This window comes from Phyllobates terribilis, unplaced genomic scaffold (assembly GCF_046119375.1).
Source record: "Phyllobates terribilis strain yellow unplaced genomic scaffold, ASM4611937v1 Scaffold_8__6_contigs__length_399053987, whole genome shotgun sequence".
Classification (NCBI taxonomy): domain Eukaryota; kingdom Metazoa; phylum Chordata; class Amphibia; order Anura; family Dendrobatidae; genus Phyllobates; species Phyllobates terribilis.
The window spans coordinates 221906711-223060143 of record NW_027362768.1 but is presented as its reverse complement, the minus strand read 5'-3'; the positions used below and the strand labels follow the sequence as shown (position 1 = coordinate 223060143).

The 1153433-nt window shown below is 45.3% G+C and overlaps 1 protein-coding gene and 4 pseudogenes across 3 annotated transcripts; 1 reads left to right on the top strand and 4 right to left on the bottom strand.

The window, feature by feature from the left end:
• Nucleotides 1-250015: 250015 nt before the first annotated feature.
• On the bottom strand, nt 250016-252195 carry LOC141157727 (uncharacterized; annotated as a pseudogene).
• A 610-nt stretch (nt 252196-252805) lies between these two features.
• Nucleotides 252806-252919, bottom strand: LOC141160262 (U2 spliceosomal RNA; annotated as a pseudogene).
• An 826-nt stretch (nt 252920-253745) lies between these two features.
• LOC141160314 (U2 spliceosomal RNA) lies at nt 253746-253847 on the bottom strand (annotated as a pseudogene).
• A 1497-nt stretch (nt 253848-255344) lies between these two features.
• On the bottom strand, nt 255345-255514 carry LOC141160277 (U2 spliceosomal RNA; annotated as a pseudogene).
• Nucleotides 255515-351754: 96240 nt separating this feature from the next.
• On the top strand, nt 351755-1104948 carry OLFML2B (olfactomedin like 2B). 3 transcript variants are annotated; one of them, XM_073644076.1, is made up of 8 exons: nt 351757-352363; nt 534169-534432; nt 657043-657150; nt 666935-667105; nt 801737-801947; nt 830288-830794; nt 1005748-1005924; nt 1103160-1104948. In XM_073644076.1, the coding sequence occupies exons 1-8, from the start codon at nt 352184-352186 to the stop codon at nt 1103759-1103761; spliced, it is 2220 nt and encodes a 739-aa protein (XP_073500177.1). In that variant the 5' UTR covers nt 351757-352183; the 3' UTR covers nt 1103762-1104948. The 3 variants fall into 3 exon arrangements, with proteins under 3 accessions (XP_073500178.1, XP_073500177.1, XP_073500176.1); XM_073644075.1 differs by having other exon boundaries at nt 351758-352363; nt 830285-830794; XM_073644077.1 differs by lacking the exon at nt 534169-534432 and having other exon boundaries at nt 351755-352363; nt 830285-830794.
• The last annotated feature ends 48485 nt before the right edge of the window (nt 1104949-1153433 follow it).

The following is a 1153433-nucleotide window of genomic DNA, read 5'->3' as shown; positions in this document are numbered from 1 at the left end:
TGGATAGAATATATATCCCACGGGGGTAAAATTGAAAAAAGTTGAAAAATTTTTTTTTTTGTACTTAGTCATTTTTCCGTCGTTTATCAGACTTTCAGATAGGGCAAATGTCAGTGAGCGTTCTGATTTCAGTTCAAGAGCGATTCACCCAATGAGTCCTTAATATTTTGTCGTTTTCAGCCAATTTTCTGGATTTTTGAAAATTTCACTTTTTTGTGAAAATATCCACTAAATGAGGGAATAATATGTGTGAGGGTACCACAGGAGAGTTCCAAATGTGTCTGGGTAGAATATATATCCCACGGGGGTAAAATTGAAAAAAGCTGAAAAATTTTTTTTTTGGGACTTAGTCATTTTTCCGTCGTTTATCAGACTTTCAGATTGGGTAAATGTCAGTGAGCATTCCGATTTCAGTTCCAGAGTGAGCAATGAGTCCTTGATATTTAGTCGTTTTCAGCCAATTTTCTGGATTTTTGAAAGTTTCACTTTTTTTGTGAAAACATCCACTAAATGAGGGAATAATATGTGTGAGGGGACCCCAGGAGAGCTCCAAATATGTGTGGGTAGAATAAATATCCCACGGGGGTAAATTTGAAAAAAGTTGAAAAAATTTTTTTCTTGGACTTAGTCATTTTTTCCGGAGTTTATCAGACTTTCACATAGGGCAAATGTCAGTGAGCGTTCTGATTTCAGTTCAAGAGCGATTCGCCCAATGAGTCCTTGATATTTAGTCGTTTTCAGCCAATTTTCTGGATTTTTGAAAATTTCACTTTTTTTGTGAAAATATCCACTAAATGAGGGAATAATATGTGTGAGGGTACCCCAGGGGAGTTCCAAATATGTGTGGGTAGAATAAATATCCCACGGGGTAAAATTGTAAAAAGTTGAAAAATTTTTTTTTCCTGCACTTAGTAATTTTTCCGGCGTTTATCAGACTTTCAGATAGGGCAAATGTCAGTGAGCATTCCGATTTCAGTTCCAGAGCGATTCGCTCAATGAGTCCTTGATATTTAGTCGTTTTCAGCCAATTTTCTGGATTTTTGAAAATTTCACTTTTTTTGTGAAAATATCCACTAAATGAGGGAATAATATGTGTGAGGGGACCCCAGGAGAGCTCCAAATATGTGTGGGTAGAATAAATATCCCATGGGGGCAAAATTGAAAAAGTTGAAATTTTTTTTATTTTGGACTTAGTCATTTTTTCGGAGTTTATCAGACTTTCAGATAGGGCAAATGTCAGTGACCGTTCTGATTTCAGTTCAAGAGCGATTCGCCCAATGAGTCCTTGATATTTAGTCGTTTCAGCCAATTTTCTGGATTTTTGAAAATTTCACTTTTTTGTGAAAATATCCACTAAATGAGGGAATAATATGTGTGAGGGTACCCCAGGAGAGTTCCAAATGTGTCTGGGTAGAATATATATCCCACGGGGGTAAAATTGAAAAAAGCTGAAAAATTTTTTTTTGGGGACTTAGTCATTTTTCCGTCGTTTATCAGACTTTCAGATAGGCCAAATGTCAGTGAGCATTCCGATTTCAGTTCTAGAGCGATTCGCCCAATGAGTCCTTGATATTTAGTCGTTTTTAGCCAATTTTCTGGATTTTTGAAAATTTCACTTTTTTGTGAAAATATCCACTAAATGAGGGAATAATATGTGTGAGGGTACACCAGGGGAGTTCCAAATGTGTGTGAATAGAATAAATATCCCACGGGGGTAAATTTGAAAAAAGTTGAAAAAAATTTTTTCTTGGACTTAGTCATTTTTCTGGCGTTTATCAGACTTTCAGATAAGGCAAATGTCAGTGAGCTTTCTGATTTTAGTTCCACAGAGATTCGCCCAATGACTCCTTGATATTTAGTCGTTTTCAGACAATTTTCTGGATTTTTGAAAATTTCACTTTTTTGTGAAAATATCCACTAAATGAGGGAATAATATGTGTGAGGGTACCCCAGGAGAGTTCCAAATGTGTCTGGGTAGAATATATATCCCACGGGGGTAAAATTGAAAAAAGCTGAAAAATTTTTTTTTGGGGACTTAGTCATTTTTCCGTCGTTTATCAGACTTTCAGATAGGCCAAATGTCAGTGAGCATTCCGATTTCAGTTCTAGAGCGATTCGCCCAATGAGTCCTTGATATTTAGTCGTTTTTAGCCAAATTTCTGGATTTTTGAAAATTTCACTTTTTTGTGAAAATATCCACTAAATGAGGGAATAATATGTGTGAGGGTACACCAGGGGAGTTCCAAATGTGTGTGAATAGAATAAATATCCCACGGGGGTAAATTTGAAAAAAGTTGAAAAAAATTTTTTCTTGGACTTAGTCATTTTTCTGGCGTTTATCAGACTTTCAGATAAGGCAAATGTCAGTGAGCTTTCTGATTTTAGTTCCACAGAGATTCGCCCAATGACTCCTTGATATTTAGTCGTTTTCAGACAATTTTCTGGATTTTTGAAAATTTAACTTTTTTGTGAAAATATCCACTAAATGAGGGAATAATATGTGTGAGGGTACCCCAGGAGAGTTCCAAATGTGTCTGGGTAGAATATATATCCCACGGGGGTAAAATTGAAAAAAGTTGAAATTTTTTTTATTTTGGATTTAGTCATTTTTCCAGCGTTTATCAGACTTTCAGATAGGGCAAATGTCAGTGAGCGTTCTGATTTCAGTTCAAGAGCGATTCGCCCAATGAGTCCTTGATATTTAGTCGTTTTCAGACAATTTTCTGGATTTTTGAAAATTTCACTTTTTTGGTGAAAATATGCACTAAATGAGGGAATAATATGTGTGAGGGTACCCCAGGAAAGCTCCAAATGTGTGTGGGTAGAATAAATATCCCACGGGGGTAAAATTGAAAAAAGTAGAAAAAATTTTTTTTTGGACTTAGTCATTTTTCCGGCGTTTATCAGACTTTCAGATAGGGCAAATGTCAGTCAGCGTTCCGATTTCAGTACCACAGCGATTCGCCCAATGAGTCCATGATATTTAGTCGTTTTCAGACAATTTTCTGAATTTTTGAAAATTTCACTTTTTTGTGAAAATATCCACTAAATGAGGGAATAATATGTGTGCGGGTACCCCAGGTGAGTTCCAAATGTGTGTGGATAGAATATATATCCCACGGGGGGTAAAATTGAAAAAGTTGAAATTTTTTTTATTTTGGACTTAGTCATTTTTCCGGCGTTTATCAGACTTTCAGATAGGGCAAATGTCAGTGAGCGTTCTGATTTCAGTTCAAGAGCGATTCACCCAATGAGTCCTTAATATTTAGTCGTTTTCAGCCAATTTTCTGGATTTTTGAAAATTTCACTTTTTTGTGAAAATATCCACTAAATGAGGGAATAATATGTGTGAGGGTACCCCAGGAGAGTTCCAAATTTGTGTGGATAGAATATATATTCCACGGGTGAAAATTTGAAAAAAGTTGAAAAAAATTTTTTTTTAGACTTAGTCATTTTTCCGGCGTTTATCAGACTTTCAGATAGGGGAAATGTCAGTGAGCGTTCCGATTTCAGTTCCAGAGCGATTCGCCCAATGAGTAATTGATATTTAGTCGTTTTCATACGATTTTCAGGATTTTTGAAAATTTCACTTTATTTGTGAAAATATCCACTAAATGAGAGAATAATATGTGTGAGGGTACCCCAGGAGAGCTCCAAATGTGTGTGGGTAGAATAAATATCCCACAGGGGTAAAATTGAAAAAAGTTTAAAAAAAAATTTTTTTGGACTTAGTCATTCTTCCGGCGTTTATCAGACTTTCAGATAGGGGAAATGTCAGTGAGCATTCCGATTTCAGTTCCAGATCGATTCGCCCAATGAGTCCTTGATATTTAGTCGTTTTCAGCCAATTTTCTGGATTTTTGAAAATTTCACTTTTTTGTGAAAATATCCACTAAATGAGGGAATAATATGTGTGAGGGTACCCCAGGAGAGTTCCAAATGTGTGTGGGTAGAATATATATCCCACGGGGGTAAAATTGAAAAAAGTTGAAAAAATTTTTTTTTGGACTTAGTCATTTTTGCGTCGTTTATCAGACTTTCAGATAGGGCAAATGTCAGTGAGCGTTCCGATTTCAGTTCCAGAGCGATTCGCCCAATGAGTCCTTGATATTTAGTCGTTTTCAGCCAATTTTCTGGATTATTGAAAATTTCACTTTTTTGTGAAAATATCCACTAAAAGAGGGAATAATATGTGTGAGGGTACCACAGGAGAGTTCCAAATGTGCGTGGGTAGAATATATATCCCACGGGGGTAAAATTGAAAAAAGTTGAAATTTTTTTTATTTTCGACTTAGTCATTTTTCCTGCGTTTATCAGACTTTCAGATAAGGGAAATATCAGTGAGCGTTCCAATTTCAGTTCCAGAGCGATTCGCCCCATGAGTCCTTGATATTGAGTCGTTTTCAGACAATTTTCTGGATTTTTGAAAATTTCACTTTTTTGGTGAAAATATGCACTAAATGAGGGAATAATATGTGTGAGGGTACCCCAGGACAGCTCCAAATGTGTGTGGGTAGAATAAATATCCCACGGGGGTAAAATTGAAAAAAGTTGAAATTTTTTTTATTTTGGATTTAGTCATTTTTCCTGTGTTTATCAGACTTTTAGATAGGGGAAAAGTCAGTGAGCGTTGCGATTTCAGTTCCAGGCCAATTCGCCTGATGAGTCCTTGATATTTATTCATTTTCAGCCAATTTTCTGAATTTTTGAAAGATTCACTTTTTTATGAAAATATCCACTAAATGAGGGAATAATATGTGTGAGGGAACCCCAGGAGAGTTCCAAATGTGTGTGGGTAGAATATATATCCCAAGGGGGTAAAATTGAAAAAAGTTTTAAAAAATTTTTTTTTGGACGTAGTCATTTTTCCGTCGTATATCAGTCTTTCAGATAGGGGAAATGTCCGTGAGCATTCCGATTTCAGTTCCAGAGCGATTCGACCGATGAGTCCTTGATATTTAGTTATTTTCAGCCAATTTTCTGAATTTTTGAAAATTTCACTTTTTTGTGAAAATATCCACTAAATGAGGAGATAATATGTGTGAGGGTACCAAAGTTGAGTTCCAAATGTGCGTGGGTAGAATATATATCCCACGGGGGTAAAATTGAAAAAAAAATTTTTTTGGACTTAGTCATTTTTCCGGTGTTTATCAGACTTTCAGAAAGGGGAAATGTCAGTGAGCGTTCCGATTTCAGTTCCAAAGCGATTCTCCTGATGAGTCCTTGATATTTATTCGTTTTCAGCCAATTTTCTGAATTTTTGAAAATTTCACTTTTTTGTGAAAATATCCAGAAATGAGGGAAAAATATGTGTGTGGGTACCCCAGGAGATTTCCAAATATGCATGGGTAGAATATATATCCCACGGGTGTAAAATTGAAAAAAGTTTAAAAAAAATTTTTTTTCGACTTAGTCATTTTCAGGCGTTTATCAGACTTTCAGATAGGGGAAATGTCCGTGAGCGTTCCGATTTCAGTTCCAGAGCGATTCGCCCGATGAGTCCTTGATATTTATTCGTTTTCAGCCAATTTTCTGAATTTTTGAAAATTTCACTTTTTTGTGAAAATATCCAGAAATGAGGGAAAAATATGTGTGTGGGTACCCGGGAGAGCTCCAAATGTGCGTGGGTAGAATATATATCCCACGGGGGTAAAGTTGAAAAAAGTTGAAAAAAAAAATATTTTTGGACTTAGTCATTTTTCCGGTGTTTATCAGACTTTCAGATAGGCGAAATGTCCGTGAGCGTTCCGATTTCAGTTCCAGAGCGATTCGCCCGATGAGTCCTTGATATTTAGTCATTTTCAGCCAATTTTCTGAATTTTTGAAAATTTCACTTTTTTGTGAAAATATCCACTAAATGAGGGAATAATATGTGTGAGGGTACCTAAGGAGAGTACCAAATGTGTGTGGGTAGAATATATATCCAACGGGGGTAAAATTGAAAAAAGTCAAAAAAATAATATTTTTGAACTTAGTCATTTTTCCGGTGTTTATCAGACTTTCAGATATGGGAAATGTCAGTGAGCGTTCCGACTTCAGTTCCAAAGCGATTCGCCCGATGAGTCCTTGATATTTAGTCATTTTCAGCCAATTTTCTGGATTTTTGAAAATATCACTTTTTTGTGAAAATATCCACTAAATGAGGGAATAATGTGTGTGAGGGTACCCCAGGAGAGTTCCAAATGTGTGTGGGTAGAATATATATCCCATGGGGGTAAAATTGAAAAAAGTTGAAAATTTTTTTTTTTGGACTTAGTCATTTTTCCAGCATTTATCAGACTTTCAGATAGGGCAAATGTCAGTGAGCGTTCCGATTTCAGTTCCAGAGCGATCCGCCCAATGCGTCCTTGATATTTAGTCGTTTTCAGCCAATTTTCTGGATTTTTGAAAATTTCACTTTTTTGTGAAAATATCCATTAAATGAGGGAGTAATATGTGTGAGGGTACCCCAGGAGAGTTCCAAATGTGTGTGGGTAGAATATATATCCCACGGGGGTAAAATTAAAAAAAGTTTAAAAAAAAATTTTTTGGGACTTAGTCATTTTTCCGGCATTTATCAGACTTTCAGATAGGGCAAATGTCAGTGAGCGTTCCGATTTCAGTTCCAGAGCGATCCGCCCAATGCGTCCTTGATATTTAGTCGTTTTCAGCCAATTTTCTGGATTTTTGAAAATTTCACTTTTTTGTGAAAAGATCGACTAAATGAGGAAATAATATGCGTGAGGGTACCCCAGGAGAGTTCCAAATGTGTGTGGGTAGAATAAATATCCCACGGGGGTAAAATTGAAAAAAGTTGAAAATTTTTTTTTTTGGACTTAGTCATTTTTCCAGCGTTTATCAGACTTTCAGATAGGGCAAATGTCAGTGAGCGTTCCGATTTCAGTTCCAGAGCGATTCGCCCAATGAGTCATGGATATTTAGTCGTTTTCAGCCAATTTTCTGAATTTTTGAAAATTTCACTTTTTTGTGAAAATATCCACTAAATGAGGGAATAATATGTGTGAGGGTACCTAAGGAGAGTACCAAATGTGTGTGGGTAGAATATATATCCCACTTGGGTAAAATTGAAAAAAGTTGAAAAAAAAAATATTTTTGGACTTAGTCATTTTTCCGGTGTTTATCAGACTTTCAGATAGGGGAAATGTCAGTGAGCGTTCCGATTTCAGTTCCAGAGCGATTCGCCCCATGAGTCCTTGATATTTAGTAGTTTTCAGCCAATTTTCTGAATTTTTGAAAATTTCAATTTTTTGTGAAAATTTCCACTAAATGAGGGAATAATATGTGTGAGGGTACCCCAGGAAAGCTCCAAATGTGTGTGGATAGAATATATATCCCACGGGGGTAAAATTGAAAAAAGTTGAAAAAATTTTTTTTTGGACTTAGTTATTTTTCCGGCGTTTATCAGAGTTTCAGATAGGGCAAATGTCAGTGAGCATTCCAATTTCAGTTCAAGAGCGATTCGCCCAATGAGTCCTTCATATTTAGTCGTTTTCAGCCAATTTTCTGGATTTTTGAAAATTTCACTTTTTTGTGAAAATATCCACTAAATGAGGGAATAATATATGTGAGGGTACCCCAGGAGAGTTCCAAATGTGTGTGGGTAGAATATATATCCCACGGGGGTAAAATTGAAAAAAGTTGAAAAAATGTTTTTTTTGGACTTAGTCATTTTTCCAGCGTTTATCAGACTTTCAGATAGGGCAAATGTCAGTGAGCGTTCTGATTTCAGTTCAAGAGCGATTCGCCCAATGAGTCCTTGATATTTAGTCGTTTTCAGACAATTTTCTGGATTTTTGAAAATTTCACTTTTTTGGTGAAAATATCCACTAAATGAGAGAATAATATGTGTGAGGGTACCCCAGGAGAGCTCCAAATGTGTGTGGGTAGAATAAATATCCCACGGGGGTAAATTTGAAAAAAGTTGAAAAAAGAATTTTCTTGGACTTAGTCATTTTTCCGGCGTTTATCAGACTTTCAGATAGGGGAAATGTCAGTGAGCATTCCGATTTCAGTTCCAGAGCGATTCGCCCAATGAGTCCTTGATATTTAGTCGTTTTCAGCCAATTTTCTGGATATTTGAAAATTTCACTTTTTTGAGAAAATATCCACCAAATGAGTTAAAATATGTGTGAGGGTACCCCAGGAGAGTTCCAAATGTGTGTGGGTTGGATAAATATCCCACGGGGGTAAAATTGAAAAAAGTTGAAAAAATTTTTTTTTGGACTTAGTTATTTTTCCGGCGTTTATCAGACTTTCAGATAGGGCAAATGTCAGTGAGGGTTCCGATTTCAGTTCCACAGCGATTCGCCCAATGAGTCCTTGATATTTAGTCGCTTTCAGACAATTTTCTGGATTTTTGAAAATTTCACTTTTTTGTGAAAATATCCACTAAATGAGGGAATAATATGTGTGAGGGTACCCCAGGAGAGTTCCAAATGTGTGTGGGTTGGAGAAATATACCACAGGGGTAAAATTGAAAAAAGTTGAAAAATTTTTTTTTTGGACTTAGTTATTTTTCCGGCGTTTATCAGACTTTCAGATAAGGGAAATATCAGTGAGCGTTCCAATTTCAGTTCCAGAGCGATTCGCCCCATGAGTCCTTGATATTTAGTCGTTTTCAGACAATTTTCTGGATTTTTGAAAATTTCACTTTTTTGTGAAAATATCCACTAAATGAGGGAATAATATGTGTGAGGGTATCCCAGGAAAGCTCCAAATGTGTCTGGGTAGAATAAATATCCCACGGGGGTAAAATTGAAAAAAGTTGAAATTTTTTTTATTTTGGATTTAGTCATTTTTCCTGTGTTTATCAGACTTTTAGATAGGGGAAAAGTCAGTGAGCGTTGCGATTTCAGTTCCAGGCCAATTCGCCTGATGAGTCCTTGATATTTATTCATTTTCAGCCAATTTTCTGAATTTTTGAAAGATTCACTTTTTTATGAAAATATCCACTAAATGAGGGAATAATATGTGTGAGGGAACCCCAGGAGAGTTCCAAATGTGTGTGGGTAGAATATATATCCCAAGGGGGTAAAATTGAAAAAAGTTTTAAAAAATTTTTTTTTGGACGTAGTCATTTTTCCGTCGTATATCAGTCTTTCAGATAGGGGAAATGTCCGTGAGCATTCCGATTTCAGTTCCAGAGCGATTCGACCGATGAGTCCTTGATATTTAGTTATTTTCAGCCAATTTTCTGAATTTTTGAAAATTTCACTTTTTTGTGAAAATATCCACTAAATGAGGGAATAATATGTGTGAGGGTACCCCAGGAGAGTTCCAAATGTGCGTGGGTAGAATATATATCCCATGGGGGTAAAATTGAAAAAAGTTGAAAAAAATTTTTTTTGGACTTACTTATTTTTCCGTTGTTTATCAGACTTTCAGATAGGGGAAATGTCAGTGAGCATTCCGATTTCAGTTCCAGAGCGATTCGCCCGATGAGTCATTGATATTTAGTCATTTTCAGCCAATTTTCTGAATTTTTGAAAATTTCACTTTTTTGTGAAAATATCCACTAAATGAAGGAATAATATGTGTGAGGGTACCCCAGGAGAGTTTCAAATGTGCGTGGGTAGAATATATATCACACGGGGTAAAATTGAAAAAATTTGAAAAAAAATTTTTTTGGACTTAGTCATTTTTCCGGTGTTTATCAGACTTTCAGATAGGGGAAATGTCAGTGAGCGTTCCGATTTCAGTTCCAGAGCGATTCGCCCGATGAGTCCTTGATATATAGTTGTTTTCAGCCAATTTTCTGAGTTTTTGAAAATTTCACTTTTTTGTGAAAATATCCACTAAATGAGGGAATAATATGTGTGAGGGTACCCCAGGAGAGTTCCAAATGTGTGTGGGTAGAATATATATCCCAAGGGGGTAAAGTTGAAAAAAGTTTTAAAAAATTTTTTTTTGGACTTAGTCATTTTTCCGTCGTATATCAGACTTTCAGATAGAGGAAATGTCAGTGAGCGTTCCGATTTCAGTTCCAGGCCAATTCGCCTGATGAGTCCTTGATATTTATTCATTTTCAGCCAATTTTCTGGATTTTTGAAAATTTCACTTTTTTGTGAAAATATCCACTAAATGAAGGAATAATATGTGTGAGGGTACCCCAGGAGAGTTCCAAATGTGTGTGGGTAGAATATATATCCCACGGGGGTAAAATTGAAAAAAGTTGAAAAAATTTTTTTTCTTTTGGACTTAGTCATTTTTCCGGCGTTTATCAGACTTTCAGACAGGGCAAATGTCAGTGAGCGTTCCGATTTCAGTTCCAAAGCGATTCGCCCGATGAGTCCTTGATATTTAGTCATTTTCAGCCAATTTTCTGAATTTTTGAAAATTTCACTTTTTTGTGAAAATATCCACTAAATGAGGAGATAATATGTGTGAGGGTACCAAAGGAGAGTTCCAAATGTGCGTGGGTAGAATATATATCCCACGGGGGTAAAATTGAAAAAAAAATTTTTTTGGACTTAGTCATTTTTCCGGTGTTTATCAGACTTTCAGAAAGGGGAAATGTCAGTGAGCGTTCCGATTTCAGTTCCAAAGCGATTCTCCTGATGAGTCCTTGATATTTATTCGTTTTCAGCCAATTTTCTGAATTTTTGAAAATTTCACTTTTTTGTGAAAATATCCAGAAATGAGGGAAAAATATGTGTGTGGGTACCCCAGGAGATTTCCAAATATGCATGGGTAGAATATATATCCCACGGGTGTAAAATTGAAAAAAGTTTAAAAAAAATTTTTTTTCGACTTAGTCATTTTCAGGCGTTTATCAGACTTTCAGATAGGGGAAATGTCCGTGAGCGTTCCGATTTCAGTTCCAGAGCGATTCGCCCGATGAGTCCTTGATATTTATTCGTTTTCAGCCAATTTTCTGAATTTTTGAAAATTTCACTTTTTTGTGAAAATATCCAGAAATGAGGGAAAAATATGTGTGTGGGTACCCGGGAGAGCTCCAAATGTGCGTGGGTAGAATATATATCCCACGGGGGTAAAGTTGAAAAAAGTTGAAAAAAAAAATATTTTTGGACTTAGTCATTTTTCCGGTGTTTATCAGACTTTCAGATAGGCGAAATGTCCGTGAGCGTTCCGATTTCAGTTCCAGAGCGATTCGCCCGATGAGTCCTTGATATTTAGTCATTTTCAGCCAATTTTCTGAATTTTTGAAAATTTCACTTTTTTGTGAAAATATCCACTAAATGAGGGAATAATATGTGTGAGGGTACCTAAGGAGAGTACCAAATGTGTGTGGGTAGAATATATATCCAACGGGGGTAAAATTGAAAAAAGTCAAAAAAATAATATTTTTGAACTTAGTCATTTTTCCGGCGTTTATCAGACTTTCAGATAGGGCAAATGTCAGTGAGGGTTCCGATTTCAGTTCCACAGCGATTCGCCCAATGAGTCCTTGATATTTAGTCGCTTTCAGACAATTTTCTGGATTTTTGAAAATTTCACTTTTTTGTGAAAATATCCACTAAATGAGGGAATAATATGTGTGAGGGTACCCCAGGAGAGTTCCAAATGTGTGTGGATAGAATATATATCCCACGGGGGTAAAATTGAAAAAAGTTGAAAAAATTTTTTTTTGGACTTAGTTATTTTTCCGGCGTTTATCAGAGTTTCAGATAGGGCAAATGTCAGTGAGCATTCCAATTTCAGTTCAAGAGCGATTCGCCCAATGAGTCCTTCATATTTAGTCGTTTTCAGCCAATTTTCTGGATTTTTGAAAATTTCACTTTTTTGTGAAAATATCCACTAAATGAGGGAATAATATATGTGAGGGTACCCCAGGAGAGTTCCAAATGTGTGTGGGTAGAATATATATCCCACGGGGGTAAATTTGAAAAAAGTTGAAAAAAGAATTTTCTTGGACTTAGTCATTTTTCCGGCGTTTATCAGACTTTCAGATAGGGGAAATGTCAGTGAGCATTCCGATTTCAGTTCCAGAGCGATTCGCCCAATGAGTCCTTGATATTTAGTCGTTTTCAGCCAATTTTCTGGATATTTGAAAATTTCACTTTTTTGAGAAAATATCCACCAAATGAGTTAAAATATGTGTGAGGGTACCCCAGGAGAGTTCCAAATGTGTGTGGGTTGGATAAATATCCCACGGGGGTAAAATTGAAAAAAGTTGAAAAAATTTTTTTTTGGACTTAGTTATTTTTCCGGCGTTTATCAGACTTTCAGATAGGGCAAATGTCAGTGAGGGTTCCGATTTCAGTTCCACAGCGATTCGCCCAATGAGTCCTTGATATTTAGTCGCTTTCAGACAATTTTCTGGATTTTTGAAAATTTCACTTTTTTGTGAAAATATCCACTAAATGAGGGAATAATATGTGTGAGGGTACCCCAGGAGAGTTCCAAATGTGTGTGGGTTGGAGAAATATACCACAGGGGTAAAATTGAAAAAAGTTGAAAAATTTTTTTTTTGGACTTAGTTATTTTTCCGGCGTTTATCAGACTTTCAGATAAGGGAAATATCAGTGAGCGTTCCAATTTCAGTTCCAGAGCGATTCGCCCCATGAGTCCTTGATATTTAGTCGTTTTCAGACAATTTTCTGGATTTTTGAAAATTTCACTTTTTTGTGAAAATATCCACTAAATGAGGGAATAATATGTGTGAGGGTATCCCAGGAAAGCTCCAAATGTGTCTGGGTAGAATAAATATCCCACGGGGGTAAAATTGAAAAAAGTTGAAATTTTTTTTATTTTGGATTTAGTCATTTTTCCTGTGTTTATCAGACTTTTAGATAGGGGAAAAGTCAGTGAGCGTTGCGATTTCAGTTCCAGGCCAATTCGCCTGATGAGTCCTTGATATTTATTCATTTTCAGCCAATTTTCTGAATTTTTGAAAGATTCACTTTTTTATGAAAATATCCACTAAATGAGGGAATAATATGTGTGAGGGAACCCCAGGAGAGTACCAAATGTGTGTGGGTAGAATATATATCCAACGGGGGTAAAATTGAAAAAAGTCAAAAAAATAATATTTTTGAACTTAGTCATTTTTCCGGTGTTTATCAGACTTTCAGATATGGGAAATGTCAGTGAGCGTTCCGACTTCAGTTCCAAAGCGATTCGCCCGATGAGTCCTTGATATTTAGTCATTTTCAGCCAATTTTCTGGATTTTTGAAAAGATCACTTTTTTGTGAAAATATCCACTAAATGAGGGAATAATGTGTGTGAGGGTACCCCAGGAGAGTTCCAAATGTGTGTGGGTAGAATATATATCCCATGGGGGTAAAATTGAAAAAAGTTGAAAATTTTTTTTTTTGGACTTAGTCATTTTTCCAGCATTTATCAGACTTTCAGATAGGGCAAATGTCAGTGAGCGTTCCGATTTCAGTTCCAGAGCGATCCGCCCAATGCGTCCTTGATATTTAGTCGTTTTCAGCCAATTTTCTGGATTTTTGAAAATTTCACTTTTTTGTGAAAATATCCATTAAATGAGGGAGTAATATGTGTGAGGGTACCCCAGGAGAGTTCCAAATGTGTGTGGGTAGAATATATATCCCACGGGGGTAAAATTGAAAAAAGTTGAAAAAAATATATATTTTTGGACTTAGTCATTTTTCCGGTGTTTATCAGACTTTCAGATAGGGGAAATTTCAGTGAGCATTCCGATTTCCGTTCCAAAGCGATTTGCCCGATGAGTCCTTGATATTTAGTCATTTTCAGCCAATTTTCTGAATTTTTGAAAATTTCACTTTTTTGTGAAAATATCCACTAAATGAGGGAATAATATGTGTGAGGGTACCCCAGGAGAGTACCAAATGTGTGTGGGTAGAATATATATCCCACGGGGGTAAAATTGATAAAAGTTTTAAAAAAAAATTTTTTGGACTTAGTCATTTTTCGGGTGTTTATCAGACTTTCAGATAGGGGAAATGTCAGTAAGCGTTCCGATTTCAGTTCCAGATCGATTCACCCGATGAGTCCTTGATATTTAGCCGTTTTCAGCCAATTTTCTGAATTTTTGAAAATTTCACTTTTTTGTGAAAATATCCACTAAATGAGGGAATAATATGTGTGAGGGTACCTAAGGAGAGTACCAAATGTGTGTGGGTAGAATATATATCCCACTTGGGTAAAATTGAAAAAAGTTGAAAAAAAAAATATTTTTGGACTTAGTCATTTTTCCGCCGTTTATCAGACTTTCAGATAGGGCAAATGTCAGTGAGCTTTCCGATTTCAGTTCCAGAGCGATTCGCCCAATGAGTCCTTGATATTTAGTCGTTTTCAGTCAATTTTCCGGATTTTTGAAAATTTCACTTTTTTGTGAAAATATCCACTAAATTAGGGAATAATATGTGTGAGGGTACCCCAGGAGAGTTCCAAATGTGTGTGGGTAGAATATATATCCCACGGGGGTAAAATTAAAAAAAGTTTAAAAAAAATTTTTTGGGGACTTAGTCATTTTTCCGGCATTTATCAGACTTTCAGATAGGGCAAATGTCAGTGAGCGTTCCGATTTCAGTTCCAGAGCGATTCGCCCAATGAGTCCTTGATATTTTGTCGTTTTCAGCCAATTTTCTGGATTTTTGAAAATATCACTTTTTTGTGAAAATATCCACTAAATGAGGGAATAATGTGTGTGAGGGTACCCCAGGAGAGTTCCAAATGTGTGTGGGTAGAATATATATCCCACGGGGGTAAAATTGAAAAAAGTTTAAAAAATTTTTTTTTTGGACTTAGTCATTTTTCCGGCGTTTATCAGACTTTCAGATAGGGTAAATGTCAGTGAGCGTTCCGATTTCAGTTCCAGAGTGATCCGCCCAATGCGTCCTTGATATTTAGTCGTTTTCAGCCAATTTTCTGGATTTTTGAAAATTTCACTTTTTTGTGAAAATATCCATTAAATGAGGGAGTAATATGTGTGAGGGTACCCCAGGAGAGTTCCAAATGTGTGTGGGTAGAATATATATCCCACTTGGGTAAAATTGAAAAAAGTTGAAAAAAAAAATATTTTTGGACTTAATCATTTTTTCGGTGTTTATCAGACTTTCAGATAGGGGAAATGTCAGTGACCGTTCCGATTTCAGTTCCAGAGCGATTCGCCCGATGAGTCCTTGATATTTATTCGTTTTCAGCCAATTTTCTGAATTTTTGAAAATTTCACTTTTTTGTGAAAATATCCAGAAATGAGGGAAAAATATGTGTGTGGGTACCCGGGAGAGCTCCAAATGTGCGTGGGTAGAATTTATATCCCACGGGGGTAAAGTTGAAAAAAGTTGAAAAAAAAAATATTTTTGGACTTAGTCATTTTTCCGGTGTTTGTCAGACTTTCAGATAGCGGAAATGTCAGTGAGCGTTCTGATTTCAGTTCCAAAGCGATTCGCCTGATGAGTCCTTGATATTTAGTCATTTTCAGGCAATTTTCTGAATTTTTGAAAATTTCACTTTTTTGTGAAAATATCCACTAAATGAGGGCATAATATGTGTGAGGGTACCCCAGGAAAGTTCCAAATGTGCGTGGGTAGAATATATATCCCACGGGGGTAAAATTGAAAAAAAAAATTTTTTGGACTTAGTCATTTTTCCGGTGTTTATCAGACTTTCAGATAGGCGAAATGTCCGTGAGCGTTCCGATTTCAGTTCCAGAGCGATTCGCCCGATGAGTCCTTGATATTTTGTCGTTTTCAGCCAATTTTCTGGATTTTTGAAAATTTCACTTTTTTGTGAAAATATCCACTAAATAAGGGAATAATATGTGTGAGGGTACCCCAGGAGAGTTCCAAATGTGTGTGGGTAGAATATATATCCCACGGGGGTAAAATTGAAAAAAGTTGAAAATTTTTTTTTTTGGACTTAGTCATTTTTCCAGCATTTATCAGACTTTCAGATAGGGCAAATGTCAGTGAGCGTTCCGATTTCAGTTCCAGAGCGATTCGCCCAATGAGTCCTTGATATTTAGTCGTTTTCAGCCAATTTTCTGAATTTTTGAAAATTTCACTTTTTTGTGAAAATATCCACTAAATGAGGGAATAATATGTGTGAGGGTACCTAAGGAGAGTACCAAATGTGTGTGGGTAGAATATATATCCCACTTGGGTAAAATTGAAAAAAGTTGAAAAAAAAAATATTTTTGGACTTAGTCATTTTTCCGGTGTTTATCAGACTTTCAGATAGGGGAAATGTCAGTGAGCGTTCCGATTTCAGTTCCAGAGCGATTCGCCCGATGAGTCCTTGATATTTAGTAGTTTTCAGCCAATTTTCTGAATTTTTGAAAATTTCAATTTTTTGTGAAAATTTCCACTAAATGAGGGAATAATATGTGTGAGGGTACCCCAGGAGAGTACCAAATGTGTGTGGGTAGAATATATATCCCACGGGGGTAAAATTGATAAAAGTTTTTAAAAAAAATTTTTTGGACTTAGTCATTTTTCGGGTGGTTATCAGACTTTCAGATAGGGGAAATGTCAGTAAGCGTTCCGATTTCAGTTCCAGATCGATTCACCCGATGAGTCCTTGATATTTAGCCGTTTTCAGCCAATTTTCTGAATTTTTGAAAATTTCACTTTTTTGTGAAAATATCCACTAAATGAGGGAATAATATGTGTGAGGGTACCTAAGGAGAGTACCAAATGTGTGTGGGTAGAATATATATCCCACTTGGGTAAAATTGAAAAAAGTTGAAAAAAAAAATATTTTTGGACTTAGTCATTTTTCCGCCGTTTATCAGACTTTCAGATAGGGCAAATGTCAGTGAGCGTTCCGATTTCAGTTCCAGAGCGATTCGCCCAATGAGTCCTTGATATTTAGTCGTTTTCAGTCAATTTTCCGGATTTTTGAAAATTTCACTTTTTTGTGAAAATATCCGCTAAATTAGGGAATAATATGTGTGAGGGTACCCCAGGAGAGTTCCAAATGTGTGTGGGTAGAATATATATCCCACGGGGGTAAAATTAAAAAAAGTTTAAAAAAAATTTTTTGGGGACTTAGTCATTTTTCCGGCATTTATCAGACTTTCAGATAGGGCAAATGTCAGTGAGCGTTCCGATTTCAGTTCCAGAGCGATTCGCCCAATGAGTCCTTGATATTTTGTCGTTTTCAGCCAATTTTCTGGATTTTTGAAAATATCACTTTTTTGTGAAAATATCCACTAAATGAGGGAATAATGTGTGTGAGGGTACCCCAGGAGAGTTCCAAATGTGTGTGGGTAGAATATATATCCCACGGGGGTAAAATTTAAAAAAGTTTAAAAAATTTTTTTTTTGGACTTAGTCATTTTTCCGGCGTTTATCAGACTTTCAGATAGGGTAAATGTCAGTGAGCGTTCCGATTTCAGTTCCAGAGCGATCCGCCCAATGCGTCCTTGATATTTAGTCGTTTTCAGCCAATTTTCTGGATTTTTGAAAATTTCACTTTTTTGTGAAAATATCCACTAAATAAGGGAATAATATGTGTGAGGGTACTCCAGGAGAGTTCCAAATGTGTGTGGGTAGAATATAGATCCCACAGGGTTAAAATTAAAAAAAGTTGAAAAAAATTTTATTTGGGACTTAGTCATTTTTCCGGCGTTTTTCAGACTTTCAGATAGAGTAAGTGTCAGTGAGCGTTCCGATTTCAGTTCCAGAGCCATCCGCCCAATGCGTCCTTGATATTTAGTCGTTTTCAGCCAATTTTCTAGATTTTTGAAAATTTCACTTTTTTGTGAAAATATCCATTAAATGAGGGAGTAATATGTGTGAGGGTACCCCAGGAGAGTTCCAAATGTGTGTGGGTAGAATATGTATCCCACGGGGGTAAATTTGAAAAAAGTTTAAAAAAATTTTTTTTTGGACTTAGTCATTTTTCCGCCGTTTATCAGACTTTCAGATAGGGCAAATGTCAGTGAGCGTTCCGATTTCAGTTCCAGAGCGATTCGCCCAATGAGTCCTTGATATTTCGTCGTTTTCAGCCAATTTTCTGGATTTTTGAAAATTTCACTTTTTTGTGAAAAGATCGACTAAATGAGGAAATAATATGCGTGAGGGTACCCCAGGAGAGTTCCAAATGTGTGTGGGTAGAATAAATATCCCACGGGGGTAAAATTGAAAAAAGTTGAAAATTTTTTTTTTTGGACTTAGTCATTTTTCCAGCGTTTATCAGACTTTCAGATAGGGCAAATGTCAGTGAGCGTTCCGATTTCAGTTCCAGAGCGATTCGCCCAATGAGTCATGGATATTTAGTCGTTTTCAGCCAATTTTCTGAATTTTTGAAAATTTCACTTTTTTGTGAAAATATCCACTAAATGAGGGAATAATATGTGTGAGGGTACCCCAGGAGAGTACCAAATGTGTGTGGGTAAAATATATATCCCACGGGGGTAAAATTGAAAAAAGTTTAAAAAATTTTTTTTTTGGACTTAGTCATTTTTCCGGCGTTTATCAGACTTTCAGATAGGGTAAATGTCAGTGAGCGTTCCGATTTCAGTTCCAGAGCGATCCGCCCAATGCGTCCTTGATATTTAGTCGTTTTCAGCCAATTTTCTGGATTTTTGAAAATTTCACTTTTTTGTGAAAATATCCATTAAATGAGGGAGTAATATGTGTGAGGGCACCCCAGGAGAGTTCCAAATGTGTGTGGGTAGAATATATATCCCACGGGGGTAAAATTGAAAAAAGTTTAAAAAAATTTTTTTTGGACTTAGTCATTTTTCCGGCGTTTATCAGACTTTCAGATAGGGGAAATGTCAGTGAGCGTTCCGATTTCAGTTCCAGAGCGATTCGCCCAATGAGTCATGGATATTTAGTCGTTTTCAGCCAATTTTCTGAATTTTTGAAAATTTCACTTTTTTGTGAAAATATCCACTAAATGAGGGAATAATATGTGTGAGGGTACCTAAGGAGAGTACCAAATGTGTGTGGGTAGAATATATATCCCACTTGGGTAAAATTGAAAAAAGTTGAAAAAAAAAATATTTTTGGACTTAATCATTTTTCCGGTGTTTATCAGACTTTCAGATAGGTGAAATGTCAGTGACCGTTCCGATTTCAGTTCCAAAGCGATTCACCCGATGAGTCTTTGATATTTAGTCATTTTCAGCCAATTTTCTGAATTTTTGAAAATTTAACTTCTTTGTGAAAATATCCACTAAATGAGGGAATAATATGTGTGAGGGTACCCCAGGAGAGTTCCAAATGTGTGTGGATAGAATAAATATCCCACGGGGGTAAAATTGAAAAAAGTTGAAAATTTTTTTTTTTGGACTTAGTCATTTTTCCAGCATTTATCAGACTTTCAGATAGGGCAAATGTCAGTGAGCGTTCCGATTTCAGTTCCAGAGCGATTCGCCCAATGAGTCCTTGATATTTTGTCGTTTTCAGCCAATTTTCTGGATTTTTGAAAATATCACTTTTTTGTGAAAATATCCACTAAATGAGGGAATAATGTGTGTGAGGGTACCCCAGGAGAGCTCCAAATGTGTGTGGGTAGAATATATATCCCACGGGGGTAAAATTGAAAAAAGTTTAAAAAATTTTTTTTTTGGACTTAGTCATTTTTCCGGCGTTTATCAGACTTTCAGATAGGGGAAATGTCAGTGACCCTTTCGATTTCAGTTCCAAAGCGATTCACCCGATGAGTCCTTGATATTTAGTCATTTTCAGCCAATTTTCTGAATTTTTGAAAATTTCACTTCTTTGTGAAAATATCCACTAAATGAGGGAATAATATGTGTGAGGGTACCCCAGGAGAGTACCAAATGTGTGTGGGTAGAATATATATCCCACGGGGGTAAAATTGAAAAAAGTTAAAAAAAATTTTTTTGGACTTAGTCATTTTTCCGGTGTTTATCAGACTTTCAGATAGGGGAAATGTCAGTGAGCGTTCCGATTTCAGTTCCAGAGCGATTCGCCCGATGAGTTCTTGATATTTAGTCGTTTTCAGCCAATTTTCTGGATTTTTGAAAATTTCACTTTTTTGTGAAAAGATCGACTAAATGAGGAAATAATATGCGTGAGGGTACCCCAGGAGAGTTCCAAATGTGTGTGGGTAGAATAAATATCCCACGGGGGTAAAATTGAAAAAAGTTGAAAATTTCTTTTTTTGGACTTAGTCATTTTTCCAGCGTTTATCAGACTTTCAGATAGGGCAAATGTCAGTGAGCGTTCCGATTTCAGTTCCAGAGCGATTCGCCCAATGAGTCCTTGATATTTAGTCGTTTTCAGCCAATTTTCTGAATTTTTTAAAATTTCACTTTTTTGTGAAAATATCCACTAAATGAGGGAATAATATGTCTGAGGGTACCCCAGGAGAGTTCCAATTGTGCGTGGGTAGAATATATATCCCACTTGGGTAAAATTGAAAAAAGTTGAAAAAAAAAATATTTTTTAACTTAGTCATTTTTCCGGTGTTTATCAGACTTTCAGATAGGGGAAATGTCAGTGAGCGTTTCGATTTCAGCTCCAGAGCGATTCGCCCGATGAGTCCTTGATATTTAGTAGTTTTCAGCCAATTTTCTGAATTTTTGAAAATTTAAATTTTTTGTGAAAATATACACTAAATGAGGTAATAATATGTGTGAGGGTACCCCAGGAGAGTACCAAATGTGTGTGGGTAGAATATATATCACACGGGGGTAAAATTGAAAAAAGCTTAAAAAAATTTTTTTTGGACTTGGTCATTTTTCCGGTGTTTATCAGACTTTCAGATAGGGGAAATGTCAGTGAGCGTTCCGATTTCCGTTCCAGAGCGATTCGCCCGATGAGTCCTTGATATTTAGTCGTTTTCAGCCAATTTTCTGAATTTTTGAAAATTTCAATTTTTTGTGAAAATATCCACTAAATGAGGGAATAATATGTGTGAGGGTACCCCAGGAGAGTACCAAATGTGTGTGGGTAGAATATATATCCCACGGGGGTAAAATTGAAAAAAGTTTAAAAAAATTTTTTTTGGACTTAGTCATTTTTCCGGTGTTTATCAGACTTTCAGATAGGGGAAATGTCAGTGATCGTATCGATTTCAGTTCCAGAGCGATTCGCCCGATGAGTCCTTGATATTTAGTCGTTTTCAGCCAATTTTCTGAATTTTTTAAAATTTCACTTTTTTGTGAAAATATCCACTAAATGAGGGAATAATATGTCTGGGGGTACCCCAGGAGAGTTCCAATTGTGCGTGGGTAGAATATATATCCCACTTGGGTAAAATTGAAAAAAGTTGAAAAAAAAAATATTTTTGGACTTAGTCATTTTTCCGGTGTTTATCAGACTTTCAGATAGGGGAAATGTCAGTGAGCGTTCCGATTTCAGTTCCAAAGCGATTCGCCCGATGAGTCCTTGATATTTAGTCATTTTCAGCCAATTTTCTGAATTTTTGAAAGTTTTACTTCTTTGTGAAAATATCCACTAAATGAGGGAATAATATGTGTGAGGGTACCCCAGGAGAGTACCAAATGTGTGTGGGTAGAATATATATCCCACGGGGTTAAAATTGAAAAAAGTTTAAAAAAATTTTTTTTCGACTTAGTAATTTTTCCGGTGTTTATCAGACTTTCAGATAGGGGAAATGTCAGTGAGCGTTCCGATTTCAGTTCCAGAGCGATTCGCCCGATGAGTCCTTGATATTTAGTCGTTTTCAGCCAATTTTCTGAATTTTTTAAAATTTCACTTTTTCGTGAAAATACCCACTAAATGAGGGAATAATATGTCTGAGAGTACCCCAAGAGAGTTCCAAATGTGCCTGGGTAGAATATATATCCCACGGGGGTAAAATTGAAAAAAGTTGAAAAAAAAATTTTTTTGGACTTAGTCATTTTTCCGGTGTTTATCAGACTTTCAGATAGGGGAAATGTCAGTAAGCGTTTCGATTTCAGTTCCAGATCGATTGACCCGATGAGTCCTTGATATTTAGCCGTTTTCAGCCAATTTTCTGAATTTTTGAAAATTTAACTTTTTTGTGAATATATCCACTAAATGAGGGAATAATATGTGTGAGGGTACCCCAGGAGAGTACCAAATGTGTGTGGGTAGAATATATATCCCACAGGGGTAAAATTGAAAAAAGTTTAAAAAAAATTTTTTTGGACTTAGTAATTTTTCCGGTGTTTATCAGACTTTCAGATAGGGGAAATGTCAGTGAGCGTTCCGATTTCCGTTCCAAAGCGATTTGCCCGATGAGTCCTTGATATTTAGTCATTTTCAGCCAATTTTCTGAATTTTTGAAAATTTCACTTTTTTGTAAAAATATCCACTAAATGAGGGAATAATATGTGTGAGGGTACCCCAGGAGAGTACCAAATGTGTGTGGGTAGAATATATATCCCACGGGGGTAAAATTGAAAAAAGTTTAAAAAAATTTTTTTTTGACTTAGTCATTTTTCCGGTGTTTATCAGACTTTCAGATAGGGGAAATGTCAGTGAGCATTCCGATTTCAGTTCCAGAGCGATTCGCCCGATGAGTCCTTGATATTTAGTCGTTTTCAGCCAATTTTCTGAATTTTTTAAAATTTCACTTTTTCGTGAAAATATCCACTAAATGAGGGAATAATATGTCTGAGAGTACCCCAAGAGAGTTCCAAATGTGCCTGGGTAGAATATATATCCCACGGGGGTAAAATTGAAAAAAGTTGAAAAAAAAAATTTTTTGGACTTAGTCATTTTTCCGGTGTTTATCAGACTTTCAGATAGGGGAAATGTCAGTGAGCGTTCCGATTTCAGTTCCAGAGCGATTCGCCCAATGAGTCCTTGATATTTAGTAGTTTTCAGCCAATTTTCTGAATTTTTGAAAATTTCACTTTTTTGTGAAAATATCCACTAGATGAGGGAATAATATGTGTGAGGGTACCCCAGGAGAGTACCAATTGTGTGTGGGTAGAATATATATCCCACGGGGGTAAAATTGAAAAAAGTTTAAAAAAATTGTTTTTGGACTTGGTCATTTTTCCGGTGTTTATCAGACTTTCAGATATGGGAAATGTCAGTAAGCATTTCGATTTCAGTTCCAGATCGATTCGCCCGATGAGTCCTTGATATTTAGCCGTTTTCAGCCAATTTTCTGAATTTTTGAAAATTTCACTTTTTTGTGAAAATATCCACTAAATGAGGGAATAATATGTGTGAGGGTACCCCAGGAGAGTACCAAATGTGTGTGGGTAGAATATATATCCCACGGGGGTAAAATTGAAAAAAGTTTAAAAAAATTTTTTTTGGACTTAGTCATTTTTGCGGTGTTTATCAGACTTTCAGATAGGGGAAATGTCAGTGAGCATTCCGATTTCCGTTCCAAAGCGATTTGCCCGATGAGTCCTTGATATTTAGTCATTTTCAGCCAATTTTCTGAATTTTTGAAAATTTCACTTTTTTGTGAAAATATCCACTAAATGAGGGAATAATATGTGTGAGGGTACCCCAGGAAAGTACCAAATGTGTGTGGGTAGAATATATATGCTACGGGGGTAAAATTGAAAACATTTTAAAAAAAATTTTTTTCGACTCAGTCATTTTTCCGGTGTTTATCAGACTTTCAGATAGGGGAAATGTCAATGAGCGTTCCGATTTCAGTTCCAGAGCGATTCGCCCGATGAGTCCTTGATATTTAGTCGTTTTCAGCCAATTTTCTGAATTTTTGAAAATTTCACTTTTTTGTGAAAATATCCAAAAATGAGGGAATAATATGTGTGCGGGTACCCCAGGAGAGCTCCAAATGTGCGTGGGTAGAATATATATTCCACGGGGGTAAAATTGAAAAAAGTTGAAAAAATATATATTTTTGGACTTAGTCATTTTTCCGGTGTTTATCAGACTTTCAGATAGGGGAAATGTCAGTGAGCATTCCGATTTCAGTTCCAGAGCGATTCGCCCGATGAGTCCTTGATATTTAGTCGTTTTCAGCCAATTTTCTGAATTTTTGAAAATTTCACATTTTTGTGAAAATATCCAAAAATGAGGGAATAATATGTGTGCGGGTACCCCAGGAGAGCTCCAAATGTGCGTGGGTAGAATATATATCCCAAGGGGGTAAAATTGAAAAAAGTTAAAAAAAAATTTTTTTGGACTTAGTCATTTTTCCGTCGTTTATCAGACTTTCAGATAGGGGAGATGTCCGTGAGCGTTGCGATTTCAGTTCCAGAGCGATTCGCCCGATGAGTCCTTGATATTTAGTCATTTTCAGCCAATTTTCTGAAGTTTTGAAAATTTCACTTTTTTGTGAAAATATCCACTAAATGAGGGAATAATATGTGTGAGGGTACCCCAGGAGAGCTCCAAATGTGCGTGGGTAGAGTATCTATTCCACGGGGGTAAAATTGAAAAAGTTGAAAAAAAATATATTTTTGGACTTAGTCATTTTTCCGGTGTTTATCAGACTTTCAGATAGGGGAAATGTCAGTGAGCATTCCGATTTCCGTTCCAAAGCGATTTGCCCGATGAGTCCTTGATATTTAGTCATTTTCAGCCAATTTTCTGAATTTTTGAAAATTTCACTTTTTTGTGAAATTATCCACTAAATGAGGGAATAATATGTGTGAGGGTACCCCAGGAGAGTTCCAAATGTGTGTGGGTAGAATATATATCCCAAGGGGGTAAAATTGAAAAAAGTTGAAAAAAAATATAGTCATTTTTCCGGTGTTTATCAGACTTTCAGATAGGGGAAATGTCAATGAGCGTTCCGATTTCAGTTCCAGAGCGATTCGCCCGATGAGTCCTTGATATTTAGTCGTTTTCAGCCAATTTTCTGAATTTTTGAAAATTTCACTTTTTTGTGAAAATATCCAAAAATGAGGGAATAATATGTGTGCGGGTACCCCAGGAGAGCTCCAAATGTGCGTGGGTAGAATATATATTCCACGGGGGTAAAATTGAAAAAAGTTGAAAAAATATATATTTTTGGACTTAGTCATTTTTCCGGTGTTTATCAGACTTTCAGATAGGGGAAATGTCAGTGAGCATTCCGATTTCAGTTCCAGAGCGATTCGCCCGATGAGTCCTTGATATTTAGTCGTTTTCAGCCAATTTTCTGAATTTTTTAAAATTTCACTTTTTCGTGAAAATATCCACTAAATGAGGGAATAATATGTCTGAGAGTACCCCAAGAGAGTTCCAAATGTGCCTGGGTAGAATATATATCCCACGGGGGTAAAATTGAAAAAAGTTGAAAAAAATTGTTTTTGGACTTGGTCATTTTTCCGGTGTTTATCAGACTTTCAGATATGGGAAATGTCAGTAAGCATTTCGATTTCAGTTCCAGATCGATTCGCCCGATGAGTCCTTGATATTTAGCCGTTTTCAGCCAATTTTCTGAATTTTTGAAAATTTCACTTTTTTGTGAAAATATCCACTAAATGAGGGAATAATATGTGTGAGGGTACCCCAGGAGAGTACCAAATGTGTGTGGGTAGAATATATATCCCACGGGGGTAAAATTGAAAAAAGTTTAAAAAAATTTTTTTTGGACTTAGTCATTTTTGCGGTGTTTATCAGACTTTCAGATAGGGGAAATGTCAGTGAGCATTCCGATTTCCGTTCCAAAGCGATTTGCCCGATGAGTCCTTGATATTTAGTCATTTTCAGCCAATTTTCTGAATTTTTGAAAATTTCACTTTTTTGTGAAAATATCCACTAAATGAGGGAATAATATGTGTGAGGGTACCCCAGGAAAGTACCAAATGTGTGTGGGTAGAATATATATGCTACGGGGGTAAAATTGAAAACATTTTAAAAAAATTTTTTTTCGACTCAGTCATTTTTCCGGTGTTTATCAGACTTTCAGATAGGGGAAATGTCAATGAGCGTTCCGATTTCAGTTCCAGAGCGATTCGCCCGATGAGTCCTTGATATTTAGTCGTTTTCAGCCAATTTTCTGAATTTTTGAAAATTTCACTTTTTTGTGAAAATATCCAAAAATGAGGGAATAATATGTGTGCGGGTACCCCAGGAGAGCTCCAAATGTGCGTGGGTAGAATATATATTCCACGGGGGTAAAATTGAAAAAAGTTGAAAAAATATATATTTTTGGACTTAGTCATTTTTCCGGTGTTTATCAGACTTTCAGATAGGGGAAATGTCAGTGAGCATTCCGATTTCAGTTCCAGAGCGATTCGCCCGATGAGTCCTTGATATTTAGTCGTTTTCAGCCAATTTTCTGAATTTTTGAAAATTTCACATTTTTGTGAAAATATCCAAAAATGAGGGAATAATATGTGTGCGGGTACCCCAGGAGAGCTCCAAATGTGCGTGGGTAGAATATATATCCCAAGGGGGTAAAATTGAAAAAAGTTAAAAAAAAATTTTTTTGGACTTAGTCATTTTTCCGTCGTTTATCAGACTTTCAGATAGGGGAGATGTCCGTGAGCGTTGCGATTTCAGTTCCAGAGCGATTCGCCCGATGAGTCCTTGATATTTAGTCATTTTCAGCCAATTTTCTGAAGTTTTGAAAATTTCACTTTTTTGTGAAAATATCCACTAAATGAGGGAATAATATGTGTGAGGGTACCCCAGGAGAGCTCCAAATGTGCGTGGGTAGAGTATCTATTCCACGGGGGTAAAATTGAAAAAGTTGAAAAAAAATATATTTTTGGACTTAGTCATTTTTCCGGTGTTTATCAGACTTTCAGATAGGGGAAATGTCAGTGAGCATTCCGATTTCCGTTCCAAAGCGATTTGCCCGATGAGTCCTTGATATTTAGTCATTTTCAGCCAATTTTCTGAATTTTTGAAAATTTCACTTTTTTGTGAAAATATCCACTAAATGAGGGAATAATATGTGTGAGGGTACCCCAGGAAAGTTCCAAATGTGCGTCAGTAGAATATATATCCCACGGGGGTAAAATTGAAAAAAGTTGAAAAAAAAAATATTTTTGGACTTAGTCATTTTTCCGGTGTTTATCAGACTTTCAGATAGGGGAAATGTCAGTGAGCGTTCCGATTTCAGTTCTAGAGCGATGCGCCCGATGAGACCTTTATATTTAGTCATTTTCAGCCAATTTTCAAAATTTTTGAAAATTTCACTTTTTTGTGAAATTATCCACTAAATGAGGGAATAATATGTGTGAGGGTACCCCAGGAGAGTTCCAAATGTGTGTGGGTAGAATATATATCCCAAGGGGGTAAAATTGAAAAAAGTTTAAAAAATTTTTTTTTGGACTTAGTCATTTTTCCGTCGTTTATCAGACTTTCAGATAGGGGAGATGTCCGTGAGCGTTCCGATTTCAGTTCCAGAGCGATTCGCCCGATGAGTCCTTGATATTTTGTCGTTTTCAGCCAATTTTCACAATTTTTGAAAATTTCACTTTTTTGTGAAAATATCCAAAAATGAGGGAATAATATGTGTGCGGGTACCCCAGTAGAGCTCCAAATGTGCGTGGGTAGAATATATATTCCACGGGGGTAAAATTGAAAAAAGTTGAAAAAAAATATAGTCATTTTTCCGGTGTTTATCAGACTTTCAGATAGGGGAAATGTCAATGAGCGTTCCGATTTCAGTTCCAGAGCGATTCGCCCGATGAGTCCTTGATATTTAGTCGTTTTCAGCCAATTTTCTGAATTTTTGAAAATTTCACTTTTTTGTGAAAATATCCACTAAATGAGGGAATAATATGTGTGAGGGTACCCCAGGAGAGTTCCAAATGTGCGTGGGTAGAATATATATCCCACGGGGGTAAAATTGAAAAAAGTTGAAAAAAAAAATATTTTTGGACTTAGTCATTTTTCCGGTGTTTATCAGACTTTCAGATAGGGGAAATGTCAGTGAGCGTTCCGATTTCAGTTCCAGAGCGATTCGCCCGATGAGTCCTTGATATTTAGTCGTTTTCAGCCAATTTTCAGAATTTTTGAAAATTTCACTTTTTTGTGAAAATATCCAAAAATGAGGGAATAATATGTGTGCGGGTACCCCAGGAGAGCTCCAAATGTGCGTGGGTAGAATATATATTCCACGGGGGTAAAATTGAAAAAATTTGAAAAAAAATATAGTCATTTTTCCGGTGTTTATCAGACTTTCAGATAGGGGAAATGTCAATGAGCGTTCCGATTTCAGTTCCAGAGCGATTCGCCCGATGAGTCCTTGATATTTAGTCATTTTCAGCCAATTTTCTGAATTTTTGAAAATTTCACTTTTTTGTGAAAATATCCACTAAATGAGGGAATAATATGTGTGAGGGTACCCCAGGAGAGTTCCAAATGTGCGTGGGTAGAATATATATCCCACGGGGGTAAAATTGAAAAAAGTTAAAAAAAATTTTTTTTGGAATTAGTCATTTTTCCAGTGTTTATCAGACTTTCAGATAGGGGATATGTCAGTGAGCGTTCCGATTTCAATTCCAGAGCGATTCGCCCGATGAGTCCTTGATATTTAGTCGTTTTCAGCCAATTTTCTGAATTTTTGAAAATTTCACTTTTTTGTGAAAATATCCACTAAATGAGGGAATAATATGTGTGAGGGTACCCCAGGAGAGCTCCAAATGTGCGTGGGTAGAGTATATATTCCACGGGGGTAAAATTGAAAAAAGTTGAAAAAAATTTTTTTTGGACTTAGTCATTTTTCCGGTGTTTATCAGACTTTCAGATAGGGGAAATGTCAGTGAGCGTTCCGATTTCAGTTCCAGAGCGATTCGCCCGATGAGTCCTTGATATTTAGTCGTTTTCAGCCAATTTTCTGAATTTTTGAAAATTTCACTTTTTGGTGAAAATATCCAAAAATGAGGGAATAATATGTGTGCGGGTACCCCAGGAGAGCTCCAAATGTGCGTGGGTAGAATATATATTCCACGGGGGTAAAATTGAAAAAAGTTGAAAAAAAATATATTTTTGGACTTAGTCATTTTTCCGGTGTTTATCAGACTTTCAGATAGGGGAAATGTCAGTGAGCGTTCCGATTTCAGTTCCAAAGCGATTCGCCCGATGAGTTCTTGATATTTAGTCATTTTCAGCCAATTTTCTGAATTTTTGAAAATTTCACGTTTTTGTGAAAATATCCACTAAATGAGGGAATAATATGTGTGAGGGTACCCCAGGAGAGTACCAAATGTGTGTGGGTAGAATATATATCCCACGGGGGTAAAATTGAAAAAAGTTTAAAAAAATTTTTTTTGGACTTAGTCATTTTTCCGGTGTTTATCAGACTTTCAGATAGGGGAAATGTCAGTGAGCGTTCCGATTTCAGTTCCAGAGCGATTCGCCTGATGAGTCCTTGATATTTAGTCGTTTTCAGCCAATTTTCTGAATTTTTGAAAATTTCACTTTTTTGTGAAAATATCCAAAAATGAGGGAATAATATGTGTGCGGGTACCCCAGGAGAGCTCCAAATGTGCGTGGGTAGAATATATATTCCACGGGGGTAAAATTGAAAAAAGTTGAAAAAAAATATATTTTTGGACTTAGTCATTTTTCCGGTGTTTATCAGACTTTCAGATAGGGGAAATGTCAGTGAGCGTTCCGATTTCAGTTCCAGAGAGATTTGCCCGATGAGTCCTTGATATTTAGTCGTTTTCAGCCAATTTTCTGAATTTTTGAAAATTTAACTTTTTTGTGAAAATATCCACTAAATGATGGAATAATATGTGTGAGGGTACCCCAGGAGAGTGCCAAATGTGTGTGGTTAGAATATATATCCCACGGGGGTAAAATTGAAAAAAGTTAAAAAAAATTTTTTTTGGACTTAGTCATTTTTCCGGTGTTTATCAGACTTTCAGATAGGGGAAATGTCAGTGAGCGTTCCGATTTCAGTTCCAAAGCGATTCGCCCGATGAGTCCTTGATATTTAGTCATTTTCAGCCAATTTTCTGAATTTTTGAAAATTTCACTTTTTTGTGAAAATATCCACTAAATGAGGGAATAATATGTCTGAGGGTAACCCAGGAGAGTTCCAAATGTGCGTGGGTAGAATATATATCCCACGGGGGTAAAATTGAAAAAAGTTGAAAAAAAATATATTTTTGGACTTAGTCATTTTTCCGGTATTTATCAGACTTTCAGATAGGGGAAGTGTCAGTGAGCGTTCCGATTTCAGTTCCAAAGTGATTCGCCCAATGAGTCCTTGATATTTAGTCATTTTCAGCCAATTTTCTGAATTTTTGAAAATTTCACTTTTTGGTGAAAATATCCAAAAATGAGGGAATAATATGTGTGCGGGTACCCCAGGAGAGCTCCAAATGTGCGTGGGTAGAATATATATTCCACGGGGGTAAAATTGAAAAAAGTTGAAAAATATATATTTTTGGACTTAGTCATTTTTCTGGTGTTTATCAGACTTTCAGATAGGGGAAATGTCAGTGAGCGTTCCGATTTCAGTTCCAGAGCGATTTGCCCGATGAGTCCTTGATATTTAGTCGTTTTCAGCCAATTTTCTGAATTTTTGAAAATTTCACTTTTTTGTGAAAATATCCACTAAATGATGGAATAATATGTGTGAGGGTACCCCAGGAGAGTGCCAAATGTGTGTGGGTAAAATATATATCCCACGGGGGTAAAATTGAAAAAAGTTGAAAAAAATTTTTTTTGGACTTAGTCATTTTTCCGGTGTTTATCAGACTTTCAGATAGGGCAAATGTCAGTGAGCGTTCCGATTTCAGTTCCAAAGCGATTCGCCCGATGAGTCCTTGATATTTAGTCATTTTCAGCCAATTTTCTGAATTTTTGAAAATTTCACTTTTTTGTGAAAATATCCACTAAATGAGGGAATAATATGTGTGAGGGTATCCCAGGAGAGTACCAAATGTGTGTGGGTAGAATATATATCCCACGGGGGTAAAATTGAAAAAAGTTTAAAAAAAATGTTTTTGGACTTAGTCATGTTTCCGGTGTTTATCAGACTTTCAGATAGGGGAAATGTCAGTGAGCGTTCCGATTTCAGTTCCAAAGCGATTCGCCCGATGAGTTCTTGATATTTAGTCATTTTCAGCCAATTTTCTGAATTTTTGAAAATTTCACTTTTTTGTGAAAATATCCACTAAATGAGGGAATAATATGTGTGAGGGTACCCCAGGAGAGTACCAAATGTGTGTGGGTAGAATATATATCCCACGGGGGTAAAATTGAAAAAAGTTTAAAAAAATTTTTTTTGGACTTAGTCATTTTTCCGGTGTTTATCAGACTTTCAGATAGGGGAAATGTCAGTGAGCGTTCCGATTTCAGTTCCAGAGCAATTCGCCCGATGAGTCCTTGATATTTAGTCGTTTTCAGCCAATTTTCTGAATTTTTGAAAATTTCACTTTTTGGTGAAAATATCCAAAAATGAGGGAATAATATGTGTGCGGGTACCCCAGGAGAGTACCAAATGTGAGTGGGTAGAATATATATTCCACGGAGGTAAAATTGAAAAAAGTTGAAAAAAAATATATTTTTGGACTTAGTCATTTTTCCGGTATTTATCAGACTTTCAGATAGGGGAAATGTCAGTGAGCGTTCCAATTTCAGTTCCAAAGCTATTCGCCCGATGAGTCCTTGATATTTAGTCATTTTCAGCCAATTTTCTGAATATTTGAAAATTTCACTTTTTTGTGAAAATATCCACTAAATGAGGGAATAATATGTGTGAGGGTACCCCAGGAGAGTACCAAATGTGTGTGGGTAGAATATATATCCCACGGGGGTAAAATTGAAAAAAGTTTAAAAAATTTTTTTTTCGACTTAGTCATTTTTCCGGTGTTTATCAGACTTTCAGATAGGGGAAATGTCAGTGAGCGTTCCGATTTCAGTTCCAGAGCGATTCGCCCGATGAGTCCTTGATATTTAGTCGTTTTCAGCCAATTTTCAGAATTTTTGAAAATTTCACTTTTTTGTGAAAATATCCACTAAATGATGGAATAATATGTGTGAGGGTACCCCAGGAGAGTACCAAATGTGAGTGGGTAGAATATATATTCCACGGAGGTAAAATTGAAAAAAGTTGAAAAAAAATATATTTTTGGACTTAGTCATTTTTCCGGTATTTATCAGACTTTCAGATAGGGGAAATGTCAGTGAGCGTTCCGATTTCAGTTCCAAAGCGATTTGCCCAATGAGTCCTTGATATTTAGTCATTTTCAGCCAATTTTCTGAATTTTTGAAAATTTCACTTTTTTGTGAAAATATCTATTAAATGAGGGAATAATATGTGTGAGGGTACCCCAGGAGAGTGCCAAATGTGTGTGGGTAGAATATATATCCCACGGGGGTAAAATTGAAAAAAGTTTAAAAAAATTTTTTTTGGACTTAGTCATTTTTCCGGTGTTTATCAGACTTTCAGATAGGGGAAATGTCAGTGAGCGTTCCGATTTCAGTTCCAAAGCGATTCGCCCGATGAGTCCTTGATATTTAGTCATTTTCAGCCAATTTTCTGAATTTTTGAAAATTTCACTTTTTTGTGAAAATATCCACTAAATGAAAGAATAATATGTGTGAGGGTACCCCAGGAGAGTACCAAATGTGTGTGGGTAGAATATATATCCCACGGGGGTAAAATTGAAAAAAGTTTAAAAAAATTTTTTTTGGACTTAGTCATGTTTCCGGTGTTTATCAGACTTTCAGATAGGGGAAATGTTAGTGAGCGTTCCGATTTCAGTTCCAGAGCGATTCGCCCGATGAGTCCTTGATATTTAGTCGTTTTCAGCCAATTTTCTGAATTTTTTAAAATTCCACTTTTTTGTGAAAATATCCACTAAATGAGGGAATAATATGTCTGAGGGTAACCCAGGATAGTTCCAAATGTGCGTGGGTAGAATATATATCCCACGGGGGTAAAATTGAAAAAAGTTGAAAAAAAAAATATTTTTGGACTTAGTCATTTTTCCGGTGTTTATCAGACTTTCAGATAGGGGAAATGTCAGTGAGCGTTCCGATTTCAGTTCCAAAGCTATTCGCCCGATGAGTCCTTTATATTTAGTCATTTTCAGCCAATTTTCAGAATTTTTGAAAATTTCACTTTTTTGTGAAAATATCTATTAAATGAGGGAATAATATGTGTGAGGGTACCCCAGGAGAGTGCCAAATGTGTGTGGGTAGAATATATATCCCACGGGGGTAAAATTGAAAAAAGTTTAAAAAAATTTTTTTTGGACTTAGTCATTTTTCCGGTGTTTATCAGACTTTCAGATAGGGGAAATGTCAGTGAGCGTTCCGATTTCAGTTCCAAAGCGATTCGCCCGATGAGTCCTTGATATTTAGTCATTTTCAGCCAATTTTCTGAATTTTTGAAAATTTCACTTTTTTGTGAAAATATCCACTAAATGAGGGAATAATATGTGTGAGGGTACCCCAGGAGAGTACCAAATGTGTGTGGGTAGAATATATATCCCACGGGGGTAAAATTGAAAAAAGTTTAAAAAAAATTTTTTTGGACTTAGTCATGTTTCCGGTGTTTATCAGACTTTCAGATAGGGGAAATGTCAGTGAGCGTTCCGATTTCAGTTCCAGAGCGATTCGCCCGATGAGTCCTTGATATTTAGTCGTTTTCAGCCAATTTTCTGAATTTTTGAAAATTTCACTTTTTTGTGAAAATATCCAAAAATGAGGGAATAATATGAGTGCGGGTACCCCAGGAGAGCTCCAAATGTGCGTGGGTAGAATATATATTCCACGGGGGTAAAATTGAAAAAAGTTGAAAAAAAAATATATTTTTGGACTTAGTCATTTTTCCGGTGTTTATCAGACTTTCAGATAGGGGAAATGTCAGTGAGCGTTCCGATTTCAGTTCCAGAGCGATTTGCCCGATGAGTCCTTGATATTTAGTCGTTTTCAGCCAATTTTCAGAATTTTTGAAAATTTCACTTTTTTGTGAAAATATCCACTAAATGATGGAATAATATGTGTGAGGGTACCCCAGGAGAGTACCAAATGTGAGTGGGTAGAATATATATTCCACGGAGGTAAAATTGAAAAAAGTTGAAAAAATATATATTTTTGGACTTAGTCATTTTTCCGGTGTTTATCAGACTTTCAGATAGGGGAAATGTCAGTGAGCGTTCCGATTTCAGTTCCAAAGCGATTCGCCCGATGAGTTCTTGATATTTAGTCATTTTCAGCCAATTTTCTGAATTTTTGAAAATTTCACTTTTTTGTGAAGATATCCACTAAATGAGGGAATAGTATGTGTGAGGGTACCCCAGGAGAGTGCCAAATGTGTGTGGGTAGAATATATATCCCACGGGGGTAAAATTGAAAAAAGTTTAAAAAAATTTTTTTTGGACTTAGTCATTTTTCCGGTGTTTATCAGACTTTCAGATAGGGGAAATGTCAGTGAGCGTTCCGATTTCAGTTCCAGAGCAATTCGCCCGATGAGTCCTTGATATTTAGTCGTTTTCAGCCAATTTTCTGAATTTTTGAAAATTTCACTTTTTGGTGAAAATATCCAAAAATGAGGGAATAATATGTGTGCGGGTACCCCAGGAGAGCTCCAAATGTGCGTGGGTAGAATATATATTCCACGGGGGTAAAATTGAAAAAAGTTGAAAAAATATATATTTTTGGACTTAGTCATTTTTCCGGTGTTTATCAGACTTTCAGATAGGGGAAATGTCAGTGAGCGTTCCGATTTCAGTTCCAAAGCGATTCGCCCGATGAGTCCTTGATATTTAGTCATTTTCAGCCAATTTTCTGAATTTTTGAAAATTTCACTTTTTTGTGAAAATATCCACTAAATGAGGGAATAATATGTGTGAGGGTACCCCAGGAGAGTACCAAATGTGTGTGGGTAGAATATATATCCCACGGGGGTAAAATTGAAAAAAGTTGAAAAAAAATATATTTTTGGACTTAGTCATTTTTCCGGTGTTTATCAGACTTTCAGATAGGGGAAATGTCAGTGAGCATTCCGATTTCAGTTCCAGAGCGATTTGCCCGATGAGTCCTTGATATTTAGTCGTTTTCAGCCAATTTTCAGAATTTTTGAAAATTTCACTTTTTTGTGAAAATATCCACTAAATGATGGAATAATATGTGTGAGGGTACCCCAGGAGAGTACCAAATGTGAGTGGGTAGAATATATATTCCACGGAGGTAAAATTGAAAAAAGTTGAAAAAATATATATTTTTGGACTTAGTCATTTTTCCGGTATTTATCAGACTTTCAGATAGGGGAAATGTCAGTGAGCGTTCCGATTTCAGTTCCAAAGTGATTCGCCCAATGAGTCCTTGATATTTAGTCATTTTCAGCCAATTTTCTGAATTTTTGAAAATTTCACTTTTTTGTGAAAATATCTATTAAATGAGGGAATAATATGTGTGAGGGTACCCCAGGAGAGTGCCAAATGTGTGTGGGTAGAATATATATCCCACGGGGGTAAAATTGAAAAAAGTTTAAAAAAAATTTTTTTGGACTTAGTCATGTTTCCGGTGTTTATCAGACTTTCAGATAGGGGAAATGTCAGTGAGCGTTCCGATTTCAGTTCCAAAGCGATTCGCCCGATGAGTTCTTGATATTTAGTCATTTTCAGCCAATTTTCTGAATTTTTGAAAATTTCACTTTTTTGTGAAAATATCCACTAAATGAGGGAATAATATGTGTGAGGGTACCCCAGGAGAGTACCAAATGTGTGTGGGTAGAATATATATCCCACGGGGGTAAAATTGAAAAAAGTTTAAAAAAATTTTTTTTGGACTTAGTCATTTTTCCGGTGTTTATCAGACTTTCAGATAGGGGAAATGTCAGTGAGCGTTCCGATTTCAGTTCCAGAGCGATTCGCCCGATGAGTCCTTGATATTTAGTCGTTTTCAGCCAATTTTCTGAATTTTTGAAAATTTCACTTTTTTGTGAAAATATCCACTAAATGATGGAATAATATGTGTGAGGGTACCCCAGGAGAGTACCAAATGTGAGTGGGTAGAATACATATTCCACGGAGGTAAAATTGAAAAAAGTTGAAAAAAAAAATATTTTTGGACTTAGTCATTTTTCCGGTGTTTATCAGACTTTCAGATAGGGGAAATGTCAGTGAGCGTTCCGATTTCAGTTCCAAAGCTATTCGCCCGATGAGTCCTTGATATTTAGTCATTTTCAGCCAATTTTCTGAATATTTGAAAATTTCACTTTTTTGTGAAAATATCCACTAAATGAGGGAATAATATGTGTGAGGGTACCCCAGGAGAGTACCAAATGTGTGTGGGTAGAATATATATCCCACGGGGGTAAAATTGAAAAAAGTTTAAAAAAATTTTTTTTGGACTTAGTCATTTTTCCGGTGTTTATCAGACTTTCAGATAGGAAAAATGTCAGTGAGCGTTCCGATTTCAGTTCCAGAGCGATTCGCCCGATGAGTCCTTGATATTTAGTCGTTTTCAGCCAATTTTCTGAATTTTTGAAAATTTCACTTTTTTGTGAAAATATCCAAAAATGAGGGAATAATATGTGTGCGGGTACCCCAGGAGAGCTCCAAATGTGCGTGGGTAGAATATATATTCCACGGGGGTAAAATTGAAAAAAGTTGAAAAAATATATATTTTTGGACTTAGTCATTTTTCCGGTGTTTATCAGACTTTCAGATAGGGGAAATGTCAGTGAGCGTTCCGATTTCAGTTCCAAAGCTATTCGCCCGATGAGTCCTTGATATTTAGTCATTTTCAGCCAATTTTCTGAATTTTTGAAAATTTCACTTTTTTGTGAAAATATCTATTAAATGAGGGAATAATATGTGTGAGGGTACCCCAGGAGAGTGCCAAATGTGTGTGGGTAGAATATATATCCCACGGGGGTAAAATTGAAAAAAGTTTAAAAAAATTTTTTTTGGACTTAGTCATGTTTCCGGTGTTTATCAGACTTTCAGATAGGGGAAATGTTAGTGAGCGTTCCGATTTCAGTTCCAGAGCGATTCGCCCGATGAGTCCTTGATATTTAGTCGTTTTCAGCCAATTTTCTGAATTTTTTAAAATTCCACTTTTTTGTGAAAATATCCACTAAATGAGGGAATAATATGTCTGAGGGTAACCCAGGATAGTTCCAAATGTGCGTGGGTAGAATATATATCCCACGGGGGTAAAATTGAAAAAAGTTGAAAAAAAAAATATTTTTGGACTTAGTCATTTTTCCGGTGTTTATCAGACTTTCAGATAGGGGAAATGTCAGTGAGCGTTCCGATTTCAGTTCCAAAGCTATTCGCCCGATGAGTCCTTTATATTTAGTCATTTTCAGCCAATTTTCAGAATTTTTGAAAATTTCACTTTTTTGTGAAAATATCTATTAAATGAGGGAATAATATGTGTGAGGGTACCCCAGGAGAGTGCCAAATGTGTGTGGGTAGAATATATATCCCACGGGGGTAAAATTGAAAAAAGTTTAAAAAAATTTTTTTTGGACTTAGTCATTTTTCCGGTGTTTATCAGACTTTCAGATAGGGGAAATGTCAGTGAGCGTTCCGATTTCAGTTCCAAAGCGATTCGCCCGATGAGTCCTTGATATTTAGTCATTTTCAGCCAATTTTCTGAATTTTTGAAAATTTCACTTTTTTGTGAAAATATCCACTAAATGAGGGAATAATATGTGTGAGGGTACCCCAGGAGAGTACCAAATGTGTGTGGGTAGAATATATATCCCACGGGGGTAAAATTGAAAAAAGTTTAAAAAAAATTTTTTTGGACTTAGTCATGTTTCCGGTGTTTATCAGACTTTCAGATAGGGGAAATGTCAGTGAGCGTTCCGATTTCAGTTCCAGAGCGATTCGCCCGATGAGTCCTTGATATTTAGTCGTTTTCAGCCAATTTTCTGAATTTTTGAAAATTTCACTTTTTTGTGAAAATATCCAAAAATGAGGGAATAATATGAGTGCGGGTACCCCAGGAGAGCTCCAAATGTGCGTGGGTAGAATATATATTCCACGGGGGTAAAATTGAAAAAAGTTGAAAAAAAAATATATTTTTGGACTTAGTCATTTTTCCGGTGTTTATCAGACTTTCAGATAGGGGAAATGTCAGTGAGCGTTCCGATTTCAGTTCCAGAGCGATTTGCCCGATGAGTCCTTGATATTTAGTCGTTTTCAGCCAATTTTCAGAATTTTTGAAAATTTCACTTTTTTGTGAAAATATCCACTAAATGATGGAATAATATGTGTGAGGGTACCCCAGGAGAGTACCAAATGTGAGTGGGTAGAATATATATTCCACGGAGGTAAAATTGAAAAAAGTTGAAAAAATATATATTTTTGGACTTAGTCATTTTTCCGGTGTTTATCAGACTTTCAGATAGGGGAAATGTCAGTGAGCGTTCCGATTTCAGTTCCAAAGCGATTCGCCCGATGAGTTCTTGATATTTAGTCATTTTCAGCCAATTTTCTGAATTTTTGAAAATTTCACTTTTTTGTGAAGATATCCACTAAATGAGGGAATAGTATGTGTGAGGGTACCCCAGGAGAGTGCCAAATGTGTGTGGGTAGAATATATATCCCACGGGGGTAAAATTGAAAAAAGTTTAAAAAAATTTTTTTTGGACTTAGTCATTTTTCCGGTGTTTATCAGACTTTCAGATAGGGGAAATGTCAGTGAGCGTTCCGATTTCAGTTCCAGAGCAATTCGCCCGATGAGTCCTTGATATTTAGTCGTTTTCAGCCAATTTTCTGAATTTTTGAAAATTTCACTTTTTGGTGAAAATATCCAAAAATGAGGGAATAATATGTGTGCGGGTACCCCAGGAGAGCTCCAAATGTGCGTGGGTAGAATATATATTCCACGGGGGTAAAATTGAAAAAAGTTGAAAAAATATATATTTTTGGACTTAGTCATTTTTCCGGTGTTTATCAGACTTTCAGATAGGGGAAATGTCAGTGAGCGTTCCGATTTCAGTTCCAAAGCGATTCGCCCGATGAGTCCTTGATATTTAGTCATTTTCAGCCAATTTTCTGAATTTTTGAAAATTTCACTTTTTTGTGAAAATATCCACTAAATGAGGGAATAATATGTGTGAGGGTACCCCAGGAGAGTACCAAATGTGTGTGGGTAGAATATATATCCCACGGGGGTAAAATTGAAAAAAGTTGAAAAAAAATATATTTTTGGACTTAGTCATTTTTCCGGTGTTTATCAGACTTTCAGATAGGGGAAATGTCAGTGAGCATTCCGATTTCAGTTCCAGAGCGATTTGCCCGATGAGTCCTTGATATTTAGTCGTTTTCAGCCAATTTTCAGAATTTTTGAAAATTTCACTTTTTTGTGAAAATATCCACTAAATGATGGAATAATATGTGTGAGGGTACCCCAGGAGAGTACCAAATGTGAGTGGGTAGAATATATATTCCACGGAGGTAAAATTGAAAAAAGTTGAAAAAATATATATTTTTGGACTTAGTCATTTTTCCGGTATTTATCAGACTTTCAGATAGGGGAAATGTCAGTGAGCGTTCCGATTTCAGTTCCAAAGTGATTCGCCCAATGAGTCCTTGATATTTAGTCATTTTCAGCCAATTTTCTGAATTTTTGAAAATTTCACTTTTTTGTGAAAATATCTATTAAATGAGGGAATAATATGTGTGAGGGTACCCCAGGAGAGTGCCAAATGTGTGTGGGTAGAATATATATCCCACGGGGGTAAAATTGAAAAAAGTTTAAAAAAAATTTTTTTGGACTTAGTCATGTTTCCGGTGTTTATCAGACTTTCAGATAGGGGAAATGTCAGTGAGCGTTCCGATTTCAGTTCCAAAGCGATTCGCCCGATGAGTTCTTGATATTTAGTCATTTTCAGCCAATTTTCTGAATTTTTGAAAATTTCACTTTTTTGTGAAAATATCCACTAAATGAGGGAATAATATGTGTGAGGGTACCCCAGGAGAGTACCAAATGTGTGTGGGTAGAATATATATCCCACGGGGGTAAAATTGAAAAAAGTTTAAAAAAATTTTTTTTGGACTTAGTCATTTTTCCGGTGTTTATCAGACTTTCAGATAGGGGAAATGTCAGTGAGCGTTCCGATTTCAGTTCCAGAGCGATTCGCCCGATGAGTCCTTGATATTTAGTCGTTTTCAGCCAATTTTCTGAATTTTTGAAAATTTCACTTTTTTGTGAAAATATCCACTAAATGATGGAATAATATGTGTGAGGGTACCCCAGGAGAGTACCAAATGTGAGTGGGTAGAATACATATTCCACGGAGGTAAAATTGAAAAAAGTTGAAAAAAAATATATTTTTGGACTTAGTCATGTTTCCGGTGTTTATCAGACTTTCAGATAGGGGAAATGTCAGTGAGCGTTCCGATTTCAGTTCCAGAGCGATTCGCCCGATGAGTCCTTGATATTTAGTCGTTTTCAGCCAATTTTCTGAATTTTTTAAAATTCCACTTTTTTGTGAAAATATCCACTAAATGAGGGAATAATATGTCTGAGGGTAACCCAGGATAGTTCCAAATGTGCGTGGGTAGAATATATATCCCACGGGGGTAAAATTGAAAAAAGTTGAAAAAAAAAATATTTTTGGACTTAGTCATTTTTCCGGTGTTTATCAGACTTTCAGATAGGGGAAATGTCAGTGAGCGTTCCGATTTCAGTTCCAAAGCTATTCGCCCGATGAGTCCTTGATATTTAGTCATTTTCAGCCAATTTTCTGAATATTTGAAAATTTCACTTTTTTGTGAAAATATCCACTAAATGAGGGAATAATATGTGTGAGGGTACCCCAGGAGAGTACCAAATGTGTGTGGGTAGAATATATATCCCACGGGGGTAAAATTGAAAAAAGTTTAAAAAAATTTTTTTTGGACTTAGTCATTTTTCCGGTGTTTATCAGACTTTCAGATAGGAAAAATGTCAGTGAGCGTTCCGATTTCAGTTCCAGAGCGATTCGCCCGATGAGTCCTTGATATTTAGTCGTTTTCAGCCAATTTTCTGAATTTTTGAAAATTTCACTTTTTTGTGAAAATATCCAAAAATGAGGGAATAATATGTGTGCGGGTACCCCAGGAGAGCTCCAAATGTGCGTGGGTAGAATATATATTCCACGGGGGTAAAATTGAAAAAAGTTGAAAAAATATATATTTTTGGACTTAGTCATTTTTCCGGTGTTTATCAGACTTTCAGATAGGGGAAATGTCAGTGAGCGTTCCGATTTCAGTTCCAAAGCTATTCGCCCGATGAGTCCTTGATATTTAGTCATTTTCAGCCAATTTTCTGAATTTTTGAAAATTTCACTTTTTTGTGAAAATATCTATTAAATGAGGGAATAATATGTGTGAGGGTACCCCAGGAGAGTGCCAAATGTGTGTGGGTAGAATATATATCCCACGGGGGTAAAATTGAAAAAAGTTTAAAAAAATTTTTTTTGGACTTAGTCATTTTTCCGGTGTTTATCAGACTTTCAGATAGGGGAAATGTCAGTGAGCGTTCCGATTTCAGTTCCAAAGCGATTCGCCCGATGAGTCCTTGATATTTAGTCATTTTCAGCCAATTTTCAGAATTTTTGAAAATTTCACTTTTTTGTGAAAATATCCACTAAATGAGGGAATAATATGTGTGAGGGTACCCCAGGAGAGTACCAAATGTGTGTGGGTAGAATATATATCCCACGGGGGTAAAATTGAAAAAAGTTTAAAAAAAATTTTTTTGGACTTAGTCATGTTTCCGGTGTTTATCAGACTTTCAGATAGGGGAAATGTCAGTGAGCGTTCCGATTTCAGTTCCAGAGCGATTCGCCCGATGAGTCCTTGATATTTAGTCGTTTTCAGCCAATTTTCTGAATTTTTTAAAATTCCACTTTTTTGTGAAAATATCCACTAAATGAGGGAATAATATGTCTGAGGGTAACCCAGGATAGTTCCAAATGTGCGTGGGTAGAATATATATCCCACGGGGGTAAAATTGAAAAAAGTTGAAAAAAAAAATATTTTTGGACTTAGTCATTTTTCCGGTGTTTATCAGACTTTCAGATAGGGGAAATGTCAGTGAGCGTTCCGATTTCAGTTCCAAAGCTATTCGCCCGATGAGTCCTTGATATTTAGTCATTTTCAGCCAATTTTCTGAATATTTGAAAATTTCACTTTTTTGTGAAAATATCCACTAAATGAGGGAATAATATGTGTGAGGGTACCCCAGGAGAGTACCAAATGTGTGTGGGTAGAATATATATCCCACGGGGGGTAAAATTGAAAAAAGTTTAAAAAAATTTTTTTTGGACTTAGTCATTTTTCCGGTGTTTATCAGACTTTCAGATAGGGGAAATGTCAGTGAGCGTTCCGATTTCAGTTCCAGAGCGATTCGCCCGATGAGTCCTTGATATTTAGTCGTTTTCAGCCAATTTTCTGAATTTTTGAAAATTTCACTTTTTTGTGAAAATATCCAAAAATGAGGGAATAATATGTGTGCGGGTACCCCAGGAGAGCTCCAAATGTGCGTGGGTAGAATATATATTCCACGGGGGTAAAATTGAAAAAAGTTTAAAAAATATATATTTTTGGACTTAGTCATTTTTCCGGTGTTTATCAGACTTTCAGATAGGGGAAATGTCAGTGAGCGTTCCGATTTCAGTTCCAAAGCTATTCGCCCGATGAGTCCTTGATATTTAGTCATTTTCAGCCAATTTTCTGAATTTTTGAAAATTTCACTTTTTTGTGAAAATATCTATTAAATGAGGGAATAATATGTGTGAGGGTACCCCAGGAGAGTGCCAAATGTGTGTGGGTAGAATATATATCCCACGGGGGTAAAATTGAAAAAAGTTTAAAAAAATTTTTTTTGGACTTAGTCATTTTTCCGGTGTTTATCAGACTTTCAGATAGGGGAAATGTCAGTGAGCGTTCCGATTTCAGTTCCAAAGCGATTCGCCCGATGAGTCCTTGATATTTAGTCATTTTCAGCCAATTTTCTGAATTTTTGAAAATTTCACTTTTTTGTGAAAATATCCACTAAATGAGGGAATAATATGTGTGAGGGTACCCCAGGAGAGTACCAAATGTGTGTGGGTAGAATATATATCCCACGGGGGTAAAATTGAAAAAAGTTTAAAAAAAATTTTTTTGGACTTAGTCATGTTTCCGGTGTTTATCAGACTTTCAGATAGGGGAAATGTCAGTGAGCGTTCCGATTTCAGTTCCAAAGCGATTCGCCCGATGAGTTCTTGATATTTAGTCATTTTCAGCCAATTTTCTGAATTTTTGAAAATTTCACTTTTTTGTGAAAATATCCACTAAATGAGGGAATAATATGTGTGAGGGTACCCCAGGAGAGTACCAAATGTGTGTGGGTAGAATATATATCCCACGGGGGTAAAATTGAAAAAAGTTTAAAAAAATTTTTTTTGGACTTAGTCATTTTTCCGGTGTTTATCAGACTTTCAGATAGGGGAAATGTCAGTGAGCGTTCCGATTTCAGTTCCAGAGCGATTCGCCCGATGAGTCCTTGATATTTAGTCGTTTTCAGCCAATTTTCTGAATTTTTGAAAATTTCACTTTTTTGTGAAAATATCCAAAAATGAGGGAATAATATGTGTGCGGGTACCCCAGGAGAGCTCCAAATGTGCGTGGGTAGAATATATATTCCACGGGGGTAAAATTGAAAAAAGTTTAAAAAATATATATTTTTGGACTGTCATTTTTCCGGTGTTTATCAGACTTTCAGATAGGGGAAATGTCAGTGAGCGTTCCGATTTCAGTTCCAAAGCGATTCGCCCAATGAGTCCTTGATATTTAGTCATTTTCAGCCAATTTTCTGAATTTTTGAAAATTTCACTTTTTTGTGAAAATATCCACTAAATGAGGGAATAATATGTGTGAGGGTACCCCAGGAGAGTACCAAATGTGTGTGGGTAGAATATATATCCCACGGGGGTAAAATTGAAAAAAGTTTAAAAAAAATTTTTTTGGACTTAGTCATGTTTCCGGTGTTTATCAGACTTTCAGATAGGGGAAATGTCAGTGAGCGTTCCGATTTCAGTTCCAAAGCGATTCGCCCGATGAGTTCTTGATATTTAGTCATTTTCAGCCAATTTTCTGAATTTTTGAAAATTTCACTTTTTTGTGAAAATATCCACTAAATGAGGGAATAATATGTGTGAGGGTACCCCAGGAGAGTACCAAATGTGTGTGGGTAGAATATATATCCCACGGGGGTAAAATTGAAAAAAGTTTAAAAAAATTTTTTTTGGACTTAGTCATTTTTCCGGTGTTTATCAGACTTTCAGATAGGGGAAATGTCAGTGAGCGTTCCGATTTCAGTTCCAGAGCGATTCGCCCGATGAGTCCTTGATATTTAGTCGTTTTCAGCCAATTTTCTGAATTTTTGAAAATTTCACTTTTTTGTGAAAATATCCAAAAATGAGGGAATAATATGTGTGCGGGTACCCCAGGAGAGCTCCAAATGTGCGTGGGTAGAATATATATTCCACGGGGGTAAAATTGAAAAAAGTTTAAAAAATATATATTTTTGGACTTAGTCATTTTTCCGGTGTTTATCAGACTTTCAGATAGGGGAAATGTCAGTGAGCGTTCCGATTTCAGTTCCAGAGCGATTTGCCCAATGAGTCCTTGATATTTAGTCGTTTTCAGCCAATTTTCTGAATTTTTGAAAATTTCACTTTTTTGTGAAAATATCCACTAAATGAGGGAATAATATGTGTGAGGGTACCCCAGGAGAGTACCAAATGTGTGTGGGTAGAATATATATCCCACGGGGGTAAAATTGAAAAAAGTTTAAAAAAATTTTTTTTGGACTTAGTCATTTTTCCGGTGTTTATCAGACTTTCAGATAGGGGAAATGTCAGTGAGCGTTCCGATTTCAGTTCCAGAGCGATTCGCCCGATGAGTCCTTGATATTTAGTCGTTTTCAGCCAATTTTCTGAATTTTTGAAAATTTCACTTTTTTGTGAAAATATCCAAAAATGAGGGAATAATATGTGTGCGGGTACCCCAGGAGAGCTCCAAATGTGCGTGGGTAGAATATATATTCCACGGGGGTAAAATTGAAAAAAGTTTAAAAAATATATATTTTTGGACTTAGTCATTTTTCCGGTGTTTATCAGACTTTCAGATAGGGGAAATGTCAGTGAGCGTTCCGATTTCAGTTCCAGAGCGATTTGCCCAATGAGTCCTTGATATTTAGTCGTTTTCAGCCAATTTTCTGAATTTTTGAAAATTTCACTTTTTTGTGAAAATATCCACTAAATGATGGAATAATATGTGTGAGGGTACCCCAGGAGAATACCAAATGTGAGTGGGTAGAATATATATTCCACGGAGGTAAAATTGAAAAAAGTTGAAAAAATATATATTTTTGGACTTAGTCATTTTTCCGGTATTTATCAGACTTTCAGATAGGGGAAATGTCAGTGAGCGTTCCGATTTCAGTTCCAAAGCGATTCGCCCAATGAGTCCTTGATATTTAGTCATTTTCAGCCAATTTTCTGAATTTTTGAAAATTTCACTTTTTTGTGAAAATATCTATTAAATGAGGGAATAATATGTGTGAGGGTACCCCAGGAGAGTGCCAAATGTGTGTGGGTAGAATATATATCCCACGGGGGTAAAATTGAAAAAAGTTTAAAAAAATTTTTTTTGGACTTAGTCATTTTTCCGGTGTTTATCAGACTTTCAGATAGGGGAAATGTCAGTGAGCGTTCCGATTTCAGTTCCAAAGCGATTCGCCCGATGAGTCCTTGATATTTAGTCATTTTCAGCCAATTTTCTGAATTTTTGAAAATTTCACTTTTTTGTGAAAATATCCACTAAATGATGGAATAATATGTGTGAGGGTACCCCAGGAGAGTACCAAATGTGAGTGGGTAGAATACATATTCCACGGAGGTAAAATTGAAAAAAGTTGAAAAAAAATATATTTTTGGACTTAGTCATGTTTCCGGTGTTTATCAGACTTTCAGATAGGGGAAATGTCAGTGAGCGTTCCGATTTCAGTTCCAGAGCGATTCGCCCGATGAGTCCTTGATATTTAGTCGTTTTCAGCCAATTTTCTGAATTTTTTAAAATTCCACTTTTTTGTGAAAATATCCACTAAATGAGGGAATAATATGTCTGAGGGTAACCCAGGATAGTTCCAAATGTGCGTGGGTAGAATATATATCCCACGGGGGTAAAATTGAAAAAAGTTGAAAAAAAAAATATTTTTGGACTTAGTCATTTTTCCGGTGTTTATCAGACTTTCAGATAGGGGAAATGTCAGTGAGCGTTCCGATTTCAGTTCCAAAGCTATTCGCCCGATGAGTCCTTGATATTTAGTCATTTTCAGCCAATTTTCTGAATATTTGAAAATTTCACTTTTTTGTGAAAATATCCACTAAATGAGGGAATAATATGTGTGAGGGTACCCCAGGAGAGTACCAAATGTGTGTGGGTAGAATATATATCCCACGGGGGTAAAATTGAAAAAAGTTTAAAAAAATTTTTTTTGGACTTAGTCATTTTTCCGGTGTTTATCAGACTTTCAGATAGGAAAAATGTCAGTGAGCGTTCCGATTTCAGTTCCAGAGCGATTCGCCCGATGAGTCCTTGATATTTAGTCGTTTTCAGCCAATTTTCTGAATTTTTGAAAATTTCACTTTTTTGTGAAAATATCCAAAAATGAGGGAATAATATGTGTGCGGGTACCCCAGGAGAGCTCCAAATGTGCGTGGGTAGAATATATATTCCACGGGGGTAAAATTGAAAAAAGTTGAAAAAATATATATTTTTGGACTTAGTCATTTTTCCGGTGTTTATCAGACTTTCAGATAGGGGAAATGTCAGTGAGCGTTCCGATTTCAGTTCCAAAGCTATTCGCCCGATGAGTCCTTGATATTTAGTCATTTTCAGCCAATTTTCTGAATTTTTGAAAATTTCACTTTTTTGTGAAAATATCTATTAAATGAGGGAATAATATGTGTGAGGGTACCCCAGGAGAGTGCCAAATGTGTGTGGGTAGAATATATATCCCACGGGGGTAAAATTGAAAAAAGTTTAAAAAAATTTTTTTTGGACTTAGTCATTTTTCCGGTGTTTATCAGACTTTCAGATAGGGGAAATGTCAGTGAGCGTTCCGATTTCAGTTCCAAAGCGATTCGCCCGATGAGTCCTTGATATTTAGTCATTTTCAGCCAATTTTCAGAATTTTTGAAAATTTCACTTTTTTGTGAAAATATCCACTAAATGAGGGAATAATATGTGTGAGGGTACCCCAGGAGAGTACCAAATGTGTGTGGGTAGAATATATATCCCACGGGGGTAAAATTGAAAAAAGTTTAAAAAAAATTTTTTTGGACTTAGTCATGTTTCCGGTGTTTATCAGACTTTCAGATAGGGGAAATGTCAGTGAGCGTTCCGATTTCAGTTCCAGAGCGATTCGCCCGATGAGTCCTTGATATTTAGTCGTTTTCAGCCAATTTTCTGAATTTTTTAAAATTCCACTTTTTTGTGAAAATATCCACTAAATGAGGGAATAATATGTCTGAGGGTAACCCAGGATAGTTCCAAATGTGCGTGGGTAGAATATATATCCCACGGGGGTAAAATTGAAAAAAGTTGAAAAAAAAAATATTTTTGGACTTAGTCATTTTTCCGGTGTTTATCAGACTTTCAGATAGGGGAAATGTCAGTGAGCGTTCCGATTTCAGTTCCAAAGCTATTCGCCCGATGAGTCCTTGATATTTAGTCATTTTCAGCCAATTTTCTGAATATTTGAAAATTTCACTTTTTTGTGAAAATATCCACTAAATGAGGGAATAATATGTGTGAGGGTACCCCAGGAGAGTACCAAATGTGTGTGGGTAGAATATATATCCCACGGGGGTAAAATTGAAAAAAGTTTAAAAAAATTTTTTTTGGACTTAGTCATTTTTCCGGTGTTTATCAGACTTTCAGATAGGGGAAATGTCAGTGAGCGTTCCGATTTCAGTTCCAGAGCGATTCGCCCGATGAGTCCTTGATATTTAGTCGTTTTCAGCCAATTTTCTGAATTTTTGAAAATTTCACTTTTTTGTGAAAATATCCAAAAATGAGGGAATAATATGTGTGCGGGTACCCCAGGAGAGCTCCAAATGTGCGTGGGTAGAATATATATTCCACGGGGGTAAAATTGAAAAAAGTTGAAAAAATATATATTTTTGGACTTAGTCATTTTTCCGGTGTTTATCAGACTTTCAGATAGGGGAAATGTCAGTGAGCGTTCCGATTTCAGTTCCAAAGCTATTCGCCCGATGAGTCCTTGATATTTAGTCATTTTCAGCCAATTTTCTGAATTTTTGAAAATTTCACTTTTTTGTGAAAATATCTATTAAATGAGGGAATAATATGTGTGAGGGTACCCCAGGAGAGTGCCAAATGTGTGTGGGTAGAATATATATCCCACGGGGGTAAAATTGAAAAAAGTTTAAAAAAATTTTTTTTGGACTTAGTCATTTTTCCGGTGTTTATCAGACTTTCAGATAGGGGAAATGTCAGTGAGCGTTCCGATTTCAGTTCCAAAGCGATTCGCCCGATGAGTCCTTGATATTTAGTCATTTTCAGCCAATTTTCAGAATTTTTGAAAATTTCACTTTTTTGTGAAAATATCCACTAAATGAGGGAATAATATGTGTGAGGGTACCCCAGGAGAGTACCAAATGTGTGTGGGTAGAATATATATCCCACGGGGGTAAAATTGAAAAAAGTTTAAAAAAAATTTTTTTGGACTTAGTCATGTTTCCGGTGTTTATCAGACTTTCAGATAGGGGAAATGTCAGTGAGCGTTCCGATTTCAGTTCCAGAGCGATTCGCCCGATGAGTCCTTGATATTTAGTCGTTTTCAGCCAATTTTCTGAATTTTTTAAAATTCCACTTTTTTGTGAAAATATCCACTAAATGAGGGAATAATATGTCTGAGGGTAACCCAGGATAGTTCCAAATGTGCGTGGGTAGAATATATATCCCACGGGGGTAAAATTGAAAAAAGTTGAAAAAAAAAATATTTTTGGACTTAGTCATTTTTCCGGTGTTTATCAGACTTTCAGATAGGGGAAATGTCAGTGAGCGTTCCGATTTCAGTTCCAAAGCTATTCGCCCGATGAGTCCTTGATATTTAGTCATTTTCAGCCAATTTTCTGAATATTTGAAAATTTCACTTTTTTGTGAAAATATCCACTAAATGAGGGAATAATATGTGTGCGGGTACCCCAGGAGAGCTCCAAATGTGCGTGGGTAGAATATATATTCCACGGGGGTAAAATTGAAAAAAGTTGAAAAAATATATATTTTTGGACTTAGTCATTTTTCCGGTGTTTATCAGACTTTCAGATAGGGGAAATGTCAGTGAGCGTTCCGATTTCAGTTCCAAAGCTATTCGCCCGATGAGTCCTTGATATTTAGTCATTTTCAGCCAATTTTCTGAATTTTTGAAAATTTCACTTTTTTGTGAAAATATCTATTAAATGAGGGAATAATATGTGTGAGGGTACCCCAGGAGAGTGCCAAATGTGTGTGGGTAGAATATATATCCCACGGGGGTAAAATTGAAAAAAGTTTAAAAAAATTTTTTTTGGACTTAGTCATTTTTCCGGTGTTTATCAGACTTTCAGATAGGGGAAATGTCAGTGAGCGTTCCGATTTCAGTTCCAAAGCGATTCGCCCGATGAGTCCTTGATATTTAGTCATTTTCAGCCAATTTTCTGAATTTTTGAAAATTTCACTTTTTTGTGAAAATATCCACTAAATGAGGGAATAATATGTGTGAGGGTACCCCAGGAGAGTACCAAATGTGTGTGGGTAGAATATATATCCCACGGGGGTAAAATTGAAAAAAGTTTAAAAAAAATTTTTTTGGACTTAGTCATGTTTCCGGTGTTTATCAGACTTTCAGATAGGGGAAATGTCAGTGAGCGTTCCGATTTCAGTTCCAAAGCGATTCGCCCGATGAGTTCTTGATATTTAGTCATTTTCAGCCAATTTTCTGAATTTTTGAAAATTTCACTTTTTTGTGAAAATATCCACTAAATGAGGGAATAATATGTGTGAGGGTACCCCAGGAGAGTACCAAATGTGTGTGGGTAGAATATATATCCCACGGGGGTAAAATTGAAAAAAGTTTAAAAAAATTTTTTTTGGACTTAGTCATTTTTCCGGTGTTTATCAGACTTTCAGATAGGGGAAATGTCAGTGAGCGTTCCGATTTCAGTTCCAGAGCGATTCGCCCGATGAGTCCTTGATATTTAGTCGTTTTCAGCCAATTTTCTGAATTTTTGAAAATTTCACTTTTTTGTGAAAATATCCAAAAATGAGGGAATAATATGTGTGCGGGTACCCCAGGAGAGCTCCAAATGTGCGTGGGTAGAATATATATTCCACGGGGGTAAAATTGAAAAAAGTTTAAAAAATATATATTTTTGGACTTAGTCATTTTTCCGGTGTTTATCAGACTTTCAGATAGGGGAAATGTCAGTGAGCGTTCCGATTTCAGTTCCAAAGCGATTCGCCCGATGAGTCCTTGATATTTAGTCATTTTCAGCCAATTTTCTGAATTTTTGAAAATTTCACTTTTTTGTGAAAATATCCACTAAATGAGGGAATAATATGTGTGAGGGTACCCCAGGAGAGTACCAAATGTGTGTGGGTAGAATATATATCCCACGGGGGTAAAATTGAAAAAAGTTTAAAAAAAATTTTTTTGGACTTAGTCATGTTTCCGGTGTTTATCAGACTTTCAGATAGGGGAAATGTCAGTGAGCGTTCCGATTTCAGTTCCAAAGCGATTCGCCCAATGAGTCCTTGATATTTAGTCATTTTCAGCCAATTTTCTGAATTTTTGAAAATTTCACTTTTTTGTGAAAATATCCACTAAATGAGGGAATAATATGTGTGAGGGTACCCCAGGAGAGTACCAAATGTGTGTGGGTAGAATATATATCCCACGGGGGTAAAATTGAAAAAAGTTTAAAAAAAATTTTTTTGGACTTAGTCATGTTTCCGGTGTTTATCAGACTTTCAGATAGGGGAAATGTCAGTGAGCGTTCCGATTTCAGTTCCAAAGCGATTCGCCCGATGAGTTCTTGATATTTAGTCATTTTCAGCCAATTTTCTGAATTTTTGAAAATTTCACTTTTTTGTGAAAATATCCACTAAATGAGGGAATAATATGTGTGAGGGTACCCCAGGAGAGTACCAAATGTGTGTGGGTAGAATATATATCCCACGGGGGTAAAATTGAAAAAAGTTTAAAAAAATTTTTTTTGGACTTAGTCATTTTTCTGGTGTTTATCAGACTTTCAGATAGGGGAAATGTCAGTGAGCGTTCCGATTTCAGTTCCAGAGCGATTCGCCCGATGAGTCCTTGATATTTAGTCGTTTTCAGCCAATTTTCTGAATTTTTGAAAATTTCACTTTTTTGTGAAAATATCCACTAAATGAGGGAATAATATGTGTGAGGGTACCCCAGGAGAGTACCAAATGTGTGTGGGTAGAATATATATCCCACGGGGGTAAAATTGAAAAAAGTTTAAAAAAATTTTTTTTGGACTTAGTCATTTTTCCGGTGTTTATCAGACTTTCAGATAGGGGAAATGTCAGTGAGCGTTCCGATTTCAGTTCCAGAGCGATTCGCCCGATGAGTCCTTGATATTTAGTCGTTTTCAGCCAATTTTCTGAATTTTTGAAAATTTCACTTTTTTGTGAAAATATCCAAAAATGAGGGAATAATATGTGTGCGGGTACCCCAGGAGAGCTCCAAATGTGCGTGGGTAGAATATATATTCCACGGGGGTAAAATTGAAAAAAGTTGAAAAAATATATATTTTTGGACTTAGTCATTTTTCCGGTGTTTATCAGACTTTCAGATAGGGGAAATGTCAGTGAGCGTTCCGATTTCAGTTCCAAAGCGATTCGCCCGATGAGTCCTTGATATTTAGTCATTTTCAGCCAATTTTCTGAATTTTTGAAAATTTCACTTTTTTGTGAAAATATCCACTAAATGAGGGAATAATATGTGTGAGGGTACCCCAGGAGAGTACCAAATGTGTGTGGGTAGAATATATATCCCACGGGGGTAAAATTGAAAAAAGTTTAAAAAAAATTTTTTTGGACTTAGTCATGTTTCCGGTGTTTATCAGACTTTCAGATAGGGGAAATGTCAGTGAGCGTTCCGATTTCAGTTCCAGAGCGATTTGCCCAATGAGTCCTTGATATTTAGTCGTTTTCAGCCAATTTTCTGAATTTTTGAAAATTTCACTTTTTTGTGAAAATATCCACTAAATGATGGAATAATATGTGTGAGGGTACCCCAGGAGAATACCAAATGTGAGTGGGTAGAATATATATTCCACGGAGGTAAAATTGAAAAAAGTTGAAAAAATATATATTTTTGGACTTAGTCATTTTTCCGGTATTTATCAGACTTTCAGATAGGGGAAATGTCAGTGAGCGTTCCGATTTCAGTTCCAAAGCGATTCGCCCAATGAGTCCTTGATATTTAGTCATTTTCAGCCAATTTTCTGAATTTTTGAAAATTTCACTTTTTTGTGAAAATATCTATTAAATGAGGGAATAATATGTGTGAGGGTACCCCAGGAGAGTGCCAAATGTGTGTGGGTAGAATATATATCCCACGGGGGTAAAATTGAAAAAAGTTTAAAAAAATTTTTTTTGGACTTAGTCATTTTTCCGGTGTTTATCAGACTTTCAGATAGGGGAAATGTCAGTGAGCGTTCCGATTTCAGTTCCAAAGCGATTCGCCCGATGAGTCCTTGATATTTAGTCATTTTCAGCCAATTTTCTGAATTTTTGAAAATTTCACTTTTTTGTGAAAATATCCACTAAATGAGGGAATAATATGTGTGAGGGTACCCCAGGAGAGTACCAAATGTGTGTGGGTAGAATATATATCCCACGGGGGTAAAATTGAAAAAAGTTTAAAAAAAATTTTTTTGGACTTAGTCATGTTTCCGGTGTTTATCAGACTTTCAGATAGGGGAAATGTCAGTGAGCGTTCCGATTTCAGTTCCAAAGCGATTCGCCCGATGAGTTCTTGATATTTAGTCATTTTCAGCAAATTTTCTGAATTTTTGAAAATTTCACTTTTTTGTGAAAATATCCACTAAATGAGGGAATAATATGTGTGAGGGTACCCCAGGAGAGTACCAAATGTGTGTGGGTAGAATATATATCCCACGGGGGTAAAATTGAAAAAAGTTTAAAAAAATTTTTTTTGGACTTAGTCATTTTTCCGGTGTTTATCAGACTTTCAGATAGGGGAAATGTCAGTGAGCGTTCCGATTTCAGTTCCAAAGCGATTCGCCCGATGAGTCCTTGATATTTAGTCATTTTCAGCCAATTTTCTGAATTTTTGAAAATTTCACTTTTTTGTGAAAATATCCACTAAATGAGGGAATAATATGTGTGAGGGTACCCCAGGAGAGTACCAAATGTGTGTGGGTAGAATATATATCCCACGGGGGTAAAATTGAAAAAAGTTTAAAAAAAATTTTTTTGGACTTAGTCATGTTTCCGGTGTTTATCAGACTTTCAGATAGGGGAAATGTCAGTGAGCGTTCCGATTTCAGTTCCAGAGCGATTCGCCCGATGAGTCCTTGATATTTAGTCGTTTTCAGCCAATTTTCTGAATTTTTTAAAATTCCACTTTTTTGTGAAAATATCCACTAAATGAGGGAATAATATGTCTGAGGGTAACCCAGGATAGTTCCAAATGTGCGTGGGTAGAATATATATCCCACGGGGGTAAAATTGAAAAAAGTTGAAAAAAAAAATATTTTTGGACTTAGTCATTTTTCCGGTGTTTATCAGACTTTCAGATAGGGGAAATGTCAGTGAGCGTTCCGATTTCAGTTCCAAAGCTATTCGCCCGATGAGTCCTTGATATTTAGTCGTTTTCAGCCAATTTTCTGAATTTTTGAAAATTTCACTTTTTTGTGAAAATATCCAAAAATGAGGGAATAATATGTGTGCGGGTACCCCAGGAGAGCTCCAAATGTGCGTGGGTAGAATATATATTCCAGGTGGGTAAAATTAAAAAAAGTTGAAAAAATATATATTTTTGGACTTAGTCATTTTTCCGGTATTTATCAGACTTTCAGATAGGGGAAATGTCAGTGAGCGTTCCGATTTCAGTTCCAAAGCGATTCGCCCAATGAGTCCTTGATATTTAGTCATTTTCAGCCAATTTTCTGAATTTTTGAAAATTTCACTTTTTTGTGAAAATATCTATTAAATGAGGGAATAATATGTGTGAGGGTACCCCAGGAGAGTGCCAAATGTGTGTGGGTAGAATATATATCCCACGGGGGTAAAATTGAAAAAAGTTTAAAAAAATTTTTTTTGGACTTAGTCATTTTTCCGGTGTTTATCAGACTTTCAGATAGGGGAAATGTCAGTGAGCGTTCCGATTTCAGTTCCAAAGCGATTCGCCCGATGAGTCCTTGATATTTAGTCATTTTCAGCCAATTTTCTGAATTTTTGAAAATTTCACTTTTTTGTGAAAATATCCACTAAATGAGGGAATAATATGTGTGAGGGTAACCCAGGAGAGTTCCAAATGTGCGTGGGTAGAATATATATCCCACGGGGGTAAAATTGAAAAAAGTTGAAAAAAAAAAAATTTTGGACTTAGTCATTTTTCCGGTGTTTATCAGACTTTCAGATAGGGGAAATGTCAGTGAGCGTTCCGATTTCAGTTCCAAAGCCATTCGCCCGATGAGTCCTTGATATTTAGTCATTTTCAGCCAATTTTCTGAATTTTTGAAAATTTCACTTTTTTGTGAAAATATCCACTAAATGAGGGAATAATATGTGTGAGGGTACCCCAGGAGAGTACCAAATGTGTGTGGGTAGAATATATATCCCACGGGGTAAAATTGAAAAAAGTTTAAAAAAATTTTTTTTGGACTTAGTCATTTTTCCGGTGTTTATCAGACTTTCAGATAGGGGAAAAGTCAGTGAGCGTTCCGATTTCAGTTCCAGAGCGATTCTCCCGATGCGTCCTTGATATTTAGTCATTTTCAGCCAATTTTCTGAATTTTTGAAAATTTCACTTTTTTGTGAAAATATCCAAAAATGAGGGAATAATATGTGTGCGGGTACCCCAGGAGAGCTCCAAATGTGCGTGGGTAGAATATATATTCCACGGGGGTAAAATTGAAAAAAGTTGAAAAAAAATATATTTTTGGACTTCGTCATTTTTCCGGTGTTTATCAGACTTTCAGATAGGGGAAATGTCAGTGAGGGTTCCGATTTCACTTCCAAAGCGATTCGCCCGATGAGTCCTTGATATTTAGTCATTTTCAGCCAATTTTCTGAATTTTTGAAAATTGCACTTTTTTGTGAAAATATCCACTAAATGAGGGAATAATATGTGTGAGGGTACCCCAGGAGAGTACCAAATGTGTGTGGGTAGAATATATATCCCACGGGGGTAAAATTGAAAAAAGTTTAAAAAATTTTTTTTTGGACTTAGTCATTTTTCCTGTGTTCATCATACTTTCAGATAGGGGAAATGTCAGTGAGCGTTTCGATTTCAGTTCCAGAGCGATTCGCCCAATGAGTCCTTCATATTTAGTCATTTTCAGCCAATTTTCTGAATTTTTGTAAATTTCACTTTTTTGTGAAAATATCCACTAAATGAGGGAAGGAGAGTTCCAAATGTGTGTGGGTAGAATATATATCCCACAGGGGTAAAACTGAAAAAAGTTGCAAAAAATTTTTTTTGGACTTAGTCATTTTTCCGTCGTTTATCAGACTTTCAGATAGGGGAAATGTCAGTGAGCGTTTCGATTTCAGTTCCAGAGCGATTCGCCCGATGAGTCCTTGATATTTAGTCATTTTCAGCCAATTTTCTGAATTTTTGAAAATTTCACTTTTTTGTGAAAATATCCACTAAATGAGGGAATAATATGTCTGAGGGTACCCCATGAGAGTTCCAAATGTGCGTGGGTAGAATATATATCCCACGGGGGTAAAATTGAAAAAAGTTTAAAAAATTTTTTTTTGGACTTAGTCATTTTTCCTGTGTTCATCAGACTTTCAGATAGGGGAAATGTCAGTGAGCGTTTCGATTTCAGTTCCAGAGCGATTCGCCCGATGTGTCCTTGATATTTAGTTATTTTCAGCCAATTTTCAGAATTTTTGAAAATTTCACTTTTTTGTGAAAATATCCACTAAATGAGGTAATAATATGTGTGCGGGTACCCCAGGAGAGCTCCAAATGTGCGTGGGTAGAATATATATCCCAAGGGGGTAAAATTGAAAAAAGTTGAAAAAAAATTTTTTTTGGACTTAGTCATTTTTCCGTCGTTTATCAGACTTTCAGATAGGGGAAATGTCAGTGAGCGTTTCGATTTCAGTTCCAGAGCGATTCGCCCGATGAGTCCATGATATTTAGTCATTTTCAGCCAATTTTCTGAATTTTTGAAAATTTCACTTTTTTGTGAAAATATCCACTAAATGAAGGAATAATATGTCTGAGGGTACCCCATGAGAGTTCCAAATGTGCGGGGGTAGAATATATATCCCACGGGGGTAAAACTGAAAAAAGTTGAAAAAAAATTTTTTTGGACTTAGTCATTTTTCCGGTGTTCATCAGACTTTCAGATAGGGGAAATGTCAGTGAACGTTTCGATTTCAGTTCCAGAGCGATTCGCCCAATGAGTCCTTCATATTTAGTCATTTTCAGCAAATTTTCTGAATTTTTGAAAATTTCACTTTTTTGTGAAAATATCCACTAAATGAGGGAAGGAGAGTTCCAAATGTGTGTGGGTAGAATATATATCCCACGGGGGTAAAACTGAAAAAAGTTGCAAAAAATTTTTTTTGGACTTAGTCATTTTTCCGGTGTTTATCAGACTTTCAGATAGGGGAAATGTCAGTGAGCATTCCGATTTCAGTTCCAGAGCGATTCGCCCGATGAGTCCTTGATATTTAGTCATTTTCAGCCAATTTTCAGAATTTTTGAAAATTTCACTTTTTGTGAAAATATCCACTAAATGAGGGAATAATATGTGTGCGGGTACCCCAGGAGAGCTCCAAATGTGCCTGGGTAGAATATATATCCCAAGGGGGTAAAATTGAAAAAAGTTGAAAAAAAATTTTTTTTGGACTTAGTCATTTTTCCGGTGTTTATCAGATTTTCAGATAGGGGAAATGTCAGTGAGCGTTCCGATTGCAGTTCCAGAGCGATTCGCCCAATGAGTCCTTGATATTTAGTCATTTTCAGCCAATTTTCTGAATTTTTGAAAATTTCACTTTTTTTGTGAAAATATCCACTAAATGAGGGAATAATATGTCTGAGGGTACCCCAGGAGAGTTCCAAATGTGTGTGGGTAGAATATATATCCCACGGGGAAAAAACTGAAAAAAGTTTCAAAAAATTTTTTTTGGACTTAGTCATTTTTCCGTCGTTTATCAGACTTTCAGATAGGGGAAATGTCAGTGAGCGTTTCGATTTCAGTTCCAGAGCGATTCGCCCGATGAGTCCTTGATATTTAGTCATTTTCAGCCAATTTTCTGAATTTTTGAAAATTTCACTTTTTTGTGAAAATATCCACTAAATGAAGGAATAATATGTCTGAGGGTACCCCATGAGAGTTCCAAATGTGCGTGGGTAGAATATATATCCCACGGGGGTAAAACTGAAAAAAGTTTCAAAAATTTTTTTTTGGACTTAGTCATTTTTCCGTCGTTTATCAGACTTTCAGATAGGGGAAATGTCAGTGAGCGTTTCGATTTCAGTTCCAGAGCGATTCGCCCGATGAGTTCTTGATATTTAGTCATTTTCAGCCAATTTTCTGAATTTTTGAAAATTTCACTTTTTTGTGAAAATATCCACTAAATGAGGGAAGGAGAGTTCCAAATGTGCGTGGGTAGAATATATATGCCATGGGGGTAAAATTGAAAAAAGTTTAAAAAAAATTTTTTTGGGACTTAGTCATTTTTCCGGTGTTTATCAGACTTTCAGATAGGGGAAATGTCAGTGAGAGTTCCGATTTCAGTTCCAGAGCGATTCGCCCGATGAGTCCTTGATATTTAGTCATTTTCAGCCAATTTTCTGAATTTTTGAAAATTTCACTTTTTTCTGAAAATATCCTCTATATGAGGGAATAATATGTGTGAGGGTACCCCAGGAGAGTTCCAAATGTGCGTGGGTAGAATATATATGCCATGGGGGTAAAATTGAAAAAAGTTTCAAAAAATTTTTTTTTGGACTTAGTCATTTTTCCGGTGTTTATCAGACTTTCAGATAGGGGAAATGTCAGTGAGCATTCCGATTTCAGTTCCAGAGCGATTCGCCCGATGAGTCCTTGATATTTAGTCATTTTCAGCCAATTTTCTGAATTTTTGAAAATTTCACTTTTTTGTGAAAATATCCACTAAATGAAGGAATAATATGTCTGAGGGTACCCCATGAGAGTTCCAAATGTGCGTGGGTAGAATATATATCCCACGGGGGTAAAACTGAAAAAAGTTTCAAAAATTTTTTTTTGGACTTAGTCATTTTTCCTGTGTTCATCATACTTTCAGATAGGGGAAATGTCAGTGAGCGTTTCGATTTCAGTTCCAGAGCGATTCGCCCAATGAGTCCTTCATATTTAGTCATTTTCAGCCAATTTTCTGAATTTTTGTAAATTTCACTTTTTTGTGAAAATATCCACTAAATGAGGGAAGGAGAGTACCAAATGTGTGTGGGTAGAATATATATCCCACGGGGGTAAAACTGAAAAAAGTTGCAAAAAATTTTTTTTGGACTTAGTCATTTTTCCGTCGTTTATCAGACTTTCAGATAGGGGAAATGTCAGTGAGCGTTTCGATTTCAGTTCCAGAGCGATTCGCCCGATGAGTCCTTGATATTTAGTCATTTTCAGCCAATTTTCTGAATTTTTGAAAATTTCACTTTTTTGTGAAAATATCCACTAAATGAAGGAATAATATGTCTGAGGGTACCCCATGAGAGTTCCAAATGTGCGTGGGTAGAATATATATCCCACGGGGGTAAAATTGAAAAAAGTTGAAAAATTTTTTTTTGGACTTAGTCATTTTTCCGTCGTTTATCAGACTTTCAGATAGGGGAAATGTCAGTGAGCATTCCGATTTCAGTTCCAGAGCGTTTCGCCCAATGAGTCCTTGATATTTAGTCATTTTCAACCAATTTTCTGAATTTTTGAAAATTTCACTTTTTTGTGAAGATATCCTCTATATGAGGGAATAATATGTGTGAGGATACCCCAGGAGAGTTCCAAATGTGAGTGGGTAGAATATGTCTCCCACGGGGGTAAAATTGAAAAAAGTTGAAAAAAAATTTTTTTTGGACTTAGTCATTTTTCCGGTGTTTATCAGACTTTCAGATAGGGGAAATGTCAGTGAGCATTCCGATTTCAGTTCCAGAGCGATTCGCCCGATGAGTCCTTGATATTTAGTCATTTTCAGCCAATTTTCAGAATTTTTGAAAATTTCACTTTTTGTGAAAATATCCACTAAATGAGGGAATAATATGTGTGCGGGTACCCCAGGAGAGCTCCAAATGTGCCTGGGTAGAATATATATCCCAAGGGGGTAAAATTGAAAAAAGTTGAAAAAAAATTTTTTTTGGACTTAGTCATTTTTCCGGTGTTTATCAGATTTTCAGATAGGGGAAATGTCAGTGAGCGTTCCGATTGCAGTTCCAGAGCGATTCGCCCAATGAGTCCTTGATATTTAGTCATTTTCAGCCAATTTTCTGAATTTTTGAAAATTTCACTTTTTTTGTGAAAATATCCACTAAATGAGGGAATAATATATCTGAGGGTACCCCAGGAGAGTTCCAAATGTGTGTGGGTAGAATATATATCCCACGGGGAAAAAACTGAAAAAAGTTTCAAAAAATTTTTTTTGGACTTAGTCATTTTTCCGTCGTTTATCAGACTTTCAGATAGGGGAAATGTCAGTGAGCGTTTCGATTTCAGTTCCAGAGCGATTCGCCCGATGAGTCCTTGATATTTAGTCATTTTCAGCCAATTTTCTGAATTTTTGAAAATTTCACTTTTTTGTGAAAATATCCACTAAATGAAGGAATAATATGTCTGAGGGTACCCCATGAGAGTTCCAAATGTGCGTGGGTAGAATATATATCCCACGGGGGTAAAACTGAAAAAAGTTTCAAAAATTTTTTTTTGGACTTAGTCATTTTTCCGTCGTTTATCAGACTTTCAGATAGGGGAAATGTCAGTGAGCGTTTCGATTTCAGTTCCAGAGCGATTCGCCCGATGAGTCCTTGATATTTAGTCATTTTCAGCCAATTTTCTGAATTTTTGAAAATTTCACTTTTTTGTGAAAATATCCACTAAATGAGGGAAGGAGAGTTCCAAATGTGTGTGGGTAGAATATATATCCCAAGGGGGTAAAATTGAAAAAAGTTGAAAAAAAATTTTTTTTGGACTTAGTCATTTTTCCGCCGTTCATCAGACTTTCAGATAGGGGAAATGTCAGTGAGCGTTTCGATTTCAGTTCCAGAGCGATTCGCCCGATGAGTTCTTGATATTTAGTCATTTTCAGCCAATTTTCAGAATTTTTGAAAATTTCACTTTTTTCTGAAAATATCCACTAAATGAGGGAATAATATGTCTGAGGGTACCCCAGGAGAGTTCCAAATGTGTGTGGGTAGAATATATATGCCATGGGGGTAAAATTGAAAAAAGTTTCAAAAAATTTTTTTTGGACTTAGTCATTTTTCCGGTGTTTATCTGACTTTCAGATAGGGAAAATGTCAGTGAGCGTTTCGATTTCAGTTCCAGAGCGATTCGCCCGATGAGTCCTTGATATTTAGTCTTTTTCAGCCAATTTTCAGAATTTTTGAAAATTTCACTTTTTTGTGAAAATATCCACTAAATGAAGGAATAATATGTCTGAGGGTACCCCATGAGAGTTCCAAATGTGCGTGGGTAGAATATATATCCCACAGGGGTAAAACTGAAAAAAGCTGAAAAAAATTTTTTTGGGACTTAGTCATTTTTCCGGTGTTCATCAGACTTTCAGATAGGGGAAATGTCAGTGAGCGTTTCGATTTCAGTTCCAGAGCGATTCGCCCGATGAGTTCTTGATATTTAGTCATTTTCAGCCAATTTTCTGAATTTTTGAAAATTTCACTTTTTTGTGAAAATATCCACTAAATGAGGGAAGGAGAGTTCCAAATGTGCGTGGGTAGAATATATATGCCATGGGGGTAAAATTGAAAAAAGTTTAAAAAAAATTTTTTTGGGACTTAGTCATTTTTCCGGTGTTTATCAGACTTTCAGATAGGGGAAATGTCAGTGAGAGTTCCGATTTCAGTTCCAGAGCGATTCGCCCGATGAGTCCTTGATATTTAGTCATTTTCAGCCAATTTTCTGAATTTTTGAAAATTTCACTTTTTTCTGAAAATATCCTCTATATGAGGGAATAATATGTGTGAGGGTACCCCAGGAGAGTTCCAAATGTGCGTGGGTAGAATATATATGCCATGGGGGTAAAATTGAAAAAAGTTTCAAAAAATTTTTTTTTGGACTTAGTCATTTTTCCGGTGTTTATCAGACTTTCAGATAGGGGAAATGTCAGTGAGCGTTTCGATTTCAGTTCCAGAGCGATTCGCCAGATGAGTCCTTGATATTTAGTCATTTTCAGCCAATTTTCTGAATTTTTGAAAATTTCACTTTTTTGTGAAAATATCCACTAAATGAAGGAATAATATGTCTGAGGGTACCCCATGAGAGTTCCAAATGTGCGTGGGTAGAATATATATCCCACGGGGGTAAAATTGAAAAAAGTTTAAAAAATTTTTTTTTGGACTTAGTCATTTTTCCTGTGTTCATCAGACTTTCAGATAGGGGAAATGTCAGTGAGCGTTTCGATTTCAGTTCCAGAGCGATTCGCCCGATGAGTCCTTGATATTTAGTTATTTTCAGCCAATTTTCAGAATTTTTGAAAATTTCACTTTTTTGTGAAAATATCCACTAAATGAGGTAATAATATGTGTGCGGGTACCCCAGGAGAGCTCCAAATGTGCGTGGGTAGAATATATATCCCACGGGGGTAAAACTGAAAAAAGTTGAAAAAAAATTTTTTTGGACTTAGTCATTTTTCCGGTGTTCATCAGACTTTCAGATAGGGGAAATGTCAGTGAACGTTTCGATTTCAGTTCCAGAGCGATTCGCCCAATGAATCCTTCATATTTAGTCATTTTCAGCAAATTTTCTGAATTTTTGAAAATTTCACTTTTTTGTGAAAATATCCACAAAATGAGGGAAGGAGAGTTCCAAATGTGTGTGGGAAGAATAAATATCCCACGGGGGTAAAATTGAAAAAAGTTGAAAAATTTTTTTTTGGACTTAGTCATTTTTCCGGTGTTTATCTGACTTTCAGATAGGGAAAATGTCATTGAGCGTTCCGATTTCAGTTCCAGAGCGATTCGCCCGATGAGTCCTTGATATTTAGTCATTTTCAGCCAATTTCTGAATTTTTGAAAATTTCACTTTTTTGTGAAAATATCCACTAAATGAGGGAATAATATGTCTGAGGGTACCCCAGGAGAGTTCCAAATGTGCGTGGGTAGAATATATATACCACGGGCGTAAAATTGAGAAAAGTTGAAAAAAAATTTTTTTTGGACTTAGTCATTTTTCCGGTGTTTATCAGATTTTCAGATAGGGGAAATGTCAGTGAGCGTTCCGATTGCAGTTCCAGAGCGATTCGCCCAATGAGTCCTTGATATTTAGTCATTTTCAGCCAATTTTCTGAATTTTTGAAAATTTCACTTTTTTTGTGAAAATATCCACTAAATGAGGGAATAATATGTGTGAGGGTACCCCAGGAGAGTTCCAAATGTGTGTGGGTAGAATATATATCCCACGGGGAAAAAACTGAAAAAAGTTTCAAAAAATTTTTTTTGGACTTAGTCATTTTTCCGTCGTTTATCAGACTTTCAGATAGGGGAAATGTCAGTGAGCGTTTCGATTTCAGTTCCAGAGCGATTCGCCCGATGAGTCCTTGATATTTAGTCATTTTCAGCCAATTTTCTGAATTTTTGAAAATTTCACTTTTTTGTGAAAATATCCACTAAATGAAGGAATAATATGTCTGAGGGTACCCCATGAGAGTTCCAAATGTGCGTGGGTAGAATATATATCCCACGGGGGTAAAACTGAAAAAAGTTTCAAAAATTTTTTTTTGGACTTAGTCATTTTTCCGTCGTTTATCAGACTTTCAGATAGGGGAAATGTCAGTGAGCGTTTCGATTTCAGTTCCAGAGCGATTCGCCCGATGAGTCCTTGATATTTAGTCATTTTCAGCCAATTTTCCGAATTTTTGAAAATTTCACTTTTTTGTGAAAATATCCACTAAATGAGGGAATAATATGTGTGAGGGTACCCCAGGAGAGTTCCAAATGTGCGTGGGTAGAATATATATCCCACGGGGGTAAAATTGAAAAAAGTTGAAAAAAAATTTTTTTTGGACTTAGTCATTTTTCCGGTGTTTATCAGACTTTCAGATAGGGGAAATGTCAGTGAGCGTTCCGATTTCAGTTCCAGAGCGATTCGCCCGATGAGACGTTGATATTTAGTCATTTTCAGCCAATTTTCAGAATTTTTGAAAATTTCACTTTTTTGTGAAAATATCCACTAAATGAGGGAATAATATGTGTGCGGGTACCCCAGGAGAGCTCCAAATGTGCGTGGGTAGAATATATATCCCAAGGGGGTAAAATTGAAAAAAGTTGAAAAAAAATTTTTTTTGGACTTAGTCATTTTTCCGCCGTTCATCAGACTTTCAGATAGGGGAGATGTCAGTGAGCGCTCCGATTTCAGTTCCAGAGCGATTCGCCCGAGGAGTCCTTGATATTTAGTCGTTTTTTGCCAATTTTCTGAATTATTGAAAATTTCACTTTTTTGTGAAAATATCCACTAAATGAGGGAATAATATGAGTGAGGGTACCCCAGGAGAGTTCCAAATGTGCGTGGGTAGAATATATATGCCATGGGGGTAAAATTGAAAAAAGTTTTAAAAAATTTTTTTTTGGATTTAGTCATTTTTCCGGTGTTTATCAGACTTTCAGATAGGGGAAATGTCAGTGAGTGTTCCGATTTCAGTTCCAGAGCGATTCGCCCGATGAGTCCTTGATATTTAGTCGTTTTCAGCCAATTTTAGGAATTTTTGAAAATTTCACTTTTTTGTGAAAATATCCACTAAATGAGGGAATACTATGTGTGAGGGTACCCCAGGAGAGTTCCAAATATGCGTGGGTACAATATATATCCCACGGGGGTAAAATTGAAAAAAGTTGAAAAAAAATTTTTTTTGGACTTAGTCATTTTTCCGGTGTTTATCAGACTTTCAGATAGGGGAAATGTCAGTGAGCGTTCCGATTTCAGTTCCAGAGCGATTCGCCCGATGAGTCCTTGATATTTAGTCATTTTCAGCCAATTTCTGAATTTTTGAAAATTTCACTTTTTTGTGAAAATATCCACTAAATGAGGGAATAATATGTGTGAGGGTACCCCAGGAGAGTTCCAAATGTGCGTGGGTAGAATATATATCCCACGGGGGTAAAATTGAAAAAAGTTTTAAAAAAATTTTTTTTGGACTTAGTCATTTTTCCGGTGTTTATCAGACTTTCAGATAGGGGAAATGTCAGTGAGCGTTCCTATTTCAGTTACAGAGCGATTCGCCCGATGAGTCCTTGATATTTAGTCATTTTCAGCCAATTTCTGAATTTTTGAAAATTTCACTTTTTTGTGAAAATATCCACTAAATGAGGGAATAATATGTGTGAGGGTACCCCAGGAGAGTTCCAAATGTGCGTGGGAAGAATATATATCCCACTGGGGTAAAATTGAAAAAAGTTGAAAAAAAATTTTTTTTGGACTTAGTCATTTTTCCGGTGTTTATCAGACTTTCAGATAGGGGAAATGTCATTGTTTATCAGACTTTCAGATAGGGGAAATGTCAGTGAGCATTCCTATTTCAGTTCCAGAGCGATTCGCCCGATGAGTCCTTGATATTTAGTCGTTTTCAGCCAATTTTCCGAATTTTTGAAAATTTCACTTTTTTGTGAAAATATCCACTAAATGAGGGAATAATATGTGTGAGGGTACCCCAGGAGAGTTCCAAATGTGCGTGGGTAGAATATATATCCCACGGGGGTAAAATTGAAAAAAGTTGAAAAAAAATTTTTTTTGGACTTAGTCATTTTTCCGGTGTTTATCAGACTTTCAGATAAGGGAAATGTCAGTGAGCGTTCCGATTTCAGTTCCAGAGCGATTCGCCCGATGAGTCCTTGATATTTAGTCATTTTCAGCCAATTTCTGAATTTTTGAAAATTTCACTTTTTTTGTGAAAATATCCACTAAATGAGGGAATAATATGTGTGAGGGTACCCCAGGAGAGTTCCAAATGTACGTGGGTAGAATATATATGCCATGGGGGTAAAATTGAAAAAAGTTTTAAAAAAATTTTTTTGGACTTAGTTATTTTTCCGGTGTTTATCAGACTTTCAGATATGGGAAATGTCAGTGAGCGTTCCGATTTCAGTTCCAGAGCGATTCGCCCGATGAGTCCTTGATATTTAGTCATTTTCAGCCAATTTTCTGAATTTTTGAAAATTTCACTTTTTTGTGAAAATATCCACTAAATGAGGGAATAATATGTGTGAGGGTACCCCAGGAGAGTTTCAAATGTGTGTGGGTAGAATATATATCCCACGGGGGTAAAACTGAAAAAAGTTGAAAAAATTTTTTTTTGGACTTAGTCATTTTTCCGGTGTTTATCAGACTTTCAGATAGGGGAAATGTCAGTGATCGTTCCGATTTCACTTCCAGAGCGATTCGCCCGATGAGTCCTTGATATTTAGTCGTTTTCAGCCAATTTTAGGAATTTTTGAAAATTTCACTTTTTTGTGAAAATATCCACTAAATGAGGGAATAATATGTGTGAGGGTACCCCAGGAGAGTTCCAAATGTGCGTGGGTAGAATATATATCCCACGGGGGTAAAATTGAAAAAAGTTGAAAAAAAATTTTTTTTGGACTTAGTCATTTTTCCGGTGTTTATCAGACTTTCAGATAGGGGAAATGTCAGTGAGCGTTCCTATTTCAGTTCCAGAGCGATTCGCCCGATGAGTCCTTGATATTTAGTCATTTTCAGCCAATTTCTGAATTTTTGAAAATTTCACTTTTTTGTGAAAATATCCACTAAATGAGGGAATAATATGTGTGAGGGTACCCCAGGAGAGTTCCAAATGTGCGTGGGTAGAATATATATCCCACGGGGGTAAAATTGAAAAAAGTTGAAAAAAAATTTTTTTTGGACTTAGTCATTTTTCCGGTGTTTATCAGACTTTCAGATAGGGGAAATGTCAGTGAGCGTTCCGATTTCAGTTCCAGAGCGATTCGCCCGATGAGTCCTTGATATTTAGTCATTTTCAGCCAATTTCTGAATTTTTGAAAATTTCACTTTTTTGTGAAAATATCCACTAAATGAGGGAATAATATGTGTGAGGGTACCCCAGGAGAGTTCCAAATGTACGTGGGTAGAATATATATGCCATGGGGGTAAAATTGAAAAAAGTTTTAAAAAAATTTTTTTGGACTTAGTTATTTTTCCGGTGTTTATCAGACTTTCAGATAGGGGAAATGTCAGTGAGCGTTCCGATTTCAGTTCCAGAGCGATTCGCCCGATGAGTCCTTGATATTTAGTCATTTTCAGCCAATTTCTGAATTTTTGAAAATTTCACTTTTTTGTGAAAATATCCACTAAATGAGGGAATAATATGTGTGAGGGTACCCCAGGAGAGTTCCAAATGTGCGTGGGTAGAATATATATCCCACGGGGGTAAAATTGAAAAAAAATTTTTTTTTGGACTTAGTCATTTTTCCGGTGTTTATCAGACTTTCAGATAGGGGAAATGTCAGTGAGCGTTCAGATTTCAGTTCCAGAGTTATTCGCCCGATGAGTCCTTGATATTTAGTCATTTTCAGCCAATTTCTGAATTTTTGAAAATTTCACTTTTTTGTGAAAATATCCACTAAATGAGGGAATAATATGTGTGAGGGTACCCCAGGAGAGTTCCAAATGTACGTGGGTAGAATATATATGCCATGGGGGTAAAATTGAAAAAAGTTTTAAAAAAATTTTTTTGGACTTAGTTATTTTTCCGGTGTTTATCAGACTTTCAGATAGGGGAAATGTCAGTGAGCGTTCCGATTTCAGTTCCAGAGCGATTCGCCCGATGAGTCCTTGATATTTAGTCATTTTCAGCCAATTTTCTGAATTTTTGAAAATTTCACTTTTTTGTGAAAATATCCACTAAATGAGGGAATAATATGTGTGAGGGTACCCCAGGAGAGTTCCAATTGTGCGTGGGTAGAATATATATCCCACTGGGGTAAAATTGAAAAAAGTTGAAAAAAAATTTTTTTTGGACTTAGTCATTTTTCCGGTGTTTATCAGACTTTCAGATAGGGGAAATGTCAGTGAGCGTTCCGATTTCAGTTCCAGAGCGATTCGCCCGATGAGTCCTTGATATTTAGTCGTTTTCAGCCAATTTTCCGAATTTTTGAAAATTTCACTTTTTTGTGAAAATATCCACTAAATGAGGGAATAATATGTGTGAGGGTACCCCAGGAGAGTTCCAAATGTGCGTGGGTAGAATATATATCCCACGGGGGTAAAATTGAAAAAAGTTTTAAAAAAATTTTTTTTGGACTTAGTCATTTTTCCGGTGTTTATCAGACTTTCAGATAGGGGAAATGTCAGTGAGCGTTCCTATTTCAGTTCCAGAGCGATTCGCCCGATGAGTCCTTGATATTTAGTCATTTTCAGCCAATTTCTGAATTTTTGAAAATTTCACTTTTTTGTGAAAATATCCACTAAATGAGGGAATAATATGTGTGAGGGTACCCCAGGAGAGTTCCAAATGTGCGTGGGTAGAATATATATGTCATGGGGGTAAAATTGAAAAAAGTTAAAAAAAAATTTTTTTGGACTTAGTCATTTTTCCGGTGTTTATCAGACTTTCAGATAGGGGAAATGTCAGTGAGCGTTCCGATTTCAGTTCCAGAGCGATTCGTCCGATGAGTCCTTGACATTTAGTCATTTTCAGCCAATTTTCTGAATTTTTGAAAATTTCACTTTTTTGTGAAAATATCCACTAAATGAGGGAATAATATGTGTGAGGGTACCCCAGGAGAGTTCCAAATGTACGTGGGTAGAATATATATGCCATGGGGGTAAAATTGAAAAAAGTTTTAAAAAAATTTTTTTGGACTTAGTTATTTTTCCGGTGTTTATCAGACTTTCAGATAGGGGAAATGTCAGTGAGCGTTCCGATTTCAGTTCCAGAGCGATTCGCCCGATGAGTCCTTGATATTTAGTCATTTTCAGCCAATTTCTGAATTTTTGAAAATTTCACTTTTTTGTGAAAATATCCACTAAATGAGTGAATAATATGTCTGAGGGTACCCCATGAGAGTTCCAAATGTGCGTGGGTAGAATATATATCCCACGGGGGTAAAATTGAGAAAAGTTGAAAAAAAATTTTTTTTGGACTTAGTCATTTTTCCGGTGTTTATCAGACTTTCAGATAGGGGAAATGTCAGTGAGCGTTCCGATTTCAGTTCCAGAGCGATTCGCCCGATGAGTCCTTGATATTTAGTCGTTTTCAGCCAATTTTCCGAATTTTTGAAAATTTCACTTTTTTGTGAAAATATCCACTAAATGAGGGAATAATATGTGTGAGGGTACCCCAGGAGAGTTCCAAATGTGCGTGGGTAGAATATATATCCCACGGGGGTAAAATTGAAAAAAGTTGAAAAAAAATTTTTTTTTGGACTTAGTCATTTTTCCGGTGTTTATCAGACTTTCAGATAGGGGAAATGTCAGTGAGCGTTCAGATTTCAGTTCCAGAGTTATTCGCCCGATGAGTCCTTGATATTTAGTCATTTTCAGCCAATTTCTGAATTTTTGAAAATTTCACTTTTTTGTGAAAATATCCACTAAATGAGGGAATAATATGTGTGAGGGTACCCCAGGAGAGTTCCAAATGTACGTGGGTAGAATATATATGCCATGGGGGTAAAATTGAAAAAAGTTTTAAAAAAATTTTTTTGGACTTAGTTATTTTTCCGGTGTTTATCAGACTTTCAGATAGGGGAAATGTCAGTGAGCGTTCCGATTTCAGTTCCAGAGCGATTCGCCCGATGAGTCCTTGATATTTAGTCATTTTCAGCCAATTTTCTGAATTTTTGAAAATTTCACTTTTTTGTGAAAATATCCACTAAATGAGGGAATAATATGTGTGAGGGTACCCCAGGAGAGTTCCAATTGTGCGTGGGTAGAATATATATCCCACTGGGGTAAAATTGAAAAAAGTTGAAAAAAAATTTTTTTTGGACTTAGTCATTTTTCCGGTGTTTATCAGACTTTCAGATAGGGGAAATGTCAGTGAGCGTTCCGATTTCAGTTCCAGAGCGATTCGCCCGATGAGTCCTTGATATTTAGTCGTTTTCAGCCAATTTCTGAATTTTTGAAAATTTCACTTTTTTGTGAAAATATCCACTAAATGAGGGAATAATATGTGTGAGGGTACCCCAGGAGAGTTCCAATTGTGCGTGGGTAGAATATATATGTCATGGGGGTAAAATTGAAAAAAGTTGAAAAAAAATTTTTTTTGGACTTAGTCATTTTTCCGGTGTTTATCAGACTTTCAGATAGGGGAAATGTCAGTGAGCGTTCCTATTTCAGTTCCAGAGCGATTCGCCCGATGAGTCCTTGATATTTAGTCATTTTCAGCCAATTTCTGAATTTTTGAAAATTTCACTTTTTTGTGAAAATATCCACTAAATGAGGGAATAATATGTGTGAGGGTACCCCAGGAGAGTTCCAAATGTGCGTGGGTAGAATATATATGTCATGGGGGTAAAATTGAAAAAAGTTAAAAAAAAATTTTTTTGGACTTAGTCATTTTTCCGGTGTTTATCAGACTTTCAGATAGGGGAAATGTCATTGTTTATCAGACTTTCAGATAGGGGAAATGTCAGTGAGCGTTCAGACTTCAGTTCCAGAGTTATTCGCCCGATGAGTCCTTGATATTTAGTCATTTTCAGCCAATTTCTGAATTTTTGAAAATTTCACTTTTTTGTGAAAATATCCACTAAATGAGGGAATAATATGTGTGAGGGTACCCCAGGAGAGTTCCAAATGTACGTGGGTAGAATATATATGCCATGGGGGTAAAATTGAAAAAAGTTTTAAAAAAATTTTTTTGGACTTAGTTATTTTTCGGGTGTTTATCAGACTTTCAGATAGGGGAAATGTCAGTGAGCATTCCGATTTCAGTTCCAGAGCGATTCGCCCGATGAGTCCTTGATATTTAGTCATTTTCAGCCAATTTTCTGAATTTTTGAAAATTTCACTTTTTTGTGAAAATATCCACTAAATGAGGGAATAATATGTGTGAGGGTACCCCAGGAGAGTTCCAAATGTGCATGGGTAGAATATATATCCCACGGGGGTAAAATTGAGAAAAGTTGAAAAAAAATTTTTTTTGGACTTAGTCATTTTTCCGGTGTTTATCAGACTTTCAGATAGGGGAAATGTCAGTGAGCGTTCCGATTTCAGTTCCAGAGCGATTCGCCCGATGAGTCCTTGATATTTAGTCGTTTTCAGCCAATTTTCCGAATTTTTGAAAATTTCACTTTTTTGTGAAAATATCCACTAAATGAGGGAATAATATGTGTGAGGGTACCCCAGGAGAGTTCCAAATGTGCGTGGGTAGAATATATATCCCACGGGGGTAAAATTGAAAAAAGTTGAAAAAAAATTTTTTTTTGGACTTGTGTTTATCAGACTTTCAGATAGGGGAAATGTCAGTGAGCGTTCAGATTTCAGTTCCAGAGTTATTCGCCCGATGAGTCCTTGATATTTAGTCATTTTCAGCCAATTTCTGAATTTTTGAAAATTTCACTTTTTTGTGAAAATATCCACTAAATGAGGGAATAATATGTGTGAGGGTACCCCAGGAGAGTTCCAAATGTACGTGGGTAGAATATATATGCCATGGGGGTAAAATTGAAAAAAGTTTTAAAAAAATTTTTTTGGACTTAGTTATTTTTCCGGTGTTTATCAGACTTTCAGATAGGGGAAATGTCAGTGAGCATTCCGATTTCAGTTCCAGAGCGATTCGCCCGATGAGTCCTTGATATTTAGTCATTTTCAGCCAATTTCTGAATTTTTGAAAATTTCACTTTTTTGTGAAAATATCCACTAAATGAGGGAATAATATGTGTGAGGGTACCCCAGGAGAGTTCCAAACGTGCGTGGGTAGAATACATATCCCACGGGGGTAAAATTGAAAAAAGTTGAAAAAAAATTTTTTTTTGGACTTAGTCATTTTTCCGGTGTTTATCAGACTTTCAGATAGGGGAAATGTCAGTGAGCGTTCCGATTTCAGTTCCAGAGCGATTCGCCCGATGAGTCCTTGATATTTAGTCATTTTCAGCCAATTTCTGAATTTTTGAAAATTTCACTTTTTTGTGAAAATATCCACTAAATGAGTGAATAATATGTCTGAGGGTACCCCATGAGAGTTCCAAATGTGCGTGGGTAGAATATATATCCCACGGGGGTAAAATTGAGAAAAGTTGAAAAAAAATTTTTTTTGGACTTAGTCATTTTTCCGGTGTTTATCAGACTTTCAGATAGGGGAAATGTCAGTGAGCGTTCCGATTTCAGTTCCAGAGCGATTCGACCGATGAGTCCTTGATATTTAGTCGTTTTCAGCCAATTTTCCGAATTTTTGAAAATTTCACTTTTTTGTGAAAATATCCACTAAATGAGGGAATAATATGTGTGAGGGTACCCCAGGAGAGTTCCAAATGTGCGTGGGTAGAATATATATCCCACGGGGGTAAAATTGAGAAAAGTTGAAAAAAATTTTTTTTTGGACTTAGTCATTTTTCCGGTGTTTATCAGACTTTCAGATAGGGGAAATGTCAGTGAGCGTTCCGATTTCAGTTCCAGAGCGATTCGCCCGTGAGTCCTTGATATTTAGTCATTTTCAGCCAATTTTCTGAATTTTTGTAAATTTCACTTTTTTGTGAAAATATCCACTATATGAGGGAATAATATGTGTGAGGGTACCCCAGGAGAGTTCCAAATGTGCGTGGGTAGAATATATATGCCATGGGGGTAAAATTGAAAAAAGTTTAAAAAAAATTTTTTGGGACTTAGTCATTTTTCCGGTGTTTATCAGACTTTCAGATAGGGGAAATGTCAGTGAGCGTTCCGATTTCAGTTCCAGAGTTATTCGCCCGATGAGTCCTTGATATTTAGTCATTTTCAGCCAATTTCTGAATTTTTGAAAATTTCACTTTTTTTGTGAAAATATCCACTAAATGATTGAATAATATGTGTGAGGGTACCCCAGGAGAGTTCCAAATGTACGTGGGTAGAATATATATGCCATGGGGGTAAAATTGAAAAAAGTTTTAAAAAAATTTTTTTGGACTTAGTCATTTTTCCGGTGTTTATCAGACTTTCAGATAGGGGAAATGTCAGTGAGCGTTCTGATTTCAGTTCCAGAGCGATTCGCCCGATGAGTCCTTGATATTTAGTCATTTTCAGCCAATTTTCTGAATTTTTGTAAATTTCACTTTTTTGTGAAAATATCCACTATATGAGGGAATAATATGTGTGAGGGTACCCCAGGAGAGTTCCAAATGTGCGTGGGTAGAATATATATGCCATGGGGGTAAAATTGAAAAAAGTTTAAAAAAATTTTTTTGGGGACTTAGTCATTTTTCCGGTGTTTATCAGACTTTCAGATAGGGGAAATGTCAGTGAGCGTTCAGATTTCAGTTCCAGAGTTATTCGCCCGATGAGTCCTTGATATTTAGTCATTTTCAGCCAATTTCTGAATTTTTGAAAATTTCACTTTTTTGTGAAAATATCCACTAAATGAGGGAATAATATGTGTGAGGGTACCCCAGGAGAGTTCCAAATGTACGTGGGTAGAATATATATGCCATGGGGGTAAAATTGAAAAAAGTTTAAAAAAATTTTTTTGGGGACTTAGTCATTTTTCCGGTGTTTATCAGACTTTCAGATAGGGGAAATGTCAGTGAGCGTTCAGATTTCAGTTCCAGAGTTATTCGCCCGATGAGTCCTTGATATTTAGTCATTTTCAGCCAATTTCTGAATTTTTGAAAATTTCACTTTTTTGTGAAAATATCCACTAAATGAGGGAATAATATGTGTGAGGGTACCCCAGGAGAGTTCCAAATGTACGTGGGTAGAATATATATGCCATGGGGGTAAAATTGAAAAAAGTTTTAAAAAAATTTTTTTGGACTTAGTTATTTTTCCGGTGTTTATCAGACTTTCAGATAGGGGAAATGTCAGTGAGCGTTCAGATTTCAGTTCCAGAGTTATTCGCCCGATGAGTCCTTGATATTTAGTCATTTTCAGCCAATTTCTGAATTTTTGAAAATTTCACTTTTTTGTGAAAATATCCACTAAATGAGGGAATAATATGTGTGAGGGTACCCCAGGAGAGTTCCAAATGTGCGTGGGTAGAATATATATCCCACGGGGGTAAAATTGAAAAAAGTTGAAAAAAAATTTTTTTTTGGACTTAGTCATTTTTCCGGTGTTTATCAGACTTTCAGATAGGGGAAATGTCAGTGAGCGTTCAGATTTCAGTTCCAGAGTTATTCGCCCGATGAGTCCTTGATATTTAGTCATTTTCAGCCAATTTCTGAATTTTTGAAAATTTCACTTTTTTGTGAAAATATCCACTAAATGAGGGAATAATATGTGTGAGGGTACCCCAGGAGAGTTCCAAATGTACGTGGGTAGAATATATATGCCATGGGGGTAAAATTGAAAAAAGTTTTAAAAAAATTTTTTTGGACATAGTTATTTTTCCGGTGTTTATCAGACTTTCAGATAGGGGAAATGTCAGTGAGCATTCCGATTTCAGTTCCAGAGCGATTCGCCCGATGAGTCCTTGATATTTAGTCATTTTCAGCCAATTTTCTGAATTTTTGAAAATTTCACTTTTTTGTGAAAATATCCACTAAATGAGGGAATAATATGTGTGAGGGTACCCCAGGAGAGTTCCAAATGTGCGTGGGTAGAATATATATCCCACGGGGGTAAAATTGAAAAAAGTTGAAAAAAAATTTTTTTTTGGACTTAGTCATTTTTCCGGTGTTTATCAGACTTTCAGATAGGGGAAATGTCAGTGAGCGTTCCGATTTCAGTTCCAGAGCGATTCGCCCGATGAGTCCTTGATATTTAGTCATTTTCAGCCAATTTCTGAATTTTTGAAAATTTCACTTTTTTGTGAAAATATCCACTAAATGAGTGAATAATATGTCTGAGGGTACCCCATGAGAGTTCCAAATGTGCGTGGGTAGAATATATATCCCACGGGGGTAAAATTGAGAAAAGTTGAAAAAAAATTTTTTTTGGACTTAGTCATTTTTCCGGTGTTTATCAGACTTTCAGATAGGGGAAATGTCAGTGAGCGTTCCGATTTCAGTTCCAGAGCGATTCGCCCGATGAGTCCTTGATATTTAGTAGTTTTCAGCCAATTTTCCGAATTTTTGAAAATTTCACTTTTTTGTGAAAATATCCACTAAATGAGGGAATAATATGTGTGAGGGTACCCCAGGAGAGTTCCAAATGTACGTGGGTAGAATATATATGCCATGGGGGTAAAATTGAAAAAAGTTTAAAAAAAATTTTTTGGGGACTTAGTCATTTTTCCGGTGTTTATCAGACTTTCAGATAGGGGAAATGTCAGTGAGCGTTCCGATTTCAGTTCCAGAGCGATTCGACCGATGAGTCCTTGATATTTAGTCGTTTTCAGCCAATTTTCCGAATTTTTGAAAATTTCACTTTTTTGTGAAAATATCCACTAAATGAGGGAATAATATGTGTGAGGGTACCCCAGGAGAGTTCCAAATGTGCGTGGGTAGAATATATATCCCACGGGGGTAAAATTGAGAAAAGTTGAAAAAAAATTTTTTTTGGACTTAGTCATTTTTCCGGTGTTTATCAGACTTTCAGATAGGGGAAATGTCAGTGAGCGTTCCGATTTCAGTTCCAGAGCGATTCGCCCGATGAGTCCTTGATATTTAGTCATTTTCAGCCAATTTTCTGAATTTTTGTAAATTTCACTTTTTTGTGAAAATATCCACTATATGAGGGAATAATATGTGTGAGGGTACCCCAGGAGAGTTCCAAATGTGCGTGGGTAGAATATATATGCCATGGGGGTAAAATTGAAAAAAGTTTAAAAAAAATTTTTTGGGGACTTAGTCATTTTTCCGGTGTTTATCAGACTTTCAGATAGGGGAAATGTCAGTGAGCGTTCCGATTTCAGTTCCAGAGTTATTCGCCCGATGAGTCCTTGATATTTAGTCATTTTCAGCCAATTTCTGAATTTTTGAAAATTTCACTTTTTTGTGAAAATATCCACTAAATGATTGAATAATATGTGTGAGGGTACCCCAGGAGAGTTCCAAATGTACGTGGGTAGAATATATATGCCATGGGGGTAAAATTGAAAAAAGTTTTAAAAAAATTTTTTTGGACTTAGTCATTTTTCCGGTGTTTATCAGACTTTCAGATAGGGGAAATGTCAGTGAGCGTTCCTATTTCAGTTCCAGAGCGATTCGCCTGATGAGTCCTTGATATTAAGTCATTTTCAGCCAATTTCTGAATTTTTGAAAATTTCACTTTTTTGTGAAAATATCCACTAAATGAGGGAATAATATGTGTGAGGGTACCTCAGGAGAGTTCCAAATGTACGTGGGTAGAATATATATGCCATGGGGGTAAAATTGAAAAAAGTTTTAAAAAAATTTTTTTTGGACTTAGTCATTTTTCCGGTGTTTATCAGACTTTCAGATAGGGGAAATGTCAGTGAGCGTTCTGATTTCAGTTCCAGAGCGATTCGCCAGATGAGTCCTTGATATTTAGTCGTTTTTAGCCAATTTTCAGAATTTTTGAAAATTTCACTTTTTTGTGAAAATATCCACTAAATGAGGGAATAATATGTGTGAGGGTACCCCAGGAGAGTTCCAAATGTGTGTGGGTAGAATATATATGCCATGGGGGTAAAATTGAAAAAAGTTGAAAAAATTTTTTTTTGGACTTAGTCATTTTTCCGGTGTTTATCAGACTTTCAGATAGGGGAAATGTCAGTGAGCGTTCTGATTTCAGTTCCAGAGCGATTCGCCAGATGAGTCCTTGATATTTAGTCGTTTTTAGCCAATTTTCAGAATTTTTGAAAATTTCACTTTTTTGTGAAAATATCCACTAAATGAGGGAATAATATGTGTGAGGGTACCCCAGGAGAGTTCCAAATGCGTGTGGGTAGAATATATATCCCACGGGGGTAAAATTGAAAAAAGTTGAAAAAATTTTTTTTTTGGACTTAGTTATTTTTCCGGTGTTTATCAGACTTTCAGATACGAGAAATGTCACTGAGCGTTCCGATTTCAGTTCCAGAGCGATTCGCCCGATGAGTCCTTGATATTTAGTCATTTTCAGCCAATTTCTGAATTTTTGAAAATTTCACTTTTTTGTGAAAATATCAACTAAATGAGGGAATAATATGTGTGAGGGTACCCCAGGAGAGTTCCAAATGTGCGTGGGTAGAATATATATCCCACGGGGGTAAAATTGAAAAAAGTTGAAAAAAAATTTTTTTTGGACTTAGTCATTTTTCCGGTGTTTATCAGACTTTCAGATAGGGGAAATGGCAGTGAGCGTCCAGATTTCAGTTCCAGAGTTATTCGCCCGATGAGTCCTTGATATTTAGTCATTTTCAGCCAATTTTTTAATTTTTGAAAATTTCACTTTTTTTGTGAAAATATCCACTGAATGAGGGAATAATATGTGTGAGGGTACCCCAGGAGAGTTCCAAATGTACATGGGTAGAATATATATGCCATGGGGGTAAAATTGAAAAAAGTTTAAAAAAATTTTTTTTTGGACTTAGTCATTTTTCCGGTGTTTATCAGACTTTCAGATAGGGGAAATGTGAGTGAGCGTTCCGATTTCAGTTCCAGAGCGATTCGCCCAATGAGTCCTTGATATTTAGTCATTTTCAGCCAATTTTCTGAATTTTTGAAAATGTCACTTTTTTGTGAAAATATCCTCTAAATGAGGGAATAATATGTGTGAGGGTACCCCAGGAGAGTTCCAAATGTGCGTGGGTAGAATATATATGCCATGGGGGTAAAATTGAAAAAAGTTTAAAAAAAATGTTTTTGGGACTTAGTCATTTTTCCGGTGTTTATCAGACTTTCAGATAGGGGAAATGTCAGTGAGCGTTCCTATTTCAGTTCCAGAGCGATTCGCCTGATGAGTCCTTGATATTAAGTCATTTTCAGCCAATTTCTGAATTTTTGAAAATTTCACTTTTTTGTGAAAATATCCACTAAATGAGGGAATAATATGTCTGAGGGTACCCCAGGAGAGTTCCAAATGTGCGTGGGTAGAATATATATCCCACGGGGGTAAAATTGAGAAAAGTTGAAAAAAAATTTTTTTTGGACTTAGTCATTTTTCCGGTGTTTATCAGACTTTCAGATAGGGGAAATGTCAGTGAGCGTTCAGATTTCAGTTCCAGAGTTATTCGCCCGATGAGTCCTTGATATTTAGTCATTTTCAGCCAATTTCTGAATTTTTGAAAATTTCACTTTTTTGTGAAAATATCCACTAAATGAGGGAATAATATGTGTGAGGGTACCTCAGGAGAGTTCCAAATGTACGTGGGTAGAATATATATGCCATGGGGGTAAAATTGAAAAAAGTTTTAAAAAAATTTTTTTGGACTTAGTCATTTTTCCGGTGTTTATCAGACTTTCAGATAGGGGAAATGTCAGTGAGCGTTCTGATTTCAGTTCCAGAGCGATTCGCCAGATGAGTCCTTGATATTTAGTCGTTTTTAGCCAATTTTCAGAATTTTTGAAAATTTCACTTTTTTGTGAAAATATCCACTAAATGAGGGAATAATATGTGTGAGGGTACCCCAGGAGAGTTCCAAATGTGTGTGGGTAGAATATATATCCCACGGGGGTAAAATTGAAAAAAGTTGAAAAAAAATTTTTTTTGGACTTAGTCATTTTTCCGGTGTTTATCAGACTTTCAGATAGGGGAAATGTCAGTGAGCGTTCCGATTTCAGTTCCAGAGCGATTCGCCCAATGAGTCCTTGATATTTAGTCATTTTCAGCCAATTTTCTGAATTTTTGAAAATGTCACTTTTTTGTGAAAATATCCTCTAAATGAGGGAATAATATGTGTGAGGGTACCCCAGGAGAGTTCCAAATGTGCGTGGGTAGAATATATATGCCATGGGGGTAAAATTGAAAAAAGTTTAAAAAAAATGTTTTTGGGACTTAGTCATTTTTCCGGTGTTTATCAGACTTTCAGATAGGGGAAATGTCAGTGAGCGTTCCTATTTCAGTTCCAGAGCGATTCGCCTGATGAGTCCTTGATATTAAGTCATTTTCAGCCAATTTCTGAATTTTTGAAAATTTCACTTTTTTGTGAAAATATCCACTAAATGAGGGAATAATATGTCTGAGGGTACCCCAGGAGAGTTCCAAATGTGTGTGGGTAGAATATATATCCCACGGGGGTAAAATTGAAAAAAGTTGAAAAAAAATTTTTTTTGGACTTAGTCATTTTTCCGGTGTTTATCAGACTTTCAGATAGGGGAAATGTCAGTGAGCGTTCCGATTTCAGTTCCAGAGTTATTCGCCCGATGAGTCCTTGATATTTAGTCATTTTCAGCCAATTTCTGAATTTTTGAAAATTTCACTTTTTTGTGAAAATATCCACTAAATGATTGAATAATATGTGTGAGGGTACCCCAGGAGAGTTCCAAATGTACGTGGGTAGAATATATATGCCATGGGGGTAAAATTGAAAAAAGTTGAAAAAATTTTTTTTGGACTTAGTTATTTTTTCGGTGTTTATCAGACTTTCAGATACGAGAAATGTCACTGAGCGTTCCGATTTCAGTTCCAGAGCGATTCGCCCGATGAGTCCTTGATATTTAGTCATTTTCAGCCAATTTCTGAATTTTTGAAAATTTCACTTTTTTGTGAAAATATCAACTAAATGAGGGAATAATATGTGTGAGGGTACCCCAGGAGAGTTCCAAATGTGCGTGGGTAGAATATATATGCCATGGGGGTAAAATTGAAAAATGTTTAAAAAATAATTTTTTTGGACTTAGTCATTTTTCTGGTGTTTATCAGACTTTCAGATAGGAGAAATGTCAGTGAGCGTTCCGATTTCAGTTCCAGAGCGATTCGCCCGATGAGTCCTTGATATTTAGTCGTTTTCAGCCAATTTTCTGAATTTTTGAAAATTTCACTTTTTTGTGAAAATATCCACTAAATGAGGGAATAATATGTGTGAGGGTACCCCAGGAGAGTTCCAAATGTGTGTGGGTAGAATATATATCCCAAAGGGGTAAAATTGAAAAAAGTTTAAAAAAAATGTTTTTGGGACTTAGTCATTTTTCGGTGTTTATCAGACATTCAGATAGGGGAAATGTCAGTGAGCGTTCCGATTTCAGTTCCAGAGCGATTCGCCCGATGAGTCCTTGATATTTAGTCGTTTTCAGCCAATTTTCTGAATTTTTGAAAATTTCACTTTTTTGTGAAAATATCCACTAAATGAGGGAATAATATGTGTACCCCAGGAGAATTCCAAATGTGTGTTGGTAGAATTTATATCCCAAGAGGGTAAAATTGAAAAAAGTTGAAAAAAAATTTTTTTGGGACTTAGTCATTTTTCCGGCGTTTATCAGACTTTCAGATAGGGGAAATGTCAGTGAGCGTTCCGATTTCAGTTCCAGAGCGATTCGCCCGATGAGTCTTTGATATTTATTCGTTTTCAGCCAATTCTCTGAATTTTTGAAAATTTCACTTTTTTTTGAAAATATCCACTAAATGAGGGAATAATATGTGTGAGGGTACCCCAGGAGAGTTCCAAATGTGCGTGGGTAGAATATATATCCCACGGGGGTAAAATTGAAAAAAGTTGAAAAAAAATTTTTTTTGGACTTAGTCATTTTTCCGGTGTTTATCAGACTTTCAGATAGGGGAAATGTGAGTGAGCGTTCCGATTTCAGTTCCAGAGCGATTCGCCCAATGAGTCCTTGATATTTAGTCATTTTCAGCCAATTTTCTGAATTTTTGAAAATGTCACTTTTTTGTGAAAATATCCACTAAATGAGGGAATAATATGTGTGAGGGTACCCCAGGAGAGTTCCAAATGTGCGTGGGCAGAATATATATGCCATGGGGGTAAAATTGAAAAAAGTTTAAAAAAAATGTTTTTGGGACTTAGTCATTTTTCCGGTGTTTATCAGACTTTCAGATAGGAGAAATGTCACTGAGCGTTCCGATTTCAGTTCCAGAGCGATTCGCCCGATGAGTCCTTGATATTTAGTCATTTTCAGCCAATTTCTGAATTTTTGAAAATTTCACTTTTTTGTGAAAATATCCACTAAATGAGGGAATAATATGTGTGAGGGTACCCCAGGAGAGTTCCAAATGTGTGTGGGTAGAATATATATCCCAAGGGGGTAAAATTGAAAAAAGTTCAAAAAAATTTTTTTTTGGACTGTCATTTTTCCGGCGTTTATCAGACTTTCAGATAGGAGAAATCATAGAATGGTAGAGTTGGAAGGGACCTCCTGGGTCATCTGGTCCAACCCCTGCTCAAAGCAGGATTCACTAGATCATCTCAGACAGATGTCTGTCCAGCCTCTGTTTGAAGACGTCCATTGAATGGGAACTCACCACCTCTCGTGGCAGCCTGTTCCACTCATTAATCACCCTAACTGTCAAATTTTTTTTTCTAATATCTAATCTGTGTCTCCTCCCATTTAGTTTCATCCCATTGCTTCTAGTCTTTCCTTGTGCAAATGAGAATAAAGATGATCCTTCTACAATGTGACAGCCCTTGACATATTTGTAGACAGCTATTAAGTCTCCTCTCAGTCTTCTTTTTTGTAAGCTAAACATTCCCAAATCCTGCAACCGTTTCTCATAGGACATGGTTTGCAGACCAGTCACCATTCTGGTCGCTCTTCTCTGAACTTGCTCCAGTTTGTCGATGTCTTTTTTAAAATGTGGTGCCCAAAACTGTACACAGTATTCCAGATGAGGTCTGACCAAAGAGGAGTAAAGACCGATAATGACTTCACGTGATCTAGACTGTATGCTTCTGTTAATACATCCCAGAATTGTATTTGCCTTTTTTGCTGCTGCATCACACTGTTGACTCATGTTCAGTCTATGATCTATTAGTATACCTAAGTCTTTTTCACATGTACTGTTACTTAGCTCTATTCCTCCCATTCTGTATATGCTTTTTTCATTTTTATTGCCCAGATGTAGTACTTTGCATTTTTCCCTGTTAAAAACCATTCTGTTGGTTGCTGCCCACTGCTCCAGTTTATTTAGGTCTTTTTGAATCCTCTCTCTCTCTTCTCTAGTATTAGCTATCCCTCCTAGCTTTGTGTCATCAGCAAATTTAATCAGTTTACCCTCAATTCCTTCATCTAAATCATTGATAAAGATGTTGAACAATACAGGTCCCAGGACGGAGCCCTGTGGTACCCCACTTGAGACATTCATCCAGCTGGATGTGAAGCCATTTACAACCACCCTTTGAGTCCGATCACTAAGCCAGTTATGAATCCACCTAACAGTTGCCTGGTCCATTGCATACTTGGTCATTTTTTCAATAAGGATGGTGTGAGATACTTTGTCAAATGCTTTGCTGAAGTCAAGATATACTATATCTACAGCATTTCCCTGATCCACCCAGTCAGTGATTCTGTCATAGAAGGAAATTAAGTTAGTCTGACATGACTTGTTAGTTACAAACCCATGCTGACTCTGGTTAATCACTTCATTCTTATCCATGTACTTACATACATGTTGTTTAATAATTTGTTCAAAGATCTTTCCTGGTATAGAAGTCAGACTCACCGGCCTATAGTTCCCTGGGTCCACCTTCTTCCCCTTTTTGAAGATAGGAACAACATTTGCTCTTCTCCAGTCTTCTGGGACTTCTCCTGTTCTCCAAGAATTTTCAAAGATTATGGAGAGTGGTTCTAAAATTTCTTCTACGATCTCCTTCAGTACTCTGGGGTGTAATTCATCTGGACCTGGAGACTTGAACTCATTTATGTTAGCTAAATATTCCCTCACAATCTTTCTGTTTACAGATAACTTGGATTCCTCTATTCCTTTAAAAGGACAGTGAAGATCAGTTGATGTTACATTTTCTTTCTGAGAGAAAACAGATGCAAAATAGGAATTAAAAAGTTCGGCCTTCTCAACATCCTCTCTTACCATTTCTCCATTTTCATCCTGTAAAAATCCTATAGCATCTTTGACTTTTCTTTTACTTTTGACATACCCCCAAAATCCTTTTTTATTGCTTTTGACATCTCTTGCAAGCCTTAATTCATTGTCAGCTTTAGCTAACCTGATACGTGCCCTGCAGGATCTGCAAACTGCATTATAATCTTCTTTAGATATGCCTCCCTCTTTCCATTTAATAAACATTTCTTTCTTTCTTTTTAGCATGTGTTTAAGTTCTGTGTTCATCCATCCTGGTTTCCTTAAATGCTTCCCATTCTTCCTACTTTTCGGGATTGTTAACGATTGTGCTTTGAGAATCTCATTTTTAAAAATTTCCCATCCTTCCTGGACATTTTTGTCCTTAAGGACATCCAGCCATTGGATCCCTCCTATTCTCTTTCTGAGTCTCTTAAAATCTGCCTTTCTAAAATCTAACCTTGAAGTTTGAGTCTTCACATGTCTTCCTCCTCTAGTTATCCAAAATTCTATAATAGCATGATCGCTGCCTCCTAGGGTCCCAGCCACCTTTACCTCCTCAACCATTTCCTCCCTGTTTATAAGGATTAGATCCAAAGTAGCAGATCCCCTTGTTTTCTCCCCTACCTTTTGGAAGATAAAGTTGTCAGCAAGAGAGGATAAGAATTTGCTTGACCTGTTAGTTTTACTTGAGAGAGATTCCCAACAAATGTCTGGATAGTTGAAATCTCCCATGACCACTACGTCATATTTTTTGGAGAACTTGGTCATTTGATACATAAAGAGTTCATCCATATCTTCAGCTTGCCCAGGTGGCCTGTAGTAAATGCCTACAATGGTGTCCTTTCCGTTGTTCTCTCCTTGTATTCTTACCCAAACAGTTTCCACAGAACTCCCAGTCTCTGAAGCTTCAATCTCTGTGCAGATATACGCTTTTCTAACATACAATGCAACACCTCCTCCTCGTTTATCAAGTCTGTTTCTTGCAAATAAGTTGTATCCTTTTAGCCTTTTATTCCAATCATGTGTATCGTCCCACCAAGTTTCAGTGATTCCAATGACATCATATTCCTTTTCCTGCATTAGTAGTTCCAATTCTCCTTGTTTGTTGCCCATGCTTTGTGCATTTGTATAAAAACATTTTAGTTTGTGATTGGTTTCTCTTCCTCCCATATTTTTATTATTTAAATTGTTTTGTCTTTGTTCTTCCTTTCCACTTCCAGTAGCAGAGATCTCAATAGTATTTGTCAGCTGTATGGCTTTTTCTGGCCTTTTGCTTCCCTTCCCACATTGTTCTAGTTTAAAGCTCTTCTGATGAGTGTAGCAAGGCGACTTCCAAATACATGTTTTCCAGTCTTCGTAAGGTGCACCCCATCTCTAGCAAGTAGTCCATCGTATAGGTAATTCATTCCGTGATCCAGAAATCCAAATCCTTGTTGATGGCACCATCGACGTAGCCAGTTGTTCACCTGTAGAATCTTATTCCACCTCATTGTTCCATGGCCATCCACTGGGAGGATGGATGAGAAGACCACCTGCGCTCCCAATTCTTTCACTTTCTTGCCTAAGTCTTCAAAGTCACTGCAGATGGTTTCCAGGTCCTTTCTTGCGGTGTCATTTGTCCCCACATGTATTAGCAGGAATGGGTAGTGATCTGTAGGTCTGAAGAGTCTTGATATCCTGTCAGACACATCTTTAATTTTTGCTCCTGGAAGACAGCACATTTCTCTTGAGGTTATGTCTGGTCTGCAGATAGCGGCCTCTGTTCCTCTTAACAGGGAATCCCCCATGACCACCACTCTCCGTTTTTTCTTCACAACATTCTTCTTTCTCCATCCAGGAGGATTCTGAGGGCTTACAAGGTTATTCATTGCTGGCAAAGTCTTATTTTGCTGTATTTCTTCATGTCCGTGAGCATTCCGATTTCAGTTCCAGAGCGATTCGCCCGATGAGTCCTTGATATTTAGTCGTTTTCAGCCAATTTTCTGAATTTTTGAAAATTTCACTTTTTTGTGAAAATATCCACTAAATGAGGGAATAATATGTGTGAGGGTACCCCAGGAGAGTTCCAAATGTGTGTGGGTAGAATATATATCCCACAGGGGTAAAATTGAAAAAAGTTTTTAAAAATTTTTTTTGGGACTTAGTCATTTTTCCGGTGTTTATCAGACTTTCAGATAGGGGAAATGTCAGTGAGCGTTCTGATTTCTGTTCCAGAGCGATTCGCCCAATGATTCCTTGATATTTAGTCGTTTTCAGCCAATTTTCTGAATTTTTGAACATTTCACTTTTTTGTGAAAATATCCACTAAATGAGGGAATAATATGTGTGAGGGTACCCCAGGCGAGTTCCAAATGTGTGTGGGTAGAATATATATCCCAAGGGGGTAAAATTGAAAAAAGTTTAAAAATTATTTTTTTGGACTTTGTAATTTTTCCGGTGTTTATCAGACATTCAGATAGGGGAAATGTCAGTGAGCGTTCCGATTTCAGTTCCAGAGCGATTCGCCCGATGAGTCCTTGATATTTATTCGTTTTCAGCCAATTTTCTGAATTTTTGAAAATTTCACTTTTTTGTGAAAATATCCACTAAATGAGGGAATAATATGTGTGAGGGTACCCCAGGAGAGCTCCAAATGTGTGTGGGTAGAATATATATCCCACAGGGGTAAAATTGAAAAAAGTTTAAAAAAAATTTTTTTTTGGACTTAGTCATTTTTCGGTGTTTATCAGACTTTCAGATAGGGGAAATGTCAGTGAGCGTTCCGATTTCAGTTCCAGAGCGATTTGCCCGATGAGTCCTTAATATTTAGTCATTTTCAGCCAATTTTCTGAATTTTTGAAAATTTCACTTTTTTGTGAAAATATCCACTAAATGAGGGAATAATATGTGTGAGGGTACCCCAGGAGAGTTCCAAATGTGTGTGGGTAGAATATATATCCCAAGGGGGTAAAATTGAAAAAAGTAAAAAAAAAATTTTTTTTGGACTGTCATTTTTCCGGCGTTTATCAGACTTTCAGATAAGGGAAATGTCCGTGAGCTTTCCGATTTCAGTTCCAGAGCGATTCGCCCGATGAGTCCTTGATATTTAGTCGTTTTCAGACAATTTTCTGAATTTTTGAAAATTTTACTTTTTTGTGAAAATATCCACTAAATGAGGGAATAATATGTGTGAGGGTACCCCAGGAGAGTTCCAAATGTGTGTGGGTAGAATATATATCCCACATTGGTAAAATTGAAAAAAGTTTTTAAAAAATTTTTTTGGGACTTAGTCATTTTTCCGGTGTTTATCAGACTTTCAGATAGGGGAAATGTCAGTGAGCATTCCGATTTCAGTTCCAGAGCGATTCGCCCGATGAGTCCTTGATATTTAGTCGTTTTCAGCCAATTTTCTGAATTTTTGAAAATTTCACTTTTTGTGAAAATATCCACTAAATGAGGGAATAATATGTGTGAGGGTACCACAGGCGAGTTCCAAATGTGTGTGGGTAGAATATATATCCCAAGGGGGTAAAATTGAAAAAAGTTTAAAATTTTTTTTTTGGACTTTGTAATTTTTCCGGTGTTTATCAGACTTTCAGATAGGGGAAATGTCCGTGAGCATTCCGATTTCAGTTCCCGGGGGATTCGCCCGATGAGTCCTTGATATTTAGTCGTTTTCAGCCAATTTTCTGAATTTTTGAAAATTTCACTTTTTTGTGAAAATATCGACTAAATGAGGGAATAATATGTGGGAGGGTACCCCAGGAGAGTTCCAAATGTGTGTGGGTAGAATATATATCCCAGGGGTGTAAAATTGAAAAAAGTAAAAAAAAAATGTTTTTGGGACTTAGTCATTTTTCGGTGTTTATCAGACATTCAGATAGGGGAAATGTCAGTGAGCGTTCCGATTTCAGTTCCAGAGCGATTCGCCCGATGAGTCCTTGATATTTAGTCGTTTTCAGCCATTTTTCTGAATTTTTGAAAATTTCACTTTTTTGTGAAAATATCCACTAAATGAGGGAATAATATGTGTGAGGGTACACCAGGAGAGTTCCAAATGTGTGTGGGTAGAATATATATCCCAAGAGGGTAAAATTGAAAAAAGTTGAAAAAAAATTTTTTTTGGACTTAGTCATTTTTCCGGCGTTTATCAGACTTTCAGATAGGGTAAATGTCAGTGAGCGTTCCGATTTCAGTTCCAGAGCGATTCGCCCGATGAGTCCTTGATATTTATTCGTTTTCAGCCAATTTTCAGAATTTTTGAAAATTTCACTTTTTTGTGAAAATATCCACTAAATGAGGGAATAATATGTGTGAGGGTACCCCAGGAGAGTTCCAAATGTGCGTGGGTAGAATATATATCCCAAGGGGGTAAAATTGAAAAAAGTTGAAAAAAAATTTTTTTTGGACTTAGTTATTTTTCCGTCGTTTATCAGACTTTCAGATAGGGGAAATGTCCGTGAGCGTTCCGATTTCAGTTCCAGAGCGATTCGCCCGATGAGTCCTTGATATTAAGTTGTTTTCAGCCAATTTTCAGAATTTTTGAAAATGCCACTTTTTTTGTGATAATATCCACTAAATGAGGGAATAATATGTGTGAGGGTACCCCAGGAGAGCCCTAAATGTGTGTGGGTAGAATATATATCCCACGGGGGTAAAATTGAAAGAAGTTGAAAAAATTTTTTTTTTGGACTTAGTCATTTTTCCAGTGTTTATCAGACTTTCAGATAGGGGAAATATCAGTGAGCGTTCCGATTTCAGTTCCAGACCAATTCGCGCGATGAGTCCTTGATATTTATTCGTTTTCAGCCAATTTTCTGAATTTTTGAAAATTTCACTTTTTTGTGAAAATATCCACTAAATGAGGGAATAATATGTGTGAGGGTACCCCAGTAGAGTTCCAAATGTGTGTGGGTAGAATATATATCGCACGGGGTAAAATTGAAAAAAGTTTAAAAAAATTTTTTTGGGGAATTACTCTTTTTTCCGGTGTTTATCAGACTTTCAGATAGGGGAAATGTCAGTGAACATTCCTATTTCAGTTCCAGAGCGATTCGCCCGATGAGTCTTTGATATTTAGTCGTTTTCAGCCAATTTTCAGAATTTTTGAAAATTTCACTTTTTTGTGAAAATATCCACTAAATGAGGGAATAATATGTGTGAGGGTACCCCAGGAGAGTTCCAAATGTGCGTGGGTAGTATATATATCCCAAGGGGGTAAAATTGAAAAAAGTTGAAAAAAAATTTTTTTTGGACTTAGTTATTTTTCCGTCGTTTATCAGACTTTCAGATAGGGGAAATGTCCGTGAGCGTTCCGATTTCAGTTCCAGAGCAATTCGCCCGTGAGTCCTTGATATTTAGTTTTTTTCAGCCAATTTTCAGAATTTTTGAAAATGACACTTTTTTGTGATAATATCCACTAAATGAGGGAATAATATGTGTGAGGGTACCCCAGGAGAGTTCCAAATGTGTGTGGGTAGAATATATATCCCACGGGGGTAAAATTGAAAAAAGTTAAAAAAAAATGTTTTTGGGACTTAGTCATTTTTCGGTGTTTATCAGACATTCAGATAGGGGAAATGTCAGTGAGCGTTCCGATTTCAGTTCCAGAGCGATTCGCCCGATGAGTCCTTGATATTTATTCGTTTTCAGCCAATTTTCTGAATTTTTGAAAATTTCACTTTTTTGTGAAAATATCCACTAAATGAGGGAATAATATGTGTGAGGGTACCACAGGAGAGTTCCAAATGTGTGTGGGTAGAATATATATCCCACGGGGGTAAAATTTAAAAAAGTTTAAAAAAATTTTTTTTGGGACTTAGTCATATTTCGTTGTTTATCAAACTTTCAGATAGGGGAAATGTCAGTGAGCGTTCCGATTTCAGTTCCAGAGCGATTCGCCTGATGAGTCCTTCATATTTAGTCGTTTTCAGCCAATTTTCTGAATTTTTGAAAATTTCACTTTTTTGTGAAAATATCCACTAAATGAGGGAATAATATGTGTGAGGGTACCCCAGGAGAGTTACAAATGTGTGTGGGTAGAATATATATCGCACGGGGGTAAAATTGAAAAAAGTTTAAAATAATTTTTTGGGGAATTAGTCATTTTTCGGTGTTTATCAGACTTTCAGATAGGGGAAATGTCAGTGAGCGTTCCGATTTCAGTTCCAGAGCGATTCGCCCGATGAGTCCTTCATATTTAGTCGTTTTCAGCCAATTTTCTGAATTTTAGAAAATTTCACTTTTTTGTTAAAATATCCACTAAATGAGGGAATAATATGTGTGAGGGTACCCCAGGCGAGTTCCAAATGTGTGTGGGTAGAACATGTATCACAAGAGGCTAAAATTGAAAAAAGTTTTAAAAAATTTTTTTTTGGACTTAGTCATTTTTCAGGTGTTTATCAGACTTTCAGATAGGGAAAATGTCAGTGAGTGTTCCGATTTCAGTTCCAGAGCGATTCGCCCGATGAGTCCTTGATATTTAGTCGTTTTCAGCCAATTTTCTGAATTTTTGAAAATTTCACTTTTTTGTGAAAATATCCACTAAATGAGGGAATAATATGTGTGAGGGTACCCCAGGCGAGTTCCAAATGTGTGTGGGTAGAACATGTATCACAAGAGGCTAAAATTGAAAAAAGTTTAAAAAAAATTTTTTTGGGACTTAGTCATTTTTCCGGTGTTTATCAGACTTTCAGATAGGGGAAATGTCAGTGAGCATTCTGATTTCAGTTCCAGAGCGATTCGCCCGATGAGTCCTTGATATTTAGTCGTTTTCAGCCAATTTTCTGAATTTTTGAAAATTTCACTTTTTTGTGAAAATATCCACTAAATGAGGGAATAATATGTGTGAGGGTACCCCAGGAGAGTTCCAAATGTGTGTGGGTAGAATATATATCCCAAGGGCTTGCCTCTACGTCTAGCACGTCTGGACTGCCTTTTGAGGTTGGGAGAAGTATTCCGGAAAGCGTAGTCACCCTGTGAGGATTCTGGGTGGGCAGTAGTCTCATTGGGCTGGAGGACTATTGCGCTACCCACACACATTACCCATTGGGGCTGCTCCGGGATATTGGGAAGTGAAGCTTCAGCAGGAGCCTCCGGGTTAGGATCATCGAAGACCATTAGAAAGGCCACCAGGAAGGCCATTAGGTCCAGGAGGATCGGATCCTGTGTTTCATATAGGGGGTTGATCCTTTCCAAGGCATCACCCACCAGGTAAGACATAATGAATGCCACCTTAACCCGATCGGTGGGAAAACATAGAGGGTAGAACTTGAAGTGTAGCATGCATTGCTCCACAAATGCACGACTTTGTCTTGGATCCCCATAATAACGTAGCGGATCCGCAGGAACGAGAGCAGATAGATCCATCTGGACGGGTGCGTAATTCGCCTGGAACTCAGCTAAAGGGGAAAAAAAAAATGTATTTATTTATTTTAATGCATGTATTCGCTGGAAAACTTCTCAGAGAGCGAAGGCCGTGGGGCTCAACGGGAACCATGGCCTGAGCATGCTGTAATGCACACGCCCGGGCTGAGCGGCGTGTGCGTGTGATTCCACTGGACCGTGCCGGAGAGTGAATGCCTGGAGGGGCGTAACTAGGTATTCACCCCATCCGACCAGGGTCGCACGATGGCATACGACGCCAGTGCACCAAGGAGGAATCGAGCAGAGGGACCAGGTGCTACTCTAGGACAGACCCCGGACACGGCTGTTGACCCACACAGGGGAATACAGGAACAGACTGGTTAGGCTGGCACACAGACTGGTGGGAATAGGCAGGCATGACTGGTATGCAGGCAGGTGGGTATGCAGGCAAGGGGGTACAGGCAAGCATGGCTAGAGTGCAGACAGGAAGGCACTAGCAGGTAGGAACACAGGCAGGATAGGACCCAGTACACACTGGGACTCAGGAACAGAACCACAGATGTGGCGGACAAACACAGCAGAGTGAGGCCGCCCAGAGAGGTGAGCGAGAGCAGGGCAGGACGAGACCGCCTGGAGCGGTGAGCAAAAGCAGAGCAGGACGAGGCCGCCTGGAGCGGTGAGCAAGGGCAGAGCAGGACGAGACCGCCTGGAGCGGTGAGCAATAGCAGAGCAGGACGAGACCGCCTGGAGCGGTGAGCAAGAGCAGAGCAGGACGAGACCGCCTGGAGCGGTGAGCAAGAGCAGAGCAAGACGAGACCGCCTGGAGCGGTGAGCAAGAGCAGAGCAAGACGAGACCGCCTGGAGCGGTGAGCAAGAGCAGAGCAAGACGAGACCGCCTGGAGCGGTGAGCAAGAGCAGAGCAAGACGAGACCGTCTGGAGCGGTGAGCAAGAGCAGAGCAGGACGAGACCGCCAAGAGCGCTGAGCAAGAGAAGAGCAGGACGAGACCGCCAGGAGCGGTGAGCAAGAGCAGAGCAAGACGAGACCGCCTGGAGCGGTGAGCAAGAGCAGAGCAAGACGAGACCGCCTGGAGCGGTGAGCAAGAGCAGAGCAAGACGAGACCGCCTGGAGCGGTGAGCAAGAGCAGAGCAAGACGAGACCGCCTGGAGCGGTGAGCAAGAGCAGAGCAGGACGAGACCGCCAGGAGCGCTGAGCAAGAGAAGAGCAGGACGAGACCGCCAGGAGCGGTGAGCAAGAGCAGAGCAAGACGAGACCGCCTGGAGCGGCGAGCAAGAGCAGAGCAAGACGAGACCGCCTGGAGCGGTGAGCAAGAGCAGAGCAAGACGAGACCGCCTGGAGCGGTGAGCAAGAGCAGAGCAGGACGAGACCACCTGGAGCGGTGAGCAAGAGCAGACCAGGACGAGACCGCCTGGAGCGGTGAGCAAGAGCAGAGCAGGACGAGACCGCCTGGAGCGGTGAGCAAGAGCAGAGCAGGACGAGACCTCCAGGAGCGGTGAGCAAGAGCAGAGCAGGACGAGACCGCCAGGAGCGGTGAGCAAGAGCAGAGCAGGACGAGACCGCCAGGAGCGGTGAGCAAGAGCAGAGCAGGACAAGACTGCCAGGAGCAGTGAGCAAGAGCAGAGCAGGACGAGACAGGGCTCTGTTCACACGGAACATACAGGAAGGGAAAGGCAGAACCAGATACCCACAGGGTACTTGCAGTGAAGTAGCGAGTGGACCACAAACTCACAAACGGGAGTACAGAGACAACAAGCAGGAGTTAGGTACGAGTTCAGACTCTGCAGAAAAAGGAAAGGAACGGACATAGAGGCAAAACAGGTAAAGGATAGGAGAGAGTTCAGACTGGAACTGAGTGTACGGAAGAGACCGACAGTGCAGCGGGATACAGGAGCGGGTCTGGGAATACGGCCCCCAGAGAGGCGGGATGAACAGGCAAGGAGCGTGTTCAGACAGGACAGACAAGATACAGGAGCGGGTCTAGGTAATCGGCCCCTAGAAGGCGGGGGCAGCAGGCTAGGAGCGTGTTCAAACAGGACAGACAAGATACAGGAGCGGGTCTAGGTAATCGGCCCCTAGAAGGCGGGAGGAACAGGCTAGGAGCGTGTTCAGACAGGCCTGGAAATACAGCCTCCAGGATAGGCAGACAAGAGAAACACAGAACGGGACCTGGCACTTTCAGAGTGCAAGCACACACTGAATGAAGCACAATGCTCAGGCAGGGATTGATTGGAGCAGCTGAGCTATATACCAGGTGACAGACAGCAATAGGCTAAGTACGCACAAGGGGTGTGACCCACAGCAGGTACAAAGAGCAGGAAGTGATCGGGCGCCGCCCTTAAGCAGCAGAAACAGACACAAACAGACAGCATGTAGGGAAGCCAGAGAGACATTCTGGACAGGAGATCAAGTGCGCGCTCTTGCACAGTGAGAGATGGACCACTATGCAAGGACGCCGCCAGGTATGTTACAGTTGTTTTCAGCCAATTTTCTGAGTTTTTGAAAATTTCACTTTTTTGTGAAAATATCCACTAAATGAGGGAATAATATGTGTGAGGGTACCCCAGGAGAGTTCCAAATGTGCTTGGGTAGAACACATATCCCAAGGGGGTAAAATTGAAAAAAGTTGAAAAAAATTTTTTTTGGACTGTCATTTTTAAGGTGTTTATCAGACTTTTGAGATAGGCGAAATGTCCGTGAGTGTTCCGCTTTCAGTGCCAGAGAGATTCGCCCGATGAGTCCTTGATATTTAGTCGTTTTCAGCCAATTTTCTGAATTTTTAAAAATTTCACTTTTTTGTGAAAATATCCACTAAATGAGGGAATAGTATGTGTGAGGGTACCCCAGGAGAGTTCCAAATGTGTGTCGGTAGAATATATATCCCAAGGGGGTAAAATTGAAAAAAGTTAAAAAAAATTTTTTTTGGACTTATTCATTTTTCCGTCGTTTATCTTCTTTCAGATAGGGGAAATGTCAGTGAGCGTTCCGATTTTAGTTCCAGAGCGATTCGCCCGATGAGTCCTTGATATATAGTCGTTTTCAGCCAATTCTCTGAATGTTAGAAAATTTCTCTTTTTTGTGAAAATATCCTCTAAATGAGGGAATAATATGTGTGAGGGTACCACAGGAGAGTTCCAAATGAGTTTGGGAAGAATATATATCCCAAGGGGGTAAAATTGAAAAAAGTTGAAAAAAATTTTTTTTGGACTTAGTAATTTTTCCTTCGTTTATCAGTCCTTCAGAGAGGGGAAATGACCGTGAGCGTTCCGGTTTCAGTTCCAGAGCGATTCGCCCGATGAGTCCTTGATATTTAGTCGTTTTTAGCCAATTTTCTGAATTTTTGAAAATTTCACTTTTTTGTGAAAATATCCACTAAATGAGGGAATAATATGTGTGAGGGTACCCCAGGAGAGTTCAAAATGTGCTTGGGTAGAATACATATGCCACGGAGGTAAAATTGAAAAAAGTTGAAAAAAAATGTTTTTGGGACTTAGTCATTTTTCCGTCGTTTATCAGACTTTCAGAGAGGGAAAATGTCAGTGAGCGTTCCGATTTCAGTTCCAGAGCGATTCGCCCGATGAGTCCTTGATATTTAGTCATTTTCAGACAATTTTCTGAATTTTTGAAAATTTCACTTTTTTTTGAAAATATCCACTAAATGAGGGAATAATATGTGTGAGGGTACCCCAGGAGAGATCCAAATGTGTGTGGGTAGAATATATATCCCAAGGGGGCAAAATTCAAAAAAGTTGAAAAAATTTTTTTTTTGGACTGTCATTTTTCCGGCGTTTATCAGACTTTCACATAGTGGAAATGTCAGTGAGTGTTCCGATTTCAGTTCCAGAGCGATTCGCCCGATGAGTCCTTGATACTTGGTCGTTTTCAGCCAGTGTTCTGAATTTTTGAAAATTTCACTTTTTGTGAAAATATCCACTAAATGAGGGAATAATATGTGAGGGTACCCCAGGAAAGTTCCAAATGTGTGTGGGTAGAATATATATCCCACGGGGGTCAAACTGAAAAAAGTTGAAAAACATTTTTATTTGGACATAGTCATTTTTCCGGTATTTATCAGACTTTCAGATAGGGGAAATGTCCGTGAGCGTTCCGATTTCAGTTCCAGAGCGATTCACCCGATGAGTCCTTGATATTTAGTCCTTTTCAGCCAATTTTCTGAGGTCTTGAAAATTTCACTTTTTTGTGAAAATATCCACTAAATGAGGGAATAATATGTGTGAGGGTACCCCAGGAGAGTTACAAACGTGCTTGGGCAGAATACATATCCCACGGGGGTAAAATTGAAAAAAGTTGAAAAAAAATTTTTTTTGGACTTAAACATTTTTCCGTCGTTCATCAGACTTTCACATAGGGGAAATGTCAGCGAGCGTTCCGATTTCAGTTCCAGAGCGATTCGCCCGATTAGTCCTTGATATTTAGTGTTTTTTAGCCAATTTTCTGAATTTTTGAAAATTTCACTTTTTTGTGAAAATATCCACTAAATGAGGGAATAATATGGGTGAGGGTACCCCAGGAGAGTTCCAAACGTGCTTGGGCAGAATACATATCCCAAGGGGGTAAAATTGAAAAAAGTTGAAAAAAATTTCTGTTGGACTGTCATTTTTCCGGCGTTTATCAGACTTTTGAGATAGGCGAAATGTCCGTGAGTGTTCCGTTTTCAGTGCCAGAGAGATTCGCCCGATGAGTCCTTGATATTTAGTTGTTTTCAGCCAATTTTCTGAGGTTTTGAAAATTTCACTTTTTTGTGAAAATATCCACTAAATGAGGGAGTAATATGTGTGAGGGTACCCCAGGAGAGTTCCAAATGTGTGTGGGTATATTATATATCCCAAGGGGGTAAAATTGAAAAAAGTTGAAAAAAAATTTTTTTGGACTGTCATTTTTCCGGCGTTTATCAGACTTTCAGTTAGGGGAAATGTCAGTGAGCGTTCTGATTTCAGTTCCAGAGCGATTTGTCCGCTTAGTCATTGATATTAAGTCATTTTCAGCCAATTTTCTGATTTTTTCAAAATTTCACTTTTTTGTGAAAATATCCACTAAATGAGGGAATAATATGTGTGAGGGTACCCCAGGAGAGTTTCAAATGTGAGTGGGAAGAATATATATCCCAAGGGGGTAAAATTGAAAAAAGTTGAAAATTTTTTTTTTTTTGGACTTAGTCATTTTTCCGTCGTTTATCAGACTTTCAGACAGTGGAAATGTCAGTGAGCGTTCCGATTTCAGTTCCAGAGCCAATCGCCCGATGAGTCCTTGATATTTAGTCATTTTCTGCTAATTTTCAAAATTTTTGAAAATTTCACTTTTTTGTGAAAAGTTGTGCTAATTGAGGAAATAATATGGGTGAGGGTACCCCAGGAGAGTTCCAAATGTGTGGATAGTATATATATCCCACGGGGGGTAAAATTGAAATAAGTTAAAAAAAATTTTTTTTAGACTTAGTCATTTTTCCGGCGTTCATCAGACATTCAGAGAGGGGAAATGTCAGTGAGCGTTCCGATTTCAGTTCCATAGCGATTCGCCCGTTGAGTCCTACATATTTAGTCATTTTCAGTCAATTTTCTAAATTTTTCAAAATTTCACCTTTTTGTGAAATATCCGCTAAATGAGGAAATAATATGAGTGAGGGTACCCCAGGAGAGTTCCAAATTTGTGGGTAGAATATAAATCCCACGGGGGTAAAATTGAAAAAAGTTTAAAAAATTTTTTTGGGGACTTAGTCATTTTTCCGTTGTTTAGCAGACTTTCAGAGAGGGGAAATGTCAGTGAGCGTTCCGATTTCAGTTCCTGAGCGATTCGCCCGATGAGTCCTTGATATTTAGTCATTTTCAGACAATTTTCTGAATTTTTGAAAATTTCACTTTTTTTTGAAAATATCCACTAAATGAGGGAATAATATGTGTGAGGGTACCCCAGGAGAGATCCAAATGTGTGTGGGTAGAATATATATCCCAAGGGGGCAAAATTGAAAAAAGTTGAAAAAATTTTTTTTTTGGACTGTCATTTTTCCGGCGTTTATCAGACTTTCACATAGTGGAAATGTCAGTGAGCGTTCCGATTTCAGTTCCAGAGCGATTCGCCCGATGAGTCCTTGATACTTGGTCGTTTTCAGCCAGTGTTCTGAATTTTTGAAAATTTCACTTTTTGTGAAAATATCCACTAAATGAGGGAATAATATGTGAGGTTACCCCAGGAGAGTTCCAAATGTGTGTGGGTAGAATATATATCCCACGGGGGTCAAACTGAAAAAAGTTGAAAAACATTTTTTTTTGGACATAGTCATTTTTCCGTCGTTCATCAGACTTTCACATAGGGGAAATGTCAGCGAGCGTTCCGATTTCAGTTCCAGAGCGATTCGCCCGATGAGTCCTTGATATTTAGTGTTTTTTAGCCAATTTTCTGAATTTTTGAAAATTTCACTTTTTTGTGAAAATATCCACTAAATGAGGGAATAATATGGGTGAGGGTACCCCAGGAGAGTTCCAAATGTGCTTGGGTAGAACACATATCCCAAGGGGGTAAAATTGAAAAAAGTTGAAAAAAGTTTTTGTTGGACTGTCATTTTTCCGGCGTTTATCAGACTTTTGAGATAAGCGAAATGTCCGTGAGTGTTCCGTTTTCAGTGCCAGAGAGATTCGCCCGATGAGTCCTTGATATTTAGTTGTTTTCAGCCAATTTTCTGAGGTTTTGAAAATTTCACTTTTTTGTGAAAATATCCACTAAATGAGGGAATAATATGTGTGAGGGTACCCCAGGAGAGTTCCAAATGTGTGTGGGTATAATATATATCCCAAGGGGGTAAAATTGAAAAAAGTTGAAAAAAAATTTTTTTGGACTGTCATTTTTCCGGCGTTTATCAGACTTTCAGTTAGGGGAAATGTCAGTGAGCGTTCCGATTTCAGCTCCAGAGCGATTTGTCCGCTTAGTCCTTGATATTAAGTCATTTTCAGCCAATTTTCTGATTTTTTCAAAATTTCACTTTTTTGTGAAAATATCCACTAAATGAGGGAATAATATGTGTGAGGGTACCCCAGGAGAGTTTCAAATGTGAGTGGGAAGATTATATATCCCAAGGGGGTAAAATTGAAAAAAGTTGAAAATTTTTTTTTTTTGGACTGTCATTTTTCCGTCGTTTATCAGACTTTCAGACAGTGGAAATGTCAGTGAGCGTTCCGATTTCAGTTCCAGAGCCAATCGCCCGATGAGTCCTTGATATTTAGTCATTTTCTGCCAATTTTCAAAATTTTTGAAAATTTCACTTTTTTGTGAAAAGTTCTGCTAATTGAGGAAATAATATGGGCGAGGGTACTCCAGGAGAGTTCCAAATGTGTGGGTAGTATATAAATCCCACGGGGGTAAAATTGAAAAAAGTTGAAAAAAAATTTTTTTGGACGTATTCATTTTTCTGGCGTTTATCAGACTTTCAGAGAGCAGAAATGTCAGTGAGCACTCTGATTTCAGTTCCAGAGCCATTCGCCTGATGAGTCGTTGATAACTAGTCATTTTTGGCCAATCTTCAACATTTTTGAAAATTTCACTTTTTTGTGAAAATATCCACTAAATGAGGGAATAATATGTGTGAGGGTACCCCAGGAGAGTTCCAAATGTGTGTGGGTAGAATATATATCCCAAGGGGGTAAAATTAAAAAAGTTGAAAAAAACGTATTTTTTGGACTTATTCATTTTTCCAGCATTTATCAGACTTTCAGAGATGGGAAATGTCAGTGAGCGTTCCGATTTCAGTTCCAGAGCGATTCGCCCGATGAGTCCTTGATATTTAATCATTTTCAGCTAATTTTCAAAATTTTTAAAAATTTCACTTTTTGTCAAAATATCTGCTAAATGAGGGAATAATATGTGTGAGGGTACCCCAGGAAAGTTCCAAATGTGTGGGTAAAATATTTATCCCATGGGGGGTAAAATTGAAAAAAGTTGAAAAAAAATTTTTTTGGACTTAGTCATTTTTCTGGCGTTTATCAGACTGTAAGAGAGAGGAAATGTCAGTGAGCATTCTGATTTCAGTTCCAGAGCCATTCGCCTGATGAGTCCTTGATAACTAGTCATTTTCGGCCAATTTTCAACATTTTTGAAAATTTCACTTTTTTGTGAAAATATCCGCTAAATGAGGAAATAATATGTGTGAGGGTACCCCAGGAGAGTTCCAAATGTTTGGGTAGTATATATATCCCACGGGGGTAAAATTGAAAAAAGTTGAAAACAAAATTTTTTGGACTTAGTAATTTTTCTTGCGTTTATCAGACTTTCAGAGAGGGGAATTGTCAGTGAACATTCCGATTTCAGTTCCAGAGCGATTCGCCCGATGAGTCCTTGATATTTAGTCATTTTCAGCCAATTCTCTAAATTTTTAAAAATTTCACTTTTTTGTGAAAATATCCGCTAAATGAGGGAATAATATGTGTGAGGGTACCCCAGGAAAGTTCCAAATGTGTGGGTAGAATATATATCCCACGGGGGGTAAAATTGAAAAAAGTTAAAAAAAAATTTTCTTTGGGACTTAGTTATTTTTCCGTCGTTTATCAGACTTTCAGATAGGGGAAATGTCAGTGAGCATTCCGATTTCAGTTCCAGAGCGATTCACCCGATGACTCCTTGATATTTAGTCATTTTCAGCCAATTTTCTGAATTTTTGAAAATTTCACTTTTTTGTGAAAATATCCACTAAATGAGGGAATAATATGTGTGAGGTTACCCCAGGAGAGTTCCAAATGTCCTTGGGTAGAATACATACCCCACGGGGGTAAAATTGAAAAAAAATTAAAAAAAAATTTTTTTGGACTTAGTCATTTTTCCGGTGTTTATCAGACTTTCAGATAGGGGAAATGTCAGTGAGCATTCTGATTTCAGTTCCAGAGCGATTCACCCGATGAGTCCTTGATATTTAGTCGTTTTTAGCCAATTTTCTGTATTTTTGAAAATGTCACTTTTTTGTGAAAATATCCACTAAATGAGGGAATAATATGTGTGAGGGTACCCCAGGAGATTTCCAAATGTGCTTGGGTAGAATACATATCCCACGGGGGTAAAATTGAAAAAAGTTGAAAAAAATTTTTTTTGGACTGTCATTTTTCTGGCGTTTATCAGACTTTTAGAGAGGGTAAATATCAGTGAGAGTTCCGATTTCAGTTCCAGAGCGATTCGCCCGATGAGTCCTTGATATTTAGTCGTTTTCAGCCAATTTTCTGAATTTTTGAAAATTTCACTTTTTGGTGAAAATATCCACTAAATGAGGGTATAATATGTGTGAGGATACCCCAGGAGAGTTTCAAATGTGCGTGGGTAGAATATATATCCCACGGGGGTAAAATTGAAAAAAGTTGAAAACAATTTTTCTTTGGGACTTAGTTATTTTTCCATCGTTTATCAGACTTTCAGATAGGGGAAATGTCAGTGAGCATTCCGATTTCAGTTCCAGAGCAATTCACCCGATGAGTCCTTGATATTTAGTCGTTTTTAGCCAATTTTCTGAATTTTTGAAAATTTCACTTTTTTGTGAAAATATCCACTAAATAAGGGAATAATATGTGTGAGGGTACCCCAGGAGAGTTCCAAATGTGTGTGGGTAGAATATATATCCCATGGGGGTAAAATTGAAAAAAGTTGAAAATTTTTTTTTGGGGACTTTGTTATTTTTCCGTCGTTTATCAGACTTTCAAATAGGGGATATGTCTGTGAGCGTTCCGATTTCAGATCCAGAGCAATTTGCCCAATGAGTCCTTGATACTTAGTCGTTTTCAGCCAATTTTCTGAGGTTTTGAAAATTTCACTTTTTTGTGAAAATATCCACTAAATGAGAAAATAATATATGTGAGGGTACCCTAGGAGAGTTTCAAATGTGTGTCGGTAGAATATATATCCCAAGGGGGTAAAATTGATAAAAGTTGAAAAAAAAGTTTTTTTTGGGACTGTCATTTTTCCGTCATTTATCAGACTTTCAGATAGGGGAAATGTCCATGAGCATTCCGATTTCGGTGCCAGAGCGATTCGCCCGATGACTCCTTGATATTTAGTCATTTTCAGCCAATTTTCTGAATTTTTGAAAATTTCACTTTTTTGTGAAAATATCCACTAAATGAGGGAATAATATGCGTGAGGTTACCCCAGGAGAGTTCCAAATGTGCTTGGGTAGAATACATACCCCACGGGGTTAAAATTGAAAAAAAATTAAAAAAAAATTTTTTTGGACTTAGTCATTTTTCCGGTGTTTATCAGACTTTCAGATAGGGGATATGTCCGTGAGCGTGCCGATTTCAGTTCCAGAGCAATTCGCCCGATGAGTCCTTGATATTTAGTCGTTTTCAGCCAATTTTCTGAATTTTTGAAAATTTCACTTTTTTGTGAAAATATCCGCTAAATGAGGGATTAATTTGTGTGAGGGGACCCCAGGAGAGTTCCAAATGTGCTTGGGTAGAATACATATCCCAAGGGGGTAAAATTGAAAAAAGTTGAAAAATTTTTTTTTTTGGAATTAGTTATTTTTCCGTCGTTTATCAGACTTTCAGATAGGGGAAATGTCAGTGAGCATTCCGATTTCAGTTCCAGAGCGATTCGCCCGATGAGTCCTTGATATTTAGTCGTTTTCAGTCAATTATCTGAGATTTTGAAAATTTCACTTTTTGTGAAAATATCCACTAAATGAGGGAATAATATGTGTGAGGGTACCCCAGGAGAGTTCCAAATGTGCGTGGGTAGAATACATACATGACGGGGGTAAAATTGAAAAAATTATAAAAAAAATTTTTTTTGGACTTAGTCATTTTTCCGGTGTTTATCAGACTTTCAGACAGGGGAAATGTCAGTGAGAGTTCCGATTTCAGTTCCAGAGCGATTCGCCCGATGAGTCCTTGATATTTAGTCGTTTTCAGCCAATTTTCTGAATTTTTGAAAATGTCACTTTTTGGTGAAAATATCCACTAAATGAGGGTATAACATGTGTGAGGATACCCCAGGAGAGTTTCAAATGTGCGTGGGTAGAATATATATCCCACGGGGGTAAAATTGAAAAAAGTTGAAAACAATTTTTCTTTGGGACTTAGTTATTTTTCCGTCGTTTATCAGACTTTCAGATAGGGGAAGTGTCAGTGAGCATTCCGATTTCAGTTCCAGAGCGATTCACCCGATGAGTCCTTGATATTTAGTCGTTTTTAGCCAATTTTCTGAATTTTTGAAAATTTCACTTTTTTGTGAAAATATCCACTAAATGAGGGAATAATATGTGTGAGGGTACCCCAGGAGAGTTCCAAATGTGCTTGGGTAGAATACATATCCCACGGGGGTAAAATTGAAAAAAGTTGCAAAAAATTTTTTTTGGACTGTCAATTTTCTGGCGTTTATCAGACTGTAAGAGAGTGGAAATGTCAGTGAGCATTCTGATTTCAGTTCCAGAGCCATTCGCCTGATGACTCTGATGAGTCCTTGATAACTAGTCATTTTCGGCCAATTTTCAACATTTTTGAAAATTTCACTTTTTTGTGAAAATATCCACTAAATGAGGGAATAATATGGGAGGGTACCCCAGGAGAGTTCCAAATCTGTGTGGGTAGAATATATATCCCAAGGGGGTAAAATTGAAAAAAGTTGAAAAAATTTATTTTTTGGACTTAGTCATTTTTCCGGCGTTTATCAGACTTTCAGATAGGGGAAATGTCAGTGAGCATTCCGATTTCAGTTCCAGAGCGATTCGCCCGATGAGTCCTTGATATTTAGTAGTTTTCAGCCAATTTTCTGAATTTTTCAAAATTTCACCTTTTTGTGAAAATATCCACTAAATGAGGGAATAATATGTGTGAGGGTACCCCAGGAGAGTTCCAAATGTGTGTGGGTAGAATATATATGCCAAGGGGGTAAAATTGAAAAAAGTTGAAAATTTTTTTTTTGGACTGTCATTTTTCCGGCGTTTATCAACTTTCAGATAGAGGAAATGTCCGTGAGCATTCCGATTTCAGTGCCAAAGCGATTCGCCCGATGAGTCCTTGATATTTAATCGTTTTCAGCCAATTTTTGGAATTTTTGAAAATATCACTTTTTTGTGAAAATATCCACTAAATAAGGAAATAATATGTGTGAGGGTACCCCAGGAGAGTTCCAAATGTGTGTGGGAAGAATATATATCCCAAGGGGGTAAAATTGAAAAAAGTTGAAAAATTTTTTTTTTGGACTTAGTCATCTTTCCGGCGTTTATCAGAATTTCAGATAGGGGAAATGTCAGTGAGCGTTCCCATTTCAGTTCCAGAGCGATTCGCCCAATGAGTCCTTGATATTTAGTAGTTTTCAGCCCATTTTCTGAATTTTTGAAAATTTAAATTTTTTGTGAAAATATCCACTAAATGAGCGAATAATATGTGTGAGGGTACCCCAGGAGAGTTCCAAACGTGTGAGTAGAATATATATCCCACAGGGGGTAAAATTGAAAAAAGTTGAAAAAAAAATGTTTTTCTTCTTAGTCATTTTTCCAGCATTTATCAGACTTTCAGAGAGGGGAAACGTCAGTGAGCATTCCGATATCAGTTCCAGAGCGATTTGCCTGATGAGTCCTTGATATTTAGACATTTTCAGACAATCTTTCGAATTTTTGAAAATTTCACTTTTTTGTGAAAATATCTACTAAATGAGGGAATAATATGTGTGAGGGTACCCCAGGAGAGTTCCAAATATTTGGTAGTTTATATATCCCACGGGGGTAAAATTGAAAAAAGTTGAAAAAAAAATTTTTTGGGGTCTTAATCATTTTTCCAGCGCTTATCAGACTTTCACAGAGGGGAAATGTCCGTCAGCGTTCTGATTTCAGTACCAGAGCGATTCGCCCGATGAGTCCTTGATAGTTAGTCATTTTCAGAATTTTTGAAAATTTCACTTTTTTGTGAAAATATCCGCTAAATGAGGGAATAATATGTGTGAGGGTACCCCATGATAGTTCCAAATGTGTGGGTAGAATATATATCCCACGGGGGGTAAAATTGAAAAAAGTTGAAAAACAAATTTTTTGGGTCTTAGTCATTTTTCCACCGTTTATCAGACTTTCAGAGAGGGGAAATGTCAGTGAGCGTTCCGATTTCAGTTCCAGTGCGATTCGCCCGATGAGTACTTCATATTTAGTGATTTTCAGAATTTTTGAAAATTTCACTTTTTTGTGAAATATCCACTAAATGAGGGAATAATATGTGTGAGGGTACCCCAGGACAGTTCCAAATGTCTGGGTAGAATATATATCCCATGGGGGGTAAAATTGAAAAAAGTTGAAAAAATTTTTTTTTTGTCTTAGTCATTATTTCGGCGTTTATCAGACTTTAAGAGAGGGGAAATGTCAGTGAGCGTTCCGATTTCAGTTCCAGAGCGATTCGCCCGATGAGTACTTCATATTTAGTAATTTTCAGACAATTTCCAGAATTTTTGAAAATTTCACTTTTTTGTGAAAATATCCACTAAATGATCGAATAATATGTGTGAGGGTACCCCAGGAGAATTCCAAATGCGTGGGTAGAATATATATGCCACGGGGGGTAAAATTGAAAAAAGTTGAAAAAAAAAATTTTTTGGTCTTAGTCATTTTTTCGCCGTTTATCAGACTTTCAGAGAGGGGAAATGTCAGTGAGCGTTCCGATTTCAATTCCAGAGCGATTCGCCCGATGAGTACTTCGTATTTAGTGATTTTCAGACAATTTTCTGAATTTTTGAAAATTTCACTTTTTTGTGAAAATATCCACTAAATGATCGAATAATATGTGTGAGGGTACCTCAGGAGAATTCCAAATGTGTGGGTAGTATATATATCCCACGGGGGGTAAAATTGAAAAAAGTTGAAAAAAAAATTTTTTTGGTCTTAGTCATTTTTCCGGCGTTTATCAGACTTTCAGAGAGGGGAAATGTCATTGACGATTCCGATTTCAGTTCCAGAGCGATTCGCCCGATGAGTCCTTGATAGTTAGTCATTTTCAACCAATTTTCTAAATTTTTGAAAATTTCACTTTTTGTGAAAATATCTGCTAAATGAGTAAATAATATGAGTGAGTGTACCCCAGGAGAGTTCCAAATGTGTGGGTAGTATATATATCCCATGGGGGTAAAATTGAAAAAAGTTGAAAAAAAAATTTTTTTGGACTTAGTCATTTTTCCAGCGTTTATCACACTTTCAGAGATGGAAATGTAAGTGAGCGTTCCGATTTCAGTTCCAGAGTGATTCGCCCGATAAGTCCTTGATATTAAGTCATTTTCAGACAATTTTTAGAATTTTTCAAAATTTCACTTTTTTGTGAAAATATCCACTAAATGAGGAAATAATATGAGTGAGGGAACCCCAGGAGAGTTCCAAATGTGTGGGTAGAATATATATCCCATGGGGGGCAAAATTGTAAAAAAAATTTTTTTGGTCTTAGTCATTTTTCCGGCGTTTATCAGACTTTCAGAGAGGGGAAATGTCTGTGAGCATTCCGATTTCAGTTCCAGAGCGATGCGCCCGATGAGTAGAGATGAGCGTTGTTCGACTCGAACTGTTCGACAATCTCAAATGCGAGCTGTTTTGGGTGGTGTTCAGCGAACACGAACGATTTGAAAAAAATTCGGCTGTTCGAGGTTATGTTCGCTAACTGTTCGTGCACCAAAATCATAACTGGATTTTTTCTCAGTAATGATGAAAATTAATGTTAATACGCAGTTTGAGTGTACAGAGGGGCGGGGGGAGGGGCAGGGGATGGATCTCTGCAGGAATAATGAAGATCTCCATTTTTTTTTCTCTTTTCCGCATTTACAGTGGGGAGGTGCAATCTGTCAGCCTATCAGCAGCGCACACACGGAGCGAAGTGCTTTTTTTCACACAAGCAAGGGCATGTGTCATTGGCAGTGTATGTCACATGTCCTTGCCCTATAAGACCCAGCCATTTTCCCCGTCGCCACCATTTTCTCACTGCTGCAGCTGCGTGTTAGACGGCACCGCTGTTGCTGTGTGCGCTATACCTTGTTAATTTCAAGGCAATTTTCGCCCAAATCTACAGATAGCTTGGGAGTAGGGAATAGCTGTGATTGCTGTCCTTTTAAGGACTAGGTTACAGCATTTCCTACGACTTTTATCAGGCAGGTCTGTGCTCTTAAATAGATAGGTTGGGAGTAAAGACTAATTGTTATTGCAGTCCTTTTCAGGACTAAGTTACATCAGTTCCTATCAGTTTTTGCCAGGCAGGTCTGTGCCAGTGCTGTGCAAGTTTTTTTCACAGCATTTGGCTAAATCTAGCAAAGCTAATCCTTTTTGGCCTATTGCAGATTGTGTTAGTCAGTGGAGTAGCCTATCTGTGTTGCAAGCTACACCACCTGTGTATAGAATACCATTTCTTTTAATGCACCTAGTGAAGTAAAACCTTTTGGGCATAGCATCATTCTATTAGTCCATCCATACTGACCTCCATCAATTTGCAAATTGAATATAATTTTTTTCTGCATCTAGCTCTGAAAAAATATTTGGGCTTCTATCAGTGTGTGGGACTTGGTCTATTAGTCCATCTATACTCACCTCCATCAGGTTGCAAATTAAAAATATTTTTTTTCTTCATCTAGCTCTGAAAAAATATTTGGGCTTCTAGCAGTGTGTGGGACTTGTTCTATTAGTCCATCTATACTGACCTCCATCAGGATGCAAATTGAATATAATTTTTTTCTGCATCTAGCTCTGAAAAAATATTTGGGCTTCTAGCAGTGTGTGGGACTTGGTCTATTAGTCCATCTATACTGACCTCCATCAGGTTGCAAATTAAAAATAATTTTTTTCTGCATCTAGCTCTGAAAAAATATTTGGGCTTCTAGCAGTGTGTGGGACTTGTTCTATTAGTCCATCTATACTGACCTCCATCAGGTTGCAAATTGAATATAATTTTTTTCTGCATCTAGCTCTGAAAAAATATTTGGGCTTCTAGCAGTGTGTGGGACTTGGTCTATTAGTCCATCTATACTGACCTCCATCAGGTTGCAAATTGAATATAATTTTTTTCTGCATCTAGCTCTGAAAAAATATTTGGGCTTCTAGCAGTGTTTGGGACTTGGTCTATTAGTCCATCTATACTGAGCTCCATCAGGTTGCAAATTAAAAATAATTTTTTTCTGCATCTAGCTCTGGAAAAATATTTGGGCTTCTAGCAGTGTGTGGGACTTGGTCTATTAGTCCATCTATACTGAGCTCCATCAGGTTGCAAATTGAATATAATTTTTTTCTGCATCTAGCTCTGAAAAAATATTTGGGCTTCTAGCAGTGTGTGAGACTTGTTCTATTGGTCCATCTATACTGACCTCCATCAGGTTGCAAATTGAATATAATTTTTTCTGCATCTAGCTCTGAAAAAATATTTGGGCTTCTAGCAGTGTGTGGGACTTGGTCTATTAGTCCATCTATACTGACCTCCATCAGGTTGCAAATTAAAAATATTTTTTTTCTTCATCTAGCTCTGAAAAAATATTTGGGCTTCTAGCAGTGTGTGGGACTTGTTCTATTAGTCCATCTATACTGACCTTCATCAGGTTGCAAATTGAATATAATTTTTTTCTGCATCTAGCTCTGAAAAAATATTTGGGCTTCTAGCAGTGTGTGGGACTTGGTCTATTAGTCTATCTATACTAACCTCCATCAGGTTGCAAATTGAATATAATTTTTTTCTGCATCTAACCCAGCCAATAGTTTTGGCCTAATACCACAGTTTGGCCACTCAGCTCTGCTCGGTTCCCATCCATTGTTTTTTTGTGCAAACATCTCCAGAGTTGTGAATTAGTTAACCACCAAAATGAGTGGAAACAGGGCTGCTGCTGGTGGAAAGGGGAATAGGTGTGTTGGGAAGGGGAAAAAAGGTTGTGTCCGTGGGGTAGGTGTTAAAGCAACAGTAACATCTGCAGAAGAAAGACCATCTTCCAGCCAAACTAAAATGTCTACTTCTTTTAGCGGATAATGTGATAAGATCCCTTTCTTACGGCCACGCCAATCGCTACAAATTCCAGATGAGGCACAAAAACAGCAGGTGCTTCAACGGATATCAAGTGCTCCTTTAAGTGGGCTCTCCTCCACATCAACTTCAACATCACAAATACTCCAGTCCTCAAAGGTGTCACCCCAATCGCACTTGCTTCCTCACAGCTCCCAGATCTCCAGCTGCCCGTCTGAGTATGAGGTAGAAGAGATGGTTGAGTCTGCAGAGCTGTTTACTCATACTATAGCCTGGGAATCAGAGGTCGGCTAAAGCGCTTCTGTGAATCCAGACGAGGAAATGATCTGCACTGATGCCCAGAATCTTTATGAGTCGGATCCAGGACCAGACGCTGAAGGTTCTGACTATAATGTAGGCCCTCATTCCCATACTGTAACTCCTGTTGGTGGAGACAATGAGGAAGACGATGATAAGACTCAAATACCTGATTGGAGCGGCAACTTTAGTTTTTTGTCAGGGCAGGAACAGGTTGGCTCCGAGGACGATGGGTGTGATAACGCACAGGGTGATGATGATGAGGTTGGAGATCCCACTTACTGTCAACCCACAGTCAGCCAAGAGATGAGGTCAGCAGAGGAGGTGGAGGAGGATGCTAGTGACGACGAGGTCAGGTTGTGCCTTCCTGGACAGAGACGTAGTACTGGAAGCATGTCAACAACTGCATCATCAATCACAACTCTGCCTCTCACCACAAGTTGTGGTGGCTCTTCAGGTCGCATGGGTGCTAAGCATTGCATAGCCTGGGCAATTTTTCAGATCGATAAAGATGACCCAACTCGTGTTATCTGTAACATTTGGCAGCAAAAGCTAAGTAGAGGCCAAAAAATACATAGTTTGAGTACTTCATGCATGAACCGGCACATGGACATGAAGCATAAGTTCAGTGGGAAGCTCACTGTGCTACAATGCGGCCTAGCCGGCCGGGCCAACCACCGTCTGCCATATCTTGTGCATCCGCGGCCTCTTCATCCTCTGTGACTGGGGGGACAGCAGTCACACCTGTTTTGGGACGCAGACCTGCCACCTCTTTACCCGCAACAGCCAGCGTGATTGGCAGGTCATCATTTTCTTTGGAGGTGGTAACATCAGCTGGTGTTGAGCACTGTCCGACATCGATAGCACCACCTTTGGATCAAGGCAACCTAACTTGTCCGCCTGCATCTTCCTCACAGACCGGCAGTTTGCCGGGGACACCCTTATCAACCCCGTCTAAGCACAGTAGCCAGCCCTCGGTCCCTCAGATGTGGACAAGTAAAAGACCATTTCCTCCTAGCCATGAGAAAGCTAAGAGGTTGAATTTCACCATCTGCAAGCTCTTGGCTACAGAAATGCTGCCTTTCCGCCTGGTGGACACAGAGGATTTTCGAGACCTTATGTCCGTCGTAGTGCCCCAGTACCAGATGCCCAGTCGGCACTACTTCTCAAAGAAAGGTGTGCCTGCGCTCCACCAGCATGTCGCACACAACTTCACCGCTTCTTTGAGAAACTGTGTGTGACAGGGTGCATTTCACCACAGACACTTGGACGAGTAGGCATGGACAGGGGCATTACATGTCGCTGACTGGGCACTGGGTAACTATGGTGACAGCAGGACAAGGGGCTGCTGTCCAAGTCTTGCTGTCCCCACGAGTTGTGCGTCAATCCTCTTTATCTCAAAGTTCCTCCACTGCTTCTGCCTCCTCAATCTCCTCTCCATCCTCCACCTGCACCCAAAGCCTGTCTGGTCATGCCACAAGCTTTCTAACTGCGCAGTAGGGATCCTGCACACCTCCTTACTATGCTGGCAGTAGGGCTCAACGTCATCAGGCTTTTTTTACTTTGAAATGTCTGGGAAATGTGAGTCACACAGCTGAGGAGTTGTGGTCAGCTCTGGAGAACCAATTTCATGAATGGTTGTCTCCACTGCACCTGAAACCATGGAAGGCCGTGTGCGACAATGCTGCAAACCTGGGTGCGACCCTTCGTTGGGGCAATGTCACACACGTGCCTTGTATGGCTCACGTGTTGAACCTGGTTGTCCAGCAATTTTTAGCCCACTATCCCGGACTAGATTGCCTTCTGCAGAGGGCACGGTCGCTGTGTGCTCACTTCCGCCGTTTGCATCCCGCAGCTCAGTGACTTACATCTCTACAGAAGTCGTTGGGCCTGCCACTTCACCGGCTAAAATGCGATGTGCCTACCCGGTGGAATTCAACTCTGTACATGTTGCAGCGACTGTGGCAGCACCGACAAGCCCTGGTGCAATGCGTTCTGACGTATAGCCTGGGCCAACGAGATCCAGAGGTGGGGCAAATCACTCTGGAGGAGTGGTCTCAGATCAGGGACCTATGCACCCTTCTGCACAGTTTTGAAATGGCGACGAAGATGTTTAGTGCTGATGATGCCATTATCAGCATGACTATTCTGGTGATTTACATGCTGGAGCACATGTTAAACAGAATTCGGAGTCAGGTGGTGGCACAAGAGGAGGTGGAGGAAGTAGAGGAGGAGGAGTTGTATGCAGAAGGGCTAACATCTGCAAGGTCCAGACGGTCGGCAGCACCAAGGCGGCAGGCATGTGAGGGTGGGGGAGATGGTTTTACCAGGGCGCATGGTAGCAGCCAAACTAGTGAGGAAGGTGCAGGAGCCCAGGAAGAAGTGGAGGACGAACTGATGGAAGACTCATAAGATGAGGGAGACCTTGATCACATTTCTGTTGTGCGAGGTTGGGGGGAGAGGACAGAGGAAGGAAGCATGATTGTTACCTCGCCACCAACACAACAGGGACTTGGTGCTCCTGGATGCGCAAGACAAATGAGTACCTTCTTGCTGCACTACCTGCAACATGACCCTCAAATTGTGAGAATTAGAAATAATCCTGACTACTGGGTTGCCACACTGTTAGATCCCCGGTACAAAAGTAAATTTGCAGAAATTATTCCTGCCATAGAAAGGGATGCACGCATGCAGGAGTATCAGCAGAGACTGTTGCAGAATCTTACATGTGCTTTTCCACAAAACACCAGTGGTGCACGTAGTGAATCTCACAGTTCCAACTTGCCAACCGTAACAGCCATCTATACTAAGCTCCACCAGATTTAAAATTACTAATCATGTTTATCTGTATCTTGGCTGGAAAATAATTTGGGCTTTGTAGCAGTGTGCAGCACTGATTCTATTAGGCCATCTATACTAAGCTCCACCAGATTTAAAATAACTAATCATGTTTATCTGTATCTTGGCTGGAAAATAATTTGGGCTTTGTAGCAGTGAGCAGTACTGATTCTATTAGGCCATCTATACTATGCTCCACCAGATTTAAAATTAATAATAATTTTTAGCTGCATCTAGCCCGGAAAATAATTTTGGGGCTCCGAGATGCGCAAGACAGATAAGGGCCTTCTTGCTGCACTACCTGCAACATGACCCTCAGATTGTCAGAATTCGAAGTAATCCTGAATACTGGGTTGCCACACTCTTAGATCCCCCACACTCTTCAATCAACCTTTTCATTTTAATAAAGACCAAAAAAATGGTCATTTTTGAAATTATAAGCATTAGCAGGTTATTAGAAACTGAAATCAAACAGTTTTCACCTCAAAACTTTATTCTAGGTGATGTTACATTTGCACATAGGACCCCTTGTTCGAAAGGAGCTTCTGAACTCTCTCGTCCATTGAATTTGTCAGGTTTTGGATGGTTTCTGCTTCAATTGTTTTGCATGAGGACAGAATACCCTCCCAGAGCTGTTGCTTAGATGTGAACTGCCTCCCGCCATCATAGACACTCCTTTTGATGATGCTCCAGAGGTTCTGAATGGGGTAGAGGTCAGGGGAGCATGAGGGTCACACCATAAGTTTGTCCCCTTTTATGCCCATATCAGCCAGAGATGCAGATGTGTTATGTGCAGCATGAGACGGTGCATTATCATGCATAAAAATGATCTTGCTGTGGAATACACGGTTCTTCTTCTTGAACCATGGCAGGAAGTGCTGTTTGAGAAACTCCACATAAATTATGGAGTTCATCTTTACCCCTTCAGGGATCCTAAAGGGGCCGACAATCTCTCTCCCCATGATTCCAGCCCAAAACATTACTCCACCTCCTCCTTGTTGGCGCTGTAGCCGTGTTTGCGTGGGGTGTCCATCAACCAGCCATCCTGCACTCCATCCATCTGGACCATCGAGCATTGCACGGCACTCATCCGTGAACAAAACAGTTTTGAAATCAGTCTTCATGTATTGTTTGGCCCACTGGAGCCGTTTCTGCTTGTGTGAAGTGGATAGAGAAGGTCGACAGGATGGCGTACGCACAGCTGCAAACCTCTGAAGGACCCTGCATCTTGTTGTTCGGGGGACGTTGGAGGCACCAGCAGCTTCAAAAACTTGTCTGCTGCTATGACAAGGCTTTTATGCCACTGCTCTTTTAACCTGATGTAATTGCCTGTAGGAAAGAGTCCTCAATTTGCCCTTATCAGCACGCACACGTGTGTACTGTGAATCAGCTACATACTTCTTGATTGCCAAGACACTTCATCCTGATCATCGCACAATGTTGATTGTAGTCATGCCTTGACCTAAACACTGCACAATTTGTTGCTTCTCAGCAGCCGACACATCCTTTTTCTTTCCCATTTTGGCAGAAAATGTAGGCTGCTTAATAATGTGGGACAGCCTTCTTAAGTAGTCTTGACTTTCATTGGACACACCTGCCAAACTAATTAGCACAGGTGTCTGCAATTGCTTACAGTGATATAAAGAGCCCTGACACACATCACCATCAATGAGTTTAACTGACAAACAAACAAATTCTTCCCTTATCACTCCTAAACACTTTTTGCATAATAATTTGGAACACAGTGTACATGTGCTTTTCCACAAAACACCAGTGGTTCACGTAGTGAATCTTACAGTTCTAACTTGCCAACCGTGGTCTGTATGGAGTTGTTCAATAAAGGGCCCAAAATTAAGATAACATAGACGGGAGAGGTCTCTATGAATAGGAATTCCTAAGTATTTGATACCCTGTGAGGGCCAGGCAAAGGGATAGTTGGACTGGATGGAATCCTGTTTGGATTTGGGGAGGGAGACATCGAGGGCCTCAGACTTCGCTGCATTGATTTTAAAATTTGACCATGTAACAAAGTGATCTATTTCAGCCATAACAGCAGGGATGGATATATGTGATTGAGTGATATATACTAGGACATCATCAGCAAATAGAGAGCACTTGTACTCGGTGCCTCCCACCTCAATCCACCTAATATTGGGGTTATGGCGAATTGATGAGAGCAGGTGCTCCGTCACTAGAATGTATAAGAGAGGGGACAGAGGACATCCCTGCCTTGTCCCATTGGTGATTATGAAAGGTGATGAAAATGTTCTGACGCGCCCCCTGGGCCTTGGGACACCTGGAGCCGGACCCTTTATGGTGGATGCTGCTGGTTGTATTCTCCGTGGTGGCGACCCGGTTCCGTGGCTCAGGGCAGTCAAACCAGTGGCGGAACTATTTATGTGGTTTTGATGTTTAAATGTCTGACTACGCCACCCGTGGATTGCGGTCAGAGTGAACTGCTGCTGCAGGGCAGACCGCTGAGGCTGGTGTTGTGGGTGCAGCAGAGCATAGCATAACTCCCCATGGGAGGAGCATTGCCTCAGGGCAGTGTATGCGGAGGATGGGGGTGATGGTGCAGGGCAGCAGCAGTAACAACACGGAGTCAGTGATGCAGTCCAGGGCCTTTACTCACAGTTCTTATTATCCAGACCACTTCTGCAGGTAACGGCTGCCCACGTCGTACTGTGCTCACCAGGTGAGGGGCTCAGACAACTCCCAAATAACTTTGGAGCGCTTCACAGGACCCCCTTTGTGTGTCCTTTGTCTGGCCTTTCTTACCAACCCTTCTGTCCGGCTGCCTCGGGCCTCCTCTTCGTAAACTTGGCGCCAGTTTCCCTGACCCTATGTGGTGCCTTCCTAGCAGGTGTAGCGAGGGGCTGCGCCACATAAAATGTCACAGCCTCCGGTTTCTAGCTGAGGGTCATTTCCCGCCTCCACTAGTTTCGGGGACCGGTCTCCCCCTTTGGCCTGACCCCTCCACGCAGGTGGATTCGGGCGTGCGGTGGAGACTCGCCCGTCCGCACCCCTGGGATCCTTTCGTTCCGTTCCTCTTTCCTGGAGCCTTCTCCGCTCCTCTTCCTTCCTTCTCCCTCTTCCAGGCCTGAGCCTCTGTTACTAGGCCCTGCTCCCTGTCACATCTGCTCAGACTTCTCTGCACTGAACTAAAATGGTGCCCACCTTTAATACTCCCTTCTCAATGCACCCAGGAACTGCTTCCTCCCTGCTCCTGCACTACAGGGTTCCCCTTCCTCAGTGTTCCCTCCCCCCACTCCAGCCAGGGACAGGGACTGTCGTGCCCATCTCAGGGGCATATTGGTCGCCCTGCCCCACGGCAATGTGGTGTAATGCATGCAGGTGACGGGTCCTGATCCACACTCCATCCTTACCTGAGAGTGAGATATCACACCTCTGGGTGAGGTGCAATACCTCTGTAGCAACCGAGCCCTCAGGGTGCTACAGTTCCATTTATCTTCAGCCTAGGTGACCTATTGCGATACAGGGCCATGATTTTGGCTATAAAAGGGTCCCCTAGACCCCTACCCCAAGCTTTTTAAGAGAATAATATATGGCGTGCCAGGAGACTCTATGAAATGCTTTCTCAGCATCCAACGAGAGTATCTAATTACAAATTTTTAACTGCATCTAGCCCAGGAAATATTTTGTGCCTAGTAGCTGTGTCTGCTAGTCAGCGGATTATCCCGGCTGTTAAGCAAGCTACACCACCTGTAGTTTGGACACTTAATGTTTTCAAAGGAAATGCTTCGGGATACTCAGTGAAGAGCATCAGGAGGCACCCCAAGGCATAGGGGCTGGGACTGGCGGTAGGATGCCTTGCGGTGGACAGCCAAGCTCGATCCTTATAAAAGCTTTTTAACTGCAGCAGCTTTAGTGGACGCTACTGGAGCTGGAATTACGCGGCTGCTGGCATGAGACTTGCCCTCCAATAGATCCTTGTAAAAGGATTTAAAGTGTATTCATTCAAATTAGAGAGACAATTTAAATTAAAAAGCTTAGAGCTGCCTCCACCACAGGGGGGCTCGCTCGACCCACCAGCGGACAGGCACCAGTATTGGAAGTGGGGGGCTGGCCGTCAGGGTCCACCGCGGCTCTGGCACAAACCCGGCGACACGGAGGTGGCACAGGCAGGAACGGACTGGTCGTGTCGGCTTCTCACTTTTTGGATCTTAGAAGGGCATGACATGCCTATATCAGTGTCTCCCCCTCTTTTTACTCCTCCACCTCTTTTTTTTTCGCATGACTATATGTACTTGTCACTTTTCGATGTGTTAGTTATGTCTTCTGAGCAGTTTGTCAGCTTTTGGACACCTTTGAAGGTGTTTTCTATGTGTTTCTATGTGTTTTTGTTTGCCTGCCATTGGTTTTAACGGTATTCGAAGGTGTTCGACGTACAGTTCGACGAACAGTTCGGCGAACACACGGGTGTTCGACGAACCGAACTCGAACACTACGGGGGTGGCTCAACACTACCGATGAGTTCTTGAAATTTTGTCATTTTCAGACAATTTTCAGAATTTTTGAAAATTTCACTTTTTTGTGAAAATATCTGCCAAATGAAAGAATAATATGAGTGAGGGTACCAAAGGAGAGTTCCAAATATGTGGTAGTATATCCCATGGGGGTAAAATTGAAATAAGTTGAAAAGAAATTTTTTTTTGAAATCTAGTCATTTTTCCGGCGTTTATCAGACTTTCAGAGAGGGGAAAAACGTTGAAAAAAATTTTTTGGGGGTCATTTTTCCACCGTTTATCAGACTTTCAGAGAGGGGAAATGTCAGTGAGCGTTCCGATTTCAGTTCCAGAGCGATTCGCCCAATGAGTCCTTGATATTTAGTCATTTTCAGCCAATTTTCTAAATTTTTGAAAATTTCACTTTTTTGTGAAAATATCCGCTAAATGAATAAATAATATGAGTGAGGGTACCCCAGGAGAGTTCCAAATGTGTGGGTAGAATATATATCCCACGGGGGAGCAAAATTGTAAAAAAAAATTATTTTGTTCTTAGTCATTTTTCCGGCGCTTATCAGTCTTTCAGAGAGGGGAAATGTCTGTGAGCATTCCGATTTCAGTTCCAGAGCGATGCACCCGATGAGTTCTTGATATTTTGTCATTTTCAGACAATTTTCAGAGTTTTTGAAAATTTCACTTTTTTGTGAAAATATCTGCTAAATTTGGAAATAATATGAGTGAGGTTACCCCAGGGGAGTTCCAAATATTTGGGTAGTATATATATCCCACAGGGGTAAATTTGAAAAAAGTAGAAAATAAATTTTTTTTGGGCTTAGTCATTTTTCCTGCGTTTTTTAGACTTTCAGAGAGGGGAAAGAGGGGAAATGTCAGTGAGCATTCCGATTTCAGTTCCAGAGCGATTTTCCCGATGAGTCCTTGAGATTTAGTCATTTTCAGACACTTTTTAGAATTTTTGAAAATTTCACTTTTTTGTGAAAATATCCACTAAATGAGAGAATAATATGTGTGAGGGTACCCCAGGAGAGTTCCAAATGTGTGGGTATAAGATATATCCCACGGGGGGTAAAATTGAAAAAAGTTGAAAACATTTTTTTTTGGTCTTAGTCAATTTTGCAGCTTTTATCAGACTTTTAGAGAGGGAAAATGTCAGTGAGCGTTCCGATTTCAGTTCCAGAGCGATTCGCCCGATGAGTCCTTGATATTTAGTCATTTTCAGACTATTTTCAGAATTTTTGAAAATGTCACTTTTTTTCTGAAAATATCCACTAAAAGAGGGAATAATATGTGTGAGGGTACCCCAGGAGAGTTCCAAATGTGTTGGTAGAATATATGTCCCACGGGGGGTAAGAATGAAAAAAGTTGAAAAAAATTTTTTTTTGGTTTAAGTCATTTTTCCAGCATTTATCAGACTTTCAGAGAGGGGAAATGTCAGTGAGCGTTCCGATTTCAGTTCCAGAGCGACTCGCCCGATGAGTCCTTGAAATTTACTCATTTTCAGCCAGTTTTCTAAATTTTTGAAAATTTTACTTTTTTGTGAAAATATCCACTAAATGATGATGTGTGAGGGTACCCCAGCAGAGTTCCAAATATTTGCGTAGTATATATATCCCACGGGGGTTAAATTGAAAAAAGTTGAAAAACAATTTTTTTTGGACCTAGTCATTTTTCCGGCGTTTATCAGACTTTCAGAGAGGGGAAATGTAAGTGAGCATTCCGATTTCAGGTCCAGAGCGATTCGCCCGATGAGTCCTTGATAGTTAGTCATTTTCAGACAATTTTTAGAATTTTTGAAAATTTCACTTATTTGTGAAAATATCCACTAAATCAGGGAATAATATGTGTGAGGGTACCCCAGGAGAGTTCCAAATGTGTTGGTAGAATATATATATCCCACGGGGGGTAAAAATTTAAAAAAGTTGAAAAAATTTTTTTTTTGGTCTTAATCATTTTTCCAGCGTTTTTCAGACTTTCAGAGAGGGGAAATGTCAGTGAGTGTTCCGATTTCAGTTCCAGAGTGATTCGCCCGATGAGTCCTTGATACTTAGTCGTTTTCAGCCAATTTTCTGAGGTTTTGAAAATTTCACTTTTTTGTGAAAATATCCACTAAATGAGGGAATAATATGTGTGAGGGAACCCCAGGAGAGTTCCAAATGTGTGTGGGTAGAATATATATCCCAAGGGGGTAAAATTGAAAAAGTTGAAACAAATTTTTTTTGGACTGTCATTTTTCTGGCGTTTATCAGACTTTCATATAGGGGAAATGTCCGTGAACGTTCCGATTTCAGTTCCAGAGCGATTCGCCCAATGAGTTCTTGATATTTAGTCGTTTTTAGCCAATTTTCTGAATTTTTTGAAAATTTCACTTTTTTGTGAAAATATCCACTAAATGAGAAAATAATATATGTGAGGGTACCTCAGGAGAGTTCCAAATGTGTGTCGGTAGAATATATATCCCAAGGGGGTAAAATTGATAAAAGTTTAAAAAAATTTTTTTTGGGACTGTCATTTTTCCGTCATTTATCAGGCTTTCAGATAGGGGAAATGTCCATGAGCGTTCTGATTTCGGTGCCAGAGCGATTCGCCCGATGACTCCTTGATATTTATTCGTTTTCAGCCAATTTTCTGAATTTTTGAAAATTTCACTTTTTTGTGAAAATATCAACTAAATGAGGGAATAATATGTGTGAGGGTACCCCAGGAGACTTCCAAATGTGCTTGGGTAGTATACATATCCCACAGGGGTAAAATTGAAAAAAGTTGAAAAAAATTTTTTTTTGGACTTAACCATTTTTCCGGCGTTCATCAGACTTTCACATAGGGGAAATTTAAGCGAGCGTTCCGATTTCAGTTCCAGAGCGATTCGCCCGATGACTCTTTGATATTTAGTCGTTTTTAGCCAATTTTCTAAATTTTTGAAAATTTCACTTTTTTGTGAAAATATCCACTAAATGAGGAAATAATATATGTGAGGGTACCCCAGGAGAGTTCCAAATGTGCTTGGGTAGAATATATATCCCAAGGAGGTAAAATTGAAAAAAGTTTAAAAAAATTTTTTTTGGACTGTCATTTTTCCGTCGTTTATCAGGCTTTTAGATAGGGGAAATGTCAGTGAGCGTTCCGATTTCAGTGCCAGAGAGATTCGCCTGATGAGTCCTTGATATTTAGTCGTTTTCAGTAAATTTTCTGAATTTTTGAAAACTTTACTTTTTTGTGAAAATATCCACTAAATGAGGGAATAATATGTGTGAGGGTACCCCAGGAGAGTTCCAAATGTCTGTGGGAAGAATATATATCCCAAGGGGGTAAAATTGAAAAAGTTTCAAAAAATTTTTTTTTGGACTTAGTCATTTTTCCGGCGTTTATCAGTCCTTTAGATAGGGGAAATGTCAGTGAGCGTTCCGATTTCAGTTCCAGAGCGATTCGCCCGATGAGTCCTTGATATTTAGTCGTTTTCAGCCAATTTTCCGAATTTTTGAAAATTTCACTTTTTTGTGAAAATATCCACTAAATGAGGGAATAATATGTGTGAGGGTACCCCAGGAGAGTTCCAAATGTGCGTGGGTAGAATACATATCCCAAGGGGGTAAAATTGAAAAAAGTTGAAAAAAATTTTTGTTGGACTGTCATTTTTCCGGCGTTTATCAGACTTTTGAGATAGGCGAAATGTCCGTGAGTGTTCCGTTTTCAGTGCCAGAGAGATTCGCCCGATGAGTCCTTGATATTTAGTTGTTTTCAGCCAATTTTCTGAGGTTTTGAAAATTTCACTTTTTTGTGAAAATATCCACTAAATGAGGGAATAATATGTGTGAGGGTACCCCAGGAGAGTTCCAAATTTGTGTGGGTATAATATATATCCCAAGGGGGTAAAATTGAAAAAAGTTGAAAAAAAATTTTTTTGGACTGTCATTTTTCCGGCGTTTATCAGACTTTTGAGATACGGGAAATGTCCGTGAGAGTTCCGATTTCAGTGCCAGAGAGATTCGCCCGATGAGTCCTTTTTCAACCAATCGTTTTCAGCCAATTGTTTTCAGCCAATTTTCTGATTTTTTAAAAATTTCACTTTTTTGTGAAAATATCCACTAAATGAGGGAATAGTATGTGTGAGGGTACCCCAGGAGAGTTCCAAATGTGTGTCGGTAGAATATATATCCCAAGGGGGTAAAATTGAAAAAAGTTGAAAAAAAATTTTTTTTGGACTTATTCATTTTTCCGTCGTTTATCTTCTTTCAGATAGGGGAAATGTCAGTGAGCGTTCCGATTTTAGTTCCAGAGCGATTCGCCCGATGAGTCCTTGATATATAGTCGTTTTCAGCCAATTCTCTGAATGTTAGAAAATTTCTCTTTTTTGTGAAAATATCCTCTAAATGAGGGAATAATATGTGTGAGGGTACCACAGGAGAGTTCCAAATGTGTTTGGGAAGAATATATATCCCAAGGGGGTAAAATTGAAAAAAGTTGAAAAAAAATTTTTTTTGGACTTAGTAATTTTTCCGTCGTTTATCAGTCCTTCAGACAGGGGAAATGTCCGTGAGCATTCCGGTTTCAGTTCCAGAGCGATTCGCCCGATGAGTCCTTGATATTTAGTAGTTTTTAGCCAATTTTCAGAATTTTTGAAAATTTCACTTTTTTGTGAAAATATCCACTAAATGAGGGAATAATATGTGTGAGGGTACCCCAGGAGAGTTCAAAATGTGCTTGGGTAGAATACATATGCCACGGAGGTAAAATTGAAAAAAGTTGAAAAAATTTTTTGTTGGACTGTCATTTTTCCGGCGTTTATCAGACTTTTGAGATAGGCGAAATGTCCGTGAGTGTTCCGTTTTCAGTGCCAGAAAGATTTGCCCGATGAGTCCTTGATATTTAGTTGTTTTCAGCCAATTTTCTGAGGTTTTGAAAATTTCACTTTTTTGTGAAAATATCCACTAAATGAGGGAATAATATGTGTGAGGGTACCCCAGGAGAGTTCCAAATGTGTGTGGGTATAATATATATCCCAAGGGGGTAAAATTGAAAAAAGTTGAAAAAAAATTTTTTTTGACTGTCATTTTTCCGGCGTTTATCAGACTTTCAGCTAGGGGAAATGTCAGTGAGCGTTCTGATTTCAGTTCCAGAGCGATTTGTCCGCTTAGTCCTTGATATTAAGTCATTTTCAGCCAATTTTCTGATTTTTTCAAAATTTCACTTTTTTGTGAAAATATCCACTAAATGAGGGAATAATATGTGTGAGGGTACCCCAGGAGAGTTTCAAATGTGAGTGGGAAGAATATATATCCCAAGGGGGTAAAATTGAAAAAAGTTGAAAATTTTTTTTTTTGGACTTAGTCATTTTTCCGTCGTTTATCAGACTTTCAGACAGTGGAAATGTCAGTGAGCGTTCCGATTTCAGTTCCAGAGCCAATCGCCCGATGAGTCCTTGATATTTAGTCGTTTTCAGCCAATTTTCTGAATTTTTGAAAATTTCACTTTTTTGCGAAAATATCCACTAAATGAGGGATTAATTTGTGTGAGGGGACCCCAGGAGAGTTCCAAATGTGCTTGGGTAGAATACATATCCCAAGGGGGTAAAATTGAAAAAAGTTGAAAAATTTTTTTTTTTGGAATTATTTATTTTTCCGTCGTTTATCAGACTTTCAGATAGGGGAAATGTCAGTGAGCATTCCGATTTCAGTTCCAGAGCGATTCGCCCGATGAGTCCTTGATATTTAGTCGTTTTCAGTCAATTATCTGAGATTTTGAAAATTTCACTTTTTGTGAAAATATCCACTAAATGAGGGAATAATATGTGTGAGGGTACCCCAGGAGAGTTCCAAATGTGCATGGGTAGAATATATATCCCAAGGGGGTAAATTTGAAAAAAGTTTAAAAAAAATTTTTTTTGGACTTAGTCATTTTTCCGGCGTTCATCAGACTTTCAGATAGGGTATATGTCTGTGAGCGTGCCGATTTCAGTGCCAGAGCAATTCGCCCAATGAGTCCTTGATATTTAGTCGTTTTCAGCCAATTTTCTGCATTTTTGAAAATTTCACTTTTTTGTGAAAATATCCACTAAATGAGGGAATAATATGTGTGAGGGTACCCCAGGAGAGTTCCAAATGTGCTTGGGTAGAATACATACCCGACGGGGGTAAAATTGAAAAAATTATAAAAAAAATTTTTTTTGAACTTAGTCATTTTTCCGGTGTTTATCAGACTTTCAGATAGGGGAAATGTCAGTGAGAGTTCCGATTTCAGTTCCAGAGCGATTCTCCCGATGAGTCCTTGATATTTAGTCGTTTTCAGCCAATTTTCTGAATTTTTGAAAATTTCACTTTTTTGTGAAAATATCCACTAAATGAGGGTATAATATGTGTGAGGATACCCCAGGAGAGTTTCAAATGTGCGTGGGTAGAATATATATCCCACGGGGCTAAAATTGAAAAAAGTTGAAAACAATTTTTCTTTGGGACTTAGTTATTTTTCCGTCGTTTATCAGACTTTCAGATAGGGGAAATGTCAGTGAGTATTCCGATTTCAGTTCCAGAGCGATTCACCCGATGAGTCCTTGATATTTAGTCGTTTTTAGCCAATTTTCTGACTTTTTGAAAATTTCACTTTTTTGTGTAAATATCCACTAAATGAGGGAATAATATGTGTGAGGGTACCCCAGGAGAGTTCCAAATGTGTGTGGGTAGAATATATATCCCATGGGGGTAAAATTGAAAAAAGTTGAAAAAATTTTTTTGGGACGTATTCATTTTTCTGGCGTTTATCAGACTTTCAGAGAGCGGAAATGTCAGTGAGCATTCCGATTTCAGTTCCAGAGGGATTCGCCTGATGACTCTGATGAGTCCTTGATAACTAGTCATTTTTGGTCAATTTTCAACGTTTTTGAAAATTTCACTTTTTTGTGAAAATATCCACTAAATGAGGGAATAATATGGGAGGGTACCCCAGGGGAGTTCCAAATGTGTGTGGGTAGAATATATATCCCAAGGGGGTAAAATTGAAAAAAGTTGAAAAAATTTTTTTGGGACGTATTCATTTTTCTGGCGTTTATCAGACTTTCAGATAGGGGAAATGTCAGTGAGCATTCCGATTTCAGTTCCAGAGCGATTCGCCCGATGAGTCCTTGATATTTAGTCATTTTCAGCCAATTTTCTAAATTTTTGAAAATTTCACTTTTTTGTGAAAATATCCACTAATTGAGGGAATAATATGCGTGAGGGTACCCCAGGAGAGTTCCAAATGTGTGGGTAGAATATATATCCCACGGGTGGTAAAATTAAAAAAGTTGAAAAAAATTTTTTTTTGGTCTTAGTCATTTTTCCAGCGTTTATCAGTCTTTCAGAGATGGGAAATGTCAGTGAGCGTTCCGATTTCAGTTCCAGAGCGATTCGCCCGATGAGTCCTTGATATTTAATCATTTTCAGCTAATTTTCAAAATTTTTAAAAATTTCACTTTTTGTGAAAATATCTGCTAAATGAGGGAATAATATGTGTGAGGGTACCCCAGGAAAGTTCCAAATGTGTGGGTAGAATATTTATCCCATGGGGGGTAAAATTGAAAAAAGTTGAAAAAAAATTTTTTGTACTTAGTCATTTTTCTGGCGTTTATCAGACTGTAAGAGAGAGGAAATGTCAGTGAGCATTCTGATTTCAGTTCCAGAGCCATTCGCCTGATGAGTCCTTGATAACTAGTCAATTTCGGCCAATTTTCAACATTTTTGAAAATTTCACTTTTTTTGTGAAAATATCCGCTAAACGAGGAAATAATATGTATGAGGGTACCCCAGGAGAGTTCCAAATGTTTGGGTAGTATATATATCCCACGGGGGTAAAATTGAAAAAAGTTGAAAACAAAATTTTTTGGACTTAGTAATTTTTCTTGCGTTTATCAGACTTTCAGAGAGGGGAATTGTCAGTGAACATTCCGATTTCAGTTCCAGAGCGATTCGCCCGATGAGTCCTTGATATTTAGTCATTTTCAGCCAATTCTCTAAATTTTTAAAAATTTCACTTTTTTGTGAAAATATCCGCTAAATGAGGGAATAATATGTGTGAGGGTACCTCAGGAGAGTTCTAAATGTGTGGGTAGAATATATATCCCACGGGGGGTAAAATTGAAAAAAGTTAAAAAAAATTTTTTTTAGACTTAGTCATTTTTCCGGCGTTCATCAGACATTCAGAGAGGGGAAATGTCAGTGAGCGTTCCGATTTCAGTTCCATAGCGATTCGCCCGTTGAGTCCTACATATTTAGTCATTTTCAGTCAATTTTCTAAATTTTTCAAAATTTCACCTTTTTGTGAAAATATCCACTAAATGAGGAAATAATATGAGTGAGGGTACCCCAGGAGAGTTCCAAATTTGTGGGTAGTATATAAATCCCACGGGGGTAAAATTGAAAAAAGTTTAAAAAAATTTTTTGGGGACTTAGTCATTTTTCCGGCGTTTATCAGACTTTCAGATAGGGGAAATGTCAGTGAGCGTTCCGATTTCAGTTCCAGAGCGATTCGCCCAATGAGTCCTTGATATTTAGTCGTTTTCAGCCAATTTTCTGGATTTTTGAAAAATGTCACTTTTTTGTGAAAATATCCACTAAATGAGGGAATAATATGTGTGAGGGTACCCCAGGAGAGTTCCAAATGTGTGTGGGTAGAATATCTATCCCTCGGGGGTAAAATTGAAAAAAGTTTAAAATTTTTTTTTGGGGCTGTCATTTTTCCGCCGTTTATCATACTTTCAGATAGGGGAAATGTCAGTGAGCGTTACGATTTCAGTTCCAGAGCGATTCGAACGATCAGTCCTTAATATTTACTCGTTTTCAGACAATTTTTTGAATTTTTGAAAGTTTCACTAATTTGTGAAAATATCCACTAAATGAGGGAATAATATGTGTGGGGGTACCCCAGGAGAGCTCCAAATGTGTGTGGGTAGAATATATATCCCACGGGGGTAAAATTGAAAAAAGTTGAAAACATTTTTTTTTTTGGACTTAGTAATTTTTTCCAGCATTTATCAGACTTTCAGATAGGGGAAATGTCAGTGAGCGTTCCGATTTCAGTTCCAGAGCGATTCCCCCAATGAGTCCTTAATATTTAGTAGTTTTCAGCCAATATTTTGGATTTTTGAAAATGTCACTTTTTTGTGAAAATATCCACTAAATGAGAGAATAATATGTGTGAGGGTATCCCAGGAGAGTTCCAAATGTGTGTGGGTAGAATATATATGCCAAGGGGGTAAAATTGAAAAAAGTTGAAAATTTTTTTTTTGGACTGTCATTTTTCCGGCGTTTATCAACTTTCAGATAGAGGAAATGTCCGTGAGCATTCCGATTTCAGTGCCAAAGCGATTCGCCCGATGAGTCCTTGATATTTATTCGTTTTCAGCCAATTTTTGGAATTTTTGAAAATATCACTTTTTTGTGAAAATATCCACTAAATAAGGAAATAATATGTGTGAGGGTACCCCAGGAGAGTTCCAAATGTGTGTGGGAAGAATATATATCCCAAGGGGGTAAAATTGAAAAAAGTTGAAAAATATTTTTTTTTGGACTTAGTCATCTTTCCGGCGTTTATCAGACTTTCAGATAGGGGAAATGTCAGTGAGCGTTCCCATTTCAGTTCCAGAGCGATTCGCCCAATGAGTCCTTGATATTTAGTAGTTTTCAGCCTATTTTCTGAATTTTTGAATATGTAAATTTTTTGTGAAAATATCCACTAAATGAGCGAATAATATGTGTGAGGGTACCCCAGGAGAGTTCCAAACGTGTGAGTAGAATATATATCCCACAGGGGGTAAAATTGAAAAAAGTTGAAAAAGTCATTTTTCCAGCATTTATCAGACTTTCAGAGAGGGGAAACGTCAGTGAGCATTCCGATATCAGTTCCAGAGCGATTTGCCTGATGAGTCCTTGATATTTAGACATTTTCAGACAATCTTTCGAATTTTTGAAAATTTCACTTTTTTGTGAAAATATCTACTAAATGAGGGAATAATATGTGTGAGGGTACCCCAGGATAGTTCCAAATGTGTGGGTAGAATATATATCCCACGGGGGGTAAAATTGAAAAAAGTTGAAAAAATTTTTTTTTTGTCTTAGTCATTATTTCGGCGTTTATCAGACTTTCAGATAGGGGAAATGTCAGTGAGCGTTCCGATTTCAGTTCCAGAGCGATTCGCCCAATGAGTCCTTGATATTTAGTCGTTTTCAGCCAATTTTCTGGATTTTTGAAAAATGTCACTTTTTTGTGAAAATATCCACTAAATGAGGGAATAATATGTGTGAGGGTACCCCAGGAGAGTTCCAAATGTGTGTGGGTAGAATATCTATCCCTCGGGGGTAAAATTGAAAAAAGTTTAAAAATTTTTTTTGGGGCTGTCATTTTTCCGCCGTTTATCATACTTTCAGATAGGGGAAATGTCAGTGAGCGTTACGATTTCAGTTCCAGAGCGATTCGAACGATCAGTCCTTAATATTTACTCGTTTTCAGACAATTTTTTGAATTTTTGAAAGTTTCACTAATTTGTGAAAATATCCACTAAATGAGGGAATAATATGTGTGGGGGTACCCCAGGAGAGCTCCAAATGTGTGTGGGTAGAATATATATCCCACGGGGGTAAAATTGAAAAAAGTTGAAAACATTTTTTTTTTTGGACTTAGTAATTTTTTCCAGCATTTATCAGACTTTCAGATAGGGGAAATGTCAGTGAGCGTTCCGATTTCAGTTCCAGAGCGATTCGCCCAATGAGTCCTTAATATTTAGTAGTTTTCAGCCAATATTTTGGATTTTTGAAAATGTCACTTTTTTGTGAAAATATCCACTAAATGAGAGAATAATATGTGTGAGGGTATCCCAGGAGAGTTCCAAATGTGTGTGGGTAGAATATATATGCCAAGGGGGTAAAATTGAAAAAAGTTGAAAATTTTTTTTTTGGACTGTCATTTTTCCGGCGTTTATCAACTTTCAGATAGAGGAAATGTCCGTGAGCATTCCGATTTCAGTGCCAAAGCGATTCGCCCGATGAGTCCTTGATATTTATTCGTTTTCAGCCAATTTTTGGAATTTTTGAAAATATCACTTTTTTGTGAAAATATCCACTAAATAAGGAAATAATATGTGTGAGGGTACCCCAGGAGAGTTCCAAATGTGTGTGGGAAGAATATATATCCCAAGGGGGTAAAATTGAAAAAAGTTGAAAAATATTTTTTTTTGGACTTAGTCATCTTTCCGGCGTTTATCAGACTTTCAGATAGGGGAAATGTCAGTGAGCGTTCCCATTTCAGTTCCAGAGGGTTTCGCCCAATGAGTCCTTGATATTTAGTAGTTTTCAGCCTATTTTCTGAATTTTTGAAAATGTAAATTTTTTGTGAAAATATCCACTAAATGAGCGAATAATATGTGTGAGGGTACCCCAGGAGAGTTCCAAACGTGTGAGTAGAATATATATCCCACAGGGGGTAAAATTGAAAAAAGTTGAAAAAGTCATTTTTCCAGCATTTATCAGACTTTCAGAGAGGGGAAACGTCAGTGAGCATTCCGATATCAGTTCCAGAGCGATTTGCCTGATGAGTCCTTGATATTTAGACATTTTCAGACAATCTTTCGAATTTTTGAAAATTTCACTTTTTTGTGAAAATATCCACTAAATGAGGGAATAATATGTGTGAGGGTACCCCAGGAGAGTTGCAAATGTCTGGGTAGAATATATATCCCATGGGGGGTAAAATTGAAAAAAGTTGAAAAAATTTTTTTTTCGTCTTAGTCATTATTTCGGCGTTTATCAGACTTTAAGAGAGGGGAAATGTCAGTGAGCGTTCCGATTTCAGTTCCAGTACGATTCGCCCGATGAGTACTTCATATTTAGTGATTTTCAGACAATTTTCAGAATTTTTGAAAATTTCACTTTTTTGTGAAAATATCCACTAAATGATCGAATAATATGTGTGAGGGTACCTCAGGAGAATTCCAAATGTGTGGGTAGAATATATATCCCACGGGGGGTAAAATTGAAAAAAGTTTAAAAAAAAATTTTTTTGGTCTTAGTCATTTTTCCGGCGTTTATCAGACTTTCAGAGAGGGGAAATGTCATTGAGGATTCCGATTTCAGTTCCAGAGCGATTCGCCCGATGAGTCCTTGATAGTTAGTCATTTTCAGCCAATTTTCTAAATTTTTGAAAATTTCACTTTTTGTGAAAATATCTGCTAAATGAGTAAATAATATGAGTGAGTGTACCCCAGGAGAGTTCCAAATATGTGGGTAGTATATATATCCCATGGGGGTAAAATTGAAAAAAGTTGAAAAAAAAATTTTTTTGGACTTAGTCATTTTTCCAGCGTTTATCACACTTTCAGAGATGGAAATGTAAGTGAGCGTTCCGATTTCAGTTCCAGAGTGATTCGCCCGATAAGTCCTTGATATTAAGTCATTTTCAGACAATTTTTAGAATTTTTCAAAATTTCACTTTTTTGTGAAAATATCCACTAAATGAGGAAATAATATGAGTGAGGGAACCCCAGGAGAGTTCCAAATGTGTCGGTAGAATATATATCCCATGGGGGGCAAAATTGTAAAAAAAATTTTTTTGGTCTTAGTCATTTTTCCGGCGTTTATCAGACTTTCAGAGAGGGGAAATGTCTGTGAGCATTCCGATTTCAGTTCCAGAGCGATGCGCCCGATGAGTAGAGATGAGCGTTGTTCGACTCGAACTGTTCGACAGTCTCAAATTCGAGCTGTTTTGGGCGGTGTTCGAGCCGTTCAGCGAACACGAACGATTTGAAAAAAATTCGGCTGTTCGAGGTTATGTTCGCTAACTGTTCGTGCACCAAAATCATAACTGGATTTTTTCTCAGTAATGATGAAAATTAATGTTAATACGCAGTTTGAGTGTACAGAGGGGCGGGGGGGGGGGCAGGGGATGGATCTCTGCAGGAATAATGAAGATCTCCATTTTTTTTTCTCTTTCCCGCATTTACAGTGGGGAGGTGCAATCTGTCAGCCTATCAGCAGCGCACACACGGAGCGAAGTGCTTTTTTTCACACAAGCAAGGGCATGTGTCATTGGCAGTGTATGTCACATGTCCTTGCCCTATAAGACCCAGCCATTTTCCCCGTCGCCACCATTTTCTCACTGCTGCAGCTGCGTGTTAGACGGCACCTACAGATCTACAGATCTACAAATCTACAAATCTACAGATAGCTTGGGAGTAGGGAATAGCTGTGATTGCTGTCCTTTTAAGGACTAGGTTACAGCATTTCCTACGACTTTTATCAGGCAGGTCTGTGCTCTTAAATAGATAGGTTGGGAGTAAAGACTAATTGTAATTGCAGTCCTTTTCAGGACTAAGTTACATCAGTTCCTATCAGTTTTTGCCAGGCAGGTCTGTGCCAGTGCTGTGCAAGTTTTTTTCACAGCATTTGGCTAAATCTAGCAAAGCTAATCCTTTTTGGCCTATTGCAGAGTGTGTTAGTCAGTGGAGTAGCCTATCTGTGTTGCAAGCTACACCACCTGTGTATAGAATACCATTTTTTTTAATGCACCTAGTGAAGTAAAACCTTTTGGGCATAGCATCATTCTATTAGTCCATCTATACTGACCTCCATCAATTTGCAAATTGAATATAATTTTTTTCTGCATCTAGCTCTGAAAAAATATTTGGGCTTCTATCAGTGTGTGGGACTTGGTCTATTAGTCCATCTATACTCACCTCCATCAGGTTGCAAATTAAAAATATTTTTTTTCTTCATCTAGCTCTGAAAAAATATTTGGGCTTCTAGCAGTGTGTGGGACTTGTTCTATTAGTCCATCTATACTGACCTCCATCAGGATGCAAATTGAACATAATTTTTTTCTGCATCTAGCTCTGAAAAAATATTTGGGCTTCTAGCAGTGTGTGGGACTTGGTCTATTAGTCCATCTATACTGACCTCCATCAGGTTGCAAATTAAAAATAATTTTTTTCTGCATCTAGCTCTGAAAAAATATTTGGGCTTCTAGCAGTGTGTGGGACTTGATCTATTAGTCCATCTATACTGACCTCCATCAGGTTGCAAATTGAATATAATTTTTTTATGCATCTAGCTCTGAAAAAATATTTGGGCTTCTAGCAGTGTGTGGGACTTGGTCTATTAGTCCATCTATACTGACCTCCATCAGGTTGCAAATTGAATATAATTTTTTTCTGCATCTAGCTCTGAAAAAATATTTGGGCTTCTAGCAGTGTTTGGGACTTGGTCTATTAATCCATCTATACTGAGCTCCATCAGGTTGCAAATTAAAAATATTTTTTTTCTGCATCTAGCTCTGGAAAAATATTTGGGCTTCTAGCAGTGTGTGGGACTTGGTCTATTAGTCCATCTATACTGAGCTCCATCAGGTTGCAAATTGAATATAATTTTTTTCTGCATCTAGCTCTGAAAAAATATTTGGGCTTCTAGCAGTGTGTGGGACTTGTTCTATTGGTCCATCTATACTGACCTCCATCAGGTTGCAAATTGAATATAATTTTTTCTGCATCTAGCTCTGAAAAAATATTTGGGCTTCTAGCAGTGTGTGGGACTTGGTCTATTAGTCCATCTATACTCACCTCCATCAGGTTGCAAATTAAAAATATTTTTTTTCTTCATCTAGCTCTGAAAAAATATTTGGGCTTCTAGCAGTGTGTGGGACTTGTTCTATTAGTCCATCTATACTGACCTCCATCAGGATGCAAATTGAACATAATTTTTTTCTGCATCTAGCTCTGAAAAAATATTTGGGCTTCTAGCAGTGTGTGGGACTTGGTCTATTAGTCCATCTATACTGACCTCCATCAGGTTGTAAATTAAAAATAATTTTTTTCTGCATCTAGCTCTGAAAAAATATTTGGGCTTCTAGCAGTGTGTGGGACTTGGTCTCTTAGTCCATCTACACTGACCTCCATCAGGTTGCAAATTGAATATAATTTTTTTCTGCATCTAGCTCTGAAAAAATATTTGGGCTTCTAGCAGTGATGGGACTTGGTCTATTAGTCCATCTATACTGAGCTCCATCAGGTTGCAAATTAAAAATATTTTTTTTCTGCATCTAGCTCTGGAAAAATATTTGGGCTTCTAGCAGTGTGTGGGACTTGGTCTATTAGTCCATCTATACTGAGCTCCATCAGGTTGCAAATTGAATATAATTTTTTTCTGCATCTAGCTCTGAAAAAATATTTGGGCTTCTAGCAGTGTGTGGGACTTGTTCTATTGGTCCATCTATACTGACCTCCATCAGGTTGCAAATTGAATATAATTTTTTCTGCATCTAGCTCTGAAAAAATATTTGGGCTTCTAGCAGTGTGTGGGACTTGGTCTATTAGTCCATCTATACTAACCTCCATCAGGTTGCAAATTAAAAATATTTTTTTTCTTCATCTTGCTCTGAAAAAATATTTGGGCTTCTAGCAGTGTGTGGGACTTGTTCTATTAGTCCATCTATACTGACCTTCATCAGGTTGCAAATTGAATATAATTTTTTTCTGCATCTAGCTCTGAAAAAATATTTGGGCTTCTAGCAGTGTGTGGGACTTGGTCTATTAGTCTATCTATACTAACCTCCATCAGGTTGCAAATTGAATATAATTTTTTTCTGCATCTAACCCAGCCAATAGTTTTGGCGTAATACCACAGTTTGGCCACTCAGCTCTGCTCGGTTCCCATCCATTGTTTTTTTGTGCAAACATCTCCAGAGTTGTGAATTAGTTAACCACCAAAATGAGTGGAAACAGGCCTGCTGCTGGTGGAAAGGGGAATAGGTGTGTTGGGAAGGGGAAAAAAGGTTGTGTCCATGGGGTAGGTTTTAAAGCAACAGTAACATCTGCAGAAGAAAGACCATCTTCCAGCCAAACTAAAATGTCTACTTCTTTTAGCGGATAATGTGATAAGATGCCTTTCTTACGGCCACGCCAATCGCTACAAATTCCAGATGAGGCACAAAAACAGCAGGTGCTTCAACGGATATCAAGTGCTCCTTTAAGTGGGCTCTCCTCCACATCAACTTCAACATCACAAATACTCCAGTCCTCAAAGGTGTCACCCCAATCGCACTTGCTTCCTCACAGCTCCCAAATCTCCAGCTGCCCGTCTGAGTATGAGGTAGAAGAGATGGTTGAGTCTGCAGAGCTGTTTACTCATACTATAGCCTGGGAATCAGAGGTCGGCTAAAGCGCTTCTGTGAATCCAGACGAGGAAATGATCTGCACTGATGCCCAGAATCTTTACGAGTCGGATCCAGGACCAGACGCTGAAGGTTCTGACTATAATGTAGGCCCTCATTCCCAAACTGTAACTCCTGTTGGTGGAGACAATGAGGAAGACGATGATGAGACTCAAATACCTGATTGGAGCGACAACTTTAGTTTTTTGTCAGGGCAGGAACAGGTTGGCTCCGAGGACGATGGGTGTGATAACGCACAGGGTGATGATGATGAGGTTGGAGATCCCACTTACTGTCAACCCACAGTCAGTCAAGAGATGAGGTCAGCAGAGGAGGTGGAGGAGGATGCTAGTGACGACGAGGTCAGGTTGTGCCTTCCTGGACAGAGACGTAGTACTGGAAGCACGTCAACAACTGCATCATCAATCACAACTCTGCCTCTCACCACAAGTTGTGGTGGCTCTTCAGGTCGCATGGGTGCTAAGCCTTGCATAGCCTGGGCAATTTTTCAGATCGATAAAGATGACCCAACTCGTGTTATCTGTAACATTTGTCAGCAAAAGCTAAGCAGAGGCCAAAAAATACATAGTTTGAGTACTTCATGCATGAACCGGCACATGGACATGAAGCATAAGTTCAGTGGGAAGCTCACTGTGCTACAATGCGGCCTATCCGGCCGGGCCAACCACCGTCTGCCATATCTTGTGCATCCGCGGCCTCTTCATCCTCTGTGACTGGGGGGACAGCAGTCACACCTGTTTTGGGACGCAGACCTGCCACCTCTTTACCCGCAACAGCCAGCGTGATTGGCAGGTCATCATTGTCTTTGGAGGTGGTAACATCAGCTGGTGTTGAGCACTGTCCGACATCGATAGCACCACCTTTGGATCAAGGCAACCTAACATGTCCGCCTGCATCTTCCTCACAGACCGGCAGTTTGCCGGGGACACCCTTATCAACCCCGTCTAAGCACAGTAGCCAGCCCTCGGTCCCTCAGATGTGGACAAGTAAAAGACCATTTCCTCCTAGCCATGAGAAAGCTAAGAGGTTGAATTTCACCATCTGCAAGCTCTTGGCTACAGAAATGCTGCCTTTCCGCCTGGTGGACACAGAGGATTTTCGAGACCTTATGTCCGTCGCAGTGCCCCAGTACCAGATGCCCAGTCGGCACTACTTCTCAAAGAAAGGTGTGCCTGCGCTCCACCAGCATGTCGCACACAACTTCACCGCTTCTTTGAGAAACTGTGTGTGACAGGGTGCATTTCACCACAGACACTTGGACGAGTAGGCATGGACAGGGGCGTTACATGTCGCTGACTGGGCACTGGGTAACTATGGTGACAGCAGGACAAGGGGCTGCTGTCCAAGTCTTGCTGTCCCCACGAGTTGTGCGTCAATCCTCTTTATCTCAAAGTTCCTCCACTGCTTCTGCCTCCTCAATCTCCTCTCCATCCTCCACCTGCACCCAAAGCCTGTCTGGTCATGCCACAAGCTTTCTAACTGCGCAGTAGGGATCCTGCACACCTCCTTACTATGCTGGCAGTAGGGCTCAACGTCATCAGGCTTTTTTTACTTTGAAATGTCTGGGAAATGTGAGTCACACAGCTGAGGAGTTGTGGTCAGCTCTGGAGAACCAATTTCATGAATGGTTGTCTCCACTGCACCTGAAACCATGGAAGGCCGTGTGCGACAATGCTGCAAACCTGGGTGCGACCCTTCGTTGGGGCAATGTCACACACGTGCCTTGTATGGCTCACGTGTTGAACCTGGTTGTCCAGCAATTTTTAGCCCACTATCCCGGACTAGATTGCCTTCTGCAGAGGGCACGGTCGCTGTGTGCTCACTTCCGCCGTTTGCATCCCGCAGCTCAGTGACTTACATCTCTACAGAAGTCGTTGGGCCTGCCACTTCACCGGCTAAAATGCGATGTGCCTACCCGGTGGAATTCAACTCTGTACATGTTGCAGCGACTGTGGCAGCACCGACAAGCCCTGGTGCAATGCGTTCTGACGTATAGCCTGGGCCAACGAGATCCAGAGGTGGGGCAAATCACTCTGGAGGAGTGGTCTCAGATCAGGGACCTATGCACCCTTCTGCACAGTTTTGAAATGGCGACGAAGATGTTTAGTGCTGATGATGCCATTATCAGCATGACTATTCTGGTGATTTACATGCTGGAGCACATGTTAAACAGAATTCGGAGTCAGGTGGTGGCACAAGAGGAGGTGGAGGAAGTAGAGGAGGAGGAGTTGTATGCAGAAGGGCTAACATCTGCAAGGTCCAGACGGTCGGCAGCACCAAGGCGGCAGGCATGTGAGGGTGGGGGAGATGGTTTTACCAGGGCGCATGGTAGCAGCCAAACTAGTGAGGAAGGTGCAGGAGCCCAGGAAGAAGTGGAGGACGAACTGATGGAAGACTCATAAGATGAGGGAGACCTTGATCACATTTCTGTTGTGCGAGGTTGGGGGGAGAGGACAGAGGAAGGAAGCATGATTGTTACCTCGCCACCAACACAACAGGGACTTGGTGCTCCTGGATGCGCAAGACAAATGAGTACCTTCTTGCTGCACTACCTGCAACATGACCCTCAAATTGTGAGAATTAGAAATAATCCTGACTACTGGGTTGCCACACTGTTAGATCCCCGGTACAAAAGTAAATTTGCAGAAATTATTCCTGCCATAGAAAGGGATGCACGCATGCAGGAGTATCAGCAGAGACTGTTGCAGAATCTTACATGTGCTTTTCCACAAAACACCAGTGGTGCACGTAGTGAATCTCACAGTTCCAACTTGCCAACCGTAACAGCCATCTATACTAAGCTCCACCAGATTTAAAATTACTAATCATGTTTATCTGTATCTTGGCTGGAAAATAATTTGGGCTTTGTAGCAGTGTGCAGCACTGATTCTATTAGGCCATCTATACTAAGCTCCACCAGATTTAAAATAACTAATCATGTTTATCTGTATCTTGGCTGGAAAATAATTTGGGCTTTGTAGCAGTGAGCAGTACTGATTCTATTAGGCCATCTATACTATGCTCCACCAGATTTAAAATTAATAATAATTTTTAGCTGCATCTAGCCCGGAAAATAATTTTGGGGCTCCGAGATGCGCAAGACAGATAAGGGCCTTCTTGCTGCACTACCTGCAACATGACCCTCAGATTGTCAGAATTCGAAGTAATCCTGAATACTGGGTTGCCACACTCTTAGATCCCCCACACTCTTCAATCAACCTTTTCATTTTAATAAAGACCAAAAAAATGGTCATTTTTGAAATTATAAGCATTAGCAGGTTATTAGAAACTGAAATCAAACAGTTTTCACCTCAAAACTTTATTCTAGGTGATGTTACATTTGCACATAGGACCCCTTGTTCGAAAGGAGCTTCTGAACTCTCTCGTCCATTGAATTTGTCAGGTTTTGGATGGTTTCTGCTTCAATTGTTTTGCATGAGGACAGAATACCCTCCCAGAGCTGTTGCTTAGATGTGAACTGCCTCCCGCCATCATAGACACTCCTTTTGATGATGCTCCAGAGGTTCTGAATGGGGTAGAGGTCAGGGGAGCATGAGGGTCACACCATAAGTTTGTCCCCTTTTATGCCCATATCAGCCAGAGATGCAGATGTGTTATGTGCAGCATGAGACGGTGCATTATCATGCATAAAAATGATCTTGCTGTGGAATACACGGTTCTTCTTCTTGAACCATGGCAGGAAGTGCTGTTTGAGAAACTCCACATAAATTATGGAGTTCATCTTTACCCCTTCAGGGATCCTAAAGGGGCCGACAATCTCTCTCCCCATGATTCCAGCCCAAAACATTACTCCACCTCCTCCTTGTTGGCGCTGTAGCCGTGTTTGCGTGGGGTGTCCATCAACCAGCCATCCTGCACTCCATCCATCTGGACCATCGAGCATTGCACGGCACTCATCCGTGAACAAAACAGTTTTGAAATCAGTCTTCATGTATTGTTTGGCCCACTGGAGCCGTTTCTGCTTGTGTGAAGTGGATAGAGAAGGTCGACAGGATGGCGTACGCACAGCTGCAAACCTCTGAAGGACCCTGCATCTTGTTGTTCGGGGGACGTTGGAGGCACCAGCAGCTTCAAAAACTTGTCTGCTGCTATGACAAGGCTTTTATGCCACTGCTCTTTTAACCTGATGTAATTGCCTGTAGGAAAGAGTCCTCAATTTGCCCTTATCAGCACGCACACGTGTGTACTGTGAATCAGCTACATACTTCTTGATTGCCAAGACACTTCATCCTGATCATCGCACAATGTTGATTGTAGTCATGCCTTGACCTAAACACTGCACAATTTGTTGCTTCTCAGCAGCCGACACATCCTTTTTCTTTCCCATTTTGGCAGAAAATGTAGGCTGCTTAATAATGTGGGACAGCCTTCTTAAGTAGTCTTGACTTTCATTGGACACACCTGCCAAACTAATTAGCACAGGTGTCTGCAATTGCTTACAGTGATATAAAGAGCCCTGACACACATCACCATCAATGAGTTTAACTGACAAACAAACAAATTCTTCCCTTATCACTCCTAAACACTTTTTGCATAATAATTTGGAACACAGTGTACATGTGCTTTTCCACAAAACACCAGTGGTTCACGTAGTGAATCTTACAGTTCTAACTTGCCAACCGTGGTCTGTATGGAGTTGTTCAATAAAGGGCCCAAAATTAAGATAACATAGACGGGAGAGGTCTCTATGAATAGGAATTCCTAAGTATTTGATACCCTGTGAGGGCCAGGCAAAGGGATAGTTGGACTGGATGGAATCCTGTTTGGATTTGGGGAGGGAGACATCGAGGGCCTCAGACTTCGCTGCATTGATTTTAAAATTTGACCATGTAACAAAGTGATCTATTTCAGCCATAACAGCAGGGATGGATATATGTGATTGAGTGATATATACTAGGACATCATCAGCAAATAGAGAGCACTTGTACTCGGTGCCTCCCACCTCAATCCACCTAATATTGGGGTTATGGCGAATTGATGAGAGCAGGTGCTCCGTCACTAGAATGTATAAGAGAGGGGACAGAGGACATCCCTGCCTTGTCCCATTGGTGATTATGAAAGGTGATGAAAATGTTCTGACGCGCCCCCTGGGCCTTGGGACACCTGGAGCCGGACCCTTTATGGTGGATGCTGCTGGTTGTATTCTCCGTGGTGGCGACCCGGTTCCGTGGCTCAGGGCAGTCAAACCAGTGGCGGAACTATTTATGTGGTTTTGATGTTTAAATGTCTGACTACGCCACCCGTGGATTGCGGTCAGAGTGAACTGCTGCTGCAGGGCAGACCGCTGAGGCTGGTGTTGTGGGTGCAGCAGAGCATAGCATAACTCCCCATGGGAGGAGCATTGCCTCAGGGCAGTGTATGCGGAGGATGGGGGTGATGGTGCAGGGCAGCAGCAGTAACAACACGGAGTCAGTGATGCAGTCCAGGGCCTTTACTCACAGTTCTTATTATCCAGACCACTTCTGCAGGTAACGGCTGCCCACGTCGTACTGTGCTCACCAGGTGAGGGGCTCAGACAACTCCCAAATAACTTTGGAGCGCTTCACAGGACCCCCTTTGTGTGTCCTTTGTCTGGCCTTTCTTACCAACCCTTCTGTCCGGCTGCCTCGGGCCTCCTCTTCGTAAACTTGGCGCCAGTTTCCCTGACCCTATGTGGTGCCTTCCTAGCAGGTGTAGCGAGGGGCTGCGCCACATAAAATGTCACAGCCTCCGGTTTCTAGCTGAGGGTCATTTCCCGCCTCCACTAGTTTCGGGGACCGGTCTCCCCCTTTGGCCTGACCCCTCCACGCAGGTGGATTCGGGCGTGCGGTGGAGACTCGCCCGTCCGCACCCCTGGGATCCTTTCGTTCCGTTCCTCTTTCCTGGAGCCTTCTCCGCTCCTCTTCCTTCCTTCTCCCTCTTCCAGGCCTGAGCCTCTGTTACTAGGCCCTGCTCCCTGTCACATCTGCTCAGACTTCTCTGCACTGAACTAAAATGGTGCCCACCTTTAATACTCCCTTCTCAATGCACCCAGGAACTGCTTCCTCCCTGCTCCTGCACTACAGGGTTCCCCTTCCTCAGTGTTCCCTCCCCCCACTCCAGCCAGGGACAGGGACTGTCGTGCCCATCTCAGGGGCATATTGGTCGCCCTGCCCCACGGCAATGTGGTGTAATGCATGCAGGTGACGGGTCCTGATCCACACTCCATCCTTACCTGAGAGTGAGATATCACACCTCTGGGTGAGGTGCAATACCTCTGTAGCAACCGAGCCCTCAGGGTGCTACAGTTCCATTTATCTTCAGCCTAGGTGACCTATTGCGATACAGGGCCATGATTTTGGCTATAAAAGGGTCCCCTAGACCCCTACCCCAAGCTTTTTAAGAGAATAATATATGGCGTGCCAGGAGACTCTATGAAATGCTTTCTCAGCATCCAACGAGAGTATCTAATTACAAATTTTTAACTGCATCTAGCCCAGGAAATATTTTGTGCCTAGTAGCTGTGTCTGCTAGTCAGCGGATTATCCCGGCTGTTAAGCAAGCTACACCACCTGTAGTTTGGACACTTAATGTTTTCAAAGGAAATGCTTCGGGATACTCAGTGAAGAGCATCAGGAGGCACCCCAAGGCATAGGGGCTGGGACTGGCGGTAGGATGCCTTGCGGTGGACAGCCAAGCTCGATCCTTATAAAAGCTTTTTAACTGCAGCAGCTTTAGTGGACGCTACTGGAGCTGGAATTACGCGGCTGCTGGCATGAGACTTGCCCTCCAATAGATCCTTGTAAAAGGATTTAAAGTGTATTCATTCAAATTAGAGAGACAATTTAAATTAAAAAGCTTAGAGCTGCCTCCACCACAGGGGGGCTCGCTCGACCCACCAGCGGACAGGCACCAGTATTGGAAGTGGGGGGCTGGCCGTCAGGGTCCACCGCGGCTCTGGCACAAACCCGGCGACACGGAGGTGGCACAGGCAGGAACGGACTGGTCGTGTCGGCTTCTCACTTTTTGGATCTTAGAAGGGCATGACATGCCTATATCAGTGTCTCCCCCTCTTTTTACTCCTCCACCTCTTTTTTTTTCGCATGACTATATGTACTTGTCACTTTTCGATGTGTTAGTTATGTCTTCTGAGCAGTTTGTCAGCTTTTGGACACCTTTGAAGGTGTTTTCTATGTGTTTCTATGTGTTTTTGTTTGCCTGCCATTGGTTTTAACGGTATTCGAAGGTGTTCGACGTACAGTTCGACGAACAGTTCGGCGAACACACGGGTGTTCGACGAACCGAACTCGAACACTACGGGGGTGGCTCAACACTACCGATGAGTTCTTGAAATTTTGTCATTTTCAGACAATTTTCAGAATTTTTGAAAATTTCACTTTTTTGTGAAAATATCTGCCAAATGAAAGAATAATATGAGTGAGGGTACCAAAGGAGAGTTCCAAATATGTGGTAGTATATCCCATGGGGGTAAAATTGAAATAAGTTGAAAAGAAATTTTTTTTTGAAATCTAGTCATTTTTCCGGCGTTTATCAGACTTTCAGAGAGGGGAAAAACGTTGAAAAAAATTTTTTGGGGGTCATTTTTCCACCGTTTATCAGACTTTCAGAGAGGGGAAATGTCAGTGAGCGTTCCGATTTCAGTTCCAGAGCGATTCGCCCAATGAGTCCTTGATATTTAGTCATTTTCAGCCAATTTTCTAAATTTTTGAAAATTTCACTTTTTTGTGAAAATATCCGCTAAATGAATAAATAATATGAGTGAGGGTACCCCAGGAGAGTTCCAAATGTGTGGGTAGAATATATATCCCACGGGGGAGCAAAATTGTAAAAAAAAATTATTTTGTTCTTAGTCATTTTTCCGGCGCTTATCAGTCTTTCAGAGAGGGGAAATGTCTGTGAGCATTCCGATTTCAGTTCCAGAGCGATGCACCCGATGAGTTCTTGATATTTTGTCATTTTCAGACAATTTTCAGAGTTTTTGAAAATTTCACTTTTTTGTGAAAATATCTGCTAAATTTGGAAATAATATGAGTGAGGTTACCCCAGGGGAGTTCCAAATATTTGGGTAGTATATATATCCCACAGGGGTAAATTTGAAAAAAGTAGAAAATAAATTTTTTTTGGGCTTAGTCATTTTTCCTGCGTTTTTTAGACTTTCAGAGAGGGGAAAGAGGGGAAATGTCAGTGAGCATTCCGATTTCAGTTCCAGAGCGATTTTCCCGATGAGTCCTTGAGATTTAGTCATTTTCAGACACTTTTTAGAATTTTTGAAAATTTCACTTTTTTGTGAAAATATCCACTAAATGAGAGAATAATATGTGTGAGGGTACCCCAGGAGAGTTCCAAATGTGTGGGTATAAGATATATCCCACGGGGGGTAAAATTGAAAAAAGTTGAAAACATTTTTTTTTGGTCTTAGTCAATTTTGCAGCTTTTATCAGACTTTTAGAGAGGGAAAATGTCAGTGAGCGTTCCGATTTCAGTTCCAGAGCGATTCGCCCGATGAGTCCTTGATATTTAGTCATTTTCAGACTATTTTCAGAATTTTTGAAAATGTCACTTTTTTTCTGAAAATATCCACTAAAAGAGGGAATAATATGTGTGAGGGTACCCCAGGAGAGTTCCAAATGTGTTGGTAGAATATATGTCCCACGGGGGGTAAGAATGAAAAAAGTTGAAAAAAATTTTTTTTTGGTTTAAGTCATTTTTCCAGCATTTATCAGACTTTCAGAGAGGGGAAATGTCAGTGAGCGTTCCGATTTCAGTTCCAGAGCGACTCGCCCGATGAGTCCTTGAAATTTACTCATTTTCAGCCAGTTTTCTAAATTTTTGAAAATTTTACTTTTTTGTGAAAATATCCACTAAATGATGATGTGTGAGGGTACCCCAGCAGAGTTCCAAATATTTGCGTAGTATATATATCCCACGGGGGTTAAATTGAAAAAAGTTGAAAAACAATTTTTTTTGGACCTAGTCATTTTTCCGGCGTTTATCAGACTTTCAGAGAGGGGAAATGTAAGTGAGCATTCCGATTTCAGGTCCAGAGCGATTCGCCCGATGAGTCCTTGATAGTTAGTCATTTTCAGACAATTTTTAGAATTTTTGAAAATTTCACTTTTTTGTGAAAATATCTGCTAAATGAGGGAATAATATGAGTGAGGATAACCCAGGAGAGCTCCAAATATTTGCGTAGTATATATATCCCACGGGGGTAAAATTGAAAAAAGTTTAAAAAAAAAATTTTTTGGTCTTAGTCATTTTTCCAGCGTTTATCAGACTTTCAGAGAGGGGAAATGCCAGTGAGCTTTCCGATTTCAGTTCCAGAGCGATTCGCCCGATGAGTCCTTGATATTTAGTCATTTTCAGCCAATTTTCAAAATTTTTGAAAATTTCACTTTTTTGTGAAAACATCTGCTAAATGAGGGAATAATATGAGTGAGGGTACCTCAGGAGAGTTCCAAATACTTGGGTAGTATATATATCCCACGGGGGTAAAATTGAAAAAAGTTGAAAATAAATTTTTTTGGACTTAGTCATTTTTCCAGCGTTTATCAGATTTTCAGAGAGGGGAAATGTCAGTGAGCATTCCGATTTCAGTTCCAGAGCGATTCGCCCGATGAGTCCTTGATATTTAGTCATTTTCAGCCAATTTTCTAAATTTTTGAAAATTTCACTTTTTTGTGAAAATATCCACTAAGTGAGGAAATAATATGAGTGAGGGTACCCCAGGAGAGTTCCGAATGTGTGGGTAGTATATACATCCCATGCGGGTAAAATTGAAAACAGTTGAAAAATATTTTTTTTGAACTTAGTCATTTTTCCAGCGTTTATCAGTACTTTCAGAGAGGGGAAATGTCAGTGAGCATTCCGATTTCAGTTCCAGAGCGATTCGCCCGATGAGTCCTTGATATTTAGTCATTTTCAGCCAATGTTCAAAATTTTTGAAAATTTCACTTTTTTGTGAAAACATCTGCTAAATGAGGGAATAATATGAGTGAGGGTTCCTCAGGAGAGTTCCAAATATTTGGGTAGTATATGTATCCCACGGGGTTAAAATTGAAAAAAGTTGAAAAAATAATTATTTTGGACTTAGTCATTTTTCCAGAGTTTATCAGTTTTTCAGAGAGGGGAAATGTCAGTGAGCGTTCCGATTTCAGTTCCAGAGCGATTCGCCTGATGGGTCCTTGATATTTAGTCATTTTCAGCCAATTTTCTAAATTTTTGAAAATTTCACTTTTTTGTGAAAACATCTACTAAATGAGGGAATAATATGAGTGAGGGTACCTCAGGAGAGTTCCAAATATTTGGGTAGTATATATATCCCACGGGGGTAAAATTGAAAAAAGTTGAAAATAAATTTTTTTGGACTTAGTCATTTTTCTGGCGTTTATCAGACTTTCAGAGAGGGGAAATGTCAGTGAGCGTTCCGATTTCAGTTCCAGAGCGATTCGCCCGATGAGTCCTTGATATTTAGTCATTTTCAGCCAATGTTCAAAATTTTTGAAAATTTTACTTTTTTGTGAAAACATCTGCTAAATGAGGGAATAATATGAGTGAGGGTACGCCAGGAGAGTTGCAAATATTTGCGTAGTATATATATCCCACGGGGGTAAAATTGAAAAAAGTTGAAAAAAAAATTTTTTTGGTCTTAGTCATTTTTCCGCCGTTTATCAGACTTTCAGAGAGGGGAAATGTCAGTGAGCATTCCGATTTCAGTTCCAGAGGGATTCGCCCTATGAGTCCTTGATATTTAGTCATTTTCAGCCAATTTTCTAAATTTTTGAAAATTTCACTTTTTTGTGAAAATATCCACTAAGTGAGGAAATAATATGTGTGAGGGTACCCCAGGAGAGTTCCAAATGTGTGGGTAGTATATATATCCCGCGGGGGTAAAATTGAAAAAAGTTGAAAAAATAATTATTTTGGACTTAGTCTTTTTTCCGGCATTTATCAGACTTTCAGAGAGGGGAAATGTCAGTGAGCGTTCGGATTTCAGTTCCAGAGTGATTCGCCTGATGGGTCCTTGATATGTAGTCATTTTCAGCCAATTTTCAAAATTTTTGAAAATTTCACTTTTTTGTGAAAACATCTGCTAAATGAGGGAATAATATGAGTGAGGTTACCTCAGGAGAGTTCCAAATATTTGGGTAGTATACAGTACAGACGAAAAGTTTGGACACACCTTCTCATTTAAAGATTTTCTGTATTTTCATGACTATGAAAATTGTACATTCACACTGAAGGCATCAAAACTATGAATTAACACATGTGGAATTATATACTTAACAAAAAAGTGTGAAACAACTGAAAATATGTCTTATATTTTAGGTTCTTCAAAGTAGCCACCTTTTGTTTTCATGACTGCTTTGCACACTCTTGGCATTCTCTTGATGAGCTTCAAGAGGTAGTCACCGGAAATAGTTTTCACTTCACAGGTGTGCCCTGTCAGGTTTAATAAGTGGGATTTCTTGCCTTGTAAATGGTGTTGGGACCATCAGTTGTGTTGTGCAGAAGTCTGGTGGATAAACAGCTGATAGTCCTACTGAATAGACTGTTAGAATTTGTATTATGGCAAGAAAAAAGCAGTTAAGTAAAGAAAAACGATTGGCCATCATTACTTTAAGAAATGAAGGTCAGTCAGTCCGAAAAATTGGGAAAACTTCGAAAGTGTCCCCAAGTGCAGTTGCAAAAACCATCAAGCGCTACAAAGAAACTGGCTCACATGAGGACAGCCCCAGGAAAGGAAGACCAAGAATCACCTCTGCTTCTGAGGATAAGTTTATCCGAGTCACCAGCCTCAGAAATCGCTTGTTAACAGCAGCTCAGATTAGAGACCAAGTCAATGCCACATAGAGTTCTAGCAGCATACACATCTCTTCAAAAACTGTTAAGAGGAGACTTTGTGTGGCAGGCCTTCATGGTAAAATAGCTGCTAGAAAACCACTGCTAAGGACAGGCAACAAGCAGAAGAGACTTGCTTGGGCTAAAGAACACAAGGAATGGACATTAGACCAGTGGAAATCTGTGCTTTGCTCTGATGAGTCCAAATTTGAGATCTTTGGTTCCAACCACTGTGTCTTTGTGCAACGCAGAAAAGGTGAACGGATGGACTCTACATGCCTGGTTCCCACCGTGAAGCATGGAGGAGGAGGTGTGATGGTGTGGGGGTGCTTTGCTGTTGACACTGTTGGGGATTTATTCAAAATTGAAGGCATACTGAACCAGAATGGCTACCACAGCATCTTGCAGCTGCATGCTATTCCATCCGGTTTGCGTTTAGTTGGACCATCATTTATTTTTCAACAGGACAATGACCCCAAACACACCTCTGGGCTGTGTAAGGGCTATTTGACCAAGAAGGAGAGTGATGTGGTGCTACGCCAGATGACCTGGCCTCCACAGTCACCAGACCTGAACCCAATCAAGATGGTTTGGGGTGAGCTAGACCGCATAGTGAAGGCAAAAGGGCCAACAAGTGCTAAGCATATCTGGGAACTTCTTCAAGATTGTTGGAAGACCATTTCCGGTGACTACCTCTTGAAGCTCATCAAGAGAATGCCAAGAGTGTGCAAAGCAGTCATCAAAGCAAAAGGTGGCTACTTTGAAGAAAGTAGAATATAAGACATATTTTCAGTTGTTTCACACTTTTTTATTAACTATATAATTCCACATGTGTTAATTCATAGTTTTGATGCCTTCAGTGTGAATGTACAATTTTCATAGTCATGAAAATACAGAAAAATCTTTAAATGAGAAGGAGTGTCCAAACCTTTGGTCTGTACTGTATATATTCCACGGGCGTAAAGCTAAAAAATGTTGAAAAAATAATTTTTTTGGACTTAGTCATTTTTCCGGCGTTTATCAGACTTTCAGAGAGGGGAAATGTCAGTGAGCGTTCCGATTTCAGTTCCAGAGCGATTCGCCCGATGAGTCCTTGATATTTAGTCATTTTCAGCCAATTTTCTAAATTTTTGAAAATTTCACTTTTTTGTGAAAATATCCACTAAATGAGGAAATAATATGTGTGAGGGTACCCCAGGAGAGTTCCAAATGTGCGGGTAGTATATATATCCCATGGGGGTAAAATTGAAAAAAGTTGAAAAAATTTTTTTTGAACTTAGTCATTTTTCCAGCGTTTATCAGTACTTTCAGAGAGGGGAAATACAGTGAGCGTTCCGATTTCAGTTCCAGAGCGATTTGCCAGATGAGTCCTTGATATTTAGTCATTTTCAGCCAATGTTCAAAATTTTTGAAAATTTCACTTTTTTGTGAAAACATCTGCTAAATGAGGGAATAATATGAGTGAGGGTACCTCAGGAGAGTTCCAAATATTTGGGTAGTATATATATTCCACGGGGGTAAAACTAAAAAAAGTTGAAAAAATAATTTTTTTGGACTTAGTCATTTTTCCGTCGTTTATCAGACTTTCAGAGAGGGGAAATGTCAGTGAGTGTTCCGATTTCAGTTCCAGAGCGATTCGCCCGATGAGTCCTTGATATTTAGTCATTTTCAGACAATTTTTAGAATTTTTGAAAATTTCACTTTTTTGTGAAAATATCCACTAAATGAGGGAATAATATGTGTGAGGGTACCCCAGGAGAGTTCCAAATGTGTTGGTAGAATATATATCCCACGGGGGTTAAAATTGAAAAAAGTTGAAAGAAAAATGTTTTTGGTCTTAGTGTTGAGCGAGCACTAAAATGCTCGGGTGCTCGAAGCTCGGGCCGAGCTCACTGTGATACTCGGGTGCTCGACCTGAGCAACGAGCCCAATGTTAGTCTATGGGAGACCCAAACATTTTTGCGGCGGCTCCCCCAGCAGTCTGTAGAAAGCCTAAAAAGTGCCCAAAACGATAGTGACAGTGCTCAAATGACATGGGGACAGCATGCGGATCGCCCCTGGAAGCATTTCTGACCCCCAGGTCACTGCTGTCAACAACATGGTCAGAGTTATTAAGCCACTTTTACAGGCTCACAATAAAACGTTCAAAAACGAAAGTGAAAGTGCTTTCCTGTGAAATATGTTAACCCCTTAACGACCATGGGTCTTTCTGTTTTTGTGTTTTCCTTTTTTGCTCCCCTTCTTCCCTGAGCCAGAACTTTTTTAATTTTCGTTCAATATGGCCATGTGAGGGCTTATTTTTTGTGGGACGAGTTGTACTTTTAAACACCATCACTGGTTTTACCATATCTTGTGCTAGAAAATGAGAAAAAAATTCCAAGTGCAGTGAAACTGCAAAAAAAATGCAATTCCACAGTTGTTTTTTGGGTCCTTTTTTTACCACGTTCACAGATTGCTAAAACTGACCTTCCATCATTATTTTCCAGGTCGTTACGAGTTCATAGACACCAAACATGTATAGGTTCTTTTTTATTTAAGTGGTGAAAAAAAATCCAAAGCTTGCTAAAAAAAAACAAAAAAAATGACGCCATTTTCCGAGACCCTTAGCTTCTCCATTTTTCGGGATCTGGGGCCAGGTGAGGGCTTATTTTTTGCGTGGCGGGCTGACGTTTTTATTGATACAATTTTGGGGCAGATCCGATGTTTTGATCGCCCATTATTTCATTTTATTGCAAAGTTGTAGCGACCAAAAAAAACTTAATTCTGGCATTTAAATTTTTTTTCTCGTTACGCCGTTAACTGATTGTATTAATTCTTCTTTTATATTCATAGATCGGGCGATTCTGAACTCGGCGATACCAAATATGTGTTTGTGGTTTTTTTTTTATATATATATATTTTATTTTGAATGGGGCGAAACTTTTATATATTTTTTATTTTTTTAAATTTTTTAAAAACTTTTTTTTTACACTTTCTGCTTGCTTCTATAGTCTCCAGAGGGGACTAGAATCAGAAGTTGTCTGATTGCTTCTACTGCATACAAGCGATGAGCAGATCGCTTGTATGCAGGAGAAATGCTCACTTGCTATGAGCGCTGACCACTAGGTGGCGCTCATAGCAATTGAGACATGAGAACCACAGGCGTCTGCTGCAGACCCTGAGTTGTCATGCCCACCCATTGGTGACCCGCGATGACGTGACGGGGTCACTGATGGGCGGGGCTTAGGACTCCCGGAAGCGCTAGTTAAATGCCACTGTCAGAGATTTAACATGTTAACAGCCGCGGGTGGATTGCGATTCCAATAATCAGCAGACATGTGCTCGCTTCAGTGCGGGCTCACTGCCGGAGCCCCCGCTGAACCGGCCTTCCCGACCTGGTGCGTACTATTACTGACCAGGTCGGAAAGGGGTTAAGGAACATCCTTTCCAGGGTAAAGACTTGTGTATAAGGTAAAATAAATAACCAAAAACAAAAATACTCCTCCACACCTTGGACTATGTTCACAAGTAGCATTTTTTATGCGTTTTTGCACGTTTGTATTGCTTTCAACCGTGACAAATGCATTCACCGGGAAATGTCATTTTAACATTTTACAACCTTATCTGGCCATGTGCTGTGTGACACATGCATACAGTGCTAAAAAGACATGGGAACAGCATGGGGAAGACCCCTGGAAGCATCTCTGACACCCAGGTCACTGCCTAAAAGTGTGCCCATCAGAAGTGATCCTTGCCGCATCAGAAGATGCAGACTTGCAACTATCCCCGTGCAAGTCCTTGTCCCAGGGCAGTGTTCAATTGTACCTCCCCCATAACTTGCAATACAAGCGCAAGTATGCAGCCTGCCACCCACCCACCCCCAGGCTGCAATACCATACTGCTAGCTTGCTTGCACTTGAAATTGGGCCTTTTAGGCATGTGGAGGTGGAATCTGGCCACCATGTCATGGCTGCGTCGGTAGCCTGGTATTCATACTCAGTCCCCAGCCGCCCGGCGGCCGGGTGTCCACGCTTGGTCCCCAGCCGCCAGGGGGCGGCCGGGTGTCCATACTCAGTCCCCACCCGCCCCGCGGCCGGGTGCCCACACACAGTCCCCAGCCGCGTGGGGGTGGCCGGGTGTCCATAAACGGTCCCCAGCCACCCCTATTTGTCCCGGTGCGCCTTATACACAAGCGCGCATGCCAAAACATTACCTGTGCCCTCCCCAGTGCATTTAGTGGGAAGGACAGCCTAACCACAAACACGTGGACAAGTGAATGTGGCCAGGAATGGTCCATCTCACTGACGCCTTCACACTGGGTTAATATTGTGGAAGGCGGAACACAGTTGGACACTGGGATGCAACACGTCCTCCAGACATAGAGGATTGCGGGTCCTGGGTAAATCAGGCTTCAACACAAAGTTCAGAAGGTAGACAGCAGCAGTGGTCGGCCTCCTACACAACGAGTAAATTATTCATGATCATGAGGCCATCCACCTCCTTAGCTTTCTGTTCCTTGGAATGCAAGCGCATGTATGTAGTAGCAGATAGGCCTGAGGTGGTCAGCGTTTTGGCGCATATTCTACCTCCTTTGAGGATTGCTGGATGTTTTCCTGCTACTATCCCAGTTCTATGACTCCCGTTAAAACAAAGCTTCAGGTGATGAATGATGGATGAGGTGGTGGCAAAGTAGAAAGAGCAGGAGGAACAGGGACCATTCACATCAATATCAGGCCAGCCAACCACACATGTCTTTTCGGATATGTTTCTGTACCAAAAGGAGCGGTTCAGCTACACAGTTATAAGGCATACAGTGAATGCAATGGCTACCAAAAATTTCGAGGCACTCCAATGCCCCTTGGAAGTGACATAGAGGTCAGAGGGCCTTAACTAAACCGTTTTTTCCATTTATAGCAACTGGGTCTCCTGTACACTGTTGGCCTAAGCAGGGAATGGAAGGCTTTCCAAAAATTATTAGGCACTGCAATGCCCCTTGAAACAGACGTGGATTACAGTGTATTAAAAACCTTCTACCCATTATTGGGGAGTGGGTCTCCCTTATTGTTCGCCTATGCATTGAAAAGCAAAAGCTGACAAAAATTAGGAGGAAATCCAATGCCCGTTCCAAGAGTCGTGGAGGTTAGAGGTAATTAAAAACAACATGTCAATGCCCCTTGGAAGAGCTGTGGAGTTCAGAGTGGTTTAACAAGACGGTTTTAATGCCCCTTAGAAGAGACGTGGAGTTCAGAGTGGTTTAACAAGACAGTTTTAATGCCCCTTGGAAGAGATGTGGAGGTCGCAGTAGCTTAACAAGACGGTTTTAATGCCCCTTGGAAGAGTGGTTGAGGTTACAGTGGAATAAAAAGACAATATCAATGCCCTGTGGAAGAGACGTGGAGGTCACAGTAGCTTAACAAGACGCTTTTAATGCCCCTTGGAAGAGTGGTGGAGGTCGCAGTGGAATAAAAAGGCAATATTAACGACCCTTGGAAGAGACGTGGAGGTCACAGTAGCTTAACAAGACGATTTTAATGCCCCTTACAAGAGCCATGCAGTACAGCATATTAAAAACATTATTCCCATTATTGGGGAGTGGGTCTCCCATAGTCTTTGCCTATGCCTTCCAAGCAAAAGCTGCCAAAAATTAGGAAGGGGGAACTTGCAATGTCCCTTACAAGAGCCATGCAGTACAGCATATTAAAAACATTATTCCCATTATTGGGGAGTGGGTCTCCCATAGTGTTTGTCTATGCCTTCCAGGCAAAAGCTGCCAAAAATTAGGACAGAGGAACTTGCAATGCTGGCAACATGGACCACGGTCACCCTGGTGGTATAGTGGTCGTGGAGGCTGAGGATAAGGAGAAGAGCAAAAAACAGCCGAAATGAGGAAGCGTATACCCATGTGTGGGTGTGAAGCGATGCATGGGAATACACCTCCCTAAATAACACAGTGGATTTGACTTTATGTTACTCTGCTGTCATTTGGTGGTGATGACAAGTCTGGCCCAATCCAGCCCTTGTTCATTTTGATAAGGGTCAGCTTGTCAGCATTGTCAGTTGACAGGCGAGTGCGCTTATCAGTTATAATTCCCCCAGCGACACTAAAAACACGCTCCGATAACACGCTAGCGGCAGGGCAGGCCAGGACCTCCAAGGCATACAGAGTGAGTTTATTCCAAGTGTCCAGCTTGGATACCCAATAATTAAAAGGCACAGAGGAATCACGGAGGACGCTGGTACTCCCTCACCATCTTTTGAAACTTTCCACTCCTTGTGAGAGTACCCTGCACCTCAGGGCCTGTAAGCTGGGCAGGTCTCAGAAAACTGTCCTAGAACATTGACAGTGTTCCCCTGCCTCTGCTGGATTGGAGTTGCGTTTCTCTCGCCTGTATGCCTTAGTTGGGCAGCGAACTGTGACCTCTGCCGCTACCGTGTTCAGATGGGAATTTTTTGAATAGTTCTGCAGCAAGGGCCTTCTGGTACTGCCCCATTTTTGTAGACCTCTCCAACTCAGGAATAAGAGAGTGAAAGTTCTCCTTGTAGAGGGAGTCTCAAAGTGTCATCAACCAGTAATGACTGTCACCCAACATTTTGACAATGCGAGGGTCACGGTTAAGGCATCGTAACATAAAGTCAGCCATGGGTGCCAGACTGGTAACGGGCAAGACTTCCGTGTCCTCACCAAGATGATGACTGATAGTGTTGAGCGATCACTAAAATGCTCGGGTGCTCGAAGCTTGGGCCGAGCTTACCGTGATACTCGGGTGCTCGACCCGAGCAACAAGCCCAATGTTAGTCTATGAGAGACCCGAGCATTTTTGAGGCAGCACCCCCCCCCCGGCAGTCTGTAGAAAGCTTAAAAAGTGCCCAAAACGATAGTGACAGTGCTCAAAAGACATGGGGGCAGCATGGGGATCGCCCCTGGAAGCATTTCTGACCCCCAGGTCACTGCTGTCAACAACGTGGTCAGAGGTATTAAGCCACTTTTGCGGGCTCACAATAAAACGTTCAAAAACGAAACTGAAACGGTTTTCCTGTGAAATATGTTAAGGAATTTCCTTTCCAGGGTAAAAACTTGTGTATAAGGTAAAATAAATAACCAAAAACAAAAATACTCCTCCACACCTTGGGTTATGTTCACAAGTAGCACTTTTCATGCGTTTTTGCACTTTTGTATTGCTTTCATCCGTGACGAATGCGTTCACCGGGAAATGTCATTTTAACATTTTACAACCTTATCTGTCCATGTGATGTGTGACACATGCATACAGTGCTGAAAAGACAAGGGATCAGCATGGGGAAGACCCCTGGAAGCATCTCTGACCCCCAGGTCACTGTCTAAAAGTGTGCCCATCAGAAGTGATCGTTGCCGCATCAGAAGATGCAGACTTGCAACTATCCCCGTGCAAGTCCTTGTCTCAGGGCAGTGTTCAATTGTACCTCCCCCATTCCTTGCAATGCAAGCGAAAATATGCAGCCAACCACCCACCCACCCGCAGGCTGCAATACCATACTGCTAGCTTTCACTTGAAATGGGGCCTTTTAGTTTGGAGGAGGCCGAAGCTGGCCACTACCTCATGGCCGCTTCGGCAGCGAGGTATTCATACTCTGTCCACAGCCGCCCGGCGGCCAGGTGTCTACGCTCGGTCCCCAGCCGCCAGGTGGCGGCCAAGTGTCCATACTCAGTCCCCAGCCGCCCTGATTTCTCCTGTCACCTTCCCCCACACTTTTCTTGCTTTAGGGCAGCATTGGACGAGCCCACCAGAGAACCAGACTCCTCCGATGGGCCCTGGCTTCTCCATCAGGGGAGTTGAGAGTGCACAGGTGAGGAGCATGATGATTTTGATAGAAGTTAGCATCTGCTTTGTTTTCTTGGAAAGCAAGCGCATGTATGTAGTAGTGGCTAGGCCTGAGGTGGTCCGCGTTTTGGCGCATATCCTACCTCCTCCGAGGATTGCTGGATGTTTTCCTGCAACTATCCCAGTTCTATGACTGCCGTTAAAACAAAGCTTCAGGTGACAAATGATGGATGAGGTGGTGGCAAAGGAGAAAGAGCAGGAGGAACAGGGACCATTCACATCAATATCAGGCCAGTCAACCAGATATGTTTTGTAGGATATGTTTCTGTAACAAAAGGAGCGGTTCGGCTACACAGTTATAGGGCATACAGTGAGTGCAATGCCTACCAAAAATTTCGAGCCACTCCAATGCCCCTTGGAAATGACATGGAGGTCAGAGGGCGTTAACTAAACCTTTTTTTCGATTTATAGCAACTGGGTCTCCCGTGCACTGTTGGCCTAAGAAGTGAATGGAAGGCTTTCCAAAAATTATGCGGAACTGCAATGCCCCTTACAAGAGCCATGTGTGGCACCCCAGGGGTCTGGTCACCACAGTAATAGAGATATTACGTCGGAGAGCAAGTGGGAGGTTTCCTGGTCAGGATCCCTTAAACATGCAACATCCTCCTGCCCCAGTCCTGGGAGAGGAGAATTCTGCCCTCATAAACTGGATCTGGGGCGAGGTTGAGTGAGTCAGAGAACAGTCAGAGTCAGAGTGAGAGCAAGGGAAAGTAACATCAAGGAGCTCTGTAGAAGCTAGGAGCTAAAGACCAGGGGCTGGAAGCTGAGCAGAGCTCGCCCTGGCAGAAGACAATAGGAACCGGACACAGGAGTCCGAAGCTGTGAGGACTTATATATCCAGCAGCAGAAACCAGCCGGCAGGGGATTTCAGGTCCTCTGGCCATAGAAGCCCGGAGGCTCAGTCACAAGCAAGGGACCAGCACCGACGTCGTGGAGCGGAAGCTAACAGAAGACCCCAAGTCACCAGCCATAAGGGTGAGCACTACACGGTACACTCAGGGACGTGGGCTACTTCTACCCGCTTACAGCAAGGTAGCCAGGAAGAGTGCAGACAGATGGGGAGGCCTACAACTCCACCTGGCCAGGGGAACTCCTGCTTGATCACAGACTGACCAGGCCTCTTATGCTAGCCAGTACTCCTGGGAGGGTCTACCTTATAATCATCAGTAAAGACCCTAAACTGCACTGCAAAGACTCTGAGTCGTTCCTGCTGCGCTCGTGCACCATCACGCCCATCATCCACACTCACTGCCCTGAGGCTATACTCCTCCCGAGGGGAGTTATCCCATTCTATGCTGCGCACACAACACCAGCCTCAGCGGTCTGCCTCGCAATGGTGGTACTCCCTGACAGCAATCCACGGGTGGCGCAGTCGGACAATTAACCTCAAAACCTAAGAAAGACTGCCACTGGTTTGACCAGCCTGAGCCACGGGACCGGGTAACCACCACGGAGACTACAGACCCCAGAGACCCGGCACCGGGTATCCCACACACGTGTACACATGGCCCAGGGGGCGCGTCACATGCAGTACAGCATATTACAAACATAAGTCCCATTATTGGGGAGTGGGTGTCCCATAGTATTTGCTTATGCCTTGCAAGTAAAAGCTGCCAAAAATTAGGACGGAGCAACTTGCAATGCCCCTTACAAGAGCCATGCAGTACAGCATATTACAAGCATAAGTCCCATTATTGGGGAGTGGGTCTCCCATAGTATTAGCTTATGCTTTCCCAGCAAAAGCTGCCAAAAATTAGGACGGAGCAACTTGCAATGCCCCTTACAAGAGCCATGCAGTACAGGATATTACAAACATTAGTCCCATTATTGGGGAGTGGGTCTCCCATAGTATTAGCTTATGCTTTCCCAGCAAAAGCTGCCAAAAATTAGGACGGAGGAACTTGCAATGCTGGCACCCTGGTGGTATAGTGGTGGTGGAGGCTGAGGATAAGGAGAAGAAGATTAAACAGCCAAAACGAGGAAGCATATACCCATGTGTGGGTGTGAAGCAGTGCATGTGAATACACCTCCCGAAATAACACAGTGGATTTGACTTTATGTTACTCTGCTGTCATTTGGTGGTGATGAGAAGTCTGGCCCAATCCAGCCCTTGTTCATTTTGATAAGGGTCAGCTTGTCAGCATTGTCAGTTGACAGGCGAGTGCGCTTATCAGTTATAATTCTCCCAGCGGTACTAAAAACACGCTCCGATAACACGCTAGCGGCAGGGCAGGCCAGGACCTCCAAGGTGTACATAGCGAGTTCATTCCAAGTGTCCAGCTTGGATACCCAATAATTAAAAGGCACAGAGGAATCACGGAGGACGCTGGTACGATCGGCAAGGTACTCCCTCACCATCTTTTGAAACTTTTCACTCCTTGTGAGAGTACCCCGCGCCTCAGGGCCTGTAAGCTGGGCGGGTGTCAGAAAACTGTCCCAGAACGTTGACAGTCTTCCCCTGCCTCTGCTGGATTGGAGTTGCATCTCTCTCGCCTGTACGCCTTGGTTGGGCAACGAACTGTGACCCCTGCCGCTAGCGTGTTCAGATGGGAATTTTTTTAAGAGTTCTGCAGCAAGGGCCTTCTCTGGTATTGCCCCATTTTCGTAGACCTCTCCACCTCAGGAATAAGAGAGTGAAAGTTCTCCTTGTAGCGGGGGTCTACAAGTGTCACCAACCTGTAATGACTGTCACCCAACATTTTGACAACGCGAGGGTCACGGTTAAGGCAGCGTAACATAAAGTCAACCATGCGTGCCAGACTGGTAACGGGCAAGATTTCCGTGTCCTCACCAAGATGATGACTGACCATGCTCTCCTCCTCCTCCTCTTCCTCCTCCCCCCTGTCCTCAGGCCACCCACGCTGAACCGACGGTATGACACTTGTACAGGTACTACCGTCTACAATGCATGATAGCAGCTCCTGTTCTTTCTCCTCCTCCTCTCCCTCATTATCCCCCAGTGCACGTTGGGATGAGATGAGGCTGGGCTGTGTGTAATCGCCCGCTACGGCTTCTTGATCCATCTCATCATACTCTGGCTGCAATCTCTCCTCTTTAATTCTCTGCAGAGAGCGTTGCAAAAGACAGACAAGTGGGATGCTGACACTAATGATGGCGTAATCGCCACTCACCATCTTGGTGGACTCCTCAAAGTTTTTCAGGATGGTACATATGTCAGACATCCAGGTCCACTCCTGAGGTCTTATGTGTGGAGTCTGACCTGAATATCGACGGTCTTGTTGCAGCTGGTACTCCACAACTGCTCTTTTCTGCTCACAAATCCTTTGCAACATGTGGAGGGTAGAGTTCCAACGTGTGGGGACATCACACACCAGTCGGTGTGCCGGAAGCTGCAAGCGCTGCTGCAACACGGCAAGGGCGGCGGAAGCTGTAGCCGACTTGTGAAAATGAGCTGACAGGCGGCGTACTTTCACGAGCAGATCTGGCAACTCGGGGTACGATTTAAGAAACCGCTGAACCACGAGGTTAAGCACATGAGCCAGGCATGGTACGTGTGTGATCTCACCTCGCCTCAGAGCCGCCACCAGGTTACGGCCATTGTCACACACGACCATGCCAGGATGTAGGTTCAGCGGTCTCAACCACAGATCTGCCTGCTCTTTCACAGCTGTCCACAACTCACAAGCAGTGTGAGGTTTATCACCTAAGCTTATGAGTTTCAGCACAGCCTGTTGCCGCTTGGCGGAGGCAGTACTGCAATGCTTCCAGCTTGTAACTGATGTGGTGATATCTGAGATGGAGGCTGAACATGAGGAGGAGGAGGAGGAGGATGCGCAGGAGCTGTACACTGTGGGGGCAACTCTGACTGACATAGGGCCCGCAATCCTCGGTGTGGGGAGGATGTGTTCCGTCCCAAGGTCCGACTGGGTCCCGGCTTCCACTATGTTTACCCAGTGTGCCGTCAGAGAGATGTACCATCCCTGGCCACAAGCACTTGTCCACGTGTCCGTTGTCAGGTGGACTCTCCCAGTAACTGCGTTGTTGAGGACACGGCAGATGCTTTGGGACACCTGCTTGTGTAGTGCAGGGATGGCACACCGGGCAAAATAGTGTCGGCTGGGGACCGAGTACCGAGGGACGGCCACCGCCATAAGATTGCGGAAGGATTCCGTCTCCACCAGCCTAAAAGGCAGCATTTCCAATGCAAGCAGTCGTGAAATGTGCGAATATAGGACTGTGGCCTGTGGGGCGTTAGCTGCGAATTTCCACTTTCGTTCAAAGGTCTGGGATATGGACAATTGAACGCTGCGGTGGGACGTGGACGTGGACGTTGATGCTGTTTCTTGAGAAACTGCCATAACAAGTGAAGACTGAGAGGAGGGGGCATCTTTACATGCAGTATGGACATGGGATTGCCTTGCACATACAACAGGGGGTTCTATTGCACGCACAACAGTGGAAGAAGCAGTGGTGACACCCGCTGACACTGGTCGTGGACCCTGGGTTTCGCCCCACAAAGTCGGGTGCTTTGCTGCCATGTGCCTGATCATGCTGGTGGTGGTCAGGCTGGTAGTTTTGTCACCCCTGCTGATGCTGGCATGGCAGGTGGAACATATGGCCTTTTTGGAGTTATCAGCAGAGTCTTTAAAAAAATTCCAGACTCTGGAAGACCTACCGCTTGTACTGGCAACGTCCCTCGTGTTGGTGTTACGGGGAACGGTTGCCTGCCTTCTGTCTGCGGCCACCACACTGCTTCTTCCTGCCTGTTGGGGTACTCTGCCTCCCTCCCCCTGTGTGCTGCTGGCCTCACTCTGCATGTCCTCCTTCCACGTTGGGTCAGTTACTAGATCATCCACCACCTCCTCCTCTTCCACTTTCGCACCACGATCCTCCTCCTCACTTCCTGGCAATTGTGTCTCGTCATCGTCCACCTCTTGTGACAGATTGCCAACGTCGACTTCCTGTGGCCGTGGCTGTTCAAATATTTGGGCATCGCAACGTGGGATCTCCTCTTCCACCACTTCAAGTGTATCAGGCGAGGGGCCCAAATATGGAAATGGACCAGTGAACAGCTCTTCAGAGTGTCCAAGTGTGGGATCACTTGCTGTCTGACGACACTCGGCATGGTGGGAGGAAGGAGCATCAGGGTGAGGAGGAGTATGCGGTTGAGACTCACGGCTACTAAGAGTTGACCGTGTGGAAGACAGACCGGAGGTGGTGGTGCCCAGGTAACTGGAAGTATTATCTGCTATCCAATTAATAATCTGTTCACACTGATCAGTTCTCAATACTGGTGTTGTTCTGTGCTTCCCTAGTAATTTGGTCAAGAAGTGGGAGCGAGAAGATGTGACTGTTGGTTGTGGCACATTTTCACCTTGGCCACGGCCCCGCCATCTGCACGAACCATCACCAGAACGTCCACTTCCACGTCCCTTGCCACGCGCCTTGCCCATTGTAAATGAAGTAAAATAGCTTACACTTGCACTATCAATGGAAAAAGGGTAATAAAGAGTAGATTAGAACCGTGGAAGAGGAAAACCACAGTTATTGTTTACTGGGGTATACCACACTTTTTTAAATAGAGATATTTGCAGCTGAACAGTGAGCGACACACTCAAACTGCTTTTTTTTTTAGATACCAAAGGCCCAAAACTGGATAGTACAGCGATTTGACCCGTGGAACTGCGAAACCACACTGGGATGTCGGGCCTAAACAAGACTATTTTCAACAGATATATTTTTGTGTCACAACAGTCAGGAGACACTACTGTTTTTCTTTACGGAAAAAACTACCAAAACCTGAATAATAGAGATTTTTTACTGTGGGATGGCAAAACCACAGTTATTGTTTACTGGGGTATTCCACACTTTTTTAAATAGAGATATTTGCGGCTGAACAGTGAGCGACACACTCAAACTGTTTATTTAGATACAAATGGCCCAAAAGTGGATAATACAGAGGTTTGAACCGTGAAACTGCAAAACCACACTTGTATTTCTCGGGCCTACACCAGACTATTTTCAACAGATATATTTGTGTCTGAACAATCAGGAGACACTATTTATTTTTTACGGCAAAAAATGCCAAAAGCAGGATAATAGAGATGTTTTGCCGTGGAACAGCAAAACCACAGTTATAATTTACTGGTGTATACCAGGCTTTTTAAAATATATATATATTTGCGGCTGAACAGTGAGCGACACACTCAAACTGTTTTTTTTAGATACAAATGGCCCAAAAGTGGATAATACAGAGGTTTGAACCGTGGAACTGCAAAACCACACTTGTATTTCTCGGGCCTACACCAGACTATTTTCAACAGATATATTTGTGTCTGAACAATCAGGAGACACTATTTATTTTTTACGGCAAAAAATGCCAAAAGCAGGATAATAGAGATGTTTTACCGTGGAACAGCAAAACCACAGTTATAATTTACTGGTGTATACCAGACTTTTTTGAATATATATATATTTGCGGCTGAACAGTGAGCGACAAGCTCAAACTGTTTTTTTTAGATACAAATGGCCCAAAAGTGGATAATACAGAGGTTTGAACCGTGGAACTGCAAAACCACACTGGTATTTCTCGGGCCTACACCAGACTATTTTCAACAGATATATTTGTGTCTGAACAATCAGGAGACACTATTTATTTTTTACGGCAAAAAATGCCAAAAGCAGGATAATAGAGATTTTTTACTGTGGAACAGCAAAACCACAGTTATAATTTACTGGTGTATACCAGGCTTTTTAAAATATATATATATTTGCGGCTGAACAGTGAGCGACACACTCAAACTGTTTTTTTTAGATACAAATGGCCCAAAAGTGGATAATACAGAGGTTTGTACCGTGGAACTGCAAAACCACACTTTTATTTCTCGGGCCTACACCAGACTATTTTCAACAGATATATTTGTGTCTGAAAAATCAGGGAGACTCTATTATTTTTTTTTTTACAGCAAAAAATGCAAAAAGCAGGACAATAGAGATTTTTTACCATGGAACAGCAAAAGCACACTTCTGTCTCTCTGGCCTACACCAGACTATTTTCAACAGATATATTTGTGTCTGAAAAATCAGGGAGACGCTATTTTTATTTTTATACAGCAAAAAATGCCAAAAACAGGATAATAGAGATGTTTTACTGTGGAACATCAAAACCACAGTAATAATTTACTGGTGTATACCAGACTTTTTTAAATATATATATTTGCGGCTGAACAGTGAGCGACACACTCAAACTGTTTTTTTTAGATACAAATGGCCCATAGAACTGCAAAACCACACTTCTATTTCTCTGGCCTACACCAGACTATTTTCAACAGATATATTTGTGTCTGAAAAATCAGAGGCACACTTTTTTTTGGGGGGGGGGGGGGGGACACCAAAAGGTTAATAAGATGGGTATTTGTACATTGTGAAGGAGGAAAAAAAAAAGAGGATTCAGATTAAAAAAAAGGATTTTTCCTGGCACCCGGGACCTGGAGCTAAGTCCAGCAATTTCAGCAACAGGAGCAGCACACAGGACTGTAATGCAGCGTTTGCTGGTATAACCACTGCGTCTCCTATACAGCCTGCCTGCCTGCCTGATATACCTGGGATGGATATTAGTCCTGAGAAGGACTGTTTGTTTGATCTGGCAGCCTTTACAGACCCTACACTAACTATTTTGCAGGATATATCTCTCCCTAAATCAGCAGCGCTGTCCCTACACTGTCTGATCCGGAGCGACTGTGTCCAAGATGGCGGCGCCCGGTTTTAAATACTCGAGGTGACGCTGTGCGGCCAGCCAATCACTGTAACGCCCACAAACAACATGGCTGCGGCATTACAGTGACTGGCTGGCAATCCCTGCATGATCATTGGCTCTGTAAAGAGCGCCAAACATGCAGGGCGGAGACCCGAGCTCCCGCCCGAGTAACCCGGAAATGCTCGGTGCTCACCGAACATTCCGTGTAGCGTGATGCTCGAGCGAGTTTCGAGCAATGTCGAGCATGTTCGCTCAACACTAGTCTTGGTCATTTTTCCAGAGTTTATCAGACTTTCAGAGAGGGAAAAAGTCAGTGAGTGTTCCGATTTCAGTTCCAGAGCGATTCGCCCGATGAGTACTTGATATTTAGTCATTATTAGAATTTTTGAAAATTTCACTTTTTTGTGAAAATATACACTAAATGAGGGAATAATATGTGTGAGGGTACCCCAGGAGAGTTCCAAATGTGTGGGTAGAATATATATCCCACAGGGGTAAAATTGAAAAAAGTTGAAAAAAAAAAATTTTTGGTCTTAGTCATTTTTCTAGCGTTTATCAGACTTTCAGAGAGGGGAAATGTCAGTGAGCATTCCGATTTCAGTTCCAGAGCGATTCGCCCAATGAGTCCTTGATATTTAGTTATTTTCAAACAATTTTCAGAATTTTTGAAAATTTCACTTTTTTGTGAAAATATCCACTAAATGAGGGAATAATATGTGTGAGGGTACCCCAGGAGAGTTCCAAATGTGTGGGTAGAATATATATCCCATGGGGGGTAAAATTGAAAAAAGTTGAAAAAAAAATTTTTTGTTCTTAGTCATTTTTCTGGCGTTTATCAGACTTTCAGAGAGGGGAAATGTCAGTGAGCATTCCGATTTCAGTTCCAGAGCGATTCCCCCGATGAGTCCTTGATATTTAGTCATTTTCAGCCAATTTTCAACATTTTTGAAAGTTTCACTTTTTTGTGAAAACATCTGCTAAATGAGGGAATAATATGAGTAAGGGTACCTCAGGAGAGTTCCAAATAATTGGGTAGTATATATATCCCACGGGGGTAAAATTGAAAAAAGTTGAAAAAATAATTTTTTTGGACTTAGTCATTTTTCCGGCGTTTATCAGACTTTCAGAGAGGGGAAATGTCAGGGAGCTTTCCGATTTCAGTTCCAGAGCAATTCGGCCGATGAGTCCTTGATATTTAGTCATTTTCAGCCAATTTTCAGAATTTTTGAAAATTTCACTATTTTATGAAAATATCCGCTAAATGAAGGAATAATATGTGTGAGGGTACCCCAGGAGAGTTCCAAATGTGTGGGTAATTTATATATCCCGCGGGGGTAAAATTGAAAAAAGTTGAAAAAAAATTTTTTTTGGTCTTAGTCATTTTTCCAGCATTTATCAGACTTTCAGAGAGGGGAAATGTCATTGAGCATTCTGATATCAGTTCCAGAGCAATTCGCCCGATGAGTCCTTGATATTTAGTCATTTTCAGACAATTTTCTAAATTTTTGAAAATTTCACTTTTTTGTGAAAATATCCACTAAATTAGGGAATAATATTTGTGAGGGTACCCCAGGAAAGTTCCAAATGTGTGGGTTGAATATATATCCCACGGGGGGTAAAATTGAAAAAAGTTGAAAAAAAAATTGCTTTGGTCTTAGTCATTTTTCCGGCGTTTATCAGATCTTCAGAGAGGGGAAATGTCAGTGAGCATTCCGATTTCAGTTCCAGAGCGATTCGCCCGTTGAGTCCTTGATATTTAGTCATTTTCAGACAATTTTCAATATTTTTGAAAATTTCACTTTTTTGTGATAATATCCGCTAAATGAGGGAATAATATGAGTGAGGGTACCCCAGAAGAGTTCCAAATGTGTGGGTAGAATATATATCCCACGTGGGTAAAATTGAAAAGAGTTGAAAAAACGTTTTTTATATTTAGTCATTTTTCTGGCGTTTATCAGGCTTTCAGAGAGGGGAAATATCAGTGAGCATTCCGATTTCAGTTCCAGAGCGATTTGCCTGATGAGTCCTTGATATTTAGTCCTTTTCAGCCAATTTTCAGAATTTTTGAAAATTTCACTTTTTTGTGAAAATATCTGTGAAATGAGGGAATAATATGAGTGAGGGTACCCCAGGAGAGTTCCAAATGTGTAGGTAGTATATATATCCCACGGGGGTAAAATTGAAAAAAGTTGAAAAAAATTTTTTTGGACTAAGTCATTTTTCTGGCATTTATCAAACTATCAGAGAGGGGAAATGTCAGTGAGCGATCCGATTTCAGTTTCAGAGCGATTCGCCCGATGAGTCCTTGATATTTAGTCATTTTCAGCTAATTTTCAACATTTTTGAAAATTTCACTTTTTTTGTGAAAATATCAGCTAAATAAGGGAATAATATGTGTGAGGTTACCCGAGGAGAGTTCCAAATGTATGGGTAGAATATATATCCCACGGGGGATAAAATTGAAAAAAGTTGAAAAAAAAATAGTTTTGGTCCTAGTCATTTTTCCAGCGTTTATCAGACTTTCAGAGAGGGGAAATGTCAGTGAGCATTCCGATTTTAGGTCCATAGCGATTCGCCCGATGAGTCCTTGATATTTAGTCATTTTCAGACAATTTTCAAAATTTTTGAAAATTTCACTTTTCTTGTGAAAATATCCACTAAATTAGGGAATAATATTTGTGAGGGTACCCCAGGAAAGTTCCAAATGTGTGGGTTGAATATATATCCCACGGGGGGTAAAATTGAAAAAAGTTGAAAAAAAAATTGTTTTGGTCTTAGTAATTTTTCCGGCGTTGATCAAACTTTCAGTGAGGGGAAATGTCAGTGAGCATTCCGAATACAGTTCCAGAGCGATTCGCCCGATGAGTCCTTGTTATTTAGTCATTTTCAGCCAATTTTCAGAATTTTTGAAAATTTCACTTTTTTGTGAAAATATCTGCTAAATGAGGGAATAATATGTGTGAGGGTACCCCAGGAGAGTTCCAAATCTATGGTTAGAATATATATCCCACAAGGGGTAAAATTGAAAAAAGTTGAAAAAACATTTTTTTTGGTCTTAGTCATTTTTTGGGCGTTTATCTAACTTTCAGAGAGGGGAAATGTCAGTGAGCATTCTGATTTCAGTTCCAGATCGATTCGCCCGATGAGTCCTTGATATTTAGTCATTTTCAGCCAATTTTCAGAATTTTTGAAAATTTCACTTTTTTGTGAAAATATCTGCTAAATGAGGGAATAATATGAGTGAGGGTACCCCAGGAGAGTTCCAAATATGTGGGTAGTATATATATCCCATGGGGGTAAAATTGAAAAAAGTTTTAAAAAAAATTTTTTGGGACTTAGTCATTTTTTCGGCATTTATCCGACTTTCAGAGAGGGGAAATGTCAGTGAGCATTCCGATTTCAGTTCCAGAGCGATTCGCCCGATAAGTCCTTGATATTTAGTCATTTTCAGCCAATTTTCTAAATTTTTGAAAATTTCACTGTTTTGTGAAAATATCCACTAAATGAGGGAATAATATTTGCGAGGGTACCATAGGAGAGTTCCAAATGTGTGGGTAGAATATATATTCCACGGGGGGTAAAATTGAAAAAAGTTGAAAAAATTTTTTGGGGGATTTAGTCATTTTTTTGGCTTTTATCAGACTTTCAAAGAGGGGAAATGTCAGTGAGCCTTCCGATTTCGGTTCCAGAGCGATTCGTCCGATGATTCCTTGATATTTAGTCATTTTCAGCCAATTTTCAAAATATTTGAAATTTCACTTTTTTGTGAAAATATCCACTAAATGAGGGAATAATATGTGTGAGGGTACACCAGGAGAGTTCCAAATGTGTGGGTAGAATATATATCCCATGGTGGGTAAAATTGAAAAAAGTTGAAAAAAATTTTTTTCTTGTCTTAGTCATTTTTCCGGCGTTTATCAGACTTTCAGAGAGGGGAAATGTCAGAGAGCATTCCGATTTCAGTTCCAGATCAATTCGCCCAATGAGTCCTTGATATTTAGTCATTTTCAGCCAATTTTCAGAATTTTTGAAAATTTCACATTTTTGTGAAAATATCTGCTAAATGAGGGAATAATATGAGTCCGGGTACCCAAGGAGAGTTCCAAATAGGTGGGTAGTATATATATCCCATGGGGGTAAAATTGAAAAAAGTTGAAAAAAAAATTTTTTGGGACTTACTCATTTTTCCGGCATTTATCAGACTTTCAGAGAGGGGAAATGTCAGTGAGCATTCCGATTTCAGATCCAGAGCGAATCGACCGATAAGTCCTTGATATTTAGTCATTTTCAGCCAATTTTCTAAATTTTTGAAAATTTCACTTTTTTGTGAAAATATCCACTAAATGAGGGAATAATATTTGTGAGGGTACCGTAGGAGAGTTCCAAATGTGTGGGTAGAATATATATCCCACAGGTGGTAAAATTGAAAAAAGTTAAAAAAAATTTTTTTTTGGTCTTAGTCATTTTTCCAGTATTTATCAGACTTTCAGAGAGTGGAAATGTCAGTGAGCATTCCGATTTCAGATCCAGAGCGATTCGCCCGATGAGTCCTTGTCATTTAGTCATTTTCAGCCAATTTTCTAAATTTTTTAAAATTTTACTTATTTGTGAAAATATCCGCTAAATGAGGAAATAATATGTGTGGTGTTACCCCAGGAGAGTTCCAAATGTGTGGGTAGTATATATATCCCACGGGGGTAAAATTGAAAAAAGTTGAAAAAAAATTTTTTTTGGGTTAGTCATCTTTCCAGCGTTTATCAGACTTTCAGAGAGGGCAAATGTCAGTGAGCATTCCGATATCAGTTCCAGAGCAATTCGCTCGATGAGTCCTTGATATTTAGTCATTTTCAGCCAATTTTATAAATTTTTGAAAATTTCACATTTATTGAGAAAATATCCGCTAAATGAGGAAATAATATGTGTGAGGGTACCCCAGGAGAGTTCCAAATGTGTGGGTAGTATATATATCCCACGGGAGTAAAATTGAAAAAAGCTGAAAAAAATTTTTTTTTGGTCTTAGTCATTTTTTGGGCGTTTATCAGACTTTCAGAGAGGGGAAATGTCAGTGAGCATTCCGATTTCAGTTCCAGAGCGATTCGCCCGATGGGTCCTTGATATTTAGTCATTTTCAGCCAATTTTCTAAATTTTTGAAAATTTCACTTTTTTGCGAAAATATCTGTTACATGAGGGAATAATATGTGTGAGGGTACCCCAGGAGAGTTCCAAATTTGTGGGTAGTATAAATATCCCACGGGGGTAAAATTGAAAAAAGTTTAAAAAAAAATTGGGCGGATTTAGTCATTTTTTTGGCGTTTATCAGACTTTTAGAGAGGGGAAATGTCAGTGAGCATTCCGATTTCAGTTCCAGAGCGATTCGTCCGATGAGTCCTTGATATTTAGTCATTTTCCGCCAATTTTCAAAATTTTTGAAAATTTCACTTTTTTTGTGAAAATATCCACTAAATGAGGGAATAATATTTGTGAGGGTACCGTAGGAGCGTTCCAAATGTGTGGGTAGAATATATATTCCACGGGGTGGTAAAATTGAAAAAAGTTTAAAAACATTTTTTTGAGGTCTTAGTCATTTTCCCAGCGTTTATCAGACTTTCAGAGAGGGGAAATGTCAGTGAGCATTCCGATTTCCGCTCCAGAGCGATTCGCCCGATGAGTCCTTGATATTTAGTCATTTTCAGCCAATTTTATAAATTTTTGAAGATTTCACTTTTTTGTGAAAATATCCACTTAATGAGGGAATAATATTTGTGAGGGTACCCCAGGAGAGTTCCAAATGTGTGGGTAGTATATATATCCCACGGGGGTAAAATTTAAAAAAGTTGAAAAAAATAATTTTGTGGACTTAATTCATTTTTTTGGCGCTCATCAGACTTTCAGAGAGGGGAAATGTCAGTGAGCATTCCGGTTTAAGTTCCAGAGCGATTCTCCCGATGAGTTCTTGATATTTAGTCATTTAAAGCCAATTTTCAAAATTTTTGAAAATTTCACTTTTTTTTGAAAATATCCACTAAATGAGGGAATAATATGTGTGAGGGTACCCCAGGAGAGTTCCAAATTTGTGGGTTGCATATATTTCCCAAGGAGGGTAAAATTGAAAAAAGTTGAAAAAAATTTTTTTTTTGGTCTTAGTCATTTTTCCAGCGTTTATCAGACTTTCAGCGAGGGGAAATGTCAGTGAGCATTCCGATTTCAGGTCCAGAGCGATTTGCCCAATTAGTCCTTGATAATTAGTCATTTTCAGCCAATTTTCAGAATTTTTGAAAATTTCACTTTTTTGTGATATCTGCTAAATGAGGAAATAATATGTGTGAGGGTACTCCAGGAGAGTTCCAAATGTTTGGGTAGTATATATATCCCACGGTGGTAAAATTGAAAAAAGTTGAAAAAAATTTTTTTAGACTTAGTCATTTTTCCAGCGTTTATCAGACTTTCAGAGAGGGGAAATGTCAGTGAGGGTTCCGATTTCAGTTCCAGAGCGATTCGCCCGATTAGTCCTTGATGTTTAGTCATTTTCAGCCACTTTTAAAAAATTTTGAAAATTTCACATTTTTGTGAAAATATCCGCTCAATGAGGGAATAATATGTGTGAGGGTACCCCAGGAGAGTTCCAAATTTGTGGGTAGTATAAATATCCCACGGGGGTAAAATTGAAAAAAGTAAAAAAAAAAATTGGGCGGATTTAGTCATTTTTTTGGCGTTTATCAGACTTTCAGAGAGGGGAAATGTCAGTGTGCATTACGATTTCAGTTGCAGAGCGATTCGCCCAATGAGTCCTTGATATTTAGTCATTTTCAGCCAATTTTCAAAATATTTGAAAATTTCACTTTTTTGTGAAAATATCCACTAAATGAGGGAATAATATTTGTGAGGGTACCGTAGGAGCTTTCCAAATGTGTGGGTAGAATATATATTCCACGGGGTGGTAAAATTGAAAAAAGTTTAAAAAAATTTTTTTGGGGTCTTAGTCGTTTTCCCAGCGTTTATCAGACTTTCAGAGAGGGTAAATGTCAGTGAGCGTTCCGATTTCAGTTCCAGAGCGATTCGCTTGATGAGTCCTTGATATTTAGTCATTTTCAGCCAATTTTCTAAATTTTCACTTTTTTGTGAAAATATCCGCTAAATGAGGAAATAATATGTGTGAGGGTACCCCAGGAGAGTTCCAAATGTGTGGGTTGAATATATATCCCACGGGGGTTAAAATTGACAAAAGTTGAAAAAATAATTTTTTTGATCTTAGTCATTTTTCCAGCTTTTATCAGACTTTCATAGAGGGGAAATGTGAGTGAGCATTCCGATTTCAGTTCCAGAGCGGTTCGCTCGATGAGTCCTTGATATTTAGTCATTTTCAGCCAATTTTCAAAATTTTTGAAAATTTCTCTTTTTTGTAAAAATATCTGCTAAATGAGGAAATAATATGTGTGAGGGTACCCCAGGAGAGTTCCAAATGTGTTAGCAGTATATATATCCCATGGGGTAAAATTGAAAAATGTTTAAAAAAATTTTTTTTTAGTCTTAGTCATTTTTCCAGCGTTTATCATACTTTCAGAGAGGGGAAGTGTCAGTTAGCTTTCCGATTTCATTTCCAGAGTAATTAGCCTGATGAGTCCTTGATATTTAGTCATTTTCAGCCAATTTTAAAAAAATTTGAAAATTTCACATTTTGTGAAAATATCCGCTAAATGAGGGAATAATATGTGTGAGGGTACCCCAGGAGAGTTCCAAATGTGTGGGTTGAATATCTATCCCACGGGGGTTAAAATTGACAAAAGTTGAAAAAATAATTTTTTTGATCTTAGTCATTTTTCCGGCGTTTATCAGACTTTCATAGAGGGGAAATGTGAGTGAGCATTCCGATTTCAGTTCCAGAGCGGTTCGCCCGATGAGTCCTTGATATTTAGTCATTTTCAGCCAATTTTCAACTTTTTTGAAAATTTCACTTTTTTTGTGAAAATATCCGCTAAATGAGGGAATAATATGTGTGAGGGTACCACAGGAGAGTTCCAAATGTGTGCGTAGAATATATATCCCACGGGGGGTAAAATTGAAAAAAGTTGAAAAAAATGTTTTGGTCTTAGTCATTTTTCCAGCGTTTATCAGACTTTCATAGAGGGGAATTGTCTGTGAGCGTTTCGATTTCAGTTCCAGAGCGATTCACCCGATGAGTCCTTGATATTTCGTCATTTTCAGACAATTTTCAGAATTTTTGAAAATTTCACTTTTTTGTGAAAATATCTGCTAAATGAGGGAATAATATGTGTGAGGGTACTCCAGGAGAGTTCCAAATGTGTGGGTAGAAATATATATCCCACAGGGGTAAAATTGAAATAAGTTGAAAATAAATTCTTTTGGACTTAGTCATTTTTCCAGCGTTTATCAGACTTTCAGAGAGGGGAAATGTCAGTGAGCGTTCCGATTTCAGTTCCAGAGCGATTCGCCCGATGAGTCCTTGATATTTAGTCATTTTCAGCCAATTTTCAACATTTTTGAAAATTTCACTTTTTTTGTGAAAACATCCGCTAAAAGAGTGAATAATATGTGTGAGGGTACCTCAGGAGAGTTCCAATTGTGTGGGAAGAATATATATTCCACGGGGGGGTAAAACTGAAAAAAGTTGAAAACATTTTTTTCTTGGTCTTAGTCATTTTTCCAGCATTTATCAGACTTTCAGAGAGGGGAAATGTCAGTGAGCATTCCGATTTCAGTTCCAGAGCGATTCGTCCAATGAGTCCTTGATATTAAGTCATTTTCAGACAATTTTCAGAATTTTTGAAAATTTCACTTTTTTGTTAAAATATCTGCTAAATGAGGGAATAATATGTGCGAGGGTACTCCAGGAGAGTTCCAAATGTTTGGGTAGAATATATATCCCACGGGGGTAAAATTGAAATAAGTTGAAAAGAAATTTTTTTGGGGACTTAGTCATTTTTCCAGCGTTTATCAGACTTTCAGAGAGGGGAAATGTCAGTGAGCATTCCGATTTCAGTTCCAGAGCAATTCGCCCGATGAATCCTTGATATTTAGTCATTTTCAGTCAATTTTCAAAATATTTGAAAAATTTCACTTTTTTGTAAAAATATCCACTAAATGAGGGATAAATATGTGTGAGGGTACCCCAGGAGAGTTTCAAATGTGTAGGTAGAATATATATCCCACGGGGGTTAAAATTGACAAAAGTTGAAAAAAAAATTTTTTTGGTCTTAGTCATTTTTCCGACGTTTATCAGACTTTCAGAGAGGGGAAATGTCCGTGAGCGTTCCGATTTCAGTTACAGAGCGATTCGCCCGATGAGTCCTTGATATTTAGTTATTTTCAGACAATTTTTAAAATTTTTGAAAATTTCACATTTTTGTGAAAATATCCACTAAATGAAGGAATAATATGTGTGAGGGTACCGCAGGAGAGTTCCAAATGTGTGGGTAATATACATATCCCACGGGGGTAAAATTGAAAAAAGTTGAAAAAAAAATTTTTTAGACTTAGTCATTTTTCTGACGTTTATCAAACTTTCAGAGAGGGGAAATGTCAGTGAGCGTTCCGATTTCAGTTCTAGAGCGATTCGCCCGATGAATCCTTGATATTTAGTCATTTTCAGCCAATTTTCAAAATTTTTGAAAATTTCACTATTTTGTGAAAATATCCACTAAATGAGGAAATAATATGTGAGGGTACCCCAGGAGAGTTCCAAATGTGTTGGTAGAATACATATCCCACGGGGGGTAAAATTGAAAAAAGTTTAAAAAAAAATTTTTTGGACTTAGTCATTTATCTGGCTTTTATCAGACTTTCAGAGAGGGGAAATGTCAGTGAGCGTTCCGATTTCAGTTCCAGAGCGATTTGCCGATGAGTCATGATATTTAGTCATTTTCAGCCAATTTTCAAAATTTTTGAAAATTTCACTTTTTTGTGAAAATATCCGCTAAATGAGGAAATAATATGTGTGAGTGTACCCCAGGAGAGTTCCAAATGTGTGGGTAGTATTTATATCCCACTGGGGTAAAATTTGAAAAAGTTGAAAAACTAATTTTGGGGATTTAGTCATTTATTTGGCGTCTATCAGACTTTCAGAGAGGGGAAATGTCAGTGAGCATTCCGATTTCAGTTCCAGAGTGATTCGCCCGATGAGTTCTTGATATTTCGTCATTCTCAGCCAATTTTCAAAATTTTTGAAAATTTCACATTTTTGTGAAAATATCCGCTTTATGAGGAAATAATATGTGTGAGGGTACCCCAGGAGATTTCCAAATGTGTGGGTAGAATAAATATCCAACGGGGGGGTAAAATTGAAGAAAGTTGAAAAAAATATTTTTTTGGTCTTAGTCATTTTTCCAGCGTTTATCAGACTTTCAGAGAGGGGAAATGTCAGTGAGCATTCCGATTTCAGTTCCAGAGCGATTCGCCTGATGAGTGCTTGATATTTAGTCATTTTCAGCCAATTTTCTAAATTTTTTAAAATTTCACTTTTTTGTGAAAATATATACTAAATGAGGGAATAACATTTGTGAGGGTACCCCAGGAGAGTTCCAATTGTGTGGGAAAAATATATATTCCACGGGGGGGTAAAACTGAAAAAAGATGAAAACATTTTTTTCTTGGTCTTAGTCATTTTTCCAGCATTTATCAGACTTTCAGAGAGGGGAAATGTCAGTGAGCATTCCGATTTCAGTTCCAGAGCGATTCGCCCGATGAGTCCTTGATATTTAGTCATTTTCAGACAATTTTCAGAATTTTTGAAAATTTCACTTTTTTGTGAAAATATCTGCTAAATGAGGGAATAATATGAGTGAGGGTACCCCAGGAGAGTTCCAAATATGTGGGTAGTATATATATCCCACGGGGGTAAAATTGAAAAAAGTTGAAAACAATTTTTTTTTGACTTAGTCATTTTTCCGGCGTTTATCAGACTTTCAGAGAGGGGAAATGTCAGTGAGCATTCCGATTTCAGTTCCAGAGCGATTCGCCCGATGAGTCCTTGATATTTAGTCATTTTCAGCCAATTTTCTTAATTTTTGAAAATTTATCTTTTTTGTGAAAATATCCACTAACTGAGGAAATAATATGTGTGAGGGTACCCCAGGAGAGTTCCAAATGTGTGGGTAGTATATATATCCTACGGGGGTAAAATTGAAAAATGTTGAAAAAAATTTCTTTAGACTTAGTAATTTTTCTGGCGTTTATCAGACTTTCAGAGAGGTGAAATGTCAGTGTGCGTTCCGATTTCAATTCCAGAGCGATTCGCCCGATGAGTCCTTGATATTTAGTCATTTTCAGCCAATTTTCAAAATTTTTGAAAATTTCACTTTTTTGTGAAAATATCCGCTAAATGAGGGAATAATATGAGTGAGGGTACCCCAGGAGAGTTCCCAATCTGTGGGTAGTATATATATCCCACGGGGTAAAATTGAAAAAAGTTTCAAAAAAATTTTTTTTGGACTTAGTCATTTTTCCGCAGTTTATAAGACTTTCAGGGAGGGGAAATGTCAGTGAGCAATCCGATTTCAGTTCCAGAGCGATTCGCCCGATGAGTCCTTGATATTTAGTCATTTTCAGACAATTTTCAGAATTTTTGAAAATTTCACTTTTTTGTGAAAATATCCGCTAAATGAGGAAATAATATGTGTGAGGGTACCCCAGGAGAGTGACAAATGTGTGGGTAGTATATATATCCCACGGGGGTAAAATTGAAAAGAGTTGAAAAAAAAATTTTTGGGACTTAGTCATTTTTCTGCCATTTATCAGACTTTCAGAGAGGGTAAATGGCAGTGAGCGCTCCGATTTCAGTTCCAGAGCAATTCGCCCGATGAGTCCTTGATATTTAGTCATTTTCAGCCAATTTTCAAAATTTTTGAAAATTTCACTTTTTTGTGAAAATATCCGCTAAATGAGGGAATAATATGTGTGAGGGTACCCCAGGAAAGTTCCAAATGTGTGGGTTGAGTATATATCCCACGGGGGGTAAAATTGAAAAAAGTAGAAAAAAAAGGTTTTTTGGACTTAGTCATTTTTCTGGCGTTTATCAGACTTTCAGAGAGGGGAAATGTCTGTGAGCGTTCCGATTTTAGTTCCAAAGCGATTCACCCGATGAGTCCTTGATATTTCGTCATTTTCAGACAATTTTCAGAATTTTTGAAAATTTCACTTTTTTGTGAAAATATCTGCTAAATGAGGGAATAATATGTGTGAGGGTACTCCAGGAGAGTTCCAAATGTGTGGGTAGAATATATATCCCACGGGGGTAAAATTGAAATAAGTTGAAAAGAAATTTTTTTGGACTTAGTCATTTTTCCAGCGTTTATCAGACTTTCAGAGAGGGGAAATGTCAGTGAGCATTCCGATTTCAGTTCCAGAGCAATTTGCCCGATGAATCCTTGATATTTAGTCATTTTCAGCCAATTTTCAAAATATTTGAAAAATTTCACTTTTTTGTAAAAATATCCACTAAATGAGGGATAAATATGTGTGAGGGTACTCCAGGAGAGTTCCAAATGTGTGGGTAGAATATATATCCCACGGGGGTTAAAATTGACAAAAGTTGAAAAAAAATTTTTTTTGGTCTTAGTCATTTTTCCGGCGTTTATCAGACTTTCAGAGAGAGGAAATGTCCGTGAGCGTTCTGATTTCAGTTCCAGAGCGATTCGCCCGATGAGTCCTTGATATTTAGTTATTTTCAGACAATTTTTACAATTTTTGAAAATTTCACATTTTTGTGAAAATATCTGACGCGCCCCCTGGGCCATATTCTTTAAGGGGAATATCCGGAGCCGGATCAGATGGGGGTTGTAGTCTTCCGAGTGGCTGTGACCCGGTCCGTGCCCAGGGTGTCAAACTCAGTTGTATGTGGCAGTCCTACAGATGTTACTAAGTTCTTAATGTCGACTACGCCACCCGTTGTGTTGCGGTCACTGTGGCCGCCGCTGCAGCAGGGTCCGCTGAGGCTGGTGGTGTAGGTGCAGCTTTGGTGATATAACCCCCAACGGGTGGGGTATAGCCTCAGGGGGATCAGGTGCAGAGGATGGGAGTTGTGGTGATGCAGTGTAGACGGCAATCAGAGACAGAGTCGGGTTATGCAGTTTAGGATGTTTACTCACTGCTGATGTTCTGGTCACTCCAGCTTCGAGTGACCTCCCGAGCCGTGCTGCGTCCACCAGGTTCTGGATCCAGCCAACTCCCAAATAAGTCCGGAGCGTGACCCTGAGCTCTCCTTCTGTCCTTTCTCTGGCCGTCCCCACTATTGATCCACCCAGGTCCAGCTCCCTCGGGCCTTCTGTTGGGAGACCCTTGGCCTTGGGTTCCCTGACCCTCCACGTGGTATGCCTTCGTGGTGGATGTGGTGGGTGACCGTGGCAAACGCTGCCCACGGTCTCCGGTCTCTGGCTGGGGTGTGTTTTTGCCCCCACCAGCTTGGGTTCCGGTACCCTGTGCCGACTCTTCACCCGGGGATTTAAGTTGGGTTCTTGGAGTCCTTTTCTTCTGGTTCCCCCTCTGGGTCTCTCTTTCTCCTCTCTCACTCTGGGTCCCTCTTCTCCTCTGCTCGCTGACTTTCTCTCTGCAACTGACCCTGTTCTTAGTTGGTGCCCACCTTATATACACCCTCTATGTGTGAGCTCAGGTGACCAGCACCCAATGAGCTCCTAACTTTACCCAGGCTGCTCCCCCTATCTGCCCCTACACTACTTGGGATGTACCACCCCCCTCCCACTCCAGCCAGGAACAGACTCGGTCGTACCTGCACATTTCTAAGTGGGAGTACCGTCGGTCTGCTCCTCGGAAATGGGATGTGTGTAGTGCATGCAGCCTACCGAGCTCAGTCCCACTCTCCATCCTTACCCGGGAGTGGAATATCACACCTCTGGGTTGAGGTGCAATACCCCTGTAGCAGCCGAATCCTCAGGGTGCTACATTCCCCCCTGGTAAATCACAGCACGTCCTCGGGCTGTAAGACATAAACATCACATAACATACAAAATTTTTCATAAACATATAAAATATATAAAACATTATATATATAAAACTTTCTCGTCGCCTCTGGCTCCTCCTCCGGTCACTGTGCAACGTGTGACCGGGTAAAGTGCGACAGTTTTTCTAGAAAAATGGTTTTCCTATAAAACCGGTAGGGGGCGCTTTAGGAAGCGCAACTATGTACAAGGGTATGGCCGCTCTCAGTCCTCGGCCAGGTAAGGAGGGAAAGGGAATGGCTGCTCACAGTCCTCAGCCTGTGGGATTAAGGGTAAACGGGTAAACAGTTCACTTCAGCTGGTCCCAACGGGGACTATATTTGCAGTAACAGTTTCTTTATACCCCGATCGGGTAACTATTTACAGCACCTGCTCCGCTGTACTTAACGACGTCTTCCTCCTGCTCTTTCTTTGGGGATCTCAGCTTCAGACCCGTCCGGATCCTCTTGCTCTTCCTCCTCACATCGCAGCTCCTCCTCTGTCAGGCGATGCACATGGAGGGCGTAAGGTCCTTTGGCACACTTGTGCCGGGTAAAGGTGACCTCGTCCCCGATATAAAGGTCACGACCTCTGTGCCCCTCCGGCAGATGGGACTCCACATCTCTGCGCGTGACAAAGACGTCGCCGGGGGTGTTGTTGTCTCTGATGAAGCCCCACCCATGCTGCAGGTTAAACTTTATTACAGTCCCGGTGGTGCGGGGACTGTGCGCTGCACGGGGGTCCCTCCTGGTTCGGCTCTTCTGCTCGGCGCTCCTTATTTGGGCCTGTTGTTCCCGGACCCGCCTCTCTCTCCGCTCCCTCGCAAACTCCTCGAGCTGCTGTCGGCAACACTCAGCACGCTCCGCTGCAGCTGCCCTGGTTTCCTGAGTGAACCCCATTAGGTCTTCTCCGGTGGGGTCCCACTCAAATTGGGTCTCTTCAAGCGGGGGCGAGATCCTTATCACGGGCTTCGGAGCCGGAATCAGGGGTGCACACATGGCCCCAACTCTCCTCTGGTGCTCCAGTTCATAATATCTCTGGGGCCAGATGAAAGGCTGCCCGTCCGGCCACGTGTGCTGGGCAAACAAGTCCTCTCCCAGACGCGGCACCCTTGGTTTTACGGGTGCGGGCGCGGTGGTGGTGGCGCCCGGGTTGCCCAGGCCTTGCGGCCAGGCCTGGGGCACCTGGAAGGTGAAGGGCACCGTTAGGACGGCGGCGCCCTGGGCTACCTGGCCTTGCGGCCAGGCCGGAGGCTCCGCGGAGGTAGGGGGCGCTGTTGGTGCTGCGACTCCCGGGAATTCTAGGCCCTGCGACCAGGCTGGTGTTACTTCCTGTTTTGCCACGCTCGGGGTCGGTGCGCATGGCGTCACAGGGGTCGCGGCGGCGGCTTCCGGTTGGGGCCTAGCCTGCGTCGGTGACACGGCGTTTTCGGGCACAGCAGGGGGACTTTCGGGCTCTGCGACGGGGAGCTGGGGCAGGTAAGCGGTGTCCTTGTTTGGGGTATAGACGTCCCCTTTACCTGCCTCCATGCGTTCGGCTCCCTTCTCGGCGCCGTCTCCGGCCTTGGGTCCTCCCGCGCCGTCCTCAGAGGCGGTCTGTCTCCTCATCTTGGCTGGCGTGCTCCGGGTCTTGGTTTGCTGGGCCATCTCTCGGCTCCACTCCGCCAATGTCTCTCGCTGTACCCGGGCCATCCTCCGTGCGAGGCCCTCCAGGGCAGTCTGTGCACACTCCCGGTCTCGGGGGAGTTGTGCAAGGACCTCCACTAGGCCTAGTGGGGTCGTGGTTTCTAGCAGGCTCCTGACCAACGGGTCGGTGCTGCTCTGCTCTTCTTCCAGCAGGCTCCTGGCCAGCGGGCCGGTGCTGCTCTGCTCTCTCGCCATCTCCGGGTGAGCTTCTCTGCTACTCTTCTCCAGGCTTCCTGCCTCCGGGTGCGCTCGCTCCAGACTGCTCCAGGCGGCACCCATCTTCGTTCTTTTCTTTCGTCTCCTCCCCCTTCGAGGGCGGTCCCGGGGCCACTGGGTGACTGTCAGCTCCAGGGGCGGTTCTTTCACGCTGACAGACACCTCTAGCATCACAGTCTCTGTTGGTGGGGGCGGTTTCCACTTTTGGCGCCATTTTCGGTCCTGGCCCACGATGGGAGGTGGCCTCTCGCCACCCTCTGGCACGCCCATAATGGCGTCCGCTCTTCCAAGGCGGGAAACCTTTGGAAATGGCGGGAATCGCTTCCCAGTGGCGGGAAACTCTGCAGATGGCGGGAAAAAGTTGTTAATGGCGGACAACCGGCGGGAATCGACTGGTGATGGGGTCCGATGGCGGGGACCCTCCGGAACCGGCAGGAGACTTCTTCTTGAGGTAAACTTGCACTTTTCTTCAGGCACGCAGTACCCGGGTGTTGCGGGCACGTGATCCTGCCGACTACGCCAAAGTTGACGCGCCCCCTGGGCCATATTCTTTAAGGGGAATATCCGGAGCCGGATCAGATGGGAGTTGTAGTCTTCCGAGTGGCTGTGACCCGGTCCGTGCCCAGGGTGTCAAACTCAGTTGTATGTGGCAGTCCTACAGATGTTACTAAGTTCTTAATGTCGACTACGCCACCCGTTGTGTTGCGGTCACTGTGGCCGCCGCTGCAGCAGGGTCCGCTGAGGCTGGTGGTGTAGGTGCAGCTTTGGTGATATAACCCCCAACGGGTGGGGTATAGCCTCAGGGGGATCAGGTGCAGAGGATGGGAGTTGTGGTGATGCAGTGTAGACGGCAATCAGAGACAGAGTCGGGTTATGCAGTTTAGGATGTTTACTCACTGCTGATGTTCTGGTCACTCCAGCTTCGAGTGACCTCCCGAGCCGTGCTGCGTCCACCAGGTTCTGGATCCAGCCAACTCCCAAATAAGTCCGGAGCGTGACCCTGAGCTCTCCTTCTGTCCTTTCTCTGGCCGTCCCCACTATTGATCCACCCAGGTCCAGCTCCCTCGGGCCTTCTGTTGGGAGACCCTTGGCCTTGGGTTCCCTGACCCTCCACGTGGTATGCCTTCGTGGTGGATGTGGTGGGTGACCGTGGCAAACGCTGCCCACGGTCTCCGGTCTCTGGCTGGGGTGTGTTTTTGCCCCCACCAGCTTGGGTTCCGGTACCCTGTGCCGACTCTTCACCCGGGGATTTAAGTTGGGTTCTTGGAGTCCTTTTCTTCTGGTTCCCCCTCTGGGTCTCTCTTTCTCCTCTCTCACTCTGGGTCCCTCTTCTCCTCTGCTCGCTGACTTTCTCTCTGCAACTGACCCTGTTCTTAGTTGGTGCCCACCTTATATACACCCTCTATGTGTGAGCTCAGGTGACCAGCACCCAATGAGCTCCTAACTTTACCCAGGCTGCTCCCCCTATCTGCCCCTACACTACTTGGGATGTACCACCCCCCTCCCACTCCAGCCAGGAACAGACTCGGTCGTACCTGCACATTTCTAAGTGGGAGTACCGTCGGTCTGCTCCTCGGAAATGGGATGTGTGTAGTGCATGCAGCCTACCGAGCTCAGTCCCACTCTCCATCCTTACCCGGGAGTGGAATATCACACCTCTGGGTTGAGGTGCAATACCCCTGTAGCAGCCGAATCCTCAGGGTGCTACATATCCACTAAATGAAGGAATAATATGTGTGAGGGTACCCCAGGAGAGTTCCAAATGTGTGGGTAATATACATATCCCACGGGGGTAAAATTGAAAAAAGTTGAAAAAAAAATTTTTTAGACTTAGTCATTTTTCTGGCATTTTTCAGACTTTCAGAGAGGGGAAATGTAAGTGAGAGTTCCGATTTCAGTTCCAGAGCGATTCGCCCGATGTGTCCTTGATATTTAGTTATTTTCAGCCAATTTTCTACGTTTTTGAAAATTTCTCTTTTTTGTGAAAATATCCACTAAATGAGGGAATAATGTGTGTCAGGGAACCCCAGGAGAGTTCCAAATGTGTGGGTAGTATATATATCCCATGGGGGTAAAATTGAAAAATGTTGAAAAAAAAATTTTTTAGACTTAGTCATTTTTCTGGCGTTTATCAGACTTTCAGAGAGGGGAAATGTTAGTGAGCGTTCCGATTTCAGTTCCAGAGCGATTCGCCCGATGAGTCCTTGATATTTAGTCATTTTCAGCCAATTTTCAAAATGTTTTAAAATTTCACTCTTTAGTGAAAATATCCACTAATTGAGGGAATAATATGTGTGAGGGTACCCCAGGAGAGTTCCAAATGTGTGGGTAGAATATATATCCCACGGGGGGTAAAATTGAAAAAAGTTTCAAAAAAATTTTTTTTGGTCTTAGTCATTTTTCCAGCGTTTATCAGATTTTCAGAGAGGGGAAATGTCAGTGAGCGTTCCGATTTCAGTTCCAGAGCGATTCGCCCGATGAGTCCTTGATATTTAGTCATTTTCAGCCAATTTTCTTAATTTTTGAAAATTTTCTCTTTTTTGTGAAAATATCCACTAACTGAGGAAATAATATGTGTTAGGGTACCCCAGGAGAGTTCCAAATGTGTGGGTAGTATATATATCCTACGGGGGTAAAATTGAAAAATGTTGAAAAAAAATTTCTTTAGACTTAGTAATTTTTCTGTCGTTTATCAGACTTTCAGAGAGGCGAAATGTCAGTGTGCGTTCCGATTTCAATTCCAGAGCGATTCGCCCGATGAGTCCTTGATATTTAGTCATTTTCAGCCAATTTTCAAAATTTTGGAAAATTTCTCTTTTTTGTGAAAATATCCGCTAAATGAGGAAATAATATGTGTGAGGGTACCCCAGGAGAGTTCCAAATGTGTGGGTAGTATTTATATCCCACTGGGGTAAAATTTTAAAAAGTTGAAAAACAAATTTTGGGGATTTAGTCATTTATTTGGCGTCTATCAGACTTTCAGAGAGGGGAAATGTCAGTGAGCATTCCGATTTCAGTTCCAGAGCGATTCGCCCGATGAGTTCTTGATATTTAGTCATTTTCAGACAATTTTCTAAATTTTTTAAAATTTCACATTTTTGTGAAAATATCCGCTTTATGAGGAAATAATATGTGTGAGGGTACCCCAGGAGACTTCCAAATGTGTGGGTAGAATAAATATAACGGGGGGGTAAAATTGAAGAAAGTTGAAAAAAATTTATTTTTGGTCTTAGTCATTTTTCCAGCGTTTATCAGACTTTCAGAGAGGGGAAATGTCAGTGAGCATTCCGATTTCAGTTCCAGAGCGATTCGCCTGATGAGTCCTTGATATTTAGTCATTTTCAGCCAATTTTCTAAATTTTTTAAAATTTCAATTTTTTGTGAAAATATATACTAAATGAGGGAATAACATTTGTGAGGGTACCCCAGGAGAGTTCCAATTGTGTGGGAAGAATATATATTCCACGGGGGGGTAAAATTGAAAAAAGTTGAAAACATTTTTTTTTGGTCTTAGTCATTTTTCCAGCATTTATCAGACTTTCAGAGAGGGGAAATGTCAGTGAGCATTCCGATTTCAGTTCCAGAGCGATTCGCCTGATGAGTCCTTGATATTTAGTCATTTTCAGACAATTTTCAGAATTTTTGAAAATTTCACTTTTTTGTGAAAATATCTGCTAAATGAGGGAATAATATGAGTGAGGGTACCCCAGGAGAGTTCCAAATATATGGGTAGTATATATATCCCACGGGGGTAAAATTGAAAAAAGTTGAAAACAATTTTTTTTCGACTTAGTCATTTTTCCGGCGTTTATCAGACTTTCAGAGAGGGGAAATGTCAGTGAACATTCCGATTTCAGTTCCAGAGCGATTCGCCCGATGAGTCCGTGATATTCAGTCATTTTCAGACAATTTTCAGAATTTTTGAAAATTTCACTTTTTTGTGAAAACATTTGCTAAATGTAGAAATAATATGTGTGAGGGTACCCCAGGAGAGTTCCAAATTTGTGGGTAGTATAAATATCCCACGGGGGTAAAATTGAAAAAAGTAAAAAAAATAATTGGGCGGATTTAGTCATTTTTTTGGCGTTTATCAGACTTTCAGAGAGGGGAAATGTCAGTGTGCATTCCGATTTCAGTTCCAGAGCGATTCGCCCGATGAGTCCTTGATATTTAGTCATTTTCAGCCAATTTTCTAAATTTTTGAAAATTTCACTTTTTTTGAAAATATCCGCTAAATGAGGAAATAATATTTGTGAGGGTACCCCAGGAGAGTGTCAAATGTGTGGGTAGCATATATATCCCACAGGGGTAAAATTGAAAAAAGTTTAAAAAAATTTTTTTTTAGTCTTAGTCATTTTTCCAGCTTTTATCATAATTTCAGAGAGGGGAAATGTCAGTTAGCTTTCCGATTTCATTTCCAGAGTGATTAGCCCGATGAGTCCTTGATATTTAGTCATTTTCAGCCAATTTTAAAAATTTTTGAAAATTTCTCTTTTTTGTGAAAATATCTGCTAAATGAGGAAATAATATGTGTGAGGGTACCCCAGGAGAGTTCCACATGTGTTGGCAGTATATATATCCCATGGGGTAAAATTGAAAAAAGTTGAAAAAATTTTTTTGGAATTAGTCATTTTTCCAGCGTTTATCAGACTTTCAGAGAGGGGAAATGTCAGTGAGCGATCCAATTTCAGTTCCAGAGTGATTCGCCTGATGAGTCCTTGATATTTAGTCATTTTCAGCCAAGTTTAAAATTTTTTGAATATTTCACTTTTTTTGTGAAAATATCAGCTAAATGATGGAATAATATGTGTGAGGGTTCCCCAGGAGAGTTCCAAATGTGTGGGTAGAATACATATCCCACGGGGGGTGAAATTGACAAAGTTGAAAAAAAAAATTTTTTGGACTTAGTCATTTTTCCAACGTTTATCAGACTTTCAAAGAGGGGAAATGTCTGTGAGCGTTCCGATTTCAGTTCCAGAGCGATTCACCCGATGAGTACTTGATATTTCGTCATTTTCAGACAATTTTCAGAATTTTTGAAAATTTCACTTTTTGTGAAAATATCTGCTAAATGAGGGAATAATATGTGTGAGGGTACTCCAGGAGAGTTCCAAATGTGTGGGTAGAATATATATCCCACGGGGGTAAAATTGAAATAAGTTGAAAATAAATTTTTTTGGACTTAGTCATTTTTCCAGCATTTATCAGACTTTCAGAGAGGGGAAATGTCAGTGAGCATTCCGATTTCAGTTCCAGAGCAATTCGCCCGATGAATCCTTGATATTTAGTCATTTTCAGCCAATTTTCAAAATATTTGAAAAATTTCACTTTTTTGTAAAAATATCCACTAAATGAGGGATAAATATGTGTGAGGGTACCCCAGGAGAGTTTCAAATGTGTGGGTAGAATATACAGTACAGACCAAAAGTTTGGACACACCTTCTCATTTAAAGATTTTTCGGTATTTTCATGACTATGAAAATTGTACATTCACACTGAAGGCATCAAAACTATGAATTAACACATGTGGAATTATATACTTAACAAAAAAGTGTGAAACAACTGAAAATATATCTTATATTCTAGGTTCTTCAAAGTAGCCACCTTTTGCTTTGATGACTGCTTTGCACACTCTTGGCATTCTCTTGATGAGCTTCAAGAGGTAGTCACCGGAAATGGTTTTCACTTCACAGGTGTGCCCTGTCAGGTTTAATAAGTGGGATTTCTTGCCTTATAAATGGGGTTGGGACCATCAGTTGTGTTGTGCAGAAGTCTGGTGGGTACACAGCTGATAGTCCTACTGAATAGACTGTTAGAATTTGTATTATGGCAAGAAAAAAGCAGCTAAGTAAAGAAAAACGAGTGGCCATCATTACTTTAAGAAATAAAGGTCAGTCAGTCCGAAAAATTGGTAAAACTTTGAAAGTGTCCCCAAGTGCAGTTGCAAAAACCATCAAACGCTACAAAGAAACTAGCTCACATGAGCACCGCCCCAGGAAAGGAAGACCAAGAGTCACCTCTGCTTCTGAGGATAAGTTTATCCGAGTCACCAGCCTCAGAAATCGCAGGTTAACAGCAGCTCAGATTAGAGACCAGGTCAATGCCACAGAGTTCTAGCAGCAGACACATCTCTTCAACAACTGTTCAGAGGAGACTTTGTGCAGCAGGCCTTCATGGTAAAATAGCTGCTAGGAAACCACTGCTAAGGACAGGCAACAAGCAGAAGAGACTTGTTTGGGCTAAAGAACACAAGGAATGGACATTAGACCAGTGGAAATCTGTGCCATGGTCTAATGAGTCCAAATTTGAGATCTTTTGGTTTCAACCACCGTGTCTTTGTGCGACGCAGAAAAGGTGAACGGATGGACTCTACATGCCTGGTTCCCACCGTGAAGCATGGAGGAGGAGGTGTGGGGATGCTTTGCTGGTGACACTGTTGGTGATTTATTCAAAATTGAAGGCATACTGAACCAGCATGGCTACAACAGCATCTTGCAGCGGCATGCTATTCCATCCGGTTTGCGTTTAGTTGGACCATCATTTATTTTTCAACAGGACAATGACCCCAAACACACCTCCAGGCTGTGTAAGGGCTCTTTGACCAAGAAGGAGAGTGATGGGGTGCTACGCCAGATGACCTGGCCTCCACAGTCACCAGACCTGAACCCAATCGAGATGGTTTGGGGTGAGCTGGACCACAGAGTGAAGGCAAAAGGGCCAACAAGTGCTAAGCATGTCTGGGAACTCCTTCAAGATTGTTGGAAGACCATTTCCGGTGACTACCTCTTGAAGCTCATCAAGAGAATGCCAAGAGTGTGCAAAGCAGTCATCAAAGCAAAAGGTGGCTACTTTGAAGAACCTAGAATATAAGACATATTTTCAGTTGTTTCACACTTTTTTGTTAAGTATATAATTCCACATGTGTTAATTCATAGTTTTGATGCCTTCAGTGTGAATGTACAATTTTCATAGTCAAGAAAATACAGAAAAATCTTTAAATGAGAAGGTGTGTCCAAACATTTGGTCTGTACTGTATATCCCACGGGGGTTAAAATTGACAAAAGTTGAAAAAAAAATTTTTTTGGTCTTAGTCATTTTTCCGGGGTTTATCAGACTTTCAGAGAGGGGAAATGTCCGTGAGCATTCCGATTTCAGTTCCAGAGCGATTCGCCCGATGAGTCCTTGATATTTAGTTATTTTCAGACAATTTTTAAAATTTTTTAAAATTTCATATTTTTGTGAAAATATCCACTAAATGAGGGAATAATATGTGTGAGGGTACCCCATGAGAGTTCCAAATGTGTGGGTAGAATACATATCCCACGGGGGGGTAAAATTGAAAAAAGTTGAAAAAATATTTTTTTCGGTCTTAGTCATTTTTCCTGCGTTTATCAGACTTTCAGAGAGGGGAAATGTCAGTGAGCAGCCCGATTTCAGTTCCAGAGCGATTCGCCAGATGAGTACTTGATATTTAGTCATTTTCAGCCAATTTTCAGAATTTTTCAAAATTTCACTTTTTTGTGAAAATATCTGCTAAATGAGGGAATATTATGTGTGAGGGTACCCCAGGAGAGTTTAAAATGTGTGGGTAGTAAATATCTCACGGGGGTAAAATTGAAAAAAGTTGAAAAAAATTTTGTTTGGACTTAGTCATTTTTCCTGCGTTTATCAGACTTTCAGAGAGGGGAAATGTCAGTGAGCGTTCCGATTTCAGTTCCAGAGCGATTCGCCCGATGAGTCCTTGATATTTAGTCATTTTCAGACAATTTTCAGAATCTTGGAAAATTTCACTTTTTTGTGAAAATATCTGCTAAATGAGGGAATATTATCTGTGAGGGTACCCCAGGAGAGTTCCAAATATGTGGGTAGTAAATAAAACCCCACGGGGGTAAAATTGAAAAAAGTTTAAAAAAAATTTTTTGGGGACTTAGTCATTTTTCCGGCGTTTATCAGACTTTCAGAGAGCGGAAATGTCAGTTAGCGTTCTGCTTTCAGTTCCAGAACGATTCGCACGATGAGTCCTTGATATGTAGCCGTTTTCAGCCAATTTTCGAAAATTTCACTTTTTTGTGAAAATATCCACTAAATGAGGGAATAATATGTGTGAGGGTACCCCATGAGAGTTCCAAATGTGTGGGTAGAATACATATCCCACGGGGGGGTAAAATTGAAAAAAGTTGAAAAAATATTTTTTTCGGTCTTAGTCATTTTTCCTGCGTTTATCAGACTTTCAGAGAGGGGAAATGTCAGTGAGCAGCCCGATTTCAGTTCCAGAGCGATTCGCCAGATGAGTACTTGATATTTAGTCATTTTCAGCCAATTTTCAGAATTTTTCAAAATTTCACTTTTTTGTGAAAATATCCATTAAATGAGGGAATAATATGTGTGAGGGTACCCCAGTAGAGTTCCAAATGTGTAGGTAGACTATATATCCCACGGGGGTAAAATTGAAAAAAGGTGAAAAATAATTTTTTGGTCTTTGTCATTTTTCTGGTGTTTATCACACTTTCAGAGAGGGGAAAAGTCAGTGAGCATTCTGATTTCAATTCCAGAGCGATTCGCCCGATGAGTCCTTGATATTTAGTCGTTTTCAGACAATTTTCAAAATTTTTGAAAATTTCACTTTTTTGTGAAAATATCCACTAAATAAGGAAATATGTGTGAGGGTACCCCAGGAGATTTCCAAATGTGTGGGTAGTATATATATCCCATGGGGGTAAAATTGCAAAAAGTTGAAAAAAAAATTTTCTTTGGTCTTAGTCATTTTTCCGGCGTTTATCAGACTTTCAGAGAGGGGAAATGTCAGTGAGCATTAGGATTTCATTTCCAGAGCTTTTCGCCCATTGAGACCTTGATATTTAGTCATTTTCAGCTAATTTTCAAAATTTTTGAAAAGTTCACTTTTTTGTGAAAATATCCGCTAAAAGAGGGAATAATATGTGTGAGGGTACCTCAGGAGCGTTCCAAATGTGTGGGTAGAATATATATCCCACGGGGGGTAAAACTGAAAAAAGTTGAAAAAAAAATGTTTTAGTCTTAGTCATTTTTCCAGCGTTTATCAGACTTTCAGATAGGGGAAATGTGAGTGAGCATTCCATTTTCAGTTCCAGAGCGATTCGCCCGATGAGTCCTTGATATTTAGTCATTTTCAACAATTTTCAGAATTTTTGAAAGTTTCACGTTTTTGTGAAAATATCTGCTAAATGAGGGAATAATATATGTGAGGGTACCCCAGGAGAGTTCCAAATGTGTGTTTAGTATATATATCCCACGGGGTGTAAAATTGAAAAAAGTTGAAAAAACTTTTTTTTTGGACTTAGTCATTTTTCCGGTGTTTATTAGTGTTGAGCGAACATGCTCGACACTGCTCGGTACTCACCCGAGCATCACGCTACTCGGGATGTTCGGTGAGCACCAAGCATTTTCGGGTTACTCGGGCGGGAGCTCGGGTCTCCGCCCTGCATGTTTGGCGCTCTTTACAGAGCCAATGAACATGCAGGGATCACCAGCCAGTCACTGTAATGCCGCAGCCATGTTGGTTGTGGGCATTGCAGTGATTGGTTGGCCGCACAGCGTCACTTCGAGTATTTAAAACCGGTCGCCGCCATCTTGGACATAGTCGCTCCGGATCAGACAGTGTAGGGACAGCGCTGCTGATTCAAGGAGAGATATAAACTGCAAAATAGTTAGTGTAGGGTCTATAAAGGCTGCCTGATCTCAGGACTAATATCCATCCCAGATATCAGGCAGGCAGGCTGTATAGGAGACGCAGTGGTTATAACAGCAAACGCTGCATTACAGTCCTGTGTGCTGCTCCTGTTGCTGAAATTGCTGGACTTAGCTCCAGGTCTCAGGGGACAGGAAAAATCCTTTTTTTTCATCTAAATCCTCTTTTATTTTTCCTCCTTCACACTGTACAAATACCCGTCTTATTAACCTTTTGGTGTCCCCACCCCCAAAAAAAAAGCATGTCTCTGATTTTTCAGACACAAATATATCTGTTGAAAATAGTCAGGTGTAGGCTAAATAACAGAAGTGTTGTTTTGAACTTCCACGGTTCAAACCTCTGTATTATCCACTTTTGGACCATTTGTATCTAAAAAAAACAGTTTGAGTGTGTCGCTCACTGTTCAGCTGCAAATCTATATATTTAAAAAAGTCTGGTATACCCCAGTAAGCAATAACTGTGGTTTTGCCATCCCACGGTAAAAAATCTCTATTATTCAGGTTTTGGTATTTTTTCAGTAAAGAAAAACAGTAGGGTCTCCTGACTGTTGTGCAACAAAGATATATCTGTTGAAAATAGTCTGGTGTAGGCCCGACAAATCCCAGTGTGGTTTTGCAGTTCCACTGGTCAAATCTCTGTACTATCCAGTTTTGGGCCTTTGTTATCTAAAAAAAACACAGTTTGAGTGTGTCGCTCACTGTTCAGCCGCAAATCTATATATTTAGAAAAGTCTGGTATACCCCAGTAAACAATAACTGTGGTTTTGCCATCCCACGGTAAAAAATCTCTATTATTCAGGTTTTGGTATTTTTTACGTAAAGAAAAACAGTAATAGTTTCTCCCTGATTGTTCAAATTGTTTAAAAGAGTCGGGTGTAGGACAGAGAAATAGAACTGTGGTTTTCCTCTTCCACGGTTCTAATCTACTTATTATTACCCTTTTTCCATTGATAGTGCAAGTGTAAGCTATTTTACTTCCTTTATAATGGGCAAGGCGCGTGACAAGGGACGTGGAAGTGTACGTTCTGGTGATGGTTCGTGCAGAGGATGGAGCCGTGGCCAAGGTGAAAATGTGCCACAACCAACAGCCACATCTTCTCGCTCCCACTTCTTGACCGAATTACTAGGAAAGCACAGAACAACACCAGTATTGAGAACTGATCAGTGTGAACAGGTTATTAATTGGATAGCAGATAATACTTCCAGTTACCTGGGCACCACCACCTCCGGTCTGTCTTCCACACGGTCAACTCTTAGTAGCCATGAGTCTCGACCGCATACTCCTCCTCACCCTGATGCTCCTTCCTCCCACCATGCCGAGTGTCGTCAGACAGCAATTGATCCCACACTTGGACACTCTGAAGCGCTGTTCACTGGTCCATTTCCATATTTGTGGCCCTCACCTGATACACTTGAAGTGGTGGAAGAGGAGATCCCATGTAGCGATGCCCAAATATTTGATGAGCCACGGCCACAGGAAGTCGACGCTGGTAATTTGTCACAAGAGGTGGACGATGATGAGACACAATTGCCAGGAAGTGAGGAGGAGCATCGTGGTGTGCAAGTGGAAAAGGAGGAGGTGGTGGATGATCTAGTAACTGACCCAACGTGGCAGGAGGACACGCAGAGTGAGGCCAGCAGCACACAGGGGGAGGGAGGCAGAGTACCCCAACAGGCAGGAAGAAGCAGTGTGGAGGCCGCAGACAGAAGGCGGGCAACCGTTCCCCGTAACACCAACACGAGGGACGTTGCCAGTACAAACGGTAGGTCTTCCAGAGTCTGGAATTTTTTTAAAGACTCTGCTGATAACCCCAAAAAGGCCATATGTTCCACCTGCCATGCCAGCATCAGCAGGGGTGACAAAACTACGAGCCTGACCACCAGGCTGATCAGGCACATGGCAGCAAAGCACCCGACTTTGTGGGGCGAAAACCAGGGCCCACGACCAGTGTCAGCGGGTGTCACCACTGCTTCTTCCACTGTTGTGCATGCAATAGAACCCCCTGTTGTGTGTGCAAGGCAATCGCCTGTCCATACTGCATGTAAAGATGCCCCCTCCTCTCTGTCTTCACTTGTTATGGCAGTTTCTCAAGAAACAGCATCAACGTCCACGTCAACGTCCCACCGCAGCATTCAATTGTCCATATCCCAGACCTTTGAACGAAAGCGGAAATTCGCAGCTAACGTCCCACAGGCCACAGTCCTAAATTCGGACATTTCACGACTGCTTGCATTGGAAATGCTGCCTTTTAGGCTGGTGGAGACGGAATCCTTCCACAATCTTATGGCAGTGGCCGTCCCTCGGTACTCGGTCCCCAGCCGACACTATTTTGCCCGGTGTGCCATCCCCGCACTACACAAGCACGTGTCCCAAAGCATCTGCCGTGCCCTCAATAACGCAGTTACTGGGAGAGTCCACCTGACAACGGACACGTGGACAAGTGCTTGTGGCCAGGGACGGTACATCTCTCTGATGGCACACTGGGTAAACATAGTGGAAGCCGGGACCCAGTCGGACCCTGGGACGGAACACGTCCTCCCCACACTGAGGATTGCGGGCCCTATGTCAGTTATAGTTGCCCCCACAGTGTATAGCTCCTGCGCATCATCCTCCTCCTCCTCATGTTCAGCCTCCACCTCAGATATCACCACATCAGTTACAAGCTGGAAGCACTGCAGTACTGCCTCTGCCAAGCGGCAACAGGCTGTGCTAAAACTTATAAGCTTAGGTGATAAACCTCACACTGCTTGTGAGTTGTGGACAGCTGTGAAAGAGCATTCAGATCTGTGGCTGAGACTGCTGAACCTACATCCCGGCATGGTTGTGTGTGACAATGGCCATAACCTGGTGGCAGCTCTGAGACGAGGTGAGATCACACACGTACCAGGCCTGGCTCATGTGCTTAACCTCGTGGTTCAGCGGTTTCTTAAATCGTACCCCGAGTTGCCAGATCTGCTCGTGAAAGTATGCTGCCTGCAGCTCATTTTCGCAAGTCGGCTACAGCTTCCGCCGCCCTTGCTGTGTTGCAGCAGTGTTTGCAGCTTCCGGCACACCGACTGGTGTGTGATGTCCCCACACGTTGGAACTCTACCCTCCACATGTTGCAAAGGATTTGTGAGCAGAAGAGAGCAGTTGTGGAGAACCAGATGCAACAAGGCCGTCGATATTCAGGTCAGACTCCACACATAAGACCTCAGGAGTGGACCTGGATGTCTGACATCTGTATCATCCTGACAAACTTTGAGGAGGCCACCAAGATGGTGAGTGGCGATGACGCCATCATTAGTGTCAACATCCTACTTGTCTGTCTTTTGCAACGCTCTCTGCAGAGAATTAAAGAGGAGGCATTGCAGCCAGAGTATGATGAGATGGATGAAGAAGCCGTAGTGGGTGATTACACACAGCCCAGCCTCATCTCATCCCAACGTGCATTGGGGGACAATGAGGGAGAGGAGGAGGAGGAGGAGGAGGAAGAACAGGAGCTGCTATCATGCGCTGTAGACGGTAGTACCTGTAAAAGTGTCATACCGTCAGTTCAGCGTGGGTGGCCTGAGGACAGGGGGGAGGAGGAGGAGGAGAGCATGGTCTGTCATCATCTTGGTGAGGACATGGAAATCTTGCCCGTTACCAGTCTGGCACGCATGGCTGACTTTATCTTACGCTGCCTTAACCGTGACCCTCGCGTTGTCAAAATGTTGGGTGACAGTCATTACTGGTTGGTGACACTTTTAGACCCCCTCTACAAGGAGAACTTTCACTCTCTTATTCCTGAGCTGGAGAGGTCTACAATAATGGGGCAGTACCAGAAGGCCCTTGCTGCAGAACTCTTAATAATATTCCCATCCGAACACGCTAGCGGCAGAGGTCACAGTTCGCTGCCCAACCAAGGCGTACAGGCAAGAGAGATGCAACTCCAATCCAGCAGAGGCAGGGGAACACTGTCAACGTTCTGGGACAGTTTTCTGACACCCGCCCAGCTTACAGGCCCTGAGGCGCGGGGTACTCTTACAAGGAGTGGAAAGTTTCAAAAGATGGTGAGGGAGTACCTTGCCGACCGTACCAGCGTCCTCCGTGATTCCTCTGTGCCTTTTAATTATTGGGTATCCAAGCTGGACACTTGGTATGAACTCGCTCTGAATGCCTTGGAGGTCCTGGGCTGCCCTGCCGCTAGCATGTTATCGGAGCGTGTTTTTAGTGCCGCTGGGGGAATTATAACTGATAAGCGCACTTGCCTGTCAACTGACAATGCTGACAAGCTGACCCTTATAAAAATGAACAAGGGCTGGATTGGGCCAGACTTCTCATCACCACCAAATGACAGCAGAGTAACATAAAGTCAAATCCACTGTGTTATTTCGGGAAGTGTATTCACATGCACCGCTTCACACCCACACATGGGTATAAGCTTCTTCATTTCGGCTATTTTATGTTCTTCTCCTTATCCTCAGCCTCCACCACCACAATACCACCAGGGTGCCAGCATTGCAAGTTCCTCCATACTTATTTTTCTCAGCTTTTACTTGGAAGGCATAAGCAAAGACTGTCTGAGACCCACTCCCCAATAATGGGACTTATGTTTGTAATATGCTGTACTGCATGGCTCTTGTAAGGGGCATTGCAAGTTGCTCCATCCTAATTATTGGAAGCTTTTGCTTGGAAGGCATAAGCAAATCCTATGGGAGACCCACTCCCCAATAATGGAACTTATGTTTGTAATATGCTGTACTGCATGGCTCTTGTAAGGGGCATTGCAAGTTGCTCCATCCTAATTTTTGGCAGCTTTTGCTTGGAAGGCATAAGCAAATCCTATGGGAGACCCACTCCCCAATAATGGGACTTATGTTTGTAATATGCTGTACTGCATGGTTCTTGTAAGGGGCATTGCAAGTTGCTCCATCCTAATCTTTGGAAGCTTTTGCTTGGAAGGCATAAGCTATTACTATGGGAGACCCATTCCCCAATAATGGGACTTATGTTTGTAATATGCTGTACTGCATGGCTCTTGTAAGGGGCATTGCAAGTTGCTCCGTCCTAATTTTTGAAAGTTTTTGCTTGGAAGGCATAAGCAAATCCTATGGGAGACCCACTCCCCAATAATGGGACTTAAGTTTGTAATATGCTGTACTGCATGGCTCTTGTAAGGGGCATTGCAGTTCCTCATAATTTTTGGAAAGCCTTCCATTCACTGCTTAGGCCAACAGTGCACAGGAGACCCAGTTGCTATAAATGGAAAAAAAGGTTTAGTTAAGGCCCTCTGACCTCCATGTCATTTCCAAGGGGCATTGGAGTGCCTCGAAATTTTTGGTAGGCATTGCACTCACTATATGCCCTATAACTGTGTAGCCGAACGGCTCCTTTTGTTACAGAAACATATCCTACAAGACAAATCTGGTTGACTGTCCTGATATTGATGTGAATGGTCCCTGTTCCTCCTGCTCTTTCTCCTTTGCCACTACCTCATCCATCATTTATCACCTGAAGGTTTATTTTAACGGGAGTCATAGAACTTGGATAGTAGCAGGAAAACATCCAGCAAGCCTCGGAGGAGGTAGGATATGCGCCAAAACGCTGACCACCTCAGGCCTAGCCGCTACTACATACATGCGCTTGCATTCCAACAAAACAAAGCAGATGCTAACTTCTATCATCCTCATCATGCTCCTCACCTTGGCACTTTCAACTCCCCTGATGGAGAAGCCAGGGCCCACCGGAGGAGTCTGGTTGTCTGGTGGGCTCGGCCAATGCTGCCCTAAAGCAAGCCAGGCTAAGAAAAGTGTGGGAAAGGTTACTGGGACAAATAGGGTGGCTGGGGACCCAGTATGGACACCCGGCCGCCCCCTGGAGGCTGGGGAGCAAGCGGGGACATCCGGCCACCGGGCGGCTGGGGACTGAGTATGGATACCAGGCCGCCGACGCAGCCATGGCGTGGTGGCCAGATTCCGCCTCCACATGCCTAAAAGGCCTAATTTAATGTGCAAGCAAGCAAGCAGTATGGTATTGCAGCCTGGGGGTGGGTGGGTGGCATACTTGCGCTTGCATTGCAAGGAATAGGAGAGGTACAATTGAATACTGCCTTGGGACAAGGACTTGAATGGGGATAGTTGCAAGTCTGCAACGACAGGTGCAGGGTGGGAGGCTTCTTCGCATGTACCATGAACAGGGGTTTGGCATGCACACACTACAGCGGAATAGGCTCTCCTTCCCACTAAATGCACTGGGGAGGGCACAGGTAATGTTTTGGTATACGCGATTAATCTTATGTATAAGGCACACCAGGACAAATAGAGGCGGCTGGGGAATGAGTATGGATACCTCGCTGCTGAAGCAGCCATGAGGTAGTGGCCAGCTTCGGCCTCCTCCAAACTAAAAGGCCGCATTTCAAGTGCAAGCTAGCAGTATGGCATTGCAGTCTGGGGGTGGGTGGGTGGCAGGCTGCACACTTACCCTTGCATTAAAAGAAAACAAAGCAGATGTTAACTTCTGTCATCATCATCATGCTCCTCACCTTGGCACTCTCAACTCCCCTGATGGAGAAGCCAGGGCCCACCGGAGGAGTCTGGTTCTCTGGTGGGCTCGTCCAATGCTGCCCTAAAGCAGGCCGGGCTAAGAAAAGTGTGTGGGGGGATGTTCCAAGGAGAAATAGGGGCGGCTGGGGACCGTTTATGGACACCCAGCTGCCCCCAGGCGGCTGGGAACCATGTGTGGACACCTGGCCGCAGGGCGGCTGGGGACCGAGCATGGACACCAGGCCGCCGGGCGGCTGGGGACTGAGTATGGATTCCAGGCCGCCAATGCAGCCATGACGTGGTGGCCAGATTCCGCCTCCACATGCCTAAAAGGCCCAATTTCAAGTGCAAGCAAGCAATCAGTATAGTATTGCAGCCTGGGGGTGGGTAGGTGGTAGGCTGCATACTTGCGCTTGTATTGCAAGGAATGGGGGAGGTACAATTGAACACTGCCTTGGGACAAGGACTTGAATGGGGATAGTTGCAAGTCTGCAACGACAGGTGCAGGGTGGGAGGCTTCTTCGCATGTACCATGAACAGGGGTTTGGCATGCACACACTACAGCGGAATAGGCTCTCCTTCCCACTAAATGCACTGGGGAGGGCACAGGTAATGTTTTGGTATACGCGATTAATCTTATGTATAAGGCACACCAGGACAAATAGAGGCGGCTGGGGAATGAGTATGGATTCCTCGCTGCCGAAGCAGCCATGAGGTAGTGGCCAGCTTCGGCCTCCTCCAAACTAAAAGGCCGCATTTCAAGTGCAAGCTAGCAGTATGGCATTGCAGTCTGGGGGTGGGTGGGTGGCAGGCTGCACACTTACCCTTGCATTAAAAGAAAACAAAGCAGATGTTAACTTCTGTCATCATCATCATGATCCTCACCTTGACACTCTCAACTCCCCTGATGGAGAAGCCAGGGCCCACCGGAGGAGTCTGGTTCTCTGGTGGGCTCGTCCAATGCTGCCCTAAAGCAGGCCGGGCTAAGAAAAGTGTGTGGGGGGATGTTCCAAGGAGAAATAGGGGCTGCTGGGGACCGTTTATGGACACCCAGCTGCCCCCAGGCGGCTGGGAACCATGTGTGGACACCTGGCCGCGGGGCGGCTGGGTACCGAGCATGGACACCAGGCCGCCGGGCGGCTGGGGACTGAGTATGGATTCCAGGCCGCCAATGCAGCCATGACGTGGTGGCCAGATTCCGCCTCCACATGCCTAAAAGGCCCAATTTCAAGTGCAAGCAAGCAATCAGTATAGTATTGCAGCCTGGGGGTGGGTAGGTGGTAGGCTGCATACTTGCGCTTGTATTGCAAGGAATGGGGGAGGTACAATTGAACACTGCCCTGGGACTAGAACTTGCACGGGGATAGTTGCAAGTCTGCATCTTCTGATGCGGCCAGGATCACTTATGATGGGCACACTTTTAGACAGTGACCTGGGTGTCAGAGATGCTTCCAGAGGTCTTCCCCATGCTGTTCTCATGTCTTTTCAGCACTTTATGCATGTGTCACACAGCACATGGCCAGATAAGGTTGTAAAATGTTAAAATGATATTTCCCGGTGAGTGCATTTGTCACAGTTGAAAGCAATACAAAAGTGCAAAAACGCATAAAAAATGATACTTGTGAACATAGCCCAAGGTGTGGAGGAGTATTTTTGTTTTTGGTTATTTGTTTTACCTTATTTACAAGTCTTTACCCTGGAAAAGAAATTCCTTAACATATTTCACAGGAAAAAAGTTTCAGTTTCGTTTTTGAACATTTTATTGTGAGCCCGTAAAAGTGGCTTAATACCTCTGACCACGTTGTTGACAGCATTGACCAGGGGGGCAGAAATGCTTCCTGGGGCGATCCCCATGCTGTCCCCATATCATTTGAGCACTGTCACTATCGTTTTGGGCACTTGTTAGGCTTTTAAATGACTGCCAGGGGTGCCACCGCAAAAATGCTCGGGTCTCCCAGAGACTAACATTGGGCTCGTTGCTTGGGTCGATCACCAGAGTATCACGGAGAGCTCGGCCCGAGCTTCGAGCAACCGAGCATTTTAGTGCTCGATCAACACTAGAGTTTATCAGACTTTCAGAGAGGGGAAATGTCAGTGAGCGTTCCAATTTCTGTTCCAGAGCGATTTCCCCGATGAGTCCTTGATATTTAGTCATTTTCAGACAATTTTCAGAATTTTTGAAAATTTCACTTTTTTGTGAAAATATCCACTAAATGAGGGAATAATATGTGTGAGGGTAACCCAGGAGAGTTCCAAATGTGTGGGTAGAATATATATCCCACGGGGGGTAAAATTGAAAAAGAGTTAAAAAATTTTTTTTGGGGGTCTTAGTCATTTTTCCAGCGTTTATCAGACTTTCAGAGAGGGGAAATGTCAGTGAACATTCCGATTTCAGTTCCAGAGAGATTCGCCCGATGAGTTCTTGATATTTAGTCATTTTCAGCCAATTTTCTAAATTTTTTAAAATTTCACATTTTTGTGAAAATATCCGCTAAATGAGGGAATAATATGTGTGAGGGTACCCCAGAAGAGTTCCAAATGTGTGGGTAGAATATATATCCCACGATGGGTAAAATTGAAAAAAGTTGAAAAAAATTTTTTTTTGGGCTTAGTCATTTTTCCAGCGTTTACCAGACTTTCAGATAGTGGAAATGTCAGTGAGCATTCCAATTTCAGTTCCAGAGCGATTCGCCTGATGAGTCCTTGATATTTAGTCATTTTCAGCCAATTTTTAAAATTTTGGAAAATTTCACTTTTTTGTGAAAATATCCGCTAAATGAGGGAATAATATGTGTGAGGGTACCCCAAGAGAGTTCCAAATGTGTGGGTAGAATATATATCCCACAGGAGGTAAAATTGAAAAATGTTGAAAAATAAATTTTTTGGGTCTTAGTCATTTTTCCAGCATTTATCAGACTTTCAGAGAGGGGAAATGTCAGTGAGCGTTCCAATTTCAGTTCCAGAGCGATTCGCCCGATGAGTCCTTGATATTTGATCATTTTCAGCCAATTTTCTAAGTTTTTGAAAATTTCACGTTTTTGTGAAAATATCTGCTAAATGAGGGAATAATATGTGTGAGGGTACCCCAGGAGAGTTCCAAATGTGTGGGTAGAATATATATCCCACGGGGGGTAAAATTGAAAAAAGTTGAACACATTTTTTTTTGGACTTAGTCATTTTTCCAGCGTTTATCAGACTTTCAGAGAGGGGAAATATCAGTGAGCGTTCCAATTTCAGTTCCAGAGCGATTCGACCGATGAGTTCTTGATATTTAGTCATTTTCAGCCAATTTTCTAAATTTTTGAAAATTTCACGTTTTTGTGAAAATATCCGCTAAATGAGGGAATAATATGTGTGAGTGTACCCCAGAAGAGTTCCAAATGTGTGGGTAGAATATATATCCCACGATGGGTAAAATTGAAAAAAGTTGCAAAAAATTTTTTTTTGGACTTAGTGATTTTTCCGCTGTTTATCAGACTTTCAAAGAGGGGAAATGTCAGTGAGCCTTCCAATTTCAGTTCCAGAGCGATTCGCCCGATGAGTCCTTGATATTTAGTCATTTTCAGACAATTTTCTGAATTTTTGAAAATTTCACTTTTTTGTGAAAATATCCGCTAAATGAGGGAATACTATGTGTGAGGGTACCCCAAGAGAGTTCCAAATGTGTGGGTAGAATATATATCCCAGGGGAGGTAAAATTGAGAAATGTTGAAAAAAAAATTTTTTTTGGTCTTAGTCATTTTTCCAGCGTTTATCAGACTTTCAAAGAGGGGAAATGTCAGTGAGCGTTCCGATTTCAGTTCATAGAATCATAGAATCATAGAATCATAGAATGGTAGAGTTGGAAGGGACCTCCTGGTCCAACCCCCTGCTCAAAGCAGGATTCACTAAATCATCTCAGACAGATGTCTGTCCAGCCTCTGTTTGAAGACGTCCTTTGAAGGGGAACTCACCACCTCTCGTGGCAGCCTGTTCCACTCATTAATCACGCTAACTGTCAAAAAGTTTTTTCTAATATCTAATCTGTGTCTCCTTCCATTTAGTTTCATCCCATTGCTTCTAGTCTTTCCTTGTGCAAATGAGAATAAAGATGATCCTTCTACAATGTGACAGCCCTTGACATATTTGTAGACAGCTATTAAGTCTCCTCTCAGTCTTCTTTTTTGCAAGCTAAACATTCCCAAATCCTGTAACCGTTCCTCATAGGACATAGTTTGCAGACCAGTCACCATTCTGGTCGCTCTTCTCTGAGCTTGCTCCAGTTTGTCTATGTCTTTTTTAAAATGTGGTGCCCAAAACTGTACACAGTATTCCAGATGAGGTCTGACCAAATAGGAGTAAAGACCGATAATGACTTCACGTGATCTAGACTGTATGCTTCTGTTAATACATCCCAGAATTGTATTTGCCTTTTTTGCTGCTGCATCACACTGTTGACTCATGTTCAGTCTATGATCTATTAGTATACCTAAGTCTTTTTCACATGTACTGTTGCTTAGCTCTATTCCTCCCATTCTGTATATGCTTTTTTCATTTTTATTGCCCAGATGTAGTACTTTGCATTTTTCCCTGTTAAAAACCATTCTGTTGTTTGCTGCCCACTGCTCCAGTTTATTTAGGTCTTTTTGAATCCTCTCTCTCTCTTCTCTAGTATTAGCTATCCCTCCTAGCTTTGTGTCATCAGCAAATTTAATCAGTTTACCCTCAATTCCTTCATCTAAATCATTGATAAAGATGTTGAACAATACAGGTCCCAGGACGGAGCCCTGTGGTACCCCACTTGAGACATTCATCCAGCTGGATGTGAAGCCATTTACAACCACCCTTTGAGTCCGATCACTAAGCCAGTTATGAATCCACCTAACAGTTGTCTGGTCCATTGCATACTTGGTCATTTTTTCAATAAGGATGGTGTGAGATACTTTGTCAAATGCTTTGCTGAAGTCAAGATATACTATATCTACAGCATTTCCCTGATCCACCCAGTCAGTGATTCTGTCATAGAAGGAAATTAAGTTAGTCTGACATGACTTGTTAGTTACAAACCCATGCTGACTCTGGTTAATCACTTCATTCTTATCCATGTACTTACATACATGTTGTTTAATAATTTGTTCAAAGATCTTTCCAGGTATAGAAGTCAGACTCACCGGCCTATAGTTCCCTGGGTCCACCTTCTTCCCCTTTTTGAAGATAGGAACAACATTTTCTCTTCTCCAGTCTTCTGGGGCTTCTCCTGTTCTCCAAGAATTTTCAAAGATTATGGAGAGTGGTTCTAAAATTTCTTCTACGATCTCCTTCAGTACTCTGGGGTGTAATTCATCTGGACCTGGAGACTTGAACTCATTTATGTTAGCTAAATATTCCCTCACAATCTTTCTGTTTACAGATAACTTGGATTCTTCTATTCCTTTGAAAGGACAGTGAAGATCAGTTGATGTTACATTTTCTTTCTGAGAGAAAACAGATGCAAAATAGGAATTAAAAAGTTCGGTATTCTCAACATCCTCTCTTACCATTTCTCCATTTTCATCCTGCAAAAATCCTATAGCATATTTGACTTTTCTTTTACTTTTGACATACCCCCAAAATTCTTTTTTATTGCTTTTGACATATCTTGCAAGCCTTAATTCATTGTCAGCTTTAGCTAACCTGATACGTGCCCTACAGGATCTGCAGACTGCATTATAATCTTCTTTAGATATGCCTCACTCTTTCCATTTAATAAACATTTCTTTCTTTCTTTTTAGCATGTGTTTAAGTTCTGTGTTCATCCATCCTGGTTTCCTTAAATGCTTCCCATTCTTCCTACTTTTCGGGATTGTTAACGATTGTGCTTTGAGAATCTCATTTTTAAAAATTTCCCATCCTTCCTGGACATTTTTGTCCTTAAGGACATCCAGCCATTGGATCCCTCCTATTCTCTTTCTGAGTCTCTTAAAATCTGCCTTTCTAAAATCTAACCTTGAAGTTTGAGTCTTCACATGTCTTCCTCCTCTAGTTATCCAAAATTCTATAATAGCATGATCGCTGCCTCCTAGGGTCCCAGCCACCTTTACCTCCTCAACCATTTCCTCCCTGTTTATAAGGATTAGATCCAAAGTAGCAGATCCCCTTGTTTTCTCCCCTACCTTTTGGAAGATAAAGTTGTCAGCAAGAGAGGATAAGAATTTGCTTGACCTGTTAGTTTTACTTGAGAGAGATTCCCAACAAATGTCTGGATAGTTGAAATCTCCCATGACCACTACGTCATATTTTTTGGAGAACTTGGTCATTTGATACATAAAGAGTTCATCCATATCTTCAGCTTGCCCAGGTGGCCTGTAGTAAATGCCTACAATGGTGTCCTTTCCGTTGTTCTCTCCTTTTATTCTTACCCAAACAGTTTCCACAGAACTCCCAGTCTCTGAAGCTTCAATCTCTGTGCAGATATACGCTTTTCTAACATACAATGCGACACCTCCTCCTCGTTTATCAAGTCTGTTTCTTGCAAAAAAGTTGTATCCTTTTAGCCTTTTATTCCAATCATGTGTATCGTCCCACCAAGTTTCAGTGATTCCAATGACATCATATTTCTTTTCCTGCATTAGTAGTTCCAATTCTCCTTGTTTGTTGCCCATGCTTTGTGCATTTGTATAAAAACATTTTAGTTTGTGATTGGTTTCTCTTCCTCCCATATTTTTATTATTTAAATTGTTTTGTCTTTGTTCTTCCTTTCCACTTCCAGTAGCAGAGATCAAAATAGTATTTGTCAGCTGTATGGCTTTTTCTGGCCTTTTGCTACCCTTCCCACATTGTTCTAGTTTAAAGCTCTCCTGATGAGTGTAGCAAGGCGAATTCCAAATACATGTTTTCCAGTCTTCGTAAGGTGCACCCCATCTCTAGCAAGTAGTCCATCGTATTGGTAATTCATTCCGTGATCCAGAAATCCAAATCCTTGTTGACGGCACCATCAACGTAGCCAGTTGTTCACCTGTAGAATCTTATTCCACCTCCTTGTTCCATGGCCATCCACTGGGAGGAAGGATGAGAAGACCACCTGCGCTCCCAATTCTTTCACTTTCTTGCCTAAGTCTTCAAAGTCACTGCAGATGGTTTCCAGGTCCTTTCTTGCGGTGTCATTTGTCCCCACATGTATTAGCAGGAATGGGTAGTGATCTGTAGGTCTGAAGAGTCTTGATATCCTGTCAGACACATCTTTAATTTTTGCTCCTGGAAGACAGCACATTTCTCTTGAGGTTATGGCTGGTCTGCAGATAGCGGCCTCTGTTCCTTTTAACAGGGAATCCCCCATGACCAACACTCTCCGTTTTTTCTTCACAACATTCTTCCAAATGTTCCAAAGCGATTCGCCCGATGAGTCCTTGATATTTAGTCATTTTCAGCCAATTTTCAAAATGTTTGAAAATGTTACTTTTTTGTGAAAATATCCACTAAATGAGGGAATAATATGTGTGAGGGTACCCCAAGAGAGTTCCAACTGTGTGAGTATAATATATATCCCACGGGGGGGAAAAGTTGAAAAAAGCTGAAAACAATTTTTTTTGGTCTTAGTCATTTTTCCAGCGTTTATGAGACTTTTAAAGAGGAGAAATGTCAGTGAGCATTCCGATTTCAGTTCCAGAGCGATTCGCCCGATGAGTCCTTGATATTTAGTCATTTTCAGACAATTTTCAGAATTTTTGAAAATTTCACTTTTTTGTGAAAATATCCGCTAAATGAGGGAATAATATGTGTGAGTGTACCCCAGGAGAGTTCCAAATGTGTGGGTAGTATATATATCCCACAGGAGGTAAAATTGAAAAAAGTTGAAAAAATTTTTTTTTATCCTAGTAATTTTTCCGGCATTTATCAGACTTTCAGAGAGGGGAAATGTCAGTGAGCATTCCGATTTCAGTTCCAGAGCGATTCGCCCGATGAGTCCGTGATATTTAGTCATTTTCAGCGAATTTTCAACATTTTTGAAAATTTAACTTTTTGTGAAAATGTCCGCTAAATGAGGGAATAATATGTGTGAGGGTACCCCAGGAGAGTCCCAAATGTGTGGATAGAATATATATCCCAAGGGGGGTAAAATTGAAAAAAGTTTAAAAAATTTTTTTTTAGACTTAGTCATTTTTCCGGCGTTTATCACACTTTCAGAGAGGGGAAATGTCAGTGAGCATTCCGATTTCAGTTCCAGAGCGATTCGCCCAATGAGTCCTTGATATTTAGTCATTTTCAGCCAATTTTAAAATTTTTGAAAATTTAACTTTTTTATGAAAATATCCGCTAAATGAGGGAATAATATGTGTGAGGGTACCCAAGGAGAGTTCCAAATGTGTGGGTAATATATATATCCCACGGGGGGTAAAATTGAAAAAAGTTGAAAAAAAAATTTTTTTGGACTTAGTCATTTTTCCGGCTTTTATCAGACTTTCAGAGAGGGGAAATGTCAGTGAGCATTCTGATTTTAGTTGTAGAGCGATTCGCCCAATGATTCCTTGATATTTAGTCATTTTCAGCCAATTTTCAAAAGTTTTGAAAATTTCACTTTTTTGTGAACATATCCGCTAAATGAGGGAATAATATGTGTGAGGGTACCCCAGGAGAGTTCCAAATGTGTGGGTAGTATATATATCCCACGGGGGGTAAAATTGAAAAAAAAAATTTTTTTGGACTGTCATTTTTCCGGCGTTTATCAGACTTTCAGAGAGGGCAAATGTCAGTGAGGGTTCCTATATCAGTTCCAGACCGATTCGCCCGATCAGTCCTTGATATTTCGTCATTTTCAGCCAATTTTCTGACTTTTTGAAAATTTCAATTATGTGAAAATATCCGCTAAATGAGGGAATAATATGTGTGAGGGTACCCTAGGAGAGTTCCAAATGTGTGTGGGTAGAATATATATCCCACGGGGTTAAAATTGAAAAAAGTTGAAAAAATTTTTTTTTGATCTTAGTTATTTTTCTGGCGTTTATCAGACTTTCAGAGAGGGGAAATGTCAGTGAGTGGTCCAATTTCAGTTCCAGAGCGATTCGCCCGATGAGTCCTTGATATTTAATCATTTTCAGCCAATTTTCTAAATTTTTGAAAATTTCACTTTTTTGTGAAAATATCTGCTAAATGAGGTAATAATATGTGTGAGGGTACCCCAGGAGAGTTCCAAATGTGTGGGTAGTATATATATCCCACGGGGGGTAAAATTGAAAAAAGTTGCAAAAAAAAACTTTTTTCGACTTAGTCATTTTTCCGGCGTTTATCAGACTTTCAGAGAGGGGAAATGTCAGTGAGCGTTCCGATTTCAGTTCCAGAGTTATTCGCCCGATGAGTCCTTGATATTTAGTCATTTTCAGCCAGTATTCTGAATTTTTGAAAATTTCAAGTTTTTGTGAAAATATCCGCTAAATGAGGGAATAATATGTGTGAGTGTACCCCAGGAGAGTTCCAAATGTGTGGGTAGAATATATATCCAAATTGGGTTAAAATTGAAAAAAATTTTTGAAAATTTTACTTTTTTGTGAAAATGTCCGCTAAATGAGGGAATAATATGTGTGAGGGTACCCCAGGAGAGTTCCAAATGTGTGGGTAGTATTTATATATATATATTCAGGTCCAGCTCAGGACACGCGTGCATTAGATTTTAAGGGCAATAGTTAAAAGGGCAGTTATACCATGGACAGAAGCTGATAATCCACTCTCCTCTCTTCTTCTTCTTCACACAGGTATTTGATTCATCCATCCGTTTGTGTGCTGACTGATAAATGTGAACAGAGTCCTATCCTCTAGCAACATTTTTCTATGGTATTTGATTCCTTGGTCCTGTTTTTTTTTTTTTTTTTTCTCTCTGTTGTCCTGCTCTGTTCGAAAAAGTTCAAAGCCTTCACTGTTTTATGGCCTCTGTGCTTATCTTACATAGCATTGCCTGCTATAGCCCTGTGCTAATTGGCTAATTACTCAGTATGACCAGCTGGTGCTGGACTATAGCAGACATTTCATTTCCTATATATTCAGCTCCAGCTCAGGACAGCACACGTGCTGGGTCACGCGTGCAATAGATTTTAAGGGCAATAGTTAAAAGGGCAGTTATACCATGGCAGTTGGACAGGGCAGTTGGACAGGGCAGGAGACAGGTAAGGTGCATAAGATATTCATGTAAACATGCTTCTGTCAGTCATACTGCATTTTGCATTAGTCTTATCAATCTGCTTTTTATTTATTATCACTTCTGCTTTCTCTCATCTCGCCCGCCCTTTAAAACATTCTGTGCACTCACTCTATATCAGCCCCTCCCTTCTCCCCTCTCCCATGTATAACTCTGAGGCTCTACTGACATTCCTTACCCACTGCAAACCATCCTCTACCTCCATACAGCACTCAAAACGTTCATACAAATCATTAGACCACATGCTCTTCCTCTTCTTTCTCCTTTTACTAGTCGCAGGCAACATCTCTCCCAATCCTGGGCCCCCCTCTACTAGCATACATTACTCTCCTCCAGCTTCATATAGAAACCCTGCTAATCTTATTAACGTTCAGTGCATGCCCTCTCCTATCGATTTCCATTGCGCTCTCTGGAACGCACGGTCTGTGAGTAACAAACTAACTTACATCCATGATTTTTTCCTCTCTAATTCCCTTAACCTTCTGGCTATCACAGAAACCTGGATTCAGCAGCCAGACACCACCGCTGCTGCTGCTCTCTCGTTTGGTGGGCTGAAATTTCACATACCGCCAGACCTGGGAACAGACAGGGTGGAGGTGTTGGTCTACTCCTTTCCTCACAATGTACTTTCCAGGTCATCCCTCCGGTTCCCTCACTTATGTTTCCTTCCTTTGAAGTTGTGTATCGCCCTCCAGGCTCCTCCCACCAGTTCTTGGATCACTTTGCCACCTGGCTTCCTCACTTTCTATCCTGTGACATCCCCACCCTCATCATGGGCGACTTTAACATCCGCATCGACGATCCCCTCTCCCAACCTGCCTTTCGGCTACTTTCTCTAACCTCTTCATTCCGTCTCTCACAGCATACTAATTCTCCTACCCATGAAGACGGGAATACGCTGGACCTGGTTTTTTCCAGTCTCTGCTTGCTGGATGAATTTACCAACGCCCCTCTCCCACTCTCGGACCACAACCTTCTTTCCTTCTCTGTTAAGAATTGTCTCCTCACCTGGGACACCCCCACTTACCACACTTATAGGAATACACGTACCATTAATACCCAGCAGCTTATGGACAATCTCCACACATCTTTAGCCCCCATCTCCTCCTTCTCCTGTCCAGACTTAGCATTGTCATACTACAATAATACACTGAAGAGCGCCCTAGATGAAGCAGCTCCTTCTACTCGCAGAAAGACCCGACACAGACAACGGCAGCCCTGGCACACGATGCAAACACGTTTTCTTCAGCATTGCTCAAGGTGTGCTGAGCGTCAGTGGAGAAAATCTCTTTTAGCAGAGGATTTCATCCACTATAAATTCATGCTCAAAACCTATAACTCTGCCCTTCATCTGGCCAAACAATCCTACTTCACCACCCTCATCACTTCACTGTCTAACAATCCAAAACAACTTTTCAAAACCTTAAACTCCCTCCTGAAACCTAAAGCACAAGCCCCCACCACCAACCTCAGCGGTGAGGATCTGGCCACTAATTTCCTAGAAAAAATCAACCACATCCATCAGGACATCTCAGCCCAATCTCCTCAGTGCCTGGATCCCCTTCCCTGCCGCACTTCAAGCTCACTAGCCATCTTTGAGCCTGTTACAGAAGAAGTTACCCAGCTCCTCGCTTCTTCTCGGCCTACAACCTGCAACAGTGACCCCATTCCTTCACATCTCCTGCAGTCCCTCTCACCGGTGGTCACCACTCACCTGACTAAAATATTTAACCTCTCTCTTTCTTCAGGTATCTTTCCCTCCTCATTTAAACATGCCATCATAACCCCTTTACTTAAGAAGCCATCCCTGGACCAGAACTGCACTGCTAACTACAGACCCATCTCTAACCTACCTTTCATCTCTAAACTCCTGGAACGCTTGGTCCACTCCCATCTAATCCGCTATCTCTCAGATAACGCTCTCCTCGACCCTCTACAATCTGGTTTCCGCTCCTTACACTCCACTGAAACTGCCCTCACCAAAGTCTCTAATGATCTACTAACAGCCAAATCCAAAGGTCACTACTCCCTGCTGATTCTCCTGGATCTCTCTACAGCATTTGACACTGTGGATCACCGGCTCCTCCTCACTATGCTCCGCTCTATAGGCCTCAAGGACACTGTTCTCTCCTGGTTCTCCTCCTACCTCTCTGACCGCTCTTTCACTGTATCTTTTGCTGGCTCCCCCTCCTCTCCTCATCCCCTTTCTATAGGGGGTTCCGCAGGGCTCAGTCCTAGGTCCCCTCCTCTTCTCTCTATACATTACCCCTATTTGACAAACAATCAGCAGATTTGGGTTCCAGTATCATCTCTATGCTGACGACACCCAATTATACACTTCTTCCTCTGACATCACCCCTACTATAATACAAAATACCAAGGATTGTTTGTCTGCTGTGTCCAGCATCATGTCCTCCCTCTATCTTAAACTGAACCTCTCCAAAACTGAACTTCTTGTGTTTCCCCCCTCTACTAACCTAACTCTACCTAACATCGAAATTACCTTGGAGGGTTCAACCATAACTCCCAAGCAGCACGCCCGCTGCCTTGGGGTCATATTCGACACCAACCTTTCCTTTACTCCCTATATCCGATCACTCATTCGCTCTTGTCACCTGCATCTTAAAAACATCTCCAGAATCCGATCTTTTCTCACTTTTGAAACTGCTAAAACTCTTACTGTTGCTCTTATTCACTCTCGCCTGGACTACTGCAACTCTCTCCTGATCGGTCTCCCTCTTACCAAAATTTCCCCTCTCCAATCTGTCCTGAATGCGGCAGCCAGGGTTGTATTTCTGTGCAGCCGTTTCACCGATGCCTCCACCTTGTGCCAGTCATTACACTGGTTACCCATTCGCTACAGGGTCCAATATAAACTCATTGCTCTCACCCACAAAGCTCTCCACAGTTCTGCACCAGCTTATATCTCCTCTCTCATCTCAGTCTATCATCCTACCCGTGCCCTCCGTTCCACAAATGACCTAACACTAAAATCCCCCATAATCCGAACCTCTCACCTCCGTCTCCAAGACTTCTCTCGTGCTGTGCCAGTTCTCTGGAATGCTCTACCCCAGACTATCCGATTGATGCCTAGCCCTGATGTCTTCAAGCGCGCTTTAAAAACCCATCTCTTTATACAAGCCTACCACCTCAAATACCCAGTAAACTAACTTTCCCCTGTTCCCTCCTAAATACTATTCAGAATCCACCCCCCACTGTTCATCCTTCTCTATACCCTCCATGCACATAACTGCACCCGGTAATTGAGTACCGCACTTAAACATACAGGCTGATGACCAGATCATACAGCTTTATATGACAATCCCGACTTATTATAATTGCCCGACCTGACATAACAAGCACTCTCCACTAGTGTTGAGCGATACCTTCCGATATCAGGAAATATCGTATCGGATTGGATCGGGCCGATACCCAAAAAGTATCGGATATCGCCGATTCCGATACCGGAAACCAATGCAAGTCAATGGGACACAAATATCGGAATGAAAATAAACCCTTTCTTTCCTTGTAGGTTAATTCTACATGAAGTAAAACAACTAAGAATAATGTAGAATGACATGAAAAGCCGGCAATTCATCAGCGGCATACACCGGTACCCGACAATTTACAACAGAAAGAATAGAGCTTCACACATAGATTAGATAGATAGAAACATGTCAGTCACATATATATGAAGTACAGTGACAGTGTTGCTTACTGTACTTGTCATTTAGTGTAAAGGATTTATTAAAAAAAATATTAGTGTTTTCGTGCACCGTCTCTTTAAAAAAGCCGGCCGGCAATTCAGCATCTGTACCCGACAATTTATAACAGACAGAATAGAGCTTCACACATAGATTAGATAGATAGAAACATGTCAGTCACATATATAAGAAGTACAGTGACAGTGTTGCTTACAGAACTTGTCATTTAGTGTAAAGGATTTATTAAAAAAAATATTAGTGTTTTCGTGCACCGTCAATTTAAAAAAAGCCGGCCGGCAATTCAGCATCTGTACCCGACAATTTATAACAGAAAGAATAGAGCTTCACACATAGATTAGATAGATAGAAACATGTCAGTCACATATATATGAAGTACAGTGACAGTGTTGCTTACTGTACTTGTCATTTAGTGTAAAGGATTTATTTAAAAAAATAATAGTGTTTTCATGCACCGTCTCTTTAAGAAAGCCGGCCGGCAATTCAGCATCTGTAACCGACAATTTAGAATAGAAGGAATAGAGAATCACACATAGATTAGATAGATAGAAACATGTCAGTCACATATATATGAAGTACAGTGACAGTATTGATTACTGTACTTGTCATTTAGTGTTAAAATAAAGGATTTATTTTAAAAAAAATTGGCGTGGGGTTCCCCTTAATTTTAGGCTCTAGCGGAGGTTAAGCAGACAGCTGGGGCAAATGTTTGAAGCCTGGGAAGGGGGTAATACCCACGGAGCTTCCCAGGCTACTAATATCAGCCCCCAGCTGAATACCTAGCCTTTACTAGCTATTAAAATGGGGGAACCCCCCCAAAAAAATAACGTGGGGTCCCCCCTAATTTAATAGCTAGCACAGGCTAGGCAGACAGCTGGGGGCTGATATTAATAGCCCAGGAAGGGTGCCATGAATATTGGCCCCCTCCCAGGCTAGAAACACCAGCCGTCAGCCGCCCCAGAGATGGCGCATCCATAGGATGCGCCAATTCTGGCACTTAGCCTCGCTCTTCCACGCTGCCCTGGTGCGGTGGCAGGGGGTAATAGGGTTGGGGTTGATGTCAGCTTATAATGCCAGCTGACATCAAGCCCAGGTTAGTAATGGAGAGGCGTCTATAAGACACCCCCATTACTAACCCCATAGTCAAAGTTAAAAGAAAACACAAACACCCAGAGTAAAGTCCTTTAATTGAAATAAAGACACAATTCTTTATTGTTCTAAATTAAACCATACTTACCATCACGCCCATTCCAGCTGAAGCCAACGATCTCCTGCAATAAAAGAAAAATAATAAAGCAACCTCATCCTTACCTTTCGATGGTTCCCAGGACAGCTCCAGCTCTGCTACATCGAGATGACAGGCTGGACCGCAGCAGAACGCTGCCATCCAGCCTGTCATCCCGCAGACACTGAGAAGCGCAGGCATGCTTGCGCTCCTCAGTGTCTCTCTTTGACGTCATCCAGATGAGCCGAGTTCATGTCCAATGAACTCAGCTCACCTCATGCACGTCACTGACAGCGTGGGAAAATTCTCCTGCACTCAGCGCTTCAGCGTGAGAATTCTCCCACGCTGTCAGTGACATACATGAGGTGAGGTCATGTCCAATGAACTCAGCTCACCTCATGCACGTCACTGACAGCGTGGGAAAATTCTCCTGCACTCAGCGCTTCAGCGTGAGAATTTTCCCACGCTGCCAGTGACGTGCATGAGGTGCGCCGAGTTCATTGGACATGAACTCGTCTCATCTTTATGCCGTCACAGCGAGACACTGAGGAGCGCAACCATGCCTGCGCTTCTCAGTCTGTGCGGCATGGCAAGCTGGATGGCAGCGTTCTGCTGCGGTCCAGCCTGTCATCTCGATGTAGCAGAGCTGAAGCTGTCGTGGGAACCATGGAAAGGTAAGGATGATGTTGCTTTATTACTTTTCTTTTATTGCAGGAGATCGTTGGCTTCAGCTGGAATGGGCGTGATGGTGAGTATGGTTTAATTTAGAACAATAAAGAATTGTCTTTATTTCAATTAAAGGACTTTTTTCTGGGTGTTGTGTTTTTTTTAAATACTTTACTAGAAATTCATGGCGATCATGTCTAATATTGGCGTGACCCCATGAATTTCAGGCATAGGGCCAGCTGATAATGCCAAGCTGGCCCTAACCCCTTTATTACCCAGTGAGCCACCGCACCAGGGCCCTGGATGAGTTGGGTACAGCGCCAGAAGATGGTGCTTCTATGAACGCGCCATTTTCTGGGGTGGCTGCGGACTGCAATTTGCAGCGGGGGGGCCCAGAAAGCGTGGGCCTCCCTGCGCTGCAGATTCCAGCCCCCAGCTGCCTAGTTGTACCTGGCTGGACCCAAAAATAGGGCGAAGCACCACTTATTTTTTTTTTAATTATTTCATGAAATTCATGAAATAATTAAGAAAAAAAGGGCTCCCCTATATTGTTGTGTCCGGCCAGGTACAAATAGGCAGCTGGTGGTTGGGGGCAGCCCGTTCCTACCTGCTGTACCTGGCTGGACACAAATATAGTGCGAAGCCCCTCATCAATTTTTTTTAAAATTATTTCATGAAACTAGATGGTGGCCCGATTCTAACGCATCGGGTATTCTAGAATATGTATGCGGCAGAGCGGTGTTTAAATTTGGCGCCAAAATCGCTGACTGGTCGCGGCCAGCGAACGTGATCCATCAGCAAAGCGGTGCTTAAATTTGGCGCCAATAATGGTAATTGGTCACGATCGCGACCAATCAGCAGAGCGGTGTTTAAATTTGGCGCCAATAATGCTGATTAGTCGCGGCCGGCATCCGCGACCAATTAGCAGAGCGGGGTTTAAATTTGGCGCCAATCTCGCTGATTGGTCGCGGCCGCTATTTAAATGTGGCGCCCAAATCGGTGATTGGTCGCGGGCAGCGTCCGCGACCAATCAGCAGAGCGGTGGTTAACTTTAGCGCCAAGATCACTGATTGGTCACGCTCTCCGCACGAGACCAATCAGCGAATCGTATTGGTGAGGACCGGGGAGCTCCGCTGCCAGGTCGGATACTTCAGCTGCGAGAAGCCGGGAGATGAGCGACTGCTCGCAGCAGTAGTATCCCGACCCGCAGCGCCGCTCCCCGGTCCTCCCTTGACACCCTAGCCACTGATGTCCCCACAGTATCCGCATGGTGTTACAAAAATCCGGACATTTGTGTTAAAAATCGCTGATTGGTCGCTGGCGCTGCCCGCGACCGATCACCGATTTGGGTGCCAAATTTAAATATCGGCCGCGACCAATCACCGATCTTGGCTCCACATTTAAACACCGCTGTGCTGATTGGTCGCCGACGCTGGCCGCGACCAATCACCGAATTTGTCGCCACATTTAAATAGCGTCCGCGACCAATCAGTACAGCGGTGTTTAAATGTGGAGCCAAGATGGGTGATTGGTCGCGGCCGATATTTAAATTTGGCGCCCAAATCGGTGATTGGTCGCGGGCAGCGCCAGCGACCAATCAGCGATTTTTAACACAAATGTCCGGACCTTTGTAACACCATGCGGATACTGTGGGGACATCAGCGGCTTGGGTGTGAAGGGAGGACCGGGGATCGGTGCTGCGGGTCGGGATACTTCTGCTGCTAGCGCTCGCTCCTGTCACGGGTTCTCGCAGCAGAAGTATCCGCACAGGCAGCGCCGCTGACATCCATGCGGCTAGGGTGTAAAGGGAGGATGGGGGAGCGGCGCTGACATCCAATTGGTCGCGGCCGCTGTTTAAATGTGCCGCACAAATCGGTGATTGGTCGCGGTCTTGACCCGCGACCAGTCACCGATCTTGGCTCCACATTTAAACAACGCTGTGCTGATTGGTCGCGGCCGATATTTAAATGTGGCGCCCAAATCGGTGATTGGTCGCGGTCTTGGCGCGCGACCAATCACTGATCTTGCCGCCAAAGTTAAACACTACTGTGCTGATTGGTCGCAGACGCTGCCCGCGACCAATCACCGATTTGTGCGCCAAATTTAAATATCGGCCGCGACCAGTCACCGATCTTGGCTCCACATTTAAACAATGCTGTGCTGATTGGTCGTGGCCGATATTTAAATGTGGCGCCCAAATCTGTGATTGGTCGCGGGCAGCGTCCGCGACCAATCAGCACAGCGGTGTATAACTTTTGCGGTAAGATAAGTGATTGGTCGCGGTCTTCGGACCCGACCAATCATCGAATCGTCTTGGTGAGGACCGGGGAGCTGCGCTGCCTGTGCGGCTACTTCCGCTGCGAGAACCCGGGACATGAGCGGGCGCTCGCAGCAGAAGTATCCCGACCCGCAGCGCCGCTCCCCGGTCCTCCCTTCCGCATGGAGGTCAGCGACGCCGGCGGTCCTTCTGCTGTTACCGGCCGGGAGATGAGCACCTCGCACCGGTCATCTCCTGGCTGCATCGCCGCTCAGCTCCATCCCGCAGATGAGCCGCTAACGGCCGCCATCTTTTTTCAGAAATACTGCGGCGCTAATTGGCCGCTGCCGGACCAATGAGCAACGCGGGACTTCCTGGACAGACAGACGGGATAAGACAATTATATAGTGGATAATTTAAAAAAAAAAGGCCTTCCCTATATTGTTGTGTCCGGCCAGGTACAAATAGGCAGCTGGTGGTTGGGGGCAGCCTGTTCCTGCCTGCTGTACCTGGCTGGACACACGTCAATTTTTTAAAATGATTTCAGGAAATTCATGAAATAATTTAAAAAATATGTCCAATAAACTCAGCTCACCTCATGCACGTCACTGACAGCGTGGGAAAATTCTCACGCTGAAGCAATGAGTGCAGGAGAATTTTCCCACGCTGTCAGTGACGTGCATGAGGTGAGCCGAGTTCATTGGACATGACCTCGGCTCATCTGGATGCCGTCACAGCCAGACACTGAGGAGCGTAAGCATGCCTGCGCTTCTCAGTGTCCGCGGAATGACAGGCTGGATGGCAGCGCTCTGCAGCGGTCCAGCCTGTCATCTCGATGTAGCAGAGCTGAAGCTGTCGTGGGAATCATGGAAAGGTAAGGATGATGTTGCTTTATTAGTTTTCTTTTATTGCAGGAGATCGTTGGCTTCAGCTGGAATGGGGGTGATGGTAAGTATGGTTTAATTTAGAACAATAAAGAATTGTCTTTATTTCAATTAAAGGACTTTATTCTGGGTGTTTGTGTTTTCTTTTAACTTTGACTATGGGGTTAGTAATGGGGGGTGTCTTATAGACTCCTCTCCATTACTAACCTGGGCTTGATGTCAGCTGGCATTATAAGCTGACATCAACCCCAGCCCTATTACCCCACTGCCACAGCTACAGGGCAGTGGGAAGAGCAAGGCTAAGTGCCAGAATTGGCGCATCCTATGGATGCGCCATTTCTGGGGCGGCTGACGGCTGGTGTTTCTAGCCTGGGAGGGGGCCAATATTCATGGCACCCTTCCTGGGCTATTAATATCAGCCCCCAGCTCTCTGCCTAGCCTTTGCTAGCTATTAAAATAGGGGGGACCCCACATCATTTTTTGAGGGGGGTCCCCCATTTTAATAGCTAGTAAAGGCTAGGTATTCAGCTGGGGGCTGATATTAGTAGCCTGGGAAGCTCCATCGGTATTACCCCCTTCCCAGGCTTCAAACATCTGCCCCAGCCGTCTGCTTAACCTCTGCTAGAGCCTAAAATTACGGGGAATCCCACGCCAATTTTTTTTTTTATTAAATCCTTTATTTTAACACTAAATGACAAGTACAGTAACCAACACTGTCACTGTACTTATTATATATGTGACTGACATGTTTCTATCTATCTAATCTATGTGTGAAGCTCTATTCTTTCTGTTCTAAATTGTCGGGTACCGCTGCTGAATTGCCGGCCGGCTTTTTTAAAGAGAGCGTCTTCTGAGCAGTTTGTCATCTTTTGGACACATTTGAAGGTGTTTTCTATGTGTTTGTTAGCCTGCCATTGGTTTTAACGGTGTTCGACGGTGTTCTAAGGTGTTCGACGAACAGTTCCTCGAATATCCTGGTGTTCGACGAACCGAACACGAACACTACGGGGGTGGCTCAACACTAGTCTTTAAAAAATTGAAAAAAGTTGAAAACAATTTTTTTTTGGACTTAGTCATTTTTCCGTCGTTTATCAGACTTTCAAAGAGGGGAAATGTCAGTGAGCATTCCGATTTCAGTTCCAGAGTTATTCGCCCGATGAGTACTTGATATTTAGTCATTTTCAGACCATTTTAAGAATTTTTAAAAATTTCACTATATTGTGAAAATATCCGCTAAATGAGGGAATAACATGTGTGAGGGTACCCCAGGAGAGTTCCAAATGTGTGTGGGTAGAATATATATCCCAAGGGGGGTAAATTTGAAAAAAGTTGAAAAAAACATTTTTTTGGACTTAGTAATTTTTCCGGCGTTTATCAGACTTTCAGAGAGGGGAAATGTCAATGTGCGTTCTGATTTCAGTTCCAGAGCGATTCGCCCAAACAGTCCTTGATATTTCGTAGTTTTCAGACAATTTTCAGAATTTTTGAAAATTTCACTTTTTTGTGAAAATATCCACTAAATGAGGGAATAACATGTGTGAGGGTACCCCAGGAGAGTTCCAAATGTGTTTGTGTAGAATATATATCCCACGGGGGTAAAATTGAAAAAAAGTTGAAAAAAATTTTTTTGGGCGACTTAGTCATTTTTTCGGTGTTTATTAGAGATTAGCGTTGTTCGACTCGAACTGTTCGCCAATCTCAAATTCAAGCTGTTTTGGGCGGTGTTCGAGCCGTTCGGCGAACACGAACGATTTGAAAAAAATTCGGCTGTTTGAGGTTATGTTCGCTAACTGTTTGTGCACCAAAATCATAACTGGATTTTTTCTCAGTAATGATGAAAACTAATGTTAATACGCAGTTTGAGTGTACAGCGGGGCGAGGGGCAGGGGATGAATCTCTGCAGGAATAAGGAAGATCTCCATTTTTTTTTCTCTTTCCCGCATTTACAGTGGGGAGGTGCAATCTGTCAGCCTATCAGCAGCGCACACACGGAGCGAAGTGCTTTTTTTCACACAAGTAAGGGCATGTGTCATTGGCAGTGTATGTCACATGTCCTTGCCCTATAAGACCCAGCCATTTTCCCCGTCGCCACCATTTTCTCACTGCTGCAGCTGCGTGTTAGACGGCACCGCTGTTGCTGTGTGCGCTATACCTTGTTAATTTCAAGCCAATTTTCGCACAAATCTACAGATAGCTTGGGAGTAGGGTATAGTTGTGATTGCAGTCCTTTTAAGGACTAGGTTACATCAGTTCCTATCACTTTTTGCCAGGCAGGTCTGTGCCAGTGCTGTGCAAGTTTTTTTCACAGCATTTGGCTAAATCTAGCAAAGCTAATCCTTTTTGGCCTTTTGCAGAGTGTGTTAGGCTACTCCACTGACTATCTGTGTTGCAAGCTAGACCACCTGTGTATAGAATACCAATTTTTTTACTGCATCTAGTGAAGTAAAATCTTTTGGGCATAGCATCATTCTATTAGTCCATCTATACTGACCTCCATCAGGTTGCAAATTGAATATAATTTTTTTCTGCATCTAGCTCTGAAAAAATATTTGGGCTTCTAGCAGTGTGTGGGACTTGTTTTATTAGTCCATCTATACTGACCTCCATCAGGTTGCAAATTGAATATAATTTTTTTCTGCATCTAGCTCTGAAAAAATATTTGGGCTTCTAGCAGTGTGTGGGACTTGTTCTATTAGTCCATCTATACTGACCTCCATCAGGTTGCAAATTCAAAATAATTTTTTGTCTGCATCTAGCACTTAAAAAATATTTGGCCTTCTAGCAGTGTGTGGGACTTGGTCTATTAATCCATCTATACTGACCTCCATCAGGTTGCAAATTGAATATAATTTTTTTCTGCATCTAACCAAGACGATAGTTTTGGCCTAATACCACAGTTTGGCCGCTCAGCTCTGCTCGGTTCCCATCCATTGTTTTTTTCTTGCAAACAACTCCAGAGTTGTGAATTAGTTAACCACCAAAATGAGTGGAAAAAGGCCTGCTGCTGGTGGAAAGGGGAATAGGCGTGTTGGGAAGGGGAAAAAAGGTTGTGTCCATGGGGTAGGTGTTAAAGCAACAGTAACATCTGCAGAAGAAAGACCATCTTCCAGCCAAACTAAAATGTCTACTTCTTTTAGCGGACAATGTGATAAGATCCCTTTCTTACGGCCACGCCAATCGCTACAAATTCCAGATGAGGCACAAAAACAGCAGGTGCTTCAATGGATATCAAGTGCTCCTTTAAGTGGACTCTCCTCCACATCAACTTCAACATCACAAATACTCCAGTCCTCAAAGGTGTCACCCCACTCGCACTTGCTTCCTCACAGCTCCCAAATTTCCAGCTGCCCGTCTGAGTATGAGGTAGAACAGATGGTTGAGTCTACAGAGCTGTTTACTCATACTATAGCCTGGGAATCAGAGGTCGGCTCCAGCGCTTCTGTGAATCCAGACGAGGAAATGATCTGCACTGATGCCCAGAATCTTTGAGTCGGATCCAGGACCAGATGCAGAAGGTTCTGACCATAATGTAGACCCTCATGCCCAAACTGTAACTCCTGTTGGTGGAGACAATGAGGAAGACGATGATGAGACTCAAATACCTGATTGGAGCGACAACTTTAGTTTTTTGTCAGGGCAGGAACAGGTTGGCTCTGAGGACGACGGGTGTGATAACACACAGGGTGATGATCATGAGGTTGGAGATCCCACTTACTGTCAACCCACAGTCAGCCAAGAGATGAGGTCAGCAGAGGAGGTGGAGGAGGATGCTAGTGACGACGAGGTCAGGTTGTGCCTTTCTGGACAGAGACGTAGTACTGGAAGCACGTCAACAACTGCATCCTCAAACACAACTCTGCCTCTGACCACAAGTCGTGGTGGCTCTTCAGGTCGCATGGGTGCTAAGCCTGTCATAGCCTGGGCATTTTTTCAGATCGATAAAGATGACCCAACTCGTGTTATCTGTAACATTTGCCAACAAAAGCTAAGTAGAGGCCAAAAAATACATAGTTTGAGTACTTCATGCATGAACCGGCACATGGACATGAAGCATAAGTTGCAGTGGGAAGCTCACTGTGCTACAATGCGGCCTAGCCGGCCAGGCCAACCACCGTCTGCCACATCTTGTGCATCCGTGGCCTCTTCATCCTCTGTGACTGGGGGGACAGCAGTCACACCTGTTTTGGGACGCAGATCTGCCACCTTTTTACCCGCAACAGCCAGCGTGATTGGCAGGTCATCATTTTCTTTGGAGGTGGTAACACCAGCTGGTGTTGAGCGCTGTCCGACATCGATAGCACCACCTTTGGATCAAGGCAACCTAACATGTCCGCCTGCATCTTCCTCACAGACCGGCAGTTTGCCGGGGACACCCTTATCAACCCCGTCTAAGCACAACAGCCAGCCCTCGGTCCCTCAGATGTGGCCAAGTAAAAGACCATTTCCTCCTAGCCATGAGAAAGCTAAGAGGTTGAATTTCACCATCTGCAAGCTCTTGGCTACAGAAATGCTGCCTTTCCGCCTGGTGGACACAGAGGATTTTCGAGACCTTATGTCGGTCGCAGTCCCCAGTACCAGATGCCCAGTCGGCACTACTTCTCAAAGAAAGGTGTGCCTGCGCTCTACCAGCATGTCGCACACAACATCACCGCTTTTTTGAGAAACTCTGTGTGTGACAGGGTGCATTTCACCACATACACTTGGACGAGTAGGCATGGACAGAGGCGTTACATGTCGCTGACTGGGCACTGGGTAACTATGGTGACAACAGGACAAGGGGCTGCTGTCCAAGTCTTGCCATCCCCACGAGTTGTGCGTCAATCCTCTTTATCTCAAAGTTCCTCCACTGCTTCTGCCTCCTCAACCTCCTCTCGGTCCTCCACCTGCACCCAAAGCCTGTCTGGTCATGCCACAAGCTTTCTAACTGCGCAGAAGGGATCTTGCACACCTCCTTACTATGCTGGCAGTAGGGCTCAACGTCATCAGGCGGTTATTACTTTGAAATGTCTGGGAAATGTGAGTCACACAGCTGAGGAGTTGTGGTCAGCTCTGGAGAACCAATTTCATGAATGGTTGTCTCCACTGGACCTGAACCAGGGATGGTCGTGTGCGACAATGCTGCAAACCTCGGTGCAGCCCTTCTCCGGGGCAATGTCACACACGTGCCTTGTATGGCTCACGTGTTGAACCTGGTTGTCCATCAATTTTTAGCCCACTATCCCGGACTAGATGGCCTTCTGCAGAGGGGACGGTCGCTGTGTGCTCACTTCCACCGTTCGCATCCCACACCTCAGCGACTTACATCTCTACAGAAGTCGTTGGGCCTGCCACTTCACCGGCTAAAATGCGATGTGCCTACCCAGTGGAATTCAACTCTGCACATGTTGCAGCGACTGTGGCAGCACCGACAAGCCCTGGTTCAATACGTTCTGACGTATAGCCTGGGCCAACGAGATCCAGAGGTGGGGCAAATCACGCTGGAGGAGTGGTCTCAGATCAGGGACCTATGCACCCTTCTGCACAGTTTTGAAATGGCGACAAAGATGTTTAGTGCTGACGATGCCATTATCAGCATAACTATTCTGGTGATTTACATGCTGGAGCACATGTTAAACAGAATTCGGAGTCAGGTGTTGGCACAAGAGGAGGTGGAGGAAGTAAAGGAGGAGGAGTTGTAGGCGGAAGGGCTAACATCTGCAAGGTCCAGATGGTCGGCAGCACCAAGGCGGCAGGCATGTGAGGGTGGGGGAGATGGTTTTACCAGGGCGCATGGTAGCAGCCAAACTAGTGAGGAAGGTGCAGGAGCCCAGGAAGAAGTGGAGGACGAACTGATGGAAGACTCATCAGATGAGGGAGACCTTGATCACATTTCTGTTGTGCGAGGTTGGGGGGAGAGGACAGAGGAAGGAAGCATGATTGTTACTGCGCCACCAACACAACAGGGACTTGGTGCTCCTGGATGCGCAAGACAAATGAGTGCCTTCTTGCTGCACTACCTGCAACATGACCCTCGAATTGTGAGAATTAGAAATAATCCTGACTACTGGGTTGCCACACTGTTAGATCCCCGGTACAAAAGTAAATTTGCAGAAATTATTCCTGCCATAGAAAGGGATGCACGCATGCAGGAGTATCAGCAGAGATTGTTGCAGAATCTTACATGTGCTTTTCCACAAAACACCAGTGGTGCACGTAGTGAATCTCACAGTTCCAACTTGCCAACCGTGGGACCGTCGAGTATTCAGCACTCAAACCGTAACAGAAACACAGTATCTGCTGGTAACGTCAATTTTGCGGAATCATTTCACCACTTTTTTAGCCCATCCTTTGTAAGGCCACAGGAGACAAGAAGTCTGACACATAGTCAACGCCTAGAGACGATGGTACAGGAGAATCTCCAAGTAAACATTGAAGCCATGACTGGGTCACTGGACCCTTGCTCTTTTTGGGCTTCCAATCTGGATAAATGGCCAGAGCTCGCCACTTACGCCTTGGAGATCTTGTCATGCCCCGCAGCCAGCGTTCTGTCTGAACGTCTGTTCAGCGCTGCTGGTGGTGTGCTGACAGATAAGTGCACGTGGCTCTCCACTGATAATGTAGACAGACTCACGTTCATAAAGATGAACAAATCATGGATCCGAAACGACTTTTCTACCCCTGTGTCATCCTGGGAAGAGTAAAAGCTTGATGATTGGTTAAAATCACCTCACCAACCGTTTTAAGCTTTGAAATTACTAATCATGTTTATCTGTATCTTGGCTGGAAAATAATTTGGGCTTTGTAGCAGTGTGCAGTACTGATTCTATTAGGCCATCTATACTAAGCTCCACCAGCTTTCAAATTAATAATAATTTTTAGCTGCATCTAGCCTGGACAATAATTTTGGGGCTCCAAGATGCGCAAGACACACAAGTGCCTTCTTGCTGCACTACCTGCAACATGACCCTCAGATTGTCAGAATTCGAAGTAATCCTGACTACTGGGTTGCCACACTCTAAGATCCCCCACACTCTTCGATCAACCTTTTCATTTTAATAAAGAACAAAAAAATGTTCATTTTTGAAATTATAAGCATTAGCAGGTTATTAGAAACTGAAATCAAACAGTTTTCAACTCAAAACTTTATTCTAGGTGATGTTACATTTGCACATAGGACCCCTTGTTCGAAAGGAGCTTCTGAACTCTCTCATCCATTGAATTTGTCAGGTTTTGGATGGTTTCTGCTTCAATTGTTTTTCATGAGGACAGAATACCCTCCCAGAGCTGTTGCTTAGATGTGAACTGCCTCCCGCCATCATAGACACTCCTTTTGATGATGCTCCAGAGGTTTTGAATGGGGTAGATATCAGGGGATCATGGGGGTGACACCATAAGTTTGTCCCCTTTTATGCCCATATCAGCCAGAGATGCAGATGTGTTATGTGCAGCATGAGATGGTGCAGTATCATGCATGAAAATGATGTTGCTGTGGAATACACCGTTCTTCTTCTTGAACCATGGCAGGAAGTGCTGTTTGAGAAACTCCACATACATTACGGAGTTCATCTTTACCCCTTCAGGGATCCTAAAGGGGCCAACAATCTCTCTCTCCATGATTCCAGCCCAAAACATTACTCCACCTCCTCCTTGTTGGCGCTGTAGCCGTGTTTGCGTGGGGTGCCCATAAACCAGCCATCCTCCACTCCATCCATCTGGACCATCGAGCGTTGCACGGCACTCATACGTGAACAAAACAGTTTTGAAGTCAGTCTTCATGTATTGTTTGGCCCACTGGAGCCGTTTCTGCTTGTGTGCAGTGGATAGACGAGGTCGACAGGATGGTGTACGTACAGCTGCAAACCTCTGAAGGACCCTGCATCTTGTTGTTCGGGGGACGTTGGAGGCACCAGCAGCTTCAAAAACTTGTCTGCTGCTATGACGAGGCTTTTTTTGCCGCTGCTCTTTTAACCTGATGTAATTGCCTGTAGGAAAGAGTCCTCAATTTGCCCTTATCAGCACGCACACGTGTGTACTGTGAATCAGCTACATACTTCTTGATTGCCAAGACACTTCATCCTGATCATCGCACAATGTTGATTGTAGTCATGCCTTGACCTAAACATTCCACAATTTGTTGCTTCTCAGCAGCCGACACATCCTTTTTCTTTCCCATTTTGGCAGAAAATGTAGGCTGCTTAATAATGTGGGACAGCCTTCTTAAGTAGTCTTGCCGTACATTGGACACACCTGACAAACGAATTAGCACAGGTGTCTGAAATTGCTTACAGTGATATAAAGAGCCCTGACACACATCACCATCAATGAGTTTAACTGACAAACCAACAAATTCTTCCCTTATCACTCCTAAACACTTTTTGCATAATAATTTGGAACACAGTGTACATGTGCTTTTCCACAAAACACCAGTGGTTCACGTAGTGAATCTTACAGTTCTAACTTGCCAACCGTGGTCTGTATGGAGTTGTTCAATAAAGGGCCCAAAATTAAGATAACATAGACGGGAGAGGTCTCTATGAATAGGAATTCCTAAGTATTTGATACCCTGTGAGGGCCAGGCAAAGGGAAAGTTGGACTGGATGGAATCCTGTATGTATTTGGGGAGGGAGACATCGAGGGCCTCAGACTTCGCTGTATTGATTTTAAAATTTGACCATGTAACAAAGTGATCTATTTCAGCCATAACAGGAGGGATGGATATATGTGATTGAGTGATATATAATAGGACATCAGCAGCAAATAGAGAGCACTTGTACTCGGTGCCTCCCACCTCAATACACCTAATATTGGGGTTATGGCGAATTGATGAGAACAGGTGCTCCGTCACTAAGATGTATAAGAGAGGGGACAGAGGACATCCCTGCCTTGTCCCATTGGTGATAATGAAAGGTGATGAAAATGTTCTGACGTGCCCCCTGGGCCTTGGGACATCCGGAGCCGGACCCTTTTTGGTGGATGCTGGTGGTTGTAGTCTCCGTGGCGGCGACCCAGATCCGTGGCTCAGGGCGGTCAAACCAGTGGCGGAACTATTTATGTGGTTTTGATGTTTAAATGTCCGACTACGACACCCGTGGATTGCGGTCAGAGTGAACCGCCACTGCAGGGCATACCGCTGAGGCTGGTGTGGTTGCAGCAGAGCGCAGCATAACTCCACACGGGAGGAGTATAGCCTCAGGGCAGTGTATGCGGAGGATGGGGGTGATGGTGCAGGGCAGCAGCAGTAACGACAAAGAGTCAGTGATGCAGTCCAGGGCCTTTACTCACAGTTCTTATTATCCAGACCACTTCTGCAGGTAACGGCTGCCCACGTCGTACTGTGCTCACCAGGTGAGGGGCTCAGACAACTGCCAGATAACTTTGGAGCGCTTCACAGGACCCCCTTTGTGTGTCCTTTGTCTGGCCTTTCTTACCAACCCTTCTGTCCAGCTACCTCGGGCCTCCTCTTGGTAAACTTGGCGCCAGTTTCCCTGACCCTATGTGTTGCCCTCCTAACAGTTGTAGCGAGGGGCTGCGCCACATAAAATGTCACAGCCTCCATTTTCTAGCTGAGGGTCGTTTCCCACCTCCACTAGTTTCGGGGACCGATCTCCCCCTTTGGCCTGACCCCTCCACGCAGGTGGATTCGGGCGTGCGGTGGTGACTCGCCCGTCCACACCCCTGGGATCCCTTCGTTCCTTATTCCTGGAGCCTTCTCCGCTCCTCTTCCTTCCTTCTCCCTCTTCCAGGCCTGGGCCTCTGTTACTAGGCCCGCCTCTGGAGCAGAGCTCATGCAGAGCCCCTGCTCCCTGTCACTTCTGCTCAGACTTCTCTGCACTGAACTAAGATGGTGCCCACCTTTTATACTCCCTTCTCAGTGCAACCAGGAACTGCTTCCTCCCTGCTCCTGCACTACAGGGTTCCCCTCCCTCAGTGTTCCCTCCCCCCACTCCAGCCAGGGACAGGGACTGTCGTGCCCTTCTCAGGGGCATATTGGTCGCCCTGCCCCACGGCAATGTGGTGTAATGCATGCAGGTGTCGGGGGTCCTGATCCACACTCCATCCTTACTTGAGAGTGAGATATCACACCTCTGGGTGAGGTGCAATACCTCTGCAGCACCCGAGCCCTCGGGGTGATTCAGTTCAATTTATCTTCAGCCTAGGTGACGCATTGCGATACAGGGCCGTGATTTTGGCTATAAAAGGGTCCCCTAGACCCCTACCCCAAGCTTTTTAAGAGAATAATATATGGCGTGCCAGGAGACTCTATGGAATGCTTTCTCACCATCCAACGAGAGTATCTAATTACAAATTTTTAACTGCGTCTAGCCCAGGTAATACTTTGTGCCTAGTAGCAGTGTCTGCTAGTCAGCGGATTATCCCATCTGTTAAGCAAGCTACACGACCTGTAGTTTGGACACTTAATTTTTTCAAAGGAAATGCTTCGAGACCCCGGGATACTCAGTGAAGAGTATCAGGAGGCACCGCAAGTCATAGGGGCTGGGACTTGCGGTAGGACGCCTTGCGGTGGACCGCCGAGCTAGATCCTTATAAAAGCTTTTTAACTGCAGCAGCTTTAGTGGACGCTACTGGAGCTGGAATTACGCGGCTGCTGGCATGAGAATCGCACTCCAATAGATCCTTGTAAAAGGATTTAAAGTGTATTCATTCAAATTTGAGAGACAAATTAAAAGAAAAAGCTTAGACCTGCCTCCACCACAGGGGGGCTTGCTCAACACACCAGCGGACAGGCACCAGTATTGGGAGAGGAGGGCTGGCCGTCAGGGTTCACCGCGGCTCTGGCACAAACCCGGCGACACAGAGGTGGCACGGGCAGGAACGGACTCACCGTGTCTGCTTCTCACTTTTTGGATTTTAGAAGTGCATGACATGTCTCCCCCTCCTTTTACTCCTCCACCTCTTTTTTCTTTTCGCATGACTATATGTACTTGTCACTTTTCTATGTGTTAGTTATGTCTTCTGAGCAGTTTGTCAGCTTTTGGACACCTTTTGAAGGTGTTTTCTATGTGTTCCTATGTGTTTTTCTTTGCCTGCCATTGGTTTTAACGGTGTTCGAAGGTGTTCGGCGAACACAAGGGTGTTCGACGAACTGAACTCGAACACTACGGGGGTGGCTCAACACTAGTGTTTATCAGACTTTCAGAGAGGGGAAATGTCAGTGAGCGTTCCGATTTCAGTTCCAGAGTGATTCGCCCAAAGAGTCCTTGATATTTCGTCGTTTTCAGCCAATTTTCTGAATTTTTGAAAATTTCACTTTTTTGTGAAAATATCCGCTAAATGAGGGAATAATATGTGTGAGGGTACCCCAGGAGAGTTCCAAAAGTGTGGGTAGAATATACAATACAGACCACAAATTTGGACACACCTTCTCATTTAAAGATTTTTCTGTATTTTCATGACTATGAAAATTGTACATTCACACTGAAGGCATCAAAACTATGAATTAACACATGTGGAATTAAATACTTAACAAAAAAGTGTGAAACAACTGAAAATATGTCTTATATTCTACGTTCTTCAAACTAGCCATCTTTTGCTTTGATGACTACTTTGCACACTCTTGGCATTCTCTTGATGAGCTTCAAGAGGTAGTCACCAGAAATGGTCTTCCAACAATCTTGAAGGAGTTCCCAGAGATTCTTAGCGCTTGTTGGCCCTTTTTCCTCACTTTGCGGTCCAGCTCACCCCAAACCATCTCGATTGGGTTCAGGTCTGATGACTGTGGAGGCCAGGTCATCTGGCGTAGCACCCCATCACTCTCCTTCTTGGTCAAATAGCCCTTACACAGCCTGGAGTTGTGTTTGGGGTCATTGTCCTATTGAAAAATAAATGATGGTCCAACTAAACGCAAACCGGATGGAATAGCATGCCGCTGCAAGATGCTGTGGTAGCCATGCTGGTTCAGTATGCCTTCAATTTTGAATAAATCCCCAACAATGTCACCAGCAAAGCACCCCCACACCATCAAACCTTCTCCTCCATGCTTCACTGTGGGAACCAAGGATGTAGAGTCCATCCGTTCACCTTTTCTGCGTCGCACAAAGACAGGGTGGTTGGAACCAAAGATCTCAAATTTGGACTCATCAGACAAAAGCACAGATTTCCACTGGTCTAATGTCCATTCCTTGTGTTTTTTAGCCCAAACAAGTCTCTTCTGCTTGTTGCCTGTCCTTAGCAGTGGTTTCCTAGCAGCTATTTTACCAGGAAGGCCTGCTGTACAAAGTCTCCGCTTAACAGTTGTTGTAGAGATGTGTCTGCTGCTAGAACTCTGTGTGGCATTGACCTGGTCTCTAACCTGAGCTGCTGTTAACCTGAGATTTCTGAGGCTGGTGACTCAGATAAACTTATCCTCAGAAGCAGAGGTGACTCTTGGTCTTCCTTTCCTGGGGCAGTCCTCATGTGAGCCAGTTTCTTCGTAGCGCTTGATGGTTTTTGCAACTGCACTTGGGGACACTTTCAAAGTTTGCCCAATTTTTCAGACTGACTAAGAAATGAAGGTGAAAGTAATGATGGCCACTCGTTTTTCTTTACTTAGTTGCTTTTTCTTGCCATAATACAAATTCTAACAGTCTATTCAGTAGGACTATCAGCTGTGTATCCCCCTGACATCTGCACAACACAAATGATGGTCCCAACCCCATTTATTAGGCAAGAAATCCCACTTATTAAACCTGACAGGGCACACCTGTGAAGTGAAAACCATTTCCGGTGACTACCTCTTGAAGCTCATCAAAAGAATGCTAAGAGTATGCAAAGCAGTCATCAAAGCAAAAGGTGGCTACTTTGAATAACCTAGAATATAAGACATATTTTCAGTTGTTTCACACTTTTTTGTTAAGTATATAATTCCACATGTGTTAATTCATAGTTTTGATGGCTTCAGTGTGAATGTACAATTTTCAAAGTCATGAAAATACAGAAAAATCTTTAAATGAGAAGGTGTGTCCAAACTTTTGGTCTGTACTGTATATCCCACGGAGTGGTAAAATTGAAAAAAAGTTTAAAAAATTTTTTTGGGAGTTTGTCATTTTTCTGGCGTTTGTCAGACTTTCAGAGAGGGATAAATGTCAGTGAGCCTTCCGATTTCAGTTCCAGAGTGATTCGCCCGATGAGTCCCTGATATTTAGTCGTTTTCAGCCAATTTTCTGACTTTTTGAATATTTATTTTTTTGTGAAAATATCCGTTAAATGAGGGAATAATATGTGTGAGGGTACCCCAGGAGAGTTCCAAATGTGTGGGTAGAATATATATCCCACCGGGGTAAAATTGAAAAATAGTTGAAAAAATTTTTTTGGGGTACTTAGTCATTCTTCCGGCATTTGTCAGACTTCAGAGAGGGGGAAATGTAAGTGAGCGTTCCGATTTCAGTCCTAGAGCAATTCGCCCGATGAGTCCTTCATATTTAGTCGTTTTTAGAGATGAGCGGTGTTCGACTCGAACTGTTTGCCAATCTCAAATTCAAGCTGTTTTGGGCGGTGTTCGAGCCGTTCGTCGAATACGAACAATTTGAAAAAAATTCGGCTTTTCGAGGTTATGTTCGATAACTGTTTGTGCAACAAAATCATAACTGGATTTTTTCTCAGTAATGCTGAAAATTTATGTTAATACGCAGTTTGAGTGTACAGCGGGGCGGGGGGAGGGGCAGGGGATGGATCTCTGCAGGAGTAATGAAGATCTCCATTTTTTTTTCACTTTCCCGTATTTACAGTGGGGAGGTGCAATCTGTCAGCCTATCAGCAGCGCACACACGGAGCGAACTGCTTTTTTTAAGACCCAGCCATTTTCCCCGTCGCCACCATTTTCTCACTGCTGCAGCTGCGTGTTAATTTCAAGCCAATTTTCGCCCAAATCTACAGATAGCTTGGGAGTAGGGAATAGTTGTGATTGCAGTCCTTTTAAGGACTAGGTTACAGCATTTCCTACGACTTTTATCAGGCAGGTCTGTGCTCTTAAATAGATAGGTTGGGAGTAAAGACTAATTGTAATTGCAGTCCTTTTCAGGGCTAGGTTACATCAGTTCCTATCACTTTTTGCCAGGCAGGTCTGTGCCAGTGCTGTGCAAGTTTTTTTCACAGCATTTGGCTAAATCTAGCAAAGCTAATCCTTTTTGTCCTTTTGCAGAGTGTGTTAGGCTACTCCACTGACTATCTGTGTTGCAAGCTAGACCACCTGTGTATAGAATACAAATTTTTTTACTGCACCTAGTGAAGTAAAACCTTTTGGGCATAGCATCATGCTATTAGTCCATCTATACTAACCTCCACCAGGTTGCAAATTCAATCTAATTTTTTTCTGCATCTAGCTCTGAAAAAATATTTCGGCTTCTAGCAGTGTGTGGGACTTGTTCTATTAGTCCATCTATACTAACCTCCATCAGGTTGCAAATTCAATATAATTTTTTTCTGCATCTAGCTCTGAAAAAATATTTCAGCTTGTAGCAGTGTGTGGGAATAGGCGTGTTGGGAAGGGGAAAAAAGGTTGTGTCCATGGGGTAGGTGTTAAAGCAACAGTAACATCTGCAGAAGAAAGACCATCTTCCAGCCAAACAAAAATGTCTACTTCTTTTAGCGGACAATGTGATAAGATCCCTTTCTTACCGCCACGCCAATCGCTACAAATTCCAGATGAGGCACAAAAACAGCAGGTGCTTCAATGGATATCAAATGCTCCTTTAAGTGGGCTCTCCTCCACCTCAACTTCAACATCACAAATGCTCCAGTCCTCAGAGGTGTCACCCCAATCGCACTTGCTTCCTCCCAGCTCCCAAGTCTCCAGCTTGCCATCTGAGTATGGGGTAGAACAGATGGTTGAGTCTGCAGAGCTGTTTACTCATACTATAGCCTGGGAATCAGATGTCGGTTCCAGAGCTTCTGTGAATCCAGATGAGGAAATGATCTGCACTGATGACCAGAATCTTTATGAGTCGGATCCAGGACCAGAAGCAGAAGGTTCTGACCATAATGTAGACCCTCGTTCCCAAACTGTAACTCCTGTTGGTGGAGACAATGAGGAAGATGATGATGAGACTCAAATACCTGATTGGAGCGACAACTTTAGTTTTTTGTCAGGGCAGGAACAGGTTGGCTCTGAGGACGACGGGTGTGATAACACACAGGGTGATGATGATGAGGTTGGAGTTCCCACTTACTGTCAACCCACAGTCAGCCAAGAGATGAGGTCAGCAGAGGAGGTGGAGGAGGATGCTAGTGATGACGAGGTCAGGTTGCGCCTTCCTGGACAGAGACGTAGTACTGGAAGCACGTCAACAACTGCATCCTCAAACACAACTCAGCCTCTGACCACAAGTCGTGGTGACTCTTCAGGTCGCATGGGTGCTAAGCCTTGCATAGCCTGGGCATTTTTTCAGATCGATAAAGATGACCCAGCTCGTGTTATCTGTAACATTTGTCAGCAAAAGCTAAGTAGAGGCCAAAAAATACATAATTTGAGTACTTTATGCATGAACCGGCACATGGACATGAAGCTTAAGTTGCAGTGGGAAGCTCACTGTGCTAAAATGCGACCTAGCCGGCCGGGCCATCCATCGTCTGCCACATCTTGTGCATCCGTGGCCTCTTCATCCTCTGTGACTGGGGGGACAGCAGTCACACCTGTTTTGGGACACAGACCTGCCACCTCTTTATCCGCAACAGCCAGCGTGATTGGCAGGTCATCATTTTCTTTGGAGGTGGTAACACCAGCTGGTGTTGAGCGCTGTCCGACATAGATAGCACCACCTTTGGATCAAGGCAACCTAACATGTCCGCCTGCATCTTCCTCACAGACCGGCAGATTGCCGGGGACACCCCTCTCAACCCCGTCTAAGCACAACAGCCAGCCCTCGGTCCCTCAGATGTGGACAAGTAAAAGACCATTTCCTCCTAGCCATGAGAAAGCTAAGAGGTTGAATTTCACCATCTGCAAGCTCTTGGCTACAGAAATGCTGCCTTTCCGCCTGGTGGACACAGAGGATTTTCGAGACCTTATGTCGGTCGCAGTGCCCCAGTACCAGATGCCCAGTCGGCACTACTTCTCAAAGAAAGGTGTGCCTGCGCTCCACCAGCATGTCGCACACAACATCACCGCTTCTTTGAGAAACTCTGTGTGACAGGGTGCATTTCACCACAGACACTTGGATGAGTAGACATGGACAGGGGCGTTACATGTCGCTGACTGGGCACTGGGTAACTATGGTGACAGCAGGACAAGGGGCTGCTGTCCAAGTCTTGCCGTCCCCACGAGTTGTGCGTCAATCCTCTTTATCTCAAAGATCCTCCACTGCTTCTGCCTCCTCAACCTCCTCTCGGTCCTCCACCTACACCCAAAGCCTGTCGGGTCATGCCACAAGCTTTCTAACTGCGCAGAAGGGATCCTGCACACCTCCTTACTATGCTGGCAGCAGGGCTCAACGTCAGCAGGCGGTTATTACTTTGAAATGTCTGGGAAATGTGAGTCACACAGCTGAGGAGTTGTGGTCAGCTCTGGAGAACCAGTTTCATGAATGGTTGTCTCCACTGGACCTGAAACCAGGGAAGGCCGTGTGCGACAATGCTGCAAACCTCGGTGCGTCCCTTTGCCGGGGCAATGTCACACACGTGCCTAGTATGGCTCACGTGTTGAACCTGGTTGTCCAGCAATTTTTAGCCCACTATCCCGGACTAGATGGCCTTCTGCAGAGGGCACGGTCGCTGTGTGCTCACTTGCGCCGTTCGCATCCCGCAGCTCAGCGACTTACATCTCTACAGAAGTCGTTGGGCCTGCCACTTCACTGGCTAAAATGCGATGTTCCTACCCGGTGGAATTCAACTCTGCACATGTTGCAGCGACTGTGGCAGCTCCAACAAGCCCTGGTGCAATACGTTGTGACATATACCCTGGGCCAAAGAGCTCCAGAGGTGGGGCAAATCACACTGGAGGAGTGGTCTCAGATCAGGGACCTATGCACCTCTCTGCACAGTTTTGAAATGGCGACGAAGATGTTTAGTGCTGACGATGCCATTATCAGCATGACTATTCCGGTGATTTACATGCTGGAGCACATGTTAAACAGAATTCGGAGTCAGGTGGTGGCACAAGAGGAGATGGAGGAAGTAAAGGAGGAGGAGTTGTATGCGGAAGGGCTAACATCTGCAAGGTCCAGACGGTCGGCAGCACCAAGGCGGCAGGCATGTGAGGGTGGGGGAGATGGTTTTACCAGGGCGCATGGTAGCAGCCAAACTAGTGAGGAAGGTGCAGGAGCCCAGGAAGAAGTGGAGGACGAACTGATGGAAGACTCATCAGATGAGGGAGACCTTGATTACATTTCTGTTGTGCGAGGTTGGGGGGAGAGGACAGAGGAAGGAAGCATGATTGTTACCTCGCCACCAACACAACAGGAACTTGGTGCTCCTGGATGCGCAAGACACATGAGTGCCTTCTTGCTGCACTACCTGCAACATGACCCTCGAATTGTGAGAATTAGAAATAATCCTGACTACTGGGTTGCCACACTCTTAGATCCCCGGTACAAAAGTAAATTTGCAGAAATTATTCCTGCCTTAGAAAGAGATGCATGCATGCAGGAGTATCAGCAGTAGAGATGAGCGTTGTTCTACTCGAACTGTTCGCCAATCTCAAATTCGAGCTGTTTTGGGCGGTGTTCGAGCCGTTCGGCGAACACGAACAATTTGAGAAAAATTCGGCTGTTCGAGGTTATGTTCGATAACTGTTCGTGCACCAAAATCATAACTGGATTTTTTCTCAGTAATGATGAAAATTAATGTTAATACGCAGTTTGAGTGTACAGCGGGGTGGGGGGAGGGGCAGGGGATGGATCTCTGCAGGAACAATGAAGATCTCCATTTTTTTTTCTCTTTCCCGCATTTGCAGTGGGGAGGTGCAATCTGTCAGCCTATCAGCAGCGCACACACGGAGCGAAGTGTATCAGCAGTGTATGTCACATGTCCTTTCCCTATAAGACCAAGCCATTTTCCCCGTCGCCACCATTTTCTCACTGCTGCAGCTGCGTGTTAGACGGCACCGCTGTTGCTGTGTGCGCTATACCTTGTTAATTTCAAGCCAATTTTCGCACAAATCTACAGATAGCTTGGGAGTAGGGAATAGTTGTGATTGCAGTCCTTTTAAGGACTAGGTTACAGCATTTCCTACGACTTTTATCAGGCAGGTCTGTGCTCTTAAATAGATAGATTGTGGGAGTAAAGACTAATTGTAATTGGAGTAATTTTCAGGACTAGGTTACATCAGTTCCTATCAGTTTTTGCCAGGCAGGTCTGTGCCAGTGCTGTGCAAGTTTTTTTCACAGCATTTGGCTGAATCTAGCAAAGCTAATCCTTTTTGGCCTATTGCAGAGTGTGTTAGTCAGTGGAGTAGCCTATCTGTGTTGCAAGATATACCACCTGTGTATAGAATACCAATTTTTTTACTGCACCTAGTGAAGTAAAATCTTTTGGGCATAGCATCATTCTATTAGTCCATCTATGCTGACCTCCATCAGGTTGCAAATTGAATATAATTTTTTTCTGCATCTAGCTCTGAAAAAATATTGGGCTTCTAGCTGTGTGTGGGACTTGTTCTATTAATCCATCTATACAGACCTCCATCAGGTTGCAAACTGAATATATTTTTTTCTGCATCTACCTCTGAAAAAATATTGGGCTTCTAGCTGTGTGTGGGACTTGTTCTATTAATCCATCTATACAGACCTCCATCAGGTTGCAAACTGAATATATTTTTTTCTGCATCTACCTCTGAAAAAATATTGGGCTTCTAGCTGTGTGTGGGACTTGTTCTATTAATCCATCTATACAGACCTCCATCAACTTGCAAACTGAATATATTTTTTTCTGCATCTACCTCTGAAAAAATATTTGGGCTTCTAGCTGTGTGTGGGACTTGTTCTATTAGTCCATCTATACTGACCTCCATAAGGTTGCAAACTGAATATAATTTTTTTCTGCATCTACCTCTGAAAAAATATTTGGCCTTCTAGCTGTGTGTGGGACCTGTTCTATTAGTCCATCTATACTGACCTCCATCAGGTTGCAAATTGAATATAATATTTTTCTGCATCTAGCTCTGAAAAAATGTTTGGCCTTCTAGCAGTGTGTGGGACTTGTTCTATTAGTCCATCTATACTGACCTCCATCAGGTTGCAAATTCAAAATTATTTTTTGTCTGCATCTACCTCTGAAAAAATATTTGGGCTTCTAGCTGTGTGTGGGACTTGTTCTATTAGTCCATCTATACTGACCTCCATAAGGTTGCAAACTGAATATAATTTTTTTCTGCATCTACCTCTGAAAAAATATTTGGCCTTCTAGCTGTGTGTGGGACTTGTTCTATTAGTCCATCTATACTGACCTCCATCAGGTTGCAAATTGAATATAATATTTTTCTGCATCTAGCTCTGAAAAAATGTTTGGCCTTCTAGCAGTGTGTGGGACTTGTTCTATTAGTCCATCTATACTGACCTCCATCAGGTTGCAAATTCAAAATAATTTTTTGTCTGCATCTACCTCTGAAAAAATATTTGGCCTTCTAGCAGTGTGTGGGACTTGTTCTATTAGTCCATCTATACTGACCTCCATCAGGTTGCAAACTGAATATAATTTTTTTCTGCATCTAACTCTGAAAAAATATTTGGCCTTCTAGCAGTGTGTGGGTCTCATTGTATTAAGCCATCTATACCAAGCTCCACCAGCTTTTCAATTAATAATAATTTTTCGCTGCATCTAGCCCTGAAAATAATTTTTCTTCCCAATAGTGGTAGCAATAGAAATATGGGGCGCGCTCCTGGCTTACAAAAATATACGCTTCATAACAAAAAACACCAGCTTAGCGCACTGCATTAATAAGATGGCATCATCGTCTCTCCCAGTGCTAGGCCTACTACCCAGGCTAGCATTCCTGTGCCTAAAACACAATGTATGGGTCCGCGCTAGCCACTATGCTGAGGGGTCTAAAGCTGCTGCTAACGCTTTATAACAATTCAATTGGCAGATTTTCACAGAGCTCTTCCACAATGCCCACCCATCGGGACAACAGTTGCCCACCTTCCCTATGGGATCTAGTGGCGAATAGTTGATGCCATTAATCAGAGCGTCAGTTGCCCCGTCGACGTGGCAAGCATACGGTAAGGCATGGGAAGAGTGGACATGACTAGTAGCAGGCAGACGGGTTGACCAATGTGAACAAGCCAGATCACAAGTCACCATAGAATTTCTCCACCAGCTAATGATGAGGGGCATATCAGGGGCGTCAGCGCAGCGGTGTCTGACCGGAGTAGCATTTCACTTCCAACTACTGAATTGGGGAGATGTGACAAAGATTCATCATCAGACAATCCATAAAAGGGTGGAAAAGGGGTCAGCCAAGTCAGGAGTGTAGACGTCCCGTCCCGTGTCACTAAAACTGATTTCTCACATCATATCCCTAACACCATTAACATGACACTCACAATTTGAAGCAACACTACTGTCTACTGCATTTGTGATCGCCTTCTTCGGGGCGCTATGCATAAGCTAATTAGTCTCTCAATCCAAAATTAGCACCAGTGGAGGCTTATTACACCAGGACGTAGTCATAGGCAATAATGCAATACGTCTACGCATACACAAATCGAAAATGGTTCCAGCGGGCAGGGGCACTTGGGTACTTCTACAACCCACAAACGGTACACTGAGTCGGGTAACAATAGTAAAACCATATCTAACCATCAGATCACAAAGTAATTTGTTCCTATCACACATTGATGGGACGCCATTATCAAGATACCAGTTCCAAGCTATATTTAATAAATGCATAACATCGGCAGGGAACCACCCCAAAGATTACGGGACACACTCATTCCGCATAGGCGCGGCCACAGAAGCAGCAAGAGCAGGACTGTCAGAAACGGAAGTTCAGAGGATAGAGAGATGGTGATCCACGTGTTTGGCAAGATACATAAGACCGGACTTGTTATCCTAACGTGGTTTGTTTCTTTTACAGGTGACGCTAAGCCAACAGTGTGGGTGATAGGCCACTCGTATATATATTGGGCAGATTAAAGGGCAAAAGTCCGCCCAGGCGGGAGGAAATTAGAGTTTCATAACACATATTTCAACTGGAGAGGTATTAGAGGCCTGCTATGGCCACAGGTACTAATGGAGGTAATCAAGGTAGGGAGAGAGGCAAGATGTCTGGTCATCTTAGTTATACAGGCCGGGGGAAACAACCTAGGTCATCACAAGAGCGCATAACTAATGGCAATAATGAAACTAGACACTGAGCGCTTCAGAGAATTTTTCACAAAACTAGCTATAGTATGGTCAGAGATTGTGCCGATAGCGGTATGGCAAGGTGCGCGAGACATCACGGCCATCGAACGGACAAGGCGGGTAATAAATATTCGGATGGCAAAATTTAGAAGAGACAGAGGCGGTGTAGTGGTACAACACCGACAACTGGAAGGAGATAAAGCAGGCCTCATACGGCCCGACGGTGTTCACTTAATGGATATTGGACTGGACATATTCCTGTCAGGACTCCAGGACGGAGTGGAACAAGCATTAAGAGTGATGGGTGGGGGTCAGAGTCCTGCATACGAGTACGCAGGATCCTCCTGGAAATAGAAAGGACATGTTGGAGAGTTACACTTGTTGGCCAAGTTGCCGGAGTGGAGACCCAGGGCATGCTGCAACAAACTGAATTATTTTAGAAATAAAATGTCTTTCTAATGGAATGAGTATAAAGAGTTAATAAAGCTGTGACCGATCCTCACCCATCCAGTTGTAAGAGTTACATTATTGTATTGTCAAGGAAAGGGGGGCGGTAGGGGGGCTGAGCGTCTGGGTTTGGTTGGGGGTCCCCACAGTCTGCCTAGGCTAGATGCATTTAAAAATTCTTATTAGATACACAGGCGGTGCAGCTTGCTTCGCAGCTGGGCTACTACGCCCAAAGTATTGCCTAGGCTAGATGCAGTTAAAAATTCTACGCTGACTAGCAGACACTGAAGATTTGGAGCAGACCTCTGAGTAAACAGCTCTTCAGACTCAATCATCTGTGTTACCCCAAGCCATAGTGTATGTAGTTTCTTACAGTTAAAAGTGGGGGGGGAGCGACCCAAACCACCTGGAATTGACGATGCCAACGTCACGTAAGACACAGCAAGGGGACTCCAAAAAGAGTTTCCATTTTTTCCCAAAATTGTGGCACAGACACCACTTAACCCTAGAACGCATACCTGGGGCCTCGCAGTCCCGCCCTGTTAATTGTTTTCTATTTTCTGCAAGATTACTTTAGTTAGAATTTTGAAACTCTAGGTATTCTTCATGTATATAGTTGTTTGTCATTTGAGTTTGAGTTATTCAATGTTATTTGCACACGGGCCTAAAAGGCCCCAGGTATATGAAAGTGTAGATTTTTATGGTCATGCGTTCTAGGGTTAAGTGGCATCAATTGCCCCACAGTTGCTTAAAACGGTTGGTGAGGTAATATTACCAAATCCTCAAGCTTTTAGCCTCCCAAGGATAACACAGGATTAGAAAAGTCCTTGCGCATCCATGATTTGTTCATCTTTATGAACGTGAGTCTGTCTACATTCTCAGTGGACAGCCGCGTGCGCTTATCTGTCAGCACACCATCAGCAGCGCTGAACACACGTTCAGAGAGAACACTGGCTGCAGGGCATGACAAGATCTCCAAGGCGTGAGTGGCGAGCTCCGGCCATTTTTCCAGATTGGAATACCAAAATGAGCAAGGGTCCAGTGACACAGTCATGGCTTTGATGTTCACTTGGAGATACTCCTGCACCATCCTCTCTAGGCATTGACTATGTGTCAGACTTCTTGTCTCCTGTGGCCTTGCAAAGGATGGTCTAAAAAAGTGGTGAAACGATTTCACAAAATTGCTGTTACCAGCAGATACTGTGTTACTGTTACGGTTTGAGTGATGAAGACTCGACAGTCCCGCGGTTGGCAAGTTAGAACTGTGAGATTCACTTCGTGCACCACTGGTGTTTTGTGGAAAAGCACATGTAAGATTCTGCAACAGCGTCTGCAGATACTCCTGCATGCGTCAATCCCTTTTTATGGCAGGAATTATTTCGGCAAATTTGCTTTTGTACCGGGGATCTAAGAGTGTGGCAACCCAGTAGTCGAGATTACTTCGAATTCTGCAATCTGAGGGTCATGTTGCAGGTAGTGCAGCAAGAAGGCACTCATGTGTCTTGCGCATCCAGGAGGACCAAGTCCTTGTTGTGTTGGTAGCGAGGTAAGAATCATGCTTCTTTCCTCTGCCCTCCCCCCCCAACCTCGCACAACAGAAATGTGATCAAGGTCTCCCTCATCTGATGAGTCTTCCATGCCCATCGCCAGTTCATCCTCCACTTCTTCCTTGGCTCCTGCACCTTCCTCAACAGTTTGGCTGCTACCATGCGCCCTGTTTAATCCCTCTCCCCCACCCTCCCATGCCTGCCTCCTTGGTGCTGCCAACCGTCTGGACCTTGGAGATGTTATCCCTTCCGCATACGACTCCTCCTCTACTTCCTCCACCTCCTCTTGTCCGACCACCTGACTCTGAATTCTGTTTAATGTGTGCTCCAGCATGTAAATCACCGGAATAGTTATGCTGATAATGGCATCGTCGTCAGCACGAAACATCTTCGTCGCCATTTCAAAACTGTGCAGAAAGGTGTGTGGCGCCCCTGAGGGTGCAGTCACCACAGAGTTACTGCATCTCACCCAGAGGTGTGGTATCTCACCCTCAGGTAAGGAAGGCGTATGGCTCGGGACCCTAACACCTGCATCCAACACATACCCGCAGTGGGGTTAGGGCGAGATTGCTGCTAAGGGAGAGCACAGTCCCAGGTCCCTAGCTGGTGGGAGGATCCTATGTAGTGGGTGCTTAGGGGAGCAGCTTAGGGGAGCACATGACAGGGAGAGTATAAATAGGAAGCCATCTTAGAAAGAGCAAGCCAGTCAGAGGAGGAAAAGTGACAGGAGCAGAGGCTCGGCATGAGCTCTGCTCCGGAGGCGGGCCTAGCCTGGGAGGCCCAGGACTGAAGGAGAGAAGAGAGGAGTGGGAGCAGGAAGGCTCCAGGAACCGAAGGGACCCTAGGGCTACGGGCCGTGCAGAAGGCCACCTGTACTCCCGCTGCTACCAGGAGGTAGAGGGGTCAGGCCAGATAAGGGGAACCGGTCCCTCAACTAGAGGAGAAACAGCAAGGCTCAACTAGAAACCGGAGGCTGCAGCATTTCATGTACTGCAGGCAAAAGTCCACACCAGTCTCACTAAGAAGGTAGCCACATAGGACCCAGGGGACGGAACACAAGTCGCCCGCCAAGGCCCGAGGATACCGGATAGAAGTGTCACTGGGTGTGAGGTGCAGGGAGAAGGCCAGAGAAAGGACACACAGAAGGGGGTCCTGCTAAGTACTCCGGAGCTATCTGGGGGTGGACTGAGCCCCTCACTGAGTACGCACAGCACGACGGGTGAGATAGCTCTGGTACCTGTAATCTGGACTGCAACAACTGTGAGTAAAGATCTTGGGACTGCATCACACGGACTCTGTGTTCATTACTGACTCCCTGCACTACAACCACCATCATCCACACACACTGCCCTGAAGCTACACTCTTCCTGTGGTGAGTAATAATACCATTGCAGCAAAACCACCAGCTTCAGAGGACTGTTCCGCAGCGGCGGCCCCTTTGGCCGCACTCCACAGGTGGCGTAGTCGGACATTATAAAATCCATATATACAAATTACCGTTGGATTGACCGCCCTGGGTCACGGACCGGGTCACCGCCACAGTGACTACAACCCCCAGCGTCTACCGGCCCGGCTCCGGGTACCCCACGGCCCAGGGGGCGCGTCAACTTCATAGGTCCCTGATCTGAGACCACTCCTGCTGTGTGATTTGCCCCACCTCTGGATCTTGTTGGCCCAGGCTATACGTCAGAAACTATTGCACCAGGGCTTGTCGGTGCTGCCACAGTCGCTGCAACATGTGCAGAGTTGAATTCCACCGTGTCGGCACATCGCATTTCAGCCGGTGAACTGGCAGGCCCAACGACTTCTGTAGAGATGTAAGTCGTTGAGCTGCGGGATGCGAACGGCGGAAGTGAGCACACAGCGACCGTGCCCTCTGCAGAAGGCCATCTAGTCCGGGATAGTGGGCTAAAAATTTATGGACAACCAGGTTCAACACGTGAGCCATACAAGGCACGTGTGTAACATTGCCCCGGCGAAGGGCCGCACCCAGGTTTGCAGCATTGTCGCACACGGCCTTCCCTGGTTGCAGGTCCAGTGGAGACAACCATTCATGAAACTGGGTCTCCAGAGCTGACCACAAGTCCTCAGCTGTGTGACTCACATTTCCCAGACATTTCAAAGTAAACACTGATGCTGTTGAGCCCTGCTGCCAGCATAGTAAGGAGGTGCGCATTAGAAAGCAGGTGGCATTACCAGACAGGCTTTGGGTGCAGGTGGAGGACCGAGAGGAGGTTGAGGAGGCAGAAGCAGTGGAGGAACTTCTAGATAAAGAGGATTGACGTACAACTCGCGGGGACGGCAAGACTTGGACAGCAGCCCCTTGTCCTGCTGTCACCATAGTTACCCAGTGCCCAGTCAGCGACATGTAACGCCCCTGTCCATGCCTACTCGTCCAAGTGTCTGTGGTGAAATGCACCCTGTCACACACAGATTTTCTCAAAGAAGCGGTGATGTTGTGTGCGACATGCTGGTGGAGCGCAGGCACACCTTTCTTTGAGAAGTAGTGCCGACTGGGCATCTGGTACTGGGGCACTGCGACGGACATAAGGTCTCAAAAATCCACTGTGTCCTCCAGGCGGAAAGGCAGCATTTCTGTAGCCAACAGCTTGCAGATGGTGAAATTCAACCTCTTAGCTTTCTCATGGCTAGGAGGAAATGGTCTTTTACTTGTCCACATCTGAGGGACCGAGGGCTGGCTGTTGTGCTTTGACGGGGTTGAGTAGGGTGTCCCTGGCAAACTGCCGGTCTGTGAGGAAGATGCAGGCGGACATGTTAGGTTGCCTTGATCCAAAGGTGGTGCTCTCGATGTCAGAGAGCTCTCAACACCAGCAGGTGTTTCCACTTCCCAATGAACTGACGACCTGCCAATCACACTGGCTGTTGCAGGTAAAGAGGTGGCAGGTCTGCGTCCAAAAACATGTGTGACTGCTGTCCCCCCAGTCACAGAGGATGAAGAGGCCGCGGATGCACAAGATGGGGCAGACGGTGGTTGGCCCAGCCTGCTAGGCCGCATTGTAGCACAGTGAGCTTCCCACTGCAACTTATGCTTCATATCCATGTGACGGTACATGCATGAAGTACTCAAACTATGGATTTTTTGGCCTCTACTTAGCTTTTGGTGACAAATATTACAGATAACACGAGTTGGGTCATCCTTATCGATCTGAATAAATGCCCAGGCTATGCAAGGCTTAGAGCCCATGCGACCTGAAGAGCCACTACGACTTGTGGTCAGAGGCAGAGTTGTGGTTGAGGATGCAGTTGTTGACGTGCTTCCAGTACTCCGTCTCTGTCCAGGAAGGCGCAACCTAACCTCGTCGTCAATAGCATCTGTGACGCCCCGCTGCGCTTGGTATCACAGATCCTAGAAGAGTGTATTGATGGAATCCTCCACAAGAGGCCCCCATAAACATTCACACATCTCCACCTTCCACCTCAGACCAGCAGAGGGAGCCCGTTAGGGATATAAATAGGGAAGGTGGAGCTAGGCAGTTCAGTTCCTCTGAAGAGTTCCTGCAGTAGAGAAGCCTAAGAGAGGTCAGTCTGCAGTGGAGCTCAGTCTAGTCTAGAGAACTCAGTTAATAGTTCAGCAGTGGAGCACGAGGCTCCTGCTAGCTAGATTCAGGGAGCCCAGATAGAGCTTAAGGTGTGCCGGCGTCATAAGATCGGTGAAGCGCGGCAAGCTGCCGTTAGTGTGTATAGCCTATTGAGGGCCCGAGTAGGCCGAAGGCGAGTGGCGAGTTAGTACATAAGGGGCAGAGGAGCTTAACCAGCTCACCCCGAAGCATTTACCGGACACCGGATCCGAGCTTACCGGGATCTCTATGACCCAGTAAGGCATAACCGGAATCCCTGGAGAACTACAAGTCCCAGGATCGCTAAGGTGCTGATACGTAACAGAGCCAGGAGACGCTTAGGCCCCGCATACTGGGAGCGTGAACTTCAAGAGAAGGCCCTACCACAAGGTCAGCCAGCGCAGGACAGAGACAAAGTTAGGCCTAGCTCCAGGCAGGTCAGAAACTTACTGCGCAGAGGCAAGAAACAGGAGGCCCTACACCCGCTCATTGGGGAGGATCCTGATATGCACCCTTCACCCTACAGTGCTCCAGGATGTGCCTGAATTTCCTCCAGTAAAAGGTACTGAAGTGACTACCGTGTCCGTTTCCGTTCTTGCTCTGACCCAGCTGGGTCTCGCCTGTCCTGCATTCCCCCTGCATACGCTGCCCTGAGACCTAGCTCCACCTGTGGGGAGCTATACCATCGAGCTGCCTTATCACAGGCCTCAGTGGACTGCTGCAGCGCTGGTGCTTCTCACCAGATACCACAGGTGGTGTCACAAACTCTTATAAAATTAACAATTATCCACCCTTTTAAATTGTGACCCCAGGGTACGGGCCAGGGAGCCGACCACCGCGACATCCCAAAGGCCAGGCAAAGGCCCGGGTGACCTCATCGACTGGCTGACTGTGGGTTGACAGTAAGTGGGATCTCCAACCTTGTCATCATCACCCTGTGTGTTATCACACCCGTCGTCCTCACAGCCAACCTCTTCCTGCCCTGACCGAAAAGTCAAGTTGTCGCTCCAATCAGGTATTTGAGTCTCATCATCGTCTTCATCATTGTCTCCACCAACAGGAGTTACAGTTTGGGAACGAGGGTCTATATTATGCTCAGAACCTTCTTCATCTGGTCCTGGATCCGACTTATAAAGATTCTGGGCATCAGTGCAGATCATTTCCTCGTCTGGATTAACAGAAGCTCTGGAGCAGACCTCCGTTTCCCAGGCTATAGTATGAGTAAACAGCTGTGCAGACTCAACCATCTGTGTTACCCCATACTCAGACGGGCAGCTGGAGACTTGGGAGCTGTGAGGAAGCAAGTGCGATTGGGGTGACACCTCTGAGGACTGGAGTATTTGTGATGTTGAAGTTGAGGTGGAGGAGAGCCCACTTGAAGGAGCACTTGATATCCGCTGAAGCACCTGCTGTTTTTGTGCCTCATCTGGAATTTGTAGCGATGGGCGTGTCCGTAACAAAGGGATCATATCACATTGTCCACGAAAAGAAGTCGACATGTTAGTTTGGCTGGAAGATGGTCTTTCTTCTGCAGATGTTACTCCCCCCCCACCGCGGGGGGCTCGACCCACCAGCGGACAGGCACCAGTATTAGGAGAGTGGGGCTGGCCGTCAGGGTCCACCGCGGCTCTGGCACAAACCCGGCGACACGGAGGTGGCACGGGCAGGAACGGACTGGCCGTGTCGGCTTCTCACTTTTTGGATTTTAGAAGGGCATGACATGCCTATATCTGTGTCTCCCCCTCCTTTTACTCCTCCCCCTCTTTTATTTTCGCATGACTATATGTACTTGTCACTTTTCCATGTGTTATGTCTTCTGAGCAGTTTGTCAGCTTTTGGACACCTTTGAAGGTGTTTTCTATGTGTTTCTATGTGTTTTGTTTGCCTGCCATTGGTTTTAACGGTGTTCGAAGGTGTTCGACGAACAGTTCGACGAACAGTTCGGCGAACACAATGGTGTTCGACGAACCGAACCGAACTCGAACACTACGGGGGTGGCTCAACACTAATCAGCAGAGACTGTTCCAGAATCTTACATGTGCTTTTCCCCAAAACACTAGTGGTGCACGTAGTGAATCTCACAGTTCCAACTTGCCAACCGTGGGACCGTCGAGTGTTCAGCACTCAAACCGTAACAGAAACACAGTATCTGCTGGTAACCTCAATTTTGCGGAATCATTTCACCACTTTTTAGCCCATCCTTTGTAAGGCCACAGGAGACAAGAAGTCTGACATAGTCAACGCCTAGAGACGATGGTACAGGAGTATCTCCAAGTAAACATTGAAGCCATGACTGTGTCACTGGACTCTTGCTCTTTTTGGGCTTCCAATCTGGATAAATGGCCAGAGCTCGCCACTTACGCCTTGGAGATCTTGTCATGCCCCGCAGCCAGCGTTCTGTCTGAACGTGTATTCAGCGCTGCTGGTGGTGTGCTGACAGATAAGCGCACACGGCTTTCCACTGATAATGTAGACAGACTCACGTTCATAAAGATGAACAAATCATGGATCCGAAACTAATTTTCTACCCCTGTGTCATTGTGGGGAGAGTAAAAGCTTGATGACTTGTTAAAATCACCTCACCAACCGTTTTAAGCTTTCAAATTACTAATCATGTTTATCTGTATCTTGGCTGGAAAATAATTTGGGACTTGTAGCAGTGTGCAGTACTGATTCTATTAGGCCATCTATACTAAGCTCCACTAGCTTTCAAATTAATAATAATTTTTAGCTGCATCTAGCCTGTACAATAATTTTGGGGCTCCGAGATGCGCAAGACACATAAGTGCCTTCTTGCTGCACTACCTGCAACATGACCCTCAGATTGTCAGAATTCGAAGTAATCCTGACTACTGAGTTGCCACACTCTTAGATACCCCACACTCTTCGATCAACCTTTTCATTTTAATAAAGAACAAAAAAATGTTCATTTTTGAAATTATAAGCATTAGCAGGTTATTAGAAACTGAAATCAAACAGTTTTCAACTCAAAACTTTATTCTAGGTGATGTTACATTTGCACATAGGACCCCTTGTTCGAAAGGAGCTTCTGAACTGTCTCGTTCATTGAATTTGTCAGGTTTTGGATGGTTTCTGCTTCAATTGTTTTGCATGAGGACAGAATACCCTCCCAGAGCTGTTGCTTAGATGTGAACTGCCTCCCGCCATCATAGACACTCCTTTTGATGATGCTCCAGAGCTTCTGAATGGGGTTGAGGTCAGGGGAGCATGGGGGTCACACCATAAGTTTGTCCCCTTTTATACCCATATCAGCCAGAGATGCAGATGTGTTATGTTCAGCATGAGACGGTGCATTATCATGCATGAAAATGATCTTGCTGTGGAATACACAGTTCTTCTTCTTGAACCATGGCTGGAAGTGCTGTTTGAGAAACTCCACATACATTATGGAGTTCATCTTTACCACATCAGGGATCCTAAAGGGGCCGACTATCTCTCTCCCCATGATTCCAGCCCAAAACATTACTCCACCTCCTCCTTGTTGGCGCTGTAGCCGTGTTTGCGTGGGGTGTCCATCAACCAGCCATCCTCCACACCATCCATCTGGACCATCGAGCATTGCACGGCATTCATCGGTGAACAAAACAGTTTTGAAGTCAGTCTTCATGTATTGTTTGGCCCACTGGAGCCATTTCTGCTTGTGTGCAGTGGATAGAGGAGGTCGACAGGATGGCTTACGCACAGCTGCAAACCTCTGAAGGACTCTGCATCTTGTTGTTCGGGGGACGTTGGAGTCACCAGCAGCTTCAAAAACTTGTCTGCTGTTATGACAAGGCTTTTTTGCCACTGCTCTTTTAGCCTGACGTAATTGCCTGTAGGAAAGAGTCCTCAATTTTACCTTATCAGCACGCACACGTGTGTACTGTGAATCAGATACATACTTATTGATTGTGCGATGATCAGGATGAAGTGTCTTGGCAATGTTGACTGTAGTCATGCCTTGACCTAAAGACTCCACAATTTATTGCTTCTCAGCAGCCAACACATCCTTTTTCTTTCCCATTTTGGCAGAAAATGTAGGCTGCTTTATAATGTGGGACAGCCTTCTTAAGTAGTCTTGCCGTTCATTGGACACACCTGCCAAACTAATTAGCACAGGTGTCTGAAATTGCTTAGTGATATAAAGAGCCCTGACACACATCACCATCAATGAGTTTAACTGACAAATAAACAAATTCTTCCCTTATCACTCCTAAACACTTTTTGCATAATAATTTGGAACACAGTGTACATGTGCTTTTCCACAAAACACCAGTGGTTCACGTAGTGAATCTTACAGTTCTAACTTGCCAACCGTGGTCTGTATGGAGTTGTACAATAAAGGGCCCAAAATTAAGATAACATAGACGGGAGAGGTCTCTATGAATACGAATTCCTAAGTATTTGATACCCTGTGAGGGCCAGGCAAAGGGAAAGTTGGACTGGATGGAATCCTATATGGATTTGGGGAGGGAGACATCGAGGGCCTCAGACTTCGCTGCATTGATTTTAAAATTTGACCATGTAACAAATTGATCTATTTCAGCCATAACAGCAGGGATGGATATATGTGATTGAGTGATATATACTAGGACATCAGCAGCAAATGCAGAGCTCTTGTACTCGGTGCCTCCCACCTCAATCCACCTAATATTGGGGTTATGGCGAATTGATGAGAGCAGGTGCTCCGTCACTAGGATGTATAAGAGAGGGGACAGAGGACATCCCTGCCTTGTTCCATTGGTGATTATGTAAGGTGATGAAAATGTTCTGATGCGCCCCCTGGGCCTTGGGACACCTGGAGCCGGACCCTTTTGGTGGATGCTAGTGGTTGTAGTCTCCGTGGCGGCGACCCGGTTCCGTGGCTCAGGGCAGTCAAACCAGTGGCGGAACTATTTATGCAGCTTTGATGTTTAAATGTCCGACTACGCCACCCGTGGATTGCGGTCAGAGTGAACCGCCGCTGCAGGGCAGACCGCTGAGGCTGGTGTTGTGGGTGCAGCAGAGCGTAGTATAACTCCCCACGGTAGGCGTATAGACTCAGGGCAGTGTATGTGGAGAATGGGGGTGATGGTGCAGGGCAGCAGCAGTAATGACACGGAGTCAGTGATGCAGTCCAGGGCCTTTACTCACAGTTCTTATTATCCAGACCACTTCTGCAGGTAACGGCTGCCCACGTTGTACTGTGCTCACCAGGTGAGAGGCTCAGACAACTCCCAGATAACTTTGGAGCGCTTCACAGGACCCCCTTTGTGTGTCCTTTGTCTGGCCTTTCTTACCAATGCTTCTGTCCGGCTGCCTCGGGCCTCCTCTTGGTAAACTTGGCGCCAGTTTCCCTGACCCTATGTGGTGCCTTCCTAGCAGGTGTAGCCTCCCCCTTTGGCCTGACCCCTCCACGCCCGTCCACACCCCTGGGATCCCTTCGTTCCTCATTCCTGGAGCCTTCTCCGCTCCTCTTCCTTCCTTCTTCCTCTTCCAGGCCTGGACCTCTGTTAGTAGGCCCTGCTCCGGAGCAGAGCTCATGCAGAGCCCCTGCTCCCTGTCACTTCTGCTCAGACTTCTCTGCACTGAACTAAAATGGTGCCCACCTTTTATACTTCCTTCTCAATGCACCCAGGAACTGCTTCCTCCCTGCTCCTGCTCTACAGGGTTCCCATTACTCTGTGTTCCCTCCACCCACTCCAGCCAGGGACAGGGACTGTCATGCCCATCTCAGGGGCATATTGGTCGCCTTGCCCCACGGCAATGTGGTGTAATGCATGCCGGTGTCGGGGTCCTGATCCACACTCCATCCTTACCTGAGTAAGATATCACACCTCTGGGTGAGGTGCAATACCTCTGTAGCAACCGAGCCCTCGGGGTGCTACAGTTGCATTTATCTTCAGCCTAGGTGACGTATTGCGATACAGGGCGGTGATTTTGGCTATAAAAGGGTCCCCTAGACCCCTACCCCAAGCTTTTTTAGAGAATAACATATGGCGTGCCAGGAGACTCTATGGAATGCTTTCTCAGCATCCAACGAGAGTATCTAATTTCAAATTTTTAACTGCATCTAGTCCAGGAAATACTTTGTGCCTAGTAGCAGTGTCTGCTAGTCAGCGGATTATCCCAGCTGTTAAGCAAGCTACACCACCTGTAGTTTGGACACTTAATTTTTTCAAAGGAAATGCTTCGGGACCCCGGGATACTCAGTGAAGAGCATCAGGAGGCACCCCAATGCATAGGGGCTGGGACTGGCGGTAGGACGCCTTGCGGTAGACCGCCGAGCTCGATCCTTCTAAAAGCTTTTTAACTGCAGCAGCTTTAGTGGAGGCTACTGGAGCTGGAATTACGTGGCTGCTGGCATGAGACTTGCCCTCCAATAGATCCTTGTAAAAGGAATTAAAGTGTATTCATTCAAATTAGAGAGACAATTTAAATTAAAAAGCTTAGACCTGTCTCCACCACAGGGGGGCTCGCTCGACCCACCAGCGGACAGGCACCAGTATTGGGAGAGGGGGGCTGGCCGTCAGGGTCCACCGCAGCTCTGGCACAAAGCCGGCGACACGGAGGTCGCATGGGCAGGAACGGACTGGCCGTGTCGGCTTCGCACTTTTTTGGTTTTAGAAGGGCATGACATGCCTATATCTGTGTCTCCCCATCCTTTTACTACTCCACCACTTTTCTTTTCGCATGACTATATGTACTTGTCACTTTCCCATGTGTTAGTTGTGTCTTCTGAGCAGTTTGTCAGCTTTTGGACACATTTGAAGGTATTTTGTATTTGTTTCTATGTGTTTTTGTTTGCCTGCCATTGGTTTTAACGGTGTTCGAAGGTGTTCGATGAACAGTTCGGCAAACATACGGGTGTTCGACGTACCGAACCGTACTCAAACACTACGGGGGTGGCTCAACACTAGTCGTTTTCAGCCAATTTTCTGACTTTTTGAAAATTTCACTTTTTTGTAAAAATATTCATTAAATGAGGGAATAATATGTGTGAGGGTACCCCAGGAGAGTTCCAAATTTGTGGGTAGAATATATATCCCACTGGGGTAAAATTGAAAAAAAGTTGAAAACATTTTTGGGGGGGACTTAGTCATTTTTCCGGCGTTTGTCAGACTTTCAGAGAGGGGGAAATGTAATTGAGCGTTCTGATTTCAGTTCTAGAGCGATTCGCCCGATGAGTCCTTGAAATTTAGTCGTTTTCAGACAAGTTTCTGACTTTTTGAAAATTTCACTTTTTTGTGAAAATATTCGTTAACCCCTTTACAGCCCATGATGTATTAATACGCGTCTGTGCCCTGGGCTTTAAGAACCTGACCCGTATTAGTACGTAATCGCGATCGCGCCCGCACACAGGATGTGCGGGCGCGATCGCCACCGGGTTTCAGCTGATTACCACAGCTGACACCCGATACTATGTGCAGGGAGCAGTCCCACACCGCTCCCGGCACATTAACCCCCGCAATGCTGCGATCGAATTCGATCGCAGCATTGCGTTGGCAAGGGAAGGTGATCGTATACTCACCTCCTCTTCCGGCCTCCAGCGCTGTCTGCCGCAGCTTCCCGGGTGTTGCCATGACGACCCGATGTCATCATGACAACATCCGGGTCACCAGGCAGCAGGAACATTGTTTGGTCAGGCACAGTGCACGACCAAACAATGTTCTCACTGTGCAGCGCTGACTGCCTGCACAGCATAGGGATGGAGCACCATCCCTGTACCATGCAAGCAATCAGAATAAAAAAAGTTAAAGTCCCAGAGTGGGACAAAGTAAAAAAGTGTAAAAACTCTCAGAAAGTGAAAAAAAAAAAATTGTAAAAATATTTTAAAAAAATAAAAAAAATCCACCAAAAATAAAAATATAATGTACCCATCAATAAATATTATTATGAAAAAAAAGCAAACAAACAGTAAAAGTACACATATTTGGTATCACCGCGTCCGGAACGACCTGACCTATAAAACTTTCCCACTAGTTAACCCTTTCAGTGAACACGGTAAAAAAATTAAATAAAAAACAAAGCAAAAAACAATGCTTTATCATCATACTGCCAAACAAAAAATGGAATAACACGCGATCAAAAAGACGAATATAAATAAATATGGTACCGCTAAAAACGTCATCTTGTCCCGCAAAAAACAAGCTGCCATACAGCTCCATCATCCAAAAAATTAAAAAGTTATAGCTCTCAGAATAAAGCGATGCAAAAAAATATTTTTTCCTATAAAATAGCTTTTATTGTGTTTAATAGCATCAAAACATAGAAAAACGATATAAATGTGGTACTGCTGTAAATGTACTGACCTTATCAATTTTACCACACGTGGAACAGAATAAAAAAAAAAAATAAACAATTCCTGAATTGTTGGTTTTTGTTTATTCTGCCTAGAAAGCGATCAAAAAATGTCACGTGCCTGAAAATGGCACCAATAAAAACGCCAACTCATCCCGCAAAAAACAAGCCATCAAATGACTGTCTGCCAAAAAATGGAAAAATTATAGCTCTCAAAATATGGCAATGCAAAAACTAGATTTTACAAAAAATGCATCTTTTAGTGTGTGACAGCTGTCAATCATAAAAACCCCATATGATACTTGTATCACTGTAATCGCACCGACCCGTAGAATAAAGTCGTCTAATCACTTATACCGCATGAGGAACGGCGTAAAAAATAAACTCTCGGGTTAGGGTTGTACTAGGGTTAGGGTTGTGCTAGGGTTAGGGCTGGGCTTGGGGTTAGGGTTGGGGTTGGGATTTTTTTCAAAAGTAAGAAAAAAAGATGACTATATGGCGACTAGTGCTCGCTACTTGAGTTTGTATCGGGTATGCATTGAGTATCGTGGGTATTTGAGTGACATGCTCGAGTCTCCGCCCCAGATGCTTCTCGGCCAAAAAAACTTTGCAGGGATTGCCTGCCATGCACGAGCGATCCCCGCATGTTTTTTTGGGGTGTCTAATAACCGTGAAAGATGCAGGGCAGGGACTCGAGCATGTCCCTCGAGCACACGCAGTACATGGTGCATACCTGAGTACCCGATGCAAACTCAAGTAGCGAGCACTTGCGCTCAAGACTAATGACAACTTATTCAATATGATGACCTAATGTTATCAAATTCTGTGTCGTACCTCTGGGTTCAAAATGTTCACTATACCCCTTGATAAAATTCTTGAGGGGTATAGTTTCCAAAATGGGGTCACTTGTGGGGGGTTTCCACTGTTTAGGCACACAGGGGCTCTCCAAACACAACATGGTGTCCGCTAACAAATTGAATGGAAAATCGGCTCAAATTGTTAGTGGACACCATGTTGCGTTTGGAGAGCCCCTGTGTGCATAAACATTGGAGCTCCCCCACAAGTGACCCCATTTTGGAAACTAGACCCCCAAAGGCACCTATCTAGATGCACAGTGAGCACTTGGAACCCCCAGGTGCTTCACAAATTGATTCGTAAAAATAAAAGTGTTTTTTTTTCCACTTTTTCATTTTTATGACAAACAGTGGTTTTTCCCCACATATGTGGTATCTGCGTGCCCAGCGGAAATTGCACAACAAATTTTGGGTTCCATTTTTTCCTGTTACCCCTGCGAAAATAAAAAAAATTGGGTCTAAAGTAACATTTTTGTGAAAAAAGTTAAATGTTCATTTTTTTCTTCCACATTCCAAAAATTCCTGTGAAGCACCTGAAGGTTTAATAAAGTTCTTGAATGTGGTTTTCAGCACCTTTAGGGGTGCAGTTTTTAGAATGGTGTCACTTTTGGGTATTTTCTGTCATAAAGACCTCTCAAAGTGATTTCAAATGTGATGTGGTCCCTAGAAAAATGGTTTTGTAAATTTTGTTGGAAAAATGAGAAATCGCTGGTCAAATTTTAACCCTTATAGATCCACAACAAAAAAAAAATTTGGTTCCAAAATTGAGCCTATGTAAAGTTAACATGTGGGAAATGTTATTTATTAACTACTTTGTGTGACATATCTCTCTGATTCAAGGGCATAAAAATTAAAATTCTGAAAATTGCAAAATTTTCAAAATTTTCACCAAATTTCCATTTTTTTCACAAATAAACGCAAGTGATATCGAAGAAATTTTACCTCAATCATGAAGTACAATATGTCACGAAAAAAGAATCTCAGAATCAGGGGGATTCGTTGAAGCGTTCCAGAGTAATTACCTCATAAAGTGACTGTGGACAGAATTGTAAAAATTGACCTGGTCAATAACGTGCAAACCACCTTGGGTTGTAAAGGGGTTAAATGAGGGAATAATATGTGTGAGGGTACCCCAGGAGAGTTCCAAATTTGTGGGTAGAATATATATCCCACTGGGGGAAAATTGAAAAAAAGTTGAAAAAAATTTTTGGGTGGACTTAGTCATCTTTCCGGCGTTTGTCAGACTTTCAGAGAGGGAGAAATGTATTTGAGTGTTCTGATTTCAGTTCTAAAGCGATTCGCCCGATGAGTCCTTGATATTTAGTCATTTTTAGCCAATTTTCTGACTTTTTGAAAATTTCACTTTTTTATGAAAATATCCACTAAATGAGGGAATAATATGTGTAAGGGTACCCCATGAGAGTTCCAAATGTGTGTGGGTAGAATATATATCCCACCGGGGTAAAATTGAAAAAAAGTTTAAAAAAAATTTTTGGGGGACTTAGTCATTTTTCCGGCAGTGGTCAGACTTTCAGAGAGGGAGCGTATTTGAGCGTTCCAATTTCAGTTCCAGAGCAATTCTCCTGATGAGTCCTTGATATGTAGTCATTTTCAGCCAATTTTCTGACTTTTTGAAAAATTCACTGTTTAGTGAAAATATTCGTTAAATGAGGGAATAATATGTGTGAGGGTACCCAGGAGAGTTCCAAATTTGTGGGTAGAATATATATCCCACCGGGGTAAAATTAAAAAAAGAGTTGAAAACATTTTTTTGAGAACTTAGTCATTTTTCCGGCATTTCTCAGACTTTAACTAAAGGAAATTTTTAATGGATGCCAGAAATGGCAGTATTTTCTGTCAACATATATGTGATCCGTTTGACGGAGAAAACACAGTTTTAAATAGCTGGATTTCTAGCGCTCTAATATTGAAAGGACCTGGCTGTATTCTGCAGTGCCAACAAGCAAATGGCGCAGAAAAAACTGTGTTCTCTGGATTGCTTTTTAAACAAATAATGAGGATTAAGATCCAAAAAAAAGTATTTCTAGCCCCTGAGACCTGGGACTATTTTTAGAAATATCTAACAGCAGCAGAAGGCAGAATTGGAATAGAGCCTCTTGTGCTATATGCACTGCAGTCTGCTATATACACTGCCTGTTTATACACCCTGCCTGCCTGATATCTCTGCAGATGGATTAGTCCTCAGAAGGACTGTTTGTTAAGATGGATATGTGTAATGTACGGTTTTTCTCCTTACACTACCTAATACACGATTAAATCTCTCCCTGACACAGCAGTAGCTCTCCCTACACTGTCTGATCTGGAGTGACTGTGACGAGCATGGCGGCGCCAGGTCTTATGACGCTGTGCAGCCAGCCAATCACTGTAATGCCCACAACCAACATGGCTACGGCATTACACTGCATGGCAGGCAATCCCTGCATGTTCATTGGCTCTCTAAAGAGCGCCAAACATGCAGGGAGAGGACCCGAGTTCCCGCCTGAGGAAACCGGAAATACTCGGCGAGCGCCGAGCTTGTCGATCACCGTGATGCTCGGGCGAGTACCGAGCAGTGGCGAGCACGTTCGCTCATCACTAATTACAATACAATATATTGGTAAAAGCAAAGCACATATACTAAATGAGAACAGATTTTTTTGATTGAATATATCTTTTATTAGCAAAAATAAATAAGTTAACAGAGTACAGTGCCGCAGCCCAGTACACACAGAATTCTACATCATATTTACATAGTATAAGGATACTACGCACTAACTAGACACATCACACCCCTATGCTACACAAAACACTCAATCTGAAAGAAAAAGCATGTCAATCAACACAGTACGACGAATCGTGATAGGGAATGGGGAGTGGGAAAGAGGGGATAGGGAGGGAAAAACCACAGGCCAGAAGCTTTATTGAAAAACAAGACACATAAGGGGAAAGGGGGGATGGGGGGAAGGGGGGATGGGGGGAAGGGGTTTAGTCCTATTCCTCATCCTCGTCCTCCGGACCATCCACAGTGGAATAGTCTCTGAGCAGGCTGTGGATCAGCCTGCGGCAGTCCTGGACCCTCCTCAAGATGGGCAGGTTCCTGGCGACCCAAACGTCGTCCTTGAAGCAGTTCATAAGGCACCAAGCGTCCTGGATGGCTCCAACGGTATGAACCCCTGGGAAGAGTCCGTAAAGCACAGAATGGTGCGATAGGCTCGCCCTGGGGACAGATTTCCTCAGGTCGTCCTCAAGGGCAGTCAACAGGTACTGTGCAAATCGGCAGTCCCAAAAAGTGTGCAAAGATGTTATCTCCATGAAGGGGCACCTTGGGCAGTACCGGGTCTTGCACAGGTTCCGGGCAAGCAAGAATGACCGGACGGGCAGTCCGCCCTGAATCGCCATCCACGACAAGTCCTTGTGCCCGTTGGTCAGCATATCAGACGACACATTTGTCCATACAGTCTCCAGCGTGTCCTGGCGAAGTCCAATGATGTTCTCCACGTCATCCTTGGCTCTGAGCTTGTGGATAGTTTTGGGCTTCCACAAGTCAGGCTTGAGTCCCTCCAGTTGGTGTTTTCCCACAAATCGAACGACGTCTCCGTAGAACCATGGCGTAATCCAGTTGTAGGGGAAAGAGCTGTCCCACTTGTCCCAGCCAAGTCACCTCCAAAGAGGAAGGAGGAAGCGAGACATGGACCTGCCCGCAGAGCCATTCTTGACTTGCAAAGTCCGACGGACACAATCACACACAAAAGAGGACCGCAGGAGGGTGGGCATATCTGGAACGCCCTTCCCACCCTTGCGAGGCTCTTTGTGCATGACGGCCCTCCTGACTCTGTCCATCTTGGACCCCCAGACAAAGTGAAACACCGTCCTGGCAATGGCCCTGCACATGGTGACGTGTGGGGGCCAGGCCTGCGCCGTGTGCTGCAACACGGGAAGAACCTCGTTACGCAGGTAGAGTGCCTTACCCTCACAAGTGAGGTGTCTGAGGCTCCAGAGTCCGATCCGTCTTTTCACCTTGGCCAAGAGTTCTTGCCAGGACTTGAGGGCCGTTCCTTCCTTCCCGAACCAGACTCCCAGCACCTTAAGGAAATCCGGTTGAATGTTGAAGGTGAAGGAGGCAGAGGGGGCCGGCTGCCAATCCCCGAATAGTATGGCTTCCGACTTCCCGCAGTTGACTTTGGCCCCTGAAGCCGGGCCAAACCTCTCACACGTCTAGACGGGAGCGTCGACTGAACCGCGATCAGCGCAGAAGACAGTGACGTCGTCCATGTAGAGCGAGCACTTGACCTCGTTTCGTCCTGGACCCGATGCGATGATTCCTCTAATCTCTCCATTCTGCCGGATAGCCTCTGCGAAGAGTTCTATAACACAAACAAAAAGAAGAGGTGATAGAGGGCAGCCTTGTCTGACCCCAGAGAGAACAGGGAAGGGATTAGTCTTCCAGCCATTCACCAACACCAAGCTGTGGATGTCAAAATACATCAGACGGACATACAAACAAAACATGTTACCCAAACCTAACCGGTGCAGAGCTCGGCCCATGAACTCGTGGGAAACCTGGTCGAAGGCCTTCTCCTGATCCAAGGAGACCAGGGCCGCGTGTGCATGGCGCCCCTTGATGTACTCGACCATGCCCCGCACGAGAGCAAGGCTGTCTGCGATGCGACATCCAGGGATGCCGCAGGTCTGGTCCGGGTGGATGATCCGTCCTATGACCGTCTTCAGTCGTGTCGCCATCATCTTGGCCAGGATCTTATAGTCCACGTTGAGCAGAGTGATGGGACGCCAATTCCTCAGGTCGCACCTCTCTCCCTTCTGCTTGTACAAGATCGTGACCATTCCTTCCCTCAATCACAGAGGCATTCTACCCTCCACCACCATCTCCTCGTACAGGTCCAACAGGTCCAGACAGATGAGGTCGCCCAGCGCTACATAGAGCTCCGTTGGAAGCTTATCACTGCCCGGGGTCCTGCCGGTTCTCAAGGATTTAGCGGCAGAGAGCAATTCGCCCACCGTCTGAGGTTTGTCCAAGGCTGCCGTGCCTGCAGGATCAAGATGGTTAGTGATACCTGACATGAACTTATCAGCAGCGTCGGGGTCGGTAGTCTTGTGGGAGTAGAGTTCGCTGTAGAAGTCGCTGACGACCTCATCACGTCCTCCTTCCCACATCGCATGTTTTCGCTCTTGTCTCGCAGCTCGTTCAGGGGCGTGTGGCCGGCATGGAGTTTCCTGAAAAAGAATGAGTTACATTTCTCGCCCTTCTCCAGATTCTTTACCTTGGAATGGAAGATGATTCGCTTGGACTCCTCCTCAAAGTGCCTTTTCAGGCTCCTCTTGGTCTCCTCCAGCTCCTCCCTCACATATCAGCCGTAGTGAAGGAGGTCCTGCAGTGACCGCAGCTCGCGCTGCAGCCCTCTGAAGTCTCTCCTCTTCTCACATGCCTGTTGTCAACCCTTGGCCTGAAAGAAATAGCGAAACTCAAGTTTAACATACTCCCACCAATCAGAGACTGTTAGGAAGCTACCCTTGTATGACCGCCACATTGCGTAGGCTGCTCTCAGCTCCTCCAGGACTTCAGCTGAGCCAGCAGAGTGCAATTCAGCTTCCAGGAGCCGGGGCCGGATGGAAAACCGTCACTGAGGACACCTTGTAAGTGAATGGCTCTCTGGTCGGAGAAGAAGCAGGGAACCATCGAGTGCCTACTCTGCCTGACTGAACGAGAGGTCAACACAAAGTAAATCCAGGAGCGGAGCGAGCCATCGGCTTGGCTCCACGAATAGTTCGTGGAGCCTCTCCCCATGGAGCCCACCACGTCCTGAAGAGAGGCCTCGGTTACCATCTCGATGAGCAGCTTGGACGTGATGTCCAACTTGGCAGATGTGCCGGAAATACGACCGTCCTCCTCGATGTGGCAGTTGAAATCCCCGGCTATCACTAAGGTAGTGGTGGTGGCAAGCTGAAGCCACAGGGTCTGGAAAAGCTCCAAACGCTCATTCTTCAGTGGGGACGCATACACATTGATGAACCTGACAGGTTCTCCCGCCCAGTTGCCATCTACAAGAAGAACCCTGCCGCAGATGAGCTCCTGGACGGATTCAAGCGTGAATGCGCTCCCCCTGATCAGAATTGCAACCCTCGCAAACTTGCAGTCACCCCCACCGAGCCAGTAGGATGGACCGTGGGACCACTGACCGGCCAGGTGTTTGAAGGACCTAGAGGAGGGAAGGGAACACTCCTGCAACATATAAACATCTCACAACTGGGAAGTAAGAAAGGCATAAACAGTCTGATGTCTGAACTTGTCCTTGATGCTCCTGACATTAATGGAAAAAAAGTTTAATATTAGACATCATGTATGGAAAAAGGAAAAAGTTAGCACAGGCAATACACCTCAGTTACCACTCTGGTCGTGTGGTCCCTTGTCGGTGTTGACTGCTGGTGATGGGATCACCAGCAGGCTCTCTTCCTAGATCTGGTCGAGCAGCGCAGCCTCGATCTCGGTGACCACCAGTTCCTCCTCTTCTGGCTCGGCCACCAGAGTCTCGACCATGTGCTCCATCTCTTCTGGCTCAGGGAGGGTGTCCTCCTTTTCGAAACCCAGAATCTTCTTTTTGGAGGATTCAGTAGCAGGGCTGTCCTCCACCTTCCTCTTTCCCCGGGTTGGAACTGGGGAGACAAGAGGGGGAAAATCCTCCTCGGAATAGATAGCGGCGGGTGGAGGAAAGGTTAATTCCACCGCTACCATGGTCTGGGGAGGGAGAGTGGCTGCCAGGGCAGGAGAAAGGACACCTGCTGAGGAGTAGGGGAAGGAAGAAGAGGAAGTGGAATCCTCAGCAGGGGTGGCCGGGGTATGGGGGGATTGTACGGGGGTGGCAGGGGGAGGGATAAGGAGAGGGGCGACAGAACTCTTACCGTCCTTTGACTTCTTATTTTTCTTCTGCTTCGGGGCTGCTGGGACTGTCGCTGGGGCTTTGGCTACTGACTCATTGCCCGCTTTGGCCTTGGTCGTCTCGGCCTTGGCCGCTGGGACCTTGGTCGTCACGTCCTTGACCTTCACAGGCCTGGTCGTCGGGGCCTTGTCCTCCCGAGTTGAGGTCGTCGCAACCACCGATGCCCAGGATCTCTCACGCTTGGGGCAATCCTTGTACAGATGAGCCGCCAGCCCACACAGGTTACAGGATGTCTTCTTCGGGCAGTCCTTCGAGCTGTGTCCCGTCACTCGACAAATACTGCAAGTGTCCTCCTTGCAGTCCTTCATCTCATGGCCATTCTTGCAGCATCTCCTGCAATTCCGCAGCATGTACGGGTAATAGATGAGGCCCTAGGAGTTGCCCAGGAAGAATTTCGGGGGCAGGTGCCGAAGGCCGCCTGAGTAAGCCAGGTCCATGGAGTCTAACGGTCACCGACCACTTACCTGTCCAGAAGCCGATTCCATTCAGTATGTGAGAGGGTTCCATCACAACTAAACAGAAGTGACTCAGGAAGGTACAGATGTCTTTGCCTGGGGTGTGCGGGTTGCCCATGGAGACCGTCATCCTCCTCTCGTCCCTCTGGATAGGGCAGCTACCTGTAAAGGCAGAGAAATAATTATCCGTTCCTTTTGCGCTTACCATTTCCCAGAACCTCCTGCAGGTGTTCACAGTGGCAAACGTGACGAAGAAGATCCCCGTCAAGAAGGTCTGGATGCTGAGGGTGTCCGACCTGGAGAAGCCTCGATCCAGCAGCATCTTCTGGCAGAAAACGTCCGAGGACATGTCTGACATTGTCCCATCCACTTCCTTGAGCTTCAGGGCCACCGTCTGCCGCATCCAGGGCTCCAGGGTTGGAGCTTCATGGTGGGGCTTCTGGGGTCTCTTCTGCAGGACAGTCGTGGAGACAGAGTCCTTGGGGGCAGAATCGGCTCCTGGCTGGGCCCTCCTGGCAATCCCCTGCTCCAGGCTCTTATTTTCGGCCTTCCTCGCAGCGCTTGCCATGGTTTTCCTCCTGCAGTTACTTCTTGGAGCTGTATCTGGAACTCTTCCCGGAAGGGATGAAGCTATGCAGATTCTTCTCCCATCGTGTTCTGGAAAAATTCCCCGAAAGGTCTTTGTCTCGCTGATTTTCTTCCTCGAAGATTCCTCAAGACACCCCGATTCTTCTCCGAGACTTCGTCTTCTTCTGAATTCCTTAGAGTTTCTTCCTCTGACCAATATCCGCCTTCCTTCTCCGATGTCAGCTGGGCTCCAAAGGTCTTCTCCATCCGAGTTCGATCGCTCTCTTCAAGTGTAGATCATAGCTCTTGTGTTCTTAAAAGAACAGATACTACACTTGATCTTAGCCAAAAGGCCGAGAAGCGATAACCTGAATTGGTTTTGGCCTATGACTGTACCCTGGCGTCAAGAAGGCACCCATTGTAGGGATAGGGACAAAGACTCCCCTTAGGAAAATATGTTGTTCATCAATAGACACCTTAAAGCCCACAACTTTACGGCTTGTTGCAGCTGCAGCCCACGCACGTATTTTTAATCTGATTAAGTCTGCCTATTTTCTAACATTCTCCCCTCTCCCCCACTGTCCCACACGGACAGTGGGGGGAGAGGATAACTAATTAGTGAACAAACAAGCAGAGGTCCACCTTCTTCCTAGTCTGCAGGCTCCCTGCAGACTGAAGCTGACTGCAGCAGCACAGCCAGATAAAGGCCAGGAGGCAATTATAACACGTGCAATGATGTTCCATTCTTCCATTCTTGCATTGTCCCATTCTCTTGCATTATTACATTGTTGCATTCACTCATTACATCTATTGCAAGCAATCTATCTGCCTGGGTGAAAACCAATAGGATGCTCTGATTGACAGACATATGTAGCACTTTAAAACAATATTTCAGACCAAACTTTTTTATATCTTTTTTTTTTCATCCACAGAAATAAAATTAAAGAAGTCAGTACTCCACCAGAGGGAGCCAGAATTTCACTAAAGAAATCGTAGCGGCCCAAAACATTTTTTTAAATGCATGGTACTCAGCAACACCCAACTGATGGGACAGTTGAGTTAAAAGAGTAGCAGCTGATAACAAGGCCACTGACTAGGTATATGGTGTGTGTGCAACGGTGTAGAAAAGGACAAATGCATTATTGCAGCTTTTCTCAGGAAGGAAGGGATAGATAGATAGATAGATAGATAGATAGATAACATTACAATACAATATATTGGTAAAAGCAAAGCACATATACTAAATGAGAACAGATACTACACTTGATGTTAGCCAAAAGGCAGAGAAGCGATAACCTGAATTGGTTTTGGCCTATGACTGCACCCTGGCTTCAAGAAGGCACCCATTGTAGGTGTAAGGGGGACGACCGTGGTGTAAGTACTTTCCGAGCAAGGGATCCGGAACTGCCGGGGCCGTACCTCTTGTTGCAGGGGGAAGACAGACTGCAAGCAGATGAGTCATGTGACAGGGAAGCAGGGGGTGTGTCGAGAGAGAGAGCTGGGAGGTCAGGTGACAGAGGGACTCCTGGTGTGACTAGAGGGAGGAAGAGACGAGTACGTTTTGCACGGAAAAGCGGAGCTGGATCCGGATCAGCAGAGCAGCGTGAGAGGGTCCAGGCTCCTGGCTCCAGGACTGGGAGCAAGAGCTGAGTAAAGGGGACCGGAGGAGTCAGGCTGACTAGAGAAGAGACGCAGGGTTGGTGGAGCCAGGCACGTGAGGTGCAGTGTTATGGACTAGGGGCTCAGCGGGTAAAACCGGAGACCACCCGCTGCCGCCAGAAGACAGAGCATTGTTTGGGCGGGGACGCCTGAAATATCAACACCGGCATCACCGTGCATCTGCCTTGTAAGGAGCGAGAGTCAGCTAAGTGAAAAAAACCTGTTGATTATAACCGGTTTGACTTTGCTACATCCCGTTAAACTGTGAACTGTCAGTGATAGACTTTTACCTGCTTTTCCCTAGTTTTTCCCCTGATACTCCCTGCGTGGAGATTTACCCTGTTATTATAAACTTCCCCTGTATATTAACCCTGTATTGGCTGCTCTGTGTTTCTGTGTCGCTGCATCTAAAGTGCCCGTGTTACATAAGGATAGGGACAAAGACTCTCCTTAGGAAAACATGTTGTTCATCAATAGACACCTTAAAACCCAAAACTTTACTGCTTGTTGGAGCTGCAGCCCACACACACATTTTTAGTCTGCATAAGTCTGCCTATTTTCACACATTCTCTCCTCCCCCCGCTGTCCCACGCGCCTCAAGACAAGGGTATGGGGAGAGTATAACTAATTAGTGAACAAACAAGCAGCGGTCCACCTTCTTCCTAGTCTGTAGGCTCCCTGCAGACTGAAGCTTACTGCAGCAGCACAGCCAGATAAAGGCCAGGAGCTCATTATGACACGTGCAATGATGTTCCATTCTTCCATTCTTGCATTGTTCCATTGTTCCATTGTCCCATTCTCTTGTATTATTCCATTGTTCCATTCACTCATTACATCTATTGCAAGCAATCTATCTGCCTGGGTGAAAACCAATAGGATGCTCTGATTGACAGACAGAGGTAGCACTTTAAAACAACATCTCAGACCAAACTTTTTTATATCTTTTTTATCATCCACAGATAGAAAATTAAAGAAGTCAGTACTCCACCAGAGGGAGTCAGCATTTCACTAAAGAAATTGTAGCGGCCTCCAAATTTTTTTTTAAATGCGTGGTACTCAGCAACACCCAACTGATGGGACAGTTGAGTTAAAAGAGTAGCAGCTGATAACAAGGCCACTGATTAGGTATATGGTGTGTGTGCAACAGTGTAGAAAAGGACAAATGCATTATTGCAGCTTATCTCAGGAAGGAAGGGATAGATAGATAACATTACAATACTATATATTGGTAAAAGCAAAGCACATATACTAAATGAGAACAGATACTACACTTGATGTTAGCCAAAAGGCCGAGAAGCGATAACCTGAATTGGTTTTGGCCTATGACTGGACCCTGGCTTCAAGAAGGCACCCATTGTAGGGATAGGGACAAAGACTCACCTTAGGAAGACATGTTGTTCATCAATAGACACCTTAAAACCCACAACTTTACTGCTTGTTGCAGCTGCAGCCCACGCAAGCATTTTTAATCTGCATAAGTCTGCCTATTTTCACACATTCTCCCCTCTCCCCGCTGTCCCACACGCCTCAAGACAAGGGGCTGGGGAGAGGATAACTAATTAGTGAACAAACAAGCAGCGGTCCACCTTCTTCCTAGTCTGCAGGCTCCGTGCAGACTGAAGCTGACTGCAGCAGCACAGTGAGATAAAGGCCAAGAGCCCATTATGACTAGTGATAGGTGAGCACTAAAATGCTCGGGTCCTCGTTGCTCGGGTCGAGCAAATTGGAATACTTGGGTGCTCGACCCGAGCAACGAGCCCAATGTAAGTCTATGGAAAACTCGAGCATTTTTCTGGTGGCTCCCCCCGGCGGGCTGCAGAGGGCCTAAAAATTGCCAAAATCGATGGGAACAGTGCTCAAATGACATGGGGACAGCATGGGGAAGACCCTTGAAAGCATTTCTGACTCCCAGGTCACTTCTGTCAACAATGTTGTCAGAGGTATTACGCCACTTTTACGAACTCACAATAAAACATACCAAAACGAAACCAAAATGGATTTTTCTGGGAAATATGTTAAGGAACATCGTTTCCATGACATGTACAATGTATATAAAGCAAAATAAATAACCAAAAACAAAAATACTCCTTCACACCATGGGCTATGTTCACGTGTAGCGTTTTTGATGCGTTTTTGCACTTTTGCATTGCTTTCAACCAAGACAAATGCATTCACCAGGAAATGTCATTTTAACATTTTACAACCTTATCTGGCCATGTGGTATGTGACACATCATCAGACACATGTATACAGTGCTGAAAAGACATGGGAACAGCATGGGGAAGACCTCTGGAAGCATCTCTGACTCCCAGGTCACTGCCTAAAAGTGTGCCTATCATAAGTGATCCTTGGCGCATGCGAAGATGCCTCCCGCTATGAACCTGTAATTGCAGACTTGCAACAATCACCGCCCACGTCCTTGTCCCTCTGCAGCGTTCTGTTGTCCCTACCCCATTCCTTGCAATGCAAGAGCAAGTATGCAGGCAGCCACCCACCCACCCACAGGCTGCAATTCTATACAGCCAATTTTTTTACAGCTGCTTGCACTTGAAATGTGGCCTTTTAGGTTTATGGAGGCGGAAGCTTTTCATAACCTCATGCCGGTGGAGGCTGGGTGTCCATACTCGGTCCCCAGCCAACACTATATTTCCCGGTATCGCCTGTGCCTTCCACAAGCACGGGTCCCACAACATTACCCGTGCCCTCCCCAGTGCACTTACTGGGAAGGACCACCTACCCACAAATACATGGACAGATGAATGTGGCCAGGGACGGTATGGAGCCAGTCCATTACTTTTTTTGCTGACAGTTGTATTTAGCTCGGTGAAAGGACTGGCATAGAGGGAAACCCTATCTACCCTGCATGTCATTTCTCACAGGAAGTCCTGTAATGTAGCTTGCTGCAGAAGCAATGGCAGCCCGTCCAACATCAACTCGCCCTTGTCGGTGGTGCTTTGACACACCCACATCTTTCTTTGCACATTTAATTTCTTGAATACAGAGTTGAACAATGGCCTGATCTGTAATCCGGTTTCAGAAATAACATGCATAAGGATTGCCAATCCACATTAAATAAGCAGCCATAGAGTGTCCGGGAACCTTCCCCCACACTTTTCTTAGCCAGGGCTAATTTCAACAGGGTTGGATAGGCCCAACAGAGAACCGGAGACTCCTCCGGCGGGCCCTGGCTTCTCCTTCAGGAGAGTTCATAGTGCCAAGGTGAGGCCATGATGATGATAGAGGCCACCATCTGCTTAGTTTTCTGTTACTTGGAATGCAAGTGCTAGTATGCAGCTAGCCACCCACCCACCCACAGATCGCAACACTAAACTGCCAGATTTATGGGCAGCTTTTTGGACTTGAAATATGGCCTTTTAAGCTCATGGAGGCGGAAGCTTTTCACAACCTCATGCCGGCGGCGTCCGGGTGTTCATACTCGGTCCCCAGCCACCACTATATTTCACAGTATTGCCTCCGCCTTCCACAAGCACAGGTCCCATAACATTACCCGTGCCCTCCCCAGTGCACTTACTGGGAAGGACCGCCTAATCACAGACACGTGGAGAGGTGAATGTGGCCAGGGCTGGTACGGAGCCAGTCCACAACTTTTTTTGCTGACAGTTGTATTTAGCTCGGTGAATGGACTGGCATAGAGGGAAACCCTATCTACCCTACGTGTCATTTCTCACAGGAAGTCCTGTAAAACTGCTTTCACTTGAAATGTGGCCTTTTAGGCTCGTGGTGGCGGAAGCTTTTCACAACCACATGCCTCATGCCTCGTGTCCATACTCGGTCTCCAGCCGTCACTATTTCTCCCGGTGTTGTCTCCGTCTTCTACAAACGCGGGTCCCTGAACATTACTGCTGGTACTTTTCTGTGGGAATTTGCTTGCCTGCTACCAGCCTGGAATATTTCCAGCAAACTATGGTACGATGCCATGGTATTAGCACTGCCCCCAGTACCAGTAGCGAAGCCATCCCCAATTTCCTTCTCAGGAATTTTATTTGGTAGACTGAGTGGCTGCCCAATTACATTTTCTGACAAAGGAACTGAAGATAGAGTGGCAGTAGATGCAAGTTTCTCCAACCTGTTAGATATTAGAGGGTGAACGGCAGCACATTGGATCAGTGGTTAGCACTGAAGACTTGCAGCGCTGGGATCCTGGGTTCAAATCCCATTAAGGACAACATCTGCAAGGACTTTGTATGTTCTCCCCGTCTTTGCGTGTGTTTCCTCCTCAGTAAAAAAGCAGCCATAGAGTGTCCGTGAACCTTTCCACACACTTTTCTTAGCCAGGACTGCTTCTTGGCAGGGTTGGACGGTCCCGCCAGAGAATCCTCTAGAGTGCCTTGGCTTCTATCTCAGGAGAGTTCATGATAGTGCTAACTTTGCAGCTGCTATAGGGCTCTTGAGCGGGGGAGAAAGGTTAGCCATCAGAATCAAATCCTCTGGTGGGCACAATGATTTTCAATCTGAAACAGCTTCTCAGTGGGAGTTGTATTTCACCACAGCCATATTCTTTAACTCGGTAAAAGGACTGGCATAGAGGGAAACCGTATCTACCCTGGCTGTCATTTCTCTGTCACCAGGTTCCGCCCATTGTCACACACGACCATGCCTGGCTGTATGTTCAGCGGTGAGCCACAGATCAGGCTGCTGTGTTACAGCTTTCAACAACTCTGCAGCGCTGGGCGGTTTGCCAATTAAGCATTAAGCATGTTATCTTCAGCATAGTCTGTTGCCGCTTGGCCAAGGCAGTGCTGCAGTGCTGTCAGCTTGTGACTGATGTGGTCATTTCGGAGATGGAGGAGGAGTTGCATGAGCTGAGCAATGTGATTACATTGTTGTTAAGTTGGTGACGCTGCTTTTTATACTAAAGAAAGATCCTATTGTTTTGTTTTTTTTATGGTTTTTTTAAGATAAATGCATTCACGAGGAAATGTCATTTTAACATTTTACAACCTTATCTGGCAATGTGGTGTGTGACACATCATCAGACACATCCTGTTTTATTTATAATGGAGGGACTCTGAAAGTCATAAAGCCTATTTTTATAGGGACATCAGACGGCTTTTACTATTCTTAAAAGGCCAGCAGTCGACCCAAGTTATTGTTAGAGAGCCATCAACCGGCTATGCTTTGTTGTTCCCATTATTAACAAGTGGGTCTCCTATACTGTTATTGCGTATCCAGTGACTGCAAGGCTGCCAAAAATTTGGACGCAACCCAATACCCCTTTGAAGAGACATAGAAGAGGGTCTCGGTAAAAAAAAATGTTCCCATTATAAAGGAGCAGGTTTCCTATAGTGGTAATGCCCATGGTGTGACTGCAAGGGCTGCCAAAATTTGGGAAAAACCCCACTAAGAATTTAAAGACACACGGAGCAGGGCCACAGTAACAAGGTACGACATGTTCCCATTAGAAAGGTGAGGGTCTGCCATACAGTTATAGGGTATGCAGTGAGTCCAACAGCTGACCAATTTTAGGAAAAACCCCACTAAGAATTTAAAGACACGCAGAGCAATTCGACAGTAATGAAAAATTCCCATTAGAAAGGAGAGAGTCTCCCATAGTGTTGGCCCATGCAGTGAATGCAAGGGCTGCCAAAAATTTGGAGGCACTTCAATGACCCTTGGAAGAGACGTGGAGGAGGGCCTCATAAAAAAATGTTCCCATTAGAAAGGAGCGGGCCTCCCATACTTCTAATGCCCATGCAGTAAGTGTATGGGCTGACAAACATTTACCCCTGGGGGGTATACATGAACATACTGTATAAAAAAATTTTTTCACGGGCATCATCAACACCCTTAAAAAAATTATGTGGGTGTTGCATCACGGACCACGATCACCCTGGTAATATGGTGGTGGAGGATGAGGAGAAGGAGGAGGACAAGAGCATATAGCCAAGATCAGGAAGCGTATACCCATTTGTGGCTGTGAAAAGGTGCATGGGAGTACACTTCCCAAGAAAAGACACTGGATTTGAGTTTATGTTACGCTGCTATCATTCGGTGGTGTTGAGAAGTCTGGCCCAATCCAGCCCTTGTTCATTTTTATAAGAGTCAGCCTGTCAGCATTTTCAGTTGACAGGCGGATGCGCTTATCAGTTATAATTCCACCGGCGGCATTAAAAACGCACTCTAATAAAACGCTGGCGGCAGAGCAGGCCAGGACCTCCAAGGCATAGAGAGCCAGTTCATTCCACGTATCCAGCTTGGATATCCAATAATTATAAGGCACAGCGGAATCACCGAGGATATTGGTACGGTCGGCAAGGTACTCCTTCAGCATCTTCACAAACTTTGCACTCCTTGTGAGAGTAGCCCACGCCTCAGGGCCTGTGTGATGGGAGGGTCTAAGAAAACTCTCACAGAACTTTGAAAGTGTTCCCCTGCCTCTGCTGGATTGAAGTTGTGTCTCTCTCGCCTGTACTCCTTGGTTGTCCAACGAAGTGTGCCCTCTGCTGCCAGCGTTTTCAGATGTGAATTTTTTTAATAGTTCCGCAACAAGGGCCTTCTGGTACTGCCCCATTTTTGTACACCTTTCCGCCTCAGGAATAAGAGCTATAAAGTTCTCCTTGTAGCATGGGTCTAGAAGTGTCACCAACCAGTAATGACTGTTACCCAAAATTTTGAGAACGCGATGGTCATGGGAAAGGCAGTGTAACATAAACTCAGCCATGTGTGCCAGACTACTAACAGGCAAGACTTTCATGTCCTCACCAAGAGGATGACTAACAATGCTCTCCTCCTCCTCTTCCTCCTCCTCCTCCTCTCTGTCCTCTTGCCATCCACGCTGAACAGACGGTATAACAACTGTGCAGGTAGTACCATCTATAGTGCATGAAACTAGCTCCTGTCCTTCCTCTTCCTCCTCCTCTTCCTCATTGTCACCCAATCCATGTTGGGATGAGATGAGGCTTGGCTGTGTGTAATCACCCTGTATGGTTCCTTGCTCCCTCTTATCGTGCTCCGCCTGCAATGCATCCTCTTTTATTGTGAGCAGAGAGCGTTTCAGAAGACAGAGAAGTGGGATGGTGACGCTAATTATGGCGTCATTGCCGCTCACCATCTTCGTGGAGCCCTCAAAGTTTTGGAGGATGGTGCATATGTTGGCCATCCATGTCCACTCCTGAGGTCTTATGTGTGGAGTCTGAACTGAATACCTTGTTGATGCTGGTTCTCAACAACTGGCCTCTTCTGCTCACAAATCCTTCACAACATCTGCAGTGTAGAGTTCCAACACGTGGGAACATCACACACCAGTCTGTGAGCCGGAAGCTGCAAATGCTGCTGAAACACTGCAAGGTCGGCGGAAGCTGTATCTGACTTTCTAAAATGGGCACACAGACGGCGTACTTTAACAAGCAGTACCGGCAGCTCCGGGTAGGATTTGAGAAACCGCTGAACTACGAGGTTAAGCACATGGGCCAGGCATGGTACGTGTGTGAGCTCGCCTCGCCTCACAGCCGCCACCAAGTTCCGGCCATTGTCACACACGACCATGCCTGGCTGTAGGTTCAGCGGTGTGAGGCACAGATCTGCCTGCTCTTTCAGAGCTGTCCACAACTCTTCAGCATTGTGCGGTTTTTCACCTAAGCATATTAGCTCCAGCACAGCCTGTTGCCGCTTGGCCGAGGCAGTGCTGCAGTGCTTCCACCTTGTGACTGATGTGGTCATTTAGGAAATGGAGGCTGAAGAGGAGGAGGAGGCTGAAGAGGATGAGGTGCAGGAGCTGTAGACTGTGGGAGCAACCCTGATTGACCTAGGGCCCGCAATCCTTGGCGTCGGGAGGACGTGCTCCGTCCAAAGGTCTGACAGGGTCCTGGCTTTCACTATGTTAACCCAGTGTGCCGTCAGTGAGCTATACCATCCCTGCCCACAAGCACTTGTCCACGTGTCCGTGGTTAGGTGGACTTTACCAGTAACTGCGTTGTTGAGAGCATGCTAATGTTTTGGGACATGTGCTTGTGTAATGCGGGGATGGCACACCGGGAGAAATAGTGGCCGCTAGGACCGACTACCGAGGGACGGCCACCGCCATCAGGTTGCGGAATGCTTCCATCTCCACAAGCCTAAAAGGCAACATTTAGAGCGCAAGCAATCGTGAAATGTGAGAATTTAGTAGTGTGGCCTGTGGGGCATTGGCTGCATATTTGCGCTTGCGTTCCAAGGACTGGGGTATGGACAACTGAACGCTGCGCTGGGACAAGGACATGGACATGCTTCCTGATACTGCTTCTTGAGAGTGTGCAATGAAAGGTGCAGGGCAGGAGGTGTCTTCGCATGCACCATGGGCAGGGGATTGGCCACCCGCATATACTGTTCCTGGACCCTGGGGTTTGGCCCACAAAGTCGGGTGCTTTGCTGCCATGTGCCTGATCATGATGGTGGTGGTCAGGCTGGTCATTTTGCCACCCTTTCTGATGCTGGCCTGGCAGGTGGTGCAAATGGCCTTTTTGGGGTTATCGGCAGAGTCTTTAAAAAACAACCAGACTCAGGAAGACCTAACAGTTGTACTGGCAACTTCCTTCGTGTTGGTGTTACGGGGAACGGTTGCCTGCCTTCTGTCTGCGGCCACTACACTGCTTCTTCCTGCCTGTTGGGGTGCTCTGCCTCCTTCCCCCTGTGTGCTGCTGTCCTCGCTCTGCATGTCCTCCTGCCAGGTTGGGTCAGTTACAATATCATCCACCACCTCGTCTTCCACTTCCGCACCCTGGTCCACCTCCTGACTTTCTGGCAATTGTGTCTCATCATCGTCCACCTCTTGTGACACTTTCCCACCGTCGCCTTCGTTTGACCGTGGCTGCTCAAATATTTGGGCATCGCTACACGCGATCTCCTCTTGCCCCGCTTCAAGTGGACCAGGCGAGAGGCCCGAATCTATAAATGGAAAAGTGAACAGCTCTGCAGAGTGTCCAAGTGTGGGATCAGTTGTCTCCGGGCACTTGGCATGGTGGGAAGAAGGAGGATCAGGGTGAGTACTATACAGTCCAGACTCATGGCTACTGAAACTTGACCGTGTGGAAGACGGGGTGGTGCTGATGGCTAAGTGACTGTAAGCATTATCCGCTATCCAACCAACAACCTTTTGAAACTGCTCTAGGTTCAATAGTGGTGTGCTGCGGACCCCTAGGAATTTGGACAGGAAAGTCGGATGAGAAGATGTGGGTGTTTGTTGTGGCACAATTTCGGCTTGCCCAAGGCCTTGTCCTCGGCCTCTGCATGCACCATCTCCATCACGTCCAGTTCCCAATCCCTTGCCACGTGCCTTGCCCTTTTTAAATTGAGGAAGTATCTTCCACGCTCCCTACAAATGATTGAGTTTGGAGCGAACTTACTGTATATGTGATCCGTGTGACGGAGAAAACAGAGTTTTAAATACCCGGCCTGTAGGTAACTAGTTTGAACAGCAAACTGGTGTGAATAGCTTCACTAACACACTGAAAGAAATTTTTAATGGAGGTCAGAAATGGCAGTATTTTCTGAAAACATATATGTGATCCGTGTGACAGAGAAAACATAGTTTTAAATACCTGGCCTGTAGGTAACTAGTTTGAACAGCAAACTGGTGTGAATTGCTTCACTGACACGCTGAAAGAAATTTTTAATGGAGGCCATAAATAGCAGAATTTTTTGACAATGTATATGTGATATGTGTGACGGAGAAAACAGAGTTTTAAATACCTGGCCTGTAGGTAACTAATAGTGTTGAGCCACCCCCGTAGTGTTCGAGTTCGGTTCGGTTCGTCGAACACCCGAATGTTGGCCGAACTGTTAATCGAACTGTTCGTCGAACACCTTCGAACACCGTTAAAACCAATGGCAGGCAAACAAAAACACATAGAAACACATAGAAAACACCTTCAAAGGTGTCCAAAAGCTGACAAACTGCTCAGAAGACATAACTAACACATGGAAAAGTGACAAGTACATATAGTCATGCGAAAAGAAAAGAGGTGGAGGAGTAAAAGGAGGGGGAGACACAGATATAGGCATGTCATGCCCTTCTAAAACCAAAAAAGTGCGAAGCCGACACGGCCAGTCCGTTCCAGCCCGTGCGACCTCCGTGTCGCCGGCTTTGTGCCAGAGCCGCGGTGGACCCTGACGGTCAGCCCCCCTCTCCCAATACTGGTGCCTGTCCGCTGGTGGGTCGAGCGAGCCCCCCTGCGGTGGAGGCAGGTCTAATCTTTTTAATTTAAATTGTCTCTCTAATTTGAATGAATACACTTTAAATCCTTTTACAAGGATCTATTGGAGGGCGATTCTCATGCCAGCAGCCACGTAATTCCAGCTCCAGTAGCGTCCACTAAAGCTGCTGCAGTTAAAAAGCTTTTATAAGGATCGAGCTCGGCGGTCCACCGCAAGGCGTCCTACCGCCAGTCCCAGCCCCTATGCCTTGGGGTACCTCCCCAATGCTCTTCACTGAGTGTCCCGGGGGCCCGAAGCATTTCCTTTGAAAAAATTAAGTGCCCAAACTACAGGTGGTGTAGCTTGCCTAACAGCTGGGATAATCCACTGACTAGCAGACACTGCTACTAGGCACAAAGTATTTCCTGGGTTGATGCAGTTAAAAATTTGTAATTAGATACTCTCGTTGGATGCTGAGAAAGCATTCCATAGAGTCTCCTGGCACGCCATATATTATTCTCTTAAAAGCTTGGGGTAGGGGTCTAGGGGACCCTTTTATAGCCAAAATCACGGCCCTGTATCGCAATACGTCACCTAGGCTGAAGATAAATGGAACATTTTCATCACCTTTCATACTCACCAATGGGACAAGGCAGGGATGTCCTCTGTCCCCTCTCTTATACATCCTAGTGATGGAGCACCTGCTCTCATCAATTCGCCATAACCCGAATATTAGGTGGATTGAGGTGGGAGGCACCGAGTACAAGTGCTCTGCATTTGCTGATGATGTCCTAGTATATATCACTCAATCACATATATCCATCCCTGCTGTTATGGCTGAAATAGATCACTTTGTTACATGGTCAAATTTTAAAATCAATGCAGCGAAGTCTGAGGCCCTCGATGTCTCCCTCCCCAAATCCATACAGGATTCCATCCAGTCCAACTTTCCCTTTGCCTGGCCCTCACAGGGTATCAAATACTTAGGAATTCCTATTCATAGAGACCTCTCCCGTCTATGTTATCTTAATTTTGGGCCCTTTATTGAACAACTCCATACAGACCACGGTTGGCAAGTTAGAACTGTAAGATTCACTACGTGAACCACTGGTGTTTTGTGGAAAAGCACATGTACACTGTGTTCCAAATTATTATGCAAAAAGTGTTTAGGAGTGATAAGGTAAGATTTTTTTGGTTTGTCAGTTAAACTCATTGATGGTGATGTGTGTCAGGGCTCTTTATATCACTGTAAGCAATTGCAGACACCTGTGCTAATTAGTTTGGCAGGTGTGTCCAATGAAAGGCAAGACTACTTAAGAAGGCTGTCCCACATTATAAAGCAGCCTACATTTTCTGCCAAAATAGGAAAGAAAAAGGATGTGTCGGCTGCTGAGTAGCAACAAATTGTGGAGTGTTTAGGTCAAGGCATGACTACAATCAACATTGCCAAGACACTTCATCCTGATCATCGCACAATCAAGAAGTGTGTAGCTGATTCACAGTACATACGTGTGCGTGCTGATAAGGGAAAATTGAGGACTCTTTCCTACAGGTAATTACGTCAGGTTAAAAGAGAAGTGGCAAAAAAGCCTTGTCATAACAGCAGACAAGTTTTTGAAGCTGCTGGTGCCTCCAACATCCCCCGAACAACAAGATGCAGAGTCCTTTAGAGGTTTGCAGCTGTGCGTAAGCCATCCTGTCGACCTCCTCTATCCACTGCACACAAGCAGAAATGGCTCCAGTGGGCCAAACAATACATGAAGACTGACTTCAAAACTGTTTAGCTCACCGATGAGTGCCGTGCAACGCTCGATGGTCCAGATGGATGGAGTGGAGGATGGCTGGTTGATGGACACCCCACGCAAACACGGCTACAGTGCCAACAAGGAGAAGGTGGAGTAATGTTTTGGGCTGGAATCATGGGGAGAGAGATTGTCGGCCCCTTTAGGATCCCTGAAGGGGTAAAGATGAACTCCATAATGTATGTGGAGTTTCTCAAACAGCACTTCCTGCCATGGTTCAAGAAGAAGAACCGTGTATTTCGCAGCAAGATCATTTTCATGCATGATAATGCACAGTCTCATGCTGAACATAACACATCTGCATCTCTGGCTGATATGGGCATAAAAGGGGACAAACTTATGGTGTGACCCCCATGTTCCCCTGACCTCAACCCCATTCAGAAGCTCTGGAGCATCATCAAAAGGAGTGTCTATGATGGTGGGAGGCAGTTCACATCTAAGCAACAGCTCTGGGAGGGTATTCTGTCCTCATGCAAAACAATTGAAACCATCCAAAACCTGACAAATTCAATGGACGAGAGAGTTCAGAAGCTCCTTTCGAACAAAGGGTCCTATGTGCAAATGTAACATCACCTAGAATAAAGTTTTGAGTTGAAAACTGTTTGATTTCAGTTTCTAATAACCTGTTAATGCTTATAATTTCAAAAATGACCATTTTTTTGTTCTTTATTAAAATGAAAAGTTTGATCGAAGAGTGTGGGGGATCTAAGAGTGTGGCATCCCAGTAGTCAGGATTACTTCAAATTCTGACAATCTGAGGGTCATGTTGCAAGAAGTGCAGCAAAAAGGCACTCATGTGTCTTGCACATCTAGGAGCCCCAAAATTATTTTCCGGGCTAGATGCAGCTAAAAATTATTATTAATTTGAAATCTTAGTATAGATGGCCTAATAGAATCAGTACTGCAAACTGCTACAAAGCCCAAATTATTTTCCAGCCAAGATACAGATAAACATGATTAGTAATTTTAAATCTGGTGGAGTTTAGTATAGATAGCCTAAAAGAATCAGTACTGCACACTGCTACAAGGCCCAAATTATTTTCCAGCCAAGATACAGATAAACATGATTAGTAATTTTAAATCTGGTGGAGCTTAGTATAGATGGCCTAATAGAATCATTACTGCACACTGCTACAAAGCCCAAATTATTTTCCAGCCAAAATACAGATAAACATGATTAGTAATTTTAAATCTGGTGGAGCTTAGTATAGATGGCCTAAAAGAATCAGTACTGCACACTGCTACAAAGACCAAATAATTTTCCAGCCAAGATACAGATAAACATCATTAGTAATTTGAAAGCTTAAAACGGTTGGTGAGGTGATTTTAACCAATCATCAAGCTTTTACTCTCCTCAGGATGACACAGAGTAGAAAAGTCATTTCGGATCCATGATTTGTTCATCTTTATGAATGTGAGTCTGTCTACATTATCAGTGGAGAGCCGCGTGTTCTTATCTGTCAGCACACCACCAGCAGCGCTGAACGCACGATCAGACAGAACGCTGGCTGCGGAGCATGATAAGATCTCCAAGGCGTAAGTGGCGAGCTCCGGCCATTTATCCAGATTGGAAGCCCAAAAAGAGCAAGGGTCTAGTGAAACAGTCATGGCTTCAATGTTTACTTGGAGATACTCCTGTACCATCGTCTCTAGGCGTTGACTATGTGTCAGACTTCTTGTCTCCTGTGACCTTGCAAAGGATGGGCTAAAAAAGTGGTGAAATGATTCCGCAAAATTGATGTTACCAGCAGATAGGGTGTTTCTGTTACGGTTTGAGTGCTGAACACTCGACAGTCCCACGGTTGGCAAGTTGGAACTGTGAGATTCACTACGTGCAACACTGGTGTTTTGTGGAATAGCACATGTAAGATTCTGCAACAGTCTCTGCTGATACTCCTGCATGCGTGCATCCCTTTCTATGGCAGGAATAATTTCTGCAAATTTACTTTTTTACCGGGGATCTAACAGTGTGGCAACCCAGTAGTCAGGATTATTTCTAATTCTCACAATTCGAGGGTCATGTTGCAGGTAGTGCAGCAAGAAGGCACTCATGTGTCTTGCGCATCCAGGAGCACCAAGTCCCTGTTGTGTTGGTGGCGAGGTAACAATCATGCTTCCTTCCTCTGTCCTCTCCCTCCAACCTCGCACAACAGAAATGTGATCAAGGTCTCCCTCATCTGATGAGTCTTCCATCAGTTCGTCCTCCACTTCTTCCTGGGCTCCTGCACCTTCCTCACTAGTTTGGCTGCTACCATGCGCCCTGGTAAAACCATCTCCCCCACCCTCACATGCCTGCCGCCTTGGTGCTGCCGACCATCTGGACCTTGCAGATGTTAGCCCTTCTGCATACAACTCCTCCTCCTCTACTTCCTCCACCTCCTCTTGTGCCACCACCTGACTCTGAATTCTGTTTAACATGTGCTCCAGCATGTAAATCACCGGAAAAGTCATGCTGATAATGGCATTGTCAGCACTAAACATCTTCGTCGCCATTTCAAAACTGTGCAGAAGGGTGCATAGGTCCCTGATCTTAGACCACTCCTCCAGCGTGATTTGCCCCACCTCTGGATCTCGTTGGCCCAGGCTATACATCAGAACGTATTACACCAGAGCTTGTCGGTGCTGCCACAGTCGTTGCAACATGTGCAGAGTTGAATTCCACCGGGTAGGCACATCGCATTTTAGCTGGTGAAGTGGCAGGCCCAACGACTTCTGTAGAGATGTAAGTCGCTGAGCTGTTGGATGCGAACTGCGGAAGTGAGCACACAGCGACCGTGCTCTCTGCAGAAGGCCATCTAGTCCGGGATAGAGGGCTAAAAATTGCTGGACAACCAGATTCAACACGTGAGCCATACAAGGCACGTGTGTGACATTGCCCCGGCGAAGGGCCGCACCGAGGTTTGCAGCATTGTCGCACACAGCCTTCCCTGGTTTCTGGTCCAGTGGAGACAACCATTCATGAAACTGGTTCTCCAGAGCTGACCACAACTCCTCAGCTGTGTGACTCACATTTCCCAGACATTTCAAAGTAAAAACCGCCTGATGATGTTGAGCTCTGCTGCCAGCATAGTAAGGAGGTGTGCAGGATCCCTTCTGCGCAGTTAGAAAGCTTGTGGCATGACCAGACAGGCTTTGGGTGCAGGTGCAGGACCGAGAGGAGGTTGAGGAGGCAGAAGCAGTGGAGGAACTTTGAGATAAAGAGGATTGACGCACAACTCGTGGGGACGGCAAGACTTGGACAGCAGCCCCTTGTCCTGCTGTCACCATAGTTACCCAGTGCCCAGTCAGCGACATGTAACGCCCCTGTCCATGCCTACTCATCCAAGTGTCTGTGGTGAAATGCACCCTGTCACACACAGAGTTTCTCAAAAAAGCGGTGATGTTGTGTGCGACATGCTGGTGGAGCGCAGGCATACCTTTCTTTGAGAAGTAGTGCCGACTTGGCATCTGGTACTGGGGCACTGCGATGGACATAAGGTCTCGAAAATCCTCTGTGTCCACCAGGCGGAAAGGAAGCATTTCTGTAGCCAAGAGCTTGCAGATGGTGAAATTCAACCTCTTAGCTTTCTCATGGCTAGGAGGAAATGGTCTTTTACTTGTCCACATCTGAGGGACCGAGGGATGGCTGTTGTACTTAGACTCGGTTGAGAAGGGTGTCCCCGGCAAACTGCCGGTCTGTGAGGAAGATGCAGGCGGACATGTTAGGTTGCCTTGATCCAAAGGTGGTGCTATCGATGTCGGACAGCGCTCAACACCAGCTGGTGTTTCCACCTCGAAAGAAAATGATGACCTGCCAATCACGCTGGCTGTTGCGGGTAAAGAGGTGGCAGGTCTGCGTCCCAAAACAGGTGTGACTGTTGTCCCCCCAGTCACAGAGGATGAATAGGCCGCGGATGCACAAGATGTGGCAGACGGCGGTTGGCCCGGCCGGCTAGCCCGCATTGTAGCACAGTGAGCTTCGAAACTGCAAATTATGCTTCATATCCATGTGCCGGTTCATGCATGAAGTACTCAAACTATGTATTTTTTGGCCTCTACTTAGCTTTTGCTGACAAATGTTACAGATAACACGAGTTGGGTCATCTTTATCGATCTGAAAAAATGCCCAGGCTATGCAAGGCTTAGCACCCATGCGACCTAAAGAGCCACCACGACTTGTGGTCAGAGGTAGAGTTATGTTTGAGGATGCAGTTGTTGACATGCTTCCAGTACTACGTCTCTGTCCAGGAAGGCGCAACCTGACCTCGTCATCACTAGCATCCTCCTCCACCTCCTCTGCTGACCTCATCTCTTGGCTGACTGTGGGTTGACAGTACGTGGGATCTCCAACCTCGTCATCATCACCCTGTGTGTTATCACACCCTTCGTTCTCAGAGCCAACCTCTTCCTGCCCTGACAAAAAACTAAAGCTGTCACTCCAATCAGGTATTTGAGTCTCATCATCATCTTCCTCATTGTCTCCACCAACAGGAGTTACAGTTTGGGAACGAGGGTCTACATTATGGTCAGAACCTTCTGCATCTGGTCCTGGATCCGACTCATAAAGATTCTGGGCATTAGTGCAGATCATTTCCTCGTCTGGATTCACAGAAGTTCTGGAGCCGACCTCTGATTCCCAGGCTATAGTATGAGTAAACAGCTCTGCAGACTCAACCATCTGTTCTACCCCATACTCAGAAGGGCAGCTGGAGACTTGGGAGCTGTGAGGAAGCAGGTGCGATTGGGGTGACACCTCTGAGGACTGGAGTATTTGTGATGTTGAAGTTGAGGTGGAGGAGAGCCCACTTAAAGGAGCACTTGATATCCGTTGAAGCACCTGCTGTTTTTGTGCCTCATCTGGAATTTGTAGCGATTGGCGTGGCGGGAAGAAAGTGATCTTATCACATTGTCCACTAAAAGAAGTAGACATTTTAGTTTGACTGGAAGATGGTCTTTCTTCTGCAGATGTTACTGTTGCTTTAACACCTACCCCATGGACACAACCTTTTTTCCCCTTCCCAACACGCCTATTCCCCTTTCCACCAGCAGCAGGCCTTTTTCCACTCATTTTGGTGGTTAACTAATTCACAACTCTGGAGTTGTTTGCACAAAAAACAATGGATGGGAACCGAGCAGAGCTGAGTGGCCAAACTGTGGTATTAGCCCAAAAGTATTGGCTGGGTTAGATGCAGACAAAAATTATATTGAAGTTGCAACCTGGTGGAGGTTAGTATAGATGGACTAATAGAACAAGTCCCACACACTGCTATAAGCTGAAATATTTTTTCAGAGCTAGATGCAGATAAAAATTATTTTCAATTTGCAACCTGCTGGAGGTTAGTATAGATGGACTAATAGAACAAGTCCCACACACTGCTACAAGCCGAAATATTTTTTCAGAGCTAGATGTAGATAAAAATTATTTTGAATTTGCAACCAGCTGGAGGTTAGTATAGATAGACTAATAGACTAATAGAACAAGTCCCACACACTGCTACAAGCCGAAATATTTTTTTCAGAGCTAGATGCATAAAAAAATTATATTGAATTTGCAACCTGATGGAGGTTAGTATAGATGGACTAATAGAACAAGTCCCACACACTGCTACAAGCCGAAATATTTTTTCAGAGCTAGATGCATAAAAAAATTATATTTAATTTGCAACCTGATGGAGGTTAGTATAGATGGACTAATAGAATGATGCTATGCCCAAAAGGTTTTACTTCACTAGGTGCAGTAAAAAAAATTGTATTCTATACACAGGTGGTGTAGCTTGCAACACAGATAGGCTACTCCACTGACTAACACACTCTGCAATAGGCCAAAAAGGATTTGCTTTGCTAGATTTAGCCAAATGCTTTGAAAAAAACTTGCACAGCACTGGCACAGACCTGCCTGGAAAAAAGTGATAGGAACTGATGTAACCTGGCCCTGAAAAGGACTGCAATTACAATTAGTCTTTACTACCAACCTATCTATTTAAGAGCACAGACCTGCCTGATAAAAGTCGTAGGATATTATGTAACCTAGTCCTTAAAAGGACTGCAATCACAACTATTCCCTACTCCCAAGCTATCTGTAGATTTGTGCGAAAATTGGCTTCAAATTAACAAAGTATAGCGCACACAGCAACAGCGGTGCCGTCTAACACGCAGCTGCAGCAGTGAGAAAATGGTGGCGACGGGAAAAATAGCTGGGTCTTATAGGGCAAGGACATGTGACATACACTGCCAATGACACATGCCCTTGCTTGTGTGAAAAAAATCAGTTCGCTCCGTGTGTGCGCTGCTGATAGGCTGACAGATTGCACCTCCCCACTGTAAATGCAGGAAAGAGAAAAAAAAATGGAGATCTTCATTATTTCTGCAGAGATCCATCCCCTGCCCCTCCCCCCGCCCCGCTGTACACTCAAACTGCGTATTAACATTAATTTTCAGCATTACTGAAAAAAAATCTAGTTATGATTTTGGTGCATGAACAGTTATCGAACATAACCTCGAACAGCCGAATTTTTTTCAAATCGTTGGTGTTCGCCGAACGGCTCGAACACCGCCCAAAACAGCTCGAATTTGAGATTGGCGAACAGTTCGAGTCGAACACCGCTCATCTCTAGTAACTAATTTGAACAGCAAACTGGTGAGAATTGCTTCTCTGACATGCTGAAGGAAATTTTTAATGGAGGCCAGAAATGGCAGTATTTTCTGACAACGTATATGTGATCCATGTGACGGAGAAAACAGAGTTTAATTACCTGGCCTGTAGGTAACTAGTTTGAACAGCAAACCGGTGCCAACAAGCAAATGGCACAGAAAAACTGTGTTCTGTGGATTGCTTTTTAAGCAATTAATGAGGATTAAGTTCCATAAAAATTATTCCTGGCCCCTGAGACCTGGGCCTTTGTATAGAAATATCTTACAGCAGCAGAATGCAGAATTGGAATGGAACCTCTTGTGCTATATGCACTGCAGTCTGCTATATACACTGCCTGCCTATATACCCTATCTGCCTGATATCTCTGCAGCTGGATTAGTTAGTCCTCAAAAGGACTGTTTGTTAAGATGGATATGTGCAATGTATGGTTTTTCTCCCTACACTACCTAATAGACAAGCAAATCTCTCCCTGACGCAGCAGCACCTCTCCCTACTCTGCCTGATTCCAGCGTGACTGTGATGAGCACAGCGGCGCCAGGTCTGATATAGACCTGATGACGCTCTGCGATCATCCAATCACTGTAATGCCACAACCACCATGGCTGCGGCATTGCAATGAGTGGCAGGCAATTCCTGCATATTCATTGGCGATCTAAAGAGCGGCAAACATGCAGGGAGGGGATCCGAGCTCCCGCCTAGCAACCCCAGAAATACTCGGCGAACGCAGAGCATCTCGAGCAGTGAGATGCTCGAGTGAGCACCAAGCAGTAGCGAGCATGCTCGCTCATCACTACTTATAAGTAGTGAGGGACTGTTTCCCATAGACTTACATTGGGCTCGTTACTCGGACCGAGCACTCGAGCATTCCAATTTGTTAGACTCGAACAACGAGTACCCAAGCATTTTAGTGGTCGCTCATCACTAGTGACCACAACTCTGGGATTGAGGGCTGGCTGCTGTGCTGAGATAGGGTGGAGTAGGGTGAACATGACAAGCAGCTGGATTGCAAGAGAGGTGCAGACGGAATGTTATGGTGGATTAAGAAAGATGGGGTGTGCTCAGTGTTTGATATCAGTTAAAAATAGCAGGCATGTCCACTTTTGTAACAGCTGACGGGCCCTCACTCACCCTGACTGTAGAGGGTAAACAAGTGGAGGTTCTGCGGCCGGAGACCTGTGTGAGCACACTTGCCACAGTGACGGAGGAGGAAGAGGAAGAAACAGAAGATGTGGTTGATGAGGCGGCCGGTGGTTGGCGAGGCCCACTAGTGTGAATTTTAGCACGGTGATTTTCCCAGATAAACACAAGTTGACCGCGCATGTGCCACTTCATTAATACAGATGTCCACATACACGGCATATTATAAACTAGATAGAGAAATATAACTTATGCCCATCAGAACGCATGGATATCAATCATAGTTCTGTACACATAATAACTGGTATCCGATAAAGAAAGTGTGTAATTCAGAACAAATCAGTAAATCTACTAAAAAAAAGTAGAAAACAAGTCTATTCAGACATTACATATACGTTATTCAATTCATAATACAAAACATTTAAAAGCATAATGCATAAAAATGGGTAACCACTGGGTGGCACTATTACTCCTGATGTCAAAAGGATTATTACATGCCAAAAACAAAGGTGCAATGTCAATGATATCTATCTCTAGGGAATGGCTGAATATATTTACTGACATTGTAACATGGTCAATAGTACCACATAAAACACAACCAAGAACACTACCTGATAGAGAGTAAAGGACCACCAAATGACCCAAATATGCCAGTTCATGCATGTAGTAGTCAAATTATTGCATTTTTTTCTCTACTCTGTCGTTTTAACAAAGTTGGCAGATAACGTGAGCTGCACCTTTTTTTGTGGTCTCAAAAAAGACCCAGGCTAGGAAACTGCAGACCCTCGACTGCTGCTGGCCACTGCCAGAGTTGGGGCTGAGGATGCAGTGCTTGTCGTGGTTGCATTATTCTGTGTCTGTGTGGGAAGTAGTGATATAACATCCTCCTCTTCCTCCTCCACCTCCTATGCTGAGCTACTCAGCTGCATGCCTCAAGTATCTGAGTATCAGGATCACCTCCACCCCCAGGGGTTAACGTCTGGTGACGAGGGTTTGGATTCTACTTGGACCCCACTTGTCTGGCCCTGGATCAAACTGAAAAAAAATGTGGGCATTGCTGCACATGCTTTCCTCCTCTTGAGTCTGTGAAGCTTTGGGTCAGACCTCTGATGCCCCGGAATAGAATGTGTGAACAGCTCTGCAGACTCGCTCATTTGTGGTTCCTCAGTCATTGAGCAACTGGAGAGTTGTGATGCGGGGGAAAACAAGGGTAAATGGGGTTCCACCTCTGAGGATTGTATTGTGGGTGATGTTAATGTGGAGGAAGAGGAGCAGAGGCCACTTGATACAGCGCTTGCCATCTACTGGAGCACATGTTCTTTCTGGCCCTCATCTATAAAGTGTACCATTGTGCGGCTGCCAAAGAAAGGGAGTGGAGTAGCCCATCTAGTAACAGAAGCTGTCAAAATGCAACACAATTGCTCACTGCAGTAAAACAAACCTACTTCTCATCTCTCAAATCATACCTGTCTCATAACCATAAACAGCTATCCACTACTTTAAAGTCTCTCCTCTATCAACCAGCTCCCCCTCCCTCTCATCTCATCTCAGCTGAAGACTTTGCCTCATTCTTCAAGCAGAAGATTGACCACGTAAGGCAAAGCTTTTGCTTAAAGTCCCCACAGCCCCTCCTCATAACTACTCAACTCTCCTCCTCCAAAACCAGCTTCTCTGCCATCGCGGAAGATCATCTTTACTCTCCAAATCACATCTCACCACCTGTGAATTTGACCCAATATCGTCCCACCTCATTCCAAAGCTTACCACAGTCTTCATCACAAGCCTAATCCACCTCTGCAACCTGTTACTAACAACCTGTGTCTTCCCCTCAAGATTCAAACATACCTCGATCACACCCATCTTCAAAAAACCCTCCCTTGACCCATCCTCTGTATGTAGCTATCGCCCCATCTCACTTCTCCCCTATACCTCCAAATTACTGGAACAATACTTCCACTTTGAACTTTCCTCCCACCTCTCCTCCTGCTCCCTCTTTGACCACTTACAATCTGGCTTCCGACCGCACCATTACACTGAAACTGCCCTGACTAAAGTCATCAATGACTTACTAATCGTGATGAGCGAGTATGCTCGACACTGCTCGGTAGTCGCCCGAGCATCTCACTACTGGGGATGTTCGGCGAGTACCAAGCATTTTTGGGTAACTCGGGCGGGAGCTCGGATCTCCGCCCTGCATGTTTGGCGCTCTTTACAGAGCCAATGAACATACAGGGATTGCCAGCCAGTCACTGTAATGCCGCAGCCATGTTGGTTGTGGGCATTACAGTGATTGGCTGGCCGCACAGCGTCAACTCGAGTATTTAAAACCGGGCGCCGCCATCTTGGACACAGTCGCTCCGGATCAGACAGTGTAGGGAGAGTGCTGCTGAGCTAGGGAGAGATTTATACTGCAAAATAGGTAGTGTAGGGTCTCTAAAGCCTGCAAAATCAAACAAACAGTCCTTCTGAGGACTAATATCCATCCCAGACATTAGGCAGGCAGGCAGACTGTATAGGAGACGCAGTGGTTATACCAACAAACACTGCATTACAATCCTGTGTGCTGCTGCTGCTCAAATTGCTAGACTTAGCCCCAGGTCTCAGGGGCCAGGAAAAATCCTTTTTTTTCATCTAAATTCTCTTTTCTTTTTTTTTTTTTCCTCAGTCAGATTGTACAATTACCCGTCTTATTAACCTTTTGGTATTTCCTCTCCAAAAAAAAAATTGAGTGTGTCTTTGACTGTTCAGACACAAATATATCTATTTAAAAAATTCTGGTATACGCCAGGAAATTAGAACTGTGGTTTTCCTCTTCCACGGTTCAAATCTGGGTGTAATCCACCTTTTAGCCTTTTTTACATAAAAAAAACTGTTTGAGTGTCTCGCTGACTGTTCAGACACAAATATATCTGTTTAAAAGATTCTGGTGTAGGCCAGAGAAATAGAACTGTGGTTTTCCTCTTCTACGGTTCTAATGTCCTTTTTATTACTCTTTTGCCATTGATAGTGCGAGTGTAAGCTATTTTACTTCATTTACAATGGGCAAGGCGCGTGGCAAGGGACGTGGAACTGGACATTCTGGTGATGGTGCGTGCAGAGGATGGGACCGTGGCAAAGGTGAAAATGTGCCACAATCAACAGCCACATCTTCTTGCTCCCAGTTCTTGACCGAATTACTATGGAAGCACACAACAATACCACTATTGCAAACTGATCAGTGTGAACAGGTTATTAATTGGATAGCAGATAATACTTGCCACGAAGTGAGGAGGAGGACCGTGGTGCGGAAATGGAAGAGGAGGAGGAGGTGGATGATCTAGTAACTGACCCAACGTGGCAGGAGGACACGCAGAGCAAGGCCAGCAGCACACAGGGGGAGGGAGGTAGAGTACCCCAACAGGCAGGAAGAAGCAGTGTGGTGGCCGCAGACAGAAGGCGGGAAACCGTTCCCTGTAACACCAACATAAGGGACGTTGCCAGTACAACCGGTAGGTCTTCCAGAGTCTGGAATTTTTTAAAGACTCTGCTGATAACCCCAAAAAGGCCATTTGTACCACCTGCCATGCCAGCATCAGCAGGGGTGACAAAACTACCAGCCTGACCACCACCAGCATGATCAGGCACATGTCAGCAAAGTACTCGACTTTGTGGGGCGAACCCCAGGGTCCACGAGTCAGTGGGTGTCACCACTGTTTCTTCCGCTGTTGTGCGTGTAAGAGAACCCCCTGTTGTGCGTGCACGGCAATCCCCTGTCCATACTGCATGCAAAGATGCCCCCTCCTGTCAGTCTTCACTTGTTATGGCAGTTTCTCAAGAAACAGCATCAACCTCCACGTCCCACCGCAGCGTTCAATTGTCCATATCCCAGAGCTTTGAATGAAAGCGCAAGTTTGCCCACAGGCCACAGTCTTAAATTTGCACATTTCATGACTGCTTGCGTTGGAAATGCTGCCTTTTAGGCTGGTGGAGACGGAATCCTTCCGCAACCTTATGGCAGTGGCCGTCCCTCGGTACTCGGTCCCCAGCCAACGCTATTTTGCCTGGTGTGCCGTCCCCACACTACACAAGGACATGTCCCAAAACATCTGCCTTGCCCTCACCTCAACAACGCAGTTACTGGGAGAGTCCACCTGACAATGGACACGTGGACATGTGCTTGTGGCCGGGGACGGTACATCTCCCTGACGGCATACTGGGTAAACATAGTGGAAGCCGGGACCCAGTCGGACCTTGGGACGGAACACATCCTCCCTACACCGAGGATTGTGGGCCCTATGTCAGTCAGAGTTGCCCCCACAGTGTACAGCTCCTGCGCATCATCCTCCTCCTCCTCCTTCTCATGTTCAGCCTCCATCTCAGATATCACCACATCAGTTACAATCTGGAAGCACTGCAGTACTGCCTCAGCCAAGCGGCAACAGGCTGTGCTGAAACTCATAAGTAGTATTGAGCCACCCCCGTAGTGTTTGGGTTCGGTTCGTCGAACGGTTCGTCGAACACCGTTGAAGCCAATGACTGGCAAACAAAAACACATTGAAACACATAGAAAACACCTTCAAATGTGTCCAAAAGCTGACAAACTGCTCAGACGACACAACTAACTCATGGAAAAGTGACAAGTACATATAGTCATGTGAAAAGAAAAGAGGTGGAGGAGTAAAAGGAGGAGGAGACACAGATATAGGCATGTCATGCCCTTCTAGAATCAAGAAAGGCTGGAGTAAAAATCTAAAATCAGCCCATCAACACCTAGACGTCGTGACAAGAAAATTAAAAAAAGAAATATCTTTAGGTAGAATGGCTGTTCCATTCAGAACACTTTCCTTACAAGACGTAGTGGTATCCCCGTTGGGAGTCATGCCAAAAACAGAACCCAATACATTCGGACTAATCCACCATTTGTCATACCCAAGGGGCAGGTCAGTAAACGACAACATCGATGCGGAACCAAGTACTGTACCTCCTTTGACAAGGCAATCAGGCGGGTCAAGAAGTTGGGAAGGGGCACCCTAATGGCCAAAACAGACATTGAGGGGGCGTTCCGGTTACTTACTACCTGTGCCTCCGAATACTGTCCGCCTATTGGGCTGCTTCTGGGAAGGAGCGTACTATATAGATCACTGTGTGCCCATGGGGTGCTCCATATCCTGCTCACTATTTTAGGCGTTTAGTTGCTTCCTCGAATGGGTCGTCTAAGGGGGCACATATTATCCATTACCTCGATGACTTCTTATGCCTGGGCCCAAAAGATTCGCCACAATGTGAATACACGCGGTAGTCCACCTGTGAGAAGGAGAGAGCTGTAGGGAGTGCGGACACCACAGAGCCGAAGGGTTAGATGGAGAACGGAAGAAGGAAAGAGGGTGAGAGGTAAGGGAGAACGGTGGAAGGCCGACCTGAGCTCCCCCACGTTCCTGCTGGGCGGGGAACGGCCCTGGGAAGAAAAGCCATTTGCACATCCCTTTGAGGTTACGGGCGTGAGCGGGCAGAGGGACTACGCTGGAGCGCGAAGCCGAAACGGCCAGGCCGTTCCTGCCTGTGCGACCTCCGTGTCCCCTGGTTTGTACCAGAGCCGCGGTGGACCCTGACGGCCAACCCCCCTCTCCCAATACTGGTGCCTGTCCGCTGGTGGGTCGAGACCCCCCGCGGTGGAGGCAGGTCTAAGCTCTATAATTTGAATGAGTACACTTTAAATCCTTTTACAAGGATCTATTGGAGGGCAAGTCTGCTGTCAGCAGCCGCGGTAAAAGGAGGTGGAAGAGGAGGAGCCTACCTGCTGTGTGCTGCTGTGTGTGGCATCTGCTGAGAGAGCTCCTGGGAAGGGAGGTTTGTTTTTCCATCTGGGACTTCTGTCTGCCCCCTTCCCAGGAAAGCAGGCTTGTCCTGGGATTGGCCTCCGGGGCTGGGCCCCCGGCTCCTACCCCCCGGTCAAAGCTGGCGGGGGGTGGGAGGAATACCATCCTGGCTGGGATGACCAGGTCCGGAAAAGGCAAGGGGTCCAGCAAGAAAACCAAAGGGACCCCCGAGGCCACGGCCATGGCGGCTCCTCCTCCCGGAGGTAGGCCGAGTACGAGCAGGGGTGCTTCAGCGGTACCCCTTGATTGGGGCACCAAGGTAGCGAAGGAGTCCACGGTCAGCTATAGCTCCCGCATCCATGCGCACCTCTGCGAGTATGAGGACGCCTCTAAGAAGCTAAAATCCCTCTGGGAGAGTTGAGGGTAGCTCAGGAAAGGTCCGAAAGGACCTCTAGAAGCAAAAAGCCTGAGCTATCCGCCATGGTCCGGAAGATCACGAAGACCATTCAGGAGGTGGAGAATCGGCAGTATACCATCCTGGCCAGCAGCGGGCCATTCCGAGAAAAAATGGAGAGTGATGACCGGTTCAGAGCCATGGCGGGTGGATCTCTGGAGGGGTCACGGAGCTCCAGCCAGGTGGCGGTGGTGGAGGATGAGGAGGAGGAAGAGGACTGTGAGGAGGAGGTCGCTCCCTACCTGCCATCTGGTGGCCTGGTAAGTGATCTCCAGGCATCGCATAGAAGGATAGCCCCCGAACAGATGGTTCTCCCATCTGATTCTAGCCCTTTAGAGGGCAGCGGGAGCGAGGGAGAGGATGAGGAGGGTGGTAGTAGCAGCAGTGAGGGGGGCTGCCTCGTTATGAAGCAGATCCGGCAGATCGAGTTCCCGGTACGTTTTAATCAGCTGATGTTTGGGGATGAGATCTGCGAGGACAAGGCAACCAGGAGGGGGATGAAGAGGAAAGCAAAGAAGGCAAAAATAAAAAAAACATCATCTGTTGCACATAAATTTGTGTTTGTCCCTCTCTCTGGAGCCCCCCGGTCCCGTTGTGCAGCACCCGCTACCCACCCCGGCTCAGGCCCTGTTGTAGGTCTGCAGCGAGGGAGTGGGGAGACTATAGGCCATGGCACGCAGAGCGCCGCCTCTGTTTGCAGTAATGAAGGTGGTGTTTCAGATGTGTCTGACATGGAGCATGGCACGGAGGGCGGCACGGAGGGCGGCCCGGAGGCGGGCAAAAACCATGGTGATGCTCAGGCTGGGTCCCCTGTGAGAGAGGGGGCTGGCCTGGCACCTGGTGTGCCTGTTGGCGTGCAAGGAGCGGCGAACGTAACTGCCACTGCTGTCAGCACTGCTGGCGGCACACCGGCAGCTGGGGCCGCATCTCCGGCGGCGTGTGCTGGGAAAGTGTCTGGGTCCCTCACTCACGGATCCGTTAAAAAGTCTGGATCACTTTTGGGGACCCAGGCACCCGGTAAGGCATCTGGCAGGGCAAAAGGTGCGGGGTCTGCGACTCCAGCAGAGCCGGTTCGTAAAAGGAAGGTGGTGGGGCCTGCTCTCCCTGCGGGGTCTGTGGCGAAGTAGGGGCCCCCGGCGCAGGGGCCCATTAACGGGTCGGCGCTGGGGGCTCCGCCACCGGTGGACGCCGAGGGGGGAGTGGCCCAGCCTGGGGCCGGCCGCCGGAGTTGCTGTGGCCAAGCTCTTTGTGGCCAAGGGAGTGACGGTGGGGGATGCTGTGCCTCCGGGAATTGGTGCCGCTGGACCCGGGACCCCCCGAGAGTAGACCCGGCTCTGGGTCGGCTTTGGGGGTCCCATCACTGCTGTTTTCAGGGGGCATGTGGGAGTGGCCACGGAGGGCCGCACTGAGCTGCCGGGTACAGGGGGTGTGGCTTCCCGGATGGGGCCCGCCCATGTAGGAGTGGCCACAGTCAGCAGTACTGTGCTGCCGTGCACTGGGGGCGTGGCTTCCCTGGCATGGCCACGGCCGGGGCGGGGCTTAGCACTGGCGCCAGTGGCTGCTCATGGAGCAGCAGACACCGCAGCTGCGGCCAGTGCCAGTGGGGGGCTGCAGCTGTGGCAAATACAAGTGCCTGCGTGTCGGGGTCCCCTGTGTCTGGGGGCTTACCTGGGGCAGGGGCTCCGGCAGTTCAGGTCTCCAAAAGCACTGCAGCAGGGCTGGTTGGTGCAGGAGGAGGAGCTACGTCTGGCTCTCTTCCTGCCTGTAAGACAGGAAGCTCCAGGCACACTGGGAGTAGTAGTGCTGCACAACTTAAATCATGCAGTGTGGTGCTTGAAAGGCCAGCAGCACTAAGTGTGCTGAACCCCCTGGCAGGGAAGGCGCCACCAGTAGGTGGCAGTACCGGCACTAGTAATATGGACGGTGGTGGGGAAACTGTACCCAGAAAGTGCACCCAGAAAAAGAAAACCTTGACCCCAGTGTGCATCGGAGTGGGAGTGGGGCGAGTGGGGTGACCGTAGATACAAATGGGGATGGTGTGGGTATGGAAGTGGCAGTGGCTGAGGATGCAAATGGCGGTGTGTCTGCGGCTGGGTACGTGAATGAGTCTGCTGGTAGCGGGGAGCATGGGGAGGGGGCTGGTCCATCTGCACCCCCGGCCGCAAGTCCCGGAGTTTTGCGGGGGTAGTGGCCGGGGCCTCGGGGTCTTCTTGAGGGGTTTCCTCGCCTCTGGCCTTTAGGGATGGTGACTTGCGACGCCGTTTCCTGGAGGCTCTCAAAAAGGGAGAACGGACGATCATGGTAGAGGGAAGAGAGGTGGACCTGGCCTTTTGGCTGGATAGGCATGGCCAGGCTGCCTTCCAAGATAAAAGGGAGGGTGAAACGGTATGGTCCCTCCCGACAGCCGAGCAGGGCATTACCAGGAGGAATGTGGTCCGTCTTCGGTGGAGGGGCAGTGAAACGTGCCCGCCAAGAGCGAGGGTCGTGGATCTCCTCCTGAAGATGGACTTCAGGGCGACTGACATCTTTGCCCTGATCCATCCTTTTGACATCAGTTTGACATCAGTTTTGTTCGGCCGGAGGGCTTAGAGCTCTTCTGGTCAAATTTTGAACTGGTGAATGGGGAGCCCGGCTGGCGAGGCTTTGCTGTGCAGGCAGTGTCTCCACCAAAATGGCGTAAAGAGGGTGACCGTTCTAACAAGTAACGAGTCACTCTCTGGGATCGATATAATGACGTGGCTTTCTCACTATGGGGAAGTCACGGAGGTCAAAGAGAAGAACAGGGACGAGTTCAGCATTTGGTCAGGGGACTGGACCTTCATGATGAGGTTGAAAGTTTCAGGTGGTACTGTCACCCACATCCCCTCCTCAGCTTTTCTGGGGAGGGACAGGATCCTGATCTTCTACCAGGGGCAACCGAAGGTCTGCCACAGGTGCGGTGACCCCCGCCACTTCAGCGCGGGCTGCAAAGTGCAGAAATGTGCCTTGTGTGGCGGGGTAGGTCATCTGCCCGCGGCCTGAGGTAACATTAGGTGTCACCTGTGTGGTGATCTAGGTTACCAGTATAGCCGCTGCCCCCGTTCCTTTTCCAACACCATCTCTGGCCTGATGGGGGAGAGCCGAGGGGGGGTCCCCGGCGGTGAATCCTCTGCTGCAAATGGAGGTGGGGGTGGGAGGGGAGCTGAGGGGTCAGTGAAGAAGGGCGAGGCGAATACATCTGCCCACCAGTGGCAACAGGTGGGGTGCCGAAGGGGTAGGGGGCAGGATAAGCCTCAGGCGACTGAGGTGGTGGCTGTCCCCTCCCCGGAGGTTGCAGCCGGAGCCTCTGAGGTCCTGGGGGAGGAGATCAGGAGGATGTGTGGCACCCTGCTGTTCACAGGTACCACAGGACCTAGGGTGCATGGATGGACTTCTCCACAAGAGGCCCTCATTACATACAAACACCTCCACCCTTCCACCTCATACCACAGGAGGGAGCCCATTAGGGATATATATATGGAGGGTGGAGCCAGGCAGTTCAATCAGTCAGACAGAGTCAGGGAGTCTGAGAGCGTGCTGACGCTGAGAGCAGCAAAGACGCAGCATGTCTTCTGCTGTGTTCTGAGGGCCCCGAGTGTGGCCGACAGCGAGGAGGAGACGAGAGAGGAGTTGAGGGGGCAGAGGAGCATCATAGTCTCACCCCGAATATACAAACCGTACACCGGGTCCGCGCCTACAGGGTCCTTTATACCCAGTAGGGACCACCGGCATACCAGGAGGACTACAAGTCCCTGGCAGACCTGAAGCTAGACCCATTACAGGACCAGGAACCACGAAGGCCCCGGCGACCAGGGATAGTGGTTGCCAACAGAAGGTTCCACTACCAAGCGACAGGTGAAGGAACAGCACGACACATAAGCTAGGCCCAGTTGCAGGCTGGCCAGGAGCATACAGAGAGGCAGACACGGACCAGGAGGCCTTATACCCGCTCACTGGGAGAAGTCCTGAAGTGCACCCATCCTACTGAGTACCCTGGACCGTACCTGACATCCGCACCACTAAAGGTATTGAAGCGAATCCCCTGTCTCTGTCAGTTACTCCTGCTGCGCCATCCCGCCTGCACTACAAGCCACAGCATCACCACCCACCATCAAATGCCACACTGCCCCGGGGGCCCGCTCCACCTGTGGGGAGCAGAAACATCCCAGCTGCCATCCCATCACCCCCCCGGAGGTCTGCAGCAGCGCTGGTAATCCTTACCAGGTACCACAGGTGGCATAATGAACTATTTACTTTATTTTTATTTCTATCCAAGTTCCAATCCCCTCTTTCAAGAGTGACCCCAGGGTATGGGCCCAAGAGCCGACCACCGTGACATCCCCAAGCCAGGAAAAGGCCCCGGTACCGAGTCGTCCGCATCCACTGGGCACGTCAGATGGAGAGGGAGGAGGCGGCTGCTTCCGATAACTGCTCCCAGTATGAAAGTCTGGATGAAGAGGTGGTGGAGCAGCCAAAAAAAATCGGGTGACAAAAGTACCAGTAGTTGGAGGAAAAAGAACAGGAAAATGGAAAAAAATCTAAAGTCCCCCCCCTGACCACTATGGTGCCTACGGAAGGGCTTACCAACTCCCCTCTGATCCCCCTCTCCAATCGGTTCCAAGTCCTCGATGACTCTGCTGTGTCCGAGGTCGGGGGTAAGGAGCCGGAGACAACATCTGAGGTGCCTTCAGAGGGTGGCGGGGTCCGTCCTCTGGGGGACTCGGTTGCCCCTTGGGGGGGGGGACTGCCCCGGTGTCCAGAGGCGAGGAAACCTGTGCTGGGAAGGAGGTGTCCGATGCTGGAGGGGAGGGCATGGACACCTCAGTATCTCTAAAGAGGAGGGGTGACTCGGGCTCCTCCTCAGACAGCGAGAGGAAGAAAGGGGGTACGGTGAAAAAGAAGGCCATCTAACTCAATCACCCATGATGGCAGAACCTACCCCGTTGACTCTGGCGTCGATTAATGTCGTCAGTATAAAGTCAGATGCGGCCAGATTTACGGCCTTTGATTTTTTCACCCGAGTTGAGGCTGACATTTTATTTTTGCAGGAGACCAGACTAATTGACATGGGGGCCATTTATAAAGCAAAGAGGGAGTGGAGGTGTGGGCCCTCATACTGGTCTCTTGCGGCCGAGCCGTATAGCGGGGTAGCGGTCCTTTTTAAGGCCGCTTCGGTGGAAAGCAGACGGGTGATTGAGGTAGAAATGGGGAGGTGCTTGGTTCTTGACGTCTTCATGAGGGGAAAGGAGCTCTGGCTCATTAATATCTACGGCCCGCAGTCTAAGTAGGACCGTAAAAGTCTCTTCATGAAGGTCAAGCCCTATCTTTTTACGAGCCGACAGATGGCCTTCGGTGAGGATTTTAACACTATAACTAGATCCCGTGATAGGGGAGGCCCCGGAGACCGGCTGGCTTATGATATCATAGCCCTGAATAGCATAGCAAGTGAATCTCCCTGGTGGATGTCCACATCAGGCACACCCCAGGCCACGGGGGTTTCACCTTTCATAGGGGTAGCAGTAGGTCTAGGATAGATAGTTTTTTTTTAAAGGAGGAGGCTGTCTCTTCTGCAGTGTTCGCTGTTGAGGTGGAATTCTCTGACCACTGTTTAATTTTCTTTTCCTTGAATGTTACAGAGACCCCCCGGATGGGGAGAGGCCTATGGAAGCTGAATTCATCCCTGTTGGAAGAAGCGGATGTAAGACAATCCTTTGAGGAATTTCTTAAGAGCCAGGTACCTCTCTTGGGTCTCTGTAGTACTAAGTCTGAGTGGTGGGAGATCTTCAAAAGAAGGGTTACAAGGTTCTTCCATCAGCTCTCGAGCCTCAGGGGCCTGAACAGGTACCGCCTGTATCCGGATCAGGGGAGGAAACTCGAGCAGCTTGTCTCGACTGGAGGGGACCGCGAGGAAATCTGCAGGGTGAAGACCTTGCTCAAGGGGTGCCAGTATGATAGGCACACATCCTTGGTTTTTGAGAGGGATTTTGGGAGGTACCGCTCGCCCGACCCTTACAGGAACTGCAGGATGTCAGTGAGTTGTAAGGTGGTAACAGGACCGATCGACAGTACGGCGTCCCTGAACAGATCCAAATCAGGGATCCTGGAGGTGGTCAGATCCTTCTACTCGCACCTACTGGGGAGGAGGGAACCTGATCGGGATGAGATGTCAGCTTTCCTGGCTGAAACCATCCCCAAGCCAGGGGATGACCCCTCTCCATGTTTTGGCAGAAGCAATCAGGGAAGAGGAAGTGAGACGAGCGATTGATGGGCTTCGGCCCAAAAAGTCGCCTGGTCCGGATGGCTTAACATCCGAGTTTTACAAAACCTTTAGGGACTCTTTGGTCCCCCTCTTTACTGAGGTGTTTAATGAGTGTCTCTCCTCGGACACTCTGCCCAGTTTCAATGAGGAAGTCAGCCTTGATTATTCCGTCAAAGGGTAAAGACTCGTCCCGTATTGAGAATTGGCGTCCCATAGCGCTTCTCAATACGGACCGAAAGGTTCTAGCAAAGGTGCTTTTTAATCGGTTGGTGAAACTTGCACCCCGGCTCCTTTCGGGGGCCCAGCACTGCTCTGTTCCAGGCCGCAGTACATTTAGTGCTGTGCTCGGTGTCCGGGAGGAGGTGGAGTAGAGCAGGGCAGGTCACTGGAAGGGGTACTTGCTGTCCTTAGACCAGGCGAAAGCCTTTGACCAGGTTAACCATGAGTACCTCTGGTCCGTCCTTCTGAGGTACGGTCTGCCCGGGAGGTTTGTTGATTGGTTGAGAGTGTTATACAATGGGGCAGAGACTTTTCTGCTCGTGAACAGTTGGGTCGGACACCCTTTTGAGGTGAATTCTGGTGTCCGCCAGGGCTGTTCTCTGAGCCCACTGTTATGCGTGTTCGCGATCGACCCCCTTCTAAGGAGGGTGGAGCGTGGACCGTTGGTGGGAGTCGGGATGGACCAGGTGGAGCCAGAGGCTACCTTGAGGGTAGTGGCATGCACCGACGATGTTTCCCTTTTTGTATCCTCGAGAGGGGAGGCAGATTGGGTCATGTCTGAGGTTGAGTGCTACTCGGTGGCATCCGGGTCCATGATCAACCGGGATAAGTGTGAGAGTCTCTGGCTGGGAGGGGGAGATCCTAGTTTTGATCTCCCGGACACCCTTCCAGGGCCTCAGGCCACAGCAAAAATTTTAGGCATCAGTTTCGGCCCGGGGAACTATCCCCAGCAAAATTGGGAGGGCAGACTTAAGATCGCCGCCCAGAAGGTGGATCAGTGGAAGGGTTGGTCCTTGACCCTGAGGGAAAGGGTTAGCCTGGCCAAAGGGTATTTGCTCCCTTTATTAATATACCTGGGCAGCATCTGCATCTTGCCAGAGCCTCTTTGGACACGGGTCTACAGACTGTTCTCTCAACTGCTATCGTGGAATAGGCTGAACCTAATCAAGAGGGAGGTCACGTACCGCACGAGGAGACTAGGAGGGTTGGGTATGGTCAACCTAGTGGTGTTCCTAGTAAACACATTTATTAAGGCAAACATCGCCAACCTCTGGTTAGAGAGGGCTCCTCCGTGGGTATTCTCCTGTAGGGGGTGGTTTTGGCCTTTCTTCCAGGAATGGGAGACAGGAGGGCAGGTGAAGGACCTTCGAACGCCTCATGGGCATCTTCCGGCTTATGCTACCCCGGTTCTGAAGGTGATCCGCCGGTGGGGTCTGGGTGTGTGGGAGATCAGGACCTTGTCAAGGAGGTTACTTGACAATAGGGTCCTGTTTACCCACTTTCAGAAGCCCCTGGCACTCAAGGATTGCCCGAACCAGGATCTGGAGGTAAGGTTTGGGTTATTAAACTCTAAGCGGATCCCCTAGAAGTTTTGGGACTTGGCTTGGCGCTGCTTCCATGGGAGACTGTATGTGAGAGACAACGTGAAGTACAGGAACTCTGATGACCGGGATTGTCCCCGCGAGGAGTGTGGCGGCATGCTCGAGAGCATGGAGCACTTCCTGCTTCGGTGTCCCTTTAATACAGAGGTCTAAAGTAGGGTGGGTGCTTCCATTGGCTGGCCCAGGCTGGCAGGCCTTTCCTATGCGGAGTGGGCCTATGGGGCATTCAGGTCCCTTTGTGGCCGAGATCGGGGCACTGTTTTCTTAGTTAGCTTAGTGACTAGGTTTTACACGTGGAACGCACGGTGCTTAGTGTCCACCCAGCAGAAAGCCCTCCCCCGGGAAGAGGTGATTAGGAACATCCTGGGTAACCTGGCAAAAGTGCGCTCGCTGGAGTATGAGAGGCTGGGTGCAGGGAGGGCTTCCTTTCTATGGAGGGGGTTCTCATTTAATGTGCCCTAGGGAGAGTTAGGTTACATGTGTCTGTGAAAGGGTTAGTTTAGTCTCTTTCTATATTTTATTTATTTGTAGGGTTAGATTGTTGTGTAGGGTCAAGGAGGGACAGATAGGGACAGTCTTTAAGGATAGGTAGTTAGTATTAGGCTGGTAGTAAGGGTCAGTGAGGGACAGGTAGGGATATGTAGGGAAATATTGGTAGGGTGGTAGGGACAGGGTTTTATTTTCTTTCATAGGGAGGGACAGGGTGTTGTGGGTTAGATTAGGGTGAGAGCCTCTGTAGTCTCCAGTTCCCTGGTGGTGGGCTGCTCCCCTCACATTGAAGGTTTTTGTTTTACGGTATCGGTAACCTAAATATAGGGCTTGCAAGCACTGAACTTGGGTCTGATTTTTGGGTCATGGTTTGGAAAAAAAATGGAAAATTCTTTACTTGTTATGTTGTCTTGTAAGTTTATGGTTAGTAGTTAAATCGTTTTAATTGTCATATTGTTATGTTGTGTATTGTATGTATATTGTGCCTGGGGGGTTTAGTCTAGGTTGGGTGGGGGTTTTCAGGGAGGGAGGGGGGAGGGTTTTTTTGTAAAATGAAGGACATCCTGCAGGATGCGGGGAAAGGCATGAAGGACCTTTTTGTGTGAAGTGAATTAAAGGCCATAAACTTTCATGGGACCTTGGTGTGTTAAGGCCACAGACTTTCGTGGGACCTTGGGAGTTAAAAAAAATAATGGTGGGGGAAAAAAAAAAAAGGTTTTCTGTGTGTTATAGGGTAAGTCTTTGGCTAGGTGGCCTATCTATTATTTTGGGCGATGGGCCAGTTATTTAGTTTTCCTTTTGTTAGGGGGTTAGGTGTGAATGTGCAGGTATGAATGGTGTGTATATCAGGGATCGGGTGCGCTTTAGGGTTCACTCTGGAGGTACGGTAAGGTCTTTCCTTGCTGGGGTGTCTCCTAGAGAGTCTCCTGGAGGATGTGGACTTTTTTGTGTCTTATGTCATACGTTATTCAGTTGGATTCTACATAATTTCACACTTTTGGTTATGTCTCCCTGGGTTTTGGTTTGTTGTATAATGTTTGTATTTATGGTTTGTGTTTGTGTTTTGTATATGTGTTTTTGTACTTTTATAATAAAAAAAGAGTTCCAGCTCCAGTAACGTCCACTAAAGCTGCTGCAGTTAAAAAGCTTTAATAAGGATCGAGCTTGGCGGTCCGCCGCAAGGCGTGCTACCGCCAGTCCCAGCTCCTTTGCCTTGGGGCGCCTCCCCGATGCTCTTGACTGAGTGTCCCGGGGGCCCGAAGCATTTCCTTTGAAGAAATTAAGTGTCCAAAGCACAGGTGGTGTAGTTTGCTTAACAGCTGGGCTACTCCACTGACTAGCAGACACTGCTACTAGGCCCAAAGTATTGCCTGGGCTAGATGCAGTTAAAAATTTGTAATTAGATCTACAGGCGGTGTAGCTTGCAAAACAGCTGGGCTACTCCGCAGACTAGCAGACACTGCTACTAGGCCGAAATATTATACCACAAAAGGTCACAAACTTATATGCTTCCAATAAATATATCACCATCAAAGAAACCTAGGCCATATGCGCCTTGGTTTAAATGGAAGAAAAATAGAAAGACACATAAAATTAATTATTATTTATTTCAACAGTTTAAAATAGAAACAGGATTAAAAAACAAGTGCCCTCAGAATACATAACAAACATATTCCCTTAGCTAAACAAATACAGTGGTGGGGGGCCCTGTATCAAAAAGGGTCAAAAGGTATATTACAACTGTAATAAATATTGTGCACAATTCCTAAAAAAAGGGGCTAATAATAATATAATAATTTGATAATTTAATATCGGTAAATAGTACAACCTGCAGATAAGTAAAGTGCAAATGTGCCTGAAACAGTATCAAAATATGGAAATTAATATATATATATATATATATACATACATACACCCTAAGTCAAATTATAAATAAATATATAAAGTGAAAAAGTGCATAAAGAGATTAGTGCATACAAAAATACACTTGCAGGTGTACCAGAAGAACAAAGGTAGTGCAATAATTGTAATTACATCTTATGCATCCAATTTAGCAAGTGCTAACAACAAGACCTGTTAGGTGGATGCATAGAAAAAAAAAAAAAAGGGCACAGAAGTAATGTGTACACCTCAAAAGAAATTACTTACATAATGACCACCAAGGGAATAGCAAAGGGAGATATGCCGTCCTAAACCCCGACGACGCCGTTTCGCCTGTAGCTTTTTCAAAGGGGCGTGTACTGATGTGAGTCCACGTGCAACTATATATCCGTGGACAACAGCTGTGTTTAATTAACATAGTGAGCCCATGGGATTGGAGTACTAACGGCGCATGTGTAGGTTACTAGGTAACTCATTCATAAACTGGAGCTTCCGTTGTCTAGCGCGTGACACGCAAGCGTGGAACACATGCTGTGTCTATTGCGCAAGACCGGAAGTTCAATGAGCCCTTTCGCACACAAGCGCACTCTCCAATTACAAGATCCCCATATAGTATTGGCGGTGTTCAAAGAAGGCGTGGTGTACTGAAGAAAGATACATTGTCACAACAAGTGAATACAATCAAAAGATAATATATAAAAAAGTGGAAGGAAGGATATGATAAAGAAAAAACAGTAAACAACTATAAAATATATATGAAACAAAATCGATCAAAGTAAAAAATAATATAAGGGACCCAAGAATGAAAAAAGGGAAAAATAATAAGTGATTTGATATAATAATATAATATAATAATGATGATGATAAAAATTATACACAAACACAATAATATAAGGTCCCAATTTATGACTGAACGATTCGTCAGATATTCATTAATGTTCTTTCTTGTATATGGACCTCCAGGTCTACATCCACTCTCCAAGCGAAGAACCCCGAAGACACCACGCACAGAAAAGGAGACCACCAGCACCCAGGCCAACCAAGAACCAGCAACAAATCCACACGGCACAAGGACCAGCACCAAGGTAAGAACTATATAACAATAAAGGATTAAAATCAATAACAATAAAAGACGGAAATAAAAAACGCTTCAATATGATAAGGAAATTTATAAGGACCAAAATGTCTTCAATAATTCCGTACAGGAAAAGGAAAGGCAAAAAAAGCCACAATCTATACAAACTAATAGAAATATATATATACTAGTGGGATTAAAGGGACAATTAATAATACGTATTATATATATATATTAATGGGATTAAAGGAACAATTGATAATACATATGACAGAGGTCAATCAAGTCAATCACTTGATAGAAAAATGAGATGATTTATAATAAAGATAATTGGAATAAAGGGCCTATAAGTGTATTATAATTTAGTATAAAAATAGAATAAACAGATATACAAATACCTAAATATTATTACTAGTATAAATTCATAAAAATAGAATAAACAGATATACAAATACCTAAATATTATTATTAGTATAAATTTATAAAAAGGCCCCAAAGCCAAACTGCTCAGTCAGTCCCTGGGGAGACAGTGTCCCAAGCCTAAAAATCCATCTGCTCTCAAGCCTGGCCAGGGCTTGACCAAGGTCGCCTCCCCTAATACCCAATTCAATTTGATCAATAGCTTTAATTTTTAGGCCACTAGGATCGCTATTATGACACAATTTAAAATGTCTGGGGAGAGTGCGAAGACCAACTATTTCCTCACTCAGAGCGGATTTCTCTATGTCCAAAACATGTTCATGTGTTCTTATCTTTAACTCACGAGTAGTGAGGCCGACATAGATTTTCTCACAGGGGCATAAGGCATAATATATGACCCCTTTAGAATTGCATGACAATTGTTTCCTAAGTTCAAAGGTCCTAGTGTTGTCATAGTTGGTGAACTCTCTGCCATCAACCATATTTTTGCAGTCTTTGCACTTACTGCATTTGAAAAAGCCAAGCTTAGTCTTTGATCGGGGACACGGCCCTTTTTCATAGTGGCTATGGACTAAGAGATCCTTCAAATTTTTGGATCTTCTTGCAACCATAGATGGCATAGGGGGCAAAATTTTATGTAATACAGGATCTGTCATTAATACCTGCCAATGTTTTTAATGATCCCAAATAGAGATGAGCGTTGTTCTACTCGAACTGTTCGCCAATCTCAAATTCGAGCTGTTTTGGGCGGTGTTCGAGCCGTTCGGCGAACACGAACAATTTGAGAAAAATTCGGCTGTTCGAGGTTATGTTCGATAACTGTTCGTGCACCAAAATCATAACTGGATTTTTTCTCAGTAATGATGAAAATTAATGTTAATACGCAGTTTGAGTGTACAGCGGGGTGGGGGGAGGGGCAGGGGATGGATCTCTGCAGGAACAATGAAGATCTCCATTTTTTTTTTCTCTTTCCCGCATTTACAGTGGGGAGGTGCAATCTGTCAGCCTATCAGCAGCGCACACACGGAGCGAAGTGCTTTTTTTCACACAAGCAAGGGCATGTGTCATTGGCAGTGTATGTCACATGTCCTTGCCCTATAAGACCAAGCCATTTTCCCCGTCGCCACCATTTTCTCACTGCTGCAGCTGCGTGTTAGACGGCACCGCTGTTGCTGTGTGCGCTATACCTTGTTAATTTCAAGCCAATTTTCGCACAAATCTACAGATAGCTTGGGAGTAGGGAATAGTTGTGATTGCAGTCCTTTTAAGGACTAGGTTACAGCATTTCCTATGACTTTTATCAGGCAGGTCTGTGCTCTTAAATAGATAGGTTGTGGGAGTAAAGACTAATTGTAATTGGAGTCCTTTTCAGGACTAGGTTACATCAGTTCCTATCAGTTTTTGCCAGGCAGGTCTGTGCCAGTGCTGTGCAAGTTTTTTTCACAGCATTTGGCTGAATCTAGCAAAGCTAATCCTTTTTGGCCTATTGCAGAGTGTGTTAGTCAGTGGAGTAGCCTATCTGTGTTGCAAGATATACCACCTGTGTATAGAATACCAATTTTTTTACTGCACCTAGTGAAGTAAAATCTTTTGGGCATAGCATCATTCTATTAGTCCATCTATACTGACCTCCATCAGGTTGCAAATTGAATATAATTTTTTTCTGCATCTAGCTCTGAAAAAATATTGGGCTTCTAGCTGTGTGTGGGACTTGTTGTATTAGTCCATCTATACTGACCTCCATCAGGTTGCAAACTGAATATATTTTTTTCTGCATCTACCTCTGAAAAAATATTGGGCTTCTAGCTGTGTGTGGGACTTGTTCTATTAATCCATCTATACAGACCTCCATCAGGTTGCAAACTGAATATATTTTTTTCTGCATCTACCGCTGAAAAAATATTGGGCTTCTAGCTGTGTGTGGGACTTGTTGTATTAGTCCATCTATACTGACCTCCATCAGGTTGCAAATTAAAAATAATTTTTATCTGCATCTACAGTACCTCTGAAAAAATATTTGGGCTTCTAGCTGTGTGTGGGACTTGTTCTATTAGTCCATCTATACTGACCTCCATCAGGTTGCAAATTGAATATAATTTTTATCTGCATCTAGCTCTGAAAAAATATTTGGCCTTCTAGCAGTGTGTGGGACTTTCTCTATTAGTCCATCTATACTGACATCCATCAGGTTGCAAATTAAAAATAATTTTTATCTGCATCTACCTCTGAAAAAATATTTGGGCTTCTAGCTGTGTGTGGGACTTGTTCTATTAATCCATCTATACAGACCTCCATCAGGTTGCAAACTGAATATATTTTTTTCTGCATCTACCTCTGAAAAAATATTGGGCTTCTAGCTGTGTGTGGGACTTGTTGTATTAGTCCATCTATACTGACCTCCATCAGGTTGCAAACTGAATATATTTTTTTCTGCATCTATCTCTGAAAAAATATTGGGCTTCTAGATGTGTGTGGGACTTGTTCTATTAATCCATCTATACAGACCTCCATCAGGTTGCAAACTGAATATATTTTTTTCTGCATCTACCTCTGAAAAAATATGTGGCCTTCTAGCAGTGTGTGGGACTTTCTCTATTAGTCCATCTATACTGACCTCCATCAGGTTGCAAACTGAATATAATTTTTTTCTGCATCTAGCTCTGAAAAAATATTTGGCCTTCTAGCAGTGTGTGGGACTTTCTCAATTAGTCCATCTATACTGACCTCCATCAGGTTGCAAATTCAAAATAATTTTTTGTCTGCATCTAGCTCTGAAAAAATATTGGGCTTCTAGCTGTGTGTGGGACTTGTTGCATTAGTCCATCTATACTGACCTCCATCAGGTTGCAAATTAAAAATAATTTTTATCTGCATCTACAGTACCTCTGAAAAAATATTTGGGCTTCTAGCTGTGTGTGGGACTTGTTCTATTAGTCCATCTATACTGACCTCCATCAGGTTGCAAATTGAATATAATTTTTATCTGCATCTAGCTCTGAAAAAATATTTGGCCTTCTAGCAGTGTGTGGGACTTTCTCTATTAGTCCATCTATACTGACCTCCATCAGGTTGCAAATTAAAAATAATTTTTATCTGCATCTACCTCTGAAAAAATATTTGGGCTTCTAGCTGTGTGTGGGACTTGTTCTATTAGTCCATCTATACTGACCTCCATCAGGTTGCAAATTGAATATAATTTTTATCTGCATCTAGCTCTGAAAAAATATTTGGCCTTCTAGCAGTGTGTGGGACTTTCTCTATTAGTCCATCTATACTGACCTCCATCAGGTTGCAAATTAAAAATAATTTTTATCTGCATCTACCTCTGAAAAAATATTTGGGCTTCTAGCTGTGTGTGGGACTTGTTCTATTAATCCATCTATTCAGACCTCCATCAGGTTGCAAACTGAATATATTTTTTTCTGCATCTACCTCTGAAAAAATATTGGGCTTCTAGCTGTGTGTGGGACTTGTTGTATTAGTCCATCTATACTGACCTCCATCAGGTTGCAAACTGAATATATTTTTTTCTGCATCTACCTCTGAAAAAATATTGGGCTTCTAGCTGTGTGTGGGACTTGTTCTATTAATCCATCTATACAGACCTCCATCAGGTTGCAAACTGAATATATTTTTTTCTGCATCTACCTCTGAAAAAATATGTGGCCTTCTAGCAGTGTGTGGGACTTTCTCTATTAGTCCATCTATACTGACCTCCATCAGGTTGCAAATTCAAAATAATTTTTTGTCTGCATCTAGCTCTGAAAAAATATTGGGCTTCTAGCTGTGTGTGGGACTTTCTCTATTAGTCCATCTATACTGACCTCCATCAGGTTGCAAATTAAAAATAATTTTTATCTGCATCTACCTCTGAAAAAATATTTGGGCTTCTAGCAGTGTGTGGGACTCATTGTATTAGGCCATCTATACCAAGCTCCACCAGCTTTGAAATTAATAATAATTTTTAGCTGCATCTAGCCCTGAAAATAATTTTTCCCAATAGTGGTAGCAATAGAAATATGGGGCGCGCGCCTGGCTAACAAAAATATACGCTTCATAACACAAAACACCAGCCTAGCGCACTGCATTAATAAGATGGCATCATCGTCTCTCCCAGTGCTAGGTCTACTACGCAGGCTAGTATTCCTGTGCCTAAAACACAATGTATGGGTCCGCGCTAGCCACTATGCTGAGGGGTATAAAGCTGCTGCTAACGCTTTATAACAATTCAATTGGCAGATTTTCACAGAGCTCTTCCACAACGCCCACCCATCGGGCAACAGTTGCCCACCCTCCCTATGGGATCTAGTGGCGAATAGTTGATGCCATTAATCAGAGCGTCAGTTGCCCCGTCGACGTGGCAAGCATACGGTAAGGCATGGGAAGAGTGGACACGACTAGTAGCAGGCAGACGGGTTGACCAATGTGAACAAGCCAGATCACAAGTCACCATAGAATTTCTCCACCAGCTAATGATGAGGGGCATATCAGGGGCGTCAGCGCAGCGGTGTCTGACCGGAGTAGCATTTCACTTCCAACTACTGAATTGGGGAGATGTGACAAAGATTCATCATCAGACAATCCATAAAAGGGTGGAAAAGGGGTCAGCCAAGGCAGGAATGTAGACGTCCCGTCCCGTGTCACTAAAACTGATTTCTCACATCTTATCCCTAACACCATTAACATGACACTCACAATTTGAAGCAACACTAATGTCTACTGCATTTGTGATCGCCTTCTTCGGGGCGCTATGTATAAGCGAATTAGTCCCTCAATCCAAAATTACCACCAGTGGGACGCTTATTACACCAGGAAGTAGTCATAGGCAATAATGCAATACGTGTACGCATACACCAATCGAAAACGGTTCCAGCGGGCAGGGGTACTTGGGTACTTCTACAACCCACAAACGGTACACTGAGTCGGGTAACAATAGTAAAAACATATCTAACCATCAGATCACAAAGTAATTTCTTCGTATCACACATTGATGGAACGCCATTATCAAGATACCTGTTCCAAGCTATATTTAATAAATGCATAACATCGGCAGGGAACCACCCCAAAGATTACGGGACACACTCATTCCGCATAGGTGCGGCCACGGAAGCAGCAAGAGCAGGACTGTCAGAAACGGAAGTTCAGAGGATAGGGAGATGGCGATCCACGTGTTTGGCGAGATACATAAGACCGGACTTGTTATCCTAACGTGGTTTGTTTCTTTTACAGGTGACGCTAAGCCAACAGTGTGAGTGATAGGCCACTCGTATATATATTGGGCACAAAAAAGGGCGAAAGTCCGCCCAGGCGGGAGGAAATTAGAGTTTCATAACACATATTTCAACTGGAGAGGTATTAGAGGCCTGCTATGGCCACAGGTACTAATGGAGGTAATCAAGGTAGGGAGAGAGGCAAGAGGTCCGGTCATTTTAGTTATACAGGCCGGGGGAAACAACCTAGGTCATCACAAGAGCGCATAACTAATGGCAATAATGAAACTAGACACTGAGCGCTTCAGAGAATTTTTCACAAAATTAGCTATAGTATGGTCAGAGATTGTGCCAATAGCGGTATGGCAAGGTGCGCGAGACATCACGGCCATCGAATGGACAAGGCGGGTAATAAATATTCGGATGGCAAAATTTAGAAGAGACAGAGGCGGTGTAGTGATACGACACCAACAACTGGAAGGAGATAAAGCAGGCCTCATACTGCCCGACGGTGTTCACTTAATAGATATTGGACTGGACATATTCCTGTCAGGACTCCAGGACGGAGTGGAACAAGCGTTAAGAGTGATGGATGGGGGTCAGAGTCCTGCATACGAGTACGCTGGATCCTCCGTGGCCTGGAAATAGAAAGGACATGTTGGAGAGTTACACTTGTTGGCCAACTTGCCGGAGTGGGGACCCAGGGCATGCTGCAACAAGCTGAATTATTTTAGAAATAAAATGCCTTTCTAATGGAATGAGTATAAAGAGTTAATAAAGCTGTGACCGATCCTCACCCATCCAGTTGTAAGAGTTACATTATTGGGTTGTCCATGAAAGGGGGGCGGTAGGGGGGCTGAGCATCTGGGTTTGGTTGGGGGTCCCCACAGTCTGCCTAGGCTAGATTAATTTAAAAATTCTTATTAGATACACAGGCGGTGCAGCTTGCTTCGCACCTGGGCTACTACGCCCAAAGTATTGCCTAGGCTAGATGCAGTTAAAAATTCTACGCTGACTAGCAGACACTGAAGATTTGGAGCAGACCTCTGAGTAAACAGCTCTTCAGACTCAACCATCTGTGTTACCCCAAGCCATAGTGTATGTAGTTTCTTACAGTTAAAAGGTGGGGGTGCGACCCAACCCACCTGGAATTGACGATGCCAACGTCACGTAAGACACAGCAAGGGGACTCCCAAAATTGTGGCACAGACACCACTTAACCCTAGAACGCATACCTGTGGCCTTGCAGGCCCGCCCAGTTAATTGTTTTCTATTTTCTGCAAGATTGCTTTAGTTAGAATTTTGAAACTCTAGGTATTCTTCATGTATATAGTTGTTTGTCATTTGAGTTTGAGTTATTCCATGTTATTTGCACACGGGCCTAAAGGGCCCCAGGTATGTGAAAGTGTAGATTTTTATGGTCATGCGTTCTAGGGTTAAGTGGCATCAATTGCCCCACTGTTGCTTAAAACGGTTGGTGAGGTGATTTTACCAAATTCCCAAGCTTTTAGTCTCCCAAGGATGACACAGGGGTAGAAATGTCCTTGCGAATCCATGATTTGATCATGTTTATGAACGTGAGTCTGTCTACATTTTCAGTGGACAGCCGCGTGCGCTTATCTGTCAGCACACCACCAGCAGCGCTGAACACACATTCAGAGAGAACGCTGGCTGCATGGCATGACAAGATCTCCAAGGCGTGAGTGGCGAGCTCCGGCGATTTTTCAAGATTGGAATACCAAAATGAGCAAGGGTCCAGTGACACAGTCATGGCTTCGATGTTCACTTGGAGATTCTCCTGTACCATCCTCTCTAGGCATTGACTATGTGTCAGACTTCTTGTCTCCTGTGGCCTTGCAAAGGATGGTCTAAAAAAGTGGTGAAACGATTCCACAAAATTGCTGTTACCAGCAGATACTGTGTTACGGTTACTGTTTGAGTGATGAAGACTCGACATTCCCACCGTTGGCAAGTTAGAACTGTGAGATTCACTACGTGCACCACTGGTGTTTTGTGGAAAAGCTCATGTAAGATTCTGCAACAGATACTCCTGCATTCGTCAATACCTTTATATGGCAGGAATTATTTTGGCAAATATACTTTTGTACCGGGGATCTAAGAGTGTGGCAACCCAGTAGTTGGGATTACTTCGAATTCTGACAATCCGGGGGTCATGTTGCAGGTAGTGCAGCAAGAAGGCACTCATGTGTCTTGCGCATCCAGAAGGACCAAGTCCTTGTTGTGTTGGTAGCGAGGTAAGAATCATGCTTCCTTCCTCTGCCCTCTCCCTCCAACCTCGCACAACAGAAATGTGATCAAGGTCTCCCTCATCTGATGAGTCTTAAATGCCCATTGCCAGTTCGTCCTCCACTTCTTCCTCGGCTCCTGCACCTTCCTCAACAGTTTGGCTGCTACCATGCGCCCTGGTTAATCCCTCTCCCCCACCCTCCCATGCCTGCCGCCTTGGTGCTGCCAACCGTCTGGACCTTGGAGATGTTATCCCTTCCGCATACGACTCCTCCTCTACTTCCTCCACCTCCTCTTGTCCCACCACCTGACTCCGAATTCTGTTTAACATGTGCTCCAGCATGTAAATCACCGTAATAGTCATGCTAATAATGGCATCGTCAGCACTAAACATCTTCGTCGCCATTTCAAGACTGTGCAGAAGGGTGCATAGGTCCCTGATCTGAGACCACTCCTCCAGCGTGATTTGCCCCACCTCTGGATCTCGTTGGCCCAGGCTATACGTCAGAACGTATTGCACCAGGGCTTGTCGGTGCTGCCACAGTCGCTGCAACATGTGCAGAGTTGAATTCCACCGTGTCGGCACATCGCATTTCAGCCGGTGAACTGGCAGGCCCAACGACTTCTGTAGAGATGTAAGTCGTTGAACTGCGGGATGCGAACGGCGGAAGTGAGCACACAGCGACCGTGCACTCTGCAGAAGGCCATCTAGTCCGGGATAGTGGGCTAAAAATTGCTGGACAACCAGGTTCAACACGTGAGCCATACAAGGCACGTGTGTGACATTGCCCCGGCGAAGTGCCGCACCCAGGTTTGCAGCATTGTCGCACATGGCCTTCCCTGGTTGCAGGTCCAGTGGAGACAACCTTTCATGGAACTGGGTCTCCAGAGCTGACCAAAACTCCTCAGCTGTGTGACTCACATTTCCCAGACATTTCAAAGTAAACACTGATGCGTTGAGCCCTGCTGCCAGCATAGTAAGGAGGTGTGCATGATTCCTTCTGCGCATTAGAAAGCAGGTGGCATTACCAGACAGGCTTTGGGTGCAGGTGGAGGACCGAGAGGAGGTTGAGGAGGCAGAAGCAGTGGAGGAAGTTCGAGATAAAGAGGATTAACACACAACTCGTGGGGACGGTAAGACTTGGACAGCAGCCCCTTGTCCTGCTGTCACCATAGTTACCCAGTGCCCAGTCAGCGACATGTAACGCCCCTGTCCATGCCTTCTCGTCCAAGTGTCTGTGGTGAAGTGCACCCTGTCACACACAGAGTTTCTCAAAGAAGCGGTGATGTTGTGTGCGACATACTAGTGGAGCGCAGACACACCTTTCTTTGAGAAGTAGTGCCGACTGGGCATCTGGTACTGGGGCACTGTGACGGACATAAGGTCTTGAAAATCCTCTGTGTCCTCCAGGTGGAAAGGCAGCATTTCTGTAGCCAACAGCTTGCAGATGGTGAAATAATTCAACCTCTTAGCTTTCTCATGGCTAGGAGGAAATGGTCTTTTACTTTTCCACATCTGAGGGACCGAGGGCTGGCTGTTGTGCTTAGACGGTGTTGAGTAGTGTGTCCCCGGCAACTGCCGGTCGGTAAGGAAGATGCAGGCGGACATGTTAGGTTGCCTTGATCCAAAGGTGGTGCTCTCGATGTCGGAGAGCGCTCAACTCTAGCAGGTGTTTCCACTTCCCAATGAACTGACGACCTGCCAATCACACTGGCTGTTGCGGGTAAAAAGGTGGCAGGTCTGCGTCCAAAAACATGTGTGACTGCTGTCCCCCCAGTCACAGAGGATGAAGAGGCTGCGGATGCACAAGATGGGGCAGACGGTGGTTGGCCCAGCCGGCTAGGCCGCATTGTAGCACAGTGAGCTTCCCACTGCAACCTATGCTTCATATCCATGTGACGGTACATGCATGAAGTACTCAAACTATGTATTTTTTGGCCTCTACTTAGCTTTTGCTGACAAATATTACAGATAACATGAGTTGGGTCATCCTTATCGATCTGAATAAATGCCCAGGCTATGCAAGGCTTAGAGCCCATGTGACCTGAAGAGCCACTATGACTTGTGGTCAGAGGCAGAGTTGTGGTTGATGATGCAGTTGTTGACGTGCTTCCAGTACTCCGTCTCTGTTCAGGAAGGCGCAACCTAACCTCGTCGTCAATATCATCTGTGATGCCCCGCTGCGCTTGGTATCACAGATCCTACAAGAGTGCATTGATGGAATCCTCCACAAGAGGCCCCCATAAACATTCACACATCTCCACCTTCCACCTCAGACCAGCAGAGGGAGCCCGTTAGGGATATAAATAGGGAAGGTGGAGCTAGGCAGTTCAGTTCCTCTGAAGAGTTCCTGCAGTAGAGAAGCCTAAGAGAGGTCAGTCTGCAGTGGAGCTCCGTCTAGTCTAGAGAACTCAGTTAATAGTTCAGCAGTGGAGCACGAGGCTCCTGCTTGCTAGATTCAGGGAGCCCAGATAGAGCTTAAGGTGTGCCGGTGCCGTAAGATCAATGAAGCGTGGCAAGCTGCCGTTAGTGTGTATAGCCTAGTGAGGGCCCGAGTAGGCCGAAGGTGAGTGGCGAGTTAGTACATAAGGGGCAGAGGAGCTTAACCAGCTCACCCCGAAGCATTTACCGTACACCGGATCCGAGCTTACCGGTATCTCTATGACCCAGTAAGGCATAACCGGAATCCCTGGAGAACTACAAGTCCCAGGATAGCTAAGGTGCTGATATTTAACAGAGCCAGGAGACACTTAGGCCCCGCATACTGCGAGCGTGAACTCCAAGAGAAGGCCCTACCACAAGGTCAGCCAGCGCAGGACAGAGACAAAGTTAGGCCTAGCTCCAGGCAGGTCAGAAACTTACTACGCAGAGGCAAGAAACAGGAGGCCCTACACCCGCTCATTGGGGAGGATCCTGATATGCACCCTTCACCCTACAGTGCTCCGGGATGTGCCTGAATTTCCACCAGTAAAAGGTACTGAAGTGACTACCGTGTCCGTTCCCGTTCTTGCTCTGACCCAGCTGGGTCTCGCCTGTCCTGCATTCCCCCTGCATACGCTGCCCTGAGACCTAGCTCCACCTGTGGGGAGCTATACCATCGAGCTGCCTTATCACTGGCCTCAGTGGACTGCTGCAGCGCTGGTGCTTGTCACCAGATACCACAGGTGGCGTCATGAACTCTTATAAAATTAACAATTATCCACCCTTTTAAAGAGAGACCCCAGGGTACGGGCCAGGGAGCCGACCACCGCGACATCCCCAAGGCCAGGCAAATGCCCGGGTACCGAGTCATCCCCATCCCCAGGGCTAGTCACATCCTCCTCCACCTCCTCTGCTGACCTCATCGACTGTCTGACTGTGGGTTGACAGTAAGTGGGATCTCCAATCTCGTCATCATCACCCTGTGTGTTATCACACCTGTCGCCCTCAGAGCCAACCTCTTCCTGCCCTGACCGAAAAGTCAAGTTGTCGCTCCAATCAGGTATTTGAGTCTCATCATCGTCTTCATCATTGTCTCCACCAACAGGAGTTACAGTTTGGGAACAAGGGTCTACATTATGCTCAGAACCTTCTTCATCTGGTCCTGGATCCAACTTATAAAGATTCTGGGCATCGGATCAGATCATTTCCTCATCTGGATTAACAGAAGCTCTGGAGCAGACCTCCGTTTCCCAGGCTATAGTATGAGTAAACAGCTGGGCAGACTCAGCCATCTGTGTTACCCCATACTCAGACGGGCAGCTGGAGACTTGGGAGCTGTGAGGAAGCAAATGCGATTGGGGTGACACCTCTGAGGACTGGAGTATTTGTGATGTTGAAATTGAGGTGATGGAGAGCCCACTTGAAGGAGCACTTGATATCCGTTGAAGCACCTGCTGTTTTTGTGCCTCATCTAGAATTTGTAGCGATGGGCGTGTCCGTAAGAATGGGATCGTATCACATTGTCCACGAAAAGAAGTCGACATCTTAGTTTGGCTGGAAGATGGTCTTTCTTCTGCAGATGTTACTCCCCCCCCCACCGTGGGGGGCCTCGACCCACCGGCGGACAGGCACCAGTATTGGGATAGGGGGGCTGGCCGTCAGGGTCCACCGCGGCTCTGGCACAAACCCGGCGACACAGATGTGGCACAGGCAGGAACGGACTGGCCGTGTCGGCTTCTCACTTTTTGGATTTTAGAAGGGCATGACATGCCTATATCTGTGTCTCCCCCTCCTTTTACTCCTCCACCTCTTTTCTTTTCGCATGACTATATGTACTTGTCACTTTTCCATGTGTTAGTTGTGTCTTCTGAGCAGTTTGTCAGCTTTTGGACACCTTTGAAGGTGTTTTCTATGTGTTTCTATGTGTTTTTGTTTGCCTGCCATTGGTTTTAACGGTGTTCGAAGGTGTTCGACGAACAGTTCGACGAACACACGGGTGTTCGACGAACCGAACCGAACTCGAACACTACGGGGGTGGCTCAACACTAATCCCAAATAGTTCACACCACTGTGTATTGTAGTTGGTTATGAATCTTATTTGACCCTGATCCGGGCTAGGCGTATTCATCCCTCGATAGCCATAAAGAAGCTGTTCCCTACTAGTACTAACTAGAGATGAGCGGTGTTCGACTAGAACTGTTCGCCAATCTCAAATTCGAGCTGTTTTGGGCGGTGTTCGAGTTGTTCGACGAACCCGAACGATTTGCAAAAAATTCGGCTGTTCGAGGTTATGTTCGATAACTGTTCGTGCACCAAAATCGTGTCCTGCATGTCTGGCGCTATTTAGAGCACCAATCATGCAGGGATTGTCTGCCACTCACTGTAATGCCACAGCCATGGTGGTTGTGGCATTACAGTGATTGCCCAAATCGATGGGAACAGTGCCAACAGTGAAACATGAAAAGCCGGCAATTCAGCAGCGGCATACACCGGTACCCGACAATTTAGAACCGAAAGAATAGAGCTTCACACATAGATTAGATAGATAGAAACATGTCAGCCACATATATATGAAGTACAGTGACAGTGTTGCTTACTGTACTTGTCATTTAGTGTAAAGGATTTATTTAAAAAAATAATAGTGTTTTCATGCACCGTCTCTTTAAAAAAGCCGGCCGGCAATTCAGCAGCGGTACCCGACAATTTGGAATAGAAAGAATAGAGAATCACACATAGATTAGATAGATAGAAACATGTCAGTCACATATATATGAAGTACAGGGACAGTGTTGCTTACTGTACTTGTCATTTAGTGTAAAGGATTTATTAAAAAAAATAATAGTGTTTTCATGCACTGTCTCTTTAAAAAAGCCGGCCGGCATTTCAGCATCTGTACCCGACAATTTAGAATAGAAGGAATAGAGCATCACACATAGATTAGATAGATAGAAACATGTCAGTCACATATATAAGAAGTACAGTGATAGTGTTGATTACTGTACTTGTCATTTAGTGTTAAAATAAACGATTTATTTAAAAAAAAATTGGCGTGAGGTTCCCCGTAATTTTAGGCTCTAGCGGAGGTTAAGCAGACGGCTGGGGCAGATGTTTGAAGCCTGGGAAGGGGGTAATACCCAGGCTACTAATATCAGCCCCCAGCGGAATACCTAGCCTTTACAAGCTATTAAAATAGGGGACCCCCCCAAAAAAAATGACGTGGGGTCCCCCCTATTTTAATAGCTAGCAAAGGCTAGGCAGACAGCTGGGGGCTGATATTAATAGCCCAGGAAGGGTGCCATGAATATTGGCCCCCTCCCAGGCTAGAAACACCAGCCGTCAGCCGCCCCAGAAATGGCGCATCCTTAGGATCCGCCAATTCTGGCACTTAGCCTCGCTCTTCCCACTGCCCTGTAGCGGTGGCAGTGGGGTAATAGGGCTGGGGTTGATGTCAGCTTATAATGCCAGCTGACATCAAGCCCAGGTTAGTAATGGAGAGGCGTCTATAAGACACCCCCATTACTAACCCCATAGTCAAAGTTAAAAGAAAACACAAACACCCAGAATAAAGTCCTTTAATTGAAATAAAGACACAATCCTTTATTGTTCTAAATTAAACCATACTTACCACCACGCCCATTCCAGCTGAAGCCAACGATCTCCTGCAATAAAAGTAAAATAATAAAGCAACCTCATCCTTACCTTTCCATAGTTCCCAGGACAGCTTCAGCTCTGCTACATCGAGATGACAGGCTGGACCGCAGCAGAACGCTGCCATCCAGCCTGTCATCCCACGGACACTGAGAAGCGCAGGCATGCTTGCGCTCCTCAGTGTCTCGGGCTATTAATATCAGCCCCCAGCTGTCTGCCTAGCCTTTGCTAGCTATTAAAATAGGGGGGACCCCACGTCATTTTTTTTGGGGGGTCCCCCATTTTAATAGCTAGTAAAGGCTAGGTATTCAGCTGGGGGCTGATATTAGTAGCCTGGGAAGCTCCGTGGGTATTACCCCCTTCCCAGGCTTCAAACATCTGCCCCAGCCGTCTGCTTAACCTCCGCTAGAGCCTAAAATTAGGGGGAACCCCACGCCAATTTTTTTTTTAATAAATCCTTTATTTTAACACTAAATGACAAGTACAGTAATCAACACTGTCACTGTACTTCATATATATGTGACTGACATGTTTCTATCTATCTAATCTATGTGTGATGCTCTATCTTTCTGTTCTAAATTGTCGGGTACAGATGCTGAATTGCCGGCCGGCTTTTTTAAAGAGACGGTGCATGAAAACACTATTATTTTTTTAAATAAATCCTTTACACTAAATGACAAGTACAGTAACCAACACTGTCACTGTACTTATTATATATGTGATTGGCATGTTTATATCTATCTATGTGTGATGCTCTATTCTTTCTGTTATAAATTGTCGGGTACCGCTGCTGAATTGCCGGCCGGCTTTTTTAAAAAGATGGTGCATGAAAACACTATTATTTTTTTAAATAAATCCTTTACACTAAATGACAAGTACAGTAAGCAACACTGTCACTGTACTTCATATATATGTGACTGACATGTTTCTATCTATCTAATCTATGTGTGATGCTCTATTCCTTCTTGTCTAAATTGTCGGGTACCGGTGTATGCTGCTGCTGAATTGCCGGCCGGCTTTTTTTAAAGAGAGCGTCTTCTGAGCAGTTTGTCAGCTTTTGGACACCTTTGAAGGTGTTTTCTATGTGTTTCTATGTGTTTTTGTTTGCCTGCCATTGGTTTTAACGGTGTTCGACGGTGTTCTAAGGTGTTCGACGAACAGTTCGACGAACAGTTCCTCGAACATCCCGGTGTTCGACGAACCGAACCGAACCCGAACACTATGGGGGTGGCTCAACACTAGTACTAACTGCTCTTTTATAACCAGCTTTGATGTTTCTGTTGCTGTAACCCCGATTTTTAAATCGTCTCGTCAGCTGCTGTGATTGTTTTTGAAAAGATTCTTTAGTAGTACAAATCCTCCTCAACCTAAGGAACTGTCCAATTGGAATTCCCCTAATAGTTGAGGGGGGATGAGAAGAAGTACCATGGGGAAAATGGCTGGGTCTTATAGGGCAAGGACATGTTACATACACAGCCAATGACACATGGCCTTGCTTGTGTGAAAAAAAAGCACTTCGCTGCGTGTGTACGCTGCTGATAGGCTGTCAGACTGCACCGCCCCACTGTAATTGCGGGAAAGAAAAAAAAAAAAGGAGATCGGCATTATTTCTGCATGGTCAGGCATGGTCGTGTGTGACAATGGCCATAACCTGGTGGCGGCTCTGAGGCGAGGTGAGATCACACACGTACCATGCCTGGCTCATGTGCTTAACCTCGTGGTTCAGCGGTTTCTTAAATCGTACCCCGAGTTGCCATATCTGCTCATCAAAGTACGCCGGCTGTCAGCTCATTTTCGGAAGTCGGCTACAGCTTCCGCCGCCCTTGCTGTGTTGCAGCAGCGTTTGCAGCTTCCGGCACACAGACTGGTGTGTGATGTCCCCACACGTTAGAACTCTACCCTCCACATGTTGCAAAGGATTTGTGAGCAGAAGAGAGCAGTTGTGGAGTACCAGCTGCAACAAGGCAGTCGATATTCAGGTCAGACACCACACATAAGACCTCATGAGTGGACCTGGATGTCTGACATATGTACCATCCTGACAAACTTTGAGGAGTCCACCAGGATGGTGAGTGGTGATGACGCCATCATTAGCGTCAGCATCCCACTTGTCTGTCTTTTGCAAGGCTCTCTGCAGAGAATTAAAGAGGAGGCATTGCAGCCAGAGTATGATGAGATGGATCAAGAAGCCGTAGCGGGCGATTACACACAGCCCAGCCTCATCTCTTCCCAATGTGCATTGGGGGACAATGAGGGAAGAGAGGAGGAGGAGGAGGAAGAAGAACAGGAGCTGGTATGATGCGCTGAAGATGGTAGTACCTGTACAATTGTCATACCGTCGGTTCAGCGTGGGTGGCCTGAGGACAGGGGGGAGGAGGAGGACGAGGAGGAGAGCATGGTCAGTCGTTATCTTGGTGAGGACATGGAAGTCTTGCCCGTTACCAGTCTGGCACGCATGGCTGACTTTATGTTACTCTGCCTTAACCGTGACCCTCGCGTTGTCAAAATGTTGGGTGACAGTCATTACTGGTTGGTGACACTTTTAGACCCCCGCTACAAGGAGAACTTTCACTCTCTTATTCTTGAGGTGGAGAGATCTACAAAAATGGGGCAGCATCAGAAGGCCCTTGCTGCAGAACTGTTAAAAAAATTCCCATCTGAACACGCTAGCGGCAGAGGTCACAGTTCGTTGCCCAACCAAGGCGTACAGGAGAGAGAGACGCAATTCCATTCCAGCAGAGGCAGGGGAACACTGTCAACGTTCTGGGACAGTTTTCTGAGACCCGCCCAGCTTACAGGCCCTGAGGCACGGGGTACTCTCACAAGGAGTGGAAAGTTTCATAAGATGTTAAGGGAGTACCTTGCCGACTGTACCAGCGTCCTCCGTGATTCTTCTGTGCCTTTTAATTATTGAGTATCCAAGCTGGACACTTGGAATGAACTCGCTCTGTACGCCTTGGAGGTCCTGGCCTTCCCTGCCGCTAGCGTGTTATCGGAGCGTGTTTTTAGTGCCGCTGGGGAATTATAACTGATAAGCGCTGCATTGTGCTCTTCTCCTTATCCTCAGCCTCCACCAACACTATACCACCAGGGTGACCGTGGTCCATGTTGCCAGCATTGCAAGTTCCTCCGCCCTAATTTTTGGCAGCTTTTGCTTGGAAGGCATAGGCAAAGACTATGGGAGACCAACTCCCCAATAATGGGAATAATGTTTTTAATATGCTGTACTGTGTGTCTCTTGTAAGGGGCATTGCAAGTTCCTCCATACTATTTTTTGGCAGCTTTTGCTTGGATGGAATAGGCAAAGACTATGGGAGACCCACTCCCCAATAATGGGAATAATGTTTTTAATATGCTGTAGTGATGGCTCTTTTAAGGGGCATTAAAATCGTCTTGTTAAGCTACTGTGACCTCCAGGTCTCTTCCAAGGGTCATTGATATTGTCTTTTTATTCCAATGCGACCTCCACCACTCTTCCAAGGGGCATTAAAACCATCATGTTAAGCTACTGTGACCTCCACGTCTCTTCCAAGGGGCATTAAAACCGTCTTGTTAAACCACTTTGAACTCCACAGCTCTTCCAAGGGGTATTGAAATGTTGTTTTTAATTACTTCTAACCTCCACGACTCTTCCAACAGGCATTGCATTTCCTCCTAATTTTAGTCAGATTTTGCTTTTCAATGCATAGGCGAACACTAAGGGAGACCCACTCCCCAATAATGGGTAGAAGGTTTTTAGTATGCTGTAATCCACGTCTGTTTCAAGGGGCATTGCAGTTCCTCATAATTTTTGGAAAGCCTTCCATTCACTGCTTAGGCCAACAGTGCACAGGAGACCCAGTTGCTGTAAATGGAAAAAACAGTTTAGTTAAGGCCCTCTGACCTCCATGTCACTTCCAAAGGGCATTGGAGTGCCTCGAAATTTTTGGTAGGCATTGCACTCACTGCATGCCCTTTAACGGTTTAGCCAAACCGCTCCTTTTGATACAGAAACATATCCTACAAGACATGTGTGGTTGACTGGCCTGATATTGATGTGAATGGTCCCAGTTCCTCCTGCTTTTTCTCCTTTGCCACCACCTCATCCATCATTCATCACCTGAAGCTTTGCTTTAACTGGAGTCATAGAACTGGGATAGTAGCAGGAAAACATCCAGCAATCCTCGGAAGAGGTAGGATATGCGCCAAAACACTGACCACCTCAGGCCTAGCCACTATTACATACATGCGCTTGCATTCCAAGGAACAGAAAGCTAAGGAGATGGATGGACTCATGATCATGAATAATTTACTCGTTGTGTAGGAGGCCAACCAATGCTGCTGTCTACCTTCTGAACTTTGTGTTGAAGCCTGATTGACCTGCTGTCTACCTTCTGAACTTTGTGTTGAAGCCTGATTGACCCAGGACCCGCAATCCTCTATGTCTGGAGGACGTGTTGCATCCCAGTGTCCAACTGTGTCCTGGCATCCACAATATTAACCCAGTGTGAAGGCGTCAGTGAGATGGACCATCCCTGGCCACATTCACTTGTCCACGTGTTTGTGGTTAGGCTATCCTTCCCACTAAATGCACTGGGGAGGGCACAGGTAATGTTTTGGTATGCGTGCTTGTTTGTAAGGTGCACCGGGACAAAGAGGGGTGGCTGGGGACCGTGTGTGGGCACCTGGCCGAGGGGCGGCTAGGGACCGAGTATGGACACCCGGCCGCCCCTTGGCGGCTGGGGACCAAGCGTGGACACCCGGCCGCCGGTCGGCTGGGGACTGAGTATGGATAGAAGGCTGCCGTGACATGGTGGCCAGATTCTGCCTCCACATGCCTAAAAGGCACAATTTCAAGTGCAAGCAAGCAGTATGGTATTGCAGCCTGGGGTGGGTGGATGGCAGGCTGCATACTTGCGCTTGCATTGCAAGGAATGGGGGAGGTACAATTGAACACTGACAAGGACTTGAACGGGGATAGTTGCAAGTCTGCAACGACAGGTGCAGGGCGGGAGGCATCTTCGCATGTGCCATGAACAGGGGGTTGGCGTGCACACACTACACGGAATAGGCTGTCCTTCCCACTAAATGCACTGGGGAGGGCACAGGTAATGTTTTGGTATGCGCGCTTGTGTATAAGGCGCACCAGGACAAGATGCAAGTCTGCATCTTCTGATGCGGCAAGGATCACTTCTGATGGGCACACTTTTAGGCAGTGACCTGGGTGTCAGAGATGCTTCCAGGGGTCTTTCATGCTGTTCCCATGTCTTTTCAGCACTGTATGCATGTGTCACACAGCACATGGCCAGATAAGGTTGTAAAATGTTAAAATGACATTTCCCGGTGAATGCATTTGTCACAGTTGAAAGCAATACAAAAGTGCAAAAACGCATAAAAACTGCTACTTGTTAACATAGCTCAAGGTGTGAAGGAGTATTTTTATTTTTGGTTATTTATTTTACCTCATACACAAGTCTTTACCCTGGAAAGGATATTCTTTAACATATTTCACAGGAAAACAGTTTCAGTTTCGTTTTTGAACGTTTTATTGTGAGCCCGTAAAAGTTGCTTAATACCTCTGACAACGTTGTTGACAGCAGTGACCTGGGGGTCAGAAATGCACCCTGGGCCGATCCCCATGCTGTTCCCATGTCATTTGAGCACTGTCACTATCGTTTTAGGCACTTTTTAGGCTTTCTAAAGACTGCCGGGGGTGCCGCCGCAAAAATGCTTGGGTCTCCCATAGACTAACATTGGGCTCATTGCTCGGGTCGAGCACATGAGTATCACGGTGAGCTCGGCCCGAGCTTCGAGCACCCGAGCATTTTAGTGCTCGCTCAACACTACTTACTAACCATCAAATCCAAACGATGCTAGTTTGTCCCCCTTCTCCTGGACCTGGCATCTGCCGTCGACACAGTGGACCATTCCCTCTTACTACAGACTTTCTGATCTCTTGGCCCTTTTTTTGATTTCCTCGTACCTAACAGACAGGACATTCAGTGTCTCCCATTCACACACCACCTCCTCATCTCACCCCCTATGTGTCGGTGTCCCCCAAGGTTGAGTTCTAGGACCCCTGCTCTTCTCCATCTACACCTTGAGCCTGGGACAACTCATAGAGTCTCACGGCTTTCAGTATCACCTCTATGCTGATGACACACAGATGCAGGCCCGGCATCAGCACCCAGCACACCTCGGGTAGTGCCGGGGCCCTGAGCAGGCGGGGGGGCCCACTCGCCGTCGGCACCCCCAGCGCTATGGGACCCATGAGCAGAGGAGAGCGGTGTCAGCGCCCGCTCCCCCCGCTTGCTCAGGGCCCCAGCAGCTGGCACAATACTTACCTTCTCCTGTGCCTCCGCAGCAGGTCCGGCTCTTCCGCGTCCTCTGACTGTGACGTCTCAGGTCAGAGAGCGCGGTGATGTCTCTCCTGAGCCATCACAGCGCAGAGCGGGAAGACGCCGGCGACGCTGGAGTCCATTGCTGAGCAGCGGCAGCAGGTGAGAAGTGAGGTGAGTATTTGATTTTGCTTTTTTTAATGTATGGAGGCATGGGGCATTATAAGGGAGGGGTGACATCCTGATCCTGCATGGGGCATTAAAAGGGGGAGAGTGACATTCTGCATGGGGCATTATAAGTGAGGGGTAACATCTTGATCCTGCATGGGGCATTAAAAGGGGGGGAAGTGACATCCTGCATGGGGCATTATATGGGGGGGAAGTGACATACTGCATGGGGCATTAAAAGGGGGGGTGTGACATCCTGCATGGGGCATGAGGGAGGGGTGACATCCTGATCCTGCACAGGGCATTAGAAGGGGTGGGGAGTGACATCCTGCATGGGGCATTATAAGGTGGGTAGGTGACATCCTGCATGGGGCATTATGAATGGGGGGGCATCCTGAATGGGGCATTATATGGGGGGAATGAAATCCTGCATGGGGCATTATATGGGGGTGTGACATCATACATGAGGGAGGCGGGTGACATCCTGATCCTGCATAGGGCATTAAAATGGGGGGGGAGTGACATCCTGCATGGGGCATTAAAAGGTGGGTTGGTGACATCCTGGATGGAGCATTATGTGGGGGGAAGTAACATCCTGCATGGGGTATTATATGGGGGAGAAGTGAAATTCTGCATGGGGCATTATATGGGGGGGTGACATCCTGCATGGGGCATTATAAGGGGGGTGACATCCTGCATGGGGCATTATAAGGGTGGGGTGACATCCTGCATGGGGCATTAGGCATTATGTGGGGGGGCACAGCCTGCATGGTGCATTATATGGGGGCCAGTATCCTGCATGATGCGTTATATGGGGGTCAGTATCCTGTATGGAGCGTTATAAGGGGGCCAGTACCCTGTATGGAGCATTATATGGGGGCTAGTATCATGCATGGAGCGTTATATAGGGGCCAGTATCCTGTATGGAGCATTTTATTGGGGCCAGTATTCTGTAAGGAGCGATTCGCCGGTTTCTGAGCTATTGTGGAATTTACAAAAGATATTGCTCATGTAATGCAAGAAGTGAAATCTTTGGCCTTGTACTATGTATATATTTCTCTGTGGTATCTGTGCATCATGAATCGTGGTATGTGTTAAAGGGGCCCACTAAGACTCTTTCACCCGGGGCCCACAAAAACCTGCACAGATGTACCTCTCTGGACCTGATATAATCTCATTACTAGCCTGAATACCACAATGTGTGTCCACTATTTCATCTTTCTTCTCTGCTAGATTTCTAAAACTTAACTGGATAAAACCGAATTAATCTTTCCACCATCTCATTCATGCACCCCCAACTGATCTATCCATCAAAGTCAATAGCTGCCCACTCTCCGCAGTCCCGCAAGCTTGACTCTGATCTTTCCTTCAAACGTCAGATCCCAGCCCTTTACACTTGCTGCCGACTCCAACTCCAAAACATCTCCAGGATCCGCACATTCCTCAGCCATGAATCTACAAAAACACCAGTGCACGCCCTCATCATCTCCAGCCTCGACTACTGCAACCTCCTGCTCCCTTCTACCACTCTTGCACCCGTCCAATCTATCCTAAACTCTGCTGGTGGACTAATCCACCTGTTACCCAGCTATTCCCTGGCTTTTCCCCTCTGTCAAACCCTGTGCTGGCTCCCCATTGCCCAGAGGCTTCAGTTGAAAAGCCTAACTTTGGCATTCAAAGCCATTGAAAACATTTCTCCTCCATACATCTGTGACCTAGTCTCCCTGTACTTACCAGCACGTAACCTCCCATCCTTACAAGATCCCCTTTTCTACTTCTCTCTGATCTCTTCTTGCCACAATCGCATACAAGTTTTTTCCCATGCATCTCCCCTTTTGTGGAACTCTCTACCCCAACACATCAGACTCTCGCCTACCGTGGAAACCTTCAAAAGGAAGCTGAAGACCCACTTCTTCCTGCAGTAACCTTCACTCCACCATACCGCTGCACGATCAGCTGTACCCTCACCTACTGTATCCTCACCTATTATTTGTAGATTGTTTGTGTGCCCTTATGGGCAGGGTCCTCTCTCTTGTACCAGTCGGTGACCCCTTTTGACCTATAAAGCGCCATGGAATAAATGGCACTATAATAATAAATAACAATAATTATTATACTACTTGTACTCTGGGTCAATTCATGCATCTTTCCTGGTGTCTGCTCCTAGTCTGATCTGTTTTGGTAGCTTTTGGGCCCCTTTGAATGTGTTGTATATGCATTTGGTTTTGCCTCCCATTGAATCCAATGGTGTCCGGCTATGTTCGGCGAATATTCGATGAATAAATCGGCGAATATTACAAATTCAGCGATCATAATCTGAACCGAACATTGAAATGTCCTTGCCAAAAACATTACAGAGGCAGGACAAAACTTGAACTAAGAATACGATTAAAGGAACATTTATACAACATTATTATTATTATTATTTTTTATTTATATAGCGCCATTGATTCCATGGTGCTGGATATAAGAAGGGGTTACATACAAAATACAGATATCACTTACAGTAAATTAACTAACAATGATAGGCTGGTAAAGAGGAAAGTGGACCCTGCCCTTGCGGGCATACATTCTACTGGATAATGGGGAAGGAGACAGAAGGTGGGGGGTTGCAGCAGCTCTGGTGGTGGTGAGGCGCAGGTCTGGTGTTGGTAATGCAGCAGCTCTGGTGGTAGTGAGGCGCAGGTCTGGTGTTGGTAAAGCTTCAGCTCTGGTGGTAGTGGTGAGGCGGCAGTGTGGTCATTGCAGGTTGTAAGCTTTCTTAAAGAGATGGGTTTCCAGGTTCAGTCTGAAGCATCCGGATGTGGCAGATAAGCGGACGTGTTGAGTCACAGAATTCCAGAGGATGGGGGATATTCGGGAGAAGTCTTGGAGGCGATTGGGTGAGGAACGAATAAGTGTGGAGGAGAGGAGGTGGTATGGAGGAGAAAGGTTATGGATGGCTTTGTAGGTCAGTTTTAGCAGTTTGAACTGGATACGCTGGGCAATTGTGAGCCAGTGAAGAGGTTTGCAAAGGGGGGTAGCAGAGGAGTAGCGAAGAGAGAGATGAACTAGTTGAGCAGCAGAGTTTAGCACAAACTGGAGAGGTGCGAGAGTGTTAGCAGGTAGACCACAGAGGAGGATGTTACAGTAGTCGAGGGCATGCACAAGCAGTTTAGTAGATTAAGGGTTGAGGAAAGGATGGATTCTGGAAATATTTTTCATCAGGAGGAGACAGGAGGTAGCGAGAGATTGGATATGTGGTTTGAAGGACAGAGCAGAGTCGAGGGTTACACCGAGGCAACGAATTTCTGGTACAGGAGAAAGAGTGATGTCATGTATTTATGTATTATGTATTTATTGTGATAGATCAGATGGGAAAAGATACACGAGATGGAGGAAAGATGATAAGTTCAGATTTGTCCACATTGAGTTTGAGGAAGCGAGAGGAGAAGAAGGAGGATATGGCTTATAGACATGCTGGGATTCTGGACAGCAGAGAGGTGACGTCATGGCCATAGAAGTAGATCTGGGTGTTGTCAGCGTACAGGTGGTACTGGACACCGTGGGACTTTATGAGCTGTCCCAGGCCAAGGGTATAGATGGAGAAGAGTAGGGGTCCTAGGACAGAGCCTTGAGAGACTCCAACAGACAGAGGGCGGGATGAGGAGGTACTGTGGGGGTGGGAAACGCTAAAAGTGCGGTTGGAAAGGTATGAAGAGCTCCAGGATAGGGCAAGGTCTTTGACACCAAAGGAAGAGAGAATCTGTAGTAGGAGGCAGTGGTCAACTGTGTCGAAGGCAGAGGACAGGTCTAGAAGGAGGAGTATGGAGAATTGTCTGTTAGCTTTGGCTGTAAGTAAATCATTAGTAATTTTGGTAAGGGCAGTTTCGGTGGAATGATAGAGACGGAAGCCAGATTGTTGGTTCTCGAAGAGAGAGTTAGATGAGAAATGGGAGGAAAGTTCAGCATGAACATGTTGCTCAAGGAGTTTGGAGGCGAATGGGAGCAGTGATATTGGGCTCTTGTCACAGCACTACAAATTAGTACATAATGTAAATATTATAGGGAGCTCTTTTTGGGGAGTAGAAAAGATGGAGAAACATTGGGAGGAAGAGATCTGATAAAACAGATGTCAAAAGTGGAAAGAAAATGGATCCCTTCTCCCCTCTCCCATGTACAGTATATCTCTGAGGCTCTACTGAGATTTCTCACCAAACAATCCACTACCTGCATACAGCACTCAAAACGTTCATGCAAATCATTGCACCGCCTGCTCTTTCTCTTTTTTCTCCTTTTACTAGTTGCAGGCGACATCTCCCCCAACCCTGGGCCTCCCTCCACTAGCATACATTACTCTCCTCCAGCTGTATATAGAAACCCTGCTAATCTTATTAACATTCAGTGCATGCCCTCTCCTATCGCTTTCCATTGTGCTCTCTGGAACGCACAGTCTGTGTATAACAAACTAACTTACATTCACGATTTTTTCCTCTCTAATTCCCTTAACCTTCTGGCTATTAAAGAAACCTGGCTCCAGCAGTCAGACACCACCGCCCCTGCTGCTCTCTCGTTTGGTGGGCTGAAATTATCACATACCGCCAGACCTGGGAACAGACAGGGTGGAGGTGTTGGTTTTCTCCTTTCCTCACAATGTGCTTTCCAGGTCATCCCCCCGGTTCACTCACTTATGTTTCCTTCCTTCTGAAGTCAACACCATCAGACTTAAACCCTTCTCCCTGCGAGTGGTGGTCATGTATCGCCCTCCAGGCTCCTCCCGACAGTTCTTGGATCACTTTGCCTCCTGGCTTCCTCACTTTCTATCCTGTGATATCCCCACGTTCATCATGGGAGACTTTAATATCCCCATCGATGATCCCCTCTCCCAATCTGCCTCTCATCTACTTTCTCTAACCTCTTCATTCGATCTCTCACAGTTTACTAATTATCCTACCCATGAAGACGGGAATACTATGGACCTGGTTTTCTCCCATCTCTGCTCGCTGAATGACTTTACTAACTCCCATCTCCCGCTCTCGGACCACAACCTTCTTTCCTTCTCTGTCAAGAATTGTCTCCTCACCCAGGACACCCCCACTTACCACACTTATAGAAATACACGTACCATTAATACCCAACAGTTTATGGACAATCTCCACACATCTTTAGCCCCATCTCCTCCCTCTCCTGTCCAGACTTAGCATTGTCACACTACTATAATACACTGAATAGTGCCCTAGATGTATCAGCACCTTCAACACGCAGAAAGACCCGACACAGACAACGGCAGCCCTGGCACACGACGAAAACACGCTTTCTTCAGCATTGCTCAAGGTGTGCTGAGCGTCAGTGGAGAAAATCTCTTTTAGCAGAGGATTTCATCCACTATAAATTCATGCTCAAAACCTATAACTCTGCTCTTCATCTATCCAAACAATCCTACTTCACCACCCTCACCACTTCACTGTCTAACAATCCAAAACGACTTTTTGAAACCTTAAACTCCCTCCTGAAACCTAAAGCACAGGCCTCCATCACCAACCTCAGCGGTGAGGATCTCACCACTTATTTCCTAGAAAAAAATCAACCACATCCATCAGGACATCTCAGCCCAATCTCCTCAGTGCCTGGATCCCCTTTCCTACCGCACTTCAAGTTCACTAGCCATCTTTGAGCCTGTTACAGAAGAAGAAGTCACCCAGCTCCTCCCTTCTTCTCAGCCTACAACCTGCAACAGTGACCCCATTCCTTCATATCTACTGCAGACTCTCTCACCGGTGGTCACCACTCACTTGACTAAAATATTTAACCTCTCACTTTCTTCAGGTATCTTTCCCTCCTCATTTAAACATGCCATTATAACCCCTTTACTTAAAAAGCCATTCCTGGACCAGAACTGCACTGCTAACTGCAGACCTGTCTCTAATCTTCTTTTCATCTCTAAACTCCTGGAACGCTTGGTCCACTCCCATCTAATCTGCTATCTCTCAGATAACTCTTTCCTCGACCCTCTACAATCTGGTTTCTGCTCTTCACACTCCACTGAAACTGCCCTCACTAAAGTCTCTAATGATCTACTAACAGCTAAATCCAAAGGTCACTGCTCCCTGCTGCTCCCTGCTGATTCTCCTGGATCTCTCTCCGCATTTGACACCGTGGATCACTAGCTCCTCCTCACTATGCTCCTCTTTATAGGCCTCAAGGAAACCATTCTCTCCCTACCTCTCTGATCACTCCTTCACTGTATCTTTTGCCGGCTCCTCTTCCTCTCCTCATCCCCTTGCTATCGGGGTCCCGCAGGGCTTAGTCCTTGGCCCCCTTCTCTTCTCTCTATATATAGCTCCTATTGGACAAACAATCAGCAGATTTGGGTTCCAGTATCATCTCTATGCTGACGACATCCAATTATACACTTTCCATGACATCACTCCTACCCTAATACAAAATACCAAGGATTGTTTGTCTGCTGTCTCTAACATCATGTCCTCCCTCTGTCTTAAACTGAATCTCTCCAAAACTGAACTTCTTGTGTTTCTCCCCTCTACTAACCTAACTCTACCTAACATCGAAATTACCTTGGAGGGTTTAACCATAACTCCCATGCAGCACGCCCGCTGCCTTGGGGTCATATTCAACACTAAACTTTCCTTTACTCCCTATATCTGATCACTAACTCGCTCTTGTCCCTTGCATCTTAAAAACATCTCCAGAATCTGACCTTTTCTCACCTTTGAAACTGAAACTGATAAAACTCTTACTGTCGCTCATTTTCACTCTCATCTGGACTACTGCAACTCTCTTCTGATCGGTCTCCCTCTTACCAAACTTTCTCCTCTCCAATCCGTCTGAATGCGGCAGCCAGCGTCATATTTCTGTCCAGCCGCTTCACCGATGCCTCCAACTTTTGCCAGTCATTACACTGGTTACCCATTCGCTACAGGGTCCAATATAAACTCATCGCTCTGACCCACAAAGCTCTCCACAGTTCTGCACCACCTTACATCACTTTTCACCTATTGTGTCCCCCCATTTCCTTGTAGATTGTAAGCTTGCAAGTAGGGACCTCACTCCTAATGCAACTGTTTAAACTATCTTAACTTGTATTGAATTTATTGTCTGTACATGTCCCCGCTTAATTGTAAAGTGCTGCGGAATATGTTAGCGCTATATAAATAAAAATTATTATATTATTATTATTATCTTTTCAATAAACACATTGAGACCAATAGGTCTCAATAGTGAGATAGAACTTTTTGCCTTCTAAAACGATGGTATCCTAAGTTAAGGAGTTCAAGCACCCACCTATATAAACACTGTCTTAAGCTGCAGATATAATCTCTGATGAAGGCAGTCGCAACCGCATAAATGCATTGGTCTCTTTTCTTCTTGAGGAGAGTCCGTACTGCGTCAGTGACGTCACGCACCTGCAAGGCAACAGTTTTTTTGTACCGGTGTTTATGCAGCAGTGACCGTCCGGCACCACATTAGGACTGCTCATCTCTTCAGATTGTGGACTCAGGACAAGGGAGTTCCCGTCAGTGATGCGCAGCACGAGAACTTCAGTATACAGGATTCTTCGCCAACACAGTGCGACAATAGGTTTACCTGCACCCCTGTACCCTCTGTAAAGTACTACTCAACATCTGAACTCTAGGATACAGGATCCTCAGCAAACACAGGATTCCTTGCATCCACCTAATCATATTAAAAGTCCAGAAGAGACCGCAACTATTACACATTGTGAACAAGAAAGGAGAGCTGTTTTATTCAGTTATTCAACTATCCTATAACACACTATTTGTTATAGTTGCTTTTACTGCATAATTGTCTGGATATTGCATTATTGTCTGGTCCCCCTTTTTAGTGCATCTTGGTTCTTACACTTAAATGGATTTTACTTCTCTTTCTATATATCCTAAAATCTTGTTTGCTTTTGCGGCTGCTGCTTGACATTGAGTACTGCTGCTTAGCTTACTTGTAACCAGAATACCCAAGTCCTTTTCCTGTTCTGTAGTCCCGAGTATACTCCCACTTAATGTATATGCAGCAATACGATTACTCCGTCCTAGGCGCATTACTCTACATTTATCTACATTAAATCTCATCTGCCAAGTGTTTGCCCATTCTGTCATCTTATCCAGATCGTTCTGCAATATCATAATCTCAAGATCAGATTTTAATATCCTACATAATTTGATGTCGTCAGCAAAGACTGACACTTTACTCTCAATCACATTCCCAAGGTCATTAATAAAGCGGTTAAAAATAATCGGTCCTAGCACAGATTCCTGCGTCACCCCACTGCTGACTATATACTATTTAGAGAATGTACCATTTATGACGACTCTTTGTTTCCTATCGTTTAGCCAATTCCTTACCCATCTGCATATAGTTCCCCCAAGTCCTTGCTTCTGTAGCTTCAGTATAAGGCTGTTATGTGGTACAGTATCAAATGCCTTTACAAAGTTCAGATAAATCACATCAGCCACATTACCAATATCCAGATTTGCACTTACCTCCTGATAGAACCTTAACATGTTGGTTAGACATGACCTCATTTTCATGAATCCATGCTGATTATCATTTATTATTAGTGATGAGCGATGAGCGAACACTAAAATGCTCGAGTGCTTGTTGCTCAGGTCGAGCAAATAGTGTTGCTCGGGTGCTGGACTCGAGCAACAAGCCCAATGTAAGTCTATGGGAAACTCTAGCATTTTTCCGGCGGCCCCCTCTGGAGGTCTAAAAATTGCCCTACTCGATGGGAACAGTGCTCAAATGATATGGGAACAGCATGGGGAAGATCTCTCCAAGCATCTCTGACTCCCAGGTCACTGCTGTGAACAATGTTGTCAGAGTATTACGCAACTCTTACAGACTCACAATAAAACAAAAAAAACGAAACCAAAATATATTTTCCTGGAAACAAAATGTTAAGGAACATCCTTACTAGGGTAATGACTTGCATATAAGGCAAAAAATAATACCCCCCCAAAAAAATTCTCCTCCACACCTTGGGCTATGTTCACACGTAGCGTTTTGATGTGTTTTTGCAGTTTTGCATTGCTTTCAACAGTGAACAATACATTCACCGGTAAATATCATTTTAACATTTTACTATTTTACTACTTTATCTGGCCATGTGGTGTGTGAAACATGATCAGACACATCCATACAATGCTGAAAAGGCAAGGGAGCAGCATGGGGAAGACCCCTGGAAGCATCTTTGACTCCCAGGTCACTGCCTAAAACTGTGGTAATCAGACGTGATCCTATATTACTACGGTAATAATACAGACATTTTTGGCAACGTGACAAATATTAAACTCCATTTAAAATGGGCAAGGCGCGTGGCAAGGGACAGGGAAGTGGACGTAATGGTGATGGTGCATGCAGAGGCCGAGGACGTGGGTGACGCGCCCCCTGGGCCGTGTTCATGGGATACCCGGAGCCGGATCTGGATAGGGGTAGTAGTCCTTGTGGCGGTGACCCGGTCCGTGCCCAGGGTGTCAAACTAAGTGGCAGTCTATGGCAGTAGATGTTAACTTGATCGACTACGCCACCCGTTGAGTGCGGCTTTGAAGCCGCCGCTGCAGAACAGTCCACTGAGGCCAGGTGTATAAGGATGTGCAGCGTGGTGGTATAACCCCCAACGGGAGGGGTATGGCCTCAGGGCAGCAGGTGTAGATGATGAGGGTTGTGACGGTGCAGTAAGAAGAGTCAGAGTCAGGAGATGCAGTTTCAGGGTTTTTACTCACTGGTGTTCTCTCAGTCACTCTGGCCTTGAGTGACCACCCGAGCCGTGCTACGTCCACCAGGTCCTGGACTCGGCTAACCCCCAGGCAGTTCTGGAGCGTGGTCCTGAGCTCCCTTCTCTCTCTCTGTCTCTGGCCGTTCCCACCAGGGATCCACCTTTGGCCGGCTCCCTCGGGTCTCTTGGTGGTCAAACCTCCTCTGGCTTCGCTGACCCTATACTTGGTGTGCCTTTCTGGTGGATTTGGTGAGGGTCGTGGCAAATCTTGACCACGACCTCCGGTTCCTGGCTGAGGATAAGTGGCCTCCACCAGTTCGGGTTCCGGTACCCGTGTCCGCCAACCCTTCACCCTTTTTGGTCTGATTCTGGGTTCTTAGGGTTCCTTCTGACTCTGCTTCTCTGGGTCCCTCTTCCTCCTCTCTCTTCACTGCAGGCTTGGCCCTGGAGCTGGGCCCAGCCGGAGCCACAGCTCCCTGTCAGCCCTCCTGGCTGAACTCTTCCTAAAGACTCACTCTGTCCTAAGATGGTGCCCACCTTATATACTCCCTCTATGTGTGAGCCCTGGTGACCAGCACCCAATGGGCTCCTAGCTTTACCCAGAGTACTCCCCCTATCTGCCCCTACACTACTGGGATGTTCCACCCCCCTCCCACTCCAGCCAGGGACAGACGCTGTCGTACCTGCACATATACTTGGTGGGAGTACCGTAGTTCTGTCCCCCGGAAATGGGATGTATGTAGTGCATGCAGCCTACTGAGCTCAGTCCCACACTCCATCCTTACCCGGGAGTGGAATACCACACCTCTGGCTTGAGGTGCAATACCCCTGTAGCAGCCGAATCCTCAGGGTGCTACATTCCCCCCTGGTAAATCACAGCACGTCCTCGGGCTGTAAAAGAATAAAATATCCAAAACATACAATTCTTTTTTTTTTCAAAACATCATAAACATATAAAACACTATATATATTATCAGCAGCATAAAACTTTTCATATAAAACTTTTCATTATAAACATTCTTGTTCCTCCGGCCACGGTGCAACTTGTGACCGGGTAAAGTGCAACAGTCTTTTCTGGAAAAAACACAGTTCCTTATAAAACCAGTAGGGGGCGCCTTAGAAAGCGCAACTATATACAAGGGGAGGTGGCCGCTCTCAGTCCTCGGCCAGTGGGATGAGGAAAGAATGACCGCTCTCAGTCCTCGGCCTGTTAATGGATAGGGGACACACGGGTTTTAGTTCACACTTGTCCCAACGGGGAACATATTTAAATTAGCAGCAGTTCTTATACCCTTACGGGTAACTATGTACAGTTCTCTATACCGTACTTTAATAACGGCGTCCTCCTAATGTTTCCTCCCTGTATTCTTCAGACCCGTCCGGGTCCTCTTGCTCCTCCTGACACCTCAGCTCTTCCTCCGTCAGCCGGTGTACATGAAGGGCATAGGGTCCTTTGGCACATTGGTGCCGGGTAAAGGTGACCTCATCACCCAAGTATAGGTCACGACCTCTGTGTCCCTCCGGTAGGTGGGACTCGACATCTCTTCTGGTCACGAAGACGTCGCCGGGGGTGTGATGATCTCTGATGAAGCCCCAACCGTGCTGCAGTTGGAATTTAATTACAGTCCCGGTGGCACGGGGACCGTGGGCTGCACGGGGGTTCCTTCTGGTCCGACTCTTTTGTTCTGCACTCTTTACTTGCAGCCGCTCCTCGCGGACCCGTCTCTCTCTCCGTTCTCGCTCAAAGACTTCCAACTGCTGGCGGCAGCACTCCGCACGCTCAGCTGCGGTCGCCCGGGTCTCCTGAGTGAACCCGATGAGGTCTCCTCCCGCGGGGTCCCACTCAAACTGCGCCTCCTCTAACGAGAGCGGGGTCATCTTGACGGGCGCCGGAGCCGGGATCAGGGGCTCATCCAGGGGTCTTTCTTTCCGGAGTCGGGGATGGTGGTACTCCGGTGGCCACACAAAGGGCTGCCCATCCGGGCAAGTGTGTTGGGCAAACAAGTCTTCACCCAGGTGCGGCACTGTGGAGGTTGAGGGCGCGGTGGTGGTGGCGGCGCCCGGGTTCACCAGGCCTTGCGACCAGGCTTGGGGCACCCTGAAAGTAAAGGGCACTGTGAAGACGGCGGCGCCCGGGGGTACTCGACCTTGCGACCAGGCCGGTGGCTCAGTGGAGGTAGAGGGCGCTGTTGGTACTGCGGCGCCCGGGGGCACTCGGCCCTGCGACCAGGCCGGTGGCGTCTCCTGCTTGGCCGCGCTCAGGGTTGAGGCGCGTGACATCACAGGGGGCGTGGTTGCGGCTCCTGCTTGCGGCCTAGTCTGGAGCGGTAGCGGTGCAGCGGCGGGATCGATCAGTGGGACTTCGGGCTCTGCGACGGGGAGCGGGGGTAGGCTTACGGTGGCTGGGCTTGGGGTAGTAACGTCCCCTTTACTTGCCTCCGTCTCTTCAGCTCCCTCTGCGGCGTCGTCTCCGGCCTCCGTCCCTTCTGCATCCTCGTATCCCCTATAAATAATCCCCTTTTTAGTAACCGCCCTGGGCCACAGACTGGGCCAGCCACCGTGATATCCCCCACCAGCATCCAGAGGCCCGGCTGCCGAGTACCCCATGGCCCTCAGGGCGAGTCAACATCTGGCTTCATGAACAGGATTGCGTGCCCGCTGCCACCGGGTACTGTGCACCTTAAAAGACTGTAACACTTACTGTGGTGAAGGTTTCCTGCCATTCCTGAGGTTTCCCGCCATTATCCGCCATTTTCCTGTCGCCAAGCGGGAAGAAGAGGGGCGTAACCGCGGGAATCGGAGAGGCGTAACCGCCGGAAGTGCGCGAAGCCCAGGACAGACATCCAGATGGTGTTGGAGGCCTACCACGATCAAGCAGGGCACTTTGGCTGGAAGAAGCTGGAAACCCTCCTGAAGAGTCGGTTTTATTGGGTTGGAATGCGGAGTTCCATAGAGAGGTGGTGCCGGGATTGTGGACCCTGTATCCTCAGAAGAAAAGACTACAGCAGCCAGAAAGCACCCTTGCAGTCCATCAAGACAACCCAGCCCCTGGAGATCGTCGCTCTGGATCACGTCAAGCTGTCAACCAGCAGGTCAGGCTACTCCTATGCCCTGACCATGGTGGATCACTACTCCCGGTTCCTGATGGTAGCCCCCGTCAAGGATCTGACAGAAGAAACTGCAGCAAGGACGTTTCAAGCATACTTCTGCAGGCCCCATGGATACCCGGATAAGGTGCTGATGAATCAAGGCCCTGCCTTTGAAGCCGAGCTGTTCAAAGAGTTTTGCCATCTATACGGGTGCAAGAAGATTTGGACTACGCCGTACCACCCTCAAACCAATGGTCTATGTGAAAAGATGAACAATATTATCATAGACCTGCTGAAGACCTTACCTCTAGAAGAAAGGAATCAGTGGCCAGACAAACTACCTGACCTGGTAGATCTGTACAATCACATACCTGTGAGTTCCACCAATTGTACTCCACGCACCTGATGAGAGCAAGACCCGGAAAGTTGCCCATGGACCTGGAGCTTGGAGTGGTAGAGACAGAAGCAGATATGTCCACTGAAGACTGGGATACGACTCGACAGGAGCAGTACAAGAGAGTACAGGCCTGTGTCAAAGACAGTCTAAATAGGGTGAGAGATAAGCAGGAAGCACAGAACAACTAGAGTGCACCCGCAGAACCCTTAACACCTGGAGAAGTTGTGCTGAAGCGAAAGAGAAGAAACCACAAGCTTGACGACCAGACGACCAGTGGGAAAGAGAGCCTTACACTGTGTTGGATTCCAGGTTCGACAATAGAAAAACCTGTCTAATCAGTAAAGATGGAGGTAAGACAGTTGCAACAGTCTCAAGAGACCATTTGAAGTTGTGCCCAGATCTATTGAAGCCACAGGAAGAAGAACCTCTTATAGTGACTGAAGAACCCAAAGAAGATGTACTCCATACTGTCTTAGGAGATTTCCCGGCAGATTGGCCTCAACTGGATGGAGCTGTAATAATACCTGTGATGCACTTCTACCAACAGCCAGAAGACATTCCACTGCAAGTGTAGCGCCCTGAGGGTTCGGCCGCTACAGGGGAATTGCACCTCTGCCAGAGGTGTGGTATTCCACTCCCGGGTAAGGATGGAGTATGGACCAGGGCTCAGTTAGCTGCATACAGCGCACACACCCCATTTCCGAGGGACAGCTCAACGGTGCTCCCACTAGACAGAAGTGCAGGCACGACCGACTATGTCCCTGGCTGGAGTGGGGAGGGGGGTGGAATACCCAGTGCTGTAGGGGCAGAGACGGGTTGGTTCCTGAGCGTAGGTAGGAGCCCATTGGTTGCTGGTCACCTGGGCTCATGGTCAGAGGGAGGTATAAAAAGTGGGCACCATCTTGGTTCTGGGTCAGTTCAAGCAGAAGGAGAAGAGAGAGAAGGAGTTTGGCCAGAGAGGGCTGACAGGGAGCTGTGGCTCAGTCTGGGCCCAGCTCCATGAGGCAGGCCTGAGGAGAGGGCCAGGAACAGAAAGGAACAAGAACAGAAAGGAACAGAAACAGAAAGGAACAGCAAAGAAAGAGAGGAAGAAACAGAAGGGCTCAGGAACAAGAAGGAAGAGGGGACCCTAAGAACCCACGAGAATACAGGGTGAAGGGTCAGGCAGATTAAGGGTGCCGGATCCCAAGTTGGTGGAGGAGAAACTACCCTCAGCCAAAGACCGGACGTCGTGATCATTTATTGGTGCGACACCTCATCAAACCTGCTAGGAAGGCACCATATAGGACAGCGGAGAACGGGGCCCACGTTTACCCGCACAAGTCCGTGGCAGCTGGACAAAAGTGGGCCACTGGTGAGGCAGGCCAGAGAAAGGAAAGAAGGGGGTCCTGTGCCATATTCCTGAGCTGCCTGGGAGTTGACCGAGCCCCTCACCTGGTGGACTCAGCACGGCTCGGGCAGTCATTGCCTGCTGAAGTTACTTGGATATTAACCGTGAGTAAAGACCCTGGACTGCAGTACGTTGTCTGTGTGCTTTTTCGCTCCTCCGACACTACCGGTACCGGGACTCTCACCACCATCACTCCCACCATCCACTACACTGCCCTGGGGCCGCACTCTTCCCGTGGGGAGTCACACCATCCCAGCTGCATACATCATCGGCCCCAGCAGTCTGCCCTGCAGCGGCGGTTCCTAATAACCGCAATCCACGGGTGGCGTAGGCGGACATTATCTAAAACATCTAAAAGACTGCCACTGGTCTGACCACCCTGAGCCACGGGACCGGGTCGCCACTACTACCCCCATCGTCTCCCTATTGCCCAGTTCCGAGTGCCCCACGGCCCAGGGGGCGAGTCACAAGCAAGACCTGTAAGTGCCCCAGAAGAACCTGCTCAGGAAGAATCCCCGGAAGAAGGATCACCAGTAGAAGCAGAGCCAGAGGGCCCAGTAACCATTGTACTTGCCAGTCCCATAGAGAGGTTAAAACAGTTCTACAATTTACCTACACGTAGATCTGACAGGGTAGCAGGCAGTGCAAACAGACATAGACAACACCCCAGTACTATGTAGGTCAACACGCAGTACAGAAGGCCAGATCCCTGCCATGTATAGGGAATAAGTAGAAATACCTGCAGCGTAAATAGTTACCCAGTTGTGCATTGCTTACTGTCATTGTTTATTGTATAAACTGAAATTAAATGTGCATTTAGTTACCCGTAAGGGTATAAAGACTTGTTGGCTGAGGACTGTGAGCAGCCCAAAAACTGTCCTGTACATAGTTGCACTCCCTGGAGTGCCCCTTAAGTGACCACAGAACAAAAACCCATTTGGCGTCGCCAAAGACGTGGTCCAGCACCTGGATCACTTATGCCCTGTAGCCACGCTCAGGGCCTACGTTGAGGGTTGGAAATGGACAGCAGGTTACGGGACTTACTGTAACTTAATTAATGTTATTTTTATTGTTATTTGTTAACCTGTTACAAAAAAATGCTTCAGTCCAGGAGTACTGAATTGTACTAGGGAGGAATGTGGCGTCCTGCTACGCACAGGTGCCACAGAACCCAGTAGGGTGCATGGATTGACTTCTCCCCAAGAGGCCCTCACACATTCACACATCTCTACCCTACCACCTCAGACCAGCAGAGGGAGCCCTGATAGGGATATATATAGGGAGGGTGGAGCCAGGCAGCTGAGTCAGTGACAAGTTAGTTGTTGGAGAGCGTGCTGACGCTGAGAGCAGCGAAGACGCAGCTCATCTGCTGCTGCCTTAGTGAGGGCCCTCAGTGTGGCCGACGGCATAGAGGAAAGGAGAGAGGAGTTGAAGGGGGCAGAGGAGCGTACCAGGCTCACCCCGAAATATACACCGGACGCCAGGTCCGCGCCTACAGGGACCTTCACACCCAGTAGGGAGCACCGGACACCTGGAGGACTACAAGTTCCCCAGGTCATCCAACGCTGACTACAGTACCAGGGCTAGGAGTCACGGAGGCCCCAGCGTCCAGGGAGAGTGATCTCCAAAGGAAGGCCCTACCACCAGGTCAGCAGGTGCAAGAGAGAGAGAGACAGTAATCAAGCCAGGCCTAGCTCCAGACAGGTCAGAAGCTTAGCAAGTGGAAGCAAAGGATCAGGAGGCCTTGTGAGTGTCCATCATTTCTTCCTGAACCGTCCTGGCCGTCTCTCCCCTGCACCACCATCCATTACCCCTCACGCTGCCCTGAGGCCCGCTCCACCTGTGGAGAGCCGTTCCATCACAAGCTGCCCTAACATCTGCCTCAGAGGACTGCTCCGCAGTGGCGGCTCCCTTTACCACAGGTGGCGTCACGAACACTTTACAAATCTCCTATAAATAATCACCCTTTTGGTGACCGCCCTAGGCCACGGACTGGGCCAGCCACCGTGATATCCCCCACCAGCATCCAGAGGCCCGGCTGCCGAGTACCCCACGGCCCTGGGGGCGAGTCAACATCTGGCGTCACGAACAGGATTGCGTGCCCGCTGCCACCGGGTACTGTGCGCCTTAAAAGACTGTAACACTTACTGTGGTGAAGATTTCCCGCCATTCCTGAGGTTTCCTAGGTCACAGATGTATGAAGGAGACACGTGGTGGAAGGCTTTGCATGCCAAGGTTAGGGTTTTGAACTGGACTCTCTGGGCAATGGGGAGCCAATGAAAGAATTGACAGAGAGGTGAGGACGGGGAATAGTGGGGGGACAGGTGGATTAGTCAGGCAACAGAGTTTAGGATAGATTGCAGGGGTGTTAAAAGGGAGGCCACAGAGCAGGAGGTTACATTAGTCGAGGCAGGAGAGGATGAGGGCATGCAAATTCTTGTTTGAGGAATGTACGGATCCGGGAGATTTTTTTTACTTGGAGATAGAATATTCCTCACTCTGATCCTCCTTCCTCCCACCATGCCGAGTGCCCGGAGACAACTCATCCCACACATATTTCCATTTATAGATTCTGGCCTCTTGCTCAGTTTACTGCAAGCAGGGCAACAGAAGATCGCATGTTGCGATGCCCAAACATTTGAGTAGCCATGGTCACCCGAAGGTGACAGTGGGAAAGAGCAATTATTGTCGCAAGAGGTGATTGTCGCAAGAGGTGATGATTGACGCGCCCCCTGGGCCGTGGGGTACTCGGTAGCCAGGCCGGTCGATGCTGGGGGATGTCACGGTGGGAGTGACATGGTCCGTGACCCAGGGTGGTCAATTAAAGGGAAAGTATTAGGGGAATTAAGTTTTTATAGAGATATTGTTCGTGACGCCACCTGTGGTATGCGGCTATATGGGGCTGCCGCTGCGGTGCAGATCCTCGGGAGCTGATGATGACGCAGCAGAGTTGGTTCAGCTCTCCACAGGCAGAGCTTAGCTCCAGGGCAGTAGCTGGTGATTTGTATGAGGCAGATGTTTGTTGGTGCTGTGTAGTGCAGGGCTGGTGATGGCGCAGCAATAATTTTAGGACACAGTGGGGGCAGTCTTCAAGGTTTTACTCACAGTTATCACGCTGCTCCAGGTTACAACTGCCAGATTATAACCACCCACGTCGTCCTGCGTTCACCAAGGAAGGGGTTCAGCAGCTCTCAAGTATTTCCGGAGTACTTAAACGGGACCCCGTTCTATGTTCCTTCCTCGGTCGTCTTCCTGCACTGGCTCTCATCCTCCTGCCCTGCGCCTCACAATCAGTGTCCCAAGCCAGTAGCTTCGGATCTTGTCGGGCGACGTGCAGTCTCCCTAGTTCTGGGAGACAGACAGTTGGGGGAGAGAAGGAGTTCAGCCAGGAGGGCTGACAGGGAGCTGTGGCTCAGTCTGGGCCCAGCTCCACGAGGCAGGCCTAGAGTGAAGGCCAGAGCCAGAAGAAAGGACAGAAACAGAAAGGAACAGAAAGGAAAGTAAGAAGGAACAGAACACCAAGAGAGGCCCAGAGACACGAAGGCAGATGGAACCCTAAGGACCAGGAGATTGCGGGTGACGGGTTGGCAGAACAGGGTACCGGATCCCAAGTTGGTAGAGGCGACTAATCCTTAACCAAGAACCGGTGGTCGCGATCATTTACTGGTGGTACCCCTCACTACACCTACTAGAAAGGCACACCACATAGGGTCAGGGAAGTGGGCACCCAGCCCTCCCAGGAGAAGATCCGAGGCAGCTGGACAGGAATAGTGTCACTGGTGGGGCACGGCTGACGAAAGGACAGAAGGGAGTCCTGTGCCACACTCTGGAATCACCTGGGGGTTGGTCGAGCCCTCTGCCTGGTGGACGCAGCACGGCTCAGGCGGTCCTACCTGTGCACAAGTGACCTGGATGAGAACTGTGAGTAAAGAACCTGAACTGCAACACCTTGTCTCTGTGCTTTCTCACCGCATACAGCACTACTAATACTGGGACGCCCGTGCACCATCACTCCCATCATCCACACTTACTGCCCTGAGGCTATACTCCTCCCATGGGGAGTTATCCCATTCTCTGCTGCGCACACAACAACAGCCTCAGCGGTCTGCCTCGCAGCAGTGGTACACCTTGACCGCGATCCACGGGTGGCGTAGTCGGACATTAAACCATAAAAACCCTATAAAAGACTGCCACTGGTTTGACCACCCTGAGCACGGGGCCGGGTCGCCGCCACGGAGACTACAACCCCCCAGAGACCCGGCTCCGGGTAACCCACACACGTGTACACGCGGCCCAGGGGGCGAGTCACATGGACAGTCGTTCTCTTGGTGAGGACAAGGAAGTCTTGGCTGTTGGCAGTCTGGCACACATGGCTGACTTAATGTTCCACTGCCTTTACCATGACCCTCGCATAGTACTCATTTTGGGAGACAGTAATTACTGGTTGTTCACACTTAATAATAATAATAATAATAATTTTTATTTATATAGCACCAACATATTCCACAGCACTTTACAATTAAGTAGGGACATGTACGTACAGACAAAACAAACAATACAATGTATCACATTTCAACAGTTACAGGAGGATTGAGGGTACTGCTTGCAAGCTTACAATCTATATGGAAATAGGGGACACAATAGGTAGAACATGGTCATCAGCCAGTAACTGTCTAAGTGCAGTTACTGTGTGCTATTGCGTGCATGGAGGATGTGGAGACAGATGAATAGGCAGGAGCAGAATAAGATTAACATTTAGGAGGGAACAAGGGAGAGTTGGGTTAGTGAGTTGAGGTGAAAGGCTTGTCTAAACAGATGTGTTTTAAAAGCATGTTTAAAAACATGGGGGCTAGATATAAATATCATCATTTGGGGCAGTGCATTCCAAAAAACTGGCGTGGCATGAGAGAGGTCTTGGAGACGGAAGTATGATGTTCGGATTAAGGAGGATGTTAGTTTTAGATCAGTGGCAGAACCGAGGGCACAGGAGGGGTGATAGACCGAAATGAGGGATGAGATATAGGGCGGTGCAGAACTGTGGAGAGCTTGGTGGGTGAGAGAAATGAGTTTGTATTGTATTCTGTAGGGAATGGGTATCATAACCAGTGCAATTATTGGCACAGGGTAAGGGCGTCAGAGAAGCGGCTTAATAGAAATACGACCCTGGCTGCTGCATTTAGAATGGAATGGAGAGAAGAGAGATTGCTTACAGGGAGACTGATTGTAAGAGAGTTGCAGTAGTGAATAAGAGACAGTAAGAGTTCTTGCAGAATCAAAGATGAGAAAAGGTCGGATTTTGGAGATATTTTTAAAGGTGCAGGTGACATGAGCGAGTGAGTGATTTTCCATGGGGAATAAAGGAAAGTTGTGTTTCAAATATGACTCCAAGACAGCAGGCGTGTTGAATGAGAGTTATGGTGGTACCACCTAACGGAAATTGCAAAGTCAGGTGTAAGTAGGTTAGTAAAAGTCAGGCAGAGGTAGGTTAGAAAAAGTCAGATACAGGTAGGTTAGTAGAGGAAGGAAACAGAAGGAGTTCATTTTTGGAGATATTCAGTATTTACTATTTCAGGCCCTTGTTGAAGAATTATCCAAAAAAAAATTTCACATCTGACAACGCTGGCGGCAGAGGTCACAGACAGTTCTTTGGACAACCAAGGAGTACAGGCGAGGGAGACACAAACCAGAAGCGGCAGAGGCAGGGGAACGGGAGACACAAACCAGAAGCGGCTGAGGCAGGGGAACGCTGTCAAAGGTCTAGAACAGTTTTTTCAGACCCTCCCAGTGACCAGGCCCTTATACACAGGGTACTTTGACAAGGAGAGAAAAGTTTTGGAAGATGTGGAAGGACTACCTGGGCAACCGTACCAGCGTCCTCCATGATTCCTCTCTGTGCTTTACAACAGTTGGGTATCCAAGCTGGACACGTGGCATGAACTGTCTCTGTACTCCTTAGAGGTCATGGCCGCTAGCGTTTTGTCAGAGATGGTTTTTAGTGCCTCTGAGGGCATTATAACTGATATAATTGATAGGTGCATCCACCGGTCAACTGAAAATGCTGACAGGCTGACTTATCAAAATGAACAAGGGCTGGATTGGGCCAGACTTCTCAACACCACCGGATGATAGTGACGTGCCCCCTGGGCCTGTGTTGTGCAGGGGATACCCGGAGCCGGATCGCTGGGGGTTGTAGTCTCAATTGTGGCGGTGACCCGGTCCGTGCCCAGGGCGGTCAAACCAGTGGCAGTTTTAGTGTTATAATAAGTGTCCGACTACGCCACCCGTGGATTGCGGTCAGTGGGGACCGCCGCTGCGCTGCGGACCGCTGAGGCTGATGTTGTTTGCGCAGCCGAGTATGGGATAACCCCCCATTGGAGAAGTATTGCCTCAGGGCAGCTAATGTGAGAGATGATGGGAGTGATGGTGTGAGCGTCCCAGTACTAATGGTGCTGGTGCGGCGATGGAACACAGACGTGTGGTGCAGTTCAGGGTCTTTACTGATGGTAATAAGCAGACCCTCCCGGGAGTACTGGTTAGCAGTAGGGGTCTGGTCAGTCTGTGAGCAAGCAGGATCTCCCCCTGGCCAGGTGGAGTTGTAGGCCTCCCCGTCTATCTGCACTCTTTCCTGGCTACCTTGCTCTATGCGGGTAGAAGTAGCCCACGTCCCTGAGTATACCGTGTGGTGCTCACCCGTATGGCCGGTGACTTGGGGCCTTCTGTTAGCCTCCGCTTCACAATGGCGTTGCTGGTCCCTTGCTTGTGACCGTGCCTTCGGGTTTCTATGGCCAGAGGACATGGAATCCCCTGCCGGTTGGATTCTGCTGCTGGACCTGGATGTCCCCACAGCCTCGGACTCAGTGTCCGGTATTAGTGTCTTCAACCAGGGCGAACTCTGCTCAGCTCCAGCCCCTGGTATTCAGCTACTGTTCCTTCAGAGCTCCTGGTTCTTACTTTCCCTCTCCAGGCTCTGACTGCTCTGCTTGTTCTGCAGGCTCTGTCTCCCCTAATCCCGCCCCAGACCCAGTTTATAAGGGCAGATTCCTCCCCTCCCAGGTCTGGGTGGGCCGTGTTGCATGCTTAGGGCTCCTGACCAGAGAAACCTCCCACTTGCTCTCAGACATAATATTTCTATTACTGTGGCAACCAGACCCCTGGGGTGCCACAATAGCATCAGAACATAAACTCAAATCCAGTGGTTTTTTGGGGGGGGATCTATTCCTATGCAACCCTTCACACCCAGACATGGGTATATGCTTCAGGAATTGTTCTATTTTATGCCGCCCTTCTCCTTCTCCTCATCCTCCACCACCATATCACCAGGGTGACTGTCATGCCAAGCTCAAATATTTTTTGGGGTGCCACATTCCCCCCTAGTAAATTTTAGTACTCCGGGACTAAACACATTTTTAAAGAAACATAAATGCAGGGTATAAACAATAATACAATAACATATTTACAAGAAGCTTTAGTTCTTTAAAGGTCACGGCGTGTCCGTAACCGGGTGTCCATATCACCCAAGGTGAAGTTTGTGAAACTAGAGGGTGTCCATGTCACCCAAGGTGAAGCTTTAAGCGAAGTAGGGGACCTGTCCAAAGCAAACCCCTTGCGTTGGCCTTGGGCGTGGCTGCAAGGCTGGAGCTAGCTACTTTGGGCCGCAAGGAGGCCACGCCAGACAGGTTTTCTCTTCCGCGGCTGTCTTCGCAAGAGGCACCAAGGTGCAACTATCTACAAGAATTGTTCCGGTTATCCAGTGTCCATAACCTGTTAGTCCATAGAAATCTGCAGGGTAACTGAGAAACATAATTAATAACAGGCAACAAACATAAACCATAAACATTTTCAAGAAACAGGTAAATTTACAGTGCATTAGTTTAGAGTTTCCAGCGAGCGGGCATCTGACCTCTAGTGACTCTAGTGGATCTACGCAACTCACTAACTGGTTCTGCACTACAGGGTGTAGGGGATGTTATGGGTAAGCTGGGCAGCTGTCTGCGTACTCTTTGGCTCACTAGGGGCACGGCAGGCTCGCTACTAGCAGAGGGTTGATTCTCCTGGTCTGCTGGTATGGACTCTTCTGCCTCCTGGGCCGGCTGCTCTTCCAGCTCTACCTGATCTTCTGTAGGCACTTGAGGGGCTGGCTGGAGAATGGTGAGGACGGGCACCACGATAGCGTTGTTTACTTGTGTCCAGGAGCGGGGAAAGTCTCCGATTACGGTGGTGATCATTTCCTCCTTTTCCTCTACGGGTTGAGGGTCTTCCTGATCTTCATCCGTGCTTTGTAACTTCTCGGGGCACTTTTTCAGGTGGTCTCTGGAGACAGTGGCTGTGGTCTCTCCTCCATCCTTGCTGATGACGTACACCTTTGGATTATTGTGGCTTGAGGGCAGTACGGTGTACGGGTCCTTTTCCCACTGGTCATCCAACTTATGGAGCCGCCTTTTTCTTTTCAAGACCTGCTCTCCAGGTACCAGGGGAACAGCGGGAGCATATTGGTTATAAGTCCTCTCCTGCCTTTCTCTTGATTGACAGAAACTTCGCTCGACGCTCTCTTGTACTTTCCGGTACTGTTGCTGCCATTCTGTATCCCAGTCTGCTTCTGGCGAGGTGTCCTCGGGTGTCAGGACTCCCATATCCAGGTCAACAGGCAGCTTACCAGGTCTTGCTCGCATTAGGTAAGCCGGGGTACAGTTGGTGGAACCTACCGGGATGTGGTTATACAGGTCCACCAGATCGGGCAGTTTCTCAGGCCACAGACTGCGTTCTTCCAGGGGCAATGTTTTTAGCAGATCTATTACCACCTGGTTCATCTTCTCGCAGAGTCCATTGGTTTGGGGGTGATAGGGCGTTGTTCTTATCTTCTTGCAGCCATACAGGTTGCAGAACTCCTGGAAGACCTCCGCTTCGAAGGCTGGTCCTTGGTCCGTCAGCACTTGATCCGGGTACCCGTGTGGGCGGCAGAAGTGCAGCTGGAAGGCTCTGGCTGCTGTCTGATCCGTCAAGTCTTTGACAGGGACCACCACCAGGAACCGGGAGTAGTGATCCACGATGGTTAGGGCGTAGACATACCCGCTTCTGCTTGGAGCCAGTTTAACATGGTCCAGAGCGACCAGTTCCAGTGTCTGCCTGGTGATGATGGGCTGCAGGGGAGTCCTCTGGCTGGCACGGTCCCTTCTTCTTAGATTGCACGGGCCACAGTCTCTACACCACCTCTCAATGGCTCCTATCATGCCTATCCAGTAGAACCATTCACGCAGCAGGAACTCCAGCTTCTTCCATCCGAAGTGCCCTGCCCCATTGTGGTAGGCCTCCAGCACCATAGCTGCGTCCCGTCTCGGTACCACCACCTGCCAGATCAGTTCATGTGTCCGGGAATTGACCATTCTGCGGCACAACTTCTCCTTATAGAGAAACAGTCTGCTCTTTTCCGTCCACAGTTGCTTGGTCTCTTCCGGAGCGTCTGGGTCCAGGCGGGCGTCAGCCTGGGTCAGCATCTCCTTCACCAGACGGACTGCGGGGTCACTGTCTTGCGTCTCCGCCCAGTTGTAGTGGGGTAAGGGGATGAACGTAGCGGATCGCTGGCCCCTCACACGGTGGGAATACTGGGTAATCCCATGACGGTGGAACGCAGGGAGTTCGACCTCTTCCAGTTCTTCTGGATCTTCCCCTCCGTCCGGTAGGTTTGGCATTCTGGACAGGGCGTCCGCATTGGTATTGGAGCGTCCTGCCCGGTATTTGATCGTGAACTCAAAATTGGACGGGCGGCCCATCCATCTCTGCTCCAGGGCACCCAGTCTTGCAGTGTCCAGGTGTGTCAACGGGTTGTTGTCCGTGTACACGGTGAACCTGGAAGAGGCAAGGTAATGCTTAAAACGTTCGGTTACCGCCCACACCACTGCCAGGAACTCTAGCTTGAACGAGCTGTAATTCTCAGGGTTTCTTTCTGTGGGTCGCAGTTTTCGGCTGGCGTAAGCAATTACCCGTTCTCTCCCCTGCTGGATCTGGGACAGTACGGCTCCTAGCCCGATGTTGCTTGCGTCCGTGTGGAGGATAAAGGGCTGGCTGTAATCAGGGTACGCCAGGATTTCATCCCCCGTGAGGGCCATCTTCAGCTGGCGGAAGGACTCCTCTTCCAGCTTTTCCCATTTGAAGGGTGGCTTCTGGTTTTTGGCCTTCCTGGACTTGCCTATCAGAAGGTCCTGCATAGGAGCTGCCTTCTTGGTAAAACCGGGAATGAATCTTCGGTAGTAGCCTACCAACCCGAGGAACTGCCGCACTTCCTTTATGCTGGATGGTCTTGGCCAGTCCTTAATCACGGTGATCTTGTCAGGGTCGGGAGCCACTCCGTCAGCACTCACCCCGTGTCCCAGGTACTGTACCTTTGGCTTCAGTAGGTGACACTTTGAGGGTTTTACCTTTAGGCCATAGTTTGCCAGAGCTTCAAACACTTCTGCCAGGTGTTCCAGATGGTCCTCATAGGTCTTGGAATAGACGATAACATCGTCCAGGTATAATAGGACCGTCTCGAAGTTCCGGTGTCCCAGACAGCATTCCATCAACCGTTGGAAGGTTCCTGGTGCGTTGCAGAGCCCGAACGGCATACAGTTAAATTCGCTGAGTCCCATCAGGGTGGTGAATGCGGTCTTCTCCCGGTCCGCCTCTGCTACAGGAACCTGCCAGTACCCGCTAGTGAGATCCAAAGTAGAGAAGAAGTTAGCAGATTTTAATGCAGCTAAGGACTCTTCTATCCTTGGTAACGGGTACGCATCTTTGTGTGTGATACGGTTGACCTTCCTGTAGTCTACACACATTCTCATGGTGTTGTTTTTCTTTTTCACTAAGACTAGTGGAGCTGCCCAGGGGCTACAGCTGTCCCTAATTACCCCAGCCTCCTTCATGTCTTTTAGCATCCCCTTGGCGTGTTGATAATGTGCAGGGGGTATGGGTCGGTATCTCTCCTTTACGGGAGGATGGTCTCCCGTGGGGATGTGATGTTCTACCCCCTTTACTCGCCCGAAGTCTAGCGGGTGTTTACTAAACACTCTCTCGTACTCTTGAACCACCCGATAGACTCCCTGTTTTTGGTGTGAGGGAGTGGAGTCAGTACCCAAATGCAGTTGCTGACACCAGTCCTCCATTGGTTTCTTAGAGCCGTTACCTTCCTCTGGTTGAGATGGAGGCAAGGGTTCCACGGCCTGTACAGAGTTTTGGTTGATAGTGAACAATTTGGTTAGCGTGGCATACCGGGGCAGGTATACTTCTCTCTCCCCGATATTTATGATGCGGACGGGCACCCTCCCATGGCGTACATCGACCCCCCACCGTGCTGTCAAAATGGTGGGCCTACTGTCTGGGTAGACGGGTTCTACCATTGCTTGGTAGTCTCTACCTCTTAGACCAATAGCTGCCCGGCACCAAATCATCATCCCACTTTTCGGGGGCATGGCAATAGGGAACGGGTCACACATTCTCATGCTACCTATCTCACCACCAGATAGTTCCACCTGTTGCCGTTTCATCAGTGCCCGGATCTCTTTTTGGAGGACACACTGCTGGCTGGAACTGGTGTTCTTGGCAACCTGTTGCAAAATAAGAATCACCTCTGCAAGACAGTTTTCAATTACGTTAGTACCTAGGGTTATCTTTGGGTGACTCTCGCAACGGTCAATGTCCACAATGATCAGTCCTTGTGCCGGCAGTTCAACTTTACCGACCTTGATGGTCACTTCCTTAAATCCTATCTGTGGCACGGGCTGACCATTGCTGGCGATAATGCTCAGGTCGTCATCTGGGTAGCGGGTTATGTCCGAGTCATTCCAGTACCGCTTAAAGAGCACGTACGGGATGGTGGTGACCTGTGACCCGGTGTCCAGTAGGGCACTCATAGGAATGCCGTCCAGTACCACAGGCAAGACCGGACGTCCCCCTACGTATTTGTCACGCCAGTTCGATGGGCCTGATGATCTTATGCCTGGGGGTTGGCCCTCTACCCCAGGTTGTGCCCGTTTAAATGACAGTACCTTGCCATATGTCTGGGTTGATTGCAGCGGCGGCAGATGGGTCGTCCGTCCTCGTTGTATCGGTCGCTGGGTCTTCCTCTGGCCGGTGTGGTCCTCCTCAGTCGGCGCCACGGGACATCCTCCGGTCCGGATGCCAGCTGGATCTTTCCTGGAGAAGAGACCTGTAAAGACTGCACAGTTCTGGTTAGCGCGGCAACACTCTTAGTCAGCTCTTGGACCTGATGGTGCAGGTCTGTAGCCGGGTTATTGTTCAAAGCCTGCGCATCAGCTCCCACAGGCCCTGCAGACAAGGGCGCCGCGTCCTGGTGATAAGTGATAGCAGTGCGCCTGTGGGTCACAGTGCCACCTGGTGCCGGTTCTCGGAGCACCCGGATGGCTCTGTCCTTGAACTGTGCAAAGTCCAGGTCAGGGTCCTGTAAGGCCATTGCCTGCAACTGGGTTCGGTGGGCATTGCACAGTAGACCCTCAATAAATTGTTCGGTCAACAGCTTGTCTTCATTTCCCACGCTGTCAGGGTCTGCCTGCTTAATGGCTCTCAGGGCCTCTTGTAGGTTTAGAGCATAGTCTCTTATACTTTCATGTGCCCGTTGTTTGCACCCGTAAAATCTGAGCTTTATTTCGGCTGAGGTGCGGGTGTCAAATGTGTCTTTCAGCCGGGCTAGTATTTCTCTGACAGCCCTCTTCTTCCCAGGTGACCAGGACTTTACCTCCCTTTGGGCTGCCCCGATTAACTGGGCCACCAGGATGCTTACTTTTTGCTCTTCCGTGAGGGGGTATACCTGGAAGAGGCTATCCAGTCTTTCCCTAAAGTCACTTAGGGTATGTGACTCCCCTGGTTACTGGGGTAGCCAGGTTGCCCCCGGGATATAGGGCATGGTGAATGGCATGACCGCAGCAGCGGTTGCGCTGGCGGCCGGTGTGGCGGTGGAGCTCCCCTCGGTGTCCGACATCCTCCTTCCCCCCTAGTGGACCGTGGCCTACCTTGCGATGCTCTTCTTCCATAGGCCGCGGCTCCGCAGTCGATCGTCGGGGTGGAGGACCCTGCGTCGCGCTCCTGTGACGTCAGCGTCGCTCTTCCTCCCTTCCAGGACCTTACGCAGCGTCGGAGCGTGGGGCGGAGCTTCGGATCTCGCGCGCTTTCGGCGTCCACGCCCCTCTTCTTCCCGCGCGGCGTCCTGAAGATGGCGGGAAGCAGCTGCGGATGGCGGGAAGACGGCAGAAGATAGCGGGAAACGACCCAAGATGGCATCCGATGGCGGGAAACGGCTCCGGACGGCGGGAACCTTTGCCACAGGTAAGTACAAAAGTCTTTTTCAGGCACGCAGTACCCGGTGGTTGCGGGCACGAAATCCTGCCGACTACGCCAAGGTTGACGCGCCCCCTGGGCCTGTGTTGTGCAGGGGATACCTGGAGCCGGATCGCTGGGGGTTGTAGTCTCAGTGTGGCGGTGACCCGGTCCGTGCCCAGGGCGGTCAAACCAGTGGCAGTTTTAGTGTTATAAGAAGTGTCCGACTACGCCACCCGTGGATTGCGGTCAGTGGGGACCGCCGCTGCGCTGCAGACCGCTGAGGCTGATGTTGTTTGCACAGCCGAGTATGGGATAACCCCCCACGGGAGAAGTATTGCCTCAGGGCAGCTAATGTGAGAGATGATGGGAGTGATGGTGTGAGCGTCCCAGTACTAATGGTGCTGGTGCGGCAATGGAACACAGAGACGTGTGGTGCAGTTCAGGGTCTTTACTGATGGTAATAAGCAGACCCTCCCGGGAGTACTGGTTAGCAGTAGGGGTCTGGTCAGTCTGTGAGCAAGCAGGATCTCCCCCTGGCCAGGTGGAGTTGTAGGCCTCCCCGTCTATCTGCACTCTTTCCTGGCTACCTTGCTCTATGCGGGTAGAAGTAGCCCACGTCCCTGAGTATACCGTGTGGTGCTCACCCGTATGGCCGGTGACTTGGGGCCTTCTGTTAGCCTCCGCTTCACTATGGCGTTGCTGATCCCTTGCTTGTGACCGTGCCTTCGGGTTTCTATGGCCAGAGGACATGGAATCCCCTGCCGGTTGGATTCTGCTGCTGGACCTGGATGTCCCCACAGCCTCGGACTCAGTGTCCGGTATTAGTGTCTTCAACCAGGGCGAACTCTGCTCAGCTCCAGCCCCTGGTATTCAGCTACTGTTCCTACAGAGCTCCTGGTTCTTACTTTCCCTCTCCAGGCTCTGACTGCTCTGCTTGTTCTGAAGGCTCTGTCTCCCCTAATCCCGCCCCAGACCCAGTTTATAAGGGCAGATTCCTCCCCTCCCAGGTCTGGGTGGGCCGTGTTGCATGCTTAGGGCTCCTGACCAGAGAAACCTCCCACTTGCTCTCAGACATAATATTTCTATTACTGTGGCAACCAGACCCCTGGGGTGCCACAATAGCATCAGAACATAAACTCAAATCCAGTGTTTTTTTGGGGGGGGTCTATTCCTATGCAACCCTTCACACCCAGACATGGGTATATGCTTCAGGAATTGTTCTATTTTATGCCGCCCTTCTCCTTCTCCTCATCCTCCACCACCATATCACCAGGGTGACTGTCATGCCAAGCCCAAATATTTTTAAGGGTGTTTATTATTAGAAATAATCGAATATTTCAATATTTGTTTCCGATTGCAATTGCCGATTTTGCAATGTTCGCCAAACACCATTAGATTCAATGGGGGGCAAAACCAAACGCATACACAACACGGACCCAAAATCTGCCAAAACACATCAAATTTGGGGCAGACACCAGGAAAGTGCCATCAATTGACCCAGGGCGCAAGTAGTATAATTATTATTATTTATTATTATAGCGCCATTTATTCCATAGCGCTTTACATGTGAAAAGAGGTCACTGACTGGTACAGGAGGAGAAAGGACCCTGCCCGTGAGGGCGCACAAACAATATACAAAGGATGCGTTAGGATACAGTAGGTGAGGATAGAGCTGGTCATGGTGGAGCAAGGGTTACTGCAGGTTGTATGCTTGTCGGAAGAGGTGGGTCTTCAGGTTCCTCTTGAAGGTTTCACCAGTAGGCGAGAGTCTGATATGTTGGGGTAGAGAGTTCCAGAGTAGGGGGGATGCACTAGCGAAATCTTGTATGTGATTGTGGGAAGACTAGATAAGAGTGGAGTAGAGAAGGAGATCTTGTAAGGATCGGAAGTTGCATGCAGGTAAGTACTGGGAGACTAGGTCACAGATGTATGGAGGAGACAGGTTGTGGATGGCTTTGCATACCACGGTTAGGGTTTTGAACTTGGGTCACTGGGCAATGGGGAGCCAGTGAAGGGATTGACAGAGAGGAGAGGCTGGAGAATAGTTGGTGGACAGGTGGATTAGTCGGGCTGCAGAGTTTAGGATAGATTGGAGGTGTGCGAGACTGTTAGAAGGAAGGCCACAGAGCAGGAGGTTGCAGTAATCAAGGCAGGAGATGATGAGGGCATGCACTAGTGTTTTTGCAGAGTATGGCTTGAGGAATGTGCAGATCCTGGAGATTTTTTTTACTTCGAGTCGGCATTATCCTCAGTTGTCCATCAGCATTCTATTGTTCCTACCCCAGTACTTGGAACCCAAGCCCAAATACGCATCCACCCACCCACGGGCCACAATACTAAACTGCCACATTTCTCGATTCCTTGCACTGGAAATTTTGCCTTTTATTCTCTTGGAAGTGGAAACTTTACGCAAACTCATGTCGGCCGCCGTCCCTCGTTACTCGATCACCAGCTGCCACTATTTCTCCCGGTGTGCCATCCCTGCCTTATGCAATCCTGGGTCCCAGAACATTACCCGTACCCTCACCAACGCAGTTACTGTGAAGGACCACCTAACTACAGACATGTGGAAAAGTGCTTGTGGCCAAGGATGGAACAGCTCACTAACGGCACACTGGTTTAATATTGTGGAAGCCGGGACCCAGTCGGAGCCTGGTACGTCTTCTCAATGCAGAGGATTGCAAGCCCTGGGTCAATCAAACTTCAATACAATGTTCACAAGGTAGACAGCAGCAGTGGTCATTCTCCTGGACAACGAGCAAATTATTCATGATGGTAGAGACCACCATCTCCTTAGCTTGCTGCTGGTACTTTTCTGTGGGAATGAGCTTGGCTCCAACCAGTCAGAAATATTTCCAGTGGTTTGGTCATAGCACCCAGTACCAGAAGCACAGCCATCCACAATTTCCTTCTCAGGAATTTTATTTGGTTGTCTGAGTGGCTGCCCAAACATTAGATTCTCACAAAGGTGCTGAAGATACTGAGTGACAGTAGGTTCAAGTTTCTCCAGCATGACCTGTTAGTTAGATATCAGAGGGAGAACAGAGAGAGCAGCATGGTGGCTCAGTGGTTAGCACTGCAGCCTTGAAGCGTTGTGGTCCTGGGTTCAAATCCCACCAAGGACAACGTCTGCAAGGAGTTTGTGTGTTCTCCACATGTTTGCGTGGGTTTCCTCCTTATTAAAAAAGCAGCCATAGAGTGTCGGGGAACCTTCACACAGACTTTTGTTAGCCAGGGATGCTTCTCGGCAGGTTTGGACGGGCCCACCAGAGAACAGGAGAATCCTCCGGTGGACCCTGGCTTCTCCTTCAGGAGAGTTTATAGTGCAAACCTTGCAGGTCGTGATGATGATAGAGGCCATCATCTCCTTAGCTTGCTGCTGGTACTTTTCTGTGGGAATGAACTTGGCTCCAACCAGCCTGGAATATTTCCAGTGGTTTGGTATTAGCACCCAGTACCAGAAGCAAAGCCATCCACAATTTCCTTCTCAGGAATTTTATTTGGTAGTCTGAGTGGCTGCCCAAACATTAGTACTCATGAAGGAACTGAAGATACTGAGTGTCAGTAGCTGCAAGTTTCTCCATCTTGACCTGTTTGTTAGAAATCAGAGGGAGAACAGAATTGGACTTTGCCAAGGTGCCAGATTGCAGATCTTAAGTCTTATAGATTTCTGGAGCCAATCCAGAAGAAAAAAGCAGCCAAAGAGTGTCCAGGAACCTTCACACCGACCTATCGTAGCCAGGGCTGCTTCTCGGTGAGAGTTGCATTTCACCACAGCCATATTCTTTAGGTTGGATGAAAGGACTGGCATAGAGGGAAACCGTATCTACTCTGGCTGTCATTTCTCCGCCACCAGGGTCTGGCCAGTGTTGCACACGACCATGCTTGGCTGCAGCTTGGCAGAGGCAGTGCTGCAGTGCTTCCAGCCTGTAACTGATGTGGTCATTTCGGAGATGGAGGCTGAAGAGGAGGAGGAGGAGGTGCAGGAGCCGTAAAATGTGATTACATTGAGGTTACATTGGCGAGTCTGGTTTTTATGCTAAAATTAATGCTGTTTTTTTTTATTTAATTTCTTTTTATCGACTCTTCAAATGTGTATTGGAGTGTGTCAAAATTTTTGCCAGCCCTTGAAAGTGCTGCATAAACGCAATAACAGTATAGGAGAACCACTCTTTAATAATGGGAAGGACAATTCAAATAGATTTTATATTCTAGAGTATTACCTGTCTTATCTGAAATTCATTTATGAGTGAAGTATCGCAGTATGGATAGCGTATTACAGTGATCCAGCCAGGTATTATTACCTTACACTGCGTGCTGCGGATTCTGCCGAAAAAAAAAATCTATTCTATTCCCTATCGATACCGCTGTTACATGCATTTACAATAGGGACAGGGACTGCTAGGTTCTATCATCAGCTCGAGATGAGTGTTCATTCTGGTCACATAAATCTCTTCCACAGTCCATAACTTTTTTTTATTTCTTTGGCCTTATATACAAGTAATGACCCTGCAAGGAATGATTCTTAACATTTCTTCCAGGAAAATCCATTTTAGCTTAGTTTTTGTATGTTTTATTGTCAGTCCGTAAAAGTGGCATAATACTCAGACAACATTGCTCACAGATATGCTATTGGTCAGTGACCAACTGTGAATAAATTTGAACACACAACTGCAATACTTTAAATGGAGTGTAATATCTGACACGGTCAGATATTGCGGCAGTAATATGGGATCACGCCTGATGACCACGGTTTCAGGGAGTCGCCTAATAAGACGCACTTTTTTCCTCCAAAATTTTGGAGGAAAATGGGGGGTGCGTCTTATGGTCCGAATGTTGGGGGGGGGGTATATTTATGTGTGGTGTGGGGGGAGCGGTATCGGTGGAGGAGCGGGGAACAGGAGGCAGCAGCCGCCTACTGCAGCCTACACTGTCCCCGCTGCTAAAGAAAATGAATATTCAGTGCTCCCCACGCCCATGGGGCGTGGGGAGCACTGAATATTCATGTTCCTTAATAGCGGTATACAGTGTAGCCGCGGTGCGGCTGCTGCTGCTGCCGGCTATCTCCTCTGCCAGCTGTTAAAGGGCATGAATATTCAACCTCTCTCCATGCCCATGGGCGTGGGGAGGGGGTGAATATTCATGCGCTTTAATGAGTGGGCACAGGAGATAGCCGGCAGCAGCCGCAGCACGGCTCCGCTGTGTGCCGGCTACGAAGAAAAGTGAAGTCACTGCTCCCCTCGCACACAGACCCGGCTGGTGGAGCAGTGACTTCCCGCAGCAGATCTCTGATCTCTTGTGAGCCGCGCATGGCAGTGACGTCATGCGCGGCTCACATGGAGAGATCAGTGCAGGCAGACAGGACGCAGCGCTGGAAGAGAGAAGAGAGGTGAGTAGCAGTGTTTATTTTTTTTTAATGTGTAGCCTGATGGGGATTAGGGGGACCATGCATACTAGGACAGGGATTAGGGGTGCCATGCATACCAGGACAGGGATTAGGGGTGCCATGCATACTAGGACAGGGATTAGGGGTGCCAAGCATACCAGGACTGGGATGAGGGGTGCCATGCATACTAGGACAGGGATTAGGGGTGCCATGCATACCAGGACAGGGATTAGGGGTGCCATGCATACCAAGACAGGGATTAGGGGTGCCATGCATACCAGGACAGGGATTAGGGGTGCCAAGCATACCAGGACAGGGATGAGGGGTGCAATGCACACTAGGACAGGGATTAGGGGTGCCATGCATACCAGGACAGGGATTAGGGGTGCCAAGCATACCAGGTCAGGGATGAGGGATGCCATGCATACCAGGATAGGGATGATGGGTGCTATGCATACCAGGACAGGGATTAGGGGTGGCATGCATACCAGGACAGGGATGAGGGGTGCCACGCATACCAGGACAGGGATGAGGGGTGCCATGCATACCAGGACAGGGATTAGGGGTGCCATGCATTTCTGGATAGGGATTAGGGGTGCCATGCATACCAGGACAGGGATGAGGGGTGCCATGCATACCAGGACAGGGATGAGGGGTGCCATTCATACCAGTATAGGGATGATGGGTGCCATGCATACCAGGACAGGGATTAGGGGTGCCATGCATACCAGGACAGGGATGAGGGGTGCCATGCATACCAGGACAGGGATGAGGGGTGCCATGCATACCAGGACAGGGATGAGGGGTGCCATGCATACCAGTATAGGGATGAGGGGTGCCATGCATACCAGGACAGGGATTAGGGGTGCCATACATACCAGGACAGGGATGTGGGGTGCCATGCATACCAGGACAGGGATTAGGGGTGCCATGCATTCCTGGATAGGGATTAGGGGTGCCATGCATACCAGGACAGGGATGAGGGGTGCCATGCATACCAGGACAGGGATGAGGGGTGCCATGCATACCAGTATAGGGATGATGGGTGCCATGCATACCAGGTCAGGGATGCCATGCATACCAGGACAGGGATGAGGGGTGCCATGCATACCAGGACAGGGATGATGGGTGCCATGCATATCAGGATAGGTATGAGGGGTGCCATGCATGCCAGAATAAGGATGAGGGGTGCCATGCATACCAGGATGGAGGGATGCCAGGCATACCAGGATGGGGATGGGGACCACATATAAAAGAAAGGTGGGCGGCGTATATACCAGGATGGAGGATATTATCAGAATTGGGGGACATTACCCCTGTACCAGTGTCAGCAGAAGACCCCCTCCCCCTTAAAAGTGCATCATGACCACATTTTTTGCTTAAATTTTTATTTTTTTATTTTCCTCCTCTAAAACCTAGGTGCGTCTTATGGTCCGGTCCGTCTTATAGTCCGAAAAATACGGTAATATCTGACACTCTCAAAAATTTCTGGATTATAATGCAGTAACAGTATGGTATTTGTCAGCGACCAAGTGTCAATAGTTTGGAACAACATACACCTACCATACTTTAAATGGAGTCGGAGTGTAATATCTGACATGGTCCGAAAAATTTCTGGATTATTACGCCAGTAATATGGGATCACGTCTGATGACCATGGTTTTAGGCAGTGGCATAGTTGAGCACGCAGTTTGCATTCCACTATCAGCCCTGGTCTATTAGCATACAGTGGAACGCATTGTTTGCGTTCCACCTTTACTTCCTGCTTGTTTGCGCGCATCTCGCGCATGCGCAGACGCGATGCGTTCCACAGAACAGGATCCTGCGTTCCACTTAACAGGAAGCAGGAAGCAGAACGCAGGGAGGCTATTTATAGCCTGTCTGCACGTTGAAGACGCACACATACACCACGGTCACCTCGTACTGGACACAGGTAAGACCTATAATATCACTAGAGGACGGGATAGCCTGTAATTTTACCTACAGCATATATGAATGCCTATATTCCCTGCTTATACATCGTCATTTGGCACATGATTATTTATTTGAACAACAGGTTGGCAGCTCATAACCTCTGAGCATATATGCTACCCCCTTTACCCTGGGTTTTGATGACTACAAGCTTTCCACATTACTCTCTACTGGTAACTGTGATTCACCCCCAACTTTGGTATTTATTGACCTATATTCCTATTACCTGGTTCCCCCGTACCATAATGAGTATACACACTCTCTATTTTTTCAACCTCAGTTTCTAGTTGCCATATATTTATCCTGAGGATTATCCATCTTTCGTGGTTCCAGATTCTATTGATCCATGGTATTTATTCTTGTTTTCCTGTTTTCCTCTTTTTATTAATTTCTTTTTATCTTGGTGTCATTTATTCCTCATTACCTTGGCTGTATGTCTGCATCATTCTTTCCTCTTTTTCCTTCTTTTTCCCCCCCGGTCTCTTTGTTACATAGGTTACACCTACATTGTTCCTTAATATTCACTATAGCACCCATATGTGAAGGCAATTTTTCTAGTCACCTTTTGCAGGTTCCGCCGTATTCTGTGCTATGTGTGACACCTCCACGTGGGACTGCGGTTCACTTCGGATTGTATATCTGGTATTGTACTCCTTCCTTGAGTTATTTATCACTCAATGATGATTTTTTGTTTTTTCTAGTATGTATATTATCAATACTAATACCTATATTATTTGTCTGTTTTTTATTTGCATATACAATTTTGTTTAAAGCCCCTGATGAAAACCCCTGCGGGGTAGAAACGTTGGGCGATCACTCACTGGAGAACCAATAAAAGAAAGTGAATTTACATTTATATTCTTCTGACTTGCTTCATCTTTATGAGTGCCAGAACCTTGCTTACTTTATATCTTGGACTACGTTGTGTTCCTGGCACCTGTCTCATCTAGCCGAGCCCGGTCTTTAGATTTTGTGGACATAGTGCTATAATAGACTTGTAGTGTCAACCATGACTCTGAGGAGTAAGCTTCATTTATATAAGCCAATATATACTAATACAGCAGAAAATACATCATAAGGAATAGCCTATTATAAAGTGCAGAGAGCCAATGATAAAGGCGTTAGTCCAAATGGTTCTTAGCTTTAATAGAAATGCTCTGAGACTTACTATTAGAGGCTGATCTGCATGTATAAAGGAGACCCCGATGTCGCAGTTTAGACAGTGCTTTTTCCAAAGGGGCATTAACTTAGGGAGGGGGCAATGTTCCTTATATATACTGAGAAGGCCAATGTAAGAGTTTATGAGCCCAATAACCAATCATTGCCAGGGGAAGTGGTCTGACGCATCTCCAGTCTATATCGTTGTCTCGGGATAGTGTGCATGCGCGCTCAGGGCACTCAATGACTTCTGGTCTTGCGTTCCAAGTGCGAGAACTGGAAGCCACATTTACATCAATGAGTGACCAATGAACGTCTCATGCACCGCCTCTTAACCTACAGTTGACTTAGGCTCTTCCCTGCAATTTTATGGTTATATAAAAATGGTTTTAATTTGGTTGAATAAATATACTATTTTTTAATTCTAAGCATATATCTCTTCGTTGTCTCTGATTGATTTTTAATTTGGAGCTGTGAGGTTATATTCATTTTTTAAGTGGTATGTGTTAATCTTTAGGACATATTGTGTTAATATTTACTAGGTTGTGCCAGAAGAGGACTGGGCTCCCTGGCACTTTTCCCCCTAACCCTTCTTGTAACATTTACCCAGCTACATACTTCTCTGTCCTGATCTTCCCCACCTCCACCCTCCTCCATATCACTGGCCCCAGCCAGCACATACTCAGTGAGCTCTAAAATCCTCTCCAGGTTTGTAGTGCTCCTTAGTGTTGCTAGCTGCACATTTAGATCCAGTATCTGGGCTTCCAAATATGTAATTCACTGACATCGAGGGCAGACATATTCACCCTCAAACGTATGTTCAAGGCTTGCATACATCTCACAAGATGCACACCTTGTAGCATTGTCCATGGAGCACATATTAAATGGAGATAAACAATACAGGTCCAAGCAGAAAAAATAATAGAATAATGAACAATATAAATAAAAACTAACAGAATAATGGACTGCATATAATGCTGGATACAGAATAATGGTCCCCATTTAATGCTCCATACAGAATAATGGACTCCATATAATGATGTGCTGCATTCAAAATAATGACCCCATATAATGCTGCATACAGAATAATGGTGGTAGTCATGACATGCAAAGACCTTTCATCCCACAAATTGTAAGTACACTTTCTCCTTGAAAAATGATATATTGCCACCATGAGTAGCCCAGTATACCTTAAACCTATATCCCATAGTTGAGTTTACATAAATGATGTAGCACTTGCACTTTATTTAATTTATTTATGCAGAAAAACTCTGTTTTAAAAACTGTTTAAAGGCTGGTAGGCTGTTACTATTAGATTTAAATGTACTCTGAGATTTAAACTGGCAAGTGTCTAGCATCATCAGTTGGCTTTGGAAAGCTCCTGTTTACTTTTTTACATTGCTTTTAAATTTTTCTATAATAAAAATAAATATTTTAAAGATAAAGATTTCATGAGTACCTTCTTAATCTGAGTATATATCTCAGATTTTCTTGTTATATACAGAATAATGGGCCCCATATAATAGTCCATACAGTATAATGAACCCCATATAATGCTGCATACAGAATAATGGGCCCCATATAATGGTCCATACAGAATAATGGGCCCCGTATAATGCTGCATACAGTATAATGGACCCCATATAATGTTGCATACAGAATAATGGACTCAATATAATGCTTCATACAGAATAATGGGCACCATATATTGCTCTACACAGAATAATGGGCCCCATATAATGCTCCATACAGAATAATGAGCCCCATATAATGCTGCATACAAAATAATAGGCCCCATATAATGCTCCATACAGAATAATGGATCCCATATAATCCTCCATGCAGAATAATGGACCCCATATGCTCCATACAGTATAGACCCCATATATTGCTCCATACTGTATCAGCCCTATATATTGCTCCATACAGTATGGGCCTCATATATAGCTGCATAGAGTATGCGCCCAATATATAGCTTTATACAGTATGAGCCCCTTATATAGCTCCATACAGTATGGGTCCCATATATAGCTACATATATAATGGGCCACATATATTGCCTCCATTGAGTATGGGCTTCATATATTGTTTCATACATTAAAAAAAATCAAATACTCACCTTTCTCTCATCGCTGGCAGCAGGTCAGGACTCCTCAGCGTCTTCTGGCTCTTTGCACTGTCAGAGCAGAGAGCGCACTGTAGTGACGTCATCGGGCCCTCTACCCTGACACGTCACAGACACGGAAGATGCCTAAGCTGTGGAGTATCAAGGAGGGGTAAGTATTGAAAGTGCAAGGGCCCTGAGCAAAGCCGGGGGGGGGGGGAGTGCACTCATGGGTGCTGGCAGAGGGCTCCCCAGACTCACCGGCCCCATAGCGTGCCTGGTTCCCCGACGACGAGTGGGCCTTCCTGCTTGTTCAGGGCCCCGGCACTTGCCCAGATAATGACACCGGCCCTGAGAGCCAGAATGAAAACAGAACGGGGCTCTCATAGACTACACAGAGAGCTTGTGACCATTACCTTTGACTTACGGTCAGTCAAAAGTTGAGGTCACAAGACGATGGATCGGGACCGAAGTGGTGCATGAAACAGATGAAGATGGTGGCTGGTGAGTATAATACTGGGGTCAGAGAACTTCTTATGTTAGTGACACCACTCCAGTGCTGAAATAAAAAAAAATACTGGAGTAGTGCTGTCAATTAGTAGACATTATGAATTCATCTGTGGACACTTTTAGTTTACAGAATTGCTCATGTTAATTGGAGCTGTCAAAACAAATTTGATGAAATCTAGAACCTGTGGATTAACTTTGCTTGGCAATTTCCTTTCCTGGATTTTGACCTTGCAAAATCTTGGGCTGTAAGCATTAAACGTTGTTGAATATATATATAGGACTATTAAATTTCCTACATTTGTGTTTTCAGTTTTACATTCTTGTTAAAAAATGAAAACATCATGAATTAAGTTGAGAGTAGGTTAGAAATCACCTGCTTTACTCAGCTCATTAGCAAACTTTTCAACTGGGGAGGTACTGTATGTGAATGATATAAGTTACTGAATTATTAATTTATGCATTAAATACAATATATATATATATATATATATATATATATATATATATGTATATATACACATGTTACATGTAACATTTGCTGCAGGCTTTTAGATTTTAATGTCTTATGTAAATAGTGAGCTCCTAAGGCAAGGAAGTGCTGTGTCTGCAGTTTGTCATCAGTGGCGGTGATGTTTGTGTTGGCATGGTTGACCGTTAGACATTTACTACAGGGAAAAACACACCTGATTTTTAAATAGTTCCTCGCCCTGAATATATTGCTCTGTTATAAATTGCTGTATCAGATTCTCAACTGGAAAAGTAGTTAGCTATGATTCCTTAAAAGTGAAGTAGACACTGGAGACTCCTCCCCGACCTCTCTTCCTTTCTAGGGTGACCAGACTAGTGAACTGCAGCAGCCAATTCTCCCAGCTGTTTAGAGCTCAAAGCAAGCAGATCTTATCCTCAGTTCTTCAGCACCTTTAGCCTTTTCTTGTGTTGTAACTTGAGAAGATTCTGTGTGGAGCTAAAGAAAGAAGCCCTGCTTCTCTTGTCTGGCTGCCCCTTCAATCCCTTTGCAGTTTCGGAAAAGGCAGACAGCTCAACAAGTTGGCAGCACTTTTTTAAACATGAAGAAGACAACCTGCATTTGAATCAGACTCTTACGTTTTACAAGTGATATGTATATGGCCCTTTCTGCCGTTATTCTGTGATTATCACCAGGTGATTATCTTCTAGAGTAGAAAATTTTGGAGCTGTATGGTCACATCAACTTCTTGCTATTCTTATGGATCTACACAGGATAATTCTTGTGTGTTTCATTAATTTCTGTATGGGTTCTATTGCCCTTGGAGGAAAAAGTGAGAATCCTAATCCTTCTCCAGTTCAGCCAGCAAAATCAAATTTAAGCTCAGAAGACAAAATACTGGAAAATGAGTCTGAGAACCAAGAGAACATTTTGTCTCAGGTAACACAACTTTTGCATGTCTACTCAGTTTGATATATTGTGGTGTGCAGAAATCATAAGTATCATGAAAATTCACGTGGAATATCATTTACAGTGGCTATTAATGCATTAGTCAGTTGAATGCACATTTAAGATGATATCTTTTTTATTAAATTGTATTAGATTGGGCATATTAGGTTGAATATATAAATGTCATTAATACATTTCATATTGTTAAATAAATGGATTAATATATAAATATATAGTTGAAGTCCTGTTATTTAATGGATTCTAAGAAGAGATAATGCATAAAAACCATAGCTCTGAATCCCATTGAGAACATTAAAGGGGTATTCCCATCTTGAAGCTCCTATCCCAATATGTAGTAGGTGTAATAATAATAATATTAGCAAATTGCTCCAATTAGAAATGTAGTATAGTATTTTTGATTCGCTATGTCTCTTTCCTCATGTGCAGGCATTGCAGGACTTTAGGTATCCATGGTTACGTCCACTGATAAAGTGACAGTTAGCTAGCTAGCTGCTAGTGGTCGTAACCATGGATACCTAAGGTCCTGTATTGCCTGCACATGAGGTAAGTGGCATAGCGAATCAAAAATACTATACTACATTTCTAATTGATACAACAACACTCTGTTGAGTCCAGAAATATCGACCCAACAAATCATGAAGAGACTCTAATACTATAAAAATATCACTTTGGGGGTGCACCTAGGGGTGCACGTGCGGACAGATCCTGCTGCAGCAGTAAGTTTGACTTCATTGACCCTGGGTTTACTTTGTTACATGTTCCCATATGTTCCTGTATCTGTTTCCTATGTGAGATACCTTTTTTTGAGACAGTTTTTACATACATATTTGTTGCTATGAGTCTCCTTTACTTTGGGTTGAAGTTCTATATAATATTAAAAAGAAACCTCTCTTAAAGAGATATATGCCAGTATTGTAGTGGAGACATATGGCAGCAATATATATTCCCTATTGAAGTTTGTCTTGTTCTAGTCTCAATTGTCAGTTCTTTTCATGATTGGGACATATGGAGATACTATAGAGGTATTTATGGAGTTAACTTTTGAATAATAGCATTTCTCTATATCAGGCCTAAACACTTTGCTTAGAATGGTAATTTTTGTATAGACTAGCCCCACAGAGGATGAAAACACAATTTTTGTAGCTTTGGACTATTTTCTTTGGGCAAAGGAGCTACAAGGTCTCTTATATATTATCAAATGTTACTATGTGCTGCTATAAATAAAACCTTATTTTCTTGTATATGGATCTGCCGTTTTTGACGGTTTTTAGATTCCCTGTCTGTTTATTATGTGTATATTTTTAAAAATTCTTCTCAATAAAGTGATATTTTTATAGTATTAGAGTCTCTTCATGATTTGTTGGGTCGATATTCCTGGACTCAACAGAGTGTTGTTGTATGAATTGCTCTTTGAAGAGTATATAGTTATTTGGATATTGGTGATTACATTTCTAATTGGAGGTATTTGCTAATATTATTATTATTACACCTACTACATATTGAGATAGGATCTTCGAGATGGGAATACCCCTTTAAATCTAATTTGTCACCAGATTTCAAATACAAAAAAATTAGTAAATAGATCTGTTACCCCTGATGATCTTAATGTACTTAATTTAAAAATCCATGTCAGAATGGTTGTATAAAACTGATATTAAAGAGGTTGGACAACTCGTTTTGATAACACCCCGTCTGCTGACTAAAAAAAAAAACATACTGTATATACCCCTTGGACATACGCCGTTCCTCCGCTTAAAGTGATGCATCCCCTGGTGACATCATGCCATTGTCTATATCACGAGAGCTCTTCAGCTTGTGTTTTATTCTTATTTTATTCAGGACACTGAGGGCATTCAAAAATGGTTGTCCACAAATGGACAAACCCTTTAAGATGAGCATTCTATGAGTGACGCTGGACTTAGTGAAGCATGGCGTTTCAGAGCAATTATTCCCTCCTCATCAGGTTTACGAGATCTTTTAAATAATGCATGCATATGGTGAAATCAAGTGGCAGAACCATTTTAAAAGGGAGTCTGTCACCCCCAATATGCAAATTCAGCTACTTAAACATTTATATAGTGGACTTAGCTCTATTATTACTTATGCCAGTAATGTACAGTACAGACCAAAAGTTTGGACACACCTTCTCATTTAAAGATTTTTCTGTATTGTCATAATTATGAAAATTGTACATTCACACTGAAGGCATCAAAACTATGAATTAACACATGTGGAATTATATAGTTAACAAAAAAGTGTGAAGCAACTGAAAATATGTCTCATATTCTAGGTTCTTCAAAGTAGCCACCTTCTGCTTTGATGACTGCTTTGCACACTCTTGGCATTCTCTTGATGAGCTTCAAGAGGTTGTCACCAGAAATGGTCTTCCAACAATCTTGAAGGAGTTCCCAGAGATGCTTAGCACTTGTTGGCCCTTTTGCCTTCACTCTGCAGTCCAGCTCACCCCAAACCACTTCGATTGGGTTCAGGTCTGGTGACTGTGGAGGCCAGGTCATCTGGCGTAGAACCCCATCACTCTCCTTCGTGGTCAAATAGCCCTTACACAGCCTGGAGGTGTGTTTGGGGTCATTGTCCTATTGAAAAATAAATGATGGTCCAACTAAACGCAAACCGGATGGAATAGCATGCCGCTGCAAGGTGCTGTGGTAGCCATGCTGGTTCAGTATGCCTTCCATTTTGAATAAATCCCCAACAGTGTCACCAGCAAAGCACCCCCACACCATCACACCTCCTCCTCCATGCTTCACGGTGGGAACCAGGCATGTAGAGTCCATCCGTTCAACTTTTCTGTGTCGCACAAAGACACGGTGGTTGGAACCAAAGATCTCAAATTTGGACTCATCAGACCAAAGCACAGATTTCCACTGGTCTAATGTCCATTCCTTGTCTTCTTTAGCCCAAACAAGTCTCTTCTGCTTGTGGCCTGTCCTTAGCAGTGGTTTCCTAGCAGCTGTTTTACCATGAAGGCCTGCTGCACAAAGTCTCCTCTTAACAGTTGTTGAAGAGATGTGTCTGCTGCTAGAACTCTGTGTGGCATTGACCTCGTCTCTAATATGAGCTGATGTTAACCTGTGATTTCTAAGGCTGATGACTCGGATAAACTTATCCTCAGAAGCAGAGGTGACTCTTGGTCTTCCTTTCCTGGGGCGGTCCTCATGTGAGCCAGTTTCTTTGTAGCGCTTGAGGGTTTTTGCAACTGCACTTGGGGACACTTTCAAAGTTTTCCCAATTTTTCGGACTGACTGACCTTCATTTCTTAAAGTGATGATGGCCACTCGTTTTTCTTTACTTAGCTGCTTTTTTCTTGCCATAATACAAACTCTAACAGTCTATTCAGTAGGACTATCAGCTGTGTATCCACCAGACTTCTGCACAACACAACTGATGGTCCCAACCCCATTTATAAGGCAAGAAATCCCACTTATTAAACCTGACAGGGCACACCTGTGAAGTGAAAACCATTTCCGGTGACTACCTCTTGAAGCTCATCAAGAGAATGCCAAGAGTGTGCAAAGTAGTCATCAAAGCAAAAGTTGACTACTTTGAAGAACCTAGAATATAAGACATATTTTCAGTTGTTTCACACTTTTGTTAAGTATATAATTCCACATGTGTTAATTCATAGTTTTGATGCCTTCAGTGTGAATGTACAATTTTCATAGTCATGAAAATACAGAAAAATCTTTAAAATGAGAACGTGTGTCCAAACTTTTGGTCTGTACTGTATATGTATATATATTTTTTTTCATAAAAGAAGAAATTGAATTGGAAAATGAGTCAATGTTAATTCCAAGGTATAATTGTCTTACCTTTCTTACCTACATAGACACGTACTGCCAAAATAATGTCAACAAGCTGTGGTACTTTCTGTGTAATATCTGCAGATGCCCTGATTTCATTTTAAATCTTGGTAAATCTTTCAATTTAATTTAAAACATTCTGCAAAATAAGTAGCAGAAGACTGTTCTTTGAGATTTACTTCATTTTTCCGTTAATCTCCTCAACCAGTAAATCAGTAAATCTCCCTGAGGCGGCATCCCCACAAAGATGTGTCAATTGAATGTATATGTAATTATTAAAGACTCATTGTCTCCACCTGATGGTAAACTTCACCTCTCTGCCCCTGCAAAAATATGATCTTCCCTAATTTAGGAGCTTTATGTCTGTGGGAATCCCAGCACTGTAGTATTATCCATTGATTTTATGTTATACTCTGGCCATCAGCTCCTTAACCACTGCATTCCTTAGCTCAGTAGTAATGGTAATACTCCCTGGATTCTATTTGCTGCCACTACCTCAGATTATTCAAAAATGAAAAAGCGACGTGTCAAGTCAAGAACAATGAATAAAAAATATATACTTTATTGTTATTGTTATAATAAAAGCAACACATACATGGAATATCAAATGGCAAAAAAATGATCAGTGATGAAACCATAACAGGCACCACAGAGTGACATACACTCATCAGGGAGTAACATATACTAGGGAAGCAATCAATTGGAAAAGGTGATTTTATGGATATGCTGTCATAAATTTTAAATAGCTCATCAAAATAGAAGCATCCTATCAGGTATAAATCAATAATAAGGTGCAATGTGCAAGTATATATTGTAAGGTGGCTAATGGTCGCTTAGTCAATGGGAGGTATGTATCACAGAGATGGCATGCACTAGGAGGTCTAATTGGTGCACCTGAGAGACAGGTTATGGGTTGATAGGAGAGATGGGCGGGTCCAGCAACCCACATACCTCACATCTGGGTGTGGTTAACAGCCTATAAAATTGAGGCTGTTGTTTGGCACATGGTCCATGTGTCTGGAGGTAGAAGACCTGTTGTGTGTGGTTGTCTCCAGACTGGGCCGTGTACTGGATGCCTGCCAGTCTGTGTGACCACAGTGCGAGTTTTTGCTAAACGGACTGTTTTCTTTGTTTTTGCCTTCACTAAAGGCTGCTTATTTGCACTTTTGCTTTTGCACTGTTTATGAAACCATTAAACCGCTATGAACACTTAAAGGAACATGCCTCCTGTTTTCCTCTCATCGCACCCAAGTGAGTACAATCTCTACAATTGGTGTTAGACGTGCGGGCAGCGTTCCCAGCGGACACGTGTGACTGCTATAAGAAGGACTGCATATCCTGGGCGAAGTCTGCCATAAGCCAGCAAATCCCATAAGTGGGATTTCTTGCCTTATAAATGGGGTTGGGACCATCAGTTGTGTTGTGCAGAAGTCTGAAGGATACACACCTGATAGTCCCACTGAGTAGACTGTTAGCTGTTTTTTTCTTGCCATAATACAAATTCTAAGTAAAGAAAAACGAGTGGCCATCATTACTTTAAGAGATGAAGGTCAGTCAGTCCGAAAAATTGGGAAAACTTTGAAAGTGTCCCCAAGTGCAGTTGCAAAAACCATCAAGTGCTACAAAGAAACTGGCTCACATGAGGACCGCCCCAGGAAAGGAAGACCAAGAGTCACCTCTGCTTCTGAGGATACGTTTATCCGAGTCACCAGCCTCAGAAATCGCTGGTTAACAGCAGCTCAGATTAGAGACCAGGTCAATGCCACACAGAGTTCTAGCAGCAGACACATCTCTTCAACAACTGTTAAGAGGAGACTTTGTGCAGCAGGCCTTCATGGTAAAATAGCTGCAAGGAAACCACTACTAAGGACAGGCAACAAGCAGAAGAGACTTGTTTGGGCTAAAGAACACAAGGAATGGACATTAGAGAAGTGGAAGTCTGTGCTTTGGTCTGATGAGTCCAAATTTGAGATCTTTTGTTCCAACCACCGTGTCTTTGTGAGACGCAGAAAAGGTGAACAGATGGACTCTACATGCCTGGTTCCCACCATGGAGCATGGAGGAGGAGGAGGTGTGATGGTGTGGGGGTGCTTTGCTGGTGACACTGTTGGGGATTTATTCAAAATCAAAGGCATACTGAACCAGCATGACTACCAAAGCATCTTGCAGCGGCATGCTATTCCATCCGGTTTGCGTTTAGTTGGACCATCATTTATTTTTCAACAGGACAATGATCCCAAACACACCTCCAGGCGGTGTTTAATGGCTATCTGACCCAGAAGGAGAGTGATGGTGTGCTACACCAGATGACCTGGCCTCCACAGTCACCAGACCTGAACCCAATCGAGATGGTTTGGGGTGAGCTGGACCGCAGAGTGAAGGCAAAAGGGCCAACAAGTGCTAAGCATCTCTGGGAACTCCTTCAAGATTGTTGGAAGACCATTTCCGGTGACTACCACTTGAAGCTCATCAAGAGAATGCCAAGAGTGTGCAAAGCAGTCATTAAAGCAAAAGGTGGCTACTTTGAAGAACCTAGAATATAAGACATATTTTCAGTTGTTTCACACTTTTTTGTTAAGTATATAATTCCACATGTGTTAATTCATAGTTTTGATGCCTTCAGTGTGAATGTACAATTTTCATAGTCATGAAAATACAGAAAAATCTTTAAATGAGAAGGTGTGTCCAAACTTTTGGTCTGTACTGTATGACTCGCCCCCTGGGCCGTGGGGCACCCGGAATTGGGCTTCTGTGCAATGCTGGGGGTAGTAGTGGCAACCCGATCCCGTGGCTCAGGGTGGTCAGACCAAATGCTATGACAGTCTATTTATCAGTGTTTTGGAATGTCCGACTACGCCACCCGTGGATTGCGGTCAGGGACGACCGCCGCTGCAAGGCAGACCGCTGAGGCTGGTGTTGGTGTGCAGCACAGGGATAGGATAACCCCCCACCACGGGAAGAGTGTAGACTCAGGGCAATGTAGGAGGATGCTGGGGGTGATGGTGCAGGCGCAGCATAAATCACACAGAGTCCAATGGTGCAGTTCAGGCCTTTTACTCACAGTTGATATCCAAGACACTTCTGTCAGCAATGACTGCCCAAGCTGTGCTGCGTCCACCAGGCGAGGGGCTCGGTCAACCCCCAGGCAGTTCAGGAGTATGGCACAGGACCCCCTTCTATCCTTTCTCTGGCCTCTCGTGCCCCACCAGTAACCACGCTTCTGTCCAGCTGCCTCGGGCCTTCTCTGGTAAAACTTGGCGCCAGTTTCCCTGACCCTATGTGGTGCCTTCCTAGCGGGTGTAGCAAGGGGTCGCACCAATAAATGATCACGACCTCCGATTCTTGGCTGAGGGATGATTTACCTCCACCAACTTGGGAATCCGGTACCCTTCCATGGCCTGACCCTTCACCCGATATAACGCGGGTTTGCAACGGTTGCTGTCCATTCTGCTCTCTTAGGGTCCCTTCTGTCTTCTTGTTTCTGGAGCCTTTCTACTCCTCAATCTCTTCTCCTTCCTTCCTTCTCCTTCTTCTCTTCTCTCTGGCCCCGGCCTTTTCTCTAGGCCTGCCTCATGGAGCTGAGCTCAGGCCTAGCCGCAGCTCCCTGTCAGCTCTCACTGGCTCGACTTTCTCCCAACTAACCACTGATCTAAGATGGTGCCCACCTTTTATCTACCTCTCTGTGTCTGAGCTCAGGTGACCTGCACCCAATGAGCTCCTTCCTATGCTCCAGAAACCGTCCCCTACTGCTCCTACATCACTGGGTTCTCTCCCCCCTCCCCACTCCAGCCAGGGACATGGTCAGTTGTGCCTGCATAAATGGGAGCACCGTCGAGCTGTCCGAGGACATAGTCAGTCGTGCCTGCATAAATGGGAGCACCGTCGAGCTGTCCCCCGGAAATGGGGTGAGTGTGTGTATGCAGCTAACTGAGCCCTGGTTCACACTCCATCCTTACCTGGGAGTGGAATATCACACCTCTGGTTGAGGTGCAATACCCCTGTAGCAACCGAACCCTCGGGGCGCTACATTCCCCCCTGGTAAACCACAGCACGTCCTCGGGCTGGAACAGAGCAAAAGACAATTCAAAAACATGCAAGTTTTTAGAATGCATTCATATATAAGATTATAAACCATTATAACTCATCCCTTTATGGGAGGCAATTCTTCTCTTTTGACGTTACTAGCACATTTTCTCTTTCAGCAGTTATTTTAAGACTTTCTTCACATATATAAAACAGTATAAAACTCTTTTCGATTTTATAATCACATCTATCACATATAAAACATTTTTCTTGTAAACATTTTTCATGTAAAACTTTGGTTAACTGGTCACAGTGCGCTTTGCAACCAGGTGTCCATCTTTCTTCAAAATGCAAACTTATAAACACAAATATGAGGGACTCATTCGTAAACCCTCAACGTAGGCCCTGGGGTGGCTGCAGGGCATAGCTGATCCAGCTGCTGGACCTCGTCTTCAGCCACCTTTAACGGGTTTTCATTCTGAGGTCAGTTGTTGTTGTGGCTTCTTATAAAACCAGTAGGGGGCACTTTAATAAGTGCATTGTGTACAAGATTGACCGCTCCCTGTCCTCGGCCGGATAGTTCATAAAGTTGGCTGCTCCCAGTCCTCAGCCGGTTTTAATTGACTCGATACCGGGTAACTCTCTGCAACAGTTCCTTCACCCTGACGGGCAACTATGTACATTGGTACGCTGCCGCTCCTCAGTAGCGGTGTCCTCCTGACGCACCTTCTTCCTCCTCATCATATTCTCCAGACCCGTCCGGGTCATCTGGGTAACAATACTCCTGGTACTGTTCCTCCTCCACCGTTTGGACATTGAGGGCATACCACCCTTTTAGGCCTTGTGGCGGGGCCTGGAGAGGGCCGCTGTTGATGACGCCCGGGATCGGCGGCTCCACCGCTCCTGCATCACGCGTCTTCTCCTGGCGCTGGTCGGGACCCGCGATGGCTGGGGCACTGCCGATGCTGGGCAGCTTAGTCTGCTGCCGGTCCACCATCTTACCCTGCATTCCTGATGTCTTCCTCCCCCCTGGTTAACCGTGGCCTACCTTCCGGTGATTCTCTTCTGTAGGCCGCGGCTCCGCTCGTGATGCTCTGGGCGAAGACCTTGCGTTGCACGGTGATGACGTCGGCGTCCGCTGGATTTCCTTCCAGGACCTTGCGTAGCGTCTCAGCGTAGGGCGGGACTTCAGGTCTCGCGGGTTTTGACGTCCACGCCCCTCTTCTTCCCGCGCGGCATCCCGAAGATGGCGCCCGATGGAGGGAAACGGCCCCGATTGGTGGAAAATGGCCCCGAATGGCGGGAAACTTCACTCAGGTAAGTACAAAGTCTTTTTCAGGCACACAATAACCGTTTGTGGCGGGTTGGTCACAATTCTGCCGACTACGCCAAAAGCTGACTTGCCCCCTGGGCCGTGGGGCACCCGGAACCGGGCTTCTGTGCGATGCTGGGGGTAGTAGTGGCAACCCGATCCCGTGGCTCCGGGTGGTCAGACCAAATGCTGTGGCAGTCTATTTATCAGTGTTTTGGAATGTCCGACTACGCCACCCGTGGATTGCGGTCAGGGATGACCGCCGCTGCAAGGCAGACTGCTGAGGCTGGTGTTGGTGTGCAGCACAGGGACAGGATAAACCCCCATGGGAAGAGTGTAGCCTCAGGGCAATGTAGGAGGATGCTGGGGGTGATGGTGCAGGCGCAGCATAAATCACACAGAGTCCAATGGTGCAGTTCAGGCCTTTTACTCACAGTTGATATCCAAGTCACTTCTGTCAGCAATGACTGCCCAAGCCGTGCTGCGTCCACCAGGTGAGGGGCTCGGTCAACCCCCAGGCAGTTTAGGAGTATGGCACAGGACCCCCTTCTATCCTTTCTCTGGCCTCTCGTGCCCCACCAGTGACCACACTTCTGTCCAGCTGCCTCGGGCCTTCTCTGGTTAAACTTGGCTCCAGTTTCCCTGACCCTATGTGGTACCTTCCTAGTGGGTGTAGCAAGGGGTCGCACCAATAAAAGATCACGACCTCCTGTTCTTGGTTGAGGGATGATTTACCTCCATCAACTTGGGAATCCGGTACTCTTCCACGGCCTGACCCTTCACCCGATATAACGCGGGTTTGCAATGGTTGCTGTCCGTTTTGCTCTCTTAGGGTCCCTTCTGCCTTCTTGTTTCTGGAGCCTTTCTACTCCTCAATCTCTTCTCCTTCCTTCCTTCTCCTTCTTCTCTTCTCTCTGGCCCCGGCCTTTTCTCTAGGCCTGCCTCATGGAGCTGAGCTCAGGCCGAGCCGCAGCTCCCTGTCAGCTCTCACTGGCTGGACTCTCTCCCAACTAACCACTGATCTAAGATGATGCCCACCTTTTATCTACCTCTCTGTGTCTGAGCTCAGGTGACCTGCACCCAATGAGCTCCTTCCTATGCTCCAGAAACCGTCCCCTACTGCTCCTACATCACTGGGTTCTCTCCACCCTCCCCACTCCAGCCAGGGACATGGTCAGTTGTGCCTGCATAAATGGGAGCACCGTCGAGCTGTCCCCCGGAAATGGGGTGAGTGTGTGTATGCAGCTAACTGAGCCCTGGTCCACACTCCATCCTTACCTGGGAGTGGAATATCACACCTCTGGTTGAGGTGCAATACCCCTGTAGCAACCGAACCCTCGGGGCGCTACATATATATATACATATATATACTGTATATATATATCTGATCATATATTTTCATATGCAAATTGCCTCTTCAGAGAGAAAGAACACTTGAACTCTATAGCGCCACCTATTGGAAGCAGCAATCCTACGAGTCACAATCAACCCTTTAACGAGTCTTGCAACATGACTTAGGATAATAGCCAAATCAGAAACTCAATTTGCAGACACAGTGTTTTGGGCTATTGGGCCTCATCATTGCAAAGTGCTATGGCTAGGTGAGAGGCTCTGGACTGAGGTCTAAGGGGTAACGTTTCTCCTTGCGGAAAGTGACATAGCGGCTCTGGTATGCCACGGTAAGGAGGCTTATTTGGCGTGCAATACTCCTCTGGGAAATTTAATATGCAAATTGCCTCTTCAGAGAGAAAGAAGCAAATAAGCCTCCTTACCTTGGCGTGCCAGAGCCACTATCTAACTCTCCACAATGAGAAACTTTACCCCTTAGACCTCAATCTAGAGCCTCTCGCGTAGCCAAATCAGTTTCTTATATTTTGCACTGATGAAGACCAATAGCCCGAAACACGATGTCTGCAAATTGAAATTCGGATTTGGCTATTATTATAAGTCATATTGCAAGACTCGTTAAAGGGTTGATTGTGACTTGTAGGATTGCTGCTTTTAACAGGTGGCGCTATAGAGTTCAAGTCCTCATTCTCTCTGAAGAGCCAATTTGCATATTAAACTTCCCAGAGGAGCATTGCACACCGAATAAGCCTCCTTACCTTGCCATGCCAGAGCCAGTATGTCACTCTCTACAAGGAGATATGTTACCCCTTACACCATATATTTTCAAAAGTTTTTGTTTCCTGAAACATTTTCATGCCTGCAATAATTTGAAAAATTATGATCATTACCTTCATAATATATTCAGTAAGGATGAGCGAGTCAGGCAAAATTCGAATTCACCTGCTTGCATGGATTTACCTGGGAAATTCGATTTGTAAAAGTTATTATCTGTGAATGTAATGTCCCTTATCATGCCCTGAGTACAGTGTTCATTTTTGGACATGATTAGATATCAAAATCAAACATCAGAATGATGTCAGTTTGAGGCTAAATACCCTGTCTGAGAACTGATTTTGACAAGTGATTCTGACAAGTGATTCTGACAAGTGATTCTGACAAGTGATTTTGACAAGTGATTCTGACAAGTGATCTTGACAAGTGATTCTGACAAATGATCCTGACAAGTGATTTTGACCAGTGATTCTGACAAGTGATTCTGACAAATGATCCTGACAAGTGATCCTAACAAGTGATCTTGACAAGTGATTCTGACAAATGATCCTGACAAGTGATTTTGACCAGTGATTCTGACAAGCGATTTTGACAAGCGATTCTGACAAGCGATCCTGACAAGCGATCCTGACAAGCGATCCTGACAAGCGATCCTGACAAGCGATCTTGACAAGCGATTCTGACAAGTGATTCTGACAAATGATCCTGACAAGTGATTTTGACCAGTGATTCTGACAAGTGATTTTGACAAGCGATTCTGACAAGCAATCCTGACAAGCGATCCTGACAAGCGATCCTGACAAGTGATCCTGACAAATGACCCTGACAACTGATTTTGACAACTGATTTTGACAACTGTAATAATAATAAAAAAATATTCACTGTACGCTGATGGGACTTGAACCCAAAACTCTACATTGAGAAGCCAGTGCACTATCCACTGAGCTTTAAGTTGATGAAACCTAGGAGTTCTACATGGTTATACTGAGGGTGACTAAAAGTCATTGTGATTGTGATTGTGGGTTCAAGTCCCATCAGCGAACAGTGAATTTTTTTTTATTATTATTACAGTTGTCAAAGTCACTTGTCAGGATCACTTGTCAGGATCACTTGTCAGGATCAGTTCTCAGACAGGGTATTTAGCCTCAAACTGACATCATTCTGATGTTTGATTTTGATATCTGATCATGTCCTAAAATGGACACTGTACCTGGGGTCTCTCCACACCACATAGCATAATAAACTTAATATGTAAAAAAAAAATAAAAAAAATTCTTATACTCAATGCTCACTTCTATGCTACCCATTCAGTCCTCGTTGCATTTTCAGATCACCATCGGGCACACTGACATCAGCAGGCCTCTCAAGTGAGGCCAGTGCTTTCTGGTTTGATAAGCCTGGAAGGATTCTGCACATGCACCCGCAAAGGTCACGACACATACAGTGGAGAAAAAAGTATTTAGTCAGCCACCAATTGTGCAAGTTCTCCCACTTAAAAAGATGAGAGAGGCCTGTAATTGACATCATAGGTAGACCTCAACTTTGAGAGACAAAATGAGAAAGCAAATCCTGAAAATCACATTGTCTGATTTGGAAAGAATTTTTTTAAAAATTTTGGTGGAAAATAAGTATTTAGTCAATTACAAACAAGCAAGATTTCTGGCTCTCACAGACCTGTAACTTCTTCTTTAAGAGGCCACCACTCATTACCTGAAGTACTGGCACCTGCCTGAACTTGTTATCAGTATAGAAGACACCAGTCTGCAACCTCAAACCGTCACACTCCAAACTCCACTATGGTGAAGACCAAAGAGCTGTCGAAGGACACCAGAAAAAAAATTGTAGCCCTGCACCAGGCTTGGAAGACTGAATTTGCAATAGGCAAGCAGCTTGGTGTGAAGAAATCAACTATGGGATGTTACGGGTCCGGGTGGTGGAACCTCTGTACTGCGGTGCAAAGAGGGACCAGAGGGGCGTGACTAAGTACCTACTCAGCTTGACCAAGGTCGCACAGCGGCTCAGTCGACTCCGTGAACCAGGGAGTGACCGAGCAGGGGGACCAGGTGCCACTCTGGGACCGACCTTGTATGAGAGCAGCTGACTCCCACGTGTCAGATGGCAGGAACAGACTGGTACAGCGGATAAGCAGGCTTATTCGGCAGATAGCCAGACGGGTGCTCCGGGTAGGCAGGCTGGTGGGCACAATGGGTAACTGGCAGGTGCTTCCAGGTAAGCAGGCTGGCGGGCACGGCAGGTAACTGGCAGGTGCTTGCAGGTAAGCAGCCGGGCAGAGCCCATAGACAGACTGGTCGAGAATGTGATTTTTAGGATTTGTTTTCTCAGTTTGTTTCTCATAGTTGAGGTCTACCTATGATGTCAATTACAGGCCTCTCTCATCTTTTTAAGTGGGAGAACTTGCACAATTGGTGGCTGACTAAATACTTTTTTTCCCCACTGTATATTGACATCGTGATGTCTTAACGTGGGCCATGACCTTTGAGAGCGTATATGCAGAATCTTGCTAGGCCTATCAAATCCATAACTCCTCGACTAGTGGAAAGGCCCGGGAATTTCAGCACAGCCAATGAAAATCCAAAGATGCAATGAGGACTGGACAGATGAGGTGATGAGCGGAGGGGCCGGAGTAGTGAATGGAAAGTGTAAGGATTTTTTTTTACTTTTTAACATTTTGCTGGTCTTATGCAGCTCAGAAAAATGGTGAGCAGTGCTGTCATTTTGCTTAATCTGCATAGAAGAGAATTACAAAAAATTCACATTTTGGTGAGTTCACTTTTTTGTAAGATTCAAGTAGAATTCGATACCACTTGAATTCTGTAATATACAGGGTTAGCATTTGGCTCTCATGCTGCCCTGTGCACTTTATATAATCACCACCCACCCCCACTGGTAATTCATACTCAAGATACAGTGGGGAAAATAAGCATTTGATACCCTGACAATTTTGCAAGTTTTCCCACCTACAAACAATGGAGAGGTCTGTAATTATTATCGTAGGTACACTTCAACTGTTAGAGAGAATCTAAAAAAAAATCCACAAAATTACATTGTATGATTTTTACATAATTAATTTGCATTTTATTGCATGAAATAAGTATTTGATACAATAGAAAAACAGAACTTAATATTTGGTACAGAAACCTTTGTTTGCAATTACAGAGGTCAGACGGTTTCTGTAGTTCTTGTCCAAGTTTACACACACTGCAGCAGGGATTTTGGCCCACTACTCCATACAGATCTTCTCCAGATCTTTCAGGTTTCAGGGCTGTCGCTGGGTTACACTGAGTTTTAGCTCCCTCCAAAAATGTTCCATTGAGTTTAGGTCTGGAGACTGGCTAGGCCACTCCAGGACCTTGAAATGCTTCTTATAGATCATCTCCTTAGTAGCCTTGGCTGTGTGTTTCGGATCATTGTCATGCTGAAAGACCCAGCAATAATCCCATCTTCAATGCTTTTACAGAGGGAAGGAGGCTGTTGGCCAAAATCTTGCGATACATGACCTCATCCATCCTCCATTCTATATGGTGTATTTGTCTTGTCCCCTTTGCAGAAAAGCACCACCAAAGTATGATGTTTACCCCACCTTGATTCACGGTTGGGACGGTGTTCTTGTGTTGTGTTGTAATCATCCTTCTTCTTCCTCCAAACACGGCGAGTGGAGTTGATACCAAAAAGTTCTATTTTGATCTTATCTGACCATGTGACCTTCTCTCATGCCTCCTTTGGATCAACCAGATGGTCACTGGCGAACTTCAAACGGGCCTGGACATATGCTGCCATGAGCAGGAGGACCTTGCATGCCCTGCAGGATTTGTATCCATGACGGTGTAATGTGTTGCTAACGGTAATATTTGAGACTGTAATCACAGCTCTCTTCCGGCTATTGACCAGGTCCTCTCATGTAGTGCTGGGCTGGGCTCATTCCTGACCTTTCTCAGGATCATCCTTATCCCACAAGGCGAGACTTTGCATGGAGCCCCAGACCAAGGAAAATTGACAGTCATCTTGTGTTTCTTACATTTTCTAATAATTGTGCCAACAGTTGTTGCCTTCTCACCAAGCTGCTTGCCTATTGTCCTGTAGCCCATCCCAGCCTTGTGCAGGTCTACAATTTTGTCCGTGGTGTTTTTAGACAGCTTGGTCTTAGCCATGGTGAGAGGTTGCAGTGTGATTGATTGAGTGTTTGGACAGGTGTCATTTATACAGGTAACGAATGCAGAGTTCAAAGAGGTGCAATTAATACAGGTAATGAGTGCAGAGTAGGAGGGCTTCTTAAAGAAAAACTAACAGGTCTGTGAGAGCCAGAATTCTTGCTGGTTGGTAAGTGATCAAATACTTTTTTCATGCAATAAAATGCCTTTTAATTATTTAAAAATCATACAATGTGATTTTCTGTTTTTTATTTTTAGATTCTGTCTCTCACAGTTGAAGTGTACGTACGATAAAAATTACAGAGCTCTCCATTCTTTGTAGGTGGGAAAACTTGCAAAATCAGCAGTGTATCAAATACTTATTTTCCTCACTGTATGTGCACATGATGTCTTTTTCAGATGGGTAGGTTCCGTAACCGACCTTAAAAAAACATTAATAAATACTAAAAAGAATGAACAGATGCACTGCAATGTAAAAATGATTGCTGTATAATATTCAGTCATTTGAGCTTCTTTTAATCGCTTCAGATTTCTAAAGTTGCAAAGCGGTTAAAATAATTAACCATTGCTCAGCTTGCTCATTATTTTATTCAATACAATTTAAATAAAAAGCCAGCAGTCAAAAGACAGTTAAACAACCAAAAAGACTCAAAAAACTAGCTTCAAGGGAAATACGCAGCATTGTTTTCTCGAAAAAAACCTGATGGATTCACAAATATCTAAAAGACTCCATGTGCACATACCTTTTAAATTCCCATACAATTTACATAATAGTAAAGGTTCCGATACACATTGCACTAACGTTCAAACTCATTGTTATTGATGTATTCAGCCAGCAATCTAATATTTATGTGTTCCTCTGGACGGTGATTGTCAGAGGATATAAGGAAACAGCATGTCCGATTTTGGACTACAGATCCTTTTGTCCTATCTAAGATAAGCTACCACCAGAAATGTCTGGTAGCGGCGCTCATTGAGAATGTAGCAGCACTCGGCAGAGCAGACGCTCCTGTGTATGGGAGTCAGGCAAGGCATATGCCGGCAGAACGATCGGACATCTATCTAAAGTGTATGGCTGTCTTAGTCAAACACTTGTTTGTAGTGATGAGCGAGCACTAAAAAGCCTCTGGTACTCGTTGATCGGGTCGAGCAAATTAGAATGCTTGAGTGCTCGACCTGAGCAACGAGCTCAATGTAAGTCAATGGTAAACTCAAGCATTTCTCCGGTGGCCCCCCGGAGGTCTGCAGAGGGCCTAAAAATTGCCCTAATCGATGGGAACAGTGCTCAAATGATGTGAGAACAAAATGGGGCAGACCCCTGCCGGCATCTCTGACTCCTAGGTCACTGCTGTGCACAATATTGTCAGAGTATTACACCACTTTTACAGACTCACAATAAAACATACAAAAACGAAACTAAAATGTATTTTATTGGAAAAATGTTAAGGAACATTATTTCCAGGATAATGACTTGCATATAAGGCAAAATAAATAACCAGAAACAAAAGATGCTCCTTCACACCTTGGGCTATGTTCACATGTAGCATTTTTGATGTGTTTTTGCACTTTTGCATTGCTTTCAAAGGAGAAAAATACATTCACTGTTAAATGTAATTTTTACATTTTACTACCTTATCTGGCCATGTCATGTGTGAGACATGATCAGACACATCCATACAGTGCTGAAAAGACATGGGAACAGCATGGAGAAGACCCCTGGAAACATCTCTGACTCCCTGGTCACTGCCTAAAATTGTGGTCATCAGACGTGATCCTATATTACTACGGTAATAATACAGACAATTTTGACAACATGACAAATATTAAACTCCATTTAAAATGAGCAAGGCGTGTGGCAAGGGACAGGGAAGTGTACGTAATGGTGATGATTATGGTGCACGCAGAGGCCCAGGCCATGGGCAAGATGAAACTGTGCCTGCTGAGGGAGCACAACAAGCACCCACATCATGTCGACCTAGCTTCCTGTGCCACTTTCTAGGGGGCCACTCTTGAAGCCAGACCAGTGTGAAAAGGTTATTGGTTGGATAGCCGAAAAATAAATAATGCTTACAGTTTGCAACCACCATCACTACCCTGTCTTCCACACGGTCTAGTCTCAGTAGCCATGACTGTCTTCCACACGGTCTAGTCTCAGTAGCCATGAGTCTGGACCATATTATTATTATTATTAATAGTATTATAACTATAGCTCCATTTATTCCATGATGCTTTACATGTGAAAAAGGGGTCTCCATAGAAAAAACAATTACAATAATCTTTGCCAAAAATGTGACGGCGACTGGTACAGGAGGAGATGACCCTGCCCACGAGGGCTCACAGTCTACAAGGGATGGATGAGGACACAGTAGGTGAGGGTAGAGCTGGTCTTGCAGCGATATAGTGGAGGGAGGGTTACTGCAGGTTGTACGCTTGTCGGAAGAGGTGGGTCTTCAGGTTCCTTTTGAAGGTTTCACCAGTTTTTTTTTACTTGGAGTCGGGATATTCCTCACCCTGATCATCCTTCTTCCCACCATGCCGAGTGCCCTGAGACAACTGATCCCACACTCGGACACTTCAAGAGCTGTTTTGTTCATCTTTCCATTGATAGATTCTGGCCTCTTGCTCAGTCCGCTTCAACCGAGGCAACAGGAGATCACATGTAGCGATGCCTAAATATTTCAGCAGCCATGGTCACACGAAGGTGACCGTGGGAAAGTGCAATTACTGTCGCAAAAGGTGGATGATAATGAGACATAATGGACAGAAAGTCAGGAGGAAGACCAGGGTGCGTAAGTGTAAGACAAGGTGGTGAACGATAAAATCACTGACCCAACCTGGCAAGATGACATGCATAGCGGGGACAGCAGGGCAGAGGTGGAGGGAGGTGTAGCACAACAACAGGCAGGAACAAGCAGTGGGGTGGCCACAGGCACAAGGCGGGCAACTATTCCCCAAAGCACCAATACCAGGGAAGTTGCCAGTCCAACTGTTAGGTCTTCCAGAGTCTGTTTTTTTTTTAAAGACTGTCTAGTTAACCCCAAAAAGGCCATTTGTAACATCTGCCATGCCAGCATCAGCAGGGGTAGCAAAACTCCCAGCCTGACCACCACCAGCATGCTCAGGAACATGACAGCAAAGCACCCGACTAGTTTGGTTGTATGCCAGGGTCCCGAAACAGTGTCTGTGGGTGACACCAATGCCTCTTCTCCTGTTGTATGAGCAAGCCAAGCCTCCGTCCATGATACAAGTAAAGATTCCTCCCACCCTGCACCTGTTATTGCACACTAGCAACCATGCCCATCAGCAACCACGTCCTTGTCCCAGCGCAGTGTTCAGATGTCCCTACCCCAGTCCTTGGAACACAAGTGCAAATATGCAGCCAGCCACCCTCCCACAGGCAACAATACTAAACTGCCACATTTTTCAACTGCTTGCACTAGAAATGTTGCCTTTTAGGCTTGTGGAGGCGGAAGCTTTCCGCAATCTCATGGTGGTGGCTGGCCCTCAGTACACGGTCCCCAGCCACCACTATTTATTCCTGTGTCATCCCCGCCTTATGCAATCATGGGTCCCAGAACATTACCCGTAATCTCACCAGCGCAGTTAATGGGAAGGACCGCCTAACCACAGACACGTGGACAAGTGCTTGTGACCAGGGATGGTACATCTCACTGACCGCACAATGCGTTAATATTGTGGAAGCCGGGACCCATTTGGACACTGGGACAGAACACGTCTTCTCGACGCATAGGATTGCAGGATTTGGGTCAATCAAGCTTCAACACAATGTTCACAAGGTATACAGCAGCAGTGGTCAGTCTCCTAGACAACATGCAAATTATTCATGATGATAGAGGCCACCATCTCCTTAGCTTGCTGCTGGTACTTTTCTGTGGGAATGAGCTTGACTCCAACCAGCCAAGAATATTTCCAGTGGTTTGGTATTGGCACTCAGTACCAGAAGTGAAGCCATCCACAATTTCCTTTTCAGGAATTTTATTTGGTAGACTGAGTGGCTGCCCAAACTTTAGTCTCTCACAAAGGAGCTGAAGACACTGAGTAGGTGCAGGTTTCTCCAGCATGACCTGTTTGTTAGATATCAGAGGGTGAACAGAATTTGGCTTTGCTAAGGTGCCAGATTGCATCTTTTTAAGTCTTATAGATTGCTGGAGCTAGTTTGCAGTAGAAAAAGCAATCAGAGTGTTCAGGAACCTTCAAACAGACTTTTCTTAGCCAGGGCTGCTTCTCGGTAAGAGTTATATTTCACCACAGTCACATTCTTTAGGTTGGATCAAAGGATCGGCATAGAGGGAAACCATATCTCCTCCGGCTGTCATTTCTTCGCCTCCAGGTTTGGGCCATTGTCACACACAACCATGCCTGGCTGTATGTTCAGAGGTAAGAGCCACAGATCTGCCTGCTGTGTTACAGCTTTCTACAACTCTGCAGCGGTGTGCAGTTTGTCACCTAAGCATAAGCATATGTTCTTCAGCACAGCCTGTTGCCGCTTGGCCGAGGCAGTGCTGCAGTGGTTCCAGCTTGCGACTGATGTGGTCATTTCGGAGATGGAGGCCGAAGAGGAGAAAAGAGGTGCAGGAGCTGTACAATGTGATTACATTGAGGTTACATTGGTGAGTCTGTATTTTATACTAAAGATCCTGCTATGTTTTTGTTTTTTTTATTTCCTTTTTTACGTCTCTTGAAATGTGTATTGGAGTGCATCCTAATTTTTGCCAGCCCTTGAAATTGCTGCTTATACAAAATAACAGTATAGGAGACCCACTCTTTAATAATGGGAATGACAATTAAAATAGATTCTATATTCTAGAATATTACCTTTCTTATCTGAAATTCTTTTACGGGTGAGTATGGATAGCGTATTACAGCGATCCAGACAGATATTATTGCCTTAAACTGCATGCTGCTGGTGATGCAGAAAAAAAATACAAATCTATTCTATTAATTATCAATACCGCTGTTACATGCATTTACAATAGGAACAGGTGCTACTAAGTGGTATTATCAGCTCGAGATGAGTGTTCATTCTGGTTTCAGTAAGTCGCCTAATAGTATGGTATTTTTCAGCGACGAAGTGTCAATAGATTCAACAAAACACAGCTATATAATATTATAGAGTATAATATTTGACACGCTCCACAAAATGTTTGTATTATTACCGCAGTAATATGGGATCACGTGTGATCATGGAAAAATTTCTCTGCTTCCACAATACAGTAATGCGAATATAATCAAAAAAATCTGTCTGTATTCTGCTAACAAGAAAATGGAGCAGTAAAATGGTGTGCTCTGTATTGCTTTTTAAGCAAATAATCAGGATTAAGAGCAAAAAGAAAAAAATAGCCTGACTATGTAGGGCTATATGGATTTCTGTTACAGCAGCAGCAGACTGAACGTGCAATCGACCTTATTGTGCTGTATAGACTGCCACAAACCCTGCCTGCCTAACTCCTGCTATCAACAGTATATGCAGCTAGGTTAGTCCTCAGAAGGACTGTTAGTTCAGATGGAAATATATCTTGCTGAGGAATACCTATACCTAACTAATAAACTGCCAATTCTCTCCCTAGCTCAGCAACATCTCTCCCTACTCTGCCTGTTTCCGGGGTGGACTGTCACGAACATAGGGCCACCAGGTATATAGATCCAATGACACTATGCGGCCAGCCAATCACTGTAATGCCACAACCAATATGGCTACGGCATTACAGTGCGTGGCAAGCAATCCCTGCATGTTAATTGGCTGTCTAAAGATCGCCAAACATGCAGGGCGGGGACCCAAGATCCCGCTCAAGCATCCCGGAAATACTTGAGGAGCTCCGAGCATGTCGAGCAGTGAGATGTTCGGGCAAGTATCGAGCAGTGACGAGCATGCTTGCTTATCACTACTTGTTTGACATACAGTACAGACCAAAAGTTTGGACACACCTTCTCATTTAAAGATTTTTCTGTATTTTCATAACTATGAAAATTGTACATTCACACTGAAGGCATCAAAACTATGAATTAGCACATGTGGAATTATATACTTAACAAAAAAGTGTGAAACAACTGAAAATATGTCTTATATTCTAGGTTCTTCAAAGTAGCCACCTTTTGCTTTGATGACTGCTTTGCACACTCTTGGCATTCTCTTGATGAGCTTCAAGAGGTAGTCACCGGAAATGGTCTTCCAACAATCTTGAAGGAGTTCCCAGAGATGCTTAGCACTTATTGGCCCTTTTGCCTTCACTCTGCGGTCCAGCTCACCCCAAACCATCTCAATTGGGTTCAGGTCTGGTGACTGTGGAGGCCAGGTCATCTGGTGTAGCACCCCATCACTCTCCTTCTTGGTCAAATAGCCCTTACACAGCCTGGAGGTGTGTTTGGCGTCATTGTCCTGTTGAAAAATAAATTATGGTCCAACTAAACGCAAACCAGATGGAATAGCATGCCGCTGCAAGATGCTGTGGTAGCCATGCTGGTTCAGTATGCCTTCAATTTTAAATAAATCCCCAACAGTGTCACCAGCAAAGCACCCCTACACCATCACACCTCCTCCTCCATGCTTCACGGTGGGAACCAGGCATGTAGAGTCCATCCGTTCACCTTTTCTGTGTCGCACAAAGACACGGTGGTTGGAACCAAAGATCTCAAATTTGGACTCATCAGACCAAAGCACAGATTTCCACTGGTCTAATGTCCATTCCTTGTGTTCTTTAGCCCAAACAAGTCTCTTCTGCTTGTTGCCTGTCCTTAGCAGTGGTTTCCTAGCAGCTATTTTACCATGAAGGCCTGCTGCACAAAGTCTCCTCTTAGCAGTTGTTGAAGAGATGTGTCTGCTGCTAGAACTCTGTGTAGCATTGACCTGGTCTCTAATCTGAGCTGCTGTTAACCTGTGATTTCTGAGGCTGGTTACTCGGATAAACTTATCCTCAGAAGCAGAGGTGACTCTTGGTCTTCCTTTCCTGGGGCGGTCCTCATGTGAGCCAGTTTCTTTGTAGCGCTTGATGGTTTTTGCAACTGCACTTGGGGACACATTCAAAGTTTTCCCAATTTTTCGCACTGACTGACCTTCATTTCTTAAAGTAATGATGGCCACTCATTTTTCTTTACTTAGCTGCTTTTTTCTTGCCATAATACAAATTCTAGCAGTCTATTCAGTAGGACTATCAGCTGTGTATCCACCAGACTTCTGCACAACACAACTGATGGTCCCAACCCCATTTATAAGGCAAGAAATCCCACTTATTAAACCTGACAGGGCACACCTGTGAAGTGAAAACCATTTCCAGTGACTACCTCTTGAAGCTCATCAAGAGAATGCCAAGAGTGTGCAAAGCAGTCATCAAAGCAAAAGGTGGCTACTTTGAAGAACCTAGAATATAAGACATATTTTCAGTTGTTTCACACTTTTTTGTTAAGTATATAATTCCACGTGTTAATTCATAGATTTGATGCCTTCAGTGTGAATGTACAATTTTCATAGTCATGAAAATACATAAAAATCTTTAAATAAGAAAGTGTGTCCAAACTTTTGGTCTGTACTATACATATATGGCCTTATTTAGATGGCTGTATTTTCTGTATTTGCATTGTCCATTTGTGCTATGGACAGCAACTACAATGATCTCCTGTCAAGTCTAATAAATTAAAGATTACTACAACTGCATTAATACAGGATTAGAACCATCATCAGTAAATGTATACATCACCAGAACCATCAGTTCATGAATACAGCACCAGAATCACCATCAGTACATGAATACAGCATCAGAATCACCACCTGCATATGAATACAGCATTATAAAACATCATCAGTATATGAATAAAGCACCAGAGCCACCAACATTACATGAATACAGCAACAGAACCACTATAAGTACAGGAATACATAAACTAAATTACCATCAGTACAGGGATATAGCACCAGAATTACCATCAGCACAGGAATACATCACCAGAGCCATCATTAGCACATGAAAACGGCACTAGAATCACTATCGTTACAGGGATACAGCACCAGAAACAACATCATTACAAAAGTACAACATCATAACTGTAGCATCGGCGTCTCTGCCCCGTTCTAGGCAGAGACGCCGTCCCTCTCACCTCCCCGCTCCTGGCGTGGCGTCCTCCAGCGCTTCTCTCCCCGCTGCTTCCGGCACGCGCTCCTTCCCCGGCAGTGTGCTTAGGGCGCGCGCGCGCTCCCCCTCTCTTAATGGGACCGCGCGCGCCGTCCTAAGGAGTCCCCGGCCAATTGCCGGAGGACCTCCCATGTAAAAGGCACCTCCTCCAAAATGGAGGTGCCCGAGCAATGTTGTAGCACTGTTCACTACTCTGCTTCAGCCCTCAGGTCCCGTTGCCAGTTACCTGCCAGATACCTGCCAGATTCCTGCCAGTCTGCTGTCTAATTCCTGCCTGCTAGCCTGAGGTCCGACGGTCTGCCTTCCAACTCCTGTCAGTCTGTCTAAGGACCAGCTTGCCCGCTCACCTGGGAGCGCACATCTTCTGCCTGCCTGCTTGCCTGAGGTCCGACGGTCTGCCTTCCAACTCCTGTCAGTCTGTCTAAGGACCAGCTTGCCCACTCACCTGGGAGCGCTCATCTGCTGCCTGTCTGCTAGCCTACCAGGAGGCTCTGCCGTCACGTGCTGTGACCACCCGCCTGTCCAGAGACTCCTGCCCGCTCACCTGGGAGCGCTCATCTGCTACCTGTCTGTTGGTCTTCCTGGAGGCTCCGCCGTCACATGCTGTGACCACCCGTTTATCCAGAGACTCTCGCCTGCTCACCTGGGAGCTCACGTCTATCATCTGCCGCCACAGGTTGTACCAATCCTTTACCCAGAGACTGCCCCGGTCACTTGCCGTGACCTCCTGCCCGTTCATCCAGAGACTGCCCCGGTCACTTGCCGTGGCCTCCTGCCCGTTCATCCAGAGACTGCCCCGGTCACTTGCCGTGACCTCCTGTCCGTTCATTCAGAGACTGTCCCGATCACCTACTGTGACTGCCTGCCCGTCTACCCTGGTCGCCACCCGCTCCCTTACAAGGACCGCCCCCTTGTATAGTAGCTCAGAGGTTCCGCCGCCCAGACCCGTTACAGTTTGCTCGGGCCATGGAACCCGGTGGCACCCAAGCTCCCTCGCTCTCGGACCTGTGTCATGAACTGTCCCGTCAGAGGTCCCAACAGGAGTCCATCCTGGGTCACCTGCGGAATGTCAATTCTTGCCTGGACACTCTGACTGTTCTGCCTGCAACCACCGCCAGTGCCATGACTCGCAATCCGGCAGCTCCACTGCCCACTAATAACATGGTATCCTACCCCGGACCCCGGCTTTCTGCACCTCCTCGTTTCGGAGGCGACTCCACCCAGGCTCGGGGCTTCATAAATCAGTGCACCCTGCACTTTGAACTCCTGTCTCACCAGTTTAACTCCGACCGGGCCAAAATTGCCTTCATCATGTCCCATCTCACCGGGGAGGCCCTGGCCTGGCTAAATCCTCTATGGGAGAGAGGAGACCCCCTGGTGTCCGACTTGCCTGCCTTTCTCACGGCTTTCCGGAAAGTCTTCGACGAACCCGGACGGAAGACCTCATCCGCATCATCTCTGCTACGCCTCCGTCAGGGAAGTCTCACCGTGGGCCAATATGCTATACGGTTCCGTACCCTTGCCTCGGAGCTGGCCTGGGATAATGACGCTCTGGTTTCCATCTTCTGGGAGGGTCTGTCCGGCCGTATTAAAGATGAATTTGCCGGTCGGGACATTCCTACCACTCTCGATGACCTAATAACTCTTGCCACCCGGATTGACCTGCGGTTCCAGGAGCGTGCCAAAGAGGTCACCCGTGAGAGGAGGTTTCCACGTCTAGCTCCTACTTTTCAGAAACCCGTCACTCCCTCCGTCTCTCCTCAGGTACACTCTCCCGAACCTATGCAGGTCGACCAGACCAAGATGGTCGGTTCTCGCCAAGAATCTCGCCGAGCCGAGGGAAGCTGTTTCTATTGTGGCAGTATGAAGCACTTCATCCGTTCCTGCCCGGAAAGGCCGGGAAACGCCAGTGTCTAGGACCACTCGGAGAGGTCGTCCTAGACAAAAGTAAGCCCTCTCCGTCTCTGACCTTACCGGTCTCTATTGCTTGGGGAGAGAACCGTCTCTTTGAACTCGCCCATCTGGATTCTGGAGCTGCTGGAAACCTCATCTCCCAGTCTCTGGTAGAGAGATACCATATTCCCACCAAGTCCCTGGCTGAACCATTGTCAGTCGCCTCCGTGGATGGAAGACTTATCTCGGAGACCATCCTGCTCGTCACTGAACCCATAACCCTGCAGGTGGGAATGCTGCACTCTGAGGAGATCTCATTCCATGTGCTGTCCGGACTTTCTCACTCCCTGTTGCTAGGTCTACCTTAGCTCCAGATACATGAGCCCGTATTGAACTGGCGGTCCGGTGAAGTACTCCGATGGGGTCCTGACTGCCATAGGACCTGCCTGGTCCCGGTCCGTCCACTTCGCCCTCAGCCTACTCCAGCTAACTTACCTGGTCTCCCGGCTCCCTACTGGCCCTATGTGGACGTCTTCGGTAAGAAGGAAGCTGAGACGTTGCCACCCCATAGGCCATACGATTGCCCGATCGACCTGGTACCTGGCACCACTCCTCCCCGTGGGCGTATCTACCCATTGTCTGCAGCCGAGACCCGAGCCATGTCTGAGTACATTGAAGAGAATCTGGCTAGGGGATTTATCCGAAAATCTACCTCCCCGGCTGGAGCCGGATTCTTCTTTGTCAAAAAGAAAGACGGCTCGCTACGTCCCTGTATTGACTACAGAGGACTCAATCTCATCACGGTAAAAAACAAATATCCCCTGCCACTCATCTCCGAATTGTTTGACCGTCTCAAGGGCGCCAGGATCTTCTCCAAGCTGGATCTACGAGGAGCGTATAATCTGGTCCGTATCCGTCAAGGAGACGAGTGGAAGACAGCATTCAATACCCGGGACGGTCACTACGAGTACCTTGTGATGCCCTTCGGTCTCTGTAATGCTCCCGCGGTCTTTCAGGAACTAGTCAACGACATCTTCCGTGACCTCCTGTACTCCTGCATAGTGGTATACCTGGACGATATCTTGGTCTTCTCTCCGGATCTCCCCACACACCGGAGGGATGTTCGTCAGGTCCTGCTTAGGCTTCGGCAGAACCACCTTTATGCCAAATACGAGAAGTGCCTCTTCGATCAGACCTCCCTTCCGTTCTTGGGCTATGTCATCTCCCAAACAGGTCTGCAAATGGATCCCGAGAAGCTCTCTTCCGTTCTAAAATGGCCTCGTCCTGAAGGTTTGAAGGCGATACAGCGATTCCTGGACTTCGCTAATTACTATCGTCTTTTCATCCCACACTTCTCGTCTCGGACTGCTCCCATATCTGCACTTACCCGTAAGGGGGCTAACCCCAGGACATGGTCGCCTGAAGCCGAGGAGGCCTTCCTTTCCCTAAAGAAAGCCTTCGCCTCTGCTCCCGTCCTGCACCGTCCGGACTGTAATAAACAATTCTACCTGGAGGTTGATGCCTCCTCCTCCGGAGCCGGAGCGGTGCTCACCCAGAAGTCTTCTACCGGGAGAATGGTAACGTGCGGCTTCTTCTCCAAAATCTTCTCCTCGTCGGAGCGCAACTACTCCATAGGAGACGGTGAATTGCTAGCCATCAAATTGGCACTGGGAGAGTGGCGCTATCTGCTTGAAGGGGCTCTCTACCCGGTAATTATCTACACGGATCACAAAAACCTGTCATATCTCCAAAATGCCCAGAGACTCAATCCTCGCCAGGCCCGGTGGTCGTTGTTTTTTGCCCGCTTCGACTTCATTCTTCATTTCTGTCCGGCGGACAAGAACGTCAAAGCTGATGCCTTGTCCCGGTCCTTCCTGTCCTCCGATCAAGAGGAGGAACCTACGCACATCATCGACTCCTCCAAGGTGATGAATGTGGCCCCCTTGGATCTGACTCGTCTTCCACCCGGTAAGAAGTTCGTAGCTGTGCCAGATCAGGAGAGGGTTATTCGCTGGGGACATTCTTCTAAACTAGCTGGCCATGCTGGCCAAAAGAAGACCTTCCAACTTATTACCCGGCATTACTGGTGGCCTACCCTGCGTAAGGACGTGGTAGACTTCGTCGCGGCCTGTTCATCCTGTGCCCGTAACAAAGTTCCCCGACATCTACCTGCCGGCCATCTCCTGCCCCTTCCCGTACCTGCTGCTCCTTGGCAACACATCGCTATGGACTTTATCACCGACCTTCCAGTTTTTGCCGGTTGTTCTGTCATTTGGGTTGTCGCTGACCGTTTTTCTAAGATGGCCCACTTCATTCCCTTGCCTGGTCTTCCGTCTGCACCCGAGCTGGCTAAAGACTTTATCCGCCACATCTTCCGTCTCCATGGTCTGCCCCTCCACATCGTGTCGGATCGTGGGGTTCAGTTCACCTCTCGCTTCTGGAGAGCCACATGTAAGCTGCTGGACATTACCCTGGATTTCTCCTCCACTTACCACCCTCAGTCCAATGGTCAAGTGGAGCGGATCAATCAGATCTTGACCAGCTACCTCCGGCACTTCATTGATGCTCACCACTCGGACTGGGTGGATCTCCTACCATGGGCCGAGTTCTCTTATAACAACCATGAGAGCGAGTCCTCTTCCAGATCCCCGTTCTTTATAGTCGGTGGCCAACATCCCCGGATTCCACTTCCTGTCTCCGTTTCTGTGGACAACCCTGCTGCGGAGTCTCTTGTCAGCGAATTTTCTACTGTTTGGGAGAGCACCAGGTCCGCTCTTCTTCTCTCCTCTGAGCGGATGAAGAGATATGCTGATAAGAGACGTCTGGATCCGCCCCAATTCCGTCCGGGAGACAAGGTTTGGCTCTCATCCAAACATGTGCGGCTCAAAGTACCCTCCTACAAGTTGGGTCCTCGATTCATCGGCCCCTTCGAAGTCCTCAGGCAAATTAACCCTGTGGCCTACAAATTAAAACTCCCGGCCACCCTACGGATCCCCAACTCCTTCCACGTATCTCTCCTCAAACCCGCTGTCTTTAACTTTTTTTCCAAAAATCCAGGTGCCCCTCCTGCTCCGGTTTCCGCTGATGACATCTTTGAGGTAGAGAGCATTCTGGCCTCCAAGAGGGTAAGAGGAAAAACCTTTTTTCTGGTAGATTGGAAGGGGTTTGGTCCTGAGGAGAGAGCTTGGGAACCCAGGGAGAACATCAACGCCCCGCTTCTCCTTGAGAAATTTCTTTCTGGCCAAAAAAAGAGGGGGCCTAAAGGGGGGGGTACTGTAGCATCGGCGTCTCTGCCCCGTTCTAGGCAGAGACGCCGTCCCTCTCACCTCCCCGCTCCTGGCGCGGCGTCCTCCAGCGCTTCTCTCCCCGCTGCTTCCGGCACGCGCTCCTTCCCCGGCAGTGTGCTTAGGGCGCGCGCTCCCCCTCTCTTAATGGGACCGCGCACGCCGTCCTAAGGAGTCCCCGGCCAATTGCCGGAGGACCTCCCATATAAAAGGCACCTCCTCCAAAATGGAGGTGCCCGAGCAATGTTGTAGCACTGTTCACTACTCTGCTTCAGCCCTCAGGTCCCGTTGCCAGTTACCTGCCAGATACCTGCCAGATTCCTGCCAGTCTGCTGTCTAATTCCTGCCTGCTAGCCTAAGGTCCGACGGTCTGCCTTCCAACTCCTGTCAGTCTGTCTAAGGACCAGCTTGCCCGCTCATCTGGGAGCGCACATCTTCTACCTGCCTGCTTGCCTGAGGTCCGACGGTCTGCCTTCCAACTCCTGTCAGTCTGTCTAAGGACCAGCTTGCCCGCTCACCTGGGAGCGCTCATCTGCTGCCTGTCTGCTAGCCTACCAGGAGGCTCTGCCGTCACGTGCTGTGACCACCCGCCTGTCCAGAGACTCCTGCCCGCTCACCTGGGAGCGCTCATCTGCTACCTGTCTGTTGGTCTTCCTGGAGGCTCCGCCGTCACATGCTGTGACCACCCGTTTATCCAGAGACTCTCGCCTGCTCACCTGGGAGCTCACGTCTATCATCTGCCGCCACAGGTTGTACCAATCCTTTACCCAGAGACTGCCCCGGTCACTTGCCGTGACCTCCTGCCCGTTCATCCAGAGACTGCCCCGGTCACTTGCCGTGGCCTCCTGCCCGTTCATCCAGAGACTGCCCCGGTCACTTGCCGTGACCTCCTGTCCGTTCATTCAGAGACTGTCCCGATCACCTGCTGTGACTGCCTGCCCGTCTACCCTGGTCGCCACCCGCTCCCTTACAAGGACCGCCCCCTTGTATAGTAGCTCAGAGGTTCCGCCGCCCAGACCCGTTACAATAACTATCATCAGTATATGAATACATCACTAGAACCACCAAAATTACATGAATACATCACAAAAACTAACATCAGTACTTGAATACAGCACATCAGTACATAAATAATTCACCAGAACAATCATCAGTACATTAAAACAGCACCAGAACCATCATCAATATATGAATACAGCGACAAGCTTAGTACAGCAATCAATTGCAATGTCAGGTCAGTCCCCAGCATATACCATTTTATTGCATGAACTTTTAACTCCCAGTATGGCCGTAACAAAAGTAAGGAGATGATGGGTGTTATTGTTGTTACCCGTCTTCATCAGACAATAAACAATGCAAGAACCACAGTGCTGATTAGAGGCAGACAGTAGCACTATTAAACAATTAGAGGGTATTTTACATTTTGGGAAATATCTGATATGTTTTAGATCCTTTAATTCTAAGCAGTTTTGTGCGGCTTGAAGACCTGTGGCTGCCATTAATCACTCAAAGGACCTTTTAGAAGTGTGCAGCTTAGGAGACAGGTGCACACAAAAGACCTGTGACTTTCTACTGCATCCGCTCTGTGCTGAGTGTTTGCTCTTTTGTCTCGTGAATTGTCTTTTAAACAATTGGTGGGGGTCCAGGACCAGGTCCCCCAGTGATCTGCTCAGAATTAAAGGGCCTAAAACATAAAAAATACTTTAAGGTACATTTACACTGGCTGGTAATTAAGAATTGAATATTGGTCTATCAATGAAGCGATGCATAAACAAAACTTCAGTTCATCGGATTAAATTATTTTACAGCTTGATTATATATCTTCATTCTTGGCAGCACATGGTTCTGTGTAAACATGTGCTGTCAAGAACAATTACCGTATATACTCGAGTATAAGCTGACCTGAATATAAGTCTAGGCACTTAATTTTACCACAAAAAACTGGGAAAACTTATTTACTTATTTTACTACTGGGAAATTTTCCCATTCTGGTAAGCATTGCCCACTCATCACCAATCCTGGTATGCACGGCCCCCTCATCCCCAATCCTGGTATGCATGGTCCCCACATCCCCAATCCTAGTATGCATGGTCTCCTCATCCCCAATCCTGATATACATGGGCCCCTCATCACCAATCCTGGTATGCATAGCACCCCTCATCCTCAATCCTGGTATGCGGCCCCCTCATCCCCCAATCCTGGTATGCACGGCCTCCTCATCCCCAATCCTGGTATACAGGCCCCCTCATCCCCAATCCTCACCAATCCTGTCAGGCATGGACCACCATCACTGTACACATGGAAAAAATAAACACTTCAAGTCACCTTCCTTCCCTCTGCTCCAGCGCTGCTTCCTATTCTGCCAGTAGCTGATCCCAGCATCTGAGCAGCGCATGACATCACTGCCATGCGCTCTTAGATGCTGAGGTGAGCTGCCGGGATATTCACTCCTGTCCACACCAGGACTATGGGCATGGAGAGGAGTGAATATTCATTTTCTTTAACAGCACACACTGTCAGTTGCAGCTGCCGGCTTCCTGCTGCTGATCAGCGATCCTGTGTGCCAGCTACTAAAGAGAATGAATATTCAGGGGCATACATAGAAATCATGGGGCCCCATAGCAGAAGCTCTAATTGGGCCCCCCCCCTACACACAAAAATTAATTATTTGTCTGTGTCACAGAAGAGCAGATCTTACAACTTTCCAGCCTTTACAAAGTAATTTTCCTCCTGCTGAAGTCCTAGATTCCTCTTTCATTGCCCCCATAAAGTATGTTGCCAATAAAAGTGCCCCCCAAACACCGTATGATTCCCCATGGTGCATGCCTCCACATGCACAGTATAATGACCCTATTGTACCCCACTTTAACTCCCAAGGCAAAGTATGGTGACCCCAACACAGTATGATCCCCCAATTGTGACTCCCACACAGCCCTCCATACAGTATAATGGCCTGCACTAGCCCTTCAAACAGTATAATGGCCCCTACACAGTATGAAGGATCCCACACAAACCTTCACACTGTATAAAGGCCCTCACTAGCCCTCCAAACAGTATAATGGCCCACACAGCCCTCCAAGCAGTATGATGGATCCCACACAAACCTTCACACCATATAATTACTTTCATAGAGTATAATGCCCCCCCCACATAGCCCTCAAAATATTAGAATGGCCCCCACATAGCCTTCCATATAGTACGCCACCGTACACCATATAATACGCCACCGATAATTCTCCATATAGTATAATGTGCCCCCCATAATCCTCCATATAGTATAATGAACTTCCCATGGTCCTCCATAGAATATAATACACTCCCTATAGTCCTCCATACAATATATTACACACCCCATAGGGTAAAATGCAGCCCCCATATAGTGTAATGCATCCCACAGTCCTACAGTATTATGCACAACGTACTCACGGATTTTAAAATACTATATATTTTAAATAAGCCGACCCGAGTATAAGCCGAGGCCCCTAAGTTTACCACAAAAAAATGGGAAAATGTATTGACTTGAGTATAAGCCTAGGGTGGGAAATGCAGCAGCTACTGGTAAATTTCCCCATCCTGGTATGCATTGCTCCCTCATCATCAATCCTGGTACATATGGCACCCCTTATCCCTCAATCCTGGTATGTATGGCACTCCTCATCCCCCAATCCTGGTACGTATGCCGCCCCTCATCCCGCAATCCTGGTACTTATGGCACCCCTCATCCCCCAATCCTGGAACGCATTGCTCCCTCATCCCTCAATCCTGGTATGCATGGCCTCTCATCCCCCAATCCTAGTTTGCATGGCACCCCTCATCCCCATTCATGGTATGCATGGCACCCCTCATCCCCCAATCCTGGTATGCATGGCCTTTCATCCCCCAATCCTGGTATGCATGGCACCCCTCATCCTCAATCCTGGTATACATGGTTTCCTCATCCCCCAATCCTGGTATGCATGGCCCCCTCATCCCCAATCCTGGTATGTGTGGCCCCCTCATCCCCCAATCCTGTTATGCGTGGCTTCTACATCCCCAATCATGGTATGCGTGGCCTCTTCATCCCCCAATCCTGGTATGCGTGGCCCCCTTATCCCCCAATCCTGGTATGTATGGCCCCTTCATCCCCCAATCCTGGTACGTATGGCACCCGTCATCCCCCAGTCCTGGTATGTATGGCCCCCTCATCCCCCAATCATGGTATGCATGGCCCCTTCATCCCCCAATCCTGGTATGTATGGCCCCCTCATCCCCTTATTCTGGTATGTATGTCCCCGTTATCCCCCAATCCTTCCATATAGTATAATACGCCACCAATAATTCTCCATATAGTATAATGTGCCCCCCATAATCCTCCATATAATATAATGAACTTCCCATGGTCCTCCATAGTATATAATGCACTCCCTATAGTCCTGCATACAGTATATTACACACCCAATAGGGTAAAATGCAGCCCCCATATAGTGTAATGCATCCCACAGTCCCGCAGTATTATGGGCACCACGTACTCACTGATTTTAAAATACCATATATTTTAAATAAGCCGACCCGTGTATAAGCCGAGGCCCCTAATTTTACAACAAAAAAATGGGAAAATGTATTGACTTGAGTATAAGCCTAGGGTGGGAAATGCAGGAGCTACTGGTAAATTTCCCCATCCTGGTATGCATTGCTTCCTCATTACCAATCCTGGTACATATGGCACCCCTCATCCACCAATCCTGGTATGTATGGCACTCCTCATCCCCCACTCCTGGTACATATGCCACCCCTCATCCCGCAATCCTGGTACATTTGGCACCCCTCATCCCCCAATCCTGGTACGCATTGCTCCCTCATCCCCCAATCCTGGTATGCATGGCCTCTCATCCCCCAATCCTAGTTTGCATGGCATCCCTCATCCCCATTCCGGGTATGCATGGCACCCCTCATCCCCAATCCTGGTACGTATGGCACCCCTCATCCCCCAATCCTGGTACGCATTTCTCCCTCATCCCCCAATCCTGGTATGCATAGCCTTTCATCCCCCAATCCTTGTATGCATGGCACCTCTCATCCCCAATCCTGGTATGCATGGCTTCCTCATCCCCCAATCCTGGTATGCATGGCCCCCTCATCCCCCAATCCTGGTATGTGTGGCCCCCTCATCCCCCAATCCTGGTATGCGTGGCCTCTACATCCCCAATCCTGGTATGCGTGGCCTCTTCATCCCCCAATCCTGGTATGCGTGGTCCCCTTATCCCCCAATCCTGGTATGTATGGCCCCCTCATCCCCCAATCTTGGTATGTATGGCCCCTTCATCCCCCAATCCTGGTACGTATGGCACCCCTCATCCCCCAATCCTGGTATGTGTTGCCCCCTCATCCCCCAATCATGGTATGCATGGCCCCTTCATCCCCCAATCCTGGTATGTATGGCCCCCTCATCCCCCTATCCTAGTATGTATGGCCCCGTCATACCCGAATCCTGGTATGCAAACATGGGGAGAACATACAAACTCCTGGCAGATGTTGTCCTTAGTGGGATTTGAACCCAGGACCCCAGCACTGCAATGCTAACCACTGAGCCGCCATGCTGCCCAGTTTGCATCAAACAGTACAAAACCTGTACAAAAAAAGCCCCTGGCCTCATTCCAAAATTAGTAACTTTTCATTTATGTAAAAAAAGGATGTGGCATAATCTTTGTTTTCATCATTTAAACCTCTACTCTTTCTGGGATTTTCAATCAATTTGGCAGTCCTATCAATGATTGTCAGCTTTACAGTGATAGTCAGTCACTGATAGGACCGTGCACTGGACCGAAAATCTTAGAAAGAGCAAGAGTTTCAATGAGTAAAATAAGTTATACTGAATCAATTGTGTATGGGGTGGTCCTGGGTATACCCAGGTGCTTAAATGTCCAATTTTAGCTACCCCTGCTCCCACTCCTGGCATTACAGTATAGGACTGTAGTGCCAAGGGCCCACCAATAACATTGACTCTGGGAGCTATATGCATATATTACATTACCGTAATTTACAAATTTGCTTATGTTTCTTTACAGTAATACACTGGATAGTTTGGTAAATGAATGCTGAAATGTTTTCCTTGTGTGTACATAGTGAACCAAAGGGATGGGAGGCACATTCTGTGCTAATGTTCATACAGCCACAGGGTTTTATGAAGTAATTTTTGTGATTGCTTAGGTTAGATTTAGCATTTTATAAACATTACTAGCTGTACTACCCGGCGTCGTCCTGGTTAATAACTGCTGTTAGCAAAATAGAATGTGTTAACAAAAATTTATTCTCCACACAAAAAACACAAAACAAATAGATAGAAATGTAATTATTAAAAGGCAAAAGCTAAGCTAATAGGAGAATTTCACAACATATATTTCAACACCAGAGATATTCCACACAGATTTAACTAAATTGGCCAAGTAATGTGAAGTAATCTTCTACTCCTTATTCGAGAGCCTTTTGATAAACGACATTCTTAGTTCTTCCTTCAGGTGCAAACACGAACAGATTTTTGGCTGTTCCAACTCTTGAACAGGCCACATAAAGTTGACCATGAGAAAAGCATGGAGATTGTAAATCGATTCCAACTACTTTCAAGGACTGTCCCTGAGCCTTGTTGATGGACATAGCAAATGGCAGTCGAACAGGAAACTGGAGGCGTTTAAAATCAAAAGGCAAATCATATGGAATGAGAGGAATTGTTGGAATGAAAACATGTTCTCCTGTGGCACATCCTGTCAAAATGGTTGCCTCAATTACATATGGAAACAGGTTCTTAATCAAGAGTCTTGTTCCATTACACAGCTTTGGTGGATCCAAATTTCTCAATAGTAGAATAGGTGCTCCAGGTTTTAGAAAGAGGTTGTGAGGAGGACGTCCTTGTGGCTCCAATGAATTGAGGAATTCAGCTGGATAAAATAATGCTTGAGCAGGGTCTATTACTGTATCCACTGACTTGTAGGTTGTGCACACACCTGGAAGGAGATTTAGAATTTGAAGATTGATCTTGTTGACACTGTCATTTTTTGAAGCTAGAATAGCCCTTTAACACAGCCAGTCAGAATTTTTGAAGTGGAGTTGAATGTTTGGAAAAGCCTTTGCTTTCAACTCCTCAATGGTAGTCACAATACAACAAAAGTTGCTTGGGAAGGTGATCTGTCCAGTGGTTGAGCTTACTGGTTCCTTGCCATCTCCAATAGTTGGCTCGAAAACAGTCCAGCAGAAACATCGCCTGTCATGTAGACCCTCATGTTTGTGTTCAATGACATTTTCTTTACTTTTCTCCAAAGGTACGATGCTTTGAGACAGGCATTCAGTTTGTCTGCAGTTGTTGATCTTGGAATAACAGGTAGTGTTTGGCGGAAGTCACCTGCCAAAACAACAACTACTCCTCCCATGATATATTTGTTGCTATGCAGGTCTTGCAGCAGTCTGTCCACTGCTTCCAGAGCCCTTTTGTGTGACATGGTGCATTCATCCCAAATGATGGCACTGCATTTTTGAAGCAATTTGGCCAGTCCTGATCCCTTGGCAATATTACTCACGGGGCTGTCACTATAAGTGGTAGTTTGAATGTCGAATGTGCTGTCCTGCCACCTTTTAAAAGCGTAGCTGCAATTTCAGAAGATGCCACTGCAAGTTCAATATTTTTTTGTTGTTGAAATTTTGCCTGGAGCTAGTTGATTACAAATGTCTTTCCTGTTCCACCTGGAGCATCAAGGAAGACAATCCCACCTTTGTTGGTTTCACTGAAACTTAAAATGTAGTTATAGGCGTCCCTTTGATCTGGTACCAATATTGGCTCGTTCTGAGACACAAATGCTGTCAGTTCATCAAAATTGTAGTTTGTTTCTAGGAAAATCTCCCTACACATTTGGAATCCTTCAGGATTTCTTATTGGAGCAGGCAAACCAAACAACTGTAAGCTTTTCCTCACATTGCTATGCACTGATCTTCAAGGAGCATTAAAGTTTCATTGAACATTTCCTCAGTGAAGTTGAGGAGTTGCTGAGTATTTTCCCTTCTAATCTGCATGAGGATGTCCTCACTGAGATCAGTTTTGTACTTTGTCCAAATCTCAAAAGGATTTGAAATGCTACAGGTTGTTAGAATAATAGCAAAGAAGTGTCTTAGTCGCTTTGGGGTTTGTGTGGCTGCTGCTTCACTGACGGTCATGTCCCAGTGTCCATCATTTTCCAAAAGTCCTTTTCTTTGGCAAGCTTCCCTGAATGTTTCACACACATGGCCTCCGACGGTCTTCAGGTCAGAAAATGATGTAGGGCCTTTGACAACATGAAGTAACATGTGCAGGTAGAAGCACTCTGCATTTGACGGATGAACAGTGTAGACGCGACCAAGAGTATCAGTTGCTTTCACTCCTGGATAGCCTTCAATATCAAGCCCCCATTTCCTCCGTTCCAGTGTTTTTCTGGAGGCATTCCAAGTGTAGTGCTTGGGTAAATCACAGTAGAGAATTGTTTTTGCAAAAGGGTCTTGTTGACACAGCTCAAAAAATGCCAAGATGGTGATCTTAGGTGGTGTTAGGAGCTGCTGCTGCAAGTTTGCTGGGTTAAAGTAAATTCTCTGTCCATTTTCCAAGTGCACACTCAGGTGCACAACTGGTGGGTAGCGCTCATGAATGGAGAATCCTAGTATTCTCCAAACAGCTTCATTGCTGCTTATGTACCTGCCCATCTGGAATGCCTCCACTTCATCAATAACAGGTCCATTTTTCTTGAGTTCAAAAACTGCTTGATCACTTCCTTCGTGGACATATTTGCAGATATACTTGATTGATTTCACAGAGTGGCTAGATTCGACATTTATGTGGGCCTGGAAGATTTTTGAGAGCAAAGGGTTGTAAGGCACTACCCACCTGTTTTCAATTTCTATCTCTTGGAGTGATGATCCAACACGTATTTTCAGCTTTGCTATGAAACCACCATCCCCTGGCTTTCTTCTTCGGTAGACTAGATATCCATCTTGTCCTGTTTGGGTTTCTTGGACCAGGGTGGGTAATGCTTTGCACACCTGCCATCAATCATACAGGGAGAATTTTTGTTCAGACTCCGACGCGGACCATGGATCATGGTTTTTGTGATGGTGTCAAACAGCAATGGGTCAATCTGAGGGTCTGGCAATTCGGCACTGATGATATTGTCAGTTTCGGTAGGCTGTATTTTTTGCTTCAGCCAAAACAAGATGTGGGCGTGAGGAAGGCCTCTTTTTTGCCATTCAACTGAATACATCGAACACTGTGTCTCACCATAAATATGTGATTTTGTGATAAGATTACTCATTTTTGAAAGTTTCTGTTTGAAAACCAGAGCAATAAGGACATGGCGATTCACTGTTTTTTGGTCCGGCAACAGGTGCCCTCCAATTTCCTCCCAGGCAGGATTGCAAGTAAAGGTGATGAAAAGATCTGCACGGCCATACTTTCTCACATAAGTCATTGCATCCTGTGTGTATTCATACATGTGTCGTGGGCTCCCAGTGACAGTTGATGGAAGAATAACCATTTTCCCCAACTCTTTTGGATCAGCATCATTTGCAACAGCATTTCTAAGGTGAATATATTCCTCTGTCCGGAGCTTCTTTTGATTTAGTCGGATATATAAAAGACGTTCACTCTCAATCTTTGCATACATGTGAACAATAAATTGGTGGAAGAGGTGGTTGCATTTCAAGATGTGATTTTCCTCTGCAAATCTTGTCATGATCCTATATGCACAGAAGTCCATGGCAGACACTTTTTTCCTGAAGGGTTGCCTGTTTTAGGATCTGTCAGAGGTATTCCAAAGTGATAGCCATCCTGTCCCTGCCAAAAGATGATTGGATATTGTAGAGTATCATAGGACCTGAGAGTTCCTGCTACTCGTTGCAAACTATTGTTCCTTTTCTGAACCACAATGTCACGGCTTTGAAAATCAATAACTACAATCAAGATGGCTACCTCATCAAATGTGGGAGCATTGAAACGTCGCTGATGTTAACCTTGTGGTGTTTTGTCAGCTCGAATGATAACCTTGTAATCGTCATTTGGCATGCATTCAAGTGCAGTCTTGAAAAGTTGAACATATAGATTGTTGGAGTGAAAGAACTGCTGCAAAATAGTGACAATATCAAGGCAAGTGTTAGGAATTAAAGAGCATCTCCGCTGAGCCTCTGCTTCTGCATTTCCCATAAAGAAGAGTTGAAGAAATTGAGGTTCTTCTCCTTGTAAAGGAAGCAGTGAGCCAATTGAGTGGTAAACCTGTCCTTGAACTTTAAATGTTGGCATAAATCCTGTTGAAAACATTTCTTTTGTTCCACCAAATGATGTCATTTGGAAGCAGGAGTTGTACTTCCTAATGTTGTCCAAGAAATGCTTTGATATTGTACTGGTACCTGTCATCAGAGACTTTAGGGGATCTAGTGGTGACAGGAGAGGTGGAAGTTTTATCTTGCCATTTGCACAGCATAAACCTGGTGGTTCATCCTTCCATTTCAGGGCACTGCAGTACATGCAGACCACATTCATTTTTCCTATCTGAACTTTAGGATTATCCTGATAGTTTATGTCTGACTGGTAACAAAAGGCAGCATGTTTCAAATCTCCAACCATTTCCTGTGCCTTGGTGGAAGAAATAGCAATTCTCTTAGTGGCAAGTCAGCCTTCTCTCTGCTGAAATGACTCATTAGCCTTTGAGGAAGCAGCTCTACTTCTCTTATCTGCAAGCCTCGCTTCCCTCTCCTCAGAAAGTTCATTGGCTCTTGAGGAAGCAGTTCTTGTTCTCTTGCCTGCAGCCTCGCCTCCCTCTCCTCAGAAAGTTCATTGGCCCTTGAGGAAGCAGCTCTTGTTTTCTTGTCTGCAAGCCTCGCTTCCCTCTCCTCAGAAAGTTCATTGGCTCTTGAGGAAGCAGCTGCTGTTCTCATGTGTGTCAGCCTTGTTTCTCGGTCTTCACATTTTTCATTGGCCCGTAATGCAGCTTTTCTTTTCGAATCAGCTGACATTCGTGCCATGAAATTCCTTTTCTTATGAGGCATTATTGTGGTAAAAATAGTCTGTAACTGGCAGTTTCTACATCCTCTCACATAGAAGTAATGTGACTGACATCAGCCTTTCCACTAACACACCCTAACTGACATCTTATTACCTTACACAAGCTTTGTTATAATGAGAATGTCCTTTGTTGCCTATATTAACCAATCACAGCTCAGATTAATTAACTGTAGCAAAATAGAAGCTGAGCTGTGATTGGTTGCTATTGGCAGCCTGATAAATCTTTGTGAGATGAGTTTTGTGTGTGCTGAGGGTGGTATATGTGTTCAAGCACGTGGTAGTGTGTGGCACATTTTGTGTGTGTGTTCATATCCCCGTGTGTGGTAAGTATGAGTATCCCATATTGGGGCCCCACCTTAGCTACTGTACGGTATATACTCTTTGGCACCATCGCTCTCATTCTTTAATTCTCCCTTCTTCACATGTGGCAGCTGTCAATTTGCCTCCAACACTTTTCCTTTCACTTTTTCCCCATTATGTAGATAGGGGCAAAATTGTTTGGTGAATTGGAACACGCGGGGTTAAAATTTCGCCTCACAACATAGCCTATGATGCTCTCGGGGTCCAGACGTGTGACTGTGCAAAATTTTGTGGCTGTAGCTGCGACGGTGCAGATGCCAATCCCGGACATACAGACATACATACATACATACACACACACATTCAGCTTTATATATTAGATTAACCTATGTAATATGACATAATTGTACTATATTTGCAAAAAAGATTAGACATTTCTCTATAAAGAGTAATAAACATTTTAGCATATTGGATAACCTCAGAAAAACTTTTTTTTCCACTTTCCTGTTCTACACCACAAACAGAAACTTTTGGCCAAAGATGTGTGGTGCTGGGGCCACTGAAATTTTCACGGGAAATTATGATGTTACATACAAGATTTATGTATCAGTGACTCAGTAGTCAGAACGCTATCAGTGACATTCAGTTCAGGGTCCAGTTTTCTTCCTACCCAGCATGCTGGGCATCATCATCAGTGTGCAGTTCATACATTTTCATTTGCATGCAAATAAACAAATACCCTGTTATATTCACTTTCTATGTAAAAACTTTACAATATTCAAATAATTGCTGCAATACATCATAATTCTGTAACATTTATCATAACACATTTTGAGCATGTTTAATTTTCTGCACATCTCTTTATTTATTGCACACATGTCCTTTTTCTTCTTTGTTTTTTCTTTTTGCAACTTTGACATTTTGACATTACACAAGCATTCAGTCACATGTACCATCAAGGGGCGCTCTCCAGTTCTTTTGGCACCCTTTTTTAAAATTGTAAACTATTTAAATTTGTTTTTAATATGTTTAATTTTATTACTGTGAGTCATAGTGCGAAATTAAAATCCATAAGACATCTCAAGAGAGGGGATATATAACCCTAACATTGAACATATGGAACTAATTATAACTAGGGAAGAGAGAAACAAATTAAAACAGGGAAAGTGAGCAAGAAAGACCTAACGCTAGATTGAACTAGGGGGCTCCTGCAGTGACCAAGAAATTACAGCAGGGGGATTTATGGGAAAAAGACAACAAGTCTGAGATTCGTTTATGCAGAGGCGGGAAAGAACGTTTCCAATCCGAGGACCTTGCTCTGATCAAAAGAAAATTTCTGAGATGTTTTGGAACTAGTGGTTAATGATGAATATTTGGGTCTTCATTGATTCAATATTTATGAGAGATATATTTTTGAATCACTGATCGAGGACCTCCAAACTCAAAAGACTCCACTAATTAAATACATTTCACTGACTGCGATGGAATCTCTATATTTAAAAATTTACTTTTAATATGAATGAATAAAATTACCACTCTCTCCACCGTAAAAAATATGCTGTCTCTCCAATCTTCACCAATACTCCGTGTGAGATATGGATACAAGAATAAAAACTATCACTTGTGTATATAGGTTTTAGATGAGTATTGTTCTTGTCTAACTCAATGTTAGGCTTTGGGTGTTGGCTGGATCTGAAATTGGGCCAGAATCATCAGTGGATTCTGTGGTTTCCCATTCTGGACCAGCCAGGCAGATGCTGCTCAGCATCACCGTCAGTCCCAATGCCTAGCTAGTGCACGAGATGTACAAGCTGTCTCTTGGATCTTTGTTCCTCCTAGTAGTGTTAAGCATAGGTTGCGGAGGGGAACAGTGCTGCTACAGCCTAAGTCCAGGGTGCACTGCACTGAGCATGCCCATGACATGGCGGACCGTGATTGGTGGTTTGGTGTCAGCTGATCGGGTGACCTGGTACCGCCTGATTGGCCGCGAGTGACGTCATCAGTAGTGCGACCAATAATGCGACTGTGGGCAGGGCATAGTCTTTAAATAGCCCGACCACAAGCATGGCGGTGTGCTCTGATCATTGCGTTTAGGCTGTAATCTTGTGTGGACGCTTGTCCGTTTGGGCTCCACGTGCTCCCTAGCTGCTCTCTCCGTCACCTGCCGATGCCAGAGTTCGCTCGGCTGATTAGCACAGGTTGCTTAGGCAGGCTTCACGTGCTCCCTAGCTGCTCTCTCCGTAACCTGCCGATGCCAGAGTTCGCTCGGCTGATTAGCACAGGTCGCTTAGGCAGGCTCCACGTGCTCCCTAGCTGCTCTCTCCGTAACCTGCCGATGCCAGAGTTCGCTCCGCTGATTAGCACAGGTCGCTTAGGCAGGCTTAGATGTGCTTAGGCAGGTAGTTCCCGTTTGGCAGTCTGGCTCCGGCAAGGGGGTGGCTATACACCCGGAGAAGACTGCGTGTTCCGTATCCCTGGCACCGCCTGTTAGCCACTCGGAGAGTTACTTCGCAGGCCGGTCACACACCGGCTGGGAGCATGTACACTCCGGCGTGAGTCACACACACTTCCTAGCGCCTTCTGCGTAGTCTCTGTGCAGTCAATAGAGCTACAGACTACGTTAATTGTCGCACATCTCCCGTGCAGTTAACGGAGATAGTGTGAATCCTTTCCTGTCCCAGTGTGTAGTAACACTGGAGGGATTTATACTTTAGTTGGTTGTTTTAGATTCTTACCCGGTGGGTGTTCGGCCGCAGTCTTCTAGGCTGCATCGCGGACCCCGGGTTCGGTTGCTTTCCATTTTAATAAAGTTGTTGCAATCGTCCCCTTAACACTCAATACTGCATTTTATTACCTCCTCCAATATTGGTGAGAAAAGATCATTTCAAATAGTGCACCTCAATTATTTTCAAATGATCAGAGTGTGCAACATTTTATTATTTGCACGTCTGAATATTTCCACAATGTATAAATGCTAGAATTCTTTATTATTGCACTTTGCCCTCATTTCCGGCAACTCAATAGTATACTGAATTGGATCAATATTCCCATATTAATCTTTCATTGTTAGACATTACTACTAGTGATCAGCGAATGCGCTCGCCACTGCTTGGTACTCGCCCGAGCATCACTGTGCTCGACGAGCTCTCTGCTCGACGAGTATTTTCGGGTTGCTCGAGTGGGAACTGCATGTTTGGCGCTCTTTAGAGAGCCAATGAACATGCAGGGATTGCTTGCCACGCACTGTAATGCCATAGCCATTTTGGTTGTGGGCATTACAGTGATTGACTGGCCGCACAGCGTCATCAGGTGTATATAAGACGGGTCGCCTCCATGCTCGTCACAGTCTACCCCGGAATCAGGTAGAGTAGGGAGAGCTGCTGCTGCATCAGGGAGAGATTTGCTTCTTCATAGTTAGTATAGGTATTCCACAACATATATCTATATCCATCTGAACAAACAGTCCTTCTGAGGACTAATCCAGCTGCATATATTCAGTGCTAGGCAGGCAGGCAGTGTATGTGGCAGACTGCAGTGTATAATACAGCACAAGAGGGTCCATTGAACAGCCTCTTAGTCTAGGTATTCCACAGCATACAGTGGTGGCCAAAAGTATTGGCACCCCTGCAATTCTGTCAAATAATACTCAGTTTCTTCCTGAAAATGATTGCAATCACAAATTCTTTGGTATTATTCTCTTCATTTAATTTGCTTGCAAGGAAAAAACACAAAAGAGAATGAAGCAAAAATCAAATCATTTATCATTTCGCACAAAACTCCAAAAATGGACCAGACAAAAGTATTGGCACCCTCAGCTTAATACTTGGTTGCACAACCTTTAGCCAAAATAACTGAACAACCGCTTCCGGTAACCATCAATGAGTTTCTTACAATGCTCTGCTGGAATTGTAGACCATTCTTCTTTGGCAAACTTCTCCAGGTCCCTGATATTTGAAGGGTGCCTTCTCCAAACTGCCATTTTGAGATCTCTCCACAGGTGTTCTATGGGATTCAGGTCTGGACTCATTGCTGGCCACCTTAGAAGTCTCCAGTGCTTTCTCTCAAACCATTTTATAGTGCTTTTGGAAGTGTGTTTTGGGTCATTGTCCTGCTGGAAGACCCATGACCTCTGAGGGAGATCCAGCTTTCTCACACTGGGCCCTACATTATGCTGCAAAATTTGTTGGTAGCCTTCAGACTTCATAATGCCATGCACACGGTCAAGCAGTCCAGTGCCAGAGGCAGCAAAGCAACCCCAAAACATCAGGGAACCACCATGTTTGACTGTAGGGACCGTGTTCTTTTCTTTGAATGCCTCTTTTTTTTTCTGTACACTCTATGTTGATGCTTTTTGCCAAAAAGGTCTACTTTTGTCTCATCTGACCAGAGAACATTCTTCCAAAACGTTTTAGGCTTTCTCAGGTAAGTTTTGGCAAACTCCAGCCTGGCTTTTTTATGTCTCGGGGTAAGAAGTGGGGTCTTCCTGGGTATCCTACCATACAGTCCCTTTTCATTCAGACGCCGACGGATAGTACGGTTTGACACTGTTGTACCCTCGGACTGCACTGCAGCTTGAACTTGTTTGGATGTTAGTCGAGGTTTTTTATCCACCATCCGCACAATCTTGCGTTGAAATCTCTCGTCAATTTTTCTTTTCCGTCCACATCTAGGGAGGTTAGCCACAGTGCCATGGGCTTTAAACTTCTTGATGACACTGCGCACGGAAGACACAGGAACATTCAGGTCTTTGGAGAAGGACTTGTAGCCTTGAGATTGCTCATGCTTCCTCACAATTTGGTTTCTCACGTCCTCAGACAGTTCTTTGGTCTTGTTTCTTTTCTCCATGCTCAATGTGGTATACACAAGGGTCAAAAATTTGGACGCAACCCAATACCCCTTTGAAGAGACATAGAGGAGGTTCTCAGTAAAAAAAATGTTCCCATTATAAAGGAGCGGGCTTCCTATCAGTGGTAATGCTCATGCTGTGACTGCAAGGGCTGCCAAAATTTGGGAAAAACCCCACTAAGAATTTAAAGACACATAGAGCAGGGCCACAGTAATGACAAATTCCCATTAGAAAAGAGAGAGTCTCCCATAGTGATGGCCTATGCAGTGAATGCAAGGGCTGACAAAAATTTGGAGGTACTTCAATGCCCCTTAGAAGAGACGTGGAGGAGGGCCTCATAAAAAAATGTTCCCATTAGAAAGGAGCGGGCCTCCTATACTTGTAATGCTGACAAACATTTACCCCTGGGGGGTATACATGAACATACTGTTTCAAAAATTTTTTTTACAGGCATCATAAACACCCTTTAAAAAAATTAGGTGGGTGTTGCATCACGGACCACGGTCACCCTGGTGATATGTTGGTGGAGGATGAGGAGATGGAGGAGGACAAGAGCAAATACCAAAATCAGGAAGCATATACCCATGTGTGGGTGTGAAAAGGTGCATGGGAATACACCTCTCAAGAAAAGACACTGGATTGGAGTTTATGCTACGCTGCTATCATTCGGTGGTGTTGAGAAGTCTGGCCCAATCCAGCCCTTGTTCATTTTTATAAGAGTCAGCCTGTCAGCATTTTCAGTTGACAGGCGGATGCGCTTATCAATTATAATTCCACCAGCGGCACTAAAAACCCGCTCTGATAAAACACTGGCGGCAGTGCAGGCCAGGACCTCCAAGGCATAGAGAGCCAGTTCATTCCACATATCGAGCTTGGATACCCAATAATTATAAGGCACAGCGGAATCACGGAGGACGTTGGTACGGTCGGCAAGGTACTCCCTCATCATCTTCCCAAACTTTGCACTCCTTGTGAGAGTACCCCGCGCCTCAGGGCCTGTTCGATGGGAGGGTTTGAGAAAACTGTCCCAGAACGTTGACAGTGTTCCCCTGCCTCTGCTGGATTGAAGTTGTGTCTCTCTTCCTTTACTCCTTGATTGTCCAACGAACTGTGACCTCTGCTGCCAGCATTTTCAGATGGGAAACACGCATTGGGGTGGACACCTATCCTCTGGCCCATTGTTGGTACTTCATACCAAGGTATCAATGTGTGTTAATGTAATTTATCTTATATATGCTGCCTAGATTGTATTATACCTGTTTAGGTAGCTCACACCGCACAGGAACATGTGCTCTGATTAAACAAACTTCATACATACTGCTTTATTTAGCCTTTTTTCAGCCGAATTACTCACATTTTATGTGATCATGAGCCTTGTCCAAACTAGCCCTAGGTTTATCTTTTGCATGCATTAGTTTTCCTTGGTAATTGACCTATCAGCTATAAGGAATAACATATAAATTGACAATCATGTTCTTGGGAATTGCCCCTCTTGATATAAGTAACCATATATAAATTGTTGACCATGTTCCTGAATTTCAAGTAACTTTCATTTTGTTACATGATCCTATTTAGTATTTCTATTTAATTTTTGTTGGGTTATACTTGTTGTGGATTTTTGTGGTGTCCCTTGTTTTTTTCAATCGTGCACATGACTCTCTGTGTCTTTATACTCTGTATGTAATTTCATGTATTTTTATTCATATATATATTTAATAAAGATTTCTACTTTTATATTATGGGATTCTACGTCGTATATCTTTCTTTGCAATTTTTCTATGTTTAGTTTGCAATGCCCACCCTCTGACTATCCATAAGTCCTCCCACTATGGCTTGACACTAATGATATGATGTGGACTCTTCTGTGGTATAGTATTAGCATACTTTAACAAGCAGATTCGGCAGCTCCGGGTAGGATTTGAGAAACCGCTGAACCATGAGGTTAAGCACATGGGCCAGGCATGGTACTTGTGTGAGCTCGCCTCGCCTCAGAGTCTCCACCAGGTTACGGCAATTGTCACACATGACCATGCCTGGATGTAGGTTCAGTGGTGTGAGCCACTGCCTGCTCTTTCAGAGCTGTCCACAACTCTTCAGCATTGTGCGGTTTGTCATCTAAGCATATTAGCTTAAGCACAGACTGTTGCCGCTTGGCAGAGGCAGTGCTGCAGTGCTTCCAGCTTGTGACTGATGTGGTCATTTTGGAGATGGAGGCTGAAGAGGAGGAGGAGGCTGAGGAGGATGAGGTGCAGGAGCTGTAGACTGTGAGGGCAACCCTGATTGACCTAGGGCCCGCAATCCTTGGCGTCGAGAGGACGTGTTCCATCCCAAGGGCCGATTGGGTCCCGGCTTCCACTATGTTAACCCAGTGTGCCGTCAGCGAGATGTACCATCCCTGCTCACAAGCACTTGTCCACTTGTCTGTGGTTAGGTGGACTTTCCCGGTAACTGCGTTGTTGAGGGCACGGCTAATATTTTGGGACATGTGCTTGTGTAATGCGGGGACGGCACACCGGGAAAAATAGTGGCGGCTGGGGACCAAGTACCACAGGACGTCCGCCGCCATCAGGTTCCAGAGTGCTTCCATCTCCACGAGCCTAAAAGGCAACATTTCAAGCGCAAGAGGTCGTGAAATGTGGGAATTTAGTATTGTGGCCTGTGCGGCGTTTGCTGCGTATTTGCGCTTGCTTTCCAAGGACTGGGGTATGGACAACTGAACGCTGTGCTGGAACAAGGATGTGGACGTGCTTCCTGATAATGCTCCTTGAAAGTGTGCAATGACAGGTGCAAGGCAGGAGGCATATTAGCATGCACCATGGACAAGAGATTGGCTTGCATGCACAACAGCAGAAGAAGCAGTGGTGCCACCCGCAGACACTGTTCCTGGACCCTGGGTTCGTCCCACAAAATCGGGTGCTTTGCTGCCATGTGCCTGATCATGCTGGTGATGGTCAGGCTGCTAGTTTTTCCACCCCTGCTGATGCTGGCCTGGCAGTTGGTGCAAATGGCCTTTTTGGGGTTATCGGCAGAGTCTTTAAAAAACAACCAGACTCGGGAAGACCTAACAGTTGTTCTGGCAACTTCCTTTTTGTTGATGTTATAGGGAATGGTTGCCTGCCTTTTGTCTGCGGCCACCACACTGCTTCTTCCTGCGTGTTGGGGTGCTCTGCATGTCATCCTGCCAGGTTGGGTCAGTTACTATATCATCCACCACCTCGTCTTCTACTTTTGCACCCTGGTCCTCCTCCCAACTTTCTGGCAATTGTGGCTCATCATCGTCCACCTTTTGTGACACTTTCCCACCGTCGCCTTCATGTGACCGTGGCTGCTCAAATATTTTGGCATTGCTACATGCGATCTCCTCTTGCCCAGCTTCAAGTATACCGGGCGAGAGACCAGAATCTATAAATGGAAAAGTGAACAGCTCTTCGGAGTGTCCAAGTGTGGGATCATTTGTCTCTGGGGACTCAGTATGGTGGGAGGAAGGAGGATCAGGGTGAGGAATATGCGGTCCAGACTCACGGCTACTGAGACTTGACCGTGTGGAAGACAGGGTGATGAGGGTAGCAAAGTGACTGGAAGCATTATCAGCTATCCAACCAACAACCTTTTGACACTGCTCTGGGTTCAATAGTGGTTTTCTGTGGTCCCCTAGGAATTGGGACAGGAAGGTCGGGCTAGAAGATGTGGGTGTTTGTTGTGGCACAATTTCAGCTTGCCCACGGCCTCGGCCTCTGCATGCATCATCACGTCCAGTTCCCCTTCCCTTGCTGCGCGCCTTGCCAATTTTAAATGGAGGACAATATCTTCCACGCTCACTACAAATGGCTGAATTTGAAGAGAAGTTATGTAATCTGTGTGACGGAGAAACCACAGTTTTAAATACCTGGTCTGTAGGTAACTATTTTGAACAGCAAACTGGTGTCAATTGCTTCACTGACACACTGAAACCAATTTTTAATGGATGCCAGAAATGGCAGTATTTTCAGCGCAATTATATGTGATCCGTGTGATGGACAAACCACAGTTTTAAATAGCTGCATTTTTAGAGCTGTAATGTGGAAAGGACCTGGCTGTATTCTGCAGTGCCAGCAAGCAAATAGCGCAAAACAACTGTGTTCTCTGGATTGCTTTTTAAGCAAATAATTAGGATTAAGATCCCCAAAAAAATTATTCATGGCCCGTTAGACCTGGGCCTATTTCTAGAAATATCTAACAGCAGCAGCAGACAAAACTGGAATGGAGCCTCTTGTGCTATGTGCACTAAAGTCTGCTATATACCCTGTCTGCCTGCCTATATACACTGCCTGCCTGATATCGCTGCAGATGGATTAGTCCTCAGAAGGACTATTTGTTGAGATGGATATGTGTCTCTAATATACTTTGGTACACCTACACTAAATAGAAGCAATCAAATCTCTCCCTAGCTCAGCAGCAGCTTTCCCTACACTGTGTGATTCTGGAGTGACTGTGATGAGCATGGCGGCGCCAGGTCTGATATAGACCTGATGACGCTGTGCAGCCAGCCAATCACTGTAATGCCACAACCAACATGGCTATGGCATTACAGTGAGTGGCAGGCAATTCCTGCATGTTCATTGGCGCTCTAAAGAGCGCCAAACATGAAGGGAGGGGACCGAGCATTCGCCCGAGCACCTCACAAGTACTCGGCGAGCGCCGAGCATCTCGAGTACTGAGATGCTTGGGCGAGTACCAAGTACTTGCGAGTATGCTCGCTTATCACTAGTCCTGGCTAAGAAAAGTGTGGAGGAAGGTTCCCGGACACTTTATGGCTGCTTTTTTAATGTGGATCGGATGTGCTTATGCATGTTATTTCTCAAACCGCCTTGCTTGATCAGGCCATTGCCCAACTCTGTGGTCATGAAATTAAATGCGCAAAGAAAGATGTTTGTGTGTCAAAGCACCACCGACAAGTGCGAGATGATGTTGGACGGGCTGCCATTGTTTCTGCAACAAGCTGCATTAGAGGACTTCCTGGGAGAAATGACACCCAGATTACATACGGTTTCCCTCTATGCCAGTCCTTTCACTGAGCTAAATACAACTCTCAGAAAAAAAAAGCTGTGGACTGGCTCCGTACCAACCCTGGCCACATTCACCTGTCCACATGTTTGTGGTTAGGCGGTCCTTCCCAGTAAGTGCACTGGGGAGGGCACGGGTAATGTTGTGGGACCTATGCTTGTGGAAGGCGGAGACGATACTGGGAGAAATAGTGGTGGCTGGGGACAGAGTATGGATACCCGGCCACCACCGCCATAAGATTGTGGAGAGTTTCCACCTCCACGAGCCTAAAAGGCCACATTTCATGTGTAAGCATCTGTTAAAAATTTGGCAGTATAGTATTGCAGCCTGTGGGTGAGTGAGTGGCTGGCTGCATACTTGCGCTTGCATTCCAAGGAATTGGGTAGGGACAACTGAACGCTGCACTGGGACAAGGACGTGGACGGTGATTGTTGCAAGTCTGCAACAACAGGTGCATGGTGGGAGGCATCTTCACATGTGCCAAGGAATACTTATGATGGGTACACTTTTAGGCAGTGACCTGGGAGTCAGAGATGCTTCCATAGGTCTTCCCCCATGCTGTTCCCATGTCTTTTCAGCACTGTATGCATGTGTCTGATGATGTGTCACACAACACATGGCCAGATAAGGTTGTAAAATGTTAAAATTACATTTCCCAGTGAATGCATTTGTCTTGGTTGAAAGCAGTGCAAAAATGCATCAAAAACGCTACGTGTGAACATAGCCCAAGGTGTGGAGGAGTATTTTTGTTTTTGGTTATTTATTTTGCCTTATATACAAGTCATTACCCTGGAAAGGATGTTCCTTAACATATTTCCCAGGAAAATCCATTTTGGTTTCGTTTTTGTATGTTTTATTGTGAGTCCGTAAAAGTGGCGTAATACTCTGACAATGTTGTTGACAGCAGTGACCTAGGAGTCAGAAATGCCTCCAGGGGTCTTCCCCATGCTGTTCCCATGTCATTTGAGCACTGTTTCCATCGATTTGGGCAATTTTTAGTTCCTCTGCAGACCGACGGGGGGAGCCGCCTGAAAAATAATCGAGTTTCCCATAGACTTACATTGAGCTCGTTGCTCGCCCCGAGCAACGAGTACCGAAGCATTTTAGTGCTCGCTCATCGCTAGTGGAGACTGCAAGTTGGGTCTCCTTCATGTGTGTTGCATGTAGCAGTAGGGCTCCCAGACCGGCAGGCCTGCACTTACTTTCAGTAAACTACCTGTGTTACTATCCTTAAATTTTTCTATCAATAGTTGTCTACAAACGTATATTTGTGCAACCTGAGTGTGGCTGAGCAGAAAAGCAGCTTGAACTGTTGCATGTGGTTTCAGGGCTCCCAGCACAGCAGACCTACACTGATCCCTCACCCACATCGTCTTACTTTGCAGTTAAATTCAAAGCTGTAAATGCTGGCCCAAACCGTGATACCTCATGCAAGGACCATGGCTAACTGCTGCTGTGCCATTATAAAATTTGTATTGTCTGTTCAATTGATGCCACTTTTCATGTTATCTGCCCCTAATATGAGTTGTTTTGGCAGCTTTTGGGCCCCTTTGAAGGTGTTGTCTATGCATTTGGTTTTGCTCCCATTGAATCCAATGGGATTCAGATATGTTCGATGGAGTGTTTGACAAACTGTTTGGCAAATATTGGGAAGTTCACTGAGCAGAAACGAACCAAACCTTGAAAGTTTCGCTCATCTCTAGTAACGAGTACCCGAGCATTTTAGTGCTCGCTCATCTCTATTAAGCAGTTAAGAAGCAGTATTCAAGTAGTGGACAATCCCTTTAAGAAATTGCATCTTCAGTTATTACTCCATGAGCATATAATAAAAAATTGATGTGTTCACTAAGCATTGCTCTGTGGAAATCATGTTTCTGCTTCTTGGCTGGAGAGCAATCAGATAATCAAGAGCAGTTGAGCAGAGAAGCCACGTCATTTATACTTTGCAGATGTTTCTTGATAGAAAACAGCCAAAACCTGCATATACTGTACAGTACATTACAGGGTCTTGGAAACATCCTCATAGATACTAACCCTTTTATGTCCATATTTCACTTTGGAGAATTGTAATAGAAATGTTGACAATTTTGTAGGTGTAGGAGGTGTTATAGAGAGGTTACACAACATCCCATATTAGTTTGCACTTACTTAAATCAAATAGTAATTGAAATAAAGATATTCACTTATGTCTACGTTGATGGTGCAGTCAGCTAGGATTTGGATTTCTGGATCAATGAGTGAATTACCTATACGATGGACTACTTGCTGTAGATGGGCTCCTTACCAAGACTGGAAAAAACATATTTGGAAGTCACCCTGCTACACTGATCAGAAGAACTTTAAACTAGAACATTGTGGGAAGGGAAGCAAAAAAATCCATACAGCGAACAAATACTATTGAGAGCTCTGGTATTAGAAGTGGAAAAGAAGAACAAAGACAACAAAATCAGAATGATAAAAATATTGGAGAAAGAAAAACTGATCACAAACTAAGATGTTTTTATACAAATGCACAAAGCATGGGCAACAAACAAGGAGAATTGAAGCTACTAATGCAGGAAAAGAGATATGATGTCATTGGCATCACTGAAACTTGGTGGAACGATACACATGATTGAAATACAAGGCTAGAAGGATAAAACTCATTTGTAAGAAACAGACTTAATAATCGGGGAGGAGGTGTCGCATTGTATGTTAGAAAAGCATATATCTGCACACAGGGCCAGACTAGGACAAAAAAGCAGCCCTGCCATACAAACACCACAGCTATACGCCTGCCACACAAACACCACTATAACACTCATTACCCCCAATCAGTAAATTTTCTTATACTTTCTCGTGCCTCTCATCACTCTCTTAAAGGAGTTATTTGAAGAGCCAAATGTGAATAGCGCAGCAGTGAGTATGAACAACCATAGCTCCATCTACATGATGCTCTTCAGAGCTCTGGTTCTCGGGATCATGGGGGTCCCAGTGGTCGGACTCCCAGTTCTCAGGATAGGGAATTACTTGGGATGATCCGTTTTTAACAGGTTTTCCAATATTTATTTTTATTTTCCCATAGGAATATTGAAAATAATAAACCAACTGTCTGTGAGCTTCTTCCTGATACAAAATATGTGGCCAAAGGACCACATTGCCCCCTTTGTCCGGTTCTTTTATCAGGAATTTCTTGTTGTTTTTGAGATTGTATAGTATCTTTTGCTCCTGCTGGGTCAAATTGGATCGTGGACCTGGCAGAGAGGGCATCTTGGTGATGTCCTTTATGACTAACTCAAAGAAGCTCCTAACAGCCAGAACCAGGGATAGGGGTGGAGATACCATGGATTTGTTTCTGTGTGGAAATGCTTTCTTACCCCTGTTAGGCTCCATTTCCTCCAGTAGATCCAACAGATCTCATAAGACTCGCTGGTCCGTTTCATCCATTGCTCGAATTGCCTCAGGTTTGTTATGGAGGACTCTAAGAATCAAGCTTCTACAAAAGAGAAACAAATCTTTAATGATAATAAACTTATCCATAGGTTGTGTCAGGGAGAAGGTTAATCCCTTCTGCAATGCTGATACTTCACCAGCAGATAGCTCATAAGATGATAGATTTAAGACTAGTAGAGTGCCCTGTGATACCTGTCTGCCAGGTGCCCCTGATGTGTCAGATGCTGTAGATGGGGTTATCGTTTCCTGTTCCGATTGTATTGGAAGGGAGGCCTGCGGTTTGCATTCATGGTTGTTCTTGTGAAGATGTTTCTTATGCTTGATGCCTCGTCAAGTCCTCCCTCTGGATCGTTTTCCGCGGATGATAAAAAAATCGAGGTGTTATCTGCCCATGATGTATTTTCCATATGTTCTGTCCCATCTTAAATAAGCTAATAGCATACCGGTGTGTTTCCCTTGCCGACATCACCTCGACTGGACCGGAAATGATGTCATCGGCTGGAGGGTGGAAGTGACGAAGTCAGCCAGGAGAATCTGAGTTTGGGCAGACACCTTGCCCTTACTATGATGTTACGCAACTGCAAAGAAACCCCTCCTCCTGTCTGTGCAGCTGTGCTGCTTCCTATGGGGAGACTAACCACGTCAGCCACTTTATTCTCATGACAGGCTAATATGTAATTGAAGGTAATGTCCAAACACTAGAGGATGAACACAAGCACTAGCATGTGGATGGAGATAGGGGATATATATGTGACACTGGACATACTAATCCCATTTACATATCTAAATGTATCCAGCATCAGGATGAACTGTTGCTTTTTGGTCCATGCTATTGTAGTGCCCTGAGGGTTCGGCCGCTACAGGGGTATTGCACCTCTGCCAGAGGTGTGGTATTCCACTCCCGAGTAAGGATGGAGTATGGACCAGGGCTCAGTTAGCTGCATACAGCACACACACCCCATTTCCGAGAGACAGCTCAACGGTGCTCCCACTAGACAGAAGTGCAGGCATGACCGACTATGTCCCTGCCTGGAGTGGGGAGGGGGGTGGAACACCCAGTGCTGTAGGGGCAGATAGGGGTTGGTTCCTGAGTGTAGATAGGAGCCCATTGGTTTCTGGTCACCTGGGCTCATGGCTAGAGGGAGGTATAAAAGGTGGCACCATCTTAGCTCTAGAAGAAGTTTGTTCTGTCCAGAGAGGAGAAGACAGGGAGTAGAGGCTCTGTAGGAGCTCTACTCCAGAAGGGCCTAGTAAGAGGCCAAGGAGGAGGTGAAGGGGAGCTCAGATTTTGGCTCATCTCAGCTCCAAGACAACGGAACAGAGAGGAACCGGAAGGAACGGAAAAGGAGAAGAAGAGACAGAGAAACAGAAGGGCTCAGGAACAAGAAGGTGGAAGGGACCCTAAGAACCCACGAGAATCCAGGGTGCAGGGTCAGGCAGATTAAGGGTACCGGATCCCAAGTTGGTGGAGGAGAAACTACCCTCAGCCAAAGACCGGTCGTCGTGATCATTTATTGGTGCGACACCTCACCAAACCTGCTAGGAAGGCACCATATAGGACAGTGGAGGACGGGGCCCACGTTTAACCGCACAGGTCCACGGCAGCTGGACAAAAGTGGGTCACTGGTGAGGCAGGCCAGAGAAAGGATTAAAGGGGGTCCTGTGCCATGCTCCTGAACTGCCTGGGAGTTGACCGAGCCCGTCACCTGGTGGATGCAGCACGGCTCGGGCAGTCACTGCTGACAGAAGTGACCCGGAACAAATGAACTGTGAGTAAAAGACCCTGGACTGTAACTTGTTGTTCGTGTGCTCCTTCGCGCCTCCAGCACTATCAGCACTGGGACTCTCACCACCATCACTCCCACCATCCACTACACTGCCCTGGGGCCGCACTCTTCCCGTGGGGAGTCACACCATCCCAGCTGCACACATCATCAGCCCCAGCGGACTGCCTTGCAGCGGCGGTTCCTAATAACCGCAATCCACGGGTGGCGTAGTTGGACATTATCTAAGGCGACTGCCACTGGTCTGACCACCCTGAGCCGCGGGACCGGGCTGCCACTACTACTCCCAGCGTCTCACTATTGCCCGGTTCCGTGTGCCCCACGGCCCAGGGGGCGAGTCACTATTCTCTCTCAATCAGACCATCAGATGTAAATCAATCTCGTGGAGGCCCAAGAGCAGAGACCAATCTGGTGCCTTACATAGCCCCACATCAGATTGAAGATTTGAGAGTGAATGCATGTAAATGATTTGAAGCCAACGCGGTATATAGTATGAAATGATACATCCTTACCCCATATCGTGGGGATATCGTACTGATACTTATTATATATATTAAAGGCCTCCCAAAAATTACTGTGATGTGAATGTGTATAAATGAATGCTTCCTATTTGTCACAGAAGCAGCCTACACATATCTCAATATCCCAATCCTGGTAGTACCCACTTCAAAGTGCAGGGTTTTAAGATTAACTCATCTGTAAGACAATTCAGAAGGTTAACAAATGGCTGGAGGCTATATTTTGGAGGAACCCCGGTCTGGTCGAGGTGATGTCGGCAAGGGAAACACACCGGTTTGCTATTAGCTTATTTAACTACGATATAAAGACAAGCCAGGAACTAGTGGACGTTATTCCCCTGACGAAGCTTCGCGGAGACGCGGCGATACGCATGGGGCATGGGGATCTGGTCCTTTATCCTCTCCACATGAGTGGTATATTTTAGCACTAGCCACATCGATTGGGTATACCCGTCTATATCTCTTTCTGCCGGGCATTACATCCTGCATATGCGGATGGGTCAGTTCTAGATATATGCAGATGGGTCTAATCAAGTGATATACTTACCTTACGCTAAATATAGGCTATACATACGATTTATTTTAGGATATTTATCCTTGTATATTTATAACAAGAGACCTTTTGCACTATTGGGACTTTATATATGATTACCTTGTAAAGACCTTTGAGATATACTGCAGGAGCATTAAGGATTTGATATTACCCATGTATTTGTATTAGCCATTGGGCTCTTATAATGTACAAACGTTGATGACTAGGTGGCAAAAAAATCTCTTTGTGGTCATTGGTCTTTTCTGGTTCATCCTTTACAGTGGATATGGATTCTCTCTTGCATATTTCTATCTGTGTATTTTGATGATTTATATACGCATGTACAGTACAGACCAAAAGTTTGGACACACCTTCTCATTTAAACATTTTTCTGTATTTTCCTGACTATGAAAATTGTACATTCACACTGAAGGCATCAAAACTATGAATTAACACATGTGGAATTATATACTTAACAAAAAAGTGTGAAACAACTGAAAATATGTCTTACGTTCTAGGTTCTTCAAAGTAGCCACCTTTTGCTTTGATGACTGCTTTGCACACTCTTGGCATTCTCTTGATGAGCTTCAAGAGGTAGTCACCGAAAATGGTTTTCACTTCACATGTGTGCCCTGTCAGGTTTAATAAGTGGTATTTCTTGCCTTATAAATGGGGTTGGGACCATCAGTTGTGTTGTGCAGAAGTCAGGTGGATATACAGCTGATAGTCCTACTGAATAGAATTTGTATTATGGCAAGAAAAAAGCAGCTAAGTAAAGAAAAACAAGTGGCCATCATTACTTTAAGAAATGAAGGTCAGTCAGTCCAAAAAATTGGGCAAACTTTGAAAGTGTCCCCAAGTGCAGTTGCAAAAACCATCAAGCGCTACAAAGAAACTGGCTCACATGAGGACCGCCCCAGGAAAAGAAGATCAAGAGTCACCTCTGCTTCTGAGGATAAGTTTATCTGAGTCACCAGCCTTAGAAATCGCAGGTTAACAGCAGCTCAGATTAGAGACCAGGTCAATGCCACACAGAGTTCTAGCAGCAGACACATCTATACAACAACTGTTTAGAGGAGACTTTGTGCAGCAGGCCATCATGGTAAAATAGCTGCTAGGAAACCACTGCTAAGGACAGGCAACAAGCAGAAGAGACTTGTTTGGGCTAAAGAACACAAGGAATGGACATTAGACCAGTGGAAATTTGTGCTTTGATCTGATGAGTCCAAATTTGAGATCTTTGGTTCCAACCACTGTGTCTTTGTGCGACACAGAAAAGGTGAACGGATGGACTCTACATGCCTGGTTCCCACCGTGAAGCATGGAGGAGGAGGTATGATGGTGTGGGGGTGCTTTGCTGGTGACACTGTTGGGAATTTATTCAAAATTGAAGGCATATTGAACCAGCATGTCTACCACAGCATCTTGCAGCGGCATACTATTCCATCCGGTTTGCGTTTAGTTGGACCATCATTTATTTTTGAACAGGACAATGACCCCAAACACACCTCCAGGCTGTGTAAGGGCTATTTGACCAAAAAGGAGAGTTATGGGGTGTTACGTCAGATGACCTGGCCTCCACAGTCACCAGACCTGAACCCAATCGAGATGGTTTGGGGTGAGCTGGACCGCAGAGTGAAGGCAAAAGGGCCAACAAGTGCTAAGCATCTCTGGGAACTCCTTCAAGATTGTTGGAAGACCATTTCCGGTGACTACCTCTTGAAGCTCATCAAGAGAATGCCAAGAGTGTGCAAAGCAGTCATCAAAGCAAAAAGGTGGCTACTTTGAAGAACCTAGAATATAAGACATATTTTCAGTTGTTTCACACTTTATTGTTAACTATATAATTCCACATGTGTTAATTGATAGTTTTGATGCCGTCAGTGTGAATGTACAATTTTCATAGTCATGAAAATAAAGAAAAATCTTTAAATGAGAAGGTGTGTCCAAACTTTTGGTCTGTACTGTATCTGTTGTACGACACATAGTGCAGTAAATAAGCAATATTCTGTCTGTATTGGTGGCTATCCACTAACTTGGGGAGTTATAAGGGCCAGACCCCTTTGTGTCTATATATTTTTTAAATGTTTTGTCTACGAAGTTCCTGGAATAAAATTATACCTTGTACATACAGAAGTGTGCTGCTTCTTGCATGTTGTTCTTTTCTCTTTTTTCTTGCATTTTTGGTCATACCACATGTGTTAGCAGCTTCTTTAATATTATTGGACTCCATATTTGCTGTGCACTTTTGTATTTATATACAGTACATATATAACATAGAACATATATAACATACATATATAACAGCTGAATACGTTCCATGAACACTTTAATCGATTTCATCCCACCATCAACCTAACACTCAACTACTTCTGTACTGAAATTAAATTTTTGGACACCATCATCAAGTTACAGAACAATGAAATAGAGACATCCTTGTATCAGAAACCAATAGACCGTCCTACATACCTTAAATGGGACAGTTTTCATCCAAAACACATAAAAAAAGTCTATTGTCTACAGCCAAGCCATCAGATACAATCGGAAACGTTCCAACCCTATGGATAGAGACAAACACCTTGATGGTCTTTTTGAGTAAGGGTTACCATCCAAGAACAATTGAGAACCAGATTACAAGGGCTACCAGAATATCAAGGAATCGCCTCCTACATTACAAAACCAAACAAGAAAGCAACCGGGTGCCTCTAGTAGTCATCTACAACCCAAATCTGGAGGCGCTAAAGAGAGCTGCACGGAAACGACAACCCTTACTACAAAAAGATGCCCGATTACAATCCATATGTCCAGACCCCCCACTTCTGTGTTTCAGGCAGACCCCAAAACTAAGAAGCATCATTGTCAGAAGCTCCCTGTCATCTCCTCCAGCTACAGGTACCTTTCCCTGCAACCAGAAAAAATGTAAAACCTATCAGTTTATAATGACCATAGACGATAAAGATCCCCAATTCACATCAGGATTACAAGATCCCAGGTACTTAAAGCTGTGTCACATCTAATGTAGTGTACTTAATTATATGTAATCAATGTCTTTATGTAGGGGAGACAGGGCAAAAACAAGAAGAAAGAAAAGACAAGAATGAATCATCATCGCCACACAATAAAAGAAAAAAGAATAGATCTACCTGTAGCCAAGCATTTCTGTTCCCCTGATCACAGCATCAAAGACATGAAATTACTGGTATTAAAAGGTAATTTCAAATCTCAAAGAGAAAGAAGAATCTCAGAATATAAACTGATGATGACCATTGACACTTTCAGAGCAGGAATGAATACCAGGATTGGGGGGGTGAGGGGACCATGCATACCAGGATTGGGGGATGAGGGGACCATGCATACCAGGATTGGGGGATGAGGGGACCATGCATACCAGGATTGGGGGATGAGGGGACCATGCATACCAGGATTGGGGGATGAGGGTTACCATACATACCACGATTGGGGGATGAGGGGTACTATATATACCAGGATTGGGGGGTGAGGGGACCATGCATACCAGGATTGGAGGATGAGGGGACCATGCATACCAGGATTGAGGGTTGAGGGGTACCATACATACGATTGGGGGATGAGGGGGGCCATGCATAACAGGATTGGAGGTGAGGGGACCATGCATACCAGGATTGGGGGGATGAGAGGTGCCATGCATACCAGGATTGGGGGTGAAGGGTACCAAGCATACCAGGATTGGGGGATGAGGGGTACCATGCATACCAGGGTTGGGGGATGAGGGGTACTATACATACCAGGATTGGGGGATGAGGGGTACCATACATACCAGGATTGGGAGATGAGGAGGTGCCATGCATACCAGGATTGGGGGATGAGGGGTGCCATACATACCAAGATTGGGATGAGGGGTGCCATGTATATCAAATTTGGGATGAGGGGTGCAATGCATACCAGGATGAGAGATGGAGTGCCATGCATACCAGGATTGGGATGAGGGGTGCCATATATACCAGATTTAAAATGAGGGGTGCCATGCATATCAGGATTAGGGATGATGGGGTGCCATGCATACCAGGATTGGGGATGAAGGGTGCCATGCATACCAGGATTGGGGGAAGAGGGGTGCCATGCATACCAGGATTGAGGGGTGAGGGGTACCATGTATACCAGGATTGGGGGATGAGGGGTACCATGCATACCAGGATTCAGATGAGGGGCCATGCATAACAGGATAGGGATGAGGTGTACCATACATACCAGGATTTGGGATGAGGGGTGCCATGCATACCAGATTGAGGGTGAGGGGTGCCATGCGTACCAGGATTGAGGGTTAGGGGTGTCATGCGTACCAGGATTGAGGGATTGGATGCCATGCATACCAGGATTGGGGGGGTGAGGGATGCCATGCATACCAGGATTGGGATGAGGGGTGCCATGCATACAAGGATAGGGATAAGGTGCACCATACGAAGCAGGGTGAGGGATGAGGGGTACCATAGATACCAGGATTGGCGATGAGGGGTACCATGCATACCAGGATTGGGGATGAGGGGTGCAATGCATACCAGGATTGGGGATGAGGGGTGCCATACATACCAGGATATGGATGAGGGTGCCATACATACCAGGATTGGGGATGAGGGGTGCCATGCATACCAGGATTGGGTGGGTTAGGGGGCAATACATACCAGAATAAGGATGAGGGTTGCCATGCATAACAGGATAGGGATGAGGGGTACCATGCATACCAGGATAGGGATGAGGGGTGCCATGTATACCAGGATAGGATGGGGGCAGAACATAACAGGATGGGGGAACAGGATTGGGTAGCACAAATACCAGGATTGGGGCAGCAAAAATACCAGGATTGGGACAGCACAAATACCAGGATGGGGACAGCACAAATACCAGGATGGGGACAACACAAATACCAGGATGGGGACAGCACAAATACCAGGATGGGGACAGCACATAACAGGATGGGGGCAGCACATAACAGGATGGAGGCAGCACATAACAGGATGGAGGCAGCACATAACAGGATGGGGGCAGCACATGACAGGATGGAAGACCATATACCAATAAAAATGCTCACCACCCAGGCGTAGAACGGGTTCAATAGCTAGTTATACTATATTATGATACACACATAACAGGAGACACATATACAGTACAGACCAAAAGTTTGGACACACCTTCTCATTTAAAGATTTTTCTGTATTTTCATGAATATGAAAATTGTACATTCACACTGAAGGCATCAAAACTATGAATTAACACATGTGGAATTATATACTTAACAAAAAAGTGTGAAACAACTGAAAATATGTCTTATATTCTAGGTTCTTCAAAGTAGCCACCTTTTGCTTTGATGACTGCTTTGCTCACTCTTGGCATTCTCTTGATGAGCTTCAAGAGGTAGTCACCGGAAATGGTTTTCACTTCACAGGTGTGCCCTGTCAGGTTTAATAAGTGGGATTTCTTGCCTTATAAATGGGGTTGGGACCATCATTTGTGTTGTGCAGAAGTCTGGTGGATACACAGCTGATAGTCCTACTGAATAGGATTTGTATTATGGCAAGAAAAAAGCAGCTAAGTAAAGAAAAACAAGTGGCCATCATTACTTTAAGAAATGAAGGTCAGCCAGTCCAAAAAATTGGGCAAACTTTGTACATGTCCCCAAGTGCAGTTGCAAAAACCATTAAGCGCTACAAAGAAACTGGCTCACATGAGGACCGCCCCGGGAAAGGAAGACCAAGAGTCACCTCTGCTTCTGAGGATAAGTTTATCTGAGTCACCAGCCTCAGAAATCGCAGGTTAACAGCAGCTCAGATTAGAGACCAGGTCAATGCCACACAGAGTTCTAGTAGCAGACACATCTCTTCAACAACTGTTTAGAGGAGACTTTGTGCAGCAGGCCTTCATGGTAAAATAGCTGCTAGGAAACCACTGCTAAGGACAGGCAACAAGCAGAAGAGACTTGTTTGGGCTAAAGAACATAAGGAATGGACATTAGACCAGTGGAAATCTGTGCTTTAGTCTGATGAGTCCACATTTGAGATCTTTGGTTCCAACCACTGTGTCTTTGTGCGACGCAGAAAAGGATGGACTCTACATGCCTGGTTCCCACCATGAAGCATGGAGGAGGAGGTGTGATGGTGTGGGGGTGCTTTGCTGGTGACACTGTTGGGGATTTATTAAAAATTGAAGGCATACAGAACCAGCATGGCTACCACAGCATCTTGCAGCGGCATACTATTCCATCCGGTTTGCGTTTAGTTGGACCATCATTTATTTTTCAATAGGACAATGACCCCAAACACACCTCCAGGCTGTATAAGGGCTATTTGACCAAGAAAGAGAGTAATGGGGTGCTACGCCAGATGACCTGGCCTCCACAGTCACCAGACCTGAACCCAATCGAGATGGTTTGGGGTGAGCTGGACCGCAGAGTGAAGGCAAAAGGGCCAACAAGTGCTAAGCATCTCTGGGAACTCCTTCAAGATTGTTGGAAGACCATTTCCGGTGACTACCTCTTGAAGCTCATCAAGAGAATGCCAAGAGTGTGCAAAGCAGTCATCAAAGCAAAAGGTGGCTACTTTGAAGAACCTTGAATATAAGACATATTTTCAGTTGTTTCACACTTTTTTGTTAAGTATATAATTCCACATGTGTTAATTCAATGTTTTGATGCCTTAAGTTTGAATGTACAATTTTCATAGTCATGAAAATACAGAAAAATCTTTAAATGAGAAGGTGTGTCCAAACTTTTGGTCTGTACTGTACATCACATAGGATACACCACGACTGCTGTGTATATATCACATAGAGACTGCTATATATACACATTATATAGGTGATTCTGCAACAGCTGTATATACATTATATAGGTGATACTGCATCTATACCCATCAGCTGCAGTATCACTTACTGTATATATTGCATATATAGTAGTCTAAATACAGTATCACTTATATAAGAAAATTAGTTATGGTGAATCCCAAGAATAATTCAAATCCTCAATTTATTGAGAAAGGTTAAAAGATCATATAGGTTGGGGATACATCTCAACGCGTTTCTGGCAAAAGCCCTTATTCACTGAGATACAAATTCCTTATGATACATGGTATAAAAACAAATAGTGACCAACCGTTGATCAATAAACACATATGTTAGCAATCAATCACATTTGAGAATAATCAGCATAATCACAAGGCTAAATTACAAGAAAGCCAGAGAGAAAAAAAAAAAAAAACCCTAGACATTCAATTCTCTGAGATTTAATATAAATAAAGAGTTTCATTCCTATAGTTCATGCCATTGGGGTATTTTGTATCCAGTTTGATAATCCAAAATAGCTCTCTTAGGAGGAGTTTTTTCCTCTAATCCCCTCCTCTAATAGGAATATCCACTTTTTCTAGCCCATAAAATGAAAAATTATTTAATTCCCCTTTATGTCTCTCTACAAAATGTTTGCAAGCTCCTGAATAGGATGCATTTTTATTTTTGATGTTGGTAACATGTTCTGCCATCCTTTTCTTTAATTTACGTATCGTGCAGCCAATGTATTTTAATTTACATTCTTTGCAAAATATGCAATACACAACATAATTAGTATTGCAATTAATAAATCTTTTTATATCATTGGCTGCATCAATTTTTTGAATTTGCAATGTATATTGGCACATCGTACATTTGGAACATGCACATTTTAAAAAACCTTTACAACTAAGCCAGATTTTTTTATCACTTTTTTGTGGCATGTATAGACTTGGGGAAAGAATAGCACCTATCGATCTCCCTTTTCTCGGCACACATACTAATCCATTTTCCAGGATTTTGTTTAAGTCTTGGTCTTGAAATAATATAGGGACGTATCTGTTTACAATATTTTTTATTTCCTGAAATTGGCAGCTATATGGGGTACTGAAGATGTTTTTTTTATCCATATTATTTGATTTTTTAATTATTAATTTCTGGCTGTTATTAATACCATCATCTCTGTTATTTAAATGAGTATTTTTCGCAAGAACTTTTTTTAACGCTGAATCAATATGTTTTTTCTTATACCCCCTTTCCATTAATCTAGATGTTGCTACCTTTGCTTGTTCATTAAATAGTGTGATATCAGAGCTATTTCTGTAGTTTCTATTTAGTTCCCCATAGGGGATTGAGTTCACAGTATGGGCGGGGTGGCAGCTGTCTGCTCTAAGTGTAGTGTTCCCACTGGCAGGTTTTCTATAGTTGCGATATTTAACCCTTTGTTGTTTTACATCCCCCATGAGATACAAATGCAAAAAACTAATTTTATCCTGTGGTTCAGTATAAGTGAATTTTAAATTTACATCATTGGCGTTGATATAAGATAAAAAGTATGGGATATTTTCCACTTCTCCTACCCATATTAACAAAACATCGTCCAAATATCTAACATATAGTTCAATATGTCATTTTTGAAAGGATTTTTGTCTGTAAAAATAATGCTTTCTTCCCACCATGATACAAAAAGTATGGCTAAGGATGGGGAGAAACATGAGCCCATTGGGCAACCTTTGATTTGGAAATAATATTGTTCATTGAACATAAAAAAAATTATGCTCAAGAAGGTATTCAATACTCCGGATAATCATTTCTTTTGTTTCATCCGTATAGCCACTGTATTTTTGTAAATGGTGGGACACAGCAGTTAATGCTAGATTATGTGGAATAGATGAGAACAGATTTACCACATCACATGACAGAAATTTAGATTTTTCAGACCATTTTACATTTTTCACATAATCAATCACTGATGACGTGTCTTTTAGAAAACCCGGTGTTCTGGGAATTAATGGCTGTAGATATAAATCTACCCATCGACTTAAATTTTCATTCAAAGAAGAAATACTCGATATAATAGGGCGTAAAGGTGTAGGAAATTCTAGTTTGTGGGTTTTAGGTAGCCCATGAAAAATTGGTGTCATCGGACTATCAGGTATTATATTATAACTCATTTTTTTCAGTAAAAACTAATGTTCAGCGAACATGCTCGACACTGCTCAGTAGTCTCTCCAGAGCAATACGCTACACGGGATGTTCGGCGAGCACCGAGCATTTCTGGGTTACTCGGGCGGGAGCTCGGGTCTCTGCCCTGCATGTTTGGCGCTCTTTACAGAGCCAATGAACATGCAGGGATTGCCAGCCAGTCACTGTAATGCTGCAGCCATGTTGGTTGTGGGCATTACAGTGATTGGCGGGCCGCACAGCGTCACCTCGTCTATTTAAAACGGGGCGCCGCCATCTTGGACACAGTCGCTCCGGATTAGACAGTGTAGGGACAGCGCTGCTGATTTAGGGAGAGATATAAACTGCGAAATAGTTAGTGTAGGGTCTGTAAAGACTGCCAGAACAAACAAACAGTCCTTTTCAGGACTAATATCCATCCCAGATACCAGGCAGGCAGGCTGTATAGGAGACATAGTGGTTATACCAGCAAACGCTGCATTACAGTCCTGTGTGCTCCTGTTGGTGAAATTGCTGGACTAAGCACCAGGTGTCGGGGGCCAGGAAAAATCCTTTTTTTTTCATCTAAATCCTCCTTTTTTTTCCTCCTTCACACTGTACAAATACCCGTCTTATTAACCTTTTGGTGTGTCCCCTCCCCCCCCCAAAAAAAAGTGTGTCTCTGATTTTTCAGACACAAATATAACTGTTGAAAATAGTCGGGTGTAGGCTAGAGAAACAGAAGTGTTGTTTTGCACTTCCACGGTTCAAATCGCTGTACTATCCAGTTTTGGGCCTTTGGTATCTAAAAAAAAGCAGTTTGAGTGTGTCGCTCACTGTTCAGCCGCAAATATCTCTATTTAAAAAAGTGTGGTATACCCCAGTAAACAATAACTGTGGTTTTGCCATCCCACGGTAAAAAATCTCTATTTTTTAGGTTTTGGTAGTTTTTTCCGTAAAGAAAAACAGTAGTGTCTCCTGACTGTTGTGACACAAAAATATATCTGTTGAAAATAGTCTTGTGTAGGCCCGACATCCCAGTGTGGTTTCGCAGTTCCACGGGTCAAATCGCTGTACTATCCAGTTTTGGGCCTTTGGTATCTAAAAAAAAGCAGTTTGAGTGTGTCGCTCACTGTTCAGCCACAAATATCTCTATTTAAAAAAGTGTGGTATACCCCAGTAAACAATAACTGTGGTTTTGCCATCCCACGGTAAAAAATCTCTATTATTCAGCTTTTGGTAGTTTTTTCCGTAAAGAAAAACAGTAGTGTCTCCTGACTGTTGTGACACAAAAATATATCTGTTGAAAATAGTCTTGTGTAGGCCCGACATCCCAGTGTGGTTTCACAGTTCCACGGTTCAAAACGCTGTACTATCCAGTTTTGGGCCTTTGGTATCTAAAAAAAAAAGCAGTTTGAGTGTGTCGCTCACTGTTCAGCCGCAAATATCTCTATTTAAAAAAGTGTGGTATACCCCAGTAAACAATAACTGTGGTTTTGCCATCCCACGGTAAAAAAATCTCTATTATTCAGCTTTTGGTATTTTTTTCCGTAAAGAAAAACAGTAGTGTCTCCTGACTGTTGTGACACAAAAATATATCTGTTGAAAATAGTCTTGTGTAGGCCCGACATCCCAGTGTGGTTTCGCAGTTCCACGGGTCAAATCGCTGTACTATCCAGTTTTGGGCCTTTGGTATCTAAAAAAAAAGCAGTTTGAGTGTGTCGCTCACTGTTCAGCCGCAAATATCTCTATTTAAAAAAGTGTGGTATACCCCAGTAAACAATAACTGTGGTTTTGCCATCCCACGGTAAAAAATCTCTATTATTCAGCTTTTGGTAGTTTTTTCCGTAAAGAAAAACAGTAGTGTCTCCTGACTGTTGTGACACAAAAATATATCTGTTGAAAATAGTCTTGTGTAGGCCCGACATCCCAGTGTGGTTTCGCAGTTCCACAGGTCAAATCACTGTACTATCCAGTTTTGGGCCTTTGGTATCTAAAAAAAAGCAGTTTGAGTGTGTCGCTCACTGTTCAGCCGCAAATATCTCTATTTAAAAAAGTGTGGTATACCCCAGTAAACAATAACTGTGGTTTTGCCATCCCACGGTAAAAAATCTCTATTATTCAGCTTTTGGTAGTTTTTTCTGTAAAGAAAAACAGTAGTGTCTCCTGACTGTTGTGACACAAAAATATATCTGTTGAAAATAGTCTTGTGTAGGCCCGACATCCCAGTGTGGTTTCACAGTTCCACGGTTCAAATCGCTGTACTATCCAGTTTTGGGCCTTTGGTATCTAAAAAAAAAGCAGTTTGAGTATGACGCTCACTGTTCAGCCGCAAATATCTCTATTTAAAAAAGTGTGGTATACCCCAGTAAACAATAACTGTGGTTTTGCCATCCCACGGTAAAAAAATCTCTATTATTCAGCTTTTGGTAGTTTTTTCATAAAGAAAAACAGTAGTGTCTCCTGACTGTTGTGACACAAAAATATATCTGTTGAAAATAGTCTTGCGTAGGCCCGACATCCCAGTGTGGTTTCGCTGTTCCACGGGTCAAATCGCTGTACTATCCAGTTTTGGGCCTTTGGTATCTAAAAAAAAAGCAGTTTGAGTGTGTCGCTCACTGTTCAGCCGCAAATATCTCTATTTAAAAAAGTGTGGTATACCCCAGTAAACAATAACTGTGGTTTTGCCATCCCACGGTAAAAAATCTCTATTATTCTGGTTTTGGTAGTTTTTTCCGTAAAGAAAAACAGTAGTGTCTCCTGACTGTTGTGACACAAAAATATATCTGTTGAAAATAGTCTTGTGTAGGCCCGACATCCCAGTGTGGTTTCGCAGTTCCACGGGTCAAATCGCTGTACTATCCAGTTTTGGGCCTTTGGTATCTAAAAAAAAGCAGTTTGAGTGTGTCGCTCACTGTTCAGCCACAAATATCTCTATTTAAAAAAGTGTGGTATACCCCAGTAAACAATAACTGTGGTTTTGCCATCCCACGGTAAAAAATCTCTATTATTCAGCTTTTGGTAGTTTTTTCCGTAAAGAGAAACAGTAGTGTCTCCTGACTGTTGTGACACAAAAATATATCTGTTGAAAATAGTCTTGTGTAGGCCCGACATCCCAGTGTGGTTTCACAGTTCCACGGGTCAAATCGCTGTACTATCCAGTTTTGGGCCTTTGGTATCTAAAAAAAAAGCAGTTTGAGTGTGTCGCTCACTGTTCAGCCGCAAATATCTCTATTTAAAAAAGTGTGGTATACCCCAGTAAACAATAACTGTGGTTTTGCCATCCCACGGTAAAAAATCTCTATTATTCAGCTTTTGGTAGTTTTTTCCGCAAAGAAAAACAGTAGTGTCTCCTGACTGTTGTGACACAAAAATATATCTGTTGAAAATAGTCTTGTGTAGGCCCGACATCCCAGTGTGGTTTCGCAGTTCCACGGGTCAAATCGCTGTACTATCCAGTTTTGGGCCTTTGGTATCTAAAAAAAAAGCAGTTTGAGTGTGTCGCTCACTGTTCAGCCGCAAATATCTCTATTTAAAAAAGTGTGGTATACCCCAGTAAACAATAACTGTGGTTTTGCCATCCCACGGTAAAAAATCTCTATTATTCAGCTTTTGGTAGTTTTTTCCGTAAAGAAAAACAGTAGTGTCTCCTGACTGCTGTGACACAAAAATATATCTGTTGAAAATAGTCTTGTGTAGGCCCGACATCCCAGTGTGGTTTCGCAGTTCCACAGGTCAAATCACTGTACTATCCAGTTTTGGGCCTTTGGTATCTAAAAAAAAGCAGTTTGAGTGTGTCGCTCACTGTTCAGCCGCAAATATCTCTATTTAAAAAAGTGTGGTATACCCCAGTAAACAATAACTGTGGTTTTGCCATCCCACGGTAAAAAATCTCTATTATTCAGCTTTTGGTAGTTTTTTCTGTAAAGAAAAACAGTAGTGTCTCCTGACTGTTGTGACACAAAAATATATCTGTTGAAAATAGTCTTGTGTAGGCCCGACATCCCAGTGTGGTTTCACAGTTCCACGGTTCAAATCGCTGTACTATCCAGTTTTGGGCCTTTGGTATCTAAAAAAAAAGCAGTTTGAGTATGACGCTCACTGTTCAGCCGCAAATATCTCTATTTAAAAAAGTGTGGTATACCCCAGTAAACAATAACTGTGGTTTTGCCATCCCACGGTAAAAAAATCTCTATTATTCAGCTTTTGGTAGTTTTTTCATAAAGAAAAACAGTAGTGTCTCCTGACTGTTGTGACACAAAAATATATCTGTTGAAAATAGTCTTGCGTAGGCCCGACATCCCAGTGTGGTTTCGCTGTTCCACGGGTCAAATCGCTGTACTATCCAGTTTTGGGCCTTTGGTATCTAAAAAAAAAGCAGTTTGAGTGTGTCGCTCACTGTTCAGCCGCAAATATCTCTATTTAAAAAAGTGTGGTATACCCCAGTAAACAATAACTGTGGTTTTGCCATCCCACGGTAAAAAATCTCTATTATTCTGGTTTTGGTAGTTTTTTCCGTAAAGAAAAACAGTAGTGTCTCCTGACTGTTGTGACACAAAAATATATCTGTTGAAAATAGTCTTGTGTAGGCCCGACATCCCAGTGTGGTTTCGCAGTTCCACGGGTCAAATCGCTGTACTATCCAGTTTTGGGCCTTTGGTATCTAAAAAAAAGCAGTTTGAGTGTGTCGCTCACTGTTCAGCCACAAATATCTCTATTTAAAAAAGTGTGGTATACCCCAGTAAACAATAACTGTGGTTTTGCCATCCCACGGTAAAAAATCTCTATTATTCAGCTTTTGGTAGTTTTTTCCGTAAAGAGAAACAGTAGTGTCTCCTGACTGTTGTGACACAAAAATATATCTGTTGAAAATAGTCTTGTGTAGGCCCGACATCCCAGTGTGGTTTCACAGTTCCACGGGTCAAATCGCTGTACTATCCAGTTTTGGGCCTTTGGTATCTAAAAAAAAAGCAGTTTGAGTGTGTCGCTCACTGTTCAGCCGCAAATATCTCTATTTAAAAAAGTGTGGTATACCCCAGTAAACAATAACTGTGGTTTTGCCATCCCACGGTAAAAAATCTCTATTATTCAGCTTTTGGTAGTTTTTTCCGCAAAGAAAAACAGTAGTGTCTCCTGACTGTTGTGACACAAAAATATATCTGTTGAAAATAGTCTTGTGTAGGCCCGACATCCCAGTGTGGTTTCGCAGTTCCACGGGTCAAATCGCTGTACTATCCAGTTTTGGGCCTTTGGTATCTAAAAAAAAAGCAGTTTGAGTGTGTCGCTCACTGTTCAGCCGCAAATATCTCTATTTAAAAAAGTGTGGTATACCCCAGTAAACAATAACTGTGGTTTTGCCATCCCACGGTAAAAAATCTCTATTATTCAGCTTTTGGTAGTTTTTTCCGTAAAGAAAAACAGTAGTGTCTCCTGACTGTTGTGACACAAAAATATATCTGTTGAAAATAGTCTTGTGTAGGCCCGACATCCCAGTGTGGTTTCGCAGTTCCACGGGTCAAATCGCTCACTGTTCAGCCGCAAATGTCTCTATTTAAAAAAGTGTGGTATACCCCAGTAAACAATAACTGTGGTATTCCTCTTCCATGGTTCTAATCTACTCTTTATTACCCTTTTTCCATTGATAGTGCAAGTGTAAGCTATTTTACTTCATTTACAATGGGCAAGGTGCGTGGCAAGGTACGTGGAAATGGACGTTCTGGTGATGGTTCGTGCAGAGGACAGGGCCGTGGCCAAGGTGAAAATGTGCCACAACCAACAGCCACATCTTCTCGCTCCCACTTCTTGACCGAATTACTAGGGAAGCACAGAACAACACCAGTATTGAGAACTGATCAATGTGAACAGGTTATTAATTGGATAGCAGATAATACTTCCAGTTACCTGGGCACCACCACCTCCGGTCTGTCTTCCACACGGTCAACTCTTAGTAGCCGTGAGTCTCGACCGCATACTCCTCCTCACCCTGATGCTCTTTCCTCCCACCATGCCGAGTGTCGTCAGACAGCAAGTGATCCCACACTTGGACACTCTGAAGAGCTGTTCACTGGTCCATTTCCATATTTGGGCCCCTCGCCTGATACGCTTGAAGTGGTGGAAGAGGAGATCCCATGTTGCGATGCCCAAATATTTGAACAGCCACGGCCATAGGAAGTCGACGTTGGCAATCTGTCACAAGAGGTGGACGATGACGAGACACAATTGCCAGGAAGTGAGGAGGAGGATCGTGGTGCGCAAGTGGAAGAGGAGGAGGTGGTGGATGATCTAGTAACTCACCCAACGTGGAAGGAGGACATGCAGAGTGAGGCCAGCAGCACACAGGGGGAGGGAGGCAGAGTACCCCAACAGGCAGGAAGAAGCAGTGTGGTGGCCGCAGACAGAAGGCAGGCAACCGTTCCCCGTAACACCAACACGAGGGACGTTGCCAGTACAAGCGGTAGGTCTTCCAGAGTCAGGAATTTTATTTTTTTAAAGACTCTGCTGATAACCCCAAAAAGACCATATGTTCCACCTGCCATGCCAGCATCAGCAGGGGTGACAAAACTACCAGCCTGACCACCACCAGCATGATCAGGCACATGGCAGCAAAGCACCCGACTTTGTGGGGCAAAACCCAGGGTCCACGACCAGTGTCAGCGGGTGTCACCACTGCTTCTTCCACTGTTGTGCGTGCAATAGAACCCCCTGTTGTGTGTGCAAGGCAATCCCCTGTCCATACTGCATGTAAAGATGCCCCCTCCTCTCAGTTTCCACTTGTTATGGCAGTTTCTCAAGAAACAGCATCAACGTCCACATCCACGTCCCACCGCAGCGTTCAACTGTCCATATCCCAGACCTTTGAACGAAAGCGGAAATTCGCAGCTAACGCCCCACAGGCCACAGTCCTAAATTCGCACATTTCACGACTGCTTGCATTGGAAATGCTGCCTTTTAGGCTGGTGGAGACGGAATCCTTCCGCAATCTTAAGGCGGTGGCCGTCCCTCGGTACTCGGTCCCCAGCCGACACTATTTTGCCCGGTGTGCCATCCCCGCACTACACAAGCACGTTTCCCAAAGCATCTGCCGTGCCCTCAACAACGCAGTTACTGGGAGAGTCCACCTGACAACGGACACGTGGACAAGTGCTTGTGGCCAGGGACGGTACATCTCTCTGACGGCACACTGGGTAAACATAGTGGAAGCCGGGACCCAGTCGGACCTTGGGACGGAACATATCCTCCCCACACCGAGGATTGCGGGCCCTATTTCAGTCAGAGTTGCCCCCACAGTGTACAGCTCCTGCGCATCCTCCTCCTCCTCCTCCTCATGTTCAGCCTCCATCTCAGATATCACCACATTAGTTACAAGCTGGAAGCATTGCAGTACTGCCTCCGCCAAGCGGCAACAGGCTGTGCTGAAACTCATAAGCTTAGATGATCAACCTCACACTGCTTGTGAGTTGTGGACAGCTGTGAAAGAGCAGGCAGATCTGTGGCTGAGACCGCTGAACCTACATCCCGGCATGGTCGTGTGTGACAATGGCTGTAACCAGGTGGCGGCTCTGAGGCGAGGTGAGATCACACACATACCATGCCTGGCTCATGTGCTTAACCTCGTGGTTCAGCGGTTTCTTAAATCGTACCCCGAGTTGCCAGATCTGCTCGTGAAAGTACGCCGCCTGTCAGCTCATTTTCGCAAGTCGGCTACAGCTTCCGCCGCCCTTGCAGTGTTGCAGCAGCGTTTGCAGCTTCCGGCACACCGACTGGTGTGTGATGTCCCCACACGTTGGAACTCTACCCTCCACATGTTGCAAAGGATTTGTGAGCAGAAGAGACCAGTTGTGGAGTACCAGCTGCAACAAGGCCGTCGATATTCAGGTCAGACTCCACACATAAGACCTCAGGAGCGGACCTGGATGTCTGACATATGTACCATCCTGACAAACTTTGAGGAGGCCACCAAGATGGTGAGTGGCGATGACGCCATCATTAGTGTCAGCATCCCACTTGTCTGTCTTTTGCAACGCTCTCTGCAGAGAATTAAAGAGCAGGCATTGCAGCCAGAGTATGATGAGATGGATCAAGAAGCCGTAGCGGGCGATTACACACAGCCCAGCCTCATCTCATCCCAACGTGCATTGGGGGACAATGAGGGAGAGGAGGAGGAGGAGGAGGAAGAACAGGAGCTGCTATCATGCATTGTAGATGGTAGTACCTGTACAAGTGTCATACCGTCGGTTCAGCGTGGGTGGCCTGAGGACAGGGGGGAGGAGGAAGAGGAGGAGGAGGAGGAGAGCATGGTCACTCGTCTACAAAAATGGGGTAATACCAGAAGGCCCTTGCGGCAGAACTCTTAAAAAAATTCCCATATGAACACGCTAGCGGCAGAGGTCACAGTTCTTTGCCCAACCAAGGCGTACAGGCGAGAGAGATGCAACTCCAATCCAGCAGAGGCAGGGGAACACTGTCAACGTTCTGGGACAGTTTTCTGACACCCGCCCAGCTTACAGGCCCTGAGGCGCGGGGTACTCTCACAAGGAGTGGAAAGTTTCAAAAGATGGTGAGGGAGTACCTTGCTGATTGTACCAGCATCCTCCGTGATTCCTCTGTGCCTTTTAATTATTGGGTATCCAAGCTGGACACTTGAAATGAACTCGCTCTGTACGCCTTGGAGGTCCTGGCCTGCCCTGCCGCTAGCGTGTTATCGGAGCGTGTTTTTAGTGCCGCTGGGGGAATTATAACTGATAAGCGCACTCGCCTGTCAACTGACAATGCTGACAAGCTGACCCTTATCAAAATGAACAAGGGCTGGATTGGGCCAGACTTCTCATCACCACCAAATGACAGCAGAGTAACATAAAGTCAAATCCACTGTGTTATTTCGGGAGGTGTATCCACATGCACCGCTTCACACCCACACATGGGTATATGCTTCCTCGTTTCGGCTGTTTAATCTTCTTCTCCTTATCCTCAGCCTCCACCACCACTATACCACCAGGGTGCCAGCATTGCAAGTTCCTCCGTCCTTATTTTTGGCAGCTTTTGCTTGCAAGGCATAAGCAAATACTATGGGACACCCACTCCCCAATAATGGGACTTATGTTTGTAATATGCTGTACTGCATGGCTCTTGTAAGGGGCATTGCAAGTTGCTCCGTCCTAATTTTTGGCAGCTATTGCTTGGAAAGCATAAGCAAATACCATGGGACACCCACTCCCCAATAATGGGACTTATGTTTGTAATATGCTGTACTGCATGGCTCTTGTAAGGGGCATTGCAAGTTGCTCCGTCCTAATTTTTGGCAGCTTTTGCTTGAAAAGCATAAGCAAATACCATGGGACACCCACTCCCCATTAATGGGACTTATGTTTGTAATATGCTGTACTGCATGGCTCTTGTAAGGGGCATTGCAAGTTGCTCCGTCCTAATTTTTGGCAGCTTTTGCTGGGAAAGCATAAGCAAATACTATGGGACACCCACTCTCCAATAATGGGACTTATGTTTGTAATATGCAGTACTGCATGGCTCTTGTAAGGGGCATTGCAAGTTGGTCCGTCCTAATTTTTGGCAGCTTTTGCTGGGAAAGCATAAGCAAATACCATGGGACACCCACTTCCCAATAATGGGACTTATGTTTGTAATATGCTGTACTGCATGGCTCTTGTAAGGGGCATTGCAAGTTGCTCCGTCCTAATTTTTGGCAGCTTTTGCTTGGAAAGCATAAGCAAATACCATGGGACACCCACTCCCCAATAATGGGACTTATGTTTTTAATATGCTGTACTGCATGGCTCTTGTAAGGGGCATTGCAAGTTGCTCCATCCTAATTTTTGGCAGCTTTTGCTTGCAAGGCATAAGCAAATACTATGGGACACCCACTCCCCAATAATGGGACTTATGTTTGTAATATGCTGTACTGCATGTGACGCACCCCCTGGGCCGTGTGTACACGTGTGTGGGATACCCGGTGCCGGGTCTCTGGGGTCTGTAGTCTCCGTGGCGGTGACCCGGTCTCGTGGCTCAGGCTGGTCAAACCAGTGGCAGTCTTTCTTAGGTTTTGAGGTTAATTGTCCGACTGCGCCACCCGTGGATTGCAGTCAGGGAGTACCACCGCTGCGAGGCAGACCGCTGAGGCTGGTGTTGTGTGCGCAGCATAGAATGGGATAACTCCCCTCGGGAGAAGTATAGCCTCAGGGCAGTGAGTGTGGATTATGGGGGTGATGGTGCACGAGCGCAGCAGGAATGACTCAGAGTCTTTGCAGTGCAGTTCAGGGTCTTTTCTGATGATTATAAGGTAGACACTCCCGGGAGTACTGGCTAGCATAAGAGGCCTGGTCAGTCTGTGAGCAACCAGGATTTCCCCTGGCCAGGTGGAGTTGTAGGCCTCCCCGTCTGTCTGCACTCTTCCTGGCTACCTTGCTGTAAGCGGGTAGAAGTAGCCCACGTCCCTGAGTGTACCGTGTAGTGCTCACCCGTATGGCTGGTGACTTGGGGCCTTCTGTTAGCCTCCGCTCCACGACGGCGGTGCTGGTCCCTTGCTTGTGACTGAGCCTCCGGGCTTCTATGGCCAGAGGACCTGAAATCCCCTGCCGGCTGGTTTCTGCTGCTGGATATATAAGTCCTCACAGCTTCGGACTCCTGTGTCCGGTTCCTATTGTCTTCTGCCAGGGCGAGCTCTGCTCAGCTTCCAGCCCCTGGTCTTTAGCTCCTAGCTCCTACAGAACTACTTGCTGTTACTTTCCCTTGCTCTCACTCTGACTCTGACTGTTCTCTGACTCACTCAACCCCGCCCCACATCCAGTTTATAAGGGCAGAATTCTCCCCTCCCAGCATTGGGGCAGGAGGATGTTGCATGTTTAAGGGATCCTGACCAGGAAACCTCCCACTTGCTCTCCGACGTAATATCTCTATTACTGTGGTGACCAGACCCCTGGGGTGCCACACATGGCTCTTGTAAGGGGCATTGCATTTCCTCATAATTTTTGGAAAGCCTTCCATTCACTGCTTAGGCCAACAGTGCACGGGAGTCCCAGTTGCTATGAATGGAAAAAAAGGTTTAGTTAACGCCCTCTGACCTCCATGTCATTTCCAAGGGGCATTGGAGTGGCTCGAAATTTTTGGTAGGCATTGCACTCACTGTATGCTCTATAACTGTGTAGCCGAACGGCTCCTTTTGTTACAGAAATATATCCTACAAGACATATCTGGTTGACTGGCCTGATATTGATGTGAATGGTCCCTGTTCCTCCTGCTCTTTCTCCTTTGCCACTACCTCATCCATCAGTTATCACCTGAAGTTTGTTTTAACGGGAGTCATAGAACTTGGATAGTAGCAGGAAAACATCCAGCAATCCTCGGAGGAGGTAGGATATGCGCCAAAACGCTGACCACCTCAGGCCTAGCTGCTACTACATACATGCGCTTGCATTACAACAAAACAAAGCAGATGCTAACTTCTATCATCCTCATCATGCTCCTCACCTTGGCACTCTCAACTCCCCTGATGGAGAAGCCAGGGCCCACCGGAGGAGTCTGATAGTCCGGTGGGCTCGGCCAATGCTGCCCTAAAGCAGGCCAGGCTAAGAAAAGTGTGGGAAAGGTTACCGGGACAAATAGGGGTGGCTGGGGACCGAGTATGGACACCCGGCCACCCCCTGGAGGCTGGGGAGCAAGCGGGGACACCCGGCCACCAGGCGGCTGGGGACTGAGTATGGATACCAGGCCGCCGACACAGCCATGGCGTGGTGGCCAGATTCCGCCTCCACATGCCTAAAAGGCCCAATTTAAAGTGCAAGCAAGCAAGCAGTATGGTATTGCAGCCTGGGGGTGGGTGGGTGGCAGGCTGCATACTTGCGCTTGCATTGCAAGGAATGGGAGAGGTACAATTGAACACTGCCCTGGGACAAGGACTTGAATGGGGATAGCTGCAAGTCTGCAACGACAGGTGCAAGGTGGGAGGCATCTTCGCATGTACCATGAACAGGGGTTTGGCATGCACACACTAAAGCGGAATAGGCTCTCCTTTCCAATAAATGCACTGGGGAGGGCACAGGTTATGTTTTTGTATACGCGCTTAATCTTATGTGTAAGGCACACCAGGACAAATAGGGGCGGCTGGGGACTGAGTATGGATACCTCGCTGCCGAAACAGCCATGAGGTAGTGGCCAGCTTCGGCCTCCTCCAAAATAAAAGGCCGCATTTCAAGTGCAAGCTAGCAGTATGGAATTGCAGTCTGGGGGTGGGTGGGTGGCAGGCTGCACACTTACTCTTGCATTAAAAGAAAACATAGCAGATGCTAACTTCTGTCATCATCATCATGCTCCTCACCTTGGCACTCTCAACTCCACCGATGGAGAAGTCAGGGCCCACCGGAGGAGTTTGGTTCTCTGGTGGGCTCGTCCAATGCTGCCTAAAGCAGGCCGGGCTAAGAAAAGTGTGTGGGGGGATGTTCCAAGGAGAAATAGGGGCGGCTGGGGACCGTTTATGGACACCCAGCTGCCCCCAGGCGGCTGAGGACCGTGTGTGGACACCCGGCCGCGAGGCAGCTGGGGACCGAGTATGGACACCCGGCCGCCGGGTGGCTGGGGACTGAGTATGGATTCCAGGCCACCAACACAGCCATGACGTGGTGGCCAGATTCCGCCTCCACATGCCTAAAAGGCCCAATTTTAAGTTCAAGCAAGCAAGCAGTATGGTATTGCAGCCTGGGGGTGGGTGGGTGGCAGGCTGCATACTTGAGCTTGTATTGCAAGGATTGGGGGAGGTACAATTGAACACCGCCCTGGGACTAGAACTTGCATGGGGATAGTTGCAAGTCTGCATCTTCTGATGCGGTAAGGATCACTTATGATGGGCACACTTTTAGACAGTGATCTGGGAGTCAGAGATGCTTCCAGGGGTCTTCCCCATGCTGTTCCCTTGTCTTTTCAGCACTTTATGCATGTGTCACACAGCACATGGCCAGATAAGGTTGTAAAATGTTAAAATGACATTTCACGGTGAATGCATTTGTCATAGTTGAAAGCAATACAAAAGTGCAAAAACGCATAAAAAATGCTACTTGTGAACATAGCCGAAGGTGTGGAGGAGTATTTTTGTTTTTGGTCATTTATTTTAACTTATACACAAGTCTTTTCCCTGGAAAGGATGTTCCTTAACATATTTCACAGGAAAAACGTTTCACTTTCGTTTTTGAACGTTTTATTGTGAGCCTGTAAAAGTGGCTTAATACCTCTGACCACGTTGTTGACAGCAGTGACCTGGGGGTCAGAAATGCTTCCTGGGGCGATCCCCATGCTGTCCCCATGTCATTTGAGCACTGTCACTATCGTTTTGGGCACTTGTTAGGCTTTTAAAAGACTGCCGGGGGTGCCACCGCAAAAATGCTCGAGTCTCCCATAGACTAACATTGGGCTCGTTGCTCGGGTCGAGCACCCGAGTATCACGGCGAGCTCGGCCCGAGCTTCGAGCACCCGAGCATTTTAGTGCTCGCTCAACACTAGTAAAACCCCCCATTTTTTTTCCATCTTCAACCAATTTACTCAATATTTTCCTGCATGATTCTGTAGGGTTAAATTGTATCCTTATATACGTCTCATTATCATCCAGGATATCATAAATAGTGTTGAGCCACCCCCGTAGTGTTCGGGTTCGGTTCGGTTCGTCGAACACCGGGATGTTCGAGGAACTGTTCGTCGAACTGTTCGTCGAACACCTTAGAACACCGTCGAACACCGTTAAAACCAATGGCAGGCAAACAAAAAGACATAGAAACACATAGAAAACACCTGCAAAGGTGTCCAAAAGCTGACAAACTGCTCAGAAGACACTCTCTTTAAAAAAGCCGGCCGGCAAATTCAGCAGCGGCATACACCGGTACCCGACAATTTAGACAAGAAGGAATAGAGCATCACACATAGATTAGATAGATAGAAACATGTCAGTCACACATATAAGAAGCACAGTGACAGTGTTGGTTACTGCACTTGTCATTTAGTGTAAAGGATTTATTAAAAAAAATATTAGTGTTTTCATGCACCGTCTCTTTAAAAAAGCCGGCCGGCAATTCAGCATCTGTACCCGACAATTTAGAACAGAAAGAATAGAGCTTCACACATAGATTAGATAGATAGAAACATGTCAGTCACATATATAATAAGTACAGTGATAGTGTTGCTTACTGTACTTGTCATTTAGTGTAAAGGATTTATTTAAAAAAATAATAGTGTTTTCATGCACTGTCTCTTTAAAAAAGCCGGCCGGCAATTCAGCAGCGGTACCCGACAATTTAGAACAGAAAGATAGAGCATCACACATAGATTAGATAGATAGAAACATGTCAGTCACATATATATGAAGTACAGTGATAGTGTTGGTTACTGTACTTGTCATTTAGTATTAAAATAAAGGATTTATTATTAAAAAAATTGGCGTGGGGTTCCCCTTAATTTTAGGCTCTAGCGGAGGTTAAGCAGACGGCTGGGGCAGATGTTTGAAGCCTGGGAAGGGGGTAATACCCACGGAGCTTCCCAGGCTACTAATATCAGCCCCCAGCTGAATACATAGCCTTTACTAGCTATTAAAATGGGGGACCCCCCAAAAAAAATGACGTGGGGTCCCCCCTAATTTAATAGCTAGCAAAGGCTAGGCAGACAGCTGGGGGCTGATATTAATAGCCCAGGAAGGGAGCCATGAATATTGGCCCCCTCCCAGGCTAGAAACACCAGCCGTCAGCCGCCCCAGAAATGGCGCATTCATAGGATGCGCCAATTCTGGCACTTAGCCTCGCTCTTCCACGCTGCCCTGGTGCGGTGGCAGGGGGTAATAGGGTTGGGGTTGATGTCAGCTTATAATGCCAGCTGACATCAAGCCCAGGTTAGTAATGGAGAGGCGTCTCTAAGACACCCCCATTACTAACCCCATAGTCAAAGTTAAAAAAAACACAAACACCCAGAATAAAGTCCTTTAATTGAAATAAAGACACAATCCTTTATTGTTCTAAATTAAACCATACTTACCATCACGCCCATTCCAGCTGAAGCCAACGATCTCCTGCAATAAAAGAAAAATAATAAAGCAACCTCATCCTTACCTTTCCATGGTTCCCACGACAGCTTCAGCTCTGCTACATCGAGATGACAGGCTGGACCGCAGCAGAACGCTGCCATCCAGTCTGTCATCCCGCAGACACTGAGAAGCGCAGGCTTGCTTGCGCTGCTCAGCGTCTCTCTGTGACGACATCCAGATGAGCCGAGTTCATGTCCAATGAACTCGGCTCACCTCATGCACGTCACTGACAGCGTGGGAAAATTCTCACGCTGAAGCGCTGATTGCAGGAGAATTTTCCCACGCTGTCAGTGACGTGCAGGAGGTGAGCTGAGTTCATTGGACATGAGCTCACCTCATGCACATCACTGACAGCGTGGGAGAATTCTCCTGCACTCAGCACTTCAGCGTGAGAATTTTCCCACGCTGTCAGTGACGTGCATGAGGTGAGCCGAGTTCATTGGACATGACCTCGGCTCATCTGGATGCCGTCACAGCGAGACAGTGAGGAGCGCAAGCATGCCTGCGCTTCTCAGTGTCTGCGGGATGACAGACTGGATGGCAGCGTTCTGCTGCGGTCCAGCCAGTCATCTCGATGTAGCAGAGCTGAAGCTGTCGTGGGAACCATGGAAAGGTAAGGATGAGGTTGGTTTATTATTTTTCTTTTATTGCAGGAGATCGTTGGCTTCAGCTGGAATGGGTGTGATGGTAAGTATGGTTTAATTTAGAACAATAAAGAATTGTGTCTTTATTTCAATTAAAGGACTTTATTCTGGGTGTTGTGTTTTTTTAAAATACTTTACTAGAAATTCATGGCGGTCATGTCTAATACTGGCGTGACCCCATGAATTTTGGGCTTGGGGCCAGCTGATAATACCAAGCTGGCCCTAACCCCTTTATTACCCAGCGAGCCACCGCACCAGGGCCCTGTATGAGTTGGGTACAGCGCCAGAAGATGGCGCTTCTATGAACGCGCCATTTTCCGGGGTGGCTGCGGACTGCAATTTGTAGCGGGGGGGGGCCCAGAAAGCTTGGGCCTCCCTGCGCTGCAGATTCCAGCCCCCAGCTGCCTAGTTGTACCTGGCTGGACACAAAAATAGGGCGAAGCCCCACGTACTTTTTTTTTAATTATTTCATGAAATTCATGAAATAATTAAGAAAAAAAGGGCTTCCCTATATTGTTGTGTCCGGCCAGGTACAAATAGGCAGCTGGTGGATGGGGGCAGCCCGTTCCTGCCTGCTGTACCTGGCTGGACACAAATATAGTGCGAAGCCCCACTTCAATTTTTTTAAATTATTTCAGGAAATTCATGAAATAATTTAAAAAAAATTGACGTGGGGCTTCGCACTATATTTGTGTCCAGCCAGGTACAGCAGGCAGGAACGGGCTGCCCCCAACCACCAGCTGCCTATTTGTACCTGGCCGGACACAACAATATAGGGAAGCCCTTTTTTTCTTAATTATTTCATGAAATAATTTAAAGAAAATTGACGTGGGGCTTCGCCCTGTTTTTGTGTCCAGCCAGGTACAACTAGGCAGCTGGGGGCTGGAATCCGCAGCGCAGGGAGGCCCAAGCTTTCTGGGCCACCCCCGCTGCAAATTGCAGTCCGCAGCCACCCCGGAAAATGGCGCGTTCATAGAAGCGCCATCTTCTGGCGCTGTACCCAACTCATCCAGGGCCCTGATGCGGTGGCTCACTGGGTAATAAAGGGGTTAGGGCCAGCTTGGCATTATCAGCTGGCCCTAAGCCCGAAATTCATGGGGTCACGCCAATATTAGACATGACCACCATGAATTTCTAGTAAAGTATTTAAAAAAAACACAACACCCAGAAAAAAGTCCTTTAATTGAAATAAACACACAATTCTTTATTGTTCTAAATTAAACCATACTTACCATCACGCCCATTCCAGCTGAAGCCAACGATCTCCTGAAATAAAAGAAAAATAATAAAGCAACATCATCCTTACCTTTCCATGGTTCCCATGACAGCTTCAGCTCTGCTACATCGAGATGACAGGCTGGACCGCAGCAGAACGCTGCCATCCAGCCTGTCATCCCGCAGACACTGAGAAGCGCAGGCTTGCTTGCGCTCCACAGTGTCTCTCTGTGAGGGCATCCAGATGAGCCGAGTTAATGTCCAATGAACTCGGCTCACCTCATGCACGTCACTGACAGCGTGGGAAAATTCTCCTGCACTCAGCGCTTCAGCGTGGGAGAATTCTCACACTGAAGCGCTGAGTGCAGGAGAATTCTCCCACGCTGTCAGTGACGTGCAGGAGGTGAGCTGAGTTCATTGGACATGAGCTCACCTTATGCACGTCACTGACAGCGTGGGAAAATTCTCCTGCACTCAGCGCTTCAGCGGGAGAATTCTCACGCTGAAGCGCTGAGTGCAGGAGAATTCTCCCACGCTGTCAGTGACGTGCAGGAGGTGAGCTGAGTTCATTGGACATGAGCTCACCTTATGCACGTCACTGACAGCGTGGGAGAATTCTCCTGCACTCACCGCTTCAGCTTGAGAATTTTCCCACGCTGTCAGTGACGTGCATGAGGTGAGCCGAGTTCATTGGACATGAACTCGGCTCATCTGTATGTCGTCACAGAGAGACGCTGAGCAGCGCAAGCATGCCTGCGCTTCTCAGTGTCTGCGGGATGAGAGGCTGGATGGCAGCGTTCTGCTGCGGTCCAGCCTGTCATCTCGATGTAGCAGAGCTGAAGCTGTCGTGGGAACCATGGAAAGGTAAGGATGAGGTTGCTTTATTATTTTTCTTTTATTGCAGGAGATCGTTGGCTTCAGCTGGAATGGGCGTGATGGTAAGTATGGTTTAATTTAGAACAATAAAGGATTGTGTCTTTATTTCAATTAAAGGACTTTATTCTGGGTGTTTGTGTTTTTTTTAACTTTGACTATGGGGTTAGTGATGGGGGTGTCTTATAGACGCCTCTCCATTACTAACCTGGGCTTGATGTCAGCTGGCATTATAAGCTGACATCAACCCCAGCCCTATTACCCCCTCCCACCGCACCAGGGCAGCGTGGAAGAGCGAGGCTAAGTGCCAGAATTGGCGCATCCTATGAATGCGCCATTTCTGGGGCGGCTGACGGCTGGTGTTTCTAGCCTGGGAGGGGGCCAATATTCATGGCTCCCTTCCTGGGCTATTAATATCAGCCCCCAGCTGTCTGCCTAGCCTTTGCTAGCTATTAAATTAGGGGGGACCCCACGTCATTTTTTTGGGGGGGTCCCCCATTTTAATAGCTAGTAAAGGCTATGTATTCAGCTGGGGGCTGATATTAATAGCCTGGGAAGCTCCGTGGGTATTACCCCCTTCCCAGGCTTCAAACATCTGCCCCAGCCGTCTGCTTAACCTCCGCTAGAGCCTAAAATTAAGGGGAACCCCACGCCAATTTTTTTAATAATAAATCCTTTATTTTAATACTAAATGACAAGTACAGTAACCAACACTATCACTGTACTTCATATATATGTGACTGACATGTTTCTTTCTATCTAATCTATGTGTGAAGCTCTATTCTGTCTGTTATAAATTGTCGGGTACCGCTGCTGAATTGCCTGCCGGCTTTTTTAAAGAGACAGTGCATGAAAACACTATTATTTTTTTAAATAAATCCTTTACACTAAATGACAAGTGCAGTAATCAACACTGTCACTGCACTTCTTATATATGTGACTGACATGTTTCTATCTATCTAATCTATGTGTGATTCTCTATTCCTTCTATTCTAAATTGTCGGGTACCGCTGCTGAATTGCCGGCCAGCTTTTTTAAAGAGATGGTGCATGAAAACACTATTATTTTTTTTGATAAATCCTTTACGCTAAATGACAAGTACAGTAAGCAGCACTGTCACTGTACTTCTTATATATGTGGCTGACATGTTTCTATCTATCTAATCTATGTGTGAAGCTCTATTCTTTCGGTTCTAAATTGTCGGGTACCCGTGTATGCCGCTGCTGAATTGCCGGCTTTTCATGTTTCACTGTTGGCACTGTTCCCATCGATTTGGGCAATCACTGTAATGCCACAACCACCATGGCTGTGGCATTACAGTGAGTGGCAGACAATCCCTGCATGATTGGTGCTCTAAATAGCGCCAGACATGCAGGACACGCTTTTGGTGCACGAACAGTTATCGAACATAACCTCGAACAGCCGAATTTTTTGCAAATCGTTCGGGTTCGTCGAACAACTCGAACACCGCCCAAAACAGCTCGAATTTGAGATTGGCGAACAGTTCTAGTCGAACACCGCTCATCTCTAATCATAAACACATTTTTCATAAAGTTTTTTATCCATAACAATACAGCCTGCTTTGTCGGATTTCTTAATCACCAGGTCATCTCTCTTAGATAAGCTGGTGATTGCTTTTTTCTCCTCTATAGTTAAATAATTTTTTTTATTATTTGATACATTCTGTTTAATTTTTTGAGAAAGTTCTATCAAGTCTCTTTCAATTAAAGACTGAAAAGTAGAAATGCATTCAGTCTTAGAATCTTTTGGATAGAAAGATGGATTCAAAATACGAAAATCCTTAGTATCAACATGTATTAGATCGACTTCACCTGATTCACCTTGTAAATCCTCCAAAGCAAGCCGTGCACATTGTTCATCAAACATCAATTGTGTCAGAGTTTCACAATTATCCTCCACCTAATACAATAATCTGGCTAGTTTATTTACATCTAGAATCATTTGGAATAGATCAAAATCCTGATTCGGAACAAAATTAGTTCCTTTACTTAAGATACTGATCTCATGTTCAGAGAGAATTGTAGGGGTAAGCACAATAACACTAGACCATAGGTTGTCTACTTTCTCTTGCCTCTCGTATTGAAACTTGGGGGATCTGGATTTCCTCCTCCTCCTCGGTCGCTTCTCCTGTTGTTTTTTGAAGCAGGATTACCACAGTCTCCTCCTGTTCCATCTTCTGAGCTCTCTGCATAAATATCTGAAAAACCTTCCTCAGATGAAAAAGTTACATTTCTGGATGGAATTTTGTCATCTGGATTATTGTTTAGGATAGATTTTAAGTCAGTTTTATCCCTCAGTTTTTTTGGATTTTGGGAAATATATTTTATATTCCTCTTCCAATCATAAACTTTATCATGTTTATAATCCAAACAGTCTCTTTGGAACTTTTTCTTTTTTATTGTCATGATGTTATTTTCAATTTTGTCCAAATTTTCTTTCATTTTATGATGTAACAATTCATACTCCTGAGTTTTATTGAAACTCACAAGTGAGGATTTTATCTGTGCAATGTCCAAATTAATTTGTAGTAATTATTTCTCTTCCTCTGAGATGATCAACTTCATGAGGTCATTCGAACATTGTGATAAAATGTCATTCCATTGTGTTAGAAATATATCAGAGAAAATATAAGTGGGTACCTTTTTAATTCTGAGGCCTCTTGGTATCATCAATTTCTCCACATACATGCTCAAGGTATTGCGATCCCACCATGTTCTCAACTCTTGATGAGAGATTTTTTCCAGCTTATGCATTAACACTTTCAGGCTCGAGTCAGTGTTCCTTTCTGAATCACCAAATACTTCTTGTAGTTTATCCTGCCGTGACTCCATGGAGGAGAAGGTGATAATCCTTCTCAGCAGTTTAGAATGGTGAAATAAGAAAAATAGTGGATTTGCTTGTGAAATATAATAAATCCAAACGGACTTCTTCAATCCATTGCATAATCTATGTTAGGTACACTGGGCAAAATGGGTCAACCATAAGGTAAATAAACAAAAAAGGCAGCCTCACCGTGTCCTATTAGTATAACTCAGTCCGTTTTGCAATGCTGTGGGTCTCCAACCAATAGCCGTGACTTAAGGTTTCACATAAGAAAATTAGTTATGGTGAGTCCCAAGAATAATTAAAATCCTCAATTTATTGAAAAAGGTTAAAAGATCATACAGGTTGGGGATACATCTCAACGCGTTTCTGGCAAAATCCCTTATTCACTGAGATACAAATTCCTTATGATACATGGTATAAAAACAAATAGTGACCAACCGTTGATCAATAAACACATATGTTAGCAATCAATCACATTTGAGAATAATCAGCATAATCACAAGGCTAAATTACAAGAAAGCCAGGGAGACAAAAAAAAAAAAACCCTAGACATTCAATTCTCTGAGATTTAATATGAATAAAGAGTTTCATTCCTATAGTTCATGCCATTGGGGTATTTTGTATCCAGTGTGATAATCCAAAATAGCTCTCTTAGGAGGAGTTTTTTCTCCAATCCCCTCCTCTAATAGGAATATCCACTTTTTCTAGCCCATAAAATGAAAAATTATTTAATTCCCCTTTATGTCTGTCTACAAAATGTTTGCAAGCTCCTGAATAGGATGCATTTTTATTTTTGATGTTGGTAACATGTTCTGCCATCCTTTTCTTTAATTTACGTATCGTGCAGCCAATGTATTTTAATTTACACTCTTTGCAAAATATGCAATACACAACATCATTAGTATTGCAATTAATAAATCTTTTTATATCATTGGCTGCATCAATTTTTTGAGTTTGCAATGTATATTGGCACATCGTACATTTGGAACATGCACATTTAAAAAAATGCAGGGGTGGCAATACTTTTGGCCAGCACTGTACATAATGTATACATAGCAATCGCAGTATCACCTGTGTATCATATATACAGCAGTATCACCTATATAATGTATATAGACTGCTGGATATACAGTGTATAGGTGATACTGTGATTATATACAGCAGTTGCACTATCACCTACATAATATATATACAGCAGTCAATATACATTATACAGATGATACTTTGACTGCTGTATGTACATAAAAAAATCTTCCATCTTGGGACTCACCCAGATCCCTGAGATGGAAGAGGATGAAGAGCTCCGGCCAGGTGTCCAGAGAAGCGGATCCCTTGCGCTGACAAGGGGCTAGAGGCCGCAGCTGCGCTGACAAGGAGCCGGCAGCCGCAGCCGACAAGGGGTCGGCAGCCGCAGCCGCAATGACATGGGCTGCGCTCACGATCCTGCTGGGTCGAAGACGCACCCACGCTACAAGAGCCACAGACGCACGCACAATCTGGCCGTGCACACACAGGGCCTTCTTTGAAGAAGTTTTAAAGGGTCGGCGGCCCACTCTGTAGTTCAGAGCTGCTGGCCCACCGAGAATCTGCCAGCCTTGGCAGATTACCTGGGCCTGCCTCCACAGAGATTGTAGCTTCAGAGACTGGGAGTTCTGTGGAAACTGTTTTTGGTAAGATTACAAGGAGAGAACAATGGAAAGGACACGATTGTAGGCATTTACTATAGGCCACCTGGGCAAGCTGAAGATATGGATGAACTCTTTATGGATCAGATGGTCAAGTTATCAAAAAAATATGACGTAGTGATCATGGGAAATTTCAACTATCCAGACATTTGTTGGGAATCTCCCTCAGGCAAAAGTAAAAGGTCCAGCAAATTTGTATCCTCTCTTGAAGATAACTTTATCTTCCAAAAGGTAGAAGAGAGAACAAGGGGATCTTCTACCTTGGATCTAATTCTTACCAACAGGGAGGAAATGGTTGAGGAAGTAAAGATGGCTGGGACCCTAGGAGGCAGCGGTCAGGCTATCATAGAATTTTGGATAAATAGAGGAGGAAGACATGTGAAGAGTCAGACTTCAAGGTTGGATTTCAGAAAGGCAGATTTTAAGGGACTCAGAAAGAGCATAGGAGGGATCTAATGGCTGGATATCCTTAAGGACAGAAATGTCCTGGAAGGATTGTAAATTTTCAAAAATGAGATTCTCAAAGCACAATCGTTAACAATTCCTAAAAGAGGGAAGAATAGGAAGCATTTAAGGATGGATGAACACATAACTTAAACACATGCTAAAAAAGGAAGAAAGAATTGTTTATCAAATGAAAAGTGGGAGGCATATCTAAAGGAGAATATAATGCTGTCTGCAGAACCTGTAGGGCATGCATAAGATTAGCTAAAGCTGATAATGGATTAAGGGTTGCAAGAGATGTCAAAAGCAATATGAAAGGATTTGGGGGGTATGTCAAAAGTAAAAGAAAATTAAAAAATGCTATTGGATTTTTACGGGATGAAATTGGTAAAGTGGTACAAAATGCTGAGAAGACCGAACTTTTAAATTTTTATTTTGCAACTGTTTTTTCTCAGAAAGTAAATGTAACATCAAATGATCTTCACTGTACTATTGAAGGAATAGAAGCATCCACAATATCTATAAACACAGAGATAGTGAGGGAATGCTTAGCTAATATAAAAGAATGCAAGTCTCCAGGTCCAGATGAATTACATCTTAAGGTACTGAAGGAGATAGCAGAGGAAATTATTGAACCACTCTCCATAATCTTTGAAAATTCTTGGAGAACAAGAGAAGTCCCAGAAGACTAGAGAAGAGCAAATGTTGTCTCTATCTTCAAAAAGAGGAAGAAGGTGGACCCAGGGAACTATAGGCCTTACTTCCATACCAGGAAAACATTTTGAGCAAATTATTAAACAACATGTATGCAAGTACCTTTATGAGAATGAATGATTAACCAGAGCCAGCATGGGTTTGTAACTAATAAGTCATGTCAGACTAGCTTAATTTCCTTCTATGACAGAAACACTAACTGGCTGGATCAGGGAAACACAGTAGATGTAGTATATCTTGACTTCAGCAAAGCATTTGACAAAATATCTCATACTATCCTTATTGAAAAAATGACCAACTATGAAATGGACAAGGCAATTCCTAGGTGGATTCATAACTGACTTAGTGATCGGACCCAAAGAGTGGTCATATGGTTGCATATCCAGTTGGAAGAATGTCTCAAGTGGGGTACCACAAGGTTCTTTCCTGGGCACTGTGTTGTTCAACATCTTTATGAATGATTTAGATGAAGGAATTGAGGGTAAACTGATTACATTATCTGATGACTAGTGTTGATCGAGTACTAAAAATCTCGGGTGCTCGAAGCTCGGGCCGAGCTCGCCGTGATACTCGGGTGCTCGACCCGAGCAACGAGCCCAATGTTAGTCTATGGGAGACCCGAGCATTTTTGGCGCGGAACCCCCGGCTGTCTTTTAAAAGCCTAACAAGTGTCCAAAACGATAGTGACAGTGCTCAAATGACATGGGGACAGCATGGGGATCGCCCCAGGAAGCATTTCTGATGCCCAGGTCACTGCTGTCAACAACGTGGTCAGACGTATTAAGCCACTTTTAAGGACTCACAATAAAACGTTCAAAAACTAAACTGAAACTGCTTTCCTGTGAAATATGTTAAGGAACTTCTTTCCAGGGTAAAGACTTGTGTATAAGGTAAAATAAATACCCCTCCCCCAAAAAAAATACTCCTCCACACCTTGGACTATGTTAACAAGTAGCATTTTTTATGTGTTTTTGCACTTTTGTATTGCTTTCAACCGTGACAAATGCATTCACCGGGAAATGTCATTTTAACATTTTACAACCTTATCTGGCTATGTGCTGTGTGACACATGCATACAGTGCTGAAAAGACATGGGTACAGCATGGGGAAGACCCCTGGAAGCATCTCTGACACCCAGGTCACTGCCTAAAAGTGTGCCCATCATAAGTGATCCTTGCCGCATCAGAAGATGCAGACTTGCAACTATCCCCGTGCAAGTTCTTGTCCCAGGGCACTGTTCAATTGTACCTCCCCCATTCCTTGAAATGCAAGCGCAAGTATGCAGCCTAACACCCACCCACCCCCAGGCTGCAATACCATACTGCTTGCTTGCTTGCACTTGAAATTGGACCTTTTAGGCATGTGGAGGCGGAATCTGGCCACCACGTCATGGCTGCGTTGGCGGCCTGGAATCCATACTCAGTCCCCAGTCGCCCGGCGGCCGGGTGTCCACACTCGGTCCCCAGCCGCCAGGGGGCAGCCGGGTGTCCATGCTCGGTCCCCAGCCGCCCCACGGCCGGGAGTCCACACACGGTCCCCAGCCACCTGGAGGCAGCCGGGTGTCCATAAACAGTCGCCCCTATTTCTCCTGTCAACTTCCCCCCACACACTTTTCTTAGCCTGGCCTGCTTTAGGGCAGCATTGGACGAGACCACCAGAGAACCAGACTCCTCTGGTGGGCCCTGACTACTCCATCAGGGGAGTTGAGAGTGCCAAGGTGAGGAGCATGATGATGATGATACAAGTTAGCATCTGCTTTGTTTTCCTGAGGTGGTCAGCGTTTTGGCGCATATCCTACCTCCTCCGAGGATTGCTGGATGTTTTCCTGATACTATCCCAGTTCTATGACTCCTGTTAAAACAAAGCTTCAGGTGATAAATGATGGATGAGGTTGTGGCAAAGGAGAAAGAGCAGGAGGAACAGGGACCATTCACATCAATATCAGGCCGGTCAACCACATATGTCTTGTAGGATATGTTTCTGTAACAAAAGGAGCGGTTTGGCTACACAGTTATAGGGCATACAGTGAGTGCAATGCCTACCAAAAATTTTGAGGCACTCCAATGGACCTTGTAAATGACATGGAGGTCAGAGGGCCTTAACTAAACCGTTTTTTCCATTTATACCAACTGGGTCTCCTGTACACTGTTAGCCTAAGCAGTGAATGGAAGGCTTTCCAAAAATTATGAGGAACTTGCAATGCCCCTTACAAGAGCCATGCAGTACAGCATATTACAAACATAAGTCCCATTATTGGGAGTGGGTCTCCCATAGTATTTGCTTATGCCTTCCAAGCAAAAGCTTCCAAAAATTAGGACGAACCAACTTGCAATGCCCCTTACAAGAGCCATGCAATACAGCATATTACAAACATTATTCCCATTATTGGGGAGTGGGTCTCCCATAGTATTTGCTTATGCCTTCCAAGCAAAAGCTTCCAAAAATTAGGACGGACCAACTTGCAATGCCCCTTACAAGAGCCATGCAGTACAGCATATTACAAACATAAGTCCCATTATTGGGGAGTGGGTCTCCCATAGTATTTTCTTATGCCTTCCAAGCAAAAGCTTCCAAAAATTAGGACGGAGCAACTTGCAATGCCCCTTACAAGAGCCATGCAATACAGCATATTACAAACATTATTCCCATTATTGGGGAGTGGGTCTCCCATAGTATTTGCTTATGCCTTCCAAGCAAAAGCTTCCAAAAATTAGGACGGACCAACTTGCAATGCCCCTTACAAGAGCCATGCAGTAAAGCATATTACAAACATAAGTCCCATAATTGGGGAGTGGGTCTCCCATAGTATTTGCTTATGCCTTCCAAGCAAAAGCTTCCAAAAATTAGGACGAACCAACTTGCAATGCCCCTTACAAGAGCCATGCAGTAGAGCATATTACAAACATTATTCCCATAATTGGGGAGTGGGTCTCCCATAGTATTTGCTTATGCCTTCCAAGCAAAAGCTTCCAAAAATTAGGACGGACCAACTTGCAATCCCCCTTACAAGAGCCATGCAGTACAGCATATTACAAACATTATTCCCATTATTGGGGAGTGGGTCTCCAATAGTATTTGCTAATGCCTTCAAAGCAAAAGCTTCTAAAAATTAGGACGGACCAACTTGCAATGATCCTTACAAGTGACATGCAGCACAGCATATTACAAACATAAGTCCCATTATTGGGGAGTGGGTCACCCATAGTATTTGCTTATGCCTTCCAAGCAAAAGCTTCCAAAAATTAGGACGGACCAACTTGCAATGCCCCTTACAAGAGCCATGCAGTACAGCATATTACAAACATAGCTCCCATTATTAGGGAGTGGGTCTCCCATAGTATTTGCTTATGCCTTCCAAGCAAAAGCTTCCAAAAATTAGGACGGACCAAGTTGCAATGCCCCTTACAAAAGCCATGCAGTACAGCATATTACAAACATAAGTCCCTTTATTGGGGAGTGGGTCTCCCATAGTATTTGCTTATGCCTTCCAAGCAAAAGCTTCCAAAAATTAGGATGGACCAACTTGCAATGCCCCTTACAAGAGCCATGCAGTACAGAATATTACAAAAATATGTCCCATTATTGGGGAGTGGGTCTCCCATAGTATTTGCTTATGCCTTCCAAGCAAAAGCTTAAAAAAAATTAGGAGGAAATGCAGTGCCCGTTCGAAGACTCGTAGAGGTCCCAGAAGCTTAACAAGACAGTTTTAATGCCCCTTACAAGAGACGTGGAGGTCAGAGTGGTATAATAAGACGCTTTTAATGCCCCTCAGAAGAGACGTGGAGGTCAGAGTGGTATAACAAGATGCTTTTAATGCCCCTCAGAAGAGACGTGGAGGTCAGAGAGGTATAACAAGACGCTTTTAATGCCCCTCAGAAGAGACGTGGAGGTAAGAGAGGTATAACAAGACGCTTTTAATGCCCCTCAGAAGAGACGTGGAGGTCAGAGTGGTATAACAAGACCCTTTTAATGCCCCTCAGAAGAGACGTGGAGGTCAGAGTGGTATAACAAGATGCTTTTAATGCCCCTTACAAGAGACGTGGAGGTCAGAGTGGTATAACAAGATGCTTTTAATGCCCCTCAGAAGAGACGTGGAGGTCAGAGTGGTATAACAAGACTCTTTTAATGCCCCTCAGAAGAGACGTTGAGGTCAGAGTGGTATAACAAGACACTTTAAATGCCCCTTACAAGAGACGTGGAGGTCAGAGTGGTATAACAAGATGCTTTTAATGCCGCTCAGAAGAGACGTGGAGGTCAGAGTGGTATAACAAGACGCTTTTAATGCCCCTTACAAGAGCCATACAGTACAGTATCTTAAAAATATTATTCCCATTATTGGGGAGTTGGTCTCCCACAGTCTTTGCTTATGCCTTCCAAGCAAAAGCTGACAAAAATAAGGACGGGGGAACTTTCAATAATGGCAACACGGACCACGGTCACCCTGGTGGTATAGTGGTGGTGGAGGCTGAGGATAAGGTGAAGAACATAAAACAGCCGAAATGAGGAAGCGTATACCCATGTGTGGGTGTGAAGCGGTGCATGGGAATACACCTCCCAAAATAACACAGTGGATTTGACTTTGTTACTCTGCTGTCATTTAGTGGTGATGAGAAGTCAGGCCCAATCCAGCCCTTGTTCATTTTGATAAGGGTCAGCTTGTCAGCATTGTCAGTTGACAGGCGAGTGCGCTTATCAGTTATAATTCCCCCAGTGGCTCTCAAAACACGCTCCGATACCACGCTAGCGGCAGGGCAGGCCAGGACCTCCAAGGCGTACAGAGCAGGTTCATTCCAAGTGTCCAGCTTGTATACCCAATAATTAAAAGGCACAGAGGAATCACGAAGGACGCTGGTATGGTCGGCAAGGTACTCCCTCACCATCTTTTGAAACTTTCCACTGCTTGTGAGAGTACCCTGCGCCTCAGGGTCTGTCCAAAGGGAGGGTCTGAGAAAACTGTCCCAGAACGTTGACAATGTTCCCCTGCTTCTGCTCGATTGGAGTTTCCTCTCTCTCACTTGTATGCTTTGGTTGGTCAACGAACTGTGACGTCTGCCGCTAGCGTGTTCAGATGGGAATTTTTTTAACAGTCCTGCAGCAAGGGCCTTCTGGTACGGGCCCATTTTTGTAGACCTCTCCACCTCAGGAATAAGAGAGTAAAAGTTCTCCTTATAGCGGGGGGGACTACAGGTGTCACCAACCAGTAATGACTGTCACCCTACATTTTGTCAATGCTAGGGTCACAGTTAAGGCAGCGTAACATAAAGTCAGCCATGCGTGCTAGACTGGTAACGGGCAAGATTTCCATGTCCTCACCAAGATGACGACTGACCATGCTCTCCTCCTCCTACTCCTCCTCCCCCCTGTCCTCAGGCCACCCACGCTGAACCGACGGTATGACACTTGTACAGGTACTACCATCTACAGTGCATGATAACAGCTCCTGTTCTTCCTCCTCCTCCTCCTCCTCCTCTCCCTCATTGTCCCCCAATGCACGTTGGGATGAGATGAGGCTGGGCTGTGTGTAATTACCCACTACGGCTTCTTGATCCATCTCATCATACTCTGGCTGCAATGCCTCCTCTTTAATTCTCTGCAGAGAGCGTTGCAAAAGACAGACAAGTGGGATGCTGACACTAATTATGGCGTCATCGCCACTCACCAGCTTGGTGGCCTCCTCAAAGTTTCTCAGGATGGTACATATGTCAGACATCCAGATTCATTCATGAGGTCTTATGTGTGGAGTCTGACCTGATTATCGACGGCCTTGTTCCAGCTGGTACACCACAACTGCTCTCTTCTGCTCACAAATCCTTTGCAACATGTGGAGGGTAGAGTTCCAACGTGTGCGGACATCACACACCAGTCGGTGTGCCGGAAGCTGCAAACGCTGCTGCAACACAGCAAGGGCGACGGAAGCTGTAGCCGACTTGCGAAAATGAGCTGACAGGCGGCGTATTTTCACGAGCAGATCTGGCAACTCGGGGTACGATTTAAGAAACCGCTGAACCACGAGGTTAAGCACATAAGCCAGGCATGGTACATGTGTGATCTCGCCTCACAGCCGCCACCAGGTTACGGCCATTGTCACACACGACCATGCCTGGATGTAGGTTCAGCGGTCTCAGCCACAGATCTGCCTGCTCTTTCACAGCTGTCCACAACTCACAAGCAGTGTGAGGTTTATCACCTAAGCTTATGAGTTTCAGCACAGCCTGTTTCCACTTGGCGGAGGCAGTACTGCAGTGCTTCCAGCTTGTAACTGATGTGATATCTGAGATGGAGGCTGAACATGAGGAGGAGGAGGATGATGCGCAGGAGCTGTACACTTTGGGGGCAACTCTGACTGACATAGGGCCCGCAATCCTCGGTGTGGGGAGGATGTGTTCCGTCTCAAGGTCAGACTGGGTCCCGGCTTCCACTATGTTTACCCAGCGTGCCGTCAGGGAGATGTACCGTCCCTGGCCACAAGCACTTGTCCACGTGTTCGTTGTCAGGTGGACTCTCCCAGTAACTGCGTTGTTGAGGGCACGGCAGATGTTTTGGACATGTGCTTGTGTAGTGCGGGGATGGCACACCGGGCAAAATAGTGTCGGCTGGGGACCGAGTACCGAGGGATTTCCACCGCCATAAGGTTGCGGAAGGATTCCGTCTCCACCAGCTTAAAAGGCAGCATTTCCAACGCAAGCAGTCGTGAAATGTGCGAATTTAGGACTGTGCCTGTGGGGCGTTAGCTGCGAATTTATGCTTTCATTCAAAGGTCTGGGATATGGACAACTGAACACTGTGGTGGGATGTGGACGTTGACATTGATGCTGTTTCTTGAGAAACTGCCATAACAAGTGAAGACTGAGAGGAGGGGGCATCTTTACATGCAGTATGGACAGGGGATTGCCTTGCACACACAACAGGGGGTTCTATTGCACGCACAACAGCGGAAGAAGCAATGGTGACACCCGCTGACACTCGTCCTGGACCCTCGGGTTTGTCCCACAAAGTCGGGTGCTTTGCTGCCAGGTGCCTGATCATGCTGGTGGTTGTCAGGCTGGTAGTTTTGTCACCCCTGCTGATGCTGGCATGGCAGGTGGTGCAAATGGCCTTTTTGGGGTTATCAGCTGAGTCTTTAATACTCTGGAAGACCTACCGCTTGCACTGGCAACGTCCCTCGTGTTGGTGTTATGGTGAACGGTTGCCCGCCTACTGTCTGCCGCCACCACAATGCTTCTTCCTGCCTGTTGGGATCCTCTGCCTCCCTCCCCCTGTGTGCTGCTGGCCTCACTCTGCATGTCCTCCTGCCACGTTGGGTCAGTTACTAGATCATCCACCACCTCCTCCACTTCCACTTGCGCACCACGATGCTCCTCCTCACTTCCTGGCAATTGTGTCTCGTCATCGTCCACCTCTTGTGACAAATTGCCAGCGTCGACTTCCTGTGGCCATGGCTGTTCAAATATTTGGGCATCGCTACATGGGATCTCCTCTTCCACCACTTCAAGCGTAGCAGGCGAGGGGCACAAATATGGAAATAGACCAGTGAACAGCTCTTCAGAGTTTCCAAGCATGGGATCAATTGCTGTCTGACGACACTCGGCAAGGTGGGAGGAAGGAGCATCAGGGTGAGGAGGAGTATGCGGTCGAGATTCACGGCTACTAAGAGTTGACCGTGTGGAAGACAGACCGGAGGTGGTGGTGCCCAGGTAACTGGAAGTATTATCTGCTATCCAATTAATTACCTGTTCACACTGATCAGTTCGCAATACTGGTGTTGTTCTGTGCTTCCCTAGTAACTCGGTCAAGAAGTGGGAGCGAGAAGATGTGGCTGTTGGTTGTGGCACATTTTCACCTTGGCCACGGCCCCGTCCTCTGCACGCACCATCACCAGAACGTCCAGTTCCACGTCCCTTGCCATGCGCCTTGCCCATTGTAAGCTAAGTAAAATAGCTTACACTCGCACTATCAATGGAAAAAGGGTAATAAAAACTAGATTAGAACCGTGGAAGAGGAAAACCACAGTTCTATTTCTCTGGCCTACACCCGACTCTTTTAAACAATCAGGGAGAAACTATTACTGTTTTTCCTTACGGAAAAAATACCAAAACTTGAATAATAGAGATATTTTACCGTGGAATGGCAAAACCACAGTTATTGTTTACTGGTGTATACCAGACTTTTTAAAATATATAGATTTGCGGCTCAACAGTGAACGACACACTCAAACTGTTTTTTTTTTAGATACCAAAGGCCCCAAACTGGATACTACACAGATTTTACCCGTTGAACTGCAAAACCACACTGGGATTTGTCAGGCGTACACCAGACTATTTTCAACAGATATATTTTTGTGTCTGAACACTCAGGAGACACTACTGCTTTTTTTTCTGCAAAAAATGCAAAAAGCAGGATAATAGAGATTTTTTACCATGGAACAGCATAACCACAGTATTTATTTACTGATGTATACCAGACTTTTTAAAATATATAGATTTGCGGCTGAACAGTGAGCAGCACACTCAAACTGTTTTTTTTTAGATACCAAAGGCCCAAAACTGGATACTACACAGATTTTACCCGTTGAACTGCAAAACCACACTGGGATTTGTCAGGCGTACACCAGACTATTTTCAACAAATATATTTTTGTATCAGAACACTTAGTAGATACTACTTCTTTTTTTTTTTTGCAAAAAATGCAAAAAGCAGGGTAATAGAGATTTTTTACCGTGGAACAGCAAAACCACAGTTTTAATTTACTGGTGTATACCAGACTTTTTTAAAATATATAGATTTGTGGCTGAACAGTGAGCGACACACTCAAACTGTTTTTTTTTTAGATACCAAAGGCCCAAAACTGGATACTACACAGATTTTACCCGTTGAATTGCAAAACCACACTGGGATTTGTCAGGCGTACACCAGACTATTTTCAACAGATATATTTGTAGCGTCGGCGTCCCTGCCTTCTGCTAGGCAAGGACGCTGTTCCCCTCACCGCTCCGCTCCGTGCCCGGCGTCCTCCTCCCGCTCTGCTGGCAGCGCGCGCTCCTTCCCGGCCACGGCGCTTAGGGCGCGCGCGCTCCCCCTCTCTTAAAGGGGCGCGCGCGCCGTCCTAAGGAGTCCCCGGCCAATGGCCGGAGGAATTCACCATATATAAGGCACCTCCTCCAAAATGGAGGTGCCCGAGAAATGTTGTAGCACAGTTCATCACTCTGCTTCAGCCCTCAGGTCCCGTTTCCAGTTACCTGCCAGTTACCTGCCAGTTTACTGTCTGATACCTGCCAGTCTCGTGTCTACCTGCTACTATTCCTGCGGTCCGACAGTCTACCTACCTGCCCTGCCAGTCTGTCTATGGATCCTTCTGCCCGCTCACCTGGGAGCGCATATCTGCTACCTGCCTGCTAGCCAACCTGGAGGCTCCGCCGTCACGTGCTGTGACCACCTGCCTGTCCAGAGACTCTTACCCGCTCACCTGGGAGCGCTCACCTGCTACCTGTCTGCTAGCCTACCTGGAGGCTCCGCCGTCACGTGCTGTGACCACCTGCCTGCCCAGAGACTCTTGCCCGCTCACCTGGGAGCGCTCATCTGCTACCTGCCTGTAAGCCTACCTGAAGGCTCTGCCGTCACGTGCTGTGACCACCTGCCTGTCCAGAGACTCTTGCTCGCTCTCCTGGGAGCGTCCACCTGCTACCAGCCTGCTAGCCTACCTGGAGGCTCTGCCGTCACTTGCCGTGACCACCCGCCTGTCAAGAGACTGTCCCGGTCACTTGCTGTGACTCCCTGCCCGTTAACCCAGAGACTGTCCCGGTCACTTGCCGTGACCACCTGCCCGTTTACCCAGAGACTGTCCCGGTCACTTGCCGTGACCACCTGCCCGTTTACCCAGAGACTGTCCCTGTCACTTGCTGTGACTACCTGCCCGTCTTCCCTGGGCGCCACTCGCTTCCTTACAAGGACCGCCCCCTTGTATAGTTGCTCAGAGGTTCCGCCTCCCAGACCCGTTACAGTTTGCTCGGGCCATGGAACCCGGTGGCACCCAAGCTCCCTCGCTCTCGGACCTATGTCATGAACTATCCCGTCAGAGGTCCCAACAGGAGTCCATCCTGGGTCACCTGCGGAATGTCAACTCTCGCCTGGACACTCTGACTGCTCCACCAGCAACCACCGCTATTGTCATGACTCACAATCCGGCAGCGCCGCTGCCCACCAATACCATGGTATCCAGTCCTGGACCCCGGCTTTCTGCACCTCCTCGCTTCGGAGGTGACTCAGCTCAAGCTCGGGGCTTCATAAACCAGTGCACCCTGCACTTTGAACTCTTGTCCCACCAGTTTATCTCCGACCGGTCCAAAGTGGCCTTTATCATGTCCCACCTCACGGGGGAGGCTCTGGCTTGGCTAAATCCTCTATGGGAGAGAGGAGACCCCCTGGTGTCCGACTTGCCAGCCTTTCTCACGGCTTTCCGGAAAGTCTTCGACGAACACGGACAGAAGACCTCATCCGCATCGTCTCTGCTACGCCTCCGTCAAGGAAATCTCACCGTGGCCCAATATGCCATACGGTTAAGTACCCTTGCTTCGGAGCTTGCCTGGGATAACGACGCTCTGGTGTCTGTCTTCTGGGAGGGTCTGTCCGGCCGTATTAAAGATGAACTCGCCGGTCGGGACATTCCTACCACTCTCTATGACTTAATAACACTTGCCACCCGGATTGACATCCGGTTCCAGGAGCGCGCCAAAGAGGTCACCCGTGAGAGGAGGTTTCCACGTCTAGCCCCCACCTTCCAGAAACCCGTCACTCTCTCCGTTACTCCCCAGGCACACTCACCTGAGCCTATGCAGGTCGACCAGACCAAGATGGTCAAAACCCATCAAGACTTACGCCGTGCCGAGGGGAGCTGCTTCTACTGTGGCAGTTAGGAGCACCGGATCCGTACCTGCCCGGAGAGGTCGGGAAACGCCTGTGTCTAGGATCGCTCAGAGAGGTCGTCCTAGACAAGAATAAACCCTCTCCATCTCTGCTGCTGTCAGTCTCTATCATCTGTGGGGAGAACCGTTATTTTGAACTAGCCCAACTTGACTCTGGAGCTGCCGGGAATCTCATTTCTCAGTCCCTGGTAGAAAAATACCGCATTCCCACCAAACCTCTGGCTGTACCCTTATCTGTCGCTGCCGTGGATGGGGGCCTCTTACCACGTCCCATCCAACTCATCACCGAATCCATTACTCTGCAGGTGGGAATGCTGCACTCTGAGAGCATCTTCTTTCATGTTCTGCCTGGACTCTCTCATGCCCTCTTGCTAGGCCTACCTTGGCTCCAGAAACATGTACCCGTGCTTGACTGGCAGACCGGAGAAGTCCTTCGCTGGGGACAGGACTGCCATAAGACTTGTTTGGTTCCCGTCCATCCCGTCCGTCCTTCTCCTACCCCAGCTAATCTACCTGGACTTCCGATTCCTTATTGGTCATATGCTGATGTCTTTAATAAAAAGGAGGCAGAGACATTACCCCCTCACAGACCATACGACTGCCCAATCGACCTGTTACCCGGTACTACTCCTCCCCGTGGGCGTATTTACCCATTGTCCGCTGCTGAGACCCGGTCTATGTCTGAATATATTGAGGAGAATCTGGCCGGGGGATTTATCCGGAAATCTACCTCCCCGGCGGGAGCAGTCTTCTTCTTCGTTAAAAAGAAGGACGGCTCTCTCCGTCCCTGTATAGACTATAGAGGCCTTAACCAGATCACGGTGAAGAATAAATACCCCCTTCCGCTCATTCCGGAATTATTTGACCGTCTGAGGGGGGCTAGAATCTTCACCAAACTGAACCTCCGTGGGGCGTATAACCTGGTCCGTATCTGTCAGGGGGATGAATGGAAGACGGCATTCAACACCCGGGACGGCCACTATGAATATCTGGTAATGCCCTTTGGTCTCTGTAACGCTCCCGCCGTCTTTCAAGAGTTGGTCAATGACATCTTCCGGGACCTTCTCTACTCCTGCGTAGTGGTGTACCTGGACGACATCTTGGTCTTCTCTCCGGATCTCCAGACTCACCGGAGGGATGTTCGTCAGGTCCTGCTCAGGCTCAGGCAGAACCACCTCTACGCTAAATATGAGAAGTGCCTCTTTGAGCAGACCTCGCTTCCGTTTTTGGGCTACATAATTTCTCAGACCGGCCTACGAATGGATCCTGAGAAACTGTCTGCCATCGAGAAGTGGCCTCGACCAGAGGGGTTGAAGGCTATTCAGCGGTTCCTGGGCTTCGCCAACTACTACCGTCTCTTCATACCGCACTTCTCTTCCCGGACTGCCCCAATTTCCGCGCTCACCCTTAAGGGCACTAATCCCAGAGAATGGCCGCCCGAAGCAGAGGAAGCCTTTCTTTCCTTAAAACAGGCTTTCTCTTCTGCCCCGGTGCTGCATCGCCCGGACGGCAACAAGCAGTTCTTCCTGGAAGTTGATGCCTCCTCCTCTGGAGCCGGAGCGGTACTTACCCAAAAATCGTCTTCCGGGAGAATGGTAACTTGCGGCTTCTTCTCCAAACTCTTCTCTTCTTCTGAGCGCAACTATTCTATAGGAGACCGAGAGTTATTGGCCATTAAGCTGACATTGGAGGAGTGGCGTTACCTGCTCGAGCGGACTCTTCACCCGGTAATAATTTACACTGACCACAAGAACTTGGCTTACCTCCAGAGTGCCCAGAGACTTAACCCGCGCCAAGCCCGGTGGTCCTTGTTTTTTGCTCGCTTTGATTTTGTTCTTCATTTTCGCCCGGCTGACAAAAACATCAAAGCGGACGCCTTGTCCCGATCCTTTCTGGTGTCTGATCTCGAGGAGGAACCTAAACACATCATCGATCCCGTCAGAGTAATGCAGGTGGCTCCCGTGAGTCTAAATCGTCTCCCTCCCGGTAAGACATTCGTAACGGTACCTGATCGGGAGAAGATCCTACACTGGGGTCACTCGTCTAAACTAGCTGGCCACGCCGGTCAGAAAAAGACCCTCCAGCTTATTACCCGGCACTACCGGTGGCCTACCCTGCACAAGGACGTAATAGACTTTGTTTCTGCCTGTGTGTCCTGCAACAAGGTTCCGAGACACCTGCCAGCCGGTCGCCTCCTTCCGCTTCCTGTACCTGCTGCCCCCTGGCAGCATATAGCTATGGACTTCATAACTGATCTCCCTGTCTCTGCCGGTTGTACAGTCATTTGGGTGGTCGCTGACCGCTTTTCCAAAATGGCCCATTTCATTCCCCTGCCAGGCCTCCCGTCTGCACCCGAGCTGGCTAAAGACTTTATCTGCCACATCTTCCGTCTTCATGGCCTGCCCCTCCACATCGTGTCGGATTGTGGGGTTCAGTTCACCTCACGCTTCTGGAGAGCCACATGTAAACTGCTAGACGTCACCCTGGACTTCTCCTCCGCTTACCATCCACAGTCCAATGGTCAAGTGGAGCGGATCAATCAGATCCTGACCAGTTACCTCCGGCACTTCGTTAATGCCCACCATTCAGACTGGGTGGATCTCCTGCCATGGGCCGAATTCTCTTACAACAATCACGAGAGCGAATCTTCCTCCAAATCCCCGTTTTTTGTAGTCTTCGGTCAGCATCCTCGGATCCCATTTCCCGTCTCCACCTCGGTGGATAATCCGGCTGCGGAATCTCTCGTTAGCGAATTTTCCTCCATTTGGGAGAGTACCCGATCCGCACTCCTTCAGTCGTCCGAGCGGATGAAAAAACACGCTGACAAAAAACGCCTGGATCCTCCACAATTCCGTCCTGGAGATAAAGTCTGGCTCTCGTCCAAGTATGTCCGGCTCAAGGTTCCTTCCTACAAGTTAGGGCCTCGGTTCATCGGCCCACTGGAGGTTATCAATCAGATCAACCCAGTGGCCTATAAATTGAAACTCCCGGCCAACTTGCAGATCCCTAACTCCTTCTATGTATCTCTCCTCAAACCCGTGGTATTTAACTCTTTTTCCAAGTCTACAGGTACGCCTCCTGCTCCGGTTTCCGCTGAAAACGAGTTTGAGGTAGAGAACATTCTGGCCACCAAAAGGGTAAGAGGAAAGACCTTTTTTCTAGTAGATTGGAAGGGGTTTGGTCCTGAGGAGAGAACGTGGGAGCCCCGGGAGAACATCCATGCCCCTCTCATCCTTGCTAAATTTCTGTCTGGCCTAAAAAATGGGGGGCCTAAAGGGGGGGTACTGTAGCGTCGGCGTCCCTGCCTCCTGCTAGGCAGGGATGCTGTTCCCCTCACCTCTCTGCTCCGTGCCCGGCGTCCTCCTCCCGCTCTGCTGGCAGCACGCGCTCCTTCCCGGCCACGGCGCTTAGGGCGCGCGCGCTCCCCCTCTCTTAAAGGGGCCGCGCGCGCCGTCCTAAGGAGTCCCCGGCCAATGGCCGGAGGACTTCACCATATATAAGGCACCTCCTCCAAAATGGAGGCGCCCGAGCAATGTTGTAGCACAGTTCATCACTCTGCTTCAGCCCTCAGGTCCCGTTTCCAGTTACCTGCCAGTTACCTGCCAGTTTCCTGTCTGATACCTGCCAGTCTCGTGTCTACCTGCTACTATTCCTGCGGTCCGACAGTCTGCCTACCTGCCCTGCCAGTCTGTCTATGGATCCTTCTGCCCGCTCACCTGGGAGCGCACATCTGCTACCTGCCTGCTAGCCAACCTGGAGGCTCCGCCGTCACGTGCTGTGACCACCTGCCTGTCCAGAGACTCTTGCCCACTCACCTGGGAGCGCTCACCTGCTACCTGTCTGCTAGCCTACCTGGAGGCTCCGCCGTCACGTGCTGTGACCACCTGCCTGCCCAGAGACTCTTGCCCGCTCACCTGGGAGCGCTCATCTGCTACCTGCCTGTTAGCCTACCTGGAGGCTCTGCCGTCACATGCTGTGACCACCTGCCTGTCCAGAGACTCTTGCCCGCTCACCTGGGAGCGCTCACCTGCTACCTGCCTGTTAGCCTACCTGGAGGCTCTGCCGTCACATGCTGTGATCACCTGCCTGTCCAGAGACTCTTGCTCGCTCACCTGGAGCGTCCACCTGTTACCAGCCTGCTAGCCTACCTGGAGGCTCTGCCGTCACTTGCCGTGACCACCCGCCTGTCAAGAGACTGTCCCGGTCACTTGCTGTGACTCCCTGCCTGTTTACCCAGAGACTGTCCTGGTCACTTGCCGTGACCACCTGCCCGTTTACCCAGAGACTGTCCCGGTCACTTGCCGTGACCACCTGCCCGTTTACCCAGAGACTGTCCCTGTCACTTGCTGTGACTACCTGCCCGTCTTCCCTGGGAGCCACCCGCTTTCTTACAAGGACCGCCCCCTTGTATAGTTGCTCAGAGGTTCCGCCTCCCAGACCCGTTACAATATTTTTGTGTCAGAACACTCAGGAGACACTACTGTTTTTTATTACTGCAAAAAATGCAAAAAGCAGGATAATAGAGATTTTTTACAGTGGAACAGCAAAACCACAGTTTTAATTTACTGGTGTATACCAGACTTTTTAACCCTCCATCAGGGGCAATATGTTTCATAACGAGTTTAGGGGCATTGCGCCTGTCAGGCACAGGCTAGAAAATTGGCTATATTTTCCTTTTTTTTTAAATTCAATCCTCTAAAAGTGATCAGTTACCTTAATAGGAATGTAATAAATGAGAATACACATAATCACACAGCCTTTATAGTTAGGAAGGTACTGGGAGGAGGGTGTTTCCCAGAAAAACCACTGAAAATAGAGAAATGAAACTAAGTGAGCTGCGCCTGTCAGATCAGTTGCCCCTGACGGAGGGTTAAAATATATAGATTTGCGGCTGAACAGTGAGCGACACACTCAAACTGGTTTTTTTTTAGATACCAAAGGCCCAAAACTGGATACTACACAGATTTTACCCGTTGAACTGCAAAACCACACTGGGATTTGTCAGGCGTACACCAGACTATTTTCAACAGATATATTTTTGTGTTAGAACACTACTGTCTTTTTTTACTGCAACAAATGCAAAAAGCAGGATAATAGAGATTTTTTACAGTGGAACAGCAAAACCACAGTTTTAATTTACTGGTGTATACCAGACTTTTTTAAAATATATAGATTTGCGGCTGAACAGTGAGCAATACACTCAAACTGTTTTTTTTTTAGATACCAAAGGCCCAAAACTGGATACTACACAGATTTTACCCGTTGAACTGCAAAACCACACTTCTGTTTCTGTGGCCTATACCAGACTCTTTTCAACAGATATATTTGTGTCTGAAAAATCAGAGACACACTTTTTTTTGGGGAGGGACACCAATAGGTTAATAAAAAGGGTATTTGTACAGTGTGACGGAGGAAAAAAAAAGAGGATTTAGATGAAAAAAAAAGGATTTTTACTGGCCTCCTAGACCTGGAGCTAAGTCCAGCAATTTCAGAAACAGGAGCACACAGGACTTTAATGCAGCGTTTGCTGGTATAACCACTGCATCTCCTATACAGCCTGCATGCCTACCTGATATCTGGGATGGATATTAGTCCTGAGAAGGACTGTTTGTTTGTTCTGGCAGCCTTTACAGACCCTACACTAACTATTTTGCAGCAAAAATCTCTCCCTAGCTTAGCAGCGCTGTCCCTACACTTTCTGATCCGGAGCGTCTGTGTCCAAGATGGCGGCGCCCGGTTTTAAATACTCGAGGTTACACTGTGCGGCCAGCCAATCACTGTAATGCCCACAAACAACATGGCTGCAGCATTACAGTGACTGGCTGGCAATCCCTGCATGTTCATTGGCTCTGTAAAGTTTGCCAAACATGCAGGACGGAGACCCGAGCTCCCGCCCGAGGAACCCGGAAATGCTTGGTGCTCGCCGAACATCCCAAGTAGCGTGATGCTCGGGCGAGTACCGAGCAGTGTCGAGAATGCTCGCTCAACACTACTGATGACTCAAAGCTAGAAGGGATAGCTAATACTAGAGAAGAGAGAGGATTCAAAAAGATCTAAACAAAATGAAACTGTGGGCAGCAACTAACAGAATGGTTTTTAACAGAGAGAAATGCAAAATTCTACAGCTGGGCAAGAAAAATGAAAAAAGCATCTATAGAATGGGAGGAATAGGGCTAAGCAACATCACATGTGAATGACTAGATCACAGACTGAATATGAGTCAACAGTGTGATGCAGCAGCAAAAAAGGCAAACACAATTCTGGGTTGTATTAACAGAAGCATAGTGTCTAGAAGTAATTATTCCCCTCTCCTTTCTTGGTCAGACCTCACCTGGAATACTGTGTCCATTTCTGTGCACCACATTTAAAAAAAAACATTGAAAAACTGGAGCATGTTCAGAGAAGAGCTACCAGGCTGGTGACCGGTCTACAAACAATGTCCTATGAGGAACGGTTACAGGATTTGGGAATGTTTAGCTTGCAAAAGAGAAGACTAAGAGGAGACTTGTTAGCTGTCTACAAATATCTGAAGGGATGTCACACTGTAGAGGAATCAGCTTTATTCTCATTTGCACAAAGGAATACCAGCGATGTTTATGCTAGGTCTCCTGGCACTCATGTGACATTGTTATGTCACGTGAGGCAAACAGCCTGCTATCGGCTGCTGATTAGCTGCAGTGCTCACATGACACAACGTTATGCAAGTGCAGAGAGGTGCTGCGCTAACATTGCTGAAGAGGCACTGGTGTGAGCGGTGAGTACATGTTTTTTATTTTACTCAGGGGACTACGGCATGTAAGAATGTGTTGTCCATTAGTGGGCAACCCCTTTAAAGTAAAAATTCTGAAGGACTGAACAACATTTATGGATGTTCATGCTGATATACATAATTGCAGAAAAATCCATAGCTCAGACTGCTGAACTTCTTAGATAGCTCAAAAGGAAATATTTCCAGCAAATGTGTATACTTGTGCATAAATGAAATCAAGAAATCCTGTTTACACTGCGTTTACCAAATTCTTGAGCAGCAGCAGCTCTCACTTCTTCCGGGTATCAGTTTCGTACAAAGGAGGTGAGAGTGATTGGCTACATGGCGTCATTGGCCATTGGTGAGTATAGACTGTTATTTTATAAGGGGGACTTTAACAACTGAGTGGGGGTTGTCTGAGCAGTGGACAACCCCTTTAAGTTATCTCAAATGAAATTGACTCTTTGAGATAGGTCATCATTATGAGATCAATGGAGGTCCAACAACCTGCACCTCCAGCAAACAGCTGAAAACTGTTCGGGCAGAAAAAACACATGTAATGAAGTTGCAGCTCAGATGCTGTTAAGTACTGCAGAACAGTTCCTATTCTCTAGAATAGCATTCTTTTATACCTAGCAATGACTGCTACACATTGAATGGAGCTACATTTTGGTATTTTGAAGAGTTGAGTGGATCGAGTTTGTGTTGAATCTTTTAGGTATTCGCTGAACATTTCAACTGTGTATATTTTGATATTCAATTTGCGCGACTCGCTAAATTTGTTTATTGCTCTTTTATAAATTGCATCACTCAGAGAATGTTCACATGACAACGGGTGCAGCTGGATAGGCTTTCCCATAATGCCTTGCAGCTATCCAGCAGCTGACATTCCACATGTGCATCCAGTTCAGCTGCACAGGGGAAGGGCCTATATGTACTGCAATTTTCTCAGTGCTGCCCTGAGGGTTCCTCTTTTTCTCTGTGCAGATTCTTCTTTTCAAAACATTAGGGGAAAGACCTCTGTGTCTCCTTCTGTTCAGTAGTTGATTCAATATGTAGTTAATTAGAAATGAGCGAATCAGGCAAAACTGGAATTTGGCTGTTTGCGAAGGTTTTCTTGGGAAATTTGATTCTCAGACAAGTTATTCTCTGCAAATTCAATGTCTCTTATTATGGTCTATAAATTTCTTGAAATCTCATCCACTTTGATGATACTGTAAGGCTACGTTCCCACGATCAGTATTAGGTGAGTTATTGACATTGCAGAATTTCCACACCATTTCTGCATCTATTATGTGAATTAGGTTACTTGCGTTTTTTCATGGTGTTTTTGTGTGTGTTTTTTTAACATGATTTTTATTGCATTTTTGATGCTACATTTTTTTTATCTTTGTTTGGTGTGTCATTCTTTAAATAAAGCTGCTTTGCTTTTTAAACTTTCTGGTATTTCGGCATGCTTAGGTGCGGATTACATGCGTTTTTCATGTGTTTCCTCCTCAGAAATGCACTAAAAATGCATGTGTGTTTTTTACTTCTGGATTTTACGCATCTAATGTAAGTCTATGAGGAAATTCCGCACAGAAAACTCAGCGTCTCCGCAAGAGAAATTGATATGGTGCAGATTGGAAAAGCGCACTGCAGGTGAGTTTACACAGCATAAAAAAGTACAGTGGACATGAGATTTCTATAAATCCCATCCACTTTGCTGGAACTGTAAAATGGAAATAAGGAACATCAAAAACGTGATAAAACATCATTGTGGGCACACAGCCTAATATGGAGCGAATTTGGAAATTTGCTATACAGGTATCATACCCATGTGAATATATACCTTATGTGGGTATTTTTGTATTTTTCCACCTGTGCATTTCTTGTAAATTCCTTTAACTTTTATTGATACAGATAATATATCATCTGTGTAATATCGTGAAACTAGTCATTGGAAAATGATCAGCTTTAAAGTGAATCTGTCACAATATAAAATGAATACATTGGTAAAAAAAACTCTTAGAACTAATACGGGTGCTATATTTACTTTAAAATCTGTCAGAAAATCTAAATTACTCTCCTCCCATCTAAGCCATCATGATTGACAGACCCTACTGCTGCGGAGATCTCGCAGTGCACAGTGCACTCCGCAGCTGTCAGTCAGGCTGGATGGACGGACACTCATTCTATAGCTGGACTCATAAAATGTTTAGCTTAGTATCAGGATTATACAGCCATTGTGACATAGATTTTCAAAGTAAATAAACCAGCTTTGTCACTTCTAAGAGATCTTTTTAACAATGTATACAGTTTGTATTGTGAAATCTGATAACAGATCCATTTTAAGATTGTTCTGTTAGAAATAATGAATAAATGTAAATGACTATATAGAACAAATAAGCATGGGCATAGCATAACATGTGTGCAGGATTAACTGCAGAACTATAGGAATGTAATGTTGTTAATATACTGGAATGAAAGGCAGAGCCATGTACTGTATAATTTACTGCGTAATTATGATCAAAGAAGAGGTTTCTTTTTTATTAACCATGGATGAATGAAGTTTAACACACTCAGACACCTCTGACCCAGAATATTCAACAGCAGTAATTATTTGCTCACCAAAGGCTGCAATGAGGATAAAGTGGACTTGACTTCTGGTAGTTCTGGAAAATGACTCTTCCAGTGTACTTGTGATTTATACAATGAAAACTATAAAGATAGTCACATAAAATTTCACTTGGGCACAAAGATAGCAAAAAAGGCTACTTTATATTGCATGCACAATAACAGGGACTGTTCTTATACATATATAGGGCTATATATTATAGCTTCACAGTGTTTAAGGTTGAAGGTAGTCATAAGTCTATTGAGTTCAATCTATAACCTAACATGTTGATCCAGAGGACAACAAAAACCCATGGGGCAGATACTAATTGCCACATATTAGGAGAAAAACTTCCTTACTACTCCAATGTAGCAATCAGACTGGTTCTCTGTATATATTCAAGAGAGTTGGGTTTCCAGATGTGGTTTTGATTAAACACAGTTTTATCAACAGGAGATTATCACTGATGAAGAAGTCAGTCCAGCTCCATAATGCATTTCAGTAACTTAAGTAACTTAAATAAAAAATTTTTTTACAGAACACAACTCCGTATTGTGCAAACATTTTCGACTTTTCAAAGCATTTTACACCGGTTTTCTGTTTAGAAGGTAACCTGTCACCACAAAAAAATTCTATTAACCTTTAGATATGGGGTTAGTGTGCAGGTTAATAGCATTATTAAACTTTTCAGTGCCTGCACTTACCTGAACGCTGCAGGGAGAAAATTAACTTTATTCTCCCCAGCAGTGTTCTGGTTTCAGTCACGGTGGCGGCACTGGTTCTGTCACTGCACTGAGCATACAGAGCGGTGTCTGTGACTGCGCCCCCGGCTTTGACTGAGACTCGCTCGACATTAGATCCGGCTGTCAGTCAGTGCTGAGGGCACAGTTCTATATGCTCTATATGCCCAGTTCATTTTCTCCCAACAGCATTTGGGTAAGTGCAGGCACTGGGCAGGTTAATAACACTGTTATCCTGCAGGTTAACCCCATATCTGCAAGTTAATAGTATTTTCTCTGGTGACTAGTTCTCTTTAAGAGCTTTGATGAATCAGGGCCTTTGAGTGATCTGTGGTAGAACCACCTCTGGAACAGTACAGTTCAGGTAAGGTAAACTTTGGAGACAAGGAGAACACCATATGGCTCCTTTCACTCTGTATTTTTTTCCATTATACATATTTGCATGGATTTTAAGAGTGTTACAATGTTGTCCACCAATTTTAGATAAACAGCTGTACTGTAAGAAAAGGGGCATAAATAGCTCTGGACAACTGATTTACAAATTAGTTGTTCCCAGATTGCTGATTTCAGCATTCCAGTTTGTTGAAGTTCAGTGGGACAACACTCCACTTCAGTACAATATGTGGTTAACCAGTATAGAGAAACTGCCAAATCTCCAAGACACAATAAAGAAATCCAAATACATTCTAAACCATTGGAGCCAAGATAATTTCCCAGGCAAATAAGACTTGTTAAAATATTATGTCTCCTGGGAAAGTGACTTTTTACTTTATTGAGAAACATGTTATAATTGCTTTGTTTAAATTTTATTTAGAAGAGAGTTTAAAAAGACAGCGGAAAGTCGTTAGGACACTGACATATGTCCTCCCCATACGGGAAATGAAATATAATTGTTATTTATCATAAACTCGGCTTGATCTAAAGAAGATCTGTCACAAGCGAAAATCTCTCAGAATGACAGTAATCACTGAATAGTTTTGTCGTAGAAGTAATGGTAAAATGGGATCAAAATATATAATGCCATTTCTTAAGAGATGTGTCAATCTCATATTGCGGATTGAAACATAGCCTAATTATAACATAGGAAGGGAAGAAGAGCTTGCACTTCATTCCACCTATTCAGTTATGACTGCTGGGAACAGGTAAGTTAAGTGGGTTATCGGCTGAAGAGCAGACAAGATGTCTTGGCTCTGTGTATAAAGGAGGCTGGGAGTTGTGACTTTTCTAGCCTGTGGAAATACGTTTCCTCTCTTCAAAGCCACATTTGCCAAAAATATCAGACAATAGTTCACTGAAGTCCAGTTATGAATATTGGGGTTTCTTTATAAAAGATAAAATAGATCCAGGTAATGTGGTTACCTGAGCAAGTTGTGTAGGCACCACTCCTGTGAATTTTCAATAACAGTTGCTGCTTCCGCGTTGTTAGAGGATGAACCCCAGTTGGTTTTTACACTTGAGAAAGATGCTGGTCCAGAGTAGAAATGCATTTTGAATAAAAACGACTTATTTATATTATTGGATCAATGATCTTCATTTCGATTAGCGCAGCCCAACTGTGAATTGTCTTTACTTCCAAATTAATATCGAACAGATGGATGCCGATACATATGATATGTTTCCTGGAAAGCTAAAATCATGATAGGAAATATGGTATTAATATCTCCCACCTAGGACCTACAGGTGGCAAAATATCTTGAATATTGGGGATCCCATAATTTTTGAAGACAGCCACATCCCATGAAAAGCCCCCATCTGAGGTCATCAGGGGGAGGTATGTGGGTGTAAGATTTAAAAAATAATTTAATAACAACAGATTTTGAATTATTGTCATTGTCAGTCTTAGAAGACACAGTTCACTGTAGTTCTGTACCATTTTCCTAAAAGGAGAGCTTTCCTCCACTAACATCTGCTCTATTTCTGTGAAAAAGGTTTAGTACTTTTATTTTGATATCCCTTTTTATTTTATGCAATTGTATATACTTTATTGTTTGTCCACTTTGTAACATCTTTGTATATTTTTATTAACACTGTCTATTTTTTTGATTAAATATATAAAATATAATAGTTTTGTTCCTCTTGCTCTATAAACCACACCCCTAAAGCCATATGCTACCTGTAATGGGTGTTCAATTGGCCTATATAAATGATCAGTATGGCAGCTACCTTTTCTTGGATTATTACGGACTTTGGCAGTGAGCGTACTGGAGCATATATATATATATTCCATGCATTAGCATCACTGTGAGTTCCCTAATAACTGGCCTAGTAGCAAAACCAGCCGTGACCTCGTCCATCTATAGTCAATCAATTCCATAATTTTCCTGATGATTGAAGGCAGCGGAGTGCTGTTGATGAGGTATTCCCCAACTGGGTTCCCTGACAAATTGGTCACAGCGTTTGGATATCTGCGTTATTCCCCGGCTAGTTTTTCCGACAAGTTTACATGACAAAAATAATGAGTATGTAGTATATCATTTTTTTGTTTGCATTTGTATTCCCTTTGAAGAAAATTCCAGAATAATCACATGTGCCCTGGTTGTCAGGTTTCCAGGCACAGCGTAACCCGACTCCCAGCTGGAGGGAGGGGGGCTTCAGTGCGAGTGTCCTTTTATAGCTGTGAGCTGAGCTGCCCGGCAGGCTCTCTGCCGTGATCCTTTCCTTTGTTCACTAACAAGTGCTGTTTTGTTAAGGTACTATATTTCAATAGAGAGTTATGGGAGAACTACACTACCGTTCAAAAGTTTGGGGTCACCCAGACAATTTTGTGTTTTGCAATGGAAAACTCATACTTTTATTTATCAAATGAGTTGCAAAATGATTAGAAAATATAGTCCAGACATTGACAAGGTTAGAAATAATGATTTTTATTAGAAAGAATAATTTTCTCTTCAAACTTTGCTTTTGTCAAAGAATGCTCGCTTTTAAGCAATTACAGCATTGCAGACCTTTAGCATTCTAGCTGTTAATTTTCTGAGGTAATCTTGAAGAATTTCACCCCATGCTTCCTGAAGTCCCTCCCACAAGTTGGATTGGCTTGATGGGCACTTTTTTGCGTACCATATGGTCAAGCTGCTCCCACAACAGCTCAATGGGGTTGAGATCTGGTGACTGCGCTGGCCACTCCATTACAGATGGAATACCAGCTGTCTGCTTCTTCCCTAAATAGTTCATGCATAATTTGGAGGTGTGCTTTGGGTCATTGTCCTGTTGTAGGATGAAATTGGCTCCAATTAAGCGCTGTCCACAGGGTATGGCATGGCATTGCAAAATGGAGTGTTAGCCTTCCTTATTCAAAATCCCATTTATTTTGTACAAATCTCCCACTTTACCTGCACCAAAGCAACCCCAGACCATCACATTACCTCCACCATGCTTGACAGATGGCGTTAGGCACTCTTCCAGCATATATTCAGTTGTTCTGCGTCTCACAAATGTTCTTCTGTGTGATCCAAACACCTCAAACTTTGATTCGTCTGTCCATAAAACTTTTTTTTCCAATCTTCCTCTGTCCAGTGTCTGTGTTCTTGGCCAGTCTCAGATATGGCTTTTTCTTTGCCACTTTGCCCTGAAGGCCAGCATCCCGGAGTCGCCTCTTCATTGTAGACGTTGACACTGGCGTTTTGCGTGTACGATTTAATGAAGCTGCCAGTTGAGGAGCTGTGAGGCGTCGATTTCTCAAACTAGAGACTCTAATGTACTTGTCTTGTTGCTCAGTTGTGCAGCGGGACCTCCCACTTCTCTTTCTACTCTGGTTAGAGATTGTTTGTGCACTCCTCTGAAGGGAGTAGTACACACCGTTGTAGGAAATCTTCAGTTTCTTGGCAATTTCTCGCATGGAATAGCCTTCATTTCTAAGAACAAGAATAGACTGTCGAGTTTCACATGAAAGTTCTCTTTTTCTGGCCATTTTGAGAGTTTCATAGAACAAATAAATGTAATGCTCCAGATTCTCAACTAGCTCAAAGGAAGGTCAATTTTATAGCTTCTCAAATCAGCCAAACCGTTTTCAGCTGGGCTAACATACTTGTGCAAGGGTTTTCTAGGGTTTTCTAAACATCCATTAGCCTTCTTACACAGTTAGCAAACACAATGTACCATTAAAACACTGAAGTAGTGGTTGTTGGAAATGGGCCTCTATACACCTATGTAGATATTGCAATAAAAACAAGATGTTTGCAGCTAGAATAGTCAGTTACCACATTAACAATGTATAGAGTGTATTTCTGATTCATTTAATGTTAGCTTCATTGAAAAAAAATGTGCTTTTCTTTCAAAAATAATGAAATTTCTAAACGACCCCAAACTTTTAAACGGTAGTGTATATGTCCCAGCTCTTCACAAAATGGATTTTCTAGCTCAGGGAGAGAAAGCGAATGCCAGACTGCTTCCTAGCTCAATCTAGCATGTAGGGATGAGGAGATACACGTCCCAGCCTTTTGGAACCTCCTAAAACCAGTGTGCTTGGTTTCCACATGTAGCAGGGGCCCGGCCAGGTCTGTTGACACCAGAACCGGTTCCCTGGGACCTTCCAATAAGGAGGTATGGGCCACTTTAGTTGTCGCAGTCTCTTAGCTAGGAAGGAACAGGGGTGGAGACTAGTGTTGAGCGAGCACTAAAATGCTCGGGTGCTCGAAGCTCGGGCCGAGCTCGCTGTGATACTCGGGTGCTCGACCCGAGCAACAAGCCCAATGTTAGTCTATGGGAGACCCGAGCATTTTTGCAGCGGCATCCCCGGCAGTCTGTAGAAAGCCTAAAAAGTGCCCAAAACGATAGTGACAGTGCTCAAATGACATGGGGATCGCCCCAGGAAGCATTTCTGACCCCCAGGTCACTGTTGTCAACAACGTATTCAGAGGTATTAACCCACTTTTACAGGCTCATAATAAAACGTTCCAAAACGAAAGTGAAACTTTTTTCCTGTGAAATATGTGAAGGAATTTCTTTTCCAGGATAAAGACTTGTGTATAAAGTAAAATAAATAACCAAAAACAAAAATACTCCTCCACACCTTGGGCTATGTTCACAAGTAGCATTTTTTATGCGTTTTTGCACTTTTGTATTGCTTTCAACTGTGACAAATGCATGCACCGGGAAATGTCACTTTAACATTTTACAACCTTATCTGGCCATGTGCTGTGTGACACATGCATAAAGTGCTGAAAAGACATGGGGACAGCATGGGGAAGACCCCTGGAAGCATCTCTGACTCCGAGGTCACTGCCTAAAAGTGTGCCCATCAGAAGTGATCCTTGCCGCATCAGAAGATGCAGACTTGCAACTATCCCAGTGCAAGTCCTTGTCCCAGGGCAGTGTTCAATTGTACCTCCCCCATTCCTTGCAATGCAAGCGCAAATATGCAGCCAACCACCCACCCACCCCCAGGCTGCAATACCATACTGCTAGCTTGCACTTGAAATGGGGCGATTTAGATTTAAGGAGGCCAAAGCTGGCCACCACCTCATGACTGCTTCGGCAGCGAGGTATCCATACTCAGTCACCAGCCGCCCGGTGGCCGGGTGTCCACGCTCGGTCCCTATCCGCCAGGGGGCGGCCGGGTGTCCACACACGGTCCCCAGCCGCCTAGGGGCGGACGGGTGTCCATAAACGGTCCCGAGCCGCCCCGATTTCTCCGCGGAACATCCCCACACACTTTTCTTAGAATGGCCTGCTTTAGGGCAGCATTGGACGAGCCCACCAGAGAACCCGACTCCTCCGGTGGGCCCTGGCTTCTCCATCAGGGAAGTTGCTTGTGCCAAGGTGAGGAGCATGATGATTATAGAAGTTAGCATCTGCTTTGTTTTCTTGGAATGCAAGCGCATGTATGTAGTAGCGGCTAGGCCTGAGGTGGTCAGCGTTTTGGCTCATATCCTACCTCCTCCGAGGATTGCTGGATGTTTTCCTGCTACTATCCAAGTTCTATGACTCCCGTTAAAAGAAAGCTTCAGGTGATAAATGATGGATGAGGTAGTGGCAAAGGAGAAAGAGCAGGAGGAACAGGGACCATTCACATCAATATCAGGCCAGTCAACCACATATGTCTTGTAGGATATGTTTCTGTAACAAAAGGAGCGGTTCGGCTACACAGTTATAGGGCATACAGTGAGTGCAATGCCTACCAAAAATTTTGAGGCACTCCAATGCCCCTTGGAAATGACATGGAGGTCAGAGGGCCTTAACTAAACCTTTTTTTCCATTTTTAGCAACTGGGTCTCCTGTGCACTGTTGGCCTAAGCAGTGAATGGAAGGCATTCCAAAAATTATGAGGAACTGCAATGCCCCTTGAAACAGACGTGGATTACAGCATACTAAAAACCTTCTATCCATTATTGGGGAGTGTGTCTCCCTTAGTTTTCACCTTTGCATTGAAAAGCAAAAGCTGACTAAAATTAGGAGGAAATGCAATGCCCATTGGAAGAGTCGTGGAGATTAGAGGTAAGGTAATTAAAAACAACATTTCAATGCCCCTTGGAAGAGACATGGAGGTCACACTAGCTTAACAAAACAGTTTTAATGCCCCTTGGAAGAGACGTGGAGGTCACAGTAGCTTAACAAGACAGTTTTAATGCCCCTTGGAAGAGTGGTGGAAGTTACAGTGGAATAAAAAGACAATATCAATGCCCCATGGAATAAACGTTGAGGTCACAGTAGCTTAACAAGACGGTTTTAATGCCCCTTGGAAGAGACGTGGAGGTCACAGTAGCTTAAAAAGACGGTTTTAATGCCCCTTGGAAGAGTGGTGGAAGTTACAGTGGATAAAAAGACAATATCAATGCCCCGTGGAATAGACGTTGAGGTCACAGAAGCTTAACAAGACGGTTTTAATGCCCCTTGGAAGAGTGGTGGAAGTTACAGTGGAATAAAAAGACAATATCAATGCCCCGTGGAATAGACGTTGAGGTCACAGTAGCTTAACAAGACGGTTTTAATGCCCCTTGGAAGAGACGTGGAGGTCACAGTAGCTTAACAAGACGGTTTTAATGCCCCTTGGAAGAGTGGTGGAAGTTACAGTGGATAAAAAGACAATATCAATGCCCCGTGGAATAGACGTTGAGGTCACAGAAGCTTAACAAGACGGTTTTAATGCCCCTTGGAAGAGACGTGGAGGTCACAGTAGCTTAACAAGACAGTTTTAATGCCCATTGGAAGAGTGATGGAAGTTACAGTGGAATGAAAAGACAATATCAATGCCCCGTGGAATAGACGTTGAGGTCACAGTAGCTTAACAAGACGGTTTTAATGCCCCTTGGAAGAGTGGTGGAAGTTACAGTGGAATAAAAAGACAATATCAATGCCCCATGGAATAGACGTTGAGGTCACAGTAGCTTAACAAGATGGTTTTAATGCCCCTCGGAAGAGACGTGGAGGTCACAGTAGCTTAATAAGACGTTTTTAATGCCCCTTACAAGAGCCATGCAGTACAGAATATTACAAACATTAGTCCCATTATTGGGGAGTGGGTCTCCCATAGTATTTGCTTATGCCTTCCAAGCAAAAGCTTCCAAAAATTAGGACGGAGCAACTTGCAATGCCTTTTACAAGAGCCATGCAGTACAGCATATTACAAACATTAGTCCCATTATTGGGGAGTGGGTCTCCCATAGTATTTGCTTATGCCTTCCAAGCAAAAGCTTCCTAAAATTAGGACAGAGCAACTTTCAATGCCTCTTACAAGAGCCATGCAGTACAGCATATTACAAACATTAGTCCATTATTGGGGAGTGGGTCTCCCATAGTATTTGCTTATGCCTTCCAAGCAAAAGCTTCCAAAAATTAGGACGGAGCAACATGCAATGCCTCTTACAAGAGCCATGCAGTACAGCATATTTCGAACATTAGTCCCATTATTGGGGAGTAGGTCTCCCATAGTATTTGCTTATGCCTTCCAAGCAAAAGCTTCCAAAAGTTTTGAGGAAATGCAATGCCGGTTCGAACAAGCTTAACAAGATGCTTTTAATGCCCCTTACAAGAGACGTGGAGGTCAGAGTGGAATAACAATATGCTTTTAATGCCCCTCAGAAGAGATGTGGAGGTCAGAGTGGTATAACAAGACGCTTTTAATGCCCCTTACAAGAGACTTGGAGGTCAGAGTGGTAGAACAAGACGCTTTTAATGCCCCTTTACAAGAGACGTAGAGGTCAGAGTGGTATAACAAGACGCTTATAATGCCCCTTACAAGAGACGTGGAGGTCAGAGTGGTATAACAAGACGCTTTAAATGCCCCTTACAAGAGACGTGGAGGTCAGAGTGGTATAACAAGACGCTTTAAATGCCCCTCAGAAGAGACGTGGAGGTCAGAGTGGTATAACAAGATGGTTTTAATGCCCCTTAAAAGAGACGTGGAGGTCAGAGTGTTATAACAAGACGCTTTTAATGCCCCTCAGAAGAGACGTGGAGGTCAGAGTGGTATGACAAGATGGTTTTAATGCCCCTTACAAGAGACGTGGAGGTCAGAGTGTTATAACAAGACTCTTTTAATGCCCCTCAGAAGAGACGTGGAGGTCAGAGTGGTATAACAAGAGTCTTTAAATGCCCCTCAGAAGAGACATGGAGGTCAGAGTGGTATAACAAGACGCTTTTAATGCCCCTTACAAGAGACGTGGAGGTCAGAGTGTTATAACAAGACGCATTTAATGCCCCTCAGAAGAGATGTGGAGGTCAGAGTGGTATAACAAGATGCTTTTAATGCCCCTCAGAAGAGATGTGGAGGTCAGAGTGGTATAACAAGACGCTTTTAATGCCCCTTACAAGAGACGTGCAGGTCAGAGTGGTATAACAAGACGCTTTTAATGCCCCTCAGAAGAGACATGGAGGTCAGAGTGGTATAACAAGAAGCTTTTAATGCCCCTTACAAGAGACGTGGAGGTCAGAGTGGTATAACAAGATGCTTTTAATGCCCCTTACAAGAGACGTGCACGTCAGAGAGGTATAACCAGATGCTTTTAATGCCCCTCACAAGAGACGTGGAGGTCAGAGTGGTATAACAAGACGCTTTTAATGCCCCTCGAAAGAGACGTGGATGTCAGAGTGGTATAACAAGACGCTTTTAATGCCCCTTGGAAGAGCCATACAGTACAGCATCTTAAAAATATTATTCCCATTATTGGGGAGTGGGTCTCCCACAGTCTTTGCTTATGCCTTCCAAGCAAAAGCCGACAAAAAGCAGGATGGAGGAACGCTCAATAATGGCAACACGGACCACGGTCACCCTGGTGGTATAGTGGTGGTGGAGGCTGAGGAGAAGGAGAAGAACATAAAACAACCGAAATGATGAAGCGTATACCCATGTGTGGGTGTGAAGCGGTGCATGGGAATACACCTCCCGAAATATGATGAGAAGTCAGGCCCAATCCAGCCCTTGTTCATTTTGATAAGGGTCAGCTTGCCAGCATTGTCAGTTGACAGGTGAGTGCGCTTATCAGCTATAATTCCCCCAGCGGCATTAAAAACACGCTCCGATAACACACTAGCGGCAGGGCAGGCCAGGACCTCCAAGGCGTACAGAGCGAGTTCATTCCAAGTGTCCAGCTTGGATACCCAATAATTAAAAGGCACAGAAGAATCACGGAGGATGCTGGTACGGTCGGCAAGGTACTCCCTCACCATCTTTTGAAACTTTCCGCTCCTTGTGAAAGTACCCCGCGCCTCAGGGTCTGTCCGAAGGGAGGGTCTGAGAAAACTGTCCCAGAACGTTGACAGTGTTCCCCTGCCTCTGCTGGATTGGAGTTGTGTCTCTCTCGCATGTACGCCTTGCTTGGGCAACAACGAACTGTGACCTCTGCCGCTAGCGTGTTCAGATGGGAATTTTTTTAACAGTTCTGCAGCAAGGGCCTTCTGGTACTGCCCCATTTTTGTAGACCTCTCCACCTCAGGAATAAGAGAGTGAAAGTTCTCCTTGTAGAGGGGGTCTACAAGTGTCACCAACCAGTAATGACTGTCACCCAACATTTTGACAACGCGAGGGTCACGGTTAAGGCAGCGTAACATAAAGTCAGTCATGTGTGCCAGACTGGTAACGGGCAAGATTTCCGTGTCCTCACCGAGATGACGACTGACCATGCTTTCCTCCTCCTCCTACTCCCCCCCCCTCCTGTCCTCAGGCCACCCACGCTGAACCGACGGTATGACAGTTGTAGAGGTATTACCGTCTACAGCGCATGATACCAGCTCCTGTTTTTCCTCCTCCTCCTCCTCTCCCTCATTGTCCCCCAATGCACGTTGGGATGAGATAAGGCTGGGCTGTGTGTAATCGCCCGCTACGGCTTCTTGATCCATCTCATCATACTCTGGCTGCAATGCCTCCTCTTTAATTCTCTGCAGAGAGCGTTGCAAAAGACAGACAAGTGGGATTCTGACACTAATGATGGCATCATCGCCACTCACCATCTTGGTGGCCTCCTCAAAGTTTGTCAGGATGGTACATATGTCAGACATTCAGGTCCACTCCTGAGGTCTTATGTGTAGAGTCTGACCTGAATATCGACGGCCTTGTTGCAGCTGGTACTCCACAACTGCTCTCTTCTGCTCACAAATCCTTTGCAACATGTGGAGGGTAGAGTTCCAACGTGTGGGGACATCACACACCAGTCGGTGTGCCGGAAGCTGCAAACGCTGCTGCAACACAGCAAGGGCGGCGGAAGCTGTAGCCGACTTGCGAAAATGAGCTGACAGGCGGCGTACTTTTCGAGCAGATCTGGCAACTCGGGGTACGATTTAAGAAACCGCTGAACCACGAGGTTAAACACATGAGCCAGGCATGGTACGTGTGTGATCTTGCCTCGCCTCAGAGCCGCCACCTGGTTACGGCCATTGTCACACACGACCATGCCTGGATGGAGGTTTAGCGGTCTCAGCCACAGATCTGCCTGCTCTTTCACAGCTGTCCACAGCTCACAAGCAATCTGAGGTTTATCACCTAAGCTTATTAGTTTCAGCACAGCCTGTTGCCGCTTGGCGGAGGCAGCACTGTAGTGCTTCCAGCTTGTAACTGATGTGGTGATATCTGAGATGGAGGCTGAGCATGAGGAGGAGGAGGAAGATGATGCGCAGGAGCTGTACACTGTTGGGGCAACTCTGACTGACATAGGGCCCTCAATCCTCGGTGTGGGGAGGATGTGTTCCGTCCCAAGGTCCGACTGGGTCCCGGCTTCCACTATGTTTACCCAGTGTGCCGACAGGGAGATGTACCATCCCTGGCCACAAGCACTTGTCCACGTGTCTGTTGTCAGGTGGACTCTCCCAGTAACTGCGTTGTTGAGGGCACGGCAGATGTTTTGGGACAATTGCGGGATGGCACACTGGGCAAAATAGTGTCGGCTGGGGACCGAGTACCGAGGGACGGCCACCGCCATAAGGTTGTGGAAGGATTCCTTCTCCACCAGCCTAAAAGGCAGCATTTCCAATGCAAGCAGTCGTGAAATGTGTGAATTTAGGACTGTGGCCTGTGGGGCGTTAGCTGCGAATTTCCGCTTTCATTCAAAGGTCTGGGATATGGACAATTGAACGCTGCGGTGGGACGTGGACGTGGACGTTGATGCTGTTTCTTGAGAAACTGCCGTATCAATTGAAGACTGAGAGGAGGGGGCATCTTTACATGCAGTATGGACAGGGGATTGCCTTGCACGCACAACAGGGGGTTCTATTGCACGCACAACAGCGGAAGAAGCAGTGGTGACACCCGCTGACACTGGTCATGGACCCTGGGGTTCGCCCCACAAAGTCGGGTGCTTTGCTGCCATGTGCCTGATCATGCTGGTGGTGGTCAGGCTGGTAGTTTTTTCACCCCTGCTGATGCTGGCATGGCAGGTGGTACAAATGGCCTTTTTGGGGTTATCAGCAGAGTCTTTAAAAAAATTCCAGACTCTGGAAGACCTACTGCTTGTACTGGCAACGTCCCTCGTGTTAGTGTTACGGGGAACGGTTGCCCGCCTTCTGTCTGCGGCCACCACACTGCTTCTTCCTGCCTGTTGGGGTACTCTGCTTCCCTCCCCCTGTGTGCTGCTGGCCTCACTCTGCATGTCCTCCTGCCACGTTGGGTCAGTTACTAGATCATCCACCACCTCCTCCTCTTCCACTTGCGCACCACGATCCTCCTCCTCACTTCCTGGCAATTGTGTCTCGTCATCGTCCACCTCTTGTGACAAATTGCCAGCGTCGACTTCCTGTGGCCATGGCTCTTCAAATATTTGAGCATCGCTACATGGGATCTCCTCTTCCACCACTTCAAGCGGAGCAGGTGTGGGGCACAAATATGGAAATGGACCAGTGAACAGCTCTTCAGAGTGCCCAAGTGTGGGATCAGTTGCTGTCTGACGACACTCAACATGGTGGGAGGAAGGAGCATCAGGGTGAGGAGGAGTATGCGGTCGAGACTCACGGCTACTAACATTTGACCGTGTGGAAGACAGACCGGAGGTGGTGGTGCTCAGGTAACTGGAAGTATTATCTGCTATCCAATTAATAACCTGTTCACACTGATCAGTTCGCAATACTGGTGTTGTTCTGTGCTTCCCTAGTAATTCGGTCAAGAAGTGGCTGTTGGTTGTGGCACATTTTCACCTTGGCCACGGCCCCGTCCTCTGCATGCACCATCACCAGAATGTCCAGTTCCATGTCCCTTGCCACGCGCCTTGCCCATTGTAAAGGAAGTAAAATAGCTTACACTCGCACTATCAATGAAAAAAGGGTAATAAAAAGGAGATTAGAGCCGTGGAAGAGGAAAACCACAGTTCTATTTCTCTGGCCTACACCCGACTCTTTTAAACAATCAGAACAATCAGGGATAAACTATTACTGTTTTTCTTTACGGAAAAATGCCAAAACCTAAATAATAGAGATTTTTTACTGTGTAATGGCAAAACCCCAGTTATTGTTTACTGGGGTATACCATAAAATTTTAAATATATATATCTGCGGAAAAACAGTGAGCGACACACTCAAACTGTTTTTTTTTAGATACAAAAGGCCCAAAACTTGATACTACAGAGATTTCACCCGTTGAACTGCAAAACCACACTGGGATTTGTCAGGCGTACACCAGACTATTTTCAACAGATATATTTTTGTGTCAGAACACTAAGGAGATGCTACTGTTTTTTTTTTAAGGCAAAAAAAGCGAAAAGCAGGATAATAGAGATTTTTTACAGTGGAACAGCCATCCCATAGTTATAATTTACTGGTGTATACCAGACTTTTTTAAATATAAAGATTTCGGCTGAACAGTGAGCGATACACTCAAACTGTATTTTTTTAGATACAAAAGGCCCACAACTGGATACTACAGAGATTTGACCCGTGGAAATGCAAAACCACACTGGGATTTGTCGGGCCTACAACAGACTATTTTCAACAGATATATTTTTGTGTCAGAACAGTCAGGAGACACTACTGTTTTTTTCAAGGCAAAAAAAGTGAAAAGCAGGATAATAGAGATTTTTTACCGTGGAACAGCAAACCCACAGTTATAATTTACTGGTGTATACCAGACGTTTTTAATTATAAAGATTTGCAGCTGAACAGTGAGCGACACACTCAAACTGTTTTTTTTTCGATACAAAAGGCCCAAAAATGGATACTACAGAGATTTGACCCGTGGAAATGCAAAACCACACTTCTGTTTCTGTGGCCTATACCAGACTCTTTTCAACAGATATATTTGTGTCTGAAAAATCAGAGACACACTTTTTTTTTGGGGGGGGGGGGGGGGCAGCAATAGGTTAATAAGACGGGTATTTGTACAGTGTGAAGGAGGAAAAAAAAAAGAAGATTTAGATGAAAAAAAAGGATTTTTACTGGCCCCCGAGACCTGGAGCTAAGTCCAGCAATTTCAGAAACAGGAGCACACAGGACTGTAATGCAGCGTTTGCTGGTATAACCACTGCGTCTCCTAAACAGCCTGCCTGCCTGCCTGCCTGATATCTGGATGGATATTAGTCCTGAGAAGGACTGTTTGTTTGTTCTGGCAGCCTTTACAGACCCTACACTAACTATTTTGCAGGAAAAATCTCTCCCTAGCTCAGCGGCGCTGTCCCCACACTGTCTAATCCGGAGCGACTGTGTGCAAGATGGTGGCGCCCGATTTTAAATACTCGAGGTGACGCTGTGCGGCCAGCCAATCACTGTAATGCCCACAAACAACATGGCTGCGGCATTACAGTGACTGGCTGGCAATCCCTGCATGTTCATTGGCTCTGTAAAGAGTGCCAAACATGCAGGGCGGAGACCCGAGCTCCCGCCCGAGTAACGCGGAAATGCTCGGTGCTCGCCGAACATCCCGAGTAGTGTGATGCTCGGGCGAGTACTGAGCATCAACACTAGTGGAGACTTGTCGTTGAGCCAGGCGGCAGGAGTGGGAGTTCCCAGAGAGTTTGAAGGTCTCTGTAGCTAAAAGCCTATTGTCTCTTCCTGGAGAAGCTCGTGACATCAAGAAGTGTGGGAGAAGTGCAGCAACCAAGCAGGGTCCACAAACTTCCCCATGTGGCCGTCCATCGCCCGAGCCATGCTTTCCATCTACTGGTAACTGACTTTAAGATCTGTTATGCTTGATGTACCATGCTTTTGTATTTGTAACTCTGACCACTGTATATGTATAACTCTGATGTATATAGTAGATTGTTTAGTGAGCCCTTATGGCGATTAAATATATAATTTAATCTTGGGCTATTCTTGTATCTCAATTCACAAACCCTACGTCTGTTGTTCGGTCCAACGAATGCGCTACCGGGCTGGTTTCTAGCCTGATATAAGTCTGTTATATCAAATAGAAACTGGTGGCAGCTTTATCCAGGCCGAAAAGGCTGTGCTTCACTGGAGTAGTGAAAGAGCCTCTCAGCATGTCAGGAGTTTGGGAGAGTGTGTGACCACATCAAAGTCTGAGTGGACCACCTTGTCCCACTCCCTGGTGCCTCTCTGTGCCCTTGTGTACAGGAGGTGACAGTGTAGAACTGTGCCAATTTGACCTTATGTGTTCTTGAGGGGGTGCGGTACATCACGTTGGTGCAAAGGGTAGATCTGTATCACGTGCTCCATCTGGCATAGTGTGACATCAGGCAGATGGCGAGGTGTGGATCCACCGCAAGAAACAGCAACAGCGGAATTCTGCGGGGCCCCCCTGGTGCCTTTTCTCCACATTTCCCTACAGTAAGTCAACAATTAAAAGAAATTTCTCAGTAGGATAAATTTTCTTAAGCTGTGTATATGGGCATGTAGGTTATAAGTGTTATGATCTGCAACATGTACTAAGGAAAGAAAGGGGAACGCTGTCCCTACAGTAAGACTAAGCTGAATCCCTACGACGTAGCGGGCTGCCTGTTCTTAGAGAATGAACCCGCCTTAGTCCTCGACTAGTCTGAATGGAATAAAGGAAGAAGTCCCTAAAAGATCTAAGGACTGGAACAAAAATGGGACACCTCTTGAACAGAGAAAGTTGTTGAAGAACACAAAAAGACAAACTGACAAAAAGGTACTAGAGGTCCCAGAAAGACCAAGCGAACTGACAGAGATAGGCACCGAAGCACTTGGCTAGGAAAACAGTCAAACAACACTGAAGTCCAGCAAAGCCAAAAGGGCGTAGGTGGAATGTAAAGGCAGATGGTCACGTGACCACAAAACACAAGATAGAAAAAACAAACAGGAGGGTTCTAACAGTACCCCCTCTTTCATGAGGATCCTCCGGATCCTCCAGGCCCAGGCCTATCCGAAAACCTCTTGTGGAAAGCTCTAACAAGCCTAGAAGCAGAGACATCATCCGCCCTTACCAAGGAGTTATCTTCGGGACCGAAACCCTTCCAGGTGACGAGATACTGTAATCTCTCTCTATGCCATTTAGAATTCAAGATACGAGAAATTTCATATTCGCCGTCTTCCACCACAGGAGGAACTGTGACAGTGGCATCCCTATCTGATACCTCAGCCTCTTTCAACAAGGAAACATGAAACACAGGATTAATCTTCCAGGAATTAGGGACATCCAACCTAGCCGCAGACGGGTTGACAACCTGAAGCACTTTAAATGGACCCACAAACTTAGGACCCAGTTTTTTAGAGGGAATCCTCAACCGCAGATTCTTTGAGGACAGCCAAACCATGTCACCCACAGAAAACAAAACCTCCTTACGTTTCCTGTCAAAATACTTCTTGGACTTCTTGTTAGCCTCTTGAAGGTTGCAACGTACATTAGTCAAAACTCTATCCAAATTACCGGAAAAATTCTCCTCCTCCGGCACCCCGACCCCAATTTGGAGAATGAACCAAAAGACGGATGTCTCCCAGTACAACAAAAAAAAGGATAACACCCAGCAGAGGAGGATGTATGATTGTTAAGAGCAAATTCTGCGAGAGGCAGAAACTCAGACCACACCTCTTGATTGTCCGCCACAAAACAACGCAAAAACTGTTCTACATCCTGGTTCTTTCTTTCAGTCTGTCCATTAGACTCAGGATGATACCCAGACGAAAATGACAAATGGACTCCCAACCTGTCACAAAAAGCACGCCGAAAGCGAGCCACAAACTGAGGTCCTCTATCAGAAACAATATCCATGGGAACGCCATGAAGCTTGACAATCTCCTTAACAAATGCCTTAGCGAGTGTCTTGGCACAGGGCAACTTAATGAATAGAACCAAATGACACATCTTACTAAAATGGTCCACGACCACCCAGATGACAGTAAAACCCTCGGACACTGGCAGATCAGTAAGAAAATCCATTGTGAGATGTGTCCAAGGCGCACTAGGAACCTCCAGAGGGCAAAGCAACCCCGCAGCAGGAGTATGTGAAGCCTTTGACCTAGTACACACCGTACATTGACGCACCCACTTGATGACTTCTTTCTGCCATCCAGGCCACCAAAAACTGCGACTGATAAGTCTCGTAGTCTCTGAAATTCCTGGATGACCTGCTGTCACGCTGTCTCTGTATACTGGAGGTAGGGGGCCTAAGCTGACCCTAAGCTGGGGCCCTGACTAATCCCTCAACCTGGAGGTACTGTTAAAGGTACAGAGGTCCAGGCCGCCAGCGTAACCCCTACCTCCTGAAGATCCCTGCACCTCAGTAATCTAGTCCTGAGAAGGACCCCGATCACAACCAAAGGGAACAAGAAATAATATGCCCAAACACAGTATTTAGACGAACGAGACAGTACAAGGGAAAAACCAAAACCACCTTGCATACAAACAACTTCTCAACTACAACAGAGGGAAAACCAAAGGGAAAGGAGATAAATGATAAAGCGAGGAAAGGGAAAAAACACTTCCAAGTACACTTATCTCAGCAACTCCAAACACCACGATCCGCTCTGTCAGTCTGAATGAAATGCTTTCACCGACACCTCCCAGACAGACCAGCAGGTATATGAAGGAGTCTCACTACAGAAGTATTGATTGCAGCTGGGCGAGGCTGGACCTCATCTAGCCCAGAGAGAGAGAGAGAATTAACTCCCTCACTGCCGAGAAACACAAAGCACCAACAAGTCAGCTGCGATAACTCAGGCTTTGTACTCATGACGATCTTCGTGGCAACACACCCGTGACAGTACCCCCCCTTCTACGAGGGGCCTCCGGACCCTCAGGGCCAGGTTTATCCGGGTGAGTCGTGTGGAAGGCCCGAACTAATCGGTCTGCGTTAATATCCGACGCAGGAACCCACATCCTCTCCTCAGGACCATACCCCTTCCAATGAACCAAGTACTGAAGGGACCGGCGATTAAAGCGTGAATCAATGACCCTCGATACCTGGAACTCCAAGTTACCATTGACAACCACTGGAGGGGGAGGTAAAAGTGACGGTACCACCGGCGCCACATACCTCTTAAGCAATGATCTGTGAAACACGTTGTGAATTTTAAACGTAGGGGGGAGGTCAAGACGGAATGCCACCGGATTAATAATAGAACTGATTCTGTACGGCCCGATGAACCTGGGACCCAGTTTCCAGGAGGGAACCTTAAGTTTTATATTCCTGGTAGACAACCATACCCGATCGTTCACACTTAGGTCCGGACCAGACACTCTCCTCCTATCAGCCATACGTTTGTATCGGTTCCCCATAGTATTCAGATTCTTCAGCACCCCTCTCCATACTGAAGCGAGTGATGAGGAAAATCGTTCCTCCTCAGGAACCCCCGAAGAGCCCCCCCCACTGAAAGTACAAAACTGGGGGTGAAAACCATATGCCCCAAAAAACGGGGACTTACCAGTGGACTCGCTCCGCCTATTATTAAGAGCAAACTCTGCCAGAGGTAAGAAAGAAGCCCAGTCCTCCTGGTTCTCTGACACAAAACACCGGAGATATGTCTCCAAGCTCTGGTTCATACGTTCCGTCTGACCATTGGTCTGAGGATGAAAAGCCGATGAGAATGACAACTGCATCCCCCGCCGTGCACAAAACGCCTTCCAGAACTTAGACACAAACTGAGACCCCCGATCAGACACCACCTCGGAGGGTACCCCGTGAAGCCTCACAATCTCCCCAATGAACACCTGCGCAAGAGTTTTAGCATTAGGGAGAGCCGGAAGAGCGATAAAATGTGCCATCTTGCTGAACCTGTCCACTACAACGAGTATGACCGTTTTACCCGAAGACGGAGGGAGGTCCGTAATAAAGTCCATAGACAGATGAGTCCAAGGACGCTCCGGGATCTTCAAAGGTAAGAGGGCCCCAGACGGACGGGTATGTGAGGTCTTAGAGCGCGCACAAACCCCACAGGACGCGACAAAAGTTACCACCTCCTTATGTAAATTAGGCCACCAAAACCGACGCGAGAGGAGATCCACAGTTGCTTTACTCCCCGGGTGTCCTGCAAAAACTGAGTTATGGTGTGCCTCGATCACCTTTTGTCGCAACTGATCTGGAACAAACAGTCTCCCCGGAGGTCCAACAGGGGCGTCCCCCTGAGCCTCCAATACCTCCTCCTCCAGCTCAGAGCATACTGCCGAAACCACCACCCCCTCCTGAAGGATAGGAATCGGGTCGTCCGTATTCCCGGCCCCCGGGAAACTACGAGATAAGGCATCCGCCTTTACATTTTTTGACCCAGGACGATATGTAACGACAAAATTAAACCTGGTAAAAAACAATGACCACCTAGCTTGTCTGGGATTCAGACGTTTCGCGGACTCCAGATATAGCAGGTTCTTGTGATCGGTGATGACGGTGACCGGATGAACTGCCCCCTCCAGAAAATGGCGCCACTCCTCAAAAGCTAACTTAATGGCCAAGAGTTCCCTATTGCCGACATCGTAATTCCTCTCAGCGGACGACAATTTTTTAGAGAAAAAGGCGCACGGATGCCACTTACCAGGGGACGAACCTTGTGACAATACTGCTCCCACCCCTACCTCGGAAGCGTCTACCTCTACAATGAATGGCTGAGACGCATCAGGTTGAATGAGTATGGGCGCCGAGGCAAAGCATTTTTTCAAAGAGGAGAATGCTTGACAAGCCTTGTCAGACCACCTAGAAAAATCCGTCCCCTTTTTAGTCATGTCAGTGAGAGGCTTAACCATGGACGAGAAATTACGAATGAACTTTCGGTAATAATTAGCAAACCCCAGGAAACGTTGTAGTGCCTTAAGATTCTCTGGCCGATCCCACTCAAGAACTGCCCGCACTTTCCCAGGGTCCATACGAAAACCGGACGCTGAAACCAGGAAGCCTAAAAACTGGAGTTCCTGTACGGCGAACACACACTTTTCCCACTTGGCATACAGTTTATTATCCCGCAAGATCTGTAACACCTGCCTAACGTGCTCCTGATGAGACACCAGATCCGGCGAGTAAATTAGGATATCATCCAGATATATGACAACAAACTGTCCCACCAAGCGGCGAAAAATGTCATTAACAAAGTGTTGGAACACCGCCGGGGCATTAGTCAGACCGAATGGCATGACAAGGTTCTCATAATGCCCCTCCGGAGTGTTAAACGCCGTCTTCCACTCATCCCCCTCCTTCATCCTAATCAGATTGTACGCCCCCCTGAGATCCAACTTAGAAAACCATTTGGCGCCCACGATCTGATTAAAGAGATCGGGAATAAGTGGGAGCGGATACGGATCTCGGACCGTAATCCGATTAAGTTCACGGAAATCCAGGCAAGGGCGTAGGCCTCCATCTTTCTTCTTAACAAAGAAGAACCCCGCAGCCACCGGTGAAGATGAAGGTCTAATATGCCCCTTAGCCAGACTTTCTGAGATATAATCCTTCATGGCCTGCCTCTCAGGACCAGAAAGGTTATACAACCTAGCTTTAGGTAACTTGGCCTCTGGGAGCAGTTTTACAGAACAGTCATACACGCGATGAGGAGGTAGTTCCTGACACCCTTTCTCCGAGAATACATCCTCAAAGTCCGCCAGAAATGGAGGTAAGACCCAAGGAGTAACCGCACCAATGACCGTGTTCATGCAGTTTTTATTACAGAATTTACTCCATTGGCTTATCTCCCTGGTTTGCCAATTAATAACCGGGTTATGCTTAGCTAACCAAGGAAGGCCCAACACAATAGGAGTGGGAAGACCCTCCAACACGTAGCAAGACAACAGTTCTTTATGTATTGCCCCCACTTGAAGTTTTACGTCATGCACAACTTGCAAAAAACTTCCCTGCCCGAGAGGCCTGGCATCGATCGAGAATATGGGGATGGGTTTAGCCAACTCACTCAACCGCATACCTTGAACCCGGGCAAACCGAGCATCAACCAGATTAGCCCCGGCCCCACTATCCAGAAGAACAGATATCCTCTCAGTTCTCGTACCCACCACCACCTCCGCCGGTACGAGAAACTGAGACGAACCTAGGGACGAAATACCTACTCCCAGATTGCCGTCCACCACACAACCTGGGATCAACAGTTTTCCGACGACTCTTCACTCTGCAAGGGACGGGATGGACACCCCCCAATAAAATGTCCCTTTCTCCTGCAGAAGAAACACCTTCCTGCCTTATGGCGCACCACCGGTCCCCTCCCCCGAAATGATGTCCCTCCTAATTGCATAGGCTCCTCTGGACTGACCAGGGGAACCACCATATGAGGGGACCTTGTAGGAGGTGGAGTCATCACAGGGGGTAGAGTTATCCCGCACCTCTCCCGAAGCCGTCTGTCCACGCGAATAGCGAGGGCCATAGCGGCTTCCAGAGACACGGGAGAGTCATACTGTGCCAACACATCCTGTAATTTGTCGGATAAACCATGACAAAACTGGCTCCTAAGAGCCGGGTCATTCCACTGGGTGTCCGTGGCCCACCTACGGAACTCCGAACAGAATTCCTCCGCCGGACGATCTCCCTGCTGGATCCTACGTAACTTAGACTCAGCAAGGGAGATCCGATCTGGGTCATCATATACGAGTCCCAGGGCAGCGAAAAACCTATCCACTGTCTGGAGAGCCGGGGAACCCGGGGGAAGAGAGAACGCCCAAGATTGTGGGTCCCCTTGTAGGAGCGAGATGACAATTCCCACCCTTTGTTCTTCACTCCCTGATGACTGAGGCCGCAGCCGAAAGTACAATTTACATGCCTCCCGGAAAACAAAAAACTTGTCCCGCCCCCCAGTGAACCTATCAGGGAGAGCTACTTTAGGTTCTGGTCCGGCTTGCTCCTGAGGATGCCAAACCTTGGACCTAACGTCCGCCAGCTCCATGGACAAACTCTGCAATTGCCGGGCTAGACCGGCTACTGGATTCATAGTAGCTGGAGAAAAACTAAGATGGTCGGTGAAAATGTCACGCTGTCTCTGTATACTGGAGGTAGGGGGCCTAAGCTGACCCTAAGCTGGGGCCCTGACTAATCCCTCAACCTGGAGGTACTGTTAAAGGTACAGAGGTCCAGGCCGCCAGCGTAACCCCTACCTCCTGAAGATCCCTGCACCTCAGTAATCTAGTCCTGAGAAGGACCCCGATCACAACCAAAGGGAACAAGAAATAATATGCCCAAACACAGTATTTAGATGAACGAGACAGTACAAGGGAAAAACCAAAACCACCTTGCATACAAACAACTTCTCAACTACAACAGAGGGAAAACCAAAGGGAAAGGAGATAAATGATAAAGCGAGGAAAGGGAAAAAACACTTCCAAGTACACTTATCTCAGCAACTCCAAACACCACGATCCGCTCTGTCAGTCTGAATGAAATGCTTTCACCGACACCTCCCAGACAGACCAGCAGGTATATGAAGGAGTCTCACTACAGAAGTATTGATTGCAGCTGGGCGAGGCTGGACCTCATCTAGCCCAGAGAGAGAGAGAGAATTAACTCCCTCACTGCCGAGAAACACAAAGCACCAACAAGTCAGCTGCGAGAAGTCAGGCTGTGTACTCGTGACGATCTTCGTGGCAACACACCCGTGACACCTGCCAACCGAGACTCATGACATTCCACAAACAAATCTCTCCTGAAGGTTCTAGGCACGAACAACCTCCCATGGGGAGTGTTAGATGGAGCATCATCTTGAGCTTTCAGAATCCCATTCTCCAAAACGGAGTCCAACGCCGCCCCACAACTCCTTTCTGTAAAATGCTCTCCTCCTCCTCGGCACCGACCGTAGGAGAGAAGCTGTGAGATAAAGCATCGGCTTTAACATTCTTAGTACGAGGGATATAGGTAACAGAAAAATGAAACCGAGAAAAAAAAAGTGCCCACCTAGCTTGACAGGCATTCAAGCACGTGGCAGCATCCAGATAGATCAAATTCTTATGATTTGTGAAAACCTGAATAGGAAATCTAGCGCCTTCCAAAAAATTACGCCAATGTTCAAACGGAAGTTTAATAGCCAGCAACTCCTGATTTCCAACATCTTAATTCAGTTCGGTTTCCGAAATTTTTTTCGAAAAGAAGGCACAAGGATGTATTCCATCCCTGTTCTCCAAACAAAACTGCTCCGACCCCCATCGATGAAGCATCGACCTCGACCAAAAAAGGCTTGGTCTCATCAGGCTGCATAAAGATAGGGGCAGAACTGAACCTCTCTTTGAGATACTTAAATTCTTCAATGGCCTCAGTAGTCCACTGGACCATATTCGCACCTTTCCTGATGAGATTGGTTAGAGGCTTAACAATCACAGAAAAATTCTTAATGAATTTCCTGTAATAATTGGCAAAACCCAAGAATCTCTGTATAGATTTCAAACCAATAGGCCTAAGCCGTTCCTGCACAGCCTGAACCTTCACCGGGTCCATCTCAAAGCCCTTGCTGGAGAAAATGTAGCCCAAAAAATAAATTTTCTGCATAGCGAACTCATATTTCTCCAGCTTAGCAAAGAGTGAATTATCACTCAATAACTGCAAAACTTCACATACACTCTGCCAATGGGACTCTAGATCTGGTGAATAAATCAAAATGTCATCCAAATACACAACCACATTCTTACTAATCAAAGGTCTCAGGATGTCATTAATAAGGTTCTGAAAAAATGCAGGTGCATTGGTAAGACCAAAAGGCATCACCAGATTCTCAAAATGACCTACCGGAGTGTTAAAGGCAGTTTTCCATTCATCACCCTCCTTCACTCATAACAAATTGCATGCCCCCCAGAGATCAAATTTAGAGAACCACTTGGCCCCCACTAACTGGTTAAACAAGTCAGGAATTAACGGCAATGTGTAAGAATTGCGTACAGTAATCTTATTAATTTCACAAAAATCCAGACATGGACGTAAACCCCTGTCCTTTTTCTCAACAAAGAAAAATCCAGCTGCCACAGGCGACTTAGAAGGTCTAATGTGACCAGCAGCCCGGCTAGTCTGTATGTACTCCTCCAAGGCCTTTCTTTCATGGATAGTCAGATTAAACAAGCGACTCTTGGGAAGAGTAGCTTCCGGAACAAACTCAATGGCGCAATCATAATCCCTATGAGGAGGTAAAACTTGCGACTCCTCCTCCAAAAAAACCCTCCAAAAATCTTAAATAGGTATCGGTAATTCCTCTTTTTCCACAGCCGCAATGCGACCATTACAACATTTATCATAGCACTTCGGACTCCAAGACTTAATCACATTAGTAGACCAGTCCAGTAAGGGATTGTGCAGTTTTAACCAAGGCAAACCTAGAACGACCGGAAAGAGTAAATTATCTAATACAACCCAGTCCAAAATTTCTTGGTAAAGTCCATTGATAGTGAGGAAAAATGCAGAAACCTTGTGAGTCTCCCTACACTACCTAATACACAAGCAAATCTCTCCCTGACGCAGCAGCACTTCTCCCTATTCTGCCTGATTCTGGAGTGACTGTGACCAGCACAGCGGCGCCAGGTCTGATATAGACCTGATAACGCTGTGCGGCCAGCCAATCACTGTAATGCCACAACCACCATGGCTGCGGCATTACAATGAGTGGCAGGCAATCCCTGCATGTTTATTGGCGCTCTAAAGAGCGCCAAACATGCAGTGAGGGGACCCGAGCTCCCGCCGAGCAACCCCGGAAATACTCGGCGAGAGCCGAGCATCTCAAGCAGATGCTCGCCCATCACTATTCCTTGTCTGAGTCCTTTGAAAGACAGGCAGGGGATCTTAGATGGCACTTTCGTGATAGGGGGTACCCTGACGGTATACTTAAGAAAGCATATAATGATTCCAAGTCCAGGGATAGACTATCATTATTGATTCCCAAACCCAAAGAAACAGAGCAGACGTCTATTCGTTATATCACTACCTATGATAACAGCTCGCAAGAGGTCCGCCCGATCTTGCGTAAACATTGGCAGGTATTACAGATGGATACTGACATTGGTGAATTAATTGGCTCCCATCCTCTCATCACCTTCAATAGAGGCCGTTCAATCGGTGAAAGGCTGGTACACAGCCATTTTGTTCCCCCTTGTTGGTCCATCCATCTGTATGCCTGCCTGTCAGCAAGTTTCTCTGACATTTAAACTCCTCTGCTCATGACCCTTGGCCTCTCACCCCGCCAAAACTACCACGTTAAAACTCTTATCCTCCCTCAGGTTTTCATGCCCCTGGTTGTAGAATCTTTTATGCTTGAAGGTTTTTTGGGGCTATGCAACTACTTTTTTAGATTGCCATTTTTAGCCCCTTAACTTAGCATCATTAAAACTGGGATTTTTTTTATTGGGTTTATCATGATGCTCTCATTTATCTATTTTATACCCAGTATTCACGCCTAACACATTTTTTTTCTCCTTTTTGTTCAAGTGTTATGGCTTATATGGTATATTGTTATATTGTTATATATGTGGACATGAATCATACTTTCTTTTGAATGTATATTATGCTTCTTTCTCCATTTACACCCTTATTTGTGCTGGTGGGTGTTCTATTTGTGGCGCCTGATACTCCTTCTTGCTCCCCTGGTTGGAGCGCAAGGTGTGCAATATGTGCCTCCTCTCACTTTCAGCTATGCGTCACTGCTCGTAAGAATCGCCGATGCGTTCCAGGCTGGAGCACATCAGACCGGAAGTGACGCACTTACCCGCCACTTATGGTTTCTTGTATGACACGAGCGTTCCATTGGTGCATTCCAGCATGGAGCACACGGCATACTAATCTCTGCGCCCTAGGCTGTCTAGCATGGGCGCTGTTGTGCGATATATCGTGCACCGGAAGTGACGTTTCTTGTTGTAATATGGCGCCAGAAGTTAGCATATTTAAACGTCACTCAATTATGTGTAAACGCAGCACATGTAGTTCCTTACTAATAATTCTTTTGGGAACCCTTGTCTGTCGGGAGCAAATAAGGCTGTCCACCCTCCCCCCACCCTCCCCTAATGAGTTAATCATCGAAACGCGTAGGGAATGGGAATATTTTTCGGACATGTGCAATAGATCCTCGGTCCTTTTTATACATGAGATATTCTTTTTGGGTGTTGTGTGGGTGTTTTTCTCCGCCCCCCCCCCAATTGTTATTATCTACTCTGTGGATTGTGCCTCTCTGGATGGAACACCAGATGAGTGGGTACACTATTAGTGTTGAGCCACCCCCGTAGTGTTCGAGTTCGGTTCGGTTCGTCAAACACCCGTGTGTTCGCCGAACTGTTCGTCGAACTGTTCGTCGAACACCTTCGAACACCGTTAAAAACAATGGCAGGCAAACAAAAACACATAGAAACACATAGAAAACACCTTCAAAGGTGTCCAAAAGCTGACAAACTGCTCAGAAGACACAACTAACACATGGAAAAGTGACAAGTACATATAGTCATGCGAAAAGAAAAGAGGTGGAGGAGTAAAAGGAGGGGGAGACACAGATATAGGCATGTCATGCCCTTCTAAAATCCAAAAAGTGAGAAGCCGAGACGGCCAGTCCGCTCCTGCCCGTGCCACCTCCGTGTCGCCGGGTTTGTGCCAGAGCCGCGGTGAACCCTGACGGCCAGCCCCCCTCTCCCAATACTGGTGCCTGTCCGCTGGTGGGTCGAGAGAGCCCCCCTGTGGTGGAGGCAGCTCTAAGCTTTTTAATTTAAATTGTCCCTCTAATTTGAATGAATACACTTTAAATCCATTTACAAGGATCTATTGGAGGGCAAGTCTCATGCCAGCAGCCGCGTAATTCCAGCTCCAGTAGCGTCCACTAAAGCTGCTGCAGTTAAAAAGCTTTTATAAGGATCGAGCTCGGCTGTCCACCGCAAGGCATCCTAGTGCCAGTCCCAGCCCCTATGCCTTGGGGTGCCTCCTGATGCTCTTCACTAAGTATCCCGTGGTCCCGAAGCATTTCCTTTGAAAAAATTAAGTGTCCAAACTACAGGTGGTGTAGCTTGCTTAACAGCCGGGATAATCCGCTGACTAGCAGACACTGCTACTAGGCACAAAGTATTTCCTGGGCTAGATGCAGTTAAAAATTTGTAAGTAGATACTCTCGTTGGATGCTGAGAAAGCATTCCATAGAGTCTTCTGGCACGCCATATATGATTCTCTTAAAAAGCTTGGGGTAGGGGTCTAGGGGACCCTTTTATAGCCAAAATCACGGCCCTGTATCACAATACGTCACCTAGGCTGAAGATAAATGGAACTGTAGCACCGAGGGCTCGGTTGCTACAGACGTATTGCACCTCACCCAGAGGTGTGATATCTCACTCTCAGATAAGGATGGAGTGTGGATCAGGACCCGACACCTGCATGCATTACACCACATTGCCGTGGGGCAGGGCGACCAATATGCCCCTGAGATGGGCACGACAGTCCCTGTCCCTGGCTGGAGTGGGGGGAGGGAACACTGAGGAAGGGGAACCCTGCAGTGCAGGAGCAGGGAGGAAGCAGTTCCTGGGTGCATTGAGAAGGGAGTATAAAAGGTGGGCACCATCTTAGTTCAGTGCAGAGAAGTCTGAGCAGAAGTGGCAGGGAGCAGGGGCTCTGCATGAGCTCTGCTCCGGAGGCGGGCCTAGTAACAGAGGCCCAGGCCTGCAAGAGGGAGAAGGAAGGAAGAGGAGCGGAGAAGGCTCCAGGAACGAGGAATGAAGGGATCCCAGGGGTGCGGACGGGCGAGTCGCCACCGCACGCCCGAATCCACCTGCGTGGAGGGGTCAGGCCAAAGGGGGAGACCGGTCCCCGAACTAGTGGAGGCAGGAAACGACCCTCAGCTAGAAACCGGAGGCTCTGACATTTTATGTGGCGCAGCCCCTTGCTCCACCCGCTAGGAAGGCACCACATAGGGTCAGGGAAACTGGCGCCAAGTTTACCAAGAGGAGGCCCGAGGCAGCCGGACAGAAGTGTTGGTAAGAAAGGCCAGACAAAGGACACACAAAGGGGGTCCTGTGAAGCGCTCCAAAGTTATCTGGGAGTTGTCTGAGCCCCTCACCTGGTGAGCACAGTACGACGTGGGCAGCCGTTACCTGCAGACGTGGTCTGGATAATAAGAACTGTGAGTAAAGGCCCTGAACTGCATCACTGACTCCGTGTCGTTACTGCTGCTGCCCTGCACCATCACCCCCATCCTCCGCATACACTGCCCTGAGGCTATACTCCTCCCGTGGGGAGTTATGCTACGCTCTGCTGCACCCACAACACCAGCCTTAGCGGTCTGCCCTGTAGCGGCGGTTCACTCTGACCGCAATCCACGGGTGGCGTAGTCGGACATTTAAACATCAAAACCACATAAATAGTTCCGCCACTGGTTTGACCGCCCTGAGCCACGGAACCGGATCGCCGCCACGAAGACTACAACCACCAGCATCCACCAAAAAGTGTCCGGCTCCGGGTGTCCCAAGGCCCAGGGAGTGCGTCAGAACATTTTCATCACCTTTCACAATCACCAATGGGACAAGGCAGGGATGTCCTCTGTCCCCTCTCTTATACATCCTAGTGACGGAGCACCTGCTCTCATCAATTCGCCATAAACCCAATATTAGGTGGATTGAGGTGGGAGGCACCGAGTACAAGTGCTCTCTATTTGCTGATGATGTCCTAGTATATATCACTCAATCACATATATCCATCCCTGCTGTTATGGCTGAAATAGATCACTTTGTTACATGGTAAAATTTTAAAATCAATGCAGCGAAGTCTGAGGCCCTCGATGTCTCCCTCCCTAAATCCATATAGGATTCCATCCAGTCCAACTTTCCCTTTGCCTGGCCCTCACAGGGTATCAAATACTTAGGAATTCCTATTCATAGAGACCTCTCCCATCTATGTTATCTTAATTTTGGGCCCTTTATTGAACAATTCCATACAGACCACGGTTGGCAAGTTAGAACTGTAAGATTCACTACGTGAACCACTGGTGTTTTGTGGAAAAGCACATGTACACCGCGTTCCAAATTATTATGCAAAAAGTGTTTAGGAGTGATAAGGGAAGAATTTGTTTGTTTGTCAGTTAAACTCATTGATGGTGATGTGTGTCAGGGCTCTTTATATCACTGTAAGCAATTGCAGACACCTGTGCTAATTAGTTTGGCAGGTGTGTCCAATGAAAGGCAAGACTACTTAAGAAGGCTCTCTCACATTATTAAGCAGCCTACATTTTCTGCCAAAATGGGAAAGAAAAAGGATGTGTCGGCTGCTGAGAAGCAACAAATTGTGGAGTGTTTAGGTCAAGGCATGACTACAATCAACATTGTGCGATGATCAGGATGAAGTGTCTTGGCAATCAAGAAGTATGTAGCTGATTCACAGTACACACGTGTGCGTGCTGATAAGGGCAAATTGAGGACTCTTTCCTACAGGCAATTACGTCAGGTTGAAACAGCAGCGGCAAAAAAGCCTTGTCATAGCAGCAGACAAGTTTTTGAAGCTGCTTGTGCCTCCAACGTCCCCCGAACAACAAGATGCAGGGTCCTTCAGAGGTTTGCAGCTGTGCATATGCCATCCTGTCGACCTCCTCTATCCACTTCACACAAGCAGAAACGGCTCCAGTGGGCCAAACATTACATGAAGACTGATTTCAAAACTGTTTTGTTCACGGATGAGTGCCGTGCAGCGCTCGATGGTCCAGATGAATGGAGTGGAGGATGGCTGGTTGATGGACACCCCACGCAAACACGGCTACAGCGCCAACAAGGAGGAGGTGGAGTAATGTTTTGGGCTGGAATCATGGGGAGAGAGATTGTCGGCCCCTTTAGGATCCCTGAAGGCGCTAAAGATGAACTCCATAATGTATGTGGATTTTCTCAAACAGCACTTCCTGCCATGGTTCAAGAAGAAGAACCGTGTATTTCACAGCAAGATCATTTTTCTGCATGATAATGCACCATCTCATGCTGCACATAAAACATCTGCATCTCTGGCTGATATGGGCATAAAAGGGGACAAACTTATGGTGTGACCCCCATGCTCCCCTGACCTCTACCCCATTCAGAACCTTTGGAGCATCATTAAAAGGAGTGTCTATGATGGCGGGAGGCAGTTCACATCTAAGCAACAGCTCTGGGAGGGTATTCTGTCCTCATGCAAAACAATTGAAGCAGAAACCATCCAAAACCTGACAAATTCAATGGACGAGAGAGTTCAGAAGCTCCTTTCGAACAAGGGGTCCTATGTGAAAATGTAACATCACCTAGAATAAAGTTTTGAGTTGAAAACTGTTTGATTTCAGTTTCTAACAACCTGCTAATGCTTATAATTTCAAAAATGACCATTTTTTTGGTCTTTATTAAAATGAAAAGGTTGATCGAAAAGTTTGGGGGATCTAAGAGTGTGGCAACCCAGTAGTCATGATTACTTCGAATTCTGACAATATGAGGGTCATGCTGCAGGTAGTGCAGCAAGAAGGCACTTATGTGTCTTGCGCATCTCGGAGCCCCAAAATTATTTTCCGGGCTAGATGCAGCTAAAAATTATTTTTAATTTTAAATCTGGTGAAGCTTATTATAGATGGCCTAATAGGATCAGTGCTGCACACTGCTACAAAGCCCAAATTATTTTCCAGTCAAGATACAGATAAACATGATTAGTAATTTGAAAGCTTAAAATGGTTGGTAGGGTGATTTTAACCAATCATCAAGCTTTTACTCTCCTCAGGATGACACAGGGGTAGAAAAGTCGTTTCGGATCCATGATTTGTTCATCTTTATGAACGTGAGTCTGTCTACATTATCAGTGGAGAGCCGCGTGCGCTTATCTGTCAGCACACCACCAGCAGCGCTGAACACACGTTCAGACAGAACGCTGGCTGCGGGGCATGACAAGATCTCCAAGGCGTAAGTGGCTAGCTCCGGCCATTTATCCAGATTGGAAGCCCAAAAAGAGCAAGGGTCCAGTGACACAGTCGTGGCTTCAATGTTTACTTGGAGATACTCCTGTACCATCGTCTCTAGGCGTTGACTATGTGTCAGACTTCTTGTCTCCTGTGGCCTTGCAAAGGATGGGCTAAAAAAGTGGTGAAATGATTCCGCAAAATTGATGTTACCAGCAGATACTGTGGTTCTGTTACGGTTTGAGTGCTGAACACTTGACGGTCCCACGGTTGGCAAGTTGGAACTGTGAGATTCACTACGTGCACCACTGGTATTTTGTGGAAAAGCACATGTAAGATTCTGCAACAGTCTCTGCTGATACTCCTGCATGCGTGCATCCCTTTCTATGGCAGGAATAATTTCTGCAAATTTACTTTTGTACCGGGGATCTAACAGTGTGGCAACCCAGTAGTCAGGATTATTTCTAATTCTCACAATTCGAGGGTCATGTTGCAGGTAGTGCAGCAAGAAGGCACTCATGTGTGTTGCGCATCCAGGAGCACCAAGTCCCTGTTGTGTTGGTGGTGAGGTAACAATCATGCTTCCTTCCTCTGTCCTCTCCCCCCAACCTCGCACAACAGAAATGTGATCAAGGTCTCCCTCATCTGATGAGTCTTCCATCAGTTCGTCCTCCACTTCTTCCTGGGCTCCTGCACCTTCCTCACTAGTTTGGCTGCTACCATGCGCCCTGGTAAAACCATCTCCCCCACCCTCACATGCCTGCCGCCTTGGTGCTGCCGACCGTCTGGACCTTGCAGATGTTAGCCCTTCCGCATACAACTCCTCCTCCTCTACTTCCTCCACCTCCTCTTGTGCCACCACCTGACTCCGAATTCTGTTTAACATGTGCTCCAGCATGTAAATCACCGGAATAGTCATGCTGATAATGGCATCGTCAGCACTAAACATCTTCGTCGCCATTTCAAAACTGTGCAGAAGGGTGCATAGGTTCCTGATCTGAGACCACTCCTCCAGCGTGATTTGCCCCACCTCTGAATCTCGTTGGCCCAGGCTATACGTCAGAACGTATTGCACCAGGGCTTGTCGGTGCTGCCACAGTCGCTGCAACATGTGCAGAGTTGAATTCCACCGGGTAGGCACATCGCATTTTAGCCGGTGAAGTGGCAGGCCCAACGACTTCTGTAGAGATGTAAGTCGCTGAGCTGCGGGATGCGAACGGCGGAAGTGAGCACACAGCGACCGTGCCCTCTGCAGAAGGCCATCTAGTCTGGGATAGTGGGCTAAAAATTGCTGGACAACCAGGTTCAACACGTGAGCCATACAAGGCACGTGTGTGACATTGCCCCGGCGAAGGGCCGCACCCAGGTTTGCAGCATTGTCGCACACGGCCTTCCCTGGTTTCAGGTCCAGTGGAGACAACCATTCATGAAATTGGTTCTCCAGAGCTGACCACAACTCCTCAGCTGTGTGACTCACATTTCCCAGACATTTCAATGTAAAAACCGCCTGATGACGTTGAGCCCTACTGCCAGCATAGTAAGGAGGTGTGCAGGATCCCTTCTGCGCAGTTAGAAAGCTTGTGGCATGACCAGACAGGCTTTGGGTGCAGGTGGAAGACCGAGAGGAGGTTGAGGAGGCAGAAGCAGTGGAGGAACTTTGACATAAAGAGGATTGACGCACAACTCGTGGGGACGGCAAGACTTGGACAGCAGCCCCTTGTCCTGCTGTCACCATAGTTACCCAGTGCCCAGTCAGCGACATGTAACGCCCCTGTCCGTGCCTACTCGTCCAAGTGTCTGTGGTGAAATGCACCCTGTCACACACAGAGTTTCTCAAAGAAGCGGTGATGTTGTGTGCGACATGCTGGTGGAGCGCAGGCACACCTTTCTTTGAGAAGTAGTGCCGACTGGGCATCTGGTACTGGGGCACTGCGACGGACATAAGGTCTCGAAAATCCTCTGTGTCCACCAGGCGGAAAGGCAGCATTTCTGTAGCCAAGAGCTTGCAGATGGTGAAATTCAACCTCTTAGCTTTCTCATGGCTAGGAGGAAATGGTCTTTTACTTGTCCACATCTGAGGGACCGAGGGCTGGCTATTGTGCTTAGACGGGGTTGATAAGGGTGTCCCCGGCAAACTGCCGGTCTGTGAGGAAGATGCAGGCGGACATGTTAGGTTGCCTTGATCCAAAGGTGGTGCTATCGATGTCGGACAGCGCTCAACACCAGCTGGTGTTACCACCTCCAAAGAAAATGATGACCTGCCAATCACGCTGGCTGTTGCGGGTAAAGAGGTGGCAGGTCTGCGCCCCAAAACAGGTGTGACTGCTGTCCCCCCAGTCACAGAGGATGAAGAGGCCGCGGATGCACAAGATATGGCAGACGGTGATTGGCCCGGCCGGCTAGGCCGCATTGTAGCACTCTGAGCTTCCCACTGCAACTTATGCTTCATGTCCATGTGCCGGTTCATGCATGAAGTACTCAAACTATGTATTTTTTGGCCTCTACTTAGCTTTTGCTGACAAATGTTACAGATAACACGAGTTGGGTCATCTTTATCGATCTGAAAAAATGCCCAGGCTATGCAAGGCTTAGCACCCATGCGACCTGAAGAGCCACCACGACTTGTGGTGAGAGGCAGAGTTGTGTTTGAGGATGCAGTTGTTGACGTGCTTCCAGTACTACGTCTCTGTCCAGGAAGGCGCAACCTGACCTCGTCGTCACTAGCATCTTCCTCCACCTCCTCTGCTGACCTCATCTCTTGGCTGACTGTGGGTTGACAGTAAGTGGGATCTCCGACCTCATCATCATCACCCTGTGCGTTATCACACCCGTCGTCCTCAGAGCCAACCTGTTCCTGCCCTGACAAAAAACTAAAGTTGTCGCTCCAATCAGGTATTTGAGTCTTATCATCGTCTTCCTCATTGTCTCCACCAACAGGAGTTACAGTTTGGGAATGAGGGTCTACATTATGGTCAGAACCTTCTGCGTCTGGTCCTGGATCCGACTCATAAAGATTCTGGGCATCAGTGCAGATCATTTCCTCGTCTGGATTCACAGAAGCGCTGGAGTCGACCTCTGATTCCCAGGCTATAGTATGAGTAAACAGCTCTGCAGACTCAACCATCTGTTCTACCTCATACTCAGACGGGCAGCTGGAGATTTGGGAGCTGTGAGGAAGCAAGTGCGATTTGGGTGACACCTTTGAGGACTGGAGTATTTGTGATGTTGAAGTTGATGTGGAGGAGAGCCCACTTAAAGGAGCACTTGATATCCGTTGAAGCACCTGCTGTTTTTGTGCCTCATCTGGAATTTGTAGCGATTGGCGTGGCCGTAAGAAAGGGATCTTATCACATTGTCCGCTAAAAGAAGTAGACATTTTAGTTTGGCTGGAAGATGGTCTTTCTTCTGCACCTACCCCACGGACACAACCTTTTTTCCCCTTCCCAACACGCCTATTCCCCTTTCCACCAGCAGCAGGCCTTTTTCCACTCATTTTGGTGGTTAACTAATTCACAACTCTGGAGTTGTTTGCACAAAAAAACAATGGATGGTAACCGAGCAGAGCTGAGTGGCCAAACTGTGGTATTAGGCCAAAACTATTGGCTGGGCTAGATGCAGAAAAAAATTATTTTTAATTTGCAACCTGATGGAGGTCAGTATAGATGGACTAATAGAACAAGTCCCACACGCTGCTAGAAGCCCAAATATTTTTTCAGAGATAAATGAAGAAAAAAATTATTTTTAATTTGCAACCTGATGGAGGTCAGTATAGATGGACTAATAGACCAAGTCCCACACACTGCTAGAAGCCCAAATATTTTTTCAGAGCTAGATGCAGAAAAAAATTATTTTTAATTTGCAACCTGATGGAGGTCAGTATAGATGGACTAATAGACCAAGTCCCACACACTGCTAGAAGCCCAAATATTTTTTCAGAGCTAGATGCAGAAAAAAATTATTTTTAATTTGCAACCTGATGGAGGTCAGTATAGATGGACTAATAGACTAAGTCCCACACACCGCTAGAAGCCCAAATATTTTTTCAGAGCTAGATGCAGAAAATTTTTTTATTCAATTTGCAACCTGATGGAGGTCAGTATAGATGGACTAATAGACCAAGTCCCACACACTGCTAGAAGCCCAAATATTTTTTCAGAGCTAGATGCAGAAATTTTTTTTATTCAATTTGCAACCTGATGGAGGTCAGTATAGATGGACTAATAGACCAAGTCCCACACACTGCTAGAAGCCCAAATATTTTTTCAGAGCTAGATGCAGAAAAAAATTATTTTTAATTTGCAACCTGATGGAGGTCAGTATAGATGGACTAATAGACCAAGTCCCACACACTGCTAGAAGCCCAAATATTTTTTCAGAGCTACATGCAGAAAAAAATTATTTTTAATTTGCAACCTGATGGAGGTCAGTATAGATGGACTAATAGAACAAGTCCCACACGCTGCTAGAAGCCCAAATATTTTTTCAGAGATAAATGAAGAAAAAAATTATTTTTAATTTGCAACCTGATGGAGGTCAGTATAGATGGACTAATAGACCAAGTCCCACACACCGCTAGAAGCCCAAATATTTTTTCAGAGCTAGATGCAGAAAAAAATTATTTTTAATTTGCAACCTGATGGAGGTCAGTATAGATGGACTAATAGACCAAGTCCCACACACTGCTAGAAGCCCAAATATTTTTTCAGAGCTAGATGCAGAAAAAAATTATTTTTAATTTGCAACCTGATGGAGGTCAGTATAGATGGACTAATAGAACAAGTCCCACACGCTGCTAGAAGCCCAAATATTTTTTCAGAGATAAATGAAGAAAAAAATTATTTTTAATTTGCAACCTGATGGAGGTCAGTATAGATGGACTAATAGACCAAGTCCCACACACTGCTAGAAGCCCAAATATTTTTTCAGAGCTAGAAGCAAGAAAAAAATTATTTTTAATTTGCAACCTGATGGAGGTCAGTATAGATGGACTAATAGACCAAGTCCCACACACTGCTAGAAGCCCAAATATTTTTTCAGAGCTAGATGCAGAAAAAAATTATTTTTAATTTGCAACCTGATGGAGGTCAGTATAGATGGACTAATAGACCAAGTCCCACACACCGCTAGAAGCCCAAATATTTTTTCAGAGCTAGATGCAGAAAAAAATTATATTCAGTTTGCAACCTGATGGAGGTCAGTATAGATGGACTAATAGAATGATGCTATGCCCAAAAGATTTTACTTCACTAGGTGCAGTAAAAAAATTGGTATTCTATACACAGGTGGTATATCTTGCAACACAGATAGGCTACTCCACTGACTAACACACTCTGCAATAGGCCAAAAAGGATTAGCTTTGCTAGATTCAGCCAAATGCTGTGAAAAAAACTTGCACAGCACTGGCACAGACCTGCCTGGCAAAAACTGATAGGAACTGATGTAACCTAGTCCTGAAAAGGACTCCAATTACAATTAGTCTTTACTCCCACAATCTATCTATTTAAGAGCACAGACCTGCCTGATAAAAGTCGTAGGAAATGCTGTAACCTAGTCCTTAAAAGGACTGCAATCACAACTATTCCCTACTCCCAAGCTATCTGTATATTTGTGCGAAAATTGGCTTGAAATTAACAAGGTATAGCGCACACAGCAACAGCGGTGCCGTCTAACACGCAGCTGCAGCAGTGAGAAAATGGTGGCGACGGGGAAAATGGCTTGGTCTTATAGGGCAAGGACATGTGACATACACTGCCAATCACACATGCCCTTGCTTGTGTGAAAAAAAGCACTTCGCTCCGTGTGTGCGCTGCTGATAGGCTGACAGATTGCACCTCCCCACTGCAAATGCGGGAAAGAGAAAAAAAAATGGAGATCTTCATTGTTCCTGCAGAGATCCATCCCCTGCCCCTCCCCCCGCCCCGCTGTACACTCAAACTGCGTATTAACATTAATTTTCATCATTACTGAGAAAAAATCCAGTTATGATTTTGGTGCACGAACAGTTATCGAACATAACCTCGAACAGCCGAATTTTTCTCAAATTGTTCGTGTTCGCCGACCGGCTCGAACACCGCCCAAAACAGCTCGAATTTGAGATTGGCGAACAGTTCGAGTAGAACAACGCTCATCTCTATACACTATCTGTTATGAGTAAGGCTTTACTCCAACGAATGGTGGGACTGTTCCATTCTCAGTTACATGCTTATTACTCTAAAAGGAGGCTACAGTATTAGGGCATGCATCCCCTCCCCCGTGGTGTATGTGACTGTTATTCATGTGTGTCGTTTTTTGTTTTTCTTGTTCTCCGTAAGTATCCTTTTTGAGCCATATGGTTCATTTTAACATATACCTAATAAAAGTTACAAGGGCTGGATTGGGCCAGACTTTTCAACACCACAGAATGATAGCAGCGTAACATAAACTCAAAAACACTGTCTTTTTTGGGAGGTCTAATTCTATTCCCATGCACCTCTGTCTTCACACCCAGACATCGGTATACGCTTCCTGATTTTGTCTATTTAATCTTGTCCTCCTCCTTCTCCTCGTCCTTCATCACCATATCAATCACCACCATATCTACCATATCACCTCCTCTACGTGTCTTGCAAGGAGCATTGGAGTGCCTCCAAATTTTTGGCAGCTTTTGCATTCACTAATAATGGGAACATTGTTTTTAGGAGGCTCTCCGACCTCTACGTCTCTTGCAAGGGGCATTGGAGTTCCTCCAAATTTTTGTCAGCTGTTGCTTCACTGCATAGGCAAACACTATGGGATACCCATTTCCCAATAATGGGAATATTGTTTTTAGGAGGCTTTCTGTCTTCCATGGGGCATTGGAGTTCCTCCAAATTTTTGCCTGACCTTGCCGTCACTGCACATGCAATAACAGTATAGTAGACCCACTCGTTAACAATGGGAACAACAAAGCGTAGCCGGCTGATGGCTCTCTTACAATAGCGGGGCCGACTGCTGGCCCTTTAAGAATAGTAAGGGCCACCTGATGGCTTTGTGACTTTCAGAGTCCCTCCATCATAAATGAAACAGGATGTATCTGATGATGTGTCACACACCACATGGCCAGATAAGGTTGTAAAATGTTAAAATGACATTTACCAGTGAATGCATTTGTCTTGGTTGAGCGCAATGCGAAAGTGCAAAAACGCATCAAAACCGCTATGTGTGAACATAGCCCAAGGTATGGAGGAGCATTTTTGTTTTTGTATATTTATTTTGCCTTATATACAAGTCATTACCCTGGAAAGGATGTCCCTTAACATGTTTCCCAGGAAAATCCATTTTGGTTTATTTTTTGTATGTTTTATTGTGAGTCCGTAAAAGTGGCATAATACCTCTGACAACGTTGTTGACAGCAGTGACCTGGGAGTCATAAATGCCTCCAGAGGTCTTCCCCATTCTATTCGGGTCGAACACACGAGCATTCCAATTTGCTCGACCCAAAGCATCAAGCACCCGAGTATTTTAGTGCTCACCCATCACTAGTGATAGCAAGAGTTAGGCCGGCAGAGAAATTTGTGAACACTATACAGCACAATAGTGTCCATTGCACGTTTTGTCTGCTGCTGCTGCCTGTTACAGATAGCCATTGGACTAGATATCAGGGTTTTGGGGTTTTTTTGCTCTTAATCCTGATTATTTTCTTAAAAAGTAAAAAGAATCCAACATTTTATTGCTCCATTTGCTTGTTAGCACTGCAGAATACAGCCAGATAATTTCTATCATCAGACATGAACCCATATTACTGTTGTACAAATCCAGCAATTTGTATGGACTGTGCAAAATATTATCCTCCGTTTACAGTTAGGCAGCAGTGTGTTGGTGAAGCTATTGACATGTGATCGCTGGCAATAATAGGAAACTTCAAAATCAGTATTAAAAACCGTGGGCGTCCATCAGATGTGTCACATATAACTGCGGCACAAATCCAGCCATTTGTAGGGATCATTCAAAATATTATCCTCCTTTTGCAGTTAGGCAGCAGTGTGTCGGTGAAGCTTGTTACGGATCCGGATGGTGGAACCACTGTGCCGTGATGCAAGGAGCGACCAGAGGGGTGTGACTAAGGACCAACCTGGACCAACCCTGGCTACACGGCGGCTCAGTCGACTCCGTGAAACAAGAAAGGACCAAGAGGGTGGACCCGGTGCCACTCTGGGACCAACCTCATGTGAGAGCAGGTGACTCCCACGGGACTAGTGACAGGTGTAGACTGGAACGGCAGATAGACTCGGTAGTAGGCGGACGAGCATGGCAGGTAGACAGGCTGGCGGTCACGGCTGATAGACAGGCTGGCGGGCACGGCTGATAGACAGGCTTGCGGGCACGACTGATAAACAGGCTGGCGAGCACGGCTGATAAACAGGCTGGCGAGCAGCACGGGGACCTGAGAACTGACAGAAAGGTTAGGAAACTAAACTAACATGTTGCACAGGCACATCCATATTGGGGGAGGTGCCTTATATAATACCTGTCCTCCGGTCATTGGCCGGGGACATCTTAGGACGGTGCGCATGGCCCCTTTAAGAGACAGGGAGCACACGCATGCGTGCCCTAAGCACAGAGCTTGGGGATCTGCACGCAGTGGGTGCACCCCGGACACAGCCAGCATGGTAGACGAGTGGCGGAGCGGGAGATACCTGGTCGGGGCCGCGGCGTTAAGGGGGTCGGTGTCTCTGCCGGGCAGGAGGCAGAGACGCCGAAGCCACAGTACCCCACCTTTACACCCCCTCTTCCTTAAGCTTGCACGAAATTTGTCCAGAAGAAGAGGAGCATTAATGTTCTCCCTGGGCTCCCATGACCTCTCTTCAGGACCAAACCCCTTCCAATCCACAAGAAAAAAAGTTTTTCCTCTTACCCTCTTGGTAGACAAAATGTTCTGTACCTCTAAAACGTCCTCAGTGCTAACTAGAGCTGGAGCGGTATCCGGAACGTCAGAGAAAGAATTGAGGACAACAGGCTTGAGAAGAGACGCATGGAAGGAATTGGTGCTAAGTAATGAGGCAGGGAGTTTCAGCTTGTACACCACAGAATTGACCTGTCTCAGGATCTCAAAAGGACCAATGAGCTGCGGACCCAATTTGTAAGAAGGAATCTTGAGACGAACATACTTGGAGGATTACCAGACCTTGTCCCCCGGATTGAATAGAGGCGGATCCAGACGTCTCTTGTCTGCATGTCTCTTCATACGCTCAGAAAACTGCAGCGACAAAGACTTGGTGTCCTCCCAGATCTCTTAAAATATTTTAGCGAGAGATTACACAGCATGATTGTCAACAGAAGCAGAGATAGGAAACAGGATATTGGGATGTTGACCGTACACTACAAAAAACGGAGACTTGGCTGAAGATTCACTCACGTGGTTATTTTAGGAAAATTTGGCTCAAAGCAGGAGTTCCACCCAGTTGCTATGGTGGGCATTGATGAAGTGCCGGAAGAAGCTAGTCAGGATTTGATTGGCCATTAGATTGTGGATGATAAGCCGATGAGAAATCCAATGCAATGTTCAGAAGCTTGCACGTGGCTCTCCAGAAGCATGAAGTAAACTGGACTCCCCTATCCAAGATAATATGAAGGGGTTGACCATGGAGATGGTAGATGTGAAGAATGAACTCTTTAGCCAGCACTGGCGCAGAGGGAAGACCCTGCAAGGGAATGAAGTGGGCCATCTTGGAGAAGCTGTCAGTGACCACCCTTATGACAGTACAACCGGCCGACACTGGAAGATCCGTGATGAAATCCATCGCAATGTGTTGCCACGGAGTGGAGGGCACAGGTAGCGGAAGTAGTTGTCCAGTTGGAAGTTTCCTAGGGGTCTTGATTCGAGCACAAGAAGATCAGGCAGAGACAAAATCCCCAACATCCTTGCACAGGGTCGGCCACTAATAATGTCGGGAGATAAGCAGAAGTGTCTTCTTCTGTGCGGCATAGCCTGCCAGTTTAGATGAATGACCCAAAAATAGGACCCTCGTCCTATCCGGATCAGATACAAAAGTCTTACCTGGAGGAAGACGAGAAAGATTAAACGGAGCGACAAAAATTATTCTGGAGGGCTCAGTGATGTGTAGAAGCTCCTCCTCTTGGTCGGTTGACAGAAATGATCTGGAGAGCATCTGCCTTGATATTTTTATCTGCCGGCCGGAAGTGTAGAGAAAAATTAAAGAGGGCGAAGAACAGAGACCATCTGGCCTGACGAGGATTAAGTCTTTGGGCGGACTGCAGGTATGCAAGATTCTTATGGTCCGTGTAGATGACCACAGAATGCAGAGCCCCATCCAGCAAGAACCGCCATCCCTCCAGTTTGATGGCAAGCAGTTCCCGATCTCCTATGGAGTAATTGCGCTCAGAAGAGGAGAAGAGCTTAGAAAAGAAGCCGCAGGTCACCATTCCCTCGGACGAGGATTTCTGGGTGAGAACTGCCCCAGACCATGAGGAAAAGACATCAACCTCCAGGAAGAACTGTTTGCTACAGTCAGGCCAGTGTAGCACAGGAGCAGAAGAGAAAGCTAGCTTCAAGGACACAAAGTCACTTTCCGCCTCGGGAGTCCATTCCTTGGGATTAGCACCTTTGCGGGTCAGGGCAGAAATGGGAGCAGTAAGGGAAGATAAGTGAGGGATGAACAGGCGGTAATAATTGGCAAATCCCAGAAACCACTGAATAGCCTTCAGCCCCTCAGATCGGGGTCACTTTAGAATAACCAACACCTTTTCGGGGTCCATTTTAAGACCGGTCTTCGAGATTATGTATCCCAGGAATGGAAGAAAAGTTTGTTCGAAAACGCATTTGACGTGCCCCCTGGGCCATGTATGTGTAGGGATACCCGGAACCGGACCTATTGTGGATGCTGGGGGTTGTAGTCCTTGCGTGGCGGGGACCCGGTCCCGTGGCTCAGGGTGGTCAACCCAAATGGCGGTCTATTTATAGGGTTTTGTGATTAAATGTCCGACTACGCCACCCTTGGATTGCGGTCACAGTGAGCCGCCGCTGCAGGGCAGAACGCTGAGGCTGGTGTTGTGGGTGCAGCAGAGGGTAGTATAACTCCCCACGGGAGGAGTATTGCCTCAGGGCAGTAAATAGGGATATTGGTGGTGATGGTGCGCGGGAGCAGCAGTAACCACACGGAGCCCGTCATGCTATTCAGGGTCTTTACTGTTGGCGGTATTAAGGGACCCTTCCAGAATACAGGTTAACAATGGAGGCCTGGTCAGTCTGAGAGCAACTGGGAAATCCCGCTGGTCAGGGGGAGTTTGTAGGCCTACCGTGCTGACTTCACTCTTTCTTGGCTATCCCGCTGTAGTGTGGTGGTAGCCCACATCTCTGAGTGTACCGTGTTGTTCTCGCCCGTATGACTGGTGATTCGGGCCTTCCGTACTTCTCACCCCTCCGGGGCAGTAGTGGTCCCTCTCATGTGGCTGAGCCTCTGGGCTTCCTTGGGCCAGAGGACTTGAAGTCCCCTGCGTGGCGGTTTTCTGCTGCTGGGCCTATAACCCTCACAGCCTCGGACTCCAGTGTCCGGCTTTGTAAGTCTCTAGCCAGGACGAGCTCTGCTAGCTCCCCTCCTGGCCTCGTGTTCCTCCTCTGCCTACAGGGACTCCTCAGCCTGCTGCTGACCTGTCCCTATCTGCCGCTTCAATCGAACCTTGTCTGGAACTTGTCTCTGGCTTGTCTCTCTAACCCCGCCCCAGATCCAGTTTATAAAGGGCAGATTTCTCCCCTCCCTGGACTGAGGCAGGAGGTGCTACATGCTAATTGTCCCCAACCAGGGAACCTCCCACCTGCTCTCAGACATGACATTGCTGCCACTGTGGCGACCAGACCTGGGGTGCCACACATTTCTCGAACTTGGCATACAGACGATTCTTCCTGAGCCTCTGCAGTACCTGTCGAACGTCTCTCCATTGTGAAGGCAAATCAGGAGAAAACATTAGGATATCGTCCAGTTACACTACCACAAAGGAGTATAGGAGATCTCGGAAGATGTCATTCACCAGCTCCTAAAAGACTGCTGGCACCTTGCAGAGTCCGAAGGGCATCACGCAATACTCATAGTGACCATCTTGATTGTTGAATGCCGTCTTCCACTCGTCACCCTGGGGAATCTGGATCAGATTGTATGCGCCACGAAGATCGAGTTTAGTGAAGATCTTTGCTCCTTTTAGATGATCAAACAACTTGGAGATGAGAGGCAGGGGATACTTGTCTTTAATAGTAATCTGATTTAGACCCCTATAGTCAATACAAGGGCGAAGAGAGCCCTTCTTTCTTGACAATGAAGAATCCTGCTCCAGCCGGAGAGGTGGATTTCTGGATAAATCCCCTAGCAAGATTCTCTTCAATTTATTCAGACATGGCATGGGTCTCGGCCAGCGACAGGGGGTAGATTCAGCCACGGGGAAGTGAGGCACCAGGGATGAGGTCGATGGGACAGTCATTCCGCCTATGAGGAGGTAGTGTCTCAGCCTCCTTCTTGTCAAAGACATCTGCATATGACCAGTAAGGTGTCGGCAAGCCAGGGAGATTATCTGTAGTGGATGGAGGTTGAGCAGGACAGACAGGAACCAAGCAGGTCTTGTGACACTCTTGACCCCAGCGGAGCACCTCTCCCAAACTCCAATTCAAGACTGGCTCATGTCTCTGTAGCCAAGGCAGTCCCAGCAGCAAAGGATGGGAAAGGCTGGACAGCACCTAGAAGGAGATTTTCTCCGAATGCAGCATACCAATCTGGAGAAATACGGGCTCAGTGACAAACAAGATGGACTCAGAGAGAGGCTTCCCATCCACAGAGGAAACCGCCAACAGATCCGGAAGACGTTGGGTAGGGATCTGATACTGCTCAATGGCTTGTTGGATGAGATTCCCAGCCGCACCAGAATCCAGATAAGCAGTCTTGACAAAACGGATGTTGCCACAGGAAACCAAAACAGACAGAGTCAAGGATGGAGAGGAAGAATTCTTGCCCAGGATAGCCTCTCCAAGCGATCCTAGGCACTGGAGTTTCCCGGTCTCCCCGGGCAAGAGCGGATCCCTTGCTCCGAACTGCCACAATAGAAGCATCTTCCCTCAGCATGGCGTACCTCCTGACGAATCTTGACCATCTTCACCTGGTCAACCTGCATGAATTCAGGGGTAGATGCCATGGCTGAGGTTTGCTGCGAAACCGGCGTTTGGAAGGTGGGTGCAAGGCAAAGAGGTCTTCTCTCATGGACTACCATCTTGGAACGCTCCTGAAACCTGATGTCAATCCACGTGGCCAAGGACATTAGGTCATCCAGAGAGGTGGGGATATCCCGACCGGCCAGTTCGTCCTTGATCCATCCAGAAAGGCCTTCCCAAAAGGTAGACACCAGAACCTCATCATTCCAGGCGAGTTCAGATGCCAAGGTGCGCAAACGAACCGTGTACTGGCCAACTGTGAGGTTCCCCTGGCGCAGACGGAGGAGAGAGGAGGCAGTTGAGGAAATGCGGCCGGGCTCATCAAAAACCCTTTGGAAGGCCACAAGGAAGGCCTGTACACTAGTGGGTCCCTTCTCTCCCGTAGGTGATTGAGCCACGCCAATGCTTCCTCTGAGAGGTGGGACATAATGAAGGCCACTTTAGCCTGATCCGAAACAAACTGATGAGCCAGGAGCTCGAAGTGCAGAGTGCACTGATTGATGAAGCCCCGACATAGAGCGGGATCACCGCCAAAGCGTGGAGGAGCAGAAAGTCGGGGTCCAAAGCCAGGTGCCACACCGCCACTGGGTTGAGGTGCCACCGGAGCGGATGCCGCTTGGTTAGACGCGGACACAGCCGGAGTTGTTAGTGCATCAAGGCGGAAGTCTACAGTCCGTAGAAAGGACAGGGTTGTATCCTGCTGAGATCTCTAGCAGGAGACAGGTCTAAGACCGAGGGAGCATGGGAGCCACCGGATTCCATGGCCTGTGCAAACTGTTACGGATATGGATGGTGGAACCACTGTGCTGTGGTACAAGGCAGGACCAGAGGGGCGTGACTAAGGACTAACCTGGACCGGCCCTGACTACACGGTGGCTCAGTTGACCTTGTGAACCAAGGAAGGACCGAGAGGGTGGACCAGGTGCCACTCTGGTACCGACCTCGTGTGAAAGCAGGCGACTCCCACGGGACTAGCGACAGGTGTAGACTGGCACGGCAGATAGACTCGGTAGTAGGCACACAGACGAGCACGGCAGGTAGACAGGTTGGTGGGCACGGCTAATAAGCTGGCGGGCAAGGCTGGTAGGCTGGCGGGCATGGCTGATGGACAAGCTGGCGGGCACGACTGATGGACAGGCTGGCGGGCACGGATGATAGACAGGCTGGCAGGCACGGTTGATAGACAGGCTGGCCGGCACGGCTAAAAAACAGGCTGGCAAGCATGGCTGATAAACAGGCTGGCCAGAAGCATGGGACCTGGGAACTGACAGAAAGGTTAGGAGACCAAACTAACACATTGCACAGGCACCTCCATATTGGGGGAGGTGCCTTATATAATACCTGTCCTCCGGCCATTGGCCGGGGACATCTTAGGACGGCGCGCGCGGCCCCTTTACGAGACAGGGAGCACGCACACGTCCTAAGCACAGTGCCCAGGGATTTGCGCGCAGTGCATGCACCCCAGACACAGCCAGTGTGGGAGACGAGCGGCAGAGTGGGAGACACCTGGCCAGGGCCACAGCGGTAAAGGGGTCAGCATCTCTGCTGGGCAGGAGGCAGAGACGCCGGCGCTACAAAGCTATTCACATTTGGTCGCTGCCAATAATTGTAAACTACAAGGCCAGTATTTAAAACCGTGGGCGTCTGTCAGACGTATCCCATATAACTATGGTGCAAATCCAGCCATTTGCAGGGACCATGCAAAATAATATCCTCCATTTTCAAAGATGCAAGGCGCGTGCCAAGGGACGGGAAAGTGGACATGATGGCGATGGTGCATGCAGAGGCCGAAGCCGTGGGCAAGCTGAAATTGTTCCACAACAAGCACCCACATCTTGTCGCCCGACCTTCCTGTCTCAATTACTAGGGGACCGCAGCACACAACTATTGAACCCAGAGCAGTGTCAAAGGGTTGTTGGGTGGATAGCAGAAATTGTTTCCAGTCACTTTTCCACCACCACCACCCTGTTTTCCACACGGTCAAGTCTCAGTAGCCGTGATTCTGGACCGCATATTCCTCACCCTGATCCTCCTTCCTTCCACCATGCCGAGTGCCTGAACACAACTGATCCCACTCTTGGACACTCCGAAGAGCTGTTCGCTTTACCTTTTATAAATTCTGGCCTCTCACCTGGCCACCTTTAAGCGGGGCAAGAGGAGATCGCATGTAGCAATGCCCAAATATTTGAGCAGCCACGGTCACACGAAGCGATGGTGGGAAAGTGCAATTACTATCACAAGAGGTGGATGATGATGAGACACAATTGCCAGAAATTCAGGAGGACCAGGGTGCAGAAGTGGAAGACGAGGTGGTGAACGATGAAGTCACTGACTCAACCTGGCAAGGTGACATGCAGAGCGAAGACAGCAGCACATAGGGGGAGGGAGGTGCAGCACCACAACAGCCTGGAACAAACCATGTGGTGGCCACAGGCGCAAGGCGGGCAACTGTTCCCCAGAACACCAACACGACGGAAGTTGCCAGTACAACTGTTCAGCCTTTCCGAGTCTGGTATTTTTTTAAAGACTCTGCAGATAACCACAAAAAGGCCATTTGCAACCTCTGAACTTTCCCAGTAACTGCATTGTTGAGGGCACTGCTAATGTTGTGGGACACATGCTTGTTTAATGCAGGAGCGGCACATCGGGAGAAATAGCGTCAGCTGGGGACCGAGTACCGAGAGACATCAGGTTGTGGAAAGCTTCCATCTCCATGAGCCTAAAATGCAACATTTCGAGTGCAAGTATTTGCGAAATGTGTGAGTTTAGTAGCGTGGCCTGTGGGGCGTTAGCTGCGTATTTGCGCTTGCATTCCAAGGACAGGGTTAGAGACAACTGAACGCTGCGCTGGGACAAGGACGTGAACGTGGCTGCTGATGGTGGTAGTTGTGAGTGTGCAACAACAGGAGCAGGACAGGAGGCATCTTTGCATGCGCCATGGACAGGGGATTGGCCTGCAGGCACAACAGCTGAACAAGCAATGGTGTCACCCGCAGACACTGTTTCTGGACCCTGGGGTTCGGCCCACCTAGTCGGGTGCTTTGCTGTCATGTGCCTGAACATAATGGTAATGATCAGGCTGCTAGTTTTGCTACCGCTGCTGATGCTGGCCTGGCAGGTGGTGCAAATCGCCTTTTTGGGGTTATCGGCAGAGTCTTTAAAAAACAACCAGACTCAGGAAGACCTAACAGTTGTACTGACAGCTTCCATCGTGTTAATGTTACGGGGAATGGTTTCCTGCCTTCTGTCTGTGGCCACCACACTGCTTGTTCTTGCCTGTTGTGGTGCTGCACCTCCCTCTCCCTGTGTGCTGCTGTCCTTGCTCTGCATGTCACCTTGCTAAGTTGGGTCAGTGACTTCATCGTCCACCACCTCATCTTCCACTTCCGCACCCTGGTCCTCCTCCTGACTTTCTGGCAATTGTGTCTCATCATCATCCACCTCTTGTGACAGTTTCTCACCATCGCCTTCATGTGATCGTGGCTGCTCAAATATTTTGGCATCGCTACATGTGATCTTCTCTTGCTTCGCTTCAAGTGGGCCAGCAAGAGGCCCGAATCTATAAATGGAAAAGTGAACAGCTCTTCGGAGTGTCCAAGTGTGGGATCAGTTGTCTCCGGGCACTCAGCATGGTGGGAGGAAGGAGGATCAGGGTGAGGAATATGCACTCCAGACTCACGGCTACTGAGACTTGACCGTGTGGAAGACAGGGTGGTGGTGGCTAAGTGACTGGAAGCATTATCTGCTATCCAACCAATAACCTTTTCATACTGCTCTGTGTTCAATAGTGGTGTTCTGCGGTCCCCTATTAATTGGGACAGGAAGGTCGAGCGAGAAGATGTGTTTGTTGTGGCACAATTTCAGTTTGCCCACGGCCTCGGCCTCGTCCTCTGCATGCACCATCATCACCATCACGTCCACTTCCCCGTCCCTTGCCACGCGCCTTGCCCACTTTAAATGAAAGACAATATTTTCCACATTCACTACAAATGGCTGGATTTGAACTGCGGTAATATGTGATACGTGTGATGGAAAACCACAGTTTTAAATAGCAGGTTACTATTTTTCACAGCGATCTGGTGTCAAAAACTTAACTAACACACTGCAACAAAATTTACATGGAGGCCTGAAATGGCTGAATTTGGAGTGAAGTGAACTTATATGTGATACGTGTGACGGAAAACCACAGTTTTAAAGAGCTGGCCTGTAGGTTACTATTTTTCACAGCGACCTGGTGTCAATAACTTCACTAACACAAAGCAACAAAATTTAATTGGAGGCCAGAAATGTCTGAATTTGGAGTGAACTTATATGTGATACGTGTGAAGGAAAACCACAGTTTTAAATAGCTGGCCTGTAGGTTACTATTTTCACAGCGACAAGGTGTCAATAAATTCACTAACACACTGCAACACAATTTACATGGAGGCCAGAAATGGCTGAATTTGGAGTGAACTTATATGTGATACGTGTGACACAAAACCACAGGTTTAAATAGCTGGCCTGTAGGTTATTATTTTTTGCAGCGACCTGGTGTCAATAACTTTACTGACACACTGCAACAAAATTTAAATGGAGGCCAATATTTTACACGTTCGCTATAAATTTCTGGATTTTTATCGCTGTAATATGGAAAGAATCTGGCTGTATTCTGCTGTGGCAACATGCAAATGGAGCAGAAAAACGTTTTTCTCTGGATTGCTTTTTAAGAAAATAATCAGTATTAAGATCAAAAAAATAATTATCCCAGGCCCCTGATACATGGGGCTATTTATAGAAATATCTGTAACAGCAGCAGCAGACAGAACTGGAATGGAGCCTCTTGTGCTGTATTATACACTGCAGTCTGCCACATACACTGCCGTCCTAACTCTGATATATGTATATACACTGCTCAAAAAAATAAAGGGAACATTCAAATAACACATCCTAGATCTGAATGAATAACGTATTCTCATTGAATACTTTGTTCTGTACAAAGTTGAATGTGCTGACAACAAAATCACCAAAAATCATCAATGGAAATCAAATTTATTAACCAATGGAGACCTGGATTTGGAGTCACCCCCAAAATTAAAGTGGAAAAACACACTACAGGCTGATCCAACTTTGATGGAATGTCCTTAAAACAAGTCAAAACGAGGTTCAGTATTGTGTGTGGCCTCCACGTGCCTGTATGACCTCCCTACAACGCCTAGGCATGCTCTTGAGGTTGCGAGTGGTCTCCTGTGGGATCTCCTCCCTGACCTGGATCAAAGAATCTGCCAACTCCTGGACAGTCTGTGGTGCAACGTGACGTTGGTGGATGGAGTGAGACATGATGTCCCAGATGTGCTCAATCGGATTCATGTCTGGGGAACAGGCGGGCCAGTCCATAGCTTCAATGCCTTCATCTTACAGGAACTGCTGATACACTCCAGCCCCATACGGTCTGGCATTGTCCTGCATAAGGAGGAACCCGGGGCCAACCACACCAGCATACGGTCTCACAAGGGGTCTGAGGATCTCATCTCGGTACCTAATGGCAGTCAGGCTACCTCTGGTGAGCACATGGAGGGCTGTGCGGCCATCCAAAGAAATGCCACCCCACACCATTACTGACCCACTGCCAAACCAGTCATGCTGAAGGATGTTGCAGGCAGCAGATTGCTCTCCACGGCATCTCCAGACTCTGTCACGTCTGTCACATGTGCTCAGTGTGAACCTGCTTTCATCTGTGAAGAAGACATGGCTCCAGTGGCGACTTTGCCAACCCTGGTGTTCTGTGGCAAATGGCAAGCGTCCTGCATGGTGTTGGGGTGTGAGCACAACCCCCATTTGTGGACGTCGGGCCCTCATACCACCGTCATGGAGTCGGTTTCTAACCGTTTGTGCAGACACATGAACGTTTGTGGCCAGCTGGAGGTAATTTTGCAGGGCTCTGGCAGTGTTCCTCCTGTCCCTCCTTGCACAAAGGCAGAGGTAGCAGTCCTGCTGCTGGGTTCTTGCCCTCCTATGGCCCCCTCCACATCTACTGGTGTACTGGCCTGTCTCCTGGTAGCACCTGCAACCTCTGGACACTATGCTGACAGACACAGCAAATCTTCTTGCCACAGCTCACATTGATGTGCCATCCTGGTTGAGCTGCACTACCTGAGCAACTTCTGTGGGTTGTAGAGTCCGTCTCATGCTACCACAAGTGTGAAAGGACAACCAACATTCAAAAGTGACCAAAACATCAGCCAGAAAGCATTGGTACTGAGATGTGGTCTGTGGTCCCCACCTGCAGAACGACTCCTTTATTGAGTGTGTCTTGATAATTGCCAATAATTTCCATCTATTGTCTATTCCATTTGCACAACAGCATGTGAAACTGATTGTCAATCACTTTTGCTTCCTAAGTGGACAGTTTGATTTCACAGACGTTTGATTTACTTGGAGGTATATTCTGTTGTTTCAGTGCTCCCTTTATTTTTTTGAGCAGTGTATATATACAGTATGTTGTGGAATACCTCGACTAACAGGAAGTTCAATGGACCCTCTTGCTATATGCCCTCAGTCTGCCACATACACTGTCGGCCTGCCTAACTCCTGTTATCACCTTCACCACTGAAAATATGCAGCTGGATTAGTACTCAGAAGGACTGTTAGTTCAGATGGATATATATAGATGTTGTGGTATACCTACACTAACTAATAAACAAGCAAATCTCTCCCTAGCTCAACAGCATCTCTCCCTATACTGCCTGATTCTGGGGTAGACTGTGACAAGCATGGCGGTGCCAGGTCTTATATAGACCTGATGACGCTGTGCGGCCAGCCAATCACTACAACCAACATGGCTCCGGCATTACAGTGTGTAGCAGGCAATCACTGCATGTTCATTGACTCTCCAAAGAGGGCAAAACATGTAGGGAGGGGACCCGAGCCCCTGCCCAAGCAACCAGGAAATACTCGCAGAGCGCGAGCATCTCGAGCAGTGAGATGCTCGAGCGGATACCGAGCAGTGGCGAGCATGTTTGCTTATCACTATTGTTGACAGCTGTAAAAGAGCAGGCAGATCTGTGGCTGTCACCGTTGAACCTACAGCCAGGCGTGGTCATGTATGACAATGGCCGGAACCCGGTGGCGGCTCTGAAGCGAGGCTTTTTCACACACATAATATGCCTGGCCCATGTGCTCAACCTAGTGGTTCAGCGGTTTCTCAAAACCTACCCAGATCTGGCGGATATGCTTGTTAAAGTACGCTGCGTGTGTGCCCATTTTAGTAAGTCAGCTACAGTTTCTGCCGTCCTTGCCATGCTTCAGCAGCATTTGCAGCTTCCAGCTCACCGACTGGTGTACGATGTTCCCACGCGTTAGAACTTAATGCTGCATATGTTGGGAAGGATTTCTGACAGCACAGGGCAGTTGTTGAGTACCAGCTTCAAAACGTCCGTTGGTATTTAGGTCAGCCTCCGCACATAAAAGCTAACTTCTGAAATGATCGCTGCTCACAATTAAATAGGAGGCATTGCAGGCGGAGTACGATGAGATGGAGCAAGGAACCATACAGGGTGATTCCAAACAGCCCAGCCTCATCTCATCCCAACGTGGTTTGGATGAGAATTAGGAAGAGGAGGAGAAGGAAGAACAGGAGCTAGTTTCCTGTGCTATAGACAGTACTACACGCACAACTGCACTACACTACCGTCAGCGTGGATGGTCTGAAGAGAGGGAAGAGGATGAGGAGGAGAGCATGGACAGTCGTTCTCTTTGTGAGGACATGGAAATTTTGCCTGTTAGCAGTCTGGCACACATGGCTCACTTTATGTTATGCTGCCTTTCCCATGGCTCTCACATTCTCCAAATTTTGTGTCACAGTTATTACTGGTTGGTGACTCTTCTAGACCCACGCTACTAGGAGAACTTCCTATCTCTCATTCTCGTGGCGGACAGGTCTGCTAAAATGGTGCAGTAGCAGAAGGCCCTTATTAAAAAAATTCCCAGCTGAAAACGCTCACAGTTCATTGGACAACCAAAGAGTACAGGCGAGAGAGACACAAATGCTATCCAGCAGAGGCAGGGGAATACTGTCAAAAGTCTGGGAGAGTTTTCTCAGTCCCTCCCTTTGCACAAGCCCTGATGCGCGGGGTACTGTCACAAGGAGGGATAATTTTACAAATATGCTGAAGGAGTACCTTGCTGACCATATCAACATCCTCCGTGATTCCTCTGTGCCTTATAATTATTGGGTATCCAAGCTTGACACGTGGCATGAACTGGTTCTCTACGCCTTAGAGGTCTTGGCTTGTCCTGCCGATAGAGTTTTGTCAGAGCTTGTTTTTAGTGCTGCTGGGGGAAGTATAACTGATAGGCACATCCTCCTGTTAACTGAAAATGCTGACAGGCTGACTCTTATAAAAATGAACAAGGGCTGGATTGGGCCAGACTTCTCAACACCACCGAATGATAGCAGCATAACATAAACTCAAATCCTTTTTTTGGGAGATCTATTCCCATGCACCTCTTCACACCCAGACATGGGTATATGCTTCCTGATTTTGACTATTTTCTGTTGTTCTCCATGTGACCATGGTGCAACACCCACTGAAATTTTTTAAGGGTGTTTATGATGCTCGTAGGAAATGTTGTTATACAGTATGTTCATGTATTCCCCCCCCCCCCCAGGGGTAAATGTATTTTAGCCCATGCACTTAGTGCATGGGCATTACAAGTATAGGAGACCCACTCCTTTAGAATGGGAACTTTTTTCAATGATGCCCTTCTCTACGTCTCTTCCAAGGGGCATTGGAGTGCATCCAAATTTTTGCAGCCCTTGCAGTCACTGCATACGCAAGAACAGTATAGGAGACCAGCTCCTTTATAATGAGAACATTTTTTTATGAGGCCCTCTTCTACGTCTCTTCCAAGGGGCATTGGAGTGCATCCACATTTTTGGCACCCCTTGCAGTCACTGCATACGCAAGAACAGTATAGGAGACCCACTCCTTTATAATGGGAACTTTTTTTAATGAGGCCCTCCTCTACATCTCTTCCAAGGGACATTGGAGTGCAACCAAATTTTTGGCAGCCCTTTCAGTCTCTGCATATGCAAGAACAGTATAGGAGGCCCCCTCCTTTAGAATGGGAACATTTTTTTTTAATGGGTCGTCCTCTACGTCTCTTCCAAGGGGCATTGGAGTGTGTCCAAAATTTTGGCAGCCCTTGCAGTCACTGCATACGCCATAACCGTATAGAAGAACCGTTCCTTTATAATAGGAACATTTTGTTACCGAGACCCTTCTCTGTGTGTCTTTTTTTTTTGTCTATTGGGGATTTTCCTAAATTTAGGCAGCCGCTGCAGTCACTGCATACGCAATAATCGAATAGCAGGACCGCTCCTTTATAATGGGAACATTTTGTTACCGAGGCCCTCCTCTATGACTCTTTAAATTGGTATTGCATTTTTTTCTAAATTTAGGCAGCTATTGCAGTCACTGCATATGCTATAACACTAAAGGAGACCCGCTCCTTAAAAATGGGAACAGCAAAGCATAGCCAGCTGATGGCCCTCTAACAATAGTGAGGGACGACTGCTGGCCCTTTAAAATTAGTAAGGGCTGACTGATGGCCCTATAAAAATAGGTTTTGTGACTTTCAGAGTTCCGCTTTCATAAATGAAACAGGATGTGTCTGATCATGTCTCACATACCACATGGCCAGATAAGGTAGTAAAATGTTAAAATGACATATACTGGCAAATGTTTTTTTCACCTTTGAAAGGAATGCAAAAGTACAAAAACGCATCAAAAATGCTATGTGTGAACATAACCCAAGGTGGGGAAGATCATTTTTGTTTTTAATTATTTATTTTGCCTTATATACAAGTCAGTACCCTGGAAAGAATGTTGCTTAACATTTTTCCCAGGAAAATCCATTTTAGTTTTATTTTTGTATGTTTTATTGTGGGCCCATAAAAGTGGCATAATACTCTGACAATATTGTTCACAACAGTAACCTGGGAGTCAGAGATGCTTCCAGGTCTCTTCCCCATGCTGTTCCCATGTCCTTTGAGCACTGTTCTCATCGATTTGGGAAATTTTTAGGCCCCCTGCAGACCTCTGGGGGGGGAGGGGCGCCAGAAAAATGCACCCGAGCATTCCAATTTACTCGACTAGAGCAATGAGAACCCGAGCATTTTAGTTCTTAACACTATTCTTTATGGCTTTTTTTGTGTTTATACTATCTTTCAAACTTTTCTCTTTTTGTGGTGATATTTTAAAAAATTAATTTGTACACATAATGTTTTGGCTTCAATAGTTAGTTGTATTCAGTGTGGGACTGGCCTAGCGGGGTACTGGTGGAATGCCCGGTGGGCCCCAGAGAAAAAAGAAGGAGAGGAGGAGGAAAAGAAAAAAAAAATTTTTTCTAAGGACACGGGCCCTTTAAAAGCACGGGAGGCAGGGGCGCTGACCCGCCGCGATTACCTTGGCCAGCGTCATCACCACCCAGCACACCCAGGTAAGTGCTGGGGCCCCTGGGGGAAAGAAACACCAGCACACTATTGGGCCCATGAGTCGGGAAGGGAGAGCCCCCCCGGGAGGGAGAGCCCCCCCTCTGGGAGGGAGAGCCCCCACCCACCTCCTCCTCAAATACCTCTCCTCGTTCCCAGGGCAGAGGGCGAGGTGACATCACTATCGCCCTCTGTCCTGAACACTGCAGAGTCAGAAGACATGCTGAGTACAGCGGACCTGCAGGAAACGGGAGAGGTGAGTATTTGATTTTTTTTATGTATGCAGCATCATGGGGGGCCAATATACTATATGCAGCATCTTATGGGGGCCCATATACTGTGTGCAGCATCATATGGGGGCCCATTATATACTGTGTGCAGCATCATATGGGGGCCCATTATATACTGTGTGCAGCATCTTATTTGGTCCATTATATACCGTGTGCAGCATCTTATGGGGGCCCATAATATACTGTATTCAGCATCTTATGAGGGCCCATTATATACTGTGTGCAGCATCTTAAGGGGGCCCATTATATATTGTATTCAGCATCTTATGGGGGCCCATTATATACTGTGTGCAGCATCTTATGGGGGCCCATTATATACTGTGTACAGCATCTTATGGGGACCAATTATATACTGTGTGCAGCATCTTATGGGGGCCCATTATATACTATATTCAGCATCTTATGAGGGTCCAATATATACCGTGTGCAGCATCCTATAGGGGCCCATTATATACCGTGTGCAGCATCTTATCGGGGCCCATATATTGTGTGCAGCATCTTATGGGGGCCCATATACTGGGTGCAGTATCTTATGGGGGCCCATATACTGTGTGCAACATCATATGGGGGCCCATTATATACTGTATGCAGCATCATATTGAGGGTCCATTATTCTGTATGGAGCACTGTGTGGTGCCATTATGCTGTATGGAGGACTATGTGGGGCCGATTATTTTCTATGGAGGACTATGTGGGCCCATTATACTGTATGGAGGACTATGTGGGGCCATTATACTGTATGGAGGACTGTGTGGGGCCCATAATTCTGTATGGAGCACTGTGTGGGGCCCATAATTCTGTATGGAGCACTGTGTGGGGCCCATAATTCTGTATGGAGCACTGTGTGGTGCCCATAATTCTGTATGGAGCACTGTGTGGTGCTCATAATTCTGTATGGAGCACTGTGTGGTGCCCATAGTTCTGTATGGAGCACTGTGTGGGGCCCATAATTCTGTATGGAAAACTGTGTGGTGCCAATAATTCTGTATGGAGCACTGTGTGGGGCCCATAATTCTATATGGAGCACTGTGTGGTGCCAATAATTCTGTATGGAGCACTGTGAAGGGCCCATAATTCTGTATGGAGCACTGTGTGGTGCCCATAATTCTGTATGGAGCACTGTGTGAAGCTATTGTAGAATTTACAATAAATATCACTCATGTAATGTAAGAAGTGAGTGAAATCTTTGGCATTGTACTCTACCTATATTTATCTGCCGTATCTGTTCATCATGAATCATGGTATGTGTTAAAGGGGTCACTGAGACTCTTTTGCCTGGTGGAGCTTGCCCTGATGACTATGAACATCAAGATGAACAATGGGTGCAAGTGTGACAGGGTGATCTGCTCTGTGACAGGCCGAGCGCTGATGTCACATAGCAGTTACATTAGATGGATGCCGGCTGTGTGTAATGTCACCGGTGGTCACTGTATTACCTGTATTACAGCATCTACAGGTACTCTGTATATGCTGTAATGTCACTGGTTATCACAGTATTACCTGTACACTTAAACTATATACAGAGCTCCTGTGTATAAGGTCACGAGTGGTAATATTAGTGTTATTAGTATTCTGGTTTTTATTAATGATCAGTATTGTATTATTCGATCACTATCAGGTGGTAATATATGATCTGGTCTTGGTGTGGCGGTATTTGTTCCTTGTATGTAGCATTATTTGGTCATTGTGGTGGTAATACCTGGCCTGGTCATGGTGTGACGGTCTTAATCGCCTGTATGTGGTATTATTTGGTCCCTATGTGGTCTGGTCATGGTGTGACGGTATTAATCGCCTGTATGCGGTATTATTCGGTCACTGTGTGGTGATAATATGTAGTCTGGTCACGGTGTGGCTGTATTTATTCCTTGTATGTGATATTATTGGTCTTAGTATAGTGGATTGTGTTGTGTATGGCGGCCATTTGTTCTCTCTGATATCGATAAGGAGAAGATTTTTGATTTCCAATAGAGATTAAATACTTAGACAACATTTAACCCCTCCCTGTCATGTGACTATTACACAGTAGCAAATATGCATTTATAGGTGTTCTATGGTTAAAACAAGTAATTACCTATCCTAAGACAATGTTCACACATTCAGTTTTTGGTCAGTATTTCACATCCGTATTTGTAAGTAAAAACCAGGAGTGGGTGATAAATAGAGGGAAAGTAGAGTAGAAACTCGTCACCACTTCTATGATTGTTCCACTCCTGGTTTTGGCTGACAAATATTGACCAAATACTGCACGTGTGAATGTGGCCAAAGGATAAATGATAAGTTATTGATTGGTGGGGGTCTGACTGCTGGGACCTCCACTGATCTGTTGAATGTGGCGCTTTTATCCTCGTTAGTATGGAGCGGCATGGATGACTCGACCACTGATCCATTCATTCCCTAAAGGGCTTCACTTGGCTTTTTCTGGAAGCCCCCAAAGAGGATGAATGGAGCTGCGGTCAGACATCCCACCTGCCGCACCATTTTAAAATGGGGATAAAATGGGGATAAAAGTGCCCTGTCAGGGATAAAAGTTAAACATTCTTCCGATCGGTGCAGTTTCTAATGCTCAGATTCCACCAATCAATAAGTTATCACTTATCACCTATCTAAGCTGATAGGACTTGTTTTCATCAAAGAAGCCCTTTAATGCAAACTACAGTAATTGTACATCCCAGTTATAGTGGTGCACAGTAGATGTTCAGGAGCCGCCTGTGTTTTACAGTCGACGCTCCACTATAACAGGGATAACGGCTAACAGGTATTTGCATATACAGTGGGTACGGAAAGTATTCATAACCCTTTACATTTTTCACTCTTTATTTCATTGCAGCCATTGGGAAAATTCTAAAAAGTTCATTTATTTTCTTATTAAAGTACACTCTGCACCCAATCTTGACTGAAAAAAACAGAAATGTAGAATTTTTTGCAAATTTATTAAAAAAAAACTGAAATCTCACATAGTCATAAGTATTCAGACCCCTTGCTCAATATTGAGCAGAAGCACCCTTTTGAGCTAGCACAGCCATGGGTCTTCTTGGGAATGATGCAACCAAGTTTTTCACACCTGGATTTGGTATCCTCTGCCATTCTTCCTTGCAGATCCTCTCCAGTTCCGCCAGGTTGGATGGGAACGTTGGTGGACAGCCATTTTCAGGTCTCTCCAGAGATGCTCAATTGGGTTTAGGTCAGAGCTCTGGCAAGACCAGTCAAGAATGGTCACAGAGTTGTTCTGAAGCCACTCCTTTGTTATTTTAGTTGTGTGCTTAGGGTCATTGTCTTGTTGGAAGGTGAACCTTCGGCCAAGTCTGAGGTCCCGAACACTCTGGAAGAGGTTTTCATCCAGTAAATCTCTGTACTTGGCCGTATTCATGTTTCCTTCAAATGCAACCATTCGTCCTGTCCCTGAAGCTGAAAAACACCCCCATAGCATGATGCTGCCACCACCATGTTTCACTGTTGGGATTGTATTGGGCAGGTGATGAGCAGTGCCTGGTTTTCTCCACACATACCACTTAGAACTTTTGGTGATAATTCTATCTTCGTCTCATCAGACCAGAGAATCTTATTTCTCATAGTCTATGAGTCCTTCATGTGTTTTTGAGCAAACCCTATGCGGGCTGTCATATGCGTTGCACTAAGGAGAGGCTTCCGTCGGGCCACTCTGCCATAATGGCCCGACTGGTGGAGGGCTGCAGTGATAGTTGACTTTGTGGAACTTTTTCCCATTTCCCTACGGCATCTCTGGAGCTCAGCCACAGTGATCTTGGGGTTCTTCTTTACCTCTCTCACTAAGGCTCTTCTCTCACAATTTCTCAGTTTGGCTGGACGGCCAGGTCTAGGAAGACTTCTGGTGGTCCCAAATTTTATCCATTTAAGGATTATGGAGGCCACTGTGCTTTTAGGAACCTTGAGTAATGCAGAAATTCTTTTGTAACCTTGGCCAGATGTGTGCCTGCCACAATTCTGTCTCTGAGCTCCTTGGGCAGTTCCTTTGAGCTCACGATTCTCATTTGGTCTGACATGCACTGTAAGCTGTGAGGTCTTATATAGGCAGGTGTGTGCCTTTCCAAATCAAGTCCTATCAGTTTAATTAAACACAGATGGACTCCAATGAAGGAGTAGAATAATCTCAAGGAAGATCACAAGGAAATGGACAGCATGTGATTTAAATATGAGTGTCTGAGCAAAGGGTCTGAATACTTATGACTATGTGATATTTCAGTTTTTCTTTTTTAATAAATTTGCCAAAATTTCTACATTTCTGTTTTTTTTCAGTCAAGATGAGGTGCAGAGTGTACTTTAATGAGAAAAAAAATGAACTTTTTAGAATTTACCAAATGGCTGCAATGAAACAAAGAGTGAAACATTTAAAGGGGTCTGAATACTTTCCGTACCCACTGTATATCTTGACACTGAAGAGCAACTGTCAGGACGTAGTATAAGTCACTAAGTGTCACCAGCTCCCAGACAATAGAGAAGTAGAGCAGAGGTGAAGAGTGCTGCTCCCCTGACCTCTGCCATAGCAATCAATGAAGCTACAAATAACTGGATGTGCTTATCACTCTGCCTGTTATCCTACTGAGTGCAACTCTGTCCAGAGTTATCTGTAGCTCCATCACAAGTAGATTTCAGGAGAGCCCTGCTCACTTCATCTCAGTCTAGGGATCTGCTTAGGTGAACAGTGCGCTCCTGACTTCTGCGATAGAGCTGCAAGTAACACCTGCCAACGCAGTAGGATAATAGGCAAAGTGAAAAGCACATCTCTGACACAGAAAGCAGGGGGCCTCAATGTGGATACGGGGCCCTAGGCAAGAGCCCAGCCGCTCTCCACCCACCCACCCTGTGTACAGGAGCAGGGACGGAGTATAAAGCAGTAATTATATAAGTATTTTAGCAGTTTTCTACAGTTTTATGACATAAGGAATATAAATGCAATGTAAAAATGTAAGGTAATGTAGAATGTAAAAATTGAATATAGACTCCTAATGATTTGCATTCTATTACTAAATTTTTATGATATCATATAGTCATACGTAGCCTATTTCAACATGATAACTGTTTTTTACCTGAAATTTTTAATCAGGCTTTACTTAATTTACCTCAAAATGTAATAAAGAAATAATGTTAATGCTGTATGTTAATGAAATAAGCTTGAATTCACAACATGTTTGAAAGAGCCTTTATTTATAAATAAAAATTTAAACTGACCTAGTTAAGACTGGGTACATATGAGTGAGTGCAAAATCGTCCACTTTACATTCAGAAAAAAATTATATTTTTTTATCCATATTGTCATCCATATGCAATCCATATGCCATTCATGTGTCCATTTTTTACTTCCGTATGTAATCCATATGTCCGTTTTGTCCATCCATATGGCATCCATTTTTACATGAACAATGTAATAATAAAGGTCAAATACAGTTTCTTGTAAAGAGAGGAGAGAACAAGGCGCAATGGGTGACTCAGTATTGCAATTGTAGGAGGGGTGTGGGGATGGCTACTAACCTTATGAAGTTGTGCACCTCTGCACAACCCCAGTGTAAAGCTCCACAAGCTCCGCTCTGTTGGTGGCTGTCATCTATTTCCAGCGGCGTTCTCGGTGGTGGATCACGTGGTCAGGTTAGTTGCATGTACCGCCGAGATGGACGCCCAGCTTCACCAACACCCCCGGCAGCGCTCCGGAGGGGTTAGGGCAGCGCAGCTTGGAAAACCAGGGTAGTAATTCTAATTAAATTCCTCCCACAGGTGAAAGAACAATAAATTAAAGGCAGCTCTACCGCACCCCAACAGGGGGAAAGGGACAATCAGAAATGATGAAGGTGGCTGTGTCCACCGAAACGCGTTGTGTGTATTAATAAATCAGTCCTTTTAATATTTTTGCCCTGTTATTGGCGCTCTGGTACCGCTATTCATATTCACTGAAATACAGTTTCTTATCTTTATCATTGTAATGTACTTGTGAAAACGCATGACACATACTAATCTGTTCTTAATGAGACTACCGGAGATAGCTGAGCACTGTATTGTCTTCGATACTACTATAAGAATGAATGGAGCAGTGCACATGATCAACCACCACCCCATTCACAAGATGTTTTAGTCTAAGTTTGCGCTGCTTTAGAATTAGACAGGATTGATAAACATGCCCCTATATATTTGCAAAGCTCCATGATCACTGTTTCTTCTCTTTGATTGGAAACAGCTTTGCTCTTTAGAGCAGGGGTCTCAAACACGTGGCCCCTCAGGCTGCTTCATGCTGTCCACAGGCACCATAGACCTCTTAACGATCGCGGCCCGGTCCAGGAGCCATGGACATCAGCGTTTTATTTCAGTGTATTGCCGTGCAGAGACCTGCTCTCTGCACAGCAATACCCATGCCAGACACCAGCCTATCAGAGGCTAGCAGCTGACATCAGCGTCCCAGCACAGCGGCGTATGACGTCACTGCCATGTGCAGATGTCAGCTGCTAGCCTCTGATAGGCCGGAGGCAGGCATTGCTATTGCTGTGCAGAGACCGGGCCGCGATCGTTAAGGGGTCTATGGTGCCTGCGGCCCGCATGTGCAGAAAGGACACCGAGGGAATGGAGGACAGATGAGAAGAAACTTTTTTTTCTCTTTTATGTGTATGTGAAGAATGGTACAGGGGACATATCTACAATATGGGGACCTGGATGGGGACATATCTAAAATATGGGGACCTGAATAGGGACATACCTATAATATGGGGACCTGAATGGGGACATACTTACAATATGGGAACCTGGATGGGGACATACTTACAATATGAGAACCTGGATGGGGACATACTTACAATATGGGAACCTGGATGGGGACATACCTAAAATATGGGGACCTGGTGTCACGCCAGGTATGAGTGCAACTCAGAGGGGAAAGGGAAAGGGAGCCCAGACACTATGGAAAGGGGGAAGAGGTGACCTCCTAATCTGGACTAGAGTCACCCTGTCTCCCCCTAACGTCCCTATACAGCCTCCGTAGTTGTCGCCGATCATGTGCCTCGCCCTACTATGCCTGGCGTAAGTCTATAGCTGGGGGTGGAAGGAGATGAACACTAGTCAACCTCCCCTAGCACTCTAAAGACAAAAGGGGAAGACAACACAGAGGTATAACAACTTAGCTTTTGATGAACTCCAACAGTGCACACGGCCTCAAGACTCCAGATAGGACGTGGTGCTGCTACAGCCAAGATCCAGGAAGGAATGAGTATAACCGGCGATGCCCACCTGGAGAGACCAGGTATACAGTGCATTGTGAAAGTATTTGGCCCCCTTGAACTTTTCTACCTTTTGCCACATTTCTGGCTTCAAACATAATGATATAAAATTCTAATTTTTTGAGGAAGAATCAACAACAAGTGGGACACAATCGTGAAGTGGACTGAGATTTATTGGATATTTTAAACTTTTTTAACAAATTCAAAACTGAAAAGTGGGGCGTGCAATATTATTCGGCCCCTTTACTTTCAGTGCAGCAAACTCACTCCAGAAGTTCAGTGAGGGTCTCTGAATGATTCAATCTTGTCCTAAATGACTGGTAATTATAAATAGAATCCACCTGTGTGTAATCAAGTCTTTGTATAAATGCACCTGCTCTGTGATAGTCTTAGGGTTCTGTTTCAAGTGCAGAGAGCATCATGAAGACCAAGGAACACACCAGGCAGGTCCGAGATACTGTTGTGGCGAAGTTTAAAGCCAGATTTGAATACAAAAAGATTTCCAAAGTTTTAAACATCTCAAGGAGCACTGTGCAAGCGATCATATTGAAATTGAAGGAGTACCAGACCACTGCAAATCTACCAAGACCCGGCCGTCCCTCTAAACTTTCATTTCGAACAAGGAGAAGACTGATCACAGATGCAGCCAAAAGGCCCATGATCACTCTGGATGAACTGCAGAGATCTACAGCTGAGGTGGGAGAGTCTGTCCATAGGACAACAATCAGTCATACACTGCACAAATCTGGCCTTTATGGAAGAGTGGCAAGAAGAAAGCCATTTCTCAAAGATATCCATTAAAAGTCTCATTTGAAGTTTGCAACAAGCCACCTGGGAGACACACCAAAAATGTGGAATAAGGTGCTCTGGTCAGATGAAACCAAAATCGAACTTTTTGGCCACAATGCAAAATGATATGTTTGGCGTTAAAGCAACAAAGCTCATCACCCTCAAAACACCATCCCCACTGTCAAACATGGTGGTGGCAGCATCATGGTTTAGGCCTGTTTTTCTTCAGTAGGGACAGGGAAGATGGTTAAAATTGATGGGAAGATAGATGGAGCCAAGTACAGGACCATTCTGGAAGAAAACCTGTTGGAGTCTGCAAAAGACCTGAGACTGGGACGGAGATTTATCTTCCAACAAGACAATGGTCCCAAACATAAAGCAAAATCTACAACCAAATGGTTCAAAAATAAACGTATCCAGGTGTTAGAATGGCCAAGTCAAAATCCAGACCTGAATCCAATCGAGAATCTGTGGAAAGAGCTGAAAACTGCTGTTCACAAATGCCCTCCATTCAACCTCAATGAGCTCGAGCTGTTTTGCAAGGAAGAATGGGCAAGAATTTCAGCCTCTCGATGTGCAAAACTGATAGAGACATACCCCAAGAGACTTGCAGCTGTAATCGCAGAAAAAGGTGGGGCTACAAAGTATTAACTCAAGGGGGCCGAATAATATTGCATGCCCCACTTTTCAGTTTTGAATTTGTTAAAAAAGTTTAAATAAATTTCGTTCCACTTCACGATTGTGTCCCACTTGTTGTTGATTCTTCCCAAAAAATTAGAATTTTATATCTTTATGTTTGAAGCCAGAAATGCAGCAAAAGGTAGAAAAGTTCAAGGGGGCCAAATACTTTCACAATGCACTGTATATACACCCAGGCCAGAGGGAGGTCCTAAAGTCAGCCTCCTATCTGCAATGCCAAACGTGGAGATCTCCTGCAAGCCACTGCAGGGCGACTGTCTGTCACCTCCGACACACCTGTGACAGTGCGCCCCCCCTCCCCCTCTACAAGTAGCCTCTGGATACTCAGGACCAGGTTTCTCAAGAAAAGAGGTGTGAAAAAAGCGAACCAATCTGGGTGCATTCGCCTCTGATGCTGAAACCCACATCCTCTCCTCTGGACCATAGCCTTTCCAGTGCACCAAGTATTGTAGAGAACGACATTGGAGACGAGAATCTACAGTCCTCGAAATCTCGAACTCCAGTACCATCAACCATTACTGGGGGCGTTGGTAGAGGTGAGGGCTCAAGAAGTTCTACATACCTTTTGAGTAGGGACCTGTGGAACACCTTATGGACCTTAAGGGCCCGAGGAAGTTCAAGATGAAATGCTGCTGGGTTAATGACGGTGGTTATTTTGTAGGGACAAATAAACCTAGGTCCCAGCTTCCAAGAAGGAACTTTCAATCTTATATTCTTGGTAGACAACCACACAAAGTCATTCACATTCAGGTCCGGACCTGGCAAGCGTTTTCTGTCAAACATACGTTTATACCTGTCACCCATGGTCTTTAAATTACGCAGAACACCCTGTCATACTGAGGAGAGCGACAAAGCAAACTGTTCCTCCTCAGGAACTCCTGAAGCTCCATCCCCACTGAAGGTACCAAACTGTAGATGATAACCATATGCACCAAAGAACGGTGACCTGCCAGTGGAATTTTGATGATGATTATTGATGGCAAATTCTGCCAGCGGTAAGTAGGTTATCCAATCCTCCTGATTTTCGGAGGCGAAACACCTGAGGTATGTCTCCACGTTCTGATTGACACGCTCGGTCTGACCATTCGACTGAGGGTGGAAGGCAGAGGAAAAGGACAGCTGCACCCCCAGTCAAGAACAGAATGCCTTCCAGAACTTGGAAACAAACTGGGTCCCCTGATCAGACACCACATCGGAGGGAACCCCATGAAGCTTCACAATCTCATTTATGAACACCTGGGCAAGTGTGTTAGCTTTGGGAAGTGCAGGTAAAGCGACGAAGTGAACCATTTTACTGAACCTATCTACTACCGTCAAAACCATCGTTTTGCCTGCAGAAACCGGTAGGTCAGTAATGAAATCCATGGACAAGTGTGTCCATGACCAACTAGGGATGGATAGCGGCAGAAGAGTACCAGATGAACGGGTATGAAAAACCTTAGAATGCGCGCAAATACTACAAGCAGCTATGTGTTCAATCACATCCCGATGCAACCCCGGTCACCAAAAATGACGAAAGAGGAAGTCCGCGGTTGCCTTACCACCTGGATGCCCAGCAAGCACAGAGTTCTGATGCTCCTTGATTACTTTACGGCACAGATCAGGAGGTACAAATAACTTTCCTGAAGGACAGGAGGCAGGGGCGTCCCTCTGAGCCTCCAGCACCTCACCCTCCAGTTCAGGAAAAGAGCTGAAATAACTACCCTTTTCTGTAATATCGGAGCAGAGTTCTCATGGTCACCACGACCAGGGAAGCTAAGCTCCGGGACAAAGCATCAGCCTTGACGTTTTTGACCCCTGGACGAAAAGTGAAGTAAAAAACAGGGACCATCTGGCTTGCCTAGGGTTGAGACGTTTAGCTGACTGGACATATGACAGGTTTTTATGGTCAGTAATAACAGTAATAGGATGGACAACCCCCTTCAACCAGTGTCGCCATTCCTCGAACGCCAAAAGTTCCCTATTACCCACGTCATAATTTCTCTCAGCTGAAGACAATTTTTTAGAAAAGAAGGTGCATTGATGCCATTTACCAGGGGATGAACCCTGAGACAACACAGCCCCAACCCCGACATCCGAAGTATCGACCTCCACAATAAAGGGTTGAGAAACATCGGGTTGACTGAGTATAGGTGCAGTGGCAAAATGATTCTTTAAGGAAGAAAAAGCCTGGAGGGAAGCATCCGACCATTTGGAAAAATCAGACCCCTTCTTAGTCATGTCAGTAAGGGATTTAACTACAACAGAGTAATTTTGAATGAATTTCCTGTAAAAATTAGTAAAGCCCAGAAAGCGTTGTAGGTTCTCCGGAAGTTCCCAGTCAAGGACTGTATGGATCTTCTCCGGATCCATCCGAAAACCTGAAGATGACAACAAGTACCCCAAAAACTGCACTCCCTGAACAGCGAAAACACATTTCTCTAGTTTGGCATAGAGTTTGTTATCCCTTATTATCTGGAGCACCTGCTTAACATGCCCCCGATGGGTCTCAAAATCAGGTGAATAAACCAAAATATTATCCAGATAGATTACTACAAACCTCCCCACCAAATGATGAAAAATATCATTTATGAAATGCTAGAATACCGCAGATGCATTGGTCAAGGCAAAAGACATAACCAGACTCTCGAAATGACCTTCCGGGGTATTGAACGCTGTCTTCCATTCGTCCCCTTCTCTGATTCTAACCAGATTGTAGGCGCCCCTTAAATCCAACTTGCAGAATACCTTAGCTCCCACAACCTTGCTGAATAAATCAGGAATCAGAGGAAGATGGTATGGATCACGGATGGTAATTTGATTTAATTCCCGGAAATCTAAACAGGGACGTAGACCGCCATCTTTTCTCTTCATAAAGAAGAACCCTGCCACCACGGGTGAAGATGAGTGTCTGATATGTCCCTTCTCCAGACTTTCCGCAATTAAATCCTTCATGGCTTGTCTCTCAGGGCCAGAAAGATTATACAGTCTGGACTTGGGTAGTTTAGCTCCGGGGGTCAGGTTAATAGGGCAGTAATAAGCACGATAAGGAGGCAAATTCTGACACCCCTTCTCAGAAAAAAAGTCCTCAAAACCAGACAGAAAAGCAGGCAGAAACTTCGTAGAGACAGCAGCAATGGAAACATTCAGACAGTTCTCATGGCAGAAATCTCCCCATTCAATAATCTCCCTGGTTTGCCAATCCACCAATGGATTATGTTTAACAAGCCAGGGGATACCTAAAACAATCGGAGTAGGGAGATTCTCCAAAACATAGCTAGGAGTGATTTCACAATGAACTGACCCCACCCTCAGTTTCACATTATGTACAATCTGAGTAAATGCTTTCTGTGCAAGTGGCGCAGAGTCAATGGCAAAGATGGAAATAGATTCAGCTAAAGCACAGCAAGCGGGACCATGAGTTTTCACAAACTCAGCATCAACCATGCTGAAACCGGCTCCACTGTCAATAAACACAGAAATTTTTTCGATTTTGCTCTCTAACACCACCTCTGCAGTCAGGACAAAACAGGAACTGCAGTTTGGCCACAAATGCATCCCTTGTTTATCCAACTCCAGATTATCGAGAGTTAATCAAGTCACTTTTTGTCTAGGAATTGAAGGACAGGTCCCAACAAAATGTCCCCTTTTCCCACAAAAAAACACACTCCTTTTTCTTGCGAATCTCAGGGAAGTTGTATGATGCAGAGACACCCCCTAACTGCATAGGTTCCTCCACCTCCCCCAGCACTTGGCCACCCCCACACTGCTCCCTTGGCAAAGGTACAGAACCCCGACAAAAAGGCCCCGTAGAAGGAGGTCGCACCCGTCTATCCCAAAGGCGCCTACCCAGACGTATGGCCAAAGACATGGCAGCCTCCAAGGACTGAGGGGTATCATATACAGCCAAGACATCTTTCAACCTTTCCATTAGCCCCTCACAAAATTGACTTTTAAGGGCTGAGTCATTCCATATGGAATCAGTTGCCCATCTACGGAATTCCGAAATGTATGTTTCCACTGACCGAATCCCCTGCTGAAGGCGACGTATCTTAGACTAAGCCAAGGTGACTCGGTCAGGGTCATCATAGATGAGGACAAGAGCTCCAAAAACCCCCTCCACATATTGGAGAAAAACCGAATCCTGCGGTAAGGAAAACGCCCACAACTAAGGATCTCCCTGCAGTAGAGAGATCACAATGCCAACTCGTTGCTCCTCATTACCGGAGGAGTAGGGACGAAGCTTGAAATACAATTTGCATGCCTCCTTAAACACAAAAAACCTGTCCGTACCTCCTGAAAACCTGTCCAAGAGGGCAAACTTGGGTTCAGGATGGACAGGCCTACTTGCAGAGACCACCACATTGGCATCCTGTAACCGCTGACACTGCTGCTGAACCTCACAGCGGAGTTCATTTACCTCCAGAGACAGACAGCAGAACTGCTCTGCAAGCTCTGCAACTGATCCCATACCAAAACAAAAAAGGGAAAAAAAGAAAGTGCACGCCCAAAAACACACAAAGAAAAAAAAAATGTCAATCTTGAGTCGTTTTTTTTTTTTTTCCAAAACGTGCTCGGCCAGTTATAATGTCACGCCAGCTGTGAGTGCAACACAGAGAGTAATGCCAGGTGTGAGTACAACACAGAGGGGAAAGGGAAAGGGAGCCTAGACACTAGGGAAAGGGGGAAGAGGTGACCTCCTAATCTGGACTAGCGGCACCCTGTCTCCCCCTAACTTCCCTATACAGCCTCCGCAGCTGTTGCCGATCACGTGCCTCGCCCCACTATCCCTAGCATAAGGCTATAGCTGGGGGTGGAAGGAGATGAGAACTAGTCAACTTCCACTAGCACTCTAAAGACAAAAGGGGAAGACAACACAGGAGAATAACAACTTAGATTTAGATGAACTCCAACAGTGCACATGGCATTAAGACTCCAGAGAGGACATGGTGCTGCTACAGCCAAGATCCAGGAAGGAATGAGTATAACCGGCAATGCCCACCTAGAGAGACCAGGTATATATACACCTAGGCCAGAGGGAGGTAGTTGCTGGGTCCTAAAGACAGCCTCCTATCTAGGAAACTGTCTGCAATGCCAAAAGTGGAGATCTCCTACAAGCCACTGCAGGGCGACTGTCACCTCCGACACACCCGTGACACCTGGATGGAACATATCTACAATATGGGAACCTGGATGGGGACCTACCTACAATATGGGGACCTGAATGGGTACATTACTCCAAGATGAGGACCAGAATGGGGCATTACTACAAGATGGGGACCTGGATGGGTACATATCTACAATATGGGGACCTGGATAGGGGACATTACGACAATATGAGGACCACGATGGGTCACATTACTACAAGATGAAGACCAGGATGGAACATTACTACAAGATAAGGACTAGGATGGAGCATTACTTCAAGATGGGGAACAGGATGGGGCACAATACTACGAGATGTTTGCCAGAATTACTGTATGGTGCTAATTCTAGACAATATTGCTGTATGTGGCTAATTGAAGGAAACAAAATAATAAAAATGTAAAAAAAAATCAAAATAAAGCATGAAAAAATATTTTGCCACTAAAAAATGCTGTTTTATATAAAAACTAAAGTAAACAAAAAAAATGCATGTTTGTAATCGCCACATCCATAATGACCCAAGCTATAAAAAAATAAAATAAAATGTTGTCTTCAAAAGGTGTATAGAAAAAAAATGGTATCACTAAAAATGTCACTTTAGAAGAAAAATCGTTACACAGCTGTTTGTTGGTGCTCGAGTAGGGGCCGAACCCGTACAATATATTGGAATAACCTCGGCACTCAGATTAGAGCAAACAAAATGTAATTTAATGCAGTCCAAAAAATTAACAAACGTTTCGGTCTAGCAGACCTTCATCAGTAAAACTGCAGAACACAAATACAAAAAATACAAAATAAGGTATGTAAATCCAAACAAACAAAAAAGCAGTACATTCAGATAAATTTGTAATGTCTAGTTAGCCATAGGGCAAGGAGGGATAATGGAAAAGGGGTAAGGTCTCAGGGAAGAGGTATAGGATCCTGCCTAATGGGGCGGATGGCTAATGTATGATAGAGATAATCTAAGAGTTTAACACCTACCAGACTGCCTATAAGGAGGAGGGTTAAAGGCATGTGTGCCAGGGCTGAGGACACAATGTCACAATGCAGCAATAGACTACCTGGAAGGCACAGACAAGAGCCGAGTTATCAAGGGCCACTTGTATAGCAAGGGTGTACACCCTGTTAAGTTACTAGTGTCTTAGAAGTGTGGAGGCACTGTACCTTAACCGCTGTGTGAGGAGCCTGGTGAAGAAAGCGGTGTCCACCGCTGGTTCCTGGTGCTAAAGTGTTGTGGGGAGGGCCCCTCTATATATGGGAGTGACAGGGTGATAGACCTATCAGGGCCAGGGCTGCAGAGCGAATCGCAGCGAAAAGCGGAAGTGCCCGGGTGACGTCACCGGATGTGACGTATCGCTGGTGCGTGCGATCCAGGGCATTGAGGCTTGCGTTCCACGAAGTAGGAAGTGGGCCTGCCCGACTGGGAGGACCTGTATCACGTGCTCCGGAGGTGTGTATGCGCTGCAGCCATAGCGCTGTTAATGGTGAAGAAGATCTATCTAGAGAAGGGATGGGATCAGAGGTATGGGACATCTGAAAGAGAAGGGAACAGTAGATGAGATAAGGAATACAAAAATGCACTTGTAAGTCTGGTACACGTTAATTGTTATAATACAACTATTGGTCCACTGGACATATATATAGAGAGAGACAACCGGTCATTCGCGAGTATCATCATATATACATATTACATGAGCATATATACAAACAAATATGTCGATGGACATAGAACTAAAGTCCACCTTAGGTGAACATCAATGAACCTCACTCCAACCTTGGATCTAAAGTATTGAAGGCATAAAGGCAACTCCATTAAGTCTAGGACCCAAGTCGGACTACCTGTAATATGTTACAGAAACATTCAGAAAGGTAATATTGTTCACCATCCCCATACCGGCAAGAAGTACAATATCAAAGACTATTTCACCTGCGATAGTTCCTTCGTGATTTATCTCATAAAATGTCCGTGTGGTCTGATTTATATTGGCGAAACTACCCAACCGGTGATGGACAGAATAACTAAACATAAATCTACAATCTGCTGTAAAAATTTGCTATTACCTGTACCCTATCATCTCATTACCACGGGCCATAATATATTCCAGCTTAAATTTCAAGTCCTAGAACAGATACTACCACCGCTCCGGGGTGGTGATCGAGTTCGCCTCCTAAAACAAAGAGAGGTGTATTGGATCCACGAATTAGAATCCTTATCACCAAAAGGACTAAATAGGGAGTATGACTTACTCGCTTTTACATAGGGGCTCCCCCTACTATTTACGGTCGGCTTCTATATATTTTATAAGTTTATATACACATATTACAGGTAGTCGGACTTGGGTCCTAGACTTAATGGAGTTGCCTTTATGCCTTCAATACTTTAGATCCAAGGTTGGAGTGAGGTTCATTGATGTTCACCTAAGGTGGACTTTAGTTCTATGTCCATCAACATATTTGTATGTATATATGCTCATGTAATATGTATATATGATGATACTCGCGAATGACCGGTTGTCCCTCTCTATATATATGTCCAGTGGACCAATAGTTGTATTATAACAATTAATGTGTACCAGACTTATAAGTGCATTTTTGTATTCCTTATCTCATCTACTGTTCCCTTCTCTTTCAGATATCCCATACCTCTGATCCCGTCCCTTCTCTAGATAGACCTTTTTCACCATTAACAGCGCCATGGCTGCAGTGCATACACACCTCCGGAGCATGTGATACAGGTCCTCCCAGTTCGGCAGGCCCACTTCCTACTTCGTGGAACGCAAGCCTCAATGCCCTGGACCGCGCGCACCAGCGATACATCACATCCGGTGACGTCACTCGGGGACTTCCGCTTTTCGCTGTGATTCGCTCTGCAGCCCTGGCCCTGATAGGTCTATCACTCTGTCACTCCCATATATAAAGGGGCCTCCCCACAACACTTTAGCACCAGGAACCAGCGGTGGACACCGCTTTCTTCACCAGGCTCCTCACACTTACAGCGGTTAAGGTACAGTGCCTCCACACTTCTAAGACACTAGTAACTTAACAGGGTGTACACCCTTGCTATACAAGTGGCCCTTGATAACGCGGCTCTTGTCTGTGCCTTTCAGTTAGTCTATTGCTGCATTGTGACATTGTGTCCTCAGCCCTGGCACCCATGCCTTTAACCCTCCTCCTTATAGGCAGTCTGGTAGGTGTTTCACTCTTAGATTATCTCTATCATACTTTAGCCATCCGCCCCATTAGGCAGGATCCTATACCTCTTCCCCAAGACCTTACCTCTTTTCCATTATCCCTCCTTGCCCTTTGGCCAACTCGACGTTACAAATTTATCTGAATGTACTGTGTTTTTGTTTGTTTGGATTTACTTACCTTATTTTGTATTTTTTGTATTTGTGTCCTTCTGCAGATATTCTGTCCTTCTGCAGTTTTACTGATGAAGGTCTGCTAGACCGAAACGTTTGTTAATTTTTTGGACTGCATTAAATTACATTTTGGTTGCTCTAATCTGAGTGCCGAGGTTATTCCAATATAAAAATGTCACTTTGTCCTTCAAAGAATGCAGCCCACCAAATTCAACTTTTTTCCTTGTGTGGCCCATATACCCAGCCGAATTCAAGACCCCTGTGTTAGAGGGTATACACAAGATTACAGTAGATGTAAAAAAATGTTTTTCTATGAACTTCTAAGCTAATTTGGTTTTGTTTTTTCTTTTTAAAGTTGCTTGGTGATTATGACAAAGTAAAAGCCATATCCGAAGGATCCAACTGCAAGTGCAAATGTGTTGTAAAACCACTAAATAGAGACTCATGTGAAAGATCTAAGAATGGTCAGTTCCAGCCAGAGGACTTCTATACTGTGGAGACCATAACATCAGGTCCAGACTGCAAGTGTGCATGTGTGGCCCCACCATCTGCTCTAAATCCATGCGAGGGAGATTTTCGTCTAAAAAAGCTTAAAGAAACTGAGAAAAATGGCTTTAAGGTATTTTCCCTTTATTTTTACTCATCTATGCATATATATATAATGAGAAGTTGTGTATATATATTGATAAAAATATAATACATATATTATTATTATTTTTTTTTTTAGAGCACCATTGATTTCATGGTGCTTTAAATGTGAAAACAGTTTACATACAAATTACATTTATAAAATTACAATAAACAAAATAACATTGATAGACTGGTACAGAGGGGAGAGGGCCCTGCCCTTGCTAGCTTACAATTGACAGGGTAATGGGTAAGGAGTCAGTAGGTTGGTGGGTTTCATATAGGATCAAGAGAACAAGGGTGAGGTGCGATTTGGAGAGAAGTTGAGAAAGCTTTCCTTCAGTGATGGTGGGAAGGAAGGTTATGTCTTACTTGGTCGATCTTATTTTTGAAATGTGTGGCAGTCTTCTGCAGAAATGAGGGAGGTCAACGGTGGATGCAAGAGTTAAACGTGTTGACTAACTGTTTGGGGTCATTTAGCACAGGTGAGGGCCGACTTCAGGGTTTCAAAAACTCCATGTAGTTAAAAGAAGTGACCTGTGAATTCTCAGGTGTTTTCCACTTTGATGCTGCTCCATACTTGGAAAACAAATCAATGAGAAGGCTACACTTATGCCACAAAGACAACTATATGTTTTGTAAGTATTTTTGAGGCTGTTTCACTTCATAAAAAGTATGCATTTCATTAATTGCTTAATGGGTTTCAATTAGTGTTGAGCGAACATGCTCGACACTGCTCGGTACTCACCTGAGCATCACTCTACTCGGGATGTTCGGCGAGCACCGAGCATTTCCGGGTTACTCAGGCGGGAGCTCGGGTCTCCGCCCTGCATGTTTGGTGCTCTTTACAGAGCCAATGAACATGCAGGGATTGCCACCCAGTCACTGTAATGCCGCAGCCATGTTGTTTGTGGGCATTACAGTGATTGACTGGCCGCACAGCGTCACCTCGAGTATTTAAAACCGGGCGCCGCCATCTTGGACACAGTCGCTCCGGATCAGACAGTGTAGGGACAGCGCTGCTGATTTAGGGCAAGATATATCCTGCAAAATAGTTAGTGTAGGGTCTGTAAAGGCTGCCAGATCAAACAAACAGTCCTTCTCAGGACTAATATCCATCCCAGGCATATCAGGCAGGCAGGCTGTATAGGAGACGCAGTGGTTATACCAGCAAACACTGCATTACAGTCCTGTGTGCTGCTCCTGTTGCTGAAATTGCTGGACTTAGCTCCAGGTCCCGGGGGCCAGGAAAAATCCTTTTTTTTTATCTAAATCCTCTTTTTTTTTCCTCCTTCACAATGTACAAATACCCATCTTATTAACCTTTTGGTGTCCCCCCCCCAAAAAAAAAAAAAGTGTGCCTCTGATTTTTCAGACACAAATATATCTGTTGAAAATAGTCTGGTGTAGGCCAGAGAAATATAAGTGTGGTTTTGCAGTTCTATGGGCTATTTGTATCTAAAAAAAACAGTTTGAGTGTGTCGCTCACTGTTCAGCCACAAATATATATATTTAAAAAAGTCTGGTATACACCAGTAAATTATTACTGTGGTTTTGATGTTCCACAGTATAACATCTCTATTATCCTGTTTTTGGCATTTTTTGCTGTATAAAAATAATAATAGTGTCTCCCTGATTTTTCAGACACAAATATATCTGTTGAAAATAGTCTGGTGTAGGCCAGAGAGACAGAAGTGTGCTTTTGCTGTTCCATGGTAAAAAATCTCTATTATCCTGCTTTTTGCATTTTTTTCTGTAAAAAAAAAAAAATAGTGTCTCCCTGATTTTTCAGACACAAATATATCTGTTGAAAATAGTCTGGTGTAGGCCCGAGAAATACAAGTGTGGTTTTGCAGTTCCACGGTACAAACCTCTGTATTATCCACTATTGGGCCATTTGTATCTAAAAAAAACAGTTTGAGTGTGTCGCTCACTGTTCAGCCGCAAATATATATATATTTTAAAAAGCCTGGTATACACCAGTAAATTATAACTGTGGTTTTGCTGTTCCACAGTAAAAAATCTCTATTCTCCTGCTTTTGGCATTTTTTGCCATAAAAATTAAATAGTGTCTCCTGATTGTTCAGACACAAATATATCTGTTGAAAATAGTCTGGTGTAGGACCGAGAAATACAAGTGTGGTTTTGCAGTTCCACGGTTCAAACCTCTGTATTATCCACTTTTGGGCCATTTGTATCTAAAAAAAACAGTTTGAGTGTGTCACTCACTGTTCAGCCGCAAATATATATATATTCAAAAAAGTCTGGTATACACCAGTAAATTATAACTGTGGTTTTGCTGTTCCATGGTAAAACATCTCTATTATCCTGCTTTTGGCATTTTTTGCCGCAAAAAAATAAATAGTGTCTCCTGATTGTTCAGACACAAATATATCTGTTGAAAATAGTCTGGTGTAGGCCCGAGAAATACAAGTGTGGCTTTGCAGTTTCACGGTTCAAACCTCTGTATTATCCACTTTTGGGCCATTTGTATCTAAAAAAAACAGTTTGAGTGTGTCGCTCACTGTTCAGCCGCAAATATATATATATTCAAAAAAGTCTGGTATACACCAGTAAATTATAACTGTGGTTTTGCTGTTCCACGGTAAAACATCTCTATTATCCTGCTTTTGGCATTTTTTGCCGTAAAAAATAAATAGTGTCTCCTGATTGTTCAGACACAAATATATCTGTTGAAAATAGTCTGGTGTAGGCCCGAGAAATACAAGTGTGGCTTTGCAGTTTCACGGCTCAAACCTTTGTATTATCCACTTCTGGGCCATTTGTATCTAAAATAAACAGTTTGAGTGTGTCGCTCACTGTTCAGCCGCAAATATATATATATTTTAAAAAGCCTGGTATACACCAGTAAATTATAACTGTGGGTTTGCTGTTCCACAGTAAAAAATCTCTATTATCCTGCTTTTGGCATTTTTTGCCATAAAAATTAAATAGTGTCTCCTGATTGTTCAGACACAAATATATCTGTTGAAAATAGTCTGGTGTAGGCCCGAGAAATACAAGTGTGGTTTTGCAGTTCCACGGTTCAAACCTCTGTATTATCCACTTTTGGGCCATTTGTATCTAAAAAAAACAGTTTGAGTGTGTCGCTCACTGTTCAGCCGCAAATATATATATATTCAAAAAAGTCTGGTATACACCAGTAAATTCTAACTGTGGTTTTGCTGTTCCACGGTAAAACATCTCTATTATCCTGCTTTTGGCATTTTCTGCCGTAAAATATAAATAGTGTCTCCTGATTGTTCAGACACAAATATATCTGTTGAAAATAGTCTGGTGTAGGCCCGAGAAATAGAAGTGTGGCTTTGCAGTTTCACGGTTCAAACCTCTGTATTATCCACTTTTGGGCCATTTGTATCTAAAAAAAACAGTTTGAGTGTGTCGCTCACTGTTCAGCTGCAAATATATATATATTTTAAAAAGCCTGGTATACACCAGTAAATTATAATTGTGGTTTTGCTGTTCCACAGTAAAAAATCTCTATTATCCTGCTTTTGAAATTTTTTGCCGTAAAAAATAAATAGTGTCCCCTGATTGTTCAGACATAAATATATCTGTTGAAAATAGTCTGGTGTAGGCCCGAGAAATACAAGTGTGGTTTTGCAGTTCCACGGTTCAAACCTCTGTATTATCCACTTTTGGGCCATTTGTATCTAAAAAAAACAGTTTGAGTGTGTCGCTCACTGTTCAGCCGCAAATATATATATATTCAAAAAAGTCTGGTATACACCAGTAAATTATAACTGTGGTTTTGCTGTTCCATGGTAAAACATCTTTATTATCCTGCTTTTGGCATTTTTTGCCGTAAAAAATAAATAGTGTCTCCTGATTGTTCAGACACAAATATATCTGTTGAAAATAGTCTGGTGTAGGCCCGAGAAATACAAGTGTGGCTTTGCAGTTTCACGGTCCAAACCTCTGTATTATCCACTTTTGGGCCATTTGTATCTAAAAAAAACAGTTTGAGTGTGTCGCTCACTGTTCAGCCGCAAATATATATATATTCAAAAAAGTCTGGTATACACCAGTAAATTATAACTGTGGTTTTGCTGTTCCACGGTAAAACATCTCTATTATCCTGCTTTTGGCATTTTTTGCCGTAAAAAATAAATAGTGTCTCCTGATTGTTCAGACACAAATATATCTGTTGAAAATAGTCTGGTGTAGGCCCGAGAAATACAAGTGTGGCTTTGCAGTTTCACGGTTCAAACCTCTGTATTATCCACTTTTGGGCCATTTGTATCTAAAAAAAACAGTTTGAGTGTGTCGCTCACTGTTCAGCCGCAAATATATATATATTTTAAAAAGCCTAGTATACACCAGTAAATTATAACTGTGGTTTTGCTGTTCCACAGTAAAAAATCTCTATTATCCTGCTTTTGTCATTTTTTGCCGTAAAAAATAAATAGTGTCTCCTGATTGTTCAGACACAAATATATCTGTTGAAAATAGTCTGGTGTAGGCCCGAGAAATACAAGTGTGGTTTTGCAGTTCCACGGTTCAAACCTCTGTATTATCCACTTTTGGGCCATTTGTATCTAAAAAAAACAGTTTGAGTGTGTCGCTCACTGTTCAGCCGCAAATATATATATATTCAAAAAAGTCTGGTATACACCAGTAAATTATAACTGTGGTTTTGCTGTTCCACGGTAAAACATCTCTATTATCCTGCTTTTGGCATTTTTTGCCGTAAAAAATAAATAGTGTCTCCTGATTGTTCAGACATAAATATATCTGTTGAAAATAGTCTGGTGTAGGCCCGAGAAATACAAGTGTGGCTTTGCAGTTTCACGGTTCAAACCTCTGTATTATCCACTTTTGGGCCATTTGTATCTAAAAAAAACAGTTTGAGTGTGTCGCTCACTGTTCAGCCGCAAATATCTCTATTTAAAAAAGTGTGGTATTCCCCAGTAAACAATAACTGTGGTTTTGCCATCCCACGGTAAAAAATCTCTATTATTCAGGTTTTGGTATTTTTTTCCGTAAAGAAAAACAGTAGTGTCTCCTGACTGTTGTGACACAAAAATATATCTGTTGAAAATAGTCTTGTGTAGGCCCGACATCCCAGTGTGGTTTCGCAGTTCCACGGGTCAAATCGCTGTACTATCCAGTTTTGGGCGTTTGGTATCTAAAAAAAAAGCAGTTTGAGTGTGTCGCTCACTGTTCAGCCGCAAATATCTCTATTTAAAAAAGTGTGGTATACCCCAGTAAACAATAACTGTGGTTTTCCTCTTCAACGGTTCTAATCTACTCTTTATTACCCTTTTTCCCTTGATAGTGCAAGTGTAAGCTATTTTACTTCATTTACAATGGGCAAGGCGCGTGGCAAGGGACGTGGAAGTGGACGTTCTGGAGATGGTTCATGCAGAGGACGGGGCCGTGGCCAAGGTGAAAATGTGCCACAACCAACAGCCACATCTTCTCGCTCCCACTTCTTGACCGAATTACTAAGGAAGCACAGAACAACACCAGTATTGAGAACTGATCAGTGTGAACAGGTTATTAATTGGATAGCAGACAATACTTCCAGTTACCTGGGCACCACCACCTCCGGTCTGTCTTCCACACGGTCAAATCTTAGTAGCCGTGAGTCTCGACCGCATACTCCTCCTCACCCTGATGCTCCTTCCTCCCACCATGCCGAGTGTCGTCAGACAGCAAGTGATCCCACACTTGGACACTCTGAAGAGCTGTTCACTGGTCCATTTCCATATTTGGGCCCCTCGACTGATACGCTTGAAGTGGTGGAAGAGGAGATCCCATGTTGCGATGCCCAAAAATTTGAACAGCCACGGCAACAGAAAGTCGACGTTGGCAATCTGTCACAAGAGGTGGACGATGACGAGACACAATTGCCAGGAAGTGAGGAGGAGGATCGTGGTGCGCAAGTGGAAGAGGAGGAGGTGGTGGATGATCTAGTAACTGACCCAACGTGGAAGGAGGACATGCAGAGTGAGGCCAGCAGCACACAGGGGGAGGAAGGCAGAGTACCCCAACAGGCAGGAAGAAGCAGTGTGGTGGCCGCAGACAGAAGGCAGGCAACCGTTCCCTGTAACACCAACACGAGGGACGTTGCAAGTACAAGCGGTAGGTCTTCCAGAGTCTGGAATTTTTTGATAACCCCAAAAAGGCCATATGTTCCACCTGCCATGCCAGCATCAGCAGGGGTGACAAAACTACCAGCCTGACCACCACCAGCATGATCAGGCACATGGCAGCAAAGCACCCGACTTTGTGGGGCGAAACCCAGGGTCCACGACCAGTGTCAGCGGGTGTCACCACTGCTTCTTCCACTGTTGTGCGTGCAATAGAACCCCCTGTTGTGTGTGCAAGGTAATCCCCTGTCCATACTGCATGTAAAGATGCCCCCTCCTCTCAGTCTTCACTTGTTATGGCAGTTTCTCAAGAAACAGCATCAACGTCCACGTCCACGTCCCACCGCAGCGTTCAATTGTCCATATCCCAGACCTTTGAACGAAAGCGGAAATTCGCAGCTAACGCCCCACAGGCCACAGTCCTAAATTCTCACATTTCACGACTTCTTGCATTGGAAATGCTGCCTTTTAGGCTGGTGGAGACGGAATCCTTCTGCAATCTTATGGCGGTGGCCGTCCCTCGGTACTCGGTCCCCAGCCGACACTATTTTGCCCGGTGTGCCATCCCCGCACTACACAAGCACGTGTCCCAAAGCATCTGCCGTGCCCTCAACAACGCAGTTACTGGGAGAGTCCACCTGACAACGGACACGTGGACAAGTGCTTGTGGCAAGGGACGGTACATCTCTCTGACGGCACACTGGGTAAACATAGTGGAAGCCGGGACCCAGTCGGACCTTGGGACGGAACACATCCTCCCCACACCGAGGATTGCGGGCCCTATGTCAGTCAGAGTTGCCCCCACAGTGTACAGCTCCTGCGCATCCTCCTCCTCCTCCTCCTCATGTTCAGCCTCCATCTCAGATATCACCACATCAGTTACAAGCTGGAAGCATTGCAGTACTGCCTCCACCAAGCGGCAACAGGCTGTGCTGAAACTCATAAGCTTAGGTGATAAACCTCACACTGCTTGTGAGTTGTGGACAGCTGTGAAAGAGCAGGCAGATCTGTGGCTGAGACCGCTGAACCTACATCCCGGCATGGTCGTGTGTGACAATGGCCGTAACCTCGTGGCGGCTCTGAGGCGAGGCGAGATCACACACGTACCATGCCTGGCTCATGTGCTTAACCTCGTGGTTCAGCGGTTTCTTAAATCGTACCCCGAGTTGCCAGATCTGCTCGTGATAGTACGCCGCCTGTCAGCTCATTTTCGTAAGTCGGCTACAGCTTCCGCCGCCCTTGCTGTGTTGCAGCAGCGTTTGCAGCTTCCGGCACACGGACTGGTGTGTGATGTCCCCACACGTTGGAACTCTACCCTCCACATGTTGCAAAGGATTTGTGAGCAGAAGAGAGCAGTTGTGGAGTACCAGCTGCAACAAGGCCGTCGATATTCAGGTCAGACTCCACACATAAGACCTCAGGAGTGGACCTGGATGTCTGACATATGTACCATCCTGACAAACTTTGAGGAGGCCACCAAGATGGTGAGTGGCGATGATGCCATCATTAGTGTTAGCGTGGGTGGCCTGAGGACAGGGGGGAGGAGGAAGAGGAGTAGGAGGAGGAGGAGGAGAGCATGGTCAGTCGTCATCTTGGTGAGGACACGGAAATCTTGCCCGTTACCAGTCTGGCACGCATGGCTGACTTTATGTTACGCTGCCTTAACCGTGACCCTCGCGTTGTCAAAATGTTGGGTGACAGTCATTACTGGTTGGTGACACTTGTAGACCCCCGCTACAAGGAGAACTTTCACTCTCTTATTCCTGAGGTGGAGAGGTCTACAAAAATAGGGCAATACCAGAAGGCCCTTGCTGCAGAACTCTTAAAAAAATTCCCATCTGAACACGCTAGCGGCAGAGGTCACAGTTCGTTGCCCAACCAAGGCGTACAGGCGAGAGAGATGCAACTCCAATCCAGCAGAGGCAAGGGAACACTGTCAACGTTCTGGGACAGTTTTCTGACACCCGCCCAGCTTACAGGCCCTGAGGCGCGGGGTACTCTCACAAGGAGTGGAAAGTTTCAAAAGATGGTGAGGGAGTACCTTGCCGATCGTACCAGCGTCCTCCGTGATTCCTCTGTGCCTTTTAATTATTGGGTATCCAAGCTGGACACTTGGAATGAACTCGCTCTGTACGCCTTGGAGGTCCTGGCCTGCCCTGCCGCTAGCGTGTTATCGGAGCGTGTTTTTAGTGCCGCTGGGGGAATTATAACTGATAAGCGCACTCACCTGTCAACTGACAATGCTGACAAGCTGACCCTTATCAAAATGAACAAGGGCTGGATAGGGCCAGACTTCTGATCACCACCAAATGACAGCAGAGTAACATAAAGTCAAATCCACTGTGTTATTTCGGGAGGTGTATTCACATGCACCGCTTCACACCCACACATGGGTATATGCTTCCCCGTTTCGGCTGTTTAATCTTCTTCACCTTATCCTCTGCCTCCACTACCACTATACCACCAGGGTGCCAGCATTGCAAGTTCCTCCGTCCTAATTTTTGGCAGCTTTTGCTGGGAAAGCATAAGCAAATAACATGGGACACCCACTCCCCAATAATGGAACTTATGATTGTAATATGCTGTACTGCATGGCTCTTGTAAGGGGCATTGCAAGTTGCTCCGTCCTAATTTTTGGCAGCTTTTGCTGGGAAAGCATAAGCAAATACTATGGGAGACCCACTCCCCAATACTGTGACTTATGTTTGTAATATGCTGTACTGCATGGCTCTTGTAAGGGGCATTGCAAGTTGCTCCATCCTAATTTTTGGCAGCTTTTGCTTGCAAGGCATAAGCAAATACTATGGGACACCCACTCCCCAATAATGGGACTTATGTTTGTAATATGCTGTACTGCATGGCTCTTGTAAGGGGCATTGCAAGTTGCTCCATCCTAATTTTTGGCAGCTTTTGCTGGGAAAGCATAAGCAAATACTATGGGATACCCACTCCCCAATAATGGGACTTATGTTTGTAATATGCTGTACTGCATGGCTCTTGTAAGGGGCATTGCAAGTGGCTCCGTCCTAATTTTTGGCAGCTTTTGCTTGCAAGGCATAAGCAAATACTATGGGACACCCACTCCCCAATAATGGGACTTATGTTTGTAATATGCTGTACTGCATCGCTCTTGTAAGGGGCATTGCAAGTTGCTCTGTCCTAATTTTTGGCAGCTTTTGCTTGCAAGGCATAAGCAAATACTATGGGACACCCACTCCCCAATAATGGGACTTATGTTTGTAATATGCTGTACTGCATGTGACGCGCCCCCTGGGCCGTGTGTACACGTGTATGGGATACCCGGTGCCGGGTCTCTGGGGTCTGTAGTCTCCGTGGCGGTGACCCGGTCCCGTGGCTCAGGCTGGTCAAACCAGTGGCAGTCTTTCTTAGGTTTTGAGGTTAATTGTCCGACTGCGCCACCCGTGGATTGCGGTCAGGGAGTACCACCGCTGCGAGGCAGACCGCTGAGGCTGGTGTTGTGTGCAGAGCATAGAATAACTCCCCTCGGGAGGAGTATAGCCTCAGGGCAGTGAGTGTGGATGATGGGGGTGATGGTGCATGAGTGCAGCAGGAACGACTCAGAGTCTTTGCAGTGCAGTTCAGGGTCTTTACTGATGATTATAAGGTAGACCCTCCCGGGAGTACTGGCTAGCATAAGAGGCCTGGTCAGTTTGTGAGCAAGCAGGAGTTCCCCTGGCCAGGTGGAGTTATAGGCCTCCCCGTCTGTCTGCACTCTTCCTGACTACCTTGCTGTAAGCGGGTAGAAGCAGCCCACGTCCCTGAGTGTACCGTGTAGTGCTCACCCGTATGGCTGGTGACTTGGGGCCTTCTGTTAGCCTCCGCTCCACGACGGCGGTGCTGGTCCCTTGCTTGTGACTGAGCCTCCGGGCTTCTATGGCCAGAGGACCTGAAATCCCCTGCCGGCTGGTTTCTGCTGCTGAATATATAAGTCCTCACAGCTTCGGACTCCTGTGTCCGGTTCCTATTGTCTTCTGCCAGGGCGAGCTCTGCTCAGCTTCCAGCCCCTGGTTTTTAGCTCCTAGCTCCTACAGAGCTCCTTGCTGTTACTTTCCCTTGCTCTCACTCTGACTCTGACTGTTCTCTGACTCACTCAACCCCGCCCCAGATCCAGTTTATAAGGGCAGAATTCTCCCCTCCCAGGACTGGGGCAGGAGGATGTTGCATGTTTAAGGGATCCTGACCAGGAAACCTCCCACTTGCTCTCCGACGTAAGATCTCTATTACTGTGGTGACCAGACCCCTGGGGTGCCACACATGGCTCTTGTAAGGGGCATTGCAGTTCCTCATAATTTTTGGAAAGCCTTCCATTCACTGCTTAGGCCAACAGTGCACGGGAGACCCAGTTGCTATAAATCGAAAAAAAGGTTTAGTTAACGCCCTCTGACCTCCATGTCATTTCCAAGGGGCATTGGAGTGGCTCGAAATTTTTGGTAGGCATTGCACTCACTGTATGCCATATAACTGTGTAGCCGAACCGCTCCTTTTGTTACAGAAACATATCCTACAAGACATATCTGGTTGACTGGCCTGATATTGATGTGAATGGTCCCTGTTCCTCCTGCTCTTTCTCCTTTGCCACCACCTCATCCATCATTTATCACCTGAAGCTTTGTTTTAACGGGAGTCATAGAACTGGGATAGTAGCAGTAAAACATCCAGCAATCCTCGGAGGAGGTAGGATATGCGCCAAAACGCGGACCACCTCCGGCCTAGCCTCTACTACATAACTGCGCTTGCATTCCAAGAAAACAAAGCAGATGCTAACTTCTATCATCATCATCCTCACCTAGGCACTCTCAACTCCCCTGATGGAGAAGCCAGGGCCCACCGGAGGAGTCTGGTTCTCTGGTGTGCTCTTCCAATGCTGCCCTAAAGCAGGCCAGGCTAAGAAAAGTGTGGGGGAAGGTGACAGGAGAAATCAGGGCGGCTGGGGACCGAGTATGGACACCTGGCCGCCACCTGGCGGCTGGGGACCGAGCGTGGACACCCGGCCGCCGGGCGGCTGGGGACAGAGTATGGATACCTCGCTGCCGAAGCGGCCATGAGGTAGTGGCCAACTTCGGCCTCCTCCAAACTAAAAGGCCCCATTTCAAGTGAAAGCTAGCAGTATGGTATTGCAGCCTGCGGGTGGGTGGTTGGCTGCATATTTTCGCTTGCATTGCAAGGAATGGGGGAGGTACAATTGAACACTGCCCTGGGACAAGGACTTGCACGGGGATAGTTGCAAGTCTGCATCTTCTGATGCGGCAAGGATCACTTCTGATGGGCACACTTTTAGACAGTGACCTGGGGGTCAGAGATGCTTCCAGGGGTCTTCCCCATGCTGATCCCTTGTCTTTTCAGCACTGTATGCATGTGTCACACAGCACATGGCCAGATAAGGTTGTAAAATGTTAAAATGACATTTTCCGGTGAACGCATTTGTCACGGTTGAAAGCAATACAAAAGTGCAAAAACGCATGAAAAATGCTACTTGTGAACATAGCCCAAGGTGTGGAGGAGTATTTTTGTTTTTGGTTATTTATTTTACCTTATACACAAGTTTTTACCCTGGAAAGGAAATTCCTTAACATATTTCACAGGAAAACCGTTTCAGTTTCGTTTTTGAACGTTTTATTGTGAGCCCGCAAAAGTGGCTTAATACCTCTGACCACGTTGTTGACATCAGTGACCTGGGGGTCAGAAATGCTTCCAGGGGCGATCCCCATGCTGCCCCCATGTCTTTTGAGCACTGTCACTATCGTTTTGGGCACTTTTTAGGCTTTCTACAGACTGCCGGGGGTGCTGCCGCAAAAATGCTCAAGTCTCTCATAGACTAACATTGGGCTCGTTGCTCGGGTCGAGCACCCGAGTATCACGGTAAGCTCGGCCCGAGCTTCGAGCACGCGAGCATTTTAGTGATTGCTCAACACTATCAGTCGTCATCTTGGTGAGGACACGGAAGTCTTGCCCGTTACCAGTCTGGCACCCATGGCTGACTTTATGTTGCGCTGCCTTAATCGTGACCCTCGCATTGTCAAAATGTTGGGTGACAGTCATTACTGGTTGATGACACTTTTAGATCCCCTCTACAAGGAGAACTTTCAGTCTCTTATTCCTGAGTTGGAGAGGTCTACAAAAATGGAGCAGTACCAGAAAGCCCTTGCTGCAGAACTATTATAAAAATTCCCATCTGAACACGGTAGCGGCAGAGGTCACAGTTCGCTGCCCAACTAAGGCATACTGGCGAGAGAGACGCAACTCCAATCCAGCAGAGGCAGGGGAACACTGTCAATGTTCTAGGACAGTTTTCTGAGACCTGCCCAGCTTACAGGCCCTGAGGCGCAGGGTACTCTCACAAGGAGTGGAAAGTTTCAAAAGATGGTGAGGGAGTACCAGCGTCCTCCATGATTCCTCTGTGCCTTTTAATTATTGGGTATCCAAGCTGGACACTTGGAATGAACTCACTCTGTATGCCTTGGAGGTCCTGGCCTGCCCTGCCGCTAGCGTGTTATCGGAGCGTGTTTTTAGTGCCGCTGGGGGAATTATAACTGATAAGCGCACTCGCCTGTCAACTGACAATGCTGACAAGCTGACCCTTATCAAAATGAACAAGGGCTGGATTGGGCCAGACTTCTCATCACCACCAAATGACAGCAGAGTAACATAAAGTCAAATCCACTGTGTTATTTCGGGAGGTGTATTCACATGCATCGCTTCACACCCACACATGGGTATACGCTTCCTCATTTCGGCTGTTTTTTGCTCTTCTCCTTATCCTCAGCCTCCACGACCACTATACCACCAGGGTGACCGTGGTCCATGTTGCCAGCATTGCAAGTTCCTCTGTCCTAATTTTTGGCAGCTTTTGCTTGGACGGCATAGGCAAAGACTATGGAAGACCCACTCCCCAATAATGGGAATAAAGTTTTTAATATGCTGTACTGCATGGCTCTTGTAAGGGACATTGCAAGTTCCCCCTTCCTAATTTTTGGCAGCTTTTGCTTGGAAGGCATAGGCAAAGACTATGGGAGACCCACTCCCCAATAATGGGAATAATGTTTTTAATATGCTGTACTGCATGGCTCTTGTAAGGGGCATTAAAATCGTCTTGTTAAGCTACTGTGACCTCCACGTCTCTTCCAAGGGTCGTTAATATTGTCTTTTTATTCCACTGCGACCTCCACCACTCTTCCAAGGGGCATTGATATTGTCTTTTTATTCCACTGCGACCTCCACCACTCTTCCAAGAGGCATTAAAACCGTCTTGTTAAGCTACTGCTACCTCCACATCTCTTCCAAGGAGCATTACAACTGTCTTGTTAAACCACTCTGAACTCCACGTCTCTTCTAAGGAGCATTAAAACCATCTTGCTAAACCACTCTGAACTCCACAGCTCTTCCAAGGGGCATTGACATGTTGCTTTTAATTACCTCTAACCTCCACGACTCTTGCAACGGGCATTGCATTTCCTCCTAATTTTTGTCAGCTTTTGCTTTTCAATGCATAGGCGAACACTAAGGGAGACCCACTCCCCAATAATGGGTAGAAGGTTTTTAATACGCTGTAATCCACGTCTGTTTCAAGGGGCATTGCAGTGCCTAATAATTTTTGGAAACCCTTCCATTCCCTGCTTAGGCCAACAGTGTACAGGAGACCCAGTTGCTATAAATGGAAAAAACGGTTTAGTTAAGGCCCACTGACCTCCATGTCACTTCCAAGGGGCATTGGAGTGCCTCGAAATTTTTGGTAGGCATTGCATTCACTGTATGCCTTATAACTGTGTAGCTGAACCGCTCCTTTTGGTACAGAAACATATCCTACAAGACATGTGTGGTTGGCTGGCCTGATATTGATGTGAATGGTCCCTGTTCCTCCTGCTCTTTCTCCTTTGCCACCACCTCATCCATCATTCATCACCTGAAGCTTTGTTTTAACGGGAGTCATAGAACTGGGATAGTAGCAGGAAAACATCCAGCAATCCTCGAAGGAGGTAGAATATGCGCCAAAATGCTGACCACCTCAGGCCTAGCTGCTACTACATACATGCGCTTGCATTCCAAGGAACAGAAAGCTAAGGAGGTGGATGGCCTCATGATCATGAAAAAGTTACTCGTTGTGTAGGAGGCCGACCACTGCTGCTGTCTACCTTCTGAACTTTGTGTTGAAGCCTGATTGACCCAGGACCCGCAATCCTCTATGTCTGGAGGACGTGTTGTATCCCAGTGTCCAACTGTGTCCCGGCTTCCACAATATTAACCCAGTGTGAAGGCGTCAGTGAGATGGACCATTCCTGGCCACATTCACTTGTCCACGTGTTTGTGGTTAGGCTGTCCTTCCCACTAAATGCACTGGGGAGGGCACAGGTAATGTTTTGGTATGCGCGCTTGTGTATAAGGTGCACCGGGACAAATAGGGGCGGCTGGGGACCGTTTATGGACACCCGGCCACCCCCACGCGGCTGGGGACTGTGTGTGGGCACCCGGCCGCGGGGCGGCTGGGGACTGAGTATGGACACCCGGCCGCCCCCTGGCGGCTGGGGAACAAGCGTGGACACCCGGCCGCCGAGCGGCTGGGGACTGAGTATGAATACCAGGCTACCGACGCAGCCATGACGTGGTGGCCAGATTCCACCTCCACATGCCTAAAAGGCCCAATTTCAAGTGCAAGCAAGCTAGCAGTATGGTATTGCAGCCTGGGGGTGGGTGGGTGGCAGGCTGCATACTTGCGCTTGTATTGCAAGTTATGGGGGAGGTACAATTGAACACTGCCCTGGGACAAGGACTTGCACGGGGATAGTTGCAAGTCTGCATCTTCTGATGCGGCAAGGATCACTTCTGATGGGCACACTTTTAGGCAGTGACCTGGGTGTCAGAGATGCTTCCAGGGGTCTTCCCCATGTGTTCCCATGTCTTTTTAGCACTGTATGCATGTGTCACACAGCACATGGCCAGATAAGGTTGTAAAATGTTGAAATGACATTTCCCGGTGAATGCATTTGTCACGGTTGAAAGCAATACAAACGTGCAAAAATGCATAAAAAATGCTACTTGTGAACATAGCCCAAGGTATGGAGGAGTATTTTTGTTTTTGGTTATTTATTTTAGCTTATACACAAGTCTTTACCCTAGAAAGGATGTTCCTTAACCCCTTTCCGACCTGGTCAGTAATAGTACGCACCAGGTCGGGAAGGCCGGTTCAGCGGGTGCTCCGGCGGTGAGCCCGCACTGAAGCGAGCACATGTCAGCTGATTATTGGAATCGCAATCCACCCGCGGCTGTTAACATGTTAAATCTCTGACAGTGGCATTTAACTCGCGCTTCCGGGAGTCCTAAGCCCCGCCCATCAGTGACCCCGTCACGTGATCACGGGTCACCAATGGGTGGGCATGACAACTCAGGGTCTGCAGCAGATGCCTGTGGTTGTCATGTCTCAATTGCTATGAGCGCCACCTAGTGGTCAGCGCTCATAGCAAGTGAGCATTTCTCCTGCATGCAAGCGATCTGCTCATCGCTTGTATGCAGTAGAAGCAATCAGACAACTGCTGCTTCTAGTCTCCTCTGGAGACTATAGAAGCAAGCAGAAAGTGTAAAAAAAAAGTTTTTAAAAAAATAAAAAAATAAAAAATATATAAAAGTTTAAGTCACCCCCCTTTCGCCCCATTCAAAATAAAATATATATATATAAAAAAAACAACACATACACATATTTGGTATCGCCGCGTTCAGAATCGCCCGATCTATCAATATAAAAGAAGAATTAATACAATCAGTAAACGGCGTAACGAGAAAAAAATTTTAAACGCCAGAATTAAGTTTTTTTGGTCGCTACAACTTTGCAATAAAATGCAATAACGGGCGATCAAAACATCGGATCTACCCCAAAATGGTATCAATAAAAATGTCAGCCCGGCACGCAAAAAATAAGCCCTCACCTGGCCCCAGATCCCGAAAAATGGAGAAGCTAAGGGTCTCGGAAAATGGCGTCATTTTTTTTGTTTTTTTTAGCAAGCTTTGGATTTTTTTTTCACCGCTTAAATAAAAAAGAACCTATACATGTTTGGTGTCTATGAACTTGTAACGACCTGGAAAATAATGATGGCAGGTCAGTTTTAGCAATCTGTGAACGTGGTAAAAAAAGGACCCAAAAAACAACTGTGGAATTGCATTTTTTTTGCAGTTTCACTGCACTTGGAATTTTTTTCCCATTTTCCAGCACAAGATATGGTAAAACCAGTGATGGTGTTTAAAAGTACAACTCGTCCCACCAAAAATAAGCCCTCACATGACCATATTGAACGAAAATTTAAAAAGTTCTGGCTCTGGGAAGAAGGGGAGCAAAAAAGGAAAACACAAAAACAGAAAGACCCATGGTCATTAGGGGGTTAACATATTTCACAGGAAAGCACTTTCACTTTCGTTTTTGAACGTTTTATTGTGAGCCTGTAAAAGTGGCTTAATACCTCTGACCACGTTTTTGACAGCAGTGACCTGGGGGTCAGAAATGCTTCCAGGGGCGATCCCCATGCTGTCCCCATGTCATTTGAGCACTGTCACTATCGTTTTGGGCACTTTTTAGGCTTTCTACAGACTGCCGGGGGAGCCGCCGCAAAAATGTTCGGGTCTCCCATAGACTAACATTGGGCTCGTTGCTCGGGTCGAGCACCCGAGTATCACAGTGAGCTCGGCCCGAGCTTCGAGCACCCGAGCATTTTAGTGCTTGCTCAACACTAGTTTCAATAAATGTGAGAAAATCACACACAAAAAAAGTTTAAATTATACTAAAGAAAACTTTACAAAAACATCTCAGAAAAATGTTAAGAAAACCCTTAAAGGGAAGCTATCAGTAGGATCAATCCACCTTTGTGCATGTCGGTCGTAGGAAACTAAATAAAATGATACCTTGATATCTGTACTCCGATGTCTTACTCTAGAGAAATCCATGTTTTTCTTATATGTAAATGAGCTGTTCAGAACTATGGGCCGGATATTGATCTGCATGAGAATATGTGACTGGAGATTATTTTAAATAGAAGGAGGAGTTACCAGTCTGGTATGTGTGATTATACCCGAAACATCTGCATGTTCTGCTCAGCTCCAGCTTCCATCTCAAAGGCAGACAGGGTTGAAATATTCAATCAACACTATTCTAGGTCAGGATCAATACCACAGAAGATCAGAAGAGAAACTGGTAATGAATAAAAAATTCAAATCTTTATTAACAAAATTAGATAAAAGCATGATTAAAAAAGGAAGCCAAACAACCAATTCACATATAAATACCAAACAGCGTAGTAAAGAAAAAAACTATAAGTTTTAATGATTCACAATATCAGCACACTAATATAAGGTTATAATTGCATCTCTACGACTAAAAAACATCACCTATAAAGAGAGAGAACCATGAGGTTGAAAAAATTTATGTATGATATATACAGTGGTGGCCAAAAGTATTGGCACCCCTGCAATTCTGTCAGATAATACTCAGTTTCTTCCTGAAAATGATTGCAATCACAAATTCTTTGGTATTATTATCTTCATTTAATTTGTCTTCAATGAAAAAACACAAAAACAATTGTCCTAAAGCCAAATTGGATATAATTCCACACCAAACCTAAAAAAGGGGGTGGACAAAAGTATTGGCACTGTTTGAAAAATCATGTGATGCTTCTCTAATTCGTGTAATTCACAGCACTTGTAACTTACCTGTGGCACCTGACAGGTGTTGGCAATAACTAAATCACACTTGCAGCCAGTTAACATGGATTAAAGTTGACTCAACCTCTGTCCTGTGTCCTTGTGTGTACCACATTGAGCATGGAGAAAAGAAAGAAGACCAAAGAACTGTCTGAGGACTTGAGAAACCAAATTGTGAGGGAGCATGAGCAATCTCAAGGCTACAAGTCCATCTCCAAAGACCTGAATGTTCCTGTGTCTTCCGTGTGCAGTGTCATCAAGAAGTTTAAAGCCCATGGCACTGTGGCTAACCTGCCTAGATGTGGACGGAAAAGAAAAATTGGCGAGAGATTTCAACGCAAGATTGTGCGGACGGTGGATAAAGAACCTCGACTAACATCCAAACAAGTTCAAGCTGCCCTGCAGTCCGAGGGTACAACAGTATCAACCCGTACTATCCGTCGGCGTCTGAATGAAAAGGGACTGTATGGTAGGATAACCAGGAAGACCCCACTTCTTACCCCAAGACATAAAAAAGCCAGGCTGGAGTTTGCCAAAACTTACCTGAGAAAGCCTAAAACGTTTTGGAAGAATGTTCTCTGTTCAGATGAGACAAAAGTAGAGCTTTTGGGGAAAAAGCATCAACACAGAGTGTACAGGAAAAAAAAGAGGCATTCAAAGAAATAACACGGTCCCTACAGTCAAACATGGTGAAGGTTCCCTGATGTTTTGGGGTTGCTTTGCTGCCTCTGGCACTGGACTGCTTGACCGTGTGCATGGCATTATGAAGTCTGAAGACTACCAACAAATTTTGCAGCATAATGTAGGGCCCAGTGTGAGAAAGCTGGGTCTCCCTCAGAGGTCATGGGTCTTCCAGCAGGACAATGACCCAAAACACACTTCCAAAAGCACTATAAAATGGTTTGAGAGAAAGCACTGGAGACTTCTAAGGTGGTCAGCAATGAGCCAAGACCTGAATCCCATAGAACACCTGTGGAGAGATCTCAAAATGGCAGTTTGGAGAAGGCACCCTTCAAATATCAGGGACCTGGAGCAGTTTGCCAAAGAAGAATGGTCTACAATTCCAGCATAGCATTGTAAGAAACTCATTGATGGCTACCGGAAGCAGTTGTTTGCAGTTATTTTGGCGAAAGGTTGTGCAACCAAGTATTAGGCTATGTGCCCACGTTGCGGAAATGAAGCATATTTTTTATGCTTCTCCCTGACGGGAAAATCGCATGCGGATTTTACATGCGGTTTTCCCGCCAGGTAGAAGCGTATGTGAGGCGTCTTTGCAGCGTCTTTGCATGCATTTCCGCATGCGGGTTATCAAGCACTTCTCCAAGTGATTCAAGCATCACTTGGAAAAGTGCTTGACAACTTGTTCACACTATATAAATCCATGCAACCGGCATGGATTTATATAGTGTGACCAAGTAATAGTTAAAAAAAAAGAATCAGAATGGTAAAAAATAAAAAAACAAAGTTTATACTCACCTACCGATGCATTCTCTGCCCCGTCCGGAGTCTTGAGCGGCTCACGCTGTTGTGTGCAGGACCTTCGGTGACGTCATTGAGTCATGTGATGGGTCACATGACTCAATGACGTGGCAGGTTCCTCACACACCTCGCGACGGCGGGAAAACACCGGGAAGACATCAGAAGATAAGTATAAACTTTATTTTATTCTTTTTTTTACAGGTTCTTTGGTACCCAGGTCTGGAGGAGAGTCTCCTCTCCTCCAGACTTGGGTACCATCCGCATGCGGAAACGCAAAATTAATGAACATGCTGCGGATTTTTGACCGCAGCATATACGCTGCGGAAAAATCCGCAGCATGGGCATTGACATTGCGGAATGCCATTGGGGACCATGGGGTGCGGATATACATGCGTTTTACAAGCGTTTACGCTGCGGAAATTCCTCAGCATATACGCTTGTAATACGCAACGTGGGCACACAGCCTTAGGCTGAGGGTGCCAATACTTTTGTCTGGCCCATTTTTGGAGTTTTGTGTGAAATGATAAATGATTTGATTTTTGCTTCATTCTCTTTTGTGTTTTTGCCTTGCAAGCAAATTAAATGAAGAGAATAATACCAAATAATTTGTGATTGCAATCATTTTCAGGAAGAAACTGAGTATTATCTGACAGAATTGCAGGGGTGCCAATACTTTTGGCCACCACTGTATAGTCAGAAAGTTGTCACTCTAGGCCCCAGTAAAGTCCATAGTGCAATATTGACAAATGGCCTAACAACTATCCCAAATGAATGGATCTCATTACTATATGATCATAAGATGTTCTGATTAAGGTGCATAATAGCAAAAGATTGAAAAAAGATGCATTTAAAAAATAACATAGGAATGTAGGAAGGTGATTAACTACTGTCAGTTTCACATGTGCCCGGAACCCCGATGCCGCCGTTTCGCCATGGCTTCTTCTCAGGCTTTTTTTAATCAAGCTTTTATCTAATTTTTCCAATAAAGATTAGAATTTTTTGTTCATTACCAGTTTCTCTTCTGATCTTCTGAGATATTGATCATAGTTATGATTGATTATTAATTGAAATGTGGTCTACCCATTCTTTTTGGACACCAGTGTTTAATTGAGGGTTGAAATATTGTTGTAATACAGTAGAGCTGTGAGAGCTGCAGCAAATCTGTTTGTAAGGAAACAAAGTTCAGTTCTACTGTCTTGTTAATGAAAAATCATGGGAAGAAAGGGGGAAAAACAGGAGCGATATCGAAGCGTAATATGAAAAGTGTAACATCAAAGTAGGATGTGAGTGATTAAACTCACATCATGGTTTTGTGCAAACAGGCACAACTCTGAAAAGAACGTGTTTCCAATATGGATGCCTAATGGTGGTTTGCTGCCAGCATGGTTGCCATGAACGATTCTTGGGAATGGTTCCAACGTGAGTGGAAGAAAAAAGAAACAGAAGACCAGACTTTATTAAGGTGCTTCTACTCAGATGCATTGAGGATCCAGAGGTATGGATGGATAGAGATTTTTAATTTTAAAAACCTAGCAAAAGTTTGCTAGTAGTGATGAGCGAGCACTAAAATGCTTGGGAGCTCATTGCTCGGGTCGAGCAAATTGGAATGCTCGAGTACTCACTCCCAGTAACGAGCCCAATGTAAGTCTTATGGCAAACTCGAGCATTTTTCCGGCGGCTCCCCTCGGCGGTCTGCAGAGGGCCTAAAAATTGCCCAAATCAATGGGAACAGTGCTCAAATGAAATGGGAACAGTTTGGGGAACACCCGTGGAATCATTTCTGACTCCCGGAGAAGGAGGAGGACAAGAGAAAATAGACAAAATCAGGAAGCATATACCGATGTCTGGGTGTGAAGATAGAGGTGCATGGGAATAGAGTTAGACCTCCCAAAAAAAGACACTGTTTTTGAGTTTAGGTTATGCTGTTATCATTCAGTGCTATTGAGAAGTCTGGCCCAATCCAGCCTTTGTTCATTTCTATAAGAGTCAGCCTTTTAGCATTTTCAGTTGACAGGCGGATGCGTCTATCGGTTATAATTCCACCAGCGGCACTAAAAACCCGCTCAGACAAAACGCTTGCGAAAAAGCAGGCCAGGACCTCCAAGGCGTATAGAGCCTGTTCATGCCATGTGTCCAGCTTGGATACCCAATAATTATAAGGCACAGAGGAATCACGTAGGACTTGGTACGATCGTCAAGGTACTCCCTCACAATTTTCCAAAACTTTTCCCTCCTTGTGAGAGTACCCCGCACCTCAGGGTCTGTGCGATGGGAGGGTCTGAGAAAACTGTCCCAGAACTTTGACAGTGTTCCCCTGCCTCTGCTGGATTGCATTTGTGTCTCTCTAGCCTGTACTCCTTGGTTGTCCAACGAACTGTGACCTCTGCCGCCAACGTTTTCAGATGGGAATGGTTTTAATAATTCCGCAACAAGGGCCTTCTCATACTGCCCCATTTTATTAGGCCTGTCCTGCGCTGGAATAAGAGACAGTAAGTTCTCCTTGTAGCATAGGTCTAGAAGCGTCACCAACCAGTAATGACTGTCACCCAAAATTTGGACAACTCAAGGGTCACGGGAAAGGCAGCGTACCATAAACTCAGCCATGTGTGCCAGACTGTAAAGAGGCAAGACTTCCGTGTCCTCACCAAGAGGATGACTGACCATGCTCTCCTCATCCTCCTTCTCTTCCTCCTCCTCCCTGTCCTCAGGCCAACCACGCTGAACAAACTGTATGTCAGTTGTGCAGGTAGTACTGTCTATAGCACAGGAAACTTGCTCCTGTTCTTCCTCCTCCTCCTCGTCCTTATTGTCATCCAATCCAGGTTGGGATGAGATGAGGCTGGGCTGTGTGGAATCACCCTGTATGGTTCCTTGCTCCATCTCATCATGCTCAGCCTGCAATGTGTCCTCTTTAATTGTGAGCAGAGAGCATTTCAGAAGACAGAGAAGGGGGATGGTGACGACAATTATGGCGTCATCATCGCTCACCATCTTGGTGGAGTCCTCAAAGTTTTGGAGGTTGGTACATATGTCTGACATCCATGTCCACTCCTGAGGTCTTATGTGTGGAGTCTGAAGTGAATACAGACAAACTTGTTGATTCTGGTAGTCAACAACTGTCCTTTTATCCTCATAAACCCTTCCCAACATCTGCAAGGTAGAGTTCCAATGCCTGGGGACATTGCAGATCAGTTGGTGAGCTGGAAGCAGCAAACACTGCGGAAGCACGGCAAGGGCGGTGGAAGCTGTAGCTGACTTTCTAAAATGGGCACACAGGTGGCGTACTTTGACAAGCAGATCCGTCAGATCTGGGTAGGATTTGAGAAACCGCTGAACCACGAGGTTAAGCACATGGGCCAGGCATGGTACATGTGTGAGCTCAACTCGCCTCAGAGTCTCCATCAGGTTCCAGTCATTGTCACACACGACTATGCTTGGCTGTAGGTTCAGCGGTGTGAGCCACAGATCTGCCTGCTCTTTCAGAGCTGTCCACAACTCTTCAGCGTTGTTCGGTTTGTCACCTAAGCATATTAGCTTCAGCACAGCCTGTTGCCGCTTAGCCTAGGCAGTGCTGCAGTGATTCCAGCTTGTGACTGATGTGGTCATTTCAGAGATGAATGCTGAAGAGGAAGAGGAGGTGCAGGAACGGTAGAATGTGGGGGCAACCCTGATAGACCCAATGCCCGCAATCCTCGGCGTCAGGAGGACGTGTTCCGTCCCAAGGTCCGACTGGGTCCGAGCTTCCACTATATTAACCCAGTGTGCCGTCAGCGAGATGTACCGTCCATGCCGACAAGCACTTGTCCACGTGTCCGTGCTTGGGTGGACTTTTTCAGTAACTGCGCTGTTGAGGGCACGTCTAATGTTGTGAGACACTTGCTCGTGTAATGCGGGGATGGCACACTGGTAGAAATAGTGGCAGCTGAGGACTGAGTACCGAGGGACGGCCACCGCCATCAGGTTGCGGAAAGCTTCCGTCTCCATGAGCCTAAAAGGCAACATTTTGAGCGCAAGCATTCGCAAAATGTGTGAATTTAGTAGAGTGGCCTGTGGGGCATTGGCTGCGTATTTGCGCTTGCTTTCCAAGGATTGGGATAGGGACAACTGAATGCTATGCTTGGACAAGGTTGTGGACGTGCTAGCTGATGGTGCTAGTTGAGAGTGTTCAACGACAAAAGCAGGACGGGAGGCATCTTGGCATGCGCCATGGACAGGGGATTGGCATGCATGCACAATGGCAGAATAAGCAGTGGTGTCACCTCCAGACACTGTTGCAGGACCCTGGGGTTCGGCCCACTTAGTTGGGTGCTTTGCTGCCATGTTTCTGATCATGATGGTGGTGGTCAGGCTGCTAGTTTTGCTACCCTTGCTGATGCTGGCCTGGCAGGTGGTGCAAATGGCCTTTTCAGGGTTATCTGCAGAGTCTTTAAAAAATAACCAGACTCGGGAAGACCTAACAGTTGTACTGACAACTTTAGTCAGTAATTGCACTTTCCCACCGTCACCTTCATGTGACTGTGGCTGCTTCAATATATGGGCATCGCTACATACGTTCTCCTCTTGACTCTATTGAAGCTGGCCGGGCGAGAGGCCCGAATATACAAATGGAAAAATGTGAACAGCTCTTCTGAGTGTCCAAGTGTGGGATCAGTTGTTTCGGCATGGTGGGAGGAAGGAGAATCAGGGTGAGGAATATGCGGTCCATACTCACGGCTACTGAGACTTGACCGTGTGGAAGACAGGGTGGTGGTGGCAAAGTGACTGGAAGCATTATCTGCTATCCAATCAACAACCTTTTGACACTGCTCTGTGTTCAATAGTGGTGTTCTGCGGTCCCCTAGTAATTAGGACAGGAAGGTCGAGTGACAAGATGTGGGTGTTTGCTGTGGCACAAATTCTGCTTGCCCACGGCAACATCCTCGGCCTCTGCATGCACCATCACCATCATGTCCACTTCCGCGTCCCTTCCCACGCATCTTGACCATTTTTAATGGAGGACAAAATTTTCCACGTTCACGAGAAATGGCTGATTTTGGAACGCAGTTATATGTGATACATCTGACAGAGAACCACAATTTTAAATAGCAGGCCTGTATTTTACTAATATTATTCTACACAGAGACCTAGTGTGAATAGCTTGACCGACACACTGCACCAGAATGGAGATGGAAGAAATGTCTGATTTTGGAACACTCTTATAGGTGTTATGTCTGTCACACTGCAACAGAAAGGAAAAGGAGGCCAATATTTTCCACGTTCAGTTTAAATTTCTGGATTTTTATGGCTGAAATGTGGAACAGATCTGGCTTTATTCTGCAGTGAGAACAAGCAAATGGAGCAGAAAAATGATGTACTCTGGATTGCTTTTTAAGCGGATAACCTGGATTAAGATAAAAAAAAAAATTGCCCTGGCCCCTAATATCTGGGGCTATGTCTACAAATATCTGTAATTATTTCAGCAGCAGACAGGACGTTTAATGGACCCTCTTGCACTATATGCACTGCAGTCTGCCACATACACAGGCTGCCTGCCTAACTCCTGCCTAGCACTGATTATATGCAGCTGGATTAGTCCTCAGAAGCGCTGTTAGTTCAGATGGATATATATATATGTTGTGGAATACCTATACTAAATATGAGGAAAAAAATGTCTCCCTGATGCAACAGCACCTCTCTCTACTTTGCATGATCCCGGGGTACACTGTAACGAGCATAGCGGCACCAGGTCTTATCTAAACCTGATGACGCTGTGCAGCCTGCCAATCACTGTAATGCCCACAACCAACATGGCTACAGCATTACAGTGCATGGCAGACAATCCCTGCATGTTCATTGACTCTCTAAAGAGTGCCAAACATGTGTTAAAATATACTTATTTACATATATTTTATATGGAGGACCATTTACCAGATGCGATTGTTCAAAGAATATATCATGATATTCTTATAAAAAAAAGTATTGATTTATTCTTGGATTGTCCATCAAAAAGAATAATTGCAGTAGTTACATAAAATAGGTAAGATAGTTGCAAAGTGATTGTCCATTTGTCCATATATTCACGCATCGTTTCCTGGGATCCAAGATAGTAGGTTGCGTCTGTTTGTGTCCAGCACGTGTCATCTGCTTCCTTCCCATGTAGATCCTCCATCTGGTGTTCTGTGTCCAAGAGAGCCCCCACCCTGTCTCTAACATAGGGTTATATGGGCTCCTCACAACACCTGTTCTTCTGCATATTGCACTAACTCTCATAATGATATGAATTCATGTTATGGTAAGCTGTGACTAATATTCATATAAAATGCATAATTATACTTCCCTAAATCTAAATCGAAGCAATCGCGGGTTCAATCACGGATCATCCGATGTCATCGGGTCTTCGTCCCGTCTTCTTCTTGGTTCCTTTAAAACTCAGTCTTTAGATGAAAACTCCTTTGAAATAAATTATAGCGTGTAGATATTATACAGTCCATAATTCTGTTCATTATTGTGCAGTCCATAAACTGTACTCTTTATTAGAAAGAACATGTGTGTCAATTAGAGTCCATAAATTAAATGTTGATAAGGAAACAAAGTCCATAGATGAAATGTAGCTTTAATATCTGTGCAGTGTCACCTGGACTTACGTTGGATTGTCTTTGGATAATTCTGGAATCCTCTGTGTCATCCGCACTGGTCTCGTGTCACTTTTGGAACAGATGTGACATCTTTGGTCAGCATAGCAAGGGTTAACATGACACTTCCCTGCTATATATAGCACCATAACCAGTACTTATTCCTTAATGCACAGGTATGTAAAGGGAAAAGAAAAAAAAAACAGCAAACCTCCATGAACCAGCTGGGTGTCTCCAGGATCCGCGATCAGCGCTGCTGCTTGCGCTCAGTAGACAGGTAATAGGAAAGATGATGATCCAACTCAACGGACTCCAATAGTAAAACCAAATGTCTTTTATTTAGAATGTTTTTTAAAAAGTAACCAAATGGCGATAATGTAATTCCAGCTAGTAGAAAAACAAAACTGAAAGGGAAACACAGGGTCTCCAAGGATGGGTGCGCTACCAGATGCTTTTCGAGCGAAGACTGCTCTTAAACTTGGTATGAATAAGTGTCAGACATAAGGGAACCCTTCTTATACTGGCACTAATCAAGAAAAGGTGCTGCGGGTGTGTAAAAACCCAAGATAGCAAAAAAATAATTGTAAAAGCAGTGAATTAAAAAAACAACAGGAATTTTAAAAACAAGAATGAGACACCAAGTCAATAATGTAACATGAACTATTTTCTATAATTTAAGACTGAGGGAATTCTAGTATCCAGAACAAAAATCAAAAAAGCCTCCCTATTTCTGAGAGTATTTTGTCTGTCTCCGCCACGTATGTGGCAGGGGACATGTTCTATAGCATAAGCTAATAAGCCTTTAGTGCGTTTATTATGACAATTAATAAAATGTCTGGAAGCACCAGACATACTACGATTAGATTGATGGGAAATATCATGTAAATGTTCCCTAAGGCGTACTTATCAAGATGTCGGACAAGGGTAGATCAGTGGTGGTCTTGAATAGTGAGGATTATGTCGTTTCTATTAACCGCTTCGTGACGCCCCACTGTAGATAAACGTCGGCGCTTGCTGGGCTCTGTGCAGCGCCGACGTTTAAAAACGGTGGGTGGTCCCGCAGCGCTCAGGACCCCCAGGGTCCTGCAAGCGCTGCGGTACCGGTTCAGAGCGATAGCTCTGACATGTGGCATCATGGGGACCTGATTGGATCAGGTCCCCATGATGTTAACCTGTTCCTGTCTTCTAGATGCCGCTATCCATAGCGATCGCGGCATTTAAAAGATAGTGACAGCCGGTGGTCGGCGATCGGGACCCCCCACATACCTTAGTAGCGGCGGGGATCCCGGTGCTGTGACCTCTGACATCATCGAGACCTGATTGGCTCAGGTCTCGATGATGTCAGCGTCACACCAGTCAATCAGAGAGATCACTAGGGAAGTTTGTTTTAGCAACAAACTTTCCCGGGCGATCTGGCTGATAAATACACTGTTTCTCCTCCGATCTCAGTGAGAGAACAGAGGAGAAACAGTGTGACAAGAGCTGTCAGCCTTGCCACAGTAAAAGTGAAAAAAAAAAAAAAAAAAAGAAAGTTAGAGTTAGGGTTAGTCAGTCCTGTCAGATCAGTCAGTCCTGTCAGTCAGTCAGTCCTGTCAGATCAGTCAGTCAGTCCTGTCAGATCAGTCAGTCCTGTCAGTCAGTCAGTCCTGTCAGATCAGTCAGTCCTGTCAGTCAGTCAGTCCTGTCAGATCAGTCAGTCCTGTCAGTCAGTCCTGTCAGTCAGTCCTGTCAGTCCTGTCAGTCAGTCAGTCCTGTCAGATCATTCCAGTCAGTCCTGTCAGTCAGTCAGTCCTGTCAGATCAGTCAGTCCTGTCAGATCAGTCAGTGAGTCCTGTCAGTCAGTCAGTCCTGTCAGATCAGTCCAGTCAGTCCTGTCAGTCAGTCAGTCCTGTCAGATCAGTCCAGTCCAGTCAGTCCTGTCAGTCAGTCAGTCCTGTCAGATCAGTCCAGTCCGGTCAGTCCAGTCCGGTCAGTCCAGTCCAGTCCCGTCCGTTCAGTCCGGTCCGTTCAGTCCAGTCAAAAAATATAAAAATAAAATGGCCCGTCAGACTTATACCGCAGAGGAGGTGTATGCCCTGCTATGTTCTGACACTGATGACAGTGCAATCTCAGATGGAGATGTGGATTTTGAGGGCTTTAGTAGCGGCGACACTGAGAGCTCAGAAATGAGCAGTGATTCTGGTCCATCCTCAAGCCCAAGGACCAGTACAGCAATAGGGGCAAATAGCGCTACTGGAGAAACGTCTCCAAATCAGGGAACACTGCCCAGTACAAGCGCTGTCCCTGCTACCAGTGAATTGGCGCACGCCAGTGTACAAGGGGCTTTGCCACATGATCTAGCATTTCCCAGATGGGAGGCTTCGGATTCGGCTGCTCCATTCAGCCCTGATTTCAACGCCACTCCTGGTATAAATGTGGAGGTGGAAGATTTTGGACCAATTAATTTTTTTAATTTGTTTTTTACAGACAGCTTGCTAGAGCATATTGTCGTGCAAACAAATTTATATGTGTCCCAATTCATAACCCAGAATCCCTGATCTTACTATGCTAGGGCAAATTTATGGGCACCAACTAATGTCCCGGAAATAAAAAAATTTTTAGGACTTACATTTGCCATGGGGCTTGTTAAAAAACCGAGCATTCGATCCTACTGGTCCAACCACCCTGTTCAAGCCACTCCTATGTTTTCAGTTGTTCTTACTAGGACCCGTTATGAAATGCTCATGCGGTTTTGGCATTTTAATGACAATAGTCAATGCCTGCCCAGAAATGCCCCAGAACATGACAGGTTATATAAAATTAGACCCATCATTGAAAATTTGTCAGAAAAATTCTTAAGGCTCTACACCCCAACACAAAATATTTCTATAGATGAGTCCCTTGTAAAATTCAAAGGAAGACTGCACCTCAAGCAATTTATCCCATCTAAAAGGGCAAGGTTTGGAATAAAGATCTATAAAATGTGCGAAAGTTCAACCGGATACACATCCGCTTTCCGCATATATGAGGGGAAAGATAGCCAACTAAACCCACCAGGATGCCCTACTTATCTGGGGACATCTGTAAAAATTGTTTGGGAGCTGATAAGTCCATTTTTTCAAAAAGGCTACAATCTGTACGTGGACAATTATTACACCAGTATACCCCTATTTAAAAGTCTGGTTGAACACAACATCAGGGCTTGTGGGACCATCCGTAAAAACCGTCAGGGGTTTCCACAACCATTGGTCAACCAAAAGTTTCAAAAGGGGCAGTCAGGGCTGTACGCAACGGAGAGCTGCTTGTCCTGAAATATAGGGATAAGAGGGATATTTTTGTCCTCAGCTCGATCCACACAGATGCCACAAGGGCCACTGTAGAACTAGGATCCACCACTCCGAAGCAAAAACCTGTGTCAGTCATTGACTGCAACAAACACATGGGGGGTGTGGACCTTGCAGACCAGGTTCTACAGCCATACCAGGTATCAAGAAAATCCTATACCTGGTATAAAAAGTTGGTTATTTATTTGTTTCAGGTGGCCACATACAATTCTTTTGTGTTGTACAAAAAAGCAGGAAATTCAGATCCTTTTCTTGACCATCAAGAAAAGGTAATTGAAAATCTTGTTTTTCAAAGTGTTAGCCCCGCTCATCCATTAGAATCAGAGGATGTGAAAGGACTCACTGAGCGACATTTTATTGCACTTATTCCAGCAACGGAAACAAGAAGGAACCCCCAGAAAAGATGTCGTGTATGTACTAAGAGAGGAATGAGGCGTGATACCCGCTACTATTGCCCACAATGCCCATCATTGCCAGCCTTATGCGTCACTGACTGCTTTAAAATCTTCCACCCAGAACCACGTTTTTAAACTGTAAAAATGTATCCCAATTTGTCATTCGAACATTTGGTTCATTTAGTGAATGACACATTCGAGTAGAGCTCACTTAATTTCCAGGGGTGGGGGTGGGATTCTCCAGAATCTAAACTTTCCATTGCGTGCTTGTTTCTGGAAATCATCCATTGAGTTAAAATGGTCACTAAACCCATAGATGAATTCCCAGAGGGGTGTCATTTCCAAAATGGGGTAATTTCAGGGGGGATTCTTTAATTCTGGTACTTAGCGCCTCTGAAAAGTGCCAGAACAGCAGAATCCCCCCTGAAGTGACCCCATTTTGGAAATGACACCTCTCTGGGAATTCATCTATGGGTTTAGTGACCATTTACCTATCTACTTATTTTCCCACCACTAGATTAATTTATACAGATGAGTAGATTGTAAAATTCGGTCACTTGTTGGGGGATTCCTCTGTTTAGGCACCCCAGGGGCTCTCCATATGCAACATGGCGTCCGCTATCGATCCCAGACAAATTTCCATTCCAAAAGTCAAATGGCGCTCCTTACCTTCCGAGCCATGCCGTGCGCCCAAACAGTGGCTTTGCACCACATATGGGGTATCAGCATGCTCAGGAGAAATTGCACAACACATTTTGGGGTCCATTTATTCTGGCTGCCCTTGTGAAAATTAAAAATTTGAGGCTAAAGTAGCAGTTTTGTGTTAAAAATGTGTTTTTTTATTTTCACACTTCAACATTATAAAATTCTGTGAAGCCCCTGGGGGTTCAATGTGCTCACCACACATCTAGATAAGTTCCTTGAGGGGTCTAGTTTCCAAAATGGGGTCACTTGTTGGGGGTTTCCTCTGTTTAGGCACCTCAGGGGCTGTCCAAATGCAACATGGCGTCCGCTATCGTTTCCAGTCAAATTTCCATTCCAAAAGTCAAATGGCGCTCCTTACCTTCCGAGCCATGCCGTGCGCGCAAACAGTGGCTTTGCACCACATATGGGGTATCAGCATGCTCAGGAGAAATTGTACAACGCATTTTTTCTGGCTGCCCTTCTGAAAATTAAAAATTTGAGGTTAAAGTAGCAGTTTTGTGAAAAAAAGTTAAATGTTCATTGTTTTCTTCCACATTCCAAAAATTCCTGTGAAGCACCTGAAGGGTTAATAAACTTCTTGAATGTGGTTTTGAGCACCTTGAGGGGTACAGTTTTTAGAATGGTATCACTTTTGGGTATTTTCTGTCATAAAGGCCCCTCAAAGTCACTTCAAATAAGATGTGGTCCCTAAAGAAATGCTTTTGTAAATTTTGTTGTAAAAATGAGAAATCGCTGGTCAACTTTTAACCCTTATAGCTTCCTAACAAACAAAAATTTTGGTTCCAAAATTGTGCTGATGTGAAGTAGACATGTGGGAAATGTTATTTATTAACTATTTTGCATGATATATTGCTCTGATTTAAGGGCATGAAAATTCAAAGCTTGAAAATTGCAAACTTTTCAAAATTTTCGCCAAATTTCCGATTTTTTCACAAATAAACACAAGTGATATCGAAGAAATTTTACCACTATGATGAAGTACAATATGTCACGAAAAAACTCTCTCAGAATCAGGGGAATCCGTTGAAGCGTTTCAGAGTAATTACCTCATAAAATGACAGTGGTCAGAATTGAAAAAATTGGCCCGGTCACGAAGGCAAAAACAGGCTCTGGTGCGAAGTGGTTAATAACATACTGCAAGATCATAATATATATACCATTCTTTCCAATGACCCGACAGCTTTTTTTCAGGAAAAACTCATCAAATTATTACAAGAGGGCTTTTCTTTGGCCTTTTTCACTAAAAAAGAATCAGAATTCCTCATTGTGGATTCTCCAACTATTCCCATCTTACATACCCTACCTAAGACTCACAAGAATGAACGACCATCACCCGGCAGTTTTTTGAGCAGTGTATATATTTCTAACCCAAAATTATTGTATACTAATTATCAATGCGCATTGTAAACTATTACATTTAATATCTCAATATTTCTTTAAAGATTCCTCGAGGTACATATAATATAATATCACATTTTTTCTTTTGACTTGCAAAAATAGAAATGTTTTAGACATTTCTTTTTTACTGGCTACCTGCTTTAAGTTACACAATCTAAAAATAGAATGAATGGAATCCATATTATTTGCTCAAAGTTCAGATGCTGCAGCTATCACATGTCATGCAGTCATGCAAAAATCACTCTGTGCACAGAACATATTAGCAGTATAAATCAATTAATTAATAAATGGTTACACATAATATAATTCAATTAGTTATATTGTTATTATTTTAAAAATGTTATACACATAAAATCATGCAGTTATTACAACTTCCTGTGTAAATAAAGAAATAAATCCATTTTAGAGTTTTTCCCAAATCCTGCTTTGAAATGAAAATTCTAAGGAAATATAAAATATAAGATTAAATATCAAATTCATACAGCAACAGAATCATTTAAATATCTTATACAGACAATGGCTCTAATGTAATTCAAAATATTGTTACTTTAATTTATATATGAAGTTATCATTTAGTAATTAATTCATATTTTAATTATATGACGAAAAATACACATTATATATATATATATATATATATTTATATATATATATGTATATACACACAGTACAGACCAAAAGTTTGGACACACCTTCTCATTTAAAGATTTTTCTGTATTTTCATGACTATGAAAATTGTACATTCACATTGAAGGCATCAAAACTATGAATTAACACATGTGGAATTATATACTTAACAAAAAAGTGTGAAACTACTGAAAATATGTCTTATATTCTAGGTTCTTCAAAGTAGCCACCTTTTGCTTTGATGACTGCTTTGCACACTTTTGGCATTCTCTTGATGAGCTTCAAGAGGTAGTACCGGGAAATGGTTTTCACTTCATAAGTGTGCCCTGTCAGGTTTAATAAGTGGTATTTCTTGCCTTATAATTGGGGTTGGGACCATCAGTTGTGTTGTGCAGAAGTCATGTGGATACACAGCTGATAGTCCTACTGAATAGACTGTTAGAATTTGTATTATGGAAAGAAAAAAGCAGCTAAGTAAAGAAAAACGAGTGGCCATCATTACTTTAAGAAATGAAGGTCAGTCAGTCCGAAAAATTGGGAAAACTTTGAAAGTGTCCCCAAGTGCAGTTGCAAAACCCATCAAGCGCTACAAACAAACTGGCTCACATGAGGACCGCCCCAGGAAAGGAAGACCAAGAGTCACCTCTGCTTCTGAGGATAAATTTATCCGAGTCACCAGCCTCAGAAATCGCAGGTTAACAGCAGCTCAGATTAGAGACCAGGTCAATGCCACACAGAGTTCTAGCAGCAGACACATCTCTACAACAACTGTTAAGCGGAGACTTTGTGCAGCAGGCCTTCATGGTAAAATAGCTGCTAGGAAACCACTGCTAAGGACAGGCAACAAGCAGAAGAGACTTGTTTGGGCTAAAGAACACAAGGAATGGACATTAGACCAGTGGAAATCTGTGCTTTGGTCTGATGAGTCCAAATTTGAGATCTTTGGTTCCAACCACCGTGTCTTTGTGCGATGCAGAAAAGGTGAACGGATGGACTCTACATGCCTGGTTCACACCATGCAGCATGGAGGAGGAGGTGTTATGGTGTGGGGGTGCTTTGCTGGTGACACTGTTGGGGATTTATTCAAAATTGAAGGCATACTGAACCAGCATGGTTACCACAGCATCTTGCAGCGGCATGCTATTCCATCCGGTTTGTGTTTAGTTGGGCCATCATTTATTTTTCAACAGGACAATGACCCAAACACACCTCCAGGCTGTGTTATGGCTATTTGACCAAGAAGGAGAGTGATGGGGTGCTACGCCAGATGACCTGGCCTCCACATTCATCAGATCTGAACCCAATCGAGATTGTTTGGGGTGAGCTGGACCGCAGAGTGAAGGCAAAAGGGCCAACAAGTGCTAAGCATCTCTGGGAACTCCTTCAAGATTGTTGGAAGACCGTTTCCGGTGACTACCTCTTGAAGCTCATCAAGAGAATGCCAAGAGTGTGCAAAGCAGTCATCAAAGCAAAAGGTGGCTACTTTGAATAACCTAGAATATAAGACATATTTTCAGTTGTTTCACACTTTTTTGTTAAGTATATAATTCCACATGTGTTAATTCATAGTTTTGATGCCTTCAGTGTGAATGTACAATTTCCATAGTTATGAAAATACAGAAAAATCTTTAAATGAGAAGGTGTGTCCAAACTTTTGGTCTGTACTGTATATATATATATATATATATATATATATATATATATATACACATACATACATACATACACACACACATAAACAGCCATACACAATCTCTACTTAAGCAAGTATAATATATGAATTTACAGAAACTGTGCAATTACACTATTTTACTGTGTAAGATTATAAATAACTAATGATACCTTGTATAACTTTTATTCAACATATAATTACAGTTTTTTCCTTAGCCACTCCCTACACCAAATCTTAAGTCTCTGTCAAAAATCTCTAGAAAAGCTCTGTTTAGAAAATACATTTTTCTATCCTTCAAAAGCTCAGATAATTGACTGTTCTTCAGTCTACCTTTCATTATGTCACTCTGAGCTGGTCTCACCTCCTCTGTCTGTCAATTTCGGCCATTTTTCTTTTTAGGGAGAGGTCACAGCTTTGAATTTTTAACTCTTTCTGTGAAGAAATTGACTTTTGAATCATCCCTTATGGCTTTTAACATATATGAAATCTTCTGCGTATTTCATAGATCTCATTTCGGGGATGACTCAGTTTAGGAGAGTTTGATATTGGCGTTTGAGAAAATTGTACGTTTTCTGGTTTTACAAATTTAGCTTGATTGATTTTCTTTTCACGAATCTCATGTTTTCTAGAAAAATCAAGCAACTGCGCACATTCAAATAAAGAAGCCTTATGTGACGCAATAACTCGATATGCTGGATTTAAGAATTTGAATTTTTGTACAAAAGTTATCATTTGTTGTAATTTTCCATTTTTGATGAGAATTTTGTACAATGTGTGTGAATGTATATATACATTCTTTCCTACCAATCCTTAATTTTTGAAGATCCTCTATGTCTGGAAAATCCTTTGTGGCACAGTAAATCAAATAATTTAATCTGTCCTAATCATTTGTCAATTCATTAGGAGAGCCATGTTCAGAGGACATTCAATTTAGACATCTGGAAAATGTCACAGGAATCCACATTTTAAATAATTGATTCCTCTCCTCATTGGTTAGATCAAACTTGTCAGCAAAGCTCTCAAATATCTCTGAATTTCTATATGCATGGATTTTCACATCAAATTTTGGCATGATTTTGTATAATTTTAGCTAATTTTCCCTAACTTTAATTTGGAGTTGGGTCTCTGTAGCTTCTACGTTTTCTGCTATTTTTAGTGGCCCTTGTACGTCAGCTCCTCCTACGTCACCTAGGTCCATTATCCTCAGAATTATGAATAAAAAAAGGAATATCCGTAATTAATATTTAACAACATGCAGGTAGGGGACCCGAGTTCCCGCCCGAGCAACCCAGAAATACTCGCTGAGCGCCTAGCTTGTCAAGCACCGTGATGCTCGGACGAGTACCAAGCAATGGCGAGCACGTTCACTCATCACTAGTTGCTAGATAACATATGACAAATTCAAAAAAATTTAACAAAACATAAACACAACACGTTTCGGCTGTCTAGCCTTCATCAGGTGATCATACAGGTTTTTAAAATTATAGGTTTTGAAAATTAAAAATCTCTATCCATCCATTCCTCTGGATCCTCAGTGCATCTGAGTGGAAGCACCTTATTGCCTGATCTTCTGTTTCTTTGTTCTACTGTTTTGTGTTAGTTACATTGCTCACACTGTTATCGCCCTCCTGTCATTTACAATAATCTCGGAAGGCAGATTCTCTGGCAGATCAGTATCCAGCCCATGGCCCTGAACAGCTCATTTACATATAAAAAACATGGATTTCTTTGGAATAAGACATCGGGTCTCAGATATCAAGGTATCATTTTATTTACCTATGACCTACATGCCCATACAGACCGCTTAACCCCTTTTTTGACCTGAGCTGTAATAATATCTCCCTGTGCCCTGGGACTTAATGATCAAGTACGTATTATTACATCTCACTGATCACACCCGCACAGAGGCTGTGTGGGCGTGATCGCTGCTGGGGGTCAGCTGATTCTGACAGCTCACAGCCGGCACTCAGTGCCCGGAGCAGTGCCCGCACTGCTCTCGGTACTTTAACCCACTAAGTACTGCATTTGCTGCGATCTGCATTTAGTGAGCGAGCAGAGGGACAAAAGCCCTCTGCTCTTGTATCGGAGACCCCGCGACGTAATCGCAGGGTCCTGATAGTTGCAATGGTGACCCAATATCATCATGACAACATTCAGGTCACCAAGCACTAGAAAGGTAGTTTCATCATGCGCAATACATTATCAAACTGTGTTGTGTCTGCAGCACTGACAGGTTATGAGGTATAGCAGTGATCTTGCATTGCTATTCCTTACAACTGCAATCAGACTGCAGAAATTGAAAGACCCATAGGTAAAAAAAAGTGAAAAAAAAAGTTGTAAAAATATTTTTTAGAAAATCACAAAATAATATATATACATATATATATTACATATATATATATATATGTGTACGTATATGTGTATATATATATACTGTATATATATATATATAAATGACTCGCCCTCTGGGCCGTGGGGCACTCGGATCCGGGCAATAGGGAAACGGTGGGAGTAGTAGTGGCAACCCGGTTCCGTGGCTCAGGGTGATCAGGCCAGTGGTAATCCGTTATGTGCTGATGATTATGTCCGACTACGCCACCCGTGGATTTGCGGTCATTAGGAACCGCCGCTGCAATCCAGACCGCTGGGGCTGATGATGTATGCAGCTGGGATGGTGTGACTCCCCACGGGAAGAGTGCGGCCCCAGGGCAGTGTAGTGGATGGTGGGAGTGATGGTAGTGAGAGTCCCAGTGCTGATAGTGCTGGAGGAGCAAGGAGCACACAGACAACAGGTTGCAGTCCAGGGTCTTTACTAGAACAGGCAAATTGACCCACAAACAGTCCCGACTAGGAGGGGACCTGGATGTCTGAGAGCAACGGGGAAATTGGCCCTGGTCAGGGTGAGGGTGTAGGCCTACCGTGCTTTCTGCGCTCCTTCTGGCTATCTCCTCCTTATAGGGTAACAGCCCACGTTTCCGAGCTCTCCGTGTATTCTCGCATGTATGGTCTGCAACGTGGGTTCCTTTCTGCTACCGGCCTGGTACGGCTGTGCTGGTCCCTTCTGTTGTGGCAGAGCCTCCAGGCTTCTTAGGCCAAGGAATATACAGTCCCCTGTGGACTGGTTATCTGCTGTAGGATGTGGAATCCTCCCAGCCTCAGACACCAAAGTCTGGTAAATTAAGTCCTCTATCTGCCAAGACAGGCTCACTTCGCCTCTTGTCTCTGGCTTGTGGCTCTCCTCCTGCCACACTTCCTCTTAGGTGCAATACAACTTTCTGTCCCTGCTCTGCTCCGGGACACGTCTCAGTGCTGAGACAGGTCATCCAGTTCTCCCTAACCCTGCCCCCAGTTCCAGCTTTTATAGGGGCAGCCGGCTCCCCCTACTGGCCTGAGACAGGAGGTATTGCATGCTAATGTTCCCCTGACTAGAGAACCTCCCCCTTGCTCTCAGACATAGCTTTATTAGATTTTGTGGCATCCAGGCCAGGGTGACACATATACACACACACTACTCAAAAAAATAAAGTGAACACTTAAACAACAGAATATAAGTCCAAGTAAATCTAATTTCTGTGAAATCAAACTGTCCACTTAGGAAGCAACACTGATTGACAATCAATTTCACATGCTGTTGTGCAAATGGAATAGACAATAGATGGAAATTATTGGCAATTATCAAGACACACTCAATGAAGGAGTGGTTCTGCAGGTGGCAACCACAGACCACATCTTTTGAATGTTGGTTGTGCTTTCACACTCGTGGTAGAATGAGATGGACTCTACAACCCACAGAAGTTGCTCAGGTAGTGCAGCTCATCCAGGATGGCACATCAATGTGAGCTGTGGCAAGAAGGTTCGCTGTGTCTGTCAGCGTAGTGTCCAGAGGCAGGAGGAGCTACCAGGAGACAGGCCAGTACACTAGGAGACGTGGAGGGGGCCATAGGAGGGCAACAAACCAGCAGCAGGACTGCTACCTCCGCCTTTGTGCAAGGAGGAACAGGAGGAGCACTGCCAGAGCCTGCATAATGATCTCCAGCAGGCCACAAATGTGCATGTGTCTGCACAAACGGTTAGAAACCGACTCCATGAGGGTGGCATGAGGGCCCGACGTCCACAGATGGGAGTTGTGCTCACAGCCCAGCACCATGTAGGACGCTTGGCATTTGCCACGGAACACCAGGATTGGCAAAGTCGTCACTGGCGCCATGTGCTCTTCACAGATGAAAGCAGGTTCACACTGAGCACATGTGACAGACGTGACAGAGTCTGGAGACGCCGTGGAGCACGATCTGCTGCCTGGTACATCCTTCAGCATGGTCAGTTTGGCAGTGGGTCAGTAATGGTGTGGGCTGGCATTTCTTTGGAGAGCCGCACAGCCCTCCATGTGCCCGCCAGAGGTAGCCTGACTGCCATTAGTTACCGAGATGAGATCCTCAGACCCCTTGTAAGACCATATGCTGGTGCGGTTGGCCCTGGGTTCCTCCTAATGCAGGACAATGCCAGACCTCATGTGGCTGGAGTGTGTCAGCAGTTCCTGCAAGATGAAGGCATTGAAGCTATTGACTGGTTCGCCCGTTCCCCAGACCTGAATCCGATTGAGCACATCTGGGACATCATGTCTCGCTCCAACCACCAATGTCACGTTGCACCACAGACTGTCCAGGAGTTGGCAGATACTTTAGTCCAGGTCTGGGAGGAGATCCCACAGGAGACCATCTGCAACCTCATCAGGAGCATGCCCAGGCATTGTAGGGAGGTCATACAGGCACGTGGAGGCCACACACAATACTGAGCCTCATTTTGACTTATTTTAAGGACATTACATCAAAGTTGGATCAGCCTGTAGTGTGTTTTTCCACTTTAATTTTGGGGGTGACTCCAAATCCAGGCCTCCATTGGTTAATAAATTTGATTTCCATTGATGATTTTTATGTGATTTTGTTGTCAGCACATTAAACTTTGTACAGAACAAAGTATTCAATGAGAATATTTCATTCATTCAGATCTAGGATGTGTTATTTGAGGATGTGTTATTTGAGTGTTCCCTTTATTTTTTTGAGCAGTGTATATATATATATATATATATATGTATACACATACACATACATACATGCAGTATATATATATATATATATATATATATATTTTTTGTATCCATAAATAAATATTATTATGAATAAAACAACAAAAGTACAGATATTTGGTATCACCGCGTTCATACCGACTTGGCCTATAAAACTGTCCCACTAGTTAACCCCTCTAGTGAACACTGTAAAAAAATGAATAAAAATAGAAGCAAAAAACAGTGCTTTATCATGATACCACTGAATAATAAGTAGAATAAAATGCAATAAAAAAAGAATGTAAATAAAAAATGGTACCAATGAAAACGTCATCTTGTCCCGGAAAAAACAAGCTGCCATACAGCTCCATCAGCTGAAAAAAAACTATAGCTCTCAGAATAAGCGATGCAAAAAAAAAGTTTTTCTATAAAATTGTTTTTATTGTGGAAAAGCGCCAAAACATAAAAAAGATATAAATGTAGTATCACTGTAAACGTACTGACCCGAAGAATAAAGCTGTCTTATCAATTTTAGCACATGCGGAATGGCATAAAAAAAACAAAAAAAAAAATTTCCTGAATTGTTGGTTTTTGTTTATTCTTTTTCATAAAAATTGGAATAGAAAGCAATTAAAAAATGTCAAATGCTCGAAAATTGTAAAAGGAAAAACATCAACCCGTCCCTCAAAAAACAAGCCCTTACATGACTCTGTTGGCCGAAATATGGAAAAATTATAGCTCTCAAATTATGGCGATACAAAAAAAAAGGCGTTATTTAGTGTATGACAGCAGCCAAATATAAAAACCCAATATAAATCTGGTATCGCTGTAATTGCACCGACCCGAAGAATAAAGTCGCATAATCACTTATACAGCACGAGGAATGGCGCAAAAAATAAATAAAACCAATTCTTCACCTGCTGCTGATTTGTTCATTCTGCTTCCCAAAGATCGCAGTAAGGCTCGGCTCACATTTATCCTGCACTCTACACTAAGCACTTATGACGCACCCCTGGGCCTTCGTCGCGCGGCATCGCGCGCACGGGAGCTTACCCGGAGCCGGATCTGTTGAGGGTTATAGTCTCGTGGCGGTGACCCGGTCCGTGCCCAGGGAGTCAAACTGAGCGGCGATGTATTAGCGGTAGATGTTGGACGACTACGCCACCCGTTGAATGCAGCGAAGGAGCTGCCGCTGCAGGGCAGACCGCTGAGGCCGGTGGTAGGATTGTGCAGCGTGATAATATCACCCCCAACGGGAGGGGTATGGCCTCAGGGCAGCCGACGTGGATGATGGGGGTAGCAGGAATCACTCAGAGACGATGCGGTGTAATTCAGGGTCTTTACTGGTGATAAAGATAGACCCTCCCGGAGTACTGGCTAGCGATCGGGGCCTGGTCAGTCCTTGAGCAGATGGGATCTCCCCTGGCCAGGCGGAGTTGTAGGCCTCCCAAACTGACTGTACTCTTCTGGCTACCTTGCTAGAGGCGGGTATAAGTAGCCCACGTCCCTGAGTGTACCGTGTGGTTCTCACCCGTATGGCCGGTGACTCGGGGCCTTCTAGTGGCGTCCGCTCCACGACGGCGGTGCTGGTCCCACGCGTGTGACCGTGCCTTCGGGTTTCTTGGCCAGAGGACCTGAAATCCCCTGCCGGGCGGTTTCTGCTGCTGGGTAAAGATTAGTCCCCACAGCCTCGGACTCCGGGTCCGGTGATAGCTTCTCAGTCAGGGCGAGCTCTGCAGCTGCCAGCCCCTGACTCCTTATAACACTGCTCCCACAGAGCTCCTGTTGTTTCTTCCCATAGCTGCTTCTCTTCTCTGTCTCTACTTCTGGCATGGCCCAGGAGCTGGGCCCAGCCGGAGCCACAGCTCCCTGTGAGCCCTCCTGGCTGAACTCTCCCTCTGAACTCTCTAACCCTGCCTCAGCCCCAGGTTTTTCTAGGGGAAGTTCTTCCCCTCCCAGGACTGGGCAGGAGGTGTGGCATGCATAGGATTCCTGACCAAGAGACCTCCCACCTGCTCTCAGACATAACATTGCTGTTACTGTGGAAACCAGACCCCTGGGGTGCCACATTCCCCCCTAGTGAAATTTAGTACTCCGGGACTAAACATATTTTTAGAAAAACATAACAAGGTATAAACAATAATAATACAATAAGAAAAACACATAAAGATGGTTACGGCGTGTCCGCAACCGGGTGCAGTCTTTGAAGAAAAGCAAGGTGTCCATTTCACCAAAACAGGGAGACGTAACCAGGTAGGGGTCTGTCCTGCCCCGAGTCCTTAACAGTCTTTTAGTCCATCCTGGGTTACGCTCCACTAACTGTACAAAGGATTCCCGGTAAATCCACCAAGGACTCCTATAAATTACTAGAAACACATAATTATTTACAGGATATGGCCGCTCTCAGTCCTCGGCCAGTGGGGATAAGGATTGGCTGCTCACAGTCCTCAGCCTGGTAAGGGATAGGGGATGGCTGCTCACAGTCCTCAGCCTGGTTTAAGATAGGGGCACATGGGGAACAATTCACTAATCCCAACGGGGACCATATTTTAATTAGCAGCAGTCCTTGTACCCTTATGGGTAACTATTTACAGCTCTTTATTCACGCTACTTCCCTTCAGTAGCTATGTCCTCTTTGTGCTCCCTCCTGAGGGTAGTCCTCAGACCCGTCCGGGTCCTCTTGGCTTTCCTCGTATTGGTAGTACTGCAGCTCCTCCTCGGTTAGCTGGGTTAGTATCTCTGCGACAGTCCTCCTCCCAGGTGGCCAGGACTTTACCTCCCTTTGGGCTGCCCCGGTTAATTGGGCCACCAGGATGCTCACTTTTTGCTCCTCTGTGAGGGGGTACACCTGGAAGAGGCTATCCAGCTTTTCTCTAAAGTCATGCAGGGTATGTGACTCCCCTGAGTACTGGGGTAGCCAGGCTGCCCCCGGGATATAGGGCATGGTGAAAGGCATGACCGCAACAGCGGTGGCGCTGGCAGGGGGTTGAAGCGGTGAAGCTCTCCTCCGTATCCGACATCCTTCTCCCCCCTAGTGGACCGTGGCCTACCTTGCGATGATCCTCTTCCGTAGGCCGCGGCTCCGCAGTGGATCGTCAGGGTGGAGGACCTTCCGTCGCGCTCCTGTGACGTCGGCGTCTGCTGGGCTCCTTCCAGGACCTTACGCAACGTCCGGACGTGAGGGGGGGCTTCAGTTCTCGCGTGCTTTCGGAGTCCACGCCCCTCTTCTTCCCGCGCGGTGTCCTCAAGATGGCGTCCAATGGCGGGAAAACTCCACGTATGGCGGGAAGAAGGCTGAAGATGGCGCTGGATGGCGGGAAAACTCCACCGATGGCGGGAAGGAAGCGGAAGATGGCGCCGGATGGCGGGAATCTTCACCACAGGTAAGTTTGAACAGTCTTTTTCAGGCACGCAGTACCCGGTGGTTGCGGGCACGAAATCCTGCCGACTACGCCAAAAGTTGACGCGCCCCTGGGCCTGTGTCGCGCAGCGTTGCGCACGCGGGAGCTTACCCGGAGCCGGATCTGTTGAGCGTTGTAGTCTCGTGGCGGTGACCCGGTCCGTGCCCAGGGAGTCAAACTGAGCGGCGATGTATTAGCGGTAGATGTTGGACGACTACGCCACCCGTTGAATGCAGCGAAGGAGCTGCCGCTGCAGGGCAGACCGCTGAGGCCGGTGGTAGGATTGTGCAGCGTGATAGTATCACCCCCAACGGGAGGGGTATGGCCTCAGGGCAGCCGACGTGGATGATGGGGGTAGCAGGAATCACTCAGAGACGATGCGGTGTAATTCAGGGTCTTTACTGGTGATAAAGATAGACCCTCCCGGAGTACTGGCTAGCGATCGGGGCCTGGTCAGTCCTTGAGCAGATGGGATCTCCCCTGGCCAGGCGGAGTTGTAGGCCTCCCAAACTGACTGTACTCTTCTGGCTACCTTGCTAGAGGCGGGTATAAGTAGCCCACGTCCCTGAGTGTACCGTGTGGTGCTCACCCGTATGGCCGGTGACTCGGGGCCTTCTAGTGGCGTCCGCTCCACGACGGCGGTGCTGGTCCCACGCGTGTGACCGTGCCTTCGGGTTTCTTGGCCAGAGGACCTGAAATACCCTGCCGGGCGGTTTCTGCTGCTGGGTAAAGATTAGTCCCCACAGCCTCGGACTCCGGGTCCGGTGATAGCTTCTCAGTCAGGGCGAGCTCTGCAGCTGCCAGCCCCTGACTCCTTATAACACTGCTCCCACAGAGCTCCTGTTGTTTCTTCCCATAGCTGCTTCTCTTCTCTGTCTCTACTTCTGGCATGGCCCAGGAGCTGGGCCCAGCCGGAGCCACAGCTCCCTGTCAGCCCTCCTGGCTGAACTCTCCCTCTGAACTCTCTAACCCTGCCTCAGCCCCAGGTTTTTCTAGGGGAAGTTCTTCCCCTCCCAGGACTGGGCAGGAGGTGTGGCATGCATAGGATTCCTGACCAAGAGACCTCCCACCTGCTCTCAGACATAACATTGCTGTTACTGTGGAAACCAGACCCCTGGGGTGCCACACTTACACCGGGGTTTGTGTGTAAATCTTTGAAATACGGAGCCCCCGGTGGAAGATTCCCTGTGATGAGGCAGCTGGAGGCATCGTAGACGTCTTTTTCTTAGGTGTGCATAAAGGTGCTGTCAGCCACAGTTTTGTGAACCTCTGAAAAAAAGGACACCGCTAAGCAGAGGCCAGACGGAGTTCAGAGTAACTCTGCTGCCTCATAATAGTGAATAGATCCCTTGGATGTTTCATCGGAATTACATCACTCAGAGATTTAAATGGAAAACCCATATCAGTGCTCAGCATAGAGCACAGGATAAATGGGAACATTTTACATAACATTTTGGATCAGATTAAAAGCTTTGACTCAATCCACAAAAAAGCAAGTCCCCACTCAGGTGTGTCATCTGTTAACGGAAATATAGGGGGCTTCCACATTACTAGTAGCATAAAGGCTCTGGAAAAGCGAAATGGCCCTTGCCCCCCAAAAGAAATTCAGCAAATTCTGTGCTCCCAAATACAAATGCTCACCTCCCTTTTGAGCCCCACAGTGTGCCTAATCCGCAGTTAGCTTCCACATGTTTGACATTTCTGTAGCAATGACAGCCCATCTAATTTACGGGTGCATGTCTCCAGAAGCATGAGCTGGGCATAAGGTACTGGTCACTACAACATACTGGGCAGTAAAATGTACCAGTCACTAGTTTTGAGCGAATTTGTGCAGCATTTCAAATTCGGGTTCGTTTCCGGGTTCCGGCTTGTTCGCGCCAAAAAATTGGCTCTGCCCATGAACATCCCTGATTTGCCACACTGTCACGCAGATGTTATCAGCAGAGGTGATTTTTTGGAGCGAACAAGTCGGAACCCCGAACACGACCCCGAATTTGAAATGTCGAACAAATTCGCTCCACACTACTGGTCACTACAATGGCAGTTTGCATCCACTGCTGCTTGTTTCTGGAAAACAACCATGTAGTTAAAATCCTCACCACTCCTGTAGATAGATTCCCAAAGGGGTATAATTTCCAAAATGGGGTCACTTGAGGGGGGATTTTGCTCTTCTAACACTTATCAGCTGTGTATATGGAGTCAACATACTATTCTAGAAAAATCTGTGCTCCAGTAGGCAAACAGCACTCCATCACTCCCGAGTCTCACCATGTGGCTAAGCATAACTGTACATCCACATATGGGGTATTTCTACATTCAGCAAAAAATTGTGTGACAAATTTTGGTGCCATTTTTACCCATTTCCCAGTTTGAAAATGTAAAATCTGGGGCTAAAGCAAAACTTTGGTGGTAAATATATAATTATTCTTTCTTCACCATCCAATGCTGTAAAATATTGGTGTCAACATGATCACTGCACCCCTAGATGAATTCATTGAGAGGTGTAGTTTGTAAAATGGGGTCTCTTATCAGGGGGTTCTGCTGTTTTGGCACCTTAGGGACACTGCCAATGTGACATGGCGCCGTCAAACCAGCCCAGCAAACTATGAACTCTAATATGGCGCTTCTTCCCTTCGGAGATTTGCACTGTGCCTCAAAAGTAGTTTTCAACCACATATGTGGTATCAGTGTACTCAGGAGAAATTGAGCAACAAATGTTGGGATCATTTAATTCTGCTATCCTTGTGAAAATGAAAATATTGGGGCTAAAGCAAAATTTTTGTGGGAAAAATATATTTTATAGTTCAAGGTGCTCACAACACATCTAAATAAATTCCTTGAGGGGTACAATTTCCAAAATGGGGTAAGTTGTTGAGCGGTTTCCACTGTTTAGGCACATCAAGGGCTCTCCAAATGCGGCATGGCGTCCGCTAATTATTCAAGTAAATTTACATTTAAAAAGTCAAATGGTGCTCCTTCCCTTCCAAGCCCTGCCGCGTAACCAAACAGTGGTTTTCCCCCACATATGGGGTATCCGCATGCTCAGGAGAAATTGTACAACAAATTTTGGGGTCCATTTTTTACTGTTACCCTTGCGAAAATAAAGAAAATTGGGTCTAAAGTATAATTTTTGTGAAAAAAAATTCCTGTGAAGCACCTGAAGGGTTAATAAACTTCTTGAATGTGGCTTTGATCACCTTGAGGGGTGCAATTTTTAGAATGGTCACTTTTTGGTATTTTTGGTCATAAAGGCCCTTCAAAGTCATTTCAAATGTAATGTGGCCTCTAAAAAAATGGTTTTGTTGAAAACATGAGAAATCGCTAGTCAACTTTTAACCCTTATAACTTCCTAATAAAAAAAAACTGGGGTTCTAAAATTGTGCTGATGTAAAGTAGACATGTGGGAAATGTTATTTATTAACTATTTTGTGTGACATATCTCTCTGATTTAAGGGCATGAAAATTCAAAATTTGAAAATTGCAAAATGTTTAAAATTTGTGCCAAATTTCAGATTTTTTCACAACGTAAGTCAAATCAAATAAATGTTACCACTATCATGAAGTACAATATGTCTCGAAAAAAAGAATATCAGAATCAGTGGGATCTGTTTAAGCGTTACAGAGTTATTACATCATAAAGTGACACTCGTCAGAATTGTAAAAATTGGCCTGGTCATTAAAGAAGTTGTCTTGTACTTTTTTTAAATTGCCCAATGAATTCAGCATGTGGGCATAAGTATATTTGTAAATACCTGGTGTTGATGATAATGCCTGTGAGCAGCGCTATCGGTGGCCGCTCACAGGAATCACGTGACCCCACGCTGACATCACGACAAGTGAAGCGTAGCTCAGCGCTGGGTTGTAGGCAGGGTTATTCCCCGCGTCACACCCAGCATCCAAGGCGCGCTTTCCCAATGAATGGGAAAAGGGAGAGTGCGCGGTGGATACCGGGTGTGATGCGAGTAATAACCCCGCCCACAACCCAGCAGCCACCAGTGGAACGCGGAAGAGGGACCCTAGGCTGAAGCCTGGACTTGTTGTGACGTCAGCGGATGTCATCGCCAGCTGCAGCCGGGTGTCACGTGATGCCTGTGTGCGGCCAGTGATAACGCCGCTCACAGGCATTATCTGCAACACAAAGTATTTACAGAGATGCCTATGCCCACATGCTGAATACATTGGGCAACATAAAAAAATACCGAACAACTGCTTTAACGTGTAAACAGCCTTCAAGGGTAAAGGGGTTACAATGGTTAATCCTACTGATCCCCTTTAAAACATGTTAACAAAACATTAACAAAAACAATTCAGAAACAAAAAAGCGCAGAAAATGCCATAAAGAAGGTGCATTTGAAACAATTTCCACTTCATAAATTCGCTGTTTTTGACCACCTGAAAAAAACTGTGTGTGCACTAAAAGTGATGGCCATCTTATTTTAACAAATATTTTGGGGACATGATTTTGTGGCACTTACTAAAATTAGTAAGTGACTAAAATTGGGCCCAAAACACATCTGTTTAAATAAAGATGAAGTGGACAACTCTTTTAAAGTGTATTTTAGTAATTTAAATAAGTTGTCCATCCCGTTTTAATTTATATAAACAGCCCAGCATTGATGAGGAATAATAAATCATACATATAACAATATATAAAAAATGTGTAGTAAATTTCCCACTGTTCTTCCTTAAAGGTGATCCAAACATTGAAAAAGTGGCTTATTTAATACTAAAGCCCCACACTTATGATAGCCACAAAGCATTTGCTCCCACTAACTGGCTATACTCCATACAAAACAGAAAGGTGCTGCAGGTATGTTTCCCTCATCATCGGTCAGTGTTTCTGCTCTCCTGCTCAATCAATGGAAATGCAAGTCTGCACAGGGATCACCCACACCCAGGGCTGTATTTGGCATTCATGCTGCCCTAGGCACTTTAAGTGGTCACGCCCTCTACTGATCAGTTAGACTAAGGGTATGTGCACACAGCGTTTTTTTCTGGCAGATCCACTCTGGAACCCGCCTGAAAAAGTGCTTCGCGACCTTGGGATTTTCCATTTTTGCATTTTAGTTTTTGCTCCCCTGGTTCCCAGAGCTATAGAGTTTTCATTTTTTGGGCAATATGGCCATATGAGGGCTTATTTTTTGCGGGACGAGTTGTACTTTTAAACGTCATTACTAGTTTTACCATATCTTGTACTGGAAAATAGGAAAAAAATTCCAAGTGCGGTGAAATTGCAAAAAAAATGCAATTCCACAGTTGTTTTTATTTTGTTTGTTTCCACATTCACTGAATCCTAAAACTGACCTGCCATTATTATTCTCCAGGTCATTACGAGTTCGTAGACACCAAACATGTATAGGTTCTTTTTTATTTAAGTGGTGAAAAATAAATTCCAAAGTTTCCTAAAAAAAGTTAAAAAAAAATGGTGCCATTTTCCAAGACCTGTAGCGTCTCCATTTTTCAGGATCTGGGGCCAAATGAGAGCTTATTTTTTGTGCGCCGGGCTGTTGTTTTTATTGATACCATTTTGGGGTAGATACGATGTTCTGATCGCCCATTATTGCATTTTATTGCAATGTTGCAGCGACCAAAAAAACGTAATTCTGGCGTTTGGAATATTTTTATCATTACGCCGTTTACCGATCAGATTAATTATTTTTTTATATTGATAGATTGGGCGATTCTGAATGCGGCGATACCAAATATGTGTATGTGGGGTTTATTTTTTATTATTTTATTTTGAATGGGGCAAAAGGGGGTGATTTAAACTTTTTTCTATTTTTTTTAATTTTTTGAATATTTTTAAAAACTTTTTTTTAAACTTTTTGCTTACTTCTATAGTCTCCATAGGAGACTAGAAGCAACACTTGTCTGATCGCCTCTGCTACATAAAGGTGATCAGCAGATCACCTCTATGTAGCAGAAATGGTCCCGTACTATGAGCGCCGACCACTAGGTGGCGCTCATAGTAATCTTTACATGACAACCACTGGAGTCTGCTGCAGACCCAGGGTTGTCATTCCCACCCATCAGTGACCCACGATCACGTGACAGGGTCACAGATGGGCGGGGCTAACGCCGCGCCTCCTGCGCGGTGATGTTAAATGCCACTGTCAGAGATTGACAGCGGCATTTAACATGTTAAATCCCCCCACGGCTGTTGCGGGCACATGTCAGCTGTAAGAATCACCTGACATGTGCTCGGTTCAGTGCGGGCTCACCGCCGGAGCCCTCACTGAACCAGGGGTGAAGACCTGGAGCGTACTAATACGCCCCAGGACAGTAAGGGGTTAAAGCACACCTGTCAGCAGGATTGTGCTCAGTAAACTACATACACTGTCAGGCGGGCAACATTACACTGATTAAAATGACAATTAATTTTAATCTGTCCTGTGGGATCAGGCCGCCCTGGAACACGAGCATATCATTATCTCCAAACTAAAAGTAAAGATTAGACAAGAACCACAGGATGGAATTAATCAACCAAGGTATCATATTAATCAGTGTAATGTCGCCCACCTGACAGTGTATGTAGTTTACTGAGCACAATCCGGCAGACAGGTGTGCTTTAATATATGCTAAAAAGATATACACTGCAATGCAAAAATGACTCTCTGTTCATATGTTCAGTCTTTTGAGTTTTTTTTAACCACTTCAGGTTTCCTAAGAAATGAAACAGCTAAAAGAAGTGACTGGTCCAATTAAACAAAATAAATAAACAAAAACTGATGGCTAAAAGATGTCAGAAAAGATGACCAAAAAGAAGCAAAAAAAAAAAGCTACTTCGGGACAAAATGACAATTACCGTATAAGACGCACTTTTTTCCACCAAAATTTTGGCGGAAAGTGGGGGGTGCGTCTTATAGTCCGAATATATATATATACTGTGGCTGTGGGTGGTGGGGAGTTTAGGGGAGCGGCAGCGGCGGAGGAGCGCGCACAGGAGGCAGTAGCCAGCTGTTGCATCCTACACTTTTCCTGATGCTAAAGAAAATGAATATTCACTGCTCCCCATGCCCATGGGGGTAGTTATCCATATAGCTTCTCCCTCCCTTCCCAGGATCTCCATATGGCTTCCCCCCAGGTTCTCCATATAGCTTCTCCCTCCCCAGGATCTCCATATAGCTTCCCCCTCAGGTTCTCCATATAGCTCCCCGCCTCCCCATGTTCTCCATATAGCTTCCCCCCTTCCCCAGGTTCTCCATATAGCTTAACCACTTCCCCAGGTTCTCCATATAGCTTCTCCCCCCTCCCCAGGTTCTCGGTATAGCTTCTCCATATAGATTCCCCCCCCCTCCCCAGGTTCTCCATATAGCTTCCCCCCTCCCCTGGTTCTCCATACAGCTTCTCCCTCCACTCCCTAAGTTCTCCATACAACTTCCCCCTCCCCTGCTTCTCCATACATCTTCTTCCTCCCCTCCCCAGGTTCTCCATACAGCTTCTCCTTCACTTCCCTGGGTTCTCCATATAGCTTCTTTCCCCCTCCCCAGGTTCTCCATATAGCTTCTTCCCCACTCACCAGGTTCTCCATATAGCTTCCCCACTACCTGCCCATGTTCTCCATATAGCTTCTCCTCCTCCCAAGGTTCTCCTTATAGCTTCTCCCACCCCTCCTTAGGTCCTCATATAGCTTATCCCTCCCAGGTTCTCCATATAGATTTTCCATATAGCTTCCCCCCCTCCCTAAATTCTCCATATACAACCCCTGGCAAAAATTATGGAATCACCGGGCTCAGAGGATGTTCATTCAGTTGTTTAATGTTGTTGCAAAAAAGCAGATCACAGACATGGCGCAAAACTAAAGTCATTTCAAATGATAACAAATGAGGAATGAATGGGAGGAAACTGGAGTCAATGTCTGTGACCGAACTGTAAGAAACCGTCTAAAGGAAATGGGATTTCCATACAGAAAAGCTAAACATAAGCCATCATTAACACCTAAACAGAAAAAAACAAGGTTACAATGGGCTAAGGAAAAACAATCGTGGACTGTGGATGACTGGATGAAAGTCATATCCAGTGATGAATCGCGAATCTGCATTGGGCAAGGTGATGATGCTGGAACTTTTGTTTGGTGCCGTTCCTATGAGATTTATAAAGATGACTGCTTTAAGAGAACATGCAAATTTTCACAGTCATTGATGATATGGGGCAGCATGTCAGGTAAAGGCATTGGGGAGATGGCTGTCATTACATCTTCAATAAATGCCCAAGTTTACATTGATATTTTGGACAGTTTTCTTATCCCATCAACTGAAAGGATGTTTGGGGATGATGACATCGTTTTTCAAGATGATAATGCATCCTGCCATAGAGAAAAAACTGTGAAAACATTCCTTGAAAGAAGACACATAAGGTTAATGTCATGTCCTGCAAATAGTCCGGATCTCAATTCAATTGAAAATCTTTGGTGGAAGTTGAAGAAAATGGTCCATGACAAGGCTCCAACCTGCAAAGCTGATCTGGCAACAGCAATCAGAGAAAGTTGGAGCCAGATTGATGAAGAGTACTGTTTGTCACTCATTAAGTCCATGCCTCAGAGCAGGGTTCCCCAACTCCAGTCCTCAAGGCCCACCAACAGGTCATGTTTTCAGGATTTCCTTAGTATTGCACAGGTGATAATTCCATCATCAGCACAGGCAATAGTTACATCACCTGTGCAATACTAAGGAAATCCTGAAAACATGACCTGTTGGTGGGCCTTGAGGACTGGAGTTGGGGAACCCTGCCTCAGAGACTGCAAGCTGTTTTTAAAACCAGAGGTGGTGCAACAAAATACTAGTGATGTATTGGAGTGTTCTTTTGTGTGTTTGTTTTTCATGATTCCATATTTTTTTCCTCAGAATTGAGTGATTCCATCATTTTTTCCCTCTGCTTGGTCTGAAAAAAATTACCCTTCCTGAGTACCACATTTTTAATCTTGATTTCCTTAATGTTTCTTAAAGCCCTAAAGTTGCCATTTGAAATGACTTTAGTTTTGTGCCATGTCTGTGATCTGCTTTTTTTCAACAACATTAAACAGCTGAATGAACATTCTCTGAGCCCGGTGATTCCATAATTTTTGCCAGGGGTTGTAGCTTCCTCCCCCCTTCCCAGGTTCTCCATATAGCTCCAACCCTCTCCCAGGTTCTCCATCTAGTTTCCCCCTACCTCCCCAGGTTCTCCATATAGCTTTGAGGGTGCCATGTATAACAGGATGGGGGATTCGGGTGCCATGCATACCAGGATGGGGGATTCAGATGCCATGCATACCAGGATGGAGATGAGGGGTGCCATGCATATCAGGATGGTGATGAGGGCCACGTATAAGAAGAAGGAGGGGGCCATATATACCAGGATGGAGGATATTGACAGAATTGGGGGACATTAGCCATATAACAGTGTCAGCAGCAGACCCCCTCTTCCTTAACTGTGCATCATGACCACATTTTTTTGCTAAAATTTTTTTTCCTATTTTCCTCCTCTAAAATCTAGGTGCGTCTTATAGTCCGAAAAATACGGCATGTTCTTGAAGCGTCTTTCGTCTCAAAACCTCCACTGATTTACAGAAGTCTAAAAGAAGTAGTGTGCACATGCTCTGACATCCCTCACACCCTTCAGATAGTAGTTAAGACCCCCATACACATTATAGCACAAGAAGGTGGTCGGCACTCCGTATCCTCGTGTGGCGCTCGTGGAGGAAGTAGTATATCCAAGAAAAGCAAGAAATCCCGGGACTCACGTTTAATTTACCACACGTGAGTGCCGGGATTTCTTGCTTTTCTTGGATACCCCATACACATTAGACTAAATTTGACCAAACCCGCTGATGTCAACAGGTTTCGCTGACAGGCCAATGTATATGGGGGCCTCTGACTGATGATTGTCAGGGGAGATAAGAATCCGGCATGTCTGATTTTGGACTGTAGATCCTTTTGTTCTCTAAGTGATAAGCTGTTGTCATAGGTGTCTAACAGTGGCTGTGATAGAGTACATAGGAACACTCAGCAGAGTGAGCAATCCTGTATATGGGAGAGCTGGGAAAGATAGCTGCCGGCAGAATGATCAGACAGCTGTCTACAGTGTATGGGGGCTTTAGTGAATTTCTTTGTTCAGCTGACAGACATTCAGACAGTTGTATGTTTAGTTGCAGTGACTGTCTCATAAATTAAAGATTACAACATTTACATGACTACATCACCAGAACCACCGTCATAGAGTAATACATCATTAGAACGTTCATCAGTGCAGTTAAGCATCTCCAGAACCACAGTCAGTACAGAAATACATCACCACAACCACAGTCAGTACAGTAATACATCATCAGAACCTCCTTCAGTGCAGTAAAACATCTCCAGAACCACAACTAGTGCAGTAAAACATCAGCAGAATCACCGCCAGTGAGGTAAAACATCACCAGAACCTCCGTCAGTACAGTAATACATCACCAGAACCTCCATCAGTACAGTAATACATCAGAACCTCCATCAGTAATCAGTACATTAATAGGAGGAGACAAGGCATTGTAATGTGCTGCCTGCTCACTTCAACACCCTTCCTCCTCAGCCAAAAGCAGGCAGCAACCAGGCATCAGAACACACCTGCAGACTCCTTCAGTGCACATTCACACTGACACTAGGAGTGTTAGTTATTTTAGACAGCACTTACTCTCACCAAAGGACCTCTGTGAATTATAACATGGGAATGGCTTTGTATGGAAACATGAGGTTGTAACGATGCACCAAGGCATAGGCTGCACCAAGTGGGCACAGAAGCGCCCTCATCTGCATATAAAAAATAAAATAAATTACAGTATTTTTTTGCCTTATAAGACGCACCTCATTATAAGACGCAGCTAGGTTTTAAAGGAGAAATATAAGAAAAAAAATATCTTTGGAAGACACACTGTTATGGGGATCTGTGGATAATGCTCTGTTATGGGGTGATCTGTGGATGACGCTGTTGTGGAGATACAGTGCTTGGGTAGTGTTCATGTTACACGTACGCCATCTAAGTTCAGTTAGGAGCGAGACCGCTTACATGAATTCGCTGGAATCCTGTGTGAACAGTTACTCAGGGTGACCATAGGCTGCAGCTTCTTCCATGCACAGGATAGATTGAATTGCTGACCAGACACATTTGAAAAGAGTCCTCAGAAACGGTAGAACAGTAACATTTAATGAGGCAAGGCCAGTGCAATTTAAGCATTTCTTTGAGCAACAGGCTCCAGTAACAACAGTACAATCTCCTTCGCAGCACAGTAGTACACAGTCTATCCAATAGAACAGTACAGCCCATTTTTAATGCATACATAACCATAGGTTTTTCCTTCACAAGGACTCAATAAGTACACATCATCCTTTATCCTGCATGGAGATGGAGGGGGGGAGGGTTTGATGAGGGAGATGATCCCTATGACAGGATACTTTCCAGTCCTTATCTTTCTGCCCAATAATACTCCAAACTGTTGGCTCAGGGAGTTTATCTGACCTGTGTTTAGCTTCCCTCCTGACCTGAATTATATTCCCTTGCCTTCTGTGAGATGCAGACAGATCACACACCACCTTTCTCTTCGGCTCTAGCCAGATAGTAAACAACTTCCCCACAATCCCCCTGGGGCTCTGCTAAAACACTGTCTGTCTCCTGTGACTGCGTTAACCCATCTAGTTGCTGAATACTTCTGGAGCACAACACTTCCTGTCTCCTGTGCTTGTGTTACTTCTAACAGTTGCTGGATGCTTTTGAAGCAACAGAACTACTTCTGCATGTCACATTCATGGTATATTAAAAGTGACTATCACGCGCCCCCTGGGCCGTGGGGTACTCGGTAGCCGGGCCGGTCGATGCTGGGGGATGTCACAGTTTCAGTGATCAGGTCCGTGACCCAGGGCGGTAAATAAAAGGGGAAAATTAAAAGGGGAATGAAGTTTTTGTAGAGATAATGTTCGTGGTATGCGGCTATATGGGGCCGCCGCTGCGGTGCTGATCCTCTGGAGCTGGTGGTGACACAGCTAAGTTGGTTCAGCTCTCCACAGGCTGAGCTTAGCCACAGGGCAGGATATAGTGATGCTATGAGGTAGATGTTGCTGGTGCGGTGTAGTGCAGGTGATGGCGCAGATAATGACCAGTCCACAACTTAATGGCCGTTTCCTGCTATCTTTACTTGCGGTTGATAAGCAGATCGGGGCACGGGTACTAGCTGGTAGTAGGGGTCCAGGCGGCCTGGGAACAAGTTAGGGATCCACCTCGCCAGGTGAAGTTGTAGGCCTTCCTTCTGCGCTAATCTCTTTTGGAAGTGCTGCTTGTAGCTATGCTGCAGCCCTCGTCCCTGAGTAAAATGTCTGTTCCTTACCCGTATGGCAGGCAGCTTGGGCCTTCCTTATGTGTTAGCCCCACGTGGCTGGGCCCCATGTTGCTGCTGTGCTGCCAGGCGTCTGATGGGGCCAGGAGACCTGCAGTCTCCTGCCCTCTGGTTTCTGCTGCTTGGCCTTCAGTGCCTCACAACCTCAGACTTCGGTGTCCAGTTCTTCTGCGCTTCTCTCCTCTGGGGTGAGCTGGTACGCAGCTCCCCTCCCCAGGTCCTTCCTCGTCGCTCTCCTGTCTCCAACTCTCCTTCAACTAACTTTTTCTAACCCCGCCTCCAGGTTCCAATTTAAAGGGGAGGAGCTCCCCTTTCTGGTCTGGAGCCAAGAAAGTGTTGGGTGCTGGTATACCTGATCAAGGGACCCCTCCTTGCTTCTAGGCATGGTATCACCCCCTGTGAGGGAGGCAATGCCAATGTGGCAACTGGACCCCTGGGGTGCCACATCCCCCCCTAGTTAAATTCAGTACTCCCGGTCTGAGGACACCTTTTAGAGTTAAGCAATCAACAACAATAACGATTCATATTACAAAAAATTTACAAAGTCTCAAAAAGGCAAAAATTGCCGAACAACAAAAAACAAACAAAAATTGCGAGCAGTCATTGCAGTGCTTAGTCTTTATGCCACTAACCGGGAATTGTCTTTTTCCGGGCACTTGAAGGTTGGTTGGTGGGAACCGCCTCAACCCACTTCGTGTATCGTCCCTGGGCGTGCGGTTTATTTTCAAGGCCAACAATTAACTTTATTCAACATTGTCCTGACCACATCTAGTCCTGTGGTCCATTTGTCCATAAATATAATAACGATATACACTCACAATTGCTTAAAATTTCTTACAGGAAGTCTCTGTAGGCTCTCATACTTAACTGTTGCAACTATATACTATACACTATTATCTTATTGCACCTTAGTCCGTATAACGGGCAGGGAGCTGATCTCTGGTACTACGGGTTGATCTACGCAGTACATTTATTGACAATGACCTACCCGGGTCTCTAGTGTCTACCACTGGTGTGGTGGTCTCAGTGTGGACTACACTACGGTTAGTCTGAGGTAACACCGGTAGGCGTGGTAGTCTTCTTTGACTTCTTTGACTCACCATGGGTATGACAGATTCACCGCTAGCAGAGGGTAGATTCTCCTGATCTGCTGATGATGAAGCATCTGTTTCTGGGGCCGACTGGTCTCTCTGCTGTTCTAGAGTCTATGCGGCTTCCGGTGAGGCTACTTGGGGAAAGGTCAGGACAGGTACCACGATTGCATGGTTTACCTGCGTACAAGAACGGGGAAATTCTCCAAGGATGATTTGAACCGTTTCTTCCACCTTTTCTGTGTGCTGGGGACTGTTTTGGTTTTCCTCTTGGTGTCTCAACTGATCAGGGCATATCTTCAGGTGGTCTCTTGAGACTGCCGCTGAAGTCTCTTCTCCATCTTTACAGATGAGACACACCTTGGTGTTGTCGAAATTTGAAGGTAAGACGGTGTATGGCTCAACCTCTCACTGATCATCTAATTGGTGAACTCGTCTTTTCCTTTTGAGTGCCGGTTCTCCAGGTGACAAGGGAACTGCAGGTGCGTGCTGATTATAAGTTCTCTCCTGCCTCTGTCTCGCCTGGGACAAACTTCTCTCTACACATTCTTGCACCTTGAGGTATTGTTGCTGCCGCTCTGTATCCCAATCTGCATTTGGTGATGTCGTCTCAGGTGTTAAAACTCCCATGTCTAAGTCAATGGGTAACTTGTCAGGTCTTGCTCTCATCAGGTAGGTGGGTGTACAGTTGGTGGAGTTCACCGGGATGTTGTTATATAGGTCTACCAATTCTGGTAACCTCTCTGGCCACAGGCTACGTTTTTCAAAGGGCAACGTCTTCAACAGGTCTATTACCACCTGGTTCATTTTCTCTCACAACCCGTTGGTCTGGGGATGATACAGCGTTGTCCTTATTTTCTTGCAGCTGTACAAGTTACAGAATTCCTGAAACACTTCTGCTTCAAAGGCTGGGCCTTGGTCGGTAAGCCATCGTTCGGGGTAACTGTGCGGGCGACAAAAGTGTTGTTGATATGCTTTGGCTGCCGTCTTAGCCGTCTGGTCCTTCACTAGCACTCCTATCAGGAACCGAGAATAGAGGTCTACTATGGTGAGAGCGTAGATATACCCTGACCAGCTTGGGGCTAGCTTCATGTGGTCCAAGGCTACCAGTTCAAGTGGTTGTTTGGTGATTATGGGCTGCAGGGAAGCCCTCTGGCTATCACGGTCTTTCCGTTTCATTTGCATGGACCACATTGTCGACACCATCTCTTGATTGCTTTCCTCATGCCAGCCCAGTAGAATCGCTCACGTAGCAGGACTTCCAACTTCTTCCACCCGAAGTGTCCTGCTCCATCGTGGTACGCCTCTAAGACCATTGGCGCATGCCACCTCGGGACTACCACCTGCCAGACCTGTTCGTGTGTCCTGGAGTTGATGCTTCTTCGACACAGCTTTCCCTCGTAGATGAACAGCTTGCCCTTCTCCTTCCACAACTGCTGGAGTCAGCTTGTGTCAGCAACTCCTTTACTAGGTGGACATCTGGGTTGCTATCCTGCGTCTCTGCCCATCCATGGTGGGGCAATGGGTTAAACGTGGCCTCCCTGTTGGCAGAGCGCTTGTTCCTCACACAGTGGGAACACTGGGTCACCCCGTGACGATGGAAGGTGGGTATCTCTATCTCATCCAGCTCTTCCAGATCTTCTCCCCCATCTGGCAAGTTGGGCATCCTGAACAGCGCATAAGCATTAGCGTTTTTATGCCCCGCCCGATACTTAATGGTAAACTCGTAGTTGGACAGTCGAGCCATCCATCGTTGTTCTAGGGCACCAAGCTTCGTAGTCTCCAGGTGCATCAGCGGGTTGTTGTCTGTTAAGACTGTAAATCTGGAGGAGGCGAAGTACTGTTTGAAGCATTCTGTTACAGCCCAGACTATGGCTAAAAACACCAACTTGAAGGAACTATAGTTGTCAGGGTTCTTTTCCGTGGGCCAGAGCTTCCTGCTGGCTTAGGCAATCACTCTCTCTCTGCCTTGCTGTACCTGGAACAGCACCACTCCCAATCCCACATTGCTGGCATCCATATGGAGTATAAAGGGTTGGCCATAGTCTGAGTAGGCGAGGACTTTGTCTCCTGTAAGAGCCACTTTCAGTCGAGTGAAGGTTTCTTCTTCTGTTTTACTCCACTTAAACGGAGGATTCGGGTTCTTGGCATTCTTGGACTGGCCCACTAGGAGGTCCTGCATGGGTACCGCTATCTTGGTGAAACCCTTGGTGAATCTCCTGTAGTAGCCTACCAGCCCGAGGAACTGCCGCACTTCTTTGATAGTGGAGGGTCTTGGCCAGTCCTTGATCATGGTGACTTATTTCAGGGTCTGGTGCTACACCTTCGGCGCTTACCACATGACCTAGGTACTGCACATTGGGCTTCAACATGTGGCACTTGGATGGCTTTACCTTCAGGCCATAACCAGATAGGGCATCGAACACCTCGGCCAGGTGCTCCAGGTGGTCTTCATATGTCTTTGAGTAGACGATTACGTCGGCTGGGTACAGCAGGACAGTTTAGAAGTTTTTGTGTCCTAGGCAACACTCCATTAACCGCTGGAAGGTTCCTGGGGCATTGCAGAGCCCGAATGGCATGCTGTTGAACTCTCTGAGGCCCATTGGTTTTGTAAACGCGGTCTTTTCTCTGTCCGCCTCTGCCACGGGAACCTGCCAATACCCATTGGTGAGATCCAAAGTGGAGAAATAGTTAGCGGATCTCAGTGCTGCTAATGATTCCTCAATTCTGGGTAATGGGTAGGCGTCCTTATGTGTAATGTGGTTAATCTGCCTGTAATCAATACACATCCTCATTGTACTATCTTTCTTTCTAACGAGAACTAATGGAGCTGCCCATGGGCTACAACTATCTCTGATCATCCACCCTCTTCATCTCCCGTAACAGTCCTTTGGCACATTGATAGTGAGCTGGGGGTACAGGCCGGTACCTTTCTTTAATGGGCGGATGATCTCCTGTGGTGATATGATGTTGGACCCCTTTTACCTGCCCAAAGTCTAGTGTGTGTTTGCTAAAGACTCGCTCATATTCTTGGACCACCCGGTATACTCCATGCTTTTGGTGCAAAGAGGTGGAGTCAGTGCCCACTTGTAGCTTCTGACACCAATCCTCCATCTGCCCCTTGGAGCCATTATCCTCTGCCTGTTTGGACGGAGGCAAGGGTTCCACTACCTTTATTGCGTTGTTACTGACAGTGAACAGCTTAGCAAGGGTAGCATGCCGGTGTAAATGGACCTCTTTCTCTCCACAATTCATGATGCGTATCGGTACTCTCCCCTTGAGGACATCGACCACCCCCCAGGCCGTCAAGATGGTGGGCCTACTATCAGAGTACACGGGTTCTACCAGGGCCTGATAATCTTGACCCCTGAGACCTATTGCTGCCTGACACCATATTAACATTTCACTCCTAGGGGGCATTGCAATGGGGAATGGATCACTCATTCTGACACTGCCGACTTCTCCTCCAGACAGCTCTACCTGTTGTCTTTGCATCAGGGCTGTAACATACCTGGCAGCGTTCTTGCATAGGGCACCATCTCCCACTATGCAAGATCGCAAACTTGATCATCAGTCCAGTCTGCTAGCCTGGCTTCTTTCCATGCTGTCTGCTTGCCTCTGTTCTGGCTGCTTAGGGCGGCGGCCCGGTCACTTCCTGTTTCTTGTAGCTGCTGTGGGCACACCCCTAATGCGTCCTCAGCCTATTGCTGTCAGTCACTGGATATTTAAACCAGCTTCACCTGGAAGCTGATGCCTGAGCAACTTTAACATTCAGTGTGCTCCTTGACTCTGAATGTGACAGGTCCTGTTCTGTTTTTCCCTGCCTGTCCGCCTTCCTGGAGGCTGTATTCCCAGGCCTGTCTGAACACGCTCCTAGCCTGTTCGTTTCTGCCTCTGGGGGGCATATACCCAGGCTCGTTCCTGTATTTCGTTGCAGTACAGTTCCTGTCTGAACTGTCTCCTAACCTGTTACCTGTTTTGTCCCTATGTCCATTTCCTCCTTTTTTGCTGCAGTGTCTGAACCAGCACTTGGCTATGCCTAGGCTCGTTCCTGTATTTCGTTGCAGTATAGTTCCTGTCTGAACTGTCTCCTACCTGTTACCTGTTTTGCCTCTTTGTCCGTTTCCTCTCTTTTTCTGAAGAGTCTGAACCTGCACCTAACTCCTACTCGTTGTCGCTGTACTTCTGTTTGTGAGTTTGGAGTCCACTCGCTACTTCTTTGTAAGTACCTTGTGTGTATCTGGTTCTGCCTTTCCCTTCCAGTCTGTTCCGTGTGAACAGAGCCCTGTCCCTTCTGCTCTGCCTTACTTACCACTCTGGCGGTTTCTGCCCGCTCTGCTCTGCTTTGTTCACCGCACTTGAGGTTTCGCTCTGCTCAGCCTTGTCCACCGCGCCTGCGGTTTTGCTCTGCTCAGCCTTGTCTACCGCACCTGCGGTTTCGCTCTGCTCAGCCTTGTCCGCCGCACCTGCGGTTTCGCTCTGCTCAGCCTTGTCCACCGCACCTGCGGTTTCGCTCTGCTCAGCCTTGACCACCGCACCTGCAGTTTCGCTCTGCTCAGCCTTGTCCACCATATCTGCGGTTTTGCTCTGCTCTACCTTGTCCACCGCATCTGCGGTTTCGCTCTGCTCAGCCTTGTCCACCGCATCTGCGGTTTAGTACTGCTCAGCCCTGTCCACCGCATTTGCGGTTTCGCTCTGCTCAGCCTTGTCCACTGCACCTGCGGTTTCGCTCTGCTCAGCCTTGTCCACCACACCTGCGGTTTCGCTCTGCTCTGCCTTGTCCACCGCATCTGCGGTTTCACTCTGCTCTGCCTTGTCCAACGCACTTGCGGTTTCGCTCTGCTCAGCCTTGTCCACCGCGCCTGCGGTTTTGCTCTGCTCAGCCTTGTCTACCGCACCTGCAGTTTCGCTCTGCTCAGCCTTGTCCACAGTACCTGTGGTTTTCCTCTGCTCAGCCTTGTCCACCGCACCTGCGGTTTCACTCTGCTCAGCCTTGTCCACCGCACCTGTGGTTTCACTCTGCTCAGCCTTGTCCACCGCATCTGCAGTTTCGCTCTGCTCTGCCTTGTCCACCGCATCTGCGGTTTTGCTCTGCTCTGCCTTGTCCACCGCATGTGCGGTTTTGCTCTGCTCTGCCTTGTCCACCACATCTGCGGTTTCGCTCTGCTCAGCCCTGTCCACCACACTTGCGGTTTCGCTCTGCTCAGCCTTGTCCACCACACCTGCAGTTTCGCTCTGCTCAGCCTTGTCCACCGCACCTGCGGTTTCGCTCTGCTCAGCCTTGTCCACCGCATCTGCGGTTTCGCTCTGCTCAGCCTTGTCCACCGCATCTGCGGTTTCGCTCTGCTCTGCCTTGTCCACCGCATCTGCAGTTTTGCTCTGCTGTGCCTTGTCCACCGCATCTGCGGTTTCCCTCTGCTCTGCCTTGTCCACCGCATCTGCAGTTTCGCTCTGCTCTGCCTTGTCCACCGCATCTGCGGTTTTGCTCTGCTCTGCCTTGTCCACCGCATGTGCGGTTTTGCTCTGCTCTGCCTTGTCCACCGCATCTGCGGTTTCGCTCTGCTCAGCCCTGTCCACCACACTTGCGGTTTCGCTCTGTTCAGCCTTGTCCACCACACCTGCGGTTTCGCTCTGCTCAGCCTTGTCCACCGCACCTGCGGTTTCGCTCTGCTCAGCCTTGTCCACCGCATCTGCGGTTTCGCTCTGCTCAGCCTTGTCTACCGCATCTGCGGTTTCGCTCTGCTCTGCCTTGTCCACCGCATCTGCAGTTTTGCTCTGCTCTGCCTTGTCCACTGCATCTGCGGTTTCCCTCTGCTCTGCCTTGTCCACTGCATCTGCGGTTTCGCTCTGCTCAGCCCTGTCCACCACACTTGTGGTTTCGCTCTGCTCTGCCTTGTCCACCGCATCTGCGGTTTCGCTCTGCTCTGCCTTGTCCACCGCATCTGCGGTTTTGCTCTGCTCTGCCTTGTCCACCGCATCTGCGGTTTCGCTCTGCTCAGCCCTGTCCACCGCACTTGCGGTTTCGCTCTGCTCAGCCTTGTCCACTGCACCTGCAGTTTCGCTCTGCTCAGCCTTGTCCACCACACCTGCGGTTTCGCTCTGCTCAGCCTTGTCCACCGCATCTGCAGTTTCGCTCTGCTCTGCCTTGTCCACCGCATCTGCGGTTTCGCTCTGCTCTGCCTTGTCCACCGCATCTGCGGTTTCACTCTGCTCAGCTTTGTCCACCGCACTTGCGGTTTCGCTCTGCTCAGCCTTGTCCACAGCACCTGCGGTTTCGCTTTACTCTGCTTGATTACCACATCTGCGGCTCTGAACCCGTCTCCTAGTCTGTACTGGACCCTACCCAGCCTGTGCTCTAACCTGCTTGTTCCTGTATTCCCCGGTGTGGGTCAACAGCCGTGTCTGGGGTCTGACCTGGAGTCACACCTGGTCCCTCTGCTCGGTTCCTCCCTGGTGCACAGGCGTCGTTACCCGTCATGCGACCTTGGTCGGATCAGGTAGATACTTAGTTACGCCCCTCCAGGCACTCTCTGGTTCATGGTCCAGGGGGATCACTAAACACGCACACGCCAGTCAGTCCGGGCGTGTGCATAACAAGGGCTCTGATCTCCTTCTGCAGAACTCGCTGTTGACTGGAACTGGCAGTCTCTGCGACCTGTTGCAAAAAAACAATAATTTCCCCAAGACAATTCTCTATCACATTGGTGCCTATAGTTATCATAGGATGACTTTCTCGGTGATCAATATCAACAATAATCAATCCTTATGATGGAAATTCTACTCGGCCAACTTTTAAGGTCACCTCTTTATACCCGACCTGAGGCAAGGGCTGACCATTGCTGGCATAGATGTTAAGATCTTCATCTGGACTGCGGGTAATGATTGAATCAGTCCAGTATCCTTTGAAAAGGATATATGGCATCGTTGTCACCTGGGAACCAGTGTCCAGCAATGCGTTCATCGGGATGCCATCAAGCACAACAGGTAGGAAAGTTCGTCCTCCCACGTACTTGTCTCGCCAGCTTTGTGGGCCTGGTCGTCTTACTCCTGGGGGTTGGCCCTCTGCCCCAGGGGTTGCTCGTTTAAATTACAGAATCTTGCGAAGTGCCCCGCCTTTTGACAATGGTGGCAGATGGGTTGTCCGTCCTGGTCATAGCGATCGCTGTTCCTCCCTCTGGTTGGTGGAATTCTTCTCTGTCGCCTCCATGGGACATCATCTGGACTAGAAGCCAGCTGGATCCTTTCCTTTGGAGACACTTGTATGGCCTGCACGGTTTTGGTTAGCGTAGCCACACTTTTGGTCAGCTCCTGGACCTGAAGGCGTAGGTTTGCAGACGGGTCCTTATCTAGGGTCTGCGCGTCAGCATCCACAGCACAGGTGCCGGGAAAAAGGATGCCACCTCCTGGTGATATGTGATAGCTGGGCGCCAGAGGGGTGCAGTGCCACTTGGGGTTGATTCTCGCAGCACCCGGATGGATGGGTCTTTAAATTGCGCAAAGTCCAGATCAGGGTTTTGCAGAGCCATAATGCGTAGCTGTGTCCGGTGAGCGTTAGACAGGAGCCCCTCAATAAACTGCTCAGTTAGCAATCTGTCCTCGTCTCGCACACTGTCGGGGTCTATCTGTTTAATGGCCCGCAGCGCCTCCTGCAGGTTTAGAGCATAGTCCCGCACACTGTCCTGCACCCTTTGTTTGCACCCGTAAAACTTCATTTTAATCTCTGCTGCTGTGCGGGTGTCAAAGGTATCTTTCAACCAGGCCAGTATTTCCTTAACAGTGCCTTTGTCCCTGCCCGGCCAGGACTTCACCTCCCTCTGGGCTGCACCGATTAGCTGGCCTATAAGGATGCTGACTTTCTGCTCCTCAGACGGGGGATACACTTGGAACAAACTACGCATCTCTCCCCAAAGTCGCTCAGGGTGTGAGACTCCCCTGAGTACTCGGACAACCACGCCGCCCCCGGTATATATGGCATTGATAACGGCATTACAGTGGCGGAGGACGCGCCCGAGGCTGTATCCTCTCCCAGGTCAGGCATCTTCCTCCCCCCTAGTGAACCTCAGCCAGATCCTGGGTTTCTGCTGACGTATCAGTATGCTGCTCTGCAGGCGAGAGGGATCTCTTACCCGGCGGTTGCGGATCAGGGCCTCCTGCTTCACCTCCGCTGACGGCAAATGACGTGATGACACAGTTCAGCAAAGTCTATGGCACACAGTGCCCGGTTATACTGGGCTTCGTTAATCCTGGGCCGTGGGGTACTTGGTAGCCGGGTCGGTCGATGCTGGGGGATGTCACAGTGGCAGTGACCCAGTCCGTGACCCAGGGTGGTAACTAAAAGGGGAAAAGTAAAAGGGGAATGAAGTTTTTATAGAGATAATGTTTGTGACGCCACCTGTGGTATGCGGCTATATGGGGCCACCGCTGCGGTGCAGATCCTCTGGAGCTGGTGGTGACGCAGCAAAGTTGGTTCAGCTCTCCACAGGCAGAGCTTAGCCCCAGGGCAGGATATAGTGATGCTATGAGGTAGATGTTGCTGGTGCGGGGTAGTGCAGGTGATGGCGCAGATAATGACCAGTCCACAACTTAATGGTGGTTTCCTGTTATCTTTACTTACGGTTGTTAAGCAGACCGGGGCACGGGTACTAGCTGGTAGTAGAGGTTCGGATGGCCTGGGAGCAAGTTGGGAATCCACCTCGCCAGGTGAAGTTGTAGGCCTTCCCTCTGCGCTAATATCTTTTGGCCCTGCTGTTTGTAGCTATGCTGCGGCCCTCGTCCCTGAGTAAAATGTCTGTTCCTTACCCGTATGGCAGGCAGCTCGGGCCTTCCTTATGTGTCGCTCCCACGTGGTGGTGCTGGGCCCTATGTTGCTGCTGTGTCGCTGGGCGTCTGATGGGGCCAGGAGACCAGCAGTCTCCTGCCCTCTGGTTTCTGCTGCTTGGCCTTCAGTGCCCCACAACCTCGGACTCCGGTGTCCAGTTCTTCTGCGATTCTCTCCTCTGGGGTGAGCTGGTATGCAGCTCCCCTCCCCAGGTACTTCCTCGTCGCTCTCCTGTCTCCAACTCTCCTTCAACTAACTTTTTCTAACCCCGCCTCCAGGTTCCAATTTAAAGTGGAGGAGTTCCCCTTTCTGGTCTGGAGCTAAGAAAGTGTTGGGTGCTGTTATACCTGATCAAGGGACCCCTCCTTGATTCTAGGCATGGTATCACCCCCTGTGAAGGAGGCAATGCCAATGTGGCAACCAGACCCCTGGGGTGCCACAACTATGGCTCCCATCATCCTTCAGAATACACCTAGCGTGTGTACTGCACGGTCTGAATGCATTCTTAAGGATGACTGGGGTCATTTTGACCAATTACTGTACAGTATAGTCACTGTTTGACTACCACCCATCTCATCCTTAAAAATACACTCACGTACTTATGGGTGTGTTCTGAAAGAAGAGGGGGGTAGTAGACACATTTACAATAAACATTACAGTCCCTCCCTGGATTGATTAAATTAAATATAACTACAGTCCCCATCATCCTTCAGAATACACCTATTGGTACTGTAAATTCTGAAGGATGATGGGGATTGTAGTTATTTTGTAAATAAACAAAAAAGCAGCCTCACTGTGTCCTATTTATATGACTCAGTCCGTCTTACAATGCTGTGGGTCTCCAACCAGTAGCCGTGACTTACGGCTTCACATAAGATTAAGAAAATAATTTTGGTGAGTCCCAAAAATAATTAAAATACTCAATTTATTACAAAATAATTTAAAAGATCATACAGGTTGGGAATACATCTCAATGCGTTTCTGCCAAAAAGCCCTTATTCACTGAGTTCATATGTGAATCTCAGTGAATAAGGCTCTTTGCCAAAAACGAGTTAAGATGTATTCCCAACCTGTATGATCTTTTAAATTATTTAGTTATATTTTACTTCCCCTTCAGTGTCTCTACTCACCTCTTCATGAAGGCTGACAGGACCTTTCTTACAAGGGACACAATTTTGTCAGTGATAGATCACTGATTGGTGGAGTCAGCTTAGCAGCAGGTCCCTCCATTAATCAGTATCCAGCCCTGCAGAGAGGACGGAGAATCGCTCTGATCTCTCTCGTCTGGCTTAAAGAAGATCCCTGATTGCTGCGGAGCAGTGAATGCAGCGTCATCCGACCCTGCAGAGGGGGTGGAGAATCGCTCTCCTCTCTCTCCTCTGCCTTAAAGGAGGGCCCCGGCTGCACTTAATGGAGGATTAACCGTGGCCCTGTGACTGCCCGCCACCACCATCCACAGACCGCTGCTCCCACCAGCATGATTCACCGCCTGCCGGCATGATTCACCTCTTGTCTCTTCACATGACTGCCCACCGCTCAGCCTGTCCGCCGCAAGCTTGCCCTGGGCCACGGTGAGTGATAGCGCAGTTTGCATTTTAATGTAAATGTGTGTGTTCGATTCATAAGATGCACTGAGTTTTTCCCCTCACTTTGAGGGGAAAAAAACTGCGTCTTATAAAGCAAAAAATACAGTAAGTTAAAGCTTTATATGCCTGGGCTATGTCCCCTATATAAATGTGCATTCAGAATAATTGGCATTTTGTGTGTGAAAGACTCCTTTTATATAGCATAGTTCTCAGCAACATATTGTCCTGTGTACACGTGCTGTGAACAATGCTTTTCTATGTGCACAGGACGATCATGTTAACGATTGTTCTGTGCACATGAAAGTGAGGCCACATCCTGTAAACAGGTTATTAAGCAACTGCTGATCGGCTTCATATAGCAGGTCAGCGGTCGTGTAAAGGCTGCAATTGACCAATATATATGCACCTTACACCCAAGTACCTGACTCCATCAGGACTTCTCACAGCCACAGCTCGTCTCTGCAGGCTTCCATCTTCTCTGATCTTCTGCAGCACATCTTGGTGCCCTTAAAAATTGGAGTGTGATTATAATGCTCCTGAATAAAAATAACCACCCACGCTGTGCCCTAAATAAGCCCTATGCTGTCACCCTATATACTCCCTATGCTGTGCCCCTATATATGCCCTATGCTGTGCCCCTAAATAGATAATTGCCCCTCACTGTGCTCCCTATGCAAAAAAATTTCCCCAGACTGTCTCACTTATGGTACACAATATGCATACTATTCTCTCCTATAAAAATATTCCCACCACAGTCTGCCCTAGTGTTATATGACAGTCACAACACCCCCTCACCCTCCATTGTCCTCTCCATTCTCCATACAGAGCCCCCCAGCACAAGGTCTCCATTCAGCTTCTCCCCTCTCCCAAGGTTCTTCATATAGCTTCTCCTCCCTCCCCAGTTTCTCCATATAGCTCCCCCCCTCCCCAGGTTCTCCATGTAGCTTTTTCCCAGGGTCACCATATATCTTCTCCCCCTCCCCATGTTCCCCATATATATTCTCCATATAGCTTTTCCTCCCCTCCCCAGGTTCTCCAAATAGCTTCCCCCTCCCCATGTTCTCCATACAGCTTCCCCCTCCTCTCCCCAGGTTCTCCATATAGCTTCTCCTCCCTCCCCAGGTTCTCCATATATCTTCCTCCCCTCTCCACAGGATCTCCATATAGCTTCCCCCCAGGTCCTCCATATAGCTTCCCCCCTTCCCCAGGTTCTCCATATAGCTTCCCCCCTTCCCCGGTTATCCATATAGGTTTCCACCCTCCCCAGGTTCTCCATATAGCTTCTTCCCCCTCCCCAGGTTCTCCATATAGCTTCTCCATATAGCTCCCCCCCTCCCCATGCTCTCTATATAGCTTCCCCCCTCCCCTCGTTTTCCATACAGCTTCTTCCTTCCCTCCCCAGGTTCTCCATACAGCTTCTTCCTTCCCTCCCCAGGTTCTCCATATAGGTTCTTTCCCCTCCCCAGGTTCTCCATATAGCTTCTTCCCCACTCGCCAGGTTCTCCATATAGCTTCCCCCCTACCTCCCCAGGTTCTCCCTATAGCTTCTCCCCCTCCCAAGGTTCTCCTTATAGCTTCTCCCATCCCTCCCTAGGTCCTCATATAGCTTATCCCCCCAGGTTCTCCATATAGCTTTTCCATATAGCTTCTCCCCCCTCCCCAGATTCTCCATATAGCTCCTCCCCCCTTTCCAGGTTCTCCATATAGCTTCCCCCCTCCTCCAGGTTCTCCATATAGTTTCCCCCTACCACCCCAGGTTCTCCTTATAGCTTTTAGGGTGCCATGTATAATAGGATGGGGGATTCGGGTGCCATGCATACCAGGATGGGGGATTCGGGTGCCATGCATACCAGGATGGGGATGAGGGGTGCCATGCATATCAGGATGGTGATGAGGGCCACATATAAGAGGAAGGAGGGAGCTATATATACCAGGATGGAGGATATAACAGAATTGGGGGACATTAGCCCTATAACAGTGTCAGTAGCAGACCCCCTCTTCCTTAACTGTGCATCATGACCACATTGTTTTGCTAAAAAAAAAATTCTATTTTCCTTCTCTAAAATCTAGGTGTGTCTTATAGTCTGAAAAATACAGCATGGGCAGCATGGTGGCTCAGTGGTTAGCACTGCAGCCTTGCAGCACTGGGGTCCTGGGTTCAAATCCCACCAAGGACAACATCTGCAAGGAGTTTGTATGTTCTCCCCGTGTTTGCGTGGGTTTCCTCCCACACTCCAAAGACATACTGATAGGGATTGTAGATTGTGAGCCCCGATGGGGACAGCGACAATAATGTATGTAAAGCGCTGCAGAATATGTTAGTGCTATATAAAAAAATAGATTATTATTATTCCTGAAGCGTCTTTCATCTCAAAACCTCCACTGATTTGCAGAAGTCTAAAAGAAGTAGTGTGCACATGCTCTGACAGCCCTCACACCCTTCAGATAGTAGTTAAGACTCCCATACACATTATAGCACAAGAAGGTGGTCGGCACTCCGTAGCCTTGTGTGGCGATCATGGAGGAAGTAGTATATCCAAGAAAAGCAAGAAATCCCGACACTCACATTTTATTTACCACACGTGAGTGCCGGGATTTCTTGCTTTTCTTGTATACCCCATACACATTAGACTAAATTTGGCCAAACCCCCTGGTATCAACAGGTTTCGCTGACAGGCCAATGTGTATGGGGGCCTCGGACTGATGATTGTCAGAAGACATAAGAATCTGGCTTGTCTGATTTTGGACTGTAGATCCTTTTGTTCTCTAAGTGATAAGCTGCTGCCATAGGTGTCTAACAGTGGCTGTGATAGAGTATACAGGAACGCTCAGCAGAGTGAGCAATCCTGTATATGGGAGAGTGGGGCAAGATAGCTGCCGGCAGAATGATCGGACAGCTGTCTACAGTGTATGGGGGCCTTAGTCAATTTCTTTGTTCAGCTGACAGACATTCAGACAGTTGTATGTTTAGTCCAGCATGCAATGACTGTATAATGATTTAGTATCAAGTCTCATAAATGAAAGATTACAACATTTACATGACTACATCACCAGAAACACCGCCAGTACAGTAATACATAACAAGAACGTCCATCAGTGCAGTAAAACACCTCCAGAACCACAGTCAGTACAGTAATACATCACCAGAACCTCCATCAGTGCAGTAAAACATCTCCAGAACCACCACTAGTGCAGTAAAACATCAGCAGAATCACCGCCAGTGCGGTAAAACATCACCAGAACCTCCATCAGTGCAGTAATACATCACCAGAACCTCCATCAGTACAGTAATACATCAGAACCTCCATTGTACATTAAGTACATTAATACATTGTCAAGTTTAGCACACCAATCAATTGTAGTGTCAGGTTAGTCCCAAATAGATTTGTAAGCAGATATCTCAAGTTTGAAAATTGTTCTCTTGGAAACAGTGAGCAAGTGACTTCAGTGAAGAGGAGACAAGGCGTTGTAATGTGCTGCCTGCTCACTTCAACACCCTTCCTCCTCAGCCAAAAGCAGGCAGCAACCAGGCATCAGAACACACCTGCAGACTCCTTCTGTGCACATTCACACTGACACTTGGAGTGCTAGTTATTTTAGACAGCACTTACTCTCACCAATGGACCTCTGTGAATTATAACAAGGGAATGGTTTTAATATGCAAATAGGAGGGTGTAACGGTGCACCAAGGCGTAGGCTGCACCAAGGAGGCACAGTAGCGCCCTCATCTGCATATAAAAAATAAAATAAATTACAGTATTTTTTGCCTTATAAGACGCACCTGATTATAAGATGCAGCTAGGTTTTAAAGGAGAAATATAAGAAAAAAAATATCTTTTGAAGACACACTGTTATGGGGATCTGTGGATAATGCTCTGTTATGGGGTGATCTGTGGATGACGCTGTTGTGGAGATACAGTGCTTGGGCAGTGTTCATGTTACATGTACGCCATCTAAGTTCAGTTGGAGCGAGACCGCTTACATGAATTCGTTGGAATCCTGGGTGAACAGTTACTCAGGGTGACCATAGGCTGTAGCTTCTCCCATGCACAGGATAGATTCAATTGCTGACCAGACACATTTCACAAGAGTCCTCAGAAACGGTAGAGCACTAACTTTTAATGAGGCACGGCCAGTGCAATTTAAGCATTTCTTTGAGCAACAGGCTCCAGTAACAACAGTACTATCTCCTTTGCAGCACAGTAGTACACAGTCTATCCAGTAGAACAGTACAGCCCATTTTTAATGCATACATAACCATAGGTTTTTCCTTCACAAGGACTCAATAAGGACACATCATCCTTTATCCTGCATGGAGATGGAGGTGGGGAGGGTTTGATGAGGGAGATTATCCCTATGACAGGATTCTTTTCAATCCTTATCTTTCTGTCCGATAATACTCCACACTGTTAGGTCAAGGAGTTTATCTGACCTGTGTTTAGCTTCCCTCCTGACCTGAATTATATTCCCTTGCCTTCTGTGAGATGCGGATCATACACCACCTTTCTCTTCGGCTCTAGCCAGACAGGTAAACTAATAGTTGCTGGATGCTTTTGAAGCAACAGCACTGCTTCTGCATGTCACATTCACGGTATATTAAATGTGACAATGGCTCACATCATCCTTCAGAATACACCTACCATATGTACTGCACGGTCTGGATGAATTCTTAAGGATGACTAGGGTCATTTTGACCAATTACTCTACAGTACAGTTGCTGTTTGACTACCACCCATCTCATCCTTAAAAATACACCCACGTACTCATGGGTGTATTCTGAAAGATGAGGGAGGTGGTAGTCACATTTACAATAAACATTACAGTCCCTCCCTGGATTGATTATACTAAATATAACTACAGTCCCCATCATCCTTCAGAATACACCTATTGGTACTGTATATTCTGAAGGATAATGGGGGTTGTAGTTATATTGCACTTCCCCTTCAGTGCCTCTACTCACCTCTTTATGAAGGCTGACAGGACATTTCTTACAAAGGATACAATTTTGTCAGTGATACAGTGGGTACGGAAAGTATTCAGACCCCTTTACATTTTTCACTATTTGTTTCATTGCAGTCATTTGGTAAATTCTAAAAAGTTCAATTTTTTTCTCATCCATCTTGACTGAAAAAAAACAGAAATGTAGACGTTTTTGCAAATTTATTAAAAAAGAAAAACTGAAATATCACATGGTCATAAGTATTCAGACCCTTTGCTCAGACACTCATATTTAAGTCACATGCTGTCCATTTCCTTGTGATCCTCCTTGAGATGGTTCTACTCCTTCATTGGAGTCCAGCTGTGTTTAATTAAACTGATAGGACTTGATTTGGAAAGGCACACACCTGTCTATATAAGACCTCACATCTCACAGTGCATGTCAGACCAAATGAGAATCATCAGCTCAAATGAACTGTCCAAGGAGCTCAGAGACAGAATTGTGGCAAGGCACAGATCTGGCCAAGGTTACAAAAGAATTTCTGCATTACTCAAGGTTCCTAAGAGCACAGTGGCCTCCATAATCCTTAAATGGAAGAAGTTTGGAACCACCAGAAGTCTTCCTAGATCTGGCCATCCAGCCAAACTGAGCTCAAAAGTGTGCTTCTACTCATTACTGAGCAAAGGGTCTGAATGCTTATGACCATGTAATATTTCAGTTTTTCTTTTTTAATAAATTTGCAAAAATTTCTACATTTCTGTTTTTTCAGTCAAGATGGGGTGCAGAGTGTACTTTAATGAGAAAAAAAAATGAACTTTTTAGAATTTACCAAATGGCTGCAATGAAAGAGAGAGTGAAAAATTTAAAGGGGTCTGAATACTTTCCGTACCCACTGTAAGATCACTGATTGGTGGAGTCAGCTTAGCAGCAGGTCCCTCCATTAATTAGTATCCGGCCTGATCATGCAAAAACACCAGGGTATGTGAACTTTTGATCAGGGACATTTGGATGTTTTTGGTTGTCATTAAGATTCAAAAAGAGAAAACATAGTAGTTTGACAATAAATGGCTTCAACCAACCAATAACCATAAGTGCAGAAAAAGTTTTTTTGTTATCATTCATAGTCTCTGAAACAAGGCCAAGAAAGGAAAAAATCTCCCGGGGTATGTAAACTTTTGAGTACAACTGTAATAATATAATAATAATCTTTTTATTTATTTAGCACCAACATATTCCGCAGCACTGTACAATTCAGACAATATCGGCACTGTCCCCATTGGGACTCACAATCTAGATTCCCTATCAGTATGTCTTTGTGTGGGAGGAAACCAGTAGAAACCGACGCAAACAAGGGGAGAACATAAAAACTCCTTGCAGATGTTGTCCTTAGTGGGACTTGAACCCAGGACCCCAGCACTGTACGTACCTTCTCCCCCCTCCTCCCCAGGTTCTCCATATAGCTTTTCCCCCAGGTTCTCCATATAGCTTCTCCCTCCCCAGGTTCTCTATATAGCTTACCCCCCTCCCCAGGTTCTCCATATATCTTGTCCCCCTCCCATTGTTCCCCATATATCTTCTCCATATAGCTTTTTCTCCCCTCCCAAGGTTCTCCATATAGCTTCCCCCCTCCTCATGTTCTCCATACAGCTTCCCCCTCCCCTCCCCAGGTTCTCCATATAGCTTCGCCCCTCCTCCCCAGGTTCTCCATATATCTTCCTCCCCCCTCCGCAGGTTCTCTATATAGCTTCTCCCTCCTCCCTAAGATCTCAATATAGCTTCTCCCTCCCCAGGATCTCCATATAGCTTCCCCCCCAGGTTCTCCATATAGCTTCTCCCTTCCTCCCCAGGTTCTCCATATAGCTTCTTCTCCAGGTTCTCTATATAGCTTCTCCCTCCCTCCCCAGGTTTTCCATATAGATTCCCCTCTTCCCCAGGTTCTCCATATAGCTTCTCCCCCCTCCCCAGGTTCTCTACCATATAGCTTCTCCCCCCTCCCCAGGTTCTCTATATAGCTTCCCTCCCTCCCCAGGTTCCCCATACAGCTTCTCCCTCCCCTCACCTGGTTCTCTATAAAGCTTCTCCCTCCCCTCCCCTGGTTCTACATACAGCTTGCCCCCTCCTCCCAAGGTTCTTAATATACCTTCTTCCCTCACTCCCCAGGTTCTCCATATAACTCCCCCCCCCCTCCCTAGGTTCTCCATATAGCTTCTCATCCTTCCCCAAGTGCTCCATATAGCTTCTCCCCCTCCAGGCTCTCCATATAGCTTCTCCCCCCACTGCACAAGTTCTCCATATAGCTTCTGTCCCACCTCCCCAGGTTCTCCATATAGGTTCCACCCTATCACCTTAGGTTCTCCATATAACTCCCCCCCCCCCCAGGTTCTCCATATAGCTTCTCCCCCCTGCTCAGGTTCTCAAAATAGCTTCTCCATATAGCTTCTCCCCCACTCTGCAGGTTCTCCATATAGCTTCTGTCCCCCCTCCCCAGGTTCTCCATATAGGTTCCACCCTATCACCTTAGGTTCTCCATATAGCTTCTCCCCCCAGGTTCTCCATATAGCTTCTCCCCGCTGCCCATTTTCTCAAAATAGCTTCTCCATATAGCTTCTCCCCCCTCTCCCCAGGTTCTCTAAATAGCTTCTGTCCCCCCTCCCCGGGTTCTCTATATAGCTTCCACCCTACCTCCCCAGGTTCTCCTTATAGCTTCTTCAACCCCTCCCTAGGTCCTCAAATAGCTTATTTCCCCCTGGTTCTCCATATAGCCTCTCCATATAGCTTCTCCCCCAATCCCCAGATTCTCCATGTAGCTTCACCCCTCTCCCAGTTTCTCCATATAGTTTCACTCTACCTCTCCAAATAGCTTCCCCCCAGGTTTTCCGTATAGCTTCCCCCCTCCCCAGGTTCTCCATATAGCTTCAGTCCACCTCCCCAGGTTCTCCATATAGCTCCTCCTCTCCCCAGGTTCTCCATATAGCTCCTCCTCTCCCCAGGTTCTCCATATAGCTTCTCTCCCCCTCCCCAGGTTCTCCATATAGCTTGCCGCCTCCCCAGGTTCTCCATACAGCTTCTCCCCCTCCCAACGTTCTTCATACAGCTTTTCCCACCTCCCAAGGTTCTCCATACAACTTCTCTCTCCTCTCCCCAGGTTCTCCATAAAGCTTCTCCATATAGTTTCTCCCCCCCTCCCAGGTTCTCCATATAGCTTCTCGCCCCCTCCCCAGGTTTTCCATATAGCTTCTCCCCCCAGGTTCTCCATATAGCTTCCCCACTTCCCCAGGTTATCCATATAGCTTCCCCATCTCCCCAGGTTATCCATATTGCTTCTCCCCACCTCCCAAGGTTCTCCATGTAGCTCCCCCCCCAGGTTCTCCATATAGCTTCACTCCCCCCAAGTCCTCCATATAGCTGCTCCCCACCTCCCATTGGTTTCAATAAATCTTCTCCCCCTCCACAGGTTCTCCATATAGCTTCTTCCCCCACTCCCCAGGTTCTCCATATAGCTTCTGTTCCCCCTCCCCAGGTTTTCCATATAGCTTCCACCCTATCACCCCAGGTTCTCCATATAGCTTCTCCCCCCAGGTTCTCCATATAGCTTCTCCCCCCTCCCCAGGTTCTCAAAATAGCTTCTCCATATAGCTTATTTACCCCCCAGGTTCTCCATATAATTTCACCCCTCTCCCCAGGTTCTCCAAATAGCTTCACCCCCTCCCCAAGTTCTCAATATAGCCTCCACCCTACCTCCCCAGGTTCTCCATATAGGTTCTCCCCCCTACCCAGGTGTTCCATATAGCCCCCTCTCCCCAGGCTCTCCAAATAGATTCCCCCCTTACCTCCCCAGGTTCTCCATAAAGCTCCCCCCAGATTCTCCATATAGCTTCACCCCTCTCCCCAGGTTCTCCACGTAGCTTCACCCCCCTCCCCAGGTTCTCTATTTAGTTTCCCCTTACCTCCCCAGGTTCTCCATATAGCTTCTCCCCCGCTCCCCATGCTCTCCATATAGCATCCCTCCTACCTCCCCAGGTTCTCCATATAGCTTCCCCCCCTCCCCAGGTTCTCCATATATCTTTACTCCCCTCCCGAGGTTCTCCATATAACCCCCAAGGTTCTCCATACAGCTTATCCCCCATCCCCAGGTTCTCCATATAGCTTCCACCCTATCACCTTAGGTTTTCCATATAGCTACTCACCCCTCCCTAGGTTCTCCAAATAGCTTCTGTCCCCCCTCCCCAGGTTTTCTATATAGCTTCCACCCTACCTTCCCAGATTCTCCTTATAGCTTCTCCCACCCCTCCCTAGGTCCTCATGTAGCTTATCTCCCCAGGTTCTCTATATAGCTTTTCCATATAGCTTCTCCCCCCAATCCCCAGATTCTCCATATAGTTTCACCCCTCTCACAGGTTCTCCATATAGTTTCCCTCTATCTCCCCAGGTTCTACATATAGCTTCCCCCCCAGGTTCTCCATATAGTTTCAGTCTCCCTCCCCAGGTTCTACATATAGCTTCTCCCCCATCCCCAGGCTCTACATATAGCTCGCCCACTCCCTAGGTTCTCCATACAGCTTCTCCCCTCCCTAGGTTCTCCATACAGCTTTCCCTCCTCCCTAGGTTCTCCATACAGCTTCCCCCTCCCAGGTTCTCCATATAACTTATATCTCCTCTTCCCAGGTTTTTCATAAAGCTTCTCCATATAGCTTCTCCCCCCATCCCCAAGTTCTCCATATAGCTTCTCGCCCCCTCCCCAGGTACTCCATATAGCTTCTCCCCCCTTCCCAGGTTATCCATATAGCTTCCCCACATCCCCTGGTTATCCATATAGATTCCCCACCTCCCCATGTTCTCCATATAGTTTCCCCCCCAACAGGATCTCCAGATAGCTTCTCCATATAGCTTCTCCCCCCACTCCCCAGGTTTTCCATATAGCTTCTGTCCCCCCTCCCAAGGTTTTGCATATAGCTTCCACCCTATCACCCCAGGTTCTCCATATAGCTTCTCTCCCCAGGTTCTCCATATAGCGTCTCCCCCTACCCCAGGTTCTCCATATAACTTCACCACCTCAACAAGTTCTCTATACACAGTACAGACCAAAAGTTTGGACACACCTTCTCATTTAACGATTTTTCTGTATTTTCATGACTATGAAAATTGTACATTCACACTGAAGGCATCAAAACTATGAATTAACACATGTGGAATTATATACTTAACAAAAAAGTGTGAAACAACTGAAAATATGTCTTATATTCTAGGTTCTTCAAAGTAGCCACTTTTTGCTTTGATGATTGTGTAGCACCCTGAGGATTCGGCTGCTACAGGGGTATTGCACCTCAACCCAGAGGTGTGATATTCCACTCCCGGGTAAGGAAGGAGTGTGGAACTGAGCTCAGATAGACTGCATGCACTACATACATCCCATTCCAGAGGAGCAGGCCGACGGTACTCCCACTTAGAAATGTGCAGGTACAACCGAGCCTGTTCCTGGCTGGAGTGGGAGGGGGGTGGTACATCCCATGTAGTGTAGGGGCAGATAGGGGGAGCAGTCTGGGTAGTGATAGGAGCTCATTGGGTGCTGGTCACCTGAGCTCACACATAGAGGGATATATAAGGAGGGCACCAACTTAGATCAGGGTCAGACGCTGAGAACAAGTCAGTTGGAGAGGAGAGAGAAGAAAACAGCAGCCCTGGAGAGAGAGAGAGGAGAAAGAAAGAGAAAGACCCAGAGGGGGACAGCAGAAGGGACCCAAGAACCCAAATTAGAGCACCGGGTGAGGAGTCAGCACAAGGGTACCGGAACCCAAGCTGGTGGGGGCAAAAACATCCCTAGCCAGAGACCGGAGGCTGTGGGCAGCATCTGCCACGGCCACCCACTACATCCACCCTGAAGGCATACCACATGGAGGGTCAGGGAACCTAAGGCCAAGGGTTGCCCAACAGAAGGCCCGAGGGAGCTGGACCTAGGTGGATCACTGGTGGGGACGGCTGAAGAAAGGACAGAGGGAGAGCTCAGGGCCACGCTCCGGACTTGTTTGGGGGTTGGCCGGATCCAGGACCTGGTGGACGCAGCACGGCTCGGGTGGTCACTAACAGCTGGAGTGACCGAAACATCAGCAGTAAGTAAACTCCCTTAACTGCACAACCCGAGTCTGTCTTCATTGCCGGCTGCACCGCACCACCACAACCCCCATCCTCTGCGCCTGTCCCCTCTGAGGCTATACCCCTCCCGTTGGGGGTTATCCCACCAAGCTGCACATCCACCATCAGCCTCAGCGGACCCTGCTGCAGCGGCGGCCACAGTGACCGCATTACAACGGGTGGCGTAGTCGACACAAAAGAACTCTTATAACATCAGTAAGGACTGCCACATAACACATAGCTTGACGCCCTGGGCACGGGACCGGGTCTCAGCCGCTCGGAGACTACAACCCCCCATCTGATCCGGTGCCGGGTATTCCCCTCAAAAAGGAATATGTCCCAGGGGGCGCGTCAATTGCTTTGCACACTCTTGGCATTCTCTTGATGAGCTTCAAGAGGTAGTCACCGGAAATGGTTTTCACTTCACAGGTGTGCCCTGTCAGGTTTAATAAGTGGGATTTCTTGCCTTATAAATGGGGTTGGGACCATCAGTTGTGTTGTGCAGAAGTCTGGTGGATACACAGCTGATAGTCCTACTGAATAGACTGTTAGAATTTGTATTATGGCAAGAAAAAAGCAGCCAAGTAAAGAAAAACGAGTGGCCATCATTACTTTAAAAAATGAAGGTCAATCAGTGTGAAAAATTGGGAAAACTTTGAAAGTGTCCCCAAGTGCAGTTGCAAAAACCATCAAGCGCTACAAAGAAACTGGCTGATATGAGGACCGCCCCAGGAAAGGAAGACCAAGAGTCACCTCTGCTTCAGAGGATAAGTTTATCCGAGTCACCAGCCTCAGAAATCGCAGGTTAACAGCAGCTCAGATTAGAGACCAGGTCAATGCCACACAGAGTTCTAGCAGCAGACACATCTCTTCAACAACTGTTAAGAGGAGACTTTGTGCAGCAGGCCTTCATGGTAAAAATAGCTGCTAGGAAACCACTGCTAAGGACAGGCAACGAGCAGAAGAGACTTGTTTGGGCTAAAGAACACAAGGAATGGACATTAGACCAGTGGAAATCTGTGCTTTGGTCTGATGAGTCCAAATTTGAGATCTTTGGTTCCAACCACCGCGTCTTTGTGCGACGCAGAAAAGGTGAACGGATGGACTCTACATGCTTGGTTCCCACCATGAAGCATGGAGGAGGAGGTGTGATGGTTGGTGACACTGTTGGGGATTTATTCAAAATTGAAGGCATACTGAACCAGCATGGCTACCACAGCATCTTGCAGAGTGTAGCATCGGCGTCTCTGCCCCCTACCAGGCAGAGTGTAGCATCAGCGTCTCTGCCCCCTACCAGGCAGAGACGCAGTCCTTCTCACCTTCCCCCTCCCCGCGTGGCGTCCTCTTGCGCTCCTCTTCCTGCTGCTGCCGGCGCGCTCAGCTTACCGGGCACTGTGCTTAGGGCGCGCGCTCTCCCTCTCTCTTAAAGGGGCCACGCGCGCCATCCTAAGGAGTCCCCGGCCAATAGCTGAGGGTCCTCCCATATATAAGGCACCTCCTCCAAAATGGAAGTGCCCGAGCAAAAGTTGATGCACAGCATACTTACCTCTGCTTCAGCCCTCAGGTTCAGTTGCCAGCCTGACTACTGTTCCAGTCCGCCAGTCTGACTACTCTCCAGCCCGACAGTCTGCCTTCCATTCTACCCGCCAGTCTGTCTATGGGCAAGTCCGCCTGCTTACCAGGAAGCATCTGCCAGTTACCTGCCTGCTACCTGCCGTGCCTGCTAGCCCGCTCACCTGGGAGCACTCGCCTGTTACCTGCCTGTTCCTGCCAGTTACCTGCCTGCTACCTGCCGTGCCTGCTAGCCCACTCACCTGGGAGCACTCGCCTGTTACCTGGTAGCCTATCTGGAGGCTCCTGCTGTCACTTGCCGTGACCACCCGCCTGCTAACCTAGAGACTTCAGCCTGCTCGGCCGTCACTTACCGTAGCCTACCTGGAGGCTCCTGCCGTCACGTGCCGTGACCACCTGTCAACTATCCAGAGACTTCTGCCTGCCTGTTGTGTCCATCCGCTATACCGGTCAGTCCCAGTCTGCTGACCCGTGGGAACCACCTGCTCTCTTACAAGGTCATCCCCAGAGTAGCACCTGGTCCCTCTGCTCGGTCCCTCCCTGGTCACGGAGTCGTTAGCCGCCGTACGATCAGGGTCGGTCTGAGTTGATACTTAGTCACGCCCCTCTAGGTCCCTCCTTGCACCGCGGCACAGAGGTTCCACCACCCGGATCTTTAACAGTTTGCTTGGGCCGTGGAACCCGGTGGCACCCAAGCTCCCTCACTCTCTGACCTATACCAGGAGGTGTCCCGTCAGAGATCCCAACAGGAAGCCATCCTGAACTTCCTGCGGAGTGTCAACTGCCACCTAAACACACTGCCTGTCCCTCCTGCGTCCTCCTCGAGTCGCACGACTCCCGCTCCGGCAGCGCCGCTGACCACCAATAAAATGGCATCCAGCCCCAGTCCCCGGCTTTCTGCACCTCCTTGTTTTGGTGGCAACCCCACCTTAGCTTGATGCTTCATAAACCAGTGCACCCTGCACTTTGAACTTTTGGCACATCAGTTCATCTCTGACCGGGCCAAAGTGGCATTCATCATGTCCCATCTCACTGGGGAAGCACTGGCATAGCTTAATACCCTGTTGGAGAGAGGGGATCCCCCGGTGTCCGACCTGTCGTCTTTCCTCGCTGCTTTCCGTAAAGTCTTCAATGAACCAGGGCGAAAAACCTCTTCAGCCTCCTCTCTGCTACATCTCCACCAAGGGAGTCGCACCGTGGGCCAATATGCCATACGGTTCCGTACCCTCGATTCTGAGCTTGCCCGGGATAACGATGCTCTGGTGTACATCTTCTGGGAGGGTCTTTCCGGTCGGATTAAGGATGAGCTAGCCGGTCGGGACATTCCTACCACCCTGGATGACCTGGTGTCACTCGCTACCCGGATTGACATCCGGTTCCAAGAACGCACCAAAGAGACCACCCGGGAGAGAAAGTTCCCCAGCCTTGCTCCTACTTTTCAGAGACCTGCCTCTCAACCAGTCACTCCCCAGGTGCACTCGCCCGAACCCATGCAGATCGACCAGACCAAGATGGTCAAATCTCGCCAAGAGTCACGTCGAGCCGAGGGGAGCTGTTTCTATTGTGGTAGTAAAGAGCACCTGATCAGTTCCTGCCCGGAGAGGCCGGGAAACTTCAGTGTCTAGGACCGCTTGGAGAGGTCGTTCTAGGCAAAAGTAAGCCCTCTCCATCCCTGACTTTGTCTGTCTCTATCTCCTGGGGAGAGAACCGTCTCTTTGAAATTGCTCATCTGGATTCTGGAGCTGCTGGAAACCTCATTTCCCAGTCCCTGGTAGAGAGATACCGAATTCCCACCAAACCTCTGGCTGAACCATTGTCCGTCGCCTCCGTGGATGGAAGACTCCTTCGGGTGACCATCCTGCTCGTCACTGAGCCCCTAACCCTGCAGGTGGGAATGCTGCACTCGGAGAAAATCTCCTTCCATGTGCTGTCCGGACTCTCTCACTCCCTATTGCTAGGTCTACCCTGGCTCCAGACACATGAACCCGTGCTGAACTGGCAATCCGGTGAAGTACTCCGGTGGGGGCAGGACTGCCATTGGACCTGCCTGATTCCGGTTCGCCCGACTCTTCCTCCACCTACCCCAGCTAATTTACCCGGTCTACCGGCTCCTTACTGGCCCTACGCGGATGTCTTTGATAAAAAGGAAGCAGAGACACTGCCACCTCATAGGCCATATGATTGCCCGATTGACCTGATACCTGGCGCCACTCCACCCCGTGGGCGTATTTACCTGTTGTCGGCGGCCGAAACCCAGGCCATGTCTGAGTACATTGAGGAGAATCTGGCTAGGGGATTCATCCGGAAATCTACCTCCCCAGCTGGAGCCGGATTCTTGTTTGTCAAAAAGAAGGATGGTTCGCTACGCCCCTGTATTGATTATTGAGGACTCAATCAGATCACGGTAAAAAACAAATATCCCCTGCCGCTCATCTCCGAGTTGTTTGATCGCCTTAAGGGCGCCAGGATCTTTTCCAAGCTGGATCTACATGGAGCGTATAACCTGGTCCGAATCCGTCAAGGAGATGAGTGGAAGAAGGCATTCAATACCCGGGACGGTCACTATGAGTACCGTGTGATGCCCTTCGGTCTCTGCAATGCTCCCGCTGTCTTCCAAGAATTGGTCAACGACATCTTCCGTGATCTTCTTTACTCCTGCATGGCGGTATACCTGGACGATATCTTGGTCTTCTCTCCGGATCTTCCCACACACCGGAAGGATGTTCGTCAGGTCCTGCTTAGGCTCAGGCAGAACCACCTCTATGCAAAATACGAGAAGTGCCTCTTCGAGCAGACCTCTCTTCCATTCCTGGGCTATGTTATCTCCCAGATAGGCCTAAGAATGGATCCTGAGAAGCTCTCTGCTGTCCTAAAGTGGCCCCGTCCAGACGGGTTGAAGGCGATTCAGCGATTCCTGGGCTTCGCCAACTACTATCGTCTCTTCATCCCGCACTTCTCTTCTCGGACTGCTCCCATATCTACGCTCACCCGTAAGGGAGCAAATCCCAAGGAATGGTCTCCCGAAGCTGAGGAGGCCTTCCTTTCCTTAAAGCAAGCCTTCTCCTCGGCCCCAGTGCTGCACCGTCCGGATTGCAACAAACAGTTCTACCTGGAGGTTGATGCTTCCTCCTCCGGAGCCGGAGCGGTTCTCACCCAAAAGTCTTCTTCCGGGAGAATGGTAACCTGCGGCTTCTTCTCCAAACTCTTCTCTTCCTCGGAGCGCAACTACTCCATAGGAGACCGAGAACTGTTAGCCGTTAAATTGGCGCTGGAGGAGTGGTGTTACCGGCTTGAAGGGGCTCTATACCCGGTGATCATCTATACGGATCACAAAAACCTGGCATATCTCCAGAATGCCCAAAGACTCAACCCACGCCAGGCCCGGTGGTCTTTGTTCTTCACCCGCTTCAACTTCTTCCTACACTTCTGCCCGGTGGACAAGAATGTCAAAGCCAACACCTTGTCCCGATCCTTCCTGTCCTCCCATCAAGAGGAGGAGCCTATGCACATCATCGACCCCTCCAAAGTGATGAATGTGGCCCCCTTCGATCTGACTCGTCTTCCACCCTGTAAGACGTTTGTAGCAGTACCAGATCATGTGAAGGTTCTTCGCTGGGGTCATTCATCTAAACTAGCCAGCCATGCTGGCCAAAAGAAGACCTTCCTGCTCATCGCCCGGCATTACTGGTGGCCTACCCTGCGCAAGGATGTGGTAGACTTCGTCTCAGCCTGTTCGTCCTGTGCCCGCAACAAAGTTCCCAGACATCTACCTGCCGGTCATCTCCTGCCTCTTCCCGTACCTGATGCTCCGTGGCAACACATTGCTATGGACTTTATCACAGATCTCCCTGTCTCTGCCGGTTGTACAGTCATTTGGGTGGTCACCGACCACTTTTCTAAAATGGCTCACTTCATCCCCCTGCCTGGTCTCCCATCTGCATCAGTGCTAGCTAAGGACTTCTTCCTCCACATCATCCGTCTCCATGGCCTACCCCTCCACATCATGTTGGATCGAGGGGTTCAATTCACCTCTCGTTTCTGGCGAGCTACGTGTAAGCTGCTGGATGTCACCCTGGATTTCTCCTCCGCTTATCATCCACAGTCCAATGGTCATGTGGAGCGGATCAACCAGATCCTTACCAGCTACCTCCGGCACTTTGTTAACGCTCACCATACCGATTGTGTGGATCTCCTGCCATGGGCCGAATTCTCCTACAACAACCATGAGAGCGAATCATCTTCCAAGTCTCCGTTCTTTATAGTCTATGATCAACATCCCCGGATTCCGTTGTGGACAACCCTGCCACGGAGTCTCTGGTCAGCGAATTTTCCACCATTTGGGAGAGTACTAGGTCCGCACTTCTTCAGTCCTCCGAGCGGATGAAGAGACATGCTGACAAGAGACGTCTGGATCCGCCTCAATTCCGTCCGGGAGACAAGGTTTGGCTTTCCTCCAAACATGTTTGCCTCAAAATACCCTCCTATAAGTTGGGTCCTCGGTTCATCGGTCCATTTGAAGTCCTTAAGCAAATCAATCCAGTGGCCTACAAGTTAAAACTCCCAGCCACCTTACGGTTTCCCAACTCCTTCCACGTATCTCTCCTCAAACCAGTTGTCTTTAACTCTTTTTCCAAAAATCCAGGTTCTTCCCCTGCTCTGATTTCTGCTGAGGACGTGTTTGAGGAAGGAAATGTTCTGGCCACCAAGAGGGTAAGAGGAAAAACCTTTTTTTCTGGTGGATTGGAAGGGGTTTGGCTCAGAGGAGAGAATTTGGGAACCCAGGGAGAACATCCTTGAAAAATTTCTTTCTGGCCTAAAAAAGAGGGGGCGTAAAGGGGGGGGTACTGTAGCATCGGCGTCTCTGCCCCCTACCAGGCAGAGACGCCGTCCTTCTCACCTCCCCGCTCCCCGCGCTGCATCCTCCTGCGCTCCTCTTCCTGCTGCTGCCGACGCGCGCAGCTTCCCGGGCACTGTGCTTAGGGCGGCCGCGCGCGCTCCCTCTCTCTTAAAGGGGCCGCGCGCGCTGTCCTAAGGAGTCTCCGGCCAATAGCTGAGGGTCCTCCCATATATAAGGCACCTCCTCCAAAATGGAGGTGCCCGAGCAAAAGTTGATGCACATCATACTTACCTCTGCTTCAGCCCTCAGGTCCAGTTGCCAGCCTGACTACTGTTCCAGTCCGCCAGTCTGACTACTCTCCAGCCCTACAGTCTGCCTTCCATTCTACCCGCCAGTCTGTCTATGGGCAAGTCCGCCTGCTTACCAGGAAGCATCTGCCAGTTACCTGCCTGCTACCTGCCGTGCCTGCTAGCCCCCTCACCTGGGAGCACTCGCCTGTCACCTGCCTGTTCCTGCCAGTTACCTGCCTGCTACCTGCCGTGCCTGCTAGCCCACTCACCTGGGAGCACTCGCCTGTTACCTGCCTGTTACCTGGTAGCCTACCTGGAGGCTCCTGCTGTCACTTGCCGTGACCACCCACCTGCTAACCTAGAGACTTCAGCCTGCTCGGCCGTCACTTACCGTAGCCTACCTGGAGCCTCCTGCTGTCACTTGCCGTGACCACCAGTCTGTTACCTAGAGACTCCAACCTGCTCTGCCGTCACGTGCCGTGACCACCTGTCAACTATCCAGAGACTTCTGCCTGCCTGTTGTGTACATCCGCTATACCGGTCAGTCCCAGTCTGCTGACCCGTGGGAGCCACCTGCTCTCTTACAAGGTCATCCCCAGTGTAGCACCTGGTCCCTCTGCTCGGTCCCTCCCTGGTCACGGAGTCGTTAGCCGCCATACGACCAGGGTCGGTCTGAGTTGATACTTAGTCACGCCCCTCTGGGTCCCTCCTTGCACCGCGGCTCAGAGGTTCCACCACCCGGATCCGTAACACAGCGGCATGCTATTCCATCCGGTTTGCGTTTAGTTGGACCATCATTTATTTTTCAACAGGACAATGACCCCAAACACACCTCCAGGCTGTGTAAGGGCTATTTTACCAAGAAGTAGAATGATGGGGTGCTACGCCAGATGACCTGGCCTCCACAGTCACCAGACCTAAACCCAATCGAGATGGTTTGGGGTGAGCTGGACCGCAGAGTGAAGGCAAAAGGGCCAACAAGTGCTAAGAATCTCTGGGAACTCCTTCAAGATTGTTGGAATAACATTTCCGGTGACTACCTCTTGAAGCTCATCAAGAGAATGCCAAGAGTGTGCAAAGCAGTCATCAAAGCAAAAGGTGGCTACTTTGAAGAACCTAGAATATAAGACATATTTTCAGTTGTTTCACACTTTTTTGTTAAGTATATAATTCCACATGTGTTAATTCATAGTTTTGATGCCTTCAGTGTGGATGTACAATTTTCATAGTCATGAAAATACAGAAAAATCGTTAAATGAGAAGGTGTGTACAAACTTTTGGTCTGTACTGTAGCTTCAACCCTACCTCCCCAGTTTCTCCATATAGCTTGTTCCCCCTTCCCAGGTGTTTCATATAGCCCCCCCTACCCAGATTGTCTAAATAGCTTCCCCCCTACCTCCCCAGGTTCTCCACATAGCTTCCCCCCCCTTCCCAGGTTCTCCATATAGCTTCCCCCTCCCCTCCCCAGGTTCTCCAAATTGCTCCCCCCAGGATCTCCATAAAGCTCCCCCCAGATTCTCCATATACCTTCATTCCTCTCCTCAGGTTCTCCACATATCTTCACCCCCCTCCCCAGGTTCTCTATATAGCTTCCCACCCTCCCCCGGTTCTCCATATAGCTCCCCCCCTCCCCAGGTTCTCCATATAGCTTCCCAACTACCTCCCCAGGTTCTCCATATATCTTCCCCCCCTCCCCAGGTTCTCCATATAGCTCCTCCCCCTCCCCAGGTTCTGCATATACCCCCCAGGTTCTCCATATAGCTTTTACCCCCTCCCCAGGTTCTCCATGCAGCTTCTCACCCCTCCCCCGGTTTTCATATAGCTTATCCCCTGTAATGCACGCGCCCTGACTGGCGTGTGCGTGTATATGTAGTGATTCCACTGGACCGTACCGGAGAGTGAATACCTGGAGGGGCGTAACTAAGTATCCACCCGATCCGACCAAGGTCGCACGACGGCATACGACGCCAGTGCACCAATGAGGAACCGAGCAGAGGGACCAGGTGCTACTCCAGGTCAGACCCCGGACACGGCTGTTGACCCACACTGGGGAATACTGGAACAGGCAGGTTAGGCTGGCACCCAGACTGGTGGGTAGAGGCAGACACGGCTGGTATGCAAACGGGTGGATGCTGGTAAGCACGACTGGTATGCAGGCAGGAAGGTACTGGCAGGTACGACAGGTTGGAGCAGAGTGGATAGGACCCAGTACAGACTGGGACTCAGGAACAGAACCACAGATGCGGTGGACAAACACAGCAGAGTGAGGCCGCCCAGAGCGGTGAGCAAGAGCACGGCAAGACGAGGCCGCCTAGAGTGGTGAACAAGAGTGGAGCAGGACGAGACTGCCGGAGCAGTGAGCAAAGGGTCAGAGCAGAGCGAGACTGCCGGAGCAGCGAGCAAAGGGTCAGAGCAGAGAGAGACTGCCGGAGCAGCGAGCAAAGGGTCAGAGCAGAACGAGACTGCCGGAGCAGCGAGCAAAGGGTCAGAGCAGAGCGAGACTGCCGGAGCAGCGAGCAAAGGGTCAGAGCAGAGCGAAACTGCCGGAGCAGCGAGCAAAGGGTCAGAGCAGAACGAGACTGCCAGAGCAGTGAGCAAAGGGTCAGAGCAGAGAGAGGCTGCCGGAGCAGTGAGCAAAGCAGAGCAGAGCGGAAACCGCAGGAGCGGTGAGCAAGGCAGAGCAGGCTAGAACCACCGGAGCGGTGAGCAAGGCAGAGCAGGCAAGAACCGCCGGAGCGGTGAGCAAGGCAGAGCAGGCAAGAACCGCAGGAGCGGTGAGCAAGGCAGAGCAGGCAAGAACCGCCGGAGCGGTGAGCAAGGCAGAGCAGGCAAGAACCGCCGGAGCGGTGAGCAAGGCAGAGCAGAGGGGACAGGGCTCTGTTCACACGGAACAGACCGGGAGGGAAAGGCAGAACCAGAAACACACAAGATACTTGCAAAGAAGTAGCAAGTGGACTCTAAACTCACAAACGGAAGTACAGCGACAACGAGTAGGAGTTAGGTCCAGGTTCCGACTCTGCAGAAAAAGGGAAGGTACGGACATAGAGAAAAACAGGAGACGGGTTAGGAGACAGTTCAGACAGGAACTGTTACTGCAACAAATACAGGAACGAACCAAGGTAAAGCCAAGTGCAGGTTCAGACAACGCAGGAGAAAGGGAAGGTACGGACATAGAGAGAAACGGGAAGCAGGTAGGAGACAGTTCAGACAGGAATTGTACTGCAACAAATACAGGAACGAGTCTGGGTATGCGGCCCCCAGAGGGCGGGACGAACAGGCTAAGAGCGTGTTCACACGGGCCTGGAATTACAGCCTCCAGGAAAGGCAGAAAGACAGCGGGCTAGAGTGCACAGACAGGACACAGTTCAGACACGGGAACTGATACCGCAAGGCAGGAAACAGACAGGACCTGGCACATCAGTGACAAGAAGCCAACTGACAGAACAAGATGCTCAGGCATGGATTCCAAGGAGGAGCTGGTTTAAATACCAGGTGACAGACAGCAATAGACTGAGGACGCATTAGGGGTGTGTCAGCAGCAGCTATAAGAAACAGGAAGTTCGGCGGGCGTCGCCCTAAGCAGCCAGAGCAGAGCAAAGCAGACAGTATGGAAAGAAGCTAGAGTGGCAGTCTGGACTGGAAATCAAGTGCGCGCTCTTGCACAGTGGGAGATGGACCACTATGCAAGGACGCTGCCAGGTATGTTACATCCCCCCCTCTCCAGGTTCTCCATATAGCTTCACCCATCTCCCCAAGTTCTACGTATAGCTTCACCCCCTGTTCCCAGGTTCTCCATATAGTTGCCCCCTACCTACCCAGGTTCTCTATATAGCTCCCCCCCCCAGGTTTTCCATATAGCTTCCCCCCCAGGTTTTCCATATAACTTCTCCATATAGCTTCTCACCCCCTCCCCAGGTTTTCCATATAGCTTCTCTCCCTTTCCCAGGTTCTCCATATAGCTTCACCCCTCTCCCCAGATTCTCCAAATAGCTTCAACCCCCTACCCAGGTCCTCTATATAGCTTCCCCCCTACCTCCCCAGGTTCTCCATGTATCTTCTCCCCCCTCCCCAGGTTCTTCATATAGCCCCTCCACCCCAGGTTCTCCATATATCTTCTCCCCCCTCCCCAGGTTCTCCATATAGCTTCTCCCCCACTCCCTAGGTTCTCCATATAGCTACCCCGACCTCCCGAGGTTCTCCATATAGCTCCCCCCAGGTTTTCCTTATAGCTTCTCCAACCCCTCCCCAGGTTCTCATATAACTTATCCCCCCTCCCCATGTTCTCCATATAGTTTCTCCATATAGCTTCCCCTCCTCCCCAGGTTCTCCATATAGCTTCCCCCCTTCCCTCCCCAGGTTCTCCATATAGCTTCTCCCCCCCAGGTTCTCACATAGCTCCCCCGGGTTCTCCCTATAGCTCCTCCACCCTCCCCAGGTTCTCCATACAGCTTCTCTCAACTCCCAAGGTTCTCCTAATAGCTTCTCCCACCCTCCCCAGGTTCTCCATAAAGCCCCCTCCCCAGGTTCTCCATACATATTCTCCCCCCTCCCCAGGTTCTCCATACAGCTTCTTCCCCCTCCCAAGGTTCTACATATAGCTTTATCCCCCTCTGCAGGTTCTCCATACAGCTTCTCCACCCTCCCCAGGTTCTGCATACAGATTCTCACCCCTCCCAAGGTTTTCCATATAGCTTATCCCCCACTCCCCAGGTTCTTCATATAGCTTCACCCCTCTCCCCGGGTTCTACATATAGCTTCACCCCCCGTTCCCAGTGTCTCCATATAGTTGCCCCTTACCTTCCCAGGTTCTCTTTATAGCTTCCCCCCCAGGTTTTCCATATAACTTCTCCATATAGCTTCTCTCCCCCTCCCCAGTTTTTCCATATAGCTTCTCTCCCCTTCCCCAGGTTCTTCATATAGCTTCTACCCTCCACAGGTTCTCCATACAGCCTCCCTAGGTTCTCCATATAGCTTCTCCCCCCCTCCCCAAGTTCTCCTTACAGCTTCCCCCCCTCCCCAGGTTCTCAATATAGCTTCCCCACCTCTCCAGGTTCTCAATATAGCTTCCCCACCTCCCCAGGTTCTCAATATAGCTTCCCCACCTCCCCAGGTTCTCCATATAGCTTCTCCCCCCTCCCCATGTTCTTCATATAGCTTTACCCTCTGCCCAAGATCTCCATATAGCTCCCCCCCAGGTTCTCCATATAGCTTCTACCCCCTCCCCAGGATCTTCATAAAGCTTCTCCATATAGCTTCACCCCTCTCCCCAAGTTCTCCAAATAGCTTCCCCCCTACCTCCTCAGGTTCTCCATATAGCTTCTCTCCCCTCCCCAGGTTCTTCATATTGCCCCTCCTCCCCAGGTTCTCCATATAGCTTCTCTCCCCTTCCTTATTTGATTCATTAAAGTAAAGCAAAAAGAAAGTCTGGAGCTGAGCTCTAAGATTGCAGCAGGTCATTCTATATTCAGTTGCATTTGTATCCAAGATACACACAATACATTTCACAGTGATGATGATTGTCATCCGAATATAGCGACAGAAAAAAGACGACTGGTCCCCAAGAAAGGAATTTTGGGATGAATCTCTCTCAAAAAAAAAACCTCTTTAAATCTTCTTCCTTAGCGAGTGTGCACGAGCTGAGTGTGACCGGAGCGTAAGTGCAAATGGAAGTGAGTGTGTGACTTGAGATTCAGTGAATAGGTAATTGGGAATCCTGCAGAAAATACCTGCGAGTTGCTGAATTGTGAACTGCTGAGTGCTTTTCTACCTGTTTAGTTTTATTGGGCTTTTTAAAACCTATTTTCTCTCTACAGTTTTACAGTCTCCAATTTTACGACCTGTGCGTTTAAGGGTTAACTACATTGCACTTAAATCCAGAGGTGTAGCTATACTCACAAGGGGTTAATCAAGGGTGAGGGGTCATAATTAAGGCTTTATAAGGGGCAGCTGGTTGGGGCATCCAGTCCTTTGGAAGTGCATTGAGCTCTAAGAGAGCCAGGGAGGCTAGTCCTGATCTGGTACACCCCAATAAGTTTGCAAAGTTGGCAGATGAGGGCGGTGTCAATACAGAGGTAGCACTGCTGCAGCAAGGCATGTCCTCTGAAAGCTGGAGGAGTGTCAGCTCCAGTAAGGGGGGAAATAGGAGAGCAGGGCAGGCCAGGCAGGTGCTGGTAGTGGGGGACTCAATTATTAGGGGAACAGATAGGGCAATCTGTCACAAAGACAGGGATCGTCGAACAGTGTGCTGCCTACCTGATGCTCGAGTCTGGCACATCGCTGATCGGGTTAACAGATTACTGGGAGGGGCTGGTGAGGACCCAGCGGTCATGGTGCACATTGGCACAAATGACAAAGCTAGAGGTAGTTGGAAGGTCCTTAATGATGATTTCAGGGAATTAGGCTGCAAGCTTAAAGCAAGGACCTCCAAGGTGGTATTCTCTTAAATACTGCTTGTACCATTGCCATGCCAGAGAGGCAACGGAAGATTAGGGAGATAAATAAGTGGCTCAGGAATTGGTGTAGGAAGGAGGGGTTTGGGTTCCTGGAGAACTGGGCCGACTTCTCAGTTCGCTACAGGTTCTACACTAGGGACGGGCTGCACCTCAATGGTGAGGGTGCAGCTATGCTGGGGGAGAAAATGGCTAGAAGGTTGGAGGAGTGTTTAAACTAGGGATTGGGGGCGAGGGTATTCATTTTATAGGTGGAGAAGATAGTGCAGATAGTGACCTGGGCACAAATAAAGAAATTGGGGGTGGGGTTAGAACAGTCAATATAGTAAGAAGGAATAGAGGTACAGAGAGATTCATAAAAAGCATGTACACTAATGCCAGAAGCCACACCTACAAAATGGAGGAATTAGAATTAATTTTGTTGGAAAATAATTATGACATGGTGGGATATCTGAGACGTGGCTGGACGAGAGCCATGACTGGGCAGTTAATTTACAGGGCTATAGTCTGTTCAGAAATGACATTGCAAACAAGCAAGGGGGGGTGTGTGTTTATATGTAAAATCATCCTTAAAACCTGTCTTGGGTGAGAATATATGTGAATCTAATGAAAACGTAGAGTCCCTGTGGGTGTAGATAAGAGGAGGGGGCAAAAATACTAAATTACTGATAGGGGTTTGTTATAAGTCTCCAAAAATAATGGAAGCATCGGACAATATCCTCATAAAGCAAATAGATGAAGCAGCGACTCAAGGAGAAGTCATTATTATGGGGGACTTCAACTACCCTGAAATACATTGGGGAACAGAAACCTGTAGTTCCAGCAAAGGTAATAGGTTTTTGACAACTATGAGACAATTACCTTTCACAACTGGTTCAGGACCCAACAAGAAGGGGGGGCACTGCTAGACCTAATATTAACCAACAAGCCAGACTGCATATCAAATATACGAGTTGGGGGTCACTTGGGTAATAGTGATCACAAAATAATAAGTTTTCTTGTATCCTTTAATAAGATGTGTAGTAGAGGGGTTACAAGGACACTAAACTTCAGGAAGGCAAATTTCCAACGGTTAAGAGATGATCTTAGTAAATAAACTGGGACGATATCCTGAGACATAAAACTGCACAAAGCAAATGGGAGACATTTATTAGCATCCTGAACAGGACCTGTGCACAATATATACCATATGGGAATAAACATGCTAGAAATAGGAGGAAACCACTATGGCTAAATAGAGATATTAGGGGCACAATAAGTGACAAAAAGAAAGCATTTAGAGAACTAAAGCAAGTAGGTAGTGATGAGGCATTAAATTAATACAGAAAATTAAATAAATTCTGTAAAAACCAAATCAAGGCAGCAAAGATTGAGACAGAGAGAATCATTGCCAGAGAAAGTAAAAATAATCCCAAATATTATTTAACTACATAAATAGTAAAAAACTAAAAAATGATAGTGTTGGCCCCCTTAAAAATAGTCTGGGTAAAATGGTGGATGAGGATGAGGGAAAAGCCAATAAGCTAAATGATTTTGTTTCAACAGTATTTACACAAGAAAATCGCATGACAGAAAACATGATCAGTGATAACAAAAATTCTCTATTAAATGTCACTTGCTTAACCCAGCAAGTAGTATTTCAATATTTGCAGATGACACTAAACTCTGCAGGGTAATCAATACAGAGGAGGACAATTTTATATTACAGGAGGATCTATGTAAACTAGAAGCTTAGGCTGATAAATGGCAAATGAGGTTTAATGGGGATAAATGTAAGGTAATGCACTTGGGCAGAGGAAACAAAATGTATAATTATATGCTTAATTGTAAAACACTGGGCAAAACTGTCACTGAAAAAGACCTGGGTGTATTGGTGGACGACAAGCTCACGTTTGCTGGCCAGTGTAAAAGAGGCATAGATGCTCATGAGGAGAGCATAATTTTACCTCTATACAAGTCAATAGTGTGACCACACTTAGCATACTGTGTACAGTACTGGTCTCCGGTGTATAAGAAAGACATAGCTTAACTAGAGCGGGTGCAGAGAAGAGCGACCAAGGTTATTAGAGAACTAAAGCAAATAAGTAGTGATGAGGAATTAAATAAATACAGAAAATTAAATAAATTGTGTAAAAACCAAATCAAGGCAGCAAAGATTGAGACAGAGAGACTCATTGCCAGAGAAAGTAAAAATAATCCCAAAATATTCTTAAACTACATAAATAGTAAAAAGCTAAAAAATTATATTGTTGGCCCCCTTAAAAATAGTCTGGGTGAAATGGTGGATGAGGATGAGGAAAAAGCCAATATGCTAACTGATTTTGTTTCAACAGTATTTACACAAGAAAATTGCACAACAGAAAATATGATCAGTGATAACAAAAATTCTCTATTAAATGTCACTAACTTAACCTAGCAAGAAGTACGGCGGTGTCTAAAAATCACTAAAGTTGACAAATCCCTGGGCCCGATGGGATACACCTGCGAGTACTGCAGGAATTAAGTAAAGTCATAGATAGAACATTATTTTTAATCTTTCAAGATTCCAAAATAACAGGGTCTGTACCACAGGACTGGCATATAGCAAATGTGGTGCCAATATTCAAAAAGGGGACTGGACCAAGGAAATGCAGTGGATTTTGTGTATATGTGGGGCGCCCCTGAGGGTTCGGTCGCCACAGAGGTACTGCACCTCACCCAGAGGTGTGGTGTCTCCTTCTCTCAGGTAAGGAGGGAGTGCTACCCGGAACCCCAACACCCGCATTCAATACTACACTGCTCCAGGCCGGCTGGAAGGGCAAGGTGCATGTGGGAAACTGCTGAGCCCTGTCCCTGGCTGGAGTGGGGGGAACCCGAAGGTAGGGGAAACCAGTAGTGGGTGTGGGTGGAGGAAGAAGTTAGGGGGAGCACTTCGAGAGTGAGGTATAAAAAGGGAAGCCATCTTAGGGTGGCAGATCAGTCAGATCAGTGAGTGAGGACAGTCTGGGAGCAGAGTCTCTTTAGGAGCTCTGCTCCACAAGTTGGGGCATAGTGCTAGAGGCCCAGGAGGGGAGCAGAGGAGGAAGGCTCCGATCTATTGAAGGGATCTCAGGGGGTACGGCGAGTGCAGAACCGCACCCGTACGACCCGAATCTGTAAGAAGACAGAGGGATCAGGCCGCAAGAAGGGGAGCGGCCCCTGGACCAGCCATGTTACTCCAGGTCTCGGCTGGAAAAACTGGAGGCTTCTGGCTTATATAGTTCAGTTGCCAAAGCCTCATTCTAGTCACCGTGAGGGTCAAGCAGGTCTGGGAACTCCAGTTAGACAGGAGGGACTTCAGAGCACCCGAACGGGACTGTGAGTGGGGAAGCGCAGGGCAGGAGGGAGAAGACCCAGCGTGAAGTCGGTCTAAGGAAGGAACACAAGAAAGCGGGGTTCCGTCAGGTGCTCCTAACCTACCTGAGGAAGAGCTGAACCCCGATCTGGTGAACGCAGCGCGACGTGGGAGGCTGGCACCCGCGCAGTGTATCAGTGGAACGTACATGAGAACTGTGAGTAAAGACTCGGATGACTGCACCACACTGCCTCCGTCCATTATTTCAACTGCGCCATCTTTCCCCCTGCACTACAACGCCCAGCACAACCAACAATACCTACACTGCCCTGGAGTTAGCTCTTCCTGTTGAGAGCCACACCATCCCTGCTGCAGTAACATCAGCTTCAGAGGACTGCTTCGCAGCGGTGGCTCCCTTTAGCCGCATTCCACAGATGGCGTCACGAACACTTCCTAAAACTACAAACCCCTTGCAAATAATGACTCGCCCCCTGGGCCGTGGGGTACTGGGAACTGGGCAATAGGGAGACGATGGGGGTAGTAGTGGCGACCCGGTCCCATGGCTCAGGGTGGTCAGACCCGTGGCAGTCTTTTAGATGCTTGAGATAATGTCCGACTACGCCACCCGTGGATTGCGGTTATTAGGAACCGCCGCTGCAGGGCAGACCGCTGGGGCTGATGATGTGTGCAGCTGGGATGGTATGACTCCCCACGGGAAGAGTACGGCCCCAGGACAGTGTAGTGGATGGTGGGAGTGATGGTGGTGAGAGTACCAGTACCGGTAGTGCCGGAGGAGCGAAGAAGCACACAGACAACGTACTGCAGTCCAGGGTCTTTACTCATGGTTAATATCCAAGTCACTTCAGCTGGCAATGACTGCCCGAGCCGTGCTGCGTCCACCAGGTGAGGGGCTCGGTCAACTCCCAGGCAGCTCAGGATTATGGCACAGGACCCCCTTCTTTCCTTTCTCTGGCCTGCCTCACCAGTGACCCACTTTTGTCCAGCTGCCGAGGACTTGTGCGGGTAAACGTGGGCCCCGTTCCCCGCTGTTCTATATGGTGCCTTCCTAGCAGGTTTGATGAGGTGTCGCACCAATAAATGATCACGACGTCCGGTCTTTGGCTGAGGGTAGTTTCTCCTCCACCAACTTTGAATCCGGCACCCTTAATCTGCCTGATGCTTCACCCTGTATTCTCGTGGGTTCTTAGGGTCCCCTCTTCCTTCTTGTTAATGAGCCCTTCTGTGTAGTGTTGAGCCACCCCCGTAGTGTTCGAGTTCGGTTCGGTTCGCCGAACTGTTCGTCGAACTGTTCGTCGAACACCTTCGAACACCGTTAAAACCAATGGCAGGCAAACAAAAACACATAGAAACACATAGAAAACACCTTCAAAGGTGTCCAAAAGCTGACAAACTGCTCAGAAGACATAACTAACACATGGAAAAGTGACAAGTACATATAGTCATGCGAAAATAAAAGAGGTGGAGGAGTAAAAGGAGGGGGAGACACAGATATAGGCATGTCATGCCCTTCTAAAATCCAAAAAGTGAGAAGCCGACACGGCCAGTCCGTTCCTGCCCGTGCCACCTCCGTGTCGCCGGGTTTGTGCCAGAGCCGCGGTGGACCCTGACGGCCAGCCCCCCTCTCCTAATACTGGTGCCTGTCCGCTGGTGGGTCGAGCCCCCCGCGGTGGGGGGGGAGTAACATCTGCAGAAGAAAGACCATCTTCCAGCCAAACTAACATGTCGACTTCTTTTCGTGGACAATGTGATACGATCCCTTTGTTACGGACACGCCCATCGCTACAAATTCCAGATGAGGCACAAAAACAGCAGGTGCTTCAGCGGATATCAAGTGCTCCTTCAAGTGGGCTCTCCTCCACCTCAACTTCAACATCACAAATACTCCAGTCCTCAGAGGTGTCACCCCAATCGCACTTGCTTCCTCACAGCTCCCAAGTCTCCAGCTGCCCGTCTGAGTATGGGGTAACACAGATGGTTGAGTCTGCACAGCTGTTTACTCATACTATAGCCTGGGAAACGGAGGTCTGCTCCAGAGCTTCTGTTAATCCAGACGAGGAAATGATCTGCACTGATGCCCAGAATCTTTATAAGTCGGATCCAGGACCAGATGAAGAAGGTTCTGAGCATAATGTAGACCCTCGTTCCCAAACTGTAACTCCTGTTGGTGGAGACAATGATGAAGACGATGATGAGACTCAAATACCTGATTGGAGCGACAACTTGACTTTTCGGTCAGGGCAGGAAGAGGTTGGCTTTGAGGACGACGGGTGTGATAACACACAGGGTGATGATGACAAGGTTGGAGATCCCACTTACTGTCAACCCACAGTCAGCCAGTCGATGAGGTCACCCGGGCCTTTGCCTGGCCTTTGGGATGTCGCGGTGGTCGGCTCCCTGGCCCGTACCCTGGGGTCACTCTTTAAAAGGGTGGATAATTGTTAATTTTATAAGAGTTTGTGACACCACCTGTGGTATCTGGTGAGAAGCACCAGCGCTGCAGCAGTTCACTGAGGCCCGTGATAAGGCAGCTCGATGGTATAGCTCCCCACAGGTGGAGCTAGGTCTCAGGGCAGCGTATGCAGGGGGAATGCAGGACAGGCGAGACCCAGCTGGGTCAGAGCAAGAACGGAAACGGACACGGTAGTCACTTCAGTACCTTTTACTGGAGGAAATTCAGGCACATCCTGGAGCACTGTAGGGTGAAGGGTGCATATCAGGATCCTCCCCAATGAGCGGGTGTAGGGCCTCCTGTTTCTTGCCTCTGCGCAGTAAGTTTCTGACCTGCCTGGAGCTAGGCCTAACTTTGTCTCTGTCCTGCGCTGGCTGACCTTGTGGTAGGGCCTTCTCTTGAAGTTCACGCTCCCAGTATGCGGGGCCTAAGCGTCTCCTGGCTCTGTTACGTATCAGCACCTTAGCGATCCTGGGACTTGTAGTTCTCCAGGGATTCCGGTTATGCCTTACTGGGTCATAGAGATCCCGGTAAGCTCGGATCCGGTGTCCGGTAAATGCTTCGGGGTGAGCTGGTTAAGCTCCTCTGCCCCTTATGTACTAACTCGCCACTCGCCTTCGGCCTACTCGGGCCCTCAATAGGCTATACACACTAACGGCAGCTTGCTGCGCTTCACCGATCTTATGACGCCGGCACACCTTAAGCTCTATCTGGGCTCCCTGAATCTAGCTAGCAGGCGCCTCGTGCTCCACTGCTGAACTATTAACTGAGTTCTCTAGACTAGACTGAGCTCCACTGCAGACTGACCTCTCTTAGGCTTCTCTACTGCAGGAACTCTTCAGAGGAACTGAACTGCCTAGCTCCACCTTCCCTATTTATATCCCTAACGGGCTCCCTCTGCTGGTCTGAGGTGGAAGGTGGAGATGTGTGAATGTTTATGGGGGCCTCTTGTGGAGGATTCCATCAATACACTCTTCTAGGATCTGTGATACCAAGCGCAGCGGGGCGTCACAGATGCTATTGACGACGAGGTTAGGTTGCGCCTTCCTGGACAGAGACGGAGTACTGGAAGCATGTCAACAACTGCATCCTCAACCACAACTCCGCCTCTGACCACAAGTCGTAGTGGCTCTTCAGGTCGCATGGGCTCTAAGCCTTGCATAGCCTGGGCATTTATTCAGATCGATAAGGATGACCCAACTCGTGTTATCTGTAATATTTGTCACCAAAAGCTAAGTAGAGGCCAAAAAATCCATAGTTTGAGTACTTCATGCATGTACCGTCACATGGATATGAAGCATAAGTTGCAGTGGGAAGCTCACTGTGCTACAATGCGGCCTAGCAGGCTGGGCCAACCACCGTCTGCCCCATCTTGTGCATCCGCGGCCTCTTCATCCTCTGTGACTGGGGGGACAGCAGTCACACATGTTTTTGGACGAAGACCTTCTACCTCTTTACCTGCAACAGCCAGTGTGATTGGCAGGTCGTCAGTTCATTGGGAAGTGGAAACACCTGCTGGTGTTGAGAGCTCTCTGACATCGAGAGCACCACCTTTGGATCAAGGCAACCTAACATGTCCGCCTGCATCTTCCTCACAGACCGGCAGTTTGCCAGGGACACCCTACTCAACCCCGTCAAAGCACAACAGCCAGCCCTCGGTCCCTCAGATGTGGACAAGTAAAAGACCATTTCCTCCTAGCCATGAGAAAGCTAAGAGGTTGAATTTCACCATCTGCAAGCTGTTGGCTACAGAAATGCTGCCTTTCCGCCTGGAGGACACAGTGGATTTTTGAGACCTTATGTCCATCGCAGTGCCCCAGTACCAGATGCCCAGTCGGCACTACTTCTCAAAGAAAGGTGTGCCTGCGCTCCACCAGCATGTCGCACACAACATCACCGCTTCTTTGAGAAACTCTGTGTGTGACAGGGTGAATTTCACCACAGACACTTGGACGAGTAGGCATGGACAGGGGCGTTACATGTCGCTGACAGGGCACTGGGTAACTATGGTGACAGCAGGACAAGGGGCTGCTGTCCAAGTCTTGCCGTCCCCGCGAGTTGTACGTCAATCCTCTTTATCTAGAAGTTCCTCCACTGTTTCTGCCTCCTCAACCTCCTCTCGGTCCTCCACCTGCACCCAAAGCCTGTCTGGTAATGCCACCTGCTTTCTAACTGCGCACCTCCTTACTATGCTGGCAGCAGGGCTCAACGGCATCAGTGTTTACTTTGAAATGTCTGGGAAATGTGAGTCACACAGCTGAGGACTTGTGGTCAGCTCTGGAGACCCAGTTTCATGAATGGTTGTTTTCACTGGACCTGCAACCAGGGAAGGCCGTGTGCGACAATGCTGCAAACCTGGGTGCGGCCCTTCGCCGGGGCAATGTTACACACGTGCCTTGTATGGCTCACGTGTTGAACCTGGTTGTCCATAAATTTTTAGCCCACTATCCCGGACTAGATGGCCTTCTGCAGAGGGCACGGTCGCTGTGTGCTCACTTCCGCCGTTCGCATCCCGCAGCTCAACGACTTACATCTCTACAGAAGTCGTTGGGCCTGCCAGTTCACCGGCTGAAATGCGATGTGCCGACACGGTGGAATTCAACTCTGCACATGTTGCAGCGACTGTGGCAGCACCGACAAGCCCTGGTGCAATAGTTTCTGACGTATAGCCTGGGCCAACGAGATCCAGAGGTGGGGCAAATCACACAGCAGGAGTGGTCTCAGATCAGGGACCTATGAAGTTGACGCGCCCCCTGGGCCGTGGGGTACCCGGAGCCGGGCCGGTAGACGCTGGGGGTTGTAGTCACTGTGGCGGTGACCCGGTCCGTGACCCAGGGCGGTCAATCCAACGGTAATTTGTATATATGGATTTTATAATGTCCGACTACGCCACCTGTGGAGTGCGGCCAAAGGGGCCGCCGCTGCGGAACAGTCCTCTGAAGCTGGTGGTTTTGCTGCAATGGTATTATTACTCACCACAGGAAGAGTGTAGCTTCAGGGCAGTGTGGGTGGATGATGGTGGTTGTAGTGCAGGGAGTCAGTAATGAACACAGAGTCCGTGTGATGCAGTCCCAAGATCTTTACTCACAGTTGTTGCAGTCCAGATTACAGGTACCAGAGCTATCTCACCCGTCGTGCTGTGCGTACTCAGTGAGGGGCTCAGTCCACCCCCAGATAGCTCCGGAGTACTTAGCAGGACCCCCTTCTGTGTGTCCTTTCTCTGGCCTTCTCCCTGCACCTCACACCCAGTGACACTTCTATCCGGTATCCTCGGGCCTTGGCGGGCGACTTGTGTTCCGTCCCCTGGGTCCTATGTGGCTACCTTCTTAGTGAGACTGGTGTGGACTTTTGCCTGCAGTACATGAAATGCTGCAGCCTCCGGTTTCTAGTTGAGCCTTGCTGTTTCTCCTCTAGTTGAGGGACCGGTTCCCCTTATCTGGCCTGACCCCTCTACCTCCTGGTAGCAGCGGGAGTACAGGTGGCCTTCTGCACGGCCCGTAGCCCTAGGGTCCCTTCGGTTCCTGGAGCCTTCCTGCTCCCACTCCTCTCTTCTCTCCTTCAGTCCTGGGCCTCCCAGGCTAGGCCCGCCTCCGGAGTAGAGCTCATGCCGAGCCTCTGCTCCTGTCACTTTTCCTCCTCTGACTGGCTTGCTCTTTCTAAGATGGCTTCCTATTTATACTCTCCCTGTCATGTGCTCCCCTAAGCTGCTCCCCTAAGCACCCACTACATAGGATCCTCCCACCAGCTAGGGACCTGGGACTGTGCTCGCCCTTAGGAGCAATCTCGCCCTAACCCCACTGCGGGTATGTGTTGGATGCAGGTGTTAGGGTCCCGAGCCATACGCCTTCCTTACCTGAGGGTGAGATACCACACCTCTGGGTGAGATGCAGTAACTCTGTGGTGACTGCACCCTCAGGGGCGCCACACACCTTTCTGCACAGTTTTGAAATGGCGACGAAGATGTTTAGTGCTGACGACGATGCCATTATCAGCATAACTATTCCGGTGATTTACATGCTGGAGCACACATTAAACAGAATTCAGAGTCAGGTGGTCGGACAAGAGGAGGTGGAGGAAGTAGAGGAGGAGTCGTATGCGGAAGGGATAACATCTCCAAGGTCCAGATGGTTGGCAGCACCAAGGAGGCAGGCATGGGAGGGTGGGGGAGAGGGATTAAACAGGGCGCATGGTAGCAGCCAAACTGTTGAGGAAGGTGCAGGAGCCGAGGAAGAAGTGGAGGATGAACTGGCGATGGGCATGGAAGACTCATCAGATGAGGGAGACCTTGATCACATTTCTGTTGTGCGAGGTTGGGGGGAGAGGGCAGAGGAAAGAAGCATGATTCTTACCTCGCTACCAACACAACAAGGACTTGGTCCTCCTGGATGCGCAAGACACATGAGTGCCTTCTTGCTGCACTACCTGCAACATGACCCTCAGATTGCAGAATTCGAAGTAATCTCGACTACTGGGTTGCCACACTCTTAGATCCCCGGTACAAAAGCAAATTTGCCGAAATAATTCCTGCCATAAAAAGGGATTGACGCATGCAGGAATATCTGCAGACGCTGTTGCAGAATCTTACATGTGCTTTTCCACAAAACACCAGTGGTGCACGAAGTGAATCTCACAGTTCTAACTTGCCAACCGCGGGACTGTCGAGTCTTCATCACTCAAACTGTAACAGTAACACAGTATCTGCTGGTAACAGCAATTTTGTGAAATCGTTTCATCACTTTTTTAGACCATCCTTTGCAAGGCCACAGGAGACAAGAAGTCTGACACATAGTCAATGCCTAGAGAGGATGGTGCAGGAGTATCTCCAAGTGAACATCGAAGCCATGACTGTGTCACTGGACCCTTGCTCATTTTGGTATTCCAATCTGGAAAAAAGGCCGGAGCTCGCCACTCACGCCTTGGAGATCTTGTCATGCCCTGCAGCCAGTGTTCTCTCTGAACGTGTGTTCAGCGCTGCTGATGGTGTGCTGACAGATAAGCGCACGTGGCTGTCCACTGAGAATGTAGACAGACTCACGTTCATAAAGATGAACAAATCATGGATTCGCAAGGACTTTTCTAATCCTGTGTTATCCTTGGGAGGCTAAAAGCTTGAGGATTTGGTAATATCACCTCACCAACCGTTTTAAGCAACTGTGGGGCAATTGATGCCACTTAACCCTAGAACGCATGACCATAATAATCTACACTTTCATATACCTGGGGCCTTTTAGGCCCGTGTGCAAATAACATTGAATAACTCATACTCAAATGACAAACAACTATATACATGAAGAATACCTAGACTTTCAAAATTCTAACTAAAGTAATCTTGCAGAAAATAGAAAACAATTAACAGGGCGGGACTGCGAGGCCCCAGGTATGCGTTCTAGGGTTAAGTGGTGTCTGTGCCACAATTTTGGGAAAAAATGGAAACTCTTTTTGGAGTCCCCTTGCTGTGTCTTACGTGACGTTGGCATCGTCAATTCCAGGTGGGTTGGGTCGCTCCCCCCCCCCTTTTAACTGTAAGAAACTACATACACTATGGCTTGGGGTAACACAGATGATTGAGTCTGAAGAGCTGTTTACTCAGAGGTCTGCTCCAAATCTTCAGTGTCTGCTAGTCAGCGTAGAATTTTTAACTGCATCTAGCCTAGGCAATACTTTGGGCGTAGTAGCCCAGCTGCGAAGCAAGCTGCACCGCCTGTGTATCTAATAAGAATTTTTAAATGCATCTAGCCTAGGCAGACTGTGGGGACCCCCAACCAAACCCAGACGCTCAGCCCCCCTACCGCCCCCCTTTCCTTGACAATACAATAATGTAACTCTTACAACTGGATGGGTGAGGATCGGTCCCAGCTTTATTAACTCTTTATACTCATTCCATTAGAAAGACATTTTATTTCTAAAATAATTCAGCTTGTTGCAGCATGCCCTGGGTCTCCACTCCGGCAACTTGGCCAACAAGTGTAACTCTCCAACATGTCCTTTCTATTTCCAGGCCACAGAGGATCCTGCGTACTCGTATGCAGGACTCTGACCCCCACCCATCACTCTTAACGCTTGTTCCACTCCGTCCTGGAGTCCTGACAGGAATATGTCCAGTCCAATATCCATTAAGTGAACACCGTCGGGCCGTATGAGGCCTGCTTTATCTCCTTCCAGTTGTCGGTGTCGTACCACTACACCGCCTCTGTCTCTTCTAAATTTTGCCATCCGAATATTTATTACCCGCCTTGTCCGTTCGATGGCCGTGATGTCTCGCGCACCTTGCCATACCGCTATCGGCACAATCTCTGACCATACTATAGCTAGTTTTGTGAAAAATTCTCTGAAGCGCTCAGTGTCTAGTTTCATTATTGCCATTAGTTATGCGCTCTTGTGATGACCTAGGTTGTTTCCCCCGGCCTGTATAACTAAGATGACCAGACATCTTGCCTCTCTCCCTACCTTGATTACCTCCATTAGTACCTGTGGCCATAGCAGGCCTCTAATACCTCTCCAGTTGAAATATGTGTTATGAAACTCTAATTTCCTCCCGCCTGGGCGGACTTTCGCCCTTTAATCTGCCCAATATATATACGAGTGGCCTATCATTCACACTGTTGGCTTAGCGTCACCTGTAAAAGAAACAAACCACGTTAGGATAACAAGTCCAGTCTTATGTATCTTGCCAAACACGTGGATCACCATCTCTCTATCCTCTGAACTTCCGTTTCTGACAGTCCTGCTCTTGCTGCTTCTGTGGCCGCGCCTATGCGGAATGAGTGTGTCCCGTAATCTTTGGGGTGGTTCCCTGCCGATGTTATGCATTTATTAAATATAGCTTGGAACTGGTATCTTGATAATGGCTTCCCATCAATGTGTGATAGGAACAAATTACTTTGTGATCTGATGGTTAGATATGGTTTTACTATTGTTACCCGACTCAGTGTACCGTTTGTGGGTTGTAGAAGTACCCAAGTGCCCCTGCCCGCTGGAACCATTTTCGATTTGTGTATGCGTAGACGTATTGCATTATTGCCTATGACTACGTCCTGGTGTAATAAGCCTCCACTGGTGCTAATTTTGGATTGAGGGACTAATTCGCTTATGCATAGCGCCCCGAAGAAGGCGATCACAAATGCAGTAGACAGTAGTGTTGCTTCAAATTGTGAGTGTCATGTTAATGGTGTTAGGGATATGATGTGAGAAATCAGTTTTAGTGACACGGGACGGGACGTCTACACTCCTGACTTGGCTGACCCCTTTTCCACCCTTTTATGGATTGTCTGATGATGAATCTTTGTCACATCTCCCCAATTCAGTAGTTGGAAGTGAAATGCTACTCCGGTCAGACACCGCTGCGCTGACGCCCCTGATATGCCCCTCATCATTAGCTGGTGGAGAAATTCTATGGTGACTTGTGATCTGGCTTGTTCACATTGGTCAACCCGTCTGCCTGCTACTAGTCGTGTCCACTCTTCCCATGCCTTACCGTATGCTTGCCACGTCGACGGGGCAACTGACGCTCTGATTAATGGCATCAACTATTTGCCACTAGATCCCATAGGGAAGGTGGGCAACTGTTGTCCCGATGGGTGGGCATTGTGGAAGAGCTCTGTGAAAATCTGCCAATTGAATTGTTATAAAGCGTTAGCAGCAGCTTTAGACCTCTCAGCATAGTGGCTAGCGCGGACCCATACATTGTGTTTTAGGCACAGGAATGCTAGCCTGGGTAGTAGGCCTAGCACTGGGAGAGACGATGATGCCATCTTATTAATGCAGTGCGCTAAGCTGGTGTTTTTTGTTATGAAGCGTATATTTTTGTAAGCCAGGAGCGCGCCCCATATTTCTATTGCTACCACTATTGGGAAGAAAAATTATTTTCAGGGCTAGATGCAGCGAAAAATTATTATTAATTGAAAAGCTGGTGGAGCTTGGTATAGATGGCCTAATACAATGAGACCCACACACTGCTAGAAGGCCAAATATTTTTTCAGAGGTAGATGCAGACAAAAAATTATTTTGAATTTGCAACCTGATGGAGGTCAGTATAGATGGACTAATATAACAAGTCCCACACACTGCTAGAAGGCCAAACATTTTTTCAGAGCTAGATGCAGAAAAATATTATATTCAATTTGCAACCTGATGGAGGTCAGTATAGATGGACTAATAGAACAAGTCCCACACACAGCTAGAAGGCCAAACATTTTTTCAGAGCTAGATGCAGAAAAAAATTATATTCAATTTGCAACCTGATGGAGGTCAGTATAGATGGACTAATAGAACAAGTCCCACACACAGCTAGAAGGCCAAATATTTTTTCAGAGGTAGATGCAGAAAAAAATTATATTCAGTTTGCAACCTTATGGAGGTCAGTATAGATGGACTAATAGAACAAGTCCCACACACAGCTAGAAAGCCAAATATTTTTTCAGAGGTAGATGCAGAAAAAAATTATATTCAGTTTGCAACCTTATGGAGGTCAGTATAGATGGACTAATAGAACAAGTCCCACACACAGCTAGAAGGCCAAATATTTTTTCAGAGGTAGATGCAGAAAAAAATTATATTCAGTTTGCAACCTTTTGGAGGTCAGTATAGATGGACTAATAGAACAAGTCCCACACACAGCTAGAAGCCCAAATATTTTTTCAGAGGTAGATGCAGAAAAAAATTATATTCAGTTTGCAACCTGATGGAGGTCAGTATAGATGGACTAATAGAACAAGTCCCACACACTGCTAGAAGGCCAAATATTTTTTCAGAGGTAGATGCAGACAAAAAATTATTTTGAATTTGCAACCTGATGGAGGTCAGTATAGATGGACTAATAGAACAAGTCCCACACACTGCTAGAAGGCCAAACATTTTTTCAGAGCTAGATGCAGAAAAAAATTATATTCAATTTGCAACCTGATGGAGGTCAGTATAGATGGACTAATAGAACAAGTCCCACACACAGCTAGAAGGCCAAATATTTTTTCAGAGGTAGATGCAGAAAAAAATTATATTCAGTTTGCAACCTTATGGAGGTCGGTATAGATGGACTAATAGAACAAGTCCCACACACAGCTAGAAGCCCAAATATTTTTTCAGAGGTAGATGCAGAAAAAAATTATATTCAGTTTGCAACCTGATGGAGGTCAGTAGAGATGGACTAATACAACAAGTCCCACACACAGCTAGAAGCCCAATATTTTTTCAGAGGTAGAAGCAGAAAAAAATATATTCAGTTTGCAACCTGATGGAGGTCTGTATAGATGGATTAATAGAACAAGTCCCACACACAGCTAGAAGCCCAATATTTTTTCAGAGGTAGATGCAGAAAAAAATATATTCAGTTTGCAACCTGATGGAGGTCTGTATAGATGGATTAATAGAACAAGTCCCACACACAGCTAGAAGCCCAATATTTTTTCAGAGGTAGATGCAGAAAAAAATATATTCAGTTTGCAACCTGATGGAGGTCAGTATAGATGGATTAATACAACAAGTCCCACACACAGCTAGAAGCCCAATATTTTTTCAGAGGTAGATGCAGAAAAAAATATATTCAGTTTGCAACCTGATGGAGGTCAGTATAGATGGACTAATAGAATGATGCTATGCCCAAAAGATTTTACTTCACTAGGTGCAGTAAAAAAATTGGTATTCTATACACAGGTGGTATATCTTGCAACACAGATAGGCTACTCCACTAACTAACACACTCTGCAATAGGCCAAAAAGGATTAGCTTTGCTAGATTCAGCCAAATGCTGTGAAAAAAACTTGCACAGCACTGGCACAGACCTGCCTGGCAAAAACTGATAGGAACTGATGTAACCTAGTCCTGAAAAGGACTCCAATTACAATTAGTCTTTACTCCCACAATCTATCTATTTAAGAGCACAGACCTGCCTGATAAAAGTCGTAGGAAATGCTGTAACCTAGTCCTTAAAAGGACTGCAATCACAACTATTCCCTACTCCCAAGCTATCTGTAGATTTGTGCGAAAATTGGCTTGAAATTAACAAGGTATAGCGCACACAGCAACAGCGGTGCCGTCTAACACGCAGCTGCAGCAGTGAGAAAATGGTGGCGACGGGGAAAATGGCTTGGTCTTATAGGGCAAGGACATGTGACATACACTGCCAATGACACATGCCCTTGCTTGTGTGAAAAAAAGCACTTCGCTCCGTGTGTGCGCTGCTGATAGGATGACAGATTGCACCTCCCCACTGCAAATGCGGGAAAGAGAAAAAAAAATGGAGATCTTCATTGTTCCTGCAGAGATCCATCCCCTGCCCCTCCCCCCACCCCGCTGTACACTCAAACTGCGTATTAACATTAATTTTCATCATTACTGAGAAAAAATCCAGTTATGATTTTGGTGCACGAACAGTTATCGAACATAACCTCGAACAGCCGAATTTTTCTCAAATTGTTCGTGTTCGCCGAACGGCTCGAACACCGCCCAAAACAGCTCGAATTTGAGATTGGCGAACAGTTCGAGTAGAACAACGCTCATCTCTACTTCTGTGTCTTCCTCTCTTTCTTTGCTGTTCCTTTCTGTTTCTGTTCCTTTCTGTTCTTTTTCCTTTCTGTTCCTGGCCCTCTCCTCAGGCCTGCCTCATGGAGCTGGGCCCAGACTGAGCCACAGCTCCCTGTCAGCCCTCTCTGGCCGAACTCCTTCTCTCTCTTCTCCTCCTGCTTGAACTGACCCAGAACTAAGATGGTGCCCACCTTTTATACCTCCCTCTAGAAACATGAGCCCAGGTGACCAGCAACCAATGGGCTCCTTCCTACGCTCAGTAACCAACCCCTATCTGCCCCTACAGCACTGGGTATTCCACCCCCCTCCCCACTCCAGCCAGGGACATAGTCGGTCGTGCCTGCACTTCTGTCTAGTGGGAGCACCGTTGAGCTGTCCCTCGGAAATGGGGTGTGTGTGCTGTATGCAGCTAACTGAGCCCTGGTCCATACTCCATCCTTACCCGGGAGTGGAATATCACACCTCTGGCAGAGGTGCAATACCCCTGTAGCGGCCGAACCCTCGGGGCGCTACAATAACATTCCCCTTTTTGTTGACCGCCCTGGGCCACGGACCGGGCCAGCCACCGTGATATTCCCCACCAGCATTCACAGGCCCGGCTGCCGAGTACCCCATGGCTCTGGGGGCGCGTCATCTCGACTTTTCAAAAGCTTTTGATACGGTTCCACACAAAATGTTGATACATAAAATGAGAACAATGGGGATAGGGGAAAATATATGTATGTGGGTTAAGAACTGGTTAAATGATCGGAAACAAAGAGTGATTATTAATGGAATGCACTGGGTCACAGTTAACAGTGGGGTACCACAGGGGTCAATATTGGGCCCTCTTCTTTTTAACATATTTATTAATGACCTTGTAGGGGGCATACAGAGTAGTATCTCAATATTTGCAGATGACACTAAACTCTGCAGGGTAATCAATACAGAGGAGGACAATTTTATATTACAGGAGGATCTATGTAAACTAGAAGCTTGGGCTGATAAATGGCAAATGAGCTTTAATGGGGATAAATGTAAGGTAATGCACTTGGGCAGAGGAAACAAAATGTATAATTATTTGCTTAATTGTAAAACACTGGGCAAAACTGTCACTGAAAAAGATCTGGATATATTGGTGGACAACAAGCTCACGTTTGCTGGCCAGTGTAAAAGAGTCATAGATGTGACTCGCCCCCTGGGCCGTGGGGCACCCGGAACCGGGGTTCTGTGCGATGCTGGGAGTAATAGTGGCAAACCGATCCCGTGGCTCAGGGTGGTCAGACCAAATTGTGGCAGTCTATTTATCAGTGTTTTGAATGTCCGACTACGCCACCCATGGATTGCGGTCAGGGATGACCGCCGCTGCAAGGCAGACCGCTGAGGCTGGTGTTGGTGTGCAGCACAGGGATAGGATAACTCCCAACGGGAAGAGTGTAGCCTCAGGGCAGAGTAGGTGGATGCTGGGGGTGATAGTGCCGGCCGCAATAGTAAAAGGTCGGAGCCTGTTTCAAACAGTCCTGGGTCTTTATTGCAGATGTTATTACTGACCCAACAGGAGTACCGGTTAGGAATGGGCCTGGGTATCTGAGAGCATTCGGGCGAGCCCCACTGGTCAGGGTGAGTGTGTAGGCCTACCGTTCTCTCTCTATGCTCTTTCTGACTATCCCCCTCTTCATGGTGTAATAGCCCACGTCCCTGAGCTGGTCGTGTACTTCTCGCCTGTATGGCTTGCGACTCGGGTCTTGGGTACCTTTTGCTTCTCCTTGCTGTACTGGTCCCTCTGTGTGGCGGAGCCTCCAGGCTTCTTAGTCCAAGGGACCTGAAATCCCTCGCGGGTTGGTTCTCTGCTGCTGGGCTTGCAACCCTGACAGGCTCGGACCCCAATGTCCGGTTGTGTGCTTCTCTCAGCCAGGACCGGCTCTCGTCGCCTCTGTCCCTGGCTCGCAGACTCTCCTCTGCCTCACGGACTCCTCAGCTGCTGCTGACCTGTCCCTCTTCTCTGACAACCCTTCTGGACCCTTCAGAAGTGGGTTCTGGTCTCTCTAACCCTGCCCCAGTTCCAGCTTTTATAGGGGCAGCCTGCTCCCCCTACTGGCCTGGGACAGGAGGTGCTGCATGCTAATGGTCCCTGACCAGGGAACTTCCCTCCTGCTCTCAGACACAGCCTTTAATATTTGTGGCATCCAGGCCTGGGGTGACGCATTCCCCCCTAGTAAAATTTAGTATTCCGGGACTAACAGGAAACACAAATACAGGGTATAAACAATAACATAACATATGTACAAGTACATTTTGTCCTTAAGGCCACGGCGCTTCCGTGACCGGGTGTCCATATCACCCAATAAGGCGAAGTTCCGAACGGTGTGGGGACCTGTCTCCATAAACCCCAAGTTCCTGGCCTTGGGTGTGGCAACAAGGCTGAGCTAACTACTTTGGGCCACAAGGGAGCCACACCGGACAGGTTTTTCTTCCATGGCCATCTTCACAAGAGGGCACCAAGTGCAACTATCAACATGGTAGTTCCGGTTATTCACCGTCCATAACCTGCCAGTCCATTGCATCTAGGAAAACTGGGAAAAAAACTATTAGTTATCAGGTAACAACCATAAAGCATTAAATATTTACAGGTAAATGTAGACTTTGTACTTAGATCTTCCAGCGAGCTGGCACTTGACCCCTAGTGCTCCGGGTTGACCTGCGTAACCCACTGTCTGGTGGTGGTCTAACCTGGCTTTCCCCACTAGCATTAAGGGTACAGCTACTAGCTGGGTTTACAGGCAGGGCAGGCAGTTGTCTGCGGGTCCTTTGGCTTACCGCAGGCATGGCAGGCTCACTGTCAGCAGAGGGTTGACTCTCCTGGGCTGCTGGCATGGGTTCTTCTGCCTCCGGGGCTGCTTTTTCCACTTGTTCTTCCTGCTCTCCTGTAGGTTCCTGCTGGATTGGCTGAAGGAAGTGTAGGACGGGTACCACTATCGCATCATTTATCCGAGTCCAGGTCCGGGGGAACTCTCCGAGAATGGTGCTGACCATTTCTTCCTTGTCCACTGCGGGCTCAAGGTCATCTTGATCTTCACTGGGACTCTGCAGTTGCTTGGGGCACCGTTTTAGGTGGTCTCTGGAGATGGTGCTAGTGGTTTCTCCTCCATCCTTGGTAATTACACATACCTTCGGGTTGTTGTGGTCGGACTGCAGTACTGTGTACGGGTCGCTCTCCCACTGGTCATCTAGCTTGTGAAGCCTTCTCTTCCGCTTCAGGACCTGCTCTCCAGGTTCCAGGGGACCAGCAGGGGCGTGTTGGTTGACGAGCCTCTCTTGCTTTTCTCTCGCTTGAGCCAGACTCCTCTCCACACTCTCCTGTACCTTCTTGTACTGTAGCCGCCGTTCCGTATCCCAGTCCGCGTCTGGGGAGGTGTCCTCGGGTGTGAGCACTCCCATCTCCAGGTCCATAGGCAGCTTACCTGGTCTTGCTCGCATCTGGTAAGCCGGGGTGCTATTTGTAGCATTCACCGGGATATGGTTGTACAAGTCTATCAAGTCTAGCAGCTTCTCCGGCCACAGGCTGCATTCTTCCAGGGGCAACGTCTTGAGGAGATCAATGACGATATTATTCATTTTCTCACACAGCCCGTTGGTTTGCAGGTGGTAAGGCGTTGTCCGAATCTTCTTAAGACCGTAGAGGTTCCTGGAAGACTTCAGCCTCAAACGCTAGACCTTGATCCGTCAAGACCTGTTCCGGATACCCGTGTGGACGGCAGAAGTGTTGTTGGAAGGCTCTGGCCGCTGTTTGGGCTGTCAAGTCTTTAACAGGAACCACCACCAGGAACCAGGAGTAATGGTCCACAATCGTAAGGGCATAGATGTATCTGGACCGGCTTGGAGCCAACTTCACATGGTCCAGGGCTACCAACTCAAGAGGCTGCCTGGTGATGATGGGCCTCAAGGGTGCCTTCTGGATGGTACGGTCCTTCCTTCTGAGGTGGCATGGGCCACAGTCCCTGCACCACTTCTCTATGGCCCCTCTCATACCGACCCAGTAGAACCGCTCTCTCAGTAGGAACTCCAGTTTCTTCCACCTGAAGTGTCCCGCTCTGTCATGGTAGGCCTCCAGGACCATTGCTGCATCTCGCCTTGGGACCACTACCTGCCAGGTCAGCTTGTGCGTCCGGTGGTTGACAAGCCTTCTGCACAGCTTACCCTCGTAGAGGAATAGCCTGCTTTTCTCCTTCCATAACTGCTTGGCTTCCTCTGGAGCGTCCGGGCCAGGGCTAGCGTCTGCCTGGGTTAACAGGTCTTTCACCAGGCGAATTGCGGGGTCACTATCTTGCGTTTCAGCCCAGCCGTGGTGGGGTAAGGGGTTGAACATGACGGTGGTTAGGTCTTTGTCTCTTATCTGGTGAGAATACTGAGTGGCCCCATACCGGTGGAACGCAGGGAGCTCTACTTCTTCTAGCTCTTCTGAGTCTTCTTCTCCTTCAGGTAGGTGGGGCATTCTTGATAGGGCGTCTGCATTGGCGTTGGTTCTGCCCGCCCGGTACTTGATTGTGAAGTCATAATTTGATAGCCGGGCCATCCACCGCTGTTCTAGGGCACATAGTCTTGCATTGTCCAGGTGTGTCAACGGGTTGTTGTCCGTGTACACAGTGAACTTTGCGGAGGCCAGGTAATGCTTAAACCATTCTGTGATGGCCCACACCACTGCCAAGAATTCTAGCTTGAAGGAGCTGCAATTCTCCGGGTTTCTTTCAGTGGGCCTCAGCTTCCGGCTGGCGTACGCGATCACCCTTTCTCTGCCCTGTTGGTTCTGTGCAGTACGGCTCCCCCTACTGGCCTGGGACAGGAGGTGCTGCATGCTAATGGTCCCTGACCAGGGAACCTCCCTCCTGCTCTCAGACACAGCCTTTAATATTTGTGGCATCTAGGCGTGGGGTGACACAGATGCTCATAAGGAGAGCATATTTTTACCTCTATACAAGTCACTAGTGCGACCACACTTAGAATACTGTGTACAGTTCTGATCTCCGGTGTATAAGAAAGACATAGCTGAACTAGAGCGGGTGCAGAGAAGAGCTACCAAGGTTATTAGAGGACTGGGGGGTCTGAAATACCAAGACAGGTTATTATGTGGCACCCCAGGGGTCTGGTTGCCACAGTGATAGAAATATCACATCTGAGAGCAAGTGGGAGGTTCCCTGGTCAGGAGCCCTTAAACATGCAACACCTCCTGTCCCAGACCAGATAGGGGAGGAACCTGCCCTATATAAACTGGATCTGGGGCGGGGTTAGAGAGTTAGAGCCTGGAGAGCAGTTCCAGACACAGGGAAAGAAACAGCTAGGAGCTCTGTAGGAGCAGGAGCTGAGTGCCAGGGACTGGAGCAGATATTGCTCGTCCTGGCTGAAGACACTATGACCGGACAACGGAGTCCGAGGCTGTGGGAACCTCTAAGTCCAGCAGCAGAAACCAGCCGGCAGAGGATTCCAGGTCCTCTGGCCATAGAAGCCCGGAGGCTCAGTCACGAGCAAGGGACCAGCACCGCCATCGAGGAGCGGGGGCTATCAGAAGGCCCCAAGTCACCAGCCATACAGGTGATCACCACACGGTACACTCAGGGACGTGGGCTACTTTACTCGCTTACAGCAAGGTAGCCAGGAAGAGTGCAGAGAGACGGGGAGGCCTACAACTCCACCTGGCCAGGGGAGCTCCTGCTTGTTCACAGACTGACCAGGCCCCTTATGCTAGCCAGTACTCCCGGGAGGGTCTGCCTTATCATCACCAGTAAAGACCCTGAACTGCACTGCAAAGACTCTGAGTCGTTCCTACTACACCCGTGCACCATCACTCCCATCATCCACACTAACTGCCCTGAGGCTATACTCCTCCCATGGGGAGTTATCCCATTCTCTGCTGCGCACACAACACCAGCCTCAGCGGTCTGCCACGCAGCGGCGGTACGCCTTGACCGCGATCCACGGGTGGCGTAGTCGGACAATTAACCTAAAACTTATACAAGACCGCCACTGGTTTGACCACCCTGAGCCACGGGACCGGGTCGCCGCCACGGAGACTACAATCCCCAGAGACCCGGCACCGGGTAACCCACACACGTGTACACTCGGCCCAGGGGGCGCGTCAATTACACTTGGGGTTATTTAGTTTGGAAAAACGAAGGCTTAGAGGTGATCTTATTACTATGTACAAGTATATGAGGGGACAGTACAAAGACCTTTCTACTGATCTTTTTACTCTGAGGCCTGAGATGGGGACAAGGGGGCATCTTCTACGTCTGGAGGAAAGAAGGTTTAATCATAATCACAGACGCAGATTCTTTACTGTAAGAGCAGTGAGACTATGGAACTCTCTGCCGCATGATGTAATGAGTGATTCACTACTAAAATTTAAGAAGGGCATGGATGCCTTTCTTGAAAAGTATAATAGTACAGGTTATAAATACTAGATTCCTTGATAGGGCGTTGATCCAGGGAACTAGTCTGATTGCCGTATGGAGTTGGGAAGGAATTTTTTTCCCCAATGTGGAGCTTAGTGTTGGCCACATGGTTTTTTTTTGCCTTCCTCTGGATCAACATGTTAGGCTATGGGTTGAATTAGATGGACTTAGTCTTCCTTCAACCTTAAAAACTATGTTACTATGTTAATCCCTGAAGTTCAGCTTAATAATTGTCAAATACATTACTTATTTAGTAGATACAGCACTAATTATCATTATTATTACTATTATTATAACACTTTAAAACATGCTGCAAGATCCAGAGAAAAATCAAGGTTTGGCATTGTGATTCAAAACACTTTGCTGTATTTGATGATGTAAGGGCAGCATATTACAGCTACAGGTCCATACTGCTGGTATCTAGTATTTGTTTGACAACTACGAATACTTCAAAAATATACAGGACATAGTCTGATGTATTTATGAGAAGAGTGCTCCCCACCTCTGTCCGCTTCAAGCCACTTCTTAGAGCAGAGAATAAGAGGCTTCTGCACATATAAACAGCTGCATGTCAATAACTGCCCTGAAAGGAGAGAGAAGGCTAGGAGAAGTGCAGTTGAGGGGGCTGCTCTCATACACTGGACTCATACACTTTGGATGGAATATATCAAGGTTTTTGCACTGGGTTCATATCACGCTAAAGTTTTTGTTGTACACCTTATTTTCCAAAAGAAAATGTAGATTTTTGCTATTTTACACTTCTTTTGCTACTTTAAAAAAGTGAACGTGTTTGGCTAGTAATGAATAATCATATTCATGATTGAATTTCAACTTTTTTAAAAAGTCACTCTACAGTCTACAAATTAAAGCCAGTGGGGAAGATATAAAAAAGTGAAAAAACAAGTAAAGGTAAAGATGCACTAAAATTTTCAAACTTCATGCAACACTGATATATTTGGTTCAAACGAAGGCAATGCGGCCACAAGTAAAAAAAAATCAAAAACTCTACTCATTATCATACCTCCCAACTTTTGAAGAACAGAAAGAGGGACAGATCATGTGGCCCACATAGCGTTCTGCAGGAAACTTTGACCATGCTCCTGGCCACACCCCAATCCGTGCCCATTTACCATTTCTTTCTCCCCTGGCAGGAGGAGACGTCAGAGGGGCGGTGGTAATGAGGGGCATTCAGCAGACACCCGAGATTGCAGAACTTAGACCCAAATCCGAGACTGTCTGCTGTATCCAGGACAGTTGGGACTAGAGATGAGCAAATGGATTCACAGATCTCTGGTCCAGCGTCCACGTCAGTGCAAGCTGGTAGCTGGACGGGAGGCCGCAAATCTGTAACCTTCTGGCATCCCTGCTGAGCACTTTCTCATCTTTATGTAGTTTCACTATATAACATCTGGCTTTTTTGTGTCTATAAATCTGTGTTGACATGTTGCAGAAATACTGTGTTTTTTGTTTTCTGCAGATGTCTGCACCAAACTACACAATAACAATCTTCTTCCCCTTATTTGATGTATTTTTGGTGCAGATATGAAGCCGCGTTTTTAATGTGTTTTTTATAGTACAGAAAAGCTTTGATTCTGCGCTTAAAAAAGTATCTGCATTTTTTTACATGCGTTTTTTGTAGGCTCCACATAGAAAACAAGAGACAAAAAAAGTACCAAAATTACAGGAGCAGTTTTCATGAAATCACATCCACTTTGCTTGGACAGTTAAACACAGCAGAATTTTTGAGCAAAAAAGCAGCAGAAAGTATGCAGCATTTACACTACATGTGAACAAGGTCTAACTTTCTTAGCAAAGTGGATGTGATTCCATGAAATCTCCGCCCTTTGTGGTCTGAAGACACTGCTGAGATTGCAACTCTGAGGTTGTTGTGCATTTTTTCCCTATGGTCTTCTTCTAAAAAAACGCATGAAAAAAAGCCACTGTTGGATTTTTAAGTGCAGAATCACAACTTTTCTGTACTACTAAAAAAGCGTTAGAAACTCTGCTTCACATCTGCTCCAAAATCGCATCAAAAACACATAAAAGAAACTCAAATATGCAAATACGAAATAATCAGAGAAGATTGCTAGTGCATTGTGTAGTGCAGGCACTTGCAGAAAAAAAGCAGCAAAAAGAACGCAGCATTTACGCTACATGTGAACATGACCTTAGCATTACAGTTTTATTAAAAAATGTTATGGGTTTAATAGGGAAAAAATATCAATCATGCCATTTTTTTACGTCATTTACCGATCCCCTTAAATAATCTGATCACTGTGTTGCTAGGGTCGTTACGATTACAGGCACACCAAATATGTCCATGTTATTTGATAACTTGTGATATTTATTATTTTTTAAAAAAACGCATTATTACTTTTTTCATTATCATGTGTTTTTCATTATTATTTTTTAGTAATTTTATAGGATGAAAAAATCTCTTATTCTCCCTCTAGGATACAAATACATATATTGTACACAGCAGTGTATTTCTATCAATATACCGTATTTTTCGGACTATAAGACTCACCGGACCATAAGACACACCTAGGTTTTAGAGGAGGAAAATAAAAAAATAAAAATTGAAGCAAAAAATGTGGTGATGATGCACTTTTAAGGGGGAGGGGGTCTTCTGCTGACACTGGTATAGGGGTATGTCCCCCAATTCTGACAATATCCCCCATCCTGGTATATATGCCGCCCCCCTTCCTTTTATATGTGGTCCCCATTCCCATCCTGGTATGCCTGGCATCCCTCCATCCTGGTATGCATGTCACCCCTCATCCTTATCCTGGTATGCATGGCACCCCTCATACCTATCCTGATATGCATGGCACCCCTCATCCCTGTCCTAGTATGCATGGTACCCCTCATCCCTGTCCTGGTTAGCATGACACCCCTCATCCCTGTCCTTGTATGCATGGCACCCCTCATCCCTGTCCTGGTATGCATGGCACCCCTAATCCCTATCCTGGTATGCATGGCACCCCAAATCCCTGTCCTGGTATGCATGGCACCCCTCATCCCTGTCCTGGTATGCATGGCACCCTTAATCCCTGTCCTAGTATGCATGGTCCCCCTAATCCCCATCAGGCTGCACATTAAAAAAAAAAAAACACTCCTAGTCACCTCTCTTCTTTCCTCCAGCGCTGCGTCCTGTCTGCCCGCACTGATCTCTTCATGTGAGCTGCGCATGACGTCACTGAAGTGCGCGGCTCACAAGGAGAGATCAGCTGCCGGAAGTCGCTGCTCCCCACGCCGGAACTGTGTGCGCGGGGAGCAGTGACTTCACTCTCCTTCATAGCCGGCACACAGCGGAGCCGCACTGCGGCTGCTGCGGCCGGCTATCTCCTGTGCCCGCTCATTAAAGGGCATGAATATTCACCCCCTCCCCATGCCCATGGGCATGGAGAGAGGTTGAATATTCATGCCCTTTAACAGAGGGCACAGGAGATAGCCCGCAGTGGGGCTGCACTGTATACCGCTATTAAGGAGCATGAATATTCAGTGCGCCCCACGCCCCATGGGCAGGGGGAGCAGTGAATATTCATTTTCTTTAGGAGCAGGGACAGTGTAGGCTGCAGCTGGCAGCTGCTGCCTCCTGTGCCCCGCTCCTCCACCACACATAAATACCGCTCCCCCCACACCACACATAAATATACCCCCCCCAACATTCGGACTATAAGACGCACCCCCCATTTTTCTCCAAAATTTTGGAGGAAAAAAGTGTGTCTTATGATCCGAAAAATACGGTAATTTGCCTATGGATTCAGATCCTGCAACACAGATCAAGTACACCAAATTCTCCCCTTTACATCAGTTTGTGGCTCAGCAGTTTAAGTTCTTGTCTGCAATGTTAAGGTTGTAGGTTTGTGGGTTTGAGACCTGGAAAGACTCGTAGAAAAAAAAGACATCTTTATAATTGCTCATTATTATTTTTACTACATTTATAGGAGCAAAAAACAAATATTTTTCACCTCAGTATACAGGGACTATAAAAATACATTGTTATACACAACGTATCTCTGTGAATGAATATAACCTGCTTCTGGATTTATTGCCTGCAATAGTAGTCAAGATTACCAAATTCTCCTATCTATATCAGTGTGGTACATTGTAAATGTTTTTTCCCAGCAATATGCGCTCCTGAAGGATGATGATGGAACTTGATATTCGGATTCAAAGAATTTTTATTTCAAACTAAAATACAACCGGTTTTGACTTCTTTGAGTCTTCCTCAGGTATAACATCATGCATATAAACAGATCTATCTACACACATTTTATAGCAGATATCCTTGCTTGTCATTTTGGGTGGAGACTGAAAGATCTGTTTTTCAGACACACCCAGATACTCAGATATGCAGGATTTTGCACTCTGAGGAATCTAACAAAACCCATATACTAAATGACTTTCATACAGTTTTAAAAAAAAAAAAAAAAATTTTTATACACAATTTTTTTTTTTTTTTTTCTCCTTTCCTTCCTTCCTTCACACAGAAAGCATTTTCTTTTCTAAAAACACTATAAATATAATTATAATTTTACCATATATAAAATGTCTTCTAAAATGTTATTGAACATACTAAAAGTGTGATTTCATACAGAAATGTAAAATCCTGCAAAAATGTACATTATGACAAAATTTAAAACCTTTTCTTTCTTCATATTAAAACCATTATCAAATACAATTTAGTAGAAAAAAAAAAAAAATATATATATATATATATATATACACATATATATATATATATATACATACATACACACATATACACATACATGCACACATGCACATATACACACGAAAAAATATATATATATATATGCATGCACATGCATACCTGTCGACATTTGCATGTCAAATACCCTCTATAATATCATTTAATCCATCTGGGTATAATGTACCCAGACGGAAGATCCAATATGATTCTTTCCGGTTTAAATTTTGTACCCTATTAGTACAATTCTCAGGTATTTGCTCCAACGGGGTCACGGAAATATTAAATATTTTATTATGCTTCAAACATAAGTGCCGAGATAAGCTCTGTTTTAAAAACCCATTTTTGGTATTGTGCCTGTGGCCATTCATACGGGATCGTAGGGACTGGATGGTCCGACCCACGTATTGCAGGCCACAGGTACAGGTAATGACATATATTACAAAATCACTATCACATGTTAATTTTTGTGTGATTGCTATAGTTTCACCCGTACTGTACGATGTAATGTACTGAGTCATATGATTGATGATTTTGCAGGTACAACATTTTCGGGAGCCACATCGATGGACCCCCGATTTGAAAGCATCCGTTTTATTTGTCCTAGTTTTTTCTTTTTTCTTAATACATTCCTGTTCCCCATCTTTGGTCATTCTGAGATTACTAGGGGCAATTATACCCTTCACTGTTTGGCCCCTACGAAAGGTAATATTGGGTCTATCTGGTAGAAGTTTTTTCAAAAATGTATCCTTTTTCAACAAGTACCAGTATTTATTTAAAATGTTTCTTATCTCCGTATTACTACGATTGAAAGCGGTAATAAAGTTATACTGCCACCCATCTTTTTTTCTTTCCTTATTCTTATTAATTATCTGCTTGGGCTTTTCTCCTCCTTCCTTCGTTATCCCCTCCTCCACATCCTTATTTTTGTTATTCTCTCTAGATAAGCACTCCTGCTGAGTTCTTGCTAGATTAGTTCTGTATGCTGCCATAATTAATCGTTTTGGATATTTCTTATCTGTAAACCTATTGATCAGAATTTTTGATTGTTCCACATAATCTTCCTTATTTGTATTATTTCTCCTAATTCGACGAAATTGGCTATAAGGAATGTTTTGCTTCCATTTTTGATGGTGTGCGCTCCGAAAATCAAGGAAGCCATTAGTATCAGTTTTCTTAAAGTACGTTTTAGTGCTGATTTTTTTATTTTTATGGGATATTTCTAAATCGAGGAAATTTATTTTTTCTTTATTGACCTGTGCAGAAAACGTGATCCCCCAGTCATTCCTATTTAATGTCGTGATGAATTCTCGAGCTTCAACCTCAGTACCTTTCCAAAAAATGATTAGATCGTCAATATAGCGACGATAATATAATATGTTGTTACAGTGGGGGCGCTGACACAAGGGCGATGAGGACTCGAAGCATCCCATGAAAAGATTTGCAAAACTTGGGGCTACCCGAGTCCCCATCGCTGTGCCAAGCCGCTGTATATACAATTGCCCCTGGAAAGTGAAAAGGTTATGTTCCAATATAAATTTTAGACCCATTATTAAAAATCGTCTCTGATTTTCTGGCATATCTACTATCCCATTCAAATAATGTGAAACTGAATTGATTCCCAATATGTGTTCAATATTGGAGTAGAGAGCATGTACGTCTAAGGTTATGAACATGTAATCTTCTTCCCATGCAAAATGTTCACATTCTTTTATTAATTGACTGGAGTCTAGGAGAAAAGAGGGTAATTTTCTAACTAGATCCTGTAAGTGCAGATCGATGTAATGTGACAGTTGACTGGTTAGTGACCCTATACCCGAAATAATCGGTCGTCCGGGAGGTTTCACAGGGTCTTTATGCACCTTTGGCAGGTGATAAAAGAGGGCTGTATTTGGATTTTTGTTAGTCAGGAATCGTTTTTCCCTTTTATTTATGATGTCTTGTTTGAAGGCAGTGTCTATCAACCTATGATATTCTTCAATATGTTTTTTGGAAGGGTCAACATCTAATTTTTTATAATATTTTGCGTCTGATAATATATTGTATGCTTCCTCCAAATAGTCATCTCGGTCCTGAATGACAATACCCCCTCCTTTATCTGCCCCTCTAATCACGATTTTTTCATTGTCCTTTAGTTTTATTAAGGCTTCTTTTTCTTCCTTTGAAATATTCGTTTTTTGAATAGATCTTTTATTCCTGGTTCTTACTCCAGAACTCATGTTTTCTGTTTTCCCTTTTTGTATGTTTTTCTCTCCAGTCCTATTTAATCCCCGAAATTCCTCGGATACCAAAGCGTAAAAAGTATCCAAATGGCTGCCCCGGTGGTGAGTGGGGTTAAAATTGGATTTGGGGCGGACATTTTTATGTATACTATTACTGGGTTGTATGGTATCAGCTTTTTCAATAGTTTTTCCTTCATTCGTATCTTTACACCCTGCTGTTCGATCCATTATAGCAAAATGTCTAATAAGTGTTAATTTGCGGACATATTTATTTAGATCTAGGAATAAATCAAAAGGCCTGGCTCTCTGTGTGGGACAGAAGCCCAGACCTTTAGATAGAATTGCTTCTTCAGCCTTAGAGAGTTGGTATTTAGGTAAATTAAATAATTTTATCGTACTGTTCTCTACATTCCCTTCAATATTATTCTTTTTTATACACCTCCTTCTTATGGGGAGACCAGAGTTTTTTTCTTTTCTCCCTCCTCTAGAACCTCTGGTCCTCCTTTTCTTTTTGAGGATTGCAACGGTGTTGGAGGAAAATACTTTGTGATCAGATTCTTCTTTTGTACCTGTATTGGAAACGCTACCAGCGAGCCAGTCTCCAGACTGGGTAAAATGATCTCCGTGGGTGGTCGTGTTGGTCTTGGTACAATCTCTAAAAAAGATATATTTGAATTTGCTGGAGAAGGAGATGGTGCTTGCACTACTGTGGTGTAAAGATTAGGTGATTCAGTGGTGTTATGTGTTGTGAAAATACTATAGTTAGAGCATAATTCAGATATGTGATTCTGTGGTCGTATTATTACCTGTGATTTTGTATTAGACTCTACTAAATTGGGAGAAAGAAAGGAGAAGAGTGAATTGTTGAATTCCTCTTCCTCCATAATTGATATATCTCCCTCAGAATTATGTGTACTAGTCTCCTCGCTAGCTGCCCCATAAATTCTTTTCTTATGTAACGGTAGAGAAATCGCACCTGGAGTGGAAGATATGACCCTAGTATTTTGTTTCTCTGGTTCCAAAATATTATTATTTTTATTCATGTTATTTTTGATATTCATTTTTGGAATAGCCCCTGCTTCCAACGCAGTAAAGGTTCTTTGGGGTTTAAATGAACCCTCCATACGGGCAGAATTAGTCTTAGAATTATAAAAGGTACGCAAACCCTTTACTATTTCATTTTGTTTTTTCAAAAACCTATTATTATCTACCTCTAATGCGGTTCCTATGGAGTTTACCTGACCAGAGGTTTTTGGTTTTGTGGCAACTTCATTATTTTTAGTCACTCTCCACCCCGGCTGCGGTTTCTCCGGATGTTTATTCACCCGTTTTTTTAGGTCAAAAAAATCTCTGCGAACCTTTTTGGTCTTCATCTCAATTAAATTGCTTTCAAAAATTTTTTTTTTTTTTTTTAAAACTGTATGAAAGTCATTTAGTATATGGGTTTTGTTAGATTCCTCAGAGTGCAAAATCCTGCATATCTGAGTATCTGGGTGTGTCTGAAAAACAGATCTTTCAGTCTCCACCCAAAATGACAAGCAAGGATATCTGCTATAAAATGTGTGTAGATAGATCTGTTTATATGCATGATGTTATACCTGAGGAAGACTCAAAGAAGTCGAAACCGGTTGTATTTTAGTTTGAAATAAAAATTCTTTGAATCCGAATATCAAGTTCCATCATCATCCTTCAGGAGCGCATATTGCTGGGAAAAAACATTTACAAAGTGGTATTGCCTATGAAAGCTCTGTCCAGTGCTCTCATCAGCTCCCAGATTTCTGCAGCAAACTGAATGGAAAGAGGAATGGAGTGATCCACTGATTGGATTTACATGCTTTACCTCAAGATACCAAATAGGTGAGTGGATTTATACTGAGTATATACCCTTGGAATCTAACTACTACACTTAGAAGCCTGCGCTTCCTATTTTCTCTCCCTACAATCCCCCCAGTGTGGTACATTGGTAGAGCACTATCCTGTGAACACAGAAATGCATGTTTGAGTCAGGGGAGTCACAGGAGGGAGCAGAAGTGAATATTTAATTTATGCACTGAGCAGAGAGAAAGACCACGCTCCCCGAGGAGGAGACGCTATGGAGCGATGAAGACATAGGAGAGGTGAGTATAGAAGCTGGGACAAAAGCTGTGACGTGACGGGACAGTCCCGTTGAATCCGGGACAGTTGGGAGTTATGCATGATGATTTCAACGCTATGTGTCTGGTGTATTCTTTCAGTGCTCCTAGTAGCCAAATGGAAAAACACTGTGCTATTTTGTCCACTAGCAGGACAGACCTGTTCCTGTAATATACTACCCTTATAGTGCAACATATTGATAGCTCAATTACAACAGGTTTCAGCTTTGCTATGTTAATTTTATTGTTGTGTGATCTTCTTCAACAGCTTTCAACAATTATAGAAATGTTGGAAGGGGCCTTTTACGGGCTAGATCTACTGAAACTTCATGCCGTCACTACAAAAATTGTTGGTCGAGTTGATAAACTTGAAGAGGTAAGTTTACATGTTAAAGGTACGCATGACATGAAAACAATTCTCCAGACAGCATTGCAGATCTTTGTTTTCAAGAGTAAGGACATCATGCACAGATTGGTCATGGGTCTCCTGACCCGATGCATGGAGACTACGCACCATGGTTCATACTTGGACAATGAAGCACGGATGTGTGAAGTAGGCTACGTTTCCACGATGTGCTTTTGACACCGAATATTTTTGCTGGATTAAAAATGCAGCACCTTACAGTTCCAGCAAAGTGGATGAGATTTATAGAAATCTCATGCTCACTGTTTTTCTCTACAAAGCTATGTTCACACATTGCGTTTATGCTGTGTGTTTTTTCTGCAAGCAAAACCTGCTCTCTTGGCAGTAAAGAAGCTGCTTACAAAAAAGCAGATTTTGCTGAGTTTTTGCTGCATTTTTTCTGTATATTGCTGCATTTTGTCAGGTACATTTGTCTCTTGTGCATGCTGATAAAGTTTAGTGCATAAAAAAAACATGATTCCACTTCCTTAGGTTTTTGCTCCATAAACACAGCAAAAGCTGATACCTGCGTTTCTTGCTGAGTTTTTGTACTAACCCATTGCTTTCTATGGGTGAAAAGACGATGCAAAAACACTGAAAGAAGTGACACGCTGCATTTTGTAAAAACGCAGCAGTTTGCCAAATCAGTCTGGAAAAAAAAATCAATGCGTGTGCATGAGATTTCTGAAATCTCATAGCCTTTGCTGGTATTGTAAAACGCAGCTTAAAATTTGTATAACAAATACAGCAAAAACGTAAAGTATGAATATAGTCTAGTGCAGCATAAACTGACCTGCAGGGTATGTTTCACATCCACAACATGTCAATTTCTCTTGCAGGTACGCTGAATTTTCTGTGCGGATTTTCCCCATAGACTTACTTTGGGTGTGGAAAGTAAAAAACGCACATGAGCTTTAAGTGAGTTTTCGCATAAACGCATCAAAAATGTATGCAATCCGCACCAAAGCATGTTAGTAACGTTTTGTCAAAGCCAAATACTAGGAAGTATCTAAAACAAAGCAGCTTTATTTAAAGCATGACATACTAACAAGAGACAAAAAAACAGCGTCTAAAATGCGATAAAAACACCTAAAAAATGCAATAAAAAACGCAAGTAACCTAATTTAAATAATAGGTGCACAAATGGAACAGAAATTCTTCAACACCAAAACTCAACAAAAAATTATTGTGGGAACGTACTGTAGCCTAAGTCTACGTTCCTGCAACGAGTATATGGTGAGTGTTTGATGTTGAAGAGTTTCTTCAGCATTTCTGTACCTATTAGGTAATTTTGGTTGTTTGCCTTTTTTTTTTCATTGTGTTTTTTGTGTGCGTTTTTTTAATACGCACACAAGGTTCATCGTGTTTTTGATGCTGCAGTTCTGATCTATTTTTGGTATGTGATGTTTTATATACATCATGGTATGTGGCTTTGCAAATACCATAATTTCATGTAGAGGTGACATGAATTTTTTGTGGTTTTCCACAATGGATTTTCTGTATGTATGTGGAAAATCCGCACATAAAACTCAGCGTACCAGCAAGGGAAATTGATATGTGGATTTGAAACATTCACTGCAGATCATTTTATGCTGAGTAAATAAAAGCACAGTGGGCAGGAGATTTCTAGAAATCCAATCCACTTTGCTGGAACTGTAGAACACTGCGTACCCATTATAGTCCATGGAGCCGTTCATAAGTCCGTGTTTTTTTTCACGTCCGATTTTGAACAGATCAAAATTACCCATACAAAATCTATAGATCTGTAAGGTAGTCATGGGCAAGGGACTGCTATGTTCCCACACCCTGGCACCCTAACAAATAAACAGTGTCCCGATTCTCCAGTGCTATGCGTGTAGTGTGTAACACTCACATTTTGGTTGCAGGCCTCTGCTGTCTCCAGTTCTTCAACTTCAGGAACTGCCGCACACACATTAGGAGACATCAAATTAGGTTTACAATAAAGAAGCTTACTTAACTGTGCATTTCCATCATATTGAAGCATGCAGTATTGGGCACAAACTTTTCTGTTTTCAAAGTCCATAGCACAGCACGTTCTGATGTCTACTGTTCGCTAGTAGTGTTGAGCCACCCCCGTAGTGTTCGGGTTCGGTTCGGTTCGTCGAACACCGGGATGTTCGAGGAACTGTTCGTCGAACTGTTCGTCGAACACCTTAGAACACCGTCGAACACCGTTAAAACCAATGGCAGGCAAACAAAAACACATAGAAACACATAGAAAACACCTGCAAAGGTGTCCAAAAGCTGACAAACTGCTCAGAAGACACTCTCTTTAAAAAAGCCGGCCGGCAAATTCAGCAGCGGCATACACCGGTACCCGACAATTTAGACAAGAAGGAATAGAGCATCACACATAGATTAGATAGATAGAAACATGTCAGTCACATATATAATAAGTACAGTGATAGTGTTGCTTACTGTACTTGTCATTTAGTATTAAAATAAAGGATTTATTATTAAAAAAATTGGCGTGGGGTTCCCCTTAATTTTAGGCTCTAGCGGAGGTTAAGCAGACGGCTGGGGCAGATGTTTGAAGCCTGGGAAGGGGGTAATACCCACGGAGCTTCCCAGGCTACTAATATCAGCCCCCAGCTGAATACATAGCCTTTACTAGCTATTAAAATGGGGGACCCCCCAAAAAAAATGACGTGGGGGTCCCCCCTAATTTAATAGCTAGCAAAGGCTAGGCAGACAGCTGGGGGCTGATATTAATAGCCCAGGAAGGGAGCCATGAATATTGGCCCCCTCCCAGGCTAGAAACACCAGCCGTCAGCCGCCTCAGAAATGGCGCATTCATAGGATGCGCCAACTCTGGCACTTAGCCTCGCTCTTCCACGCTGCCCTGGTGCGGTGGCAGGGGGTAATAGGGTTGGGGTTGATGTCAGCTTATAATGCCAGCTGACATCATGCCCAGGTTAGTAATGGAGAGGCGTCTATAAGACACCCCCATTACTAACCCCATAGTCAAAGTTAAAAAAAACACAAACACCCAGAATAAAGTCCTTTAATTGAAATAAAGACACAATCCTTTATTGTTCTAAATTAAACCATACTTACCATCACGCCCATTCCAGCTGAAGCCAACGATCTCCTGCAATAAAAGAAAAATAATAAAGCAACCTCATCCTTACCTTTCCATGGTTCCCACGACAGCTTCAGCTCTGCTACATCGAGATGACAGGCTGGACCGCAGCAGAACGCTGCCATCCAGCCTGTCATCCCGCAGACACTGAGAAGCGCAGGCTTGCTTGCGCTGCTCAGCGTCTCTCTGTGACGACATCCAGATGAGCCGAGTTCATGTCCAATGAACTCGGCTCACCTCATGCACGTCACTGACAGCGTGGGAGAATTCTCCTGCACTCAGCACTTCAGCGTGAGAATTTTCCCACGCTGTCAGTGACGTGCATGAGGTGAGCCGAGTTCATTGGACATGACCTCGGCTCATCTAGTCGAACACCGCTCATCTCTATTCGCTAGCCCTCAGCTACACTTTTCCGCTCTAACATCTGACTCCTGAGATACACCGTCTGGCTCTACAGCTTGCATGAGTCCCGTCCCAACTTCCTTATGCAATTCCCTGTCCGACTTCCTTTCCTCTCCTAGGAAGATATTGAGGCATGCTTCTCAGTGCCTCAGCTGGATCGTAAGTCCCGGACGTTCCAGGATTGTCCGCTTTGAGTTTATGGCTAACGTTTTCTTGCTGTTGAACAGCAAATGCTCCTCATGCCCTCAGGCCTGCAATTACTGCTCTCTCTCTCTCCATCTTGTTAACTGTTCCTGCTCCTGCCACACGGGGGCTGTTCCTGAACACATTAACTATTTCTATCCTAAACCGGTCTACTTCCTGAACTTATTGTGCCCACCACTGTAATATACCCAATCCTATATTATAGCTAAATCTTAACCTATGTCCTATGTACTTATCTTATCCTTTCTCTATATCTAATACATTTATCAGAACACATTGAGTCATCCACATATTATAGCAATACATTGACTGTGCACCTTGGTACCTATAAGGATCTATACAATATAAAAACTTTTTCGTATATACAGGTTATAACCGTTTTTTCTAATCAAGGGAGAAGCACATGGTCATCCTCTTACAAATCCATGATAATAATAGAAAGCACACGGATGTCCATTTTTCTTGCGGTAAATATGCATTTTATATGCAGATTTTCCCCAATGAGATGAGGAAAATCTGCAGGTGAAAAAAACATGTCCATTTTGATTACATTTCCACAGCTGAGACCCACTAAAAACACATGTAATTTGCACACGACTATCAAACATGACATAACAAAAAGAGACAACCACCAGAGAATAAACACAATAAAATAATGCACTCAAAAATGCAACGAAAAAATGCACTAACCTAATTTAACCACACCAAATACTCATTGTTGAAACTTAACCTAAGGCCTCTTTCACATGGCAGTGTCTCCAGTATGTATGGTGACAGTTTTCATACATACAAGCGACACTTACACACGTAGACCCATTCAAATGAATGAGTCTGCGCACATGTCAGTGTTTCCACGGACTGTGTGTCCATAGGCAAAACACGTTGTCATGTCCATTTTTTACACACCGCATGGGCCGCAGAATGTCCGACACACGCGCACACTGATGACACATAGATGACATCCGTGTGTCAGAGTCACACTTAGCGGCGCCTGGGAATCAGCGGTAAGGTTAGCACTTTTCCCAAGCGCTGGGTGCTAAATCAATCTCTCATAATTGTCCCCTACTTACACGGAGATCATCGCGAGCTAGGGACAATATTGAGAGTAGTATTCTGCCCCGCGGTCTACAACAAATGTAAAAATAAGAATAAAATAAAAAACACATTATACTCACCTTTACACCTAATTCCCTGAAGCCATTGTCATCTGTAAACAAACCAAAAATAAAAAAGAACAATATCCCTCATCTGTCCGAAGATGAAATAATCCATCCTACCGACATTTCTTCATCAGCGTGCATGGTGTCTTTAGGCGACCGCACATTCTGACGACCAGGGGAGAATGTCTCGTTGCAGAAAGTGGGCTCCTGATCTGTGCTGTGCTCAATGAGTGACAGGACACCACACAGTGAGCTCAGCACAGTTCAGGGGCCTGCTCGCTGTAGTGCGACATTCTCCCTGGGTCCTCAGCATGTACAGTCACCTCAAGCCACCACTCACACTGATGCAGAAATGTCACACAGGTGAATGATGGCGTAGGACTCTAGACTATTAAATCTTCAGACAGGTGAGGGATATTGTGTTTTTTTTAGTTTTGGTTTGTTTACAGGGGACAATAGCTTCAGGGAATTAGGTGTAAAGGTGAGTATAATGTGTTTTTTTATTTTCTTCTTATTTTTACACTTGTTGGAGACAGCGTTGTCAGAATACTACTCTCAACACTGTCACTTGCTCGCGCTGATCGCAGCACAAGCAGGTGACAATGATGAGAGATGCCTCCTGCACCCGGCGCTTGAGAACAGCACTAACTGTATGGGTTGCCACACAGGTACACACGGACACACGGCACCCGGCACTTGAGAACAGTGCTAACTGTACGGGTTGCCACACATATGCCACACAGGTACACACGGACACACGAACACATATATCTCCAGTACTGTTTTTTCCAGGACCAGAAATATCAGGATGTGTGGAAGAGCCCTTACAGCAAAATCAATGAGATTTCTAAAATATCATGTTTGTGACCTGTGGTTAATTTTTTAAAAATGCGGCATGTTAATTCTTTCAGCATTTTTACTGCAGTTTTTCCACATTAAGATCCAAATGGGTTATCAACACAAAACAAAAAACACATCAAAATTCACTAAAAACGAATGGAAAAAAATCCACAATACTTCTGCTGCATTTTTCTCGCTACCGTCTGCTTTTCAAGCAGAAAAAAATGCATTGAAAAAGGAACTTGTGACATACAGTATACCTGTAGACACTATTTTCTCTAGGATTTATACTCTTGTAAGGAAATAGTTAAACCGCATATAAATGAAGATTAGCAAACCCAACAGCTCTATCTACCTTAAAGCTTTTAACTTGCAAAATCAATTCTGTTTTGGGCAGAGCGTTTTTTACAAATGAGAAAACATCCAAAAATGTGTTTCGGCTATGAAAACCTTATTGCCAAAAAGGTTTTTAATATGTATTTTTCATGTACTGATTAAGTACCCAAAAAATGTGAAAGGTTAAGTTCACATGATGAGTTTTTGTTGAGTTTTTGATGCTGTGTATTTTTGCTGTGCCAAAAAGGCAGCATCTTACAGTTTTATCAAAGTGGATTGGATTTATAGGAACCTCATGCTCACAGTGCATTTTTCTTTTATGCTGCATTAACTGACCTGCGGTGCATGTTTCAAATTCGCAAGTTGTCAATGTCTTTTGTGAGTATGCTGAGTTTTTTGTGCAGGGTTTCCCAATAGAATTGCATTATATGCAGAAAATCTGCAGGTAATAACACACGTGTTTATAGTGCGTTTCCACAGCGGAACAGCACTAATAAAGTTTGTCAAAGTTAAAGACCAGGAAGTATCAAAACAAAGCAGTTTTATTTAAAGCATGGCACATCAAAAGGGAGAAAAATTTTGCAGCTTCAAGAAAGCACTAAAAAGACATGTAAAAAACGCAGTAAAAAATACAATGAAAAAAACACAAGTAAGGTACAGAAATGGTGCAGAAAATCTACAGCATCAAAAAGTCACCAAGTAGCTCATCGTGGGAAGATAGCCTTAAAATCGTGGTAATAACACAATAAAAAGCAACCTGTGAAAAAAACAGCCTAAGGATATGTGCACACAACATCTTTAAAACTCATGGCAAACTTGCCTACTGGAGCTTTTCAAGCAGAAGACGATGCAGGAAATTATTATTTATAATTATAGCGCCATTTACTCCATGGTGCTTTACATGTGAAAAGGGGTATTGTTACTCTCGCGCCCGGACTGACTGGCATGAGCTTGATTAGTGATCCCAATGGACCATGAACTGAGGACTGCCTGGAGGGGCATAACTAAGTATCAACTCGGTCCGACCAAGGTCACACGTGGCTCATTCGACTCGGTGAACCAGGGAGGAACCGAGCAGGGGGACCAGGTGCTACTCCAGGTCAGACCCCAGTCACAGTTGTTGACCCACACCGGGGAACGCAGGAACAGACAGGTTAGGCTGGCATACAGACAGGTGGGTACTGGCTGGCACGGCTGGTATGAAGACAGGTTGGAGTGGAAGGCATGGCTGGTATGCAGACATGTGGGCACTGGCAGGCACGGCTGGTATGCAGACAGGCGGGTACTGGCAGGTAGGAACGCAGGCAGGATAGCAACCAGTACAGACTGGGACACAGGAACGGAGCCGCAGGTGTGGTGGACAGCAGAGCAGAGCGAAACCGCAGATGCGGAGAACAAGCAGAGCAGAGCAAAATATCCAATGCGGTGAACAAGCAGAGCGAAACCGCCGGTGCGGTGAACAAGCAGAGCAAAACCGCCGGAGCGGTGAACAAACAGAGCAGGGCGAAACCACAGGTGCGGTGAGCAAGCAGAGCGGAGCAAAACCGCAGGTGCGGTGAGCAAGCAGAGCGGAGCAAAACCGCAGGTGCGGTGAGCAAGCAGAGCGGAGCAAAACCACAGGTGCGGTGAACAAGCAGAGCAGAGTGGAACCGCAGGTGCGGTGAACAAGCAGAGTGGAGCAAAACCGCAGGTGCGGTGAACAAGCAGTGCAAAACCACAGGTGCGGTAAACAAGCAGAGCTGAGCAAAACCGCAGGTGCGGTGAACAAGTAGTGCGGAGCAAAACCACAGGTGCAGTGAACAAGCAGAGCGGAGCAAAACCGCAGGTGCGGTGAACAAGCAGAACAGAGCGGAACAGAAGGTGCAGGCAGACAGGACAGGGCTCTGTTCACATGGAACAGACTGGAAAATACAGGAAGATGGTTAAAACAAAGGAGGTAGATACAGAGGCAGGGAAAGGGGACAAGCAGAACCAGATACCCACAAGGTACTTACAATGAAGTAGCGAGTGGACACAAAACTCACAAACAGAAGTATAGAGACAACGAGTTGGAGTTAGGTGCAGGTTCAGACACTGCAGGAAAAGGGAAGGTACGGACATAGAGACAAACAGGTAACGGGCTAGGACACTGTTCAGACAGGAACTGAACCTGGAACAAGATACAGGAACGAGCCTGGGAACTCAGCCCCCAGGGTGGCGGAAACAGACTAGAAGTCAGAGATACAGGTAGCAGCCCTGGGTACTCAGCCCCCAGGGTGGCGGAAACAGACTAGAGTCAGGACAGGACCTGGCAACTCACAGTTGCACAGAACACACTGTAAGAAGTGTTGCTCTGGCACCTCCTACTGGGTGGAGGGGGTTTAAGTATCCAGTGACTCACAGCAATAGGCTGGGGACGCATTAGGACTGCGCACACTGTAGCTTTAAGAATCAGGAAGCAACAGCGCCGATGCCCTAAGCCAGCAGACAAGAGACATACAAAGAGCAGGTACTGGAGCAAAGTGTGCAGCCTGGCCTGATAGGTAAGATTGCGGTCTTGCATGGTGGGAGATGGTAAGCCATGCAAGCACGCCGCCAGGGATGTTACAGGTATACATAATAAAAACAAGTACAATAATATTAGACAATACAAGTCAGCGACTGGTACAGGAGGAGAGAGGAAATGCTGAAGTTTTTTCTGTAAACATATTTTGTGTTATTTTCTGGTAGTTTTTTTTCAGTATATTGAATAATGAAGATACCACTAGCGCTTTTTTTTTTTAAGAAAAATTGATGGGGAAAACTCTCCAAAAGACATCTGGGAATATTCCTGGCATCTTTTGAGCTTTCCTATTGACTTCTATTGTAAAGTAAAGAGCATCTTCTGTGTGGAAAGTACTAGAAGAATGGACAGGTCCCTTCTTTTAACCACTTGGCATTTTTTTAGAAACATGGAGCGGTTAAAAGAAGTTAAAAAACCTGAACTTATGAACCGCAAACTGTTTTTACATAGAATCCATCTGGAAAACACGTAGTGCGAACATACCCTCAGGCCTAATTCAGACATTCGTTTACACTTACATGTTCTATTCGTATTTTTTTGTGAGCCATGTGTCCACAAAAAAAACAAGACATGCCCATTTGTTATAAGTCATGGATTAAAATGACCCATAGACGTCCACAGGTTCATGAAAATCCCAGATAGCACACTGAATTCATCTGGGTGCTATTCGTGTGCTGTCTGTGTTTAACATTGTATTGGGTAAAAGCTTTGCAATTTTCTTTTTTTACATAGGAGAAATTCACTGATGAAACACTGATGGTATAAACTAAAACACTAACCAACCACAGTGGAAAATCTGATCTAGCAAACTTATAAAAATCGGCCCCTTTTTTTACACATGCGAGTAGAAAACAAATGTCTGAATGAAATCTTAGAACTTGTCTCCCATGGTCTGTTAGGCCTTGTTCACACGTTCAGTATTTGGTCAATAATTTCCATTAGTACTTCTAAGCCAAAACCAGGAGTGGAACCATCAGAGGAAAAGTATAATAGGAACACGTCACCACTTCTGCATTCCTCACCCACTCCTGGTTTAGGTTTACAAATACTGATGTAAAATACTGACCAACTACTGACAGTGTGAACATGGCCTTAATGTTCAAGCTTGTGCCCCAATGTTGCCAATCTATTTAATTCAAGTATTAATTGACATTATATTATATGATACAGGTTATTTCTAAAAATATCACAAAGCAGCAAGAGAAAATTAAGGACAGTGTGGATGAAATTCTTACCGGAATGAATAAGAAAGAGAAGGAGAATGCTGCCGTTGATGAAAACCTCCAGAATATTGGTAAAATTCTACAGAGAAATGCAGCTGCAGTCTTCAGTTATACACAGGTATGCATGTGTGCTAATGCATTCTGTCTACTGTGGTAAACATGATGAAAACAAACTAGAATACAGATGTAGCAAAGGTTATTGAACTCTGTCACTTAAGAGTGGTAAGATAACGTAACAAGCTATTGAGCCATGTAAAGGGAGTGGTCATAACAGTGCACTTTATTGTGCAGTGATATCCCAGTCATGGGCATACATAGAAATCATGGGGTGCCATAGCGGAAGTTGTAACTGCCCCCCCCCCCGAAAATAAATAAAATAATTGTCGGGTCACAGAAGAGCATATCTCACAACTTTGCAGGTTTTACCCAGTAATTTTCCTCCTGCTGTAGTCTTAGATTCCTCTTTCATTGCTCCCATAAAGTATGATGCCAACAAAAGTGCCCCCTAAACACAGTATGACACCCCCATGGTGAATTCCTCCACAATAGCCCACCTCAACTCCCGAGGCAAAGTATGGTGACCCTAACACAGTATGATCACCCAACTGGGACCCCCACAAAGTCCTCCATGCAGTATAATGGGCCTACATACAGTATAATGGCCCCACACCTCTCCACACTGTATAATGGCCCTCCCTAGTCCTCCAGACAGTATAATGACCCACACACAATATGATGGACCTACACAAACATCACACTGTATAATTGATGCAAATAGTATAATCGCCCCCATATAGCCTTCCAAATATAATGGCCCTACATAACCTTCCATATAGTATAATGGGCCCCATATAGTCCTCCAAATAGTATAATGCACCCCTCATAATCCTCCATATAATATAATGTGCCCCCCATAATCCACCATATAGTATGATGTACTCCCCATGTCCTTCAATGCAATATAATACACTCTCCATGCTTTTCCATGTAATATAATGCACTCTCCATGGTCCTCCACAGAACATAATACTCTCCCAATGGTCCTTCATAGAATATAATGCTTTGCCCATGGTCCTATATACAATATAATGCACCTCACATGATCCTCCATACAATATAATGCTCTCCCCATGGTCCTCCATAGAATATAATGTATTCCCCATAGTCCTCCATACAAAATAAAGCACAATCAAGGGTCTTCCATAGAATATAATGCACCTCCCATGGTCCTCCATACAATATAGTGCTCTCCTCATTGTCCTCCATACAATATAATGCACTACCAATAGTCTTCCATAGAATATAATGCACTCCCCATGGTCCTCCATAATAATGCACTCCCCACAGTCCTCCATGCAATATAATGCACTCTCCATGGTCCTCCATACACTATAATGTACCCCCACGGTCCTTCAAACAATACAATGCACCCCCCACGGTCCCCCATACAATATAATGCTCTACCCATGGTCATCCATACAATATAATTCACTACCCATGGTCCTCTACATAATATAATGCACCCCCTATGGTCCATCATACAATATAATGCTTTCCTCATGGCCCTCCATACAATATAATACATCCCCATGGTCCTCCATGCAATATAATGCACTCTCCATAGTCCTTCATATAATATAATGCACTCTCCATGGTCCTCCATATAATATAATGCACTTCCCATGGTCCTCCATACAATATAATGCGCTACCCATGGTCCTCAATACAATATAATGCACTCCCATGGTTCTCCTTACAATAAAATTGACCCCTATGGTCATCCATACAATATAATGCACTCCCCATGGTCCTCCATACAATATAATGCTCTCCCTATGGTCATCTATACAATATGTTGCTCTCCGCATGGTCCTCCATACAATATAATGCACCCCTATGGTTCTTCAAACAATCTAATGCACCCCCCATGGTCCTCCATAGAATATAATGCCCTCTCCATGGTCCTCCATACAATATAATGCTCTCCCCATGGTCTTACATACAATATAATGCACTACCAATGGTCTTCCAAAAATTATGATGCAACCCTCCATGGTCCTCCATACAATATATTGCACTCTCCATGGTCCTCCATACAATTGAATGCACCCCTATAATTCTGCATACAATATAATGCTCTCCCCATGGTCCTCCTTACAATATAATGCTCTCCCCATGGCCCTCCATACAATATAATGCACCCCTATGGTTCTCCATACAATTAAAATGCACCCCTATGGTTCTCCATACAATTAAAATGCACCCCTGCATGGTTCCCCATACAATATATTGCACTCCCTATGGTTCCCCATACAATATAATGCACCCCCCATGGTCCTCCATAGAATATAATGCTCTCCACATGGTCCTCCTTAGAATATATTGCACTCCTCATGGTCCTCCTCACAATATAATGCACTTCCCAATGGTCCTCCACACAATATAATGCCGCCCCCACGGTCCTTTATACAATAAAATGCACCCCAAGTCCTCCATACAATATAATGCACCCCCCATGGTCCTCCATAGAATATAATGCCCTCTCCATGGTCCTTCATACAATATAATGCTCTCCCCATGGTCCTCCATACAATATAATGCTCTCCCCATGGTCCTCCATACAATATAATTCTCTTCCTATGGTCCTCCATACAATATAATGCTCTCCCGATGGTCCTCCATACAATATAGTACACCCTCATGGTCTACCCTGCATGCAATATAATGCACTTCCAATGGTCTTCCAAAAATATAATGCACTCCCCATGGTCCTCCATATAATAATAATAATAATAATCTTTATTCATATAGCGCTTTACAATCCATACAATCTAATGCACCCCCATGGTCCTCTATGCAATAAAATGCACCCCCCCCCATGGTCCTCCATAAAATATAATTAACTCCCAATAGTCCTTCATAAAATATAATGCTCTCCATATGGGCCTCCATAAAATATAATGCACTCGCCATGGTCCTCCATACAATCTAATGCACTCCCCGTTGTCTTCCATACAATCTAATGCACCCCTCCGTGGTCATCCATACAATATAATGCACCCCCCATGGTCCTCCATACAATATAATGCACAACCCCACGGTACTTCATACAATATAAAGCACCCCAGATGCTCCATATAATATATTGGACACCTCATAGTCCTTAATCGAATATAATGCACTCCCCATGGTCCTCCATACAATATAATGCACCCCTATGGCCCTCCATACAATATAAAGCACCTCCATGGTTTTCCATAAAATATAATGCACCCCTACTGTCATCCATACCATATAATGCACCCCTCCATGGTCATCCATACAATATAATGCATTCCCTATAGTTCTCCATACAATATAATGCACCCCTATGGTAATCTATACAATATAATGCACCCCTCAATGGTCCTCCTTACAATATATTGCTCTCCCCATAGTCCTCCATACAATATAATGCACCCCTCATGGTCCTCCATACAATATAATGATCTCCCCATGGTCCTACATAGAATATAATGCTCTGCACATGGACCTCAGTACAATACAATGCTCTCCCCATGGTCCTCCATACAATATAATGCACTACCCATAGTCCTCCATACAATATAATGGTCTTTCATAGAAAATAATGCTCTCCACATGGTCCCGCATATAATATAATGCATCCCCAATGTTCCTTTATGCAATATAATGCACTCTCCATAGTCCTCCATAGAATATAATGCTCTCCCCATGGTCCTATATACAATATAATGAACTCGTCATAGTACTTGTGATTATGTGATATGGTATGTGGGTATCATTTTGTTTATAATCATATTTTACTGATTTTCAGAGTGTTTTCTTGTTGCTCTCTGTCTCTCTGTGCTTTCCCTCAAATGTTGACTTCTCTTGTAGGATGAGTTGACATTTGTTAATAGATGAATAGCTGTTATCAGATGATAAATATCAGCTCCCACAGTTTACTGTACTGTTATCTTTGCACAGGGTCAGTAAATAATGCTATTTGCTAATATGCTAATGACATATTGAACCAGCTTGCTGATTTTGTAAAGCAATGGAAGACGTACAATCAAATTGATAAAATGCTCAAACATTGAGCTCCTGCCACCTTCCCCCCTGACCTGTGAATGAGGAGAGGGACTTTTAAAATATCAGCCAGGAGAGACAAGACAGTTAGATCCTAAGTGGGACGATGATGTGAACACAGCACCTCAGAGAGAAAGAGAAGAATCTGGACTATTTTATCCTCTGTCTGCTGGATTGTTGGCCTCTCATCTCCCAGGGTTTTAATTCTGTTACTGAACTGCATTCACGTTCTGGATTATTTTATCCTCTGCGTGATGGCTTGTATATTGACCTTTCAGTTTTGCCTATAATAAACGTCTTGGGATTGTTCACTCATCTCCTGCTCTGTTGATTAAGTGATGTTGGAGAAGGACCCCGTGACAACTGGTGGCAGCGGGGGAGGGGTGGGGGGGGTCAACAGAGCGTAACCCAATGGAGAACCACCCACAGAGTGAGTACATAAATTGACTGTATCCAGCTTGCAGGAAAGAGCCAGAGACCTGGGGCAGAACTACAAGGGACTGTCTAAAGAGGCCTTAATTGATCTACTGGTGGGTGAAAGCCAGGCCACCTACTCCCGGATGTCTAACAGACAAGCACTGGAGACGGAGATCCCCACCCAAAAAAGTCAGTGGTTAGTGTGGTACGAAGAAGAGATGGTGGTTCTGGGCCCAGGCGTCTCTCAGGGGTACAAGGCTGTACTCGCCGAGCACAGCAGAGACGAGATCACCCGGACGGACTTCAAGCCATTTGATGAGGCTTACAGAGATGTGGGTGGGTTTTTAAATGACTTTGAGCAGCAGTGTGCTGTGATGGAGGTGCCCCACACTGGCTGGATGCGTTTGTTAGTGCAACTCCTGAATGAAAGCATGGCGGAGGCTTACCGAACGATTGACTCACAGTGGAACTGAGATTATAACATTGTAAAGCGAACTATCCGTATTACCATGCTATCTCCCCAGACTTATATAGGGCCCAGTTCCAAGACCTCCCATGCACCACGGGGGGATCGTTTAGGATGTATACACATAAGATGTCCAGCCATGTCGGAGGTAGCTGTGAGCAGAAAACGTCTTCACTGTGGAAGATGTTATACAGGCGTTGCTTAAAGAACAATTTCTTGCCAAGTGCCCCACAGAATTAAGGGAATAGGTCCAGGCGCGCACGCCATGCACCTTGGATAAAGTTGCAGCCCTGGCCGAAGAGACCCTTACTATCCGATCTCAATGTAGGAGGCTTCTGGCAGGGTCGGACTGGGGAGTCTGGGGCCCACAGGGGAAATTGACTCTAAGGGCCCACCTTACAGCCATATGCACATACCTGTTAGCCGTTACCCCTGTTATAGTGGAGCGTCGCCTGTAAAACACAGGCGGCTCCTGCACATCTACTGTGCACCACTATAACTGTGATGTACAATTACGGTATGTTACATTACAGGGGTTCTTTGATTAAAACAATTTATCACCGATCCACAGGTTAGGTATGAGATATCTTATTGATCGGTAGAATCCGACCATTGGAAACCGCACCGATCAGAAGAATGGGGAACTTTTATCCCTGACAGGACACTTTTATCCCCATTTTAAAATGGAGCTGCAGATGGGACGTCTGACCGCAGCTTCATTCATTCTCTTACGGGGCTTCCAGAAAAAAAACAAGAGCAGAGCTTGCAGCCACTGAGGGAATGAATGGATCGGTGGTCGAGTTGCCCATGAGCTCCAGTCTAATGGGGAGAAAAGCTCTACATTCTGCAGATGGGTGCAGGTCCCAGCAGTCAGACCCCCACCAATCAACAACTTATCCTTAGGTCACGTTCACACATTCGGTATTTGGTCAGAATTTTACATCACTTATTTCTAAGCCAAAACCAGGAGAGGAACAATCAGATGAAAAGTATAATAGAAACACGTCACCACTTCGGTATTTCTCAACCACTTCTGGTTTTGGTTTACAAATAATGATTAGAGATGAGCGTTGTTCTACTCGAACTGTTCGCCAATCTCAAATTCGAGCTGTTTTGGGCGGTGTTCGAGCCGTTCGGCGAACACTAACAATTTGAGAAAAATTCGGCTGTTCGAGGTTATGTTCGATAACTGTTCGTGCACCAAAATCATAACTGGATTTTTTCTCAGTAATGATGAAAATTAATGTTAATACGCAGTTTGAGTGTACAGCGGGGTGGGGGGAGGGGCAGGGGATGGATCTCTGCAGGAACAATGAAGATCTCCATTTTTTTTTTTTTCTCTTTCCCGCATTTACAGTGGGGAGGTGCAATCTGTCAGCCTATCAGCAGCGCACACACGGAGCGAAGTGCTTTTTTTCACACAAGCAAGGGCATGTGTCATTGGCAATGTATATCACATGTCCTTGCCCTATAAGACCAAGCCATTTTCCCCGTCGCCACCATTTTCTCACTGCTACAGCTGCGTGTTAGACGGCACCGCTGTTGCTGTGTGCGCTATACCTTGTTAATTTCAAGCCAATTTTCGCACAAATATACAGATAGCTTGGGAGTAGGGAATAGTTGTGATTGCAGTCCTTTTAAGGACTAGGTTACAGCATTTCCTACGACTTTTATCAGGCAGGTCTGGCTCTTAAATAGATAGATTGTGGGAGTAAAGACTAATTGTAATTGGAGTCCTTTTCAGGACTAGGTTACATCAGTTCCTATCAGTTTTTGCCAGGCAGGTCTGTGCCAGTGCTGTGCAAGTTTTTTTCACAGCATTTGGCTGAATCTAGCAAAGCTAATCCTTTTTGGCCTATTGCAGTGTGTGTTAGTCAGTGGAGTAGCCTATCTGTGTTGCAAGATATACCACCTGTGTATAGAATACCAATTTTTTTTACTGCACCTAGTGAAGTAAAATCTTTTGGGCATAGCATCATTCTATTAGTCCATCTATAATCACCTCCATCAGGTTGCAAATTGAATATAATTTTTATCTGCATCTACAGTACCTCTGAAAAAATATTTGGGCTTCTAGCAGCGTGTGGGACTTGTTCTATTAGTCCATCTATACTGACCTCCATCAGGTTGCAAATTAAAAATAATTTTTTTCTGCATCTAGCTCTGAAAAAATATTTGGGCTTCTAGCAGTGTGTGGGACTTGGTCTATTAGTCCATCTATACTGACCTCCATCAGGTTGCAAATTAAAAATATTTTTTCAGAGGTACTGTAGATGCAGATAAATATTTTTAATTTGCAACCTGATGGAGGTCAGTATAGATGGACTAATAGAGAAAGTCCGACACACTGCTAGAAGGCCAAATATTTTTTCAGAGGTACTGTAGATGCAGATAAAAATTATTTGGCCTTCTAGCAGTGTGTGGGACTTGTTGTATTAGTCCATCTATACTGACCTCCATCAGGTTGCAAATTGAATATAATTTTTTTCTGCATCTAACCCAGCCAATAGTTTTGGCCTAATACCACAGTTTGGCCACTCAGCTCTGCTCGGTTACCATCCATTGTTTTTTTGTGCAAACAACTCCAGAGTTGTGAATAAGTTAACCACCAAAATGAGTGGAAAAAGGCCTGCTGCTGGTGGAAAGGGGAATAGGCATGTTGGGAAGGGGAAAAAAGGTTGTGTCCGTGGGGTAGGTGTTAAAGCAACAGTAACATCTGCAGAAGAAAGACCATCTTCCAGCCAAACTAAAATGTCTACTTCTTTTTAGCGGACAATGTGATAAGATCCCTTTCTTACGGCCATGCCAATCGCTACAAATTCCAGATGAGGCACAAAAACAGCAGGTGCTTCAACGGATATCAAGTGCTCCTTTAAGTGGGCTCTCCTCCACATCAACTTCAACATCACAAATACTCCAGTCCTCAAAGGTGTCACCCAAATCGCACTTGCTTCCTCACAGCTCCCAAATCTCCAGCTGCCCGTCTGAGTATGAGGTAGAACAGATGGTTGAGTCTGCAGAGCTGTTTACTCATACTATAGCCTGGGAATCAGAGGTCGACTCCAGCGCTTCTGTGAATCCAGACGAGGAAATGATCTGCACTGATGCCCAGAATCTTTATGAGTCGGATCCAGGACCAGACGCAGAAGGTTCTGACCATAATGTAGACCCTCATTCCCAAACTGTAACTCCTGTTGGTGGAGACAATGAGGAAGACGATGATAAGACTCAAATACCTGATTGGAGCGACAACTTTAGTTTTTTGTCAGGGCAGGAACAGGTTGGCTCTGAGGACGACGGGTGTGATAACACACAGGGTGATGATGATGAAGTTGGAGATCCCACTTACTGTCAACCCACAGTCAGCCAAGAGATGAGGTCAGCAGAGGAGGTGGAGGAAGATGCTAGTGACGACGAGGTCAGGTTGCACCTTCCTGGACAGAGACGTAGTACTGGAAGCACGTCAACAACTGCATCCTCAAACACAACTCTGCCTCTCACCACAAGTCGTGGTGGCTCTTCAGGTCGCATGGGTGCTAAGCCTTGCATAGCCTGGGCATTTTTTCAGATCGATAAAGATGACCCAACTCGTGTTATCTGTAACATTTGTCAGCAAAAGCTAAGTAGAGGCCAAAAAATACATAGTTTGAGTACTTCATGCATGAACCGGCACATGGACATGAAGCATAAGTTGCAGTGGGAAGCTCAGTGTGCTACAATGCGGCCTAACCGGCCGGGCCAACCACCGTCTGCCATATCTTGTGCATCCGCGGCCTCTTCATCCTCTGTGACTGGGGGGACAGCAGTCACACCTGTTTTGGGGCGCAGACCTGCCACCTCTTTACCCGCAACAGCCAGCGTGATTGGCAGGTCATCATTTTCTTTGGAGGTGGTAACACCAGCTGGTGTTGAGCGCTGTCCGACATCGATAGCACCACCTTTGGATCAAGGCAACCTAACATGTCCGCCTGCATCTTCCTCACAGACCGGCAGTTTGCCGGGGACACCCTTATCAACCCCGTCTAAGCACAATAGCCAGCCCTCGGTCCCTCAGATGTGGACAAGTAAAAGACCATTTCCTCCTAGCCATGAGAAAGCTAAGAGGTTGAATTTCACCATCTGCAAGCTCTTGGCTACAGAAATGCTGCCTTTCCGCCTGGTGGACACAGAGGATTTTCGAGACCTTATGTCCGTCGCAGTGCCCCAGTACCAGATGCCCAGTCGGCACTACTTCTCAAAGAAAGGTGTGCCTGCGCTCCACCAGCATGTCGCACACAACATCACCACTTCTTTGAGAAACTCTGTGTGTGACAGGGTGCATTTCACCACAGACACTTGGATGAGTAGGCATGGACAGGGGCGTTACATGTCGCTGACTGGGCACTGGGTAACTATGGTGACAGCAGGACAAGGGGCTGCTGTCCAAGTCTTGCCGTCCCCACGAGTTGTGCGTCAATCCTCTTTATGTCAAAGTTCCTCCACTGCTTCTGCCTCCTCAACCTCCTCTCTGTCTTCCACCTGCACCCAAAGCCTGTCTGGTCATGCCACAAGCTTTCTAACTGCGCAGAAGGGATCCTGCACACCTCCTTACTATGCTGGCAGTAGGGCTCAACGTCATCAGGCGGTTTTTACTTTGAAATGTCTGGAAAATGTGAGTCACACAGCTGAGGAGTTGTGGTCAGCTCTGGAGAACCAATTTCATGAATGGTTGTCTCCACTGGACCTGAAACCAGGGAAGGCCGTGTGCGACAATGCTGCAAACCTGGGTGCGGCCCTTCGCCGGGGCAATGTCACACACGTGCCTTGTATGGCTCACGTGTTGAACCTGGTTGTCCAGCAATTTTTAGCCCACTATCCCAGACTAGATGGCCTTCTGCAGAGGGCACGGTCGCTGTGTGCTCACTTCCGCCGTTCGCATCCCGCAGCTCAGCGACTTGCATCTCTACAGAAGTCGTTGGGCCTGCCACTTCACCGGCTAAAATGCGATGTGCCTACCCGGTGGAATTCAACTCTGCACATGTTGCAGCGACTGTGGCAGCACCGACAAGCCCTGGTGCAATACGTTCTGACGTATAGCCTGGGCCAACGAGATTCAGAGGTGGGGCAAATCACGCTGGAGGAGTGGTCTCAGATCAGGGACCTATGCACCCTTCTGCACAGTTTTGAAATGGCGACGAAGATGTTTAGTGCTGACGATGCCATTATCAGCATGACTATTCCGGTGATTTACATGCTGGAGCACATGTTAAACAGAATTCGGAGTCAGGTGGTGGCACAAGAGGAGGTGGAGGAAGTAGAGGAGGAGGAGTTGTATGCGGAAGGGCTAACATCTGCAAGGTCCAGACGGTCGGCAGCACCAAGGCGGCAGGCATGTGAGGGTGGGGGAGATGGTTTTACCAGGGCGCATGGTAGCAGCTAAACTAGTGAGGAAGGTGCAGGAGCCCAGGAATAAGTGGAGGACGAACTGATGGAAGACTCATCAGATGAGGGAGACCTTGATCACATTTCTGTTGTGCGAGGTTGGGGGGAGAGGACAGAGGAAGGAAGCATGATTGTTACCTCGCCACCAACACAACAGGGACTTGGTGCTCCTGGATGCGCAACACACATGAGTGCCTTCTTGCCGCACTACCTGCAACATGACCCTCGAATTGTGAGAATTAGAAATAATCCTGACTACTGGGTTGCCACACTGTTAGATCCCCGGTACAAAAGTAAATTTGCAGAAATTATTCCTGCCATAGAAAGGGATGCACGCATGCAGGAGTATCAGCAGAGACTGTTGCAGAATCTTACATGTGCTTTTCCACAAAATACCAGTGGTGCACGTAGTGAATCTCACAGTTCCAACTTGCCAACCGTGGGACCGTCAAGTGTTCAGCACTCAAACCGTAACAGAACCACAGTATCTGCTGGTAACATCAATTTTGCGGAATCATTTCACCACTTTTTTAGCCCATCCTTTGCAAGGCCACAGGAGACAAGAAGTCTGACACATAGTCAACGCCTAGAGACGATGGTACAGGAGTATCTCCAAGTAAACATTGAAGCCACGACTGTGTCACTGGACCCTTGCTCTTTTTGGGCTTCCAATCTGGATAAATGGCCGGAGCTAGCCACTTACGCCTTGGAGATCTTGTCATGCCCCGCAGCCAGCGTTCTGTCTGAACGTGTGTTCAGCGCTGCTGGTGGTGTGCTGACAGATAAGCGCACGCAGCTCTCCACTGATAATGTAGACAGACTCACGTTCATAAAGATGAACAAATCATGGATCCGAAATGACTTTTCTACCCCTGTGTCATCCTGGGGAGAGTAAAAGCTTGATGATTGGTTAAAATCACCCTACCAACCGTTTTAAGCTTTCAAATTACTAATCATGTTTATCTGTATCTTGACTGGAAAATAATTTGGGCTTTGTAGCAGTGTGCAGCACTGATCCTATTAGGCCATCTATAATAAGCTTCACCAGATTTAAAATTAATAATAATTTTTAGCTGCATCTAGCCCGGAAAATAATTTTGGGGCTCCGAGATGCGCAAGACACATAAGTGCCTTCTTGCTGCACTACCTGCAGCATGACCCTCATATTGTCAGAATTCGAAGTAATCATGACTACTGGGTTGCCACACTCTTAGATCCCCCAAACTTTTCGATCAACCTTTTCATTTTAATAAAGACCAAAAAAATGGTCATTTTTGAAATTATAAGCATTAGCAGGTTGTTAGAAACTGAAATCAAACAGTTTTCAACTCAAAACTTTATTCTAGGTGATGTTACATTTTCACATAGGACCCCTTGTTCGAAAGGAGCTTCTGAACTCTCTCGTCCATTGAATTTGTCAGGTTTTGGATGGTTTCTGCTTCAATTGTTTTGCATGAGCACAGAATACCCTCTCAGAGCTGTTGCTTAGATGTGAACTGCCTCCCGCCATCATAGACACTCCTTTTAATGATGCTCCAAAGGTTCTGAATGGGGTAGAGGTCAGGGGAGCATGGGGGGTCACACCATAAGTTTGTCCCCTTTTATGCCCATATCAGCCAGAGATGCAGATGTTTTATGTGCAGCATGAGATGGTGCATTATCATGCAGAAAAATGATCTTGCTGTGAAATACACGGTTCTTCTTCTTGAACCATGGCAGGAAGTGCTGTTTGAGAAAATCCACATACATTATGGAGTTCATCTTTAGCGCCTTCAGGGATCCTAAAGGGGCCGACAATCTCTCTCCCCATGATTCCAGCCCAAAACATTACTCCACCTCCTCCTTGTTGGCGCTGTAGCCGTGTTTGCGTGGGGTGTCCATCAACCAGCCATCCTCCACTCCATCCATCTGGACCATCGAGCGCTGCACGGCACTCATCCGTGAACAAAACCGTTTTGAAATCAGTCTTCATGTAATGTTTGGCCCACTGGAGCCGTTTCTGCTTGTGTGAAGTGGATAGAGGAGGTCGACAGGATGGCGTATGCACAGCTGCAAACCTCTGAAGGACCCTGCATCTTGTTGTTCGGGGGACGTTGGAGGCACCAGCAGCTTCAAAAACTTGTCTGCTGCTATGACAAGGCTTTTTTGCCGCTGCTGTTTCAACCTGACGTAATTGCCTGTAGGAAAGAGTCCTCAATTTGCCCTTATCAGCACGCACACGTGTGTACTGTGAATCAGCTACATACTTCTTGATTGCCAAGACACTTCATCCTGATCATCGCACAATGTTTGTAGTCATGCCTTGACCTAAACACTCCACAATTTGTTGCTTCTCAGCAGCCGACACATCCTTTTTCTTTCCCATTTTGGCAGAAAATGTAGGCTGCTTAATAATGTGAGAGAGCCTTCTTAAGTAGTCTTGCCTTTCATTGGACACACCTGCCAAACTAATTAGCACAGGTGTCTGCAATTGCTTACAGTGATATAAAGAGCCCTGACACACATCACCATCAATGAGTTTAACTGACAAACAAACAAATTCTTCCCTTATCACTCCTAAACACTTTTTGCATAATAATTTGGAACGCAGTGTACATGTGCTTTTCCACAAAACACCAGTGGTTCACGTAGTGAATCTTACAGTTCTAACTTGCCAACCGTGGTCTGTATGGAATTGTTCAATAAAGGGCCCAAAATTAAGATAACATAGATGGGAGAGGTCTCTATGAATAGGAATTCCTAAGTATTTGATACCCTGTGAGGGCCAGGCAAAGGGAAAGTTGGACTGGATGGAATCCTATATGGATTTGGGGAGGGAGACATCGAGGGCCTCAGACTTCGCTGCATTGATTTTAAAATTTTACCATGTAACAAAGTGATCTATTTCAGCCATAACAGCAGGGATGGATATATGTGATTGAGTGATATATACTAGGACATCATCAGCAAATAGAGAGCACTTGTACTCGGTGCCTCCCACCTCAATCCACCTAATATTGGGGTTATGGCGAATTGATGAGAGCAGGTGCTCCGTCACTAGGATGTATAAGAGAGGGGACAGAGGACATCCCTGCCTTGTCCCATTGGTGATTGTGAAAGGTGATGAAAATGTTCTGACGCATCCCCTGGGCCTTGGGACACCCGGAGCCGGACCCTTTTTGGTGGATGCTGGTGGTTGTAGTCTTCGTGGCGGCGACCCGGTTCCGTGGCTCAGGGCGGTCAAACCAGTGGCGGAACTATTTATGTGGTTTTGATGTTTAAATGTCCGACTACGCCACCCGTGAATTGCGGTCAGAGTGAACCGCCGCTACAGGGCAGACCGCTGAGGCTGGTGTTGTGGGTGCAGCAGAGCGTAGCATAACTCCCTACGGGAGGAGTATAGCCTCAGGGCAGTGTATGTGGAGAATGGGGGTGATGGTGCAGGGCAGCAGCAGTAACGACACGGAGTCAGTGATGCAGTCCAGGGCCTTTACTCACAGGTCTTATTATCCAGACCACGTCTGCAGGTAACGGCTGCCCACGTCGTACTGTGCTCACCAGGTGAGGGGCTCAGACAACTCCCAGATAACTTTGGAGCACTTCACAGGACCCCCTTTGTGTGTCCTTTGTCTGGCCTTTCTTACCAACACTTCTGTCCGGCTGCCTCGGGCCTCCTCTTGGTAAACTTGGCGCCAGTTTCCCTGACCCTATGTGGTGCCTTCCTAGCGGGTGTAGCGAGGGGCTGCGCCACATAAAATGTCAGAGCCTCCGGTTTCTAGCTGAGGGTCGTTTCCTGCCTCCACTAGTTCGGGGACCGGTCTCCCCCTTTGGCCTGACCCCTCCACGCAGGTGGATTCGGGCGTGCGGTGGCGACTCGCCCGTCCGCACCCCTGGGATCCCTTCATTCCTCGTTCCTGGAGCCTTCTCCGCTCCTCTTCCTTCCTTCTCCCTCTTCCAGGCCTGGGCCTCTGTTACTAGGCCCGCCTCCGGAGCAGAGCTCATGCAGAGCCCCTGCTCCCTGACACTTCTGCTCAGACTTCTCTGCACTGAACTAAGATGGTGCCCACCTTTTATACTCCCTTCTCAATGCACCCAGGAACTGCTTCCTCCCTGCTCCTGCACTACAGGGTTCCCCTTCCTCAGTGTTCACTCCCCCCACTCCAGCCAGGGACAGGGACGGTCGTGCCCATCTCAGGGGCATATTGGTCGCCCTGCCCCACGGCAATGTGGTGTAATGCATGCAGGTGTCGGGTCCTGATCCACACTCCATCCTTACCTGAGAGTGAGATATCACACCTCTGGGTGAGGTGCAATACGTCTGTAGCAACCGAGCCCTCAGGGTGCTACAGTTCCATTTATCTTCAGCCTAGGTGACGTATTGCGATACAGGGCCGTGATTTTGGCTATAAAAGGGTCCCCTAGACCCCTACCCCAAGCTTTTTAAGAGAATCATATATGGCGTGCCAGGAGACTCTATGGAATGCTTTCTCAGCATCCAACGAGAGTATCTAATTACAAATTTTTAACTGCATCTAGCCCAGGAAATACTTTGTGCCTAGTAGCAGTGTCTGCTAGTAAGCGGATTATCCCGGCTGTTAAGCAAGCTACACCACCTGTAATTTGGACACTTAATTTTTTCAAAGGAAATGCTTCGGGACCACGGGATACTCAGTGAAGAGCATCAGGAGGCACCTCAAGGCATAGGGGCTGGGACTGGCAGTAGGATGCCTTGCGGTGGACAGCCGAGCTCGATCCTTATAAAAGCTTTTTAACTGCAGCAGCTTTAGTGGATGCTACTGGAGCTGGAATTACCGCGGCTGCTGGCATGAGACTTGCCCTCCAATAGATCCTTGTAAATGGATTTAAAGTGTATTCATTCAAATTAGAGAGACAATTTAAATTAAAAAGCTTAGAGCTGCCTCCACCACAGGGGGGCTCGCTCGACCCACCAGCGGACAGGCACCAGTATTGGGAGAGGGGGGCTGGCCGTCAGGGTTCACCGCGGCTCTGGCACAAACCCGTCGACACGGAGGTGGCACGGGCAGGAGCGGACTGGCCGTGTCGGCTTCTCACTTTTTGGATTTTAGAAGGGCATGACATGCCTATATCTGTGTCTCCCCCTCCTTTTACTCCTCCACCTCTTTTCTTTTCGCATGACTATATGTACTTGTCACTTTTCCATGTGTTAGTTATGTCTTCTGAGCAGTTTGTCAGCTTTTGGACACCTTTGAAGGTGTTTTCTATGTGTTTCTATGTGTTTTTGTTTGCCTGCCATTGGTTTTAACGGTGTTCGAAGGTGTTCGACGAACAGTTCGACGAACAGTTCGGCGAACACACGGGTGTTCGACGAACCGAACCGAACTCGAACACTACGGGGGTGGCTCAACACTAATAATGATATAAAATCCTGACCAAATACTGAACGTGTGAATGTGGCCTTTGGATAAGCGATTGCTTGTTTTCACCGGAGAACCTCTCCAAGTGCATATTTGCTATTGTGTAATAGACACAGGACAGGGAGGAGTTAAATGTCAAAGTAATTAATCTCTATTGGAAATAAAGAATCTTCTACTTATTGATATCAGAGAGAACAAGTGAATCCCCCATACACAACGTAATCTCCTAGACTAAGACCAGTAATACCACATAGAAGGGGACAAATACCGTCACACTATGACCAGACCACATATTACCACCACATAGTGACCGAATAATATCACATACAAAGGAACAAATACTGCCACATCATGACCAGACCACATATTACCACCACATACACGTGACAAATACCACCATACCATGACCAGACCACAAGTTGCCATTACATAGTTACCGAATAACACTACCATAAGGATCATGAATAAAACACACTGACTCACCGATGACGACTCTAGTTGAAATCCTTCATCTACGCTTTTCTTCTTTATCCGGCACAGACCGCCATCACTTCTTTTATCCACGACTTGTCGCCTCAGAAAATAACACAGTCATCAATAGCTGATCACTTCTACAGCACATTCCCACTTATTCCCTGATTTCTATACTACAGCAGATGAAGAAAAAAAGCGACATAGTGCCGCCCTGCACAGTAACAGGACCTCCCTTTTGTTACTCCCCAATGGAGAACAGTATCCTCAAAAATAAATGATATTACAGCAGTAATGTCCCCTATAATAATTACGTCCCCACTTGCCACCATAAACCTCATTCTGGCCCCCATACTGTAATTATCACCCATCCTTGCTCCCTTTTTTTTAATAGTATCCCCCATCCTAGGGCTCCCATGTATCTCCCCACCCATCCTGGGCCTGTATGTATCACCTCCCACCCATCCTGGGCCTGTATGTATCCCCTCCCACCCATCCTGGACCTGTATATATCCCCTCCCACCCATCCTTGGGCCTGTATATATCCCCCACCCATCCTTGGGCCTGTATGTATCCTCCCAACCATCCTGGGCCTGTATGTATCACTCCCCATCATGGGCCCCTATGTATCCTGACTATCGCTGACCCCTTTGTGGTTCGACCCGAGGCAATTCACCAGGGCCCAGGAATTACCATTGTCCTGGCCGGGGGTGATCGCAAATATATACAGCGAGCTTCTGTGCGCTTGGATTTTGGTTATGGGGAGAGACTGTGCTGGATTGGAGTTATGGGAGGACTTCCTGCAGATATCTTCCTTGGAAACGACATTGGAGAGTTACAGTGCCCTTTTTTCGGGAGCAGTCCCGACTACAGGCCCTTCAAGCACCACATAATCCGGACCTCACCGGGGAGAACCACAACGAACCCCATCAGGGTTGGTAAACAATACGTTCCCTGATACTACATTGGGAGAGTCTTTGGATAGAGAGGAGTTTAGGAGAGAAATAGAGGGTGACAATACCTTAGCAGCCCTTAGGCTAAGGGCAGAAACTGGGCATGTGGGAGATAATGGGGATAGTTTCACTCGAGAAAACAGACTGTATTATCACTTAACAGAGGTCAGTGACAAGGGCAACCCTGACGCAGTGACCAGGCAACTCATTGTCCCTCAGAAATACAGGGCACAGCTACTCCATCTGGCCCATGACATTCCCTTGGCTGGAATCAAGGGAGGAAAAGGACTGAAAAGAGACTCCCCCAAAGTTTTTACTGGCCTGGCATCTCGCAGTCGGTAGCCCATTATTGCCGCACATGTGATGTGTGCCAGCGAATGCGGCATCCAGGAGCTCGACATAAGGAACCCCTGCAATCTCTTCCCATAGCTGAAGAACCATTTCAACGTGTAGCTGTGGACCTCATAGGACCTCTGGCCGACCCCAGGCGATCGGGGAAAAAGTTCATGTCAGATCTGATCCAGCCCCTAGGGCATACCTGTGGTGTTCGAGCCTTTTGCTTTAATGGAACCCTAAAAATTATGCTGCGGGCTTTTACTGATGTTGAAAAGGCCTGGGAAAAAATACCTGCCACATCTCCTCTTCACCTATCGAGAGGTTCCCCAAGAGTTCACAGGGTTCTCTCCCTTTGAACTACTACTTGTCCGGAAGGTCCATGGGCCTCTCGCGTTTCTGAAAAAACACTTGGAGGGAGATATCTCAGACACCGGAACGCCCATCATTCCCTATGTTTTAGAGTTCAGAGATAGTGATGAGCGAGCACTAAAATGCTCGGGTACTCGTTGCTTGGGTCCAGCAAATTGGAATACTCGAGTGCTCGACCCGAGCAACGAGCCCAATGTAAGTCTATGGGAAACTCGAGCATTTTTCAAGTGGCTCCTCCCGGCGGTCTGCAGAGGGCCTAAAAATTGCCCAAATCGATGGGAACAGTGCTCAAATTACATGGGAACAGCATGGGGAAGACCCCTGGAAGCATTTCTGACTCCCAGGTCACTGCTGTTAACAACGTTGTCAGAGTATTACGCCACTTTTACGGACTCGCAATAAAACATACAAAAACGAAACCAAAATGGATTTTCCTGGGAAATATGTTAAGGAACATCCTTTCCAGGGTAATGACTTGTATAGAAGGCAAAATAAATAACCAAAACCAAAAATACTCCTCCACACCTTGGACTATGTTCACACGTTGAGTTTTTGATGCGTTTTTGCACTTTTGCATTGCTTTCAACCAAAACAAATGCATTCACCAGGAAATGTCATTTTAACATTTTACATCCTTATCCGGCCATGTGGTGTGTGACACATCATCAGACACATGCATACAGTGCTGAAAAGACATGGGAACAGCATGGGGAAGACCTCTGGAAGCATCTCTGACTTCCAGGTCACTGCCTAAAAGTGTGCCCATCATAAATGATCCTTGGCGCATGCGAAGATGCCTCCCACCATGCACCTGTCGTTGTAGACTTGCAACAATCACCGTCCACATCCTTGTCCCACTGCAGCGTTCAGTTGTCCCTACCCCATTCCTTGGAATGCAAGTGCAAGTATGCAGGCAGCCAGCCACCCACCCACCCACAGGCTGCAATACTATACTGCCAAATTTTTGAGAGCTGCTTGCACTTGAAATGTGGTCTATAAAGCTCGTGGAGGCGGAAGCTATTAACAACCTCATGCCGGCGGAGGCCGGGTGTCCATACTCAGTCCCCAGCCGCCACTATATTTCCTGGTATCGCCTCCGCCTTCCACAAGCACGGGTCCCACAACATTACCCGTGTCCTCCCTAGTGCACTTACTGGGAAGGACCGCCTAACCACAAACACGTGAACAGGTGAATGTGGCCAGGGATGGTACGGGGCCAGTCCACAACTTTTTTTGCTGACAGTTGTATTTAGCTCAGTGAAAGGACTGGCATAGAGGGAAACCCTACTAGCCTGCATGTCATTTCTCACAGGAATTCCTGTAATGCAGCTTGTTGCAGAAGCAATGGCAGCCCGTCCAACATCAACCCCCCATTGTCGGTGGTGCTTTGACACACACACATACACATCTTTCTTTGCGCATTTAATTTCTTGAATACAGAGTTGGACAATGGCCTGATTTGTAATGCGGTTTGAGAAATAACATGCATAAGCATGGCCGACCCACATTGAAAAAGCAGCCATAGAGTGTCCGGGAACTTTCCCCCACACTTTTCTTAGCCAGGGCTGCTTTTCGGCAGGGTTGGACTGGCCCACCAGAGAACCAGAGACTCCTCCGGCGGGCCCTGGCTTCTCCTTCAGGAGAGTTCATAGTGCTGAGGTGAGGTCATGATGATGATAGAGGCCACCATCTGCTTAGTTTTCTGTTACTTGGAATGCAAGTGCAAGTATGCAGCCAGCCACCTACCCACCTACAGGCCGCAACACTAAACTGCCAGATTTCTGGGCAGCTTTTTGCACTTGAAATATGGCCTTTTAAGCTCGTGGAGGCGGAAGCTTTTCACAACCTCATGCCAGTGGCGGCCGGGTGTCCATACTCGGTCCCCAGCCACCACTATACAGTATTTCCCAGTATCTCCTCCGCCTTCCACAAGCACGGGTCCCACAACATTACCTGTGCCCTCTCCAGTGCACTTACTGGGAAGGACCGCCTAATCACAAACACGTGGACAGGTGAATGTGGCCAGGGACGGTACGGAGCCAGTCCACAACTTATTTTGCTGACAGTTGTATTTAGCTCAGTGAAAGGACTGGCATAGAGGGAAACCCTATCTAGCCTGCATGTCATTTCTCACAGGAAGTCCTGCAAAAGCTGCTTGCACTTGAAATGTGGCCTTTTAGGCTCGTGAAGGCGGAAGCTTTTCACAACCACATGCCTCATGCCTCGTGTCCGTACTCGGTCCCCAGCCGTCACTATTTCTCCCGGTGTGGTCTCCGTCTTCTACAAGCGCGGGTCCCTGAACTTTAATGCTGGTACTTTTCTGGGGGAATTTGCTTGCCTCCTACCAGCAAACTATGGTATGACGCCATGGTATTAGCACTGCCCCCAGTACCAGTATCGTAGCCATCCCCAATTTCCTTCTCAGGAATTTTATTTGGTAGACTGAGTGGCTGCCCAAATACATTTTCTCACAAAGGAGCTGAAGATAGAGTGGCAGCAGGTGCAAGTTTCTCAAACCTGTTAGATATTAGAGGGTGAACGGCAGCACATTGGATCAGTGGTTAGCACTGAAGACTTGCAGCGCTGGGATCCTGGGTTCAATCTGAAACAGCTTGTCAGTGGGAGTTGTATTTCACCACAGCCATATTCTTTATCTCAGTGAAAGGACTGGCATAAAGGGAAATATATCTACCCCGGCTGTCATTTCTCCATCACCAGGTTCCGCCCATTGTCACACACGACCATGCCTGGCTGTATGTTCAGCGGTGAGAGCCACAGATCAGGCTGCTGGGTTACAGCTTTCAACAACTCTGCAGCGCTGGGCGGTTTGTCAATTAAGCATTAAGCATGTTATCTTCAGCACAGCCTGTTGCCGCTTGGCCAAGGCAGTGCTGCAGTGCTGTCAGCTTGTGACTGATGTGGTCATTTCGGAGATGGAGGAGGAGGTGCATGAGCTGAACAATGTGATTACATTGTTGTTAAATTGGTGACGCTGTTTTTTATACTAAAGAAAGATCCTATTGTTTTTTTTTTTTAAGTTTTTTTTTTTTAAGACAAATGCATTCACAGGGAAGTGTCATTTTAACATTTTACAACCTTAGCTGGCAATGTGGTGTGTGACACATCATCACACACTTCCTGTTTTATTTATGATGGAGGGACTCTGATAGTCATAAAGCCTATTTTTATAGGGACATCAGACGGCCCTTACTATTCTTAAAAGGCCAGCAGTCGGCCCTAGCTATTGTTAGAGAGCCATCAGCCGGCTATGCTTTGTTGTTCCCATTATTAACAAGTGGGTCTCCTATACTGTTATTGCGTATCCAGTGACTGCAAGGGCTGCCAAAATTTTGGACGCAACCCAATACCCCTTTGAAGAGACATAGAGGAGGGTCTCAGTAAAAAAAATGTTCCCATTATAAAGGAGTGGGTCTCCTATAAGTGGTAATGCCCATGCTGTGACTGCAAGGGCTGCCAAAATTTGGGAAAAACCCCACTAAGAATTTAAAGACATATGGAGCAGGGCCACAGTAACAAGGTACGACATGTTCCCATTAGAAAGGAGAGGGTCTGCTATACAGTTATAGGGTATGCAGTGAGTCCAATGGCTGACAATTTTAGGAAAAAACGCTAAGAATTTAAAGACATATGGAGCAGGGCCACAGTAACAAGGTACGACATGTTTCCATTAGAAAGGAGAGAGTCTGCTATACAGTTATAGGGTATGCAGTGAGTCCAACGGCTGACAATTGTAGGAAAAACCCCACTAAGAATTTAAAGACACACAGAACAGGGCCACAGTAGCAAGGTGCGACATGTTCCCATTAGAAAGGAGAGAGTCTGCTATACAGTTATAGTGTATGCAGTGAGTCCAACAGCTGACAATTTTAGGAAAAACCCCACTAAGAATTTAAAGACACATAAAGCAGGGCCAGAGTAACGACAAATTCCCATTAGAAAGGAGAGAGTCTCCCATAGTGTTGGCCAATGCAGTGAATGCAAGGGCTGCCAAAAATTTGGAGGCACTTCAATGCCCCTTGGAAGAGACGTGGAGGAGGGCCTCATAAAAAAATGTTCCCCTTAGAAAGGAGCAGGCCTCCTATACTTGTAATGCCCATGCACTAAGTGTATGGGCTGACAAACACTTACCCCTGGGGGGTATACATGAACATACTGTATCAAAATTTTTTTTTACGGGCATCATAAACACCCTTTAAAAAAATTAGGTGGGTGTTGCATCATGGACCACGGTCACCCTGGTGATATGGTGGTGGAGGATGAGGAGAAGGAGGAGGACAAGAGCAAATAGCCAAAATCAGGAAGCGTATACCCATGTGTGGGTGTGAAAAGGTGCATGGGAATACACCTCTCAAGAAAAGACACTGGATTGGAGTTTGTTACGCTACTATCATTCGGTGGTGTTGAGAAGTCTAGCCCAATCCAGCCCTTGTTCATTTTTATAAGAGTCAGCCTGTCAGTATTGGTTGACAGGCGGATGTGACGCGCCCCCTGGGCCAGTGTTGTTGGGGATACCCGGAGCCGGATCAGATGGGGGTTGTAGTCTCCGAGTGGCTGTGACCCGGTCCGTGCCCAGGGTGTCAAGCTCAGTGTGTGGCAGTCCTTATGATGTTACTAGATGTTCTTTTGTGTCGACGACGCCACCCGTTGAATTGCGGTCAGTACGGCCGCCGCTGCAGCAGGGTCCGCTGAGGCTGGTGATGTATGTGCAGCTCAGGTAGTATAACCCCCAACGGGAGGGGTATAGCCTCAGGGGGTCAGTTGCAGAGGATGGGGGTTGTGGTGGTGCAGCGAAGATGGAAATGAGACTCAGAGTCGGGCTGTGCAGTTCAGGGTTTTTACTTACTGCAGTTGTTCTGGTCACTCCGGCCTTGAGTGACCACCCGAGCCGTGCTGCGTCCAAAAGGTCCTGGACTCAGCCAACCCCCAGGTGATTCTGGAGCGTGGTCCTGAGCTCCCTTTCTGTCCTGTCCTCTTCTCTGGCCTTCCCCACCAGGGATCCACCTATGTCCGGCTCCCTCGGGCCTCTTGGTGGTAAACCCTTGTCTCTGGGTTCCCTGACCCTATTCCTGGTCTGCCTTCCGGGTGGATTTAGTGGGTGATCGTGGCAGATCGGTCCTGCCCACGACCTCCGGTTCCTGGCTAAGGTGTGCTGTAGCCTCTGCCAGCTTGGGATCCGGTACCCTGTTGCCAACTCTTCACCCTCTGGTCTAATTTGGGCTCTTGGAGTTCCTTCTTTCTCCCCCTCTGGGTCTTTCTTTCTCCTCTCTCTCTCTGGGCCTTGGAGCTGCTCTTCTCCTCTGCTCTCTTCCTCTGCTCTGCTCTGACAAAAGACTGACAGACTGACTCTGATCTAAGATGGTGCCCACCTTATATACTCCCTCTGTGTGAGCTCAGGTGACCAGCACCCAATGAGCTCCTAACTTTACCCAGGCTGCTCCCCCTATCTGCCCCTACACTACTGGGATGTTCCACCCCCCTCCCACTCCAGCCAGGAACAGACACTGTCGTACCTGCACATTTCTCTAGTGGGAGTACCATCGGTCTGTTCCCCGGAAATGGGATGTGTGTAGTGCATGCAGCCTACTAGCTCAGGTCCACACTCCATCCTTACCCGGGAGTGGAATATCACACCTCTGGGTTGAGGTGCAATACCCCTGTAGCAGCCGAATCCTCAGGGTGCTACAGATGCGCTTATCAGTTATAATGCCACCAGCGGCACTAAAAACCCGCTCTGATAAAACTCTGGTGGCAGGGCAGGCCAGGACCTCCAAGGCATAGAGAGCCAGTTCATTCCACGTGTCCAGCTTGGATACCCAATAATTATAAGGCACAGCAGAATCACAGAGGACGTTGGTACGGTCGGCAAGGTACTCCCTCAGCATCTTCCCAAACTTCGCACTCCTTGTGAGAGTACCCCGCACCTCAGGACCAATCCGATGGGAGGGTCTGAGAAAACTCTCCCAGAACTTTGACAGTGTTCCCCTGCCTCTGCTGGATTGAAGTTGTGTCTCTCTCGCCTGTACTCCTTGGTTGTCCAATGAAGTGTGCCCTCTGCCGCCAGCGGTTTTCAGATGGGAATTTTTTTAATAGTTCCGCAACAAGGGCCTTCTGGCACAGCCCCATTTTTGTAGACCTGTCCGCCTCAGGAATAAGAGATAAAAAGTTCTCCTTGTAGCGTGGGTCGAGAAGTGTCACCAACCAGTAATGGCCGTCACCCAAAATTTTGAGAACGCGAGTGACTAGCCCAGGGGGATGGGGATGACTCGGTACCCGGGCCTTTGTCTGGCCTTGGGGATGTCGCGGTGGTTGATTCCTGGGCCCGTACCCTGGGGTCAGCTTTTAAAAGGGGATTATTTGTTAACTCTATGAAAGTTCGTGACGCCACCTGTGGTTTCTGGTGAGAATCACCAGCGCTGCGGCAGTCCACTGAGGCCGGTGATAAGGCAGCTCGATGGTATAGCTCCCCACAGGTGGAGCTAGGCCTCAGGGCAGCGTACGGAGAGGGGGATGCAGGACAGACGAGACCCAGCCGGGGACGGACACGGTAGTGACTTCAGTACCTTTTACAAGTGGTAGTTCAGGCACATCCCGGAACACTGTAGGGTGAAGGGTGCATATCAGGATCCTCCCCATTGAGCGGGTGTAGGGCCTCCTGTTTCTTGCCTCTGTGTAGTAAGTTTCTGACCTGCCTGAAGCTAGGCCTAACTTTATCTCTGTCCTTCACCGGCTGATGTTGTGGTAGGGCCGTCTCTTGGAGTGCACGCTCCCAGCTTACGGGGCCTATGTGTCTCCTGGCTCTGTTACGTATCAGCTCTCTGGTGAACCTGGGACCTGTAGCTCTCCAGGGATTCTGGTTATGCCTTACTGGGTCGTAGAGATCCCGGTAAGCTCGGACCCGGTGTCCGGTATATGTTTCGGGGTGAGCTGGGTAAGCTCCTCTGCCCCCACTGCTACTCACTTTCCACTCGCCTTCGGCCACGCTCGGGCCCTCACTAGGCTACTCACACTAATGGCAGCTTGCCGCTCTTCACCGCTCTTACAGGCGTCGGCACACCTTAAGCTCTAACTGAGCTCCCTGAATCTAGCTAGCAGGAGCCTCGTGCTCCACTACTGAACTATTAGCTGAGTTCTCTAAACTAGACTGAGCTCCATTGCAGACTGACCTGTTTCTGTGTCTCACTCTGCAGGAACTGAACTGCCTAGCTCCACCTTCCCTATTTATATCCCTAACGGGCTCCCTCTGCTGGTCTGAGGTGGAAGGTGGAGATGTGTGAATGTTTATGGGGGCTTCTTGTGGAGGATTCCATCAATACACCCTTGTAGGATCTGTGGTACCAAGCGCAGCTGGGCGCCACACGAGGGTCATGGGAAAGGCTGCGTAACATAAACTTAGCCATGCGTGCCAGACTACTAACAGGCAACACTTCCGTGTCCCCAACAAGAGGATGACTGACCATGCTCTCCTCCTCCTCTCTGTCCTCTGGCCATCCATGCTGAACAGATGGTATGACAGCTGTGCATGTAGTACCATCTATAGTGCATGAAACTAGCTCCTGTCCTTCCTCCTCCTCCTCCTCCTCCTCCTCCTCCTCCTCCTCCTCCTCCTCCTCCTCCTCCTCCTCCTCCTCCTCCTCCTCCTCCTCCTCCTCCTCCTCCTCCTCCTCCTCCTCCTCCTCCTCCTCCTCCTCCTCCTCCTCCTCCTCCTCCTCCTCCTCCTCTCCACATTGGGATGAGATGAGGCTTGACTGTGTGTAATCACCCTGTATGGTTCCTTGCTCCATCTCATCGTGCTCTGCCTGCAATGCATCCTCTTTGATTGTGAGCAGAGAGCGTTTCAGAATACAGAGAATTGGGATGGTGACGCTAATTATGGCGTCATCGCCGCTCACCTTCTTGGTGGAGTCCTCAAAGTTTTGGAGGATGGTGCATATGTCTGACATCCATGTTCCCTCCTGAGGTCTTACAGTCATATGAAAAAGTTTGGGCACCCCTATTATTCTTAAGCTTAATGTTTTCTAAAAATTGGTGTTTTTGCAACAGCTATTTCAGTTTGATATATGTAATAACTGTTGGACACAGTAATGTTTCTGCCTTGAAATGAGGTTTATTGTACTAACAGAAAATGTGCACTCTGCATTCAAACAAAATTTGACAGGTGCATAAGTATGGGCACCCTTATCATTTTCTTGTTTTAAATACTCCTACCTACTTTTTACTGACTTACTAAAGCACTTTTTTTGGTTTTGTAACCTCATTGAGCTTTGAACTTCATAGCCAGGTGTATACAATCATGAGAAAAGCTACTTAAAGTGGCCACTTACAAGTTGTTCTCCTGTTTGAATCTCCTCTGAAGAGCGGCATCATGGGCTCCTCAAAACAACTGTCAAATGATCTGAAAACAAAGATTATTCAACATAGTTGTTCAGGGGAAGGATACAAAAAGCTGTCTCAGAGATTTAACCTGTCAGTTTCCACTGTGAGGAACATAGTAAGGAAATGGAAGAACACAGGGACAGTTCTTGTTAAGGCCAGAAGTGGCAGGCCAAGAAAAACTTCAGAAAGGCAGAGAAGAAGAATGGTGAGATCAGTCAAGGACAATCCTCAGACCACCTCCAGAGAGCTGCAGCATCAACTTGCTGCAGATGGTGTCACTGTGCATCGGTCAACTATACAACGCACTTTGCACAAGGAGAAGCTGTATGGGAGAGTGATGCGAAAGAAGCCGTTTCTGCAAGCACGCCACAAACAGAGTCGGCTGAGGTATGCAAAAGCACATTTGGAGAAGCCAATTTCTTTTTGGAAGAAGGTCCTGTGGACTGATGAAACCAAGATTGAGTTGTTTGGTCATACAAAAAGGCGTTATGCATGGTGGCAAAGAAACACAGCATTCCAAGAAAAACACTTGCTACCCACAGTAAAATTTGGTGGAGGTTCCATCATGCTTTGGGGCTGTGTGGCCAATGCCGGCACCGGGAATCTTGTTAAAGTTGAGGGACGCATGGATTCCACTCAGTATCAGCAGATTCTTGACAATAATTTTCAAGAATCAGTGATAAAGTTGAAGTTACGCAGGGGATGGATCTTTCAGCAAGACAATGATCCAAAACACCGCTCCAAATCTACTCAGGCATTCATGCAGAGGAACAATTACAATGTTCTGGAATGGCCATCCCAGTCCCCAGACCTGAATATCATTGAACATCTGTGGGATCATTTGAAGAGGGCTGTCCATGCTCGGCGACCATCAAACTTAACTGAACTGGAATTGTTTTGTAAAGAGGAATGGTCAAAAATACCTTCATCCAGGATCCAGGAACTCATTAAAAGCTACAGGAAGCGACTAGAGGCTGTTATTTTTGCAAAAGGAGGATCTACTAAATATTAATGTCACTTTTCTGGTGAGGTGCCCATACTTATGCACCTGTCAAATTTTGTTTGAATACAGATTGCACATTTTCTGTTAGTACAATAAACCTCATTTCAAGGCAGAAACATTACTGTGTCCAACAGTTATTACATATATCAAACTGAAATAGCTGTTGCAAAAACACCAATTTTTATAAAACCTTAAGCTTAAGATTAATAGGGGTGCCCAAACTTTTTCATATGACTGTATGTGTTGAGTCTGAACTGAATAGCGATGGCCTTGTTGATGCTGGTACTCAACAACTGCCCTCTTCTGCTCACAAATCCTTCCCAACATCTGCAGTGTAGAGTTCCAACACGTGGGGACATCACATACCAGTCTGTGAGCCAGAAGCTGCAAATGCTGCTGAAACACTGCAAGGGCGGCGGAAGCTGTAGCTGACTTTCTAAAATGGGCACACAGGCGGCGTACTTTAACAAGCAGATCTGGCAGCTCCAGGTTAGATTTGAGAAACCGCTGAACCACGAGGTTAAGCACATGCGCCAGGCATGGTACGTGTGTGAGCTTGCCTCGCCTCAGAGCCGCCACCAGGTTCCGGCCATTGTCACACACGACCATGCCTGGCTGTAGGTTCAGCGGTGTGAGCCACAGATCTGCCTGCTCTTTCAGAGCTGCCCACAATTCTTCAGCATTGTGCGGTTTTTCACCTAAGCATATTAGCTTCAGCACAGCCTGTTGCCGCTTGGCTGAAGCAGTGCTGCAGTGCTTCCAGCTTGTGACTGATGTGGTCATTTCGGAGATGGAGGCTGAAGAGGAGGAGGAGGCTGAGGAGGATGAGGTGCAGGAGCTGTAGACCGTGGGGCAACCCTGATTGACCTAGGGCCCGCAATCCTTGGTGTCGAGAGGACGTGTTCCGTCCCAAGGTCCGACTGGGTCCTTGCTTCCACTATGTTAACCCAGTGTGCCATCAGCGAGATGTACTATCCCTGCCCACAAGCACTTGTCCATGTGTCCGTGGTTAGGTGGACTTTACCGGTAACTGCGTTGTTGAGAGCACTGCTAATGTTTTGGGACACGTGCTTGTGTAATGCAGGGACGGCACACCGGGAGAAATAATGGCGGCTGGGGACCGAGTAGCAAGGGACAGCCGCCACCATCAGGTTGCAGAATGCTTCTGTCTCCACGAGCCTAAAAGGCAACATTTTGAGCGCAAGCAGTAATGAAATGTGAGAATTTAGTAGTGTGGCCTCTAGGGCGTTGGCTGCATATTTGCGCTTGCGTTCCAAGGACGGGGTATGGACAGCTGAAAGCTGCGCTGGGACAAGGACATGGACGTGCTTCCTGATGCTGCTACTTGAGAGTGTGCAATAACAGGTGCAGGGCAGGAGGCACCTTCGCATGCACCATGGACAGGGGATTGGCTTGCATTCACAACAGCGGAAGAAGCAATGGTGCCACCCGCAGACACTGTTCCTGGACCCTGGGGTTCGGCCCACAAAGTCGGGTGCTTTGCTGCCATGTGCCGGATCATGCTGGTGGTGGTCAGACTGGTCGTTTTGCCACCCCTTCTGATGATGGCCTGGCAGGTGGTGCAAATGGCCTTTTTGGGGTTATCGGCAGAGTCTTTAAAAAACAACCAGTCTCGGGAAGACCTAACAGTTGTACTGGCAACTTCCTTCGTGTTGGTGTTACGGGGAATGGTTGCCTGCCTTCTGTCTGCGGCCACCACACTGCTTCTTCCTGCCTGTTGGGGTGCTCTGCCTCCCTCCCCCTGTGTGCTGCTGTCCTCGCTCTGCATGTCCTCCTGCCAGGTTGGGTCAGTTACTATATCGTCCACCATCTCGTCTTCCACTTCCGCACCTTGGTCCTCCTCCTGACTTTCTGGCAATTGTGTCTCATCATCGTCCATCTCTTGTTACACTTTCCTACTGTCGCCTTCGTGTGACCGTGGCTGCTCAAATATTTGGGCATCGCTACATGCGATCTCCTCTTGCCCCGCTTCAAGTGGACCGGGCGAGAGGCCCAAATCTATAAATGGAAAAGTGAACAGCTCTTCAGAGTGTCCAAGTCTGGAATCAGTTGTCTCTGGGTACAAGGCATGGTGGGAGGAAAGAGGATCAGGGTGAGGAATATGCGGTCCAGACTCACGGATACTGAGACTTGAACGTGTGGAAGACAGGGTGGTGGTGGTGGCTAAGTCACTGGAAGCATTATCCGCTATCCAACCAACAACCTTTTGACACTGCTCTCGGTTCAATAGTGGTGTGCTGCGGTCCCCTAGAAATTGGGACTAGAAGGTCAGGCGAGAAGATGAGGGTGTTTTTTGTGGCACAATTTCGGCTTGCCCACGGTTTGTCCTCGGCCTCTGTATGCACCATTACCATCACGTCCAGTTCCCCGTCCCTTACCACGTGCCTTACACATTTTAAATGGAGGACAGTATCTTCCACGCTCACTACAAATGACAGAGTTTGGAGCGAACTTATATGTGAGCCATGTGATGGAGAAAACACAGTTTTAAATACCTGGCCTGTAGGTAAGTAGTTTGAACAGCAAACTGCTGTGAATTCCTTCACTGACACACTGAAATTTTTTTTAATGGAGGCCAGAAATGGCAATATTTTCTGAAAGCGTATATGTAATCTGTGTGATGGAGAAAACACAGTTTTAAATACCTGGCCTGTAGGTAAGTAGTTTGAAAATCAAACTGCTGTGAATTGCTTCACTGACACACTAAAGGAAATTTTTAATGGAGGCCAGAAATGGCAGTATTCCCTGAAAACGTATATGTAATCCGTGTGACAGAGAAAACACAGTTTTAAATACCTGGCCTGTAGGTAACTGTTTTGAACAGCAAACCAGTGTCAAAAACATTGCTGACACACTGAAAGAAATTTTTAATGGAGGCCAGAAATGGCAGTATTTTCTGAAAACATATATATGATCCGTGTGATGGAGAAAACACAGTTTTAAATTCCTGGCCTGTAGGTAAGTAGTTTGAACAGCAATCTGCTGTGAATTGCTTCACTGACACACTGAAAATTTTTTTTAATGGAGGCCAGAAATGGCAGTATTTTCTGAAAACGTATATGTAATCCGTGTGATGGAGAAAACACAGTTTTAAATACCTGGCCTGTAGGTAACTGTTTTGAACAGCAAACCAGTGTCAAAAACTTTGCTGCCACACTGAAAATTTTTTTAATGGAGGCCAGAAATGGCAGTATTTTCTGAAAACGCGTATGTGATCCGTGTGGTGGAGAAAACAGTTTTAAATAGCTGGATTTTTAGCGCTGTAATATGGAAAGGACCTGGCTGTATTCTGCAGTGCCAACAAGCAAATGGCTCAGAAAAATGGTGTTCTCTGGATTGCTTTTTAAGCAAATTATGAGGATTAAGATGCAAAAAAAATTATTCCTGCTCCCTGAGACCTGGGCCTATTTCTAGAAATATAACAGCAGCACAAGGCAGAACTGGAATGGAGCCTCTTGTCCTATATGCACTGCAGTCTGCTATATACACTGCCTGCCTATATACACTGCCTGCCTGATATCTCTGCAGATGGATTTGTCCTCAAAAGGACTGTTTGTTAAGATGGATATGTGTAATGTACGGTTTTTCTCCCTACACTACCTAATACATGATTAAATCTCTCCTTGACACAGCAGCAGCTCTCCCTACACTGTCTGATCCGGAGTGACTGTGACGAACATGGTGGCGCCAGGTCTTATATAGACACGATGACGCTGTGCAGCCAGCCAATCACTGTAATGCCCACAACCAACATGGCTACGGCATTACAGTGCATGGCAGGCAATCCCTGCATGTTCATTGGCTCTCTAAAGAGTGCCAAACATGCAGGGAGGGGACCCGAGTTCCCGCCCGTGCAACCCGGAAATATTCACCGAACTTGTCGAGCACCATGATGCTCGGGCGAATACCGAGTAGTGGCGAGCGCGTTAGCTCATCACTATTCAGAGACCATCTCTCCCAGCTAGCTACTTTGGCTAAAGAACATCAGCGAATTGCCCAATCCAGACAAAAACCTTGACATGACCATAACGCCAGGACCCGGGAATTTATGGAAGGACAACAAGTGCTTATGATTATTGCTTTCCCTGCCAACAAGCTTCAAGCAGTGTGGGAAGGCCCTTATCAGGTTTTCAAGAAAATTAATGACACTATGTTATTACCATGGACCCTAGTGGTCAACGACAGAAGACCGTCCACATCAACATGCTGAAAGAATATAACGACCGATCTCTGCCTGTTCTAGGTCACCCTCCTAGTGATACCGCAGAAGACAAGTATCTCCCCGATCTTCTCCAGGTCGCCCAAGCTGGTGGATCCCTGGAACAAGTGCCCCTGGGCTCCCATTTATCAGATATATAAAAGGACGATATTTTCAACGTACTAAGACCGAGGGCTGCTGCTTTCTCCTCAAAGCTGGGGAAGACTACTCTCACCAGCCACCATGTGGAAACCTCCGGACAACGCCCCATCCAGCAGGCTACCTACCGGGTTCCAGAGGCTGTTCAATGCATGATAAATAATGAACTGTAGGATATGAAACAATTGGGAGTTATTCAGCCATCTGACAGCTCTTTGGCATCTCCTGTCGTCCTGGTCCCCAAGAAGGATGGTACAACACGGTTCTGCTTTATTATAGATGATTAAATGATGCCACCAAGAGTGACGCTTACCCCATGCCCAGGATTGATGATCTATTGGATCGTCAAGCCAGTGCCCAATTTGTAAGCACACTAGACTTGAGCAAGGGGTGCTGGCTGATTCCCCTAATGGAGGACGCTCGGGAGCGCTCTGCCTTCATTACTCCATTTGGGCTTTTTGAGTTCCTGGGAATGCCCTTTAGGATGAAAAATGACCCCGCTGCTTTCCAGAGACTGGTAATCGACTGTTAGAACAATGTCAGGACTTTGCCTGTGATTACTTGGATGACATTGCCATTTTTAGCACAACCTGGGAGCAACATCTTAAACACTTGGGCACAGTGCTAGACTGTATCCTTACTGAAGGACTGACCTTTTGCCCTGATAAATGTGAGTTGGGGATGGCTGAGGTGCAGTACCTCAGGCATAGAGTAGGGGGTAGGACACTAAGGCCTGAACCTGCCAAGGTGGAAGCCATTAGCAACTGGTGTAGACCCCAGACTAAGAAGCAGGTACTTGCGTTTTTAGGAACTGCTGGTTGCTATCAAAAATTTGTTTCTAATTTCAGCACCTTGGTCAAGCCCCTAACCGACTTGACCCGCAAGAACATGCCTGGGAATGTGACGTGGATGACCGCATGTGAGGATGCCTTTTTAGCATTAAAAGACTGCCCTCATCACTTCTCCTGTCATGGCTGCCCCTGATTATAAGCGCAGGTTCCTCGTACAGACATATGCATCCACCTTCGGGACTGGGGCAGTACTTAGCCAAGTGAATGCCGCCGGAGCATATTATCCTGTTGCTTTTGCCAGTCAGAAACTACTGGATCTGGAAGTCGAATATGCCACCATTGAAAAGGAGTGCCTTTCCATCGTATGGGCACTAAAAAAATTGCAGCTATACTTGTATGGCAGAGACTTTACAATTGTTACAAACCAGAACCCACTAACATGGCTGAACCGCGTATCAGGGGACAATGGAAGATTGCTGCAGTGGAGCTTATCCTTACAACCCTACAGCTTCTCCATCCAATACAAACGGGGAAGCCAACACCAGAACGCTGATGGACTGGCTTGACAAGAAGAATCATAGACTCCCTCAGGCAGATCAACCCTTGCCACTGTACAAGTAACTATAAACAGCAATGTGGATTAAAGTGAGCAGGCCAGCGGTCTGTGTAGACCTCATGGCGTACTCGCTTATTAAGAGGGGGGAGAGGTTGTGATGGTTTGACATGGTATGTGGTATCATTTTGTCTAAATTCATATTTTACTGATTTTCATAGTGTTCTCTTGTTGCTCTCTGTCTCTCTGTGCTTTCACTCAAATGTTGATTTCTCTTGTAGGATGAGTTGACATTTGTTAATGGATGAATAGCTGTTATTTATCATCTGATATCAGCTCCCAAAAGTTTACTGTACTTTTATCTTTGCACAGGGTCAGTAAATAATGCTATTTGCTAATATGCTAATGATATATTGAACCAGCTTGCTTATTTTGCAAAGCAATGAAAGATTTACAATCAAATTGGTAAAATGTTCAAACATTGAGCTCCTGCCACCTGCCCCCCTGACCTGTGAATAAGGAGAGGGACTTTTAAAATATCAGCCAGGAGAGACAAGACAGTTAGATCCTAAGTGGGACGATGATGTGAATACAGCACCTCAGAGAGAAAGAGAAGAATCTGGACTATTGTATCCTCTGCTGGGTTGTTGAACTCCTCTCCCAGGGCTTTTTGCCCATTACTGAACTGCATTCGTGTTCTGGACTATTTTATCCTCTGTGTGATGGATTGTATATAGACCTTTCGGTTTTGCCTATAATAAAGTCTTTGGATTGTTCACTCATCTCCCACTCTGTTGATTAAGTGATGTTGGAGAAGGACTCTGTGACAGTCCTCTATAGAATATAATGCTCTCCCCATGGTTCTCCTTACAATATAATGCTTTTCCATGGTCCTATATACAATATAATGCACCTCCCATGGTCCTCCATACAATATAATGCTCTCCCCATGGTCCTCCATTCAATATAATGCTCTCCCGATGTCACTCCATAGAATGTAATGCTCTCCCCATGGTTCTCCATACAATGTAATGCTCTCTCAATGGTCCTTTATAGAACATAATGCACTCCCCCCCCCCACGGTCCTCCATAAAAAATAATGCACTCCTCATAATCATCCATACAATAAAATGCTCTCCTTATGGTCCTCCATACAATATTATCCACCCCCCATGGTCCTCCATAAAATATAATGTTCTCCCCACGGTCCTCCATAGAATATAATGCACCCCCATTGTCTTACATACAATATTATGCACCCCCATGGTCCTCCATACAATATAATGCTCTCCCCATGGTCCTTCATACAATATAATGCACTCCTCATAATCCTCCATACAATATAATGCTCTCCCCAATAGTCTTCCATACAATATAATGAACCCTTCCATGGCCCTCCATACAATATAATGCACCCCCATGGTCCTCCATACAACATAATGCACCCCCATGGTCCTCCATAGAATATAGTGCTCTCCCCATGGTCCTCCATACAATATAATGCTCTCCCCACGGTTCTCCATACAATATAATGCTCTCTCCATAATCCTACATACAATCTAATTCTCTCCCCATTGTCCTCCACACAATATAATGGACCCCAAATGTCCTCCATACAATCCAATGCACTTCTCCATGGTCCTCCATACAATATATTGCACCCCCAATGTCCTCCATACAATATAATGCACTCCCCATGGTCCTCCATACAATATAATGCACTCCCCATGGTCCTCCATACAATATAATGCACTCCTCATTGTCCTCCATACAATATATTGCACCCTAGGTCCTCCATACAATATAATGCACTCCCCATAATCCTCCATACAATATAATGCACCCCCGTGGTCTTCCATACAATACAATGCACCCCCATAGTCCTCCATTGAATATAATGCACTTTCTGTAATCCTCCATACAAGATAATGCTCTACCAATAGTCATTTATAGAATATAATGCACTCCCCACTGTCTTCCATAGAATATAATGCGAGAGCCTGTGCAAGATAACAGTACAATAAGCTGTGGGAGCTTATATCAGATGATAAATGACAGCTATTCATCAATTAACAAATATCAACTCATCCTACAAGAGAAGTCAACATTAGAGTAACAAGAGAACACTATGAAAATCAGTAAAATATAAATATACAGAAAATGATACCCACATACCATGTCACACCATCACACCTCCATACAATATAATGTTCTCCCCATAGTCCTCCATAGTATATAATGCTCTCCCCATAGTCCTTCATAGAATATAATGCACCCATCCATGGTCCTCCATACAATATAATGCACCCCCATGGTCTTCCATACAATATAATGCTCTCTCCATAATCCTACATACAATCTAATTCTCTCCCCATTGTCTTCCAGACAATATAATGGACCCCAAATGTCCTCCATACAATCTAATGCACTCCTCCATGGTCCTCCATACAATATATTGCACCCCCCAATGTCCTCCATACAATATAATGCACACCCCATGGTCCTCCATACAATATAATGCACTCCCCATGGTCCTCCATACAATATAATGCACTCCCCATTGTCCTCCATACAATATATTGCACCCTAGGTCCTCCATACAATATAATGCACTCCCCATAATCTTCCATACAATATAATGCACCCCCATGGTCTTCCATACAATACAATGCACCCCCATGATCCTCCATTGAATATAATGCACTCTCTGTAATCCTCCATACAAGATAATGCTCTACCCATAGTCATTTATAGAATATAAAGCACTCCCCACGGTATTCCATAGAATATAATGCGAGAGCCTGTGCAAGATAACAGTACAGTAAGCTGTGGAAGCTGATATCAGATGATAAATAACAGCTATTCATCAATTAACAAATATCAACTCATCCTACAAGAGAAGTCAACATTAGAGTAACAAGAGAACACTATGAAAATCAGTAAAATCTAAATATACAGAAAATGATACCCACATACCATGTCACACCATCACACCTCCATACAATATAGTCCAATAGTCCTCCATAGTATATAATGCTCTCCCCATAGTCCTCCATAGAATATAATGCAACACTCCATGGTCCTCCATACAATATAATGCACCCTGACAAAGCCGGAAGGAGAAACGCGCGTCGAGGCGCTCTTTGGGACTCCCCACCCACTCCTTCAAACGCTAGCATGTCTTCAGGCATAGCATTTCATATCTAATATTTGCAATGTGATGTTAATTCACTTAGTGGATTAGCGCACAGGACACTTGTATAATCCTTTACAGTTTTTTGATATCCCTGAAGTTAATATGCTCTGCTGCGGGGGCTTTTTGCCTATTTTGAGTGATTAGGGCTGGTAACTCCTTGTGTTCTCATGGGTTCTTATTGCACACCACTGCCATAAACAAATTTTAGCAATCTGTCTTGTCTCACTTTATATAGGTTTTCTATTTATATGAATGTATTACTTCAAATAAAATTTATTATACGCTAAACCGATCCCGCGTTTTGTTTTTTTTGACAAAGGTCCTCTAGTCCTTTTATACTTAATCTTAATATTTATTAGAATATCTAGATAAATCTTATAATATTACCCTTTGGGGTTTAATTCAATTGTTTATAACTTTTAGACCAGAGGACCCTGTCAATCTTTTTGGTCTAGTTTATGATATCAGGTTAGACTCCACCTGGAGTGGTGTCTTAATAGGTTTTCTAATGCACCACATGGTCTTCCATACAATATAATGCTCTCCCCTCCTTCTTCCATACAATATAATGCTTTCCTCATGGCCCTCCATAGGATATAATGCACTCCTCTTAGTCCTCCATAAAATATAATTCACCCCTCCATGGTCCTGCATACAATATAATACACCCCCATGGTCCTCCATACAATATAATGCACCCCCCATGGTCCTCCACAGAATATAATGCACTCCCCGTGGTCCTCTATGCAATATGATGCTCTCCCCATGGTTCTCTATACAATATAATGCACCCCAAGTCCTCCATAAAATATAATATACACAAAATGATACCCACATCCCATGTCACACCATCACAACCTCTCCCCCCTCATAATAAGTGAGCAAACTATGAGATCCACACAGACCTCTGGCCTGCTCACTTTAGTCCACATTGCTCAACTGTTTATAGTTCTTTGTACAGTGGTAGGGGTAGGTCGGCCTGAGGGAGTCTATGGTTCTTCTTGCCTGAACAGTCCATCGGCGTTCTGGTGTTAGCTTCCTCGTTTGTATTGGTTGGAGAAGCTGTAGGGTTGTAAAGCCAAACTCTACTACGGCCATCTCCACACACGCCTCCTCCATTCTTTTTCAGCACTAAAACGAATGTAAGAGGTCTCGCCTCTATTAGAACAAAACTTTGTATCATCCAGAACACTATTTACCAGGCCACCAAGTGACCATCATCATAGCTGGGAGTCAGCACTTGGGGTTGGACGCAATGGACACAAGTTCGGCTCTCGCTTTGTACATGTGGAGCTTCCCAGTACAAATCGGGGATCAGAGGGAGGATATGGAGGACACAGAGGGAGATACAGACCCCTGTCCCAGCTAAATAAATACAGAGTCCTCGTCTCAGGGCTTCTGCCATCGGGGAGTTGACAGGATCCGAAAGATCTTATGAGGGAAGCTGGATATGTCTACTATGTTGATGTGCACCAGGGGGGAATAGGGACTGTGGAGTTTATTCACAAGGACGACATGGAATATGCTTTGAGGGAACTGGGGAGACAATATCTGGGCTGAGCAGGGTGAATGTCGACCCAGTGTCTCAAAGTCCCTGGGCCTCCTCCTTGATGCCATTTACCTCCCCCAGTTCACATTCCTTCATGTTAACAGTCATTGCATTTTGTGCATTACTCACCACAGATGAGGGGTCAGCCTGCAGGTTGAGAATGCTCCGTTCCCTCGGGGTTGATGCAGGGTGAACCGGTCCTTGGCTGTGGGTTACGACATGGGCCCAGTGGCACACCAACCCTGCTCCTAGGTTGTTTCCCAGCAACACATCTACTGGTAGATGCCACACTACTCCTGCATCCACAATTCCACGACTGTGACCCCAGTCTAAATGTAGTTGGGCCCTCCGAATGTTCAGGAATTCTCCTCCGGCTATGTTCACTAAAATACGGCTGCCAGGAGCAATACATTGGTCCAGTACTAACTGTTCTTTGATAAATGTGACTGAGGCTCTGGAGTCACGGAGCCCTGCAGCCTCCACACCCTCTATCCAGACCGACTGCAGATGCTGGTTCATGGTCGCTGAGGGGTCCCATCTAGTCTGGGACACTTGTCCTTGTACCACATATGCCTCTTCATCTTTCAGTCGGGGTAGTGGTATCCTCTTCAGTGGGGATGGTGATAACTCTTCCTCAGGTGGGATGGAGTGCACAAGATGCACCGGATGAGGTGGAGGTCCATGGGGCTCCCTCAGTATCCTTGAGGGACAGCTGGATTGCAGGTGCCCAGGTTGCCCACACTCATAACATCTCCTCTCTCTGATTCCCCCAGGTCATGGTCGGAACTCTTGGGGCCCGGGATTGTGAGACATGGTTGTCATCGGCCTGCTGCTGTGTGGAGAGGCAAATATAACCAGAGGGTGCCTGAGCCCAGGAGCAGGCTGTGGTTTATTGTCCAAAACACTCCTCCATTGCCATTGGGTAGTAAGAGCATCATCAAGGTGCATGGCATGTGTTCCGGGACCCATTCCCATATTTCTGTGGGGCACTTGGCAAGAAATTGTTCTATAAGGAGCACCTGTATAACATCTTCCACAGTGAAGGCATTTTCCGCTTCCAGACATCTGACATGCCTGGGACATCTTATGTGCATACATCCTAAACGATTCCCCCGTGGTGCATGGGAGGTCTCGGAATTGAGCCCTATATGAGTCTGGGGTGTCAGCATGGTATTCAAGAATAGTCCGCTTTACAATGTTATAATCCCGATTCCGCGGTGAGTCAATAGTTTGTTAAGCTTCTGCCATGCTTCCATTCAGGAGTCCAACTAACGAACGCATCCAGCCAGAGTGGGGCACCTTCATCACAGCACACTGCTGCTCAAAGTCCTTGAAGAACCCCTCCACATCTCCGGAAGCCTCATCAAATGGCTTAAAGTCCGTCCGGGTGATCCATACAGGCTCCTGGATTGTTGGGTTTACACTCCACATTGCATTACTCCCTCTTTCAAGCTCTATTGCTTCTTGTCTCTGCTGTGCTCGGTGAGCAGCCTCCTCTTTATACTTCTGAGAGACTCCTGGGCCCAGAACTGCCATTTCTTCTTCATACCAAACCAACCACTGGCTTTTTGGGGTGGGAATCAAAATCTACAGCACTTGTCTTTCAGATATCTGAGAGGATGTGGCCTGACTAGCACCCACAAGTAGATCAATTAAGGCTTCTTTATTCAGTCCCTTGAAGTTCAGGCCCAGGTCTCTATCTCTCTGCTGTAGACTGGATACAGTCCAATTTCTGTACTCGCTTTGTGGGTGGTTCTCCATTTGGTTGCACTCTGTTGAAACCACCGCTTGCCACCAGTTGTCAAGGGTTCCTTCTCCAACATCACGCAATCAACAAAGCAAGAGAAGATTGAACAATTCCAAGACCTTTATTATAGGCAAAACCAAAAGGTCCATAAACAATCCACCACACAGAGGATAAAAATAGTACAGAACACAAATGCAGTTCACTAACAGGATAAATGTCCCAGGAGATGAGAGTCCAACAATCCAGCAGACAGAGGATAAAAGAGTCGAGATGCTTCTCTGTATATATTCCTCCAGTAGTATTTTCAAAGTCATCCAGGTTTCTCCTATTTTCTCTGACATGCTGTCCTCACGTCATTGTCCCACACAGGATCTAACTCTCTTTTCTCTCCTGGCTGATATTTTAAAAGTTCCTCTCCTCATTCCCAGGTTAGGGGTGAAGGCATTATTGGTCCTTCCATTGCTTTACAAAATCAACAAGCTAGCCTGGTTCAATATGTCATTAGCATATTAGCAAACAGCATTATTCACTGAGCCTGTGCAAGATAACAGTACAATAAGCTGTGGGAGGTGATATCAGATTATAAATAACAGCTATTTATCAATTAACAAATATCAACTCATCCTACAAGAGAAGTCAACATTAGAGGGAAAGCACAGAGACCCCATGGTCTTCCATACAATGTAATGCTCTCCCCTGCTTCCTCTATACAATATGATGCTTTCCCCATGGTCCTCCATAGAATATAATGCACTCCTCATAGTCCTTCATAGAATATAATTCAGTCTCCATGGTCCTCTATACAATATAATGCACCCCCATGGTCCTCCACAGAATATAATGCGCTCCCCGTGGTCCTCTATACAATATAATGCTCTCCCCATGGTCCTCCATACAATATAATGCACCCCAAGTCCTCCATACAATATAATGATCTACCCATAATCCGCCATACAATATAATTCTCTCCCCATGGTCCTCCGTAGAATATAATGCATTCCTATGGTTCTTCATACAATCTAATGCACCCCTCCATTGTCCTCCATACAATATAATGCATCCCCCATGGTCCTCTATACAATAAAATGCTCTCCCCATGGTGCTCCATTCAATATAATGCACCCTGCATGGTCCTTTATAGAATATAATGCACTCCCCATAGTCCTCCATAGAAGATAATGCACTCCCCATGGTCTTCCATGCAGTATAATTCTCTCCTCATGGTCCTCAATAGAACATAATGCCCTTCCCATGGTCCTCCATACAATATAATGCACTACCTATTGTCCTGCATAGAATATAATGCACTTCCCATGGTCCTCCATACAATATAATGCACCACCATGGTCCTCAATGTAATATAATGCACCCCTCCATGATCCTTCATACAATATAATGCATCCTCCATTGTCTTCCATACAATATAATGCACCACCATGGTCCTTCATACAATATAATGCTCTCCCCATGGTTCTCCTTGCAATATAATGCACCCCCATGGTCCTTCATACAATATAATGCACTCCCTATAGTCCTCCATACAAGACAATGCTCTCCCCATGGTCCTCCATAGAATATAATGCATTCCCCATAAGCCTCCATACAATATAATGCACCCCTCCATGGTCCTCCATACAATATAATGCACACCCCCCATGGTCCTCCATAGAATATAATGCACTCTCCCCATAGTCCTCCATACAATATAATGCTCTCCCCATGGCTCTTTATACATTATAATGCATTCCCCATGGTTCTCCATGCAGTATAATGCACTCCCCATAGTCCTCCATACAATATAATGCACCCCCATAGCCTCCATACTCTATTATAGCCACCTTTCAGTCACTGATTTTAAAAAAAATACAATACTCACCTCTCTTCATTCCAGCCCGTGGTCTGGTCTGATGAGTATGTGGTGTGAAGTGACGGACATCTCAGAACAGAGGGCGGGTTGTAATGTAATGATTGGTCATATGCCGACAAGACTTGCTTGGTTTCCCTTAATTTACTTGCACTGAGAAAAGCCGGATGAGACTTGTCGGCACATGTATACAAACTGCATACATTCAGTCATGTGACCACTTGCTCGCACCAGCAGTAATGGGGAATCATGACAGAATGTGCAATGCATGCTGTCAGATGTTAGAAGTTTGCAGTCTCATAGAGAAACTTTCTTTCCGACACGTCATTACGCCTCTGAAGCCTGGTGTACACTTCCTGTGCATTTTTAAAATGCATGAAAAATTACAATTTGAGCTAAATTCTACATTCGCAAAATCTGACATATCTCTCTCTCGCACTATTCTAATATTTAAAAAAACTAATTTGCACAGAAAATTCTACATTGACATTTCACCTATTGGTATCCTGCTCTTATCTAGTATTGATAAATGTATTAAACAAGCCTAGAAGGTTGCTCTTGTGTAATTTGTACCAAAATTATTATGTGATAAGTATAGGGTGATGGATTTGAAGTGAGCATATTAACAATTCAGTGCAAATCGCATTTTAATAAATGTGCGACATTATTTTAAATTACAGGGTTTTGGTAATAAATTTAGAAGTAAGCAAATTGATTATGAACAAAATCAAATTTTTTATTAATTTTTAACCCCCTTTACCCTGTTTGCACCTTAATGACCAGGTCAATTATTATAATTCTGACCAGTGTCACTTTATGAGGTAATAATTCTGGAACGCTTCAACCAATCCCTCTAATTTCAGACTGTTTTTTCATGACCTATTGTACTTCATGATAGTGGTAACATTTCTTTGAAATTACTTGTGTTTATTTGTGAAAAAAATGGAAATTTGTCAAAAATGTAGAAAATGTAGCAAATTTCAAACTTTGAATTCTTATGCCCTTAAATCAGAGAGATATGTCACACAAAATAGTTAATAAATAACATTTCCCTCATGTCTACTTTACATCAGCACAATTTGTGAAGCAAATTTTTTTTTGTTAGGAAGTTTTAAGGGTTAAAAGTTGATCAGCGATTTTTCATTTTTCCAATAAAATTTACAAAACCATTTTTTAGGAAACACATCACATTTGAAGTGACTTTAAGGGGTCTATATAACCTATATGACAGAAAATACCCAAAAGTGACACCATACTAAAAACTGCACTCCTCAAGGTGCTCAAAACTAGTATTGAGCGAATTTGTTCAGCATTTCAAATTCGGGTTTGTGACATCTGCGTGACAGTGTGGCAAATCAGGGATGTTCATGGGCAGAGCCGATTTTTTTGGCGCGAACAAGCCGGAACCCCTGAACACGAACCTAAATATGAAATGCCAAACAAATTCGCTCAACACTACTCAAAACCACATTCAAGAGGTTTATTAACCCTTCAGATGCTTCACAGGATTTTTTAGAATGTAGAAGAGAAAAATTTACATTTAACTTTTTTCACAAAAATGTTACTTTAGGCCCAATTTTTTTTATGTTCGCAAGGACACCAGGAAAAAATAGACCCCAAAATTTGTTATGCAATTTCTCCTGAGAATGACGATACCCAATATGTGGGGGAAAACCATTGTTTGGGTGCATGGCAGGGCTCGGAAGGGAAGAAGTGCCATTTGACTTATTGAATGCAAAATTTGTTGGAATCATTAGCGGATGCTATGTTACATTTGGAGAGGTCCTGATGTGCCTAAACAGTGGAAACCCCCCACAAGTGACACCATTTTGCAGACTAGACCCCTCAGAGAACTTACCTAGATGTGTGATAAGCACCTTGAACCCCCAGGTGCTTCACAGAAGTTTAGAACATTGAACCCTGAAAATAAAAAAGTAATCTTTTTCGCTCCAAAATGTTCTTTTAGCACCAATTTTTGAGTGCTGAGAAAGTGCTGAGAAAGATGAACCCAAAATTTGTTGTGCAATTTCTCCAGAGTACACAGAAACCTTTAATGTGGAGGTAAAGTACTCTTTGGGTGCACAGCAGAGCTCAGAAAAGGAGTGGCAGTTTGAAAAGCAGACTTTGATGGAATGGTTTGCGGGTGTCATGTCGCGTTTGGAGAGCCCCTGATGTGCTTAAACAGTGGAATATCCCCACATGTGACCCCATTTTGGAAACTGGATCCCTGAAGAAATTTATCTAAATGTGTGGTGAGCACCTTGAACCCACAGGTGCTTCACAGAAATTTACAACAGAATCTTTGAAAATGAAAAAAAAAAAAAAATTTCCCACAAAAACGTTGTTTTAGCCCAATTTTTTTAATTTTCACAAGGATAGTAGGAGCAAATGGACCCCAAAATTTGTTGTGCAATTTCTCCTGAGAATGCCGTTACCCCATATGTGGTTGAAAACTACTTTTGTGGCACATGGGAAAGTTTAGAAGAGAAGGAGCTCCATATTGGAGTTCATATTTTGCTGGACTGGTTTGACTGTGTCAGGTCATATTGTCAGAGCCCCAAAGATGACAGAACGCCGAAACCCCCATAAGAGACCCCATTTTACAAACTACACCAATGAATTCATCTAGGGGTGCAGTGAGAATATTGACACCACATGAGCCTCATAGAATTTTAAACCATTGGGTGGTGAATAAAGCCTTAGTTACTTACCGGTAACGGGATTTTTCGGAGCCCATGACAGCACCACGAGAGAGAGAGGATCCGCCCATCATGGACAGGAAACCTACAGGTTAAAAAGGGCGGCACCTCTCTCCTGCCTCAGTTTAGTTAACAGAGCATCAGAGGACCGCCAAGGTTAATAACAACAAAACAAATTAATTTTAAGCCAATTACTTTAAGTAACTTCCCCCGAAAGTGCAAAAAAGAAAAATAACTCTACGGGAGTGCAAAAACACCAGTGTAGGGAGGGAATATAAGGGTGCTGTCATGGGCTCTAAAAAATCCCGTTACCGGTAAGTAACTAAGGCTTTATTCGTACTCCCATGACAGCACCACAAGAGAATTATAGAGACGAAAGGAGATTAGGGAGGGACCACCGCTTGAAGCACCCTTCTCCCAAAAGAGAGATCAGAAGGGTCACCCAAATCCAATCTATAATGCCTATAGAAGGTGGAGGGAGAAGACCAGGTGGCAGCCTTACATATGTCTTCGATGGAAACCCCCGTCTTCTCGGCCCAGGAAGTTGCTACTGCTCTGGTGGAGTGTGCTCTCAACCCTTCCGGTACTTTCCTATCCCCCGAGGAGTAGGCGAGGGAGATGGCCTCTCTAATCCACCTCTCTAATCCAAATTTGACAGGTGCATAAGTATGGGCACCCTTATCATTTTCTTGTTTTAAATACTCCTACCTACTTTTTACTGACTTACTAAAGCACTTTTTTTGGTTTTGTAACCTCATTGAGCTTTGAACTTCATAGCCAGGTGTATACAATCATGAGAAAAGCTACTTAAAGTGGCCACTTACAAGTTGTTCTCCTGTTTGAATCTCCTCTGAAGAGCGGCATCATGGGCTCCTCAAAACAACTGTCAAATGATCTGAAAACAAAGATTATTCAACATAGTTGTTCAGGGGAAGGATACAAAAAGCTGTCTCAGAGATTTAACCTGTCAGTTTCCACTGTGAGGAACATAGTAAGGAAATGGAAGAACACAGGGACAGTTCTTGTTAAGGCCAGAAGTGGCAGGCCAAGAAAAACTTCAGAAAGGCAGAGAAGAAGAATGGTGAGATCAGTCAAGGACAATCCTCAGACCACCTCCAGAGAGCTGCAGCATCAACTTGCTGCAGATGGTGTCACTGTGCATTGGTCAACTATACAACGCACTTTGCACAAGGAGAAGCTGTATGGGAGAGTGATGCGAAAGAAGCCGTTTCTGCAAGCACGCCACAAACAGAGTCGGCTGAGGTATGCAAAAGCACATTTGGAGAAGCCAATTTCTTTTTGGAAGAAGGTCCTGTGGACTGATGAAACCAAGATTGAGTTGTTTGGTCATACAAAAAGGCGTTATGCATGGTGGCAAAGAAACACAGCATTCCAAGAAAAACACTTGCTACCCACAGTAAAATTTGGTGGAGGTTCCATCATGCTTTGGGGCTGTGTGGCCAATGCCGGCACCGGGAATCTTGTTAAAGTTGAGGGACGCATGGATTCCACTCAGTATCAGCAGATTCTTGACAATAATTTTCAAGAATCAGTGATAAAGTTGAAGTTACGCAGGGGATGGATCTTTCAGCAAGACAATGATCCAAAACACCGCTCCAAATCTACTCAGGCATTCATGCAGAGGAACAATTACAATGTTCTGGAATGGCCATCCCAGTCCCCAGACCTGAATATCATTGAACATCTGTGGGATCATTTGAAGAGGGCTGTCCATGCTCGGCGACCATCAAACTTAACTGAACTGGAATTGTTTTGTAAAGAGGAATGGTCAAAAATACCTTCATCCAGGATCCAGGAACTCATTAAAAGCTACAGGAAGCGACTAGAGGCTGTTATTTTTGCAAAAGGAGGATCTACTAAATATTGACATTAATATCACTTTTCTGGTGAGGTGCCCATACTTATGCACCTGTCAAATTTTGTTTGAATACAGATTGCACATTTTCTGTTAGTACAATAAACCTCATTTCAAGGCAGAAACATTACTGTGTCCAACAGTTATTACATATATCAAACTGAAATAGCTGTTGCAAAAACACCAATTTTTATAAAACATTAAGCTTAAGATTAATAGGGGTGCCCAAACTTTTTCATATGACTGTATGTGTTGAGTCTGAACTGAATAGCGATGGCCTTGTTGATGCTGGTACTCAACAACTGCCCTCTTCTGCTCACAAATCCTTCCCAACATCTGCAGTGTAGAGTTCCAACACGTGGGGACATCACATACCAGTCTGTGAGCCAGAAGCTGCAAATGCTGCTGAAACACTGCAAGGGCGGCGGAAGCTGTAGCTGACTTTCTAAAATGGGCACACAGGCGGCGTACTTTAACAAGCAGATCTGGCAGCTCCAGGTTAGATTTGAGAAACCGCTGAACCACGAGGTTAAGCACATGCGCCAGGCATGGTACGTGTGTGAGCTTGCCTCGCCTCAGAGCCGCCACCAGGTTCCGGCCATTGTCACACACGACCATGCCTGGCTGTAGGTTCAGCGGTGTGAGCCACAGATCTGCCTGCTCTTTCAGAGCTGCCCACAATTCTTCAGCATTGTGCGGTTTTTCACCTAAGCATATTAGCTTCAGCACAGCCTGTTGCCGCTTGGCTGAGGCAGTGCTGCAGTGCTTCCAGCTTGTGACTGATGTGGTCATTTCGGAGATGGAGGCTGAAGAGGAGGAGGAGGCTGAGGAGGATGAGGTGCAGGAGCTGTAGACCGTGGGGCAACCCTGATTGACCTAGGGCCCGCAATCCTTGGTGTCGAGAGGACGTGTTCCGTCCCAAGGTCCGACTGGGTCCTTGCTTCCACTATGTTAACCCAGTGTGCCATCAGCGAGATGTACTATCCCTGCCCACAAGCACTTGTCCATGTGTCCGTGGTTAGGTGGACTTTACCGGTAACTGCGTTGTTGAGAGCACTGCTAATGTTTTGGGACACGTGCTTGTGTAATGCAGGGACGGCACACCGGGAGAAATAATGGCGGCTGGGGACCGAGTAGCAAGGGACAGCCGCCACCATCAGGTTGCAGAATGCTTCTGTCTCCACGAGCCTAAAAGGCAACATTTTGAGCGCAAGCAGTAATGAAATGTGAGAATTTAGTAGTGTGGCCTCTAGGGCGTTGGCTGCATATTTGCGCTTGCGTTCCAAGGACGGGGTATGGACAGCTGAAAGCTGCGCTGGGACAAGGACATGGACGTGCTTCCTGATGCTGCTACTTGAGAGTGTGCAATAACAGGTGCAGGGCAGGAGGCACCTTTGCATGCACCATGGACAGGGGATTGGCTTGCATTCACAACAGCGGAAGAAGCAATGGTGCCACCCGCAGACACTGTTCCTGGACCCTGGGGTTCGGCCCACAAAGTCGGGTGCTTTGCTGCCATGTGCCGGATCATGCTGGTGGTGGTCAGACTGGTCGTTTTGCCACCCCTTCTGATGATGGCCTGGCAGGTGGTGCAAATGGCCTTTTTGGGGTTATCGGCAGAGTCTTTAAAAAACAACCAGTCTCGGGAAGACCTAACAGTTGTACTGGCAACTTCCTTCGTGTTGGTGTTACGGGGAATGGTTGCCTGCCTTCTGTCTGCGGCCACCACACTGCTTCTTCCTGCCTGTTGGGGTGCTCTGCCTCCCTCCCCCTGTGTGCTGCTGTCCTCGCTCTGCATGTCCTCCTGCCAGGTTGGGTCAGTTACTATATCGTCCACCATCTCGTCTTCCACTTCCGCACCTTGGTCCTCCTCCTGACTTTCTGGCAATTGTGTCTCATCATCGTCCATCTCTTGTTACACTTTCCTACTGTCGCCTTCGTGTGACCGTGGCTGCTCAAATATTTGGGCATCGCTACATGCGATCTCCTCTTGCCCCGCTTCAAGTGGACCGGGCGAGAGGCCCAAATCTATAAATGGAAAAGTGAACAGCTCTTCAGAGTGTCCAAGTCTGGAATCAGTTGTCTCTGGGTACAAGGCATGGTGGGAGGAAAGAGGATCAGGGTGAGGAATATGCGGTCCAGACTCACGGATACTGAGACTTGAACGTGTGGAAGACAGGGTGGTGGTGGTGGCTAAGTCACTGGAAGCATTATCCGCTATCCAACCAACAACCTTTTGACACTGCTCTCGGTTCAATAGTGGTGTGCTGCGGTCCCCTAGAAATTGGGACTAGAAGGTCAGGCGAGAAGATGAGGGTGTTTTTTGTGGCACAATTTCGGCTTGCCCACGGTTTGTCCTCGGCCTCTGTATGCACCATTACCATCACGTCCAGTTCCCCGTCCCTTACCACGTGCCTTACACATTTTAAATGGAGGACAGTATCTTCCACGCTCACTACAAATGACAGAGTTTGGAGCGAACTTATATGTGAGCCATGTGATGGAGAAAACACAGTTTTAAATACCTGGCCTGTAGGTAAGTAGTTTGAACAGCAAACTGCTGTGAATTCCTTCACTGACACACTGAAATTTTTTTTAATGGAGGCCAGAAATGGCAATATTTTCTGAAAGCGTATATGTAATCTGTGTGATGGAGAAAACACAGTTTTAAATACCTGGCCTGTAGGTAAGTAGTTTGAAAATCAAACTGCTGTGAATTGCTTCACTGACACACTAAAGGAAATTTTTAATGGAGGCCAGAAATGGCAGTATTCCCTGAAAACGTATATGTAATCCGTGTGACAGAGAAAACACAGTTTTAAATACCTGGCCTGTAGGTAACTGTTTTGAACAGCAAACCAGTGTCAAAAACATTGCTGACACACTGAAAGAAATTTTTAATGGAGGCCAGAAATGGCAGTATTTTCTGAAAACATATATATGATCCGTGTGATGGAGAAAACACAGTTTTAAATTCCTGGCCTGTAGGTAAGTAGTTTGAACCGCAATCTGCTGTGAATTGCTTCACTGACACACTGAAAATTTTTTTTAATGGAGGCCAGAAATGGCAGTATTTTCTGAAAACGTATATGTAATCCGTGTGATGGAGAAAACACAGTTTTAAATACCTGGCCTGTAGGTAACTGTTTTGAACAGCAAACCAGTGTCAAAAACTTTGCTGCCACACTGAAAATTTTTTTAATGGAGGCCAGAAATGGCAGTATTTTCTGAAAACGCGTATGTGATCCGTGTGGTGGAGAAAACAGTTTTAAATAGCTGGATTTTTAGCGCTGTAATATGGAAAGGACCTGGCTGTATTCTGCAGTGCCAACAAGCAAATGGCTCAGAAAAATGGTGTTCTCTGGATTGCTTTTTAAGCAAATTATGAGGATTAAGATGCAAAAAAAATTATTCCTGCTCCCTGAGACCTGGGCCTATTTCTAGAAATATAACAGCAGCACAAGGCAGAACTGGAATGGAGCCTCTTGTCCTATATGCACTGCAGTCTGCTATATACACTGCCTGCCTATATACACTGCCTGCCTGATATCTCTGCAGATGGATTTGTCCTCAAAAGGACTGTTTGTTAAGATGGATATGTGTAATGTACGGTTTTTCTCCCTACACTACCTAATACATGATTAAATCTCTCCTTGACACAGCAGCAGCTCTCCCTACACTGTCTGATCCGGAGTGACTGTGACGAACATGGTGGCGCCAGGTCTTATATAGACACGATGACGCTGTGCAGCCAGCCAATCACTGTAATGCCCACAACCAACATGGCTACGGCATTACAGTGCATGGCAGGCAATCCCTGCATGTTCATTGGCTCTCTAAAGAGTGCCAAACATGCAGGGAGGGGACCCGAGTTCCCGCCCGTGCAACCCGGAAATATTCACCGAACTTGTCGAGCACCATGATGCTCGGGCGAATACCGAGTAGTGGCGAGCGCGTTAGCTCATCACTATTCAGAGACCATCTCTCCCAGCTAGCTACTTTGGCTAAAGAACATCAGCGAATTGCCCAATCCAGACAAAAACCTTGACATGACCATAACGCCAGGACCCGGGAATTTATGGAAGGACAACAAGTGCTTATGATTATTGCTTTCCCTGCCAACAAGCTTCAAGCAGTGTGGGAAGGCCCTTATCAGGTTTTCAAGAAAATTAATGACACTATGTTATTACCATGGACCCTAGTGGTCAACGACAGAAGACCGTCCACATCAACATGCTGAAAGAATATAACGACCGATCTCTGCCTGTTCTAGGTCACCCTCCTAGTGATACCGCAGAAGACAAGTATCTCCCCGATCTTCTCCAGGTCGCCCAAGCTGGTGGATCCCTGGAACAAGTGCCCCTGGGCTCCCATTTATCAGATATATAAAAGGACGATATTTTCAACGTACTAAGACCGAGGGCTGCTGCTTTCTCCTCAAAGCTGGGGAAGACTACTCTCACCAGCCACCATGTGGAAACCTCCGGACAACGCCCCATCCAGCAGGCTACCTACCGGGTTCCAGAGGCTGTTCAATGCATGATAAATAATGAACTGTAGGATATGAAACAATTGGGAGTTATTCAGCCATCTGACAGCTCTTTGGCATCTCCTGTCGTCCTGGTCCCCAAGAAGGATGGTACAACACGGTTCTGCTTTATTATAGATGATTAAATGATGCCACCAAGAGTGACGCTTACCCCATGCCCAGGATTGATGATCTATTGGATCGTCAAGCCAGTGCCCAATTTGTAAGCACACTAGACTTGAGCAAGGGGTGCTGGCTGATTCCCCTAATGGAGGACGCTCGGGAGCGCTCTGCCTTCATTACTCCATTTGGGCTTTTTGAGTTCCTGGGAATGCCCTTTAGGATGAAAAATGACCCCGCTGCTTTCCAGAGACTGGTAATCGACTGTTAGAACAATGTCAGGACTTTGCCTGTGATTACTTGGATGACATTGCCATTTTTAGCACAACCTGGGAGCAACATCTTAAACACTTGGGCACAGTGCTAGACTGTATCCTTACTGAAGGACTGACCTTTTGCCCTGATAAATGTGAGTTGGGGATGGCTGAGGTGCAGTACCTCAGGCATAGAGTAGGGGGTAGGACACTAAGGCCTGAACCTGCCAAGGTGGAAGCCATTAGCAACTGGTGTAGACCCCAGACTAAGAAGCAGGTACTTGCGTTTTTAGGAACTGCTGGTTGCTATCAAAAATTTGTTTCTAATTTCAGCACCTTGGTCAAGCCCCTAACCGACTTGACCCGCAAGAACATGCCTGGGAATGTGACGTGGATGACCGCATGTGAGGATGCCTTTTTAGCATTAAAAGACTGCCCTCATCACTTCTCCTGTCATGGCTGCCCCTGATTATAAGCGCAGGTTCCTCGTACAGACATATGCATCCACCTTCGGGACTGGGGCAGTACTTAGCCAAGTGAATGCCGCCGGAGCATATTATCCTGTTGCTTTTGCCAGTCAGAAACTACTGGATCTGGAAGTCGAATATGCCACCATTGAAAAGGAGTGCCTTTCCATCGTATGGGCACTAAAAAAATTGCAGCTATACTTGTATGGCAGAGACTTTACAATTGTTACAAACCAGAACCCACTAACATGGCTGAACCGCGTATCAGGGGACAATGGAAGATTGCTGCAGTGGAGCTTATCCTTACAACCCTACAGCTTCTCCATCCAATACAAACGGGGAAGCCAACACCAGAACGCTGATGGACTGGCTTGACAAGAAGAATCATAGACTCCCTCAGGCAGATCAACCCTTGCTACTGTACAAGTAACTATAAACAGCAATGTGGATTAAAGTGAGCAGGCCAGAGGTCTGTGTAGACCTCATGGCATACTCACTTATTAAGAGGGGGGAGAGGTTGTGATGGTTTGACATGGTATGTGGTATCATTTTGTCTAAATTCATATTTTACTGATTTTCATAGTGTTCTCTTGTTGCTCTCTGTCTCTCTGTGCTTTCACTCAAATGTTGATTTCTCTTGTAGGATGAGTTGACATTTGTTAATAGATGAATAGCTGTTATTTATCATCTGATATCAGCTCCCAAAAGTTTACTGTACTTTTATCTTTGCACAGGGTCAGTAAATAATGCTATTTGCTAATATGCTAATGATATATTGAACCAGCTTGCTTATTTTGCAAAGCAATGAAAGATTTACAATCAAATTGGTAAAATGTTCAAACATTGAGCTCCTGCCACCTGCCCCCCTGACCTGTGAATAAGGAGAGGGACTTTTAAAATATCAGCCAGGAGAGACAAGACAGTTAGATCCTAAGTGGGACGATGATGTGAATACAGCACCTCAGAGAGAAAGAGAAGAATCTGGACTATTGTATCCTCTGCTGGGTTGTTGAACTCATCTCCCAGGGCTTTTTGCCCATTACTGAACTGCATTCGTGTTCTGGACTATTTTATCCTCTGTGTGATGGATTGTATATAGACCTTTCGGTTTTGCCTATAATAAAGTCTTTGGATTGTTCACTCATCTCCCACTCTGTTGATTAAGTGATGTTGGAGAAGGACTCTGTGACAGTCCTCTATAGAATATAATGCTCTCCCCATGGTTCTCCTTACAATATAATGCTTTTCCATGGTCCTATATACAATATAATGCACCTCCCATGGTCCTCCATACAATATAATGCTCTCCCCATGGTCCTCCATTCAATATAATGCTCTCCCGATGTCACTCCATAGAATGTAATGCTCTCCCCATGGTTCTCCATACAATGTAATGCTCTCTCAATGGTCCTTTATAGAACATAATGCACTCCCCCCCCCACGGTCCTCCATAAAAAATAATGCACTCCTCATAATCATCCATACAATAAAATGCTCTCCTTATGGTCCTCCATACAATATTATCCACCCCCCATGGTCCTCCATAAAATATAATGTTCTCCCCACGGTCCTCCATAGAATATAATGCACCCCCATTGTCTTACATACAATATTATGCACCCCCATGGTCCTCCATACAATATAATGCTCTCCCCATGGTCCTTCATACAATATAATGCACTCCTCATAATCCTCCATACAATATAATGCTCTCCCCAATAGTCTTCCATACAATATAATGAACCCTTCCATGGCCCTCCATACAATATAATGCACCCCCATGGTCCTCCATACAACATAATGCACCCCCATGGTCCTCCATAGAATATAGTGCTCTCCCCATGGTCCTCCATACAATATAATGCTCTCCCCACGGTTCTCCATACAATATAATGCTCTCTCCATAATCCTACATACAATCTAATTCTCTCCCCATTGTCCTCCACACAATATAATGGACCCCAAATGTCCTCCATACAATCCAATGCACTTCTCCATGGTCCTCCATACAATATATTGCACCCCCAATGTCCTCCATACAATATAATGCACTCCCCATGGTCCTCCATACAATATAATGCACTCCCCATGGTCCTCCATACAATATAATGCACTCCTCATTGTCCTCCATACAATATATTGCACCCTAGGTCCTCCATACAATATAATGCACTCCCCATAATCCTCCATACAATATAATGCACCCCCGTGGTCTTCCATACAATACAATGCACCCCCATAGTCCTCCATTGAATATAATGCACTTTCTGTAATCCTCCATACAAGATAATGCTCTACCAATAGTCATTTATAGAATATAATGCACTCCCCACTGTCTTCCATAGAATATAATGCGAGAGCCTGTGCAAGATAACAGTACAATAAGCTGTGGGAGCTTATATCAGATGATAAATGACAGCTATTCATCAATTAACAAATATCAACTCATCCTACAAGAGAAGTCAACATTAGAGTAACAAGAGAACACTATGAAAATCAGTAAAATATAAATATACAGAAAATGATACCCACATACCATGTCACACCATCACACCTCCATACAATATAATGTTCTCCCCATAGTCCTCCATAGTATATAATGCTCTCCCCATAGTCCTTCATAGAATATAATGCACCCATCCATGGTCCTCCATACAATATAATGCACCCCCATGGTCTTCCATACAATATAATGCTCTCTCCATAATCCTACATACAATCTAATTCTCTCCCCATTGTCTTCCAGACAATATAATGGACCCCAAATGTCCTCCATACAATCTAATGCACTCCTCCATGGTCCTCCATACAATATATTGCACCCCCCAATGTCCTCCATACAATATAATGCACACCCCATGGTCCTCCATACAATATAATGCACTCCCCATGGTCCTCCATACAATATAATGCACTCCCCATTGTCCTCCATACAATATATTGCACCCTAGGTCCTCCATACAATATAATGCACTCCCCATAATCTTCCATACAATATAATGCACCCCCATGATCCTCCATTGAATATAATGCACTCTCTGTAATCCTCCATACAAGATAATGCTCTACCCATAGTCATTTATAGAATATAAAGCACTCCCCACGGTATTCCATAGAATATAATGCGAGAGCCTGTGCAAGATAACAGTACAGTAAGCTGTGGAAGCTGATATCAGATGATAAATAACAGCTATTCATCAATTAACAAATATCAACTCATCCTACAAGAGAAGTCAACATTAGAGTAACAAGAGAACACTATGAAAATCAGTAAAATCTAAATATACAGAAAATGATACCCACATACCATGTCACACCATCACACCTCCATACAATATAGTCCAATAGTCCTCCATAGTATATAATGCTCTCCCCATAGTCCTCCATAGAATATAATGCAACACTCCATGGTCCTCCATACAATATAATGCACCCTGACAAAGCCGGAAGGAGAAACGCGCGTCGAGGCGCTCTTTGGGACTCCCCACCCACTCCTTCAAACGCTAGCATGTCTTCAGGCATAGCATTTCATATCTAATATTTGCAATGTGATGTTAATTCACTTAGTGGATTAGCGCACAGGACACTTGTATAATCCTTTACAGTTTTTTGATATCCCTGAAGTTAATATGCTCTGCTGCGGGGGCTTTTTGCCTATTTTGAGTGATTAGGGCTGGTAACTCCTTGTGTTCTCATGGGTTCTTATTGCACACCACTGCCATAAACAAATTTTAGCAATCTGTCTTGTCTCACTTTATATAGGTTTTCTATTTATATGAATGTATTACTTCAAATAAAATTTATTATACGCTAAACCGATCCCGCGTTTTGTTTTTTTTGACAAAGGTCCTCTAGTCCTTTTATACTTAATCTTAATATTTATTAGAATATCTAGATAAATCTTATAATATTACCCTTTGGGGTTTAATTCAATTGTTTATAACTTTTAGACCAGAGGACCCTGTCAATCTTTTTGGTCTAGTTTATGATATCAGGTTAGACTCCACCTGGAGTGGTGTCTTAATAGGTTTTCTAATGCACCACATTGTCTTCCATACAATATAATGCTCTCCCCTCCTTCTTCCATACAATATAATGCTTTCCTCATGGCCCTCCATAGGATATAATGCACTCCTCTTAGTCCTCCATAAAATATAATTCACCCCTCCATGGTCCTGCATACAATATAATACACCCCCATGGTCCTCCATACAATATAATGCACCCCCCATGGTCCTCCACAGAATATAATGCACTCCCCGTGGTCCTCTATGCAATATGATGCTCTCCCCACGGTTCTCTATACAATATAATGCACCCCAAGTCCTCCATAAAATATAATATACACAAAATGATACCCACATCCCATGTCACACCATCACAACCTCTCCCCCCTCATAATAAGTGAGCAAACTATGAGATCCACACAGACCTCTGGCCTGCTCACTTTAGTCCACATTGCTCAACTGTTTATAGTTCTTTGTACAGTGGTAGGGGTAGGTCGGCCTGAGGGAGTCTATGGTTCTTCTTGCCTGAACAGTCCATCGGCGTTCTGGTGTTAGCTTCCTCGTTTGTATTGGTTGGAGAAGCTGTAGGGTTGTAAAGCCAAACTCTACTACGGCCATCTCCACACACGCCTCCTCCATTCTTTTTCAGCACTAAAACGAATGTAAGAGGTCTCGCCTCTATTAGAACAAAACTTTGTATCATCCAGAACACTATTTACCAGGCCACCAAGTGACCATCATCATAGCTGGGAGTCAGCACTTGGGGTTGGACGCAATGGACACAAGTTCGGCTCTCGCTTTGTACATGTGGAGCTTCCCAGTACAAATCGGGGATCAGAGGGAGGATATGGAGGACACAGAGGGAGATACAGACCCCTGTCCCAGCTAAATAAATACAGAGTCCTCGTCTCAGGGCTTCTGCCATCGGGGAGTTGACAGGATCCGAAAGATCTTATGAGGGAAGCTGGATATGTCTACTATGTTGATGTGCACCAGGGGGGAATAGGGACTGTGGAGTTTATTCACAAGGACGACATGGAATATGCTTTGAGGGAACTGGGGAGACAATATCTGGGCTGAGCAGGGTGAATGTCGACCCAGTGTCTCAAAGTCCCTGGGCCTCCTCCTTGATGCCATTTACCTCCCCCAGTTCACATTCCTTCATGTTAACAGTCATTGCATTTTGTGCATTACTCACCACAGATGAGGGGTCAGCCTGCAGGTTGAGAATGCTCCGTTCCCTCGGGGTTGATGCAGGGTGAACCGGTCCTTGGCTGTGGGTTACGACATGGGCCCAGTGGCACACCAACCCTGCTCCTAGGTTGTTTCCCAGCAACACATCTACTGGTAGATGCCACACTACTCCTGCATCCACAATTCCACGACTGTGACCCCAGTCTAAATGTAGTTGGGCCCTCCGAATGTTCAGGAATTCTCCTCCGGCTATGTTCACTAAAATACGGCTGCCAGGAGCAATACATTGGTCCAGTACTAACTGTTCTTTGATAAATGTGACTGAGGCTCTGGAGTCACGGAGCCCTGCAGCCTCCACACCCTCTATCCAGACCGACTGCAGATGCTGGTTCATGGTCGCTGAGGGGTCCCATCTAGTCTGGGACACTTGTCCTTGTACCACATATGCCTCTTCATCTTTCGGTCGGGGTAGTGGTATCCTCTTCAGTGGGGATGGTGATAACTCTTCCTCAGGTGGGATGGAGTGCACAAGATGCACCGGATGAGGTGGAGGTCCATGGGGCTCCCTCAGTATCCTTGAGGGACAGCTGGATTGCAGGTGCCCAGGTTGCCCACACTCATAACATCTCCTCTCTCTGATTCCCCCAGGTCATGGTCGGAACTCTTGGGGCCCGGGATTGTGAGACATGGTTGTCATCGGCCTGCTGCTGTGTGGAGAGGCAAATATAACCAGAGGGTGCCTGAGCCCAGGAGCAGGCTGTGGTTTATTGTCCAAAACACTCCTCCATTGCCATTGGGTAGTAAGAGCATCATCAAGGTGCATGGCATGTGTTCCGGGACCCATTCCCATATTTCTGTGGGGCACTTGGCAAGAAATTGTTCTATAAGGAGCACCTGTATAACATCTTCCACAGTGAAGGCATTTTCCGCTTCCAGACATCTGACATGCCTGGGACATCTTATGTGCATACATCCTAAACGATTCCCCCGTGGTGCATGGGAGGTCTCGGAATTGAGCCCTATATGAGTCTGGGGTGTCAGCATGGTATTCAAGAATAGTCCGCTTTACAATGTTATAATCCCGATTCCGCGGTGAGTCAATAGTTTGTTAAGCTTCTGCCATGCTTCCATTCAGGAGTCCAACTAACGAACGCATCCAGCCAGAGTGGGGCACCTTCATCACAGCACACTGCTGCTCAAAGTCCTTGAAGAACCCCTCCACATCTCCGGAAGCCTCATCAAATGGCTTAAAGTCCGTCTGGGTGATCCATACAGGCTCCTGGATTGTTGGGTTTACACTCCACATTGCATTACTCCCTCTTTCAAGCTCTATTGCTTCTTGTCTCTGCTGTGCTCGGTGAGCAGCCTCCTCTTTATACTTCTGAGAGACTCCTGGGCCCAGAACTGCCATTTCTTCTTCATACCAAACCAACCACTGGCTTTTTGGGGTGGGAATCAAAATCTACAGCACTTGTCTTTCAGATATCTGAGAGGATGTGGCCTGACTAGCACCCACAAGTAGATCAATTAAGGCTTCTTTATTCAGTCCCTTGAAGTTCAGGCCCAGGTCTCTATCTCTCTGCTGTAGACTGGATACAGTCCAATTTCTGTACTCGCTTTGTGGGTGGTTCTCCATTTGGTTGCACTCTGTTGAAACCACCGCTTGCCACCAGTTGTCAAGGGTTCCTTCTCCAACATCACGCAATCAACAAAGCAAGAGAAGATTGAACAATTCCAAGACCTTTATTATAGGCAAAACCAAAAGGTCCATAAACAATCCACCACACAGAGGATAAAAATAGTACAGAACACAAATGCAGTTCACTAACAGGATAAATGTCCCAGGAGATGAGAGTCCAACAATCCAGCAGACAGAGGATAAAAGAGTCGAGATGCTTCTCTGTATATATTCCTCCAGTAGTATTTTCAAAGTCATCCAGGTTTCTCCTATTTTCTCTGACATGCTGTCCTCACGTCATTGTCCCACACAGGATCTAACTCTCTTTTCTCTCCTGGCTGATATTTTAAAAGTTCCTCTCCTCATTCCCAGGTTAGGGGTGAAGGCATTATTGGTCCTTCCATTGCTTTACAAAATCAACAAGCTAGCCTGGTTCAATATGTCATTAGCATATTAGCAAACAGCATTATTCACTGAGCCTGTGCAAGATAACAGTACAATAAGCTGTGGGAGGTGATATCAGATTATAAATAACAGCTATTTATCAATTAACAAATATCAACTCATCCTACAAGAGAAGTCAACATTAGAGGGAAAGCACAGAGACCCCATGGTCTTCTATACAATGTAATGCTCTCCCCTGCTTCCTCTATACAATATGATGCTTTCCCCATGGTCCTCCATAGAATATAATGCACTCCTCATAGTCCTTCATAGAATATAATTCAGTCTCCATGGTCCTCTATACAATATAATGCACCCCCATGGTCCTCCACAGAATATAATGCGCTCCCCGTGGTCCTCTATACAATATAATGCTCTCCCCATGGTCCTCCATACAATATAATGCACCCCAAGTCCTCCATACAATATAATGATCTACCCATAATCCGCCATACAATATAATTCTCTCCCCATGGTCCTCCGTAGAATATAATGCATTCCTATGGTTCTTCATACAATCTAATGCACCCCTCCATTGTCCTCCATACAATATAATGCATCCCCCATGGTCCTCTATACAATAAAATGCTCTCCCCATGGTGCTCCATTCAATATAATGCACCCTGCATGGTCCTTTATAGAATATAATGCACTCCCCATAGTCCTCCATAGAAGATAATGCACTCCCCATGGTCTTCCATGCAGTATAATTCTCTCCTCATGGTCCTCAATAGAACATAATGCCCTTCCCATGGTCCTCCATACAATATAATGCACTACCTATTGTCCTGCATAGAATATAATGCACTTCCCATGGTCCTCCATACAATATAATGCACCACCATGGTCCTCAATGTAATATAATGCACCCCTCCATGATCCTTCATACAATATAATGCATCCTCCATTGTCTTCCATACAATATAATGCACCACCATGGTCCTTCATACAATATAATGCTCTCCCCATGGTTCTCCTTGCAATATAATGCACCCCCATGGTCCTTCATACAACATAATGCACTCCCTATAGTCCTCCATACAAGACAATGCTCTCCCCATGGTCCTCCATAGAATATAATGCATTCCCCATAAGCCTCCATACAATATAATGCACCCCTCCATGGTCCTCCATACAATATAATGCACACCCCCCATGGTCCTCCATAGAATATAATGCACTCTCCCCATAGTCCTCCATACAATATAATGCTCTCCCCATGGCTCTTTATACATTATAATGCATTCCCCATGGTTCTCCATGCAGTATAATGCACTCCCCATAGTCCTCCATACAATATAATGCACCCCCATAGCCTCCATACTCTATTATAGCCACCTTTCAGTCACTGATTTTAAAAAAAATACAATACTCACCTCTCTTCATTCCAGCCCGTGGTCTGGTCTGATGAGTATGTGGTGTGAAGTGCCGGACATCTCAGAACAGAGGGCGGGTTGTAATGTAATGATTGGTCATATGCCGACAAGACTTGCTTGGTTTCCCTTAATTTACTTGCACTGAGAAAAGCCGGATGAGACTTGTCGGCACATGTATACAAACTGCATACATTCAGTCATGTGACCACTTGCTCGCACCAGCAGTAATGGGGAATCATGACAGAATGTGCAATGCATGCTGTCAGATGTTAGAAGTTTGCAGTCTCATAGAGAAACTTTCTTTCCGACACGTCATTACGCCTCTGAAGCCTGGTGTACACTTCCTGTGCATTTTTAAAATGCATGAAAAATTACAATTTGAGCTAAATTCTACATTCGCAAAATCTGACATATCTCTCTCTCGCACTATTCTAATATTTAAAAAAACTAATTTGCACAGAAAATTCTACATTGACATTTCACCTATTGGTATCCTGCTCTTATCTAGTATTGATAAATGTATTAAACAAGCCTAGAAGGTTGCTCTTGTGTAATTTGTACCAAAATTATTATGTGATAAGTATAGGGTGATGGATTTGAAGTGAGCATATTAACAATTCAGTGCAAATCGCATTTTAATAAATGTGCGACATTATTTTAAATTACAGGGTTTTGGTAATAAATTTAGAAGTAAGCAAATTGATTATGAACAAAATCAAATTTTTTATTAATTTTTAACCCCCTTTACCCTGTTTGCACCTTAATGACCAGGTCAATTATTATAATTCTGACCAGTGTCACTTTATGAGGTAATAATTCTGGAACGCTTCAACCAATCCCTCTAATTTCAGACTGTTTTTTCATGACCTATTGTACTTCATGATAGTGGTAACATTTCTTTGAAATTACTTGTGTTTATTTGTGAAAAAAATGGAAATTTGTCAAAAATTTAGAAAATGTAGCAAATTTCAAACTTTGAATTCTTATGCCCTTAAATCAGAGAGATATGTCACACAAAATAGTTAATAAATAACATTTCCCTCATGTCTACTTTACATCAGCACAATTTGTGAAGCAAATTTTTTTTTGTTAGGAAGTTTTAAGGGTTAAAAGTTGATCAGCGATTTTTCATTTTTCCAATAAAATTTACAAAACCATTTTTTAGGAAACACATCACATTTGAAGTGACTTTAAGGGGTCTATATAACCTATATGACAGAAAATACCCAAAAGTGACACCATACTAAAAACTGCACTCCTCAAGGTGCTCAAAACTAGTATTGAGCGAATTTGTTCAGCATTTCAAATTCGGGTTTGTGACATCTGCGTGACAGTGTGGCAAATCAGGGATGTTCATGGGCAGAGCCGATTTTTTTGGCGCGAACAAGCCGGAACCCCTGAACACGAACCTAAATATGAAATGCCAAACAAATTCGCTCAACACTACTCAAAACCACATTCAAGAGGTTTATTAACCCTTCAGATGCTTCACAGGATTTTTTAGAATGTAGAAGAGAAAAATTTACATTTAACTTTTTTCACAAAAATGTTACTTTAGGCCCAATTTTTTTTATGTTCGCAAGGACACCAGGAAAAAATAGACCCCAAAATTTGTTATGCAATTTCTCCTGAGAATGACGATACCCAATATGTGGGGGAAAACCATTGTTTGGGTGCATGGCAGGGCTCGGAAGGGAAGAAGTGCCATTTGACTTATTGAATGCAAAATTTGTTGGAATCATTAGCGGATGCTATGTTACATTTGGAGAGGTCCTGATGTGCCTAAACAGTGGAAACCCCCCACAAGTGACACCATTTTGCAGACTAGACCCCTCAGAGAACTTACCTAGATGTGTGATAAGCACCTTGAACCCCCAGGTGCTTCACAGAAGTTTAGAACATTGAACCCTGAAAATAAAAAAGTAATCTTTTTCGCTCCAAAATGTTCTTTTAGCACCAATTTTTGAGTGCTGAGAAAGTGCTGAGAAAGATGAACCCAAAATTTGTTGTGCAATTTCTCCAGAGTACACAGAAACCTTTAATGTGGAGGTAAAGTACTCTTTGGGTGCACAGCAGAGCTCAGAAAAGGAGTGGCAGTTTGAAAAGCAGACTTTGATGGAATGGTTTGCGGGTGTCATGTCGCGTTTGGAGAGCCCCTGATGTGCTTAAACAGTGGAATATCCCCACATGTGACCCCATTTTGGAAACTGGATCCCTGAAGAAATTTATCTAAATGTGTGGTGAGCACCTTGAACCCACAGGTGCTTCACAGAAATTTACAACAGAATCTTTGAAAATGAAAAAAAAAAAAAAATTTCCCACAAAAACGTTGTTTTAGCCCAATTTTTTTAATTTTCACAAGGATAGTAGGAGCAAATGGACCCCAAAATTTGTTGTGCAATTTCTCCTGAGAATGCCGTTACCCCATATGTGGTTGAAAACTACTTTTGTGGCACATGGGAAAGTTTAGAAGAGAAGGAGCTCCATATTGGAGTTCATATTTTGCTGGACTGGTTTGACTGTGTCAGGTCATATTGTCAGAGCCCCAAAGATGACAGAACGCCGAAACCCCCATAAGAGACCCCATTTTACAAACTACACCAATGAATTCATCTAGGGGTGCAGTGAGAATATTGACACCACATGAGCCTCATAGAATTTTAAACCATTGGGTGGTGAATAAAGCCTTAGTTACTTACCGGTAACGGGATTTTTCGGAGCCCATGACAGCACCACGAGAGAGAGAGGATCCGCCCATCATGGACAGGAAACCTACAGGTTAAAAAGGGCGGCACCTCTCTCCTGCCTCAGTTTAGTTAACAGAGCATCAGAGGACCGCCAAGGTTAATAACAACAAAACAAATTAATTTTAAGCCAATTACTTTAAGTAACTTCCCCCGAAAGTGCAAAAAAGAAAAATAACTCTACGGGAGTGCAAAAACACCAGTGTAGGGAGGGAATATAAGGGTGCTGTCATGGGCTCTAAAAAATCCCGTTACCGGTAAGTAACTAAGGCTTTATTCGTACTCCCATGACAGCACCACAAGAGAATTATAGAGACGAAAGGAGATTAGGGAGGGACCACCGCTTGAAGCACCCTTCTCCCAAAAGAGAGATCAGAAGGGTCACCCAAATCCAATCTATAATGCCTATAGAAGGTGGAGGGAGAAGACCAGGTGGCAGCCTTACATATGTCTTCGATGGAAACCCCCGTCTTCTCGGCCCAGGAAGTTGCTACTGCTCTGGTGGAGTGTGCTCTCAACCCTTCCGGTACTTTCCTATCCCCCGAGGAGTAGGCGAGGGAGATGGCCTCTCTAATCCACCTCTCTAATCCAAATTTGACAGGTGCATAAGTATGGGCACCCTTATCATTTTCTTGTTTTAAATACTCCTACCTACTTTTTACTGACTTACTAAAGCACTTTTTTTGGTTTTGTAACCTCATTGAGCTTTGAACTTCATAGCCAGGTGTATACAATCATGAGAAAAGCTACTTAAAGTGGCCACTTACAAGTTGTTCTCCTGTTTGAATCTCCTCTGAAGAGCGGCATCATGGGCTCCTCAAAACAACTGTCAAATGATCTGAAAACAAAGATTATTCAACATAGTTGTTCAGGGGAAGGATACAAAAAGCTGTCTCAGAGATTTAACCTGTCAGTTTCCACTGTGAGGAACATAGTAAGGAAATGGAAGAACACAGGGACAGTTCTTGTTAAGGCCAGAAGTGGCAGGCCAAGAAAAACTTCAGAAAGGCAGAGAAGAAGAATGGTGAGATCAGTCAAGGACAATCCTCAGACCACCTCCAGAGAGCTGCAGCATCAACTTGCTGCAGATGGTGTCACTGTGCATTGGTCAACTATACAACGCACTTTGCACAAGGAGAAGCTGTATGGGAGAGTGATGCGAAAGAAGCCGTTTCTGCAAGCACGCCACAAACAGAGTCGGCTGAGGTATGCAAAAGCACATTTGGAGAAGCCAATTTCTTTTTGGAAGAAGGTCCTGTGGACTGATGAAACCAAGATTGAGTTGTTTGGTCATACAAAAAGGCGTTATGCATGGTGGCAAAGAAACACAGCATTCCAAGAAAAACACTTGCTACCCACAGTAAAATTTGGTGGAGGTTCCATCATGCTTTGGGGCTGTGTGGCCAATGCCGGCACCGGGAATCTTGTTAAAGTTGAGGGACGCATGGATTCCACTCAGTATCAGCAGATTCTTGACAATAATTTTCAAGAATCAGTGATAAAGTTGAAGTTACGCAGGGGATGGATCTTTCAGCAAGACAATGATCCAAAACACCGCTCCAAATCTACTCAGGCATTCATGCAGAGGAACAATTACAATGTTCTGGAATGGCCATCCCAGTCCCCAGACCTGAATATCATTGAACATCTGTGGGATCATTTGAAGAGGGCTGTCCATGCTCGGCGACCATCAAACTTAACTGAACTGGAATTGTTTTGTAAAGAGGAATGGTCAAAAATACCTTCATCCAGGATCCAGGAACTCATTAAAAGCTACAGGAAGCGACTAGAGGCTGTTATTTTTGCAAAAGGAGGATCTACTAAATATTAATGTCACTTTTCTGGTGAGGTGCCCATACTTATGCACCTGTCAAATTTTGTTTGAATACAGATTGCACATTTTCTGTTAGTACAATAAACCTCATTTCAAGGCAGAAACATTACTGTGTCCAACAGTTATTACATATATCAAACTGAAATAGCTGTTGCAAAAACACCAATTTTTATAAAACATTAAGCTTAAGATTAATAGGGGTGCCCAAACTTTTTCATATGACTGTATGTGTTGAGTCTGAACTGAATAGCGATGGCCTTGTTGATGCTGGTACTCAACAACTGCCCTCTTCTGCTCACAAATCCTTCCCAACATCTGCAGTGTAGAGTTCCAACACGTGGGGACATCACATACCAGTCTGTGAGCCAGAAGCTGCAAATGCTGCTGAAACACTGCAAGGGCGGCGGAAGCTGTAGCTGACTTTCTAAAATGGGCACACAGGCGGCGTACTTTAACAAGCAGATCTGGCAGCTCCAGGTTAGATTTGAGAAACCGCTGAACCACGAGGTTAAGCACATGCGCCAGGCATGGTACGTGTGTGAGCTTGCCTCGCCTCAGAGCCGCCACCAGGTTCCGGCCATTGTCACACACGACCATGCCTGGCTGTAGGTTCAGCGGTGTGAGCCACAGATCTGCCTGCTCTTTCAGAGCTGCCCACAATTCTTCAGCATTGTGCGGTTTTTCACCTAAGCATATTAGCTTCAGCACAGCCTGTTGCCGCTTGGCTGAGGCAGTGCTGCAGTGCTTCCAGCTTGTGACTGATGTGGTCATTTCGGAGATGGAGGCTGAAGAGGAGGAGGAGGCTGAGGAGGATGAGGTGCAGGAGCTGTAGACCGTGGGGCAACCCTGATTGACCTAGGGCCCGCAATCCTTGGTGTCGAGAGGACGTGTTCCGTCCCAAGGTCCGACTGGGTCCTTGCTTCCACTATGTTAACCCAGTGTGCCATCAGCGAGATGTACTATCCCTGCCCACAAGCACTTGTCCATGTGTCCGTGGTTAGGTGGACTTTACCGGTAACTGCGTTGTTGAGAGCACTGCTAATGTTTTGGGACACGTGCTTGTGTAATGCAGGGACGGCACACCGGGAGAAATAATGGCGGCTGGGGACCGAGTAGCAAGGGACAGCCGCCACCATCAGGTTGCAGAATGCTTCTGTCTCCACGAGCCTAAAAGGCAACATTTTGAGCGCAAGCAGTAATGAAATGTGAGAATTTAGTAGTGTGGCCTCTAGGGCGTTGGCTGCATATTTGCGCTTGCGTTCCAAGGACGGGGTATGGACAGCTGAAAGCTGCGCTGGGACAAGGACATGGACGTGCTTCCTGATGCTGCTACTTGAGAGTGTGCAATAACAGGTGCAGGGCAGGAGGCACCTTTGCATGCACCATGGACAGGGGATTGGCTTGCATTCACAACAGCGGAAGAAGCAATGGTGCCACCCGCAGACACTGTTCCTGGACCCTGGGGTTCGGCCCACAAAGTCGGGTGCTTTGCTGCCATGTGCCGGATCATGCTGGTGGTGGTCAGACTGGTCGTTTTGCCACCCCTTCTGATGATGGCCTGGCAGGTGGTGCAAATGGCCTTTTTGGGGTTATCGGCAGAGTCTTTAAAAAACAACCAGTCTCGGGAAGACCTAACAGTTGTACTGGCAACTTCCTTCGTGTTGGTGTTACGGGGAATGGTTGCCTGCCTTCTGTCTGCGGCCACCACACTGCTTCTTCCTGCCTGTTGGGGTGCTCTGCCTCCCTCCCCCTGTGTGCTGCTGTCCTCGCTCTGCATGTCCTCCTGCCAGGTTGGGTCAGTTACTATATCGTCCACCATCTCGTCTTCCACTTCCGCACCTTGGTCCTCCTCCTGACTTTCTGGCAATTGTGTCTCATCATCGTCCATCTCTTGTTACACTTTCCTACTGTCGCCTTCGTGTGACCGTGGCTGCTCAAATATTTGGGCATCGCTACATGCGATCTCCTCTTGCCCCGCTTCAAGTGGACCGGGCGAGAGGCCCAAATCTATAAATGGAAAAGTGAACAGCTCTTCAGAGTGTCCAAGTCTGGAATCAGTTGTCTCTGGGTACAAGGCATGGTGGGAGGAAAGAGGATCAGGGTGAGGAATATGCGGTCCAGACTCACGGATACTGAGACTTGAACGTGTGGAAGACAGGGTGGTGGTGGTGGCTAAGTCACTGGAAGCATTATCCGCTATCCAACCAACAACCTTTTGACACTGCTCTCGGTTCAATAGTGGTGTGCTGCGGTCCCCTAGAAATTGGGACTAGAAGGTCAGGCGAGAAGATGAGGGTGTTTTTTGTGGCACAATTTCGGCTTGCCCACGGTTTGTCCTCGGCCTCTGTATGCACCATTACCATCACGTCCAGTTCCCCGTCCCTTACCACGTGCCTTACACATTTTAAATGGAGGACAGTATCTTCCACGCTCACTACAAATGACAGAGTTTGGAGCGAACTTATATGTGAGCCATGTGATGGAGAAAACACAGTTTTAAATACCTGGCCTGTAGGTAAGTAGTTTGAACAGCAAACTGCTGTGAATTCCTTCACTGACACACTGAAATTTTTTTTAATGGAGGCCAGAAATGGCAATATTTTCTGAAAGCGTATATGTAATCTGTGTGATGGAGAAAACACAGTTTTAAATACCTGGCCTGTAGGTAAGTAGTTTGAAAATCAAACTGCTGTGAATTGCTTCACTGACACACTAAAGGAAATTTTTAATGGAGGCCAGAAATGGCAGTATTCCCTGAAAACGTATATGTAATCCGTGTGACAGAGAAAACACAGTTTTAAATACCTGGCCTGTAGGTAACTGTTTTGAACAGCAAACCAGTGTCAAAAACATTGCTGACACACTGAAAGAAATTTTTAATGGAGGCCAGAAATGGCAGTATTTTCTGAAAACATATATATGATCCGTGTGATGGAGAAAACACAGTTTTAAATTCCTGGCCTGTAGGTAAGTAGTTTGAACCGCAATCTGCTGTGAATTGCTTCACTGACACACTGAAAATTTTTTTTAATGGAGGCCAGAAATGGCAGTATTTTCTGAAAACGTATATGTAATCCGTGTGATGGAGAAAACACAGTTTTAAATACCTGGCCTGTAGGTAACTGTTTTGAACAGCAAACCAGTGTCAAAAACTTTGCTGCCACACTGAAAATTTTTTTAATGGAGGCCAGAAATGGCAGTATTTTCTGAAAACGCGTATGTGATCCGTGTGGTGGAGAAAACAGTTTTAAATAGCTGGATTTTTAGCGCTGTAATATGGAAAGGACCTGGCTGTATTCTGCAGTGCCAACAAGCAAATGGCTCAGAAAAATGGTGTTCTCTGGATTGCTTTTTAAGCAAATTATGAGGATTAAGATGCAAAAAAAATTATTCCTGCTCCCTGAGACCTGGGCCTATTTCTAGAAATATAACAGCAGCACAAGGCAGAACTGGAATGGAGCCTCTTGTCCTATATGCACTGCAGTCTGCTATATACACTGCCTGCCTATATACACTGCCTGCCTGATATCTCTGCAGATGGATTTGTCCTCAAAAGGACTGTTTGTTAAGATGGATATGTGTAATGTACGGTTTTTCTCCCTACACTACCTAATACATGATTAAATCTCTCCTTGACACAGCAGCAGCTCTCCCTACACTGTCTGATCCGGAGTGACTGTGACGAACATGGTGGCGCCAGGTCTTATATAGACACGATGACGCTGTGCAGCCAGCCAATCACTGTAATGCCCACAACCAACATGGCTACGGCATTACAGTGCATGGCAGGCAATCCCTGCATGTTCATTGGCTCTCTAAAGAGTGCCAAACATGCAGGGAGGGGACCCGAGTTCCCGCCCGTGCAACCCGGAAATATTCACCGAACTTGTCGAGCACCATGATGCTCGGGCGAATACCGAGTAGTGGCGAGCGCGTTAGCTCATCACTATTCAGAGACCATCTCTCCCAGCTAGCTACTTTGGCTAAAGAACATCAGCGAATTGCCCAATCCAGACAAAAACCTTGACATGACCATAACGCCAGGACCCGGGAATTTATGGAAGGACAACAAGTGCTTATGATTATTGCTTTCCCTGCCAACAAGCTTCAAGCAGTGTGGGAAGGCCCTTATCAGGTTTTCAAGAAAATTAATGACACTATGTTATTACCATGGACCCTAGTGGTCAACGACAGAAGACCGTCCACATCAACATGCTGAAAGAATATAACGACCGATCTCTGCCTGTTCTAGGTCACCCTCCTAGTGATACCGCAGAAGACAAGTATCTCCCCGATCTTCTCCAGGTCGCCCAAGCTGGTGGATCCCTGGAACAAGTGCCCCTGGGCTCCCATTTATCAGATATATAAAAGGACGATATTTTCAACGTACTAAGACCGAGGGCTGCTGCTTTCTCCTCAAAGCTGGGGAAGACTACTCTCACCAGCCACCATGTGGAAACCTCCGGACAACGCCCCATCCAGCAGGCTACCTACCGGGTTCCAGAGGCTGTTCAATGCATGATAAATAATGAACTGTAGGATATGAAACAATTGGGAGTTATTCAGCCATCTGACAGCTCTTTGGCATCTCCTGTCGTCCTGGTCCCCAAGAAGGATGGTACAACACGGTTCTGCTTTATTATAGATGATTAAATGATGCCACCAAGAGTGACGCTTACCCCATGCCCAGGATTGATGATCTATTGGATCGTCAAGCCAGTGCCCAATTTGTAAGCACACTAGACTTGAGCAAGGGGTGCTGGCTGATTCCCCTAATGGAGGACGCTCGGGAGCGCTCTGCCTTCATTACTCCATTTGGGCTTTTTGAGTTCCTGGGAATGCCCTTTAGGATGAAAAATGACCCCGCTGCTTTCCAGAGACTGGTAATCGACTGTTAGAACAATGTCAGGACTTTGCCTGTGATTACTTGGATGACATTGCCATTTTTAGCACAACCTGGGAGCAACATCTTAAACACTTGGGCACAGTGCTAGACTGTATCCTTACTGAAGGACTGACCTTTTGCCCTGATAAATGTGAGTTGGGGATGGCTGAGGTGCAGTACCTCAGGCATAGAGTAGGGGGTAGGACACTAAGGCCTGAACCTGCCAAGGTGGAAGCCATTAGCAACTGGTGTAGACCCCAGACTAAGAAGCAGGTACTTGCGTTTTTAGGAACTGCTGGTTGCTATCAAAAATTTGTTTCTAATTTCAGCACCTTGGTCAAGCCCCTAACCGACTTGACCCGCAAGAACATGCCTGGGAATGTGACGTGGATGACCGCATGTGAGGATGCCTTTTTAGCATTAAAAGACTGCCCTCATCACTTCTCCTGTCATGGCTGCCCCTGATTATAAGCGCAGGTTCCTCGTACAGACATATGCATCCACCTTCGGGACTGGGGCAGTACTTAGCCAAGTGAATGCCGCCGGAGCATATTATCCTGTTGCTTTTGCCAGTCAGAAACTACTGGATCTGGAAGTCGAATATGCCACCATTGAAAAGGAGTGCCTTTCCATCGTATGGGCACTAAAAAAATTGCAGCTATACTTGTATGGCAGAGACTTTACAATTGTTACAAACCAGAACCCACTAACATGGCTGAACCGCGTATCAGGGGACAATGGAAGATTGCTGCAGTGGAGCTTATCCTTACAACCCTACAGCTTCTCCATCCAATACAAACGGGGAAGCCAACACCAGAACGCTGATGGACTGGCTTGACAAGAAGAATCATAGACTCCCTCAGGCAGATCAACCCTTGCTACTGTACAAGTAACTATAAACAGCAATGTGGATTAAAGTGAGCAGGCCAGAGGTCTGTGTAGACCTCATGGCATACTCACTTATTAAGAGGGGGGAGAGGTTGTGATGGTTTGACATGGTATGTGGTATCATTTTGTCTAAATTCATATTTTACTGATTTTCATAGTGTTCTCTTGTTGCTCTCTGTCTCTCTGTGCTTTCACTCAAATGTTGATTTCTCTTGTAGGATGAGTTGACATTTGTTAATAGATGAATAGCTGTTATTTATCATCTGATATCAGCTCCCAAAAGTTTACTGTACTTTTATCTTTGCACAGGGTCAGTAAATAATGCTATTTGCTAATATGCTAATGATATATTGAACCAGCTTGCTTATTTTGCAAAGCAATGAAAGATTTACAATCAAATTGGTAAAATGTTCAAACATTGAGCTCCTGCCACCTGCCCCCCTGACCTGTGAATAAGGAGAGGGACTTTTAAAATATCAGCCAGGAGAGACAAGACAGTTAGATCCTAAGTGGGACGATGATGTGAATACAGCACCTCAGAGAGAAAGAGAAGAATCTGGACTATTGTATCCTCTGCTGGGTTGTTGAACTCATCTCCCAGGGCTTTTTGCCCATTACTGAACTGCATTCGTGTTCTGGACTATTTTATCCTCTGTGTGATGGATTGTATATAGACCTTTCGGTTTTGCCTATAATAAAGTCTTTGGATTGTTCACTCATCTCCCACTCTGTTGATTAAGTGATGTTGGAGAAGGACTCTGTGACAGTCCTCTATAGAATATAATGCTCTCCCCATGGTTCTCCTTACAATATAATGCTTTTCCATGGTCCTATATACAATATAATGCACCTCCCATGGTCCTCCATACAATATAATGCTCTCCCCATGGTCCTCCATTCAATATAATGCTCTCCCGATGTCACTCCATAGAATGTAATGCTCTCCCCATGGTTCTCCATACAATGTAATGCTCTCTCAATGGTCCTTTATAGAACATAATGCACTCCCCCCCCCACGGTCCTCCATAAAAAATAATGCACTCCTCATAATCATCCATACAATAAAATGCTCTCCTTATGGTCCTCCATACAATATTATCCACCCCCCATGGTCCTCCATAAAATATAATGTTCTCCCCACGGTCCTCCATAGAATATAATGCACCCCCATTGTCTTACATACAATATTATGCACCCCCATGGTCCTCCATACAATATAATGCTCTCCCCATGGTCCTTCATACAATATAATGCACTCCTCATAATCCTCCATACAATATAATGCTCTCCCCAATAGTCTTCCATACAATATAATGAACCCTTCCATGGCCCTCCATACAATATAATGCACCCCCATGGTCCTCCATACAACATAATGCACCCCCATGGTCCTCCATAGAATATAGTGCTCTCCCCATGGTCCTCCATACAATATAATGCTCTCCCCACGGTTCTCCATACAATATAATGCTCTCTCCATAATCCTACATACAATCTAATTCTCTCCCCATTGTCCTCCACACAATATAATGGACCCCAAATGTCCTCCATACAATCCAATGCACTTCTCCATGGTCCTCCATACAATATATTGCACCCCCAATGTCCTCCATACAATATAATGCACTCCCCATGGTCCTCCATACAATATAATGCACTCCCCATGGTCCTCCATACAATATAATGCACTCCTCATTGTCCTCCATACAATATATTGCACCCTAGGTCCTCCATACAATATAATGCACTCCCCATAATCCTCCATACAATATAATGCACCCCCGTGGTCTTCCATACAATACAATGCACCCCCATAGTCCTCCATTGAATATAATGCACTTTCTGTAATCCTCCATACAAGATAATGCTCTACCAATAGTCATTTATAGAATATAATGCACTCCCCACTGTCTTCCATAGAATATAATGCGAGAGCCTGTGCAAGATAACAGTACAATAAGCTGTGGGAGCTTATATCAGATGATAAATGACAGCTATTCATCAATTAACAAATATCAACTCATCCTACAAGAGAAGTCAACATTAGAGTAACAAGAGAACACTATGAAAATCAGTAAAATATAAATATACAGAAAATGATACCCACATACCATGTCACACCATCACACCTCCATACAATATAATGTTCTCCCCATAGTCCTCCATAGTATATAATGCTCTCCCCATAGTCCTTCATAGAATATAATGCACCCATCCATGGTCCTCCATACAATATAATGCACCCCCATGGTCTTCCATACAATATAATGCTCTCTCCATAATCCTACATACAATCTAATTCTCTCCCCATTGTCTTCCAGACAATATAATGGACCCCAAATGTCCTCCATACAATCTAATGCACTCCTCCATGGTCCTCCATACAATATATTGCACCCCCCAATGTCCTCCATACAATATAATGCACACCCCATGGTCCTCCATACAATATAATGCACTCCCCATGGTCCTCCATACAATATAATGCACTCCCCATTGTCCTCCATACAATATATTGCACCCTAGGTCCTCCATACAATATAATGCACTCCCCATAATCTTCCATACAATATAATGCACCCCCATGATCCTCCATTGAATATAATGCACTCTCTGTAATCCTCCATACAAGATAATGCTCTACCCATAGTCATTTATAGAATATAAAGCACTCCCCACGGTATTCCATAGAATATAATGCGAGAGCCTGTGCAAGATAACAGTACAGTAAGCTGTGGAAGCTGATATCAGATGATAAATAACAGCTATTCATCAATTAACAAATATCAACTCATCCTACAAGAGAAGTCAACATTAGAGTAACAAGAGAACACTATGAAAATCAGTAAAATCTAAATATACAGAAAATGATACCCACATACCATGTCACACCATCACACCTCCATACAATATAGTCCAATAGTCCTCCATAGTATATAATGCTCTCCCCATAGTCCTCCATAGAATATAATGCAACACTCCATGGTCCTCCATACAATATAATGCACCCTGACAAAGCCGGAAGGAGAAACGCGCGTCGAGGCGCTCTTTGGGACTCCCCACCCACTCCTTCAAACGCTAGCATGTCTTCAGGCATAGCATTTCATATCTAATATTTGCAATGTGATGTTAATTCACTTAGTGGATTAGCGCACAGGACACTTGTATAATCCTTTACAGTTTTTTGATATCCCTGAAGTTAATATGCTCTGCTGCGGGGGCTTTTTGCCTATTTTGAGTGATTAGGGCTGGTAACTCCTTGTGTTCTCATGGGTTCTTATTGCACACCACTGCCATAAACAAATTTTAGCAATCTGTCTTGTCTCACTTTATATAGGTTTTCTATTTATATGAATGTATTACTTCAAATAAAATTTATTATACGCTAAACCGATCCCGCGTTTTGTTTTTTTTGACAAAGGTCCTCTAGTCCTTTTATACTTAATCTTAATATTTATTAGAATATCTAGATAAATCTTATAATATTACCCTTTGGGGTTTAATTCAATTGTTTATAACTTTTAGACCAGAGGACCCTGTCAATCTTTTTGGTCTAGTTTATGATATCAGGTTAGACTCCACCTGGAGTGGTGTCTTAATAGGTTTTCTAATGCACCACATTGTCTTCCATACAATATAATGCTCTCCCCTCCTTCTTCCATACAATATAATGCTTTCCTCATGGCCCTCCATAGGATATAATGCACTCCTCTTAGTCCTCCATAAAATATAATTCACCCCTCCATGGTCCTGCATACAATATAATACACCCCCATGGTCCTCCATACAATATAATGCACCCCCCATGGTCCTCCACAGAATATAATGCACTCCCCGTGGTCCTCTATGCAATATGATGCTCTCCCCATGGTTCTCTATACAATATAATGCACCCCAAGTCCTCCATAAAATATAATATACACAAAATGATACCCACATCCCATGTCACACCATCACAACCTCTCCCCCCTCATAATAAGTGAGCAAACTATGAGATCCACACAGACCTCTGGCCTGCTCACTTTAGTCCACATTGCTCAACTGTTTATAGTTCTTTGTACAGTGGTAGGGGTAGGTCGGCCTGAGGGAGTCTATGGTTCTTCTTGCCTGAACAGTCCATCGGCGTTCTGGTGTTAGCTTCCTCGTTTGTATTGGTTGGAGAAGCTGTAGGGTTGTAAAGCCAAACTCTACTACGGCCATCTCCACACACGCCTCCTCCATTCTTTTTCAGCACTAAAACGAATGTAAGAGGTCTCGCCTCTATTAGAACAAAACTTTGTATCATCCAGAACACTATTTACCAGGCCACCAAGTGACCATCATCATAGCTGGGAGTCAGCACTTGGGGTTGGACGCAATGGACACAAGTTCGGCTCTCGCTTTGTACATGTGGAGCTTCCCAGTACAAATCGGGGATCAGAGGGAGGATATGGAGGACACAGAGGGAGATACAGACCCCTGTCCCAGCTAAATAAATACAGAGTCCTCGTCTCAGGGCTTCTGCCATCGGGGAGTTGACAGGATCCGAAAGATCTTATGAGGGAAGCTGGATATGTCTACTATGTTGATGTGCACCAGGGGGGAATAGGGACTGTGGAGTTTATTCACAAGGACGACATGGAATATGCTTTGAGGGAACTGGGGAGACAATATCTGGGCTGAGCAGGGTGAATGTCGACCCAGTGTCTCAAAGTCCCTGGGCCTCCTCCTTGATGCCATTTACCTCCCCCAGTTCACATTCCTTCATGTTAACAGTCATTGCATTTTGTGCATTACTCACCACAGATGAGGGGTCAGCCTGCAGGTTGAGAATGCTCCGTTCCCTCGGGGTTGATGCAGGGTGAACCGGTCCTTGGCTGTGGGTTACGACATGGGCCCAGTGGCACACCAACCCTGCTCCTAGGTTGTTTCCCAGCAACACATCTACTGGTAGATGCCACACTACTCCTGCATCCACAATTCCACGACTGTGACCCCAGTCTAAATGTAGTTGGGCCCTCCGAATGTTCAGGAATTCTCCTCCGGCTATGTTCACTAAAATACGGCTGCCAGGAGCAATACATTGGTCCAGTACTAACTGTTCTTTGATAAATGTGACTGAGGCTCTGGAGTCACGGAGCCCTGCAGCCTCCACACCCTCTATCCAGACCGACTGCAGATGCTGGTTCATGGTCGCTGAGGGGTCCCATCTAGTCTGGGACACTTGTCCTTGTACCACATATGCCTCTTCATCTTTCGGTCGGGGTAGTGGTATCCTCTTCAGTGGGGATGGTGATAACTCTTCCTCAGGTGGGATGGAGTGCACAAGATGCACCGGATGAGGTGGAGGTCCATGGGGCTCCCTCAGTATCCTTGAGGGACAGCTGGATTGCAGGTGCCCAGGTTGCCCACACTCATAACATCTCCTCTCTCTGATTCCCCCAGGTCATGGTCGGAACTCTTGGGGCCCGGGATTGTGAGACATGGTTGTCATCGGCCTGCTGCTGTGTGGAGAGGCAAATATAACCAGAGGGTGCCTGAGCCCAGGAGCAGGCTGTGGTTTATTGTCCAAAACACTCCTCCATTGCCATTGGGTAGTAAGAGCATCATCAAGGTGCATGGCATGTGTTCCGGGACCCATTCCCATATTTCTGTGGGGCACTTGGCAAGAAATTGTTCTATAAGGAGCACCTGTATAACATCTTCCACAGTGAAGGCATTTTCCGCTTCCAGACATCTGACATGCCTGGGACATCTTATGTGCATACATCCTAAACGATTCCCCCGTGGTGCATGGGAGGTCTCGGAATTGAGCCCTATATGAGTCTGGGGTGTCAGCATGGTATTCAAGAATAGTCCGCTTTACAATGTTATAATCCCGATTCCGCGGTGAGTCAATAGTTTGTTAAGCTTCTGCCATGCTTCCATTCAGGAGTCCAACTAACGAACGCATCCAGCCAGAGTGGGGCACCTTCATCACAGCACACTGCTGCTCAAAGTCCTTGAAGAACCCCTCCACATCTCCGGAAGCCTCATCAAATGGCTTAAAGTCCGTCTGGGTGATCCATACAGGCTCCTGGATTGTTGGGTTTACACTCCACATTGCATTACTCCCTCTTTCAAGCTCTATTGCTTCTTGTCTCTGCTGTGCTCGGTGAGCAGCCTCCTCTTTATACTTCTGAGAGACTCCTGGGCCCAGAACTGCCATTTCTTCTTCATACCAAACCAACCACTGGCTTTTTGGGGTGGGAATCAAAATCTACAGCACTTGTCTTTCAGATATCTGAGAGGATGTGGCCTGACTAGCACCCACAAGTAGATCAATTAAGGCTTCTTTATTCAGTCCCTTGAAGTTCAGGCCCAGGTCTCTATCTCTCTGCTGTAGACTGGATACAGTCCAATTTCTGTACTCGCTTTGTGGGTGGTTCTCCATTTGGTTGCACTCTGTTGAAACCACCGCTTGCCACCAGTTGTCAAGGGTTCCTTCTCCAACATCACGCAATCAACAAAGCAAGAGAAGATTGAACAATTCCAAGACCTTTATTATAGGCAAAACCAAAAGGTCCATAAACAATCCACCACACAGAGGATAAAAATAGTACAGAACACAAATGCAGTTCACTAACAGGATAAATGTCCCAGGAGATGAGAGTCCAACAATCCAGCAGACAGAGGATAAAAGAGTCGAGATGCTTCTCTGTATATATTCCTCCAGTAGTATTTTCAAAGTCATCCAGGTTTCTCCTATTTTCTCTGACATGCTGTCCTCACGTCATTGTCCCACACAGGATCTAACTCTCTTTTCTCTCCTGGCTGATATTTTAAAAGTTCCTCTCCTCATTCCCAGGTTAGGGGTGAAGGCATTATTGGTCCTTCCATTGCTTTACAAAATCAACAAGCTAGCCTGGTTCAATATGTCATTAGCATATTAGCAAACAGCATTATTCACTGAGCCTGTGCAAGATAACAGTACAATAAGCTGTGGGAGGTGATATCAGATTATAAATAACAGCTATTTATCAATTAACAAATATCAACTCATCCTACAAGAGAAGTCAACATTAGAGGGAAAGCACAGAGACCCCATGGTCTTCCATACAATGTAATGCTCTCCCCTGCTTCCTCTATACAATATGATGCTTTCCCCATGGTCCTCCATAGAATATAATGCACTCCTCATAGTCCTTCATAGAATATAATTCAGTCTCCATGGTCCTCTATACAATATAATGCACCCCCATGGTCCTCCACAGAATATAATGCGCTCCCCGTGGTCCTCTATACAATATAATGCTCTCCCCATGGTCCTCCATACAATATAATGCACCCCAAGTCCTCCATACAATATAATGATCTACCCATAATCCGCCATACAATATAATTCTCTCCCCATGGTCCTCCGTAGAATATAATGCATTCCTATGGTTCTTCATACAATCTAATGCACCCCTCCATTGTCCTCCATACAATATAATGCATCCCCCATGGTCCTCTATACAATAAAATGCTCTCCCCATGGTGCTCCATTCAATATAATGCACCCTGCATGGTCCTTTATAGAATATAATGCACTCCCCATAGTCCTCCATAGAAGATAATGCACTCCCCATGGTCTTCCATGCAGTATAATTCTCTCCTCATGGTCCTCAATAGAACATAATGCCCTTCCCATGGTCCTCCATACAATATAATGCACTACCTATTGTCCTGCATAGAATATAATGCACTTCCCATGGTCCTCCATACAATATAATGCACCACCATGGTCCTCAATGTAATATAATGCACCCCTCCATGATCCTTCATACAATATAATGCATCCTCCATTGTCTTCCATACAATATAATGCACCACCATGGTCCTTCATACAATATAATGCTCTCCCCATGGTTCTCCTTGCAATATAATGCACCCCCATGGTCCTTCATACAACATAATGCACTCCCTATAGTCCTCCATACAAGACAATGCTCTCCCCATGGTCCTCCATAGAATATAATGCATTCCCCATAAGCCTCCATACAATATAATGCACCCCTCCATGGTCCTCCATACAATATAATGCACACCCCCCATGGTCCTCCATAGAATATAATGCACTCTCCCCATAGTCCTCCATACAATATAATGCTCTCCCCATGGCTCTTTATACATTATAATGCATTCCCCATGGTTCTCCATGCAGTATAATGCACTCCCCATAGTCCTCCATACAATATAATGCACCCCCATAGCCTCCATACTCTATTATAGCCACCTTTCAGTCACTGATTTTAAAAAAAATACAATACTCACCTCTCTTCATTCCAGCCCGTGGTCTGGTCTGATGAGTATGTGGTGTGAAGTGCCGGACATCTCAGAACAGAGGGCGGGTTGTAATGTAATGATTGGTCATATGCCGACAAGACTTGCTTGGTTTCCCTTAATTTACTTGCACTGAGAAAAGCCGGATGAGACTTGTCGGCACATGTATACAAACTGCATACATTCAGTCATGTGACCACTTGCTCGCACCAGCAGTAATGGGGAATCATGACAGAATGTGCAATGCATGCTGTCAGATGTTAGAAGTTTGCAGTCTCATAGAGAAACTTTCTTTCCGACACGTCATTACGCCTCTGAAGCCTGGTGTACACTTCCTGTGCATTTTTAAAATGCATGAAAAATTACAATTTGAGCTAAATTCTACATTCGCAAAATCTGACATATCTCTCTCTCGCACTATTCTAATATTTAAAAAAACTAATTTGCACAGAAAATTCTACATTGACATTTCACCTATTGGTATCCTGCTCTTATCTAGTATTGATAAATGTATTAAACAAGCCTAGAAGGTTGCTCTTGTGTAATTTGTACCAAAATTATTATGTGATAAGTATAGGGTGATGGATTTGAAGTGAGCATATTAACAATTCAGTGCAAATCGCATTTTAATAAATGTGCGACATTATTTTAAATTACAGGGTTTTGGTAATAAATTTAGAAGTAAGCAAATTGATTATGAACAAAATCAAATTTTTTATTAATTTTTAACCCCCTTTACCCTGTTTGCACCTTAATGACCAGGTCAATTATTATAATTCTGACCAGTGTCACTTTATGAGGTAATAATTCTGGAACGCTTCAACCAATCCCTCTAATTTCAGACTGTTTTTTCATGACCTATTGTACTTCATGATAGTGGTAACATTTCTTTGAAATTACTTGTGTTTATTTGTGAAAAAAATGGAAATTTGTCAAAAATTTAGAAAATGTAGCAAATTTCAAACTTTGAATTCTTATGCCCTTAAATCAGAGAGATATGTCACACAAAATAGTTAATAAATAACATTTCCCTCATGTCTACTTTACATCAGCACAATTTGTGAAGCAAATTTTTTTTTGTTAGGAAGTTTTAAGGGTTAAAAGTTGATCAGCGATTTTTCATTTTTCCAATAAAATTTACAAAACCATTTTTTAGGAAACACATCACATTTGAAGTGACTTTAAGGGGTCTATATAACCTATATGACAGAAAATACCCAAAAGTGACACCATACTAAAAACTGCACTCCTCAAGGTGCTCAAAACTAGTATTGAGCGAATTTGTTCAGCATTTCAAATTCGGGTTTGTGACATCTGCGTGACAGTGTGGCAAATCAGGGATGTTCATGGGCAGAGCCGATTTTTTTGGCGCGAACAAGCCGGAACCCCTGAACACGAACCTAAATATGAAATGCCAAACAAATTCGCTCAACACTACTCAAAACCACATTCAAGAGGTTTATTAACCCTTCAGATGCTTCACAGGATTTTTTAGAATGTAGAAGAGAAAAATTTACATTTAACTTTTTTCACAAAAATGTTACTTTAGGCCCAATTTTTTTTATGTTCGCAAGGACACCAGGAAAAAATAGACCCCAAAATTTGTTATGCAATTTCTCCTGAGAATGACGATACCCAATATGTGGGGGAAAACCATTGTTTGGGTGCATGGCAGGGCTCGGAAGGGAAGAAGTGCCATTTGACTTATTGAATGCAAAATTTGTTGGAATCATTAGCGGATGCTATGTTACATTTGGAGAGGTCCTGATGTGCCTAAACAGTGGAAACCCCCCACAAGTGACACCATTTTGCAGACTAGACCCCTCAGAGAACTTACCTAGATGTGTGATAAGCACCTTGAACCCCCAGGTGCTTCACAGAAGTTTAGAACATTGAACCCTGAAAATAAAAAAGTAATCTTTTTCGCTCCAAAATGTTCTTTTAGCACCAATTTTTGAGTGCTGAGAAAGTGCTGAGAAAGATGAACCCAAAATTTGTTGTGCAATTTCTCCAGAGTACACAGAAACCTTTAATGTGGAGGTAAAGTACTCTTTGGGTGCACAGCAGAGCTCAGAAAAGGAGTGGCAGTTTGAAAAGCAGACTTTGATGGAATGGTTTGCGGGTGTCATGTCGCGTTTGGAGAGCCCCTGATGTGCTTAAACAGTGGAATATCCCCACATGTGACCCCATTTTGGAAACTGGATCCCTGAAGAAATTTATCTAAATGTGTGGTGAGCACCTTGAACCCACAGGTGCTTCACAGAAATTTACAACAGAATCTTTGAAAATGAAAAAAAAAAAAAAATTTCCCACAAAAACGTTGTTTTAGCCCAATTTTTTTAATTTTCACAAGGATAGTAGGAGCAAATGGACCCCAAAATTTGTTGTGCAATTTCTCCTGAGAATGCCGTTACCCCATATGTGGTTGAAAACTACTTTTGTGGCACATGGGAAAGTTTAGAAGAGAAGGAGCTCCATATTGGAGTTCATATTTTGCTGGACTGGTTTGACTGTGTCAGGTCATATTGTCAGAGCCCCAAAGATGACAGAACGCCGAAACCCCCATAAGAGACCCCATTTTACAAACTACACCAATGAATTCATCTAGGGGTGCAGTGAGAATATTGACACCACATGAGCCTCATAGAATTTTAAACCATTGGGTGGTGAATAAAGCCTTAGTTACTTACCGGTAACGGGATTTTTCGGAGCCCATGACAGCACCACGAGAGAGAGAGGATCCGCCCATCATGGACAGGAAACCTACAGGTTAAAAAGGGCGGCACCTCTCTCCTGCCTCAGTTTAGTTAACAGAGCATCAGAGGACCGCCAAGGTTAATAACAACAAAACAAATTAATTTTAAGCCAATTACTTTAAGTAACTTCCCCCGAAAGTGCAAAAAAGAAAAATAACTCTACGGGAGTGCAAAAACACCAGTGTAGGGAGGGAATATAAGGGTGCTGTCATGGGCTCTAAAAAATCCCGTTACCGGTAAGTAACTAAGGCTTTATTCGTACTCCCATGACAGCACCACAAGAGAATTATAGAGACGAAAGGAGATTAGGGAGGGACCACCGCTTGAAGCACCCTTCTCCCAAAAGAGAGATCAGAAGGGTCACCCAAATCCAATCTATAATGCCTATAGAAGGTGGAGGGAGAAGACCAGGTGGCAGCCTTACATATGTCTTCGATGGAAACCCCCGTCTTCTCGGCCCAGGAAGTTGCTACTGCTCTGGTGGAGTGTGCTCTCAACCCTTCCGGTACTTTCCTATCCCCCGAGGAGTAGGCGAGGGAGATGGCCTCTCTAATCCACCTTGCAATTGTGGATTTTGAAGCTTTACAACCCCTTCTAGCCCCCTGATGGCATATAAATAGGGAACTATCTTTCCTAAAACTGTGTGAAACCTCCAGATATTTAAGCACGCACCTTCTAAAATCTAATGTATGTAGTTTCTCCTCTTCCTGATTTTTAGGGGGGAAACAAAAGGTTGGAAAATTTACCTCTTGAGTTCTATGAAACCGTGAGACTACTTTTGGGAGAAAAGCTGGATCAGGCTTAAACACAATTCTATCTTCCATAATTTGGGTAAATGGTGGGGATATAGAAAAGGCCGGTATGTCACTTACTCTTCTGGCCGAAGTTAGGGCCACTAACAGGGCTGTTTTAAGAAAAATAATTTTATGGGTGGCTGAATCTAGAGGTTCGAAGGAGGGGTTAGTCAAGGCATTTAAGACCAGGTTTAAATCCCAGGGAGAGGGTTTGGATTTAATGATAGGTCTACATCTGAAAGAGGTCTTTATAAACCGTGCTACCCAATAATTTGCTGCTTTATCAAGCGCAAATAAGGCTCCTAATGCACCTTGTACCTTCAAAGTACTAGTGGTTAGACCCCGTTCTAACCCCCGCTGTAGAAACTCTAGTATCTTCCCAATAGGGATCCCATCCTCTAGTTTGAATTCTGCAAAGGACAGGAACTTTCTCCAAGTTCTAGCATAGATGCGGGTAGTAACGGGCTTTCTGCTACTTAAGAGAGTGTTTACTAAATTTGAGGAAAACCCTTTGCTGGTTAACAGTGCCCTTTCAAATTCCATGCCGTTAAATGGAGATTTTTTGGCTGGAGGATGGGAAACCAGACCCTGAGTAAGAAGGTCCGGGATTTCCGGAAGGATCCAGGGGTCTGATATTGACATCCTGCGTAGACAAGAGAACCATGGCCGCTTGGGCCAAAAGGGGCATATGAGGATCATTCTGGCTTCGTCTGTCCTGATCTTTCTTAGGACTGACGCAAGCAGGACCATAGGAGGGAAAGCGTATGCCAAAGGAAACTCCCAGGGAATCATGAAGGCGTCTACCGCCAGGGGCTTTTCTCTGGGGTTTAGAGAACAAAATGTTGTCACTTTCCGATTGGACTTCGTCGCGAACAAGTCCACTGCTGGAAGACCCCACATTGCTATGATCTTGGAGAATATTCGAGGGTTCAAGGACCATTCTCCTTCATTTAGGGAATTGCGGCTGAGAAAATCTGCCCTGATGTTTTCTTTTCCTCTTAGATGAACCGCAGAAAGGGAGAGAAAATGATCTTCTGCTTTCTGAAGAAGTCTGTCTGCTACTCTCATTAAGTCTCTTGAACGGGTCCCCCCTTGATGATTTATATATGCTACTGAGACTTGATTGTCCGAGAGTATACGGACATCCTGGCCCTGTAAATATACAAGGAACCCATTGAGCGCATAATCAACCGCCAAAAGCTCCTTAACATTCGAGGAAAACTGTACCTCATTTTCTGACCAGGTTCCCTGAATTAAGCTGTTTTTAAAATGAGCTCCCCAACCTGTAGCACTTGCATCTGTAGTTAAAACTGCTGTAGGTTTACTTTCCCAAGGGACTCCCCTAGAAAGATTAGTGTAAACTAACCACCAGCGAAGGGATTGTAAGGAGCGAGGGGCCAAGGTAAACTCCCGGTCTAGAGGTCCATCTAGGATTGAGTCATTATAAAACACATCCCATTGAAGAGCCCTTGAATGAAATTGGGACCAGTGCACTGCCGAAAAACTTGAGGTCAGGGTCCCCAATGAAGACGTGGCTTTGCGCAGTGTCATGGAGGGTCTATCCATACAATGTTTCACTAGTCCCTGAATTTTTTCAATTTTCTCATCTGATAAATGACATAACCTCCTATCTGAATCTAAAATGACCCCCAGGAACTGTTGGGCTTTTTGTGGAGTCAACCTAGATTTTTCTAGATTTAGAAACCAACCTAGGTCTTGTAGGACAGAAATTGTTACCTGAAGGTGGGCCTCGCATTGTGCAAAGGAATTCCCCACTATCAGGAAATCATCAAGGTACGGGATTATTAAAATATATTTTTCTCTTATGTGGGCCATCACGTCTGCCACCAGTTTAGTAAAAACTCTTGGGGCTATAGCCAACCCAAAGGGAAGAGCGGTATACTGGTAGTGTCTTACCACCCCTTTAATTTCGATTGCTAATCTTAAATACTTTTGATAATCCCTATAAATGGGGACATGGTAATAAGCATCTTTAAGATCCAGGACTACCATATAACAGTGGGGAAAAAGCAATTTTATTATTGTTTTTAACGATTCCATTTTGAAGGTGTCTATTCTAAGAAACCTATTTAAGGATTTTAAATTTATGATAGTCCTGAAACATCCATCCGGCTTGGGAACCAAGAAGAGCGAGGAGTAGAATCCATCTCCCTCTTCTGTTTTTGGAACCTCAATCAGGACGTTTTTCTTTGTTAGGTCTTGTATTTCCGATATGAGGGCAGCCTGCCGCTCTGGGGAGGAACTAAAGGGAATAATTACGAATCTCCTGTAAGGAAGGGCTTGAAATTGAAATTTAAGACCAAACCTAATTAGGCCTAAAATCTAACTGCTATGTGAAATACGTTCCCAAGCCGGAAAAAACAATGACAATCTCCCTCCCACCTGGGTGGATTGTGATTCCCCTGGCTTCCGCTCATCTCTGGAAGAAGAACCAAAGAGTAGGCCTCTACCTTTGCGACCTCTTTCCTTGAATTTCTCCTGTTCCCTAAAGAATCGTCTATGGACAAAGTTCTTTTTCCAAAAGGATTTTTTAAAAGAGGGTAGAGGTACAGACGGAAAGCCCTTCTTAGGATCTCCTGGTTTTTCCAACAGATCATCCATGGTTTGGCCGTAAAGATATTCAGCCTCCCAAGGAATTGTACAGAGGCTAGATTTTGTTTGTACATCTCCAGGCCAGCATTTTAGCCACAGGGCTCGCCGAGCAGCATTTGAAAGAGCTGACGATTTCACTACTAGTTTAACTGAGTCCGCAGATGCGTCAGCAAGAAAGGCCGCTGCACCCTGGACTAGGGGAGAGAAGAAATAATCTCCTTCCTGGAGACACCCTCTTTCAATTGGTTGTCCAGCTGTTCCAGCCAGACCATCAGGGCTCTGGATGTGCAGGTGGCAGCCACTGCTGATTTCAAGTCTCCTGTAGTGGTCTCCCAAGTACCTTTTAAAAAGGTATGTGCTCGTCTGTCCAGAGGGTCTCTTAAAGCTCCCATGTCGTCGAAGGAAGGGAAGCCTTTTTTGATGCTTTAGCAATGGCCACATCAAGCCTTTGTGCCTTTGACCAGGAGGAGCATGCGGTATCATCAAACGGATACCTCCTTTTGAAAGAGAGAGGGATGCTGCCCTTTCTGTCCGGCTTTTGCCACGCTCTTTTAATGAGATCCTTAATCTTTGTATTCATGGGAAAGGATCTCTTCTTTTTTTTACCTAAATCTCCATACATAACATCCTCCAGGGATTTCTCTGGTCTAGTGTCCACAATGCCCATAGTAGAACGGACAGCTTTCACCCAGGCATCTACCTCATTTGAAGGAAAACATTGTCTCTCAGATTCGCTATCAGAGGAGGATAGGGAAGAGGAAGAAATGTCTGAGATGTCGGAATCTGAGCCTGGTCGAGGGTCCTAAGGGGAATGCCTGACCTCAGAATTCCCTCGCAAAGCCTTGCCTACTTCTTCTTTAATTAGAATTTTTAGGCCCAAAGAAAACCCTGGGGTTTCTTCCACCATCACCTTGTCAATACAAGGCTGGCACAACTTTTTAATATATGCATCAGGGAGCGGGCTGCTGCATAAGGCACATTATTTATGCTTTGATTTAAACAAACATTTCTTGCTCTGAAAAGATTTCATAGACAGAGAAGAAAAAGGGAGGCAATTAGTAGAACTTTCACGAAGACTCCACTTACCCCCTGGCATATGCGGTACCATAGAAGCAGAGGAATCCTTCTTAACCGGCGGAGTATCACGCCGAACGACAGAACCTTCCTTCCTGCTCTTGCGGTAAACTTCTTAGTTGAACGGCTGGACCCGGTCCGGGAACGAAGTTGCACCGCCTGTTGTGAGGGCTCCCCAGAGGGCTGCTTCTGCAGCAGTTGTTCTTGCTGAGGTGAAAGCTCCTGTGTATCTCCCATTGTTATGAAAAAACAAAGGGCTGGGAAGCACCTCTTCATGTAACAAGGTCTATTTTATACTGGCCATGCAGGTACTTGTGTGGAACGGGGGGGGGCCTCCGTTTCCCCCTCCCCCTCCCCGGGGTGTGCAGAACACTGCACGTAGCAGTACTTGTGGGACGCCCATACTGTTCCGGGCTCCGGCATCCCCACTGCTCGCTTGCGGCCCGTACTTCCTGGCCGCGCGCGAGCTGTGCCCACTCCCGGTGGAGGTCGGCGCACCGGAAATACGTGATAGGCCGGCCACAACAGGGCCGCGCTTGACACGTTCCCGGCCGGCCCGACCCCGATCTCTTGTAGTGAAGCGGGGGGGGAAAGGCTTGCCCGCATGCGGTTCCACACACACAGCGGACCATCCCGCTCCATCGAGGGGATGTCACGCTGACCGCAACACACACGGAGGTGCCCCAATGAGCCCTGCCGTGGCATCTCCAGGAAGAAGAGGACCGACCAGGGGAGGAACTTCACCGCTCCAGGTACCATGTCTACCCCTCTGGGCAAGAGACCGCTTCCAATATTCATCCTGCAGGTACCTGATAGGTCTCCCATCATGGAAAGGAAACCTAAACTGAGGTGGAAGAGAGGTGCTGCCCTTTTTAACCTGTAGGTTTCCGGTCCATGATGGGCGGATCCTCGCTCTCTCGTGGTGCTGTCATGGGAGTATGAATAAAGAATAATTATTAATATTATATAATTTTTACCACCAAAGATTTGTTTTAGCCCCAGATTTTACATTTTCTAACTGGGAAATGGGTAAAAATTGCATCAAATTTGTCACACAATTCTGCTGAATGTAGAAATACCCCACATGCGGCTGTATAGTGCTGCTTAGCCACACGTCGAGACTCGGGAGGGATGGAGCGGTATTTGCCTCCTGGAGCACAGATTTTCCTAGAATAATATGCGGACTCCATATACAGAGTACCTAAGTGCTAGAAGAGCAGAATCCCCCCTCAAGTGACCACACTTTAGAATACCCTTTTGGGAATTTATCTACGGGTGTGGTGAGAATTTTAACTACATGAATTTCTTTTGGGGGGCAAGTGCTATTTCACTTTTCCAAAGCCTTTGTACTACCAGTAATGGCTTGTTTTTTGCAGGACGGGTTGACGTTTTTTGTGGGGTTTTTTATTCTGTTTCACATATGGTAAAATCGATAAGGCAGCTTTAATCTTTGGGTCAGTACAATTGCAGCGATACCACATTTATATATTTTTTAAATGTTTTAGCACTTTTACACAAAAACTATTTTGTAGAAAAAATAATTATTTCTTAATCGCTTTACTCAGAGCTATAGCTTTTTTATTTTTTGACTGATGTAGCTGTATGGCAGCTTGTTTTTTTGCGAGACAAGATGAAGTTTTCAGCGGTACCATTTTTATTTACATTCTTTTTTTATCGGTATGAAGATAAAGCATATTTTTTGCCTGTTTTTTTTTTTTTTTTTTTTTTTTTTTTTACTGTGTTCATTAAAGGAATTAACTAGTGGGACAGTTTTATATGTCGGGTCGTCCAGGATGTGGCGATAGCAAATATGTATACTTTTATGTAATTATATTTCCAGATTAATATTTATATATTTACACAATAACATATATTTATATATACAGTGCTGGCCAAAAGTATTGGCACCCCTGCAATTCTGTCAGATAATACTCAGTTTCTTCTTGAAAATGATAGCAATCACAAATTCTTTGGTATTATTCTCTTCATTTCATTTGTCTTCAATGAAAAAAACGCAAAAAGAATTGTCCTAAAGCCAAATTGGATATAATTCCACACCAAACCTAAAAAAGGGGGTGGACAAAAGTATTGGCACCCTTTGAAAAATCATGTGATGCTTCTCTAATTCGTGTAATTAACAGCACCTGTAACTTACCTGTGGCACCTAACAGGTGTTGGCAATAACTAAATCACACTTGCAGCCAGTTAACATGGATTAAAGTTGACTCAACCTCTGTCCTGTGTCCTTGTGTGTACCACATTGAGCATGGAGAAAAGAAAGAAGACCAAAGAACTGTCTGAGGACTTGAGAAACCAAATTGTGAGGAAGCATGAGGCTTCAAGGCTACAAGTCCATCTCCAAAGACCTGAATGTTCCTGTGTCTTCCGTGTGCAGTGTCATCAAGATGTTTAAAGCCCATGGCATTGTGGCTAACCTCCCTAGATGTGGACGGAAAAGAAAAATTGACAAGAGATTTCAACGCAAGATTGTGCGGATGGTGGATAAAGAACCTTGACTAACATCCAAACAAGTACAAGCTGCCCTGCAGTCCGAGGTTACAACAGTGTCAACCCGTACTATCCGTCGGCGTCTGAATGAAAAGGGACTGTATGGTAGGATACCCAGGAAGACCCCACTTCTTACCCCGAGACATAAAAAAGCCAGGCTGGAGTTTGCCAAAACTTACCTGAGAAAGCCTAAAACATTTTGGAAGGATGTTCTCTGGTCAGATGAGATAAAAGTAGAGCTTTTTGAGAAAAAGCATCAACGTAGAGTGTACAGAAAAAAAAAGAGGCATTCAAAGAAAAGAACACGGTCCCTATAGTCAAACATGGCGGAGGTTCCCTGATGTTTTGGGGTTGCTTTGCTGCCTCTGACACTGGACTGCTTGACCGTGTGCATGGCATTATGAAGTCTGAAGACTACCAACAAATTTTGCAGCATAATGTAGGGCCCAGTGTGAGAAAGCTGGGTCTCCCTCAGAGGTCATGGGTCTTCCAGCAGAACAATGACCAAAACACACTTCCAAAAGCACTATAAAATGGTTTTAGAGAAAGCACTGGAGACTTCTAAGGTGGCCAGCAATGAGTCCAGACCTGAATCCCATAGAACACCTGTGGAGAGATCTCAAAATGGCAGTTTGGAGAAGGCACCCTTCAAATATCAGGGACCTGGAGCAGTTTACCAAAGAAGAATGGTCTACAATTCCAGCAGAGCATTGTAAGAAACTCATTGATGGTTACGGGAAGCGGTTGTTCGCAGTTATTTTGGCTAAAGGTTGTGCAACCAAGTATTATGCTGAGGGTGCCAATTCTTTTGCCCTATTTTGGAGTTTTGTGTGAAATGATCAATGATTTGATTTTTGCTTCATTCTCTTTTGTGTTTTTTCCTTGCAAGCAAATTAAATGAAGAGAATAATACCAAGAATTTGTGATTGCAATCATTTTCAGGAAGAAATTGAGTATTATCTGACAGAATTGCAGGGGTGCCAATACTTTTGGCCAGCACTGTACACAATATAAACAATTTTAATTATTTTGTGATTTATTTTATTTTTTTAAATATTTTTACAACTTTTTTTCAGTTTTTTACTTTGTCTCACCACTATGGGACTTTCATTTTCTGCAGTCTAATTGCAGTTATAATGTATAGCAATGCAGGAGCATTGCTATACCTTATAACCTGTCAGTGCTGCAGACACAAGTTAGTTAGATCATGCACTGCACATGATCTAACTACTTTGCTAGTGCCTGGTGACCGGATGTCTTCATGACAACATCAGGTCACCATGGCAGCGATTCGGACCCCATGACGTCATCGGGTCACCATGGCAATGATTGGGTCGCGGAATGACATCGTGAGGTCTCCGTTCCAAGAGCAGAGGGGCTTCTGTTCATCTGTCTGGTCGCTAAAATGCTGTGATCACAGCATTTAGGGGGTTAAAGTACCAGGAGCATTGTGAACACCACTCTGGGCACTGAGAGCCGAGTGTCAACTGTCAGAGTCAATGGATACCAGGTGGCGATTGCACGCACAGAGCCTCTGTGAGCGCGAAATCGCCTGAACATATCCCTACATCCAAGGTCATTAACTACCAGGCGACCTGAACGTATGGATACGTCTAAGGCAGGGATGTCAAACTCAGAACACACACGTGGCCAAAATGAAAAACGAGGACGAAGTCACAGGCCAACCAGTATACAGGATAATGGGCCCCACACAGTTCTCAATACAAATAATGGGTCCGACATAGTGATGAGCGAGCATGTTCTGTTAACCCTTTCGGTGAGCATGCTCGGGTGCTCTTCGAGTATCTTCAGCGTGCTCGAATGTTATGTTTGAGTCACTCCGTGTCCATGATTTGCGACTGTTTGACAGCTTTAAAACATATGAAGAATGCCTAAGAAACAGGCATTCCTCACGTGTATTAAAGCTGTCAAACTGTCGCAAATCATGCGCACGGAGTGACTCATACATAACACCCGAGCATGCAGAAGAAACTCGGAAAACACCCAAGCATGCTTGTAAATCTCGAGTAACGAGCATGCTCGCTCATCACTAGTCCCACAAAGTCCTCCTTACAGAATAGTGGGTCCCCCATAATCCTCAATACAGAATAATAGGGCCCACATAGTTCTCCACACAATATAATGGGCCCCACAAAGTCTTCCATACAGAATAATGACCTCACATAAGGGTGGTGGTTCTGGTGTCGTGGGCCAAATATAATCACACTCAAAAATTTAGGTTGCATTTACAAGACCTGAGTTCTGGTCATTAAATGAGATTGATCGACAAACCTGAAGTAGTTTGGTGCTTGTTTACCGGCCTCTTTACACAAAATGAGGAAGAATGATGGGGACAGAACAATCACTAATATATCAATCTGTCCCCATACATATCATGTTATCAGCAGCACATCTGCAGTTTGCACCAGGTGATGGCTGCTGAGAACAATGGTTTTTGTTTCGGCATACACAATCCAATCATCTGATGAATAAGCAGCATTTTGATTGTTCATTGGGTGATTGCCAGCATGTTAACACCAATGAACTCTCATCTGCAATGCCAGTATTTACAAATGTGGATACTGCATAAACACCATATGTGACGCACACATAGTATGTTATACACACATATGTATACACATACAGTACAGGCCAGAAGTTTGGACACACCTTCTCATTTAAAGATTTTTCTGTATTTTCATGACTATGAAAATTATACATTCACACTGAAGGCATCAAAACTATGAATTAACACATGTGGAATTATATATTTAACAAAAAAGTGTGAAACAACTGAAAATATGTCTTATATTCTAGGTTCTTCAAAGTAGCCACCTTTTGCTTTGATGACTGCTTTGCACACTCTTGGAATTCTCTTGATGAGCTTCAAGAGGTAATCACCGGAAATGGTCTTCCAACAATATTGAAGGAGTTACCAGAGATGCTTAGCTCTTGTTGGCCCTTTTGCGGCCCAGCTCACCCCTAACCATCTCGATTGGGTTCAGGTCTGGTGACTGTGGAGGCCAGGTCATCTGGCGTAGCACCCCATCACTCTCCTCCTTGGTCAAATAGCCCTTGCACAACCTGGAGGTGTGTTTGGGGTCATTGTCCTGTTGAAAAATAAATGATGGGCCAACTAAACGCAAACTGGATGGAATAGCATGCCGCTGCAAGATGCTGTGGTAGCCATACTGGTTCAGTATGCCTTCAATTTTGAATAAATCCCCAACAGTGTCACCAGCAAAGCACCCCCACACCATCACACCTCCTCCTCCATGCTTCACGGCAGGAGCCAGGCATGTAGAGTCCATCCGTTCACCTTTTCTGCGTCGCACAAAGACACGGTGGTTGGAACCAAAGATCTAAAATTTGTACTCATCAGACCAAAGCACAGATTTCCACTGGTCTAATGTCCATTCCTTGTGTTTTTTAGCCCAAGCAAGTCTTTTTGCTTGTTGCCTGTCCTTAGCAGTGGTTTCCTAGCAGTTATTTTACCATGAAGGCCTGCTGCACAAAGTCTCCTCTTAACAGTTGTTGAAGAGATGTCTGCTGCTAGAACTCTGTGTGGCATTGACCTGGTCTCTAATCTGAGCTGCTGTTAATCTGCGATTTCTGAGGCTGGTGACTCGGATAAACTTATCCTAGAAGCAGAGGTGACTCTTGGTCTTCCTTTCCTGGGGCGGTCCTCATGTCAGCCAGTTTCTTTGCAGCGCTTGATGGTTTTTGCAACTGCACTTGGGGACACTTTCAAAGTTTGCCCAATTTTTCAGACTGACTGACCTTCATTTCTTAAAGTAATGATGGCCACTCATTTTTCTTTACTTAGCTGCTTTTTTCTTGCCATAATACAAACTCTAACAGTCTATTCAGTAGGACTGTCAGCTGTGTATCCACCAGACTTCTGCACAACACAACTTATGGTCCCAACCCCATTTATAAGGCAAGAAATCCCTCTTATTAAACCTGACAGGGCACACCTGTGAAGTGAAAACCATTTCCGGTGACTACCTCTTGAAGCTCATCAAGAGAATGCCAAGAGTGTGCAAAGCAGTCATCAAAGCAAAAGGTGGCTACTTTGAAGAACCTAGAATATAAGACATATTTTCAGTTGTTTCACACTTTTTTGTTAAGTATATAATTCCACATGTGTTAATTCATAGTTTTGATGCCTTCAGTGTGAATGTACAATTTTCAACGTCATGAAAATACAGAAAAATCTTTAAATGAGAAGGTGTGGCCAAACTTTTGTTCTGTACTGTACGTATACACACACATGTATACACACACAGCACGCAACTATGTATACACCTAGGACACAAATATGTATGCACACATAAAGCACACATGCATGTATACACAGCGCACATACACACATGTGTACTGAGCACATACATACACATATACAGGTATGTCTTCACATATATACACCAACAAGAGTCCATACATTCTAGGATCAACCACACATGCAGAGACCTACAGAGAGACACACATGCATTCATAACATTAAGCTATCTGTGATGAGGATTCTGAACATTGGACTCCTTATATTAATTTAGAATGACACAAAAAGCAAAGCCACACTAAGAAGAATTAAAATTCCCCCAAAAATTCAAGAAAAAACACAGCAAAAAAGGGCAGCAGCGTTTACCTGCCCAGATCTTCAGAGCTAAATTCACTATCAGGGTGCAGCAAACCCACATAAAGATGGCGGCTACACAGGTGCAAAATACTGATGAGCCAATAACTCACAACTATTTCATGGAGGGGGTGACTGCTTAGTATTTGAATTGCACACATAAAGGCTTGTATAGGCTGCTGTTCACACTAAGATAGTGCACAATATCCGGCTTACAGCTTATTAGTTAGTTTTGTGTGCAATTCAAATACTAAGCAGTCACCCCCTCCATGAAATGGTAGATTGTGAGTTATTGTCTCATCAGTATTTTGCACCTGTGTAGCCACCATCTTTATGTGGGTTTGCTGTACCCCGGTACTGCATTTAATTTAGAATGGCCTAAAAATGTTTAATAAATTAGGTTTTACAAATTGGACAGTCAGCAAAAAGGTTTTCATATGATCATCTACGTAAATGTAATTTTTAACAAAGAGCTCCTACATACACTCCATACTAAACTCTATTTTACACAAAAAGGTTCATTTTGAATTATTAAGCATTATCCTGGTGATCCAAAATCCCTATGACAACACTTCATGTCTTGTCGTGTTATGGAGTCACTAGGGTGGTCACTAGTGGAAACGTTGAACTTAATGCCTTGTAAGTTCAGCCTGACAACTACACTGTGTGCAGAATTATTAGGCAGTTGTATTTTAGAGGATTATTTTTATTATTGATCAACAACTATGTTCTCAATCAACCCAAAAGACTCATAAATATCCAAGCTTAATATTTTTGGAAGTTGGAGTGTTTTTTTTTTTAGCTTTGGCTATCTTAGGAGGATATCTGTTTGTGCAGGTAACTATTACTGTGCAGAATTATTAGGCAACTTAATAAAAACCAAATATAATCCCATCTCACTTGTTTATTTTCACCAGGTAAACCAATATCAGTGCACAAAATTTAGAAATAAACATTTCTGACATGCAAAAACAAAAATAAAAAAAATTAGTGATCAATATAGCCACCTTTCTTTATGATGACACTCAACAGCCTTCCATCCATAGATTCTGTCAGTTGCTTGATCTGTTTTCGATCAACATTGCGTGCAGCAGCCACCACAGCCTCCCAGACACTGTTCCGAGAGGTGTACTGTTTTCCCTCCCTGTAGATCTCACATTTTATGATGGACCACAGGTTCTCTATGGGGTTCAGATCAGGTGAACAAGGAGGCCATGTCATTATTTTTTCTTCTTTTAGACCTTTACTGGCCAGCCACGCTGTGGAGTAGTTGGATGCATGCGATGGAGCATTGTCCTGCATGAAAATCATGTTTTTCTTGAATGATACCGACTTCTTCCTGTACCATTGCTTGAAGAAGTTGTCTTCCAGAAACTGGCAGTAGGTCTGGGAGTTGAGCTTCACTCCATCCTCAACCCAAAAAGGTCCCACAAGTTCATCTTTGATGATACCAGCATATACCAGTACCCCACCTCCACCTTGCTGGCTTTTGAGTTGGAGTGCAGCTCTCTGCCCTTTACAGATCCAGCCTCTGGCCCATCCATCTGGCCCATCAAGAGTCACTCTCATTTCATCAGTCCATAAAACCTTTGAAAAATCAGTCTTAAGATATTTCTTGTCCCATTCTTGACGTTTTATCTTATGTTTCTTGTTCAAAGGTGGTCGTTTTTCAGCCTTCCTTACCTTGGCCATGTCCCTGAGTATCGCACGCCTTGTGCTTTTTGATACTCCAGTAACGTTGCAGCTCTGAAATATGGCAAAACTGGTGGCGAATGGCATCTTGGCAGCTTCACGCTTGATTTTCCTCAATTCATGGGCAGCTTTTCTGCGCCTTTTTTGGCCAACACGCTTCTTGCGACCCTGTTGACTATTTGCCATGAAACGCTTGATTGTTCGGTGATCACGCTTCAAAAGTTTGGAAATTTCAAGACTGCTGCATCCCTCTGCAAGACATCTTACAATTTTGGACTTTTCAGAGCCTGTCAAATCTCTCTTCTGACCCATTTTGCCAAAGGAAAGGAAGTTGCCTAATAATTAAGCACACCTTATATAGGGTGTTGATGTCATTAGTCAACACCCCTCCTCATTACAGAGATGCACATCACCAGATTTATTTAATTGGTAGTTGGCTCTCAAGTAGGAGTAGGACAATATGTATAAAAAGTATCATGTGATCAAAATACGCATTTGCCTAATAATTCTGCATGCGGTGTATCTACACATTTTGGAATTAAGGAGGTACCCTAACCCTAATAACATTTTATAGATATGATTTTTTTTAGTATGTCAGTAAACCCATCAAGAACATCCAAAGAATGAAGCCTGCAGGATGTGCTTGTGATACTACTATAAAGCTATTACAAGGATTTTCACCTCTTCAGTTTTTTCATTTTTGTTTTTTCCCACCCACAAAGAATGGAGAGGTCTGTAATTTTTATCGTGGGTACACTTCACCTGTGAGAGACAGAATCAAAATATAAAAACTAGAAAATTCCATTGTATGCTTTTTAACTAATTAAATAGCATTTTATTGCATGAAATACTGGTAAGTATTTGATCACCTACCAACCAGCAAGAATTCTGGCTCTCAGATCAAATATTTTCCCCCTTGTAACTTTTCTTTTTGTCCAAATACCCGTATGAGGGCTTGTTTTTCGTGGTACCATTTGTACTTTTGAATGGCACCATTTATGCTACCACATAATGTACTGAACAATGGGAAAAAATCCAAGTGCTTTGAAATTGAATAAAAAGCTTCAGTGCAGTGCTTACAAGGTTGACAAAATGCAATATACAATGAGTTGCAAAAGTGCTGGTTTTTACAAACACAAACACAACCTTTTAAAGAGTGGTGGCACTGGCAATGAAGAGCAGAGCCGACATCAGGCCAAAAGATCTTCCAGTGGCAGGTTTGCTTATTCTGCAGGTAGCTCAGCAGCCGGTGATGCCACAGCTCGGTTGATGGAGGGGGCTCAACAGTACCTGAAAGCTCTGGTTGTGGAAGTGGTGATTGCGAAACTGCAGTTTGGGTGTGGGAATTATTTTCCATATTGTCGGTCAATGAAACTTTTGCAATGTGCAGGCTAGACAGGAGGAAAATAAGCCATGCAAATTCAGGCAATAATAGAGTAAAAAACTATGGCTCTCAATCAACACATGAAGTGCAATGCACCTGCTCAAGAGTGAAAAGCAAATTGGCTAGCAAAATGAGAAGGCCTCAGACTGTCTTCCTCCTCCTTTTCTAGTGATTGGCTTTCTTGTAGACTGGCTGCAACCTCATCATTATCATCTACTTCTTGTCATATTATTCCTCCTCATCCGCCTCCCCCTTCTCGATACACCACCACAACCACAACCAAGATAGCTGGTGAGGGGACATCTCCAGTTAGGCAATAGGTCGGGTTACAACACCAGATGGCAATTATCCTCCTCCTACAGCTTGTCTACATGTTCCTCAATCACCCCATCCCTTACAACATTAGGGGAGAACTTTGTATCTACTCTCCATCATTAGTCTTTTATTCTGGTAAGCAGAAGTGTTGCCAAGCTGACTTACAGTTTATGAGCATGGGTGGCAAAAGCATACAGTGTTGCTCCTCTGCATTGAGCTGCAAGTGTCACAATATTTGACTCCCCGTAAACTACAACTGGGCATTTGTAATAAGCAACATTGTCAGGAACATTGTGGCTTCATTGGATTTGGGCAAAGTAACACATTTCTTGCATGGGGCACGTACTAAATTTGATTGTGCAAATTTTTTTAAAGCGCACCTGACAGCAGGATTGTGCTCAGTAAATCACATACACTGTCAGGTGGGAGACATTACACTGATTAAAATGATACCTTGGTTGATGAAATCCGTCCTCTGGTTCTTTTTGCCTACTGACAGGTCACTGTGCTTTCAATTTACATGCAATAAAATGGCCCCATCACCCGCACATGCGCAGTAGCATTTCTCATTTGCCATATTGCTGCAGGCAAATTTCTTTTTCCTGCATCAAAATGGCGCCGCTAGTGGCGCTTGCGCAGTAGTATCTATCGGCAAGCAATAGAGGCTACTATGCACACACAGGCGCCATTTTGCTGGAGGAAAAATAGATTTTCCTGCAGCAGTATGACACCACTGGCCGTGCTTGCACAGTAGCATCTCTTGGCAAAAGAGAAATTCCACTGCGCGTGCGCGGGATACCGGGGACATTTTGCTGCATGTAAATTTCAGGATATGTACCACAATTACCTGTGCAGTATTAAAAATAGTAGGCAAGTCACTGAAGGCACAGGGACCTGTCAGAAGGCAGACATACAGTTAGATCCATATATATTTGGACAGAGACAACATTTTTCTAATTTTGGCTCTAGACCAGGGTTCCCCAACTCCAGTCCTCAAGGCCCACCAACAGGTCATGTTTTCAGGATTTCCTTAGTATTGCACAGGTGATGGAATTATTGCCTGTGCAGGTGATGGAATTATCACCTGTGTAATACTAAGGAAATCCTGAAAACATGACCTGTTGGTGGGCCTTGAGGACTGGAGTTGGGGAACCCTGCTCTAGACATTACCCCAATGAATTTTAAACAAAACAATTCAGATGCAGTTGAAGTTCTGACTTTCAGCTTTCATTTGAGGGTATCCACATTAAAATTGGATGAAGGGTTTAGGAGTTTCAGCTCCTTAACATGTGGCACCCTGTTTTTAAAGGGACCAAAAGTAATTGGACAATTGACTCCAAGGCTATTTCATGGACAGGTGTGGGCAATCCCTTTGTTATGTCATTCTCAATTAAGCAGATAAAAGGCCTGGAGTTGATTTGAGGTGTGGTGCTTGCATTTGGAAGGTTTTGCTGTGAAGTAAACATGCGGTCAAAGGAGCTCTCCATGCAGGTGAAACAAGCCATCCTTAAGCTGCAAAAACAGAAAAAACCCATCCGAGAAATTGCTACAATATTAGGAGTGGCAAAATCTACAGTTTGGTACATCCTGAGAAAGAAAGCAAGCACTGGTGAACTCATCAATGCAAAAATACCGGGCACCCACAGCAGACAACAGTGGTGGATGATCGCAGAATAATCTCCATGGTGAAGAGAAACCCCTTCACAACAGCCAACCAAGTGAACAACACTCTCCAGGAGGTAGGCGTATCAATATCCAAATCTACCATAAAGAGAAGACTGCATGAAAGTAAATACAGAAGGTTCACTGCACGGTGCAAGCCACTCATAAGCATCAAGAATAAAAAGGCTAGACTGGACTTTGCTATAAAACATCTAAAAAATCCAGCACAGTTCTGGAAGAACATTCTTTGGACAGATGAAACCAAGATCAACCTCTACCAGAATGATGGAAAGAGAAAAGTATGGCGAAGGTATGGTACAGCTCATGATCCAAAGCATACTACATCATCTGTAAAACACGGCGGAGGCAGTGTGATGGCTTGGGCATGCATGGCTGCCAGTGGCACTGGGTCACTAGTGTTTATTGATGATGTGACAAGGGACAGAAGCAGCTGAATGAATTCTGATGTATTCCAAGCCATACTGTGTGCTCAGATCCAGCCAAATGCAGCCAAACTGATTGGTCGTCGTTTCATACTACAGATGGACAATGACCCAAAACATAAAGCCAAAGCAACCCAGGAGTTTATTAAAGCAAAGAAGTGGAATATTCTTGAATGGCCAAGTCTGTCACCTGATCTCAACCCAATTGAGCATGCATTTCACTTGTTAAAGACTAAACTTCAGACAGAAAGGCCCGCAAACAAACAGCAACTGAAAACCACCGCAGTGAAGGCCTGGCAGAGCATCAAAAAGGAGGAAACACAGCGTCTGGTGATGTCCATGAGTTCAAGACTTCAGGCAGTCATTGCCAACAAAGGGTTTTCAACCAAGTACTAGAAATGAACATTTTATTAACAATTATTTAATTTGTCCAATTACTTTTGGTCCCTTTAAAAACAGGGTGGCACATGTTAAGAAGCTGAAACTCCTAAACCCTTCATCCAATTTTAATGTGGATACCCTCAAATGAAAGCTGAAAGTCTGAACTTCTACTGCATCTGAATTGTTTTGTTTAAAATTCATTGTGGTAATGTCTAGAACCAAAATTAGAAAAATGTTCTCTGTCCAAATATATATGGACCTAACTGCATGAATACATAAGCAGAGCACCAGATAGAGCCCCTCCCCAAAGGCCGCCCCGAAGCACGAGAATATCATTATTTCAGGAATGATATTAAATATTATAAAAGAACTAGTGGACAGATTTCATCAACCAAGGTATCCTATTAATCAATGTAACGGAGCCCACCTGACAGTCTATGTATTTTAGTGAGCACAATCCTGTTGACTGGTGTGCTTTAAAGAAAGATGCCTGCTTGAAGAAAATGATGCCCATGGCCAGGAGAGTGTCTGGGAATTACAACAGTTCATACATGGTAACAGACACCCTACAGGCTTTGCAGCAACAGATCAGTTTGGCTGAGCTGATTTGTGACATCGCAACGCAATATAATTCAATATTGCATATGTTGAAGCATTTGTATGAGTAACATAAAGCAGAGACTGATTATTAGTGATGGGCGAGCACTAAAATGCTCGAGTGCTTGATGCTTGGTTCAAGCAAATCGGATTGCTCGGGTGCTCGACCCCAGCAACGAGCCCAATGTAAGTCTATGGGAAACTCGAGCATTTTTCAGGCGGCTCCCCCCGGCAGTCTGCAGAGGGCCTAAAAATTGCCCAAATTGATGGGAACAGTGCTCAAATGACATGGGAACAGCATGGAGAAGACCCCTGGAAGAACAACATTGTCAAAGGTATTACGCCACTTTTACAGATTCAAAATAAAACATACAAAAACGAAACCAATATGGATTTTCCTGGGAAATATGTTAAGGAACATCCTTTCCAGGGTAATGACTTGTATATAAGGCAAAATAAATAACCAAAAACAAAAATCCTCCTCCACACCTTGGGCTATGTTCAAACGTAGTGTTTTTGATGCGTTTTTGCACTTTTGCATTGCTTTCAACCAAGACAAATACATTCACCAGGAAATTTCAATTTAACATTTTACAACCTTATCTGGCCATGTTGTGTGTGACACATCATCAGACACATCCTGTTTCATTTATGATAGAGGGTGTTAGGCCGGTACGCAGGAGAAGGGCTTTCTCGCAGCATCTGGCCAGGCCCTTTCCTGCTGGTCAGTAATTGTTAGCATTTAGGTTCCGTTCTAGGGATTCTAAGTGTGGCTTCTGCTCATGTGCCGCTAAGCCACGCCCCCTTGCGGTCTTGTGCCGCTAATCCACGCCCCCTTGTTATGTGCCACTAAGCCATGCCCCATTACGGTCATGTGCCGTTAAACCACTCCCCTCACGGTATTGTGTTGCTAAGCCATGCCCCCTTGCGGGCATGTTCCGCTAAGCCACGCCCACTGCTGTCTGGTACAGCGTGGTTGGTTGTCCTGAGGGGCTGAGACTGTCTCTAGTGTATTTAATGACTCCGTGGGCTCCGACCCGGTGCCTAGTCTACCTCTTTCTAACCTGGAGTGAGGTCTCTGGCAGTAAATGCAGTGTGTGAGAGTCGTTGTCAAGGGTTCCTGCTGAAAGCTCCCTAGTCATCCTAGCCATCAATTAGGGCTAGGGGAATGCTGTGAGCAGCACGCTCTACCGTGTCGGTTCACCGGTTGGTGTCCACGTGACGGAGGCGTCCTTGCTACCGATCCAGTATTCCAGGGTCCGCCATTGTATGTGTGGTCACACTAACGCTTTTACAACTATGTGTTGGGTGCGTCAGAGATCCTCCTCCTCTTTAGGAACTTAGGTTCCAGGTCTTTCCTGGCCTCCAGCTATCTGCAGCTCTATACGCCGCCATCTAGTGCTCAGGCGTTTCATGCTGCCAAATCCTTCCTGCTATGCACAGCAGTGTCTTGCAGTGCAGAAGTTTATTAGTTTAGTTTCTGAAGTGTTGTTAACTCCCAGCATTGTACCTTGTTTAGTTACTACTAGTGTGTGCACTTAACACACTAGTTCATTTCTTTCTCTGTGGTTAGCTGAACATTCCTCTGGGACTCAGCTGCTGCAGCTCCTCTGCAGTCCGGTGGACCCCGACGTGTCCTTTAAGTTTTATTTTATTAAAGGACACGCCAGTGTAACAGAGGGACTCTGAAAGTCACAAAGCCTATTTTTATAGGGCCATCAGGTGGCCCTTACTATTCTTAAAGGGTCAGCAGTCGGCCCTTGCTATTGTTAGAGAGCCATCAGCAGGCTATGCTTTGTTGTTCTCATTATTAACGAGTGAGTCTCCCATACTGTTATTGCATATGCAGTGACTGCAACGACTGCCAAAAATTTGGAGGAACTCCAATGCCCCTTGAAAGAGACATAGAGGTCGAAGAGCCGCCTAAAAACAATGTTCCCATTATTAGTAAGTGGGTCTCCCATAGTGTTTGCCTTAGCAGTGAAGCAACGGCTGTCAAAAATTTGGAGGAACTCCAATGCCCCTTGGAAGAGACATAGAGCTCGAAGAGCCTCCTAAAAACAATGTTACCATTATTAGGAAGTGGGTCTCCTACAGTGTTTGTCTATGCAGTGAACTCAAAAGCTGCCAAAAATTTGGAGGCACTCCAATGCCCCTTGGAAGATATGTAGAGGTCGGAGAGCCTCCTAAAAACAATGTTCGCATTATTAGGAAGTGGGTCTCCCGTAGTGTTTGCCTATGCAGTGAATTCAAAAGCTGCCAAAAATTTGGAGGAACTCCAATGCCCCTTACAAGATATGTAGAGGAGGTGAAATGGTAGATATGGTGGTGAATGATATGGTGATGGAGGATGAGGAGAAGGAGGAGGAGAAGAGCAAATGAACAAAATCAGGAAGTGTATTCCCATGTGTAGGTGTGAAGAGGAGCATGGGAATAGACCTCCCAAAAAAAGACACTGGATTTGAGTTTGTTACGCTGCTATCATTTGGTGGTGTTGAGAAGTCTGGCCCAATCCTTGTTCATTTTTAGAAGAGACAGTCTGTCAGCATTTTCAGTTGACAGGTGGATGCTCCTATAGGTTATAATTTCACCAGCAGCACTAAAAACCCGCTCTGATAAAACGCTAGTGGCAGAGCAGGCCAGGACCTCCAAGGTGTAGAGATCCAGTTCATTCCACGTGTCCAGCTTGGATACCCAGTAATTATAAGGCACAGAGGAATCATGGAGGACGTTGGTACGGTCGGCAAGGTACTCCTTCACCATCTTCTCAAATTTTGCACTCCTTGTGAGAGTACCCGGCACTTCAAGACCTGTAAGATGGAAGGTTCTAAGAAAACTGTCCCAGAACTTTGACAGTGTTCCCCTGCCTCTGCTGGATTGGAGTTGTGTCTCTCTCGCCTGTACTCCTTGGTTGTCCAACGAACTGTGACCTCTGCCGCCAGCGATTTCAGATGGGAATTTTTTAAATAATTCCGCAACAAGGGCCTTCTGGTACTGCCCCATTTTAGTAGACCTATCTGCCTCGGAAATAAGAGATAGAAAGTTCTCCTTGTTGTGTGGGTCTAGAAGTGTCACCAACCAGTAACAATCTCGTATGTGCCATGGACAGAGGATTGGCTTGCACACGCAACAGCGGACGAAGCAGTGGTGCCACTCACAGACACTGTTCATGGACCCTGGGGTGTGGCCCTCTTAGTCGGGAGCTTTGCTGCCATGTGCCTGATCATGCTGGTGGTGGTCAGGCTGGTAGTTTTGCTACCCCTGCTGATGTTGGCCTGGCAGGTGGTGCAAATGGCCTTTTTGGGGTTATCAGCAGAGTCTTTAAAAAAACAACCAGACTCAGGAAGACATAACAGTTGTACTTGCAACTTCCGTCGTGTTGATGTTACGGGGAAGCTGGACTGTAGGTAACTATTTTTAATAGCGCCGACCTCGTGTCAATAAGTTCGCTGACACACTGAAACAAAATTTCAATGGAGACCAGAAATGGTAGAATTTTCTGCGCAATTATATGTGATCCGTGTGACAGACAAATCACAGTTTTAAATAGCTGGCATGTAGGTAACTATTTTAAACAGCGCCGACCTCGTGTCAATAAGTTCACTCACACACTGCAACAAAATGTCAATTTAGGCCAGAAATGGCAGAATTTTCAGCACAATTATATGTGATCTGTGTGACTGACAAACCACAGTTTTAAATAGATGGATTTTTAGCGCTGTAATATGGAAAGGATCTGGCTGTATTCTGCAGTGCCAACAAGCAAATGGAGCAGAAAAACAGTGTTCTCTGGATCGCTTTTTAAGCAAATTATCAGGATTAGTTAAGATCCAAAAAAAAATTATTCCTGGCCCCTGATACCTGGGGCTATTTCTAGAAATATCTGTAAAAGCACCAGCAGATAGAACTGGAGTGGACCCTCTTGCTATGTGCACTGCAGTCTGCCACATACACTGCCTGCCTGCCTAACACTGATATCTATGCAGCTGGATTAGTCCTCAGAAGGACTGTTACTTGAGATGGATATGTGTAGAATATGTTGTGGTATACCTACACTAACTAAGAAACAAGCAAATCTCTGCCTAGCTCAGCAGCACCTCTCCCTACACTGCCTGATTCCGGAGTAGACTGTGACGAGCATGGTGGCGCCAGATCTGACATAGACCTGATGACGCTGTGCGGCCAGCCAATCACTGTAATGCCACAACCAACATGGATGCGGCATTACAGTGTGTGGCAGACAATCCCTGCATGTTCATTGGCACTCTAAAGAGTGCCAAACATGCAGGGAGGGGACCCAAGCTCCCGCCGAGCAACCCCGGAAATGCTCGAGCAGTGAGATGCTCAGACGAGCACTGAGCAGTAGCGAGCATGCTTGCTCATCACTACTGAATATATGTTGTAACAGAGAAAATGAAGCGTTGGTTACATTTAAATCTGCCATTGGCAGCTAATGAGAAACTCTTGTCTTCAAGAAAAGAATACTACATTTGTAAGTTAGGTCAACTGTGGTATCACTTATGTCATCCTCTCATATTTATAATGGAAAAGACGCTCACAAGTATGCAACTAGAGATGGAGAAAAAACAGCAACTTCTACATGTTCCTAGCCTCCCCAAAACTTTAGTGGTTCCTCAGGGAAAATGTCATGTGTACCAGTATGTAGAGGAAAAGCAAGAGGAGCAGCAGCAACAAGTTGATATTGGTGGGGACATTGATTTATCTCAGGTAAGAGCTGGGGACAAGTTGTCAGTGTAAAATTGATGACAGCAATGATGAAGGTGACAATGATGTTCAACCAATGCATCAGAGAGTGGAAGGTTTACCAATGGGGCAATCAGTCGGGTTGTCGAGCATGGAAAGCTTTATGCTTGATTGCTTGTGAACTGACAGGCATATCATTATCTCAAAGCTAAGGGATGATTATTGCATAATCATGATTTTAGACCCTTGCCAAAAAGCAAAATGGGGAATTTTTTTCCAGTTTTGGAAAGGGAATCAAAATTGGCATATTACCAGGATAAACTGTGTTCCATTTTGCTGAGCAGAAACTTTTGCAGAGCAAATGCTTGCTATGTGCATGTTGGACAAGGAGACATCTCCCCACTCTTCTCTGGTCTCCAAAGAATCATCAGTCCCCACCTGTACAAGTTCCTCAACTATCACAAGTAACCGAAGCAGCAGCAATTACAGTGAATATAACATGATGGGTCTGATGTTTTATCAAACACAGTGCCAACCTGACACACAACAGCAAACAGGTTGCAAGAATTGGCCAAAATAGCCATGGGCATATTGTCTTGTCCATCTTCCATTATACTGAAGAGGGGGCACACAGGGCCGCTACTGACATGCTGTGGGCTGAAACTCTATTCTCTTTGCCCAGTACCTCCTCTTCTATTAAGGACTGAGCCAGGAATGTGTGCTGCATCGGAGGATTCTCTGTACCCACTGTTACATCACCCATGGGATCGGAACCGACTTCAAACAAGACAGGGGATTGTAGATCCGGGTTAACAGACTAACTTTTACTGTGCAATTCTTCTACACATGGCTGCAGCATAAAGATTAAGACATGTTCTTTAGTTAGTGAAGTACCCTTGGTTATGTGCCTTTACAGTGTTCATTCTCATCCTGTCCTGAGACCCAGCATCATCCACTTCTGCGACCCAGCTGAGAATCTCCCCTTGAGGGATATGGAGGCCTTATCTTGAGCACCTCTAACAGGCTGTAAGCGTAGGACTGTGCCGGTGTCCAGATTTAGTATCAAACGTGTCCTCATTCCGCGCTGACAACTTGCACCTTTAAAATACTTTGTTCACTGCTGTAACTGCAGTCAGAGACTGTTTTCCTGTCTGTTTAGTCTTCCTCCAACACTCTGCTCTTTCTCTCTCTAGTACGGAACAGAACCTACATCAGTCCTGTGCTATTTGGGTTGTTAACCCAGAACTGGGGTGGCCTTGCCACAGACCTCACCTATTGGCAGTCTCACTGCCTAAGTCTCTGTCACTCTCCCTCTAACTATTACTCTGTCTGCAACCCGGAATTGTTTTCTGTAAAAACTAATCTAAACCCCTCTCAGTTAATCAAGTAATCCCTGAATTAACTATCTAATGTCTAAGTACTGTAGTGTAAACTAAATCCCTATCTACTGTATGGTTCCCCCTCTGGACAGACATCCTGCATCCCAGGGACAGCCTTAGGCAGAGCCTATAGGAGAACCGGCATACAATAATGGCCATAGGGATAACACAGCAAACATCTTTATCATATAAATAACACATAGCAAAATATAAAACCATAACTTAGTAACCCCTTGTTGACTCGGCGTCTTCTTCACCCGCCACCCGTCTACAATACTGTCAGAGAGGGTAGTCAGTGCAGCAGATTTCTATGCCACATCCAAGCAGACCAAATTTTCCTCCACCAGTGTATAAAACCTGTTACGGATCTGGATGTTGGAACCTCTGTGCTGCGGTGCAAGGAGGGACTAGAGGAGTTTAACTAGGTATCAACTCGGACTGACCAAGGTCGGACGGCGGCTCAATCGACTCCGTGAACCAGGGAAGGACCGAGCAGAGGGACCAGGTGCTACTCTGGGCCAGTCCTTGTATGAGAGCAGGTGACTCCCATGGGTCAGAAGGCAGGGACTGACCGGTACAGCTGATGAGCACGGCATGCAGGCTGACGGGTGATCCGGGTAGACGGACTGGCAGACACTACAGGTAACTGGCAGGAGCCTCCAGGTAGGCTGGCTGGTAGGCACGGCTGGTAACTGGTACATTCTCCGGGTAGGCAGGCAAGCCTGGCCTATAGACAGACTGGCAGGTTTGGACCATAGGCAGACCGTCGGGCTGGAGAGTGTACTTGGCTGGCGAAGACAGGTAGTCAGGCTGGCGGACTGGACTGGTAGTCAGGCTGGCGGACTGGACTGGTAGTCAGGCTGGCGGACTGGACTGGTAGTCAGACTGGCGGACTGGACTGGTAGTCAGGCTGGCGGACTGGACTGGTAGTCAGGCTAGCGGACTGGACTGATAGTCAGGCTAGCAGACTGGACTGATAGTCAGTCTAGCAGCGGGACCTGAGGACTGAAGCAGAGTTTAGAACACAGAGCTATAACTGTTATGAACTGCTACAAACACTAAGGAAAGATAGGAAAACTGTCCCTACAATAGGACTAAGCTGATTCCCTACGATGCAGCGGGGGACCTGTTCCTTGTGAACAGACCCGCCTAAGTCCTCGGCTAGTCTGAACGCAGACCTATAGATATAAGGGAGGAGTCCCTACAAGAACTAAGGACTGGGATATAGTTGGACACCTCCTAGCAGAAATAGTAGCAGAGCAAAGACAAACAAACAAACAGAAGTACTAGTGGTCAAAAGACCAAGCAAACTACAGAGTAAGGTTCAAGGCACCTGGCTAGCTTAAGGGTAAATGTAACACTGAAGTCCAGCAAGGCCAGAGCTGGATTAAATAGGCAAAAAGTCATGTGACCAGCAAAATAGAAAAAACTAACAGGAGGGTTCTAACAGTACCCCCTCTTCTATGAGGATCCTCCGGATCCTCCAGGTCTATCAGGAAACCTCCTGTGAAACGCTCCGACAAGTCTAGGAGCAGAGACATCATCCGCCCTTACCCAGGAGTTATCCTCGGGACCGAAACCTTTCCAAGCGACGAGATACTGCAATCTCCTTCTATGCCATCTAGAATTAAGAATGCGAGAAATTTCATATTCACCATCTTCCTCCACCGGAGGAACAGAGACAGTGGCGTCCCTATCAGAAACATCAGCTTTTTTCAATAAGGAAACATGAAACACCGGATTAATCTTCCAGGAGGTAGGAACCTCCAACCTAACAGCAGATTGATTAACTACCTGAAGCACCTTAAACGGACCCACAAACTTCAGGCCCAATTTCTTAGAAGGAATCCTCAACCGCAGATTCCTAGAGGACAACCAAACCATGTCACCAACAGAAAACAAAACCTCTTGACGTTTCCTGTCAAAGTACCTCTTGGATTTTTTGTTAGCCTCTTGCAGGTTACGACGTACATCAGTCCAAACTCTCTCCAAATCACCGGAAAAATTCTCCTCCTCCGGCACAGCCGATACCAATTTGGAGAATGACCCAAATGATGGCTGTCTCCCAGTACAACAAAAAAAAGGAGAACACCCAGCAGAAGAGGATGTATGGTTGTTAAGAGCAAATTCAGCCAGTGGCAGAAACTCAGACCACCCCTCTTGATTGTCAGCCACAAAACAAAGCAAAAACTGTTCAACATCCTGGTTCTTTCTTTCTGTCTGTCCATTAGACTCAGGATGATAACCAGATGAAAATGACAAATGGACTCCCAACCTGTCACAAAAGGCACGGCAAAAACGAGCCACGAACTGAGGTCCCCTATCGGAAACAATTTCGGTAGGAACACCATGGAGCCTGACAATTTCTTTAACAAAAGCCTTAGCGAGTGTCTTGGCGCAGGGCAGTTTGATGAAGGGAACCAAGTGACACATCTTGCTAAAACGGTCCACGACTACCCAGATAACAGTGAAACCCTCAGAGGCAGGAAGGTCAGTAATAAAATCCATAGCAAGATGCGTCCAAGGAGCACTAGGAACCTCCAGAGGGCAAAGCAACCCCGCAGCAGGAGCATGTGTGGCACCCCAGGGGTCTGGTTTTCCACAGTAACAGCAATGTTATGTCTGAGAGCAGGTGGGAGGTCTCTTGGTCAGGGATCCTATGCATGCCACACCTCCTGCCCAGTCCTGGGAGGGGAAGAACTTCCCCTATATAAACCTAGGGCTGAGGCAGGGTGAGTGAGTAGAGAAGAAGCAGAGAAAAGAAGCAAATATAGGAAGAAACAGGAGCTCTGTGGGAGCAGTGTTACAAGGAGTCAGGGGCTGGCAGCTGCAGAGCTCGCCCTGACTGAGAAGTTATCACCGGACCCGGAGTCCGAGGCTGTGGGGACTAACTCCTATCCAGCAGCAGAAACTGACCGGCAGGGGATTGCAGGTCCTCTGGCCCAGAAACCCGAAGGCCCCGAGTCACCGGCCATACGGGTGAGCACCACACGGTACACTCAGGGACGTGGGCTACTTATACCCGCCTCTAGCAAGGTAGCCAGAAGAGTATCGTTAGTTTGGGAGGCCTACAACTCCGCCTGGCCAGGGGAGATCCCATCTGCTCAAGGACTGACCAGGCCCCAATCGCTAGACAGTACTCCGGGAGGGTCTATCTTCGTCACCAGTAAAGACCCTGAACTACACAGTACCGTCTCCGAGTGGTTCCTGCTACCCCCATCATCCACGTCGGCTGCCCTGAGGCCATACCCCTCCCATTGGGGGTTATACTATCACGCTGCACAATCCTACCACCGGCCTCAGCGGTCTGCCCTGCAGCAGCAGCTCCTTAGCTGTACTCAACGGGTGGCGTAGTCATCCAACATCTACTGCTAATACAGCGCCACTTAGTCTGACTCCCTGGGCACGGACCGGATCACCGCCACGAGACTACAACCCTCAACAGATCCGGCTCCGGGTAAGCTCCCGCGTGCGCAACGCAGCGCGACACAGGCCCAGGGGCGCGTCAACTTTTGGCGTAGTCGGCAGGATCTCGTGCCCGCAACCACCGGGTACTGCGTGCCTGAAAAAGACTGTGAAAACTTACCCGTGGTGAAGATTCCCGCCATCCGGCGCCATCTTCCGCTTTCTTCCCGCCATCGATGGAGTTTTCCCGCCATCCGGCGCCATCTTCGGCCTTCTTCCCGCCATCCATGGAGTTTTCCCGCCAATGGACGCCATCTTGAGGACGCCGCGCAGGAAGAAGAGGGGCGTGGACTCCGAAAACGCGCGAGAACTGAAGCCCCGCCTCACGTCCGGACGTTGCGTAAGGTCCTGGAAGGAGCCCAGCAGACGCCGACGTCACAGGAGCGCGACGGAAGGTCCTCAACCCTGACGATCCACTGCGGAGCCGCGGCCTACGGAAGAGGATCATCGCAAGGTAGGCCACGGTCCACTAGGGGGGAGAAGGATGTCGGATACGGAGGAGAGCTTCACCGCTCCAACCCCCGCCAGCGCCACCGCTGTTGCGGTCATGCCTTTCACCATGCCCTATATCCCGGGGGCAGCCTGGCTACCCCAGTACTCAGGGGAGTCACATACCCTGCAGGACTTTAGAGAAAAACTGGATAGCCTCTTCCAGGTGTACCCCCTCACAGAAGAGCAAAAGTAAGCATCCTGGTGGCCCAATTAACCGGGGCAGCCCAAAGGGAGGTAAAGTCCTGGCCACCTGGGGGGAGGACTGTCGCAGGGATACTAACCCGGCTGAGGGACACCTTTGATACCCGCACCTCAGCCGAGATCAAGCTTAGATTCTACGGGTGCAAACAGCGGGCACATGAGAGTATAAGGGACTATGCCCTGAACCTACAAGAGGCCCTGAGAGCCATTAAGCAGACCGACCCTGACGGCGTGGGAGACGAGGACAGGCTGTTAACTGAACAATTTATAGAGGGTTTATATTGCAATGCCCACCGAACCCAGTTGCGGGCAATGGCCTTACAGGACCCTCATCTGGGATTTGCACAGTTCAAGGACAGAGCCATCCGGGTGCTCCGAGAACCGGCACCAGGTGGCGTTGTGACCCACAGACGCCCCACTACCACCTACCACCAGGAGGCGGCGCCCTTGTCGGCAGGGCCTGTGGGAGCTGATGCGCAGGCTTTGAACAATGACTCGGCTCCAGACCTGCACCATCAGGTCCAAGAGCTAGCTAAAAGCGTTGCTGCGCTAACCCGAACTGTGCAGTCTTTACAGGTTTCCACTCCAGGGAAGATCCAGCTGGCATCCGGACCGGAGGACATCCCGTGGCGTCGACCAAGGAGGACCCCACCGGCCAGAGGAAGACCCAGCGACCGATACAACGAGGACGGACGACCCATCTGCCGCCGCTGTATTCAACCCGGACATATGGCAAGGTACTGTCCTTTAAACTGGCACAACCTAGGGTAGAGGGCCAACCCCTAGGAAAAAGATCATCAGGCCCATCAAACTGGCGCAACAAATATGTGGGAGGACGTCCAGTCTTGCCTGTGGTACTGGATGGCATTCCTATGAGTGCCCTACTGGACACCGGGTCACAGGTCACCACCATCCCGTACGTGCTCTTCAAGCAGTACTGGAATGATTCGGATATTACCCGCTACCCTGACGACGACTTGAGTATCATCGCCAGCAATGGTCAGCCCGTGCCACAGATCGGATTTAAAGAGGTGACCATTAAAATTGGTAGAGTTGAACTGGCAGCACAGGGACTGATCATTGTAGACATTGACAAACACGAGAGTCACCCAAAGATAACTCTAGGAACTAATGTAATTGAAAATTGTCTTGCAGAGGTGATTTTCCTTTTACAGCAGGTTGCCAAGAACGCCAGCTCCGGCGAGCAGCGAGTGCTCCAAAAAGAGATCCGGGCACTGATGCGACGGCAACAGGTGGAACTCTCCGGCGGTGAGATTGGTAGCTTGAGGATGTGTGACCCTTTCCCTATTGCCATGCCCCCAAAATGTGAAATGATGATTTGGTGCCGGGCAGCTATTGGTCTGAGAGGTAGAGATTACCAGGCAATGGTAGAACCAGTTTACTCAGACAGTAGGCCCACCATCTTGACAGCACGGGGGGTGGTTAATGTACGCCATGGGAGGGTGCCCGTTCGCATAATCAATATCGGGAAGAGGGAAGTGTACCTGCCCCGGTATGCCACACTAGCCAAATTATATACCATTAACCAAAATGCTATACAATCTGTGGAACCCTTGCCTCCATCTCACCCGGAGGAAGGTAACGGCTCTAAGAAAACAATGGAGGACTGGTGTCAGCAACTACATTTGGGTACTGACTCCACTCCCTCACATCAGAAACAGGGAGTCTATCGGGTGGTTCAAGAGTACGAGAGAGTGTTTAGTAAACACCCGTTAGACTTCGGGCGAGTCAAGGGGGTAGAACACCACATCCCCACGGGAGACCATCCTCCCATAAAAGAGAGGTATCGACCCGTACCCCCTGCACACTACCAACACGCCAAGGGGATGCTTAGAGACATGAAGGAGGCTGGGGTGATCAGGGATAGCTGTAGCCCCTGGGCAGCTCCACTAGTCTTAGTCAAAAAGAAGGACAACACCATGAGGATGTGTGTACATTACCGGAAAATCAACCGTATCACACACAAGGATGCGTACCCCTTACCAAGGATAGAGGAGCCTTTGGCTGCTTTAAGATCTGCTAACTTCTTCTCTACCTTGGATCTCACTAGTGGGTACTGGCAGGTTCCTGTAGCAGAGGCGGACCGGGAGAAGACCGCATTCACCACCCCGATGGGACTTAGCGAGTTTACCTGCATGCCGTTCGAACTCTGCAACGCACCAGGAACCTTCCAACGATTAATGGAGTGCTGTCTGGGCCATAGAAACTTCCAGACGGTCCTGTTGTACCTGGACGATGTCATCGTATATTCTAAGACTTATGAGGACCACCTGAAACACCTGGCGGAAGTGTTCGAAGCTCTGGCAAGCTACGGCCTAAAGGTGAAACCCTCCAAGTGTCACCTCCTGAAACCAAAGGTGCAGTACCTGGGACACGTGGTGAGCGCTGACGGAGTGGCTCCCGACCCTGATAAGATCACCGCAATTAAGGAATGGCCAAGTCCCTCCAGTGTAAAGGAAGTGCGGCAGTTCCTCGGGTTGGTAGGCTACTACCGCAGGTTCATCCCCGGTTTCACCAAAAAGGCAGCTCCTATGCAGGACCTCCTGATAGGCCAGTCCCGGAAGGCCAAGAACCAGAAGCCGCCCTTCAGATGGGAGAAGTTGGAAGAGGAGTCCTTCCGCCAGCTGAAGATGGCCCTCACGGGGGATGAAATCCTGGCGTACCCGGATTACAGCCAGCCCTTTATCCTCTACACCGACGCAAGTAACATCGGGCTAGGAGCCGTGCTGTCCCAGATCCAGCAGGGGAAAGAACGAGTAATCGCTTACGCCAGCCGAAAACTGCGACCCACCGAGAGAAACCCTGAGAATTACAGCTCATTTAAGCTAGAGTTCCTGGCAGTGGTGTGGGCAGTCACCAAACGCTTTAAGCACTACCTCGCTTCTTCCCGGTTCGTCGTGTACACGGATAACAACCCGTTGACACACCTGGACACAGCAAGACTCGGTGCCCTAGAGCAGAGATGGATGGCCCGTCTGTCCAACTACGAGTTCACAATCAAATACCGGGCAGGACGCTCCAATACCAACGCGGACGCCCTGTCCAGGATGCCAAACCTACCGGACGTAGGAGAAGATCCAGAGGGACTGGAAGAAGTCGAACTCCCTGCGTTCCACCGGCATGGGACTATCCAGTATTCCCACCGGGTAAGGAGTAAGCAAGCCGCTACGTTTAACCCCTTGCCTCACTACAACTGGGAGGAAACGCAAGACAGTGACCCTGCCGTCCGACTGGTGAAGGAGATGCTGACTCGGCCAGAGGCTCGCCTTGACCCAGACGCTCCGGAGGAAGCCAAGCAACTGTGGGCTGAGAAGAGTCGACTGTTCCTTTATAAGGGGAAGTTGTGCCGCAGAATGGTTAACTCCCGGACGCATGAACTAATCTGGCAAGTAGTGGTGCCACGAAGAGACACAGCCATGGTGATGGAGGCATACCACGACGGGGCTGGACACTTCGGATGGAAGAAGCTGGAGTTCCTGCTGCGCGAGCGGTTCCACTGGGTAGGCATGAGGGGAACCATCGAGAGGTGGTGCAGAGACTGTGGCCCGTGCAACCTAAGAAGGAAGGACCGTGCCAGCCAGAAGACTCCCCTGCAGTCCATCGTCACCCGGCAGCCGTTGGAACTGGTAGCCTTGGATCATGTAAAACTGACCCCAAGCAGAAGTGGCTACGTCTACGCACTAACCATCGTGGATCACTACTCCCGGTTCTTGGTTGTCGTCCCCGTCAAGGACTTAACAGCTCGAACAGCAGCGAGAGCCTTCCAGCAGCATTTCTGCCGTCCACACGGGTACCCGGACCAAGTGTTGACAGACCAGGGACCTGCCTTTGAAGCGGAGGTCTTCCAAGAATTCTGCACTCTGTATGGCTGCCGGAAGATAAGGACGACACCCTATCATCCGCAAACTAATGGACTTTGTGAGAAAATGAACCAGGTGGTAATGGATCTTCTGAAAACGTTGCCCCTGGAAGAACGCAGTCTGTGGCCTGAGAAGCTGCCCGATCTGGTGGACCTATACAACCACATCCCGGTAGGTTCCACCAACTGTACCCCGGCTTACCTAATGAGGGCGAGACCTGGTAAGTTACCTGTTGACCTGGAAATGGGAGTCCTGACACCTGAGGACACTTCAACAGAAGCAGACTGGGACACAGAGAGGCAGCAGCAGTACCGGAGAGTACAGGAGAGCGTGGAGCGAAGTCTCTGTCAGGCTAGGGAAAGACAAGAGAAAACTTACAACCAGTATGCTCCCGCTGTTCCCCTGGTACCCGGAGAGCAGGTCTTGAAGAGAAAAAGACGGCTCCACAAGTTGGACGACCAGTGGGAGAAGGACCCGTACACCGTACTGCCCTCAAGCCACGACAACCCAAAGGTCTGTACCATCAGTAAAGACGGAGGGGAAACCACAACCATTGTATCCCGGGATCACCTGAAGAAGTGTCCCGAACAGCTACGGAACCCTGAAGAGGAACAAGAAGACCCTCGACCCGTAGAGGAAAGGGAAGACATGGTTAATACTGTGCTCGGAGACTTCCCTCGGTCTTGGACTCAAGTCAATGGTGCAGTTGTGGTACCCGTACTCACCTTCCTCCAACCAGCATCCCAAGCACCTACGGAGCAACAGATAGAGCTGGAAGAACAGCCGGTCCAGGAGGCAGAAGACCCCACACCAGCAGACCAGGAGGATCAACCCTCTGCTTGCAGTGAGCCTGCTATATCCCTAGTGAGCCAAAGGGCCCGTAGACCGCTGCCCAGTTTACCCTTAACAGCTCCTACACCCTGTAGTTCAGGGCCAGACAGTCAGCTCCGTAGGTCCACTAGGGCCACTAGGGGCCAGTTACCCGCACGTTGGAGGATTTGAAGTGTATAAATTGTTTTATTTGTGGTTACCTGTTTATTGTTGCTTGTGTATAATTATGTGTTTCTAGTTATTTTTAGGAGTCCTTGGTGGATTTACCGGGAATCCTTTGTACATAGTTGGAGCGTAACCCAGGACGGACTAAAGACTGTTAAGGACTCGGGGCAGGACAGACCCCTACCTGGTTACGTCTCCCTGTTTTGGTGAAATGGACACCTTGCTTTCTTCAAAGACTGCACCCGGTTACGGACATGCCGTGACCACCTTTATGTGTTTCCTTATTGTTATTGTTATATCTTGTTATGTTTTTCTAAAATATGTTTAGTCCCGGAGTACTAAATTTCACTAGGGGGGAATGTGGCACCCCAGGGGTCTGGTTTTCCACAGTAACAGCAATGTTATGTCTGAGAGCAGGTGGGAGGTCTCTTGGTCAGGGATCCTATGCATGCCACACCTCCTGCCCAGTCCTGGGAGGGGAAGAACTTACCCTATATAAACCTAGGGCTGAGGCAGGGTGAGTGAGTAGAGAAGAAGCAGAGAAAAGAAGCAAATATAGGAAGAAACAACAGGAGCTCTGTGGGAGCAGTGTTACAAGGAGTCAGGGGCTGGCAGCTGCAGAGCTCGCCCTGACTGAGAAGTTATCACCGGACCCGGAGTCCGAGGCTGTGGGGACTAACTCCTATCCAGCAGCAGAAACCGACCGGCAGGGGATTGCGGGTCCTCTGGCCCAGAAACCCGAAGGCCCCGAGTCACCGGCCATACGGGTGAGCACCACACGGTACACTCAGGGACGTGGGCTACTTATACCCGCCTCTAGCAGGGTAGCCAGAAGAGTATCGTTAGTTTGGGAGGCCTACAACTCCGCCTGGCCAGGGGAGATCCCATCTGCTCAAGGACTGACCAGGCCCCAATCGCTAGCCAGTACTCCGGGAGGGTCTATCTTCGTCACCAGTAAAGACCCTGAACTACACAGTACCGTCTCCGAGTGGTTCCTGCTACCCCCATCATCCACGTTGGCTGCCCTGAGGCCATACCCCTCCCGTTGGGGGTTATACTATCACGCTGCACAATCCTACCACCGGCCTCAGCGGTCTGCCCTGCAGCAGCAGCTCCTTAGCTGTACTCAACGGGTGGCGTAGTCATCCAACATCTACTGCTAATACAGCGCCACTTAGTCTGACTCCCTGGGCACGGACCGGATCACCGCCACGAGACTACAACCCTCAACAGATCCGGCTCCGGGTAAGCTCCCGCGTGCGCAACGCAGCGCGACACAGGCCCAGGGGCGCGTCACATGTGAAGACTTAGATCTAGCACACACAGTACATTGACGCACCCACTTAATGACTTCCTTCTGCCACCCAGGCCACCAAAAACTGCGACCTACAAGTCTCTTAGTCTCCGAAATTCCTGGATGACCTGCCAACCGAGACTCATGACACTCCACAAACAAATCTCTCCTAAAGTTCCTAGGCACAAACAACCTCCCATGGGGAGTGTTAGATGGGGCATCCTCCTGGGCTTTCAGAATCCAATCTTCCAAAACGGAGTCCAATGCTGCTATCACAACACCTTCCTGTAAAATGCTCTCCTCCTCCTCGATACCAACCATTGGAGAAAAACTGCGAGATAAAGCATCAGCTTTTACATTCTTCGTACCCGGAATGTAAGTAACAGAAAAATTAAACCCTGAAAAAAAAAGTGCCCACATAGCTTGACGGGCATTCAAGCGCTTGGCAGCATCAAGATAGATCAGATTCTTATGATCAGTAAAAACCTGAATGGGAAATTTAGCACCTTCCAAGAGATGACGCCAATGTTCAAATGCGAGCTTAATCGCCAGCAATTCCCGATTACCGACATCGTAATTAAGTTCGATCTCAGAAAATTTTTTTGAAAAAAAATCACAGGGATGTACTCCATCCTTGTTTTCCTGAGACAAAACAGCACCGACCCCCACCGAAGAAGCATCAACCTCGACCAAAAAAGGCTTGGTCTCATCAGGCTGCATAAGGATGGGGCAGAACTGAACCTTTCCTTGAGATACACAAAAGCTTCAATGGCCTCAGTAGTCCACTGGACCATATTCGCACCTTTCCTGGTGAGATCGGTCAGCGGCTTAACAATTATAGAAAAATTCTTAATGAATTTTCTGTAATAATTGGCGAAACCCAAAAATCTCTGTATTGGTTTCAAACAAATAGGCCTAGGCCATTCCTGAACCACCTGAACCTTCACCGGGTCCATCTCAAAGCCCTCGCTGGAGATAATGTAGCCCAAAAAACTAATTCTCTGCACAGCGAACCACATTTCTCCAGCTTAGCAAAAAGTGAATTGTCGCTTAACAACTGCAATACCTCACGTACGCTCTGCCAATGAGACTCCAGATCCGGCGCCAAAATCAAAATGTCATCCAAATACACCACCACATTCTTACCGATCAACGGTCTTAGGATATCATTAATAAGGTTCTGAAAAAACGCTGGTGCGTTGGTAAGACCAAAGGGCATAACCAGATTCTCAAAATGACCCACTGGTGTGTTAAAAGCAGTTTTCGACTCATCACCTTCCTTCATACGTAACAAATTGTATGCCCCCCGGAGATCAATCTTAGAGAACCACTTGGCCCCCACTAACTGGTTGAACAAGTCAGGAATTAATGGCAGTGGGTAGGAATTGCGTACTGTAATTTTATTAATTTCGCGAAAGTCCAGACATGGACGTAAACCGCCGTCCTTTTTTTTTACAAAAGAGAATCCAACAGCCACAGGTGACTTAGAAAGTCTAATGTGACCGGCGGCCAAGCTTGTCTGTATGTATTCCTCCAAGGCCTTTCTCTCAGGGATAGTAAGATTAAATAAGCGACTCTTGGGAAGAGTTGCTCCAGGGACAAACTCAATAGTACAATCATAGTCCCTATGAGGAGGCAAAACTTGTGACTCCTCCTCAGAAAAAACCTTCCAAAAATCCTGAATAGGTACAGGTAATTCCCCTCTTTCCACAGCAGCAATGCGACCATTGCAACATCTATCATAACACTTAGGACTCCAAGACTTAATTTCATTGGTAGACCAGTCCAGTACAGGATTGTGCAATTTTAACCAAGGTAACCCCAAAACCACTGGAGCAGGCAAATTATTTAATACCGCCAAATCCAAATTCTCTTGGTGGATACCATTAATGTTGAGGGGAAATTCAAAAACCTTGTGAGTAATACCTTTCAAGGGAGAGCCATCAACAGCAACCACAGAAATAGGAGATGACAAAAGTTTGGATTCTAATTTAAATTTTTCCAAAAAACCCTCATCAATCACATTGAGTGTAGAACCACAATCCACAAATACCCGAAATTCAATCAACTCCTCCTGGAATGAGGTGCTTCCAGAAAGAAATACTCCTTTTGAGTTTAAACAAGCTATGCTGGTGAAACTGACGTCTTTTTTTTTTCTTTGTTCAAACGAAGCACACAGTTCTTAATAAAGTGGTCAGATTTACCGCAATAAAAACACAATCCTTCAGCAAACCTGCGGTCTTTTTCCTGAGAGTGGGGTGACCGCCCCAATCTCCATCGGTTCTCCACCCTCCGAACAGACCCTCTGAAAACTAGGAGCTGCCATACAAGTAGATTTCTCTTCATTACTCCTAGCACGCAGTCTCCTGTCCACACGTATGGCTAATTGCATTGCCTCCTGCAAGGTTCCAGGTTTTGGGAAGGCAATCAGCAGATCCTTAACCCTTTCACCTAGACCATAAAGAAACAAACATTTTAATGCTGAGTCATTCCATTCCACTTCAGCCGACCATCTTCTGAAGTATGTACAATAATTTTCCACATCACATCATCATACAACAACCCCATAGCAGAAAAAAAATCTTCCACAGATCTAAAACATGGATCATTAGGTTGTACAGAAAAGGCCCATCCCTGTGGTTCTTTGCGCAAAAGTGACATTATAAACCCAATGCGCTGTGATTCATTCCCCGAGGATCTGGGTCTTAAACGAAAATATAATAAACAAGCGTTTTTAAAGGAAAAAAATCTTGCCGTTTACCATAAAAAAAATCTGGCAGCCCTACCTTCGGTTCGACAAAATGTGCTCCAGGACAGCTACTCACGTGTTGCTGGAGCTCGGCCACCTCTAAAGACAGTCCCTGCAGGCGTTGAGCCAACTCCTGAACCGACACCATGCTGAAATCAGGATTTCTTTCCTTAGAGTGTTTTATTTTTGGGCTGGACTTACTGTTATGAACTGCTACAAACACTAAGGAAAGATAGGAAAACTGTCTCTACAATAGGACTAAGCTGATTCCCTACGATGCAGCGGGGGACCTGTTCCTTGTGAACAGACCCGCCTAAGTCCTCGGCTAGTCTGAACGCAGACCTATAGATATAAGGGAGGGGTCCCTACAAAAACTAAGGACTGGGATATAGTTGGACACCTCCTAGCAGAAATAGTAGCAGAGCAAAGACAAACAAACAAACAGAAGTACTAGTGGTCAAAAGACCAAGCAAACTACAGAGTAAGGTACAAGGCACCTGGCTAGCTTAAGAGTAAATGTAACACTGAAGTCCAGCAAGGCCAGGAGGGCGGAGCTGGATTAAATAGGCAAAAAGTCATGTGACCAGCAAAATAGAAAAAACTAACAGGAGGGTTCTAACAATAACCTTGCAAGGGCACCACCATTTTAAGAGGCCCCTTTAAGAGGGAGGGAGAGTGCGCGTGTCCTAAGCACAGTGCCCGGAAAGATGCACGGTAGCAGCAGCAGGACAGCCGGAAGACGCCGGGCCAGGAGCGCGGCGGTAAGGGGGATGGCGTCTCTGCCTGTCAGGGGGCAGAGACGCCAATGTTACAGTACCCCCCCTTTACGCCCCCTCTTTTTTAGGCCTGAAAAAATTTTTTAAAGAAGTGGGGCGTGGATGTTCTCCCTGGGTTCCCAAGTTCTCTCCTCTGGGCCAAACCCCTTCCAATCCACCAGAAAAAAGGTTTTTCCTCTTACCCTCTGGGGAGGTACCTGTATTGTCGGAAAAAGAATTAAGAACAACTGGTTTGAGGAGAGATACATGGAAGGAGTTGGGAATCCGTAAGGTGGCCGGGAGTTTTAACTTGTAGGCCACTGGATTGATTTGCTTGAGGACTTCAAATAGACCTGAACCTTGGACCCAACTTATAGGAGGGTATTTTGAGACGAACATGTTTGGAGGAGAGCCAAACCTTGTCTCTCAAACAGAATTGAGGAGGGTCCAAACGTCTCTTGTCGGCAAAGTAGACCACAAAGAATGGGGACTTGGAAGAAAATTCACTCTCATGGTTGTTAGAGAAGAACTCTGCCCATGGTAGGAGCTCTACCCAATCGGTATGGTGAGCATTGACGAAGTGCTGGAGGAAGCTGGTAAGGATCTGGTTGATACGTTCCACTTGGCCATTGGACTGAGGATAAGCAGAGGAGAAATCCTGGGAGACATCCAGCAGCTTACACATAGCTCTCCAGAAGTGCAAAGTAAACTGGACCCCGCGATCAGACACAATGTGGAGGGGTAGGCGGTGGAGACGAAAGATGTGATGGATGAAGTCCTTAGCCAGCACACATGCAGACGGGAGACCCGACAGAGGGATAAAGTGGGCCATTTTAGAAAAGTGGTCAGCAACCACCCAAATGACAGTACAACCGGCAGACACAGGGAGAGTAATATAGTCCATAGCAATGTGTTGCCATGGGGCAGCAGGTAGGGGAAGAGGCAGGAGATGGCCGGTTGGAAGATGTCTGGGAACCTTGTTGTGGGCACAGGATGAACAGGCCGTGACGAAGTCTACAACATCCTTGGACAGGGAAGGCCACCAGTAATGCCGGGTAATGAGCAGGAAGGTCTTCCTCTGGCCAGAATGGCCGGCTAGTTTAGATGAATGACCCCAGTGAAGAACCTTCTTACGATCCGGAACCGCTACAAACATCTTACCGGGTGGGAGACGAGACAGGTCCAAGGGAGCCACATTCATCACTTTGGAGGGATCGATGATATGCATAGGCTCCTCCTCTTTATCGGAAGACAGGAAGGATTAGGACGAAACGTCGGCTTTAACATTCTTGTCCGCAGGGCGGTAATGTAGGGTAAAGTTGAAACGGGCGAAGAACAAAGACCACCGGGCCTGACGCGAATTCAGTCTTTGGGCATTTTGTAGATATGCCAGGTTTTTGTGGTCAGTGTAGATGACCACCAGGTGCAGAGCCCCCTCTAGCAGGTAACGCCACTCCTCCAGCGCCAATTTGATGGCTCCCATGGAATAGTTGTGCGCGGATGAGGAGAAAAGCTTGGAGAAGAAGCCGCAGGTTACCATTCTCCCGGACGGAGATTTCTGGGTGAGCACCGCTCCGGCTCCGGAAGAGGAAGCATCAACCTCCAAAAAGAACTTTTTGTTGCAATCCGGACAGTGCAGCACCGGGGCAGGAGAGAAGGCTTGTTTTAAGGAGAGGAAGGCTCCTCCGCTTCGGACGTCCATTCCTTAGTATTTGCTCCCTTACGGGTGAGCGCAGAGATGGGTGCTGTCCGGAAGAGAAATGTGGGATGAAGAGGCGGTAATAGTTAGCGAAGCCCAGGAATCGCTGAATCACCTTCAACCCCTCCGGTCGGGGCCACTTTAAGACGGCAGAGACCTTCTCGGGGTCCATCCGTAGATCAGTCTTAGAGATAATATAGCCCAGGAATGGAAGAGAGGTCTGCACGAAGAGTCATTTCTCAAAATTTGCGTATAGGCGATTCTGTCTGAGCCTAAACAGGACCTGACGAACATCCCTCCGGTGTGTGGGTAGATCCGGAGAGAAGACCAAGATGTCGTCCAGGTACACCACCACGCATGAATATAAGAGGTCACGGAAGATGTCGTTAACTAGTTCTTGCAAGACGGCTGGAGCATTACAGAGGCTGAAGTGCATCACACAGTATTCATAGTGGCCATCCCGGGTATTGAATGCCGTCTTCCACTCGTCTCCTCGGCGGATCCGGACCAAGGTATACGCCGCACAAAGATCAAGCTTGGTGAAGATCTTCACACCTTTAAGGTGGTCGAACAGCTCAGAGATGAGCGGCAGGGGGTATTTATTTTTGATAGTAATCTGGTTGAGTCCCCTATAATCGATACAGGGGCGTAATGAACCATCTTTCTTTTTTACAAAGAAGAATCCAACTCCAGCCGGGGAGGTAGATTTCTGGATGAATCCCCTAGCCAGATTTTCTTCGATGTACTCCGACATGGCCCTGGTTTCGGCCAATGACAAGGGGTAGATGCGCCCATGGGGTGGAGTGGCATCGGGTACCAGGTCGATAGGGCAATCATATGGCCTATGAGGTGGCAGTGTCTCTGCTTCCTTCTTGTCGAAGACATCGGCATAGGACCAGTAAGGTGCTGGTAGACCAGGTAAATTAGCCGGAGGTCGAGCCGGGTGAATCGGAACCAAGCAAGTCTCATGGCAATCCTGCCCCCAACGGAGCACCTCACCAGATCGCCAATTCAGAAGGGGTTTATGTCTCTGTAGCCAGTGTAGACCAAGCAAAAGGGAGTGCATGAGTCCGGATAGCACATGGAAGGAGATCCTCTCTGAGTGCAGCATTCCCACCTGAAGGGTTATAGGCTCTGTGACGAGCAAGATGGTCACGGGAAGGAGTCTTCCATCCACGGAAGCGACTGCCAATGGTTCACCAGAGGTTTTGTAGGAATCTGATACTTCTCTACAAGGGAAGGAAATGAGATTCCCAGCGGCTCCGGAATCCAGGTGGGCAGTTTCAAAGAAGCTGTTCTCTCCACAGGAAATAGAAATGGATAAAGTCAAGAACGGAGAGGATTTACTCTTGCCTAGGACGACCTCTCCAAGTGGTCCTAGACACTGGAGTTTCCGGCTTCACCGGACAAGAACGGATCAGATGCTCCTTACTACCACAGTAGAAACAGCTCCCCTCAGCTTGGCGTGTTTCTTGGCGAGAATTGACCATCTTGGTCTGGTCAATCTGCATGGGTTTGGGCGAGCATGCCCAGGTAGTTGCTGGTTGGGAGGCAGGTTTCTGGAAAACAGGAGCAAGACAAGGAAATCCTCTCTCGTGGGTAGTCTCCTTAGCACATTCCAGGAAACGGATGTCAATCCCGGTAGCTAGTGACACCAGGTCATTCAGGGTGGTAGGAATGTCCCGGCCGGCTAGCTCGTCCTTAATCCGTCCGGAAAGACCCTCCCAGAAGGTGGACACCAGGGCCTCATTGTTCCAGGCAAGCTCAGAAGCGAGGGTACGGAACTGTATGGCATACTGGCTCACGGTGAGACTCCCTTGGTGGAGACGGAGCATTGAGGAGGCAGTAGAAGTCCTTTGTCTTGAAGCTCATCAAGAGAATGCCAAAAGTGTGCAAAGCAGTCATCAAAGCAAAAGGTGGCTACTTTGAAGAACCTAAAATATAAGACATATTTTCAGTTGTTTCACACTTTTTTGTTAAGTATATAATTCCACATGTGTTAATTCATAGTTTTGATGCCTTCAGTGTGAATGTACAATTTTCATAGTCATGAAAATACAGAAAAATCTTTAAATGAGGTGTGTCCAAACTTTTGGTCTGTACTGTATGTGTTCAAGGGAACCTCTAGATAAATTCCTTCAGGGTTATAATTTCCAAAATGGGGTTTTCTTTGTTTAGGCCCATCAGGGGCTCTCCAAACATGACAATTTTGTTCTCCAAAAGTTAAATAGCGCTCCTTCCTTTCTGAGCTCTGCTGTTTGCCCAAACAATAGCTTTTCACCACATATGAGGTATAAATGTACTCAGGAGAAATTGGACAACGAATTGTATGGTCCATTTTCCATTTTAACCCTTAAGAAAATGAAAAATTTCGGGTTAAAGCAACATTTTTGTGGGAAACAGTAAAATGTTCATTCTTTTTCTTTCCACGCTGTTTTAATTGCTGTGATGCATCTAAAGGGTTAATAAACTTCTATGGTTTTGAGCAACTTGAGGAGTGCAATTTTTAAAATTGTCTCTTTTGGATATTTTTTGCCATGTAGGCCCCTCAAAGTTACTTGAACTGTGCTGTGGTTCCTAAAAAAATGTTTTGCAAATTTTGTTGGAAAAATAGAAAGTTGCTGATAAACTTTTAACCCTTCCAACTTCCTTGCAAAAAAAAAATATGTTTCAAAAATGATGCTAATGAAAAGTAGACATATAGGAAATGTTATTTATTAACTATTCTGTATGATATATCTTTCTAGTTTAATTGCATAAAATTGAAAATTTTGAAAATTACGAAATGTTCAATTTTTTTGGGCACATTTTCAATATTTTCATAAATATGCATAAATCATATTGACCAAAATTTAGCACTAAAATGAAGTACAGCATGTAACAAAAAACAGTCTAAGAATCACTGGGATACATTGAAAACTTTCAGAGTTATTATCTCATAAAGTGAGGCATGTCAGATTTTAAAAATGAGTCTCAGTCATTAAAGTACAAAGTGGCTCGGTCCTTAAGAGGTTAAAGTGTTTGATAGGGGTGAGATATAGTGATGAGCGAGCACTAAAATGCTTGGGTGCTCGAAGCTTGAGCCGAGCACATCGTGATACTCGGGTGCTTGACCCGAGCAATGAGCCCAATGTAAGTCTATGGGAAACTCGAGCATTTTTCTGGCTGTCCCTCCCGGCGGTCTGCAGAAGGTCAAAAATTGCCCAAATTGATGGGAACAGTGCTCAATGAAACATGTCAGGCAAGCAGAATATATAGGCAGACAGGCAGGCAGGGTATATAGGAGGGTGCATGAAAAACATAGCAGGGCACTCGGAACACACTAGTGCCTTCCGATTTTCACGCATCCGTCTCTTTAAAAAAGCCGGCAATTCAGCAGCTGCATACAGTTATAACATCGGTACCCAACAATTTAGAACAGAAAGAATAGAGCATCACACATAGATTAGATAGATAGAAACATGTCAGTCATATATATAATGAGTACAGTGACAATGTTGGTTACTATACTTCTTATTTAGTTTTAAAATAAAGGATTTCTAAAAAAAAAAATAGTGGTGTGGGTCCCCCATAATTCTAGTCTCTAGCGGAGGTTAAGCAGACAGATGGGGCAGATGTTTGAAACATGGGAAGGGGGTAATACCCACGGAGCTTCCCAGGTTACTAATATCAGCCCCCAGCTAAATACTTAGCATTTACTAGCTATTAAAATGGGGGACCCCCAAAAAAAATGACGTGGGGCCTCCCTATTTTAATAGCTAGCAAAGGCTAGGCAGACAGCTGGGGGTGGAAATTAATAGCCCAGGAAGGGTGCCATGAATATTGGCTCCCTCCCAGGCTAGAAACACCAGCCCTCAGCCGCCCCAGAAATGGCGCATTCATAGGATGTGCCAATTCTGGTACTTAGCCTCGCTCTTCCCACTGCCCTGTAGTGGTGGCAGTGGGGTAATAGGGCTGGGGTTGATGTCAGCTTATAATGCCAGCTGACATCAAGCCCAGGTTAGTAACGGGGAGGCGTCTATAAGACGCCCCCATTACTAACCCCATAGTGAAGGTGAAATGTAAAATAAAAACACCAACACCCAGAATAAAATCTTTTAATTGAAATAAAGACACAATACTTTAATATGCTAAATTAAACTCTACTTACCATATCGCCCAATCCAGCTGACTTCCATGTCTCCTGCAATAAAAGTAAAATAATGAACCAACCTCATCCTTACCTTTCCATGGTTCCCACGACGGCTCCAGCTCTGCTACATTGAGATGGCAGGCTGGATCGTAGCAGAAGGCTGCCATCCAGCTTGCCATGCCGCAGAGAAGCCTGGGAAGCTCCATGGATATTACCCCCTTCCCAGGCTTCAAACATCTGCCCCAGACGTCTGCTTAACCTCCGCTAGAGACTAAAATTACGGGGAACCCCACACCAATTTTTAATAAATCCTTTATTTTAACACTAAATGACAAGTACAGTAACCAACACTGTCGCTGTACTTCATATATATGTGACTGACATGTTTGTATCTATCTAATCTATGTGTGATGCTCTATTCTTTCTGTTCAAAATTGTCGGGTACTGATGTTATAACTGTATGCGTCTGCTGAATTGCTGGCTTTTCATGTTTCACTGAGCACTGTTCCCATCGATTTGGGCAATCACTGTAATGCCACAACCACCATGGCTGCAGCATTACAGTGAGTGGCAGGCAATCCCTGCATGTTGACTGGTGCTCTAAATAGCTCCAAACATGCAGGGAGGAGACCCGAGCATCGGGCAAGTACTCGGCGAGCTCCGAGCATCTCTAGTACTGAGATGCTATGGCGAGTACCGAGCAGTGGCGAGCATGCTCATTCATCACTAGTGAGATACAATACTAGGAGACCTCAGAATTTAGTACACATCCTTTAAGGGAAGTTGGAAGCTTTGGAGCACTTTTGATTCATGGCAAATTGATTTACTGCACATTAAATTTCCCAGCCAAATTCATGGCCAATTTTTTATAACACTGACAAATTACGAGAACACCATTAGGTTCACTTAACTATGTGAATGTGAATGTCCATTGATATCTGGAAAGCACTTGCGGAAAAGTAATGTTATTTTGAGTAACAAAAGTTGATAGTCTAGAATGACATATTAGGTTTACTGAGTTGTGAGTTAACAAATACATCTTATTGAATAGAATAGCCGTTAAAATATAACATTTATTAGTTCATTTAAAAAGAGTCAACAAAAAACAGAAAAAATATATCAAATTGATCAAAAGCACACAAATACTAAAGGGAGCTTATGGGAAAAAGACAAATAGAAGATATAGATTACTATCTTACCCTGTTTATGTATTAAGCAAGATAGTTAAAATATAACATTTATTAGACATACAGTACAGACCAAAAGTTTGGACACACCATCTCATTTAAAGATTTTTCTGTATTTTCATGACTTCGAAAATTGTACATTCACACTGAAGGCATCAAAACTATGAATTAACACATGTGGAATTATATACTTAACAAAAAAGTGTGAAACAACTGAAAATATGTCGTATATTCTAGGTTCTTCAAAGTAGCCACCTTTTGCTTTGATGACTGCTTTGCACACTCTTGGCATTCTCTTGATGAGCTTCAAGAGGTAGTCACCGGAAATGGTTTTCACTTCGCAGGTGTGCCCTGTCAGGTTTAATAAGTGGGATTTCTTGCCTTATAAATGGGGTTGGGACCATCGGTTGTGTTGTGCAGAAGGCAGGTGGATACACAGCTGATAGTCCTACTGAATAGACTGTTAGAATTTGTATTATGGCAAGAAAAAATCAGCTAAGTAAAGAAAAACGAGTGGCCTTTATTACTTTAAGAAATGAAGGTCAGTCAGTCCGAAAAATTGGGAAAACTTTGAATGTGTCCCCAAGTGCAGTTGCAAAAACCATCAAGCGCTACAAAGAAACTGGCTGACATGAGGACCGCCCCAGGAAAGGAAGACCAAGAGTCACCTCTGCTTCTGAGGATAAGTTTATCCGAGTCACCAGCCTTAGAAATCGCAGGTTAACAGCAGCTCAGATTAGAGACCAGGTCAATGCCACACAGAGTTCTAGCAGCAGACACATCTCTACAACAACTGTTAAGAGGAGACTTTGCTCACAGGCCTTCATGGTAAAATAGCTGCTAGGAAACCACTGCTAAGGACAGGCAACAAGCAGAAAGACTTATTTGGGCTAAAGAACACAAGGAATGGACATTAGACCAGTGGAAATCTGTGCTTTGGTCTGAAGAGTCCAAATTTGAGATCTTTGGTTCCAACCACCGTGTCTTTGTGCGACGCAGAAAAGGTGAACGGATGGACTCTACATGCCTGGTTCCCACCGTGAAGCATGAAGGAGGAGGTGTGATGGTGTGGGGGTGCTTTGCTGGTGACACTGTTGGGGATTTATTCAAAATTGAAGGCATACTGAATCAGCATGGCTACCACAGCATCTTGCAGCGGCATGCTATTCCATCCGGTTTGCGTTTAGTTGGACCATTATTTATTTTTCAACAGGACAATGACCCCAAACACACCTCCAGGCTGTGTAAGGGCTATTTGACCAAGAAGGAGAGTGATGGGGTGCTACGCCAGATGACCTGGCCTCCACAGTCACCAGACCTGAACCCAATCTAGATGGTTTGGGGTGATCTGGACCACAGAGTGAAGGCAAAAGGGCCAACAAGTGCTAAGCATGTCTGGGAATTCCTTCAAGATTGTTGGAAGACCATTTCCGGTGACTACCTCTTGAAGCTCATCAAGAGAATGCCAAAAGTGTGCAAAGCAGTCATCAAAGCAAAAGGTGGCTACTTTGAATAACCTAGAATATAAGACATATTTTCAGTTGTTTCACACTTTTTTATTAAGTATATAATTCTATAATTCCACATGTGTAAATTCATAGTTTTGATGCCTTCAGTGTGAATGTACAATTTTCAAAGTCATGAAAATACAGAAAAATCTTTCAATGAGAAGGTGTGTCCAAACTTTTGGTCTGTGCTGTATATAATTTTTTTTTTTCCTTTTTGAGTAAAATAAACCCTAATGGGCCAAATTATGAACCCTGGGTCTTCTGAATTACCATAGATAGTTTATAATTGTGTATACATGCAAACCACACCTCAAAATGCCAAATACCAAGTATGTACGGTTTAGAAGAAACAACCTCAATTCATCCAGAGCATTGAGGATCATACAATTAAATATTACACTTACTAGTATTTGTTAACATTTATTAATAACAATCATATAGAGATACCATGTATGCGCTCAGAAAATTAGGTATACAATGAAATCCCACATGCCCTTAAACAAAAAAAAGGGTACCATGGACTATACAGTAAAATCCCACATGACCTCTATTCAAAAAGGTACCGTGGACTATGTCAGGGAAAATCAACAAAGCCTCACTGAAAGAATCCTTCGAGTTGTTGTTATACCAAGCAAAATGAAACAATCTCACCTAATCCTAAAGTGCATCATGGCTTGATTCATCCTGGTGTTATGTCATCCTATTATTCATGACCAAAACATATTGGAGGTATCCTGCTCCCAACGCGTTTCCTCCTAAAATAGATTCATCAGGGGAGACTGAAAGAGGGGCTGAGGGAATTGAGGTTGTTTTTTATAAACCCTACACACTTGGTATTTGGCATTTTGAGGTGTGGTTTGCATGTATACACAATTATAAACTATCTATGGTAATTCAGAAGACCCAGGGTTCATAATTTGGCCCATTAGGGTTTTTTTACTCAAAAAGGAATTTTTTTTTAAATATATATCTAATAAATGTTATATTTTAACTATCTTGCTTAATATATGATTGATCTGGTGGTTACCCCGATAGCTTGTTACTTACCCTGTTTATGCCCTAAAACGTTACCCCTTCCTTGCTGCGGAGGTTGGCACCCTACCTTGGAGGCAATGTGGAGACCCCACTCACCGACGGCTATCCCTGAAGTACCTTATTGATTCCTCATCTGGGGCACAGCCTACTACATAATAAATGCCAGCCAACTCAGATATCTTTTCTGCCCAAAAGAATACAGGCAAATCAGCCAAAGGAAGACCACAATGGGACCCAAATTGGAAAAAACTAAGTGCATTAGAGACAATATCCCAGAGAGTAGATAGCCACAACAAATGAAGCCCATAAGAGGTAGATAGTATCAGCATTTTTTTTTTTCAAATTCCATAAGCTCAGCATAAAAGCACGGCATAAACGATTGTTTCAGCCTTGACAAGGTGCATATAGTGCTACAAAAATAGACGTTAATGATAGAAATAAAGAGTGGTTTTCTTTAGCCCTAGTCAAGAAGACGTATTGATAATTTGACTCTCCGTAATCTATCCCTGATAGGTATCCTGACTGCGGACGTTGACACCCTAGGTTGGATGCAATGTGACGCCCCTGCTCCTCGATGACTCCCCCTAATAATGTCTCAAATATACCCCAGGTTAAAGTGTGTAACAATAGCCACAAACGATGATAACCATAATTAATAACGAATTTGTATAAATCCATAGCATTGATAATACTGTACTACAAATCCTACTCAACACAGTGCGTGAGAAAAGGAATGTATGACGGATGAAGTAACCGTCAACACTAGAGTACTCAAACGTAAGGGGGTGAGGAAAAACAGTCAGGGTGATTCATTTATTGATACCACCAGAGAAATAAGCACATAGTCCCATGGAGTCAAACAGGCATAAACCCCAGAAATGTAGATGGCATGTTGAATATAGGTCATATGCAGCCTCTGCCAGACATATAGCCTCAAAACTTAACTATAGACATACTTTGCATGGCATCAGATTATGTTGTACTTATCTATGATTCCTGCCATGCAAATGGCCTCGAGGCGCTTCCCTCCCATAACTCAGTTCATCAGGAGGCTCAAGGAACAAAGAAACAGGGTACGATAGTAATCCATTTCTTATATTTGTCTTTTTCCCCTAACCTCCCTTTAGTTTTTGTGTGCTTTTGATCAATTAAATGACCTAATAAATGTTATATTTTAACAAGTATTCTATTCAATAAGCACTAGAATGACATATGCAACAAACATACATAGATGTGATGCTTTGGGGTTCACATACCCTTGGCCATGAATTTTACTTCAGATTGAAAAATATTTAGATTTGAGAGTCCTCAGTGGTTGATACCTTTTAATGGCTAACTGAAAAGATGGTAATAGATTGCAAGCTTTCGAGACTACTCAGGTCTCTTCATCAGGCTAGTATAACCCAAAATTTGAAGAGTCACATATTTATACACAATAGGGCACAGAAATAATGCAATAGATTAGACAGGTGATGGAGTCTGACCCTACACAGAACTATTACAAGGAGCTAAGCAAGTTGGTATCTTGTCTGCCTGATGAGTCCATAAGACCTGATGACCTGTTACCAGAGAGCCCCTGATGAAGCCACCGTGAGTGGCGACACGCGTTGGGCTCCGCGGCGCCAGCTGTTCTTATTATATTTTTTTCAGCACAGGCTCTCACTTTCTGGTATCATCCCCTTATTCAGTGCTTTAGGTTCCGCTGTGGTCATTAGCTTATGTTAGCTGTAGGGACCTATTTGGTTTTCCATTAGGATCGTACTTTTTGGGGGCACCATTCAGTGTGGGGAAACAGGTACTGCTTTTTGCCATACTCTGCTTTTTCAGCCTTTTATGTGCTTTACTTGCCTTTACACATTTACCCTGTTATTTAACTAGTGCATTGCAGGGTCTAGGCATCATTGACCATCACAGATATTGCACTGAGCCTGTGCGCTCTGTATTTCTTCATTCATTGAATTATCATTTATAGTATTTGTTGTATCATTATATACGTGATTCTATTATAATGTATCAGCTGGCTCCTTAGACAGTGGTGTTTTTCCACTATTTTATGGTGTTTTATATGTTTGTTAGTTTGTTACTACATGTATATGTGTCAGGAAACATTTGTATTTAATAAATTGATATATTTTCATAGATTGATATTGCTATTGATCACTATTTATTTATTTTTTTCTTTATCATTTTGGTGATCACTATTAGTTAGCATCTCCTCTTTCCCAAAAATAATTTTCCACTTGTTAGTTCATGAGATGCTGCAGGTAGATCCCGTTTATTAGATGGTGCCCTCCTCATTTATGGTGGTTGAGTGGTTGATACCTTTTAATGGCTAACTGAAAAGATGGTAATAGATTGCAAGCTTTCGAGACTACTCAGGTCTCTTCATCAGGCTAGTATAACCCAAAATTTGAAGAGTCACATATTTATACACAATAGGGCACAGAAATAATGCAATAGATTAGACAGGTGATGGAGTCTGACCCTACACAGAACTATTACAAGGAGCTAAGCAAGTTGGTATCTTGTCTGCCTGATGAGTCCATAAGACCTGATGACCTGTTACCAGAGAGTCCAAGAATAGGGACATTCTATATGCTTCCCAAAATCCACAAATCTGGTAATCCAGGAAGATCAATTATTTCATGTGTGGGCACCCTTACTGGGCAAGTTTCTGGATGCGTAGAGGGTGTTCTTAAACCCCTGGTAAAGAATACACCCAGCTACATTCAGGACACAACGGACCTACTGAATAAACTAGCAGCAATAGGTCCTCTACCAGAAGGAACCATCCTGGCCACCATGGATGTGGAATCTTGGTATTCTAATATCCCACGCCAGGATGGATTAAACGCCTGCAAAATCTTCATGGAAAATACAGGAATTGATGCTGATTCTGTGGTGAAACTGAAAAAATTCATCATCACCCATAATTACTTTGAATTTGATAGCAACATATATCTACAAGAGACTGATACAGCGATGGGAAGTTGAATGGCTCCACAGTACGCAAATCTTTTCATGGCCAAGCTTGAAAGTGACATTTTGTCCTCATATCCCATCAGGCCTCTGGCCTACTATCATTTCATTGACGATATTTTAATCATCTGGACGGAGTCTGAGCAACAGCTGAAGACGTTCCATAAACACTTTAATCGATTTCATCCCACCATCAACCTAACACTCAACTACTCCTGTACTGGAATTAACTTTTTGGACACCATCATCAAGCTACAGAACAATGAAATAGAGATATCCTTTTACCGGAAGCCAATCGACCATCCAACATATCTTAAATGGGACAGTTTCCATCCAAAACACATAAAAAACTCTATTGTCTACAGCCAAGCCATCAGATACAATTGGATATGCTCCAACCCTATGGATAGAGACAAACACCTTGATGGCCTCAGAAAGACCTTTGTGAATCAGGGCTACCATCCCAGAACAATTGAGAACCAGATTACAAGAGCCACTAGAACAGGGGTCTCAAGATGTGGCCCCTGAGGCTCTGTTGTGTGGCCCTTAGGCCCCTGAGACAATTGCATCAAGTGAGCCAGGGACCGCTGACTTAAGTGCTTTTTTTCAATGAAATGCGCGTCCTCGCCCATGGAGCGAGGTCAGGTGATAATTTATTTTTTTATGTTTATGTAAGAGCAGCAGAATGGGGGACATTGTTACAAGAAGGGGACAAGGATGGGGACATTATTACAAGATGGGGACCATTATTACGCTCGGGGACATTATTACAGGATAATGTGCCCAATTACAGGATTGGCGGACATTATTACAGGTTGGGGAACATTTTTACAGGCTAAGGGATATTATTACAGGGCGGGGATCATTATTACAGGGCGAGGGCCCTTTATTACAGGACAGGGGACATTATTACAAGCTTGGGGATATTACTGCAAGACAGGATAAAGTCCTCAATTACAGGATTGGTTACTTTATTAAAGGATTGGGGACATTATTACAGGCTGAGGGACATTATTACAGAAGAGGGGACATTATTACAAGCTTGGCGATACTACTACAAGACATGGTACACTATTACATGACCTGAGGGTGAGGGAGATTATTATAGGGCGAGGGACATTATCACAGGCTTGGGAATATTATTACAGGATTGGGGACATTATTATAGTATAGGGAACATTATTACAGGATTGGACACATTATTACAGGATGGGGGCCAGAATTACTATATCGGGCTAATTGAAAAACTATATTACTGCATGGGGCCGATTGTGGGTAAAAAAAATAAGGAAAACATTTAAAATAAAATATAAAATAAAGAATGAAAAAATAATGGAATAATATTTGGCAATCAAAAATGCTGTTTTATGTAAAAAGGGAAGACCTGTGTCATAACCCATATGATAAACACCATTGAAAAGAATAAAAGACACACCCTAAAAAAGATGATGATGAAAAAGTAATATAGAAAAAAAATGGTATAACTGAAAACGTAATCTTCTCCCGCAAAGAATGCGGCCCTTCAGATTCAGATTTTTTCTATGTGTGGCCCCTTTACCCGGCTCAGTTTGAGACCCCTGCACTAGAATATCAAGGAATAATCTCCTACATTACAAAACCACACAAGAAAGCAACCGGGTGCCTCTTGTAGTCACCTACAATCCAAATCTGGAAGCACTAAGGAGAGCTGCACGGAAATTACAACCTTTACTACAAAAAGATGCCCGATTACAATCCATATTTCCAGACCCCCCACTTTTGTGTTTCAGGCAGCCCTCAAATCTAAGAAGCATCATTGTCAGAAGCTCCCTGTTATCTCCACCAGCTATAGGTACCTTTCCTTGCAACCAGAAAAAATGTAAAACCTGTCCGTTAATAATAACCACAAGCAAGATAAAGATCCCCAATTCACATCAGGACTACAAGATCCCAGGTACTTTCAGCTGTATCACATCTAATGTAGAGTACTTAATTATATGTACCAAATGTCAAGCTGGGTGTCTGTGTGTAGGGGAGACGGGGCAAAAACTTAGGACAAGGATGAATTCTCATCGCCACACAATAAAAGAAGAAAAAATAGATCTACCTGTAGCCAAGCATTTTTGTTCCCTTGATCACAACATCAAAGACATGAAATTACTGGTATTAAAAGGTAACTTCAAATCTCAGAGACAAAGGAGAGTCTCGGAATATAGCAGGGACGAATGTGTCGCATGGATTTATGTCATTCTACATCAACTAAGGAATGTTCCCATCAGACTTTTGGGGTCATCACAGCACTGCATCAAACAATAAAACTTTCACAGTGCTTATCTATGAACTGCTAAAATATTTACAGCCAGAAATGTTTATCTCTCCCATAGTAATAGCTCTGCTTTTCATCACCTGTCTAATATATTGCATTATTTCTGTGCCCTATTGTGTATAAATATATGACTCTTCACATTTTGGCTTAAACTAGCCTGATGAAGAGACCTGAGTAGTCTCGAAAGCTTGCAATCTGTTACCATCTTTTCAGTTAGTCTTTAAAAGGTATCAAACACTGAGGACTCTCAAATCTAGATATTATTCTATCTACTGGCTAACACGGTACAAAAAAAAAAATATATATATATATACAGTATATATTTTTTCCCTATTTCAGTATTATGCTACTTCCTAATGTATTCTTATATTCCATTTTGTAAAAAAAATTCAGCTATTTATCATTTAATGAAGAATCAATTTCTAATGAACAACTTTGCATATTATTTCTGAAATAATGCAAAATGTTGTGCTTTTTTAACAAGGAGAATATCGAAGAACGATATCTTAGAGATGAACAGGCTATGTTTATGAGTCCCAAACCACATCTCGCACCACCACAACAAGTACAAAGGAGTCCACTTTCTCAAAGGCAAATTAATGTTCAAGCAAAACCAGCCCCAAAGCCTGTTATCCATGGAATCACATTTTACAAGGCCAAAGTTACTGAAGATGACAGTGAATCGGATGACCAACGTAAGTAAAGTAATACTTATTTTTATTATGTGATTATTTCTTTCCTTGATATCAGTTAATTATGTATTTTTCAGTACATGAAAAATGTGGTCACCCCAAAATAACTCAGAGGAACATGATAAAACATTTAGTGCTGGTCTAATGTTAGATGATGCTGCTATATGGCATACAGTCATGCAATATCCATATCACCTATTTATAAATGGCAAAATAATTCCAGAATTTAGGTTGATAAGTTGATATGATTTGTATTTATTTATGTAAATATCAGAAATTTGTCAAACATTTAGAAAAATTAGCAATTTTCAAGTTTTGAATTTTTATGTCTTATAACAAATAATCATACTGCTCAAAATAGTTGATAAATAATTTTCTGATATGTCTTGCCATTATTTTTCAACCTTTCTTTTTTTAGGATGTTTGATGGATTAAAAGTTTAGAAGTATTTTTTTCATTTTTCAGCAAAATTTACCAAATCTATTTTTTGTGGACCAATTCAGGTTCAGGGGTCCATATATCAGAAAACCCCTAGAAGTGATTTCATTTTAAAAACTGCTGCCCTTGAAGTATTCAAAACTGCATTTAGGAAGTTTGTTAAGCCTTCACCTGCTTCACGGTAATTAAATGTAATCTGCCAGCAGTATTTCACCCTCCATACTATTTATACCTGCATGTAGCTCTTTCGAAGACAAGTCTATTCCTCCATTACTGAGAAATGAGTCTTTGAATTGATATGCAAATTAAGCTGTACATCTGAAGCCTCTGTCACTTTAGCTCTATTCCTCACCCAGCGTCGCCTCCTTTTTATGGAGAGACATAAATCAGACCGTCAGACTGTCAGTTTTTACATGTCTCACACTAGTAATGTACCCTTTCATTTAAAATAAGCACTTTAGCTAAATTCTCCTGATCTCTCTCCGGCGCATAGATCTTAACAGCTCATTTACATATTAAGGAAAAATGTGGATTTCTCTGAAATAAGACATCGGATAGCAGATATTGCATCGTTTTATTCAGCTTTCTATGACCTGCATGCCCATATAGATGACTTTAGAGGGTTGATCCTACTGACAGATTCCTTTTAAGTATGTCGACAGTTTGGGCACACTGCAGGACTCAGAAAGAGGGTCACTTGGAGTCAAAATGTTCCCCTTTTTTGGAGGTGCTTTATGTGGTATGGTGGAAAGAGACTTACATTTTTTCAATTATTAATATAATTATTGATTGGGTAGTCTGATATAGTCATTTCACTATTGTTGGTGCAGTTGTTTTGATTTTTTCCTGGTTTGGAGCAGCACAATGGTGACTGTACCAGACCCCATAAATAGACCCCATAAATATATTAACGACAACTGTTATAATGTTAAGGTTTACAAGTTCTTTTCCACTGATTACGGTTTCCTTTTTTTATTTCACTGACAGGTGATAATAATCAATATATCATTCATATAGACATTGATTCATTCATTAACTGCAATACTTGTAAATTGGTATACACCATTGATCAATAGTATGTATTGAAAATAGAGATGAGCGAACATGTTCGGAAAACGTTTGCCATTCTCAAATTCGGCACAAACATTGCACATTTGGTGGTTTCCCACGCTGTCATCTGCGTAACCACGCGAGAAATTGGCTCTGACCAGTGGTAAATCGTTAACACCTGTCAGAGCACTGTGGGATCATGCTGTCAGATGCCAGCGTAATCCCTCAGCTGTGACTGTGACTCGTGGTAAAAAGCTTACCGCGGGTCACAGACGTTGGCTGATGAGACTACTGCCCTCATTGGCCAATGTCTGCTGTCAGTGTAAACAGCGAGCGCCGGAGCCGCTGATGGGAGGAGTAGTCTCTCATCAGCCGGCGCCTGTGCTTCAAGTAAAAAAAAGTTAAAATTAATAAATAAATATTTAAATAAAAATAAAAACACATTATACTCACCTGACCTAATCCCAGATTCCCTTGTCCCCTGTAAAAAATAAAAAAACACCATAATATTCACCTTAACACCTAATCCTCTATGCCCATGCCACCTGTAAAAAAGAAAAAATAATAAACCATCATAATCCTCAGCTATCTGCCGTAATCCACGTCATCCCGAGTGTCCCACGGCGATCTCACTTTTTGAACAGTCACATTGACAGATGTGACTGTTCTACCCAGCAGCCGGTGATACACTGACAGGAGCATGATCGCTCCCCCAGTGTTTAGCGCTGAGCTGCTATGAGAGAAGTCACTGGAGTTCAATCAGCAGATGAGCTCTGTTGACCTCACTTACTGCACCTCCGCTGCCGCAACTAACATCAAGCCCAGGGGTTAGTAATGGAGAGGTGTCTATAAAATGCCTCATTACTAGCCCCGTGGTAAAATTTGTGAAATAAAGACACTGCCAGAAAAAATCCTTTATTTGAAATACAAAAACACACTTTTACTTTTTTATTTAAAAATAACAAACACAGTTATACTCACCTAATGCTCATTCCATTAAAGCCATTATCTCCTGTTAAAAAAACAGAAAATAATAAGCAAAAAATATTCACCTAATGCCCATTCCATTGAAGCCCTGGTATCCTGTAAAAAATCAAAAACAACCATATCCCTCACCTGTGCGATGTTCAGTCCCATGCCGTAATCCATGTCTGTGAGAAATAGTTTTCAACCTGGACGGTGCCAAAATGTGACCATCCAAGCTGAAAATCACAGGAGAATGAGCTGCTGACGACACTGAGATGAATGGCGTTCACAGGATATGAACCCTGCTCACTTTTTCAGACCGGACCGCGAGTGTGGGAACTTTCTTACGCTTGTGGTGATGTCAGTGAGGTGAATGGAGTTCATTGGATATGAACCCCACTCACTTAACCACATCACTGCGTGTCACTGAGGTGCGCAAGCATGCACAGCTCAGTGTCTCTGCCTAATGGGCGACTGTATAGTGGCATCATGCAACAATGCAGCTTGCCATTTAGATGTAGCAGAGCTAGACTCGTTGCAGGACTAATGGATTACCATTAGTGATGAACGAGCGTGCTCATTTAATCCTTTGGCCAAGCATGCTCGGGTGCTTTCCGAGTATCTTCGGCATCCTAATATATTAAGTTCAAGCCCTTGCGTCTGCATGATTTATAGCTGTTAGACAGCCTCAATACATGCGGAGATTGCCTGTTAGATGGGCAATCCTCACATGTGTTGAGGCTGACTAACAGTCATAAATCTTGCAGACGCAGGGACTCAAACTTAATATACGAGCATGCCGAAGATAATCGGAAAGCACCCAAGCATGCTCGGCGAAAGGGTTAACCGAGCATGCTCGCTCATCACTAATATTTATCTTCACATCAGGGACAGGTGAGGATTATGTTGCTTTATTATTTTATTTTTTTTACAGGAGACGTGCTTCAGTGGAATCGGCGTTATGGTAAGTATGTGGCTTTTTGGTAAATGTAGATTAAATAACGTAGTTTGTGTCACTATTTCAAATAAAATACTTTATTCTGGGTGTTTGCGTTTTATTTAACAATTTGACTATGGAGTTAGCAATGAGGGCGTCTTATAGATGCCTCTCCATTACTATCCCCTGGGCTTGATGTCAGCTGCCAATACAAAGCTAACATCAACCCGAACCCTATTATTCCACTTGCCACCGCACCAGGACAATTGGGAAGAGCGGAGGCTAAGCACCAGAACTGGCGCATCTTATGGATGCGCCATTTCTGGGGCCACTGAGAGCTGATGTTATTAACTTCAGAAGGGGCTAGGATCTATGGCCCCTTCCCTGGTTATTAATAACAACCTGCAGCTGTCTACCTAGCCTTTACTGGTTCAAATTTATAGGGGGACACCACATCAATTTTTGTCTTGGGTTCCCCTGTAATCTAGCCACTAAAGGCTAATCAAACAGCTGTGAGCTGTTATTAATAGCCAGGGAACATCTTTGGATAATGCCTGCTTTCCCTTGCTAGTAATATCAGCCCCCAGTGGTCGGCTTTCCCTCTGCTGGTTATAAATAATCGGTGGGAGCCCACGCTGTTTTATTATTTCATTCTTTATTTTACACATAATGTATACTGTGGGTGATGAGGACAACTCCAATCATTGTTCCCTACTCACTCTGCTCTCAGGGAGACCAGGCAACAATGATGTGAGCTGCATTAAGTACACGGCGTCTGTCCGGCACTTGGCATTCCAGCATTCAACAGTCCGGCACTAGAACTACCATGGTACCTGATGGCTTGAAATCAGGTAACCCTTGAGGTTCCCAGAGTTCAGAGCCACTGGGTCTCCCAGCAGCTGTGAGGCCCTGAAAACTCATGGGAAACTTTGAGGGACATTTAGAGTTCACCATAGTTTCCAGCTGCTGGAACACCTGGAGGCTGTGAACTAAGGTTACCTTGGGTGTGTATTATACTGTACTTGTCAATAAATAAAAAAATAAATGAAAAAAAATGGTATGGGGTGACCTCTAATTTTCATGACCAGCAGAGGGAAAGTTGATGACTGGGGGCTGATATTATTAGCCAGGGAAAGGGGCCATTAGCTGAAAATGTTCCCTGGCTATTAATAACAGCTCACAGCTGTTTGGTTAGATTTTACTGTTTATATTACAGGGGGACCCCATAAAAAAATTGTAGAGGGGTCCCTCTATAAATTCTAACCAGCAAAGTCTAGGCAGACAGCTGCGGGCTGATATTAATAACCAGGGAAGGGGCCATGGATCCTGACCCCCTCCGAGGCTAATAACATCAGCTCCCAGCGGCCCCAGAAATGGTGTATCAATAAGATGCACCAAATCTGGTGCTTAGCCTCTGCTCTTCCCACTTGCCCTGATGCGGTGGCAAGTGAGGTAATAGAGTTGGTATTCATGTGAGCCTTGTATTGGCAGCTGACATGAAGCCCAGGAATTAGTAATGGAGAGGCATCAATAAGACACCCCTATTACTAACCCCATAGTAAAATTTGTGAAATAAAGACAAAGCCAGAAAAAAATCCTTTATTTGAAATAAAAAAACACACTTTTACTTTTTTATTTAAAAATAACAAACACAGCTATACTCATCTAAAGCCCATTCCATTGAATCCATCATCTTCTGTAAAAAAAACAGAAAATAATAACCAACAAAAATACTCACCTAGCGCCCATTCCATTGAAGCCCTGGTCTCCAGTAAAAAAATCAAAACTCAAAAACAACCATATCCCTCACCTGTCTGACGTGTTATCCACATTGTCCCATGCAGATCTCACTTGTAGAACAGTCACATCAGCAAATGTGACTGCTCTAAAGTATAGATGGCTACACGCTGACACAGGAGTGTAATCTCTCTTGTGTCAGTGTATGGCGCTGAGCTGCCATGAAAGAGGTCACAGGAATTCATCAGCTGATGAGTCCCTGTGACCTCACCCAGTGACCTCTTTATGGCACCACCACTGCATGAGAATTTTCTCACGCAGCATTGGTGCAGTAAGTGAGATCACTGAGCTCATCAGCTGATGAACTTGTGTGACTTCACTCATGGCAGCTCAGTGCTATACACTGGGGGAGCAATCATGCTCCTGTCAGTGTATTACCTGCTACTGGATAGAGCAGTCACATCTCCTGATGTGACTGTTCTATACTCACATGGTCAAAATTGTTGGTACCCCTCGTTTAATGAAAGAAAAATCCACAATGGTCACAGAAATAACTTGAATCTGACAAAAGTAATAATAAATTAAAAATCTATGAAAATGAACAAATGAAAGTCAGTCATTGCTTTTCAACCCTGCTTCCACAGAATTAAAAAAAAAAACCTCATGAAATATGCCTGGACTGAAATGATGGTACCCTTGAAAATAATGTGACAAAAGGGACATGTTAAATCAAGTTCTGTCGACTAATTAGCATCACAGGTGTCTACTAATCAGTCAGTGGGCCTGTATATAGGGCTACAGATACTCACTGTGCTGTTTGGTGACATGATGTGTATTATTTTTTCTTTTTTACAGGTGACATGGGCATCAGGGATTAGGCATTAAGGTGAGCATATGGTGTTTTTTTATTTTTTATTTTTTGCAGGGGTCAAGGACATTGGGGATTAGGTGGAGGTGAGTATAATGTGTCTTTTATTTTTATTTAAATATTTATTTATTAATTTTAACTTTTTTTTTACTTGAAGCAAAGGTGCCGGCTGATGAGAGACTACTCCTCTCATCAGCGGCGCCTGTGCTCACTGTTTACAGTGACAGCAGGCATCAGCTGATGGGGGTAATAGTCTCATCAGCCGATGCCTATAACCCACTGTTAACTTTTTACCTCCGATCACAACTGCAGGATCACACTGACATCTGACAGCGTTACCGACAATCAGAGCCCCTGTTTCCCATGCTGTCATGCATGGGAAACCATGGATTTCGGGATTGGGTGCCCGAACACAAGCTTTTTAGGCTGTTCGCCAAATGTCGATTAACCTGAACATCAAAAGGTTCGCTCATCTCTAAATGAAAAGCTTCCCCTGGTATTCTCATCTTACAGGCTCACAGTTGTCACTCCAAATATATAATTTGCTCAATACGCTTTGGTAAAATTTTTTGGGCTAAAAAATTTGTTCCAGCTTGTCACATTTTAAAGAACATTGTGCAATGCAGCATTATAAAAAAAGTTGCCAGTACAACTGTTAGATCTTCCCGAGTCTGGTTGTTTTTTAAAGACTCTGCCGATAACCCAAAAAGGCCATTTGCACTACCTGCCAGTCCAGAATCAGCAGGGGTGACAAAACTAGCAGCCTGACCACCACCAGCATGATCAGGCACATGGCAGCAAAGTACCCAACTAAGCGGGCCAAACCCCAGGGTCCAGGAACAGTGTCTGGAGGTGACACCACTGCTTCTTCTGCTGTTGTGCGTGCAAGTCAATCCTCTGTCCATGGTGCATGCGAAGATGCCTCCTGCCCTGCACCTGTCATTGCACACTCTCAACTAGCACCAACAGTAAGCACGTCCTTGTCCCAGGGCAGCATTCAGTTGTCCCTACACCAGGCCTTGGAACGCAAACGCAAATATGCAGGCAACACCCCACAGGCCACACTACAAAATTCACACATTTCGCGACTGCTTGCACTCAAAATGTTGCCTTTTAGGCTCGTGGAGATGGAAGCTTTCCGCAACCTGATGGTAGCGGCCGTCCCTTTTACTCGGTCCCCAGCCACCACTATTTCTCCCGGTGTGCCGTCCCCGCATTACACAAGCACGTATCCCACAACATTAGCCATGCCCTCAACCACGCAGTTACTGGGAAAGTCCACCTAACCACTGACACTTGGACAAGTGCTTGTGGGCAGGGACGATACATCTCGCTGACGACACACTGTGTTAACATAGTGGAAGCCGGGACCCAGTCGGACCTTAGGATGGAACATGTCCTCCTGACGCCGGGGATTGCGGGCCTGGGTCAATCAGGGTTGCCACCACATTCTACAGCTCCTGCTCCTCCTCCTCCTCTTCAGCATCCATCTCCGAAATGACCACATCAGTCGCAAGCTGGAAGCACTGCCTCGGCCAAGCGGCAACAGGCTGTGCTGAAGCTAATATGCTTAGGTGATGAACCACACAATGCTGAAGAGTTGTGGACAGCTCTGAAAGAGCAGGCAGATCTGTGGCTAAAGCTAAAGCCAGACATGGTCATGTTTGACAGTGGCCTTTGTTAGAATCTATGTTGTTTTGCTATCGGCCATCTTGTTGTGGTTTATTGGCTTCTAGTCTTTTCCTCTGGTGCTGGGTTTCTTGATCACGTGATCTCTGCCCCCTTTGTTACTCAGCACCTGGCTCTCATTCCCCGCTGGACATCAGTGTTGTAACGCTCGTGCTCTGGCTAAGTAGCCTTGTTTAGTTCTTCTTGCTTTGGACTATTGTTATCCTGGGACTTCTTGTTCCACCAGTTTTGTTTCCTTTAATTTTCATTTCTGCAGCTAACTTTTCTGGTAGGAGGTCTCCTGCTTTTGCTCCCAGTCCTTAGATATTTTAGGACCCCTTTCCCCTTCCTACAGGTCTTCGTTTGAGTTCAGTGCAGGAGTTTCGGTGGGGCTATTCATAAGGAATAGGGCACCCACCTCAGCGTAGGGTAAAGTTGAGTCTCAGTGCAGGGACAACTTTTCCCTCCTATGCAGGGACAGCTTTTCCCTCCTATTCCTTAGTTCTTAGTTGCAGAACATAACAGCCTGAACCTGGTGGTGGCTCTGAGGCGAGGCGAGCTCACACACGTAGCATGCCTGGCCTATGTGCTTAACCTCGTGGTTCAGCTGTTTCTCAAAACCTACCCGGAGCTGCCGGATCTGCTTGTCAAAGTACGCTACCAGTGTGCCCATTTTAGAAAGTCACCTACAGCTTCCGCCGCCCTTACCGTGTTTCAGCAACGTTTGCAGCTTCTGGCTAACCGACTTTGGAACTTTTCATTGCAGATGTTGGGAAGGATTTGTGAGCAGAAGAGGGCAGTTGTTCACTGCCAGCATCAACAACGCCGTCGGTATTCAGTTCAGACTCCACACATAAGACCTCAGGAGTGGACATGGATGTCAGACATAAGTACCATCCTCCAAAACTTTGAGGACTCCACCAAGATGGTGAGCGGCGATGACACCATAATTAGCATCACCATCCCACTTCTCTGTCTTCTTAAGTGCTCTCTGCTCACAATCAAAGCGGATGCATTGCAGGCGCAGCACGATGAGATGGAGCAAGGAACCATACAGGGTGATTACACACAGTCCAGCCTCATCTCATCCCAAAGTGGACTGGATGACAATGAGGAAGAGGAGGAGGAGGAGCTAGTTTCATGCACTATTGACAGTATTACCTGCACAACTGTCATACTGTCTCTTCAGCGTGGATGGCCTGAGGACAGGGAGGAGGAGGAGGTGGAGGAGAAGAGCATGGTCAGTCATCCTCTTGGTGAGGACACAGAAGTCTTGTCTGTTAGCAGTCTGGCACGCATGGCTGAGTTTATGTTACGCTGCCTTTCCCGTGACCCTCGCGTTCTCCAAATTTTGGGTGACAGTCAATACTGGTTGATGACACTTCTAAACCCACGCTACAAGAAGAACTTTCTATCTCATTTTACCGAGGCGGACAGGCCTCGGGAAAAAGAGATAGAAAAGAAATTTTTCCCATCTGAAAACGCTGGTGGCAGAGGGCACAGTTCGTTGGACAGCCAAGAAGTACAGGTGAGAGAGACACAAGTCCGATCCAGCAGAGGCAGGGGAACACTGTCAAAGTTCTGGGACTGTTTTCTCTGACCCTTCCATCTTACAGGCCCTGAGGCACGGGGTACACTCACAAAAGGAATTCAAAGTTTGGGAAGATGGTGAGGGAGTACCTTGCCGACCGTACCAATGTCCTCCGTGATTCCTCTGTGCCTTATAATTGCTGGGTATCCAAGCTGGACACGTGGAATGAACTGGCTCTCTATGCCTTGGAGGTCCTGGCCTGAAAATGCAGACAAGCTGACTCTTATAAAAATGAACAAGGGCTGCATTGGACCAGACTTCTCAACACCACCAAATGATAGCAGCGTAACCTAAACTCAAAAACAGTGTATTTTTTTGGGAGGTCTAATTCTATTCCCATGCACCTCTGTCTTCACACCCAGACATGGGTATATGCTTCCTGATTTTGTCTATTTGCGCTTGCCCTGTCTCCTTCTTCTCATCCTCCATCAACATATCATTTACCACCATGTCTATCATGTCACCTCCTCTACGTGTCTTCCAAGGGCATTGACGTTCCTCCAAATTTTTGGCAGCTTTTGCATTCACTGCACAGGCAAACACTATGGGAGACCCACTTCCTAATAATGGGAACATTAATTTTAGGAGGCTCTCCAACCTCTATGTCTCTTTCAAGGGGCATTGGAGTGCCTCCAAATTGTTGTCATCTTTTGCATTCACTGCATAGGCAAACACTATGGGAAACCCACTTCCTAATAAAGGGAACATTGTTTTTAGGAGGCTTTTCGACCTCTACATCTCTTCCAAGGGGCATTGGAGTGCCTGCAAATTTTTTGCAGCTTTTGCTTTCAGTGCATAGGCAAACACTATGGGAGACCCACTTCCTAATAATGGGAACATTGTTTTGGGAGGCTCTCCGACCTATACGTTTCTTCCAAGGGGCATTGGAGTGCCTCCAAATTTTTTGCAGCTTTTGCATTCACTGCATAGGCAAACACTATGGGAGACCCACTTCCTAATAATGGGAACATTGTTTTTAGGATGCTCTCTGACCTCTACGTCTCTTCCAAGGGGCATTGGAGTGCCTCCAAATTTTTGGTAGCCCTTCCAGTCACTGCATACACAATAACAGTATAGGAGACCCACTCTTTAATAATGGGAACAACAAAGCATTGCCGGCTGATGGCTCTCTAACAATAGCGAGGGTCAACTGCTGGCCCTTTAAAAATAGTAAGGGCCGCCTGATGGCCCTTTAAAAATAGGCTTTGTGACTTTCAGAGTCCCTCCATCATAAATGAAACACGATGTGTCTGATGATGTGTCACATACCACATGGCCAGATAAGGTTGTAAAATGTTAACCACTTTGCAGCCTGTGCCGTATTAGTACGCACAGTCTGTAATCCCCCGGTTCAGTGAGGGATCTGGCGCTGAGCCCGCACTGAACCGGGCACATGTCAGCTGATTATTACAGCTGACATGTGCCCGCAACAGCCGCGGGTGGAATTGCGATCCACCCGCGGCTGTTAACATGTTAAATACCACTGTCAATCTCTGACAGCGGCATTTAGCAGCGCTGCGCCGGAAGCGCGTCACTTACCCCGCCCATCGGTGACCCCGTCACGTGATCGCAGGTCACCGATGGGTGGGCATGACAACCCTGGGTCTGCAGCAGACTCCAGTGGTTGTCATGAGCTGGTCGCTATGACCACCTAGTGGTCGGCGCTCATAGCACAGGACCATTTCTGCTACATACAGGTGATCTGCTGATCATCTGTATGTAGCAGAGGCGATCAGACAAGTGCTGCTTATAGTCTCCTATGGAGACTATAGAAGCAAGCAAGAAGTGAAAAAAATTGTTTTTAAAAATATTTAAAAAATTAAAAAAATATAAAAGTTTCGCCCCATTCAAAATAAAATAATAATTAAAAAAAAACACATACATATATTTGGTATCGCTGTTATCAATATAAAAAAAGTATTATTCCGATCGGTAAACGGCGTAACGAGAAAAAAATTCTAAACACCAGAATTACGTTTTTTGGTCGCCGCAACATTGCAATGAAATGCAATAACGGGCGATCAAAACATCGGATCTACCCCAAAATGGTATCAATAAGTACTTCAGCTCGGTGCACAAAAAATAAGCCCTCACGCGGCCCCAGATCCCAAAAATTGGAGACGCTACGGGTCTTGGAAAATGGCGCCATTTTTTTTTTTTTAACAAACTTTGGAATTTTTTTTCACCACTTAAATAAAAAAGAACCTATTCATGTTTGATATCTACGAACTCGTAATGACCTGGAGAATAATAATGGCAGGTCAATTTTAGCATTCAGTGAACGTGGTTGAAAAAATAAAAAAAAAACATCTGTGGTATTGCTCTTTTTTTTGCAATTTCACCGCACTTGGAAATTTTTTCCAGTTTTCCCGTACACGATATGGTAAAACTAGTAATGGCATTGAAAAGTACAACTCATCCCGCAAAAATAAGCACTCACACGGCCACATTGACCAAAAAATAAAAACGCTATGGCTCTGGGAGCAAGGGGATCAAAAAACGAAAATGCAAAAACGGAAAATCCCAGGGTTGCGAAGGGGTTAAAATGACATTTACCAGTGAATGCATTTGTCTTGGTTGAAATCAGTGCAAAAACGCATCAAAAACGCTACATGTGAACATAGCCCAAGCTGTGGAGCAGCATTTTTGGTTTTGTATATTTATTTTGCCTTATATACAGTACAGACCAAAAGTTTGGACACAACTTCTCATTTAAAGATTTTTCTGTATTTTCATCAAAGCAAAAGGTGGCTACTTTGAAGAAGCTAGAATATAAGACATATTTTCAGTTGTTTCACACTTTTTTGTTAAATATATAAGTCCACATGTGTTAATTCATAGTTTTGATGCCTTCAGTGTGAATGTACAATTTTAATAGTCATGAAAATACAGAAAAATCTTTAAATGAGAAGGTGTGTCCAAACTTTTAGTCTGTACTGTACAAGTCATTACCCTGGAAAGGATGTTCCTTAACATATTTCCCAGGAAAATCCATTTTGGTTTTGTTTTTGTATGTTTTATTGTGAGTCCGTAAAAGTGGCGTAATACCTCTGAAAACGTTGTTGACAGCAGTGACCTGGGAGTCAGAAATGCTTCCAGGGGTCTTCCCCATGCTGTTCCCATCGATTTGGGCAATTTTTAGGCCCTCTGGAGACCGCCAGGGGAAGCTGGCTGAAAAATGCTCGAGTTTCCCATAGACTTACATTGGGCTCATTGCTCGGGTCAAGCACCCGAGCATTCCAATTTGCTCAACCCGAGCATCATGCATCCGAGCATTTTAGTGCTTGCCCATGACTTACATTGGGCTCATTGCTCGGGTCGAGTACCCGAGCATTCCAATTTGCTCAACCCGAGCATTCCAATTTGCTCAACCCGAGCATCAAGCACCCGAGCATTTTAGTGCTTGCCCATCACTATTCACTATTGCTTTATAGCAGTATATACAGTTGAAACCAGAAGTTTACATACACTATATAAAAAGACACATATGCATGTTTTTGTCAATATCTGACATGAAATCAGAATAAACCTTTCCCGCTTTAGGTCAATTAGGATTACCATAATTTCTAATATTTGCCAAATGCAAGAATAATGAGAGAGAAATAATGTTTTAAAGTATTTTTATTAGTTACTGCAAAGTTAAAAGTTTACATACACTTCATTAGTATTTGGTACGATTGTCCTTAAACTGAGTGACTTGTGTGAAACATTTGGGATATCCATTCACAAACTTCTCGCAATAGTTGGTCGAAATTTGGGCCCATTCCTTCTGACAAAACTGGTGTAACTGATCCAGGTTTGTAGGTCGCCTTGCTCGCACCTGCCTTTTCATCTTTGCCCAGGGGCGGAAATATCGCTGGTGCAGCTGCACAGGGGCCCCGAATGTCTGGTTCTCACATAGAGCCAGCAGCAACATCTCCACTAAGACGAGAGTAATGTGGCCAGTCAGGGCCGGCATCAGCACCCAGTTCACCCGGGCAGGCATGTGCGGGGGCCTGAACCATCAGGGGGGCTCACTCGCCATCGAGGCCCGGGCGCCGCTCCCCCAGGATCTCTGCAGGAACAGCGACGGCAGGGGCGACACTGCGCCTTTAATTGTGCTTGTGTGTCACCCCCTGCCACGTCATTACTACCAGACACAGCCGCACTGCGCGCAGCCAGGTCTGGGGAAGTGCCGGCAATCAAGCAACAGAACAGTGCCAGCGGCGGTCCTGCAGAGATCCTGGGGGAGCGACGCCCGGCCCCCAATGGCAAGTGGGCCCCCCCTGATGGTCCAGGGCCATGTCTGTGATGGCCAAAGACATGCCGGCATCCCTGCACAGCTGCATGTGACATAGGCCAGGGGTAGGTAAGTAAAGATTGTTGCAGGCTTCCCCAATCCCCATATTAAATATATTGCTAATGTGTGAGTGTGTGCGTGTGTGTGCATGTGTGATGTGATTATCTGTGTATGTCAGTGTGCATGACTATGCATATTTATGTCTGTTTTACAAGTGTGTCCATAGCTTAAGTGTGAGAAATATGAATTAATCCTGGATTGAACCTGAAGTGAACTGAAGGTAACTGGATACTAAGTCACAGTAAACAATAGTATAAATGTAAGAAAAAACTAGCTTCCAGGAAAAAATTTCCAAATTTTTTTTTTTTTTTTTTTTATAGATAGAAAAATAGTTCAGATCAGTTCAGGTAATAAGATAAAAATTCAATGGATAAATCACATCATAGGATCCAGCTACGCATTACGAGCATGACACTATGCTCTTTGTTAAATCTTTGACAAAGAGCATAGTGTCATGCTCAAAACACGTAGCTGGATCCTATGATGTGATTTATCCATTGAATTTTTATCTTATTACCTGAACTGATCTGAACTATTTTTCTATCAATAAAAAAAAAAATTTGGGGAAATTTTTTCCTGGAAGCCAGTTTTTTAGTACATTTATACTGTTTCTACTTTGTGAGACCACACGTTACTAGGCTTCCCTGAACCAGGAGCATGTGAGAACCAGGTGAGCTGAATTTATTTTATTTTTTATCTCACAGTAAACAATGTTTGTCTTTGTTTTCACTCTCACCCCCTTAATCCTACACTTTTTACAACCACCCCTAATCTGTACACCTAGTAATGAACTCTTCATCTCTTCCTCCATTCTCCCCACCCATCTCACCTCCTCCTCAGAGCTATTCATCAACATACAATCCTTTGTCTCCAAACACAGACAGCCACCTCATGCCCTCTCCTGCTCCCACCTACTAACGCTTTCTCTGCTCCTCCTCACTGCAGGCGACATCTCTCCAAATCCTGGCCCTCCTCACCACATTCCTACAATCACTTCCACCTCCTACTCACGATCTGTCCCAAACTCTCGTAACCCTTCTAACCTTATACCCATCTGTCCAGCCCCCGCTTCCCCAGTCCCAATAACAGGAGCTCTATGGAACGCTCGCTCGGTCTGCAACAAACTTTCCTACATTCACAATCTTTTCATCACTAAAAAGCTTTCCTTCCACGGCATCACTGAAACCTGGCTCGCCCCCTCCGACACGGCCTCTCCTGCTGCACTTTCGTATGGTGGATTCCACCTTTCCCATACCCCGTGCCCCACCGGCAAGCATGGTGGAGGAATAGGTTTCCTCCTATCAGATAACTGCTCCTTCACCCATATCCCACTACTGCCCTCCATTACTCTCCCCTCTTTTGAAGTGCACTGCATGCGCATTTACTCACCCTCCAACCTCCAACTGCCTGTCATTTACCGCCCCCCAGGATCAACCACCACCTTCTTTGACCACTTCACCACTTGGCTACTTCATTTCCTCTCCGTTGACATCCCCACTATCCTCATGGGTGAGTTCAACATCCCTACTGACACTTCCCTCCCAGCTGTCTCTAAGCTTCTGTCCCTCACTTCCTCCTTCGGCCTTACTCAGTGTTCATCCGCAGCCACACACTGGACCTCATCTTCACCCGCCTCTGTTCCCTATCTAACCTCACTAACGCACCTCTCCGTCTCTCTGACCACAACCTACTTACATTCTCTACCCTCTCCTCTCCAGGGCAACAATCCCCACTCCACAAACTTGCACACCCTTGCAGAAATCTTAAACACCTTGATCTACACTCACTCTCTGAATCCCTCCTCCCTCTTAGAGACATTAGGTCCTTACATGATGCAGATGTTGCTGCCACTTTATAAAACACCACAACAGCTGCAACTCTCAATTCGGTCGCCCCCTCACACATACCAAAGCTCGCACAATCAACAGACAACCCTGGCACACCAGCCTAACTAAAGAACTGCGACAGGCCTCCAGGGTTGCTGAGCGTAGATGGAAATGAGCACTTCATCGCATTCAAACAGTCCTTCACTACCTTCAAGTCCACACTCACTACAGCAAAACAAATATACTTCGCATCTCTCATATTCTCCCTGTCTCACAACCCCAAACAACTATTCAACACCTTCAATTCTCTCCTCCGTCCCCCAGTGCCTCCTCCCTCTCCTCTTATTTCAGCTGAAGCCTTTGCCTCATTCTTCAAGCAGAAGATTGATACCATCAGACAAAGCTTTTGCCTAAAGTCCCCACAGCCCCTCCCCACCCCTACTCAACCCTCCTCCTCCAAAACCACCTTCTCCACCATTACGGAAGATCAACTTTCCTCTTTACTCTCCAAATCACACCTCACCACCTGTGAACTTGACCCACTCCCATCCCACTTCATCCCAAACCTTATCACTATCTTTATCCCAACCCTAGCTCACCTCTTCAACCTGTCATTAACAACTGGCATCTTCCCCTCATGCTTCAAACATGCCTTGATCAAACCCATCCTCCAAAAGCCCTCCCTTGACCCATCCTGTCTGACTAGCTATCACCCCATATCACTTCTCCCCTATGCCTCAAAACTACTGGAACAACACATCCATTCTGAACTGTCCTCCCACCTCTCCTCCTGCTCCCTCTTCGACCGCCTACAATCTGGTTTCTGACCGCACCATTCTACTGAAACTGCACTGACTAAAGTCATCAACGACCTACTAACTGCCAAATTCAAGCGATACTACTCTGTCCTCCTCCTCCTAGACCTGTCATCTGCCTTCGACACAGTGGACCATTCCCTCTTACTACAAACTCTCTCGTCTCTCGGCATCACAGACTTGGCCCTATCCTGGATCTCCTCATACCTAACAGACAGGACATTCAGTGTCTCCCACTCACACACCACCTCCTCATCTCACCCCCTATCTGTCGGTGTCCCCAAGGTTCAGTTCTAGGACCCCTACTCTTCTCCATCTACACCTTATGCCTGGGACAGCTTATAGAGTCTCATGGCTTTCATTATCACCTCTATGCTGATGACACACAGATCTACCTCTCCGGACCTGATATCTCCCCTCTACTAACTAAAATCCCACAATGTCTGTTGCCTATTTCATCCTTCTTCTCTGCTAGATTTTTAAAACTTAACATGGACAAAACAAAATTCATCTTTCCGCCATCTCATTCAACCCCCCCCAACTGACCTATCTATCAATGTCAATGGCTGCCCACTCTCCCCAGTCCCTCAAGATTGCTGCCTTGGGGTAACCCTGGACTCTGAACTCTCCTTCAAACAACATATCCAAGCCCTTTCAACTTCCTGCCTACTCCAACTCAAAAATATCTCACCGATCCGCACATTCCTCAACCATGAATCTGCAAAAACACTAGTGCATGCCTCATCATCTCCCGCCTTGACTACTGCAACCTCCTGCTCTGTGGCCTCCAAACACTCTCGCACCCCTCTAATCCATCCTAAACTCTGCTGCCTGACTAATCCACCTGTCCCCCCGCTATTCCCCGGCCTCTCCTCTCTGTCAATCTCTTCACTGGCTCCCCATTGCTCAGAGACTCCAGTTCAAAACCCTAACCATGGTATATAAAGCCATTCACAACCTGTCTCCTCCATATATCTCTGACCTAGTCTCCCAGTACATACTCGCACGCAACCTCAGATCCTCAGAAGATCTCCTTCTCTACTCCCCTCTTATCTCCTCCTCCCACAATCGCATACAAGATTTCTCCCGTGCTTCCCCCCTACTCTGGAACTCTCTACCCCAACACATCAGACTCTCGCCGACCGTGGAAACCTTCAAAAGGAATCTGAAGATCCATCTCTTCCGACAAGCCTACAACCTGCATTAACCATCATTCCACCATACCTTTCATTTAGTGAATCCTGCTTTGAGCAGGGGGTTGGACCAGATGACCCAGGAGGTCCCTTCCAACACTACCATTCTATGATTCTATCATACCGCGCCACGACCAGCCCTACCCTCACCTACTGTATCCTCACCCATTCCTTGTGAGCCCTTGCGGGCAGGGTCCTCGCTCCTCCTGTACCAGTCGCCGTCACATTGTGTTCAAGACTATTGTAATTGTTTTTGCTATGTATACCCCTTTTTCACATGTAAAGCACCATGGAATAAATAATAATAATAATGTGTTTTTAAGAATTTATGTTCAAATATGTTTGTATGTCTGTATGTTCACATATCTGTGTATATGTTTGTGTATGTGCATGTCTGCGTAATGTATGTGTGCATATCTGTGTACCGTGTGTGTGCGTGCATGTCTGCATGTGCTTGCATGTCTGTGTACTGTGCGTGTGTGCATGCATGCCCGTGTGTGCATACTGTGTGTGCATGCATGTCTGCATACTGTGTGTGTGTGCATGTCTGTATACTGTGTGTGTGCATGTCTGCATGCTGTGTGTGCGTGCATGTCTGCATACTGTGTGTGCGTGCATGTCTACATACTGTGTGTGCGTGCATGTCTACATACTGTGTGTGCCTGCATGTCTGCGTACTGTGTGTGCGTGCATGTCTGCGTACTGTGTGCGTGCATTTCTGCGTACTGTGTGCGTGCATTTCTGCGTACTGTGTGCGTGCATTTCTGCGTACTGTGTGCGTGCATGTCTGCGTACTGTGTGTGCATGCATGTCTGCGTACTGTGCGTGCGTGTCTGCATACTGTGTGTGCGTGCGTGTCTGCGTACTGTGTGTGCATGCATGTCTGCCTACTGTGTGTGTGTGTGCATGTCTGTGTACTGTGTGTGCATGTTTGCGTACTGTGAGTACGTGCGTGTCTGCATACTGTGCATATTTTGTATGTGTTTTTAAGAATTTAGAGTATGTTCAAATATGTCGGTATGTCTGTATGTGCACGTATCTGTGTATATGTTTGTGTATGTGCATGTCTGCGTAATGTATATGTGCATATCTGTGTACCGTGTGTGTGCGCACATGTCTGCATGTGTGTGTATGTCTGCGTACCGTGTGTGCATGTCGGTGTACTGTGTGTGCGTGCATGTCTGCGTACTGTGTGTGCGTGTCTGCATACTGTGCGCATATGCGTGTCTGTGTACTGTGCATGCGTATCTGCATACTGTGTGTGCGCGTGTCTATGTACTGTGCATGCGTATCTGCATACTGTGTGTGCGTGTCTGTGTACTGTGCATGCGTATCTGCATACTGTGTGTGCGTGTCTGTGTACTGTGCATGCGTATCTGCATACTGTGTGTGCGTGTCTGTGTACTGTGTGTGCGTGCGTGTTTGCGTATCATGTGTGCGTCAGTGTCTCCGTACTGTGTGTGCGTGCATGTCTGTGTACCATGTGCGTGTCTGAATACCATGTGCGTGTCTGCATATGTAAAGGATGAGGTGACAGCCTGTGCCCTGTGTTGTATACCTAGATTTCTCTGCAGTATCTGTGCGTCATGAAGCATGGTAAGCGTTAAAGGGGCCCACTGAGACTTTTGCCCGGGGCCCACAAAAACCTGGAGCCAGTCCTGGGGCCCGTACCTGAGTAATTTGCTGTCAGACAGGGGCCTGCACTCTGCAGAATATGTTAGAAGGGGCCCCTTTCTCTCCTCTTAGCTGATGCTGCCGCTGCTCTATGATGTAGGAGTGGGGGACTCCTGGACATGCCCCGGATCCTCAGCGTTCAGGCACAGGCAGGATGAAGCAGGCCTGGTAAGTATGGCTTCGGTTCCCAGCCAATCCTGTCTTGTGCCTCTTCACTGCCTCTGACTGAGGCTCTTCACTGCTATCTTATACTATATAAATAAATGACTAAAAAAAACTAGACACCACGAAATTGTGTAAACAGGCCACTGTGTTTTATTAAAGGGTTAAAAAATATTCAATAAATAATCAAATAAATAATCAACAAATAATCAAATAGTAATAACAATTTGACTCAGTCCTTATTTGACTCGAGCCATAGAAATATCTTATAACAACTGACCAAACACCACCCTGCAAAAGCTGGGTGTGAATCTCCTCTAATAAAGCAGTGACAGGATAACAAAAATTAAAAGCCCAAGCCTTAGGGAGGGTGAGACAGGGATCTTCAAAGCTGACAAATAGGTAAATGATCATCCCCTGGATACAGCTGAAAGTTTAAATAGGCAGGGATTTGTAGACGCCTTCTCTTCTCCACCTATCCTGAGGTCAAATCAAAAACATGTGGGAAAGCATCTCCATGGGCTTCAGATCTGCCCTGCAACGGAATCTCCTGCCGAAATGGACAAGGAGCTAACCCTTAAAGGAATTCAGAGAGACAAGCATTAGTTGGATGCATAAACATATAAAATCATACCAGAAGCATACATTATAATCTCATAAGCCCCCTTAGTTTAACACATGGGGGCTAACATCTGACAACTCTCTTTCCTTTTCAGTAGTTCTGAAAAATGAACTGCCTGACCAATGTTTACATGAGCTGTCACACCAATCCCCCCTGCCCCCTGTATCTACCTCCACCCCCTTTACTGAGGGGGCTTTATTGGAAAACCGCTGCACTGGCCCATTCAGGATCAGAACCTGCCGTGTGAATGCTGCCATAGTGCCTCAGTTTCCCAATAAAGCCCTCTCAGTGCAGGGGGTGATAAGTGGCTACAGGGGGGGAGGGGAAGTTGATTTGATGGTCAATATTAATATGGGTCAGACAGCTCAGAACTTCTCAGGAGGCAAGTGTCAGATTCATTGTCTGCTCGAGGCTGTTCCCAGCAGCTATCATAGGTAGTGAGGAGGCAGGAGATAGGACTGTCTGACAGCTGAGGATCTAGCCAGTAGTGATGATAAAGGACAGAAGACCACCAAGATGGAGCTGCTGAAGACAGGAGAAGGCACCTGCCAGAGGGACATCATATGAAAGTAGATGTACTATATGTACTGTACCTGCGCAGTGTATATATGTATCTCTGTGTACTGGTGTACTGTGGTTATCTGTGTATGTATGTATGTATTCACACAAAGATAACCACAGCACTAATATATATATATATATATATATATATATATATATATATATATATATATATATATATACAGTAAAGACCAAAAGACCATATATATATACAGTAAAGACCAAAAGTTTGGACACACCTTCTCATTTAAAGATTTTTCTGTATTTTCATGACTATGAGAACTGTACATTCACACTGAACGCATCAAAACTATGAATTAACATATGTGGAATTATATACTTAACAAAAAAGTGTGAAACAACTGAATATATGTCTTATTTTCTAGGTTCTTCAAAGTAGCCACTTTTTGCTTTGATGACTGCTTTGCACACTCTTGGTATTCTCTTGATGAGCTTCAAGGGGTAGTCACCGGAAATGGTCTTCCAACAATCTTGAAGGAGTTCCCAGAGATGCTTAGCACTTGTTGGCCCTTTTGCCTTCACTCTGCGGTCCAGCTCACCCCAAACCATCTTGATTGGGTTCAGGTCTGGTGACTGTGGAGGCCAGGTCATCTGGCATAGCACCCCATCACTTTCCTTCTTGGTCAAATAGCCCTTACACAGCCTGGAGGTGTGTTTGGGGTCATTGTCCTGTTGAAAAATTATTGATGGTCCAACTAAATGCAAACCGGATGGAATAGCATGCCGCTGCAAGATGCTGTGGTAACCATGCTGGTTCAGTATGCCTTCAATTTTGAATAAATCCCCAACAGTGTCACCAGCAAAGCACCCCCACACCATCACACCTCCTCCTCCATGCTTCACGGTGGGAACCAAGCATGTAGAGTCCATCCGTTCACCTTTTCTGCGTCGCACAAAGACACGGTGGTTGGAACCAAAGATCTCAAATTTGGACTCATCAGACCAAAGCACAGATTTCCACTGGTCAAATGTCCATTCCTTGTGTTCTTTAGCCCAAACAAGTCTCTTCTGCTTGTTGCCTGTCCTTAGCAGTGGTTTCCTAGCAGCTATTTTACCATGAAGGCCTGCTGCACAAAGTCTCCTCTAAACAGTTGTTGAAGAGATGTGTCTGCTGCTAGAACTCTGTGTGGCATTGACCTGGTCTCTAATCTGAGCTGCTGTTAACCTGCGATTTCTAAGGCTGGTGACTCGGATAAACTTATCCTCTGAAGCAGAGGTGACTCTTGGTCTTCCTTTCCTGGGGCGGTCCTCATGTGAGCCAGTTTCGTTGTAGCGCTTTGATTGTTTTTGCAACTGCACTTGAGGACACTTTCAAAATTTTCCCAATTTTTCGCACTGACTGACCTTCATTTCTTAAAATAATGATGGCCACTCGTTTTTCTTTACTTAGCTGCTTTTTTCTTGCCATAATACAAATTCTAACAGTCTATTCAGTAGTACTATCAGCTGTGTATCCACCAGACTTCTGCACAACACAACTGATGGTCCCAACCCCATTTATAAGGCAAGAAATCCCACTTATTAAACCTGACAGGGCACACCTATGAAGTGAAAACCATTTCCGGTGACTACCTCTTGCAGCTCATCAAGAGAATGCCAAGAGTGTGCAAAGCAGTCATCAAAACAAAAGGTGTCTACTTTGAAGAACCTAGAATATAAGACATATTTTCAGTTGTTTCACACTTTTTTGTTAAGTATATAATTCCACATGTGTTAATTCATAGTGTTGATGCCTTCAATGTGAATGTACAATTTTCATAGTCATGAAAATACAGAAAAATCTTTAAATGAGAAGGTGTGTCCAAACTTTTGGTCTGTACTGTATATATATATATATATATATATATATATATATATATATATATATATATATATATATATATATATATACATACATACAGGGTGGTACAAAAGTAGGTGGACAGAAAGTGTAATAAGGTTATGAAGGGGGAGATTTATCAAACATGGTGTAAAGTGAAACTGGCTCAGTTGCCCTTAGCAACCAATCAGATTCCACTTTTCATTCCTCACAAGTCCACCAGAAGAGCCCCTTTGGAATTGGGAATTTCATGAGCTTTTATCATGCGAATCCTGAAATCTATTGGGTGGAAAGCTTATCGTCCACGTCTAATTCATGGTTTATTGGAGGATGATCCAGAAAGGCAGCTGCAATTTAGTGAGATTATGCTTAACGAAATTGAAGAAAATCCAGTAATTTTAGATAACATTATAAGGAGTGATGAAGCTTCTTTCAAATTATCCGGCCATATTAACAGACATAATTGTATTTACTAGTAAATGAGAACAAGAATTTAACATTAGAGCAACAACTAAATGAGCCTGGTGTCAATGTTTGGGGTGGTATTTCAAGTTTTGGTGTTTTAGGACCAATATTTTTTGATGGAAGAGTCACAGGAGATAAGTATCTCAAAATTCTAATGAATCAAGTTGTTCCCCAGTTACAGCAACAGCCTAATTCAAATGACCTTTATTTCCAACAAGATGGGGCCCCTCCACATTATTCAAGAGTAGTCAGCGAGTATCTTGATGAAACATTTCCTAATAAATGGATTGGCCGAAGAGGCCCACTTGATTGGCCGGCACGTTCACCAGACTTGACCCCAATGGATTTTTTCTTTTGGGGAGTACTCAAGGACAAAGTTTATAGTCAAAAACCAAAAAGTTTCAGTGATTTGAAAAATTACATAAGAGATGCATTTCAAGAAATTAATACCTAAAAAGACTTGTGCAAAAAAGTTTATCGAAGCGTAAGAGGCCGACTTCAAAGCTGTGCAAATTGTAATGGAAAACAGTTTGATCACCTGCGTTGATAAAATTTAAGGGCTTTTGTATTATTGTTCAGAATAAAATTTAATTGTCAATGTTATGCTTGTGTCAGTAAATATAATTTTATATATAAATCATAATAAATGTTATTATTTTCTGGCCACCTACTTTTGGCCCAACCTGTGTGTGTGTGTGTGTGTGTGTGTGTATATGTATATATATATATATATATATATATATATATATATATATATATATATATATATATATAATATATATATATACACATACACACACATACACACACACACACAGGTTGGGCCAAAAGTAGGTGGCCAGAAAATAATAACATTTATTTTGATTTATATATAAAATTATATTTACTGACACAAGCATAACATTGACAATTAAATTTTATTAAATATATATATATATACTAGTACCAGAGTGTGCAGTAGTTATCTATGTGTGTGCAATATATATATCTCTGTAGACATTGTGTGTAAAGATAAATATCACTCTTAAGGGGGGCTTCCCGGGGGCAGCTGCATTAAGATGGAGGGGGGATCGCTGACACCAGCGAATATTTCAGCTAGATATGCATCCTCGGAGGCACATTCAGCTGAAATATATTGCAGCACAGAGGATCCGCCCTTTCCCTGCACTGCACTCCATTTTGCAGCCAGCAGCCGACCTCGATGTGCCCTTGACTGTGGGCAGTGACGTCATGAGCGATGGTGGGAACACCGAAGTCAGCTGGCAGCTCCAGCTTCTGGTCTGGTCCTTCCTGAGCGGTATGATGGCTGGACATTCCCATCTTGTTTGTACTTTCATATAATTGTTTGTACAGATGAACGAGGCACCTTCCGGTATCTTGAAATTGTACGCAAGGATGAGCCAGACTTGTGCAAGTCCACAATTCTCTTCCTGATATCTTGGCTAATTTCTTTAGACTTTCCCATGATGCTACACAAAAAGCAGTGTGTTTCTAGTGTGCATTAAAATACATCCACAGGTGTGTCTCTAATTAACTCAGATGTTACCAAAAACTATCAGAAACTTCCAAACACATGGCATCATCATATGGGCAGTCCAGAATTGTTTAAAGCCATAGTAATCTTAACAAACACAGGCAGAATAACCTGACACATCCATAGCGGACTGCTATTACACAGCTAAAGTCTTATAGGGTTGTGGTATATAAGCAAGCCAACAAAATGGATACGTACACTAAGGATCAGACAAATTATATCAAAATTACTAAATTTATTAATGTACAGTGACATGCTAAAAACAATTAAAAGCAAAGACCATAGAAGAGACCATGTCCAGAAATCACAAAGTAACTAACAGCATGAAAGTTTGTACACTGCTCAAAAAAATAAAGGGAGCACTCAAATAACACATCCTAGATCTGAATGAATGAAATATTCTCATTGAATACTTTGTTCTGTACAAAGTTGTATGTGCTGTCAACAAAATCACACAAAAATCATCAATGGAAATCAAATTTATTAACCAATGGAGGCCTGGATTTGGAGTCACCCCCAAAATGAAAGTGGAAAAACACACTACAGGCTGATCCAACTTTCATGTAATGTCCTTAAAACAAGTCAAAATGAGGCTCAGTATTGTGTGTGGCCTCCACGTGCCTGTATGACCTCCCTACAACGCCTGGGCTTGCTCCTGATGAGGTTGCGGATGGTCTCCTGTGGGATCTCCTCCCAGAACTGGACTAAAGCATCCGCCAACTCCTGAACAGTCTGTGTTGCAAGGTGACGTTGGTTGATGGAGCGAGACATGATGTCCCAGATTTGCTCAATCGGATTCAGGTCTGGGGAACGGGCGGATCAGTCCATAGCTTCAATGCCTTCATTTTGCAGGAACTGCTGACACACTCCAGCCACATGAGGTCTGGCATTGTCCTGCATTAGGAGGAACCCAGGGCCAACCGCACCAGCATATGGTCTCACAAGGGGGCTGAGGATCTCATCCCGGTACCTAATGGCAGTCAGGCTACCTCTGGCGAGCACATGGAGGGCTGTGCGGCCCTCCAAAGAAATGCCACCCCACACCATTACTGACCCACTGCCAAATCGGTCATGCTGAAGGATGTTTCAGGCAGCAGATCGCTCTCCACCGTGTCTCCAGACTCTGTCACGTCTGTCACATGTGCTCAGTGTGCACCTGCTTTCATCTTTGAAGAGCACAGGGTGCCAGTGGCGACTTTGCCAATCCTGGGGTTGGGCTGTGAGCACAACCTCCATCTGTGGACGTCTGGCCCTCATACCACCCTCATGGAGTCGGTTTCTAACCATTTGTGCAGACACATGCACATTTGTGGCCTGCTGGAGGTCATTTTGCAGGGCTCTGGCAGTACTCCTCCTGTTCCTCCTTGCCTAAAGGCAGAGGTAGCGGTCCTGCTGCTGGGTTGTTGCCCTCCTACAGCCCCCTCCACGTCTCCTGGTGTACTGGCCTGTTTACTGGTAGTGCCTCCAGCCTCTGGACACTACGCTGACAGACACAGCAAACCTTCTTGCCACAGCTCGCATTGATGTGCCATCCTGGATGAGCTGCGCTACCTGAGCAACTTCTGTGGGTTGTAGAGTCCGTTTCATGCTACCACGAGTGTGAAAGCACAACCAACATTCAAAATTGACCAAAACATCAGCCAGAAAGCATTGGTACTAAGATGTGGTCTGTGGTTCCCACCTGCAGAACCACTCCTTTATTGAGTGCGTCTTGATAATTGCCAATAATTTCCATCTATTGTCTATTCCATTTGCACAACAGCATGTGAAATTGAGTGTCAATCAGTGTTGCTTCCTAAGTGGACAGTTTGATTTCACAGAAGTTTGATTTACTTGGAGTTATATTCTGTTGTTTAAGTGTTCCCTTTATTTTTTTGAGCAGTGTATAATAGTGATTACAACATGGATCAAAATTGGTCCACTCCCACAAAAATATATAATAATAATAACCACCATGTGCCATAAAGATCAAATATACCAAAGTGTGCCCACAGCTGGGTTAGAGAGTCATGAAAGATCATATACGAATTATGCACGGTAACAATAGTGCAAGTGGACCCAAAACCTGGCATCCCTGGAAAGGATTAACAACCACAGAGCAATATCTTTCTAAGACCCAGAGTCTTTTGTGTGGGTACACTTATATATGGTAAGTGTATGGCTCTGCTCACATTTTGGTCCCTCTCACATTCCCCTCTCATGCTTGCCTACCCCTCCCTATCTTGAACTCCACTATACAGGTATTTACTTGAGCAACTTTGCCTTAGATAGGATAGGTTTTGTACCTTGGCTTTGACCTGAGCCCCTGTCTTTACTTGATTACCATATATTTTTTAATATAGTTTTTTTTCTGTATTTTATTGTGTCCTGTATTTGTTTTTCTCTCTCCCCTTTTTACTAGTTCATTTTTCATTTCATGTCCCTGACCTGACATGCATATGATCCATTTGGATGATGTTGATGGATTGACTTACCTCGTCATATACAATGAAATATTTATTATTATCTAGATATTTATTTAACTTGAATTTCTTTATTAACATAATATTTAATGTATGCCATTTTTACATAAGTAATATTTTGTACTGCATAGATTGTTGAACCTTGTTCTTGTAAATGTGTCCACCTCACACATCCTGTTCACCACTGGCGCTTCAGTGTGCGTGCATGCCCCGCGGTTACGACTCACCCGAGGCTGCCCGACGTCTCTATGCTCGCCGCGGGTGTTTGGGATATGGCCCTCCCAGGCTGCTTCCAGACATGCGCATGGTGGGCATGACAGCTGTGCACCACTTGGAGGGCGTGACCAGTGGGCAGCGCATGCGTAAAGGGCAACAGCGCCTTTGGTTGAACAATGGTCACGTGGTATCCACATGTGACCGGTAACCAGGGATACAAAAAGGTCCTTTTCAACCTATGCTCACATTTTCTCTTGATAAAGCAAGGAAACCCTCCACGTGAAACGTGCATCAGGAAGTCACTCATTTCATCCCTAGCAGCCTTCCAGCCCTATATAGTGGTGTTCACATAATTACTTTTTATGGTCTCATCCATATATCACTGCAACTAGGGACTCCTTATGGCTATTGGGTAATGGGACTTATTACTATGCGTTGAATATACATTTGAGTGACTCTATTCACTTCTTAGCCTGATTGGTCATAAACCCCTCTCCACCTCCACCCCCTTATATACTTACCACTGAACTATTCAGAATTACTAGTTATTCGGAATACATCTGTTTTGGCTAGCTAAGGATTCTCTCTCTTTACAAACATTATGGTTTTATCTGTCTATTTATGTATTATTGTTTTTATGCATATTTAATTATTATATTCAATAAAATTAGTGTACTATTTATACCACAAAACTCCTTTTTCCTCTTGTCTTAGATATTAATCTTGGTGTATGTAAACTTTTGACTTTGCAGTAAGTAATAAAAACTCCTTAAAACATTCTCTCTCATTATTCTGGCATTTGGCAAATATAAAAAATAATGGTAATCCTAATTGACCTAAAACGGGAAAGGTTTATTTTGATTTCATATCAGATATTGAGAAAAACATGCATATGTGTCTTTTTATATAGTGTCTGTAAACTTCTGGTTTCAACTGTATATTTGCTGCAATTTTGGATCACCTGGTCTATAGGGAGCAATGCCCAGGTCCATTGTTCCACCACTCACTAACTACAAAGGCACAGAGGGAACCGTGAATAGGCCAAAAAGGGTGTTCTAGTGCATCCAAAGCATACTGTATCAATGGTGATGGATTACTTTAGGTCTAGAAACAGGGAATGCTTATTCTATGAATCAGTGGTGGTTGAAAATTATTATTAATTATTAAATGGTGGTTTTCTTAATACCATGCAACTTTGGGAGAACAAAAATCTTACTTTACCGTGATGTAACTTTTTTTTATATAATTGTTTTAATACGCAGCCCTTCATTCTTAGCAGACATTGCATTTGTAGTTATTTTTGCCTTAGGTTGTTCATTTTTAAAACAAAATGTATATAACATTTTCTATTTTTTTTTTTTAATTCGTCTTGCTAGAAGATGATTCATACAGTGGAGACAATGCCATTGACATGTTGATTGAAGATCAGCTTATAAAGCATGAATTCCAGCCTGTCAGTACCTCAGATGATCTCACTCCAACAAAAGAATCACTAACCTCAAATTATGTCAAAGGACATACAAAACCCTCTCACTTCTCTAATATGGATATTTCTACCTCGTCTGTAGAAAACTTGGTAGACACTGCAGCAACATCAAAACTGACCAAACAAACTAGTTTGTTGCAACAGATAACTAAAGAACAGACTAAAACAGTAGAAAGCACAGCAACCGAGGCTGAAACAATTGCACTAACAGCCCTGACTAAACAATCTGTAATTATACAGACTACTAAGTCAACCATATCCAGATCCATTCATACAAGCACAGATGCCCCAATGAGTTCAGATGCTCCATCAACAAGCTCCAAACCTTCAAAGACTACTAAAATGTTTAACCTAAACACTGATAGTAACAAAGAAGAAGATGATCTCCAGAAAGTCATTGGTAAGTTTGAATCTTTTCATTGATATTATGTTTTGTTTGAATTTGGTCTAAGGTGTTTCAGATTAAACATTTTGGCCAATTCTTAGTATTTTTTTTTAAAGTGTTCATACTAGAGTCCCGGTCTCCCCTCTTCCGGAGCGGCAAATACCAATTTGTTACAGATGTGTGCTAAATTTCATCTGCAAGTTGCTTTTCTAATTACGAAAAAATGCAAAGAGATGTATAGAGATAATGTGTTATGTTGTTAATTTTTTAAAGCTGAAATAACATTCTTTTTTTTTATGATTTTTTTGGTAATTTCTTTTGCTGTTTAGAGATGAGCGAATCTTTAAATGTTCTATTAGTTTCAGATCGGAGAACTTCCTGTTGTTCGTCGAACATATCCGCATCCCATTGGATTGAATCGAAGGCAAAACCAAACGCATGCACAACACCTTCAAAGGGTCCCAAAAGCTGCCAAAACAGCTCAAATTAGGGACAGACACCAGGAAAGGTGGCATCAATTGACCAACAGTACAAATTTTATAAAGTCACAGCAGCAGTCAGCCATGGGCCATGCATGAGGTATCAGGGTCTGTGCCAGCATTTATGACGCGCCCCTGGGCCTGTGCTGAGTAGCGTTGCGCACGCGGGGGCCTACCCGGAGCCGGATCTGAGAGGGGTAGTAGTTTCGTGGCGGTGACCCGGTCCGTGCCCAGGGAGTCAAACTGAGCGGCAGTATTTAGCAGTAGATGTTAGAATGTTCGACTACGCCACCCGTTGAATGCGGTCATGAGACCGCCGCTGCAGGGCAGACCGCTGAGGCCGGTGATACGGTTGTGCAGCGGGGATGGTATAACCCCCAACGGGAGGGGTATGGCCTCAGGGCAGCGGACGTGGATGATGAAACACTCGGAGATGGTGCGGTGTAGTTCAGGGTCTTTACTGGTGGCAAAGGTAGACCCTCCCGGAGTACTGGCTAGCGATCGGGGCCTGGTCAGTCCGCGAGCAGATGGGATCTCCCCTGGCCAGGCGGAGTTGTAGGCCTCCCCAACTAATCGTACTCTTCTGGCTACCTTGCTAGAGGCTGGTAAAAGTAGCCCACGTCCCTGAGTGTACCGTGTGGTGCTCACCCATATGGCCGGTGACTCGGGGCCTTTTGGTAGCTTCCGCTCCACGTCGCGGTGCTGGTCCCTTGCGTGTGACCGTGCCTTCGGGTTTCTTGGCCAGAGGACCTGAAATCCCCTGCCGGGCGGTTTCTGCTGCTGGGTAAGGATTAGTCCCCACAGCCTCGGACTCCGGGTCCGGTAAGAATTCTTCAATCAGGGCAAGCTCTACAGCTTCCAGCCCCTGATCTTTTAGCACAGCTCCCACAGAGCTCCTGATCTTTCTTGTTCCTAAAGCTGCTCCACTCCAGACCAGACTGTGTCTCTGTCTGTGTTCTCTGCTCTTTCTCCCTAACCCTGCCTCAGCCCCAGCTTTATATAGGGGAAGTTCTTCCCCTCCCAGGACTGGGCAGGAGGTGTGGCATGCATAGGATGTCTGACCAGGAAACCTCCCACCTGCTCACAGACGTAATATTGTTATTACTGTGGGAACCAGACCCCTGGGGTGCCACATTCCCCCCTAGTGAAATTTAGTACTCCGGGACTAAACATATTTTTGTAAAACATAACAAGTAAAAAAAACAGAAACAGTACAATAAAGAAAAACACATTAGGATGGTCACGGCGTGTCCGCAACCGGGTGCAGTTTTTGAAGCAAACAAGGGTGTCCATTTCACCAAGGAACAGGGAGCCGTAACCAGGTAGGGGTCTGTCCTACCCCGAGTCTTTAACAGTCTTAGTCCTTTCCTGGGTTACGCTCCAAACATATGTACAAAGGATTCCGGATAATCCTTAAACGACACCTATAAAATAACTAAAAATACACAATTATTTACAGGCAACAATAAACAGGTAAATACAAATAAACAGTCTAAACACTTAGATCCTCCAACGTACGGGTAACTGGCCTCTAGTGGCTCTAGTGGACCTACGGAGCTGACTGACTGGTCCTGAGCTACGGGGTGTAGGAACTGTCAAAGATAAACTGGGCAGCTGTCTACGGGCTCTTTGGCTCACTAGGGGTACGGCAGGCTCACTATAAGCAGAGGGTTGATCCTCCTGGTCTGCCAGTGTGGGGTCTCCTGCCTCCTGGACCTGCTGCTCTTCCAGCTCTACCTGTTTCTCCGTAGGTACTTGAGATGCTGGTTGGAGGAAGGTGAGGACGGGTACCACAACTGCGCCATTGACTTGAGTCCAAGACCGAGGGAAGTCTCCGAGCACAGTACTAACCATATCTTCCCTTTCCTCTGCGGGTCGAGGGTCTTCTTGTTCTTCTTCAGGGCTTCGTAGCTGTTCGGGACACTTCAGGTGATCTCGGGAGACAATGGCTGTGGTTTCTCCTCCGTCCTTACTGATTATGCAGACTTTCGGGTTCTCATGGCTTGAGGGCAGTACGGTGTACGGGTCCTTCTCCCACTGGTCGTCCAACTTGTGGCGGCGTCTCTTCCTCTTCAAGACCTGCTCTCCAGGTACCAGGGGAACAGCGGGAGCATACTGGTTGTAAGTCTTCTCCTGTCTTTCTCTAGCTTGACAGAGACTTCGCTCCACGCTCTCCTGTACTTTCCGGTACTGCTGCTGTCTTTCTGTGTCCCAGTCTGCTTCTGGTGAAGTGTCCTCGGGTGTCAGGACTCCCATCTCCAGATCAACAGGAACCTTACCAGGTCTTGCTCTCATTAAGTAAGCCGGGGTACAGTTGGTAGAACCTACCGGGATGTGGTTGTATAGGTCCACCAGATCAGGCAGTTTCTCAGGCCACAGACTGCGTTCCTCCAGGGGCAATGTTTTCAGAAGATCTATCACCACCTGGTTCATTTTCTCGCAGAGCCCATTGGTTTGCGGATGATAGGGTGTTGTTCTTATCTTCCGGCAGCCATACAGAGTGCAGAACTCCTGGAAGACTTCCGCTTCAAAGGCAGGTCCCTGGTCTGTCAGCACCTGCTCCGGGTATCCGTGTGGACGGCAGAAGTGCTGCTGGAAGGCTCTAGCTGCTGTTTGAGCCGTTAAGTCCTTGACCGGGACCACCACCAGGAACCGGGAGTAATGATCTACGATTGTGAGGGCGTAGACATACCCAGATCTGCTTGGAGCCAGTTTCACATGGTCCAGGGCTACCAGTTCCAGTGGCTGTCGGGTGATGATGGGCTGCAAGGGAGTCTTCTGGCTGGCACGGTCCTTCCTTCTTAGGTGGCACGGTCCACAGTCTCTGCACCACCTCTCGATGGTTCCTCTCATGCCTACCCAGTGGAACCGCCCGCGCAGCAGGAACTCCAGCTTCTTCCACCCGAAGTGCCCAGCTCCGTCGTGGTATGCCTCCAGTACCATAGCCGCGTCTCTTCTTGGCACCACTACTTGCCAGATCAGTTCATGCGTCCGGGAGTTAACCATTCTGCGGCACAACTTCCCCTTGTAAAGGAACAGTCGACTCTTCTCAGCCCACAGCTGCTTGGTCTCCTCCGGAGCGTCTGGGTCAAGGCGGGCATCTGGCTGAGTCAGCATCTCCTTCACCAGTCGGACGGCGGGGTCACTGTCTTGCGTTTCCGCCCAGTTGTAAAGAGGTAAGGGGTTGAACGTAGCGGATTGCTTACTCCTTACACGGTGGGAATACTGGATAGTCCCATGCCGGTGGAACGCGGGAAGTTCAACCTCCTCCAGTTCCTCTGGATCTTCCCCCACATCCGGTAGGTTTGGCATTCTGGACAAGGCATCCGCGTTGGTATTGGAGCGTCCTGCCCGGTATTTGATTGTGAACTCAAAGTTGGACAGGCGGGCCATCCATCTCTGCTCCAGGGCACCGAGTCTTGCTGTGTCCAGGTGTGTCAACGGGTTGTTATCCGTGTACACGGTGAACCGGGAAGAGGCGAGGTAGTGCCTAAAGCGTTTGGTGACTGCCCACACCACTGCCAGGAACTCTAGCTTGAATGAGCTGTAATTCTCAGGGTTTCTTTCGGTGGGTCGCAGTTTTCGGCTGGCGTAAGCAATTACCCGTTCTTTCCCCTGCTGGATCTGGGACAGTACGGCTCCTAGCCCGATGTTACTTGCGTCGGTGTAGAGGATAAAGGGCTGGCTGTAATCAGGGTACGCCAGGATTTCATCCCCCGTGAGGGCCATCTTCAGCTGGCGAAAGGACTCTTCTTCCAGCTTCTCCCATCTGAAGGGTGGCTTCTGGTTCTTGGCCTTCCTGGACTGACCTATCAGGAGGTCCTGCATAGGAGCTGCCTTTTTGGTGAAACCGGGAATGAATTTTCGGTAGTAGCCTACCAACCCGAGGAACTGCCGCACTTCCTTTACGCTGGAGGGGCTTGGCCATTCCTTAATTGCGGTGATCTTATCAGGGTCGGGAGCCACTCCGTCAGCACTCACCACGTGTCCCAGGTACTGCACCTTTGGTTTCAGGAGGTGACACTTGGAGGGTTTCACCTTTAGGCCGTAGTTGTTAGAACCTTGCTGTTAGGTTTTTTTTCCTTTGCTGGTCACATGACCTTGTTGGCCTATTTAATCCTGCTCCGCCCTTCTGGCTTTGCTGGACTTCATTGTATATCTACTTTCTAGCTAGCCTGTGCTCTGTATCTAACTCTGTTAGTTTGCTTGGTCTACGGACCTCTATGTTCTATCTATTTTGTTTGTTCGTCTGTCTGCTACTATTTCTGTTAGGAGGTGTCCCATATTCCTCCCAGTCCTTAGTACTTGTAGGGATTCCCTCCCCACATCTATAGGTCTCCGTACAGACTAGATTAGGACTTTAGCAGGTCTGATCGCAGGATCAGGTTCCCTGTTACATCGTAGGGATTCAGCTGAGTCCTATAGTAGGGACAGATCTCCTCTCTTTCCTTAGCTTTGGTAGCAGAACATAACCGTAAGTCCAGCCTGCAAATTCTCTAAGGAAAGATTTTTTTTTTTTTGTTCCATCATGGTGTCGGTTCAGGATTTGGCTAAACACCTGCAGGGACTCTCTCTGGAAGTGGCTGAGCTCCGTCAGCACGTGAGTAACTGTCCTGGAGCATATTTCTTGGAGCCTAAGGTATGTTTGCCGGATTTATTTTTTGGTGAACACCGAGAATTTTTCTCATTTAAAAATGCTTGCTTATTGTATTTTCGTTTGAGACCCAAGTCCTCTGGGGATGAATCCCAGCGCGTAGGGTTCATAATGTCACTTTTGCGCAAAGAGCCTCAGGAGTGGGCCTTTTCTTTGCAACCTAGTGATACATGCTTCAGATCAGTGGATAGTTTTTTTTCTGCTTTAGGACTATTATATGATGATCCTGACCGTGTGGCATCAGCTGAGATATTTAAAACAAGGATCAGGTAATGTCGAAAAATATTGTACTCATTTCCGTCGTTGGTGTACTCAAACAGGGTGGAACGATTCTGCTCTGAAAAGTCTATTTCTTGCTGGGCTCAGTGAAAGGGTTAAAGACCTGCTAATTGCTTATCCTACACCTGAGGATTTGCAACAGGCTATGCAATTAGCTATACGGGTGGATAGAAGACTGCGTGCTAGGGTTAATGAGAGCAAATCCTCTGCTATGTCAGTTTCTGGTTATGATAATGTGTGTACTAACAGTGGTGAACCGATGGAGATTGGATCGGTGGCACCTCGCTCTCAAGAAAAAGACCGTCGTTTTTCGGAAGGCTTGTGTTTCTATTGCGGAAAATCTGGTCATTTGATTAAAGGCTGTGAGCTTCGTATGAAGAAAGAAAAAAAAATGGTCAGTCACGCCCGTATTGCCTGTTTAAATTCCAAGGGTATATTTTTAGCTGCTTCCACGATTGCTCAGGAAAAATTAATGGAATTTCGGGTGTTTGTTGATTGCGGGTCTACACTGAATGTAATTGATGGGGGATTCGTGGAAAAACTCAATTTAAAACCTGAACCTTTATCATCCCCCATTGCTGTGGTTTCTGTGGATGGCTCCCCTTTGAAGAATATTACTCTCAAGGTCAGTGAATTTCCTCTCACTATTAATGGTGTTCACCATGAGAAATTGGATTTGGTAGTGTTGAATAACTTGCCTTCTCCAGTAATATTGGGTTTGCCCTGGTTAAAATTTCACAATCCTGTACTGGATTGGTCTACCAGTGAAATTAAATCCTGGAGCCATAAATGTTATGACAAGTGTTGTAACGGGCGTATTGCAGCTTTGGATAGGGGAGAATTGCCTGTTCCTATTCAGGATTTTTGGAGAGTTTTTTCTGAGAAGGAATCGCAGGTTTTGCCTCCCCATAGAGACTATGATTGTTCTATTGAATTTGTCCCTGGAGCGACTCTTCCTAAAAGTCGTTTATTTAACCTTACTATTCCTGAGAGGAAGGCTTTGGAGGAATACATACAGACAAGTTTGGCCGCCGGTCACATTAGGCCCTCTAAGTCTCCTGTGGCTGTTGGATTTTTTTTTGTAAAAAAAAAGGACGGCGGTTTACGTCCTTGTCTGGATTTTCGTGAGATTAACAAAATTACGGTACGCAATCCTTACCCACTGCCATTGATTCCTGATCTGTTTAACCAGTTATTGGGGGCCAAGTGGTTCTCTAAAATTGACCTTAAGGGGGCATACAATCTGTTGCGCATGAAGGAGGGTGATGAATGGAAGACTGCTTTTAACACTCCTGTGGGTCATTTTGAGAATCTGGTTATGCCTTTTGGTCTTACTAATGCTCCTGCATTTTTTCAGAATCTGATTAATGACATCCTTAGACCTTTGATCGGTAAAAATGTGGTTGTATATTTGGATGACATTTTGATTTATTCGCCAGATCTGGAGTCTCATTGGCGGAGCGTGCGTGAGGTATTACAGTTATTAATGGACAATTCGCTTTTTGCTAAGCTGGAGAAATGTGAGTTCGCTGTACAGAGAATTAGTTTTTTGGGCTACATTATCTCCAGCAAAGGTTTTGAGATGGATCCGGTTAAGGTTCAGGCTGTGCAGGAATGGCCTAGGCCTATTGGTTTGAAATCGATACAGAGGTTTTTGGGTTTCGCCAATTACTACAGAAAATTCATAAAAAATTTTTCTAGTATTGTCAAACCTCTGACTGATCTCACCAGGAAAGGTGCTGATGCGGTTCAGTGGTCTTCTGAGGCCATTGAAGCTTTTGTGTATCTCAAGGAGAGGTTCACCTCTGCTCCCATCCTTATGCAGCCTGATGTGACTAGGCCGTTTTTGGTTGAGGTTGATGCTTCCTCTGTGGGGGTTGGCGCAGTATTGTCTCAGGATAACGGGGATGGATTACATCCCTGTGCCTTTTTTTCAAAAAAATTTTCGGAGACTGAACTGAATTACGATATTGGTAATCGGGAATTATTGGCTATTAAACTCGCATTTGAACACTGGCGCCACTTCTTGGAAGGTGCGGAATTTCCCGTTCAGGTTCTTACGGATCATAAAAATCTGATATATCTTGGTGCTGCCAAGCGCCTGAATGCCCGTCAGGCTAGGTGGGCACTGTTTTTCTCGCGGTTTAATTTCTCCGTTACTTACATCCCTGGTACTAAGAATGTTAAGGCGGATGCCTTGTCTCGCAGTTTTTCTCCCATAGTCGGTGCTGAGAAAGAGGAAAACATTTTACAAGAAGGTGTTGTGATAGCTGCTTTAGACTCCGTTTTGGAAGATGAGATTCTTAAAGCTCAGGAGAATGCCCCATCTAACACTCCTCATGGGAGGTTGTTTGTGCCTGGGACCTTTAGGAGAGATTTGTTTGTTGAGTGTCACGAATCTCGGTTGGCAGGTCATCCCGGAATCTCTGAGACCAAGAGACTGGTGGGTCGCAGTTTTTGGTGGCCTGGATGGCAGAAGGAAGTCATTAAGTGGGTGCGCCAATGTACTATATGTGCTAGATCTAAGTCCTCACATACTCCTGCTGCGGGGTTGCTTTGTCCTTTGGAGGTCCCCAGTGCTCCTTGGACACATTTGGCTATGGACTTTATAACTGACCTTCCCCCCTCTGAGGGTTTTACTGTCATCTGGGTGGTCGTGGACCGTTTTAGCAAGATGTGTCACTTGGTTCCCTTCGTCAAACTGCCCTGCGCTAAAACTCTCGCTAAGGCCTTTGTCAAGGAAATTGTCAGACTTCATGGCGTTCCTACTGACATTGTTTCTGATAGGGGTCCTCAGTTCGTGGCTCGTTTTTGGCGTGCCTTTTGTGACAGGTTGGGAATTCATTTGTCGTTTTCGTCCGGATATCATCCTGAATCTAATGGCCAGACAGAAAGGAAAAACCAGGATGTTGAGCAGTTCTTGCGTTGTTTTGTGGCAGACAATCAAGAGGGGTGGTCTGAGTTTCTGCCACTTGCCGAATTTGCTCTGAACAATCATACATCTTCTTCTGCTGGTTGTTCGCCTTTATTTTGTTGTTCTGGGAGACATCCGTCGTTTGGGTCGTTCTCCAAGTTGGGATCTGCCGTGCCTGAGGAGGAGAATTTTTCCGGTGATTTGGAAAGAGTTTGGACGGATGTGCGTGGTAATCTTCAGGAGGCCAACAGAAAATCTAAAGACTACTTTAATAGGAAACGACAGGAGGTTTTGTTCGCTGTTGGTGACATGGTTTGGTTGTCCTCTAGGAATCTGCGGTTGAGGATTCCTTCTAAGAAATTGGGTCCCAAGTTTGTAGGGCCCTTTAAGGTGCTTCAGGTTGTCAACCAATCTGCTGTTAGGTTGGAGGTTCCTACCTCCTGGAGAATTAATCCGGTCTTTCATGTCTCTCTGTTAAAAAAAGCTGTTGTGTCGGATGGTGACGCCTCTGCCTCTGTTCCTCCAGTGGTGGAGGACGGGGAATATGAAATTTCTCGCATCCTTGACTCTAGACGGTATAGAGGTAGTTTGCAGTATCTTGTGGCCTGGAAAGGTTTCGGACCCGAGGATAACTCTTGGGTGAGGTCAGATGATGTTTCCGCGTCCAGACTTATCAGAGCGTTTCACAGGAGATTTCCTGATAAGCCTGGTCCTAGGGGATCCGGAGGATCCTCTTAGAAGGGGGGGTACTGTTAGAACCTTGCTGTTAGTTTTTTTTTCCTTTGCTGGTCACATGACCTTGTTGGCCTATTTAATCCTGCTCCGCCCTTCTGGCTTTGCTGGACTTCATTGTATATCTACTTTCTAGCTAGCCTGTGCTCTGTATCTAACTCTGTTAGTTTGCTTGGTCTACGGACCTCTATGTTCTATCTATTTTGTTTGTTCGTCTGTCTGCTACTATTTCTGTTAGGAGGTGTCCCATATTCCTCCCAGTCCTTAGTACTTGTAGGGATTCCCTCCCCACATCTATAGGTCTCCGTACAGACTAGATTAGGACTTTAGCAGGTCTGATCGCAGGATCAGGTTCCCTGTTACATCGTAGGGATTCAGCTGAGTCCTATAGTAGGGACAGATCTCCTCTCTTTCCTTAGCTTTGGTAGCAGAACATAACAGTAGTTTGCCAGGGCTTCGAACACTTCTGCCAGGTGTTTCAGGTGGTCCTCGTAGGTCTTGGAGTAGACGATGACATCGTCCAGGTATAATAGGACCGTCTCGAAGTTTCGGTGTCCCAGACAGCATTCCATCAACCGTTGGAAGGTTCCGGGTGCGTTGCAGAGTCCGAACGGCATGCAGGTAAACTCGCTAAGTCCCATCGGGGTGGTGAATGCGGTCTTCTCCCGGTCCGCCTCTGCTACAGGAACCTGCCAGTACCCGCTAGTGAGATCCAAAGTAGAGAAGAAGTTAGCAGATTTTAAAGCAGCCAAAGACTCCTCTATCCTTGGTAAGGGGTACGCATCTTTGTGTGTGATACGGTTGATTTTCCGGTAATCTACACACATTCTCATGGTGTTGTCTTTCTTTTTAACCAAGACTAGTGGAGCTGCCCAGGGGCTACAGCTATCCCTGATTACCCCAGCCTCCTTCATGTCTCTAAGCATCCCCTTGGCGTGTTGGTAGTGTGCAGGGGGTACGGGTCGGTATCTCTCCTTTATGGGAGGATGGTCTCCCGTGGGGATGTGGTGTTCTACCCCCTTTACTCGCCCGAAGTCTAACGGGTGTTTACTAAACACTCTCTCGTACTCTTGAACCACCCGATAGACTCCCTGTTTCTGGTGTGAGGGAGTGGAGTCAGTACCTAAATGTAGTTGCTGACACCAGTCCTCTATTGTTTTCTTAGAGCCGTTACCTTCCTCTGGTTGAGATGGAGGCAAGGGTTCCACGGACTGTACAGAATTCTGGTTTATGGTGAACAATTTAGCTAGCGTGGCATACCGGGGCAGGTGTACTTCTCTCTTCCCGATGTTTATTATGCGAACGGGCACCCTCCCATGGCGTACATCAACCACCCCCCGTGCTGTCAAAATGGTGGGCCTACTGTCTGAGTAGACGGGTTCTACCATTGCTTGGTAGTCTCTACCTCTTAGACCAATAGCTGCCCGGCACCAAATCATCATTTCACTTTTTGGGGGCATGGCAATAGGGAAAGGGTCACACATTCTCACGCTTCCAATCTCACCACCGGAGAGTTCCACCTGTTGCCGTCGCATCAGTGCCCGGATCTCTTTTTGGAGCACTCGCTGCTGGCCGGAGCTGGCGTTCTTGGCAACCTGCTGTAAAATGAAAATCACCTCTGCAAGACAATTTTCAATCACATTAGTTCCTAGCGTTATCTTTGGGTGACTCTCGCGCTTGTCAATGTCTACAATGATCAGTCCCTGTGCTGCCAGTTCGACTCTACCGATTTTAATGGTCATCTCTTTGAATCCGATTTGTGGCACGGGTTGACCATTGCTGGCGATGATACTCAAGTCGTCGTCAGGGTAGCGGGTTATATCCGAGTCATTCCAGTACTGCTTGAAGAGCACGTACGGGATGGTGGTGACCTGTGACCCGGTGTCAAGTAGGGCACTCATAGGAATGCCATCCAGTACCACAGGCAAGACTGGACGTCCTCCCACATATTTGTCACGCCAGTTCGATGGGCCTGGTGATCTTATTCCTGGGGGTTGGCCCTCTACCCCAGGTTGTGCCAGTTTAAAGGACAGTACCTTGCCATATGTCCGGGTTGATTGCAGCGGCGGCAGATGGGTTGTCCGTCCTCGTTGTATCGGTCGCTGGGTCTTCCTCTGGCCGGTGGGGTCCTCCTTGGTCGACGCCACGGGATGTCCTCCGGTCCGGATGCCAGCTGGATCTTCCCTGGAGCAGAAACCTGTAACGACTGCACAGTTCGGGTTAGCGCAGCAACGCTTTTAGCTAGCTCTTGGACCTGATGGTGCAGGTCTGGAGCCGGGTCATTGTTCAAAGCCTGCGCATCAGCCCCCACAGGCCCTGCCGACAAGGGCGCTGCCTCCTGGTGGTAAGCGGTAGTAGGGCGCCTGTGGGTCACAACGCCACCCGGTGCCGGTTCTCGGAGCACCCGGATGGCTCTGTCCTTGAACTGTGCAAAGTCCAGATGAGGATCCTGTAAGGCCATTGCCCGCAACTGGGTTCGGTGGGCATTGCAATATAGTCCCTCTATAAATTGTTCGGTCAACAGCCTGTCCTCGTTTCCCACGCCGTCAGGGTCGGTCTGCTTAATGGCTCTCAGGGCCTCTTGTAGGTTTAGTGCATAGTCCCTTATATTCTCATGTGCTCGCTGTTTGCACCCGTAGAATCTAAGCTTAATCTCGGCTGAGGTGCGGGTATCAAAGGTGTCCTTCAGCCGGGTTAATATCCCTGCGACAGTCCTCCTCCCAGGTGGCCAGGACTTTACCTCCCTTTGGGCTGCCCCGGTTAGTTGGGCCATCAGGATGCTCACTTTTTGCTCTTCTGTGAGGGGGTACACCTGGAAGAGGCTATCCAGCTTTTCTCTAAAGTCATTCAGGGTATGTGACTCCCCTGAGTACTGTGGTAGCCAGGCTGCCCCCGGGATATAGGGCATAGTGAAAGGCATGACCGCAGCAGCGGTGGCGCTGGCGGTGGCTGCGGCAGTGAAGCTCTCCTCCGTATCCGACTTCTTCCTCCCCCCTAGTGGACCGTGGCCTACCTTGCGATGATCCTCTTCCGTAGGCCGCGGCTCCGCAGTGGATCGTCAGGGTCGAGGACCTTCCGTCGCGCTCCTATGACGTCGGCGTCTGCTGGGCTCCTTCCAGGACCTTACGCAACGTCCGGACGTGAGGCGGGGCTTCAGTTCTCGCGGGCTTTTCGGAGTCCACGCCCCTCTTCTTCCTGCGCGGCGTCTTCAAGATGGCGTCCAACGGCGGGAAAACTCCACGGATGGCGGGAAGAAGGCAGAAGATGGCGTCCAACGGCGGGAAAACTCCACGGATGGCGGGAAGAAGGTAGAAGATGGCGTCGGATGGCGGGAATCTTCACCACAGGTAAGTTGAAAAGTCTCTTTTTCAGGCACGCAGTACCCGGTGGTTGCGGGCACGAAATCCTGCCGACTACGCCAAAGTTGACGCGCCCCTGGGCCTGTGCTGAGTAGCGTTGCGCACGCGGGGGCCTACCCGGAGCCGGATCTGAGAGGGGTAGTAGTTTCGTGGCGGTGACCCGGTCCGTGCCCAGGGAGTCAAACTGAGCGGCAGTATTTAGCAGTAGATGTTAGAATGTTCGACTACGCCACCCGTTGAATGCGGTCATGAGACCGCCGCTGCAGGGCAGACCGCTGAGGCCGGTGATACGGTTGTGCAGCGGGGATGGTATAACCCCCAACGGGAGGGGTATGGCCTCAGGGCAGCGGACGTGGATGATGAAACACTCGGAGACGGTGCGGTGTAGTTCAGGGTCTTTACTGGTGGCAAAGGTAGACCCTCCCGGAGTACTGGCTAGCGATCGGGGCCTGGTCAGTCCGCGAGCAGATGGGATCTCCCCTGGCCAGGCGGAGTTGTAGGCCTCCCCAACTAATCGTACTCTTCTGGCTACCTTGCTAGAGGCTGGTAAAAGTAGCCCACGTCTCTGAGTGTACCGTGTGGTGCTCACCCGTATGGCCGGTGACTCGGGGCCTTTTGGTAGCTTCCGCTCCACGTCGCGGTGCTGGTCCCTTGCGTGTGACCGTGCCTTCGGGTTTCTTGGCCAGAGGACCTGAAATCCCCTGCCAGGCGGTTTCTGCTGCTGGGTAAGGATTAGTCCCCACAGCCTCGGACTCCGGGTCCGGTAAGAATTCTTCAATCAGGGCGAGCTCTACAGCTTCCAGCCCCTGATCTCTTTTAGCACAGCTCCCACAGAGCTCCTGATCTTTCTTGTTCCTAAAGCTGCTCCACTCCAGACCAGACTGTGTCTCTGTCTGTGTTCTCTGCTCTTTCTCCCTAACCCTGCCTCAGCCCCAGCTTTATATAGGGGAAGTTCTTCCCCTCCCAGGACTGGGCAGGAGGTGTGGCATGCATAGGATGTCTGACCAGGAAACCTCCCACCTGCTCACAGACGTAATATTGTTATTACTGTGGGAACCAGACCCCTGGGGTGCCACATTTACAGCTTTAAATTTTACTTTAAATTAAGATGAGGTGGGTGAGGGATCAGTGTAGGTCTGCTGCGCTAGGAGCCCTGATTCCACATGCAACAGCTCAAGCTGCTTTTCTGCTCAGCCACATTCAGGTGTCACAAACATCAATTTCATAGAGTACTATTGGTATAAAAATTTAAAGGGAATCTTTCACCCCCCTGGGACCTATCAGACCGCTAATATGGGCATACAGGTTATAGAAATGTGAATCTATACTTACCTGTATGTCCCATATTTTAAATCTTGTGGCTTTGAAACTGCTTGTTATAAAATCCTTTTATCTAGGCTTGGCATCCAGGGGACACCAAGAAATGCCTTCCTATCTACTTAATTTAGATATTCCCCCCTTCCCTGCACGTCACAGGGCCCTTTGACGAGCAGTGTAGGGCTGCACAGCCCGGCCATACACAATGCGCCCATAGCTTAAGGCACTTTTTTTTTCACTGCCCTACTTTACTGATCTGCTTACTGGAGCGGAAGTCACAGTGACTCCCGTCATCTGCGTCCTAGAGCAGCTCAGTAAAAGAGGGCAGGGAGGAAAAAAAAAAGTTGCTCAAGCTATAGGCGCATTGCGCTTGCGTGGGCTGTGCAGCCCTAGACTGCACGTCACAGGGCAGGGGCGGGCAAGGGAGGGAAGAATATTTAAATTAAGCATATAGTTGGGCATTTCTTGGCGTCCCCTGAATGCCAAGCCTAAAAAAAAGGTTTCTATAAAAAGCTATTTCACAGCCACAAGACTGCTAATATGGGACATACAGGTATATATAGATTCACATTTCTATAACTTGTATGCCCATATTAGAGGTCTGATAGGTCCCAAGGGGGTGACAGGTTTCCTTTAAGGATAGTAACAAAGGCAAAGATAGTTGACTGAAAGTTAGCGGGGCAATGGCTCCTCTTTAATTGTGAGCAGCGAGCATTTCAGTAGACAGAAGCAGGATGGTGACGCTAATTATGGCATCATCGCTACTCACCATCTTGGTGGAGTTCTCAAAATTTTGGAGGAGGGCACAGATGTCAGGCATACATGCCCTCTCATCAGCTCTTATGTACGGAGGCTGACATGAATACCGACGGGCGTGTTGAAGCTGGTACTCAACAACTGCCTTCTATTGCATATGTTGGGAAGGATTTGTGAGAAGCATTGAGTTCCAACATGTGGTGACATTGCACACCAGTCAGTGAGCTGAAAGCTGCAAACGCTGCTGAAGCATGGCGAGTGTGGTGGAACCTGTAGGTGACTTTCACCCCATTGCTTGATCCTACCAGTTGTGGTGCTACTTTTACCTCTGCGCTGCTGTCCTCGCTATGCATGTCATCTTGCCAGGTTGGGTCAGTGACTTCATTGTCTACCACCTCCTTTTTCCTATATCCACCCTGGGCCTCCGCCTGACTTGCTGGCAATTCTGTCTCATCATCATCATTCACCTCTTCCAACAGTAATTGCACTTTCACATCATCGCCTTCATGTGACCGTGGCTACTCAAATATTTGGGCATCGCTACATGCGATCTCCTATTGCCCCGCTTGAAGCTGGCCGGAATCTATAAGTGTGGGACCACTTGTCTAAGGGCACTCAGCATGGAGGAAGGAAGGAGGGTGAGGAATATGTGGTCCAGACTCCTGGCTACTGAGACTGGACCGTGTGGAGGACAGGGTGGTGGTGTTGACAAAGTGACTGGAAGCATTATCTGCTATCCAACCAACAACATTTTCACACTGCTCTGGCTTCAATAGTGGAATTCTGCATCCCCCTAGAAAGTGGGACAGTAAGGTAGGGAGTAGAGATGAGCGGTGTTCGACTAGAACGGTTCGCCAATCTCAAATTCGAGCTGTTTTGGGCGGTGTTCGAGTCATTCGACGAACGCGAACGATTTGCAAAAAATTTGGCTGTTCGAGGTTATGTTCGATAACTGTTCGTGCACCAAAAGCGTGTCCTGCATGTCTGGCGCTATTTAGAGCACCAATCATGCAGGGATTGTCTGCCACTCACTGTAATGCCACAGCCTTGATGGTTGTCGCATTACAGTGGTTGCCCAAATCGATGGGAACAGTGCTCACAGTGAAACATGAAAAGCCGGCAATTCAGCAGCGGCATACACCGATACCCGACAATTTAGAACAGAAAGAATAGAGTATCACACATAGATTAGATAGATAGAAACATGTCAGTCACATATATAAGAAGTACAGTGACAGTGTTGGTTACTGTACTTGTCATTTAGTGTTAAAGGATTTATGAAAAAAAATATTAGTGTTTTCATGCACCGTCTCTTTAAAAAAGCCGGCCGGCAATTCAGCATCGGTACCCGTCAATTTATAACAGAAAGAATAGAGCATTACACATAGATTAGATAGATAGAAACATGTCAGTCACATATATAAGAAGTACAGTGATGGTGTTGATTACTGTACTTGTCATTTAGTGTTAAAATAAAGGATTTATTTAAAAAAAAATTGGCGTGGGGTTCCCCGTAATTTTAGTCTCTAGCGGAGGTTAAGCAGACGGCTGGGGCAGATGTTTGAAGCCTGGGAAGGGGGGTAATACCCACGGAGCTTCCCAGGCTACTAATATCGGCCCCCAGCTGAATACCTAGCCTTTACTAGCTATTAAAATGGGAGACCCTGCAAAAAAAATGACGTGGGATCCCCCCTATTTTAATAGCTAGCAAAGGCTAGGCAGACAGCTGGGGGCTGATATTAATAGCCCAGGAAGGGTGCCAGATATTGAAATAGGGGGGATCCCACGTAATTTTTTGGGGGGTCCCCCATTTTAATAGCTTGTAAAGGCTAGGTATTCAGCTGGGGGCTGATATTAGTAACCTTGGAAGCTCCGTGGGTATTACCCCCTTCCCAGGCTTCAAATATCTGCCCCAGCCGTCTGTTTAACCTTTTTTTTATAAATCCTTTATTTTAACACTAGATGACAAGTACAGTAATCAACACTATCACTGTACTTCTTATATATGTGACTGACATGTTTCTATGTATCTAATCTATGTGTGATGCTCTATTCTTTCTATTATAAATTGTCGGGTACCGATGCTGAATTGCGACTTTTTTAAAGAGACGGTGCATGAAAACACTATTATTTTTTTTAATAAATCCTTTAACACTTAATGACAAGTACAGTAAGCAACACTGTCACTATACTTCTTATATATGTGACTGACATGTTTCTATCTATCTAATCTATGTGTGATGCTTTATTCTTTCTGTTCTAAATTGTCGGGTACCGGTGTATGCCGCTGCTGAATTGCCGGCCGGCTTTTTTAAAGAGAGTGTCTTCTGAGCAGTTTGTCAACTTTTGGACACCTTTGAAGGTGTTTTCTATGTGTTTCTATGTCTTTTTGTTTGCCTGCCATTGGTTTTAACAGTGTTCGACGGTGTTCTAAGGTGTTCGACGAACAGTTCCACGAACATCCCGGTGTTCGACGAACCGAACCCGAACACTACGGGGGTGGCTCAACACTAGTAGGGAGACATGATGTGGGTGCTTGTTGCTTGTTGTGCTCCCTCAGCAGAAACAATTTGAGCTTGCCCATGGCCTCGGACTCTGCATGCACCATCAACATCACGTCCTCTTTCCCGTCCCTTGCCACGCGCCTTGCCCATTTTAAATAGAGTGTAATATTTGGCATGCTCCACAAAATTTCACAATTATTATGGCTGTAATATCGATCACGTCTGATGGACAAGTTTCTATGCTTCCACAATACAGCAATGCGAATAAAATTAAACAAATCTGGCTGTATGCTGCTAACAAGCAAATGGAGCAGTAAAAAATGGTGTATTATATGGCTTTCAAGCAAAGAATCAGGATTAAGAGCAAAAAGAATTTTAGCCTTGATATCTAGAGCTATGGATATCTGAAGCAGAAAAACCAAAGACAAGCAAAATACCCAAACAACTGGTAGTAAATGGATAAATCGCACAGTGCAAAAATAATGATAAATTATAAAGGGTATTTTGTTAACATAATTTTGATCAAAATAATGTAAAAGCCATCCCGCCACGTCACGGCAACCCTTATGGGACAGTCCTAACTCTAATATTAAAACCTTACCATTTGTCAAGTGACATACATATGGATAAGGGCAGAGAGACTGAACCCCTAGTAGAAGCATAGACCTGAGAGGCAGAATGAACCTTTCAGCTCAGACAAAGGGCGGCCACACCCTTATATGCATTGAAGCACACTAAACTACAAAGAAAAAAAAAATCTGTAACAGTAGCAGAAGAACGTGCAATGGACCATATTCTGCTCTATACACTCTTAACAAACTCTGCCTGGCTAACTCCTGCTAGCACCAGGATTAATAATATGCAGCAAGATTAGTCCTTAGATGGAATGTTAGTTAGACCCAATCAGGAGTATGTAAAAAAAAATTAGGCCAGACACCACCAAAGTGGCATCAATTTCACCAGAGTAGAAATAGTATAATGGGAACGACGCTCCTACCACTACAGTCAACCCACCAGATGAAGACCCAATCAGGAGTCTCCACATTTCAAAAAATTAGGGGCAGACACCAGCAAAGTGGCATCAATTTCACCATAGTAGAAATATAATAATGCGGACCGATACCTTTCCACTACAGACAACCACCAGATTGAGACTCAATGAGGAGTCTCCACGTTTAAAACAATTAGGGGCAGACACCATCAAAGTGGTATCAATTTCACCAGAGTAGAAATAGTATAATGGGGATCGATGCCCCTACCACTGCAGAAAACACATCAGATGGAGACCCAACAAGGAGTTTCCACATTGAAAATATTAGGGGCAGACACCACTAAAGTGGCATTAATATCCTATGAGTAGAACTAGTATAATCGGGCACTGACACCCCTTCCATTATTGCCAACTCTCCAGATGAAGACCCAATAGGGAGTCACCACATTTCAAAAAATTAGGGGCAAACACCACTAAAGTAACATCAATTTCAGTAGGGTAGAAATATTATAATGGAGACCGACACCTCTTCCACTACAGCCAACCCAGCAGATGGAGACCCAACCAGGAGTGTTCACATTTCCCTAAATTGAGGACTGACACCACCAAAGTGGCATCAATTTCAGTAGAGTAGAACTAGTATAATTGGGACTGACACCTCTTCCACTATAGCCAACCCAGCTGATGGAGACCAAACCAGGAGTGTTCACATTTCCTAAAATTAGTGTTAACATCTGCAGCAGCAGCAACAGCAGTCACAAAAGCCATGCTAAAGATATCACAGACTGCAATTATGTGATATCAATGCAGCACACTAAACTACGACGTCGCCTAGTCTGTACAGTCTGCGATTGGGGTGCAGAAGTCCTTGGAGATCCATGACTTGTTCATCTTGATGAAAAGTAGGCGGTCTACACTTTCAGAGGACAGCCAGCTGTGCTTATCCATCAGTACACTGCCAGCAGCGCTGAAGACACGTTCTGAGAAAACGCTGGTTGCCGGGCATGATCAAACCTCAAAGGTCAAGTCACTCATCCATTTTTGAAGACCAAAATGTAAAAGGGTCCAAACCCTCCCTGATGGTATTGATCTGATATCGAGCTCTAGATACTCCTGCACCATCCTCTCCAGTCATTCACCACATGTCCGACTTGTACTCTGTTGTGCTGGTGCATGAGCTGGTCTAAACATTGTGTGAAATGACTCACAGAAATTGCTTCAGCCACTTACACTGCTGCTGCTGTTGCTGCTGCTAATGTTTTGGCATTGATGAATTGACGTGCCGGAGGTTGAAAGTCTACAGCTGCGATGTACACTGTGTGCTTCACTGCTGTCTTTTGTAAAACCTCTCCTAAGGTTGTGTAAAAGCGTGTTTCAATACTCCAGCATTCGTGGATCCTTTTCCAGGGAGGGAAGCATCTGGCAAAATTTATTCTTTAAACGAGGATCTAACAGAGTGGCAACCCAGTAGTCAGCACTATTTAGAAACGTAACTATAAGGGGATTATGTTGCAGACAGTGCAACAAGAAGGCACTCCTATGCCGGGTTCTTCCATGAGGTCCAAAGCCATGCTGTGTTGTTGGCTGGGTAACACTGATGCATGTTTTCCTCCCGCCAACCATGAAGAACAGAGAGGGGATGATTATCCTCTTCATCTCCTAACTGTTGCTCACCCATCACCTCTTCCTCCTCCATTTGTTCCTCGACTCTTGCACTTTTACTAACAGTTTGTCTGGTATCACCAGCCACCCTCGATCGCAGTAATCCACCCTCCCTTGGCACCTGTGTGATGACAGTCTGGAACTTTGAGACATTATTATCCCTTCCGCATCCTCCTCTTCTGGGATGACCACCACCTCCTGCCGCAGCATGTAGATGACCGGAATATTGATGCTGATGACGGCATCGTCAGCGCTAACCATCTTAGTAGCCATATCAAAACTGTGCAGAAGGGTGTAGAGGTCCTTAATCTGTGTCCACTCCGTAAACGTGGTATGCCCCACGTCCGTCCTACGTTGGCCAAGGCTATATGATACGACATACTGCGTCAGGGCTTGTTGCTGCTGCCACAGTTGCTGCAACATGTGCAGAGTGGAATTCCACTGTGTCGGCTCATCGCATATCAGCCTGTTAACTGGCATGGACAAAGACCTTTGTATCGATGCAAGTCGATGACCTGACGGGTGCAAAAGGTGGAAGTGAGCAAACAGCTTCCATGCTTTCTGCAGCAGCTCATCCAGCCCAGGATAGTAGCAGAGAAACTCACTGGACCACTTGGTTGAGGATGTGATCCATGCAAGGCACATGTGTGAGCTTGCCTCAGCATAGCGCCACCACCAGGTTCACACTGTTATCGCACACAGCCTTCCCTGCTCCAGGTTCAGTGGAGACAGTCATTGCTCAAACTCAGCCTGGAGAGCTGTCCACAACTCTTCAGCTGTATGACTGCTATCTCCAAGGCATATGGAATTTGCTCTGCACTGTTGGAACACCTGTCTCATCAAGGCAGAGGGTGAGTACACAGGTGGAGGCCCTAGAGGAGGTGGCAGAGGCAGAAGCAGTGGAGGAAGTGTGAAATACAGAAGTTTGTTCTGCAACCCTTAGGGATTCCAAGATTTGTGGAGCAGCCACTTCCCTGCCTGCCACCAGAATCACCCAGTGCCCAGTCAGCGAGATGTAACACCCTTGGCCCTTCTTACTTGTTCGGGTGTCTGTGGTGAAATGCACCCTGGCAGACATAGATTTAGTCAAGGAACGGGTGATGTTGTCTGCGACATGCTGGTGTAGCGCAGGCACAGCTTTCTTAAAAAAGTAATGGCAACTGGTACTGGGGGACAGCGACGGCCATCAGCTTTCGGAAACCGTCTGTATCTATCAGGCGGAAAGGCAGCATTTCCGTGGGAGAAGGTCGAGTTCAACCTCTTAGCTTTGTCATTTGTAGGATGAAACAATCTTTTACGTGACCACAACTGCAAGACTAAGGGCTGGCTGCAGTGCTGAGGGAGGGCGGAGTATGGTGAACCGGACAAACTGCTGGACTGTGAGTGAGATGCAGGAGGAGATGTTATAGTGCATTGAGAAAGATGTGGTGTTAAACACAGCAGGCATGTCCGCTTCCGTTACAGCTGACAGACTCTCACTCAGCTTGACTGGAGTGGGTAAAAAAACCGAAGGTTCTGCGGTCGGAAAACTGTGTGACAATACTTGGCACATTAAGAGAGGAGGAGGAAGAAGCAGCATATGCGGTCGATGGGTCGACTGATGGTTGTTGAGATCCGCTGGTCCACATTTTATCACAGTGAGATTGCTAGAATGACAAATATTTATTGAGCGCTTGAAGGTTCATGCATGTAGTAATCAAATTATTGCACTTTTTCCCTCTGCTGAGTTTTTTTCTTGCAAAGCTGGCAGATAACATGAGTTGACTCATCCTTTGTGGTGTTAAAAAAAGGCCCAGGCTAGGCAACCCTTGCCGCCCCTGCGAGCTGCAGACCCGTGACCGCTGCTGGCCACAGCCACTGTTGTGGCTAAGGATGCAGTGCTCATCGTGGTTGCTTCACTCCATGTCTGTGCCATAGGGCACAATGTAGCCTCCTTGTCTTCCTCCTCCCACACCTCCTTAGATGAGCTACTCAGTTGAGTGACTCTCGATTCACACCGAGTGGGATATATAACCTCATCATCATTCAATGTGTTACCCCATTCCTCACCCTGAGAGTCACCTGCTACTCTTCTTGCTCTGACAGCACAGTACAGTCCGCATGAGTCTCATGAAGATCACCTCCCCCCCGGGGGTTAATGTCTGGTGACGAGGATCAAGAAGCTGCTTGGACCCTACTTTGTCCTGCCCAAATCCAACCTAAAAAACTTTTGGCCATCGGTTCAGATGCTTTCCTCCTCTTGACTCTGAATCTTTGGAGTACACTTCTGATGCCCATGGCATAGAATGTGTGAACAGTTATGCAGACTCGCCCATCTGTGGTTCTCTACAGTCAGTTGGGTGGTGGGACAGATGGGATGTGGTGGAAAGCAAGGGTAATTGGGGTGCCAGCACTGTGGACTGTACTGTTGTGATGTTGAGGTGGAGGAAGAGGAGGAGAGGCCAATTACAGCAGCGCTTGCCATCCATTGGAGCATATGATTTTTCTGGCCCTCATGTACAAGGTGTATCGCTGTACATCTGCCAAAGAAAGGGAGTGAAATAGCCCGTCCAGTAACAGAAGTTGCCAGTTGTCTTTTGTTAGGATGTGACAGTGTTGGTTCATTAATGCTTTCTCTAACATTACCACATACCCCATGTATACCTTGAACACCAAGCCTTTTCCCCTTTCCACCACGACCTCTTTTTTCCACTCATGTTGATCAGATAGGGTGGTAGGAGCACGCTATTAACAAAAAAAAAATTTGATTTGTTACTCTGCACCTGCTCTGCACACAGCTGAATTTCAGTGGCACTAAATGACAAGGTAAAATATGGCTTGGTGTATCTTGTCAGGAACTGAAAAAAGTGTTTTGTTTTTTTTTATTGTCGATGAGGCTTGTATAACATAGAAGATATGCTCCAAACAATTTCAAATTGAGATCTAGCCTGCTGTATCAAGTTTGCCACAGGAAAAAAAAAAGTCCGATATTTTTTTTTCTCTGCATACAGCTGAATTTCACTGCCACAAAATGACAAGGTGGGCTATGGTGTGCTGCATCATGTTGATCACAGAAAAAAAATATATTTTTAAAGGTGTACTCGTGCATGGAGCACAATAGAAGCATTTCACAACAGACTTCTATGGCATGTGCCCTGCTGTCTTTGTGTGGACCTCAGTAATGGCACAAGAAAAGAAAAATCTGCTGGAAGGTTGATTTCACAGCCACGCAGGAAACTAGCTACCTAAACTATCTGACTTAGAAGCAATCGCCTAGCTAACTAGCTAAAATCTCTCAGTATCCAGGAACAGCATCAGGAGAATCCTCTCTGTGCTGTTATACTGACAAAATGGTGCTAAAACAACATGTCCGCTCTTTATATAGAGAGGGACATGTGATTTCAGCAGCCAGTGGCACAAGACCTTGTGTCTTGACATTGTACATGGTTCCTGCGCCCTGAGTGGTTTCCCGCAATTTGCACACAAAAAGTTATGAGAGAAAAAATAAGATTACAAGAATGCCATTCCTCTGAGCTCTCCCCAGCCCCTCCCTTCATCAAACATGTCCTCCCTGCTCATCATACACCATCACTATCCTAGCCAAAGTGCTAAAATACTTTAGTGGCAACGCAATAATTTCCTGCACTTTGCCGATTTTATGAAAAAATGCTTGTATTTCCAATCACGAATACGAATGTACCATATTTGTGCCGAATTTGAAATTGGCAATAGTTTTCTAACATATTCGCTAATCTTTATTCCCTACTAGTGTTGAGCGAACATGCTCGACACTGCTCGGTACTCTCCCGAGCATCACGCTACTCGGGATGTTCGGCGAGCACCGAGCATTTCCGGGTTACTCGGGCGGGAGCTCGGGTCTCCGCCCTGCATGTTTGGCGCTCTTTACAAAGCCAATGAACATGCAGGTATTGCCAGCCAGACACTGTAATGCCGCAGCGATGTTGTTTGTGGGCATTACAGTGATTGGCTGGCCGCACAGCGTCACCTCGACTATTTAAAACCGGGCGCTGCCATCTTGGACACAGTCGCTCCGGATCAGACAGTGTAGGGACAGCGCTGCTGATTGAGGGAGAGATATATCCTGCGAAATAGTTAGTGTAGGGTCTGTAAAGGCTGCCAGATCAAACAAACAGTCCTACTCAGGACTAATATCCATCCCAGATATCAGGCAGGCAGGCTGTATAGGAGATTCAGTGGTTATACCAGCAAACGCTGCATTACAGTCCTGTGTGCTCCTGTTGCTGAAATCGCTGGACTTAGCTCCAGGTCTCGGGGGCCAGGAAAAATCCTTTTTTTTTTCATCTAAATCCTTTTTTTTTTTCCTCCTTCACACTGTACAAATACCCGTCTTATTAACCTTTTGGTGTCTTCCCCCCCCCTCCCCCCCCAAAAAAAAAGTGTGTCTCTGATTTTTCAGACACAAATATATCTGTTGAAAATAGTCTGGTGTTGGCTAGAGAAATAGAGAAACAGAAGTGTGGTTTTGCAGTTCCTCGGTTCAAACCTCTGCATTGTCCACTTTTGGGCCGTTTGTATCTAAAAAAAAAACAGTTTGAGTGTGTCGCTCACTGTTCAGCTGCAAATATATATATTTAAAAAAGTCTGGTATACACCAGTAAATTATAACTGTGGTTTTGCAGTTCCATGGTAAAAAATCTCTATTATCCTGCTTTTGGCATTTTTTGCCATAAAAAAATACTAATAGTGTCTCCCTGATTTTTCAGACACAAATATATCTGTTGAAAATAGTCTGGTATAGGCTAGATTACTAGAACTGTGGTTTTGCAGTTCCACGGGTCAAATCTCTGTATTATCTTGCTTTTTTGCATTTTTTGCTGTAAAGAAAAACAGTAGTGTCTCCTGATTGTTCAGACACAAATATATCTGTTGAAAATAGTCTGGTGTAGGCCCGAGAAATACAAGTGTGGTTTTCCAGTTCCACGGGTCAAATCTCTGTATTATCCTGCTTTTTTGCATTTTTTGCTGTAAAGAAAAACAGTAGTGTCTCCTGATTGTTCAGACACAAATATATCTGTTGAAAATAGTCTGGTGTAGGCCAGAGAAATACAAGTGTGGTTTTGCAGTTCAACTGGTCAAATCTCTGTATTATCCTGCTTTTTTGCATTTTTTGCTGTAAAAAAAAACAGCAGTGTGTCCTGCTTGTTCAGACACAACTATATCTGTTGAAAATAGTCTGGTGTAGGCCAGAGAAATACAAGTGTGGTTTTTCAGTTCCACGGGTCAAATCTCTGTATTATCCTGCTTTTTTGCATTTTTTGCTGTAAAAAAACCCAGTAGTGTCTCCTGATTGTTCAGACACAAATATATCTGTTGAAAATAGTCTGGTGTAGGCCAGAGAAATACAAGTGTGGTTTTTAAGTTCCACGGGTCAAATCTCTGTACTATCCTGCTTTTTTTGCATTTTTTGCCGTAAAGAAAAACAGTAGTGTCTCCTGATTGTTCAGACACAAATATATCTGTTGAAAATAGTCTGGTGTAGGCCCGAGAAATACAAGTGTGGTTTTGCACTTCCACTCTGTACTATCCTTCTTTTGGCATTTTTTGCCGTAAAGAAAAACAGTAGTGTCTCCTGATTGTTCAGACACAAATATATCTGTTGAAAATAGTCTGGTGTAGGCCCGAGAAATACAAGTGTGGTTTTGCAGTTCCATGGGTCAAATCTCTGTATTATCCTGCTTTTTTGCATTTTTTGCTGTAAAAAAAAACAGTATTGTCTCCTGATTGTTCAGACACAAATATACCTGTTGAAAATAGTCTGGTGTAGAACCGAGAAATACAAGTGTGGTTTTGCAGTTCAACTGGTCAAATCTCTGTATTATCCTGCTTTTTTGCATTTTTTGCTGTAAAAAAAACAGTAGTGTCTCCTGCTTGTTCAGACACAACTATATCTGTTGAAAATAGTCTGCCGTAGGCCAGAGAAATACAAGTGTGGTTTTTCAGTTCCACGGGTCAAATCTCTGTATTATCCTGCTTTTTTGCATTTTTTTGCTGTAAAGAAAAACAGTAGTGTCTCCTGATTGTTCAGACACAAATATATCTGTTGAAAACAGTCTGGTGTAGGCCCGAGAAATACAAGTGTGGTTTTGCACTTCCACGGGTCAAATCTCTGTACTATCCTTCTTTTGGCATTTTTTGGCGTAAAGAAAAACAGTAGTGTCTCCTGATTGTTCAGACACAAATATATCTGTTGAAAATAGTCTGGTGTAGGCCCGAGAAATACAAGTGTGGTTTTGCACTTCCACGGGTCAAATCTCTGTATTATCCTGCTTTTTTGCATTTTTTGCTGTAAAAAAACCCAGTAGTGTCTCCTGATTGTTCAGACACAAATATATCTGTTGAAAATAGTCTGGTGTAGGCCAGAGAAATACAAGTGTGGTTTTTAAGTTCCACGGGTCAAATCTCTGTAATATCCTGCTTTTTTTGCATTTTTTGCCGTAAAGAAAAACAGTAGTGTCTCCTGATTGTTCAGACACAAATATATCTGTTGAAAACAGTCTGGTGTAGGCCCGAGAAACACAAGTGTGGTTTTGCACTTCCACGGGTCAAATCTCTGTACTATCCTTCTTTTGGCATTTTTTGTCGTAAAGAAAAACAGTAGTGTCTCCTGATTGTTCAGACACAAATATATCTGTTGAAAATAGTCTGGTGTAGGCCCGAGAAATACAAGTGTGGTTTTGCACTTCCACGGGTCAAATCTCTGTATTATCCTGCTTTTTTGCATTTTTTGCTGTAAAAAAACCCAGTAGTGTCTCCTGATTGTTCAGACACAAATATATCTGTTGAAAATAGTCTGGTGTAGGCCAGAGAAATACAAGTGTGGTTTTTAAGTTCCACGGGTCAAATCTCTGTATTATCCTGCTTTTTTTGCATTTTTTGCCGTAAAGAAAAACAGTAGTGTCTCCTGATTGTTCAGACACAAATATATCTGTTGAAAATAGTCTGGTGTAGGCCCGAGAAATACAAGTGTGGTTTTGCACTTCCACGGGTCAAATCTCTGTACTATCCTTCTTTTGGCATTTTTTGCCGTAAAGAAAAACAGTAGAGTCTCCTGATTGTTCAGACACAAATATATCTGTTGAAAATAGTCTGGTGTAGGCCCGAGAAATACAAGTGTGGTTTTGCAGTTCCATGGGTCAAATCTCTGTATTATCCTGCTTTTTTGCATTTTTTGCCGTAAAGAAAAACAGTAGTGTCTCCTGATTGTTCAGACACAAATATATCTGTTGAAAATAGTCTGGTGTAGGCCAGATTACTAGAACTGTGGTTTTGCTCTTCCACGTGTCAAATCTCTGTATTATCCTGCTTTTTTGCATTTTTTGCCGTAAAGAAAAACAGTAGTGTCTCCTGATTGTTCAGACACAAATATATCTGTTGAAAATAGTCTGGTGTAGGCCCGAGAAATACAAGTGTGGTTTTGCAGTTCCACGGGTCAAACCTCTGTATTATCCACTTTTGGGCCGTTTGTATCTAAAAAAAAACAGTTTGAGTGTGTCGCTCACTGTTCAGCTGCAAATATATATATTTAAAATAGTCTGGTATACACACCAGTAAATTATAAATGTAGTTTTGCCGTTACACGGTAAAAAATCTCTATTATTCAGCTTTTGTTATTTTTTCCGTAAAGAAAAACAGTAATAGTTTCTCCCTGATTGTTCATATTGTTTAAAAGAGTCGGGTGTAGGCCAGAGAAATAGAACTGTGGTTTTCCTCTTCCACTGTTCTAATCTACTTTTTATTACCCTTTTTCCATTGATAGTGCGAGTGTAAGCTATTTTACTTCCTTTACAATGGGCAAGGCGCGTGGCAAGGGACGTGGAACTGGACATTCTGGTGATGGTGCGTGCAGAGGACGGGGCGTGGCCAAGGTGAAAATGTGCCACAACCAACAGCCACATCTTCTCGCTCCCACTTCTTGACTAAATTACTAGGGAAGCACAGAACAACACCAGTATTGCGAACTGATCAGTGTGAACAGGTTATTAATTGGATAGCAGATAATACTTCCAGTTACCTGGTCACCACCACCTCCAGTATGTCTTCCACACGGTGAGCTCTTAGTAGCCTTGAGTCTCGACCGCATACTCCTCCTCACCCTGATGCTCCTTCCTCCCACCATGCCAAGTGTCGTCAGACAACAACTGATCCCACACTTGGACACTCTGAAGAGCATTTCACTGGTCCATTTCCATATTTGTGCCCCTCGCCTGCTCCGCTTGAAGTGGTGGAAGAGGAGATCCCATGTAGCGATGCCCAAATATTTGAACAGCCACGGCCAGAGGAAGTCGACGCTGGCAATTTGTCACAAGAGGTGGACGATGACGAGACACAATTGCCAGGAAGTGAGGAGGAGGATCGTGGTGCACAAGTGGAAGAGGGGGAGGTGGTGGATGATCTAGTAACTGACCCAACGTGGCAGGAGGACATGCAGAGCGAGGCCAGCAGCACACAGGGGGAGGGAGGCAGAGTACCCCAACAGGCAGGAAGAAGCAGTGTGGTGGCCGCACACAGAAGGCGGGCAACAGATCCCCGTAACACCAACACGAGGGACATTGCCAGTACAACCGGTAGGTCTTCCAGAGTCTGGAATTTTTTTAAAGACTCTGCTGATAACCCCAAAAAGGCCATTTGTACCACCTGCCATGCCAGCATCAGCAGGGGTGACAAAACTACCAGTCTGACCACCACCAGCATGATCAGGCACATGACAGCAAAGCACCCGACTTTGTGGGGCGAACCCCAGGGTCCATGACCAGTATCAGTGGGTGTCACCACTGCTTCTTCCGCTGTTGTGCGTGCAATAGAACCCCCTGTTGTGTGTGCAAGGCAATCCCCTGTCCATACTGCATGCAAAGATGCCCCCTCCTCTCAGTCTTCACTTGTTATGGCAGTTTCTCAAGAAACAGCATCAACGCCCACGTCCACGTCCCACTTCAGCGTTCAATTGTCCATATCCCAGACCTTTGAACGAAAGCGGAAATTCGCAGCTAACGCCCCACAGGCCACAGTCCTAAATTCACACATTTCACGACTGCTTGCGTTGGAAATGCTGCCTTTTAGGCTGGTGGAGTCGGAACCCTTCCGCAACCTTATGGCAGTGGCCGTCCCTCGGTACTCGGTCCCCAGCCGACACTATTTTGCCCAGTGTGCCATCCCCGCACTACACAAGCACGTGTCCCAAAACATCTGCCGTGCCCTCAACAACGCAGTTACTGGGAGAGTCCACCTGACAACGGACACGTGGACGAGTGCTTGTGGCCAGGGACGGTACATCTCCCTGACGGCACACTGGGTAAACATAGTGGAAGCCGGGACCCAGTCGGACCTTAGGATTTAACACATCCTCCCCACACCGAGGATTGCGGGCCCTATGTCAGTCAGAGTTGCCCCCACAGTGTACAGCTCCTGCGCATCATCCTCCTCCTCCTCCTCATGTTCAGCCTCCATCTCAGATATCACCACATCAGTTACAAGCTGGAAGCACTGCAGTACTGCCTCCGCCAAGCGGTAACAGGCTGTGCTGAAACTCATAAGCTTAGGTCAGAAACCTCACACTGCTTGTGAGTTGTGGACAGCTGTGAAAGAGCAGGCAGATCTGTGACTGAGACCGCTGAACCTACATCCAGGCATGGTCATGTGTGACAATGGCCATAACCTGGTGGCGGTTCTGAGGCGAGGCGAGATCACAAACGTACCATGCCTGGCTCATGTGCTTAACCTCATGGTTCAGCGGTTTCTTAAATCATACCCCGAGTTGCCAGATCTGCTCGTCAAAGTACGCCGCCTGTCAGCTCATTTTCGCAAGTCGGCTACAGCCTCCGCCGCCCTTGCTGTGTTGCAGTAGCGTTTGCAGCTTCCGGCACACCGACTGGTGTGTGATGTCCCCACACGTTGGAACTCTACCCTCCACATGTTGCAAAGGATTTGTGAGCAGAAGAGAGCAGTTGTGGAGTACTAGCTGCAACAAGGCCGTCGATATTCAGGTCAGACTCCACACATAAGACCTCAGGAGTGGACCTGGATGTCTGACATCTTGACAAACTTTGAGGAGTCCATCTTGGTGAGTGGCGACGATGCCATCATTAGCGTCAGCTTTCCACTTGTCCGTCTTTTGCAACGCTCTCTGCAGAGAATTAAAGAGGAGGCATTGCAGCCAGAGTATGATGAGATGGATCAAGAAGCCATAGCGGTCGATTACACACAGCCCAGCCTCATCTCATCCCAACGTGCATTGGGGGACAATGAGGGAGAGGAGGAGGAGGAGGAAGAACAGGAGCTTGTATCATGCGCTGTAGACTGTAGTACCTGTACAACTGTCATACCATCGGTTCAGCGTGGGTGGCCTGAGGACAGGGGGGAGGAGGAGGAGGAGAGCATGGTCAGTCGTCATCTTGGTGAGGACACGGAAGTCTTGCCCGTTACCAGTCTGGCACGCATGGCTGAGTTTATGTGGGGGGAAGTTGACAGGAGAAAAAGGGGCGGCTGGGGACCGTTTATGGACACCTGGCTGCCCCAGGCGCCTGGGGACTGAGTGTGGACACCTGGCCGCGGGGTGGCTGGGGACCGAGTATGGACACCCGGCCGCCCCCTGGCGGCCGGGGACTGAGTGTGGACACCCGGCCACCGGGCGGCTGGGGACTGAGTATGGATACCAGGCCGCCAACGCAGCCATGACGTGGTGGCCAGATTCCGCCTCCACATGCCTAAAAGGCCCAATTTCAAGTGCAAGCAAGCAGTATGGTATTGCAGCCTGGGGGTGGGTGGGTGGTTGGCTGCATATTTGCGCTTGCATTGCAAGGAATGGGGGAGGTGCAATTGAACACTTCCCTGGGACAAGAACTTGGAGGGGGATAGTTGCAAGTCTGCATCTTCTGATGCGGCAAGGATGACTTCTGATGGGCACACTTTTAGGCAGTGACCTGGGTGTCAGAGATGCTTCCAGGGGTCTTCCCCATGCTGTTCCCATGTCTTTTCAGCACTGTATGCATGTGTCACACAGCACATGGCCAGATAAGGTTGTAAAATGTTAAAATGACATTTCCCGGTGAATGCATTTGTCACGGTTGAAAACAATACAAAAGTGCAAAAACGCATAAAAAGTACTACTTGTGAACATAGCCCAAGGTGTGGAGGAGTATTTTTTTTTTGGTTACTTATTTTACCTTATGCACAAATCTTTACACTGGAAAGGAACTTCCTTAACATATTTCACAGGAGAGCAGTTTCAGTTTCGTTTTTGAACGTTTTATTGTGAGCCCTTAAAAGTGGCTTAATACCTCTGACCACGTTGTTGACAGCAGTGACCTGGGGGTCAGAAATGCTTCCTGGGGTGATCCCCATGCTGTCCCCATGTCATTTGAGCACTGTCACTATCGTTTTGGGCACTTGTTAGGCTTTTAAAAGACTGCCGGTGGTGCCGCCGCAAAAATGCTCGGGTCTCCCATAGACTAACATTGGGCTCGTTGCTCGGGCCGACCATCCGAGTATCACGGCGAGCTCGGCCCGAGCTTCGAGCACCCGAGCATTTTAGTGCTCGCTCAACACTATTCCCTACATCTCTTTAAAGTGGTTTTGGAGTGCGTCCTAAATTTCGGTAGCCCTTGCACCTACTGCATACACATTAATGTAACATACCTGGCGGCGCCCTTGCATGGTGGTCCATCTCCCACTGTGCAAGAGCGCGCACTTGATCTCCAGTCCAGAATGTCTCTCTGGCTTCCCTCCATGCTGTCTGTTTGTGTCTGTTTCTGCTGCTTAAGGGCGGCGCCCGATCACTTCCTGCTTTTTGTACCTGCTGTGGGTCACACCCCTTGTGCGTCCTCAGCCTATTGCTGTCTGTCACCTGGTATATAACCCAGCTGCTCCAATCAATCCCTGCCTGAGCATTGTGTTTCATTCAGTGTGTGCTTGCACTCTGAAGGTGCCAGGTCCCGTTCTGTGTTCTCTTGTCTGCCTATCCTGGAGGCTGTATTTCCAGGCCTGTCTGAACACGCTCCTAGCCTGTTCCTCCCGCCTTCTAGGGGCCGATTACCTAGACCCGCTCCTGTATCTTGTCTGTCCTGTCTGAACTCGCTCCTAGCCTGTTCCTCCCGCCATCTAGGGGCCGATTACCTAGACCCGCTCCTGTATCTTGTCTGTCCTGTCTGAACTCGCTCCTAGCCTGTTCCTCCCGCCTTCTAGGGGCCGATTACCTAGACCCGCTCCTGTATCTTGTCTGTCCTGTCTGAACACGCTCCTTGCCTGTTCGTCCCGCCTCTCTGGGGGCCGTATTCCCAGACCCGCTCCTGTATCCCGCTGCAGTGTCGGTCTCTTCCGTACACTCAGTTCCAGTCTGAACTCTCTCCTATCCTTTACCTGTTTTGCCTCTATGTCCGTTCCTTTCCTTTTTCTGCAGAGTCTGAACTCGTACCTAACTCCTGCTTGTTGTCTCTGTACTCCCGTTTGTGTGTTTGTGGTCCACTCGCTACTTCACTGCAAGTACCTTGTGGGTATCTGGCTCTGCCTTTCCCTTCCTGTCTGTTCCGTGTGAACAGAGCCCTGTTCCCCCTGCTCAGTCTCGCTCTGCTCTGCTCTTGCTCACCGCTCCAGGCGGTCTCGTCCTGCTCTGCTCTTGCTCACCGCTCCAGGCGGTCTCGTCCTGCTCTGCTCTTGCTCACCGCTCCAGGCGGTCTCGTCCTGCTCTGCTCTTGCTCACCGCTCCAGGCGGTCTCGTCCTGCTCTGCTCTGCTCTTGCTCACCGCTCCAGGCGGTCTCGTCCTGCTCTGCTCTTGCTCACCGCTCCAGGCGGTCTCGTCCTGCTCTGCTCTTGCTCACCGCTCTAGGCGGTCTCGTCCTGCTCTGCTCTTGCTCACCGCTCCAGGCGGTCTCGTCCTGCTCTGCTCTTGCTCACCGCTCCCGGCGGTCTCGTCCTGCTCTGCTCTTGCTCACCGCTCCAGGCGGTCTCGTCCTGCTCTGCTCTTGCTCACCGCTCCAGGCGGTCTCGTCCTGCTCTGCTCTTGCTCACCGCTCCAGGCGGTCTCGTCCTGCCCTGCTCTCGCTCACCTCTCTGGGCGGCCTCACTCTGCTGTGTTTGTCTGCCACATCTGTGGTTCTGTTCCAGAGTCCCAGTGTGTACTGGGTCCTATCCCGCCTGTGTTCCTACCTGCTAGTGCCTTCCTGTCTGCACTCTAGCCGTGCTTGCCTGTACCCCCCTGCCTGCATACCCGCCTGCCCGCATACCAGTCGTGCCTGCCTATTCCCACCAGTCTTTGTGCCAGCCTAACCAGTCTGTTCCTGTATTCCCCTGTGTGGGTCAACAGCCGTGTTCGGGGTCTGTCCTGGAGTAGCACCTGGTCCCTCTGCTCGGTTCCTCCTGGGTGCACTGGCGTCGCATGCCGTCGTGCGACCCTGGTCGGATCGGGTGAATACCTAGTTACGCCCCTCCAGGCATTGACTCTCCGGCACGGTCCAGTGGAATCACACGCACACGCCGCTCAGCCCGGGCGTGTGCATTACAGCATGCTCAGGCCATGGTTCCCGTTGAGCCCCACGGCCTTCGCTCTCTGAGACGTTTTCCAGCGAATACATGCATTAAAAATAAATAAATACAATTTTTTTTTCTCGAGCTGAGTTCCTGGCTAATTACGCACCCGTCCAGATGGATCTATCTGCTCTCGTTCCTGCGGATCCGCCACGTTACTATGGGGATCCAAGACAAAGTCGTGCATTTGTGGAGCAATGCATGCTACACTTCAAGTTCTACCCTCTATGTTTTCCCACCGATCGGGTTAAGGTGGCATTCATTATGTCTAACCTAGCGGGTGATGCCTTGGAATGGATCAACCCCCTATGGGAAACACAGGATCCTATCGTCCTGGACATAATGGCCTTCCTGGTGGCCTTTCTAATGGTCTTCGATGATCCTAACCTGGAGGCTCCTGCTGAAGCTTCACTTCCCAATATCCCGGAGCAGCCCCGATGGGTAATGTGTGTGGGTAGCGCAATAGTCCTCCAGCCCAATGAGACTACTGCCCACCCAGAATCCTCACAGGGTGACTACGCTCTCCGGAATACTTCTCCCAACCTCAAGAGGCAGTCCAGACGTGCTAGACGTAGAGGCAAGCCGTCACGCCAGGGTCTGTCCTCCCTGAGACCTCCTGACCCCAACCTTGAAGTCCCTACTGAAGCTTCATCTCCCTGTATCCCGGAGAAGCCCCAACGTGTATTGTGCGTGGGTAGTGCACCAGTTCTCCTGCCCGAAGAGACTACTGCCCATCCAGACTCCACACAGGAGAACTTCCTGCACCCGGCATCAGATGCTTCACCCACTTTAACCGGTGTGCATGTCCAAGGATGCTCCGAAGCTGTGATTACCTCAGAGTCTGTGCACCTCTACTACCTGGTGGAGGACCCCCAGTTGCCTCCTGAATCCTCCGGGATACCACTCGATGACAAATGGAGAGAGACTTCTCTACACCTGGTACTCGATACTTTGTCCGCTCCGTCCTGTGAGCCTGACAATGGGTACCCCAAAGTGGTAGTTACCCCCGAGTCTCTACACCCCTCCGACCAGGCGGAGGACCTCCAGTTGTCTCCAGAACCCTTCGGGGTGCTAACTGGTAGCGAAAGGACAGAGACTCTCCTATACTCTGTACCTGATACCTCGCTCGCTTCGTCCAGTGAGTCCAACCTAGTGTACTCTGAAGCAGAGGTTACCCTTGAGTCTCTACACCCCTCCAACCAGGCGGAGGACCTCCAGTTGTCTCCAGAACCCTTCGGGGTGCTACCTGGTAGCGAAAGGACAGAGAGTCTCCTATACTCTGTACCTGATACCTCGCTCGCTTCGTCCAGTGAGTCCAACCTAGTGTACTCTGAAGCAAAGGTTACCCTTGAGTCTCTACACCCCTCCGACCAGGCGGAGGACCTCCAGTTGTCTCCAGAACCCTTCGGGGTGCTACCTGGTAGCGAAAGGACAGAGACTCTCCTATACTCTGTACCTGATACCTCGCTCGCTTCGTCCAGTGAGTCCAACCTAGTGTACTCCGAAGCAGAGGTTACTCCTGAGTCTCTACACCCCTCCGACCGGGCGGAGGACCTCCAGTTGTCTCCAGAACCCTTCGGGGTGCCACCTGGTGGTGAATGGACAGAGACTTTCCTATACTCAGTACCCGATACCTCGCCTGCTTCGTCCAGTGAGTCCGATCTAGTGTACTTTGAAGCAGATGTTTTCTCCGAGCCTCTGCACTCTTCTGACCCGGCGGAGGACCTCCAGTTGTTTCCTGAATCCTCCGGGGTACCACCAGATAACAAAGAGACAGTGACTTTTCCTCATTATGTACCTGATAACCCGTCTATTTCTTCCTGTGAGCTTGACAAGATGTACCTCGAAGCAGAGATTACCCCCATGTCTCTGTCCCCCTCCAACCCGGTGGAGGACTTCCAGTTGTCTCCTGTACCCTCTGGGGTGCCACCTGAAAATATGTGGAGAGAGACTTCCTTGTGTGCTGTTCCTGGTACTCCACCCGTTTCGTCTGTTGCTGAGGATGGCTGGATAGGAGGTAGCATCCTAGCTAACCAGATGAGACCAGTTTTTCCTGTAGACAGTGGGAGTGATCTCCTTGAAGTGAAGGATTGGCCCTCGAATTCCCTGCGGAAGATTCTGGCAGGCCTGAAGAAGAGGGGGCGGTACTGTAACATACCTGGCGGCGCCCTTGCATGGTGGTCCATCTCCTACTGTGCAAGAGCGCGCACTTGATCTCCAGACCAGAATGTCTCTCTGGCTTCCCTCCATGCTGTCTGTTTGTGTCTGTTTCTGCTGCTTAAGGGCGGCGCCCGATCACTTACTGCTTTTTGTACCTGCTGTGGGTCACACCCCTTGTGCGTCCTCAGCCTATTGCTGTCTGTCACCTGGTATATAACCCAGCTGCTCCAATCAATCCCTGCCTGAGCATTGTGTTTCATTCAGTGTGTGCTTGCACTCTGAAGGTGCCAGGTCCCGTTCTGTGTTCTCTTGTCTGCCTATCCTGGAGGCTGTATTTCCAGGCCTGTCTGAACACGCTCCTAGCCTGTTCCTCCCGCCTTCTAGGGGCCGATTACCTAGACCCGCTCCTGTATCTTGTCTGTCCTGTCTGAACTCGCTCCTAGCCTGTTCCTCCCGCCATCTAGGGGCCGATTACCTAGACCCGCTCCTGTATCTTGTCTGTCCTGTCTGAACTCGCTCCTAGCCTGTTCCTCCCGCCTTCTAGGGGCCGATTACCTAGACCCGCTCCTGTATCTTGTCTGTCCTGTCTGAACTCGCTCCTAGCCTGTTCCTCCCGCCATCTAGGGGCCGATTACCTAGACCCGCTACTGTATCTTGTCTGTCCTGTCTGAACTCGCTCCTAGCCTGTTCCTCCCGCCATCTAGGGGCCGATTACCTAGACCCGCTCCTGTATCTTGTCTGTCCTGTCTGAACACGCTCCTTGCCTGTTCGTCCCGCCTCTCTGGGGGCCGTATTCCCAGACCCGCTCCTGTATCCCGCTGCAGTGTCGGTCTCTTCCGTACACTCAGTTCCAGTCTGAACTCTCTCCTATCCTTTACCTGTTTTGCCTCTATGTCCGTTCCTTTCCTTTTTCTGCAGAGTCTGAACTCGTACCTAACTCCTGCTTGTTGTCTCTGTACTCCCGTTTGTGTGTTTGTGGTCCACTCACTACTTCACTGCAAGTACCTTGTGGGTATCTGGCTCTGCCTTTCCCTTCCTGTCTGTTCCGTGTGAACAGAGCCCTGTTCCCCCTGCTCAGTCTCGCTCTGCTCTGCTCTTGCTCACCGCTCCAGGCGGTCTCGTCCTGCTCTGCTCTTGCTCACCGCTCCAGGCGGTCTCGTCCTGCTCTGCTCTTGCTCGCCGCTCCAGGCGGTCTCGTCCTGCTCTGCTCTTGCTCACCGCTCCAGGCGGTCTCGTCCTGCTCTGCTCTTGCTCACCGCTCCAGGTGGTCTCGTCCTGCTCTGCTCTTGCTCACCGCTCCAGGCGGTCTCGTCCTGCTCTGCTCTTGCTCACCGCTCCAGGCGGTCTCGTCCTGCTCTGCTCTTGCTCACCGCTCCAGGCGGTCTCGTCCTGCTCTGCTCTTGCTCACCGCTCCAGGCGGTCTCGTCCTGCTCTGCTCTTGCTCACCGCTCTAGGCGGTCTCGTCCTGCTCTGCTCTTGCTCACCGCTCCAGGCGGTCTCTTCCTGCTCTGCTCTTGCTCACCGCTCCCGGCGGTCTCGTCCTGCTCTGCTCTTGCTCACCGCTCCAGGCGGTCTCGTCCTGCTCTGCTCTTGCTCACCGCTCCAGGCGGTCTCGTCCTGCTCTGCTCTTGCTCACCGCTCCAGGCGGTCTCGTCCTGCCCTGCTCTCGCTCACCTCTCTGGGCGGCCTCACTCTGCTGTGTTTGTCTGCCACATCTGTGGTTCTGTTCCAGAGTCCCAGTGTGTACTGGGTCCTATCCCGCCTGTGTTCCTACCTGCTAGTGCCTTCCTGTCTGCACTCTAGCCGTGCTTGCCTGTACCCCCCTGCCTGCATACCCGCCTGCCCGCATACCAGTCGTGCCTGCCTATTTCCACCAGTCTTTGTGCCAGCCTAACCAGTCTGTTCCTGTATTCCCCTGTGTGGGTCAACAGCCGTGTCCGGGGTCTGTCCTGGAGTAGCACCTGGTCCCTCTGCTCGGTTCCTCCTGGGTGCACTGGCGTCGTATGCCGTCGTGCGACCCTGGTCGGATCGGGTGAATACCTAGTTACGCCCCTCCAGGCATTCACTCTCCGGCACGGTCCAGTGGAATCACACGCACACGCCGCTCAGCCCGGGCATGTGCATTACAATTAACAGTATAGGAGACCTCATTAATTTTTAATACAGTTTTTTTGAGGACCTTCACTACGTCTCTTCAAAGTGGTAATGGAGAGCGTCCTAATTTTTGGCAGCCCTTGCACTTAATGGGTATGCAGTAACAGTATCGGAGACCCACTCCTTAATAATGGGAAGACCAATTCAAATCGATTCTATATTCTACAATATTACATCTTATCTGCAATTTGTGTATGGGTGATCTATCGCACTAGGGACAGCGTATTACACGCATCCAGTCAGGGATTATTGACTTATACTCCATTCTGGTGAAAAAAAAAATCTATTCTATTCCTCATTAATACCGCTTACACTCTACTCTATTCCTTGATTTTTTTTTTTTTTCAAAAAATCATTGACCGATTCATGTTTTGTAATATAATCTGCACTCAGAAATTAATCAAAGCTGTCAGGTTTACTTGCGTTCCTCCACAATTTGGTGCTGCCACGTACCAAAAAAAGCCTTCAGAGCCAGTTAAAATCTATTTTATATTCTACAATATTACCTCTATTATCTGCAATTCGTATACAGGTGAGCTAACACACAAGGGTAAACGTATTACATGCATCCAGCCAGGGATTATTACCTTTTATTTCCGTGCTGCGGTAGCAAAAAAAAAAAAACAAAATTATATTCCCTATTGATACCGCTGTTAGCTGCATTTAGCATAGGAACAGGTGCTAGGTGGTAACATCGGCTGGAAATGAGTGATGAGTGTTCATTCTGGTCACATACATCTCTTCCACAGTCCATAACTTGGTTGATTTTTTTTCCATGCATTCATTGACCGATTTATAATTTTTACGGCGATCTGTACTCAGGAGTTCATCATAGCAGGCAGGGTTGCTAACGTTCCTTTACAGTTTGGTGCTGCCACATCCAAAAAAACTCTTTGGGGTCAGTTAAAATCTATTTAATATTCTACAATATTACCTCTCATCTGCAATTCATGTATGACTGAGCTATCACACTATGGATAGCATATTACATGTATCCAGCCAGGGATTATTGCCTTTATAGTCTGTGCTGCTGCAACTGAAAAACATTTTTAAAAAATTTTTCCTTATTAATACTGCTGTTAGATTCATTTAGTATAGGGATAGGTGCTAGGTGGTATCATCTGCTGGAAATGAGTGTTCATTCTACTCACATCTCTTCCACAGTCCATAACTTGATTGATTTTTTTTTTTACATACACACATTGACCAATGCATAATTTTTATGGTGATTTGTACTTCATCAAAGCTGATAAATTTATCAAAGTTGACAGAAATTCATCATAGCTGACAGAAATTTTTCAAATTTGACAAATTCATCAAAGTTAAAAAAAATTGACTGATTTAATGTGTCCATTCACAGTTTCTCTGTAGCTTCTGTATGTAAGAGGTAGTGGTGGGAAACTTGACGCTACTGGAGCTGGAATTACCACATCATAGTAATTCACTTCAGGATCATTGTCTTGCTGGAAGACTCATGACCTAGGATGCCAATCTTTCTTTATGACACTGGACACTACATTGCTACCCAAAAATCTTTGCATTGCAAAGATCATGAAATATGAAGACTTCCAAACAGTCAAGTCACCCAGTGCCAGAGGCAGCCAAACAACCTCTAAATATCTTTGAACCTCCAACATATTTGACTGTGAGTACTGTTATTTTATTTGTTGGCCTCATTTTATTTACAGTTAACAATTGAATGATGTACTTTACCAAAAAGCTCTATCTTGGTCTCATCTGTCCCCAAGACTCCTTCTGGCCCTCTAAAAATAGTGGGGGCTGCCTGCTGGCACTCTATAAATTGTGAGGGCCTCCAAGTTTCAAACTTTACAGAATATATACGAAAAAGAAAGTTTTCCCACCTAAGATTAATACGTTATATTGCAGTAGCAATATATAGCCATGCAAAGAATAGCCGCTTGCTGGCCCTACAAGTTTGAAACGTTACAGTATTAATGCAAAAAAGAAAATTTCCCAACTCAGATGGATAAATTATATTGCAGGAACAATATACAGCTATGCAAAGTGTAAAGATCCAAGGTTGTGGGTGGTAAGTAATCACTTAGGCAGATTAACGATGCAACAATATTTTATTGATCACAGCCATGTTAATAAGCAATTCCAGGTAAATGGCCAAAAACAGTTCTCTCAGTCCTCAAATTCCCAATCTGGGTTCAGTAGTTCCACTGGCTTTGTATAAGGCCATACTCACTGTCTCCCAACTTTTGGCTGGCCCACAGATTCCATATCTCCAGCCAGTATAGTCTGTAGCCACAGTCCATGATCCTCTTCCTTCAATCCTTCCACCCAACTTTCTAAAAACATGTCTGTCCTTTTTTCCACTGAGCGCAGTCCCCTCCCAGGTCAGAAGTGATCACACCCTCCCCCTTAAACATTCACTGTTCGCTAAACAATGAAGAATATTCTAGAAGCCTTCATCTGAGACTGCATGTAAGACCCGCTGTGGTGACGGCTTCACTGTGTCTACAATTTACACACACATAACGAGATTATTGGCTATTGGAACAATAGTTAGATACTCCTGAGATACTGATTAGGGGAATGCTGGACATTTTACAAGTGAATCTAGTGCACATACTGACAAGTTAGCAGAACTATATAAAACATAACAAGTAAATCACTAACAAAACACAATAATAATATTAACAAAAATGGTGGTCCGTTGCTGGAAAAGTATCATAGTCTTTAGAAAGTGGGCAGCTCCTCACACAAAGTATAGTAGGCTACTGGCCCTCCAACAATAGTGAGGGCCGACTGCTGGCCCTTTATCAATAGTAAGGGCTGCCTGATAGCTCTTTACAAGTAGAGAGGGCTGTTTGATGACCCTGTAAAAATAAGCTTTGTGACTTTCAGAATCCCTCTTTCATAAATTAAACAGTATGTGTCTGATTATGTCTCACACACCACAAAGGCCAGATAAGGTAGTAAAATGTTAAAATTAAATTTACTGATGAATGTATTTCTCATCATTGAAAGCAATGCAAATGTGCAAAAATGCAGCAAAAACACTACATGTGAACATAAACCAAGGTGTGGAGGGTCATTTTGTTTTGTTATTTAATTTGCCTTGTATACAAGTCATTTTCCTGGAAATAATGGAAGATAAAGTGGATTTATCTTCATTTTTGTATGCTTTATTGTCAGTCCATAAAAGTGGCGTTATACTCTGACAACATTGTTCACAGCAGTGACCTGGGATTCTTAGATGTTTCCAGGGGTCTTCCCCATGCATGGTCCCATGCCATTTTAGCACTGTTTCTATCAATTTGACTAAATTTAGACCACCTCCAGACCTCCGGGGGGAGCCGCCGGAAAAATGCTCGAGTTTCCCATTGACTTCCATCATACTCGAGCACCCGAGCATTACGATTTTCTCGACCCACGTAACGTGTACCTAAGCATTTTAGTGCACGCTCATCTACTATTATCCCTGATGTGTCACTATGATGTTTTTCAATAAAACACTAGATCATTCTTTAGTAATTATTCTTAGAGGCTAGTATTAAACAGAGTGCCGTTGTGTAACCAGAAGAAAATCTAGTTTATACACCGGCATTCATTAAGAATTTGGAGCAAAAGAGCATTTTGGCTTATAACTAGTGTTGAGCGATACCTTCCGATATCGGTAAATATCGGATCGGATTGGAGCGGACCGATACCCCAAAAGTATCGGATATCGCCGATTCCGATACCGGAAACCAATGCAAGTCAATGGGACAGAAATATCGGAATGAAAATAAACCCTTTCTTTCCTTGTAGGTTAATTCTACATGAAGGAAAACAACTAAGAATAATGTAGAATGTATTGGGGGAGATTGGGGAGACAATAAAGGCATAGAGGTTTAGCCCAATCAAATGGAATAGCAGGAATTAATATTTTTTTTAAGACGTTCTGAGTTACAGAAATATTGACTATGTTAAGTATTTTTATATTTTGTCAGATATTTATGTTTCACTACTTCCATGCTCTTCACCTTCTTTTTTACTTCTCCCACACTTTCTCCTTCATCATCCTCAGCATCAGCATCTTTTTCATCCAATTCTTCTTCACCTTCTTCATCTTCTTCACCTTCTTCGTATTATTCTTTTTTTTTACATTCTTCATATTCTTCTTATTCAACTCTTATTCTTCTTCATATTCTACTTCTTCATCTTCTTCATATTCTTCTTCTTCATCATATTCTTATTTGTGACAGGCATTCCTGTAGTTGTTATCTATAAAAGTTTGAACATTACACCTTTCGTTCTGCCCGTCACAAAAGATTTACAACAGGATTTGTCCGCGTTCAGTTTGGCCTGCAGCAGCAGGTCTTTTCCAGGGGCACCACGAGGAGGAACGGACTCACCCCCATACACTGCTTAGTCATCTTCTGCTTATAATTTAGATATTATCTTTTGCTCTGATTTTTAGTCTTATGCTTAATGTTCTTCCACTTTTTGTTCTGCAGCTTCTTGTACTTCTGCTTCTTGGTTTTCTGTCTCTTGTTCTTCTGTATCTTGGTGGTTGTCTTCTCTTCTTTGTCCTCTTGGTCAACTTCTTCAGGGTCATCTTCATGGTCTTCTTCGGGGGGGGTCTTCAGGGTCGTCGTCTTCGGGGTCCTCGTCTTCAGGGTTGTCGTCTTCGGGGTCGTCGTCTTCGGGGTCCTCGTCTTCGTCGTGGTTGGTCTTCAGGGTCCTCGTCTTCAGGGTCCTCGTCTTCGGGGTCCTTGTCTTCTTCGGGGTGGTCTTCAGGGTCCTCGTCTTCTTCGGGGTGGTCTTCAGGGTCCTCTTCTTCAGGGTCCTCGTCTTCAGGGTCCTCGTCTTCGGGGTCCTCGTCTTCGGGGTCCTCGTCTTCTTCGGGTTGGTCTTCAGGGTCCTCGTCTTCAGGGTCCTCGTCAGGGAGATCCAGAGTGATTACCAAGAACCATTTAAAAAAGTTTGAACTTGGAAATGTAGCAGAAGGTACAAGAAGGCTGAGGAACTACCGAGGACCAGCTGACGGTACTGGAACCCGGATGGGTAGCAGAAGGTACAAGAGCCAATGGAACTACCGAGGACCAGCTGCCGGTACTGGAACTCGGTTACTAAGCAGGAGGTAACTGTGCCAGAAAGCACTACCAAGGACCAGCAGACGTTGGTGGAACTTGGATACCGAGAAGGAGGCACCTAATCCAAAGGCACTGCCGAGAACCAGCTGACGGTACTGGAACCCGGATGGGTAGCAGAAGGTACCCATGTAAAAAAAAGTTTCAAGGCCACAAGCCGGCCGCAGTTACCAAAACCCACAGTCCTATAGGGGGTGCTTGTCCTATTGGCACTATGGAACCAGCCTTCATTGCCAGATCCCGCAGCCCACATAGGAGTCACCTAAACTGCAGGCACCATAGAGTCGGCTAACCCGACCGCAACACGACAGGACAACGCATTGTAGGCAAAGTGACGTTGACACTACCCGGAAACAGCTGGCATGCTGGAACCAGGCTGGGCACGAGGGAGTACCCGTGCCAAAGACACTGCCGAGAACCAGCCGACGGTACTGGAACCCGGATGGGTAGTAGAAGGTACAAGAGCAAATGGAACTACCGAGGACAAGCTGACGGTACTGGAACCCAGATGGGTAGCAGAAGGTACAAGAGCCAATGGAACTACCGAAGACCAGCTGACGGTACTGGAACTCGGTTACTAAGCAGGAGGTACCTGTGCCAGAAAGCACTACCAAGGACCAGCAGACGTTGGTGGAACTTGGATATCGAGAAGGAGGCACCTAATCCAAAGACACTGCCGAGAACCAGCTGACGGTACTTGAACCCGGATGGGTAGCAGAAGGTACCCATGTAAAAAAAAGTTTCAAGGTCGCGAGCCGGCCGCAGTTACCAAAACCCACAGTCCTACAGGGGGTGCTTGTCCTATTGGCACTATGGAACCAGCCTTTATTGCCAGATCCCGCAGCCCACATAGGAGTCACCTAAACTGCAGGCACCATAGAGTCGGCTAACCCGACCGCAACACGACAGGACAACACATTGGAGGCAAAGTGACGTTGACACTACCCGGAAACAGCTGGCGTGCTGGAATCAGGCTGGGCAGGAGGGAGTACCCGTGCCAAAGACACTGCTGGGAAACAGCTGGCGGTGCTGGAACCCAGGGTAAATACTAAAAACAGAGTGGAGCCAGAGGCGTAATTGGAGCAACTTTAAAATCTGTAGTAGTGTGAATGTGAACAGAGCAGGAGAATTTGCCGGACACACAGCTGGGGATCAGCTGACATTACTGAACCCCAATAACACTGGAGCAAGCGTTGACTGTGCAGACGGCACTTCTGAGCAGCAACTAGCGGTATTGGAGCCCAGGGTAAATACTAAAAACAGAGGAGCCAGAGGTGTAATTGGAGCTAGTTTTAAATCAGTAGTACAGTGGATGTGGACAAAGCAGGAGAATTTGCCGGACACACAGCAGGGGAACAGCTGATGTTACTGAACCCCAATAACACGCCAGCAAGTGTTGACTGTGCAAAGGGCACTTCCGAGCAGCAACTAGCGGTATTGGAGCCCAGGGTAAATACTAAAAACAGAGGAGCCAGAGGTGTAATTGGAGCAAGATTTAAATCAGTAGTACAGTGGATGTGGACAAAGCAGGAGAATTTGCCGGACACACAGCAGGGGAACAGCTGACGTTACTGAACCCCAATAACACAGCAGCAAGTGTTGACTGTCCAGACGGCACTTCCGAGCGCAACTGGCGGTGTTGGAGCTCAGGGATAATACTGAAAACAGAGGAGCCAGAGGTGTAATTGGAGCAACTTTAAAATCTGTAGTAGTGAGAATGTGGACAGAGCAGGAGAAATTGCCGTCCGCACAGCAGGGGAACAGCTGACGTTACTGAACCCCAATAACACGGCAGCAAGTGTTGACTGTGCAGAAGGTACTTCCGAGCACCAATTGGCGGTGTTGGAGCTCAGGGATAATACTGAAAACAGAGGAGCCAGAGGTGTAATTGGAGCAACTTTAAAATCTGTAGTAGTGAGAATGTGGACAGAGCAGGAGAAATTGCCGTCCGCACAGCAGGGGAACAGTTGACGTTACTGAACCCCAATAACACGGCAGCAAGTGTTGACTGTGCAAACGGCACTTCCGAGCAGCAACTAGCGGTATTGGAGCCCAGGGTAAATACTAAAAACAGAGGAGCCAGAGGTGTAATTGGAGCAAGTTTTAAATCAGTACTACAGTGGATGTGGACAAAGCAGGAGAATTTGCCGGACACACAGCAGGGGAACAGCTGATGTTACTGAACCCCAATAACACGGCAGCAAGCGTTGACTGTGCAGACGGCACTTCCGAGCGCCAACTGGCGGTGTTGGAGCTCAGGGATAATACTGAAAACAGAGGAGCCAGAGCTGTAATTGGAGCAACTTTAAAATCTGTAGTAGTGAAAATGTGGACAGAGCAGGAGAAATTGCCGTCCGCACAGCAGGGGAACAGCTGAGTTACTGAACCCCAATAACACGGCAGCAAGTGTCGACTGTGCAAACGGCACTTCCGAGCAGCAACTAGCGGTATTGGAGCCCAGGGTAAATACTAAAAACAGAGGAGCCAGAGGTGTAATTGGAGCAACTTTAAAATCTGTAGTAGTGAGAATGTGGACAGAGCAGGAGAAATTGCCGTCCGCACAGCAAGGGAACAGCTGACGTTACTGAACCCCAATAACACGGCAGCAAGTGTTGACTGTGCAGACTGCACTTCCGAGCGCCAACTGGCGGTGTTGGAGCTCAGGGATTACAGTTCAGGTGGTAGAAACATGAACACAACAGGAGACCTGGATACTGTTGCCAACCAATTATTTATTCTGGAAGAGGACTGGCAAATTCATGAGAGATCCAGGCCTTGTTCATTTTGAGAAAAGTAAGCCGGTCAACGTTATCGGAGGTTAGTCGCATGCGACGATCTGTTAGTACACCACCTGCGGCACTAAAGACGCGTTCCGATAATACACTAGCAGCAGGGCAAGCTAGCACCTCCAATGCATACTGACTAAGCTCTGGCCATGTATCCAGCTTACAGACCCAAAACTTGAAGGGAGAAGAGCCATCTGGGAGTACACTAAGAGGGCAAGACATGTAGTCTGTCACCATCTGATGGAAACGTTGCCTCCTGCTGACTGGACTGACTGGAGCCATCTGTGATGGTGTAGACATTTGTGGCGGCGGGGACACAAGACTTTGCCACATTTCGGCCATACTGGTCTTGCCTTGTGCTGAGGCACTGCTTCTGCTCCATCTTTGTGCAGAGCTTCCTCCACTGCCTCGACGCACTGACCTGCTTTGTAAAGCACTAGCAGCACTGCTCTCGGTTGAAATGGAGAACATGATGGAATGCACCAGTGCGTCTTGGTAGCCCCGCATTTTATGCTCCCGGTTCAGCGGTGTTATGAGGCTTTGTAAGTTGTCCCGGTAGCGAGGATCTAGGAGGGTGGACACCCAATAATCAGCCGTGTTGAGAATGTGGGCGATGCGGCGGTCGTTTCTCAGGCACTGCAGCATGAAATCAACCATGTGCTGCAGACTGCCAACTGGCCAAGAAACGCTGTCCCCTGCTTGAGGCGTGATCTATGCCTGCTCTGCATCACCCCACCCTCGCTCTAGATACTGACTACTAGAGCATTGTGTACCTCCCTCCGCTGGACAGATGTCTTCCTCATCCATTGACTCCTCCTCATCCTCCTCACAAAGTGTCCCCTGCCTAGGCCTTTGTGAGGAACCACGTTGTGCAGACTGTAGAGAAGCAGATGGCATTTGGGACTCCTCATCCTCCACCTCTTCCAGAACCTTGTCCCTTAGTGCTTGCAGTGTTTTTTCAAGCAGGCAGATAAGGGGGATAGTCATGCTGACTAGTGCATCATCTGCACTCGCCATCCACGTGGAATAATCGAAGGCACGCAAAACGTGGCAAATGGCCTTCATAGAGGCCCACTCAGTGGTGGTGAAGTGTGAACGGCGCGCACTGCGACTTGTTTGCGCCTGCTGCAGCTGGTACTCCATTACTGCTGCCTGCTGCTCACACAACCTCTCCAACATATGTTACTTTGAATTCCACCTGGTGGGTAGGTCACATATGATGCGATGTTCCGGAAGACGTAATCGGCGCTGCAGAGCTGCAATGCGTGATCTTGCGTTGCTGGAACCCCGCAAGTGAGCGCACTCTATGCGGACCTTGTGAAGCAGTGCATCAAGATCCGGATAGTCCCTCAAAAAACTCTGCATGACCAGGTTGAGCACATGTGCCAGACATGGGATGTGAGTGAGGTTGCCTAGGCCCAGAGCTGCCACCAGATTTCGGCCATTGTCACACACTACCATGCCTGGCTGGAGATTCGCTGGCACAAACCACACGTCGCTCTGCTGCTTGATGGCATTCCAGAGCTTCTGCGCTGTGTGGCTTCGATTCCCAAAAGAAATTAATTTTAATACGGCCTGTTGACCTTTGGCCACGGCTGTGCTCATATCGGTCATCATAACAGGTAACCGTTCACGGGTCGATGTGGAGGTAGACCGTGACGGCTCCTGCAGCGCTGATTCAGAGGAACTGGAGTATGAGGAGGAGTCAATGTGTACAGACTGGATTCCTGCAATCCTTGGAGTTGGCAGAACACGTACAGTGCCACTCTCAAGATCTGTACCCAGCTCCACAACATTTACCCAATGGGCAGTGAGGGAAAGGTATCGTCCCTGTCCATGCTTACTGGTCCACGCATCGGTGGTCAGGTGGACCTTGCTACTGACGGCGTTTTGTAGCGCATGTTTAATTTTTCCCTCCACATGATGTTGCAGGGCAGGGACGGCTTGCCTGGTGAAATAAAAGCGGCTGGGCACGTTGATTTGTGGGACTGCCAATGCCATAAAGTTACGGAAGGTGTCAGTCTCCACCAGCCTGAATGATAGCATTTCAAGGGCCAGTAGTTTAGCAATGCCAGCATTCAGAGCCTGTGCTCGGGGGTGGTTTGCTGAGTATGGGCGCCTTTTCTCCCATGCCTGTGCTAACGATGGCTGTAGACTGGCCTGGGAGTGTGAGGATGACTGGGAAAGTGGTGCTGTGGGTGGAATTACACTGTGTCTCTGTACAACAGTGCCAGAGATTCTTCCATGGCGATCCTGTGAGGAAGCCGAACCAGCTGTGTGTGAGCTGGAGGAAGAGGCTACAACACGAGCTGAAGAGGTGGTAGGTGGCGCTGTAGGTTGGCCTAGGTCTTCAGTGTGTTTTTGTAACTCCACCACGTGCTTGGTCCGCACATGTTTCCACATATTTGTGGTATTGAGGTTGCTGACACTTTTCCCTCTTTTCACCTTCTGATTACACAGCTTGCATTTGACAAAGCAAATGTCATCTGCAACTGTGTCAAAAAAGGACCAGGCACTGCAAGTCTTGGGAGCGCCCGATTTGGATTTTGGAAGAGCCATGCTCCTAATGGGTGCCGAAGTGGAGGCTACAGGCAACCAAGTCTGCCCCCTCCCTCTCCCTCCTTATTGGGCTGTTCGGGGAATCTCTTCCTCAGAGCTGCTCCCACCACCTTCCTGTCCCTCACGCCATGATGAGTCAAGGACCTCATCATCTATAACATCCTCTTCAAACAACTGCTTCTCCTGGGTAGTCTCGACAGCACAGTACGCACCAGAAAGTGGCACCTGAGTCTCATCATCAGATGCGTACTGAGGTGTGCTGCTGACCATAGGCACTGGCCCACCCACCTCTTCAGATTCAGAGAGACAAAACGGTTGCGCATCACTGCATACTATCTCTTCTTCAAATTCTCGAATTCTGCTTGGCTGGCCCCCTCTTTCCAAGCCAAGAGATTCAGAGAACAGAAGTAGAGATGGCTCCTGTCCAGGGCTCTCTGACTGCCTGGGCAATTTGGCAGGTGGTGAAGAGACAGATGGGTGCTCTTCAGTTCTCAGGACCTGAGAGGATCTAGAACTAATTGAAGTCGATGCGTTAGCTGCCATCCATCCGACAACGGCTTCAATTTGGTCCTCCCGCAGCAGTGGGGTACGGCTAGCTCCTACAAAGCTGCGCATAAAGGACTGTTCCCTGGTAAAACTGGGGGATGCTGAGTCACTGGTGCCCGCAGCAGGCACAGAATCCCCACGTCCTCTCCCTGCAGGCACAGAATCCTCACGTCCTCTCCCTGCAGAAACTCCACGCCCATGACCACGACCACATGCCTTACTCCCTGCCTTCTTCATCTTGGTAGACTGATAAAGATAGGCAGAAAAGTACTAAGGGCTTAGTGTGCTTATTCCTGAACAGCTGCTAACAGGTATAAGAAACACTAATTTTATAAAGTGTGGACTAGACTTTAATATGAGCTAATGTGGCCTACACAACTGTAAAGTGGAGTGTTTGGTGAACTTTATTTAGGTTTTTTTAGTCACAAAAAGACACTGGATGTGCCCAAAGATGTAATACCGATAGTATCACAAACTTTTTGTAGCTATTACAATGTAGGAAGGTAACCTACAATGCAATAGATGAGGCTACAAAAAATAGGCTAATACTAATCTGGCTGGGGCTGCAGGGCACAATGCTGCAGAAAGGCTCCTCTATCTACTCCTATATAGTGTGTTTCGAACCAATTTAGCTGAATACGGATGGAACCACCAAACTAATAGGAGATATCAGGAAAAATTATGAATTGGCAAAAAAGGACAATGTATGAGGCAGTGACACACACTGAGTGCACTACAACCAGACATGGCTGAAGTACACACTACAGCGTGAGCAGCACTCACACACACAGACCTTGCAGACAGCGGTGAACAGTACAGATGCAGAGCACTGTGCACTAGCGCTGCAAGACAAAAAAAAATTCTCTATCTACTCCTATATAGTGTGTTTGGAACCAATTTAGCTGAATACGGATGGAACCACCAAACTAATAGGAGATATCAGGAAAAATTATGAATTGGAAAAAAAGGACAATGTATGAGGCAGTGACACACACTGAGTGCACTACAACCAGACGTGGCTGAAGCACACACTACAGGGTGAGCTGCACTCACACACACAGACCTTGCAGACAGCAGTGAACAGCACAGAGAACTGTGCACTAGCGCTGCAAGGCACAGCGATTTATAAAGTAGCTTGGGTAAAGCAGAATAGACCAAATAGGTAGCTAAAACTGTCCCTCAGAACAACAGCGTCCTATCCCTAACTGAATTCACAGCAGAGTGAGCTCAAAATGGCGGCGGCGGCTTTTATAGTGCATCATGACATCATTTCAGCAGCCAATCACAGCCATGCCATTAGTTAAGATGCCTACATGCCTAACAGGATGTGCCCACACTTCTTAGGATCCTCATTGGCTGAATAAAATGAAACTGGCTCATTGCATTATGGGAACTTCCGATTCCGGTATACGATATTGCAAAAGTATCGGAATTAAGTATCGGAATTCCGATACCGCGAATATCGGCCGATACCTGATATTTCAGTATCGGAATGCTCAACACTACTTATAACATGAATGTTTTGTCTTTTCTCTGCATTCAATCATTAACCATTGTTTTTTAAATGTGGCCTCCGAATCTTCAAACAGTGCATGTGGGAGAGCTGGACTTTCTTCCCACTTTTAAATAGTGTTTATATTAAAACCATACAAGGGTAGCAACCTCATAGCACAGCTGATCACTGGGGCTAATGCCTGGTTTCATTAATATAGGGTGCTATTTTAATGTGCCTTTGTGAGTATAATAAATAAAGCACCTTTTTACTTGGTATCTGCAAGTTCTGTCTTATAATTCCATTTAGTAACAAGTAATTACATCCGTTCTCCACATGAAGCAGTACTTGATATGTAGCAGTGTTGTGTTGGGATCTACATGCTCATTGTGGACATGTCTCTATGGCTTAATTGTGAGGCCTTTTGCAAACCTGTTTTAAAAGTCCAATTTGAAATATGTACATGCCACACCAATACTGCAGCCTACTGCCGTTGCTTACTCTTTGGACATCTACCTACCTACCATATCTTGTTAAGTCCTTTTTTGGAAGAGAGCACTTGTTAAAAAATGCAAACTCGTACACGCCATACCAATACTGCTACCGCTACTGAGTTTTTGAACTTTGGACATGTACCTACCTTGCATTCTTTATTTAGTCTTTTTTGGAAAGGAGTATATAATTAGGAATGAAAACAGCTATAAAAGATAATAATTAGCATTGAGCGAGCATGCTCAACACTGCTCGTTACTCGCCCGATCATCACGCTACTCGGGATGTTCAGCGAGCACCGAGCATTTCCGGGTTACTCGGGCGGGAGCTCGGGTCACCGCCCTGCACGTTTGGCACTTTTTACAGAGCCAATGAACATGCAGGGATTGCCAGCCAGTCACTGTAATGCAGCAGCCATGTTGTTTGTGGGCATTACAGTGATTGGCTGGCCGTACAGCGTCACCTCGAGTATTTAAAACCGGGCTCTGCCATCTTGGACACAGTCGCTCCGGATCAGACGGTGTAGGGAGAGTGCTGCTGAGTTAGGGAGAGATATATAGTGCGAAATAGGTAGTGTAGGGTCTCTAAAGCCTGACAAATCAAACAAACAGTCCTTCTCAGGACTAATATCCATCCCAGATATCAGGCAGGCAGGTAGGCTTTATAGGATACGCAGTTGTTATACCAGCAAACGCTGGATTACAGTCCTGTGTGCTCCTGTTGGTCAAATTGCTAGACTTATCACCCCGGTCTCAGGGGCCAGGAAAAATTTTTTTTTTTTTTCATCTAAATCCTGTATTTTTTTTTTCCTCAGTCAGACTCTCCAAATACGCGTCTTATTAACCTTTTGGTATCCCCCCCCCCCCCCCCAAAAAAAAAAAAATTGAGTGTGTCTTTGACTGTTCAGACACCAATATACCTGTTTAAAAGAATCTGGTGTAGGCCAGAAAAATAGAACTGTGGTTTTGCAGTTCCACGGGTCAAATCTCTGTATTATCCTGTTTTTGTCATTTTTTTGCCGTAAAAAAAAAACTGTAATAGTGTCTCCCTGACTGGTCAGACACCAATATATCTGTTTAAAAGAGTCTGGTGTAGGCCAGAAAAATATAACTGTGGTTTTGCAGTTCCACGGGTCAAATCTCTGTATTATCCTGCTTTCGGCATTTTTGCCGTAAAAAAAATCTGTAATAGTGTCTCCCTGACTGGTCAGACACCAATATATCTGTTTAATAGAGTCTGGTGTACGCCACATAACTATAACTGTGGTTTTGTAGTTCAACGGGTCAAATCTCTGTATTATCCAGCTTTTGGCCTTTTTTACGTAAAAAAAACAGTAATAGTGTCGTCTCCCTGTCTGTTCAGTCACAAATATATCTGTTTAAAAGATTCTGGAGTAGGCCAGACAAATAGAACTGTGGTTTTCCTCTTCCACGGTTCTAATCTCCTTTTTATTACCCTTTTTCCATTGATAGTGCAAGTGTAAGCTATTTTACTTCATTTACAATGGGCAAGGCGCGTGGCAAGGGACGTGGAACTGGACATTCTGGTGATGGTGCGTGTAGAGGACGGGGCCGTGGCCAAGGTGAAAATGTGCCACAACCAACAGCCACATCTTCTCGTTCCCACTTCTTCACCGAATTACTAGGGAAGCACACTACAACACCAGTATTGCGAACTGATCAGTGTGAACAGGTTATTAATTGGATAGCAGTAACACTTCCAGTTACCTGGGCACCACCACCTCCGGTCTGTCTTCCACACGGTCAACTCTTAGTAGCCGTGAGTCTCGACCGCATACTCCTCCTCACCCTGATGCTCCTTCCTCCCACCATACCGAGTATCGTCAGACAGCAACTGGTCCCACACTTGGACACTCTGAAGAGCTGTTCACTGGTCAATTTCCATATTTGTGCCCCTCACCTGCTCTGCTTGAAGTGGTGGAAGAGGAGATCCCATGTAGCGATGCCCAAATATTTGAACAGCCACGGCCACAGGAAGTCGATGCTGACAATTTGCCACAAGAGGTGGACGATGACGAGACACAATTGCCAGGAAGTGAGGAGGAGGATCGTGGTGCGCAAGTGGAAGAGGAGGTGGTGGATGATCTAGTAACTGACCCAACGTGGCAGGAGGACACGCAGAGCAAGGCCAGCAGCACACAGGGGGAGGGAGGCAGAGTACCCCAACAGGCAGGAAGAAGCAGTGTGGTGGCCGCACACAGAAGGCGGGCAACAGTTCCCCGTAACACCAACACGAGGGACGTTGCCAGTACAACAGGTAGGTCTTCCAGAGTCTGGAATTTTTTTAAATACTCTGCTGATAACCCCAAAAAGGCCATTTGTACCACCTGCCATGCCAGCATCAGCAGGGGTGACAAAACTACCAGCCTGACCACCACCAGCATGATCAGGCACATGGCAGCAAAGCACCCGACTTTATGGGGCGAACCCCAGGGTCCACGACCAGTGTCAGCGGGTGTCACCACTGCTTCTTCCGCTGTTGTGCGTGTAATAGAACCCCCTGTTGTGCATGCAAGGCAATCCCCTATCCATACTGCATGCAAAGATGCCCCCTCCTCTCAGTCTTCACTTGTTATGGCAGTTTCTCAAGAAATAGCATCAACGTCCACGTCCATGTCCCACCGCAGCGTTCAATTGTCCATATTCCAGAGCTTTGAACGAAAGCGCAAATTCGCAGCCAACGCCCCACAGGCCACAGTCCTAAATTCACACATTTCACGACTGCTTGCGTTGGAAATGCTGCCTTTTAGGCTGGTGGAGACGGAATCCTTCCGCATCCTTATGGAGGTGGCCGTCCCTCGGTACTCGGTCCCCAGCCGACACTATTTTGCCCATTGTGCCATCTTCGCAAAACACAAGCACTTGTCCCAAAACATCTGCCGTGCCCTCAACAACGCAGTTACTGGGAGAGTCCACCTGAAAACGGACACGTGGACAAGTGCTTGAGGCCAGGGACAGTACATCTCCCTGACGGCACACTGGGTAAACATAGTGGAAGCCGGGACTCAGTCGGACCTTGGGACGGAACACATCCTCCCCACACCGAGGATTGCGAGCCCTATGTCAGTCAGAGTTGCCTCCACAGTGTACAGCTCCTGCGCATCATCCTCCTCCTCCTCCTCATATTCAGCCTCCATCTAAGATATCACCACATCAGTTACAAGCTGGAAGCACTGCATTACTGCTTCTGCCAAGCGGCAACAGGCTGTGCTGAAACTCATAAGCTTAGGTGATAAACTTCACATTGCTTGTGAGTTGTGGACAGATCTGCCCGTCAAAGTACGCTGCCTGTCATCTCATTTTCACAAGTCGGCTACAGCTTCCGCCGCCCTTACTGTGTTGCAGCAGCGTTTGCAGCTTCCGTCACACCGACTGGTGTGTGATGTCCCCACACGTTGGAACTCTACCCTCCACATGTTGCAAAGGATTTGTGAGCAGAAGAGAGCAGTTGTGGAGTACCAGCTGCAGCAAGGCCATCGATATTCAGGTCAGACTCCACACATAAGACATCAGGAGTGGACCTGGATGTCTGACATATGTACCATCCTGACAAACTTTGAGGAGTCCAACAAGATGGTGAGTGGCGATGAGGCCATCATTAGCATCAGTATCCCACTTGTCTGTCTTTTGCAACGCTCTCTGCAGAGAATTAAAGAGGAGGCGTTGCAGCCAGAGTATGATGAGATGGATCAAGAACCCATAATGGGCGATTACACACAGCCCAGTCTCATCTCATCCCAACATGCATTGGGGGACAATGAGGGAGAGGAGGAGGAGGAGGAGGAGGAAGAGGAAGAACAGGAGCTGGTATCATGCGCTGTAGCCGGTAGTACCTGTACATCTGTCATACAGTCGGTTCATCGTGGGTGGTCTGAGGACAGGGGGGAGGAGGAGGAGAGCATGGTCAGTCGTCATCTTGGTGAGGACACAGAAGTCTTGCCCGTTACCAGTCTGGCACGCATGGCTGACTTTATGTTACGCTGCCTTAACCGTGACCCTCGCGTTGTCAAAATGTTGGGTGACAGTCATTACTGGTTGGTGACACTTTTAGACCCCCGCTACAAGGAGAACTTTCACTCTCTTGTTCCTGATGTGGAGAGGTCTGCAAAAATGGGGCAGTACCAGAAGGCCCTTGCTGCAGAACTGTTAAAAAAATTCCCATCTGAACACGCTAGCGGCAGAGGTCACAGTTCGTTGACCAACCAAGGCATACGGGCAAGAGAGACGCAACTCCAATCCTGCTGAGGCAGGGGAACACTGTCAACGTTCTGGGACAGTTTTCTGAGACCCGCCCAGCTTACAGGCCCTGAGGCGCGGGGTACTCTCACAAGGAGTGGAAAGTTTCAAAAGATGGTGAGGGAGTACCTTGCCGACCGTACCAGCGTCCTCTGTGATTCGTCTGTGCCTTTTAATTATTGGGTATCCAAACTGGACACTTGGAATAAACTCGCGCTTTACGCCTTGGAGGTCCTGGCCTGCCCTGCCGCTAGAGTGTTATCGGAGCGTGTTTTTAGTGCCGCTGGGGGAATTATAACAGATAAGCGCACTCGCCTGTCAACTGACAATGCTGACAAGCTGACCCTTATCAAAATGAACAAGGGCTGGATTGGGCCAGACTTCTCATCACCACCAAATGACAGCAGAGTAACATAAAGTCAAATCCACTGTGTTATTTCGGGAGGTGTATTCCCATGCACCGCTTCACACCCACACATGGGTATACGCTTCCTCATTTCAGCTGTATTTTTCTCTTCTCCTTATCCTCAGCCTCCACCACCACTATACCACCAGGGTGACCTGGGGTCGTGTTGCCAGCATTGCAAGTTCCTCCATCCTAATTTTTGGCAGCTTTTGCTTGGAAGGCATAGGCAAAGACTGTGGGAGACCGACTCCCCAATAATGGGAATAATGTTTTTAAGATGCTGTACTGCATGGCTCTTCCAAGGGGCATTTAAACCGTCTTGATAAGCTACTGCAACCTCCACGTCTCTTCCAAGGGGCATTAAAACCGTCTTGTTAAGCTACTGCAACCTCCACGTCTCTTCCAAGGGGCATTAAAACCGTCTTGTTAAGCTACTGCGACCTCCACCACTTTTCCCAGGGGCATTGATATTGTCTTTTTATTCCACTGCGACCTCCACCACTCTTCCAAGGGGCATTAAAACCGTCTTGTTAAGCTACTGCGACCTCCACCACTTTTCCCAGGGGCATTGATATTGTGTTTTTAGTGCACTGCGACCTCCACTTCTCTTCCAAGGGGCATTAAAACCGTCTTGTTAAGCTACTGCGACCTCGACCACTTTTCCAAGGGGCATTAAAACCGTCTTGTTAAGCTACTGCGACCTCCACCACTTTTCCCAGGGGCATTGATATTGTCTTTTTATTCCACTGCGACCTCCACCACTCTTCAATGGGGCACTAAAACCGTCTTGTTAAGCTACTACAACCTCCACGTCTCTTCCAAGGGGCATTAAAACCATCTTGTTAAGCTACTGCAACCTCCACGTCACTTCCAAGGGGCATTAAAACCGTCTTGTTAATTTACTGTGTTATGCTCGCGCCCGGACTGACTGGCGTGAGCGTGATTAGTGACCCCACTCTACCATGAACCGAGGAGTGCCTGGACGGGCATAACTATGTATCAACCCGATCCGACCAAGGTCGCACGGTTGCTTAGTCGACTCCGTGGACCAAGGAAGAACCGAGCAGAAGGACCAGGTGTGACTCCAGGTCAGACCCCGGTCACAGTTGTTGACCCACACCGGGGAATGCAGGAACAGGCAGGTTAGACTGGCATACAGGCAGGTGGGTATTGGCAAGTACGGCTGGTATGCAGACAGGTGGGCACTGGCAAGCACGGCTGGTATGCAGACAGGTGGGCACTGGCAAGCACGACTGGTATGCAGACAGGGAGATACTGGCAAGCACGGCTGGAGTGCAGACAGGGAGGTACTAGCTGGTTGGAGCGCAGGCTGGATAGTATCCAGTACAGACTGGGAGACAGGTACAGAGCCGCAGATGCGGTAGACAAGCAGATTAAAGCGAAACCGCCGGAGCGGAAGACAAGGCAGAGCAGAGAGGAACTGCTGGTGCGGTGAGCAAGCAGAGTGGAGCGAAAACCTCAGGTGCGGTGGGCAAGGTAGAGCAGAGCAGAACCGCTGGAGCGGTGGGCAAGGTAGAGCAGAGAGAAACCGCTGGTGCGGTGAGCAAGGCAGAGTAGAGAGAAGCCGCCGGAGTGGTGGGCAAGTCAGAGCAGAGAGAAGCCGCCGGAGCGGTGGGTAAGGCAGAGCAGAAGGAAGCCACCAGAACGGTGGGCAAGTCAGAGCAGAGAGAAACCGCCGGAGCGGTGGGCCAGTCAGGGCATAGAGAAACCGCTGGTGTGGTGAGCAAGGCAGAGCAGAGAGAAGCCGCCGGAGCGGTGGGCAAGTTAGAGCAGAGAGAAACCGCCAGAGCGGTGGGTAAGGCAGAGCAGAGGGAAGCCGCCGGTGTAGTGGGCAAGTCACAGCAGAGACAAACCGCCGGAGCGGTGGGTAAGGCAGAGCAGAGGGAAGCCGCCGGAGCGGTGGGAAAGTCAGAACAGAGAGAAACCGCCGGAGCGTTGGGCAAGTCAGACCAGAGAGAAACCGCCGGAGCGGTGGGCAAGGCAGAGAGGACAGGGCTCTGTTCACATGGAACAGACTGGAAAATACAGGAAGATGGCTAGAACACAGGAGGAATATATGGAGGAAGGGAAAAGGGACAAGCAGAACCAGATACACACAAGGTACTTCCTATGAAGTAGCGAGGGGACACAAAACTCACAAATAAAAGTACGAGTTGGAGTTAGGTGAAGGTTCAGATACTGCAGGAAAAGGGAATGTACGGACATAGAGACAAACAGGTAACAGGCTAGGATACAGTTCAGACAGAAACTGCTACTGCAATGACATACAAGAACGAGCCTGGGTATACAGCCCCCAGAGTGGTGGAAACGGACTAGAAGTCACAGGTAACAGGCCTGGGAATACAGCCCCCAGAGTGGCGGAAACAGACTAGAAACAGGACAGGACCTGGCAATTCAGTAGCAAAGACTGACTGAGTGAAGGTGTTCCTCAGGCACCTCCTTCTGGGTGGAGGGGGTTTAAATATCCAGGGACTCACAGCAATAGGCTGGAGACGCATTAGGGGTGCGCCCACAGCAGCTATAAGAATCAGGAAGTAACCGGGCGGCCGTCCTAAGCAGTCAGTCAAGAGACATGCACACAGCATGAACTGGAGCAAGGTTTGTAGGCTGGACTGACAGGTAAGATTGCGGTCTTGCATAGTGGGAGGTGGTGCACTATGCAAGCACGCCGCCAGGGATGTTACATACTGCAACCTGCACGTTTCTTCCAAGGGGCATTAAAACCATCTTGTTAAGCTACTGCGACCTCCACCACTTTCCCCAGGGGCATTAAAACTGTCGTGTTAAGCTACTGCAACCTCCACGTCTCTTCCAAGGGGCATTAAAACCGTCTTGTTAAGCTATTGCAACCTGAACGTCTCTTCCAAGGGGCATTAAAACAGTCTTGTTAAGCTACTGCAACCTCCACATCTCTTCAAAGGGGCATTAAAACCGCCTCGTTAAGCTACTGCGACCTCCACCACTTTCCACAGGGGCATTAAAACCATCTTGTTAAGCTACTGCGACCTCCACCATTCTTCCAAGGGGCCTTAAAACCGTCTTGTTAAGCTACTGCGACCTCCACCACTTTCCTCAGGGACATTAAAACCATCTTGTTAAGCTACTGCAACCTCCACCACTTTTCCAAGGGGCATTGATATTGTCTTTTTATTCCACTGCGACCTCCACCATTCTTCCAACAGGCATTGCATTTCCTCCTAATCTTAGCTTTTGCTTTTCAATGCATAGGCGAACACTAAGGGAGACCCACTCCCCAATAATGGGTAGAAGGTTTTTAGTATGTTGTAATCCACATCTGTTTCAAGGGGCATTGCAGTTCCTCATAATTTTTGAAAAGCCTTCTATTCACTGCTTAGGCCAACAGTGTACAGGAGACCCAGTTGCTATAAATGGAAAAAACGGTTTAGTTAAGGCCCTCTGACATCCATGTCACTTAAGGGGCATTGGAGTGCCTCGAAATTTTTGTTAGGCATTTCACTCACTGCATGCCCTATAACTGTGTAGCCGAACTGCTCCTTTTGGTACAGAAACATATCCTACAAGACATGTGTGGTTTACTGGCCTGATATTGATGTGAATGGTCCCTGTTCCTCCTGCTCTTTCTCCTTTGCCACCACCTCATCCATCATTCATCACCTGAATCTTTGTTTTAATGGGAGTCATAGAACTGGGATAGTAGCAGGAAAACATCCAGCAATCCTCGGAGGAGGTAGGATATATGCCAAAACGCTGACCAGGCCTAGCCGCAACTACATACATGCGCTTGCATTCCAAGAAAACAAAGCAGATGCTAACGTCTATCTTCATCATCGTGCTCCTCACCTTGGCACTCTCAACTCCCCTGATGGAGAAGTCAGGGCCCATCGGAGGAGTCTGGTTCTCTGGTGGGCCTCGTCCAATGCTGCCCTAAAGCAGGCCAGGCTAAGAAAAGTGTGGGGGAAGTTTAAAGGAGAAATAGGGGCGGCTGGGGACCGTTTATGGACACCTGGCCACCCCCAGGCGGCTGGGGACCAAGCGTGGACACCCGGCCGCCGTGCGGCTGGGGACTGAGTATGGATACCTCGCTGCCGAAGCAACCATGAGGTAGTGGCCAGCTTCGGCCTCCTCCAAACTGAAAGGCCCCATTTCAAGTGCAAGCAAGCTAGCAGTATGGTATTGCAGCCTTGGGGTAGGTGGGTGGCAGGCGGCATACTTGCGCTTGCATTTCAAGGAATGGGGGAGGTACAATTGAACACTTCCCTGGGACAAGGACTTGCACGGGGATAGTTGCAAGTCTGCATCTTCTGATGCGGAAAGGATCACTTCTGATGGGCACACTTTTAGGCAGTGATCTGGGTGTCAGAGATGCTTCCAGGGGTCTTCCCCATGCTGTTCCCATGTCTTTTCAGCACTGTATGCATGTGTCACACAGCACATGGCCAGATAAGATTGTAAAATGTTAAAATGACATTTCCCGGTGAATGCATTTGTCACGGTTGAAAGCAATGCAAAAGTGCAAAACCGCATAAAAAATGCTGCTTGTGAACATAGCCCAAGGTGTGGAGGAGTATTTTTGTTTTTGGTTATTTGTTTTACCTTATACACAAGTCTTTACCCTGGAAAGGAAGTTCCTTAACATATTTCACAGGAAAACCGTTTCAGTTTCGTTTTTTAACATTTTATTGTGAGCCCATTAAAGTGGCTTAATACCTCTGACCACGTTGTTGACAGCCGTGACCTGGGGGTCAGAAATGCTTCCTGGGGCGATGCCCATGCTGTCCCCATGTCTTTTGAGCACTGTCACTATTGTTTTGGGCACTTTTTAGGCTTTCTACAGACTGCCAGGGGTGCGGCCGCAAAATTGCTCGGGTCTCCCATAGACTAACATTGAGTTTGTTGCTCGGGTTGAGCACCCGAGTATCACGGTGAGCTCGGCCCGAGCATCGAGCACCCAAGCATTTTAGTGTTCGCTCAACACTAATAATAATATAATATACAGTTAGGTCCATATATATTTGGACAGAGACAACATTTTTCTAATTTAGGTTCTAGACATTACCAAAATGAATTTTAAACGAAACAATTCATATGCAGTTGAAATTCAGACTTTCAGCTTTCATTTGAGGGTATCCACATTAAAATTGGATGAAGGGTTTAGGACTTTCAGCTCCTTAACATGTGCCACCCTGTTTTTAACCCCTTTACAACCCAAGGTGGTTTGCACGTTAATGATCAGGCCAATTTTTACAATTTTGACCACTGTCACTTTATGAGGTAATTACTCTGGAACGCTTCAACAGATCCCCCTGATTCTGAGATTTTTTTTTTCATGACATATTGTACTTCATGATAGTGGTAAAATTTCTTCGATATCACTTGCGTTTATTTGTGAAAAAAATGGAAATTTGGTGAAAATTTTGAAAATTTTGCAATTTTCAAAATTTGAATTTTCATGCCCTTAAATCAGAGAGATATGTCACACAAAAGAGTTAATAAATAACATTTCCCACATGTCTACTTTACAGCAGCACAATTTTGGAGCCAAATTTTTTTTTTGTTAGGGAGCTATAAGGGTTAAAAGTTGACCAACGATTTCTCATTTTTCCAACAAAATTTACAAAACCATTTTTTTAGGGACCACATCACATTTGAAGTCACTTTGAGAGGTCTTTATGACAGAAAATACCCAAAAGTGACACCATTCTAAAAACTGCACCCCTCAAGGTGCTCAAAACCACATTCAAGAACTTTATTAACCCTTCAGGTGCTTCACAGGAATTTTTGGAATGTGGAAGAAAATAATGAACATTTAACTTTTTACACAAAAATGTTAATTTAGACCCAATTTTTTTTATTTTTGCAGGGGTAACAGGAAAAAATTGGACCCCAAAATTTGTTGTGCAATTTCCCCTGGGCACGCAGATGCCCCATATGTGGGGAAAAAACACTGTTTGGGCGCACGGCAGGGCTCGGAAGGGAAGGAGCACCATTTGACTTTTTGATTGTAAAATTTGCTTGAATAATTAGCGGACTCCATGTTGCGTTTGGAGAGCCCCTGATGTGCCTAAACAGTGGAAAACCCCCACAAGTGACCCCATTTTGGAAACTAGACCCCCCAAGGCACCTATCTAGATGCATAGTGAGAACTTGGAACCCCTAGGTGCTTCACAAATTGATTCGTAAAAATGAAAAAGTATTTTTTTTCCACTTTTTCATTTTTACGAATCAATTTGTGAAGCACCTGAGGGTTCCAAGTGCTCACTATGCATCTAGATAGGTGCCTTGGGGGGTCTAGTTTCCAAAATGGGGTCACTTGTGGGGGAGCTCCACTGTTTAGGCACATCAGGGGCTCTCCAAACGCAACATGGTGTCCGCTAACAATTTGAGCCGATTTTCCATTCAATTTGTTAGCGGACACCATGTTGCGTTTGGAGAGCTCCTGATGTGCCTAAACAGTGGAGCTCCCCCACAAGTGACCCCATTTTGGAAACTATACCCCTCAAGGATTTTATTAAGGGGTATAGTGAACATTTTGAACCCAGAGGTACGACACAGAATTTGATAACATTAGGTCATCATATTGAATAAGTTGTCATTACTCTTGAGCGCAAGTGCTTGCTACTTGAGTTTGCATCGGGTACTCAGGTATGCACCATGTATCATGGGTGCTCAAGTGAAATGCTCGAGTCCTCGCCCGCATGTTTCACGGTTATTAGACACCCCCAAAAGAACATGCGAGGATCGCTCGTGCATGGCAGGCAATCCTCGCGAGGTTTTTTTGGCCGCGAAGCATATGGGGCGGAGACTCGAGCACCGGCGATACTCAGTGCATACCCGAGCACCCAATGCAAACTCAAGTAGCGAGCACATGCGTTCAACACACTAGTTGCCATATCGTCATCTTTTTTTCTTTTTTTTTTTTACTTTTGAAAAAAAAAAAACCCCAACTCTAACATTAGCACAACCCCAACCCCAGCCCTAGCGTTTATTTTTTACGCCGTTCCTCGTGCGGTATAAGTGATGAGATTACTTTATTCTTCGGGTCGGTGCGATCACAGCGATACCAGAATATCGGGTTTTTATGATTGACAGCTGTCACACACTAAAAGACACATATTTTGTAAAATCTAGTTTTTGCATCGCTATATTTTGGCCGACAGAGTCATGTGATGGCTTGTTTTTTGCGGGATGAGTTGACGTTTTTATTGGTGCCATTTTCAGGCATGTGACATTTTTTGATCGCTTTCTATTTCAGCTTTTGGGAGGCAGAATAAACAAAAACCAACAATTCAGGAATTGTTGTTTTTGTTTTTTTTTATTCTGCTCCGGGTGTGGTAAAATTGATAAGGTAGCTTTATTTTTCGGGTCAATACGTTTACAGTGGTACCACATTTATATCGTTTTTTATGTTTTGGCGCTTTTACACAATAAAAGCTATTTTATAGAAAAAATAATTTTTTTGCATCGCTTTATACTGAGAGCTGTAACTTTTTGATTTTTCAGATGATGGAGCCGTATTGCAGCTTGTTTTTTGTGGGATGAGATGACGTTTTCAGCGGTACCATATTTATTCAATTTGTCTTTTTGATCGTGTGTTATTCCATTTTTTGTTTGGCGGTATGAAGATAAAGCATTGTTTTTTGCCATGCAGGCAGTCAGCGCTGGACAGGGAGAAGATAGTTTGGAGATGCACTGCGCATGTCCGAACAATCTTACTGCTGTCTGGTGACCCGGATGTTGTCATGACGACATCGGGTCATCATGGCAACACCCGGGAAGCCGCGGCAGACAGCGCTGGAGGCCGGAAGAGGAGGTGAGTATACCGATCACCTCCCCTTGCCTCCGCAATGCTGCGATCGAACTTCGATCGCAGCATTGGGGGGGTTAATGTGCTGGGAGAGGTGCGGGACCGCTCCCTGCACATAGTACCGGGTGTCAGCTGTGACAATCAGCTGACACCCAGCGGCGATCGCGCCCGCACAGCCTGTGTGCGCACGCGATCGTGATGACGTACTAATATGGGTCAGGCTCTTAAAGCCCAGGGCACAGACGCGTATTAGTACGTCATGGGCTTTAAAGGGGTTAAAGGGACCAAAAGTAATTGGACAGATTAAATAATTGTAAATAAAATGTTAATTTTTAGTACTTGGTTGAAAACCCTTTGTTGGCAATGACTGCCTGAAGTCTTGAACTCATGGACATCTCCAGACGCTGTGTTTCCTCCTTTCTGATGCTCTGCCAGGTCTTCACTGTGGTGGCTTTCAGTTGCTGTTTGTTTGTGGGCCTTTCTGGCTGAAGTTTGTCTTTAACAAGTGAAATGCATGCTCAATTGGGTTGATATCTGGTTACTGACTTGGCCATTCAAGAATATTCCACTTCTTTACTTTAATAAACTCCTGTGTTGCTTTGGCTTTATGTTTTGGGTCATTGTCCATCTGTAATATGAAATGATGACCAATCAGTTTGGCTGCATTTGGCTGGATCTGAGCACACAGTATGGCTCTGAATACATCAGAATTCATTCGGCTGCTTCTGTCCTTTGTCACATCATCAATAAACACTAGTGACCCAGTGCCACTGGCAGCCATGCATGCCCAAGCCATCACACTGCCTCCGCCATGTTTTACAGATGATGTGGTATGCTTTGGATCATGAGCTGTACCACGCCTTCGCCATACTTTTCTCTTTTCATCATTCTGGTATAGGTTGATCTTGGTTTCATCTGTCCAAAGAATGTTCTTCCAGAACTGTGCTGGCTTTTTTAGATGTTTTTTTAGCAAAGTCCAGTCTAGCCTTTTTATTCTTGATGCTTATGAGTGGCTTGCACCGTGCAGTGAACCCTCACTATTTACTTTCATGCAGTCTTCTCTTTATGGTAGATTTGGATATTGATACGCCTACCTCCTGGAGAGTGTTGTTCACTTGGTTGGCTGTTGTGAAAGGTTTTCTCTTCACCATGGAGATTATTCTGCAATCATCCACCACTGTTGTCTTCCATGGGCGCCCAGGTCTTTTTGCATTGATGAGTTCACCAGTGCTTTCTTTCTTTCTCAGGATGTACCAAACTGTAGATTTTGCCATTCCTAATATTGTAGCAATTTCTCGGATGGGTTTCTTCTGTTTTTGCAGCTTAAGGATGGTTGTTTCACCTGCATGGAGTGCTCCTTTGACCGCATGTTTACTTCACAGCAAAACCTTCCAAATGCAAGCACCACACCTCAAATCAACTCCAGGCCTTTTATCTGCTTAATTGAGAATGACATAACGAAGGGATTGCCCACGCCTGTCCATGAAATAGCCTTGCGGTCAATTGTCCAATTACTTTTGGTCCCTTTAAAAACAGGGTAGCACATGTTAAGATGCTGAAACTCCTAAACCCTTCATCCAATTTTAATGTGGACACCCTCAAATGAAAGCTGAAAGTCTGAACTTCAACTGCATCTGAATTGTTTTGTTTAAAATTCATTGTGGTAATGTCTAGAACCAAAATTAGAAAAATGTTGTCTCTGTCCAAATATATATGGACCTAACTGTAAATATAGAAAGACATGGACTGCACATCCAGATACTTTACATTGATATACTGCGGCAAAACAAAATTTATGCATAAGATTCTTAGTTAACATCTTGATCAGAATGTGTAAACCAACTGCCACGTCACAGCAAACCTCTCAGAGGGTCACTAACCTAGCAGGCGTAACACCACGTGGCAGCCACCGCCACCATTACATAGTACCATGAGGGAGAGTGAGCAAGGTTCTCTACAACAACCATACTGGCAGGCAATCCCCTATGGCTTTGGGTCACACCACCCCATAGCAGCATTATAGCTACAATGGCCACCAAACAGCACCAACACCAAGTTAAAAGTAAATCATAGTGTGGTAAAAGAAAAAAGTGGTAATGATAAGAAGAAAAAAAAGCTAAAAATATGGGAGCCTCAAGCAGCAGCATCACCACCACCACTGGAACCATCCTTCCATGTAGTAATTAGTGATGAGCGAGCACTAAAATGCTTGGGTACTCGGACCGAGTAACGAGCCCAATGTAAGTATGTGGGAAACTCGAGTATTTTTCCAGCAGCTCCCCCGTCTGCAGGGGGCCTGAAAATTTCCCAAATTGATGGGAACAGTGCTCAAATGACATGGGAACAGCACGGGGAAGACCCCTGGAAGCATTTCTGACTCCTAGGTCACTGCTGTTAACAACATTGTCAGAGTATTACGCCACTTTTAGGGACTCAGAATAAAACATACAAAAACGAAACCAAAATGGATTTTCCTGTGAAATATGTTAAGGAACATCCTTTCCAGGGTAATGACTTGTATACAAGGCAAAATAAATAACCAAAAACAAAAATACTCTTCCACACCTTGGGCTAGGTTCACACGTAGCGTTTTTGCACTTTTGCATTGCTTTCAACCAAGATAAATGCATTCATCAGGAAATGTCATTTTAACATTTTACAACCTTATCTGGACATGTGGTCTGTGACACATCATCAGACACATACTGTTTCGTTTATGATGGAGGGACTATGAAAGTCACGAAGACTATTTTTATAGGGCCATCAGGCGGGCCTTACTATTCTTAATGGGCCAGAAGTCAGCTATGCTTTGTTGTTCCCATTATTAATGAGTGGGTCTCCTATACTGTTATTCCGTATGCAGTGACTGCAAGGCTGCCAAAAATTTGGGCGCAACCCAATACCCCTTTGAAGAGACATAGAGGAGGGTCTCAGTAAAAAATATGTTCCCATTATAAAGGAGCGGGAATACTATAATGGTAATGCCCATGCTGTGACTGCAAGGGCTGCCAAAATTTAGGAAAAACCCCACTAACAATTTAAAGACACATAGAGCTGGGCTACAGTAACATGTTTGCATTAGAAAGGAGAGGGTCTGCTATTCATTTATAGGGTATGCAGTGAAGCAACGGCAGCCAAAAATTTGGAGGAACTCCAATGCCCCTTGCAAGAGATGTAGATATGTTGATATGGTACATATGGTGGTTGAGGATGAGGAGAAGGAGGAGGACAAGAGCAAATAGCCAAAATCAGGAAATGTATACCCATGTCTGGGTGTGAAGACAGAGGTGAATGGCAATAGAGTTAGACCTCCCAAAAATAACCCACTGTATTTGAGTTTATGTTACGCTGCTATCATTCAGTGCTGTTGAGAAGTCTGGCCCAATCCAGCCCTTGTTCATTTTTATAAGTCAGCCTGTCAGCATTTTCAGTTGACAGGCGGATGCACCTATCAGCTATAATTCCACCAGCGGCACTATAACCCCGCTCTGACAAAACGCTAGCGGCAGGGCAGGTCAGGACCTCCAAGGCATAGAGAGCCAGTTCATGCCATGTGTCCAGCTTGGATACTCAATAATTATAAGGCACAGAGGTATCACCATTTTCCGAAACTTTTCCTTCCTTGGGATGATACCCCGCATCTCAGGGCCTGTGCGATAGGAGGGTCTGAGAAAGCTGTCCCACAACTTTGACAGTGTTCCCCTGCCTCTGCTGGATTGCATTTGTGTCTTTCTTGCTTGTACTTCATCATTGTCCAACGAACTTGACCTCTGCCGCCAGCGTTTTCAGATGGGAATTTTTTTAATAATTCGTGAACAAGGGCCTTCTTGTACTGCCCCATTTTATTAGGCCTATCCTGCAAGGGAATAAGAGACAGAAAGTTCTCCTTGTAGCATGGGTCTAGAAGTGTCACCAACCAGTAATGACTGTTACCCAAAATTTGGACTACGCGAGGGTCACAGGAAAGGCTCCGTAACATAAACTCAGCCATGTGTGACTGCAAACAGGCAAGACTTCCAAGTCCTCACCAAGAGGATGACTGACCATGCTCTCCTCCTCATCCTCCTCCTTCTCCCTGTCCTCAGGTCATCCACGCTGAACAGACGGTAGGACAGTTGTGCAGGTAGTACCATCTATAGCTCAGGAAACTAGCTCCTGTCCTTCCTCCTCCTCCTCCTCTTCCTCATTGTCACCCAATCTACATTGGGATGAGATGAAGCTGGGCTGTGTGCAATCACCCTGTATGGTTCCTTGCTCCATCTCATTGTGCTCTGCCTCCAATGCATCCTCTTTTTAATTGTGAGCAGAGAGCATTTCAGAAGACAGAGAAGCGGGATGGTGACGATAGTTATGGCGTCATCGCCGCTCACCATCTTGGTGGAATCCTCAAAGTTTTGGAGGATAGTACATATGTCTGACATCCATGTCCACTCCTGAGGTTGTGTGGGGAGTCTGACCTGAATACCGATGGCCTTGTTGATGCTGGTAGTCAACAACTGCCCTCTTCTGCTCACAAATCCTTCCCAACATCTGCAATGTAAAGTTCCAACGCGTGGGGACATTGCATATCAGTCGGTGAGCTAGAAGCTACAAATGCTGCTGAAGCATGGCAAGGGCGGCAGAAGTTGTAGCGGACTTTCTAAAATGGGCACACAGGCGGCGTACTTTGACAAGCAGATCCAACAGATCCGGATAGGTTTTGAGAAACCACTGAACCATGAGGTTAAGCACATGGACCAGGCACCGTACGTGTGTGAGATTGTCTCGCCTCAGAGCCGCCACCAGGTTCCGGCCATTGTCACACATGACCATGCCTGGCTGTAGGGTCATCAGTGTCAGCCACAGATCTGCCTGCTCTTTCAGAGCTGTCCACAACTCTTCAGCATTGTGCGGTTTGTCACCTAAGCGTATTAGCTTCAGCACAGCCTGTTGCTGCTTGGCTGAGGCAGTACTTCCAGCTTGCGACTGATGTGGTCATTTTGGAGATGGAGGTGCAAGAGCTGAAAAAATGTGGGGGCAACCCTGATTGACCCAGGGCCTGCAATCCTCGGCGTCGGGAGGACGTGTTCCGTCCCAAGGTCTGACTGGGTCCCAGCTTCCACTATATTAACCCAGTGTGCTGTCAGCGAGATGTACTGTCCCTGCCCACTAGCACTTGTCCACATGTCCGTGGTTAGGTGGACCTTCTCAGTAACTGTGTTGTTGAGGGCATGTCTAATGTTGTGGGACACATGCTCATGTAATGTGGGGACGGCACACCTGGAGAAATAGAGGTGTCTGGGGACAGAGTACCGAGGGACGGCCGCCGCCATCAAGTTGCGGAAAGCTTCTGTCTCCATGAGCCTAAAGGGCAACATTTCGAGCGCAAGCATTGGTGAAATGTATGAATTTAGTGGTGTGGCCTGTGGGATGTTGGCTGCATATTTGCGCTTGCGTTCCAAGGACTGGGGTAGGGACAACTGAATGCTGCGCTGGGACAAGGACGTGGACGTGCTTGCTGATGGTGCTAGTTGAGAGTGTTCAATGACAGGTACAGGGCTGGAGGAATCTTTGCATGCGCCATGGACAGGGGATTGGCGTGCATGCACAACAGTGGAAGAAGCAGTGGTGTCACACGCAGATACTGTTGCTGGACCCTGCGGTTCGGCTAACTTAGTCGGGTGCTTTGCTGCCATGTTCCTGATCATGCTGGTGGTGGCCAGACATGTAGTTTTGCTAGCCTTGCTGATGCTGGCCTGGCAGATGGTGCAAAAGGCCTTTTTGGGGTTATCTGCAGAGTCTTTAAAAAATAACCAGACTCGGGAAGACCTAACAGCTGTTCTGGCAACTTCCGTCTTGTTGGTGTTACGAGGAATGCTTTCCCGCCTTGTGTCTGCAGCCACCACACTGCTTATTCCTGCCTGTTGTGGTGCTATGCCTCCCTCCCCCTGTATGTCCCACTGCCAGGTTGAGTCAGTTACTATATCATCCACCACCTCATCTTCCACTTTTGCACTCTGGTCCTCCTCCTGACTTTCTGGCAAATCATCATCATTCATCATTCGTCGTCGTCGTCCTCCTTCTCCATCTCCGTCGTGTCCAACTGTGGGATCAGTTGTCTCTGGGCACTCAGCATGGTGGGAGGTAGGAGGAGCAGGGTGAGGAATATGCGGTCCAGACTCACGGCCACTGAGACTTGACAGGGTCGTGGTGGCTAAGTGACTGGAAACATTATAACTGTTTGACACTGCTGTTTGTTCAATAGTGTTGTTCTGCGGTCCCCTAATAATTGGGACAGGAAGGTCGAGTGACAAGATGTGGATGTTTTTTGTGGCACAATTTCAGCTTGCCCACGTCCTCAGCCTCTGCATGCACCATCACCATCATGTTCACTTTCCCGTCCCTTGCCATGCACCTTGCCCATTTTTAATGGAGGGCAATATTTTCAATGTTCGCGAGAAATGGCTCATTTTGGAACGCAGTTATATGTGATACGTCTGACAGAGAACCAGAATTTTAAATAACAGGCCTGTAATTTGCTAATACTATTCTGCACAGACACCTAGTGTGAATAGCTTGAGCGCAGCACTGCAACGGAATGGAAAAGAAGTCCAATATTTTCCATGTTCAGTTTAAATTACTGGACTTATATCGCTGAAATATGGAACAGATCTGGCTTTATTCTGCAGTGAGAACAGGCAAATGTAGCAGAAAAAATGGTATACTCTGTATTGCTTTTTAAGCAAATAACCAGGATTAAGATGATAAAAAAAAACCTGGCCCCTGATATCTGGGGCCATGTCTACAAATATCTGTAAAAACAGCAGCAGCAGCAGGAACGTTAAATGGACCCTCTTGCACTATATGAACTGCAGTCTGCCACATACACTGCCTTCCTGCCTGATTCCTGCTATCACCACTGAATATATGCAGCTGGATTAGTCCTCAGAAGGACTGTTAATATAGTTATTCCACACTATATACAGTACAGACCAAAAGTTTGGACACACCTTCTCTTTTAAAGATTTTTCTGTATTTTCATGACTATGAAAATTGTACATTCACACCGAAGGCATCAAAACTATGAATTAACACATGTGGAATTATATACTTAACAAAAAAGTGTGAAACAACTGAAAATATGTCTTATATTCTAGGTTCTTCAAAGTAGCCAACTTTTGCTTTGATGACTGCATATGGACCGCATATTCCTCACCCTGATCCTCCTTCCTCCCACCATGCTGAGTGCCCGGAGACAATTGATCCCACACTTCGACACTCAGAAGAGCTGTTCACTTTTCCATTTGTAGATTTGGGCCTCTCACTCGGCCAGCTTCAAGTGATTCAAGAGGAGATCAGGTGCAGCTCAAATATTGGAGCAGCCATGGTCACACGAAGACGACGGTGGGAAAGTGCAATTACTGTCGCAAGAGGTGGAGGAGGACGACGACGACGCCAAATTTCCAGAAAGTCAGGAGGAGGACCAGGGTGCAGAAGTGGAAGACGAGGTGGTGGATGATATAGTAACTGACCTAACCTAGTAGGGGGACATACAGAGCTAAGACAGCAGTACACAGGAGGAGGGAGGCGTAGCACCACAACAGGCAGGAAGAAGCAGTGTTGAGGCCGCAGACTCAAGGCGGGTCTTCCTGAGTCTGGTTGTTTTTTAAAGACTCCCAAAAAGGCCATTTGCACCACCTGCCAGGCCAGCATCAGCAGGAGTAGCAAAACTATCAGCCTGACCAACATCAGCATCATCTGGCACATAGCAGCAAAGCACCCGACTTTGTGGGCTGAACCCCAGGGTCCAGAAACAGTGTCTGCGGGTGACACCACTGCTTCTTCCGCAGTTGTGCATGCATGCATATCCCCTGTCCATGGCGCATGTCAAGATGCCTCCCGCCCTGCACGTGTTGTTGCACACTCTCAACTAGCACGATCAGCGAGCACGTCCACGTCCTTGTCCCAGTGCAGCGTTCAGTTGTCCCTACCCCAGTCTTTGGAGCGCAAGTGCAAATACGCAGCCAACGCCCCACAGGCCACACTACTAAATTCACACATTTTGCAAATGCTTGCGCTCGAAATGTTGCCTTTTAGGTTCGTGGAGACAGAAGCTTTCCACAACCTGATGGCGGCGGCCGTTTATCGGTACTCGGTCCCACAGCTGACACTATTTCTCCTGGTATGCTGTCCCCGCATTACACGAGCACGTGTCCCATAACATTAGCCGTGACCTTAACAACGCAGTTACTGGGAAAGTCCACCTAACCACGGACACATGGACAAGTGCTTGTTGGCAGGGATGGTACATCTTGCTGATTGCACACTGGGTTAATATAGTGGAAGCCGGGAGCCAGTCGGACCTTGGAACGGAATACATCCTCCCGGCGCCGAGGATTGCGGGCCCTTGGTCAATCAGAGTTACTCCCATATTCTACAGCTCATGCACCTCCTCCTCTTCATCCACCATCTCCGAAATGACCACATCAGTTGCAAGCTGGAAGCACTGCAGCACTGCTTCAGCCAAGCAGCAAAGGCTGTGCTGAAGCTAATATGCTTAGGTGACAAACCGCACAATCTGTGGTTGACACTACTGACCCTACTCTACATTGCAGATGTTGGGAATGATTTGTGAGCAGAAGAGTGCAGTTGTTGACTACCAGCATCAACAAGGCCGTCTGTAATCAGGTCAGACTCCACACATAAGTGGAGTGGACATAGATGTCAGACATATGTACCATCCTCCAAAACTTTGAGGATTCCACCAAGATGGTGAGCAGCGATGACTCCATAATTAGCGTCACCATCCCGCGTCTCTGTCTTCTGAAATGCTCTCTGCTAGCAATCAAAGAGGATGCATTGCAGGGCAGAGCATGATGTGATCGATCAAGGAACCATATAGGGTGATTCCACACAGCCCAGCCTCATCTCATCCCAACGTGGATTGGGTGACAATGATGAAGAGGAGGACAAGGAAGATCAGGAGCTAGTTTTATAGACCGTACTACCTGCACAACTGTCATACCGTCTGTTCAGTGTGGATGGCCTGAGGACAAGGATGAGGAGGAGAGCATAGTCAGTCATCCTCTTGGTGAGGACATGGAAGTCTTGCCTGTTAGCAGTCTGGCATGCATGGTTGAGTTTGTTAAGCTGCCTTTCCCGTGACCCTCGCGCTGTCCAAATTTTGCATGACAGTTGTGGTGCCCCTGAGGGTTCAGTCGCCACAGAGGTACTGCACCTCACCCAGAGGTGTGGTGCCTCCCTTAACTCAGGTAAGGAGGGAGTGCTGCACGGAACCCCAAACACCTGCATCCAACACTACACTACCCCAGGCTGGCTGGAGGGGCAACATGCAGAGCGCAGCTGCTGAGCCCTGACCCATGCTGGGGTGGGGGGAACCCAAAGTTAGGGGGAACCAGTAGTGGGTGTGGGTGGAGGAAGTAGTTCATGGGAGCACTCCCAGGTGTCAGGAGGATCCAGGTAGCAAGAAGGGGACCGGCCCCTGGCCCAGTCGTGCAGCTTCAAGCCTCGGCTGGAAAAACCGGAGGCTTCTGACTTCTATAGCAGGAGCCAAACTCTCACTCCAATCCAAAAGTAAGGTCGAGCAGGTCTGAGCAACTCCGATGGACAGGGGGACCTCACAGCACCCGAATAGGATTCACAGTGAGAAACGCAGGGCAGGAGGGAGTAAAGACCCAGCGTGAAGTCGGTCTAGGAAGGTACACCCGAGCTGCCTGAGGAAGGACTGAACCCCTGCCTGGTGAACACAGTGCGACGCGGGAGGATTGCACCAGTACTGTGCACCTGAGGAACTTGAATGGAACTGTGAGTAAACTCGGATGACTGCACTGAACTGCCTCCACTCCTTCATTTCGCCGGTACCTTATCCCTCCCTGCACTACAACGCCCAGCGCACCTCCTCCATTTATCTCCTACACTGCCCTGAGGCCTTCTCCACCTGTGGGGAGCCGTTCTATCTTCAGCTGCCCTATCATCTGCCTCAGAGGACTGCTGCAGCGCTCGTGATCCTCAACAGACACCACAGGTGGCATCACGACAACATTCCCCAACCAATAAGTTCCCTTTTCAGTGACCGCCCTGGACCACGGACCGGGCCAGCCACCATGATATCCCCCGGCTATCAGAGGCCTGGCTGCTGAGTACCCCACGGCCCTGGGGGTGAGTCATCTGCTGGCGTCACAAACAGAATGCGTGACCAGCCCGTTATCAGCGGGTATTGTGTGCCTAAGGACTGTTTTACTACATTGAATGTGGCGCCTGCCCCAGAAGAATGGGTGCCATTATGTGTGTGATCAAAAAACAGTATGGAGTCTCCCATCGCGGGCCGGGTCCCAGAATGGCGCCAAAAGCATACCCTGCCCCTTGCAACTGTGACTGTCCGCATAGATGTGTCCGTTAAGGCAGGAAGGCCGTCACAGGGAGTGGTCAACAGCAAATCGCCATGGGACCGCCCCCAAAAGAGGAGAGGAGGAGGAGAAAAGGAATGGAGACAGGGAGTGGCCTCGACCCTTCTAGCCAGATCACACCCGGCAGCCAAGATGGAACGGAGCAAAAACCAAGCTTCTGCCTCTGGCCTGCCGCTGCACCAAGCCACCCCCTCCACCATGGAGGAAGATATGGAGAAACTATCCCCGGAGGATGTGGAGTTCCTCGAGAGCGAGGTCCTCGAGCTGGGTCAGCAGGTGGAGCGAGCCCAGCAGGCAGCGCTCGCCCGGTGGAAAAGTGATCTGCTGTAGAAACTAGCCGCCCGCCGGAAAGTGAGACCGGATGCCAGCAGCCGCACACCAGCCCCGGCGGAGCTCGCAGGAAACCAGGAGGTCGTGTGGAACACAGTAGCAGGTAGGAGAGAATCCCCAGCCCCGGGCGCTGCCAGCGCCGACCTGCTCCTCAGCCTCCTGCCCCAGCTCCTGCCATATGCTGCCGCACTCTGGCCGGAACCGATATGCAGCCCGGAACCTCCACCCCCGGGCGCGGAACCCGAAAACCCCGCACCAAGGGCCTTCCCGGAACCCCCGCCTCTTAGCGCTGCACCGGAGGGTCCCCCATACGGCGTCCTAACGAAACCTCAAATCCCGGGCGCTGAAGCTGCGGGCCTGTTACTGGGAGCCCTCCCGCCACCTCCGCCGCTAGAATGGATTTACGGCGCGCCGGTCTTTGACTGGTCTGCCCACTTTGAGGATCAGCCGCCGTGCCTGCTCCTCCCAATGCCAGCACCCCCGGTTGCCTGCCCCGTTGGAGAGGAGTTATGCTGGGACAATCGGGGGGGGAGATCTGATGGGGCTCACCTATGAAACAGAGACCGCCGCCCAGCAGAGGAAGCAATTCTGACGGCGGGAGCTCCGGCAATTAGAGAGGGAGTGACGCACACGGGAGGTGCGCAGCGATCGCCTGGAGGCCCGTGACAAGGCCGCCAAGGCACAAGTCTGCCAAGCCGAGACAGCCAACCCCAACCCCCGTGAGGAAGACCTCATAGTCAAGTTTAACCTCAAGGCTGGGTGGGGCTTAATCCGTAGTCCCAAGTTCAGCAGGGACATTTTCGTCAACCGGCGGGATGTGGAGCCTGAGCTGGAGGAAGGCCATCCCGACCGGAACCTGTATCTGGGAGATCGAGTCACCTTCACCCGGCATCATGGTGAACGTAGCTAGTATGCCCTGCAAGTGTACCATGCCAACAAGGATGCACCGCTGCAGGAAGTCCCTCGTGACCCTGCTGGGTCAGGGAAAAATGAAGAATACCCCAGGAGGGGTCCCCAGTACCAGGCGTAGTACTGGGACTGTAAAACTGAATATAGTCACCCGTCCGGGTGTTGAGTTGTCAGGTTGTTTTATAGTATATTTTCTTAGGTACCCGTAAGGGTATAGAGACAATAGGGAAGAGGACAGTGATCTCCCTACAAACTTTCCATTGTAAATAAGTTTAGCACTTCTTAAAGTGCACCCTATTGGTTTTATAAGTGCAATCTTTATCTCAGAACAAAAACTCGTTTGGCGTGGCAGAAGATGAGGTCCAGTAACTGGATCATCTATGCCCTGCAGCCACGCCCAGGGCCTACGTTGAGGGTTTGCGGACGGGTCCCTCATTCTGCTGCTGTTGCACCCTGGTGCAGAAACTCTCTTGCAAATGTTTTACATGAAAAGTATTTTATAGGAATAAGTGCTCTTATGGTATTTTATAATGTAACGTTTAAAATGATGTGCCTCCCATAAAGGGAAGAATGTTTTACAGTCTTATAAGCGAATGCATTCAAAAATTTTGTATGTCAAGTATCCTTGCTTTTGCTTTTTTCCAGCCCGCGGACATGCTGTGTTTTACCGGTGGGGAATGTGGCGCCCCTGAGTTTTCGGTCGCCACAGATGTACTGCACCTCACCCAGAGGTGTGGTGCCTCCCTTCACTCGGGTAAGGAAGGAGTGCTGCACGGAACCCCAAACACCTGCATCCAACACTACACTACCCCAGGCTGGCTGGAGGGGCAACATGCAGAGCGCAGCTGCTGAGCCCTGACCCTGGCTGGGGTGGGGGGAACCCAAAGTTAAGGGGAACCAGTAGTGGGTGTGGGTGGAGGAAGTAGTTCATGGGAGCACTCATACAGTAAAAATATAAAATAGGGAAGCCATCTTAGGGTGGCAGAACAGAGAGTCTAGTAGTTGGAGTACAGACAGGGAGCAGAGTCTCTCTAGGAGCTCTGCTCCACTACAAGGGCCCAGGACTGAGGCCCAGGAGGGGAGCAGGGAGTAGGCTCCGTTCTACTGAGAGGATCCTAGGGGGTACGGCGAGTGCAGACGGCACCCGTACACCCCGAACCTGCCAGGTGTCAGGAGGATCCAGGCGGCAAGAAGGGGACCGGCCCCTGGCCCAGTCGTGCAGCTTCAAGCCTCGGCTGGAAAAACCGGAGGCTTCTGACTTCTATAGCAGGAGCCAAACTCTCACTCCAATCCAAAAGTAAGGTCGAGCAGGTCTGAGTAACTCCGACGGACAGGGAGTACCTCGCAGCACCCGAATAGGATTCACAGTGAGAAGCGCAGGGCAGGAGGGAGTAAAGACCCAGCGTGAAGTCGGTCTAGGAAGGTACATATGAAAGTGGGGTTCCGTCAGGTACGCCCGAGCTACAAGAGGAAGGACTGAACCCCTGCACGGTGAACACAGTGCGACGCGGGAGGATTGCACCAGTACTGTGCACCTGAGGAACTTGAACGGAACTGTGAGTAAACTCGGATGACTGCACTTAACTGCCTCCACTCCTTCATTTCACTGGTACCTTTTCCCTCCCTGCACTACAATACCCAGCGCACCTCCTCCATTTATCTCCTACACTGCCCTGAGGCCTGCTCCACCTGTGGGGAGCCGTTCCATCTTCTGCTGCCCTATCATCTGCCTCAGAGGACTGCCGCAGCGCTGGTGATCCTCACCAGACACCACAGGTGGCGTCACGACAACATTCCCCAACCAATAAGTTCCCTTTTCAGTGACCGCCCTGGACCACGGACCGGGCCAGCCACCATGATATCCCCCGGCTACCAGAGGCGTGGCTGCCGAGTACCCCACGGCCCCGGGGGCGATTCACAGTCATTACTGATTGGTGACACTTCTAGACCCACGCTACAATGAGAACTTTCTGTCTCTTATTCCCGTGCAAGACAGGCCTAATAAAATGGGGCAGTACAAGAAGGCCCTTGTTGCGAAATTATTGAAAAAATTCCCATCTGAAAATGCAGGCGGCAGAGGTCACAGTTCGTTGGGCAATCAAGGGGTACAGGCAAGAGAGAGACACAAATGCAATCCAGCAGAGGCAGGGGAACACTGTCAAAGTTCTGGGACAGTTTTCTCAGACCCTCCCATCGTACAGGCCCTGAGGCACGGGGTACTCTCACAAGGAGGGAAAAGTTTGGGAAGATAGTGAGGGAGTATTTTGCCAACCGTACCAACGTCCTCCGTTATTCCGTTGTGCCTTATAATTATTGGGTATCCAAGATGGACACGTGGCATGAACTCGCTCTCTATGCCTTGGAGGTCCTGGCCTGCCCTGCCACTAGCATTTCGTCAGAGCGGGTTTTTAGTGCCACTTGTGAAATTATAACCGATAGCCGCATCCGCCTGTCATCTGAAAATGCTGACAGGCTAACTCTTATAAAAATGAACAAGGGCTGTATTGGGCCAGACTTCTCAACTCCACTGAATGATAGCAGCATAACAAACTCAAATACAGTGTTTTTTGGGGGGGATATCTAACTATATTCCCATGCACCTCTGTCTTCACACCCAGACATGGTTATACGCTTCCTGATTTTGTCGATTTGCTCTTGTTCTCCTCCACATCACCATCATATCTATCATATCACCATATATACGTCACTTGCAAGGGGCATTGGAGTTCCCCCAAATTTTTGGCAGCCGTTGCATTCACTGCATAGGCAAACAGAATGGGAGACCCACTCCTTTTTAATGGAAACATATCGTACTTATTACTATAGCCAAGCTTCATGTGTCTTTAAATTGTTAGTAGGGTTTTTCCTAAACTTTGGCAGCCGTTGTACTCACTGCACACCCTATAACTGGATAGCAGACCCTCTCCTTTCTAATGGGAACACGTCGTTACTGTGGCCAAGCTCTATATCTTTAAATTGTTAGTGGGTTTTTTTTCCAAATTTTGGCTGCCCTTGCAGTCACAGCATGGCCATTACCACTATAGGAGACCCACTCCTTTTATAATGGGAACATTTTTTTTACTGAGACCCTCCTCTATGTCTCTTCAAAGGGGTATTGAGTTGCGTCCAAATTTTTGGCAGCCCTTTCAGTCACTGCATACACAATAACAGTATAGGAGACCCACTCTTTAATAATGGGAACAACAAAGCATAGCCGATTGCAAAAATGCATCAAAAACGCTACGTGTGAACATAGCCCAAGGTGTGGAGGAGTATTTTTGTTTTTGGTTATTTATTTTGCCTTATATGCAAGTCATTACCCTGGAAAGGATGTTCCTTAACATATCTCCGAGGAAAATCCATTCCGTAAAAGTGGCGTAATACCTCTGACAACGTTGTTAACAGCAGTGACCTGGAAGTCAGAAATGCTTCCAGGGGTCTTTCCCATGCTGTTCCCATGTCATGTGAGCACTGTTCCCATCAATTTGGGCAATTTTTAGGCCCACTGCAGACCGCCGGGGGGAGCCGCCGGAAAAATGTTTGTTTCCCATAGACTTACATTGGGCTCGTTATTTGGACCGAGCACTCGAGTATTCCAATTTGCTCGACCTGAGCAACGAAAACCCGAGAATTTTAGTGCTCGCTCATCACTATTTACAGCCAATGAAAACACAAAAGTCATTATCTCAGAAAAATAGAATAATTTATAACAGCTTGAAAAATGTTTTTAAAATCCGAAATGTTGTCCTACTGAAATGTATGTTCAGTATATGCACTGAATACTTGGTCGGGGCTCCTTTTGCATAAATTACTGTATCAATGTGGCACTGCTGAGGTGTTATGGAAGCCCAAGTTGCTTTGATAGCAGCCTTCAGCTTGTCTGCATTGTTGGGCCTGGTGTCTCTCATCTTCCTCTTGACAATACCAGGTATTGGTACTTTTGGAAGTGTGGACAGGTGCCAAGTCCTGCTGGAGACTCGCTGCAGGAGCCATTCTCCCCGGCTGTTCGGCATGAGCAGTCGCATGGTTACAGCGGGGGACACTTAGGACAGGTGAGTATAAGGCTTTTTTTATTTTATTCTTATTTTTACAGTTGGACAGAGTGGGAGCAGACTACCACTTTTATCATGGTCCACTGCTTGTGCTGATCACAGTGCCAGAAGGGAACAATGAAGAGGGCAGTGTTCAGCACCTGGCATTTGGTAACAGTGCTAACTGTACCACTGATTCCCAGGCGCCGGTACGTGTGCTTCTGATGCAGCACACGTTTGTCACAGGATATTTCCCATACTGTTTTTTCCAGTACCGGAATTATCAGGACATGTCTCAGAGCCCTAGCAATGATTTTTATACCAGCACAAATGACCCAATCACTCTACAAATTATCATTCTGCATGCCAGCATGTTTACACGGCCCAGTAATCAACAAACGACAGTTCTAGTAATGTTTCATTAGCTGAGATTGACAACTTTGATGCACTTCCTATCTTGGCAGGACTTCTGGAACATGCGCTCAACATGTCTGCAAACCTACTCTAATGGGGATTGCACCAAAGATATCAGCCACACTCAGGGAGCCATCATTAGAAGATTTAAGGTACAAATAGGCTGGGAGAAGAGACTTCCCTTTGAACTAACCCTGCCTCATTTGTATATGTGACGCTGCAGAATAAAACTTTATTTTTTAAACCATAACAGCGTTAATGTGCCACATAGACTACTTCATTAGAATGCAGAATTTGAATTTGGTTGTTAGAATGGGGTAAATTTCCAGGGTTGGGACCTATATCTATCAGGCATTTATGTCATAGAATTAGTGGCATATATAGCTCCATAGCAAAAGTAAAATTGTCCTCCCTCCTTCCCCTTATGTTGCTACCACAGTGAACGCAACACAGAATAATGCCTCCCACAGCCCAAATAGGCAGTATGACGGACCCAACACACAATATGATGTCCCTCACAGCCCCCAGAAGAAGTTTGAGGGTCCACATAATCCCCCACACAATATAGGGGTCCCCAAGCACAATGTGATGTCCACCACAACCCCAACAGGTAATTTAAGGGCCCACACATACAATATGATGTCCTCTCACAACCCACACACAGTATGAGGGCCCCTACAAACAATGCGATGTCCCTCACTGCACCCCCACACACAGTATAAGGGTCCCCACGCACAATATGATGTCCAACAAAGCCCCAACAAGCAGTATAAGGACTCACACATACAATATGATGTCCCCCCACAACCCACACACAGTATGAGGACCCCTACACACAATGTGATAAAGTTTGATGCCCACACGTGTACCCCACAAGTATTGACAATAAAAAAATACAAACTATTCACCTTCCTCCATTCAGTTTTTGTCTGTTCTGTCCACACAGAAGGTGCAATCTAATTATATCATCATTAGTGATGGGCGAGCACTAAAATGCTCAGGTGCTCGATGCTCGGGTCGACCCGAACAACAAGCCCAATATAAGTCTATGGGAAACTCGAGCATTTTTCAGGCGGCTCCCCCCGGTGGTCTGCGGAGGGCATAAAAATTGCCCAAATCAATGGGAACAGTGCTCAAATGACATGGGAACAGCATGGGGAAGACCCTTGGAAGCATTTCAGACTCCCAGGTCACTTCTGTCAACAACGTTGTCAGAGGTATTATGCCACTTTTACGGACTCACAATAAAACATAGAAAAACTAAACCAAAATGGATTTTCCTGGGAAATATGTTAAGGAACATCCTTTCTAGGGTAATGACTTGTATATAAGGCAAAATAAATTACAAAAACAAAACTGCTCCTCCACACCTTGGGCTATGTTCACACGTTTTGATGCCTTTTTGCACTTTTACATTGCTTTCAACCAAGACAAATGCATTCACTGGTAAATGTCATTTTAACATTTTACAACCTTATCTGGCATGTGAAACATCATCAGACACATCCTCTTTCATTTTTGATATAGGGACTCAAAGTAACAAAGCCTATTTTTATAGAGCCATCTGACGGCCCTCGCTATTGTTAGAGAGCCATCAGCCGCCTATGCTTTGTTGTTCCCATTATTAACGAATGGGTCTCCTATACTGTTATTGCGTATGCAGTAACTTCAAGGGCTGCCAAAAATTTGGAGGCACTCCAATGCCCCTTGGAAGAGATGTAGCGGTCGGAGAGCCTCCTAAAAACAGTGTTCCCTTTATTAGGAAGTGGGTCTCCCATAGTGTTTGGCTATGCCGTGAATGCAAAAGCTGCAAAAAATTTGGAGGAACTCCAATGCCCCTTGCAAGACACATAGAGGAGGTGATATGGTAGATATGATGGTGAATCTTATGGTGATGGAGAATGAAGAGAAGGAGGAGGACAAGAGCAAATGGACAAAATTAGGAAGCTTATACCCATGTCTGGGTGTGAAGACAGAGGTCCATTGGAATGGAATTAGACCTCCCAAAAAATACACTGTTTTTGAGTTGAGGTTACGCTGCCATCATTCAGTGCTGTTGAGAAGTCTGGTCCAATCCAGCCCTTGTTCATTTTTATAAGAGTCAGCCTGTCAGCATTTTCAGTTGACAGGCAGATGCGCTTATCAGTTATAATTTCACCGGCGGCACTAGAAACCCGCTCTGATAAAACACTAGCGGCAGGGCTGGCCAGGACCTCCAAGGCGTAGACAGCCAGTTCATGTCACGAGTCTAGCTTGGACATCCAATAATTATAAGGCACAGAGGAATCACGGAGGACGTTGGTACGGGCAGCAAGGTACTCCCTCACCAACTTCCCAAACTTTGCACTCCTTGTGAGAGTACCCCGCGACTCAAGGCCTGTGCGTTGGGAGGGTCTGAGAAAACTGTCCCAGAACTTTGACAGTGTTCCCCTGCCTCTGCTGGATTGGAGTTGTCTCTCTCTCACCTGTAATCCTTGCTTGTCCAACAAGCTGTGACCTCTGCCGCCTGCGTTTTCAGATGGGAATTTTTTAATAGTTCCGCAAGAGGAACCTTCTGGTACTGCCCCATTTTAATAGACCTGTCCACCACGAGAATAAGAGATATAAAGTTCTCCTTGTAGCGTGGGTCTAGAAGTGTTACCAACCAGTAATGACTGTCTCCCAAAATTTGGAGAACGCGAGGGTCACGGGAAATGCAGCGTAACATAAACTCAGCCATGCGTGCCAGACTTCCGTGTCCTCACCAAAAGGACGATTGACCATGCTCTCCTCCTCCCTGTCCTCAGGCCATCCATGCTGAACAGATGATATGACAGTTGTGCAGTTAGTACCGTCTTTAGCACATGAAACTAGCTCCTCCTCCTCATTGTCACCCAATCCATGTTGGGATGAGATGAGGCTGGGCTGTGTTTAATCACCCTGTATGGTTCCTTGCTCCATCTAATCATGCTCTGCCTGCATTGCATCCTCTTTGATTGTGAGCAGAGAGCATTTCAGAAGACAGAGAAGCAGAATGGTGACCCTAATTATGGCGTCATCACCGCTCACCATCTTTGTGGAGTCCTCAAAGTTTTGTAGGATGGCACATATGTCTGACATCCATGTCCACTCCTGAGGTCTTATGTGTGGAGTCTGAACTGAATAACGACTGCCTTGTTGATGCTGGTACTCAACAACTGCCCTCTTCTCACAAATCTTTCCCAACATCTGCAATGTAGAGTTCCAACGCATGGGGACATCACACACCAGTCGGTGAGCTGCAAATGCTGAAGGTGACTTTCTAAAATGGGCACACAGGCGGCATACTTTGACAAACAGATCAGGCAGCTCCGGGTAGGTTTTGAGAAACCGCTGAAAAACGACGTTATGCACATGAGCCAGGCATCATACGTGTATGAGCTCGCTAAGCCTCAGAGCCGCCACCAGTTTCCAGCCATTGTCATACACGACCATGCCTGGCTGTAGGTTCAGCGGTGTCAGCCCCAGATCTGCCTTTTCTTTCAGAGCTGTCCACAACTCTTCAGCGTTGTGTGGTTTGTCACCTAAGCATTTTAGCTTCAGCACAGTCTGTTGCCGCTTGGCCAAGGCAGTGCTGCAGTGCTTCCAGCTTGCGACTGATGTGGTCATTTCGGAGATGGATCCTGAAGAGGAGGAGGAGGTGCAATCCTCTGCGACGGAAGGACGTGTTCCGTCCCAAGGTCCGACTGGGTCCCGGCTTCCACTATGTTAACCCAGTGTGCCATCAGCGAGATGTACCGTCCATGACCACAAGCACTTGTCCACGTGTCCGTGGTTAGGTGGACTTTTCCAGTAACTGCATTGTTGAGGGCACGGCTACTGTTGTGGGACACGTGCTCGTGTAATGCGGGGATGGCACACCGGGAGAAATAGTGGCGGCTGGGGACCGAATACCGAGGGATGGCCACCGCCATTAGGTTGCGGAAAGCTTCCATCTCCACAAGCCTAAAAGGCAACATTTTGAGTGCAAGCAGTCACGAAATGTGTGAATTTAGTAGTGTGGCCTATGGGGCGTTGGCTGCGTATTTGCGTTTGCGTTCCAAAGACTGGGGTAGGGACAACTAAATGTTGCACTGGGACAAGGACGTGGACATGCTTGCTGATGGTGCTAGTTGATAGTGTGCAATGACAGGTGCAGGGCAGGAGGCATCTTTTCATGCGCCATGAACAGGGGATTGTAAAGAGAGGAGAGAACAAGGCGCAATGGGTGACTCAGTATTGCAATTGTTAGAGGGGTGTGGGGATGGCTACTAACCTTGTGAAGTTGTGCACCTCTGCACAACCCCAGTGTAAAACTCCACAAGCTCCGCTCTGTTGGTGGCTGTCATCTATTTCCAGCGGCGTTCACAGATCCTGATCTCTCGGTGGTGGATCACGTGGTCAGGTTAGTAGCATGTAACTCCGAGATGGACGCCCAGCTTCACCAACACCCCCGGCAGCGTTCCGGAGGGGTTATGGCAGCGCAGCTTGGAAAACCAGGGTAGTAATTCTAATTAAATTGCTCCCACAGGTGAAAGAACAATAGATTAAAGGCAGCTCTACCGCACCCCAACAGGGGGAAAGGGACAATCAGTGAATATGAATAGCGGTACCAGAGCGCTAATAACAGGGCAAAAATATTAAAAGGACTGGCTTCATTAGGTATTAATTTATAACAATCCTTTTTACTCTATTGAGCATATATGAACTCAAGGGGTTAATATAGAGGTATTACTCTGTATCTGTCCCCGCCCCTTTTAAGTAATTGTATACCTAGTCAAATGTATATAAGGATCAATTGTTTGCTGCTTGTCACACCTGATGAAGGTGGCTGTGTCCACCGAAACGCATTGTGTGTATTAATAAATCAGTCCTTTTAATATTTTTGCCCTGTTATTGGCGCTCTGGTACCGCTATTCATATTCACATGGACAGGGGATTGGCTTGCATGCACAACAGCGGAAGAAGCAGTGATGCCACCCGCAGACACTGTTCCTGGACCCTGGGGTTCGGCCCACTTAGTCGTGTTGTTTGCTACCATGTGCCTGATCATGCTTCTGGTGGTCAGGCTGCTAGTTTTGCTACCCCTGCTGATGCTGGCTTGGCAGGTGGTTCAAATGGCCTTTTTTGGGTTATCGGCTGTCTTTAAAAAACAACCAGACTCGGGAAGACCTAACAGTTGTACTGGCAACTTCCGTCGTGTTGATGTTTCGGGGAACAATTGCCCGCCTTGTGTCTGCGGCTACCATAGTGCTTCTTCCTGCCTGTTGTGGTGCTACGCCTCCCTCCCCCTGTATGCTGCTGTCCTCGCTGTCTATGTTCCCCTGCCAGGTAGGGTCAGTTACTATATCAACCACCACCTTGTCTTCCACTTCTGCACTCTAGTCCTCCTCCTGACTTTCTGTCAATTGTGTCTCATCATTGTCCACCTCTTGTGACACTTTCCCACCATCGGCTTCGTGTGACCGTGGCTGCTCAAATATTTGGGCATCACTACATGCCATCTCCTCTTTCCCCGTTTGAAGTGGACCGGGCGAGAGGCCCGAAGCTATAAATGAAAATGCGAACAGCTCTTAAGTGTGTCCAACTGTGGGATTAGTTGTCTCCGGGCACTCGGCATGGTGGGAGGAAGGAGGATCAGGGTGAGAAATATGCGGTCCAGACTCAGGGCTACTGAGACTTGACCATGTGGAAAAAAGGGTGGTGGTGATGGTGGTGGCCAAGTGACTGGAAGTATTATCTGCTATCCAACCAATAAACTTTTCACACTGCTCTGTGTTCAATATTGGTGTTCTGCGGTCCCCTATTAATTGGGACAGGAAGGTCGAGCGACAAGATGTGAGTGTTTGTTGTGGCACAGTTTCAGCTAGCCCACGGCCTTGACCTCGTCCTCTACATGCACCATCATTACCATCATGTCCACTTTCCCTTCTCTTGCCACGCGCCTTGCCCATTTTAAATTGAGGAGAATATTTTCCACGTTCACTACAAATGGCTGGATTTGAACCGCAGTGATATGTGATCCGTGTGACGGACAAACCATAGTTTTAAATAGCTGGCCTGTAGGTAACTATTTTTAACAGCGACCTTGTGTCAATAACTTTGCTAACACACTGCAACAAAATTTCAATGGAGGCCAGAAATGGCAAAATTTTAAGCGCACTTATATGTGATCCTTGTGATGAACAAACCACAGTTTTAAATAGCTGGTGTAAGGCGGCGGTTTTCACGGCATGCAGTAACTGAGGCAGTGACCAAAGCAAGTCCAACATAAAAAGCTTTTATTCAGCAATGTTATGTAGGGGCCCATGCAAACTGTTACGGATCCGGGTGGTGGAACCTCTGTGCTGAAGTGCAAGGAGGGACCAGAGGGGCGTGACTAAGTATATACTCGGCCTGACCAAGGTCGCACGGCGGCTCAGTCGACTCCGTGAACCAGGTAGGGACCGAGCAGAGGGACCAGGTGCCACTCTGGGACCGACCTTGTATGAGAGCAGGTGACTCCCATGGGTCAGATGGCTGGAATTGACCGGTACAGCGGATGAGCACGGCAGGCAGGCTGACGGGTGGTCCGGGCAGACTAGCAGGCTGATTCGGCTGATAGCCAGATGGGTTCTCCGGGAAGGCAAGCTGGCGGGCCCAACAGGTAACTGGCAGGTGCTTCCAGGTAAGCAGGCAGGCGGGCACAACAGGTAATTGGCAGGTGCTTCCAGGTAAGCGGGCTGGCGGGCACGGCAGGTAACAGGTAGGTGCTTTCAGGTAAGCGGGCGGGCAGAGCCCATAGACAGACTGGCGGACTGGACTGAAGGTAGACTATTGGGCTGGAAAGTAGTCAGACTAGCGGACAGGACTGACTTGCAGAGGACCTGAGGGCTGACGCAAAGTAGGTATCACAGAGCAAAAACCTTGCACAGGCACCTCCATATTGGAGGAGGTGCCTTTTATAGAGAAAGTCCTCCGGCCATTGGCCGGGGACTTTTTAGGACCATGTGCGTGGCCCCTTTAAGAGGGAGGGAGCGCGTGCGTGCCCTAAGCACAGTGGCGGGGAAGCTGCGCGCACCAGTAGCAGAAGCAGGGAGGCCAGAAGACGCCGGAGCAGGACCGCTGCGTTAAGGGGGTCGGCGTCTCTGCCTGGCAGGGGGCAGAGACGCCGATGCTACAGTACCCCCCCCTTTACGCCCCCTCTTTTTTAGGCCAGCAAGAAATTCTTTAAGAAGAAGAGGGGCATGGATGTTCTCCCTGGGTTCCCAAGACCTCTCTTCCGGGCCAAACTCCTTCCAATCCACCAGAAAAAAAGGTTTTTCCTCTTACTCTTTTGGTGGCCAAAATGTTCTCTACCTCATAGATGTCCTCAGTGGAGACTGGAGCTGGAGTGGTACCTGGATCATCAGAAAAAGAATTAAGAACAATTGGTTTGAGGAGAGATACGTGGAAGGAGTTGGGAATCCGTAAGGTGGCCGGTAGTTTTAGCTTGTAAGCCACGGGATTGATTTGCTTGAGAACCTCAAACCGCGGACCCAACTTATATGATGGTATTTTGAGCCGAACATGTTTGGAGGAGAGCCAGACCCTGTCTCCCGGATGGAATTGAGGCGGATCCAGACGTCTCTTATCGGCATGTCTCTTCCTCCGCTCAGAGGACTGAAGAAGTGCGGATCTAGTGTCTTCCCAAATAGTAGAAAATTCGCTGACCAGAGTCTCCGCGGCAGGATTGTCCACAGAAGCGGAGACTGGAAACGGAACGGAATCCGGGGGTGTTGACCGTAGACAACAAAGAACAGGGATTTGGAAGAAGACTCACTCTCATGGTTGTTATAGGAGAACTCGGCCCATGGTAGGAGCTCAACCCAATCGTTATGGGGAGCATTGATTAAATGCCGGAGAAAGCTGGTAAGGACCTGGTTGATACGTTCCACTTGACCATTGGACAGAGGATGATAAGCAGATGAGAAATCCAGGGTGACATCCAGCAGTTTACACGTAGCTCTCCAGAAGCGCGAAGTGAACTGGACCCCGCGATCAGACACAATGTGGAGGGGAAGGCCGTGGAGACAAAAGATGTGATAGATGAAGTCCTTAGCCAGCACAGATGTGGACGGGAGACCAGGCAGAGGGATGAAGTTGTCCATCTTAGAAATGTGGTCAGCGACCACCCAAATGACAGTACAACCGGCAGAAACAGGGAGATCAGTAATAAAGTCCATAGCAATGTGTTGCCACGGAGCAGAAGGTATGGGTAGAGGCAGGAGACGACCGGCGGGAAGATGCCTGGGAACTTTGTTATGGGCACAGGAGGAACAAGCCGTGATGACATCCGCAACGTCCTTTGCTATAGAAGGCTACCAGTAATGCCGGGCGATGAACAGGAAGGTCTTCCTCTGACCTGCATGGCCGGCTAGTTTGGACGAATGACCCGAGAGAAGAACCTTCTTACAATCTGGAACAGCTACAAAAGTCTCACTGGGTGGAAGACGAGACAGGTCAAACGGGGCCACAGTCATTACACTGGAGGGGTCGATGGTATGCAGAGGCTTCTCCTCTTGGTCGGAGGACAGGAATGAGCGGGATAGAGCATTGGCTTTAACGTTCTTGTCCGCAGGGCGGTAATGTAAAGTAAAGCAGAATAGGGCAAAGAACAGAGACCACCCGGCCTGATGCTGATTGAGTCTCTGGGCGTTTTGTAAATAGGCCAGGTTTTTGTGATCAGTGTAGATGATCACCAGGTGCAGAGCCCCTTCCAGCAGGTAGCGCCACTCCTCCAGCGCCAATTTGATGGCAAGCCGCTCACGATCTCCTATGGAGTAGTTGCGCTCGGATGAGGAGAAAAGCTTGGAGAAGAAGCCGCAGCGGATGAGCACGGCAGACAGGCTGACAGGTGGTCCGGGAAGACAAGCAGGCGGATTCGGCTGATAGCCAGATGGGTGCTCTGGGTAGGCAAGCTGGTGGGCACAACAGGTAACTGGCAGGTGATTCCAGGTAAGCAGGCAGGTGGGCACAACAGGTAACTGGCAGGTGCTTCCAGGTAAGCGGGCTGGCGGGCACGGCAGGTAACAGGTAGGTGCTTCCAGGTAAGTGGGCAGGCAGAGCCCATAGACAGACTGGCAGACTGGACTGAAGGTAGACTGTCGGGCTAGAAAGTAGTCAGACTGGCGGACAGGATTGACTTGCAGAAGACCTGGAGGCTGAAGCAAAGTAAGTATCACAGAGCAACAACCTTGCACAGGCACCTCCTTATTGGAGGAGGTGCCTTTTATAGAGAAAGTCCTCCGGCCATTGGCCGGGGACTTTTTAGGACCGCGTGCACGACCCCTTTAAGAGGGACGGAGCGCCTGCGCGTGCCCTAAGCACGGTGCCGGGGAGGCTGCGCGCACCAGCAGCAGGGAGGCCAGAAGACGCTGGAGCAGGACCACGGCGGTAAGGGGGGCAGCATCTCTGCCTGGCAGGGGGCAGAGACGCTGATGCTACAAGCAACTTATGGGTAAACAGAAAGTCCTCCGGTTCACAGCCACGTTAACATAAGTCCATAAAGAACGGTTGCCGTGGGCAATGGCCGTGCTGGGCCACTTAGAGCCTGACTGTTGCAGAGCCTTCCCAGGCGTGGGTTCAGCTACACACAGCCCCGCTGAGCTTTCCTGCTGTACTCCTAGCAGGTCCCAACACTGAACAACATTAATCCTTAATGCAGGGTTTTAAAGGACCTGGGGCATGAGCCACTGGAAAACCCGGGTTGGAGGGAGGGGGCCGCCCCACTGCCTTACTGTAGCCTCCTCCAAGAAATGAAGGCCCTACCGGGTTTTACTAATCTGCCTTAGCCAGATAGCCTGACCAGGTCAATGCTCACCTTCATTCCTTCATTGCAGCCGCAGGTGTGTCTGTGACTGCAGTGCACTTCAATGGGTTTAATAGGTCTCTGTACACATTCTGGGGGTTACATACCGTCCCTCGTATACGATCCCCGTCACTGCCTCACATATCCCCCCCCTCTGTTCAAACTTGTGGGGTTGAACATTTGTCACCATACAGGGTGCCCGGGACAGGGCATCCGTGTTTGCCTTCGACTTCCCAAGGCGATGTTCTTCAGAGAAACTGAAATTTTGCAGTGACAGAGGCCACCTGGTGACTTGCGCATTTCACTCCTTGGCGTTCCTCATCCATACCAAGGGTGAGTGGTCCGTCACCAAGCAGAACTGACACCTGAGCAAATAATAACGTAGCGATTCCAAGACCCACTTAATAGCCAATAGTTTTTCTCTGCCGGGTTAAGCTTTCTACTCAAGTAGGTGACTGGGTGCTCTTCACCATACACTTTTTGTGACAATAGCACCCCTAGGCCTACCTCCGAGGCATCTTTCTGTACAATGAAGGTTTCCTTGAAGTTGGGGCTGATGAGGACTGGCTGTCCACACAGGGCCAACTTCATGGACTGAAAGGCTTCTTCTGCCTGAGGGTTCCACCGAACCATTACCTTTTCCTTTCAAGAGATCGGTCAGGGCCGCCGTTCTCCCACCAAAATTAGGTATAAACTGGCAGTAATACCCAAGGATGCCAAGGAACGCCCTCACCTGCTTTGTACTTAATGGTTTAGGCCAGTTTTTTATGGCCTCAACTTTATTGATTTGGGGCTTGATAACTCTCCGGCCAATCACATACCCCAAATATCGGGTTTCCTCTAGCCCTATTGCACTTTTTTTGGGGGGGTTTGCCGTTAACCCCGTGGCTCTGAGAGAATCCAGCACAGCTTGTACCTGGGTTAGGTGCGAATGCCAGTCGGTGCTAAAGATGATAATATCATCTTGATACGCGGATGCGTACTCCAGATGAGGCTTGAGCACTATGTCCATCAACCTCTGGAATGTAGCCAGGGCCCCATGTAACCAAAAAGGTAAGACCACATAGTGATATAGACCCTCCGGAGTTATGAAGGAGGTCTTTTCCTTCGCCGATTCCATGAGGTACCTGCCAGTAACCCTTGGTGAGATTGAGCGTGGTAAAGTACTGGGCCTGCCCCAGTCTCTCAATCAGCTCATCCACCATGGGCATTGGATATAGGTCAAATTTCGACACTTCATTTAATTTCTGGAAATAGTTACAGAAGCGTAATGATCCGTCTGGTTTCGGAATCCGTATAATGGGGATAGCCCACTCACTCCGTGATTCCTCGATGACACCTAACTAGAGCATTTGTGTTAACTCAGCCGTGATGGCTTGCCTCCGGGCTTCAGGTACCCGGTACGGTCTCATTCATTCCCTTACCCCAGGTTCGGTGACAATGTCATGTTTGAGAACCGTAGTCCTACCCGGTAGCTCTGAGAAAACGTCTGTATTCTGCTGCACCAGTGGGCGAGCCTCCCGTCGCTGCTGTTTAGTGAGAGCATCACTTATCCTGACCTCTTCCCCGGACGCTTCCCTGGCTGAAGGTAGATAAATCTTTTAGAATAGGACCTTTAACACACACAGTCAAGGATTTTATTTCTTGTAGAATGAATTATGTAGTTTACATAATTACATGTCACTGCCAGTTTTATTATATTGGCAAAACTATTAGACCTTTATTTATTCGGTTCAGGGAACACTATAATTCTATAGTATCAAAGAAAGGTTCCCCTAGATTAATTCAACATATCTCTGAATGTCATAATGCCGACCCGACTGTGTTACGTTTTGCAGGGTTAGAACATGTTAGACTGCCAAGGGAAGGAGGAGACAGCATAAAAATACTATTGCAACATGAGGCTAGATGGATATTAAATTCTGAAGCCCAGGGCCCATTAGGGTTGAATGAGAAGGTAGATCTGTCAGTTTTCTTATGATACCGCTATTCACTTGTTTGCTTCATCTTATAATGTTTTTTCAGCTTAATGATGGAAAATGTTTTTATGCATATCATAATGTTTTAATTTATTCACACATGTGTTAGTATTGGTTTAAAAGGAAGTGAACAGGTGTGTCACTTACTTTGGACCCGTTGAAGCGCCGAAAGGCAGCGAAACGGCCGTTGTCCCCTTTTTTCCTCTCCCCCGCACACCCTTCGGGGTCTCAGTCCAATGCTGCACGCTGAAATGCTTCGCACACACTAATAAAGGAACGTTTTAAAGTAGACTGGGTGAGTGCTGCCTTTCCTTCTATTCTTGCTTGTGAATGAAATAGGGTAGCAACATGTCCCAATCCCTTCCGTCCTTAGAAACCTCATTTTTTAACATGGACTTGAAGGTTTTATTGAACCGTTCTACTAGCCCGTCGGTTTGAGGGTGGTACACCGAGGTGCACAATTGTTTTATTTTTAGCAGTTTGCACAGTTCCCTCGTTACCATGGACATAAAAGGGGTCCATTGATCCGTCAGGATCTCCTTAGGTAGCCCAAGGCGACAGAACATGGCAAACAGCTCCCGTGCAATCAGTTTCGCCGAGGTGTGGCGTAGCGGTACAGCCTCCAGGTACCCGGTAGCATAGTCGACGACCACAAGTATATGTTGGTGGCTACAAGTGGATTTTACAATGGGCCCTACCAAGTCTTTGCAATCCATTCAAAAGGTACCTCTATCACTGGCAGAGGTACCAATGGGCTACGGAAACTGGCAGTGGGTGTAGTCAGTTGACATTCGGGGCAGGATTCGCAGTACTTTTGGACCTCCGCGTAAATACCAGGCCAAAAGAACCGCTGCAAGATATGCTCTTGCGTCTTTTTATCCCCTAAGTGTCCACCCAGCAGGTGTGTGTGCCATCTCCAGAACAGCCCAACGGTACGACTGAGGTACCACTAACTGTTCCACGACCTCATCCCTGATTTTGTCTACCCTATAGAGCAACTCACCGTTAACTACCATGCATGGAAATACAGTATCTGCACCGGGCTGTTAAGCTACGCCATTTACCTCTATCACCCTTTCCCACGCCCGAGTCAGGGTGGGATCCTGTAGCTGAGCTGTCCCAAACGTGCTCCCGGACACTTCCAGCTTGCGGAACGATGGGGTCTCCTCGACCTCTCCTGCCAGTACCTCTAAGGGAAACCTATCGGGGTCACACTCTGTCCCTAGGTTGGACACCCCATGTACCCCTGACTCAGGTTCGTCAGGCACAGCGCCTGTAATAAATTTTACCGGGGGAGAGTGGATTTTGTTTTTCCACAGAGTCCAGAACAGGGGCAAGTCTCTTCCCAACACAGTCCCATAGGGAAGAGTTTTTACCACCCCCACCACATGTTTTATGTTGCCACATAGCGTGGACAAAACTGCCTTCGCTGTTCCAACACAGTCCCATAGGGAAGAGTTTTTACCACCCCCATCACATGTTTTATGTCGCCACATAGCGTGGACCAAACTGCCTTCGCTGTTGGGTACTCTCGGAGGTCCCCATGGATACACACAACCCCGACTGTCTGTCCACTGGGGTTGTCTCCTGTCACCAGCGACCCATGTACCAAAGTCACTAGGCTCCCCGAGTCTAGGAGGGCCTCCGTGGGGTACCCATTAACCAGTACCTGGCACAGTTGTGGTTCACTGTCCGAGGGGTTGGCACCCGCAGTGCAGGCTTTCTGGGTGTACATTGAGACCCGGTGGTTATACCCGCAGTCCATGGGCTCCATAGTTAGGGGGCAGTTAGCAAACACATGTCCTGGCCCCTGACACCGCCAGCACCTAGTGGTGGCGATACTGTTAGTTCTTATGACCGTTTGGGAGGGAACCCGTCTCCTTCTACTCTCACTCCAGGGTACCCCTTCAGCACTGCTACGGTGCAGACTGTCCTCAACAGAGGAACGCGACCACCTTCCCGGTTCCTGGGTTGGCAGGGATCGGCGTGACAGCCGCTAGGGGGTAGAGTCCCGGATAAAGTCCTGAGTGGCTGAGTAGTGCTCGATCAGGCTGACCACCTGGTCAAGGGTGCCAGGGTCCCCTTGCCCCACCCAACCTTGGATAGCGGCTGGCAGAGTCCTCACCAGCCGGTCGACCACCACCCTCTCCACCATCTGGGCTGGAGTCAAAGACTCAGACTGGAGCCACCTGTTGACCAGCTGCAAAAGATCATAAGCCTCAGACCGGGCGGGTCGGGTCTCCACAAAGGCTCATGAAAACACGTGCTGAGCCCTCACGTACGTATTGACCTCCAGTCGGGCAAGGATCTCACCTTTGAGCCTCTGGTAGTCCTGGGCGTCCTCCCGACTGAGTTCAAAGTAGGCCGTCTGGGCATCACCGACCAAAAACGGAGCCACCACTTCAGCCCACTGGCCGGCTGGTAGGTTTTCCCGCTCTGCTGTGCATTCGTAGACTGTCAGGAAGGTTTCCAAGTCATCGATCCCATCATCCTCAACGCTGAGTGAATCTTGTCCCGGGCCTCTCGATGTTCCGGAATCTGTGTTGTGGCCATTTCCCACAGGGCAACTATCTGTTGCAGTAACAATTAATTTGTCTTTTTGCTGCTACTGGTACAGTAGCTGCTGCTGCTGATTATGCTGCTGCTCCCGCTGTTGCCGTTGGAGACTCTGGTGCTGCTCCTGCTGTTGCCGTTGGAGACTGCAGCTGCTGCTGCTGGGTGAGTACCAGCTGCTTTAACAGCTCCTCCATTTTGTCCATGGGGCGGGGATGAAAGGCCAGATTGTGGTCATGCAGCTGCCGGTGGGGTATGCCTCAGTCACAATGCCCGCATTCTCCATCAAGCTGTAAGGCGGCGGTGTGCACACCGTGCAGTAACTGAGGCAGTGACCCAAGCAAGTCCAACATAAACAGCTTTTATTCAGCAACTTATGGGTAAGCAGAAAGTCCTCCAGTTCACAGCCGCGTTAACATAAGATTAACATAAGTCCATAAATAAAGGTTGCCATGAGCAACGGCCGCGCCGGGCCACTTAGAGCCTGACTGTTGCAGAGCCTTCCCAGGCGTGGGTTCAGCTACACACAGCCCCGCTGAGCTTTCCTGCTGTACTCCTAGCAGGTCCCAACACTGAACAACATTAATCCTTAATGCAGGGTTTTTAAAGGACCTGTGGCAAGAGCCACTGGAAAACCCGGGTTGGAGGGAGGAGGCCACCCCACTGCCTTCCTGTAGCCTCCTCCAAGAAATGAAGGCCCTGCTGGGTTTTACTAATCTGCCTTAGCCAGATAGCCTGACCAGGTCAGCGCTCACCTTCATTCCTGCATTGCAGCCGCAGGTGTGTCTGTGACTGTAATGCACTTCAATGGGTTTAATAGGTCTTCATACACATTCTGGGCGATACATACCGTCACTTGTATACGATCCCTGTCACTACCTCACATTGGCCTGTGGGTAACTATTTTTAACAGCGACCTCGTGTCAATAACTTCACTGACACACTGCAACAAAATTTCAATGGAGGCCAGAAATGGCAGAATTTTCAGCGCACTTATAGGTGATTCGTGTGATGGACAAAAAGGATCTGGTTGTATTCTGCAGTGCCAACAAGCAAATGGAGCAGAAAAACAGTGTTCTCTGGATTGCTTTTTAAGCAAATAATCAGGATTAAGATCCCAAAAAAATTATTCCTGGCCTCTGATACCTGGGGCTATTTCTAAAGAAATATCTGTAAAAGCACAAGCAGACAGAACTGGAATGGACCCTCTTGCTTTATGCACTGCAGTCTGCCACATACAGTGCCTACCTGCCTAGCACTGATATCTATGCAGCTGGATTAGTCCTCAGAAGGACTGTTAGTTGAGATGGATATGTGAATAATATATGCTGGTATACCTACACTAACTAAGAAGCAAGCAAATCTCTCCCTATCTCAGCAGCACCTCTCCCTACACTGCCTAATTCCAGAGGAGACTGTGACGAGCATGGCGGCGCCAGGTCTGATATAGACCTGATGACGCTGTGCGGCCAGCCAATCACTGTAATGCCACAATCAACATGGCTGCGGCGTTACAGTGTGAGGCAGACAATCCCTGCATGTTCATTGCCGCAAACATGCAGGGAGGGAACCCGAGCTCCCGCCGAGCAACCCCGTAAATACTCAGTGATGCTCGTGCGAGTACCGAGAAGTGGCGAGCAAGATCGCTCATCACTAATCATCATGCCTGCTGTGCTGAGTCACTGTCAGATGCACAGGCAGAGTGGTGGGGCAGGGAGCTGATGACTCAATGTTGCACCGTTAAAATTGTGATGACAGGTAGAGAGAATTTGGGACTACGGTGACACTTAGCACCAGGATCCTCCAGCTCATAGACCCCATAGCGGCCACAAGGTCTGTCACTATGGATGGTACAGCCCTGCACAGAATATCTCTTTACAGCCCTCTTACAAGATTGACAACAAATTGATTTTAAATATGTGCATTTCATGTTGGGTGTTCTCATTCTTTAATAAATTATAGTGGTGAGCTACATGGCCAGATTTCTTTACATTGCATATAAGTAACTGTTTGAAAATTGAAATTTAGCAGTTTTGAAGATTAGCACATTATTATACTTTAAAATATTTTTATAGATGTGGTTTGTGGTCAGATGTGGTTTATGGTCAGCTCTTACTTATTGTTTCTTTTACGTTTTTGTTACGGCTGTAAATGATTCCTTATTTTTCAATCACTTTCACTTTATTTTTGGAATCTTGCATCAGTGACCTTAAGCAAAGAGTGAGTCCAAAGCACAGAAGTAATACAAATCTTTTTAGTTTAGTTTTCTTTGATTAAGTTCCACTTCTGTTTTTTAACTTACTAATATTGATGTATGATACTAATGAACTTGCCTGAGGTAAGTTCAATACTCTTTTGTTTGTTTTGTGTGTGTGTAGGAGTGGTGGAGGTGATGGTCTGCTCCCTGACACTCTAAGGGGTTAAATGTGTTTCATGTGAATATGTTTCTGAAGGTAGAACCTTCTGGGGCTGCAGTTTAGCCTAGGTAGGGTTAACTGTAATGGCCGGCCCAGATGGGGGAGGGTGGAACTGAGAGTTAGTGCCAAGTTCAGGAAGTGACAGTCAGGCTGCGTGCCCACTATGCGTTTTTCAAGCGTTTTTGCCGCGGAATTTCCGCAGCGAAAACACTTAAACGCTTGGTAATACGTGCCCCACGGTCCCCAAGGATTGCGGAAAAATACACAGCATGTCCATTAATTTTGCGGACATGCAGCGTAATTGCCGCCATTGACTTGCATTGAACCGCATATTATCTGTATGAGCACATGTGCCCATGCGGATTTCATACGGTTCAATGTGCGGATGGTACCCGGGTTTGGAGAAAAGGAGACTCTCTTCCAGACCCAGATACCATAGAACCTGTTAAAAAAAAGAATATAAAATAAAAAAATAAAGATTATACTTTCCTTCTGATGCCCCCCGGTCTCCTCAGCAATGCGTCTGGTCTGTTGTATGGGTCGCGGTGGTGTGAAAGAACCTGCCATGACGTCATTTAGTCATGTGACAGTTCACGCGACCGCTGACGTCGGCAGTCGCGTGACCTGTCACATAACTAAATGGCGTCATGGCAGGTCCTTTCACACCACCGCGACCGATACAACAGACCGGACGCAGCGGAGAATACACTGGGGCCATCGGAAGGTAAGTATAATCTTTATTTTTTACCATTCTTATTCTTCTTTTTTTTTTTTTTAACTATTACTTGGTCACACTATATAAATCCATGCCGGTTGCATGGATTTATATAGTGTGACCAAGTTGTCAAGCACATTTCCAAGTGATGCTAAATTCGCTTGGAAAAGCACTTGATAACCCGCATGCAGAAATGCATGCAAAAAACGCTTGACAAACGCTTCTACCTGGCAGGAAAAACGCATGTAAAATCCGCATGCGTTTTTCCTGCCAGGAAGAAGTGGAAAAAATATGCAGCATTTCTGCATCGTGGGCACTTACCTCTCACTGCTTCTCAACACTGAGGCTAACAGTAGGGCTATGTGCCCACCATGCAGAAATGCTCTGGATTTTTCCTGAGCATTTCTGCATCTCCCTGGCAGAAAAAAAATGCATGCGGATTTTACATGCGTTTTTCCTGCCAGGGACAAGCGGAAGTGAAGCGTTTTTCACATTCATTTCCACATGCGGGTTGTCAAGCGCTTTCCAAGCGATTTTAGCATCACTTGGAAAGTGCTTGACAACTTGGGCACACTATATAAATCCATGCAAACAGCATGGATTTATATAGTGTGACCGTAAAAGAATGGTAAAACATAAATATTATACTTACCTTCTTATGGCCCCCGGTCTCCTCAGCGATGCGTCCGGTCTGTTGTATGGGTCGCGGTGGTGTGAAAGGACCTGCCATGACGTCATTTAGTCATGTGACAGGTCACGCGACCGCTGACGTTGGCGGTTGTGTGACCCCTCACATGACTAAATGACGTCATGGCAGGTCCTTTTTAGACCATCGCTAGGTGCCAGCAAGCCAGGACGGATTGGATAAGGACACCGGGGGCCATCAGAAGGTAAGTATAATGTATATTTTTTATTTTATTCTTTTTTTTTTACAGGTACTATGGTACCCGGGGTCCGGAGGAGAGTCTCCTCTTCTCCAAACCCGGGTACCATCCGCACATTGAACCGCATGATATCCGCAGATGTCATGCGGTCCAGTGCAAGCCAACGGCGGCGAAAATGCCACGATTCCACAAAATAATTGGTAGTGCTGCGGATTTTTCCGCAATGATAATCCGCAGCAGAAATTTCCGCAGCATGTGCACAGCACATGCGGATTATCATTGAAAACATGGCAGACCTTCTACCAAGTGTTTTGTAAGCATTTCTGCAACGGAATTGCCGCTGCAGAAACCCTTAAATAATGCATAGTGGGCACACAGCCTAGCAGTTGCAGGTCAAAGGCTGATAGGGACAACGTGGGCCTAGAACTTCGGGACAGTGGATTGTCAAAGAACCCTTCTGTGCGAATCACCTTGCCGACCTGGAACCTTGAGATGAACATCGGGGCCCTTGCTGCAGGCTAAGCTGCAGGAGAAAATGAACTCAAACTCTCAGTGGTGGAGGGTGATGGAATCCAAATATACTGCTAGTGGTGGAGAATTGCTAGTGCATGAGAACTTACGGTAGCAAGATGGATATTCTACCCTTATCAACAACCCAAATTCTAAGCCACTTATTTATCTCCCTAAGCTCCCACTGTCTTTCTAGTGATGCTCCTGGCACCGGCAGTATTTCTGAAAACACCACCTTCAGCTTCTCTCCTAGTTCCCTGTAATCATTTTTAAAGACCGTCCACTTCCCTCTAGCTTTGTCATTCGTACCGATGTGTACCATGACTGCTGAGGTTTCCCCAGCCCCACCCAGCAATCTGTCTATACGATCCGCAATATGCCGAACCCGAGCACCCGGCATACAACACACTGTTCGTCATTCACGGTCTCAGCAGCAGATGAATCTGTCTGTCCTCCTAATTATATATTCCCCTACCACCAATATCTGTCTGGCCTTTGCTGCACTCCTATTTCCCTCCATCCTACAGCAGTCATCTTCCTGGTTGCTAGGAGCAATGCCCTGCTGCAGTGATCCCAGCCCTGGGCTTGCATTCCTAATATCAGTCAAACAGGCATATTTACTAGTTTGTGCCAGATCAGGACTGGGCTCCCTGGCACATTTACTCCTACCCCTTCTTGTAACATTTACCCAGCTATGTACTTCTCTGTCCTGATCTTCCCAACATCTCCCCTCTTCCATATCACTGGCTCCAGGCAGCACAAACTCAGTAAGTTCTAAACTCCTCTCCAGGTTTGCAATGCTCCTGAGTTGCTAGTTGCATATTTAGATCCAGTACCTGGGCTTCCAAATATTAACTCACTGACATCAAGCGCAGACATATTCACCCTCAAACGGCTGTTCAAGGCATGCATACATCTCACAATATGCACACCTGGTAATATTGCCCATGGAGCACATATTAAATGGGGATAAACAATACAGATAAAAGCAGAAAAGCAATAGAAGGCTAGAAAGGAAAATACCAAACTATGCTCTTGCATTAAACTATGATATTGCTTTTAACTATGTACTTGTCTGCCTCTTCTGTACTTAACTGCAGCCTCTGGGATGTACAATCCAGTCTCCGCACGCTCAGCAGTGTCGCTAGTTAGCTCTGAACTTTTAGTCCTTGCCAGGGCCGGCTCCAGGTTTTTGTATATTACAATGCCAAAGATTTCACTTACTTCTTACATTACATGAGCGATATCTATAGTAAATTCTACAATAGCTCAGAAACCTGTGAATCCTTGCAGCACACAGTGCACACCGGTCAGTATAGTCCTCCATACAGTATTATGGTCACCACATAGTCCTCCATACAGTATTATGGGCCCCATATAACACTCAATACAGGATACTGGCCCCCCATGTAACGCTCCATACAGGATACTGGCCCCCTTGTAACGCTCCATACAGGATACTGGCCCCCTTGTAACGCTCCATACAGGATACTGGCCCCCATATAATGCCCCATGCAGGATGTCACTAACCCCCCATATAATGCCCCATATAGGATCTCACTAACCCCCCCATATAATGCCCCATGCAGGATGTCACTCCTCCCCCCTCATATAATGCCCCATGCAGGATGTCACTTCGCCCCCATATAATTCCCCGTGCGTCCATACATAAAGAAAAAAAAAATCAAATACTCACCTTACGTCTCACCTGCTGCAGCTGCTCTGGACTCCTCACCCGCCCTGCCATCTTCCTGCTCTGCGCTGCCTGTGACGGCTCAGAAGAGGGCGCGGTGGAAAGACGTCATCGCGCCCTCTGACCTGAGACGTCAGTCAGAGGATGCGGAAGACACCGGAGCTGCTGCGGAGGCACGGGGAGGAGTAAGTATTGTGCCGGGCCCCGGCACTTGCCCAGGTGTGCCAGGTGTTGACGCCGGGCCTGGTCCTTGCAGTCAGCCCAGCACAGGTGATTCTGTTAGAAAATTCCAAGACAGGAAACTGTGAGTGACTCCATTAGAAAGAGCATCACCTGTAAGTCACTATCTTTAACTGCACTGTAATCACTGGTATGTTCTTTAGGACCGATATCTACCATTATATAATCACTATATGGTGGTAATATCAGTGTTGGTCTTTGTTTAGAGATTTATTATCAGTAACACCATGGTCATTTGCTGATACTTGATTTATGTTCTGCAATTTTTTTTTCTTTTTGAAGTAGTAAAACATTACAAAAATTATATAAATTGGGTATTTGTTGCTTTACCACGCTCTAACCCCTTTGTGCTGAATGACATATGTATCAGGACTATTCCCTGTTCATGACAGACATGTCATCCTCATCTTCTGGGTACTGCATTTTACATGCAAGATGAGCAGCAGAAGGTCCTATGATATTCATAGTCAGGCTTTGAAGTAGTAGTTTAAAGGGGTTCTCCACTACTTGGACAACCCCTTCTTAATTATTAAAGTGTCCCATGTGCAATAAAAACACCTTCATCTCACAGACTAGCACCATTCCAGCGATGTCAGTGCTGTCTCCCAAAGGTGAAATTATATTATTATGTCATCAATATTTAGATTTGAGAATCTTCAGCGGTTGATACCTTTTAATGGTTAACTGAAAAGATGGGAACAAATTGCAAGCTTTCGAGACTGCTCAGGTCCCTTTTTATAAGGCATAAAATAGCACAAAATCTGAAGAGTCACATATTTATACACAATAGGACTCAGAAATAATGCAATTGATGAGACAAGTGACGTGAAGCAGAACTTTGAGTATAGGAGAGGGATAAACAATTGTGGCCGTAAATATTGGAGCAGTTCATAGATGAGGAGTGTGAAAGTTTTATTGTTCTGTAATTGAGGTCTGGTCCAGTTTTGTGACAGAGAGCTTCTAACAATGATGTTTCTTAGATTTGGGGGCTGCCAAGGTAATTTCAAATTTCAGAAAGACAGAAAAGTCTGGGAATACAAACTTATTACAACCTTTGACTCACTCAATGCGGGAATGAATGTGTAGCATGGATTTATTATGGAAAAAGAAATAGAGAAAGAGGCGCAGATGGTGCCGTTACCAAACGACAAATAATAATATATGCAGATAAGTTGCTCACCTCGTAGAGTTGTGTTAATGCACAACACATGTAGGCGCTTGTGTAGAGAGCAGCAGATAACACCAGCCCAAATCAGGGTTTCAAGGTACATCAACAGGTGGATATGGCAGAAGAAAGGTGTATAGATATCCGCGCTCCTCCGTATGAAAAGATGATCCGGTGATTAAAGGGTTAATGGAAATATTTTTTTACTAATAAACTACATTCATACGTGTTTCACGGACGTCCTGTCCGCTTCCTCAAAGAGTAGCTGATACACAGATGTTCCTAGTATCCCTTATATACAGGCAATCAAGAGAAAATTTTTTTTTTGCCAAGGCACAATTCGTTGCATTTGGTATAAAAGCAAATCGATATACATATGTTCAAAAACATGTTAACAAGTCTTACTATGTTGTAATCCAATATAAATTAATTAAAATGAATAAAAGATCTGAAAGTTGTTAAATTGTGTCTTCATGCTCGGAGTATTATGTAAAAAAAAAAAATAAAAAAAAATTGGTTTAATCAGTTCTCATGGAATAGAACCCATGCTTACAGGTCAGTATTGCACTGCTGCACCCTGAAGGATACTGGTAAGAGCTGCTGCGCCAAGGAGTCTGACCCTCACACAGGGAGAGAAGGACGGGATCTGTTTTTTTTGTATATGTGAATTGTACATGCATTTTTCCGCCAGGGACATGCGGATGTGAAGCGTTCTTCACATGCATTTCCGCATGCGGGTTGACAAGCGCTTTCCAAGCAATGCAAATGGCATGGATTTATATAGTGTGACCTTAAAGAATGTTTACAAATAAAAAAATAAATCTATACTTACCTTCTGATGGCCCCCGGAGTCTTAATTCGCACCTGCCGGCAAGGGAGGACAAGCGCAGCGGGGGCCATCAGAAGGTAAATAAAATATTTAGTTTTTATTTATTTATTTTTTTTACAGGTACTATGGTACCCGGGTCCAGAGGAGAGTCTCCTCTCCTCCACATTGAAACGCATGGAATCCGCATCTACAGATGCAGTGATGCGGAATCCAAGCGTACCAATTCAAGTCAATGGCGGCGAAAACGCAGCGCTTCCGCAAAATAATTGGTAGTGCTGCGGATTTTTCCGCAATGATAACCCGCAGTGGAAATTTCCGCAGCATGTGCACAGCACATGCGGATCATCATTGGGGATCATGGCAGGCGTTCTACCATGCGTTTTTTAAGCGTTTCTGCAGCATTTTTGCCGCTGCGGAAATGCTTAAAAAATGCATCTTGGGCACACAGCCTTAGTCAGTTTTAATGTTTTAGCCCTCACTTAGTGTGCTTTTTACTGGATCTATTTAAATTTGTTCAAATCTTATTTAGTCTTGTTTTAAGTTAATTCCAATGTTTTTTTTGTTTTTTCATTTATTTATTTTTTCCCAATTTTTTATTTTTTTTTCTTTTCACATTGAGAAATAATGTAAAAATTATGATTATGACTGCATCTCGCGTCCTGGCGATACATGCAGGATGCTATTTATACATGCTGTCTCCTGCCCTTGCTCCTCTGACACATGGGTGAGTGGCATGTGCGTTCCATGCATGTGAAGCAGGTAGTCTTCACTAATTCACATATACAACAAAACAGATCCGGTCCTTCTCTCTTTGTGCGAGGGTCAGACTCTTTGGCGCGGGTCAGACTCTTTGGTGCAGCAGCTCTTACCAGTATACTTCAGGGTGTAGTAGTGCAATACTGACCTGGAAGCATGGGTTCTATTCCATGAGAAGTGTTTAAACCAATTTTTTTTTTTTTTTACATAATACTCCGAGCATGAAGACACAATTTAACAACTTTCAGATTTTTTATTCATTTTAATTAATTTATATTGGATTACAACATAATAAGACTTGTTAACATGTTTTTGAACATATGTATATCGATTTGCTTTTATACCAAATGCAACGAATTGGTGCCTCGGCAAAAAAAAAATTTTCTCTTGATTGCCTGTATAAAAGGGATACTAGGAACATCTGTGTATCAGCTACTCACTGAAGAAGCGGACAGGACGTTCGTGAAACGCATATGAATGTAGTTTATTAATAATAAATATTTCCATTAACCCTTTGATCACCGGATCATCTTTTCATACGGAGGAGCGTGGATATCTATACACCTTTCTTCTGCCATATCCACCTGTTGATGTAGCATGGATTTATGTCATTCTACATCAACTAAGGAATGTGCTCCTCAGACCTGTAGGGTCAGCACAAAACTCACCAGATTTCATTCACATAACAATAAAACTTTCACACTCCTTATCTATGAACTGCTCCAATATTTACAGCCACAACTGTTTCTCCCTTTCCCATACTCAAAGTTCTGATTCATGTCACTTGTCTCATCTATTGCATTATTTCTGAATCCTATTGTGTATAAATTTGTGACTCTTCAGATTTCGTGCTATTTTATGCCTGATGAAGAGACTTAAGTAGTCTCAAAAGCTTGCAATTTGTTACCATATTTTCAGTTAGCCATTAAAAGGTATCAACCACTTAGGACTCTCAAATCTATATATTTTTCTATCTACTGGTTAACACGGTACAAAAATAGATATAGATTTTTATTGTTATGTCATGGGATAACATCAGAGGAAAAAAGAAGCTATACTTGCCAACATCAGGTCACAATACTAATGCACTACAGGATGCAGCAACCTCCATTTTAAAGTCTGAGGCAGCACAGGTGCAAAATACTGAAAACACAACCATTCACATATCTACTATTCATGGGTGGGTTTGTTGCAGGGCCGGCGTCAGCACCCAGCGCACCCGGGCAAATGCCGAGGCCCTGAGCAGGCAGAGGGGCCCACTGGCGGTCGCGCACCCCGCTGGGCTATGGGCAGAGGAGAGCGGTGTCAGCGCCCGCCCTTCGCCGCTTGCTCAGGGCCCCGGCAGGCGGATACTTACCTCTCCCCGTGCCTCCGCAGATCCGCTGTCTTCCTGCTCTGCGCTCCCTGTGACATCTCAGGTCAGAGGGCGCGGTGACGTCTTTTCACCGCGCCCTCCCCTGAGCCGTCACAGGGAGCGCTGAACGGGAAGACGCCGACAAAGCTGGAGTTCGGAGCTGAGCAGCGAGCAGCGGGCAGCGGGCAGCGGCAGCAGGTGAGGAGAAGGGAGGTGAGTATTTTTTTTTTTTTTTTTAATGTATGGAGGCATGGGGCATTATAAAGAGGGGGGGGGACATCCTGCATGGGGCATTATATAGAGGGGGGGGCAGCCTGCATGGGGCATTATATAGAGGGGGGTGCAGCCTGCATGGGGCATTATATAGAGGGGGGGGGACAGCCTGCATGGGGCATTATATAGAGGGGGGGGACATCCTGCATGGGGCATTATATAGAGGGGGGGGACGACAGCCTGCATGGGGCATTATAAAGAGAAGGGGTGGGGCATCCTGCATGGGGCATTATAAAGGGGGGGGGGACATCCTGCATGGGGCATTATATAGAGGAGGGGGGGGAACAGCCTGCATGGGGCATTATAAAGAGAAGGGGGGGGCATCCTGCATGGGGCATTATAAAGGGGGGACGACATCCTGCATGGGGCATTATAAAGGGGGGGCAGCCTGCATAGTGCATTATGTGGGGGGGAACAGCCTGCATGGAGCATTATAAGGGGGGGGCAGCCTGTATGGGGCATTATGTGGGGGGTAACAGCCTGCATGGAGCATTAAAAGGGGGGGGCCTGTATGGGGCATTATGTGGGGGGTAACAGCCTGCATGGAGCATTAAAAGGGGGGGCCTGTATGGGGCATTATGTGGGGGGTAACAGCCTGCATGGAGCATTAAAAGGGGGGGGGCCTGTATGGGGCATTAAAAGGGGGGGTAACAGCCTGCATGGAGCATTATAAGGGGGGGACAGCCTGTATGGGGCATTATGTGGGGGGTAACAGCCTGCATGCAGCATTATATGGGGGCCAGTATCCTGTATGGAGAGTTATAAGGGGACCGGTATCCTGTATGGAGCGTTATAAGGGGATCGGTATCCTGTATGGAGCATTATATGGGGGCCAGTATCCTGTATGGAGTTTTATAAGGGGACCAGTATCCTGTATGGAGCGTTATATGGGGGCCAGTATCCTGTATGGAGCTTTATAAGGGGACCAGTATCCTGTATGGAGCGTTATATGGGGGCCAGTATTCTGTGTGGAGCGTTATATGGGGGCCAGTATCCTGTATGAAGCGTTATATGAGGGCCAGTATTCCGTATGGAGCCTTATATGGGGGCCAGTATTCTGTGTGGAGCGATTCACCGGTTTCTGAGCTATTGTGGAATTTACAATAGATATCACTCATGTAATGTAAGAAGTGAAATCTTTGCATTGTACTATATATATATATATATATATTTCTCCGCTGTATCTCTGCATCATGAATCGTGGTATGTGTTAAAGGGGCCCACTGAGACTCTTTCGCCCGGGGCCCAGAAAAACCTGGAGCCGGCCCTGGTTTGTTGCCTAATATTACAAGTGCATATGGACAAGGCTTGATGTGAGTTCCAAGCTTGTGTATTTTAGCCAAAGTATTAACCAATACCTCATGCATTTTATGAATCCTTTTTTGCACATTTTTTCACTTTTGTTAAGGAGGCAGCGGGCTCCTTTTCTTGTTGACTGGGAGAACTTGGGGTTTTTGTCCTTGTGGTTTGCAGTTATATGGTGCTGGGCAGCCTGCCTGATCTGATAGTATGGTTGGAACTAATAGACTATAACCTAGACACTGTGCAGTACGTGTGTGTGACCAGCGCCCTATGCAAGTGTGGCACCCTGCTACATACAGGTACCAAAGGACCCAAAAGGGTGCATGGACGGACTTCTCCACAAAAGGCCCTCATTACAAAACAGACACCTCCACCCTTCCACCTCATACCACCAGAGGGAGCCCTGTTAGGGATATATATATGGAAGGTGGAGTTAGGTAGGCAGTGAGTGTGCTGGCACTGAGACCAGTGAAGAAGCAGTGTCTCACCCAGGGGGATATAGGGGACTCGGTGCCCGGGCTTTTTACCTTGTCTAGGATGTCACGGCAGTCGGCTCCCGGCCCATACTCTGGGGTCTCTCTTGAAAAAGGGTTTTTTTGGTTGGTAACAGTTTTTGTCTCGTGACGCCACCTGTGGTTTCTGGTAACGGGTACCAGCGCTGCTGCAGACCTCCGGAGCAGGTGTTAGGGCAGCTGGGTTGGTGCAGCTCTGCACAGGCAGAGCACAGCCCCAGGGCAGTGTGGGTACAGATGGTGATGCTGGGCGTTGTAGTGCAGAAGAGATGGCGCAGCAGGAGTAACTGACAGAGACAGGAGATTCACTTCAGTACCTTTCCTGGTGCGGATGTCAGGTACGGTCCAGGGTACTCGGTAGGAAGGGTGCACTTCTGGACTCTCCCCAGTGAGTGGGTATAAGGCCTACTGGTCCATTTCTCCCTCTCTCTAAGCTCCTGGCCAGCCTACAACTGGGCCTAGCTTCTGTGTTGTGTCATTCTCTCACCTGTCGCTTGGGAGTAGGACCTTTCTCTGGTAACCACTATCCCTGGATGCCGGGGCCTTCGTGGTTCCTAGTCCTGTAAAGGGTTTAGCTTCAGGTCGACCAGGGATCTTTAATCCTCCTGGTATGCCGGTAATCCCTACTGGGTATAGAGGACCCTGTAGGCGTGGACCCGGTGTCCGGATTATGTCTTGGGGTGAGCCTGTGATGCTCCTCTGCCCCCTTAACTCCTTTCTTCCTGCCTCGGCCACACTCAGACCAGTGAAGAAGCAGCACGGTTGCTGCTGTATTGAGGGCCCCAAGTGCCAGCACACTCTCCTTAGGCTAAACTGAACTGCCTGACTCCACCCTCCATATATATATCCCTAACAGGGCTCCCTCTGGTGGTATGAGGTGGAAGGGTGGAGGTGTTTTTTTGTAGTGAGGGCCTCTTGTGGAGTAGTCCATCCATGCACCCTTTTGGGTCCTGTGGTACCTGTTGTAGCAGGGTACCACAGCAGCACCTGTTAGCTGCTGTATTGAGGGCCCCGGAATGTGGCCGGAAGCAAGGAGAGAGGATTTAAGGGGGCAGAGGAGCATCTAAAGCTCACCCCAGGGCACAAGCCGGACACCGGGTCCGCTCCTACAGGGTCCTCTACACCCAGTAGGGACGACCGGCATACCAGGAGGATTCCAGACCCCTGGTCAACCTAAAGCTATAATCATTTACAGAACTAGGAACCAAGAAGGCCCCAGCGTCCAGGGATAGTGGTAGCCAGAGAAAAAGTTATCCTACAAAGCAGACATGTGAGAGAGTGAAACAGTACAGAAGCTAGGCCTAGTTCCAGGCTGGCCAGGAGCTTTAGAGAGAGGAAGAAATGGACCAGGAGGCCTAATAACTGCTCACAGTGGAGAGTCCAGAAGTGCACCCTTCCTGCTAAGTACCCTGGACCATACCTGCCGTTTACACCAGCAAAAGTACTGAAGCGAGTCCTCTGTGTGCGTGTCCATCATTCCCCCTGACCCGACCGGGCCACCTCTCACCTGCATCCCTTCCATCAACCCTGCCCCGGGGGCCCGCTCCGCCTGTGCGGAGCAGAAACATCCCAGCTGCCATCCCATCACCCCCGGAAGTCTGCAGCAGCGCTGATACCCATTACCAAGAGCCACAGGTGGCGTCACGAGACAAAAACTGTTAACAAACCCTTTTTAAAGAGTGACCCCAGAGTACGGGCCCGGGAGCCGACTCCCGTGACATCCCAAGGAGGTAAAGGCCTGGGTACCGAGTCCCCAATATCCCCCTGGGCGAGTCATCTCTTCCTGGCATCACGAACAGGATTTCATGCCCATTACTGGGTACTGTGTGCCGTAATTGAACTGTGTTTGAACTGTGGTGAACATCGTTGCCATTACCGCGTCGCCGCGGGGGAAGAAGAGGGGCTAATCGCGGGAACCAGAGAGGCGTGACCTTTAGTAGCGCGTGACGCCCAAGCCCCGCCTCGCGCTCTGACGCCACAACAGGAAGCGTCAGGTCCTGAATGGAGACCGTGATCTGCGGAGCTGCGGCCTACCTGGTAAAAGTAAAGAAGGTAGGCTACGGTTTACTAGGGGGGCGCAACCATGGCCGACGACCAGCAAAAACACGGAGCACTGGTTAACGCTCCCGATGCTCAACTTGTGCCCGGCGCTGCTCAGGCCAGAGCGGCCACCCCACCAGCAGGGATCATGACTCCAGTGATACCCATGGCCCTGCCGTACGTCCCCGGAGCGAAATGGCTTCCCCAGTATGACCGCAAACCAGACACCCTGTCTGGGTTCAAAAGGAAAATATGCGGTGTATTGGACATGTACTCAATGACTGGTAAACAGAGAGCCGCTGTTGTGCTGGGACAATTGGCTGGTGCCGCAGAGCAGGAAGTTGAAACCTGGCCAGCCGCAGACCAGTAATCAGTATCTATTATATTTAAGAGACTGCAAACTGTCTTTGAAAACCTCACTGAGACAGATCTTCGGATGAGGTTCTACCACTGTACCCAGAAACCTGAGGACAGTATCTGGGACTATGCCTGGCACTTACAAGAGGCCCTGTGGGCCCTGAAACAGGTTAGTCCAGCCAGCATACATGATGAAGACAAAATGCTGATAGAACAATTCATCCGGGGGTTAAGGTCCCAGGAAGAGAGCAGAACTGTACGGTGGTGGGCTTTAGATCATCCAAATGCTACCTTTGACGCCCTGAAGGACATGGTTATTAAGGGCCTTCAGCCCCTGGAAACTTCAGATACTGCTATCCAGCGTTACCAGGGTGGGGCCACCTCAATCCCCACAGCACTCACTGCCCCTTCATTAGCGGCTGAGGCAAAAGTGCAAGCAGCGTCCCCTAGCGAGCTGGACAGCCTTCGCTCTGAAGTGCGTCAGCTAAGTAAAACCCTGGCCACTGTCCTGAGCGCCCTGCAGCTACAGACGGAGCCTGAGCCGGATGGAAGGATCCTACTTGCCGACAGTCCTGAGGATGTCCCCTGGATGAGGAGAAGAGGGAGGACAATGCCACCCCGTGGGAGGACCAACGACCGACCTCGCCCTCCAGGAGAACTCATCTGCTACCGTTGCCACAAGGCAGGCCACACCACATGGACCTGTCATTTAAACGGGCAAAACCCTGGGGCCAGGGGCCAACACCCAGGAGTAGACCAACAAGGCCCATCAGGCTGGTACAACCGGCTTGTAGGAGGAAAGCCTTTCCTGTCCATCGTGCTGGACGGCATAGCAACCCCTGCACTACTGGACACTGGGTCACAAGTAACCATCATACCTGATGTCCTCTACAAAGGTACTGGTCCATAGATGAACTCCACCCGCCAGACCCAAACCTCTCTGTATATGCCTCCAATGGCCTTCCTCTTAACCTAGTCGGGGTTAAGGACGTGACAGTGAAGGTGGGAAGAGCGGAACTAAAGGACCAAGGACTGATTGTAATAGAGTCTAACCCTGGTGATACAAACCCATATATGATACTTGGTACAAATGTTGTTGGTAACTGTCTGGGAGAAGTGTTGTTTTAACTCCAACAGATTGCTGACACTGCCAGACCAGGGCAGAGGAAGGTGCTCCAGTGAGAGATTCGAGCCCTCCTGTACCAGCAACAGGTAAAACTAACATGTGGTGAGATTGGTAATGTACGGGTGACAGACCCTATACCCATTGTGATTCCCCCCAATGAGTGAAATGCTGATTTGGTGTAGGGCAGCAATAGGTCTCAAGGGACAGAACTACCAGGCGGTAGTAGAGCCCGTTAACTCAGAGCACAGACCTACACTCCTAACTGCTAGAGGGGTAGTTGATGTGTGCAATGGAGGGGTACCCGTACGCCTCCTAAATTGTGAGGAGGAGGAAGTCGAATTGCCAAGATACGCCACTGTTGCCAGGCTGTATACTGTGAATAATAATGCCATACACACAGTGGAATCCTTGACCCCACCAGATACAGTGGAGGACAATGACTCCAAAACCCAACTGGAGGAATAGTGTCAATAGCTCCATGTTGGAACTGACGCCACTCCTGTCCATCAAAAACATGGTGTTTACAGAGTGGTTCAGGAATATGAACAGGTGTTTAGTAAACACTCACTTGATTTTGGAAGGGTCAAAGGGGTACAACACCACATACCCACAGGTAACCATCCACCCATTAAGGAGCGTTACAGACCCATACCACCAGCACATTACCAAAAGGCAAAAGAAATGTTGCATGACATGAAAAAGGCAGGGGTAGTAAGGGATAGCTGTAGCCCCTGGGAAGCTCCCCTGGTCCTGGTCAGAAAGAAGGATGGTAGCATGAGGATGTGTGTAGATTATAGACAAATTAATCGAATAACACATAAGGATGTATACCTGGCTGCACTAAAATCTGCCAATTATTTCTCTACATTGGATCTCACTAGCGGGTACTGGCAAGTCTCTGTTGCTGAGGAAGACCGGGAGAAGACAGCCTTCACCACCCCGATGGGATTGTGCGAATTCAACAGCATGCCATTTGGACTCTGCAACGCACCCGGAACGTTCCAGAGGTTGATGGAGTGTTGCTTGGGACACCAGAACTTTGAGACAGTGCTGCTATACCTGGATGACGTTATCGTGTACTCGAGGACGTATGAGGACCATCTCAAGCACCTGGCGGAGGTATTTGAGGCATTGTCCCGGTATGGGATGAAACTAAAACCTTCCAAGTGCCACCTGCTTAAACGGAAGGTTCAGTACCTGGGACACGTAGTCAGCTCAGAGGGGGTAGCACCAGACCCGGAGAAAGTCACTGCCATCCAGAAGTGGCCTGAAACAAGGAACATCAAAGAAGTACGTCAATTTCTGGGATTGGTCGGGTACTACAGGAGGCTCATTAAGGACTACACCAAAAAGGCAGCACCTTTACAAGATCTCCTAGTAGGACAGTCCAAAAGAGGTAAAAGTTCCCCATTCCAGTGGGGCAAAGAACAGACTGAGTCCTTTGCATTAATGAAGGAAGGCCTAGCCGGTGAGGAAATCCTGGCTTACCCCGACTACAGCCAACCTTTCCTGTTATACACAGATGCCAGCAATGAGGGACTGGGAGCTGTGTTGTCCCAGAAGCAAAACGGCAGAGAAAAGGTAATTGCCTATGACAGTAGGAAGCTTCGCCCTACTGAGAGGAACCCGGAGAATTACTGTTCCTTCAAGCTGGAGTTCCTGGCCGTGGTCTGGGCTATCACTGAAAGATTCAAGCATTACCTAGCCTCAACTAAATTCACAGCCTTTACCGACAATAACCCCTTGACACATCTGGAGACAGCCAGGTTGGGAGCCATGGAACTGCGTTGGGTGGCCAGACTGTCGAATTATCAGTTCACAATCAAGTACCGGGCAGGTCACAAGAACACCAATGCTGATGCCATGTCAAGAATGCCGCACCAGTCGGACACCGAGGATGAAGCGGATGACCTAGAAGAAATTGAATTACCTGCTTTCCACAGAAATGGAATGGTCCACGAGCAACACACTTCCAGAAGACGTCATGGTAAGACGTTAAACCCTTTACCTCATCACAGCTGGAAGGAGACCTGGGACAGTGACCCAGTTGTCAGCCTCATCAAAGGACTGATAACCCAAGAAGGTTCTCACCTGGAGAAGGATGCTCCTCCACAAGCTAAACAGCTGTCGAATGAGAGAAGCCCGCTGTTCATCTACAGAGAAAAGCTGTGCAGGAGGTATGTCAACCCTAGAACCCATGAAATGGTGTGGCAAATTGTAGTGCCCAGGGCGGATATCCAGATGGTGCTAGAGGCCTACCATGACCAAGCAGGTCATTTTGGCTGGAAGAAGCTGGAAACCCTGCTGAAGGACCGGTTCTATTGGGTTGGAATGCGGAGTTCCATAGAAAGGTGGTGCCGGAATTGTGGGCCCTGTAGCCTCAGAAGGAAAGACTACGGAAGTCAGAAAGCAATTTGCAGTCCATCAAAACAACCCAACCCCTGGAGATTGTCACTCTGGATAATGTCAAACTGCCGCCCAGCAGATCAGGCTATTCCTATGCCCTGACCATGGTGGATCACTATTCCCGGTTCCTGGTGGTAGCCCCTGTCAAGGATCTGACAGCAGAAACTGCAGCAAGAACATTCCAAACCTACTTCTGCTAGCCCCATGGATACCCGGACAAGGTGCTAACAGATCAAGGCCCTGCCTTTGAAGCTGAGCTGTTTAAAGAATTCTGTCACCTGTATGGATGCAAGAAGATCAGGACTACACCATATCATCCCCAAACCAACGGTATGTGCGAGAAAATGAATAACATCGTCATTGACCTTTTACAAACCCTACCCTTGGAAGAGAGGAACCAGTGGCCAGACAAACTACCTGACCTGGTGGACCTGTATAACCACATACCTGTGAGTTCTACTAATTGTGCCCCAGCGTACCTCATGAGAGCAAGACCCGGAAAATTGCCCATGGACCTGGAACTCGGAGTGGTAGAACCTGCTGCAGATATGTCCACTGAAGACTGGGACACAAATCGGCAAGAGCAGTACAGGAAAGTACAGGCCTGTATTGAAGAAAGCTTAAACAAAGTAAGTGAAAGACAAGAAGACCAGTATAACAAGCATGCATCAGCAGAACCCTTGGCACCCGGAGAAGTAGTGCTAAAGCGGAAAAGAAGAGGTCACAAGCTCGATGACCAGTGGGAAAGAGAGCCCTACACTGTGTTAAATTCCAGATTTGACAACACCAAAACCTGCCTGATCAGCAAGGATGGAGGTAGGACAACCACAACAGTCTCAAGAGGCCACTTGAAATTGTGCCCAGGTCTACTGAAGACATAGGAGGAAGAAGTACCTCTTATAATACCGGGAAAACCCAAGGAAGATGTAGTTCATACAGTCCTAGACTTCCCCGCGGACTGGCCTCAACTCGATGGAGCAGTTATCATACCAGTGATACACTTCTGTCAGCCACCAGAAGAACCTCCACCGCAAGAAGAACCTGTGAACACCCAAGAAGAACCTGCTCAGGAACAGGAAGAGTCCACAGTAAGAAGAGGATCACCAGTTGAAGCAGAACCTGAGGGTCCAGTAAACACTGCACTTGCCAGTCCTATAGAGATGTTGAGGCAGTTCTAGAACTTACCCGCACGTAGACCTGATAGGTTAGCGGATAGTGTATGCACAGACACCAGTATCACCCCAGTGCTACGTAGATCCACACGCAGCACACAAGGCCAAATCCCTACCAGGTATAGGGAATAAGGTACAAAATGCCTACTGTGTAAATAGTTGCCCATAAGGGTACAGAAAGAAAATTTGTTTTTGTGTGAACTGAAAAAGTTAAATGTGTGCCTTTAGTTACCCATGAGGGTATAAATACTGTAGGTTATGGACGGTGAATAACCGAAAAACTTTCCGTTGTACATAGTTGCACTTATTAAAGTGCCCCCTATTGGTTTTATATTAAGAAGACCACTGATCCAACACCTGGATCACTTATGCCCTGTAGCCATGCCCAGGGCCTACGTTGAGGGTTTTCAGACTTGTCCCTCATGCTACTCATGTTGCACCTTCACCAGTGAGATGGACACCTGGTTATGGGACTCACTGTAACTTTGCTATGTGTTATTGTTATTATAATTGTAATTGTTGTTGTTACTTGTTTTACAGAAAAAAAATGCTTCAGTCCAGGAGTACTGAGTTGTAGTAGGGGGGAATGTGGCACCCTGCTACATACAGGTACCACAGGACCCAAAAGGGTGCATGGACGGACTTCTCCACAAGAGGCCCTCATTACATAAAAGACACCTCCACCCTTCCACCTCATACCACTAGAGGGAGCCCTGTTAGGGATATATATACAGAGGGTGGAGTTAGGTAGGCAGTGAGTGTACCGGCACTGAGACCAGTGAAGAAGCAGCACCTGTTAGCTGCTGTGTTGAGGGCCCCGAGTGTAGCCGGAGGCAAGGAGAGAAGAGTTAAGGGGGCAGAGGAGCATCTAAAGCTCACCCCAGGACACAAGCCGGACACCGGGTCCATGCCTACAGGGTCCTCTACACCCAGTAGGGACGACCGGCATACCAGGAGGATTCCAGACGCCTGATCAACCTGAAGCTATAATCATTTACAGAACTACAAGCAAATTAAATGAAGAGAATAATACCAAATAATTTGTGATTGCAATCATTTTCAGGAAGAAACTGAGTATTATCTGACAGAATTGCAGGGGTGCCAATACTTTTGGCCAGCACTGTAGGAACCACGAAGGCCCCAGCGTCCAGGGATAGTGGTAGCCAGAGAAAAAGTTCTACTACCAAGCAGACAGGTGAGAGAGTGAAACAGTACAGAAGCTATGCCTAGTTCCAGGCTGGCTAGGAGCTTTAGAGAGCGGAAGACATGGACCAGGAGGCCTAATACCCGCTCACTGGGGAGAGTCCAGAAGCGCACCCTTCCTGCTAAGTACCCTGGACCGTACCTGCCGTTTACACCAGTAAAGGTACTGAAGTGAGTCCCCTGTGTGCGTGTCCATCATTCCCCCTGACCCGACCGAGCCACCTCTCACCTGCATCCCTTCCATCAACCCTGCCCCGGGGGCGCGCTCTGCCTGTGGGGAGCAGAAACATCCCAGCTGCCATCCCATCACCCCCAGAGGTCTGCAGCAGCGCTGATACCCATTACCAGGAGCCACAGGTGGCGTCACGAGACAAAAACTGTTAACAAACCCTTTTTAAAGAGAGACCCCAGAGTACGGGCCCGGGAGCCGACTGCCGTGACATCCCAAGGAGGTAAAGGTCCGGGTACCGAGTCCCCCATATCCCCCTGGGCAAGGCACAAGCCTCATCTGTGTGTATTTATAATACTAGACAACCATCTTTTCAATGAGTGGTCAACGTGTGAATGGTTGTTTCATAAATATTTTGCACCTGTGAAACCCCCATGTTTATCATGGAAGCTGCTGCATTGTGTAGTGCTTTGGTAATCTGACCTGTTGTTTTATATGACTTCTTTTTTTCTGTGATATTTTTTGAATTGTATGTCACGGAAGCCCTTCAGCAAACCAATCAGACTGCTGATGGGCTGCAACTGACACACTTTCATCAGATGGACTAGTTTTGGACAAGGAAAGCATGAACCCTGCAGCCCATCAGCAGTCACTGATAGGCTGCAGTACTTATGTAACAGTTATTTAACATGTGTCCTTGCAGACACAGTGCTGACATTGCTGGAATGGTGCTGTCCAGGAGATGATTATACATTTTTTTTTATTTTAAATGGTGCACATTAACATTTTAAGATGAGGTTGCTCAAGTAGTAGTAAACAACTTCTTAGATGCTACAATCATTAATAAATGCAGAATCTAAGTGGTTAGGAAGACCATCTCCATCCAGAGTGCCCCATGAAATGTGGTCATGGGTGAAGATGGTAACGTCACGCCTAAAAGTGATCTTCTGGCAAGGTCTAATAGGATGCCAGTTATTCTCATCATTAAAGGCAGAGATGGGATTAACTCTTTAAATGTTAGAAAAAAGCAAGGAGAGGGGAATATAGAAAGTGGGGACACGGGGTGAGAATAGGAAGATACTATCCTATAACAGAATTCCTAATCTATTTTTTCCTACAAAGCACCTGACCTGAGAGAAGCGTTTGAGAATGGGAAAAAAATACAAATGAGGTTCTCTCAAATGCAAAGAAAAGCAGCAAAAGATAAAAGCTGGTTTCATCTTGTACACCTCTTACCAGCTATTTTTTTTGTTAGTCAACCTGCTGCTTCTTCAGAGAAAGTTGATGTCAGGCCCGGCGCCAGCACCCGGCACACCTGGGCAGGTGCCGGGGCCCTGAGCAGGCGGGGGGGCCCACTCGCCGTCAGGCCCCCCTGTGCGCTATAGGGCCCGTGAGCGAAGGAGAGCGGCGCCAGCGCCAGACCCCACCCACTTCACATGCTCAGGGCCCTTGCAGCCGGCACAATACTTGCCTCTCCCCGTGCCTCCACAACAGGTCCGGTGTCTTCCGTGGCTGCTGTACTGTGACGTCTCAGGTAAGAGGGAGCGGTGACATCTTTCCACCGTGCCCTCTCCTGAGCTGTCACAGCGCAGAGCGGGAAGACGGTGACGCGGCTGAGGAGTCCAGAGCCACGGCAGCTGGTGAGAAGTGAGGTATTTGATATTTTTTTCAATGTATGGAGGCATGGGGCATTATAGGGGGGTGTGGACAGCCTTCATGGGGCATTATATGGGTGGGGGAGGTGACATCCTGCATGGAGCATTATATGGGTGGGGGTCATATTCTTCCTTTGGCATTATATGGGGGAGGCACAGCCTGCATGGGGCATTATGTGGGAAGCACAGCCTGCATGGGGCATTATATGGGGGCCGGTATCCTGTATGGAGGACTATATTGTCCCGTCCACACTGTGCGCTGCGAGGATTTGCCAGTTTCTGAGCTAGTGTAGGATTTACAATAGATAAGTTACATCCTGCATGGGGCATTATATGGGGGAGAAGTGGCATCCTGCATGGGCCATTATATGGGAGGATGTGACATCCTGCATGGGCCATTATATGGGGGGGGAGTGACAGTCTGCATGGGGCATTATATGAGGGGGGGGAGTGACATCCTGCATGGGGCATTATATGGGAGGATGTGACATCCTGCATGGGCCATTATATGGGAGGATGTGACATCCTGCATGGGCCATTATATGGGGGGGAGTGACATTCTGCATGGGGCATTATATGAGGGGGGGTGACATTCTGCATGGGGCATTATATGAGGGAGGGGAAGTGACATCCTGCATGGAGCATTATATGGGGGGAAGTGACATCCTGCATGGGCCATTATATGGGGGGAGTGACATCCTGCATGGGGCCAACCAGAGACCCTGGACCTTCCAGCTCAGGGACCAATAGTCCACTCTCTAGTGAAGGGTTTCCACCTAGCAGTGTGGAATTTGAGAGGGCAATATTGAGGGGCAAAGGTTTTTCATCAGGTTTAGTGTCTACTCTATTAAAAGGTAGAAAGCCCATAACCACCAAAATCTATGGTAGAACGTGGAGAAAATTTTTAGATTTCCTAGGAAAGCCTTTAAGCCAAAAACCTCCACCTAATTCCATCCTGGAGTTCTTACAGAAAGGGTTTGAGTTAGGTCTGGCTACCAGTACACTTAAGGTCCAGGTTTCTGCCTTGGGTGCACTGTATAACCATAACCTTGCAGCCAATAAATGGATTACAAGGTTCATTAAATCTTGTGGTAGATTTAGGCCAATCTCAATACCCAAAGTTCCTCAATGGAACCTGAATTTAGTACTTGATGCCCTAACTATGGAACCCTTTGAACCAGTTCAGGAGTTGTCTGCAAAATACATAACTCTCAAAACAATTATTTTGGTAGCTTTAACATCGGCCCGTAGAGTAAGTGATTTGCGGGCCCTAAAGTTTCATAACCTTGACGTTAGAAGGGCTCTATTACAATACATAAAAGTAACTAGCCAGTGGAGACGTAGCCAATCCTTGTTCATAGCCTTCCAGGGGAGTAGGAAGGGTTATGGGATGACAAAAGTAACTAGAGCCAGATGGATTAGGGAGGCCATTTGCTTTGCCTACACGACTAGTAACATCCCGATCCCTGACGGCATCAAGGATCACTCCACCAGAGCCGTGGCTACCTCCTGGGCAGTGAAGGCACAGATATCGATAGATCAGATCTGTAAGGCTGCTACATGGTCATCACCATCTACCTTTTTCAAACACTACCGTTTGGATCTATCCTGCCTATCTGACTTAACCTTTTGGTAGAAGGGTGCTGAAAGCGATGGTCCCTCCCTAAGGTGTTTCTTTCTCCCAAATTCTCTGCTGTCATGGGTGAAGGGAAAACACCAATGTTACTTACCGGTAACTGTTTTTTGCAGAACCCATGACAGCACCCATATATTCCCCCCCTTCTTTCTCACCATATGGGTGTGCACGTTTGTTGGGTGTTATTTAATGTGGTGTTGGATTTTGTATATAACTCTTTTTTTATGGAGGTCCTCTCAATGCTCTGTAACCAACTGAAGCAGGGGAGAGGTGCCATCCTTTTATTTCAGATGGTTTCCTGTCCTCGAAGGGCAGATCCTCTCTCTCAGGTGTGCTGTTATGGGTTCTGGAAAAACCGGCTACCAGTAAGTAACCTTGGTGTTTTCATGGCGACCTGGTGTCAATAACTTCACTAACACACTGCAACAAAATTTAAATGATTTCCAGAAATGGCTGAATTTGGAGCACAGTTATATGTGATTTGCGTGATGGAAAACCACAGTTTTAAATAGCTGGCCTGTAAGTTACTATTTTTCACAGTGACTTGGTGTCAATAACTTCACTAACACACTCCAACAAAATTTAAATGAATGCCAGAAATGACTGAATTTGGAGCACACTTATATGTAATACGTGTGATGGAAAACCACAGTTTTAAATAGCTGGCCTGTAGGTTACTATTTTTCACAGCGACCTGGTGTCAATAACTTCACTAACATACTGCAATTAAATTTAAATGGAGGCCAGAAATGCCTGAATTTGGAGAACACTTATACAGTGCATTGTGAAAGTATTTGGCCCCCTGGAACTTTTCTACCTCTTGCCACATTTCTATCTACAAACATAAAGATATAAAAATTCTACATTTTTTGGGAAGAATCAACAAGTGGGACACAATCGTGAAGTGGAGCGAAATTTATTGGATATTTTAAACTTTTTTAACAAATTAAAAACTGAAAAGTGGGGCTTGCATTATTATTCGGCCCCCTTGAGTTAATACTATGTAGCGCCACCTTTTGCTGCGATTACAGCTCCAAGTCGCTTGGGGTATGTCTCTATCAGTTTTGCACATCGAGAGGCTGAAATTCTTGCCCATTCTTCCCTGCAAAACACCTCGAGCTCATTGAGGTTGGGTGGAGGGCGTTTGTGAACAGCAGTTTTCAGCTCTTTCCACAGATTCTCGATTAGATTCAGGTCTGGACTTTGACTTGGCCATTCTAACACCTGGATACGTTTATGTTTGAACCATTCCATTGTAGATTTTGCTTTATGTTTGGGATCATTGTCTTGTTGGAAGACAAATTTCCGTCCCAGTCTCAGGTCTTTTTCAGACTCCAACAGGTTTTCTTCCAGAATGGTCCTGCATTTAGCTCCGTCCATCTTCCCATCAATTTTAACCATCTTCCCTGTCCATGCTGAAGAAAAGCAGGCCCAAACCATGATGCTGCCACCTCCATGTTTGACAGTGGGGATGGTGTTTTGAGGGTGATGAGCTGTGTTGCTTTTACGCCAAATATATCATTTTGCATTGTGGCCAGAAAGTTTGCTTTTGGTTTCATCTGACCAGAGCACCTTATTCCACATGTTTGGTGTGTCTCCCAGGTGGCTTATGGCAAACTTCAAACAAGACTTTTTATGGATATCTTTGAGAAATGGCTTTCTTCTTGCCACTCTTCCATAAAGGCCAGATTTGTGCAGTGGACGACTGATTGTTGTCCTATGGACAGACTCTCCCACCTCAGCTGTAGATCTCTGCAGTTCATCCAGAGTGATCATGGGCCTTTTGGCTGCATTTCTGATCAGTCTTCTCCTTGTGAGAGATGAAAGTTTAGAGGGACGGCTGGGTCTTGGTAGATTTGCAGTGGTCTGATACTACTTCCATTTCAATATGATCGCTTGCACAGTGCTCCTTGAGATGTTTAAAACTTGGGACATCTTTTTGTATCCAAATCCAGCTTTAAACTTCTCCACAACAGTATCTCGGACCTGCCTGGTGTGTTCCTTGGTCTTCTTGATGCTCTCTGCACTTGAAACAGAACCTTGAGACTATCACAGAGCAGGTGCATTTATTACGCACAGGTGGATTATATTTATCATTACCAGTCATTTAGGACAACATTGGATCATTCAGAGATCCTCACTGAACTTCTGGAGTGAGTTTGCTGCACTGAAAGTAAAGGGGCCGAATAATATTGCACTCCCCACTGTTCAGCTTTTAATTTGTTAAAAAAGTTTAAAATATCCAATGAATTTCATTCCACTTCAAGATTGACTCTTCCCAAACAATTAGAATTTTATATCTTTATGTTTGAAGCCAGAAATGTGGCAAAAGGTAGAAAAGTTCAAGGGGGCCAAATACTTTCACAATGCACTGTATGTTAAACGTGTGACAGAAAACCACAGTTTTAAAAAGCTGGCCTGTAGGTTACTATTTTTCACAGTGACCTGGTGTCAATAACTTCACTAACACACTGCAACAAAATTTAAATGGAGGCCAATATTTTTCACATTCACTACAAATTTCTGGATTTTTATCGCTGTAATATGGAAAGAATCTGGCTGTATTCTGCTGTGGCAACAAGCAAATGGAAGAGAAAAACGGTGTTCTCTGGATTGATTTTTAACCAAATAATCAGGATTAAGATAAAAAAAAATATTTATCCCTGGCCCCTGATACCTGGGGCTATTTGTAGTGTGACAAAGTCACTGGTAAAGTGGTGGAAGGGAGATATGCTTCCTTGAGGCTATGGGCATCAGTGAATTGAACTGTTAAGTTTCCTCCAGCATGTTATATGCAAGGAGGGGTTAAGTCTCCATTTCCAGAGGGCGTGTTTTTATGAGAACAACCATAGAGTTGGTGGGAGGTTGTTCTCCATATCTCCTCCCTAGGAGGCATTCAGCATTCAGTAGGTCTGGATTGAGGAACTCCAGATCTGTTTATGTGGAGCTAACCTGAACCACACAGAGTATCTGCACTCTGAGCAGGCGGATCCCTGCCTCCACAAAGACTGTGCTTTTGTGTTGCCATTTTGTCTTGCCCTTCCTGTTTGCCCAGCTGACTGTGTTTTCTTTTATGGACTCAGTGTTGGTTTATGCTGCATTTTTTAATAAACCAACCAGTGATTGAGCGATCTACCACAGTAGAAGTATCTGTAACAGTGGCAGTAGACAGAACTGGAATGGAGCCTCTTGTGATGTATTATATACTGCAGTCTTCCACATACACTTCCTGCCTGCCTATGTTGTGGAATACCTACACTAACAGTACGTTCAATGGACCCTCTTTCTATATGCACTGCAGTCTGCCACATGCACTGCCTGCCTGTCTAATTCCTGCTATCACCACTGATTATATGCAGTTGGATTAGTCATCAGAAGGACTGTTACTTCAGATGGATATTATAGATATATGTTGTGGAATACCTATACTAAGTCTAAACAAGCAAATCTCTCCCTGATGCAGCAGCACCTCTCCCTACTCTGCCTGATTCCGGGGTAGACTGTGATGAGCATGGTGGCGCCTGGTCTTATATACACCTGATGATGCCAGCCAATCACTGTAATGCCACAACCAACATGGCTACGGCATTACAGTGTGTGGCAGGCAATCCCTGCATGTTCATTGGCTCTCTAAAGAGTGCCAAACATGCAGGGAGGGGACCCGAGCTCTGGCCGAGTAACCAGGAAATACTCGCAGAGCGCAGAGCATGTTGAACAGGGTGATGCTCGGGCGAGTACCACGCATTGGTGAGCACATTCGCTCATCACTAGTCCTAATTCATAAGAACTGTCAGCGACATCAGAATGCTAATAATGCTAATATAATTAAGCAGAACATATCAGCTGGTCTGCAGAGGTCCTAAAAATTGCCCAAATTGATGGGAGCAGTGCTCAAATGACAAGCATGGGGAAGACCCCTGGAAGCATCTCTGACTCCCAGGTCACTGCTGCCAGAGTATTATGCCACTTGTATGGACTCCCAATAAAACATACCAAAAAGAAACCAAAATGGACTTTCCTGGGAAAAATGTTAAGGAACATCCTTTCCAGGGTAATGACTTATATAAGGTAAAATAAATAACCAAAAACAATAATGCTCTTCCCCACCTTGGGCTATGTTCACACATAGCATTTTTTATGCATTTTTGCACTTTTGCATTGCTTCCAACGGTGAAAAATACATTCACCGGTAAATGTCATTTTAACATTTTACTACCTTATCTGGCCATGTGGTGTGTGAGACGTAATCAGATACATTCATACAGTGCTGAAAATACATGGGAACAGAATGGAGAAGAACCCAGGTCTCTGCCTAAAACCATGGCCATCAGACTTGATCCTATGTTACTGAAGTATTAATACAGACATTTTTGGCACAGTGACAAATATTAAACTTCATTCAAAATGGGCAAGATACGTAGCAAGGGACAGGGAAGTGGACGTAATGGTGATGGTGCATGCAGAGGCCGAGGTCGTAGGCAAGATGAAACTGTGCCTGCTGAGGGAGCATAACAAACACCCACTTCATGTCGAACTACCATCCTGTCCCAATTTCTAGGGGGCCGCGGAACACCACACTTGAAGGCAGAGCAGTGTGAAAAGGTTGTTGGTTGGATAGCAGATAAGGCTTCCAGTCAGTTTGCCAACGACACCACCCTGTCTTCCACATGGTCCAGCATCAGTAGCTGTGAGTCTGGACCACATTATTATTATTACTATAGCGCCATTTATTCCATGGCACTTTACATGTGAAAAAGGGGTGTACAAATACATGGCAAAAACAATTACAATAATCTTGACCAAAAGTGTGACAGACTTCTACAGGAGAGGATGGGGATGGGTGAGGATAGAGGATAGAGCTGATTGTGCAGCGGTATGGTGGAGCAAGGGTTACTGTAGGTTGTACGCTTGTCGGAAGAGGTGGGTCTTCAGGTAACTTTTGAAGGTTTTAACAGTAGGCGAGAGTCAGAAATGTTGGGGTAGAGAGTTCCAGAGAAGGGGGGATGCATGGGAGAAATCTTGTATGTGATTGTGGTAAGAGGAGATAAGAGGGGTGTAGAGAAGGAGATCTTGTGAGGATGGGAGGTTGTGTGCAGGTATGTACTGGGAGACTAGATCATTTACACCTTGGCGACCGTACCACTGACCTCCATGATTCCTCTCTGTGCCTTACAACTGTTGGGTATCCAAGCTGGACATGTAGCATGAACTGTCTCTCTACGCCTTGGAGGTCATGGCCTCTAGTGTTTTGTCAGAGATGGTTTTTAGTCCCGCTAGGGGCATCATAATTGATATAACTAATAGGCACATCCGCATTTCAACTGAAAATGCTGACAGGCTGACTTATCAAAGTGAACAAGGGCTGGATGGGGCCAGACTTCTCAATACCACCAGATGATAGCATCAAACATAAACTCAAATACAGTGGCTATTTTTGGGGGGGTCTATTCCCATACACCCCTTCACACCCAGACATGGGTATACGCTTCAAAAATTGACCTATTTTATGTCGCCCTCCTCCTTCTCCTCATCCTTCTCCTCATCCTCCGCCACCATATCACCAGGGTGACCGTGATGCAACACTCACATAATTTTTTTTTTGTAATCGTGTTTATAATGCCCAGAGGAATTTTTTTAGAGGCCTACCTCTAACATTCTGTATGTTATACAGTATGTTCATGTGTACCCCCCATGGGTAAATGTAAATGTTTTTCAGCCCATGCATTACCAGTATAAGAGACCCACTCCTTAACAATGGTAACAATCATGTCATGCCCACATAATTTTTTTTAAGGATGTTTCTGATTAGAAATGAGCGAATATTTTAATATTCATTTCGGATTGCGATCGTCATGTTTGCAATATTCGCCAATGTAATTGTCGAATATTCATCGAACATTGCCAAGTGCCATTGGATTCAATGGGGGCCTAAATCAAACACATATACAACACGTTCAAACGGGACGAAAAGCTGCCAAAACACATCAATTTGGGGGCAGACACCAGGAAAGTGCCATCCATTGACCCAGAGTACAAGTAGTATAATTATTATTATTTATTATTACAGCGCCATTTATTCCATTGCGCTTTACATGTGAAAAGAGGTCACCGACTGGTACAAGAGGAGAGAGAAACCTGCCCGTGAGGGCACACAAACAGTCTATAAGGGATGGGTGAGGATACAGTATGAGAGGGTGCAGCTGGTCGAGCAGCTTTATGGTGGAGCGGGGTTTACTGCAGGTTGTAGGCTTGACGGAAAAGGAGGGTCTTCAGCTTCTTTTTAAAGGTTTCAACAGTAAGCGAGAGTCTGATATGTTGGGGTACAGAGTTCAAGAGTAGAGGGATGCACAGGAGAAATCTTGTATGCGATTGTTGGAAGAGGAGAAAAGACGGGAGTAGAGAAGGAGATCTTGTGAGGATTGGAGGTTGCGTGCAGCTATGTACCGGGAGACTAGATTAAAGATATATGGAGGAGACAGGTTGTGGATGGCTTTGCATGTCATTGTTAGGGTTTTCAACTGGATTCTTTGGGCAATGTGAAGGGATCTTATAAATTGAAATATTATAGATTCCTGGAGGCAGTCCACAGTAAAGAAGCAGCCATAGAGTGTCCGGGAACCTTCCCACAGACTTTTTATAGCCATGGCTGCTTCTCTGCAGGGTTGGACGGGCCCACCAGAGAACCGGAGACTCCTCCAGTGGGCCCTGGCTTCTCCTTCAGGAGAGTTCATATTGCAAACCTTGCTGGTTGTGATGATGATACAGGCCACCATCTCCTTAGCTCGCTGCTGGTACTTTTCTGTGAGAATCAGCTTGGCTCCTACCAGCCTGGAATATTTCCAGTGAACTATGGCACAACGCCATGGCATTAGCAGTGCCCCCAGTAACAGTAGCGAAGCCATCCACAATTTTCTTCTCAGGAATTTTATTTGGTAGACTGAGTGGCTGCCCAAATACATCAGCTCCGTTTTGAGAAACTAAAGATACTGAGTGGCAGTAGGTACAAGTTTCTCCAGCATGTTAGATAGCAGAGGGAGAACAGAGAGGGCAGCACAGTGGCTCAATGGTTAACACTGAAGCCTTGCAGTGCTGGGGCTCTGGGTTCAAATCCCATGAAGCACAACATCTGCAAGGATTTTGTATGTTCTCGCTGTGTTTGCGTGGGTTTCCCCCTCAGTAAAAAAGCAGCCATAGAGTGTCCAGGAACCTTCACACAGACTTTTCTTAGCCAGGGCTGCTTCTCGGCAGGGTTGGATGGGCCCATTAGAAAATCCTCGGGTGGGCCCTGGCTTCTCCATCAGGAGAGTTCATAGTGCAAACTTTGCTATGGGACCCTTGAGTGGGGGACAAAGGTGGGCCCTCAGAATCAAATCCTCTGGTGGGCCCAATGTTCTTCAGTTTGACACTGCTTCTCGGTGAGAGTTCTTTTTCACCACAGCCATATTCTTTAGCTTAGTGAAAGGACTGGCATAGAGGGAAACCTTATCTTCTCCGGCTATCATTTCTCCCAGGAAGTCCTCTAATGCAGCTTGTTGCAGAAGCTCTTCCAACATCAACTCACACTTCTAGGTTGTGCTTCGGCACACAAAGATATTTCTTTGTGCCTTGAATTTCATGACTACAGAGTTGGGCAATGGCCTGATCTGCAATGCGGTTTGAACTATAACATACATAAGCTCGTCCAATCCACAGTAAAAAAAAAAGCATCTATAGAGTGTACGGGAACCTTTACACAGACTTTTCTTAGCCAGGGCTGCATCTTGGAGAGTTGTATTTCACCACAGCCATATTCTTTAGGTCAAATGAAAGGACTGGCATACAGGGAAACCATATCTACTCCGGCTGTCATTTCTCCGGCACCAGGTTCCGGCCATTGTCACACACGACCATGCCTGGCTGTATGTTCAGCGGTGAGAGCCACAGATCTGCCTGCTGTGTTACAGCTTTCAACAACTCTGCAGCGGTGTGCGGTTTGTCACCTAAGCATTAAGCATATTATCTTCAGCACAGCCTGTTGCCACTTGGCCAAGGCCGTGCTACAGTCCTTCCAGCTTGTGACTGAAGTGATCATTTCGGAGATGGATTCTGAACAGGAGGAGGTGCAGGAGGTGAACAATGTGATTACTTTGAGGTTACATTGGCGAGTCTGGTTTTTATAATAAAGAAAGATCCTACTGTGTTTTTACTTCTTTATTTTTTTTTACGTCTCTTCAAATGTGTATTGGAGTGCATCCTAATTTTTGGTAGCCCTTGAAATTGCTGCATATGCAATAACAGTATATGAGACCCACTCCTTAATAATGGGAAGGACAATTCAAATAGATTCTATATTTTGGGATATTAACTGTCTTATCTTAAATTCGTTGATGGTTGAGGTATCACAGTATGGATAGCGTGTTACACCGATCCAGACAGGTATTATTGCCTTATACTGCTTGCTGCATTTTTTCCATTTTTAGCTTGCTTTTTGTATGTTTTTTTTTGTCAGTCCGCAAAAGTGGCATAAGTGACTGAAGTGATCATTTCGGAGATGGATTCTAAACAGGAGGAGGTGCAGGAGGTGAACAATGTGATTACTTTGAGGTTACATTGGCGAGTCTGGTTTTTATAATAAAGAAAGATCCTACTGTGTTTTTACTTCTTTATTTTTTTTTACGTCTCTTCAAATGTGTATTGGAGTGCATCCTAATTTTTGGTAGCCCTTGAAATTGCTGCATATGCAATAACAGTATATGAGACCCACTCCTTAATAATGGGAAGGACAATTCAAATAGATTCTATATTTTGGGATATTAACTGTCTTATCTTAAATTCGTTGATGGTTGAGGTATCGCAGTATGGATAGCGTGTTACACCGATCCAGCCAGGTATTTTTGCCTTATACTGCTTGCTGCTGCTGCCCAAAAAAATTAAAAATCTATACTATTCCCTATCGATAATGCAGTTACATGCATTTCCAATAGGGACACGTGCTCCTGCTAAGTGGTATCATCAGCTCCAGATGAGTGTTCATTCTGGTCATATCTTCCACAGTCCATAACTTTTTGTAAGTATTTCTTTGGCCTTATATACAAGTCATTACCCTGGAAAGAATGTTTCTTAACATTTTTTCCATTTTTAGCTTGCTTTTTTTATGGGTTTTTTTGTCAGTCCGCAAAACTGGCATAATACTCTGACAACATTGTTCACAGATATGCTAATTGTCAGCGACCAACCATGAATAGGTTTGAACCTGCAACTGCAATACTTTAAATGGAGTGTAATATTTGACACACTCACAAAAATTGCTGGATTATTACGTCAATCATATGGGATCACATCTGATGGCCACAGTTTCAGGCAGTAACCTAATACTATGGTATTTGTCAACGGCCAAGTGTCAATTAGCTCAACAAAACACAGCTGGTTGACTTTAAATTCAGTGGAATATTTGGCACGCTCCACAAAATTTCTGTATTTTCACAGCAGTCATATGGGATCACGTTTGATCATTGAAAAAAGTTTCTCTGCTTCCACAGTAGACATGTGAATAAAATAAAAAAAAATCTGGCTGTATTCTGCTAACAAGCAAATGGAGCAGTAAAATGATGTACTCTGAATTGCTTATAAAGCAGATAATCAGAATTAAAATAAAAAAAATAATAATTGTAACAGCAGGAGCAATGGAACCTCTTTTGCTGTATACACTGACACAAACCATGCCTGCCTGCCTAGCTCCTGCTATAAGGATTAATACACTGCTCAAAAAAATAAAGGGAACACTCAAATAACACATCCTAGATCTGAATGAATGAAATATTCTCATTGAATACTTTGTTCTGTACAAAGTTGAATGTGCTGACAACAAAATCACACAAAATATCATCAATGGAAATCAAATGTATTAACCAATGGAGGCCTGGATTTGGAGTCACCCCCAAAATTAAGGTGGAAAAACACACTACAGGCTGATCCAACTTTGATGTAATGTCCTTAAAACAAGTCAAAATGAGGTATTGTGTGTGGCTTCCACGTGCCTGTATGACCACCCTACAATGCCTGGGCATGCTTCTTATGAGGTTGCGGATGGTCTCCTGTGGGATCTCCTCCCAGACCTGGACTAAAGCATCCGCCAACTCCTGGACAGTCTGTGGTGCAATGGATGGAGCGAGACATGGTGTCCCAGATGTGTTTAATCGGATTCAGGTCTGGGGAACGGGCGGGCCAGTCCATAGCATCAAAGCCTTCATCTTGCAGGAACTGCTGACACACTCCAGCCACATGAGGTCTGGCATTGTCCTGCATTAGGAGGAACCCAGGGCCAACCGCACCAGCATATGGTCTCGCAAGGGGTCTGAGGATCTCATCTCTGTACCTAATGGCAGTCAGGCTACCTCTGGCGAGCACATGGAGGACTGTGCGGCCCTCCAAAGAAATGCCACCCCACACCATTAGTGACCCACTGACAAACCGGTCATGCTGAAGGATGTTACAGGCATCTCCAGACTCTGTCACGTCTGTCACATGTGCTCAGACCACAGGGCACCAGTGGCGACTTTGCCAATCCTGGTGTTCTGTGGCAAATGCCAAGCGTCCTGCACGGTGTTGGGCTGTGAGCACAACTCCCATTTGTGGACGTCGGGCCCTCATACCACCCTCATGGAGTCGGTTTCTAACCATTTGTGCAGACACATGCACATTTGTGGCCTGCTGGAGGTCATTTTGCAGGGCTCAGGCAGTTCTCCTGCTGTTCCTCCTTGCACAAAGGAGGAGGTAACAGTCCTGCTGCTGGGTTGTTGCCCTCCTATGGCTCCCTCCACATCTCCTTGTATCTGCTCCATGCTCTGGACACTGTGCTGACAGAAACAGCTACCCTTCTTGCCACAGCTCGCACTGATGTGCCATCCTGGATGAACTGCACTACCTGAGCAACTTCTGTGGGTTGTACTGTAGACACAGCCTCATGCTACTGTACCTCTAGGGGTGTGAGAAATGGCAAAATGAAAAAGTGACCAAAACAACAGCCAAAAAGGATAACAGAGAAATGGTCTGTGGTTACCACCTGCAGAACCACTCCTTTATAGGGGGTATCTTGCTAATTGACTATCATTTCTACCAGTTGTCTGTTCCATTTGCACAACAGCAGGAGAAATTGATTCACAATCAGTGTTGCTTCATAACCTGGAGAGGTAGATTTCACAGAAGTGTTATTGACTTGGAGTTACATTGTGTTGTTTAAGTGTTCCCTTTATTTTTTTGAGCAGTGTGTATATATATATATATATATATATATATATATATATATATATACATATACAGTACAGACCAAAAGTTTGGACACACCTTCTCATTTAAAGATTTTTCTATATTTTCATGACTATGAAAATTGTACATTCACACTGAAGGCATCAAAACTATGAATTAACACATGTGGAATTATATACTTAACAAAAAAGTGTGAAACCACTGAAAATATGTCTTATATTCTAGGTTCTTCAAAGCAGTCACCTTTTGCTTTGATGACTGCTTTGCACACTCTTGGCATTCTTTTGATGAGCTTCAAGAGGTAATCACTAGTGTTGAGCGATACCTTCCGATATCGGGAAATATCGGATCGGATTGGATCGGACCAATACCCAAAAAGTATCGGATATCGCCGATTCCGATACCAGAAACCAATGCAAGTCAATGGGACAGAAATACCGGAATAAAAATAAACCCTTTCTTTCCTTGTAGGTTAATTCTACATGAAGGAAAACAACTAAGAATAATGTAGAATGTATTGGGGGAGGTGGGGGAGACAATAAAGGCATAGAGGTTTAGCCCAATCAAATGGAATAGCAGGAATTAATTATTTTTTTTAAGACTTTCGGAGTTACGGAAATATTGACTATGTTAAGCTTTTTTATATTTTGTCAGATATTTATGTTTCACTACTTCCATGCTCTTCACCTTCTTTTTTACTTCTCCCACACTTTCTTCTTCATCATCCTCAGCATCAGCATCTTTTTCATCAACTTCTTCACCTTCTACATCTTCTTCACCTTCTTCCTATTATTCTTTTTTTTTTACATTCTTCATATTCTTCTTATTCAACTCTTATTCTTCTTCATATTCTACTTCTTCATCTTCTTCATATTCTTCTTCTTCATCATATTCTTATTTGTGACAGGCATTCCTGTAGTTGTTATCTATAAAAGTTTGAACATTACACCTTTCGTTCTGCCCGTCACAAAAGATTTACAACTGGATTTGTCCGCGTTCAGTTTGGCCTGCAGCAGGGGCACCACGAGGAGGAACGAACTCACCCCCATACACTGCTTAGTCATCTTCTGCTTATAATTTAGATAATATTTTTTGCTCTGATTTTTAGTCTTATGCTTAATGTTCTTCCGCTTTTTGTTCTGCAGCTTCTTGTACTTCTGCTTCTTGGTTTTCTGTCTCTTGTTCTTCTGTATCTTGGTGGTTGTCTTCTTGTTCTTTGTCCTCTTGGTCAACTTCTTCAGGGTCATCTTCTTGGTCTTCATCGGGGTGGTCTTCAGGGTCGTCATCTTCAGGGTTGTGGTCTTCGGGGTCCTCGTCTTCTTCGGGGGTGGTCTTCAGGGTCCTCGTGTTCAGGGTCCTCGTCTTCGGAGTGGTCTTCAGGGTCGTCATCTTCGGGGTCCTCGTCTTCTTTGGGGTGGTCTTCAGGGTCGTCGTCTTCAGGGTTGTCATCTTCAGGGTCCTCGTCTTCTTCGGGGTGGTCTTCAGGGTCCTCGTCTTCAGGGTCGTCGTCTTCGAGGTCCTCGTCTTCTTCAGGTTGGTCTTCAGGGTCCTCGTCTTCAGGGTCCTCGTCAGGAAGATCCAGAGTGATTACTAAGAACCATTTCAAAAAGCTTGAACTTGGAAATGTAGCAGAAGGTACAAGAAGGCTGAGGAACTGCCGAGAACCAGCTGATGGTACTGGAACCCAGATGGGTAGCATAAGGTACAAGAGCCAATGGAACTACCGAGGACCAGCTGACGGTACTGGAACTCGGTTACTAAGCAGGAGTTACCTGTGCCAGACAGCACTACCAAGGACCAGCAGACGTTGGTGGAACTTGGATACCGAGAAGGAGGCACCTAACCCAAAGGCACTGCCGAGAACCAGCTGATGGTACTGGAACCCGGATGGGTAGTAGAAGGTACAAGAGCAAATGGAACTACCGAGGACCAGCTGACGGTACTGGAACCCGGATGGGTAGCAGAAGGTACAAGAGCCAATGGAACTACCGGAGGACCAGCTGACGGTACTGGAACACGGTTACTAAGCAGGAGTTACCTGTGCCAGAAAGCACTACCAAGGACCAGCAGACGTTGGTGGAACTTGGATACCGAGAAGGAGGCACCTAAGCCAAAGGCACTGCCGAGAACAAGCTGACGGTACTGGAACCTGGATGGGTAGCAGAAGGTACCCATGTAAAAAAAAGTTGCAAGGCCGCGAGCCGGCCGCAGTTACCAAAACCCACAGTCCTACAGGGGGTGCTTGTCCTATTGGCACTATGGAACCAGCCTTCATTGCCAGATCCCGCAGCCCACATAGGAGTCACCTAAACTGCAGGCACCATAGAGTCGGCTAACCCGACCGCAACACGACAGGACAATGCATTGGAGGCAAAGTGACGTTGACACTACCCGGAAACAGCTGGCGTACTGGAACCAGGCTGGGCAGGAGGGAGTACCCGTGCCAAAGACACTGCCGAGAACCAGCTGACGGTACTGGAGCCCGGATGGGTAGCAGAAGGTACCCATGTAAAAAAAAGTTGCAAGGCCGCGAGCCGGCCGCAGTTACCAAAACCCACAGTCCTACAGGTGGTGCTTGTCCTATTTGCACTATGGAACCAGCCTTCATTGCCACATCCCCCAGCCCACATAGGAGTCACCTAAACTGCAGGCACCATAGAGTCGGCTAACCCGACCGCAACACGACAGGACAACGCATTGGAGGCAAAGTGACGTTGACACTACCCGGAAACAGCTGGCGTACTGGAACCAGGCTGGGCAGGAGGGAGTACCCGTGCCAAAGACACTGCCGAGAACCAGCTGATGGTACTGGAACCCGGATGAGTAGTAGAAGGTACAAGAGCAAATGGAACTACCGAGGACCAGCTGACGGTACTGGAACCCGGATGGGTAGCAGAAGGTACAAGAGCCAATGGAACTACTGAGGACCAGCTGACGGTACTGGAACTCGGTTACTAAGCAGGAGGTACATGTGCCAGAAAGCACTACCAAGGACCAGCAGACGTTTGTGGAACTTGGATACCGAGAAGGAGGCACCTAAGCCAAAGGCACTGCCGAGAACCAGCTGACGGTACTGGAACCCGGATGGGTAGCAGAAGGTACCCATGTAAAAAAAAAGTTGCAAGGCCGCGAGCCGGCCGCAGTTACCAAAACCCACAGTCCTACAGGGGGTGCTTGTCCTATTGGCACTATGGAACCAGCCTTCATTGCCAGATCCCGCAGCCCACATAGGAGTCACCTAAACTGCAGGAACAATAGAGTCGGCTAACCCGACCGCAACACGACAGGACAATGCATTGGAGGCAAAGTGACGTTGACACTACCCGGAAACAGCTGACGTGCTGGAACTAGGCTGGGCAGGAGGGAGTACCCGTGCCAAAGACACTGCTGGGAAACAGCTGGCGGTGCTGGAACCCAGGGTAAATACTAAAAACAGAGTGGAGCCAGAGGCGTAATTGGAGCAACTTTAAAATCTGTAGTAGTGTGAATGTGGACAGAGCAGGAGAAATTGCCGTCCGCACAGCAGGGGAACAGCTGACGTTACTGAACCCCAATAACACGGCAGCAAGTGTTGACTGTGCAGACAGTACTTCTGAGTGCCAACTGGCGGTGTTGGAGCTCAGGGATAATACTGAAAACAGAGGAGCCAGAGGTGTAATTGGAGCAAGTTTTAAATCAGTAGTACAGTGGATGTGGACAAAGCAGGAGAATTTGCCGGACACACAGCTGGGAATCAGCTGACATTGCTGAACCCCAATAACACTGGAGCAAGCGTTGACTGTGCAGACGGCACTTCTGAGCAGCAACTAGCGGTATTGGAGCCCAGGGTAATTACTAAAAACAGAGGAGCCAGAGGTGTAATTGGAGCAAGTTTAAAATCAGTAGTACAGTGGATGTGGACAAAGCAGGAGAAATTGCCGGACACACAGCTGGGGATCAGCTAACGTTACTGAACCCCAATAACACTGGAACAAGCGTTGACTGTTCAAACGGCACTTCTGAGCAGCAACTAGCGGTATTGGAGCCCAGGGTAAATACTAAAAGCAGAGGAGCCAGAGTTGTAATTGGAGCAAGGTTTAAATCAGTAGTACAGTGGATGTGGACAAAGCAGGAGAATTTGCAGGACACACAGCTGGGGATCAGCTGACGTTACTGAACCCCAATAACACGGCAGCAAGCGTTGACTGTGCACTCGGCACTTCTGAGCAGCAACTAGCGGTATTGGAGCCCAGGGTTAATACTGAAAACAGAGGAGCCAGAGGTGTAATTGGAGCAAGTTTTAAATCAGTAGTACAGTGGATGTGGACAAAGCAGGAGAATTTGCCGGACACACAGCTGGGGATCAGCTGACGTTACTGAACCCCAATAACACTGGAGCAAGCGTTGATTATGCAGACGGCACTTCTGAGCAGCAACTAGCGGTATTGGAGCCCAGTTTAAATACTAAAAACAGAGGAGCCAGAGGTGTAATTGGAGCAAGTTTTAAATCAGTAGTACAGTGGATGTGGACAAAGCAGGAGAATTTGCCGGACACACAGCTGGGGATCAGCTGACGTTACTGAACCCCAATAACACGGCAGCAAGTGTTGACTGTGCAGACAGCACTTCTGAGCGCCAACTGGAGGTGATGGAGCTCAGGGATAATACTGAAAACAGAGGAGCCAGAGGTGTAATTGGAGCAACTTTAAAATCTGTAGTAGTGTGAATGTGGACAGAGCAGGAGAAATTGCCGTCCGCACAGCAGGGGAACAGCTGACGTTACTGAACCCCAATAACACGGCAGCAAGTGTTGACTGTGCAGACAGCACTTCTGAGCGCCAACTGGCATTGTTGGAGCTCAGGGATAATACTGAAAACAGAGGAGCCAGAGGTGTAATGGGAGCAACTTTAAAATCTGTAGTAGTGTGAATGTGGACAGAGCAGGAGAAATTGCCGTCCGCACAGCAGGGGAACAGCTGACGTTACTGAACCCCAATAACACGGCAGCAAGTGTTGACTGTGCAGACAGCACTTCTGAGCGCCAACTGGCAGTGTTGGAGCTCAGGGATAATACTGAAAGCAAAGGAGCCAGAGGTGTAATTGGAGCAACTTTAAAATCTGTAGTAGTGTGAATGTGGACAGAGCAGGAGAAATTGCCGTCCGCACAGCAGGGGAACAGCTGATGTTACTGAACCCCAATAACACGGCAGCAAGTGTTGACTGTGCAGACAGCACTTCTGAGCGCCAACTGGCGGTGTTGGAGCTCAGGGATAATACTGAAAACAGAGGAGCCAGAGGTGTAATTGGAGCAACTTTAAAATCTGTAGTAGTGTGAATGTGGACAGAGCAGGAGAAATTGCCGTCCGCACAGCAGGGGAACAGCTGACGTTACTGAACCCCAATAACACGGCAGCAAGTGTTGACTGTGCAGACAGCACTCCTGAGCGCCAACTGGCGGTGTTGGAGCTCAGGGATAATACTGAAAACAGAGGAGCCAGAGGTGTAATTGGAGCAACTTTAAAATCTGTAGTAGTGTGAATGTGGACAGAGCAGGAGAAATTGCCGTCCGCACAGCAGGGGAACAGCTGACGTTACTGAACCCCAATAACACAGCAGCAAGTGTTGACTGTGCAGACAGCACTTCTGAGTGCCAACTGGCGTTGTTGGAGCTCAGGGATAATACTGAAAACAGAGGAGCCAGAGGTGTAATGGGAGCAACTTTAAAATCTGTAGTAGTGTGAATGTGGACAGAGCAGGAGAAATTGCCGTCCGCACAGCAGGGGAACAGCTGACGTTACTGAACCCCAATAACACGGCAGCAAGTGTTGACTGTGCAGACAGCACTTCTGAGCGCCAACTGGCAGTGTTGGAGCTCAGGGATAATACTGAAAACAAAGGAGCCAGAGGTGTAATTGGAGCAACTTTAAAATCTGTAGTAGTGTGAATGTGGACAGAGCAGGAGAAATTGCCGTCCGCACAGCAGGGGAACAGCTGACGTTACTGAACCCCAATAACACGGCATCAAGTGTTGACTGTGCAGACAGCACTCCTGATCGCCAACTGGCGGTGTTGGAGCTCAGGGATAATACTGAAAACAGAGGAGCCAGAGGTGTAATTGGAGCAACTTTAAAATCTGTAGTAGTGTCAATGTGGACAGAGCAGGAGAAATTGCCGTCCGCACAGCAGGGGAAAAGCTGACGTTACTGAACCCCAATAACACGGCAGCAAGTGTTGACTGTGCAGACAGCACTCCTGAGCGCCAACTGGCGGTGTTGGAGCTCAGGGATAATACTGAAAACAGAGGAGCCAGAGGTGTAATTGGAGCAACTTTAAAATCTGTAGTAGTGTGAATGTGGACAGAGCAGGAGAAATTGCCGTCCGCACAGCAGGGGAACAGCTGACGTTACTGAACCCCAATAACACAGCAGCAAGTGTTGACTGTGCAGACAGCACTTCTGAGCGCCAACTGGCATTGTTGGAGCTCAGGGATAATACTGAAAACAGAGGAGCCAGAGGTGTAATGGGAGCAACTTTAAAATCTGTAGTAGTGTGAATGTGGACAGAGCAGGAGAAATTGCCGTCCGCACAGCAGGGGAACAGCTGACGTTACTGAACCCCAATAACACGGCAGCAAGTGTTGACTGTGCAGACAGCACTTCTGAGCGCCAACTGGCAGTGTTGGAGCTCAGGGATAATACTGAAAACAAAGGAGCCAGAGGTGTAATTGGAGCAACTTTAAAATCTGTAGTAGTGTGAATGTGGACAGAGCAGGAGAAATTGCCGTCCGCACAGCAGGGGAACAGCTGACGTTACTGAACCCCAATAACACAGCAGCAAGTGTTGACTGTGCAGACAGCACTTCTGAGTGCCAACTGGCGTTGTTGGAGCTCAGGGATAATACTGAAAACAGAGGAGCCAGAGGTGTAATGGGAGCAACTTTAAAATCTGTAGTAGTGTGAATGTGGACAGAGCAGGAGAAATTGCCGTCCGCACAGCAGGGGAACAGCTGACGTTACTGAACCCCAATAACACGGCAGCAAGTGTTGACTGTGCAGACAGCACTTCTGAGCGCCAAATGGCGGTGTTGGAGCTCAGGGATAATACTGAAAACAGAGGAGCCAGAGGTGTAATTGGAGCAACTTTAAAATCTGTAGTAGTGTGAATGTGGACAGAGCAGGAGAAATTGCCGTCCGCACAGCAGGGGAACAGCTGACGTTACTGAACCCCAATAACGTGGCAGCATGTGTTGACTGTGCAGACAGCACTTCTGAGCAGCAACTGGCAGTGTTGGAGCTCAGGGATTACAGTTCAGGTGGTAGAAACATGAACACAACAGGAGACCTGGATACTGTTGCCAACCAATTATTTATTCTGGAAGAGGAGTGGCAAATTCATGTGAGATCCAGGCCTTGTTCATTTTGAGAAAAGTAAGCCAGTCAACGTTATCGGAGGATAGTCGCATGCGACGGTCTGTTAGTACACCACCTGCGTCACTAAAGACGCGTTCCGATAATACACTAGCAGCAGGGCAAGCTAGCATCTCCAATGCATACTGGCTAAGCTCTGGCCATGTATCCAGCTTACAGACCCAAAACTTGAAGGGAGAAGAGCCGTCTGGGAGTACACTGAAAGGGCAAGACATGTAGTCTGTCACCATCTGACAGAAACGTTGCCTCCTGCTGACTGGAGCCGTCTTTGATGGTGTAGACATTTGTGGCGGCGGGGACACAAAACTTTGCCACATTTGGGCCATACTGGTCTTGCCTTGTGCTGAGGCGCTGCTTCTGCTCCCTCTTTGTGCAGAGCTTCCTCCACTGCCTCGATGCACTGAGCTGCTTTGTAAAGCACTAGCAGCACTGCTCTCAGTTGGAATGGAGAACATGATGGGATGCACCAGTGCGTCTTGGTACTCCCGCATTTTACGCTCCCGGTTCAACGGTGTTATGAGGCTTTGAAAGTTGTCCCGGTAGCGAGGATCTAGGAGGGTGGACACCCAATAATCAGCCGTGTTGAGAATGTGGGCGATGCGGCGGTCGTTTCTCAGGCACTGCAGCATGAAATCAACCATGTGCTGCAGACTGCCAACTGGCCAAGAAACGCTGTCCCCTGCTTGAGGCGTGATCTCTGCCTGCTCTGCATCACCCCACCCTCGCTCTAGATACTGACTACTAGAGCTTTGTGTACCTCCCTCCTCTGGACAGATGTCTTCCTCCTCCATTGTCTTCTCCTCATCCTCCTCACAAAGTGTCCCCTGCCTAGGCCTTTGTGAGGAACCACATTGTGCAGACTGTAGAGAAGCAGATGTCATTTGTGATTCCTCATCCTCCACCTCTTCCAAAACCTCGTCCCTTAGTGCTTGCAGTGTTTTTTCAAGCAGGCAGATAAGGGGGATAGTCATGCTGACTAGTGCTTCATCTGCACTCGCCATCCGCGTGGAATAATCGAAGGCACGCAAAACGTGGCAAATGTCCTTCATAGAGGCCCACTCAGTGGTGGTGAAGTGTGAACGGCGCGCACTGCGACTTGTTTGCGCCTGCTGCAGCTGGTACTCCATTACTGCTGCCTGCTGCTCACACAACCTCTCCAACATATGTAACGTTGAATTCCACCTGGTGGGTAGGTCACATATGATGCGATGTTCCGGAAGACGTAATCGGCGCTGCAGAGCTGCAATGCGCGATCTTGCGTTGCTGGAACGCCGCAAGTGAGCGCACTCTATGCGGACCTTGTGAAGCAGTGCATCAAAATCCGGATAGTCCCTCAAAAAACTCTGCACGACCAAGTTGAGCACATGTGCCAGACATGGGATGAGAGTGAGGTTGCCTAGGCCCAGAGCTGCCACCAGATTTCGGCCATTGTCACACACTACCATGCCTGGCTGGAGATTCGCTGGCACAAACCACACGTCGCTCTGCTGCTTGATGGCATTCCAGAGCTCCTGCGCTGTGTGGCTTTGATTCCCCAAAGAAATTAATTTTAATACGGCCTGTTGATGTTTGGGCACGGCTGTGCTCATATCGGTCATCATAACAGGTCGATGTGGAGGTAGACCGTGACGGCTCCTGCAGTGCTGATTCAGAGGAACTGGAGTATGAGGAGGAGTCAATGTGTACAGACTGGATTCCTGCAATCCTTGGAGTTGGCAGAACAAGTACAGCGCCACTCTCAAGATCTGTACCCGGCTCCACAACATTTACCCAATGGGCAGTGAGGGAAAGGTATCGTCGCTGTTGATGCTTACTGGTCCACGCACGAGCCTGAATGATAGCATTTCAAGGGCCAGTAGTTTAGCAATGCCAGCATTCAGAGCCTGTGCTCGGGGGTGGTTTGCCGAGTATGGGCGCCTTTTCTCCCATGCCAGTGCTAACGATGGCTGTAGACTGGCCTGGGAGTGTGAGGATGACAGGGAAAGTGGTGCTCTGGGTGGAATTACACTGTGTCTCTGTACAACAGTGCCAGAGATTCTTCCATGGCGATCCTGTGAGGAAGCCGAACCAGCTGTGTGCAAGCTGGAGGAAGAGGCTACAACACGAGCTGAAGAGGTGGTAGGTGGCACTGTAGGTTGGCCTAGGTCTTCAGTGTGTTTTTGTGACTCCACCACGTGCTTGGTCCGCACATGTTTCCACATATTTGTGGTATTGAGGTTGCTGACACTTTTCCCTCTTTTCACCTTCTGATTACACAGCTTGCATTTGACAAAGCAAATGTCATCTGCAACTGTGTCAAAAAAGGACCAGGCACTGCAAGTCTTGGGAGCACCCGCTTTGGATTTTGGAAGAGCCATGCTCCTAATGGGTGCCGAAGTGGAGGCTACAGGCAACCAAGTCTGCCCCCTTCCTCTCCCTCCTTTTTGGGCCGTTCGGGGAATCTCTTCCTCAGAGCTGCTCCCACCACCTTCCTGTCCCTCACGCCATGATGGGTCAAGGACCTCATCATCTACACCACCCTCTTCAAACAACTGCTTCTCCTGGGTAGTCTCGACAGCACAGTATGCACCAGAAAGTGGCACCTGAGTCTCATCATCAGATGGGTACTGAGGTGTGCTGCTGACCATAGGCACTGGCCCACCCGCCTCTTCAGATTCAGAGAGACAAAACGGTTGCACATCACTGCATACTACCTCTTCTTCAAATTCTCGAATTCTGCTTGGCTGGCTCCCTCTTTCCAAGCCAAGAGATTCAGAGAACAGAAGTAGAGATGGCTCCTGTCCAGGGCTCTCTGACTGCCTGGGCAATTTGGCAGGTGGTCAAGAGACAGATGGGTGCTCTTCAGTGCTCAGGACCTGAGAGGATCTGGAACTAATTGAAGTTGATGCATTAGCTGCCATCCATCCGACAACGGCTTCAATTTGGTCCTCCCGCAGCAGTGGGGTATGGCTAGCTCCTACAAAGCTGCTAAAACTGGGGGATGCTGAGTCACTGGTGCCCGCAGCAGGAACAGAATCCCCACGTCCTCTCCCTGCAGGCACAGAATCCTCACGTCCTCTCCCTGCAGAAACTCCACGCCCACGACCACGACCTTAATCCCTGCCTTCTTCATCTTGGTAGACTGATAAAGATAGGCAGAAAAGTACTAAGGGCTTAGTGTGCTTATTCCTGAACAGCTGCTAACAGGTATAAGAAACACTAATTTTATAAAGTGTGGACTAGACTTTAATATGAGCTAATGTGGCCTACACAACTGTAAAGTGGAGTGTTTGGTGAACTTTATTTAGGTTTTTTTTGTCACAAAAAGACACTGGATGTGCCCAAAGATGTAATACCGATAGTATCACAAACTTTTTGTAGCTATTACAATGTAGGAAGGTAACCTACAATGCAATAGATGAGGCTACAAAAAATAGGCTAATACTAATCTGGCTGGGGCTGCAGGGCACAATGCTGCAGAAAGGCTCCTCTATCTACTCCTATATAGTGTGTTTGGAACCAATGTAGCTGAATACGGATGGAACCACCACACTAATAGGAGAAATCAGGAAAAATGTTCAATTAGAAAAAAAGGACAATGTATGAGGCAGTGACGCACGCTGAGCGCACTACAACCAGACGTGGCTGAAGCACACACTACAGCGTGAGCTGCACTCACACACACAGACCTTGCAGACAGCGGTGAACAGTGCAGATGCAGAGCACTGTGCACTAGCGCTGCAAGACAAAAAAAAATTCTCTATCTACTCCTATATAGTGTGTTTGGAACCAATTTAGCTGAATACGGATGGAACCACCACACTAATAGGAGATATCAGGAAAAATTATGAATTGGAAAAAAAGGACAATGTATGAGGCAGTGACACACACTGAGTGCACTACAACCAGACGTGGCTGAAGCACACACTACAGGGTGAGCTGCACTCACACACAGAGACCTTGCAGACAGCGGTGAACAGCACAGGGAACTGTGCACTAGCGCTGCAAGGCACAGCGATTTATAAAGTAGCTTGGGTAAAGCAGAATAGACCAAATAGGTAGCTAAAACTGTCCCTCAGAACAACAGCGTCCCATCCCTAACTGAATTCACAGCAGAGTGAGCTCAAAATGGTGGCGGCGGCTTTTATAGTGCATCATGACATCATTTCAGCAGCCAATCACAGCCATGCCATTAGTTAAGATGCTTACATGCCTAACAGGATGTGCCCACACTTCTTAGGATCCTCATTGGCTGAATAAAATGAAACTGGCTCATTGCAATATGGGAACTTCCGATTCCAGTATACGATATTGTAAAAGTATCGGAATTAAGTATCGGAATTCCGATACTGCGAATATCGGCCGATACCCGATATTTCAGTATCGGAATGCTCAACACTAGTAGTCACCGGAAATGGTCTTCCAACAATCTTGAAGGCGTTCCCAGAGATGCTTAGAACTTGTTGGCCCTTTTGCCTTCACTCTGCGGTCCAGCTCACCCCAAACCATCTCGATTGGGTTCAGGTCTGGTGACTGTGGAAGCCAGGTCATCTGGCGTAGCACCCCATCACTCAGCTTCTTGGTCAAATAGCCCTTACACAGCCTGGAGGTGTGTTTGGGGTCATTTTCCTGTTGAAAAATAAATGATGGTCCAACTAAACGCAAACCGGATGGAATAGCATGCCGCTGCAAGATGCTGTGGTAGCCATGCTGGTTTAGTATGCCTTCAATTTTGAATAAATCCCCAACAGTGTGTCACCAGCAAAGCACCCCCACACCATCACACCTCCTCCTCCATGCTTCACGGTGGGAACCAGGCATGTAGAGTCCATCTGTTCACCTTTTCTGCATCGCACAAAGACACGGTGATTGGAACCAAAGATTTCAAATTTGGACTCATCAGACCAAAGCACAGATTTCCACTGGTCTAATGTCCATTCCTTGTGTTCTTTAGCCCAAACAAGTCTCTTCTGCTTGTTGCCTGTCCTTAGCAGTGGTTTCCTAGCAGCTACTTTACCATGAAGGCCTGCTGCACAAAGTCTCCTCTTAACAGTTGTTGTAGAGATGTGTCTGCTGCTAGAACTCTGTGTGGCATTGACCTGGTCTCTAATCTGAGCTGCTGTTAACCTGCGATTTCTGAGGCTGGTGACTCGGATAAACTTATCCTCAGAAGCAGAGGTGACTCTTGGTCTTCCTTTCCTGGGGCGGTCCTCATGTGAGCCAGTTTCTTTGTAGTGCTTGATGGTTTTTGCAACTGCACTTGGGGACACTTTCAAAGTTTGCCCAATTTTTGGGACTGACTGACCTTCATTTCTTAAAGTAATGATGGCCACTCGTTTTTCTTTACTTAGCTGCTTTTTTCTTGCCATAATACAAATTCTAACAGTCTACTCAGTAGGACTATCAGCTGTGTATCCACCAGACTTCTGCACAACACAACTGATGGTCCCAACCCCATTTATAAGGCAAGAATTCCCACTTATTAAACCTGACAGGGCACACCTGTGAAGTGAAGACCATTTCCGGTAACTACCTCTTGAAGCTCATCAAGAGAATGCCAAGAGTGTGCAAAGCAGTCATCAAAGCAAAAGATGGCTACTTTGAAGAACCTAGAATATAAGACATATTTTCAGTTGTTTCACACTTTTTTGTTAAGTATATAATTCCACATGACTTAATTCATAGTTTTGATGCCTTCAGTGTGAATGTACAATTTTCAAAGTCATGAAAATACAAAAAAATCTTTAAATGAGGTGTGTCCAAACTTTTGGTCTGTACTGTATATATATATATATATATATATATATATATATATATATATATATATATATATATATATATATATATATATATATATATATATATGTCCAAAAGTAGGTGGCCAGAAAATAATAACATTTATTTTGATTTATATATAAAATTATATTTACTAAGACGAGGATAACATTGACAATTAAATTTATTCTGAACAATAATACAAAAGCCCTTAAATTTTATCAACGCAGGTGCTCAAACTGTTTTCCATTACAACTTGCACAGCTTTGAAGTCTGCCTCTTACGCTTCGACAAACTTTTTTGCACAAGTCTCTTTGGGTATTAATTTATTGAAATGCATCTCTTATGTAATTTTTCAAATCACTGACACTTTTTGGTTTTCGACTATAAACTTTGTCCTTGAGTACTCCCCAAAAGAAAAAATCCATTGGGGTCAAGTCTGGTGAACGTGCCGGCCAATCAATTGGGCCTCTTCGGCCAATCCATTTATTAGGAAATGTTTCATCAAGATACTCGCGGACTACTCTTGAATAATGTGGAGGAACTGGGGAACAACTTGATTCATTAGAATTTGGAGATACTTATCTCCTGTGACTGTTCCATCAAAAAATATTGGTCCTAAAATATCAAAACTTGAAATACCACCCCAAACATTGACACCAGGCTCATTTAGTTGTTGCTCTAATGTTAAATACTTGTTCTCATTTACTAGTAAATACAATTATGTCTGTTAATATGGCCAGATAATTTGAAAGAAGCTTCATCACTCCTTATAATGTTATCTAAAATTACTGGATTTTCTTCAATTTCGTTAAGCATAATCTCACTAAATTGCAGCCGCCTTCTGGATCATCCTCCAATAAACTATGAATTAGAGGTGGACGATAAGCTTTCCACCCAATAGATTTCAGGATTCGCATGATAGAAGCTCATGAAATTCCCAATTCCTAAGAGGCTCTTCTGGTGGACTTTTTGGACTCTGAACAAATGTTTCAGCAACATAGTAACATAGTTTTAAGGTTGAAGGAAGACTAAGTCCATCTAGTTCAACCCATAGCCTAACATGTTGTTCCAGAGGAAGGCAAAAAAAAACCATGAGGCAAACACTAAGCTCCACATTGGGGAAAAAAATTCCTTCCCGACTCCATACAACAATCAGACTAGTTCCCTGGATTAACGCCCTATCAAGGAATCTAGTATATATAACCTGTAATATTATACTTTTCAAGAAAGGCATCCATGCCCTTCTTATATTTTAATAGTGAATCACTCATTACAACATCATGCGGCAGAGAGTTCCATAGTCTCACCGCTCTTACAGTAAAGAATCCCCATCTGTGATTATGATTAAACCTGTCTTGGTATTGCAGACCCCCCCCCCCCCCCCCCCAGTGTTCTAATAACCTTGGTCGCTCTTCTCTGCACCCTCTCTAGTTCAGCTATGTCTTTCTTATACACCAGAACTGTACACATTATTCTAAATGTGGTAGCACTAGTGACTCGTATAGAGGTAAAATTATGTTCTCCTCATGAGCATCTATGCCTCTTTTAATGCATCCCATTATTTTATTTGCCTTTGCAGCAGCTGCCTGACACTGGCCACTAAACGTGAGCTTGTCGTCCACCAATACACCCAGGTCTTTTTCAGTTACAGCTTTACAGTGTTTTACAATTAAGCATATAATTATACATTTTATTTCCTCGGCCCAAGTGCATTACCTTACATTTATGCCCATTAAACCTCATTTGCCATTTATCACCCAAGCTTCTAGTTTACATAGATCTTCCTGTAATATAAAATTGTCCTCCTCTGTATTGATTCCCCTGCAGAGTTTAGTGTCATCTGCAAATATTGAGATATTACTCTGTATGCCCCCTACAAGGTCATTAATAAATATGTTTAAAAGAAGGGGGCCCAATACTGACCCCTGTGGTACCCCACTGTTAACTGAGACCCAGCCTGAGTATTTTCCATTAATAACCACCCTTTGTTTCCTATCACTGAGCCAATTCTTAACCCATATACGTATATTTTCCCCTATCCCCATTGTTCTCATTTTATGTATCAACCTTTTGTGTGGAACCGTATCAAAAGCTTTTGAAAAGTCCATATACACAACATCCACTGCATTTCCTTGGTCCAGTCCAGAACTTGATGCCTCATAAAAACTGATCAGATTAGTTTGACAGGAACGGTCCCTCGTAAACCCGTGTTGATATTGGGTCATGAGGTTATTCTTCTTCAGATACTCTAGTATAGCATCTCTTAGGAAACCCTCCAGGATTTTACCCACAGTAGAGGTTAAGCTTACTGGCCTATAATTTCCAAGTTCAGTTTTTGTCCCGTTTTTGAATATTGACACCACATTTGCTATACGCCATTCCTGTGGTACAGACCCTGTTATTATGGAATCTTTAAACATTAAAAATAATGGTCTATCTATGACGCTACTTAATTCCTGCAGTACTCACGGGTGTATCCCATCCGGGCCCGGGGATTTGTCAATTTTAGTGATTTTTAGACGCCGCTGTACTTCCTGCTGGGTTAAGCAAGTGACATTTAATGGAGAATTTTTGTTATCACTAATCATGTTTTCTGTCATGCGATTTTCTTGCGTAAATAAGGTTGAAAAAAAATCATTTAGCATCTTGGCTTTTTCCTCATCCTCATCCACCATTTCACCCAGACTATTTTTAAGGGGGCCAACACTATCATTTTTTAGTTTTTTACTATTTATGTAGTTAAAGAATATTTTGGGGTTATTTTTACTTTCTCTGGCAATGATTCTCTCTGCCTCAATCTTTGCTGCCTTGATTTGGTTTTTACAGAATTTATTTAATTTTCTATATTTATTTAATGCCTCATCACTACCTACTTGCTTTAGTTCTCTATATGCTTTCTTTTTGTCACTTATTGCTCCCCTTACAGCTCTATTTAGCCATAGTGGCTTCCTCCTATTTCTAGCATGTTTATTCCCATAGAGTACATATTGTGCACAGGTCCTATTCAGGATGCTAATAAATGTCTCCCATTTGCTTTGTGTAGCTTTACGTCTCAGGATATCATCCCAGTTTATTGCACTAAGATCATCTCTCAACCGTTGGAAATTTGCCTTCCTGAAGTTTAGTGTCCTTGTAACCCCTCTACTACACATCTTATTTAAGGTTACATGAAAACGTATTATTTTGTGATCACTATTACCCAAGTGACCCCCAACACGTATATTTGATATGCGGTCTGGCCTATTGGTTAATATTAGGTCTAGCCGTGCCCCACTTCTTGTTGGGTCCTGAACCAGTTGTGAAAGGTAATTGTCTCTCATAGTTGTCAAAAAACTATTACCTTTGCTTGAACTGCAGGTTTCTGTCCCCCAATGTATTTCAGGGTAGTTGAAGTCCCCCCATAATAATGACTTCTCCTTGAGTCGCTGCTTCATCTATTTGCTTTACGAGGATATTCTCCGCTGCTTCCATTATTTTTGGAGACTTATAACAAACCCCTATCAGTAATTTGTTATTTTTTCCCCCTCCCCTTATCTCCACCCACAGGGACTCTACATTTCCATTAGATTGTCATATATCCTCCCGCAAGATGGGTTTTAAGGATGATTTTACATATAAACACCCCCCCCCCCCGTCGCTTGTTTGTACTGTCATTTCTGAATAGACTATAGCCCTGTGAATTAACTTCCCAGTCATGGCTCTCGTCCAGCCACGTCTCAGATATCCCACCATGTCATAATTATTTTCCAACAAAATTAATTCTAATTCCTCCATTTTGTTGGTGAGGCTTCTGGCATTAGTGTACATGCATTTTATGTATCTCTCTGTACCTCTATTCCTTCTTAATTTATTGACTATTCTAACCCCGCCCCCAATTTCTTTATTTGTGCCCAGGTCACTATCTGCACTATCTTCCCCACCTATAAAATGAATACCCTCCCCCCAATCCCTAGTTTAAACACTCCTCCAACCTTCTAGCCATTTTCTCCCCCAGCACAGCTGCACCCTCCCCATTGAGGTGCAGCCGGTCCCTAGCGTAGAGTCTGTAGCCAACTGAGAAGTCGGCCCAGTTCTCCAGGAACCCATATCCCTCCTTCCTACACCAGTTCTTGAGCCACTTATTTATCTCCCTAATCTCCCGTTGCCTCTCTGGCGTGGCACGTGGTACCGGTAGTATTTCAGAGAATGCCACCTTGGAGGTCCTTGCTTTCAGCTTGCAGCCTAATTCCCTGAAATCATCTTTAAGGATTTCCACCTACCTCTAATTTTGTCATTTGTGCCAATGTGCACCATGACCGCTGGATCCTCACCAGCCCCTCCCAATAATCTGTCAACCCGATCAGCGATGTGCCAGACTCGAGCACCAGGTAGGCAGAACACTGTTTGACGATTCCTGTCTTTGTGACAGATTGCCCTATCTGTTCCCCTAATAATTGAGTCCCCCACTACTAGCACCTGCCTGGCCTGCCCTGCTCTCCTATTTCCCTCCTTACTGGAGCTGACACTCCTCCGGCTTTCAGGGGACATGACTTGCTGCAGCAATGCTACCCCTGTACCGTCACCCCCCTCATCTGCCAACTTTGCAAACTTATTGGGGTGTGCCAGATCAGGACCAGCCTCCCTGGCACGCTTCCCTCTACCCCCACTTCTAACTGTCACCCAGCTAGCGGCCTCACTGTCCTGCAGCTCCCTACTACCACCCTCCCCCACATCTACCCCAGTGAGCAGCTGCTCAGTGAGCAGCAGACTCCTTTCCATATTGTCAATGGATCTCAGTGTTGCCAGCTGCTCATTTAGATCCAGTACCTGGGCTTCCAAGCGCACAACGTGCACACATCTCGCGCAACAGTATGCAATCCCGACCGGCTGTTCAAGGATTGCATACATGTGGCAAGATGAACACTGGATAGCTTTGTCAATAATAGAGCTCATTTCCTAATGGGGATTGCACTAGACAGAAATGTTAAGTAAAAAGAAATGTAAAGAATTAATAAAATACAGACAGCAATTCAGTCCAAATTCCTCCCTTCCAAACTCCCTGAATCCAAAGTCACTGAAAAACAAGTCACACACTTACTTTTGTTTGCACTTACACTCGTGTCACACTCAGCTCGTTCAGCTTTTTTTTTTTTTTTTCCCTTTTGCAGCAATGCATCCTACAGCTCAATGCACTTCCAAAGGACTGGATGCCCCAACCAGCTGCCCCTTATAAACCCTTAATTATGACCCCTACCCCTTAATTAACCCCTTGTGAGTATAGCTACAACTCAGGATTTTAGTGCAATGTAGTTAACCCTTAAATACACAGGTAGTAAACTAAGAAACTGTAAAACTGTAGTGAGAAAATAGGTTTTAAAAAGCCCAATAAAACTAAACAGGTAGAAAAGCACTCAGCAGGTCACAATTCAGCAACTCACCGCAATTCACACAGGTATTTTCTGCAGGATTCCCAAATACCTCTTCACTGAAAAACAAGTCACACACTTACTTTCGTTTGCACTTACGCTCCGTTCACACTCAGCTGGTTCACACTCGCTAAGGAAGAAGATTTTTTTTTTCCCCTTTTGCAGCAATGCACCCTACAGCTCAACGCTCTTCCAAAGGACTCAAGTTGTTTATTATCTTCTGTACAGACTGTTTTGGGTCGACCAGTTTTTGGAGCATTAAGGATTGAGCCAGTGGCATTGAATTTGTCACGAATGCGGTAAATGGTTTGTCTCTTTGGGGCTTGAGTACCAAATGTTTCAACCCAATTTGCTCTAACGGTTTCAGCATTTTGAGATTTCCAATACTCTGTTAAAATCCATTTTCTTTGATCTGTATTTCAATTATTTGCCATTATGTGTTATCTGAATTATCTGAAAAGAAAACTGATTTGGGGGAGATCTATCTGTAAAAACTAGATCTGTGAAACTGGCTCAGTTGCCCTTAGCAACCAATCAGATTCCACCTTTCATTTTCCAAAGAGTCGGTGAGGAATGAAAAGTGGAATCTGACTTGTTGCTAAGGGCAACTGAGCCAGTTTCACTTTACACCATGTTTGATAAATCTCCCCCTTCATAACCTTATTACACTTTCTGTCCACCTACTTTTGGACCAATATATATATTTGTCCAAAAGTAGGTGGACAGAAAGTGTTATATATATATATAACAAAAGTAGGTGGACAGAAATATGTGTAATACACATATACATATACTTCTGGAGTACCACTACCTATGCCTAACTATTACACTGCCAATTCTCTCCCTCACACAGCAGCACCTCTCCCTACTCTGCCTGTTTCTGGGATAGACTGTGACGAGCCTAGTGTCACCAGGTCTTATATAGACCCGATGATGCTATGCGGCCAGCCAATCATTGTAATGCCACAACCAACATTACTATGGCATTAGAGTGCCTGGCAGACAATCCTTGCATGTTCATTGGCTGTCTAAAGAGCACCAAACATGCAGGGAGGGGACCCGAGCTCCCTCTTAAGCAACCCGGAAATACTCGCCGAGCACCGAGGTTGTCGAGCACCGTGATGCTCGGGCGAGTACTAAGCAGTGGCGAGCACGTTCACTGATCACTAGTTGTAACAGTGCACTCACATTGATGTTTTAACATTTTAATGAAACCACAAAGGTTACGTTTTCTTCACATTCTATCATCCCTTCCTCTATTAAACTGTACTTAATTTCAGTACTATACACTGATATGAATGTATGATAGACTGGATTTCAATACCTTGTGGTAATTCAATTAATGAAGAATGATTGTCCTCTATTGCTGCTTTTCAAAGAAAATTTGTCTGTAAAAACAACTATATCATACTCCTCGTATTTATGTTGAAAAAAACATCCACAAAAGATGCGGCCAAGGATGGAGGAAGAACAGCAACTTCAGCATGTACACTGCCACCCTGGGGCTATTGTTTATGGAATGTTACACGCATTAGCATGTGGAGGAGGGGGGGAGGAGGAGTGGAGGAAAAGAAGAAGCAGCAGCAGGTGGATGGGAGGGGAGGCATTGAGATACCTCAGGTAGAGGCAAGGGACTGGGCTGACAGTCAAAGTAACATAGTAACATAGTAACATAGTTTGTAAAGCCGAATAAAGACTTGCGTCCATCAAGTTCGACCCGTTAGTTCTGTAATTGCTAAAGTTGATCCAGAGGAGGGCAAACACCCCAAATGATTTAGCCAATCTTCACCTGAGGAAAAATTCCCTCCCGACTCTGAAACCAGCAGTCAGAATAAATCCCTGTATAAACATACTATTTTATTCTATTTTTAAGTATATGATGAAATCTGCCTGGTATCTAGAAATGCATCCAGTCCCCGCTTGAACTGGTTTAGTGAATCCGACATTACCGTCTCCTCACTCAGTGAATTCCATATTCTCACTGCTCTTACCGTAAAGAACCCCTTCCTATGCTGGTGCTGAAACCTTTTCTCTTCCAGTCTTAGTGAATGCCCTCTTGTTACCGTAATATCCCTCCTTTTGAACAAATCCCTGGCAAGGTCTCTATACTGTCCCCTAACATATTTGTACACATTTATTATGTCCCCCCTCAACCTTCTCTTTTCCAGGCTGAATAGTCCTAGTTTTGCCAACCTCTTTGGGTATTGCAGTTCCTCCATTCCCTTTATTAATTTTGTTGCCCTTCTTTGTACCTTTTCAAGCTCATTTATTTCCTTTCTATATATTGGGGCCCATAACTGAACACAGTATTCCAAGTGTGGTCTGACCAGTGCTTTGTACAGTGGAAGAACAATGTTCTCATCCTTTGCAGCTATACCTCTTCTGATACATCCCATTACCCTGTTTGCCCTTACAGCAGCGGCCTGACTTTGGGCACTCCAATTTAGTTTGCGGTCAATTAAGATGCCCAAGTCCTTCTCCATCTCTGAATTCCCCAATGATTTCCCATTCAGTGAGTACTGGTGACTTCCATTTTTCCTTCCCATATGTATGACCTTACATTTTTCCTCATTAACCGGTTCCCGACCGCCCACTGTAGATAAACGTCGGCGCTTGCCGGGCTCTGTGCAGTGCCGACGTTTAAAAACGGTACGTGGTCTCGCAGTGCTCAGGACCCCCAGGGTCCTGCAAGCACTGCGATTCCGGTGCAGAGCGTTAGCTCTGACAGGGTACATCATCGGGACCTGATTAGATCAGGTCCCAGTGTTGTTAACCCTTTGCTGTCTTCTATATGCTGTGATCTATAGTGATCGCGGCATATAGGAGACAGCAGGAAGAGAGGGGGTCGTCTTACTTACCTCCGAAGACCTCCGTTTCGTTTGAGGACCTGGGGTTGCTATGGCAGCTGGAGGTCACATGACCGCCTCCAGCTCTGCCATATATGGTGTCCTTCCTGTCTGACTTCAGCCTGTATGTAGCTGAAGTCAGACAGGAGACTCTGACTGAAACAGTCAGTGAAGATCTCATGTAATGTAATATATGTGTATTACATTACATGAGATCAGTGATCAGAAAAATAAAAATTAATGTCCCATACAGGGACTAAGTAAAAATGTAAAAAAAAGTTAAAAAAAAGTTTTTAAACTATTAAAAAAAAAAATCACAAAATAAATAAAAATAAATAAATAAAATATTAAACCAATAAATCCGTAAATTATTACAAAACCAAAAAAAGTACACATATTTGGTATCGCCGCGTCCGAAACAACCCGAGCTATAAAACTGTCACACTAACTCCTTCTGTGCACACCGTAATAAAAATAAATAAAAAACGGAGCAAAAAAATATGCTTTTTCATCATATCGCCAAACAAAAAGTGGAAAAAAATGCGATCAAAAAGCAGAATAGAAATAAAAATGGTACCACTGAAAACGTCATCTTGTTCCGCAAAAAAAAGCCGCCATACAGCTCCATCAGCCAAAAAATAAAAAAGTTATAGCGCTCAGAATAAAGCAATGCAAAAAAAATATTTTTTTTTCTATAAAATTGTTTTATTGTGTAAAAGCGCCAAAACATAAAAAAATACAGTAAGTGTAGTATCGCTGTAAACGTACTGACCCGAAGAATAACGCTGCCTGATCACTTTTACCACACGCAGAACGGCATAAAAAAAAACTCAAAAAACAATTCCTGAAGTGTTTGTTTTTGTTAACTTTACCTCCCAAAAAACGGAATAGAAAGCGATCAAAAAATGTCACGTGCCCAAAAATGGTTCCAATAAAAATTTCAACTCGTCCCGCAAAAAACAAGCCATCACATGACTCTATCGGCCGAAATATGGAAAAATTATAGCTCTCAAAATATGGTGATGCAAAAACTAGATTTTGCAAAAAAAGCGTATTTTAGTGTGTGACAGCTGTCAGTCATAAAAACCCGATATAAATCTAGTATCTCTGTAATCGCACCGACCCGAAGAATAAAGTAATCTAATCAGTTATATCACACTAGGAACGGCATAAAAAATAAATAAAACAAATATTATTCACCTGCTACTGATTTGTTTATTATGTCTCCCAAAGATCCCAGTAAGGCTCTGCTCACATTTATCCTGTGCTCTGCGCTGAGCACTTACACCAGAGTTTCCGTGTAAATCTCTGAAATACGTGATTCAGCCAGAACCCATGATGGAAGATTCCCTGTAATGAGGCAGATATAGGCCACTGTGGATGCCGTCTAGCCTGGGATCCCACGGTGTCATTTGTTTTAGGCGTGCATAAAAGTGCGGTTGGCCACAGTTTTGTGCACTTCTGAAAAAAAGGACACCACTAAACAGAGGCCAGACGGAGTCCAGAGTAACTCTGCTGCCTCATTACAGTGAATGGATCCTGCAGGGGTTTCATCTGAATTACATCACTTGGAAAATTAGATGGAAACCCCGATGTAAGTGCTCAGCCTAGAGCGCCGGATAAATGTTACGTAAAATGTTCCCAATAAAAGCTTCAACTCAGTCCTCAAAAAAAGCTAGTCCCCACTCAGGTCCATCATCTGTTAAAAATATAAGTGACTTCCAAGTTACTGGTAGCAGAAAGGCTCTGGAAAAGCAAAATGGTCCTTGCCCCCCAAAAGAAATTCAGAAAATTTTGTGCTCCCAAATCCAAATGCCTATTCTACAATAATTTGTTCTCCAATTGTCAAATAGCGCTCCTTCCCCCTCAAATCTCACCGTATGGCTAAGTGGTATGATACAGCCACATATGGGGTATTGACACTTTTAGAAGAAATTGTGTGACACATTTCGGCACCATTTTTACCCATTGCCCTGTGTGAAAATGTAAAATCTGAGGGTAAAACATTTTTTTGTGGTAAAAATATAATTATGCTTTTTTCACTGCCCAATGGTATAAATTTAAAAATTAAAAAATGCTCACTACTTCCCTAGATGAATTCCTTGAGAGGTGTAGTTTACAAAATGGGGTCACTTGTGGGGGTTTCTGCTGTTTTGGCATGTCAGCGACTCTTCAAATGTGACATGGTGTCTGCTGCCTATCCCAGCCAACATAGCGCTTCTTTCTCTTCCGAACCCTGCCGTACACCAAAGCAGTGGTTTTCCCCCACATATGGGGTATCGGCGTACTCAGGAGAAATTGTACAACAAATTTCATGGTGCAATTTATCCTGTTACCCTTATGATAATACAAAATTAGGGAATGAAAAACATTTTTTGAGGGAAAAATGTGAAAATTTTATTTTTACGGCTCAATATTATAAACTTCTGTGAAGCAGCTGGGGGTGCAAGGTGCTCACCACACATCTAGATAAGTTCCCTAAGGGGTATAGTTTCCAAAATGGTGGCACTTGTGGGGGGTTTCCACTGTTTAGGCACATTAGGGGCTCCCCAAATATGACATGGCGTCCGCTAATTATTCAAACAAATTTTACATTCAAAAAGTCAAATGGCGCTCCTTCCCTTTCAAACCCTGCCATGTGCCCAAACAGTAATTTGCCTCCACATATGGGGTATCGGCGTGTTCAGGAGAAATTGCACAACAAATTTCATGGTGCAATTTATCCTGTTACCCTTATGATAATACAAAATTAGGGAATGAAAAACATTTTTTGAGGGAAAAATGTGAAAATTTTATTTTTACGGCTCAATATTATAAACTTCTGTGAAGCAGCTGGGGGTGCAAGGTGCTCACCACACATCTAGATAAGTTCCCTAAGGGGTCTAGTTTCCAAAATGGTGGCACTTATGGGCGGTTTCCACTGTTTAGGCACATTAGGGGCTCCCCAAATGTGACATGGCGTCCGCTAATTATTCAAACAAATTTTACATTCAAAAAGTCAAATGGCGCTCCTTCCCTTTCAAACCCTGCCATGTGCCCAAACAGTAATTTGCCTCCACATATGGGGTATCAGCGTGTTCAGGAGAAATTGCATAACAAATTTCATGGTGCAATTTATCCTATTACCCTTATGATAATGCAAAATTAAGGGATGAAAAACGGTTTTGTGGGAAAAATGTGAAAATTTTATTTTTACAGCTCAATATTATAAACTTCTGTGAAGCACCTTGGGGTTCAAGGTGCTCACCACACATCTAGATAAGTTCCCTAAGGGGTCTAGTTTCCAAAATGGTGTCACTTGTGGGGGGTTTCCACTGTTTAGGCACATCAGGAGCTCTCCAAACGCAACATGGCGTCCGCTAATTATTCAGACAAATTTTACATTCAAAAAGTCTAATGGCGCTCCTTCCCTTCCGAACCCTGCCGTGTGCCCAAACAGTGGTTATCCCTCACATATGGGGTATGAGCACGCTCAAGAGAAATTGCACAAAAAAATTTGGGGTCCATTTTTTCATGTTACCCCTGTGAAAATAAAAAAATTGGGTCTAAAGTAACATTTTTGTGAAAAAAGTTAAATGTTAATTTTTTTCTTCCACATTCCAAAAATTCCTGTGAAGCACCTGAAGGGTTAATAAAGTTCTTGAATGTGGTTTTGAGCACCTTGAGGGGTGCAGTTTTTAGAATGGTGTCACTTTTGGGTATTTTCTGTCATAAAGACCCCTCAAAGTGACTTCAAATATGATGTGGTCCCTAAAAAAATGTTTTTGTAAATTTTGTTGGAAAAATGAGAAATCGCTGGTCAACTTTTAACCCTTATAGCTCCCTAAAAAAAAAAATTTGGGTTCCAAAATTGTGCTGATGTAAAGTAGACATGTGGGAAATGTTATTTATTAACTATTTTGTGTGACTTATCTCTCTGATTTAAGGGCATGAAAATTCAAAGTTTGAAAATTGCAAAATTTTCTAAATTTTCGCCAAATTTCCGATTTTTTCACAAATAAACGCAAGTGATATCGAAGAAATTTTACCACTATCATGAAGTACAATATGTCACGAAAAAACAATCTCAGAATCAGGGGAATACGTTGAAGCGTTCCAGGGTAATTACTTCATAAACTGGCAGTGGTCAGAATTGAAAAAATTGGCCTGGTCACGAAGGCAAAAACAGGCTCTGGCGCGAAGTGGTTAAACCTCATTTGCCATTTAATGCTCCACCTACCCAGCTTACCCAAGTCCCTCTGTAGGTCTGCACTATCCTCTTTTGTATTAATTGTTTTACATGACTTTGTGTCATCTGCAAATATTGATATTTTACTATTTAACCCGTTGACTATGTCGTTAATAAAGATATTAAATAATATTGGGCCTAGTACAGACCCCTGTGGTACCCCACTAGTGACGCTTACCCAATCTGAGTATATTCCATTTATAACTACCCTCTGCCTTCTATCCTTTAGCCAGTTAGCTACCCACATGCAGACATTTTCCCCCAGCCCCATCATTCTCATTTTGTATACCAACCTATTATGTGGCACGCTATCGAACGCTTTTGAGAAGTCGAGATACACGACATCCACTGGTTCCCCCTGATCTAATCGAGAGCTAACCTCCTCATAGAAGTCAATCAGGTTTGTTTGGCAGGAGCGATTCCTCATGAATCCATGTTGGTTCGGGGTTAATAGATTATTAGCATCAAGATGCTCCGTAATTGCCTCTTTAATGAAACTCTCAAAAATTTTGCCCACCACGGACGTCAGACTCACCCGCCGATAGTTTCCGGCGTCACTTTTTGCTCCCTTTTTGAATATTGGCACTACATTCGCCTGTCGCAAATCAAGTGGTACAGACCCAGTCTCAACAGAGTCCTTAAATATAAGATATAGTGGTCTGTCTATCACATTACTTAGTTCCCTTAGTACCCGTGGGTGTATGCCATCAGGTCCTGGTGATTTGTTTATTTTAATGTTACTGAGGCGTTTCTGTACCCCAACTTGGGTTAGATTTGTCATACTTAGTGGAGGATTAAGTTTGTCACTTCTCATTTCGCCTGTTAGTTCTATTTCCTTTGTGAAAGTTGTCAAAAAAAAATTATTTAATAGATTAGCTTTATCCTCATCTTTCTCTATGATTTTGCCTTCATCACTTTTTATCGGTCCAATATTATCCGGTTTAATCCTTTTACTATTTATATACGTAAAGAACAGTTTGGGATTTGATCTACTTTCCCTAGCAATACGTCTCTCTGTTTCCTCCTTCGCTATTTTTATTTGTTTTTTGCAAGTTCTCGTTTTTTCCTTGTAACACATTAGTGCCTCCTTACTGTTTTCCTGTTTTAATCTCTTGAATGCCTCTTTTTTGCTATTTAACGCCCCTTTTACGTTCTTGTTCAACCATATTGGTTTCCTCTTATTTCTGGCCCTTTTATTCCCATACGGTATATACCTCTCGCACTGAGTATTCAGAATTCTTTTGAAGGTTTCCCATTTACTATTCGTATTCCTTTGATTAAGAACTTTGTCCCAGTCTATAAGTTGAAGGTTTTCTTTCAGCTGATCAAACTTCGCCCTCCTAAAGTCTAATGTTTTTGTTGTTCCCTTATTGATAACCCTACTGAAGGGCATTTCGAAATTGATAATATTATGATCGCTATTACCTAGGTGCCCCCCTATCTGTACCTCAGTTATTCTATCAGGCCTATTAGTCAATATTAAGTCCAACACGGCCTTCCCTCTCGTTGGTTCCTGCACTAGTTGGGAGAGATAATTATCCTTAATATTTGTCAAGAACCTTTTTCCTTTTTGATATCTACAGGTTTCTGTTTCCCAGTCAATATCCGGGTAGTTGAAGTCCCCCATAACAATCACTTCATTATGTTTTGCTACTTTGTCTAATTGTCCTAATAGTAGATTCTCATTCTCCTCTGTTATATTGGGTGGCTTATAGCAGACCCCTAGTAATATTTTATTATTGTTTTTTGCCCCCTCTATCTCTACCCACATGGACTCGACCCCCTCTTCTCCCTCTCCTATATCTTCCCTTAGTCTGGGCTTTAGACATGACTTTACATATAAGCAGACTCCTCCCCCTTTCCCCTGTTTCCGGTCCCTTCTAAATAAACTATAATCTAATAAATTTACCGCCCAGTCGTAGCTATCGTCTAGCCAAGTCTCTGTTATACCTACGATGTCATACCTCTCCTCCGATATAAGCGCCCGCAGCTCATCCGCCTTATTGGTCAGGCTTCTTGCGTTGGTCAGCATGCAAGATAAAATTTTGGGGTTATTTAGCATCCTATTCTTCTCTAACGATCTAACTGTACTATCCCCACCCCCCTCTCCACCCTCATTATATTCACTTCTCCCCGTCCCCCTTGCTTGCCTCACATCACAAGTGAAATTGATGATGATGATGATGATCATGGTTATAATAAACAACTGCCACAGCAGAGAGTGGAGAGGAAACCAATGGGGTCCCTTGGTCGTGTGGGAGAGCATAGCAAGCTGCGCGCTTGATTGTTTGTTGCAAATCATTAGCATCAAGGCAGAATGAGGGGATTTTTTCCTGCTTTCAAAAAGTGAGTCAAAATTGGCAGATTACCAGGATAAGGTGTGTTCCGTACTTGGTGAAGCATTTGCTGAGCAGATGCCTGCCACAGAAGGCTTACCAGGAGAGCTCTCTCCGGTCCACAGCCTACATGCCTCCACCTGTGCCGGCACTAAGGTTATAACTAGTAGGCGAAGCAGCAGCAGTAAGTAAAGCAAATACAGTTGTGCTCAAAAGTTTACATACCCTGGCAGAATTTTTCCTTTCTTGGCCTTGTTTCAGAGAATATTAATGATAACAAAAAAACTTTTTCTCCACTCATGGTTATTGATTGGGTGAAGCCATTTATTGTCAAACTACTGTGTTTTCTCTTTTTAAATCTTAATGACAACCAAAAACATCCAAATGACCTTGATCAGAAGTTCACATACCCCAGTTCTTAATACCGTGTATTGCCCCCTCTAACATCAATGACAGCTTGAAGTCTTTTGTGGTAGTTGTGGATGAGGTCCTTTAATTTGTCAGATGGTAAAGCTGCCCATTCTTCTTGGCAAAAGCCTTCAGTTCCTGTAAGTTCCTGGGCTGTCTAGCATGAACTGCGTCCTTGAGATCTCTCCAGAGTGGCTCAATGATATTGCAGTCAGGAGACTGAGATGGCCACTCCAGAACCTTTCACTTTGTTCTGCTGTAGCCAATTACAGGTCGACTTGGCCTTGTGTTTCGGATCGTTGTCATGTTAGAACATCCAAGTACTTCCCATGCGCAGCTTCTGGGCTGATTAGTGCAAATTTGCCTCCAGTATTTGCTGATAACATGCTGCATTCATCCTTCAACATCTACCAAGTTTCCTGTGCCTTTGTAGCTCACACATCCCCAAAACATCAGCGATCCACCTCCGTGCTTTTCTGTAGGAATGGTGTTTCTTTCATCATAGGCCTTGATGACCTCTCTCCAAATGTAACGTTTGTGGTTGTGGCCAAAAGTTAAATTTTGGTCTCATCACTCCAAATTACCTTATTCTGGAAGGTTTGAGGCTTGTCTCTGTGCTATTTGGCGTATTGTAGGCGAGATACTTTGTGTCATTTCTGCAGTAATGGCTTTCTTCTGGCGACTCAACCATGCACCCCATTTTTCTTCAAGTGTCTCCATATTGTGCATCTTGAAACAGCCACATCGTTAGTTTTCAAAGAGTCCTGAATTTCAGCTGATGTTATTTGTGGGTTTTTCTTTGCTTTCCGAACAATTTTCCTGGTAGTTGTGGCCGAAACCTTTGTTGGTCTACCTGATCGGGGGTTTGGTTTTTACAGAGCCCCTGATTTTCCATTTGTTAATCAGAGTTTGAACACTGCTGACAGGCATTATCAATTCTTGAATATTTTTTTGTATCACTTTCCTGTGTTATACAGTTCAACTACCTTTTCCTGAAGATCCGTTGACAAATCTTTTGCTTTTCCCATGACTTACAATCCAGAAAACGTCATTGGCTGAGTGAAAGATGCAAGAGTCTGTCTGGATCCCAGAAACTCACTCAGCTATTATGCACACACACTGATTACAAGCAAACAGGTCACAGGTGAGGATGCTACCTTTAGTAGCCATTCAAACCCATTTGTGTCAAATTCTGTGCATGTTATCAGGCCAAAATCAACAGGGTATGTGAACTTTTGATCAGGGTAATTTGGATGTTTTTGGTTGTCAGTAAGATTTAAAAAGAGAAAACACAGTAGTTTGACAATAAATGGCTTCCCTCAACCAATAACCATGAGTGGAGAAAAAGTTTTTTTGTTATCATTCATATTCTCTGAAACAATGCCAAGAAAGGAAAAAATGCTGCCGGGGTATGTAAACTTTTGTGCACAACTGTATAACATGATTATCAGATGTTTCATTTGCTGCTGTACCAACCTGACAAATATCAGTAATCAGAGATACGCTGCATGAGCAATCAGGTTCAGTTTTACTGTGTCCTTTAGGGTATGTGCCCACGTAGCGTTTTTCAAGTGGATATGCTGCGGAATTTCTGCTGCGTAAACGCTTGTGAAACGCTATGTAATCCGCCCCCCTTGGTCCCCAAGGGGTTTTCCGCAAGTTTAATGCCCATGATGCGGATTTTTCCGCAGCGTTTATGTTGCGGGGAAAAATCCGCAACATGTCAATTAATTTTGCGTTTTATTTGCAGTGCAATAAAAAATGCAAGGCAATTCCGCATGTGGAAATCACGCGATAAACGCACGATAAACGCGTGCGGAATTCCGCATGCGTTTATACGGGAGAGGACATGCAGAAATGAAGCAGAAAATTTCTGCTTCATTTCCGCAGCGTGGGCACATAGCCTTAAATGGACTTCTGGGTCAACAGATTGAACCATTTTCAAGAATTGTCTCAGTTTTCTATGAGCATATTGTCTTGTCCAGCCTCTAGTGTAAGAGGGGTTATTTAATACAGCAAATGGCTTTGTCATGCTGACGCCGACCAGATTTTCCTCCACAAGTGTAGAAAATCTTATATTTGTTAAAATGAATCATGTATGGATCAGTTTTAATTTTCCTTCACCTACATGCCAATGATTAGATTGGCTGTAGCACCTGCCTGTCTGTCCATTATGTTCAATACTGTTCTGCTGCCGCTAGTGCCAATGCCCCGACAATGCCAGGCATATCCTGCCTGTATATCATGCTATATCTACAGTATACTGTGCTGCTGCATGGGCTGCAAGTGCTTACCCTACACAGCCAGACATCTCATTGCTTGTTCCATCATATTCTACACTGTGCGGTTGCTGTCATTGCTTATACAGTCATGACCAAAAGTTTTGAGAATGACACCAAAATTATATTTTCACATGATCTGCTGGCCTCTGGTTTTTATAAGTGTTTGTCTGATGTTTATATCACATACAGAAATATAATTGCAATCATATTATGAGTAGCAATAGGTTATATTGACAGTTAGAATGAGTTAATGCAGCAAGTCAATATTTGCAGTGTTGCCCCTTCTTCTTCAAGACCTCTGTAATTCTCCCTGGCATGCTCTCAATCAACTTTTGGACCAAATTCTGACTGATAGCAGTCCATTCTTGCATAATCAATACTTGCATTTTGCCAGAATTTGTTGGTTTTTGTTTGTCCACCCGTCTCTTGATGATTGACCACAAGTTCTCAATGGGATTAAGATCTGGGGAGTTTCCAGGCCATGGACCCAAAATCTCTATGTTTTGTTCCATGAGCCATTTAGTTATCACCTTTGCTTTATGGCAAGGTGCTCCATCATGCTGGAAAAGGCATTGTTGGGCGCCAAACTGCTCTTGGACGGTTGGGAGAAGTTGCTCTTGGAGGACATTCTGGTACCATTCTTTATTCATGGCTGTGTTTTTAGGCAAGACTGTGAGTGAGCCGATTCCCTTGGCTGAGAAGCAACCCCACACATGAATGGTTTCAGGATGCTTTACAGTTGGCATGAGACAAGACTGGTGGTAGCGCTCACCTCTTCTTCTCCGAATAAGCTGTTTTCCAGATGTCCCAAACAATCGAAAAGGGGATTCATCAGAGAAAATGACTTTGCCCCAGTCCTCAGCAGTCCACTCCCTGTACCTTTTGCAGAATATCAGTCGGTCCCTGATGTTTTTTCTGGAGAGAAGTGGCTTCTTTGCAGCCCTCCTTGAAACCAGCCCTTGCTCAAAGAGTCTCCGCCTCACAGTGCATGCAGAAGCACTCACACCAGCCTGCTGCCATTCCTGAGCAAGCTCGGCACTGCTGGAAGTCCGATCCCGCAGCTGAAACAGTTTTAAGATACGGTCCTGGCGCTTGCTGGTCTTTCTTGGGCGCCCTGGAGCCTTTTTGACAACAATGGAAGCTCTCTCCTTGAAGTTCTTGATGATGCGATAGATTGTTGACTGAGTTGCCATATTTGTAGCTGCGATACTCTTCCCTGTTAGGCCATTTTTGTGCAGTGCAATGATGGCTGCTCGTGTTTCTTTAGAGATAACCATGGTTAACTGAAGAGAAACAATGATACCAAGAACCAGCCTCCTTTTAAAGTGTCCAGTGATGTCATTCTTACTTAATCATGACTGATTGATCGCCAGCCCTGTCCTTATCAACACCCACACCTGTGTTAATGGATCAATCACTAAAATGATGTTAGCTGCTCCTTTTAAGGCAGGACTGCAATGATGTTGAAATGTGTTTTGGGGGTTAAAGTTCATTTTCTGGGCAAATATTGACTTTGCAAGTACAGTAATTGCTGTTAAGCTGATCACTCTTTGACATTCAGGAGTATATGCAAATTGCCATTACAAAAAATGAAGCAGTAAACTTTGGAAAAATTACTATTTGTCTCATTCTCAATACTTTTGGCCATGACTGTAGAGAGACACATATCTCTTGCCTCTTCATTTTGTCATTTTGCTATATGTACTGATACTGGAAAAGCTGCCATGCAGATGGCAAATAAACCTTAAACTACTTGTAAAAGGGGATAATTTTTACGTGGCTTTTTTAAAAGCCATTGTCTCTTCACATTCAAAACTGCAAACCTATTGCAACAAAGGGATAATTTTGGAAAGTTTGGGAAAAAGCTTTTACTTCATTTTTTTAAACAACATGCAAGTTTCTATTCCCCTACAAGGAAGGGTTTCTCTGTAAGGAGAAAAAGGAGACCAGCGGCGCCGATCTAAGAGTAGCTGTTAAAGATAACAAAATCAATTTACCAAGTGATTTGCTCACCTGGTATCCAGTATATTGAGGCTTCCTTTCAAATCTTATGTCATAGGAAAATTTGGGGGAACCAGTATTAGGATTTAATATTTCACGGGTATGCAGCACATGGTGGCTTATTAGGAGAGATTTGGACTGCTTTATTGATTGCCTAGAATAACAAAAAAAATATTTTCATATACAGTACAGACCAAAAGTTTGGACACACCTTTTCATTTAAAGATTTTTCTGTATTTTCATGACTATGAAAATTGTACATTCACACTGAAGGCATCAAAACTATGAATTAGCCCATGTGGAATTATATACTTAACAAAAAAGTGTGAAACAACTGAAAATATGTCTTATATTCTAGGTTCTTCAAAGTAGCCACCTTTTGCTTTGATGACTGCTTTGCACACTCTTGGCTGACAGGCGGCGTACTTTGACGAGCAGATCTGGCAACTCGGGGTATGATTTAAGAAACCGCTGAACCACAAGGTTAAGCACATGAGCCAGGCATGGTACGTGTGTGATCTCGCCTCGCCTCAGAGCCGCCACCAGGTTACGGCCATTGTCACACACGACCATGCCTGGATGTAGGTTCAGCGGTCTCAGCCACAGATCTGCCTGCTCTTTCACAGCTGTCCACAACTCACAAGCAGTGTGAGGTTTCTCACCTAAGCTTATGAGTTTCAGCACAGCCTGTTGCCACTTGGCGGAGGCAGTACTGCAGTGCTTCCAGCTTGTAACTGATGTGGTGATATCTGAGATGGAGGCTGAACATGAGGAGGAGGAGGAGGATGATGCGCAGGAGCTGTACACTGTGGGGGCAACTCTGACTGACATAGGACCCTCAATCCTTGGTGTGGGGAGGATGTGTTCCGTCCCAAGGTCCGACTGGGTCCCGGCTTCCACTATGTTTACCCAGTGTGCCGTCAGGGAGATGTACCGTCCCTGGCCACAAGCACTTGTCCACGTGTCCGTTGTCAGGTGGACTCTCCCAGTAACTGTGTTGTTGAGGGCACGGCAGATGTTTTGGGACACGTGCTTGTGTAGTGCGAGGATGGCACACCGGGCAAAATAGTGTCGGCTGGGGACCGAGTACCGAGGGACGGCCACCTACATAAGGTTGCGGAAGGATTCCGTCTCCACCAGCCTAAAAGGCAGCATTTCCAATGCAAGCAGTCGTGACATGTGCGAATTTAGGACTGTGGCCTGTGGGCCGTTGGCTGCGAATTTCCGCTTTCATTCAAAGGTCTGGGATATGGACAATTGAACGCTGCAGTGGGACGTGGACGTTGATGCTGTTTCTAGAGAAACTGCCATAACAAGTGAAGACTGAGAGGAGTGGGCATCTTTGCATGCAGTATGGACAGGGGATAGCCTTGCACACACAACAGGGGGTTCTATTGCACGCACAACAGAGGAAGAAGCAGTGGTGACACCCGCTGACACTGGTCGTGGACCCTGGGGTTCGCCCCACAAAGTCGGGTGCTTTGCTGCCATGTGCCTGATCATGCTGGTGGTGGTCAGGCTGGTAGTTTTGTCACCCCTGCTGATGCTGGTGACGCGCCCCCTGGGACATATTCCTTTTTGAGGGGAATACCCGGCACCGGATCAGATGGGGGGTTGTAGTCTCCGAGCGGCTGTGACCCGGTCCCGTGCCCAGGGCGTCAAGCTAAGTGTTATGTGGCAGCTTTACAGATGTTACTAAAGTTCTTTTGTGTCGACTACGCCACCCGTTGTGATGCGGTCACTGTGGCCGCCGCTGCTGCAGGGTCCGCTGAGGCTGATGGTGGGTGCGCAGCTTGGTGAGATAACCCCCAACGGGAGGGGTATAGCCTCAGAGGGGACAGGCGCAGAGGATGGGGGTTGTGGTGGTGCGATGCAGCCGGCAATGAAGACAGACTCGGGTTGTGCAGTTAAGGGTGTTTACTTACTGCTGATGTTGTACTGGTCACTCCAGCTGCTAGTGACCACCCGAGCCGTGCTGCGTCCACCAGGTCCTGGATCCGGCCAACCCCCAAACAAGTCCAGAGCGTGGCCCTGAGCTCTCCCTCTGTCCTTTCTTCAGCCGTCCCCCACCAGTGATTCACCTAGGTCCAGCTCCCTCGGGCCTTCTTTTGGGACACCCTTGGCCCTGGGTTCCCTGACCCTTCATGTGGTGTGCCTTCGGGGTGAATGTGGTGGGTGACCATGACAGACACTGCCCACGGTCTCCGGTCTCTGGCTGGGGAATGTCTTTGCCCCCACCAGCTTGGGTTCCGGTACCCTCTTGCTGACTCCTCACCCGGTGCTCTAATTTGGGTTCTTGGGTCCCTTCAGTCTTCCCCCTCTGGGTCTTTCTCTGCTCCACTCTCTCTCTCTCCAGGGCTGCTGTTTCCTTCTCTCTCCTCTCCAACTGACTTGTTCTCAGCGTCTGACCCTGATCTAAGTTGGTGCCCTCCTTATATATCCCTCTATGTGTGAGCTCAGGTGACCAGCACCCAATGAGCTCCTATCACTACCCAGACTGCTCCCCCTATCTGCCCCTACACTACATGGGATGTACCACCCCCCTCCCACTCCAGCCAGGAACAGGCTCGGTTGTACCTGCACATTTCTAAGTGGGAGTACCGTCGGCCTGCTCCTCTGGAATGGGATGTATGTAGTGCATGCAGTCTATCTGAGCTCAGTTCCACACTCCTTCCTTACCCGGGAGTGGAATATCACACCTCTGGGTTGAGGTGCAATACCCCTGTAGCAGCCGAATACTCAGGGTGCTACATTCCCCCCTGGTAAACCACAGCACGTCCTCGGGCTGTAAGACATAAAACACCGAAACATACAAAATTTTTATATGAACATATAAAACATATAAACATTATATATATATAAAACTTTTTATATAAACATTCTCGTAGACTTCTCTTGTCTCTGGTTCCTCCTCCGGACACTGTGCAACGTGTGTCCGGGAAAAGTGCGACAGTCTCTTAGAAAAACTGGTTTTCTATAAAACCGGTAGGGGGCGCTTTAGGAAGCGCAACTATATACAGGGGAAGTTGAAAGTTGGCCGCTCTCAGTCCTCGGCCAGGTAGAGGGTAGGGAATGGCTGCTCACAGTCCTCAGCCTGTAGGATGAAGGGGTTAACGGGTAAACAGTTCCCTGGTCCCAACGGGGACTATTTTAGCAGCAACAGTTTCAGTTTCTATATACCCCGATTGGGTAACTATTTACAGCTCCTGCTCTGCCGCACTCAACGGCGTCTTCCTCCTGCTCTTTCTTGATATGATGTTTCTTCAGACCCGTCCGGGTCCTCTGACTCCTCCTCCCCGTACCGCAACTCCTCCTCCGTCAAGCGGTGTACGTGGAGGGCGTAAGGTCCTTTGGCACACTTGTGCCGGGTGAAAGTGACCTCGTCTCCGACGTAGAGGTCACGGCCTTTGTGACCTTCCGGCAGGTGGGACTCGACGTCTCTGCGGGTCACAAAAACGTCACCGCGGTTGTTACGGTCCCGAATAAAGCCCCACCCATGCTGCGGGTTGAACTTTATCACTGTCCCGATGGTGCGGGGACAATGCGCTGCACGGGGGTTCCTCCTAGTCCGGCTCTTCTGCTCCGCGCTCTGGATTTGGGCCTGTTGTTCTCTGACCCGCCTCTCCTCCCGTTCTCTCTTAAACTCTGCCAGCTGTTGACGGCAACACTCTGTACGTTCAGTTGCGGCTGCCCGAGTTTCTCCGGTGAACCCCATCAAATCTTCTCCCGTGGGGTCCCACACGAATTGGGCTTCTGCTAGAGGAGGCGAGACCCGAGCCACGGGCTTCGGAGCCGGGATTAGGGGCTCACACAAGGGCCCTAGTCTTTGCTGCCGCTCCAGCTCAGGGTACCCTTCGGGCCAGACGAAGGGCCGCCCGTCCGGCCATGTGAGCTGGCCGAAGAGGTCCTCCCCCAGGTGTGGCACCCTAGGTATTGCGGGCGCGGGCGCGGTGGTGGTGGCGCCCGGGTTGCCCAGGCCTTGCGGCCAGGCCTGGGGCACCTGGAAGGTGAAGGGCACCGTTAGGACGGCGGCGCCCTGGGCTACCTGGCCTTGCGGCCAGGCCGGAGGCTCCGCGGAGGTAGGGGGCGCTGTTGGTGGTGCGGCGCCCGGGGGTACTAGGCCTTGCGACCAGGCTGGTGGTAATTCCTGCTTTGTCACGCTCCGGGTCGGGGCGCGTGACGTCACAGGGGTCGCTGCGGCGGCTTCCGGTCGGGGCCTAGTCCATGGCGGTGACCTGGCGGCTACGGGCACAGCAGGGGGACTTTCGGGCTCTGCGATGGGGAGCTGGGGCAGGTAAGCGGTGTCACGGCTTGGGGTATAGGCGTCCCCTTTACCTGCCTCCATGCGTTCGGCTCCCTCCTCGGCGCCGTCTTCGGCCTTGGGTCCTCCCGCGCCATCCTCAGAGGCGGTCTGCTTCCTCTTCCAGGGTAGCGTGCTCCGTTGACTGGTCTCTGCTTGCTGGGTCATCTCCCGGCTCCACTCCGCCAGTATCTCACGCTGTACCCGGGCCATCCTCCTTGCGAGGCCCTCCAGGGCAGTTTGTGCACACTCCCGGTCTCGGGGGAGCTGCGCTAGGATCTCCGCTAGACCTAGCGGGGTTGTGGACTCTAGCAGGCTCCTGACCATCGGGTCGGTGCTGCTCTGCTCTGCTTCCGGCAGGCTCCTGGCCAGCGGGCCAGTGCTGCTCTGCCCTCCTTCCTCGGTCTCTAGCAGACTCCTGGCCAGCGGGCCGGTGCTGTTCTGCTTTCTCTCCATCTCCGGGTGAGCTTCTCCGCTACTCCTTGTTAGACCTCTTGCCTCCGGGTGCGCTCGCTCCAGACTGCTCCAAGCGACACCCATCTTTTCTCTTCTCTTTCGTCTCCTCCCACTTCGAGGGCGGTCCCGGGGCAACTCGGTGACTGTCAGCTCCAGGGGGAGTTCTTTCACGCTGACAGACACCTCCAGCATCACAGTCTCTGTTGGTGGGGGCGGTTTCCACTTTTGGCGCCATTTTCTGTCCTGGCCCACGATGGGAGGTGGCCTCTTGCCCTCCTTTGGCACGCCCATAATGGCGTCCGCTGCTCTTCCAAGGCGGGAAATCTGCGGTTTTGGCGGGAAGCGTCGCCCAGTGGCGGGAAACTCTGCAGATGGCGGGAACAAGTTGGAAATGGCGGACAATCGACGGGAAACGACTGGTGATGGAGTCCGATGGCGTGGACCCCCCGGAACCGGCGGGAGACTTCTTTCTGAGGTAAACTTGCACTTTTCTTCAGGCACGCAGTACCCGGGTGTTGCGGGCACGTAATCCTGCCGACTACGCCAAAGTTGACGCGCCCCCTGGGACATATTCCTTTTTGAGGGGAATACCCGGCACCGGATCAGATGGGGGGTTGTAGTCTCCGAGCGGCTGTGACCCGGTCCCGTGCCCAGGGCGTCAAGCTAAGTGTTATGTGGCAGCTTTACAGATGTTACTAAAGTTCTTTTGTGTCGACTACGCCACCCGTTGTGATGCGGTCACTGTGGCCGCCGCTGCTGCAGGGTCCGCTGAGGCTGATGGTGGGTGCGCAGCTTGGTGAGATAACCCCCAACGGGAGGGGTATAGCCTCAGAGGGGACAGGCGCAGAGGATGGGGGTTGTGGTGGTGCGATGCAGCCGGCAATGAAGACAGACTCGGGTTGTGCAGTTAAGGGTGTTTACTTACTGCTGATGTTGTACTGGTCACTCCAGCTGCTAGTGACCACCCGAGCCGTGCTGCGTCCACCAGGTCCTGGATCCGGCCAACCCCCAAACAAGTCCAGAGCGTGGCCCTGAGCTCTCCCTCTGTCCTTTCTTCAGCCGTCCCCCACCAGTGATTCACCTAGGTCCAGCTCCCTCGGGCCTTCTTTTGGGACACCCTTGGCCCTGGGTTCCCTGACCCTTCATGTGGTGTGCCTTCGGGGTGAATGTGGTGGGTGACCGTGACAGACACTGCCCACGGTCTCCGGTCTCTGGCTGGGGAATGTCTTTGCCCCCACCAGCTTGGGTTCCGGTACCCTCTTGCTGACTCCTCACCCGGTGCTCTAATTTGGGTTCTTGGGTCCCTTCAGTCTTCCCCCTCTGGGTCTTTCTCTGCTCCACTCTCTCTCTCTCCAGGGCTGCTGTTTCCTTCTCTCTCCTCTCCAACTGACTTGTTCTCAGCGTCTGACCCTGATCTAAGTTGGTGCCCTCCTTATATATCCCTCTATGTGTGAGCTCAGGTGACCAGCACCCAATGAGCTCCTATCACTACCCAGACTGCTCCCCCTATCTGCCCCTACACTACATGGGATGTACCACCCCCCTCCCACTCCAGCCAGGAACAGGCTCGGTTGTACCTGCACATTTCTAAGTGGGAGTACCGTCGGCCTGCTCCTCTGGAATGGGATGTATGTAGTGCATGCAGTCTATCTGAGCTCAGTTCCACACTCCTTCCTTACCCGGGAGTGGAATATCACACCTCTGGGTTGAGGTGCAATACCCCTGTAGCAGCCGAATCCTCAGGGTGCTACACTGGCATGGCAGATGGTACAAATGGCCTTTTTGGTGTTATCAGCAGAGTCTTTAAAAAAATTCCAGACTCTGGAAGACCTACCGGTTGTACTGGCAACATCCCTCGTGTTGGTGTTACGGGGAACTCTTGCCCGCCTTCTGTGTGCGGCCACCACACTGCTTCTTCCTGCCTGTTGGGGTACTCTGCCTCCCTCACCCTGTGTGCTGCTGGCCTCGCTCTGCATGTCCTCCTGCCATGTTGGGTCAGTTACTAGATCATCCACCACCTCCTCCTCTTCCACTTGCGCACCACGATCCTCCTCCTCACTTCATGGCAATTGTGTCTCGTCATCGTCCACCTCTTGTGACAAATTGCCAGCGTCGACTTCCTGTGGCCGTGGCTGTTCAAATATTTGGGCATCGCTACATGGGATCTTCTCTTCCACCACTTCAAGCGGAGCAGGCGAGGGGCACAAATCTGGAAATAGACCAGTGAACAGCTCTTCAGAGTGTCCAAGTGTTTGATCAGTTGCTGTCTGACGACACTTGGCATGGTGAGAGGAAGGAGCATCAGGGTGAGGAGCATGTGGTCGAAACTCACGGCTACTAAGAGTTCACCGTGTGGAAGACAGACCGGAGGTGGTGGTGCCCAGGTAACTGGAAGTATTATCTGCTATCCAATGAATAACCTGTTCACCCTGATCAGTTCATTTTCGCAATTCAGCTACAGCTTCCACCGCCCTTGCTGTGTTGCAGCAGCATTTGCAGCTTCCATCACACCGACTAGTGTGTGATGTCCCCACGCATTGGAACTCTACCCTCCACATGTTGCAAAGGATTTGTGAGCAGAAGAGAGCAGTTGCGGAGTACCAACTGCTACAAGGCCGTCGATATTAAGGTCAGACTCCACACATAAGACCTCAGGAGTGGACCTGGATGTCTGACATATGTACCATCTTGACAAACTTTGAGGAGTCCACCAAGATGGTGAGTGGCGATGACGCCATCATTAGCGTCAGCATTCCACTTGTCTGTGTTTTGCAACGCTCTCTGCAGAGAATTAAAGAGGAGGCATTGCAGCCAGTGTATGATGAGATGGATCAAGAAGCCGTAGCGGTCGATTACACACAGCCCAGCCTCATCTCATCCCAATGTGCATTGAGGGACAATGAGGGAGGGGAGGAGGAGAAGGAGGAGAACCTTAACCGTGACCCTCGCACTGTCAAAATGTTGGGCGACAGTCATTACTGATTGGTGACACTTTTAGACCCCTGCTACAAGGAGAACTTTCACTCTCTTATTCCTGAGGTGGAGCGGTCTGCAAAAATTGGGCAGTACCAGAAGGCCCTTGCTGCAGAACTGTTAAAAAAATTCCCATCTGAACACGCTAGCGGCAGAGGTCACAGTTCGTTGACCAACCAAGATGTACAAGCAAGAGAGAGGCAACTCCAATCCAGCTGAGGCAGGGGAACACTGTAAACGTTCTGGGACAGTTTTCTGAGACCCACCCAGCTTACAGGCGCGGGGTACTCTCACAAGGAGTGGAAAGCTTCAAATGATGGTGAGGGAGTACCTTGCCGACCGTACCAGCGTCCTCCTTGATTCCTCTGTGCCTTTTAATTATTGGGTATCCATGCTGAACACTTGGAATGAACTCGCTCTGTACGCCTTGGAGGTCCTGGCCTGCCCTGCCGCTAGCGTGTTATCGGAGCGTGTTTTTAGTGCCGCTGGGGGAATTATAACTGATAAGCGCACTCGCATGTCAACTGACAATGCTGACAAGCTGAACCTTATCAAAATTAACAAGGGCTGGATTGGGCCAGACTTCTCATCACCACCAAATTACAGCAGAGTAACATAAAGTCAAATCCACTGTGTTATTTCGGGAGGTGTATTCACATGCACCGCTTCACACCCACACATGGGTATACACTTCCTCATTTCAGCTGTTTTATGTTCTTCTCCTTATCCTCAGCCTCCACCACCACTATACAACCAGGGTGACCGTGGTCCGTGTTGCCATTATTGAAAGTTCCTCCGTCCTTATTTTTGTCAGCTTTTGCTTGGAAGGCATAAGAAAAGACTGTGGGAGACCCACTCCCCAATAATGGGAATAATATTTTTAAGATGCTGTACTGTATGGCTCTTGGAAGGGGCATTAAAAGCGTCTTGTTAAGCTACTGCGACCTCCACCACTTTTCCGAGCGGCATTCAAACCGTCTTGTTAAGCTACTGCGACCTCCACCACTTTTCCAAGGGGCATTAAAAGCGTCTTGTTAAACCACTCTGAACTCCACAGCTCTTCCAAGGGGAATTGAAATGTTGTTTTTAATTAACTCTAACCTCCACGACTCTTCGAACGGGCATTGCATTTCCTCCTAATTTTTGGCAGCTTTTGCTTAGAAGGCAAAAGCAAAGACTATTGGAGACACACTACCCAATAATGGGAATAATGTTTGTAATATGCTGTACTGCATGGCTCTTGTAAGGTACATAGCAAGTTCCTCCGTCCTAATTTTTGGCAGCTTTTGCTTGGAAGGCATAAGCAAATACTATGGGAGACCCACTCCCCAATAATGGGAATAATGTTTGTAATATGCTGTACTGTATGGCTCTTGGAAGGGGCATTAAAAGCATCTTGTTAAGCTACTGCGACCTCCACCACTTTTCCGAGGGGCATTAAAACCATCTTGTTAAGCTACTGGGACCTCCACATCTCTTCTGAGGGGCATTAAAAGCGTCTTGTTAAGCTAATTGGACCTCCACGTCTCTTCCAAGGGGCATTCAAACCATCTTGTTAAGCCACTGCGACCTCCACCACTTTTCCAAGGGGCATTAAAACTATCTTGTTAAGCTTCTGGGACCTCCATGTCTCTTCTAAGGTGCATTAAAAGCGTCTTGTTAAGCTACTGTGACCTCCACCACTTTTCCGAGGAGCATGAAAACCGTCTTGTTAAGCTACTGGGACCTCCACGTCTCTTCCAAGGGACATTCAAACCGTCTTGTTAAGCCACTGCGACCTCCACCACTTTTCCAAGGGGCATTTAAATCATCTTGTTAAACCACTCTGAACTCCACAGCTCTTCCAAGGGGCATTGAAATGTTGTTTTTATTTAACTCTAACCTCCACGACTCTTCAAACGGGCATTGCATTTCCTCCTAATTTTTGGCAGCTTTTGCTTGGAAGGCATAAGCAAAGACTATTGGAGACACACTCCCCAATAATGGGAATAATGTTTGTAATATGCTGTACTGCATGGCTCTTGTAAGGGGCATTGCAAGTTCCTCCATCCTAATTTTTGGCAGCTTTTGCTTGGAAGGCATAAGCAAAGACTATGGGAGACACACTCCCCAATAATGGGAATAATCTTTGTAATATGCTGTACTGCATGGCTCTTGTAAACGGCATTGCAAGTTCCTCCATCCTAATTTTTGGCAGCTTTTGCTTGGAAGGCATAAGCAAAGACTATGGGAGACACACTTCCAATAATGGGAATAATGTTTGTAATATGCTGTACTGCATGGCTCTTGTAAACGGCATTGCAAGTTCCTCCATCCTAATTTTTGGCAGATTTTGCTTGGAAGGCATAAGCAAAGACTATGGGAGACACACTCCCCAATAATGGGAATAATGTTTTTAAGATGCTGTACTGTATGGCTCTTGTAAGGCGCATTAAAACCGTCTTGTTAAGCTACTGCGACCTCCACCACTTTTCCGAGGGGCATTAAAACCGTCTTGTTAAGCTACTGTGACCTCAACATCTCTTCCAAGGGGCATTCAAACCATCTTGTTAAGCTACAGGGACCTCCACGTCTTTTCCAAGGGGCATTAAAACCGTCTTGTTAAGCTACTGTGAACTCCACGTCTCTTCAAAGGGGCATTAAAAGCGTCTTCTTAAGCCACTCTGAACTCCACAGCTCTTCCAAGGGGCATTGAAATGTTGTTTTTAATTACCTCTAACCTCCACGACTCTTCCAACGGGCATTGCATTTCCTCCTAATTTTAGTCAGCTTTTGCTTTTCAATGCAAAGGCGAAAACTAAGGGAGACCCACTCCCCAATAATGGGTAGAAGGTTTTTAGTACGCTGTAATCCACGTCTGTTTCAAGGGGCATTGCAGTTCCTCATAATTTTTGGAAAGCCTTCCATTCACTGCTTAGGCCAACAGTGTACAGGAGACCCAGTTGCTATAAATGGAAAAAACGGTTTAGTTAAGGCACTTTGACCTCCATGTAATTTCCAAGGGGCATTGGAGTGCCTCAAAATTTTTGGTAGGCATTGCACTCACTGTGTGCCCTATAATTGTGTAGCCGAAACTGCTCCTTTTGTTACAGAAACATATCCTACAAGACATATGTGGTTGACTGGCCTGATATTGATGTGAATGGTCCCTGTTCCTCCTGCTCTTTCACCTTTGCCACTACCTCAAGGACTTGAACGGGGATAGTTGCAAGTCTGCAATGACAGGTGCAGGGTGGGAGGCATCTTCGCATGTACCATGAACAGGGGTTTGGCATGCACACACTACAGCGGAATAGGCTGTCCTTCCCACTAAATGCACTGGTAACGTTTTGGTATGCGTGCTTAATCTTATGTATAAGGCACACCGGGACAAACAGGGGCGGCTGGGGACTGAGTATGGATACCTCGCTGCCGAAGCAGCCATGAGGTAGTGGCCAGCTTCGGCCTCCTCCAAACTAAAAGGCCCCATTTCAAGTGCAAGCTAGCAGTATGGCATTGCAGCCTGGGGTTGGGTGGGTGGCAGGCTGCACACTTACGCTTGCATTAAAAGAAAACAAAGCAGATGCTAACGTCTATCTTCATCATCATGCTCCTCACCTTGGCACTCTCAACTCCCCTGATGGAGAAGCCAGGGCCCACCGGAGGAGTCTGGTTCTCTGGTGGGCTCATCCAATGCTGTCCTAAAGCAGGCCGGGCTAAGAAAAGTGTGTGGGGGGGAAGTTGACAGGAGAAATAGGGGCGGCTGGGGACCATTTATGGACACCCGGCTGCCCCCAGGCGGCTGGGGACCGTGTGTGGACACCCGGCCGCGGGGCGGCTGGGGACCGAGTATGGACACCCGGCCGCCCCCTGGAGGCTGGGGGCCGAGTGTAGACACCCGGCCGCCGGGCGGCTGGAGACTGAGTATGGATTCCAGGCCGCCAATGCAGCCATGACATGGTGGCCAGATTCCGCCTCCACATGCCTAAAAGGCACAATTTCAAGTGCAAGCAAGCAGTATGGTATTGCAGCCTGGGGGTGGGTGGGTGGTTGGCTGCATATTTGCGCTTGCATTGCAAGGAATGGGGGTGGTACAATTGAACACTGCCCTGGGACAAGAACTTGCACGGGGATAGTTGCAAGTCTGCATCTTCTGATGCGGCAAGGATGACTTCTGATTGGCACACTTTTAGGCAGTGAGCTGGGTGTCAGAGATGCTTCCAGGGGTCTTCCCCATGCTGTTCCCATGTCTTTTCAGCACTGTATGCATGTGTCACACAGCACATGGCCAGATATGGTTGTAAAATGTTAAAATGACATTTCCCGGTGAATGCATTTGTCACGGTTGAAAGCAATACAAAAGTGCAAAAACGCATAAAAAATGCTACTTGTGAACATAGCCCAAGATGTGGAGGAGTATTTTTGTTTTACCTTATACACAAGTCTTTACCCTGGAAAGGGTATTCCTTAACATATTTCACAGGAAAGCAGCTTCAGTTTCGTTTTTGAACGTTTTATTGTGAGCCCTTAAAAGTGGCTTAATATCTCTGACCACATTGTTGACATCAGTGACCTGGGGGTCAGAAATGCTTCCTGGGGCGATCCCCATGCTGTCCCCATGTCATTTGAGCACTGTCACTATCGTTTTGGGCACTTGTTAGGCTTTTAAAAGACTGCCGGGGGTGCCGCCGCAAAACTGCTCGGGTCTCCCATAGACCAACATTGGGCTCGTTGCTCGGGTCGAGAACTCGAGTATCACGGCGAGCTCGGCCCGAGCTTCGAGCACCCGAGCATTTTAGTGCTTGCTTAACACTAATTGTTATACCTTTTATCTAAATGAAAGTTAAATTTTAATGAAGATCCTGATGCTGGAATAATTCTCCATCACATTATCATTTTCTGATATAATCTTAAATTCCTTCATCAGAAACACGAACAGAACTTTTAGTTAAAAATACACCAACGATAAAAGATGACTGATAAAACCTGTAATAACAAATTCTTGTCTCTTTTTAAGAACACTATTCTTCATTTCCTCTATTTTGCACAATGCATAACAGTGTTTGACAGATTAGGGAAATAAGTATATAGTAGTAAGTGAAAAAAAAACAGGTCAAAATGTACAATGGACTTCATTGTCATGTAATTGTGTTTTATTGTTTGGCCAGCTGTCTCCATTACACCCACTTTCCTTTGCCATTGATATTACATCTGTGACTGCAGTCATTTTGTCATGATCTCATTGTTTGGACTTTGATGTGTTTCCCTTAAATCTGCACTTCTATTCCCAAAAGTCTTTCTGTAATAAAGTAAAAAATGAAGGGTACTGCAGCAATTTCACCATACAACCTATGTATACACTAAGTCATGCTAGTACCATTATCTACTAAATGTGATCTTATGAAGAGACAGCAGGAAGGAAGATATAAAGACTCCTTCATGAAAGTTAATGTGTATTGCACATGTTAAATCCCAGTATGATAGCAATTTTAAAGGGTCTTGTAACTTTCCCATATTTTTTCTCTTGCAAAACATTAGGACGGTGCAAAGATACTCTGTCTACCATTTCTGGTCCCACAACTCAAAACACTTATGGACGTAATGAGGGAGCCTGGATGAAAGATCCATTGGCAAAGGATGAGAAGATTTATGTAACTAACTACTACTATGGAAATACTTTAGTGGAATTTAGAAATCTGGACAACTTTAAACAAGGTAAAATGTAACCTGCCTATCTTACTAGGATTTGCCAGGTTTACTTTATTACACACCTTAACCCGAGATTGACTTTCAGAGTGACTTTGGCTCAATTTTCAGTGATGAGAAAATGTTATGAAGAACATTCATTAGAAACCTCTAAATCAGTGTTTCCCATACTCTAGTCCTCACGGCCCTCAACAGATCATGTCTTCAGTATTTCTTCAGTATTGCACAGGTGATGTAATTATTATCAAGGCATCACAAATTGCCACAGGTTCTCTCACCTGTGCAATGCTAAGGAGATCCTGAAAACATGATGTGTTGGAGGCCGTGAGTACTATATTTTGGGAAACATTGCTTTAAATGACTGCTGAATTCCATGGCCATACATCTTATAGAGAAAATCTGCACTTCTGCTATAGGACCTATATTAATGGAGTTGTAACTTGTGAATGCTCACAGCTCGCAATGCTGGTGCCAGGAGTTTTGGTCATATGAATGCAAGTATGCAATTTGCATACTTCTAGCCCCATTCTGACTAAACATATCTGTCCTTGATCAATTCACTTGCATTGAGTGAGGCTGTACATGTCTAGTCCTCATGTGACCGCATGTTTACTTGAGGTTACGCGTCCACCCACTCCCAACATCGGAACTGGAGAATCCTGACAGCGCACACTTTTGATGCTATGAGGATTCATAAGTCTGCAGTCACTTAGAGTGACTGCAGACTTGCACCCTAAGGCTGGACAATCCTTTTAAGGTAGACAAAAACTCAGCCTAGCTTCTTTCTAGATTTTCACAACACTCTGTTCTGAACATATAGAAACAAGTGAGTTGGAAGCTAGTAGGACTACACTACCACCACTGACTGCTTGAAATACATCAGGGTGTATTTTAACAAACTATTTAATGGGAATGTATCAAGTATATTATTTTTTAATAATTACAATTCTAAAACTTTTTTTTAATATTCTGCATTTAATTTTTACTGTAATTTATTTATTCTATTTTCTGTACTTGATTATGGGGGCAGTCAATTTGTCAAAGTTGGTGTTAGCAGAAATGGAGCAAATATAACAACAGTCTGGAGATATTCAATGACTTTTATAGGAGAGTACTTTAGTCATTCCCTGTAATCTGTGCAGAGGTCATTGTGCATAAAGGGACAACAATGAAATTGCAACACCAGGATTGAAAAGTTGTGGAATTATTGAATCAACAGGCATAATATTAGTATGTAATTTATGACATAATGGAAGCAAACTTTTCAAAACCTCTCAGTTTATTCAGTATTAAGTATGAGCACCATGCACAAAAATCCCAGCACTTACACACCTCGGCATTCAAACAATGAGGCTATTAATGATTGTCTGAGAAATGTTATGCCACGCTGAATGCACTTGGGCATGCAAACCATTAGGACTCGCTGCTGGCAGCTCCCTTTGCAGTAGCCAAAAAATGACATTCAGATGTGTTCGATAGAAGACAAGTTCAGAGACGCAGCAGGCCATGGTAGCACATCTAAGACCTGCAGGGTGCTCACAGTAGCATGAACAGCATGTGACACACCATTGTCATGTTGAAAAATTGACTCCTTGGACACTTTCACATTCCTTTGTTAAGGCCTGTTGCTTCTTCGTGACCTTACCTTGTGGTCTACAGACCAACCTCCCGATAGCATTGTTTACAAGATAAAAGTTGGACTCAACACTGAAAAGGATAGACCTCCATTCCGGCCTCCATTGCCATCATGCTTTGCACCATATTAGCCTTTGAGAGCAGTGGAGTGAGGTCAATGGAACATCTGTAGCCATACATCTGTCTTATAGCCCAGTGTCTTGCAAATGCCTTCTGGTGATTTTTGGAGACACTGATTGATGCCTTGGACATGACATGTCATGTCTAATATCCCTTTAAGTACAGAATAGATCACTAAGTGCCATTCCTAGAATATGACCAGACCATGTGGGTAATGCCATGAAGAGACCTTCATGATGGAATGTCACACTGGTTCTACTCCCAGGATTGTTATGGGGTGGGATAATGTACAGTAGCCTGACCCCTCTAATCTTTATTCCAAGTACAGTAACAGCTCGGTGTTACATTGATTTGCTGGTGAAACCAGTGGTCCCAGAAGCCATTATGCAACACAACAATGCCACCAGGCAATGCTGCATGTTTCTCTTGCGTCTGTGAGCAGACAGTGTGGATATCATGGCTTTCAGCATCTTCAGACTTGTCTTCCATCGATCACATATAGAACGTCATTGGTCGGTGTTAGAGTAAGGAAGGGCTTAATGTCTTCAGGCTAGCCAAAATCTCATTGCATGTGGTAATTCTCACATGAACTCACTGAAACAAACAACTTTCAAGGGTACTTATGCAGCTACAGTATGTATCCTGCTATTTGCTTTCACATAAGAAACGCCTATATTTATGCATGGTATGCTTATATTCATGAATGGTATAAATAAACGTAATCTTCATTTCTTGAGTGGAGTATCTTGGCAATCACACTGTGTCTTTTCTTGGTCCTCATCGGCCGTAAAATTGATCGCAGAAACTTTTAAATTTGAGTTAGAACAGCTATAACAATTAGCAATTCCAAAGGGAGCTACTAGACTAGGTTGCTAGCAGAGGATTTAGATGATTTGCATACCCAAGCATATTCAGCGTAGCAGAACACTCCTCAGGCAGCCATTAATAACCTCAGTGATAGCAGCCAAGACGTGTAAGTGTGGGGATTTATGCACGTAATGTACTGTAGGAAAGCCAGGAAGGCTAGGGTTAAATTCTAGCAGTACAGTTTTTGATTAGGTGTACCTGGATAGCCATGACTAGAACCTGGCCATGTGTTTACTGGTCAGTCAGCTTGGTAAAGCTTAGCAGAGTGGGTTATGTTGGAGCTGCAGAGAGACAAGCCAGAATAACTGAGAGTAGCCTGCACAGGTTGTGTGCACGAAACTGCAAGTATCACGAGTTGCAATGAACAATAGCCGTTTTGTGTGACTAAACTGGGACTCCCTCAGCCGTGTTCGAGTAACCAGTGAATGTGAGCACATTGAGCCCAAAGCAGGACCTGAATTGATGTCTGGGTGAGATCTTGTTATTGCTTTGCCTTTTCCTTAATTGAAAAAGGACTGTAATTTTTGTTATCACGGGTGTGCCGGAAAAAGGCTGTTTTTCATTTAAAAAACTATGCAAGTTTATGGAGTTCAATAAACCTCCCATTACCAACATTGGCAACATGGCTACAGCAAAAATAAACCAACATGGCTACAGCATTACCGTGTATGACAGACAATCCCTGCATGGTTATTGGCTAACAGCTCGAGCACCCGCGATACTCGATCAAGTAACGAGCGTACCCAAGCACCCCGATGCTCAGTCGGGTATCGAACAGTGCCAAGCATGCTCGCTCATCACTATTCACTATATTAAAATAATTCAGAAGTATCAATGTAACACAATTACATTTGACCTTCGTAGTAAAGGTTCTTACACCTACAGACATTTAATTCCACTCGAAAAGATTGTGACATAAAAATAACTGCACAAATGTGGTAAATAGTCCCTGGCAATCAGCACTTCTAGTAACCTGCACACTGTTCAATGCCAACGATGCTAAACTAATTTAAACAGCATTTAACTGAAATGAATACTTTAGCTACTACTGTTCAGCACAATTAGATACTCGTGTCCATTAATGCTATAAATGGCACTCTTATGCCATGGGACCAAACACTGAGTGAAGAAGTGATCCATATGGTAAAACAATTATCTTTATTGAAAAAAATTAAAAGAAGTTAAAACAGCAAAATACCATAAAGGGGACATCGAAATGACTTGAGACAGTTTGTGTAATGTCTATATTGGAAAGGATACATAAGCAGACTACGTGTCTAAGTTTAGGGTACAGTGACCCCTCCGCATAAGACTAAATATAGTAGACACTGTGATCTATTTAAAACATATAAAGTACAATTACTAGACAAAATCAAAGCAAACTCTAAAGCAGTAAATACTGACACTCTACACCTAGATGGAAAGCCCACAGCCCAAATCAACTGCTGGGTTAAGTTAATCAGAGGATGGAACCATATGACAAAGTAAAGTATTATAATAGTGGGTGTCAATGTTCACCACAAAACCCATAAGTATTGCTTCAGTGAGATCCCTTGAGAATCGTCCCTCAGGACTTATCGAAATTACCTTTGGGTAGTGGAAGAGCTAGAGTTCACACTGGTCCCATGAGGCCGGTCCAATGTTTCCTCACCCTGGCATTTCACCACCAGCTTCTTCTGGGGGCATGTTGGGGTGAGGGGCAGTGGATGATTTATATGGTGTGCCATCCAATCCATGTGAGGCATGAAAACGCTCGCCTATGACGTCAGCGGCGCATGTCGTGACCGCCTGCCTCTTGTGTAAAGCTAACTTCCTGGGCACAATCCTTGTCCTGCAAGTGTGGAACGCAAGTTGGTCAGTGTGAGAACGTCACCGGGAGTATCAGAGGCTAGGAGGCAACGCATGTGCTCTGTCAAAGAGCGAGTGGGGGCGGTATCAGTGAGCCAAAAGGGAGTGGAAAATAGGACAAGAACAAGGGAGTGGGAACACCGATATATGTATGCAGGGAACATGAAGATTGAACCTGGGGAAATGCTTGGTGTGTATAGTTGGTAAGGAATTCTAAAAAACATCTATCAGTGGTGTAAAAACATCTAATAGTCATGGATAGTGCAAGCGAAAGAAAACGTGCCATGACAATGTTGAAAAAGACCCTAATAAAATGCATACAACGCACTTGTCTGATCGGAGTGGAATGAATATGATGTGAAAAAAGTCATAAAGATGTATGGACTGAGGCAGCCCATACCCACTATGGAGAACTTTATATAGATACTAGATAGAGGCCCTTTGCTATCGCATCAGGAGGGCGGTAATGTCACGATGGAGGCAGGCTTTGCAGCGTTGAGAATCTCTCACTCCCATTTGCTCAACAACCTATCCACTCTCTCTTTCCCCCATGTGCTGAACTCTCCCATCTGTGCTCTCTTCTTTGACCTGTCTACCCCATGTGCTATCTATCCCCCTTGTCTGCTGTCTCTCTCCTTCCTGTGCTGTGTTCTCCCCTCATGTGCTGTCCCGTTTGAGCTCTCACCCCTCTGTGCTCTGTCTCCCTCCCCCCCGTGCGCTTTCTCTCTCCCCCATCTGCTGTCTTCTCCTCTCATGTGATCTCTTCTTTGACCTGTGTACCCCATGTGCTCTCCCCCTTGTTTCCTCTCTCTCTCTCCACAACTGTGCTGTATTCTTCCCTCCTGTGTTCTCTCGTTCAAGCTGTCTCCCCGCGCAGTAAATCAGACCGCCATCATCTTTGCGCAGGCAGATAGCGGCGGTCACATTAAAACTGCACAAAGATGGCGGTGGTCAGTGAATCATTCGGCTTATCCCGGCGGCAGCGTGCACTGCGTGTATGGCGTGTTCGCAACAGTGTTCAGCTGGTGGTACCGCGCATGAGGCTGCGTACGGCTTATACAGTGTGCGTGGTGGTGCGTACGGCATATACAGTGTGTGTGTGGTGGTGCGTACGGCGTATACAGTGTGTGTGTGGTGGTGCGTACGGCGTATACAGTGTGTGTGTGTCATGTGTACAGCATATACAGTGTGTGTGTGTACGGTGTATACAGTGTGGTGGTGGTGCGTACGGCGTATACAGTGTGTGTGTGGTGCATACGGCGTATACAGTGTGTGTGTGTGGGGGTGCGTATGGCATATACAGTGTGTGTGATGCGTATGGCGTATACAGTGTGTGTGTGTGGTGCGTATGGCGTATACAGTGTGTGTGTATGTGGTGTGTACGACGTATACAGAGTGTATGTGGTGTGTACGGCGTATACAGAGTGTATGTGGTGTGTACGGCGTATACAGAGTGTATGTGGTGTGTACGATGTATACAGAGTGTGTGTGGTGCTGCGTATGGCGTATACAGTGAGTGTGGTGCTGCGTACGGCGTATACAGTGTGTGGTGCTGCGTACGGCATATACAGTGTGTTTGGTGCTGCGTACAGCGTATACAGTGTGTGTGTGGTGTGTACGGCGTATACAGTGTAGGTGGTGTGTACGGCGTATACAGAGTGTATGTGGTGTGTATGGCGTATACAGAGTGTGTGTGGTGCTGCGTACGGCATATACAGAGTGCGTGTGGTGCTGCGTACGGCATATACAGTGTGTGTGTGGTGCTGTGCACGGTGTATACAGTGTGTATGTGGTGCTGCATACGGCGTATACAGTGTGTGGTGCTGCATACAGCATATACAGTGTGTGGTGCTGCGCACGGTGTATACAGTGTGTGGTGCTGCAGAGAGGGGAAATGTCAGTGAGCGTTCCGATTTCATTTCCAGAGCGATTCGCCCGATGAGTCCTTGATATTTAGTCGTTTTCAGCCAATTTTCTGAATTTTTGAAAATTTCACTTTTTTGTGAAAATATCCGCTAAATGAGGGAATAATATGTGTGAGAGTACCCCAGGAGAGTTCCAAATGTGTGCGGGTAGAATACATATCCCACAGGGGTAAAGTTGAAAAAAGTTGAAAAAAAAAATTTTTTGGGACTTAGTCATTTTTCCGGCGTTTATCAGACTTTCACAGAGGGGGAAATGTCAGTGAGCGCTCCGATTTCAGTTCCAGAGCAATTCGCCCGATGAGTCCTTGACATTTAGTCGTTTTCAGCCAATTTTCAAAATTTTTGAAAATTTCACTTTTTTGTGAAAATATCCGCTTAATGAGGGAATAATATGTGTGAGGGTACCCCAGGAGAATTCCAATTTTGTGTGGGTAGAATATATATCCCACGGGGGGTAAAATTGAAAAAAGTTTTAAATCATTTTTCCGGCGCTTATCAGACTTTCAGAGAGGGGAAATGTCAGTGAGCGTTCCGATTTCAGTTCCAGAGCGATTCGCCCGATGAGTCCTTGATATTTAGTCGTTTTCAGCCAATTTTCTAAATTTTTGAAAATTTCACTTTTTTGTGAAAATATCCGCTTAATGACAGAATAATATGTGTGAGGGTAGCTCAGGAGCCTGCCAAATTTCACTTTTTTGTGAAAATATCCGCTTAATGAGGGAATAATATATGTGAGTGTACCCCAGGAGAATTCCAATTGTGTGTGGGTAGAGTATATATCCCACGGGGGTAAAATTGAAAAAACGTTGAAAAAAAATTTTTTTGGACTTAGTCATTTTTCCGGCGTTTATCAGACTTTCAGAGAAGGGAAATGTCAGTGAGCGTTCCGATTTCAGTTCCAGAGTGATTCGCCCGATGAGTCCTTGATATTTAGTCGTTTTCAGCCAATTTTCAGAATTTTTGAAAATTTCACTTTTTTGTGAAAATATCCGCTAAATGAGGGAATAATATGTGTGAGGGTACCCCAGGAGAATTCCAATTGTGTGGGTAGAATATATATCCCACGGGGGGTAAAATTGAAAAAAAAAATTTTTGGGACTTAGTCATTTTTTCGTCGTTTATCAGACTTTCAGAGAGGGGAAATGTCAGTGAGCGTTCCGATTTCAGTTCCAGAGCGATTTGCCCGATGAGTCCTTGATATTTAGTCGTTTTCAGCCAATTTTCTGAATTTTTGAAAAATTCACTTTTTTGTGAAAATATCCGCTTAATGAGGGAATAATATGTGTGAGGGTACTCCAGGAGAATTCCAATTGTGTGTGGGTAGAGTATATATCCCACGGGGGTAAAATTGAAAAAAAGTTGAAAAAAAAATTTGGGGGGACTTAGTCATTTTTCCAGCGTTTATCAGACTTTCAGAGAAGGGAAATGTCAGTGACCTTGTCCGATTTCAGATCCAGAGCGATTCGCCCAATGAGTCCTTGATATTTAGTCGTTTTCAGCCAATTTTCTGAAGTTTTGAAAATTTCACTTTTTTGAGAAAAAACCGCTAAATGAGGGAATAATATGTGTGAGGGTACCCCAGGAGAGTTACAAATGTGTGCGGGTAGAATATATATCCCACAGGGGTAAAATTGAAAAAAAAATTTTTTCGGACTGAGTCATTTTTCCGGCATTTATCAGACTTTCAGAGAGAGGAAATGTCAGTGAGCATGTCTGATTTCAGTTGCAGAGAGATTTGCCCGATGAGTATTTGACATTTAGTCGTTTTCAGCCAATTTTCTGAATTTTTGAAAATTTCACTTTTTTGTGAAAATATCCATTAATTGAGGGAATAATATGTGTGAGGGTACCCCAGGAGAGTTCCAAATGTGTGTGGGTAGAATATAAATCCCACAGGGGTAAAATTGAAAAAAAGTTTAAAAAAAATTTGGGGGGGACTTAGTCATTTTTCCGGCCTATACAGTGTGTCTGTGGTGCTGCGTTCAGCGTATACAGTGTGTGTTTGGTGCTGCGTATGGTGTATACAGTGTGTGGTGGTGCTGCGTACGGCATGTACAGTGTTCGTGTGGTGCTTATGGCGTATACAGTGTGTGTGTGGTGCGTATGGCGTATACAGTGTGTGTGTGTGTATGTGGTGTTTATGGCGTATATGACGCGCCCCCTGGGCCTGTGCTGCTGCTGCTGTGCAGGGGGAATACCCGGAGCCGGATCGCTGGGGGTTGTAGTTCTCCGTGGCGGTGACCCGGTCCGTGCCCAGGGTGGTCAAACCAGTGGCAGTCTATTTGTATTGTAATAAGTGTCCGACTATGCCACCCGTGGATTGCGGTCAGTGGGGACCGCCGCTGCGCTGCAGACCGCTGAGGCTGATGTTGGTTGTGCAGCTGAGTATGGGATAACTCCCCACGGGAGGAGTATTGCCTCAGGGCAGCTAATGTGGAAGATGATGGGAGTAATGGTGTGAGGGTCCCAGTGCTAATGGTGCAGGAGCGGCAAGGAATCACAGAGACGGGAGGTGCAGTTTAGGGTCTTTACTGATGGTACAAGGCAGACCCTCCCGGGAGTACTGGCTAGTATAAGGGGCCTGGTCAGTCTGCGAGCAAGCAGGAGTTCCCCTGGCCAGGTGGAGTTGTAGGCCTCCCCGTTTATCTGCACTCTTCCTGGCTACCTTGCTGTCAGCGGTTACAAGTAGCCCACGTCCCTGAGTATACCGTGTGGTGCTCACCCGTATGGCTGGTGACTTGGGGCCTTCTGTTAGCCTCCGCTCCTGGTTGGCGGCGCTGGTCCCTTCTTTGTGACTGAGCCTCCGGGCTTCTATGGCCAGAGGACCTGGAATCCCCTGCCGGCTGGTTTCTGCTGCTGGGTGTATATCAGTCCCCACAGCCTCGGACTCCTGTGTCCGGCTTTAGTATCTTCGTCCAGGGCGAACTCTGCTCAGCTCCAGCCCCTGGACTTCTGCTACTGCTCCTACAGAGCTCCTGTTCTTGCTTTCCCTGTGTCTGGAACTGTCTGCAGCTCCACTCTGACTCTGACTGCTCTAATCCCGCCCCAGACCCAGTTTAAAAGGGCAGATTCCTCCCCTCCCAGGTCTGGGCGGACCGTGTTGCATGCTTAGGGATCCTGACCAGAGAAACCTCCCACTTGCTCTCAGACATAATATCTCTATTACTGTGGCAACCAGACCCGTGGGGTGTCACATTCCCCCCTAGTAAATTTTAGTACTCCGGGACTAAACACATTTTTAAAGAAACATAAATACAAGGTATAACAATAACAAGACAACATATTTACAAGAAGCTTTAGTCTGTAGAGGTCACGGCGTTTCCGTGACCGGGTGTCCATATCACCCAACAAGGCGAAGTCTTGGCACAGAATAGGGGACCTGTCCAAAGCAAACCCCTTGCGTTGTCCTTGGGCGTGGCTGCAAGGGTAGACTAACTACTTTGGGCTGCAAGGAGGCCACGCCAGACAGGTTTTCTCTTCCGCGGCCGTCTTCACAAGAGGCACCAAGGTGCAACTATCTACAATACTGTTCCGGTTATCCAGTGTCCATAACCTGTTAGTCCAAATAAATCTGCAGGGTAACTGAGAAACATAATTAGTAACAGGCAACAAACATAAACCATAAACATTTTTCAATAAACAGTCAACTTTACAGTGCATTGGTTTAGATTCTCCAGCAAGCGGGCATCTGACCTCTAGTGACTCTAGTGGACCTACGGAGCTCACTAACTGGTTCTGCACTACAGGGTGTAGGAGGTGTTATGGGCAAGCTGGGCAGCTTTCTGCGCACTCTTTGGCTCACTAGGGGCACGGCAGGCTCACTACTAGCAGAGGGTTGATCCTCCTGTACTGCTGGTGTGGACTCTTCTGCCTCTTGGGCCGGCTGCTCTTCCAGCTCTACCGGTTCCTCTGTAGGCACTTGTGGGGCTGGCTGGAGAAAGGTGAGGACGGGTACCACGACAGCGCCGTTTACTTGTGTCCAAGACCGGGGGAAGTCTCCGAGTACGGTACTGATCATTTCTTCACTTTCATCTGCTGGTTGAGGGTTTTCTTGATCTTCTTCAGGGCTTTGCAGCTGCTCGGGACACTTCTTCAGGTGGTCTCTGGAGACAATGGCTGTGGTTTCTCCTTCATCCTTACTGATTACGCAGATTTTTGGGTTCTCATGGCTTGATGGCAGTACGGTGTACGGGTCCTTCTCCCACTGGTCGTCCAACTTGTGGAGCCGCCTCTTCCTCTTCAAGACCTGCTCTCCAGGTACCAGGGGAACAGCGGGAGCATACTGGTTATAAGCCTTCTCTTGCCTTTCTCTAGCTTGAGACAGACTTCGCTCGACGCTCTCCTGTACTTTCCGATACTGCTGCTGCCGTTCTGTATCCCAGTCTGCCTCTGGCGAGGTGTCCTCAGGCGTCAGGACTCCCATATCCAGGTCAATAGGCAGCTTACCAGGTCTTGCTCTCATTAGGTAAGCCGGGGTACAGTTTGTGGAACCTACAGGGATGTGGTTATACAGGTCCACCAGATCGGGCAGTTTCTCAGGCCACAGACTGCGTTCTTCCAGGGGCAATGTTTTTAGCAGATCTATCACCACCTGGTTCATCTTCTCGCAGAGTCCATTGGTTTGAGGGTGATAGGGCGTTGTTCTTATCTTCTTGCAGCCATACAGGTTGCAGAACTCCTGGAAGACCTCCACTTCGAAGGCTGGTCCTTGGTCTGTCAACACTTGGTCTGGGTACCCGTGTGGACGGCAGAAGTGCTGCTGGAAGGCTCTAGCTGCTGTTTGAGCCGTTAAGTCCTTGACCGGGACCACCACCAGGAACCGGGAGTAATGATCTACGATTGTGAGGGTGTAGACATACCCAGATCTGCTTGGAGCCAGTTTCACATGGTCCAGGGCTACCAGTTCCAGTGGCTGTCTGGTGATGATGGGCTGCAGGGGAGTCTTCTGGCTGGCACGGTCTTTTCTTCTCAGGTGGCACGGGCCACAGTCTCTGCACCACCTCTCGATGGCTCCTCTCATGCCTACCCAGTAGAACCGTTCACGCAACAAGAACTCCAGCTTCTTCCATCCGAAATGCCCTGCTCCATTGTGGTATGCCTCCAGAACCATAGCCGTGTCTCGTCTTGGGACCACTACCTGCCAGGTCAACTCATGCGTTCGAGAGTTAACCATTCTCCGGCACAGCTTCTCCCTGTAGAGGAACAGCTTACTTTTCTCCTTCCACAGTTGCTTGGTTTCCTCCGGAGCATCTGGGTCAAGACGGGCATCGACCTGGGTCAGCATTTCCTTCACCAAATGGACTGCGGGATCACTGTCTTGCGTCTCCGCCCAGTTGTAGTGGGGCAAGGGATTGAACGTCACGGAGCGCCTGTCCTTCACACGGTGGGAATACAGGGTAATCTCATGACGGTGGAACGCAGGGAGCTCAACTTCTTCCAGATCTTCTGGATCTTCCCCTACGTCCGGTAAGTTCGGCATTCTAGACAGGGCATCCGCGTTGGCATTTGAGCGTCCTGCCCGGTATTTGATGGTGAATTCAAAGTTGGACAGGCGGGCCATCCATCTTTGTTCAAGGGCACCGAGCCTTGCAGTGACCAGGTGTGTCAACGGGTTGTTATCCGTGTACACGGTGAATTTGGAGGAGGCAAGGTAATGCTTGAAACGTTCGGTCACTGCCCACACTACTGCCAGGAACTCCAGCTTGAATGAGCTATAATTCTCAGGGTTCCTCTCCGTGGGCCGTAGCTTTCGGCTGGCGTAAGCGATTACCCGTTCTTTCCCTTGCTGGATCTGGGACAGTACGGCTCCTAGCCCGATGTTGCTTGCGTCCGTGTGGAGGATAAAGGGCTGGCTGTAGTCTGGATATGCCAGGATTTCATCCCCCGTGAGGGCCATCTTCAGCTGGCAAAAGGACTCCTCTTCCAGCTTTTCCCACCTGAAGGGCGGCTTCTGGTTTTTGGCTTTCCGAGATTGACCTATCAGGAGGTCCTGCATAGGGGCTGCCATTTTGGTGAAACCGGGAATGAATCTTCGGTAGTAGCCTACCAACCCGAGGAACTGCCGCACTTCCTTTATTCTGGAGGGTCTTGGCCAGTCCTTAATTACGGTGATCTTATCAGGGTCGGGAGCCACTCCGTCAGCACTCACCACGTGTCCCAGGTAGTGTTGAGCCACCCCCGTAGTGTTCGGGTTCGGTTCGGTTCGTCGAACACCGGGATGTTCGAGGAACTGTTCGTCGAACTGTTCGTCGAACACCTTAGAACACCGTCGAACACCGTTAAAACCAATGGCAGGCAAACAAAAACACATAGAAACACATAGAAAACACCTTCAAAGGTGTCCAAAAGCTGACAAACTGCTCAGAAGACGCTTTCTTTAAAAAAGCCGGCCGGCAATTCAGCAGCGGCATACACCGGTACCCGACAATTTAGTTAAGAAGGAATAGAGCCTCACACATAGATTAGATAGATAGAAACATGTCAGTCACATATATATGAAGTACAGTGACAGTGTTGCTTACTGTACTTGTCATTTAGTGTAAAGGATTTATTAAAAAATATAATAGTGTTTTCATGCACTGTCTCTTTAAAAAAGCCGGCCGGCAATTCAGCAACTGTACCCGACAATTTATAACAGACAGAATAGAGCTTCACACATAGATTAGATAGATAGAAACATGTCAGTCACATATATATGAAGTACAGTGACAATGTTGCTTACTGTACTTGTCATTTAGTGTAAAGGATTTATTAAAAAAAATAATAGTGTTTTCATGCACCGTCTCTTTAAAAAAGCCGGCCGGCAATTCAGCATCTGTACCCGACAATTTATAACAGACAGAATAGAGCTTCACACATAGATTAGATAGATAGAAACATGTCAGTCACATATATATGAAGTACAGTGATAGTGTTGGTTACTGTACTTGTCATTTAGTATTAAAATAAAGGATTTATTATTAAAAAAATTGGCGTGGGGTTCCCCTTAATTTTAGGCTCTAGCGGAGGTTAAGCAGACAGCTGGGGCAGATGTTTGAAGCCTGGGAAGGGGGTAATACCCACAGAGCTTCCCAGGCTACTAATATGAGCCCCCAGCTGAATACATAGCCTTTACTAGCTATTAAAATGGGGGACCCCCCCAAAAAAATGACGTGGGGTCCCCCCTAATTTAATAGCTAGCAAAGGCTAGGCAGACAGCTGGGGGCTGATATTAATAGCCCAGGAAGGGTGCCATGAATATTGGCCCCCTCCCAGGCTAGAAACACCAGCCACCAGCCGCCCCCGAAATGGCGCATTCATAGGATGCGCCAATTCTGGCACTTAGCCTCGCTCTTCCACGCTGCCCTGTAGCGGTGGCAGGGGGTAATAGGGCTGGGGTTGATGTCAGCTTATAATGCCAGCTGACATCAAGCCCAGGTTAGTAATGGAGAGGCGTCTATAAGACACCCCCATTACTAACCCCATAGTCAAAGTTAAAAGAAAACACAAACACCCAGAATAAAGTCCTTTAATTGAAATAAAGACACAATCCTTTATTGTTCTAAATTAAACCATGCTTACCATCACGCCCATTCCAGCTGAAGCCAACGATCTCCTGCAATAAAAGAAAAATAATAAAGCAACATCATCCTTACCTTTCCATGGTTCCCACGACAGCTTCAGCTCTGCTACATCGAGATGACAGGCTGGACCGCAGCAGAAAGCTGCCATCCAGCCTGTCATCCCGCAGACACTGAGAAGCGCAGGCATGCTTGCGCTCCTCAGTGTCTCTCTGTGACGGCATCCAGATGAGCCGAGTTCATGTCCAATGAACTCGGCTCACCTCATGCACGTCACTGACAGCGTGGGAAAATTCTCATGCTGAAGCGCTGAGTGCAGGAGAATTCTCCCACGCTGTCAGTGACGTGCATAAGGTGAGCTCATGTCCAATGAACTCAGCTCACCTCCTGCACGTCACTGACAGCGTGGGAGAATTCTCCTGAACTCAGCGCTTCAGTGTGAGAATTCTCCTACGCTGAAGCGCTGAGTGCAGGAGAATTTTCCCACGCTGTCAGTGACGTGCATGAGGTGAGCCGAGTTCATTGGACATTAACTCGGCTCATCTGGATGCCCTCACAGATAGACACTGTGGAGCGCAAGCAAGCCTGCGCTTCTCAGTGTCTGCGGGATGACAGGCTGGATGGCAGCGTTCTGCTGCTGTCCAGCCTGTCATCTCGATGTAGCAGAGCTGAAGCTGTCATGGGAACCATGGAAAGGTAAGGATGATGTTGCTTTATTATTTTTCTTTTATTTCAGGAGATCGTTGGCTTCAGCTGGAATGGGCGTGACGGTAAGTATGGTTTAATTTAGAACAATAAAGAATTGTGTGTTTATTTCAATTAAAGGACTTTTTTCTGGGTGTTGTGTTTTTTTTAAATACTTTACTAGAAATTCATGGTGGTCATGTCTAATATTGGCGTGACCCCATGAATTTTGGGCTTAGGGCCAGCTGATAATGCCAAGCTGGCCCTAACCCCTTTATTACCCAGTGAGCCACCGCATCAGGGCCCTGGATGAGTTGGGTACAGCGCCAGAAGATGGCGCTTCTATGAACGCGCCATTTTCCGGGGTGGCTGCGGACTGCAATTTGCAGCGGGGGTGGCCCAGAAAGCTTGGGCCTCCCTGCGCTGCGGATTCCAGCCGCCAGCTGCATAGTTGTACCTGGCTGGACACAAAAACAGGGCGAAGCCCCACGTCAATTTTCTTTAAATTATTTCATGAAATAATTAAGAAAAAAAGGGCTTCCCTATATTGTTGTGTCCGGCCAGGTACAAATAGGCAGCTGGTGGTTGGGGGCAGCCCGTTCTTGCCTGCTGCACCTGACTGGACACAAATATAGTGCGAAGCCCCACGTCAATTTTTTTTTAATTATTTCATGAATTTCATGAAATAATTAAAAAAAATTGAAGTGGGGCTTCGCACTATATTTGTGTCCAGCCAGGTACAGCAGGCAGGAACGGGCTGCCCCCAACCACCAGCTGACTATTTGTACCTGGCCGGACACAACAATATAGGGAAGGCCTTTTTTTCTTAATTATTTCATGAATTTCATGAAATAATTAAAAAAAAAATACGTGGGGCTTCGCCCTATTTTTGTGTCCAGCCAGGTACAACTAGGCAGCTGGGGGCTGGAATATGCAGCGCAGGGAGGCCCAAGCTTTCTGGGCCCCCCCCCGCTGCAAATTGCAGTCCGCAGCCACCCCGGAAAATGGCGCGTTCATAGAAGCGCCATCTTCTGGCGCTGTACCCAACTCATCCAGGGCCCTGGTGCGGTGGCTCACTGGGTAATAAAGGGGTTAGGGCCAGCTTGGTATTATCAGCTGGCCCCAAGCCCAAAATTCATGGGGTCACGCCAGTATTAGACATGACCGCCATGAATTTCTAGTAAAGTATTTAAAAAAAACACAACACCCAGAATAAAGTCCTTTAATTGAAATAAACACACAATTCTTTATTGTTCTAAATTAAACTATACTTACCATCACGCCCATTCCAGCTGAAGCCAACGATCTCCTGCAATAAAAGAAAAATAATAAACCAACCTCATCCTTACCTTTCCATGGTTCCCACGACAGCTTCAGCTCTGCTACATCGAGATGACAGGCTGGACCGCAGCAGAACGCTGCCATCCAGCCTGTCATCCCGCAGACACTGAGAAGCGCAGGCATGCTTGCGCTCCTCAGTGTCTCGCTGTGACGGCATAAAGATGAGCCGAGGTCATGTCCAATGAACTCTGCTCACCTCATGCACGTCACTGACAGCGTGGGAAAATTCTCACGCTGAAGTGCTGAGTGCAGGAGAATTCTCCCACGCTGTCAGTGACGTGCATGAGGTGAGCTCATGTCCAATGAACTCAGCTCACCTCATGCACCTCACTGACAGCGTGGGAAAATTCTCCTGCACTCAGCGCTTCAGCGTGAGAATTCTCCCACGCTGTCAGTGACGTGCATGAGGTGAGCCGAGTTCATTGGACATGACCTCGGCTCATCTTTATGCCGTCACAGAGAGACAATGTGGAGCGCAAGCAAGCCTGCTCTTCTCAGTGTCTGCGGGATGACAGGCTGGATGGCGGCGTTCTGCTGCGGTCCAGCCTGTCATCTCGATGTAGCAGAGCTGAAGCTGTCGTGGGAAACATGGAAAGGTAAGGATGAGGTTGCTTTATTATTTTATTTTTATTACAGGAGATCGTTGGCTTCAGCTGGAATGGGCGTGATGGTAAGTATGGTTTAATTTAGAACAATAAAGAATTGTGTCTTTATTTCAATTAAAGGACTTTATTCTGGGTGTTTGTGTTTTTTTTAACTTTGACTATGGGGTTAGTAATGGGGGTGTCTTATAGACGCCTCTCCATTACTAACCTGGGCTTGATGTCAGCTGGCATTATAAGCTGACATCAACCCCAGCCCTATTACCCCCTGCCACCGCACAAGGGCAGCGTGGAAGAGCGAGGCTAAGTGCCAGAATTGGCGCATCCTATGAATGCACCATTTCTGGGGCGGCTGACGGCTGGTGTTTCTAGCCTGGGAGGGGACCAATATTCATGGCTCCCTTCCTGGGCTATTAATATCAGCCCCCAGCTGTCTGCCTAGCCTTTGCCAGCTATTAAATTAGGGGGGACCCCACGTCATTTTTTTGGGGGGGTCCCCCATTTTAATAGCTAGTAAAGGCTATGTATTCAGCTGGGGGCTGATATTAGTAGCCTGGGAAGCTCCGTGGGTATTACCCCCTTCCCAGGCTTCAAACATCTGCCCCAGCTGTCTGCTTAACCTCCGCTAGAGCCTAAAATTAAGGGGAACCCCACGCCAATTTTTTTAATAATAAATCCTTTATTTTAATACTAAATGACAAGTACAGTAACCAACACTATCACTGTACTTCATATATATGTGACTGACATGTTTCTATCTATCTAATCTATGTGTGAAGCTCTATTCTGTCTGTTATAAATTGTCGGGTACAGATGCTGAATTGCCGGCCGGCTTTCTTAAAGAGACGGTGCATGAAAACACTATTATTTTTTTTAATAAATCCTTTGCACTAAATGACAAGTACAGTAAGCAACACTGTCACTGTACTTCATATATATGTGACTGACATGTTTCTATCTATCTAATCTATGTGTGATTCTCTATTCCTTCTATTCTAAATTGTTGGGTACAGATGCTGAATTGCCGGCCGGCTTTTTTAAAGAGACGGTGCATGAAAACACTAATATTTTTTTTGATAAATCCTTTACACTAAATGACAAGTACAGTAATCAACACTGTCACTGTACTTCATATATATGTGACTGACATGTTTCTATCTATCTAATCTATGTGTGATTCTCTATTCCTTCTATTCTAAATTGTCGGGTACCGCTGCTGAATTGCCGGCCGGCTTTTTTAAAGAGACGGTGCATGAAAACACTATTATTTTTTTTGATAAATCCTTTACGCTAAATGACAAGTACAGTAAGCAGCACTTTCACTGTACTTCGTATATATGTGGCTGACATGTTTATATCTATCTAATCTATGTGTGAAGCTCTATTCTTTCGGTTCTAAATTGTCGGGTACCGGTGTATGCCGCTGCTGAATTGCCGGCTTTTCATGTTTCACTGTTGGCACTGTTCCCATCGATTTGGGCAATCACTGTAATGCCACAACCACCATGGCTGTGGCATTACAGTGAGTGGCAGACAATCCCTGCATGATTGGTGCTCTAAATAGCGCCAGACATGCAGGACACGCTTTTGGTGCACGAACAGTTATCGAACATAACCTCGAACAGCCGAATTTTTTGCAAATCGTTCGGGTTCGTCGAACAACTCGAACACCGCCCAAAACAGCTCGAATTTGAGATTGGCGAACAGTTCTAGTCGAACAACGCTCATCTCTAGTCCCAGGTACTGCACCTTTGGTTTCAGGAGGTGACACTTGGAGGGTTTCACCTTTAGGCCGTAATTCGCCAGAGCTTATAACACTTCTGCCAGGTGTTTCAGGTGGTCCTCGTAGGTCTTGGAATAGACGATGACATCGTCCAGGTATAACAGGACCGTCTCGAAGTTCCGGTGTCCCAGACAGCATTCCATCAACCGTTGGAAGGTTCCTGGTGCGTTGCAGAGCCCGAACAGCATACAGTTAAATTCGCTGAGACCCATCGGGGTGGTGAATGCGGTCTTCTCCCGGTCCGCCTCTGCTACAGGAACCTGCCAGTACCCGCTAGTGAGATCCAAAGTAGAGAAGAAGTTAGCAGATTTTAATGCAGCTAAGGACTCTTCTATCCTTGGTAACGGGTACGCATCTTTGTGTGTGATACGGTTGACCTTCCTGTAGTCTACACACATTCTCATGGTGTTGTCTTTCTTTTTCCCTAAGACTAGTGGAGCTGCTACAGCTGTCCCTGATTACCCCAGCCTCCTTCATGTCTCTAAGCATCCCCTTGGCGTGTTGGTAGTGTGCCGGGGGTACGGGTCGGTATCTCTCCTTTATGGGAGGATGGTCTCCCGTAGGGATGTGGTGTTCTACCCCCTTTACTCGCCCGAAGTCTAGCGGGTGTTTACTAAAAACTCTCTCGTACTCTCGAACCACCCGATAGAATCCCTGTTTCTGGTGTGAGGGAGTGGAGTCAGTACCCAAATGCAGTTGCTGACACCAGTCCTCCATTGGTTTCTTAGAGCCGTTACCTTCCTCTGGTTGAGATGGAGGCAAGGGTTCCACGGCCTGTGCAGAATTCTGGTTTATGGTGAACAATTTGGCTAGCGTGGCATACCGGGGCAGGTGTATTTCTCTCTCCCCGATATTTATGATGCGAACGGGCACCCTCCCATGGCATACATCGACCACCCCCCGTGCTGTCAAAATGGTGTGCCTACTGTCTGAGTAGACGGGTTCTACCATTGCTTGGTAGTCTCTACCTCTTAGACCAATAGCTGCCCGGCACCAAATCATCATCTCACTTTTTGGGGGCATGGCAATAGGGAACGGGTCACACATTCTCACGCTACCTATCTCACCACCAGATAGTTCCACCTGTTGCCGCTTCATCAGTGCCCGGATCTCTTTTTGGAGCACACGCTGCTGGCCGGAACTGGCGTTCTTGGCAACCTGCTGTAAAATGAGAATCACCTCTGCAAGACAATTTTCAATCACATTAGTTCCCAAGGTTATTCTAGGGTGACTCTCATGACGGTCTATGTCCACTATTATCAGTCCTTGTGCCGCCAGTTCGACTTTACCGATCTTAATGGTCACCTCTTTGAATCCCACCTGCGGCACGGGCTGACCATTGCTGGCGATGATACTCAGGTCGTCATCTGGGTAGCGGGTTATGTCCGAGTCATTCCAGTACTGTTTAAAGAGCACGTACGGGATGGTGGTGACCTGTGACCCGGTGTCTAATAGGGCACTCATAGGAATGCCATCCAGTACCACAGGCAAGATTGGACGTCCCCCTACGTATTTATCACGCCAGTTTGATGGGCCTGATGGTCTTATGCCTGGGGGTTGGCCCTCTACCCCAGGTTGTGCCCATTTAAATGACAGTACCTTGCCACATGTCCGGGTTGATTGCAGCGGCGGCAGATGGGTCGTCCGTCCTCGTTGTATCTGTCGCTGGGTCTTCCTCTGGCCGGTGGGGTCCTCCTCAGTCGGCGCCACGGGACGTCCTCCGGTCCGGATGCCAGCTGGATCTTTCCTGGAGAAGAGACCTGTAAAGACTGCACAGTTCTGGTTAGCGCGGCAACGCTCTTAGTCAGCTCTTGGACCTGATGGTGCAGGTCTGTAGCCGGGTCACTGTTTAAAGCCTGCGCATCAGCTCCCACAGGCCCTGCAGACAAGGGCGCCATCTCCTGGTGGTAAGTGATAGCAGGGCGCCTGTGGGTCACAGCGCCACCTGGTGCCGGTTCTCGGAGCACCCGGATGGCTCTGTCCTTGAACTGTGCAAAGTCCAGGTCAGGGTCCTGTAAGGCCATTGCCCGCAACTGGGTTCGGTGGGCATTGCACAGTAGACCCTCAATAAATTGTTCAGTCAACAGCTTATCTTCATTTCCCACGCTGTCAGGGTCTGCCTGCTTAATGGCTCTCAGGGCCTCTTGTAGGTTTAGAGCATAGTCTCTTATACTTTCATGTGCCCGCTGTTTGCACCCATAAAATCTTAGTTTTATCTCAGCTGAGGTGCGGGTGTCAAATGTGTCTTTCAGCCGGGTTAGTATGTCTCTGACAGTCCTCTTCCTCCCAGGCGGCCAGGACTTTACCTCCCTTTGGGCTGCCCCGATTAATTGGGCCACCAGGATGCTCACTTTTTGCTCTTCTGAGGGGGTACACCTGGAAGAGGCTATCCAGTCTTTCTCTAAAGTCATTTAGAGTATGTGACTCCCCTGAGTACTGGGGTAGCCAGGTTGCCCCCGGGATATAGGGCATGGTGAATGGCATGACTGCTGCAGCGGTTGCGCTGGCGGTGGCTGTGGCAGTGGAGCTCCCCTCGGTATCCGGCATCCTCCTCCCCCCTAGTGGACCGTGGCCTACCTTGTGATGCTCTTCTTCCGTAGGCCGCGGCTCCGCAGTCGATCGTCGGGGTTGAGGACCTGGCGTCGCGCTCCGATGACGTCAGCGTCGCTCTTCCTCCCTTCCAGGACCTTGCGCAGCGTCAGAGCGTGGGGCGGAGCTTCGGATCTCGCGCGCTTTCGGCGTCCACGCCCCTCTTCTTCCCGTGCGGCGTCCCGAAGATGGCGTCCGAAGGCGGGAAGCAGCTGCGGATGGCGGGAAGAAGGCAGAAGACGGCGGGAAACGGTCCAAGATGGCGTCTGATGGCGGGAATCGGCTTCGGATGGCGGGAAACTTCACCACAGGTAAGTATAAAAGTCTCTTTTTCAGGCACGCAGTACCCGGTGGTTGCGGGCACGAAATCCTGCCGTCTACGCCAAAGTTGACGCGCCCCCTGGGCCTGTGCTGCTGCTGCTGTGCAGGGGGAATACCCAGAGCCGGATCGCTGGGGGTTGTAGTTCTCCATGGCGGTGACCCGGTCCGTGCCCAGGGTGGTCAAACCAGTGGCAGTCTATTTGTATTGTAATAAGTGTCCGACTACGCCACCCGTGGATTGCGGTCAGTGGGGACCGCCGCTGCGCTGCAGACCGCTGAGGCTGATGTTGGTTGCGCAGCCGAGTATGGGATAACTCCCCACGGGAGGATTATTGCCTCAGGGCAGCTAATGTGGAAGATGATGGGAGTAATGGTGTGAGGGTCCCAGTGCTAATTGTGCAGGAGCGGCAAGGAATCACAGAGACGGGAGGTGCAGTTTAGGGTCTTTACTGATGGTACAAGGCAGACCCTCCCGGGAGTACTGGCTAGTATAAGGGGCCTGGTCAGTCTGCGAGCAAGCAGGAGTTCCCCTGGCCAGGTGGAGTTGTAGGCCTCCCCATTTATCTGCACTCTTCCTGGCTACCTTGCTGTCAGCGGTTACAAGTAGCCCACGTCCCTGAGTATACCGTGTGGTGCTCACCCGTATGGCTGGTGACTTGGGGCCTTCTGTTAGCCTCCGCTCCTGGATGGCGGCGCTGGTCCCTTCTTTGTGACTGAGCCTCCGGGCTTCTATGGCCAGAGGACCTGGAATCCCCTGCCGGCTGGTTTCTGCTGCTGGGTGTATATCAGTCCCCACAGCCTCGGACTCCTGTGTCCGGCTTTAGTATCTTCGTCCAGGGCGAACTCTGCTCAGCTCCAGCCCCTGGACTTCTGCTACTGCTCCTACAGAGCTCCTGATCTCACTTTCCCTCTCCAGACTCTGACTCTGTCTGCAGCTTCACTCTGACTGCTCTAATCCCGCCCCAGACCCAGTTTAAAAGGGCAGATTCCTCCCCTCCCAGGTCTGGGCGGACCGTGTTGCATGCTTAGGGATCCTGACCAGAGAAACCTCCCACTTGCTCTCAGACATAATATCTCTATTACTGTGGCAACCAGACCCCTGGGGTGTCACATATACAGAGTGCATTTGGTGTGTACGGCGTATACAGAGTGTATGTGGTGTGTACGACGTATACATTGTGTGTGGTGCTGCGTACGTTGTATACAGTGTGTGTTGCTGCGTACGGCGTATACAGTGCTTGTGGTGCTGCATACGGCGTATACAGTGTGCATATACAGTGTGTGTGTGGTGCTCCGTACGGCGGAAACAGTGTGTGTGGTGTGTACGGCGTATACAGTGTGTGTGGTGTGTACAGCGTATACAGAGTGTGTGTGGTGCTGCATACGGCGTATACAGTATGTGGTGCTGCGTACGGCGTATAAAGTGTGGTGCTGCGTACGGCGTATACAGTGTGTGTGTGGTGCTGCGTATGGCGTATACAGTGTGTGGTGGTGCTGCGTACGGCATATACAGTGTTCGTGTGGTGCGTATGGCGTATACAGTGTGTGTGTGTGGTGTGTACGGCGTATACAGAGTGTATTTGGTGTTTACGGCGTATAGAGAGTGTGTGTGGTGCCGCGTACGGCGTATACAGTGTTTGTGGTGCTGCGTACGGCGTATACAGTGTTTGTGGTGCTGCGTACGGCGTATACAGTATGCGTATACAGTGTGTGTGTGGTGCTGCGTACGGCGTATACAGTGTGTGTGTGGTGCTGCGTATGGCGTATACAGTGTGTGTAGTGCTGCGTACAGTGTATACAGTGTGTGTGGTGTGTACGGCATATACAGTGTGTGTTATGTGTACGGGGTATACAGAGTGTGTGTGGTGCTGCGTACGGCGTATACAGAGTGTGTGTGGTGCTGCATATGGCGCATACAGTGTGTGGTACTGCGCACGGCGTATACAGTGTGTGGTGCTGCGTAAGGCATATACAGTGTGTGTGTGGTGCTGCGTACGGCGTATACAGTGTGTGTGTGGTGCTGTGTACGGCGTTTACAGTGTGTGGTGCTGCCTACGGCGTATACAGTATGTGTGTGGTGCTGCGTATGGCGTATACAGTGTGTGTGGTGCTGCGTAGGGCGTATACAGTGTGTGTGGTGCTGCTTATGGCGTATACAGTGTGTGTGTGGTGCTGCGTACGGCGTTTACAGTGTGTGGTGCTGCGTACGGCGTATACAGTGTGTGTGGTGCTGCGTACGGGATATACAGTGTTTGTGGTGCTACGTACGGCATATACAGTGTGTGTATACAGTGTGTGTGTGGTGCTGCATACCGCATATACAGTGTTTGTGGTGCTACATACGGCATATACAGTGTGCGTATACAGTGTGTGTGTGGTGCTGCATACCGCGTATGCAGTGTGTGTGTGGTGCTGCGTACGGCATATACAGTTTGTGTGTGGTGCTGCGTACAGCGTATACAGTGTGTGTGGTGTATACAGTGTGTGTGTGGTGCGCACGGCGTATACAGTGTGTGTGTGTGTGGTGGTTACGGCATATACAGTTTGTGTGTGTGGTGCGTACAGTGTATACAGTGTGTGTGGTGCGTACGGCGTATACAGAGTGTGTGTGTGGTGCGTACGGCATATACAGAGTGTGTGTGGTGGTGCGTACGGCGTATACAGTGTGTGTGTGTGGTGCGTACAGCGTATACAGTGTGTGTGTGGTGCTGCGTACGGCGTATACAGTGTGTGTGATGCGCACGGCGTATACAGTATGTGTGTGGTGCTGCGTATGGCGCATACAGTGTGTGTGTGGTGCTGCGTACGGCGTATACAGTGTGTGTGTGGAGCTGCGTATGGCATATACAGTGTGTGTGTGGTGCTGCGTACGGTGTATACAGTGTGTGTGTGGTGCTGCGTACGGCGTATACAGTGTGTTATGCGTACGGCGTATACAGTAAGTGTGTGGTGCTGCGTATGGCGTATACAGTGTGTGTGTGGTGCTGCGTACGGCGTATACAGTGTGTGTGTGGTGCTGCGTATGGCATATACAGTGTGTGTGTGGTGCTGCGTACGGTGTATACAGTGTGTGGTGGTGCTGCGTACGGCGTATACAGTGTGTGTGTGTGGTGTGTACGGCGTATACAGTGTGTGTGTGTGGTGTGTACGGCGTATACAGTGTGTGTGTGGTGGTGCGTACGGCGTATACAGAGTGTGTATGTGTGGTGCGTACGGCGTATACAGAGTGTGTGTGTGGTGCGTATGGCGTATACAGTGTGTGTGTGTGGTGTGTACGGCGTATACAGTGTGTGTGTGGTGGTGCGTACGGCGTATACAGAGTGTGTATGTGTGGTGCGTATGGCATATACAGTGTGTGTGTGGTGCTGCATACGGTGTATACAGTGTGTGGTGGTGCTGCGTACGGCGTATACAGTGTGTGTGTGTGGTGTGTACGGCGTATACAGTGTGTGTGTGTGGTGTGTACGGCGTATACAGTGTGTGTGTGGTGGTGCGTACGGCGTATACAGAGTGTGTATGTGTGGTGCGTACGGCGTATACAGTGTGTGTGTGTGGTGCGTATGGCGTATACAGTGTGTGTGTGTGGTGTGTACGGCGTATACAGTGTGTGTGTGGTGGTGCGTACGGCGTATACAGAGTGTGTATGTGTGGTGCGTACGGCGTATACAGAGTGTGTGTGGTGGTGCGTACGGTGTATACAGTGTGTGTGTGGTGGTGCGTACGGTGTATACAGTGTGTGTGTGGTGCGTACAGCGTATACAGTGTGTGTGTGCGTACGGCGTATACAGTGTGTGTGTGTGGTGCCCACGGCGTATACTGAGTGTGTGGTGGTGCGTACGGCATATACAGAGTGTGTGTGGTGGTGCATACGGCGTATACAGAGTGTGTGTGGTGGTGCGTACGGCGTATACAATGTGTGTGTGGTGCGTACGCCATATACAGTGTATGTGTATGGTGTGTACGGTGTATACAGTGTGTGTGTGTGTGTGTGTGAGGTGCATACGGCGTATACAGAGTGTGTGGTGGTGCGTATGGCGTATACAGAGTGTGTGTGGTGGTGCGTACGGCGTATACAGAGTGTGTGTGGTGGTGCGTACGGTGTATACAGTGTGTGTGTGGTGGTGCGTACGGTGTATACAGTGTGTGTGTGGTGCGTACAGCGTATACAGTGTGTGTGTGCGTACGGCGTATACAGTGTGTGTGTGTGGTGCCCACGGCGTATACTGAGTGTGTGGTGGTGCGTACGGCATATACAGAGTGTGTGTGGTGGTGCATACGGCGTATACAGAGTGTGTGTGGTGGTGCGTACGGCGTATACAATGTGTGTGTGGTGCGTACGCCATATACAGTGTATGTGTATGGTGTGTACGGTGTATACAGTGTGTGTGTGTGTGTGAGGTGCATACGGCGTATACAGAGTGTGTGGTGGTGCGTATGGCGTATACAGAGTGTGTGTGGTGGTGCGTACGGCGTATACAGAGTGTATGTGGTGGTGCGTACGGCGTATACAGTGTGTGTGTGGTGGTGCGTATGGCATATACAGTGTGTGTGTTGTGCTTACAGCGTATACAGTGTGTGTGTGGTGCATACGGCGTATACAGTGTGTGTGTGTGGTGCGTAAGGCATATAGAGTATGTGTGTGTGGTGCGTAAGGCATATACAGTGTGTGTGTGTGTGTGTGGTGCGTATGGCATATACAGTGTGTGTGTATGGCGTATACAGTGTGTGTGTGTGGTGCGTACGGCATATACAGTGTGTGTGTGTGTGTGTGTGGTGCGTATGGCGTATACAGTGTGTGTGTGGTGGTGCGTACGGCGTATACAGAGTGTGTGTGTGTGTGGTGCGTACGACATATACAGTGTGTGTGGTGCGTACGGCGTATACAGTGTGTGTGGTGTGTGTGGTGCGTATACAGTGTGTGTGATGCATACGGCGTATACAGTGTGTGTGGGGGGGGCATACGGCATATACAGTGTGAGTGGTGCGTATACAGTTTCTGTGTGTGGTGTGTACGGCTTTTACAGTGTGTGTGTGTGGTGCGTACGGCGTATACAGTGTGTGTGTGGTGTGTACGGCTTTTACAGTGTGTGTGTGGTGCGTACGGCGTATACAGTATGTGTGTGTGGTGCGTATACAGTTTCTGTGTGTGGTGTGTACGGCTTATACAGTGTGTGTGTGTGTGTGTGTGTGTGTGTGTGAGGTGCATACGGCGTATACAGAGTGTGTGGTGGTGCGTATGGCGTATACAGAGTGTGTGTGGTGGTGCGTACGGCGTATACAGAGTGTATGTGGTGGTGCGTACGGCGTATACAGTGTGTGTGTGGTGGTGCGTATGGCATATACAGTGTGTGTGTTGTGCTTACAGCGTATACAGTGTGTGTGTGGTGCGTACGGCGTATACAGTGTGTGTGTGTGGTGCGTAAGGCATATAGAGTATGTGTGTGTGGTGCGTAAGGCATATACAGTGTGTGTGTGTGTGTGTGTGGTGCGTATGGCATATACAGTGTGTGTGTATGGCGTATACAGTGTGTGTGTGTGGTGCGTACGGCATATACAGTGTGTGTGTGTGTGTGTGGTGCGTATGGCGTATACAGTGTGTGTGTGGTGGTGCGTACGGCGTATACAGAGTGTGTGTGTGTGTGGTGCGTACGACATATACAGTGTGTGTGGTGCGTACGGCGTATACAGTGTGTGTGGTGCGTATACAGTGTGTGTGATGCATACGGCGTATACAGTGTGTGTGGGGGGGGGCATACGGCATATACAGTGTGAGTGGTGCGTATACAGTTTCTGTGTGTGGTGTGTACGGCTTTTACAGTGTGTGTGTGTGGTGCGTACGGCGTATACAGTGTGTGTGTGGTGTGTACGGCTTTTACAGTGTGTGTGTGGTGCGTACGGCGTATACAGTATGTGTGTGTGGTGCGTATACAGTTTCTGTGTGTGGTGTGTACGGCTTATACAGTGTGTGTGTGTGTGTGTGTGTTGTGTACGGCGTATACAGTGTGGTGTGTATACAGTTTGTGTGTGTGGTGTGTATGGCTTATACAGTGTGTGTGTGTGTGTGTGGTGCGTAGGGCGTATACAGTGTGTGGTGCGCACGGCGTATACAGTGTGTGTGTGTGTGGTGCGTACGGCGTATACAGTGTGTATGTGTGGTGTGTACGGCGCATACAGTGTGTGTGTGTGGTGCGCACGGCATATACAGTGTGTGTGTGTGGTGCATATACAGTTTGTGTGTGTGGTGTGTACGGCTTATACAAGTGTGTGTGTGGTGCGTAGGGCATATACAGTGTGTGGTGCGCACGACGTATACAGTGTGTGTGTGTGGTGCGTACGGCGTATACAGTGTGTGTGTGTGGTGCGTACGGCGCATACAGTGTGTGTGTGTGGTGCGTACGGTGTATACAGTGTGTGTGGTGCGTATACAGTTTGTGTGTGTGGTGTGTACGGCTTATACAAGTGTGTGTGTGTGTGTGTTGTGTACGGCGTATACAGTATGTGTGTGGTGTGTGTACAGTTTGTGTGTGTGGTGTGTACGGCTTATACAGTATGTGTGTGTGTGTGTGTGTGTGTGTGTGTGTGGTGCGTACGGCATATACAGTGTGTGTGGTGCGTATACAGTTTGTGTGTGTGGTGCGACTGTATTCGGCTGGTGGTACCACGCAAGAGGCTGGTACCACCAGCGGTTTCAATATTGAGAGACCCATCACTTGGGTGTCCCAATATGGCGGTCGGTGAACTTCCACCGCTTGGAATTCTGGGATCCGGACACATTTCGACGGAACAGGATGTGAAGACATTACAAGGTAAGTATATATTAGAAAATGTGTTATGAAATGCTAAATTAATGAATCGCATCTAAAACATCCAAAATAGCATATGTACATAATAAGAAAAAACAACGTGATTAGTGAGTTCTAAAACCATGATAATGCTATTTAAAAGAACCAATCCCGTCAGGGCCACTTAAATGCTGAAAGAAACAATAAGGAAACCGGAAAAGGAGGCTGGTTAGATATTGTAAGGTAAGTAATAATATGTCCCCATAATTATAAGGCTACAGTTAGGTCCATATATATTTAGACAGAGACAACATTTTTCTAATTTTGGTTCTAGACATTACCACAATGAATTTTAAACAAAATTCAGATGCAGTTGAAGTTCAGACTTTCAGCTTTCATTTCAGGGTATCCACATTAAAATTGGATGAAGGGTTTAGGAGTTTCAGCTCCTTAACATGTGCCACCCTGTTTTTAAAGGGACCAAAAGTAATTGGACATATTAAATAATTGTAAATAAAATGTTCATTTCTAGTACTTGGTTGAAAACCCTTTTTTGGCAATGACTGCCTGAAGTCTTGAACTCATGGACATCACCAGACGCTGTGTTTCCTCCTTTTTGATGCTCTGCCAGGCCTTCACTGTGGTCGTTTTCAGTTGCTGTTTGTGGGCCTTTCTGTCTGAAGTTTAGTCTTTAACAAGTGAAATGCATGCTCAATTGGGTTGAGATCAGGTGACTGACTTGGCCATTCAAGAATATTCCACTTCTTTGTTTAATAAACTCCTGGGTTGCTTTGGCTTTATGTTTTGGGTCATTTGAACCAGCCTGTGGCCCTGTTGATGAGCCTACCGGAGGGTCCTTGATGGGAGAACCTTAGACAGGCTTAACTGTTGAAGATCCGGATACGACTGAGCGGCGCCCCTGCCTGGGGTCGGCAGCTCCAGCTCCGTGCATCAGTGGAAAAGCTGCTGTGGAACTGCGCCCCTGTCTGGGGTCGGCAGCTCCAGCTCTGCACGTCAGTGAGAGAGCAGCTGTGGAACTGCGCCTCTGTCTGGGGTCAGCAGTTCCAGCTGTGCACATCAGTGGGAGCACCTGTTGAGCTGCGCCCCTGCTTGGGGTCAGAAGCTCCAGTTTTGATCGGCGCACTATTTGAGGCGCCCCTGCCTGGGATTGACCACCCCAGTATTGCTCAGGATGGGTGGATGGAGAGGAACAGGCCTGTGACTTGGTCCAGCCTCCGAATCCATACAACTGGTGGTAAGTGATCTTCGTGAATGTTTAGCTTGTTTATGGGGCCCTTTCCTTGTTATGGTTACTAGGAAAAGCTGAAGGAAGTTAACGCAAAACTCAAAAATGGGTGTGTGCGCTCTGTAAGACCCCATCTGGGCCAAGGGCCTCGTACTTCAAATTTAGCTTTAGGACCGAAGCTGGACCTTAGACCTCTAGGCTAAAGTTAGCCACATGTCTGGGCCGCACAGAGCCTTATGATTGGGCTTCAGAATTTACCACAAAAATTAGCCTCTATCTGCTCAGTATATGTTAAAGTAACACTCAGAGGTTTTTACTGTTGTCCTCCAGTCTGTTTACTCCATCCATAGGACAGCACATGGTGTAAATACAGCACATGGTCTCTGTGAAGGTCTGCTGTCCAGCTGCGTCTCATCAGTTGGCTCCTTCGGGTTGGGCTTGTCTGACAATTGAGATTTACCACCCAAAGGAAAGGTTTATCCTTCATTCAGATGGATTACTCTTTTAAATAAAAATCTGAGCGCAGTGCCTCACAGTGCCTCATAAAGCCTCTTTGCGCTTCACAAAGAGCACATCATAGCGCTTTATAGTACATCATAGTGCCTCACAGCGCCTCTTGGCACATCATAGTGCCACATAGCACATCACAGTGCCTCATAGCATAGCGCTTTATAGCACATCATATGGCCTCACAGCGCCTCATGGCACATCATAGCGCTTCATAGCACATCATAGGGCCTCATAGCACCTCATGGCACATCATGGTGCCTCATAGCACATCTTAGTGCCTCATAGCATAGCGCTTCATAGCACATCATAGTGCCTCATGGCACATCATAGCATAGTGCCTCATAGCATAGCGCTTTATAGCACATCATAGTGCCTCATGGCACATCTTAGTGCGTCATAGCATAGCGCTTCATAGCACATCATAGTGCCTCATGGCACATCATAGCATAGTGCCTCATAGCACATCTTAGTGCCTCATAGCATAGCGCTTCATAGCACATCATAGTGCCTCATGGCACATCATGGTGCCTCATAGCACATCTTAGTGCCTCATAGCATAGCGCTTCATAGCACATCATAGTGCCTCATGGCACATCATAGCATAGTGACTCATAGCATAGCGCTTTATAGCACATCATAGTGCCTCATGGCACATCTTAGTGCGTCATAGCATAGCGCTTCATAGCACATCATAGTGCCTCATGGCACCTCATGGCACATCATGGTGCCTCATAGCACATCTTAGTGCCTCATAGCATAGCGCTTCATAGCACATCATAGTGCCTCATGGCACATCATAGCATAGTGCCTCATAGCATAGCGCTTTATAGCACATCATATTGCCTCATGGCACATCTTAGTGCGTCATAGCATAGCGCTTCATAGCACATCATAGTGCCTCATGGCACATCATAGCATAGTGCCTCATAGCATATCTTAGTGCCTCATAGCATAGCGCTTCATAGCACATCATAGTGCCTCATGGCACATCATAGCACAGTGCCTCATAGCATAGCGCTTTATAGCACATCAAAGTGCCTCATGGCTCATCTTAGTGCGTCATAGCATAGCGCTTCATAGCACATCATAGTGCCTCATGGCACATCATAGCATAGTGCCTCATAGCATAGCACTTTATAGCACATCATAGGTCCTCACAGCACCTCTTAGCACATCATAGTGCTTCATAGCACATCATAGTGCCTCATGGCACATCATAGCATAGTGCCTCATGGCACATCATAGTGCATCATAGCACATCATAGTGCATCATAGCATAGCGCTTCATAGCACATCTTAGTACATCATAGCATAGTGCCTCAAGGCACGTCATAGCATAGTGCCTCATGGCATGCCATAGCATAGTGCCTCATGGCACGTCATAGCATAGTGCCTCATGGCATGTCATAGCATAGTGCCTCATAGCGCCTCGTGGAACACATCACAGTGCCTCATAGTACATTGTGGCACACATCACAGTGCCTCATAGCACATTATAGTGCCGTATAGCATCTCATAGTGCTTTATAGTGCCTCATGGCATAGTGCCTCATAGTGCCTTATGGCTCTTCATAGCGCCTCATAGCATAACATAGTGCCTTTTAGTACCTCATGAGGCCTCATAGTGTCTCTCAGTGCTTCAGGGTGCCCCTGAACTTTGTAATGCTTTATAGGGTGTCTGTGCCTTGTAGCGCCCCTGTGCCTCATAGTCCCTATTTGTAAATGTACTGGTTGCACAACTAAGTTTATGTTTGACAAAACCAAGTTCAGCGACTGTAAACTGTGCATGGCAAGCTTACCGAATTCAGGGGGAAAAATATCCTAGCCTCTATTTTGAGACAGAGGGTGGCAGTATTCCTGGCTGGTGCTCAGCTGGCTCGGTGGAATGTCTGTTGGAGGCAGTTGACAATAAGAGCGCTTCCTTAGTTTTAAAGGTTAATAATAAACCTTGTAGGGTTTCACTCTTAAAGGTAGGAGGCATCATGTAGTGCTCATACAGCCATTGTGGGTGTGGTCCAGTCAAGCGCAGTTTTATTGCTTTTTACAGGTTGCACAGAAGTCATAAACATTAATATATTCTGGTCTTGTCCATGCTCTGACTAAATAGGACAGACCCTGACTACTCATATACAGCTCTGCTAACCCAGTTTGATCAAACAAAACAATATTTATCCAGGGCAACCACTGATACTTGTGGAGTCTGGCCTGTGTCTCTGATTTAGCTCCAAGACACATACCCTCTGCTCTGCTTTCCAGCAGTCTGACTAAGGTGAATGCCTAGCCTGCTCTGGTGCTTAGCTCTCCAGGTGCCCTAATCAAGACCTGTAAAGCTATTATTTAACCCAGGCCTACCTGGGTTTGCTACAACCCAAATGGACTGTACAGATTCCTGAGAGTTAGATCATTGGAAATGGATTCTATAAGATCTGCTAGTGCGCTCTCACACTGACCAACTTGCGTTCCATGCTTGTGGGCCAAAGAGCGTTCCCATGAAGTCAGCTTTACACAGGAGGCAGGTGATCACGACATGCGGCGCTAATGTCAAAGGCGATTCCATTCATGCCTCACATGGATTAGATGGCACACCATATAAATCATTCACTGCACCTCACCCCAACATGCCCCCGGAAGAAACTGGCGGCAAAAAGCGAGTCGGGGTGAGGGGACATTGGACCGGCCTCATGGAACCATTGTGAACTCTAGCTCCTCCACTACTCACAGGTAATTTCCATAAGTCCTGAGGGATCTCACAGGAGTAATACTTATGGGTTTTGTGGTGAACATCGACACCCACAATTATAATACATCTTTCTCATATGGTTCCATCCTCTAATTAACTTGACCCAGCAGCTGATTTGGGCTGTGGGCTTTCCATCTAGGTGTAGGGTGTCAGCATTTACTGCTTTAGAGTTTGCTTCTATTTTGTCTTGTAATTGTACTTTATATGTTTTAAATAGATCACAGTGTCTACTATATTTAGTCTTATGCTGAGGGGTCACTATGTAGACCGTGTACCGGCGAGGTCTCTCTCAGAATACAGCAGGTCGAGGACAAAGGATACTAACAGCCAATTTGTTAGGGAACCACCTTTTTATTAAGAACAGAAACTGTGTTGCCCCGGCAATGCATGGAAGGAACACAGCATTGGGACAGCTAGGACCCCTGCGCTGCACAACCAACTGGACCAGGATGTACTAAAAGATAAACTATAATTTGCCTAACCAGTGGTTCCGCCTAATGCGATAACCGAGTGTTACCCAGAGCTAGTATGAAATCTGATGGGTGCTCTGCAGTGGTGCAGCGCAGAGATTCACAAACTTAGCATAACAGTGTTGTAATCTTAGAGAATTGTTATCTGTACACAAGCTCACTCACTGATGGGAGTATCTAGCTAGGGTTCACACAGCCCTATTAGTAAATAATGTCTCTAACTGAGAGCCTATGTTTGGCGCCAAACTCTCTCTATAGTCTGCGTGCACACTCCTACCGGGATCCTTCTGGTGGGGCCTGAACTCAGGACTAGTGTTGAGCCACCCCCGTAGTTTTCGAGTTCGGTTCGGTTCGTCGAACACCCGTGTGTTCGCCGAACTGTTCGTCGAACACCTTCGAACACCGTTAAAACCAATGGCAGGCAAACAAAAACACATAGAAACACATAGAAAACACCTTCAAAGGTGTCCAAAAGCTGACAAACTGCTCAGAAGACACAACTAACACATGGAAAAGTGACAAGTACATATAGTCATGCGAAAAGAAAAGAGGTGGAGGAGTAAAAGGAGGGGGAGACACAGATATAGGCATGTCATGCCCTTCTAAAATCCAAAAAGTGAGAAGCCGAGACGGCCAGTCCGCTCCTGCCCGTGCCACCTCCGTGTCGCCGGGTTTGTGCCAGAGCCGCGGTGAACCCTGACGGCCAGCCCCCCTCTCCCAATACTGGTGCCTGTCCGCTGGTGGGTCGAGAGAGCCCCCCTGTGGTGGAGGCAGCTCTAAGCTTTTTAATTTAAATTGTCCCTCTAATTTGAATGAATACACTTTAAATCCATTTACAAGGATCTATTGGAGGGCAAGTCTCATGCCAGCAGCCGCGTAATTCCAGCTCCAGTAGCGTCCACTAAAGCTGCTGCAGTTAAAAAGCTTTTATAAGGATCGAGCTCGGCTGTCCACCGCAAGGCATCCTAGTGCCAGTCCCAGCCCCTATGCCTTGGGGTGCCTCCTGATGCTCTTCACTAAGTATCCCGTGGTCCCGAAGCATTTCCTTTGAAAAAATTAAGTGTCCAAACTACAGGTGGTGTAGCTTGCTTAACAGCCGGGATAATCCGCTGACTAGCAGACACTGCTACTAGGCACAAAGTATTTCCTGGGCTAGATGCAGTTAAAAATTTGTAAGTAGATACTCTCGTTGGATGCTGAGAAAGCATTCCATAGAGTCTCCTGGCACGCCATATATGATTCTCTTAAAAAGCTTGGGGTAGGGGTCTAGGGGACCCTTTTATAGCCAAAATCACGGCCCTGTATCACAATACGTCACCTAGGCTGAAGATAAATGGAACTGTAGCACCGAGGGCTCGGTTGCTACAGACGTATTGCACCTCACCCAGAGGTGTGATATCTCACTCTCAGATAAGGATGGAGTGTGGATCAGGACCCGACACCTGCATGCATTACACCACATTGCCGTGGGGCAGGGCGACCAATATGCCCCTGAGATGGTCACGACAGTCCCTGTCCCTGGCTGGAGTGGGGGGAGGGAACACTGAGGAAGGGGAACCCTGCAGTGCAGGAGCAGGGAGGAAGCAGTTCCTGGGTGCATTGAGAAGGGAGTATAAAAGGTGGGCACCATCTTAGTTCAGTGCAGAGAAGTCTGAGCAGAAGTGGCAGGGAGCAGGGGCTCTGCATGAGCTCTGCTCCGGAGGCGGGCCTAGTAACAGAGGCCCAGGCCTGCAAGAGGGAGAAGGAAGGAAGAGGAGCGGAGAAGGCTCCAGGAACGAGGAATGAAGGGATCCCAGGGGTGCGGACGGGCGAGTCGCCACCGCACGCCCGAATCCACCTGCGTGGAGGGGTCAGGCCAAAGGGGGAGACCGGTCCCCGAACTAGTGGAGGCAGGAAACGACCCTCAGCTAGAAACCGGAGGCTCTGACATTTTATGTGGCGCAGCCCCTTGCTCCACCCGCTAAAAAGGCACCACATAGGGTCAGGGAAACTGGCGCCAAGTTTACCAAGAGGAGGCCCGAGGCAGCCGGACAGAAGTGTTGGTAAGAAAGGCCAGACAAAGGACACACAAAGGGGGTCCTGTGAAGCGCTCCAAAGTTATCTGGGAGTTGTCTGAGCCACTCACCTGGTGAGCACAGTACGACGTGGGCAGCCGTTACCTGCAGACGTGGTCTGGATAATAAGAACTGTGAGTAAAGGCCCTGAACTGCATCACTGACTCCGTGTCATTACTGCTGCTGCCCTGCACCATCACCCCCATCCTCCGCATACACTGCCCTGAGGCTATACTCCTCCCGTGGGGAGTTATGCTACGCTCTGCTGCACCCACAACACCAGCCTTAGCGGTCTGCCCTGTAGCGGCGGTTCACTCTGACCGCAATCCACGGGTGGCGTAGTCGGACATTTAAACATCAAAACCACATAAATAGTTCCGCCACTGGTTTGACCGCCCTGAGCCACGGAACCGGATCGCCGCCACGAAGACTACAACCACCAGCATCCACCAAAAAGTGTCCGGCTCCGGGTGTCCCAAGGCCCAGGGGGTGCGTCAGAACATTTTCATCACCTTTCACAATCACCAATGGGACAAGGCAGGGATGTCCTCTGTCCCCTCTCTTATACATCCTAGTGACGGAGCACCTGCTCTCATCAATTCGCCATAACCCCAATATTAGGTGGATTGAGGTGGGAGGCACCGAGTACAAGTGCTCTCTATTTGCTGATGATGTCCTAGTATATATCACTCAATCACATATATCCATCCCTGCTGTTATGGCTGAAATAGATCACTTTGTTACATGGTAAAATTTTAAAATCAATGCAGCGAAGTCTGAGGCCCTCGATGTCTCCCTCCCTAAATCCATATAGGATTCCATCCAGTCCAACTTTCCCTTTGCCTGGCCCTCACAGGGTATCAAATACTTAGGAATTCCTATTCATAGAGACCTCTCCCATCTATGTTATCTTAATTTTGGGCCCTTTATTGAACAATTCCATACAGACCATGGTTGGCAAGTTAGAACTGTAAGATTCACTACGTGAACCACTGGTGTTTTGTGGAAAAGCACATGTACACCGCGTTCCAAATTATTATGCAAAAAGTGTTTAGGAGTGATAAGGGAAGAATTTGTTTGTTTGTCAGTTAAACTCATTGATGGTGATGTGTGTCAGGGCTCTTTATATCACTGTAAGCAATTGCAGACACCTGTGCTAATTAGTTTGGCAGGTGTGTCCAATGAAAGGCAAGACTACTTAAGAAGGCTCTCTCACATTATTAAGCAGCCTACATTTTCTGCCAAAATGGGAAAGAAAAAGGATGTGTCGGCTGCTGAGAAGCAACAAATTGTGGAGTGTTTAGGTCAAGGCATGACTACAATCAACATTGTGCGATGATCAGGATGAAGTGTCTTGGCAATCAAGAAGTATGTAGCTGATTCACAGTACACACGTGTGCGTGCTGATAAGGGCAAATTGAGGACTCTTTCCTACAGGCAATTACGTCAGGTTGAAACAGCAGCGGCAAAAAAGCCTTGTCATAGCAGCAGACAAGTTTTTGAAGCTGCTTGTGCCTCCAACGTCCCCCGAACAACAAGATGCAGGGTCCTTCAGAGGTTTGCAGCTGTGCATATGCCATCCTGTCGACCTCCTCTATCCACTTCACACAAGCAGAAACGGCTCCAGTGGGCCAAACATTACATGAAGACTGATTTCAAAACTGTTTTGTTCACGGATGAGTGCCGTGCAGCGCTCGATGGTCCAGATGAATGGAGTGGAGGATGGCTGGTTGATGGACACCCCACGCAAACACGGCTACAGCGCCAACAAGGAGGAGGTGGAGTAATGTTTTGGGCTGGAATCATGGGGAGAGAGATTGTCGGCCCCTTTAGGATCCCTGAAGGCGCTAAAGATGAACTCCATAATGTATGTGGATTTTCTCAAACAGCACTTCCTGCCATGGTTCAAGAAGAAGAACCGTGTATTTCACAGCAAGATCATTTTTCTGCATGATAATGCACCATCTCATGCTGCACATAAAACATCTGCATCTCTGGCTGATATGGGCATAAAAGGGGACAAACTTATGGTGTGACCCCCATGCTCCCCTGACCTCTACCCCATTCAGAACCTTTGGAGCATCATTAAAAGGAGTGTCTATGATGGCGGGAGGCAGTTCACATCTAAGCAACAGCTCTGGGAGGGTATTCTGTCCTCATGCAAAACAATTGAAGCAGAAACCATCCAAAACCTGAAAAATTCAATGGACGAGAGAGTTCAGAAGCTCCTTTCGAACAAGGGGTCCTATGTGAAAATGTAACATCACCTAGAATAAAGTTTTGAGTTGAAAACTGTTTGATTTCAGTTTCTAACAACCTGCTAATGCTTATAATTTCAAAAATGACCATTTTTTTGGTCTTTATTAAAATGAAAAGGTTGATCGAAAAGTTTGGGGGATCTAAGAGTGTGGCAACCCAGTAGTCATGATTACTTCGAATTCTGACAATATGAGGGTCATGCTGCAGGTAGTGCAGCAAGAAGGCACTTATGTGTCTTGCGCATCTCGGAGCCCCAAAATTATTTTCCGGGCTAGATGCAGCTAAAAATTATTTTTAATTTTAAATCTGGTGAAGCTTATTATAGATGGCCTAATAGGATCAGTGCTGCACACTGCTACAAAGCCCAAATTATTTTCCAGTCAAGATACAGATAAACATGATTAGTAATTTGAAAGCTTAAAACGGTTGGTAGGGTGATTTTAACCAATCATCAAGCTTTTACTCTCCCCAGGATGACACAGGGGTAGAAAAGTCATTTCGGATCCATGATTTGTTCATCTTTATGAACGTGAGTCTGTCTACATTATCAGTGGAGAGCTGCGTGCGCTTATCTGTCAGCACACCACCAGCAGCGCTGAACACACGTTCAGACAGAACGCTGGCTGCGGGGCATGACAAGATCTCCAAGGCGTAAGTGGCTAGCTCCGGCCATTTATCCAGATTGGAAGCCCAAAAAGAGCAAGGGTCCAGTGACACAGTCGTGGCTTCAATGTTTACTTGGAGATACTCCTGTACCATCGTCTCTAGGCGTTGACTATGTGTCAGACTTCTTGTCTCCTGTGGCCTTGCAAAGGATGGGCTAAAAAAGTGGTGAAATGATTCCGCAAAATTGATGTTACCAGCAGATACTGTGGTTCTGTTACGGTTTGAGTGCTGAACACTTGACGGTCCCACGGTTGGCAAGTTGGAACTGTGAGATTCACTACGTGCACCACTGGTATTTTGTGGAAAAGCACATGTAAGATTCTGCAACAGTCTCTGCTGATACTCCTGCATGCGTGCATCCCTTTCTATGGCAGGAATAATTTCTGCAAATTTACTTTTGTACCGGGGATCTAACAGTGTGGCAACCCAGTAGTCAGGATTATTTCTAATTCTCACAATTCGAGGGTCATGTTGCAGGTAGTGCAGCAAGAAGGCACTCATGTGTGTTGCGCATCCAGGAGCACCAAGTCCCTGTTGTGTTGGTGGCGAGGTAACAATCATGCTTCCTTCCTCTGTCCTCTCCCCCCAACCTCGCACAACAGAAATGTGATCAAGGTCTCCCTCATCTGATGAGTCTTCCATCAGTTCGTCCTCCACTTCTTCCTGGGCTCCTGCACCTTCCTCACTAGTTTGGCTGCTACCATGCGCCCTGGTAAAACCATCTCCCCCACCCTCACATGCCTGCCGCCTTGGTGCTGCCGACCGTCTGGACCTTGCAGATGTTAGCCCTTCCGCATACAACTCCTCCTCCTCTACTTCCTCCACCTCCTCTTGTGCCACCACCTGACTCCGAATTCTGTTTAACATGTGCTCCAGCATGTAAATCACCGGAATAGTCATGCTGATAATGGCATCGTCAGCACTAAACATCTTCGTCGCCATTTCAAAACTGTGCAGAAGGGTGCATAGGTTCCTGATCTGAGACCACTCCTCCAGCGTGATTTGCCCCACCTCTGAATCTCGTTGGCCCAGGCTATACGTCAGAACGTATTGCACCAGGGCTTGTCGGTGCTGCCACAGTCGCTGCAACATGTGCAGAGTTGAATTCCACCGGGTAGGCACATCGCATTTTAGCCGGTGAAGTGGCAGGCCCAACGACTTCTGTAGAGATGTAAGTCGCTGAGCTGCGGGATGCGAACGGCGGAAGTGAGCACACAGCGACCGTGCCCTCTGCAGAAGGCCATCTAGTCTGGATAGTGGGCTAAAAATTGCTGGACAACCAGGTTCAACACGTGAGCCATACAAGGCACGTGTGTGACATTGCCCCGGCGAAGGGCCGCACCCAGGTTTGCAGCATTGTCGCACACGGCCTTCCCTGGTTTCAGGTCCAGTGGAGACAACCATTCATGAAATTGGTTCTCCAGAGCTGACCACAACTCCTCAGCTGTGTGACTCACATTTCCCAGACATTTCAATGTAAAAACCGCCTGATGACGTTGAGCCCTACTGCCAGCATAGTAAGGAGGTGTGCAGGATCCCTTCTGCGCAGTTAGAAAGCTTGTGGCATGACCAGACAGGCTTTGGGTGCAGGTGGAAGACCGAGAGGAGGTTGAGGAGGCAGAAGCAGTGGAGGAACTTTGACATAAAGAGGATTGACGCACAACTCGTGGGGACGGCAAGACTTGGACAGCAGCCCCTTGTCCTGCTGTCACCATAGTTACCCAGTGCCCAGTCAGCGACATGTAACGCCCCTGTCCATGCCTACTCGTCCAAGTGTCTGTGGTGAAATGCACCCTGTCACACACAGAGTTTCTCAAAGAAGCGGTGATGTTGTGTGCGACATGCTGGTGGAGCGCAGGCACACCTTTCTTTGAGAAGTAGTGCCGACTGGGCATCTGGTACTGGGGCACTGCGACGGACATAAGGTCTCGAAAATCCTCTGTGTCCACCAGGCGGAAAGGCAGCATTTCTGTAGCTAAGAGCTTGCAGATGGTGAAATTCAACCTCTTAGCTTTCTCATGGCTAGGAGGAAATGGTCTTTTACTTGTCCACATCTGAGGGACCGAGGGCTGGCTATTGTGCTTAGACGGGGTTGATAAGGGTGTCCCCGGCAAACTGCCGGTCTGTGAGGAAGATGCAGGCGGACATGTTAGGTTGCCTTGATCCAAAGGTGGTGCTATCGATGTCGGACAGCGCTCAACACCAGCTGGTGTTACCACCTCCAAAGAAAATGATGACCTGCCAATCACGCTGGCTGTTGCGGGTAAAGAGGTGGCAGGTCTGCGCCCCAAAACAGGTGTGACTGCTGTCCCCCCAGTCACAGAGGATGAAGAGGCCGCGGATGCACAAGATATGGCAGACGGTGATTGGCCCGGCCGGCTAGGCCGCATTGTAGCACACTGAGCTTCCCACTGCAACTTATGCTTCATGTCCATGTGCCGGTTCATGCATGAAGTACTCAAACTATGTATTTTTTGGCCTCTACTTAGCTTTTGCTGACAAATGTTACAGATAACATGAGTTGGGTCATCTTTATCGATCTGAAAAAATGCCCAGGCTATGCAAGGCTTAGCACCCATGCGACCTGAAGAGCCACCACGACTTGTGGTGAGAGGCAGAGTTGTGTTTGAGGATGCAGTTGTTGACGTGCTTCCAGTACTACGTCTCTGTCCAGGAAGGCGCAACCTGACCTCGTCGTCACTAGCATCTTCCTCCACCTCCTCTGCTGACCTCATCTCTTGGCTGACTGTGGGTTGACAGTAAGTGGGATCTCCGACCTCATCATCATCACCCTGTGCGTTATCACACCCGTCGTCCTCAGAGCCAACCTGTTCCTGCCCTGACAAAAAACTAAAGTTGTCGCTCCAATCAGGTATTTGAGTCTTATCATCGTCTTCCTCATTGTCTCCACCAACAGGAGTTACAGTTTGGGAATGAGGGTCTACATTATGGTCAGAACCTTCTGCGTCTGGTCCTGGATCCGACTCATAAAGATTCTGGGCATCAGTGCAGATCATTTCCTCGTCTGGATTCACAGAAGCGCTGGAGTTGACCTCTGATTCCCAGGCTATAGTATGAGTAAACAGCTCTGCAGACTCAACCATCTGTTCTACCTCATACTCAGACGGGCAGCTGGAGATTTGGGAGCTGTGAGGAAGCAAGTGCGATTTGGGTGACACCTTTGAGGACTGGAGTATTTGTGATGTTGAAGTTGATGTGGAGGAGAGCCCACTTAAAGGAGCACTTGATATCCGTTGAAGCACCTGCTGTTTTTGTGCCTCATCTGGAATTTGTAGCGATTGGCGTGGCCGTAAGAAAGGGATCTTATCACATTGTCCGCTAAAAGAAGTAGACATTTTAGTTTGGCTGGAAGATGGTCTTTCTTCTGCACCTACCCCACGGACACAACCTTTTTTCCCCTTCCCAACACGCCTATTCCCCTTTCCACCAGCAGCAGGCCTTTTTCCACTCATTTTGGTGGTTAACTAATTCACAACTCTGGAGTTGTTTGCACAAAAAAACAATGGATGGTAACCGAGCAGAGCTGAGTGGCCAAACTGTGGTATTAGGCCAAAACTATTGGCTGGGCTAGATGCAGAAAAAAATTATTTTTAATTTGCAACCTGATGGAGGTCAGTATAGATGGACTAATAGAACAAGTCCCACACGCTGCTAGAAGCCCAAATATTTTTTCAGAGATAAATGAAGAAAAAAATTATTTTTAATTTGCAACCTGATGGAGGTCAGTATAGATGGACTAATAGACCAAGTCCCACACACTGCTAGAAGCCCAAATATTTTTTCAGAGCTAGATGCAGAAAAAAATTATTTTTAATTTGCAACCTGATGGAGGTCAGTATAGATGGACTAATAGACCAAGTCCCACACACTGCTAGAAGCCCAAATATTTTTTCAGAGCTACATGCAGAAAAAAATTATTTTTAATTTGCAACCTGATGGAGGTCAGTATAGATGGACTAATAGAACAAGTCCCACACGCTGCTAGAAGCCCAAATATTTTTTCAGAGATAAATGAAGAAAAAAATTATTTTTAATTTGCAACCTGATGGAGGTCAGTATAGATGGACTAATAGACCAAGTCCCACACACTGCTAGAAGCCCAAATATTTTTTCAGAGCTAGATGCAGAAAAAAATTATTTTTAATTTGCAACCTGATGGAGGTCAGTATAGATGGACTAATAGACCAAGTCCCACACACTGCTAGAAGCCCAAATATTTTTTCAGAGCTAGATGCAGAAAAAAATTATTTTTAATTTGCAACCTGATGGAGGTCAGTATAGATGGACTAATAGACCAAGTCCCACACACCGCTAGAAGCCCAAATATTTTTTCAGAGCTAGATGCAGAAAAAAATTATTTTTAATTTGCAACCTGATGGAGGTCAGTATAGATGGACTAATAGACCAAGTCCCACACACCGCTAGAAGCCCAAATATTTTTTCAGAGCTAGATGCAGAAAAAAATTATTTTTAATTTGCAACCTGATGGAGGTCAGTATAGATGGACTAATAGACCAAGTCCCACACACTGCTAGAAGCCCAAATATTTTTTCAGAGCTAGATGCAGAAAAAAATTATTTTTAATTTGCAACCTGATGGAGGTCAGTATAGATGGACTAATAGACCAAGTCCCACACACTGCTAGAAGCCCAAATATTTTTCAGAGCTACATGCAGAAAAAAATTATTTTTAATTTGCAACCTGATGGAGGTCAGTATAGATGGACTAATAGAACAAGTCCCACACGCTGCTAGAAGCCCAAATATTTTTTCAGAGATAAATGAAGAAAAAAATTATTTTTAATTTGCAACCTGATGGAGGTCAGTATAGATGGACAAATAGACCAAGTCCCACACACTGCTAGAAGCCCAAATATTTTTTCAGAGCTAGATGCAGAAAAAAATTATTTTTAATTTGCAACCTGATGGAGGTCAGTATAGATGGACTAATAGACCAAGTCCCACACACTGCTAGAAGCCCAAATATTTTTTCAGAGCTAGATGCAGAAAAAAATTATTTTTAATTTGCAACCTGATGGAGGTCAGTATAGATGGACTAATAGACCAAGTCCCACACACTGCTAGAAGCCCAAATATTTTTTCAGAGCTAGATGCAGAAAAAAATTATTTTTAATTTGCAACCTGATGGAGGTCAGTATAGATGGACTAATAGACCAAGTCCCACACACCGCTAGAAGCCCAAATATTTTTTCAGAGCTAGATGCAGAAAAAAATTATTTTTAATTTGCAACCTGATGGAGGTCAGTATAGATGGACTAATAGAACAAGTCCCACATGCTGCTAGAAGCCCAAATATTTTTTCAGAGATAAATGAAGAAAAAAATTATTTTTAATTTGCAACCTGATGGAGGTCAGTATAGATGGACTAATAGACCAAGTCCCACACACTGCTAGAAGCCCAAATATTTTTTCAGAGCTAGATGCAGAAAAAAATAATTTTTAATTTGCAACCTGATGGAGGTCAGTATAGATGGACTAATAGACCAAGTCCCACACACTGCTAGAAGCCCAAATATTTTTTCAGAGCTAGATGCAGAAAAAAAATATTTTTAATTTGCAATCTGATGGAGGTCAGTATAGATGGACTAATAGACCAAGTCCCACACACCGCTAGAAGCCCAAATATTTTTTCAGAGCTAGATGCAGAAAATTTTTTTATTCAATTTGCAACCTGATGGAGGTCAGTATAGATGGACTAATAGACCAAGTCCCACACACTGCTAGAAGCCCAAATATTTTTTCAGAGCTAGATGCAGAAAATTTTTTTATTCAATTTGCAACCTGATGGAGGTCAGTATAGATGGACTAATAGACCAAGTCCCACACACTGCTAGAAGCCCAAATATTTTTTCAGAGCTAGATGCAGAAAAAAATTATTTTTAATTTGCAACCTGATGGAGGTCAGTATAGATGGACTAATAGACCAAGTCCCACACACTGCTAGAAGCCCAAATATTTTTTCAGAGCTACATGCAGAAAAAAATTATTTTTAATTTGCAACCTGATGGAGGTCAGTATAGATGGACTAATAGAACAAGTCCCACACGCTGCTAGAAGCCCAAATATTTTTTCAGAGATAAATGAAGAAAAAAAATATTTTTAATTTGCAACCTGATGGAGGTCAGTATAGATGGACTAATAGACCAAGTCCCACACACTGCTAGAAGCCCAAATATTTTTTCAGAGCTAGATGCAGAAAAAAATTATTTTTAATTTGCAACCTGATGGAGGTCAGTATAGATGGACTAATAGACCAAGTCCCACACACCGCTAGAAGCCCAAATATTTTTTCAGAGCTAGATGCAGAAAAAAATTATATTCAGTTTGCAACCTGATGGAGGTCAGTATAGATGGACTAATAGAATGATGCTATGCCCAAAAGATTTTACTTCACTAGGTGCAGTAAAAAAATTGGTATTCTATACACAGGTGGTATATCTTGCAACACAGATAGGCTACTCCACTGACTAACACACACTGCAATAGGCCAAAAAGGATTAGCTTTGCTAGATTCAGCCAAATGCTGTGAAAAAAACTTGCACAGCACTGGCACAGACCTGCCTGGCAAAAACTGATAGGAACTGATGTAACCTAGTCCTGAAAAGGACTCCAATTACAATTAGTCTTTACTCCCACAATCTATCTATTTAAGAGCACAGACCTGCCTGATAAAAGTCGTAGGAAATGCTGTAACCTAGTCCTTAAAAGGACTGCAATCACAACTATTCCCTACTCCCAAGCTATCTGTATATTTGTGCGAAAATTGGCTTGAAATTAACAAGGTATAGCGCACACAGCAACAGCGGTGCCGTCTAACACGCAGCTGCAGCAGTGAGAAAATGGTGGCGACGGGGAAAATGGCTTGGTCTTATAGGGCAAGGACATGTGACATACACTGCCAATCACACATGCCCTTGCTTGTGTGAAAAAAAGCACTTCGCTCCGTGTGTGCGCTGCTGATAGGCTGACAGATTGCACCTCCCCACTGCAAATGCGGGAAAGAGAAAAAAAAATGGAGATCTTCATTGTTCCTGCAGAGATCCATCCCCTGCCCCTCCCCCCGCCCCGCTGTACACTCAAACTGCGTATTAACATTAATTTTCATCATTACTGAGAAAAAATCCAGTTATGATTTTGGTGCACGAACAGTTATCGAACATAACCTCGAACAGCCGAATTTTTCTCAAATTGTTCGTGTTCGCCGACCGGCTCGAACACCGCCCAAAACAGCTCGAATTTGAGATTGGCGAACAGTTCGAGTAGAACAACGCTCATCTCTACTCAGGACTTACCAGCCGTTAACTGATCTCTGGAGAGGCTGTCTGGTTGTCCGACCGTTCACTTAGCTGGGAGACCGAGGAGAGGATCCTGGGCTTGTCACAGGAACGCAGTTTCAGTCTAACAGGCTAGAAGAAGGCCCTTCACATCACAGCAGATTCCTTGGGGGAAATCCAACTCTGCATACAACCGTATTCTGGCAGGAGACACAGGCAAAGTTACACCTTTCCTCAAAGTTCTGCTCTGCTCCCAGCATGCTGCACACAGTGCAGCACCACGATTTCCCTCCTCTCTCTGCTTCCTGCTTTCACTGACTAAAACACAATCAAGTCCGCATAGCGTTGTGAGGGTATTCCTGCGGTAGCCCGAGTGGTCCTTTGCAGGACTGAAGCTGTCAACTCCCCTGGTGCATTAATGCTGGGGACAGCCACAGGTTGAACTGGCACAGTCATTTCTTCCTGCATGTTGTCTCTGGGAGAAACCACAGGTTGTGAAACAGTCTCTCTGGAGGGCATTGTTATAACAGAATGGGCTCCCATTTGCAAGGGAGCCCCTTCCCATCAGCATCCAAGGACAGATCCACTTCCCTCGACTCAGGTTCAAGAGTTGCATTTACGATAGTCGGTTCTCTAAACTGACACCATCGCAACATGTTGCAGTGGAGATTTCTTGTAGGCCCCCTCGATCCCATCGGTTGCACCTCATACACACGGATATTGGCACCTACTCTCCTTTTTATCACATATGGCACAGCCTCCTCTAACTTTCCAGACTGTTTTTTCACTCGGACCAGCACTCTTTCCCCTGGGCCAAACACTTCCTGCTGCACCGGTCTCTGATTATGATGTGTCACCAGTCTCAATTGATCACCCAACACCCTGTGTAACGTTCTCAGGCACTGCCGATGCTCCTGGGCCCAGGCAATAGTGGACCAAGGACGGTCTGCCATGGGGTCAGCATGTGTAGATCTTCAATCTCCCTGCCTGCCCTCCCGAACATCAGCATATGGGGCGATTACTTTGTCCTGTTGTTGACCCGATTTGTTATAGATCCATATCAGTTCCGGTAAGTACTCAGGCCAACGTGCTTTTTGATCATTCTCCAGGGTCCGCAGCATTTGCAGGAGGGTACGGTTGAAACGTTCACATGCACCATCGCCTTGTGGATGATAGGGCATCGTCCTAGACTGTTCAATACCATAAAAGCGATAAAGTTCCTTCATTAAAGCACGCTCCCTGATCAGAATGAATCCACTGTGGACACCCGAACACTTGCATGAAGTGACGACATACTGCCTCTGTGGCTGATTCTGCAGTCTGGTCTCTGGAAGGTACCGCCATTGCTTACTTAGTGAAATGATAAGTCATCACCAAACAATATGAGTGTCCCGAACTGGAGCACCCTATTTGTACATAGTCTATCATGAGTATCTCCAACGGAGCGGACGTACAGATGGTCTGAACGGGAGCTCGCTCTTCCAGACTCTTGCTCAGCCCACATGCTCGGCATTTTCGACACGATTCAACTACCATCTTCTCTAGGTCTGGGCAATATATTATTCTCTGTGGCCACTTATAAGTCTTTTCGCTCCCGAAATGAGTCCTTCTCTCATGAGCCTCTCGCGAGGCAACTGGAACCAGCGTCATGGGAATCCCGACCTGTTGGCGGTGCTGCAACTCTGAGGGTAGTTAAATCTGAAGACATAACAGATTTGCACCACATTCAGCTTATCCCATTGACGCAGCAGTTTTTCACCCTTTGGGGACAATCCCTCCTGTTTCTCTGGCCGGGTCCATATATTGGCCTTGACCCAACGTTTCACGCATCTTACATCTCTGTTCTCATCCTGGGCCCACTCCCAATCTGCAGTAGTTTTCCCGCACACTGTAGGCATTCCAGAGACCACCCCACTTGAATGTACCATGCTCCGGAAGGCAGGTAGGCGGCCCAGGTCAGGCGTCTCAGTGTCCTCCAATTCATTATCGATACTCTCCGCCGGTGGCCACATCGGAGCCCGAGATAATGCGTCTTTGTTTCCATTCTTCCTTCCTGATCGGAACTTGATATGGTAGTTTAACTTAGTCAGCCGTGCCATCCATCTCTGTTCCAGCGCCCCCAGAGTGCTCAGAATGTAGGTGTCACCGACGGATCTGCCGATAATGTTCCCGAATTGGGGTGTGTCTCCAGTTGGAATCTCATGCTCGATGGTAGAGAAACTCCTGGAATTCCCATAGGGTATCTTTTAGAAGCCTCTGTTGAGCAAGAGTCGGGGTCCTCCAATCCACTCCTAACCGATCCATCATGATTCAGCAGTTCCACTCAGCAGTTGGGTCATCCTTCCTGGTCACTTCAACAGCATAATTCCAGGCTGACCTCCTATCGGGCCGGAGGTTAAACCTTGTTCTTGGGAGTATCTCTCCATCAGGCACATAGACTTCTGCCAGCAACGTACACCCGGGTATAGTAACTTCGCTATCCAGCACGTTAATGAGACGGATGGGCACACAGCTATCTTTCACCGTCGCTATTGCACATGCCACCAAAGTATTCATCTTGGAAGATTCCTCGAACATTGGTTCAATTAGCATTTCTGGACCATTAAGCTTCCACGAGGTTCCCACAGGCAACATCAGAAGTTGTTCTCTGTTCGGTGCGATCACCACTGGTGTGCGAGAGGAAACCTTTATTAGACATGGGTCGGCCAGACGTGGCATTTTTCTCAAAGCTGCAGCTTCTCACCATCTGCTGAAGGACCCTCTCCGGTTGGCTGGTGGGTTGTAGTGCATTGCCAGTATCGTGGTCCTTCCTTAGCGAACAGATGGTGGTCAAGATCTCGTAATATGTTCATTCCCAATGTTACGTCCATTCCTCTCCTAGGGGGATGATCCACCAGGACCACCCCTTTCGTACCAATGTCTTGACCATATAGCGTCACTCTCATCCACACGATTCCCTTCACAAGAAGCTGGAGATTGTTTTATGCTGTAAGACGAATAATGCTCCCGTCTTCTGGTTCCATCATATGGCCGAAAAAGCTCTCGAAGATCTCTAGGGGCATAATGGTGCATTCAGATCCACCAAACACCTCACTTCCTGTCCTTTAAAATCAGCCTCTAGCACTGGACTGCATGAATACAAATCATGTTCTTCATGTTGTGGGCTTTGCAAATTGGGGGCCGCTGCAAGGAGCCCAGCTACTGCAGCGGTTGGTAGTTTAAATCTGGTGCCATCATCTTGCGGTCAGTCCCGACGTCGCAATCCCTGGCAAGGTGCCCAAATCGTTGACAACTTCTGCAGAAGGGCCTCCTGAGTCTCTGATCACCAGACATGTTTCCTTCGTTTGGCCTCCACACCCAAGTCGGGACAGATGGAGGACCTCGGGGAGCTGTCTCCAGAGTTTAGACCAACCTCATTTGTATCTTGGAGACTTCTAGTTGAAGATCTTTTTATTTCTGCCCAAAAAGCTTGAACCACATCCTTCAGAGTCTCCGAGTCTTCAGACCTCGTCCGGCTGCCCATCACTTGAATGCTACTCACTACTTTCTTGACAAGAGGCGTGGACTCCTCCTCCCTCTCTATTGTGGCAAGGTAAATATTGTAAAACATCAGATCAGCTGTCATTTGGGTCATCTCTTGCAGCTTGTCCCGTAGGAATTTGTTGGCTACCCCAGCAATGAACTGATCCTGCAACAGCCTATCCACCTCCTGGAAAGCTCCCATAGCCTTGGGATCCCGCTGCTGTACTTCATTCAATGTGTTTTGCAAGGCATTGGAGTATTGCATTAGAGTCTCACCTTCCCGCTGTGGCCGGTTGAAAAATAAATTTTGCAGTTGAGTCACTTTGGCACACCCCCTGTGGTTTTCTTCCAGCAGCACGAGTATTTTGTTTAAGGTGTCCCTTTCGTACTCGGGCCGTACCACTACTGTCTGCCTGGCATCACCCTCTAGTGCATTCAATGCTATCTCTGTGTGCTACTCTGGGATCAAATTGCACATTTTAATCATACACTGCACCCTTTCTGTCTAATCTTGCAACGACATGTTTTACCATCATATTTTGCCAAATGCTGTAATAATGCCCCAGCCGGAAGGTATCCAGCCGAAGCTGAAGCAGTGGGAGGCAGGTTCAGTACCTGAGCCTGGGCCACTGCTAAGGGGTTGTCTCCATCCATGTCCCCATCCAAGGCAATTGCTGTATCCTGCCGTCTACACCAAGTTGTAGACCGTGTACCGGGAGGTCTCTCTCAGAATACAGCAGGCCAAGGACAAAGGATACTAACAGACAATTTGTTAGGGAACCACCTTTTTACTAAGAACAGAAACTGGGCTACCCCAGCAACTCAAGAAAGGAACACAGATAAACTTCACACACACCTAGCTCAGGACAGCTAGAACCCATGCGCTGCACAACCAAAAGGACCAGGATGTACTAAAAGATAAACTATAATTTGCCTAATCAGTGGTTTCGCCTAATGCGGTAACCGAGTGTTACCCAGAGCAAGGATGAAATCAGATGGGTGCAAGACGCAGCACCTGCAGTGCTGCAGCGCAGAGATTCACAAACTTGACAATTCTCTAAGAGTATAATACTGTTATGCTATCTATACACAAGTTAGATAGCTCCACTGAGGGGAGTATCTAGCTAGGGATCACACTGCCCTAATAGTAAACAATGTCTCTAAATGAGAACCTAAGTTTGGTGTAAAACGCTCTCTATTGTCTGCGTGCACGCTCCCACCGGGATCCCTGTCATGGTGCCTGAGCTCAGGACTTACAGGCCATTAACTGATCTATGGAGAGGCTGTCTGGTTATCCGATCGGCCACTAAGCTGGGAGACTGAGGAGAGGATCCTGGGCTTGTCACAGGAACGCAGTTTCAGTCTGACAGACTAGCAGAAGGCCCTTCATGTCACAGCAGATTGCTTGGGGAAAACCAACTCTGCATCTACCTGTAGTCGTCCCCCCAAAGTGATTATTCCTCTCTGGCAGGAGTCACAGGCAAAGTTACACATTTCCTCAAAGTTCTGTTAAGCTCTCAGCATGCTGCAGGCACAGAGCTTTTAGATGCAGCACCACGATTTCCCTCCTCTCTCTGCTTCCTGCTTTCACTGACTAAAACACCATCAAGTCCACTATAGAGTCCCTTTCAAAGGCAACAGAGACCTCTTGTGGTTGTAATCCGATACTGCAGCAATGTCCACACATCCCTCTCTCACAACTGTATCCTTAACTTGGACACTTAGTCTGCTTATATATCCTTTGCTATATAGACATTACACATAAACTGTCTCAGGCCGCTTCAACATCACTTACTGTATATGGTATTTTGCTGTTTTAACTTCTTTTAATTTTTTCAATAAAGATAATTGACTTGCCATATGGACCGCTTCTTCACTCCGTCGTTGGTCACATAGACCTTGGTCTTTTATTGTTTTACTGTTCAGCACAAAACTGATGTACTAGTAACTATAGTAAATCATTTTGAAACAAGCGTTATTGTGTGCAGGAAGCTTGGACCTGCTGATATTATTTTTCCAGTCTATCATTTCCTGCTTAACATTCAAGAGAGCATATGTGATTTCCCAGAAGACTGATATGTGGAACAACCCCTAACTGTAATCTAAATGCTCATTCATGCCTTGAGATAATTAGACTGGGGCTACATGATGATTTTGATTATAACACAAGATGGACAGCCAAAGATCTCAATGTGCCACTGCTACATTTGCAGCCCAATACAGGTGATTGGAGTACCATTGCCACCCCTAGTGTACTTCAATCACAAGTTGCAATTTGTAGGAAGTCCAATTGGGTCTGACTTTTTGTGACTTGCGGTCACACCATCATTGGAGTCCCAGTAGCGTAATATATCCTGCATTATGCTGCGATGCACATAAAGATCTTTGACCTTGCGACGTGTGTTGCTGCCAAAGTTGACTTATAGCCCCACCTTAGTATGTTAGATAGATAGATAGATAGATAGATAGATAGATAGATATCCATTAGATTAAAATTAACTAGCGCTGGACCCAGGCATAAAGTTAATGAGATGGAGTGAAAGGTATAAAATAAAATTCTTTATTGATAAATTTGATTAAAACCCGATTGTAAAATAAAGTAAAACGGGAGTAATTTATGTTAGGAATAGGGTATACTATAGGGTATACTAATAGTGGTAAAAAGCTGGTGGTCCTCTGTGGATATTCCCAAAGCGGATCCACTAAGAATTGGCTTCTAGATCAGGGTGATTTTCCTGATGGCGAGGAGAAGTGAATCAGAGTCCAAGAAGGTTGACGGTGACCTAGGGGGATGGTTCACTCTGAAAAGAGGTGTATAAAGTTTAGGAATTAAAAATGGAATTGGTGATCGTCAATAAGAATAAATATTTAAGGTATACCTGCTAAGTTGTCCCAAGATAGGTAGGTAGATGTCCTGGTGGGATAAGGAAGGAGATGTGGTCTTTAAAGAAGAGGTACAGCTGGCTCAGACATATATGTTTTGGTTGTTAATTAGTAAAAGGATCAATCTTAAAGAGAGAGACACAAGAAAAGTTAAAGGAGTACAGAGTCTATTTTTAGGAAGTATAAGGTGGTACAAAGTAAGTTCCCTGACCTCGATATGTACCTGGTATTATTGATCCTAAGTCTCTCTGTTGGAGGTAGATGTCCACATAGGTATGGCGTGGTCCAATGAAGACCTGAACGGAATAATCAATACAGAGTGGGTACCGTAGGGGAATGTTAATTTTGGGTTGCCAATTTGATTTACTGGCTCAATGGACTAATTACCTCTTTTTTTGTAGCTATATTATATAGGAGGCTGGTAAGGGTCTTTTGGATCGCGACATGCCTTTACAGGAGTATTGGCTGTCTCCTAAGTGCCTCAGATTGAAAATTGGTAATGTGTACTTATCACTTAGAAACTGGTCACCTCACGACGTGAGGTGCTGGAATGTAAAATAGGAGAAATGTGGGTGATAGAGGCAAGGTCCGAAGTCTATACTGTGGGGAAAAGAAAGCAGTGATACCCTCAAGGACGTTGAGTCAATACAAAGAGTCGGCATGTAGTGGGTCATGCTGATTCCTGCTTCCTGATTCCTGATTCCAGCTGACGGCAGCGCACGGCAGGAGTAGCGGTGAAGATGGCAGAAGGATGTCCGCGGCTTCTGTCCCAGAGTGCCGCGTGGCAGGTAGTAAGAAAGTCCCCCGTTGCATCGCGCCGATTGAGGGTTTATACTTACTGGTCTGTACTTGCAGGTCCGGGCGTGTTTTCAACGATACCGGTTAGAATGGTTGCAGGGTGCCGTGCTGTGTTACCGGAGGATGTAGTCCTTAGGCTGATAGTTGCAGACGCTCAGAGGGGAGCAGTCTGTGTAGAAAGAGGGGAGGAAGCGAGAGTGGAGTCCCGGCCGGTGACTCAACACTCAGGGAGCTTCTCCTGAGCGTGTGGTAGAGGCAGGTCAGGAGGACCTGCAGGGAATACTGACACGTAACAGTCATGTGGTACAAGCTTGTACGGGTGCCTAGTTGGACCAAAATCCTATGCGTTTCGGAAACTGAGGTCTGTTTCCTTCATCAGGGTAGGTCCATACTTGGCATAGGGTTCTTTATATAGGTCCAGTGGTATATCAATTGTAAAAAAAAAAAAAAAAAAGGGCGGTTGATTGGAGAATGGTTCACCGTCTTATGGAAGGATTAGTTGTAGGTGGATAGATCTCATGATGACTTTATTCTACATTCCAGAAAAGGTTTACTTGAATGATGACTATTAGTCATTAAAAGCAAACTGTTCTATTTCAGAGTTTAAACCTCTGGGTTTCAAAGTGTCAAATTTGAATATCCAGCTGCTCTCTATCCTGGACATTTGTTTTATATAGTTCCCCTGTCACCAGTGTCTGGGGACTATCTGTATGCCCGTTATTTGGATACCATTACATGACCCACTGTGTTTATCCGCAAAGTGTTTGGATAAGGAGTGATCTAAAAATTTGTTCCTGAAGTTACGAAGATGTTCATATATTCTGATAGTCAAGGGGCATATAGTGCAGCCTATATATAGTTTATTACATCGGCATCTTAGGCCGTAAATAACGCCCCTTGTAGTTCAAGTAATAAAGTTCATAATAGTATGTTTAGCACTCACATTTTGAATAGTTTTTTGTTTTTTGGTGTAGAGTGTTTTACAAACTGAACATTTGACGCAAGGAAAAAAAACGGCTATTTCTGCAGTGGGGATAAGGGGTATCTGGGTTTTAGTTGCAGGATTTTTTACAGACGGGGCAATCATATTTTCCAGATTTTTTGCTTTCTTGAAGGTAAATCTAGGATGTTGTGGGATTTTATCACCTATGATTTTATCCTCCTTCATGAGGTGCCAGTGATTTTCCTTAGAATGTTAGTATTAGAGTTGTACGGGGTTATAATGGGAAATATCAAGGTGATCATGAGCAGCGATTTGCTGGGGTTTGTCTTCCAGGAGGTAACCTCTGGGTAGTTCTCTTATATTGTCTCTAGCATTTTTTAGCATTTCAATTTCATAGCCTTTAGCTAGAATTTTTTTTGTAAGGGTATCTGCTTCCAACTCGAAATCAGTAAGTTTGGAGCAGTTTCGGTGAACCCTCATAAATTGCCCTCTTGGTATGTTGAAAAGCCAGCTTGGTAAATGACAACTCTGTACATGGATATAGCTATTAGTCTATAGGTTTATGATAGGAACGCGTATAGATTTTTTGATCCTGTATATAGATAGTAAGATCCAGAAAGTTAACTTGTTGGGTACTAGTAGTGGAGGAGAATTCTAAGTGAAAGTCCTTTTTATTAATATCTATTATGAATTCATTCAGTGAGGTTTGGTCGCCGGACCATATAAATAGTATGTCATCAATGAAACGTTGCCAGAGGACCAGGCTCGCGCGTAGGCCCCCCTCTGTATAGATATTTTAGTCTTCCCATCTTCCTACGTATAAATTAGCATAACTAGGCACGAACCTGGTCCCCATGGCCGTACCCCACTGCTGGGTGAGGTAGTTCTTCTCGTATTTGAAATAATTATGTGTGAAAATAAAACTTATACAATCTCTGAGGAAGGTGATTTGTTCAGTAGGCATGGCGTTATGCTTATTTAGAAAGTAGGTGGCAGCCTCGCATCCCTTATCATGTTGAATATGTCTAACGTCCCTAAGATGTAGTTGTCTTGCCAGGTAGTGTGGTTAAATAATTGAAGGACATGTTTTTATTGTCCTTCAGGTATTGAGGTAAGCCGGGAGGAGTGGGACCACATCGTGTAGGTGGGTATCTACAAATCTGTAGAGGTTAGAGGTTAGACATTCGATACCAGAAATGATGGGTCTCCCGGGTGGATTTTGAAGGTTTTTATGAATCTTTGGAAGATAGTAAAAAACGGCCAACCTGGGGTGAGGAATGTTAATATAGTCAAACTCGTTCTTATTGAGAAAACGTGCCTCCAGACCTTTTTTGGCAAGGGTTTTTAACTCTTGTAGATATATTTGCTCAGGGTCTTTCTTCATTAGTTTCTAAGTACTTTGGTCATTCAGCAGTCTATTTGCTTCAGTTTGGTATTGTGCTAAGTCCAATAGAACTATACCTCCACCTTTGTCTGCTGGGTATATGACCAAATTATGGTCCCCTTGGAGTTGTTTAAAGGCTTTGCGTTCATGGGTGGAGAGGTTTTGTTTAAATTTACTGCATTACTTTTCACTGATACTGCGGATGTCCTTAATAACATTGTTTTGAAAGCTGTGGAAAGAAGCTGAGTATTCGTTAGTGGGGTGGAAGTTGGATTTGGTTTTAAGGCTAGTGTGGGAATACATCCTTGTGGAGGGATTGGATTCATCTTGGGTGAAATTGGATGGTTCTTTCTTAAGGAAATGTTTTTTCAAGGCTAAGTTTCTCATGAATTTTTTTATTCAAATGAAAGCTTGGAATTATCGAATTTAGTAGAGGGGGCAAATTTTAGACCTTTATTGAGTAGTTGTATTTCATTTGGTTTAAGAATGTGTTGGCTTGTGTTAAAAATTGATTCAATTGTAGTAATTACCTCTTTTGGTTGTTTCTTTTTCTTTTGGGTGAGTTTCCCTCCTCTGCATCCCCTCTTACGTTTTTTCTTTGTGCCAATTGAAAAAAGTACTAAACCCTATACCTAATATAAATTACTCCTGTTTTACTTTATTTTACAATCTGGTTTTAATCAATTTTATCAACAAAGAATTTTATTTTATACCTTTCACTCCATCTCATATTAATTTTACGCCTGGGTCTAGCGCTAGTTAATTTTAATCAAATTTTTAACCCTTGATATACCGTGGTTTGTGTGTCCTACTTGCTGCAGGACCCTTCAGGCTGACCTACCAGCACCACTGTTTTTCTATTTACATATATCTATCTACATGCCAGAAATTGAAACAGCACAGCAAGGTATATGCGGACATTGAGTATATGAACAGTAATGAGAAAAATGAGTATTCCCATCTGATATAATTATAGCATATCTATAGGACAAGGACATAGATGTGTGTCCATAGGCGGATTATAATGAGGACGATCTGGGCTACCGCCCGGGCCCCGAACCTCCAGGGGGCCCGGGGCTCCGGGGTGTCTATGGCCAGATTGTCTTCATTATATGTGTGGCGCCGCGGCACATACCGGCAGACAGTGGCGGGGGGGGCCCCCAGACCGCTCCCCCAGCAGCAGCGCACGGCCGCTGCTTCTTCTTCGGCCGGGCCAGCACTGCAGCAGTTAACTTCCCTGTGCTGGCCCAGCCGCGTCACTGCTAGGAGTCACGGCCCTATGCGCAGCCGTGTCTCCTAGCTGTGACGTCACGTAGTGCACGCCCGGCCTGCAGTGCTGCACCGGAAAGGAGCAGGACCACTGGAGCCGGGAGCAGGACCACTGAATCCGAGCCGGGGAATGGTGAGTGAGTGTGTGTGTGTGTGCAGGCAGATATCATTGTGTGATGTCTGTTTATATGTATTTTTGCGTTTCAAATGTGTTTATGCGTGTATGTATATGTCTGTATATGTTTGTGTGCGTGCGTGACTGCGTGCGGCCTCCAGCTGAGTATAGATGGCGCTGTGCGGCCTCCTGCTGTCTCTGGGGGGGCGCCGTGCGGCCTCCCGCTGTGTGTATAGATGGCGCCGTGCAGCCTCCCGCTGTGTATAGATGGCTAAGTGCGGCCTCCTGCTGGGTATAGATGGCTACGTGCGGCCTCCCGCTGTGTATAGATGGCTACGTGCGGCCTCCTGCTGTGTATAGATGGCGCCGTGCGGCCTCCCGCTGTGTATAAATGGCGCCGTGCGACCTCCCGCTGTGTATAGATGGCATTGTGTGGCCCCCTGCTGTGTATAGATGGCGCCGTGCGGCCTCCCGCTGTGTATAGATGGCGCTGTGCGGCCTCCCGCTGTGTATGGATGGCTACGTGCCGCCTCCTGCTGTGTATAGATGGCTACGTGCGGCCTCCTGCTGTGTATAGATGGCGCCGTGCGGCCTCCCGCTGTGTATAAATGGCGCCGTGCGGCCTCCCGCTGTGTATAGATGGCATCGTGCGGCCCCCTGCTGTGTATAGATGGCGCCGTGCGGCCTCCCGCTGTGTATAGATGGCGCCGTGCGGCCTCCTGCTGTGTATAGATGACGCCGTGCGGCCTCCCGCTGTGTATAGATGGCTACGTGCGGCCTCCTGCTGTGTATAGATGGCTACGTGCGGCCTCCCGCTGTGTATAGGTGGCGCCGTGTGGCCTCCCTCTGTGTATAGGTGGCGCCGTGCAGCCTCCCGCTGTGTATAGATGCCGCCGTGCGGCCTCCTGCTGTGTATAGATGGTCCGTGCGGCCTCCCGCTGTGTATAGATGCCGCCATGCGGCCTCCTGCTGTGTATAGATGGTGCCGTGCGGACTCCCGCTGTGTATAGATGGCACCGTGTGGCCTCCCGCTGTGTATAGATGGCGCCGTGTGGCCTCCCGCTGTGTATAGATGGCTACGTGCGGCTTCCCGCTGTGTATAGATGGCTACGTGCGGCCTCCCGCTGTGTATAGATGGCTACGTGCGGCCTCCTGCTGTGTATAGATGGCTACGTGCGGCCTCCTGCTGTGTATAGATGGCTACGTGTGCTCAATATTGAGTCATACAATTAATGTAAGGCTATGTGCCCATGATGCAGAAATGCTCCGGATTTTTTTTGAGCGTTTCTGCATCTCCCTGGCAGAAAAAACTCATGCAGATTGTACATGCGTTTTTTCTGCCAGGGACAAGCGGATGTGAAGCTTTCTTCACATGCATTTCTGCATGCGGGTTGGCAACCGGCATGGATTTAAATAGTGTGACTGTAAAAGAATGGTAAAAAATAAATATATATTTACCTTCTGATGGCCTGCCGACGTCAGCGGTCGCGTGACCCGTCACATGACTAAATGATGTCACGGCAGGTCCTTTTCAGACCATCGCGAGCTGCCGGCAAGCCAGGACGCATCGGATAAAGACACCGGGGGCCATCAGAAGGTAAGTATAATATTTATTTTTTATTTTATTCTTTTTTTACAGGTTCTATGGTATCCAGGTCCGGAGGAGAGTCTCCTCTTCTACAAACCTGGGTACCATCCGCACATTGAAACACATGGATTCTGCATGTACAGATGCAGTGATGTGGATTCCATGTGTTCCAATGCAAGTCAATGGTGGCGAAAGCGCCGCGCTTCCGCAAAATAATTGATAGTGCTGCGGATTTTTCTGCAATGATAATCCGCAGCGGAAATTTCCGCTGCATGTGCACAGCACATGCGGATTATCATTGGGAAACATGGCAGACCTTCTACCAAGCGTTTTTAAGTGTTTCTGCAGCGGAATTGCCACTGCGGAAATGCTTAAAAAACGCATAGTGGGCACACAGCCTAAAAAAAATTATTATAATTAATATTGTGCCAAATTAATTTCACGTGAACTATCACATAATCTATCACAGGGGATCATGTGACATGTCACGTGATACATCAGGTGTGTGTGTGTTTGTGGGGGGGGGGCCGCACCTTCTAAACTGCCTGGGGCCCTTGCTACTCTTCATCCACCCCTGTGTGTGTCATATCAATGGGGAGCACATTTATCTTGAGAATGTGACCCTATTGCAGGCTACTATCGGTGGGGAGATCATTGAAATTCCCACAGAAATGAATCCAGCCACCTCTCCACTAACAGACCAATTGCATCAGGGACCTAGTCTAGAAATAGATGCAAGTCCCATTAGTGGGCCTCACATTTACTATACAATTATGGCATATACTATAGATATGCCTTAATATTTCAGGTGGGAGTACACCTTTAACACAAAAATATGACATATTTCTACATACAGAATTACTGTTTACTTGTGGTATTCCAAGAGCTTAGAGAGACACAAACTATGTTCACCATAATTATCCCATCACAATATCTGGCTGATGTAAATTAAAGAGACAGTAAAATGTTTCATCACTACGTGCAAACAGAGCCATCTATTTTTACCTATCAAGAACATCCCCATCCATAGCGGTGAAGTGCCATACACCCCCCATACAGAGGGCTCTGATGTGTACGTCATCAAGGATGTAGGTAATGGTCTCCTCGAGTGATTTTTCAGCTGTGTTCTGCACCTTCTTATAACTTTATCACCAGGTGTAAAAACAGACTCAATGTTGTAAGACTTTTGAACAGTGCTTTTAAATGCTTTCCTCCAGCATAAAGAAACTTTCAGAATTTCTTCATTAAGCAAGGTGAGGTAATTAGTTGCCGGTGAAGTGAAGTATTATTTTTTGTTCTCATTTATCATCATGCTTGTTGAGCTACCAAACTGTTTTTTGAGTGTTTTGTAAGACAGCCCATAAATTAAGTGATTTATTCTTATTATTCATATTTCTCCTTGCCTTTTTATTCATATTTCTCCTTGCCTGATATAACAGACAAGATTAGTAGGATGGCTGTCTCCAAGGGGTAGACAGTTGGCACATAGCATTCGTCTCTCAGAAAAAGCCCCAGAAACCAGACTCTTCTTGTGTACACACTCAGTGATGATATGTGTTACACACACGCCGCTAGGTTCAGATAGGGGTGAGACAGGTTACATGAATTCTTTGGAATCCTGGGGGAACCGTTACTCGGGGAGACCATAGACCATGTGTTGCAGCTTCTCTCAGGCACACAGGGGTATTGACCCTCAGGCACAGACATGTAGGTTGTTTCACTTGCTGACCAGACACATTTGACAAGAGTCTTCATAAACGGTAGAACAGAAGCATTTAATAAGAAGCCGCACAGCCGGTGCAAGTTAAGTCTTATGAGCAACAGGCTCCAGTGACAAACAGTACAGTTTCCTTAGCAGCACAGCAGTTCACAGTCTTCCCAGTAGTACAGGACAGCACAGTTCTAATGCAAAAGCACATTAATGAACACAGCATTCTTTACAGCACAGTGAGATGGAGGAGGAAGGGGGGTTGCTGAGGGAGATGATCCCTGTGACACCATTTCTTACAGTCCTTATCTTTCTGCTTGACAATACTCTGCATTGCTAGTTCAGGAACTCTACCTGACCTGTGCTTAGCTTCACATCCCTTTGGCGGATATTATCTACTCACAAATGGCACCTGTGCTAGAATTTCTTCTGCGGTGTTGCTATCAGTGTGTCAAGAGTGGGAGAAGAGGGTTGCATTGACAATCCAACACAATGGGCAGCACTTTGAACACATTTTATAAGTGGTCGTAAACTTATAAATAACTCATGAAAGAATAAAGTTACATTAAAACCAAGCACACCATTGTTTTTCTTATGAAATTCTCAATAAGTTTGATGTGACACATGACCCTCTTCCCATTGAAAAATGGCCACCATGGTCACCACCCATCTGGAAAAGTTTTCCCCCTCCCATATACTAATGTGCCACAAACAAGAAGTTAATATCACCAACCATTACCATTTTATTTAGGTGTATCCATATAAATGGCCCACCCTGTAGTTATCCTATTATATTCACATTTTAAAATGTAACATCACAGAAAAAATGTAAAGCAGCTATTCATAATTTGCATTACCTCAATATAAAAGTCCTGTTTACCCATATTCTCATGGTCCCTTTTCAAAGGCTCATGACACCCTAACAACCTGTATGTATAGCGAGTGAAATAAGTATTGAGCATGTCACCCATTTTCAAAGGAAATGTAATTCCAAAGGTACTATTGACATGAAATTCTCACCAGTTATCGGTAACAACCCATCCAATCCACAAAGGCAAAGAAATCAAACCATAGATGTCCATAAATTATGTGGAATCAGCAGGTACAATTGCTCACCACACAGACTACATTGCTGAAGAAAAGCATTTCAAGAGTGTTTAAAGTTTGCTCACCAACATTTAGATAAATCTATGAAATACTGGGAGAATATAGTCTGGTCAGATGAGACCAAAATTGAACTTATACCTGCTGTATTTTGCCATGTCAATCCTATAAAAAGACAACTAGTATTTGTCATCCTGGAGGAGATCGTGCTGACTGCTATTCATAGCAGGGATGAAGCCGTCAGGCCCGTGTACCCTTAGGCCAGAATCATGTAGAATCTAAATCTGTGTCTCCCTGGATCGAGACATGCTACCAAGCTGATTTCCTGAAGAGTCTGTATGATCTTTTATTCTCTCTTTCAATTTTCTCTGCTACAGAGGCATATGTCCCTTAAATTGTTGCAACTGTTCTTTCAAGCACATATCCACAGGTCAAGAATTAGGGAGGGTTTTAGTCCACAGTGCTCAAGTCTCATTGTTTGTGCATTTAATTAATTTACATAGTTGGTATAGCAGGGGGCTCTGGTAAATCAACATCTAGTTGGCTTTAGTATAATATGTAATTATGCATATTAACAAACATTATTGTTTCCAGACTTGAAGAGAAGTCAACATTCAGGTTTATACACATAATAGTAAGTCCTTCTTGACCAACCACAGAAATGCACATATATTCACAAGTCAACATAAACACAATAGTGTATTTCTCTTGGCTTAACAAATCTAGACGTCTGGCTGATTAAGATAAGAAGCTCTGTACTCACATTAACCAAATAAAAAAATGAAGATGTGCCAGGAACAACTTACAACAATGTCTTTGATAAAAATATTAATTTTATTAGGTAAATCAGAAGATAAAAACAATACAGTGTAGGCAAGAAAAAAAGGTACACTTCGACTGTAAGAGACAGAATCTTAAAATAAAATCCAGAAAATCACATTGTATGATTTTTCCATAATTAATTTGCATTTTATTGCTTGAAATAAGTATTTGATACAATAGATAAACAGAAATTAATATTTGGTACAGAAACCTTTGTTTTCAATTACAGAGGTCAGAGTCAGGGATTCCTGTAGTTCTTGGCCAAGTTTGCACACACTGCAGCAGGGATTTTGGCCCACTCCTCCATACAGATCTTCTCCAGATCTTTCAGGTTTCGGGGCTGTCGCTGGGCAACATTGAGTTTCAGCTCCCTCCAAAGATTTTTCCATTGGGTTCATGTCTGGAGACTGGCTAGACCACTCCAAGACCTTGAAATGCTTCTTGCGGAGCCACTCCTTAGTTGCCCTGGCTGTGTGTTTTGGGTCATTGTCATGCTGGAAGACCCAGTCACGACCCATCTTCAGTGCTCTTACTGAGAGAAGGAGGTTGTTGGCCAAAATCTCGCAATACATGACACCATTCATCCTCCTTTCAATATGGCGCAGTCATCCTGTCTCCTTTTCAGAAAAGCACCCCCAAAGTATGATGTTTCCCCCACCATGCTTCACGGTTGGGACAGTGTTCTTTTGGTTGTACTCATCCTTCTTCTTCCTCCAAACATAGCAAGTGGAGTTGATGTCAAAAAGTTCTATTTTGGTCTCATCGGATCACATGACCTTCTCCTATGTCTCTTCTGGATCATCCAGATGGTCATTAATGAACTTCAAATGGGCCTGGACATGTGCTGGCGTCAGCAGGTGGACCTTGCGTGCCCTGCAGGATTTTAATCCATGACAGTGTAGTGTGTTACTAACGATAATGTTTGAGACTGTGGTCCCAGCTCTCTTCAGGTCATTGACCAGGTCGACCCATGTAGTTCTGTGCTGATTCCTCACCTTTCTCAGAATCATCCTTACAACATGAGTCGAGATCTTGCAGGGAGCCCCAGACAGAGGAAGATTGGCAGCATGGTGGCTCAGTGGTTCGCACTGCAGCTTTGCAGCCCTGGGGTCCTGGGTTCAAATCCCACCAAGGACAACATCTGCAAGGAGTTTGTATGTTCTCATCGTGTTTGCGTGGGTTTCCTCCAGGTTCTCCGGATTCCTCTCACACTCCAAAGACATACTGATAGGGAATGTAAATTGTGAGCCCCAATGGGGACAGTGCCACTAATGTCTCTGAATTGTAAAGTGCTTCGGAATAAGTTGGCGCTATATAAATGAAAAGTTTATTATTACTGACAGTCATTTTGTGTTTCTTCAATTTTCTAATAATTGTGCCAACAATTGTTTCCTTTTCACCAAGCTGCTTGCCTATTGTCCTGTAGCCCATCCCAGCTTTGTGCATGTCTACAATTTTGGCCCTAGTGTCCTTAGAGAGCTTTTTGGTCTTGGCCATGGTGGAGAGGTTGGAGTGTGATTGATTTAGTGTGTGAACTTTTATACAGGTAATAAGTTCAAACAGGTGCAATTAATACAGGTAATGAGTACAGAGTAGGAAAGTTTCTTAAAGAAAAACTAACAGGTCAGTGAGAGCCAGAATTTTTGCTGGTTGGTAGGTGATCACATACTTATTTCATGAAATAAAATGCAAATTAACTATGTAAAAATCATACAATGTGATTTTCTAGATCTTTTTAGATTCTGTCTCTCACAGGTGAGTCGCACCTGCGATAAAAATTATAGACCTCTCCATTCTTTGTAGGTGGGAAAACTTTTCAAAATTGGCAGTGTATTAAGTACTTATTTTCCCCACTATATATATCCCTAATTAATGTGCAAGGCGTGCAATAAGGGTGGAGGAAGTGGACATGCTGCTGATGGTGCACACAGAGGCTAATGCTTTATACCAGGTGAAACTGTGCCTGCTGAGGGAGCACAACAAACACGCTCATCCACGAGACCTAGCTTCCTCTCCCACTTTACAGGGGGGTGCGGGACACCACTCTTGAAGCCAGAACAGTATGAACAGGTGGTCGATTGGATGGCAGATAATAATTCCAGTATGTTTTCCAGCACTACCCTGTCTTCCACATGGTCCACTCTCAATAGCCAAGAGTCTGGAACACATAATCCTCACCCTGATCCTCCTTCCTCCCACCATGCAGAGTCCCAGGAGACAAGTGATCCCACGCTCGGACACTCTGAGGAGCTCTTTCCATTTCCATTTATTGATTCTGGCCTCTCGCCCTGCACATTTCAAGAGGGACAAGAAGAGCTTGTGTGTAATGATCCGCAAATATTTGAGCAGCTACAGTCAGAAGAAGACAACCATGGGAAACGGCAATTACTGTCTCAACAGTATCACTTGCTGGCAGCTGTGTCTCATCATCGTTTACCTCTTAAGTCAACAAGTCAGTAGGACAGGTGTGCGGAAGTGGAAGACGAGTTGAAGGACTATGAAGTCACGGACCCAACTCGGGAAGGTGCCATGCAGACCTATGCCAGCAGTACAGAAGGGAAGGGATCTGCAGTGCCGCAACAAGCAGGATGAGGCAGTGGGGTGGCCAGAGGTAGAAGGTGGCAAACTGTTCCTCAGAGCACCCACATTCATCAAATTCCCAGGAGAAGGGTTAGGTGTTCCCCAGTCTTGTGCTTTTTTAAAAAAAGTGCAGACGATAAAAGAATGGTCATTTGCAAACTACTGTGCCGTAACAAGATCAGCAGGGCCCTGACCACCACCAGCCTGACCACCACCAGCATGCTCAGGCACATGTCATCAAAGCGTCTGACTAAGTGAGCCAAATGCCTTGTTCTATAATCAGCGTCTGCGGGTGACACCACTGCCTCTTTCTCTGTTCTACGTGCTTGCCAATCCCCTGTCCAGGATGCAAGCATCGATCCTCCCACCCTGCACCATCAGCAACCCTGTCCAATTCCTTGTCCCAGCACAGCGTACAGCTGTCCCTACCCAAGGACTTGGAATGCAAGAGAAAATACACAGCCACCCACCCACCCACAGGCAAAAACATTAAACGGCCTCATTTCTGCTTGCCCTGGAATTGTTGCCATTTAGGCTTGTCGACACTCAGGCTTTCCGCAACCTCATGTGGGAAGCCATCCCTCAGTGCTCGATCTCCAGACGCCACTAGTTTTCCCAGTGTGTCGTCCTCACCTTACACCAGCGAGTGTCCCATAACATCACCCATGCCCTGACCAACGCAGTTACTGGGAAGGTCCACTTAACGACTGACACATGGACACGTGCTTGTGGCCAGGGATGCTACATTTTCCTGATGGCACACTGGGGGTGAACCTTGGGGAGACCGGAACCGAGTCGCAGCCTGAGATGGCACACGTGGATTGCGGGCCCTAGTTCCACTAGGGATTCTTCCACCTCCTACACCAGTTCATGTAACTTCTCCTTCTCCTAACCCTCCATCTCTGAATTGTAATTTTGGACCACGTTTTTCCAGATCAGTCGCAAGCTGTAAGCACTGCAGCTCTACCTCGATGAAGCGGCAACAAGTTCTGCTGAAACTAATTTGTTTAGGTGACAAACCACACACCACGGCAGAGTTCTTGAAAGGTATAGCAGACCTGACAGATCTGTGGCTCCCGCAACCGAACCTACAATCAGGCATGGTCATGTGTGATAATGGTCGTAACCTGGTGGTGGCTCTGAACTGAAGCTTGGCAAGCTCACACATAGTAACATAGTAACGTAGGTTAAATAAAGACCTAGGTCCATCAAGTTCAACATTTCTCCCCCAACTGTACATTTTGTCTAATTTAACTGTAACCCACAATGTTATGTGTATCGAGGAAATCATCCAGCCCTTTTTTGAAAGCTGTTATAGTGTCTGTCATTACTACCTCTTGTGGTACAGCATTCCATAGTCTGACAGCTCTGACTGTAAAGAACCATTTCCTGTTTAGGTGCCAGAATCACATTTCTTCCACCCATAATGAGTTCCCCCTGGTCCTTAGCATGGTCTTTGGAAGGAATAAGTCATGTGCTAGTCCTTTGTACTGACCACACATACACACGTTGTCAAAATTGTTGGTACCCCTCGTTTAATGAAAGAAAAACCCACAATGGTCACAAAAATAACTTGAATCTGACAAAAGTAATAATAAATTAAAAATCTTTGAAAATGAACAAATGAAAGTCAGTCATTGCTTTTCAACCCTGCTTCCACAGAATTAAAAAAATGTAACTCATGAAATAGGCCTGGACAGAAATAATGGCACTCTTAACTTAATATTTTGTTGAACAACCTTTTGTGGCAATCACTGCAATCAAACGATTCCTGTAACTGTCAATGAGACTACTGCACCTCTCGACTGGTATTTTGGCCACTCCTCATGAGCAAACTGCTCCAGTTGTCTTGTGTTTGAAGGTTGCCTTTTCCAGTTAAAGAACTGAAACATAATAACTGATAGGCGCATCTGTCTTTCAACTGAAATTGCTGACAAGCTGACTCTTATCAAAATGAAAAAGGCCTGGATTGGCCCAGACTTCTCAACCCCACCAGATGACCACAGAGGAACATAAAACAAATTCAAATGTAATGTCATCAGGTGGCCCTCACTCAAAATCCTTAGAGGGTCATCAGGCAGCCCTCACTAAAGATTTTAAGTGAGGGCCACCTGATGACCCTTTAAGGATTTTCAGTGAGGGCTGCCTGATGACCCTCTAAAGATTTTAAGTGAGGGCCACCTGATGACCCTTTAAGGATTTTCAGTGAGGGCTGCCTGATGACCCTCTAAAGATTTTATGTGATGGCCCCCTGATGACCCTTTAAGGATTTTCAGAGGGTCATCAGGTGGCCCTCACTCAAAATCTTTGGAGGGTCATTAGGCGGCCCTCACTTAAAATCTTTAGAGGCTCATCAGGTGGTGGCCCTCACTTAAAATCTGTATAGGGTCATCAGACAGCCTTCATTCAAAATGTTTAGAGGGCCATCATGCGACCCTCGCTCTTAATTTTTCCAGGGTGTGTATGATGCCCTCTTTCCTAATTTTTACAGGATGTGTATGAGGCCTACCTCTACAATTATCTTGCATATATATATATATATATATATATATATGTATATATATATATATACAGTATATATATAAATATATCTATATATATATGTACCCAAAGTCACAAATCCTATTTTTATAGGGCCATCAGGCGGCTCTTACTATTTTTAAAGGGCCAGCAGTCGGCCCTTGCTATTGTTAGAGAGACATCAGCCGGCTATGCTTTGTTGCTCCCATTATTAACGAGTGGATCTCATATGCTGTTATTGCATATGCAGTGACTGCAAGGGCTGCCAAAAATTTGGATGTAACCCAATACCCCTTTGAAGAGACATAGAGGAGGGTCTCCGTAAACAAAATGTTCCTATTATAAAGGAGCAGGTCTCCTATAGTGGTAATGCCCATGTTGTGACTCTAAGGGCTGCCAAAATTTGGGAAAAACCCCACTAACAATTTAAAGACACATAGAGCTGGGCTACAGTATCGACATGTTCCCATTAGAAACGAGAGGGTCTGCTATTGAGTTATAGCGTATGCAGTGAGTCCAATGGCTGCCAAAATTTAGGAAAAACCCCAATAACAATTTAAAGACACATAGAGCAGGGCCACGGTAACGACATATTCCCATTAGAAAGGAGTGGGTCTCCCATACTGTTTGCCTATGCAGTGAATGCAACGGCTGCCAAAAGTTTGGAAGAACTCCAATGCCCCTTGCAAGAGACGTAGAGGTTGGAGGGCCTCCTGAAAGAAATGCTCCCATTATTAGGAAGTGGGTCTCCCATACTGTTTGCCTATGCAGTGAAGAAACGTCTGCCAAAATTTGGAGGAACTCTAATGCTCCTTGCAAGAGACATAGAGGTCAAAGGGCCTCCTGAAAACAGTGTTCCCATTATTAGGAAGTGTGTCTCTCATACTGTTTGCCTATGCAGTGAATGCAACGGCTGCCAAAAATTTGGATGAAGACCAATGCCCCCTGCAAGATACGTAGAGATCGGAGGGACTCCTGAAAAACAACGTTCCCCTTATTAGGAAGTGCGTCTCCCATACTGTTTGCCTATGCAGTGAATGCAACGGCTGCCAAAAATTTGGACGAACTTCAATTTCCCTTGCAAGAGACGTAGATATGTTGATATGGTACATATGGTGGTGGAGGATGAGGATGCGGAGAAGGAGGAAGGCAAGAGCAAATAGACAAAATCAGGAAGTGTATAGCCATGTCTGGGTGTGAAGACAGAGGTGCATGGGAATAGAGTTAGACTTTCCAAAAATAAGACTGTATTTGAGTTTGTTACATTGCTATCATTCGGTGGTGTTGAGAAGTCTGGCCCAATCCAGTCCTTGTTCATTTTTATAAGAGTCAGCCTGTCAACATTTTCAGTTGACAGGCAGATGTGCCTATCTGTTATAATTCCACCAGCGGCACTAAAAACCCGCTCTGACAAAACGCTAGCAGCCGGGCAGGCCAGGACCTCCAAGGTTTAGAGAGCCAGTTCATGCCACGTGTCCTGCTTGGATACCCAATAATTATAAGGCACAGAGGAATCACGGAGGATGTTGGTACGGTCGGCAAGGTACTCCCTCAGCATCTTCTGAAACTTTTCCCTCCTTGTGAGAATACCCCACGCATCAAGACTTGTGCGATGGGAGGTGTGAGGAGCTGCCCACTCACTAAAGACAATGATACTTTTCCAGCAACGGACCACCATTTTTGTCAATATTATTATTGTGTTTTATTAGTGATTTACTTGTTATGTTTTATATAGTTCTGCTAACTTGTCAGTATGTGCACTAGATTCACTTGTAAAATGTCCAGCATTCCACTAATCTGTATCTCAGGATATCTGTATCTCAGGAGTATCTAACCATTGTCCCAACAGCCAATAATCTCATTATGTGTGTGTAGATTGTAGACACAGTGGAGCCATCACCACAGGGGGTCTTACATGCAGTCTCAGATGAAGGCTTCTAGAATATTCTTTATTGTTTTTAGCTAACAGTAAATACTTAAGGGGGAGGGTGATTTCTTCTGACCTGGGAGGGGACTGATCCCAGTAAAAGAAAGAGTCTTGTTTTAGGAACAGTTGTGTGGAAGGATTGAAGGAAGAGGATGGACACTGTGTACTTGGAAGGATGGATGGATAAACATGTTACCATTATGAATTATGTCGTTTGGATTTACCCATTCTTAAAAGGACTGCTGCTACTGGATAACTGTGCTTTCATCGTTTTATCTGCCGTCTAGAGGATCATGGACTGTGGCTACAGACTATACTGGCTGGAGATACGAAAACTGTGGGCCAACCAAAAGTTGGGAGACAGTGAGTATGGCCTTATACAAAGCCAGTGGAACTACTGAACCCAGATTGGGAATTTGAGGACTGAGAGAACTGTATTTTGGCCATTTACCTGGAATTTCTTTATTACCATGGCTGTGATTAATAAAATATTGTTGCATCGTTAACCTGCCTAGGTGACTACTTACAACCCACAACCTCAGATCTTTACAGGAGGGTCTGAGAAAAGTGTCCCAGAACTTTCACAGTATTCCCCTGCCTCTGCTGGATTGCATTTGTGACACCCCAGGGGTCTGGTTGTCACAGTGATAGAGATATTACGTCTGAGAGCAGGTGGGAGGTCCTTTGGTCAGGGATCCTGTGCATGCCACACCTCCTGCCCAGCCTTGGGAGGGGAAGAACTTCCCCTGTATAAACCCGGGGCTGAGGCAGGGTTAGGGAGTCCAGGAAGAGTAGAGACAAGAGCAGCATAGGAAGCAGCAGAGTCACAAGGAGTCAGGGGCTGGCAGCTAAAGAGCTCGCCCTGACTAAGAAGATTCTTTACCGGACCCGGAGTCCGAGGCTGTGGGGACTAACTTCTACCCAGCAGCAGAATCCGTCAGGCAGGGGATTTCAGGTCCCCTGGCCCAGAAGCCCGAAGGCCCGGTCACACGCGTGGGACCAGCACCGCCATCGTGGAGCGGAAGCCATTAGAAGGCCCCGAGTCACCGGCCATACGGGTGAGCACCACACGGTACACTCAGGGACGTGGGCTACTTACATCAGCTTCTAGCAAGGTAGCCAGAAGAGTACAGTCAGCTTGGGAGGCCTACAACTACGCCTGGCCAGGGGAGATCCCATCTGCTCAAGGACTGACCAGGCCCCGTTCGCTAGCAAGTACTCCGGGAGGGTCTATCGTTGTTACCAGTAAAGACCCTGAACGCTACCATACCGTCTCTGAGTGGTTCCTGCTACCCCCATCATCCACGTCGGCTGCCCTGAGGCCATACCCCTCCCGTTGGGGGTTATACTATCACGCTGCACCATCCTTCCACCGGCCTCAGCGGTCTGCCCTGCAGCAGCAGCCCCCTGGCTGCATTCAACGGGTGGCGTAGTCATCAACCATTTTCTACCGCTAACAGACTGCCGTCCAGTTTGACTCCCTGGGCACGGACCGGGTCACCGCCACGAGACTACAACCCTAAACAGATCCGGCTCCGGGTAAGCTCCCGCGTGCGCAACGCAGCGCGACACAGGCCCAGGGGCGCGTCACATTTATGCCTCTCTCGCCTGTACTCCCTGATTGTCAAACGAACTGTGACCTCTGCTGCCAGCGTTTTCAGATGGGAATTTTTTAAATAATTCCGCAACAAGGGCCTTCTCTTACTGCCCCATTTTATTAGGCCTGACAGAAAGTTCTCTCTAGAAGTGTCACTAACCAATAATGACGGTCACCCAAAATTTGGACAACGCGAGGAAAGGCAGCATAACATAAACTCATTCATGTGTGCCAGACTACAAAGAAGCAAGACTTCTGTGTCCTCACCAAGAGGACGACTGACCATGCTCTCCTCCTCATCCTCCTCCTCCTTCCTGTCCTCAGGCCATCCACGCTGAACAGATGTTGTAATGGGTCAGGGAGGTGGAACCTCTGAGCTACTATACAAAGGGGCAGTCCTTGTAAGGAAGCGGGTGGCTCCCAGGGAAGGTGGGCAGGTAGTCACGGCAAGTGACAGGAACAGTCTCTGGGTAGAAGGGCAGGAGGTCACGGCAAGTGACGGGAACAGTCTCTTGACAGGCGGGTGGTCACGGCAAGTGACAGCAGGGTAAGAGTCTCTAGACAGGCAGGTGGTCACGGCAAGTGACAGCAGGGTAAGAGTCTCTAGACAGGCAGGTGGTCACGGCAAGTGACGGCAGAGCCTCCAGGTAGGCTAGCAGGCGGGTAGCAGGTGAGCGCTCCCAGGTGAGCAGGTAAGAGTCTCTCGGCTGGCTGGCAGGTGGTCACGGCAAGTGACGGCAGAGCCTCCAGGTAGGCTAGCTGGCGGGTAGCAGGTGAGCGCTCCCAGGTGAGCGGGTAAGAGTCTCTCGGCTGGCTGGCAGGTGGTCTCAGGCAGGTATCAGGCAGGTATCAGGCAGGTGCTTCCTGATCCGCAGGCGGACTGGTCCATAGACAGACTGGCGGATGCAGGTAGACAGACTGTCGGACCGCAGGAATGCAAGCAGGTAGACAGAGCTGGAAAGCAGACTGGCAACGGGACCTGAGGGCTGAAGCAGAGGTGAAAGGCTTTGCAACAACTTTGCTCGGGCACCTCCATTTTGGAGGAGGTGCCTTATATATGGGAGCTCCACCGGCAATTGGCCGGGGACTCCTTAGGACGGCGCGCGCGGCCCCTTTAAGAGAGAGGGAGCGCGGGCGCGCGCGCCCTAAGCACAGTGCCTGGGAAGCGGCGAGCGCTGCCAGCAGCGCGGGAAGAGGACGCCGAGGACGGAGCAGGGGGGTGAGAGGAACGGCGTCTCTGCCTAGCAGGAGGCAGGGACGCCGTCGCTACAGACATTATGACAGTTGTGCAGGTAGTACCGTCTATAGCGCAGTAAACTAGCTCCTGTTCTTCCTCCTCCTCCTCTTCCTCATTGTCACCCAATCCACGTTAGGATGAGAAGAGGCTGGGCTGTGTGGAATCACCCTGTATGGTTCCTTGCTCCATCTCGTCGTGCTCCGCCTGCAATGCATCCTCTTTAATTGTGAGCAAAGAGTGTTTCAGAAGACAGAGAAGCGGGATGGTGATTCTAATTATGGCATCATCGCCGCTCACCATCTTGGTGGCATCCTCAAAGTTTTGGAGGATGGTACATATGTCTGACATCCATGTCCACTCCTGAGGTTTTATGTGTGGAGTCTGAATTAAATACGGACGGGCTTGTTGATTCTGGTAGTCAACAACTGCCCTCTTCTGCTCACAAATCCTTCCCAACATCTGAAATGTAGAGTTTCAATGCGTGGGGACATCACAGATCAATAGGTGAGCTGGAAGCTGAAAACGCTGCTGAAGCATGGCAAGGGTGGCCTAATCTGTAGCTGACTTTCTCAAAACATACCCGGATCTGTCGGATCTGCTTGTCAAAGTACACTGCCTGTGTGCCCATTTTAGAAACTGCTGAACCATGAGGTTAAGCACATGGGCCAGGCATGGGACATGTGTGAGCTTGTCTCGCCTCAGAGCCGCCACCAGGTTCCAGCTATTGTCACACACGACCATGCCTGGCTGTAGGGTCAGCGGTGTTAGCCACAGATCTACCTGCTCTTTCAGAGCTGTCCACAACTCTTCAGCGTTGTGCGGTTTGTCACCTAAGTATATTAGCTTCAGCACAGCCTTTTGCCGCTTGGCCAAGGCAGTGCTGCAGTGCGTCCAGCGTGCGACTGATATGGTCATTTGGAGACAGAGACTGAAGAGGAGTAGGAGGATGTGCAAGAGCTGTAGATAGTGGGGGCAACCCTGATTGACCCAGGGCCTGCAATCCTCAGCATCGGGAGGACGTATTCTGTTCCAAGGTCCGACTGGGTCCCGGCTTCCACTATATTAACCCAGAGTGCCGTCAGCGAGATGTACCGTCCCTGCCCACAAGCACTTGTCCACGTGTCTGTGGTTAGGTGGACTTACCCAGTAACTGCGTTGTTGAGGGCATGGCTAATATTGTGGGACACTTGCTCGTGTAATGCGGGGGTGGCACACCGAGAGAAATAGTGGTGGTTGGGAATCGAATACCGAGGGACGGCCGCTGTCATCAGGTTGCGGAAAGCTTCCATCTCCACAAGCCTAAAAGGCAATATTTTGAGCTCAAGCATTGGCGAAATGTGTGAATTTAGTAGTGTGGCCTGTGGGGGTTGGCTGCGTATTTGTGCTTGCGTTCCATGGACTGGGGTAGGGACAACTGAACGCTGCGCTGGGACAAGAACATGGACATGGTGCTACTTGAGTGTGCAATGACAGGTGCAGGGCGTGAGGCATCTTGGTATGCGCCATGGACAGGGGATTGGAGTGGAGTACACGCACAACAGCGGAAGAAGCAGTGGTGTCACTCGCAGATACTGTAGCTGGACCTTGGGGTTCGGCCCACTTAGTCAGGTGTAGACATGAGCGTTGTTCTACTCGAACTGTTCGCCAATCTCAAATTCGAGCTGTTTTGGGCGGTGTTCGAGCCGGTCGGCGAACACGAACAATTTGAGAAAAATTCGGCTGTTCGAGGTTATGTTCGATAACTGTTCGTGCACCAAAATCATAACTGGATTTTTTCTCAGTAATGATGAAAATTAATGTTAATACGCAGTTTGAGTGTACAGCGGGGCGGGGGGAGGGGCAGGGGATGGATCTCTGCAGGAACAATGAAGATCTCCATTTTTTTTTCTCTTTCCCGCATTTGCAGTGGGGAGGTGCAATCTGTCAGCCTATCAGCAGCGCACACACGGAGCGAAGTGCTTTTTTTCACACAAGCAAGGGCATGTGTGATTGGCAGTGTATGTCACATGTCCTTGCCCTATAAGACCAAGCCATTTTCCCCGTCGCCACCATTTTCTCACTGCTGCAGCTGCGTGTTAGACGGCACCGCTGTTGCTGTGTGCGCTATACCTTGTTAATTTCAAGCCAATTTTCGCACAAATATACAGATAGCTTGGGAGTAGGGAATAGTTGTGATTGCAGTCCTTTTAAGGACTAGGTTACAGCATTTCCTACGACTTTTATCAGGCAGGTCTGTGCTCTTAAATAGATAGATTGTGGGAGTAAAGACTAATTGTAATTGGAGTCCTTTTCAGGACTAGGTTACATCAGTTCCTATCAGTTTTTGCCAGGCAGGTCTGTGCCAGTGCTGTGCAAGTTTTTTTCACAGCATTTGGCTGAATCTAGCAAAGCTAATCCTTTTTGGCCTATTGCAGAGTGTGTTAGTCAGTGGAGTAGCCTATCTGTGTTGCAAGATATACCACCTGTGTATAGAATACCAATTTTTTTACTGCACCTAGTGAAGTAAAATCTTTTGGGCATAGCATCATTCTATTAGTCCATCTATACTGACCTCCATCAGGTTGCAAACTGAATATAATTTTTTTCTGCATCTAGCTCTGAAAAAATATTTGGGCTTCTAGCAGTGTGTGGGACTTGGTCTATTAGTCCATCTATACTGACCTCCATCAGGTTGCAAATTAAAAATAATTTTTTTCTTCATTTAGCTCTGAAAAAATATTTGGGCTTCTAGCAGTGTGTGGGACTTGTTCTATTAGTCCTTCTATACTGACCTCCAGCAGGTTGCAAATTGAATATAATTTTTTTCTGCATCTAGCTCTGAAAAAATATTTGGGCTTCTAGCGGTGTGTGGGACTTGGTCTATTAGTCCATCTATACTGACCTCCATCAGGTTGCAAATTAAAAATAATTTTTTTCTGCATCTAGCTCTGAAAAAATATTTGGGCTTCTAGCAGTGTGTGGGACTTGGTCTATTAGTCCATCTATACTGACCTCCATCAGGTTGCAAATTAAAAATAATTTTTTTCTTCATTTAGCTCTGAAAAAATATTTGGGCTTCTAGCAGTGTGTGGGACTTGTTCTATTAGTCCTTCTATACTGACCTCCAGCAGGTTGCAAATTGAATATAATTTTTTTCTGCATCTAGCTCTGAAAAAATATTTGGGCTTCTAGCGGTGTGTGGGACTTGGTCTATTAGTCCATCTATACTGACCTCCATCAGGTTGCAAATTAAAAATAATTTTTTTCTGCATCTAGCTCTGAAAAAATATTTGGGCTTCTAGCAGTGTGTGGGACTTGGTCTATTAGTCCATCTATACTGACCTCCATCAGGTTGCAAATTAAAAATAATTTTTTTCTTCATTTATCTCTGAAAAAATATTTGGGCTTCTAGCAGCGTGTGAGACTTGTTCTATTAGTCCATCTATACTGACCTCCATCAGGTTGCAAATTAAAAATAATTTTTTTCTGCATCTAGCTCTGAAAAAATATTTGGGCTTCTAGCAGTGTGTGGGACTTGGTCTATTAGTCCATCTATACTGACCTCCATCAGGTTGCAAATTAAAAATAATTTTTTTCTGCATCTAGCTCTGAAAAAATATTTGGGCTTCTAGCGGTGTGTGGGACTTGGTCTATTAGTCCATCTATACTGACCTCCATCAGGTTGCAAATTAAAAATAATTTTTTTCTGCATCTAGCTCTGAAAAAATATTTGGGCTTCTAGCAGTGTGTGGGACTTGGTCTATTAGTCCATCTATACTGACCTCCATCAGGTTGCAAATTAAAAATAATTTTTTTCTTCATTTATCTCTGAAAAAATATTTGGGCTTCTAGCAGCGTGTGGGACTTGTTCTATTAGTCCATCTATACTGACCTCCATCAGGTTGCAAATTAAAAATAATTTTTTTCTGCATCTAGCTCTGAAAAAATATTTGGGCTTCTAGCAGTGTGTGGGACTTGGTCTATTAGTCCATCTATACTGACCTCCATCAGGTTGCAAATTAAAAATAATTTTTTTCTGCATCTAGCTCTGAAAAAATATTTGGGCTTCTAGCAGTGTGTGGGACTTGGTCTATTAGTCCATCTATACTGACCTCCATCAGGTTGCAAATTAAAAATAATTTTTTTCTGCATCTAGCTCTGAAAAAATATTTGGGCTTCTAGCAGTGTGTGGGACTTGGTCTATTAGTCCATCTATACTGACCTCCATCAGGTTGCAAATTGAATAAAAAAAATTTCTGCATCTAGCTCTGAAAAAATATTTGGGCTTCTAGCGGTGTGTGGGACTTGGTCTATTAGTCCATCTATACTGACCTCCATCAGGTTGCAAATTAAAAATATTTTTTTTCTGCATCTAACCCAGCCAATAGTTTTGGCCTAATACCACAGTTTGGCCACTCAGCTCTGCTCGGTTACCATCCATTGTTTTTTTATGCAAACAACTCCAGAGTTGTGAATTAGTTAACCACCAAAATGAGTGGAAAAAGGCCTGCTGCTGGTGGAAAGGGGAATAGGCATGTTGGGAAGGGGAAAAAAGGTTGTGTCCGTGGGGTAGGTGCAGAAGAAAGACCATCTTCCAGCCAAACTAAAATGTCTACTTCTTTTAGCGGACAATGTGATAAGATCCCTTTCTTACGGCCACGCCAATCGCTACAAATTCCAGATGAGGCACAAAAACAGCAGGTGCTTCAACGGATATCAAGTGCTCCTTTAAGTGGGCTCTCCTCCACATCAACTTCAACATCACAAATACTCCAGTCCTCAAAGGTGTCACCCAAATCGCACTTGCTTCCTCACAGCTCCCAAATCTCCAGCTGCCCGTCTGAGTATGAGGTAGAACAGATGGTTGAGTCTGCAGAGCTGTTTACTCATACTATAGCCTGGGAATCAGAGGTCGACTCCAGCGCTTCTGTGAATCCAGACGAGGAAATGATCTGCACTGATGCCCAGAATCTTTATGAGTCGGATCCAGGACCAGACGCAGAAGGTTCTGACCATAATGTAGACCCTCATTCCCAAACTGTAACTCCTGTTGGTGGAGACAATGAGGAAGACGATGATAAGACTCAAATACCTGATTGGAGCGACAACTTTAGTTTTTTGTCAGGGCAGGAACAGGTTGGCTCTGAGGACGACGGGTGTGATAACGCACAGGGTGATGATGATGAGGTCGGAGATCCCACTTACTGTCAACCCACAGTCAGCCAAGAGATGAGGTCAGCAGAGGAGGTGGAGGAAGATGCTAGTGACGACGAGGTCAGGTTGCGCCTTCCTGGACAGAGACGTAGTACTGGAAGCACGTCAACAACTGCATCCTCAAACACAACTCTGCCTCTCACCACAAGTCGTGGTGGCTCTTCAGGTCGCATGGGTGCTAAGCCTTGCATAGCCTGGGCATTTTTTCAGATCGATAAAGATGACCCAACTCGTGTTATCTGTAACATTTGTCAGCAAAAGCTAAGTAGAGGCCAAAAAATACATAGTTTGAGTACTTCATGCATGAACCGGCACATGGACATGAAGCATAAGTTGCAGTGGGAAGCTCAGTGTGCTACAATGCGGTCTAGCCGGCCGGGCCAACCACCGTCTGCCATATCTTGTGCATCCGCGGCCTCTTCATCCTCTGTGACTGGGGGGACAGCAGTCACACCTGTTTTGGGGCGCAGACCTGCCACCTCTTTACCCGCAACAGCCAGCGTGATTGGCAGGTCATCATTTTCTTTGGAGGTGGTAACACCAGCTGGTCTTGAGCGCTGTCCGACATCGATAGCACCACCTTTGGATCAAGGCAACCTAACATGTCCGCCTGCATCTTCCTCACAGACCGGCAGTTTGCCGGGGACACCCTTATCAACCCCGTCTAAGCACAATAGCCAGCCCTCGGTCCCTCAGATGTGGACAAGTAAAAGACCATTTCCTCCTAGCCATGAGAAAGCTAAGAGGTTGAATTTCACCATCTGCAAGCTCTTGGCTACAGAAATGCTGCCTTTCCGCCTGGTGGACACAGAGGATTTTCGAGACCTTATGTCCGTCGCAGTGCCCCAGTACCAGATGCCCAGTCGGCACTACTTCTCAAAGAAAGGTGTGCCTGCGCTCCACCAGCATGTCGCACACAACATCACCGCTTCTTTGAGAAACTCTGTGTGTGACAGGGTGCATTTCACCACAGACACTTGGACGAGTAGGCATGGACAGGGGCGTTACATGTCGCTGACTGGGCACTGGGTAACTATGGTGACAGCAGGACAAGGGGCTGCTGTCCAAGTCTTGCCGTCCCCACGAGTTGTGCGTCAATCCTCTTTATGTCATTTTTCCTCCACTGCTTCTGCCTCCTCAACCTCCTCTCGGTCTTCCACCTGCACCCAAAGCTTGTCTGGTCATGCCACAAGCTTTCTAACTGCGCAGAAGGGATCCTGCACACCTCCTTACTATGCTGGCAGTAGGGCTCAACGTCATCAGGCGGTTTTTACATTGAAATGTCTGGGAAATGTGAGTCACACAGCTGAGGAGTTGTGGTCAGCTCTGGAGAACCAATTTCATGAATGGTTGTCTCCACTGGACCTGAAACCAGGGAAGGCCGTGTGCGACAATGCTGCAAACCTGGGTGCGGCCCTTCGCCGGGGCAATGTCACACACGTGCCTTGTATGGCTCACGTGTTGAACCTGGTTGTCCAGCAATTTTTAGCCCACTATCCCAGACTAGATGGCCTTCTGCAGAGGGCACGGTCGCTGTGTGCTCACTTCCGCCGTTCGCATCCCGCAGCTCAGCGACTTACATCTCTACAGAAGTCGTTGGGCCTGCCACTTCACCGGCTAAAATGTGATGTGCCTACCCGGTGGAATTCAACTCTGCACATGTTGCAGCGACTGTGGCAGCACCGACAAGCCCTGGTGCAATACGTTCTAACGTATAGCCTGGGCCAACGAGATTCAGAGGTGGGGCAAATCACGCTGGAGGAGTGGTCTCAGATCAGGGACCTATGCACCCTTCTGCACAGTTTTGAAATGGCGACGAAGATGTTTAGTGCTGACGATGCCATTATCAGCATGACTATTCCGGTGATTTACATGCTGGAGCACATGTTAAACAGAATTCGGAGTCAGGTGGTGGCACAAGAGGAGGTGGAGGAAGTAGAGGAGGAGGAGTTGTATGCGGAAGGGCTAACATCTGCAAGGTCCAGACGGTCGGCAGCACCAGGGCGGCAGGCATGTGAGGGTGGGGGAGATGATTTTACCAGGGCGCATGGTAGCAGCCAAACTAGTGAGGAAGGTGCAGGAGCCCAGGAAGAAGTGGAGGACGAACTGATGGAAGACTCATCAGATGAGGGAGACCTTGATCACATTTCTGTTGTGCGAGGTTGGGGGGAGAGGACAGAGGAAGGAAGCATGATTGTTACCTCGCCACCAACACAACAGGGACTTGGTGCTCCTGGATGCGCAACACACATGAGTGCCTTCTTGCTGCACTACCTGCAACATGACCCTCGAATTGTGAGAATTAGAAATAATCCTGACTACTGGGTTGCCACACTGTTAGATCCCCGGTACAAAAGTAAATTTGCAGAAATTATTCCTGCCATAGAAAGGGATGCACGCATGCAGGAGTATCAGCAGAGACTGTTGCAGAATCTTACATGTGCTTTTCCACAAAATACCAGTGGTGCACGTAGTGAATCTCACAGTTCCAACTTGCCAACCGTGGGACCGTCAAGTGTTCAGCACTCAAACCGTAACAGAACCACAGTATCTGCTGGTAACATCAATTTTGCGGAATCATTTCACCACTTTTTTAGCCCATCCTTTGCAAGGCCACAGGAGACTAGAAGTCTGACACATAGTCAACGCCTAGAGACGATGGTACAGGAGTATCTCCAAGTAAACATTGAAGCCACGACTGTGTCACTGGACCCTTGCTCTTTTTGGGCTTCCAATCTGGATAAATGGCCGGAGCTAGCCACTTACGCCTTGGAGATCTTGTCATGCCCCGCAGCCAGCGTTCTGTCTGAACGTGTGTTCAGCGCTGCTGGTGGTGTGCTGACAGATAAGCGCACGCGGCTCTCCACTGATAATGTAGACAGACTCACGTTCATAAAGATGAACAAATCATGGATCCGAAACGACTTTTCTACCCCTGTGTCATCCTGGGGAGAGTAAAAGCTTGATGATTGGTTAAAATCACCCTACCAACCGTTTTAAGCTTTCAAATTACTAATCATGTTTATCTGTATCTTGACTGGAAAATAATTTGGGCTTTGTAGCAGTGTGCAGCACTGATCCTATTAGGCCATCTATAATAAGCTTCACCAGATTTAAAATTAAAAATAATTTTTAGCTGCATCTAGCCCGGAAAATAATTTTGGGGCTCCGAGATGCGCAAGACACATAAGTGCCTTCTTGCTGCACTACCTGCAGCATGACCCTCATATTGTCAGAATTCGAAGTAATCATGACTACTGGGTTGCCACACTCTTAGATCCCCCAAACTTTTCGATCAACCTTTTCATTTTAATAAAGACCAAAAAAATGGTCATTTTTGAAATTATAAGCATTAGCAGGTTGTTAGAAACTGAAATCAAACAGTTTTCAACTCAAAACTTTATTCTAGGTGATGTTACATTTTCACATAGGACCCCTTGTTCGAAAGGAGCTTCTGAACTCTCTCGTCCATTGAATTTGTCAGGTTTTGGATGGTTTCTGCTTCAGTTGTTTTGCATGAGGACAGAATACCCTCCCAGAGCTGTTGCTTAGATGTGAACTGCCTCCCGCCATCATAGACACTCCTTTTAATGATGCTCCAAAGGTTCTGAATGGGGTAGAGGTCAGGGGAGCATGGGGGTCACACCATAAGTTTGTCCCCTTTTATGCCCATATCAGCCAGAGATGCAGATGTTTTATGTGCAGCATGAGATGGTGCATTATCATGCAGAAAAATGATCTTGCTGTGAAATACACGGTTCTTCTTCTTGAACCATGGCAGGAAGTGCTGTTTGAGAAAATCCACATACATTATGGAGTTCATCTTTAGCGCCTTCAGGGATCCTAAAGGGGCCGACAATCTCTCTCCCCATGATTCCAGCCCAAAACATTACTCCACCTCCTCCTTGTTGGCGCTGTAGCCGTGTTTGCGTGGGGTGTCCATCAACCAGCCATCCTCCACTCCATTCATCTGGACCATCGAGCGCTGCACGGCACTCATCCGTGAACAAAACAGTTTTGAAATCAGTCTTCATGTAATGTTTGGCCCACTGGAGCCGTTTCTGCTTGTGTGAAGTGGATAGAGGAGGTCGACAGGATGGCGTATGCACAGCTGCAAACCTCTGAAGGACCCTGCATCTTGTTGTTCGGGGGACGTTGGAGGCACAAGCAGCTTCAAAAACTTGTCTGCTGCTATGACAAGGCTTTTTTGCCGCTGCTCTTTCAACCTGACGTAATTGCCTGTAGGAAAGAGTCCTCAATTTGCCCTTATCAGCACGCACACGTGTGTACTGTGAATCAGCTACATACTTCTTGATTGCCAAGACACTTCATCCTGATCATCGCACAGTGTTGATTGTAGTCATGCCTTGACCTAAACACTCCACAATTTGTTGCTTCTCAGCAGCCGACACATCCTTTTTCTTTCCCATTTTGGCAGAAAATGTAGGCTGCTTAATAATGTGAGAGAGCCTTCTTAAGTAGTCTTGCCTTTCATTGGACACACCTGCCAAACTAATTAGCACAGGTGTCTGCAATTGCTTACAGTGATATAAAGAGCCCTGACACACATCACCATCAATGAGTTTAACTGACAAACAAACAAATTCTTCCCTTATCACTCCTAAACACTTTTTGCATAATAATTTGGAACGCGGTGTACATGTGCTTTTCCACAAAACACCAGTGGTTCACGTAGTGAATCTTACAGTTCTAACTTGCCAACCGTGGTCTGTATGGAATTGTTCAATAAAGGGCCCAAAATTAAGATAACATAGATGGGAGAGGTCTCTATGAATAGGAATTCCTAAGTATTTGATACCCTGTGAGGGCCAGGCAAAGGGAAAGTTGGACTGGATGGAATCCTATATGGATTTAGGGAGGGAGACATCGAGGGCCTCAGACTTCGCTGCATTGATTTTAAAATTTTACCATGTAACAAAGTGATCTATTTCAGCCATAACAGCAGGGATGGATATATGTGATTGAGTGATATATACTAGGACATCATCAGCAAATAGAGAGCACTTGTATTCGGTGCCTCCCACCTCAATCCACCTAATATTGGGGTTATGGCGAATTGATGAGAGCAGGTGCTCCGTCACTAGGATGTATAAGAGAGGGGACAGAGGACATCCCTGCCTTGTCCCATTGGTGATTGTGAAAGGTGATGAAAATGTTCTGACGCACCCCCTGGGCCTTGGGACACCCAGAGCCGGACCCTTTTTGGTGGATGCTGGTGGTTGTAGTCTTCGTGGCGGCGATCCGGTTCCGTGGCTCAGGGCGGTCAAACCAGTGGCGGAACTATTTATGTGGTTTGGATGTTTAAATGTCCGACTACGCCACCCGTGGATTGCGGTCAGAGTGAACCGCCGCTACAGGGCAGACCGCTAAGGCTGGTGTTGTGGGTGCAGCAGAGCGTAGCATAACTCCCCACGGGAGGAGTATAGCCTCAGGGCAGTGTATGCGGAGGATGGGGGTGATGGTGCAGGGCAGCAGCAGTAACGACACGGAGTCAGTGATGCAGTTCAGGGCCTTTACTCACAGTTCTTATTATCCAGACCACGTCTGCAGGTAACGGCTGCCTACGTCGTACTGTGCTCACCAGGTGAGGGGCTCAGACAACTCCCAGATAACTTTGGAGCGCTTCACAGGACCCCCTTTGTGTGTCCTTTGTCTGGCCTTTCTTACCAACATTTCTGTCCGGCTGCCTCGGGCCTCCTCTTGGTAAACTTGGCGCCAGTTTCCCTGACCCTATGTGGTGCCTTCCTAGCGGGTGGAGCAAGGGGCTGCACCACATAAAATGTCAGAGCCTCCGGTTTCTAGCTGAGGGTCGTTTCCTGCCTCCACTAGTTCGGGGACCGGTCTCCCCCTTTGGCCTGACCCCTCCACGCAGGTGGATTCGGGCGTGCGGTGGCGACTCGCCCGTCCGCACCCCTGGGATCCCTTCATTCCTCTTTCCTGGAGCCTTCTCCGCTCCTCTTCCTTCCTTCTCCCTCTTGCAGGCCTGGGCCTCTGTTACTAGGCCCGCCTCCGGAGCAGAGCTCATGCAGAGCCCCTGCTCCCTGCCACTTCTGCTCAGACTTCTCTGCACTGAACTAAGATGGTGCCCACCTTTTATACTCCCTTCTCAATGCACCCAGGAACTGCTTCCTCCCTGCTCCTGCACTGCAGGGTTCCCCTTCCTCAGTGTTCCCTCCCCCCACTCCAGCCAGGGACAGGGACTGTCGTGCCCATCTCAGGGGCATATTGGTCGCCCTGCCCCACGGCAATGTGGTGTAATGCATGCAGGTGTCGGGTCCTGATCCACACTCCATCCTTATCTGAGAGTGAGATATCACACCTCTGGGTGAGGTGCAATACGTCTGTAGCAACCGAGCCCTCGGTGCTACAGTTCCATTTATCTTCAGCCTAGGTGACGTATTGTGATACAGGGCCGTGATTTTGGCTATAAAAGGGTCCCCTAGACCCCTACCCCAAGCTTTTTAAGAGAATCATATATGGCGTGCCAGGAGACTCTATGGAATGCTTTCTCAGCATCCAACGAGAGTATCTACTTACAAATTTTTAACTGCATCTAGCCCAGGAAATACTTTGTGCCTAGTAGCAGTGTCTGCTAGTCAGCGGATTATCCCGGCTGTTAAGCAAGCTACACCACCTGTAGTTTGGACACTTAATTTTTTCAAAGGAAATGCTTCGGGACCACGGGATACTTAGTGAAGAGCATCAGGAGGCACCCCAAGGCATAGGGGCTGGGACTGGCATTAGGATGCCTTGCGGTGGACAGCCGAGCTCGATCCTTATAAAAGCTTTTTAACTGCAGCAGCTTTAGTGGACGCTACTGGAGCTGGAATTACGCGGCTGCTGGCATGAGACTTGCCCTCCAATAGATCCTTGTAAATGGATTTAAAGTGTATTCATTCAAATTAGAGGGACAATTTAAATTAAAAAGCTTAGAGCTGCCTCCACCACAGGGGGGCTCTCTCGACCCACCAGCGGACAGGCACCAGTATTGAGAGAGGGGGGCTGGCCGTCAGGGTTCACCGCGGCTCTGGCACAAACCCGGCGACACGGAGGTGGCACGGGCAGGACCGGACTGGCCGTCTCGGCTTCTCACTTTTTGGATTTTAGAAGGGCATGACATGCCTATATCTGTGTCTCCCCCTCCTTTTACTCCTCCACCTCTTTTCTTTTCGCATGACTATATGTACTTGTCACTTTTCCATGTGTTAGTTGTGTCTTCTGAGCAGTTTGTCAGCTTTTGGACACCTTTGAAGGTGTTTTCTATGTGTTTCTATGTGTTTTTGTTTGCCTGCCATTGGTTTTAACGGGGTTCGAAGGTGTTCGACGAACAGTTCGACGAACAGTTCGGCGAACACACGGGTGTTCGACGAACCGAACCGAACTCGAACACTACGGGGGTGGCTCAACACTAGTCAGGTGCTTTGCTGCCATGTGCCTGATCATGCTGGTGGTGGTCAGGCTGCTAGTTTTGCTAGCCCTCCTGATGCTGGCCTGGCAGGTGGTGCGAATTGCCTTTTTGGGGTTATCTGCAGAGTCTTTAAAAAATAACCAGACTTGGGAAGACCTAACAATTGTACTGGCAACCTCCGTCTTGTTGGCGTTACCAAGAACGCTTTCCCTCCTTGTGACTGCGGCCACCACACTGCTTCTTCCTGCCTGTTGGGGTGCTCTGCCTCCCTCCCCCTGTGTGCTGCTGTCCTCGCTCTGGATGTTCCCCTGCCAGGTTGGGTCAGTTACTATATCATCCACCACCTCGTCTTCCACTTCCGCAACTTGGTCCTCCTACTGACTTTCTGGCAATTGTGTCTCATCATCATCATCCACCTCTTGCGACAGTAATTGTACTTTCCCACCTTCACCTTCGTGTGACTGTGGCTGATCCAGTATTTGGGCATCGCTACACGCGTTCTCCTCTTGATTTGCTTGAAGCTGGCCGGGCGAGAGGCCTGAATCTACAAATGTAAAGTGAACAGCTCTTCTGAGTGTCCAAGTGTGGAATGAGTTGTCTCCGGGCACTCTGCATGGTGTACTCTGGATTGCTTTTTAAGCAAATAACCAGGATTAAAGATGGAAAAAATTGCCCTGGCCTCTGATATCTGGGGCTATGTCTACAAATATCTGTAATTATTACAGCAGCAGCAGACAGGACATTCAATGGACCCTCTTGTGCTGTATCATGCACTGCAGTCTGCCACATACCCTGCCTCCATGCCTAACTCCTGCTATCACCACTGAATATATGCAGCTGGATTAGTCCTCAGAAGGACTGTTAGTTCAGATGGATATATATATACACTGCTCAAAAAAGTAAAGGGAACATTCAAATAACACATCCTAGATCTGAATGAATGAAATATTCTCATTGAATACTTTGTTCTGTACAAAGTTGAATGTGCTGACAACAATATCGCACAAAAATCATCAATGGAAATCAAATTTATTAACCAATGGAGGCCTGGATTTGGAGTCACCCCCAAAATTAAAGTGGAAAAACATACTACAGGCTAATCTAACTTTGATGTAATGTCCTTAAAACAAGTCAAAATTAGGCTCAGTATTGTGTGTGGCCTCCACATGCCTATATGACCGCCCTACAATGCCTGGGCATGCTCCTGATGAGGTTGCGGATGGTTTCCTGTGGGATCTCCTCCCAGACCTGGACTAAAGCATCCGCAAACACCTGGACAGTCTGTGGTGCAATGGATGGAGCGAGACATGGTGTCCCAGATGTGTTTAATCGGATTCAGGTCTGGGGAACGGGCAGGCCAGTCCATAGCATCAAAGCCTTCATCTTGCAGGAACTGCTGACACACTCCAGCCACATGAGGTGTGGCATTGTACTGCATTAGGAGGAACCCAGGGCCAACCGCACCAGCATATAGTCACACAAGCTGTCTGAGGATCTCATCTTGGTACCTAATGGCAGTTCAGTCTACCTCTGGCGAGCACATGGAGGGCAGTGCGGCCCTCCAAAGAAATGCCACTCCACACCATTACTGACCCACTGCCAAACCGGTCATGCTGAAGGATGTTGCAGGCAGCAGATCACTCTCCACGGCGTCTCCAGACTCTGTCACGTCTGTCACCTGTGCTCATTGTGAACCTGCTTTCATCTGTGAAGAGCACAGGGCGCCAGTGGCGTATTTGCTAATCCTGGTGTTCTGTGGCAAATGCCAAGCGTCCTGCACGGTGTTGGGCTGTGAGCACAGCCCCCATCTGTGGATGTTGGGCCCTCATACTACCCTCATGGAGTCGGTTTCTAACCATTTGTGCAGACACATGCACATTTGTGGCCTGCTGGAGGTCATTGTAACATCCCTGGCGGAGTGCTGGCATGGCTTACCACCTTCCACCATGCAAGACCGCCATCTTACCTATCAGTCCTGGCTGCACACTTTGCTCCAGTACATGCTGTGTGCATGTCTCTTGTCTGATTGGTTAGGGCGGCGGCACGGTTACTGTCTGATTCTTATAGTTACTGTGTGTGCACTCCTAATGCGTCCCCAGCCTATTGTTGTGAGTCACTGGATACTTAAACCCCCTCCACCCAGTAGGAGGGGCCTGAGCATCACTTTCTTTCAGTGTGTTCTTTGCAACTTAGCTGCCAGGTCCTGTCCTGTATCTTGTCTGTTTCCGCCACCCTGGGGGCTGAGTACCCAGGCCTGTTACCTGTATCTGTAACTTCTAGTCTGTTCCGCCACCCTGGGGGCTGTATACCATGGCCCGTTACCTATATCTGTGACTTCTAGTCTGTTTCCGCCACCCTGGGGGCTGAGTTCCCAGGCCCGTTCCTGTATCTTGTTCCTGGTTCAGTTCCTGTCTGAACAGTGTCCTAGCCCGTTACTTGTTCGTCTCTATGTTCGTTTCTTCCCTTTTCCTGCAGTGTCTGAACCTGCACCTAACTCCAATTCGTTGTCTCTGTACTTCTGTTTGTGAGTTTAGTGTCCACTCACTACTTCATTGTAAGTACCTTGTGTGTATCTGCTTTGCTTGTCTACCGCACCTGCGGATTTTGCTCTGCTCTGCTTGTCTACCGCATCTGCGGTTTTGCTCTGCTCTGCTGGTCTACCGCATCTGCGGTTTTGCTCTGCTCTGCTTGTCTACCACACTTGCGGGTTTTACTCTGCTCTGCTTGTCTACCACACCTGCGGGTTTTGCTCTGATCTACTCGTTTACCGCACCTGCGGGATTTGCTCTGCTGTTTCTCTGCCGCACCTGCGGCTCTGTTCCTGTGTTCCAGTCTGTACTGGTCCCTATCCTTCCTGCATTCCTACCTGCCAGTACCCACCTGTCTGCATACTAGCCGTGCCTTCCAGTACCCACCTGTCTGCATACCAGCCGTGCCTGCCAGTACCCACCTGTCAGTATGCCAGTCTAACTTGCCTGTTCCTGCATTCCCCGGTGTGGGTCAACAGCTGTGACCGGGGTCTGATCTGGAGTAGCACCTGGTCCCTCTGCTCGGTTCCTCCCTTGTTCACGGAGTCGACTGAGCCGCCGTGCGACCTTCGTCGGACCGAGTTGATACTTAGTCATGCCCCTCCAGGCACTCCTCGGTTCATGGTCCAGTGGGATCACTAACTACGCTCACGCCGGTCAGTCCGGGCATGTGGATAACAGTCATTTTGCAGGGCTCTGGCAGTGCTCCTTCTGTTCCTCCTTGCACAAAGGTGGAGGTAGCGGTCCTGCTGCAGTGTTGTTGCCCTCCTACGGCCCCCTCCACGTCTCCTGGTGTACCGGCCTGTCTCCTGGTAGCGCCTCCAGCCTCTGGACACTACGCTGAGAGACACAGTAAACCTTCTTGCCACAGCTCGCATTGATGTGCCATTCTGGATGAGCTGCACTACCTGAGCAACTTCTGTGGGTTGTAGAGTCCGTCTCATGATACCACGAGTGTGAAAGCACAACCAACATTCAAAAGTGACCAAAACATCAGCCAGAAAGTATTGGTACTGAGATGTGGTCTGTGGTTCCCACCTGCAGAACCACTCCTTTATTGAGTGTGTCTTGATAATTGCCAATAATTTCCATCTATTGTCTATTCCATTTGCACAACAGCATGTGAAATTAATTGTCAATCAGTGTTGCTTCCTAAGTGGACAGTTTGATTTCACAGAAGTTTGACTTACTTGGACTTATATTCTGTTGTTTAAGTGTTCCCTTTATTTTTTTGAGCTGTGTATGTTTTGGAATACCTATACTAACTATAAAGAAGCAAATCTCTCCCTACTCTGCCTGATTCCGGAGTAGACTGTGACGAGCACGGTGGCACCAGGTCTTATATAGACCTGATGATGCTATGTGGCCAGCCAATCACGGTAATGCCCACAACTAACATGTCTATGGCATTACAGTGCGTGTTAGGCAATCCCTGCATGTTCACTGGCTCTCTAAAGAGCACCAAACATGCAGGGAGGGGACCCAAATTCCTGCCCGAGCAACCCGGAAATACTCGCCGAGCGCCAAGCTTGTCAAGCACAGTGATGCTCGGACGAGTGGTGAGCATGTTCGCTCATCAGTAATAAATATGTAATAGATAGATATATGGATAGATATATAGATAAATAGATATATCCTCCTCATATCTACTTAACCTTCCTCCTCCAAAACCAACTTCTCCTCAAATACAGAAGATCAAGTTTCCTCTTTACTCTCCAAATCACACCTCACCACCTGTGAACTTGACTCAATACTGTCCCTCATCATCCCTAACCTTACCAGTCTTCATCCCAACCCTAACTCACCTCTTCAACCTGTCACTAATAGCTGGTGTCTTCCCCTCATGTTTCAAACATGCCTCGATCACACCCATCCTCAAAAATCCCTCCCTTGACCCATCCTCTGTGTCCAGCTATTGCCCCATATCACTTCTCCCCTATGCCTCAAGAATACTGGAGACCTACTAACCGCCAAATTCCAAGCGACACTACTGTCCTCCTCTTCCTGGACCTGTCATCTGCCTTCGACACAGTAGACCATTCCATCTTACTACAGACTCTCTCATCTCTTGGCATCACAGACTTGGCCCTATCTTGGATCTCTTCATACCTAACAGACTGGACATTCGGCGTCTTCCACTCACCCACCACCTCCTCATCTCGCCCGCTATGTGTCGGTGTCCCCCAAGGTTCAGTTCTAGAACCCATGCTCTTCTCCATCTACACATTTGGCCTGGGACAGCTCATAGTGTCACAGCTTTCAGAATCACCTGTATGCTGATGACACACAGATCTACCTCTCTGGGTCCGATATCACCTCCTTACTAACCAGAACCCCACAATGTCGGTCCGCTATTTCATCCTTCTTCTCTGCTAGATTTCTAAAACTTAACATGAATAAAACTAAATTCATCATCTTTCCCTCATCTCACTCAACACCCCCATCTGACCTATCCATCAAAGAGTCAATAGCTGCGCACTCTCCCCAGTCTCACAAGCTCACTGCCCCTGGGTAACCCTGGACTCTGGTCTCTCATTCAAACCACGTATCCAAACCCTTTCCACTTCCTGCCGACTCCAACTGAAAAATATCTCCCGTATCCATACATTCCTCAGCTAAGAATCTGCAAAAACACTAGTGCACGCCCTCATCATCTCCCCCTTTGACTACTGCAACCTCCTGCTCTGTGGCCTCCCTTCTTACACTCGCACTCCTCCAATCTATCCTAAACTCGGCTGCCTGACTAACCCACCTGTCCCCCTATTTCTTGGCCTCTCCCCTCTGTCAATACCTTCACTGGCTCCCCATTACCCAGAGACTCCAGTTCAAAACCCTAACCATGGCATACAAAGCCATCCACAACCTGTCTCCTCCATACATCTGTGACCTACTCTCCCAGTACTTACCTGCACGCAACCTCCCATCCTCACAAGATCTCCTTCTCTACTCCCCTCTTTTCTCCTCTTCCCACAATCACATACAAGATTTCTCCCATGCATCCCCCCTACTCTGGAACTCACTACCCCAACATATCATTCTAAAATTGTTAAGTGCTGCGGAATATGTTGTCGCTATAAAAATAAAAAATAATTATTAATATTATCAGACTCTCATCTACTTTTGAAACCTTCAAAACGAACCTGAAGACCCACCTCTTCCTGCTGTAATTCTCACTCCATCATACTGCTGCACGACCAGCTCTACCCTCACCTACTGTATCCTCACCCATCCCTTGTAGATTGTGAGCCCTCGTGGGCAGGGTGCTCTCTCCTCCTGTACCAGTCGCTAACTCATTTTGTTCAAGATTATTGTAATTGTTTTTGCAATCTATACCCCTTTTTCACATGTAAAGAGCCATGGAATAAATGGCGCTAAAGTAATAATAATAATGTGGTCCAGACCCATGGCTACTGATACTGGACCATGTGGAAGACAGGGTGGGGGCAGTGGCAAACTGACTGGAAGCATTATCTGCTATCCAACCAACAACCTTTATACAGTGCTCTGGCTTCAATAGTTGTGTTTTGCGCCCCCGTAGAAATTGGGACAGGAACATACTGTGGATGTTCTTGCACTCCCTCTGCAGGCACAGTTTCATCTTGCCCATGGCCTCGGCCTCTACTTGCCCCATCACCTTTACATCCACTTCCCCTTCCCTTGCCACAAGCCTTGCCCATTTTAAATGGAGTTTAATATTTCTCATGTTGCCAAAAATGTTTGTATTATTTCTGCAGTAATATAGGATCACGTCTGATGACCACAGTTTTAGGAAGTGACCTGGGAGTCAGAGATGCTTCCAGGGGTATTCCCCGTGCTCTTCCCATGTCTTTTCATCACTGTATGGATGTGTATGATCATGTCTCACACACCACATGGCCAGATAAAGTAGTAAAATGTTTAAATTACATCTATCGGTGAATGTATTTTTCACCGCTGAAAGCAATGCAAAAGTGCAAAAACGCATCAAAAACGCTACGTGTGAACACACTCCAAGGTGTGGAGAAGCATTTTTGTTTTTGGTTATTTATTTTGCCTTACATACAAGTCATTACTAGTGTTGAGCCACCCCCGTAGTGTTCGGGTTCGGTTCGTCGAACACCGGGATGTTCGAGGAACTGTTCGTCGAACTGTTCGTCGAACACCGTCGAACACCGTTAAAACCAATGGCAGGCAAACAAAAACACATAGAAACACATAGAAAACACCTGCAAAGGTGTCCAAAAGCTGACAAACTGCTCAGAAGACACTCTCTTTAAAAAAGCCGGCCGGCAAATTCAGCAGCGGCATACACCGGTACCCGACAATTTAGACAAGAAGGAATAGAGCATCACACATAGATTAGATAGATAGAAACATGTCAGTCACACATATAAGAAGCACAGTGACAGTGTTGGTTACTGCACTTGTCATTTAGTGTAAAGGATTTATTAAAAAAAATATTAGTGTTTTCATGCACCGTCTCTTTAAAAAAGCCGGTCGGCAATTCAGCATCTGTGCCCAACAATTTAGAACAGAAAGAATAGAGCTTCACACATAGATTAGATAGATAGAAACATGTCAGTCACATATATAATAAGTACAGTGATAGTGTTGCTTACTGTACTTGTCATTTAGTGTAAAGGATTTATTTTAAAAAAATAATAGTGTTTTCATGCACTGTCTCTTTAAAAAAGCCGGCCGGCTATTCAGCAGCGGTACCCGACAATTTAGAACAGAAAGATAGAGCATCACACATAGATTAGATAGATAGAAACATGTCAGTCACATATATATGAAGTACAGTGATAGTGTTGGTTACTGTACTTGTCATTTAGTATTAAAATAAAGGATTTATTATTAAAAAAATTGGCGTGGGGTTCCCCTTAATTTTAGGCTCTAGCGGAGGTTAAGCAGACGGCTGGGGCAGATGTTTGAAGCCTGGGAAGGGGGTAATACCCACGGAGCTTCCCAGGCTACTAATATCAGCCCCCAGCTGAATACATAGCCTTTACTAGCTATTAAAATGGGGGACCCCCCAAAAAAAATGACGTGGGGTCCCCCCTAATTTAATAGCTAGCAAAGGCTAGGCAGACAGCTGGGGGCTGATATTAATAGCCCAGGAAGGGAGCCATGAATATTGGCCCCCTCCCAGGCTAGAAACACCAGCCGTCAGCCGCCCCAGAAATGGCGCATTCATAGGATGCGCCAATTCTGGCACTTAGCCTCGCTCTTCCACGCTGCCCTGGTGCGGTGGCAGGGGGTAATAGGGTTGGGGTTGATGTCAGCTTATAATGCCAGCTGACATCAAGCCCAGGTTAGTAATGGAGAGGCGTCTATAAGACACCCCCATTACTAACCCCATAGTCAAAGTTAAAAAAAACACAAACACCCAGAATAAAGTCCTTTAATTGAAATAAAGACACAATCCTTTATTGTTCTAAATTAAACCATACTTACCATCACGCCCATTCCAGCTGAAGCCAACGATCTCCTGCAATAAAAGAAAAATAATAAAGCAACCTCATCCTTACCTTTCCATGGTTCCCAGGACAGCTTCAGCTCTGCTACATTGAGATGACAGGCTGGACCGCAGCAGAACGCTGCCATCCAGCCTGTCATCCCGCAGACACTGAGAAGCGCAGGCCTGCTTGCGCTCCACAGTGTCTCTCTGTGAGGGCATCCAGATGAGCCGAGTTAATGTCCAATGAACTCGGCTCACCTCATGCACGTCACTGACAGCGTGGGAAAATTCTCCTGCACTCAGCGCTTCAGCGTGGGAGAATTCTCACACTGAAGCGCTGAGTGCAGGAGAATTCTCCCACGCTGTCAGTGACGTGCAGGAGGTGAGCTGAGTTCATTGGACATGAGCTCACCTTATGCACGTCACTGACAGCGTGGGAAAATTCTCCTGCACTCAGCGCTTCAGCGTGGGAGAATTCTCACGCTGAAGCGCTGAGTGCAGGAGAATTCTCCCACGCTGTCAGTGATGTGCAGGAGGTGAGCTGAGTTCATTGGACATGAGCTCACCTTATGCACGTCACTGACAGCGTGGGAGAATTCTCCTGCACTCACCGCTTCAGCGTGAGAATTTTCCCACGCTGTCAGTGACGTGCATGAGGTGAGCCGAGTTCATTGGACATGAACTCGGCTCATCTGGATGTCGTCACAGAGAGACGCTGAGCAGCGCAAGCAAGCCTGCGCTTCTCAGTGTCTGCGGGATGACAGGCTGGATGGCAGCGTTCTGCTGCGGTCCAGCCTGTCATCTCGATGTAGCAGAGCTGAAGCTGTCGTGGGAACCATGGAAAGGTAAGGATGAGGTTGCTTTATTATTTTTCTTTTATTGCAGGAGATCGTTGGCTTCAGCTGGAATGGGCGTGACGGTAAGTATGGTTTAATTTAGAACAATAAAGGATTGTGTCTTTATTTCAATTAAAGGACTTTATTCTGGGTGTTTGTGTTTTTTTTAACTTTGACTATGGGGTTAGTAATGGGGGTGTCTTATAGACGCCTCTCCATTACTAACCTGGGCTTGATGTCAGCTGGCATTATAAGCTGACATCAACCCCAACCCTATTACCCCCTGCCACCGCACCAGGGCAGCGTGGAAGAGCGAGGCTAAGTGCCAGAATTGGCGCATCCTATGAATGCGCCATTTCTGGGGCGGCTGACGGCTGGTGTTTCTAGCCTGGGAGGGGGCCAATATTCATGGCTCCCTTCCTGGGCTATTAATATCAGCCCCCAGCTGTCTGCCTAGCCTTTGCTAGCTATTAAATTAGGGGGGACCCCACGTCATTTTTTTTGGGGGGTCCCCCATTTTAATAGCTAGTAAAGGCTATGTATTCAGCTGGGGGCTGATATTAGTAGCCTGGGAAGCTCCGTGGGTATTACCCCCTTCCCAGGCTTCAAACATCTGCCCCAGCCGTCTGCTTAACCTCCGCTAGAGCCTAAAATTAAGGGGAACCCCACGCCAATTTTTTTAATAATAAATCCTTTATTTTAATACTAAATGACAAGTACAGTAACCAACACTATCACTGTACTTCATATATATGTGACTGACATGTTTCTATCTATCTAATCTATGTGTGAAGCTCTATTCTGTCTGTTATAAATTGTCGGGTACCGCTGCTGAATTGCCGGCCGGCTTTCTTAAAGAGACGGTGCATGAAAACACTATTATTTTTTTTGATAAATCCTTTACGCTAAATGACAAGTACAGTAAGCAACACTATCACTGTACTTCGTATATATGTGGCTGACATGTTTCTATCTATCTAATCTATGTGTGAAGCTCTATTCTGTCTGTAATAAATTGTCGGGTACCGCTGCTGAATTGCCGGCCGGCTTTTTTAAAGAGACGGTGCATGAAAACACTATTATTTTTTTTGATAAATCCTTTACGCTAAATGACAAGTACAGTAAGCAGCACTTTCACTGTACTTCATATATATGTGGCTGACATGTTTATATCTATCTAATCTATGTGTGAAGCTCTATTCTTTCGGTTCTAAATTGTCGGGTACAGGTGTATGCCGCTGCTGAATTGCCGGCTTTTCATGTTTCACTGTTGGCACTGTTCCCATCGATTTGGGCAATCACTGTAATGCCACAACCACCATGGCTGTGGCATTACAGTGAGTGGCAGACAATCCCTGCATGATTGGTGCTCTAAATAGCGCCAGACATGCAGGACACGCTTTTGGTGCACGAACAGTTATCGAACATAACCTCGAACAGCCGAATTTTTTGCAAATCGTTCGGGTTCGTCGAACAACTCGAACACCGCCCAAAACAGCTCGAATTTGAGATTGGCGAACAGTTCTAGTCGAACACCGCTCATCTCTAGTCATTACCCTGGAAAGGATGTTCCTTAACATTTTTCCCAGGAAAATCCATTTTGGTTTCGTTTTTGTATGTTTTATTGTGTGCCCGTAAAAATGGCGTAATACTCTGACAACATTGTTCACAGCATTGACCTGGGAGTCAGAGATGCTTCCAGGCGTCTTCCTCATGCTGTTTCCATATCATTTGAGCACTGTTCCCATCGATTTGGGATTTTTTTTCCCATAGACCTACATTGAGCTCTTTGCTTGGGTCGAACACTCGAGCATTCCAATTAGCTCGACTCGAGCAACGAGCACCCAAGAATTTTAGTGCTCGCTCATCACTAGTCATTGTCCATCTTTATTGTAAAGCTTCGTCCAATCAATCTTGCTGCATTTGGTTGAGTCTGAGCAGAAAATATAACCTTGTAAACTTCTGAATTTATCTGGCTACTTCTGTCTTCAGTCAAATCATCAATAAACACAAGTGACCCAGTGCCATTGGAAGTTATGCATGCCCAAGCCAACACACTGCCTCCACCATGTTTTACAGAGGATGTGGTGTGCTTTGGATCATGAGCCGTTCCCAGTTTTCTCCATACTTTCTTCTTCCCTTCATTCTGGTACGGGCTGATCTTAGTGTCATCTGTCCAAAGAATTCTTTTCCAGAACTGGGCTGGCATCTTTAGATGTTTTTGGCAAAGTCTAATCTGACCTTTCAATTTTTAAGGCTGATTAATGATTTACCCCCAGCATTTGCTCTCATGAAGTCTTCTCTTCATGGTAGACTTACAGTAGATACTGAAACACCTACTTCCTGAAGAATGTCCTTTTCTTGGGTGGATGTTGTGAAGGGGTTTTTCTTCTCCATGGAAAGGATTCTGCAGTTATCCACAACTGTTGTCTTCCGTGGACATCCAGACCTTTCTGATTTCTTCTTTTTTACAGCCTTATCATGGTCCGTTTCTCTTCCATTTGAGAGCTCCTTCAACTGCATGTTGTGGTTTCACAGTAACAACTTCCAAATGCAAATCCCACACCTGGAATCAGCTCCAGATGTTTTACCTGCTTAACTGATGATGAATTAACGAGGAATATCCCATAAAGCCCATTGAAGAGTTTTTGAGATAGTTGTCCAATTACTTTTGGTCACTTTAAAAAGAGGCAACTACATTTTAAAGAGCTATAACTCCTAAACCCTTCCTCAAATTAGGATGTGAATACCCTCACATGAATGCTGAGAGTCTGTACTTTAAGCCCGATTATGTAATTGTATCTTGAATATGTTTTGGTAAACAGTTAAAATGACAAAACTTGTGAAACTGTCCAAGCATTTCTGGGCCTAACTGTATATAAGAGGAAGTCACTCTCCAGCTACGGCACCGAGAAGTGCCAGCAAGGGAGCCGAACTAGTCTGGTCTCTGGCTATGGTCCCTGGCCGGACCTTTAAAGTATATCATCTCTGGAATACCCCTAGCGGTTTAAGCCTCATCAATTGTGACATAGCAGCATTTAGAAAGTGGATGCCCACATCAACTAGGTGTATATGGTCGAAAATTATGTCCGACACAGCACACTGTGACTTTGTTTGCATCATTATAGTCAATGAATACAAACGAATCACGTTTTGAAGGGCTTCAGACGTAAGCCACGACAGAGCAACTGAACATATGCTAAAATGCTGTATGACTGTTGCTGCCTGAGGTTTGCACTGTGAATGAGAGGTAGTGTCCAACCACACATGGAGCATGGGCATACTCAGGAGAAATTGCGTAACAATTGTGTGGTGCCTTATTGATCCACAAGTCAGTCACACAACTCATATCTCTGAAGCACCTGAAGAGTTAACCAACTTTCTGAATGTGGTTTTGAATATTTTGAGATGCAGTTTTTAAAATTTGCCTTGTTTGTGGGAGGGAGATATCAGCCACTCTCCAGCTTCGGCACCGAGAAGTGATAACCAGGGAGCCAAACTAGTCTGGTCTCTGGCTATGGTCCCTGGCCGAATCTTTAAAGTATATTGATGCCGTTTTTAAAATTTGCCTTGTTTGTGGGATTCTGATATATAGGTCCCTTGAAAGTCACTTTAAAAGTAAATTGGTCACTAAAAATATAGGTTTTGTATATTTCATTGAAAAAATGTAAAATTACTACTAAACTTTTAACCATTCTAAGAAAAAAAAGTAATTTAAAATATAATGCTGACAAAAAGTAGACATACGGTAAAGGGTATTTATTGAGTATTTAGTGTGGCATGACTATTTTATTTAAGGACATAAAAAAACAGATTGAAAACTGAACATTTTTCTAAATGTTTGTCATATTTTAGATATTTTCATAAATAAATGCAAATCATATCAAACTAAATTTACCACTAACAAAAAGTACAATGTATCCTTATCCTGAAAAACTATCACAGAATCACAGATATATGAGGAAGCATTCCAGAGTTATTACCACATAAAGTGACATGTCAGATTTGCCTCGACAGGAAGGTGTTAACAGGCTTCGGCAGTAAGGGATTAAGCATTTGCTTAAATTAGACAGTGTTGCAATACTCAGCATAATTTATACCAAGTAGATGGTATACAAGTAGAATGTACTTACAAAAAAATAAGGAGGATAGATACCCATCATACGGAGGCTACCTTGTCGTGGTTGATGGGCATACATGAATTGGCAAGTTTATACGCTAAGAGCCTTCATTTTTTGTAAGTACATTTTATTCAACAATGATGAGGCTTAGCTCTTATGTTCTCAGTGTTTGCATATGTCTTGGCCCTTTCTTATTGTATGGTGTACAAGTAGATGAATTAAAATGAAATAATGAAGAGATGGCAGCGGAGCAACCCCTTTAAACAGGTGGAATGTTGAATACATTTCTGGGTTACTGAAATGTAAAATCCATTTAATAAGGAACTATAATATTGAAAATGCAGATTAGCGTTTTTAATTAAACACTTTTTTTTTATTTTTTCAGGTCGTTGGAGCAATTCCTACAAGCTTCCTTATAGCTGGATTGGTACAGGACATGTTGTATATAATGGGTCTTTCTACTATAACAGAGCATTTACTCGCAATATCATAAAATATGATTTAAAACACCGATATGTGGCAGCTTGGTCCATGCTGCACGATGTGGTTTTTGAAGAGGCCACCCCATGGAGGTGGAAAGGTCACTCGGATATAGACTTTGCTGTGGATGAGAATGGATTATGGATCATCTATCCTGCTATTGATGAAGAAAGATTTCTGCAGGAAGTAATAGTGCTCAGCAAATTAAATGCTCAGGACCTTACAACTCAAAAGGAGACAACTTTCCGGACTGGATTAAGAAAGGATTTCTTCGGCAACTGTTTTGTTATCTGTGGTGTCCTGTATGCTGTGGATAACTATAATAAGAAAACAGCCAATATATCTTATGCTTTTGACACTCATACAAACACTCAGATAGTTCCAAGATTGCTTTTTGAAAATGAATATTCTTATACAACACAAATCGATTACAATCCAAAAGATCGCCTGTTGTATGCTTGGGACAATGGACATCAAGTCACCTATCAAGTGATATTTGCATATTAAGGCTATTTTCCAATTTCTCTTAATGTAACAGCAGACATTTTATCAATAGCACCAATTTTACACCTCTTTGTTTGTTTCTTTGTCTGTTTTTTTACCTAAATTGATATACTCCATGCTTCACCATTCTATAATATGTATTCTAACACAGAAGGTTGCTTAATATAAATAGTACCCAGATTTGTAAATCAATTAAATGATAGAAGTTTATAGAAAAAAGATACTTTCAAAATATCAAGTTTACATAAATATTCAAACATATTGTTTAAACTCAAAGCCTCTTGAATCAAAACCTATCAAACATTTAATGAAGCCCTCCTATCAAAATTTGTATTTCCTTAATATATTGCAATCATCATATTACATTGAAATGTGCACTTACAATTGCCCATTTTGCCTTTTTACCCAGTTAATTCTTCTCTTTTCCATTAGGTCTTTGACATCACTTGATTAAAAGCAGGCTAGCTGAATCCTTCTAAGGTCTATGTAGAAAAGGGAAGACTCTTTCCCTGCACTAGTCAGCATTAGAACTACAATTCTACATCACTGCAAAGTCCCTGGTGACAGGGGGGAGGCGCAGAGCATCTGGGTCAGGAGTTGAAGAGGGGGATGATTTATGGCGGTAAAAGAGACTTCCTGTTTCTACATTCAGCTAATCTGTTTTTAATCACATGATGTCATAGACACAGTGCTATATAATATAAAGATTGCAATATGTTAAGATAAAAGCTTTGATGAGAGTGTTGCTTTAATAAAAAATGAAACAATTGATTATTAAAGATTGAACACAGAGACAACAGGATAGAGTCATGATGGTGCACTCCATAAGTACTTAATTGGATATTGCAACAATTGATGCAAACAGATGCCTGTCTGGACATTAAACATTGTGAGAAATTCAATTTAAAAGGGGACGACCTGCCTCTGGCAAGATTACTTATGTTCAAAGATACATGTTGACAATTGCATATAACAACTTTGTGACACATTTAGTTCAATCCGTTCAATCATGATATCCAAGCAGAATTATATTATCCTTTGATAATGTCAGGTACATAAAAATGTTTAGACATTTATCTATTGTGCACACATCTTGGCTCTAGCACTAAGGAATGATATATTCAACTACATGTTAAAGAATACTAAGCAATCTATTTAAACAACAAAGTTAAAAATGGTGCTATATATATTTTAGAAAGATTTGTTCTTATGACAGAAAAAAATATGAAACATAGCAATATATTTTGTATGCACTACAGTGAATATTTCTATCATGAAAATACTTTTAAAGGTGTTTCTCATGAAGACAGTCCCCTTTTTAATAAAACAGCATGGCAATCGGATCGGTTGATCACTGTGGGTCCAGCTTTTCTGATACAGCCAATTGCTGTTATCACTGTAGAAAACTATGTTTGATTTTACAGCTTAGGAAGCTTATTGAGGCCATTCAAATTAATAGCCATGTGGTTCATAATGAAGGTCCTCAGTGGGGACTCTCCGTTATGCTCTCAGAATACCCCAACAGAGATATGGAGAAATATTTGTGTATATTTCAGCCATTTACACCAGATGCATAGCTATAGTAGGTGGAACACTAACACTCAAGGTCTGGTGCCAAACAGGCTCAATGTCCTCTATGCCATATAGCAAAACACCAGAATTATTAATGGCACATGGTAGTTGAGAGCTCTGATTTCCCTGGGCACAAAAACTACTATTTACATGTGCCAGTCTGTATCATATCAACCGGTAATTGCAATGCATTAAGAGAATACAGGATTTTGCTACAAAAGCAAAGAAAACCCCAGCATCAGTTTTATAAAACTGTTGACCTAACTCATTAAAGGGCATAGGAATGTGAATAAAATTATACCTTGATATCTGCAGTCTGATGTCTTATTCCATAAAAATCCACATTTTTATTATGTGTAAATGAGCTGTGAAAGACTATGGGCTGGAAACAGATCTATATGTGAATCTGCTTATTATTAGTAAAAGAGGGCATTATCATTGGGAGACATGTAACTAACACAGAACAATAGAATTGAACTTTGTCTCCTTACAAACAGGTTAGCAGCTGCAGCTCTCACAACTCTGCTGTATTGCAACAATATTATAACCCTGTCTGCTTGTGAGATGGAAGCTGATTGGAACCGGCAGATGTGTCAGGTATAATCACACACAGCTCTGCAGTGAGATCAGGAGAGCAGAGAGCGGCCATTACACATCACGCTGGTAACTGTCCCTCCATGTACAATAATCTCTGGAGGCTGATTCTCATGCAGATCAGCATCCTCCCCAAAGCCTGGAAAGCTCATTTACTTATAAGAAAAATATGAATTTCTCTGAAATAAGATTAGCAGATATCTAGGTATCATTTTGTTCAGCTTCCTATGACCTGCATGCCCATATAGACGACTTAGGTCATACATGCCTATGTTGCCGGCTTAGGAGTGTTGATCATACTGACAGGTTCCCTTTAAGACTGTTTGTACATGGCAATCTTAATGAAGGGGAATGCAGGAGTAAGATACACCTAATTCATTAAGAGGCGCACGCTACTTAATGAATTTGGTATATCATACGACAGTCCTGCACCTCTGCCAGAGATGTATTCCAGTCAAGTACATTTCTGGCAAAAGTTACTCCACGAAACAACTATAGTGTTACGCAAGAAAACTGACAAAAACCCTTAATGAATCAGGACCCATGTGTTTATATTATCACCCATGTGCATATTGAAAACACAAACCATTCTATATAGAGTGATGTAGTTGTTTTCTTTCCTTTAATGGTCTGGTGACACATTCCCTTTAGACCAGAAAGCTTCCAAAAAACATATCGTTGCAACAATGTACCCTCAACTTCAAGTGATGAAACCCTGTAATCTATGTTATTCTAAGGTTTGTGAAATAGAAGACATAAATGGTGTGTGATAGTGGTGCTAGCGTTAACTACTATAATATCTATTTAGATTAGACTTTAAATTTACTGCAGGATTTTTGTTTTCTTTAATGAACTGGTAACTTTAAAAGATTACAACCCAAAATGTGTTCATACAGAGAGCTATAACTTCACATTAACAGTATACTGTGTATGCAGAGAATATGTGGTTATGTCAAACAGTCACTAATATTTTGAAAATGCTAAACTAAAAACCAAGAATCATTTGCAAATGCAAAAAATCTTTCTAACACGTCATACATTAGACATTGAACTTATTACAAGGAAAAACTTCAGAGAAATACCAGATTATATTGAATTGCTACTTTTAATTGATGGTTTTGTATAAATTGCAGAATTTGTTTATATTCCACTGCAGACTGTGGACCGGTTTGCTAAATCGCTTCAGTTGTTATTATAATTAACCTGCTTAAACTGTATTAAACATGTGGAATTTTGGTTGCATAATTGTAATAATTTATTCATTTTTTCATGCATATGGCAGCATTTTTTTCAATGGTAGTAATGTCGGTGATCACTAGTGTTCTCTGCAGCAAGGCTGGAACTTCATGACATTCTATGTGCAAGGGAAATTTATTCTAATTTTGCTTCAATGATTATTGTATAGGTAAATCAGCACAGTATTTTGGACTCCACTCTCAGACCCTTTATAGAACATGATTACTGCAGGTGTGAAAAGAAGATTCAGAATTGTGTTAAGGAAATCCAAGATCAGGTGAAGAGTAAATGTATAAAAATGATGCTGACTTATACAATAAACATACAATACACATGTACAGTGGGTACGGAAAGTATTCAGACCCCTTTAAATTTTTCACTCTTTGTTTCATTGCAGCCATTTGGTAAATTCTAAAAAGTTCATTTTTTTTCTCATTAAAGTACACTCTGCACCCCATCTTGACTGAAAAAAAAAAAGAAATGTAGAGATTTTTGCAAATTTATTAAAAAAGAAAAGCTGAAATATCACATAGTCAAAAATATTCAGACCCTTTGCTCAGTATTGAGTAGAATCACCCTTTTGAGCTAGTACAGCCATGAGTCTTCTTGGGAATGATGCAACAAGTTTTTCACATCTGGATTTGGGGATCCTCTGCCATTCTTCCTTGCAGATCCTCTCCAGTTCCGTCAGGTTGGATGGTGAACGTTGGTGGACAGCCATTTTCAGGTTTCCCCAAAGATGCTCAGTTGGGTTTAGGTCAGGGCTCTGGCTGGGCCAGTCAATAATGGTCACAGAGTTGTTCTGAAGCCACTCCTTTGTTATTTTAGCTGTGTGCTTAGTGTCATTGTCTTGTTGGAAGGTGAACCTTTGGCAAAGTCTGAGGTCTAGAGCACTCTGGAAGAGGTTTTCATCCAGGATATCTCTGTACTTAGCCACATTCATGTTTCTCTCAATTGCAACCAGTCGTCCTGTCCCTGCAGCAGAAAAACACCCCCAGAGCATGATGCTGCCACCACCATGTTTCACTGTTGGAATTGTATTGGGCAGATGATGAGCAGTGCCTGGTTTTCTCCACACATACCGCTTAGAATTATCACAAAAAAGTTCTATCTTCTTCTCATCAGACCAGAGAATCTTATTTCTCATAGTCTGGGAGTCCTTCATGTGTTTTTGAGTAAACTCTATGGGGGCTTTCATATGTCTTGCACTGAGGAGAGGCTTCCTTTGGGCCACTCTGCCATAAAGGCCCGACTGGTGGAGGGCTGCAGTGATAATTGACTTTGTGAACTTTCTCCCATCTCCCTACTGCATCTCTGGAGCTCAGCCACAGTGATCTTGGGGTTCTTCTTTACCTCTCTCATCAAAGCTCTTCTCCCACGATTGCTCAGTTTGGCTGGGCGGCCAGGTCTAGGAAGACTTCTGGTCGTCCCAAACTTCTTCCATTTAACGATTATGGAGCCCACTGTGCTCTTAGGAACCTTGAGTAATGCAGAAATTCTTTTGTAACCTTGGCCAGATCTGTGCCTTGCCACAATTCTGCCTCTGAGCTCCTTGGTCAGTTCCTTTGAGCTTATGATTCTCATTTGGTCTGACATGCACTGTGAGCTGTGAGGTCTTATATAGACAGGTGTGTGTCTTTCTAAATCAAGTCCTATAAAGTTTACTTAAACACAGCTGGACTCCAATGAAGAAGTAGAACCATCTCAATGAGGATCACAAGGAAATGGACAGCATGTGACTTAAATATGAGTGTCTGAGCAAAGGGTCTGAATACTTATGACCATGTGATATTTCAGTTTTTCTTTTTTAATAAATTTGCAAAAATGTCTACATTTCTGTTTTTTTTCAGTCAAGATGGGGTGCAGAGTGTACTTTAATGAGAAAAAAAATGAACTTTTTAGAATTTACCAAATGGCTGCAATGAAACAGAGTGAAAAATTTAAAGGGGTCTGAATACTTTCCGTACCCACTGTATATTGAATTAGGACTTTTCACTAGCATCCACAACCCCAGTCAAGTGCCGTTAATCCAATTGCTTTACAGCATACTTTCCGCAGGTCATGGCGCTCTGGTTAACTCTCTAAAAGGAAAAAAAATGCTTATAATGAACTAGAATAAAATCTGTTATAGCTGGTGATGTATAGACAGGTCAACGATAAGCTAAAGTCAAGTTCACAGGCACTGTATCACAGCCAGGAGATAAGCCAATGCCTTCCATTTGAATGTAGAATTTCTTAATAATACTAATCTAAATTCAAGGAAAAGTCAAAGATGACAAAGAAAAATGGCAGTACAAGCATAAAATACCACAAAACCAGAACCAAGATATGCACAAAACATAAAAACTACAAATAGTAATAAAAATGGGCTCATAAAGGAGATTTATTATAAGGTTCATAGGCACAAATTCATATGGGCCTTTTTATTTAGTCTAAATGAATATACCACTGTGCTATGATGCTACTGTAATATATACCCATAGGGCATAGCCCACGGGGTCCGCAACTAGGCTAAAATGTATTGAAAAGTGAAACAAATACTCTATTGCGCTGGTCCCCTTAGGGCTTGTCCCAATCACTCTTATCAGACCCTACAGTACATTGTGAAAGTATTTGGCCCCCTTGAACTTTTCTACCTTTTGCCACATTTCTGGCTACAAACATAAAGATATAAAAATTCTAATTTTTTTGGGAAGAGTCAACAACAAGTGGGACACAATCGTGAAGTGGAGCGAAATTTATTGGATATTTTAAAGTTTTTTAACAAATTAAAAACTGAACAGTGGGGCGTGCAATATTATTCGGCCCCTTTACTTTCAGTGCAGCAAACTCACTCCAGAAGGTCAGTGAGGATCTCTGAATGATCCAATGTTGTCCTAAATGACTGGTAATGATAAATAGAATCCACCTGTGTGTAATCAAGTCTTTGTATAAATGCACCTGCACTGCGATAGTCTCAGGGTTCTGTTTCAAGTGCAGAGAGCATCATGAAGACCAAGGAACACACCAGGCAGGTCCGAGATACTGTTGTGGCGAAGTTTAAAGCCGGATTTGGATACAAAAAGATTTCCCAAGTTTTAAACATCTCAAGGAACACTGTTTGTATATACAAACAAATTAGAAAGCTTAATAAAAGCTATACAAATGTATACCATAGGCTGAGTACCTAGAGCCTGTAAAGGTCTACTACTGGTGCATTTCATAAAATTAGAATATCATCAAAAAGTTTATTTATTTCAGTTCTTCAATGCAAAAAGTGCCACTCATATATTATATATAGTCATTACAAGCAGAGTGATCTATGTCAAGTTTTTATTTCTGTTAATGTTGATGATTATGGCTTACAGCCAATTAAATCACAAAAGTCACTATCTCAGTAAATTAGAATACTTTATAACAACAGCTTGAAAAATGTTATTAAAATCCGTAATGTTGGCCTACTGAAATGTATGTTCAGTAAATGCCCTCAATACTTGGTCGGGGCTCCTTTTGCATCAATTACTGCATCAATGCGGCGTGGCATGGAGGCGATCAGCCTGTGGCACTGCTAAGTGTTATGGAAGCCCAGGTTGCTTTGATAGCAGCCTTCAGCTCGTCTGCATTGTTGGGTCTGGTGTCTCTCATCTTCCTCTTGACAATACCCCATAGATTCTCTATGGGGCTAAGGTCAGGCGAGTTTGCTGGCCAATCAAGCACAGTGATACTGTTGTTTGTAAACCAGGTATTGGTACTTTTGGCAGTGTGGACCGGTGCCAAGTCCTGCTGGAGAATGAAATTTCCATCTCCAAAAAGCTTGTTGGCAGATGGAAGCATGAAGTGCTCTAAAATTTCCTGGTAGACGGCTGCCTGACTTTGGTCTTGATAAAACACAGTGGACCTACACCAGCAGATGACATGGCTCCCCAAACCATCACTGATTGTGGAAACTTCACAGTAGATCTCAAGCAGCTTGGATTGTGGCCTCTTCACTCTTCCTCCAGACTCTGGGATCTTAATTTCCAAATAAAAATTGAAACTCCGGGACCTTGTGGAGTGTGTCAATGACTGCCTTCTGGATATCTGTCAAGTCAGCAGTCTTCCCCATGATTGTGCAGCCTACTGAAACAGACTAAGGGACCTTTTTAAATGCTTAGGAAGCCTTTGCAGGTGTTTTTTATTAATTATTTTAACTTACTGAGATAACTTTTGTGTTTCCATTGGCTGTAAGCCATAATAATCAACATTAACAGAAATAAACACTTGAAATAGATCACTCTGTTTGTAATGACTCTATATAATATATGAGTTTCACTTTTTGTATTGAAGAACTGAAATAAATTAACTTTTTGATGATATTCTAATTTTGCGAGATGCATCTGTATATAGGTTAGCTATTCAGTCCAAGAGTTCTCCTATTCAAAGTCCCAATAAAACAGCATTATTATTAACTGAGATAGGAGGAGAAGAACTCCAAACACTCTCTGCACCGAGGATTATTCCGGATCCGCTATGATTGTAGGAACTGCAGTCCGGAGGTGCAGTGGGAGTGTGACGTCACACGCCGCTGCCATTCTCCTGCACTCGGTTGCATAGTGGTTTGCCACCCGCCAGGGCTTCCCCCATGCCAGCACTGCTAATCGGACTCACTCTTCACTGCACCTCCAGACTGCAGTTCCTACAATCCCAGTGGATCCGGACTAATCCTCGGCGCAGTGAGTGTTTGGAGTCCTTCTCCTCCTGTCTCAGTTAATAATAACGCTTGTGAAATGCTTGGTAATCCGCCCCCCATGGTCCCCAAGGGGAATCCACAAGTTCTATGCCCATGCTGCGGATTTTTCCGCAGAAATACGCAGCATGTCAATTCATTTTGTGTTTCCGCAAGCGGAATTGCCTTTGCAATGCAATAAAAAACGCAAGGCAATTCCGCATGTCGAAAACACGCGATAAACGCACGATAAACGCGTGCGGAATTCCGCATGCGTTTTTCCGGGAGAGGACATGTGGAAATGAAACAGAAATTTTCTGCTTCATTTCCGCAACGTGGGCACATAGCCTAAAGAAGGTCTGTCATCCTCAAAACTCAATTTAAAATATTTAAACAGCCATAGGACTTATTCCCATATAAAGAGTAGTGTAGTGTAGATTTCACTTCTTTTATTTCATATGAAAATGAGGCCTCCTCAGTGTACTGTTGGTGTGGCCAAGGGCTTACACACCGTTCTGCCCTCTCAATCAGCAGGTCTCATACTCTTAGCTTGATTGACAGCACGCATCTGCACAGAGCGAGCGCTAACGGAGTTGAATTCTTTCCCCTCCATGTCTGCATTGACGCTGCAAGAGTCCAGCTTGTGCGTACACCATGTCAGTGCGGGTGTGCGCTCACCATGTCAGTGTGGGTGTGCTTTCATCCCCGTCTCTTGTCTTCAATTCCCATTCACTGCATTCAAGAATCACATAGTGGCGGGTGGTTGATGAATAGAGGGATGAGCGTGCACCTGCACTGACCCTGTGTGCACAGGGCCAGAGATTAAATTCAGACAGAGCTCCCTCTGGGCAAGTGAGCTTTGTCAATCGAGCTAAGAAGAGGTGTGCAGCATGGTGATTGACTGGGTGGAGTAGTGAACTGAGCCATTGGCCATGCCAAGGGTACACCTAGGAACCCTCATTTACATTTTAAAAAAAACAAAACTAAAATCTATACAACAGGTTTTATAGGGGCTATGTACCCTGTAGAGATGTGTAAGTAGCTTAAATTGTGTTTTGAGAGTGGTAGATTTAAGACTAGATTAAAATAATTTAAGACTATTAATTGACAGCTTAAGAAGACATTTATGATAATGGAAAACTTTTCATTAACTGTGACTTAATAGTCTCAAATTTTTTCTTTCCTATGCATTAATGAAACGTGATGTTTAAATTTGGGGACATATAGTTCTAAAAATGTAAGAATAGGTGTACTGAATCTGACCATTGTAGAATGACTCAGCAAAGCGGTAGCTCTGAATAACCTGTCCTATATGACATATGATGTCTGTATATACAGTATAGGATATATAAGTCATATTATCCTGTATATGCACCTGATGTCTGTGCACATAGTATACCACATACAGTATACAGGATAATATATGACTACAATATGATAAAGTGTCAGACACACATCAGATATTACACCAGCTGCATATTATCCTGTATATAACATCTGATGTCAGTGTATATAGTATATTACATACAGTATATAGGATATGTGTCAGTATATATTATAGTATGACCACAGACATTACACCAGCTGCATATTATCCTGTATATAACATCGGATGTCTGTACATAGTATATACATCCAGTATATAGGAGAATATGTGACTGGAGTATGATATACTGTGACTAAAGACATCCAAAGTCATGTAAAGGATGTGACAGTTATATACTACACTTTGACTACAGACATCAGATATTACACCAGCCACATATTATCCTGTATATTAGATCAGATGTTTGTACACACCCAGTACACAGGATCACTGGCAGACACAGACAAAAGAGGGTCCCTATGCAGGAGCAGTATATGGGCCCTTTACAGTCCAGTTTCTCATCATAATGCATAATTCCACATATTTTGGAGGTCGTAGTGGCCCCCTTACCTCTTGGGCCCCTGTGCGACTGCACAGGTTGCACCAATGGTATGTCCGCCCCTGCACAGGATAATATGTGACTGCTATATGTGATACAGTGATAATAATAATCTTTTTTATATAGCGCCAACATATTCCGCAGCGCTTTACAATTCAGAGGTTCATATTCAACAGTCATAAGAAACAAAGCTAAAGATAGTACAATAATTAAAGCAAAAAAATTGACGACCCTGCTCGTAAGAGCTTACAATCTACAATGAGGTGGGGGTGACACAAAGTACAGTGGCTTATTTACAATGATGGTCCAGCCATCTTGAGGGGATGAGGGATAGATAAAGGCTGCATGAGCAGTCACCAGCCAGTATTTGTAGTGCTTTTGGGTTCGGTGGAGACTTATGTTTGGAGAAATAAGGTATGGGCTATAAGAATGTAAAAGGACTTCAGTTAGGGAAAGTAATAGGCCACCCTAAACAGGTGTGTTTTTAGGGAGCGCCTAAAACTGTGTAAGTTGTGGTTTGTCCTAATTTCTTGGGGTAGAGCATTCCAAAGAATAGGTGCAGCTCGGGAGAAGTCTTGAAGTCAGGAGTGGGAGGTACAGATTAGAGCGGATGTTAGTCGAAAGTCGCTTGCGGAGCGTAGAGAACGGGTAGGCCGATAAACAGAAATGAGGGAAGAGATGTAGGGGGGTGCCGCACTGGGGTGAGCTTTGTGGGTGAAAACAAGCAATTTAAATTGGATTCTAAAATTCATGGGCAGCCAGTGCTATGACTGGCACAGAGCGGAGGAGTCTGAGTAACGATTAGCCAAATAGATGACCCTGGCTGCAGCATTAAGGATGGACTGGAGAGGGGAAAGTCGAGTGATGGGGAGGCCAATTAATGGAGAGTCAAGGCGGGAGTGTATCAGGGCAACAGTGAAGGTTTTTGTTGTTTTCAAGGTGAGAAAGGGGCGGTTTCTAGAGATGTTCTTCAGGTGCAAGCGACAAGAGGGGGCAAGAGATTGTATATGGGAGGTGAAGGAAAGATTGGTGTCCAACACAATGTCCAGACAGCGTACCTGCTGGCCCGGCGTTATTGTGGTGCCACACACGGAGAGGGAGATGTCAGATTTAGGGAGGTGTGTAGACGGCGTGAGCAGAAGAAGTTCAGTTTTGGAAAGGTTGAGTTTCAGATAGAGAGCGGACATGATGTTAGAAACTGCGGCCAGACAGTCACTGGTGTTCTGTAGTACAGAGGAGGAGGTGTATAGTTGTGTGTCATCAGCATAAAGATGGTACTGAAAACCAAATTTGCTGATGGTCTGTCCAATTGGGGCTGTGTAGAGAGAGAAGAGAAGAGGGCCAAGGCCTGAACCCTGAGGAACCCCAATAGTGAGAGGAAGGGGGGAAGAAGTGGAGCCAGCGAACGATACACTAAAAGCAGTGTCCTTTATGCCGATTGAGTGGAGCATGGAGAGTAGAAGGTGGTGGTCAATGGTGTCGAAAGTTGCAGAGAGGTCAAGAAGAATGAGCAGAGAGTAGTCACCATTACGTTTTGCTGTAAGAAGGTCATTGGTTACTTTGAGTGCAGTTTCTGTAGAATGTAGGGGGCGGAAGCCGGACTGTGATGGGTCTAGAAGACAGTGAGTGGAGAGGTAACTGGTAAGGCGGGAGTAGACCAGGCGCTCCAAGAGTTTAGAGATGAAGGGAAGATTGGAGACTGGTCTGTAGTTGTTTGTGCAGAAATGGTCAAGGAAGGACTTTTTTAATAATGGAGTAATGATGGAGTGTTTGAAGGATAAGGGGAAGATACCAGAAGGGAGGGGTAGGTTGAAGAGTTTAGTTAGGTGAGTGGTGATGACTGAAGAAAGAGAATGGAGTAGATGTGAGGAGATGGAGTCAGTAGTGCATGTAGTGGGATGAGAAGAAGAGAGGAGCCGGGAGACTTCTTCTGTGACTGGGTCAAATGTGGAGAGTGATCCAGAGGGGATGTGGGGAGGGATGGGAGTCAGGGCACTTGGTGGCTGGGAGCTGATTTCCTGATGGATGGTGTCTATTTTCTCTGTGAAGTAGGAGGCCAAGTCCTCAGCACAAATGTCCGTGATGGGGGCCTGGGCTTTAGGACTGTAGAGGGAGTGAAGGGTGTTGAAGAGTTTTTTTTTGGGTTGTTGGGATAGTGAGCAGATAAGGATGGTGAAGTAGGTCTGTTTGGTGAGGTGAAGGGCAGAGTTATCCAAAATTTTGGAGGAAAATGGGGGGTGCGTCTTATAGTCCGAATGTTGGGGGTGTATATATATGTGGGGTGTGGGGGGAGCGGTAGCGGTGGAGGAGCGGGGCACAGGAGGCAGCAGCTGCCCGCTGCAGCCTACACTGTCCCCGCTGCTAAAGAAAATGAATATTCACTGCTCCCCATGCCCATGGGGCGTGGGGGAGCACTGAATATTCATGCTCCTTAATAGTGGCACACAGTGTAGCCGCAGCGCGGCTCCTGCTGTTGCCGGAATCGCTTGTGACCGCTGTTAAAGGGCATGAATATTCAACCTCTCTCCACGCCCATGGGCGTGGGGAGGAGGTGAATATTCATGCCCTTTAATAAGTGGGCACATGCGATAGCCCGGAAGCAGCAGGAGCCACGCTGCGGCTACGCTGTTTGCCGGCTATGAAGGAGCATGAAGTTACTGTTCCCCGAGCACACAGTCCCGGCGTGGGGAGCAGTGACTTCCGGCAGCTGATCCCTCCTTGTGAGCCGCGCATGGCAGTGACGCCATGTGCGACTCACATGGAGAGATCAGTGCGGTCAGACAGGACGCAGCGCTGGAGGAGAGAAGAAAGGTGAGTAGGAGTGTTTATTTTTTTTATGTGCAGCATAATGGGGATTAGGGGGACCATGCATACTAGGATAAGGATGAGGGGGCCATACATACCAGGGTAAGGATGAAGGGGCCATACATACCAGGGTAAGGATGAGGGTCCATTATATTCCAGGGTAAGGATGAGGGGGCCATACATACCAGGATAACGCTGAGAGGGCATACATAACAGGATAAAGATGAGGGGGCCATACATACCAGGATATCGCTGAGGGGGGCATACATAACAGGATAAAGATGAGGGGGCCATACATACCAGGATAAGGATGAGGGGTGCCATGCATACCAGCATAGGGATTAGGGGTGCCATGCATACCAGGATAGAGATTAGGGGTTCCACACATACCAGGACAGGGAAGAGTGGTGCCAAGCATACCAGGACAGGGATGAGGGGTGCCATGCATATCAGGATAGGGATGAGGGGTGCCATGCATACCAGGATGGGGATTGCTGTGCCATGCATACCAGGATGGGGATTGCTGTGCCATGCATACCAGGATAAGGATGAGGGGTGCCATGCATACCAGCATAAGGATTAGGGGTGCCATGCATACCAGGATAGAGATTAGGGGTGCCACACATACCAGGACAGGGATGAGGGGTGCCATGCATATCAGGATAGGGATGAGGGGTGCCATGCATACCAGGATGGGGATTGCTGTGCCATGCATACCAGAATGGGGATTGCTGTGCCATGCATACCAGGATAAGGATGAGGGGTGCCATGCATACCAGCATAGGGATTAGGGGTGCCATGCATACCAGGATAGAGATTAGGGGTGCCACACATACCAGGACAGGGAAGAGTGGTGCCATGCATACCAGGACAGGGATGAGGGGTGCCACGCACACCTGGACAGGGATGAGAGGTGCCATGCATATCAGGATAGGGATGAGGGGTGCCATGCATACCAGGATGGGGATTGCTGTGCCATGCATACCAGGATGGGGATTGCTGTGCCATGCATACCAGGATAGGGATGAGGGGTGCCATGCATACCAGGACAGACATGAGGGGTACCATGCATACCAGGATAGGGATGAGGGGTGCAATGCATACGAGGATAAGGATGAGGGGTGCCATGCATACCAGGATGGAGGAGTTCCATGCATAACAGGATGGAGGGATGCCAGGCATACCAGGATGGGGATGGGGACCACATATAAAAGGAAGGGGGGCATATATACCAGGATGGGGGATATTGTCAGAATTGGGGGACATTACCCATATACCAGTGTCAGCAGAAGACCATTTGCCCCTTAAAAGTGCATCATGAACACATTTTTTGCTTATATTTTTTTTTATTTTCCTCCTCTAAAACCTAGGTGCGTCTTATGGTCCGGTGCATCTTATAGTCCGAAAAATAAGGTATATGTTTTTAACATAAATTTATAGTGGATAAAGTTTTCTAGTGTGCGCGTTTTCCTCCATAGGCGTTCAGCACTTCTAGAGCATCACTGGAGAAATCTGGTTTGCGGTGTGAGCCAGGGCTGTTTTACTCTTGTGCTTAAAGGTTCTGAGGGTGAGGGGCACTACTTGGTCCAGCGTGCTTCTGAGATTGTCATTGTAGTGGTTTACAGCCAGATCAGGTCAGAAAAAGAGGAGATTGGAGACAGTGTTGAATGAAGGGAGTCTGTAAGTGTATGAGGGTTAATGGCTTGTAGATTTCTGAATGTGTGATAGGTAGGAGTGTACTGGGGCAGGCAAGGATTTGTGAGCGTGAAGGAGAGAATGTTATGATCAGAGAGGGGAAGAGAGGAGTTATCTAGGTAGGGGATTGAACAAAGCAGGACAAAGACCAGATCAAAGGTGTTTCCGTCTTTGTGTGTCTCAAAGATTTAAAGCAGTGAGAGGTCAAGAGAAGTGGTTAAAGATAGAAGCTGGGATGCGGATGAGGAGGTGGGGGTGTTTATGGGGATGTCAAAGTCTCCCAGGATACAGGTTGGTAAATCTGAGGACATGAAGTGAGGCAGCCAGGCAGAAAAATGGTCAAGGAACTGTGTGGTTGAGCCTGGGGGACCGTATACAACCGCTACTCTGAGGGAAAGGGGATGGAAGAGCCTGATGGTGTGGAAGTAAGCTTGTTGCATACAGACAGTGGATTCCACAGTACACAATTGAAGGAGAAAGTTGCAGGAGTACAGCTGATGTTAATAAGGTTAGCAGGGTTTCGATGTGAGGTGGGGGAGGGGTTGAGGTTGGTGGAGGGTGGACCGGGGTTAGGAGAGATATCCCCTGAAATGAGTAGTGGCAGTAAAAAGAGAGAGAGCAGATAGTTTTTGGATTTGTGATGTGGTTTCTTGTGCAATACCTTTGGATAAGATAGAGTGAGATTTTTCAGGAAGTTCAAAAAAGCATGAGGGATGTACATGGGAGAGGGAAGGAGTGAGGGGCAGATGTGGATGAGTGGTGATGGAGGGGGGATGGGGCGGTGAATGTGGGTGAAAAAAGCACACAGGAATATGGACGCAGGAATAAAGTACATAGTTAGGAGAGAGTACAAAGTGTGGGTTACCTGACTCCTGCCCTGAATGACTGCCATTGAAATGACTGTCAGACATTTGTCGAATAGGACACTTTGCTGAAGAGGACATGATGAGAATTCAGCTGATGACATAGATGATACAGTAAGCAGAGATGTAGTACCATAACATTTTTCAAGATGAGAATTCAGCAGATGACATAGATGATACAGTAAGCAGAGATGTAGTACCTGTGTGAAGATAGAAGAGATTTATGGACGTTAGTCAGCTGCCATTGAAATGACTGTCAGACACTTGTCAAATAGGACACTTTGCTGAAGATGACACGTGCATGCACCCCACACCACATGCACCCCTTGTGATGCATTTAGATTTATAGGAAAAACTATAGCATCAGGTGAGAGGGATTGTGGGAGCTCAGTGATACAGACATCTGATGTTATAATACATATTGTCATCTTTACGTGTGTGTAAATATAACAATGTGGATACTGTATTACATCTGATGTCTGTAGTCACAGTATATCGTATACCAGAATTGTATGTACTGTGCTGTGCACTGACATTAGATGGTATAATGATTTATGCACTGGACTGATCGTGCACCTGTTATAATAGCTGGCCGTATATATATGTTCTGAGTCCTGTAGCCGTAGGATCAGTCGTGCGCAGGGTCTGTATACTCATGTCAGCAGTGGCTGTATTATCTGGGGCAGTTTGAACCTTCATACAGATCTGAGCTGATGATCGCACACTGACAGCCCGACCCGCCGACCAGCATGAAGGTGCAAACTGCTATAATAAAACACCCCTGATTCTCCCTCAGCAGAGCGGCCATAAAGTTCAGGACGCTGCCCTGGACTTGTGAGGTGTTATCAGGGCACAGCCGTGTCCTCTCTGTACAAACTGTGTAAATCTCCTGCCTCTATCACATCACGTCACCCAGACTTACCAGGATCAAGCGACGTCTGACCTGCCGCACTGCTCAGGTCAGCGTGAGGTGAGCAGTGTCTGCTCTGTGCTGCAGCCGTCCGGCCGGAACATGTACACATTAAGAAGATACATTGCAGGCTACAGCCTCTAAATCAGCAGATGGCTGTGTGGCCCTGAACAACTGCTTTGGGACCGGCCTGGGGGGCATGTGCCCCCCTACTTCAATGGCCAGTCCGCCCCTGGAGGTCATCTTATGTGCCATGCCTTCAGTTATATTCAAATTATTAGTGCTTCATGTACACCATACTGGTTAGTTAGTTATATAAGTTTTTTTCTGCTATATACACTATATGTACCAATTTATTGACAGTAGCACAACCAGTCTGGTAGTAGACCTTTCTAATTTGTTTATATATAGGGTCTGATAAGAGTGATTGGCACAAGCCCTAAAGGGGACCACCACAATAGAGTTTTGTTTCACTTTTCAATACATTTTTGCCTAGTTGCGGACCCCGTGGGCTATGCCCTATAGGTATACAGTTATATGAAAAACTTTGGGCACCCCTATTAATCTTAAGCTTAATGTTTTATAAAAATTGGTGTTTTTGCAACAGCTATTTCAGTTTGATATATGTAATAACTGTTTGACACAGTAATGTTTCTGCCTTGAAATGAGGTTTATTGTACTAACAGAAAATGTGCAATCTGCATTCAAACAAAATTTGACAGGTGCATAAGTATGGGCACCTCACCAGAAAAGTGACATTAATATTTAGTAGATCCTCCTTTTGCAAAAATAACAGCCTCTAGTCGCTTCCTGTAGCTTTTAATGAGTTCCTGGATCCTGGATGAAGGTATTTTTGACCATTCCTCTTTACAAAACAATTCTGACGCGCCCCCTGGGCCATATTCTTTTAGGGGGAATATCCGGAGCCGGATCAGATGGGGGTTGTAGTCTTCCGAGTGGCTGTGACCCGGTCCGTGCCCAGGGTGTCAAACTCAGTTGTATGTGGCAGTCCTACAGATGTTATTAAGTTCTTTATTGTCGACTACGCCACCCGTTGTATTGCGGTCACTATGGCCGCCGCTGCAGCAGGGTCCGCTGAGGCTGATGGTATAGGTGCAGCTTGTGATGGTATAACCCCCAACGGGTGGGGTATAGCCTCAGGGGGTCAGGTGCAGAGGATGGGGGTTGTGGTGGTGCAGCATAGGTGTTAAAGGAAGACAGAGTCGGGTTATGCAGTTAAGGGTGTTTACTCACTGCTGATGTTCCGGTCACTCTAGCTTCAAGTGACCACCCGAGCCGTGCTGCATCCACCAGGTCCTGGATCCAGCCAACCCCCAAGCGAGTCCGGAGCGTGACCCTGAGCTCTCCTTCTGTCCTTTCTCTGGCCGTCCCCACTATTGATCCACCCAGGTCCAGCTCCCTCGGGCCTTCTGTTGGGAGACTCTTGGCCTTGGGTTCCCTGACCCTCCACGTGGTATGCCTTCGTGGTGGATATGGTGGGTGGCCGTGGCAGACGCTGCCCACGGCCTCCGGTCTCTGGCTGGGGTGTGTGTTTGCCCCCACCAGCTTGGGTTCCGGTACCCTGATGCCGACTCTTCACCCGTAGATTGGATTTGGGGTCTCAGAGTCCTCTCTTCTGTTTCCCCCTCTGGGTCTCTCTTTCTTCTCCTCTCTCTCTCTGGCTCAGGCTGCTCTGCTCCTCCTCTGCTTCTTACTCTGACAGACTGACTGTGCAAAGACTGACTGACCCTGATCTTAGATGGTGCCCACCTTATATACTCCCTCTATGTGTGAGCTCAGGTGACCAGCACCCAATGAGCTCCTATCTTTACCCAGGCTGCTCCCCCTATCTGCCCCTACACTACTTGGGATGTTCCACCCCCCTCCCACTCCAGCCAGGAACAGACTCGGTCGTACCTGCACATTTCTAAGTGGGAGTACCGTCGGTCTGCTCCTCGGAAATGGGATGTGTGTAGTGCATGCAGCCTACCGAGCTCAGGTCCACACTCCATCCTTACCCGGGAGTGGAATATCACACCTCTGGGTTGAGGTGCAATACCCCTGTAGCAGCCGAATCCTCAGGGTGCTACAATTCCATTTCAGTTAAGTTTGATGGTCGCCGAGCATGGACAGCCCTCTTCAAATGATCCCACAGATGTTCAATGATATTCAGGTCTTGGGACTGGGATGGCCATTCCAGAACATTGTAATTGTTCCTCTGCATAAATGCCTGAGTAGATTTGGAGCAGTGTTTTGGATCATTGTTTTGCTGAAAGATCCATCCCCTGCGTAACTTTAACTTTATCACTGATTCTTGAACATTATTGTCATAAATCTGCTGATACTGAGTGGAATCCATGCGTCCCTCAACTTTAACAAGATTCCCGATTCCCGGTGCCGGCATTGGCCACACAGCCCCAAAGCATGATGGAACCTCCACCAAATTTTACTGTGGGTAGCAAGTGTTTTTCTTGGAATGCTGTGTTTTTTTGCGGCCATGCATAACGCCTTTTTGTATGACCAAACAATTCAATCTTGGTTTCATCAGTCCACAGGACCTTCTTCCAAAAAGAAATTGGCTTCTCCAAATGTGCTTTTGCATACCTCAGCCGACTCTGTTTGTGGCGTGCTTGCAGAAACGGCTTCTTTCGCATCACTCTCCTATACAGCTTCTCCTTGTGCAAAGTGCGTTGTATAGTTGACCGATGCACAGTGACACCATCTGCAGCAAGTTTATGCTGCAGCTCTCTGGAGGTGGTCTGCGGATTGTCCTTGACTGATCTCACCATTCTTCTTCTTTGCCTTTATGATGTTTTTCTTGGCCTGCTTCTTCTAGCCTTAACAAGAACTGTCCCTGTGTTCTTCCATTTCCTTACTATGTTCCTCACAGTGGAAACTGACAGGTTAAATCTCTGAGACAGCTTTTTGTATCCTTCCCCTGAACAACTATATTGAATAATCTTTGTTTTCAGATCATTTGACAGTTGTTTTGAGGAGCCCATGATGCCGCTCTTCAGAGGAGATTCAAACAGGAGAACAACTTGCAAGTGGCCACTTTAAGTAGCTTTTCTCATGATTGCATACACCTGGCTATGAAGTTCAAAGCTCAATGAGGTTACAAAACCAAAAAAAGTGCTTTAGTACGTCAGTAAAAAGTAGGTAGGAGTATTTAAAACAAGAAAATGATAAGGGTGCCCATACTTATGTACCTGTCAAATTTTGTTTGAATGCAGAGTGCACATTTTCTGTTAGTACAATAAACCTCATTTCAAGGCAGAAACATTACTGTGTCCAACAGTTATTACATATATCAAACTGAAATAGCTGTTGCAAAAACACCAATTTCTATAAAACATTAAGCTTAAGATTAATAGGGGTGCCCAAACTTTTTCATATAACTGTATATTACCTTAGCATCATAGTGCAGTGGTATATTCATTTATGCTTATATCTACTTCTTATTTCACCATACCAGGGGTGTTGTCGCCATTTGCCGCTTTGATGCTTTTCTGAGGTCGTGACACACTAGCTAGCGCGGGTGTTTTTTAGCTTTAATACCTTTTTATTTATTGGCTCATAGGATTCTCTGAGGACGTGTCTTTACGCTACTCTGCATTATAACCCTATGAGCAAAACCCCTTTAGTAAAGATTATAGAGGGTGGCACTACAATGTGTACAGAATTATTGGGCAGCTTGTATTTTTGATGATGAATTTTATTATTGAACAATTACAGTGCTGTAGTTCAATCCAAAAAGTTAATAAATCTGAAACCTGAATATTTAAGATGGTAAAAGTGGTTTGTCTTTCATAGGAAAATATGTGTGTGTGCAAAATTATTGGGCATCTATTAGTGTGCAGAATTATTAAGCAACTAAACGAAAAACGTAAATTTTTCCATCTCAATTGTTTATTTTCATCTGATAAAGTGAGAATAACCACCAAACAGTTCAAAATGTACAAAAATACATTTCTGACATTTTAAAAAATATCAGTGAGCAATATAGCTGCCCTTCTTTTTAATATCAGTCATAAGCTCCATCCATGAAGTTTGTCAATTTCTTAATCTGTTGAGGATAAACCTTTTGGCTAGCACCAACAACAGCCTCACAGACACTGTTCAGAGAGGTGTACTGTTTTCCTTCACCGTAAATCTGGGTTTAAGAACAGACCACAAGTTCTAAATAGGGTTCAGGTCAGGTGAGGAAGAGACCATGTCATTATTCTTTCATTTTAAAGCCTTTACTAACAGCCAAGCAGTGGAGACTTTGATAAGTGTGATAGAGCATTGTCCTGCATACAAATCATGGTTTTCTGGAAAGATGCAGACTTTTTCCTGTACCACTGCTTGATGAAAGTGTTTTCTAAAAACTGGCAGTAGGTTTGGGAGTTGATTTTGAGTCCATGTTCAACCTGAAAATATTCAACTAGCTCATATTTAATAAGTCAGTCCATAGTAGTAACCCACCCCAACTTGCTGGTGTCTAAATAGAAGTGGAGGTCTGTGCCCCTTACCAATCCAGCTATGGGCCCATCCATCTGATCCATCGAGTCACTCTCATGTCATCAGTCCATAATAACTTTGAAAAAAGTTGTTTGCCGATATTTCTTGACCCAGTCTTGATCTGTCATCTTATGTGTCATGTTCAGTGGTGGTCAGGTTTCAGCCTTCCTTACCTTGACCATGTCTCTGAAAATTGAACACCTTGTATTTCTGGGCACTCCAGGGACGTTGCAGTTCCTGAATATGACAGGACTGGAGGATAATGGCTTCCTGGTCGCTTCACATTTGATTCTTCTCAAATCTTTGGCAGTTAATGTGCTTCTTTTTTTTCTTTTGATGGTTACTCATGGAAGCAGGTGGGATAAAATAAAATAACAAAAATTATCATTCTTGACCTAGAGACAGGTCAAATTTAAAAAGATTGTCTGGGAGTACACTTTTCTTCCACAGAGTTGAAGCTATAGTAAATAACAAAAACACCAATAATCACGTTCCCAGCTCTAGCTCTGCCTTTGTTGGCAGACTACTGCAGAAGCGATGTCATAACTGCTGCAGCCAATCAGTAGGCTCAGGGGCTCAAGCCATCTATATTGGTATCACCACTGAACCTCGTGATTACCATTAAAAGTCAGAGGTTGAAAGCTACTTTGACACCCAAAAGAGTAACTACCAAAAGTGCCCTCCTAAACTTCCAAAAAAAAAAACAATTAATTTGGATACATTTTAGAGACCTCCTGTATTCTGCCAGCAGCATGTAGTACATATTGTTGGAGAACTTTTCTCTTTGCTATGCTTCCTACACAAAGCAAAGATAGACTTCGTCATCTGCGGGCTAGACCTCTCCCCTGTCACTAAGGAGAAGCATCTGATTGTTTTAAGGAGTTTGCCGGCAAGAGTTACAGATAGAAGGATATTATAGTGGGCACTCAATGATCAAAGTAAGTTTCGCGCACAGTGGTAGAATGAGACTTAATTTATATGAAGTACTACAGCACAGATTTTGCAAGTGAAAATACGTATTTTAATGCAGAAAAATATGTCTGTACAAAATTCAGGCCAACGTTTCAGTTATCAGACCTTGATTACGGCCTACCAAAAATTATATACATAGAAAATGAAATGTCAATAAACTTGATTCGATACATGTGTCATATATTATAGACAGAAAAAATAAAATTGCATTCGATGTACAAGAAGGGGTGTTCATAAATGAATAAAAAATTATGGCAAGAAACAAAAATAGACACAAGCTAATAGGTGTATCCACATTAGCCAAAAATTAATATGAAAATGGTCATAAAAACACATATAAGTAATAGTAATGAACAAAGGGTAAGACATAAAGGTATGAGGGTAGAAATAAAATATAACCTAAGGAACAATATGAAAATTTAAAAAAATGGAAAAGGAAAACAACGGTAATGTGTGAGGTGGGTTTAAAAGAGGAAAAAGAGGGGGAGAAAACAACAAAAAAGGAAAGGAAGAAAAGAGAAAAAGGAAAGAGAAACAGAAAAAAGAAGAAAAAAGTCAAAGATAAAGGAAAAAAATAAAGAAAAAATGAAAGAAGAAAAGAAAAAAGAAAAAGGACAGATAAAACAGGAAAAAAGAAAGAATGAAAGAAAGAAAAAAAGGAAAATTAACTCAGAGTAACGAAAAAATGTATGTTACAAAGTAAATGTATGCAAAAACATATAGGAGAAAGGGAACAAACAGAGTGAATAGAAATAAGGAAGGGAAATAGTGCCAGAAAGCAGAAAATGAGACAAGACTGATTATAACATAAAAGTAAAAGGGTGTAAGAAAATGCATGACCTAACAGAAAGCCAAGTTTGTCTAGCTTGATGCAGTGGGAGCTTACTGAGGTAGGGGAGCAATTGTACGTGCGCTGCTGAAGGTACTGTGCATGCCATTTGAGTGAGGTTTAAATAGACCACGTGAGCCGGAATTGACGTTGCATCTGTGGGGGTAATGAACCGGAAGTATGGCAGAGTGAGTGCATCGAGAGCAATTGTCGTGCAGGACGGAAGTGGGACAAGGTGAATGAATAGAAGTGGGGCATCCAGAGGCAAAGCAGTATGAGGAGACCTTGGGACACACGAAAGTGGGGCAAACAGACACAAACCAACGAAATATAACAAAGAAAGGTAAGCATATATGGTATAGATGATGGAGAAAAACACATTGTGCAAAATAAATATTTATTTACTGATGATTAAGCAGAACCAAACGTTAGATGAAAGCGCATATAGCTACAGGTATATATAAGGTACCTGATTACATTATAAAGATTTATACATGTTAAAGACACATAATGCATATGAAAGAATAATATATGTTAAAGGCAAATAAACACATGGAAAAAACATTAATGAATCCTACTAAAGTGTCCTTGTGAATGTAACGTGGTCTAACACATTTAAAAGTGTGGATATCTGTCCAGAAGTCCCTTGGAAAATATCAAATAACTCATAGTGAGAAGATGAGAATATCACACCCTATAATTAAGCCATAAATCCTATAGTTATATGAGATTATTTAAAAACAGGGGAAAAGGGGAGGCGAATACAGAGTCTAATCTGAAGAGTATAAAATAGTAATGGACTTAAAAGAAACACTCATATTCCCTATTTAAGGCAAGACCTTTTCCAAAATTTGAAATCAAACTGAATTGATATTATGACTATGAGTAGTGATGAGCGAGCATGCTCGTTACTGCTCGGTGCTCGCCCGAGCATCTCAATGCTCAAGATGCTCGGCGCTCGCCAAGTATTTAAAGGGTTGCTCGGGCGGGAGCTCGGGTCCCCTCCCTGCATGTTTGGCGCTTTTTACAGAGCCAATGAACATTCAGGGATTGCCTGCCACTCACTATACTGCCGCAGTCATGTTGGTTGTGGCATTACAGTGATTGGCTTACCGCACAGCGTCATCAGGTCTATATCAGACCTAGCGCCGCCATGCCCGTCACAGTCACTCCGGAATCAGACAGTGTAGGGAGAGGTGCTGCTGAGCTAGGAAGAGATTTGCTTGTTTCTAGTTAGTGTAGGTGTACCAAACTATATTAGAGACACATATCCATCTTCTGAGGACTGATCCATATGCAGAGATATCAGGCAGGCAGGGTATATAGCAGACTGCAGTGCACATAGCACAAGAGGCTTCATTCCAGTTTTGTCTGCTGCTGCTGTTAGATATTTCTAGAAATAGGCCCAGGTCTCAAGGGCCAGGAATAATTTTTTTTTGTATCTTAATCCTCATTATTTGCTTAAAAAGCAATCCAGACAACACTATTTTTCTTCGCCGTTTGCTTGTTGGCACTGCAGAATACAGCCAGGTCCTTTCCATATTACAGCGCTAAAAATCCAGCTATTTATAACTGTGGTTTGTCCGTCACACGGATCACATATAATTGCACTGAAAATACTGCTATTTCTGGCCTCCATTTAAATTTTTTTTCAGTGTGTCAGTGAAGCAATTGACACCAGTTTGCTGTTCAAAATAGTTACCTACAGGCCAGGTATTTAAAACTGTGGTTTGTCCGTCACACGGATCACATATATGTTTTCAGAAAATACTGCCATTTCTGACCTCCATTAAAAATTTGTTTCAGTGTGTCAGTAAAGAAATTGACACCAGTTTGCAGTTCAAAAATAGTTACCTACAGGGGACCGCAGAACACCACTATTGAACACAGAGCAGTGTGAAAAGGTTATTGGTTGGATAGCAGATAATGCTTCTAGTCATTTAGACACCACCACCACCTTGTCTTCCACACGGTCAAGTCTCAGTAGCTGTGAGTCTGGACCGCATATTCCTCACCCTGAACCTGGTTCCTCCCACCATGCCGAGTGCTCAGAGACAACTGATCCCACACTTGGACACTCCGAAGAGCTGTTCACTTTTCCATTTATAGATTCGGGCCTCTCGCCCAGTCCACTTGAAGCGGAGCAAGAGGAGATCGCATGTAGCAATGCCCAAATATTTGAGCAGCCACAGTCACATGAAGGAGATGGTGGGAAAGTGTCACAAGAGGTGGACGATGATGAGACACAATTTCCAGAAAGTCAGGAGGAGTACCAGAGTGAGGAAGTGGAAGATGAAGTGGTGGATGATATAGTAACTGACCCAACCTGGCAGGAGGACATGCAGAGCGAGAAGAGCAGCACACAGAGAAGAGGAAGGCAGAGCACCCCAACAGGCAATAAGAAGCAGTGTGGTGGCCGCAGAAGGAAGGCAGGTAACCGTTCCCAGTAACACCAACACAAAGAAAGCTGCCAGTACAACTGTTAGGTCTTCCCGAGTCTGGTTGTTTTTTAAAAACTCTGCCGATAACCCCAAAAAGGCCATTTGCACCACCTGCCAGGCCAGCATCAGCAGGGGTGGCAAAACGACCAGCCTGACCACCACCAGCATGATTAGGTACATGGCAGCAAAGCACCGGACTTTATGGGCCAAACCCCAGGGTCTAGGAACAGTGTCTGCGGATGGCACCACTGCTTCTTCCGCTGTTGTGCATGCAAGCCAATCCCCGGTCCATGGTGCATGCGAAGATGCCTCCTACCCTGCACCTGTCATTGCACACTCTCAAGTAGCATCATCAGGAAGCACATCCACGTCCTTGTCCCAGCACAGCGTTCAATTGTCCATAACCCAGTCCTTGGAACACAAGCACAAATACGCAGCCAACGCCCCACAGGCCACACTACTAAATTCTCACATTTCGCGACTGCTTGCACTAGAAATGTTGCCTTTTAGGTTCGTGGAGATGAAAGCATTCCACAACCTGATGGCGGCAACCGTTCCTTGGTACTCGGTCCCCAGCCGCCACTATTTCTCCCGGTGTGCCGTCCCTGCATTACACAAGCACGTGTCCCAAAACATTAGCCGTGCCCTCAACAATGCAGTTACCGGGAAAGTCCACCTAACCACGGACACGTGGACAAGTGCTTGTGGGCAGGGACGGTACATCTCGCTGACGGCACACTGGGTTAACATAGTGGAAGCCGGGACCCAGTCGGACCTTGGGATGGAACACGTCCTCCCGACACCAAGGATTGCAGGCCCTAGGTCATTCAGGGTTGCCCCACATTTTACAGCTCCTGCACCTCATCCTCCTCAGCCTCCTCCTCCTCTTCAACCTCCATCTCCGAAATGATCACATCAGTCACAAGCTGGAAGCACTGCAGCACTGCCTCAGCCAAGCGGCAACAAGCTGTGTTGAAGTTAACATGCTTAGGTGACAAACCTCACAATGCTGAAGAGTTGCAGACAGCTCTGAAAGAGCAGGCAGATCTGTGGCTCACACTGCTGAACCTATAGCCAGGCATGTTCATGTGTGACAATGGCCGGAACCTGGTGGCGGCTCTGAGGCGAGGCAAGCTCACACATGTCCCATGCCTGGCCTATGTGTTTAACCTTGTGGTTTTGCAATTTCTCAAATCCTACCCGGAGCTGCCGGATCTGCTTGTTAAAGTACGCCACCTGTGTGCCCATTTTAGAAAGTCACCTACAGCTTCCGCCGCCTTTGCCGTGTTTCAGCAGCGTTTTCAGATTCCGGCTCACAGACTGGTGTGTAATACCTCCGTGCGTTGGAACTCTACACTGCAGATGTTGGGAGGATTTGTGAGCAGAAAAGGGCAGTTGTTGAGTACCAGCATCAACAAGGCTGTCGGTATTCAGTTCAGACTCCACACAAGACCTCAGGAGTGGACATGAATGTCAGACATATTGTTAGAACCCTCCTGTTTGTTTTTTCCATCTTGTGTTTTGCGGTCACGTGACCATCTGCCTTTATATTCCAGCTTCGCCCTTTTGGCTATTCTGGACTTCAGTGTTTGACTGTTTCTCTAGCCTGGTGCTTCGGTGCCTTTCTCTGTCAGTTCGCTTGGTCTTTCTGGGACCTCTAGTATCTTTTTGTCGTTTTGTCTTTTTGTGTTCTGCAACAACTTCTCTGTTTAGGAGGTGTCCCATTTTTTTGTCCCAGTCCTTAGTTCTTTTAGGGACCCCTCCCTTATGCTATAGGTCTTCGTTCAGACTAGCTGTGGACTAAGGTGGGTCTGTTCGCTAGGAACAGGCAGCCCGCTACATCATAGGGATTTAGCTTAGTCTTACTGTAGGGACAGCTTTCTCCTATCTTTCCTTAGTACATGTTGCAGATCATAACAGTAAGTCCAGCCCAAAAAAACTAAAAGGAAAGAAATTCGGGGATCAGTATGGTTTCCGTCCAGGATTTGGCTCAACGCCTGCAGGGATTGTCTCTGGAGGTGGCCGAGCTTCAGCAACACGTGAGTAGCTGTTCTGGAGCGTATTTTGTTGGACCCAAGGTAGGACTGCCTGATGTTTTTTATGGTAAACAGCAGGATTTTTTTTTCTTTTAAAAATGCTTGTTTGTTATATTTTCTTTTGAGACCAAGGTCCTCTAGGAATGAATCACAGCGCATTGGTTTTATTATGTCACTTTTGCGGAACCACAGGGGTGGACATTTTCTATCCAACCTAATGATCCGTGTTTAAGGTCTGTAGAAATTTTTTTTTCTGCTATGGGTCTATTATATGATGATCCTGACCGAGTCTCATCTGCTGAAGTAGAACTCAGGCGTTTGAATCAGGGGTCAGGTGATGTTGAAAATTATTGCACACACTTCAGGAGATGGGCTTCAGAAGTCAAATGGAATGATCCTGCACTGAAATGTTTATTTCTTGCTGGTCTGAGTGAAAGGGTTAAGGATTTGCTGATTGCATTCCCCGCACCTGAGACTCTGCAGGATGCCATGCAGTTAGCTGTTCGTGTGGACAGGAGACTGAGGTCCAGGGTGAATGAGGTAAAGACTTCTGTAATGTCCAGTCCTAGTCCCCAGAAAATTGGCTCTGACGGAGGAGAACCGATGGAGGTGGGGGCGAAGTCGCTCTCCTCTCAGGAAAGAGACCGGAGGTTCGCCAAGGGATTGGGTCTTTATTGTGCTAAAGCTGACCATTTGATTAAGTATTGTGAGCTTCTTTTAAGTAAAGAAAAAAAAAAGTCAGTTACGCCCGTATAGCTTGTTTACGCTCTGCAGGAGTATTTCTTTCTAGGAGTACTACTTTGCAGGAAAATTTGATTGAATTTCAGGTATTTGTGGATTGTGGTTCAACACTTAATGTGATTGATAAAGGGTTTTTGGAAAACCTTAAATTGAAATTCAAACCTTTGTCATCACCTATTTCGGTGATTGCAATTGATAACACTCCCTTGAAATGTATTACTCACAAGGTTGCTGCATTTCCCCTCACTATCAATGGAGTTGACCAAGAAATTTTAGACTTGGTTGTATTAGATCATTTACCCTCTCCGGTCGTTTTAGGTTTGCCTTGGTTAAAACTGCACAATCCTTTACTGGACTGGTCTACTAATGTGATTAAGTCTTGGAGTCTGAAGTGCTATCATAAATATTGTAATGGTCGCATTGCGGCTGTGGAAAAAGGGGAATTACCGGTACCTATTCAAGATTTTTGGAGGGCTTTTTCAGAGGAGGAATCGCAAGTTTTACCTCCTCATAGGGATTATGATTACGCCATGGAGTTTGTTCCTGGAGCTACTCTTCCCAAGAGTCGCTTGTTTAATCTGACTATTCCTGAAAGAAAGGCCTTGGAGGAGTACATACAGACTAGCCTGGCTGCTGATCACATTAGACCTTCTAAGTCGCCTGTGGCAGTTGGATTTTTCTTTGTTAAAAAAAAAGGACGGGGGTTTACGTCCATGTCTGGATTTTCGTGAATTTAATAAGATTACCGTACGCAATTCCTACCCATTGGCGTTAATTCCTGACTTGTTTAACCAGTTGGTGGGGGCCAAGTGGTTCTCTAAAATTGATCTCCGGGGGGCATACAATTTGTTACGAGTGAAGGAGGGTGATGAATGGAAAACTGCTTTTAACACTCCGGTAGGTCATTTTCAGAATCTGGTGATGCCTTTTGGTCTTACCAATGCACCTGCATTTTTTCAGAACCTTATTAATGACATCCTGAGACCTTTGATTGGTTAGAATGTGGTTGTATACTTGGATAACATTTTGATTTATTCATCAGATTTAGAGTCCCATTGGCAGAGTGTACGTGAAGTTTTGCAGTTATTGAGTGATAATTCACTCTTTGCTAAGCTGGAGAAATGTGAGTTTGCTGTGCAGAAAATTAGTTTTTGGGCTACATTGTCTCCAGCGAGGGCTTTGAGATGGACCCGGTGAAGGTTCAGGCTGTGCAGGAATGGCCTAGGCCTATTGGCTTGAAATCTATACAGAGATTTTTGGGTTTTGCCAATTATTACAGGAAATTCATTAAGAATTTTTCTATAATTGTTAAGCCTCTGACCGATCTCACCAGGAAAGGTGCGAATACGGCCCAGTGGACTACTGAGGCCATTAAAGCGTTTGAGTATCTCAAAGAGAGGTTCAGTTCTGCCCCTATCCTTATGCAGCCTGATGAGACCAAGCGTTTTTTGATCGAGGTCGATGCTGCATGGGTGGGGGTCGGAGCAGTTTTGTCTCAGGAGAACAAGGGTGGAGTACATCCTTGTGCCTTCTTTTCGAAAAAAAAATTCGGAAACCGAATTGGCGTCATTTTTTGGAAGGCGTTAGATTTCCTATTCAGGTTTATTTGATCTATCTGGATGCTGTCAAGCGCTTGAATGCCCGTCAAGCTAGGTGGGCACTTTTTTTTCTAGGTTTCATTTTTCTGTTACCTATATCCCTGGTACTAAGAATGTTAAAGCCGATGCTTTATCACGCAGCTTCTCTCCTACGGTCGGTGCCGAGGAGGAGGAGAGCATTTTACAGAAAGGAGCTGTGGTGGTGGCATTGGACTCCGCTTTGGAGAATGGTATTCTGAAAGATCAAGATGATGCTCCATCTAACACTCCCCATGGGAGATTGTTCATGCCTAGAGCCTTTAGGAGAGATTTGTTTGTGGAGTGTCATGAGTCTCGGTTGGCAGGTCATCCAGGAATTTCGGAGACTTATCAGTCGCAGTTTTTGGTGGCCTGGATGGCAGAAGGAAGTCATCAAGTGGGTGCGTCAATGTACTGTGTGTGCTAGGTCAAAGGCTTCACATACTCCTGCTGCGGGGTTGCTTTGTTCTCTGGAGGTTCCTAGTGTGCCTTGGACGCATCTCACAATGGATTTTATTACTGATCTTCCTGTGTCCGAGGGATTTACTGTCATCTGGGTGGTCGTGGACCGTTTTAGTAAGATGTGTCATTTGGTTCCATTCATTAAGTTGCCCTGCGCCAAGACACTCGCGAAGGCGTTTGTTAAGGAGATTGTCAAACTCCATGGCGTTCCCACGGATATTGTTTCTGATAGAGGACCTCAGTTTGTGGCTCGCTTTTGGGGTGCTTTTTATGACAGGTTGGGAGTCCATTTGTCATTTTCGTCTGGTTATCATCCTGAGTCTAATAGGCAGACTGAAAGAAAGAACCAGGATGTAGAACAGTTTATGCGTTGTTTTGTGGCAGACAATCAAGAGGTGTGGTCTGAGTTTCTGCCTCTCGCAGAATTTGCTCTTAACAATCATACATCCGCCTCAGCTGGGTGTTCTCCTTTTTTTTTGTTGTACTGGGAGACATCCGTCTTTTGGTTCGTTCTCCAAATTGGGGTCGGTGGTGCCGGAGGAGAATTTTTCCGGTAATTTGGAGAGAGTTTGGACTAATGTATGTTGCAACCTTCAAGAGGCTAACAAAAAGTCCAAGAAGTATTTTGACAGGAAACGTAAGGAGGTTTTGTTTACTGTGGGTGACATGGTTTGGTTGTCCTCGAAGAACCTGCGGTTGAGGATTCCCTCTAAAAAACTGGGTCCTAAGTTTGTGGGTCCATTTAAAGTGCTTCAGGTTGTTAACCAGTCTGCTGTTAGGTTGGATGTCAATACTTCCTGGAAGATTAATCCTGTGTTTCATGTTTCCTTGTTGAAAAAGGCTGATGTATCTGATAGGGACGCCACTGTCACAGTTCCTCCTGCGGTGGACGACGCCGAATATGAAATTTCTCGTATTTTGAATTCTAGATGGCATAGAGGGAGATTACAGTATCTTGTCTCCTGGAAGGGTTTTGGTCCAGAAGATAACTCCTGAGTAAGGGAGGATTATGTCTCTGCTCCTAGGCTTGTCAAAGCTTTCCACAAGAGGTTTCCGGATAGGCCTGGGCCTGGAGGATCTGGAGGATCCTCATAAAAGAGGGGCTACAGCTAGAACGCTCCTGTTTGTTTTTTCCATCTTGTGTTTTGCGGTCACGTAACCATCTGCCTTTATATTCCAGCTCCGCCCTTTTGGCTGTGCTGGACTTCAGTGTTTGACTGTTTCTCTAGCCTGGTGCTTCAGTGCCTTTCTCTGTCAGGTTGCTTGGTCCTTCTGGGACCTCTAGTACCTTTTTGTCGTTTTGTCTATTTGTGTTATGCAACAACTTCTCTGTTTATGAGGTGTCCCATTATTTTTGTCCCAGTCCTTAGTTCTTTTAGGGACCCCTCCCTTATGCTATAGGTCTTCGTTCAGACTAGCCGAGGACTAAGGCGGTCTGTTCGCTAGGAACAGGCAGCCCGCTGCATCATAGGGATTCAGCTTAGTCTTACTGTAGGGACAGCTGTCCCTTATCTTTCCTTAGTACATGTTGCAGATCATAACACATATGTACCATCCTCCAAAACTTTGGGCCAGACTTCTCAACAGCACTGAATGATAGCAGCGTAACAAACTCAAATCTAGTGTATTTTTTTGGGAGGTGGATTCCCATGCACTTTTTCACACCCGCACATGGGTATATACGTTTACTACTTTTGGCTATTTCCTCTTGTCATCCTCCTTCTCCTCATCCTAATCCTCCACCACCATATCACCAGGGTGAACGTGGTCCGTGATGCAACACCCACAAAATTTTTAAAGGGTGTTTATGATGCCCGTATAAAAAAATTTTTATACAGTATGATCATGTATACCCCCTGGGGTAAATGTTTGTCAGCCCATACACTTAGTGCATGGGCATTCCAAGTATAGGAGACCCGCTCCTTTCTAATGGGAACATTTTTTTAGGAGGCCCTCCTCCAAGTCTCTTTCAAGGTGAATTGGAGTGCCTCCCAATTTTTGGCTGCCCTTGCATTCACTGCATAGGCCAACACTACGGGAGACCCTCTCCTTTCTAATGGGAAATTGTTGTTACTGTGGCCCTGCTCTGTGTGTCTTTAAATGCTTAATGGGGTTTTTCCTAAATTTAGTCAGCCGTTGGACTCACAGCATACCCTATTACTGTATAGCAAACCCTCTCCTTTCTAATGAGAACATGTCGTACTCCTTACTATGGCCCTGCTCTATGTCTTTAAATTCTTAGTGGGGGTTTTCCTAAATTTGGTCAGCCGTTGGACTCACTGCATACCCTATAACTGTATAGCACACCCGCTCCTTTCTAATGGAAACCTGTCGTACTCATTACTGTGGCACTGCTCTATGCGTCTTTAAATTGTTAGTGGGGTTTTTCCCAAATTTTGGCAGCCCTTGCAGTCACAGCATGGGCATTACCACTGTAGGAGACCCGCTCCTTTATAATGGGAACATTTTTTTTACTGAGACCCTCCTCTATGTCTTTTCAAAGGGGTATTGGGTTGCGTCCGATTTTTTGGCAGCCCTTGCAGTCACTGCATACGCAAAAAAAGTATAGGAGACCCACTCTTTAATAATGAGAACAACAAAGCATAGCCGGCTGATGGCTCTCTAATAATAGCGAGGGCCGAATGCTGGCCTTTTAAAAATAGTAAGGTCCGCCTGATGGCCCTATAAAAATAGGCTTTTTTGACTTTCAGAATCCCTCCATCATACAGTGCATTGTGAAAGTATTTGGCCCCCTTGAACTTTTCTACCTTTTGCCACATTTCTGGCTACAAACATAAAGATATAAAATTCAAATTTTTGGGGAAGAGTCAACAACACATGGGACACAATTGTGAAGTGGAACGAAATTTATTGGATATTTTAAACTTTTTTAACCATTTTAAAAACTGAAAAGTGTGGCATGCAATATTATTCGGCCCCCTAGAGTTAATACTTTGTAGCACCACCTTTTGCTGCGATTACAGCTGCAAGTTGCTTGTGGTATGTCTCTATCAGTTTTGCACATCGAAAGGCTGAAATTCTTGCCCATTATTCCTTGCAAAACAGCTCGAGCTCATTGAGGTTGTATGGAGGGCGTTTGGGAACAGCAGTTTTCAGCTCTTTCCACAGATTCTCGATTGGATTCAGGTCTGGACTTTGACTTGGCCATTCTAACACCAGGATACGTTTATTTTTTAACCATTCCATTGTAGATTTTGCTTTATGTTTGGGATCATTGTCTTGTTGGAAGACAAATCTCCGTCCCAGTCTCAGGTCTTTTGTAGACTCCAACAGGTTTTCTTCCAGAATGGTCCTGTATTTGGCTCCATCCATCTTCCCATCAATTTTAACTATCTTCCCTGTCCCTGCTGAAGAAAAGCAGGCCCAAAACACGATGCTGCCACCACCATGTTTGACAGTGGGGATGGTGTTTTGAGGGTGATGAACTGTGTTGCTTTTACGCCAAACATATCGTTTTGCATGGAACCAAGTTCGATTTTGGTTTCATCTGACCAGAGCACCTTATTCCACATGTTTGGTGTGTCTCCCAGGTGGCTTGTGGCAAACTTCAAACAAGACTTTTTATGGATATCTTTGAGAAATGGCTTTCTTCTTGCCAATCTTCCATAAAGGCCATATTTGTGCAGTGTACGACTGATTGTTGTCCTATGGACAGACTCTCCCACCTCAGCTGTAGATCTCTGCAGTTCATCCAGAGTGATCATGGGCCTTTTGGCTGCATCTCTGATCAGTCTTCTCCTTGTTCGAGATGAAAGTTTAGCGGGATGGCTGGGTCTTGGTAGATTTGCAGTGGTCTGATACTCCTTCAATTTCAATATGATCGCTTGCACAGTGCTCCTTGAGATGTTTAATACTTGGGAAATCTTTTTGCATCCAAATCCGGCTTTAAACTTCGCCACAACAGTATCTCGGACCTGCCTGGTGTGTTCCTTGATCTTCATGATGTTCTCTGTACTTGAAACAGAAGCCTGAGACTATCACAGAGCAGGTGCATTTATACAGAGACTTGATTACACACAGGTGGATTCTATTTATCATTACCAGTCATTTAGGACAACATTGGATCATTCAGAGATCCTCACTGAACTTCTGGAGTGAGTTTGCTGCACTGAATGTAAAGGGGCCGAATAATATTGCACGCCCCACTTTTCAGTTTTTAATTTGTTAAAAAAGTTTAAAATATCCAATAAATTTCGTTCCATTTCACGACTGTGTCCCACTTGTTGTTGATTCTTCCCAAAAAAATTAGAATTGTATATCTTTATGTTTGAAGCCAAAAATGTGGCAAAAGGTAGAAAAGTTCAAGGGGGCCAAATACTTTCACAATGTACTGTAAATGAAACAGGATGTGTCTGATGAAGTGTCACACACCACATTGCCAGATAAGGTTCTAAAATGTTAAAATGACATTTCCCGGTGAATGCATTTGTCTTAAAAAATAACATAAAAACAAACAAACAATAGGATCTTTCTTTAGTATAAAAAACAGACGCCAATGTAACCTCAATGTAATTACATTGTTCAGCTCCTGCACCACCTTCTCCATCTCCGAAATGATCACATCAGTCACAAGCTGAAAGCACTGCAGCACTGCCTTGGCCAAGCGGCAACAGGCTGTGCTGAAGATAACATGCTTAATGCTTAGGTGACAAACCGCCCAGCGCTGCAGAGTTGTTGAAAGCTGCAACACAGCAGCCTGATCTGTGGCTCTCACCGCTGAACATACAGCCAGGCATGGTTGTGTGTGACAATGGGCGGAACCTGGTGACGGAGAAATGACAGCCAGAGTAAATACGGTTTCCCTCTAAGCCAGTCCTTTCACTGAGCTAAAGAATATGGCTGTGGTGAAATACAACTCCCACTGAGAGGCTGTTTCAGAATGAAAAACATTGGGCCCACCAGAGGATTTGATTCTAAGGGCTCACCTTTCTCCCCCGCTCAAGAGCCCCATATCAGTTGCAAAGTTAGCGCTATCTTGAACTCTCCTGATGTAGAAGCCAGGGCACACCAGAGGATTTTCTGGTTGGACTGTCCAACCCTGCCGAGAAGCAGTCGTGGCTAAGAAAAGTGTGTGGGAAGGTTCCCGGACACTCTATGAGTGCTTTTTTACTGAGATGGAAACCCATGCAAACACAGGGAGAACATACAAAACTCTTGCAGATGTTGTCCTTGCTGTGATTTGAACCCAGGGTCCCAGCGCTGCAAGGCTTCAGTGCTAACCACTGATCCTATGTCCTGCATTTCACCCTTTGATATCTAACAGGCTGGAGAAACTTGCACCTACTGCCACTCTATCTTCAGTTCCTTTGTGAGAAACTAATGTATTTGGGCAGCCACTCAGTCTACTAAAATTCATGAGAAGGAAATTGGGGATGGCTTCGCTGCTGGTACTGGGGGCAGTGCTAATACCATGGCATTGTACCATAGTCTACTGGAAATATTCCAGGCTGGTAGGAGGCAAGCAGATTCCCACAGAAAAGTACCAGCAGTAATGTTCAGGGACCCACGCTTGTAAAAGGTGGAGATGATACCGGGAGAAATAGTGGTGGCTGGGGATCGAGTATGGACACCTGGCCGCCGTTGGCATAAGATTGTGAAAAGCTTCCACCTCCACGAGCCTAAAAAGCCACATTACAAGTGCAAGCAGCTGCCCAGAAATCTGGCAGTTTAGTATTGCGGCCTGTCGGTGGGTGGGTGGCTGGCAGCATACTTGCACTTGTATTCCAAGTAACAGAAAACTAAGCAGATGGTGGCCTCTATCATCATCATGGCCTCACCTTGGCACTATGAACTCTCCTGGAGGAGAAGCCAGGGCCAACCGGAGGAGTCTCTGGTTCTCTGGTGGGCCCGTCCACCCCTGCCGAGAATCTGCCCTGGCTAAGAAAAGTGTGTGGGAAGGTTCCCGGACACTCTATGGCTGCTTTTTTAATGTGGATTGGACGTGCTTATGCCTGTTATTTCTCAAACCGCATTGCAGTTCAGGCCATTGCCCAACTCTGTAGTCATGAAATTAAAGGCCCAAAGAAAGAGGTTTATGTGTCGAAGCGCCACCGACAAGTGCGAGCTGATGTTGTATAGGCTGCCATTGCTTCTGCAACAAGCTGCGTTAGAGGACTTCCTGAGAGAAATGACACCGAGAGTAGATACAGTTTCCCTCTATGCCTTTCACCGAGCTAAAGAATATGGCTGTGGTGAAATACAACTCTCAACAAAAAAGCTGTGGACTGGCTCCGTACCATCCCTGGCCACATTCACCTGTCCACGTGTTTGTGGTTAGGCGGTCCTTCCCAGTAAGTGCACTGGGGAGTGCATGGATAATTTTGTGGGACCCGTGCTTGTGGAAGGCAGAGACGATACCGGGAGAAATAGTGGCGGCTGGGGACTGAGTATGGACACCCGGCCGCTGCCTGCATGAGGCTATGAAAAGCTTACGGCTCCACGAGCCTAAAAGGCCACATTTCAAGTGAAAGCAGCTTTAGAGGACTTCCTGGGAGAAATGACAGCTGGAGTAGATATGGTTTCCCAAGTCCTTTCACCAAGCTGAAGAATATGGCAGTGGTGAAATACAACTGTCAGCAAAAAAAAGCTGCGGACTGGCTCCGTACCGTCCCTGGCCACATTAACTTGACCACGTGTTTGTGGGTAGGCGGTCCTTCCCAGTAAGTTCACTGGGGAGGGCACAGGTAATGTTGTAGGACCCGTGCTTGTGGAAGGCGGAGATGACACCGGGACAAATAGTGGCGGCTGGGTCCGAGTATGGATACCCGGTCACTGCCGCCATAAGATTGTGGACAGCTTCTGCCTCCACGAGCCTAAAAGGCCACATTTCAAGCAGCTGTCAAAAAATTGGCAGTATAGCATTGCAACCTGTGGGAGTATGGGTGGCTGGCTGCATACTTACGCTTGCATTCCAAGAAACGGGGTAGGGACAACTGAACGCTGTACTGTGAAAAGGACGTGGATGATGAATGTTGCAAGTCTGCAATGACAGATGCATGGCGGGAGGCATCTTCGCATGCGCCAAGGATCACTTATGATGGGCACACTTCTAGGCAGTGATCTGGGAGTCAGAGATGCTTCCAGAGGTCTTCCCCATGCTGTTCCCATGTCTTTTCAGCACTGTGTGCATGTGTCTGATGATGTGTCACACACCACATGGCAGATAAGGTTGTAAAATGTTAAAATGACATTTCCCAGTGAATGCATTTGTCTTGGCTGAAAGCAATCCAAAAATGCAAAAACACATCAGAAACGCTACGTGTGAACATAGCCCAAGATATGCTGGAGTATTTTTGGTTATTTATTTTGCCTTATATGCAAGCCATTACCCTGGAAAAGATGTTCCTGAACATATTTCCCAGGAAAATCCATTTTGGATTCGTTTTTGTATGTTTAATTGTGAGTCCGTAAAAGTGGAGTAATACCTCTGACCACGTTGTTGACAGTAGTGAGCTGGGAGTCAGAAATGCTTCCAGGGGTCTTCCCCATGCTGTTCCCATGTCATTTAAGCACTGTTACCATCGATTTGGGCAATTTTTAGGCTCTCTGCAGACCGCCAGGGAGAGCTGCCTGAAAAATGCTCGAGTTTCCCATAGACTTACATTGGGTTCATTGCTCGTATCAAGCACCCGAGGATTCAAATTTGCTCGACCCGAGCATTGAGTACCCCAGCATTTTAGTGCTCGTCCATCACTAACTATGAGACATGAAATGGTATGGAATGGGTTTTCCCCTAATCGTGGATTTGTGTTTAGAGATGTGGTATCGTATTGGAAAGCTAACCAACATATGCGAGACCGCAGGGGCATGTAATGGCATACACCACAAAAGATCATTCAAAAGTGAAAAAGCCTTTGGCATGAAAAATCTGACCTGCATGTGGGTGTGTAAGAGGGTGACCAGGACAGCCATGTGCCTCTTTCCTTTTGTGCACATATTGTTGTACTATTGTTGTTTATATATGAGTATGTAAATGACCTATTGTTTGATGTGTTAGTTAAAGGGTCAGTATAGGTTAGGAGTAGATCAAGTATTAGATTAGGAACTGGGTACAGTGCAGTGGTGGGCACAATAGTTTAGGATAGAAACAGTTAATGTGTTTACAATAGCTCCAGTGTAGGAGGAGCCGGGGTAGTAACAGGGAAGTCTGCCCAGCAACCGAAGGAGGACTGGTGATTGGTCTGTAGTGAGTTGGCCGGCTCTGGCTGTTCTGTGATAATTGATATAGAGCCTGTTACAGAAGTGATTACACAGGATGATGTTGCCACCTTGTGGCCAGAAGTTGCACCTGCGCAGGGTGTGATGACAGAGAAAAAGACTGAGCCTCCTGTGTCCCGCCCTAGAGAGTCACGTGACCAAAGTGGGGAGCAGGAAAAAGCGCACAAAGAGTCTGCTGTGGTCTGTGAAAAGAGCCAGGACGGTGTGCAGCCCCTCGTGTGTGGCGCAGGAGAGACTCTCAACGTGATTTCTTCTATCTGACACCATATCCTCGGAGCCTTCCCCAGCTCCTGTACTGCTGAAGGATTCAGCTGTTACACTCCCTGCTACTGGAGTGTGGATTACATAAGGGGACCCACCAGAGCTTCTATCCGGATCAGAGAGACTGTAAGCGGGACCTCTGGTGAGAGGCCGAAGTATCCTTTCCTTTCTTTCCGTGAATTTTGCTGTTCCTGTTTTTTTTCCGGCTGGGACGCCCTCCTGCAAAGACAGACAGGCCTGCGACGGGGGACACATCCTTCTGGAGTAAAGGACTGGTAACGTGTGAGTAGGGACAGTGAGGGTCAGCTTATCAATACACGTTATTACTGTGCATATTTATGGTTGTCATTTATTGTTTTTTTTCTTTGCTGTGTTAAAAATGTATACGAGTAAAGATACGGTTATCAAGATAGAGTCTGTGTGTGGGGATCTTGCTGGGCCAGATCATAGATACCAATGCGCGGCCTTGCCCGCGGTCACTTCATCTGGCGTAGTCGGCAGGATCTGTGACCAACAGGATTTCCACCCAGGCCATGTGTACAGTCAGAAAGCCCCGCCGGTGTCTATTGTGAATCACGTCAGGAAATTTGGCGGACGAAACTACCCTGTACCAGAGTGGACGGAACAAGTCCGGATACTGGGGGAAATGTATAATATTGACCCTAAGACCTTGGCAGAAATGGCGGTACTGACGCTAGAGGGGGAGGCATGGACGACAGTCAGACTGGAGACGGTCAGGGGCCAGCGTACAGTAGATGATTTGGTGCGGGTGCTGGAGAACACCTATGGGCCGACCACATACCAGGGAACACACATGTTCTTTAGACGGATGCAGCTTGAATGGGAAGATATTCCCCAATACGCGAACGCCCTTCAGGTACTCCTTGAACAAACCTGTGGAAAAGGGGAGCAGCTAGCTGGTATGGCTTCTCGTGACCTGGTACTGAGAGACCAATTTGTAATAGGACTGAGAGACCAGAATCTTAACCGCATGTTACAGGACTTGATCCGGATGATGCCGGCTCTTACTTTTGCTGAAGTCAAACAGGAAGCCATAGAACGTTCAAGGGGACCCGTCATGGATGTGGGGATTCAAGGTGCTGCGTGAAGATCCATATCTGACATTAAAAATCCGAACAGTGACACGGAAGACCTGAAACAGATGGTAGCAGACTTGCAGAGACAGATATTACAGTTAACATTAGACCGACAGGGAGACCAGCGAAGACAGCCTAGTCGTCCCGTGGGACAGTGTTGGTCATGCGGTGATCCTCGCCATAGGGCAAATCGTTGTCCTCAACACTTCCCTCCGCAACAACCTCCATTGCACCAACGAACAAACCCTCAGTCACCCCAGCGAAGGGAATTTCGATCAGACCAGCGAATGGAACCCCAGCCATATCCACAAGCAGAGCTACCACGCCGGGCCTCACCACAATGGCCGCCGTTAAACTAGACACCCCTGCAGCTGAGGCTCGCGCAGCAGGGGAGGCCAAGGAGAGGGGTGTGGAAAAACAGAGACGATGGCGGAGTGCTCTTGCCGCGAATAGCCCGACACTTGAAGTTGTCCTGGAAGGAATTGCCATACAGGGACTGATGGACACCGGGTCACAAGTGACCACGATCTCTGAACAGTTTTACGAAAATTACCTCAAACCAATAACTGCTCGTGACCCAGACACCTCCATTAAGATTATTGCGGCTAATAATCTACCCATTCCAGTGACCGGAGTTGCTTGGATGGACACAAAGGCCTGCGGACAGGACTTAGGAAAACGAGGGATCGTCATCGTCAAGGAAGGTTTCGGCTCCGAGACCCCAGTGATAGTTGGAATGAACATCTTGAAGGACCTGGATCTTATGCTGTTGACAAGAAAAGGACCCAAATACTGGCAGAAAGTCACCAAACATAAGCCGACTCGTCTGGCGTTCCAGCGCGTAATCCGGACCGTTGGACTTCAACAGATGGCAGAGGAACAACTACCCCTAGCCGCCATTACGGTGCCACGCCGTACTCGGATTACTTTGCCCGCTGAAAAAGAGACAGTCATTTCCTTACCCCTTAACACCCACCGACAACTTGAGGGGGTTGAAGTGTTGATCGAGCCGAGGACCCCAAGTGGGGGTAAGCTAAACCCACTAGTTGCTCACACTCTAGCCGTCGTGAGGAACTGGAGAGTCCCTGTCAAGCTAAACAACACCGCAGACGTAGGCCTAGCCCTTGAAGCTGGCACTCAACTTGCCCGGGTATATGCTCTACCCACGGAAGTGAATCCCATTGGGCCCCTAGAATTCACCCCGTCTACAGAAGGCGACTGGACGATAACCGTCTCAGCCATAAACCCTCAAGTAGACGATGAAGACATTGGGCGAAAACTACGGGAAAAAGTGCAGCTAGACACGTCTCAGTACACCAAACAAGAAGTGTCTCAAGTGGAGGAACTCCTGCGGGAACACCAAGACTCCTTTGCAAAGCATGACACAGACTTTGGGTGTACCACCAGTATCCAGCACGAGATACCCACGGGCGATACCCCCCTATCCGCGAGAGGTGCCGGCAGATACCACCTCAGCAATACCAGGAGGTGAAAAGGCTGTTAGAATCTATGCTACACGCCGGAGTGGTACGTGAAAGCCAGAGCCCGTGGGCTGCACCCGTGGTGATAGTCAAAAAGAAAGATGGTTCCCTAAGGTTTTGCGTGGACTACCGTAGGCTGAACGCTTGCACTATCGGGGACTCATATCCACTTCCTCGGATCGAAGAGTCACTGACCGCCCTGAAGAAGGCCAAATATTTTTCGTCCCTAGACCAGGCCAGTGGATATTGGCAGGTTCCAATGAGTGAGAAGGACAGGGAAAAGACCGCCTTCATCCTTCCCATGGTCCTGTATGAGTTCGACCGGATGCCGTTCGGCTTGAATAACGCACCGGGGACCTTTCAGAGACTAATGGAACGCTGTCTGGGGGACTTCAACTTTGAGTTTACGCTGATATACCTTGACGACATCGTGGTATACTCCGCCACCTTTGAAGATCATCTTCACAAGCTTGGCCAAGTGTTCCAGCGCTTGAGGCGACACGGCTTGAAGTTGAATCCCAGCAAGTGCCGTCTGTTCCAGCAGGAAATCGACTACTTGGGTCACCGGATCTCGGCCGAAGGCATCCAGTCCTCTCCGGAGAAGATAGCAGCTGTTCAAAAGTGGCCGCAGCCAACTACCGTCAAAGAAGTCCGGGCTTTTCTGGGGCTAGCAGGCTACTACCGTCGGTTTGTCAAGGACTTTGCTCGACTTGCTGAACCACTGCATGAGGTTCTCCGAGGGACCGCGAACAGCCCCAGAGGACGACGCATCAGTTGGGGGCCTGACCGAGAAAAATCCTTTCAGGCACTTAAGGCTGCTCTAACATCACCCCCTGTTCTGGCATATGCAGACTACACATTACCGTTTCAGTTACACACCGACGCCAGCCTTCAAGGTCTAGGGGTGGTCCTCTCTCAAGTTCAAGATAATAAAGAACGCGTGATAGCCTATGCCAGTAGGTCTCTCCGTGACACCGAAAAGAATCCCGTCAACTACAGCTCCTTCTGCTTGGAACTCTTGGCTCTGACTTGGGCTATGACGGAGAAATTTGCTGGCTATCTGACAGGAGCGGAGGTGCTGGTCATGATGGACAACAATCCTCTTGCCCACCTAGAGAATGCCAAACTAGGGGCAATGGAACAGCGCTGGATGGCCAGGCTCTCTAGATTCCAGTACAAAATTAAATACAGAGCGGGGAACGAGAATCAGAATGCTGACAGCCTGTCTAGAGTGACATCATCCCCGCCAGTGGGGGACCGGGATGAAGAGTTGGAGGAAGACGAGATGCCTGACTTTGCCCGGCTCGCAAAGCAAATAGAAGATAGCCGCCAGTATGCGGTAGGAGGGATTGAAGCCGTAGTGGGATCTCCCCTGTCCCAGCAAGAATGGGCCAAGCTTCAAGATCGAGATCCCGAGCACGTCTTACTGAAACAGTATGTGAATAAACAAGAGAAACCGCCCTCCGAAGTGAGAGCCCGACTATCGACCGGAGCCTTGGCTCTGCTTGCCAGTGGGATCGGCTGATCGTGAAAGATGGAGTCCTGTGTCGCAGGGCCCTTTTATCCCATATGCTGGAGGAGTGTTTGCAGATTGTCGTCCCGGTGCAGTTGGCCCATGAGATGGTGGGCGAAGCTCACAGGAGGAACGGCCACTTCGGCATAGACAAGACCCTCCGGTGGACCCAGCAGTTCATTTTTTGTCCGGGTCTCTGTAAGTTGGTTGAAAACGTCTGTCAAGCATGCCGTACCTGTGAATTCCACAAGTCCGGGGAGCAGCGTGCCCCCGTCCAGACTATTAAGACGTCGAGGCCCCTCGAGCTGTTGATGGTGGACTATCTGTTGATCGGAACGGCGAATAGTGGCTACCAGTACTGTCTGGTGATGGTGGACCACTTCACGAAATTCGCTGTTGCTGTTGCTACCAAGGATCAGACTGCTGAATCAGCTGCACAGGCTATCTGTTAGCAATTCGTTCGGGTCTACAGGTGTCCGGAGCGGCTACACTCTGATCAGGGGGCTTTTTTCGAAGGGCGAGTCATTGAAGAACTCCAACGGATGTATGGAATCAAGAAGTCCAGGACCACCCCTTACCATCCACAAGGGAATGGCGCGTGTGAACGCTTTAACCGGACCCTCTTACAACTGATCCGGACTTTGGCTGAAGACAAAAAGCCCGACTGGCCTCGATTCCTCCCGGAACTGCTGTGGGCCTATAATAATCAGGTCCATTCTGTCACCGGATACACCCCATACACCCTTCTCTTTGGCCGTCCAGGCAAAGACATCCATGAGTTGCAACTGTCTAGCTCCGAAGAAGATACCTGTGGTACCTATCCTTCCTGGCTACAAACACACCGCCAGAGAATGGAGACTGTCTACCGGCTAGTAGGCCGACAAATTCAGGATCAAGTGCACGCTGACCCACTTCTGGTACAAGAAGACCCACTGAATGTAGGTCAACTGGTCCTAGTCCGAATAAAGAAGCCACAAGGGAAACTCCGGCCCAAGTGGGAGACCGAAGTCTATCGAGTAATTGGACAGCCGTACCCCGGCGGCCCCATCTATCGAGTGCAGGGCGAAGACAGCGGCAGCATCCGAACTTTGCACCGTAATATGTTGCGCCCCTGCCGTTCCCAGCCTGACTCCCCTACTGTGATACCTAGAGAGATGGATATCACTAATACTGTCGAAGACACTGACCCCGGGGATGTAGAGACTGAATGCATGCCTACCCCTGTCCGTCCGACTGACGCACTTGAACCGATTACCTCCTCTACTGACATGTCGACTGGGAAAGAGAGTGGGGTGACTGATAGGAGAGAAGGAATCCAACCCGTTAGGCGGACGAGGACCACTGCAGGGGTACCTCCAGGACAGTCCTACAGAGACCAATATGTGTGGCCCTCTTCCCAGCCGCCCCCTGTCACATCCACAGCCATCGCTGCCCTGGAGCCGGTCGTTGGCAGGGACTGCCAACCTTTGAGTGGGGGGGCGTGTAGTGAGCTGGCCGGCTCTGGCTGTTCTGTGATAATTGATATAGAGCCTGTTACAGAAGTGATTACACAGGATGATGTTGCCACCTTGTGGCCAGAGGTTGCACCTGCGCAGGGTGTGATGACAGAGAAAAAGACTGAGCCTCCTGTGTCCCGCCCTAGAGAGTCACGTGACCAAAGTGGGAAGCAGGAAAAAGCGCACAAAGAGTCTGCTGTGGTCTGTGAAAAGAGCCAGGACGGTGTGCAGGCCCTCGTGTGTGGCGCAGGAGAAACTCTCAACGTGATTTCTTCTATCTGACACCATATCCTCGGAGCCTTCCCCAGCTCCTGTACTGCTGAAGGATTCAGCTGTTACACTCCCTGCTACTGGAGTGTGGATTACATAAGGGGACCCACCAGAGCTTCTATCCGGATCAGAGAGACTGTAAGCGGGACCTCTGGCGAGAGGCCGAAGTATCCCTTCCTTTCTTTCCGCAAATTCTTCTGTTCCTGTTTTTTTTCCGGCTGGGACGCCCTCCTGCAAAGACAGACAGGCCTGTGACGGGGGACACATCCTTCTGGAGTAAAAGACTGGTAACGTGTGAGTAGGGACAGTGAGGGTCAGCTTGTCAATACACGTTATTACTGTGCATATTTACGGTTGTCATTTGTTTTTTTTCTTTGCTGTGTTAAAAATGTATACGAGTAAAGATACGGTTATCAAGATAGAGTCTGTGTGTGGGGATCTTGCTGGGCCAGATCATAGATACCAATGCGCGGCCTTGCCCGCGGTCACTTCAGGTCCAGTCAAAAAGGGGAGGAGCTTGGGCCAAGGGAGAGCAACGTTTTTTTCCTATCAGTTAGTTAAAGTCTTAGGGAGAGATGTGAAGAGCAGTAGTTGGTGGTCCAAGGGGCACAGAAGCACGGTCTCTCCAGCAGCAGAGGAACGTTAGTCAGGAACTCTGAAACAGACTTTCCCTTAATGTTCGGGGCCTATGGTCCACAGGAGCCTGCAGAGTAGCTTGTCTCAAAATCTTCCCAGAAGGGGAAGTCAGACGGGGAATAGTACAGAGGAGACAGTACAGGACTCTTAAAACTGCGAGCATCTCAGCAGTCAAAGAGGTCAACTATGGAAGGGATAGTTCAGGACAAACGGACGGTGAATATCAAAATGTGCTGTGCAATGGATTGTGAACCTGGAAAAGTATGTACCGAAATACTGCATGTTCCACCATGTTGAAGTTGAAACGTCAAGTAAAGTTCTTTTTTAGAAAATGGAGTGGAAGTCCTTAAATGTGTGTGTGGCGGTTCCTGAAGTGGAAAAACCGAAGACAGAGATCTGCTACCAAATCGTGAGTGTTACATACCACACGCACAGCACAGGAGAATTGGGATATTTGTCTTTGTCAGGGAGCCAGGGTGTAGGAACACAGCAGTCCCTCGTCACTACTACCACCCTGCACCCCTCACAGGTGTATGATGTGGTCCACTTTCAAAACATTAACACATTGGCTACAATTTAAACATGGAAAAGTACTAGAGATGAGCGAGCAATAAAATGCTCGGGCGCTCGTTGCTCGAACCGAGCAATTCCTAATGGTCGAATGCTCAATACAAGTAACGAGTATAGTGGGAGTCAATAGAAAAGCCAAGCTTTTTTCCAGGAGACCCTACAAAGAGGTTTGGGGGACAGTGAAAATGTTCCAATGGATGGGAAAAGTGCTGACTGGAAGGAGAAAAGCATGGGAAAGACCCCTGAAAGAATCTCTTACTCCCAGATTACTGCTGAGAACAATGGTATCATACTTTTACTCCACTTTAAGGAGTGACAAGAAAACATTCCAAACCAACAAGAAATTGCATTTTTCAGGAATAACAATGTTAAGAATCATTTTTTCCTGTATAATGACTTGTATATAAGGCCAAATTTAAAAATGATTTAAATAATTATAATTTCAGTAAACCAAAATTGTTTTCAGTTTCATTTATGAAAAAAATAACTGCCAAAAATTAGGGACTCAGATACACACTGTATTAGATATAAAGGAGGGCCTCATTCACTTCCTGTTCAAATTGTCATGTAGTGGTACTCGTAGATTCATAAAGGCTATGCACTTTTGAAGGTTATATATCAATGAAATGTACTCCAGACCACAAAATATTCTATGGGTGAGCAATATAATACCAATAAAATTTTGAACACGTTTTTTGAGGATTATATGCCAATGAAATGTACTCCAGACCACAGAATAGTCTATGAGTGAGCAATGTAATATCGATACAATTTTGAACACGTTTTTTGATGGTTATATACCAAGGAAATGTACTCCAGACCATGGAATAGTCTATGGGTGAACAAAATAATAACAAATAAAATTTTGAACAAGGTTTTTGAGGGTTATATGCCAAGGAAATGTACTCCAGGCCACAGAATAGTCTATTGGTGAACAATATATTACCAATAAAATTTTGAACAAGTTTTTTGAGGGTTATATGTAGAGATGAGTGAACCTTTCAATGTTTGGTTCGGTTCAGCTTTGGCAAACTTCCTGATGTTTGCCGAATTTTTTGTCGCATAATTCCTCGAATGTACTGAACCCCAGTGGATTCAATGGGAGGCAACACCAAACGCATACACAACACCTTCAAATGGGCCAAAAAGCTTCCAAACCGGAGCAGACACCAGGAAACTGGCATCAATTGATCCACAGTACAAGTAGTATAATTATTATTTTTTATTATTAGAGCACCATTTATTCCATGGCGCTTTACATGTGAAAAGAGGTCATTGACTGGCACAGGAGGTGAGAGGACCCTGCCTGTGAAGGCTCACAAACAATCTACAAGGGATGGGTGAGGATACAGTAGGTGAGGGTACAGCTGGTCGTGCAGCGTTATGGTGAAGCAAGGGTTACAGCAGATTGTATGCTTGTCGGAAGAGGTGGGTCTTCAGATTCCTTTTCAAGGTTTCCACGGTAGGCGAGAGTCCGATGTGTTGGGGTAGAGTTCCACAGTAGGGGAGATGCATGGGACAAAGCTTGTATGCGATTATTCAAGAAGAGATAAGAGAGAAGTAGAGAAGGAGTTCTTGTGAGGATGGGAGGTTGCGCGCAGGTAAGTACAGGGAGATTAGGTCACAGATGTATGGAGGAGACAGGTTTTAGATGGCTTTATGTGCTAAGTTAGGGTTTTCAACTGGAGTCTCTGAGCAACGGGAAGCTAGCACAGGGATTGACAGAGGGGAGTAGCCGGGGAATAGCGGGGTGACAGGTGAATTAGTCGGCCAGCATAGTTTAGGATAGATTGGAGGGGTGCGAGAGTGGTAGAAGGGAGGCCCAAGAGCAGGAGCTTGCAGTAGTCAGGGCAGGAGATGATGAGGGCGTGCACTGGTGTTTTTGTAGATTCATGGTTGAGGAATGTGCTGATCCCAGAGATATTTTTGAGTTGGAGTTGGCAGCAAGTGGAAAGGGCTTGAATCTGACATTTGAAGAAGAGATCAGAGTCAAGCTTGCGGGACTATGGAGAGTGGGCAGCCATTGACTTTGATGGATAGGTCAGCTGGGATGGATGAATGAGATGGTGGAAATATGAATTCGGTTTTATCCATGTTAACTATAAGAAATCTAGCAAAGAAGATGAAATAGTGGACACACATTGTGGAATTCTGGTTAGTAAGGAGGTGATATCAGGTCCAGAGAGGTAGATCTGTGTGTCATCAGCAGAGATGATACTGAAAGCCGTGAGATTCTATGAGATATCCCAGGCCGAAGGTGTACATGGAGAAGAACAGAGGTCCTAGAACTGAATCTTGGGGGGACACTGACACATAGGGGGCGAGATGAGGTGGTGTGTGAGTGGGAGACACTGAATATCCTGTCTGTTAGGTACGAGGAGATCCAACAAAAGGCCAAGTCAGCAATACCAAGAGATCGGAAAGTCTGTAGTAAGAGAGAATGGTCCACAGTGTCGAAGGCAGATGTCAGGTCCAGGAGGAGAAGGACAAAATAGTGTCACTTGGATTTGGCAGTTAGTAGGTCGTTGGTGACTTAGTCAGGGCAGTTTCAGTGGAATGGTGCGGTCGGGAGCCAGATTGTAAGTGGTCAAAGAGGGAGCAAGAGGAGAGGTGGGAGGACAGATCAAAATGGACATGTTGTTCCAGTAGTTTGGAGGCATAAGGGAAAAGTGAGATTGGACAATAACTAGACACAGAGGATGGGTCATGAGAGGGCTTTTTGAGGATGGGTGTGATCGAGGTATGTTTGAATCATGAGGGGAAGAAACCAGTTGTTCGTCACAGGTTGAAGAGGTACCTTAGGCTTGGGGTGAAGATTGTGGTAAGGTTTGATATGAGGTGGGATGGTATTGGGTCAAGTTCACAGGTGGTGAGATGCGATTTGGAAAGTAAAGATAATCTTCTTTGATGGTGGCCAAGCTTTGTTTTTGGAGGAGAGTTGAGTAGTTATGAGGAGGGGCTGTGGATCTTTAAGCAAAAGCTTTGCCTTACGTTGTCAATCTTTTGCTTGAAGAATGAGGCAAAGTCTTCAGCTGAGATGAGAGGAAAGGGAGAGGGATCTGGTGAACGGAGGAGAGAATTAAAAGTACTGAATAGCTGTTTAGAGTTGTAAGACAGGTATAATATGAGAGATGAGAAGTAGATTTGTTTTACTGCAGTGAGCAATTTTGACACTTTCTGTTACTGGATGGGCTACTCCACTCCCTTTCTTTGGCAGCCACACTGCGGTACACTTTGTAGATGAGGGTCTGTTAAATAATACTTCGCTCTGTATTATTTTTCTCTATTGAGGACTTCTCAAAGTATCAATATCAAGATATTCTTATAAAAAAATGTATCTTTTTATTCTCGGGTTGTCCATTAAAAAGAATCAGATTGCAGTAAGGTACATACAATAATTAGTTACAGAGTGATTGTCCATTTGTTCATAATTAGCTTAATTGTTGAGATTCACCCTGGGAATCCTGGGATCCTAGTAGATTGCGTCTATCTGTCCAGCATGTGTGTCCAGATGACACCATGTATCCGGGTAAAGAACGTGGTTTGCACACAGACCCTCGTCCTGTGTCCTGTGGAATGGCAAGCATCCCCCCTTTCTCTAGCATGGGCTTTTATAGGCCCTGTTATTTTGTATATGGTAGTGAACTAAAAATACACACACAAATAGCGCATGTCATCTAGACACCCTTAGCACGAGGCTGATGCAATCTTACAAAATTCAGAATAAAATGAATATCCATAATTAATATTTAACAATTTCCCCTTTTTTGAGGATGACAGACAACTGAATCCTCAAAGAAGATAGGTTCATCAATAGGATAACAGGATCATTTTTCTTTTCTTCTTCCTTGGTAATATAATTTAATGTCCATAATAATAATAATAATATCAGTATCGGATTATTGTTATATAATGATGTGAATTCATGTTATGATAAGCCGTGACTAATATTCAATTAACATATATAATTATACTTCCCTAAATCTAAATCGAAGTAATCACGGGTCCAATCGTCATCATCTGATGTCATCAGATCTTCGTCTCGTCTTCTTCTTGGTTCTTTTAAAAGTCTTTAGATGAAAACTCCTTTGAAATAAATTATAGCGTGTAGATATTGTACAGTCCATAATTGTGTTCATTATTGTTTAGTCCTTAAACTGTACTCTTTATTAGAAAGATCATGTGTGTCAATTGATAAGAAAACAAAGTCCATGGATGAAATGTAGCTT

What these genes read in the sequence shown, in the direction of transcription:
- OLFML2B (XM_073644075.1), top strand. Translation starts at nt 352,184, where the DNA reads ATGGATCTACACAGGATAATTCTTGTGTGTTTCATTAATTTCTGTATG. An exon ending in CTGAGAAAAATGGCTTTAAG is followed by an intron (nt 534,433 to 657,042) that starts GTATTTTCCCTT and finishes CTTCTTCAACAG; the next exon opens with CTTTCAACAATTATAGAAAT. An exon ending in TCTGGACAACTTTAAACAAG is followed by an intron (nt 1,005,925 to 1,103,159) that starts GTAAAATGTAAC and finishes TTATTTTTTCAG; the next exon opens with GTCGTTGGAGCAATTCCTAC.